This window comes from Apis cerana, linkage group LG8 (assembly GCF_029169275.1).
Source record: "Apis cerana isolate GH-2021 linkage group LG8, AcerK_1.0, whole genome shotgun sequence".
NCBI lineage: Eukaryota > Metazoa > Arthropoda > Insecta > Hymenoptera > Apidae > Apis > Apis cerana.
This window is the reverse complement of record NC_083859.1, coordinates 4,265,636-5,239,768: the sequence shown is the minus strand read 5'-3', so window position 1 is coordinate 5,239,768 and position 974,133 is coordinate 4,265,636. Positions and strand designations below refer to the sequence as shown.

Sequence of the window (974,133 nt, the reverse complement as noted above, 5' to 3'; positions counted from 1 at the left end):
AGTTTCTTATTACATATCCGTAATAAAGAAAATGATGGATGTTTTTATTTTTTTATATTTCCTTATCCTTCAACATTTCGCTTATTTCATAATTAATGTAGATAATAATTAGTTTCAAGTATTTCTAGCACGGACGTGACATAAATAGATTTGCTATATCTCATGGAAACTTTTATAGAAAGTTTTTCACTTTCATCTTTCAGTTTTTCATTTCTTTATAATTAATGTAATGATGATATCTGATTAGAAATTTTTATTAAAACCAATAATACTTTACAAATTAATATATATTTATATGATAATACTTCATATATGTTCACTTTTTAAAGAATTCTTTTTCCTTGCCAATTTAAATTTTTTTCGTCTATAATTTAATATTTACAAAAGTATTTTAAAACTGTTGTCTCTATCAAAAAGAAGAGGAAAAAAAAGGAATATCTTTGCGAGAAATATAATTTTTCGAAATATCGCAAAGATTAAAAGATACGAATATGAAAAAGTGCGCATATCGTTAAATATCGATTCGATGCATATCGATATGAAACGAGGGGATAATTCGGGAGAACTCAATTCAAGAGAATTTCCGAGTTACCGATGAAATACCATCATTTACATTTACCAAACAAAATTTACATTGTATCTCTCAGCGAAATGTTAACGTTACTCTCAGCTATCCCTGTTATACAGTTTCACGAAATAATATTGTTCGAGGAATGGTTTCAGAAAGTTTGAAGGTTCATTCTAATGGAGATATCAAGGGAATGTTTCTTAAGTCTGAAAGGATCAAATGAATTATGCATATTAAGATTTATTTTCAACAGAATTTTCAATGAAATATAAAATATAAAAATATATAAAAATATAAAAAGAATATATACGAATATAAATTTTATTATTTAAAAAAAATTACAAGTTCTTTTTATATTTTTATATATTTTTGTCGTATATACATATATTTTATACTTATTATAATACATTAAATCAATTATTGGATAATTTTATATATGTAATTTTTATATATTTATATATTTATATATATATATATTTTATTTTGCAGAAAAATTTTCTCTTCTTATATATTTTTTCCAATATTTCTGAAAATTCATTTCGAAACATTTCCATACAAGGACAGAGATTTTCTTTATGATTTTCAAATAAGTATTTTTAAACATTTCTTCATTTATAAACTATTGGATAAATTCACGTTCGCCTATAAGTTGAATAAAGATAGAAAATTTTTTTAGGAATCAACGCCATCTCGCGTTTGAACGCTGGAAGCTTCTATTTGTTACTAGCAATGTATAATATGCGAGGAGGTATATGCCACTAACTTTGGTTATGCGGCTCCTAATATCTCCAACCATTTCGATGACGCAACATAGAAAATTAATTAATAACTAATTTTCTACAAAAAATTTATAAACTTTTAAGCTTGTATCTTGAAGCTAAGACTTCAAAGAAGTTTCTCATATATTTTTTAATTTTAATTTGGAGTTATTTTCAATTTTTTATTAACGATCAAGATGTCGCATCGGATCGATACCTTCGATATATTATATCTTTTCATTAATTTCTTATTACTATAGGATTTATTTTTAAATATAAATATATGCATTTGAAACGTCAATTTCTCCTCTATTTTTATATATAACTTTTATTCATATGTTTATCGTTGTTTAAAAGAATAATTTTATTATTTATCATTCGATTACGAGGCAGGGATTTGCGACTGAAACACTCTCCGTAATAATCATTAATAAATAATTAATTAGAAGGAATTTTTTATTAAAATTGATACGAGAAACTTGTTTGAAGTTCTATCTTGAAGATTTGAGCTTAAAAGTACAGAAATTTTTAGTAGAAAATTAGTTATTATTAATTTTCTACGTTGCGTCTTTAACGAGGATATAAGAAGCCATATTGAAATATCTCTATCCTTCTCGCAGATGTTAGTCTCTTTCTCTGTGACGTCACGAATACCTCCTTGCACATTCTGCTATGCTAATAACAAGTCGAAGCTTCCAGGATCCAAACGCGAGATGGCGCTGATTTTCAAAACTTTTTAATCGCTTTCTAACTTATCGGCAGAATGCATTATATTTACAATTTATTAAAAGTAAAAGAAGAAAAACAGATAGATTAATTATAATTTTATGTTTAATAAGAAATGTATGATGGCGTAAAGAGAAATAATAAAGGAAAAAATGAATATATATTTACATGTACGTGTTTATATTATATATTTTTATATTTTTATATATTATATATACATATATTTTATATATATTTTTATGTTTCTATTGTGCATTTATATATGTATATTTTCTATATATTTTTGTATATTGCAACTTAATGAAATATAAATAAATATAAATAAATATGTTTTAAATTTAAAAAAAAAAATTTGTGTGCCACTTTCTTTCAGATTATGTTCTCTTAATACAAAGTAAAATTTAATCAAACATTTTTTTTTGACAATTAGAAAATCTGAAAAAAATTTCGTATGTTATCATTTTTTAAATATATTTTTTGTTATACAATTTTAAAGAACCAAAATTTTTTATTGTTAGAAATCAATTTTATATTAAATTATATTGGAATAATAATTTTTATAAAATTATTGATATTAGGAATTTTTTTTTTTATTTTATTTCTAAAATTGTTTCAACAATCGTATTAATTCATACTGATTTAGATAAAATGAATTAAATTTACATATTTAAAAAATTTCAGTAATTTTATATATTCCGGTTAAAATATTTCGACGAAAAAAAGATTTATAATATGATAATGAAAGTTGAAATTTTTTATTAAACACACTATAATTTTTTGTTATCTTCCACAATGAGGAAATATTAAAAAAATCTTCGTAATTTTCGCGATGAAATTTGATTACATACGCCACAACTTGCTATTAAAGCGTTCGTTAAATATATCGCGGCAATCGTTAAAAGTTTTTCCTATAAAAAACCATTAAAATGTGATATATTTTCATTCATAATATTTTCATAATATTTTCATTCAAGTATCAACATCCCTCTCTGATAAATATATTGTCGTGTAATAATTTCGAAGTTTTAATTAATAGAAATTATTATTTGTTCATTTACATTTCTAAATTATATTTTGGTTTACAATTAAAATGTACCAAGAGAACTAGAAATTGCTATATTAAATATCGAAGCTGTCAAAACTATATAAAACGAAACCAAAAAAAAAAAAAATTATCAAAATTATCTAAATAGAAAAAGGAATCAAGGAAAGGAAAAGATTATCGAACAAAAATAAATTGAATTACAAAAATTCCAGGAAATTCCACCAAAAAAAATTACCACCAGTTTTTTCCCCAATCAATTACCAAATTATCAAAATTATTAAGGGAAAAAGTTTCCTCATAAGTATTATTAAGCACAAGTTAAATTTCATAGATTCAATCAATCACTCGAAAGTGTGTTTCTCGTGTTGTGAACTTGTGCTCTCTATCGTGACCAAGTCTCACGAGGAACAGGTCTGAAATGGGATGAACGAAAGTTTCCAGTCGAAGTTTCTTAGCCGGTTCAACCGACAGGGTGATCGATAATCGGCTTAAAATAGCGGCGTGATATTAAAATTAAAATTTGCACCAGTTCTACCTCTAAATTTAGGGTTGCGTTTCAAGCGGGCGGAGGCCCGTGTACTACGAGCATGTCGGCCGATAAACACGCGCTTTTATCGCGGCCTCTCTCCTTCTTTAATCTTGATCGAAAAACCTGTGTTTATTTCGAACGGGCATTCGACGAAGCCAGCTTGGGACGCTTTTAATTCGTGATAAATTTCCCTTCTGCGAAATCAGAGTCGTAAAATACGAACCAATGTGTGGCGAGAGTGTTAGAGAGTATCACCCGATTTATTGGCCGACCGTTTGATTATCACGCTCCACTTGTTAATTTTTACCTTTCCTTCTTATTTTACTTTTCCCCTTTTTCCCCTATCTCGTGCCCTGTTTCACTCTTCCTTTTTAGGTTTCTTAAAAATCGCGAGTTTTAAATTAGAGATAGATTAAAGATAAGATTTAAGAAGAATTAATTTATGGTGAATTTTTTTATCCTCCACATTTTTTAATAATGATCGTTGCAATCAGTTGTGTAATTTTGAAATTTAAAGCGAAACTTAATTACGATTTCATTATTTAATTACGTTTAATTGTTTTTCACGAAAAATTGTATTCGTTATATTCCCGATGCTTGCCGGCCGCCTGTTAATTTTCAACTCTTATGAAATTTCATACAATCGTATAATTTTCCGTTTAATTTTATTGCAAATTTTATCGAAAGCGTTCACATTGTCGAAAGTGTGTACAATTTAAATCATTTTCATTTCGCGTGAAAACGCGTCCCCACGTTGTGTATATAACCCCGTGTCGGGGAAATTGCAAACTGCCAAAACTTGTTGAAAAGTTGACGATAACGCGATGAAGTTGGTTTGTCGGGAAATTGCCAGGTGGTGGAAACTTATCAAAAATTCCACGTAGTTGGATCGCGAAATGTCAAAACCGTCCCGGAAATTTCATATATCGTGAGATTGAAGAAACATTAAAGCGAAACGTTGAAGATTTTCGTATCTGTTCGAGGAAAATTCGAGAAACGAAAACGAACGAAAACTTTCTGGGGACAGGAAATTAAATAGGATTTTCTTTTTTTTTTCGTTTATCACCAAGGAAGAATAAATGTAATAAATAAATTTTTTGACACGAATATATTGGGATTTCGTAAAATACAAAATTTTCCGTAAATTATCCTCGTTATATATTTATCAGTTATTATTGTATAAATGATATTTTTCGCTCTTGTAATAGGAGACCATTAATTTGTAAAATGATGAACCATTATTGAATTATCGTAACATTTATATAACCTTTTCTAAATGTTAAATTTATTTTTACGTCACATTTTCCGAATATAATATGATTTGTATAAAAATTTAATATAAAAATTTTTTTACGAATGTTTGACAATTGAAGAGTTCAGTGAAAAAGATGATGCAAGCATCTATTACGTTTTTTTCAAAAAGAATGAGAGGGATCGATGGAAGGTTCATACTCGTGTAGAATTTTTTTTAATCAGGTTCAATTTTCTTCGTATATTTCTTATGGCGAACCTTCTACTTCGAACATAAGAGAAATTTATATGAGACACAATTTTCACGAGCATTCTCTTTACTATGCTATTCTTTTATTTATCTTATTATCCCGTGTTCAGCACTTTTCTTTTTAGGATGTTCATTAATTATTATTATAACAAATAATTAAAAAAAAATAATTAAATAAAAGAAGAGAAAAGTATATTCCTTCTTTTCTCTTTTCTTCCTTTCATTTCAAAGTTACATTTCTATAAGTACAGATCTACAAAACACTCGATTATTATTTGATAACTAAATAACAGTTGATAATAGGGAATAATAATGAATAATTTGATAACAGGATGAAATTTAATGTTTAACTCAAACTCTTGCCAAGATTATTTCATGTGCATAGACTTAACACGTGATATCTGCTGTATATAAATTATCATCTTATATTTTTCTAAAAATCTAAAAAAAAAAAATTAATCCTTAAAACAAATTTATTCAAAAGAAAAATTAAATTACTTAATAATTTTTTTATCCATTTCATTAATCGAAAAACAAAGTCCATTTAAGAAAAAGAAGAAAAAAATAAAGCAAAAGAATTGATTTTTTTCATCGAACAAAAAATCGAAATTCAAGGTATACAATGATTTAAAATAAAGATCAATTGCAATATAATTCAGGATTTAATATCTTTTACATTAGAACTACACACTTGATACATATTCTTTTACATTTGCCATTTGTCGTTTTACGAGAGCGTATAATACTCTGGGTCTCTCTGGGCGAGAGAATCACTCTATACATTCTCACCCTCTTTCACCATAGTCGCAGCTTATCATACATTGTATAATACCGTTATCATACCAGACTCGTTGCGCAGCCGCAATCGATCGCGTTTCCGACGGCACGAGCACCAGCATTTTTATCCTTCGTTCTCGCTTTTTCCCGACATCGTGCAATCCACACCTTCTGAAGCGAAAAGAGTCGCCGTCGAAAAACGTCGAGAACGGAACACAAAAAAGATGGCCACAACATCAATAATAAATGTGATAGATGCATCTATTATTATCATCTCTGAAGGATTGCTGATTCGTGATCCGCGTATTCATTATTTTGGAAAAGATGTTTTTCACTCTCTCTCGCGAATGTCGCCCTTTTGGAAAAATTTAAATCGAGTTCCGTGATGATTTTCGATCGAATTTAGAGAATAAGGAAATCTAAAGGTATTTTTGATTCGTATTCTTAAACGCAAAAATTGCTAAAAAAAAAAAAAGAAGAGGAGGGAAAGGTAGAAAATGGAATGTTTCATGCTTAATATAAAATGTAAGATGATGTGGTGTAAATGGAAATATATAAGATCAGAGGGATTTAAAGTTGAAAGTATAAACTGGCTTGGAAGTATAAACGGTTATGCAATGAAATGAACACTCGGATTGATTCGATAAAAGTTTCATAGCCGTTGCTAAACCTAAAAATCCTTCGACTCTTTTTTTTGGGATTTATCGGTTGAAAAAAAAGGATGTTTTAGGAGGTGTTAAGAGATGTTGGTAAGTTAAATTGGATTCATTATGTTGTGCAATAGGAAGTGGAATTAAGGATATTTATAGTGAAGATTATTTAAGAGCGATATAACAGATTCGTTTGATTGCATAAATGTTACTCAATAATACATAAGAAAATTTGAGGATTATATCATTTGTGAATTTGTATTGTATCGTTGTTTTATAAATTTTATATTATCCGTTGAACATTTTATGGAAAAATAAAAATTCGAAACAAATCAGTTCTGGGTATTGTTATTTGAATCAAAAATATTTCGAAAATATTTATAATTATTTAGATATGCATATACATTTATTGCACCAATATATTTGAGAGATATTCATTATCATAGAAAAATATTCAATGTCATGTTATATTAAATTAATTATCTCTTAAATCATAACGAGAATACAAATAGTGATTGTCCATGGATTAAATCAGTGGTAAAGGTCAAGCATTATGTCTTCGATATTGATCTTCGCGATATTAATTATTAATAAAGTATCAATATTTGTTTTAGTCAAATTATGCAAGTTAATTAATTGATCAATTCGACGATTTATTTCACAATAAAATATTAAAAGTTACGATAAATTATTTGATTCAGAGCTGGGAAGACGATGGTTTTTAAATCACCTGTTGAACGCGTTTCGCTAGAGTTCGAAAGTGAAACATACACTGAAATATAATACTTACTTCTGCCTTTCTCGTTTAAAATTCAACTCAATTTACTTGTTATTTATATTTAGAAGAAAAAAAAAATCGAAAAGAAACGATATTTTATAAATTTTCGTAAAAATTTAATTTTAAAGTTAAATTAACTTTTGGCGAACGTATTTTCATATTGCATATGCATGCCGATATCAAGGATTCACCGTTATGAGGAGAAATGAATACGATTTCAATAATTTCAATCGTATTCAGAATTCGTTCTAATTACTTTTCATCAACCGGATTAAACGTTATACTCATTTTTATGCGCGATCAACCTCGTTGATCGATCCTCTTGCTCGTTTTAAGCCGTTTCTCCGTTTGTCCTTCGTTGGTTCCCATAATTTTAACTAAACTAGATTGTTACTGTCTAGCTCGTCGTGGTTTTGCGTCATCGATAAAAATTCTACTCCTCTCGCCTTGACTCACTTTCGTGTCATCCTCGACAGATTATAAAGGCAGATATAATTTCGATGCAACATTTATCTCTATTTTTTTTTTTTTTTTTTTTTTGCGCCATTGATATCTGACGCGAATAAAATCGAAATCAAGTATCTCCGAATTATTTGATCATTATTTTAATTTGAAATTGTCAAATTATTTATTTAGATTACAAATTAGGATATTTTAAAGAGATATCAATATTAGGAAAAGTGTGTATCCTATCTATTTCGTCTTATATATGAAATAAATTATGAAATAAATATACGCACGTTATAAAAATAGGTTTCAGATCATGAAAATCATAATGTTCTATATATCACTTTTCAAACATCATTATTTTTATTGTTATAATATAAGTAAAATATAATAACAATCAGTATTTTTTAAATAAAAAAATTTTACAATAAGACATAACTATGATATCGAATCACCATAGAAATTAACGTATCAATAGATTTATTGGTATATGTACAAACTGAACATAAAATGTCTTATATGCAAAAGAATAAAAAAATATAAAATTATTATATGAATTTTAATAATTTACTTAAAATTATTTCAATTGTCTGAATAAATTTTTCCTCGAATAATAATAATAATAATAATGATAAACGTGTAAAAGTATCAGTAAATTAACTCGTGCACCGATTCTCCAATAAGGCTCTCCAATTGATATAATCATTAAAAGCCACAAGAATATTTTACTTAAACGAATTTATTTTACCCACAAATGAAATATTGTATTCTTATAACATTGCAACATGCGAGCAAAATGATAAAAAGAGTGCTTCGTCGCCAATATGGCGGGGTTTCGACCGCAATTAATTCATTCCCAATTCTCCGTTACATTGAAACGAACAATCGAATTCGATTAAATGAAAATTAAATCTCCTAACGATCGGGGTCCACACTCGTTATCCTCGTTTCGCCGTTCAAATATCCATCCAACGATCCACGATTTTACTACGATTTACAATTTTCAATAACGAGTGCGTACCCTTATCTTAATCCTTAACTGCCATTGCGAGATAATTAAAGGACGTAATAAAAAACGATTCACAATTTTTTCAATTAATTTTTTCAATTAATAGCGTTAAGCATTTTAATTATCTTTATTTTGATCAGAAATTCCAGAAATATAGCGAAAATATTGATGATATTGTATTATATATCTCGATTTCACCATAACAGTTAAGGATTAAGAGAAAAGAGAGAGAGAGAGAGACAGAGAGAGAGAGAAAGAGAGAGAAAAGATTACCAAAGAAACAGTGTCGGGAGGATAATAAAATAGTAAGAAAGCACAGTCTGGATGAAACAAGCATCGCACATTTATTCGAGAAGCATGAAAAAGAAAAACAGGCGAGATTCGGCGGCGTTTCCTGTTCGCCCGAAAAAGAAAGGGACACCGGCCGAAAAAATTGACGCATAAAACGACTTTTTTTGTGTCTTTTACGCGCGTGTGTATCTATCCATGTATGTATTTATCCATGCGTGTTTGTATACGTGTGTGTGTGAATGTTTGTATGTATCTTTTGCGTATATATACAGAGATATATCATCTAAAAATATATCCTCGAAGCTGGCGACGATAAAAATTTCACGTAAGCTAGCAAACGCCTGCGTATCTCGATATATGTGTGTACGTGTATACGTGCATGTATGTGTGTGTGTGTGTGTATGTACAACAATTTTCGATTCCAATCTCGTTCCTTTGATTTGTTATTTCGCCATTTACACGAATCGTTAAATGAAAAATCTTGTCTCTACAAGGGGAGTGGAAATTAAAACTAGTCGTCGTATCAAAAAAGAAACTGCTTTTGTATTGTATAGAGTTCTCGGTGTATGGCGACCGTTTTCTTAGGATGCGAGGCCAACGAGACTCTGCCCTTGTTATTTTATCGGTGATTAATCGACGAGTTGATTTATATTTCTAACGTTAAATAACAATAGTTAATCGCGTTATGAATTATTTACGAGTTATAGATATATATCGTTCGATGATTGTTGATAAAATTGTTCATAACGAATTTCAACAATTCATAGTTTTATAGGAAATTAGATTCGATACATTTTGAATATTGAATAATTTGACTGATTTAATTGACGAGTTTGAACGATTCTTATACATATATATCGTTATTTTACGTTTTAAATAACAAGATGAAACGGAATGCATTCGCATTTGCATCATGAAAAATATCAAATTGTCGTCAATCGTGGGATATCGTTAGGGTGAAATTACAATGGCGTTGCATCGTTGGTCTTCACAGGGCCTTATGCGTGTGTCATTGTTAAATTGACGCTTCTTCTTGTTGGCTAACGCGATCACTCATTGCCGGTGTCGTCTAACGTGATTGTTTCTGATTGTTCTTCGCGCTCCATCGCTCTGCTACATCGATTTTTTTTTTTTTTTGATGGGACGCCCAACCGGCCGCAACAAATAAATCGCAACGATTCTTCCTGATCGAGAGATTCATCGTGAATATTTTCTGAATCAAAAAGAAAAAAAAAATTGTGAGAATAAGAATAAGGATTTAAAATTTTTTTTTCATATTATTCACGATTAGAGAAACACATGGATGAGTTAAATATCAGATCTCTGGATTTTTAGAATTCTATTTTTAGAATTTTTATTAGTTTCTTTTATCGGCAAGCGATTTTTTCGTCTCACTTCCAGGAAATTTAATATTAGGTATTTTCGAGTAGAAAACGTTTAATCAGAGAACGAAGATGGAACGAAAATATTGAATTTCATTAAATTTCTCCTTCTCATAAAATTCAATCATGGAAATTCGAGACGAAACGGACCGGTTAGGCGTTTAACACGATTACAAATTGTTGGAACGTATCGCAGACTGAACGAGAAAATTTGCATGCGTGCCGTTGAATGTCGCAGAGACAACAACAGCTGAGCAACAGGAAGTGTTCTAAATCTGCGCATCGTTCAGCGAATATTAAAAATATTCTGTTCTGATGAAAAATATGTAGCGTAGATTCTGATATGTTCAGTTCGCTTAGCCCTCCGTGGACCCAAAGTCTCTTAAACAATCCTGAAAGCTCATTTCAAGCTGCTTTTAAACTTTTATATAACTTATGCACATTTCCTTTCATAAATCAATGAATACTTAAACCATTCTCGAAGATTACGAACATTTCTCCGATAGTTATTATCGATTTGATTAAAAAAAAAAGAAGTATTTTGTTTGAGTAAAAAACTTTCTTTATGAAATATAATACAAAATACAATAAAATAAATAAATAAACAAAATTTACTTTAAAATTATATCACAGTGTCCACTAATTTATGAAGAACTACGAATGCAGAATGATGAAAGAAAGGAAAAGAAGGGCGCAAAAAAATAAAATAAAATAAAATAAAATAAAATAAAAAAATATCCATTTTACCCGAGGATATACCCGAAACTAAGTTTTAAGCCCGAAAATGAAGTTTTAAGCTCGAAAGTATACGGCAGTAGATCCCGGAGGGTTAAGGGTGCAACCCTGTATTCGGATGACTCGATTAAACAAAGTCGTCGAGTAAACGTGCTCCTCTTCCTCGAAAATTACATCAAATAACTACGGAACAGAAACAGCGCGTCTACCAACGAACGAATCTCTGGCACTTGACGTGTTGCTGTAAACGAGAAATGGCGGCTCGTGAATCCTCGAGTCCTCCTCCTCGGACGAGCGGCCCCTTTTCGAAAGAGAGAAAAAAAGAGAGAGAGACACCGCCGCCGCTTGGGAATGATCGGAGGAGGACTTTTAAATCGCCTCGTTCCGCTCGTTCGAGCATAAAATGAAACTTTTACAATGATCTGGATGTAATACTGAATTGACCTTTTGCAGGAAGGGGAGAATTTTTTTTTTCTTTTTTTTCCTTGCTTGACGTGTATCGCGAGTCTCTTCCCTTTTCTTCCTCCTCTTCCTCCCTTTCGAGCTCGATCTTTTTCTTCTTCTTCTTCTTCTTCTTCTTCTTCGATTCACATATATGTTTTGTAATATATTGCAGTATAGTTGAGCCTCGTCGGTGTCTGCCAATATTCTTTTAACACATTTTTTTTCATTTTTTTCTTTTTTTTACCTCGAGATTTATAGTCTATCGATAGTTCGATATATTATTATTATTCGTATAATCCTAGTATATTTTCTTCTTTTTCCTCTCATTTTTTTCCTTTTTTTTTTATATTTGTTATATATATATATATATTTGTTTTCTTTAGTCGGTTAATAATCGTAAATCCTTACAATCTAGTTTTTTTTTTTCGATGAAACGAAAAATTATACATATATTATATTCCAACGAATTCTAGAAGGCTGCACACTCTCGGGACCATGTGCTTCTCATTTTTATTTGCTTTTTTTTTCTTCTTTTTTTTCTTCATATAAACAAGCAAACACACACGGCAGTACAGCAAACGCAGCAGGTCTCGTTTCGTTTCGTTTCGAGACGCTTTCGATCGTTTTCGACAGCCTGATCATTTTTCTCGTGACGTGGACAAGCTCTTCGTGCGTGCTCGCAATTTCCTCGAGGTTCTTTCTATATTTACACTCTACAAATCCTTATCTTTCTTCCTTTTTACTTTTTTTTTTTTTTACTTCTTTTTTTTTTTTTTTAACAAACCTTGGAACGAGTTTTTAAAAGAAGAAGGTGGGAAAAATTTACAAGTTTTAAATCGCTTTTACAAAATAATCTTAATTAATTTCGCGCGAATATTAATAATTATTGAAATTATTGAATCGTTACAAGATTGCACGATCGAAAAGATAACTTTTCCCAATATATTAGTGAGCTCGCAGAATTCACCTGTCCACGATTTCGAACGAACTAGATTCGAAGAATTTAAGGTAGGTATCGCCTGAGACACAGTCAAACATTTACCGCTAAGCTATATAATAACATACTTTTAGGAGGAGTTAAAGAAACAGAAGAGGAACAGGAAATGGTAAGGAACGCAACAGGAGAAATTCAGCGGGAGGAAATTAAGAGGGGGAGGGAGGGGGATGATTCAGCCCATTTATGAGTGGCCAATCTTTGATCATCTCCTCATCATCACCGGTATCATCGCCAATATAATGAAATACATTTTTTGATCAACACGAACGAAATTTCTACCATGCTTGCATAAATGGGTGAACGATTGCGTAAAAATCGTTCTGGACGCGTGTGTTCGTTTTTCCTTAATTGGAACCTCTCGTCCAGAATGATTGCGACGCCAATTTAAAAGTGAATTTTATTATTTTCTCTTTTTTTTCTCCTTTTTCCTGTCTTTCTTTTTTTTCTTTTTTTTTCTTTTTTTCTTTTTCATTTTTTTCATTCTCAGTCTTCGAAATCTGTAGTACGAAAATAAAGTCGTCGAAGAGGTTTTTGAGTTCAGCAGGAATCGCTCGATTGTTTTGTGGTCGCAGCCCAAAGAGGATGGATCTATTGTGTGCTGCCATCCTGAAACCGGAACCGGAACAGGTAGCGTTGTCGTACGAATGTTACTGTTACACGCCCCCTTGAAACCTCGGACACCCTTAATTTGTACTTTAACACGAGGATACCTGATTGCCGTGACAGCGGTGGCCTCGTAATCACGCGTTTTTCAATCAGATCCAGCGTTTCCCAATCTTTTTTGAACTATTTTTTTTTTTCAATAAAGATTTTAATATCTTTTGAACCAAGTTATTATATTTCAATGTGTTTTGAAGATTTTAATATCTTTTGTATCGTGCTAACACTTTAATGCTTACTCAAAGACTTTTTTGGATCATGTCTCATTTTCTAAAAATTTTAATGCTCTTTAACATTATTAATCGTTTTTTAATTAATATGAAAGTAAAATTTGGATAACAGAGCATAAATATCCAAAATCTTTATTATTTGAAAGAAGAGATCCTTTTTCTTTTGTTTTTTGTTTTTGGCAAAATATAAATATAAAGGAAACTTCAATTCTCCAATTATTCACAAACTTTTCTCGGACAATTATTCAACTTTTTATATCATAACAAAGTGTCAAATCATTGCAAAAGATATTTATATTGTGGCTCTGAAAGCCGCGTATTCTCTTATGTTGGGAAACACTGGATTAAGTGAAAATATCGATTATTAAATGTAGATCAGACGTCGTAGACACATCTGCAGCTTGATGTTTTTTTCCTCTTTCTTCTTTTTTGTCAAATATTTTCAATATAAAATTTATCCTTGCTAGTCGTGTAAAGAAATACAAATTTTGGTTGATGGAGTTCTATTTCAATTTCGATAAGTAAAAAAGAATTTTGTAATTATTTGATTATTTTTTATTATTTTTTATCCTCGAAAATAGTTTTTATTATTTTCTTTGCGAGTGTATCCTCGCGAGTAACGATTCTGTTCAACGATCTGTCTCTTTGATTTAATTTATCGATCATGCTTCGTTGCATCGAGAGATATTTAATTCATCCTGATTAATGTTCTCGTTGTTAATCGCTCTCGTTATTTTTCATAAATTGAAAAATCGTTAACGCACAGAGAGGCTGTTGGAAAATGAGATATCAGAGAACAATGAAATCTGCTCGAAATGACGGATGAAATTCTTTCCCTTCAAGTGACAGATGATTCTCAATGTAGAAATGGATTTCTGACAGCAAGAAAATTGATCGTTGGTTCGCAATGGCAGGAAATAGTAGAATCCAGAAAGGAAGGGAAAAATTATCCACAACAAACTTTCGTTTTAAAATTTTACTTCGATAAATTTTCGCGGAAAAGGAGCGAAAACGATTTACAAAAATTTTTCTGTAAATTATTTAAAATAATTCTGAGAAAATATTTCAAATTGTCATAGAAAATATAACTCGCATTAATTCGCTTCTCGTAAAACAATACAACGCAAAAGATTTCCAAAATTCGCAATAAAATTATTTCACAAAAAATTCTTTTCAAACATTCAACATTTTCAAAACGAATTATCTCCAAATGCTATTCAAATCTCTTCTAATTCTTCCAACATTTTTCAACATGTTTGATAACAAATGAATAAATACCGATTGATTAATTCTCAAATCTTCTTCACCACTTCTGCCGCCCAACTAATTGCACATATATATATAATACCAAATAAAAAAACAAATCATTAAGTCTGGCCAACAACGAATACGATTTCTCTTCCCCCGATCATCCATCAACCAATACGATACGATATCTTGCATGTACCGCGAAACTATCCGAGGAAACTCCACGTCAATTCTCTCGATATGTTTCATAATCACCCCTGTCCACCCTCATCAACCCCTAAACGTCAAGCCGCAGAACGCGTTCATTTAATCGAGCAACGAAATATCCTCACTCCTGTCTGTCTGTCTGTCTGTCTGTCGAATCCATCCACAAAATCGTGTGGTGTTATTCGTATAGACACCGTTTAATAGTAAACGCGTGTAGAACGAGGCCGTTTTGGAATCAAAATCCCCCCCCTCTCCTCCCCACCCATCCATCCATGGAGCACGGATATCCGCCATACTTGTGAGTGCTGCTCACGAGAGACGATTATTCATCTTTACGTTCCCCTGAGTTTGATTTCAACGTGAACATCATCTTCACATCTCCCGTGCGCTCTTTCTTTCTTTCTTTCTTTCTTTCTTTTTTTCCTTTCTTTCTTTCTTTCTCTCGTTTTTTCCCTCCCTTTCATACATCGTATTCTCATACATTATTCACGCACACGCACAAATACTCTCTATTTCTCATCGTTTATGTATGTTATGTATATGTGTGTGTGTGTGTATGTGTGTTGGTGTTGGTGTGGGTGGATGTTTTTACGGTTACACGACGGAGGACGAGAGGAGAACTCTTTGCAAAATAGACGATACGGGGGGAACGGGGTGGAGGAGAATGCGAAACAAGGTTTTCGTCTTCTCGTCGGCACACGTTCCTTTCGCGAGCGTAGATCAAACGTGCGAGGTTCGAGGAGAGGGAGAGAAACGCGGACACGAGAAATTATTTCACAAGGGATCGTGAAGAGGCTCTTGGAACTTGGTTCTCGAACGCGATTCCCGTCCTTCCAATGGATTTCCTTTCGGATTTCGAATCGAATCCTCCCTTGGATTACAGAGCATTTACGAATTAAGAGATTTTCCTTTGCTCTTTGCCTTGTTTTTCTCGGAAGAAAGGATGGATTTCGCTCGATTTGAATGTACATTTAGAAATTTTTTCGTTTTTTTTTCTCTCGTTTTTCCTTTTTTTCTTTTTTTTTCTTTTTTTTTTCCTTTTTTAAACGATGATAATATTTAATTTTTTTGATTTCAATATTTTTAGATTGATACGTTTTTTTTTTTTTGGAAATTTGTTGATTTTAATCCTTGAACTTTTGATTTCAAGTTTGAGTTTAATTCTAAAGATTAAAATTTATCAAGCTTGCGATAAGAAAGATAAGGAAGATCGATGAAATTGGTGAAATAGATGGTTGATTGATTTTTGCGTATACAATTCGTTCGATAATATAGTTTTATCTGCAATTCCTTTAATTTTTATATATCGATTTATAAGATAATTTATTCGATGTTCAGAAAAGTTTCAGTTTGTTTCGATAAAAATATACGTATTGCAATTTATTCGTATTTTTATAAATTTATGAAGTGATTTGATCAATTTAACATATCAAAAAATAATATTGCGAATCGTATATATATATATTTTTTAAAAAGCAAAGTTCTTCTATTTCAAAAAATTGTTTTCAATTTTGTTTCTTCTTTAATGATTTCAAAAAGGCGCTGTTACCTATCAAAACCTATTAAACATTCAATTATAGATATATAAAATTAACGATAAAACGTTAGATCATTAAAATTTCTGTTAAATCTTTCACGAGAGTCGAAAATTCTTACGAATAATTAATATTAACACATCATATTCAATCAACGAGCACGATATTTCAATCAGCCATTTATTTCCAACCAATTTAATATTTTCATTAATATACATGAATTATCTGCATCTTTATTGACATTTCGATCTCGAAGATTTTTTTTCCGTTCGAAGTAACATTTAGCAATTCTTTTCAAGACACTAAGAAAATATGCTCACAAGGATCAAACGAAGAGTATAAAAATTCTAGTATTACGAATAAGGAAGTTATCGATTTTTTAGAAAAAACATTTAAAAATTTGACATCTAAAAATTTCAAATTTTCAGAGTAGATACTTCGATGGTTAAGCAAAGGTTTTAAGAAACGTCACAAGATCGAATTTTCAAAATTTTTAACGAATTTTGACAGTTGAACTTCGATAGCCAACGAAAGCTGTGAACGACAAATATTTAGCAAAAATATATATGTATGTATGTATGTATGTATTGAACAAGAGACACTGCATAAAATTTACAATTTTCATATCCGAATACCGATATTCAAACGATCCTCATCCCATTCCCAATCCATATTCCGATATCCAACTTATCATTTTCTTTTTCTTCATCTTTTTTTCAAATAAATGTTAAAATGTTTCCTTTCTTAAATTGCATTTTTTTTCCTCTCTCGAAGGGAAAAAATAATCTCATCTCTCTTCATCCCCCTCTCGTGCTGCTCGCAAGAGAAACGTTCGCCAGCAACGAAACGAAAGCCCTGGATATGTGTACGGGTACACGAGAGACATGTGTACACGTATACATACATATGGGAATATATATCATATACATATTATATTTATATTTATATATATATATATATATATATGTATAGGTGAATGTATAAAGAAGTAAACTCGTCAGACTTATGATTTTATGCAGATCAGAGGTTCATCGTCAACAAAGGAATTAGCGTCCTCTTGCCCATCGCAAAATGGCATCTGCCAATACGTCAAGGTGAGCTTTCGTCTGGAACAGAGATAGAAAATAGCATTTGTTCGTGATAGCTTTGGCCACGATATTCATTTGAAATTTGATATTGTACATGAGATGACAAATTCACGAATGTACACGTTACATTTCATTGTGGTTATGGTACAGATTAAAATGACAAACGAGATCTGAATGATAAATATATATTTGATATCGTGAAAAATATATACTTTGTAACTATATTTTTTTAAATTTTCAAATTAAAAAAAAATGTAATTGTTTAAATGATTTTTCATTAGTTATTTCTTGATTAAATTTCTTGAAGTATCTTTTATTCTGTTCCTTAAAGAAAACAAAATTTTAATCATAGAAATAGATTAATGGATGTAATGAATAGGAAGAAATACTACAGTAGATAAGCATGCATGCAGAATATGTAATTTTAATTTAAAGTTGGAATTTGAATTTTCTCATGATGTATGTAAATATAAGATATTACTATCAACACGTGTGTTCTTAAAAATATTATAATATAAGAGATAAATATATTTGCATGCGAAAAAAAAAGAAAGAAAACTAAATTCTTTCTATATTTCTCATTATCAAGTTACATTTAAATTGCATAAACGCATAAATACGAACAATTATCTCATTCAAAAAGTGATAAAATTCCCACTTTTTTAAACATTACATTCAAAGTATTAAAACGTACAAAATGAATATCAAAAGAAGCGTAAAATAACTTGCTCAATTCTCCAAACGTTAAACTCATTAATTCTCTTTCATTACAGAAATAAAAGCTCGAAGTAAAATAAATACAGAAAAAAAATTCTCTACAACGTCCAATTTAAATTTTTAATCCTAAAATCCCACTTTCACAAAAAGAAAAAAAACTTGTATCGTAAAATATTACAGAAAAAAAAAAATACATTTTTAATCTAAGAATAACAATACAATTTATCCACGTTCACCATTATTAAACACTGTAGTACCACTACAGTGTTCAAAGTGCACAACGCATTCTCCCCTATTTCCTCGGAAACCGTGAAAAATTACATGGAAAAACTTTCTTCTTCCATGCATAAAACACACGTAAAAAGTATCTCGAGGAATATCCAATCCACGGATCGCAAAGCCACGGAAGACGAACAACGCACATCGAAAAAAAACTCTTCAACTCCCGCCAAAAAAGGCGGGATCCAATAACTCCGCTCCTCGAGTTCCGATATTCCGATCAACCCCACTCCACTTCCTGATCGTCGGAAAGGGGAGAGGAAAAAAAAAACTTCGTTAAGTCAGTTAAGACTGGAAAGTCTCCCCTCTGAAAAATCGTATTCGCGTATTCGCCGAGCCAAACAGCCTCGAGAAAGGTGATCGAGTTCTCGAGAGCGTCGTATATGCCTCCGGCAAAAATTTAATTCGACTAGAAGTTCAACGTTGTTCGGAGTTTAATCAGATCTGCGGACCTCCCACGTTGATCAGGCCAATTCCGTTTCGACAACACGGTTCGTCGTTCTTCCTCTCTTCGTCGTGTTCATCGAACGGAAACCAGGAATTAGGGAGAGAGGAGAGAAAAAACGAAAGAGAGAGAGAGAGAGAGAGAGTGGCGGCGGCGGCGGCGCGACTCGACCAGGCGGAAGGAAAAGAAGCGAATATCGATTTCAAAGAGGCGGAGAAAGAGGGAGAGAGAAAGAGAGAGAGAGAGAGAGAGAGCGTGGCCGGAATCAGGTGAAGAGAAAGGTCAACCGTTCGCCGGATGTGAGGGATGATAAATCCGCGAGAGGGCGAAGCGCGCTGCTCAGATTTCCCTCCGGCCCGTTCTTTTTTCCATTGTTTTTCCTCCCTTCTTCTAGCTTGCTTTTTTTTCGTTTGTTTGTTTGTTTGTTTAAGTGGAGCGGGTACGTGTAGGTGGTGGAAAAAAGGGTATGGTCGTTGATGGGAATTTTGGGTGGATAGTCGAGTCAACGGCAGTGTCGGGGATGGCAAGATAAATAAGTATTAGGAACACTCGTGTGGGGTGAGATATATAAATATGGAGAGAATCCTTGGGGATGTTTTGTATTGTTATTAATTGAGGGAAGATTCGAAAAATATTGACGATGGGATGGGGAAATTTTGGGATATCGAGTAGAATCGATATCGTTTTAGAAGAATTTTAGAGATAATATTGGTTATTTATTATTAATTTGTTCGACGTGTTCTGAAATGTGCGTGATAAATTTTATAATCTCGTTCTATTGTTTTTACGAATTTTAATTTTTATACACAACTATAAAAATTCTAATTGATTACTCGTTATAATAATCTGGATTAATTTTCTTTGGATATATTTTGTATGCGACTAGCAAATGTTCTAATATTTATGGATGAGGGTTGCTGGAAGATTTGGCAGATTTATGAAAAGAGGATTCCAGATTTTGTCGAGGATCTAATAATACGAATTTCACACTTTCTTTCGTATTTTCTTGCGAAATTTTTCAACCTATATACCGATTTGATCAAAAATGGTCCAAGATAATACATTGTAATTTGTATATCCATGAAATCACGATAAAAGCTTTTCTTCGCCGCTTAACTTATCATAAATATATACATATATATTTCAGTAACATTTGCATAGCAAGATATTTCACGGTTCAACTCTGAAATTGATAAAAGATAAAAGAAGAAAGTTTCACGTAACAGAATTAAATAATTTCATGCGACGTACGACACGAAGCGAAGAGTTTTAAAAATTTTAAGAGCACTATTTTATATTTTTTCAAAAAAGAAAATTGTATAATTTTCTGTATATTTTAAAAATTATTAAAATTTTGATATTAATATTAGAATTCTAAATATCAATAGTGAAGAAAAAACATTTAAGATCAAGTGATATTGATATTATTGAAAAATATCAAGATTTTATATTTCCATCATTTGGCCAGCTGAATACTGAACGTATTTCTTTTCACATACAATTTTATGTAAAATATCAAACAGTATATTTCTCCACTATATCGCGACATTTCAAATCATTTAATTTCTTCCAATGGAATTTTTCTCTATTTCAAAGTCATGACTTGGCCCGGTTTTCGTGAAAGATCCTACACAGATACATATTTATGACCAGTATAGCGTAGCTTGACAAAAATACTCGAACGAGCACAGAATTTTAGCACAAGTAAAATGATTTAGTGAGATGGATACAAACGTCCCTCAAATTTTTCTCGAATCAATCATTTTTTAAAAACCGCGTTGGCGATACACGTAGGATGAAAAACAGCACGATTGTTTATCGTAAATATTGTATTTGTGTAATTAATAACGCGCAGCCTAGCTTTATTTGCTTCTCTGTGGTTGTTTATATATACTTGATCGCGTTATGTTCTTCTTGTTAAGTAATTATACGAAAATAATCGTTAATACTATTTTACACGAGATGTAAAAAAAAAAAGGAAATGGTGTAAAAATCAAATTTAAATATAGTTGTGTCCTATAATAATATTTATTCTGTGTGTATCGTTACGTGCAGTATTTTTAAATTGTCAATAGCACAGATTATTTTCTGCAAACTTTTTCTATTTTCAAACTGTGGTGAAAATTAATTGAATCAAAGAAGCGAATTTATAACAGATTTATAATTTTTCACGATACGATATAACTCTTAATTTAAATAAAGTTAATTAACACGTCACCGCCGTCATGATAGTCATCAGAGATGGATGTGTTGAGATAGTATAATATTGTAATTACTTACGCGGACGTGATTGCGACTACTATGTTTAATAAAAGCGAGTAATAATAAGATAAGCATAAAATAGTTATTTATAACTGTTATGATGATTTCACGTTGAGCAATAAAATATAAATTTAACCGTGTTTTTCATCGTCATTTTCAATGATGTAGCATCCGATCTGCATGGATGAAAAATCTGGTGAAATATATCTGGGAATGCATAATCTGTTAAATCAAAATTATGCAGCAAGATAAAATCACATTTCTTCCTTTTTACGAACAGTTTCGCAAATAGTTTCGTTCCAAACTTCGTATATAATAATTTATCTCGAAAGTATAATTTTTTCTTCCAGTCTTGAGTCTTCCTTTTTTCCAATACATTTTAATTGCAACGCATTTTTTTCGAAAAGTCTATCATTAACATATAGATTAAAAAAATTTTTTCGAATCAAATCTCAATTAAAATCCAGTTCAAGCTTTTTCCCTTTTTGTTTCTTTCTTTCTTTTTCCTTTTCTTTTTTTTTTTTCTTGGAAAGATATCTGATGAGATATTATCGAATTCTCTTTTAGTTTCTCTCTTTTCTCGAATGCATCATAATTATGAAATATTTCCTGGAAATGTCTCTATTTAAATACAGATTAAAAAAATATCTCTTGATAAAATCTGGATCTACGACTTCCTTTTCCTCTTTATCTTTGATAACATTATTATCAGAAATTTTCACTCATCAACTTAAATTTCTTTAGGAAACTCTATTTTACGTGTTAAAGAAAGATATATATCGTAAATACGAAACAACGAAACTAAGAATCAGAACAGAAGAATGACAAATCCGAGAATATTTCCCTTTGAAATCGTCAAACATAATTTCGCCTCTTCGAATACGCGCAAATTATCATCTTTTCAACCAAAATTCAATGCAAACCTCATTCGATAATATATTTAAAATCCCTTACCGAAAATGCTTAACAAACCGTAAATTCGAGAAAAGACCCTCAATTTCACAAATTTCACAAACTCCAACTCGTTCCTCCGACATTATCTCGAAAACGTTCCGTTCCAAAAGGAAACACACGTACGTTGTTACTTACATATTCCAAACGCGTGTTCAAATCTCTCTAGGTGCGGTAGCACAGTGCTCGATGTGCTCGTTCCACTTTTCAAGCGGTCCGTTCGCAAAACTTATCTCTTCCCGCCGCGTGCAAACGTGTTCTCTCTAATCTCCCTCTTTCATCCACTCACTTTCCTTTTGTCCGTGCACACGATGAATTCTCGTTGGAAATCAGCAGCGATTGTTTTTTCTTTTTTTTTCTTTCCTCCTCTCTCTTCTCCCTCTCCCTTGTTGTTTTTGTCGTCGCTTGTTGTTTTTCCACGAGATGGAAGTAAGATGGAAACCTGGCCTTTGTCGGCGCGAGAATTAAGGAGACGAGGTTTTTTTTTTTTTTTTAGAGATTTACGCGCTCACCAGACAGTGTAAATTGAGCTTCCTCGGAGCCGACCGTGAGATTAGTTCCCCGCGGTTTTTCGAGTGTTTGGGTTTGCACGAGGGGGTTGGAGTGGCGCAATTGCGCGTGAAATTAGCGAAATGGTTGATGCACGGTGAAGGTTGTTCGTCTTAGGGGGTTGCGATAATCTTTTACACAAGCGTTTGGAAGATATATTTTTATGCATTCGGAATTCGGTGGAACGTGGATTAAAGAAAAACGTATTAAAGAAATTGGGAATTAAATAAAATAACGTATTTACGTTTCTATATATATATATGTGTGTGTGTGTGTGTATGTGATATTATAACAATAGGAAATAAAAGAGATAAATTAATTACTATAATAAAATTATTGATAAAATTCTACGTGTTTAAGATACTTTACGATAGAGTGGAAAATAAAGAGAGAGTGTACGTCTACGTGTTTAAGATACTTTATGATAGAGTAGAAAATAAAAAGAGAAGGTTTTATATGAAATTTCATATTCATGATTGTGTAGGATGTTAAAAATATGAAAGACTTACGGTTTTGTAAAACATGCAGGCTTGCCTGTCCTCGTCTTCGCCTGTAGGGCAGTCTATGAAACCGTCGCACAAGGCGTGATCGTCGATGCAATGGTATCTACCCATTCTGTCCGCTGAGGGACACGCAAACCTTTCCATCCCGTCCTCTGAGATAGGACATTCTGTAAAGAGAACGATTAAAAAAATTACGGATAGATTATCTTAATTGCTTTTTAATTATAATTATTATTATTAAACATCGACGAATGTTTTGCTAATTTCTTTGAATTATTATCCTCGCTCTGAAAATAATTTATCATATATTTATTTCTATTAATTAACTTCTCGATAATCCGCCATCTTTCAATTTTGACACGTCTTTAAGAATTTTTCGTTTATTACATTATATCATTTTTTCTTAGGAAATTACGATATTATTCATCTTATTTTTTTCTTAAAATTATTTATTATTATTTTCATTCGTAATTTAATTTAATCTATTAAATTGTGCGCGCCATCGTTAATTCATTTTTATGCAAAACGAGGGAGAGAAGTCTCAGAACGATGGTAACCATCGTCTGAGCGAAGTTTTTTCGCAAGATTGCGACAGTTTCAAAGGCTACATCGTATGAATTGAAAGGCATCGGAAAAATACCAAGGCTCTTGTTAATGTTTTCTTTCTATCGATTCGCCTCAACGACGCGAACTGTTTCGTGTGTGTACGGTAAAAATATACGGTGTGTATGCATGTATATGCATTCTCAAATTCGATCAATTTATTTTGTTATTTGTTATTTGTATCACCGTCCAATATCAACGATTAACGTTTATACGTATATATCGAACTTTTCGTTCCAATTTGAAATACGATTGTATCGGGAAACGAGGAATTTACGCGTTATTCTCTTGAGAAATTATTATATTATTGCGATGAATAATAATTCGATGAAATTGTTTTATATGTCACAGGTGAAAGAGCGTATTGAGGAAAATGAATTTTAAAACGATCTATTTGCATTATGCATAAATTAAAATTTAAAAAAAAAATAATAATAGTTTATAAAATAGGTGTTCTCTTATCGTCTAAATTTTTGAAATGTATAACGTCAAAGAACGAAGAATACATTTTTTCAGTCTTTCATAGTTAATGTAAATATTTTATAATTTTCTCATGAATAATAAAATTTAAGGTATAAAGTTCACAAACTTGTTCGAGTCTTTTTCTAGATAACTTTCGAAGGCTTGATCTATGAATTTAAAATTATTTTTAAATCCGTTTTATTATTTTTCTCTGCAAGAAAATATTACATGTTTCGTAGTAATACAGTTATTTCAAACAATTCGCTCGATTCGTTCTTCCTATTCACTCGAGCACCATCAATTTATTTATTCAAGATCTATAAGGGTGGAACAATTCAGAATATAACATTATTTCCAAAACCTTGAATAAAGAAGATTCTCCAAAAAGAGGAACAATTAAAATATGCTGAATCCATTAATTTAAATATATTACAAGTTTTTTTTATTCATTATTTATTTTTCATATCTCTCTCATTATTTTCATATTTTTTTATTATTAAATTTTTTTTTCAACCTTCCTTCTCTCTCTCCAAAGTTATCTGTATTAAAATTAATTTTCTCTTTTCTCCGCTGAAATTAATTTATCTCTTTTATTTTCCAATATCTATTTTTTTTTTTTTTACGTTAAAAATTAATCAGTTCACCATTCTTACATTTTATTATTTTTAAATCTTTCCAATATTTAACTTTCCCGCACGAAAACAATCTATTCCACCACTTTCCCATTTCCTAATTTTCAATTTCCGCGCAAAAATAAATCGTTTCGTTCGTTTTTCTCTCTTTATCTTAAATTTTCGAAATTCTTCTCGTCAATGTCCATTTTTAAACTTCAAAATTAATCAATTCTCCACTTTTCATTATCCCGATTCTTAAACCTTTCGAAACATTTTACTTCCCCACTCCACTATATTTCTACTTCCCAATTCCTAAAACTTTTCCAATATATCCAATATATCCGCACAAAATTCATTTATCCCTTCCTGTTACCCCCACCTTCGTTTGTCAACTACCAATCTCTCCTTTCCTCTGTTGTCAAAAAGAGAAATACATTCTCGAAAATATATTCCTGAATCGTATTGTCGATCAGAGCGCACTATCCAACCACACGTGCACGTGAGATTTCCATTAATTTCCATACTCGTACCCCCGGATCGATTCCTAATGAAGCTTTTGTTAGGACGCAGGACAATAGTCGAATAAAAAGAGCACGTCTTCCCCTCTGTCCACATTTCCACCGATGAAAATTTCAAGACAACTTTCCATACGAACGAGGCTGTTAACAATGCACGACTAACTCCTGCAGTTTCACCACCACTTCACCAGATCTCGTTGCCCATTCAAAAGGAATGGTCGGAAATATCGTGAACCGTATCAAGCTCGCCTTCAATATATTCGTTTAGATTTACTTTGAAGTTTGTCACGTACTTTTTTTTTTTAGTTAAATTATTATTATTATCATATTATTAAATTTGTTGAATAGATGTATAAATCTACACATAAAGCTCGAGGGAACATCGATGATTTATACGGCATGTCAATGTATTTGTGGAAATGGTTCGAAGAGTTGATTCTAGAGGTTAAAACAAATATATATATAGAAGTTGGTATGCGGAAATGTCGATTGACGTTATGTATTATAAAAGAGGTCTCTATCTATATCACTGTCTCACTTCATTTAATGGAAACTTAAATTATTTATAATTTAATAGATATTAAATTTTATATATATTTTTTTTTTGATTTTCAGATTCCTTATACTGTATATTAATCTTGATGAAACAATTTTTGTACAATTTTGTTCCATTGGGCTAACTTCAGGTTTGTGTTGATACTTTATTTCGACTCTTTGTGACACAGAAATTAAATTTTCACTGTGAAAGACAGATGTCAAAGACATCAAAAATAGTTTTAATTAAATGTTGCACAATTTTTACGTTACCTAAAAGTTTGCGAGAAGAAATTATAATTTTCATTTAGTTTGCTGTTATAATTTGCTCTGGATATACGTAATACAATGTGTTTTCACTAATGGACGAGAAGCATATTAACAAACGGGGGTTGGCAACGTTTACATATTAAAACAAACGAAGCCACTAGATGGCATTATTTCCAGCAAATGTGTTAACTCCCATTAAGGTCCAAGTAGAGAAATAATGTGTACAATTTGCGTAAACGTAACATTATTCAAACACGTTAATAAAGTAATTTACATATTGTTCCGGTCTCAAGGTTCGAGAAATTTATACTTCATAGAAATTTGCTATGCAAATAACAATTTCTATTATTAGTGAAAAAGAGATGATTTGTCACACCACTATATAATATTTCAACTTTCCCTTTAAACTTTAATAAAAATTTACATAGAAATATAAAATTTGAAAAAGAAAAGAAAGGGGGAAAGAAATATTGTGTAAGTTTTTTTTTTTAAATTTCTTTTCAATATTGGAAAGGAGAAAAAATAAGGAAATGAAATGTTGCTTTAACGCAACGTTGATCTTTGTCGCTTTTATCCCGACCAATTTCACTCTATTTCCTTCTCGATCATCGAATATAACTCGCCACTGAATTCATTAATCCACTCTTCTCGAATGAAAAGGTGAAAGAAGGTGAAAGAGGAGAGGGATATTGAATAAACTTTAAAAGGATCGGCGATTTTCCAGGTCGAACAGGTGGTGATCTTCTTTTTTATTTAAATAATCACTTTGTTATACCTCGAGCTCAATCGGGACAAGGATCTCCTTGAGATAAAGGCAACATGGATGCACTTAAAGAGCGATTAAAACTGAAATCCGCAGTACTTGCCGTTCCAACGTCAGTAAATATGAGAGGCTTTGAAAGTCTTTGGGATTTAGAAAGGGGTGAAATGGAAGGAGGAATGGAGCGGAGGGAACGTGACAGCTGTGCACCATTTTGAAGCAAATCTGAAGTAATCTTTTTGTTTTTGTAAGTGTTGAAAGGTTTTTACAAAATACAAGTGAATTTAAGTATAACGATGTGTGTATAATGAAAATTGAAAATTTTTAATATTGTTTTAATTCACATTATATTTTCTTTGTACAACTTTTTTTCAATATTTTTATTGATATACTTGATTATTAATCATTTTGATTTCTAAAATATATTTCATTTTGATTAATTTTATTTTAGTTTCCTTTTATTATATTTTTATTATGTTTTCTGATAATTTTTTAACATAGAAAATTTGAACCTATTTAACTAACAGGTGAATTTGTTTGAAGAGGTTAGATTAATCTTGCAACATTGATTAAAATTCAAATTATACAAAGTTCCTCTATCAAAGATCAATTTTAATTCTGATTTGATTAAATAGCTTGGCTTGACATAACCAGAGAAAAAAATCACAAAGTAAAAGGTTAAGAAAAGTCATAAAGTTTCTATCGACTTGAACTCTCAAGCGTAATTGAACTAATATTATTACAGAAATTTTACATAAGTTTTGAGTTTCATCAGTGTTGATAAATTTTCTTGTAGAACAGTTATGTTTGAACAGTTACAAGTTTGTTAATAAAACAAGCAAAGTTCGGAAAATAAAAATTATATAGTTAATTATAATTCTATAAGTCGAAAAAACAATATTGTAAAATTTTATGTAAGTGCAACTTGTCATATGGCATTATTATTAATTAAAAAATTCTTTCACAAAAATAAAATATAAATTTATTTAGTGTTATTTACGAATAAAATATAAAGGAAAATCTTCGAAATTAAGAATTTAATTAAAAATTCAGAAAAGATGAATAGGAAAATAATTTCCTACATATTGTATCCATTTTTATCGTAACAGCATAACGCAGTGGAATGAATAAATAAATAAAATATAATTATTCCGTGTTAAAAATATCTGAAATTCAACGATATTAATACTTTATAATTTTGTATTGACTATGACCTATACAAAAAATTATTTTATCCTTTCTTATATAACTAAAAATTAAACATGCTATACTTGTGTTTTATTATTGCGAAATTCTTTTTTATTCGACTTTTATTCGAAATAGCAAAAGTACTATATTATATTATATTAAACTACTATATTAATCTCAATATTGAGTCGAAAAGACAAAAAATTTTTATTCTTCTTGTAAAAACGTTTACAACTTCCACATTGTAATACACGGTAATTATGTTTTAACAACATTATTATGAGGCAATAAAAGCCAATGGTGGAATCGTTGGTAGCGAGCTAAAGATGAGACGAAATAAAAAGGGCGTGAAGGGTCGTGAAAAAAAAAAAAAGAAAGGAAAAAGGAGGAAGAATTTCAAACTTTTCACGCTGGCGATCAGTGAATTATATACACGGAGAGTGTATTGGAGATCGTGGCGCAAATAAAGATGGTTCTTTGCAGAAGAATAATGAAAATTTTTAACATAAAACTTTTTCAAAAGAATCGTTTGCCAAGTTACATGATACGTATAATTTTAAAATATTCTTGAACTTTAATAAAAATAATTAGTTTCTTATACATAGTTTAATAAAATTATGTATTGTAAAATTAATAATTTTCGAGACACGATTGATAATTAAAATTCAAATAAATTTAAAATGACGATATATAGCATGCTATTCTACACTTTACATCTTTGATAATATCATTTCAATCATTGTTTTACTTGTTACATACATATTTATTAATTATTCAATTCTATGCATGCTATATAAATTATTCCATATTTTATTTCAATTAAATATTTTACACACACAAACACACACATATATATATATTCACATAATCAAGTGATTTCAATTTTTCTAATAGAATTCTATTCTATTAAAGTTTTATCAAATTTTATCATTTTTATTACTCATAAAAAGATATAGTCAACGATAAAACATCACATACAATAATTAATTCCAAATTCCAAATATTCCAAAATTTCATGGACATATCTTGGACAACATCTCTTGAAAAATTTAACATGGATAAAATCCAAGTCCAAGCATATTGCAGTGTTGGTAACGAAAGGGTTAAATAGATGCTCGGATAATTAAGAAATATACGTGCAAAGGTAATTGGGATCGTGTCCTTGATTAGAAATTGGTGAGCATTTCTATTTTCGCCGATTTTCAACTGGATGACGTGGATGCAGAAATTGCTATCGCGTGTTGTCACGAGTAACCGCGACATAGTGTGCGGCCCGCAACAGGTGTGAATTTCTCGGTATCGGTAATAATCGTCCGGTAATTGTCATCATTTAAATCTATCCGGACTAACTCGATGAGTTGGCGGTTACATCGACCGATTTCTAATGCTATCGTACCATCACTCTTGCGTTTGATATGTCACTTTTACTAATCTCGATGAATTGGCGGTATGCATAGATCGATTCCAACGATACGTTCGTTCTCGAGTTTCATATGTCATTTCTAATAATAATCCAATTCTTATAATAAACGTATCGTGATAAGGATAAGAGAAAAATTTTACTGTTGGGAAATTGTATAAATTGTGTTTTAAGTAATAATAATAATAACAATAAAAATAATAATAATAATAATAAGAGATGAATAAATAAAAATGATTTTCTTATATTTTCAAATGAATATTATTATTTATCTTATGATACGTACGAACCTAGAACGTTTTGAGAAAGGAAATTTCATTCAAATCGTACGAGAAATGAATATTTCATACGAGATTCGTTTCAATGGCGGATAGAAAGTAAATAGGAAACGATGAAGAGAGATTTTTATATTTCATCGACATGAAGACGCGCAATGTGTAATAAAACTTGCTTATAGAAAACGTTTGAGGCGGTCATGTTTGGCAAGTGAATGCAAGTCTGCTTCAGTCGTCATGTTTCGTCGTTGAATTCATTAATCTTTTAAAAGTTCTATTTTCAATGTTTTCAATCTTTCAAAAGTTTTACGCTCAATCTTTCAAAATAGTTTGTCAGAACTGGTTATACCTTAATATGCCTCATTCCTCTTCGCCTCTTTATTTCATATTCGTATTTCTTATTTTTTCCTTCTTGGGCTTCAATTTCCTTAAGACGAAACTGTAGTAGTCGGCATAATTCATCATTTTTTTCATTTTTAAAAATTTTTAAATATTTGTCCAGTTTATGCAAATAGTTTAATTACATATGCCAGTTTAATATTTTCACATTTAAAGAGAAATATTTACAATTTTTTAAAATTTCTCTAATTTTTGATTATTTATTCACTTGTTTTATTTCATAACCGATTTGTCTTTATTCTTCCATCTTATTGAATTTTTTACTAAATTTTAATGAAAAAAAAAAAGTTTTAATAACTCTTTAATTCCATTTTACATTCTTGAATCTTTGATTAATATCAGAATAGCAATAAGACTGGTGAATGATCGAATCTGATTAATCATATGATCAAAACATTATGCCGATATTATAAGGTAACAATTTGCTAACTATACCAATATTACAAGTTAATAATATGCTGTACTATTATTTTCCATGGTAGGTACAACGTGCTGACGTGAATGCTAATAATAACACGTTACTGAAGAATGGGATTACTCAAATTTGCATATCAGCATTTTGGACTCTAACAATATAAAGTGCTGATATTACTGCACCATGTGTAATATTAAGGACTAAAGGTACCATGGCTTTTCTACGCTATATGTAATAACAATACGATACAACAAACTATTTTACATACAATCTGGGACACAGTAATTGAAATTTTGTAATTTCAATCTCTATAGATAAAAAATTCGTAAAATTTGATTTCGATTTAAAAAAGGCGAAATTTCAACAAAAATATAAGCGATAGAGAAACATCAAGATTAAAAATTTACAAAATTTTTAACATTTCATATAATGTAGAAAATTTATTAAAGATATATCTGCTACAAAGGAAACAATTATTTTGAAAAATAATTTAAACACAAGACATTGCACGATTCTAAATTAATATTTCAAATTATTATTTTGATATTTAAAATATATAAATTTTTCAACGAGTGAATTTATATTTCTACTATATCGATTTGATCGAAAATATCTATTAATTGTCATTAAATTTTTCATATGAAGTTATTAACAAAAAATAAAATTACCCTTTTCAAATAATCCTTTTAATCATTTCCCAATCATTTCTAAGAAAATATTTATTTTTAAATTATGAATATATTTCTTAAAATAACAAACAAAATTGTAAAGTAAATTGTACATCATATCTATAAACGTCATAACAGAATTGTAAGTGATGATCAATATAATGATAGTGAATTTATAGTGATTTTGATAGTTTTTTTTAAATTAGAAGTATTTTAGTTCAACTAGAATTAAATTTATAAAAATTTCACTTATATAAATGAAATTAATCGATGCGGAGGAATTTTGATTTATGATTTATAGTTCATAATGTAAGGATATGATCGTATGATTGATATACGTGACGCGAGTGAATTGAATGAGATAACAGGAAGACAATCAGTGCAAGACAAATTTATCTTGAAAATGACTTAAATAGGTCAAGAATCATTTTAATATTAAAATATTGAATATTAATATTGAAATTTCTCTTAACGAATCATTTATCATTTTTACACGTACTATTTTACCCTTGAAATTTACTCTTAAAATTATTCGTTTGATTTTTTTTTATTTATTCTGAAACGAATTTCCAAGTCTAAAAATAAGAAATAAATATCTTAGGGTAGATCTACTCCTACCTTTTTCCTTATCTACTTAAGTAGTTGCCCAACATAAGGGTTGAACGTGTTAATCAAAGTTCCCCAAATGCGTATAACACCGTCAGATTCCAATCAGATTCTACATAAACCAAACAAAAGGTAGAAAGGAAAATTGGCAAAGTAAATGGTAGAACGTAGAGGATTATTTAATCAGCGATATGTGGCCACAGGTGGCCGTGGAACCAGAGGAAACCCAATAAACCTTTAATCTTTTGAACAATTATATCGTATATATACGTATTATGTTGTGTGTGTGCGTGTGTGTATATATATATATATATATGTACATACATATAACTTTGCCAGATCCCACGAACGAATTCTATACCACAAAATCAAACAAAAGGCAGAAAGTAAATAGTGAAACGTAGAGGATTATTTAATCAACAATACCTTCACCACCACGCATCAAGTAACCACGGATAAACTAAATGAAAGTAGATCATTAATCCCCAATATATATATATGTTATTTTATTTAACATATATATCAGAATATATACAACAAAATACAACAAAAATGCAAGATAAATATATCAAATAATCATTCGTGCTAATACATTATTTTCAATAACGAATAATAACGCTCAGATTTATATTCAGGATTTAATTAAAATATCCCAAAATGTCTCGTTGCATTTAAAATATAAATCACGGTAAAAATAACTGAAAAGAAAAAAGGGATTCCCATTAATCTCGTCAAAAAGATAAAAGTCATCGAAATATAGTTATCCAGTATAAGAATTAAGTTTTTTCACGTTGCCAGATCAAACGAGAGATAGAAAGGAGGGATTGCAGGAGCAAATGGGGAGATAGAGGAATTATTTAATCAGCCACACAGACCGTGGATCAACTAAATGAACTCAATAGATCGTTCATCCCTTAAGCCAATATATATCACAACAATATATAACGTAATATAATAAAACTGCAAGTATCACGGTAATCATTCGTCACGATATATTAAAAACCATAATGTTTGGAGTAACAAATAAACCGTAATAAACCGAAGGGTTAATATATTCTTATATCAAATATTCCAACACGTTGAAGTACGAATTGTCGTGATCAAAAATTACGAAAGAAAGGGGGAAGAGGGATCCTCCTTAATTTCGTCAAAAATTTATCAAAGGTTCAAGCAAATTAATCACAGCTCCCCTAAATATCTAACCTAGGTTGCTCGAGCAAACACACGAGAGATGGAAAAGAGGGCTGGCGGGGCAAATGGTGAGATAGAGGATTATTTAATCAGCGATATCTCTCGCACCTCTCGTAAATCAACTATTCATCGGTCGAAACTCAATATACACCTATTCTACACGATTTCCTACGAAAGGTCACGAAGAATAGAATTAATTCCCGCGAACCGCATGCGTCGTCTGTCCAATTTTTTATTCTTCCTTTCTTTTTTCTTTTTTTTTTTTTTTTTTCCGTGGAAACGTGTGCACCGACGAAACGGAATCGGCGATTAAATTGTCGCTTCCCCGTAATCCGGGTGGACATCGGTCATAGGGCGTGCCATCGCGATCACCCGCCGCGATAAAAGTCATTAAAGTGTCTCGAGATCGCCGTACACCCACCGTTTGAAAATCGATATCGTGGTAATGAGTATGAAAAAAAAAAAAAAAAAAAAAGTTCCACAGTAATTACGCGTCACGACCTCATAATTAACCCTTTCAACCTGTGTGAAAGGTTAGTACGCGTTGTTGTCAACGGGGAGGTTTGGAAGACTACGCGATATCGATTCGCCGACGCATTGTGTTTTTCTAGGATGGATAACAACAGGGATGATGATACGTGTTAAATAAATAATGGTGTGTAATAATTCCTTATTATCGAAGATAAGTCTCTTTAACTCTTTAAGAGAAATTGAATTAGATTGAATTGGTTTTAAATACAAATTTTCTGTCTCTCGTTGTTTGCTCAAATATTTGAGTAGATTTTTTTTTTTTCTTAAAATTACGTTTTCCCTAGGATCACATCGTATACTCGAGCATTATCGATTTTTATAAAATTTCATAAAGATGTTTATCGTATATTTTCTATCGAATTGAATAAGTAATTCTTCGACGATATTTTCCTGCAAGAAGTATCGCGTTAAAAGCTTGGAAGGGAGAAAAGAAAAGAGAAGCGATTGTTTTTCGCGATGATAAATAATGTATTAATAAATTCTTTCGAGAGAAAAACCACGTAACACGTTGTTTCCAATGTTACAATACTAAAATGTAAAACTTGCAATAAAAAATTCAATATGTATAATTGATAGAATATCGCGTTTCTTATTCGTACAAAACACACAGCTCTCATTATGAATTTTGCTTTTAATTACCGAGTTGGTAAACCAAAACGTTGTGGAACATTCTAAAGTGCAAAGGACTGATACGATGAACTTTAACGAAACGAATATCTGCTAGCTCGAACGATTGTTTCGATACGAAAGTTGCTCCGTCAAACGAGAAATCTACTATCTGCCGTTGACGTCAATTAATTAATAAATTATCACGCGATAGGATACTTTTATCGAGTGATACAATCGAAAACAATTCAAGCGTAAAATGCTTGTATATAGTGTTATTTAAATATCGATAAACACTCGAATTTAAAATATCCACGCATCGTTGATTACAAGGAGAATCAGCTCGATTCTTTTTTCGATTCAGTATCGAAAATATTATCATGGCGTCGTTGTAATTCGAAGAAACTCGCGTGGTTTTTCTCTTCTTTGCGATGATAATGTATACAGAGAATTGGTCCCCGAAGAGGTGACATATAAACAATACTCGTCGAACAATAATGGCAGATACAGAAATTGCTCTCCGCATATTTCCATCGTCGTCCCTTTTCGATTTTTCACGCGAGCGAAAAGAAAAAAGAAAAGTTCTCGTTTCTGATCTAAGATCAAGTATTCACCAATCGATCGATCTTTCCTTCGTCGAATTCGAAATTTGGCCAAATAAGGTCTCGAACAAAATCGATATTTCTATTCTTCAAGCGATTCTTGAAAATTTTCTCAATTTATCGAGAAGCTAGGAAGAAAATACGATTCAATTCGATGTCTTTTGAATAGATTTGAATAATAATCAAGTAATCAATCTGAATACGTGTAGAATGTTTAAGCGGATTAACCCTTTTGTTATGATACTTTCTGAAAGCTCTTAAAACTCTTATTGAAAATTCATATTATTGCTGGTAAAATTTTTAACATTTAATATTAAGGTCATGCTACATGTTACTAATTTAAAGATTATGTGATTAGTAGTAATTAATTGTAATTGTTTTTTTCTACTATTTGTATTTTTATTGAAAAATTAAATTCTCGTAGCTTGAATCTTTTTTTTTATCGCTTTAATCTCTGAAATAACCAACAATTCTCATTAGATATAAAATCGAGGTATAAAATTCTTTGCATCGTTCGTAAATAATAAAAGAACGTATTAATCGATAGAACGGAATAAAGACCAGATTAGAATTAACTGCTTCCTTTGTATTAATTATACATATATATGGTATATAACGGATAGATAAAAATAAAAATAATTCTATAATGCGTTACATGTCTTTCAGAAAATGATTACTCAATATTTGGAGAACAAGTATGCAGCGTTAATGGCAAAAGGAAACGTCATAAAAGGGACGTAACCATGAACGCAGAAAGCAAAGTGTTGACAGAGTTACGACGATGATTAGAGACAAAGTGGAATGGAAACAAAACTGAGTTTGCGCAAGTGTGTTTGGAAAATAGATGAATCGCGACTTTCGAAAATTAGTTTGAACCGGCGGCGTGTTTGGTACGAGGGACCGAAAATTTTCTACAATTTTCTGCGGGAGAAAGAGAAACAGGAGAAGGAGGGGGAAGAGGAGGGTCGAAGAATAATTTAAATCCTGAAGGACGCGCTGGACGCGGTAATAAAGTCACACATGGTAACACGTGACGAAATTAATTTCTTGAATGTTGTCGCGGTAAATATTTGTCGAATGTTTTAATTTGGTCGAATGCAAGTTTAAACTGAAATAATTTCAAGGTGAATATTCCACGTTTGTTTGAAGATAAAAATATTCCGCTGAATAGGGGAGTAAAAGTATCAGACGTATAATTAGAGAGTCTTGTTGTGTGATCAGGGAACCTGAGATTTTAGTTTCTGATTATAGATTGCTACTATAAACAGAACTCCATGGTAGATTTATAAATACCATCATCGATCTAATATTACGTTATTCAGGATCAATGGTAGCATCAAATACGGGTATACGAAAAGAGAAGACTAAAATTCTTGTCATTTACGTAGGACGATCGAGCTGCCCCTACTCCTCCCCCTATCTATCGCCACAGAAAGTTTCACCAATTTAGACCAATTCAGAATTCTCGATAATTATTGTAGGAGAGAAATACGTGTCTTACATTTATCGATCTGTATATCGTTTTATCGGATAACGAAGTTTTAATTCGATTAAAAAAAAAAAAAAAAAAAAAAGAAAAAGCGTTTGAGTATCTAAATTGAAAACAAAAGTCTGACCTTTCTCTAGACTTGATCGATTTTTTAACTTAAAGTTTCATATTTCTATTAAAAATAGAATTAAATTTTCATTCGAGCTCAAAACAAACGCGTACGTTTTTTTTTTTTTAATCTAAATATCAAAGTTCAAATCATCGAAATTGTTTCGATGAAATCTCATTAATTTTTCCAAAATTACAAGTAATTTCTTACGAATAAGAATCTCAATAACAAGGTTTACATCAAGGAATCGAAAAATTTTACCAATTCTCAAATTTCGTTAAAAATTAATAATCAAACATCCTATTCTATCTTAAAAACCAAGTGGTCAAGCCTCAACTTTTCCATTTAAATCACTAATTTAAATCCAAAACCCATTCCATTATCAAAAAACGTTTAAAACTCCACATGATCGATAAAAAGATCTCCATCATCTACCTCGTCGCCTCGCTTCCGATCAATCGAAACTCGAAACAATTCGAAAAACATGCAAAACACAATTTCACCCCCTCCTAAAATAACGCAAATGGCAATGACACTTACCGATTTGCGGTACGTCGTACTGTATGCTTCCCCTGGTGGATCTGAGCATAAGTTGAGAAGCGACGCTGATACCGTTCCCGAGGGAGGACGGCGGTTGAGCTTGATGCGGGGCCGACTCTCCTGAGAGGTCGATTGAGCGGCGTCCAACAGGAGTTTGGCTCCTCTTTCCGGGAGGTTTGCCCGCGTCCAGGCCGAACAACGGTGGCCTCGGGACAAACGTCGCGGCATTCTGATAATCCCGTTGAAGCTTCTCGGATCCCCGTGACGTTGGGTCAGTCTTCATATTAGCAGCAGTGTTCAATTTCTGCTCGAAGAGATCGTCGTAATTCGATTGTCTGGCTTCTTGGAGGCCGTTCCGCCCCGTCGTCTTTTCGTCGTCGCACACTCTTATAGGCAGGCTGACCGTGTTCCTGGAGTGTCTACAGTCGATACGAAGCTTTTTGCCGCGTTGGCCAACCAACGGACCCCCAACGGCTTGTTGCTGATCCTCGTGGAGAAAGTGGTCGGCCGGTTGCGAGGCGGCGGTGTTCACGTACTCCGAGTAGAGCGTGTTCAGCATAGCCGGGGACAGGGCGAAAAACACGGTCTGGAGCTCCCTCGGCTCCCTGATCATATCGTCGATCAATATGCCGGCAGGTGTCCACGAGGAGATCCGTGGCTCGTCGTTCAATAGGAGCCAATTGGACAGGTCGTCCCTGTGAGAGGCCTCGGGAGGATATATTCTGAAGTGCAACAGGTTATTGCCTACCGAATTCAACTCGCTCTTCTTTCTGATACCGCTACCGTGCCGGTAGTCCTGCTGCTCCTGTGCACCCTGCATTATGATCACCGGACGATTGCCCACGGCCAGGTCCAGGCCTTGTCCCACGTACGTGAGAAGCCAAAACATGCACACCGCCATCATATATGTATACCTTTCCACCGGTTTTAACCGGGCTGGCTTTCGAATCGAAACCGAATAATACCTTTCCTTCGCTTCGACCGTTCCTTCCTTCCTTTCTTCCAGACCTTTCTTTTTTGACGATTTCGAGATTTTATCTTCTCTATCTACTCTTCTTCTTGTCTCTTTATTTGTTCTCTCTCTCTCTCTCTCTATTTAGGTATAAATCGAGCGTCCCGACTCTACGCGTCCCACGTAGCAGTACTTCGGTTGCTTGCCAGTCGAAAGGCACCGGACTGGCTGAGTTTAGGCCGAATTTTCTGGGCGGGGGAGGAAGCGACTCTGTAGGGCGCGACTGAGGGAAGAATAAACGCGGACAATGAGCGATGACCGGCGATCAATCGATAACCGGTGGTAGGCTTCCGTGTTACATGGGAAAACGACGTTTTCTCAAACGCGTTCGATTATTTTCGTTCTGTCTCTTGCCTTTCCACTTGGCGGCCCGTGTTCTTTCATCGAGCGGCACGTCTTCGAGAGGAAGAGTTTTCCCTCGCAGATGACGATAGAGGAAAGCAAACAATAGGGGAACACCGCAAGTATCAACAATTTCTCTCTCTATCAATTTTCGACTCGTTTCGTTCCACGGGTCGTTGCACGTTTGTACATCCGTTCAGACTCGCGTTTCCCAATATTCCTCCCAACGACACATCAAAGGTTCTCGATTCCCCTTTCCTGAAATCAGGGCCGTTAATGAAAAAGGGATAGATCTTACAACGTTTCGGTCTGCGAAAGGGTGCGTGTCTGAAGAATTATTATGTGCGGTGCCGTGATCAAGTGGTGCTTGGTGCTGGTTCGTGGATGCTTATTAAGGTGCTCGACAATGAAACCCAATCGATCGGCCACGGTTACGTGCTCCTGATCGAACTATCTTTCTCCTGAGCTTTCTCGCTCGCTTACCCTTGCTGCTTTCTCTTCCCATTGCCTGCCGCACGATGAACGCTTCCACAAACAATTTGCGCTCTCCTCTCTCTCTCTCTCTGTCTGTCTGTCTCTCTCTCCTTCTCTCTCTCTATATATATATACATACATACATATATATAGATATGTATATATATTTATAATACAACTACTTTTCTCACAAAATATATTTTTCTACTTTTGTCTCCAAAGATAGAAGTCCAAGTCTCCACACTTGGAGGAATTCCGTACCCCCTCGTACAGCAGTCACCGAATTGGCCCTCTACTTTGGTTTGGTTCTTTTTTTAAGGAGGTTGTATCACTTACTGTCGTCATCGATGATGATGATGATGGTGATGATGGAATCACGACGATGATGAATGGAACGAAGCCAGTCTCGATTCTCTCTCTAGCCTCGGTGTAAACCCGTCCAACTGTGTGCCGGATTCGGGAGGCGGATTCGGATGCTTGCTCGTGTCCCGATACATCCACGAGATTTACGGGATATATACGAGATTTCTACGTGCTGTGAGATTTCGGCGTGCAGCTGTGACATCGAACTCCCCGAACGAGTTTTGAGAGAGTGCGGAAAAGTGGCTATGTAGTACGAGAGAGATCAACAGGTGCCCGAAAAATGTGCAAAACCGTGCTCCCGTGTACTAGGGGGGGGAGGGGGAGGTGGAGGGAGGGAGGGAGGGAGGAAGGGGGAGAGGGGAGGGGTTAATTAAGACGGCGGACGACACCGGTTGGTCGTCGTGACGTCGGAAACGGTGAAGGAGAAGAAGAACATCATAGTACGCACATCGATCATACCATCAGAGAGATAGTGTGAGACACAACACAGGCGGCGCGTGTAAACAGAGAATACAATATATATAAATATAAATATATATATAAATATAAAAAGAAAGAAAAGAAAATTATGGGAGAAAGGTGCAATTGCGAAACATTACCAAGTGTGATCAGGTCAATAATAAACAACGTGTGTATGGACAGATGTGTGTCAATGTGTATTTCTGTGCGAGATACTTGCTTCTGTAACTCTGCGTGCTGCGAAACGTTCTCCCTTATCCTCCTCCTCCTCCTTCTCTTTCCCGAAATTGGGATCTTTTCTCATGCGATACTCTCTAACTAGATAGAACTTGTTTCTTTCCGTGACTTCTTTCCCTCAAATCCTACGTTCTTCGTCGCACATAACAACACTCTTCCTCTTCCAGTTGAATCCACGAAAATCCTCCGGTGTATGGCGAGGTCTTTGGAACAAACTCTTTCGAACAAATCGTCGATCTCGTCGATCGAAATTCAATGTTTAATGTCAGTTTCTTTTTTTCTCTCTCTCTCTCTCTCTCTCTCCCTTCAAAACTCTCTATAATATTCTACAGTCTATTGTAGCTAGGTTCTTCTCTGTGTCACAAGCACCGTGTCATCAAGTTTATTCATCACCGACGGACCGGATCACGTCTTCCCGGATCACGCGAACACAAAATGGTGCGAACACCAGTCGGCTAGCATGTTGCTCTGTCAACCGCGTTCGTTGATTACTCGTCGTCCACCGCGACGATGACGTAGATCCGTTGAAAAAAGAAAAAGGAAAAAGAGGGAAAAGAAAGAAAGAAAGAAAGAAAGAAGCAGCAGTACACGAAAGTCGATCGAAAGGTACGATCCACCGGCGGTGTCAACCTCTGTTTTCCACCTCTCTCTCTCTCCTTTCTCTTCTAATCCTCTCCGTGATATCGATAATCCGCCGTGATCTCGACGCGACAAATAATCGCGTATAGTAACGCAAAGTGCTCGATACGAGTAGGTGCGAGTCCGAACGGCGACTCTCTTTTCAGAGAGAGAGGAAAAAAAAACCACACTTTCCTCGAGGTTCAACTGCGTACAACTCTCTCCCCGACGAGGTTGTGTTCTCGCATGCTCGACTCGGCGAACTGAGTGTAGTAGATATACGTACGTGACCACGTATATGTATACGTAGTGTTTCTGGGTAGACGCGAAGGTGGCGAAGAAAAAAGGTGTCTCGTTCGTTACCGAGTTCGTCCCTTGTTCGAATCGGTCGCCGCCGGTTACTCGGATATGTGATAACGCCGTTCGTTCGATCGGTGATTACGCGGGCCGGACAGGAAGTCGCGAAAAAACAGCGGCTACGGAGTCGGTGAAAAGGAGGTTGCGGCCGTGGATGTTGCTTTGTTGGCCGAAGGTCGAGGGATGGAGGATTGAAGGGTTGGGACGGTGGGTTAGTTTAGCGAGTGAGCTGGCTGGCGCCCTCACCAGAACTAACTCCCACGCTGCGCGGCAAGAGTCACCGGGTTTAATACACCGCGCATCTCCCCACCACCACCTCAGACACCTGCCGCTCTCTCTTTTTCTCACCTTCGCTCCCTCTTTCTTTCTCCGCCTGCTAACCCGGCCCCGGCCACCCCGTTCGTGCATCGTTCACGCTTCCGTTCCGCATCGAGTCGCGGCACACACCGGCTCGCACTTGTGCTTTCTTTTTTTCTTCTTTCTTCTTTCTCTCTCTCTCTTTTCCCTTCTTTTCCTTCTTTCTCTCGTTTCGTTCTTTCGTTCCTTTCCCCTACCCCCCTTGCGTTTAACGCTCGTTTATTTTTTAATCGCTTCACGAATACGACTCGGCGTGATACGTAGAGCGAGAGGTTATGTGGATGTACATGTCTGGTCTGGGTAAGGAAGTTTGAGGCGTGCAGCTTGGGATTGAACCGAGTAGGCGAGATTTCGCAAACTTAACAGCTGTTGCGGGGGAACTGTTATTGTTATTGAGAATGGGAAAGAATTGGACGAGCGTGAATACGAGAAAGGGGTGTATTTTGAATTTTTTCAAAAGTTGACACTGATTGAAAATTAGGTGATAGTTTTGTAAAAATGTCAAAATGATTTTAGATGTTTTAGGCAAGCAGTTGGACGGTTGGATATCGAAATACATGCTTTTTCATCGCATTTTACCTTCGTTATAATCGTTAGGTTGCTAGTTCTGATGTAATGGACGAATATCACATGAACATTATTTTTCAATCAACTCATTAAGTTGCGTGGAAGTTAATTCCAATTTTTGCTGGAATGATGTTTTACGCTTTACAGCCTTGCCCATTTTATTTCCCGTTATTATAAAAATGTAATGTTCCACAATCGATGAACTTGTGAAAAATTAGTATTTCACGATTCCGTCTGACGAATAAAAATATTTCAATAAAATGACGAACAAAAAATTGCTTCTTTTTATCTCTAAATTAAAAAAAAAAACAAAAAAGAACCAAATATCAATCGTACATCCCGAAATTAGAATTCTAAGAGTTATCCAAACGCAAAGAACATTCTTGATCGATGTTCAATACCAATCCAAGAATAAAAGAAGCTAAAGCCCGAACTGATCAAAATCGGGTTCCAGTGGAAATTTTAAAGGAAAACAAAGATCCGTAAAATTCAATTTCCTCGTTCTTTCTTCATCGAATTATACGCGCGTATACGCACCGAGGGGAAAAATTTACAAACACGTAAGAAATTTGAAGATATTGATCAGTCATACGTTTAGACGTATCGGATAGTCGGCCCACGCGAAGGTACTTTCGAGGCCATTAAAAATTCTATCCAATAAACATCTCGCCAGAACTTGATATTCAACGATATCACGAACGATGAATATCCCTTGACAGCTTAAAAGCGGAATATACACGAAATCGTCGACACTTCCATTCACCATTGAATCGTATACGCTCGTTGAAACGGATTTTACAGCTGAAATATGCTTGACACGACAAGTGTGAACGCAAACTGGGAAGATTCGAATGCACGCAGGCCACTATGATTGATGAGCATCCATTCATCGTTGCAAACGCTTTACAAAGTTCAGCAAACCGTTATTTACTCGGCTTTCGCGTAAAGCTCGCAAGAAGGGTAGCGAGAGAGAGACAGAGAGAACGATCGCGGTTGGATTATTCGATAGGCATCTCAGGTTGGATTTAATGCCAGGAAAACAATGAGACAGTTGGTTTAATGCATTGCTTTAATAACGAGTTAGTCAGACGACGATTGCCATGATACTTTGTGTTGCGAGATGCGCTTCAGGATCTCTGCTCGAGAGTTGTGCTTTCAAAGCAGTTTAAGAGTTAATTCAGTTAAAGGTGAGAAATATATTTTTCATCGGTTTATTGTTAATTTATCCTTTTCATCGCTTGATTTAGATGAAGTAAATTTTTTATTCCTAATTTTACTCGGTATATTCATTTCTCTATGTTTATATTTTTCTTGAATGTAATAAGTAATAAGTAATTAAACGGTTTATAAATGTATGAATTTCTCGTCACATCTCTTGAAATCAGTTTTTGATGAATTCAGAAAGTTGTTTACTTAACCAAGGATAAGTTTCTTGAATTCCTGGGAAATATCTGACGAACCAAGTGTCAACACGTTTCGAAGTGTTCGTAAAGTCCAATAATTAGAGCAGTTTGACCAAGTTTTCATATCAACATGCTTCATATTCCGTGTCTCTTTATTTTGACAAAGTAGTTACGAAGCCAGACGTATTGATAGTAAGTAAACATGCTCATGTTCGCAGCCTTTCATATTTTGTTTACACGTTGGTCAGACCGATGTGAATTATGAAACCTATTGGAACTTCATTGAATCTACTTATTTCACTATTAAAAAAATTAAATTTTTCAAAAGATGGAATTGATTTGATGAAAATTGGCTTTCAATAATTGAAAATCAATTATTCTTTGTTCAACAAATTTAAATCTTTTTTAAATATCAAAATCCAAGTAATAAAATTAAAGATTCGTGATTGAGATTATAATTATAAAAAGAAATAACTTGAATCTGAATCTTTCAATTTTTTCCACCTATTATCTTTTCTTTTTTTTTTTAATTAGATAGCATTCATATTTGCTAACTTTCTCTCGGTTAATGAAACTTTTTGAAACGCTTTAAAATGGTGGTGTTTCCTTTTTTTCTTCATAAAAAAGGAAAAAAAAAATCGAGGGACATTCGTGTGAAATAGGAAGAAATCGAGATATCCTCTCCTTGCTTATTTATACCCTGAACGTGGCATCATGGTTAAAGCTTACACCAAGACACTTACTCTAAAGCGATCGTTTTAGCTGGTTTCTCTTCGTTTTTACGCTGTCGTGGTACGATGGTACTTCACTTTCGTATTCACGATGCCATCGTTTACGTTCTTATTATTTGCCACGAACGTTTTAACATAGTTTATTTTTATCAAACTCGACTATATTGTCACGTCGTAATGTTATTTTATAAACTTTTACGAAGTTGATGATATTATTTAATTTTCTCATCCTACGAGCAATATAAATATTAGTCTCCCCTTCATTCTGAAATTTTCTGCATTTTCTATCGCAGCCATTAAAGATTTTCATATATAAAATTAAATGATAAAAATACATTGTACAAGATCAATCAATATGAAACAAAAAAGAAATTATATAAGAAATAATTTTAAATAAAAAGGCAATTTTAACAAGATTAAAAATCTTTCAACGAATATTATTAAATTCTGAAAATTCATTTCTTTTTTTATATTTCATAAATGTTACGATGTATTTTGTATATCTGTCAAATCCAATCTAAAAATTCCTATCTTTTTGTTCATTATTGATTTTTAAAAATCAATAACAAGAAATAACAAACAATAAGATTAAATCATATTCCATTAAAAAAAAAATAAATCGAAGCATATCTTATCACGTATCTACATCAAACAAACAATTTTTACATCGAATACGAAATTCGAAACCGATCAAATCTATCCCTTAACGATCTTCATCAATTATTATACATCATTTCCAAATGCAGCAAATATTCTAACATTGATCATTCGTTATTCAATATTCCGTTAAGCTCTTGAATACGCTATTAAAATAAAATCCATACGACACAAAACCTACATGTACAATATATGTAAACCAGTTTTCACTATGAAGTGGCGAACGATCAATTTTCCATTGACATCAAAAACTAAAAAAAAAAAGAGAGAGAGAAAAGAGAAAACGAAAAAAATATGTCGACTTTGAATTTTTACAATTTTTACAAATCTCAACCTACTCCTCCTTTCGTACGATTTCTATCGCCAAATAAAATAAAATGAATCGATCGGAAGGAAACTTTGAAACGTTCCATGCGACTAAGTTCATGCATAATACAGTCGCATTTTTCCAGATGGATTCCGTTCGAACACGTACATGTGCCTGATTGAATGCAAACTTTGCCGGGAAATCGTTATGTAAACGATCCGTTACAAACCTGACGACGTTTCAAAATTCAATCCTGCCACGTTTTATTTATCAAGGAATCGTGCGCATATTTTATACAAATACACGACAAATGCTCGATCCATCTATCGTATTTCGTTTTCGCGAAATTATCGTTTGTAACCGATACCCATTGTTCATTTTGATTCATCTGACGCGAACGTAACTCAGCGACGCAAACACGAATCTCGAAACCGTACGAGAGTTTACGTTCTAAAATCTAAAACATGATGAAACGTGAAATTCTTGATAATAAATGAAAGTAATAAATTCGGGGAAATAAAAATTCTTTAATCATTCATTTTTTGTAAATAAAAGAATTTATACATTTGACTCTTTAAATAAAGATTTATAATGTAACTTCATGCAACTTTGTGCAATAAGAAATATTAATTAGAACATATTTAGATTTGGTGTAAATTTAAAACAAATTTCTGGAAAATTTTATCGATACTGTTATTAAACGTTTGATAGAAAATTACGTAAATTTGATATTTGTGATTATTACACGACAGAGAAATAAAAATAATGTTTCATTAGAAGGATGAATGGGCAAATATAATTCCTAAATATTTTTCATATTCAAACTCATTAAAGGATAATTTGATTGTCTTTATGTCCTTACTTTTTATCCTCAATTTCAAACAATTCACAAATTGTATGCTATTCGGGAAAAATAAAAAAGAAATAGAAAAGTAATAAACGAGGATGAAACATTTTAGGAAGTTTCACTGGATTCCAACGTGAGCATCGCCGGGTCAATTAACATTTTCTCTCTGGAAAAAATTATTTAATCACGATGTTCATCGTTAAACAAGCGAACGTGGGAAGAACAATTCCATTAACACGATACTTAAATGTAAAAACGAGGCGGAAGGTGAGAGCAAATATTTAAGGAATGCGGAATTACCAGGCTAAACATTCGGGTGAAACTGTTGCGAACGGTTACCCGTTCGTTTTTATACGATCTCGCCGCTGTTTTTCGCAAACAGAGACTAGTTATGAATATAACCAGGACGGATAAATGGTTCTCAGCTTTGTGAAATTTTTTTAAAATTCTTTCGAGAGAATAAAGGAAGAGGGTAAATAGTTACGTATACGCTTTACAAATTGAATCGAAGCTGCAAATTAAAAATAATTTAACCCTTTTTTAAATATTTTCTTCGCCTCAAAGTAAATTAAAACCAGTAATTTTTTAGAAAAATGGAGGAGAACTTGTCTCGAGCACATCGGGCGAAGAGAAGTTCAAGATTGTCCCTACCATCACTTCTAGCTTATAATTATATTAGATAAGTTTAATTAAATTTATTTTTAAAAAAATTTATGGACAATCTGCCTACGTAACACCTATATAAGACAATTATACAAAATATACTCATTACAAAATTCTTTAATAAAAATTCTCCAAGATAAAAATATTAATAAGAACAAAATAGACGCTCTCTTTCAAAAATGAAAAGAGAAAAAGAAGAAACCAAATACAAATATCAATACAAATGAAAATTAGTATCAGTCCGAAATTCGATCACGATTCCTTCTTCAAATCATTTCCATGCGTGGTAAATGTTGGAACGAGCACCACAAGCTGCACCACAAGGTGTACTACACCTCATTCGTTATCGATTTCCAAGGCACAGCAGCTCGTGGAGCTTCCAAAGTGCCTTCCATAACCATAAAAATGACGCGCGGGGTGGAAAAAGAAACATCGGTTACACCGTCGACAATGCGTCATTAACGGTGTTTTACGACGTCGCTCTCGAGGTGGCCCGCGTTCGAAAACAAATTTCCAGATTAACGGAGGGCGATCGTCATTGATCGCGTCATCAGGGCCCGGGTGGGCGTCTTATGGGCGTCCGCAACGACTCTGAACACCATCCTTTCCCGGCAAACGAGGGCGAAGAGGGTAAAGAAGATGGACGTCATGTGGCGCGGTGGTGGCCAAGTTGTGGGTGGTTAGATGCTCGTCGCGTGAACGAATGTGCAAGGGGCGTTAATTAACCCCGTGCCCCGGCCGAGATTTAATTAAAATAAATAACGAAAACGTATCAACGTATTCGAATAGCCGTGGATGAATATTTTTGAATAAAAGGGGGACAGGGTCTTTCAAGTTTCGACGTCTTTCTACCTTTTTTTTTATAAATATTTATATAAGTTTATAAATATTATAAATTTTGCAATGATATAATGAGAAAATTTAAATGCATAAAATGTTACTTTATTATCCCGTGAAATTTTTGCTTAAGCGAAGGTGTATTCATTATTGAAAGAAATCGCTGGTTAATGAATTTTAAAGATAGCTTTCATTCGTCCGTTCAAAGAAAGAATTCCTCTATGTTTAAAAAATACAAAATATTCAAAGTAGACCAAACTATGTTGATATTCAAAATATTCATAATACGCTTAATAATATTTAAAAAAAATAAATAAATTTTTGTTCAAGCTTCATTATATACAAATTTTATTTTGCAGAAACATCTGTCTACGAATTTTCATCGAATTATTGTATATGAACAATGAAGATTCGATATTTTTAAATTTTTGATCAATTAGGAACGAGATTAATAAGAAGAAAATTGATACGAATGGACAAGGATTAATAAATTGGATTAATTTCTCACGCTGTTAAATGTTTCGATATGGAAAAGCGTTTCTGAGATATACGATTATGAAAAGTGTGAATCTGGAGGAAAATGATTGCACAGTTTTTGATGGACTCTGTTTGCGCAGGTACATACTGGCTTTGTTATCGATTTTTGGAACGCATAATAGAGAGTCCAAGGTTTTGAGGTTCAAGGTTGAAGGATCGAAGGTTCAATGCTTGGAGATCCGGTGTCTTATGTCCGGTGTTTAGAAATTTCATGATTTGAAAAATAAAGTCAAAGGTTCAAGACTCAAGGTTGGAAGTCCATGGTCGACAAGTTAAAAGTCTAAAGTTCAAGAGCGGAAATGGAAAGTTTATGGTCTAAATTCAATATCGAAAGTTGAAAATTTAAAATTATAGGAGCAGGATCGAAAATTGAAGGTCATAGGTCAAAAGTACAAGGTCAAAAATTGGAGTTTAAAGGTTAAAGGTTTTGGGATCCAACAACTACATTTCCAACAATTCATGCTCAATAATCTAATCTTCCCAGTTGAGAATTTAAAATTGACTTCACTTCATAATTTCTTAATTAAAAAAAAAAACTTTGTAATTTTAATTACCATTTTACTCTTTTCCAACTAAAAATTTTTATAAATATTAACGTAGTATACAATTCAAATATATTATTCCAACATGAAAGCTTGAAAAATCTTATAAACCTCAAACTTTGAAATTCTTAACAGGAAACTTTCCATTTATAAATATTGCATCTTAAGAAAGTCCAGAACTCTTAACAAAAGAAACTTTTCAACTGAAATATTAACACCTTCATCTTTAAAAATTATTTTATCACGAAAATTTCCTATCCTTTAAAATTCAAAATCTAACATTTCCAATAACATTAATTCTAGATATCATTTTAATCCAAAAAATTCCAATTCTTTTAAAAATTTCAATATTCTTCGTAAAAAAAAAACTTTCTCCTATGTCAAATATACCAAAACGTTAAACCATTTTCTATTCAACTGAACAATGAATATCCAACAATCAACGTAATTAATTTCCTAATAAAATATTCCTTTCAACCCTCGCCTTCTAATTTCCCCTCTCGAATCGTCACTAAGAACTTCTCATTTATTGTATTGAAAATCCCATCTATTAACTAAAATCCGATTACATCGAGCCAATAGCACTCCTATTTAACGATCATTCGACTTTACTTAATTGCGTAATCGATCGATCCTTCGATACGATCGATCGATTAAGGAGCAACGCAACCCTTAGCCATTCGTCGTTGATACTATTAAATTCCACAAAGGCCAATCTTCCATTCCTTGTCTCCATTCTCTTTTACGTTATTTTCTCGCATCTTTAAAAATGGCCGAAAGAAAAGAATTTCTTCCACGATAGAGTTACAAGGGGCGAGCTTTGCGCAATGTGCAGGCACTTGTTGCTCTAAATAAACGAGTTCGTCCGTCGGATCGAAACGAGTTATATTATCGCCTTTTTGGAAAAGAAACGATATGCGTTGTCAACAACAATTTATATAATTAATTTTCTGATTCGATTATTTAACGAAGGATCACGTATTAATTATTATGATCGAGCAATAAAATTATACGTTTCGTTCTCGTGGTTTTAATATCGATAAAATATAGAGTATTTGATAAAATAAGGTAGCTAATTTCATTATAAAGTTTCAGTGCGTTCCATGGCAAGAAAATTAAATTTAATTGTTTCTTGAAATGATAAGAAATCGATATTTTGTATAATTTTATTATTTGTTGATAAAAATACTTTTTTTGTATCGATTGAAGCAGAAAAATTTCTAAATTTTTCTTTCTTGAAAATAGAATTGAAACAGTAATAGGAATAACGAATGTCGTTACAACAGTAAAATTTAAGTTAACAGCAGTAAAATTATTAAAATTTTCATTATTTTTCTTTTTTTTTAATTTTCAGCTAACAATCCCCTTACGTGATAAATTTCATTAACCGTAATTGGCGATGATCGATTAAAATTAACTATCGAATTAACAAATTGGCCGTGTCTATCAATATCTGAATTTTCCATTTATCACAGTTTCATCCACATTGTTGAACGATAATTGTCCTTGATAAAATTACAAGCTGTGTGTCTGATATAATTATTAGACGATGAAACGTTGCTCGCGTAACAAGCTAGTCAATTATAATACGTTTTATTAATTATTAACCGTACCGAAAAGCTCAATCGCGACTACTAATTTCCTCTGGTCTCGTTATGAATTTAATCGAGATTGATGGGGACGTCGGTTCCATTGATGCCTGTAATGAATTATCGCCATCATGTGAATATTAACGATCACCAGTTTCTGAACTTTGCATAATAAATGTATAACGTTTAAGCGTTTACAGAGCGCAACGTCGCTAAATTTGTATCTTATTCGCTTTAATGGTAATGTCTGATTAATGTACATTCGTTCTCTGAATTTTAAAAACGGTTTGCATTTCTTTACAGTTCCTGCTCTTCTTTTTTTTTTTTTTGGTATTGATATTAACGATCTATGATATTAAATGATCCATGGTGGGACACTAGTTTTATAATTTAACTAATCGTAATTAATCTAATATTTAATATTATTTTTTAAAATATATAATATTGTGGTATGTAATAATTAAATCAAACACTTGAATTAATTAATATTTACTGAATTAAGTGATAATTTCCTAAAGATTATGATATACATATTTGAATATATTATACAATACCGGATTCGCGCTTTTAAGCTTCCGTAATTTGGTATGATAATCGTATAACCACGTGTGCAATTTGTCCCATTTGTTTATCGTATCATATTGTTACATCTGATTTCTAACGTTTAAAATAACAAATATTGAACAAATATCAATCATAACTTATATTATTATTGTTCGATCCCAACCCCTATTTCGTATTTATATTATCCTTCGTATTAAACATATCTTTCAATTTTAGCAACAAAAATCTTTTTTACGTCAACTTATATATTCTTACGCGAGAAACGCGATAAAAATATTTTATTTTTTTCATATTAGAATTAATCTTTTCCCTGAATCATATCAAACAACATTGGATGGATATGTTCTCGATGGACACCCTGTACATCTGTAATTAAGTCTCGTAGAAAGGGAAAAATTTGTAGAAAATTAAGGTTACAAAGAGCCATCGAGCGTGGCGACGAGGGGGATAAAGACGGGTGGTAAGTAGGGGTTGCTGTGAAAAGGCACCCTTTAACAAGTGGCATCGTTGCGCATGCCCATTTCCACGTGAGCCTGACGTCAGATTGCACAATTCCACGCCAAGTGCCAGACATATTCAATAACCTGATGTACTTGCATTCGTCGTTTAACAAGTAGGCATTTAGTCGCGTCTTATTGTAAACATTGGTCGAAGACACGAGATCCGAGAGATACGCGATGGATAGAATGTTTTTCAATAATTTTCTTACTTTCATTAATTTTATTCTTCGATTAAATCTAGAGAAAAATTGGATGGGTTAATTAGAAACAATTTGGTAAATTGTTTCTCGGAATTAGATAGGATTAGTTTCTCAAGAGGAGGGTCAGGATCAACCCTTTGAATATTATGGTTCATCACCGGAGGAATATTTCATTGCGGCACGATAATTTTCGTTTCGTTGTTATTAGATTATAATTTGTTTCGTAATTGTGACTAATTGATGCATTGTATTTTAGATACTTAGAATATCGTTATAAAATAAAAATAATAAATATTTGTTAAAAGTAGATTTTGCACTCTTCTTCGTTGATACGTAACTTTATATACGATACATTAAATATAAGTAAAAATTCAAAGGAATTTTATATTTATAATTATTTGTTAACGATAATTACAATAATTTGTAACAAATATTAAAATTATGGAAAAAATAATAATGATTCTGTTCTTAATGCATTCTGCATTATTATTTGTTAAATATACTTCTTCACTTGATAAATAGTGGCAGTGGTATATTGATTTTGTAGTTGTATCAATAAAGATGGATAATATATCGAACATACAAAGCACGTACAAATACATATATCCGGTGTATTGTTGATGTATTGCGAAATTTATTCAGTAAATTAATTTGTTATTTGATATACTTGATATATTTAATATGGTGAATCAATTTCTGAAACAGAAATCTCATTTATTTATTCTTCCTCTGTTTACGATTAAAAATAAATTAATTATCTTTTCCACACAATTCCCGTATTTCCATTTTTATTTTAATATAACAAATTATGTTTGTTAATATCCCTTTTCAATATTTTTATTTTAATGATCTTTTAATAAAATATGTGTATTTAAAATAATTAAATTATTAATATTAAATATTTATTTTAATTAATTTATCTTTGTTTGTATCTTTGTATCTTTGTATGAAAATTGGTATAATATATATAATATATTTTTGTAACATTCATTAAAAATCCATTCATTGATATTGAAAATAAAAATAATTTTTCCTTAAACAAATTTGAATATTCAAATTCTTCTCTTGAAAGTTTGTCATAACTCTCGCTAAAGCGACCAAGAAAACGTTGATAAAAGGAATTAAGAATTTGAAGCGAAGGAAACGAACGATGTGAATTTCAATCTTTTAGAAATTTCAAAGAACTCTTCGTATTTCTTTTCAAATAAGTGTATAACAAAGAAAAAAAAAGAAACTTCCTTTCTTTCTTCATTCACTCGCTACATTTATTTTTTTCACAATCGACAATAATTTTCTAAACATCGATTCACTAACTCTATCAACTTCTATCTTCTTCGTATCGCAATATTTATTACGCACTCATTGCAGTGTTTTCAACAGATATTTTTTTGCAAAAATCAATAGATATTTAATTCGTATTTAACAATCTCTCGTACCCAAAATTAGAGATTGAATTTTAATTCTGAAAGAGATAATAACCCGGTAAATTCAAATCAGCCGCACATGTCTGACACATGAGGGGCATATTCCACTGCGTGCGGCGAGAGCATTTATTTTCGTTGGCTCGCGTTACACGATCGCGCACGTCACGATAGTCTAATCTAGAAAATGCGAAATTAAGCCACCGTGAAAAATCGTTCCTCGCTCTTGTTGTTCCATCGTGATACAAAGGAACGTTAATTTGTAAATTTGTAGAATTTCAATACGCCCACGTGTAATTTTTCCAAAACTTGCTTAATTTTTCTGTAAGTAAGCACGATGATTGCACGATGTCCATGATAAAAGATAGTACAATTATCGACTTTCCATCAACGACGCTTTTTACCGAAATTGAATGAAACGTGATATCGTGAAATTCCAGAGATACAAGAATTAGAGGTATAGGGATATTATAAATTCAGGGATATAGGATTTAATTGAAAAGTGAAGTAAAATGTGTCGGAATTCGAATGAGATGGAGAATCATTGGTTGACGAGGGGAAAAAGAAAAAAAAGAATAGTATAAAATCAATGTTAATGGCGAAAACAAAGTATGTCCATGAAAAATCCTGATATTATTCCTCTCGATAAAAATTTATCTTCATTGTTATATTTGTTAAAAGTCAACGATATTTGAAATTATAAAGCGTATTTGTTGTTTGTCTAATGGAGAAATAGCGAAGATACGATTAATAAATTATATGATAATTTATTAAGGATATCCTCCAATCGAATATTCGTTGCAATTTTTACTATACTAATGATATGCTTCGAACGGTAGACAAAATATTTTTAAAAGTTATTCCTCCTTCTTTTACCTAATAAAACTATTCTTTATTTAAAATATACCATATTTAAAAACATTGAGAAAAAAGTAAACGAAATTCAAAGACATGTCAAAAGAGATTAAAAAAATTAGATATCTCGATAAAGAATATCCAATTAATTTAGAGACACGAGAAAAAGAAAAAGAGTTTGCCGAAAGAAAATAATTCGAATAATTACGTTTCGACAAAGGAGCAAAAAAATAAAAGAAAGGGGGGAGAGAAAAAGAAAGAAATCAAGGGAAGAGGAAGAAAGCCCTATCCGACCGATCCGACGACGTGCACACGAGGCCAGGCTACCACCGCCGCGTCTGCGATCGATTCAGCTTCCAGAATATTTCGTTGGAGAGAAGCGGCCATAATCCACGAGAGGTGTCATTATGCACGGAAACCGTACACCATCGCCTCTGTCGCCACTCTCCGCGCAACAGATTACACTCTCCCCACTGGCAGAAATCAAAGCTGTCTGCTCCTCGATCATCCTCCTCGAATCGTCGTCGACAACGCTTGGGAAAACCAGCTTGGAACCGTGCCCAATGAAAAAAAGCCAGACGATCGACAGACCTTTCTACATTTCACGGTTTATCTTCTCAACCGTGAAATCGTTCAACCATTGAAAGAGTTCAAGTTTATTATTCGGGAAAAACGTTAAACGTTTGGCTGAGAAAGGTTTCTGATTTTAAACGAGAGCATCGAAAGTTAACTTCTCGACCAAGCGACCAGGGCGTGGCTCGGTGCTGCTTTTTAACATGCTTTGCTCATCAAGATCTCCTTTCCTTTAGGGTTGAAAATTCAGTTGATTTCATTTTTTGGATTAATTAAGGAGAGAACATATTGCTGTTTACGGAAGAAAAAAAATTATAGAAACGCAAATTGTTGCAAATTATTATTGAAATATTAAATTTGCGAGAATTAACGACAAAGCAAGTAATGAAACTTTAAATTGAGCGCTAAAAATAATATATTTATTTAAAAAATGAATTTTTTGAACGTCTTGCATCGATCATTTCTATCAAGCGTGAAATAAAATATAAAATTGAAATAAATAATGTGAGATAATTAGAAGAACGTGTGCGTGTGTTAAATTTATCTTGTTTAATTACATTTTATTATTTTACGATATTATTATGTAAAGTTAAATGGTAATCGTATTTAAATTATTAACACAACGATAAATTTATTAAAATTAGATAATATTAATCCCAATTTATTGAGTTTTTAAAATATATCTGCATGCATTAAAAAATATCATACGTATACACGTATCTCTAATGGTTTCAAAAGTAAAAGGTTTTTTGTAGCTTTGACTCGAATAGTGTGATTTATAATAGTCTGTCTCCGAAGTAAAGATATTAATCCCTTATAATCCAGTTGTTCCATTGTGAAACCGATGTTTTATTTTCGTTTTTCTAATAGCTCCATGGATTTGACGACAAAATTTCTAATTGTTTTCAGAGTTTTTTACTGGTGTCAAAGAAATTACTTTGCATTCTTTGTATCATTACTGTAAAATAATCATTTTTAATTTACAAAGTTTAAACAATGAAAAAAACTGAACTTAAAGAAAATCTCGAAAGTTACTAATTGAGAAAAATATTTATATATATATTCGCAGAATTATATATCACACGATAGTTAATAAATTTTTACCTAATTTCTATTTCTCCATTTACATTTACGAAAATATAAATTAACACAAGCATTGACGATCTATTCATCAGAAACAGAAAATATTACTTGTTATAATAATTCCTGTCTCGAAAAAATACCAAATACTCGTAACAATTTCATGAAACTCACACATTGCGATACAACAACCGCACCCATATATCTTGATCACCACAATATCTCTATCCAGCATAATCCTCCTTGAAAACCAACCATCTCGCACAAACCCGCAAACCCTAACACTTCGTTAATCTCCGTCCACCATCCCCATTAAAGAATCCACCACAAAATACCGGTATTCCACGTCCACGCGTATACAAACGTACAATAACCAATAACAATAACAGGTATCTTGAAAAAGCCGTTATCATTCCAACTTTGGATACGTCCAATCTATCCCTAATATTCCACGATCCTCTTTACGCGAGGCATGGCAAGAATTGATCAACAGACGACACCAGAAAACGAAATCGTGACCGTGCTTTCTATTTCTAGCGATGAATTTGATCGCACGATCATTAGAATGTGACCATTACGTAAACTATGTAATGTTATGATTAAATTTACAATTGTAAATATATAATTATGCAAGTGTTTTTATATAACATTGACTTTTATCAAATAGATATTTGATAAAATACAATACAAATACAATACAAGCAAGATTAGCTCATTTCTATTTTTGTTTCTTTCTAAATGTAAAAAATGTAAAAAAGGCACACATACACTTTAAGCATAAAATTGTATTGCTTGTAATTTAGATACGTTTTCCTTATAAGATATTCTTATAAACATTTCTGAACTTATATAATAAAATGTTACATGAATACTCTCGGTTATTTTTTATTGTAAATTTCATTACAATTCGACATACAAGACATATCATATAATTAATAAACCTCGAAGATAAGAAAGAAATTCAATGATATACCAGTTTGTCAAATTCAAACTTCGAGAAAAACTTACAAATCTAAAAATAATTTAATAACGATGTATATATACATTTGCACTCTCTTCATCAAGTTAATGTGCACAAATTTTCGAACCAAGAGCAAGTACCTTCCTTTTCAAAAAAACTCTGAATCTCCCTTTATCAAGATCATCATCGTTATTAAAAATCTTTCTAACCTTACTTTTTCCCCTATTCAAGACAATGTTCCACATTGAAACAAGTGCATATCGGTGAAAAACAATTCGCGGACTTTTCTATTAGCGAGAAGAGCCAGAAACGCGAGAATGTTTCTCGAAAATGAGAATAGAGAGAGAGAGAGAAAGAGAAAAAGAGAAACAAAAAACGAAAGGGTAAAGTTTCGTTCGTACATCCTCGAATCTTGCGCTCTCTCTCTCTCTCTCTCTTTTTTCTCCCTTTTTCGTCAGGGTGATCATTTTTCCTCCTGATTTTTCTCTTCCCTTTTCTTTATCGACTCCCCTCCCTTCCCCCTATGTTATTGGGATAATAATGAGTAATAGGTTTCGTTGAAACTGCCACGGAGAAAAATATGGAAAGTTTGCAGGGGCGCCCTCGGTATTTTTACGAGGATAATTTTTATTCGAAAATGAATAGCTCGATCTTAAATCATCGCTTAACCTGGCAACCTTCCCGATAATGGAACATCACGCACGTCGTATTATCAAGAAAGATTTCGCGGCCGGAACGAATATTATCGGAGGAAACGCTCGATAGAAATAAACCCGTGTCCCGATACGGGATTCGAAATTGTTGTTCGTTTGCTTTTTAAAGATCGTCGATACAATCTGTGCAACGTTACTATTCGTTTTTCAGGGGAGAGGGATGGGAGGAGGAATCGAAGTTCCGCCAATGTGCTAAAAACTTTTCACGTTACGCGCTATTCTCTCGGCTCTTCGGACGGGATTTCATTAGGAAAATTTATCCGATTGGAATGGAAAAAGTTTTTTTATTCGAAGAATTGATCGAAAGCAATTTTAAACAAATATATGACGAATTATTTTGAATTATATCGAACGAGTATATTTCCTTTGCGCGTAAATAACTTATAATTTTCGAATGTTTCAAATAATTTCAATTTAATTTTGTTAAAGAGATTGCACGTTAGAAGGTTTTGCAATATCTTCGATTATTTAATATTTATTATATAATACGTATTAAACATATTATTATACAAAAATTTATTTAAAAAGGAGTTATTTTCATAAAGTTGAAAATTTAGGTTGAAAATAATTTTTGGGAATATTAATTATACTTTCTAACTTAATCTCATTATTCTGACGTCTAAGACACAACTCCGCTAGATGGCCTTACTATGATATATAGATAGGCTCAGAACAAAAGCTCTTTTTTCCTTTTTTCTTTTTCTTTCTTTCCATCTCTTCCTCATGAAATTACAAAATATTAGTTAAAAACTTCGAACTTGAACTGTTTTGGTCGTTATATTAAAATTTCCCCAGAAAGAAATACAACAGTTACGTTTCGAACTTTAATTCCTCTATCGATGAAACTTAAACTTAAACACTCTCCATTATTCAAACTTGGAAGAAGCGAAGGAATACAATCCGTTATATCCACACGCAGAGCAAAATTCGCGTTAATAAAGAAAATCCTTAGAGGTGTGAAAGTGTAAGAAGAAAGATACCATGGCTTATTGTCAAAGGTGAAGGGAAAATCGACTTCGTCTGGTATTTTCGAGATTGATCGAGGGATACTCGGTTAATTCTCAACCAGGACCTTCCAAGGGAAGCCAAGCTTTCTTTATCTTCGTCGTCGAATCTCCTGGATGAGTGGATGGAATCCTCGCAAACCCTCGTGCTCCAGTGATAGGACACCCTCACGAAACGTTTCTCTGCTCGTCGTTGGATTTTCTGCGAATTGATACCTGAGATATCCTGCAAGACCTGGACACATTGCAGGTCTTCGAAGATTACGGTCTCAATGGATTAAAGAAATCCCATGATTTGAGTGCCGTGTTATATTTATTTTTCTTTTTTTTTTTTTTTTGATGAAATTTATTTTGATTAAAATTATAAAACAAATTTCAATTCGATCTCTTTTATGATTTATACAAGAATTGTGAAAATGATTGTTTTGAAATTATCTTGAATATTTTATAGTGAAAGATATTTTATAGTGAAAAATGATGATCAAAGTTTAAGATAATTTGATTGATTAAAACAATATAATGTTAATTTTTATATTTAGATTTTATAATGGTAATGAATTATTATTATAATATGATAACAGCATATATTATTAACGTGTATCTTCAAATTATTCCCACGTTGTAAATTGATTATTATTATTATTATTATTATAGAATTAATATTATAAATTAATTTATGTAATCATTTAATTCGTATTAATCCTAATATCCTCCCTATCCTTCGTATCGTTGATTAAAATTTCTAACAAAGAATACATTTAAATTATAGAAAAAGTTCCACGTGAATTCTTTTTCATTCAAGAAAATCACTTTATCTTGTACACGTGGCACTACTAATTTTTACATTGTTTTCTCATCGATATAGTTATTCCATTCCACGCTTTCAAATTCTTTTCAAATAAATTTCTTTTATAGATAAAATAGATTTTCCAAATTAATCAAGAACCATGTTTGTTTTTTATCCTTCTAGTAGCTTAAAACAGAATAGTAAAGAATTTTCAATGAAAAAAGAATAAATAAATAAAAACTCAAAACGTAGAGGATAATTTCGTTCCACGCGAATTCCTTTATTCAGATTAATCAATTTTTACACTTTGTTGGATACACGTGCATTAGACTACGTTATCACACCCATTTTAAACGTAATAATTTATAATACATAATTCAATTGTGTACGTAGGTGCGTATATTGGTATGAAAAAATGTTTTCAAATATTATTTCTGACAAAGTGTAATTCGATTATTAAATTATGAATGAAAAAATTAATGATTTCATAACTTCACGTTATTAATAACTTAATATTTTATTAATAATTTTTTTTATTTGTAATACGTATATTTTAAATATATATATATATTAGTTCTTGATATTTAAAAAATATTTCAAAGCACCTATACTTTATAAAGATAATAAAGATAATGTTTGATTATCTTTGAAATTTATATCATCGATAATATATTGTAACAACAGTTAAAATAATTTGATTATTTTCAATTATATATCTAAATTAAGCTTAAGTGTAACCTATTATACTATCGAAAATGTCTAAATATTTACGAATAATTTATTGTTTTGTCTTTAAACATGTGTTATGCAAATATGTGGGTTGATATGATTATCGCTAAATCTTGTTTTTTTTCAATATCCTTTTTTTTCAATTGCATCAAGTTTTCAAAGGTTTTTGCATAATATAAAGTCAACCAAAAAGACATATATATATATACATATATATATATATATACCTAAGTGTCCTTACGCCCTCGCCTCAACCTTTAACCTTCAGAGATCCTATTGGAAAAGGACACGTTTGTAACGTTTGATTAGGGATGAGGATTGTTTTGATCGCTGTTTCAATTTGAATAATTTTTAAATATCTATCGATAAAAATTGCTTCAAAATAAAACAATTGTAAAAAAAATTCATATTTCAATCCTTCTCGAGATCGTTGCGACTATCACTTAAATTTTATTAAGCATCCTTTTCTTTTACAATACATCATACATATATATATATATATATAATATATATATATATAAAATTTTCATAAATTTTCAAAAGAGGGTGTATTTCAAAATTCAAGCTTGGAAAAACTTCATATATATTTGTGTTCCCTAATTGAGATATTTCACATCCCCAATTCCTCAACATTTGCACCAGTGTTAAAAATGAAATGCTCGCAACACTCCTAGTTGCGAAACGATTCAATTTAACAAATGTTTGACGAACTCGCACGATGCGGTTGCACGTCCGGTCGTCAGGATAATTGAACAGTTCGATATTCACGAGGATACAATTTAATGCCAAAGTTCGCGCGTATTTCATCAGCTTTTTCAACGTCTCTCTTTCTTTCTCTTTCTTCTTCTGATCGGATCGTTCTCTTTTATTCTATTTTATTTTATTTTTTTTTTCAAAAATAATACTAATGGAAAATTACATTCTCGTTTTTCGCTTCAAACAAAAAAATATATATATATATTTTTCTACGTTGTTGTAAATAATATTTAATAATAAAAAAAAGTTAACAATTATATATACTTCTTGATAACAAAAAGAAAAAAAAATTCTCTCGAAAATAAGCTTTGTCTATAGTTCAAATAAAAAATTGTACAAACTGAAATAGCATTATGTAAAAATGGTTTACAATTTTAAGGAGTAAAAATAATGAGAAAAAAATTACACTCGAGAAAGTAGTGTCAGTTCGTGTAGAAAAGAAGATCCAGGTTTCTCGAAATTAATATTTTTTAAAAATTCCAATATAGGAAGAGACACGAAAATTCTTTAAACGGTTGAAAAACTTTATACATAATTTTCGAAACGAAATATATATACGAAGCTTTCACAATTTTAAAGATTAACTGCAAAGTTGAATGATCAAAAAATACGAGAAAAAGAATTCATAACCTTTTGTTGTCGTCATAAAAATTTCGAAACCTATATTCGACTTATATATAATAAATGAAATATATATATTAGAATTAATAACATATGTAAAAATTTTGCAAATTTCAAAAATTTCTTTCTTCATAAACGTTCACTGCAAAATCATCTTCGTCGATGCACAAACACACACATACACATACATCAGAAAGAAATTTTCCAATGGTTTTATGCTAGAGGAACAATAAGCGCGCATTCAGATAAATAAAAATTATTACAATGCAATTGATAAACGCTTGCTTCTCAACTCTACTCTCGCACGTGTTCCTTCATTAGATATTATCCAATTATTCCGTTTCTCCTTTTCATTGCTATTGGGATCACATCTAAATCCCAATAGAACAATGTAAATTTTTGCGTTAATTTTAACGAAAATAGAATAAAAGTAGAATCGAGCAGAGAAAGATAAAGTGAGTGTGAAAGATAAATGGAAGATGACTTGAGAAAAACTTAAGAAAAAAATAATCGTTCGTTCTTCTTGTTATTCTTGTTACGCCAATATTATACGTTTAAGGAAAAGGTGTGTTTCAGTTCGGAATTGCGAGACACCCGGTGGTAATGGTAGTATTTCAGAGGAACGTAGGCGAGAAAGGACACTTTTCCTGGCCATTACGGACAATTTCTTAGGAGGAAGGCGTGTCAATACTTTTTATTAAAAGAATTGTCCTCTTAACACAGCAGGGATACTCAACAGGTGGAGGAACGTTCTTCTCTCCGACACCGTTTATTCTCCACATATAGTTGAGAAAAGGTTTCCGCGCCGGTGAAATAGCTCTCTAAACGAACGAAAACGTTAAACCCGTTACACGCTTCTTCCGAAACTATTTCCCTGAAAAAATTACCGAATTAATTTTTAAACGGATTTATCGCCATTGAAATTGAGATTTTTCCCCTCAACGAAAATTTATTCGATGATATCCGTTTGATGATATTTTTAGCGGAACACTGGGAAAAATATCTTCTATTTTCGTTTTTCCAACCCGTTATTCTCTCGCCGAAACTTGTATTTCCTCTGACCGATTCAATCCTTTTTTTCGAAATTTTTCTCTCTTCTATATAGAACGATACACTACTTTTATACAATTTATACAATATATATTTATTTATATTCTCCCCGTGATGATGATATATTTATTTTTTTTAAAATAGGAAACAAATCCATTCAATATATATAATTCAGATTGAATTTTGAAAAAAAATCTAAAGGCGAAAGATTAATTATATTGCAATAAAAGCACGATAATTAAATAATAAACGATGAAAAATTCGTAGTATCGTGAAATGCATACAATTTGATAATGACTATTAATCTATTTGATCGAACCATTGAAGGATTGAAATTAAATAATCGTTTTTCGTTATTCGAATATTATTTTCACTAACTATGTACCACAAATTAATTATATCATAAAGCAAAATAGATTGCTTTCATTAATTCTTAAACTCCCCATCTAAATGGGGAATCCAATTAAGGAACGAACTAGCGATCGAATGAAAGGTTCATTTCCAAACTGATTATCTCCAAAGTAACTTCGTTATCCATAAAGCTGAAACGTAACAAAGATCAAGTTGTTTCGGTTTTACTTCGTTATCTTCGTTTAAATTATAACCTGAGTTTCGATTGTGGCCGTGCGAAGAGAGTCATTATACCGGTAGACTTCCGGTTTAGAACTACTTTAAAATCTCTAAGTGGTGATGGACCACTTGCATTTGAATAATATATGGTTAACCATCATTGCTTGAATTATCGTATCGTTCGTATCGTTTATTCAATTATATTCTTTAACACTGAAGTTCAAGTTATTGGTTTTGAGATATTTAACGACTATTATTTGATAATTTTTTTGTATGTTATTGCAATTATCGAGATACGAATAGTTGCACAATTTTTTATTTATTAAAATTCTTATAATTTCAATATCGAATAATTTTTAATATTTTCCTTTTCCTTCTAAAGTTTTTTTATTTGAATTTTTGCAATTAATTTCATAATTTATTATTCGAAGATTTGATAATTTTGTATTTTATGAATACCATATATGTATAAATAAGTTGGTGACCTACGATAAGACTAGTAAATAAGTTGGTATCCTATGATAAGACTAATAAGTAACTCGCTGATTTATTGATTTCGTGGAAATATTTGTCAAATATTTTTTTTTTATTTTTTTTTTTTTTTTTCACTTGTGAATACTTTCCGTTTGAAATTTTTATAACAGGAAATATTTCGATCGGATAATTTGTAATTTAAAAACTTCATAATTTCACACGGAATTTAACGTGGGAGTATTTAAATTAAGAAGGCTTTTCCAAAATTTTAAATAACTTCAGAATATTTTTTAATCAAAGAGAAACTTTTAAATTTTAAAAATAGCTTTTTTGAATATTTAGAATATTTTTCCCCAAAAAAAGGAAAGTCTTTCTTTTTATAAAATTTATCAGTTATTATTCTTCAACGTGTATTAACTATTTCGAAATTTATTCTACAAAATATTAATATTTCCAACATTTTATATATATTATGATATAACTTGAATTACACGAATTTATATTCTTTTTTTATAATAATCTTTACTAATTGCATATATTTTAGTACGTTTAAATTATCTTCTATCTTTCCCATTATTTTTTGCAAAAGCTGAATTTATGTAATAATAATAATTATTTCTGAAGACTCTAATAAAAAATTCATTTGCACGTTTAAATTTTTTAATTCTAAAGATTATATAAATATTAATGAAACAAAACAAAATGAAATATATATAAAATTTAAAATCAAAAACATGATTGTTTCATATATAAATATATTAGAATATTAATTCTACTAAAATTACATCAATTATTTAATGCATATTATTCTCATTTGATTGTTTACTTATTTTTAACCATTATTACAGATTCATAATATAAAAACATTTTATATTAAAAATATGCATATATATATAAGATCAATAAGATCCATCAATCCTATTTCCATTATTAAATTTTATTATGAAAATTACCCTTTAAATTAAAGAGTAAATATTCACAAATATATTGATTTACACAATTATCGATAATACCAATATCAATAATAAGTTATCTTTGACAGATATTATGACAGTTTCAATTATGCGCACGTTCTGAATAAATAATTATTTCGTGTATTTCTTATTAATTTTTAAAAATTTCTTATCCAATCTTTTGGAGAATGAAATATTACGGAGATAATATATCAAGATATAAATCAATCCATCGTGATACATTTTTATGCAATAATATTCGTCGCAATATGTTGCTCATACCTTTATTACATACCTTAATTATACATATAACGTTTAATGGTTCGCGTAAATATTCCGTTCACGGACGTCCGATTACGTCATTGTTCGATATCGTTCTCATAGATTTATGCGGATAGTGACGTCAACGCGTGTTTCGTGATCCGAATATAATGGACGATGGTGGAATCTTTCCAATTTTAAAAATCCAAATAGAGTGGCCACCGTTATTGCTATCCAAGAACAAGATATCTTTATCTATCTAATGTAAAATCGTGAAAAAGGAGGAAAGATAAATCTCCTATATTTCCAATACCATTTATCCATTAGACGAATATATAGCAGAGATAATATTATAATACTTAAACAATTTGCAATAATTTATTTTTTAAACTTCCAAACCTGCTCTTATATAAATAAGTTATTAAATAAGGAATTTTATCATAACTGATTACACTTAAACAAGTGATTATCATACCATGAATATATATATATTATTATAAATGATTCAGTGTACAGAGTACAAATGATTACGAAAACTTGATACTCGATGAAAGTGAAAAGAGAATCCGATTTTTTAACATCAATCGTTGTACATCAATCGATTTTGTCGAATTACTTAAATTGGAATTCCACCTAATTTCTCCCTCTATACGAATGTATCGAATCACCGGGCTCATGTAAGTACTACTTACGTCATATATAGAACGGTGCATTGTGTTACAGGAAGCACGCGAGTATGTACGAATGGCACTGGAAACGATTGACACGATTGTAACGTGCGCGATATCGGAAACGGCGATACTCGATACCCCGAGCAAAGCACCCCCCGAGCGTTCGAGGATGTTATACGATCGATACAAATTGCCGACTGTGGAAATGTCGCGACACATTATGTAAAGTTCAACGATTCACGGCCGGGACCTCCACGTGCCACCAGGTCTCAAACCTCTCCCTCTCCCGGCCACCATCCCCAGCGCTCCAACCTCTTTTCACTCGCAACCCCCTTCTGTAATATCCAAATAACTAGCGAGGCGAACGACATTCATTTTTTTTTTTAAATTAACACTCGTTTCATCAGCGAGGAACTAACTAAAGCTATTTTCACTCGGTCATCCCCTTTATCACAGGGGATGATTGTTAAATGGAAGAAGAATCGTTTTTATTGAATCAACAATCTGAATAATTGAATCAGAGATTTCGATGAGCGTTTCAGAAAGTGTTTCAAAAAAGTATGGAATTGTCTATGGAGGATTAAGTAGGATATCAGGATGATATTCTTGTAGCAATTTAATTGTGTTACAAAATAAACAAGGTAGAAATTGTTAAATTGAAAAAAGAAAAACAATAGCGAGTCACAGATTGAGAGGCACTACCCCGTTGAACAAAGAGGGTCAAATTGGAGGATGATATTTCGCGAAATAAAAGGGGATTAAATCGACAATATGAGAGGGGAAAAAGGATTGTCGGGCAAAGGGGTTGAGGGCGTCAGACGTTGCGAAAACTCGAAAGGGGGTAGGAATGAAGGGGGTTAACGTCGACGCTAAAAATAAAGCGAACTAAATTTAGGGCTGGCTCGTTCCTTCCCTCTTTTCTTTTTCTTCTCTTTTTACGATCGTAATTTTGTTGCACTCGATTCCTCCCTCTCTCTCTCTCTCTCTCTTCTCTTTTCTGATGGGTGAAAATGAGGAAAATATATGGAATGGGGGATTTAAAGAGAATTTTCGTGTATTTTCAAAGGACGAGATGTGCTTTTGCTTGAAATTTGTATATTGTACGTGTGCGGGTTATGTACGTTTACCTGTTGCGTTGAAAATGAAAATGAATGTTACACAGATTACACAGAAATTTTTGATTTTATTAGATAGAGTTGTAAGGAAGATTATTTTTCGAAGAGATTGGTTTAAATATTTTTAAAGCGAGGAGTTTGTTTCGTTAATTTGAGAATTCGATTCTCTTTTTATATTTGTTTATTTATTTCGATGACAAATTTAATATTTTTTTTTTAAATTAATTTATCGATGTAAGTAAAATATGATTAATTATTTTATATTTTATTTAATATCATTTTTACGATTCTATTCAGTTTTGCGAATATCTTCGATATCTTTTGCAAATGGATTTTATTTAGATAAATATTTTAATTTTGATAAAAATATCCATTCATCATTCAATAAAAAATAACGTTTCAATGTTTTAATTTTTTTATATAAATTGATTGAAACTCTCTATTCTTCCTATAAGAAAATTGATTAAATACAAACTTTTATTGATAATATGTTACAATATCTATTCATCAATTATAATGAAATATGTATAAAATTCCATGAAAACTATTTATATGAATAAAACCATAGATTGAATAAAAATTAGATTTGATTCGAAAAAGTTTCTAAAAAGAACTATCGTGGACTTCGTACGTTTTCAATTACTGAGTCATTTATTTATTTGCATCATGCATTGGCCGATAATAAAAGAATGTTTTAAATTTCGACGATCATTATGTCTTATTTGATTTACGCTCTCTTATCGATTCAATATTTATTTGTATTCTAACCGATCATAAAGAATTCATGACGCAATCGTGCTAAGATTAAATTAAATAATGATAAAAATTTCTTGATGTAGGAGGAGACGATAATGTGAAATTTGCAAGCACAAATCATACGCGTGATTTTGAAAGGGAAAAAGCGAAAAAACGCGAAAGAAAAATTTTGATAACCCGATCGTTGTTATATAATTATTATATAGTTTGTATTTCAATGTGATATTAATTAAAAAACTTAAATTTCGATTTTTTTTTGTTGGTCAAAATCGAGAAGTTTCCAGTGAATATTTTGCAATTGGAAAATTTTCAGTGCGATAACTTCGATGTTTAAAAAGTGATTAGAAAAATATATTATATTTTTGAATTTTTTAATTTGAAATATTATAATTCAAAAGATTTTCTAAATTTCAAATTGTTTAAATTTTAGAAAGAAAAATATCGTATTGTTCATTATCTCCTATATAAAAGATTTATAATATTTTTCAACTTAAAAATATTAATTCAATTTAAATTAATTCTCAAAGATTTAATGAATTTTTAAATGGAAAATTGAAATGTGGAAATTTTTAAAAATTCATCAATTTCTATCTCTGATTCAACAATTTCTTGAAAAAAAAATTGTCTCCGATTCTAATTCGCGAACGAAACAATATGAATTAAATTACGAATTTATTAATTACGTTATTATTGTTAATAAGCATCTTTGTACACTCTTCGATAGTACAATGAATAAAAAGATGAATATTTAATAAACATCCATGATTGAGCACAAAAATTCGATAATGTCAGATAAATATTGGTCGATAAGCTTTTTTTTTTTCATAAAATATATAACTATTCACTTATACCACCGAATCGCGACATTTCTCGAACTTTACATGGAATTGTTTGTTATTTATTAATCTCGCAGCGGAAGAACCGTCGATTCATCGAAATCACTGATATCACTAACATAATATTGGGACGAACAATAAAAATCGTATATCGGCACTTTCCTTTGTCAATAGTTTCTGGGACAACGGGGGCGATTGTTCGTTTACGATCGTTAAAAATGCTTAACATTGAGATTTGAAAACTTCCCAAGTTTAATTGCCGATCGAAGATAGGAGTACAATTTACGTGGAGATAAATCTTGAGGGGGAACATTTCCATATAAAAAAAAAAAAAGGAACGAGACAAATTAAATAGGAAAATCTTTGGACGTTGTGTTTAAACGTGTATCGAATGGAATATTAAATGTACGTGGCACATACATAAAAACACGTATCGTAACAAAGGGAATATTGTTGAGTTAAATATTTTAAAAGATTTTAACGTGACGTTTCTTGTAGATTGGTTTTTAACGAATTATAATAATTTTATTGGAAATATACGATATTGCATTATCACATTGGAAAACGTGCAACTTGGGAATCGTGTTGAACGCGTTGAACGTTTCATTACATTTTAATCGGTGAAGATTAAGTAATATACGTATATCCACAATAAGTTATTATTTCGAACAGTAAGAAATGTATAAAACGTATTGCTTTTTTTCTTTTTACAATATATTAAAATGATATTTTATAGATATTCAATACTCGAATCAGTTATATAAAAAATATGACTGTATATGAACATTTTTATATTTAAATATTTTGGCAAAAATTCAGAAGATTACACCTCGATTGATAGCGACACGGTTGGCCGAGTCATTTATATATCTACCACTATCATTTGTTCTTCGAAAATAATTTTTCTCGACTAAAATTACGCGTAATTATATAAAAAAATTGCATATTAATACAATTTGAAAAAAATGAAATAAAGGACTTTGAAAAAAATAATTACTTTACCAAAAAAAAATTAAAAAATATTAAGCTTCAAAAATACCAAACTTTCCTTTTCTATCAAAACTCCATTATCATCCATTAATTTTATCATTAATAATTTGATACTGAAACGAAATATTTTCGATGAAAAAAATATATATATATAGAAAAACAATTAATTACTTTTTAACTATTCAAAATCGATCACTTGAGGATTATACCATCGGAAAACTTATCGGAAATGGTATCGGTTCTTCGTGCTTCTAGCCTCTCTCGAAACCATTCTCTTCCACCATAATCTCCATTCCTCTTTTTATCCACAAGGATAACCGCATGGTGTATGCATCGGTTACGCTCGTCCACGCTTTTAATCAAAAGATACAAAGGACCGGTGTTGCTGTTTGTTTGGCGTCCCCTCGAAAACGCGACGATACAGAGGATCCGTAACACGATTTTCAACGATACATCTAGGAAGTCCCTTTGATCAAGGAACAAGCAGCTCGCGATGGAAATCCGCAAAGAGGAAAATACACAGTCGATTCCCTGAGGGTGGAAGGAGATCATCGAGAATCGATCGTCGAACGAAATTGAATAACTCTGCTCGATGAAAATCTATCTTTTGGAGGAGATTCTTTCTTTAAGAATTCTTTCGATATATATATATATACTCTTAACGATATGACCAAAGGAAAATTCATTTTCTACATAAACTTTTTTAAATCTTTTTTGATATCTTATATTTTTATCTTTGTTTTCTCTATAGTTTCTTTCTTGTTCCAGAATATTAAAAATTTGAAAAAAATTAGAATCATTTTTGTAATATTTGTTAATAAATTTATTTGAAATCGACCATTGCAAAAATGCGAAGATTGCTCGAGAAGATATTTATTTTGCATGGAAATTTAATCCTATTTTTATCAATGATCTAATACTCTTAGATTCATTTTGTTTGCAAAAATTGTTCGATATTCCAGCCTTTTAAAAATTAAAACAAATTCTTGAATTTAATCCATCAATTTTTATTTAAGATTCCGCGAATCTGTGTCGACGATTTTTCAAAAAGAAATTTCGCTTTATTTGTTGCCCGTTTAAAAGATTCAATATTTAAATTCACAAAAATTCCAAACAAATTTCGAATCATTTATCAATACCTCTATCCCATTATACACTCAATTTATTAAAAAAATATCTTTAATAATAATCGAAACAGTAATCACAGAGATGTTTAAAAATTCATTTGCATCATTGTGGTCAAAATAAATATATCCAAAAGAACGGAGGGTTGGACGAAATATTTATAATGAGGAATACTCGTAACCCAGGATGGACTCTTGACTCGAAGACTATTTTTTTTTTCTCACATTTGCAACGGAGCAACGGTCACGGTGTTATCGCTTCTTCTAAGCTGGTTGCACGAGGCTTGGTAACGCCTGTCAGCTCGCCAATATCGTGAATCGTTTTGATTCAGTTTTATTCAAGTTCGAATTCGAACAGAATGGCAAATACAATTGCGACATTGTGATTCGCAGCGAAAATTGAAAAATCAACGAATAATTAATCTTTCGGCTTCTTTCTTAATTCTGTTGATTTAAAATAATCTATCATGTGAAAAGAATTCTTTCTTCTATTATTACGTTTTGTTTCTCCGGATTGATAAGCAAGGAAAATAGTGATATCTATTGTTAATTTTCCTCAAGAGATAGGGAAAAATTAAACTTGTTTAGAATTTAATACGTATATTCGATACGTATTGAAGATTGAATATAAAAATTGTTCCAACTATTATGATAAACTGTATCGTATCACTTTTATATTTTCTTAAGTTAAGATTTCTTTTTTCATTGATTAATAAAATTTTGAAATTATTGAAATAATTAACATGATTTGTTATATTTTAATATATTTTATCTATAATACAAGTATAATATTGATTGATTAAAATAACATAAAAATACGAGGATTTCATTAAAATAAAACTTGAGCAGCCTTGAGATAGATGTTATCAAAAAAATGAATTTTTTTCCACACACATACGTAATCATCTTTACCTTCATTTTTGAAAAATTTACAACAAGTATTCGATAAAAATTGTCGATATTGTAAAATGTTGTATATCTTCGTAAAAGGAAAAAAGAATCGTATAATAATCATCCTGAATTTAATTTAAAGCGTATATTCAAATCTTTCACAGTTCTGAGTTCATTTTTTTCAAAGATATTTTTATATCGTGTAACAAATAAAGAAATAAACATGCTATTCTTATGAAAAAAATTGAAAAATTCTTTTCGTAACTTACGCTACTCTTCAAGATTGTAGTCTGTCTCTCGATTTTTTATTCTTTTTCATCAATTTGTTAAACTTCGAATCTATGAGAATTAAACGATGAAAAATTAAAAAGAAATACTTACTTTCGTCATTATTGAAAATCCAATAATACAAATTCACTCGATCCATCTCAATTCGGTGTTTTGATCTCAAATATCTTTGTTCAGCATTTGATCGGCAATCGATCACAATCGGGCAAGAACTTTCCTCCATTTCCAAACACGTATCACAGGAGCGTATATGATAATCCATTGGCACATCCACTGGTTGTGACAGATTCTCGGCAAACACGTGAAATGAGGATTATCAAAACAATATTGTGGATATAGGGAACGGCTTGGTTGGCGCGGGGCTCGAAGTGTGGCATACAATCCATTTCCGGTAGGGAGGCATATCCATCCGGAGCATAGCGGTGATATGTTAATAACGCGTGCGACCATGCAAAAGGAATGCACGGATTATGCGTGGTGACATTTTTGAACAGTTGTCGAATTGGGTTGACGTCGCTCACGACGAATTCGTGAAACGTTTCTCGTATAGTGATAAATCGGATCGATCTATTTTCGAATTTGAACTATTTCGGCAAACAATTGAAACGTCAACAGATCCGTGTTAATTTCTGATCGACGTTAGAAATGTTGTTGCTCGAGTGTGATTGGAGATATTTATTAGAAGGAGGAAAAATTTATTGTAAACTTAATGAATGGTGATTTGTATAAATTGTTGTTAGATAGAAGTTTTAATATTCCTGTTTTTATAAATAATGAAAAGAGTAAATCATGATAACTGGTGAATATATTATTGTAATTATCGTTGAATAAATTTTCTTTAATAAGAAAAGTGAATCATATATAATAAGAATATTATTATTATTAAAAATAATGATTAATAAGATGGAATTATAAGTAATAAAGTATACATGTTGTATACATATATATATATATTTTTTATTAGATGTATGAGGAATATTGCATTTATAGCGGATACTGGTGGCATTATCGCGATGTGTTTGCTAGTTAAAGTCCGTTACTTTCCACACTGTCATCGTCGCCACTGCAAACCAATGAGTAATTCGTTTACTGATAATTTTCCATTCAAATTTGCCCGAGTCTGTCATTTAATTATCTTTGGCCATGTTTACGCGTCGAACGTTCACGTACGTTCAATTGGTCGAAATTGATACGAGCAAATCCTGTTTTTCCTTTACAATCAACGGTACTTTGTGTGACAAATTTTTTTCGTGACTCGAAGAATACGACAGATTATCGATTTTTGAGTCGAAATAAATTCGGAAATATAGATATTTAAACATGTCTTTGAATCAATTTCACTTTTAGTAGATAGATGACGTATCACTTTAAGGGCACTAGATGTATCATAATGATCAAATTTCTCGTCAACAATGGGAGAGAAAAATTTTTGAATAGTATAATTTTTTAATCAACTATATAAAATATACTGTGATCATTTTGAAAGTATTTCTTATAATATTTATAAAAAATTAGAATTTAAGAAAAAATGAAATAAAACCTTCTTTGAGATCTTGAAAGGTTGCATCATAAATTATAATTAATTTCAATTTTGATAAGATAAATTCGTTTTAAATAAAAATAATCGCAGCTGTATATATATATATATTTGTTTCAATATTGACATAATACAAAAATGATGATTTTTAAGGCAAATATATATTTATTGTATAAAAAAAAATATATATAAAGATCAAAATATGATCATGTTAAAAGTTGATTTACAATATTTTTCAATTTATTTTTTTTTTAATAATTTAATAATTTAATAATTCATATCACTTGCGACAAATGATATATTCTCCTTGAAACAATCAACGTTCTATTATCAATATTCAATATTAAAATAAATAATATTTTATAAGAATCTTTTTAAAAATAAAACATATAATTCAATAATGGATCGATCGATGAAGGACTGGTGGAAATAAATCGAAACTCAAGTCGTATAAATACTCTATATTTGAACCGATGATTATTAAAAAAAAATAAGACTGGGGTTATCGGTAGATTAGATTCACTTTAGTCGCGTATTCAAGGTATATTTGATATATTTATACATATTTATATTTATATACGCGTTGAATAAATTGCATTCATAATGTAATAAAATTTTTTTGAATTTCAAAATTTAATTATGGCTTTTATAATTTGTGCAACGAGTTTCAGAAGTTAAAAAAGTGATATTTACTTTTATTTACGATTATTCGTACGACAAAATTTTAGGGAAATTTATAATTATTATTCGTTTCGATAAAAAATCAAAATGAAATGAACAAAACGAATTTAGGAGCTTATTGTATCGAATATTGAGAAAAATATTAAAATTTCATTATAATCTAATAAATATTAAATATTTTATATTTACTATATATCACGATAGGCTTTTAATAAATTTCGATAAATCGATAATTCACTACTGTTTATGATTGGATCTCCAATTCACTCCTGATAATGATACTATTATATTGCGATTTAATCTCTGAAATTACTTTTCACTTTCATTCAACATCGAAATTCCACGCAGACCGTGGAATTATTTCTTTTCGAAACGAGGGTGAAAAAAAAATTCGAAACTGAATAACCTGATAAATTAATTAAACTCTAATTACACGTGAAAAGTTGATATCAATGAAATTTTTTTCATTTGGAAAAAATTAAATGTACATTTTTTCAGATTACAGAATACGAGACGACTCCATATAAGGCAAAAAAAAAAAAAAAAAGAAGGAGATAGGAAGCGAAAAAAAGGAAGAAAAGATATACAATGTTAAACCTTTGATAAATTAATTAAAGATGAATTATGCAAAAAAGTTCGCTTTTAACCGGATCTCTTTAGCCGAAGATTAACGAAGTTCTTTCGACGATTCCCGCCTGTTCCAGCTCGGTGCAATGCAATTATGCTTGAAACAGTTGGAAAATTGTCTTACATCTCTAAGCCTCGTTCACTATCTGTTACGCTATTTCGATTTCTTTCGAAAAAGAGACGAAGAAGAAGATAAAAAAAAAAGAAAAAGAAAATCCTACGTAGGAGGGAACATTGTTACATAAGGAAAAGAAAGGTCAAAGGGAATTATGGTGTTCATTTAATCCTGTAGAGGTCACGATTTCATTCATAAAGTCTTCCATTGTAACTACTTTACAGAATTGATGTTTACTCATGATTTATTTCAACCCTTTTTCAAGTTAAAATGTTCTATATTTTTATGTAAAAAAATGTTCTATATTTTTATCTTTCAACTCTATATAATTCTATAAGGATTTGAAATCAGATCTGATTCATTCAATCTACAACAAGAGCAACTTTTTTGAACTTGTTATATAATATTTTAATTAAAAAACGTTGTAAGATAAAAAGTGTACACATACATAAGTATTTCATGTTAAAATTGCGTTCAAAGATTTTATTTTTTTAATTGAAGTTTGGAAGAAAGATTAATTTCATTAGTTCTTTATATCTAGATTCGTGTAACAAACGTCTAGAAAAATCTTTGTACACTTTATAAAAAAAAAATCTCATTTTTATGAAAATTCTAGTAATAATATTTCAGCGAGCTCAAAGTTAACGTTTCAAAATCACTAATGAAAAATTATTCAACTATCAACATTATTATTCAACTTCGTATCTTATTAAAAAACATCTAAAGATCCTGACCTACATTAAATTTTTATCGATCGCCCTTGAAATTACATAATATGAAACAAGAATATTCCATTATGTCATAACATATGAATTAATGTACAAATGTAAATAGCGATAAAGATTGATAATATCCGTATTATCCCGAATGAATTATATAAATGATTTTAGCGATTGAGAAAATTAAACTTATCAACGGCATAAGTCGGTTCACTCATTCGAGATTAGCGCAGGTCGAAATCATCGTTTATCTTTTTGTTTGGAAATGAATCATTCATTATGTTCTATGAAATATAAATTTGCAATGGTTATCGATTATCGGATATTATTTCTGAAGGACCGTTCTGAAGAAATTAATCAGCTCTTTATAACGATATACAAAAAGAAAAAAAGTGTTTCGACGAGAGAAAATCATGTGTATATATCCGGTATTTGAAGTATCCAATTAATTCACGAATGCTCGAGTCAACAATGTTCCATGATATTGTTATTAATTTTCAATAAATGATTTTTATTAATTAAATCATAATATTGATACAATATTGCCGTGATAATAATTATTATCGAATATTATTTATTTTCCCTACGTTACATTAAATATTTAAAACATCTATATCCCTTCAATTTATATTTTACATTTCATCTTATAAGACCTTTTATCAGAAATTTAACTCTTACCCCAACAATTCCCCATTTTCCAATAATTCTCCTCGCTAATCGCACCTGGAAAAATAACAAAATTCATTCCTCCACGAGCGACCAAGCAATCTACTTCCCCTACCCCAAGCAGGCCATAAAATTCCAACCCACGGAACACCTGCACCCCAAAACCGTCGTACCAAAGCCATCTAAATCACCCATTACGATCGTTCTCTCGGCCTCTTTCATTCCCAAATAAAAAAAAAAAAAAAAAAAACAACACCTAGGAACTCGTAATCATTCTTCAAACTAGTTTGTGCACGATGAAATGGCGAACGAATGACGAATAGTAATAGTATAATAATAAGTTACACGAAAATGGAACGATCAGCTGTTCGAGCACAAAGAATTACACCTTTGAACGTGCACGGTGTCAGGTAGTGGTTGTACAGTCATCCCTCGACTCGTGTCGTTTCACGCTTATGTCTTTTCTATTAGTAATGTAATACTCATTTCTTTTTTTTTTCTTTTGCAACAAAAATGCTAATATATTATATATACACGTCTATCTTTTAAAATTCTATGTTTTGTTTTATGTAATTGTATAAAAGTATTTTTTTAAACGAGAAGAAATTTTATATAACTTGAATTTAAATCCCATAACAAATTCATTGATATGTGTATATATATACACATATACTTGATAGTAACAATAATATTTCAAATTGAAATTATTGCAAATATCTTACTTAATTCTTTAATTAATAACACGAGTTATAAAATGTTTCAAAACAATAACTCCAACTTCCATTTTCCTTTTTAATTTAATCCACGATTACTATTATATTTACACTATTGCGAGTTCGAATTATTTTTGACCTTTTTAAATTTTAAATTTCGATACAAACTTCTACAACTTTTTTTAATTTCGTGAAAACATCGCGTTGATCGAATGTATTACTCATTTGTCGCGTAACTATAACGCTCTAAATCCATGACTCCACGAAGAAAACCTGACACAAACATCACGCGTTCACTCGTTTCGTTATACCCGCCGCTGGATCTCGTTATCTCAGTGTCAACGTGATGAATAGAGTACATACCGTATGCCAATGTCCATCGTGGACAAGCGAGCCGCGAGAGGGGGGCCGCGAGAGCATAAAAGCACGCACGAAGAAAAGCATCGATGCTTTTGTGGTGTTTCTCTCGTGGCCGCATCGTGTCCCAGCTGATATTGTGCCGAGAGTGATACATAACTCGAGACTCTTCTGCCTAACCGGAGGATTGTCATGGGGCATCCGCCACGACTCATGGGGACGGCCCTTGCCTGCCTTTTCCTGTTCTTCGCGGTTACAGAATCGGCCCGTAAGTACCCCTAACGTTCTGACCCTTCGAGATGTACGATCGCACACACGCACACACACGCATACTCGTCTCTCCAAAATTCTCTTTTTCTCCCTTTTCCACAATATTGCTGGAAGAAAAATTTCCAACAGAATAATGGAAAATAATAATTATCTTATTTTTGTATGATTTTTGAAACTGATTTTCCTTCGAGTTTTTGATACATATATATATTATGAGAAGAGATTTGGGAAATATATTATTCTTTCGTAATCGAATTTTTTTTTCTTTTTCGAAGTTCATATCAGCCAAGTTTTAATGACTGCGTTACAGGTAGTAACATTTCAAATACCGAAATTTGTGTAACTATTGTTTGCAGTTTGGCTCAGTTTCTCTCGGAGATTCATTATGAAAGGGTTAACTTTATACAGTGGAATATGCTACAACGAAATAATTAGTTTGAAAACCTCGTTATTATGGATATTAACTCTTTTTGGACAAATTTTGTTTTTAATAAATAAATGCATAATATTACTGAGCCTAGTTCTCGAAATAGAACGTGTAATTTCAAAAAAAAAAAATTGTAACAAATATACAATCAGTATTTAAAAATTATTTGAAGAAGTATCATCAGCTATTAGGCTCGAAATGTTTCGTGCTCGTTATCTACAACAAAGTTAGCACCCAGTACGATGATTTAGGCAAGAAAAATTTAATTGAAAGTAATATAATAATCGTCAGAACAATCCGCATTCATTGTTGCCGCGTTGTGGCATGCTCCATTGTACTTGGATGGTTTTAATCCTATCCTTGAATTTATTTAATGAAATTTTATTTTTTAAAGATTTCTTATTTATTTCTTACTTTCCGTTGATTGCAAAAAATTTTTAATTTAAAAGTAAATCAAAAAAATGAAACGATTGATTTTAATTTTCAATCTTGTTAATCGTTCATAAATAATATTCTGATTAGATAATTTTCAAATTTTAATAATATATATATATAATTTATTCTCGTAATAAAATTATAAGAGTAAATCGTGAATAATATTTTAATTATTTGTTCTTATTATATCATTTATCTAAAAGATTGACAGAATTACAGAGCTACAATTTTTATCATTTTGATAAAGATGGAAGAGAATTTAGTTTAGAAGTAGAATCTTTATTAATATTGTTGACAGAGATTAGAGAAAAGATTATTATTGATTAGGAGACAATTGATGAAGTAGTTGTGATAAAGTGATGAAGTAATTTTATCAAAGAAAAATGTTGACCTTTTATGGAATGAACTAGCTTTTTCTTTAATCACAAAAAAATGACATTTTGCGAGACTTGCGAATTAAGAGATAAATGATACGCTCGCGTTGGCAAAAGTTTTTTGATAGCTTCTGGGAATCTCATAAGAGGAAAAGCAACGATCCTTTTTTTTACCATAAACGATTTCTTCTATAGGGTTACAACTTAAATAGCTTTACTATCATAAAAATTCTACTATCGTTAAGAATTCTATTTTAAAGAACATGTTTAAAATTTTCAAATTTTTTTTCCTTTAAAACAGAAATTCGTCTTAATTCGTTTGCAAAGATTTTAGAAAACAAGAAAAATACGAAAAATTTTTAATTCTTTTAATATAAGAAATAACAGAAGAGAAATAACGAAAATAAAACGAAGGAAATAGTATCATAGTATGTTCATTAATATTCTCTACAAAATCTACGACCTCGTTATTAAATCATAAAAAAATATATTGTATAATTTTTTTTAATACAAAGATATGCTTCTTTATAAACAAAAAAAATTGATAAATATATATTTTTACTTGAAAAGAAGTGATTATATATATCATATATACACATTTAATATCTAAAGTATGATATAATATTAATAGTTTACAAATCGAAGCCAATATCGTTCGTGGACGATATCGAATATTGCATACATTTTATTTATTTTTATTTTTGTAAACCGATAAAAGATTTATAAATATAAACAGATAAACAATCATCGATTTTTTTTCCAAGTTTTTTTCGAAGATATCAATATCGTATTAAATGATAAATTTTAAATAAATGATGTAAAATTGTTTCAAATAATTCCTAGAAAATGTGTTTTAATCTTAAAGTAATCTTAAAATAAGAAAGCCCGATAACAACAAAATTCCCTCAGATTTGATTTGCGAAATACTTTGGTAAAATTATCATAACCGTTATCTTGAACATTAACGATATTTGCCAAGTTCTTTAAGCATTTCAGATGACAAGTGTAACCATTAAAAAGAAGCGTAATAGAATTTTAAAATACTTCGAACTTCTTAATTCTCTCGAAAACTTCGTTAACTCTATTTTACACGAAGGTTTGTTCGTGATCAAACGAATTTCAATTCAAATTTTCGAATTCAATTTCACCGGTAATTGAATCCAATTCAAAAAAAAGAGATTACGAATATTTATTTTATATCGTTTCTTCTCAATTTAAATTTAATTCCATCCTTATCAAAATAAGACATAATAAATATTAATCTCGTTAAATTGATAATAAAATTTTCAAAATATTTTGTAAAAATATGATTGCAAATTATTGAAACAGAATTATATATTTTATTATACATATATACATATATATATATATCTGATATATATAGTTATCTCAGTTCTTAATTTCAATTTCTCTTTCTTTTATTTTTACTATAAACGATTAACTAATATAGAAAATATACTATAATATATTACATGCAACTTCATATATCTTAATACTCTTTAATACATATTGGAAAATTTAAATAATATAATAATATAATCCTTTAATTCTGATACTTTCAAAAGAAATATACTTTTCTACTTGAAATCAACAATTTCTCGAAATACTCGCATACTTCTTCAGAGAAATTTCAAATTTTGAAGCGACACTTGAACTTCACGCTTGAAACGACCCCAACATCCCTATCAACTTCCTCCCTTGAATAGGAACGCGCGCATCAGTGTCCATGCAACGACCAAAACATTTTTTTTTTCTTTTTTTTTTTTTAACGGCGTGATAAACAACGTCTCTACGCCCCCATCATGATCCATCAATTTTTCACGTGGCCATACGCCGCACAGGGTGTCGGGGACGTAACTCCATACACTCGAACTTGAAACTCGTTACGTCGTCTCGTGAAAACTTTTTTTTCCCGGCCTCCATTACTGCGCGACAAAACACGACGGTGAAATATACGTAGAACTCTGTTTATATGAACTTGTAGGAGAACAAGGCTGTTCGTATAAGATTCTTCACACGATACGACTCTATCCTAATTCTCATCAGATTTCTCGTTCAATTAGAATAGAACTCGTTTCTTTTTTCTAGAAAATAACGCATTTTAAGATCTGCTTCGTGTTTCGATTATATGTATCTTAATTATATGTAATCTTTCTGCAATATAATTATATGCTATAATATATATATATATATATATGATGAAATAATTTCGAATAAGAATTAAAGATTTAGAAATTATCTTCTCTTTTAGGAAAATTGACAAAAATTTAAAAAGTTTTTTGAACTGTTTGATGAAACAATTTTTTATTTCGTATTAAAGAAGATAATTTACATTTCCAATTCATGTAATAAGATTGATAGCTCAGATAGCAGAGGCACTCGATTAGGCGTTCAATTGATTTGCCTAAAATTTCGTTCGTAACAATGGTTCATAGAAGAGGAAGTGGAAGGTTTGACGAAATATTTTGCGATAAATTCAATTTACGCGAGGAGAGGTATCGGGCATTCACAATATGAGGGGAAGGAGTATACCCTCACGCAGCAACGAAATTCAGGTAGAAGTTTATTCAGCTAGTCCCGACCGTCTCTAAAATGCATGGAACTACCCCTTTGCAGTCTCCGAGGAATTCTGTGTGCCAGGTAAATAAGTTCCACCCTCGCAGATACGTATCTCGCATAAAAGTTTTTTGCAGAAACGCGAGTATCGGGGCCGGTAAGACGACGAGAATAGGCGCCATTTCTTTTTTGACAATATTTAATTCGAACCGTGCGAATTATTCCAGGGTATGAAAACAAGTTTACGAGATATATTGCGATATATATTTGAACTTGCTTCTTCGGTTTGGGTTACAAATTTTTTTTTTTTCCTTTTATCGATATCTTGGGTTTTATTAGGGAGAAATTTATTAGTCTAGAATATTGAATTTATGGATTATTGGATGAAATAAATCCAAATATATATTTATTATTCCGCTTTCCACTCCTCGAAACAATATCATAGAATTTTTATCAAGATAATAGATAATTTTTGCAAAAATGAATGAATAATTAAATTTATTATATATTTTTTCACATAAAATCGTCTATTTTGCACTATTTACAAAATAGCAAAGTCTAAATAAATTAATATAAAGTCTTTATTAATTAAAAATAAGCATGTTATTACTTTTCTTTTAAAACGAAATTACTTGCAGAAGAACTTGATAGATATATTTTTAATAGATAGTTCTAATAAATCTTATGTGAATTTCTCGATCAAACATGTTCCGTACGATAGAAAGGGTCAATGAGCTTTCACTTCTTGATGTCAAAAGGTTATTGGTCGTGTCAAGCGTGGAGAGATTAACAAGACAGACCGATGTCGAAATTAATTTCAACAGATAGGATTCGGTTATGAGTAAATTACTTTATGATTTTAGTCCATTCTTTTCATTACTATTCAAATAGGAATTCTCTTTCTACGCTGAATTGAATTAAATTGACTAATATGATGATAAGTTTGAAGTTATACAATTTTTTTTTTGCCAATTTGATATTTATGAAATTCTTTATTTCTTTAATTAATTCTTCATTATTATTATTATTATTATTATATATTTTTGGAGAAAGTTGATAATTTTTTATTTAAATGATTTCCAAAAATACCAGTTTATTCTTACGTTCGTGAAAGAGAGCCCTAGTGATTTTTTTCTTTCACTAATTTTTCCTTTAGTTCGATTATTTTAAAATTGACGTACGTTTTCTTCTTCTTCTTTTTCTTCTTCTTCTTCTTTTGTAAAGATCCTGGTATTTGGTTAGTTCTAATGACTGGTTTTCGTCTTTTGTTATGTTTGTTCTAGTTTAACTGCAGCGACTATTCATAGAGCAAGCTGCGTCACAGTGGACGTCAGTATACTCTACTAATGGCTACTAGAGTATTCTGCGTCTATGGCTTTGGCACATAGCAGTTTCTTCTTATACTCTAATTTCTGTACTGGTTATATATTTTCATTCTTATCTATTGGAAAGAATTATCTTCCTATATTTTTTTCGAACGATTGTTTATTATACAAAAACAAATATGTATATGATTTCTCAAATTATGATAGATCGTACATAACTTTATTATCGATTATTTATTAGCTTATATGTATAAATGTATAGATTGAAAGACGTGGAATTAAATGAAGATGAAAAATGGGGAAAATAATATGAAAAAGTTGCTGATAAAACATATTTGATTAGTCTAATAATTAATGTTGAATGATTGAATTTTTGAATTATGAATTATGAATGTTAAATTTTTAGCAATTCATGAGCTGTAAACATAGATATGAAAATCGGCTAATGTATTAAGAGATTTTTAAAGCTTCATAGATAGCAGAATCGATTCGTACGATTATCTTTGACCCCGTAAACTTACGAGTTTTTATCTTTGCAAACAACTTCGAATCAGAATCATAGAGATCATGGTCTGAACTTTGAGACCGATTGGTAATTCCCTCGAAAGAAAATTCAAAAGGAGTAATAAGTAACAAATAATATCTACGATTTAACGTTTAAATATTTTCGTCCATAAATTAAAAATTAAATATTAATGTCTACTTAATTAATACTCGTAATTTTTTTGTTTTTCTATTTAACTTTTTTTAATTAGTTTGTAATTTCAACTTTTTTCAATTGTTCTCAATACTTTCAAAAGATTTTAAGATTAAAAAGAGGACTCATTTTCCAAAAAATATATAAATAAAATTTTGACTTTCTATGTATTCGTTATTTTTCTTATCAACTTTAAAAGAATTCTTTTTATTCTTTTTATTATTATTCTTTCATTTTCAAGAAAAAATAATAGAGTAATAACAGAAATATATATAAAGTTTTCGTTTTCCATCCTCCGCTCAATATTTTATTTCGAAGTAAAACTTATCACTGTGACATTTAACTTATTATTACATTCTTACCGTCATGGATTTACGTGTGTGTTTCCTGACAATAGTTAGAAACGATGCATCAAGGAAAAAAAGCTTTTTTAACGTGTCTTGCTTCCCGAAGCCATCAAGCTTGCGTGTTTCCTATCTTCATCCGCGTTGATCATAAAACACTGTATAAACCACTACATTTATCAGGCAATAATATCGAATAATTTACGACCGTGGAGACACTTGACATGGAATAACATAATAATATAATAACATAACGTAATAACATAATAATAACTATAATTAATATTTCCTTAACTATTGCTAGAAATTATCGTAAATAACTATCTTGTCTCTTCTGTGTGTTTTTTCTTTTTAATTAAAAACTAAACACATTCACGACTTTTATAAAATATATTCCAATGTTTAATCTTCTCCTATTAAATATATTCTTAAAAGACCATAATAATATATCTAAGAAGATATATAATATAAGGTTTATGATAAAATAAAATATATTTGAATAAAATCTTTGAAAAAAGAAAAAGTTTTTCATTCTATAACGTAACTACGAATTAAATTTTAATAAAATTCCTATAAAATTTTTCCTTTTCAAATAAATATTACACTTCAAATAAAATTTTATTTTCGTTTCATTATTAGAAAGGAGAGCAAAATTGGTTAAGTTTTTACCTAATAAAGATTGCATAAAACAAAAAAGATGAAATAAATATTAATCGAAACAAAAAAAGAAAGGAAAAAAGTAGAAGAGGAACGCATCGTTGAGTGAATTTTTCAAAGTCCCATCTTGAAAATGGAATACTATTGGAGGAAATGGGTCGAGTCTCTGAGGACACGCGAAGCTAGGTATCGAAGACTTCCAAGATTTCGAAACTAGCAATTTTCCCCAAAATAAACAGTATATTCTTCGAAATCGAATGGTTTCTGTCACTTCTCTCTTTCTTCAAGTCTAAACGACTGTTTACAAAAGAGTGACACCGAACACCGAGATCAATGATCCAGAGACTTCCTCCACTTTGCACGGTCCTATTGTCGATGAAGTTAGATGGACGATGATGGACAATGATTAGGCCGCGAGTTCTTTGAATCATTACCCAATGGTCAGTCGTCGTTATTATTGTCCTACTTCCGCAGACGTTAGACAATGTTAGAATTCGTGCCGGTTTAAACACTAGAACTGCGGTATGAAAATATTTTTTCAAACGATTACGTTATAATGAATATACATATAAATGATATACATGTGTGTATATATATATACGTTGTTCCTTTACGGTTTAAACACAGGAAGTAACAAAGAAAACACGCGTCTTTGATTTAAACGGAAAATTTTTTAGAACGATTTCGAATAAAAGGAGAAATAATAGTAACGAAGGAAATAATAAAAAAAATAATTTTCGAATTCTTTTTATTATCTCGACCTTGCTTCGAATTATCAAAGATATCAAGAAAAACTTCTGTCTGTAAAATTGGAATAATATTAATATTATACATATAAAGACGAGAGAGATAAAAGCGAATAAAAATAGATGCATGAAATTTCAAAAGAGAAATGATTGGAAATATGAATAGTGGAATAATTTAATACGTTTGAAAACAAATGAAACAATGGATAAGAGTGCGAAATTAACAATTTATTATTCCAATTTCAAAAAGGAGCGGAAAGGGCAAACCTGGTCCCCCATAATACGCTAACCCCATAATATTCAACCACATAAAATTTCGTTCCACGGACGGTAATTTCGAGCTAATCAGAATTCCACTTTCCTCCGAGATATGATCGTGGAAAATTAGAAAGGTCAGTTCGAAACTAGTCCCGGATAAATGTGAACGGTGGTGCAGCGGGGAACTGTTATCATACGACCCGTCATGATTACCTCTCTGGATCGAATTTCCCCTATGGTGCCTGCTCCACCGATTTATCGAGCCCCGTGGAATCAAGAAAATATACTTTATTTTCGCGCGTTAGGGGCCGGAATATTACAACTTCGATGTAAACAATATTATTAATTTGTCACGGGTGCCAGCTTCGTTGCACTTTAATTTTCAAGTTCATGGAAATTTCTAATAAATTCACTTCCGACTGTGACTCTGTTTCGGGAATAGAAAAAGTTTCCCAGAGCGGAAACTTTAAACTTTTTTTGTTGGGAAATATTGCTTGCGAAAATAAGAAAAGAGAGATAATAAATTAGAGAGGAATAAAAAGAAAAATAATAAATAATCGTGTTATTTGAGACTGATGAACCCGTCTCTAAGGCGATGAAAATTTTATATGAAAATATTGTACAATGTTATTAAAATATGAAATCCATTGAGGAAATATACGTTATACGCGTGGGAATAAATTGAAAGTAAATGAAGAAATAAAGAGAAGCTGGGGAGAGGGGAGCATAGCTCATGATCTACTTGACGCCATATTGAACGAAGATTAACTTGGTCGGGAAAAATTTCAATCTCAAGTTCAACCTTAGCTTAAATCGAATGATCAATAATTTATTGCGCTCTTGCTCTTTTAAAGGAGCATATATATATATTTTCTTTATCCATTTGAAATTCTTTTATACGCATTTTACATGTACACTCTACTCGTTTCCCTTTTTTACAAACTTTTTACACAATCATCACTAAACTATCATTTCTAATTAATTCTCCTTCGAATGTTTCTCACATTTGCACACCCTTTGCAACGAAAAACATCCTTCTGAAAAAAAAGAAATTACCAAGAAATCTCTCTGAATAACAAGTTTGTAAAAAAATCGAAAGAGTCGAAATTAGCCATTAACTTTTGAAACTCGTTTCTCTGACAAATAATCCCTCAGATATAACATTTCGAAGAAAATCCCCATCTACGTGAATTCCGTTCTTCCCACGTTCTTGCCATTTTCACAGAGATCGCGGGGGAGGGGAGGAAATCGCGTGGAAAATCCGACGGGAAGACAGTGGACCGCTTAAGAGCGTCTCGAGTGACGGTAGAAATGAATTTTCGATGGCGGCAGGCAGACTACATCCTCGGCTTGAGATAATTGCAGCCGCGATAAGCGGATGTTGCAGCCCCGTTGCGGTACCTTTCCACGCGATGAACACGTGAAAGCTGGGAACAATGTATCACGGGAATTATAAGTGGTGTAAATTACGGGTAGAAAGCTTCGTGCGCACGAGGGGTTACCCTCACAATCTAACCTAACTTTCGTTTTAAACGGCTATAATTCCGTTAATGAAGACACATCGCCCAGAAATAGTTAATCGATAAAGTGGCTCGTAAATGGTATCGCCTCGAAGATGTTCACTTCCCTTTGATTATTCTTATTCCGACTTTATCCTTAAGGAAGTCGTTTAGCTCTACATAGAGGAGCCACGAAGGCGGGTTGTAATTTATTTTTGAGCAAATAATTTGGATAAAAGCTGCTCTCTGTCTACGTGAAACAGTCGATTGAATTGCAAGAATTGATTCTTTAAACTTATTTTGTTTCCCTTCGCTTTTGAATCGTGAAAATTAATTGGATAAATTTAGAAATTTCTTTAATTTTTCATCTCCTTTATCAATTTTTTAATTCTATATTTTCTTATCAATACAAAAATTATAATATAACAAAATTAGAAGATACTTTAATTATTTAAAACTCAACAAAAAAATATAAATATTCTTTTTCCTGAAATCCTGAATCGAAACACAATTCTAAAAGAGCGATTTGGAAACTGAATGGTCTCCGCTCCCCTTAGAAATGAATGTTAATCGATGATTCCTCGTCAAAAAGTAGCGGCAATATCGTGATTAGGGCTAAATTCATGGTAATTGTTTGTTCGACACGGTATTAAGAGTACCTAAAATCACCCTGGGCCGCTAATACACGGTATCTCGCGGTACATAACCGGCTGGAACGAGGTCTATATCATTGAAACGATTACAGGTCCCCCATGTTCAACCGGACATTTGGTAAATTGATTTGATCTGAACGTCCCTACTTCCCAATAAAACAGACGAGATACGATATAAGCTCGGTTGCGTTGTCATTATACATCATTCTGGTACAAAATCTTAGAATGGTTACGGGAAAAGATCGAATTCGAACCGAACAGATCGCCATTTTATCCCATGTTCTATGTAACGTTTGATACATTAGAAAACTTTTAAACTTAAATCACAATTTTAAATTTGTTGCAGATTACGTTCATTTTAGATTTTAGAGAAAGACTTGGATAAAAATATATATTGTTTTATTGTAAAAATAATGAATATCACATACTCGAAAGAGACTTGGAAATTTATATTTTGCTCAATATAAGAAATTATTATTCCGTTTCGTATTTTATATTAATCTAAATGATTGAACCTAAATATCTTTTATAGAAATATCGCACGATATTCGTGATGACCATCATCGAGATACTTATCCTTTGTGTAAAATATCGATCAGATATAACAGAAACGTTTAAGCTGTTACTTTCCTATTACGTAAAATCACTATTACGTGAAATAGATAAAACGTGCTTCCTCGTGCTACCTCGAGCACGTCCATAGCCCACACTGACGACATTCACCGGTCGCATATACGCGGTCATAGTGCTCAACCTGTTAACTGGGTCGTTTCTTAAACAGAAACCACCGTAATCATGGAATCAAAGATGAATAAAGCCAGCTCAATTTTACGTATTACGTGTTTCGCATGAATAAGACGATCTCTTTTAAATAATGAAAATGGAGTATAACATTTAGAAAATTTAGAAATTTCCCTAGAGGATAAAAATAAATTATTTAGCTGAAAATGCGAATGAAGAGTGTTCTAAGTTACTAAATAGCTTGCAACAATGCATAAAAATCAAATAGAAATAAATATTTAACATAACAGAAATGGAATAATATAGTAAGAAAATTTAGGTATCCCCAAATGAATAAATCATTAAGTTCAACATATGAATCTTTTAAGTAACTACTCATTTTAGAATATTCATAAGAACAATAATAAAATGGCAGAATCGAAATATAATGAGAAAAATTTAAAGATTTCCATCCCTCTTAAATAGAACCTGTGTAGCGAGAAAATTTATCACAAACGAATTATCCAATTCTGAATGCAATAAGAATCAAATTCATAATTTTCTCTTTCTTAATCTTATACAAAATTCGTACAAAATCCATCATTTTTAAAAATGATACCATCCCATCGAACCCTGTCTCTGTCACGCAACGTATTTCTATCACGAACGAATTCGAATGTTTCTATTGAATCGATATTATTATTTATTCCACCATCACGTGAAACAGTGAAACGAGAGACATTTCCACAGAGCTGAAATTTCGAGCACTCGTGACACTTGCAATTTTCATTCACGATCCGGGAGCGATTACGCGACACCAAATGGCGAATCTCTGATAATCGGATAATGGAAGAGGAGAGAAAGAGAGATTGAGAGAGAGATTGATAAAAAGAGAGAGAGAAAGAGAGAGAGAGAGAGAAATTGCGATTGTGGTCTGACCGATTTAATTTGCCGCCCCATTACGAGGTCTCTGCCGCTCGCTCGAAACTCGACAGAAGCCTCGAGATTCTTTTGGAGGTAAGGATCGTTTCATTTAGTTTTGAGATTGCGTCTGAATTTTCTGAAGAGGAAAATTGACCAGGATTCGCGGCTTATTGCTGAACGTTGTGCAAAACCAGAAATTTCGAGATTATTAGGTTCGTTGAAAGGTTTTATTGATAAAATTCTTTTGCTTTGTATCATATTCTGTTCGGAGAGTGTGAATTGGGGTCGAAATGAATTTGTATTGTATTGCGTGAAAAGTGGAGAGGGAAAATAACGGAATTGAGAAAATCTTAAATTTTAGAATTAGTGCGTGGGATTTAGGAAGTTGTGCAGGAAAATTTAAATTCATAAGAGGAAGTACACGAAATGTATTTTTAATAAAATTTCAAAGTTTTGGAATTAAATAAATTGTCGGATAGAATAGAATTTCGAACAAATGTATGTCACGTCAAACAATAATCGAGGAAGATTTTAATTAAAATGATGAATTTTTTAAAAAGAGAATAGGAAATTAGATTTCGAATGTTGATCAATCGATATTTTGAGGTGTTTGTCGAGTCTTATCCTTTCTAAAAATTTTATAATAAAACGGCAGTAGTTTTATTTAAGGAGCACGATAACTCGTCGAAAATAAGTTATCTGTTCGATAAAAAATTATAAACGTTATGAAACAATGAAAAAGTCATTCCCCTGTTTGATTTACTGTCATATAGTATCAACTATAATGATTCAAACGTATCGAGCAAAACAAGAATAATTCTCTCGAGGGGAAGTAAAATATTTTTACAGAATATGCAGATTTATGCACGTTTTATAAAGAGTTTTAAAAAATCAAGAACGCATAAGTGAAAACATCCTTTCTTTTATATAAATTTTAACGAAATATAGTAATTTAATTATAGAAATTTCTCTAATTATAATAATATCAAATGTTTCAGAAAAATTTATCTCGAGTCTCTCTAAAATATTAAATATGATAAAATAAATTTTAAAATTGAACAAATAATAAGATAAGATGAATTTTTCTTATATAAAATAGTTAAAGACAAATAATTAATTCGTATTAAGGTATATTATATTATTTCGATTTCTTTGATGAATTTAATCAATAAATAAATTTTATCCATTATCTTTAAGAAAATCGCATTATATTTCAAGCAGTTTCAGTCAGGATAAAAATGGTTTAAAAAGACAAGTATTGATAACGACGAAGTGGAGACGACTCGATTTTTTTTCCCCTACGATAATTCTGATCTGGATAACACGATCAACCAATAGGATTGAACCTGTACGAGGATCGGTATTAATTTCAATCTTCTGTGTGACCAGCAAACTCCATTCGAGCTAAATCCAATCTGGATCCGGTAAAAAGGAGAAATGGCGAAGCACTACGTGACAGGAAACGTTCACAAGTCCGGAGGACTCTTTATCGTAATTTATCATGACCTTTCTTACAAAAGAGCACCGATGTTGTGTTACTTACTTCACGTGGACGTTGCCGGCATAATGCCGTACGAAAATAATTCTCTGTATTCTAAAAATTGTTCTTATTATTATTAAATCACAAACGAGGAGAAGAACGAGGGGAAAAAAAAAAAAGAATCAGAGGACGTTATTATTATCCTTTTTTTTTTTTTTTGCATCTTATATTCAAATCTCGACAACAAGAAAATAAAGTTTCTTGTAATACGCTTGCATCAGTGCTCTCAACAATTTAAAATCTGGTATTTCGCTCAATCCTGAGATTGAGAACGAGAAGAGAACGAGAGTTAAAAAAAATAAATAAATCTAGAATCCTTATCGAATTGATTTCGATATTAGAATATTGCAATATCCTAAAAAATTACGATATACGATATCTATAAAATATTAGAAAATTACAATATATTACACGAACATCTTAATATTGAAATAAAATTGCAATTGCAACAGTAACGTGGCAAGCAGCTTAAAATTTCATAGACAATATCGTTGCAATTTCTAAAGTACCTAATTTCCGAGCCACGCACCCATCGAATCGACTAAAAATAAACGTTTCAAGATCGGGGGTCACCGGAGTCAGCGATTATCACATTATCGACGCGACCTTACTACGAGGTTCAGGCCTGTTCTGCACAAATACATCGTTCTTTCCCCCCCTTAAGGCTAATCAACGGCGCGCGAAAAAATGTAATGGATTATAAAACGAGTCAATAAGATTTTTTCTTGTGGTCTTTTTGCCGGCGATGAACGAATAAATCATCGGTCACGTAGATTTTTTTTTGCGGTCTTCGAAAGCAAACGATACCGATTCGATATGCGTGTTATAATATTATTCGATCGATCGAACGAAAGAAAAGTATCGAAGATTTGATTTACTATGCTCGCGAAAAGTATTTCAGTGTTAATATTTATTAATATTTAATTAATGATTATTTAACTATCAAAATATTAAGGTTTACTTATTAATTTTAATATTTTTCATCATTCGAATGATTGGTCTTTATTAATTTCAGAAGTCTACGTGAAGAGTTTCAAAACAGAGATTTTTCGAAAATTAAGCATTCTAAATGTATTTAGAAATATTTGAAGTTGATATTGGTATTTATTAAATACTTTTTGATTTTGAAAAACAATTTAACATAAGAGAGAAATTTCATCGGGAAAAAAGATATTGTAAAATATTCAATTGAGAAAGTTGTTGTGCTTGAGATCCTAAGGGTAAACAAATTTACATTTTATTTATTTAAACGTCAAAGGGTATGGAATATTAAATGAATAATTAAAAAATGAATAAATGTTTACATTTCTACAGAATTCCAAATAATTAATTGAATAATTAACTATTAAAAAAGAGTTTTAAAAAATTGAAATTTAAATACATTTTTGAATTAAATTTTTAAATTTTAATTTTATTATTTGAAATATTTTAACGATTGAACGTTAAAAAATTTAAAATATTATTATTTATTTAAAGTATCAACTCGTCAAAAGAACAAGAAAATTGTACAAATAGAAAGGACAATAGATAGTAATAAAAGAGGCTCGATAAGACAAGATTTATTAAAAAGTTCTCGAGCAAATGAAGCCTCTGTGAGCCTTCTGCGCGTGCATTTTTCTACGACGTTATCCACTTTCTACATTATTATCTGGTAAAAATCTAAATAGTGTATAAAAACGGGATAAAGTGGCTCGATGATAGAAGCTTCTTAAACACGAAACTTTTCATAAACATTCACCGTGCATATTTTCTATATCGTTTACCAAGTTATCTTTTACATGCATCACGACACTTTAATGAGTCTTAGGAAAGAAAAAAAAGTTCTCCTCTTTTAATTTTTTTTAAGGGCTGACCGAGTTTTTTTCGAAACAAATTTTAATTCTACCCGTACACGTTGGTCTAATAAATTTTCGAGGAGATTTTTAGAATAATTTTTCTATTATCGTTTTCTTAATTATTTTTAGACCATTAATTATTAATATTATCGTGCGCTCGTCAAGTATCAAATATTTCAAGTCAACAGTTTTAACGAGTCATTTTTCACAACTTTTTTAATCATGAATTTCCATTCACCACGAAAGAACACGCATAATTTATCCCTAATATAATAATTAAAACATAGATTACGAATGATCGAAAAAATACAGGGAAAGGTCGTGAAAAAAAGTACATGAAAAACTTTGATATTTCACTTTTTTCGAACCAACATATTCATAAATTATTCAATATTCCAATTCGAAGAACCTCTTCGCGCAAAAATAAAATAGTAAAAAAAAGAAAATTTATTTCCAAAATAACTTTTATAATATTTCGAAAATATATTCCACGTAATATGTATACACGCACGATTCCTTCACGATTCCTCGGATAGAAGAATTTTTCTCGCTAAGGTTACCACGGAATGCATACGAAAATATCTATCGTCTCACGTTGATAACCCGAGAAACACGTTTCTCGAGTCGTTTAACTTCGGTAAAGGGGATGGCAGATGTGAGATCGCTATGTCAGCAACACTATCCCGCCCCAATCTATCAGGCAAACTATCGAGATACCCTGCTTGAATCCGAAATATCATGGAGAGGGGGGGACAATATGGTGGTGGCCTCCGATAATCCGGAGATATTCGGGGATATATTCGAGGATGACTGTCGAACAGATTCTGAATTTCGAGGAGCAAAGAGAGGGGTTTTTTCTCCCCCCGTTTCGAGCCAATTTATCAGGTCTGGGCTCGGGACCGGTCTGGATTTCGCGTCACGTGCCGAAATCCTTCAACGACGCAAAACTTTCATTGCGTGGCACGGTAAGGTAAGAAGGAGAAAACGGCCCTCGAGGGAGTCTGAAGACTCGATTAAATAGAAAAGTCGATTAAATACAAAAGACGGATTAACCGTTCGAGGTTCGTCACGCACCGTAATCACATCTCATAGATCCTCACGTATTCTATTTGTTGCATATAAAAAACGGTCGATTAAAAGGATTGGTTGGATTTCCTCGAAGTTTACGAGTGGAACGTGTCGATGGTTATTACAACGGAACTTCTCTATCAGCTGTTAATTGAAAGTTTAATTTTAATTGAACATTGGTTCGATTAAAATTTAATCAGCAAGCTTGTTAAGCTTGGCGGATCTGTATTGCACCGTGTTAGATTATATATTGGGATTATTTATCGATGAGATGTTTAAAAGATTAAATATTAATCTAATTTTCAAAGCTGAATTCGTAAATCGATATTAATCAATGTTTGATAATTAATTGAAAATTAATTATAACGTGGAATCAATCGAGCGAATATATCTTGCTACTTTTCGAAATTTCGATTTTGTTTCCACATTGCTTGTTATATATATATATTATATTGTATTATATTATTCGTCAATTACGTTAACGATTAATATCGTTATTACTCTATTATTGGGGTGATTGGGATAATTCTCATTGGTTATTATGCTGTTATATATTATTATGCGCTGGATATGTGTTTATGCGACGTCGAAACAAATCTCGATCTGGCCAACTATTGACCCCTTGTTAATGACGAATTCAAGTGGCCATTTTAAGAACCGGCTCGGTTCAATTCAATGCAACTCTGTCTCTCTCGTCTTTTTATTGATCATTATAAATCGTTACCAAAATTGACCAACAACGTCCAGCGATGAGATAAGTTAGAGCAATTAAAATTAACAATGGTCGATCGCAGATTTTTCTTCTTTAATTTTTCTATTTAAACGAGAGAAATATTTTTATAAAATTTCCATCATTTCTTTAATATTTTAATATCCTATAGTTTCGACAGAAAATCTATATTAAACTATCTTTAAATTATTTCTAATTTTTTTTTTAAATTAATCTCGAGAACGGTTTCATTTTCTATATAATTCTTATTTTTTTATTTTTCGTTTCAGCTCGGCCATCATGCGTGACCGGTTGCCGTGGAAGTAAGTGTACAATTCGAGCTGATTCTTAATTCTTAATAAAATCTACGAATCGTGTAACAACGTATTTGCTTTTTCTGAAATAGTGCACCAAAGCAAGGCGTATCAGGAAGGGCGCACGTATGTGTATAATTTGGAAGGGTTGTCGGTGACATCTATCACCGATGCGCAAGGAGATGCGTCCCTTAAACTATCAGCCACCGTGGAATTGTCCGTGAAACCGGATTGCATTAATCAACTACGGTTGAAGAACGTCAAGATCAACGGAGCGGTAAAATGTTTTAAAATCTTTCTCTCGTTTTTTCCACTCTGATTGACATAATTAACATTTTTTTTCCCTTTTATCAGGAATCACTTTACAGAGTCAAAGTATCAAAAGAACAGTTTCATAGGTTCAAACTTTTACTTTTACTTTTTTTCCTCCCAACACTTTGATAGTTTTATAGTTCTTTCGCGCTAGGAAAAATTTATTAAAAGAAAGAATGGAACCATTATTATTAAATTTTATAATACAACCTTCACGTTCTTCATCGGCGAAAAGTAATCTTTGATATGAAAATTATACGTATATTTAAAAATTTACTAATTAAATACCATTTGCGTACTTTAACTACGCAAAGTCACGCAAACGAAACATCAAAGCGTGTGTAATAAAACTCGAATTGATTTCGAAAATTAAAAATTTCGATGATTTTATATAACTTTATATAACATTTTCTTTTTTTTCTAAACTGAAATTAAAATAAAATAGTACTTACAGTCTGATGTACTGATGAATAAATATACATTTCAGCCACCGTTGATCCCAGAAATCGAACAGCACGCAGTCCAATTCAATTACCACGATGGCCACATCGACACTCAGCTCTGCACCGAGCCAGGTGATTCCCAAGCATCCCTCAACATCAAAAGAGCAGTTGTCTCCATGTTCCAATCGGCCATTATGCAAGATAGCGGTTCAACGACACACCACGAGGTTCGTGAAACCTGAAACAATTTTAACAACTCGACGTTATTCAAAGTAATTCGAAGATTAATATCTCACATAATTAAATCCTTGTTGCCTTGATCGTTACGTCGCAAACTGTCTCTCTCAAGAATCGAATAACCCAAGACAATCCGATATTTATTTTCTGTCAATTAAATTAACAATTTAATTTGTTTCAATTGATCCAATCGCGTGTAATTGAAAGAATTTCTTTATAAATACTCAAAGATTGATTTCAACACAAATTTCAACCACTTCGCTGAAATTGAAAGATGGTAAAAAAAAATTTAATTCCATGTTTAGACCGACGTGATGGGAACGTGTCCAACGGAGTTCAATTTCCGCAAGGAAGGTGATTCTCTGATCGTGAATAAGAACAGAAACCTCGCCGCGTGCGCGTACCGCGAGAACGTGAACCAGGGCCTCGTATTTGGAAACATGGACGCGGAAGCAGGCGTGAAATCGTCTCCTCTTCTCGGCTCGCAGCAATCGATCGAGCAACGTTTCAAACGCGGCATTCTGAACAAAGCGGTCTCAAAGGAGCAGTACACGCTTAGGCCGTTCAGCAATGGACACGCCGGCGCGAGCACGAACGTGGAAACGACATTGACGTTGAAGAGCGAGAAGGCAGACAACCCGACCGTAACCGTGTCCCAACCCAAGTCCATAATCTTCGAATCCCCGCAGCCGGTGTTGAAATCATCCGCGGAGGCGGTTGGCAACGCGTTGAAAGCCGCCAAGGCCGAGGTGGCAGGGGGCGTGAGGCCGGAGGCAGCCAGTAAATTCGCCGATCTGGTGAAGGTTCTCAGGGTAAGCGGCAAGAACGACATCATGTCCGTGTACCAGAAGGTTCGTTCCGGGGACAAAGAGGATCAGAAACTGTTCCTCGACGCTCTGTTCCGCGCTAGGACCGGCGAGGCGGCCGAGGTCGGGGTGGAATTGATCAAGAACAAGGAACTGACCAACGTCCAGACTCTCCTCTTCTACGCTGGAAGCCTCGCTCTTATACGCCATGTGCACCTTCCGTCCGTGACGGTGGTCGCATCCCTGTTGGACCAGCCCGATCTACCTCGGCTCGGTTATCTCGGTGTCGGTCAGGTGATCGGCAGATACTGCCAGCAAAATTCGTGCGAGAACGTGAACGAGATAAAGCAGGCGGTGCACAAGATACGCGAGAAAGTGGGGAACGGGAAGGCGAAGAGCAGGGAGCAGGAGAACTTGATCATTTCCGCCCTCAAAGCCCTGGGTAACAGCCAGTTCCTGGACGACGCGACTCTGCAAAAATTGGCCAACATAGCCGCCGACAAGAACGTGCGAAATCGGGTTCGAGTAGCTGCGATCCAGGCCCTGCCCACCAGATGCTCGATGAAGTGGAAGAACGTGATATTCAAAGTGTTGGCCGATCGGGAGGAGGACAGCGAAATCAGGATCAACACGTATCTCTCGTTGGTCGCATGCCCGTGCCCGCATGCGGCCAATCAATTGAAAGAGGTGTTGGACAAGGAGACGGTGAATCAAGTCGGATCGTTCATCCAGACCCACCTGAGGAATCTTAGAGCGTCCACAGATCCGAGCAAGTTGAACGCCAAGAATCAATTTGGATTGATCAAACCTCGCGTCAAATTCCCGGAAGATTTCCGCAAATACTCCTTCAACAACGAATTGTCGTACAAGATCGACTCGTTGGGATTGGGCTCAACAGTGGACAGCAACGTTATATACAGTCAGAACAGTTTCGTCCCACGTTCCGCTAATCTGAACATGACCGTTGAGTTGTTCGGGAAAAATTTCAATTTCCTCGAATTGAACACGCGCGTGGAGAACTTGGACAGATTACTGGAGCACTATTTGGGCCCCAAGGGCAAGATTTGGGAGAACGATCTGGAAGAGGATTTGAAGAGCAGGGCGAATGAGGTGAACAAGCTTCGTAAATACGCGAGGGAAAGATTCGAGAAAGTGGTGCGCGGTAAACGGGAGGTGAGACAGGGAGATTTGGACAGATTCGCGAAGAACGTGCGTTTGAGGAGCAACGAGGTCGACCAGGACCTCGACGTCGACTTGTCCGTCAAGCTGTTCGGCGTCGAGTACGCGTACCTGAGCTACCAAGGCGAGGATAGCAAATTGACCCCCGAAGCCGTAATCGACAAACTGTTCGACAATCTGGAAAAAGGATTCGACGTTACCAAGAATTTGAAATCCGATCTCGAGAATTACCTTCAATTCCTTGACAACGAACTAGTGTACCCGACCAATTTGGGGACTGCTTTGAGTCTCGGCCTCACCGGAACCAGTGCACTTCGCCTGAAAACCCAAGGGAAATTCGATTTGAAGTCGGCACTGAAGGATCCGAAGAACGTCAACTTCCGCCTCGCTGTTGAACCGAGCGTTTCCATCAGGCTCGCGGGAAGTATGACCGTACAGGCACCGGGTGTCGAGTCCGGAATGAAGATAATCGGTACCCTTCACACCAGCACCAGCACGGACGTATCCGTGTCTCTATTGGACGGAACTGGTATCGACGTGAACATCGGTATCCCAAAGAAGAAACAGGAAGTGATCAGCGTCAGCAGCGAAGTATTGTTCTCAACACCGAAGGGCGACGTTGCACCCAAATTCGGGAAGAACAAGGAATACGCCGACTGTTTCGAACAACTGTCCTCGTATCTCGGGTTGACCGTTTGCGGGAAGATCTCGTATCCTTACGACGACTCGAGCGACCAGAGACCTTTGTTCCCCCTTAACGGGCCGGCCAAGTTCGCCGTCAAGGTGGAGAACAACGATGTGAACAAGTATCACTTCAAAATCTTCGCCAATAACAATGTAGAGACGAACAAGCGTTCCTTCGAAATTCTTCTGGACACGCCCAACAGTAAGATGAACAGGCGGATGGCCCTTCTTTTGGAATCCAGCATGCAACATCCGAACATGTACGTGAAGGGATCCCTGGACACGCCCTTCAAGAAAGCTTCCGCGGAAGCTGTACTGAAGAACAATGCTCAAGAACGTACATTGACTATAATTATTAACCACGATCAGATGGAGTATTACGGCCGTATTGGTATATTGGCTAGCGGGATCAAGTACAAACCCATCATGGAGTACAGAGTGCCCGAGCACATTGAAAAATTGGCCAGTTCGAAAACTGGTCTTCCCCCGGGGCAACAGTATTATCTGGACGGTAGCGTGGACGTTACCGACAATCAAGATGGCAAAAAGTTCAAGCTCGAAAAGGTGGCGGTCGTGCTCAATGGTCAAAAGTTGGTCGTGATTGACGGCCCCATAACGTGGACCAGCAACAGCGTTAACGTGGACACGAACATCGGTTACGGGGACAAAAATCTGGCCTTCAAACTGGATGGCCAGTCTTCCAAAGGTGATCACAGGCTCACAGTGTCCGCCATGCCGTCCAGCGATCCCAACATCGGTTTCAACCTGAACTGGCATTTGAAGAAGGCCGACAACAACTTGGAGAACAAATTCTTTTTCGTCCACGGTCCTGATCCAAACTCTCAGACGAATCGTCTCTCCTTGACGCAGAAAGCGGTTTACAAGCTGAACAACAAGGAATTGCTCCTATCCGTATCCAACGAGCTCACCTATCCTATCGTAAATTTGAAATTAAAATACGAGGGAGAATTGACCCAAAAATCGGTCAGCAGCGATCTCGAATTGAAGTACAAGAAGTTCAACTTCGGTACGGAATTGTCTGCCAAAGTAGGGATGGAGAAGCCCGGCGATTACGAGGTCGAATTCGAGGCTGAATTAATGGAGAACGGGTTCGAGTTGAAGGCCAAGCGAAAGGTTCTGGACGGGCAGAAGAGTCAATTCTCCAATTCCCTCGAGTTGAAGCCGGGCGGTAAGTATACCGCCGACGCGCTTGTGCTCTGCAATATAAACAAGAACAATGTTAACTTGCAACTGGACGGGGACGCGAATTTAAATGGGAAGAAGGTGAAGATTAACACTGTCCTGGAATCGAATCCTCAATCGCTCAACGCCCTACTTAACGCTAAAGTGAACGACGTGAGCTACATCGAATTCGATTTGAAGAACAAACGTTCCCCTAACCCGAGCGGCGCTTTGGTACTCAACTTGAAGAATTATCTGGCGGCAAACGGCCAGTACTCTTACCAAAACGGTAAAGGGAACGCGAAATTGGACGTCGATGTCCCGAAGATCGATCGAAAGATCCAAGCTACCGGCTCTCTGACAGTCAGCGGATCCAAACATGTGGGCGAGCTCGTGCTTCTCTACGACGCTAGCAAAGATCCCAATAAACGGGTGAAACTGTCCACCACGTCGGACATCACCAAAACGTCCGTGGATACGAAGAATATATTGGAAATCGTGGATAAGAAATTGGAATTGAACGGGAAGGGTAGTATGCAAGGCACGTTGAACAATGGCCAGCTCGAAGTGGAGGTGGACGTTACTCTGCCGAACGGACGTCACCTCGTGTACAAAGGGAAACGTAATTCCGTGAAAAAGGATGCCAAGTACGACATACAGGTGGCCAGTAAATTGACGGACTACGAGCAGAAGGGAGGACCGTCCAGATCGTTATCGTACAACGGGAACGTGCAGGATCTTGACGTGAACACGATCACGTTCCAAGGTAACAGTCAGTTAAAGTTCGTGAACACGAACGGCAACGACGTGCAGATCGCGGTGATTGGAAAGAACTTGATTCTGCCTGACAACAAGAAACAGAGGGAGGTGAATATCGAGTTGGGAGGATCTAGTATTCCTAAGAAACTGCAATTCCAATATCGCAACCAAGGCAGCGATAACGAGGGATCGCATAACGTCAAATCATCTTTCGGGGATGACGTCTCGTTAACGGTGAGAAATTATTGGCCTTTTTCTTATTTTATATTTCTGTATATCTTCTAGATTGCGATTCGATCAATCGGGAATTTAAATTCTTATCGATCATTCACGTGAGTGTAACGTTAATTTAATGAATATTTTTAAAAAGAAATCTAGAAGAAAAACAAGGATGAAATTTATAATTTATAATGTATAAGGTGAACGTAAGATTGAGTCAAAATTTAAAAAAAAACAAAAAATTCTCCCGTCTATATATATTATGAGATAGATAAAATTCAGAATATTTTAATCACTCGTTGTAAAGTCACGTGGAATTATTATATAGAGTTAATCTATCGATCTTCTTAAATTTTTATCCTTCTATTCTTATAGAGCAACGTGAACGTGAGAAAAGGGAACAATATTGATAAACCTTGCAAAATAGACGCTGTTTGGGACATGAAATTGCCGAGCGAGAATTTGAAGAATTTGAAACTCGAACTCGTTTCGAGTTTGTTGGACTCTAACGAGAAGGATCTCTTTAAATCTTCAGGAACCGTGAAGTTGACGTACAATACCGATCGAAAGATCGAGTTGAGCAAGGAGTTGGAATTGATAGGAATGAATAAAAATTTGGAAAGTCCTAGCGAGGGTAAAGGGAAGCTCAATATGAATATTCTTGATTTGTCGCCTGTCCAATTGTCGGGCAGTTACAAGTACGATCCCACACCTGAGAAAAAATCAGCTACACTCGTTCTGGATGGGCAATATGGTAGCAAAACACTTTCACTCAGATCTGACAACGAATACCTTCCCTCTGTAGCTACCGTCAATCTCAAGGCCAAAGGCAATTTAAAATTCGAGAAATTGAACAACGTTGATTTGCAACTTGTTTATAAGGTATTTTTTTCTTTTTATCATATAAAAATATTAATAAATAATTCGTCATAAAAATTCATATAAAATTTCTGTCACAATATTAGAAATGTTCTTTCCAATATTAAAGTAATTAAAGTAATACAGTTATTCTCTCAGAAATCAATAAAAATATTAACATCCTTTCCTTTTTTTATAATTAAATGATAGACAGAAGAAGATTAGTTTTCTTGGAACAAATTTTTTGGGGAAGAAAAATTAAGAAAAATTTTAGTCTTTTTAGCATTTATGAAAAGATTGAGAATTAAAATTCGGTTAAAACCCGAATGGAATCTCTCTGAATTGATTTCTTATTTCATTTTACATTCTATAGAGATTTAAAGACGAGAACAAGTTGACAATCGACAGCAAAATCGATGCCGATGGTGCCAAACACTCCCTAGTCAGTGAAATCCAATATCTGGATTCCAACAATCTGTTCCATGTGACGACTATATGCCCAACAGGGAAAACTGAAATCCTTTCCAAATTCCAAAAACTCAACGACAAAGAATACAAAGGTAATTCAACGCTACATCAAAAGACATAAAAGATTGATTTAAAAATTATCCAATTTCTCTACATCGTTATACTCTTATATCGCAGGTGAATGGAAAGTGGACACACCTAAAGGATTTGCAAAGGCTGACGCTCACGTGAATCTCGAAAGTGTCGATAATTTCGTGATCAAAGCGAACTTTGACAGCGACAAGGCCAAACACCGTAATATCCATGCTGAAATAGCCAACCAACCAACAGCTAAGAATGGAAAGAGCATCTCCATCACTGTCACCAGCGATGACAAGAATATTGTAACTGGAAGGTACTATCTTATATTAAAAACGCATGCAGTGAAGTAATCGAAAATTATTAAAAATATATATATATATATAAATCTGAATGGAAACTTTACAAAGAAACACAATCGAATTATTTTAAGTCACATTTTTATAAAATCATATAATAGAAAATATCAAAAAAAAAAAATCTTTAGAATTATCATTTTTTACAATTATTTAGAATCATTCTAAAATAATATCACATTAATTAAAATTACACGTATATCCAGCACAAGCTACAAGCATCGCGATGAGGATGGAAAGATCGTGGTAGAAGGTAATGGAAATTTAAAAGTTGGCGATAATACAAGAAGCTCATCCTTCAAATACACCCGTCAACGATTAACTCAAGAAAAAGACGGTGAGACGGGTGTTGCGATAGTTTTGAACGCCAACCTAGGTCCATCCGCCATAGTGGGTGAACTAAAACTCTCTAACAAGGAGTTACATCTCTTCAACAGCTATTGCGAGCAGAACAAGGATTGCGCTCAGTTCAAGCTTCAATCGATCCTCAATGTCGAAAGTGACTATTCTCGTATATTAATTTTTAACAATTAATGCAATTTCATGATGTAATTTTCAATGGGGATCTCTTTCCTTTCAGAGAAAACTCTATTGAAACATCAGGTGACGGTGGAAGTCGATCTGAAAAAGTTCAACGTACCCGTCGAATTTGGTCTGAAGACCAATACAGAGTTCAGAAACCCGATATTCGATCACACAACCAATCTCTATCTACATTCCTCTAAAGACAAGACTGAATACACTTATCAAGCTTATATTCATCCCAAAGAAGCAGGTGAGAATAGAAAATAATTCTTGAAATAATTTATACGATCATCGAAGTGAAACGAGAAATTTCTTCCCTCCATTTTTATGCCAATAATGCTCGATTATAGAGATAGAATAGATCGTATTACATTTTTATTACATTTGATTGCAGCTACCATCTTGACTCTGCCCTCACGTCAAGTGGCTCTCATTCTGATCTACGATCTGCCCAAGACCAAACAAACCGCGGCCTACAAATTGGACATGTCCCTTTATCTGGACAAGAAGAACAAACCATCCGAAAAGACCAGTCTATCTGCCATTGGAGACATAAACGTCGATAAGAACAGCTTATCCGTTAGTGGAGAAACGAAATTCACGTATCCAACTCAGCACAAGGTAACGTATAATCGAATGAATTGATTATATATTACAAAACGAAACTTGAATACTTGATATTTATATTCTTTTCTCGACATTTGTTTTTTCAAAGTAGAAAACGTAACGATCTGTGTACGTGATCGTGCGTGAAATAAAACGTTGAAAAAATATTTTTTCAGGACATATCGATGAAAGGATATCTTCACTACGGAGGTGACAAGCTGTTGGATGCCAATTTGGACATCGACGTGTTCGCCAAAAGATCTCAGAAAATCTCTATCGTGGCAAACGTGCAACGGCAACAAATCCCTGACGGGCAGAACGTGACCAGTTTGGTGGAAGTGAACAGCCGTGGTCAACAATTGAAACTCGACTTGAAATCTCATTTGGCAATATCGAAAAAGCAAATAGGATTCGGAAGTTTCTTCACCTACAACAACGTTAAACAGAAACCAAAGACACTGGGCGCCCTCTACTCTGCAGATTTTAATCACGTCTCCTTGTTGGTCACTTTACCTGACAAACAACTGATCAAAGATAATTGGAAGTTCGATATCACGAGAAACACTCAAAAAGTAAATAGGGAATTGTCTCTTTTGGACAACACACCTCAGATTTTGAATTTCGAAGCGAATGACTTCAATCGATTCAAACTTGAAACTTATCTTAAAAGTGAGTCCATGTTATAACGTATTTCTCCATTTCAATTGAAATCAATTTATAACAATATTCAAAATTATTCGTCAGTAAATGGAAATAACTAACCCTATGTTCTATAATTCCATCGTGTTTTCACTTAATCTTTTTTAATATATCATTTAAATGCTTCATTGATTTCAGACAATCCTAACAACAAAGCAGTGCTCAATGGTCAAATGGTCCTTGGTCAATTGGCGGAGATTCACGCGGATTGGTTCAAAGATGGGGCGAAGAAGAATCTTTTCCACGCTTTGGTCAATTTGGACGAAAAACAATTCCTGAAACCCGACTTTGGTTATAATACGGATAATATAGCTGAACTTGGAGTAAGCAATCTGATCGTCAACGAGTAACAAGATTATACGATAAAAGTTATCAAGCATGATTTAAATTTTTCCAGAAAGTTATCAAGAACAGAAATCTCGACTTTATTAAGGGAGTGAAAGACGTTTACGGATACGTACTGGACGAAACGTCAGCGGAAGGTACAGATTTTGTGGAACATCTGGTAAAGGCAAAACCGAGCTTCCAATCGCTTGTAGAATATTACGAAAAGGAGTTGAACAAGTTGAAAGAAGAAATGAATGCCGATGAAACTATCCAAGAAATTCAGGTTACCTTGTAAGTATTGTTTTTCGAAATTTTTATTTGTAATTAAGAGGAATTATATAATAATGTTTTTCACGAGATATTTCTCATAAAATGAACTATCTAATTATCTTATACGTTCGTGATAATTTTGTACAATGTTCGTTGTAAAAATATTTTTTGATTCCTCTGAAATATTACTATAAAATAAGTTAAGGATATAATGTAGATGATTAGATGGAATATTTTATGCGAGATATCTCGACATAGTCAGCAGTCATTGTTCGAGTAAAAATAAGAAAAAGAAAGTCATATAAGCATAAGTATTTTATGAATATTTTATAAAAAAAGAAAAATACGAAATAATAACAAATTGAAATTATATGACATTTTTTTCTTATTTTTACTCATAGAATATGTGGGCATCAAATGGCGGAAAAAATCCAGGACACCCTGTATGTATATACAGTACTACATTTTATCATATATATTATCAACATTCCAGATTTTATTGCATAAAGCATTACGATATTAAAAAATATATAACAAACATATAACGAAATTTAAAAATAATATTTAAATAATAACAAATAAAAATCGTGGGAGAAAAAAAACTTATAATCGATTCTCAGACTATCAATTTATTATATTAATAATTATATAATTTTAAAATCTGATACTGTATCAGAATACCTGATAAATTACTCGAGGATTAACAATAAAGTTCAAATTTAGAAAAATTGTCCCATCTATATTTTTCTCTCACGAGATTAAAAGGAAATTTAAAATTAAAAAAAAAATGATATATTCTTTTTCAAGGCGCAAGTATTTCGGCGCCCTCTTCGAAATCCTCACGGAAACCATGAAACGAATCGCCCATGGTTTGGAGAAGTTGAAAGAAACGCTGAACAGTCTAACAAACAACCTGAAGCAAGCCGTCAACTCGATGTACCCTAAATTAAAGGAATCATACGATAAAATATTCCACCAAGTATTGGAAATCCTCGATGCCGTGATGAAACTCGCCAACACGTATCTTCAAGCAGTTCTGAATTTGATAAACGACCACCAAAAGGAAATAAAGGACGTGTTGAACGTTATTTCCGGAATGAGCCAGGACATCGCCAAGATCGTATTCAAGGGATTGGAACAGATCAAGCACAACCTCAACGAGTTCTGCTCTCTGCTTATTAACCAATTGAAAGCTTTGCCAATTTACGAAACCATAAAGGAGAGGTTGGAAGAGCTGAAGAACTTCCAAATACCGGATAATATTTTGAACTCGCTCGAAGAATTGTGCAAACTTGGAAAGAATATACTGCCCACCGAAGAATTAAGACATTTTGTCGATATCATTTGCCAATATATTATCAAACACGTAAAACGAGAGAAGGTACGTTCTACGAAAATTTTTAGATTTTTAATTGCAATAATCTTTTTGGGGATAAGCTTGGCGACAAGTTTTTATGCTTTTAAATTTGCATAATAAAATTGTACGATGTATCCTTTTTTTACGAATAACATTTTTCAAGAGAAGAAGATTTTCTTTTTTACAATTTCGATACTATTTTACAATCTGGTTTCATTTTCTTTTTTCTTTTCTCGCATTATTCGCATTACAGAACCAGAAATGTAAAAGGTCTTGGAAAATTTTTCGTCGATGGCGTGTACTCGTCTAAAAGATTATTACCATTTAACTAAATAAGTTGAAGAAGTAGGCCAAAAACTTTCGCACGCTATGCTATGTATCAAAATGAAAGATCTCCCGAAATAAAATAGAATAAATCTAGAAATTTAGTTCTTTTTTTGTTTCGATCGACAGATCGACGATATGAGCGAGCTCAAGAAGATCTACACGAGTCTGGCGGCCGCGGTTCAATCAATCGTGGCTCTGGCGCAGAAACAATCATCGTTGGAGAACGTTTGGGGATTAATTTCGATTCAGACCCCGGATCTCGGCCTTTTGTCCAAGTTGCCGACCATCTCAGCCTTAAAGCTCTCCGTCTGGAATCTCTTGCGTAACAGAGAGTTACCAACGCTTGGGGATCTATATTACACTTACAGGTAAACGAATTTCTGAGAAATATGTGTGTGTTCAATTGTTACGCGATACAAAACTGGTTAAATTAGAGTGACAGATGCAAACTAATACGTTGCACCTCCATTTTAACTTTACACGATTTTCAAAGAAGTTATTTATAGCATTTCCTGCTGTTACGACACATTATGACGGATGTATTACGGAATTGCTTTTGTCTTATCATTCGTAATTATATAATTGTTTGAAAACTTCAATTTACATTTTTTTTTATTTCAGATTTTATTCGGATGACGTAAATTATCGGAATTATAAATATAAATTTTTGAAATCGAAATATATAGAAATTTTTCTATAAAGCGATATCTTTCGAAAATATTTTTTTTACCACGGATAGGTGTGATTTAATGTATTTGAATGATTGAAAATCGATATTATGTAAATTTAAGAAACATTTAGAAACCCTTTAAGAAACATTTAGAAAATTTAGAAAATTTTCGTTTCTGACGTTTCAGACCGACGTCATTGTTCAGAAAGTCGGCTGTCGTTACTGACGGAGGACACTTCTTCACGTTCGATGGACGTCACCTAACGATGGCTGGATCCTGCACCTATATCCTTGCACAAGATATGCAGGACGGCAATTTCTCTGTCGTGGCTAACTTTAATAACGGTATCCTTATCAGTGTCACGCTCACCGAGCCTAAGGAAAGCATCGCAATCAAGAACAACGGAAATGTAAGTGATAACATTCATGTACAATTTTTTGCAAATCATCGATTGCAAACAAGAAAAGATCAAAAAATGTTCATTATTAGAAGAGATAGATAATTAACATCTAATCATAAAGAAGTAGAGGGCTGGAAAATTATTCTAATTATTCTCGAGAATAATTTACAAAAATTTTACTTTATTATGGAATAATTCGAAACGATTGTTCTCGAAAAATTGTGCTCCCCCAACCTCGCGAAATTTTCAAATTTATTCGCATGGTTCTAACGATATATACTCAAGAAATAATTTCTTACGATGTTAAATACACACATCAAAGGATTGAATAATGCCTAGACACGGACATAATCGCTCGCTTTTCAGATTCTAGTGAACAACAAACCAGCCGATTATCCGGCGCACACGAAGAATTTGCACGCTTATCTGTTCCCACCATACGGCAATATCAAATCCGATTACGGTGTTCGCGTTACATGCACGAGCAAGGCACCTATGATTTGTGCTGTCTACGTTTCCGGCTTCTACCATGGCAAACTGCGTGGAATCCTGGGCGACGCGAATAACGAGCCGTATGACGACTATACTTTGCCCTCTGGAAAGGTATGCATTTGTCGTGTCGCAAAGTTTTTTAATGCCTTCCTCGCACACGAAACTTGGCAATTCGTGGAAGTCAAAGTGCTCATGGATTAACAAGGTATTCACGTGCCGAACCTAGTATCGTTCGATCTTTAAAGGGTAACGGTCCTTCAACGGTTGCGAGGGTAGATTTAGAGACCGAATTGCAGACCGATCGCAGAAATTTTTCGATGAAAATATGCTTTTTCTTTAACTTTGAAATAAATTTAATATTTTACGTGTTAAACGATGAAATTTCAATTCAGTTTCTAATGATTTAAATTAAAATCCTTATATTTTATTATTTAATTTCGATTTAATTTCAATTCTTGTATATTATTTTTTGTGAGAATATTTAAGTAAAGGATTATGAAATTCATTGGGATTAACGTTAGTTGAAGAAACGAACAATTTAGTGAGCAATTTTTTTTTCTTATATTTCCCAGATCACCGAAAGTGGAACAGAATTTGGAAACGCGTACAAATTGAAGAGCGAATGTTCAGAGGCGACAGCGGTCGAGCAACACAATGAACGTACCCCAGTTTGTACCGATTACTTCACTGGCGAAAATTCACCTCTGAAGTACGTAAAATTATTATTTTGTTTCGTTAGGTTGATTACATTATTCCTATTCTTAAAGGTTCCGAGGAAACAATTTCATTGGAATAACATAACGATGATGAAATAATTACAGATCTTGCTTCAATATCGTCAAACCGTCTCTATATCGCGATGCCTGCGATCATGCAATTGCCGCTGGCACACCGGCTGGAGCTTGCATAATAGCCACAGCTTATCATTATGCTTGCTATGCGCAAGGAGTCATGTCTACTCATATACCACCGTCTTGCAGTACGTTCCTCAATTCTATAATCTTTATAGAATAGAATTCGATGCTATTCGACTTTTGATCCCATTTATTTTTCTACTAAACAAAATTCTAAATTTTGAATAATAAAGAAAATATAGGAAATAAGAGGGAATTCGATTCTTCTTTTAAAATCTTTTATTGGAAAGATGGCAAATTTTAAAGAACGTATATATATATTTATATTAAATAAACGAGAGAATGATAGATTTAATTAATCGCATCGAAAGTTTTATTTCTTTTAAATGTAAAATATTTTTAGCTCTTAGATAATAAAGTGAACACTAGTGAAGATCGTATCGAAGGAAAAAAATCAATTATTTTCCATTTACTTTCAGCAAATTGCAAAGTGGGCGGGAACAAAATCGACATAGGCGACTCGTTCAGCGTAAAGGTACCGAAGAAAGAGGCTGATGTTATTTTTGTAATCGAACAACAGATACCGAACGATAAAGTGTACAAGGAAATGATTACACCTTTAATGTCTGAACTTAGGGAGGAATTGAAACAACAAGGAGTAACGTAAGTCCCTTCTATTATATTCATAGTTATGTTATATTCTTCCATTCTTTCGTCCAAGAAATTCTAATCAACTGTGATTATTTTTCTCTCAATACAAATTTTATTCTTCTTTAAAAGAAATACCTACAATATGTAGAAATATGTAGCTACATAAAATCAACGAAGAAGAATCAAGTTAGATATTTAGAATTTTTCAATAACGCCATAAATATAGTGAAAATATCTTTCAGAAATTTTCGGATACGGATTCCTGTCGATTCGTATTTACAATTTTTTAAAACAATTGATTTCACAGAGACGTGCACATTGGATTAATCGGATACAGCGAGATGATGAAATGGCCACAACACTTTACATTAAATGGCGATACCAACATCGATGGTGAAGTCAAAAATATGAAGTTCGAGGAAGGAAAACCAATAATTTCTTATCAGGTAATTCTACAGAAAACGATTATACGGTATTTTTCGAAAAATTTCTCTCGAAATTATATTTATCGAAAGCCCATGATGCATTTTATATTATTTCGTGACAAACTATTCTTTAAAAAAAATTCATCGGTTTATTAATTTTTTCCACGACACAAAGAATTCGTAACGAAATTTAATGCTTTAAAAATTAGAAATAATGTTTTTATATTATCAAATAGATGAATGAAATGTTATCGTTGCAATGCTAGAAAAATCTTGAATGAAATTCGAATCATTCTTTCATTCGCATGGATACATATTTCATTAGTCCATCAAAGCGATACATGATAAATCCGAATGTATAATGAAATAAACATTAACGATCTGTTTGGAATTCCATCGTACTTCCGGTCGACGTGAGATGAAATGTTTTTGCGCGCCATCATTCGACCGACATCATTAATATTCTTGTTTAGAAAACAAATCGTTCCACGCGAGATTTCTATACATAATTAATTCAACTAAGTTTCCATATATAGAAGTTAAATCATAATCTCTTATCATATTTTTGCTCGTTACATGAAACAGATTTTTTTTTCTAATTTCATTCGAAACGTCTCATTATTTACCGAAGAATTTATTATTAGCATATTATCAGTCGATCAATATTGTTTCGATTTGAATTTGAAATTATGAAGTTAAAGTTATCGAATGCTGATCTTTTTTTGATTTATTTTTATCATATATATATTGCAACAATGCGATGATCAATCAGCCAATAAATCTATTCTGGTTTTTCTTTATTCGATAATTACACTCGTTAGCATAATTTATAAACATTTCGCGGAAATAATCGTTATATTTTGCGCGTTAAAAAAAAATTAATGATTTCTAGGAAGCGAAAGAAGGCAACACGGAGAAAAAAATTGATTATCTACACCAGAGAATGGATGTCGAATTAGGTACTTTCAAATTGACCGATGCTTACGAGGCAGCTATTCGATATCCATTTAGACCTGATGCTGCGAGAGCTGTGGTTGGGGTGATCGCGAACCCCTGCGAGAAGAGCCCATTCCCCATTTCGGTAAGTTTTTGTTTTTTATAAAACATTTATATACATAAATATTTTCTATATATTTCTATATATAATATCCCCTTAACGTCCACGTTTCAAAGGATCGATTATTGCTATCTTTCAAGGATTGAATTGGGGAGGTGACACGGTGGTAATTTATAGGGAAGATAAAGTTCGGCATTGATAATCACAGTAATTAATCAGTAATTATCAGTAATTTTGTGTGGGTAGCAATCAGTCAGAATTAACCAAAATTAGGAGTAATTAAGCAATTATCTCTATAATTTGTCCAAAATCAATTCATTACTATAATCTACTATTGACTGATTGACCTATGTGTTTCGAGAACCCATTAATCAATGTCAGATATATACTTGAAATAATTGATTTTATTATTGAAATTCAGATCTGAACTATGACTATATTTTGATTTGATCAATCATTTTTAAATAGACTCTTATTTAGATTTTTAAGAATTAGAAACAGAAATATTTTCTTTATAAATAAAATTACTTGACATATGCTTGGATATTCTTTTAAAAACGATAAGGAAAAAAATTTTCTATAATTCTGAATAATATATTAATAAACTTTATATTATGATTATTCTATTAATTCGAGAATGTTATTAATTTATTTCTCTATTTTTCTACATTTTGTATATGTTTAAATGCAATTATAATTAACACTTTAAATTATCCATTTCTAATTCCCAGTTGCAGCAACTTAGACTTATACTCGGTCTTAAAATATATCGTGATTTGGGACTCACCTATTACCACGTGTCGTATCCGAAAGAGCTTCTCGTCTCGGGCAAGCCTCAGAAAAATATCGTCGCTTACGACCAAGACAACGTGTACACGTTCGCTGACAGCAAGAAGAAACCACTCACCGGAAGCACAGACATGAAGAGCAATCTCGTACCAGCGATCAAGGACGTCTGCGCTGACTTCGCGGTTTTCGTAAGTGTTCAACAAGTGATCCTCATCTATTATTAGGGATTTTTTTTTTTTGAGCCCGTCAAAAGTTAGAAGAGTTGAGTGAATCGAGCGTTATTTACCTGAGATCATATTGCAGTCTGGCGGTGCCGCGTTCAGCTCTAACAACTTCTTGGACGCCAAGTCGAATCAGAAGAAGCAATTCGTCCAAGTGGCAGCAAAGAGAATCGCAGATAGCCTCGTCAACGTAGAATTTGAGAAAGATTGCTCGTGCTTGTACGAATACGGTATGATAGGACGCTCTAAGTGTAAGATCGTAGGTCGAAAGGAAGTTCCGGTAAGTAGTCCAATTTCCGTTACTTAACTCCTTTCCTTTCCTTGAAACTTTCTATAAAGCATGAAAAACATTGTGAATTGTTTTTTTCTTTTTAAATAATTCAAGGAATTCTCGCTCGTTTTCCATTACCGATATCTTCATTAATCCTTACGTCAATATAATTTTTCTATTATTTGAAAAATTGTTGAGAATTATTTTAAATTTAATTTTAAATACGTATTTGAAAGTACAGAAATATCTAGATATATATCTAGATATTGACACGAATTATTTAAATGTTAATTTTAAATTGTAATTCTTGTTGAAATAACTTTCATTTTTCAGTGATAAAGTTGAATTTTCAGGTATATAATAATCGTGTATATATCTATTTCAGAGATCCGCGAAAGGAGGAGCGAAGGGTTAAAGCGAGACCGTCGCGCATCCCATAATTACTAATTAATTTAGGTATATTGTGTTTGTTACTTTGTTATACTACGGCAGACGTATTTTCGATATTTGTAAGCAAATTAAGATCATCAGACCTCCCAGCGACAGGGAGGGCCACAATTGAGAGTAATCACAACCGAGGACTGAAAAACTTCATTTTCGTTCCGTTAAAATTCGCTTCGATGATATTTTTTTAATTTTTTTTTTTTTTTGTAAATAATCTTTTATACTTTTTCGCAACAACGAAAAACACGAATTGTTCCACAACGTGGCCCAACTGTATATCGATCACGACTTAGAATAAGTTCTTACCCTGAGTAAACACAGGTATTAATAATGTTAAATGTGTGCGACAAATAAAATAAAATGAATATATTATAATTTGTACGAATGTTAAAAACGCGATGTATCCTCGTCCACGTAATACGGGACATCGATTCGATTTACGGTACGATTTGTACGGCTTACTTTTATTAAATTAAGATACCGATGCTGTACGAGACTCGGGGGGTTAATCTGAATTCAATACCGACCATCGTACCGTTTATCATCGATACGAAACGATTTTACGCGCTAGATGATATGGCTTGTGAAGAAATATACATACATTGTTCTTAAATTTAACTTTGATTTTATTTGTTATTCATCCTATCCTTAATTCACGAATCAATGCGAAAAGAAAATTTTACAAGGATAATAATGATGAATGAAAATTAAAAAAAAAAGATGAAATGATATTTATTATTTCATCAAAATTTCATTCAACGCAAATCATTTTTTTATACACGTATATATTCTCGGACATGGAATAAAACAATTGTGAAAAAATTTTAATTGAGTATATAATACGTTTCTTCTAAAATAATTCTATTCTCGATATTTCTTTTTCAATTTTTAATTTTCATAGTCATTCAGATTTATACTTAATTAAAATCGTCACAATTTTTTAGAAAAAAAATGTATACATATATATTTTAATTTATGGAGATCAAAGTATTTTTGCTAACTGAAATATAATTAAAAAAGAGTTTTAAAGGAAGAAATTTATTAAAAATTGAATAGTCAAAAGCAATGATTTCAAATCGAAATCGTATCCATTAATAAGTATTCATGAATTTAGAATCAAAAAAAAATAAAAATCATAATCACGAAATTCGAATGAAATGTCGATTCGTTTGTCTTTGATGTTATTTTTTGAACACAACAAAGTTTCAAATATCACAATTATCTTCATGCTTGCAATTCATATTTTAAATTGTATAAATTAATAATTTATAGTAATTTTCCTCTTTGAAAAGATATTTCACTTCTGTTTTTATCTTTTTTTATTATATATATATTCGTTTTCATTCTTTCTCATTTTTCTTCCTCAAACTTGTCTTTTTCTCATTTCTTTCCTTTGACAAACTTTTAAAATATAATAACCAAATATACTATATATAAATATATATAATATATATAATAACTATAATTCATAATAACAAATATATATAATAACTATAATTCTTTTTTAGGCACATTTACGTGATCGAAAAGTTTTTTTAAGCATCTCTCCTTAGCTGTGACGTTAATTGTATGTCGGTCACGTTAATGCATGCACACGTTTCTCACATAATATATCTATGTTTGAAATCAAAATTTCTTGACTGGTTTAATAAGAGAGATACAGATCAGATAACGACTATCAAACGTTATACTTATTTTTAAAATGTTTGCCTTAAATTATCTGTAAGTTATTCTTTTATGATTAATGATTAGAATATTTTGAAAATTTACGAAAAAAACTCGCAATAAGAGTTATTACTACTATATTACTTATTACACAGTACTTATTCACACAATAAAGATTCTTATCTTAATTATTATTAATTATAAAATCTCTGACTCCATATTTTTATTTATCTGTTTATTTTTAATTAAAATATAGATACGTTATCACGTATCAATAAAATGATTTAGATTGTTCAATTTAAATCCTTTTGATCTCAAAGTAAAAGTGAATTATTTGAATTGTTGATAAAAGAAATTTATTAGCGCAATATATATATTGTACGATATATGCTATGTGATAAATCTTATCATTAAACATACACCGGCTAAGCTCGAATTAAAATTGAGAATTAGAGCGTAACTCTACTCGACAATTCAATTCGAGAAACCTTATGCTTCGTTGTGTAGCAAATCGAATTATTTGAAAATCTTCATTGTATTTTTCCTCAACTATCTTTTCCCTGTTATATATACATAGAGCATAAAATTTCAATATATTTCCATAAATTCAAATATATCTATTTTAACTTTAAAATATTTTCTTCTACAGAAATTTGTCTCTTTAAGTTATATTATTTCTTTACAATTGTTCATAAACTATATTCTTCAAAATTTAAAAAAATAATTCATACTTCTACCTTTTTTTTTTTCTAATTATTAAGTTATTAATTTTGATCGATTATTTCTTATAATGATTCGATTTCATTTATTTCTTTACTTTTATAATTTTTCTTTAAACAAAATTAATTTTTCTATTTTAATTCATCTGATATTGATAAAAAAAAATTGAAAAAAGAAAAGAATTAACTACTGTTATTATTGAAAAAAGAATCGGCTTGCTACATAAAGATTTCTAAATGAAGCTCGAGATTCAAGTCACTCGACGACATACAAGTTGTATCTATAATCTACAGCAGACAGATCTACTTCGCTGACCTACTTGTCTGATGCGAGACTACTTAACCCTTTGACGACCACCTCTTCAACTCGCGCGGTCCATCTGGTTTGCACAGATCGTTGACATTATGGATCCGTACAGCTATTTCTGTGTTCGTTATACGTTATACGTTATAAGTTTGCATTGCATAAGCAAATTTATTTATAAAATTCCTATATATCTAATAGATTTTCACATTTGTTTTCATAAGACCTTTTAAAATCTCATTACACCTTTGACATATTCGTTTTTTCTTTGATATATCTATTTTTAATTTATTTATCTTTGATCTATATACATTTTTGAATTCGCCGACTTGACCTTTTCAATTTATATATATATAATTCTATCTATGACTTGTGAAAGATGAAATTTCAATTATCCTTCTGAAACAGAATTTTGTTTTATAACAACAAACAGTTATCGCAAAGCCGAGATTAAATTCTTCCAGGAAACAATGGATTTTTACAATCAATCTATTCTTTATATTTTTTTCCTTCCATATTTATTCTCTATCCGATTTATTCAGTGAACGAATCGCAATCTTCTTCGAGCAAAGAATTAATATTTTTCAATGTATACATTTTTTCGTTTACCATTTAATCTAGTCATTTTAATGGAATGTAATATCAAAAATGATTTGATCAAAAAACCGATAGATTGAAACCGATAATTAATTTGCGTTAATTTAAAAAAATGAGGAACATTTGAAAATGAGATTGAAATTATTTTTAATTTAAAGAAAGCTAAATTGTATCGACTTTATAAATATCTATTGTATAGTATAAAAATTCATTATTATAACAATAATAATAGATATTGAAAATCTTTGCTTATATAATATATATAATAAATATTTATAATAAATATTTTAAATCAATAGATTATTGATATAAATATATATTTCCGTATAAAATAATAAAATATTTTCAGTCTTTTTTAAGTTAATTTTCTAAAACTAATACAATTTATATAAATTTTACATACATATGCATACATATGCATACATAAAATATCTGTTATTTAATAATGTAAAAAAAAATCAATTACAATTAAAATTTGATTTATTGTTAAAGGTAAAATGGTTACTTATATGTAATGAATTTAAATCCAACTATAAAAATTGCGTATCATATTAAATTTAGGAGATAAAAAATATCAATTTTTGCTATATTTACGAGAATATAAATAAGTCATATCATGTTAAATGTTGAAATAAATAAATATTAAATAACAATATTAGATACAATTTTATTTCAACATTATATAAATCAATAAATTATCGATGATTTCAAATAAATTTCTTTCCATGATGCATTATTCTTAGATACTATTAATTTTTTTTGCCTTTTTAGTGATCATCACTATTATGTTTATAATTAGTTTTAGAGATGTTTTCACGATATACTGTGTACCATACTGAATTAAGAAAACATATTCACAATCACTGAAACAAGGAAAATATTCAAGAAAAGGAAAAAGAATAGCGTAAATTGAGATGTATATATATAAAATCATTTGGTCGAAATTGAGAAGCTCAATTTAATAAGAATATATGCTTTTATTAATTTTTATTAACTTTTTTTATATCATTAATTGAAACTATCTTAAAAAGAACTAAAAATCAATTCTAATTTAATAATCTATTGAAAGTTTTTTTTTTGAATATTCCTTAAATAATAATCATAGAAAAAAGATTATACAATAAATATTAATTTAAAATTTATTACATTTATCCCATATATTAAAAGTATATAGTAATATATTAAAAATCTCATAGATATATATCATTTTCCCAAAAAGTTCTTTAATTGCAGCACTGAGTTTTTCAATTGTAAATAAAATTGATATGGATATAATAATTAAAAAACGCTATAAATTTTGAAAATGGATTTATAATTTATAAATTAAAATATACCATATACAAAGCTTCAAGTCTTCGCTACGGAATGGAAATAGATAAAAGAGAAAATAACAACGATTTAAACAAAATCTAACGGTAGAAATAACTACCTATGAAACTACTGCATCATTCAACTACATACATAATGAGGACGTTGACAATGACAAGAGAGCCAAATCTCATTGATTTTATTTGCTGAAATAAAAGTGAACTTTAGACTTAACTTCTATTTAAATAAATTAAATATCAATCTTATGTAACAATTTCAACAGTTTTAATGAGAAAGGAATAATTTTCTTGTTATATTATGGCAAAAGGCAACACTCGCCATTGCATGTCCTCAATCTTGCATTTTTAGGTTAGATTTCAGTAAAAAAATTTAACTTCTGATCGACCTACTATCATGTAAAATGACGGAAGCGCAAATTTTCGTTAATCAACGTTTTATTTCACCTATGTTTTTATGACAAAAAAGAAAGAAACTATCTGAAGAATAATCGTTATACGAAAACAAGGATCATGATTCTCGACTACTATGAACACGATATGTTCGAAATATTGTACAATGAGCGAACAATACGAAATATTACGTTTGGAACGATTAACGACGCCAAAAATTGACAAAAATACGTTTAGAAATATCTACGCGCGTCTTATCTAAACACAAAAAAATCACCCAATCGATTGGACGTAAAAAATAATAATTTAACGTTGCTCGAAGATAAAGTGCATCTACCAATATTTAAATAATTTTTATTGAATATCATAGATAATATGAATTAGCAAAGATCATACCCACAACTTTGTCTCCTTTCAAACAAAGAACAATGATTGTTCATAAACACTGATTATATATACCTGCACGTTTTCTCTGTGGTCTTCATTCTCTTTCTCTTCCACTCATAACACATATACTCTGTTTCTCTCGTTCTTTCTTTTTAATTTCATACTTCAATTTTACTCTTGAATTCATTCTTTCTTCTCTCTCATTCTCATTTTTTAACACATTCACTCATTCTCGCAACATCGGCGACAGAATCGTCTAATTAACACTGTATGTGGTACTTAGAGAGCTCGCGCATTTGTGCACCTACATATACAATCATACGTATATTTGTATCACGACGTTATACGTATCTGAATGTATATGTGCATATGAACCACATCTGCATCTCACACGCGTCTGCACCTAGAAGTTACATTTATTATTACATGATTGTACCTAACAAGCATGAACTTTCCATGATCGAATTGTCTCCCGAGCTTACGATTATAAATATATATATATATGTATATATGTATATGTATATCTTGGAAACCAAGGGGTCCTCTACGTTCGTTAAGCTGCGCTTAAATAAACTAGTACGTACAATTATTTCTTCGTCGTAACTGTAAATTTGTACCCGCAAGAACGAAGTTTTCATCGACGTACAGTCATCGTCGCGTCAAGAACCACAAGAAGTACGTCTTCGTGCATCACAGACGCCTCGGCAGATGTCTCACCAATCAATCGTCAACGAATCAAATGTTGACTATGTAAATAATTTCGAATATTTGGCGCGAAACCTGCGAAAATTGTTCACCTTTTAGGTCTTCTTTTATAAAGTAATTAAAACAAACCTTCTCGCAGGTAACACGCTTATTTTGCGTATCATTGAAGTATAAAATACTTCTAAAATTTGAATTTTCTAGTTGACATAAAACCTGAGATTGGTGTCGAAGATTATAATGAAATTTGGACGTATTATTTTAGAATATTTTAATACATTTTTTTATTACTGTACAGGATGTTTTGAAAAATAAATTATTTTTAAATATTAATTTGTTTTAATTAATTTATCTATTAAGTTGGTCAAAAAGTTTCATATTCAAAATTTATATCATTAGATTGTTGATTATATCAATTCCTTTCTATATGATTTTTTTATATTGATATTAAAATCAATAAATATAATTAAATATTGTATTAAATCGATTACTGCGATTTTTGTATTAGAAATAACATGAATAAAATTTAATTTTATAATTATATAATAATATTAAAGATTAAATTAAATAGTTTAAATTAAATTTTATATAGAAATACAATGTATTTTTATTAAATGGAATTTGTAATTCTTTATATAAATTTGTAGGTTGAATTGATAATATAAAACAAGAAAAAATGCTTAATAAATGCATTTTAGAATATATAAAAAAATTCCAAGTAATTAAATTATATTTAACTAAATTAAATATAAAATAACAAGATATGTGTTGTTACTATTATATTACATATCATAAAGATAAAAATGCTATGTAAGTTCAATATAATGAATATAATATATAATGAAATGCAATAAATGATCACATGTTTTATCATCGTCAATTTTCTTTTATAAAAAAGATTTTCTTTCATAAGATAAGAATTTATACAATTTATTAAATATGACTTTCTAGATCAAATGTTATGGATAGTGATCAAGTAAAAGCTTTCATTGAAAATAATATCTATGTTAAATAGTTTTATAATATTAAATCGAATATAAAAATATTTCCAAAAACAAATTTAAAAAAAAATAAGAAAACTTTTCAGCCAACTTCATAAATAATTCTAAATGTTTTCACAAACATTCTTTAACCCTAAATAATTTTCAAAAACATCCTGTACAGACGCGATAATATTGTGGTATTTAATCAAAATATCCAACCTCTGAATCCATTGAATTTCGTTAAAATCTTCGTGTAGACGAACCGAGAGATTTCTTCTAATCTAACTGCTGAGAGAACAAACTTGGCAGTACATGAAGAGTACATCTGGTGATTCCATATTCGTTCGTTAAATGAACTACCCTTTTTAGGGATGATTATAGTTGCCATACAGTCCTCTTATCTCTAAAAATAATCTTAAATAAATCTTGGTAAGGCAGTGCCAGCTCGGTGGTACATGTATGGTGGAGGAGGCGGGCCAGTGTAGTGCCTCTGATGAGGATGAGGAAGGGAGGACCTATGGGATCCCATCGTCCCGCTCGAAGGTGAAACATGTTGCAGAAGATGAGAAGTTCCATCTCCTAAATCCAATTCAAGCTCCTGTTCCTCTATCAGTTGCAATGCTCCAAAGGAAGCCGTCGCCATCGCAACATCCGGCATCACACCCGACAATTGTCCATCGCTACACGAATTGTTCTCTTGTTGCTGAAAAAGTAAGAGTAAGTAAGAGATGGAAGAGTGAAAATTGATTTAAATAGTTTTTAAGAAAATATTTTCATTAAATCATAATTAAGAATGTCGTTATTTTTTTTTAAATAAAGTAAAAAAGTCACAACAAAATATAAAATATTGGAGATTTGAGTAATTTTATATCAAAAGAGGTTACGATTTATTTTCATAATTTAATAATTTAAAATTTACCTCAGCAAGGAGTCTACAACTTTCGCCTTCTGTGACTATAGCTGGAAGTTCATGTCTATGAGTGCAAGAAGAGGCTGGCCGTGGAAACGTCATGTTTCTTCCGTAGCACAATGATGGAACTGTTCTAGCATTGATCCCTAAACCCGGTGAATCCATATCTTCGATATCAGTTAGCCTTTCATTTTGCTCTTTCACATTGTATGCAGCTGTATTCTGCAAAAAAATATAAAACAGATATTTATTATCCAATTTCTATAAGTTAGATATATCTAAAATAGAATAGAATATCTAAATTGCAAAGAAATTTTTTAATGAAAATATAATAACATGATAATATAATTAGATAAATATAATAACATAATAATATAATTGATATTTATTAATAATTCTTATAAAAAAGTATTTAAACACTATTTGATATTCAACCGATAGTTAGAATATTTTAAATTCATGTTTATTTATATTATATTTATTTATATTTATGTTTCGAATATTGAATATTGAATAATTAAATATTCATTCAAATTTATAAAATTTGTGTGCATTTAAATTGCGATATTTCGAAAAATTTAAATAACTTAATTAAATATTTTTTTAAAATTTTAGTTACTTTTAACACATTTCTATAATAGATAGGAAGCTTTAGTCGAAGGTTATTTGATAAAATATTTTCTTATTAACATATATATTGTTTATTTATGTTTAACGAAAATTATATATTAGAGTTTCAAAGAATTGAATATATTGTATAAGCAGTATATATCATACTATATAAGCATTGTCAATTATACATTGTCAACTATATATACATATCAAATATTTATCTTCAGCTATTTATCATATCAATATTATAAATATATAATTAATATAATATAAACATTTAGTTGTCAAAAATATTTTTATATTTATAAATATTAATATTTCATAAATATTAATACTATTTAAAAAATATAATATTTATCTTTCCTCTTGCTCAAAAGTTTTATATTATATATTATGTCGAAAAAAAATAAGTACTATTTTCTAAATATAGAAAAGTTAAATACATTTATTTTCCTATGTGTCGAATAACATTTTATCCTTTCAGAAGGATAGAAACCATCAGAAATTGTCCTTTTAACAAGGAAACAACTCATCAAATTGAAACTCATCCATGCAAGTAGAAGCGCGCTTAATTTGTAAACCGTACCAAAAAGGTTTAAACCAAACTTTCTAACTAAAATTTTGAACCTATGAAAGATCATCGACCACCATCGACATTCATAAAAAATCCAAGGGTATTTAAGATCCCATGACTTAATTGTCTCTGACGTCAGAAGCAGTGAGTGCAAAATTAGATTACATGATCGTGCAAACGTTGAATCTCTCTTATTGGTCTCTCATCATGTAATCTACACTTCCTCTAACATTATTACATATTCGGTTTTAATTTTTATCGAGGAGATGGGGATATCATGAATAAGCGTTGAAAAGAGGGAGAAAATAGGGGTCAAAGTCAAACGGTAACGAAGCTTGGCTCAGTTGTCGCGATTCCACTGTGCGAGCCAGCTGCATTCAACCGCTTCTGTAATTTCTTCAACATCGCGACGATTATTTTTGGATGATACTTCATTAAAGGTTGGTATCTCAATAACTAGCATCTTAAACTTGTACCACTACATTCAGTCTCTTAGAAGAATTTTAACGAAACATTGTTTCATTTCGAGAAATAAAAATATTGTTTGAAGTTTTTTTTATAATTAATGAATATCTATAAGTTTTGAATATTGAAGAATTGATTAAATTAATAATTAAGTAAATTGTTAATAATTAACATTAAAATCTTATATATTATATAGACCAGCAAGAAAATATTAATGTCCCTATGATTAACAAATATTATTTCGTTGTTATAATTGTCAGATTTGATAATTATTGACGATCCATAGATTCCATGATTGCAATATTTATAGATTAGATAGCAAAATTAAAAATTTCAATTGTTAATTTCAATCATAAAATTTTTATGTATTATTCCATATAAATATTCCATATTTTATATGGTACTGAATGAAATAAACAAAGTGACATATTATTAAGACATATACTTTAATTTTTATTTTATATATTATTTTAATAATTTTAATTTTTAAAAATAAATGACAAGTCAAAATAAATTTCAAGTTGAAGTTTGGAATAATTTAATTTTATATATTTTTTTTCTGTTTAAAATACTTTTTCTTTTCCATGTTTTGTGCGATTCTTGTGAAATTGTGCAATATTCAGAATTAAAAAAAAGAGCTTTTATAATAAAATTTTAGATTCGTTTTTTATTTTTTATTTTTAAAAACTTTAAAATAAGCCTATTTACATTTATTTAGACTTAGTATCAGAGTTTTAGAATTTTTTATCGATCGTAGTTGCATAGATCCTCGTATAAATGCAATTCGATCATTGTATGATTATATAGACGGTTAACCACGATTGCATAATCACAAAATTGAATAGATTAAAATAAAATTAAATAAATTGCAAAATAATTTTTAATTATTAAATAATAATAGTAAATCATATTTAGAAAAATTCCATTTCCATTTTCATTTGATAATGCAATAATATCTTGTTTTGATGACATTGAATATCTGAATAGTTTGAAAATACTTAATAATCATACTTTAAATATCGAATATTTACTGTTTAAAAATTCTTAAGATTAATCTTTTTATTACGACTATTACGTTATTCAAATATTTTAAAAAGATTATTTTATTTTTAGAAGTTGAAATATATCTAAAAAGTATAAAAGTTAATAAAATGAAATAATAAAAATATATATGATTATATTTATATTTGAAATGTATACATGAATATTTTAATGAAAATCAATATTAACTTTGTTGTATAAATGTATTTTAATATTCTTAACTTCCTATCGTATTTTTAATATTAATAATGTTATTTTTATTAATTATTTCTATACTTAAATATATGTAACTAATATAAAACAATTTAATTATATGGAAGTTAATTATTTTATTACTGAAAGTGTTAAATATTTATTCCATTTTAAAACATTTTTTTGAAATCAAAAGTTTAAAGCGATTTTCGTCGCCATTATATTCTTCCCTATCACTTTATCTTAATATACTTAAATAGTAAAATAGCCTCGCTTTATTAAATTGATTTAGTATTATATTTAGTATTATATTAATATTATATATACATATATTTTTAATTCTCTAATATTTTTCAATATGTGAAACATGAGTTAATCTAGTTACAAAGTTCACTTCGTTAGAGCGTAATTGAAGCTAAGAAATTGATCTCAAAAAAATCTAAGGAAGAATCTAATTAAACAATATAATATCTTTGTCTCTTTTATCTCGTTATGTGAGAAAAAGCCAAAAATCTCAAATGCAGGAAATAACAATAAATAACATAATGTTTACGCTTCGTTAAAAGTTATCCTAAAACTAAAAAACTACCCTCAAATGTTAAGGAAAAATTTTTTAGAGACGAATAACATAATCACGTTCAATATTCTCGAAATTAAAATTTCATTCTCTCGAATATCTAATGAATATGGAAGAAAATTATACTAAGTTTACAATAAATAGAATATTGAGAGATTGCAAATAATAAAAGAGAAAATGTATTATATAGATTGTATGGCAAAAAGTATCATTATTCTATGATATCCGACACTTTCTCCTTCCGTCAAATATCTTTCAAATATCTTATAATTAGAAAACTACGACGGAGAGGAAGTGATTTAATGAGTCACTTCTTATGCTCATTGAATGCCGCATTAATTTTGAAATAGATGCAAAGAAACGAAACAGTTTCTTACTATTTTTTTTTTGTTATATTTCAGAAAAGAAAGAACTATGAATATTACTTTCTATTTTATACTTAAAATCATCAATTTATGTGATATATTTAATTCTTATCTGTAATCAAAATCTTTGACATCATTCAACTTTTGTTTTGTCAGTGATTTTGTTGCAATAAAATGTTATGAAATTGAATCAATAATAAATATATAAATAGATACATAAATATTAAATAGTGATGATTAAATTGTAATCTAAATTGAATTTCATTACTTCCTTAATATTTACGATAGAAATATAGATATATGTTACTTTCAGAATAAATTTTTGTGAAAAATTATACGAATAAATATAATTATTATAATAATTATTTCTTTCTATATTCTAAAATGAATTCTATTTTTTATCTTGAAGCAATGAAAATAACAGATTTTTCTTGTGTATAATCCAAATGAAAATTGATATTTTGTATGTAATATTTTAAATAAATTTATTTGGTGAATTTAAAAAAAAATTGTACTTCTTTTATGTAATTTCAAATATGGTTTATATGAATACATTTTCAAGATATTTTTTCAATATAAAAAAAATTAATTTCTATAAATGATTCAAGTTAAAAAAGAAATAATTTCTAAATGCAATTCAAACATTTTTGCATTTTTTTTCGCAAATTTAGCAAATTTAAACGAATTATGTCATTAGAATTTCCGACGCATGTGCAACAGTTATTTTATTACGTTAGATTTCTTGATGCGTTACGCAAACTATAAATAGAGTATATACTCTTAGTAAGCTTAGGTCTATTATCTAAACTAACTAAACGACAAACGTTATAGTAATTCTTTTTTCTGCATTATAAATATAATTTTTTTTGCATATAAATAATTTCTTAATAATTATTTAATGTTTTTGCAAATTATAAATAAAATTAATAATAATTAAAAAAACAATAAAGTCAAAATTGTAAATCAATTATCGTTAAATCTTATATATATCTTATACATAATATATAATTATTATAATAAAATTAAAAAACAATTACTTATTCGATTATTTAACTTTTTCTTTGAAAATATTTTTTATAAAATAAGATAAAGAAAAAAAATAATTCTCATACTTCAAATATTTTTCATGAAATCTAATCTATCGTTGATCGAAATTGGACTTTATTTTATTTTATTTTAATAAAATTCGAATATGAATTGTTATTCATTAATTATTCATATATTATTATTTTATTTAATATAATTATTTAAATATAATTAATTATGTATTATATTTTGTTTAGAATGTCTACTAAAATCATTAATAAATAAATAATTGTCATTATTTGATTCAAATAAAAAATGAACTATATTCATCAAAACTAAAAACTTAGAAAACAATATCAAATATTTTAATGTTACTTTATAAATATAATATTTATTTCAAATCAATGTTTATTAACGATAATATGAAAATCTTTTTATAATTTTTATAAATACTGAAATTAAACCTTGTTTATTATCCTTTTGATTTTAATTTTATGAAGCAAGAAATTTCATATATAAAATAGTTGCATTTAATAAAAAATAAAAAAAAGAAAACAAATATTAATAGAAAATCAAAATTATCGCATAATGATATAAAAATAATAAAAAAATAAAAGAAAAATTTTCCCCATTCGAATAAATAATAACAATCGAACAAGTAATAAAAAAGTTAATAAATAAAAATTGAACGAAAAGAAATCGAATAAACCGATAAAAAAAATACAATTTAAATCGATTATTTAATTTCAACATCAAAAGCTAAATTAGAATTCGCCGATATAATCGATTTCTTGAACTTAATAGCACTATTTACTTAATGGCGTATGATCATGTTAAGCTACAGTTACCAGTGAATGCATTTTCTAACGATTATGTTCAAATATATTTATGAAAATATATTCATGATAAATTCATGAAAAAAATTTTGAAAAATTCTTCAAATATCGTATTCGTCTCGAATAAAATATTTTTATTCGTTAGAAATAATTAGTGTTAAAAATAGTCTCATAACAATAGTCTTATGTAACATTAATGAAACATTTTGAATAATGTTTCGACCACCATAATGAAAACGTACGTCGTGACGTATAAATCGGGTTTCGAATAATTTATTCAAATCATTCTACGTCGCTTTTCTATTCACGTGCGAAAACATTGTTCGGGAAACCATTGTCATTCAAGATAAACATCACATTATCATTATAAATAATTTGTCGTTAGCTTTTTATCTGAAAAACATCGACAAGTTTATCTCGTGCAATTTTCGTCTACGGAAATTACGATGCGCTCAATTTCTCGCATGTAGCGGAAACTCGTGCCTCTGACAGACAGGAAACGACTATAGAAAAACGAGAATCATTGACGAGGAGGCGTCGATATTGCTCTATTGCGTTTCGAGATTAATTTTCGAGAAAAAATAAAAGATGGAAATATTTTAACATGAAATATAAGATGTATTGTAATATAAAGTACACGTTGTTTTCAGTATTTTAGAATTATTGTTGATGGTACTATAATAAAAGATGAAATTTTATTAAGAATTAATTAAAGGAAATTGTTAGGTTGAAAATATATTATAAAATAGAACTTTTACTATTCAAGTGTTAAGATTTTAATTTCTATTACCATACAATGCAATCATTTTCTTCATTACTCGCAATCTAAATTAATTTATAATTATTTAAATTTATTTTAAAAGCATTATTTAATTTAGTTCCTATTTAATTTCTAATAATTTTATTTTATGACGTTTCATCGATTCGTAATATGTATAATAATTTTTTTTTCAAGCTACATTTCATTTTAAAAAATTTTTTTTTTCGATATTTGCAGATATATTTACTATGTTGTTTTTCTAATATTCTTTTTGATATTCGATAATCAATTATTATCAGTTAATATTTCTTCGATTGATAAACTTTCATGGAAGCTAGAAAATAACATTTCATATCTACAGAAACACATTAATCTCGTAGAATCGTAAAACAAATAACGAAAGATTATAAGAGTGCAAAATATTAAAAGTTGATCGTGTAAAATAAACATATGTGCTATAAATTAATACTTGGTACTAGGTATTAAAGTATCAAATCATTTGTAAAATATAAAATGAATATTCTCTTTCTCGAATACTAGCCTCTAAACTATTTCCAAACATTCAACAACTGTTTTAATCAAATGTTTAATCAAAAGCTTAATATAATAACGATAATATCAGACTTGTTTGCTTATTTGAAATTATATACAAATATTGAACTTTGCAATAATAACTTTGAATAATTACTTCTACCGAATTTGAAATCAATTTTGATTCTTCCAAGCTGCTTTAAAAAATTGTATTGAAAAAAACGATATTTATCGATAGTTTTCTTTTTAAATTGATAATGCAATTCGATTGACGTTGAAAATCTATATTACTTAATTGCGAAATCGATATCTTATTTTATAACCACAATACGTAGCCTAGAAAACTGAACATAATGAACAACTTAAGAGATAATTGTATGCACAAAAATTGTACGATTTTCATATTATTTACTTTCAATAAAATTCTCGAATATAATAGAAATGTTTTTTTTAATTCTATATTTTTTTCTAATTTTCTTTCCTTTTATTTTTTATTTCAATTATTAAAAAAAATATTTTTTTCAAATTTACTGATTAAAATTTTCTTCGTAAGAATTTAATTTCTTCAAAATTTTTTTCGATCAATTCTATCTTCAAAATTAATTTTTAGATTTATAGCATTGTCTATAAATATTATAATTTTTATAATTGATATTTGAAATAATGTATCATATCATATATACATATCATAATAAATATGTATTCAAAAAATTCAAATTCTATTTTAAAACTATACAATTTATTTTCAGAGAACATAATATGTATGATGTAGTAAAATGTCTAATAAAAGTAATATTTTTACTTGTAAAATTATTCTATGTGCAAAAATATACCAATTTTCATTCAAATCCATGTTTCATCGAAATTCGATTCTCTCAAAAACGAAGCTAAATGAAAAAGTTTAATTTTACATTTTCGATTTATTTTTTACGATCCTTCACTATTTATTAATATATATTTGAATATCTTTTTTCACATTAAATATGTAAATATTATTGGCTATAAGCCAATATCCAATAAGCCAATATTATTGATCAATACAAAAATTACATATATTTAAAAATATTTTATTAATTTATAATTTTATGAGAATTCTAATTATTTTTCTATTCTATTTTATTTTTTATCTTCTTTTCTTTGTACTACATTTGAAATATATTTTAAATATATTTTATATTATTAAGATTAAATAATTTAAATAAATTAATTTAATTAAAGCACTTCACTAAAAAACTTCAAATAATTTATTCAATTTTTTTAATTCATTTATTTTTATATTCCTCAATAATTTGAATAAATTGCATTTTATTAGCTTAAATGAAACAAAAAATGAACTTTATTAACAAATCCATATATAAAGTGAAAATAAAAAAGTGCATATGTGCAGTAATATTTTATCGTATTTATCTTAAACTATGTTACTATGATAAAGATATTTGATATTATCTATTATTGCTATAATAAAATCATATTTAATAGAGTTGGAATAAGTAGATAATAAGTAGATAATACAGCATTCTATGATACATGTATGGTAATTCGATGATGCAAGTTTTTTTAAAATTACCTACACGCAGATCTACCTGCGACATTATCTGTTTTCTATCGCATAACTTGAACTATAAAATCGATTTAGAATTAATATAAGCATAGAAAGACAATAAGTAGATAACTGTAAGATGTATTTATAAATATATTGTATCCTTGTGTAAATATTGTGCAGCCTTGCTTTCCAATAAAATATTTTTTTTTTATCTTTCTCTTTTATCTTCTATTTCTTTTTTATTTCTATTTCATTTTTATAATATTAAATTTTTTGTAATCACGAAAGTAATATATATATCTATCTGAATAATGATAAAATGATTTAAACTTTCTATTATATTTCAATATTCAATTATAATTGTTTCTTTACATTAACATGAAACTATTTTAAAATCAGATTTCTTGAGGTTGTTTATTTTTAAATATATCTATCATTATAATAAATTTTTAAAAATGTTATAGGAGTATTTATACTTGGATCATTTTTGAATTTTAATTTAATTTGGTAATATAATAAGTATAATTGTTTACAATTATAATATGATATTAAAATATCAATTAAATTTACTAATTATATAGATTTTCACAATAGTTGTAAAAAATTTTTCGCTAAAATATTAAAATGTAAAAATAACATAAAGATAAACAAATTATAATAAATTATAACAAAGATAAAAAATGCGAAAAACATGATTTTGCATTTAAATGTTACACTTAAAATGTATAAAAATAAAAATTTTAAAAAATAAAATGAATACATATATCATTGATAAATTCATCATATTCGAATAGTGCTTTAGTTGCTTGATAAGTATTTAGTTACTTGATAAGTATTCAATAGTATATACATATTTCTAGTAGAAAATATTACAATTATCGATTAGTGTTGGATAAATCAAAAATATATTTATATGAATAAACTAGAAAATATTGAAACACGAGTAAGTCATCATAAATTCATCTCTACTTGACAATAAAATAATAAATTGTGTTAAATAAAACATTTATTATAATGAAAAGCTATTGTTGCGCAGTTTATGAAAGCAAGATTAGCAATAAACGCGAAAAAAATTACTAATGTAATATATTATTGTTTTATAAATTATTTCACTTGTTATAATTTTAGTAACGTGCTCGAACAAGATAAATCGAGCATCCTCAATTATTTATCAAAAGTATCCTCGTTGAATAGTTAATATTTTTAAGATTAAATCATCGTTTTTATATTTAATTATGAATACAAAATTATATTCAGGTCTTCTGGAATATAATAAGATAAAACTATTTCTAAATAATCATAAATAATGTTAATTGGAGAATAAAAAAGTTTATTAATTTTTTCGATTTAAATTAAATTAAAGGAAATCTTATCATGAACCATATAATTACAATTCTTAATCAATCATTTAATATATTATTACAATTATATGTTATTATATAAATTAGCCTTCTGTAATATAAATTCAACCAGTAATTTTAAATTAATAATAATCAAAAAATCATAATAACTATCGAAATTATAATATATAAATGTAATATAATGATAGACTATTATGTGAACTATTATTTCAGGTAAATAATGTCACCATCGATCGAATCATTTCCAATTCAAAAATTGGATACACTTCTAGCACAAACTTTAGGTAACAATATTCAAATAAAACATGTGGAATGGAAACTTCTGAACGCTCCAGGTGAAAATTATGGAAGCGATATGCTAGCGATCAATGTCATCGTAACGCGATCTCCCAAGAACACGGAGGAAACCTTAAATTTGGTAGCAAAACTTCCGCCCACTTCCGCCTTTTTATTGGATTTGTTCAACAGTCCAGTATCGTTTAAAAAAGAGATTCAATTCTACAATTCTATGGCGAAGGAGTTCATGAAACTACAAATCGAGAGTGGCATGAACGATTCGCAATTGGTACCTAAGTTCTATGGAGGAAGATTGGGCTTGAACCCAGACAAATTCGACGGACAAGCTGTCATCCTTTTGGAGAATCTGAAATGCAATGGTTACATAACGGAAGATCGAATTTTTGGATTGGATAAGAAACACACAGAATTCGCGATCAAATGTTTAGCTAAAATGCACGCTCTTGTTATTGCTTTGAAATTGAAGAAACCTCAATTGTACAACAATATAGTAACGGAACTATTAATAGAGATCACAAATGAAACAACAGAAAAATGTCTAAATGATATGATTCAGAAAATTCTGATAGACTTACAGAATATGGAGGAAATTAAACCATATATGGATAATATCAAGAAAAGCATGGAATATTGTAAAGAACAAAGTGAGAAATCAAAAAAAGTGGAAGAACCTTGGGGTACAATGATTCACAACGACTTCTGGGTAAATAATATGATGTTCAAGCATGATGAACAAGGAGAGATTATTGATATGAAGATTGTAGATTTTCAACTGAACATATACGATTATGGTGTTAAAGATTTGATTTTTTTTCTTATATCGAGCGCGAATAAAGATACTTTGGATAATGAATTGGATTATATGTTAGATTTGTATTATTCTTTTTTCATTAAAGACTTAAAGGCGTTAAATATAGATATAAGTAAATTCCCTAAGGAAAAGTACGATGAAATTGTAAATCATTGTAGCATTTTAAAACTCAATCAATGTCTTATGATGACTCAAGTGATTCAAGCTCCTCGAACAAATAAAAATTTAGATACAAAAGTTACAAATTTCGATACGGAAATGAAACCTGATGAAATTTTTAAGGATCAATCTAATAATGTTATATATAAACAAAAATTATCTTGTATTGTAACCCTATTCCATAAAAAAGGATGGTTACTTAAATAATAATAATTTATAATATGTTAGATAATTTGTCATGGATAGAATAATATTTTTATAGATACAAGGTTTTTATAGTACAAAATAATAATTTTTATATAAACAGTGTTAAAATTTATACAAATTATGTTTATATGAAAATATATATAGATGATTTTGATGATATTAAAGACAAAAACTTATAATTGAAAATTTCATTTAGAAAAAAATACCAAATATGTTTAAGCTTTAAAAGTTAAATAGTTGTTTAGAAAATAAATTTTTTATTTATATTATAAATATATATATTTTATTAAAAGCTAAATTTGTTATGTTTAAATGTCTGCACCATGTTATTTTGCATATATAATTATTTTTTTGAAATAAAGAGTTTATTTTATTATATAAACATAACATAATATAAATGAAATTTATTTTTTTAATCCCATATGAAAGTAAAGTATTATATAAACGTTTCAATAATTTTTTTTATTTAAATTTTCACTGCTGCTCATTTCAATCTCTTAAATTGCTATTATTATATTTCTGAAAATTTTTGTTATATGAAATAGATGTATTGTCCAGAATTTTACTTTGTTTTACATGTTTCTAATTGATAGAGAGAGGAAATTGATAATGATATATATATAAAATATTGTGAAATATATTAATCGCAATTATTTATTATTATATATTTTTAATTAATCGAATTAACTATTTTGAAATAATAAATTAAGTATTTTCATTGATTTCAAAAATATTAATTACAAATAATAATTAAATCATGCTTCTTAAAACTCCATTGGATTAAAAAAAAATCACATGTTGATATCATTATGAAAGAAATAAAAAAAATAAAAATAAAAATATCAAGCAGTTATTTGAAATATAATTGTTTAAAGTAAAAATTTTCCTGTTTTGAATTCCTATCAGAATGTAAAGACAATAATTTATTACTGTTTATTTTAAGAAGAGACTCTAGAATTATATTAAGAAACAGGAAAAGAAGAATACTCACCTCTAAGAGATCTGCTACCGTGTCAGGTAAGTTGAATTCTCTTACAACACGTAGTCGCACTTGTCTGTTAATCTCATGACGTGACGATAACGGCAAACTAATAGCTCTCTGACAACTGGGAGATTGTCTCAATTTCTGTTCCCGCTTCATCATAGCTGCCAAGGTCGTGGAATCTGGAACTTAAATAGAACTCGTACCGAACTAGTTTTTTGAAAAAACGATTTGAAAAAGAAATTTTTCACATACTTTGCAAAAATACAATAAAATATAATACAATAAAAATTGTAAAATTATCTAATAAGAAAAGTAAACAAAATACCTGGGAATGCCGCAGCAAGAACATCTACACCGGCTGTACCCATTGGTCTCGGTTTCTCATCAACCATATACAAGGCATCGGGAATATCAGCTACATAACGTGGCCTTCGTAATCTCACTAAATCTGCTTCTTGGACCATTTGTTCCTCAATTAAAGACTGTAAAAAACGTTAAACTAGAATATATGTCAGTGGAATATATAGCATGTATATTTATATTATATATGTATATTATATAATTTTTTTGCATGTATATAATTATTAATATATAATATGTATAAATTATAACTTCAGTCAATTCCAATCATTCAAGATTAATTATAGATGATATTAATATAGATTAAAATTTGATAAGTTCGATAATATGTTATAATACATAAATCTTCAAAATATCAATATTATTTACAATATATATGATATAATAATAAGTCATTCATAAATTATTATAATAAATTTAAGCGGTTGGTACAGAATTAATGTAACTAACTTTACACAACATAAATAAGTTTTGATTATTTAGTATATTCAATTAAAATATAAAATTAATTTAAAAAAAATTTTTAATAATTATTTTTTTCTTTTCAATAAAAATTTCATACCTTTATTTCTTCGTAATAAGGCATGAATAAGCGTGGCCTTACAAAAAATCCATTTTTCTTCCCTCCTCTTATCCATGCATTCATTCGTAAATTTTCTCTTTCGTCTCCTATCATATGACTGGGTGGAGTTGAAACTAATCCTCTTCTAATAGCCTACACACAGAAAAGCTTTATTAAATATCGTATAAAAATGAATATTTATAATTGCTGAATAAACTTAACGTTTCGTACTTGAGCTAACGCTTCGCTGTTTGGGGGTAATATGTGATCCATTCTGACAAGTGGTAAAAGTTCACTAAGTATTTCCCGCAATTCTATGTCGCTTAAATCCCTCTTCTTCAATCCTTTTCTAGTTACAGAATGTACCGTATGGCTGAGCAAATTTGGTTCCCGATCCTCCATACGACGCACTAATTCTTGTTCTCCCCACTTGAGTACCGCTTGCAGTATTTCAAGTTCACTCGCTTGCAAAAAATGACTTTGCAAAACATTTGCCAAATGTGCGTGATCCAATTGATGAAGAATTGAAGAAGAAGCGACTGGTTGAAATTCTTCTCTTAAAAAATGCAACGCTTGTCTATGTACCCATGCCGATCCATGAGGTTGACTACCCCATCTGTAAAAAAAATAATTAGATATCCATAAGTAATAATTTTTAACAAATTTCAATCTAATTAATAAAACTTCAAATTATAAAAAAATTTACTTTAAAACCGTTGGAAGCGATTCCAATGTAAGATATTCTAAAATAAGATCTTCACAACCCTGTGATAATATATCTAGCTCCAAAAATCGGCCGATTTGATACAATTCCATTGCTTCTTCTAAAGGGCTTGGTCGAACACGTCCAGTGTGCGTAAGAGCCTGAACCTAAGAAAAAATATATAGAAAAAAAATAATTCATATCTATATCATAAGTTAAATCTTAAAAATTATTAAATTATACTTTAAATAAAAAATTTTAATCAAAATTTTAATTAATTTGATTTTGCTTCTAAATCATTTTTAAAAAAAAATGTCAAAATACATTTATAAAATATAATATAATTACCTCTCCAAGACTACCAGCGCTGTTCCCGCAACCATTACCTCTCATAATTAAAGATAAATCAACGGTATCTAAATATACTGCATGTAACAATACTCTGGCATATCGTTTGGGTATTACACTCTCATCCAAAACTATTCTAGTGGGTATATGAAGCGCTCTTTCTGTGTGATCTTCCCCAGATCTAGTCCGTCTTTGTATTAAATTTCTGAAGAACGGGGATCTCGCAGAAAGTATCGCTTTATGACATGGCAGTTCTAACTTTGGCCGGAATCCATATTCTGAACTTCCACTATCTGGTCTCTGGTAATCACTATCCGATGTGAACACTAATGCGGCATCCGCGTAATCACCGGTGTCTAACAGATATCTAAGATCATGTTCCAACGGATTCGGTGTCCCGAATTCTTCGCTCAGTCGTCGCAAGAGATTCGCCTCCAACGTTGCATCGTGTGGACAAATATCACCAGTGTAGAGATATCGTAACAATGCTGAAAACATTTGTACTTCGAGATTCGGTGTTCTCAGTTCCAAGCATATTCTGGCACCATATCCTAAAATAAAATTATGATTAAAATAAATTTTTAAAACCGACTATTACATTGATTAACCCTCCATAACTAATTTTAATTCTTTATTTATAAGAAAAACACAATTATATATAATTATATTCAATTATGTTATGATTGTAAAAATAATAAGTAACAAGTGATAATATAAAATAAAATAGTGCATTAATTAATAAAATAATTATTAAGAAACATAGTTTCAAAATTTTATAATGCTACAGAGGATTAAATGGATACAAAGAGGGCAAAAATTTTAATATACCCGGACATCCAGCTAGCAAATCCCTAAAGTACGGGCAACGCGCCGACAACAGGGCTCTGTGTACGGGGAAGCACGCTCCTCGGTAGACGAGATCCACATCAGAACAATGTTTATAGTCGTACAACTTCGACAAATCCTGTTTATATGTGGCAGCTGGTGGTCTAGCTAATTCGGCTTGGACATGGAGATCCTTTAATGCAGCTAACGCCTCATACTCCTCTAGAAGCGCAGTTGCTTCTAAATGACTCCATGTTGAGACCAAATCTCGGATTATCCTACCATGGTCGCAGGCCTTTGAAGACCGACGTCTCCGAATGAATTTCTTTCGTAATGTCGCGAACCCCGTCATTTTCTTCTTCTTTTCCCTGAAAATAGATGACATTCGATTTTATCAATTTCTATAATAGTTAATCCAGAATCAAAGATGCTCATTAAGCTTGCTACTAATGATACTCAGCTGAATCTTTAAAACGGTATCATTATCGTTTATAGATTTAGGCGATAAAGAACGACAAGCAAATGAGATAAGGAGATGTCTAAATATTTAAATACCTGATAGCAATGCCATGTTGATCAGGTGGATTACCAGAGGATGAAAGTCTAGCTGCTTGAATCGAATCTCCACCTACACTGGTGATGCTTGACGATGCAGAAGCACCCATTCTATGTATCATGTAGGAAGCATCTCCACGCCGTCTTTTCACGAACCAGCAATCCCTTTTATCAGAATTATCAACCTCCTTTGGTCGTCTGCGTTGCAATACACACGGTGTCAAAATTCGGAATACATTCATTGCTCACCCAGACAACAGCCTGAAATCATTGTTCATCTTTTATATGATAAACATATATTCTTCGTGCTTCTATCGAGCAAATTTCAATGTTTTCGAATTAAAAAATTTGAAAATTTTAAATGAATTTTTCTTTCTTAAAAATTAAATGTATTTAAACATAAACATTACGTAATTTTTATATAATATTAATATGTTTCGTATAATGAAAATTTAATCTTTTATATGATTCTAATTATTTATAAATTAATTTAATTAAAGGATTTCTTCATCATTTAAAATTTAAGTTTTAAAGATTTATCAATATTTATGTCAAAAAATATTTATCAAAGGAAAATTTCTACTAAAATTTTTTTTAAACAATTACTATTTTTTTAATAATAATTTTTAATAATAATTAATGTAATATAATAATATAATAAAATTAATGCATTTTATAAAATAAGAAATTTACTTTTTTTAAACTTTAAAATATTGTACTTTTATACTATTCTTAAAAATAACTAACTTTTAAAAATATTATACAAATAAATGAATTATATAAAAATATTTTAAAGATAAAAGAAATATTATATGAAGAAACTTTTTATTCTACAATATTACAATATATTTATATAAAAGTTTATATATTTGTAATGAATAAATGTTTTATCAAAGTATAAAATTTTTTTCTGTTCTTATCTGAGTTCACGCAAAGAGGTCACTTTAAACATTGACCAAATATGCGATTATACAATACATAAATAAATCTTAAATTATAATATAAAAAGAAAAAAATAACAACTCAAAAGAAAAATTAAAAAATTATTTGATTTACTCGAAAACAAGTATCAATTTCGATGTGTTTTCTCATTTATAGCAATGTTTTCATCTACATAAGTACATATTTTAATATTCAAAATTAACATATTTCAAGGTCAATATTTTAAAGCAACAATATCAAATACACATATTAAATACAGATTTTTTTAAATAATCAAAATTTTTACCATGCATGATTCTATATATTACCTGAAAAATTAATTTTAGAAATTTTTAATAATTATAACATTTATCATTTAAAATTTATTTCAAAATTTCACTATCTAAAAAATTTTAATATTTAAAGGATGTTTTTTTATTATTTAATATGTTATTCTAATTTTTATTTATAAAAGAAAATAAAAAACAATATTGAAAAAATATGTATCGAAATGATTTACGTAAAAATAACGAAAGTTTATCGCATCTTAAACTTTCACTTTGTTAGCCAACATACAATATTTACCTAGAAAGTGCACTGCATTGAATTCGGAAGCGCCTTTTAAATGGATACGCTCAATTCTCGATACTTTTTTCATCCATTTCCGACGAAATTATCGACGCTTGAAAGGAACAAATTTTTGGAAGTCATCAGATGTTGAATAACATATAATTGTAGTAATAATCTTATCAAAAATTATTTTATTAAGCTGTTCTGGAAGTTAAGATCTTTTAAAAAATTCTTTTTAATTGCCTGATCTATTGCAAAAGCTTCAATTAAGCATTAATTTCTATCAAAAATAATTATTTACAGGCAAGTGCAATAAAATGGATACTTTAAAATGACTTGATAACAGAAAAGTGATATATTAATGTATTTGTGACTTTTTTGAACTAGTTTTTTTTTTATTTTGTATATAACGTCACAAATACACTAATACAGTTCTAATCTTTATTTGATAATTTTATGACAAATATGATTATGTAATGAAACTAATTATTCTAAATATAATATCATAAAATATGTAAATCTCATATGATAATCATATATATTTATTATGTTGAATGTAATACTATATTTATTTAAGGAAATATTAAAGTATTAAAATATATAAATTCAAAAAAAATTATTAATTCTTGTTTTTCACATTTTTTTGAATACTATATAATACTTTAACAAAAAATAGAAATAAAAAAAAAATATAGCATTTTTCATAACCTTTACTTTTTAAAATTTAAATATTTTAATATATGTGGAACTTTGAAAATAAACTTAATAATATTTATAAATATCTAAATATGTTTTTTAATAATCAATTTAATTTATATACAAAAAATAAAATGTAATATATTTAAGAAAAAAATATCATTATGTTATACAAATAATAGAAACTATTCTATTAAAATATTAATAAAATTTAACATGAAATTTTAATATAAATATATACTTTTTAATATTATTTATATATTAATGTGAATAATAATATAAAAGAAAAATAATTTTGAATATTCTTTATTATTCATTACATTCTCGTTAGATTTTATAACTTTCACTATTTATTTAATTTATTTAATGTCATTTATATTTTCATTTCATTTTTTTATTATAAAATACATTCAATATATATTTTTAAACATGCTTATATATAAATTTGAAGCATAAGCAAACTAAAATATCAAAATAGATCAAAATAATATTATATATGAATTCAACATCATATCAAAAAAATATAGTCTTAAAAAATGTAACATATAGTTGAAAATGATTTTAAAATTAATATATCTTTTGTATATAATTTTTACATTTATTATATCATTAATTTTTATGTATCAAATAATATAATTAAAATAAATAACTACTTCTTGAAAATATATATAATTTTTTTTAAAAGATAATCGAAATTAAACAATTATAAACTATAAATATAATTATAAATATATATTATATGTATTTATGTATAAATTTATATTCATTATCAAAATATTCTTATACTACAAAATAAATCACTTAATAAATAGAAGTATAATTAAATCAGACTGATATATTATTCTAAATAAATATAACATATAATGCTATAAAAAAATATTAATTTGATGAAACATAACAGGAAAACATTACACGAGGAAAAATAAAAAGCATACTATAACTCCATTACAAAACAGCCCAGAAAACTACTGACAGAAACACATCAATAGGTCAATAGTAGTCAGCTGAGCTATGATTGCGATCGCGTTACGTGGTTAACAATGCGTATGACGTATGTCTAGTAAGTTCAATCACCTCTGCGATTACATAAAGAAAAAATAGAGAAAAACAAAAAGAAAAAACACATATCCAATAACGTACGTGCAAATATATCTTCGTGATGCACGATAAAATCAAGATACATGATCGACAAGTGAACTGTAATCGCAGAATGCATTGAAAATGTTTAGGAAGTACGAAAGTGTCTTGTTACCTGGATATCTTGGATGCATGCGTTCCATCCATTATTTCCGTTCTCGCAAGACTTCTTTGAATTCAAACTGGCACAAGTAATCATCACAAAGCACGACGGCCATGTTTATGCTTGTCAGCTTAGTCTGCATGTAAATAAAACTCAATCGCGTCACGATGAATATGATTTGTAGCTCGCATTTCTGTATTATCGAAATCTATGAAAAACTTTATAATAAACGAGTATTTAGCTATGTTAAATAAATACAGCCGTGCAAACGACAACGCATAACTTTGAGCACAGCGAATCGTCTTTTCACACGAAAACAAACCTCGACGATAGTCATACTAACTATTTAAGTCAACGATAGGCAAAACGAAAATAACGCAAAATATTAAAAATAATGTGTGAAATAGTTTGTTTATTTGTTTGTTTGTTTTCAACGCTTTCACAAATAACACTATCGTTTAAGATATACACACAGTGAAGAAACTTTTTTGACACGAAAAGATTTATATTCTGTCTGATCATGCGCGAATACACAATTCCATGATCAAGTACCCCATGACCAATTTTGCAGAATACAAATATTGGAGAGGTTAGGTTTACTAATTATATAGCAATGATAATGATATTTTTTTAGCATTATTAAAAAATAATGGATTATTTTTATTTAAATGAATTTCATGATTGAAACAATTATTATAAACTGTTATCGTACGTTTCCATGGAACTAATAAATTCTTTATCCTAAAGGTGGAGCCACAATGAAGATGTTCGCAGCGTCATCTTTGAAGAACATTCAGTTTGAATTAACTCTGTTTCAAATGTGATAAAACCACAGACAAGGTACAAAATAGATCTAACTATTCAATATATTTTTTTTATTTTATATTTCGGAGCATTAGGACTCTTTTATCATTTTAATGTCATTTTCATCATTACTGATTTATTTATTTTTTTTTTTCATTATAAATGATAAACGAATAGCGACTTGAACGTATTCTTTTATATTGAAAGTATAGTTACTAAAAAGATTCTAAAACCAATTTCACATTTGTCGCCGAATTGTCAAATTTATATCAAAATATTTATTCATTACAATATATAATTTCATTTAAAGTGTTAAAATTTTTAGTCAATAGATTAGACAAAGAAGACAAAAATTAAAATTCATTAATCAGATATCGAAGCCATCTTTTGAGCACATTAATTTTGTAGAGGAGCAAATATAGACAAAAAGAATAAATAGTGAAAAAAGGATAAAGATAGGTTAAAAATTGGAATATCATCATTTTCAAATAAAATATAAATAACGAGAATATGTAATAGGAAAAGAATATAGAAAGATAAAAATTAAGCATCATCTCTTAAGATCTAAAGATATTTCTTCAATAATAGAAAAAATAAAGTAAGAATTTAAGATTAGCGTCATCTCTTGAGATCTTATTTTTAGAAAGATGTTTTTAATCCAACTGATGCTAATTTCAATTTCTTCTCTAACTTATTCTGTCTTTGAAAGTCTTTAATAAAAGTCTTAAGAGATGGTATTGATAGTCGATTCTTATCACATCTCTATTGTCTTACATGTATTTTCTTTATCTACATTTGTTTCATTTCTAGAAATAGATGTTTAATTTGATTGTTTAATTTTTTCTCTATCTTTGTTCTTTCTTCTTTGTTCTATATTTCTTTTGCAAAATTTATAAAAAAACAATTCTAATATCTATTTTATTTTATTGATTTATAATGCATGAGATGTAACTTTAAAAAAATATAATATAATATAATAATTCTAAAAAAATTATTTTTAATGTTGACTTTATTACTGTTTTAATTGAATTGAATATAATTCAGTGAAAAATAATAATATATCAAACAATCTAATTTTTGTACAATCGGTATTTCAGAACATGGTACAGAAATTTCGTAAAGTTGTAAATCTATTTTATACCTTGTCTATGTTTGAGTGTATAAGAATGGATTGGTATAGCTGGTAACGCAAGCAGATCTTGATTCAATCATATTCGGTCAAGTGGTGAAAAAAACAGAAGGGAAAGTGAGAGGTTCGCATGTGTTATTCAACTTTAGAATAGGTGTCAAACGTAATTTTGATTTCGGGAGTACACGTCTGTAAAGAGAAAGCTACTGTCTGTAAAATGCAGTAAGTTTTAAGTGATTTCTTGGTGAATCATTATAAATGCGTAGCTAATTCATGACATTTCATCATATAGATATCATTTTCAATTTTGCAATATATTTTATCCTAATAATATAATTTTTTAATTTTGTAATTTTATTATTAATTTAGCAGATATAATTATGATAAACTACTATCCACACATTCTCACACGTAGTTACGAACGCTTGTTTGCATACTGTTTTGTTTTCGTTTTCGTTGTATTATATATATGTACAGCTGTTATAGCGCTGTATGATACATTGATTTGGCGCGTTTAAATGTCTTACAAATTGTTCTTCTAAATATATGTATTTCAAGTATGCTGAACCTTGAAATCTATATAAATGTAGATTGATTTAAAAATGAGAAAATATTTATTTCATAATTTACATAATATAAATATTATATTATGGAGATGATATAATTTTTCAAACAAAATAAATATAATATAAGAAAATAAATATTTAAAATAATTATTTATTTGATATTTATTTTATTATAAAAATCTTGTCTGAAAAATATATTCTGATTTGATATTATTCTATCTTATATATTTTATCTCAATAATATTTCTATTGATGCAATATAAAATTTCAAATTTTCAAAATAAAATTTTGTAAATTTTTATAAATCTATCAATTCTAGATCTTATAAATTTATTTAAAAATTTTTGATTTTATAATATTATAATAAATATTACTCTCATATTTTTTTATTTTTTTAATATTAAAATAATTTTTGTTATATTAATGTTAATCTATATAAGAATAATATTATAATATAATATATTTTAATATATATATATAATTCTAATATATGTATATATTAATTGCTGTAATATTATACTTTATATATATATGATTTAAGATATTTATTTTATGATGCAATGTCATATGATGCAACTTACAATTTATGAGGTAGTAATGAACTAGATTTTATTTAGAATTATTGGCCACAATAGCAAAAGAGTTTTATGATCATTAATAATTTAAATTTTAATTTATTGATTAAATAATAATATATTAATAATTTTAATTCCTTAATATTAAATAAAAATTATTGAAATTTATTAAACTGTTTTGATAAATTTTATGTCTCTCATCTCTTACTTACAGATATGGAGTCATTTTTCGAATTGTTTGATCCAGATAATGATAAGAATACTCGGAAAAATATTTGGAATAACTCAGAAAATGAAATAAATCGAATATCAGATTGTGAAAATTTAAGTAGCGATGATGAGCAAGAGGAAAGGCTACCACCAGAACCTGAACAGGGTAATATTGAATATAAATTAAAACTGATAAATCCATCTAGTCAACGATTTGAACATCTTGTAACACAAATGAAATGGCGTCTTAGAGAAGGTCATGGAGAAGCTATATATCAAATTGGTATAAAGTTATTTTGATTTTTAATTAACTAATTAAATATCTTTTATCTATTAGTTATTATAAATTATTTAATTATTTAATTTATACTATTAGGTGTAGAAGATAATGGAAAATTAACAGGTTTAACAAAAGAAGATATGAAGGCATCATTGAAAACTTTAAATGATATGGCAGCTAGATTAGGTGCAACAACACATATACTACGTCAAAGATTTGCCAATTCTAAAAATAAAAATATGTCCACATGCAGTAACAACAAAGATGAAAGACAAGTAGCAGAAGTTTTAGTAAAAAAATTAAGAAAAGGAGATAGGGAAGATCAAGATAGTATTGTTGACTTGAGACTTGCTGTCACTGGTGCACAGGATGCTGGAAAATCAACTCTCTTAGGTGAGAGGATTAGCAGAGGACATTTAAGGTAGAGAAATATACTTAGAGTTTACTCTGCTAAATTCATTGTTTATCTAGTTTAATAAAATTTTAAATAAAATATAAATTTTAATATCCAAAAAATGTATATAGGTGTATTAACTCAGGGTGAATTAGATAATGGTAGAGGGAGAGCAAGGCTAAATATGCTGCGTCACCTTCATGAAATAAAAACAGGCCGTACATCATCGATATCGCATGAAATTATAGGATTTGACAATGAAGGACATGTTTTAAATTATGCAGAAATGGCAACAGCAGAAGAAATATGCGAGCATGCGTCAAAAGTTGTTACATTTATAGATTTAGCTGGTCATCGCAAATATTTAAGAACAACAGTACTCGGTCTTACAGGTATGGTAATTCGGATTATTTCAATAATTTGTTAAGTTTAAGTTAATAAAATAATGATTGATAATTTTTCCTTTCAGGATATTCACCTCATCACGTAATGTTAGTTGTAGCACCTCCTATGAATGAAGCATCACAAGAACATATGGCATTATGTCTTACATTGAGACTTCCATTTTTTATAGTTGTAAACAAAATTGATCTTGGTTTTTGTAGTACACCCGAAACGATAAATCAGTTAGAGAATGCTATTAACGCACAAGGATATTCAAAGCAATTAATAATGTATAATAATAGTCAAATGTCGTGGGATTTTGAATCAGATATAATACCTGTGTTTAATGTAAGTTGTGTTACTGGAGAAGGTTTGGAAGATTTAACAAATTTCATAAAAAATTTGTCACCATATAATGTAAATTCTGCAGATTCAGATTCTGAATCATGTTTATTTCAAATTGATGAAACTTTCAGGTACTTTTTTCTAAAAATATCATCAGATTATATTTAATAACTATATAAACTATAAATTGTTTCATTCCAAATAGAGTAGCAGGTTTGAATGAACCTGTTTTGGGAGGATTACTCGTAAAAGGAGCAATTGCTCTTGGAACTCGATTGTTAGTGGGTCCTTTACCAGATGGCGAATTCAGTCCCGTTAAGGTTGTTAGTTTACATCGCAATAAAGCTCCATGTTGTCTAGTAAGAGCATCGCAAAGTGCTAGCTTAACATTAGCACCGTCGACAAATCGAAGTCCCCCTTTACCTCATCTACGACCTGGAATGGTTTTGATATCAGTATGGGATCAGCCTCATGCGACACTTTTTTTTCAGGTACATCCAATATATCAATATAAAATTATATAAAATGTATGTAAAATTTAAATAAATAATTAATTAACAATTTTATATGAATATAAAATCTTTTAGGCAACTGTGTTAATAGTATATCATGCGACTGCAATATTTTCTGGTTTTCAAACAACTGTCCATGTAGGAAATGTAAGACAAACATGTATTATAAAAGGAATAATGGACGCGAAGGACAGAGGTTTACAGACAAACGATACAGCGTCTGTGCTATTTAGGTTTGTTAACCATCCAGAATATTTGCATGTCGGTATGCGATTACTACTACGAGAAGGTCGTACTAAGGGAATTGGCAAAATAACACAAATATTTCCACTAATAAGTCAACAGAACAGTATGCAGTAAATTAAATAAAATTTTATTTATAAAAAAGTATTAGAATGTGCAAAACGTTTACGAAGATATAAAGAAACTTAATTACTTGAATAACTACTAGATGTTATTACATCATGCGCCTAGCATAAGTATCATAAATTATACATATTTGTTATAAAACAAATAAGGGAAATTCTTTTTGTTTTCGAATTTAATCTTTTAAAGTAGAGATATTTTTTTATATAAGAAAGATATTTTTAACAATTTTTTGTAAATTCTTTTCTGTTTAAAAAGATTGTATATTATCAAAAATAGAATAACAAATGAAGCAGCAAACACGATCAAATCACAATTATTTGTTTATAACTTAAATACTTTTGCTTTAGGTGCATTAGTTTTGTTGTGAAGAAAAGAAATCTTAATCTTATAAAATTTCTACTATTATTTTATTATTGTGATTATAATCATATCTTCGTTTCATTATTATGGAATTTATTTATGGATTGATTATTTATGAAATAATTTATTTCGTCATGAAATAACACGAAATGAAAGATCATTTTAACTATTTAATGTCATCTTTTTGCGTGTGACGCTCAAATTTAAAAATTTTTCACGAGAGCAATCATTATAATAATGTAATGTTTCTCTATAAAATTTGATCTTGACTACGAATCTATTTGTTCTGCTAGTATTTAAAAAAATAAGGAATTAAAGATATTTATAGTTGATTAAATGCAAAATAAATATTTTTGCGATCGATTACTGTCATGAAATGATAAATATCGTTTTTCATTCATAAAATTTTAAAGAAATTTATATACTATAAATTGTACTTGTATAAATCTGTCAAACAAATTAAAAGTGATTATATTTACGTATATTTTGAAATTAAAAAAAAATTACAAATGATAAAATTTGTAAAATTACTTGAAAATATTACATATCTTATAAAATATATTAAAATATGTTATAAATTACGGTATAACCGTCCAAAAAAAGATTTTGATTTTTTTTTTGATTTATGTTAAATTTTAAATATGATCTTGTATTATATTGTAAAATATTTTAAATAAAACAAAAAAATGTACACATCTGTATAGAGTGGATTTTTTTATATCGCAGAAAGAAAAATTTTCGTTAAAAAAAATATATATTCGTTGTCGAAAGAAAAAATAGATTAAAAAAATGACTTGAAATCACTTAAGATATATTCCAAAATATTTTCATTGTTGTTTATACATCAATTAATTTTTATAATTAAAAAAAATATATTTATTTATTGTGATTATATGAAATCTTAAATAAATAAGGCAATATATAAAAATACAATCCAATTTAATATTAAATTGCACTTAAAAATAAAATAAAATATCATGTTAAATTCTGAAAAAATACTGTTCTAATAGGAAATGTAGATTTATCATCTATAAAAGCTAGAATACAAGAAGAACTATATAAATAAATCATGTGTAAATATTTGTAGCTTCTCATCGCATTCAAATAAAAGAGTTCTTCAAACAAGCTGATTTCTTATGATTTTTGTACAAAATACAATTAAATCATTTAAAAATGATAATCACCCGCATGACTAGCAGTAAAAGAAACGCCAGAAAAAGAAACGCGAGCTATGAGGACAAACTGAAATAAATAAATATAAAAAAAAATGGTATAAAAGAAAGTTAATAATTATTCAATATGATTACTTTCGGTAATCATCTTTATCGTCATTAAAAAGTATTCTTGTTTCAGATTACGTATTCTGATAGTTCGGAGTGGGAACATTTAACGTGCCCCAAAAGAATACGAGTCTTGTTGGATCATGCCTGATGAAAAAGATGAATGGCCGATTTGCTATGAGCCTCTTCTGATTTCCATCACGCTCTAGCACAATGCTAGTTACGACTGCAGCCTCGGTACCCTTTTCTGTGATATCAATCTCCACTTTTTGAAGAACTTTAGAAGCGAAGAGATGAGGATTCACTAAATTGCCACTATTTCTTAGATTGTCCAATCCAAACGAGGGAAAATTCTTTTGTTTTACATAATTCAAAAAATCCTGATTAATCGGTCTACTCTGTCTTCTGTTTCTTCCTCTTTGTTTATTTTCCTGGAAGCGATACTTATTTTCTTCAAGATTTATAACTTTTGCATGATTGTTATTTTCTTCAGTTCTCTCTTCTATTCTATACAAATTTCTGTCTTTTTTCTCTTTGACGTCACGAACATTACGAATTTTTCTAATAGAAAATCCATTTGCCCATTGTTCCACAGAATAGCCACGAAGCTTATCCTTGTATGCGAAGGAATTTCTTTTCATCATGCGATCCTTCACCCTTTCATTTTGAATTGAAATACGAGAAGAAATAAAATCTTTCTGTTGACGTGTATTCGTTCTATTATTTCTTGACGTAAAAGAGTTAGTAGTTGTTCCATTTTGATTGTTTTTATTCTTGCCTTGAGATATAAGACTCAAATCCGCTAATTCAGGATCAAATAAAGACTTTATGCCTAACGCAGCAAGTACAGGTTCTAAGTGCAATGTGCTGCTCAGTTTCATTCGTGGCATACCAATGATACAAGTTTCATTTTTCATATTCTTAACTAAATTTTCAATTATGTCAACTGTTAGTTTATTTTGGAATTCTCGAAGAACTTTCGCACCTGCATTTTTCGGAAGAAGAATATACATTGAGATCTGCAAAAAAATATTGTAAAAATAAGATATTGTAGAATGATTTGACAAAGTTTCACTAATTTATAAAAATCATATTTTTAATTGTAATATTTAGAATTCGATTTTTATTTTTTAAAAAAATATAAATATAAATAAAATATATTATAATGAAGACATTATAAATATTTGTTACATTTGTAAAATACTTACTTCGTGACCTTTATATGGAAGACCAAGAATTTTTACACCTAATTGTTTATCTTCATAAAAAGGAAAAGTGCCTGCATTGTACATCATATCTACTAGAATTGATTCGTTTGGCTCAACATGAAATAGTGTCCTAATTAAACAATATTGATATTTGCAATCTTATAATCATAGCAATTATTAAACATTAACAAATAATTATTAAAAAAATATTAAAATGATTTTAGATATATATATTTTTAAGAAAAAAAATATACCTTTTTGTAAATCCTGTTAAGAAATGTTGATTCCATTCACCATTGAAATAAAGCGCCGACAAAAGAATCATCATAGTATTTGGACTAGGCACATCATCCAAAATTTTTGAAATTTTTCCCATTGTCTTCTGATTTACCCATGTGTTTATTATGTCCATTGCTGTTTTTCCTTTTCTTATGAAATCTACGTTGATTAACTCATTTTCATAAACATTATTGCTCAGTGTTTTGAATTGTGGCAATATTGGAAATCCTTCCTAAATTAAAATTATTTATAATATGTGTTCGTTTTAAAATAAAAATGTTCAATTTGCTTGTGAAACAAAATTTTTACCTGGATATATGAGGCTGTAGCAAAATCTACACGTGGTCCAGGAGATCCATCTATCTTGGTGTGGAGTTTCGTTAACAATAGACCAAACATCTGATGAACAATCTCAGAGTTTTGTGAGATATCAATACCACTTTCGAGTCCAAGTACTTTAGACACTTCGTTGAAAGTTCTGCCAGCAGAACCCGCAAAAACAATCGCTAACGTCACTGTAAGGCTGATCGGCGAGAAAATTATATTATCTTTTTGACCCATTAAAGATAAATCTCGAGTTCTATAAATCTGTCGTTCTACGTCCAAAGCAAATTTTAATACTCCATTAATGATAATGTTATTTACCTGAAATTATTTTTATTTATTATTTTTTATAATACAATTTAATTTAATTAATTAAAATAATAAAAAAATTTTTAATAATCAATATATATATATATCTATTCCAATCATTAATTAATATTGAATAAAAATTTAATTGATTTGAATTTATTGATATTTAATTGATTTATTAAAATATTAATAAACTTTTTAACAATATTTTATATAAATTTTATCTGTAAATTTATTTGAAAATTATACGTTGAAAAACAACAAAAAAATCACAGCAGAGAATAAAATATCAATATTTATATTTCTAAATGAACTTACTCAATCCTTATTGTGCAATGTACAGAATATCATAGATCGTGCAATTTTTTGTTAAAATTGAATTTGTATGCATTTTCAAATATTTCAAAATATTATATAAGTTATATCATATGCAGTAACGGAAAAAAATTCATCGTAAATATTATTATTGAAATATTAAGTCATTATTGTGTAAATTTTAAGGTCATTGTTCAACAACTTGTGTTTAATGAACTTGCATCACCGATGCTGCCTTTTATTTATCATGAATACTATCATAAATACCTCAAGAATATTTCACAATGTGTAAACTTAAATTTCTACATTTTCTACTTTTCGTGAGTTATATAATTAAATTTATTTTTTAAAGTTTCCATTAAAGAAATTAAAACTTTTCATTGGATATTTTAAAATATCTTTCTACTTACATGATCGCTCCAGCCTTGTAATGTGTTCTCCATCTGAGTAGGATAAATTGCTGCATTTTGCGATTCATTGGGTATCATAGGTTGTAATGAAGTCAATGATGGTAAATTTGCAGAATTACTTTTAATTATAGAATTTCCAATATTTGAATATAAATCCGGAGGAATAGTTGATAAATTTCTGAGTCGGTTATATTCATCAGGATAGATCAATTGACCAAAAGTACTGGTCATAAGGCTTAAGAGTATCAATGTAGTCACCATTGCTGCAAAATGTGAATATTGATAAGTATTATTTATTACATATAAGTAATTATTTAATTAATGAAAATTAGATTTTATTAATTGCAGCATTATAAAATGATTTTTTATTCAAGTTTTCAAATATATATATTTAATATTATATTAAATATCATATATTTAATATTAATTTGATATTGAATCATTAGTCATTTCATTGTTTGATAAAAATTTAATATAACAAGACAAGTGTTAAACATTGAAAAAAAGATTAAAATAAAAATTTTTATCATCATCAATAAAACTAATTAATTCACAACTGATCAAATGAATGACGAGTTTTCCTCGAAGGGAAAATTCTGAAAATCATTTTATCTCGAGCAATTTCACAATTTTATAATTCTATTAATGTAATATTATTTCTAATGTAAATAATTGCAAAATTCAATATTTCAAATTTTTTTTAAATCGCATAACTTTAAAGTCAGAAATAAAAAATAGTAAAAATGATAAAAATTCAATAGCAGTTTTTGCCATTATTATATTTGCCAATTTAAATATATCATATTTAATCTTATTTTCATCAATAAAATCATGAGAATACATTTTTATAAAAGAAAAATCAATGTAGAAATTCAATTTTTCTTTAATTAAATTTAAATATTAGCAAGACAGAATTGAACAAATTATTCCGAGATTGTTTCTTTATTGAGTGAAGATAATGGATTGATATGAATACTAGTTATAGAATCACGTCTTCAGTTATGGAGGTACTATTGTTATTATGTATATTCGTTTCTTGATTATATTGATTTTAAATATAGACTGCTTTTTTTCAATTATAAAATTACATCAAACAATGATTTAGAATTGAAATAATTAATATATTAAAATTCAATGAATAAAATGAGAAAAATATATATAATGAAAAATAAAGCTGGTGAATTTCTGTCCTGTATATTAATTTCTTTTTAAAAGGAATTTATTAAGATCAGAAAGGAATAATTTATTTTATTTTTTAATTGATATATAATATTAAAAATTATTTTGTATATATCTGAGAACAATAATGTAATAATAATAATAATATATTTATAATAATAAATATAATATTAACGTAAATATTATTGTAATATAATATTAACAATATATTGAGGTTATGAAATCATCTCAATAAAAAATTATAACTTGTTTATTAATTATTGAATATGAACATGTTCTTAATTTTCGAAAAATCATATCGTAATTAAAATCTTAATAATTTTTTCTTTCTTAACACGAAATATAATCTGAATTAATAAAATAATAAAATAATATGTAAACTGTAAGGATTTTAACCTCTTTTCTCTTTTCTTATCCTTTAAAGTTAATAATGATATTTATCAAATACCTAATAAAATAAAAAAATATACTTATTTAATTTTCGTTTAATGAACGAAATGTTTAATGAATAAAATGACACACTTATAATTTAAACTATAAATAATAATAATTCTTTCAATAATAATAATTTTGTTATGAAACTTATTTAATGCTATATTATCTACTTTTTTCTTGCATGTGAAAATGCATAAATGTAAAGATCACGTAATGCATTATTTGAATATTATACTATTATATTATAGTTTATATTAGAATATTATTAATTTTGATTAATTCGTTTGTTTCTATAAAATACATTTAAACTTCAAGAATATATGCATTATTTATTTGTTTCAAGATATTCAAAATGTAATGAAGATCAAAAGAAATATCAATTTTTCATATTAGCTTTAGAAATAGATATACATATTTATAATAAAAAAAATGATTGATAAAAAATAACTGCTTGTTGTAATCTCGAAATTATCAATTCTTAATTAATCAGGTTCCTGTAATCATATACTACTTTTTATTTATTGATTCATAATTCCACTGCATTATCATTTTATTGCAATATAACATTTCTATAAATATTTTCTATTTACATATTTTATTTTTTTTTATTTTTTTCATAATTTCTATATTTATCTTTATGAATTTTAATTAGCGATCTACAATGATAAATCACTAATCGAAATTATTCGTTTTTGAATAGGAAATAATTTTTTCTTAAAAAAATATTTATTTTCCAAAAATAAATAAAGAATATCTCTCTTTTTTTTTATAATTTATTGAAAAATATATTCTTAATATTATTAAAACTATTTTAGTAAAAATTATTCTCTCAAAATTACTGATTGCGTACTAATAATCATAAAAATTATTGAATACGAGAATACAAGAATGGAGTAAACTTTATCCAATGAGAGTTTCAACCTGTTATTTATATTCTTCTGTGTTGTTTTATAAATTTATATATATATATATTATATATATATGTAATTTTAATCGAAGAATTCCAAGATATAAGAATAATTGTGATTATATCTATAACTATCCTCATCATTATACGAAATTTAAAAGCAATGATGGTAATCTAATGATGGATCGACTCTAGCTCATTGTCTTGAAAACAATTCTTTCATTGTTTCTCAAGCATGAATACGAGAAGAACATTAATATTCCTCCTGTTTCACACGATCAGTGTTAAGTATCAACAATGTATTCAATGATTTTATTATATTAAAATACTTTCCATTCCATTCGCATAATAATCTTGTGGAAGTGTCGTATATCTATCGGGAAAACCCATTAAATATTATCCGAAGTCACGATAAATGAGAATGCACACTTGTGTGACATCATGTTAATAGATTGTTTATAAGAATATAAAACGCATAACGAGTGCAATGCGTCGTAAAATTGAACAAACAAGTAAATATTTATGTAGGAAGAAATTATTTAAAAGCGGAAAATATTTAAGATATCAAAAATAAACCTATTTGATTGCTAATAAAACTTAAAGAGAGATGTTAAGAATTCAACTATAAATAATTTCTCATACAATCGTATTTTTTTAAGATCCAATAATTTTTTAAGTTTTAAGAATCTGTAAATCATTTTTTTCATTTCAGATCGTCTATAATTTGAAGCGATTTAAAATTATATGTGTATACATAAAACAAATTAGTAAAATATTTGATATTTTAAGAAATTTATCTTTCTAATTAAAATTATGTAAACTAACTGTTTGCTAAAATTCTACAGATTATAACTTCGATTCAAACCAATTCTTATGTAGTTAATGTTGAAGGAATGAAAGAAATGAAAATAAAAGAAATTATATAACATTAGTATTTTATTATCATATAAATCTTTTATATTTCATCTTTGTTGAAATAATCAAGCAATCATCAAAGAATTTCTAAATCTATTTTAAACATTTCAACTTTCGTTATCAAGTATCTACATTCCTGAAAACAGATATTTATCTTAAATTTGTATCTGCATCTGCATCTACATTTGCATATAACTCTGATTAATCTCTGAAGAATTGATATTCACAATAATGCTTTCTCTCTTTATATTATAGCCATAAATGGTCACGAAGCCAATTCTACAATAAATTCTCAACTAAACAACTATAGAATCTTGACAAGAATCACGAACTTGATGATTCTCAATAATTATTCAATTCTCCTTATGCATATTAGAAAGGCTGTATATAATATAAATGCATTGAAAAATATCATTGAACAGGATTCAAAATTATCCTTGATTGGATAATTAATGATTATGATTGATTTAATCATGTTTAATCATTATGATTGATTAATTATTATAATTTTTATATTTTTTTATGCTATTTTTTGAATAAAATTGCTTGATTATTGAGCTTGAATTTTTAATTGAAAGAATAAATGAACATATAATCGATACTTTTGATAAATAATAACTTTGAGCGTTGTTTAGCTTTTCAAAGATTATATATATATAAGTAAATTGAATTCAATTATTTAATGTTAAATTAACTAACTTTACTTTATGAAAATTCCTGTTGAATAATGACATGATTGATTTATCGATATCATTAAAATTGAATTTATATATATTGATTAGAATTAATGTAGTATGATGATAATAAATTTTTTTTCTTGATTAATTTTGCTGAAACTAATTTACATTTAAATATTTATGAAAGTTTAAGATTTAATAAAACTCATAAATATTTAATATTTAAAATCATAAAATCATCTCTTTGAAACTTCAAAATTCAATAGTTCTGATGTTAAATCATTTGATATCACAATAAGTTGGAATAAGATTTCTATCACAAATTATATTTTGTTTCTTTTTCTTTTGTTTCTATTAATGTATAATATATTATGTAAGCGAGAATTATCTAAAGTTAAATCTTTTTTAAAGCAAATACATCGTTTATTTGTATTTGTATTTAGTTGATAATTGATTTGAATATAAAATTTATTAAATTTCCATATATATATATGATAAGTATTTCAAAAATAAATCCAGGTATAACACGTATATATCAGTCGTAATTTCTAAGAAACTATATCATTAAATAAAATTGATTAGTTTATTAATTGTGAGTAACTCAATTATTAAGTAATAGAAATGGAATTTTCTATCTTCATTCGTAGATTCTTTAATGCACAGAATGCCAATATGATTCTTATAATATATCAGATAGTATATATCATAATATCTTTTAGTACATCATAAGTTTATACAAAAATTAATCTTTAACATCTTTAACGATTTATGTAATTTTGTAATTCTAAATGAAATGTTTAAAAAAATAATTTAAAAATATTCAAATAAAAATTGTTGAAAACTGAACATACTAGTTATAAATAGTTAAACATTTGATTTACAAAAATTTTAATAAAGAAAAAAATAACATGTTGAGAACTTTTTATTCCATTGTAACCGTCAATTGACTATTATTATTCGACGCCATTAGATAATTCTGAGAATAATCGTTATTTAAAAATAATAAACAGTATGATTACTCTGACTTATATCTTTGTTACAAGTTTAGTGCCCTTGAATGAGCTTATGTTTCAAACGAATTTGTCATCAGTTAATTCATCACAGAAAACTATGCTTATTGTAACTTGTAAGTTGTAAAAATGATTCTATAAATGTTAAAATTTTATAAATTTTGGAAAACTTGGAATTTGTTTGAATATGGATTCAAAACATTATTCGAAATGATTTTGACGGTTGTCATTGATGTTTTTCTGTTTACTAAAGTGTTATCATATTTCTTGATGATGAGATTTCGCAAATAATTATACAATTTGGCGTAAATTTTTAATCTAATTAATTATAATGATTATTAAGGATTATAAAAAAAGAAAGAAATTTTATGGCTTGATCTTTAAATACAAATTTTTTAAGTAAAAGAATATGAACAAAAAAATATCAAACTACCTATTCGTGTTTAAGAGCAATTTTCAAACATGAATCATATCATGAATATGCAAATTTCATGGAATTGGAAATTTGGAAAGAAAGTGAATTAGTAAATATCATTTTTATGTGTTTTATATTATCAGATTTTTAAATTTGTTCATAAGTATAAGAAGAATGAAATTATATTTGATCTAAAGAAAAGATATAAGATATAGAATTCTATGAAGAATTCTATAAAGAATTATCAAAGAATTATAGCAAAAGGTTGTATAATTTTATTAGATTTTTGTGCATATGAAATTTTGTTTCTTAAATTTAATGAATGAATATCATTAATAAAATTTTATCTTAACGTCAGTAATTTAATTATGATACTAACAATATTTATGATAAAGATATTTATAATTTGATTATGAATAATCGAAATATTTGTCTGATTTTTTAATATAATTTGGATAAAAACATTAAATTCGGATAAAATATCAAGTAAGTAGCTAAAAACTTTTCCAATTTTAATAAAGAAATTATTTGAAAAAAAAATATGGAAATAAAGAAGTCTTAATTTTAGCATTGAAAGGAAACTAAATTAATTAATAAATATTAATAAAATAATAAAATTAATAAAATAATATTAATAATAATATTAAAATTAAGCACTTAATTAATTAATAAAATTAATAAATTTAGTTTCTGTTTTGATCCAATTAGAAAATCGATTTAAATTTAAAACTTTGAAAAAATATCTAATATTCATAATGATTCTTTTACAAATCTCAAACTTCTTATTTCATGTTCTCTTCGAAATTTTAATTTCAAATTAATTTTTTTTTCAAATATCTCTCTTCGAAACAAAATCTTTGTTCTCTTACATACTTTTCCAAATATTTTCTAAATCCGTTTGCTCCTTTTAAATGTCACGTCCTTTTCTTCTTCAACTGGTATTCGATTACCGGTTGTCTTCACCGATTTACATATAATCGTCAACGTGGATTCTTTTCACAATTTCAATCAGTATTATTAATATATATAACGTAATTGAACAAAATATTCGAGAGAATAAAATCGTCGCGTTGTTTAAAATTATAGAGATCTCGTCGTCGCTGGCAAAAAGAATCGTGATACGAGACGTGCGAATCGATCAGCAGCTACGACACGACTGATTGAATCGGCCTTTGTATTCCGATGTATTTACTAGGTTCGTGTCTGCCGCCTTCTCATGCTATATTTGTCCAGGTAGTACATATGCTTATAAATATAATTTCATAAAATTCATTGTACGAAAGTGAAATCATCAAGTTTCATTCCAAAGATATGTGATCTAAATAATGATTATCAATAACCAAGAAATTCGAATTAAATTTATCTCCTGGGATTTTCCAAATTTCTTCATGACTTAAGAATATTTTATTTTGATGGAAATAATAAATGGAGAGTATGATTTCGAAATTAGTGATTTATTTGATTTTCCCTAAAAATGAAAATGAAAATACGAATGCTTAAATTTGAATTGATATTTTGATATGAATAATTGATATAATGTTAAAAAAATTGAAAAAACGAAATTAATAATAAATTACAGAAAAAAAATATTTTAACATAAATAAGTATAAAAATAATTGTTCTATTCAAAATGGAGACATCCTTTATCTAAAAATAATTAAGCAAAAATAAAAGTTGATATCTTGCATTTTATGAAAAATTGAGTTAATTATAAAAATTAAATTAAAATTAAAATAGATATATAATTAGATATATTTTAAAAATTAAAAATATAACTTTATATAATAATTTTATTATATAACTCTTGTGCAGAAAGTAAATCACGCAATTATGATGATTATAATTTCTATATAATTTCTAAAGATAAAAAATAATATAATAATATTTATCTTTTTGTTTTAATATTTTTTTTGTAAATAAACAATGTAATAATAAAAATATTAAATATCTATTATTATTTTTTTATCCCGATATTTTAATAATATTATTTTTAATTTTTAAAAAATTCTTGTAAAACCTGCAATATTATTTCATTTATGAATAATAAATTAAATACCAAAATATTCAGAAAAACTACATTGTTTTCTTTTCGAATAAAAATATCATGCAATAAAAATTAACTGATGATTAATCTTTTCGTTTTTAACATGTCATTATTAATGTGTACTATCAACCAAAATTCCAGAAATGAATTCTCCAAGAAAACTATTCATTCATGGACACTTATATCTTTTATTGAATGATGATATCTTGTTTGTTCAATTGACGTATAACAAAATTTATGGTAACATGAGTCCACATTTATTTCTCGAAAAAAATGATTTGTCAATATTGAAAAAAATAATAAATTTAATTCCAATAGTAAAGCTTCTTCTAAATGATCCATTCTTGGGGAAATCCATATACGTATTTTATTTTATCTTATCTTATGGTATTTATAATATAGATTTATTATCAAATATTTCAATTATCATTAAATTATAATTCTTAGGATTTAAGGAATCTAATCAAAATTTTTATTGAAAATACTTATTGAAAACTGTTACTGAGAAATTTTTCATTTAAAGAATTAAATATTAAAGAATAAAATTAGAAAACTAATTTATATTCTATTAATTTACATTGATTATTAAAAACTACATGATATTATTATTAAAAATATTAATAAAAGATTTTAAAAATATAAAACCATGAAATCATTAATATTAATGATTAATATAATCAATATTAATTCTAAAATTAATCCTATACTTTTAATTAATAATTAATTCAATTATTGAAAGACTTAATTAAAACAATTACAATATAAATGATTTCTTTCAATTATTCAATGACCAAAATTGATAATAACTTGTAAGACGTATCCGGAGTAGAAACTTACATAGCAAACTGACTAATTATATGCTACAGGAAATTTGAACAATCGATGATTACGTGGGTTACCGGAACCATGAGATGCGTATCTTCAATGGGGCATACCAATTTCGTCATGCAGATTATTTACTTCCATTTACATCCCTCATATTGAGATATAGCAATCGATAAAACTGATAAGGATCACTGACTCTGTATGAAAAATCTTGTAGATAACTAATTGCATATTATAAATAGAAAATCGATTATTGATTTAATCATTTTCTCTTGTAACTATTTTTGCATATTTAATCATATAAAGATTTTTTTCTAAATCCATTTTCTCGAATCGAAAACATTACTGCGTATTACATAAATAAATTTTCGTATCATTATTTATTATGTTTATTATTTATTATTTATTATTTACTTTAATCGTTGCTCAATTCTTGTTCATTTATTCTTAATCTTTTATTCATTTATTTATTCATTTGTTAATTCATCAAAAATTGCTTATATATATACATATATTCCTTCAATTATTATTTCCAATTAAAATTATAATTAAAATTATTTATACGATTAACATGCAATAATTTTATATTTGTTATTTATAAGTAATTAATTATAAATAATAAATTTGTTTATTACATTTTATATCTTATTCTAAATAATTTTTCATGAATATAATATGAAATTATATGAAAGATTCCAATGCATGGGAATTTTTTCGAAAATAACGAATATAAATTGATAAAAATTAGACAAAGAAATTTAAACTGAAATACATAATGAGAAATAAAATTTTAATAAATTGTTTTAATAGAAATTTTGACGAAAAAATTTGTATACAGAGAAAATGCAATATAGAAATGTATTTTGTAAATTGTATATAAGATAACAAATTGTATTATGATAAAAAACATTCCATATATATGTATATATACATTCCATATATATTTTATATAACATTCCATATATATATATATATATATATATATATATAGATTTATTATCAAATACTTCAATTATCATTACATTATAATTCTGAGGATTTAAGGAATCTAAGGAATTATATATATATATATATATATATATATATATATATATATATATATATAAATGTATTCAAAAATTAGAATATAATTTCATTTATATTTGATTTTAAAAAAATGTTTATTGAAAATATCAAATTTTATTACTGGAAGTTATAATTATCATTGGTGTTACAATTAAAATATTTCACTATCAACACTAGATTTAATTCCAGTAATATTAACAAAATAAATAATTTTAATAAATAATTCTTTGTTTTTGAATTGTGTATTAATTCAATCAACTATTAATTCTTTGTTGATATTTAAATTATTGGAAATTTTTCTTTATAAATTATTGATACATATCTATATATATATACCTATTATATATATTATGTATTATGTATTAATTTATCATAATATAAATATAATATAAATTCATTTAGCAATATAGCAATATAGCAAAAATATTGTTAAAAAAACAAAATATTTTCATTACTTCACGATTCGATTTATTGATTGCATATTATAGGATTAAAAAACTGTGTTGATAACGTATATAAGCAAAAGAATCCTGTTCAAAGGATTTTTGTTTCTCTAACATAAAAATAAATTATTAAAATGGAAACTTACGTTTTTTGTGCTAAGTTTAAATATGCATAGTAATCTATAACATATTCTAAAGTTGAAAGATTTTATAAAAGAATTTAAATAATTTTAACTGCATTTATTTCTCAAATAATTATTTATATTTACTTGAATTTTATGAAATACGAATAAAACAAATACGAATAAAAGAATTCAATAACAAATTTTTTATAAAATATAATTTTATAAATATTATAAAACTTTTTATTTTCATCCAAAAAGAAATATGTTTGATAACCTTTCTATTAAGATTGTCCTCGTTTCGAAAACAGACGTTTAACTTGTTCGGATATTATCCCCACTATTCATATTATTTGTAGTTTATAATGGAAATTCTATTCTATACATATATACATATAAGTATAAAAAATACGCAGTAACGATTAATTTTATATATATATATGTTTTATATCACACGTATATACACATACACACACACATATAAATAACAATAAGAAAATTCCTTTAATAAAAAATTTTTATTTTAAATACTAGTTATATTATCAATATTGATAATGAATTAATAAAATATTATTTTAAATATAATTTCTAAAAATATAATTTATTTTAAATATAAAAATAACATCAATAATTATTTTATATATGTATTATATAGATATAATATATATATATATATATATATATATTTATACATATTATTTGTTGATTATATTCTTTTTAAGCATAATGTTCTGTGAAAAAAAAATTTTTATATAATTTAAATATAATAAAAATATAATCATTTTTATAGCTTTCTATTTTAATTTGCTCCTTTTTTTCTTTTCATGAAAATTTGCCTTTATGTATAATAAATATATAACACTTGAACTTATTGATTTATCCTATCGTGCTACGATTGGACGACGTGTCAGCATCCGATTCTACATAAGAACGAACCAATGAACGAACTTCCTTTTTATGTGTGTGTGTAACCTACTAGTTAGGAGCGGAAGCATTGCCCAGTTGCTCGTTTCCGTCTTCCCAGTGCCTGTCAGCCATTACTGCTCTGCTCGCCGGGTCTTGCAGGGTAAGTCTATTCGAATATCTTATCTTTTTTTATACAAATTTTTTTGTCATTTGATATAAGATTATTACAGAATTAATATATTCATTTATATATTCATTTTATTAAATTTTTTATATAATTATTTTTGATCATAGGTGTAACTGGTACAACTGACATACTTTCCGAAAAATCGAAGATCGTTCCTACGGAACTGGTAGTGTGTCAGCAGATTCTTCCGAACTTTTGCCGAGATGTATAACAATAGTTATTCCAATCATACCAGGTAGAATATTTTAATTTAAATGATAACTTTTAAATATTACATATGTCAGTACCATACGTTATGAAATGTTAAAACTGGAGAAGTTTTTTTTTTTAATATCGTGATCTCCACCATTTTGTTCATGGATTCTCTTATTCGTCATTTTTATTGAATTATTATTTTGTGTTGAATTAATAAAATCACAATTTACGGAAGATTACTGTTCTAAAATATGATAAAAAGAAATTTACTTGTAACAAAAATGTATACTATTGAATAAGACCAAATGAGTCATGAAAAAAAGTAAAATGGCGGTGTCATTATCTAATGGAAAGCTACTGACAACCGTAAGATGAAAGTACATAAAAAATCTTTATTATTTAATGTTTTTATAATCATTATTATTAATGATTTCCTAAATTGTTATCTTTTTTTCATGTGATATTATATGTAATATGATATAATATGATATATTAAAAATTATTTTTTATTAATATACAATATACTTCAAATATAAATAATATACAATAATTATATTATCATTATAATAATATAATAATTTAATACCATTTAATATTCTATATTAATGACTTAAATTTAATATTAAATTTTAAACATGTTTAAAGAATGAGTATCATTTTATGAGAATTAGTTACAGACCCAGGGGAAGTAGAGATTCTACCAATCGTAATGGAGGGGGAACATATTGGAATAGACAACAACAGACAAACAAAGAGAAGTCAATTAAGAAGCAAGTCCAAAGAAGAACTCCTGGAGATTCACTGAAAAAACCAAGCTGGGATCTCTCTAAGTTACCAGTGATCACAAAAAATTTATATATTCCACATATCAATATTTTAAAACGATCCAGTGATGAAGTTAATAAATATCATATTGGTAAAGAAATCACTGTGAAAGGAAACAATACTCCTTCTCCAATTCAAGCATTTGAAGAAAGTAACTTCCCAGATTATGTAATGGAAGAGATAAGAAAGCAGGGTTTCGCTGAACCAACAGCAATCCAAGCACAGGGCTGGCCAATAGCACTCAGTGGTCGTGATTTGGTTGGAATTGCTCAAACAGGATCTGGAAAAACTTTAGCTGTATGTATTTTTATTTATTTTTTTAATTTTTGATTGCATTGTTTATTATATATATAAAAAAAATAAAATTTGAAATATTTATAATAATTTAAAAGAAATTAAGAGTTTAATATTAAAGATTTGATTGATTCTAATTCTTTATTATCACATTATGTCAATGAAATATATTAATTGATCATTATATTGATTAAATATAAAAGAAATCAGATTTCATATTCAAATCAAACAGATTTCAGTATAATTTTTTTGTACATATTTTTGAAAATATATATTATCTAAATCATTGATAATTTATCAAATAAATATTTTTAAATAATTAAATTTAAGATTTTTATTATTTATATTTTTCAGTATATATTACCAGCAACCGTACACATTAATCATCAACCACGTTTGAGCCGAGGAGATGGTCCCATCGTTTTGATACTCGCTCCAACAAGAGAATTAGCTCAACAAATTCAATCTGTTGCTAGAGATTTTGGTTCTTCCTCCTGTATTCGTAATACTTGCATTTTTGGTGGTTCCCCAAAAGGGCCTCAAGCTCGTGATTTAGAACGCGGTGTTGAAATATGTATTGCAACTCCTGGTAGATTAATCGATTTTCTCGAGAAAGGAACTACGAATTTACGCAGATGTACATACCTAGTCTTAGATGAGGCAGACAGAATGTTAGATATGGGATTCGAACCGCAAATCCGAAAAATCATAGAGCAAATTAGACCTGATAGGCAGGTATTGATGTGGTCTGCAACATGGCCGAAAGAAGTACAAGCTTTGGCTGAAGATTTTCTCTCAGATTATATTCAAATTAACATCGGTTCTTTGACATTGGCCGCTAATCACAATATCCGTCAAATCGTAGAGATTTGTCAAGAGCATGAAAAAGAAATGAAACTTTCAAATCTTTTGAGAGAGATTGGCAAAGATCGAGGAAGCAAGATGATAATTTTCGTTGAAACGAAAAAGAAAGTGGACGATATTACCAAAGCTATTAAACGAGAAGGTTGGCCTGCTATTTCTATTCACGGTGACAAATCACAGCCTGAGAGAGATTACGTATTATCTGAGTTTAGAAATGGAAAAACAATGATTCTTGTTGCTACTGATGTTGCTGCTCGTGGCTTGGATGTAGAAGATGTGAAATATGTAATTAACTTCGATTATCCGAACAGTTCTGAGGATTATATTCATAGAATAGGAAGAACTGGGCGTTGCCAAAGTGCGGGTACTGCTTATGCTTATTTTACGCCTAATAATGCTAGACAAGCAAAAGAATTAATTTCTGTTTTGGAAGAAGCTGGTCAAGCAATAAATCCACAACTGGCCGATTTAGCAAATTCGATAAAACCTGCATACGGAAAGGGCCGCCAGCGTTGGAGTCATTCTCGTTCTAACAAAGATAATAGTTCCACTGGGAGTCCAAGAAATAATAGTAGCCCGATTTCGAATAATTGGCAAAATCAACACGTTCAGACTACTCAGCACAGTAATGGTAGCAGTCAAGAAAGAACTGTGGTACGCCAGCAAAATGGATATCAAGCCAGTCGACAGAATAGTTTCCAATCTAATTATCAGCCGCAACAACATCAACAACAACCGCAACAGCAGCAACACCAACACCAACATCAACAACATCAACAGCAGCAGCAGCAACAGCAACAACAACATCAGCGGCAACCGAATACTTATACCAATGGCTGTCAAACAACCAATAGCTATTCAGCTAGTTATCAAAATGCAAATATTCCTAGATATCATGGAAGAACAGGAGGTTTCCAAGGAAATCGTTATCACAATCGTCAGAGTGCTTACAACACCAATCAGACACCTGGAGGACAAAGCGTATACTCTATGCCGCCTCCATTCATGATGCCATCTGCTGGCGGACACACAGCTGATTCCTCTATGCAAAGTCTCGTTAACAACAAGTTTTTCCAGACGAATCGTCCACCACCAAATACTGGCGCTTGCGCGTATCAATCGATGGGATATAGTCAGTTTCAAGCTGTGCCACCATATAGTTATCCTTATCCGCCTACACCAGTGCAGCAGTGACGCTTTTCAAGGTATAAATCGGTAAGAGTGCAGGCTAAGTAAGAAAATCAATTTTTCCTCTTTATATCAGGCCCATTATATATTTACGGTTTGTGTAGACAATTGGGTCTCTTTTGAATATATAAGTAACATAATGTTTCCTCTTTTCATTGTCATTTATTATTTTTTCTGGAATGATGCCGATTCAACGCATTCGACAAAGCAAAATTATTTGTGTTTATTCGAAGAAAACAAGAGAAAGCAGAGACAAAACAATCGATAATTTATTGATTTTATTGAAGTTATAAATATTTAAATTGAAACGTTTTCAAACATTGGAGAGAAAAAAAAATAAAAAAATTAATTATTAATTATTAATAATATTAATAATTATTAATAATAATCCGTAGGCACATTCCAGTCAAGTTTTTTGAAGTAGTAGTAGTAATTATTTAGCAATGATATATTGATATAATCATTACTGGATGTAGAATATGACCAACAAATGTAGACTTGTAACTAAGTGGTCATATCCTAAAAAGTAATTAATCTTCTTGAGATAAAACTATGTAAACGTCATTTAATGCTTTCCCGAAATGCACGAAACGTATAGAAGGGGGGTGGGTTAACGTTTTCATATTTGATAATTTATTTATATTTTGCATATATATATATACGTATGTACAGGCAACGCTCTTCAAAATGTAAGGCCTTTTGCATAAAAATTAAGCCGTACACCCGTTTTTACAAAGCGCACGACGAATATAAAAAAAAAATATCGTGTCCTCTGTTTTGTAACGAGACTGGGTGTTGTGTCTCTTTGATAATAGGGGAAAGGTATATCTCATCAAAATTAAAGAACTTTGATGGAGGATAAATCCAGCATAATTATATAGCGTACAAAAGTGAGTACTTCGAAACTATCCTGGGCCGGTATCTTTGGAATAAATTCAAAGCATAAAACCGGCTAATGGGGAAGAGAAAGGAAAACTTAAATTAAGCATGTAGTCACAATGGCTGTGTACCTCGGCGCAAAGTTTGATACCTTATTTTTATAATATATATCGAAAGTAATTTGTTGTTAAACCAACGAATGATTATACGAAGATAAAAAAAAGTAAGAGAAACATTGTTGTTTGATGTTTATGCAATTGGCCACTGAGTGGTCTTGTCCTTGCGCGACCGTGTACAATGTATATAGGTGCACGCGCAGGCTGGCCGCAAATCGAATAAAATTTAGTTGTACCTGTTTTTTAGTTCGCGCTCATCGAAATTCTTGCTATTTTTTAGGGAACGATTCAGACTATCCGAAAGGCATTTTTCTATTGAAACGTTTAAGAAAAAAAATATTGCGCTGCCGTGAACGTATTGAACGCGTGATGAAAGAGTTTTTAACTTATGGTATTGATCCATGTGTTGTATATATCGTTATGGCCATTCCGAAGTGGCTTCCAAGGAAATTTCACGTGATAAATGATACGAAAAATAATGAATAATGAACTCATGCCGCGAATCAGGCACGAAAACCGTTTATCGACAGCGCATAGCGATTTTTTGCGGGCCTCCAGATTACACTGTACACGTCACTACTCGAATAAACGAACAGCAAAGAAAAGAGCCAACAGAGAAGAATGCAAGACTCGAATATACACTCGAGCAAGGACTCGTTTGCGAACGACATTATTGTGATAATTATACGTAACGCTTTCGTGAAACGGTCTCACAGTTCGTTACTTAATTACGCACAGTAGAAAATGTTGTGAAGCAGTACGTGTGCACAATAACATTTCCGGTTGATTCACGAAACCGCGTCACACGCATTTCAAGCGGATTTTGCTCGATAAGAGAGGAAAAAGCTCTATCGATTCGTTTCTAGGTTTCCACATGGTAGTCTTTATATTCTTCTTTTGCTGAGCCGATAGATTGGATATTTCAAAATATATGGTGGGGTCGCGAACAGAAGTTAGGCATTCGCGGTATATTGTTGTCTTTGTCCTTTTCAACATTGTGAATGCTTATACGCTCCTACTGCGTTGATCTGACTGCAACATTGCGTTGTCAGAATGAATAGTGATATAAATAATAGGAAGCGTATGCTACGAGTATTGGACACTTCTGAATACTCATACATTGCGTACGCCCTCTATTAAATCATCTTATATTATTTTTGAAACTTCGTTTAATCTATGTCTTTTCATCGTTGTTGATCAGTAATTTTTCTTTAGTACACTAATTATCTATTTCTTCTGAATTTTTCTTAGTATGTAGTCTACTATATTTTGGCAAATAGCAGACTATTGTAGTGCAATTCTACATCTTTCAATTCCATCCATTGCAAGTAATGCATCTTTCAAGCATTTATCAATAATTGAGGCTTATAGATACATATATATATATATATATATATAGATACATATATATTGCTGTCATAAAAATTTGACAGATAAATTAAAGTTTCTTCTAAATATTCAGATAGCCTCAGAATTATAACCCTTTAAGCTGTACTGCATTTGTTCCCATATACTAAAGTGAAATGAAAATTAATGACCGTCGAATATGCATATCTTTTCTAAAACCAAATCTCTAACGTATGGTCATAGAATTTTCTTAGAAACTAGTTATAATTGAAAAAGTTTAAAAAAAAGTTTAAAAGTTTAAAAAGAAGAACGCAGAGCAAATATTGAAATACTGTTGGACAGCAAAGGGTTAATATTTTACATTTCATTTAACAGAACACATAACAGACATCATGCTTTTAAGTTTTTCCTAAACAAAATAAATGTTATAACGAAGTGCAACTTGCATTTTGAAAATTGATAGTGGGTGTACGCGTAGTTCTGTGATATGTAAGATGTAGCATATTTATAGATCTACCTATCGTGCATCATGATTAAAATAAGGAACGTATCTTATCAGTTTTATACGTGGTATACAAATCATATGATCCTAAATGACGTGTACTGCGAGAGCTGTCTACTTTAAGGAAAGAAAAACAAAAGTTGTTGCGAAAAAGCGAAAGATCAGTATTCCTTTTTTTTTTTTGTTTGCGTTTGCCGTGCGAATTCGTATATTGTCAGGGTAGAGAATAGGGAGAAGAAATTGGAATATGAAAACGTGTATTACTTCAGAGCGTTCTTCTATTCATGAATATCCAAGTTTTTTATTTCATTATGTAGTCTGATAAATTCATCTTCTAAGCGTATATGAAGATGTAGACACAAAGGTTCTTCATTTCTCTCTTTCTCATATATTGTGAAACTATTTATCTCTTTTTTTTTTGTATGTTTGTCTATTTTATTAAGATATAGTCTTCTAAATACTTACGTGTTTGTTGCTAACAAAGGGATCTATGAAATTTCAGTATTTTTCAGCTATGGGTTCTTTTTTGTTCTTTTTACTTCTCTTTTTTTTTATTTGCGTTAATGAACACTTATAAATCTTATGTTCATTTGTAATCGTATTACGTATAACGAGAACTGTTAAAAACATGGATATGTATTTTTCGTATAGTAGAATATGCGGTATACTTCATTTCTACGGTGCAAAATCGTATCTCTGAAGTCTACTTTCTCCCTACTAGTCGATATTCATTTTTTTTTTGTTCTTTTTTTTGTATTATACTCCGTTTTGTCGTGTTGTTAGGGAACATCCATTTCAGCTGTACACTTTTAATATAACTCTTAACGAGATCAGTCATCTCTAGTTGATAACGAAAGATTTCCCGGAGAGAAAAAACGAAATCTTATTCTCTTGTTGTTACAAAACGAAAAAGCGGAAACGAAACTAGTGTTCAACACTAAACTTTGCAATATCGATGAACTCGAATATCTTGGTCGATAATATTTCTAAGTAAACCGTACATATATTTTTTTATATCAGTTTTCAACAGTGATGGTAAACGTTGAACGAATGAGATGAGGGAGGTAGTTTTCAAGATATTTGTATGACACGCCTTCCGTCTGTTTAATTGAAGAAAAGATTCGAAAAATATATTCTCGTGAAATCTTTGCGCTTGCATTAAGAACACTCGTTCAGGTCATGTTAGTTGATCGATCGAACTTGTAATCTTATATTTATAATCTGTTGTTCGTTTCACTCGAAGAAAAAAAAAAAAAGAAAAGGAAAAGAGTCAATGAAACGATAATCGGCACAGTTTTTCGTGTTGTAAAGATCGACGAATAAAATGACGTCGAGTTTTACGTGCTGAGAAAATCGTTAATGACACTAACATAGTCTCGGGAACACGAGAGTACCTTTTTAACGATTAATGCTGAACGCTGTGATATCGCGTACATAAACATTTTTATTATTATAAACATAAATGTGCATATTGTAATGTTAAAAAAAAAAAAAAAGAAGAAGAAGAGTACATATTCTCCTTTATATGTGAAGACTGAATCTCGCCAACTTATACACAGGTTTAGCAGCCGCAGATACGTTCGTATACTGGATAGACTACAGATAGACTATTTGTACATTATTAATTGTAACAATATGTTTTTACGTCGGTAGTGCCGTATGTGGGGACGGTACTACTATGTTATAGTTCGATAACGGGTGCGTGTTCGTATTGTGCATTTTTTCTTTTTATTGAGAATTAATGTCTTCGGTGTGTCGTGATGAGAAATTCGCCAGATATTTCGCGTTTACTTTCCATAGAGGTTGGAATAGTTGCACGAATCTGGTTTCCTGTTTATTTCTTTCTTTTATTTTTTTTTTTTTTTTTCTACAATTTCGTTTGATTCCGATCGAAAAAGAATTCGATCAAAAAAAGGAAAGATATCAAGTTAAAAATATCGTTTGTATTTGATTTTCGAATGATTGCTTGCCACGTTTCACTTGTTTTTGATTTATCAATTATAGATCGTTCGTGAAATAAAGGGACATTACAACAACAACAGTACAATCCGTTTCATGATAGTTCCTATATTGCATTCTTCTTTGTAACGTGAATGAATTGCAGCTTAAATTTTTGCTAAGATGAGTCAAAGAATTTTCACACTTTTTCTCTGCGTATCGTTCTATTTGGTTAAAAAACTTGCGAATATTTTATTGGTGTAGTCACATGTGTGCATTGCCAAGTCTGTTATTATTATTATTATTTTTGCGATTGTGTCACAATTGTTAACTTTACCACTATCTTTCACTCAGTTTCTGGAGAAATGTACTAAAGATTGTTGATCGTTCATCAACGACGATTGGAAGTCGTGGATTAATCTCATATATGTAAAGTACATTTTTCTTTCGTTATGTAAGGTTTAAGAAAGAAATGGAAAAGTGAATATGACGTTAAGATTAATTTTAGGAAAACTAAATTTGTTACTATCTTTGTTATTTATCCGTAATATTATGTCGTTTTTTTTTTTTAAATATTGTGAAATAAGCGTAAAATGATTGTTTCCTATGAAAAGTGATATTGTTCGTAATATGTAAACGGTAATATTGTTTGTTTGTTTCTCTTTTTCTTTTTTTACTAATAATAAATTTAGTTTTTTCCTAATGTCAAATGTAGACTTGTTAGTGTATGCATGAATGTTGAACACTGTACACTGCACGACAAAATTTACTGTGCAAACTTTTACGAAACTGTGAAGTTAATGCAGTTTACGATTCAGATATTTATCATTTTTAATAATGCGTCTTTTAATGATGGTACATATTTAAGCCTGGGCTAATTAAAAAAAAAAAAAAAAACGGTACCTTCAATCGATCTTAATGTGTGCTGAGATCTTCGAATCAACAAATCTTATACATCTTGTTTAAATTTATATAATTCCATTAAAAAATGCGTCATGAGAATTATATCGATGGTAATAAGTGAGTGCAGAGAATACTATATAACAAAATTTCTGTAATGGCTAATGTATTAATTGATTTCATAATTTGTGTATTATGTTTAAAAATTTCGCGAAAATTACAAGATTTATTTAGATCTGCGTACACTATTTTCATAGTTATATTATTGTTTTATATATACGTATATGTCAACTTTTGTAATTACTTGTTAAACAATTAAGTAATTACAAAAGAAATCGTCTTCTTTTCTTTTAATGCAATTTAACCCTTTTGCTAAAAATGATTTAGATTATTAACATATTAATTTTTATTATAAAAATTTCGTACAAAGTTTGTTTCTATACATTTTCTAGTGTTAATTATTAAAAATATAATAATTGATAGATTATTAAAATTTTTCATCAATTATTCATGATTTTTCATTCGAATAATAAAAATTCATAATCGGATAAAAATAAATTGAATAAAATTTCGTTTCAATAAATAGAGTTCAAATTGAAAACTTATTAATAGTTCATTGAATTCATAAAAGTGAAGGGGTTAAATTCATCAAATTATTTTTATTTTAATATAAATGTTATTCACTGTTTTTCCTTGTGTGCAAATGTTCGCATTTTTCATGATTGTTCTCAGAGTAGTGAAGCATACGAATTCGTCGTATCTCGTCTTTTTTGAGAGCATAATATCTCATATTCAAAATATCTTCAAACGCGTATTTTTGGAGATTAAAAATTATTTGACCGATAATTTGTATAAGCATAATTTATGTGATCATTATCACACTATGCACTTATTTTTTCGAGCGAATCATAAAAATGAAAATGATCCTCTCAGAAATGTGAAATCGAAAAACGAAATTGAAAAGCGTAAAGGTGTTATAGGAATTACGCGATCATTGCGTGAAAAACGCAGTTACAGCACGGTAGACTTCCTGTTGTTGTAATACTTCATTTGTTGATGCGTTTGTTCTGAACGCGCATTAGGAAAAAGGAACGATATTAAAAAAAAATAAAGAAAAGAAAGTAGTTTGAAGAAAAAGCGCTAAAAAGAAATATAATATGCTAAATTGCAAAGAAAGAAAAACGGAAATGTTGATAATTTAGTAATGCGTAATTTTAGTCGTTTCTACGAGACCAGAAAGTTGAGAGAGTTCAGATCGCCGATGGTATCGGGAAAGATGTACATTAAAAAAAAAAAAAAAAAAAATACAAATAGGTATTCTGTAATTACGGCTTTATTGATTCATCGCGCCTTACAAATGAAAGAGCTCGGCCAACTTTCATCAAGATGTGTATGCAAAATTGCGAACACTCTTAGATTCGAAACGATAAAAAGAAAAAACCGCTCCTTGGTCGTCCTCGAGTAAATTGAGACAAGCGTTTGCTAGAATTGTTCGAACTGCAGCACAGAAGAACGGCATATAACTGTATTGCATTCTTGTTGAGTATAAGAATATGCAAAAGAGGCATGCAAGAATATATATTTGCGTCAATTTTATGTATAAAAATGACATTTATCAGTTCTTTATATAAATATGTATATGTATATAATGTATGTTTGCATATATATATATAAATATATACAGACATAATTCTAAAAAAAATGGGATATTCTATTAGGGCAATGCTGTCCATCAAAATTGATGATCTATTTAGCGCTTCTTTAACATTGTTATTAATAGACAAAGAAGCTAGAAGATTCTAATGAAAGAATAGTTACGCATGTTAATAATGTAGTTGTTATTTAATCGTGTTAAAGCCTGTGAAATAACAAAAGAAAAATAGAAAAAAACATAATTTTTAAGTTTTATAGCTTTAATTTAGACAGCATTGTTTTAGTAGATAGAATATTCTTGGTGAATAAAAAAAATGATCGCTTATCACATTATTAACAGATTCACTGCTCCCTTATTTTGATAATTTATCACTGTACTAAACTGTAAAAAAATACATTTAAAGAAAATAACGACAGTGTACAGTTATCGCAATGAACTTGGCAGTGAATGTGTTAAGATGACAAGTAATCTAGTCGAAATTATTCTGTCGTTAATTATGACCCTCGAGAGTATAAAGATATATTGAAACAAATATCTTTTTTATGGTATAACAATATTGGAATATTCTTCAAACATTGTTGTACTTAACAAAAAAATATTTTCAATTATTCAAATATTAATTTTTAGAATTCTGACGCAAGAAAAAAGAAAAATCAAGATCTCTAGTGTTTTTGTATCGAATAATGTTTAGACTCGACATGAAAATGTTATTTCAAAATGAATATTTTAGGAAAACGAAAGACCAGTATTAACAGTACAACTAGAAACAAGATTATGTGAATACTTTGTCATCGTTTTGCTTTCTGTGTTGTTCTCCGTCTTTGAAATAATTAAGTAAATGCAGAAAATACCTATTGTTGTCTAATCATGTAAGCCGTTTTACTGCAGAATTATTAATTTTTACGACCAAAGAGAGGTAACGCGAAAATGGCTTATTTTTTTTTCTTTGACCATGACACGATTTTCAAAAGCGGAAAGTATATCAATAGTTTATATGAGATGTGAATATTTTAATGCAATTTTCAGTGAGTGATAGAAAACAAGTGACGTTTGTTAAAAAGTACCTTAGAGTTAATTATTGTATGAGTCGCTTCTGTTCAAACAGAATTTATTGTTTTTCCGGTGTAGAAAGAAGAAAAAGAGCATACACAAATTATTTATATGCAGCGCGCAAGGCGAACAATTTAAAAAAAGGCGTAAATAATGTTAAATAATATTTCTGTATTCAAATTCTCTTCTGTAGGTTTCATTAAAGTGCATTTCTTGTATGTTACACAGTATTATGGTAGAATATAAGAATAAATACTGCAATAATACATTGTTTGTTTCTTTATCTTTTTTCATTTTATTTTACTTAAATGTTCTTATATTGTAGTGTATATTGTGTATATTACTATTATATATAATTCTATATTAGCAACATAAGCTAATGTAGAATGTTATATTGTTATAAATTTTTTCATATTTAAATAATCAAAAATAATATCTATGTGATATCAAATAATCAAAAAATCATAAAATTTTTTATTATAAGTAAATATCATTTTTTACTATATAAGTAAATATACAAACTATTTTAAAAACAATAACAATCGTTTGGAATTGAAGAAAAATTAATATATAGAAAATATTATAAAAAAATTTTCCAATTTCGTTCAATCAAAATTTAAAATCATACATGCTATAAAAGTTACATTTAGTCTGTCCCGTTATTCTTTTCTTTCTATTACAAATATATTTTGTTGTAAAATCACAGACAGCATTGTAATATTATAACATTAATTTATGAAGGTAACAACGTTCCATATACCTTCTTTTCCATACCTATCATAATAATATATTAATGATTATTAATGAGACCATGCATCCATCTTCTATTGTTTTCGCAATTTGTATTTTAAATTATAATTTTGAGACAATTCAGATATCTGAAAAATATAAAATATATTTTGAAAATATATTTTTCTAAATTGTTCATTTATTTCTAAATATTTTAAATAATGCATTTGAAATTAAAGTTGCATAATTTTGATATTTATTTTATTGTTATATGTTATTTTCTTATAACAATTTATAATTTCAAAATTATTATTAATTATTAGAAGAAATTATATAAAATAAAAATATTATAGATTAATTATATTTTTCACCATTATTTTCATTTTTTTTATAAAATTTGAACTAATTACTTTTTGTGTAATCCATGATATCGTTTTCATTTGGTATTGACAGTGCTTTGATGACTCGCACTCTTACCAAATTATTAGAATACACGATTAAATATGCATTGAGGATAGTAGAGGGAGCTGTTTTCACGATTTTAAATTCCTATCGATGTTCATGTTGAATTCCTCTGTCAGTCCGTTCTGAGACTTGATCGGACAAGTGTCTGTATGTCTTGATAGATGTAGTGCTGTGTATTGTGATTGTGGTGAGAAACATAACCTATAATAACAATAGTATTTTTAAATATTTATAATGTAAATAGAAAGAGAATATACATATATTCTTTGAAAAAAATATAATTTTCTTATTTTTAATTATTAAAATTTTATAAATCAAAATATTATATATAGAAATATTAGTGAATTAAAAAGTTACAATAATTGAAACAAATATGAGGAGTAGTAAGTAATATTAACATTTTATAATGTTATAATAGAAATATTTTTATTTATAAATATATGAATTAAATTATATTAACATTTTAGATTCAGATGAAAGTGATTATGAGAATGAAAGTTTTATTAATACAGATCATGATGAAAGTATTGAAGAAAAAAGGACAGATTCATCATTTTTTAGTGATTATTCTACTCATGAAAAACATAAAAAAAAGACAAATCATTTTATTTATACTACTTTATCAGATGAAACTTCAGATTTAAATGAAAGTGATTGCAACGAAGATTATTATTCATCTAATGAACATAACAATACAAGTATAAATGTTTGTATAAATGATTCCTCAGATTGTGATGATAAAATAAGAACAAAAAAAAATGAAGATGCTTATCATTATAATAAGAAACAAAAGATACATGAGGATTCAGGTGATGAAGGTAGTAGTCAAAACATTAATAATATTTCTATAAATGATCCATCAAGTAATGATGAAGAAGATATTAGAATAGAGAAAAATATATATGAAGACTCTTATCATTATAGTAAGCGACAAAAAATTCATAAAATAAAAAATAAGAATGAAAATGATATTAGTGATAAAAATAATTTCAATATAAATGAAGAATTAAATAAACAGGAATCCAAAAATCTTAATACTGACAAAGTTAAACGTATGATGAAAAAAATGGGATATAAAGAAGGATATGGTCTTGGAAAAAATAAGCAAGGTCGTTTAGAACCAGTTGAAGCTTCTAAACAACATGGACGTAGAGGTCTTGGTCATAATATTCCTGGGCTTGAAGCTTCAAGTCTTAAATGGGATCCTGCAGAAGAAGAAATAAAATGTAAAGAAGATATGGAATGGATAAAAAATCCAAATAAAAATTTACCTACAAAAGAAGAAATGCATTTTTGGTTACAAATAGGATCTAAGAAAATGACTATAGATGATGAAACTCATTTTTGTCATGAGGATATAGTTAGAAATATAATTAATTCGAAAACAGTATTTGATAATTTAGATGATGTTGAATTTCGTCGCGCAAGAACACGTTCTAATCCTTACGAAACAATTCGCGGTGCATTTTTCTTAAATCGAGCCGCTGTTAAAATGGCTAATATAGATAGAGCATGTAATTTTATGTTTACTGATCGAAAACATTTGGGAAAAAATGAGTTATTATATTTTGCAGATGTATGCGCTGGACCAGGTGGTTTCAGTGAATATGTTCTTTGGAGAACAAAATGGCATGCTAAAGGATTTGGTTTTACATTGAAAAATGAGAATGATTTTAAATTAGCTGACTTTTATGCTGGTTCTCCTGAAACATTTCATCCATATTATGGACCAAAAGATAATGGTGATGTCTTTGATTCTGAAAATCAAAGAACATTTAGAGAACTTATAATGAAATATACTCATAATAAAGGAGTACATTTTATGATGTCTGATGGTGGTTTTTCTGTTGAGGGAAAAGAAAACTTACAAGAAATTCTTTCAAAACAATTGTATCTTTGTCAATGTTTAGTGGCATTAATGATAGTAAGAGAGAAGGGTCATTTTGTTACAAAATTATTTGACATATTTACACCCTTTAGTGCTGGTTTAATCTATTTAATGTATCGATGTTTTGACGAAATTTGTATTTTTAAACCAAACTCTTCTAGACCAGCAAATTCAGAACGTTATTTAATATGTAAAAGTAAACGACCTGGAACAGAAGTTGTTATGCAATATCTTAATAAAATTAATCATTTGCTATTAGATAGTGATGAAAATAATGATGTTATACAATTAGTGTCATTTGACGAATTAGAAAAAGAAAAACACTTTTTGCAATATTTACGCACTTCTAATGAGTATTTAGGAAAGAAACAAATAATAGGTCTGTGCAAAATTGCTGCATTTTGTGAAGATAATACTCTTGTTGAAACAAAACAAGCTGATATGCGTAAAGAATGTTTAGCATATTGGAAACTTCCTGATGAAAGTAGAACAATTCCAAAACATATGAAACCAAAAGATAAATTAAATATTCTTGTTAAAGATTCTACATTTCTTTCTAATTTCGCAACTACATTAAAAGTAGATAATATTAACAATTTATTAAATTCACCATATGATTGGTTTTGCATGCCATGTAGTACTAAATTACAACCTGATGATGAAAGAAAAAATGCTACATTTTATATGAGTATGGGAAGAAGTAACGTTTATCGTTATTTAAAATATGGTTGGGTAGAAGTTAGTGATATTAATATAGAATTACCATCAAATACACTTGTATATGCAGAAGTTGTACATGAAATGAAAAGAGAATTTAGACATCAGCAAAAAGTACTTGCATTACATATCATAGATGCATTCATCTTAGGAGGAGAAGATGTTAGCCAAAAATATTTAAGAGAAAGGTAAAAAAATTGAATTTTATAAAGATCAAAATAAAATTTTTTTAAAAATATATTAGTATGTAAAATTAATTTTTTTTTATTTTTTATAGGCATGAACTTACAAAAAAATTTTGTGAAGCTTTGTGGAAACCAGAGGGAAGTAATTATGCTCGAGTACGAGCTAAAGAATTATTCCCGGTAAATTCGGATATATGTGAAAAATTGCAAATAAAAGAGCGTAGAATGAAAAATAATTGTCCTGCTTTGGTATACGAACTTCCAGAAACATCTTTGCATTATGATCAAAATTGTGATGATAAATTATATTTTATACCAAATAGTATAATATTTTTAAGAAGTACTGTTAATCCATGGAATCGATATGTCAGCAAAACACATCGTACGACTTATGTTTTTAATTATAAAACTAATGAGAATTTATTTGATAAAAATAGACCGCGTTCGGCAGAAGCGAATTTCATAGAATCTTTCAAAAATCGCGTTATTTGGTATTGGCCTAGTGATAAGTCACTTACCATGAATATATTTGCGAAATTTATCAAAGATAAGTGTAATATAACTTTACAAAATGGTTTAAATTATTAGTAAAACAAACATTGATAATAGAAATTCTCAATGTGGTATTATTAATTGTACCATTCGAATACTAAATTGATCAACTTGTTTTTTGAAAGTTTTTTAATTTTAGTATATTAGATATAATTTTGAAAAATCATTAATTTTGATGTAGTTGATCAATTCAGTTTTTATATGGCTCAATTTTTACATAAACAATGTATGTATAATAATAAATTTATAAATGTATATATACAATATGTTTCTTTTAACTGAAAATATAAGAAAATTTTGTGACGGATTATAACTATTAAAAAAATGTTTTTTCATGAATTTATGAATTTTTAATGAGAGACAAGTAAAAATAAATTGTTAGTTGATATCTATTTTTACATTAAAAAAAAACTCTTTATGTTTGCAAATAATATATATTAGTGTACAATAGTAATTAATAGATGTAATTATATTGTAATTATATTAAATTATAAATAATTGTAATTATATTCATACAAAATATTTGTATGCGTCGATAAATGAGTGTAATTAATCTTAAAAACAAATATTTAATCGATATAATTTGTTTTTAGTAAGAATAATTAAATATTTATTTGTGGCGACTGCTCCCATAATAGGATAGGTTTCACTATCTAAATCTATAATCCATTGTTTTCCAATTTGAACATTTAATTCAGGCCTTTTATAAAGAAATATATATCTTGTGTGCTCAAGAATAGCTACATATGAACCATCTAAAAATAATTTTAAATGAATTTATTATGTAAAATATTGTATATAAAATAATTTATAATTTGTCAGATTTGGACAAATTATATTTCAAATAGAATAAAAAATTATGAAACATAATATTTTAATTTCAATTTTCTTCAAATAGTAAATAAATATATGTATATGAATAAGGAAAACTTTTATTTTAATTAAAGATAATTTTGAATAAATAAAATAAAAAAAATATAAAATTTTATGATCAAGTAATGAAGTAATTCAAAGAAAAAAAAATTTCAAAAGAATTGCATGTTATTAAAATAATTATTTATCAAATATTTTATTTAAATAATGTCCAAATCTAATATTAATTAAAATAAAATTTTAAATATTTACCAGTAGGAGAAACACAAAATTTTTTATTACTTTTACTTGCTTCAACATAACCAAAACCAGGGAAAGTATAATAATGTTTGATATTCCATTTATTATCATTTACTTGGTCAGTAATCCATAAGAAACCATCATTATTATGTCTTAGACAAATTGCTTGTCCATTTTTTGTTTTATATGTATACAATACATGATTGCTTGTTCCAAGCATAGCTAAATGAGTATTTGTTTGTTCAACAAGATCAACTCTCAATAGGAGATTATCTTTTCCTTCAAGATCACATTCCTCAAGTTGTTCAGCATTAAATCCTAGACAAGGTTGTCCTTGTTTATTATCAATTTGATTTGTACACAAATGTGCTAACCTACATATGAAATAATAAATATTAAAATATAAAAATAATTTAATGAAATTCTTATTTTAAATAATATACTTGGAATGAATTTCAGTAGCCAAAGTTTCATTAGGTAAACATTCTCCACCAGTATCACCTTTAATTAATTCATTCCACATTAAACCATTTTCATGTTTATATAATTCAAGTTTAAATGTATCTTGTTCATATTTCCATGTTGTTAAATCTTCATCTAATCTGTATTGACATTGTCCTTCTATTAGTACATTATTATTTACCATTACTGATAGTTCTAGTGATGTTACATTTACTTTAATTTTATCTCGATATTGATTGTCTATTTTAAGCCAGACCGTTATTGAATCCTCATCTTGAGACCAATAATATCTTGGAATTTTTAATTTCTCAGTTTTCTTTGTATCTTTTTCATTATCAGTAGATTTTTTTATCTTTGGGGAATCAAATGTTATATAATCTTGACAAATGGAATGTAAGTATTTACCAGAGTTTTCTATATATACATATTCAATAGCACCATTTACTTTTAAAGTTTCTTTATTAATAAGCTCAAAGAATTGATCTATATTTCCTGCATTTTTCCAAGCATATGTCAATAATAAGAGCCTTGAAAATTTTTTTTCACCTGTACTTCTAATATCACACATAGCAATCATAATAGTATTTGTGGTATCTATATATCTTATATCTAATATTACACCAGGTTCCGCATTATTTAATGTGAAAGATTTAATATTTTCTTGGGCATTTGTTATTAATAATTTCAAACAATCTCCACCATCAGAAATTACAATAATATTATTATCAGTAAATCCAATTGATGGATTATACAAACGATTTTGCACATTTTTATTTAAATTATTAATTTCATATATTTGTTCTAAATTACCATCCTTTTTAAATCGCCATACAATTCCATTTTCATCTATATACCAGGATGATGTATCATATGGATTTTTGAATAAATGATTATGAAATGCGAATAATCGAGTTTCTAAGAAGGAATCTCGATTTGTTGTTAATTCTAACCTATATACGTCTAAAAATATAATTGCCTTTGTAATTGCATTTTATTTTAATAAATGATAATTATTTGTTGAAATAAAAATTTGTTTTTTTAATAATGCTTACCTGTTTTTAAACATATTTCAGTATCTATCGAAATTTCATCGCTACAAAACTGGTATTTTTCAAATTTTAAATTTATCAAATTTTTATTAGGACATAATTCAACAATTTTTGTCATTTTTTTATGTTTGTATTTTTATTTGAACATTATTATTTAAAAATGAGAAAATATAAGTAATTTAAAAACAAAATTCATAACCTTAATTTGTAACTTATTTTCATTATTTTGAATAACATTTTTTAATATATTGACCGTATTTATTATGTTTTTTATTTTATTGACAATAATTTTATTATTATTATTATATATATTCTTTAATTTTTTAATATCAACTATTTTTTATTTTATAACAATATAGTCAAATCTGACACCGACTCAATTACTCAATTGAATTGAATTGTGATGCGATCAACGATAACGATACATAATCGATATAACTATAATAATCGATATTTATTCAAAATTGAAAAAAGCAATACTATCGAAAGTAACAGTTAGTTTGAGGAAGCAGTGTTGAACGAAAGTGTCGAAGTTTTAAGTAAAATTTAAAGTAAAAAGTAAAGTAGTTAAAAAAGTAAAGTGATTGTGATGTACATTTATCTTATGTGTTTTTAACAATCGTGTAATATGAGATAAGAAAGAAATATATTCTTATTTGATATTCTAATGTGTACGTATTATAATATAACGTAAATTTGATATTATACATATATAAGGAGATGTTTGTAGGAATCGTTATTTAAGAGTATGACCATCAGAAATAATTTTATTGTTTTTTTCTTCCAGTAAATTATTTCAACTTTGCGTGAACATCTTCAATCAATGTGTACCATGAAAAATTCACGGAAATACTTCATCGATGGACTTAATCTACATTTGCATACGTAAGTATTACATATTTTTAAAACAAATTAAAATTTTTTTTGTATTCAAGAACTATCATAAAATATTTAATAAGGATTCGTTATTGTATATCGTTGTACATTAAAATTTTTTTATTTCGCATTATCTTCAGACTTGTGATGCGTGCGCACACAACATGGCGCGAAATTAAAAATTTTTTCATAAATTTGAAATCCACTAATCCAAAGATAATACCGATTCAATAGAATTTCTATTTCTTGATTGATATTTCGCTAAATCAGGATAATTCAATGGATATCCAAAAATTCTTCGATCCGGTAAATAGATAGATGGCAGATTGTAAATGTAACGCCTTGCAGAATCTAAAAAGTTATATATATAAATTCTCAAAATAAATAATATACTGAAAAATTAATATTAAAACTAATACACTTGTTATTTTTTTGTATTTTGAAGATTTACTTTTCTAAGATGATATTTAAACTATATATAGTATTCTTTAATTATTATTCGAATTTAGAATATAAAATAAAAATGATATTGCAACAATGATAGATTATTTAATAACAAAATATGCTTTTTTACAAATAATTAAAATAATACTGACCTGAAAATAAATTTTCGATTCTTGATCGTTGTCCAATATCATTTAGCATGTTTTCCTAAATAAGATGAAACTTATTTTAAGTAATTTTCAATTTGAAAATGTTAGATAGTGAAAATATTATATTAAATTTAATTTCATTTCAAGGAAAATTTAGGAAAAAGTGAACGTTATAATAAATTATAATTAATAATTTTTTAATGTAACATGCATCCATTTAATGCAATACATTCTATTGGTTCTTTTTGCATATTTATAATTCATGCAATATTGATTGATGCATTCTTTATATAGTCAAATTTTTTTTAATATTTACATTTGATACTATTTCAGTTAATTTCTTATTTTTATTATTTTATTATCTTAGTATTATCTGTAATGAAATATCTGAAAATGAAAGAATATTTTATTCATGCAACTGAATATTTTGATCAAATATTTCCATTTTATTAAAGTTGATTTATGTTATATCTTTCACTGTTATAGTTGTAACAAATTATACTTTACAAAAAAGATGTAAAAAAAATTCTTTATTAAAGTTTCATTTTTAATATAGGAGATAGATAACTAGTATATATAAAAAATGGAGAGCAAAAAAAGGCAATTTTTCTATATTAATCGTACAGAATCATGCAATGATTTTCAATAAAATAATTTTTTGAAATACAAGAAATTAATGACACTTAATCATGTTCTTATTCTGTGATAATAATCCTAATGTAATTCGCATTATATAATTGAAAATATTAAAAAACATTTTAATATTTTATTATTTTGAAATCTTTGTATTTCTTTTTCATTAAAATTATTCGCGTTAATATTTTGCAAAATGAATGCAAATTACATTTGCATTATAATCAAAAAGCAAATGACTAATCAGAAGAAGAAAGGATGCAACAAGCTATACGATAATACTGAGTACCTTTAAACTTCGTATTGCGTTTTTGTTTCATCGTGTTTCGGATTGTTGTTTAAGGAATCAACACTCTCTTCGACACTTATCCTAGACGAATTTTCTGGCTGAAAGTATCATATATTTTCGATTATTGTTCGTTGCATCCCGATCCCTTTTATTTCTTCGCATTTCTCAAATCGATTTTATGAGATGATTTCCTAATCGGTTATCGGATGAAATGATTTATAGGAAGAATGTATTTAATGGATTTACGAGGAATGAGATGTTACAACGTTTGAAAAATTGATTTCTTTAAGGATATTTTATTCGTTCGTATAACATAATCAATATTGCATATTTATATTTATATATATATATGTATATAAAAAAAAGGTGTAGGAGGGATATACATACAAAGCCGACAAAGATAAATAACAAATGTGTGTGATGATAATGGGTGTGAATAACATTGGTGTGTTACGACGCAATCAAAATATTAATGAATATATCCAACAAAATCCGAACATAGTTTATGAAATCGAATCTGTCTTTGAAATAAAAATTTTTCTTTAGCTTAATAAAATTGAATGACAATTTGATTAATTTAAAAATTATAAAGAAAAGAGAAAAGAATAATAAAATTTAATTTTCATTTCTTAATTTGATTTATAAAAAAATTTCTAAATCTTTGAATTACAGATTTTGTTGAAATTTTGAACACTGATATATATTTTGTTTAGAAAATTAAATATTCAATTTTATAATTTATAATATTTTTTTAAAGCTCTATCAATGTTTAGATCTTCAACAAAATCAATAATCTGAACATTTTGCATTTATTATTATACAGATATGATATGTACTTTGAGATCTTTAAAAAATAGATTTGCTATTTCTTTCAAATTATATCAACTGATTCGTATTTCAAGGACAGATATCTATCTATTCAAGAAATAACTTCTCGATGTTTTTCTTACCGACTTGACAAAATCATTATCATCAGTACGTTCTGTTTTTTGATGTATCTCCTCCTCGTCTGTATTTTGTTCTTTAAATTCATCTTCATCTTCATCTTCATCTTCTTCATCTGGTTCCTCTTCTTCGCATTCTTCCAGTTCAGGTTCCTCCTGTAGATCTTCCATTGACTGGAAATAGATCGATTTGCGATAAATAAATTGAAATAAAATTTATTTTTCATTGTTTTAATTATTTTTTTTCTAATTCTTTCATAATTTATCTTTCATACGTATACGTTCGATGTTCACAAAATATGTCTATACAAAATATATCTATATAGTGTATAGTTATTTCTAGTAGTTAAATTCAATTCTGTTTGTTTTATTCTAATTTTTCTTTTTAATCTTCATTTTAATTTCAGGATGTATATTTCAGCATGGTACAATCCTGTATTTAATTGAGTTTATTTCATCATATCTTAGTTTTTTTGGATTTTACTTTTATACATTCGATGTATTTAGAAAATATCTATAAGGGTGTATAATTTGAATATGGTACGATCCTATAGATTTTATACGAGAGAATAAAACGAAAATAAAAAATTAGGTTCGTTTTATATCTCAGTTTTGAGACAATTGAATTTGGAAATCCGTCGTGTAGGAATAAAAAATTTTAATTCGTATTCTAATAATCTCACGAAATTCATAATGATAGATAATAATGTGAACATCTTATATATGTATATTTTGAATTAATATTTGAACTTATCAAAATTAATCAATATAAACAAAAAAAAAATATTAATTTTTCTTCTTATAAATAATTCTTCATGAAAATATTCCTAACGGAATATCGTAATTGATTTATTCATCAATGGATTTTTCATTTATTTCAAATTTGTTTCAAAAAGGCTGAAAAGCGAGCCTGCAAAGTAGACAACGATCAAATTATTAAAACATCCAATCACCGATTCAATCATCGTTCTCTTCCTTAAATTCGTATATAGATATCATAAATTTTCATTTGAAAAATCTATTCAGCAGGCTTACTTTAAACTTAATATAGATAATTTTTATAAAAAAAAGAAAAAATCTTTACGAATGGATTCAGTTTCGGAGATTTAGTGATGATGCCTGTATTTACCCCTAGGAGCTCCTTCTTCTCTGGTTCTTCATCTGCTATAAAAAAATTATAATTATAAATTCGAATCCTCTTTTCACAAACGACATATATCTATACATGTATATATATCTGGACCGAATTTTTTTTCCCACCAAACGATTGATCGATATTTCAAAATGAGCCTACCTATGATATGAACTCTTTTATCGTTAATCAACTCTTTCGACTCCGCGTTGGCCAACGGTTTATACTCCTTGACCGCGGCCTTCATGTGCGTGCCGTTCGGTCTTTTCTCGTCCTCGGCCACGTTCTTGAACCCGACCGTTTTCACGCCACCCGTTAATGGATCCGTGTACTGTTGCGATTGCCACCTCTGGGATCCGGGCGCGGGAACCGTGGAGGCGACGGATGCGCGTCTTCGACGCCGATCTTTCCTCGCGCTCCGCCACACCTCGTAGATACAACCGATCACCGCTGTCACGAACACGCAACACAACGCGATGAAGATGTAAGTACCAGCACCTTGCTCCTCCTGGGTCGCGTTCGTGTATTGCGATTTGTACGGTATCCTCTCCGGCGGGTCCTCCACCCACACTTTGTCGACACCCTTCGACATAAATTTTTTTTCCGCCCCTTACATATTTTTTCTTTTTTCTAAACTTAAAATTTTTCGCTTCGTTTCTTCGAAACTTTGAAAGTTTGCTCGGCGTTTTGTCACCATGTCATACATTATTTGCACTTTATTTATCAATCGTGAGATTCTTCATAAAAATTTAACGTTCCACAAGCTCTGCTACGTGAGAATCATAATTTCGTACAAAGGTTGATACATTTTTCGAACATTTTATGTAACGTAAGAACGTATCTGTCAGAATTCTTCATAAAGTCATTTCTTCATAAAAATCCAACGGTAGCAAGAGAATCTCAATGATAACCGATCGAAAGCTGGAATTGCAGGGAAAAATTCGAAAAGATTGCTTACCACGTTGCTATCGTTCTTGGGTGGGTCAAGGCCGTGCGGTTGGACGTGGAAAACAGCGCACTGCGCGCTTCTGACGCCGGCAGGCATCGTCGCCCTCACGGTTTCGCTTCCCTGTTTCGTAAATAGCATATATTCCTCGAGCGGCTTCATGTCCGGTCCCCCGTTGATCGATACCACGACGTCTACAAGAAGAGGGTATCCGTCATTTCGTAATCGGAATGTGGCTGACGATCGTTTTGTCTAACATAAGAAACACATGGTATTCTATTAGAGTCACGCCTCGATTCCTCTCTCGCTGTCGACGAGTTCTTTTCTCTCTTTCTCTTTCATTATTTCGCAATTTCGACATATCGACTGTTTCAAATCGGATGACTTTTAACGATTTTTTTTGGAACTCACTGCTCAGACAACCGGTGTATCCCTTGTACGCGCTGAATCGCGAGTCTGTCGTGTTCAGACCGCCTAGTTGGATCTCGGTCACCCCTGGACTCTCGTCCTCTCCGAGAGTCAACGCTGGGATCGGTAACAGCGTCACTGGTTCACGATCGATCTATAATTGAGGAGAAATTGCAGGTATCCTCGAATTCGAGAAACATTTTGTCATTTTACCAGAAACGTGACAGTGCTATTGTCTCGAACGTAGTAAATACTGTGCCTGGCCCCGTTCAAAAAATTTATATCGTTTAAACGCACTCCAAACGCGGATCCTTCTCTGTCTTCCTCGAAAATCAATTGGCCCTCTGACGTTAAAGCAACGAGCAAGTAATAGCTTCTTCTGAAAGGGGGAAAGGAAAAAAAAGTGATTTTAAAAAGAGGATTCGAGAAGTAAGCAATTCGAAATTTTGTGCGTAAAAGCAACGAATTTCCATACAGAAAGGGAGAACTTACTTATTTTCTGTCTGTAAAAGCAAAAGCGCTGTGGTACGTTGTCGTAGTTCGTTGGTTGAAAATGCGAGTTGAACTTTCACTTGGTTCACTTTTCCAACGAGATCGAACTCCCGTTGAACGACGCTCTCGCCACTGAAATCTGCCCCTTTTTCTAACAGAAAATAGAAATTCCTTGGTATCGTATCTGAGAATCGTCGCGAATATTATATTTAACATTCTGAAAAATTTCTGAATTGTTCCAAGATCGTATAATTTAAAACATGATTTATTTTTAAGATATTTTAAAAAATTTTAATAATATCAGTATTTATTATTGAGGACAGGAAAGAACAGGTAAAATTAAATCTATTAAATAATTTCTCAACAATAACAATTTTTGGTAATGTCCCTATAAATAACTAATCAGAAATAATTTCTATTAAGTTTCTAAAAATCAAAATGCATTTTGTTTTCAATTCATAACATATATAATATTATTACAATATTTATTGGAACTTATTTTTTCTTAAAAAATTCTCTTTGCGAAAAATTATCGAGATAAGATTTTAATACGTAGATAAATTTAATGCCCTTTTGAAAGAGAAAACACGAAGGAACTCGTTAATCCAATTTATTATAACACTCAAATCGAAAATATCTCACCATCGGCGCAATGCTCCCCGAAATACGACGTTAACTCGCAATTGCACAATGATTCCTGCCTCTCAAAATCTTCGGTGCAGATCCCCAAATTCTTGCAAGGCATTGCATCGCATTTCGTTTGGCAATTAGGAAGTATTTCCTTGCTACCCTCGTGATTGGCCTCGTTGGCAAGCTTAGATAAATTGACCACGTATTCTCCGATCATTAATCCACCAAGACAGCCGACGTACCCCTTAATTTGCATGTCCTCTTTGCCGACTCTCAGCAAATCATCCGGATCGAAACCCCCTAGATTCACCTATATAAGATTGCTGATCATTGCTGATCATTCGATTCGACTCGAAACCCCTGATATCTCACCTGAAAATAGCTGGTGGGCGAGGCTGGCGGCCTCTGGGGAGCTAGCACCTCTTTTTCCGGATTTATCCAAGGTTTGTTCGAATACGTGTCCAGTAATACAGGCGTGGCGTTCAATGTGGAATTGTATTCGTTCACGTGAAGCGTGGTTGATCTCTCGTTCCGAATAATCGCGATTTGGATCGAGATCCCTGTGTTCACTGAAAGTTTTCCAAGAAAAAAAAAAAATATTTGTGATCGAACAACGGGAAAGATTATTATTCTTGGATATTTTAATATTTTAAATTGAATTGAAAATTACCCGGATATTCCACAGTGATGTTCTTAATCTCGTTACCAGCGTTGAACAGATATACTATACTGGTGCCATTCGAGATGTAAAGATGGGCAAAGTTGTTCAAGTTGTCGTTCGCGTACAAGATCGACGAATAGGTGTCGTACGTTCTCAGATTGATTAGAATATTTTCCATCAGTATATTCTTCAACAGCGATTTCTCTTCGTCCTTTTCATCCGTGCCAAAGTAGTTTTTCTTCAGGAAAGCACTTTGCGAGGTAAATGTCAACGCCTCGTTGTTTATGTCTAAAGACAGAATTCAACGGACTTATTAGGAATTATTTCGAAGGAATTATTTGAAATTTATAAAGGAGTTAGTAGTTGAAATTGGAATTGGCAGAAGCTTACTCTTCTCGCAATAGTCGCCAAAATGGGCCCATTTGTTCTCACAGACGCATTCGTAGTTGCTCCACAATTCTACGCACCTTGCACCGTTCTGGCATTTGTTCGGTTGACAGAAAGGTTTGCAATCTTTGATGATCTCGGACAAATGAACAGACATGTAACTGTGAATGTCCAGAATCTCTCCGTTCACGACCAAACCTCGAAAACAGCCTATGAGTCCTTGCTGAACTGAAGAAGTTCTCAAATGTTCTCTGAGAGATAAAATCGTTTCTGATTTTATTGCGTTTTTATACGTGTGATGATCTATATAATAAACTTTTGCCTATTTTCTTTCTTTCTTTTCTTTTATTTTCCGTAATGAGAATTTAAAAATTTTTCACAATAATTTATACGTTATTTTCTATTCTGAAAATATCTTGTGTCATTGCTAAAACTTATTTTGCAATTTTATACAATTCTTCGAACGGTTTTTAAATATTTTATCCCGTGCCTATGTTAAAATTTAATATTTTGTCCATTTGATAAATATTTCCTGTTTAAAATTTGTTTATTTTATATTTTTTGAAAACCATTACATTTTTACTTCGATTTTGACTTTTCAAGATAATAACGGTAGGTAAAATCAAAATATTCAAAATTGATGAACAAGAATGTATTACATCTAATTGTATCGTATCATTTTTGAGACTAATACTCACGCAGTAGCTCCACCGATAAACATAGAGCCCTCGAACGGTCCAAACTTGTCTTCGAGATCGAGCATTTGAGAGTCGGTATTGATCATTAATCTGACGTGATAATTGTTGTAATCGATCCAAATCTTCTGCCATTCCCCGTTGTTCAATTTTCTTTTACTCTCCACCTCTATACCCTTTATAACACCCGTGCTCAGGGTGAAATTAAACGTCAATCGATACTCTGAGGTCAAAGCAACCATGAAAGATGGATAATTGTTTCTGATGGGTGGTTGATACAATAGAATAGCTTTCTCTCCAGTTGTTCGAAAACTGAATGCTATGTCGCCTTTTCTCCAACCTGGTACTTCGATGTACGATTGCGAAGTGGTGAATGTTACAACGTACTTTTGTGTATCTGTATAAAAATCAACAACGTCGATGTAAATCGTTCGTTTCAAATATGAGAATTTTAATCGAATTTGGAATTGAAATATTTTTTAAAAGAATATTTACTTGCAATATATAAATAATATTTTGATTATTAGGTAAAAATTTATTATTTACTCGTTTCGACACATTCTAATGGACCTAGGGTAATTCGGCCTTGTGCATCTTCCTCGAGATCCCTTTGTTGCAAGAATACCATTCCTGTGATACCCAAAGAATCCGGTGTTTCGTAATATCCTTCGTCGGAAAGCCATTTATCCCCGTTTCCGGTGAAATCGCAATTGCAGCTTAAATTTGGATTAATGCATGTCTTGTTCACTAAACACAAACAGATTGTCAATTCCTTGAATAATTTAATTATTCTAGACTGTATAATCAAAATTTCTTGATTTTACGAATCAATTTGGTATTGATCAAATGGAAATTTTATCATTATATTTTCCAAATTCATCACTCCTTTAAATGTTAACAAATGTTGAAATTTCTAGGTAAAACATTATTTTGCCAAATGTATATTTCAGAAGTTATTGAAATTAAAATGATATAACGTAATACTTTACACGGAATGATAATTTCAATCGTCTCGATCTTCGAATACGCGAAAGAATTATTTCGATTTTACTCACTTCCGCAAGGACAAGATCCTCTGTTCACATTTCCAATGTAATCCACGGTGGTTCCCTTCGAGTTAAGGAACCACGTGGCGCTGTGCAATTCCAATGGTGCCTTATAGCAATCGTATTTGACGTACTGACTGCAGTACAACGAGTGCGAGATCAATTCTTGAAGCATCTCAGCGGTGAATTGCCTGTACTTGATGTTGAACGAGAAATCAGACTCTGCGATCGATCTGACGTCGACTTGCGAGGGCAAATTATGTTCGACGATGGTCTTGGTCGAGTTTTCGATAGATTGGAACTCGCATTTGACCAGGGCAGGAGGAAATCTACCGTTACCGTCGATGTCGATTTTGTACACATCGTCCTGGGTGTATCCTAGCAATGCCAATTCCTCGCAGGTTTTTCTGAATTTAGCTGAAATTTTTTTCTCCTTTTAAAATTCATTCCGATTTTCCAACTCTTCTCAATTCGTTTCCCAGAATAATAACAATACTCGCGATAATTTCTGAAACGACTCACTGAAATGACAATTTTTCCCTACGTAACCGGTGTCGGTGCAATCGCAGCTGATCTCGTCCTTTTTCACCGAGCATTTCCCCCCATGCTCGCAAGTGTTCGGCCTGGTACAAGGATCGATGAATTGGCAATTGTCCAACGCTACTTCTCCCATAACTCTGTCGGTGTTCATCACGTATCTAGGCTCTATTCTCTCGTCGTTCACCCGTATCTCGCGCATACACCCGACCAAACCTATCCAAAAATCAAATATATATCGCTGTCACGTTAGATTTGTGAGAGAAACTTACCCGTGTTGTTCTTTCCACTTCCTATGATGACTTTGTCGCCCAGCTCGAACGTCATCGAGAATAATTTGCTCTGCTTGTTCCGATAATCCACCAGAACGCTGATCTCCCCTTTCGTGTAATTTAATTCGACCGCGTGCCAAGACGTGTTGTAAGGCGGAAACTTGACTGCAGTCGTGACAGTGACGTTTTCGCCCAACACCGGGATCAGTTGAAAACGGATTTCGTCGTTCATCAGTTGGAGCTGCGCATTAAAAATGTTTTAAATTCGTTAAAAAAATGTAAGTTGGACAATTGGAATAATTAATCAGATTTGAAAGATGTTCAACTTTGAATGTAAATTCGTAAATTTGAAGATCGGATGTGTGTACAATCAATAAGTTTACAATTTTTCATATTTTTACCGATACCGAATTTATTAGAATTTCGTTAATTCTTCAATCATCGAGAAATTATTAAAGAAATATTCATCCTCAATCTTTGCTTGTCACAAATTATTACGATATATTTTCATTACGATTCACAAATATTCATGAATCATTCTATTCAAAGACGCAACTGGTCGATGGCAGTTTCGATCGATAATTTCATTCAATTCAAAAACGAACGAAATTCCAACGAACGAAAATATATCGATTTATTCTATTCGACGATCAGATTTATTCAAATTTATTGTCGACGATCGCATTCACCGCTATTTTCACCCCAAGGTTTTCAAGCAGCCAATATTTCCTCAAAGTTGAAACGTACCTCCCAGTATCCGAGGCTACGATTACATTTCACGTCCCCAGACGCGACCACAGCCACCGGCTTCGAACTCTTGAAGTCGAAGTTCAATTTAAGGGAGTCGGTCCGTGCTATTGGCCACCAAATGTGGCTGGTCGCGAACGGATATGTTATTGGAATCACATCAACATCCGCCTCGTAGTATTCGGGCTCGAGCACACCGATATAATGCACCATGGGGTTGGAACGTTTCAACTCATAAATAATGGACTTGTCGTTGAAGAAAACGTATTTCAGCGAGCCTGAAACCGATTCAATCGATCTCCATCAATCTTAAAAATCGTATTTTAGAGGGATAAATGTATAGATTCACGTTTCCTTAGAAATGTTTCCTTTGGAAATTCTTTAGAAATTCTTTGCTGTAGATTTTAAGTCGCATCTATCATTTTTTGTTGCTCCTTTTCCTTTATTATATCTCCATGAAATTTTATTGAAGAAAATTGTAACGTCTTAAAAAAGGACGTTTTATTATAATTCAGCGATAAGAATACGCAATCTGATTTAAAGAAACGGATTTTTATCTCATCCCAATGTATGGAAAGATCGAATTTTAATTATTTGTCGCGAAGAAAATCTACCAGTTACTCGATATATTCGACACGTTCTCACCTGCGAAATTATTGTGCGACAAAAGTCCCTTCTTCTTGTGCAACTCCGGACCACCGCCTATATAGATCTCAGGATCGATGATCATGTTATAATTCTCACCGGGAATTTCGAGTACTTTAATCTCGTCGTCCAAGCTGACGAAGACCAAGGATCCGTTGTGGAATATCGTCAGATTGTTCCAATGGTTCGATGTGATATAATCGCCGAGTACAGTGGCGATCTTCGAGTTGTGGCCGAAATCCAACTCGATGTGCACCGATCCGTTCACTATGGAGGCTGCTACGTAGTGCGGCGTACCGTCGATTTCCCCGGAAGCGTAGAACAAGGCCGAGTCGTCCCATTTCGTCTTTCCAACGATCGAATAAAAATTAATTTCACGAACGAAAATATGATCCGTGATCAATCGATTTATCAAATACCTTGAACGCAAGGCTTATCCTGTTGACGGACGAGTGAACTCTGTCCTTCCAGTCGTAAACGCGGAAAGATACGTACGAGGAACCTCTTAACGTTAAGATCGTGGCCGCTGCAATGCATTCGAACGTTTATTTTTTATTGGTATTATGTAGGATGTTTTGAAAATTGATTGAGTTGCTGGTCATCAAAATATATAAGAAATTCCATGTGGATATAATTTTGAATTATTATTATATAGATGTAACGAATCTAGGAAAGTAATTGTCTACTTTAATTTGAAAAAATCTGCTAAACTTTTTCTTCACAGAATTCCAAATTTTCTTTCAATCCAATTGTGCGCAATCCCAATTAATTTTCATACGGAATAAAACGTGCGTCCTTTTTATAACAGAAAAATATTGTTGTATTGATGAAATGATTACGTACTATATACATCGCATCGTTCTCCTTCATACTTCGTTCCAAAGCAATCGCAAGTTAAACTATTATAGTGATTCACGCATTGACTCGAGATGAAACAGAGATTTTCTCGTGTTCTACATCTGAAATTTGTTGTGAATTACGATCAATGAAAACGAATATTATAAAATAACATAAAATAACATTCTTTAAGGGAATTATTAAAGATTATCTTACTTACTTGTCTATGCAACCCTCTCTCACGTTTTCGTGTTTTGTGGCAATCAGAGGTTGAATGGGCAACAAATCGCTGGCCGATTTGCCCGAGCTGAGAACCATATCTCTTATGCAGCCAACGAACGATTCTATTATGTATTTTACGCCGTGCAATCGTTCCTCGGAGCTTAACCCTAACGAAAAATCACGTAATTCACTATTAAATAATAAGGAAAATAATTCCATCATTTTATCTTCGATATCAATAAATATATACCAATAATCGTCAACCAGATCCTTATTATATTTTGCGTACAATCATTAAGGTAATATCTTTGGATAAATATCTCTCGATTGATATTTTGAAAATTCAAAAAATATATTCGATAATGTATTTATTCGTAGAAGATTTCAAGGATTTTAATATTCATCGAAAAGAGAGGCATTATATTCCTTTTGATCAAAGTTTTAAAATTCATCTTTCCATTAAAAAACTTGAAAACTCGAAAAGTGTCATTATATATTACCACCAATAAGGACGACAGACGCCAGTTCCTCGGACACTCCATAATTGATCACGTGTTCCAAGACTTCAAGCGTGGTCTCTTCTTGTTTATCGTCCACCCTGGCGATCAATTTCGCCCCGTGGACGTCGATCCTCACCAAAACGCTGTGCCATTCATCCCTGTTCAGCCCTTCGCCGACCGTCAGGCTGGTTGATCGTTTCCCGAACACGTGGACCACTTTCAGCTGGCCTTTCTCCACGATCACGTAAAGAGCATACGGGTCTAAGCGGATCTCGGGCCGATCCTTGACGCTGTGATACACCAGCAAACCGTGGGGCAATTTCGTGCGAAATTTGAAGGATATCTCGCGACACAGTCTGCAAATTGAAATCGTGATTATTACAGCCCAGGATTTCTTTCAATTTATTATCAAGTTAAGTTTCGAAAGAATGAATGTTCGGATTTGGATTCAATTTAGGATATTTTGAATTCTTGTTATTTGAATGCTAATGATTGATTAAATAGTAGAATAATTGATCTTATGCTTCTACAAAATATATGTGCTGGAAATAATAGCAATAATTCTATAGAAAATATCTATTTTAGGAAATTAGAATTAATCTATTCTTTTTTATTTTATTGGAACATTTAAAAAGTTAGGCTGTTCTTTACGATGCAATTTTTTGAAGATATTATAGCAAATACGAAATGATTTGAAAAATCTTCGTATCCCAATTACATTATCATCATTCTTTTATCCCTTTTCTTTTATTCCTCGTTAAATTTGATATTTTCCCTTTTCTTTTTTTGATTTCAAATTTTCGATCCTTGTTTTAACAAGGATTTTTCAATGTTTGAAGCAAAAAAAAAAAACTACCACTTGTAAACGTCTATTCATCGTTTTTTCTTGACAGATTGATATTTCGTTCTCCCGTTTCGAAATAATCCTTTCGCGCAAAGTCAGGATTACTCACCGAAGTTGAAACGGTTTTATACCGCTACCGTCGAGTTGAATAAACGTGTTGCTTTGGGCGAACATAAAAGTTTTCTCGTAGCCAGATTCCATGAAGGTGAGCTCCTGTCGATCAATTTTTCTGGGGTGAACTCTCGTTGAAAATCTTTCGTATCGTAAATTTTTCTTATTCGTTCGACATTTGAAACACGTTAAGTTGGAGGAAGGAAATTCATGGAAATAAATTTTACCTTTCCTCGTTTGTACTTTGGTACAGGCGGTTTCGTCGGTTCTGGTGGCGAAAACGTCGGCTGTGAAGTGATGGCGGTGGTGGAAGGCAGTGTGTTCGTGGTTGCTGTACTCGTTACAAATACGTTCCCCTTCGTGATCAAATAAGGCAGTGTGTCTAAGAAAACCCAAAATAGAGATAAAGATCTTGGCAAGATTCGATAAAAAAAAAATACAAAATATTTCTTTTTTTTTTACTAAATTTTTATCTTATCTTTACAAAGAAACGATATTTTTACAAAGATCTTTTAAAAATCTAATAGAGATATCTTGTTGTCGTTCGATGAAAATCAAATAAGAAACATGGTGATCTAATATCTCATCATTTTTCATCATTTTCTCGCGATATCTCTTCGTATATTAATTCGATAATGAAAATTAAACGAGTGGGAAAATTTATTTGATTCTCCTTACGTTCAGGACCACCCCCGCAATAATATAGACACTCGGCTTCCGAGTTGAAACGATTCTCGTTCCCTAAGCAGCCACCGTAAGAGAAAGTCTTGCATTTCCCTTCAGTCTTGATGAACGTCCACCTGGAGACGTACTGTTTGCACGGGCCTGGCTCGGTCTTCACCAGACACCTGTCAAGAAACGTCCTCTTCGTGGTGGTGAACGAGTCCATCTCGTTCGATTGATCGATCTCCGATGAATCTGTTAGGTTGATCGAAGCGATCGCGGCGTGAACGTTTGCCAAAACGAGGATCCTCAAGATCCATCTTTTCTGGTCGATCATCGTTGTTTCCTTGCTGAAAAATGAACCAACGTTTCCTCTGATGTTTCGTTTCAAATTTTCTTCAAATTTTCGGCTACTATTCTCGGAGATTTTTTCTTTTTAAAATAAAGAGAACGTGGCGTTATTTACGTTCATCGTATCGTAAAATAATTGGCAATTATTCGGAAGATAAGAAAGTAAAGAGATAAATATCGATAGAGGGTATCGATGGATATAGCGACAAGTTTTTAATCTCTTCACAATTTTTAACGAACAATTTGAGATAATTCTCAAAAATCCCAAGAAAGATTGGCTTAAACCGGCAAGGATAATTCCACAAATTTCATAATGTTAAATGTATCATTAATATCGAAATTAAATCTATCAAACTACTCTGAAACTCTCAAAAGTTCTCAAAATTCTCGAAGATGAAAGGATAATCGTCCTTTTCAACTTCCGTCCTTCCAAATTTTATCACTTGTAATTTTATCACTTTTATCAAAAGGTTAATTACGACACCAGTTTCGCTGCCGAGCAGAGAATAAGATATATCTTTTGAAAGAAGTCCCAAGTCCCCACTTGAAAAGAATCTCAAATTCCATCGACGCAAATTGCACTTCTATTCACACTTGATGCACCAAAAAAAAAAAAGAAAAAGATCTATTAAATCACTTTCTTGACAATCCCCTCTCCTCATCGTTATCCATTCACCATTAATATTCACCTTCGATATCTAAATCACATCTCCTCCTCCGATCACAAACAATCACTCTCGAATTTTTATATCAACATCCATCTCCAGCCTCGTCCTCGCCACGGATATCAATCCGTCAAGTTTTCCATGAGGAGCTCGATATATTCAACCCGCGAAAGGGAAAAACAGGTTGAAGCAAAGGTTGGTGGCGAGCCGCTGCTGCTAAATCACGTGCCAGACGACTGTCTGTGACAGTTTTCTGCGTCCAAACATTGAGGACGCACGAACCTTCTGCGTACCTTGATGTGCCGTGGTCCAAACGAGATCGCGACTAGCCAGAGGACAGGATGTGACGTCAGAAGGCCCCCGGCAAGCACGACGGCGGCTGCGAGTCAATTGTCTTCTTTCGCACTGACACACCGATAATCCGATCCCACACGCACGACACGCGTGTGCACACGGATCGTCATCACGCTTCGGCCACGATAAACGTCTCCTCCTCTCGATCACCACCTCGCCACCTTCTTCTCTCCCTCTCCCTTGCGCGGCCACTTTCTTCGTGGGCATCGTGAATCCCGGCCTATGTGGGGGATCGAGATGATCCCCCTCCCCCCTGTCGCTTCGTGGGATCGAGAAAGCTTTTCCGTTCGTTTTTTTTTCTTCGAGGGTTGAAAAGTTGATTAAATTGGCCAAAATTTTGGAATTTTGGGTTTATTTAAGAATTCTTATGCATTCGAAAACGCATGGTTAGTTATATTTAACGAGGCTTTTTGGATTTTGGATTCCAATTCAAGGAAATCAAGAATTTTTTCTTTTCGCGTGAGATTGAAAATTGAAAGTTAACTCGACGCGATCCGAGCACTGGGTTATTTTTTTGTTGGTTATCTTGATAATTGAATGTTATATTGGGTATGGATTAGGTGTAAATTATAGGCAATAGTTTTAATGTTCGTTATTTTATTCCATAGTTATTCAATAGTTTGTAGTATAAAGTTTATACCAACTTTTAGTTTCTCTTATTTATACTCATAAAATATACCGACAAAGTTTGATCAAAATTAACTGGGTCATTCTGTTACCATGTGCGATACAATAATATATTAAATAGAATAATTGAACTGCTGCAATTGTGTACATACTGCTGGTGAATTTTTTTACAATATAGTATTTTGTTATATAACATTCATAACATTCAGGTGGTTATGGAACATTGGTTATGAAACAGCTCCAAGCTTGAGTCGAGATTATGGAGCCGTAATCGAATTAAATTTGGGATGCTCGAACGAATTGAGATTGATCAAACATTAAAATTGAATAAAGAGCTGTCGTAGTCAGTGTTCTAACGTAATAAATCATAGTAAATTTCTCGTGTATCGATATTAATTCTCTCACTCCATTCTTTCTCAATTTATCTTCAAATCTTTGCGCCATTTTTCTTTTTGGTTCCAAAGAAAAATATAATAATCATGTTCCAACATTTCCAATCTTTTTCACAAAATATTTCAAAAAAAAAAAATGATATATATTTGAATCTTTTAGCGTATAAAACATAAATTCATTGTGAAATCGAACCTTGAAGGGATTAAGCAGCTCGAAAACTCTCGAAGAAAAGAATCGAATATCCACTTTCCATCTTCGTCTTCATCACTCTCGTCTCTTGTCCATCGATTTTCCTATTCTTTCTTTATCCGTTATTCCACCATCTCCTGTCACTGCTGCTGCTGCTGCTTGTAGCAACTAGACACTAATTTATTAATACCACTCCGACTGTTACTCTCTCTTACTCATCACGGTTTATTGACTTTCATTGCGATCCCGTCACCACCGACACGTTTTCGCATAACCCCTTTATCTCTTTAACCCCTAACTTCTTCGTACCTTCGAAGTGATTGGTCGATTCGAGGAAAGTGGAGGAATATCTCGATTTTCATTTAAAAACTTAGAAATTTAAGTATCAAAAATTTTTGTCAATTTCAATTATATTCCAGTACGAAAGAAGCTTGTTATAACGATGATTTTTTTGAGATTCATTATAAAATTTAAGATGTTTTATTTTTTCAACGAACGAATCAAAGGAAGTACGATTCTTGTTGTCCGAATTCGAATTAAAATGTTTCACGTTTTTGTCGAAATAAGGGCAGACGTTTCTTATTTTGAAATGGCAAGGTAGTAAGCTCTTCACGGGCACTCCTCCTGTTGTCCCTAGAAAATCGATATATCGAGCAAAACTGGCGAGTGGGTCATTGTAGTGGGCGGGTTTTAAAGCGAAAGCTCGGTAGAAAAGAAGAAAATTGCTGCTCTCCATTTACGTAATGAGCAATCAAATTTCGAGTTTTTTTCTTCTCTCTTTCTCTCCCTCTCTCTCTCTCTCTTTACCTGAATCCTCGATTAATTAATAGGAAAGTAATTAAGAGTTTACCTTCGATCTCGAGTAAGGAAATATATTTTCGATGTGGTTAAATGAAAAAAACGAACATTTATTAAATCTTAATAATTACTCGTTTTATTTTTTGTTAAATTGAGATGACATTGAGACTAAAAAATTACCTCGAAACAAAGTAAACGGAATGAAAGAGAAACAGTTTCAATTTGTAACTATGTCATTCCACTTCTCTGATCTACTTCTCTGTGCTAAGTTAAAAATTATTAAAAGCAAATCGATATATCTTAGCTCTTACAAATAACGATATGACTATTTTTATCCCTCCTCTGATATATCGTATTGGGTCATACATGGGACAATCTGTATTATTGTACATTTTAAATTATGTTATTTAATTTTAATTCTCTTTTACTTCGATTCCATTTTTTTTTCTATCAAACGGAATTCATAAAGTGGAAAAATTTATAGAAAACAAGATGAAATAAAATTCAATATTTAGAATATATTTGTAATTTTTATAGCGCAAGATAGAAGCATAACAAATGAAACGAGTATTGAGAGATTTTTATCATTCAAACACAAAGAACAATACAACAAAATTCTCAATTTCTTAATATCAATTCTTTTTAATTCGAATTATTCTATCAAACAAGCATCTACGAAACAACCATTCTCTTTTATATATAATTAACTAACTATAAAAATTCAAAATAGTAATATTTTCTTACAAAAAAAGAAAAACAAATTTCAAAATTTATACTCTGTATTTGCATTTGTGCCTTTAATTTCTTAAATTTAAGCGAAAAATTAATTTCTTCCTTATACATTAAAGAAAAGTAGACGAGGAAAAAGAAATAAATGGATTCAATGAACAATTGTGTAAAGTTTCATTAAAATCGGCGCGTATCAGTCACCGATGCTCCCTCCTAAGATCGGTTAATGTATCCGGGTCACGGATCTGTGGCCACTATATTCGAATACAGTCTCGATTCCACGAATGAAAAGCAATCCATTACTCATAATCCATCTCCACGCCTGGGACCGATTTTATTTAAGACGAGGGGCTCCGTTGCATGACCGGAAATCACGTAGGGCGCTACATCGATCTTATCCTTTGAAGGGAGACGATTCAATTTACATAAAGGAAGTTTATCTCGTAGGTGCCGAGCGTTGCCCGTGCATATCAATGAAAAAGGATGAATTAGCCAGAATCCAACGGTGAATCAATTCGATCTAACTATTGTTGGATGCTTATATTTTTCATATAGGGATATTTTACAAGGAAAATTATTGCTACATTAATTTCTACATCTTTGTGCATCATAAAGAATTTAAAATGCAACAAATTTGTATAGATGTACGTAGAATAATTTTTATGCTATTTATTATTAGAGTATGCATTTATACAAAATTTAATATACGTTAATATGTATAAATGTACAAAAGAAAGCTATTCATTATGACAAATGAAGTGAAAATTTTTATCTCTGCCCCTTCAATGATATTTGATATTGATATCAAAATATTAATTTGTATAAACATATGTTAATTATTATATGGCCGCGTCTTTAAACAGGTGATCCAACAGGTTGACAGAAGGAAATTGGTAATAGTATGAGTAAGAAATTATCGTGATTGCGATAATTAGTTGTTTACATTAGTTTTTTGAATCTTTGAATGATCAAAATTGCTTTTCTTTCAAAGAAATTTATTTACTTGTTCTGTAGTTGTGTTTTTATAGTTGTGTTTTAGCCACAGATTCTTTTTCAGAAACCGACTGCTCTATTAACTGAATTGAATCTTTAAAGACGATCTTCTAATTGGTGTGATTAATAATCGCCCGTGTACCGAGTAGCACGAGTCCGTGTACGTCATGCTTCAAAAATGTTCCTCTTCTTTGTTTTTCTATTTTTTATTTTTTCTTTTTCACCTTCAAGAACAGAAGAATCCAAAATCTTTTTGGATTTTATTTCTTTATTTTTGTTCAGAAGAATTAAATGGAGATTAAAATTAAATTCTTGTAGAATTTTATTTAATTTTCGTTTAAGTTGTTAGGATTATATATTTTGAGTTTTAGTTTTGTTCCTTCTGTATGTTTCACATTTCTGAGGGAAAAAAATTAAAAAAAATTTAATCGTATTCGTTTTTCAATTTATATCAATGAGAAATTTAATATTATTAAATTCCATCGAATATGGGATAAATATCGGTTTTTTAATGAAACGGTGTCTCACATTTTGAAAAAAAAGTGTCGAAATTGTGGGGAACAAAATTATTTGTCTCGTTGAATTTTGAATAAAAATTTACACTTTTTTTACATCCGCACCTCGTCACATGAGAACTTACCGAATTCCAAATTTTATTATTCCTATATATTCAAAGTCTTGACATCGTGAGAATAATATTTTAAAATTTCAAATTAATTCAAACATTAAAATAAGCGAAACGCACGCCTTTCTACCGAAATTACCATCATCAATTTCCATCATTTTCTTCGCGCACATAGGGTACTTCCGCAAATTTACAAATTGCACCACTTACTTCCTTTCAATCCCAATTTCCCTTCTCAAAGTAATCCCCAAACTTTCGTGATCACTACAACATCTCTACAAATATTATTCCCGCATCTACACTAATTACTTACACGTTTCAAAAATCATAGTCATGTAAAATCTTCACGAAAAGTCAGAAGAACAGTTTAAATGAATAAAAGCACTGATCATGGTTCACCAGCGATATGGAAGAATAACTTGTTTTCAAAAAAAAAAAAAAAACAATTCGTAAGTCGAATTTTTCTCTTCATCAAACGTTTATCGGTTAAAATTGTTAGGAGAAAGAAAGAATATAATTTTTTAAACCGTGTATATATATATATATATATATATATTCCGGTCTGTCGAAGTGCGCGACGCGACGGGATCGCGCTTACGACTGACACATTAACTCATTCTCCAAGCCGCCGTGCTACAGGCTTTTCCTCCACCCACGTAACCAACCGCGTATCAATTGAGGGTACTATCACGAGGTCTAGTTCTGTAGAAGGTGTCTCGGAAGTGTCCTGTTAACTCGTCAGTTCCTTCGAGAAACTCTCTTCAATTGGTTATCAGAAATGTTTGTCATCGACCACGAAATTACTGGCCATCAACAGACGAGATACAAACCGGATTATCGTTATATATTAATTTAATGTTATAAACAGAAATAATATATATATATATATTGTAATAAAATAAAACGGTTTGTTATCGTGGTATCAGTTTAATTTTGGATGTTTAAATATTTTAATAATACATCGTAATATAGAAGAATTGAAATTGTGGGATAATGTTTTTTTTTATTACAATTACATATGGCCATTAAAGAAATTTTTATCATTAATTTATTTGACGTAGTAAAAATTTGTAAGATAATAATGGGAAATAATCTATCAATTATATAGATACAAATATATGCATCCTGTTTCAATTTAAATTTCAATTTTGTCGACACATTTAATCGAAGCACAATAGTCAATTGTTAACGTTTCGATTTAACGATTATTATAATCTCTAAATTCGTCGATTTAACATGTTTAGCGGCCGTTTAATAAACGACGGGTGATCATTATTCGATAATTATTGTTAAAATGTTCGACCTACATATTATACGGTGTTTCATTTAGCTGCACATCGCGAAACAGCTATTTAGTCCGGTATATATATCGAAATTACTTAACTGTAATTTGTAGTAAAATTAACGGTGTTTGATAGCTGTCACGTATTACTCGTGACTTTATAACCTTGTTTACCAACAGCTCGATAAGAAATACCTTGCAATTCTATATCGAAGGAATTTCTGCGTTTTCCATTTACATTTGGTTTTAAATTAAGTGGATAGTGCCTCGTGAGGAAAATATAAAAGGATGAATTATGTTAAGGAAAGTATTTTATGACAAGTGATGGTGTAACCGTGACGAGTTACTTGTTCAACGAGGGAATGATTTATTTTTCTAACTGATATTTCGTAAATGATAAAAATATACGTAATGGTGCAACAGTCCTTGTACAATTTTTTATGCAAAGCACATGCAACGAATACATATATATATATATATGTGTGTGTGCTGGTAGATCGTTTAGTTAAAACCTGAAAGAATTTACAATGGAATCGAGAAAGTAAAGTTGGTGGTTTGCATACGTTTAAAATTAAAATTATACATTGTAGTATATTCACAGGAAGAGAGAGAGAACATTCATAAAAATTTGCACGATGAAGTCTGTGAATTACATTTAACGAACAAGTTCTTGACACGTTGCATCTAAAAATAAAATGAGATGTTAAAAAAAGTGAAAAATGATGGACGGAAATAAAGTGGCAAAGATGAGATGTGAAATTTTTACGTAGATTTGTGAAAATTGTTTTAATTAAAAAAAAAAAAAATAAGGAAATACCGAATGAACAGTATGAAGAAATTAAAAATATTGGAAAATAGAAAAGAAATTGATACGATCTAGTTAGGAGATATTCAATCTAGATGAGTCTTAAAGGGTTTTAGAATACTTAACATAGTTTCAAGGAGATGAGATTCTAAGAGATCGCGACTGAATTCAAACAATGGCCTTCATTACTCGTGTCCAATCCCTAAAATTTTGAGACAAGTGAAAATTTGGTGCATTTCCTCTAAAATATCTTTCGAGATTTCTCAACATCCTATCATTTCCTAAACAATTGTATCGATCTTTTTTATTTTATTTATAAACTAAAATTCAAACATTCACGCTGAAATCTTAAATTGAAATTTTTCTCTTATTCGAATTCTTGTAAAAATAATTATAACACTAACAACTTAACATATTTTTCTCGTATTTTTTGTCGTGAATGTACAGATATGTTCATTCGACGATTTTTATTCGTTACAATTGCTCAGCATTCCCAATTTTTTCGCATAATTAGAAACGCATCTCAAAAACAGACTATCAGATTTCGTCAAAATATCATTTCGATGAGAAAACTCAATATCGCTCAATATCGGGAATTGGACAACGCGATGCAACGAGATTGAGTTTAATTGCATGGATAACGTTATTCCGGCAGTCGTATATCGCGTAATAGAGTCGTTGACGTTGATTCCATTTAGGCAAAAAAAGTCCATTTGCCGATGATACGGTATTGCCGATATTTTATCTCTCCCCGTTTTTTAGTAGAATTAACTACGATAAGCAATATTTAAATTTTTGGCTTCGTTATTGCCATGCCAAATTTTTTAATACAAGTTTTGTATTTCGCCTGCAGTATATCGTTTTTAATTAAAAATATAATATGAAATTCATTCGAACTATAAATTAACTCTCTTTAAATCGTGTAACGAGACGATTTTATATCAGAGTTTTCATTATTTGAATAAATAAATTAAATGAAAACGTGAGAATGAATAAAAAGACACGAGACAATTTCGTGATTTGTAAATTATCAAGAATAACATGAAACGATAAATTCGAAATATTATATATTAGAATAAATAATAAATGAAAGATTATTCAAAGATCGCGAAAATGATCAAACTGGGATTTAAGGCCATTAGAGAGCCATTGAGGTCGTCAAAGTTGTTTCGATGAATGCGAGGATCATTTAAAAGTCTCATGAAGATCATTCAGGTCATGTCATTCTTGCATGTCAAGATCATTTAAAGGTCATGCAGACTTCTTCGAAATTTTATGATCGAGACCATCATCATCAAGTTCATTTGGAAATTAAACGAAGGCCATCGAGGTCGTGTCGCTGGATATTAAAATTATTTCAAGATCATATAGATTATTGTAATCGTGGATCTCACATTTTTTCCCTGGATTAATCAATTATAATAGGTTTCATTGTATTAACATCGGAATCTGTAATTATCTGTAATGCTATGCATTCATTTGCAAATATTGAATCAATTTATTGTTCGCTTCGTTCGTTTTAAGTTAAATTATTACGGCAATAATAATAATTTGTACGATATAATTTATGAATCTATTAAATGATGTGTTCATGGCCACGAGTTGGCTGACATATTATCTCTTATACTACTGTTTACGTAACTTGCGGAAAAAGATGATACAATGATAAAAAGGAATTGGATTCTAGCTCGTTTCAACAAATTACTTCAATCAAACAAAATTACGATAATAGTTTATTTGATATGTTTTATACGAAACATAATCTTATATCAATAAAATATGTTGTCGAAGAAATCTTATTTCGAAGCACTGGTCGTTGAAAATATATTCGAAATTCAATATTCAATATTTAATATTTAATTAGTTCAAATTTTGTCACAAAAATCTGCTTTTTATAAATGATCATATAATATAATCAAGTATATCGTGTTCATACTATTTTAAAGTATTGTAATGCTTGATTTTTCTGATAAAAAAGCAAAAAAAAAAACCAGATTGTAACATCAATATATGCGTCCCTTTCTTCATAGAAAAATTTTGATTTGAGAAACTTGTAAATAGTTGTTGCTCAGATAAATTGCCGCGACGAACAAACCTTCGTCATAATTTTAGGAGAATGAAGGGAAGAAAACAGTGAAACAAGACTCGAATATCGAGAAGGAACAATAATAATTATATTTATTACGCAGTTTACAGTTATTTAGGTAGTGAGTTGAGTCGACGAAACAAATGCTTCTTCCATTTTTTTCCCCCTCCCCCCTTTTTTTTATTTTTTCATTTTTTACCCAATAAACGGAACGCGCTGCCTCGGACATTAGACGCGGGGCAAAGCGTCGTATCTCCTTCAAGGAATAATACAATTCGTAGGCTGGTCCGAGAACGAAAGCATTTGCTATACTTTTTTTTTTATTCTTTTTTTAAGCGTAAGACTCTTAAAACTGATATACTTCAGTCGCATGCGCTATTAGTCCACCGATCGAGTGAAATATATTAAGGTTTCTTCGTTAAAGTAAATGTACAAATATAACTCGTTAGGAATTTCGAGCAATCACAAGTCTCGAACACTTCTTCTTCTTCATCTTCTTCTTCTTCTTCTTTTTCTTCTTCTTCACCCCCTTTCTTCTTCGCGAGTCCCCCCTCCCCTCCCTCCCTCCCACCCATTTAACACATTTTAAATCGAACCCTCGATCGCCTCATCTCAATTATTGTCCAGTAATAGACGTTAAGCTTTGTAGAAAATCCTATATCTTTCCTCCTTTTTTTCTTTTTTTTTTTTTTTTTTTTTTTATTTTAATCCCATAACCCATTCTATCGATCCTTCCTACTATTTCTCTCTCTCTCTCCCCCCTCCCCCTTTATCGCTCTCGTTTAAACGTAGCGCGCGAACGTTAATCTCGTTACAAGGAGAATTACTCGCACGTTATGTTTGGTCGAATGCGGGATTCATTAATGACTACGGCCCTCGCAACTTCCTTCGTGTAATCGGCAGTGTTGGTAATAAGTTTTTTTACACTCGTTCTCTGTCTCAGCCTGGCTTCCGTATCCTGTTTCTCTCACCATTTTTTAATTAGTTTGATTTTAATTAGTTTTATTTTTTCTTCGAAAGATCGACGAGCTTTCAGAATTTTAATGATTTTTAATTGATGACAATATTTTTGATAGGTAGATAAGAAAATAGATATATATCTGGATGATTCGGGATGAATTTTTTTTAATTTTGTTTTATTTTTTTCTTCGAAAAGTGAAGATGGAGCGAGAATGGAGTTTGATATCTGCTTGCATCGAAATTTATTAATTTTTGATTATTTTATTAAACTTTTTAATAAATATTGTTGCATCTTGATTTTGAATTAATTTTTTTAAGAGAGAAATATGTAATTTTTATTTCTTGAAAATTTAAGAAAGAATTAACCGGACCATTTTTAAAAATGAAATATATTCTCACACAATAATTCTGAAGTCAATTCGGCCGTATGATTTTTTTTTGTATTTATTCTACTCTCTGACGTGCTCTACTTTATCTTTCACAACTGTTTTTCCATTCTAAAGATGGAGTTGATGATCAAGCCCCTATGTCGGTATGGAAGATTCAAACAAGCAAGAATATATCCATGTGTATATTCTATGATATAATCATCAATATTCTGAAAGTTTTCAATCACGTTTTCAATTTCATTTCACAAGTATTCAATTCGACACGTTGCTCGCGGCATTCAAATATTATACACCAAATATTGTTACAATTTAAAAGAAAGAAAAAATTTTTTATTCTCTCAAAATTCTATGATAAAGAAGATGAAAATAATTTGCAAGTATATTAAATTTTAACGAGCAACGCGTTAATAACACCAACAATGTTCAGTTTATAAAATTTATAATATGGAAAAGAAATTAATTTCGAAACGCAACTTATAAACGCGATAGCCAACTAATATTAATGTTAATAATTATTGAACTAGTAAAATACGCTATGGTACACTTATTTCTATCATTTTTCCTTTACAAGGAAAAAAAATCAATAACAATAAGTGACGGTGTTACGTTATAATGCTTTTCGTCTCGTTTCCGCTTTCTCGATGCTTCCACTCGAAAGAAAAGGGGTACGTGATAATGATAAAATAATTCGATCGCGAAGAATGCTATAAAAGTGAAATTACGCAAGTTATTACAAATATTATCGCATCGAAGATGCTACATACAACGTTGATAATAAAAATAAAATAAAGATACTTATAGAATCGTCGTGTGGGAAAGGAAGAAATGACTACATATAAATCTAATCTAAATATAATAAGAAATATTTTTCTTCTCGTTGGTCCCCTTTCGGTACGAATTTCGTTTATAATCGATAATTGAAACCTTCTCGATATACGTTTATTATTATTATTATTTTTTTCTTCATAAATACTCGCTCATTTTACACTTTCTACAAAATATTATTATACTATATAAACGTAGAGAATTACACATCGTGCAACATTAAATACAATTTTATATATTATAAACTTAATTAAATGCTTACAAAATACAAAAATGGTTACAAAATCGTTTAAATATAAAAATCTAAAGGAGAAAAGAAATCGTTAAATTATTCAACGTCAAGATCGGAGGATTCGACTCGTTCACCGTTCACAGGCATCGATCTCTCGTTCCTCGGAAATAAATCGCTCGTACCGAAAGGGTTGGAAAAACGTTGAACACTGTGCCCTGTACTGCTGAGTATTTTGTCGATTTAACCCGATTCACTTAACTCTTTGCACTTTTCAATTGTTATTCTTATTCGTTTGCCAATAATTTCGACAACGTTAATGGGGAAAAAAGAAAAGAGAAGAGGAGAATATGATAAAACGATACGACAGATCAAAAATGAAAATTAAGTTCGACAGCATTGAAAGAAAATTGTGATTTCACGCAAAGGATGAAAGTGCAAAGGGCTCGATCATGCATGCTGTAGAAAATTCGTTTCGCCTCGAATAAATCGTGAGACTCGCGGTGTCCGGAAAGTGCGATAAGAACAATCGATCGATAAAGAATAAATCCGGCGAATGATTTCGCGCCAGATCGTTCGTGACGACGAATAAATATACACGACTTAAATACTGGCAGTGGAAGATGTAATACAGTTATCCGCAGAGTAGGTACACATTTTTTTTTTTTTTTTTAAATATATTAAGAGGGAAACATTAAGAGGGACTTAAGTTAGTTTCGAACGAATCACGCCACCCCGATGAAAAACAATCGCTAAAAATCATCATCGTCGTCGACGCTCGATCATTTAAATAATCCGCTCATACAAAAATAATTACGCGTTCCTCTGTCCTCGGGCATCAAGGGGATTGTCCCCGAGAATCACTTTAATTATACGCTCGTTTCTCCCATCTAAAAAATTCGTTCATCTCTACAAATGGCCGCCCAATCTCTCGACCTGTTTTCCCTTTCAAACGTGACACCTAGATGGTGCGATTCGCACGATAGAACCTCGAACAACAGTACCTTAGGCCGTGGAATGAAAGAATCGAGGCTCCTCGAGTCGCTTTTTCGTCTCTCACTTGGAGACTTTCGATCACACCCTTCGTCGTTTCTTGCCTTTTATCATACGTCGCGAGAGGGAACCGTTTCAGATTTATTTTTCTAGAATTTAAGCCTCGAAGCTGCTCTTTTCTTTTCATTATTACTATTAATTTTCGTCCGATAGAAAATCGTATAGAACGTGTTGATGGTCGCAATTTTATCGATAACGTTGCAACGAAATTAATAATAAAGAAGGCAAGAAACACGCGATACGCTTTCCTTTCTTTTTACATATAACATATACTGTTTTTCTGCGTTAAATTATCCCATTATTAAATACCGAGAGGTTAACTCTTCGTAGAAATAGTAAGCTTAAACGATAATTAGAGAATAATTAAAATAGATAGTAACGAAACGAAAAACGGAATCGAAATGATGGAAATTGTCCGTTTGATTGACCATTTTCGATTGATCATTCGATGTTTGCTCGTGTACGTATACGTGTATGCGCGCGTGTGTGTGTGTATGTGTCGTTCAATATATATTATATGCCAGATACCGATCATCATTTTGCGTGATGCATAACTGCCTGTTCGAGAACTTGTATTTGTTACAAATGTTTACTCAGAGGACAATAGACCTAACACAATCCGTCGAGTTTTCACGATTAAATTGTGGAAAATTTTGTTCAAAGAAACACGAAAAACTCCTTACACACTGCGTGTCTTTAATACTTAACTTAGCGACTGTCTTTTACACATGCTGCTCGTTCCTTTCTAATCTCTTTCATTCGTCCCTCGCCGATTTGCGCCCATTAATTACAATTACAAATATTCAGGATTCGGAAAATAGTTGCGCAAAGCTCAGCACGCTTCTAAAAGCCTAAAGCCTTTCATTCCGTTTCATCAGATTCCCGGATGGAAGCTGAATTTCGAATTGCGGAAATTTCGATCTCTCAGATTAAATTTATCACCGAGAAACCGAAGCTTGCGCGAGATCGGACATACAACGAAGAATTTGAGAATTTAGGTTAACAACAAGGTTTCCCCTAGAACGATCATTTCGAAAATTCTTATAAACCGTGTTATTTATTTATTATTCATCGAGCTAATGATAAAATTCCCCTCCCCGTTCGACGAGACTCGAGAATCGGCGGGACACGGGTCGAAGGAGAAGGAGATTCTCTGAGAGATCGATAATCGTTAAGCGTGAATTCGTTACAAAAATTGATCGTATCATCCACTACCACCCAACCACCACTACCAATCGTAATCCATTAGATCTATTTCACACTGAGCGAACGATTCGTGCGCTTGGTATTGAAGGGAACAATGTTGGGGACACGTTTCGTGTCGTTTTTCCGGTCCGTGTTCTCTCCAACCAATTTTCCAACTGGCCGATCGTCGAGCATACGTCGATTAATACGATAATACTTAGCCCACGTATGCGTCGATATTTTCCCAAATATTCCTTAGTTCCATCGATCCTAACGCGCGCACATATATAATATCTTTCTTCCACGTTTCGAATAATAATATCACACTGAGCCGGCTGTGTGCTGTTTTATTTCTTCCTCTTCTTCTTCTTCTTCTTTTTGCGAGTGTGTGCATGTGTGTCCATCTTTTTCTTTTTCTTTCTCTTTCCTTTCGTTAATATTTTCTTTCTTTTTACTTTTTTACTGTTTTCATTCGGCCTGGCAGTCCCGCGGCCCCCTTAGACTTTCGTCACGCGTTCGACGAGGACGCGCCGAGGGGGACTCGTACCCACGGATCCGCGATCGACTCTCGCCACATCACCCGTTCGCGTAGAAAGTTCGAATTGGGGCACTGTCTGAACGGTTCTCGGGGGTTTCCTCTCGGTCTCGATACGTCTCGACGCTTATTTATGGAACACCTGTGGCGCTCGGCGTGTTTCGGTCCTGGCTAGTAGCATTTCCGGGTGCACGTGCATTTGCGCACCAGATCGACGTCCTTCGTGTACCGCATCCCGTCGGCGCAGATCAGTCGTACCTAATCAACAATTCCAGACGTTCCATTGTTGTTATTATTATTTTTATTATCGAGGTAGAAAGTTTAGGACGATAATGTTGTTTATCGAAAGAGAATAATGTTCGATTTGGATCGTTTACGAAAGGATTATTTGTTTATTAACTAAAAATGTTATTCGACGTAACTCGTACCTTGCGCCGTTTCGTTTTCCTCGGCAGACAGCAAGAGTTGCCACAACTACCCCAACACTTGGCAAGTTTTACCGGTCGTCGACTCCGACATCCATTCTCGCTATAATACTCCCTGGTGTGCTCCTTGCGACACGTCGGTGCTGCAACAGAAATATATATATATATGTAATAAAATTTCTGACACTTATCTCGACACCTACGCTAAATTTTTCTAATTTCTTCCTCTTAAAATACTTTTTCGATACTGCGAAATTACTTGTTTTCATTTATTTATTGTTAAAAAAATTCCTACAAATGAATCTTCGTACCTTTCTCGCAATACCGTCCTTGCCACCCAGTTTGACACCGGCACGTATACCCATTTCCGATCGGTGATGGCACGCACTGTGACCCCTTTCTGCACTCGTGTCCCGTGCACGGATCGGAAATTATCGTGCCAGGTCCCGTCATAACGATGTCTGCAACGAAAGCGAGCGTACGTCAAATGGTTACGCCGTTTCTTTTAATATCGGCCGGAATTATATTGAATATATCCTTGCGAATATTATTCGATAATGGATGAATAGGTCGGTGGATTCGTACCGGAATGCTCGTGAGCCATCCCCTCCTGTGGCAATGACTCCTCGTTGCTGCTGCCCATAATTCCTTCCGCTTCCACGACGTCTCGTGCCTCGTCAGCTTCTTCCTCGTTTGACATGCATCCGGGAGTTACGCGATGCATCTTCGCTGCATTGCTGAAGTCTACCAACTTGTGATTGATCCACATCTCCGAGATGCAGCCTTGAGGAGAGAGAGAGGAAATTATTTACATATTTTAACTCGATCAAATTTTATCAAAATTCTCACTGATCCCATTTATCCCAAACTCGAGGAAAAGTACATCGTTCATAATCTTAAATACTACATCGTGGCGACCAATCGAGACGTCGAACGATAAAACCGAAAAACGATTTCAACGAAGTAAAAGAGCAAGTAAAATTTATATCTCTGCACTAAAAAAATATCCTCTCCAATCGACGTAATAACGAGATCTTACCTTGAAAGCTGGTGATGTTCCGCAGATGAAACTCGGTAAACGCGACGTTGGCGACCTCCGGCGCGACGCCGCCAACGTACATAGGCGCGACGAGTTTCAGATATTCTTTAGGACCCTCGTTGATAATGCTCCTAGCCGCGCCGTTGTCGACCCTCATCGTGAAATTCTTCTTGATCGCGAGAAGCTCGGCCACGTGAGCTTTACCATCGGCGACCATTTCGTAACTGTACATCGTCGAGGTTGGATAATTGCCAACGTCGTACGAGACCCTTACACGGCCGTTGAACAATTCCACGGCAATGTGATCGCCGTTCTGGCCGTTGTAGAGGAGCACCCCGTTTTCCTGCGTGGTCGTGAACACGATGGTCACGTTCGCTTCAGGCCTCGTGCGTAGCGGCTCCAGCTCGACCAGCGAGCTGTTGTCCACGAAGCTCAAACTCGTCAGGTACTCGCATCGTTTTCCTTTAATCCCATTTTTTCAACTATATATATATATTTTCGTATATACGTATAACTTCTCGGTATCGTTCCCTACTTATCCCCTTACCGACGTATTCTTCCTCTCTATATTTTCCACAAAGTTTACGAAATTACTGTTCATTTATCAGTTTCGAAAGCTACATTTATTTGTTCACGTTTGGTGGTAACGATTGACAGGATCGTAAGGAACGAGTATCCTCTTTTCGAAAAAAGTTACTCACCGGTGTAGCCGGGGTGGCACTGGCAAAGGTAGTCCGCGGCGGAAGCGGGAGCAGGTTGGAAGCATGCACCGTGCTGACAGTCATGATGCGCGCACGGACTGGTCTGCGGGTAGAGCATGACTGTCGATGGTGCGGCCTCGCAATATCTCCCTGTATAATCCGCCGCGCACTTACACTCGTAATTGTTTATGCCGTCGATGCAAGTAGCACCGTTCTAAAGAAGAACGTTGGAATTATCGCTGGAGCAACGAGAAGGGGAGGTAGAAGGAGGATGTTTACCTGGCACATATGATCAACGCAGTCATCCAGGTTGGTGGAGCAATTAAGGCCGGTGAAGCCGATTGGGCATTCGCAGCTATAGTGGGTCCCGTGGTCGACGCACCGGCCCCCGTTCTCGCAGGGGTCGTGCCCTTTTGTGCAAAAGGGTATCTTCTCCTCGCAGTACTCGCCCATGAATCCTGGGGCGCACTCGCATCTGTAGGCTTGTACGAGGTCGACGCAGGTTGAGTTATTCGAGCACTTGTTGTCCTCGCAGTCGTCGACGTTGTTCTCGCATCGAAGTCCCTTGTACCCGGGGGCGCAGTCGCAACTGTCGCACACCGACTGATCGTCAATCGAGACATTGACCATGACCTTCGATCGCGGTATATCCGCCAATCGATCTTACGTTGCGCGTAACGTATCGACGAACACATTGCGCAATTTCGCAATTGCAATTTTTGTTTAACTCGCTTTAAATTACTTTCATTATCGAAACAAATATCGTGTTAGAAAGTATATTTTTCTAGAGTTCTCATATTAGAAGCGATCGTTTTTTAATTTAATGGCGAATGTAAGTAATAACAAATAGTGAATACTAGAATTTAGAAGAGCAATATCATTATTATTTATGGGAATTGGAGGGAATTAATGCTCGATTACCGAATTATAATCGCTTCGTCGATAGATCGTTACGTGTACGTTGTACTGTTCGGGGCTCACGTGCAGAGGTCCCGTTTTATTTATTCATAAAACAGTGCACGCTTTTTGTACGTGCAATTTACTGCTACTGAAACTACATTTCATACTCTACTTATACGTTAAACAGCGCTTTTACAATGCAAATACGCTTCTCCCTATGTATATTTCGGAATATACATCAACGCGCAACAATATTAACTCTTTCAATGCATGTTTGTAAATTAAAAAAAAAAAAAAAAAACCTATGATTATGAACCTACCAGATTGGTTTCATAATCATCGACTCGTACTACTAGAGAATGAAATAACTTGGTCAAATTCATAGCTCTGTCTATTCCAGCGACACGAATATTTCAACAGTTTTCACGATCGATGCAGTACAGCTACAATAGATATTCGATGCTATTGTCTCGCCAAATACTTTTTTTCGTGCACGTCTACCTTATCTCCGACCAACACTACTGCCTTCCGTACGTAGAAGGTTTGAAAGAAATCAATCGAGCTACAGCAAATGCACAGATTTATATATATATATATATATCTCCGATTCGATATCCGCGGAATTCTAATCCAACTACATCGTGAATAAATAAATCTTCAGAATTTTTTCTCGAAGAAATCCCAAAATCTTCACAAAATATAATAATAATAAATCCTTAAATTTCTATCTTCGGTAACAATTAAATGGACGAATCGAAAAAGAAAAAGAAGAATAAGTATTAATTTCGATTAGAATTCACCGCGGATCTCGATCTCTACGGGCACCACTGAACGAGCACATATAAATTAGACCCGAACGAGCTGGCCAAAAATATTCTCTACGTTGTATTAGTCAAGACGTTTGATACCTGAATCTTCCTTCTTCCAATACTTTACAAGTTCCGGTGTTCCCGCAAGGATTTCCATAGCACGCGTCAATTTTATGTTCACACCTGTCCCCATGATATCCTGGCGCGCACTTGCAACGGAACTTCCGGTCCGGGAGCGCCTCGCAAAATCCTCCGTTCTGGCATGGCGAGGTGTAGCACAGGTCGCACTTGGCCAAGACCTCGGCTGGCTGTTGGTTGGCTGCGCGGAAGAAAGGTCTACGATTAATGAGCAATTTTAGTACCCCATTGTGACAACGGGCCAAAAAACCATGAACTAAACAGACTGATTCACCAGGCCAGTGAGAAATCAAAAACATATGCACGTGCGATATACATTTTCGCCGATCGTTGGGTCGATAGCGGCCTGCTGATCAAAAATTCATCCTTCCAAATTTTTCAATTCCAATGACCAGGCTTTTTCCAAAATCTTGGGTCGATATAATTTTTCAAGCAATTTCTATTGTTTCGTTGAATTGAAATACGAAGATAATTAAACGAATATTTATCCTGTGATAACTATTTTAAATATAATAAAAAAATACAGTTGTTGATTAAGCGAAGACAATGAGAAATTTGAACGATAAAATATAACAAATTCCATCCTATTAGAAAACCATTCTTTAGCTATAAACTGATCTTCGACGCGGCAAGTATATGCACGCGTATATAAAATTCGCGGTTCGAATCAATTGCTCGAAGAAAACCTGATCCCCGCAGCTGGCCACTTTCGCCACGATCGCGATATCTGTCGAAGGAAATACATACTTTTGCATTGGAATGCGGTCGCAGGTGTCGTGAGCAACAGCTTGTCCCTCATCGCTGGAGGCTCCATGCATCTCGCTATACCTGCTTCCACGTAATCCTTTTTCACCCATTCGGCCAACCATCGCATGCTGCAGTCGCAGTAGAGCGGGTTGGACCCAAGAGCGCTGTAAACACGCGCACATACAGGATTGGTGAGTTATCGACAGTCTCAGGAAAGCAATGCGTTCGCTTTCGAGAGGGAGTACTCACAGGTGGGTTATAGATTGAAGATCCTCGAACGCACCCTCCGGGATCACCGATATGTCGTTACCGTGTAGAGACCTGGATTTTGAATGATCGTTATTGGATCGGTGGTAAAAGTTTCTGTACTTTTAAATTAATTTTACCATGGTTTATTTTTATAAGGAAGGGAAATAGTTAACAAATAATAAGAAAGATAAGAAAGATGGGTCGAAAAATTGCTTTTAATAAGTGTATCGATTTGGTATAGGAAATGAGGGATTTGCGAAAGATTTTTTATCACGAGAACTATCAGAGTTATCGAGACGAGAATTTAATTCTCTGATTATATTTTCTTGTTATATTATATTTAGATTTATTGGAACGGAATTATTATCCGTAGAGGATTTTTATTAAATTAATTTCGAATGGGTTTCATACTTTTTTCTTTTCCACTTTAATAAAATAACGTAATGTAAATGCCCTCGATAAAATTAAATATATTAAACCAAAAGCATTAAGGTTGTTAAAAACGTTAAATTCGTGTAATTTGGTTTTTAAACGTGGGAGAAAATTTGATTATATCGGAACATTTCGCGAGAGAATAAATGGTTTTTGTTCTGTTATGTTAATTTTACAACGTGAATATTCAACTGCTAATGCTCTGACGTTAATTTTATTTTAAAACGACGTTAAAATCGTACATACAGATAATTCCCTTTTGATGGAAATTTGAATATTCTTTATTGGATACGTACCAATAAAATGTTTTGTCTTATTGAGTGTTTTTACCGCGAAAATGTAACTGGTAACGAGCGGTTAAATTCGTATGGAGATCGAAGATAAAATCGAATAATTTGCTTTTTCGATACGTACAATTTGGCGTACCACTGCCAAAGATTAACAGAAAGTTTTAAATTGTTGTCATATCTTACCGTGCATCTCGTTACACATTCGTTAAATGCACAATTCAATACAATCATTATCAATTAATAAAACCAATATTATTAAACCAGTCATTATCATAGAATTCGTAACTGGTGAACAAATGATTATTTGCTAATACGATAAATCCGCCCCCCCTCTCCCTCCTTCGAAATCAGTAATAATTTCCAATGAACCTAGCGACGTCGATCCCGATAAATCGTTTCTCCTCGTAGCTCAACATGTACAATGATTCGACGAATTAATTATAATAATTACGATGATAAAGAACGATCGTTCCTCAAATTACCCGCATCAAGAAATTAATAACGCAAATAACGGAATAAACGCGCGACGATAAATCATTGTGTACGATTGTGATCGATAAATTGTCACGTCGTTTCGTTACACCATCGCTTTTGTTTATTTCATTATCGAAAACTTAATGCGCCATTAACGATTGCATTTCCCCATCTGATTCATAATGGAAAGGATTCGGAACGCTTTCGTCCAGAAAAATGATCAACTTTCGTTTATTGCGAATCATTTTCGCATTCTCTCCCCGATGATTTATGAAATCTCGATGTCGAAATAAAAGTATAAAAGGAACGGTATAAATCTAGCTATTGTTCGAGAATAGAATTATTGCGATTCGAAACTCACATTATCCGCAGCGATTTCAAGCCGGCCAGAGCGTTACGTTGGACACATTGTAACTTATTGTAGCTGATAATTCTGAAAATTCGTTATTATGCGTTAATATTTCGACTTGGATGATAAATTCGAGAGGGATGGAACGAATATCTTTTTGAAACGAGTTAAATTATATTGATCAACGATACAACGTGTTTAAGTAAGAATACGAGATCTATCTTGTTCTATACATTCCAAAGAAGACGATCTGTGCAAAATTGAATAGAACAACATCGAAGATTTTTTTAAAAATACGGTCCATTTCTCGAGAAAGAAAATTTTAATCTTCAGATAAAACACCAAGTGAAGAAAATCTAAACCTCTCTTACTCACAAGTGGGACAATTTGGTGAGATTTCTGAAGGTATCGTTGGACAGCATCCCGATCTGATTGTTGCTCAGATCCCTGAAAAAAAGAAAGGGAGGGAAATCTTAAAATCTTTCTTTCCCTTTTCCCCCCACCTCGGGGGAAACGTGTCGTCACACGTGTATTTTATTTACAGTCTAGTGAGAATCCTCAGGTGGTTCAGCCTCTCTGGCTGGATCGTCTTGATGTCGTTCACGTCCAAATACAGTTCGGTGGTTTCCGGCGGAATCCCACGTGGTATCTCCGTAAGCTGAGATCTCGAACATCTCACCACCGAGCCGGCGCAATTACATTGGGGTGGACAGTAATCGTCTCCTAGGCAACCCACGCTGTCGTCTGCGGTTCGTAAAGTAAACGATCGATCGTTAATCTCGAATTCGTGTGCCGATCAAAAATGAAAGAGAGACGACAATCGCCGATGGGAGCAGGATTATAAGAATTTAAGTTTCGTTGATTTTTAATTTAATTACACCGTCTATAGGATATCGTTTCAAATAATGTTAACATCCACTTGGAGAAATTGCTTAAGGAATTTCTTTGATAAACGCGAAGTTATATCGGGAGAAACAAATTGTTAATTTAAACGAAACGAAAAAAAACTCACTGTTGCACTTGAACTCGTGGTGGGGGATATCTTTGACGATCGCATCTTTCAATCTTGGTGGGTCGTGGCAGTGTCCAACAACGCCGGACAACGGCGTTTCGCGTTTTCTCAACCATCCGGCGAACCACGCGAGATGACAATTACACGACAAAGGATTGCCTTGCATGTTGCTGAAAATGGGAAGCAATTTATTAGACTGCTATTAATTATGCGCGCGTAAGCACGAAATATATTTTACGGGGGGGGGGCGGGGATGTCAACTGCGGAATGGAAATACCGCGCTGCTACTCACATACGCGTAATAATTAATGAATCCATATCGTTGTCTCGTTAATATTGATGAACCGTAATTCATATAATCATTCTATAATACTAATCCGATTAAATATTCGCGTTTTAATACGGCGAGCGCGTTATACTCTCCCTCTCCCTCTCTTTCTCTCGTACGAGAAACGGATCGTTATGATTATTGATTCTCGTATTTTACTTTCGGAATCGTTGTTTCTACGTGTATCGGCACGAGCCGTTAAAACGATTAATTATAAATTAACTTCGTTACACCGTTCAACGATAATTAAATACGTACGCATGAACTTTCTCGATCATATCCCACCGATTCGTTTTCACTCGATTCTCTACAACGTGATTATTACGTCAAGATTATGTATTTTAATGCTGTAATGTGTATCGTAATTATTTTACGACGATGATTCTGATTTTTCTTTCTTTTTTTTTTTTTTTGCTATTATAAGGAATAAAACAATTCTTATAAATGAACAGAGCAGAGGATGAATTCAAAATTTGACAATCTTACAGAGAAATCAAAATCAATCGATATTAACTTCATCAAGATAGACAGATTTTCATATTTTCCACCATATCTGTATCGAGCAAAAATAAATTTTTTCTATTCGATTCGAGGGAATAAGTGGAACGAGTCAATAAAATCTACCAATTTCGATAAATTCCGACAAGTAGTTTATCGTTTGAGCGTGCAGTATTATTTCGAAATTCAATAAACAATTTCACATTCGCCCGAGAGTATCGATTTCGCGTTTAAAGGAAAGGAGTCTAGTCTAGAAAAGAGATGCTGTGTCGTTATACGGTATACTCACATGGTGCGTATATGCGTCAATCCGTCGAACGAGCCTTGCATAACGCAGGTTATGGCATTCCCGTGCAGGTTCCTGTGAAAATCACGTTTCGAATATACATATATATATATATATATATACATACATATTTATATATACGGCGGTGAATACCGTTTTATGAAGAGACATAAAAGTTTCTACTCACAGGGTCTTAAGATTCGTCAGCCCGGTGAACATCTTGTTGTGAACCTCCCTCAGCCTGTTCTCCGACAACAATCTACGAAACGAGAGCTCGTTATTGCGTCGGGAGAGATACGAGTATAAGGCGTATGGTTACGAAATATTAAAGAGAAAAAGAGGAAAAAGGGTCTCTCCTCTGTAAAGGGAGAGTTTGGGAATCGATGCTCGTGATTGTACCGTGCTATTCCTATTCTTTTCTTTTTTTTTTTCGATGAAATAAACGAGAAAGGGGAATAATCGAAGCGTTAGAAAATTATTGTTCTTTCCCGAGACAATTTTGGAATTAAATTTTCTTTCGAGAAAAAAAAGAAAAGTTCGTCGCACGAAATTTTTTCTTCGTCCAATAGAGGAGAGAATTAATTTGGAAAAGTTAAAATGAAGAAGAGAAAAGAGAGAATTTTCGTATATATATATAATAATTTGAAGTATATTTTTTTTCTTCGATTCGAACGAAAATATTTGTCGTTTGATTCGTTCCTCCTTAGGGGCACGCGTCATTTCGATTCATGCCCCGCACTCGCCCGTACTAAAATACACACGGGAGTAACATCCCCGCCCTCCGCCCCTCCGGCTATCTAATTAATCGACCCATTGTCCCGTTAATTGCCTTTGAAAATTAAATCCTATTCTGCTTCGTTAAAGCTCGTTTCAAAGTCCCGATCGAGTTAGGCACAAATAACGCAAGTAATCTCGACTCGTCTGAATACAGACCCCCGTTATTCGAAACTTTCTCATCCAGAGAAACGTTTCGGGAGAAGGAAAAAGGAAAAAAAAAAAAAAAAAAAGAGAGGAAACGAACAACAACATTCGATGACAAATTAAATTACATCGTGGAATTAAAACGTTTTGAATTAAACGCTTTGCTCTATTCTCAACATTCTTTGTAAATTTCGTCTTCTAAGGAATTAAGATATTCTATCATCCGCGTTCAATTAATTTTCAAATGAAAATTGGATTATCATACACAGAGAGTACGGCAATTTCCTCTTACAACGTTCCAAAGTTTACATTCAAGTTTCTAATTAAGTAATAATAAATTTAGAGAGAAATTATACTTTGGAAATTATAAGAAGCTAAAACTTAAGGCAAAATTAGATTCGAAATACTTGTTTAATTTATACAAAGATTTCCTCGATAAATCAAAATACCGCTAAACTATCTTAAATTATTATAATTTGAACAATCTTTTGTTGTCAATTAAATTTTTCGAAAATACATCATCATCGAACTTTAATATACTTCTAAAACGGAGGGAAATAAGATAAAAAGAAAACTTACAAATCGGTTAGCTTGTGAGCGCCCTGAAACGAGGATGCCTCGATGCGCGATATTTTGTTCTTCCTAAGGTCCAAATGCTGCAACTCGGGCAACTTCTCGAACAGGCCATCAGCTTTGATCTTATCCAGCTCATTGTTGGCCAACAGCCTGGCCGAAGAAAGGAGACGAGAAAGTTAGAGAAGTCTATCTTTGCCGGCCGACACTCGAGCGGAGCAATTAATCGCGCTATAGGGCGTCGATCCATTAAACGAGCTCGAATAATTTATTTCGAATAATAGCTCGACGATTCATTGTTGGACTCCCCCGATCGTACGGGCCGGACTTTTGATCAGATAATTATCTTGTCGGCCGTTTGAATTAATTTTCTCGCGCCGTGGAGAAAACGAAGGGGCCTCGCGATTCGTCACGATCGACTGACCAGATCGATTCTTTCTTCTTTCTTTCTTTCTAATCCGATGATATCTGATCCTTTGTTAAAACGCTCGATTGATACAGTCTCGGTCCAATTGCTCAATTTTTCGATTAGTATTATAATAATTAATCGGACGGATTAGAAAGCTATAGCGATTGGTCATTCGATTTTCACGCGAAACGAGTTTTTTAAATGTATATTTTCTTCGATCGATCTAAAGAAATTTTAAATAATGAAAAATAGTAGTTTGAATTAGGATTACGATTTCTATAATCGCTAGTTGTATTGGATTGATTACAAGAAGAGTGTTATAATTCAGAGAAATAAAAGAGTTACTCACAGGGTGGACGTATAAATAGGCAATTCCTTCGGTATGGAAGTGAGCTTCTTGTTCGAACAATCGACGGTTGCTCCGTTGCAAACACATGGATCTGGACACTCTCCAGGCAGGATACACTCGCCCGCTCTCTTCGTCAAGAGCTCCTCGTCGCCTAAGTACAAACAGCCGGATACAAAATCTACTTCAAACAATCTGGTCTGATCTGCCTTTCCTTCTCAGGGCCACAGAGCGTCGCTCTCGTGAATGAATCAATGATTTAAGCGCTTGGAAACGCAACATCGTGTCTGAAATTGCTAATCTTAATTAGTAGAGCTATCTTTCCGCGACAGATAATGATTCTCGCTTCAATTGAAAGCGTACGTGTCATCATCTCGATAAATGAATACAGCAACAATTATTATAATTAATAATAATAATCATCGTTATTGGAGAAAGAGAGAGTTTTAATTAAAAAATAACATACAATTGTTAAACAATCCGAAATATCGAAGGGAATACTCTCTCGACGAAAATGTTCCATCTATAATATCGTTTTCATGTATAATAATTCTAAATTCGAACCGAATCTTCTTCAAATATCCGACTTCAGTGACTTTAGACGAAGAGGTGGATTATATCGTTACATTATCACTGCCAACATCGACGAACCAAAGCGTATAACGCGATGCTACACGCTGTCAGCTTTTACTCACGAAATGACACGTACTGTCACTGTTAATGGCCCTCAGCCTTTTATAAGGTAGAAATTGCGGTACCATTATAGCAGCACTCAACTCCAATTTATTATACAAAAACGTAGCAATGTATTAGGGAACTATCTAATCTTCACGAATATTATCAGGATGGAAAATGTGCCAACTTTTAACGAGGGACGAGCGAAAGAAAATACGGTATCAGGTTATTGATCGTGAAAACGTTAAGAGCGTTAGAAAATGGTCATATACTTATATATACATCTACCACGTTCTAAATAATTTCGAGGCTGGCTAGAAAGTTTTTCGAACAATAGTCCTTTTAAATAGACTCAAACTTATTGTTAAATAGATCTCTATCTTGAGAAATATAAATATAAATTTCTAAGTATAATCATCTCCGTTTAGACAGGTTCAATAATTAGATAATTCAAATTGGGTTAGGTTTGGCTTAAGTTTAGGTTAAATTCAGATTAGCTTATTTCTCAGTTCAAATTGGGTCAAGTTGGCAAAGTAAACAGGAGCATCGCTGCATTCTGCAATCTTGGTGCGCAAGTTTCGAACATAATCTTGGACAAACTGTTTTCTTTAATCGTCCTAATCCCAGTTGTACGTAAGTAGAGACGATTCTTACGTTACTCGTTTCGCAAGTTTCGCAAGTGTTCTACATTTTATCGATTCTAATTACGAGAATGAGGAGAGATGGAGGAAGGAAGACCCAGTGGAGAAAGTGGGCACGCGACACCGCGTGTAGACCGTTATTAAACGCGGGACGCAAATTACCGATATAATTACGCGCGTGTATCGCGGCGGACAATTTGTAATGCGGCGTATAATGCGATGATAAATCACCTGCGCGCGCGTACTCATACATAAACATATTCACCTCGTGAGCACCGTGACATTCAACACTCAATTAACGTGTGAGAGAGACGGAAAACGAGCGCATGGCATCGCGTCGATGCTTAATTTAATGATATCGCCGCTACTGCTGTTCATTATCAAAATTTATCGCGGCCGACGTTAACAAGGTAACCCCCGTTGCGAGCCAATCTTCGACTTCAATTAATCCCCTCCGATCGAATTTTCATTTTACAACTTTCCCTTCCGCGGTTCAAACACGTTTTCTTTTCCTTATTTGATATAACAAATATCGGATAATTTATTGTAACGATTCGATTTTAAAGTTTAGCGAAACGCTATTATTCTAAATTATCGAATAATTTGTTATTATGGTAATTTAAAAATTGACCGTTAGTGTATCTCTTGATATCGTTGGTATTAAAAGATTGAAAGGAAGTCTGTTGGAAAAAGTTGGCAAAATAGGCAAATAATGGTGGAGGATAGAAGGCATGGATGCGCGGAAAATTCTTAAGGCGGGTGGGAGATTAACAACAACAGGAAGACCGTGCTTTTCCTTCTCACGCCGCTATATTTCACCTAATTACACTTAGCCGAGCAGAATGTAATCTCGTTCTTCCTCCCTCCTCCCCTCCCGTTGTTTCGTGTGCTGGGAAAATGACACCGGAAAATAAACACTTGGCTGGCACGCACGGTGTAGTCGCGCATTATCGTAACGCCACGTTTCCGGCAAACGAGAACTTACTATCCCACCACCGGTGAATGTAAAATTTCCCGACGACTTTTGCAATTTTTAGGGAAAAAATTTAGACGAAACGCTTGAACGCTCTTTTCTTTTCCTCTTTGCGACCCATTTTCAGGGGAATTTGAATTAAACGGCGATAGCCTGCGCGATAAAAGCGTTGATGAAGCGTTAATTAGACATAATGGTAATAATCTGGAACAGTTGTCTAGGGCGATCCTCTTTTCAGTTGCCATCTCATTTCGCGATATTAAGATAACTTGCAATTTTCCTCGTACGTCGAACGAATGTAAGGAAAATAAAATAGATGAATAAATGAATTATTTATCGAATGTACCATTTTATAGAACGTAGGCAATGAAATTGTTAAATTGAAATAAACGTGTGGCGAAACAAACGAGTTAATTATAAAAACAATGGAATAAGATTTGTAGCAGCGTAGTAGATTGGAAATCACTGATCCAGAAGAATGATAATTTTTTAAGGAGAAAAGAAAAAGAACATTGCTGTTTAATACTTAAAATCTTTGAAGAAAACTTCCGATCGATTTATCGGACGGAAAAAGGAGCGGATTGAAAAATATTTTCATATATATCACTGACCCATTTCTTAACACGCATCATGAGCGACGATCCCTCTGTTCAGCCAAAAGATGGAAAATATCCTACTGCATTACCGACTCGTATATCCGTGTGTTCCGGCATTGCGTTTAAGAGAGAAATATGAAAGAAAATCGGGTCGTGCTTACCCTTACATTTGAACTTGTCGTCCCGCATCGAATCGATCTTCCGCTTCTGCGCCCTCTTCGGCGACTCGCACTTGGCTCCCGACGTCTCGATGGGATGCGCGTGAAGATACGCGTTCAGCCATCGTAGGTTACAGTCGCAGATGAACGGGTTCCTTGCCAAATGTCTGTGGAAAGAGCAATTTTTATCCGATAAAAATCCTCGACCTCCAAAACACGATTCCTTCGTTGTTGGACAATCGTGAAGTTAAATATATCAATACCGAAAAATTGCAATTTATATCGAGAAGAAATTAAACATCGTATTAAAGTCTTTTAAAAATTGCGTGCAAAAATATCTTCAATTAAATATTTTAAATTTTCTTACTGTAAATATCGCTTGAAAAAGCTTTATAATTCCCGAACAAAAACAAAAAAAATCTCTAGGAGAGATTTACGTTCGCAATGGAAACGTAGTGATAAAAATTTGAAAATTCCCCAATCGCGAAATATCTTTCCACCGCAACCATCCTCTAATACGTATCAATTAATTACCGTACAATTATCCCCTAATAGTCTAAAACGAATAATATCATTAAACGGACGTATAACGGGATTAATTCGAACAGAATCGAACAATTTGCCTGCACGTAACCCGGTGGAGCGCGAAAACGTTGAAAGAGTGTCAATCAGCGAACAATCGAGAGCTCGAATATTCCGCGAGTTCCGTGGTATACGCACAATCGTGTGTGTACCGGTGACACGCGTTTGCAATTCGATCCCTCCCTCTCTCTCTCTCTCTCTCTCTTTCTCTCTCCGTGCATTCGAGCGTTAAAGCCGCGGTAATTTGTATAAATTAACGGTCCAATGGTGGGATACAAACAGCGTTTCAATGCTTCGTAGATTGGCGAAAGTTCCATTGGCCAGGGATCTGATGTTGTTATCGTAGAGGGACAACAGAGTGAGGCTGGTCAGATCTCGGAACAGATCGGTTCGTATGCAGGATATCTCGTTCGCGTTCAGCAGCCTGAAAAGTTGGTTTTGTGTCGTCAATTTACGCCCCCCACTCTCGATCCGCCTGCGCTCAATCCGCGGAATAATTAAACAGTGGGTGAGAGCAGAGTTTATTTTATAAAATTGATTCGGGATTAAATCGGTAAGTCGAAAGAGCGAACGAACAAAAATTCGATCGAATCTATTTTTCGAATCGAAATTTTTCTTTATTATTCGTTTTGAATTATTTTCCTTGTTCCGTCGAATTGTATTGCAAAATGATCTTTCGAACAGGAATTAGAAAAATAAATATTCCTCCCCGTTTGATAAAAATTGTGAAAAACGAAATTGGATCGATTCGATCGAATTAATAAATGAGAGACAGTTGGACGAGGCAGTTTATGTATTTCTGAAAATTATTTATCAATAATTAAAAATCTTTTAACATAGACTTACAGTAACTGCAAATTGGTCAATCCTTGGAACAATCCGCTAGGCAATTCGGTGATTTTGTTTCCGTACAATACTCTGCAATTCGAGCAAAATTTTATTCGTGAAACATTCCTTATTTCGAGCAATTTTTAATACAATACGCACAGTGATTCCAATGATTTCAACCCGTGAAACGCATCGGCCGCCACCTTTTTAATTTGATTGTTGCTGAGGTCGCTGCATATGGCATCCGGGAATAAAGAATTAAAAAAAAAAAAAAGGGGAAAAAATAGAAAAAAATTAAACGTCGTCAGATAAAATCGCGTACATGGAGAAACATAAATTGGATTAATCGCTAACGTCACTCACATTCTACGCAGTTTTCTGTACGGGGAGAAAGCCTTGGGCGGAATTTCCGTGATACGATTCTGCTCCAAACGTCTGCGAATGATTGACAACATAGAGGATAAGTTAACAAACTTTCAGCTATTACTCGATTTTTCTTTTTTTCTTTTTTTTTTTTTTTTGCGCGCGTAGAAATTGCCACGGGAGAAAGGGAGAAGAACTTGGCGAGCATCAAATTAATTGGTTTTTATTAACAACAGCGCGACAATCATCGTCACGGTGGAAACGTACGTTCAACGTGTACACGGTTTTTCAATTATAATGCAATTAACCGTTTTGTAACACCGTGGATGTTTTATTTATTCTATTTATTTTGTCACATTTACCGAAATTAATTTAACAGAGACTGTATAGAATAAACGTAATCATATTTCATTCATCGAGCAATCAATTTCCTTTTTTCCTTTTCTTTTTTCACTAAAAAAATTTTAACCAATTCCGATCTTTTGAAATTTCGTTCAAACAGTTTTTCAGAGTTAAATTAACATCGAATTAGGAAAAGAAATTAATGCCAATGATTAAAGTTTGGTGGTAAGTTGAAATCGTTGATCCAAGATTCAGAAATATTCAAATATTATTCATCTCAAATTTGAATTCCATTGTTATCATTATCATACGATTTTACATACTAATTTAATTATATCGTTGTGATATAAAGTTTCATAAATGAGAGATATTTGGCAAATTCTACGCGGTGACAAAGTAAATTATACGAACAATTCGGTCGTGTCCTCCGGGAGATGAGTGGGTACTTTCGTCAAAGAATTCTCCCTGCAGTCGACGATACCATCAGCGCATCTGCAAGGATGCGGGCATTGCGGTTCTGCGCTGCACTCCGATCCCGTACGCTCAACCGGCCCGGAACATTTGAACTCGTGCTCCTGTTTCGCAAAAGATTTTCCACCGAATCGAATTACTTGTAAAAATTCGTAAAAAATAAATAATCTGGAATCGAGCATGACGAATGTTTATATTTAACCCGTAATATTATCGGATATATTTTATTCTGGCATTAAAAAATATATTAGGGAAAAGAATTTTGAGAAAAATTATGCATTGGGGGATTGAAAAATAATAATTTATATATTATGATTTAATTAAATTCCGCGGTGAATAGAACGGTGAATAAAATATCGTTCCTTTTGTACATTAGATTAAATACGTTCGATAAAATACAATAATAAAATTATTCAATCGAACCTGTACATCGGCGATATTTCGATCCTTCAAATGAATTGGAGAGGCACATTTTGTGTGTTGGCCAAGTCTCGGATAACTTTTTAAATGCCGAGAGAGCCAGGCCAAGTGGCAATCGCAGGATAATGGGTTGTCCACCAGTTTCAGCGTCCGCAAATGCGAAAAGCCATTCAACATTTCCTTCCCTAATGTTGTTAATTTATTATTGTTCAACATTCTGCAACAGAGGAACAACGATATATCAAAGTTTATTCCCGTTTAATTGTCGATTGTCGATATAATTACGATCATAATTATCCACTTACAGTATTTCCAAATCCTTCAATTCTCGTATTGATGCTTCATCGATGCAGGTTAACACATTGTTGTCGAGTAATCTGAATAACAATATTGGTTAACATACGATATGATAAATAAATTAAAATAGAAAATACTCGAAATATTTCTAGTATTCAACGCGTGAAATTCTGAATCTATTAACACTATTGATCATGTCTGACTAACTTGACTGATTCTACTTCATAGAGCATGCATCTTCATCGTTATTTCCATTATTAGGTGGTATTCGTGTTTATTTACAGAATATCCAATATTTCAATGATTTACTAAAAAATTAATTCAGATTCCACTTACAAATATTTTAAAGATGAAATTCCTCTGAGTGTCTTTGGTCCAATCGTGGCGATTTGATTGTGGCTAAGGTCTCTGAAATAAGATGTTTCATTGTAAAAATTGTCATTGAATAGACGATTGCCGAATTATTTCTTTTAAAAACAAGATATTTTTACTATGGCGTTCATTAGAAGAAAGTATTGCTAAATTAAATCGAATAATATAATTTCCAATCAAATAAATTATTCAAGATTTAATCAAGATCGTTATATTTTATACTCACAATAATTTATTCTTAACAAATATCATAAAATTTGTACTGAAAATTAATTCACGATAAGATTCTCCATTAATTTCTTCAACTTCTCGAGAATAATCGAATAGAAGCGTTCACGTCGATTAAGTTAAAGGGTAACGTTCGAGAAGACGTTCACGATCGATCGCAAGAAGTAAGAAAGTTGAACTAGTAATAGTTCGGTTCGTCGACCTTTTCATAACTTTTATGTCTTCGAGCGAAAGTTGTCTTATGTTTCCAATGGCGAGCAACAACACCGGTGTGTGCTCCAGTTTGCGGCCTGTGTCGGTCTCAAGTTCGTTCCGCTCATAATCTATTATTTAAAAAAACTTGGTCGAGTGTCAACTATTACGACCCTTCTCGATCTCCCTTCTCCGTGAAGAAAATTCTTTGCAGACAGTTCGTAACTCACGTGTGACCGTGTGCACGTGTACAAGTCACGTGGGTGGCTATAGGCTTCTTTAAGGTTTCACGGGGTCGTTACACGAGTAACGAGTGACCATTTCCACGGTCTCACGTGACACGTCCGTTTCCACGAAATGGGAATGTCTTTCAAACAGCGTCGAGATGTCGTTCGTACGAAATATGGACGTTATTAATATTAAATTAATAATTAATTATCAATAGGTTCGAGGAAGAGAATCGAGACTAGCATTCGACAGAAATGAATTAATTAATCGACGGTATATGGTTTATCCATATCGATAAGAATCGAGCATTTAAACGTACATAAAAATATTTTGAAAATATTTCTTCCACTTTGTAATTAATTTATAATTCAAAATTTGATAAAAATAACCCGACAAATATCATTTAGAGAGCCAATTATATCATTTAACCGTAACATTGGAATTAATCGTCTATAATCTCCGTAATTTAATTATCTACTCTATAATCTTAGAAAAAAAAAATATCGATCCAAGTATCTAAGCAAAAAGAGAGAAAAAAAAGGCGAAAATCGAAGAATTCGCATAGGAGAAAATTGTTATTGGGATCGCTAATATCAAAGTAACGCAATAATAAATATCTTCGAACATACACGTTAATATAATCGAGGATATTAAATTTAATTATACAATTATCAACGCTATCATTAACGTGTATTTAATACCGATACGCGAAGCTGTACCACATTCCTGATATTGACCGCGGGACAGGTCCCGTGAAATTAACCGGAAACTGTTTTCTTAACAGAAAATGCGCTTCATCATATTTATCGTCATAATTTCCTCGGTACGCGGCCACCATGAATAATGCATGGCAACGCAACGTTTTTCGAGTGGAACTCGCGCTTAACGGTAGAGTCAATCACGATAATGGATCCCTGGCTAAACCGGAGGTTCATTTAAATAGATTGCGTTACGTCTCGCGTTGCAAGATCCTCCTGTTCTTCGAGCCTTTTCCCCTCCGATGCACGAGTTGAACCAGACGTTCGCGATGATAGGTTAGAGGTCTTGCTTCGTTTCGTTGACCATCCATTGGCTTCGTAACCTGTAATTATGTCCGCTTAGAGGGACCATGGAGAAAGAGAGAGCAAGACGAATCGTCGTGGACGAGGCGAAGACGTTCGAAAATGAGGAATGGGATATTTTTCCCCAAGTTGAAGACGAAAAGAATTTTTTAAACCTTTAAATTTCCTTGTGTAAAATTTAATTTTGCTACACCAAATAAAAATCTTTGATGACTCTACGTGATTGATTGATTTTCAAATTTCTTTCCTATTTTTATCTATAAGTTTCGATTATTTCACTTACTCAAAAAAGTTTGATTAAACAACATTATACTTTAAGTTTTATTTTCAATATCTAAAACTAACAATTCGGAATGTTTAACGGTTGAAACTAATGTTAAGAAATAAGCGGTACGAAAATATCCTAGGGATTAGAAAGAGAATGGAGAAACGGGGCTAAGAGAAAAAGAAAGCGAGGCACGATATTCTGGACTCGAAACATACGGCAAGAACTGGCAGATTTAGACTCCCGCCTTACCAGAGCCAATCCTGAAAGCAATTACCGAATTTCGAGCAGACAGACGTGCCGGGAGCAAAAGGAGGAAAGTCTCGGCTTTTAGCGCTGCCAGTTTCATTTGGAATCGGTGTTTCGGCTTGATCATGATAAGTTTCCTAATTTGAACAAGCAATTTGGTAGCGACCACCGTGCTGCCCTTCTATATGTCCGTTCGGCCGATATAATTAAATTTACCTCTCTTCTTATTTTTCCTTGTGCAACAAACTGGCACCGGCGCGCTTCGACTTTTAACACTTTTTCCGCGTTTCTGCCCGTAGTAGATTGCCGCTAGTAGAATTTCAATAATTTCAGACACGTGGCCAAGGAACCGACCGAGATTAAACTCCCAGAGCGGCCGGGCCAATCCAGAAAGCAATTACCGAATTTCGACGTGGCCGTTTCCTTCGCCGCTACTGACAAAAGGGCCTCGCGGACCTCTCTCGCCTCTCTCAAGCCTCTCTCTGTACAATTCCGAATGCTTCCGTGCTTTGTGCCACCGCGATAAGAGTCGGATGAAACGAGAACTGATTGGCGGCCGCTCAGGGGATCATAAGGGCATCATTGTTCGACTCTCGCCCGGGGAAAATAGTATTTCCAGTTTATTTAAAGTTTATTATCTCCAATTTTATCCCGGTATTTATCTTGGAAATTAACAAGGAATTTGCGGGATATTCATGGATATAATTATACATGAGGCGTGTGTGTATATATAATAGATTGAGAATCGAGGAATGATTTATTTTTGAGGGAATTGTTACCGTTATAAATTATGAGGGGGTGAATTATTCAACGTTCACGAGAGAATTTTGCGGAAAATAATCAAGAGATTTAGATGTATTCATAGTTAATGATAAATTATGGTGTATTTGCATGTAGGTAATAACTGGGAGTTAACTATGATAAACGATGTTACGTATCATGCAAAATTTCTGAAAATTATATTCAATTTTCCTTCTTAGTTGCCCCAGTTTCGTTTCTTACTCGATGCATTATTGTTTTTAACACGTTCAGAATTATCGTCCAATCAATTTCTTTCCTTTTTAAAACCAGTTTTGTCTATTCCAATGCTTCCAAATATACGTGACCGTTCCATAAAATTAAAAAGAAAAATATACTATATTAAAAAATCTTTTTAAATCTATCAAAACCAATTAAGAAGTGCAATTAAATCAGATCTCTCTTCGAAATCGATAGCGAGCCATAACGCGAGGAGGATCGAGGCCCATCGCTTGAGAGTACACGTCCAGCCGTAAATTTTCACGGCTAAGAATCGCGAGACGTTCGAACCGAAATCGTTTTCCATTGCTTAAATCACCGCAACACCGCGTTGTCAAAGCTTCGTGGGGCAACGTTTGTCCCGGTTATTATCGGCTTAAGTGTACAGCGAACAAATGTTATTGCCTCGTAAATACAAGCTTGTACTTAGCTTATACTCGTGTCGGGTATATCGCGTTTCAACCGTGCGCAATACCCTTGCACGATGCTAGCGATACTAATCAACCGAGTGTCCGCGCCCCTTTCCATTGTGTCAAACCATTTATTACGGGTCGAGCTTCATCCTCTTACCACCTCGAATGGCTTTCCACGTTTGCCGCGCGCGATGAGTTAATCACACGTTTCGCTCGTTCGCTCGTTTCGTTACACGTCCGTGGTGCTTAGAAAACGCACCACGGTGGTTGTATCGGTCGCGCGTGCAATCGGAGGAATCTCCCGTGTAGAGTTGATTAATATTTCTAATTGGCAAAGTAATTGGTGAAGCTTGTAAGGAAACCTCTTGGGGCGATGGGGTGCGATTAATCAGTTTTTCAGATCAGATTAGAAAATCTTTGCCGAGTGAATTATGACTACATTGTTAGATTTCGTATTTGATTTCATGTGGTTACTCGCGACGAAATTTTAAATATTGATTTGAAAATACATTTTTATTTTTGTTTTTGTTGACGGTAATTGTTCGATAATAGCGGAAAATATTTTTAGAGAGGAACGAAATTTGTTTAGTGAGTCGTGTTATTTTTCCCTTTTTTTTTTTGAATATTCCATAATTAATTTGCATATAAAATATATTATGTTATTGAAGTATTTTTATTGTAGATATATTGATCAAATTGTTATTTTAGTTAAAAAAGAAAATAAAAATCATTAATAAAAATTTTATAAACATATTCCAATTATCGATTCATGCTCGCGTATTTATAATTTCGCGTCGCGAAGAATGTACGTATAAAATGAATTAATTACAGTAGTTTCGTGTTGGATGAAATTGCCAGTGTTAATAATGTAACCGGCTACGTGAATGTTGATGAAGATATTAAAGTGAATATTAGCACGTTTAGTGAACGTTATCATACGTTACATCAAATGTTCGATGTTATGCTCGAATTTTAATGAATCATATTTTAGCGAATCATGATCAAATTTCAAGGAAACATCGATATTCCGTGAAATATATCTTGTTATTTTTATTTTCAAGGAAGGAAAAATTAATTCCTGTCTTTCAAATTCGATAGGCTTAATAAGCTTATACACAAGACGACTAATCTGCATATCATTATCACCGTCACTGTATAACGTATCCCCTCTGGTTAAATATTTTCCTTTGAAGCAAACATTTTCACTGTTACCGGAACATTTCCACATTTTACCTACGTTAATTTCCACATTGGAATAATTACTCGAACGTTGTTCCACTTTCTCTTTTTTCAAAGTCCCGTTTCTGGACGAGATTATTTATGCCATCAACGTCAGACTTTCAAGTGAAAAAGGATCTTTCAGATTCATAGATTAATTCTCTTAAATATTTATATCATAAAGGAGAATAATTACATTTCAAAATGTTCTGTATTTAATATAAATGTAAAACAACATTTTAAAGGTAATAAAATACATGTCATAACGCGCGTACAAAATGGACAATTTCAATAAATAAAATTACATTTCTGTTATTTGATTACAATGCCAATACCTTTTTAATTGCAACGTATTAAAAGCGTGGAAAATTTGATTACCGTTGTATCAAAAATTTAAAATTTTCCACAAACAAAACATGTTTAACCGTATGACAATTATTCAATTTATCGAAAATGAACCAATCCTTTTTTTCCCCCCAATTACAAAATATAATAAATTATACTAACATTTCGCAACGTGGAAATTAAACGTATCCCCAAACGAAACGATCCAATTTGTCCAACTCGTCCAACGCAAATAGTAACCTTGATAAGCCACAGCACAACATCCTAAAACGTCGTACATCTCCCCCCTCTTCCCAAGCAACACCCCCCAATCAACGTATTAACCTTCTCCGGTTTCCTTGATGCGGGGGCATCGACTTATCCACGGCGCGGATGAAGGATTATCAAGCGTCCGGATGCCCGTGAGAATCTTCTCCGTAGCGCTCGCAACATAATACGTTCTTTTGTAAGCTGCCTGATCCCGGCCTTATCATCAGAGGCTGTAGGTTACGTGTCCGAGGGCACGAGTGGAAGGCCTCGTGTAACTTTCTGACTTCTCGTCTGCCCACTTCGCGCTATGATAGATGGCCCATTCTCCACCCTTCCCCCTTCCCCTCCCTTCCTCTTCCTTTGTTCCTCTTGTTTTCTTCCTCTCCTCTCGTTCCTCCTCCGCCACAGGACGAGAAAAGAAGAAGAAGAAGAAGAAGAAGATTACGGCGAGACGATCTTTAGGGGTTTTTTCGACGAGATCGACACGGTAGCCGCAACTTCATCGACACGGAAGCCATGTCCACGTTTCGATCGTGATAATTCGGTTCGATGACTTTTTCTTTTTTTTTCTTTTTTGTTTTTCTTCTTAGACCAGGTGCTGGACTTGGGACGAGGTGATTAAGATTCAGGATCGGGAGGTATGCAGGGGGGAAAGTGGACCTTCGCGTTAATCTTTGGATCGCATTCCTTTAGCCCGGTGCTCGATCTTCTTAGCTAGCTAGCAGCGGCTGACTGCTCCTTTGATCGGGAATCGTGTTTGTGATGCATGAATCTTTGGAACGAGTTGTGGATGTTGATTATAGATAAGGACTGAAGGGATTAGTAAATTATTTTGATCAATTTTGTCGTGTTTTAAGTGGCAGACCTTTACTTTTTGTACTATTGTTTGTAATTGTAATATATTCATTGTTTCGTTTCGAATATACTCTTCAGGTGTCAATTTCTGTGAAGAGAAATCGCGATTGTTGAAACACCCTGTAGCTTCAAGAGATCGTATTATCATCTTCTCATGAATATATTTTAAATGATACAAATATATGCGTATTAATGAAGATACTGATTGAATGAATGAAATGAATATGTATCGGTAAGAGGCATCCAAAAAGAACGAAAAGCAAAAGCTTAATGGCATTGCATTAACATTAAAATATTCGCAGCTACAGACCGGTTTACGAATAGGATTCATCTGATATTTTCGTATATCAATCCTTTATATCGTTTCGAAACGATATAATTTATGTCATGTCTTAGAAATATTCCATATGATTGATTAATTACGCTTAATTAACTAAAACGACGGACAAAAATTCTAACATATATCGATAATTTTCAACTCATTTTTTAATTCTCAAAGCACGGTTTTAATCGAACACAATTTACGAATTTATACGTACGATACACATTATTCACAAAAAAATGAATTTTAAAATATTTTAAAGTATTTTTAAAAAAAGAAAATTCCATCAACTCAACTGCGAAACATAACCGGTATTAACTACTTCTGGAGGAAAAATCTGCTCCATTTTCCGCGTACAATAGAGACACCATTCGTAACATCGTTTCTGGGAATGTAAAAAAGAATTCGAGAAGTCGTTTCCCCCAAAAATGGGGCGCTGCCAGTGCTCGATGGATGTAACTTCCGTTCGCTTTTTCCTCTTCCATCCCCTTTCCCCCCTTTTGCTGTTTTTTAAAGTAGAGGAAGCGGAAACGGAACGATCGCCCTTAAAAAAAAAGGATTAAAACAAAGGGTGGGGAAAAAATAGATTTAAATCCAGAACGGAAAAGTCATGCGTGTTCAATATGGGGATTGTTGAGAGGGAGAGAAAGCTTGCGTGCAGGGTTTCACAAACCGAATTCGCACAATACTTCCGCCTGTATATGTACGTATATAGGGTGTTCAATAATGGCTGGTGCAAATAGGTAAAAGCAATGGAATCGAAGTTTTTTTGTTTAAAATGTTTAAGTAAACCGAGTTTAAGAACTGAGCTATAAGAAAATTTAATTAATCTTCAAATGAATATGAATGAATTAAAATGAAATTTTGTTGTTTGATCCTTATTACGATATTGCATACTAATTAAATATTTCATATCAAAATTTAATATTATATATTAAAAAATAAGAAAAATATGTGTTTTATATTTATATAGTTAAAAAATAACATTGAACGAATCTTCAATTGTAATTTTAAATTATATTTATTTCTATATTTTGTCGATCAACTATTGTATCCAATCGAAAATTGAATATATATATATATATATTTGATAAATTTTTAAACTCACTTTTTCTTGAAAAAAAACACTTCGATGAAAAAAAATATTATTCTCCCTTTTCATTCTTACACGTATAGAATTATCCTCTACTTGTCTCACCTATTCTCGAACACTGTGTATGTGGAGAAATGTGGAATGTAGGCCATCATCTGAAAAGTTTATGCGATAACCTCCGGTGTTGTTCGCGGCAATGACGTGGAATAAATCGTGCGCGGATACATTTTCCCATTTCTGCATATCTTTTGATCAAATTTGTTAAATAAATTCGTCACCGTGGAACATATCTGTCAACGAATCGTAAAATATGAGTCGTGATACGATTTTGTCGTATTGATATCAAAAATATCTGACTTTCCTCTGTTCAAGGGACGAAGGCACGATCGAATGGGTAGAAAGATGGTGGAGAAACTCTTTTTTATCCGAGTCTTTTCTTTCTTTTTTTTTTTTTTCAAACGAAGTTTATTTGCTCTCTTCTCATTAAAGGATCCATTGTTCGTTCCAGTTTATGTATCATTGAGCAATACTTTTATTCTCGAGATTTTATAATTAAAAACCGGGTTTTATCTGGGTGGATAGTTCAAATGGAAAATTTTATTTTATTCTTTCTCGGGTGAAACTTCTGAAATATTTATTTTTGACGATTTTCTTTTTTTTTTTTGCGATTGAATTCTGATCGACAGTTCGTTGAAAGTTATTGGGGAGGAGAGGTAAATGAAATAAATGTGGGGATGGATTTCGTGAATTTTATTTAGCGAGATCTATCGCATAGTGGAAGAAAAATTGTTCGACGACTTTCAAACGAAAATTCGATTCAAAAAGATTTACACATCAGATTTTAAATTCGTTCGGATCAAACGTTTGAATTAAAAATCGTTTTCAAAAACTTATTACATCGAGAAGAATAACATTCGCTTTTACTTTTTTTTGTTAAAACTTTTCAACGCGAGATAGGAAAGGAAAAAATTCTTTTTTTTAATTCTTGGTCGAAAGTTTGTAATTTAATCTCGCTGCGCTGCAAATCAGTTCTTCGACACTTATATTGGGAAAAATTTTAAGGATTAAAGTTTTTCTTATTCCTTCGGACATTACCTCACTTTATAAATTACAATATTTCCACGAATAAACGCCATATGTTATACTTTCGACAAATATTTCGACGTAATTATAATTATTTTATCCATTTCGTTTCTCAATCTATAATAATATTCCATGCAAAATACTTTTTTTCGATACTCACAGACGCTTTAAATTCATCATGTTGCTAAAGAGAAGATCGGGTAGGTGACGTATTTGATTATTGTTAAGGCGCAGCTTCTCGACACCAACTAGATCCTGGAAGGCACCTCTTTCAATGGTGTGAATTTGATTATTCGATAGCCAACTGGAAAATACACACAAAACGCACACTTGAAGATAAAAGATACAAAAGATACACATTTTACTTTCTATCTACTTGAACCATTAAAAAAATCTATCTTTCAAATCGATCAAATCGTGTATACCGATATATAGTTTACACTATTAAGTAATTCTTCCATTCTCTATCCGAAACGCGAACCGCGAACAAAACCCACTTCGACCCAGTTCACCTTAATTACTTTTGTTCCCCCCTCGCGCGAAATCTCATTTCTCGTTTCTCGAAACGCGGGAGAAGAAGAAACTTTACGGAAGCGAAGTCACGAAGCTGAAAACAGTCCACGAAAGAGTACGATCTTCATGCAAGAGAGGTGAATTTTACACACACACACACACACATACACACGCGCATACACGCACAGAGACAAAAAGAGAGAGACAGAGAGAAAGAGAGAGAAATTCATCGAGCGCAAGTTCGTTTTCCGCGAGTCCTCAACAATGGCGTCCGCGCCTCGTTCCCGGACAAATTTACTAGAATTTCGCCAACTTTTCGTTAAGAACCCGTTTCGAACGGGTTTCAGACCGCCATTCAATTCCATTTGCGACACGCGACTAAAGCTATCCTTCGTCCAATTCGGTTCGTTATTTGACAAACGGTTACTCACAGAACGTGAAGCGTAGCCATGTCCTCGAAGTCGGTCTTGAATATCACCGAGATATTGTTCCCTTGGAGATCCCTGAAACAAAGAGCGAACGAATTAATATCTCAACGCAGGTGGCACGAGTGGAACGAGTCAATAACTCGTCCGGGCAAAAATGTTTAATTTTCCTCCTTTACGAAAAAAAAAAAAATCTCATAAAAATTTCCCTGTCTCCGTCTAACGGTGTATATACATACACCGTCGTTTGTTGTTCGCTTTTTATCTTCTTACTTTTCTCTTTCTTTCTTTCCTTCTTTCTTTCCGTTTGGAAGAGTACAAGGGAGGAGGACAGACCGTTGACAGTGGCGCTTAACTAATTCCATTTCAACTTTCGCCCCGTACTTTGTGCCGGGGTAACCGACCCACTCCACCATTTCTCTGTTCGCTCGTCGTATTTATTTGCCGCGAATAAGTATTTCTGTTTTCCGTCGTTGGGCAAATATTTGCGTATGGAAGGGAGGGGAGAGGGGACGCCGGTACAAAGAGCAACTTACGTAGAAATTTTATCGCGGAATCCCCCCATTCCTCTCTCCCTTCCTCCTCCTCCCCTTTACAACGCTTTTTTGAAACGTCGTGTCGCGTTTACGCGCCGGATCAAAGCGACCCTCCATTTGGATCTGCTGGTAAACGAGATCGTCCGACCATGAATCCAGATTTTTGTTCGATTCTTCCTCGATCCAGATTGATTCAACGGAATAGAACGAGTCAAGATGTAATATGGAATATATAATTCTTTGATATCTCTGTTTTGTTTATTGAATTTTCATAAATTGTTCCGTAGTAACTTTTTTTTTTCTTCTTCTTTCCTCGATACTCTAATCGACAGAATCTGATGCTTGAACGAAAAGATATACGATCGAAAGCTCGCGGGATATCTAGCCGAGACGAAATATCATTATTCCAACGAAATGGTAACTGGGAAGCGTGAATTCGCTTTTCTAAGGACGGGAGCCGTCAAACACAGCCGTCTGCCTCCCCGATCCCGGCAAGTTATTAAGGCCTTATTAAATTGGTTCCTTTTCCCGGTGGAACTTTTTTACTTGACAAAAAACCGGCAGAACGCAGGAACGAATAACGAGTGAGGCCTACTCGACAGGAATTCTCTCTTCGTACAGTCTCCATCGTTGCCTTTTCCTATTTCTTCTTGCTCCTCCTTTATTCTCTTTCTCTCTCTCTCGCCCTCCCCCCTTCCTTTCTCACCGATTCTTCTCCTCCAGTCTTCCCGTCGAAAACGTCGACGACAACGACGGCGCACGGTGGAAACGCAAATTATTTCCTCGTTTCGCGTCCCAGACACGCCGGTTCAACGACGAAACGAGACCGAAGGAGGAGAGCCGTTTTTCCAGCGGCTCTTTTAAGCCTTGCGTGAGATTTTAATTTCACCGTGGCGGCCAACCTTCTCTTTTTTTTTATTTTTTTCCTTGCCGGGTCCAACCGGTTGCTTTTCCTCCTTCCTTGTTTTTTCTTTTCTTTTCTTTTCTTTTTTAAGACCTATTCTCACCAGGTTGGATATTGTCGTCGTCGTCGTCGTTGTCGTTGTCGTCGTCGTTGTCGTTGTCGTCACGCTACTACCGGGAATAATTGGCGAGGCTGTGAACGAGGAAGGAAAGGAGGCGAGTCGTTTGATATATTTCCGACTCGATATCAATCATTCGAAGGATAACTCGCGTGATGGAACGAATCTTTTTTCCCCCTCTTCGGAATTTTCTTTCTCCTTATCTTTAAAATTTCACCACGGAATTTAATTAAAATTCGCTCGATTCTTTGTACATTATCGTATCGATCATATTTCTATTAAGCATTTTTCATCGGAGATGATTTATGAATTTTTTTTCCCCCCCTTCTTTGTTTCTTCAATAATAATTTGTATTTTTAATTTATCCATCGTTAGTTTTTTATTCGCGTTGCATTGATAAATAATTTTCACGTAATTCGTCGTGGAATAATTAAGAAGAATAATAACGAATGAGTGAATGGATGAATGGACAATGAACGAGAGTGAGGAGAGAATGCATGCGTAAAATGCGTGGATTACAATACGTTGTTGTTCCACTTTGAGCCGAGATTTCAATAGTTAGTCGGGATATTCCTGGGTGAAAATGTTATTTCTCTCTCTCTCTCTCTCTCTTTATATATATACATATATAGAGAGAAGGTGATAATTTATCGATTGTTTTGAAACCAGAAGGCTTCAGGATTGTTTGCGATCGATGATAAATCTGGACAAATCGGGTTGTATTTTTGGATTTGCATCGCTCGTACATCCGATTTATTACTGAGATCGTTCCACATGTTTGTTCAATCACGATTCGGATGGAATCGATAAACTTGTAAGCTATTGGGTATTTGGGTTACAAGAAAAACAAGCTTTTACAGATTGATGATTAGATTATTCGTTATAAAAACTAAATTAAGAAATATATATATATATATATATAAATGAAAGAACGATCAAATATATAATGCATAATTAAAGAGAAGAAAAGTCATCGTATTGAAGATTACGTATGAAATAAAAAAGTGAATAAATCAAGGGAAGCAATAACTCGATAAATTAACGAATATAAAGCAAATGGAAACTGAAATCATATTTCAAACGAAATTATCTTTCGAATAGGTAGATTGGGTAGTTTCGTGTATCGTTGTTCGTAATCGTGACATCTCGTCGACAATGACCAGGGACCGGGCGAGAGAGTTTCAAAAAGTAAAAAAAGGAAAAGAGAAATAAAAAAAAAAGTATTGGACATCGTGCAGAGAACAGAGAGTTATTTAAAATGCAGCCCCGGAGCATTTCGTGGATGGAGAGCGGTTCACAGAGATAGGCAATCCTCTTGATAATCGTTAAATGAAAAAAGCGTGTTGACGGTGGGTAAACAGAAGCGCGAAAAAATCTGTCGAAGCGGGGGCATCGGTACGTGACATCGATCAACACTTGTTTTCAACGTCCGCCTACGCCACGTGTGACTTTTCGCTCGTGAAGAGAGGCCGATGTCGTTTAAAATCGGCTCCCGAAAAGGGCAACGCAAACTTTCCGTGTTTCCACCGCTTTTCAATTTCCAAACGGGTGGAATCGTTTGCATCGGGCAAAATTCCTCGCCGGGTGTACTGAATTTTGCTTTTTTTCCCCTTTCTTTCTTTCTTTCTTTTTTTTTTTTTTTTTTTTTTTCTCTCCACTGTCGCTGGAAAACGTTTTCGACGAAAGTTTAAAATTTTGTTTTTTCGATGGGTTTATAAATTTTAGAAGTAACTGGGAACGATCTTGAAGCTGGTTGAATTAATAGACGAATGGGACTGCGATGAATTTTTAATTTGCATAGATAGCGTTTTGTTTTGAATGATGGAAATGCACGTGTACTTTTTTTCTTTTTTTTTTTTTAAATAAGCTAGGTGGAAAGATATTTGGCGAAGAGTTTAAATTTAAATGCTCGATGGTATGGAGATTAATGAAATGATATTAACGAAATATATTTTTATAAAAGTATAGATTTTTATTGCGACAGGTAGGGAACAGAATTACTCAAAATCACTTCATTTTATAGAATTATCAAATTTAAATTTTATAATATTGACAGTTTTTGGAACAAAAGATTTTGGAACTATTTTAATATTATTAAAGAAGGATTCGGATTTCATACGATATTTTCGCAATAATTCTTCGCTTGAAGTTTATTCTGAGAGAATACCTAATGATTTTGAAGTTTTACCCACTTATTAAACTCTCCTCCCTCCTTCTTAAACGGCTGTTAATTGAATACCAAAAGCAACTTACTTTAACTTGGAAATAAAAGGGAATGCTTAACGAGCGTTTCTTAAAACTTTCTTAAAATTTAAATAAAATCTTTGTTAAATAGAGCGTATAATTTTTTCAACGCGCAATTACAAGAAATATAACGTGAATTTAAATTGCTTATAATTTGAGAAACAAGTCTCTCGAACTATTATTTTTTACGTACCAACTTTTTGTTTTTACTTTTCGCCAACAAAGATTCCCCAAAAGTGTTGTCACGTGAATATTATTAACGCCCTGTTTATATCCGTTTATTGAATCCCTAATAACATCGTGCTCCGCATATTTCTCTTTAATATACTGTGGAAACTTTTTTAATTTTGTTATGGGAGATGTAATAGAGACGAGTTCAAGCTTTGCATACTTTATGCAAGCCTATATTCGTCTTTTTCGCTTGCTCCTATTCTGTTCCTCCTCCCTTTCTTCCTCCTCCCTTTCATCTCTTTCTCCGCGTTCTTTAATGTCATTGAAAGCTCCCTTTAGTTTTCTCCCTGGTTTTTAATAACACCATGTCGACGTCTTGCGCAAAGGTGAAACAAGTTTTATAAGAGTCTGTAAAACTGAGAAATTACTATCTGTCCGTATATCTTTCATTTTTGATGTTTAATATTCTTCTATCTTCGTAACTTCATTGACATCTATACCTAGTATTTCAAATGAAGTTTTACTAACGAGAAATTTCAAAGAAATGATTTAAAAAGAGCAGTTATCGTAAGAAGTAATATTTTATATTTGTATATTCTTGTACTCTAAATGTTTATCGTAGCGTCATTCAATTAATTGCAAGGAAACAATAAAAGAGTTCCAAAAGATTGTTAAAAAAATTTTTAACAATTAATCTCTCAATCTTTCAACGTCCAACGATTTCTCGTGAATTAAAAACGAGTATCTTTCAATAATTTCGCAACTCTTTCGTTCTGCCGTGGTTTTAAAACATCTCGACATATCGATTATCGAAAACGTGCTCTCCTATCTCGGCAAACGTGCCAAGGATACTCTGCAACACTTTCTCGGAACTCATACCGCTGCTTCGACTTGATACTTGACTTCCATGAACGAGAGGATGCAATAACAATCGACTTTTCCTTATTTCTTCGCTGGTTAAAAAATATTCTAAGAATCCATGCATTGCCTCTACCATTTCATCGAAATATACAAAAATATACAAAAATAATTCAAAATTAAATTTATTCTCCTCTCTTACTTTTTTAACGACGATTTAAAACTGAAAATCTTGAATACAATCTCGCAATGAACAACCACGAAATCCGTCGATACCTTTAAAATGATATATTTTATCACAACTACGAGTTAATTATTAATTTAGAATAAAACCAATATTCTTTGATTTTCAGCAAATCTTTTCAATTTTCCAAATTTGTACACGTCTCATTTTCGATCCATCGATCATTAGTAGATCTAAAAAATTCCATTTTAAAACATACGATCATCGTAATTAATCATCTAAAAAACTTGTTATGTCGATTCAGGCCAAGTTGAGAAACGCTGCAATATTATATTCCACATTATGTTCCCACTCTCTAGCACCGCCATCGGAGAGACACTCGTTCCGTCCCTCTCTCGACAGATTTGTGCTTCCTGGAACGCGAGCACCGATGGTCCATCGGTGGTCCCCGTCCGTCTCGTTCAATTAAAAGCAACGCGGCCATCTTGGCCGAGGGCGATAATGGCGATCGGCCGCGTTATCGCGGCCGAGATTCCTTCGGTTATTAAATCGGATCGGGAGAGAGGCCGGCCCTGGAATGGCTTCCAGCGATTCTCTCTCGATATAGAGGGGGACCTCCCGCCGCTTTATCGCGGTATAATTAATTTCCGGGTCGAGCGGCTCGATTGCTCGCCGGTCGAAGTTAACGAAGAAGTTAAGGTGAGACGCTAATTGAAGCTCGAGGAACTGCCACTTGCGAACTCTTGCTTGTTCACTCTTGCTTTATCGACTCGCCTGTTTTATATATATATATATATATACAAGGGAATCGGGGTTGAATGGGATTCTCGAGGAGAAAGAAGAAAAAAAAGAAAGAATGGAGGAATCGCCAGAGCACGCAACGGTTTATTAGCGGTGTTCGTTAAAATACGCGGGAGAATTCGTGATATCTGACGAGCATTTGACCCCGTTGAAAATCGATTAAAGAAGAAATACTCACCAAAATCTCTCAATTTCAAAATCAAAAAAAAACATTTACTCTTCGGCAACATCGCGGATATGGATGGATGACGAAGATATAATAAAAAGGAAGAGAAAAATAAAAGATAGAGGAACGAAATAACGGGAGCAAATTATTCTCTTCTCTATCGAAGAGAGGGATCGGTTATCGGTCGCGATTCGGTGGGCCACTGCACCTTCACCTGGGTAGTTGATTCAATTCGCCGGGTACAATGACATCCGCCGGAAATCCAATCGTGTCCCGGAGGCACATTTTCATCGTTCACGAGGCGCACTTTTGACAGGCGGCTCACGTGCCCCTCCTGGCTAACGAAATTACTTTTCGCGTCGTCGGGACATCCGCTTAAATACGTTTCCATGGGGTTTCCACCGGGCGGAACACCGGTGGCTGGTAAATCTGCCGGGACAGTCTCCGTTGGAAGGAAGTCCAGAAGGAGGAGGGGGCGAGGGATAGTAGAGGTTGGGGTTGAACGACTCGACGGCGGCGTCGTCCAGGAATAAGGTGTCGGCACGCATCTATATATATATATATATATTTGCGTCGTCACGGTTTAGAAACGGACCACCGTTGGCAGATGTAATCAAAGTTTGCAGACAACCGCTACTCCTGAGACTCCTCTCGGCTGGCGATGAGCGGAACGCACCGGATGCGCCACTTTTTCCCGCGCTTCCATACTGGATGTCATCGAATTTCGATCGCGTCTCGCTTTGAAGACGAATAATTTGAATGTTCGTGAGAACACGGGCTATGTATAAGTAATTTTTTCCACATTTAGGGTTTTAATAATACTGCGTATATCTCAAAAGTATAGGATAAGAATTAATATGGGAAAGAATAGGAATACTATCATCCAAAAATATGGAGTAAGTTATATTACAAATATACGGTTCGATTCGTAAAATAAAAGGATATTATTCATTGACTAAAGATATGCTGCACGTAACAAAATTGATACAGGATATATCTGGAAGATTGTTTACACTTTAAAACTTATTTCATCGAAATAAGTCAAGTCGTTGCAGCACAAATGGCCGATACATCTCAAACGCTGTTGAACAAATATAAGCCAGATAAGAAGGGCGAGCCTTCTTCGACACGAAGAAGAAGGAAACTTTTCTCTCGTTGCCGTGGTTCGATCTTCTTCTTGCTTCCATTTGCGAAACACCGTACGCGCGGCGAAATGCAAATGGAATCTCTTGATTGAGTTTAGGCGTCGGGAGGGTGGTTGCTCGGCATCGCAACGCGAAGGGCGCGTTCGAGGTGGAGGAAAAGGGCTGGCTTCGAAGTCGATTTGACGTATCGACGGGTTTCCCCGCTCAGCTTGCCACTCACGAATAATCGTGACGGGAGGAACGAAAAGAATGCGAGGCGCGTCGTCCATTTTCCACCGCGTATACGCACACGAGTCTCGCGTTCCATTGCAAATGGAGACAAATTTATACACGACTCGAAAAAAAAAAGAAGTGGTGGTCGCTTTGGTGATAAATCGAATCGAACGATTGTTTTATTTCTTTTTATTTTTTATTTCTCTTTTTTTTTTTTTGGATCTGGATCGGACAACATTTTTCACGCATGAATTATTAGTGACTCGCTAGTGTACTTCCGTTTCCACCCTTTCCATCCATGGAAGTCATGAATGGTAGCCGAGTGTTTTTTTTCCCTTCTCTCTATTTTTTTACGATAAACAAAATATTTGTCTTTTGCACACAGTTGTTCCGCAAATGTTAAAATTAAGGTAGGAGGATGGACAATTTTAAACGAGAGTGACGATCGAAAGTATGAAATTTTATTACTCTTTGAGAGGTACGTTTCTACTCTTTGATCACTTTTCAATTTATCGTGAATATCAAGTTCTAAAAATTAAGCATTCGTTTTTTAAAATATTATCAATCTTGTGGATTATTTTAAAAATACAGAATCTATCTCAAGATCGATCGTTGGACGAATCCTTCAATATTTTCAAGATGCTGTTATAACGAGTAACTCTAATTTAATCAATAAAATTGATTTATCGTCCTAGAACGATTATCACAATATCTCCAACGCTCTAACACTTCGATTCCGTCACTCTTATCACAATGTGTCGAATGATTAATTGGACGATTGCGAAATGGATTTGTTCTCGATACAAATATTTGCACGATAGATCGATCGAGGATACTACAGCTGCATCGAATCACGGCTACATAGATAATCTAAGCAATTCAATTGACAGTTGTTCAGTCGAGACCGAAATGATTAAATCGATCGATCGTATTTGCAAATAATTATGTAATTATTCGTTTCTGGGCCGGCAATGTGGCAAACCATGACTCGAGATTTGAATAATTACGCGATTCGTTTCTTCTTGGATCTGAATAATTGCGTTATCGGCCATTCGGAGATCTAAGCTCATTCGATTTGAATAGTCGTGTGACCAGTTGCATTGAGATTAATCGCCTGCGCGATTGTATGATTAGAGGACTAAACGTTCGCCGAATTGAACATTTTGATTCATTGGAGATCAATATGAATTATAGCATGTACCCTTTTGTATTGTAAAAAAAAATACAAAGAAACACATCATTGCTTAAAATAGCGATTGCAATCGAACGATGTTGAAATAATTATTTTTTATTGCCGCGAATGGAAAGTTTTTTTTGGAACCAAAGAGGAATATATAAATACAAGTGTGAAAGTAACGAATAAGAAAATATTCGAATGCTAAGTGTTATTCTTTAAATAAGAAAAAAATTAGCGAGATATCAATTTCCTAACCTCTTTTTAAAGAGATTATGAAAACATTTTAACACGCTTCTTTGACTACTCATCATATTCAAATTTCTTACATTTTTAAGTTTCTTCTTATTAAAGTACTCAAATGCAATTCGAACACGATACTACAATAAACAACAAATTCGAACCCACTCGAAGCCACCCTCCCCTTTCTTACCATGCCTACAAATATCCGTATTTCTAAACCTTACCATTCGTCGCATTCGAGGATATACATACCCTTCGCTTCATCATCCCACAGACCATGATCCTCCATTCTTGGATCGACCGCCACAGAATCCCCCCTTCCCAATCATCTCGGCCACCAACTCGATCTATCACACCCACGATTCGTCTATACACCGAGATATATAGGAAACGACTGGGCGAGAGTTCCACAAAGCAGCCTATTTCTCTCGGTGGGTACGAACATCATCGATCCCTCCCTGCTCCTCCGTTATCATAACATTCAGATTTTATTGGCCTGGTGTAACGTTCGCGGATTCCCTTTCACCTGTCACCGTCGGGAGGACGAAGACGCGGCCGGATACGTTGTACCGTCCCCGAGACACACGGGCTGAATTTATCGAGCTGGCTCGCCTCCAGACGAGCCGCCACTCTTTCTCTATCCCCGCAACGCTTGTACCCGGTCAACCCAGTAAAATCAAATATTAACGATCCGCCGGTGGATGGGGCCCCGTGTTTTACGATGTAACACGATGACGCGGGGGCCACGTGTGATGTATTATCCTGTAGCGAAAATAGCCGATCGAGAGGAATCTTCCTTCAAGTAGGGATGGGCGCGAGTTGCGTTGAGAGGGAAGGGTTGTACGGATTCTAATAAAGTTTGAAATTTTATTATCCTCCATTTTTTTTTCCTAAGGTATTGTATACTTTGCAGGGGGGAAAGGAAGGGGATTTATTCGAATCCGGAATTTTCTGGGATTGCCCGACGTATTCCCTCGTGCATTCTCTTCGTCACATTGTTTGCTTACATCGTGTTACAGCTGGGGAAAATATGGGTGGACCTCCACCGTTTCTTTTCTCGAAAGTTTTCTGCGTAGGAATATCGAGAATGCCTACGACTATCTTATCTTCTATTTCTTGCTTCGAGAATGAGAAAGTTTTCGATTGATTCTCGTTTTCAGTCTGGAATGTTCTACGACGAATTTCTATAACTAAGACGCTTAAAATAACTCGAAGGTAATCGATAATCTTTCGTATTTTGGGAATATCTTATTATATATTATATATTATGTATTATAACTACTGCATAAATTGAATCATTTTCAAATTTTGCTTACGTAATCTTGAGACATCCTTCCTACTATATTTGCCTCGTTGAACAAGTGTTCCATATTTGGTTCATCAAAAAATTACGAATATAAGCGTTCGAATACTTTCTGTGGGTAATGCTCTTTGCCTCGTCTATTCCTCGAACGTTGCTCCTCTAACGTTTACAGATTCTATTAGGAACAATCAACTTTCGAAAAACTTTTTCCAACAACATGGTGGTCGATCCCATCCCTAGAGGCTGGAATCTGCCGGAAAACGCGAGGAGAAAAATGGTCCGGCGACGTCGACTGCTTACATCTACAACTACTATGCTACTCTCCTTCGTTTTACTTAATTAAACGAAACCACGATCGCACTGTTTCCACGTAGTGGAAATTGGTAGCATCGTTTGTCCGTGTCGTTCATAGTTTTCGTGCGAGGCGTCGCGTTACAAGCTCCCTCTTTGCACGTGTTTGAATCGGCTGCTATTAATCCCGTGGAATTGTACGATAGAATGGAGATGGACAAATATTGATAAGCGAAATTATCTGATCGAAGACAGAGAAAATTCCAAATTCGAAAACGTTTCCACGCTAATTGTTCATTTTTAACCCGAGGCAAAATTCTTAATACACCTCTAATCGCCCTATCTGTTCACTCGTCAAATTTGCAGCGAATCTTCCGAGCTTACGGTTATCCTTACTGAACGGGCCATCGTCGAAGCTTTTTATCACAGATCTCGCGTTTTATTCACACGGGTGCGTTTGCCAGTTAACCGGTCCGGCGGAAGAATCGACAGAGGAGAATTGTTCCGTGAGTGCACACGTACACACCGAGCGGGAGGGAAACGGCATTGTTCCAACGACAGGTGATTCGTTAGTCGACGCAACTGCTACAGCAAAGACAAATGCTCCGCTACTGTCTAACGAGCGAGCACCGTGGTCCTGGCCAAATATCACGGGAGGGGGAGAACGATGAGATGCGAGACGCGGAAGCCTCTCGAGAGATTTTGATATAAAGTAAATTTCGTGAGTAATTTCGCGTCAAGTTCGGAAATTAAATATGCGAAATTATATATTGGGGGAAATAAACATTTCGTATGCAATGTTTGTGAGCATTGTATGCATTTGTATAGTGAAAACATCGAGATAAATTTTCGTTGTTGCTACGTATTAGAAATGATATCGATATGATTTTTCTCACACAATTTCTGCAAACAAGAATAAAAAAAAATCTATTAGAATCTTCGACCGCTGTATATAAGAAAATATGAAAAATGTCACGTGAAAAATATAATAATCTTTCTCAAATTAAATCTATCACTGTACAAGTTTCATACAATTCTAGAGAAACTTGCTATTTTAATACTTTCATCAACTTTCGAGGTACTATACCGCTTTTGTTCCACTTTATACCCGCTTAATCTTAATTTAAAGGCTCGTTTTCCAATTTCACGATCGGAGAAATGATACCATCGCCTCTCTCTTTCTCTCTCTAAGTTTTGCCGAACTTAATCGAATTAAAGTCTCTTCTTTCCTCTCTCTCACGAAAAAAGAGTAGCAGAAGATCTCAATCCTCTTCGTTATTACCTCTCCGATCCGTTTTCCACGCCAGTTTCTAAGATAATTGGCGTGTTTACGCGGCCAGGACAATCGTGGCTAATCGCACGTTTCATTGTCTTCGGTTGATTGGAGGTTTCATTGTTCCCGTTGCCCCGCAACGGGATTTATTCCGCGTTCCCTTCGGGGCTTGTGTGGGTGGGTACACAGTGGGTGATAACGTTGTCGAGTGGGGTTGGAAAGAAAATTGTTATTGACGGTTTCGTCGATAATAGTAACCGGTGTTGCTCGAATCTAATCGTTAATCGCGATAATCTTTACGTTCACAACGTAATCTCAAATTAAAATAATACTCTTTCTTTCCATCTTCTTCCCATCTTGTTTCCTACCTCGTAATCTAGAATATTTCATGCTTCGCCATTCACCGTGCGCTGTATTGTACAATTACGCTCGAACCGTGCGCGCCAGACACACGATCTGGATATATAGAAAATCTTGGTAGATTTCTCCGCCGTTCCAATCCGTTCCACTGCGGCTGGATGATGATCTCTTATCGGAGGAGGCACGGGTTACGATCCGTGTGTATAAGTTTATTATATCGCGTTTCGTAGGAAAAAGAGGGGGAAAGGAAACTTCGGTTCACTTCGGTTCACTTCGGTTCGCTTCGGTTTCGCTCGACGAAACGCGAGCCGTTTAAACGTTGCCCGCGAAGAGAATGTTTTCGCCGCGTTCCCGCCGAACCAGAACGGGCATAAATTTACAACCGACTTTCCGCCTCGTGATTCCCCGCTTTAATGCCTATGGACAGCTCTCTGACTTATGTATATGAATTGCTCGACTTTGTTCCTTTACTTTCATCCCACTCCAAGTTTCCTTGATTGTTCCTCGCCTTTGCGACGACGCGAGATTTATTTCTTTCTCCCTCGCTCTCTTTCGTCGCGTTTTTGGAGAAGCATTTACGAGATGTGCACTGGATTTTAATTAGAGGTTTGTTTCAAGAGATTTCGAGGTCAGGGAAGAATTGTTTTTGGCCCGCAATGTGAAATAATTTTTCGTTGTTCTGTTCTTTGAACAAGGATTTTATTTTAAAAGGATAAATATTGTTTTTTACGTAATCAAGAAGAAATTATGGACGATTATCTAACTTTACCTCGAAACTTAAACAACGGTTAAGAAAGTCGAAAAAAAAAATTTCCAATTGAAAAATTGAAAGTTTTCCTTTTCAAAAACGTGACGTAACCTGAATAATAATCGATCGCGTAGGAAACGGTCGATGGAAAGGCGGGACCCAGCGTCTTCCGGTTCACTGGTTCCCGCACACTCATCGACCAGGCCCGCGTAAAAAATCTCGTTCACCTCGTAAATCTCTGGGCGGCCGGTACACGCGGGGAAAAATCGCGGCTCGATCGATGCTTAACGCTCCCCCCCTCGAAACGCCATAGCCATATTCAGAGCGTACCGATTCTCGATCTTATCTCCACTCTTTACCCTCCACTTTATCACTTCTCGAAACTCTAACAGGCGCACCTCGTGGGGGTCATGATTCGATAAACGTTTACATACCATTTGCATACATATATATATAAAGGATAAAGCCGCCCACGCGACTAATTCGATTGTTATTCGAATGAAATTGCGTGTAGTCCGTGCAACAAAGCATAGTGTATAAATTATTGATGCGAATCTTTGACGTGTTTGAAGAAGGATCCTCGATGGACGAGATATAACGCGACATTGTGACAGTTGAACGATTGTCTGCGATGTTATGACGGTAATATTGCCGTAGCGATCGGGGGAGGATTGGGGAGAGGGCGTTGTTGGAACGTTGTTGTTATGGAATGTTTATGGCGGAAATTGAACAAGAAGAGGGTTTTTCTTCGGAGAGCCTCTGTTTCATTTTGTTTGTTAGAGTGAAAAATGGAGATTGAACAATGGGGGGCAAGAGTTTATGAAAGGTATCGCGATAGGAGATATATTTTATTTTTTTTGGAATTAATTATAACGATGCGACGGTGATAAAATATTATTGGTTAAATTAAGCTCGATTTGGAAAAGTGTATATATATCGAGATACAAGGAAATGAATATATATTTGAAGATTTTTTTTTTTACGATTGAATTGATTTAATTTAATTTTAATTTCATTCGTTATCAATCTATAACACGTTCCAACAAATTTTTGCCAAGAAAATTTCTCTAGGAAAAAATGAGACTGATTATACATCGAGTCGTCCCTCCTTAATGAAGCATAAAACGAGAGTCGAGAGTCAGAAATGACCAAGAACTTCATAAAGAAGATTAAAGGGGTTCATCCTCGTCTCGAATCCTGTCTACTTTTATTTCCGTGCAATCAACGGATCTTGTAATTGCGATCGGACAATTAATTAAACAAAAAAAGGATAATAATTTCACTGCAAACATCATAACCAACAATTAAAATCCCGTTCTTTGGATCCATCGAATAATATCCTTCAACCTTTCTTTTTTCCGCACATGCCAAAAGAATTCTCAGCGAAATATTCATCGATATTCTTTTCCTATCTATCTACTCTTCGAATTATATAATTATTATATGATTCAACATTCAAAGAAGGACCACGTAAATTTTTAATACTTGCAACAATTTTGCGATAAAGCAAGGAAAATTGGTATATTCAACAACAAGGATAACTAGGAAATCCCTTGTCTGGCATTTCACGGTTAAATATTAAAATCAACCCCCAAATCGGTTCCTCTCTCTTTCTCCTTTTCCCTTTTTCTTTTTTTTCCTTTCTCGTACAATAGACTCGACAAACAACGATCCGTTTTCTCTCCCTCTCGACATAATTGTAGCTGTTGCCGTCAAGGCCCGAGGGAGTTTCGCGCGGATTCGTGCGTGCATCGCGCGAGTGACACGCGAGGCCACCGCGTTTTTCTGTCTCGGTGAACGGATTCGCGTAAATAATGCACGCGCTTTTAATGAACGTGCCTCGCGCGTTGCGACAAATGCATACACACGCGGACAGAGGAAGAGAGAGAGAGATAATAGAAAAAAAAATCCAGCCGCCTGTGTGCGTGTATTTTCATTTTTTACTTTTTTTTTTATTTTTTTACTTTTTTCGATGCGCGCTTCTTGCAAGCTCGAAGCAACTCTGAATCTGAGCGAAAAATCTCTCTCATTTGAAATAATATGCTCGCTGGACGAATAGCTCTAGCACTCGTGGTCATTTCAATTTGGATGCGAGAAATATGATCGATGGGATTGTAAGGAATTTCGAAGAGGAGGAGAAGAGAAAGGAAACGCCTTCGAAGATTTTCTCTTCTCGAATGTTTTAAAGATATATCATCTTATCGGGATTATCATTAGCATCTTTATATTTTATCGAATAAAGAGTTGTTAATTTAATAGAATTGGAAAGTTAACTGTAAGAGGAATAAAAAAGAAAAAGGGCCATCTTTCGAAGAAAATTCTCGTACATTTTAAATGCAAATTTAGATAATTACGAAAGTAATATTCGAATACCTGTTAAACAAGGATCTACTTGATAAATCTACTTTAACCCGTTATAAGATTTTGATAGTTCAATCCCGCGAGAAAACGTTTCGGAAGCAAATCCGCTTAACGTCGCGGAATAAAGGATTTGGTCACTTTGGGTCCAACTTTTTCATTAATTAATTAACGGGGGGCGGAAGTTTAAACGAATTTCCCTTAAAATCGAAGGAGAGTGTCCCCTTTTCGTTCGAAGGGGATAAAGTTATGATTGCCATGTTATAATAAGCTCACGAGGAAAATTGAAGCGTTTCGATGAAACTCATACAGAAAATGGAAAGAAGGGGAGGACAGGAAGAGAGAGATAGAGGTCACGAGGTGAGAGACCGTAATGGAGCTATTAAATCCAGTCGACTTACGAACCGGGTAAAAGTTTTCCAAGTGTGTCTATCGACAACGTTGTATCGAGTAACAAGTATGGCGTGCACGCCACGCTACTACATAATTCTTCTCGATTCCCGGCGTACAACAACAACTTTCACGTAACAAATATCTCAATGGAATGACGACGGTTCCGAGTTAAGGGGGCCCTCACAACGAATTTAAAAGAACACATTTCGTTCCGTCGCAATTAAATTAACGAAACTTAATTGAAAATAATTAATCACGATTGATATTAAATTTAACATCGCTCGATATCGAAACTTTAACATCCATCACCGATCAATTCTATTCATTCCCAATTTTTTGAAACAAATTAAAACTAACTGAACTTACAAACGATTAATTATAACACCTATCCGCAAAACGAAACGTTCCCTTTACCAATCAAAATCACCAGTGCAACGAGTACATTCCATTCACAAAGTACAACGCGAAATAATAGAATAAAAAATCTCTTTCAAAATCTCTTTCAACCCCCATCTCTTCCATCTCTCGCTTCGAATCGGCGTCTCCGGCTTCGAGTGGTGGGGGTGAGAGGTTCAGTGGCGAGACATTAAAGTTGCCGTTAATTAAGCGAGGTCGAGTTAACGGTAATTAGTCGAGGCGAGAGAGGCGTCGTGTCGCGGCGCCGTTTAGATTTAGACGCCTGATTTCCAGGCATGAAAGCGCGCTTTACAGCACGCACCCTTTCAACTTGTCCGCGGCCTCCTCCCCCCTCTCTCGAGCGCCTCGTGTTCATCATCACGCGTGTTCATCACGCGTCACGGGCCACCAATGTCGTCCGTGATTTATCAACCCGCGGCGCCTGTCGCGAATCATGACAACCGCGAAAACTTTGCCTCGAACAACCGTGGACCGTGCGGTTCCTATGTTAAATAGTTCGGTTCTCCGCTTCCGCCAACTCTCGAGCTGTTTAATTGGCTCGAAGGCCGGTCTCGAAATTAGGTCTCGCAGGATTAATGTGCATTCGGCGATGCACACGAGCGGTGTAACTCTCTCGATTATTGATTTTTCGAGTGGCAAGTTTCTTGTCTCGAGACGTCTAATCCGTCTCGTGATCGATAATGTACGAAGCGTGCGTATTGATTATTGATTATTGAGAAAAATAAGCGACGAAGCGTGTCATTTGGCTGGATAGCGATTTAATTGTACGTCGGATAATCGTTAATTTGCGCGGAGGTAGCATAATTATTTTTGCAAAGCTCGATGAACGGAAATGTAATTTATTTATTGGAAATAACGAAGGTTAATTGGTGAGATACCATGTTTTTTTTTTTCTTTAAATGTAACGAGAATCTAGTTTATGGAATATTGAATTATTATAATTATTCGAAATTTTATGCCAAATTTTTTAAGTGCGATACGAATGGTTTATGGGATCTTGCGATAGCTGGATTAATATTATCAAATTTGAAATTTTACGTCACGTGTTATTACATGAATTGCTAATAAGAATGGTGATAAGACAAGTAGGGTGATTATGTGAATTTCGCTTTATTATAAGTTACGATATAAGATTTTGAGTCGAAAACATTGTTTATGTAATATTCGAAAAAGGATGTAATTAAATAAATAAAATTTCTAAAATTTTGAATTTCAATTATTTTGAGCAAAATTGTTCGAGCCGTACACTGTACGTAAATTTTAACTTGTCACTTATGAATTCAATAATACACTATTCACGTAATTAATAAATTACAAGAAAACTCTATCGATATTTCTTTATAGCAAAAAATTTACGATCGTTGCATTACGTAAATTAACTGACATTGTGCCATGGCTAACATGCTTTCAGAAAAAAAATATCCTCCATTTCTTTCTCACTGAACTTTCTCTTTCCGTTTACTTTACACACTTTTAGCCTCTTCTTATTTTAACTTGCAACCATTATAGATCTTCTCTTTGCCCTTGTGCAGTCTCACAAGTCCACATGTGGCACTAGGAGAGTGAACTTTTCAATTTTCATTTTCTAGTAATTTTCTCAGTTCTTTATTATCGTGCTTCTCTTTTTTGAAATCGCTAACTTCAACTTAGCGGTTTTCCATCTAAGTTATCGACCTAAGGGATTTCTTTTTTTTTTTTTCTTTACTTTTTGCTTCAACGTTTTATTGAATCGTTTAATTCCTCGACTTCTGACTTATTCAATCAAGCTGGTTAAAATTGTAAAAAGCGATGTAATTGTATAACTTTTTATAAATTAAAAATAAGATAGAATCATATTATTGTAATAATGATTTAATGCAGAACGTTTTCACGTATTTAAAATAATTACAATTTCGATAGCAAAATTTTAAAAGTTGGAAATTCAAATTGGATATATTAAAATTCATAAACGCCACGAAAAATCAAAGTGCTACAAAAGTCTTGGATTCCTTACTTGAAATGTCACAAACGTGTTATGCTTTGAAAGCACTGACAATCTTAGAATCTTCGAAAGCATTATTTCGAAACTTTTGAAAGCATGAATTATTATATCCAACATACCCACGAAACTGCACAAAGCCATTAAACTTTTCAAAATTCTTGAATATCTTTCGAATTTTTTAAAACGCTTTAAATGTGATAAAAATTTAACGAACCTCGAAACTTTTTATCGTGTAAAAATCTCGAAATTCTGAAAGAGTCACGAACAAAAACTGGACCATCCAAAAAGATTTTCTTTCTTTTTTTAAATTTAGAAAAACAAAAAGAAACCCATAAAACTTTAAAATTGAAGAATTATTGAACTTTGAATTGTTAATTGTAATTTTAAAAAGAAATATAATATTATCAATCTTCATTCTAAAGCATACAATTTCTACTTCTTCACATCCACTTTATCTTCTCGATATATATTTTTGCAAAGATTCAAAGATCGACAATTGTTTTCTAGCAGAAAATTTATCGATTAACTTTAATTTCAACTTGGTTATATTTGAGAACGCTCTTACACCTCGAGCGACCATTCCAAACCTTCTTAAATCTTCCATTTTCAAACGTGCTCGCGTTAATTTCCATATCGACTCGAACATCCGTTATAACCAATCTTCCTTGCAATTCATTCATTAAAAAAAAAAAAAAACGACCGTCCTCCAGTAATTGCAATTTTTCTTGATTTACGCCTTATTCTTCCCTCGTTCTCTCTTTCCATGTCTTAACCCTCGAGGGTTAATACGCCTCCTCCCCGGTAAAAACTCGATAACGCCACAGTTATGAAAAGAAACGGAGCGGGCACGAACAGGAATTAAATCTTTTCCACGATGCTTATCCAACTTCGAAGGAAATCGCACGCCTCGTTGAGAGAAACCACCGTGGTGGAATTGGCGATTCATTTCGCGCTCGATTCATCGCGCGAAAAAAGGGTTGAGAATGAAATTTTTGTCACCCTTTACGATGGCGTGACCGCGGCTCCATATCTCGCTTATCTCAATTAACGTCGTTGTTAATACATCGTGGCAAGTTCATTGCGGTTAAATTGAACGAAAAAATACCCGCACGATTCCGTCTTGCTATTCTTTCAACCCCTTTTCGTGAGATTAAATAGATGCGCTAATCGAGTAAGCTGGTTTCGTACAAGCAGATATGTAAAATAGGAGAGGAAAGTTTTCTTTTATTATAGCGATATAAATCGCTTGGAAATCGTTATTATTTTCTTCTTTATCTTTTTTCTCTTTTTTCGAATATTATAATCCGCCATCGCATTTACCAATAATTTAAATAAACCCGGAGAATCGACCCATTTTCTTAACCTTCGTACCAAAGTGAATCTAATCGCTCTGTATAATACACTTTAAATTATACAAGTTTAAAACTATAGAAAAATATATTTTCTCGAGAAAAATAAAAAGTTGCGTTATCCAACCACCGGATGCTATCTTATACAACCCTTTCCAATCCCTCAGTCCCACCACTTTTCTCTCTTCCTGCCCTTCCTTTCCTGCCCTCGTGCGTCCCTATTTCTCACACCTTCCGTCGGGGTCGGGGGGATATTTTATTAACACCGTCTCGCAGAGTCCCGTTCTCGAAGATGATCTAAATGAAGATTTACGCTTTTCTTTCTCCCGCAGTGTACAGTGGCGCATGGTGTCGCGTATCGCGAGATATACAGTCGGCTATAAATGACGGGGAGGTGGTAATAAATAACGTTACAGCAATAAGTAACGAGGGAGAGAAATACAAGCTTAAAAATGTCTAACCCATCGTAAAACGAGCAGATTAAGACCGAGGGCCGAGTCGGATTTATTTTTCCGCTGATATTATACCATCTCTCTCTCTCTCTCTCTCTCGTTTTTTCCTCGTTTTTTTTCTTCTTCCATCGTTTTATTTTTTATTTTTTTTTTTCTCGTTACCGGATAAACTATTCGACGAAATAAGCGCGTTAATCGCCGCTGTTATTCAAACGGGGCAACAGTTAAATCGCGGAGTAATGCGTTTCAGTTGAAACGCCACTTTTTTTTTTTTTTTTACGTAATTACGACCCCTCCATTTCGCGTCAGATACTTTAGACAAATATTTTTCACATTATACCGGTTTATTGCCAACTAACAATCCCCCTTCCCTCCTTCCCCATGCAGCCTGTGTGTGTGATTATGCCGTACTGCAATTTGTTTCCCCTCTGTTTCTTCTTCTTTTGTCACGTTTCTCTTCTCCCCCGCCCCTTTCCTTTTTCCTTTAACAGAGAAAAATTATACTTTACGCGATCGTTTATTCGCTTTTATTCGAATGTCGTTCGTAATTTATAGCGTGTTATTTCTCGAGGACACGATAACGATGGTTAGAACGTGGCTCGTACAGTTGTATGTACATTTTACGTCCGGATGGCCGTCTAGTTGACGGCCAACGAGGATCTTAACCCGATCTTATCTTCCTCTTCGAGCCATTCTGTCACTGTTACGTAATTTCGTTACTCGAAATGAATCCTGTCGAATTGTTAGCCTCAACCATCGCGTTTTTGATTTTAGAAATGCTGTGCACGACTTCGTTTCATTTTCGCGCAAGACAATAGATCGACGACGATATTAAAGTAAAAATATATTGGACTCGAATTACATTCCTATTAATCATAGTTAATAATACAATCTGTTGAAGAGATGCTGAACAAAAATTAGATAAATTAAAATTTTATCCGTAAGGATAAGTTTCTTCAGAGAAAAATATTCGACGATTGCAACGAGGTGGTTCTACGATATAAATTCGTAAGCGAAACGAAAAAATGGATAAAGAAAATTTGTTTCTTCACACTTACAATACTTCGAAGGTACAAATTTCAAAATTCACGACTGATTGAAAAAATTTCTTTGATTTTTCTCTGCGCCACTCCTCGTCACTTTTCATCCCCTATCTCCACCGTTGTCCAGGGGAGGAGGGGGCTCGTCTCGACCAACAATTCAAAGACTCGACCGATTATCAGCGACAGCCACCACGATAGAACAATTTTTCCGCGAGGGATGGCCGGCCAAAGATATTCGCGCTACTATCGAGGGGCCATTGAATCGCGCTATCTGGTTCACGAGCCGGCCCCTCTCTGTTTTGTCAGGTGTTGTTGCCGCCCCGTTTTGGCAACGCGACGCTTCAGGTGGACCCGATACGCGCGAGCTGGAAAAGCCCGCGGCTCACTTTCGTGCCGATAACGCCGTCATTGATAAATTATGCGGCCCTGGCGGTGGGGTCGAATCGATACGAGGGCGGTGGAGACCTTGCCATCGAGATCCTGCTCGTTTCATCGTCTGCTTCGTCTTTTGCAATTTTTATTTCGAAATTGCTTTCTTCTGTGTACTATATTTCGTGATTTGGTTGACAAAGCATTCGAAGAGATACGATTAAATATCGTTGATTTTTAATTACAGATAGCTAATTATACATTTGTATCCTTGAACTGGTCTATCTAAAGTAATATCGTCTGTACTTAAAATCTGAAATTTTGGTTAAATTTTTTCATCAACTCTTAAATTAATCTATTATCCTTTTTCGATCCAAAAATATTCAAAACATTCTAATCGAGTCGATTTCTATTCGAATCAATCAAAGATATTTACCGCCAAGTTTCTCGAGGATAATTAAATTTCCAATTCAGATCCTATATTTGAGAGACTCTGATAAATCACACGGAAAGAGACACGATACAAGACCTGCGATGGGAAGAATTTTTTAATGAAATTTATTAACCGAAAATCCAACCGAGACATATTAATATCTTCGTTCCATGAAAAATTCATTTCTCCTCATATATCACGTTAACCACTTGATATATATAAATAATTCATTCATATAAAATTTCGTATAACAACGTTGCTTTCGCGGAAAGAAAGAAAAGCTAAAAAAGCCCTGCAAAAATTTTAAACTCTCAAAACGTTCGAAACTTTCCCAACTTTCACTTCAACCGACCCCATACACGGTGCATGTATATACGTATCTATATATCTCGCTCGAAATCTGGAACCAAGCCGCAATAGTATGTATCTTCCAGAGGGGAGAGACGCGAAAGTGTCGAGCACCAGTTAAGCGCAAACGAGAATCTCTCGCAAACTTTCCGTAACTGTGTCATCCGTCCAAATGAACCGACCGTGGTCCGGGACAAGGAGCGGGAGGGGCAGGGAAATCCCGGCAAACTTCCTCCTTTAATCCCATCAAGTATCAAAACGACACGTTCGCGCATAAAACGGCGGGATTATCGGCGACGAGCCGGGAAAATATCCGGTCGGTCCATTAAACGGTGTCCTTACCACCGCGGGGAATCCCTCCTTTTCTCGAATTTGCATTTCATTGCGCCTCTCTGCGGACCGAATTGTGCAACTATTGAGAAAGGAAGAGAGGAGAGAGAGAGAGAGAGAGAGGGAGAGAGAGAAGGGGGAAAAAACGAGAGGGATAATAAAAACGCGACGATAACGTCGCTCCCGGTGAATTCGCTTTATTATTCGGCCATTTTTAGCCTGGGACGAGCCGGGTGCAGATCATGCGGGCCAGATAACAGAAAATCGCGGTGATCCAGACTGGTGTAATACGTGTATACTCGCGTGAAATGTCACCGAACGCGTGCGTTTTGTAATACATTATTTCCATCCTGGCTGTGGTAACGTAACGGTGGAGGGGGTGGGAGTGAAATGGAACAGGATTTTCGACGTTTTTCCGACGAGAGCGATGGAAAATCGTCGGCGAGACTTTTATTTATCGTGTGCAACGGGATCTCGTAGATCGCGGGATCGATATCGCGGGTGTGGAGTATCGTATGGGGTGTAATTGTATCGGCCGAATGTTTACGAGATACGTGATGAGGGGGAGGGGGAGGGGGAATGAAATAAATACGTTTACTTTTGATATTAATTGAAGGATGATTAAACCAATGAAATAGAAGAGAGAGCATAGTTTTCATAGATTCATAGTTCTGTTCGAATTTTCAGAATTTCTTACTTGTAAATATATCAAAGTATAAAAGCGTGAAATTAAATAAATTTAAGATTTAAGAATGGAGCAGCAGTCGCGCAAAATTATACACATGAAATGAAAATTGGATTTTTGAAAAACTTCATTTGATATTGTGAGTTTAGGAACGACGAAGCAGATAGTAAATAATTAAAAGTGAACTTTTACTTTACACGATGATATCTCAGCTTGTATACAGAGTAAGTCAAATTTTGTGCTTCTAATAAGCTTTCATTCATTGACCGGAAGTCGCTATTTTTATAGAATTTTGAAGTAATTTACGCGATATATATGTTTATTTTCGTTCTATTTCGATCGAAGAATCATCCCTTAAATTTTTCGATATTTTTAATCAAATATTGAACAGAAATAAATTTTGTTTTTCAACGTAACTAAAAAAAGAATTTCATATCTATTTAATACATTCGCATTTTCCTCTTCTTATTTCTTATTCAAATCTTAATAAATTTCTTTTATATTAATCAAAAAATTTCTCATTCTCTATTTATCCAAAGTTAGCACAAATACGTAAAAAATCTTCATCACGGAGGAATGCCAAAAGTCAAAATTGGAAACATCGACAATCAATTTAACCAATCCCTTCATTTTCCCTTTCGAAACGATTCAAAACTCACTCAAACGGCTTTCAACAGCCGAATCAACACCCACACAACGCAATTCGCACCGTTCCCATTCGTGTTTACCGTTGCAATTAAGGCGGATACGAAACGCGGAGGCGCGAGGAAACAGGCTCGTTGTTACTTTGAGAGATGGCCGCTGCAACGAGGAGGGAAAATGCCTTCAATAAATATCAACGTTTTAATTAACATAATGCGGCCTTCTTAATTGGCCGTCATTTATCGTGAGCCGCTCTCGCGCTTTTAATTGTCCCCCCTTCCCTCCTCTCCTCCTCATCTTCCTCTTCCACCTTCCTCCAAACCCTCCCTCCCTTCCCCTCCTGGCAATTATAAAAGCGTCGCCGTGTAACGAAGGCGGGCATCGGTTGATATCCTGGAACTGGTCGTCGGATCGTAAAAAAGAGCCCCGCTTTTTCTTCGAAATCGCGGCTTAAATCCGACTCGTTCGTTTAATTACACGAACCACCACCAAGAGAATGCGGTTCGACGAACCAATGGGAACCGTTCCATGGGATACTTGGCAACCTTGAGCTCGAATATGAGCCACAAACGAATAGAATTCGGTTTAATTGGTGGAAGAAGCCGGTCGATACGGAGTGGCAGCGATTTAATTGGAACGATTTTCGTTACCGTATGTTAATGATCGTCGCGTGTGTACACCGTGCACGGGTGATACACGAGGAGTAATTAAAGTATAAATGGAGTCTGAAGTTGATGGGTCGAAACGGGAGTTAATAGGGCGAATGTGTCATTCCGAAAAGCGATCGAACGTTTTGCGAAACGTTGTTGAGGGTTATGCTAGCGCGTTTAATGGGTTTAGGAGATAATATTGAATAATATTGAAGGGCGATGCGATGGGGTTTTTATATGGGGGAGAAAAATTCTTTTCCTTTTTTTTGTCCTTGAAGCATTATTGCCTCTTCCATTTTAATTTTAATTTCTTCGAATTAAATATATTTATTCGTGGAGGAAAGTTTGTCAATTTGTTGTAAAATGAAATTTCACCAAGTTCAAGTGTTAATGGATTTTTATATTTCAGAAAATAATCAGAAAGTCTTTTCGTATAGTAGTACTATATAAAGACTTTTGTACGTGACTGTACGATAAGTAAAAAAAATGTTTTTCGTAATTTTCAATTTCAAATTCAAATGATAAAGTGAAATAAAGAATATTTATATTATATGCTAAGCAAGTTTAAATATATTCTAATTGCGGTAGTGTCATTCTACATATGTATTTTCATGCTTATCAATGGTACGTGATAAACCTCTATGAAACAGGTTATCGTGACGATCGAAAGGCGTGCCTGTAAACGGCGAGAAGGAGAACCATGGGATAAAAGTTGCGTGTTTCCTTCTGTTCTTGCCGCTTGCAATCATCAATAAGACTTGCCTAACTCGGATCTAATTCATAGCTAACCTACATTTAGCAAAGCCTTCTTTATCGAGCAAGTGCTGTTCGATGTTTTAAGATTATCTATATACGTAAAATGTTTAAAACTTCCTCGAACGAAACTCGACGAAAAATGATAAGCAAAGTAATATTTTTATCAATTGTACGTTGGAAATAAGAAATAAGAACGCGTAAAAACCCTCTTATTCTTTTATAATCTATTTAAATCTATTTAAAGAGCAACGAAATTGCAAAAATTCAATCGAACGAATTTATTTTAAAATTAGATCGCAATTTTATTAACGAATAACGAATATTCATAGCTTTCTATAATGTTAAAATTCTACCTGCGTTATTTATCGCATCATTTATTATTCAAAATGGAGAATACAATATTTCATCGGTGCAAGATGCAATAAATTATCCGTGTATTTTTTTTTTTTTTTTTTTAATTTTTAATCTTATTAATATTTCTATCGCGTAGCTTTTCATAAATTGATTCATTCCCCTTCTATTATTCATAAAGAATGATGCAATATTTTGAATATATATCGTATATAATAAGATAAAATAAAATAAAATGCATTACTTTAATGCATTGAAATATTCAAATAATCGCGGAGATACGAAAATTTTCCATCTTATAATCAAAACAGTCTCGTAACACAGCCAATTATTTAAGACCATCTTCATCTTCAAGGGTGAAGATGTCAACGCGCCTAATTTAATTTCCCCGTATTTCTTAAAGCACGAGAAATTCTAATGGGTTTTTACGATTACTATCCAGAAATTATTCAACCGTCCCTTAAGTGGCCGGGAGAACTTATATATACCGGAAACCCGGGACGGAGGATAATAAAAAATAGAGTTCCATTAGAGAGCAATACTACCGAGAACTATTTCGACCTCATCTACCCGTTTCTGCCTAATGGATTCATAATCTTAATACGTCCGACCTCGCGTGTTCGTGCTCGATTCAATATTGCCAAGGCATAATCATGCCAAACCCCTTTCCACCCCCTTTGATTCGCCCCTCTCTCCCTTCCCCCATCCCTCGAGCGACCGTTACCTCCCCTTGAAATTCTTCTTCCAACTTCTAATGAAAATTATTCTAAGTAGCCAGGCCCGCCTAATAATCGCTCCTCTCCTCCTCCTCCAAGCTTTTTGCAACTCCTTTTATGATCCATCCAGCGGGGAGGGGGGAGGGTAACGTCTAATCAAAATTCAATTAATTTCCTTTGTTGCAATTTGCCTCGAGGACTGGAGGAGGGGAAACTTTGCCACGAAGAAGTTCGTGAACTAGCTTTCGAAATTTCTCCGCGTCCCATGGATTATTTCTCTCGAGTTGGCCGATACTTTTTCTTCCTTTCTTTCCTTTTCCCCCTCATCGTTATCCGGCACGCTCGCTCCGTTTCTTTCTTTCCGAGGAAAAGAATTGCCGAATCTCCTTGGAGTGATTTATTTTTTTGTATACGTATATTTTAGCGATGTTTAAATTATTCTATTCAAATGATAGGGATTAGATTCTCTGGTGTAACGTCTAGTTTAGTCGAAGCAGGTGTCCCGTTTACTTCAAACTTTAAATCCACCTTTCAAGAAGGGAGAGGGATCGTGATAGTGGGATTATGTGTACACCGTCCTATATACCTCGCCAGAGGAGACGAGAATGCTGCAGAATCTTCTCTGTCCAAATAAACACGAATTACGAACTTTAAAAATTCAACTTGAGCCTTCAGTTACAAAATCGAACGAGTAAAGTAAAATCCTCTCCTATATCTTCCATCTTCATTTCTCATAATTTCAAAAAAAAGAAAAAGAAACTGTCTATCATTCTCGAAAAATAATACTCGAGGGATAATAATCGTTCGATTTCCCCTTCTCCTCCCCCCTCCCTCTCCCATTCTTCGTATCTTCTAGCGGGGTTAATCCAAAAATCGTGTCAACGAAAAACGAGATTCGCGGCACGAACGCGCACGGCTATCAGAAAACGAAAAACGGCTCGGTTGACAAGCGTACTTTCAACTCCGCCTGGTGGATGTGGCGGTGGAACAACAACGTGGTCTAAGGAACGGGGGTCGATTAATGGCCCCGGTGGCAGACTGCACGCGATAAACCCGCAATATCGGATTGATATTAATTGGCCGCGAGGAAGCACCATAAAGACATTACGACGGTGCACCGCGAGCCTGCGGGTAATTATTGTCGGTTTAATGCTCCATCGAGCGGGGATCCCATGGAACAGCGCGGGAAACACGCCGCAAAATCTTGTTGTTCCCTTCATGGTCCCGGTATGGAACGATGAAACGCGTATACAGGACGATCCACGAATTCACGCGTCGAAAAAGAAGAAAAAATAAGGAAAAAGATGTTACGTTATATCGTATATTTGAGGAGAGCGAGCGACGTACGTGCGTGTCGTTTCAACGCTCGAGCAATACTGCCGGATTGTTTACTAATTTCGTACGTTCGACTTTGTAACGATATAGAATATCGGGTCGAATTTCTATTTGTTTTCGTTTTCGATTATACGAATGGAATGGTATTTAAGCGTAATACGATTCGAAATTTACGGAGTAAATATTTATTCGAGAATCTAGGAGAGAAGAATTTAAGTGGACAGAAGAATAACGCGATTCCTTTTTTCCCCTTGCACTTGCACTCGTGATAAAAAATTGATAAGGCGATTGTCAACTTTTTATCTTTGGATAAATAAGGTGTTGCGCATTATGATATTGTGTTTGTGAATCACCCTATGTATACGAAGGTGTGAGCGGGAAGGGGAGGTTTATAACCGATTTTTACGCAGCTTTTATCCTCTGCTCGACGACGAATTCTTTTTTTGGACCGCTCGTTAATTATGATCGCCTCGTGGAGAAGACTGGTTTTAGAGCGTGGGGTGGGAAACTTCTTTTTTCCCTCCTCTTTTTTTTTTTTCGAGGTAAAAATGAGGTAGTCCCCGGTATATACATACGTTACTTTCATGGCTGGTTTATGGCGTACTGTGTCGCATGGGGCAATTTCAGATAAGATAAAGCAATTAGGAGATAATCTGTTACGACGAGGTAATTAAGATACTGGAAGCTGTTTATACTGGGGCGATCGAAGGCCCAGGGAAAAATTCTTCGGGGGATAGTTAGTATCGTGGATTATGGGTAATTGAGTCGTTGAGTAGGATGGAAAGAAATTTTTATAATAATAATAATAAAACCGAATAAAGTGTCTAGTGTTACAAGATTTATTCTAGTAAAATTCGTTTTACTAAGTTGTAATATAATTTCGATATAAAATTCATCTTTTCATTAATTATACGATTTTTCACTCTTAATTGAGTATATATTATATAATTAAAATTTTTCTTGATAAAAATTTATTCGCATTTCATTATTACGTATAAATAATAAATATAATAAATATAGATTCACAATTTCTTTCACAGCTTTTAATTATCGTAGCATTCAAATGGTATCTTTCCAAGAAAAAAAATAAAAAATTTCTTCTATCAAAACACCTCTGTCAAATCATTTTCTGAAAATTATTCTACTTTTAAAAAATTCTTCAATATATCTCGACTTCGTTCGATATTGGAAAATCATCGGCCATTACGAATTTCTACACATCATCGGATTCTGTTCTCAATACCAACGAAATCTCAATCCTCTCAGCGATAATTACATTTGCATCGAGCCATTGCGACACGTGTGTGTTTCACACTGTCCAATTCGGATGTCCTTTTCGCTCGATTTTTTCTTTATATATATATATATATCATCGAGCTGGTAATTGTAACAGAGCCAGAGGGCAGTCCATTAGCCGTAATAATTCCATAAAAAATCCGTGCCGCCGTTCTGGAACCGGTGAAACGCGCTCGTTTTCAGCTTTATCGTCTCTCCAACCCCACCAATGCCCCAAAGCGGCGAAAAATTCGCTTTTACAACGCTCGTCGGGCATTACAGGTGTGTAACGTGACCGGTGGATCTCTTCTCGCGGGTTTGACACCGACTGGACAATGCCGATCCGGCTTAATGCTCGATGGTTTTACCCGCAATCCGGTTGCAAGAAAACCAGAGGGGGGGATTTGACGAGGGATGCGTAAATCTCGTGTTAACCTTTCGCCATTTTACTCTTTCGCGGTTGCGTGCAATTAGAGAGAAAGAGACGAGTAGAAAGAGTTGGAAAGTTTCTTTCATAGTCATGGATTAATTGTAACGTGAAAATTATAATTGTTTTTGGGAGTGGAAGTTTAATTACGCGCGAAGACTTTTCTTCTTCTTCTCTTTTTTTTTCTTTTTAATTTTAGAAATATTAATTCGAGACATGAAAAAGTTCGCCTCTGATATGCGAAACAAGGTAATTTTAGTATTTTTAATTCAAAAATTTCATATTTAACGCGGGGCCGGCGTGTAATTCGTTGTTTAATATGACAACTGAAAAATGCTTCTTTAATCATAATATATTAAATTCATAATGAAACATTAAAATGTAATTATATATGTAATTACTTACATATTTCAATTTTTTTTTCTTTTTTTTAATTTTTGACGAATAATTCCGCTAAAAATTCTGTCGTAACGCTTTATTATATCGTGCCATTTCAAATTTCTCCACGATTAATCCTAATAAAAAAATTATTCAAAATCCACGAATTTCCATAAAATTTCTCTTCTTCATAAAAATTTCTCCATCCACCAACGAGCAACGAATAACAAACGGATCTAATAATTGGCCACGATTGTCCAAATAATCTCAAATGCATTATCGTCCTCTATGCGTTTCACGTGCGATTTACAGGATTTCTACGCGGAATCCAAATCTTCCCTTCCCAATCTGATAATATTGACCATAGTGTTTGATATTGTTTCACCGGGTGCCCGAGGGACACGCCATTACCGGCTTGCTGCACCGTGATAATTTAATGCCGGGAACTGGGTCAATGCCGGTGAGACAGGCTGCTTTTGTGCCCCTCACCGTGGCTGATTTGCATTTCGAGGAAGCCCCCTCTTCCCCTAGATTCACTCCCCTGATTTGTTGTCTCGTTTCCCAAACCGTTTCTCGTAAACTGATTATCGGCGAGACAACGAGAATAGTTTAAAAACAACAAGAAAATGTAAGATAACGATTAAGAAAAAGATTATAAAGACACGTTAAAAGGATTGGAAATTCTTTTAATACTATATGATAAAAATCATCGATATAAAGTTTCGAACAAAAATCAAACAGCCCCATAAAACTCCAATAAAAACAAAATTCTCACTTCAATGTAAAAACCCCTTAAAACAAAATAAAAGAAAAATAAGTCCAAATTATTTTACGCATCCAAAGTGACACGCCGTCCAAAACGCTGCTCCGATTCTTTCGAAAATACCGCACCAGGACGGCCAACGAGCGAAAAATCGCGAGAAATCTGGCTGGATTGGAATTAAAATCAAATGTCTGGATCCAAACCCCGATGGATACGAGGCACGCAAGCCGATTACCTCGCAAAAAATTCGAATCTCCACATGCTCTTCGGCCTCGTTAACCAGCCAACCGATCCGATCTTCCGAGAAGCTCGGAGCCGCACGTGCAAAACCCGACCGCGGCTATCTTTTCGCGCGAGGGTGGGTCGCCTCCTAAATATAACCACGGCCCCTTCCCGACGGCTTTTCCGTTTTGCGGAGGCCGTGGCGTGTGTATGGAGGGGTCAGGGACGAAGAAGGTCCCCCGGTTATAGCATTATGTCACGTTAATAACGTCCAGCTCCCTCTGTTTCTTGATCTTTCGGGTATCCACGGCATCCACGGCGAGGGTGGCCACTCTCGAGGCAGACGCTCGACTTTGAAGCTTTAATTAATGACGGAGGCGCGGGCACGGGAACGCAAAGAGGGAACGCTGGAATTGCGTCTGTTCTAGTCATTTGCAGAGGGCAAAGCCGAGACGGTCCATCGTGCCGCGATAAATAATTGTCAACGTCGGCGTAATCGTTATTGCGATACCCGGGGATTCGTCTGGCGATTGAATCCGCGGCCGTGAATCCGCGTCGCTTTCGGATCTCCGGTTTGGATCTTGCAGAGGATTGGTTTTGTTGGGCGATAATTTCCCTCTGAGCGGGGATGGGATTTTGAGTTTCTGAGACGATGATTCTGCGGATCTTGGGAGAAGATTTCTTCGATTTGTGGAAGGGAATTGAATTGAGATATGATTTTGGGATTAATTTACTAACGAGGGATTATATTCGTTTTTCTTTAATCAAAGGATATATAAAATTTCGTTTCTAATTATACGTAAAAATTATCATTGAGTTATTGAGTAACAAAGAATGCATGTTATGCAGGAATAAAACGTTTTCGAGTTTGACAAATTGAATAAGATTTAGATTGCTCTTAAAGAGAGAGAGGTATAAAGAAAGTATATACTTGCTTGAAAATTTCACTACGTGAATCGTAAGCAGTGTTTTCGAGAGCGGAAGTCGATTCAGATCATTTGGGGAGGGGCGAAATCACGATGAACCGTTTCCTTTTCGAACGATGGCCCGCCATTTCAGAGCGCACCGAGTGGATTTCGCGTGTAGCCAGATTCACGGGACGATAATCGACGGTGATCGACCTCTCGAAGGTTCGAGTGCCGCCCTCTCAAAGGTTCAACGAGCCGGTTGTTCGACGAGAGGAACGAGCCACGTGCGATTCGCGAAAGCGGCCTCCTTATTTATAAGTGAGAGTTGCGCGGCCAACGTGAAAATTAACGAAACACGAGGCGAAGGGTATAAGGACGAAGGGAAATTGATCGTATTTCAGTCGAATACATTGATATAAGATTTAAATTTAATACTTTAATTGATACTTTTGCAATAAGATGTAAGGATATTTCGTCGGAGATTTTGACTTTGATCGAGTTGAAAATTTGCAATACTGTTTTTGGTAATTCTTAATTTCTTGTTTTTGAGTTCGATTCGAAGATTTTTAAGCAACAAGTATAATTACAATTCATAATTTGTACTAATAAAATTGATGGGATTATTTTTGTTCTTCGACATCGTTACTAACATGAATATTTTAAAGCTTTTATTACTTTTATATTTAGATCATGACACGATTGTAGATTATAGATAGAGAATAATTTAAATTTGCATGAAATTTTGTTTCTTGTTTCCTGTTTCGCAGTACAGAAACGAATTCCTTGTTATAATATAATAATTTTAAAAGTTATACGAATAAATTAATTATTATAGTTGTTATATAAAATTAACGAAAAGCTTTACACGAAAATACACAACTGGGGAAAGAAAGAAGCTCGACATTAATTATAACATAAAAACCACATAAAATGAAATTTCATCTAAAAATACATAGAGTAAATGTTTTTTTAATTAGACTTCATTCTCACACAAATAAAGACAAAAACTTCAAAGTAATCCCACTCTTTAGCAAAGCGTGGAATAATTATATAACGAAATAAAAAATAACTATCCTAAAACGATTGTATTAGATAAATCTAATTAAAAATTTTGGAAATAGCCTTTTTCTCCTCAACGAGGTGTCAAAAATTTTAAAAAACTTATATACCATCGGTGCTGTTGTTCAAATATAATACGTACGATAGGTCGACGTCGTGGCGCGAAAAAATTCTAAATTTAAAAAGGGAAATAAAAAGTGATCCGGAACTGGCGCACCTATTTCATTCGTTTTTGCATAAGAAATCGCTCTACGTCAGGATTTTTACCTTATCCAGAAAGAGTTTTATCAGAAGTTTTCGCGAAAGAAGAAACTGTTCCTCGTGGTTTTGCCTCTTAACCGAACGCGGAAGTTTTCGTGATCGAGAAGAGAGAGAGAGAGAGAGAGAGAGTAACGCGACTACGATAACAGCCAGTGACTGACTTCCGGCCCCATCTCCATCCGTGGATGGAGAGAGGACTTTCGAACATTCGAAAGTAATGTGTCTAGTAAATTTCCATCACGAGTTATTTTTTCCTCAACTTTCCCCCCTTTTGAGAATTTAAATTTAAAATTAATATAATACCAAATGCTTTATTTTTTACATAAAAAATTGTAAAGATAGAAACTGAAATGTAATAATATTAAAGTTTTTATTCTTCTTTGATATTCTAATGTTCTATTTCTATCTAATTCTACAGTGCTTATTAAAATAATTATAGCGATATTAAAACCGATGAAAGATCTAAATCTTGTTCGATTTTTTATATATATATATATATATTTTTATTCTTTTTTGATATTTTAATGTTTCGAAAATGCTTATTAAAATAATTACACGAGAAAATGTGTTTGGCACGAAATACTTGTAATGATGCGTATTTTTCTCTTATTAAAAAATCTCTATAAAACGAAAAATCATCATTTATTTCATATTATTATCAAATTTAAGAAATTTATCATAATCCGAGAAACTATTATCGATTCAAAGTTCAATAATAATTGAAAAAGCTATTATTAATTATAAAACTGTTATATAACTATTATATAACTATTATTAATTATAAAAAAAAATATTTGAACAACTTAACGAGTACAAACCATTTAGTTAAAAATATATATATCCTGTTTCCAATTACGAACGATCGAAGAGGATTAGAAGAAAGGAAAATAATAGAATTCGTTTACTTTTACTTCCATTTCAGTATCATTATTTAGATATCGATTTGGATTAGCGAAGTGTGCGTGGATTATATCCCACGTGATCCCAGCCAGTCCTGGTTGTGTTTGATTTTCCCTTCTTATAATAAACCCATCGTCTGGTACGTGATCCCATGGGCTACCTTGAGATCAGTCGAAAACCACGTTTCGTTATATCGTGCACGCGATTACACCGGTTCGATCGTAAAGATCGTGGTTTAACGAAAAGTAAAGGGATCCTGTAATTCCAACCCCTACGTACGCTCTGCAAACACGTTCTGCGTACGTATTATCTCTCTACCGTTCCCTTTTCATTCTTTCCTCGCTTCCACCCCGATAATTGTTCCAATTTCGTATTTTCATAACGAAACACACCGTTGCCGTTGGTTGGCAACAACAGTTTGGAAAGTTAACGCTCCACCAGGTTATTTAATAATAATTAAATCTTAACGTTTAATAAGTTTCCGAGTTATACAGTTGGCAAGTTATAATGAAATGATCGAGGCGTGTTAAATTTCAAAGTATTGGATTATAAGTGAACTTTCTTTGCTTGCTCTCCCCTTTATACAAGTTTCAAACGAAATATATTTAAAGTAAATATGCAAGCGAGATGTGTTCGATGATATATAATCGGTTGTTCGTATTTAGTAATCTTTATTTTATAATTAAACGATATTTACATGTAATCTGTACATATAATATAATTTATAATAACAATAATAATAATTGCTTCGAATTTCTATATAATTTTATTTTATTATCAATGAGAAGCAATAATGCGAATCTTTCGTAATGCTTTTTCATTGGATAGGATGTAACGCAATGTTTTTAAAAATATTTGTAATTTTAATCATTCAGAGAATGATTGCTCGTACAATTGTAAATTCTTTACCTGCAAAAGGAAGATCGATGTTTAATGAGAACAATATTGTTTAACAATTAAGGGTGAATAGAATGTAAATTGGACGTGCATCTTCTTAATGACTAATGATCAGTAGCATGGAGTGTCGGCAAATGAAGGAAGAAGACATCAGATGATTCATCAGGTGATGAATTAAGCTAACAGATATGCCGTAATAGTTAACAAATTAAGGATCTTAATGAAAATGACATTTAGAAGACGTAAACTTTGACTGACTCTCTAATTAATCGCGATTGTTTGGGTAATGGTAGTCGGTATACATAAATGGAATGATAAATGTACTTATTAATACTGTATAACAACAGAGAGATTAGAAGATAATGAATGGAGAATCCAAATTGATTATCTAAAATCGTGACGCTTGATGAGACGCTTGAATAAGATATGAAGCATGAATTCTGTAATATGAAAAATGGTATATTACTTTCTTCTTGAAAGCAAAATACAAAATATAATTCATTTCTCAAAACTAAATAATCCAAATAGCGAAATAGTGGATATATAAGTAAATGAAGCGGGTATAAATTGACAACTAGACTTCTTCAAAATACAAAATAAAATAAAAATTAAAAAAAAAAAATAAATAAAACGAAACCAGGTTAACATCAGCAAATTTTCCTCAACACTCAACTCTTTCGTCTTTAAAATATCATAAAGTAAAAAAATGTAAATAATTAAGAATCCTGGTATAAAACTGTAACCAAATTTCTTCAAGATGTAACATAAAAATAAAATAAGAATAATTAAGTGCTTCGAAATATTTTCTCAAGCATCACGAAACCAGGTTAACAATTCCAACGCAATATTTTATATTTTTCTTTTCGAATAATTCTCACAATTACCACAAATTTAGAAAAGAATTAAATCCCTAAAATCTCGTTTCTCCTGATCTTTCTAAATCTAAAAAAATCTAAAAAAAAAAAAAAAATCTCACGAATCAAACGCAATATTTTCCTCTACAAACAATTCCCGCAAATTGCCAAAACTCACAAAAGGATTAAACTCTCTCTCTCTCTCTCTCCAAACCTTGCGAAATTCCTCTAAAAGAAAGAAAAAGAGGAGGAAAAAAGCTCGGTGAAACGATGAATGCGTTTAAACGAGGGTGTTGTTACAGAAAGCTCTCGAGAATCGTCACAGGACACCGTGTTTCACCGTAGAATTCCTGACAGGAACGCTCGAGGGATAATAACGATAATTCATAAGGAGGGGTGGAAAGGGTGGGTGGGTGCCGAAGGGATCGTGACTGAAATAACTTAAAAGCGCGAAACGTTGGCGAAACGTTTGGAGCATACACGGCCAAGTATCGACCCACCCGCCTCGACTTGGGCCGAGTTTATGCCCCGTTTCAACTTTATGCTCGATTAAAGTCACGCGCGTTTACTTCGGAACTACAGCTGGATAACGCTTTAAATCCGTTGAGAACGGGCCAGCTCGAGGCAGCGAGCGGAATCGCGTAATATAGCGCTAGTTTCCGGGGCCAACGGTGACCCCGTGTCGCTTTCGAAATCAATTCATCTAATTCTAAATAGCGAGCTTCTCTTCATTTTTCGGGTCTTTCATTCGGATTTATTCGAAAGTTTCCCTTTAAACCTAGGAAGAACGTAGTTTATGGTTTATGGATGATGGGGATAAAAGTTTCCTTCTTCTTCTTCTTCTTGGTTGGGAGTGTGACTCTCTAATGTTTCTTTTTTTTTTTTTGGAATGAATAAGAAATGATTTGTTAGAGAATTCGTTAGGTTCAATAGCGTTCTATTTTTTTTTGGTATTATTGTATTTAAAGAAAGCGAAATTAAAAATTTATGCAAAGAAATTTATCGAATTAGTGTTGCCATGTTTAAGGCATAAATTTTGAAACGAGTTTTTTCACTATAAAATTTGATATAAAATACAAAGAAGAGTTTACGTATTTGTTATACATCGTTATGCTGAAAGATTTATGTAGCATTCAATATTATTGCTACGTAAAATATTTACGTTATTACAATTTAGATTGCGGAGTAAAAGCAGTATTAAAGAAAAGGGAAAAACGTTATTTCAATAAAGCGTCGTATAGATAAAATGAAACTGTGAGGACGTGTAAAAAATTGTATTCTTTATCTGGGAGGAAGATAAGTCACCCCTATAAATATATACCCGACATTTAATTAATCCATACCCTTTGTTCCCGATTGAAAACATCGTAGGACAGTCATTAATTCACTCGGTTAGACTTCACTGGCTTTATTGCCAGTGATATATAGCTCGCTCCGTTACACTCTGACCGCTTATCAAGTCCTAGGTGTCATCCAGGAATCAGAGACACGGTCATCGAGATATCCAGGTGCCAGCTAGTGGCCAACATCGTGTAAATAATAGCGAGAAGAGAAACGTTTCTATCCACCGTGAAATCTCCATAATCTCGATACAAGAGATATCAACGTTGCGTAAAATAACTCGATTTCACAGATCTACTTAAAAACTTGTAAAAGGATAAAATTAATCGGTTAAAAGTTTCTTAATTGGAAAAATCCGGATTGAAAAATTTATTTTTTCATCGTAAGAGAAAAATCATACACGTTAATTATTCGGATTGAATTGCAGAGATAATTATTGAGTAAAGATCAACTCAATCAACGTTTCGAATTTCTGAAAAGAAATAAAGATAAAGAATTCATTACAATTTTTCGACAAAATTTCGTTCCTTCGAATTCTTATCTTTATTAAAAAAAAAAAAGAAAGAAAATTTAACTGCGAAATTATCTAACTAAAAAAAAAAATATTTAATCCAAATATAAATGATCCAATTTATTCGTTCCTTTCGAATTTAATTTCCTTCGATTTGCAAGTAATATCGAAAAAAAAGTCGAAGAGAAGATTTGTTTTTTCTCAAGAGTTTAATTGACCGTAAAGTGTTACATTTCTTCGTACCAATTATTATCAACGTCTAGAGATAAGGGAGTGCTCGACGCAACGAGAGAGGAACATCTTGTTTCATCGAGGCACGCGTATCGGTGTTGGCTGGCTGGCGCGGATATCGACGTTATCCGGATAATCTGGTTAATTCCGAGTAATGACAGATTCTACAAGCGTCCGTGTTATTAGGACAACGTTCGGTTGCTACGTGACCCGGGCTTGCTTATATTATTCAAGCGTTTGCATCCTCTCGATAATGATCCAATCGACAGCCCTAATACATGGTTCACCATGAAGAGACGAGGATCGTGAAATAATTGACTGGGCGGAATGAACCGGGATATTCGATCGATCTTTAGATATCTTCATCATTCACGCGATGAATTTATTATCATCCGTAGATGATTGCTTTCGTTGATTTGGTATTATAAACAATGAAATCGATACAAGTACAAGTTTAGAAAGAAGAAAAAGGAATTGGATTAATTAAATTCGGCTGTAATAATAATCTAATTAAAAACAAAAAAAGGAGAAATTTTAGAAAACATTTTCTGGAGAAGGATCGATTAATTAGAGATCGTACTCTTCGTAAACACATCATCCCTGTTCAAAGAATAAAAACCAGCATTGGACGTAACATCGACTTTAATCACGCAACGCAACAAGTTATTCTCACTACAAGCTACTGCTAATGCTTCATCGATACGATAATCTTTTTTCAACACTCTTAAAGAATCGTATACAAAAGATTCATTCAAAGCTATCTTATTTATCTTTTTCAAACAAGCATTCAATGGTTTCTTTACGTACTATAATTCGCTTTATTTTCAATAATCTAACCTAACATCCCTAACATAATCAAACAATAACAATGGAAGAAGTAAAAAAGAAAGTTCTCCTTAAATTTCCATTCCAAAAAGAATCTCATGTCACGCGAGGAAATAAAACTTTCTTCGCCAACCAAACTAATCGTAACTCGAAGCATGAAAAAATTATATAAAGAACGACGAAGAAAGAAAATAAGAAGAAGAGACAACCTTCCCTCCCAACAAGACCAAGGATCTTAAGCGAACATCTGTCGAACATTTTCTCCCGCGCCGATACGCGTCTCGTATCGGTAGATAACGAGCTCGGGAGGAGGAGGGCTCGAATTCGACAAGCACCGATTTTATCGACTTATGCAAATGGCGCGGAGGCGATAATTTATTCGGTGGCAGGGCGACCCATGAGCGACTGCCGCACTGTCCAGGGCGAAGGGAAGGGTGGGAACGAAGCGAGGAACTAAACTCGGTCACGGTGGCGCGTAAACGAGCGTGGTAGCCGCGGTAGAAGCGTATTTTTGTATCCACGCGGCCCGTAACAAGTCGGCCGGACGACAGCCCTGTCGGACCGGTGCAACTTTTCAAAGTCAGCCGTGTCATAGCCGCGAAAAGGGCCGAGGGATAGTGTGCGTGTGTGTTCCACGTCCGAATGGAAACACGCGTTTCCTTCCCACCGTTCATCGTTCATCGTCCATCATCGTTCACCGTCTTCCCCTCATTGTCGCGCCCCATGGGTTTTAATTAAATCTTTGTAATCGATGGCGTCGATCGAACGATATCTTGGGAGGGAGAGGGAGGTGGGGGATTCGTTTTGTTTTTTACTTGGAGATTGATCTTATGTGATGATGGAGTGGAGAACGAGAGAATGGAATTTTTGGATTTAGTAATTAATATTATGGCTGTTATGGGGAAATTATTCGTACTCGTGGTTCTTCTCTTCTGTTGATATTCAAATTTGAATTATTTATAGGCATCTTTTAGAGAGGGAGGAAAATAGATGAATACAGAAAATTGAGAATTATTGTTAGTATTAAAAATCGATAGATTATTTTCTTTTCGTTGTTTCGATTCTCAGAAAAAATACGAAAGATTTTTCGAAGGAAATACAAAGAAGAACAAAGGATCGCGAAACGCCACCAGACAAGAGGACTTAACTTTAAGTAAATTATTCACGAGCGCTTGAAACCACCTTATTAATCCTCCTTCTTTCTTTCCCTCGAAGACTGTCCCCGTCTCTTCGAAGTAGAATTCTCTACTACAGGGGGGAAAAAAAGGTAATAAAGAAAAAAAAAAGTGAAATAGAGAAGAGATAGAAAAGAAAAAGAAGAAGAAGAAAAAAAGGAATCATTCATAAAAGCTAAAATACTTCCACGGAAGAATAACGAATTCTTCACTCTTTTTAAACGTTGGATAAAAGATTTCCCGGCCAAATTATTCTATTAGTCTCGCAGGTTACCGGATGAAATATGCAAATAGTACCGCGATCACTTTCCGCCGGAAGTTTAAACGAGACTGCGGAAAGTCTGAAATTAGATTAGTCGATTATTACGTGTCGTTCTCCAGTTTCGTCAGTTTCTGTTTCCTTCTTTTCTCTTTTTCTTAATTTAATCATTGTCGAAACGATAGAATTTTGAATATTTGATTCCTATTTGATATTTGATTTCTCTTTTTAAATAAATGATAAACAACATCAAAAATATATTAATTCTCGATTGAATAACTGAATTTTCATTCCATCGACGATGGTGTAAACCTTATTGAACTATAGTAAGTTCGATAAATTACAGTACAGCCAAAATGTATGTTTCCACAATATTAATTTTGAATAGTATTATTTGTTTATTGTAAATTATTTTTATTATACTCTTCTAATATTTTTCTTCCTAGTTCTTAACATCTTTCTCTATATGTGTTATATTTGCCATATTTGTTTTTTTCGTTTTAATTTTACTTAAAAATTAATATTAGTTTCGTTGGTAAAAAAAAAAAAAAAAGAAGAGGTAGATCGATGAAGAACTCTTCGCCTCTAAAGTTTTTCAAATGAGCGAAATACAATTAAAACTCGCAAAAAACTCGACTGGTTTTATTCTCAATCGATGGAATTGACTCGTGGCGATCGAAAACCGTGAAAATTTAATCCGACTTACCGAACCTTTTAAAGCTGTTAACCACGCCGCTCGAAATAATCGAGTCGATTCTCTATAATTCGATTTTCTTCTCTTCAACCAGTTCTTCTGTGACGAAGTATCTCTTTTAAAGTTGTATCGCGCTTTTATGCACGATGGAAAAGGGGGAAAGAAAGAAAGAAACTGTTCCTACCCCTGTAATATTACTTTCACGGAATAATAATTCTTTTTTTAGAAGTTTGAAACATTCGTTATTTCAAAAAAAAAAAAAAAAAAAGAAAGGAAAAGAAAACCTAACTTTAACGTGATAATAGATCGTGGATGGATTCGTTTGAATGTTATCTTCTTGGTTGTGTAATTTTTTTTCCCCTCTCTCTTTTTTTTTTTTTCTCTTTTTTTTTCGAGAAAGAAAGTCAATATTAATTTGGTACTTTTAGTTAATTCCACGCCGGGGAGGATTTTTTTTCTCTTGCACGAGCAAGAAAGAAATTAACTTTTCTTCCTCCTTCGAGACTAATTTCCTGCCGCCTCAAAATATCGGAAAATTGGATCCCTCTTAATTCGTCCAAGCTTCTCTTGCGATTTTTTAGTTAATTATATAAACCGGCGGGGTGAAAGTCCAGCTAAACAGAGTAATTGGCCGCGAGCGTGTTTTAAAGTTTCATTTGTGTGATTTCGAAGGTTCTCATCGTGACGTAAAAGAAAAAAAGAAAAAGAATATTCCTATTCGATTCATGTTTTATGGGAACAAACTATTTTTGGAAAGATTCAAAATTTATTTCTTAATAAAATTTCACTTTCACGCAAAAACACACGATCCAAATATTTCAAAGAAAAATTCAAAAGGTTTTGAAAATAATTTTATTCTTCAATATGACTCATGAATCAGATTATTGGATATTATATTAACTGCATTAACTACAAAAATGCGAAATAAGGGAAAACGAAGCAAATTTCGAATGAACTCATGTATGCAACGTGACGAAAGAAAAATCGGTATAAATATAAACGATCTCCGTACAGTTAATTTCGAGTAATGGACGCGTTGGAAAATCCTGTGCCGAGTTTTTCAACGGGGAGAAGAAAAGAAGGAAAGGAAGGTTATCGAGTGAAACGATCTCGCGAAAAATAAATCTCAGTCGGACCTCGGCTGGCCGCTGATCCTTTTTCCGGCGCCGCCGCTTCGAGGGGCCATCGCTCGGAGCTTCCTTCGTTGATTAAAAACCGCGATACAAATCGTCCGTACATAGGGAACGTGGGTGTCAGCTTATTCTCACCGACGTCGTATTCTTTCCCGGGATACCAAGAAGTTGGACGAGAGGAGTGGGAAGATACAAGAATCCGAATGGGAAGAGAAGAAATCACAATCCTCTCCGGGTATTATTCTATAGGCGATTGTGAACGAAATGATGTATAATGTGGTAAATAAGAATGATTTTCGTGAAGAATTTTTTTGTGAAATTTTAACGATGTAGGCGGATTTTGCATTCTTATTATTTTAATCGTAATAATTCATTGATATAAATTATTCGATAAAATCATTCTTCGATAAAATAAAAGATTTTCTTGTTGGAATATATATATATATATATATAGATTTTATAGGTATATTAACTTCAAAAATTGATTGTAAGGGATCTCTGGTAAAGAATTTTAAGAATACTTAAGAATTTTCCTGATGCGTGGAAACTTTGGAGGTAAAAAAGTTTACGAGCCGAAGGATTGTGGATTATATCACAACCATGTAGAGAATCTTTTAAAAGCATCTTCTTCCAGGGATTTAAACGAGGGAAATAGAAAATTTTATTCATGCGTTCTTTATTCGAATATTTGAAAAAGTTGTGAAATTGAGAATTGTATTTTCGATTTATATAAACGTTCCCCTCGAGTTATTTCTTCTGAAATGAAATATTTCAACTGACAAAATTCCACAATTCATTTCGACAATTACACAAATCGATCGAAAAATATGAAATCGATAATAATTTCACCAAAAAATACACGCTGTTACTTTACTCTTGTTCACGGTGTCTAATAACGCGAAATTTATGAAAACCAAGTTTATCGATAATGGTTTCAGACAGTTGCTTGATCCGGTAATCTTTTTTTCCGTCAAAGGTCAAAGCAGGGAAGGGGAGGAGGGCATGATTCTGAAAGGAGGCATCTGTCGACCAAAGGGAGGGCGGAAAGTAGATTTCCAAATCTTTGCCTTGAAATTTTGACTGTTCCCTTTTAAAGGAACCTCCATACCTTGAAAATCCCATTGGGAGCAGACCAGCCATACTCTGGTGAGCAAAGAAGGAAAGGCAAGTGGGCGCGCGGATCACGGAGAATCGAGGATCCGGGAGAACGTTCCTATGGATCTTTGTGCTTTTTGTAAGGGCAAGGAATTCTCTTCGTGGCAAAATACGCGGTAGGAAATAATTCCTTCGTCGTTTCGTTTTCTTTTAACTCGTATTGTTTAACACGGAAGAAGAATAATCTTCTTTAACTCCTGCTATGAATTGTATCGAAGAAAAAAAAAATACAATATTTTTATACGAGCATTTCTTCTTCTTCCTCTTTTAAACTATATATATATATATTTTCATAATTGTATTCAACAGTTGTGAAATTCTTTATCATATTAAACTAACCGATTAAAAATTCTTTACCACGAATAAAATATTTCCCCTAATTATTTAAAAACTATGCAGAAAACGGACGAAAATAAACTGACACGCATCGCTAAAACCATCCTCTTAAACCATCTCATAAACTAACTAAACCCCAACCCGAAACATCAAACGTCCAAACATCACGAAGCGTCTAACTCGAATGCTAGACAAACGGCAGGCAACGCGGCGTCAATCAAGCAAATGCACTTGAAACGCGTGATTAAGTAGATCCTTCTTGTCAAAAGTCGGCCGGAAACACTCCACACTGCCGTGGAAACGAAAATTGAATTAGCCCGAAGATCGCGCTCTCTCGCGAAAGGTTCCGCCACGATGGGTGGCGGCGATTCGAGTGGTGGACGGTCGAAGAGGTTGCAATTATTAAAGAGAGTGCATTCGCCTATGGCAAGGCCCCTGCACTTTGAGGTTGGAATCTCATCCAGCGTTGTTCACCCTCGATAACTCGACAGTTAAATACAGAGAACAGAGAGGGAGAGGGAGAGAGAGAGAGGGAGAGAACGTTTCGTGCGGAAGCTATCGACTTCTGGCTTCCTTCGTTTTCGTTCGTTTCAGATCTCCTTCCCTCCTCCTCCTCCCTCGATCTTCGTATCTGCCGAAGCAGATGGATTACCAGGCCGAATTGAACGAGATCAAAGTCGACTATACCGCGGGGTAATGCTGTATCGAGTTTAGAGACCGGATCTAAAAATACCAATCTCTCTCTCTCTCTCTTTGCTTTGCGAGTTTTTATTCTTTTCTTCGAGGAGTATTAAGCTCGAAGGAGAGAAACGTCTGCGCGAGATTAAGACGGATCCTCGTATGATTATCTCACCGGCGAGGAATTCCGTCGAATAATTTTGATCGATCGATCTTTCTTATCGAGCGGGAGGGAAGAGTGATTTCGTTTCCTTCTTCGTTGATACATTTCTGATTTTGTGATTCTAAAACGAGGAATATTCGTATTCCGTTTATTTCAATTTCGTTTTCGAAACTGGTTTAGAAGGGTTGAGAAAAATTCTCTACTTTTCACGTTGATTAAATTTACGTCGTATCGTAAATTCGTTCTTATATACTCGTAAATTTGCAGGGAGGCAGGGTCGGGGAAACGAGAATTTAAAAAGCAAAAATTAAACATTCCCAATCAAAGTGATAATTCATCACTTCACCCGCTAATCCCATTTCAAATTTCTCGAGTATTTTCACCATTTCCTTGCGCAACATCTGCGCAATTCCCTCCTCCCGCGAGTTAAATTTATTCTCTCTGATTAATCACCTAGCTCCCAGTAATAATAAGCACGAGCCCGTTAAATTCACCTCCGAATCCTTCGGTTTAATACAGAAATTCCCGTTTTAACAAAGGTCTCTTTAACGCTGGAAAGTTCATCCGCTCTAATTTCCGCGCAACTTGTGTAAATCGAACGCTTTCAATCTTCAAAATATCCGTCTCGTTAAACGACTCTCTCGATTGCACCTTCAAAGGGGTGAACCGATGGACAAGTCGAAAGGACACGAGAACGTGGAAGGATTGATGGGGAAGGAAAGAGGGAGAGAGAGAGATTCGTAACGTCGAATCCAGAAAATCGTATTAAACTACACCGCCTCCCCTCTCTTCGAGTGGTACGTTTAAATAGTGATCTATCCAAAGGCTTGACTCAATAAAGACGATCCCCTGCGCGAATGGCGCACGGTTTGAATACACATGAAGCATGAAACGAGCGTGGAACATAGCTCGTTCACGTCAAAGAGGATCGGAATTAAACGGTAGGTCGCCCAGAGGCAAGTCGATCGTAGACAGCCACTTCCGCCTCCCGCGTAAAGTAACTAGATACCGTTTTATTAAAAATATTCTGTTGTCTTTTCAACACTGATCGACAAGATGGTGCACAGTTATTAACTGGAAGATGCAACGAGATATTATTTGCAAGAGAGTTTTGGACAATGCAGAGCGTTGGATATATTCCTGGGACACTTTTATAGATTCTAGGAGGAAAAGTAAGTGCAAAAGTTGGTAAAAATTTGTTGTAAAATTTTTATGACTAAAGAAACGGAGCTTAAATAGAGATTTACTTTATCCGTCAAATAATGCTTTTTTTCTATATCATGTGCATTCTGTACGTTTAAATTTTTCATCGAATATCTTCAATCGAGTTGTAAGCAATCCTAGTAGTACATTGAATGAAATGAGACAGATATTGCTTACAACTTAATGATAACAAAAAAATAATAAATTATTATCGAATATCTCTTTAATTTCAAGTCAATTTGAGGTAACCAATTAGATCTCTATGCCTTTGAAGGAAAAATATAATTATGCGAACAGTAAGAATAACTAGCGAATCGAATTAAATTTCTTCGAATGAAATAATCCTTCTCCAAGTCTCGAGCAATTTTATTTTCATCATCTCAAACAAACTGTTTGTTTTCTAAATAGTCTACATTCTTCAAAGCGTTTACTAAACACTTATGACACCTTCTACGATTTTATCGTGCACCTTCAACGGATTATAATCAGATACAGATCCACCTGTAGACGGATACATATATAATTCCTGAATAACGAATTCCTGAACCGTGAAATCATCGCACGGCTCGCTGATTTGTATAATCTGTATCGTATCGCGATTTAAATTCTCGTTAATCGGCTTAACTGTAGGTCAGCCGGGCCAAAATACTTTCGGCTAATTAACCGGGCAAATAATTTCGTTGTTCGGTTTTGTTTCGAACGTTGTTACGGGTGGTTTGGTAATTGCTCGATACTTGGTCTGTTTTTACCGATTAAAATTTTTCCAATTCAATTTCGTGAGATAGATAATATATTTAATCCGATGGAACGGATATAATTTACTTTCAGATGGAAAAGAAACGATAATTTACTTTTGGGATAATAGTTATTCGGGAATATAAATACCGCGATATGGATCATTCATTAGGGAATAGAAATATTTGCTTAATACTTCGATACGTTTTATATTAAGGAGATCAAGATTAATCTTCATCTTTTGCAATTCTCAACATTTATTCATCCGATAAAATATCAAAAAGCAATTGTAATAATATCAAAACTAATAAATAATAATATAATTTATACTTCTATCCCTATGAAATATTACAATTTCCATAAATTTCCAATTTTCAAAATCACTATTTACAGTTAACTCTCGCGTTCCCTTACGACTCCTTTTATCTTTTATTCTCACGAATAATTCTTTCAATTCTCTCTCTCTCTCTCTCACAACGCATCCAAATCCAAAGAGAAAAAAAAAATCGTTAAAAAAGAAAAAGAAGATAGTTTCACAGAAACGACAATGAGAACTTTTGCGCGAGTAACGAGTGTGGATAAAAGAGATTAGACGGATGAGTTCTCTCCCGAGGCCGAGAGGAAAGATTTATTAACGATCCTCTCTATCCGCGGAGCCCCTTTCCACCACGTGTGACGATAGGAAACGAGTCACCTCTTGGTTTTTCGCGCCGCGATGCACCACTCCCTTGTCTCGTTTCTTTCCAACCCCCACGAGGACCACAGGAATCGTTACGTTCCGACGTTTTCGAAGCGTTTGTGAAACCCGAGCGCAGGTTGGCAATTTCCATGTAGATTTCTGAAGGGCCTTTTAACGCGGACGATCCAAAGGATCAAGGGCCAAGGAACCAGCCATCCGACGATAGAGGCTCGAGAGCTTTTTGATTTCCACAGCTTCCCTTCTCTTTCTTTTCCTTCGCCTCGACGCTCGCGTTTCCCGTTCTGTATTTTCTTTAACCTTCTCCCTCTGCAACCACGATCGAATTCTTCTTTCGTTTCACGGTATTTTGATAGATATATACGCGACATCTTTGAGGAGTAAGGGAAAAAGTAAGCTCTCCTCTTTGAGCAGGGGCATATATGGATATGTTTTATGCATCGAGTTGTTTCGTGTTCGACTTCGTTAAATTTCGTTTTTGAAAGTAAATTAGATAATTATTGGTTCTTGAAAAAAAATTCATTTTCTAATTTGAACAAAAGAAATAAGAGAATATCCTTTGTAATGTAGTATTTGGTTAGTTGCGATATCGAGCCGCGATATAAATATGGGATAAACATCGTGAAATTTCGAGAGAAACTTTCGCAATAATTCGTACGAAGCACATACAAAGTTTCGTAATATGGCGAAGCAACTTATACAGTACAAATATAGCACACGTGCCAAAATATGTTACAATAGAAACAGATTTTATGATAATTGCTTATTAATGTACGATTCGTGAGGAAAATTTGATTGACAGTAAATTGTTTGAAAGAAAAATGGAGAGAAAAAGGAAAAGAGAAAATCTTAAGAAGTTGAGGTATAAGTTGTTGCGAAACAATTTAAGTATTGTCGTAAAAAGCGTCATTACGCGACTCATTTATTGCATTTGAAGAGATTGAAGAGAGATGAGAAACAAGAGAGATTGGAAATGTAGCGTTAAGCGCGTGATCCAGCTCGTTACAGCAATTCGTTTCGCCCTTTAAAACTCTCAACGCCATGTGTCCGCTGACAGATAATTTTAATTTTCCGCGAACAGTCATGGCGACCGGGTTCCATAAATATCGTTCACTTCGAAAATGGAACGACGTTCCATCCGGAATACACTTAATTTCGTTCGACTAAAGTCACACTCCAGCGGATTCTCGAGATGACCCTACAGAACATCTTTCTGCCACGTACTTTGAGCGCTCCAGATTTCTTTGTTCCAATTTCATACTTGACCCATCGTCATTATTCTTATTCTTCACTTTGATTATTCTTACAGAAGGGAGAATAAATGTTATAGATAAAACGAAATAGTAACATTATTGAAAAAGAAATATAAAACATTCAATCCTTTTTACTTATTATTATTAGACTTTACTTCAATACGTTCCGATTTACATTTTAATAATTTTACTGTCGAAAGATTACAAGAATCAAAAGAGTCATAAGAATTTGGGATTTCGAGAAAATCGCGAAGAATCATCGGAATTTTTCACTGTCGATCTTCCGCCTTTGCGCCCATTTTTAACCCATGAATGGAATCCTGCTGCACAGGAGTTTTCTGCCTTCGATAGAATTTTTCGAGTAGAATTCTCGATATCCAGAGAAAAGAAACGCGATGAAGATATCGTTGGAAGGATTTCGTTCGCCCACCGATGTTCCGCCACTCTCGCAAACTTTGAATCCGCAAATGCAAGAGCGGCCCGTAGGCGGAACACTGGAAGCTCGTGTAAAAGGGTCGAAAACGGCCCTATATACGTAAATTATGGGACGTGATGCCGTACACCTGCCGGGGATACAGGGGATCGGAATCGTTGCCAGGCTAAGCCCGTCTAACCGGTACTGCCTTTGTAAAATTTCCAACTATGCACTCCACCGCGACCTGCCATCATGTACAGGGTGTTGCAAACTTGTAGATTTCAATGGCTTCCTTATCCCTAATTGGGAAAAGGCGGGGATAGAAAATTTAGGAGGCGAAGGAAATAAATTCGTAGAGATGGAGGGATAATCGAATTTATGAAATGAAGGAATCAATGGCGTCAATTTGAGAAGAAAAAGAAAAAATCAGAGAAGATCGGTTGAAAATTCCCCGAGCGAATTTTGATATTTCGTTTATTTCGGTAGAAAATGATGGTAGGGAAGATATTTTTTTTTTATTCCCTTTCTGGATGGGGATGCGTGTCACGCGCGCTGCGAGATAACTGGTAGTTTGCGGAAAGAACCGGTGGTCTGGGGAAAATGCAGCCTGCGAGCAGAAGCTTGGCTATCATTTTTGTTCACCCTTTGTGTAAACTCCCGATTTTCCGTGCTCCCCAATAAAACCTTCCACCCGCAACTGAAACTCGATTGTCGAAAAGAAGAAAAAGAAACTCGATACAGAAATGAACAAGAACGCAAAAACGTGGAATTTATACGTGTCTTAACGACCCACGCCTTCCCCCCCCAATTTTAATCAATTATCTAAACCTTGCTCGTAACTCACACGAAGTAACAATAAAAAAATTCTACGTAGAACATTTGCGTATATCTATCCACTTTCGAAAGTCAAAAAAGGAGGGGAAAAAAGTAGGAACAAGTTCTTCTTCTCCTCGTTAATCGGGACGCTTAATCGCCCGATACCTTTTTTGAGGCAGGGAATAATTAAAAACCTTAATAACGAAGTCGAAGTGGTTAAGCGGACGGGGCAAGATTAATCGTTTATCTTTTGTGAGACGGCCGATTAATGCCGCCGTTGGTTGGCAAAATCGGAGAAAGAGAAATTGTGTCTGGCTGGAATGGCGGTCTCCTTCCTTTCCCGATCCTTCTTCTTTTACTTCTTCTCCCTACTCTCTCACCTTCTCTTCTACTTTTTCCTTCCCCTCCAGCCCCCCATCGACGATCGCATTCAAGTTGGGGAACCGGAAACTGCGTGCAAGCAGAGACGCCGCGTCTGTGCTGGTCTGAATGGCCTCCTTCCATTCCGGCTCCTCAAAGGAGGAAACCGAACCAAGGAGCAAGATTTGCGTTTGTAATTAAATATTTGCCGGAGGTTAATTGAGTCGTGCGCGCGCGCCTTGTGCTTTTATTCCAATTTCTGGGCTTAAATGAAAGCGGCGCGGCTCTGTCGCGGCTCTGTCTTACGCGGTGTGAGTCGGGAAGTGAGTCGCAGATGCGGATTAAAGCCGTTAAAGTTTTTCGAACAGATGCGGCGGGATATTATAACGCTTCGATATTAAATATAGCTTCGTTAATTGGAACGCCTTATTCCGTTTAAAAATTCTTCCAGGGATTCTTTTAATTGTTGAGCAGGTTTCAAGGAGGCAAGTTTCAAGTCCAAGTTTTTATTTCGAATTTCTTCGAATTCACTATAATCGCGATTACAGTTATAGTGAGCGATCCGTTTCGTGCTTGAAACGAAAGAATTGTTCATAAAGATACAATTCTTTTCTCTCCCCTCTTGGCTCCGTTCTTTAATTGTTATCCTTAAGAATTCCAGCAAGACGATGTTGAACGTCTTGAACTTTGCGTTACCCGAGACAATGGTGTCGTATTAGTCGTAGAAGAAAATACTAAGAGAATGTAACGAGCACTTGCGAGCAAGAAGGGAAGAGTTAACGAGATATCCGAGCAACAACGACTTTGCCAATTACATACTGCAAAAGATGGAATTTCTACAAAATTCTACAATTTCCATTAAGCAATGTACGCTTCCACACTCTCGAATACCCAAACGACTTGCCACCCCTAACTCACCCAAAGGTGCTAAACAATTCAGAGACGCCGTTCTCCGAATCCAATATCCCTTGGTCCCTTTATACACCCGGCTCCACATACAAGTTTATGTAAACCGTAAAATTAAGAAGCCACCGTTGAATCGTATCGCCCGAAGCGTTCGTAAAACACGCGTATAGTTTCATCGATATCATTCCAGTGGTGGTAGAGTTTCATCCATCTCCTACGTGCGTAGAAACACGGTTTACTGGCGATCTCTCAATAAGCCGTGGAATCTCGTCGTTATCTCGACGCGTAGCAGTTGCTCGAACGCAACTGTGCATCCACTTATACTTGAATGCATCTTTGTGCGCTGGCGTGTAAAGCCTCGCAGCGGAAAAACCGCTACCGTGTAACGCGTTGCAGCTTTGCTCAGGAGGGGGGATATTTATCTCGTCTCGTTTTAACTCCTCGGAACCGGGTTGTAACATAACCGTGTCCGCGGTGGAAAAAATCTGTTGAGACGTATCTCGCCGTGTAAACCGGTCGCTTTGGACGTTTTGGACACAGCCTCCCCGATGCTGCGCGCATCTGATTGCATTAAACCTTGCGATTGTTATTCCGGAACGGAACGTCGTGTTCCTCGTTGGAGATTGTTCTTAAGGCTGAGTAATTGGCCAGCGGTGGTGGTAAGCGTTGGATAATACTCTTGACGGTTTTTTGCTTTTTAAGGGATACCGGTTGTAGTTTGTTCCTTCTCGATAAGGATGATTTAATGCCGTATTCTGGCTTCTGGTCATTACTTCTCAAGAATTATATTTGATGAAATTTTCAGTCTAAAGTTAGTAGTTAGCTTCGGAAATTTAATAATAATTTTAGAAGAAGGATTTAGGCTGGTTTAAGAACCAAAAAAAAATGAAACGAGTGTTCGCAAGATGAGTGGCGAAAATAAGATAAAAGAAACTTCAGGTTGCCGCTAATTGTGGGTGCAGAAAATTACGAAAATCAGAAAACTTTATACACTTTAACCACCATGCTTATATTCATAAATATTCATAAACGGATCCAAGAAATGTGTTCAAAAAAAAAATGATTCATCATCCTTCCATTATCCGTATACGATACAAAAATATTCACCGTGAATCACCGTTAAACAGACCGTAGGAGGATCCCTTACACTACGCAATATCGACGAGAAATCTCTCTCTGCCCATCCCCGAGATTTCGGTCGAATAAAGGCGACCTAGCCAGCTCCTTTGCGGGCGCAGTTATTCCCCTTGAAACGACTTCCGAAATTGCTCTTCCGCCCCCTCTTTCTCTATCCAATTCGCCCCAGACAGGCCGCGCTTACACACTGTTACACCGAGGTAACCATCTCGCCCGAGCCCAGGCCCCGTGTATCGGGTGCACAAATGCTATGGGGGTGTGCAGGTTTATACCGTCGTGTCGCCCGGTACATATTATTGTGTGTATTAACCCTGTGTATGTTTATTAGATAGCGGCGTACGATACGATGCAGTATGTTGGTTCAAGGGGTTCCGTCGTTACGAGGGACCTCGTTAACAGCGAAATTTATATTGTGCCACACCGGTCGGTGGCCCGGTGCGGCGCTGGCCAAATCTTGCTGCATGTTAACGATAGCTATCCAACGGTGACACGACGACGTCTCGTAACTGCTGATGGCCGTCCGTATTTCCGGATTCGAGACCCCTCCCCCCCCATTAAGTAATTGCCGATCGTTGTACCCTGCGCCTCTTTCAAGGGGATATAACCAGGGATAAATTTGGCCTCGATTTGCGGGGGCTAATTTCCTTCGCGATTAAATCGCTCGGCAATTTCGCGTTTAGATAAATGTTGAACGTTAAATCCTTTGTTTCTTTTTTTATTTTTCTATTTCTTTTTTTTTCGTGTTTCGTGAATCTTCGTGGAGATGTATGGGAGAATGTACGTGTACGTGCGATCGGTTGGGTAAAAGGGGAAGGTAGTCGGTGCTAATTAACCGCGATAATTAACCACGTTATGCTCGTGAATGTTTCAACGAATGCGGTGACCTCTTCTGTTTCGACGACACGCCGCTAGGTGGTATCGTGGCGCTTACGTTGCCCAATTGCTCGACTCATGCATATGGAAGCGCTTTCTTTTTTTTTTTTGACGATTTGTTCAATTTCTTTAAGATCGTCGATATTTTTTTCTTACGTATCGATGCAATCTTCAAGAAAAGTTAGCTACATAAAACATCAACATACAACTCGGCAAACTTTCAACAACCGCTTAAAGAGTGGATCCGGTTGAAACTACTTCAAAATTGTGAAAAGAAACCAGGCAACAAGGGAAAATATTAAATTGACTCGAATAATTTTTTTCAAAGAAATCTGACAAACGTGGTCGTCAGAAGTCCTCGAAACTGGCCTCGAGGGCCGGAAGTAGGCGCGATTCGAGTTTCGTGGTTGGAGTAATGGATCAGCCAAGTTTCACGGAAACGTGTGCTTGCTCGTTTGTTGCTTGTTGAAGTGGTCGGAAGAAAAGCATGCAGAAAGAAGCATCGTTGAATCTTTTTTTTTTTTTTTTTCCCCTCCTCTCCACTCTTCGCGTGCTCGACCAACGCGAAATCCAGCCACGGATAATCGATGCGAGCTCGCTGTTAATTTCATGCCCGAATAATGATTCTAGAGCTGCGTTTATTGCCAGCTGCCAGGGCGCTAACACGAGCTTCCGTTTTGCTGGCAATTTCGTTGGGTAAACAGTTTCGTTTCGTTGAGCCAAGTGCTTTTTCTACGTTCTTCGTTTCTTCGTTGCAGTCGTAGGTTTAGATTAGGTCGATTCACGTTTCAATTTTTTTTCTCTCTCGATTCAATTGAAACATAATTCAGTTGCATCTAGAAGCAGAAATAGAGAAGAATAATCGTGAATTCTTGTTGGGACATGTGTTGAATAATTTGTTGAATAAAATACGTTGTAGGAAATACGTTTCATATGCATACGTTTTTATAGGAGTATGATTGATTAAAATTTTATTTTATTTTTTCTCATATTTTCTTTTTTCTTTCTTTTTTTTTTTTTTGCGTGAATATTGAGCGAATTTAATAGGTCGTTTCTAGGAAAATGAAATTGAGAAACTGAAATTGTTGATTTTTCCGAACATTTCTTTTTTCCAGAGGATTTTTTTTTGAGATTGGTATAATGATAATTTTATTCAAAAAAATTTTAATCAAAAATCTTTTCGCGTGAAAATAGAAAATTGAAAAAATTTTCTTTCTTGAAATATCCAATTTGAAACAATAATTTTTTTTTAATATCTTTATTTAATAAATATAAATGTCATCGTTACTAAAATCAAATTTTTCAACATTACATTAACAATATAACGTAATAATCTCAATAAATAGCTATCGCTGTTATGTCATTCTTTTTGAAATTTGGTTAAATTTCTATGAAATTTTGTCGTTGAAATAAAATAATTTCAAATATATATTTATTTTTTTATTGAGAGATGTGTCGAATGCTTTTGGGAACAGCTGTAACATTTTCGTTACAAAATTTCTCTTATCTTTGTATTATTCATCCGCTTTGATACATCTTTTCTGTACCACGCAGATCACATTGTTATGCGATATACACTGGATTTCATTGCTATATACAAATTTTTTACAACGCCTCATTATTGTTATAACTTCCTCTGAGTTCATGTTTCACTTTACATCAAACATTTTTGCATCTCCGCTTTGATTTGTCGCACTATTTCGTTTCTCGTGTCGCTTGCTCCACATAATTACAGAATTCTTCAACGTGTGTATTACATATTTCGTTTTTTAAACTTTTCATTTGTCCGTATATACAATTCCTCTTCTGACCTGATATTCTATTTCATTTTCATTCCTTTTTTCTTTTTATTTTTATATCGTAGCGCGATTTTATTGTTCTGTTTCACTTGTTCGAGTCATTCTATTACAGAAAATGTCTCATAAAATATAGTAACACGGTATAGGAATAGAAATAAAAACAAAGAATGAATATTAAAAATAGAATTTTTTTCAATTTTGATATCGATGAAATAAAAAAGGAACTGAATATCTTTTTATTGTTCATATTTTAATATGCGAATAATAATGTGTATGTTAGATAAATTATAAATAATTGACAATTTTTCTGTTGTACTTGTAAATATTTCATATCAATAATGTATTTTTCTCACGAGATAAAAGAAAAATTTATTCAATCTCTGAAAGTAGGTTGGAAGGATGTAGGAAATAAAAAAATTCATCTAAAAACTAAAAATACTACAAAACGACAATGAATATTACACACACTGGAATGTTTTTCATTAAAGGATATAAATCCATCGGCTCCATTTTGTCAGAAAGCCAAAAATAATACCAAAAATAAATTTATTCTATCAAAATGAACAATAAATTATATAAATAAAATATAAATTTTATGATTGAAATTTTCGAATCGCAAAAATTTATAATTCACTCCCCCTCTCCCAGAAAAGTGTCAACAGTTTAATCTACCAGTTATCATTTCCAACTTTTATTATATTTATCTCAATAAAAAAATGTTATCCAAACAAAAACCTGAAACGAATCTACATAATCAGTAGTAATTTCACGTTATGCACGTTAAACACGTGTTACAAGATGGTCGATTACTTTCAACGAACGCCCCCGTGGGAATAATCCGAAACGATCTTATCTCTTCGTAATCGTCGCACGATTGCTTCTTCCGAGCATTTTCAGGGGGAAAAAGAAGGCAAAAGAACGAACCGTTTCAACGTTCCCCGGGTTGGAAATTGACCGGTTGAAAATTGGGTATTAAGAGCATGTAACGTCACGTGGGTAACACGAGCTCGCGTGGAATTTCTTATTAAACCGGGCCACCGAAGACCTAGAAATTTCCATCAGCCATACCCGCCTAAAGGAAATTAGCGGCGAAACGAGCTCTTTTGCTCGAGGAAGTTGGAGCTAACGAGCTCGACCGTGCATACACGCCGGAAAAAAGTATGTAGTAAAAGTGGGCAGCGCACGATCTAAGACCGTTCCTAAGACGATGAAACGTAGTTCGCGACACGGCCAGCAAGCTTGCTTCCCCGCATGCAAAAAGTTTTAACGAAGTGAAACGAGCAACCTGACGAAAATCTCTTCGATGATGATGCAACTTTCGACTGTGCATGAACGTATCGTATAGCATTTTTTAATTAATCGACTAAAAAGATTAGCTTAAAAAAGGAACCTCTCTAAATACGTTTTTTGATAAAAGTATCGCAAGGAATCCTTTTTTTGAAATTTCCTCGAACTCTCAATCGACCAATAATCCTAACTTCTATCCACTCTTCAAAAGAATATATCCACATAAACGATGAAATTAAAATTCAAGAGATTTCATACGAGACGTACCTAAGATGTATCCGATGAAAGTCCACGAGATCCATTGACTTACGATCGTTCAAACTTCGAATGATCCTCCATTAAAGGATCAGATTGGCCGCATTCAAGATACGTAGCCGAACTTCTGATCGGCGCACTTTCATCAAGATCGTAATTTCCCGTCCTTGCCTACGGGAACACGTCGCCGGTATGGCGCTTGTTGAAACGTCACGCGGGGGGCTCGCGCTCACGTCGACCGTACTTACGCCGACTTATGTAAGGGCGCACGTAAGTGCGGCAAATTGCTCGTAAAACGTGCCTCGGGTGTTAATTTACCCGCCAGCGTCAAAGTAAATACGGAATTACTTTCGTGCGAGTAAGTAACACGGGTCTGGACGTGCGAGACGGGACATACCGGTCACCATTCCCTCCCCTTTTCACAGGGCGCAGGATCACGTGGAAACGCGGTCCCACCGCTTCTTTAAATCTGACCAGACGCAATTCGAATGCCGAAGCGTCGTCCACGGGACGTGAACCGGGTTCACGTAGGTTTCTTTGCCGCAATTACCGCACGTGAGACGCTTTGCATACTGGCTACCGGCTTTGGACATGCAAAACAGCCGCTGGAGGAACATTTTCGTGCTGAAAACGCGGTTGCAGAGATGCACACGGGGAGACGAAACAATGGGGCGATACGCGGCGATGGTTTCTAGAACATGTATATCATAAGTGACGATTTGACAATTGTTGTATTGGTATTACGAAACGAAAGGAATTTCGTTTGATGGTGGATGATATCTCGAAGAATTATAAAATAAACGATGAAATAATTATAAAAACCGATAGGATTAAGCTGTAAAGATGGAATCGAGTCATCGAGACGCGTAGCGTGCTCCGTTTGCTTTTACTGCGATTCCTGCACGTGAGATTCTTTGTGTTCGATAAGCTAGTTGCTGGAAGCAAATTAGACACGGTCGAACGGTGAATGAAATTGATATTTCTAAACGAAACGCGGTATTAATTAAACTTACCATCACGTTTTATACTTCTCATATTTTACATTCTCTGTCAAATATCTGGACAGTAATTCCATTTACATAAAACCCTCATACATATCCCATGTACCAAAAGAAGAACTATGGACGAAATTTACAATGTACCACGAAACAGTCACGAAAACTTCATAAATATCCCACGAATAAACAAACCGAAAGTCTTCAATCGTACATCGAGAATCTGAAACGAGCTCCCGTCACCGCCCCCTCCCTGAATATTTACAATCGAGCAACGTCGTCTCGATAACCGAGTCTCACAATAATAAACCGATATTTACGAGACACCCGCTATACACGGAGAGACGAACGAGCGTGCAACGCGGGTATAACTGTACAGAAAACGGTGCAACGCGATATGCTCGAGGTATCCATAAATTCGTCGTTGGCTCACGGTAATGCTTAATGGCGACAGCCGAAGAAATTGATAATCGACGATCCCCGCGAGAGTGCGTTGCGCCACTACCACCATCGTGCCATCTTGCGGATGTTGAAAATCAACTCGGTCCCACTTTTCTAACGCAGTATTTACGATTCTCTCGTCTCTCTTTGTCGCTCGCTCGACTTCGCCTGCACGAGAGAGCGAGAGAAGGAGATGGAAAGAGGATTGGCAGCGGATTTTTACAGCGGACAAAACGATGCTGCGAAAGACGTTGCAATTAAAATACCGTGGAAACCGTGGTTGGAAACACGCGATATATCATTTCTGTGTGCCAGTGGTATCCAGTGGTGCAAGTGTGTTATTCGTCGTTTTTAACGCGGCTTAATATTCACCGCGATTAAAACGAGGGGGGCATCAAGCGACATCATGTAATTGGAAAACGTGACGTTCGGTAAATACATCGCGCGAATTTTCATCGAATCGAGACTTGCGCGCGCGCAAAAAAGAAAAGAGAAAAGGTAAGCGAAAAAATTAATTAAAGCTAGCGATGGATAGTTGAGGAGAGAGAAAGATAGATAGAGAAAGAGAGAAAGAGAAGGAGAGAGTCAAAGGGATTCGCGCGGTTTTAAACGGTTAATGACTCGAAATCCTGGACCTACTTTCCCTCCACAACCAACTTTTCTTCTTTTCGATTACACGAATTCCCCTCGCGAATTTTAGCACGAGGATATATTCTCGCCAATTTTGAGATTGCACGGTTTTATCGGTCTTTTAATTGGAAAGATTTGAAGTGGATTTTGGGAGATTTTACTCCTCTTTCGGAATGAAATTTATTAAGTAGGTCATGGTAACCAAATATTCGGTGCGAGGTCCTATCGATTTTATTTTTTTTTTTTTCCGTGTGGTGATTTTGATTTTATTTATTTATTTTTTTTTAAGAGAAAGTGAGAAAGGAAGAACGATAGAAGGATAAATATTGAAAAATATTTGCGAAGAACATTGTACGATAAATTTCTCTCTTAACTGATCCCTATGAAATCGTATCTCTGGTTAAACAAACAAATATCCGATTCATCCGAAAATATTTGCCAAATATAATTTCTAGATTGTGCAAAAAATAAAATGTGTACGTGAATGTTATTTGCGCGTAGAAAGAAGAAAAATATTAGAAAAATATTATACAGAAATTGGATTACACAATATTTAATTATCAAAGCAATATTTCTGACTAATAATATTATTTTAAAGGATATCTCTTTTTCTTTTAATTCTTCCTTATTTATTTTTCTGACACGTTTATTTATTTTTCGAAATCATGATTGAATCAACGAAAAATTAAAACGAAAATTCACACACGTTAGTATTCCCTAAGAGCTCGAAGATTAGCATTTTAATCTCGAAATTGGAATACTTGAGAAATTACGCCGGACTAAGAAGTTTTGATAGAACAAGCGAATAGTTGCGAAGTTTTAGAGAAAGGGAATAAATAATTAGGTGAAGGTAATTTTAAATTAGTAGTTCATTGAAGAATGCAATAAAATTTGCATCAACCAGTTAATTTATAAACGAGATGAATATATAATGACGCGTTTAAGAAGTCTACGTTTTGCTAAATTATTTATGGAAATCTTTAATAATTCTGTCGATGTGAAATGGTTATTTGTAAATACTTTATATTGCAATTTCATTATCATAATTCATTTAACGTAACTGAGAAACAGAAGAAGAGTATAAAATGTTCTTTGCTTATATTATCAATATTAATATTATATTAAAAGAATATTTCGTAATATATTAAATATATACATATCTCGTGTTACGTATTTTTTGTATTATTTTTCGTATTTTTCGTGCGAATATTTTACGATAAATTTATTAATCTTGATACCGAATCTCATAACTTATTAATTATAAAAGTCAAAAAAAAAAGAGCAAAGATAAACACGAAATTTTAATTCACTTCCATTTCATTTATTTTATTTACTTTTATCAAATAACTCGAATATTGTAATAACTATAATATAAAGTTATTAAAGTACACTTCATTTGCATGGTGCAGATTTAATTACAAATTAAATTGAATTTAAAGTTTTAATAATATTTCATTTCAAACGTATCTCTCCTGAAATCTCATAAACAAATATCTCATAAATTGCAATAACAAATATGATTCTACGTTACACGATAAATTATCGTCCCAATTTGTTTTAACTACTGCACCATTTTCAATTTATTCTTCATATAAGCAAATAAATATAGAATAAAATTACAATTAACAAAATCATGAACAAATCAACCATTACTTTACACCCGGATATCATTCCAAATTTATATCCCCCTTAAATAAATATTACATGGAAAGCGAGAACCCGCTAATTTATATAATAATAATAATAATAATAATCAAACGTATTATTTTATAATTATTTCATTATCATCGAATCTAATAAATCTCTCCAAAAATCTCCCAAATATTTTTTAATACATTCGATCATTCGAAAATTCTTCCCTTCCCCATTCGAGAACCATTCGATCCAAGTCCTTCCATAGAAATCGAAATTGTAGGGTGGGTAATGGAAGAAACACGAATCGGTGAGTCGTATATCGTCGCTTATCGCCATATAATCGTTCATCGAGAGTGGCAGCATAAGTCTGTGGTCCGGGCATAAACGTATCGGTCCAGCCACGGCTTCATAAAGCGGAATGGTCGCCTCCTCGTAATTCCACGGTTGCTAATTATCGTTGCCAAGCAGCCGTTCCGTCGAATATTATCGCGATTCCCCTCGGCCGTTTACGACACTCCGCCATGAAATTTAAAGCTAACGGGTGGAGGGGGAGGAGACGGGGTGCTCAAGGCAGCCCCCCTCACCGACGATGAGTTCGCAGTTTCACGAGGAATAAACGATCCCGAGTAATTAAAAGATGTTGAATGTCGAGTAGGAATCGATACACAAAAAAGGCTTTCACCATTTTTAAATGATTTACAGATGAATCGGAATCTTTGGATCGGATATTTTCGGGATTATTATTATTATTATTTTTTTCTTTCGATATTTCCAAGCGAATCGTATGCAAGAGAGGATATTTCGATATTTCAAAGTGTAATGGATGGTGCAACTGCTGAAGATGTATATATTCGAAAACGAGCGAGTTATAGAGAAAGATTTAATGAAGATCTTCTAGGATTGTAAATAATTTATGGGATTCTTCCCTCTCAAATTGAGGGAGGGAATTATCGTAACAATTTGCTAATTGTCCAGGCTAATTGCCATCGTAAATTACCAATTGAACGGAAATAGAAATTTTGATCGCCTTTTCATCATCATAGATCATCCAAGAACAAACTTAATCTATCATAACTCTAGAACAAACTTACATCGAATCAGTCTCAATCAGTACTCTCGACAAAACGTTCATCATCATTATCATCATCAAAAAAAAAAAAAAAAGAAAGAAAGATATTATCAAAGATTCGCAAGAATCAATAGGAAAAATAAACTCCTTCGACATAATTATCTTCTTACCCTGTGTGGACCACCCAAGAATCTCGCCACGTTCATGGAAAATCCACAAGATCCAAGAACAGCAGACTCGCTTAACCACAAGCCTCTCTCATCGATTAACCACCTCCTTATCCCCCGGATCTCGCCGGTAGCTGGCTCGCATTCCTCGGCTCTAACGTCAAGTTTTTCCTGTTGGCCGCTCGCTAAAATCGCTATCCATCACCGAATCAATTAGCAACTTCTCAATTACCGTGGCCCCCTTTTTTCCTCCCCACCCCTCTCTCTCTCTCTATCTTTCCAGGTAGAAAAGGAGCTGGAAACCGCTCTCGAACCCTCCGGTAACCGATCGATGATCGAACGATGAGTTGGCCCGCGCCGCGGCGAATTTACGAGCGAGACGCGTTTGATTTACGACGCGTACACAGGGCCCTTTCCCCCTTTTCGTTGATCCACGATCGATCCGCGCCAGACTGGAGAAGGATCGAGAGGGAAAGGGGGTTTGCGGCGAGCAAACACGCGATACGGCCAAGTTAATCGTTATTCTTGTCGGTCGGATAATTAATAGCCAATCAGCGAGCGTGTCGGGCTGAATGTTAAGCAGAATCCGCGGCTCCTCTCCGTTTTCGGACCTCCACCCTCTCTTTCCCCCCTCCTGCGGTCATCCATATGTAACCACGGGTGTGTTTTCGGCGGTGTACATCCGTCTGCGTCGATATCTCGCGGTTTTGGAAAATGATGGACAATTTCGAGTCCGCGCCGGGATTCGCGCCAATTTTGAATCGCAAAGACGATGATTTTGAATTCCAAATGGGACGAGAGGTTTAATTTTTATTCCCTCGGAGCGTTAACTTTGTTTTCTTTGTTTTGGAGGAGTTTGAGGATGTTCGAAGGATACGTGGGTGTTGAAATTAAGATTTGGAAAATGATGGGTAGTTTTGGTGAAAAATAGGAATTTTTGAATTGCAAAAGTGATGGAAATTCAATTTTTGATCTCTTAGATCATTAATCTTCTTTGTTTTTTCCGCAGGATTTTAAAGATGTTCGAGGAAAAGTCTGAGAAGTGATGGATGCATGGTTATTAAAATTAAAATTAAATGGATTTGGAAAATGATGGGTAATTTTTGGTTCGCGTTTAAAGCGAGAAGTTTTTGAATTGCAAAAAATGCAGATTCGTGATAAGAAGTTCAGTTTTTAATCCCTCAGATCATTAATTTTCTTGGTCTTTCGGAAGGAGTTTGAAAGAAAATTTGGATAGATTTGTGTAAAATTCTCTTTTAAAATTCCAATAATGGAATGTATTCCTGCAAACCAATTAGATGATCAGGCAGAAAACGAAACTGTTAACGTTGCAAAGAAGAAAAGAAAACAAAGTGGTATTATTGTAGCAAGTAGTAACAAGTTGACGATCATAAAACGACACGTAACCACTTGAACTCGATCGATTAGGTTGACATCGTTGAAAGCCATTCGCTTACGAAGAATAAAGAGCTTCGTTTCATGATGATCAATCTTCTACTCGGCAAACAATTATTCTCCAATAATTCCTTTATCAACCATATTTTCTTCCTTTCTAAGAAAAGTATCGAAAAATAACTCGATCGAATCTATCATTTTATTCCATCAATTCCTAAAAAATTCGTCAACTACCCAAAATTATCAGAACTCATCCCACGTTCCAACTACTTTCTCACACAATTACTCCTATCATTAGATAATAAAAAATCCCAAAACAAAACAAAACTAAACACATATTCATATCGATTCGATTCAACGCAATGATTCCAATATACCAACCAACTGCTACAAAATTTATCAACCCGTCTATCCAAAATCAAACAGCTGGAAAGCACAGCCTTTACCACGAAATTACCCGTATCACAGGGCTCGTATGCATTCAAACGGCATACCAGCAACAAACTAACCAGACAACATTATTATTGTCCCATCAGGACTGGTCTCTATTGCACTGGCCTTCGTTGCAACCGTCTTTCGGGATACACCATGCACCACCTCTTCCTCTCCTCCATAGGTGGCGCTGCATGTACCGCTGCATGTGGCTCGTTCCGTAGGAGGGAAATACGCGGCAGATGCATGCAGCAGATAGACGCCTCGGGGAGCGTGAATTCTAAATGAGGATAATGTAACGCGGCCCACAAATAATCCTGCGTGCTCGTCCAATCCTTTCCATCTACCTTTCTTATTCTCTTAACGTTCGCCTATCACCTATGCACTCTCGAATAAACAGAGATACTCGCACAAGTAACAAACGTGTATACAGATCCGGGGACCTACTTTCAAATTACCCACCTCTGATCTCAGCTTAACCGTGAATCCATCGATCCAGATACGTTTCTCTGATCAATGCTGAAAATATTCGCTCTTCTCACGCGCAGGTATTAATATTTACATCGTGGAATTCGTTTTATGTTCTTTTTATCCACGTTCACTTGGAAATGCTCTTAGAATCTTTTAGAACGAACCTAGTGTGGTGGATTTTCCTTTTTGAAAGGAGAGCAGTACCAAATGTTTCAAATGAGAGTCGATTGGGAAATTTGTTTTTGTAATTAGAAGTAATTAAGGAAATTTTTTCAATGTTATTACACCCGTCAACAACCCTTAACCGCCTAATAAGACAGGCAGAATCCGGGGAAAGTCGGCGATAATTAAGACGAGCAGCGGCACAGGGGGTTGGCCGACTTAGTCGCGAATGTTTCAAACGGAAAAGAAGCTCCCTGGTTAATTACCCCATCCTCCCTCTTTCGAAACTCGCCCCTTGTGTATCGTGCGTGCACGCGGCTCGTACGCCCGTCCCCGAGTTGGATTTACACCGAGCTCGAAGCGGCGATTACAAGTGGTGGCCGGTTTACCGGAACCACCCTCCCTCTCGGAGTTTGGATCGCATAATGATCCCCGGGGCTCGGCTCGCTACTTATTTCATTGCAAACTTTTCCTTTCACGGTTGAATGAAGTGGCCGGAAGCAGGAAGACGGCCGTCGAAGAGGGAAAGGGGCCGAGATAAACTGAATGAGCCGAAGGAGAAGACGAGGCCGAGCCTTCTCTCGTACACTCTCGAGAGGGCCGAGACCTTTGGATAAAGGAGTTGCGGGGGTGGGAGAAAAAAGGAGAAAAGGAGGAAAAAAGAGAGAGAAAAAGAAGAGGGAGAGGATTGGTGGAAAAAGAAGGGGGACGAGGAATAAAGTTCCCTGTCAAGCTGTACGGTATACGGTGTCTCGAGAGACTACGGCCAGAGTTTCCTTACTCCCCACCTCCTTCTGATTCCGTAGTCCAACTTTACCACCCCTGACTCACCCCTTCGACAAGTTCCATGCTACTAGTTGTTGATTGTTCTCGGTGTAATTATAACTTCGACCGGCCGCTACTTTCTCGGATATAATTATTAATTACTGTAACGTCGGTGGTGGAGCGAGGGGGTGGCTCTGAAGAATCGTCGCGGAAAATCGATCGACACGTGTTGATTCGAATATCGTGTCTCATCTTTGCGAATAATATAGGATAGAAATATCGCGAGAAATATCCTTGGATCGGTTTGATGTTTGTGAACCGTGATGTGAAAGTTCACTTCGTCTCTCCTCGTTAAAATATTGGGATAAATTATTATTATTGGAAATACTGGAGAATAATTTATGGAGTATTGTTAAAATGATGGAAAAATGTTATAATAGAGGAAAATGTGTTTTTTTTTTTCGAATTTCGAAACGTCGAAGAGAGAAATACGAGGCGTATTTTATAGACAGCATTTTAAATTTTGATAACACGGCTTTTTGAAATAAATGAACGAGGGAATAAAGGAAATTTTATGATAATGGAATTGCTATTATAAAATGTACATTTGCTATAATATATCTCGTGTATAAGTAAAATTATAAACTGCGTATTCAATTATTTTGAAATGCGATGATTGCAAGGTAGTTGATGAAACATTGGAAAATTATTATTGGGATATTCTATAAAATATATATTTTATAAAAGTAAGTATATTTCCAATAATGGTTACAATTAAATAATAAAAAGTTATTAAAATAAATTCAAAATAAAAAAAGGATTAATAAGAAGGAGAAAAGGATCAAATGGATCTCAAATTCAGTCGAATTATAGTTGCCAAAACCAAAAATAAATAAAATTGAACGTTTCAATAAAATTCTTCTCAGAACAATTTAAGAAACTTTAAGAAATTTCTAAAAGTAAACTCTTCTTTTCGACCCTGACCTAAGAAACCATTCTCCACTTTCCCAATTTCGTCGACCATTCTTTCCCCTCTAAACCATATATATATATACTTTCTCACTTTCTCAGTACTTTCAAGAAGATTGACAATCAATTCCGCCCAAAATCTTCCAAAATCATCTAATCCAATTCTCGATAAAAAGAACCTTGGACAAAATTAAGATCAGCTGCAGGATAGATCGAATTTAAGTGAAACTAATTTTAATATCATTCACATCAAACCTCATCAACTACCTCAACAACCGAAAAACGAAACATTTCAATGTACAATATACAATATACAATATCCAGCCAAGAATACAAGTTTATTCTACACCAAATAAATATCCTTCTCTCAATTACAATCCTCTGTAAACACGCCAAGATGTTTCCAAACCTATTCGATCTCCTTTCATCGAGTTAATTCTTCCAAATGCGCGATTGAAAGAGCGAATGAATGGCAAACGAATCCGTCGAAGAAACATTCCGCTATAAGGGTGACTGGAGAAATGCAAATGCAAATAGGAATCGCGCACTACGTTCGTATCGCAGCATATGCCGCGACACTCTGCGGTCGAATTTAATGCACGCACACACGTGCACGCGCACCCTGTCTGAGCGCACGCATGGCTGCCGACACATCCTCCTCGTCTCCTCCGAGGGATCGTCGTATCTACGCGAACAGTAAGAGCATCGATCACACACCGGGGACAATATTGGCATGATAATCGGAAGGGATTCGGCACGGTTACGTACAAGGGACCCTTGCACGGGGTCGTGGCAGGGATCAGAGGGGGTGCGCCACGATTATTGCGATGGAGGAAGGGGCAGGGGGAGGGAGAGCCCCGCTTCATAAATAATAGTAGGAGAGCTGGGCGCAATATGGCGCGTCGACCGACTATACAAGCAAGGAGGTGGATTGCACTTTTCGCTCGATTCTCTTCATTTTCGGGGAATTGTTGGCCACTGATGGGTGGAACAAACCCCGTTTAGAAGGGGCCACGTTTGCTTGGAGCGATCACGGTGGGCTTTATGAAACTTTAGGGGGTGGTTCTTCGATCAGTTTCCATTTTAAAAATTCAACGTTGTTTCTCCATTATTAATAAGCAAGTTTCGTAGATTTAGAGAAGAGAGACTCTAAGATATCAATACAATTTTTCAAATTCAACGTCGTATAAATCATCCAGTCGACTCGAAAACTTGATCATCCTATCATAATTCGGTAAACTACAATTTTTAAGAAATCGACTTCCCTCCTCCCTTCTACATCCAATCTTTCAATCTTCGCCAAGGAACATCGCCGAGGATATTCGACTGCAATTCGAATAACAACATGCGGCCCCACCTGTCATTGGGGCTCGTCCACCCTTGCCCACCCCTATATATATCCCGTACGGCCGCCAAGGCCTCGGTCACGCGTGCGCTCGCGCGTACTCCCGGCCGACACGCGCGCACCCCGCCGCTCGCATAATCGTGTGCAACGTGCACACCATTTTGCGGCACGGGGTGTGGCGCGATGCGGTTCCCGGTGAATCATGCACCACCCCCCAGGGATCCATCTACGATTAATTCCATCACTTGACACGCTGCTGCGACCGTTTCTCGCGCGGGCGGCCGGCAAACATTTTAAGCCGTGGCATTAATCCTCGCGTGCCGAGTGGAAAATGAAGATGGCCGGGGCCAAATGTCCCGTGAAGCTCCCGATATCGATGAGGAAGAGGAGATCATTGGATCCTTGGATTGGGGTTGAGGGTGAGGCCGATTAAAAGGATCATCGATTTACTTTTTCTCTTTTTCTCGTGAAAGGGGGAGGAGGAAGAAGTTGGTGGATGTTGGATGTTGGGTGGATATAGATTTTAGAAATCATGTTATTTTTTTGTTTTTCTTTCTTTTTTTTTTTTTAAGGAGAATGGAAAGTAGATATTGGAGAGTCGAGAATTGATTGAACGTTGTAATTTAATTCCTTTGTCCTTGGTGAATGTGTAATCAGTATTTTTATTCTTGGCGTCTTTTTTTTCTTTTTTTTCTTTTTTTTAATCTCGTCATAGCGCGAATTTATCGGTGGTTACTGGAAAGACAATTATTCCTCTTTTGTTCATTTTATTGCATTACGAATTTGACTCGTCTTCTTTGTTCTATTGTGCTGTTATTGTGTGCGCAATTTATTATTTATTCTATTACGAATACAATTTTGTTTTATTGTGAAACGCGTGCGCCGCACTTGGTAATTTTGCGCCACGAATAATTTATACACGATTCATTTTATCGTTTATTTTCCCGTATATATAAGAAATCAATTTAAGGTTAAACGATTTCGTTCCATCCATAAATTTAAAATGTACGAACTTATTATTAAGGTGAAGGAATCGGAGCTGGGAAACGTTGCATTATATATCAGGTCGTGAGAGATTCCTTTATTCCCCGAAAGCGAGGAAACGAGGGTTTCCTTTTTCATTTCGAAAACGAATGTCTGAAACGAACCTTAAAAAATTCCCGTCGTAAAATCCAAAGCTTGTTCGCAAAATACAATTTCCAACGGAAATAAGCTAAGGTCTTAAACGAAAGGAAAGTGGAACGAATTTAGGTTTGAACATTGAAGATTTACAGGTGCATCTGCGCATCCCCGTGATTTCAAACACACGCAACAGTACACACACACACACACACACATGTATATATATATTTATATATTATATATATATCGGGTGAATTATCATCTCCAGTCGCGTTTAAACACGCATCCACCTTCCTTCTTGCCTCTTTTCGTATACCATTCGGCCCCTGTTAGCCGAGATATTGTAACCACGACGAGAAATTTCATCCAGCTTTAATTACCGGCGAGGTAAAAGCGGTTCCAGCGCGGTGGATGCATGCGATGCACGATGAAACAAAAGTGTTTCTCCTTTCCTTTTTTTTCCCTTCCTCCTCTCTTTCCTTTCCCCCTCCCCTTTCCTCCTCTTTCTTTCGAGGGTTTGAATTATTCCTCCTCGACCCGTCCAATTAGTTTCGAAGGAGTTTGAGGCTTGTGCAGGTGCGTGTTAAACTCCTTCCGGGTTAAACGGTTCGCCGTATTCAGCCGTGGATTTTAATTGCGGAATTAAACGTGTCTTATGTTAAATAAGATGCAACTAATTGGATCGGGAAGGTTTTCGTTAGCTTACCAAGTTAAGTGTCACGAGAACGATCGTGGCTTTGATCGATCGTGGTTCTACATTCTTGAAATATATCGAAATATAATCGGTTATCTAATGGAGATCGTTTCGATTTGATCGTTTTATTTAATTATACGATCGCGAATGAAAAATACGTATATTTATGTATCAAGAAATTTTCAATACAGTTTAATCATTACTTCAGAGGCAGGAAAAATATATTTGACAATAAAAAAAAAAGTAGCACACATGGAAATATAGTTATAACCAGAGAGAGATAAAATTATTGAAGTAATTAAAGCGTGGCAAACAACATGTATACCTACCAAGTTTGTAAAACTAATTAGACTCGTGGATGGGTGATAGTATGCAAATCGGAGCATGATCGATGCAGTTGAAAAGGTACAATGATAAAAAAGAGGAAATTCCTGTCGCATACTTTTTTTTTTTTTAAATAAAATATTCCATACTTCATCCATATCCTATTACTTTATTCGTATTCTAGTCTCATATTCTATATTCTACTCATATTCTAACTATATCCTTTCCATTACAACGATGCTCGGTATCATTCGTTTGAAAATATTATGAAAAAGCAACGTCATTCTATTAAACTCCTCTCGACCAAATTGTGAAAAAAAAATAGGCATCATTTTTAAATTAACGTTGAAAAAAATATTTTATCCCGTTCGATTGTTTAATCATTTTTTATTAAATGCGCGCGCTTTAGGAAAAAAAAGAAAAGAGTATTTAATTAATCGTATTCAATAATTATTTAGATAGTGGATTTATTCAATTAATTTTCATTGAATCTCAGATATTCTTTCTAATCCGTATTATTTTTCGCACGACGCTAACGTAAATCATTAATAAGCAAAATTATATAACGAATTTCTTACTTCTTTAATATCTCGATAGTAAAACTTTTAAAGACTCTACTCCCTCGCTCGGATACCGCAATTTTTCATCGCAATAAAGAAAATCGAGTATATCGCGTATATCTCGTGATACGGGACAACAAGTTGACTGTCAAGCTTTGCGAGACTTTAAACGCCCTACAATCGTTCCAGATCAGATCGATCAATCGAAATCCGAAGCAATCCGGGCAAATGCAATTATGCCGATTAATCATTAATTTATCAGTATCCCGTCATTTATGCTTTAATATCGGGGAGCCGGTGTAATGAGGCCGGTATTAAAGTTAATGGCGACACCTCGCGAGCACGCCTGGGAAGAGCAGGAGGTTCGAGGCCTGACCACCCTGACACCCGTTGCTCGTTTTGCTCGCCAAACAATAAGGCGCAACGGGATCTTTAGGATCTTAAATCAGCGTATTGCTGACTGCGAAACCAGTTTCGCAATCGAGTCGGGTCGGCTGCCCATTTTGCCTTTTTTCCCCCCTCTCTTTTTTTTCCCCTCCATTCGGCCGCAGGGAACAAATTTTAGCATCGGATTAACGTTCCAACGAAGTTGTCGAAGTATCGAGGCGAAAATTTTCGTTCTTTCGAAATTTCGTCTTCGTCAGGGGAAAGAATTTTTTCCATGCGGAATATTTGAATCGTGCAATTAATTTATTATTTATTTATATATAAGAGAATGAGAAGATATAAAAATAATTGAAGTGATCTTATTTCCATTCGCGATTAGATAAGAAGATTGATCGTTCAGATTCAAATTATTACGGAATTATTACGGCATAAATATCTTGAGATCGGAAAGATGAACGAGAAAACAGGCGAGCAAAAGCTGAATCTTTCGCTGCCGTTCAAAACCACTCACATATTCATCGCCACCCACTCCAATAATTTCTTCAACAACCGGAGAGTCGAGGAGTCTCTTCAGATCCCCACGCACGTGTCACTGACATATCATCACCTGCGACATCAGAATACATTCCGTCCCGATCAGATATTGATGTAAAATGAAAGCGATCCAATGTACGCTGTACCGCACACGTACCTGCAATCGCGATCGGAATACATTTCGATGACGATTCGTTTCCAATGTTTCATGTTCTGTTTCTTCCTCTTCTGCCCCCTCCCCCCCCGTTCTCGAGAAACCGTTCTCGATCGTACTCATCTCCATCGTACTCGCGAAATCTTATTTCTAAATTAGCGCTTTTATTTAGCAGTTTAAAGAGTATTTAATTAATCGTATTCAATAATTATATTCAATAGTGATTTATATAGTGTATTTATTTTTGCAATTCATTTTTATTGAATTCATGATAATCTAATAAATGTCATTTTTTTTCTTACGACGAGAACAAAAAATGATAACAAATAAAATTAATTTCAATATTCTTACTACTTCTTTCTATATTAAACTTTTCACTCGCGGCTCTCCCTCGCGAGATATCGCAATTTTTCACGAAAATAAAGAAAATCGAGTATATCGCGTATATCTCGTGATACGGGACAACAAGTTGACTGTCAAGCTTTGCGAGACTTTAAACGCCCTACAATTAAGAGTCTAGAGATTTCCAGGATCGATCGATCGGGATCGATCAATCCATGCAAAATCATTCGACAATTCGTCGTCCCTCTCCCCATTTCGGTATCGCTTTAATATCGGGAGCCGGTTTAATTAAGCCGTAACCGGCGACATAATGGCGTTTAATCGCGAGCACGGATAGAGTTGAAGGCTCGACACCGTGCTCTCGGCGTTCTCTCGTTATAACGTTTATCTCGTTTCCTCTTCTTCTTCTCTTCCATAAATCATTTAAGATTCTATGCTGCGAAATCAAATTTCTGCAATAATCGTTCGTCGGTCGATCATTTTTTTTTTTTTTTTTGCCCCTTTTTTTTTCTCCCATTTTTTCCCTCCATTCTAAAGCAATTAGCATCGGATTAACGTTCCAACGAAGTTGTCGAAGTATCGAGGCGAAAATTTTCGTTCTTTCGAAATTTCGTCTTCGTCAGGGGAAAGAATTTTTTCCATGCGGAATATTTGAATCGTGCAATTAATTTATTATTTATTTATTTGACGATTAATTTAAAAATGCTGCCGCGTTGAGTATGCAGATCGAAAAAGTTTCTCAACTCACAATTTTATGAAATTTATCATTTCCATATTCGTTTCCCAATACGGACGATTTTTAATTTTATTCCCTGTTATCGCAAATATCTCATCTGTCCTTAATATTTCCATTGCGTTTAATAAAATTCCACCGTGTAATCTAATTTTATATATACCTTTAATTTCAGGTTAATTTTAATTTTTTGATCTACCAAAGGGAATATTTTTATCCTACTAATATAGTATTATTCCGTATCAAAGATATAGACACACTTTTAAAAATTAACTCTTAAACACGTATCACCGTAACCAATATAAAACTCACTCGAATCCCTTTTTAAAACCTCTCTTTTTAAACTTTTTAAACGATTTCCAGCACATTTCCTCGTTCGAATCCCCTCCTCCTCCTCCTCCAAAAAAGAAATCACCTCAAAAATGCAACAAACGTAACAATCCGCTTCGAAAACTTTAAAAACGAGAGGAGGACCCAAACCTATCGCTTTATCCTCAACGATTCTTCGAACCAGAAGCTCTCTCTCTCTCTCTCTCTTTTTCTCTCCCCCTTGTGGCACGTGCTGTTTTACGACGGCCAGAGTAACGAGGACCGCCATTCGTGAGTCGAAAACGCGAAACTGGCGATCGTAAATCACCGGCCACCCTGCTCGCTCGAGTACGCGGGCCTAATCAGTTTAAGTGATTTCGAAAGGCGCACGCTTTCCACCAAGCGACCACCTTCGGCCGTTCTTTCGCGCCGTGGTGGTCCGCCGTGGTGCGTGGGCGGACAAACGCGTGCACCGAGTTACGCGTCGGGTCCTCTCCCCCTCCTCCTCCTCCCGGTGGACACGTCCGAGTGGAAAACACCGGGCCCGGCGCGTCTGGGCCCGGTGATCGATCGGCCTCGAATTATATCTTTATGGGGGATCTCGATCGATTCCATTGTTCCACCCTCGTGTTCTTATAACCCTGATCCTCGAGGCGCTCGCCGTTTAGCCTTGCATCGCTCTATCCGGTGATTTGTGACTCTTTGTCTCGTGCGCTTTTCTTCTTTCTTCATTTTTTAAGGTTTGGTTTTTTTTTTACATTCGAGTTCGGCGGATTTAGGGTTAGGCTCGAAGTTGTATTTTTTATGATTGTTCGTTAAGATAGATTCGTTTATTTATTTGTTCCGGATAAATTATTTTACGCGGGGTTTAGATTTATGTAATTCTTCAGTTCGTTCTTTTTAATCGTCATTGGAAATCATAAGTTATCATTCGTTCTTGTTTAAACTTTGCAAAGTTTTTTTAAAACGCTTGTGTTCTTTTGAGACACTTGCTTCCTCGCTTTTCTTCTCATATTTCTCCTCGTTTTTTTTTTTCGTTCTCCTCGATCGGTTAACGCGCCCCTGCTCGTTCCCATCGCTCCATTACCCCGACGCCCATCCGTCCATTTCCGCCTAATACGTTAGATTATCGTGCACCGCGGTTAATACGATCAGCGGCGAAACACGCGATTACATATGCACCGTTCTAAACAATCAATTATGCAACGGGACGTACAGCTGTGCCTATTGAATTATTGCTAATTAGCGGTGTGATGCGATTAATCTTAGGGCCGCGTACCAACTTCCGTAAACGAGACGAATCGTTTAAAAAACAAAGAGCCTGTCCGAGCTTGGACAGGCTTATGGGTACTCATAATTCACTCGAAACGCAGCTTCCCCGTTGCAGAGTGAAGCTCTAGAGAGAATTATTAAACTCTCCCTTCGAAGTTCCCAAAACTTTCACTTTTTAAGGAAGAGGTAAAAAATTAATCGCATTTTAATTGCGTTAATAGAACCCGAGTATCCGTCCATTACAAAATCCTCTCCTTAAAAATTTTCGTCCGTTCGAACAATTCCATCCAATCCAAAGATCGAAAAGTAAAGTATCGAATCAGTAAGAAATCCCAAAGAAACTGATTCGATCCTAACTCGCCCAAGAGCCTCCACTTCCCATCAGATCAATTAAATATAAATCTGACCGTTCAATTCTCACCGATTCTACCTCTTCGCCGATCTAACGAGCACGCATAACTCGAACTTCCGCCCATTAGGCCGTAACGTTTCCGCGGTGAAACATTGAATTCTCTGGAGCGGCGATATCGAAGCGAGGGGTTGCCATTTCGAGAGTGTGAGAAAGAAAGAGAGAGGGAGAGAGAGGGAGGGAGGAACGTTCGCATGGACATAATCGGTTGGGCCTGGCGGACGTTTTATCGCCGATACACCGGGCGGCCCGATAAATCGCCGCTTGCGAACTTTGCTCGCAATTAGTATGGTAATGCGTCCGCACGAGGGTTAGAAGGGGCAGGGGGAGAAGGTACACCGATTATTACGTGGCCGATTAGAAATTTTGTCGAAGGGAAATTGACGCTGATTTTGATCGTGATTGGGGATCAGTTCGAGAGAATTTTAGAGGTTTCTTTCGTTAATCGAATTAATCCAAGAGAGAGAATATATATATATATATTTTCTAATTTTTTTCAAGCTTCCTGTCAACATCGGCAAGTCGGATAATAAAACATTTGTAAAACTCGCCTGTAAGAGTACGCAACAACTTGTCACTTGTCGCTTTACCGATCTAATTAATTAACGCAACGTTATTGCGCAACAGTCGCGCTAGTTAAACAACTTTCCTGCGCGATAATTCCTAATTCCTATCGAGAATCGTTAAAACCAACCGCGTTTTCGAATTAAAAAAGAAAGAGAAACCACCCTCGTGACCTATCTACCCTCTCTCCCTCGAAGCTCTTTACGAAACAAAAGAAAAATGCCCAGCAAATACCGGAGCCACGTTTATCCACAGGCCGTGACGGGGATCGACGAAACGGTTAATCGCGATTCCCACAGAGAGAGATTCGACGAGGCGGCGCATCTGTTGTTCATCCACGGCAACTTTAAATCCCGCGTATTATTAGAACTCTAATTTCGTTTCGCGGTCCAGCGAGCATTCGACGCGAGGGTAATCACGAAATGACTAGTGGCGCGAAGATACTACACTCTCCTTCCTCCCTTTCCCAGTCGAGGAGGGTGGCTTTCGACGAGGGGGTGGCTTTAATGTTTTTAATCTAATTCCCCGCGTGCGAGTCCAGCAGTACGAAACTTCTCCCCCGGGGATCGGAGTCCGGCTCGCTGGGGATTTTTGCATTGTGCCATGCATCGGGGGCGCAAGCCTCCCCCTTTTCGAGGAATGCCCCCATTGCGATCGATTTCATTTCTCGGAGCTTGATTTATGATGATCGTCTTTTTTTTTTAGTTTTTCTTTCGGGTTTCTGTTTCTTTTCTTTCTATTTTTTTATTTTTATTTTTTTGCGGATGAAAGCAGTCTCATCCCCTTAAAATCAGTTTCAAGGCGATCACGAAGATTTTAACATCTCTTTTAATTAAGAAGTACAATATATTCCTTGCTAAACTGATTCCTTTCTATTTTTTCCTTCTTTAAATATCTCTACAAATTTCAATATCGAAGAGAAAACGAACGAATCATTACAGCTCATCGCACTCACCGCACCTTTCCCAAAATATTACAAACCTCTATGAATCATAACCGAGCATAATGGAAAACCATAAGCAATAACACCTTTCCCATCTAACCGAACGCAATTAAATTCCAAACAAAGAATTCCTCCCTCGTTTCTCTCGAAGATACGCAATAAATCGGTCGCGATTGCTAACGAGATCCTTTGTTCCACGCATACACGCGTATATATTATCCTTCCTCACGCGCCTATATCCATACGTTAATATCGACAAGCCGAAAGAGGAAGACGAAGCAGCGTGACGCATCTAACGAGAAACGTTCCACGTGCACCCCGAGCAAGGGATACTTAATCTTTTTCCAGCCTCCCTCGTGAGACATTGCCAAAGGGGGGCCCCTTCCTCCCCCTAGGATAGGAATATTTTCACACTACCGAACATTGCAGGACAGAATCCAACCACCTCGAAGCCCTTTTTGCCATTCTCCCCTCTCCCCCGATCGCTTCTGTTTTGTAACTATTTTCCGCCACCTCGTACCCCATACACGATCCATGACTATGCAACTACGAGGGGGGAGGAGCCCCCTGTTTCTCGACGATGGGATTAACCGGGACGCGACGTGGTTAATGGGGACGAAGGGTGAACGCGCACCGGATCCAATTTCTAATTCTACGCCTCGTAGATTCGACGGGTGTACACGACTTGGACACGGTGTATTTACGGTATTCTCTTTTGTCACGCGCGTTTGTTTAGCTCTTTGATGAGTAATGGAGGTGGATATTCATCGAAAGTTCGTATTGTTGTTTCTTTTATTTCTTGGAAAGATCAAATTTAGCGCATGATTTAATGTTTTCAATATTTTGAATAAAATTGTAAGAAGCATCGATATATCGTATCAATTTTTCAGATTGAATAAATTCCATTAAATTACCAGGATATTATAATTTATGCAACGAGATATGACAATACGATAAAGCAAAGAGCAGAAGTGGATAAATCGATTATAATTTAAAAATGATTTTAAAACGTTAATTAGATGCAATATACTTTCGTATATGGTAAATATGCCGAATACCTGGTCGGTATATAATTTCCATACGATTTGATATTAGCTTAAATTGCGCAAATTCCCATCAAATATTTAGGTCAATCCTAAATTATCAATGCTAAATCAAATGTCCCAATAATAATGGACAAGGCTTCTCGAAACGGGCATACGTCGAGTGCCTGAAACGCGGCGTAACGAGAATGATAGATGGTCGTCCAACTGGAAATTATCGAAATTTCATAGGGCGAAAATTGCCTTCGAAACTTCTCACGTCCGATAATCTTTCGCTCGTTTCAATATCTCGCGGCCTTTCGATATTTCTAACAACGAAATTGTTTGGGTTCAATCGGAAGATTGTTCAAGCGTTGTTGTTTTCCAACAAGTACAGCCCTCGGTTAAATAATATAGATCTTATACTCGAGTTTAGTTGAGCGTTAACCTCCCGGCATCCTTCTGATTTAATACGTCGTTGCTCTAGACTAGAAATTCCTTCGCCCTTCTCCCCAGGGTTGCGTTCCAAACTGTTCATTTATATTCATAATACCTGATACTCGGCCTCCTTAAATCAAAACCCATTCACGACGGGCTTGTCAATTTTCTCGGGTAACTTGTTACGAAAATTTGTAACGTTATATGAAAATTGTCGTCGAATCGTACAAACCACGTATTTAGATCGATGAAAAGGTTCGAAGTGTTTAATTTTGAAAAATAAAGAATCGAATATAATCGAAACTCTATTGCGGTAAGAATTAAAATAAAAGTAGTTTGTTTCGAACTGTTTCATTTTATCCTGCATTTTTATTATTTATAGAGAGGATATTATTTATCGTGCAGTGTAATAAATATTTTAAAAGTGGAACAGGATCTTTTGCGAGAAAGAAAAGTATCATCTAAAACTAGATCCCCCGACGTAATTATAATAAGAAAATGTAAAAAATCTTGGAGAAACAACGCTTTTAAACATTTGAAATTCTGATTAATTTGTTACGTGATATTTTCCCGTAACCTGTGTTTTATTCATTTAATTTACTTTCCATTATATTATATTTGGATTCTAGGTTATTATTAGCATAGTCGGGCATTGCTTGTTACACCTGTTAAAGGTAATGCATATTTGATGTAGGTTTCGTCATCAGGGAATTACCAATTCATATGCCAATTCCATAATCAATAGTTCATACGTGACGGGTAACCTTGTTCCCCATATCTTCCTACACCCCACTCTTTTACTATCTTTAATTTCACTCAATCATCCCAGAAAAATAATACTAATAACATATCGCAATATCCATAACAAATCTTAACGTCCGACGTGCTATAACATTCCGCAAATAGATATTAAAAATCAAAATTCCAAACAATCTTATTACCTTTAAATACCCATATACGAAATATAACAGGCGTAAATCTTTAAAAATCCTCAATTTCCATCTTCAAAAGCCTCAAAACCTACCCCGCTAACTGATGCGCCTGGCTAATCCATCAAACTGATGACAGAAATTACCAAATTCGTGGTTGCACGACGCAAAGGTAGCAGTTTGATCAATTGAACAGGCATCCTCCATTCAGACGGCCTCACCCTTTTCATGCTCATTCCCCTTCTCTCTCTCTCGTCACCCTTTGGAGACAAAAGGGGGAGAGGATGGGCGGTTGTTCCGAAAAAAACACTTGTCCACCGGCGGGTAACAGGTGCTACTCCATCGAAACCAACGAAGAGGACGACCCCTCCGAGGGTGGTCCCCGACCCGACGAGCCGTTGAAAGTCGAGCTTCTCGCGACGTTGGCCGCGTGTCGATCGGTGGGGCGTGTCTCGCCGTGTGTTCCTGCGGGACACGCTTTAGGCACCCTCGGGAACCTACACCACGACGAGACACGCATATCCCCGCAATTATTCAATGAATACATGAATACGAATATTTAACTGGACCAACTCTGGCGGCTGCGCCCGGCCGGATGCATAATGCGCCTCACTCGAGGACGATTCGCGTAACAAGAGGTTAAATAATTTCATGGCTCGGTTGAAAGCTCGTTTCGATGGATCTGTGTTGCTCGCACGCGAAACGAATCCCATTTCCTCCCCTTTTCTTCTCTTTATTTCACTTTTGTGTGTTCGTACACGGTATTTCGTTTCTGGAAAAGTCTGCAGGATGGGATGGCCGGGTGATTCACTGGTGGTTTTGGATGTGGGTCGATGGAGAAAGTTGTGGGAGGATGATCGAAGGGAAGGTGTTAACGGGGAGAGGATGGTTTCAGGATCGGTAATGAATGGTTGCGCGATCTGATTGTACGTGAGTTGCGGCTTTTTATAAGATTATGGTGATCGAGGAGGTCCCGTTCCGAAGGAAAGAGAAAGTTGTTGTTGATTTATGAGTAGTTTCTCTTTACGAGCGGGTTAATCTTAGAGTTTTTAGAAGTTTGTTTGTGACACCGTTTCTTCCACAGAATATGAAAATAAAACTCGAGTTTGAACTTTTCTTGCTTCTATTAAATTAATTAACAGCCTGTATTTTCTATAATCGAGTTAAAAGGATCTCGATATCATTTGCAACATCGAATAGAAAATATTACAACGCCACTCTACGTAGCTTTCTTTCTCAAAAAGTCCCTACCTCTCATCTTTCTAAAATAAATCTCGTATCACGTCAACCCCGCAAACTGTCGTATCATCTTTCTTTCATCGAGAAATCAAATCGATCGACGCGAGCGAACAGGCGGAAAAAAGGGGGGTTGTATTCGATTTGATCGCCCCGGGCTCGATAACATCGAACGGCGCTTAAATATCGTTTCGAGAGGGCGAAAGACAAAAAGCGGCAGCTGCCCCTTCCCACGAAGGCCGCCCTCTCGAACCGCGCCAAGGACGATCGAAGCGGTTCACGGGGTTGGGAGGATCCGCGAGGATCGGTCCTCCTAATTCAATCCCGTGGGACAGCGAGGGCCATCGTTACCGAATCACTTAGAAATTATCGAACTCGTTTATTGAGAGAATTGTGACTGGCGAAAGAATGTGTTCCCGGTTAAGAGAAGATTTCGTAAGATCGAAAATGTTATCTCCTTTTCTCTTTTTCGGAATAAGAATTTTTATCTTTTTTTTTCTTTTTTAGAAACGAAGTTATTTGGAGGTTAGGTTAAGAAGAACAAGTAAATATTTTATTTATTATCGGATGATGGAAGAAATTTTAAAATTGATCTAGGATTCTAGTAATTATCTAGTAACTTATGTCTGGCTAAGGATTCTAATATTTTATACGGTACTATATGCGCACAAATCCATAGAATCCGAAGGCGTATTTATCTCGAATCTAGCCGATGATGATCTTTCGAGGTAAAAATATCCGGTACCCACGCTTCGTAATTTACACTTCGTCAAAACAGCATCCAACTTACATTATTTACGTTTATATCTCTCTGTAACCGTTGAAACTTTCACCGCACTCGCTCGTTCTTCCATAGATCAAACCGCGCGGATACAACCACCGCCTCATTATTAAAAGGAGAAGAAAGAAAGGTGAGAGGGAGGGAAAAAATGTGAGAACAACGGAGCCTAGATACAGCAACGATACACCATAGGCCGGCAGGCGTGCCAACTCTCTTGTTTCGCTCGGTCGTGTTCGATCGCGATAAATCAACGGATCGCGGAAACCGGACACCGGCCGGTCGAATTTGACCCAGATTCCCAGCGTTCGAAGCGTAATCAAGCTTCGGGAAAATTGCCGCGCGCCGCGATTAGGGTGGTAATGGAGACCGTCCATAACCGGCAGCCTCCGCGAGGATTTGAATTTTCATTCGGCGGATCGCGGAAGTCATATCGTATTCGGGCGGGGAGGCATCCAGTCGAATGTGTCTCGATCGATTTCGACCGGGCGGGCTTCGTAATACACAGGCATTAATTTCGGCGACGCCGCTTCATTATCATATAGACGAGTGTTTCGTCGAGCGTTATTGGATCTCACGCGTCACCGTGGAGTGACACACGCACGTGCGTGTACGTGCTTAGGGTAAGCGGCTGCCTGCCCGTGGCTTCCGCCCAAGGAATAACGATCGCCAACAGATACGGCCTCGATCATCCGTGATGAACGGGTAATGGGCTCTAGATCGCGTTTCATACAGTAGCTGGTTATCGTGGAATTTATTTATTGTTCCCCTTTTTTCTTTCTTTTTATTTCCACTCCTCCTTTTCAGGAGGGATTTTATTCGTAGGAGAAATGTGTCGTGATTTGTGTAAGTAAGTTTAAGATCAAGTGTGTGACGTTTGAATTTAGAAATTGGAAAATAAAATTAGAATGTTGACAAAAATGGAATCGAAAATCGTGCAGATGTATATAACGTCGAAAAAGAAATCAGACTTAAAAAAAAGAAAAAATTTCGAAATTTCAATTTCAAATCGCTCCATTCCCACCTCCGAACGGAAACTGTCTCGCTCCCTGCTAATCCCCATCGTCCATTTCCCTCGTCCATCCACTTCGAGCATCGGCCAACTAAAAAATTCTCCTTCTCAATCCACGAGCTCGCGCATTGGCGAACGAGGGGCGGCCGATAACGAGCTCAAAGCTCGTCGTCTATCCTATCGAGAGCTCGTGACAGAAAAGAGCATAGGCTATGAAAAACGGTCAATGAAAATCGGCGCTGCCTGTCAAACTTCAACTGTCGCGCGACGCGAAAAAGGGCATAGGTTATCAAGCGTTTCGATCAAATTTCCGTCTTCCACGCCGAGCCTTTCTAGAAGCTCTGGAAATCCTGTCTACTTACAGGACAGCCCCTGTCCCTTCGATTTTCCGGCCACGAACCGTCTGACAGAGGTTCGAGGAGACACTCTCGAGGTCTTCTTTACGAGGCGAAGGAAGGAATTGGATATACCGGAATTGGAGGACCTGTAACGATAACTCTCAGGCTTCGTTTCGAGTGGTTAGCCTCTGGAACGATAACTCTCTGGACCCAACTCGAATGCACTCAGACTTGGCGGCGATAACGATTCGGATGGGGCCGCGCCGGGTTGATTAAGGTGCTTTGCTTCCTCGCGTGTCTCCACTCGTGTTTTTGCTACCTTATCGATTCTTTGACGCAAATGGGATGGGATTTTGTGTTTGATGTTCTCGAAGTTGGGCGAGGTATCTTCTTTCTCTTTTCTTTTTTTCTTTTCGTTAAAGATTGATAACAGGTTAGCAATGAGAAGAGTATTTATTTTTCAGTAATTGGAATTGTTGAAAAGAGACGGGTTGTTTAAACGAATAAAACTGGTCAATTTCTCTGTTGTAGATGATATACTAGATATTTTATAATAATTATGTAACACAATGTGAATTTTCTGAACATGATAATTATTTTAATAACTATAATTACGGAGACTTCGTGTGTTCCCTATGCAATTTGTAATCTCAATGATCAACAATTGATACGCATGTGCATATTTTAATACATTAATTTAAAAGTTCAGATTTCCTTTAAACAAATTTTTCATTCCAATTCTATTTCTCGAAACGAAGAAACTTTAGAATTTCAAAAGAAATGTTCAAAAATTTTCAAAAGAGATTTCCATAGAAATTGCATCTAACAAAAAAAAAAAGAAAAAAATTGTCTTTCTATTCGCAATCCTAAATAGATTCATTTCTTTATTTCATTCCAAAGGGATCAGGCAAAGGAAGAATCCAATTAAACTCGATCCTTGTCAAATCCACTTACGAAAGCGAAAAAAAAAAACACTTCGTCCAACTTCGTCACATCGAAGCATAGTTTCGGTCTTTGCGGCAGGATATCCAATAGAATTGGCCGATTCTAGCAAAGTTTCGCATCGCCCGAGGCCGGCCACAGACGTGGCGAATCCCATGCTAAATAGGGAACCGACACTATCCTTTGACGCGCTCGCGGCACGTTGCATAATTGAGCGAGAGGAGCGTACGCTTTAACATTTGGCATAGTTATGGCCGTTCGTCGTGTCCTCGGATAGGACACGAGAATTTCTGGAAGATCGTTAATGGAACGCCGGTCGAAGAACCTGCGTTGAACTCCGTATGGAATTTCCCATGCGGAAAATCGGATATCGAAGCGGGGAGGGTCAGGAATCCGATTCGCGAAGAGTGTTTTCGCGACGGGTGTTCATTTTATGGAAAAAATGGTTTGATGTAAGAATTTCTAGGGTTATCTAGGGATGTTTGATTCGATTTTGAAGCTTTTGAGAATTTTCTTCTGGAAATTTATTTTTTTTTACAAAGATTTATGAAGATTCTGTAAGGGGAAAGAGGAATAATATTTTCGTAGAAGAATTTTGTTTTTTTGTTTCTGACGAAGATATTTATAAGAGATTTCGTTTGTAAAGAGACATTTAAAGAATATTTATGTTGCAATATTATGAATTTATATTTCTACAATCTCTTCTACAATAAGTAGATGCAAAATTTATAATACTAGCGCTGGATTCTTAGGAAACATCTATTTCATTCAGAAAATAGTAGGTGTACTGTTTAAGTAGTCGCATTTGTAAAGTGGATCATTTATAGTGCATTGTTACTACTGAATCGTATATAGTAATTCAAGTTTACGTTTCATTTAATGCAAAGAAACTAGATAGATAAATCAGTGTAACTGAGAAACTTGTTCCTATAGCACTGTACATATAACTCATCTTCATTACTTTCCTTGCATTTCGATTCTCATAAATATCATCAAGTTATGATATTCTTAAAAAAAAAAAATAATAATAATAATAATAAAAAATAAAAAATAAAATTTCATAGATTAATCCACCAACGAAAAGTTATTATTTATAAAAGAAAATTCTTGAAAAAAATCGAATGCAAATAAAAGTCTCCTAAAATATTATAAGCGGAAAGAAAGAGTTTAAAAGATGTAATAATTCTCAAATTATCTTCGTTCCATTCAAGAACTCTTAATCACCGTTCAATTAACACCGAGCATCCGCTGCAAAAATGCAATAAAAAAAAAAAAGAAAAAAACCCGTTAAAAGGCGACGAATTTCGAGTCTGAAATAAAATCAACGAGGTAACATATTTATCCGTGGCAACCCTAATTAATGCAAGACACCGACCGGCTCGGTCGTAATTCACGTCGATAAAAAAAACCATCCACTTACGCGACCGTCCAATCAACGACTTCATTCACCAACTGCGCCCGCTCGCCTGTGCCTGACATATTGCAAGCCGTTTCCGTTCCGAGACACTTCGAAAAGGTCGCCACGGCAATTCGCCGACAATGCACGAGCAAATAACGCTTGCACCGTGATCTCGAATGTACCGGTTCGCGGACAATGCCTCGCATAATCGCCGGAACCGATGTAACTAGATCTATACTCGTGGTACGAGTTTTAGACGAATCGAACGAGGGGGAAGGAATGAATAGGAGCTGTGTAAACCCCGTGGCCGGATCGCGACGGGGTTTACATGACTGAGGAAAAGGAGTTGCAAAGAATCAAATCGTATTGCACAATTTCTAACATGCGTTCTTCGCCAAATTAGATAAGTAATTTATTTATACGATTTTGGCTTGCCTCGATGCCCATTCATCAAGGCGATTATGTTAGATTTTTCGGATGTTGGATATATAATAGGAAGAAATAAAAGGAATAAGGGGATGATTGGATGTTGGAAGAGAATAATCGATGGAAAGGAAATTTGATCTTGAATCATAGAGAGAATCTTTTTGTAATTGAAGAATTTTTAATTTTTAGATATAATTGTATTGATAAGATTATTACAATTGAGATATGATAGAGATTTATAAAATTTAGATAAATAATGTTTCAACAATGGTAAGATAGGTTAAGCTTATATACGTATGTGCATATAAGGAGCATACTAGTGAAACTTATTGTGAGAGAAAATAATCAATGTATAGCATAAGGAAAGAGACACGTTCCAGTGTCCTGGAGAAATGAATGAGAACGGCTTCTATGAAAACATGAATTAACGTCACGTGTGGTAGGTTTCTAAGAAAGGAATCTATTAGCACGGGTTACTGACAGGGAAATATAAATGGAAGCCATTATCATGGAACGGTCTGAGCAACATGATTTGTTGCAACAGTAAACTAATGAGACTCATTCTTATGAAAAAAATCAATTAGTATCGCTAATCGTAAGAGGACTGAAAAATATATCTATCCTTGAATATTATTAATACTAACTAACCTAACCTGTATTTATGTAAAAATCGATAGGATCTAGGTGAGCCAATTAATTAATTTGAACTTAAAAAAAAAAACATATATTTTTTAGAAAAAGAACGATACACGATACAACTTGTAGACACTCGTGAGGAAATTTATCACATTTTCTGTCAGGAATGAGCAGTGGAAACTAGATCTTAAAGTCAGACACGCCTATTGCTCTAAGAAATATATCGAAATCTATATCTACAATAAAATCACTTTATGATGAAATAGGTTATAAGAATTTATAATTATTTAGAAAGTATTGCAAGAAAATTTGCAAAATTTATATTCAGGAAACAAGAAATGGAATAAATATAGAAAAATATATATAAATAAAATTTATCACTAAATAAAATTCTTCAAACTTCCAACTTATGAGATAGTTATACACAATCGTGAAATAATATATTCCATTAGGAAAAAATCTTTTTCTAAATTTTCTGGTAAAATAATACCTTCGTAAAAATTCATAAAAATTCGAACAATATCGATTTCATAGCCACTCTAATAAAATGAGATACGATCCTTAACTATGATCCTCCGGGTACCATCACGATCTCCACGAAATTACTGGTTTCACGAACACAATATCTCTTCTGAAGAGAATTTCTGCTCGTAACTTGGTTGCTCAAAATTCAATGTGAGAGAGAAAGAGAGGATATGAGAACTCGACGTAACTATCTAATGTCACGAGGTAATTCATCACGGCTATGTAGTCACATTTTAATTCAACAGATTATCTTTTTTCAGAGAACAAAAACAAAGCAAATGTTCATTATTATTTGAAAATTTATACCTTTTTTACTACAATTTAATTATAAAATGAAAATTATATACTATTATGAAGGTAAACAACCTTCTGTGTTGTTACTAATATAACAAAGACCGTTTTTATTTTAATTGTAATTATATTCTATACCGTTCGTTCAAGAATTATGAAAAACGATACTGTAAAATTCTAATTTTTCAGCATACTTTTCGTAGAAGAGATAATAAAAGTAATTTTTATCTTGAATTTTAAGTTGAAAATTACTTTTACGAAAGATTTCTTAACATTAAAATTTGTCAATTAATAAAATTCTTCTTCGTACTTCTATTTCTTTTTTTTTTTTTTGTAAATTGAAATATATTTTAAAAAAATATCTATATATTCATTCGTTCGACCATCTGCTTTTATATTTATTTCCAATCTTAAAATTAGAAATAGAATTTTTCCAAATTCAATTTCCAGTTTTATTTTGAAACATTTAATCTGAACAATGCGATAAAATTCCATTTCACCCGGAGATTTCCGACAACTATCTCCGGATTCAAATTGTAGAAGTGGTGTCGATGGACTTTCGAAGTTATTCGAATAATTATGAGCGGTGGTGTACATTCGTTAAAACTACTGCACCGTGTCATAATCAAGATTCCGAACGAAACAGACCGAATGGAAGTGCTCCGAGGCGAAACTCGACGTGGCCACTTGAAATTCAGTTGTGTTAATTCCTGCGGATTTTCGGACGCCCTTCGGGCCATAGACTCCCTCTCCCTCCTCCATTACTATGTATCACGCTGCACCCACGCAACAAACGTTACTCTTCTGCTCGTGTGCGTATGCGTGAACGCGTACAGCTCGATTCATATTACACGTTGAATGCAATCTTTTCTCTTTCAAATCGCATAAGCAAGATAAATTTATGTCGTCCATAAAGAAATCTAGATGGTGATTCTACGTACGTGAACGTCTGAAATCTAATCCCTAAATTTTACTTCAGTTTATTCGTTTTTGTTGTAAAGAATAAAATAATTGAATCGATTTAAATGATCATTCATTTTGCAATTATCGTGGATTAAAATATTGAGAGTATAATTTTGGAAAATTCAAATTAGAATTCTATAAAATTCTATGAAAAAAATTATAAGTTGATAAAATTTGTTGCTTGAATCTTTTGAGATTTTTTTAAATTTTTAAAAACGATAAGAAGAGAGAATATTTGATGAAAAGAATCCATCTATCCGCGTAAAATTTTTCCAATGGAAACAATCCAATATCCAGATATTCGAGGGGGGAGGGGAAGAGTAAATCACTTGAATCATCCTGTATGCGAATACGATGGGCCACGAATCCATTAGCCGTGTTCGCTGGCTCGTTTCCCTTCGGGCGACCGATGTTGAGAAAGAGCCGAACACTCCGATTCCTATTTCAAAGTGCTCGAACGACAAGCGAGCGATTAGTCGTTAAACGCCTGCTGAAAATTCGGAATCAAGCAACCGGAAGAATGCTTTTTCATCGACACCTGGGCTGAAAGGTTCCACTCTACGTATACATCACAGAGTAAGATCGTGACGATCCACGATTTTGCACTGTATTTTTAAGCATTTTCTATTTGAATCAATGTTTTCGAATGAAATATATTCTTTTGTGGAAAAGAATATTTTCTTCTTGAACGTGCTAGTTTAATTTAATTTTGTAAATCAGTAGATAAATTACAATTTTAATAATCCTTTGAAATCTTTCTTTTCTTTTTTTTTGAATCCAGTTAAAAATTCCAAATTGTATACAATTGTATCTTCTTCGTGCATATGATTTAATTTAAAATGCAGTTACAATAATAATGATACAGGAGATAAAGAAAGCAGAAAGAATTTTTAAGAAATTTTCTTCCTCGACATTTAAATTATTTCTTCTTCCAAAATTATTCTTAAAAAAACGAAAAGATATGTTAAAAAAAAGTTAAAGAAAAAGCATTTAACAATTGATGGACGAATCGAATGTTTTAAACTGGATTTATAATATTTCGATGTCACATTTGTTTAAATCGCAAGTATCAAGCATAATCCGGTGATACATATTTATTCAGAAAGAAGAATTCAGAAAAGGGTAGATGAAGAAGAGGGTGAAATAATTAACACGGATAATGTGGCGTGAAATGGAATCGACAGTGATTGAAATAAATTAATCGAGCAATGGTTATGATGGTTATAAATAATTTTATAGCATCGCTAAAAAATTTAATCTGTGCCCTCCCTTATTTGTCCTATATGCCTTGAATATTTTATCGATTGAGAATTAACTCGAAAAATGTATCTGAGATTCATTGAATTGTCAATCATTGTTTAAATTTTACTTTACCAAAGTGATGGACATCCTCTGTAAAGTAGTTCATTTGTACTGGAAACTTACCTGGAACAAAAAGAAAAAAATTTGTTAGAAATGAATTTTCTCATTTCTGTGAAATTTTTGGATATGTAATTTTTAATTCTATTTTTACACTATTAACATATTGTGATCAGTCGATATTAATATTTCAATAGGAAATATAATACTTATTCTAAACATACTGAAATATAATATTCATTATTTAATAACATTTATAACACGACATAACAATTATTATTAAATAAATTCAATATTAAATGATTACATAATTACAAATTAATTTCACATTTATCTACTTTCTTGTAATATCGATACAATACAATAACAACAACAAAATTCGTAAACTCTCTACAAAACGATTAACTCTCTGCAATACGATATCCCACCTACCTTTATCATCAAATAACGAATTCAATTTACCCCCAAATAAACACGATCCTAAAAAAAACTATTAACCCAACCCACAATTCAGCCCAACCAACAAAATACGAATCAATTTTTACTCTTTTTTTTTCTTTTTTTTTTTTTTTTTTAACGAGCGAACCAAATCCAGAGATAAATTGTCGATTGTCTATTGCTTGGCAAACAAACGCAGCAGAGAAGTGTTTATTATATCTGACCGAATTAATTACAGTCGGCAAGTGGAATGTAACTCAGCCATTGGCTGTAGTGTGGCCATCGACGAAACACGTTGAAACAAACTTGCACTGTTACATATTGATTGGCTTCGTCCAATGCCCGCCCCTGTATGAGTTTCGAAACAAACTTATTCGAAACGCAATTCAACAGGTTTTTGTGTATCGCGTGCAAACATTGGTTTGTTCGTGTTCCACAGGCCGCGGGGAATTCTCGGCTGGTGTTGTTTAAAACGTAATCGGGAACCAGTTAGACGATCGAGCCGTGTCACTCTGTTGTTATGTGATTAATCGACTTTAATGCTTGGGGTAGTTTTATGGCGTCTAATGAAATATTATCGACGTCGATCCCTCTTTGAGAATATCTTTCGATATTTGTGAAAATTCCCTAAATTCTTTCTGAGGTTATCACTGGTGAAAAAAAACTTGTCTTTGAACGTAACAATATATATCTATCTTGTAATTGTGTTTATCAACGAGATGCTCGTTAAAGTATACTCTTTTTTCTCTATTTAATTTTCCTTCTCATTATAATAAAAAATTTCATAAATCTATAATCTTCAACGAATCAAACCAATCCAAACGACGAAAACAATTCGAATTCGCCGAGTTAAAAAAAGAAACTTTAAATTAAATTTCATAAAAAAAAAGAAGGTACATAAATTTCCAGAAAATCTGCATAAACCATACGAAAAAAAATTTCAAAAAAAAATCTCCGGTGAATGAAATCGGATCAAACGGATCCAAACCTACTTCAAACGAATCCAAACAAAAAACAATACCGATTCAATCCAAATCAGAATCGAAAAGAACCATCTTAAATTCCGTATAAAAGCGCATTAATCTCCATTCCATTGACTCGAACGTTAATCATCGATCAAGATCGGCCGGTTCCCCATAGGTCGGGAGAAGAGAACCGACCACGGAGAGAAAGAAGAGAGAGAGAAAGAGAGAATTCGCACGACTCTGTCGGCCCTGTTTGCCCGCCAGTTAACGAGTGCGGCTCGACGACGACGATACGCCAAGCAACCTGTACGCATTATACGCTGAATGAGGCGGCCAATCTCACCCCTAGATCTCGGTTTGCAGCAGCAACCGAGTGAACAGTTGGCCGGCAGCAGCAAGTCCTTTTCAAGGCCTACACACCGGCGCAAACTTATCGCGGAACCGAGCTACGGCCATTTGCGTTTCATGAGCTCTCTCTCTTCTTCTCTCTCTCTGTGCTCAACCGAGAGAATGGAGCGAAATGCGGAGTAAAAAATTTATCTGGAAACTCGGAGGGGAAGAGAAAGAGGGAAAAGAGAGATGATTGTGTTACGTCGTTTCCTAGAGGAGCGAGTGACTACTGGGGATTGTTATTTCTTTCGGTCGACTTGATATCTCGAGGCCTGATTGAGAACGAGGCTGATAAGGATGGCGGAAGTTCGCTGGTGGTTCGTGAAACCGAGAAAGAAGAAATGGCTTGGATATTGCGGTGTGCGAAGCGGATCACGTAGGATGAAGATGGAGTTACGATAGAGTGAATGTTTAATTTCTTGGATTTGATGGGGCGGTGTATACTGGTTAACGTGAATTCTCAGATTGTAGGAAGAGATGGATGAAAAATGGATTTTCTTAGATCAGAGTAGATAAATGAATTTTTTTTTGAGCTCGAGGAAAAGGAACTTTGAGATCAGATTGGATTATATATATATATATATCGATCATCAATGGATCTAAAAATATTTTATTTTTGATCTTGGATTAAATCTTAGATTAAACCTAAAAATATTAATGTCACGAGAGAACACGTAACTTTTGATGAAAAAATCAAACACGATGATTACGACTATCAAATAATCGTAAAAAATTATTATACATCATCGCTCGGATGAAATTATATTGAGCTTAGAATATTTAATCACTTCAAAGCCTGTGCATAGGAAGATCAACGAGTTTACGCATCAAACATCACAGCTTTCAGTAAGATCCATGTAACTCGGATACAACGAGCTTAAATCGGCGAAGCTACACGAGCGCCAGCTACACGATCTCGAGCGATACTGTCCTTTAAGCTCTGCCATCTTGTCTACTCATATGTAAGCTCTTATCTTTACGTTGGACGTGAAACAAACAATCGTAGAACGATTGCATGGAGAGGTAATATAAAAGGTAATGTCGTAAATAAAAAGAACTGCCCGATCGTAAGCGAATCGACTGTGTTGGAAATGATGAATGGATCCCACGAGGGACTAAATTCATCGATCGTGACAGGAACTATGTATATTGTACGAAATTCGTCGTCGAAATGATTGTCAGAGGAAAACTTCTTTCTAGTATCTCGAGCTACATCGAGCTCAAGGTCGAGCATTTCAGAAGAGCGCTCGATATCTGCGTCAATAATTTATAAGCATCGTTTTTTAAATGAAAATTGATATAATTACAACGATACTCTTTTTTAAGATATTTTGAATGTTTCTATCTATTGTTTTTCTTTAATTTCGTAATTTTAAAAATGTTTATACTTGAAATTGTAATATTTATATTCTAAATAATAATATTTTGAATATGATATTACAATTGAAAAAGTACAATCGTTTCAAGTATTTATAAAAATTAAAATATCCTTATAATTCTTCCATATTTTCATTTTACGATATTTATCATCGTTGACATGAAATTTGAATAACTTCAAACTATTTAATATAATCTTTTTCCAATCGCAATCCTCTTTCAGTTCAAACAACCTACGAACTCCCCCCTCATATCATACAAAACTCAACGTTATACATAATCGAACGATTGCAAAAGTATATAAAAATAATCATTGAATCACGATTCTCTGTCGAAAATTTGTATTCGAATAAAAACAAGGACACGAAGCATTTATCCAATCATCTAACACAACTAACCACTCGCTGCTCGAATCAACAAATTCCAGCGCTCGAGGATTCAGGTGGATACGTAGGGACTGCAAACGGCTGTCAGCGTAATCCACGGGGCACAACCGCGGCTAACGAGTGAAGCACGAAGATGATGCACGAGTATTATCTCGTGAATGGGTCGCAATCTCGGTCCTAGATCTGTTGGTGTAGGCAGTCGGGTTGAGCAGTCGGCATACCTCGCCGACTCCCTTTTTCGGGACAGCATGACGAACGTAAGCGGATGTGATGCAAGAGATCGTCGTTCCCGAGTTGGAGCTCGGTTGAAAAGCTCGACGACGTTAAAAAAGGCCACCCTTATACCCCGTGTCGCGTGACACAGGCGGAGAGAGAGGCTCGTTTGTTCTCTCTCCTTCCCCTTCTCGTTGAGACGCTGCTTTCATATTGATTCTCCTCCTCGCGAGCCTCCCCGCCCCGTCCTGTCATTATTTTAATAAACACGTTCGAGGCCAATGCTTATCAACCCTCGTGATTGCAGTCGTTGGATATATCTTGCCCGGATCGCGTTATCTTTCGTGGAAATGATTACGAGTAATTCGATTAATCGTCATTATTTCGAGGATAACGAACGGAGGGGTAGGTTTTGAGGGGGGTTGTTAAAGCCGATGTCGTGAATTTTTCGGATGTGAAGTTTGGGGGAGGGAAATTCAGCGAAAGCGTGCCTTTCAAAGGAAAATATCGAATAATTTTTCTTCTCCAACGATTTATAGCCGAATTTAATTCACGGGTGAAATTTGAATTCGATGAAATCGTGATCTGTTCTATCGACGGGCAAACTGGGAGATAAAAATCCCCAGCATTAGACGGATTTCTCCGGGAAAATGGACGAACGATCCATTCTCTCATAGATAGCGATTCCATAAAACTCGCTTCTTGGGTAAACAGTGGCAATTTTCCACCTATCACATACAATTTGACCATGCGATTAATGCCTTCATACTATCCGCATAGACGTATATGGATTCCGCGTCGGATTAAAAAAGAACCACCGATCCGATCCGTTCTGCTCGCGAGGGAAGCGGCGCGATTTTGAAGTGCTCGGCAAAATTGCTAAGCCAACATCCAACGTTTACTTAATTTTTCCCTAATAAATCAACCGGCCGATTATTGAAGCGTTTGGCGGAGCGAAACGAGGGGAGGCGATCCCCTCTGAAGAGAGAAAGAGAGAAGGAGAGAGAGACGGATCCATTTGCAACGATAACGAGTGCAATTCCATTCCATGGACGGTGTGCACGCACGCACGCACGCACGCACGCATGCACGCATGCACGCGTTATTCCGTGAATGGATTATAATTCTCGCTCCGCTTTTTCATCGGCGCGATCCCGGTATTGTGCGGAGATAAAATGTTGGCATGCGAGATAAATGCGAGTGTTATTGGTCGTAATGCAATAGACGGTTTACTTTTATTTTTTGATATTATCGGCAAAGATAGGGTGTGAGTGAATTTTTACACACGTATATCAGAAGTATCAGAGCGGTGAGAACGAATGGACAATTACTCGAGAATGAGGTTATGAATTCTCTGCTTTCGATTAAACTGTTTTTTTCTTTTTTTGTTTTTCCTGTTTTTGTTGTTGTTGCGTTTATTCGTCTTGCATATTTGCGCATGGCCAATTGAACGCGATGATGGATTAGCAGATAGTACTTGTATAGTACTTATACACGTATATTCAAATTGTTAACTGTTATTGCGAGACGTGACTGAAATGACGAAGTGTAACCTAACCTATAATTAGATTAAACGTGTCGCTATTTAAATAGTAGGATACAGTTGATACAGGGTCGTGTTGTAACGTGCATTGTTGGGATTCGATGCCGACAGGCTCTTATAATACTGGCTAACAGTAGAATAAATTATATTTCACCATTTTATTAACTATGATCCAGAAACTATGATCTACAATAAAACCGGTATCCGGAATAATTCTATTGCTTATCTCGAATTGTATGCTGTAGATCATAAGAAATATCATTTCTTAGAAATTTCTTAGAAAATCAAGATTTTTGAAATGACCACTAATATTCCTTCCCAAATCTTTTTCGAGCAAACTCTTCAAAATAACTAGAACATAAAACAAAAAGAAATATATAAATGCTTGAGTAGCATGAAAGATGCGCACATCGTGTGCAAAACTTGCACGCGAATTTTCATCATAACGATAGGCTGCTCCACCCTTCGATCGCGCTAAGGCTCGCATAATCGAGCAGGTGTTAAATATTGATGGTGAAACACGCGAATGAAGAGAGAGAGAGAGAAAGAGATAGAGACATGTATGCATGCGCGAGGCCGATATCGGGCCGAGAACCAATTACTTTGTCCCGCGTTAGACCGGCCACGGTAATTACTCCGAGTGCAATGTTCATGCATTGGATGTAAATTGGACGGGGCTAAGTTCGTCGAGTCCCGCTGGGTGATTTAGATTCCTCTCCACGGGTGTTCCCGCCGCTTTCTTTCTTTCTTTCTTTCTTTCTTTCTTGGCCGCGGCATTTCCCTTTTTTGTTTTCACGGGGCCTTTTCGAGGGTTCGTCACTGAAGATCGGGAGAAAGATCGAGGAGGCGAGATTGTAAATGATGTTTCCCCCTGTGATGTCTTAACAAGTACGGCTCTCAGTTGTCGAATCGGTTTGCGTAATTGGGAGATAAGGATCGATGGATCGGGTTTAATAAGCGTCGAATGGGTCAATCTTTTGTTTCTTTTTTCTTTCCTCGATTCACTGGAATAATATTTTTTTTAATTCCGTCACTTAATGTAACTTATTCAGAATTCATTTTTGATTCCAACGATATAGATTCTTTGTGTCAGGATAATACATTATAAGCAGCAAAATTCCATCTTGTCCAAAGTGAAACCCAGGGATCTCTCGTGGTCAATTAACGAGGGTTTCGTTGATCGCGGAAAAGGTACACCCGACCGAGCCAATTATAAAATCAACACCGGCAATTAGACCTTTTTCCCGGTCAAATCGGGCGGAGGATTGCGGGGGCGTCTAATGAGCTCTTGCTCCGATATATCAGGATGTCCATTTAGCGGCGCTAACGAGTGCGGAGAGAAAGAGAGAGAGAAAGAGCTTTGGACGCGCACGTACATACACACGCCATGCCTCCACCCGCCATGAATGGGGCTGGCAATCTCGCTCCAGGATCTCGTGGTGCCGTCAGTCCGAGCGGCCAAGTGAACAGTTGGCGAGAACGCTCGACAGAGAGGCTGCTCCACTCGCGGCAATGCGAGCTACCGTTTCAGATTAGCATCTTTTATGCATATACATGCCGGACCTGCGGCCAACCCGACACGAACAACCGGCCACGGGGCAGCTTTCGTGGCTTGATCCTCTACGCTGGTATCCCCTTTTACACGGACACCTACGATCCTTCCCTCCTCCCCTCCCTGTCTCGTTTTCCACGACCAGCTTGTTACCTTCTCCTTTTTTATTTTCCGCCCCCTTTTCGATCCTTCGGGCAAATGGTCAAGTTTCTCGTCCAGCGTTCATCGCTGACGATTTTTAAAGGAGAGGGTGTTGAATTTAGGGCTAGGAATTTTTCTTTTCCTTTTTAGGGACAATCGGGTTGTTTCGATGGATGTTTTTAGAATTCGAATTGTGCAATTTTGATTGAGATTTGGAGGATTCGTTTGGTTGGAAAAGAAGAAAAATAAGGGGTTAAAATGGGTCAAGTTGCGTGCGATCATTCGCAGGGACATCATTATCATCATCTTCCTTGTTCACGTCCAACGCACAATCGGCAGCAATATTAACGAGGCTGACAAGCATCCTTCTCCTCGGGTTTTTGGGTAATTATCGCGGTAGCCACGTCTCTCCAGGATCAAGCGCGGCCATTTGTCGAGGACGTCGACGAGTGGCCGCGTGTCTGAAGGCTTAGAATTCGAAGAGGCCTCTCCAGAGAAGGCGAGTCTCGAGATAAAATCGAAGACCCCGCTCTTCGTTCGCGGCGCATGTCCCTGTTCCAGAGATGTCAGCGTGACTTGCGAACGCTCCGACACGTCGGCCAGCCCATGAACACGGGTTCCCAACCAGGATCCCTTGTAACCTTGCTACGTTTAGTCCATGAATTATGTTTCCGGGGTTAGATTCGACTTTTTCGAGAGAGATTCTGGCCGTGTCTTTCATTGTTTGTTACGAAGAAATACGGTTAAACGGTTTTCCAAATCGAAACTCGATATTAAATTAATTCTACGATATTTTTCTATTATTCCAAAATTCGACGTGTATTACAACTTAAACAATATTTCTACCATCTTCAAAGTATATATTCATCGCCGAACGATCATAAAATACACGAATCGATATTAAAAAAAAAATTGAACGTCCATCTTCCGATTTTCCACTCCTGAAACGCGATTGAAAAATTACGAAAATTACGAAATCGACGTAGCGCAGCCATCAATATCGAAATCGTATCAATCGAAATTATCCAATAAAGCCTAATCACGCGACATTCGTTCGAATCGAAATTCCCGATATTTCTAATTTAACACCTCCCCCTTCCTTTCCCTCTAACGAACCCGACATCTCCCTACGAGCGAAATCTCCGATACCGATCGATTTATAATCTCGCGAGCGGAATTACGCGCGTGAAATCGGCGGCAAGGTACGTGCTCGCGCGGTCCTCCGTGATCCCGTTATTTATCGGCACGGGAATCGAGCGGCCGACGGGGAATTAATGAGGCAAAATTGAACGTCGTATCGGGGAGAGGGGGGGCTTGGATCAAAGTCGTTGGCCGGGCACGGAGACTTGAGCGCGGTGCTCAATCGAGCAGGAAACTATGAATGGAGCAACGATCCAGAACACGCCAGCTGCTACCAGCCAGTTTCCATCCTCGTCAGTTTCGCACGTACAACGCGAGATTTCCCTTGTGTTCTGCACAATTACCTGTGAGGGAAGCGCGGCGCCTACGGTCACGGCCTCCCTTTCGTCTCTTTCTTCTTTCCCCCAACTTAACTTTTGTCCTCTTTCCTCTCCGAAAGGGAAAGAGGACGAACGAATCCCAAGGCCTTGGGGCGAATCTCGAATATCGTTGCGAAAGCAATCGTTTCTATTATGGGTGGAGACACGCTTGTTTTTCGCGCTCCCTTTCGTCTCGAGGAATGCGAAAAGTTTTAGTTTTAACGTAGTGGAATTTGTGTTCTGCGAGGAAGATATGAGTACACGAGGGAAAATTGTCGATTAGGAAGAATGAGAACGAAGAGAAATTTTATATGATAGTTTTGTGAAAGTACGGAGGATGGAATTAGTAGTTTTGGTTTCGAGTGGATAACGATTCGGCTGTTAAATTATCTATCAAGGAAGTTTATCAAGAAAGTTCAAGTTTTTGATGTTTCATCTTCTAAAGAGAAGTAAAATTGCTTGTGATGAAGGTAAAATGATAAGATTGTATAAATTGTTCGTAATTTTAAATTGTGTAATAATTAAATACAAATTATATTTGGATATTACGGAGAATTCAATTTCAAATTTCATTGTTCAATATATTCATCTTCTTTGCAGACAAATTTATATTATACAAGTTGCCAACTTGAAACTTTCTGAGAATTTAGTTTAAAACCGATTACCCAATAAACCTTCATAATTCACCCCTTGCTCGAAGAAATTTATATAAGGTATCTGTACAAGTTCTTCAACTATAATGTATAAATATATAAAACTAAGCATTGTCTAAAACAATCTCGAAAGTTTTAAACTTTCTGAAAAATCGATCCAATAAATTTATATATAGAGGAAAATTTATATTGTATTAATTAAAAACTTTAAACGTTTTGAAAATCAAGTGATGATCCAATGAAGCTACATCTCTTTCACTGGAAAATTTGTATTAAATTTATATTACATCGCGCTTATAAATTAAAAACTTTAAAAACTTTTCCAAAAATTAATTCCAGTCGTCCAAATTTATAATTTTATCCTTCCGAAAAGAAATATTACATTGTTCCTTCTTCAAACGTTCGAATTAATTCAATTTCCCCGAATTCTATTCAAAAGAATTTTTCCTCCACAGAAAAATTTCACTGTTCCATCTACCATTTCAAATTCTTTCCAAAATTCGTTTACCAATCTTATATCCATTCTTTTCGTTTGATAATCGTTTTGAAATACTTCAAGAATAACAAGAATCTTCTTAAAATTATCCTCAAACACAACTTCTCCCCTTTTTTTCATCCCCTGTTCGCGGACATGTTCCATCATCCGAACGAGAATTTCGTCCATGATCCATCCACGTCTCTTCTAACCTACATATTTGCTCGACACTCCAAGTCCCCGGTCATCTTACCAACGATTTTCCTCGATTACACCGTTTCACTCTCATCCCTCGCCCATGCATCCCCTCCCATTACACATTCCGTCCTAGGCGCCGCGTTCCATCCACGATTCATAGGGAATTAAGTAGGCCGACGTGATATACTTCCTTCTCCCGGTCGGAAACAGGAAATTTGCTCACTGACCAAGGCCGGGCGCACGAGCAGCGGGAAGAGCGAGAGAGACAGAGAGACAGAGAGCTCGTTTTAATCGTATTCACGTGCTGCTCTCTCTCTCTCTACCTCTCTTCCTCTCTGTCCTCCGTGTGAAAAGAGTACCTTGAATACCGGTTTCCCATTTCTCGCCGGCCGGCAGGCAATTTATATGCAAAATTAGCCAGCGCTGCAACACATGTTCAAGGGGGTGCGCACCGGTCACCGTGAGAGAGGGAGAGAGGGATGGAGGAGGAGGAGAGAGAAAAAAGATTATATTATCACGTCGTTCCCGCGGAAATTTGTATGCGGAAACGTGGTAATGCAATAACGCGTCGCGGTTCTCGAGAAAAATGTCGCGGCACGATTTTCTCTCCCCCTCCCCGATTATATCCGCTCGTGTCCGTCCGTTTTGGCCAGCGATAAAATTATTAAGGGAAATTATTTTAACGAACTTATTCTGTCTCCTCTCTTTTTTCCCCCCCTCGACATTAATTCCAAGTGACGCGAAAGCGATGAACGGTTTTGATTGATTTTTTTTTTTCTTTTTTAGGGACATGGTATTTTTTTAAGATCCGTTTGATCGTCTCTGTGAATTTTATAATATAATACACGAGAAGGGGAGGAAGATGGTGATTAATCTTTAAGTTTGATTTTCAATTCCCTTTTTATATAAGGGAATAATAAATTCGTTACGAGAGTATTTTTTTACATGATCGTACATGCTAATTTTTTTTTTTTAAACTAGTTACTTTTCTTCTTTCCCTTTAAATCTAATAAGAGTAATTCCATTGGACATATTGTATATGCATTAGGCTGATTTAATATTAAACCGGAATGAATTAACGGTATATGGGTATGAGTAATAGTGTCAGAATGAAAAATAACTGTAACGGGGTTGAAGTCGAAATACATAAATTAGATTAATCACGTTTTAAATGCACATATACGTGTACGAGATTTAAAACTAGGCTAATAATAATAGGATAGGATAAGCAAAGAATTAAATAGAATAATTGCTCGTGTATTTAAGTGGTTTAAATACGGGGACACACAATGATGATAATAATAGGAAATAAAATAAATCGAGATTATTCCTCACGCGATCGTGTATGCTTATTGAGCAACGCAATGTATCAGCCTGATTTCCAGAAGAATTTCGGGAAAAAAATATAATATAAAACATGGAAATTTTCTATTTGGAAAGGAAAAATTAAAATTACGAGAGAAATTCAAGAAATGAATTCGAAAATTGTACGGGAAGGATAAACGCCTCTATACGATTTAAAAAAGGAAAATTTTTTAGCACGAAAAAATTCAAATGGAAAGAATATTTTCAAGAATATTTTCTATTCGAAATTTTTTCTAATATAATTTTCTATTTTTCCTCTTTATTTTTAAAAAAATTTTAAAGAAAGAATTTGACAAAATATATAGAAATAATCTGTAGAATTTTAGAATTTTATAATAATTGAAAAATAAACGTATTTTGACAATGTACCGTAGTAGAATCGAAACGTAACTTTACAAATATTTTCACGTTTCTCTGTAGATCACTGATCCCAAACAATCCGGACAAAGGGACTAATTATCCGTTTAATTCAAAAGCAATTGTTATCTAATTAATAGGCACATCAAAGCACAGAGAATCATCCGACCATGGAATGCGACTGATTTATTTGATCGTATTACAGTCGTTCCCAGTGACAGATTTTTCGCGTGCCAACCCTACTATCTATTCATCCACCTTTCACCCCCATATATCGTTTCAATATAAATCGTTCCAGACAAAAAGGCAAATCTGAAATATCTATTTTTCAAATATTTTTTTGCTAAATATAATAACAACTACGATAATAACAAAATCAAAAAAAAAAGATTATATATATATATATATATATATATATATATATATATATATATATATATATACGTATATAAATCTGAAATTATTGTTTGGAAAAATTTTTTAACCCAACGCAAACAATTTTTTCAAACAATAAAATTGATATCCATCAATTCTTCGATCCAAAACTATCATCATTCGTAATTCGTTTCGCTCGCCTATCGTAGTTGAAGTGTTGAAATGCAAGAGAGTTTCAATCGGATTTTCGTTAAAGCTGGAATTGGTGAAAAAAATCTTTCGAATAGAAGCTCGAAAAGAATAGGGAGGAAGAGAGAGAGGAAGGAAGAAATTAGCGAAGGAAAGTAAAATGCTCTGTGGAAATGGAGAAAAATGGAAAATAGCACTCGAGCCTGATAGAAGAATTTTTCTTTTCGTTTCATTTTCAATTATTAAAAGTTGAGACGAAGAATAACTATTGTCTTCTGATGTTTCTATTACCATCTCTCTGATTGAAGAGGAATCTTTCTAAAAAAAAACTTGCTTTATACCTGTATATTTTTAATACAAGTTAAAAAATATCAATATCTCTCATTCTAACATTAGCAATTTAATTAATTGTTATTAATTTATATCGCGTTACAAGTAAAAAATCATATAAATAGGTATAACCTGTTTTACATATTTTATGTGAATAACATGAATACATAGAATGTTCAAGTGTATGCATGCGTCTGATGCTTATAAAAATCTATTCCATTTCTGGAATGTACAGCAAGTGAGAAATTCAATAATGAATCCCAATATGTTTCAACAACTTGAGAACATACGTCGAATTTTGTTACATCGATATGGGTTTGAAATCCCATTGATATATATCTGAAACTTTGTTTCTAGTGTATCAGAGAGTCAAGAAGTTATTACTTCTTGATAAAAATTAGATCGTGAAAGGAGTTAGAAGTTTCAAGAGGTATGGAATTTCAAAGCCATAGAAGAAATTTTAACGTTCCACGCGAGAAGTAAGTTGACGGAAATGGCGATTTCTTTCCGGGATGATTTATTGGCCTCTGTTTCCTATCGGCGAATCTCGAAACCTAAGAAATTCCCGCAGAATTTTTATCTTTATCTTCTTTCAACACCGAAAAAGTCGAAAGTGCATAAAAGTTATCAAATGCAAATATCCACCATTACCCCTTAAATTTACTCAAACTTATCTAATTCCTTTTAATCTTCATCATCTTCTTAAAGAAATTCAAAATATAATTCTTAATTACAATATTTATAACGCTTTCACGAAACCTCTGCCTCTTTATTATTGTTCGTCAAAATTCTTGCCCAAACCAGTACTTCGTTAAATTTAAGAAATTTCGTTCGTATTTAAGCAATATCAAAATCGGAAGAAGTTTAAAAGGAATAAAGCTTTTCTCCGAGCTACTTGACTCCGAAAACTCGAATTTTCATCTCGGTAGCGGCGCCTGCCTCATAAATAACCCCCGATATCGAACAGGTATACACGGTTGAAAAAAAAAAAGAAAGAAAGAAAGAAAGAAAAAAAGAAAAAAGCTCACGGATTTTCAAGCACACATCGACCGATCGAAATGATATATGAACAGTCGTACTCGTAGAAGCTTGTCCCGCATAATGAAGTTACACGCAACGCTGGCTTTGTACGATTTTATTTATCTTTTCCGCGGCTTATGATTCATGGCCTCGGCAAACGATCGAAGAGAGCCCCGTTAACGTTTCCGCTCTGGCCGAGCATTAACGATACGATATACGACACCAAGTGTGATTAGCATACTAGACTACGCGGGGGCAAAAAGGGGTAAAATGTTTTTGGATCTATTTTCAGGGTGAAAGGAAACCGGTAACCGGGATCGAAACGTCTTGCAATAATTCGAACTCGAGAGAAGACAATCGATCGTAAACAACTTGAAAACCTTGTAAGCCAACCAGTTCAGCTTATTTTCTGAGATACGCGATCTTTGTCGAAGAATGATCTGAGAAATCGAATTTTTGATCGGTTTTTCATTTTCTTTAGAGACGAATATTAGATATTGATGTTAAAAATATTTCTCGTCTTATAATATATCTATCTGTGATTTCGAAACTGTTCATCGAAAGAAAAGTGTCGAGGTTGAAGCTTATTCTTCTAATATATATTCGCAGTGTAATAAAACAATCCTCGATATTTTTGTGTAACCATTTCAGATTTATTTTCACCCCTCCGAATATCGAATATTTCATTAATTGTACACACACGATGTAACATAACACAGGCAATATGATAAAAATGAAACGATCGAGAACGAAGAATAATTTGATCCACAATTAAACGAATTTACCCCCGTGTCTAGAAAAGTGGAATAATTTATCTGTAGCTCGTCACCGAGATAAATTGAGCGGAGAACGATCCCGATCCCGACCCATCCCGATCTCGTTTCTTAATCAGCGACAATCCTCGTTCGAGTAGCCGCTTTAGAGAAATCGTTTGCACGTGGCACGGCATCGAATCGACTAGTCGACCCTGATTAATTACAAACGTCGAACGATTTACAGTTCCATTATCGCGCTGACCGAACACTAAATGGAAACAGCGGCGCGTTGACCAACAATTGTTCCACTATTAATCGCCGGCCCGCATAGGCGTCTATACCTATTTCTGGAAAATCGATATATACATATACATATACATATGCTGCAACGTGCACGTATAGGAATTCGGTTTTGTGTGCCGGCCTTGTGTGTTAAATTTCGTAGCGTCGTTCACCATCGATTCGTTTTCTCGGCCGAATTAAGCCGATTGATTGACAGGTATATTCGGTAAATAAAACATTCCGTTCTGATGCCGTTCTGTCGGAATAACGATTGAAATTGACGTTCCAGCGAAACGAATAGAACATTGAAAGCATCCGAATATTCGTACAGGCCGATGAAACATTTATATAGGAAAGCTCGCGCTGTCCCGATATTTCGAATGGCGTTAGAGGGGAAAGGGGGGAGGGGAGGAGAGAGGGAGGGGGATTTTTAGACAGTGAGGTGGTTTATTCCGTGGTGGAAAAATTCTTCGGATTTTGTTGACCCATTTTTATTTCTTTTTTAAATTTCTGAGAATGCTGAAATCGTTCAATATTTTGAAAGATGATTAATTTTTATAAAACAAAAATATTCCCAGAATATTTTGAAAATTTCATAAAGTTGACGAACAAATTCAATCGATCTTGCTGTGAGAGGACGAAACGAAGGTGTTAAAATTTAAATTTGAATTAAAGTATTGATCATTTGTGTGTGAATGAATATAAATTTTTCGTGTTGTGCATTTCGTTATTGTAATTTATTTCAAATTTAAAATTATTACATTTTAAAGATATCTTTATTTATGCAACGATTAAGAGTATATCGTAATTCAGAGATATCGAGTGGAAAGAATGAGTCGAGGATGTTTCTCGAAGTGTTGCAAATCAGTTTCTAGCAGTGCTATGCTAGTTAGATATTTGTTGATTGAGATTCCGATTAAATTTAGATCGAGATCGCAGAGATGGCGATGGTCGTTATCTGGCAAACGATAACCACTTGGAGTTAAATTGGCGTCGCGATTAGGACTAGTTCGAGTTTAACTTATATCTAGATCGGAGCAAGCTATATAGGGTTATATAGATTAGCCTTTGATTATGTTTCTATCGTAATTAGAATAAGATTTGAATAAAACTTGAATAAATCGCGTACCGGTTATCTTTATTGGGTCCGTGTTCGGTCTAAATTGTATCTACATTAGAGTTGACTAGAGGTTGAATTAGATCTTAACCAAGTAGAATTTTAAATATTTTTTCTAATTAATTGCTGTATCGTATTTCCTCCTGGCTCCAATTAAACATTATCGATACTTTTAATCAGATCGTGCGTAAATCTCAATCAAGGCACGAATGATCAATATTATATAATCCTGCTGAGAAAGGTTAATAATTGTGAATAAATTAAAAGTTCAAATGAGTATGTATTAAAATTGTGATTTATATCTGCTCGTTTTTTAAATTATCTAAAATAAGAAATCGTATCCCTTGTACCAATCATATTATTATTATTATTATTAATAGAGAGTCTTAAGGTATAAGATTATCCTTATTTAATTTATATTAGAATTATCACTTCGAATCACACTTTATCATATGTATCTCGCCTTATATAATCGTTAATTACGATGAAATCTAAAAGGGATCTTGAATACGTCGATGAAGAAGAATTATCATGAAACAAGAATATTTCTCACAGATTAATATCTCCTGGTTATTTAGAAAATATATTCCCCAACTTAATATTCCAAAATATAAAAATCACGCAACGAAACGATGCACTCGCTTATTCTTAAAATAATTTCTAAAATATAAAATAAATTTTACTTACCCATCATAAAATTAATATTCAAAAATATAAAAATCCAACAAATATATAAATACCTAATAAGGCAAATTTTACAGTTCATATATCATCTAATATAATTGAAATAAATTTAAAATAAATTATGATTCATAAATATTCATATTTTTCCTAAGAACATTCACATTTCCATAAATTTACATACTATGTTCCTCGATTATTGCTCCACTGATCTCGATATCATCAGAGACATAACCGTTACTCTATCAGAAATTCGAGCAAAAAAAAAAAAAAAAACGAAAGAAGAATCCCTGACTTTTGGCGGAGCACGATCGACAGTGTTTCTTTACGATAATAGTTTCGATGATGCTCGCCAGAAAAATGTTTTGCCAACTGTCTCGCATTGGCAACGGTTCCGAATTCATGTGGCGAGGTTTGCACAATTTTTCGGGTTACCAGCGAACCGCAACTTGCCGGGTTAACGGCCCGAGTTCGTCGATTTTCGTTTCCCAACTGGGTCATTGCCACACACCGTGCCTCTCTTCCGACTTTCTAAACTGGAATACGCCCCCGATCTTTTTTAGGTAAATGCGTTTTCTGGGTAAATACGTGATCTGTAAATAATAAACTTTTTTGGGAATATCTACGTATCACGTGGCTATGAAACTTAATATTCGCTGCTCACACCGGACTGTGAAAATTTTAATTAATTTAATTCGTTAAATTTTGACGGTAGATATTATTGCTCTATGGTTATATCGTAAGACTTTCGAAAAATCAATTAAAGTCACAGATCAAAAGAATTAATTGACGAGGGATTTCATCAATATCCGAGAATTATTTGTATAATTTTGAACTGAGTTTCAAAGTATTAATTTTCAATCTTATTTTGTGATTTATTAAGATGAAAGAATCGGTGAAAGATTGCTGCTCGTGATTAATTTTCAAGATGAATCTTTTTTTTTTAGAGATCGTCGTTTATTAACATTTTTGATTATTTGAAGGATACATCCTTGGAACAAAGTTTTCGAGTTTCTGAACAAGTTTTTAACTGAAAGACACGGCAAATAAGATTTAATTAGAAACTATATTTTTAATTAAACTTCACCGTAAATAAATTGCTCAATTACTCGGGCAAGAAAGAAGATCTTTCTCAGAGGGCCATAATGTCCAAATTAAATTCCATCGAAAATACGTATTCGTCGTTAATTCGGCCAAAAAGGGGTTGCTAATGTATTTAATCCTTGTAAATTTCTAATATAACGATTATTTTCAATGCAAAAAATGGTAAAAATTTTATAAATTAAAACGAACAATCATCTCTTGCTTCGAAACGTTTTAAACCCTTTCAAAATACAAATACGTCAAAATAATATAATATACAATAACAATTAAAAAAATTAATATATCAATATTGAAATTTTCACGATTTTTAATAAACATTATTTCACCTACAAATTTTACGAATCTGAAATGAATATGCAAAAAAAATTTCAACAAAATCCAAACTCAATTCATAAACATCGAAACACAATTATTAATTATCCAAAGTTTTCGACGATCCAATGGATTTAAAAAATAAAACAGTACATTCCAGGAGAAGAGCCGGATCAGAAATTTCACGAATCGGGAAGAACTGAAGAAGAAAGGGGGAAAATTCCAATTCAACTCCCATATTCCAAGATCAATCGGACGGATCCACCTCCCGATCTCAATCGAGTCGAATTCAAGTAGCACTCGAGATGGTGGTTCTCGAGGCGTGACCGGCCGATCTCGAAGATCGGCGCGGCGTGCAACAGGAGCCGGACAAGAGGGAGGGAGAGGAAGGGACAGTGGCTCGCAACGATCGGCCTAAGGGGACGCGTGTGACGTGCACCACTCAGTACAGAAGCCGATCAGCCTTGTTATTACGCGATCGCGTTCCTTATTTAAAACCTCTCCCCTCTCCTCCCGCATCCCTCACGGCGACCAGCCTTAATTCATCCCCGCGCGATAAGCAAACCCTTCCGCCGCGAGATTAACGATCTCGATTCCCCCATTGACGCAGGATCCTCCGTGCCCGCGAGGAGGATCATCGACCGGCCTCATCTCCATAATCCGCCGATTTTTGCCCCCTCCTTCTTTTTTTTTTTTTTTTACCTTACCGGTGGCGCGCTCCTTTCGCCTCGCCCTCCTGATACTTCTCCTACTAGATCTCCCCTGATTTGCATAAGGTTATTCGCCGCCTTTCAACGAACAAAGCCCCCGCGGAGATTGGATCATTCCTTGGACCGGTCTTCATTCCATCGCACAGAGTTACAACACGAGTTGCCTCCGACAATATGCGATGCTCTTTGACGGAGAAATTGGAAATTCGCGGTGGTAGGGAAGGAGGGAGAGGAGGTTCAGAAACTCAAATATTTCGTATTCTTCTCCTCCTCCCTCCCGCATGTCTTCCTTCTTCCTTTCCGGTTATCGGGCTTGGAATGACGATGATGAAGGATAACGGAGGAGAGGATTGCAGGTATTTCTCGTTTTCCTCATTTCCTTTTTTTAGACATTGGATACATTGGATTAATGACAAGATTAACTCGTGTTTCATCGTGTTTAGAAATATATCCGTGCCGCGAACGAGCAAACCTTTTAGGCTTGATGAAAAAACCAAATAAATTCTCATAATAATTCTCCAACAGCAAGCCTGAGAACAAAAAATACGATCGAGGACGAGCAATCGGAAGAGAGCCGTTCATCATGTTCCACCGATGAACCACAGAGAGCATCGCCTCCGCCGCGAGGAATTTACGCGTGCTTATTACAGGCTTGGCCCCTCTCCTCTCCCCCCTCATGCGCGGGGGGGAGAAACGTGAGGAATTATGCGAATTGGCCAAATGAAAAACGACGGATATCCCTCCCTCCTCTCCCCCAGACGTCTCGACTTCGATACAACTGCATAATAATGTTAGACCGGGTAATTGGTGACCGGGACCCGATTCCCCTTTGATCGGCGGCCGCAGAATTATTGTAATTATGTTTAGCCGGGATTTCGCATGAATCTATTACAGCCACTGTTCTGTTACACGCGCGTCAAAGGCATTCCGTAATCCAAGCCACGATGCGCGGGCACCGCTGGAATCCGCCAAGTGTACGCCGTGCACCACGCTCGGAATTGCATCTTACGATTACGTTATTGGCTTGGCTGCTGTCGGGATCCCTGATTCGATTCGAAACGATGATTCCGTGCGCGGCGCAACGCGACGTTTGTGCAACAACGTTTGTTGCTGTCGATATTGCGCCGCGGTGTTACGTGTCGGGTGAAATTATTAAGGTGGATAGAGATTTGGATTTAGAGTGTGTGAGGAGTTACTTAATATTTAAATTTATTTTGTAATTATTCCAATTGTTCTCGTCAAATGGAATCAAGTGTAATTTAATTATTAAAAAATTACAAGTTGAAAAATATTATACATAGAGCGTTGTAGACAGTATAAGAATCGATAGAGTATTGTAGCCACGATGTATAAGATATATATATATATTTTATGATGATGAAATGGAAATGAAAGAGAGGGCGATTTGGGGATGGAAGAATAACGGAATAAACGGAATTGTTCGGGTGAGATTAAGAAGGTAATAAGGGTGTACGACGTTTGACAGCTGGTCGACCTCCTTCTTGTCAACGTCGCTTTTCGTGTTGGGGAGACGTGTATTAAGAAAGTGTCAGAACAACACATGCTTCGATGATCTAGGGGATACTGCTTTATTGGATAGTTTCTTTTGTGGCTGTTTCGAATGTTCGATATTTCGTGATCGAGGGATCAAATATCAAATTAAATTCCAAAACCCGTGATACCGAATTCCATACTTCGGCACGTTGAATTTTTCTCAAAGTTCGCTTCCAAGCATGATTCTAAATCTCGTAAAATCCTACCCTCAGAAAAATAACAAAATAACAGGTCCATCGAAACGCAATCCAACCAAAACCGAAAGCCAACAATCGCGAATCAAGATATTCCAAGATAGCAATAACATAAATTCCTCGAACCGCTTTAATTCTACGGAACCCGAAAAATCCTCAATCAGACGGATCCACTCGAGACACGGACACGCGTCCTCTCCCAATCTTGCCAACAATTCTTCGTCAAGCCCCATTATCCGATCCCTACGTGATCCAAATACCCCCGAAATCCCCCCCGGTTCGCGAATGAAATCTTACGTCGTGGAACGTCGACGACAGTGGAAGAGGCGACGAGTAGTCACGGCATAGTGGCCGTGATAAATCGAAGGGAGGCGAGGAGGGAGGAAGAGTGGCGGATCGGAGGCGAGCGGAGAGACGGTAATTGAATCGCGCGCGGCACGCGCGTTTCGACGTATCGCCGGGCGCCGCGTGTTTCGAGGCTCCAATCAAGCCGGCATTCATCGCATTTGTTGCCAGTCTGCCGCCCATTCCCCTTCCCCCGCGTGTAAGTGCATTATCGGGCCGCGTGTCCGCGTGACGAGACGCGCGATGACGCGCGAATCAACGCCTCGAAAATCGGGGAATCCGGTGCTGGTCTGCTCCTCCGCGCGCTTTCAACCTGGCTGAAATTCTGTCGGCTACGCGGAGGGGAGAGGAGAGGAATAAAACGACGTCGTCTATCGGAAGGAAACGGGCCTTTGACCTCCTCCCGTTCCTTCAGCTTGTGTTTATGGAGGCATTAATGGATCGTATGTGTGGCGTTTGAAGAGGGCGTTTTGATGAACAAGGAGAGGTATTATGAGATATCCACTCGAGGAATCGTAAAATAAACCGGTCGATTGGGTGGGTTGGATTCGATGGAGAATGGAGATCTGGCGAGGCTGGAAAGCGTGTGAAAATTTTTTGGTTTTGAGTTTTCATCTCGAAACTTTGCGCAAATTTTCCAACTCTGGTATCGTTTAAACCGAGTGTAATCTTCTTTAATCTTGAATTGACGCGCAATCGCCGATTTGAATAAGTTTTAAAGATAATTCGGGATCAAAAGTTTCGTTTATTCTCCTTGAAGACACGTGTATTCCGACATCTTCCTCGAGGAATTACTCGACAAGTCCCGATCAATGTGAAAATCGTGTCATTTTATTGCTTCATTCGCGCTTCGATGAAATTCCACCACGGTAACACGATGTAAAATTCCTCCACCTCGAGGAGACTCGACTCGAGAGGAGACGCCCGGCCATAAATCTCGTCGTACACCGTTGCTTCGTCACGTAACCGGAGACAACGACCCGTTTCCACGAACCAAAAACAGGAGAAAAACGACGAATGATCCATGCCCGGGCATCGTGTAGGTAACGTTCTCTCGTCCACACGAAACTACGTCCACGCCACCCTTTCTCAACAGGGGTTGTCGAAGTATCGAGCACGATGGCATCGATATCATTGAAACCGAATATCCTTGTCCATGTTGTTTAGAGACGCAGCCATCTCTGGAAAGCCGACCAACAACGATACCCTTGCCGGTATCCCTCGCTTTATCAACGCGTTGATAAGTGAGAAAAAGAAGGGAGAGGGAGAGAGAAAAAGAAAGAGAGAAAAAAATAGGAGAAGGGAAGAGGTGAGCAACGGCGTCGAATGATGCACTTGTAATTCGATCCGTCGTGATTCTGTTATTTTGTTATTATGAGCGCAAGGATACTTGATTCTGGAAGGAAGGACGCGTGGCGATTTTTCAAAATTAAATGTCAATTCAATTTCAATATATTATTATATACGCGTGAAATTTTACAATCGGATAGATCGGATAGATTTTCTATCAGAGCACATTCTTTTCATAATTTAACAATTACGCAGATAAACTAAAAAGTAAAAAGATCAATTTTCAAAAAAAAAATGAAAAAACAAAATTCCATTTTACGGACAATTACTTCTCGCTAAATAGAAAAACCAAAACGTATCGTAAAACCTTACAAACGCCTCCCCTTTGTTCCCTTTAAACGTTCTCGTTTTCAATTAAACGACAAGAAGCGAGAAAATCGCCGAGGGGAGGAAAACCTTGAACCGTTCTTCCGAGAAAAACGGGACGCGTTGCCAAATGGAATCGTCTCGATCGTCAACCGTTCACCGACCGGTCGGACAAAGGAATTGGCAAGGTTTCAGGTTGTTTCGCGAAGGCGTCTCCTGTCACTCCGCGTTTCTTTCGCGCGTATCTCGCGCCACCTCGACGAATTTGGCAATGGTTAAGGCGTATCGCCCACGATGCGACTGGTCACGGAGGGGGAGACGGTCCAATAAGATGGTCCCTCCACGTTTTCGCTCGCTGGATTCCTGGTGGAGGACGCCACCCCGTTCCATCACGGGCGCAATCCACTTTCGTTCGTCTCGCCGCCTGACAAACTGGTTGTTCGTGAACTTGCATTTGAAACGCGGCGGACAAGCGCGTATCGCTCACCGCGGAATCGATTTCTTTCCTCCTTGTCTCGGGGATTGAACGGAATTCGAATCGATGCGGATGAGAGAGAGAGAGAGAAAGAGAAAGAGAAAGTGAAGAAGATTAGGGAAGGGGTTGATTCGAAGGGATGGAGGAGAAGGAGGGGTTTGTTAAGAAGAATGATGAAGAAAATGTGAAAGGGGGTGATGCGAAGGAGGGCGAGGATTTTCAAGATGTTTTATAAGACGTGGAAATTTGTTTGAGAATTTTCACGTTTCCCTTTTTTGAATTGGAAAAGAATTTGTACGGAGTACTATTAAATAATATTAAATGTTATTACTTCAAGTAATTAAGTTATCCAATATGTATTCTAAACTTTCAAATTCAAACACCAGATTTTCTTCAACTTTAACTTTTCCAAACTTTTCGTTTCATCCTTTCTTATTATTACAATTACAGGAAGAATAAGTACGGATAAAATCGAATCAACAATCATCCTTTTAAGAGAGCTTGAACTCGAAAAAAAAAGAAGAAATAGAAGAGCATCGTCTTATCGCACCTCGCCTCAAACAATATAAATCAATGTACCGTCATCCCTCGACAGCATTAGCAAATCTGAGGCTGGAGATATCTCCACTGTCTACGTCTATACGTGCGACATATACGGGTGCACACGCGACAGCACTGAAGCATCCCTTTTCGGGCGGGGACCTTTAAGCAGGTCGTTTTTTAGCCGCGTTAAAATGCACCCTCCAGCTGGGGAAGTGTCGCGTCGCCGACAACCCACCCTCGCCTCGGAACCTCGCCCCCGGACACGGGCCATCGGATAATTCTGTTTTAGTTTCGCATTACAATACGACGCGTACGGGGTTGGCCCCCGTCCCCACGGGGGTTCGACCGTTCCTCCTACGCAGCCCATCCACCCCCTCTCCCTCCCTCGCCTCTCCCCGGAGAAATTTCGTTTCTTCGGCTAAACTTCAGCCTCCGTTCTTTCCGCCAAAGTTTTCCTTCCAAAGGGGTGGTGCATTTCGTTCCTCGATAAACGCGTTACTGCGTTTCTTGGTAAATTTGGCTCGGAAAAATACTCGGGAATTCGTACAAATAGATCGATATTAGGAAAATTTTGTCGAGTTAAGAAGAAGTCCGTGATCCGATATTTTTTACGAGTTTGTTGAATTATTATCGCGAGGTCTTTTCTTCCTTCCAGGCGCGCGTTGTATCGTTGAATGCGAGGCAACAAGTTTTTGTAAAGTTGCAGAAGGAAAAAAAGAAATTTAAAGTTCGAGTCGATCTTCGATCCAAGTTTTCGCAACGATAGTTCAATAGAAATCGATATTTTCTATTCGTCTCGACGTGCAAATTCTGAATTATCTCAACACGTACCCTTCGAATCATCCTGTACATCCCCTGAGTATGCCTTGAGAAGGCCAGAGTCCTTGATCCGAATAGGCAGAATTTGACTAATGCAATCGCGAATGCTAAGAAGAAGCCACTCTCACCCGCCCATTGTGTCCCGTTATTTCCTCGATAGCGACCCTCCCTCCCTCCCTCTCTCTCTCTCTCTTTCTTATCTCTTTCACGTACAAGCCGGGGGGCATAGGTAAAAAAAGAAGAGGGCCACAATGGCGGAGAGAGAGAACGTGCCCGCGCGATGCGTTCTCCTCCTCGAGTAGCGGGGCTGGCGGATTTAAATGTTTGCCCCGAGGCTGCCAAGGGGTAGCCAAGACGTGAATGGCTCTTACCGATTTCGGTACAGTCTGCACACCTCTCCCGTCCGCCACTTCGCGGCGAGCTTCCTCTTATTTTTCTGGCGCTCTTCCCGCCAGAGGGGTGGGGGGTCGCGCCAACGGAATTCTGATGGATTCTGTATGTCGTATTCCGGCTTTCCATGTCGCGTTTTTTCTCTCCTCTTGCGTTTCATCTACTTATTAAATTTCCCAAATACAATCCCCAAACATAGACGGACGTATTTTAAACGTCCAGAAGAAACGAGCAAAATCTCTCCTAAAAACCTTTCCCTCCTCTTTTCCCCGATCTCGTGGTCGTCCACGCGGAAGCGCGACGTCTCCAAGCTTCGTGGCATCACGGGGGTCGGGATTTCCGCGGTCAACGGAGTGTGGAACGCCGCCCGTCCGCGTTTACCCCCTTTTCGACTCTCACCCCGGCCGAATCTTCGAGGGGCCGCTCTCATCTCGGGCCGCGTCGAAACGAGTTTTTGCCAGCTCCGTGACGGGAACCAGCTACGGAGAAGAAGGAGGAGGAGGACGTAACCCCTGTAAACATCGTGGACCGTGAGTCACGCGACACAAGCCGCTGTGGAATTTACGAGGCGGCGTCGTTCGTCTCCGCCTGATCCGCCTGGATTATCTCCGCCCCACCGGCTCTCCTCTCCCCCGCTCGATTATTATACCATCAAAATGTGTGGCGTCCAGCCGGGGACAGCCCTTAATTACGAGGGGGGTCGTTGATCGATTCAATTGATCCCGGCCAAATGTAGCGATTCGTAGAGGGAGGGGGAGGAGGAGCTTGAAAACGGTGGCAGAAATATGGTTATGAGCTGGGGGCGGAATATTTACCGTGGACGAATTTTGGAAAACACGATTCCAAGTGTTTTTCCTTTTTCTTTTTTTTTTTTCTTGATTTTGAATTCGAAATTTTATTCTTTGTTGAATTGTTTGTAAATTTATCGGTCTCGTTTCAAGAATTATAAATGATTTAGATATTTTTTCGTTTCGTTGTACGGTTTTTATTAAAAAGGATCTCTAGTGCTTAATTTCTCTATGAAAAACGATAGTTTAAACTTAACTTAATATTTGAAAGATCGTAATTTAATAATGGAACACGAATGAAAAATGGATCCTTCCAGAAGAATGACGTTGCTAAATTATTTTTACAGGACAAGAAATACTAGAATGAAAATAATTTTTCCTAAATTTTATATTCTCAAAAAACTATTGATATACGCATTGCCGTAACATTCCTCGTAATATCAATCCACTATTTATTATCAACATCGTCGAAACAACGTTAATCGCAATCGTTTTATATTCTCGATTAAACAATCAATTTTGTGCAAAATTTTTAAACAATTCGCATTTCACATTACAAACTACCAAGAAAGATTACTGAAAACATATTACAATACGTGTAGCACTTCTTAGTTGACAATTGGATTGCACAATTAGCGCAATTATTCACGCCTTCGTTCCCGATTACATTCGCAATTGCTGCGCGCGTGATGCAACAACGAAAGTTCCAAAGGTTCGTCGAACGGGGCAACGTTTACGAAATTGATCGGTGTTTGCGCAACTTGGAGCTCGTTACAAACGCTAAAGCGCGATTATTATAACTATAACTACATTGAAGCGGTAGGTAGAATCACGGTCGTTTCGATTCACCGTTCGAACTATGCGAGCCGCAACTACAATGTCCCATTGTTGCCTCGTCCGAAGTCGACGTGTTGTTAAAATCCCTATAATTACACGCGTTACACGCTCCTGCACAACTCCCCCAGCGTGTAATAATAACGGCGAGCTTAACCAGAACGTATTAAATCTTCGATCAACTTAAACCGCCATTTTATTCCGATTATCCCACGTTTTCGCCAAGGATTATCGGCCGCTTCGATTTCTATTAGTAGGAATTTCAATCGAAAAATGTCGGAATAATTCGAATTTTATCGCGGAAATAACTCTTTTATGAATTTAATAAGAAGATTTGGCAATTTTGTGTCAAAGATCGGCGGTTATCGAATCACTTGATTTAAATATTAAGAAAAAAAAAATACTGAAACTATATATTAGATTAAAAAAACAACAAATATTTTATATAAACTTTCTTTGCCCTTTCCACGATGAAAATAGTAAAATAATACGAAATAAATAAACGTTCTCGACAGGATATTTCGAACGTTCCTCTCTCGCGATATTTCTAAAGGAATATATAAATATTAAACCCTTCGTTCTTTTTCTTTCCATATCAAAAGAAAAACCTCAATATCCGTACATTCGATATCTATCCAATATTATCAATATCTTACAAATGTCTCCAATAATCCGATCTTTTCGCGTTCTTATTAAACGTTCATCCTTCCATCCAAATTCTGATCCAATCTTTCGAACCAAGAGGAACCATCCCTTACCATCCGAGCATCAAGTTTTCTTCGAGCTGTCGTTATTCGATCGATCGCAATCAATCTTCGCGACTGCATCCCCTTCGCGGCCGCAATGCTCGATTATTATACCATCGGAACACATCGGTTCGTTAACCCACCCACGCCATCGGCCCCTCTTAATTACAGTCTCTGATCGATAGGACCGATTTTCCCGAACGTGGCACCGTTAAAACTGTGTACACACAACGTGCCTGCGTTCACGATGATAACGCACATCTCTGCGCGTGCACGCGTGTCAAAATTTTCGTTTCGATGTTTCGATGCAGAACGCGCAATCTCGAGGAACTGTCCCTACTTTTCTAACATAATAATATTATTGGAATTTTTATGTGAAAAAATATAGAAAAAAATCATTGACAGCTTGACAAATTTATCTAAAATTTATCGAATACAAAAAATATATAATATTTTCATTCGTACGTTCCAGAATTGATAACTTCAAATCTTATATCACTTCTATTTTGATTAGAAAGCTTTGAATAACTTTTATTCGGTTAGATTTAATTTGTTTCCTTAACGAATACACGTGAAAAAACGAGTGGATGTTTCGAAATGCTGGATATCACTATTAAGGGATTAAAATTAAAGAAAAAGAGACGAAAACCTGTCAAAATCAGACGATTGATTAATTCACAACGAGGAGGAGGAAAGATAGGAGAGTGATTTCGACTCGTTCGCAAGGACTAAAAGAACGGACGATTGGAAACGACTAACGAGTGAAACGAGAAACGGAACAAAATCAATTCGATCCTGAAACCGTTTGGTTACGCAACCGGTGGACGCAGAGGCTGGGCAGCGAGCACCGCGACAACATTAACATTATCAAACATTGAAATTACATTGGAACGCTAAACGTGGGCCGCCAGGGCGCACTGATTAATCCGATCAAACGTAATCTCATTTGCCTATACGCGAGATCGTATCGCGTGTCCACGTCCCGATACACAGTTAGAAGATTTGCTAATGAGAGAACGTCACGCAGAAGTACGCGATCATCGGATTTAATTACCAATATATCGAACTCGTGTTACGAACGAGCTGGGGAGGGGTGGTATTTGCCCAGTCGGGGAGGGGGGAGAGAGAGGCAGTATTTAATCCTTCGCCCGACCGATTTTCACGGCCGGAGTCGAATATTGCCAGGAGGCCGGCTAATAAGGCCGTTTTCATGATAGATTACCCAGCGAGAGCCTATTATTTCTGCCCACGCATCCAACCCTTTGTTCGTTGATTCTCTCGTGTTAACGCGTCAGATTCCATCCGGGATTTCATCCTTCTTTCTTCGCGTTCAAAGCGTTTTGAATTTCGCGTTCTTTACACGTTGTTGTCTCGTCGAAAGAAAAAAAGAAAGAAGAGATATTAAAGAGTTCGAAAAAACGCTGAAACGAGAGTTTAATGAACGGGATTAAATGATTCGATGGGGGGATGAAAATCTTTTCTTTCTTTTTTTTTTTTATTAGCGAACTCGTTTTCCATAGAATTTGTGTTGGGTTAAGGCTTTAAGGAATATTTATTCGTTAATAAATCCTTCTTTTTTCTTTTTTTTTTTTTTAGGATTATTTCACGATGTGCAAAGTATCGTTTGATGTAATTTTAATACGCGTTAACTTTTCGTTCTAAGAGAATTTGTCGATTTTATCGGCCAGTTAATAGGGAGATGTGTAAAATTTTTAAATAAATTTTAAGTTTCGATGTAAAAGGTATCGTTTCAACATTATCGAGAATAATGAATTTTACAACGATTCTACTACACTTTGACTTGAAAGGAAGAAAAAAAAAAGGGGGAAGGTTTCTACGATGCATAAAGAAAGAGGGTGCAAATACGACGCTTTAACCTTTAAAGGTCGATTGCTAGGGGTACAAATCGTTCTATACACACATCTCTGAAAACTTCCAGTATATTCCATACACTACTTGTCAGCTCGTATTTCTTCGCGTTCCCCAACTGATATACATCACGACACGCCAATGTCTCCGTGAAAATTTTCCAGCAACGCAATTCGCGCAACAACGACGCAACAAAATTACTACACAAATAACCTGAATACTGAACTAAACGAAACGAAAAGAATTAATAGATAAAGGATTAATAGAATAAAAGAAAACCGGAATTCGATCGTTTATACGTGGCGTAGAGTGAAAGAACGCTCGATCAAGCCCAAGAATTAGACGTTAATTATCCCGTTAATTTTCCAATCGACGTATCTCCAAAGTATCGATCGAGGAAAGAAAGAATTTCTCGGGCGGAGGGTGTGACGCCGCTCGGATCTCGTGGAGTCAGGCGTCGTTCCACGTGACAACGGGAATATATTTCAAGAGAAGGAAACCCCCAGCGAAGGATCTCTCCGGGGAACAAGCGATCCCGGGCCACGTTGTTGTATAATGCAGCCCGTAGTGACGCATCGGTGAACTCTGCATAACTGCATACGCGGGCCACCCTCTTGCGGGGGTTGGATCGCGCGCGACGATCGTTCATCATCTCACCCTCGCCGCGGCTCGCCCATCCACAACGACACACTTGCGCTGAGTGGTCGATTGAAAAGGACAATCGGCGGGGACGTGGGTTCATTAAACGTTCTGCGAATTCTCTTACTGGCTGCTCGTTCGTTCGATGTTATTGAGGGTGGGGAGGTTTCTCCCTGCTGCCGGGGGCAGGTTCGCGTTTTAGGCTAAACTAAACGCGAGGGTTCGAATTGTCGGGGGAGGGGAGGTTGGGAAGTGAGAGATTTCGCGTGATGATTATGGATTTTATGGTGAAGAGGGATAATTGATTGTGATTTTGAATTTGAATCGCAAGATTTTTATTTTATTTTTTTCCTTTTAGAAATCGAATCGGATAGATTGTGAAAATTGGCGCGACTGTGTATTCGTTTATTGATCGGGAAATATGCGCAAGGTGTTTGATATATAATTTATTAGGGGAGTAAGGATATGGATACTTGAATTATAATCATTGGATTAAAGAACGAATCGCTAATTAGAATTTAACTAGATTAGGCTGAATCAACCGGAATGAATTCGCAATCCGGCAATTAATCATAATTATCAAATATGAACTAGGCCAGACCTAATAAACACGTAATGAATTACATATGAACCGAACACTCTGACCAGCTTCAACGGGAGCTAAGTTAAATCTTCATCAGACTCGATTAACTTCCGTATTTCTGCGCATTGCGAATTAACTAAAATTTCGCTCGAAACCTTTCCCCTTGTATTTGAATCTATACAACGTGTCAATTGCACGTTTGGATTGTTAATCTAACTTTTCGTTAACTCTTCTCCGGGGACCAGGAAATTTTCGTTTATTCCGAAAACATAGCTGGAAATACAATTTCAGAAGATGCAAATTTTCGAAACCATCCTTATCGAAAGCGTACGTAATCGAAACTATCGCGAAATTTCCATACAAACTTCCATACGTAACAGGAAGGATTTAAATTACGCGCCCTTTCCATGCAACGCGAAAAAATGCGCCGCCATTAAACCTAACCTAAACTTCGTTCTACCTCGAGTGAAACAAATGGCGGGGGTACCGTTACCAACGTAAGATTAGAAAAAATCTCTAGTCGTATACCTTCCTGGACGAAAATTCGAGGCGAGGCGTGTGCGTGCGCGATGGAGGAAAGGGAAAAAGGGGTGTCAGGGGCGGAAGGCCAGGTGGAGTCGCGGGTCCCACGTAATCCTGTGACTGATTGTAGGTAATTACGGTACTCTGCAACGCCGCCGCGCAAATACCGTGGCCGCGGGGGTGCCATCTCGGGCGGAAATAAAATTTCAAAGTCCTTTGACGCTCCCCAACAATCTCGTCCTCTTTCAGTTTCTTTGCCAACCGCCTCTGCCCTGTTATCATTCCTCCTCCTTTGATACGAGAGGAAGAGAGAGAATACTCCTCTGCCTCTGCGATCAAAACTCCCTCATCACGTCGATGGTTGGATTAAAACCGGGATTAATAAGAGGCAGCGGATTTTTTTTGATAATTATAGATAGATTCTTTGCCACGTGTTTTACTGCTGATATTTTCCTCCCAAGTTTAATCGTTACTTTTCAATCGCTTTCGACAAAAAGGGAATGAAATTTCAATCGAATTATTAGTTTATAAAAGTTTAGATCGATTTGCTTTGATGTTGACGAAGATAATTAAAGTGGATGATTCCTCGCTGATGTGTGGAATTTAAAAATGAAATTAAATAATGTTAACGAGATGTTTTATGACACGATTCATCATTATAAAATTGCCATTATGAAGAATAGCAAATTCTAGATCAAGCTTGAATAGTGAAACGCAAAAAAAAAAAAAGAAGAAAGTCATCTGAGATAACAATTCGTTTCGTATTCGTCGATAAATGAGTATATTCAACGAAAACTGGAAGAACGAATATATTTTAAACTTCTAAATTTTAAAATACTTCGATCTTTCGACAAAAGGGAAACGTTCACACTTTCACTCGCCAATTATAATCTCCGAATCTCTCCAAAAACCGTCAAAACTTCCAAATTCTCGTGTGACGACCACATATCGACGACCACTAATCAGCTAATTAACCAACGCGTCCAAGGGCTCGCTCCAGCCACCGTGCACGCTACTTATCGAAACGATCAGTATCGCCATTCAACGACCACGTCGATCTTGATTTCGCGGAGGTAGTTCGCCCCAGAGCTCACCCCCTGCGTCGATATCATCGGAAAGATCGGGCGAGTAGACAAGAGACCGGATAGGCGGATAGTTAGATAAGCAAAGGTGGTGAATAGGAGCAAGGGGGACGAGGACGTTGAGATACGGATGTGGAACGTGTGACGAGGACGAGGCGAACAAGGGAGAACGCTGCAGGCTATTCACCGGGGCGAGACGTTGATGCAACGTTCTCTGTCTGGCTGATGATTGGACACATTCCATTCGCCTCGACGTCGTCGCCATCGCTGCCGCCGTCGTCGTCGTCGTCGCCGTTGCCGTCGTCGACGTTGTTCCCAGCCGATGTCAAGCACGCCGCCGACGTCATTGTTTCGCGACAAATTAGTTTGTCAAAAGCACCGGATGGTAACGGTGGCGATGAGGGAAGGAGAGAGAGAAAGAGAGAGGGGGGAAAAAATTAGAAACGATACAAGGGGAAGGGGGTTGTTATTCGAGCGGAGGTGAAAAGGTTGGGGAGAGGAGTCATTTCGCCTTGGAACTCGGGTTATATAGGCTTGAAATCGAGGGAGGCAAGATGGATTGAGTAGAAAGAGCGGGCAGAAATGCCAACGTCGAGCTGGCCTAGGTTATTTCTGGCCGCGATTGGACTCGTTTTTTCAATACCGGGTTCAACGAACCACGCGCCAGCTCTGCATACTATTTCGCCACCCCCCCTCGCGCTGAATTTGATTCCCGCTGGCCAACGCGTCATCGCTATCTTTTTCCTATTCTTTTTTTCGGTTTTTTATTTTCTCGTGTGTGTGTGCGTGTGTGTACGCGTTCTCTATGCATACACCGCGTGGCAGGAATATGGGGAAGGTCTTCGAATAGGCGAATGATCGATGCGAGTGTCGGTGGTGGGAGGAGAGAAAATTGAAGTTGGCCGGATTTGCAAGTGTTGCGACTTTTCGATCGCGTGCATCCAGGTTTTAATTTGGACGCGTTCGATTTTTGGATTTTGTCATAAGGTTTTTTAATCGGCTTCGAAATTTATCGCGTAAAGTGGAAATTGGTGGAGTGGGATGATAAGGGTGGAATAACTACTTTAAATTTAGCAATGCGATAATTTTCTAACGCTAAATTTTCGGCGTAAGCACGAGAGTTGGCGAGGATAGAAATTTATCAGAGGATCTAAATTTAGCAGTGTTGCAATGGCGTTGACATTCGATAGCATCGAAATTCCGAAATAGAGGAGGCGTTGACACGCGTAGAATGGAAATGCATAATTAAGATCAAGTATCCCTCGCAACTATATTACATTCGATCCCCCGACATATCGAAGAATATATATTCTTACAAGAACAAGTTCACAAATACTTAAATTCCACTTCAATTACGAGTGCGTTCGTCAAATCGAAATCCATTTCCAAGTCTTAGAAATTAATCCAACAAAAATCTCACATACGAAAAGCCAACATTCCCAGAATACAACCGATCTAAATCATCCTCCTCCCGAGCAAAATGTTTCTCTTTGAATATCTCAAAGTACCCGATCCTCGTCCTCAAAATGCTCCCTCCTCTCTCCCTCCGCATTATAGATGGCATCCCGCGTCACCTAAATTTACCCATCAAAATTTAACCGACTACGACGACGACGACGACGACGACGACGACGAGGATGACGATCGGGGCGCCAAAATACCTCGGCCGTATAAATTCCGCCCGTGTTCTGGACACGTGTCGCCGCGTTAATAATCACCGGCGTACTTTCTCACTATCTCCTATCCACCCAACGGACACGAATGTTTTACATGCAAATCGGACAATCGCGTATAGCCTCGATATAGCGCGGCTATATCGCAGCGACCGGTCCCAGCATATACCCCGTTTCACTGTTTCACCCTCGCCACGCGTATGCGTGGGCATCGGTGGTTTAATTAGATTACGCTCGCACGGCTCATCGTGCTTCACGCTTATCCTCCCCTTCCCCCCTTTGCCCGCGCGGGGTGACACGTTACTCGGCCGGATTGATGGCCAGATAGGCGGCCGTTATGGGGGAGGGAGGGGGTGATGCACGATGGAAAAATATATATATATATATATACACGGGGGAAGCGTGAAGCGCGCGTGAATTTTTATGTCAAGTATGCGAGCACGGGCCGCGAGGCGCACACGTGCTCGAATTTCGTGCGCGTGACACCTTGATGTATCGCATCGGTGGTGGTGGGGGAGGGAGGGTTCGGGTAAAAAATTTCACCGTGGTGTAATTGAAAACGTGTAAAAATGCTGAAAGTGAACGAGACAGGGAGGGAGGGATGGTGGGCGTTTTTCGAGAGGGGAGCTGCCTCTTTTTCCGCGCTCGTCCGTAGCTTCGAGCAAGAGGGTTGATGCGACTGTTTTTTATTTATTTTTTTTAGAGAGAGAGAGAGGGGGGGACGTCTTTGTGGTCGAGGAAATTTCTTCTACGCCGCGGATGTAATTTTGGCGCGTAAATTGAATTCTATATTTGGGCTCGCTTCGAAGAGTCGCGACGAAGAGCGGTTTTGTTTAGCGGGATTGGACGTGTATATATATATTTTGAAAATATAGAAAATTGATAGAAAGTTTTTGAATTGAGAAGATAATAGTATGTAAGTTTTGAAATGATCTGTGGGATTGAGAGTGATTAACGTCGAGATCTGGTAAGAATTTTGAAATATTAAGTGCCATGTAGCATGAAATTTTCTGTCGAAGAAGAAAATTAACATCCAATAGCGAATCGATGGATAAGATTGAAATTTATTGGCGATAAAATTTGAAAGCATCAAAGATAAATATCGCGTTGAATCAGTACTGTGTAAATTTACGTAGTAACGTCAAAAATCGAGGTCAAAATTCAATGTGAGAATTGAATAACGTTGAAGTTCAATAGCGTCGAAAATTTGATAACATCCAAAATCACTAATATTTATATTTAATGTCATCAAAATTGTTAATGTCGGAACTCTGTAACATCGATAATATTCGTAGCATCGACACGTTCGCGTACACCCAAGAATCGAAAGCGTGAAAATTCGGTTTAAAATTGAGCAACATAGAAATTCTACAAGATCTCAAACCATCACCGTCAAAATTTGACGATGACAATATTCGATAACGCGAAAATCCGGATATATACCAAAATTTCCTACTGTCGTATTTGATACATTGTTGAAAATTCGAGCGATAAAAATTTCTGTAGTTCTATCTGTAGTATACGATATTCTATCTCTAATTATATTAAGCAATATTTAATTCATTAAACGTCTAACAATTATAAATAAATTATTTTTAATCGCGACGATTAAATTTTTATCGAATCAACATTTGATCGCGATTAACGATCAACGTAAATATTTAATTATCAATCGGTTTATCGATCAATTATAAAATTAATTAGCTCCTTTCGCCAAACTAATATTTAAATCCGTATTAATTTAACAATATTTCAAAAAATATTCGCATCGCATCTGTTAATAATAATTATACATCAACTAATTAAATCCAAATATATTTCGCATCAGTTAATCATATATTTACGTATTTCTAAAAATTTTCTAGAATTCCATTGAAAAATAAAACTATAACACATTTCGATCAATTTAATTTAAGAAAATATATATTCAAATCGCTCAGACTTAAAAAAACCATCCAAACCATCCCGCTATCTTACAATACCTCCACAATTTCTTTGCTCGTTTCCAGTCGAGTTTCCACACTTCCTTCCCCTCCCCCCATTCCTCCTCCTCATTGCATATATTCGCATCCTTGACGGGCCTACTTCCGCGACGCGTTTTACGACAAAATACGATTTGCTTTCTGCGAGTTCGAGCCGGTTTCGAGATGAAAGGGAAGCGTTACGAGGGAAAAAAAATTCTCGCCGGAAGTGTTCGGTTGGAAGGGAGAGAGAGAGAGGGAGAGGGAAGAGAGAGAGAGAAAGAAAGAAGCGGATAAGAAGAAAAGGAGGATGGGCACGACGGGCACGCGTGTAGTTACATTTCCATTCGAAATACGGGTATGTACTTACGGGTTTCAGAATGTGGAACGCCATAAGTAATTCAGCAGTGGCGGCATTCTGCAGCGGGGGAACCTGCGTCGCGACGTGATACAGGGGAGAAAGAAGGGTGGAACCAATGGGAACCGCTCTACATTCCGCGCTGCTTCCGTCTGCGAAACCGCCTCCGATTTTTCTTGGGAAGAGATACTCTGAAATGTTCCCTGAATGCATCGCGCGGCTATTTCTAGAAGGAAGGATCGATCCACAAGTGCAAATTCGAACTTGATTACACGGGGCTGGTGAATAATTATTGGCCTTTTGGCGAAAAATGCATGTTATCGGTGCAACGGCTAAAAGCAGCAGTATAAACTTCGATATAAGAAGGAATAATTGCTGCTTCGACAATATCGATTCAATTCTACAAAAGATGCTTCTATCTTCTAAAATTATCATCGATCGAAAATTTTTTAAAATCACCAAAAATTTAACAACACTTCTCGATTCCATCAAATTACCAAACATCCCTTTTAAAAAGCCTCCCTTCCATAGCTAATAATATTCGAGCGAGTGGTAGACAGCCACGATAAAATAAATCCCAACATCGTCGCGATGAAAATCGGCCGCGCGTAAATCACGTCCATCATAATTTCAACGAGTCGTTTTCCTTAATTCGCCGATGCTCGAATCACGATTACCCTCGTGGAACTGGTTAGCTTTCGCCAATATATATATATATGTACTATGTATCCAATGTTGTACGCACGGAAAAAAGGAGGGGGGGATGGAGAAAGAAAGATGAACGAGAAGGAAAGAGAGAGGGGAAAAATAAAAAAATAAAAAAAAAAAGGAACGAGTGATTTATTCGTCGCGAGGCGGTCCGTCGAACGGAAGTGGCGCTGGATTTATGGGCAGGCCACTTCCGACTAGATTTTATCGTTTATCAATAACGCCTGAATAAAAGTAATGCTTGGCGGCGGTGGGGCCCACGACAAATGGATATTTCGTGAAGTGTGTTACGTGAGTCGTCGACGGAATAAATGCGAATAGCGTGGAACGTTATACGAGAGACTGGATGTAAGCGACCAACCTTTTGTATCGTTTCCAGACGCATCGATTCTTCGACTCTCGAATGCACCAGCCGGAGAATGATACCTTGCTTCCCTTATTATCGAATATTGTCGCTCGTCTGGGCCATTGTCCCTTTGTTGCCACCGTTCAACGTCAACGTATTATTGGGCCGTTTACCCCGTACTTGGGTGATTATTGTTAAATACGTAGTTGCCTTCGAGTCTCGAGTTGTCGAGTTTCGTTATTGCGTGCGATTGGTGATACTTTTTTTTTATCTATAGAGGATCCATTTTGAGGGATTCGAAATTATCGAAAGATTCGTGTGTTTCTTCAAATTTTTCGAATAGCGAAATTTTAAATATAAATTGAATCTACTGGATAACAATGATGAGAATGATGAAAATAAAGGACGTTTCGAAAATTTTCCAAATATCAACGTTTTCTTTTGATCTTGTTTTAAACCTGTTTCGCAAGTTCTTTACCTTTAACCAAACGAAGCCAAATGTGAATAAAGATACGAGTGCAAGATGAGGTAGTTGCTCGAGCTAATTGGAGAAGATTTCGAAACAGGTATTTGCTTTAAAAACACAGCTACAAATTTGCAAATATAATTCGCCGCTCGTAATAATACACTCAAGAAAATATATCCCGAAAGTTCTGCTATCCCTAGCAGGTATTTACGAATGTGTCTTATTATGTCACACATATACACACATAGATGATTAAATAATTCTCGAATAATCGAGAAACACGATTAATTTAATGTTTATGATCCAAGATATACTCTTTAACATCAGCGTAATTCGAGATCGAACAGTGTCGACGAAAATTCAATTTTATCCTCTCATTTAAATATACATTATATAAAATGGAATATCGATATACTTTTTTTTTTTACGTATATATATATATATGTATACCAAGCCACTAAGCAGATGGAAAACCTGAGGGTTTACAAAGTAGCTCTGCGATAAATTGCAGAGAAGAAGGTAAGATTGAAACGGAATCGTGATTCGATGGGGAACCATTCCGCACACCGGACCATCTGAAAATGCTAACGAAAGACGGATTCGAGGAATCGGGAATCCTTACGGAATAAATCGATGGACAATTCGATGCAGATTCATCTTGCGCGAATTTATTTACCATTCACCGTTGTCGAAGATCGTCGAATCATCGTGAATAAAAATATTTTCCTTAAGAATAATTTCGTTGCGCTATTAACTTTTACATTTCTCTATTCTTTTCCTTCTTCCTCTTCCTCTTTCTATTCTAGAAAACACAGTTCTGTCACAAGAGAAAATTTTTTTATCCAAATATATCTATTTCAAATAAAACGTTGACTTAATTAATGGCACAATCTGAAACAATTGTATCCGTTATTCTCTTCGAGAAAAAAAAAACTATCAACGAACCATTGATCATTGATCATTAACCTCTCAACCAATGTCAAATACTCTCAATGAAAATGCTCGAACGGAATAATTAATAAATAAAATAATTTATTCGTTCACGTTCGATATTCCTTTTAAGAGATACATCCCTATCTTCGATCCGGATATAATACATATTTAATGCTCGTCATATATATGTAAACCCTTCTTTTCTTTTTCCAGAGAGCGCCAGTTCGGCAACCGATAATTTGCATCGTCGCAAAAGGAGACGCCATACCTCTTAATGACCGCTTCCTTCCCTTTCCCCCTCCTCTCCGGTCTCGAGGCGAGATTAAGGCCTGGAACGCCGCGAATACGCCACTTTCTAATTCCGCAAAGTGCACGGGCCGCGATAAATTAATATCAACCACGGGGGAAGAAACGGATCGGGACCGTTTTTGATCGATCGCGAGTCATTTCGGTAAGTACGCGGCCAACTGCACCGGAAGGAACCACCGAGGAGGCGAAGGAAGTTTCCACGAAGTCTGGCAGGACTTCATTAACGAGATGCGCTAAACGTTCCCAACAAAGATGCGCCGTTCTTTCCTTGGAGTTTCGAGATATTAAGGCGAGACGTAAGCGAGACATCTAAAAGATCTTTGGTCATATTGAAGGTAACGTTTGTGTCGAAAAAATTTTGTTGGAAATTTTTTTTTCTCTTTTTGAGGTTGAAGAAAGTCGAATTGGAAGGTATTAACTTGTTAATAAACAATTTTAATGGGATATTTCAATTCTTTTTTTTTCTTTTGAGATTATATTATTTATCTTTGAAAGAGAATTTTAAGGATTCTTTTTTTCTTCGATATTATTTCATTTCGGTAATAATGAAATGTCTTTTATTAAATTTGGAAAAGTAAGGATTGCTTTGAATAATGTTTATGTTAAAGACTTTATAGAATACAAAGCATTCTTGATTATAAGAGGAAATCTTAAAATTATAATGCAATTAAAAATAAAATGTTTATCCAACAATTTATTTAATTTTCATTATTAACTTTTATCATTTTCGATTGATATACAAAATCAAAAAAAAGATCCAGTGTATTTATCTATGTATCTACTTTTGCATCACAATACATCGTTCGAACGAGCTTTGAATTAACTCGAGATTCGATAACGAATTCTCAAATTGAATTACATATCGTGTTATGTAAATACTCGTCGTTACAATTATGTTTCTACGAGAGAAGATTTTAATTTCCGAGCCTCGATCGAGCCACGCGAGCATCTCGTAACTCCGACCCCGATAGGAATCTGATGAGAAAAAATACAGCTGGCACAATGAAGGCGAGCGCAATCTTAATGCGCGTATCACTTATCGCGTATCAGCTTACGTTCAAAAGACAGGACTTAATTAGATCTATCTGAAAGATAGCGACTCCCTCACCCGCCTCTGAAAATGAAATCTCGCGCGTGGGGAACCTTGGCCCTTCTGTCGTGTTAAGTCCCTTTCACGCCGGATCACGTTTGGATAAGTTCATTGTGCCTACGAGTCAATGGATCGATGAATCAGATCGAAGATCAAATTAGGATCTTGATTACGACGAAAATGCGTGGATAAAACTGATGATAAGTTCGAAATTAATTTCCAGCGATTGTTTTCGTATTGAAAACAAAGATGTATCGAATCTAATAAGAATTACGAAAACCACGAAAGGTTAACGAGAGATAACGAAACGAATTAAGCCTCGTTCACGCGTGGATCGTGCGGCGACAAGTTCATCGCACATAATTTATTCGATTAATGCAATATGAATTTCAATACGACATTCAAGATAAGGACCGAAATCTCGTTAAGATAATTCATCGCGGGAAGACAATACGATTAACTCCGATGAAGCTTAATAGAGATTAAGCCTTTTTCACGCTTAATCATAAATTTTCCACTTAATCTCGCATCAAACCGAATCTTATCCAAGCCGATCGTGGAAGGATCGTAAATGGCGATCAACCTGCCATCTGTACAAAACAATCGTGGCAAATTAAGCCCCATTCACGCGTAGCCCCGTTATCTTAACGACCCGATCTCCGACTTAAAACCCTTTCACGCCTATAAACACGCCCAGCGAGCTCAGTACAATCCTATCGAAGACTATTAAAAACCCTGATCGGCCTCTTTTTCTCAACGCGGAGGAAAGGAAAAACAGCGGGCGGGCCCCGGGATCGGCACGACATTATCGACAGAGCGATCTTTGTTACAGATACCCCGCCGTCTCGGCGTGCACAGTGGTGGTTTTACGATCCGTATAATGCGCCACAATGGGAATTAATGTCCCCGGTCCCCGCTCCTCGATAAAATCATCGCGCGAAACACGTAGCGCCTCGACACTTTTATGTATATATTCATCCGGTATGCGTCGTCGTGGAAATCAACTGGTGATTTATGATCCTTTAACTCCGCGTCTGGGCGCGAGATGGCGTTGCTGCCGTTGCATCAAGGATCGCGATGGCGAAAGAAATGTCGCGTTGCATGCTTTTTGTAAGGAAAAAAAAAAAAAAAAAAAGAGAGAGAAACGTGGGGAGGTCTCTCGTGGCAGGCTCGGGAAAAATATTATCGTAAAGTTTAATCTGATCCACGAGGGGAAACGTATATTCACGGGGCCTTTAAGTTCTGGCCTTTAAGGATATTGTTACTAATCCCAGATAATTATCAAATGATGTTTTGCAACAGTGAGAGACCGCTCGCGGGCTTTATAGAGAACACGTGATCTCGATTGAGCTAATTTTTATTTTTTATCCTCTCTCGTGAACGAATGACGTAAGAAAAAGAATGTGTATGGGAAGATATATATAAAAGAATCGAGTTTCTCTGTTTTAGATGATCAATAATGTCAATATAAAATAATAATGGAAAAATAAAGATAGGGAAGAACGTTATGCTGAGTTATAAAGTTTGTTAAGTTCTTTGAAATGTTAACGATTGGAATTGGATTCTGCGACAGATAGATTCTGTTTTCCTTCGTAATTGGGTAATACTGTACTGGATGAATGCAAAAGATATGGGGAAATAAGCGACGTTGCTAATTAACGGTATTAGCTATCGATATATTTCATTAATGTATTTATTGGAGTACGAAAGAACACTGGTCAGGGGATGATTAATGTATTTGTAAGTGGTCAACATGATTGCTCTACTGATTACCGTAATCGTTGTGGCACTAAATGCATAATGTTTGGACTGTTCACTGATACGAGAGTAGGATTGATCACTTTGTGCGATGCTATTATAACGCTTACGGCTCGAGAAAAGATTGATCCGAGTGTTTAGCATTGTTTTTACACCGGGATTGGAATATTAACCTATGTTCAAATTGTTTAATCCGCGTGTGGAATTAATAATTTATTATAGAAGGCTTCGCAGTTTGGATTTATATCGAAATTGTATGATGTGAACTAATTTTGCATGGTAACGATGTATGTGTAAAATCATTAGTATGCAAAATCATCTTCGATGTCTAAATATTGATCGAGATTATAATTAAATGGAAATAATTTTGGCGAATACGATGTGGCGAATAGTATACTTTCCCTAATTAATATAATATAATTAATGTATTCTAAAATTATACTAATTTCGCTTGCTAATTTATTCTCGTGTGTGAAGCATTAATTAGTTTCTTAATTAACTTTTCGAAAGGTTCGATTCTCTAATTAATCTTAGATAATAATAAATACTTAATTCTTAATTTTATATCTTTAATGAACGATTAAAATATCAACGTGATTCTCTTCTCAGAATATTCTTTATAAATTTTAAAATAATAATAATAAAACTTCAAGATTTTCATCAACAATTACCAATAAACACACTATCTTCATCATTAACCATTCAAAAGCTTAACCACCGCGAATCACATCGATCATCCATACCAGTTAATATCTATCTGTCATCACATGTCATCCCTTTAAATATTCACCAACCGCTTCGTTCGAACCAATTATTTTTTTCTCCACCCCTCGATAACTTTCCACCCCTCTTTCATAAAGAATCATCGTTCACAGCCGATCGTTCAACTCGCACAATGATAAGAAAACGACTTCAAATTTCTCGAACTACGTACACGAATTACATCTCGAAGGAATAACCACCCCTCTCTAACAATTACCAATAAACCGCATTACCTTCACCGCTGACCCTCGAAAAGCTTAACCACCCCGCATCGATCATCATACCAGTTACCCTCTACCGCCACGTATCCCTTTAAACATTCACCAACCGCTTCGTTCGAACCAATTTTTTTCCTTTCCCCCACTTTCTAAGTTTCCTCCCCTTTAAGCAAGGAGCATCGTTCACGGCCGGTCATATCCAGATCTCCACGAACGAAAGCCTCCTCCCGGCAAACGTGGAGGAGTAGCGCTCCCTCCAGTTCCAGTCTATAGATCAAGATCGTTGAATTATTTAAACCGAAGCGGGACACGGATCATCGTGGTCACGCGATACACCCGACTTTCCATCGTGTGCTTGCTCGCCTCCGGCGCACGATAGCTCACTCGACCTCGGGTCGACCCCGATAATCCGCGACTTTCCACGCGGTAATTACGGAAATCCGCGGATAACCAAGCCGGTCGATTGGAGACGCGAGCCGCTTTCTTCTTCTTCTCCTCCATCCCGTCGATGGGACATTCGACACTCGACCCCCTTTCCGTGACAGGCCCTTTCGAGAGAGCGACCCGAATTGTCGTGTTAAGCACGAAACACGCGAGGAATTTCGACCTCCTCCGTTCATTTGCGATTTTTTTTCTATTTTTTTTTTTTTTAGGCAGAGACCCTTGTCCCCCGGCTAATGAAGCGCAACCCTCGAGTTCGCATAATTTGCATCCTCTCCTCTTATTAGAGGAGAATTTTCCTTCGTTTCCCTCTCCTCCTCTTCTTTGTTTTTCAGGCGTTTTCGAAGAGGCTTGACCTCGTTTATTTGGAGGAAAGTTGGATTGAAAATTTTGTACGATTTCTACAACCATATCTTCTGATCATATTCTTACGAAACTTACACTTGTGTCGAGAATTAGTATTCAAAACTCAAAAGACAAAAATTTCTAATCCTTAGCAGAAAGAATAAAAAGAAGTCGATCTTCTTTACCAATCTCCCATAATCTCCCATTCTTGTTGTCATCACAGGAAATGAAAGGTTTAATAGACAGTCGAGGGAGGCAATCGAACACCTCCAGATTGACGAGCATATATCGATTTCACAGCGAAACGTGGCTGGTTCCCGGCTTTTAATTATCAATTAATCGAAGCCTGGAAAGGTTTCCGTGGCATCGCCTACGACGAAAATATCGACATCTGTTCCTCCCCGAGGTGAATCTGAAAACTGGCTGAAAGTATCGACGAAAGTGTTCAGAGGCAGTCGGCCGAATGTAAAATAAGATTTCACGGTTTCCCTGTCGCGAACATTCCCCCAATGGCAGACAGGACGCGCGAATGCTTCTTATAAATCGAACAAAATCCGATTAGCCTTTCTCCAGGCCACTCCTCTTCCTTGTGGAATCGAAAGCTGTCGATTCTGCTTTTTGCTCCCGTTTCATCCTTGCGTTGGCGTTCCTTGGTGAAAGACCGCCGATTCTTTCGTTCCCTCGTGGGTGTAATTGTCGATCGGCTTTAGGAATCGTAGAAATTGACGTTTCGCTTCTTCTTTTTCCTTACCTCTCTCTCTCTCTCCCCCTCTCTCTCTTCTTCTTCTTTTTAATCTTTGAATCGATGAGATTCGAGTCTTTCTAGTTTCGATTATGCGAAAGATTTTCGTTGAATAGGAGTTACTTGCACGGGTACAGTTGCTTCAGTTGATTAGAATTCGTATCGCACGTTTCTAGAATTTAGATTAGATCCAGTTTGGACTTAGTTCTCTTCTTATTTTTGAATTTCCTCACGGTAGAATTGCTTTGGAACTAAATTTGGAATTAAACTTGAGCTTGTCTTCGAATCAATTTCAGGAGTTTAAAAATACTTGAGGATTAGAACTATTTTAAATTTTGTCAAAGTTGTACAAAGCTTTAAAAATATTACAAAGGTCTTCGCAATAACCAATAGACTCGTAAATGAAAACTTTACTTTACATTTTCAATTTGTATTCAAATATAAATAAATAATCAACAAGACGAATGAAAATAATAATTACAATATTAACAATGGTTAACGAGCAAACCTGATATGGCTGGTTTTCATTCGATTCCCATTCGTCGATTTCGAGAATTTCCCGGACACGATCTTCGAACGTTACAAGTAAATTCGTACGATGGAACAAGTGAACACGTGTATCGACCTCGACACGAGAAACATAACGTTATCGGTGAATATGTACGCCGAGTTTATATTACATTCGTATAAGGCTCGCGGTGACGGGACGTAAAATGGTCGAAGGCTGAAAATGGTAAAAGTGACGCGCTTCATTGCGGCTCGTATAAAATAATTCGAAATGGCGCTGCGACAATTCGAATAATCAACGATCTCTGGCGAGATATTATTAGAGAAGAGATATCGTAACCAACCCGTGGGCCATCGGTTTCAATTGTAAATTGAACGATATCGAGAATCCTTGCTTGTGTAACCTGAGACTACAATTTGCGGTTTGTTTATCATCGAATACCGGAAAGAAGGTTCGATTTTAAGATGATATTTAATACGTATGTATATATATATGATTAAGGGAGATGTATGACTGAAGATAAGGTTAAAGTGAAAAATATTTTAACATTTAAGAGTTCAAGAAGTTGAATTCAATTTAAATACAAATACAAATGCGTGTAGATTTGAATATTTTATAAAGTAATTTACACGCGTTGTAACATCACGTTTTATTTTGTCTCTAAATTTTTCTAATTCACTCTCGAAATGAATAAATATTTCATTTATATATATATTGCAGTTGGGATATTTTCCTTCTTTCGAGAAGAGACGAGGCAAAGAAATTTGTTTGAAAAACATTCTTTCCCTCCGCTATTTCATATTTATATCGATCATTTTGATCAATCGCAACAACAATACTTTATTATATTTTTATTAATCCGATCACATTTTCTGAAACGATTCACGAACAATATATCATCCATTCTTTTCCAACCGGAACAATTATAACCTCTCGAGTGCCGAAAACGAATCGCTTCGTGCCCGAGATTTTCATTAAAATTCCGAACAACATTCCAGAAATTATATTTTCATCAGTGTGGTCCGGGCACAAGACGCGCGCGGATATCCCTGGTTCTTTAATTCCGAGACTTTAACGCGACAATTAGACGGAAACGGTACACAAAGCTTTCGAGGCGAGGTTAAAACGAAAACGACGAGCGCGACAATGAAGGGAGCGCCGCGATGAAGAAATTAAAACGAAGAAATGAACGAACGGAATGGAGGGAAAAAGGGAGGAGGAATAACAAAAAAAAAGAAAAAAGAAAGAAAAAAAGGGGAGGAAAAAAAAACGAAGAGCGAAGCAAGCAACGACAACGGAGCGAAAGAATAGAAGAATTAATAGAGATTCGTTTCTCCGTAGATTTTTTCCATAGAGCCCCGCTCAGGGGATGAACGTCGAACTCTACGGTCCGGTTCTCAATTTGCATTCCAGACAAATCCAATTTCAAGCGGACAAAACTGACGCGCGGGCGGAGGAATGGCCGGCCCATTTTCACTCTTACGACTCGCTGCTGTCGGTAATTGTTCCAGTCGCGCGATTATCGGGACAAGTGTGAAGTATCGAGGTGCGTGACGATGAAAGAGGATGGATGCCACCCTCGATGCAGCCCTCGTTTTGGTTAACCGTGAATGGCAGGCGAAGGTTTCATCCGTAGGGTGTAAACTGTTCGAATTTTTCTTTTTTCTTCTTTTCTGTTTTTTCTCCCCAAATCGGAAATATTGTTTGCGAACAGAATGATACAGGCGTGATATAAAGAAGATAGGAGAATTCTTTTTTTATTTTTGGAAAAGAATTAACTCTGACAGATTTTTTGGGGGTATTTCTCGAGTTTCGTGAGCGATATATCGTTTTGGGAAGAGAGAAGTTCGAGAAGAAATTTTTGGAGAAGGATTAATTTTGATGGGAAATTTAATAAATAGGAGGAGATTGATGGGGAAATAATAATTATAAACAAAGATTCTAGAAGTGAATAAGAAATATTGCATTAATATTGTTGTTCTAATAAACAAACTGTTCCAGAAATTGGAAGGTTAAACCTTGCAAGTAATCATCTATTACCTTGTTATTTCAGAAAACAATATCCTACATCAATCTTAATAACATGCAATATATTACGGGATGAAACATGAGACGTAAATCGTTTCCTATTTTTTCCTTTTTTTAAAAATATTTTAAATTTCCTACTCGCACAGCCAATACTCGTATGGCATTTTGTTATTTGATTTTCAGGATCAAATATTTATTTTTCGCACTTTTTCATCCGTTTATTTAAAAAGAAAACATTTACGAAAAAAAAAAATTATAAATATAAATGTTATATTGATTCGATATTGATTTTTATGAAGTATTTAACTACTTTTAATTATGTCAATAAAACTGGAAAAAATAAAAAGCCAACATGTCGCATGTTTTCCCGTTATTTACATATAACTTTCATACGCAATAAACGCACGATGTAAAATCATGATAACGCGTATTTCAATTAATATTTCATGCACAAGTATCGCATAAAATAATGAAAATTAAATAAAAACTTACTTGACTTCGTTACAGCTAAACTGCCAACGACGCTCAACCAATGACGATCACCTTAATACTTTTACGAAACACCTTGACACTTTCGCGATATAAAATTCGTTAACAAATTCGTCTAACATTGAAATTTTTAACAGATCTCCGCACAGCTATTTTTCCTTTCCGCAATTACAACGTCTCTCACTGCTTATCAAACGCGAAACGCAGTCACACTCCGTAACCCGCCACTGACCTCGTAACACAGACGCGATGAGAAACACCAACAAGTGAGCCAAACACACGGATCTTTTTTCAAAGGTTAAACGATGTTAACCAGTTTGGAGAAGGAGGATTTTACCAGGCTTTGGACAGGTTGGAGCCGGTTAACCTCCCGTTATCCACGTGTCCCGACACGTGGAGGAAACACCTCTGGACTTCCTCCTTCCCTCGGAGGAGAAAGAGAGGAGAAGAATTCGACATTAATTCGCATCTATAAAGCGAACGCGCGTCGATGGACAGACACGTAGGCGCGAACAAACTGGCACCGCGGCTTGTTTACAAACGAGCTTGTAAATTGCTTTAACGAACCACTCGGCCAGGCGAGAAATGGCCTGCTGATAGCCACGGATAAACCGTGGTCGGTTACCAGATCCACGTCTCTCGCCCCTCGCCGTTGTTGCTTGAAAACATTAGAACCCCGGAGCATCGATTTTCACGCGGCCCGATGTTAATCGCCTTTGCGTCTCTGCCTAGAATATTTTCCTGCGTCACTCGTGAATCACGTGATTATTCTTGATGGGATCTTCGTTTGGCGAGAAACAATCGGACGGAATTCGCTGTTGGAGTGGTTTTGAATTGTGAAATATGGAAGAGAAACTTTGAAATTTCAGATTCCTACGAGATGTATATCGAGAAAAAAATTTAATATACGAAAATAAAAAGCTTGGGATCACTTTTTCGGTTTTTGTAGTTATATCGAATCTTTTAATGGCAAATGAAATTCCCTGAGTTGTCTTATTATTTTTACAATTTTTTGGATTTTATCCGGGTCACACGTCGGTGATTTCAGTATCGTTGCATTGTTCGCATTGTTTGTAGAAAAATTCGTTGTGAAATATGGAAGAGAAACTTTGAAATTTCAGATTCCTACGAGATGTATATCGAGAAAAAAATTTAATATACGAAAATAAAAAGCTTGGGATCACTTTTTCGGTTTTTGTAGTTATATCGAATCTTTTAATGGCAAATGAAATTCCCTGAGTTGTCTTATTATTTTTACAATTTTTTGGATTTTATCCGGGTCACACGTCGGTGATTTCAGTATCGTTGCATTGTTCGCATTGTTTGTAGAAAAATTCGTTGTAGAAATTTTCATCGAAAGGATTTAAGATGGATGTAACTTTAATGCGCGATAGAGTATTTAGTGTCACGAATCGCGATTCTAATTAAAATTCAACTTAACATACGCGGATCGTGGATCGGTTTACGTTGCAGTTTTAGCTTGGCAAACATCGGGCAAATATGAACGAATTTCGGTATTAATTCGATTCGAGCGAGGGGTTAACACTCGATTGTACGCACGTTGATTAAACGAAACATTGATTGCTGCTCTTATTTGACAGCCGGTAAATATATTGCAGAGAAAGCAGGTTGGTCAATATTTGGCCAAAACAATGAAAATAACGTTCGTCCATAAACGATTACAGCGAATATCGAACGTCATTTCGAGCGAGAGACAGAAGAAATTATCGGCGGGTCGATCAATTAACAAAGGTTCGAATTAATTATACCACTTCTATTGGGATCCCTAGTTTTGGATTCGATTTTGAACGAAAAATCCTTCGATGATTTTGTTGAAACACAATTTTTACAACGATAAGATAATTAATAATTAATTAAGGAATCTTTGTCGATAAGAAGAAATCGAATTTCCTTCAACAGAAGAGTAATTTTCAATTGAAAGATGTCTCTAATTTTAAAACGTATCTAATTTTGATATATCTTTATTTCCAACGAGATCAGAACCCTATCGTATCCAAATTACACGTTATATTAATGTATAATTATAATACCGAATCGTGACTACCCTAAATTAAGCCGAAACACCCAATCCAATAATTAATCCACAATATGTACCTTCTCATCGAAATATAATTAAATCTAATCAAAATTAGTTCTAAAATGCATCAATGTTTAACGACAAATTACATCACGCCAGGATTTATCCGATTTATTCGTAGTTATTCGTAATTCGATTGCGAAGTGAAGTGAAACGGGATAAATCGGATTTTTCTTTTTTTATTTTTCCCCTCTCCGATTTTTTTCTCTCAAAATTTCCTCCCTCTCGTATTATATTCCGCTTCTGTCGCGAGGCAAAACAAGCGCAAAAAGCTTGGTCGGAAGGAGGGGAGGGTTGAAGAGGAGGAAAGGGAGGAGGGGGAGTCGCGTTATTTGCGCGGACACGCGAAATTGCCCTCACAAGTGTAATTAAAATCCAATCAACGTTCGACATTTATCAGGGACCAGTTTAAATATTTCACCGGGCGATTGCGTATCGTCGCATCAAAAGTGTACTTAACGCAAATCGACGTGCTTATCAATTCCATATTATCCGCGGAACGTGTATCCCACGATTTTCGAAACCCCTCTCTAAACCCTCTCGCTTTCTCTTTTCTTTTGAACGTGTCGCGCTTTGCAAAAAAAAAATCGAGGATCTGGATTGAACTGGAATAACAATTGGAATCTATTATTGCGACGCGATAAATTGGATCGATGTATGGATATTTAAACTTTTTTTTCTGTTACGAAGAAAGTTATAATAAAGATTAAATATATTTAACAAGTTTCTCTAATTAATATATATTTATCGAATCATTTGTGTATACTTTATACATTTTCTCCACTAACACAAGATTTACGTTAAATTCAATCAATCGAATAAATTATAACAATTCTATTTATTATAACAAAGAAATTATCAGTTATTTAATTATCACTTTATACGAATTCAAGATACCTTTATCCGTGACTAAAAAATTCTTTATTCTTTTATTTCACTTTATCGTTGAATTTTAATATCACCATCCTATCACGTGACATACTTTCAGAAATTATTGGCTTTTCAAAAATCGATCACACTTCTTTCTCCTTCATCGGGCAAATAAAGCTCCAACCATGTAGGCTAGGATTAATTACATAACTCTGTATAAACAATTCCTTTTTAGTAAAAACATCCGGGAAAAATGGCAACGAAATACAACCTACATGTCACATCTACATACATCTACATAATTACAACCGACGTTTTCTCGAGTTTCCCTTACAACACGCGTCCCGCCCTTCCCCTCCCCTGTCACAATTCACGATCACGTATCGATTTCCCTCCCGGATAAAAGCAATTAACGTTTCGACGCATTCGTTTCTTCACGCGCTATCGGCTACAATCCGAATTACACGGAAAATCGTGCGTGTCTGCTCGATTTTACTCGGTCAATCGGCGTATATATATATATATGTATGTACTTATTTCAAATATACGCGAACACATGGGCGCGTGTATTTATAAACACGTGCGCGCGCACTGCATCAGGAAGAAAACTCGATGATAACCGGTCCGCCGTGTAATTACAGTGTCCATTAATTATCGATGGCGGCGGGCAACTTGTCCGCGCGCGTGCACCTTCATTAGTGACGACGACAAACGTTGCGGAACGGTTTTATGGTGTCGTTTATGATCGAACGAACCCACGTCATCCACCACTCTATAATTCGTTCCAGTCTGCTTTTCAACAGAGAAATTAACATTTTCCATGGGAAATCGCGGGAACGATGGAGAGCGATGATCCATAGTGCGATTAAATATCCGCACTTGCGCGCAAAAGGTGCGTTGAAAGAGGATTGTACGAAATGCTGCGAGGAGAGCAATTTGGGATGAAATTGTCGTTTCAGTTTAAAACATTGTTCGATGAGATTTCGTATGACGTATAGTCATATTTTTTAAAAAGAAGATGTTAGTAAGAGTGTTATTTCCAGTGCGTAGCCATTTTGAGTGAGATGAAGGATATGGTGAAATTTTGGATTCAACATTGTTAACTTTTCGAGGATCGTATTTTTAGACGTAACGAAATAATTTGGAATTGCAAATATTTCGATCGTGGAAGATAATCAGATTAATTTTACAAAACTAATATACAATTACTCGTTTTCAAAACTGTTGGTATTTAAATTATTATTATTATTATATATGGTGAGCAAATAAAATAAATCCGCGAGACATCGTACGGATGTAATAAAATTATAAACCGTTCGAGACAATATATGGAGAAATCGCTTTGGAAAAGCAATTTTATCGATAAATAGTGAAATAATTTTCTCGTTCAAATTATTGCAAAATAACTTAAAGTTAAATATGACAATCGATATCCTGGTACGAAAAATTGATTCTCTTGCCGATCGGTGTAATGTATGCGGGCATTATAAAGTCATTTGCAGATTTACGAGCATTTCAATCGGGTTTTCATTTAAATTTCTACAACGTTGTCTAAATGCAAATAATCTCAACGCACCGGTCGTTTGGTTCAGTTTGTTTCTTATTAGTATAAATATAGTTGATAATTACAGACCACCGGACTGGAAATTGATATTTTTCTTCTTTTTCTTTTTTTTTTTTTTCATCGTTTGTACAAAGTTACGTAAAACTACACGAAACGTAAACGTCTTTGGTAACACTCGTCAAATACTTCTTGATTTTATTACGAATCGAGTAATTGAATTATTTGAAATGTTAATTTTAATCAACTCGAATAACTGGTAATAGCATAACAGCGTGAAACTCGAAAAATTTCATTCGACACATAATGCGTACACGTTTTGTTGAATATAAAAATAAATTCCAACAAAATCTTCGATCAAGATGTTATAATATACTCGGATCCATTCGTGAAGATTGTTCTCGAATAAATGGAGTAAACGAGTCGAGCTAAATAGACTTTGATTTGATTTTTGACAATTTCCATCCAAAGTTGGCCAAACTCGCGTCATTAGACATTGCTGAGCCTTGTTTAAAGCGCTTGCAAGCATTGTTCAAACGCTCTATCGTGTTAATCCCACGTGAATAACAACGCGCCGAGTATTGAACTAACTATAAGGTTTAAAGGCCTCCTTGCGTCGATGAAAGTACCCTGTGCTACGAAACACAGCATACTAAAATAAAGTAAAAACAATAATTTTTATGACTTTCTTGCAGTTTTCAGCTTAATTAAAAATCCTCGTATTTCGTAACAGATCTTTCATCGTATCTGATAAGAATATTATATTTTACACAACATGTTTATCCAACATAAATTCTAGTGTTATTATCAGTATTATCGCTTCTTAACAGTTTGTTTTACTTATAAAAAAGAATATATAACAAGTATAACAAGTTATACAAGGATGATAAAAAATATAGTTTCTATCAATTCTCTCTTCCTTCCAGTCTTCATCATTCCATGTATTATTTTACAATAAATTAATCGATGAATAATTATCGAAACAAAATATAAAAAAGTATACTTGTTCAATTATCAATAAGACACAAAAGGACGAGTGTAGAATTTATCTCGCTTTTTAATTAATTATCCACGACTTAATTTAAAATACCAAACTTCGTGATCCAATATAATTTCCATCAAAACAATCCCGATCGCGAAACTACATCAACGATCAAAACACGGGGGACTGTTAAACGTTTCTTCTCGATAAATTTGCAGAAACTCTTGAAGAACGTTCTCCAGAAACGCGGCAAACTTCTCTCGGATAGGATCGAATTAACAGAAACAGTTTCGAGTTAACAGTTGGAGAATAACGAAGGCTATGTATATATAAACTCTTTGCCCGCTGTTAGTAAAGTACGGATCTCGACCCTTGCGGAACCAAATTCTTCAACGTCGATGGACACGCGATGGGCCGGGAGGGAAATTCGAACGAACTTTCCTTAGCCCCGATTTTCGAGTGGAAAGTGCTGATCCAACTTCCGCTCACGTACGTTCCGCTCAATTATTGATAACTTTATCGAAAAATATATCCATTAAAGATGTATCGAGGGGTTATCGTATCCCGATGGACTGGATTTCCCTCCTCGATTCGAAAATAGGTTTAAGTAATTTCGTTGAGTTTTCAATTTGAAGAATTTCGGGAAGATCGATCGTTTCCTTTGATGTTGTAAACCTGTTTCTCGTATTTTTGATGTTGCGATTATATACGAATGTTTGGAACGATATTTTTTCCCTCCCTTTTATTTCTTGTTAGCGATGATTCCTATGTTCTTTTTTTAATAATAAATACACGATTCGATACGAGAAACGATACGAGAAAACTGTAAGAAAGTTTACAATTTATAATAAACAGTTATATATATATATATATATCATTTTTGAAATAAGTACGTTCAGATATGTTAAAAAAATATCAATCTTTTTATTTTATTTATTAACGATAAACAAATATATTTTAATAAAATTATGTATTCGTTCGTTTCGTTCGTAGTTATTCAAATAACAATATTATTGCTTATTATTGTCAGTTCATAAAAATACCAACCAAATATCCGCGCATAATTATATGCGCAGTTTATATAACTTTAATCTTCTTCTTCCTCGAATAGCAAAATTCTGTTCACGTCTCGTTACTTGCCACGCCAAGTACACAACTCTTCTACAAATACACGTTAAAAATTAACGACACCTTCTTCCGTCTAAAATCTTCAATCTATTATCCGATTAATTTCACGCATCCGATCCGGTTGTCGCATAAAATCACGACACACCTAACCTGTCCCCGCCATTCCCCAGTCCACCGTCAACCCATTAATCGTCACGGTCCTCCCTCGATTAATTCGACGATTTTGGCCGAATGCCTCGAAAATGCCCTGATTCGCTTCGAGCTCAATTAAGAGCTGCCCTGCCCTCTCTCTCCAACTCCTCATCCCCATAAAACGCAGACGTCCATTTCTTCTCACCTTTATTTAACGCCCGCGCCAGTTTGCCGGAAACTGTCCACGCGAGCCGTATCCCCCTTCCCTTTCGACCGGAAGCGGAGGGACGAAACGAGCCCCCACCGCGATTCCTCAAGTACCTGGAGTCGTAAAACTTGGGCCATCTCGAAGGAGCGATTCGATCCAGGGCTGAGCCTCTAAGTAAATGCGTCGAATGAATAAGTAAAACGAAACGTTCCACCACGTCCCCCTTCCTTTCGAAAGATACTACTCCCGGTCCCTTGGGGAGTCGATTATCTGATGTACGCGCGGGACAATAATAATGGGGCGCAGGATGACCTGTATCGAGAGAGCGGTGATGGAACGTGTGCAGGGGGGGAAGAAGTTTCGGGGTTGGTGACATTTCCGGGGTGACGATAACCGATTCTCTGCCACGATTGTTGTAAGGACACCCTGATTCGATCGGATAACTAGAGATGATTCGAGGATGGGAAGGGTGGGATGTTTAACTAGAGATTTTGGAGTTGAGATAGGAGTGTTAATGGGATGACAGGTTTCGAGAGGAGAAAAATTTATTCTTTTACTATTCTGGTGTTCGGGGCTTCGATACAAAACCCATAAGTAGATATAAATCTCTTAACAACTTTATTTCGCCATTGAAGAACGAAGAATATACTATATTTGAATAATACATCTCAATAATGCATCGAATAAATAAATTTGTGAAACTTCTGAAGAAATTTTCTACTGTAATTTACTGTCAAGTATAGAAATAAAATCTCATTCTCCAATTACTTGAAAAATCCGAAAATTCTAAAAGAAATCATTCGCGTATTGCATAACGTATTGTTATATCTACTTATTATTATTAGAATTTGCTTGTACATTCGCAATCCCTTATTTTCATCATTGTTACGAATCGATCAATTCGTACACTTACCATCAATAATGCACACAAATCACTACCGCCCTCGTATCTGTCGTTTTCTGTCAGCGATAGATGCAAATGGCCGCGTGCACCGTTCAATCACAATGGATTTAATTTCACGTCCGGTGGCATCGTCAGCCGTTGTCCGGTAATTGCGCTTACCGATGCAACAGTCAATCCTCGCTCCTTTCGAAGAAAAGGGAAAACGCGTGGGCCCACGTCTCCCAAGTGGGCGTCACGTAGTCGAGTTAATGACGAGGGATCCGATGTCGCCGAGTCGAAGAGAAGCCGATGCGAAAGGTCATTCTCGTTATTATTACTATACCGGCATTGACTGTTCATTAGCCGGAGACAATTCACAATTTGCAATTAAAGACGCGTTTTGAATCATCTTTAAATTTTTATCGACGGATCGATATTTCGTTGGATTTTATTCAAACGTATTCGATTTAATATATTCTATTTCATGTGAATCAGGATGAATTTTAAATCAAATGTGCTGTGTTTTTTGAAAAGATACAATAAAAAATATATTCTCAAACTTCTTAAACTTCTATTTTCCAATATATATTACTCTAGACCTCTTCTTATTTATTTACTTCGAGTTACAAGTGTAACTTTTCCACGCTCGATAACACGATTGGTTTGTTTTGCGTTCGAAATCACAGTGCGAGGAAAACATTCGTACGATCCTCTAAGATTGTTTATTTAAGTTTATCCTTATACGAAAGGACTCGTAATTTTCGTCTCGTGTCGAGAGCTTGTTTCCAAATAACATCTATCCAAGTATTAGCCCAATACAGCATTAGTGGTCAAACGTGGATCCAGTGTGACAAGGCCGTTGACAAAGGTCGCCCTATCTACGAAACAAACATTGGACGAACAAAGACAGAGGCACGCGGCTGAATAATAGCCGAACCTCCCCAATGCTCGAGAATTTCTATTGTCGTGGATGCGTGTCCGGCAGGGTTAATGATTTAATGCTCATTGTTGCTCCTTCACCTGATTATGCCGGCCATTCCATTGTATCGAGCCGCTAATGCGACAGGAAAGTGTATCCGCCGCCTCGGGTGGATCTCGATTCGATTACGCAGCCTAGATGAATCTGGCAACAGTTTTTTAAAAATTTGTGTGAATCCTCGTTTCGGTTGATCGGTCGGACGATATTTAAAATTTAATAATTCTCGAAAGAGTGCGATGTTCAGAAATTTTCAGCCAGTGTGGGATTGTCGAAACGTTTTATCTTTGAATTTTACACGTGTGATTCCATTGGAAAAACGGGGATTTTTGTTTTGAAATTTTTACAAAATAATAGAATAAAATATCAGTCATATCGCGATATAAATTATATTTCTTGAATAATTCTCCAGTTTGATAAGTTCTTTGGAGAGGGTTATTCGAATTGAAAAATATTATCGCGGATCGTAATTTTTGAACACGAAGGATGACGCATAGGCTGGAAAAAAGTTCGAGTTCCAAGTAAAATAAGACTACCTCCGCGTGGAGGTTGGTACAGGACAATTTTAATATCGGGGAGGTAACTTCGTATGAATTTCAAATGAATTTTGTTCAGGTTGTTGCTACTTGAGGAAGGATTACGGAAGTTTCGACGCATCGAAATGGGACGTTTTGAATTTCGTTACGCGGCAAACGACCACGGAAAACGGAAATTATCTGGGAAACGAAAATATCTAAATAAGAAACGAAACGAAACGAAAATTTCGTTTTAATATCTTTGAAAGTCTCGATAAAATATAATGGAAGAAATTCGAAAATAATTGGAGAATCGTTCCCTTTGTCGCTAATAGTGATCGTTCCAAATAACGTAAAGTACGATCGTTCGTTCGAACTTTTCAATCTTAAAATTGTCACAATCTTACGCAAGATAAGGAATCGATCGACTATATAAATACTGTCAATTTTTTATTCTTTGATTTCTGATCGATAGAAAGAGACACAAAAGAGACAATTTATTTAAAAATTCATTTCTAACATCCTTACAAGACCGTATCATGTAAAACGGAAGAATCTCATCAATCTCTCCCTTCACGGAGATCCCTTCGACCGAGAAACAACTAACAACCAATTATTAGCACGAGCAACACCCTCGTGGAATATCCCCGTCATCTCGAGTCTCCCCACGATTTTTCAAGAAAAACTCACTCCCCCATTATTCGCCACAAAAGACGCGCGTGTCGAAAAATGTAGTTGTCAGTCGTACGATACGTTTCCCCTTCGGCCAAGTATAATCATCGAAGAAGAGGCGACGAGCAACAAAAAGAAGGGGGAGGGAAAAAAAAGAAGAAGAAGAAAAAAAAAGCGGAAGAAACCAATACGAAAACTTGAAAGACGGAGAATGGGAAGCAGAATATTGGCGTCGAGCCAAGAGAAGAAAGGAGAAAGATGAGGAAGAGACGAATAAAAAGCAGAAAAAGGAGGAGAGTCGATCATCGAGGAGAGACTGGAAATATTTTGACGATGGGAGGAATCTTGGCAGGCAAATAAAATTCCCCGGATAATTGTCCCTCCGTTTTGAGAGGAGGTCGGCCGTTAATTCGTCTCTGTGGCCACGGTGTCTCAACATCCTGTGTCCATTCCACATGTGTCTTCTTTCGAGATTATTTTTTTCTTTCTCTTCCTCCTCCTCTTCCTATCTCTCTCTTTCTCTCTCCCTCTCTCTCTCTCTCTCCCTTCAGACCACTCGCTGGCACGTCTCTCTTTTTGCCTTTTGCTCTTTACACGCGTGCCTTCCTCGAGAGAGGATCCGACGACTCACGGACGAACCATAAGGAGGGAGATATTTATACAACCGCCCACGCGGTCGAATTCACTGTGCCCGCAGGTTCATTCAGTTCTTCGTTCGAGACGATAATCGGACGGGTGATTTTTACAGGCGTCAACGAGAGCCATCGACGATTCGCGACACGCATGGATCCCCTCGCAACCAGAGATACCAGACAGTTGGTTCTTGGTCTTACGCTTTTATTGCTTCCTGTTGTTGTCGCTCCTCCTCTTAGAGACGTTTATTTTTAAACGATTACGTCTTCCCGAGTCTTCAAAGGGAAAACGAGTCGAGTCAATTATTAAATCGAACCGATCGAAAATTTTCCAAAAATCCTACGAAATCGGAGAAAAATTAGAATATCGTATCGAAAGATATTACCATAAACGAGGATTGAAGTTCGTAACACGAACCTATAGAAACCAATAAGCATTCCAATAAACAATAACCAGCGGATATATAAGAGCATCGATCCCTCGTTCCCAGGGCAATCTTTCAATCGGCCGCAATTGAACAGAAACTGTTCCAAGAGTAAAACGAATTCTCCACGAGGAGGGGGAGGAGGAGGAGGAGGAGAGGGGGCAAAAAAAATAAATTTTCCCGTTTGGCGTGACACGGGACAAACGCGGATACGTGTATCTGCGATCGAGGAAACCGGCGGCTCGTCCGACTTTTATTAGACGCGAGACGATCCGGTAACCCGGTGAATTGTCGTCCGTTGAGAATACCCGATGGGGGTTTTGTGTCTCCCCGGCTCGATCGTAAAACCACTGTCGTCGGCGTAATTAAAAATCTAGCCGGGCAAACAGCCGCCAGCCCGGATCCAATGCATCGAATCGGCCGGGCTCGATCGACGACAACGACAAACAATGACTTCCCCTGGCGCGGGGGACGGGAGGGGAGGAGGGGGAGGAGGGAGGAGGGGAAGAGGGGTCCCGGTGGTTCGCAATTAAGCTCGAATATTGCCGCGATACGGTGCAGTTGGAATTAGTCGAGTATCCAGGCTACGATTTGCCGAAAACTGGGACGAATTTCTGTTATTTTCCTTTCTTTTTTTTTCCTTTTCTTTCGCCTTCCCACCTACCCCCTCTACCCCCTATTTTCAAGGTACAGAATTACCTTGAAAATGTGTGTGTGTGGAGAGATGTATATCTGACGTAAATAGGGCACGGATATATTTGAGGTTTTCGCGAGTTTAATGCCGGTTGATTCCAGAATCCGGCTCCTTTCCTGCTTCTCTTTTTTTTTTTTTGGTTGAAATAAATTCCGGGTTGAGATTCCTTTTCTGGGAATTATTTGGACGCTCGTTTATTCGACGATATTATGAAATAATATTAAGTAAGTATTATTTATTGTATATACTATATCAGCAAATGTATTCAGTATGGAATATTTGAAGCGAAAGATTAAAATTTAAAATATTTATCTTGTCTAATACATTTCTTACAATTACGATACTTTTACTGCGCAAGTAAGCAAGTAAAGTCTCACGTTATAGTTGAAGATAATAGAAATAAAAAGAAAGGAGATAAAACTGACTTATTATACTCCGTTTCAACAAAAGAACTCATTGTTTGGTTCGTGGATTCCCGTCAATGAATCCATCTCGAAATTATCCCTACCCTACCCTAAACTTCCCTCCCCGAATTTTTGCAAAATTGATCCCTCCCTGGTATTTACCACCAGCTGTTTACACAATTTCCAAACTCGCATTTTCGAGTTTTCCCGTCTCCATTGAGGGAGCAAAACCTCGTATTCCCGGCTCAAACACGATCATTAATTCACAGAACGAAGAATGCGGCCATTAAATATCCATCGAGTTATTCCATCCAGTAGTTCCATCCACCCCTGCAGAGAGAGAGAGAGAGAGCGCCTTTCCATCGATGTTCCATGAATTTCACGCGGTAACATCGCGACCAGAACCCTTTTTCCATCTTATGAATCCTTAATAATCCTTCTCCCTGACTCCTCGCAGTTTTCAAATCGTCGATCGACCACGAGAAAATTCGAGAAAATCGAGGAGGAGTTTTCGTCGCGATCAAGAGACGGGGGAGAGGAAGAGGAAAGTTTTTAATTACGTTAATTACGGGAGGGGGGAGAGGGTTAGACGGTTACTCGCTTTTTAAAACTCTCGATTGGTTTTTTCCTCCTTCAATTCGAGCCAAATCACGAGCGATTGGATCGGGATCAATTACATCAATTTCCTTGGATCATTCGATTTAAGGGAAGTTTTTTAACCGGTGAAAGCCTCGAGACGATTCTAGGGGGTTGTCAGATCGTTGTGCTCCGTTAATGAACCGTTAAATCAATCGTGAAACGTTTCAACGTCCTGTAAACGACGTCTGATGAGTTATTAACGGTTACCGAGCCAAGCTGCTAAGTTTAGATCATTGGTCATACTCGTATCAAACATTTTTATGATAAATGTCTGTCTTGGTTGATCAACGACGTTTCGAATTAGTCCCACGGGCTGGTTAACCCTCGTTGTCTAATTAACTTCTTAACGATTTCGTCGCTAAGGGTGATTGTAATCACTTGTCTCCGCGAACATTGTTGTGTCTCACGTTTCCGTCGCATGAAACGTGCACTGGCCTTAAATCGTCCACTCTCTTTTACGGTTACGTGAATTATGGGGCTGGAAGATCGTGGCATGATTTAAGAGAATGGGAGTGCGAGAGCAAGCGTTAATTGGGTGTGCCAAGATGGATCTTTTCTTTGAGTCTGCACTCTCAATGCACTCGTAACGCAGTCGAATTATCTCTGTTCAAACTGTGTTTTCGTATCGTATTTTTAATGCACTCGAGAAAAATGAGAAGAAAACGATCGTTGTTATCAAGAGATTAAAAATATTTCGAAAGAATATAAAATTTTTAGAAAAATATCTGTCGCGTTAATTTTCAATAAAAAAAGAAGAATTATTACAAATTAATACAATGAAACTTAACAATAGTCCATTTTTCCTAATTCACATTTATACCAAATTTATATAAAAATCGGATGGAATTTAATTTTTCCAACGATAACTCTTACGATTCTCCATCTTCCCCGATTTAATATTTCCAGCTTTTAAAATCGATCACACCCGATACTCGAAACCCTCGTTCTCTCAGCAACCCCTTATATCTCCCGATCTCCCGAAGATTCGACGATTGTTCACCCTGAATAGGGGGCGAATTCCATTTCGCCAGAAAAGAAAGCACAATTGCACCACCGGCGTTTAAACGGCCGCGAGGATCGCGATAAAAACCCTTTGGATAGCGATAATATCTGAAAACAAAGCGCGTAACGACTCTCGTTACGCCGCGTAAATTTTCTCCTCTCGTGCCTACCCCTCGCCCGCAAACGGGACAAGCGCGAATGACATTATGAAAAGCAATTCGAGAGAGAGAGAGAGAGAAAGGGTGGAGAAAGACGGTCCGTGGATCGTGGCCTCGGTGAATTACGTTGAAGAGCCGGTTGAATGACAGCATTTATCCGCTCGTAAGCCAGAGGGATGCGCGCGGATGTGGAATAAACGTTGGCGAAGGTGCCTTTTGGTGAAATTTCCCCTCGTCCGAGGGGAAAGGGTGAAGTGATTGCACGTGAAAAATGGAGTGAACCGTCACGAGGTTTGTAATCACTTCAAACGGATTACGACAAATTAAAGGCGCATTAAAAACCGAGTCGAATCCCCATTGATTCTTTTGCCGTTTTGGATATCGAACGCTTGCATGGACGATGGAACAATAGGGGCGAGATGGACAGGAGATAATAATGGTACGAGAAAATTGGACGTTAATGCTGTTCAGAGAGATCTTTGATCTTTTTATCAGGAACGTGAGAATTGTTGATACTTGAGGTGGAAAGTGAAAGTGGTGTATTAAAAATTAGGTGAAGATAGTTTTGGTAGAATTGAATGATCCTCTTATCAAGCGTTTGTTGCGAAAATTGAAGAAATAAAAAATGAAAGATAAAATTGGAGTGTGAATAGAAGAAATATCTTAAAGTTGATATCCATCAAGTTGTTTGATGAATCTTTAGAGATTTTGGAATTTTATCATTAAGAATCTTTCAGAGCTTTTTCGCGAAGTTTCACGAGTCTTTTATAGAACTCTTTCAACGTTCTTTATGGTTTGAAAGTTTTTCACGTGCTAATTATCCTCAATTTTTCTTTTTGTTTTACTCGATCTTTGAAAAGCTGTAAAGATTTTTATCTCATTTCTCATATATAATATCATATATAATGAAAAATCTTTGGACTATCAAAACTTCCTCAACATCAGACTCGTTAATAATTAATTTAAAATTCTAAATTTCCAAATTTCTTCATCAAATTCTCCGTTTCAAAGATAAAACCTTCCGAATTTCACCGATATATCTCAATTTCAATATCTCACGCATGAATTATCAAAATTCTTATTCATTCATTCTTGGGTATCTCGAAATGGCGAAACATATAGGTGGCCCCGGATGAATAATTCTCGTTAAGTGTAGAAGTATTTATCGAGCGTGAAAATATGTCGAATCGAGCCGAGTTTATTAGCCGGAACTAACGTACGGTTAATTGCGAGTAACACGTTACTTGGGCCGGCCGTGTCGATACGCCGATTTTATGCGTAACGGCGACGATCATTTATGGAAAATGGCCCCACGACACTCGACGTTATCTTTTCGCATGATTACGTCCCCACGTGATTCAGGTTTGGACGGTGTTCAAATAAAAGGAATGATGTCTTAAGTTTACTAGACTTTGGTAAGTCGTTAAGTTAACTTTTGTTCCTTTTTTTTTTCCTTCCTCCCTTCTCCCCTCTTCTTTTTTTTCCTTTGATGTCACTGGTTAGAACCAGTAATTTTTATCTTGAAAAATTTCCTCTCGAATAGATCGGTCGGGTGGTTGTTAAGATCTTAAGGAGTGTAAGTAGGCGTGATAATTTTATAATAAACGATATTTACGTACATAGGATAGAAGAACGTTATTCAGTTATATACTTTTACGACACGCTTTAATAGATACTGACTTGGAGATACGAGATGTGAATCTAAAGATGGAAGGAATTTTGAAGAAAAAAAAAAGGGATTTTTAGAATAATTTATGCGAAATAGTTATGTATATAGTGTAAAATGATGGAGAAATAAATTTTGTGTAAAAATGTGGCACCTAGGCGATGAAAATATATTTTTCGGGGTAATATAAAAAATATAAAATATCGTGTGTGTGTGTTGAGTGTTGTTTAAGTAGAGAGAAAGTAGAAAGAAAAATATAATGTAATGGACTTCATAAAGAAATGTTTTATAAAAACATTATCTTTATGGGTCGTAAAAAAATATTTTCGTATAATTCTTCCTTACTTTCATTTCTTCTTATATTCTTTTTCCTTTTTACTATATATTTCTTTTTTATCCTTTATATCTATTCTTTTATCAAGTAAAAGATAAGTCGAATTAATCTCTTTTGCAGATAATATTATTAACTAGAATAACAATTTTTTCCACGGTCAATTTATACAGGATTATTTCATGAAACTATTAAAACTAGTAACAAAACAATACCGACAATTTGAACATTCCAACGCTATGTGAATTTTCAGTTTCTCTCGCCCGGCCAAAACCCAAATCAAATATTGTTTTTTCCCCAAAATCAATTTACACACGATTTCTCCGCATCGCTATTAAAATAGTGTCAGAATACGTGTAACAATTTCCAACAATTCTAACACCGTTTTCCACATAACAGAACAATTTCTCTAAATCAATTTACACACCGCTCTTCCGTATCGCTATTAAAACACCGTCAGAGCAAATTCTGACAATTTTTGAACATTTCATTTTTACGCCATTTTTGATATCTCTTTTCCAATTCGACCCAAATTGAAGCATCTTCTTTTTATTCTCTCTCTCTCTCTCCATACATCGAATCCTAACAATTTCCATCAATTTTCGGAAACGTAATTACATCTCGTCCATGATTGGAAACAAAGAAACGTCCCTCAAGACGATGCAGGGATGGAACCGTTGTGTAAGCCGCTTAACGATTTAACGCGAGAACACGCATTCGGAAGTGGCGAGGCCCGTGTACCAGATCATAATGCGATTAGATCCGTGTTTTCTCCACGGTGTTCACGCGACCGAGCACACCGATGCTCGCCCCAAAAATACGGTGGATACAACGGACGGTGTATCAAAGTTATCAAACCACGCGATTTATGGCCCCTCCTTTCACGGTTGTGCTTCTGTTGCCTGTGGACTCTTTCCAAGATTCAACAAGTCCCCCCTCGATGCGGTGATAAAGCGCGACACGACGATGTTGGTCCCAAACGAGAAAAGCTTTGTCTCGCGACGGAACACCTCGTCCTCTCTCTTTCTCGTATCACGCGAGAGTCGAGGCGAGAGGATCGAGTTTGGAAGAGAGAGAATTTTTGTTTTTTTACCCGTGATACGACGAGAGAAATTGGTATTGTTTCCAAATGTCAATTTACTTATCAATTTCTGATAACAATACCATAAGCATGTCGTGCAAGTTAATACAAATGTACTACACAGAGTATCGTACAAAATTAAGATGTTAACCATATTACTACTATTTGATATTATAAATCTATAAATCTATATTCACACGATTCAACAGGTTTATATTAATTCTAGCTTGTAATATAAATTTCGTTCGATTAAAATTCGGTGTAGAAAAAGTTGTATCGATTCGAGAAAACGTAACCTAACCTTTTGATATATTTGATATACATATATAGTCGCGACAAACCATTACTTTCCACATCGAAACTTCCTAACCTCGAAAAAGAAAGCGAAAGGACGAACGAGAGCGAGAGGAGGGAAAAATGGGTTGAAGCGATACGGCGGTCGATCGAAAGTTTCCAGGACGGGCCGTCGCTCCTGGTTACCGTGACATTAACAAATATGTTAAACGGCGAAACAACGAGTTCGGCCGGTGTAATTGCTCGCGAAGAGAAATGGCCAGTGACAAGGCGAAGAGTAAAGTAAATACACGGCCGTCTGCTCGTTTAAACAGGCTGGCTGGCCCTGCTCGTCAAACAGCCAAGACACGGACTACTTTGTATAAATACTACCGAACGCCGTTACGGAATTCATCGTCGGCTAATCTGTTTGCGTTACATTGTTTTAGTTCACGCCGGCCCACGTGTTTGCACGGGACTCGTTTTTTAACCTGCGCGCGCGCGCGTGTGTGCGTGCGTGTGTCTCTTGCGACGGTCGCTTAGCGGCGCTGCGTGGCCCCTTCCCTCTTAAAGCCCTGTTTGATCTTGTTACGACGCCATTAGCGGATGGAAATTGTAACCCGGCCAAGCCCTTTTTCGATACACCGTTCTTCGAGCAAACTGGACTTTTATAAGCAACGAGCATGGTTCCTGCCCTTTATAACTCTAATAATGGACCTCGATGGCAGCATGAACGGGTATATCGTAGATAACGAGGCTGTAATGTTAGTTGTTTCGTGGAGGAAGGTGTTCTCCGTTCTCCTCGTGTTTCACATTCGACAATAAGAATAATAACAGAGTTTTGGTTCTCTTTCTCTTTTCTTCTCTTTTCTTCGAATACAAATTATGAATGAAATTTGCGTAATTATTAGCATGGAAGTTAGCCTCTTTTTTATTCGAGTAAAATGTCGAAGATACGAGTGATATGGCAAAAGTGAGTAAGTAGAGTAGTGTTTTATTAGAAGAATAGAAAATATTACGCGAGTGTATCTTTTCTCTTTCCTCAAACGAGGTAAAGGAAATGATGCGTAATGTATAATTTTCTAAAGATTCTTTTTTACGAATTTCCAAGTCTTAAATGGACACCCATAGCGCAATGTGTTTCAAACCCAAATTTCAATGTATTTTCATAATCCTGGCTCGCTCTGTACTTCCTCTATTCCCATATTGTTAAGTCTAGGTACTGTAATATTACATAAAATTAAATTACAACTCGTAATATATAGTTCATCTGTATCTCTCTTCACCAAATACAACTTTAATTGTATTCACGACAACTCGACAAACAAATCAATTTACAACGACTTTTATATTGATTCAATCTTGAAGATAACAATTTTAAAGGCATCTAGCAAAGAAATTTCGTAAAATCGATGGTCCATGAAACGGGGCCAGATATGTGTCGGCTAACCCGACGAATCCACCACCCTTTCGCATGGTGGGGAAGAAGCCGGGCCGAGCTAGTAGCAATTTTCTACACACCCCTCGCGGCTAGGGGTTAATGAACTTACCGCAATCAACGTTGCATTTACCTAAAACCTGGTGGCCCGCCGCGGCAATTATCGATCCGTCGTTTCCTATGAAATTACTTGGCGAACAAGAAAAGGATAATTTCGCCAAATTGAATCCCGCACAGAAGGGCGCGCTATCGGAGGAAGGGGTTGGAGAGGGTGGGCCTCCATCCCTGGTTTCGCCGCGACACGCGAACGAACGCATGCCAATTTATTGCAATCAGTGTCCTCCGCACGAGGAGGTTCTCGTTCGAAGAAAAAGGCGTATCGGGTTTCGAACGAGTTGTGCAAGAGAGGCTAGTTGTGCGTGTTGGAACATGGCCGCGCGTGGGTGGATCCCACCACCGTATACGGAGATAACATGCGTCGAGGGTGGAATAGTTGCCGATGTGAAATTAGCCCTTCTGATTCTGATTCACGATGGATCTCTTTTTGCCGCGGTTTAATTGGAGGAGAGTCGTGATCGTGATTCTTTTCTTTAAATTCGTTTAAAAATGGGGGCGAGAAATATAATAGTTATGAAATTGTATTTTTTTTTTTGTTTCGTTCGAATTGATTTGGTGGTTTTTAGTAGATTTGGAGAGAATTCGGTTGTGTATGTAATTGGAGAATGATAAGATGAATTTTTTTGGGATTGAAAATTAATAGAAAAAAGGGGAATCAAAGATTATCTTTATATTCGTGATAAAATGGGGAAAGATATTGAAAGGGATAAGATGCTTGTTACGTTATTAGCGTAGAATCAATTTAATCCTGATAAAAGTGGTCTGAGAACAAGGAGGATATTGCCTGGGCAGTGTTCCAGGACTTACTCTCCAAGGGGAATTCATTTCACGAAAATTGTATCAAAAAGACATTAAGGAATGGCAAAAAGACGACCAAGAATGTATAATCGATTAACCACGGAGTGGAAGAGTCGAATATTTGTTATGTAACTAGATTAAGGTTAATTTGAAGGCGGTTGAAGAACGAAGAGGTTGCCGAACGAGGGGCGAATGAGTTTACCTTTGAAAGAAGACTTTGTGAAAAATCGTGTTGAAAGGAAAATAACCGAGTTCAATTTCGGTAGTAATTATTTTCTTATTATAGGAGGAATCGATATGCATAAATTATCTCAATATTCACAATCCAATTCCACCAATTACAAAGAATGATATTACTCTCCGATTATTAACAATAACATGATAAATTCTAAAAAGTATCCGTAAACGTTAACTTGCTTATCAACCATACAAATCTGTATACAATGAAAGAAAAAAATAACATTCTCCCCACCCCCTCCGTGTTTAAATGAAAAAAGCAGAACAGGGCCTTGAATATTACGTTCATTTCCATATCGACGAAACCATGAAAATAACCATAATATAATTTAACGAAACCTCGGTAAATCAATTAAATATATTCACAACAAATGAAATAATCCGATAATCTAGCTTCACTTCCACTATATATAAATGGGACAAGAAAATTTCCTCCCCTATAAAACTTGCCAACGTAAACGATCCACACTCTCTCTTCCCCACACATCCTCTCTCTCCTTTCCCTCGAACAACGCAAAATCTCCATCCTCCTGATCTCCATTCTTCTGCATTCAAGAACAGCTTCCAACAACCAACGTCGAACTCATACATCATCCTCCAACCTCTCTCCTCTCCCCTTTCCACCCTCCATCGCACCGATCGATCCGTCAAAGGAAACACGCGACGAAAGCAGGCAAGAAGCGAGGAGACTCGCTCGTCTCTCCCTTCCCGGAAGAGCATTAAAAGACCCGTCGATCCGTGGAACAACTCCCCCCCTCCTCCACGCGAGAGGAAGAAGAACGCCTCGCGTCGTTTTCTCTTCCTTTAATTATCGTTCCATCCCACACCCCCACTTTTGTCGAATGTATAACTAGCGTAACGAGTTTCTGGATACGAGTTTCGCCGCGGAGGAAGGGGGAGAAAAAGAGGAACGGGGAAATTCCGACAGGTGGGACGAGAGAGGGAGAGAGAAAGAGGGATGGAACAGCGAAGTTGCATTTTAGTTTATTCATATTCAAGCGGCCGAAGCGGAGAAATCCGCCGGTGGGATCGAGCCATCCGCAGAGGATTTTCCGCGTTTGCAAATTGCGAGGCTGCAGCTGCAATGCGGCTATCACCGAGGAAGGGGCGGCTGCGAACGGCCTGCGGGGAGGGAGGAGGGTGGAAGTGACGAAGAGGCCAAGGAAGGGGGTAGCGTTCGTTAGAAGCCGTCAATTAACGGCGGATCGAATTAAACCTGGGGGTGTATTCGGCCTGCTCGGTCGCGCGGACACGCGTTCCTGAGCGCGTTTCGTCTGGAAAATATCTTTGGTTATCAACCCTTTCCCTCTCCCTTTGGTCTTTGCCCGTTTCGAGCACGAGTTTCTTTGCTCTTTGAAGCGATGCGATATTTTTGTCGGATGGAACGAGACGGGCGAGACGATGGAAACGTGGCGAATAAATTTTATACATTTATCAACGTAGAAATAATTAGAATCAATCCAATATTGGTCTCATTCTAAATTAATAAATTATCAATTGAGATCGCACAATAAATATTTTGAGATAAATCGAAAATCACGCGTCGAATTATATAATCGACGTAATAAATTGCATCCCTAATCCTCGAGCACGAAAGAGATACAGCAAAAAAACTTGCAAAGCTACCCTTTTTACCATTATAGCCTCCCTTACCATACGCGAGCACAGCTTAAAAATCTTCCACGCGTCAAATAAGATTCAACCTCCCCGAAACAAACTCACCCTTCCGTCCCTACCCCCAGGGATACGGTTTGCTTTTTCTGTTTCCGCGCGAGCAATCGTCCGGAAGCGGGAAGAACAAACGCGACGATCGAAAGGCGGCAGAGAGAGAGCACCCCCGCGTTGCTCGTCCCTAAGCTGTTACACGGAGACGCTTCTTCGCGATGTTTGCTGTGAAAACACGTGCCTTCCTCCTTGGACGTGGCGGAACACGCGGAGCGAGGGGGTTTCCTGGAGGAATATTATACACCGAGCACGCCTCGATACATCGCGTCACAATCCGCTTTCGATGCCCGGCGAAACTCTTCTACCAGGAAAATCTTGGCAAACGTCTCTCGACTGACTTCGCGCGAACGTGTTCGAGACAGCTCTTCGATCGTTCCTCTTCCGTCCTCCTTCGCTCTGTTTCTCTCCGTTTCTCCGAAAGACGAATAAAACGTCGCGCGGATCAGATCGTTGGCCCTATTCTTGTCTCTCCACACCTTTCCTCCTATAGAATTTGTTTGTCCCCTTTGCGCGAGGTCGAGACGGACGATGGTATTACGATCGAGGGTCGAGGATGATCCTCGAGGTGTTTCGAGGAGGGGGAAGGTGGTGGAATTTCGTTTGACGTTGGATGATCGTTGAATTAAGTTCGGGAGTGGAGTGGATGCGAAGCATCGTGAGGTAGGGTGATAGGGGTTGTTTGGAAATTGGGCCGATTTCTTGATTGGATTGGAATTTTGTATTTGATTAAAGGGGAATTGGAAGAAGAGATTCTTTTGTGTAATCGAAATAAGTAATTTGGAATAATAGGACATAATATTTTTTCTCTCTATTCTCTTCTTTTTATATTATATAATTATCTTAGATTGTTGGTTTGTATATACATTCGTTAGGATATTATTATTTGTTCGAAATCCGAATCGAAATGATTATATTCGATTGAAGAGAAATATTAAAATCTATCTAAAAATCTTATTTATCTTGTACAATGAAATAACGATTTAATCCAACTGACCCAATTTCCTAAATATAATTCAATTCGATCTATCATTTAATTCGTAATAAATAATGTTTAAACAGGAAGAATTATTATTATAAAAAAAATGTATATAATATATAGAAACAATTCCTATTCGATAAAATATCATTCATTACTCAAGTTCCTTAAAAATCCCTCTCTCTCAATTTCATCCCTCTCGAGTAATCGAATATTCGCAATGAAATTTAAAAATAATATTTACGCGTTTATACGCACAAAATCTCGGCCAACGCTACACAAAAGGAAAAAAAAGGGAAAAAAAAGATAAGAAAAGCATCATCCTGAATTCACCTCGCTCCATCAAACGCTCATCGTCTAGAACTCCTTCCCCGATCTAATCCTTTACTTTCCACCTCCCCTTTCGAACACGATCGATCTTCCACTTTCGAGACTCTAAACTCTAAACCCCTCCCCCGATCGATCAATTATTATTATTCCCAAACAACGATCACGTCACCTGGTTCTAATCACTGTGTGATCCAACTGTGTGCGTCGGTTCCCTGTCCATACCTGGGCAAACTTGGCGCACGGTTTCACCGACGTGCACATACTTTGCATAGCCGAGAGCCGGCCAGTCCATTTGATGTGGCGAGACACCGAAAGCGAGCCGAACCCAACCCCCTCCCGATCCAAACCCGCCCTCCCATCGACTCCCCACGAGGCCGCAGTTTGAGAAGGGGTGGTGCGAGGGGGAGATCGTTGCTCGTTCAATTCGGCCTTGACGGTATCTTACAAGCATGGCCGGCCAGGATATTGCAGGCTGTAGGATGTTTGACTTGCCAAGTAAACCGCCGTCAACCCCGAACCATCGTTTCTCGTGTTCCTCTCCACCGATATCCACGTTCCGCAGTTTCTGCCAGCCGTGTTCTAATAAGGGATATTATACCGGTGGAGCCTGGCGAGTCGGGGAGGAGGGGAAAAAGAGAGAGAGAGAGGTGGGTGGAAGGATAAGATGGTGTTACGAGAAAGAGGGAGAGAGAGGGGGGAACAACTTTGTCTTGGAGGCACGCTAAATTGCGGCTTACCTACCCTAATTAATTTCGCCAGATTTATATCCGTCGAGGCAATGCGTCGTTCGTAGCTGCGATGTCGTTCAGACACTGCGTCGGTGACACTATTCTTCGACATTCGTTACTGGTTTTTGATAAGAGTATGAAGTGAGAAAGCGGAAGTGAATGGAGACAGGTACGCAAGAAGAATAAGTGGAACAGTTCTTTGAACGAATTCGGATTCGGCGATGGAGGTAGCTGAAAGTTAATTTTTCATGAGAAATATATGCGTGTGATTGAAAATGATGGTAAGATATGGAAGGATAAAGGTAAAATACGATAGGAAATTTGATTTCTTGAGAATTATTCAAAAAGTGAAGTCGATCAGTTTCGATAGTTTTTTCTAAAATATATAGATCAAGTTTTAAACATTTACAGTTATTTTAAAGCCTTATAACTTTGAATAAAATCAGAATCATCGTTCACGATCACGCATATTTACACATGGTGGCTGGGAACATCATTAACGAGTCCCTTAATTGGAAATTTTTCCGCGTAACGTAATTCACACTTGTAATTTTCCCGCTTCTGGTCGAGATTCGAAGAAGGAACAAATGCAATTCTCGATATCGTAGGTTTCTCGATAAAAGAGTTCCATCCACGGGTAAACGGATTTGAAGTCGAAAATTTAATTTTCGAATTGGAAAATTAGCCTTTTGTCGGAAGGGTGAAAAAAATAAGGTTTTTTGAAATTCTGCGCGCGGTCGAAATAAGATTCGACGCGTATCACGCACGCGAGGGGGAATAAAACGGAAAAATTCCGAACGACCCGCGTTTCTTTCCACGCTATTTGTCAGAAATGAGTATTCCCTCCGGCGTACCATTTTTCTCATCCCTTGTACTTTTTTTTTTTATTTTGGTTTCGAGATATTTCCTCTCTAATGGCTACTTCTCGCTGGAAGTAATTCTCGTCGCTTTTGGATTGAAAATATGTTTTATTGGGATTCTGAATCGAAGGGATTTAATCGAGTGTAATATATGACAAAATTTCTATGACGAAACTAATTCCCATTGGTAATTTATGAATATAGATTTTATAGAATCGTTTAAATTAATATGTCTCATTTAACAAACATTGTATATAATTATCACGTTATTACCGATTCTTTACGATGCAATTGAAATAAAGAGAAGAAGAAAGTATAATGTAATAACAGTATTGTTTAAGATACAAGTTACCTTGCTTTTAATTTATAGAATTACATAAAATAATTCAATAGTAGAAAATTCAAATTTGTATTTCAATTTTGATTTGTACAATTAATATATAAATACTTTATATTATAATCGTTTAATTTTTCTGAATTCTAAAAGACCCTTATTTAACAATTTTAATTTTCCCTACTTTTCCACCATACACCTTTCTTCATTCACCTTCACGCAAAAGAAAAAGTAAATGTTGGAGGATAAAATAAAATTATGGAGCAATAAGAAACAACCGAAATCTCAATCTCTCACCGTCACGTCGAGAGGGAACGATCAAGGATAGCATCTTGATCCATTTCCTTGCTGAACATCTTTGCCATTCCATGCAAGCGCATCTCACCTCGAAATCAAATTCCATTCTCAATTTTCTGCGGCGTGTCGTCGGTCAGCCGCGATCTGAATCGGAACGGAAGACGATAAACGCGGTTCCAAAGCGGTGGGCCGACGTCCAAAAAAAGGTCCGGGTGGTCCGGAATATCGATTCCTCGATCGGGGTGGAAAAGAAAAAGGGGATGATGGGACCGTTTTTTAAACCGATACACGTTCGCACACGTGTACACCCCGCGTGTGCAACGAGGGCCAGTCCTCGTCGAATTCTCGTCGCGTCGACGGATGATATCGTTCACGGGACCGGAAGTCGATTCGATTCGAAGAGGAAGAGGAGGGGGGAGAGATCTCCCGCGCCGCTTCTCGCACGAGCGACCAAGAAATCGCGAGATAAGCATCCCGGATTCCCGGCGTCGAAATGAGAGGATATTACATCGGGTGGAAACATTTTTATGAGAGATTTCGCGGTATTGAGGAGGCATTATGAGCAACCGCGAGATTTTTAATAAGTTCGGTGGCGTGGAAATCTTTATCCTTTTTTCTTTTTCGATCGAAGCACAACCGATACGATTCAAAGATATCTGAAAATATCCGTCTGTATGTAAAAATTTTAACTCGAATTACTTTGAACTCGCTTCACTTGCGCGATTCGTTGAATTCAAGATGGACTTCTCTTAATAAATTTATATTTAGCGAAATTGAAGTAATTTATTTAATGAAATTATTCCAATTACGAATTATTTTCCTTCTCACAAAGAGATCAATTGAAAACGCAGCCACGCTTTTCACGCGTGGCCAACCAATTTCCTCCGTGCCAGGCGAACAAACGAAAGAACATCCGCTTACGTCGGCTGCCACGCATCGACGACAAAGAGCGATCAGGGGACAAGTTTCCTTTAATCCCATAAATTTTCATGACACACTTCATGGAACACACAGCTCGACGACACGAATTTTCCCTCGTTCACTTGGCATCGGTCCTTCGACGAGAGGTACAGGAGGGGGTTTGGTGCCACTCCTTCTCCCTTTTCCCATTACCATCGAAGACTCCTCTTCTCCAAAGAACCAGTGAAATCCTTCTGTCGTACGCTAGCACGTAGAGAGGAAGAGAGAAAGAGAGGGGAGGGGCCATTCTGTGATCTCGCGGATATGTTAAATTGATCGTGGACAATAAGGGAAGAAGGCCTCGTGCAGGCTCGAGACCAACGTCGTTCTTGCGGTGGTGTGTATACCAGACTGGATTCCTGAAAAAGGTCGTCGCGACGGAGTTAAAGGGCTGCCCTTCGCCCGTAGATCCCCCGCCGCGACCGCTTCTACAGGGACATTAATTTTCGACTTGGGACGTTCGCCTTTCCCCGTGCATGTTTATTCAATTCCTACCGAGTGTTTCTTCCTCCCGTGGACCTCCTTGGTCGCCAGAAGATCGCCTCTCTGACCGTTACCGACGACGTAATGGATTCTTCTCCATCCACGCCTTATTTTTCTCAACCCCGCTCTTCCTTCTCGAGATTTCGCGTCGAAGAGGAGAAAGTGGAAAGAGAGGCGAGGGTTGATCCGATTTTAAATATAAAATGCTCGCTAAATGCGAAGAAGTGTGGAAGATGGGACAATTTCAACTTCAATATGCAATTGGTACTTTTGATTCACAACGTGAATTTTCAAATTTGTGCAGTTTTCTCAGTCATTGTTCTCGAATCTTGCAGAGAGAGAGAGAGAAGGAACAAGTCTATCTAATCGCATTGTATTTCACACTCGAGAAAAGTAATTATTGCACACACAGGGAGAGAGTTGTACTGTAAAAACAACGTAAAGGGAACAATGCGATTTTTTTATTCTTTTCTTTTAACGTACAGAAATTACTGTACTTTCCACATGCAACTGTATATTCCGTATTTTCTTTGTTCACCTCTGTCCTCTTCTTCATTTTTGATGTGCAGGATATCTCTGAGATGGACGTGAGATTTGAAGAAGTAGGGGAGGAGGGGAGGACCACTTTTTTCCCATGTAATCACGATGATCAAAGTGACTCGAGGTGTCTTCTCTCTGAAATATGTTTCTTACCGAGATTAACCGTGTTTGTAGCAAGTGTATTCTCTTCTTTGTTCGGGATTTCCCTTCTGTCCCGATGGGAAAACAAGCTGGAAAGCGTCTAAATACCGTTGTGGGAGTTGCAGTGAAAAGTTGAACGTGATGTTTTATTCTGTGTTCGAAAGTGGTAATTTTGAAGAAAAAAGGTGGAAGAATATGAGGAAGTCAGGCAATTAAAGGATCATTTTCTTGATCCTTTCTATTGAATTTCTTTTGTGGATTATATTAACGTGATTTTTTATCTTATTCGCTATATTTGTTATTAAATTTGAGATCGAAGTAGGAAGAATTAATAATTATTTTGCAAATGTAGGAAAAAAGAACAGAAAAAGAAATTATCAAATATTTTTAGTACGATTCTTTCTTTCGTGAACGAATCAAATTTTTCTTAATAAAAGGATCTTTTAGATTTGCAAAATTCTCTCTCTCTTTGAGAATGGTAGAAATGATTGCCATTGAAAAGTGGTATTTCTTTGGAAAACAGAAAGATTCGAGGAAAATTTGAATTGAAAAGCTGCGAGCCATTCAAAACCACCTAGAGGGAACGTCGTATCGCAGTTTCATGATATGTGAATCGCTATTGAGAATGCGAAAGATCTCCGGAACGCGGGAAATTTTGCAAGGCCATTGCTGGATTTCATCTCGTGGAACGTAATCGAGATCTTAACTATCCAGTCAGGCCATTTTCTTTACCATTTTCTTTATATAATTTAAATAACCATCTAACCGTATCTCGTTTCGTTTTGTTAACGATAAAAAAGCCCGCAATTTTACGTTAAATTTCTAAAAATTTGCTTCCCATGAAATATTACAGCAAATACCTCCTTACTTTTCATAAATCATCGCAATAAGTAAATTTAACGAGAATAGTCCGCAGTCATTCTTCGTTCCTAAAGCAGCCATATTGGTTCACAAATAGAATATTATTTTCCCAATTTTTTCAATTTTTTTCTCGTTTGTCAAAGAAATAACAGACAAAAAAATAAAAAGACGATAAATAAATTCGTAGATAAATTCAAACAACTTCTCAAACACTTAACACATTACCCGCACTTATGTCCCCCTCCACCATTCCCATTCCCTTCCCAAGAAAATTATAATTCCCTCTCTAAGGATATCGAGAAAAAAGTGCTCGACCAGATAAATCTCAACTCTTCTCCTCCCCCCAACAGCCGGAAGCGAGTCTGGTAAACCGGAACCCGGCCGAGGAGACATCAGGTTAGATCCATCCCTTTGGCCATTTGACCGGAGGGATCGTGATTCTCGGCCGCCACCCGGTTTTATCGAGCGTGAAGCTTTCTCAAAGGAAAAGTGGTTACCACGCAGGCAAGGAAACGCGTGGGGGAGGGAAAGAAAGAAAAGGCGACGAGAAAAGGAGGGAGGAGATGGAGAGGAGAGGATTTGGACGAGCGAGAAGAGGTTAGGAACGGGTGAATACATTAGAAGGAAGATCCTATCGAGGAGTACAGGCCGTTACCTGTGTTCGTCTCGGACCAAATTGGAGGCTGGCTGCTCGTGGTCTCCTTGGAATACATTCTGATCCCGGGCGACCCTTCGCGAGGGCGACGTTCGCGGAGTGACAAATGGTCCGGCCACGGCCGTTATTTCGTGCTCCTCCTCCTCCTCCTCTCCGTCTCTCTTTCTCTTTTCTCTCTTCCATCCCTTCTCTTTTCTTTTGGTTCCTCTTTACCATCTCCTTCCCGCCTCTTTTTCCTCGGAGTCGCCGCCGGGAGGAACGATTCGGCTCCGACTGCAGAGCATCCGTGTCCTTGCATCCGGGCCCTTCCAGTTTCGCGACGTGGTCGTTGAACGGAATGGAGGAATGGATCGAGGCTGATCTCGATCCCTCGGATTTTTCTTTCTTGGATCGTTTCTTACATCCTTTGGATCGTTTGTATCGTGTTTTTTGGTCTGGTTTTCTTTTTCTATTGAACAGATTTCGCAAAAAGATTTCGAGGTAAGTGTGGAGGAATTATTATAGTTATTCCTTGACTCATTTTTGTAGTAATGATTTTGTAGTTGAGAAATAATTAATGATTGGAGAGGAGTTTGATCGGGAAACGTGTATTTGAATTTTGTTTTTCATCTGAAATTTTAAAATTACGAGTTCGTACGTAGTCTCTTTTTATGGGGAAAATTCGAGATTGATAAAAAGCGATCTTTATGATTTGTGCGAAGGATATTAATATTATCATTTAATGTTTCGTATTGTTATTATAGAACAATATAAAGATGAAATTTCGTTTTAATTATTATAATATAATAATCCGGATTATCTATGAAGTTAGCCATTAAACAACATAAAACACACAGTCGGTTATACTTTAATTCAATGAAAACAGAGTCGGTACAAAGAATCTTTTTAAAATTATGAATAGCCTTTGAACGAATGGAATAACGAACTCGACAAAATTAAAATGTCGAATGAAACTCACAGATAGAAATCCAAAGGAAGGAAATTTAATGAATAAAAAAAGGGAAAAGAAAATACCCTTTTTTTTTTAATAAATTCTAAAAAAAAAAGAGATCGTTAATCATTTTACCCTGTGATAAAAAGTTATTTCAAAATCACACTAGTCCACGTAACCACCAGTCTTCTAAATGAAAGAAAAAAACGAAAAGAAGAAAAGACTTAACTCCGCTCAATTTATTATCCAACCACTACCAGATAAATCTGCGTGTCGTTTCTCGCAGGGAAATTTTTTCGTCGCGGATTAACTCGAGTATCTCGGTAGTTAGAAGTAAAACAGGTCAAACCGGATGGAAGAGGTAGCTTATTTAGCATAAAGCAACGATGGTGTACAAAAATGGGAAAGAAAAGAAAAATTGTGCAATGTATCCACGGAATTCTTCCTGAAGATGGATCTGTTTGAGACTTTTTCATCTAATTTATTTGCGATTATTTAAAAAAAAAAGAAAAAATTAAAAAGAATGCCGATTATTTCAATTTATTTCAATTCTTACTTTAAATCTTTGGCGAATATTTCAAATTTAGAGTTTTGTTTTATCGCAAAATTTATCACACGAGTTTTAATCTAATCTCCAAAAAAAAAATGTATAAATCGCTCGTTTCTACACGCTCGACTATTCACAAACTTAACTCAAACCAGGCGTAAAATCTTTTTCAACTATATTTCACGTGATAAAATTCTAAAAAATAGATCTACTTTTCACCGCGTCCTCATTTCTCTTTATGATGGATGCTAGGGATCCCTAGATTCCTAGATTCTCTAGAATCACGACTCGGTCCGATGTTACGCCTTCCGTGTAATTAGCTCCGGTTTCCGTTGCTTGTACGAATGTTAATTGACTGAAACGCGCGTCCCTCGCGGCGCATTAAGATCCGTTGGTCGCACGTGTGCATCGACGCAGCCGTGCAATCCGCAATGGACCGCTTTGAGTTAGCGTTATTTAACGCCCCACGCTTCCGTAATTCGAGAGCAAGACCCTGATTCGAACCCAGAACACCGCAACGATCCTCCGCGTCTGTTACGTTACGTATGTACAGAGTTAGTGGGTAATCGGAGTCAACGAAACATCGCCGTGGCCCGGATACGAATCGAATGTTAATCAATGTGAAACTTGGCATTCGTTTGCTGGCGTTCCAACGAAAATACCAGCTTTAACTGGTCCATCTAATTATAATGCCTCGTGCGATTTTTTCGACGACAGTTTGTTGCAAAGGTATTTATATTCTTAATTGTACATTCAACTAATAAATCGTGCTAACCAATAACGTTTTATATGAACGTTTTATCGCGAATATGCGATAATATTAACGAAACATTACTTCGAGGGGAGAAAACACTTCCATTTTTTAAATGCAATTTTGTAGTAATACGAGATAGAAAGAAATATCGAAGCCTCTATATAGTTTAAAATACTTCAATGCTTCTTGTTGTTAAAAAAATATTTCCAATTGAATTCGCATACACGAAAAACGACAAAAATTTGAGGCTCGAAGAGATTTCTCATCGAAAAATAAATTACACGCATAACACCATCAACACTTTCTTTCACAAAAATTTTCAAAATCAAATTTTTCGAAATACAAACTTTCTTTCTATAAATATTTCCTTGCTCTGCTAAGCTTATTAATTACTCGATTACAACAATAGCCTTCGAATCTTCGGTCAACAAAACGTCGAAACATCCCAAACGCGCAATCTTCTCCTCCCGCTTCATCGGCGAATTCACGAAATCACGAGACTAACAAAAAGCGCTCGCTCGAATCGAGGAACGCTTGGACGCTTCACAATTTCCTGGAAGAGACGATTTTTACGAGAAGCACGATTGAATCGTGGCTCAAGCGGCGCACATGTGCATGCAAGAAGAAATCCGAGATAGGTATTCGAGGCTTCGCCCCTTTCGTGTTTCCCGCCGAGGATCGCCTCGAGTGACTTCTTCCGTTCTCACGGGACCCACCGATTGTCCACACCGTTAACGGCGGCTCTTTACTATCGCGTTAAAGATAAGCGCTTATTACCGCCCGCTGCGACCAGCTATTTACAGACAAATGTGGGCGGCGACGTGGCTTCTTTCAACAGCGATTAGCCGACTATGCGACGGTGTTTCTTTCTTCATCCCCTCGTGTTGCGCGCGAGGAATCGAGTCTCTCCTTTAGCGGTGAAGAGATGTCTTTGGGTGTGAATGGGATTTGGGATGTTCGACGGGTAGCAAATTGACGGTGGCGCAATTTGTTGGGGTGAGAATATGGATTGCACGTGGTTGAAAGTGTGTAATAGGGTGATAAAAGATTTGGAATTGGGATTCAGAATTTGAGTAGTTTCAAGTATTGCACGTTGGATGAAATTTAAAATAACTTTGAATTTTTATCACGTTAAATGTGATACGTCCTAATAGGATGAAGTTGGAATTCTTTTACCTTGTAGAGCAATTATCATGAGAAGTTTCGATAACAATGATCGTAAGAAATATTTTGCAATCATTTAAGATCTAAAGTTTTATATACATATTCAACTTTCCCTTTTGATATTCGCTGTATTCTGAAAATCGATTATGTTCTACTTCACTGCGATCTAGAATTAGAATTTAGAATATGAATATCGGAAACTAATTACTAACCTGAACTTCGAACATGGCGGATATGAATGCGAACGTCGGATATAAATTGAAAGACCAAGTCAATTTGTAACTACCGATTCTAAATCCCAGTCCTAATTTTACTTCCCACAGAAGTTTAAGCAGTCTCTCTCTCTCTCTCTTTCTCTCTCTCTTTCTCTCTCTCTCTAAATTTTGAAATTCCGATTCAACCTTCGAACTTCGAACGAATCCAATTTCCAAAAGTATTCAGACTAAAACCTTTCATTAACTTAAAAACATCATTCTTTCACTTTAACAATTTTACGTACTTTATATTTTCAGCTTACTTTAGAAGAATAAACCTAAAATCAAACAAAACCAATTAGATTCAATCGTGAAATCGACGAGACGGTCAACGATTCACTTTCCTTCCATCCTAACCTCAATCGCCTCGAACCAATCTCGCCGTCATATTCTCCTGGGATCTTACGCGTCTCGATTCTCCTTCCCTTTCCCATTGTATCGCTTTTACAACGCAGCAAGTGTCCAAATAGTAAATCGTGAGCAAAAGGGATCGTCGTCGGGGCGAGGAACAAGGAACACCGATTATTTATAGCGGCGTGGGCCTCGCCGTTTGTTCGATGGAAAATCTCGCGTCGAGGTTAGGTTGGTGAGACGAATGGCGGAAAGCTTGATCCGAGACGACGGGGACCTCTGGTGTGACGAGTCCGGGGTGAAAGCAGCTTCGAGTTTAAAGGCTGAGCTCCGGGATCTGAGTGTCACCCCGCGCGAAAATGTACAAGAGAGGATTACAGAGAGAGAAAGAGAGAGAGAGAGAGAGAAGATAGGAAGCGGACAGTGAACCCTTTCTTATCCTCGCGGAACGAGGCTTCAAAGGAATCTCTGCTATGTTTCGCGAAACGCACTTAACTTTCCACCCGCAACCAGACGCGACATTTCGCTTTTCTGCTGCTTTTCTCTCGCGTATTTTCGCCCTGGCCCCTACCCACCACCAGTCTTGATCCCCTCAACGGCGTCTTGGAATTTTAAAAACAAGGGATGGTACGTACAATGTGCTGTACGTAAGGCACGTTTGATATCGTTCGCTTACCGATCGTGAGGGGGGATTTCTTCTGTGACGCTTGGAGAATAATTTGATGGTTGTGAATATGGCGGTTGACTTACCTGCAACAGAAAAGAGATACGAGGGATTAGTTTGGGGACATTTTAATTCTCATTATATACGTATTATGGAATACATATGTATTTTGGAATATTTGAAAAAATTTACGAAATAGATATTTTTCCTTTTATAGATAATAGAAGATCGATGAATCTAATAATCGAACGTTTTACGTATAAAAATTCTTTCGTCCAATCCATTTCATATCTAATAAAAATACGAGAGATTTAATTTCGTGTAAATTTTCTCCACCACTAAAATTTCATTTAATTTATCATCGTCGAATCAACTACATATTTTGAAAGTTACTAACATCATTTCCGAAACTATATATATAACGTGGAAAAGGAAAATTTTCTGTATGGAAAATATCCCAAACATTCCTGGTAAAAATCTAGAAGGCAAAACTCCTTTTTCCCTTCCCGGAATGAATATCAATTCGAAAATGACGCGCAGCTCGATAAGAAGGTCGGTAAGCGAGTGTATTGTCTCCAAACATCCGGGCTGGAATTGCGCCGTTTTCCTCGTAATGTTGACAATTCCGACGATTGTTTCCTGATCGTCTGCGAGCCCTTCCTCCCTGCCCTCCTCCCCACGTTTTGTCATTTAATCCGTGGCCGATTTCGTTTCGCGTATCGATTCAGAGGTTTGCGCGCCCAGAGGTTTACGTACGTATTTCAAAACAAACATCGACCGTGTTTGACCGTACGAGAACCGACGATTTAATACGAGCACGAAACAACGCTCGTTGTGTATAGCTACGAGTATAGAGTACACACGGTGTGATGCGTAGCTTTATTAAAAAAAATAAATCATTCTGTGATTACCGACGATCGTCCTTCCACCCGTGTCGGCTTTAAAAAATTTAAATCCATTGCCGCTCCTCTCTCGGATACTCGCTAGAATTTGATGTGATGAAGAGATACATTGCTCGTTGCAAAGTTGGATTTATTATTTTTCGAGTTGAATTTATATTTCATTCTCGTGGCAATTTTGTTGTTTCTCTATTAATTTTAATTTTCTTTCAAACGGTTTTTTTTGAAAGTAGTAACGTTTTTTTTCTGTTTTTCGATTCTATGAAACGCGTTTTTTTTTTTGAATATTCGTAAATAAAAAGTTCGCGTTCAATCGGTGGATTTATTTAATAAAGTGGGAATATTCATAAATATGTGAATATTAAATGGTTTAAAAGCAAAGCGAGTCTTTATTCATTCTACCACTTTACTCTTGAATCTGTTTCTCTATACTCGAATCTATTTCGAGAGAAGAAAATTATTTACCGGAAATTTAAAATTGGCCGATCATAATTGGTAAGAGAGAGATTTTGACGAGAGAAGGCTCGAGGAGAGAATCTCGGACGTAGCCAATTTTTAAAATGGCAACCTTGAGAACCATTTCAACCAAGGGAACTGGTTATCCAGATTGAACTCTGACTCCCGATTATCGAGGTATGCAATCAGAAATTCTTGTACCGAAGATACGAAACCAGTTTTGACCCAATAATTGAACAGAACTATATAAGTTCTCCCTCTTCTGCCACTGATAATCGCCGCTCTCTCGTGCCAGACCTCCTATAGACTCCTATATGGAAGTTGTCTCGATCCTCCAAACTGTTATTACATCCTTGAAACCACTATAGAAATATCTAGGAGATATCCTCGTCAGATATTTCGTTTATGATGATATCCTTTTAAATTTTCCAACTTCAACTTTCGTAAATTAAATTTTTACGTCTTAATTCACGATTCCTCAACTTCCTCAATTTCTCTACTCTCGTTTCAACTTTTTTATACAAAATTTAAAATATTTTTATATCTAGGAGATTTCCTTCGATATTTCGTCATGATATCTTTTTAAATTTACTATTTGATCTCACGATTCCTCAACTTTTGTTAATTTCTCTACCGACTCTAGAATTATTCGAGTCACAGTTATTAAACGATTATTAAAAAAACACGAGGTAAGAATTTTCTTTTCAGAGATTAGAGAAACGATAAATTTGAAAAATGACAGAGTTGGTGAATAATAATTTTCCACGAGTACCAATTTAAAACGACAGTTCCCCTTACTTATGTAAATAATTTTCATCGACTGGGTATCACAGAGATCGCCGTTCGCTCGAACGAGCGTTATCTTACACCACGGTGTCTTTCTTAAACAATCGAACTCGAAAGCGAAATGGACAGGACAATGAGCGCGACAGGAGCGGAACAGGAGGGAGGGCGGAACACGTTCTCGACGACGATCGACCGTGTCCACGGAAACTGTCAGGCCGCGTTACGCCTGGGACAAGCACGGCCGCGGCCTAAAACACGGAAATAATCGGGCGTGTAAGCCTATTATCGGCGTGGACTTCGGTCGACAATAATTAGAGGGAAGGATGATGGCGGAGTTGCCGTCGAAGCGAGCAGCGGCCGACTGCGACAGGACTTAAAATCGTCGGCAAACAAACGTTCACAAGAGCTTGTACACAACAACGCGTTGACCAACAGAGTCGGAGTTTACGTGCCTCCACCTAATCCATCCTCTCCTCTATTTGCCTCCCTTCTATTTTCGATGCACCCTCGGGTACGCAGCACACCCACCGGGATACACCACGTGTTCCATCGCGCTCTCGTTACACTCGTTTCTTTGCCGAACCAGTGGCTTTGTTTGCCACTGGGTAATTAATATTTGCCGAGATGGAATTTACAATTGGCGTACGTCAACTCGATCAACCGAGACCAGTTTTTCAAGAGGAATTTTTCATGCGAGTTTTATTAGAGAGCGAAGACGAAGAAAAATGGCAAAATGAGAAAAGAAAAAGAAGAAAATCGTTTCAACGAATCGATGATAATTAATTGGATTTGGAATTTCGTGAGTGATATCGTAAGATGCTTAACGATATCGAACGATATTTCTTGAGAACGATTCATCGGTCCCGGACCGAAGAACTTGAACATCGTTTCGAAATCGATGCATCGAATTTGGGGATAAATTGTATCCGAGCAAATTCAAATTCAAAGAGCGATATCTATTTGCATAAAACGTGGACTCTCGATCCAATCGCTCGATCTCCATTCTAAAGTTTACCATAAAACTTGGAGCTTTTAATACACATCCGGCGGAACGAACGTCTACTTCGTTCAGATTATTGGATAAAGGGGATTTACGGGCGTTTACGCGGCGCAATGGGGCAGACAGGCCGAGCCGTTATCGATAAGCGACGACCAGCGTTCGATCCTATCGGAACACGGGTATCGCGTGCAGCTTCCACGCTTCCTTTGACGCGCGGACCTTGCCGCGGCGGCCACTTCCGTCCACGCTGTGGGACCATTTGTCCCCTGGATGACCTCGATTTCTCGAATGCTCGCCATCTGGGAAAAGAAAGTGTCGCCTCGATATTCCTCTCTCCTTTGAGAATTCGGCATCGTTGGCATCTTCGATTTTTAGGGATTAAAAGAACTTAGGAGAGATATTTTTTTACCATTTTCGCAGTTTATGGTCCTCGATGGTTGAAATATATATTATGGAGTTTAAGTTGGATAATATTAAAAATTGGGGACTTAAATTTCAAAGATGCAAGGATAAACTCGTTGTGAAAAATAAGAATATGTTGGAATGCTGTTATTATTTATCCATCACATTGATTTTTGATTAACATATATAGATTAACATATGTATTCTTTTCAGAAAAATTCATGCAATAGATAGTTAAATCCATTGGCGACCGAACTAAGAGAAATTTCTTATTCGAATGATTAGACGTAACGATTGTAAGACGGTGTACTCGAAAAGATAATCGACGATATTCCGGTCTGGTGAATGAAAATTTCAAAACGAACTCGTATAATTTAATCGGACAAGCATACGTTAATGCTCTATCGCGAACGTTGTCTACGTATATTTACGTACAAATATAATAAGCAGGATACGACAAAATTACATTTGCAGCTATCAAAGGTGATTTCAATTTAATCAACGTTACAGTTTCAACATCGTTCCTCGATCAAACATGTCGGTGTTCGCGTGGATGCGTTTTAATAAAACAATCCACCTCGAAATCCATATAATCTCTGAGGGAAAGAGAGAGAGAGAGAGAGAGATAATGGGCGAAAAATACACCGATATATATGCATTATTAACTTATAAACGCGTATATAGAAAAGATACGAAACGAAAGTTGCAGTATAAAATTATATCGAAACCGTTACAACACTTAAACTCCGCGAAGATTAACTTTTCCTATTTACAGAGGCGCGAAAACGACCGGACCGACTCCCGGTTCGATTTTCCAATATTTGCCTTCAAATTGTCGCCCATAAATATGCATGTCGAGACAGTTGGCGCGAGCAAAACCAATATTTAAGCGAAAACATCGTTCTCGCGTCTGATACTTCAGCTAACTACCACGCCATTGCAAAAATCCGTTTCGATGGGGAACGCGCCCTATGAATCAATCGACGTCGCTGGGAATCGACGTTAACGAAGATGATAATGCGATAATGCGTTTCGATGATGATGATAATGATAATATTTCGATTTGCCATTTCGTGTGAAAAAAGTTCTCGAGATGGAAAGGTACGATAATTACAAAAAATCGATCTTAATTAACTGTAAAGCGATAATAATGAACGTATTGTATTAAGAGGAAATATTTGCACAATATTCTGCCCGAGTGTTTCGTCATTAAATCGCCAAAATTCGATGGGTACGCGCCCTATCAACGAACAGAATCATCGATACAGGAATCGAAGTTGATTAAACGCGATAAAGGGATGGATAATAATAAAGTATATTTAGGAGATGTTTGCATATTATGAATGTGTCGAGTCAAAACAATGATTTGGTTACCAGTAGGATTCTTCGAGCATCTCGTCGTGTGTTAAAATAAGTACGAGGTTGAATAATCTTAAAATAGAATGGAACGAACGGATTCGTCTCACCGAGACTAGTTACTTTTATGCCAGACAATGTTCCAACATTATAATAAGAATATATTCGATAATGCTACGAATATTTCTCGTTTGTCCTTTTCTTCCTCTTAACGAACATCAATTAATTTCCAATGTATTACCAATATTTGTATAAAAATATCTTATTATTTATTCCAATTCTTCTATTTTTCAAAGTAGAAAACAATGGAATGGTACATCTTTCCACTCGTTCGATTTCGCATTGTATTTTTATAACATTCTTGACTCTTGTATTTTATCGAATATCAGGATATATGTAAATAGCAAAATGTAATTGGTACAACTAACGTGGTCGATCTGCTCAAAAATCCTTGATTCGACGATGGAGAACAATTTGTCATTTATCGAGATACTCACAACACACCGCAAACTTCTACAAATACTTACAATTAGCCAGCTCATGCGTTCTCTCATGATCCCCACTATTGTCAAACGAGCAATCGGTTCAAGTTATCACGTAATTGCCGGTCCACGAACTCGCGGGATCGAGAGCAGAACGGCAGAGACAGGGAGGGCCTCGTCGCTCTCGATCCTCTAATTACCAGCAATTACCGTCGCCTAATCAATTACGGTAACGCAATCTGCTTGCATAGCTAGCGTCCGATGGCCAGCCAACGGTAATTGCGCCACCCTTGGGCACGCGTTTTCGACCCCTTTTCCGAAATCCCTCCCCCGCATTGTCGAAGAAGCTCTCCAAATATCCTCCGTAGAATCTCATTAAACTAATTGACAAACACGCGAATTTTTAATTAATTAGCCATAGCTTACACCTTTCATCCTCCAAAAACTAATTAACGATCGCTTCCATGATACTTAAGTTTCGTAATCACGAACGTTATATCTTAGATTTAAAATTCTAATGACAATATATTACGTTCGATAAAGAATGTAAGAATATTTTCCGAAGAACAATTTCTTAAAATTCACGCGAATAATAATAAAGAATAGTTTCGATAATTTTAAGAGAATAATCCTTCCCTATAAATTCTCATCACCGCTCGCCAATCACCGCCGATCGCTAAAAATCGAAATATATAATAATTTCCATTTCCTTCGATGCCACTCCGGCCATCGCCCACCTAACCGACAATAAACAACAATTTATCGAAGACAAACTTGGTCTCGAAACGGGGCCTCGTCCCCCCTTTTCATTTCACCGAGCGTGTAGAGGAGGAGGATCGTCGGGGTTGAAGGCGAGTACATAAGTAATCGGCGTTTATGGGAGGATGGCACAGCAGGTCGCGTCGTACGTCGTACGACCGTCGATTTTACGAGCTGCTTCTCTCGCCGGATACGAGCACCGCCGACGAGTATTTTGTTTAAAACAGGGACGAGCTGCGGCTCGGATAAGCCCCGGCCGATGTTCCCAGCATCGATTCGATTCGATGGCCTGATCAAGGGTGCAGTTACCCGGGAAAAAGATGGGTGAACGGGAACCGGATTTGTATCGGTTTCTTGGTTGAATTTTTGATCATTCGAGGGGAATTTTTGGAGAAAAAAAGAAAGAGAAATTATTTGTGATATTTTATGTTGCTATCCTTTTGATAAATATTATTATTATAATTCGAATTGTTGATCGCGCAAGATACACGATAGATTCTTATTTAAGTTTTGATATTTCATTTCGCAGATGATTCGTAAATATATCATCAATCGATTAATTTTAATTAATAATGGTATAAAAATTTTTGAGAAGTTAAACGTTGTATTAACTATTTCAAACGAGAAACAGGATCAGTTGAAATTTCTCGATTCATAACTTTGATTCTATAAAATCAAGCATTCACAGAGGCATTTGAATTTTCGGTATACAAACGGAATCAGTAATTCCGTAAAATTATCGGGAATTTTAAAATCCGTAAATTTAGTACTTTCAGCGAAAGGTATCGATTAATATTATATTTTAACGTTTCGACTTTTAACGTTTTACCGTAAGAAAATTACTAATTCTATGTGAAAAATTGACCAGTCTCTTCTCGCAAAAATAACAGCAATCGAACAAAAATCAATTTTTTCAATCACTTCTTAAATAAGTAACTACCCCGCGAGCAACTTAACGAGCAAAGTAAAAAAGAAAAAAGAAGAAATAAAGGACTGGTTCCATAAAAATTTCAAAAAAATCTTAAATCACGGTAACTTCCGGCCAAGCATCATTCCGGCAACCCCCGCGATATAATAATTCTTCTCGCCCATCATCCCCTTAACTCACACCCGCTTCTCTAAAAAACGCAACGAGGCTATCCAGAGTGCAACTCGATCGAGGCTAGTGCTTCGTAAAGAGCCATAAAATCGAGAAGGAATCGGCATTATTTCATAAACGCCGATACGAGGTCTCGATCGGGCGGAAGTACAGCGTCAGGGATCGCAACATGGCGCCGAAAACTATACCGCTGTTATATAGACATAAATTCAGCCCAGGGTGGAGGAAGCCCAGGATTTCTTGGGCGGTAAAACATCCAGTCAACCCCATAAATCCCGTAACACACCGGTGGTACACACGCGAACAATCCTCGTCGAGGGACTCGTTATTATTTTAACGTGTGCAGCCACGATCACGTGGACATAGAGAGAGAGAAAGGGATATGGAATGGATCTTGGCCATTGCGCGAGCTCGATAACCCGCATATCAATCATTACCTTAGCTGTGTAATTGAACGGGAAAGGGAAGAGATCGTGGTGGAGGCAGAGAGAGAGAGAGAGAGAGAGAGGGAGGGTGTTCGAAAGAGGAAGACACGACAGAGGCGGAAAAGGAGGATCTAGAAAGTCACGGTAACGAGCTTTTTCTCTGGTCGCGTGGGAGCCATTCGAATGGGCGTTCCTATAAATATATACAGGGTGTATCGTTGATATCCTCGACCAGGTGCGCGTTAAGTGATTCAAAGTTAATAATCTAGAGAGTGGGAATAGTGGGGACGTGAGACGAAGGTGTGTGAAGGTATTTTGCTTTCGAACTTTGGAAAGGAAATGGTTTTTGCGCGAAGAGGTACTTTTATTTGAAATGTGTGAATGTCAGAACGAGATTTTTTTTATATTTTTTTTTGATCGATTAAATTATGAAATTTGTACGATATTTATTTAGTTTTTTCGATGATATTTTTTAATTCTTCTTCAAATATTTATATAAGGAGTGAATATTTCCCTTTTCCATTAATGTTTTTTTAAATAAATAAATTTTGATTACATAAAATGTATCTTTGTCAAATAATATTCGCTCTTTTTATTTTTGGAAAAAATTATATAGGAGGAATATACGGATTTTTCGAAAAAATTATAAGATAAGAAATTTCATTGATAAATTGTTTCATTAATTTGAATTAATTTTCCTTCAATTAAGGAAATAACGAATATTCTATCGAGATATTCATGATAGAAGATGCGATGCATGAAATATTCTGAGAAAACTTTTATGGAAGAAAAGGATTTCGAAGAATTCGCGTGAAAAATGTACGTCCATGCACATTCCATCAAGGATACCGATCGATTTTTCAAAAATTCCAATCCATTGTCATTAAGCAGAACAAAGATTTCACACATGAAAGATATCTGGAACTATACTTTTTTTTTTACTTTATAAATCTAATCGTAGAAAATTCGTTGTTTTATTTTAATATTTATCGATATTCTTTAAAAAAAAAAAAAAGAGCAACATAACTGTGATTTTCGATGTCTCGAAAAATCAACACGGTATATTTCGATGTTTTATCTAGTGGTTAGAATTTGTTGCCTCAAAGAGCTATGTAATCATGTTTCCATGCTACGAAAAACATAGAAACATAGTGTGTTTAAGCAATACGAAAAATCAGACATACTCCTATATGGTAAATATCTTTCATCTTTTTTTAAATGGTTGAAAAGCCAAACATGACCCAATCAATTCCTACAAATCAATATAAAACACGTAAAATAAAAAATGTTCAAGCGGAAGATTTATTTAAAAAATAAAAACTCACTTCCTTAACGATACTCTCGTAGTTGAAAATATTTCCTTACATATTTTTTCATTAATCGAACCTATATTCCATCACCTGTTTCAACGAACATCTCAACCATTCCAATCCCCAAAGCCCAATCTAACCTAACATTTCATACTTCTCTTTCTCCAATTAAAAAAGAAAAATTACGAAAATTAAAATAAAAATTCGTTCTAATAAATCTTCTGATAAAAAGAAAACTACAGATTACCATAACGAAACAAACAAAATCTCTCGTCCCTAGTTAATAATACTTTTTCCATCCTAACCTAACCATGGATCTAAAGGATGCATGAAACGATCTCCACATCGAGAAAGAAATCTTGCAACCAAAGTAACTCTACTTTCAGAGCACGTTGTATAACAGTACCACGAGAGCATCTATCATTCCCATTTTGATAGAGCACGATACTCGGACCAACTTATAAGTATTAAAGCAATTACCGTGCTATTGTGCTCGTCGCACCCCGTATCCCCTTGCGTCGATTCCGATCGATAGAGACCGGGCTATTAATTATCCGTGATTGGTTCCCCGCCAATCGATGCACGTCGAGGGCTAAGTGACTCCGACCTGGCACCGAGGAAACGCCATTGTTACGTGGCACTCGTGGCCTCGTGGAAAAAAATTCACGAAACGGGACGTCTGGAAACTGGCGCGCGGAACACAAGAACCTCTTTAACCTCAAGTCGTGATCCAGTTCGATTTGATTGTCGTTCCTGTTTGCTTCGGTTCCGTGATAAAAAAATCTCGCAACGATCTAACGATCTAACATCCACCACTTGTCGGCCAGGCTTGTCCCTCGAATTATCGCTGTTCACTTTTGTCAAGATCACGAAGACTGATCTTTTTCAGTCTTAGATTCGATTTACATCGATAGAAGAAAATGTTGTACTTGCAGGAGCTATGAAAAAGTGGAATATTTGTTAACAATAATCGAGTTGATCTTGGCGTATTATTATTAAAATTTGATATTTCGAAAATAAAATAGAGAACCGTGAAGAATATTAAATTACTCGAAAGAAGTATTACGTTGCAAATACTTTTTAAATAATACTGCGTATAATATTGCTACGTAATAATTATTGATTAATTATTAATTGTATTACAATTTTCTTTATTTTACATCGAACGCATTAATGTAATGAAATTATGAAATTATCTTCTTTATACGTAATAAGAATTGAATTAAAAATATCAATCTATAAATAATAATGTATTAATACTTACTCGTCAGTGTGACTTATACAGAAGAATATATACACACAATTTCACAGAATTTTATAAAAATGGATATCTTGGAACTTGCACGTTCCATGCAGTTAACAAAGCCCACTTATAGAGTAAAATTCATCATCCATCGAAAGACAATTTTCGATCCCAATTCGTCGAGAGTGCAAATAAGAAAGAAAAAAAAGGGAAAGGGAAAGAGAGGTCTATTGGATTTCAGCGTTTAGCAGCGCGGGTTCGAGAGAGGGATAAAATCGATTACGAGCACTCGAGCATAACGATCCTCGTAGAAATCGCGAAGCTCTTTAAGAAATAATTGTACTCTCAAAGTTGTTCCGAATATTGCAGGGAAAAAGAGGGTCAGTGCTGTGTGTGTCCTTCTCTCTTTCTCCCCCTCTCTCTCTGTCTCTCTCATCGGAAGAAAAGAATGTCGTGAGACATGATTCCTCTTAAGTGCGCAACAAGGGTTGCACAGCAAAGTGATTTTGAATGCCGCGACGAATCGTGTTCTTCGTTATTCCATCGTATAGCGACGTGACACGGCTGTTCGTCGTTACGGCAGAAACCGAGGCGACTGCATTCCTCGATATTCTAATGAAAACCAACGTGATTGTAGCTCGCCGTTTCTTTCGAGGAGAGGTCACGTGACTGCCGCTCAATGCTTCCCGCGACGAAAGAATTCATCGTGACAAGAGATCGGTAATAAATCTCGAGGAGGAGACGCGATTCATTCAATAGAAATAAATTTCGAACCTCTCTCTCTCTTTCTCTTTTTTCCTTTTCGCGAATAAACGATACGCGAAACGAGTTTTTAAGTGGATAATGGTTACGGTGTTGCTTAATCCACTTTGGTGGATATTTTCGAGTTTTACAAGGGTATGTAAATTTTGTTTCAACAACAGGAAAGTTTCGATGATTTTGTCAAATTTCTTTAAGAAGTTTCTAATACAGTTGATGCCGAACATTCGTAGAGAAATCCCTTTTTATCCTTGCAATTCTTGCTAATTCCTGTAGAATAACTAAATTTCCCTTCCTCGAGGGAAACAAATTGGTCAAATTATAAAGAGAAAAATATAAATTTACAATTTCAATTTAACAATCTTGAATTAAGCTTCCAAATAATCGATTGCTCAAATGCTGCGAGAAAAAAAAAACGTGAAACATTTATTAAACGTACATTTCCACAAAAATTCTCAAAACCGTATGCACAAAAATCGTATTACAAGAGTTCTTTTTCTCTACTTCAATCTGTGCGTAACCTCGTCCATTCCCAGCAAAAAAATTCTCTTTGAACTTCAACTGTAAAGCACCACGGACAGAGGAAGAGAGTAGCTCGTTCCGTGGCACAATTATCAAAAACCCTCGATACAGGGAATTTCGGGGGCAGCCCAATTTCAAGCGGAGCCCGATCAAAATTTAACGGGGCATTGACGGCCGGCGAACCGTTCACCTCCCTCCCAATCTTTCCAATCTTTCGTAATGAAGAGGCTCGACGATGATAAAAAGGGAGGAGGTATAAAGAGAAAAAGGAGAGAGAAAAGAAAGGAGAGGGAAAATTGAAATATAAAAATAGGGAAGAAAGGAATGATCACGAACGACGACGTGGGGGAGGGGGAATGGGAGTGGGTCAGGGTAGGCCGGAACCAGAGACGAGGAGAGGCACTTTTTTTTTTTTTTTAACGTTACGACGGGGACGTAACGATGTTATAGCAAGTAATATCGTTACAGGGCAAAATCGTTATCCGTCCGAGTATAATTGGTAAGGCGAAACGCTTTGCGCTGATTATCCGGCCTCCGACCCGGTCTGTACAATTTATTTTTAATTATTTCCTGCCAACTGCAGAGAAAGAGGCAACGCAGGGGGAGAGAGGAAGGGAGAGAGAGAGAGAGAGAGGACTGTGGATCGTCGACCTGTCGCCTGACTAACAGACTCGTCCGATGCACGCTCATTTTGTCGCTCAAATACCGTGCACAATGAACGCGGCGTGTAATCGCCATTGTTGCGCCCCGGCTCAACGACGGACACACGATCGAGAGGGATCCCGTCCGCGCCTCCACCGATCGGCAACGAAGGTTAATCGATGCTGTTGTTACATTGCACCGATTATTCGACCACCAGAAAGACTCGATTTGCGGTTTTCCGACGCGATTAAATCGCCTCGATGTAGAGGCTTTCTCGAAAATTCGAATTTTTAATCAAAAGGGATGGCATTAAAATGTTTTTAAAAGGATATTTTTCTAATCGATGGAATTTGGCGAAGAGAGGAGATTCGTTAAGAGAACTACTTTCGATTAAAAATCGAAATTTACTTTTTCGAAAAATTTTCGATCGTTCGAGGGAATGTGTCGCGCGAGTGGAAGAGGAGAGAGGAGAGAGTATTCACTAATATTCGAAGGAGGAACGATACGCGAATAAAACCGGAACCATAAAAAAAATGAATCATAGAACTTGGGATTGGAAATATATTATATATTTTGCTTTCAATTTCTGCCGAAATTTCAAACCGGTGAAAATTTTGCTGGAGTACGTTGCGTGGCGAGATGATGGAAAGAAGAAGAAGAAGAAGGGAAGAGTGACTCTTTTCGACCGTTTCTCGCTTTCTACATTTATAAAGCTCATCGTATCCTGTTGACCCGCTTATCACTGTCCGCCCTAACGAACTGCCTTTCAGCTTCAACTCTTTTGCTACCTTTACGTCTTTACATCCTTTCCTACTTCATCCGTTCGCATTCATATTTAGAACTTTTTTAAAGCCCTGACCCACATACGGGGAAACCCCCCTCCTTCTCCTCTTGTCCACCTCGTTTCCAACCCGAGCTCGCGTTAACAACATTGTCTTTTTCGAGAACAAGGAGAAATATTCATGCATCCTCCAATGTTGTTAGTCGTATATACGTACATCTATCTTTTCACATTTTCTGTAAAAATCGTGATTATTAGTGATTTGGGGACTGGTTTCGTGTCTGTGCAAAGTTACATGGAATGATTCAAAGAAAAGATCATTCGTAATCTCTAGAAGATTCTAATTTTTTAAAGTTATAAGTAGTTTCTTTTATTCAAATATCTATTCTTTCAGTGTTATCCAAAAGTTACGAATCCTTTTTCTCTTTCTTTCATCGTATTCTAAATATATGCAGGCTTAGCTCCGATCTTGAGACGTTTCTCTTTCGCTCTCTCAATCGTTTGCCACAACGTTTTTACGGTAAACGTCAAATGGTAGCTCGTTCCAATATTTAAGGACATTTTACACTCGTGGAGAAAGTAGTACAATATTGTTTGCATTCTTACTTATCTCTCGTTTGCCGATGGAATTAGTCGGGTAACGCTTGTTACCTAGCTTGTCTTTTGCTTTTTTTTAACATAATTTTTAACGTAGACTCGAGTGCGTTTTCTAGAAACTTTTCACCGTTTCCGAAGAACTCCACTAGACTCTCCGACAAATCTTCGAGAGGCGGATACAAATTCTGTGGAAATAAAATTTTTGTGTTATGAAAATTTAATTTCGATTCGAAAGAAATGACAAGTTTTCAAAGAAACGAGCAATTTTCCAGCAAAAAATTTGCAATTCGATTAAAGAATCGTCCATCAGGAAAAATAAGCTTAGGTTGGCTCAAGCTTTTGCATTGGCGCGAAACGCAATTTGCAATGGAGGCCGGATCGGGAACCGCAGGAACGCGAACACGAGACGGAGGAACGAGAGCGACGAGCGGCTTGTACCCGGTGAAATGGACCATTGTTCTGCCCGATGGTTCGACGACCACCTCCTCTGCCAAATAAAACGATCGAGACACGGAGATCTACGGGCCTGGGCATCGGGTCGAGCATGTAGGCCGTTGGTCTGACCTATTCGAATCAGGGAACGGAATCTTTTTGCCAATGGAGAAAAACACGATGATGCCTTCGAATAATTATGACTTCTTTTTATTCATCGATGATTCACATGCTAATTCCAATCTTCTTTTCAATATAACGGAAGAGTTAAGCACGCTGAGGGAGAATATTTTTCTAAATTTAAATTTCTAAACTTGAAAAGTTTGGGTTGTATGGTGGGATGAAAGAAAAATTGGTTTGAAAGTTTTCGCAACTTTTTGCTGTGATTTCATAACGATATTTCGAACATCGAGAATCGTTACTATGATTATGTAAGCATATTGTATCAAAATGTTCAGTTCTAGTATACTAAAAATTAGGATTGTTCGAACATAGAATTTAACACATAAGAAATTTTATAACTTTTCAAATCGTTAAATTTCTAGTAGAAAATTAAAATTGTTCGTTCTTCTTTTAATTTGTCTTAAAATATGGAAGATTAAACATCGATGTCTCTATCGTTCTCACATCTCTCACATTTCGTCGCAAAGGAATTGCGCGAAAAATTGATAGCTCTCAAAATCGAGGATTTTAAATTCAAGCTGGCAATCGGTGTAATCAGCAAACACCGTACGTTCTCCCTTTATCGCGGAGGACTCGGAAAATCGGCTCACGTCGAATCGTCCTCTCGAATTGAAAAGGAAACTGTTCCCCGATAAAATCTTTTTGTCGCGTGGACAAAAATATGAGCGGCCAGTATCTTTCCACGTTTGACTCTACAATGGAAAAATGGAATCATTTTATCGAAGCTCCCCCTCCCCCCTCCCTCTGACCCCGGGGAATATAATAAAAATTTACGATAGACCACACGTTCCTTACTCCGCCTCTCATCCCATTAGCTCTTGGTATGAAATAAATTTCTACGAGCAATTTGCTTTTCCATTATTACGGTTCATCGACCGACTGAAGAGTTACTGAAACAAATGTCGTATTTCTCGAAGAATTATTTTTGAAAATATTGGATTTCGAGATCGTCGAGAAACGCAAGAGATTGGATCAGATATTGAAACTTGATCAACTTGGCAATCAACGAACAATAACAATAATTCGGTTATTATTTATTTTATTCCATATCAATAATTGCATAATCGTGAAAAGGAACAAATTTTTTTTTATTAAATATACATATATACATATGTAAATTTGATAAACATATGTATGTGGATTTTTGATAAATGAATTGGTATAAATTTTACAACTATAAAGAGAGAATATAAATTTGTAATATATATGGGGATCGTTGAATAATTTTTAAGTAAATTTAATTACTTCTAATGAAAACACGAGATAACGTTGATAAATCAATATATAAATTTTAAAACGCGAAAAAAAAAGGATAAATTTTTGAAATGCATACAGAGTTTGGCAAATATTTGAATTCTTTCCGAGTAAATTTTTCATTTTTAAACAGCTCGCGAATGTATATAATCCCATGTATGTATAAGCAGCGTTGCCAGTGATAGGGTTAAACACGGTGATCGATCGATCCTTGTCGGTGTGGTGCAATCAAATGTGCAATGAATGACATGATTTCTCGATTTTTCGTGTCAACCGATAAACTCGTTCGGATAATCTCTCATTCCGATAGATACACACGATTGAAAAGTATAAAATGTATCTGGTATAAACTGTAAAAATAAAATATAAAGCGTAAGTCCATCAAAAATGAAATAAACGAATCGTTCACCACTCTTTCTGCATTTTCAAAATTTTTGTAATTCTTTTTTCTCCACCTTTCGCGATAACTCCATTTCCAAATGCTTTCTATAAAATGAAATTTAAATAAACGTACAAAACATTCACAATAAAATACTCGTTATCATATTTAGGTGATGAAATAAATTGTTATTCAAATTTTGTTTATTTCCTTGTAACCAGATTGCGACTAAATGTAAATATGCAAATATGTATACATAAAATGAGCATAAAACATTAAAATATCGGGAAATAAAATATTTTGTTTACAATATTTAAGAGATACGATGATAAACCTTTCATTAAATTTCATTTCTTCGGATATACCGATCAACTTCATTCACGAACTTGATAAAAGACTTAAAGGCGGTATAATACGTCTAATAAACAACAAGATATTTGCTCGTAGATCGATTTTCCTCGCTATCGAATTACGGAATGACAGCCTGTCGTCGACAGGACATTGTTCCAGCTCGTCCGTGACAATAGTTCTCCTAATAAGCGACGAAAGGGTTAATTAAACGAAACTCCGCCAACAAGTATTCGTTACTTTGTTAGTGGTAATTACTCTTTGTCGTGGAACGCGACAAGAGAGTTTTACACTTCAATTACAGCCATTAGTATAGTCTTCGATCACCGACCGTTCAATTATAACGAACCAGCCCTTTGACGATTGTGATTCTTGCAAAGAATTCTTAAAAGGATCGTACGTTTCTCTCTCATTTTTCTCTCTTCCTCCATTCTTTCAGAATTAACAAACTATCTTTCGAACAATCGATAACGTCGTTTCAAAGCGGATGGGTATCGTTACGGAATGAAAATAGCTTCGGCTCGAGGAGCCAAAAGAAATTCTATTAACTCGATAATCACTTCGTCGAACAAACACGAAACTTTAATCAAAATTGTAAAATCTATTTAATAGTTTCGAATGAGTTTGCCAATAACAATTCTTTCGTAATTGGTTTATACGATTAAGAAGTTTCGATTCAAGTCCCTTCATGAATTGAAAGTCAATAGAGTTTAAATTAATTTGATAATGATTTTTCGTTTATTAAATCCCCCTTTTCTTTTATTTCATCTTTCTCCTCAAATTTGCCAATAAAAAATTCGCCAAATACTCGATCCAATTTTTCGTCCTCTATCATCCTTTCTTATTTTATCATTATTATTTTTTCCTTCTTCGAGTTAAAATGGTCGAAAAGTTGTCGAAGCATTCGTTGAATTAACCTAGGCACAAACGCGTGAATGAGATAGCGAAAGAATAAATCCTCTTGCATCACGAGGGTGGCGCAACGATCGCGGTATCCGGCGCACTCGTTAATTATGAAGAAGCTAATTATTCTTCCCGTACTCGTAATGAGCTTTGCACTCCAATTGTATCTCGCATCGTCGCGTTCCATGTTGATCGCGGCTCGTTCGACTATAACGAATCCTCCCCTTTGATGACGCTGTTATCACGCCAAGACTTTCGACCTTCGTGATAATTGCTTGTGTCAAATAAAGATACGAAAATGCTTTAATGATTCACGATTCACTTTGAAGCATGCTCGACATGCTCCGATCGTTGAAGGGCGGAAAGAAAAGAACATCGAAATTTATTGTACAATTTCAATATAATTTTCACTGCCTTTTAATTACGATTGTTCACTAAAATTATCGAACGAAATAAATTATTAATCGATTTCCTTTAAAGTCCCGTAAAATTAATAAAACTATCGTAGAGAGAAAAGTTATCTCGACCCTCGATAACAATTTAAAGTTTCTGTCGGCATAAACGGCATAAACGGGGAAAGGAAGACACGAAAAAAAAAAGAAGAAGAAAGAAAACTCGGAATAATTGTACTCGCGTCGTAAAACCGGGTCCCGTGCAGCGAAACGCGCCAATAAACTCGGCCGCCATAATGTTACCTCCCCCTTAAAACTTGAGAGGAACGCGAACGATCACGAAAACACCACCGTGGTGGAATATCCCCACATTTTACACGGACAACACCGCGATTTCGTATTCCTCAAACCTCCACAACACCGTGTAACAACACCGTGCAATTACGCTTTGGAAACAGAAGTTAAACCTCGGTGGAGAGCAAAAGGGGGAAGAGAGGAGGGGAACGAGAAAAGAAAAAAAGAGAGAAAAGGAAAAAATTCGTGTAGAGAAATGGGGATCCGATGCGGACGGGAAGAGAGAGCGGCCGAAGAGGCGGCCCGATCGTGCAAGTTATTCCCTGATTTTAAATTCACCGCCACGCTCACCGTTTACATCCGTAACACGTGCATTCGTGCCGATGGGTATTCGTGCCTCACTCCGCGAGTGCAGCGCCGCATAAATGGCGACGTACGCGCGTGCATCTTACCGGTTCCGAGAAGGAAATCTTTAAAGGATCGTTGACAGGCCTTGTCTCGGCCGGGAAAAGCGAATTGGAATCATGGGAAAGTTGAGAAAACTGGAAGATGACGCTGGAAAGTCAATTCGGTATCTTCCTGATCTACGATTCAATTGGATTATTTTCTTGAGAATTAACTCGTGAACGTATATTTATCTGATTGTGATTTATTTTAAAGAATTGATATTTTGAATGTATGAGTATGTTTTAATTTTAGAAATTACAGAAATGGATTTCCAGAAATTTTGAAATTAATTATTCGGGAATGTTGTATAAATTTCGTGATTTTTTTTTTCTTTTCCGAACCATATACGATATATAAAAATACGGGATAAGCAGGATAAAATAAGTATTGTGCATCGTGTACCTCCTCATCGTTCGAAATTTCTAACGCACCTACGATGAAATATGCAGTGAAAAAAAAAAAAAGAAAGAAAAAAAAATTGGAATCGGGATTCGAAGCGATGTGGTGAAATAATCCGAGTTTGAAACGCGTGGTGGAAAGAATTTGAAATAGGATTTCAGTGGATGCAAGGGATTTAATGAAACGAGGGGGAGGGGGAGATGATACTTTAAATGATTAATTAAAGGGATCGCATTTTTTAATAGAGAAATTTTTTCGCGCAGATCGCACGAATAAAAAACCTATCGGTTGAAAAGTTTGTTACTTGATTTATTGAAGATTATATCGCGAGGGATTTCCTTTGAAGGCTCGAACTGAAAGCGACTGAGTGTTTTCGATAGTGTTTCTATATTGACAGTGTCGGCAGTTCGAACCGGATCGTTTCATTTTTATGTGACGAGGGATTTTCAACGTTAGCCAAGAGTCAATTGTTACATTGGATGATATATACAGATGCTGTATGGAACAGAAAAAAAAAGAAAAAAAAGAAATAAAGCGGGAATACGATGAAGCTTTATTTCCGAATGGATCGATGAGAAACGTTCGTTACATAGGAACCATGTATTTGAAATTAGAATTTGATGGAATCGAAAAAATGTATTAATGTTCGATGAAATAAATAAATTTCGCGACGAATTGTTTTCGAATATTCTACTTGACGTTTTTTCAATCTGTTTTAATGTTTTGACGAACGAATCGATCACAATCTGATATTGATAAATTATTAAGAAATTATTTAACGATATAATTACTAACAATTACCAGTTAAAGTAATATAAAGCGAATCATTGAGGTATTCACTTATAGCAATAACATTAAATTTCGAAAATAAATTCCAATTGCATCAAAGCAATTTACCTCTAACCGAATGAAACTCGTACTTTTTCCAAGTAAAAATACTTCCATCTCGTATTTGAATCGAGATTATTACGAACGATCGATACTTAAAAATGGTGAGGAGGGGAAAAAGTAAATGTGAAATCCAGGATCCCGGCATTAATATTTCTTTACGCGAGGCGCCTACCTCGCTTCCTTCCCTCGCTGTCTCCTGTGGAAAAACACTTTCCTCCTCGTCGCTCCGTCAGCGAATCCTGTTTTTTTTTTCTCTTCTCCTCCTCCTTCTTTTTTTTTTTTTTTTTTTTCTTTCCTTTCACGATCGCCCAGAGAGTTATTTCGTCTCTGCGAGCTCTTCGAGGCGTATCGGTAAACGCGCGGAATTCTCACGAATCAGCAGCATTAAGGCAGTTCAGGGGAAAACGGAAAGGAAAGCCAAGAAAAAAATTGAACGGTATTGACGATCGAGTTTCTGCACGGTAGGTTGAAGCGCTAAACGAAGCCTGTTTGCAGGAGACGTTGGAAAATAGTCGAACAAGTGGAGAAATTTGTACCAGATGGTAGACCTTAAAAAAAAAAAAGAATGAGGGAGGGGAGGAGGCGGATAATAATAACCGAAGTCGTTGCGGAATATACATTTTCCTTCCCATTTCTCTCTTTAAAGTCGGATTTAAATTCCCCGGACGATGAATTTTAAATTCGTTTAATTTAACGTGCTTACTGGTGTATCAAATAATGGATATAAATGATGTATAGAAAATGTGTATATATATACGTAAAATGGAGTAATAAATGAGATTTTTAAATTAACCGATCTAATTGAAATCTACGATTGAAAAAGTGGCATGTTTTCCAACGTTCCAATTTTATAAGTATTAAAATACTTATTAAAATACTTTTATAAGTATTAAAATATACACCAAAGGTTTCAGATTTTTATTAAATATTGAAAACGCGTTTCTTTATTAGGATCTCCTTTCCATTAAAAATCTATTCGTCGATTAATTTCCCCAAAATAAGCACAAAGAATCTTCGTGGAAATAGACATTTTTTCCACTCATCGTCAAGAGAGGACCTAGAAATTCGAATATCGATCATTTTTCAATTTTCATCAATAGCATCGATGAATGTAATAGCCGTCGGTCGGTCGATCTCTCGCTGCCAACCCCAATTCTTTCCCTTCCCTGCGTGTGTATGCATATCCGACGTACGAATCGCCGCGGGAACAATGCTCGCCGATTCGGCCGATTACTTGGGCCGAGCCGAGGAGAGGAGAGAAAGAAATCGTGGAGGAATCGACAGGGGTTGAAAGGTATGCCGATACGTTGAGGGGCGGCTCTCCTTTGTCCCCGAGGCTCGATCCTCGGCAGAGGCCAGAGGCGTTCGATGGAGAGAGCGATGAAAGTCGCCTTTGCGAGATCGAGGGCCCCGTTTCACTTGGGATTGCTATTTATGGGGATTCGAGGGTGATTTCTCTCGTTTGCCGGCCCATTCGCCCGAATGACTATTATGATTTGCGGATCAGGTCGCGTTTAATCACGTACGTGGTCCTTGGAATCGTGTATCACGGAAGCTACGATTATTAAAGTCGTATATCCATTTCAAAAAGCTACGTTATTTAATTTATATTATATTTTTATTACTATTATACGTACTATTAGTATCATTATGATATGAAGAATTTTATGAAAAACATTTTGCACAAAATATTTTCCATTAATTATCCGTGACTTAAAAAAAGACTGCAAGATAAAATAAAAGCAAAGTATAAATCATTTCTCCGTGGAGACGTGGCTTCACGGTACGAACTCGCGTTTAAATGGAAACCTCCCATTCTTAGCGCATACTAAAGAATTTCACACGACCGTAACGGGACCGTTAATACGGCGATACGCAATTACGATTTCCAAACACCGGGTCGTAAATGTAAATTCACCGAAAGAAGACGCGTGAATAATAAAAAAACCGAGGTCGGGCAATTATCATATAATGGGCCGCGTTCTCGAGGAACAAGCCTGGGACAAATTTGATCGTCTCGAGAAACGATTTATAAAAATTCATCCATTTATAAAAGCAGTATCGTTCACGCTATATATTTATACATTTCGTCATCGACGCGTGATTCTTCAAAATTGTCTCGTTTCCGCGCTGCTGTTATCCCAGTTGAATATTTTCGGAGGAAATAAGAAATCGAACGTCGTTTCGTGGATAACGAGTTTAATTCGATTAGCAGCGCGATTAATTGCGAAACTTTTTTATCGGCCGAGCGAATCTTTAATTTGAATCGGCAATTAAGGGAACCCACGTCGTTGGGAATATTTTATGCTGGGTGATGTATAATCGTTCGATGTGTTTCCTCTTGTAAGGCAAAAACGTCGTATCGTTTTGCCGTATAAATTGCTACTGTATTCGACGCCACTTTTTGTTACCACGGTTATTAGTTTGTTGGGCAGATGAAGCAGGTTAGGTTAGGTTATATCTCCACGTATTCTCTCTTTGTGCATATCTGTTATTTGCGAGAAATTAACGAATATGCATATTCATCTTAGAAATAAAACTTCTTCTCAAATTCTCATCTATCAATCTATAATTCTATCAATTATAAAAGTTATTTCCATACTTACATATATTCGCCCAACCATTTTAAAATCCTACTCACAGTTATTGATAACTCGATAAATAAATCCTCGTAATTTCGTTCCACGACGATAACGATGAAAAATGAAAAAAAAAGTAAAATCGTTTCAAAAATTAAGCATTTCGAATCGGTATGCGTCCCTTCATGATGAACGAGGGCTCATCTTTCATCGGCGTATATCGAAATTACGAGATACGAGTGCCCGAGCATCGTTGTTACGACTTGTTCGGTAATCGATCCGGGCGAGTTTTCAACGCGGCTACCCGTGTACAACGCTCGTAAGTCAATCCAATGAGCGGCCGTGGGTTCACCGTGAATAATTGAAACACGGGGAACCCGAAGCGGGAGCGGCAGAGACGAGGAGGCCCCAGTGACATCTGGAGAAATGGGATTCAGTGAAAGTGAATTACACGACGGCCGTTGTTTAACAAATAAGCGGAGTTCTTTGCTCGAGGGTACGGTTAATCCACTATCCATCATTTCTCGAGCACTTTGAATGATTGTTATAATTTTTAGAAATATGAAATATTGTGTTTTCGGATTATATTCCGAGCATGAATTTCTAATATATTCACTCGATCAACAGTAAGTTATTAATAATATTACTTGCGAATCTCGGTAATCTGGAAGTAGATTAAAAAAAATTCATTCTCAATTCATTCTAAAAATCAAGATTGTAATAACAATCGACATCACGATGAAATAATTAATATCCATGGATAATATAAATCGTACAATATTCGCTTAAGCATTATTAACCATTAAACATTATCGGATATAGGATATCGAATAACATATATCGTTCGATTCCTACAATGAATTCACTTCATTGCCACTTTCACAAATCATCCTCCTCGAGGAATCTCGATAATCCACACTCCCCTCCCTCCCTTTGCCCCTTAAAATAGCAAAAATCCAGATCCTCTCATCGTTCATCCATCGATCTTTCACCTAGCGTCCATCATTTATTTCCTCCACGATCCGCTGTCCATCCTTCGACAATCGCATTCCAAACAAACCCTCTCTCGCCAATTTCGATTAACCTTGCAGGCCGTCCACGAAAATGGGAGATCCTCCAGAAGAAGAAACAGCCCTTCCCCTATCCCAACGTTCATCCTCTATCACGTAACGAAGAAAGAAGGAAGCAGGACAAGGAAAGAGAGAAAGAGGAAAGAAGGTGGGAGAAAAACGTACGGTTCCTTCGGTCGAATTTTCCTCCGTGTCTTTCCTGTTCGATGGCCGTGAACAGGAGGATCGAGGAATCCCTCCCCCATCACGAGCCATCATCATTAGCCCCGGGTAATCGCGATCGTTCTTACGGACGCACAAATTGCCTTTCAAATTGTTCCCTCCCGGGGAAAACAGGCCCGGTGCCAGGGGTGGCCTCCTTTTTAACACGAGAGGAAGCGATACCGGGAGACGGGAGAGCGACAAGGAAGGGGAGAGAAGGATTTCGATTCCACGTTCCGGCACCGTGGAAACACGGTAATGGCCGTGTCGTAGGGCTCGATCGTTTCTCTCGATTTCCTTTCTGACTGACGTTTGAGCTTCTTCTCTGGAAGATCTTTTGAAACGTGCTGGTTCCCGCGACGATACGCGACGCTGTCGGGGAAAATACGTGGTTTGGAAAAGATCGAGGAAGCTTGGGGAGGATGGGGTGTTGTTTCGTGATGTCGATTTCGGTATTTTGTTGCAAAGTTTCGTAGTCCTTTGGATGTTTATATTTGACGATTGTTATAATAGAATAGTTGAGATAAAGAAGAAGACGCGAGTGTATATATATATAGGGATTGTGAATGTAGGTTATTCGAAAAATATTGAAACTGAAGAATAATAACGGAGAATGGAGACTGGAATAACAATAGAATGATAAAAAAGGATAGAAAAATAGAAAGGAAAAATTTATTAGAGCGTTGAATAATATTTAACGCGTTATAATTTATATCCGGCACTTGCGAATTCCAAAAATTCGCGAATTTATGAATTCATAAACTGTGAATCAATCATCAATCATTTAAAGTTTCACCGTTGTATCGATGGAAATACCCTTTTTTCGGAGGGTTATATCCCTACTTTGTTACCTCGTTTTCAGAGTTTGAAGAGCACCGGCGCGTTTGTTCCGTCAATTATATCCCTGATCACGAATTCCTGTTTTTTTCGAGATGGAGTTTCCAGGGAAATACCGAGAGGATCGAGGGTTGATGAGGAGTCCGGTGATTCCAGATCCGAGTTATGCAATTTTTATATAGAATGGGTAGAGGGCGATTGGAAATTGCTCGTTGGTTACGTGGCCGCAGCAACCCTTGCTCTCGATGCTCCGGGCTTGGCCAGCCGCGATCTATGCAGTTTTTATGGGATCGATGTTCGACTAAGAGCGATTGGAAATTGGACAATGTTCTATACGTCAATGTTTGTTAACTGGATGTACACTGTCGGATATCACAGAGAATATCAATCTGAGCAACAATATACGCAAATTCATCATTTCCCTGCCTACGATATTTCCTCACGATTGTCGTGCAAAATTATTATAACAACAATTACTACAAATGTTGCTTCTACTTTGAATTCCGATAACAGATATCTAGAAATTCAAAAAAAAGATTATATGTTATATGTTTGGAACTGTACTGTATAATATTGTCCACAAAGTTTAAAATATATCGTAATAATTCGTGGAATAATTCATAGAATCCAAGCGAATCTAAAAAGATGACAATTTAATTAATAAAATCTAATATATAACAATAAAATCTTATTAATAACGACAAATTGATAATAAAATTAACACGAATCTTCCTACTACGAGCCAACTGCATAAAATTTTGATTAACATACCATTACCCATCGTGCCATTACCCAATCGCCATCAGCAACCATTGTCGTGGGATTAACGACACGACTCCTTCTCGTTTGCCTAATGACGAGCTCCATGCTGGCGTTTCTAATTGTTTTCGCGATTAGATGTCGTGTTTGCCTGTCCATCCTGGACTACTGATTGATAATCAAAGATAATTGTTAATGTATTGAACACGCTTGTAATGGGCCACGTTTATGTGTATTCGTAGCTCTGGAGCAGGTGTTAAACGCTTTCACGTGGATTCAATTTCAGTGATTGAGTGCCAATAGAACTGTGCGAATTGAAAATGTTCTTTCACGATTCCTGGTTTTTTTCATTCTTCCTTGCTCTTTCAATTTTGAAAATTTAAATTATAAAATTATTGCAAGTATCATGGAGAGAAGAAAAGAAATTTTGTATTTAATTTTATCTATTCTTTTCATGTAAATATATCTTTTAAATATCTTATTTTGCATTGTGTTTATGTACATTTGTAAGGATCAAAACAGATTCGATTAAAATAAATCGCCACCTGTTAATTTTTAATCAAGTATTGAAAGAAGTTTCTTACGAAGAAATTATCCAGACAAGTATCGCCCAGTGATAATGTTTTAAATATATTATTTAATTAAAATTTTTATGGTCCTTTTTATAAGACCTACTTTAAATTAGAATTTCGCGAAAGTTCATTCATTTTCGAGCCAAGGTAATTTTTTTTCTTTTTCTTTTTCTTTTTTTTGCGTATTTAAAAGCTTAATATAATTAGAATTTAGATGACCTAATAAATCTTAAAACTTGATCCACAGAAGTTGGAATATTCCGTAAGTATTTGATAAAAGTTATATATTCCACGTTATCAAAAATTTCCTTTCACAAAATTATCACAAAATTACATAAAAATTCTTTCGTAAATGAATGTAATCATACAAGTCATTAAACTTGAATAAAATTCGAATATTTAATAATTTCTTATCAATCGTGGAACGTTCTTTCTCTCTCTCTCTCTCTCTTTTTCTTTTTAATTAACATATAATTGGAGGATATTTTCGATATATTTGCACAAGGGTGCATGGCCTTTTTCTGGTGGCGCCACTTCCGGTCGTACGTCTAACTGGCCAATTAAACGAAGAACCAGCCATCGTTGGCAGAAGACGCTAACTATCCACGGCACTACGCAATTACCGTGAAAAGGTACACCGCTAAAAGATTCATGGTCGCTCCTGGAACATACTACACCGTTTCTCTTTTCCGTATATTTCTGGACGAAAATAATTTTGCTTCGCGCAAGAAATTTTCGGACGCGAAAATTTCCCAGCCTGCCTCCTTATACGTTTCATTCGTAATAACAAGCAACGTTTATCGATAACAGATATCGCGAGGAAAAGCAATTCTGATGATTTCTTTTCACCGATCAGATAGATCGTGTATCGAAAAATGTTCAATTTTTATCGTGATATTGGCGCGATACTTTGATGTTAAAATTCACGGGTCAAACTTATTTATATTACGAAGATAGAAAAGGATGCGTGTTTGATGAAGTCACAAAGAAGAAAGTTAATCAAAGCGACCTGGAAAAGACATACTCCCCTTTTGATTACGGTTTTTAAACTTCGTTAAAAATGGAAAACTCTTGCGGAAAGGTCTTCTTCTCCTTCCATCGAGTAAAATTGATGAAAGAGTTTCTCACACAACTTTATTAACGTAACGCAACATGCACGCATTCTTTTCCAGAAATCCTCACGTTCAATAATTAATAAAACTCGTATAATATTAATAAACTCCAAAATGAATTTAACTCTAACAGTCTGAAAGAAATAAAATATCCATTAGAATAATACGAATATACTATACCTGAATCATTCAAAGACTAGAGATAATAATTCCTTATTACAAGAAAAATTCGACAAATCTTTCCAATTTTTTCATCCACATAACTAACTTCTCCACGAAAACCTGCGAACCGAAATATATATATATATATACTTTTGTACAAATTTCCACAAGGATTCAAGTTCACCGTTCATGCGTCGTTTTCAAAAAACGGGCGCAAATTCGCGGAAAACGGAGATCGATTTAAAATTCGTCCAACGAGCTCGTACAGCTCCGACTTCCGCCGGCCCTCGTGGACCGTCGACACTGTTAGAAACGTTCGCGTTGAAAAATGGCAGACGTCGGTAGACGGTATTTCGCTCGTCGCGTATCACGGCCGCCCATTCCTTAGAATAGCGTGGAAACATTCGTCGAAAACTTCCGTTCCCCGGTGATCGTTCGCGTAGAAATTCCCCGCGGAAGCGGTATAAAAGCATATCCTTATCCGTGTAAGATGGCCCATCCCGATATCTTACAGGCTGGAAAATATAAATCCAGTTCAGTTTTGCGTGCACGATATGTCGATATTCGCAGGATGTCGAGGAGATAGGTAGCCATGCTTTCGTATTCTATTATTTTTAAGAGCGAGAAAATGTCGCGTAAACGTGTAGCAAACTTTTCCTCTTCAGGTATGGATATACGGATAAAGATTTTTTACGCTTACATTTACAAAATTTACGTGAATATACACCGGTAGAATTTCTTTCGTTTGGAGAACCTTCATGCTCTCCACGAATATTTTCATCACGCTGATTCGTGTTCCAGTTTTTTAATAATTGTTATGGGAGGTCTGAGGTAGGTGAGCATAGAGCATCGTTACTACACTAAGATTAAAAATTAAGAAATTGAATTTAATTGGAGAGACAAAAGATTTCTAAAAATATAAATCGTGCGAAGGGGAAGAAATTCGTGGGACAAGTATTAATAGAATATTTAGGAGTAAAGGCATGCATTGCGTTAATGTTACCCAATAATATGAAAATTGATTAGCAATTACTCGAATTTGCCGTGTAGTTTATCGGAGCATCGAATGCATCGTGAGTTCGATGAAACCCTAATTACCAATCCTTTGACTTCCATGTTGCCCTACTTGTTAAACAAGTTTGAGTAACTGGTGGTAACGTAGCGATATACACGGTGTACGGAACACACACGGCTGATTTTGGATTGTTACAACCACTTTTCTCAATAGTTTCTACACACAATTGATCCCTGAACCGTGAACGAGTCGAGCCGCGTAATATTTCTGCACTTTTGATCGATCCTCTTTGACGATCCTTCGCAATCCGTTTCGTAAATTAAAACAAGTTACTTGCACGTCAAATTCTATTACATTATCTTCTTCATGATAAAAAATACGCCAAAGTAAAGCAGTTAACATTCAATTCTATAAAACCAATACACAATTTCTTTCTTACTTCCAATACTTGAATCTTCAATTTCATAATCTCGTTTCTTAAAAAAAAAAAAAAAATAATATCCTCGAATACTGCTACGAGATATTAAAACAAGATGTTAAGATCAAAGGATGAAATCAAACGATATCGAAGATGATTCCTTCCAGAGAAATTTCAAAGATGAGATAAAAAGCGCGCGTTCAAGAGAGAGAAAACCACGAAGAGCGTGGATTAGATCCCACTGGCGATAATCGATGTAAAAAGGAAGCGCGGGAGGGGGGCAAGAAATTACGAGGAAAGTCTTGGCGAAGGAAATGGTTGGTGGTGTTCTGCGGCCGGTGGTCTCGACGCGGTGGCCGCGAATAAACGCGCGCGACCCCGAGGTCGTTTTATTTTTAAACGCGGTCCACTGCTCGCCAGTCAGAATTTTAATTAAAGGAATTAAGCGCGCCGCGATGGGCCTTAAATTTCGGTGAATACGAGGAGAATCGTGGCGCGCGTTATGCATGGCCCATCCCATGCCGGACGCTAATTGTGTTTACGATCGCTCGTCGCCCGCCACTTTGACACTCGTTCGCGGGCCAAGATACTCCCCTTGGCTTGACGCGGAACCAACGCCAATTTACTCCGCCTCGCCTCGAATTTCACTGGTATTAACGCGGCTTTACGAGCTCGTTCGCGAGGAAAGACAACACGGTCGCCCCTCTTCGAACGTATTAAGTATAAATTTGTCGAATGCGCGTTTCGAATGACGGAGATTGATATCGCGAGACCGGTAGTCAAAGCTGGTCTGTCCCGTGTTAAATTTGATCGAGTTATTTGCGGTATATTTCGGATGAGAAGAGTTGATATAATTATCACTGAAAATTCGATATTTCGTGTCTGCGTTTGATACGTCGATTAGATTATATATACCCCTCTTCCCTCTCGTCGTTTATATAAATTTACCCGTATTACGTGGATTTTATAATAAAAGCTAGTGCAACAGTATGGAAAATTTAGGATCGAGGTTGCATTCTCGATGCTGTAATTAAGCAATGATTCCGATATCAACATATTTTAAATGTTAACCACGTGCAATTGGAAGAGATTGGATATTGTGCAAAATTGTCGCGCACAGATTATATAACGTGTTGATTATAGTACGTGTATAATTATTATTTAATGCTTTTCGAAACATTAATATACACATGCACATATTAATATCGATAGAAAAGAAGGTGCATAAAAAAGAATTATAATAATAAATGGAAACATATATTTTCCATCATCCTTGTCCAATAACAACCAATATAAATCCTCCGTTGCGCACACCGGTCGACCCAAATACCAGTAGAAGTAGAAAAGTATCACTGTGAGATGGAAAATAAAAGAAACTTCTCTACTTTCCAATATTTCCAGGAACAAGGATTTTCGTTCACGCGCGAGGCGGGCCTTAAGCTACTTAAAACGCGGCGGAAGCATAAATAATCAGATTTATCCGATCGTAAAAATTATCAGAGACGGTCGGTTTACTTTCTTTGCAACAACTGTAAATCGCTTAGTAGAATCTTTTAAAGTGTGATTAACTGTCCCTCACCCCCTCTCTCTCTCTCTCACTGTCCGAACATCCGAGCTCGCGTCAAAATTTTACGATCCAGGGACACAACGGAGTTTCATGTCCACCGTCGTAAAACATCCTGGAACTCTTATCCCTTTAATCTCGTTCGTTATAGCGCCGCTAATACAACACCCCCTCCGACCATCTTTCAGCCTTTTTTTTTTTTTCCTTCTCAACCCGGGCGACTCTAGTGCCCGAGGCGTCTCAGCCGGCACAGCTATCGCATAATGTAATCTTAGGTCCGGCCATTCATAGATTCTGCGGCCGATAACGGTTCGAAAGTTTCGCTGGTACCCTAGCAGGAAATCGCGCGCTGCCTCCCGCTTCCGCCCCTCTCTTCTTCTTTTTTCCCTGGAGGAAGTCGAATGGAAGTCGGTGGAATAGTTGGATGATTTCTCGCTTGGATATCGAAATGTGGTGCTCTTTCCTTTCCTTTCTTTTTTATGGTATAAATATCAGAGGTGTGAGTTATATTTATAAAAGAAAGAAAAAGAAAATTGTAAAAAATGAAAATTGGTCGATCCTTTTTTGTAATTAAAAAGAATTGTGAATGAATAAAATTAGAAGAGAATTTCTCGAATTTAACCCTCTATATTACTCTTTTAAATCATCAACTTAAATCAAATTGCTAAATCAATTTAAAAGCACGTACCAATAACCAAATTTCCTCCGTTTGGACAACAATCGGAATAAAGATATATATAATATATTGCTGGATAAATATATTCCGCATACGAAATTTAGCCACTTTAATTATAAACCCTCTTGAGCATGCGATTCCCTCCTGATCAAAGTTTCACGGTGAAGAGATGTGTACAAATTTCGACGGTCTGTTTGCACGGGGCACACAAAGGCCCGTCGTATCAGTTCACTATTAATGACAGACACCTTTGGACGGGGGTTGGAGGCAAAGCAACCGCGCTGGGACCGCGTGGCACGTCATGTCAGAGCCCCGTGAACCCAACAATAACCATTAAGAAGATTGATCAGCCCTGCAGCTTGTCGGTTCGCCTCATAATATCGGGCGTAAAAAGCTCATCGCAGGTAGCTGCCGTGAAACGCGGGTGAAAAGCTGTTGGAGAGGGCAGGGGGGTGGTTATTAATTAAAGAGGGACTCGACACGTGCTTCTATCAATATCGCGACGATTATAAGCTTTTTATTCGGCCGTCGTTAACCACCGGTTTCCGTTTCACGTCGTTTCATTAACCTTCGCGATTTTTCTGGATATTTATCAATCTCTTCTCTTTCGAGCAAGAGACGGATATTTTAGAAAGCATTATTTCATAAAAGTGTTTCTGTTCCTTGCCAATTCCGTGAACGAGTGGACAAATTATGGTTTTTATTGTTATACAAAGAACGAGCGATAATTTGATTATACATTTTTCTTCTTCTCCTTTTCTCGATCTGTATTCACGCCCGCGTTAAAAGAGTCGGTTCGATTTATCTAACTTCCCCGAAATGCAAACCACGTACACGTACCTGTATCTCCACCAATGTTTCGGGGGATACCAATCAACTAATGCCTCGCTGCAATCCAAATCCAAGAATCGATTCACCCTAAAATTCACGTTATTGCGATCGCACGATCGCTTAACGCACTAATACTAATGACTGATTACCCTAAGAGTAATTGCTCGGAAGGATGTGATGTTAAATTTATTATATATATATATTGCAACAACGTGCGTCTTTATGATCATGATATTCTCACATTTGCCAAGCTTTGCAGAAACAATCGAATCAACCGATATCTAATCAAATATTATAATTCACATATTAGAAATCGTTGAATCATTTCCAACGTAAATCGCACGCGTAACTGAAATACTCACATAAATGTACGATAAAATCGATCGATTATCAATCAAAATCTTCATCGACGGAAATCGTGACTCTCGAAAGATTGGAGTATCGATTCGGCCTATCCACCTTTAGCCCCGCTCCCCCTCTCCCTTTAACGATCCATCGAACCGTGCTAGCAATCGAAACGGTCTAAAACCTCGGCAAAGCTTGGCTCGTCCACATCGGGATCGATTATTCTCGAGCGGAAAATTCGCGCCGGAGGCGAAGTCCGCCGTGGACCGCAGGTGGCCGTGTCGAGGGCCAATAACAATACCGAAACCGTGGATATCCGAACGGTGTTTGCCCGCTAATTAAATTAAACAACGTGTCTCGAGCCCCGGTACCGAGCGTTCACCGGGCGTGCAGGTGCAAACAGCTTGCGCCCCGTCGAAAGCCAGCCGATCGAACGAATAATTCCAACCGTCTATTTTCATCGTTTCAACTTTATGGAATCGAGCCGGTGGAGGAGAGGAGAATTTCTAGATTTTCTCTCCAGTGCGCAACGAGTTTAGTACGGCGGGCAATTTCTTTCTTTCTTCCTTTCTTTTTTTTTTTTTTTCTCCTTCGCGAATGTTAATTATCCCGAAACGGTTCTCGGCGATTAATCATTTTGGACGAGACACTTTTCGAGTACCGGGGTTATTGGTAGGCTCGACTGGGATTATTTTCACGGTGATTAATGGCGGAAGCCGGGTGTTGATCCCGGCCGGAGTTCGATACTCGTTCCGCGGTTGTTTCGCACGGTGATGGAAAGAAAGAGGTGGGTGGAAGGTGGGTTGTGGAATCTGAGAAAGGAAAATCGGTTAGTCTGATCGGTAGTTAACTAAAGCGATGTTCTTAATAGCTATCTATAGGTGATTACGTATATTTGGTAGGAAATCTTCATCGATTTTAGCGCGTGTAAGTACATACGTAATCGTATCGTCGGTATCTTCTTATCCTAAGCAACGACGTACGAAACGATCTCCCCTATCAGAGGATTATCCTACACGTATTTAATAAAATTAATTTACGTCAAGATACAAGAGCATCAATAACGCGCTACACCAAGTGTCTTTACCAAGATAGATAGAAGAAAATGAAATTTTCTCTTCCTATCCTGCAAAAAAATCCCTTCTATCCATTCAATCTTCCCTTCAATCCACGACTTCCAAACTCCAAACTACTTCAAAGAAAACAATCGTTCAAATTCCTCCTCGACTTCGACTAACGAATCCACCCGTTCTCAAAGAAAAAAGAAAAAAAGAAAAAGCAGCCGGTTAAAAGGCTGTTCAGAACCGTGTCCAACCTCCCCATTCGATTCGCGTCGCTAACGTGATCGCTAACGTGTCCATCTCTTGCGTGCGGCGAGGGGGAGGAGAAGAAAAGGAAAAAATCTGCGCGACAAAGAGAGGGGCGCGGCGAGAACGAGCGAGAAAATTGCGAAGTTGGCGGGGCGGCTTTGTGCACAAACGTAAATCCATCCGTCAGCGGGGGTGGACAACGGGCGAGTGGCGGTCAGCCACCCTCGGGGCTTTTCGCGGCCGTGGGTCGGGGGATCGGAAGGGTGGTCCATACGAAACTTTTCAATGGGAGCTTCATCACAATGGGTTGGTGGTTTACATTTATTAGACCCGCGGCGAAAAGCTTAGTTTGCATTTGAAGCCTCGCCACCCCTCCCTCCCCTCTTATTCTAGATGCGCTCGCACGAAACCAGCCGGAGAACACGTTTCGATATCTTCGTGCCCCTTCAACGTTACGGATCCTTCCTGGAAGATAGGATGTGGAAGTGAATGGGAGAGCGAGTCTAATCTTTCGTTTCGTAATTTCGCATCCTGTAAAACAGATGTGCTGAAGGTATGAGGAAGGTTGGTAGGAATAATTAATTTGTAAAATTCTCGTTACAAGATAGAAATTGATGGATGTCGTGGAAGAATATAATTTAAATATAAAATACTCGAGAATTGTATACGCGTTATGTATCAGTTTATTTCAGAACGAGACGTAGATATAGAGTGTAAATCCCTTGAGTTACGAACTAGATCCCAGTGTATGCGGCTCTCGGGTAGGATTATCGAACAATTATCTAATTACGGGCCGATTTATGCACGAGCACAGACCAACCGTAGGCGTGCAGTCGCATAATGTTTATTGTTCTATTGCGATTTGGATAGTTATTGATTCCTGTTAGTTGGACGTTTACTTTGGTCACCGAAGGGTTGCTTGCACGGGGAATCCTCCCGTGGGGGCTGGATTAAGGGGTTCGTGTACCATGTGATTTATCGTAATCGAACCGTGAGAACTCGCAATTATGAATAATAAAGAGTGCTTGTATACCGTCAGAAAAATTATTCGAGCTTAAATCCACAGGGAAATTATAATGGTATATATGGGGTATTGTTGAAGAAAAAGAAAACAATCTAACAATAAGAATTTACATATATATGTACACTTCTGTTATTCCACTTGTATTTTTACCGTCAAATTTTCGACGTGAAATTTAATCATTTTCGATGTCGAGTTGTTTCTGGGATGTTAACTGGGACGACAATGAGAATACTCGTTTAATTTTGTTTGCTCGATAACGGCCATCGTGCCAAAGACTTTCCAGACGTGTCTTGCAACTTGAATTTCAGCGGAGAGGTAAATTTTAAACGATGCAAGCATTAACGTCACAATTCCGGGAAAATTTCGTTTCGAGTTCGGGGACAGAATTTTGTTGGCTGGATGGCACGAGTTACCAGAGCCACGACGGTTTCGTGCAATTGAGGCGCACGCGAAACTCGTGGCCACGTTTCATAACATTTGGATTAGGAGTTTTCCAGTTGGAAAATTTCCCGTATTAGCTATATAAATTACCATACTCGTCAAACTCGAGCCGAAACTTTGTTTTAAAATCGATTGCTTCGCGTGTGATTCTACTTCGGTCGGAAAAGTATAAGTCGAAAATATAAACGAAATTTCCACTTTCCATTTCCAAATCTCCATTTTCGAGTGAATGCATTTCGAAATTCCGCCGGGTATGCCTTTGATTAAGTCTTCCCCTTTAATCGGGATCAAACGTTTTATATATATATCTCTCTTTCTCTCTCTGTAAAATCATTTTCCAATAACACGAACGAAATTTTACCCGCGAAAAGAAAGTATTCCCGAAATTAAAAAAAACAAAAAAAAAAAAAAAAAGAATAAATGAACAGTGAACGGAGCGATCAGTCTCCCCCGCGAATTTTCAAACTCGATTTCCCGCAAAACGCGAATCTCCGCAAAAAAAATGTCACTCCACATCTTCGCTCCATTTTTTTCACGCTCAAATCCATCCATCGTCGGCATAACGGCTAATTCCGACGCCGCCAACCGAAACCGCTCCGATACTCGTCCCAGAACGGCCAAAACTCCGCTCCACTCGCTGTCGAAAAATTCCTGGATCGATCATATCCCCCTCTCTTTTTCTCTCTCTCTCGAAAAAAAAATCTCCGCCAAGTATAATCTCCCTTCGAACCGAACAAAACTGGAACCGCCAGTTTTCGAAAGAAGCGAACGATCGAGGATGATTTTCGATCGAGAGGCGGCCAATCAAACGCATGGAGGCGAACGACGAACGAACAGGCACGGAAAAAGAGAGCAAGAATCGACGAGAGCAGCCTCGCGACTTGACCATTGTATCAACCACGAGGGGAGATGAGGGGAGGGAGAGAAGAGAGAGAGAGAGGGGACTCCACTCCGTTCGTCATACTCGTCATTGTCACCATTGTCATCGTTGTCATCGTTGTCACTGTGTATCCTGCGCGAGCGAGCGTGCTGGAACGAAGGGTTCGTTGGAATAACGATCGACCGTCCTCCGCTCCTCTGACTTCTCTCCTTCTCTCCCCTCTTCCCCCGTGTGTATACCCATTCACACGTGGGCGCCAGCCACACACTCGTGTCCACACGCGTGCCCACGTGCATGTGCGCGTGTACATATAATATAAGCATTGAAAAGCGGGCGTTTTTTCAATTTTGCAAGTTTTGTAACGTCTATGGAGGGGGGACAATGGAGCAGCCGTCGAGCAATTTTTGCATTGTGGCCAGGATGAAAGAGGAAACGAACTGGTGGTGGAGGAAAGGGTAGAGCGATAGAGAGTCCGAGGTGGAAGCAGGAGAGGAGGAGGGGGGAAGGAAGGGAGGTTTGTTTTTACGCGGGGAAAGAATCTTTCTTTCTCTCTCTCTCTCTGCTCCTCTCTTCGTTTGCCCTCTTTAGAGGAGGATGTTTCTCCGTGGAAAGTCGAGTCGCGCGCGAAATGCTAATGCTAATGCACGTTGCATCCAAGTATGCCGGGATAAATTCGCGCGGACAGGGCGAGACGAGCACGAATTCTAATCGTGCGTTTAAATATTCATTCGAGCGGCGATCTCGATTGAGGTTGCCGGTTGTTTGGCTGGACGAAGGTGTAATAAATCAGGAGTTGAGTCGGTTAATAAATTAGTAAGCCGCCTCGGGCGCTCGCTTCTGGCGCCTTGTTCCTCGGATCTGAATGGGTTCTCGTGCTCCTTCCGTGACACGTGTGCGTCTCTCCATCGGATTCTCGGGATCCGCCTTTAACATACTTGAGTCGTGGTGTTTCACACACTTTTTTTTTTTACTTATTTTAAGTTTTTGGAAAGTTTTTTTCGAGGCTCCTTTAAATTTCTAAGATTCCCTTATTTCTTCAGGATTACCAATTCCGAAGTTTCTTATTTAACTTCGTGTAAGGTTCAAAGGAATTTGGAATTTCTTGCCTTTTTCTTGCCAGCAATCTTTGAGATTACGTAAATTGTAAAAGAGTTTTCGTAGAATTCTTGAGTTTCGAATTTTTAAAAATCCTCCGTTTCTTCGAAAGAAAATTCAAATATCTCTCGTTTTCAGTAAAAAATAATATTGCGCAAATTCTCAAATTACCATCACCTCGTCCAAATCTTATCTTCTCATCGTCATTCGCAAAGAAACTAACGTTTAAACGCCCACGTCCCTCTTCTCGTAGGCCAAGGGATCCCCCAAGTCCTCTCAAAACTCTAAAATCAAACAGTGGACGGTGGGAAAAAAATTAATAACTCAATAACGGTCGGAAATGACGAGGATAGCCGATCGATCAACAACCATTAAGTCTCTTAAACACAACCTTTCCATTAAGTTGACCCATTCGTCAGCGTGTCCTGGGCCGCGTGAGCATACATCAAAGCCCTCGCACAATGGTCGCCGATATATGCAAAGCGACTCGTGCAACATTCACTCGAGACACCCACGCGTTTGCCAAGAAACATCTCGACACACGATGGAAATCCTTTCGCGTGCTCGTCAGTGCCCTTCTCAAGACTGTCGTCATGCTATTACTGTCAAATTACAAACTCGAGGCGCTCCCTCGGGTGATAGAAAATTATGAAGACGAACAATGATCGTATTTTTGTCACGGGTGAAGGAAGAGGAGGGAATTATCTCCAGCAATTGAATTTTCTCTTAGAACGATCCCTCGGTAATTCCACCGTGAGAAATGTTCGTAAGTGTTTTATTGATTTTCTGAAAAATTTAAGAACACCGGTAAGAAATGATTTAATGGTTCAGTGATCTCGTGGTGACCTGTGCGAATTGAACGAATATGGAACTTTCTCCCGATATCGTTTAAATAATACATTATTTTGAAGGTATGTATTATCATTAGATATTTCTTTTTTATCTTACTTCGTTTCATAGCAAGGAATCATTACGATTTTAAAATATACAACCCACAAAGAAGAATAGAAAGGAACGAATCTAAAATCGCAACAGAGATACGCGCGGCAGAGTGCAGCTTTCGATTTTAATCGAATCAGCTGTTAATCATAGAAACGGGCAGCCCTAATGCCGCTAATGCCCCACGTGATATCAATTTCTAGCGAACGCGGCCGGCCAAATTGGATCCACCCGGTTCTCGATTAAAATGCTATCACCGCGAATCCACCACGATGGGAATCTGCATAGAAATAACAAGCTGTCCCGCGACGAGCCTCGTCCAACCCTCTCTTCACCACCTTCCCTTTCTCTTTCGCCTCTCTCTCTCCCCCCCCTTTCTTTCTTTTTTCTTTTCCACTCTTCATCCCCGAGCGGGCGCAGCCAGGTCTATTTTTCAGTTCGCTGTGCCAGAAGTCGAGAGATCGCGACGGCGGCGGAAGCCAGCCTCCTTATTAGCAACTGTCGAGGACCGAGGGGAGGGGGTGGCAAAGGGGAGGTGGTGGAGGAGGGGAGGGTTTCGCGCATCCTCGCTCTTTTTTCCAGTCAACGGAGAGGAAAGAGCCTCCTCTGTAGGGAGTCGGTCTCGTCTCCAACCGCCACCCCCTCCTGCCCGCAACCGAACCCCTTTCACAGTGTCTTTCGTCCCTTTCCTCCTCCTTCCTCCCCCTCCTCCCTCCGTTTCCGCGACGAGTGAATAGAGGGAGGGAACAGAGCGGAACCAGTGTCCTGGAACAACGGGGCAGGGGGTGAGCCAGACGGGGAGGAAATGATGGAAAGATGGAACGTTGGCGTGGCGGACATGAGATCGGACGAGATCCCGTGCGCACCGAGAGAGACAGAGAGAGAGAGTGAAGAGAGAAGAAGGGAGGATGGAGAGGGATTGCGGTGTCTTAGGGACGTTTAGGTGGATGGACACTCGAGGGTGAATTTTGGGGAGCAAAGTGTTTGTGGTTTTCGATAGAGATTTTGCTTGGATTTTGTGAGCTTGTTGTTTTTCACGTATATAGTTTCGTGTACAGTTAAAAATATTTCCTTGTCGTTATCACCATCGTGGAATCATTATTTTATTTGGAGAAGGGTGATAGGATATGGTGTTGTGCAAGGTACGAAATGTTTTAGGAGAAATTCGATACTCGATCGTTTTGTAATACTTTGTAATCCTGTTTTCTGAAACGAGACAAGTTTTCACATGGATGGCCAATCCGATCTAATATAGAGATAGACGGTTCGAAGTTGTCTCACCCATACCAGAGGAAATATACGACGTTCGGGGAAAGCGGATCAACGTTGTCGAGATTGTATAGCTTCGAACCTGTTTTTAATGACCTGATTCTTCGATAGGTAATCTTATCTCGGACACCTGAGAGTTTTGTGGAGGAAAGGTGATCGTTCGGGACAGGTATCGATGTTTCCCGATAAGAGATATATGATCGACAGTAAGGATTCACGTTGAAAACCTCCGACACGAAGGATAATCGAATTCTACAAAATGAACAGACGTAGTAACGATAGTGGCGAAGTTTCCTCTCGGATAAAATTTTTCAAAAACACACAAAAATTTTCCTACACTTTTCGAAAATCGCACGAATGATTCACAATGTTATTTCACAAAATATTTCGAAACAATATTTTTCTGTTCCCTGACCTATCCTTCTACCCATTCTACATCCAGAATACCTCGCACATTCTTTCCTCTTCCATTTTTAACCACACTTTACATATCCCTCTTAAAATTCACGTTCGAAACAGCTGGAAAATAATCCAGGATAAATCTCCTCTTTGTAAGATCGACACGCGCTTTGCGCCTCCCCCTTTCAAAAGCCACGAAAAAAATATCCCCCCTTTAAAAAAATCCTCTCGGTCAGTGGAGTGTCCGCGCGCGGAATTACCGCCCGGGGCTGGATTAACCACCCCAAAAAAGACAAAGTTACGAAACCACCCCTAAACGGCCATATTTTTCCACCGCTGTTCACCTTAATTCTTTATCACCGGTGCGGCCGGTGATAAACCGGCTCGGTCGGGTTCCTCATCGTGCGAGGCCTCATCGAACGAGAGGAACGGGGGGAGGACAAGGGAGCGTGGAGGAGAGCGAGATAGGCGGAGATGAAGAGGAGAAAACGAAGGAAAGAGAGGAATCTCCACGCGTCCGTCTGCCCGTCCATCCGTCGGTGCTCGTATATCTCATCTGCATAGAAACAAGCTCTCCGGGACAATGGGGTCCTTGGTCCATTCTGAACACTGCAAACACGGTGTGCAACCCGGTGTTCCCCCGGACCAATAGGAAAGCACTTCAGTATGCTCTGCTAACCCTTTCGACGCGGGGACTGGGCTATCATCGAGAGAGCGCGGTTATCCTTTGTGTATCGTACAATAATTTCGTACCTCGTAACGTTGCACGGGGGGTTGTCAGCGACGGTTGGCCAGCCTGAGAGAACAAATAAGAGCGTTATACCACGGATTTCCCTCTTTCCATGCCTCTCCCTCTCCTTCCTTCTCTTCTTCTTCTTCTTTTTCTCTCTATCTCTTTGCTTCGACGAATTCGCGAATCTGGGAAAATTGTAATTCGATTTTTCGACGGGTTCGGTTGGAAAGAGAAGACGCATTATTTTGTATTTTTCTTTTCTTTTCTTCGACGTTTGGTTTGAACGAACTTATGAACCGTTCTGGAAAAATTTCTCTTCGCCTCGGGGATCGCCAGCAACGATTATTGGTCAGTCACGAAAGGCACACGAGTCTCTACTTCGCTCGTGTTTTTTTTTCTCTTTGCTTGGTTTATGTGAACTCGTGAACCATCCTACAAAAAAAAAGTTGCAATTCGTTTCAGGGATTGACAGCAGTTGGCCAGCTTGGGAGATACGCAACAGAGTTATATCCATGTTCGACCTATGCACGAACCTATTTCTCTCGTACCTTTCCTTTCCTTTCTTTTCTTTCTTTCTCTTTTTTTTTTTTTGTTAGGTTTACATGAACTCGTGAACCATCCTGGAAAAATTGTTCTTTGCACGAAGCTGGGACCTCGCTTATAAATATGAAAAGCTGTTGGAATCGAGTTACCCCGTGCGATATCGGGGTAGTGCGATCGGCCCTTTGTGCCGCCCTTCGACCAACTGCCCACCCTTGTTGAAATTGTTTCTTTGATCGCGAATTTGCCGGAATTTTTACACGGTTCGGGAAATGTAAATGTTAGCGTTGCTCTTGTATAGGTGAGGGAATGATCTGTTTTATTATTATTTTCTCCTTTTGGAAAGAGTTGGCGGATGTCGGGGATGAGGCGGAAATTGGGGGATTCGGACACGTATGAATAATTTACGCTCGTCAAGTGTAATAATTGTTTCTTTGGAATTCCAAGCAGAGGGTACCTTTTTTTCATTCTTTCGACTAAAGACTAGAAACTAAAAAAATTACTATAAACATTACGAATAATCATCAATAAAACTCCGTACATTTATTATACTTGGACCAAAGTCTATCATCGGCAAGAATCATTCCACTCAACCTTCTACCACTATTCCTGACAATTTTAAAACTCGGGAGAATTCGACAAACTATGATATGCATGGAGATATCCCTGAATACCGTGCGTCTACCGATTCCATCCACCGTGTATACGGATAAAAAGACGATTGTCCAGGACGAGTATCGGCGGAGAAATCCCAACTGGAACGGCGAATTTTACTTTTATCGGGCGGCGCATCCGTGGAAGGAAGCGGGCTTTTATCTGGCTTCGCGTATTCCCGCCGGGGCTGAAAACGAAAATTTTGTGAACCGCGTCGCGTAGAAGGAAAGAACCACGAGAGACAACTGTGCACGAGGACGGAGGAGGAATGAGGGGTGCGAATACACGGTATACACGGGTTAGATCCTGGCCACGGCTCGAGCCACAGCTGGAGAAACCAGTTGCAACGGATTCCGTGGCATTAACCGATAACAACTTTGTTTGTGCCCTTTCCTCTTTTCGCCGCAGACAGGCAATTCAGCTTCCTATCTGCCGCGCATGGTGGACTTCATTCATACAACCCTCCACGGTGTCACCGTGTCTTCCAGTCCCCAAGTTTCTTTGTCCGTGCTGCCTTTTCCCTTTTGTTTCGTATGGAAAATATTTTCACGTGAATTCCACATTTTTCTTCCAGAGTTTTCTCTCTTCGGGAATGGAACTTGAAATAATAGCTGCTTCCTGGCGAAATGAAACGACGAGTGAAACTTTTAAAAAAAAGAAAAGCGAAGAAAGCTCCTAGAAAGAAAGATCCAATGTATTCTTCCTTCTATTTCCTATCACATCTCGCATATACTGTCTTCAACTCTTAAATACACTTCACAATCACGTTACTTCCTCAGGGTGCAAATCACTTTCCAAAAGAGCTACTTTCTGATACACTCATCCCCCAAAAAGCTACAGAAACCTAATAAAAAAAAAAAGAGAGAAACGTCAAACTATCCAAAAAGCTGCCAAAGACTAGCCCTCTCTCCCCTTTCTTCGAAACTCAGTCGATCATTCGCTCGAGGCAGCCATCGTAGTTTCCAGCCGCGTCTTGCACCACCGAAAAAAAAAAGAAATTCGTCAGAAATTCCTAAGAAACGTATTGGAAACTCGTTCCTCCTCCACGACCATCCGCGCCATCTTGCGACCAACCTCTCTCTCTCTCTCTCTCGAGCCTCCTCCTTTCCACGATTCACGGTTAGATGATCGCCGTCCACAGCCTTCCAGAAAGTTGGAACACGTTCACCGTGTTAACCGTGGGCCGTGGGTCTACACCGTAGGTAATTAATCGGAGAAACTCGGATCGTAAACAACGCGGCATCCATTAAGATCCCATTCATTAGAGCGGAAGTGTGCGCGGAGAGCTTATCTCGAAGCTATCTCTGGCAAAAGCCGGGGTTGGGGAGGGGGAGGAGAGGAGGATCTCGAAGGGGGTTGGCGGACTTTCAATAATTCTTTGGAATAACTTTGAAGTGAAGACTGGCGAGTTTCTCTGGACTGGAACTTAAACTTACTCTCCCTCCCTCTCTCACTCTTTCTTACTACTTTCTCTTCCTACCAGGACGACCGTCACCTTTTTTCCTCTCGGTTTCCGCTCGTCGAACGCGCAACTTTTGCAACCCGTTGTCCCGGCGGCCAGCCTCCTCTTATCTTTTATGCATTATTGGGCGAACGGCTGAGAAGCGGGGGAGGAAGCTCGTCAAACCCCTTTCTTCCATCCCCCCCTCTCTCTGGAGCGCGGCTGGCCTCCCCATTCTCTCATATTTCGGAACCAATATTATGCTAATATCACACCGTGCACCCGCCGTCTCGCGAGATACACGGGGATGTAAAGGATCCCCGTGCTGTGTCGCGACCCTTTGAATAATTTCGTTTCGAAAAGCCGGGTGTGCGAGGGTAAAAAAATTATTAAACGACTATCATTGGAGGTTGGTTGGATGGAAGTTTTTTCTTTTCCTTTTTTGAATGGCGACTGTTGAACGAAGTTTTAGATTTAACAGTTTGGGTATTTGTTAGGCAGTTTTATTAATTTTGGTTTAATCTCACTCTGAAATGACGTGATTTTTATTTTCAAATTGGATCACGATTTTCAATCCTTCGCAATTCCTCGCTCTTCGAGTTTTGTTGCTGATACGGATGGTTAATTATTTGAGAATCGACGAAAGTAGGAAATGTTTTATTCGAAATTTTCCTTGATCGTATCATTCTCTTCCAATTTCACGGATGAAAATGTTTCCTCTTGTCGTCATCGAGAGGAGGAGAAATGAATCTTGTCGAGAATCGACATTAGATCGACAGAAATATGTCTGTGATGGCTGACGAATATCTAAATAAGTGGTATGCGTTATCGTTTAATCGTTTAATCGTGAATGTCCTCTTGTTGTCCTCTCTCGCGGGTTACAATGTGATTTATAAAAACTACTTCTCAAGGAGATCTAGCGTGCTATCTGGTTCATTGACTCTCAAGTAGCGTCTAAGTATTTGTGAATCGTCGGATTGATTATTTTTCTGATCTAATAAAATTGACGTGTTTTTATCACGAATGTTTATCACGGGTAATCCGATGTTTGTAGTAAATATTGAATGTTTTCATTAACCGTTACGAGTAATGATTTTATAATCATGTTACAGAAAAAGATAATCAGAAGATGTAAAAAGTTAATTACACGCTCGTTACTTTTATTTAAGAAATTTGTTGCTCTAAGAAAAAATTACTTTGAGATCCATCGAAATTAAATCTTATATTAGAAATAAATTTCATCTTTTCTTTTTTACATTGCATTTTAATAACAGGAGGAGATTAATAAAGTTTCTCTTTGAAAATAATTTACGTTGATGGAAATGTTCAATTTAGCCTCTGAAATGTGGATCATTTAACCGCAATTATAATTACAATTTAAAATTATAAATTTTATAATAGTAAAAGGGCCAATAATAATTTTATCCTTTACATATTGATGAAAATAATTTCAATTCATAATATTTGAATTCTGTATAAAGACGATACGTTTGTCATTAATCAATATATTTTAATAATATAAAATATAGAAATCGGGGATTTGCTCGGATCCAAATCAAAATTATTTGTTGTTTCATATTTGGCAAGTAACACGAGTATCTCGTTTAATTGGATACGATTTCCATCGATATTTTGCAGCTTAATTCAATATACGATGCAAAATGCACAAAGAAAAAAAAAAAAAAAAAAAGAAAGAAAAAAAAACACGAAAACGTGATATAAATTTTCAAACGTAAAATTATTCGAAAACGTGTCTTCCGCGTATTATTACCCCATTTATAAATTCAGAACAGATAGAAACATCGATAAACAGAAAAAAAATATTCATGATTCATGATCGAAAATTTATATCGCATATTCCGCACACAATTGATAAATTTTTTTTTTTTTTTTTTTACCTCCTCCTCGTGCAAATCTTTTTCTCCTTTTTCCAATTTGTTAAGTAACATATTCTCCGCCTCTTTATTTGGGGACAAAATATGCCGTTTACATTACGGATTGAACAAGCAGGATTTATATTTCTGGCCCGCGAAATACAAAATGGCGAATTGAACGAATATCGGGACGAATCGATCCAACGTGATTCAACAATATTATTATTTGACGTATATATATCCCCATCCGGGAGTAAAATATTTGAGCGAATGAATGATCTCCTAGACGTTGTTTAAAGAACAAACAAAGTCATCGGTTGTACCGTACGTGGCAAATACATTCGTCCAGATTTCTCCAAACAAACACCGTGGATTGTTTTCCACCGTATTTGTCATATCGACCGAGTATAGTGATTAAAATATTACTCACGTCATTATCGATTGACCACGCATCGTAAAAAAATTTCCTTCCACTTACCTGAAACAAATGAAAATGCGTGTGAGTATCAAATATTATAATCGAAGTTGGGATTTAAATTATTATTATCGACTTAAGCCTGGTTCTGTGTACGGTCATTAAATAATTCGATAAGTGATAATTTGATCGATCAATTCGATATTTCGATCGTCGATTTGAAAAACTCGTAGGAATATATGATCGCTAGGCAGCGGGAATAAATTAGAAATCTAGGAGGGGCGGGAAGTTGGTCGATAAGGACACGACGATTCGCATACATATTCATCGGGAAAAATACTAACACCTTCAGTCAGTTTATCAGCATGGTAATTAACTTCGTCAGAGATCTAAGGATTCGAGCACTATATCAGAATAGATTTGCATATTTATACGGTCTGCGTCCGAAAGTTTCGCTCTGGAAGCAAGAACACTGTCCAAAGCGAAATTCTCATTGGGAGGCTGGCTGGCGATCAAAGGTTTGGGGAGGGGAGGGGAGCTGTAATATTGTCCCAGGAATAAATTTACGGTCATACGGCCGCTATCTATAATCGTGAACCCTAATAATGAAGGCGATTGATCGATTGATCGTAGTCTTGTCGGAAAGTATTCGTAGCATCGTGGCAACGTTAATAATTGATTCATGGATCACGCCCGTTTACGAATTCAAATTGGGCGCAAGTGGTTATTAATTAAATTAAAATTCGCGCGGAGATATATCCTCCATGTTTTCATTACGTTATCAAGATAACGATTCGATTAGAATAAATAACGCGTTGATAATTAACGTTATAGAGGGTTGAACGTTGAATTGGCTTGATACAACGATAAAAACAAGTCGATGGTTATTTAGTCGATGTTCATAAACGGGACGCATTATGAAATTGAATTTTGTTGAACGCTTCGATTGTGCGTTCGGTTAATCGTATCGTTTCGCCGTGAATTATGTATATTTCATTTGGCACGTTCACATATCGTTGAAGGAAATTAATTAGAAACGCGGACAATTATATTTATACCAAAATGTGATACGTATATGGATAAGTTATAATACTATTTTCTTAATACTATTTTCACAGGATAATAAAATATCCTCGTAAGAATTTAATTAACGAGGAACAATTTCATAAGTATTTATAAAAGCTTCAGAAATTACAGCTTTTCTCCAATCTTGAAGAAACTCATTCCCATCCTAAAGTGAATACGAATAAATCTAAATGTTTTATGTTCATAAAAACGATTAAACGAAATACACCCTAAATATTCAACATGTGCAAAAGAATCTTAAATTACTTATTAATTATACAATCTGCAAATATCCCCCAGTCTGTACAATTATAAATAATTTTTTCCACCAAACTTCAAACATCTCAAACAAATCAATCCTAACACGATACACGAGCTCGTATAGATCGATCTAATTCCGAGGAATCCTCGAGAAGTGGAGGGAATCAATGTTCGAAACGGAAAGCGGCAACGAGCCGAAAATTTCGCTTGAAGCATTGGTCCTGGCCAAAGAGCGAAATCGAGTGTAACCATCTCAAGAGAGAGCTCGTGGCACACAATAACCGTGAAAGACCGGAAACATCGGGAAAATTCGATACGGCTGTTCGAGCTGCAAGCGTAGCCGACCCCTGGAGGTTCTCCCTCTCTCTTTCTCCTCCCGCTAGATTTCAATCAAACTCGGCGCGCGAGTTGCCGTCGCCTGAAGGTAGCGCGACGATAAACGTCTTAAGCTCGATCTGCAACTTCGTTTCAAACCGATTAAACGGAGGCAAACGGTGGCTGAAATCCGAGCAATCGCTTCTGTTATGATTGCTCGAATAACCCGCTCTTGGTCTCGCAATCAACACGCCGGTTAAAGGGGCGTAAAAATTGTTGACGCAAAGGGTTGCCTCTACTTTCTTCTTTTTTTAGGGAACTCGTAAGGGATTCGAAGAAGAAATATTCGAGGGATAAAGTTGTCGAGGGATAAAGAAGAATTCAATTAGACAGGATGAATTGGAGTAAATTGGATCAGATGTAATAAACATAATTTCCAATCATTTCGATCGAAGTATCAACTGGAGAGAATAATAATAATTATCCAAATTAAATTACTCCAATTCCAGAATACGTAAAAATTCACAATCGAGGCCTTCCAAGGTGCTGCACGCTGCATTTTCGAACGCATCCAAAACCACCCCCTCGATCCTCCTGGACGGATTACGATTTCTCGGCGCATGTGGCGCCGTACACGCTCGATTATCGCGCGAGGGTCGAGCATACGCTTTTAATCACCGTTCGACCGGATTCGAGAGGAATTCGATAGCGTGCGGGACTCGTGCGAGCCTTGCGCGGGACGAAACAAGGGTCGAAACGCCGCGATGGGGAGGAAATTGCGATCTATCTGCAATGCATCGAAAGAGAGAGAGAAAGGTTGCGCACGAAATAAGTTTGACGGAGGGGTGGAACGAAAAATGGAACAATTGAAATCGGCCGTGGTTCCAGTGGGCAGGTAGCCCTCTCCGGTTCGGAAGTTGGACTGATTGGGGATCGGATGGCGAGGTTTGAGCTTGTTTCTTCCTCTGCGTCGAGCGTAATTAAAGATTGGGAAGGAAAAGAGGCTTGGAGAGGGTTGACGAAGTGTTGTTTATCGGGTGAGAATAATTTAATTTGGGATGTTCGGGATTCTTGATAACGTGTTTCTGTTGAGCATTGTGTTAATTTGAAACACTTGGCTTATTTAATAATATTTTGAATATTGATGTGAGTGTATTGAACTTATGATATTGAAAGTCTGCTAGGAAAATGAGAAAAAAATTGAATCATTCAAGTTTTGATATCAAAGTAGAAAATCCCACGATATTAAAATTCTAAAATTTCCAGATAAACCTTTCGATGCTTTAGTCGACTTTATTCGAGAAAGATATACTTCTATTTGCTGTGAAACGTAGAAACGAAACGTCACGCGAAGCCATAAATCACGAGAAAAATTCGGAAAAAATCTGCAGTATTCTTAAAAAGACACGTTGCAACGATAAATCCACGAAGGCAACAGATACAGTGGAATTTGCAATTGATCAAAATGTCACGAATTTTCTAGCGAATTTCTTGCGATTTTTTGTTATTATAACATGCTTATTTGTTCGTTCAACCGAATTTACTTGCATTCGTTAATCCTAATTCGATTGCTCAACGAATTTTCATTTTAATTTTCTTAACTAAAATTCGAATCACTCGACTTTTCCAATCCATCGCGCGAAAATAACTTTCCAACTCGAAAAGGGTTAAACAATCACGAGATTTCTAAAGAAAAAAAGAGAACCACCACGATGCCGAACTTATCAAATAATTAATCGCGAAACCTGACTCCCGAAAACGAACTCCGTTTCCCTCAACCTAATTACACGCCCGTTTATCAAAGCGGCGCCTCTTTTCTACATCATTTAACAGCAATATCCGACTCCTATCCTCGACTTCGACCTAATTTTACTTTACTCGAAGCCCGTATATAACGGGCAAGCTTTCGAAAATCTCGAAAATCTTTGCTCGCGATAGACGAAGCCAAGAGAAAGAGGGAAAGAGAGAATTCATCGAAACGAGGCGCGAGAGAACTTTTGAAAGAAAAATCGAAAGATCAACAGGGATGTAGGACGATGTTTGCCGTGCGTGGAGGAAAAAGGGCGGATCGCGAGAATACTTGGACCGTGCGTCATTGTTAACCGAGGACTTCCGGCCCGCGCCATGGCTGAAATTCGCGAGGAAAACTTTTCCAACCCCGCGAGGATATATCGTGCAAGTTTTGTCAACCCGAAAAACTCATCGGCAACTTCTTTTCCAAGTTATCGAGTTATGGAACGAGGGGGAACCGCGCCGTTCGTTGGAATCAGCGAAACGGCAATTTATTCCCCCCTTAGCCGCGTGTAATGCGGCACGATTTCACGGAAATCGAAGTCGAGTACGAAAGCGAGATAATTTTCTGAAGGAGGAGACGTATTCAGAGGCGTATTGTCTTTCTGATCGATTGTGCTTCTACAACGGAAGAAATTTGCCATCTTCTCTTATTCGCTACTAAACTAGAACCACTCGCGTGATCGTTGTTAAAATCGTTCTAAAAGAAAAGACATCTCTTGGTGGAACGATAAATCAAGCTCGGTTGCTCTCAACATCCCCGACCGTTCACAATTTGCAAAAAATGGTTCATGTCCAACAACCTTGAACGCGCATCCATCACGCAATTTTCGAAATTTCGAGACAGCGTTACGCCATTACAGATGCCTCGGGGAAATCCTTTCGAAGCCAGATTATCTCGACAGTTTTACGGCGGTGAACCGTGGTGGTGGGAAGCGTGCAACAGAGGTCCGTGAAAGAGTAAGAATACCCATTATCCCGGGTCACGCGACGGAAAGAGTGTTTTCCGTCGATCCATTTGTCGCCCCTAAGAAGAACACGAAGGCGTCACAGGGAGAGACCGTGTCTCCCTTAATTATTTCCCCCCTTTTTCACCCCCTTCGTTCAACGAGCTCCCGTGTCCGTGTCGAGAGTTCATGAATCGAGGGAATTTCTTGGGACACCTCCCGATGAAATGGATTGCGTAAAAGTCGAAACGGAGGGGAGGGAGGGGAGGAAAGAAACTGGAGGCGGGTCAACTTCGATTAATTAGATCGAGGAGGAATCGATCGAAGGGGGAGGGCGTTAATTATTCGGTGCTTTTTCCCGTGCTTTGATTAAAAAAAAAAAAGGAAGAAAAAGGGGAGGAAGCTGCGAAACGGGGCTCCAGTCTCGAATTAAACCGGACTAATTGCGCCTTCAGCTAATTAAAACAACGCAGCCGTTAAAGTTACTGGAACAGCCACCTCCGTTTGGCCGTGGAAAGCCTCGAGACGCATCTAGGGAAAGGAAGAGGAATATATCTTCTCGCTTTGACGAAGTTCCTTCTTAGGGGGAGAGGATGGAAAGATCGTAAAGATCGATTTTGTCAGATTGGAAATAGTTTATTTCGAAGGACGTATATCTTTTAATCTCTATGATGATAATTTTTAATCGCGTTACTTTTGTTCGTAAGATTATTTATAAGAGTGATCCAATATCTCTTCTTTTCGTGTTCTACGAAAAGAAAGAAGGAAAATCGGCTGTGCAATCTCAGAGGGAGTTATTGTTAATTAAATTTAGCCGCTGCTACTTACTTTCCTGCGAAATTACGACAAAAGAATCTATCTTTTCTTTTTTTCGGCTTTAGACGTTTTCCCTAGAGCGCAAAATTTCTTTTCTAAGAACAACTAGCTTATTATGCGAATTCTCTAATAAGAATAAATGCATCTAATAATTATATTTATTTTATAGCTGCTCATCATTTTCTATAAGATTGTATAAAAATTATCACGTTTATATAATTTAATGTAATTTAATATCAACGTTAGGAAAAATTCTTCAAATTTGTAAGAGCTAATTCAAAGAAAATTTGAAAGTACGAAATTCGAAAACCGAGGATAATTAATGCCTTCAATCTCGATCCTGAATCCTGGATGGAGGCATTGGATCTCGAAGAAGAAGGGGCGGAAGGTGTAGGAAAAGGGTCCCCTGTTCTACCAAACAAATTCATATTTCACGTTGGAAGGATGAACGTTGTATATGCGTTGCCGGCGTGTTCGTTCGGCAAGGGAGCAGCCAAGATAAAAGTGAAATACGCGGGTTTACTATTGAAACACGGCAGCCGTGTCTCGCGATAAAGATAAACGAGCAGAGAAACCGAGGCGAGGGGGATCTTGGCTCGTTCGTCATTCGACGTCCTCCTTTGTCTCGTCTCATTACAATAGATCACCTTTGACGACTGGTTATCCCATTTGAATCCACTTCCTCGGATGAACGATAAATCCCGCCGAGAATTTTGTTTTTCGCCGCGAGTCGAAACTTGCCTTTCTCTTTGGAAAATCGCTTCGAGACGGTAGCTTTGAGACGGCATTTCTCAAGCAAACGATTCTTTCGATTGTTATCTTGGCCTTTGCGGGAGAAAGAATTAGGGAAACTTCTTTTTCTTTTTTCCCTTTTTATTTGAGAAGAAGAATTCTAAATTTAGATATCGTAACATTGCAATTGTAACGAATGATAACATCCGTCTTCGTAGCACTCGTGGTTTTTGGAATCAATTTTAAAATTATCTTAATCTCGATGGGTTCGAAATTAAAATCGACGTGTACGAAATTATCTTCGATTAAATAAGCATCGCTTTATTTTTTCGGAGGCGTAAATACGGCACGGTACAGCAGAAAATTGGAAAAATCGCAGCGAAACCGGGTTAAACGATCCCGTTTTAATCGTGTCACATCTTTTTAACGATGCAGCTACGCGTGACAACTTGTTGCGAGTGATTGATGCAGGTACCAGTAGCCCGATTAGATTCGACCAGTTTAATCCCGCTTACCCAGACTCCTGCAGATTGCCAACCTAATGGAAGATGACGTGGTAAAATACAACGGGCTTCCGGAAGATAAATCCTCGCAAGACGAAAATAAATCATCGTCCATACAAAATTGAATCTCTATCGTCCTCTACCTCCTCTATTAGATCCTGTTCTCGCGCGCAAAAAAAAATCTTACAACAAAATGGCCCCTTTCAGCCTCAAACGATCGTCATTAATCCACATAGTATAGAGGCCGTTGATCGAATCATTTATCTTGAACTAGTAGCTAATGATCACGTTCCCTATGAGTTATTGTTTAATATTAATGCAACACGATGCTAAATGATACTCCTCGAACGTCTTAAGAGATGAATAAAATAAAATCAATTAATCTCATCCCTTCTCTGAATTTGCTGATTTCCAAAAGAAAAAAAAGAACGAATCAAACGATATCAAATAATATCTTACAACAATATGAGTTACGAGAAATACAATATATTTATAAATTTGTACCAAGTTTCTCCGAATAAACAACTCGCCAGAAGCCAAATCGCACGATTCCCAATATTTACCCGAATCTCGAATACCCCACGAATCCCTCGAACCGCGAAAACAAAAGACCCATAATCAGAAATTTATCCACCCGCCACCCTGCTTGCCATAACCAATCGCCATAACCGATCCACACACAATTGCAGTCGATTGCACGCGTCTCGCGAGCAAACAAATTTCCCTTCGGACGTGTGTCCGAGTCCCCGCGCCAGCAACAACACAAAAGATTGCCAACAACACGGGAATCCCATTTCGGCTGGCTAAGACGGCCATCGAGGGAAACACCCTCCACGAAACCCCTTTCGCCCCGGTGGTGAAAAACACTCTTTCCAGAAATCGAGGATGATCGCTCTCCTCCCTCTCTCTCTCTCTCTCTCGAGAATCTCGAGCACAATGGAGCGTTGCACACGCGTGCAACTGTCCAAACACAGGCACGAGAGTAATATAGGCGCGCGGCATCGCGTTATCCCTACGCGTCTGTCCATTATTGCGATAGCAGACTGCGTCAATATTGGCCTGAAGGGTTTCACAGTGATTGTCTTCACACACAATCCGTGCTCGCGCTCTCGATTCCCTGGCAATGAGCTGTCCGGCGAGCTTTCTACGTCCCTCCTCGGGAGAGTCGTCCCGATTACGAATCCAGATTACGGACTTTGGTGGATAAGTTTCGAACCAACTCGTTTTCGAGGGTGTGCGCCGTCTACGGGGATAGGAGGAGGGGAGCGTGAATCGTTGACGAGGAGGGATAATCGTTTCGCGGGTGTATTTGGTATTACTCTGACTCGATGGCCTGGTTAAATTTGATGGGACGTTAATGTAGTGCGAGCTGGACGGGTTAGGAGACTGCTCGTGTTGAATTTTGGGGAGATTCAGATTCAGATTAGGTGACGAATTCGAACCAAATCTTGCGCAAATGTTTTCCCTTTTTCTTGCAATATTTTCATCAATTCGTCAACTTCTTTATTTTAAAATTAAATTCCTCGTTTTTGTTAAGAGTAAACTGAAATTTGCTTACGATCACCTCAAATCTAATGAATTTCCTTAAATCGAAAATCCAATTATAAAACCAAGTACAAAGCGTTTCGACAAGATCTCAAAACAACTTTCCGCCGATCCAAACAAGCAGGTGGATCGAAGTAGTTGGGATGGGCGCATCAAAATCGTCGTTGGCCGTTAAAAGCGTCGATTGGAACAAAAAAGAAAGGAAGGGAAAAAGAAAAGAGGAACGTGGAGTCCTGAATCGAGAACGTCACGGGTGGTGCATGCGGACCTGCAGTCCCTCATAACGTATGCAGTGCAGCACTTTATGCGCCAGGTGCCGGTAGTTATATCGTACGTGCCCTCCCCTCTTCTCTCCCCGACTCTCCCGCTCGAGAGAGTGCACGCCTCTTCTTCGTGTACACACAACACGGGAACGGTCCTTGGCGGCCGCGTTTTCCTTCCACGGAACGAACCGTTGTTAGACGGTTGTTCCCTACCACCCGTTCGACGCCCAAAAATAAACGAGGTGGAGTGGAGTGGAGCGGAGTGGAGCGAGCGAGCGAGCCGGGTGAAGGGAACAGGTGCGAATCTTCCGAGACACGCTTCGGTATACGCGTAGAATTTTTAACGAGGAACGCGTGTTGCTTGTCCATCCGTTGAAATATTAGGGAAGACTGGAAATAGCGACGGTTTTTACGCGTCCGTTTTACTTGGCTCGCGTTACCCCGAGGGTAAAATCGATAAATATTCATCGTTTCCAACGCCGTCGAACGCCTCACTCTCTTCTGTTCTCTGGCCGTTCGATGACAGGCTATGGGCGAGGAGGATGGTCGAAGGTCGTTTCTGCACACCACCGCGGCAACGCGTGCAGAAGGTGAATTTTTTCGCGGGTTTATTTATCGCTCGGTTCTTTTTCCTCTTCTTCTTCTTCTTTTTTTTTTCGTTCTTTCGAGAAAGAAAAACTCGAGACAAGAGACGTTTATAAGAGAGATTATTAGCGTGTCGATGGGTATAGGTGGGCGAATTTTTCTACAAAGGGGAAAAAAACTTGTCCCGAACCGTTCACATGGAAAGGGTGTAATTATGTTAAAGTGATGCGTCTGCTTCTTTTGAGACGAGCCAGCGAGTAATTAATATTCTTTTGCGAGTGGAACGCAGAGATGGACGTGGACAAATTTCGTGGCATGCTTCGTGGTCATTATCGATATTCCATTCCATTGAATTTGTGAAGAAACGATGATCGGGGTTGAAGTGATCTCGAGCATAATCTCGATAACCTATGAACAATCTCTAAACGATTTTCACTTTACCTTCCTACGATTTTCAAGTGGGTTTTGTGGATCCAAGATGACCTTCGAATGACTTTTTAATGTCCTTGTAGCACGATCTAAACGATCTTTCCGTTCAAATGATCTTCCAGCTCGTAACATGAGACCTTCGAGTGAATTCATCCCCAATGACACGACCTTTTACGTCCTTCACAACCTTGAAAACGCTTTCAAGTTTTGTAATCCCGACGCTTTTGAGAGTTTATATAAAAACGGTCTTTAAATAATCGGAGGATCGATTCGTTGATTCGTTTCACGAGGATTGAAGAAAACACAATTTAAGATTCATTGTTGAAGCGCTCTCTCCTCGGATTCCACGTTTTTGCGATCAACAGGTCTTCGAGTGATGGGAATCAATGCGAAAAAAGCATCGAAAGCATGGGACATAAAGGCGAGGAGTACGAAGCTCGAATCTATTCTCCACCAAGAAATCTTTAACGAGGCTAAATGGAAGAATCGATTATCCACGATCGTGTTCCCGTAATGGCGAGCTTTTACTCGAATCCTCGTGAAAATGATGCTATTAACACAATCGATATTTATCGATATTTCACAATTTCCAAGAATTCACATAGCTCGTTATTCCATCTTCTTAAATTCATTTTTCATTATAACTTCTCCTTCTCGAACGAGAATATTTATATCCGTGATTTTACCGCAGGTGTAAACGACACGTAAGAATAATATTTTTCGAGAAAAATTACATATTAAGTGACGTGTAAGTTTTAATCGATTTAAGATAAAACAAAAATCTATTCAATACGAATATGATTCACTCAATTCCGATCGATCAACGTTACTCGTGAGTATAATTGAACCACAGGGTACAATTGAGATGATTCAAGGTACTATCGAGCTAATTAACTCGGCCGGTTAACACACCGGCTAACACCATCGATCAATACGAGTATATTCACGAGTTAACACAGAATTAACACACCGTGCTATTAACAAACATCGTGATTAATATCGATTCGATACGAAATTAATATTAAATCGTATTACACGTTGATCGAGAAAACTTCTTTTCTCAGGATAAAAACCATTTTAACCATTCTCTTCTCTGATATATATATATATATATAAAACGGTCTAGGAAAGTTATTGCTATTGGTTCTGTTCGAAGCTCCATAAACTCGACCATCGATCAATTTTTAGATGAAACATTGTTCCAGATAGAGTAATATAAAGTAGCCAACCTGTCGTAATTTCCGTTGGATACTAATCACCGAAGTTAGAGCTTCGAGGTTCTTAGCGCCCGTGTTCTTCTTCCCCGGGAACCTTAATTGTTGGTTTTAAAACTGATAGCCAATTAGTGGCTGCAGTGGCATCCATTAATGTTACCCTGTTTGAAATGGGGTTCGTTTATAGATTGAATGATGGCCCGAAGCTTTCAAGCCTGTCTTTCTTAAAGGAAAAAAAAAAAAAAGAAAAAAGAGAAAAATTGGCCTGGGTTTATGGGTAATTAACCCAGGAGAGGTGTTCCATGATATATGTCTATAATTTATGCGTGTATAAAAATCATAATTCTCTGTCGTTAATTTTTTTCTCTCCAGAAAGAGAGAGAGAGATTTTAATTTTAAAAATCAGTCAACGTGCATCGAATTAACAATTTCTTCTAATTGCAAAAGCGACAGTCACTTGACGTTTTATTTCTGTCGTGTCGAGAATTTTTCACGATATAATCGTATCGTTTCAATGCGACAGTTTTTAACGAAGAACGAAAACCTTTGCTCGTGATATAATTTTGTCTTAAAAACCACGTTTCTTAAATAAAGTATATATTTCTTCCTATAAATGGTATAGCAAATACTACTTCATTGTCCAATTATTTTGAAAATGATTCGTAACAGAAGACGGACCAACAAGTTGCCGAGTCTTCGATCCGTTCCATCAACCTTTCACCTCCTTTCAAATGCAAATCGCGGTCAGATGACCCAATATCATCGTCCGCAAGAGCCACGAAACAGGGGCAGGTGCCTCGATAAATTCCTCCGAAGAGGCTGGAAATTTTCGACGCCCGCTCTCAAAGGCGTATTTCGGCAAACGTTATTTCCAGCCGGGGAGGGCTGGATCATTAAGCAACATTCCCTTCGGTTTCGAATAAAATCTTGCCACGCAACAGGTGAGCCAACACCCGTGATATTTCACGTTTCGGAAGTAATCTCGCGTCGAGCGCACGATCGTGAAGCGCGAGACAATGGCGGCCTCGAAATTAGAGCTTGAAAGCTCGTCCCCGTGAACGAGAAGGATTAATGAACTACTTTCCGCTTCCCTTCGTTTCATGCACGCTTCGTGATTCTGCGATGGTAAACTTGTAGAAACGGTTTTAATCGTTGTTGACTCATTCTTTCTTCTTCTTCTTTTTTCAAGATTGTTCGTACGATCTTCTCTACGATATTCCAATTAATGGTTAATTAAGATTTAAATTTCCAATCTTACGTGGGTTGAATCGAGAAGAAGAAGAAGAAGAAGAAGAAGAAGAAAGGAGCAGTGGAATATTACTTCTTGATAATATACATAAGTTTAATTAATCGTTCGATGAGGGTGTCCAATTTGCATGGTAATAGAATGAAGACACGTACCTCGTGTGTATACCTTCTAATGATCTATCATTTTCAACATGCAGATAGGTGAACGTGAGATGAGTAAATAAGTTGCATTATCGTTGCGAAAATAAAAAAAGAAACTCTTTGCGGCTTCGTCCTCGAAGAGTTAATTTACGAGTGGATAGTTGGATGAACGTATTTCCCTTGGTACGTGGAATTGCTTGGATTCCAGTCATCCTTTACGAAGGGAGGTGAAATTGTTACGCGTTATCCAATATTCCAGAATAAGAAGAACAAACTCGAAATGTTTTATAATTTTCCCCAGATGTTTCTTTTTTAACATATTATAATATACAGCCATGATTTATCCACGGTTCAACGTGTTATTAAATTAATGATACTAGTAATCAGATAGCAGAAATGGTACCTAACTTTTTAACATCACTTTTTCATCGTGCAAGCCATTAAATTATCACGAGGGATAAGATAATGAAATACATAAATTAGACACGTAAATTGTTATAATTTAGAATCGTTTCAAGTAAACTTTTGACATCAAATATCAATATCCCAATAAAATATTTATTTACGCGCAAAATCAAAATCAAAATGAAAATCATCTACCATCTACCGATTTGTTGCAAATGAATAAAAATTATTGACATTCCCTTTAATCCAATTAAATTCTATCTACTTTCCAAAAAGAAACGACGACAATTTCGTGCAACAGAGGAAGAAAAAAAAAAAGGACCAGTGGCGGTGCCAACCGTTCGGTCCACATCTCCCCGCAAAAATCTCATTTCAATCGACTCTCCATCCATCGACCGGCTCTCGTCGATGCAACGAGATAATATTCTCCTTCGCCCGACCGTCATTACGTTTCTTCTGCGCCGGCTTTCTATTAAATGCCGGGCATAAAATTGTAGGTTATGGCCGGACCATTACTCAGACAACGTCTTCGCGACGGAGAGCGAATATCGAGAGAGAGAGAGAGCGGGGCAACGCGAAAAAGCGAGGGAGAAAGAAACGCAGAAGGAAACGCGGAGCAGAAGGGAGACAAAGAGCGGGGAAGGGATCAGGGGAGGGGGAAAGAAAGGATCGGTGAATGAAATGAGTTTCGGCCGCATTAAGGTCGTGGCACAAGTACCAATCCCGTTCTTCCAGTTCTTCCAGGCCGGATCTATGCGTGTGTACACGAGGCGAGAAAGAAATCGGCTGGTTATAAATCGCCTCGGGCGCCTCGGCCATTCAGCAAAACGCTCAAGGAGTCGTCCACTCGAGGAGTCCTTGGCCAGGCCAGTGGTGGCATCGCGAGCCGTGGCACCAGGGCCAATTAGCCGTGCTCCAAGCTGTTGTGCACGCCTCGCTGATGACAATTAGGGGGATAAATTGGAACGATTGATTATGCGGCTCGAAGGCGTGCATCCGAGCCGGCCGATTAGGGCCGATTCTTACAATTAGTCTTTGCTCTATTATTTTTAAGGGCGTCTGGCTGGCCGTTGGCTCGACGTAACGACCAGGTTGGGCCAGGATTTTAAGGTCGGGTGGAAGGTGCGTTAATAACCCCCTCGATTGGTGGTTTTAGGGTGTTATTACGTATTGCGTACGCGTGGATCGAATAGACCAGGCAATGGCGATACAGCTAGGTAAATTATGCGCGCGGTGCACGCTTGCGGAATAATTAGCGTCCGGAGTAACGTCACGTGCGAAGAAAGCGTTGCGGAAAGGGTTGCCGGGTATCTATGTCTGCCTGTGTGCGTGCCTGTGTACCCTCGATCGATAAATATTTAGTTGAAACGGTCTATAAATACAATAACACGTGACGTGAATTTTATCGTTGTGAAAAATCTCTTTTCGACGAAATCGCTTTTTCATTTTAGAGAGTTTAAAAAAAGAGAGAGAGAGAGAAAGAAATTATATCGCGAAATATCGAATATAAAATTTCGGATGAACGTGTGTTTTATTCGATATCGATTAACCGACCAACTCTATTGCGAGTTACACGTTTTCAAATTTTCAAATTCGAGTTTTTCTAAAATCAGGACCGAACAATTTACTCGATAATACTTTATGGCAAAAATCCGTTAACGAGAATAAAATAAACGATCCCTCCCTCGAAAATCAATTTCTCACGGATTCAGGCAAGTTTCGATTCAAGAAACTTAACCTAACCCGCACTCGAGCCGTAAATTGAAATTATTAATCGCCCAGTGCGCATGTATTTGCCGCAACATCGCGTCTGGCCAAAAAGTACCATAAAATCGCCGAACATTTACGGCTACCGTCTCCCCTCTGGCCGGCAAATTCGCATAGCCGGGGACACTTTTCGACCGGACACGGGGTTAACATCCATAATTAACGAGAGAGAGAGAGGAGGAGGATTCGATTCGGGGTGGTCGAAGGGGAAGGGAGAGGGTAGATCGGACAAAAGCTTGGCCAACAACGTGAATTACAACGTCTCGAAGGTAGCCGCGTCGCGACGAGCCCCTCTGCCCCTCCGTACAATGAATCAGGCTCGGATTAACGACGGGCAGAGGCCACAAAGCGCATGGAGAGGCGCTGGAACGCGTGTTGATTCCGGAAACGAGTACCTCTCTACGCTCCGCCTAATGGACGCGACCTTCCGCATTAGCTAGAAACAATCGCATTGTTTTTCTCGCACAATGCTACGCCGCCCGCGAGAAACGTGCGTCGACTGTTCGCCTGATACATTCGCCGAGAGGAGAGCGAATGGCCGACGCGTGTTCGTCGAAGAAATATTCCGCGGGACACGCCCAATGATAACGTTGATTGTAGATGGAATGGATTTCTCGTTTCTTTCGAGAGAGAGGAATAACATTAAGAATTTTCACGTACGCGAATTCTCTTCGAGTTTGATCCGATAAAACGAACGAGTGCAAACATTTGTAATTTATGAAAATTCGTTTAATTAACACGGGGAATGGAGGAATTAAAGAAAAAAAGAATAGCGGGTCTCATTTATCGATTGTACGAAAGGAATGCAAATTGTTGAAAACTTTTTATAATTGACACGAGGATGAATCGAATCGTTCTCTATAAAATGTTTTCGAATACGCGTCGACGCTCGATTTCGAGTGTAATTCAATCCCGTATTCCGATAATCGACGGTTCTATATACGAAATATAAATTCGATTGATTTTTCGTGCATATGGGGAACCATCGAAAACGGCCGGTTCGAAAACGAGACAAACATCGGGACCAGTCATTTTCAATCCACGTACGTCTCCTCCTTTCTCTTTTTTCCTCAAGGGAGGAAAATAATCACCAGGCTAACTACGTCCCCTTCTCCCATATTTGTTTTAGTTTTACAGCGTACTACCCCTTTTTTACGCATTCAGCTCTACCACTTAAAAATTATTATGCGTCATTCGCGCCAAAGTCTGAAACACGAATATCCTAACCTCTTCGCCAGCTTCTGTTCTCCTTCCCCCTCCCCACTCCCCTCATTTTTCAATCTTTTTTGCGGCAGCTGTCGCTGGTTTACATTTAAATGAACGAGTCGCATCACGTTAAACGTGTTACTCGCGCACGTACAACTCGTTAATATGCGTCGTACACAGGCTACGTGCAAATACACGTGAGAATGATTTTTGATTGTGAACAGAAACGAGATCAAGTAGTACAAAAAGTAGTCAAATTAGACAAACTTAATGTATTCGACTTGAGATCGTTGTGACGAATCGCGTTGCAATCACAGAAAATCACGGATGAAACTTTCAAAGTTTTCAGAGAAACGCGAGAGGAAGATGAATATTTTGCCAAAGATCGAAAGATCAACGAGAGATCCACGAATCTAATGATTCTTATACTTTTCTTGGAAGTGTGTACCATCTCCAGGAATCGCTTGTCTGAAATTTGGGATAGATTAGTGAGGCGAAGTGCGAGTGAGAGATTCGAATAAAAATTAAAAATTACCTTTTTCTTTAGACGATGATATTTCGAAAGTCGTATCGAGATAAATCAAGAAAGCGTTTCAAAGGGGAAAGTTCCTTGATTATTTCATTCATTAGATCAGAATTTATCATCTTCGTAGTTGTAGAGATTCAAATTTCTCTTAATTCCAATAGAGTTAAATTCGAGTTTTAACACGAATTGTATAATTGAGCAAAAATATACCAATAAAATATGTATGTGCAATATAATCTGATAAACTGATTTAAAGCAATGTAAAAAGATACATCAATCTTAGAACCCATTAAGTGTAACATTTTATGCCGATCCGACACGTTTGTTATACCTTGTCTTTCCGTGTCAAAGTTATTTTTTTCCCTCCGTCAAACATCCTAGTTCCTTTTTCTTTTTCCTCCTTCTCCCCCTTAATGTAGACTAGTGTCATTAATGTCAAACAAAAATCGTCAAGGGGCTTTTTTCGAAACTGTGTTAAGTGATCACAACGGGACGTGAAGTGTTCGGAGCGCACATGTTCTAAGCGGTGATTGTTTTGACTGGCTGTCCATCGACAAGGGTTGTGCCAGGCACGTGATTGTAAAAAATTGAGAGCGTTCGAAAGTCAACGCTTCGAGTTACGTAACCACGTGCCACTGATTATGCACGCTCTGTTAAACGTGCTATCCTTGATCCAACTCTGATGCTCTCTCTCCCTCTTATGTCGTCCAATATTCTTAAATAAAAAACGAGCAATATATAATTTTATCATTGTTATCAATTTACTAATAAATAATTTTCTAATAAGAAAAACTCTCTTTTTCCCCATGAAAACCGAGGCATCGAAATTAGCACAAAACCGTAATAAAATTCCACGCGTAAAAAAGTCTAGCTACAGAAAAATTTCTACGCGGAAAAAATTCCGCAAAAGATTTCGAAGCTCTAAAATCCCGGTATAAAAAAAATCTCTCGAAAAATCTTTTCCACAAAAACGAATTCGAAATTCCCCGGCGAAACATCCGATACTCGCGTTAACCGTTTTCATGATCCAAAAAAAAAAAATTCAAAGTTTTTTTTTCTATCAAAAGAAAAAAAAAAAAAAAAAAAAAATAGAGAGAACCGGAGGAATATATTTCGAGAATGGATTGGCTTGTGCGTCGGATCGAAAAAAAAAAAAAAAAAAAGAAAAAACTAACTCTAACACCCTCCCTCCACCCCAGCATTTGTTTCTTTTTCTCGCCTGTTAAAAACCTCTCTCCCACACTCCGCGACCATTTTCGCGCCAGATATTTATTTATGGAGGCATTCCCCTCCCCGCCGCGTGAAGGCAAAATCGAACGCGCGTTTTGCATAGCGATGACGAGACACGGCCGCTAGTTGTCACACGAGATGACGGTACTTTCGGGGGCACGAGCCTGGCAGATTTTTAATTAAAAAACAAACGGGAGCCCCCGTCATTGGGATCTGGAACCGGAAGCAATCGCGGTGACGACCAGAGCGACGCTCTGTTGCCCGTAGATATTTGAATCGAAATTAATTCGAGGCGGGAAATGCTGCCTTTCGATCGACCGTTTCGTTTTTTCCTTTTTTTTTTCTTTTCTCTCTCTCTCTCTTTTTTTTTTCGCGGATTTGAAGATTGTCCGTTGGAATATTTTTTAGCGGTGTGGGTGCACAGGCATGCACAGGGATGGACGATAATGGATGAAATCGAAACAGAGTTGTAATATTTTAATCGCCACGTTTCCCTCCTTTCCCGTGAATATATCTCTTTGGTTTTGGGAAAAAGCGATCATTTTTTTTCAACTCTTCGCGAAATTTTGATCGAGGTATAATTCGACGATTGAATTTTTGTAATTTTTGTTCCGTTTCACTTTGATTTTGTTATTTTCGGGGAAGAAAATTTCGCTCGAAATTGGATTGGAAATCGATTGTTTTAATAATTGAATGCAATCGCGAGAAGAATTTGTACGCGATACGGCGAGGCGTAAATATTTCCATCGATTTTCGTTGATAATAACGAGAGCGAAACTTTTTCTATTCCACTATTATAAATAACGGTTGAGCGGGCTCTCCGAGGCGGAAACAACAGCATCCAGACGATCATTGGGAAAGAAAAATCGCTAGTCGGGGCGCAGACAGCTGTTGGAATTAATTGGTAGCGAGCCGACAAGTACCCCGGGGAAACGTTATTCTTCAACGATACCTCGAGACGAATCGATGAAACGGGAGCCAACCAGTCGTAACAGTATACACGAACGATTCGTTACAACGAGTTATTCTCCGAATCCTTAATTAACGCTTTATCAAACACTTTTCAACCTTGGATATTTTCTTCCTTAATCTCCAACTAATATAATCCACGACATCGGTGCTAACACCGAGCTTCTCAATCCCGATACAATTCGGGAGATGGAAATAAAAATTTTTTGATCTTGAATCGATCTATTATCGATGATAATATAAAATAATTTATTCGCAATTACTCCGAATAGATCTCTTCGACAAAGAGGTAAAATTCCAGATTTTAGGCTCGAATTTGAAGGATTAAATTCTGCAGCCCGGTTAACAACGAGATCATCGGTGTCTTGAATTCAGTATGAGCCGAATTGGATGACCGGATAGGAACCGCTCTATCGCTTTCCCTAAAGCGCAAATAGCGGCTAGAGTTAATCGAGTTTTACTTTGCCAAACACTACGTGATGCGTTTCGCCGACGCGGATACATGACCGACTTAATCAACCTCGAAATTACGGATCCGAGCGCGCGTTAATGGCGGCCAACGTCTGCTTTGCCGGGCGACAAATCGTTTATCCCGAAGATCGAGCCCGAAACCATTTCCCGGATGTACCATATCGCTTTGGCGAACCGACGACATGGCGCAACAAGTTGGCATTTCTCGTGTTATCGACAGACTTTTTGTTTTGTTTTGTTTTTTGTTTTTTTTTCCTTCCTTTTTTCTCCCTTCTCGTTTTTTCTTCCCTTTTTTTCGTTTTTTTTTTTTTTTTATTTTTTATTTCGGTTTATCCAGAGAGACGTATCGGATTTATCGCGGACGTTCCATTTAGCAAATGAAAATTTAGACGATAGAGATCAATTTTAAAGATCGTCCCTTCTATTGCGAATTTTCACAATTTTTGGCATTCTCTCTCTTCTAAATTGCTTCGAAATTTTTCATTTATCATAATAGAACAATATGATCCAGGTATGTTTGGAATTCTTTTTACAACACTTTTTTAAACTTTTTCGAAAGCCTCGAGAGAAGGATCCAATTTTATGAGCTAATAATAGCACGAAAACTTGAACGAAGAATGGAACATATTTTTCAACAAATGTAACGAATTAAAATATCCCGATCTCTCCGTCCTTGGACCAATCAATGATTAAACGGACTATTTCTCCCCCTCGTATCGTATGTATTCCCTCGAAAACTGGAAAAAAAAAAAAGAAAATGAGAAAACTGTGAAAGGATATAAAAGCACGTTCGATTTACGACGTGTCGAAATTGCACGTTGCTCCGTTGAACGATTTACGATGTCAGCAGCAGAAAAGAGTAGTATCCCAGGATCCTGGCCCGGGGGCAGTAGCGACTTACCGCTTATTACCGTGCACAGCCAATTTATCGTGCACCTGTCAGCGATCGCGATCTCTTTGAGGGCGCCCCCTGTTCTTCTCCGCGCGGTGGGAACCACCCTCGTCGCGGGATCCACTTCAAAGGGCAAGTTTCGGCGGAGGAAGCGTTCCCTACGATTGTCCCAAGAAAAGGGTGAGCCGTTATTAAAGGCCGATTCCGGTCCCGAGGATGTTCCTTGTACCGATGCCTTAATGGAACAGAGAGGCCTAATTAACGGCCAGGCAAATAACGAAGGGACAATGAACGAACGAAAGAGCTGAGGGGGAGGGGGGCAGAGTGTGACGCCTCGTAATTGCGATCTTTTGAGACGAACGACTGTGAAATTTTTTTTCTCTTCTCCGGTTATATTGGATGTAGATTTTTTTTCGAGGTGAACTTTCCGAGAGGAAATGGAGGGTTTATTCTTGGAGGATTTCGGTGGATGAGGATAAGGTTTCAAAGTTTATAGATATACGTCTCGTTTTATGAATTATTAACCGTGAAAGTCTCGACTGTGAAGGCCGTGAGTTCTTTGATTGATCGTTATGGACGGGTAATTCTTCCTCTTCTTTCGAAACGAGGCCAACTTGTCGATGCAAAACTTAGCCAATATGTTCGCAACAATGAAAGATATGCAATGTTCGAGCAAGTCACGTTTGTACCAGTTTCCACGTGAACATGACTGACCTAATGCAGCCCTGTAGTCCCTGAATAAGGGAAACTACAACAAATCCTTAGTTCCAACTAGTTGCAACAGTGCTACGTTAGTTTCTAATACAAACGTTGTAAACTCAAGTTGCACGTGCAACGCTACAAATTGGGGAATATTGGATACACGTATCGTCGAATCGAAGTATAATATCGTTTATAATTTTTCCATCCTCGGCAAATTTATCTTGAATATCCAGGAATACATCTTCGCAACAACCTGCCATCTCCAACAAAACAATCTCCAACGTTATTTTAAATTTTCTGAATTAACGATAAAATCCAAAAGTATAAACAACTAAATATATCAATTTAAAAGAAAAATCGTTCGATAGAAAGATCGAAATAAAAATTGAATCGAGCAATCGAGATTCGTATTTATCGTATAGCCTTTGGATCGGCTTGAATTCAACTTCCTTGTTAAGCAACGCCCCCATTCGAGTTCGGCAAACCGATCAAAGTCAACGGGATATTAACAAACAACGGCAACGAGGCTCGGGAATACATTTCACACGAGGCTTTGCGAACTGTTTGCAGGTACGCACATGTCGGCGCCGCTTTGATCTCGATGAAACGCCGACGTCTTACGTGTTGGCCGGGGTTGTTTGCAGTTGGACCAAGCCAGTCATGCTCGTATAGCTTCAAAGTGAGAAACGTCGACACGAAGTCTACACACGTTGGTGTTATCGATGATGCTCGGTTGACGATCTCGCGCGCTTGTACGTGGTGGCACTCTTCTCTCCCTCTTTCTTTCTCTCTCTCTCTCTCTCTCTCTCTGAACGGCCACGATGAAAATAGTCGATTCGACAAGATGCCCTCCGCGAAAAGGAACGGCCGCGATGGAAATAGTTGATTCTCCGAGCGGAGAGAGAAAATGTCTTGCGACGCCGCGCAGGGAATAAGGAAGTAGAAATTCTTGGCTCGGGAATTTTTTGAGGTGGCCTATGTTTTCCCATGAATTATGGCTATGAAAATAGAAAATTTATTCGCTTTTTCCACGTATTTGAGGAGATACAGATAAAGATTACTATGTTACTTTTCATGATCGATATTAGAATATTTTGTTTTTGATTTTTGGAAAATTTTTTTATCAAGAATGAAAAAAAATTGCACATTATCTTAATCGATCAAGAAAAGTCAAGCTTTTAAAGTAGAAAATTAAATAGGCACTAATAAATCCAACCTATGATCCAATACCGATGATATATTCTAAAATTTCTCCCTTTCTCGCTGGTCAATATCCATCGATAATTCGAGAAAATATAAAAATGCGAGGCTAAAATTTCTTTATCCCAGAAATTTTATTCGTTTCGATGTCTCCATTCGATTTTGAACTTTCTCAACCTCCAACAATCCGAGCCGGGAATCTTGCCTCTCGCTCGTCTCGCCGCCGTTCTCTTCCTCCAGGCTCACGACCTCGGCCATTTCCCGATCCTCCGGCATCTTTCCGACTTATCCCGCGTTAATTTCACGCGCGGAACAGACCGGGACAGCGAACAATTCGCGCCAGTCGCGCGTATCTCACCGCCACCCACGCGACCCGCTCGGAGGAGGACGAGGCCGCAGTCGCACAAAGTTACATTACACGCCATTACCTTTTTCCCTCCCCCCTCGCTCGCGTCCCTCTGAATTACCGAACGCCGCAAGAACCGCCGCTTTGACAACGGCGCAAAAACGCCCTTCGTCGCCTCTTCGTCGCGAATTCGATCCCTCCAATGTACACACACCCTTCCCCTCCCCCCGCCGCGGCCCCTTTCAAGCCTCGACACCAGAAAAAGCGGCTCGCTCTCTCCTCGAGTCATCGTTATTTGTTTTCGTAATTATGGGCTACCGCGAGGACGTGGATGACGCGACTTAAAAATCGTACGTCGTTCGTGTGCATTCGGATTTGTTTAAACGCTCAAGTTGGTCGTCGTAATTTTTGCTCACGAAGCTGTTTGTCAAACGGAATTTTCAACGTGATTGAAGATATGATAAATGACGAGGGAAGAAGATACGGAGTAATTTATATTTAAGACGGTTTTTAATATTGAATTTCTTCATATTAAACTTTCGATTTGGTAAAATCAATCTCGAAATGTCCATAAGAGCATTTTATATCTATTATCTTTGTCTGTCTATATCTGTTATATATAGCTTGGATACGCTATGGTTCTTCGTTCTACGTTTTATATTGTTCCAATTGGGTAATTTGAGGTAAGCAAAGGAATGATTAAAATTCAATAAGTAGTGCAGACACATGATGCTGACGAAGAAAAGTGAATAAAAAAATAAAATATAAACAATTAAATTGAATCGAAACGCTAAATATAGAACAATTTTAAATTCGAATTATATTGAAACAAAGGAATCACGATTAATTATTTTTGCAGAATGAAATTTATAATAATAATTGGAAAAATGATGTAGTTTTTTTAAACGTATACACGTATATTTTTCGTTTTACACGCTGTGCATACAGCTTGAATTTCAAATTCAAGCGACTATATCGTGGCAACATTTATTTATTATCTTCCCTCTCAATAATGCAATTTAACCCACCGCGAAACAATCAAACGAGTTACACGTTACTCGTGAACGAATTTTCAATCATCGCTCCATTGTTTCGCAAGTTTGTTACTTTCTCAATTAAACGTTTCCAACGATTCGACAGACAGATAACAATCAGGATACATCATTCATCAAATGCCGGGGCTCGTGATCCTCTCCTCGTGAACCCGTTCATTCCTGAAATGTCGCTTCGAACAAGTTTTTCTCTCTACCCTTCCTCGCTCTCCCGCCGCTCTTCCCTTCCAAGTCGATCTTTGTTTCTTGCTCGAAGCGATGGAATATTGCGACTATACAAGGTGATCCGATAGTAACGTTATACGCGATTAAATTCATATATATTTAACAACGACGATCGAATACACAATAAGAGATTTCAAATAAATTTTCCTATATTTTTTTTTTTGAGATGTTTAGTTGGTAAAGATTAATAGTAGGATTCGTTTGGATGTTAAGAAAAATAAGTTAAGTAAATTACAATATATTGAAAATTGATTATTAATTTAATTTATACCGTAAATACTTGGAATATTGAGAAAAATATGCACGCAATCAGTTGCAAATGCGTATCAATCGATTCATTCAATTCCGATATGTAGAAACTTGATAAGCAATTAATAATATCGATTGTCTCCTCGATCGTATCGTTTTAGCCTAAGCGAGCGTTAATTATTCCTCTCTTTCAAATTTTGAATAATATTCCCCGCGGAAGGTAGCCATCCCCTTCAGATTTCAAACTAATTTCCAACCTACCGCAAAAATTAAAAATTCCATCCCCGTCGAATCGAAACGAATTTGATAAACCTACAACTGGAGGAAAGAAATTCAATTAGAGCGAACACGGAAAAAAATCCACCCTCAAAAATTCCATCTGTGAAAAATCAATGCGCGACCAGAAACGAGTCACCCTGTACATCGCAGGTAGTACTCGTGGAGACGGCACATGCTCGTTCTCACCCTTATTGCAAGAACCACTTTACTTTCTCCTTCTGCGGCCCACCGCCAACCCCCTCGCCCGTCCTAACTCCTCCACCCACCCCCTCTCGCGCGTATCGCTTTCCGTTTCACGCGGCGCCGTGCCGCTTCTTGTCCTGTTTCCACCGAGTAATACCGATATTCCTGCGGCGATGTACCCCTTCTCCACCGTGTACTACGCGAACATAATATTGAAGAGGAGTGGAAGAGGAACCGTCCAACGAATTCCGCCGTACGACGACGGCCAATGGCCGAGGTTGGTGTAATATCGAAGGGGGTTGGTTTCGCGAAGTATGGAAATATGGGGTGCATTCGGATGCAGCGGAGAAATTATGAATACATAACTATTTTTCCTCCTCTGCCCTCCCCCTTCACTTACTCTGGAAAGAGGATTATAAAGGTTAGATTTTCTTTATTTGAGAGGTTTGTTTTCGCTGTAATGGAGGAAGAAATAATTTTTTCTATTTTTTAGACTGTCCGAAGTTTTTAAGGAATAACGTTATGAATTTAATTAGAAAGAAAATAGAGAAATTTTACGTTAATTCTAAGTTTTTGTAAAAGCGATTTCAATAAAGCTTTCACGCTTCTTTTCTTGTTATGTTAACGATGATTGACACGAGAGTAAACTCGTGATGTTGCGCATTGTAGTTCATGCTTTTTTTAATCTTCACGGATATAGTTGATAGAAAAGTTTGCTTTTTGCATGTACTTCAGTAATTTCCACGTGACGTGACAGCTCGTAATATGGAACATTTGTGGGTATATGAGAATACTGCAATAAAGATTTTTGTCATTGATTTATCGTTTTCAATAGTGACCAGCAGTTGAAAAGAAAATTTTACGAAGGATGAAATTCTGTCGTCGATAAATTTATCTGGAGATCATTACGACCTCTTTTACGAGTTTCTGAAATTTTTCTTAACATTTATGGATATTTAAATTAACAGTTACAGCTACGATAAAAATTCAAATCTTTCTTTTCGAAACGACAGATCGTAACATCTTATCTTAACATCGTACAAATGTATCGATCTGCACGATACGATAATATTGCTTAATAATTAATGAAATATCGATTCCGACGAGACTCAAATAATTCAATGTTCGTGGAATCATCTTATAAAATTACCTTATAAAAATGGAATAAAAGGAATAAAATTGTTTTATAAGAAAGCACACGGAAAGTTTCACGACAACGATGGAATTTGACAAAACGTCCATTTCAAAGGAATTGTTTTTCTCTCTTTTTCTCGCGATGCAGTCGTGTATTTGTCAATAACACGAGACTATAAAATATTTAGTGAAATCGATTGCTCGTTCAGTGGCATACGTACCAGCCTTTTCATAATAGCCCGACAGGCCTTAATCTGCACAGAAGTTTTTTCTTGAAAGAAGGGTTGGATTCTCTGTGATGTTGAAACTAGGTATAACTTAAGCGAGTCTATAGAAGAGAAGTATAGTCTATACTGTTTCCATTGCAGAGAACTTTAGACAAATTTTTTATCCTCTCCTCATCAATCCTCCGAGCATTCTTTCTGACAAAAGTTTGTATAACGTGGTTGATATAAAAAGATCCTTGAAAAGTTTAAGGCTTTCTTTTTTTTTTTTTAAAACGTTTTGCGCATCTGATGTACCGAAAAAGCGAAAAAGTTTGAAAAGTAGATAAGTTATTGCGTAAAACGATCGTTTATTTATTTTTCGCTTGAATTATTAAACTGTTAATAATATCTTTTTTCCCTCCATTATTCTTCAAAACTAAACTTCTTCGATGCACCGTCATCGAAAATATATCTTCAATCCTTAAATTATCTTCCGTATAACCAACAACGTTTTCTTTCCTCTTCCCATCCAAGAAACCATTTATGCTTCAATTTCTTTGACGTATCATCAATAAAAATCGATCCAATAAAAGTTGATCGAATAAATTTGACGTATAATTAATAATCTCATAATTCTTAATCAACCGATTATGAGGGGAAAAAACCTCAATTCCATCTCCTTTTACGCACCACTCGATCAAAGAACATCCTCTCTCTCAATCAGATTCAATAATTTTCCACCATATTCTTTCCACATTATTCCCACGCACTCCAAGAAGAAAAAAAAAAAGGAAAAATCTCTCGATACTTCAACTAAATTCAGAAATTCCATCCCTCCTCTTCCCTCCACTTTTCCTGCAAAAGAAAGAAATCTGCACACCGGTGAAATTCTCAATTCTGAACCAAATTTGACATTCTCCTTTTCCGGGAGAGGAAAAAAAAAGGGGGGAAAAATGGAGAGGAGAGAAGAAAAGAGCAGAGGATCGAAACGATCCGTCACGAGACGTAAACAGCACCAGCACCAGATATGAAGTCAAGCAACCCGCGCGGGCTGTTTTTCCCCGCAAGGGAAGATCGTTTTGCCGCGTTTCATGCGCGCCGATAAAAAAGAGGATGGCGGAAAACAGAGGGAGTCACGTGATATTTGGCCGGTATTCCTCGTTCGAGAGGAATTTTCTTCCAGCGTTCCCTCCAAAGTCCAAAGGAGGAATACGAAGGGAAACTGCCGAGAATTGTTGCAACGCCGTTTTTTATTGGGCCGCCGAAAGGTGGTTTCGTTCCACGAAGAGGAGGAATCATGAGCAGAGGAGTGCGATGCATAATGGAATCCAAGGAATGCGGACAGAAGGCGTTCCTTTTTTCAGAATGTCGATGCAAATTCGTTTGTTCACGGACGACGATGGTGAGAAATAAATGGATGAAGAGGGGATGAAGTTTTCGTGCAAGAAAGGGGATGGTGAAGGTGGATGATTATGGTAATAGTCGATCGTTTTTTCGGTTATTCGAATATTTATTTTATACGAATCTTTTGTAGCTCCTGTGTAGAGTAAATCCTGAATTTAATATTCCTATTTCAAAGATAAATATTAATAATTTAATATTCCTATTTCAAAGATAAATATATATAAAAACTCATTTCAATTCTCGTACTTATATATATAAGTTTCCTCTACTTTACTTTCGCAGTTCCTCCAAAAAAGAAGATTCAGGTAAGTTTTATCTCTTAAATGTTATCCGTGTACACATTTATCGAAATTTATTTATAATCTAAATTCCAAAATCTCGAATAAGAAAGGAATAGCTAATTATTTTCCGAGACTTACTTATTTTTCCAATTACTCTTTGAATGAAAAAGAAAAAAAAGAAGAAGAAAAGGAACGAAAACTCTACCAATTACAAGAATTCCCCTCAAGGGTAGAAGTCGTGAGAATTTCGAAGTATCCGGCTTCCATCGTTGGACAAGGTTCGAACGCGGAAATTCCTGGGCAAGGATAGAGAAAGAAACTAGCTAGACACACGATTTAATTGCATTTCCTTACCTTTCCCTTCCATCTATCCCAGCCTTTGACCCTTGGACGAACTACCGGTTCGATCTGGTTGATGGTTAGCTGCAATGGCAAAGGTCGACGGTCTCACGACCTTTGAACCATTTCGTGTCGAGTTTTTGCGTGCTCCCCGGCATCGCCTCGTACATGTCAATCATAAGAAAGGGATTTGCAAGGAATTCCCCTGGTCTCAATAACGGTACGAGCCTGTTGGACGAGCTTTCTCGCCACGACCGAGGGAGAGAACAGCTCTTTCGCCGAGAGACGGCTCGATACGATCGAACGTTTCCCGCTTCCTCTGCGCCATGCCAGGCCATGATTTGTTATTTTATCGACATTGTAGATTTGTATCTTTGTTATAATTTTTATTTTCAGCGCATTTTATTTCGGGGACTTTTTGCTTTTTCGATTCTGGATAAAATTGTCGTAGCGTATTGTACATACATGGTTCTCCAAGTCGAAAAATTTGTATCCGATATAAGGAATATTTTACAAGGAAGAAACATTCTTGAACAAATTTGAATTATGAGGAATTAAATCAATGTACGTTATTAATAATTATTAAGTTGCGTACATTTATAGGATAGAAGAATATAAAAAATTTGAAAATGAATTTCACATTTGTTGAAACGAAAAATATAAAAAAACGTGAAAAAAATCTATTCTATTTTATTTATCTATAATAAAATTGAATATTTTTCCCGTTTTTGTTCACTATATTTTTTAGGTTTCGCGTTGCATTTGTTATTTAATTTCATACAAAAGATGTTTTACACTATTCTATTTCATCGAAAATTTTTCAAATAAAAATTTAATCGATTATATCACCAGACATTAATACTCAATCACTTAAAATAAACAAACACATAAACATCAGGATATTTAAACAATCCTTCCCGACCACGAGATTAACATTAAAATATCATTTAACATTGTTCTTTTTATCAAAGAACCAAATTTCCTTATTCCTCGATTCGACTCGACGAAAACTCTAAACACGAGAATTTTTCAAAATCGGAGAAACGAAGCACACGCGCCTTTATCCCTCGATTCGCGCGAGGTCTTTCACAGGATGCAAAATTGATGTCGATTCCGTGCGATTCTATAGACCCGCGCTCGCGATTACTCGGATAATACGGCGTCGCAGCTTCGAAACGCTTGAAAATTTCACGATGCTCTACTTTAGAGCGAGTCGTTTGACGAAACGTCGCGAGTTTTGTTATCCATCCCTCCCCATGAGTGTCGGCTCATTCATTTTCCATTCAATGACCGAGGGAATCGAATATGAATTACTGTCCTCCTCCTCTCGCGGAGAATCAACAATTGTGAATTGTGTGTCTTCTTCCCAGTTTCTATTCTTTTTTCTTTTCTTTTCCTTTTTTTTTTTTTTTTACAACAAGAATCAGGTGAATTTACCATTGCACTGTGTTAATGTTGGGTTGGGTAGGTTGATTTAATCGTTTTAACCATTTTTATCATATTGGATTTGAAGAGTTTCTACAAGTATTATAAATTGTACAAATGTCGGCGCGTGATAATCGAAGCCGATGATCTTTCGATAAAAGAATTAATTGAAAAATGATTGAGAAAACACCACGGTTAGGCTCGAGAAACGACATTCCATAATTGCTCAACAACCGTAAACGAAATTCAATTTGCATTCCATCGAATATTGCGAAGTATAATTATCATCAATGTACATAAATACGATGATATATTTACAAAGTGTTATCTACATTTAATTCTAATTATACGTAATATCGCGAAATTATACATGAAAATGTACATAAAGAAGAGGATATTAAGAATCATCTTAAATCGTGAAAATATCAAACTCTTGTTAAAATATTTAATGAAATACAATTTTTTTTCTTTCTCTATTATTGAATTTACTTTCTACAAGGAATCAACTCCTGAAAAATCGTCGATATATTCCACGAATATCTTCACGATCCTATCTCTGGCCAACTCGCTAATATCCACAAACTCTCCATCTAGGCACCTACACTCAAAACTACGCAACCCTAATCCAATTTGCACTAGACTCGGTATTTATGAGATCGTCGAAATGCACCGAGTCCCACCAAGGACCACCACTCGTCGTCCTCGCGTACTCCAACTCAATACAACTTCGCTCGCCCAATAATCGACAAACTTGCCAAATAATTTAAAATTCTGAAGGGGATGTGTATAATTCGAGCGGATAATTCAAACTTAAATTGACACGATGAAAGCTATGATGTACAGCGAAAAAAGAATGGTGTATTTTTAAGGAAAAGGAAAGGGAAGAGAAAAAGAAGTTGCACGACCGTCTGGCCTCTTGTCAGCCCCCCACTTACGCATCCGATAATCCGATTATTACGAAAATATTTGGCGGGGCTCTCTCCCTCAAAGGGAGACTTTGGCCAGACGTTGTCGAGAGGTGTCTGCGGATTTAATGAAAACCACCACGGGACAAACGAATAAAATTTTCATTCCACCGCGGTGAACCGACCTATGGAAAATTCGTGGAACGACGCGTCGCTGTTGGGCGACGTAAAGATAGAATGAAAGGAGAGAAAAAAGAAGAGAGAGAGAGAAGAGGGAACGAAAACAATTCGAACCGATGAGGAACGGTATTATTCTAACGGGAAGAGGTACAATTTTCGTGGAAAAAGTATAGGGGAAAAGTATAAGAGAGAGACAGAGGTTGTTGAATAATGAAACCTCGATTAGAGAAACATCGAGGCTTTGCATGAAAAGTTTCCCGAAGATTGGTCCGTGTTCGGGGCTGAAACGATCGGAAAAATAAAATACCATCGTATCCAGCTTTCCTCCCGCTTTGTTCTTCTTTGTGCCCGCTCCAACATCGTTGGAAAAAGAAGCTATCGAGGAGGATTCTTCTCTCGGATGAACATTTTTTTTATCGATGCTTAAATCGGTATCGAAACTTGCATCCGTTCCGACAATTCGAGAATCCTTCCTTTCCCCATCAAATTGATCGACTAATTATTTATTGTTATTGTTATTATTATTATCAATTTTAATCTGAAAGATATTAAACGAAATTTAAGTAATCGACGACTTTGTATTCGCGAAATTAACATTAAATTAACATTATTCGTTAACCGGATATAAATACCGCAAATATCACAATTACGATAAAACATTCGAAGGTTCTACCCTATTCTCACCTCGTTAATCGATCAGAGATTACGCGGAGATCAGCCAGGTGACGTGGCAAACGTAAATCCTGATTTATTAATTTCAAATCCGACCAAGTTGTCCCAAGTTGGATCGGCGGCGAATCTGCACGCGAACCGTTCATTCATCACTCGGCCGAGATTCGAGAGCTGGTTCGGGAGCCTCGTTTACGTCGGTTTCCTTTTTCGCGGTTCCATTTTCGAGTTTCCGGCCGCGCGGTCAACCGAGATACCCCCTTTTCTGCGCGTGTCCACGTCCTTGGCCGAGGACACACGCCCCTTCTCGGCGGCGCCCCAAGGGCCGTCGTTGAATGAGCGTCTGCTCACCCCCTGTTCGCAGAAACGTGCTCGCCGGGGTGTAACTAATGGCGTCCCCGCCGCTTTTTGACCTGTCGAGTGCCGAACGACGCCGCACGCAGCGCGATTAATAGGTCTGGTAATTGTGTCAAGCCTTGGAGAAATGAAATGAAACGAAAGCGACTGTCGTTCTGCGTTCCGTTTAGCTAGGCTCTCTTATGGTACTTGTTATCAGAGGCGAAGATTTTTCGGAAGATGGGAAAATTTCGATCGAATTTAAATGGAATAATGTTTGTTCTAGCGGCGGAGGCGATTGTACCGAGGTTTCGTTAGGGAAGGAAACATTTGATCCGTTTAAAATGGAGTAGTAATGGAGTAGACTCGATTCGATCCCAATGCATTACATCGACGAGGAGGAGAATTTTTTAAAAAGAGATGGGGAGAAGGAAAATCGTGTCGATTATAATTAATTTCCATTAATAACGAAAACTCGATTCACCAAGAGCTTATTTTTTATTCGTCACTATTAGCTACAACTAACTGTAATAATTTATTATTCTGCTCGTCGAGTCAAAGTTGATTACTTTTATACCGTTGCTTTACCGCATCGCATTTTCGCACAAGTTCCATTGCTAGGTAAAAGGGCGTGCAGGAGCATCGCGTGAAGAGCGTATACGCGCACAGCCCGTGTGACTTCCGGCCCGTGTATTTATCGCGGCGTCTAATATTAGTTTTTACGAGCTGTGGCGGGTAAACCAAGCAGATTTTTCGCGAATTTCCCCCGGATGCCGAATTAACGTGGCGCGAAGATTAAATGTAAATAGAATTCGCGTAGCGCGGAAAGAGGAGATGAAGGGGCGAGGCGATGCCGCGTCTCGTCCCTTCCATTCATCCGGGTCCGGCCACTGTGAAATATTCCCTCGGCTTTTAAATTTACATCGTTAACGGCGGCATCCGGTATATATATATATGTATATGTATATGTATATATATATATATATATGTAAGATTTTTCTCGAAAAAAGCTCGACGCTTGTGGGCCGCGTGAAGCGTGCGAAAAATGACCAGCGCGTAAATAACGAGCGAAATTTCGGTTATTATTCCGGGATTAAAACGGTGGCTGATACGCGCTCCGCGATGAAAAAAGCTTGTTTCGCCACGCAGGGGCGAAACATGGGGATGAAAGTATGCATATTTCTAAGTTATCGGCTAAAGAACGGAATCTGGACCAAAGATCTCGAGCGTAGCGAAGAAAGTTTTTGCTCGAGAAGAGATGGTAATTTTTTTAATAAATTCTTGAATTTTTAATTATTTTCTTATTTCTTCTCTCTCTCTCTCTCTCTATTTTTGCAGAGAGAAAGGTGTCGGTGAAGGGCGCGCGGATAATTTCGAGGCGGAATTGGAGAAAGTTTGAAGACGCGGCCAGGCGAAGACACGTTCAAGTGGGATCGAAACCTCGTTTAGAGAAATTCCGGTAATGCACGCTACTCTCTCGCGACCATTTCTCTTTTGCCCACTCGACTCGTGCCTCCCTCCACCGTGGTCAAAGAGAAATTACCAAAATTTGAGGTTACTGGCGAGTGGAAGGGTGGAAGCAAGCAACGATATCGCTTGCTCGCTGTCGGGGATAATGTCGATTCGAATTGGTATCAAAGAGCGAAGTGGATTCTGGGGAATCTGGGTAAATCAGGAGTCGAGAATGAATGGTCCAGCCGATTCCATATTTCAATCCCAAAGTTTTCGTTGATAATTTTAGGGGAAGAATAAATGCGTGTATTTTTATGATCTCCAGTTGAAAAAATTCATTTCATAAATTAATTTAATTATTATTTATCGAACCTTTGAACTTGAATCTATCGGATAATAAATAGCATAATAAATAAGTTTTACACTCTGAATTTCTTTAAAATTTTTGATAACTCTTAATTCATAAAGTGAAATAAAAGTGAAAATCTTCCAATATTAAGAACTTGTAAACAAGTTTTAAAAACAATTAATTCCATTACTTAAATCGAACTTGTAAACCTTTGATATCCTTTTCCTCAGTTTCGAAAAATCCATCCTCAAAGTATCTAATCCCATCTCTCCCCCGCGATTCTACGGGCTTAAACACGATACGATAATTTGTAACACGTTCGAAGATAATAATAATCGTCTAAATTCAGAGCTTCGTGTTATCTTAGGCGATAGATTATATATAGCCTGTAACTTGTTTCGCGCTACGTATTGCCGCGTTGTATAATAACTCAGATCCCTTTTGTGATACACGTATTGCTCAATAACTTGGATCACAATGATACAAACGGTAATGGATTGATCTGAATCATATCGCAGGATACAGGGCACGCTGATCTCGATTGCATCACTCCACCACCGATCTGGGACACGCGCTTGGGATCTAGGCATGGTGCATTGATAGCCCCGGATTACATTATGATTTCTAGCACTCTAGTGCCGATCTAGATCAGCCCTATCTAACAAAAGTCTCTCTCTCTCTCTCCCTCTCTTGACTTGTGTTCCGATTAATCTGAATTACACCATGGATTACAATCAGCTCTGTATCAATTCTTTCATTTCAAAACATGCACGCTATACCCACGTAGGTATTATATAGCTGGATACAAACTATAATATCGATTATTCATAACGTTATATGTAGCTCGTTTTTAAACCTTGACACGAATTTTCATTCAACTTCTTCGTAAACGATACCTTGAATGTTGCAAATGATCATTTGCACCTTTGTCTTTATCCATAATGAAAATACAAGGATCGATTACCGACAATCCCTTGAAGAGCAGCAACCCTTTTTCCCCCCAGGGCTCATGGATGGGCCCCCCTTTCTCTCTCTCTCTCTCTCTCGTTTTCCAGCGCACAAATTGGCCGATGGCGGTCGATAATCGCGGCCGACGTGTAATTTCTCTCGTAAATGAAATATCAACGAGCGAACCCTCCCTCCCCCGCCCCCTTTCTGCCCAACAGCCAGACCGATTTTTTCTAGTTAAACGGTAAATGGACGACCTACTATAGCTAATTCGTGCGAAGCCACGTTTGATCCCGGCTCGATTGTATAACTTTCGTTCTGGCTTTCGTTTTTTTTTTTTTCAAAAGGCCGTGGCGATATTCGCGCCGATAACGTTAATGCAACTAACTTGTACGAGGCTACATAAAAAAAATGAGAGAGAGAGAGAGGAGAGAAAGAGTTATTCGTAGTAACGAGACGGAGAAATAAAGAAAGAGAAAGAAAAAAGGAAGAGAAGAAAGAGGTCGAGGTACAATAGATAATAATTATGTGTACGGAAACGGAAGGAAACGGAAGCTCGCGTGAGCAGAAAGAGGATTGGATAAGGCGCCCCTCTCTCTTTCTCTCTCTCTCTCCTCGTCGATGCATGCGCATAGTTAACAATATAAGCCGTGATAATATTCCCCGTGGAAACGTGCAAATTTCTTTCTTATCGTACATGATCGTGGCCCAATTTCAAACTATCAAAATACGGCCAATTTTATGGATATTCGGTGTTGGACTTGAAAATGTTTAAGATGTTAATATATAAGCGTGGAACGCGTTTGGAGGATCAATTTATCAATTATACGAACTCTTTTTCTCGACTCGTGTAATTCAACGTATATTATTATCGTATCAACCTTTGGTTTTGGTCATTTTGTATTTGGGAGCGTTTGCTGAGGACAATCTCTGCTCGATTCTAGATTAGAAAATAAATTTAAAAGTTGATAGGTAAGATTAAATTATTATTTATTTATTATTTATTTAAATTTCGTATATCAATCTTTGGAATTGACTTACCAAAGATTTGTCCAATGCAAACGTTGTATGCGCAGGGAACACGTCATCGTCATATTTGTAAAACCGTGTCCCTCTTTTTCCATCCCCGTCATCGCGGTGTGGCCGCGTTTCACGAACGATTCGAATAGCGCACGAAGCGAATATCAGGCCGAGAACCGGCCGCATTATTCATAGATCAGATGTAGATTCGTACATTTATAATGCACGAGCGTGACAGCTAATCAGCCACGTAAGGTATGTCATAAAATGTCGAGATAGTGGTGGAAAATGCACGACTAGGCTATAGTTTTTTTTTTCTTTCTTCCTAGAGATGGATTAGTATAACGAAAATTTTTGTAAATTTTTGAGAGGTCGTGTTCGAGTGAATGGGACCCAATTTTACGGTTCACGTTTTGTAACATCGTAGACGAGAGAGAAGGATGGTCGCAAAAATTATTTGCAAATGATCCTATTCCCTATTCCCTAGTATTTCTTTGGTTATATATGAAACTATCGGTGGAAACGAAATTTAATTAACGCTCGAGGTGAAAATAACAATAATTTTCTCGTAGCTACTTTTCATATTCTATTCTATCTTTCAGAAGAAATTCGTGTCTCTAAAGTTCCTAAAATAAAATATCGGGAGAAGAAAACGCAAAGCGTAAACCTGTTCGAATCACGTATGCTTAATATCGTAATATCTTACCACGATTCTACTACTAGTTTTAGCCATCCGCATAATTTTTTAATCACTAGTTACGCCGCGTACACGCCAGAAGTGTATAAAATATTTATTAAAAGGCGAGAAAATACGCGGTAGCCGGTGATTGCTTTTCCCGATTTACCGGGAACGCCGGTCGAACGCGCGATAAACAACTGCAACAAAACGAGCGAAACTCTCGCGAAATATCTGAGAAAATATCTGAATATAAAATGTCGAGATAGCGGATGGAAAATTCACGACCTGTATATACCTGTTCCTCCTCCACAATCGTTCACAATCGTAGCACAGAAAACTCTATCGGTCGGATACGGAAAAGTTAGTTCCCCTTCGAAAATCGAAATTGGACGAATTAAATTCGACTGGCCAACGGCCAAATTCATTTTGCGTTATTGTAAAACCAATTTTCTAATTTTCAATCGCCAACGCCATTACCGTTAATCATCTTATAATCGTTGTGGCAACAGGGACAAGATTTATCTTGTATAAATTTAACTTTTTGGATAGTATAGATTTCTTGACGAGCCAAAATTTATTTCGAATATCACGTCGTTATTTATTGAAATAATGCTGGCGCAAAAAATCATACTGACACATTTAACGGAAATAAAATTATATCGCGGGGAAACATTGGGTGCACCGTAAAACACGCCCAACAAAAACGACCCAAACTCTGTTGCCGATAAACCCTTTCGAGACAAACGAAATTCCCACGAAATTTCATTTCCATCGAAGAGCCATCATCGAGGGCGCATCCTCGGATGGAAAATAAGCTACGAAGGAGAAAGCTTCTTCGAAAGGGGTTGAACGCGATGAAAGATCTAGGTTTACAATTCAAATGGGGATTGAAATCGCGGTGTGCACCGGTGAAATACATGGTCGCGTAATGGAAATACTTGGCGCTAGTTCGTGTCGTGGTATGCAACCCCCCTCCTTGAAAGAGAGACAGTGAAAAAGTTAGGTTTCTATTTCTTGTTTCACCCTATTCGAACCGTTCAACTCTTTGAACGAAAATCGCAACTGCGGAAAAAGATGATTATACGCGTCATGAATATTCCATAGTTTCCACGAATTTCTTGGTAACTATTACTAGGAAAAAGATGAACTGAACTTACTTTGTATCTTTTTCTCCCGTAAAGTTCTTTTTAGTTTTCACAACTTTCAGACTTATACGCGGGAAAATATTTTGTATCGATAATATCGATATTATTGAGAAGCATCTATCATTTTTAAGCATATCATTTCTTCTTCGATAAAGAATTTCGACAAATAAAATGTTCAATCCTACTTTCCTTTGTATTTACACTAATGTTATTCTCTATTCTCTATTCTTATCGGTGCATCATTACGCTATGATGATTTACAAAATGTCTACAAAATACCAGAGATAGGTATTAATTTTTAAATTTTTGATTGCTTTAATGATTTTCTACATCGATCTCGAAAGATGATAAAACTTCGATACTACCTGACCACTTTAATATCGAAATATCTCGATATCGACCAGTAATCGTAAAAATAAAAGAATTAAATCGTAAACGAATTTCGAAATTCCGCAGGATTCGATTCTCGCAGATCTGATCGAAAACGATCTGTCGAAACGGGGTGAAAAGGACTGGCATGAAACTTTCGACATGGAATTGAATTAGTGTTCCTCGCGTGGCTCGACGAATTGACAGTTGTGAAAAAGTAATTAAGCCGGGCCGGCGTGCACAACGCCGACCGGAACAAAGAAACGCTATATTCTGTCATTGTTCGCCTTCGAGACAAAGGAATCGCTTTTTTTTTCTTCCTCTCTTTTTTCTTTTTTTTTTTTCTTTTCTTCCCTTTTTCCCCACCGTTATGCAACCGATGGCGGACAACAGAGAGCGCGCGTTTCAACATATTCAACGGCAAACGGCGTTACAATAAGTCTGGTTTTCGCGCTGTGTTTGTTGCCCGGCGCGCGTTTATTCAACGAAAAGCAACGAGTAACGAAAAATTTCCAGGGGATGGGGCAGATATTTTTTAGCAAATGCCTATCGATTATCGATTTTATTCGCCCCTTAATGGGCGAAACGTGCAATTATTCCGAGGATTCCCGCGATTCCAGTTTCAATTTCTTTTCCACCGATGATTTTTCTTCATTTTGCCGGCCGATTCTCTCCCCGTTAAAAAGGGATTTTGTTATTTCTAGGGTGTGTATTTTTACTACGTACGCTACTACGGGAAAACTTTTTCCAAATATATCATCGTATCCCTATTGTGTTCCCGGAGAATTCGGTATTATTGTTTTTCACCCTTTTTAATGCCACCGTTTTTCCATTCGTGTAAGGTTCTTTCTCTAAACGTTGCTTGCGCTAGCAACGAAAGTTTGGCTTTTTTTGGCCTCTCTTTTTTCCTTCTTTCTTTTTTTTTTTTTTTTGAGCTTAGAATTTTTCCCCGCGGAAACCAGTGAAATATGCCTTTTAGTATATTAAAGACGTTACGCTTGGAATTCCAATTTAATTATTCAACTTTCGCAACTACCGCTCCATTGTAAACCTCTTTTCTGCACGGTTAACCAACCCCTATAACTTTATTCTCCAACATCGTGCGAATTTTTATGCCCACTTTTTTTTTCTTTCTTTCAACTTCCTTCTCATTCCAACTATTTTGTTTCTATTCGATTCTTTTTGGAACTCAATGTCCCGAAATTTTCGAATTTTCCAAATTTTTCTCAAGAATCGCAGAATCGCTCGAAAACACTCGGATACATCACGTACGATCGATCGAAAGGATCGAAAATCTGGAAAGAAGCGAGCAATTAGAGAGAGGCGTCCGTCACCGCGGTCGAAGCAAAAGAAACGAGCAAGCGTGCGTTTTTTAGTTTCTTCTCTCCTCGAGGACGCGACTGTTTGCCCGACTGTTTGCACAACTTGCAGCACGCGCTGTGACTGGGCTACTCGGGCAAATTTGCCGAGCTCCGCGTATGCCGTGATTGTCGAAGATGGCAGCGCGCGTACCACCTCTTCCAGACGGTTTTTACGACCGGTCTGTCTGGGTTGAACAAACGAATGGTGAACGATCGTGAATCGTTTCGCGAAAATGAATTTTGTCCCGTGATAAGTCTGGTTCTATGATGATTATGATGAACGTTTCTGAAATGAAATGAAAATAGTTCAGTAGACGGATTGAAACGTCTTTTCTTCGAATTTTTCGTTTATTTTGATCGTGATGGTTACGCGACAAATCGAATCATTTAATACGGACGTGTTCTTTTGTAGTTTTAAATCGTTTTAAATAGAATGTCAAAGAAGTGTAAAAATAAACTGAAATATGGCATACATTTTCACATACATTGCGCATACATCAGTTAACCTCCACGGGAATAATTTTCTTAATGGAATATTATAATTTTAAAAAATTGTCGCCGATACAATAACGATTACGCGAAATTACCTTTAAGCTCATTTTCGAACGCGTGCAATTTCGACGTCTTTCGATTTTATCTCTTCTTGAAGGATTGAAGATTAAAGAAAGAAAATATAGCTGTGGGGCGAAATTGAGAAGATAAGAAAAATAAATAAGTGTAAGTGTAATTAAAAATTTGATAATTTGGATTTTGAAACTGCGAATCATTCGACTGTATTTTTAATATACGACAGATAGAATTAGAAAAATAGAAAAATTAATATAGAAGAATATCCTATACGAAATAACAAATTATAATAATTCGTGAATGTATTTCATTGAAAGTATAATTACAAAAAATAATTATTAAAAAAACATTTAATTCCTTTCACTTTCCCTATCACGTATCCCTCAATTTTAAACTTGCACAATTGTAAAACTAAAATTAAAAAAAAAAGAAAGCTTAATCCCGTGTTTAAGAAAACAAACTAAAACTTAAGCACGCGCTCGAACTCACGCCCTTAAATCCACCCTCGATACAATACTTACTCGACGAACACCCTTTCCAAAAAAAGGGCAGAAATCCCTAATCATAAAAGTCGTCGAGCAGCCCCGCAAATAAAAGGGACCGACTAAAAACTAAAAACTACAAAAAAGAAAAAGGAGGAACGGTGTAAGGGCGAGCGAGCACGCTAGAAGGGGGTGAAATTCGAGAAGAAAGAGATGGAACCTCGGGAGGAATAGTGGTCGGTTACGAGGAAATCATAAGGCAACGTTTAGAGGCTCTCGTTCGATGGCGTGGCATGGAAGAAAGGGAAAAAATGATAGGGTTGCGCCCGATGCGTAAACGTCGCGCAGTCACGCGACGCAATCGCCTACGCAATTCGTCGAACGTTACATTTTCTTCTACTTGGAGTTGTGGGGCTGTGGGGCAAAACGGAACAAACATCGAGACGAGTGTATTAGGGATGGTGTTTAAGGGGAAGGCAAAAGAATTGGTTTCGAAAGAATTGGATAAGAAAGTATTTTTACTATATTGAAATAGCTTAGTGAGAAAATTCTATGAACAGAAGAAAGGGAAAAGAACTACTTTTCGATTTTATTATAAGCGATTAGAAATATTCAAAAGTATTCGTTTATTTTTCGTTCTTATATACGAACACGTTTTAAATACTTGAAAGAGTACGATGGAATAATTCGAATAAATTGTAGAGTTTCAGCTCGAGGAGAAGAGCACGAGAAATCGAATTGTTTGGTACGCGCGATTCGTCACGAAACCACCCTCTCAATCTCGAATTCTTGGACTTGAACGAGCCTGGCATTGTTTCCTCGTTACGTAATCGTTTCTCATCGTTGGAACGGCGAATTTTTCCCCTTGAATTATTCATTACTCCCCCTCCTATATTTTTATCTACTAGAATCTACTATTTCATACCGTATGAACCGGTTCTAAACGAACCAAATATATTTATCGACAAATAGATTCACAATCTGATCCATCTTATCTTTCTATTCGATCTAGAGATTAAAAGATACCGATTTGTGTAATCAATATTTCGAGAAGCCGAACGATTCCACACATATCTGAAACAACAGTCAGCGACAAGATTTTACCATTGATCCAAAATTAAATTTGATACAGTCCAAGGAACTCGATCGTTCGACATTCTACTCCCCTTATCTAGTTAGAAAACGAAAGCTTCGAATCCCAAAGATCAGCGGGGGCGCACCCACTGCCCAAGACTCGAGGAGGGGATAACGGTAATCCCGGCGGCGCGAGGTGTTTAATAAATCAAAATAAGCCAGACGCACGGTATATTAAGCGGCGAGGACACACCGCCACCCTCGGGTCGCAATTACGGGGTCCGCTCGGTGGCCGCCGCCATAGAAGAAACGTGGCCACGGGCGACAAGAAAACGCAATAACCGTGATTAGGCGCGAGAACATCGGAAGCGGCGCGCCAGATGAATCTTTTATTTCTATTCATTAGGAGGTGCAGGACCCGCGCGCGTAGCACGGGGTAAAGCCTCATTAATAAGTCAATGCTCATAATGTACGTGGGCTAAGTGGAGCATTAAGCGAGCGTGGGCCGAAACCGTTTGTGAAAGAACCGTGCGCGGGGCTTCATATTTCTCCCGGCCGGTTTCCAGACCGGAGAAACAACCGCGGATTATCCCTCCACCGATAATTCGCGCGACCTTTGAATCCTAGAACGATTTGCTCGAGATTAAGATGGGATTTCCTTTTCGAAGATCGAGTCGAATATATTTTTTCTTCTTCTTCTTTGTGTATAATATTCTAGATAACGATTATTTCTGGATATCTGTGCGATGATATCAAAAGTGTGAAAGTACGAGTTTTCATTGCGAAGATTGGGAGCAACGTTCCAAGGGATCCTAAATAAGGGATGGAATAAGAGATTCTTAAGAGAATTGGACTATTGGAAATTATAGAGACTCGAACGAAAGTTTCCTCCTTTCCGCGCACCACAAATTCTCCCTACTTCCTCCTTAAACGGATTCCCCGGGAGATTCGACTCGCCATCAACCTAAATCGTTCAAGACTCCATCGGTCTCGATCCCTCAAAGAAATTCCTAGACTCGGTAATCACGCCCATGTCCGAGCGCCTCTATAGATCTCCTCCAGATCGACGAGAAACGAGAGACACGCGCGCGCACACATACACGCATCCTTGGAGAACAACCAGATGGAGAGAGAGAGAGAGAGAGAGAGAGGAGTTAGCAAGGTGAACGAAGACGAGTGGACAAAGGGGTCTTTTAGGCAAATGAAGAACGAGGGAACGATGCGAAAAAGGGAGGCCCGCCGGCCAAAGAGAAATGGGATAGAGAGGCGATTATAGGGCTGCGATCTCTCTCTCTTTCTCTCTCTTTTCGATGCCCATATACCTCGTGTCTACATTTTTCTGCTCGTAAATAAAACGTGCCGCGATATATATACACTCCCGTTCATAAGTTTGTGCATCATTTAACGATTTCACGTTTCTCTGAATATAATCGCGTTATCGATCGATCGTGTATTTTATCGTAATCTGCTTCGATAACGTATAATAACGAGAAGAAGAAGTAAATAAACGAGTACCTTTATCCTCTCGAGAGTCGGGAATGATAGACTTTAAAGAAAAAGTTATAAGAAGAGAAACAATTTACGGTTGCCAATAATAAAGATACGAATGGTTAAAAAGTCGTAAGGGGAGATTTATAAACGGGCATAAATTAATATGTCGAAACGGGGCAATGTTTAAAAAAGTGTCCGGTGACTTATGGACGGGAGTGTACTGTATACCCACGCGGGACCACCCCACCCTTCCTCTTTGCCTCCGCTATCTCTTGAAAGTAATCCGTGCTTCTCAATAATAAATCCGTCGTGAATACAGGATACTGCGGGCAGACCATTTAAATCCAGTGGTACATCGACCGAGTCCCGAGTACTCGTGCGTGTAACCGATGGCTTATATGCCCGGCCCTGCCTATGCGCCACGGTATAATACTTAAACCTTTACTTTTCGATCGTGGGGGTGGAAACCGTGGTGGACACGGGAGGCGAGCAGGACGCGTGCTGCGTTTTATAGCCGTGCCTGCCTGTCTCTGTACTTTCTTTCTTTCTTTTTTCACGTTCAATACCGCAGGATCCTTGAATTATTTCGGCGTGTATTAAGTCCCCGCCGAGTATCGAGAACTGGCCACCTTGCGTCTTCCGGTATATATCTATCTCTGTCCCTCTTCATCCCTCTGGATTTTTCCCTCCGAGCCTCGCGATCCACGGAGAATGTTTATGAGCGTAATGGATCCGAGAGATGAGAATTTGAAACTTTTCTCTCGAGATTGTGCCTTCGTGCGTGCAGTGTTATTGTGGAGAAAGAGAGAGAAAGAGATGCGCGAAGAAGATGAAGAAGATTATTTGACTGCGCAGTTGAATACACGGTTTTTCACAGTTGGTTTGGATTTTATATATCATTGATTCGAAGATGAATGCGTGGAATTTTATACGGGTTTTATTTGGATTATTTATGGAAGTGGTTAAGAGAAGTAGTTTCTCTTTCGTTGAAAATAATCGAATAATACATCGATGAGAAACGTAATAAAAATCTTTTTTCCCGTTCCCCGAATACGAGAAATATCCTCTTCCTGTTTTGAATATTTCATCATTTCCGGCTAAATTTCCTTGAGAATATCTTGCCCTCGATCGTGACAACGGATTTTCTCTTTTTCTTGCCGCATTAAGGCCATCGGTAAATACATATTTGATGAATCATCTCTTCTTCTATATCGTGCTTTATCTATATTCTCTTGCTCATTTAATGCGACGAATGAATTTTTTTTTACAATTCATACAGATATTCAACAGCCTTTTTAACGACTGCTAACTGCGTACTATTCATCCACATTTTTCTCTCTCCTACACTATAACAAATAGATTGAAATAAAAGTGAAAAAAATAAATTGAAACCCGAAGGATTAATTTCCTTTTTTACGATAGAATTTAAAAATTCAAAAATTTTTCAATTATTCCGTACACGTGAAATTTAATCAAATAAAAACGCTGTACACGGACAACAACAACGTGCAACGAATTAAAAAAAAAAAAAAAGAAAATTAAAAAAAAAAAGGAAAGAAACAACACAAGATTCAATCCAGAATTAATACGAATAAACGGATTCATTTCAAAATTGTTGAGCAATATAAAACTCTTTACCCTAGCTAAACTTCGCTAATTAATTCAACCGGCAACTCGAGAACCATCGCTCGCATTACAAGAGATTTCAATTGAATCAACAAGCAATTGAAACTCTCCGGAATCGGGAATTCGGGCCTTTAAACGAATCTCAGAAAATAATCCTCGATTAACGATCGATTAAATTCATGCGAACCTCGTCGCATGGCGGAACACGTCCCCTTATAAATCCTCCATCCTTAATGCTCGATCAACATCCTCTGCGTGTAATCTCTGCGCTGGCAAACAACTAAAATTGGTGTAAAAATGGACGGTCGATAGAGAGATCGCCTCGTTGTTTTCTCGCCTGTAAAAACTGTTATCTCTCTGTAGATTGTAAACTCGTTTCGCGAATTACAGCTTCTTCTTCCTCTTCTTCCAATTTCGTTTCCTTGAATATGATATCGCTTCGAGCCACGATGTCTCAAAACCATGACGATTTTGCCGGAGGAGGAATCTACAAGAGAAGATAGTTAATGATGATAGAATTCACACCACAGACAAATAAATAATTTTTATTTATCAAAGTGAGAATGGATCTCATCTCTGTAACTCGTTTCCTTCTTTCTTCCGTAGCTTCGTTCAAAAGATAGTTTGAGCAAGATTTATCATCACAACATGGAGGAGAAATTTCATTTGTTAATTAACAAGTTCCTAGAGAACGTTCCTCGAAATTTCTGAATTCTCACGTTCCCAAGAATACCGAAATTCCTCGTTGATTCAACCGCATCGAAGAATCTTTCTCAAACTCGTACCAATTAAATTTATATAAAAAAATTAAAGGGGGAAGCGTTTAACGAGTGAAAGACACGTCGAGATATCATCTCGAACCCCGCCCAACGCACTGATCACCGCAATGTAAATTCCAGGAAACGGAACGCAAGCGCGAGTAAAATTAAAATGACTCCCCGACCACTTAAAATTCAAGCTGAGGGGGGTCAACCGAAAAAGGTCTCGAGCACCTCGAACTTTCCAACGTGGCAGCGAGCATTCATGACTTTGCAGATCCGTCGCTAGGATCATGTCGAGGATCCTTAACCCGGATGGCTGTTTCACGGCTGGTAACGTGGAGGGCACGCGCGTTTGTGGGTATCCGGGATTCCTGGAGCGGGACGGGAAAGTAGGCGCATCGGGAGAAACAAAAGGAGCATTATTTCGAGACAGAGGCTAGAGACGTCGCAGACAGCGTGAAATACGTAGTGGCTGTGCACGGGTGATAGATAGCCTCGAGCACCATTAACGCCGCCCCATTGAAGCCGTGGGTGGGGCGGGAGGAAGGAACATGGGTTGAAAAAATCTGTGGATGCCCCTTTGTCGTGTCTCTTCGCGTTGGTGTTTTCCGTGTGAATCGCGCCGATTCGCGGCACGATAACAAGTTGTGAGTGTCGCTAATCGATAGAGGAGAGTTTGAAAAGTGCTTCGAGATGGCCACGATAACGGTTTTACCTGGTTTTTATTCTGAATTTATTTTAATGATCGTGGTGGATGATGGAAATCTTAAATCGTAGCTTTTAATTTAGCGGTATTGTTCGATTCGTTCTAATGAAAATTTAGGGTATGTTAATTAATTCGGACTTGGTGAAATTAATTGATTATTCTCTGAAATAGTAAGAGGAATTTCTAATTATTTTCGAATCACTTGTCATTATTGGTAAAGTAATATTTGGCAATAAAAATAATCAAATATAGTAGAAATGTCCGAATTATGCATACATCGATCAAAAATTATTCTATATATAATCAGATTTACAACACTTAAACTGGACAAATATTTAAATATAATTCATTTTCCATTCTTCGCAAATTCTTCTTTCGATCCGCCAACATTATAAATTCGACGTCTTATAACTTCAATAACATACCTTTATTATTATTATCGCAATATCAATTAATAAAACTTCTCGTTCCTCTCCAATCGTGACTTTTTCCATCCCCGAAATCCAACATTGCTCGCATACCGCATAATCACAGAATTAGACGCATATCGAGGAAGGAGGTGAAATTTCCTTGATTCCATGCCACCGTCGAAGGAAATTCGTTACAGCTGTAAATAGAAGAGAGAGAGAGAGAGAGAGGTGTGTGGAATTTCGCGAAACCGATACAAATTTCTCGCGAAATACCACCTTGAAACTATGCTCGAAACCCCACCAAACGGAACAACCCTCTCCCATTTAGACGAATCGCTCGCATTGATAACCATATACAGCTCAGCTTTCTGATCCTGGTTCATCTAATAATTCCTCGTACCAGATCGTTCCATTTCATCGATATACGGATTCAATCTTGCACCATATATATCCTGTTTCTTTCTAACAAGATCACAGCAAATATCGATCGATTATAGTGCGGATGTCGTCGTGCCAATGGGCCAATGGATGAAAAGTTATAAAATGATGAATTTGGTAAATTCTTTTATAAACTTTATGCGAAATATTTTTGTATATATATATATTTTTTATTCAATTTTTGATTTCGGTAATAATAAATTTTAATTCTTCGATGATAAAGTTATAAATTTGGAATTTGGAACCAGTAGTAGGTGTATCGAATAAACTGGATAATCCAGTTGAATTTGAGAATCCAGTCAAATTGAATTTGAAATGAAAGGATATCCGTATAAATTGGTATAAAATATAGTATTGAAATAAAACATAAATATAACAAAAATGTGATTTATATCATTTCATCTTCCATGGTTCAAAAACGAAGATGAATCTACCATGTTGCAATATTATTTTATATTTTTTTTTTTGATGAAATACGTCGGAAAAATTTTGTATGATTCGGAGAAAATAATTAAAAAAAAAAAATGATATTCGATATTTCGTCTATTAAATAAACCTTTTTGAAAAAGAATTTGGATCGATATTTTTAAAATTTGGAAAATTCATCGAATTGTTACATTTATCAAAAATATCAAGAGAGAGAAAAAAAAAAGAAAAGGTATATAGAAAGAGATTGATGAGGGATCGTCGAAGCGTGTCGAAGTCAAAAAACGTGTTTCCAGGATCGTGATGAAGCATTTCGAGGCGAATTTTTTCGTTTACCCGACGCAACTCAAGTTAAACGCGAATTCTCGTTTCCACGCTCTTCTCGCTCGTTCCTTCGCTCTGCGGCGAAAAAAAAAAAAGGAAAAAAAGAAAATCGTGTCACAGGCATTGTCGTACACGCGCATCATCCACGGATCGCAATTTTTCACGAGGAAGGAGAGGGGAGAGGGGAGGAGAGGAAATATCTGGTCCCTCAAATTGATTTTTTGACAGCCGCGAGGGGACAGCTATTTTGGACGCGATCGCGGAGACTTTGCATCGAAACGAACCGATCGAGCCGCGTCATCGTCGATAAATTGAGTTTCGACACGGCCTCCTCTATCCGTGGAATATTATATTTTCGAGGAAGGAAATCTCTGATCGTAGCAGTTTTCTCGAAGAGTTCCTTTTTTTCTTCGATAAAAATAAGAATCGATCGAACGAAGAATCGGTTTTTGAACGAATCGATTATATTTCTGAATTTTAATATTGAAATTGTTATCGTATAATTAATTCATTTCTCAATAATTAATAACGAAGAATATTAAAGATTTTTTCAATCTCGTAATATTTTCTCATTTTTATCGAATCGTGATTTTATGATAAACTCCTTAATCCTCTCTCTCTCTCTCTCTCTCTCTCACTCTGCATTTGCATATATATATCAATGTTTTTTAATCAGCAGAGAAACAAATAAGTACTTTAGTTAAATAATTTTCTAAAAAAATAATCTCGTTGATTTTTTTCCTTTTTTTTTTTAAGAATCCACTGATTCAAAGGCGCGCGAATATCTTATGCATTTTATCATCCACCTCCTACGAGGATCGTACGCTGTTTGTTTCAGAACCGTGAACATCTTGTGACCATTTGTAACTCTCTAAAGGAACGAGATTTTGAAGGTAACGTCATTACGAGCCCGTGTCTTCCTCGTCTCAAAGATTCAATCGACCGTGAACATTCTCATAAACTGACTTTCGAGGATTTGTTTCATCGTACCACGCATTCCAATGATCCGTACACAAAATAAATATATATACATCTGTTAATATAAATTTCCAAACAAAACGTCTCCTCAATACGAAATAACTTTCCCAAAGTTGGCGAAGACAATGCGAATCTTATCTTACAGACCTTCACCTTCTTCCACCTTTCCACCAGCTCTTCCGCTCCCCCCTTCCTCTCTCCCTCCTTTCCTTTTTTCATTTACAACGGTCCAGAACGCGCGTCCATAAATCCACTCGCACCGACAGACTCTATAAATATTTGGAGTCGACCGGTCGCCTCCTCCGCGTCCCTATGACGCTTGCCGGGGGAGGGTGGCGACGTGAGAGGGGAGGGTAGCAGCAGCAACAGCGGGAGCCGTTGAATATCCGAGGAACACTCTAACCCTCTCGGCTCCAGGCTTAATTAAGCCGTCAGAACTAACGCGTAGCATCCGAACACGTGGCCATGTCAGATTTCGGTTGTAGCGGAGTCCGAGTTATAGTACGGCGAGAGCCTGTTAAATCGAGAGGCATCTGTTTCCGGATTCGCAACGCGTTCCACCGCGCTCCACTTCCTCCGTAATCGCTTCAATTTCCCTCGTTTCCTTCCTTCCTCTCCTCCTCCTCTATTTTTCTTCCCTCCACCTTTCTTTCTCTCTCCCTCCCCCTTCAATTTCTTTTTCCTCTTCGTCCCTCCTCCGTTCGGGGCGTATCTGGGTTACGAACACGGGGCCACGATTCTCGTTCGAAATTAATTAACCCGTCAACGACACGGCGCAACCCCTTGTCCTGCGGGATTACAGGTGAACTTACGGTGGATACGAGTACGCGTGTTCGTGCGGAGATGCGAGGAGATGACGCCTGTTGTGGCAAGGATTTTTGATATTTTCTCCCGTGGTCGATGAAAGGTGTTGAGAACCGCGATTTCGATGGTGCGTTTCAAGTTGATTAGTGACGATTGTGCGAGATGCAATTGAAAGAAGGTGTTGAGAAGTCATCTTGCAGATTAAAATCGTGCATTTATAGTTGGGGGTGAAGGAAGCGAAAGTGTGATTTAATTTTTGAATAATCGTAGAACTTGCGAAATAAATATTTCGATTTTTGGAGTATTCTATTGATTTTCCTTTCAATAGGAAAGTTATCAAAGTGTTCTCGAGGCTAAATTTGAAAATTTGATCTCCAAGATTTTAATCGAGAAAAACCTTCCCTTTAAACGATTTTAAATATTTTTTATTGTCAAAACAAATTGAAATATAAACGAGGAAAGGAAGCAATCCTGTTTTGAAAACTGTTATTTTCCTTAATGTTGCAACAGAGAGGATAACTCGATCGTCGATGAATAATTATAATAATAATTTCTTGAGATCGAGTGAACAGGAGTCGGTTCAAATTGACCATCGTCGGAATAGATTTATGCATTGAGTATAAATCAGCTTTTACGCTGTATAAAATCGTAGCGATCCCGCCGTGCATAAAACTCGGATCCAGTTGAAAAAGTTTATCTATTATATATGACCGTCACGGAAGAAATTTTAATCAAACTTTCAAATGAGGTTTCGCGAAAACTCGTCGCATAAGCTATCGAAAACGTGTTACTGGCCGCGTGTGACACGGGCCTCCGCCTCGTCTTATTTCTCCATCTTATGCCGAGAAAACCGTGTTGTTATCGCGAAATTACCCGACGAAACATCTTGTCGTGATCTTCCATTTCGTGTCTCCAGTTCGAGCGAGAAGTTTGAAAGTTTCGAGCAAAATTTGTCATTTTCTCTCGCCTTTCTTCAACTTTAATTCATTTCTGAAAATTAGTTTTTCCAGTCTTTTTCATATAGTTTTCTTTTTTTTGTTTAAATCAAGAATGAAAGCGGTAATCGAGAATCGATACTATAATTAAATCTATAAATTTTCTTTCGCGATTTAAACAAACAAAAAAAAAGTCGCAGGTAAATACCAGATAATCGAATTTCATACGGTTGACAATCGATTAAAGAGTAATTTACTCCCGGACGATTTATATCCAATTTTTTGAAATTCGAGATCTTTTTGTAATTTAAACAATAAATAAAAGTTATAAATATAATAAATTGAACAAAATTTTACCAAATTAAGAAAGACAAGATTTTTGAACGATTAAGGGATTATCGTTTGAAATTCGAAGGGAACACAAATCGCAAAATAAACTGTCTGCTGGGACTGAATAGCTCCACAGGATTCCGTGGTAAATCAAACTCAAAATTACCATTCATTCCTCGTGGGAAACGAGTAATATTCAAACTACCTCGGAATCTTGTTAATCCAGATTTTCCTGTAACTAAAACTCCAGCATCTCGTTTAATCCCGTGAAGATTATAATCGATGCTGAAAAATAATATCAAAGTGAGAAGAGCTTTTTATTGCACGCCGAATGTACAAACTTGCGAACGTACGAATGTTGGGAATAATAAAATTCGTTTATAAAATAGACGAATAAATAAATAATCCGGCAAGAAAGATGAATCTCGATACTTTTCTAGCTTGACGTAACTCGAACTGCGTTAAATCACACGAAGAAAAGGATGAACCTTCCATCCAACTTACCATCGATCCAGCAACATCGATAAACTTGCTCAATCGTGTTCCGTCGAAGCGACGGATAAATATCTCGAATCTCTTCGAACGAACAAACGTATTCCCTTTCCGCCTGCCCCGCTCATTCGCCAAAGGGACGTAATTGATAAGGGTTGTTGCGTGTCCCCCATGACGAAAACGCGTCGAAATGGCATCGATTGTCCACACGAGGCCACCTTCCGTATGGGAACCTAACGAGTTGCGTATTATTTATTTAACAGCCGGCAACAAACGGCCTGTAATTTTTGTTTCACCGGTGAAAGCGGCGAAGACGAGCCTCTCCAACGAGGGACGACGTACGTTGAAATTTTTATCGCGCCCGCCTGCCTCGACTTGCGAGAACCACGTCGCCGACTCCTTTTCAATCCGTATGTAGTCGAACGGCTACTGGAAAGGGAAAAAATATTTGGAAAATTCGTTTGCGGACGAGAATTGCACGCGCGAAAGACTAATCGTTTGCGAATTTATTTCCCTATAATATTCAATATTTCTTCCAAGATGAATAGATTGAAACTACACGAGAAAAGAATATGCTAGCGTAAGATCAAGCGAAAAGAAATTCGCGAAATTAAATAAATTTTACCAATAAATTTGTATTCCAAAAATGAATTTTAATAAGTATGTGTTTATTGAATTCTATCAAAGATCAGTCTCTTTAATTTTTCTTCGATACAATTTACTTTATTATAATCTCAAAATAGAAATATAATCGTATCACGAGATATTAGAGTTTCTCTCATTTTCTTTTCTCCATTCTGCAAAAAAAAAAAGAAAGAAAGAAAAGAAAAAAGACGAAACATCGGAAAAAATTCACCTTTCGTTCCTCCAATTGAATTCGTCCAAGAACAAAGAACACCTCTGTTCCCTTCCCCCGTTTTCGTGCGATATTAACGAGCCTTAATTTTCTCTCGGAAGAAAAAACAGGCGGAGCAAGAAATTTGAACGGAGGGCCGCGAAAGGAGGCGCTGCCGCGAAGAAGAATCCCGCCAGGATTCCGCTGGATCCCCGGCTCTTTTTCGCCCTTCTTGTAAAAAGTTATCCGCTCCATCCGGAAGTTCTGGCGGCCGCGAGAGTACAAGCGGAATCGCCCGATTACCGCAAAATGTATTAGGGTAATTAAGATGTCTGGGGGCGCGTCAGAGGCGGGTTACGAGAGGAGGACGTCAGCTGGGGAACGAAACCGCGGTTGCGGTTTAATTGACTCAAAAGGAAAACGTTAGCCCGCCACTTTGTCGCGGCCGATGCGATTAAGAGCCATTCTCTCGCTGCTTTCTCCGCCCCAAGCTGCATCTCTCGCCTATTAATGTAATTGATTAGGCGGCTCGAAAGCGAGACATCCGGCCTTTTCGTCAATCTTCGCGAAATTCGTACTTGATTGATATCCGATTTAAAGTGGAACCTTGTCAATTTTTACGATACACGCTGTTATGGTTGCCCTTTGACCAATTTATTTTTAAATGGACTTCCTCTCCAGCTCGTGAATTGGAAATTTTTTACGATATTTGATATCGGTGGAACATTTTCGCGAAATTTCACAAGTTGATATATAAATTAAAAATTAATATCAATGATTGTATTATCTCGAATAATATTCTAAAAGTATCTAATACGATCCTTCCTCTAATTCATTCTGAATCGTAATGAGCGAAACCTAGAACGAATACGAATTAGAGAAAAACAAAAACACCGTAATGAAAACATTCTTATCGCACGAAGGCTATGTAAATATATTAATCCCTCTCCGAGACGTCGTAGGTTAATGCGCAATACGTATTTCACGAAAATATCAATCCTAAATATATATATATATTTCCTTAACAATTTCGAAGCAAAATTCTACGTACCTCCCGTTTCCAACGATTAAATAGCGGAGCGAAGAATTACGTACGGAAGGATCGTCGTAATTTTCACAGCGTCTGCGGATAAAAAGAATCTGAAATTCGAATACAACTTAATACGCAATTAAAATAATACGAGCAGAGAAAAGATCAGTTACCTGCTAGTCCACCGTGTCGTGTCGTCCACAGGCTGTCGTAATCGTAAAGAGGCACGGATTCTGCCCGAAAGCGCAGTATCCGCGATTAGCGGAGGGGGCTCGTTAACGAGGGGGCCGACAACCGTTCTCCGGCGAATCAATTAACAGGAGAACGTCGAATTGGCAACGCGCCTGGCAATTATCGCGTCCGGCCGCCCATTGTGCGTGTCTCGGCCGCGAGCCACCACGACAGACCGAAATTTTGCTTCCGCGGCTGTATCCAAGTTTGCGGCTTCCCCCTCCTTTAATTTATCGGTACACAGGCATCGGGAGGGGGAGAGAGGGGGGCAAGCGCGGAAACGGTCGAAGAATCTAACGACCGCTCGGGAATGCTCGATTAAACGAGGATGGAGGATGTGTGGTTAGTGTCAGAGAGACGGTTTGCTTCTTCTTCTCGCAGCGAGTAGTTTGTTTATGCAAGGCTTGATAGGTTTGTGTAATTAAATTAAGTTTAAAGCACGGATCCTCCGAGGATTCGCGATTTTTTTGTTGGTATTGATTTGTTGGCCAATAGTTATTTCGCCGATTGTTATTTCGTTTTAGCGAGGGTTCAAAGAATCTTAAATATAATTGTTCTATCTATATTATTCGTATCCTATGTAAAAATCCTATAAAAATGTCCTATTTGTTCCGATTCATCAATTTATTTATCCCTAGACTGCTGAAATAATAATCCTTGTGTCGGGAATTAAATATTTCTTATTCCAAGACACGAACAATTCTCTGCCGCCACGAATCAAATTCATCGATTTTCCTCGATGAAAAGGGATATTTAAAAAGAATAGCTTCTCGTATAAGCCAAATCCATCCTCAATTCGAAAAAGAAAAAGAAAAAAAAACAGATATCCCTCTAAATCCCCATTTCAACTCGACAATAACACGAATCGTGGCCAGGATCGTAGTTTGCACGACAAAGTTAAAACGCGTTTAACCGGGTGGCATTATATCCCGGCGAGTGGCGAGTAAATGAAAAAGTTAACGCGATAATTGGAATCCAGGACCCAGACGACGACTGGAGGTGGAATTGCATTTCGTCCGGCCCGGATCGAATTAAACAAACGTTCGTGGAAATCGCGGCAACCCGGGCCTCAGGAAACTTTTGTTTTTCGAGGCGATAGTTTCTCGCGACCCAGGCGCGGCTCGTCGACTATTTTAACGAGAGACCGCCTTATAAATCTCGTTGGCGAGAACTTCTCGTTAGCCGGAACAAATTGCGGGCTAACTAACCGGGGGCACGCGGATCCGCGGCTGTTTCCTTCGCGAATCCTCCAGGACGAGGAGGATCGAAGCAATTTGAATTCTCCGCGTGTTTCTCCCTCCACGTTTCTTCGCGATTTTTTTTTTTTGTCTCTTTGTCCCAGATTTAGAATCGGACGAATTATGTATAACGGAGTTCATTCCGGATGCGTTGAAAGAGAAATTTTATTAAATCCGGTGCGAGTTTTTAATCCTTTTGCGATTGTAAGAATGTAAGTGATATGGAGGGACAAGTTAATAGTGATTTTCTCTTTTTGACAATTTTTAAGTAGAACACAGTGAAATTGTTATCGTTATGAAAGGGACTCTGAAAGAGATTTGTAATTGTTTGTCATTCATTTTTTCACACACCATGAAAATAGCTATTTATACGTTCTTACTGTTCCTTTTAGCGTCGTCTTGTTGGTGTTGAAAACTCGTTTGACTTCGTCGAGAGAGAAGAAAGAATTCACGTATCTTACTTTCACTATTCTATTAATATGTACGTCATTTTATGGTATTATAGTTTTAAAAAGAATCGACAATGACGCATTAAACTTAAGAAAAAGGGGATCGTTAAAAAAAAATCAAGAAAATCGAATTTCATGAGGTAAATAATAATAATAGAGTGACTTTTGGGGGAGAGAGGAGGGAAAAAAAAAAACAAACGGAGCGATGTTATAAAGTTTAACTTAATTTATATTATTTCATCGTATTTTCGTCCCAACCAACACGATTTTACCAGTGTTTTTCGCTGGCCTATATTTCTCGTTTGAGTAAAGCTCGCGATACCTACAATGGAAATGAAATTTAACGCCATTGAACGATTCGACTGAAATTTCAACCGCGATCAACCGATGCCGTCTGTTAATTTCAATTATAAATAACGGATAATGGCGCGTTCGCCGTGTCGAAAAATTTAAGAAAAATTCCCGTGTGAGATCGCTCACGCTTCGGGGTATAAATAGATTAAATATAAATATTATTTAAAATTTACTTTGTCACTCGTATATACCGAACTTGTATATCATATCAGAGATTTGAGAGTCGATTAAACCGATTATGGAGATCGAACTGAACGAAACCATTGATTGAAATATCCTTTCGAATGCGTATAAAAAAAAAAAAAATCATAGAAAAATATTATTCCCATCAAATTTCACCCTACCCCTCGTCGAATATTTCACGATATAACCCTCGTCTCAAATTTTAAAATAATCACCCTCGGAACAAACCACCTCCACGCCTCCTTAACGAACCCCCTTCCTTAATCAACCCCCCTCCCCCATTCTCCCGTTCTCGCGGTGGGCCAATAAGCAGAAGCCCTAAACCGGAAATGGGGGACACGCGCGATTAATCGACGCGCGTCCATGAGAGCGTAACCTTGGCTGTGCCGGCGGCCATAAATAATCGGTCAGCGTGTCGCTTGATAAACCGATTCGATAACCCTCTCCCTCCTCCCCCGCCAGTAGTTTAGGGTGTCGCGTTGGATCTCAGCTTTCGCGATTAGCCGAGTTTAACGAGCGAGAGACGATCCAGACAAATTTTCGCGCGCTGGAGCGAGCGCGACGGGGAGGAGTAGGAGTAGAAAATGGTCTGACACGGGGCGGCGAACTGACAGCGGGGCCAATTAATAATAACGAGAGGACGTTTCGGGATTACGAGGAAATTATCGCTTTTAACCATGCCGTGCACGGACGAACATATCATCACGGTCCCATTAATCCGTATCCCCCATTCCTCCTCCGGTCCATTGCAATTTCGTATGGTCGACGCGAGGGGCTCCATCCCCTCCATCCCAGAAACTGGCTTGATTTAATTAGACAAATCGGTCTGTCTCTGGCGAGATCGGCTCGCTTTTCGACGAGGGAGGGAGAGAGAGGGAGTGGAAGAGAGTTTGGAAACTGTTTTCTCGATGAAGTTTTGCGGATTCGCGAGTAATGAAGTGCGATGAGAGGTTGGTTAGCCAGGTGGAGGAGGAGGGGGTTGATTTTGGCGAAGCGTTAATTTGAAAGCGGCGATATCGATTGCGGGGAGGGAGGTTTGGAATTTAGGAGAAATATTTAAGAGGATTGGATAATGTTAAGCGGAGAAAAGAGGAGGCAGAGAGTATAAAAAAAAGGAGAAAGGTTCAAATATCATGTATGTTTACAGCTTTAGAATTGCACAATTATATTCTTCCTATCGTAAACGCAAAAATTGAAATTTCAAAATTGATTACATATTTTTATATCCTCGATATTTATTTTAAATGAACACGAGGAAAATAGCGTGTTGAAACGCAACAAAACCTTAATATTTCCAATTCCCATGGATCCTCGACATTACGGGAAGAAAACACGCCTAGAAAAAGGAAAATCTGCGAAAACACCGGGTAAAAAATACGCGTATAACAAACTTCAAACAACTTGTTATAACCTCAAATATTATTCTCCCTATCTTCGAAACAGGTGAATAACAAACTAATAACCCTTCATAACAAACCGACCATTCCAGCTTCTTTCCTTCCCCCTCGATGAAGAAAGCAGGAGGGAAGGATTTTCGAGAACGGAAAAACACTTTCTCCCCTTTCTCTCCGATAAAAGTCTCGAAAAACACCGATATGATATTCGAGAAAAAGGGGGGGAGGGATCGTTGGACGATTTTCACGGTGCAGTAACCAGCCAATGGCCGTCCTCGACGTTTCGCAGGAGGGGAGGAAAGGGGGTCGCGATTTCGTCGCGGCGCATCCATTTCGGCTTTTATTTGCGAACGCGGCAGAAACAAACGAACGAGCGCCGGGGCTAGGTGAATAATTAGTGCGCAGAAAATGAAAGTCGTCCGGCGATATTTGCTGCAGGCCTGATCATCACCCTCCAACCTTCCTCACCCTCTCTTTTTCCCACCTTCTCCCTCTCTCTCTCTACACGCGCGCTCGCGAGCACACAATTTCGGCTTTATCGCAATTTCATTGGCCCCTTTTCATTGGCGGAGCGTGAATAATCTGGTTAAACGACGAGCGGTAGGCTGCGATCGATCGATCCAGAGATTCAACGTCGATTCGGTCCGATACGTCGAACCTACAAAGGGGAGGGGAGGGAGTGCGGAGGTTTCGTCCTCTCTTTCTCCGATTTTCGGATCGTGTTCATTATACAGGTCCGAAATTCCTAGCGTATTGCGTATTAGGCGATCGTTCGGTTTTGTAATCGCATGAACCCGCCAGCCTTCCTAATCAAGTGAAACGATAATGAAACTATCTCGATAACGCGAGCCATCGCGTCCATTCGCGCGGGAGGAAATTATTCCTTTTTTTTTTTGGCCGATGATTCTACAGAGAACGTGTATCGTAAAATTTATGATTTGTATTTGGACGTTTCGTTTTGAAATTTTATATCTACGAAATTGTGGAAATATATTTGGTAAATTTGATTTGATTAATTTAGGAGCATAAGGAATAATTTTCGTTCCCTTGGAATATCTCTTTCGAAGCAAATTTTAAAATAATTACAGATTTTCCCGAAAAGATTTCTAGAATATATCTTTTTCAATTTTTGATCTTTGATACTATCGACTTTAACGCTTAATAGGTTGTCGTTATTACGCATTTTTCGCGAATTTGATTACGAGTTTTACAACGGAGGAAGTTAACAATGACAAGAAGATACAGGTCGAGATAGAAAGTTTATTTTCTACCCTGGATTGTAACCGGATCTTTAATCACGTTATCCCGTCTCCGAGAACAGAAGAGGCATCCTGTGATGGATAGTTTACTCGTGCTTTCCTTCCTTTTCTCTCGACTATCGGTAAAATCTTCTTAACGATTCCCCTGCTCATCGTACATGTGAAACGATATTTTATGTAAAAATTTCCTCTAGATAATATACGTATGATCAATTTGAACAGATATAAAACCAGAAAAAGAAATATTCCATCTCGTATAATTTAAATGAACTTAAACCGATCTTTCACGTAACTTTTCAACGAATTTTTTGAAAATTTTGCTACCAAAAAGAGCTATCCCTTTTGTATTTTATTAAAGAAGAAAAAAAAAATTCTCTCTTCTTTGAAATTCAACCAGAAATCCCCCCCTCCCCGTAATTTACGATTCGATAACGAAAATTTTCCCGCGTGAAACAGCGGGGTATAATAAAGCATTACGCGGTAACACCCCGGCGGAATTCTTTTCACAGGTCCGGTTAACAATGTGCGCAATAATCGATACAACGAACACGTTCTAAACAGCCGCTTTCACGTCCCGAGACTTTGTTTCGCGAAAACAAAGGAGACACGTTTCCCTTTCACTGTCACGACTGTTTAATTCATCTCTACCAGTAACATTTACCGATCTCTAATTGAAATCGGCAGTTTTCGAGCGTTTCATGCGCTACGGTTCACACAATGGAGGGTTGCGTAATTCAGCTTACAGAGAAAAATGTACACGGCGATTGTAAACGCGGAATACAACCACTTGCCGCCGCGAGCATGCTAAGGTTTCTAAGGATCATCTCGTTCGCATTGTTGCTCATCATCGATCACAAATCGATCGCTTTGCTTTGGTGATTCGTAAACGAGAAGAATTTACGTTTGTTCCCTCCCTAGGGACAGCGTTGAAAGCGTGTCCATACTTCGTTCCTTTTTTTAATTTCTCTCTTTTCTTTTCTGCGACGAAAGAAATTAATTTGTAATCGATTTTATCGATTCGAAACAATATTTTTCAATCGATTCCCTAATTGTTTCCCTAGAGAAAATTTTATGAAGAATAAAATGCGTAATAAAATGTGACTCTTAAAAATGCACTTTGTCGTGTGTTTTTTTTTCATGAATATTTTTAATAAATATTACTCGTACGTAACTCGCGTTTCGAATACGATTCGATGATTGAAGAAGATGGATAAAATTAAAATTTCAATTATACAAGTGAAAGGCAACGAGAGAGACAGAAAGTTTGCGAATCTAAAATTTATCCCGTTGATTAAACTTTCTTCCACTTTGCATAATTATCAGAATAAATAAATGTGGAGTGAATGCATAAATAACTATAAACGCGTTTTAAGTATGTTTTAATCTATCCACTGGGAGAAAGGAATTCACTCGTTTCACCAGGGATGCTAATACCTTGGATGTAATAATTTCTCGCCCGGGATTTCCTTGTTTATTACGCCATTTACATTTACATTGTAAAAAATGTATTATATTATATTTCCAGGAATTAAAACAGATTTAAACTGAAACCGTTTCGCTTTGTTTAATTTTTAATCCCCTCCCCCGTTGCTAAAGGAGTTTCTCGTTAGAGGTCTCACCCAGTTAACCCAGATTTGATTTTAAAATGGCAAAAAAAAAAAAGAAAAAAAAAAAGAAGAAAAGAGAATGTTCCGAAAATATCATTATATTTAAAAAGATAATCAACAATCCCTTAGTTGATCTCTTTTATCTCAAATATCAATATCGAACGATTTTGTATTCTAAAATGGAACTGAAATCTAAAATCGATCGCAATCTAATCCTAAACAATAAATTTCTACCCAAATTATTCACGCAAAGAAAAAAAAATCTATTACCATTTTATAGAAATATCTCAAAGAATTATAAAATACGCATTATGGAGGCAAATGCGGAATAATAGATCTCAATTCTTGTTCGCGTGATCGAGGGAACGATGTCCTCGGCTAAGAAATCACTCACGTTTCATGTAAACGTTCCATCTATCACGTAATCGAACGAAGAACGAGGCATCCTCGTGATATACGCGTTGACAAGTACAAAACCGATTGGATAAAGACGGGAGAGTACCATGCCTCGAAAACCAATTCCTGTCCCAATGTGTTTGGAAGGCATTCGTGGTCGAGGAAAACCGCAACGTGAATGAACGCGGTCGCACGTAACACCGGTGGAAAAACAAGGCTGACCAGGGAAAAAAAAGAAACAAAAAAAAAAAAAAAAAAGAAAAACACGATTTACTACGATCAAATTGTTAACTCTTGCATTGTTCCCCGCTGTGCAAGGGAAATCGAGCAACGAGAAGTAACCATTTTCTACTCGAAGAATGGTATACGATTATTCGATTTTACGGTGGTTTTAAGAGAAATTGATCGAGCTTGAAATTGTATGAATTGCATAACTTCGAGCCTTATCTAATCTCAAAGATCACGTACCATTGTCGCGAGCAAATGTCGATTCAAAACTACCTTTTTGTCTCCTTTATCTAAAAATAATAAAACATCAAGCTGAAATTAATTATACTCCTTTCATTTTGTATTCCTTTTTTCTCCCTCCGTTATGCAACTCTAATAATATCAATCTCGAATGATAATACCACAAACTCATCTTATCGTCTGATCACAACCTTACCGTCAACAAATCAAAATCACAGTGTCAAAAAGAAATTCGTCCTCCAAAAGAATGATCGTCCAACTTACCTGAAACAAACCAAGAGAAAACAAATTAGAACAAAATTCCAAATTCGTCCCTCTCCTTAAAAAAAAAAAAAAAGAAAAAAGAGAGAAAACGCTTCGAAAAAATTGATCCGAATGCGGGGGGAAGCATCGTCCATTCGGTAGAGAGGCCATTCGTCATCGTGAAGACGAGCGTTCATAGCCCGCGGTGTCAAAACGAGCCTCCGCCTCGGTTCCGCGCAGAAGAACAAGCCCCATTTGCGCTGGTCCCGGCGCGGAGCCACGCGGGGCTTAATTAAGCGGAGCGAGCCGATGAAGACACGCTCGTACATCCGTTATCTTTTCCACTCCTCCTACCCACACACACAGGCTGGGCTACAACTCGTCTATTGTTCCGAAAGGGGTTAAACGCGTCATTATCATTATTCATAAACGACGGCCAGGCCTCGGGTTGGCGGATCAGCGCCACGGAAATCCTAAGGATCGCGAGGGCTCTCGAGGTCGGGTGAAAATGGTGAACGGTGAATAGGCGAAACTTGGAGGTCGCGTGTCGGCTTCGAGTATCGAGGCGGGAGTATCGTGTTGAAAGGATTGAAATATCACTGAGCGTTCCGCTGCTCAGTGTTTTACGAGGAGATTTGGCCGTATGAAAGGGGAGGATCCCGTCGGGATGGTGGATCTGGATACGATTTGCCCGATATCGATTTTATTTCGAAAGTTTATTATCCGTTACGTGTTTGTTATTCGTTCCATGGAGGGGAATAGAGATCCGATTTTTGCCGGCCCGTTATTTTATTTTGTTTCGAACACGATACGAATATCCCGGAAACGGAATTTTTGTTTAAATATCATCATTTAAAGAAAAAGAAGGAACGTAAATACTTTCTTATTTCTTCATCTCATCGAATGATATCCTTAACTCGGAAAATCACTTGGTGATTTTTTACCAATTTCTCAACAACAATTATCGTCTCCCCTATCGAAACCCTGTTCAAAAAATTGGTAAAGGAACCGAAAAACGCCGCTCGAGAATCGATCCTCGCGAATCGTCGGATTATTCCCCCGTGATTCGTGCACAGAATCCGGCCGGCCGTGCAATTAAAATTCATTTATCGACCGGCCATTACAACCGCGCGTTCCTTTATTTTTATTCGCGTCTGAAGGGGCTCGTTACACCGACCTAACCAGTGGCAATTAATCACGAACGTTTTAACGATCCGCCGCCGGATCGATCCTCGGCAGCCGGACACGATATCCACCGTTTTAATAATCGTCACCGAATTTTTCACCGCCCACCCCTTCCTCGGCGCCAGGAAATAGGATTGGGACGCCGGCACGCGTGGATAATTGTCCGTCGAAGCTCGTTCCTCCTCCACAGGTAACCGGATCGATGCCTTTCATATCGTAAACACGTTCCAGCGGGCACGAAACGCTTTGTATGCGAGAGATATGCGGATGTAACGATAGACACGTCACGTCACGGGGATTACGCGGGAAAATTTGAATCTGGAACCGGGGACGGTTTCGAGCGACGATGTCGCGGTTTGGCGATAACTTTGATCACGTTGAACGTTTGTGTTATTTTTTTTGTTGAGATATGGGAGAGGGGGAGGGATTTTTGATTACGTAGAGAATGGTTCTTTAAGATCGTTGTTGTTTTTGGTGAAGTAAAGATGAACAATTATTAACCACGTCTTTTAGGATATTTCGAAGATAATTTCTCAAATATTGTACGAGAAATAATTATTATAAAACCAAAAAAGAGATGGAATCCACGGAAGAAGTAACAATCATTAAAAAAAATCATAAATATCTATACGAATATTAAATACAAATGGCGTATCAAATTTTAATAACAAAATAGCCTCTGTTTGCAAAAGCGGAAATAATGTATAAACATTTTTTATTCCAATTTTGTGGTGAACACGTTGTTATCGGAATACATTTTTACGTAATTTATTAGCCCTCTGTTTGAAAAACAGATACAAAAAAACAAATACAAATATTTCTCTCATCGATTCTGGCGGACATTCGATTTCCATAAATAAATTTTATTTTAATAATACATATTTCGGTGAGAGAGAGAGAGAGAGAGAGAGAACTAAATATCTTTGTGGCCTCGATTTTGATAAACATCACGTATACAAATATTTTTCCATTCGAATTTTTCCTTCACGCGATAAATTTCTACGCGTGACTCGATACTTGTTCAAAAAATAAAAGGAAAAGAAAGTGCAAGTTCTCTCCTTCTTAATTTTTGAACGAAACTTTTTGTACCTTTGTACAAAAATAGATTTTAATTAAATGATAATTTATAACTGATACGAGCACATCGAAAAGATAGAGGAGAAACGTGGAAAGCCTCGACTGGGGCTGACTCTGCAGCGACATTAATTATCTAATTATATCTCTTAGAAGAAGGGGAGGGAGGGATGCACGTTTCGCGGAGCGTTGTTGCGCGGGTGTGTTACGGCCGCCTGTTGTTTTGACGGGCCATATATTTTTCGGCTCTTTCGGGAACGTGGCCAAGTGTTTAGAAACTTCTAAGTATAGCCTTCCACCTCCGCGTTTCTGTATATTCGTGCTCCCGTGGCGAAGATGAAGTATCCCAGAGAAGAGAGTGTCGCCCGTTTCGGTAGATAAGTTAACCGGCACCCGATGCCAACGGTTTTGACGGTGCATGCAAATGAGATCGTTTCTTTTCTCCCTTCCACTGTTTCTTTCTTTAAAGAATTAAATTTCGTTGGATTTCTTTTTACTTGGTCGAAAAAGGAAAAGGAAAAATAAAGTCTCTTCTTACGAAAGAACATTTTATCGTGAGGGAATAAAATTTTTCAACGACAATTGTTGTTTCCCAAAATTGTTTATTTAAAATTTGTCGAGTTAAACAGCTCCCGTGAAATATTTTGCCAATGATCGTACGTAATAGAAGACTTAACCTCTATCATTTTCCTTCTTCCTCTACGAATTAAGGATAAAAATTAACGTGCGAGGAAAGGATCGTATCCTTGACTTCTTGTCCTGGATAAATTGGACGAAAGAAATTTAAGATTGATATTGGCCGTGGAGAAGTATGAGGGAGGAGGAGGTGAACACAATGAACAGCGTAATGTAGTGGCACGTGCAAATCTTTGGGTTTATTTGATTACGAAGTTTGCGCTTCGCAGAGAGGGTTTGACTATGGAAGCCTCGATGTTGACTGTCTCACTTGTAAATTACGACACTGTTTGCCTCCTTTTGCGCTACTTGCACCCGGGGACACGGGAAATTTCGAATGCAATGAAACGACAATGTTTAAGTTGCAAACAGTGTCATCCATCCAGTCGCAGTTCGTTCGACACGAGACGGGGTGGAACGAACGGCTGCTGCCAATTTACCTTGTCGAGGGAAAATATGAATTGGCGACAAGTTGCGAGTTTCTTGTTACGAGTCGAGAATACTACGAAAGTCGAGCAGTGAATTAATTTTATTTCCTCACGAGAATTAATTATTCCTCGACTCTCCTATATTCGACGTGATTCTTATTTCATTGTGATAACCGTCTCTCGTTTCATATTTTAGACATAACACTTGTGAAACAATGATGAAAATTTAAACAGATAAACGAATAATCGACGATAGTAAATTTCGACACCAAATGTAACTTTCGCAACTTATCCTCCATCTCCAATAAATAAATTCTCTCCTAAAGAGACTAAAAGAGAATCCAAACTAAAACGAAAAAATCCAATCCATTTTAAAAACTCTTCTACCCAAGAGATACAAAAAAGAGATACAAAATAAGAAGGAACTCGACCGCAATTAAGACTAAAGGGTCGAAAGAAGACAAAAACACAGCATCCTTCCGCCAAAGTGGAAAGAAGTACGAATGTTCGCGTGTCCAGTTTCACGAATTCACTTGGGTAACGCGAAATATCATAAAGCAAAGGGGAAACGGAGCTGGGGCTATTAAAATTCCAGGCGTTCGAGTATAGGCCTATAGGATAAGGCGGCGAATTTATCGACAGAAGTTAATTAAATTGGCGAAACCTCTCCCTCTCTCCTCGATGGCGAACACCTCGATGGCGAGCACCAGCAGCCACTCTCGCGTGTTATACGCCCGCATAGATCCGGCGTAATTGCGATGCTTAAGGGCTATCCTCGTCGGGCGCGACTCCATGAAGCTATCACAGGCGGCGCTAATTCGCCGATTAATTCGAATCGTCAGTCGTAAGGCCGGGATTTCGTTCCACTGTTAACTGGTAATTAGGCGGCTTGATTGCGGCCTCGCCTATAATCTATCGACTTTTCCTTCTGCTTTCCACCGTTTATACCCGTCTTCGACGCCGCTGTAATCCTCGCCCTCCTGTAATCGTCCGTTCGTGATCGCAGAGGAGAGAGGGGGGATCGCGTTTATACGAATCAAGACGTCGTTGCGCGATTGACACACCGATTATACACGGTTTGGACTTGTTACATTTTAAAATTGTGAAACTGTGGGTATAAGAAAAATAAGGCGAAAGAGAGATATTCTTTTGATAATAATTCTTTCTATATAATAATTCTTGAAATATGAAATTTCAATTTTAGAGCGAATTTTAAACGATATTATTGTCTATTAAAAATTCACAACTCGATCTACATTCGAAAGAAGGAAACATTCTATATGGAAAAGATTCATTAATTTTCAACACAGTGTACGGAAGCCAATCTCAAAAAGCGATGAGAATCTCGAAAGATCCTTTCCTGTTTAAATATATTCATAACGCGTGACAACATGTCGGCATCGCGAATGGAAACATCCTTATCGAGATATTTTTAGAAAGTAACTGTATCTCCCTCGAAATAAAATACGAAAAATTAAAACTGCACTTAAACCCGTATCCATAACATTTATCCGCAACATTAATTTTTTCCATATGCGTAAAGATATTTCCATGAAAATGATAAATCAAATAAAGCATTATTATTCGAAAAAAAAAAGAAAAAAAAATACGAATGATAAAAGTTTCGTTTTCGTTTAATATTTTTGCACGGTATAAGAAACGAGGGAAAGAAAGAGAATTCCGGTTTGATTTACGCCGTCGCGAGGGAGGAAGTCCGGGATGAAACGCTGATAGAGGCGTACACGTGGCTGCGCCACTGTCAAAAACCGCATAGAAATAGGGAAATTTTTGCACTCTTATTCCACCGTGAACTTTACGAGTCTATTCGACTTTCGTCGTCGGATACGTCTTCCTATCTGAATGTCTCGCGGCCGTATCGCGGTTAAAAGTGACACGGATAAATGTGCATAGCCTGGCGCATCCGGATTTCGTATTTTCGAAACTGGAACAGACAATTGTGCACGATGCGAACCGCGATGAAATCGTTTCTCGATTCGGAACGGGGGAAGAAGAATGGGAACTTGGGAGGAGTTTGAAAAGAGAAGGAGCGAGTAAAAAAAGGTGAAAGGAGTAGGGGGGGTTGTGTTGAATGAATGAAAGTTGGAATTTGTTTCGAGGAACGTTTAAAAGATATTATAATGATTTGAAAAGGTTACGGTGATTGAAAAGGGAAGCGGTGAGATGATCTTTGATAGAAATTTTTTAAAAATGTTGGAAAGGAAATTATGCCGTGTATTTTTATGCACGTTTTATATTTATATATATATATTAATGTCGACTTGATATTAAAAACTTCTCCAAGGCGCAAAAATTCCAAGCATTTCAATATTCGGGGAACTAGGTCAGAAACACAATACGCCTTTCAAAGTATAAAAATCAATCGTCGAACGTCTAAATACTTTCGAACAGTTTCAAACAGTTTCGAGAAATTCTCGACGCGAAATCGATCATTTGCAGAAAACATCGATCAAGAGAGTCGAAAGAGTTCACTTCGCTATCGCGATAAGAAATGGAAACTACAGTGCAATATCAATCCCTCTTTTCAAAACGAATAAACAATCCATTACTAAATCCACGTCACTTTCATAAAAAGCAAGAATTCTCATCCTCGCTCCCCCCTACATTTTTTATCATTCCAGATTTTAGAAAAAATTCCATGCAAATTTCCAATTTAGCCCGAAGCTAACTCTTTAAACTCTTTCCAAATAAAAAAAAGAAAAATAGTAAAATAAAATATTTTTGGAAACGATCAATAATCGATAAAGAACATCATCGTGCAAAAGTAAAAAATTCAAGAAGAAAAATTCCAACGAGAAAAAGCTAACGTAAAGAGGGAAGAGACAAGATCCTCGAATGTCGCGATGACGACAGGTGTCGGAATTTGGATCACGGGTCGATAGATCCCCGGTACACGATCCCTGAGCCGCGTAAAGAGGCGCAAAGGGCGTCGTAATCGCGTTTGTTTGTAATTCTAAGCCCCCGAAGCCCCTACACGATACCACACGCGGTTGCTTCGATCGGGCGCAACCGATGCACTACACCGTGTCCTCCTCGTGCTTCGCCCGCAAAATCGACTAGAGTCTCTCGTCGCCCTCTGACACCCCTCCGCTGTTCTCAAAATATTTGGCCAACGCGTAAAGCGGCGAAAGAAAAACGTGTTGTACCGTATCCGCAAACATTGTCCTTTCTCAGCCCTCTTTCTAGGGATTTTCCAGGTTCTTTTATAGCGAAACGTTCCTCTCCCTGGGTGTCTTTAAAGGAGAAGATGAGTCTAGGGAGGGAATTAGGGGGAGGACGTTGTTTAAGAAAGATATTGTCCGCTGTGAGGAAAGAATTGTGGATTTCGTCGAAAATGTTCGATTGATTCTTGGAATTTTTTCTCGTATACGATAATTACGAACGCGTTCGAAAAAATTTTATCCATCGAGATAAATATCTTTCTTCTCAGGAGAGGATGAAAATTCCATTTAAACGAAAAGGGAATCGCGTTCGACAAGCTTCTTTATCGCGGTGGCTTAAATTGCAACGACAGTCGAACTGGGGAAACCGTACGAGGGCAGAAGCACCCCATGTTTCGTTTTATCTTACACTAAGCCGTCTTATGCGGTTTACAGGATGAAACGAAACATATCCACCTGCCTCCACGATATTATCCGTATTTCTTGTAATCATTTTATCACCTGTAAACCTCTGAACGATTGCAAACGATTATCCGAAAAATGCCGTTATCATTAATTTAACAGAGGGGTTGAAAACAGAGGGTGCAAACTTCGAAATGTATCGTATTTTCTTTCGGTTTTTCTTTTTTCTCTTTTTTTTTTTTCTCTTTTCATTCTCATTTTAAACCGCGTTTAAAGCTAATCAGTCTACGTAATTGCAATTACTGGAAGGGAGAAGAACGATTTCCGTCACGCGAATGCGGTTATATTCTTCGTGATGTTCTACAGTTACTGAATCGCGATCGTTCGTGTTTCGAACTTTTAGAAAAGAAAATAGAACGAATCGCTGTACGAGAATACGTTACGTTATTTCTATTCTGGTATATAATGATTTTGCAACGTTTTTAACGAGTGAAATATTTGCACGCTATTTCACTGATCGCACGCTTATTAAGTATCGAGAATTTTGCGAATGGTTTTTCATTTTATCCGTGAATATTATGAAAATCCTAACAAGAAGAATCTATTCTCGATATCTGATCTCCTATTCATAAAATTATTCCGAGAAAGAAAACTATCTACTATCAGAAAATAAAAATTTCCAATTCGATCGATACAAAATCACGATCAAAATGAAAAATTTAGAATCACTAGCTATAATAATAACCTTGATAACAATTTCAAATCAACAATCTCATCCTCGTTTTCACGAACGACGCACACAACTCGAAAAAAAATCCAATCTCGAGAAAAAGAAGAAAATTCAAAAATTATCTCGCGAGATTTTAGATTAAAATCACGATTTCGATGGTGGACCGCCATGCATCTGGTTCGACATTATCGCGGAAACGTGGCCACGTATTCGGGAACAAGCTATGCCCATCGAAAAATAATTGATCGCGCGTTAATTGCGGCCTGTCGGGCCGCGTAACGCCGCGCCACGAATTATATGTAAATAACAAATGACCCTCGGCCACCCTTCCACGGGGATGATTAACGCGGGGACAAGCGTTCTCCAATTAATAGATTCCCCGGCTTTATTCCGCGCCAACGTTCTAAACAACGTTCTCGAACAACAACTGCGTCGAGACTGTCTTGTTGCGATTTTCTTTCGCTTTGAAAATATCCAAAATTTCACGAAAATTTCTTGAGGAGAATTCGCGGGAGAATTGTTGGGTTTCGAGAGACGATTTGTATCGCGGTTCCGTTTCGAAAGATGGTTTGGGGGATAATAATCGGGAAGAGGGGAGGGATTGAGGTACGAAATTTGAGGGGAAAGTGGAATAGATATTCAAAATTGATACGTGTATTTTCTCTCCTCTTCTAATTTTATTAAAATAAAAAATTTTACGCGAGAAGATCGTATTTTTAATATAGCTTCAACTCAAGGAGAGAAAGAAGAGCGAATAAAACAATAGAAATAAACGCATTGAACGCGTTTCGAACAAAAACAAAAACCCATAAAATAATTTCGACTGTAAACTCGAGTCGTAACGCGTTAAATACAAGTGCAAAGGCAATAAAGAAAACTTAAGCAACTGTGCTCGAGTTTTCAGCGAAGGTAAAGTATTCAGATACGTGGGAGAACGAGACGTAAAATGTGCAAACAGCGCATCTAATCTTTCCTTCATTTACCTTTTTCTCTCAAAACATGAAAATAGAGTGGAAGAGCGAGAGAACTGGCTTGAGAGAACGTTAATTCGTTCTTTTGAACGAAGTCAAAACACTCTCTAACACCTAACACGATAATAGGGGCCGAGGAAAGCTGCGAGTCGCAAGAAAAGAGCAAAAGAAATTTCAAGTTTAATTAGAACACCGTCCTCCGCTGCACGCAAGATCCCTTTTCTCGTCAGAATCCCTTTCTTCCCGTTCCTGTTTCACAATTCATCGAGTGTTCTCGCGCTGATTGCAACTGGGTCGAAAAAAAAAAAACTCGGCTAAAAACCTGCACGAAAACCTCAACCGCCAACCAACTACCGATACAATCCTTTTGCGCGAATCTGACTTCTTCTCTTAACCTTTTCTTTCTTCTTTCTTCTTTTTTTTTTCTTTTTCATCAAATAGCAATATTCGTAGAAAAGATTTGCTGCGAATTTTATCAAGCTTGATGATAAAACGAGAGGATCTCAATTGGAGTTTAAATGTGATACACAACATGAGGTAACATTTATATTTTATCACCGATTAAATGGTTTCCATGAATTGAACAATGCCGTGAGAGAAACGAGATATGATTAATTGCATGTTGTATGATTTTCTCTTTGAAATTTATAAGAAATAGTAATAAAATATCACAATATCAGAATCGTGACACCTTGTAATCATGTGATATAGTTCATAATTTCACAGAATTCCATTTCCTTTCTTCTCTGATCTTATTTTTATTCTTTTGAATGTATCTATAATCTTCATGTTTCTTATTACTCTCTCTCTCTTTCTCTCTCTCTCTCTCTCTCAACGCATAAAATGATCAAGTCTCTCAATATTATATACGTTCCAGACGTGATGACAGAACTAATCTGATAGATCCACCAGCCAAAATTCATCCTAACGTACACTTAGGAGGGATCCAGAAACGGAAACAGCGAATGTCTCTCTCTCGGTTCACGTCACTCAAAGAGCACCAGCATTAGAGCACCAACGATAACCAACTCCAAGTAGCAGTGCCAGAGTACTCCACGATCGTCTCTCTCTCTCTCTCTCTCTTCGAAGAGGCTTTTAACCGGCCACCCTTAAAGTCGGGCTCCCTCGTCGCGCTGTCTGCTCCTAATTCCGCTTAGAGCCCGGTGGCCCGGCTCTGAATCCGCGCCGGCCAATCCCGGTTAATCTTTTTATCGTCGTCATTAACGCGGAAAAGTCGACCAAAGGGCTTGGGAGAAAAGAAAGAAGAGGAGGAGGAAGAAAGAATCCAAGGATGGCGGGCGAGCAGCTTACGTGGAAACGCGAGATCCCCGTTACCGAGATTAGGAGGAATTTAAAAAAAAAATGGCCAGATGCAACCGAATAACACGACATCTCCGTAACACGACGCTCGACGCGAATGAAGGAGACGATGGAGAGATGGATGGAGAAATGATGGGGGAAAGGGATTTAGGCATTGGAGCTTCTCTTTAGGAGAGAGAGAGAGTGAGATGGGAGAGGGTGCTGGAGATTAGCGGTAATTCGTCGAGGGACCAAGTTCGAGGGGCCAAAGACCAAAGGATCTCGTTTTCGGGGAAAAGAGGATATCTCGACGGTGGGATGGAAGTTGCCGGTCTTCGAGAGCTGTTTCCAAGCGCTTGTGGAATTCCAGGAGTCGATGACTGGAAAGTTTCGATCGCTACTGAGCCGGTTTGGTTGAGATACCGATTCTTGAAACGATGAATGGCCACGGAGGAAGAGATTTCGATTAAGAAACGTGTATGGTGTTTGCCGATTAAGGGGCTATATTGTGACGAAACGTAAATACTAAATACGAGATTTTTTCTTTGTGGAGAAGAAAATTGTTTGAGCCAAGTTCGAATTTGATCAATACTTTTTTTTCAACTTTGCAAAGTTATAAAACACGAATCTCTCGACATCTTATGGAATCTCTCGTTCTACCTGATAATATTCCTCAATCAGGAAACACCCTTGTTCCAACTTCTCCAATCAGAACCTCTAACGCGAGGGGAGGGGGTAAAATTGAAGAGTTCCATGGAAGACTTTCGTTTTACAATCCAAACTTTTTTTTTCTACTCTGCTCACGGCGCAATAAAGGATAACAACAACAACACCAACACTGTACTCAATAAAAAGTTATTCCTCAAAGTACTACGCGTTACATAGCACGCTTAACAACGTTTTCCACGTTTCCTCACTCCTCTCCTTTCTCCCTCGAAAATTCGATGAAATCGATAGACAGAACGATTCGATAGGTTATCGAGTTATGCCGCATAACTTGTTAATTTTCAATGATGATGCTCGCTTCGTAGATTCGCAACGAGAAATCGATTGATAAGCAAACGAGAGAGGAGGGGGGGGGCTTGTTCGATAAGCGGTTATTTCTTCGCGTGTCGCCTTTTTTCCAGACCGAGCTGCGTGAAAACGAGAAAGACGCGAATACTCTCGATAAGTAAATGTTCGACTCCTGTTTCCGCTCCCTGGGCGTTTAATGAATCGTAACAACACGCGTCGCCGGGGAAAATCTGCATGAAAGATCGGGTAGAATTCCCGTTTAAATCAGGCGGGTGGAATCGAGGCGTTAGGGGAGAAAGAGTAGGAGCGAGCGAAGAACAGAGGGTGTTTATCGCCGAATATATTATTTACGGATAATTTCAGAAGAGAATCTTAGAACGAACACTCGTTAATCAACACTTTTTAGCACTTTTCTCTTCTCACGATACACTATACGCGTATTACGCGATATTGTAATAACGCGAATTCGTAACGTGCGGCTCGAACGAAATCTAATGCTCGACTGAGGCAAATTTAATTCCGTACGGAATCAGATAATCCCAATGTTTATTATTGTACGAAGTATCGCGTTATATGAATACAATAATCGTAATAACTTTGGCGCGTTATTGGAGCTCGCGTTATACGTGTTTACATTTACGCGTTATACGCGTTTGAGTTTTGATATATTGACCGAGATAAATGTTTACATTTAAGCAATAAGTTAATATACAAAGAAGAACGTTATCGTTTCGACGCCTCGTTCGAGAAAATCTATCGTTCTTATTTTTTAATCTATTTTAAGAAAACAATTTATTACCCCCTCGCTCCCCCCTCTCCTTCCACACGATCGTAAAAGTCCAGTTTCCAACAATTTATCACCTTAATAAAAACTTGAGAAGAAAAATTATTATCAAATTCCGTTTCTCGATTTATCTCGTTTTTTAATTATCTCTTTCGAAATAAAAAATAATTCTCGATCTCGCGGATGCTCGCTTCCATCCAAGCCTCGTTCGAAGCCTCGAGAAAAAAATATCTCGAGATAGATACACTCGGAATCGCCTCGATACGGTCCCGCATCCGAACAGAGAGCGAAAGAAAGAGCGGAGGGAGGGTCGAAGGAGGGGCTCGTGAGGAGCAGGATCCGCTCGGTTCCCGCGGCTCATCGCGGGATCTCGCGATCGTGAGGCTGCATTAACAGTACCTTACGTTCCTCTCCCTGCCTCGAGTGTTGACCCTGAGCACAACCGTCTCTCTCTCTCTGCTCAGAGCCTGTCGTGCGCCCGCCTCCACCTTCCTCCGACGCATCCGCCCGCGGAATCGCGTGCACTCGTCGAAACGTGGCGAAACGATTCAGGTACACCCTCTACTCCAGTCTGAACCGCTCGAGTAACAGCGAGTTACTCGCTGGATGGAGGGTTGCGGGGGTGGAAGACGCTCTTTTTTCCTCGGGGATGGAACTGGAGGATGAATGGGGAGAGGGGAGAGGACATGGAGGGTAAAGTGAAATACGGCCCGGATTTGCGGAGACTGTTACGCGTTATCAGGTTTCTTGTAAGGAGAAGGGGGGAGGGTAGTTTAGGAAGTTGCGACGAGGTAAGTGCGAAATAAGAGCTGGCGGAGGTGGACGGGCTTGTTTTAGTAGTTTAGATACTGTGGCGGATAGAATGGGATTCGGTATGGGATTCGTTGGATACCTTTGGAAAGTGTATAAATAATAGAATTAAATTATTGTAACAATTTAATAGGATCGAGATTAAAATTCTTTATATAATATTCTTTATATAATTGATTATCAAAAATATGTAGAAATTTTTATTTATTTATATAGTAATTTCTGTTATTATTCAAATTCATTTAACCTATTTACGAATAATTTCCTCGCCGATTACCTCCGCATAAAACTAACGATCTACCCTCCCACTGATTCCACGCATTCCTCCTCCGTGAAGAAACCGAGAAAACCAACATCTCGTTCGAGATACCTGGCGCGCGATTACGGATGGAAAATTTGCAAGACATCAAAGGGGATGGGGGCACGAAGGAAGAAGGGGTGTACAAGAGAAAATCAATCGAGACGCGACGGTATGTAGGCACGAAGACGAATGGCGAGGGGAAGGGCGTGCAGAACGCGGGCTGCGAGAAGAAGAAGAACGGAAAGGAATAGCAGGCAGCCTGGTCTGGGTCGAAGGTCATTCACGTGTTGCCGTTCCCTGCCTTCTTCGATGGCCACGGCATCTCACGGCAAAACACACCTGCCCGACACCGCGGTCGAACTCTTTAACCACGATCCCAGATCTTGTTCCACTCTCGTGTAAGCCTCGAGGAGGAATCGTCGCGTCGTTTCTTGGATATTCGCACATTGTTGTGAGACAATTTAAATTTTCTGTTTCTTTCTTTCTTTCCTTCTTTTCGATATTTTCGAAACTTGGAATTTTAGGATGGAGTCGGTTCTGAGAATATCGGACTTACAAGTTTTCAATTTCTTTCGAGAATTTCTGTCTCGAAATAGTATTAAACATTGAAGAGAATAGTGTATAAATACTACGCGTAATATAATAATAATATCGACTATCTTGTCTGATCATCAAAAATGCAACAGCGCGTGATGCAATCACCAATAATTATTTCGATTAAATACATAAAGATTGATTATCTGATTATCCAATCTCCAATAAGATACTTTCGTTCGTTATTTAATCGCAATCTCGCAAATTATCAAATATTCCAACGCGATAGCAAAACCAAAAGATATAATTGAAATATATATTAAAACACTCGTTCGTTTGCAAATTCATTCTTCACTTTCCTCGAATATTTTAACGAATAGAAATATTACTTGATATCTCGATTCCCGACAGAATACTAATAACATAAAAATTAAACACCAGAAATACAATTGGTACCATGTCCCAAATTAACTTTCCCAATATCCCGCGATCTCCCCTTCCTTCCCTGGTCGCCCACCCCAATGGTGGCCTATATTTCTCGCTCTTTTCCGCGACGCAACAGCCTCATCGGCCGGCTATATGGTTTCTTGGGGACGTTGCGCTATTAGCACCGAGAAAATCAATACGAACGATGTTCCACTTACGCGCGTTGTCCCACGTCGAATAAGTTGTCGTTACACGCCGCGGGATAATACCCTCCATACACGATTCCAATGTTTTTTCGCGCTTACTGATATCGGGGGCCTTGTATCCGCCCACGATCCCAGACGTGCTTGCCGTTTTCTTTCCTTTTTCTTTTCTTTTTTTTCCGAAAAAAACGATCCTTCAACAGTACTTTAGAACGAATAAAGTCTGTTGGACTTGGTGGCCGTGAGGTCGTTTCTCTTCCTTCCTTTTCTTGCTTGGAATTAAACGATTTTACTTCGGGTAAAAGGCGATTTTATTTCGTTGTTTATTTTGCCGAGAGAGGGGGAGTGGGGGGATTAGAGTTCATTATGAGGGAAAGTTTCAGTTGAATGGGTGATTTCCATGAGAGATTAATTTGGGAGTTTAAGACGGAGTGGAAAGTAGATTTGAGAAATTCTGTTGTTTGTACAGAGGATGATGTTGGTTGTAAAAATTTTGAAGGAGCTCGATGTTTATTTTAAAGAATAAGAAACAATTTCCTTGCTGATAGATACAGAATTCCTATAAACAAATATTCAACACCCGTTAACAACTATTACTATTACCCTGTAATATAAATACCAACGCTCATAATTAATCGTCTATCGCTCAAATCTACCCCGCAACTGTTCCAGATCGATATTCACCTTACGTTTATCGAAACGAACAAAGCCCCGCCCGTACGACATCCTCTCAAACATCTCGATATCAGGAACCATCTCCCTCGAACGACAAAACGACGACACGCACGCACGCACTCCCACGCGCCCTGTCTAACGGCGGAATATCTAGCAGAATTTCCTCACGTTCGTCTAGCCGATCGATCGATCGGATCTTGGCAAAGGCGGGGCGCTGTATCGCGAGGCGGTTCCCTGAATTTTATGTTTGCAGAATACCTATGATCCGTGCCCGGTAATGGGATTTCCCGGCGACACACGGCGAGAACACGAACAGCCAAACGAGATTACGAGCAGATCGCGCGGCTAGATGTTCCGGAAGGTTAGAGGAGGCCCGCTTCTAACGAGATAAACAGGCACTAAGTGCAAGCCGCTTAGGTTACAGCCTTTCCACATGGCGAGAAAGGAGGGGGAGAGAGGGGGGGCGAGATCAGAAACGAGGATCGGGAAGATTTGCACGCGGCGAAACCACCAGGTCGTGATACCTCTCTGGTCGCTCTTCGCGCGAGAAGATCTTCTGCTCGACGTGGAACAGGTGAAAGCCGCTGTGCGAGAGGATGGATCGTCTCGCTTGTACCTCGCGATTATGGCAATTTCGATGTGTCGTTTAACATGGCGCGATTAGGGGTGGCGGGTCGGTGGTTTACGGAGATAGGATTGGAGATAGGATCGGTTTGGGTTTGTATGTATACGAGCTTCTTTTTTTTAAACTCTTTCGGTTTGGTATAGTTTCTTGCGAGTATCGATGTTCGTTATTAAATTTGAGAACGATAGAGTGAATTTTAGTGTTGAAAATTTATTTTACGGAATTTTATTAATATTCGTAAGAGTAAGTGTTGATAATGCCTAAGTTAGTTAGAATCGAAATCAATTCAAGTATAAAAGTTCCGAATATGTTTATATTAAAAATATATTTTAAATAGAATTGTTGAATTAAATATATACTGTTTTAATTAAGTGAAAATTCTCAAAGATAATTTTAAATATAGTATAGATATATAATTTGATATAACAATAATTTTCCAGGTGAATGTACTTTATTTGAAATTTAAGAAAATTTAATTTATCGAGAGAGAGAGAAGAAGAAGAAGAAGAAATGCAGGATATTAGAGAAAATGATCGAAGTTGCGTCAGGTTGCAAAAATTAAGTATAATAATTGGATGATTAGAAGGAAGTGAAGACGCTAGAAAGCGGCTGTCAGCTGGCAGGTGAAGACTGATAAAGGATAGCTTGTCCTCCTTATTCGCTGTTTAGAAAGCATTCATGTAAAAATTATTAGGATATTTATAATACCTGGTTTTCGTGAATTTGAGATAAGCACATACTCTTCTGGAATTAACGCTTAACAGGTTTAAAGAGGTACATAAATTGTTCTGAATTGTAAGTTTATGAAAGAAATATATCACGATTATAAGATGTGTCCTGTAAGAGTAATGCAGTTAAATGCAGAGAGCAAAAAATAATTAGGGCAACATGATAATTAAATTGAAACTTAGAATATGAGAAATGTACTAATATATAAAATTGCTAGTTATAATTATTTTCCTTTTTCTCTTGCCCGTTCTCTTGTTTTGTGAAAGATACACCTTAGAGACAGAAAACAGTTTTCTAAAATTGGTTCAAAAGGAAATTTCGAAATTTTATTACGAGACAATACTTTTATTATTATTATATAAAAAGAAAAAAAATAAACGAAAGAACTCACTTTTCTTATATAATCTTGGTAATCAGAATATACTGTTCTTCCATTCTTAATACACGATGGTATTAAAAATTTAGAATCAAATAAGATTAAATGAGAAATAAATAATTACATGCACGAATAAAAAATAAATACAATCACAATACAATAATTAAAATAATGAGAATTAATGAGAAAATCGAAATCACGTCGAATTACGAATTTAAAAAAATAGAAAGATTCGATATTACCGAAATCATCCTCTCGAAAAAAATATCTTTCTACAAAAAGCTTCGGACCAACTCTCTTCCCAAATATCCCCCAACAGAAGATAAACGATCCTCCAAAACTCGTCCAATCGAAACTCGAATACACGCGGAGCAGCTTAATCTCGGTTTCCTGGCGACCGTGAAAATCTAGCGGGGGTGGTTTTGGCGAGCCACGAAGGCTCGTCACGGACGCGTCACTTTTATCCCGTTGTTGCGTAATTTCGCCGCCGTAAGTTGGCGGAAGGGAGGGAAGGAGGAAGGAAGGAAGGAAGGAAGGAAGGAAGAAAGGAAGAGAGGGAACTCGAGGCGAAGTGCGGAACGAGATCCGCCACGTTGCGTCGCGCGATGAATACAGAGAGAGCCGTGGGGGTGGAGACTCACCCTGTGTCGCAGGCTGCCTCTTACCTTCCCGTTGTTCGCAAATGCGAAAGTTCGTGGTCTACGCGTTATTAACGACAGTTCTAGCTTCTTTGCACGAAATCGAAAGGAGCAAAGGGACGAATATGTACGTCAGACATGATGATTGAAGAAGAACTGATGATGATGGAATTTTGAGATTGAAATTGAAATTGAGATGATTGCTTTAAGAAAAAGTTTGAACAGAAGGAAGATATTTGTAGAAATTTGTCATCATTTTCAACTCTCAAGTCTCGTTATATACATCCCCATCCCATCGAATTTCCAATCTTCGTTTCGAAACGATCGTAGCTAGTTAATTAAAAGTAGATGGTTGGAATATTAATTTTCAAAACGCTGGTTACACAACGACAACAACAAGTTCCGTGGAAAGCAACCGAGTTCAAAGATGGTTCACGGCAGCAGCTTCTCCCAACAGAGAGGGAAGGGAAAGAGGGAGTTCATATTCACGGAATTGTCGCGGGGCGGTTTTGGTAATCCGGCCGCGGGAAAATTGGCTAATTATTGCGATTTAATATCGCGGGCTTCCCGTAAACTCGTTAGGCTTCCTAATTGAGATTACAGCGGGGGTAAGATCCGCGGGGGTGGGAAGAAGAAGATTGCGGTGTACACCACATGCGGCCGGATACTTGGGAAGACTTATCGCTTACAAAACTTCGTAATAACCTCTCGGAAAGCTTGCGTAATGTTTTAAAGGCGAAACGATACTTTAACGATCGCCTTGGATCCACCTACCCACTGTGCAAACTGTGCTCAACCGAGCTATCCGTCTTTACCGTGGAAAGAAGTTTTAAATCGGAGGAAACAAAAGAGGAAGAGGAAAAAGAAGAGGAAGAAGAAGAAGGATAGAGTGAGGAACTTGGTGAAATTACGCTATAAATAATCGGCCTATTTTCATTTCGTGTTCTCCACATTGGACGCGATTGAAATTTTATCCCGTTCGTCGAACGTCGGATTAGATTTTCGTCGAAATTAAGTCTGAAAGGATGAACGAAGCGGAGCGTGGTGGGATGGTTACTTGGAAATTTATAGGAAAAAGTATCTTTAGGTAAACTTCATTGGATACTTTCTCGATGTTTGTTTAATCCGCCGAAGTAGTTCTTCTTTTTTTTTTATCATCTCGAACGTTGAGGATGGTATTTTGTACAGATAAATATAATTTTCGTTTCAAAAATCACGGATTAAATTTAGAAAAATTTTACTTAATCACGCTATTTATTTTTACGCTTGTGATATAAATCCAGCCTCGTTAAAATTCACCCAAAAACCATGCTTAATAATAACTTTCTCCCCGAACGAACAGCTCCTATAAGAAAACAACGTGATACGCAATTAAACTACCCGCCACTCACAAACCTAATCAATCTCCTAACCGCAAATCGCAAAACCAGTTCCCTCATATACCAGGACATCCTCTCTCTCTCTCTCTCTGATCAATCCAATCCTCTCGAATATTTTTTTTACAATCAACCACCCACCTCGACCGTGTTCTCATATCCAAAACCTCTTGCAAAACCTCGCCCCCAAACGTCAGTTGTTCTCGCGAGACCCGATCATCCAATCAACGATCGTCCCTTTCTGAAAAACTCTGTGAAAAAAAACGGCGGCGATACCTCGACGAGGATGAGAGGATGGAGGATTCCGTACGGAGGAGTTCCGGCAGATTTTTCTCACCAGGATCGGGCGATCCCCTCCCCGTGCGGATTACGAGAATCGCGGGAGGCGTGGGAGGGTGGAGACGCGGCCCTAACGAGATAAGTAGGTACGTAAATGCAGGCCGGAGAGTGCTCTCTCTCTCTCTCTCTATGAGGAGACGTGGAACGGGCCGAGGAACCAGATACGGGAGAGAGATTTGCCGAGGTTCCGGGTCGTTGGATGTGTGCAACGCCTACGCGGTAACAGGGGCCCAACTTCCACGGCCTGTCTCTCTCTGTCTCGCCCTTACGACGCGCGCTTACCATTTGCCATCTACGTCTCTTCGACGAGGGTATCCTACGCGTTTTGTTTTATGTAACGCGGATGCATAACGAAGGTCAGGGTGAGGATCGTCGCGCGGTATTTCGCCTTCGAAACTTCCTCGTCCTCGTTCCGAATAATATCTCTTTGTAATATCATTTTCTTTCCTCTTTCAAGCGTGAACGGCTCGCGATGAAAGGTGAGAAATTGTTTTTTACGATTCGCTGGCAAATGCGCCTCTTTTCACGCGGACGGCTCCAAGAATGTTTTCGTTTAAACTCGATTATATTCTATAAGCCGTGTAGAAGAGAGTAAGATTAATGCGTCACGTAATAGAAAGTCCATAAGTGTTTTTGTTAAAAAGGTATTGTTTGAGATGATGAGCCGGGGAAAAGAGAGTCGAGTCTCTCTGAGAGAGAGAGAAAGTTCGTAATGGATATAAATAGGATACGTAAGGACGAATTAATTTTCCTCGAAGAATTCAATTTCGTTTATCGATATTGAAGTGTCCACTGGGGGGAACGACACTTTGAAATATTTGTTATCTCTGTTCGAGTATTTTTGTCGAAACTTCTTAACGAATCATTTATATATATAGACTCTTGGCGATATAAATTTTTTTGCATACAGATATCATGGAACGAAAAGACGGATGTTATTCTTGAAATTCCAAGAATTCGAAATTCCAATGGAAAATAAATTTTCGGTTTTTCCCATTTCCGTTTCGGCTTTTTAAATCGGGCGAGAGAAGCGAAATTTCGCGGAAATTTTTCCGGGGAAAGGAAGGCTAATCGAAAAATATTTTCCGCGTTTTAATGGAACGCGATTTATCGGCGGCCCGATCCCGCGCAATTTATTTAAATGGCCGCGTGTAAAATAGAATCTCGTTAATAACGAATCGCGTAATCTTTCGATTTATTATTCTCGGCCCTTTTATTCGATATAGCGAGCGATTTAATTATTTAATACGATCGCCCGGTTTTTGTTTGCGAACATCTCGCCAGCCCTTTCTCCGGCCACCCTCCTCCCCTCTATAACCACCAACGAAATTCAAAATCCATGTTCGCGGCAATAAATTCCGGCGGACTGTGGAATTTTCGCGTTTCCCCTGCGGCGTTTCGAGCGGGAAGAAAGAGAAGGAAGAAAGAATGAGGGAGAGAGAAAGGAGAGGAGTGCCATTCCATTGAGATGATACTGTGAAAATCTCTCTCTCTCTCCCTTTTTCTCTCACTCTCGTTCCCTGTTTCAGGGCAAATCGCTTAACCGAAGATGTTCCGCTTAGAGGGGTGGCTTTTCCTTTTTGTTTGCAGGAAATGGGGGAGAGATTTGGAAGACTTCTTTTCAAAGAAGAAACCTGTATATATTTCGTCTTGCTCTTCCGATGGCTCTATTGTTACATTGTTTTTATTATCCTCGTTAGGCGTATTGTTATCGAATTTCTTTTACACTTTACAGGGATGTATTATTCAGTTTTAATTCACGCACGTCTTTCGAGTCGATGCGAAGATTTTCTCAAAAAATTTTTTCCAAAATCTGAAACAATACCTCGAAAGTCGAATCCAAGGAACTTTAATACGAAAAATTGGGTCGAATAAATGTTGGAAATGGTAAATAAAGCGTCGGATTATTCGGATTCCGGACGAGCGTTTAAAATTCTTAAGTGGCCTCGCTCTGTGTGCAATTGGCTCTTTGTTCAGAGCGCAACCATGTTGCTCCGGAATTTGATGAATTATCAAGATTGGCACTGGTGATGGGTAGCGTGATGTCAGTCGAACGAAGCACGGTTACAGAGAAAAATGGCGGGGAATGCATTCGATAAAGGAACGGCGCCGCGGCGGGTGAACATTCCTATTCGTACTTTATGTTCTCATTGTTGAAGAGGAAAGAGCGTGGAGGTGATGCAACGTAAGCCCTGTATTGAAACGTCGTCGTGAAACGACGATATTGCGGCCGAATTAGAATCACCATTACGAGAGAAATCTGTTTCGCGCTTAGCTCAATGGGATTCTAAGAGGCAATGGGATAACCGTTTACCTCTCCGTCTTTCGATTTTTTCTTTCTCTTTTTTTCCTACGAGATCGCAGAGAGGGAATAAAAATATTTGAAATTCAATCTTACATCCGGCTGATATCGTTGGGATAAGCTCGAATCGAATCATTTTAAGGATATTTATTGTCAAAATGGAGAACAATGATCGAAATATTGTAAAAATTAAACGATTTAATTCTACGTAACTTATATTTTCGTAATCTTGATAGATTGATTCTATCTACGAAATGAATCGCTTAATTATACCCCATCTTCTTGCTCTAACTAGAAGAACTAATTTATTACGTTATCTCAAAAGATTCCAATTTAATTTCCAACACGATTTTAATATCGCATCTTTCCCTTAACGATGTTCATAAAAATTTATACCTTCCTTCGTTCCGAAAGGGAATACGAATACTTGCACAATAATACGTCCAAATAACGTTACTTTTCGACCTCAAGAAATCTTATGCATTATGGATCCTCCAACATAAATGCATATAGATTACATAACGATCCGTATTTAGCATATCGTAATATGCAAGCATCCGATTCGAATAGAGTTGCTCGCTAGTACATCGACAATAATGTTGCATCTACATAACCATCTAAATGGCAAATACCTCTTTCGAAACGAAAATTAACCGGATAATTTACTCAACACGATTCGATTGACAATAACGTTTCGTGTCTCGCCTAATCACCTAACACCGAATATATCTTTCACAACAATAATTAGAACTCACCGACAGCTAGCTCGCCATTACCCGACTCGTCTAAAATAAGAAATCGCCCGATAAAGGCGTCGATCGAGGCAGATCTCGAACGAGTACGCGGTAAATTGATTCCCAAGTTCCCTCCTTCCTAAGGTCAAAAGCCATTCTGGAATCGCATTAACGATTGCCCACCACTGTGCGTCGAGGCAGCGAGGAACGAATCGCGCAATTAGTCCATTACCTCAATTACGCCCCTTATTATACACCGAGGCTTCTCTGGACGACCGGCCTTCAAAGGGCAATTGTGCCGTCGCCGATGATTCTCAGCGTCGGCGTGGAATGTTGTTACACGTCATTATGTCGTTATTAATATTAGTAAGCGTCTTAGGAGATGGTGAGTTCAACTTTCAAGAGGAAATATGCAACAATCTTGGATCTCGAAGCGTACAACTCAATTGTTCGGAATTTTAAAGTTGAAATTATACAATCGAATATATAATTACTTCTTACTACTCTAATCGTGTTCATTCTATCTAAAATCGATTCAACGATTTAAAATTATATTTCTATCGATTCAAAGATCTCCCTCTTAGTAAAAACTCGAGAAAGAAAGCCGTCCGTCTCGAATCCCCTTCTCAATAACAACAAAATCCTCGGAATACTGGAAAGACTTAATTTCCTAATAAAATAATTAAAAAAAAAAAAAGTATCATATTGAGAAGTGTTCTTTTTTTTCTTTTACGAGCCGCCGCGTTTTCTTTTTTTCGGGAACGAGGACGACGACGAATGGGGCGTCGCGGCGGCTGGACGCGCGGGTTTCCGCCAACGGCGTTGACCGCGGTGAGATTTTTACGCGCGTCAAAGCGTCGACACGCGGCCGTGAATTATCGCGCCACGGCACAAAATTAATTCTCCCCGCCGCAGAGGAGGGAGGGGGAGGTTGCGCGCACGCGCGAGACGCGCCGCTTCCGGTCCACGAGGAGTTCCCTTCCTCGCCGATTTTTCCATCCCTGTGGACGAGTGGAGTGGTTAAAGTTAACTGGAGTGAAATTGATGAATTTTCGAAGAAAAACTTGATTCGTTTTTTTTCTTTTTACTAGGATGGGGTGTTGTTTGGAGAAAGTTGTTCTTTTTTGAAGGATGTTGAAAGAGATTTCTGGAATGTTTGAAGATAGACAAAGTTTTTACGCGTTGAGGAATGTAAGAGTCCATTCAGGCTTCGGGTGAAATTTTAATTTTATTTCTTTATGAAAGTCACGATTCTATCCCTGCTTTCTAAACTTGTTAAAATTATGCATATCTCGTATATCATTGAATCTTTAAATTTCTTTTTCCTTGAAAAAGATTCTGGAAGAAGATATGTGCAGAGATTTGATGCCATCCTTCACGTGTAATGGTATTATTTTAATAAATAATTTCGAATATATAAATTTATTTCCTGAGAGTAAACACAATTTCTTCGAATTTTCCAATATTTCTAAAAATACATTCCGAGCAAGATGTATATTTCCAATCTTTCAAAATATACAGTATACATTTTCTACAAAATATTGCTTTTGTGTCAATAATATCAAAAAAACGGAACAAAAACAAATTAATTTCTAAACTATAATTATACTATCGTTCCCCGGATTCTTTCCATCAATGATCTTTTCATCAACGAAAGTTTCAATTCATCCGCGTTTCATCGATCGTTCGAACGTATCATACCAATAGCAGACACGTCGCATCGGATTATCCCTAACTTAATTATTTCGAGGGATTACGTTAATTCCCTGTTTCGTTTGACTTGAAATATCTGATAAGCGTAACATAAAAGCCCAAGAAGCCCATGGCTTTACGTCGACTCGATTATTTTCTCACCGCAGCAGAATTTTGCTTAGTCGACGCTGGTTAGCCAAATGTCGCGTCCCCCCGGCTAACGGATTTGTTGCAAAACTTCTGCAACAAAATTATCACGAGAGGTTGCTCCTGTTTAATAACGGGATACCGGTGTTCGTGATGAAACGGCATATTCGTTGCTTTTTGCCTAGAGTTTGATGCAAGGTCAACCTTAAACGAAATGTGAAAATTCTGATTCCATTGCACGAATTTTTTTATATATATTTTATTTACAATCGTGGAAATTACGATCTCTATTTTGTTATATATAGAATTAATTTTCAATAAAATATTGTTTCATTGACAGAATATATATAATTTTTATAATAATGTAAAACTATCAAATATTAAAGAACAGAAAATTAGATGAATTTTAATAAATCAACAAATACAAAATTATGGTCTACAAAAAAAAAATTAAATTTTTCGGATAATTTTCAATTTTATCAGAGAAGATTAATGTATTATATTTGCATTCTGTGTACGCACTTTCTTGTTGCGAATAAAATTTTCTTGCATCGCTTTCTTTTTTACGCTGTATATATGTTACGGTATTTCTGCGTTCCAATTTTCTTGCAACGTTCTCATAGTTTTTATTTTTCAACACAGTTGAACACAGTATTGTCGCTGTACTGTCTCGTTTCTTTTTTAAATTTAATGGAACATGTCTTGAACACGATACCACTCTGTTATTGCTTCACGTCTTCGTACTAATCTATCTGTTTTTTCATTCTCTACTCGTTCCTTTCGCGAATAAAATTTATAATAAAAGAAATTTATAAAATTTATAAGAAAAAAAATAAAGAAGAAAAATTGACGGAAAGGAATGAGACATGGAATATTTATCAAGTCGAACAAATCTAAATCTTACGTTAATACCAGTTAATTTAAGTTTAAATGATTTCAACAATTCATGAACGGATTTTACGTCACTCTTCAGAAGTTGAATTAATTAAAGGTAAATTTGGTTGGACTGTATCCTTGTTAGATTTGAGATAAATCTAGGATTGGGACCGATCTTGAGACTGGATTAAGTTTGACTGGCTACAGTTTGAGCTAAGCGTGAACTATACTGGATTAGCCTGGATTACTTCCACGTTAAGCCTGAGGTTGATCTATCTCCTCGGTTACGTCTGTCCAGGTGTAATTCGGATCGAAATAGGTCCTCAGCCCAAATTATTTGTGTATACCGATACCGAATCTGGCACAAATATGTATATATTTAAATTCATCTTAAGATTTTGGTTGAATCTATATAATCCAAATATACATAAATTAATACCGGATTATCGCAATATGTGGATTAAGTTTCAATTATAATCACTGTAGACAAACCAGGTGCAGGAATTCGATTAGAACTGAAATCCATTATACCGGGCTTCAACTAGACTCCGTTTAAATTAACTTTGAATCAGCATTAAATTGGTTCACAGAATTCTAATATTGCTTCTATATCGGTTGCAACCGACTGTTTGCGAACGGTAAAAGTATCGTGTCCACGTGTAAACTTGGCTTGAATATTTTCAATCGAACCATTAAATTCGTATTTAAATTTTACGAAACAGATCGCCCTCTAAAGCAGCAACGTTATCCTTGGATTCGTAAAATTCTTCTTATCTATATTCAAAATAATAATTGAAAAAAATTAGGATTTTCCATTCAACGAATTCTCCCTTCGAAATAAAATATAAAAATAGTTTTGGATGAGACAATCAATAATTCTGCTATTTTCTTACTCTCGATATCACTGGAGGAAATATTTTGCCACTGAAAAAGTTACAACGAAAAAGAATTAATTTTCCACCATTCCAATTTTCAAACACCATATCCATACTTAATCTATCTATACTACATATCTACCTGTATTATAATAATCTTCCACTTTCCACTCACGATTCTTGAAAACTTCTCACTATTAAGAAAAGTCACTCCATAAGCGTTCTTGCCACTTGGACTGTCCAATTTTCAACTATACCTACTTACTTGTCCACCATATCAACCGGTATCTACTCATCGAAATGACAACGAAAAGACAAAGGCGCGAGATCATGACACCATTAAGAACGTCCAGCGAGCTGAACAGGAAGAGGAAAGGAAGGGGGGGCAGGGTTGCACTTGTGCCCCGTTTCGGGGTGTCAGGCGGGTCGTGTCCCTCGGAGAGAACGAGAGACGCGGCTTTGCCATTAGCCGACACCCGTCGTGCAACGCGAGTTTGCGTCCTCTCCTTTCCTCCTCATCCATCGTGTCGCCTTTCCTCTCTCCGTTGCACGCCCGTTGCACGCTAATTGGCAAACATCGGCCGGCCACTCTTATCGCGATCGGCCGCCGATTTTTGCAAATTACGACGCTCGTCCGACGCCGCGCGAACCAGCCGAGCCGAGATCCCCGATACCGTGTCCGCTGATATCGAAACGAGCCCCTCTTCCCTCCCTCCCAATGCACGCGACACGCCTCCCTTTTCTTTTCCTCTATTTTTTTCCTTTTTCGTTTCATCTTCTTCGTCCTTTTGTTCTTTCTTCCCTTCTTCCTTGTCTTCTTCTTCTTCTTCTTCTTCTTCTTCTTCTTTTTGTTCCATTGTATCGTATTTTGCACTTTCGTACGTACCACGTAAGCAAGTACGTGATCTTCCAGCTACGAGATGATTTATGTTGTTACGTCGGGACGAGTGTGAAAGGGAATGTGAATGTCCATTCAGATATTTGGATTGTTATTTTCGATGATGTGCGTGTTCTTTCTTTTTTTCGAGAGTGAATATTTTAAATTGTATATTTTTAATAGGGTTTCGAATAGGGGTGGTCGATTGAGATAATTAGGAAAATGTGAATCACGTGTGATTATTAATGTTTTTCTGTGTAGATTCTGTGTAGAAGCAAATATTTTGATTGGTGGAAATTATTTTTATTGGACGAGTATTATTCTCACTGAAAGAAATCTCTCTTTCTCTCTTTCTGTGGTCTGTGGTGGTATATAAAAATTATTCGTAGGGAAAAAAAATTTTAGAAACGAATATTTAAATGTATTTTAACATTGGAACTCCATTAGAGATCGAAAAGATCCATTTAACAAATTTACTGGAAGTATTATTTTCACTTATAATTATTTACAATTTATTGATTTCGATTGAAAGTTTCAAATAATAAAATAATAGTAATTTTTAAAGAATACGTAATAGCACGAGAGATTATTGCATTTTAAAGTATTCGAAAAGTAGAATTAATAATTATAAAAGTAAGAGAACAATCAAAATCTAAATTCATTGATAAATTCATAAAGTCCTCGTCATTTGAAATTTATTGATTATTGAAAAGAATTTGAAAGTCTTTTTGTATTTAAAATATAATGTATAATCAAAATACTGTTTGATGGCTGTTTTTAAAATGGAATTCTTTGAAATAAGAGAAAGAAATTAATATACTTGAATACAATATATATAATTATTAATATTTTTCTTAAATATTCCTTAAAAAAAAAAGATGTATCATTCATAATATATTTCTTTGAACGAATGATATCTCTCTTCGATTTAAAACTTGTCTCTCGATAAATTCCCCTTTATCCCTCTTACGAAGAAAATTTGCAACATAAGCGACCGCGATCGAAGAGAAAACATAGATTAGTTTAACCAGCTTAATAGCCCCTATTTGTTTAATAAAAGTACGGGCTGAACTAATAAAAGCGAGAAAACCGAGAACGGAGCAACGGTTCAACATGATCTGGTCCAACATAAGAGGAGACAGAAGGAATAAAACGATCGTAAGGGTTTCGAATTTCCTGCTTACTCGTTGAATTCTGTAAGGGAATCTTCCTGTAAAAGCACAATTTTCTTGACCTCTTTCCTCTCCATCTTTTTTTTCTTCCTCCTCCTCCTCCTCCTCTTTTTTTCTGCAAAGTCGTCCGATCGTAAAGTAGAAAAGACTATCCTCTCTACAAAATATTTCCGAGATAAAGTGCCTGATCGAAGAATCCTTAAGGAAAGCTTGACGTCCAAATGCTCCACTTTGAAATCAGATTACAGAGAGATCTCGAACGTCTTGGTATATACGAAGCTACGCTACGAATGGGCTTTTGTACAAGAATACGAGAAACTTTGTTAATATCGCAACAACTTGTGTTGAGAATAATGTATTCCGAGGCAAAGTTGTATCAGATTTCCCTGTTACACCATGTCACGGTACTTTGTTTTCGCAAATGACGGTCGGGCGATGAAATATACGGCGAATCTTGTATTCTTTGGTAAATGAACTGTATCTGATATTCTTCTGTGTTATAAAAGGATCGTATTATGATATAAAATTGCATGAGAAGAAAAAAAAAAAAAGAGGAATTTTTATACACGATAGGAATACCGTGATTATTTAAGATAAAAATCTAAACTCTCGTATCTCGATCGCTATTTAAAATTCGAACTTTATTCCCAAAATTTTTTCAAAACTTACGCGATATTTAGAATTTCAATTATCGAGATTAAAGTTAGAGAAAAAAATCGTCGAAAATATTCGTATCGAGCAACAAATAATTACCCTCGGGATCTTAAAATACTACTGAAAAATCTTGAAATATCCGAGAGAACAACGATCCACAAAAAAAAAAAGGAAAAAAAACGAGACAAAAGTGACACAGCCCGGTTGGTGCACAATGAAAAACCGTTCCTCCGCATCGTTGCAAACCGGTATCTTGAAATGGCGCGTTTGAAAAGGGGCGAAATTCAACGTTGAACCGCGCTTTTCGAGGGTTGCGCGGCTCGTAATTTCCCGTGCATCGATTTCGAGGCGGATATACGCGGCGAATTATGCACGCGGCGGTGATTCCAAAAGCGAAAAATCGTCGGGAACGCGTAAACCGGTCGGTCCCATTCTCCCTCCATCCTTCTCCCTCTTCCTTTTTTCCCTTTTTTTCCCCCTCCCCCCGTTTCTCGTCGATCTGTTTTGGCCCGGGGTTCAGAGGTAGCTGGTAGCAAAAATTATCGTTGTTATCGGATCACTGCACACGATAACGGTCGGTGGCCGTGTCCGGAAATCGGTTTTTGCGCGACCAATTAGATGCGCGGTCGCGATAAGTCGCGACGGAAGCGCAAGCGGTAATTAGATTTTCGCGAAACGCTGATCCACCTCGATGTAATAATTATTATTAGATATTGACGTGATCGATATCCGCTTTCTCTTTTCTATATTTTTTTTTCTTTCTTTCTTTCTTTCTTTCTTTTTTTTTTTTTGTTGGAACAAGTCACGTTTCGCGCAACGATTCGATTCGATTCGATTCGATTCGACTCGATTCTTTGGCCATCGAACGTGACGCGAGTTCGTTTGATACCGATGTTGAAGATAATTGTGTAAAAGTAACGTAATCAGAGAGAGTTAATAAACTGTTGGTTGGTATCGTAACAACGGGATCGAATGTCTTTGTGACGCTGTTCCGTTTCGATTTTGTATCGTTGCGTGATTGCGTTGCGGAATACGCGGGAAGTAACTCTTTTTTTTCTTTTTTTCCCCCGTTTTATTTTATTTATTCGTTGATTTATGCATTTGTATCACGATTATTTATTATTGTATCCGCATTATTATACTCGATGTCGGATATGTCTTTTGAAGTTTTCGATGGTTAAAAGAAGTAAGAGGATAAGGTAATAGGTAATTATCGGATAAAGGAATAATTATTTTCAAAGCCTCGAATAATTGCTTCTTGTGTAATTTTATTACGCAATATCAAAGGGTTAATTTTATATGGTTCCCGATATTTTTTTTTCTTCTTCTTCTTCTTTTTTTTTTTTTTTTAAGAATTCGCGCGCAACAATATATTATTTTAACGATTATTGAATTAAAAATTTAAATTTGTATCATAAATCTTTGCGATGTAATTAAATTTCATAAAATTCTTCATAAAGCGCAATCTTTTCCTTACATGATACAGGCTGATTGAAATAAATTTTTTAATTTAAATTCGCTCGGCAAAATCATTTTGTATACAATTACAACGCGTTAAACGACCGACTCATTAAAAAAGGAAAAGAATTTCCCAGAAGCGGATTTTGAATACCAAAGAAAGCTGTTAATAAGCTTCCCCGTATTAAGTTGTCAAGCTAGATTCCATTAAAAATGTGTTATGGTATTTTACGCGCTTTGTAACTTTTATTTAGCGGAGCTAGTAACTCGAGTCTTTGAAATTCTGTGCGTAGAAAGAAATATTGAATTCCCGGTTGGAAGGAGAAATACGCATTTCAACGGGGAAATTATAAATTATTTTCATTTTCAGAAAATCATTTCTGACATTTATGACGCAATTATTTTCAATCTCATAAACGAGGGTTTGTATCCAAAGAGGGTATGAAATGAGGGGAAAAAATCCATGCTAAAGATGGAAACATTCCGTTAACCAACCCATTTCCTCCCCACCCCGTTTACTAACAAAATCTCGAGGAAATAGAAAATTACACGTTCAATATCGCGAAATTCTTAAATCAACGTGAATCGACAACTCGCTTCACTGTAACATTTGAAACGAATATAAAATATCTTTTCCCAACTCCCCCAGACCAAAAAAAAAAAAGAAAAATAAGAGTTTCAAATCCAACATCCGTCCCTAAAAACTCAAATACACGATTCCGCGAAAAGGCATAAATTCACAAAGATTACTCACAAAGGTTACTCACAATCCGAAAAAATCAATCCCAATTGTACCGCGATTCGAAAAATCTGAGAAATCACCCTTAAAGACTGCAACTTACCTGCAACAGAAGAAAGAAAAGGGAACGATATAACACGCGTACACGCGTATACGATAGCAAAGAAAGCCGTGAAAATTCACGAGACACCGTGAAAACGAGGAAAATTAAAGTGACACGGGTACAGAGGCACACGCGGAGGATACACACGTGTCGCATTATACGTGTATATTATATGCGTAACGCATTTCAGTCCGTATAGCTCGGAGACTTTAATAAAAAACGCATTACACGCGTCAGGTGATTTTATCCTGAGTTTCGTTTCGCCTTTCGTGTATGTAAGCCAGATTGTACACAGAAGGCAGAAAGAGGAGGAGAGGAGAGTGGATGTAGGGGGTTGGATATTGCGAGGTCGCGATACATAGAGGGTGTCCCTTCAATTTCGCGTGTCTCCGGGACTAACAGATATCACCCTGCAAATAGAGAACATCCTCGCGGCCGATATTTACTCCCAACGAGCGCCATCTTTGCGTGGAATTGCCGTGGCGTTTCTCTTGCGCCCCATCCTCGACTTTCATTCCTACCAATACTGCGGTAACACTTATACACAGGTGGACTTGGAGGAATTGGAGGGATAAAGTCGAAGATTTGTGAAGCAGTTTGTCGTAAGAAGGATCGAAGCTAGGATAGAGAAAATTAAAATTCGAAGAATTTTATTTTTTGAATCTGAAAAAAGATTCAGCCAAATTGTTGGCATATAATAATAATAATAATAATACTGTTGCTATTCTATGCGAAACTAAGAATTTTATTTTTAAAAATATACAGAGATGTACTGCTAGATTTTTTAAGACTTTTGTTAAGAATTGGGAAGATTCTTGTTTGTCACATCATTGAGCGAACTGAACGATGTTTAACGCAACAAAAATCGAAATCAATTGATTCCAAACCTCGATAAAATATACAAAATGGTTCTAAAATCGAGCGAATAAATATTCCACTTTTCCTCCACGCGAGAAAAAAAGAAAAAACCGTAATTCTTACAATCCGCATCGCGGATGAGTCGCGTCGAGTCAGCTTCCAATCTCGATCCGTTCGAGGACTACGCTCCCCCCTCGAACGCATAAAATACGCGGAAGGTGGGGCCCATGATGCTCTTTGCGCCGACTTCCCTCCACCTACGACTTTTGGCGACTCGTATCGGGTAAAAGTAGAGGGCGCTTCGTGTGTAACAGTTTCACCTGGAGAGAGGGTGAAAAGTTAGCCGGGTCCCGGGGTTCATCATATCGAAGTTCCCTCCCCCCGAAGGTTGTACGTGCAAGAAATACGTTCTCGCGTTTTCGTTCCCGTTTCCTCGACTCTATTAAGGGGTTGTTTCGTTACGAAACCACGAAAGCGGGAGAAATGGCGCGACATCAAAGCGGGTTGAAAAGTTGCGGGTGGAATCGAAATCCTGCGGGTTAATTTGCGCGGCCGGTTATTGCGCCTGAAAGGTTACCGCCTTATCCGATGTTGCGCCGCGGGAATTATTAAAGGGCGACTAGACGTGGCTTAAAGGGAGATGAACCGGTTTCACCGGTGAAAATATTTAAGGGATTCGAGATGCGAGGGGATGGACCCGCGAGGGATGGAATTCAATTCTTCGAATCTGTCTCTCCAGATTTGGAAATGAGAATTTTTGAAATTTTCACGAGTTCAGGGAGTTGAATGCGGGAGTCCAAGTTTTTGAGGCGTGTCGCGCGAGATTTTTGGAAAGTTTCGAAGAAGTTTTTTTTCTTCTTTTTTTCTTTAGGATTCGATAGAATTTAAAGAGTTTTTAAATCTTTATAGGAATTTTAGCGATTTACCAAGAAGCCGAACACCGTGGAAAATTTTAAGACCTTCGAGTCCATGGTGGAATATCTTTAAAGTTTTCGAGACATTCAATAATCCAAGGGCTCTTAAGATGTCTGAAATATCCAAGAATTTAAGAGACCTTACAATTTCCCAAGAATAAATTCAAACCGTTGCTCAACAATATTCGAAAACACACTCGACACATTTAAAATTTCAGAATTTTATAAGAGATCCTCGAGATCTTCGATACTTCCAATAATTTTTTCCACCGACCCGAATTTCCGAACTCGTAAAACACTTCGGGAAATTCGGAATAAAAATTTTTTAACGCGTTCGAAGCTTGGAAATTTCACTTTGGAAGACACTGGCACCCCCTTACGACGAAAGAGTCGTAAATTTCTCATCCCCGCCTCCCATAAAATCCCCGCGAGATCATCGCGAAAGATCGTCGCCCGAGGAAAGTCATTCGAAAGACCCTCGTTCCAATCCACCCCTGGTAACACCTCGCAAGAGACAGGAGACCACAGAATTCGAGCAATTCACACTGGGAAAACCACAGCCGAAATCTCGACGGGCGAAACTCTCCTCCACGTTTCCCTCTCGCGATCGTAACCTCGTTTTCCATCACTTTAACCCCCGCATTTTATTCCGTATCCGGCGACGAGATATTGCCATTCGGCCTACAAATTGAGGGCCGAACAATGAGGAAGCTCGGCAAGATGCGAATAACCAGCGGTGCGCAGACGACTCGCGTAATATACGATATTCCTTGACACCAGCCCGGGGATATTAAATAAAGAATCCCCCCCGCAGTCTCGCGGGAAGCCCCCGGGCAGCGTTTCGCCCATTACCGATCATCCCTCCGCGTATTCCCTCCCGGAGACGCGTATCCGCCGATATTATGGCCCTATTCATCCCAACTTGCCGAATATCCTAACAACGTATTACGCGAGTCGATGCCGTTCAAACCGTCCCCCTCCCCTCTCCTCCCCCTCACTGCATTATGGAAGAATGGACTTTATCCGGGGAAGCTTATTGCGATTTTAATTATGTTTGAGGAGGCGGAGGAGATAGAGGAGGGGGGAAATTTAGATCCACTGGGAAGAATTCTCGGATTTTGGGGAATATTTTTTGATTTTTTTGTGAGGATTGTTCTTCTTGGGAGGATTTATTCCTATCTATCAGATACAGGTGAATTTTTATGAAGGTCTTTAGGGTAAACGAGAGTAGTGGCCAAGAATTAATTAGCAAACGCCACGGGACAAAAGTCTTCTTTCTAAACGCGTCGACTATCCAAGAAGTCAGGCGGGTTGTTTTCTTTCAATTATCACGGCGAGGCTAATAGAAGCTAACAGAAGGGAGAATCTGGCCCCTCTTTCACTCCAACGCCGACGATTTCGCGCGTCTTATCGTTACTCTTCTTTCACGTGGAAGGAAACGAACAATCCCATCCGCGAGAAGAGTTTGTGCGCGGGCGACATCAGAGAGGAGCGGAGGAGGAGAAGGGACAATGCGACGAGCGGAGGGGTGAAATTGCTCGAGATCTTCTGAATACCATCTACCCGAGTTAACGTCGAAAAGCTTCTGAGTGACTTGCTCGGGGTTTAATCACCGGCAGAAACTTCGGTAATGGCGGGCTGCAAAGTGCTCGCGAACGATGCCTCGAACACCCTCGGTGTCGCGCCCTCTTTGTCGCCGAAAACTTCTACAAACGCGTGCACGCGTGTAGAACACATTCCTTCGCTGTAAAAAGGATACAGTCTGAGAGTTCCGCTCGAGGACCGAGCGTGCCGCAGCCTGATAAGCTGAGGGGACCAGGTTTCAACCGGAAGTAGTCTGGTTTCTTGGACTTGAGACTTGTTCCCGAGAGAGAGAGAGAGAATCGAATTGAGCTGCGTTTCTCGCAGTTGGATCGACTTGTTTTATTGGTGGACCATGAACGAGTCCTTCTCATTGGAGGTTCATATCACGAATCGAATTATAATTCGGAAAAATATACTCGTAGCATTATAATTGGTAAAAATAATTTAACGTCTCTTAAGAAGGTATCATCAAGCGATTTTAAAATTAGTTGATTCGAGAAGAGGGATTAATTCTTCGTAATTAATTGTTGAATTCTTGGAAGATGAAATAGGAGCTAAATGGTTGTATTAATCATGCTTGTAATAATTATATTTACGGAGAGAAATTTGTCCGGAGGAGCTCATCACTTGTTAAAATTCTCGGGTTCACTTTGATTAAAACGCTGCGATGCTTTCAACTTATTCACTTTGTTATCATAACTACGTATTCTCCGCGGGTTTAGAATTTATCAAGCGTGGAACTCTTTGAATTAAAGAGACAATTTACGCAATGTAGTTGTGCGTCTCCACGTATCCAGTGTCTTGACAACGTGACGGCAACTCACGTCCCCTATACCTTCGAATTTGTTCAACTTTGAAACGTTACGTGTTACATTAACATCGGCCGCATCGTGATCCGAACGATGTAATTTGTTGGGAAACGACATCCTATGAAAGTCAAACCGCCACGTTTAGAATTTATTACGCGTAGAGTGAATCCATTGAAGAGTGATTTAGTGGCCATCACGAGCAACCCATTGATCGATCCTTGCTACCAAAATGATATCACTGTTGCAAGACAATCTACCATTTTCTCCTGAATGATTCCAAAGTTCTTGGGACGAGGTCTTGTTTATTTTTCGCGAATTCCTTCGGTTTCGAGAAATCAATAATATTTCACAAATGTAAAGAAGAATACACGAATCATCTTCTAGATTCGTTTAAATTTAAATTAATTTGTAAAACAAAGACATTATTTATTCGAAGAATAGATTACTTGCAAACCAATCAGAATACATCTCTCGAAATTCCACGAGTTGCTCGACTTTCGAATTATCCATATTTATCGAAAACAATATCAATGATATATGTACGAATGGAAGGCGGGAAATCGCAAGATATTTAAATAGCACGGAAGAGAAAGATCAAAGATTATTCGAGAGCACAAATTTAAAAAAAACCAATAATCGTTCTACGTATCACATCCGCGAGAATTCCAACGACAACTCTGTCCATACGTTCGCAATCGGCCTGGAATCGCAGAGGCGTGTGTCGGCGGTTTTTGCCCGGCTTAACGACGCCGCTTTTTACATCCGGTCTGCGTGCAAACTCGCGCACGTGCGGCATGCGACTCGCGATTTTACGAGGCGACGCGTCGCGACCACGTGGACGATAATTGGCGGCCGCCGCCTTCCTCCACGGTTAAATTGTATTAATAAGTGGCAAGATGGCGGCTTCAATTTTCTTCATGCGACTTCGACATGCGGCATGCGAGGTGACGAATAGGTTTGGCACGTTGATTAAATTGCCCGCCGCGGAAATTGTCGTCGAGAGGAATCGAGCTCATCGGGGATCGATCGCCTCGACGATCCCTTGAGAAATTCAACAGTCGATTCAGATTTGTGTCATTGGTTGAGTAATGGTAATAGATTCGCGGAATTCTAGGAATTCTTCATCTATTCTTGGAATCGAGAAGCGTGGATATTGGGAATTCACGTTGTAGTTGATTCGAGTACAGGGAAATTTAACGTAGCGATTTATTCGCGAATGAATTTGTTTGAGGCGAAAGATGTTTCGTAAATTTTCGGAGTAAAATAATTTGTGCGGGAAATATTTTGAATATATCCGAATTTATTAGTAATTTTTATTATTATATATAAACTTAACGTTCATTCTTTAAATTTCTCTTTTTAATAATATCGACGAAATGAATTTTATTGATGGTTATGGATCCCCCGTTTACCGTCGTTAATCCTTAATTTCACCGGATACTCTAATTTGCAATTGAAATTTTGAAGTGAAATTAAAATTAAGAATCAATATTGATGATCAAGGAACTTCATTTCGAACAAAATTGATCGAATTATTATCGTTATACAAACATAATTTCACGAGGGAAATTTAGAACATTAGATTAAAATGGGATAAATTGTACGATATAATTGTTCCTAGGTTAACGAAGGAAATTATCAAAATACATTGCCATTTTGTTAATAATTCGACGAACTCTTGAAACGAAATTTGTTACTTAAAAATCAATTTAACGAAGCAATAATTACAAAGATACGTAAAATTCGATTTACAAAATATCTTTTTAAGTTTTATATGAAATTTCCAGGAAATTTTTGATGTAAATACGGGTTGTTAAATTTGCTTCAAAACGATAATTATATTAAAATATTGCACGTCGTTGCACATAAAACAACACGACAAAATGATTAATATTGCAAGATTTAATACCACCAAAAACCTTATTATAATAAATTTTCCATAAATAATAAAAAAAAAACCAAAATTATCTTATTCCATTATAATTACGATAATAAAACTTCCAAAAATTATTCTCCCATTAATTTCATAATTAATTCTTTTTTTTTAATATAAATTTTCTTCCTCGTAAACAACAAACACGCCATCTCCTGCGAATCTCATCAATTACCAAAAAGAATCAGTTTCAAGATCGTTCAAAATCTCCCTCCCCTTCTCCCCAAAAAAAGCTTGAACCAAAGTCACGAAGAAGAGATCGAAGAAAAAGGGAGAGAGGGGGTGGTCTCCATATCAACCCAACATCCAGGCCAAGGGACTAATCTGGAGAAAGGAGTTTTAATCTCGAGCAACCCCTCGCCAGGTCTATATGGATTATAATTATTCTCGGGTGGCTTCGTTTTAGGGAAGGCCTCGCGAACCCTTCGCCGCTTCGGGCGCCCGTCCCGCTACTCTCGTATAATTGGTATTTATGCCCGTGGCCGCGGCCTCGCCGTGATTTGTGGCTGAAACTCCGTTAATGAGACGCACGTGTCCGTTAATTAACCGACCGGGACCTGGTGCGCCTACCGACCGAACGATCGGCCGGATTAGCCCGTTCTTTTCCACCTTCTTTCCTTTTTTCTTCGTCTCCTCTTTTCTTTTTCTTTTTTTTCTTTTCCTCGCCGGGAAGCGTCGTCGCGGCGAGGAAGTCGAGGAGCATCTCTGATCGCGCTAAGAATCTCGGCGCACGATTTTTTTCAATCATCGTCAACCGCTCCTTCGATCGTTAATCTTGTCGGCTCGGTGTTATTGGGCTCGGGTGGAGGAAGGTGTTTGCTCGATGGGAGGGAAAGTTGGTAAGAAGGTCGAGGGAAATCAGGAAATGGACGAGTTGGGGGGATGAAGGATGTGTTTCGTCGTGCTTCGAGACGATTTAACGATGACTTTTGACGATCTTTTCTCTCTCTCTCTTGTGAACAGATTAGAGTGAATTATGCTGTTTGATGATGATGCGAATGTTGGGTTTTTTTTGCGTTATTTTGTAGAAGAAGTTCGTTATATATATTTGCTCTTGCTGATAGCAATTATCATGCAATTATCCGAGGATTTAAAAAGAATTTAAAAAGAAATGATTTGATATTTTAGAAATATTTTTACTCTCAAGAAATGTTTTTTCCTTCCACTTACCCATAAAAAAAAAAGAAAAAAAAAGAACGAATCACTCAGAGAACAGTACCAGATTCTTTAACAATAACCCTGAAACGATCCACCTAGTAGGAGCTCTCCTCGGAAACACCCTCATATAAGAACATATAAGGGTGTGGCAGAACGGTCCATTGGCGAGGGAGTTAATAAAGAAATATACAAGGTGACCAACCTCCGCATTTAATATCAATTTGCCGTGGCCAGCTCTCTTCCATCCCTCCGTAAGAAGATGGCTGTCCCTTCACGGTGTCCCTTGAAGGGCGAGACGATATCCCCGAGTCGAGGAGGGTGAGATCTCTCTCTTTCTCTCTCTCTCTCCGTAGGAAACGAGGGCCGGATGACGAAGAGGGTGGGCGTACGCCGAGTACCAGCGACGATAAGAAAATAAGGGAGGGCTGGGGAGGGTGGAGGGATGGTAAATGGCTGGGTATCGTAACGGCGGGAAAGAGGTGGTGAAACCGGCTACTATCCGGGAATTTCGTGGTGGTAGCCTGGCCAAGGGGCTGAAAAGAAAGTCACGAGGGAGCGGAACGCGCCGCGGAACTTCCTTCTCCGCCTCTCGGACCAAGTAATTGTTAAAACGCGTTCCGAAAGATGAGAGCTGCTGATTACTTTCCTACTTCTCACCCTCTGCTTCGCCTCCGAGTACGTCTCCGCGACTTCTTTCGCTCTTCATTTTTTCTCTCTCTCTCTCCTCCCGCCTTCTCTCTTTTCTTTATTTTTCTTTTCTTCCTTTTTCTTCCTTTCTTTCTTTTCCTTTTTTTTTTTTTTACGCCCGTTGTAAACGCCGCTCCATGGACGGCGGCGGACCCTTGGCTCCACCGTCTCCACCGGTGGAAATCTAGCAAATTGACGGGGACCTTCCTTCTTGCCTCGCGAGAAGGAAATTAGTCGAGAAACGCGGAGTACTTGGACGATCCTCCTACAGTTAATTCGCCGTGATGCCGCTTTGTGGCTTGTGCCTCGTTTTATATTCATTCCCCACTGGTAAATTTTATGCTGGATATAGGGAGGGTGATTAAGGCTTTTTCTCGCGCAGATCTTTCAAATTGGCGCCACTGGCCACTGGACGATTGTTTTCTCTTTCGTAGCTGATTCTGTTCCTTACGATAAAACGATTTTTCGGATAATTAATAGGTTTGGACGATATCGATCAACCGTAATTTGAAAAGTTACATTTGCGAAGGTTGATAATATTATATTTGAATCGGCAAGCAAATAAAATGGAATACAAATTCTCTAAAACAAGAGAATAAAATAAATATCATATCCAACTCGCTTCCTCGTCGAACTGGCCGAGGATCTCGAATCAAACGCGGGAATCCTCTCGATTAACGAGCCTCCTCGACGCGAGGAATTAATTCACCGTCCACTCCCGCCCCTTTGGCCCCACCCCAAAACCGACGGAAACATGAATTATGTCCGAAGAAGCGCGCAGCTGTCACCGTACAACCGCGATAATTGCGTTATTTGCATTTAAAGCGGAAAAAGCCCGGTAGGGAGGAACAGCTTCGAGCATCCTTTGACCGCTTCCCATCTTCGAGACATAGGCGTTTCCCGGCATGGCATCCCTTTGTGGCCGCGTCTGCCTCTTATTAAGGCTGACAGGCTGGCCGCGCGATTGCCAACTGCACGCTGCCACGTCAAAGTCTCTCTATCTCTCTCCCTCTCCCTCTCTCTCTCTGGAACTCCCTTCTTCTCCCACTTGAGCAAGAAGTTTGAAAGTGTTTTGAAAAAGGAAAATTCTTTGACGAGAGAGATACAGACGTTACGTAATGATTTGATAAAAAATATGTTCGGGAGGATTTGATGATTTTGCATTTTAGGCGAAGAAGGATGTAGTTTCTTTATTTTAGAAAATTAACTTCAGTTTGAGATTTTTGTAATAAATTACGCGACAGTTGCGAAAGCAATTTATACGCGTCAAGTTTCACTCTAATACGAAGTGAAATTATTCCAAATAAATCCCAATTATTAAAATCAATCTTTCGAATTTCCTTTATTTTTTTTTTTATAAACATTCTCCAACATATTACTCCTCGTGAAATTTGGAATTCGCGAGAATGAGACAATTGTTACTGCTTGGCAATGCTTTATCTTTATGGTGGGATACGTGAAAATTGCAGAATGGACGAGGAAACAGGCGAGAAGGTAATGGGGTAAGAGGGAATGTGGAATGAAGTGGACGAGGGACACGCGGATTGTATTTCGTCCCGCCATCGTGAAATAATGCACTTTTAGGGTGTGAAGATACGCGTGCAATCGTTGTAAGTGTGCCGACGTGATTGATGGGCCCGAATGTACAGGTGTAAATATTAATTTGAAGAAGGGACGGTTGGGTTGGGGGAAGGGTGAAAATGGGGCGAAAATAAATAGCGGGAAAACGTGTAAATAGATGGTGATTGAATAACGGGGATGGAGGGAAAGGGTATTCGAGTCGATATGACGAAAATGAAAATAGCATGGAATCTTTAATAATCAATCTAACGAAATAATGCGACGTCAAGGGATGGAAATATAAAATTTAAAATAAAATTTTCTATAAATTCGAAAAATTCTGCTAAACGTGACGAAAAGATAAACGAGATTATCAAAATAATTCGTTCTATTTCCAAATCTAGTCGTTCTAATTTCTTCTTTTTAAAAATAAAACTTTCTCTCTAAAGTTAAAACGGAGAAAACGTTCGATGCCAGAATTAACAATTACGTATTTACACATTATGTTATTGTACATAATGACAAATATTAATTTAATCTTCGAAAACATCCAACTTTCATCGAACTTGTGATCATTTTTTCCCATCGATTTCGCGAATTCATTATTTCTCTTTAGTATACTTAACGCACCAAGTTACAGATCTCGTGGCACGTTAAGAAATAAAATTTCCAGAAACGAAATTTCCGAGGGGATGAATAAAATCCAAACATTGGAACTCGGCGCAATAACACGGAAGAAGTTCTCCACGGAAAACTTGGCCGATGTAAGTTTCGGTTTGGAATCGAATCGACCAACGGTGTAAATATTAATACCGCCGGTGCAGCGTGTAACAAGCGTACGAGCACGAAGCCTTCGCCCTGGAAAAATGTTTGCCTCCGCTCGGAAAACTCGAAGCTGTAACGATACACCACATTCGCGGCCCGGCCTTGCTACGTTTTGTTTCCATAACCGGTGGAATAACAACACCAACGCTTATCTTCGAAACAGCTATCGACCGCGAAAAGAAAGTTACGTTACGCGTTCTACACCAGTTCAACAGACGGAGGTCCCAGTTTTTTCAATATCTACCATTCGAGTCCCGCGAAAGAATCGCGGAACGTTTGCTCGGATCTTTTTTTTCTTCTTCTCCTATTCTTTCTTTTCTCCTATTTTTCCTTTCTCTCTCTCTCTCTTTTTCACTCTCCTTCTCTCCCCTGTTTTTCAACGACAGCCACGGTATGATTAACGACAGCATAATGTTCCGGGGAACAAAAGTGAACTCACAGCCTTTTACTGCGGGAGAGAAACACGCCGGATGCACGAAAGACGGACAACTTCTGTACCCGTGGCTTTGTTTCTCGTCAACTTTTACCGTAGTTATGGACTTGGTCTTTCTGTATGATGTGTACACGGGGTGACTGGGTTTTAATGTATCGTCATTCATATTTTGCGTGCTTATACTTTTTTAAAACGAATGATTTCTAAAACGAGATATAATTTTTTCCTGAGAAAAATCGAGGTAAAATTTTTAAGACGAGGTGATGATATTCTTTAAGGTGATCAGTCTTGAGACACAAGAGAAAGTTATCAAACGGGTTAAAAATTTCTGAAGATTCTGAGTTACTCTAGGAAATGATATATCTCACTGTCAAGTGTTCTTTATAGCGTCGAAGAAGAAAATTCCGTATATGATGTTTCTCTCGGATACAAAGCAGAAAAGTTTTTTTTCTCTCCTGCTTCTTTTTTTCGAAACAGTATACTTGGGCTTCGACCTCCTTGTGATTCTCCAAGGCTACGACTCCTCCACGAGTCCGTGACGTAATTGATTTTGCGACCGGTGTCTTTCGACTGACCGAAACGACCAAGCTTAATGGCCGGACGTTTCGTCCTTCTCTTTTACGGGACCACGTATCCGACGAGCCGCCGCCATTACGCCTGCTGGCGAACTTTCCCCAACATGGAATGCGACAGTAAAGAAAATACGCCTCGTACGGGCTTTTACCGACCACCAGGATACAGGCCATTCGAAGTTTTGCTAAAAAATTCTCCATGGTTTTCTAGAGCAGCGGATACGTTTATGTTGCTCGATAAAAGTAGGATACGGTGTTTTCTAATAGAACGGTTTCTAACGGAGCAGAAATTAATTTTTTAGCAAGAACGAAGAGAGAAAATCATACCAATCTTAACAAAAACGTATCACGATTTATCGAGATCAATCTGACCAATTACTTTCACATTGAGCGGAAAATTATAATCCTACGATCCAGAAAGTAGAATTAATGTTACGAAATATCAGAATCACAGTCGTGTCTTCACTCTTTTTATCCCATAGGACAATCTGCTACCACGTAACATCAAGATTGCTCATATTGGATGCGGGTCCAGTTGCGAGACGCGGTGGAAAACTATATTTCACGGTTGCCACCGACGCCATGGCGGCGCGGCTATCGCCGCTCTAAGAGGATGCAGCGGAGGCTAGACATGCGTCTCGTATCGGGTTATGGACCTGTAAATACATCGGGCGTGTTTACACGACCATAACCACGGCCGTCTTGTAAATAAGTTAACCGAGGGCCGCTAGCTGCTTTTACGAGGACAACGACAAAGTACCGATATAACTTGGTCCAATGTTCGCCGCCATGGTCAATCACAGCCTTGCTTTATTCGTAACTGATCTTAACCCTTCCCCAGCGACATGCTATATCACGGTCAAGCTGTATGTACGAGCACGTATACGTGTAAGCGCGAGGATGTGAATTGGATTGTCGATTGGAGGCCAGCAGACGTTTACGTCTTTTGTGAAATACGGAAAACTCGTTGTTTCTTGATTTCGCTGTTAAAGTTTCTTTTCTTTTCTTTTTGGTTTAAGAGAGGGTAATTCGTGAATTTAGAAATAAAAGATTACGAAGGTTCTTATCTTGTGATTTTTTTTCTATGAATATGTACGATTAATTAAGAAAGAATCTGGTCTGTAAAATTTTATAGACGACGTATATGGTAATGTTTTCACACGAATCATTTAAGTTTTAAGATTTTTTATTCCGAAATAAATTGAAATATAATTGCATCGAGTTATAATTCTTAACGTCTTTTCAAAGACGCGTTTCTTCTTCCACGCACACCAAAGATACATCAATTACCAAAATATCGATTTTGAACATGTATTCTACAGAGATTATCGACAATTCTCGAATTTCCACCACAAAATTCAAACTCTCCTCACTCGAATTCGCACCGTTTCGATTCGAGATCGAAATCGGCGATATCTCCGGCAATAATTAGAATTTCGCATTTCAGACAATCGATTCACAACGCTATCCTCGCGGATCCTCGTGTTCGTGGGCGCAGCTGTCGCATGCTCGCGCGAACACATCGAATCTCTTACTAATAACTCGAATGGAAATTGGCCCGGGGCGCTTCGAGATATCCGGCCACGGTTTCCGCCGCCGTGTCCCCTTTCTCAATTACGCGTCTTCGAGATGTTACCACTCGCTGCAAGCGTAGCGGAATGAGGGGGCCATACCGATCCGTGGAGGATTACAAGCATGCAAATTGCAGCGCGAGTTGTCGGCGGCGAACTACTCCGTCGAAGCATTCGTGATCAGGGGTTGAAGTTTCTTCTCTTTCCCCCTCTCCTCGTGATTTTTGAAACGAGACGCGATTGTACCCCCCTCCTCTTTCTCGCTCCACGAGTCTGGATGCGTTGGATCAATACGTTACGAGTTTTTAAATCGTTGTTTAATGAAACTATAAACTTTCTTGTCTTTATTTCGTGTTCTTGTGAAAATTAATATTGATATTTCAACAAAGAGTTCCCTTTTTTCTTACTTCTTTTATTCTAAAATCATATCTTTCTCAATAATTTGCAAAAAAGTAAGAGTAATACCTTCTAGACAATTTCTTTCGACTTCATTCAAGATGTTATAAACAAATTGTTGAACACGTCTCTGGAAAACAGAAAAACAAAAAATCGGAAGAGTATCGATGCTAATCCACCGAGATCGCTCTTCACTCCTGTCCACGATCCATCCGTATAATACACTAATTGGAACGCGAATATTCTCGGAATTAAACAGTGATCAATCATCGAACAAGATGGAATCGAGGTGAAAAAAACAATTGCTCCTTTGCACCCTCGCCCCTGGCACGCGTTTCTCTCGACATTAACGACACGCAAACGAGCCTGCTCGACGTCGACTTCCGACGACTTCGTCGACAAGCCGTATCTGCTTATTCATCGTAACAGGGTGCCTCCCCTCTCCCCCTCCTTGCCACGAACAAAGAGCGAAGAAACGAATTGGCAGGCGGGTGACGGCGGATCCAACAGTGACTTTCGCTATTTCACGAAAGAAGAAGGAGAAGGAGAAGGAGATGCACCCTCCTCGAAAACTGGAGGAAGCTCGGTCGATGAAGAGAGAGGGGGCAGGAGGGGATGGGAAAGGATGGGTGGAAGATGGTGGTTAGGATGATGGTAGAGCGATCGTTGTACTATCTCCGGTGAACAAAGCCAGAGCTCTAACCCTCCCGCCGGATGCTTGAGCGAGGGTGAGTCGCAGGACTTCCGGTTTATCCTTCGTCATGGTTCAGTCAACGCTGTAAATCGATCCATACACCCGGTCGAAAATTGTGTTTGTCTCGCTGAAAGAAATACCTTCGCGGGTGAAGGGGAAAGGGGTGTTTGTGCAGGGGTGGTCGAGGGTGGAGGAGGAAGGTAATTTGGATTTTAATTAAATTGCTGCGGTGATTTCGGTGGTTGCTTAAGCAGGTTTGTCTCGAGGCAGATAGCGGATATGAATCGGCGGAATGAGTTTGGACGAGTTTCTGTCTGGGTTATATCTTCGAGATATAAGATTCTATATATATGATAATCGATAAACTCGTTTATATTTTTATCATTTTCTGATCCGAAAATTGACATTTTTGAAAATCGCTCCTCCTGGAATCAGATTCTGCAATTGTTGAATTATATTTATATTTCGTTGATCTCCATTGTTATTAATTGCGCGTATTACTCGCTCAAATTTTGTGCTAGTATTCGAATGTATGGTGGTAGGATTAAAACAGAGAGTAATTTTATTCCTTGTGTTTATAACTTGCAATTATGTATGATCTGTCATAGCATTCGGACCATTATCTCCAACGCAATCTGAGAGGTGTCTGATAACACTAATCTCTGTCGATGACCCACATGATGAGTCGTCAGCTAATAGGGAAGATAATACAGCATGACTCACTCGATGGCAATGCGCTCGTGTTATTACATACGTACAGGCGACATGTTATTATTGCGAAAGATATTTAAGAATATACGTCGTATTACATCACATCGTTTTTTTACATAAATATCACGTATATGTACGTTTAATCGTCTACTCGATAAATAATTGATAAAACGGAACAAGAAGATTGCGTCAACCGTTTCTATCATTTTCCAATATTTCCCAACCGTATTACTCGTGAAAACAAATATTTTTCCCTCCCCGAAAATTAAATTCTTCTCCTCAAACTTCCATGCCGTAGAAGAAAAACGAAACATGCCGGTCGAAAACGGCGTTCCCTGAAAAGAGATCAACACCGATGCTTCTTTTCATACCTTTTCCTCGAAATCGATTCGTCACGAAAGTCGCGGCAAAGCGGAGTTCGCGCGAGTAATCAAGAACAGCGGCGAGGAGTCGTTCACAGATTCGATGAATCAGCGGGACAACAAAAGCGACGACGAGCTACTAGTAGGAGGGCAAAAAAGCGAAGGAGGAGGAGGAGGGAAAAAGAGGGCAGTGGACTCGGCCAGGGGGGTAGTCAATTTCCATCGACCCCCCGCCGCCACGAAAAATGAACAGAGTCCGGCGGTGAGTTCCCTCGGCTGATTATTTCGCTTTTTTGCCGCCTCGTGGCGTCGCGTCGCCGAGAAAAATGGCGCGATCGAGGAATGCGGTTTTTCGTTCCCCCCGACGACAGTCGAACAATTCGTTTCGCCCCTCCACGCAAAATCGCGTGCCAGATCGGGGATAATCGTCTTCCTCGAAATACCATCCCTCTGATGGACTGAACGGTTCTGAGTTTTAACTCTTGTGTTCTATACGCTCCATCGATTTTTCTTCATCATTACGATGCCTCCAAGGATCGAGGAAGAGAGGATTGATGACGATCTTCCGGGATTACTTTTCAACGAGAAGGAAGAGATGCAAAACTCGACGAGGGTGATCTGGATTTTTTATGGAGATGACAGAGAAGATAGAATAGAAAGTGGGGTTGTTTGGATCGGGGAGGAAACTCGATAATAAATTGACATGTCGAGCGAGCTTTTCTCCACCTATTATTGGAATTGCCGAAATGATAAAATATAAATTGTCATTGCACACGATAACAAAAATCTCTCATTCCCTCGTTCCAGTCTTTTCAATATTAAATTATAAATCTAATACAAGGATCATTCAGATCTGATAAACTCCTATTCAAAATTCGTTCGAATAGAAAAATAAACGAATTCCCTTATTCCAGAGGAGAGGAACGAATCCCAGCCCGAGTGTAATAAAGATCCACGACTAACGAGCGGCCGAAAAATCTCGCTTGTTTATCAAGGCCAGCTATGGGGAAACGATCAAAGTTCCACCAAGCGGCGCGCAGTTCGACGGCAGTAAAACGATGATATACGAAACGCGGGAAAGAAGGAGAGGAAAGGAGAGAAGAGAGAGGAGGAGGAGGAGAAAAAAAATACGTCGGAAGTTTTCCAAGTCCGCGACGAAGATCGTATAATAAAACAATCGTATTCCGGGCCAGCGGAGCGAGAAGCAATAAGGGCGCACGAGAGAAGTCCGAGAATATTCTTCGAAACAATATTTCGCGATCGTCCAGAAAGGGGATATGATAGTCGTCCGCTAAAAGTGTATCGACGTTTCCTCGACGTAGCCTCGGCCGTTTATGGATTTTCGATGCCGTCGACTCTGAAAAGTCGGCTACCCGACCGACCATCACCGTCGCTTTCACGTTCGCTCGAGTGTGCGTGTGCGTGCGTGTGCGCATGTAGGGGTGGGTGTCCGTAAAAAGTTCCCTTTCATGGACCGTAGGCACCCCTTTTACTCGAAGCTTTTCGCCATTGGATACGCGCGTAAACCTCCTTCGAGGAGTTTCCTGTTTCTTCTGGAGGAGGGACTCTTAAGGCTCGTGGGACGTCGAACCTCGTTGAATGGGAATGTTTGATCGTGGGGAGATTATGGGTTGATGTTTCTTGATTATGGGCCTGGCTTCCTGCACCGGCTCTATAGCGCGTGTGTGGTGTTCTTTTTACTGGCCGTTTTTCTTGGATTATTCGCTCCTCGCGTTTTCCAAGGCCTCGGTTAATGGAAATTTGTTTATGGGGGAGGGGGGGATCGCGTGAAAGGGGTGGATTCAAGAGGTGTTTTCCTCTGATATTGAAATATTATTCTATCTTAATTTTAAGCTCCTCTGTAGAGACGATCAAACGTGACGACACAATAGAACGCCCCGATCGAATTCAAATTCAAACCTTAAATTCATTCAACTCATCGTCGTAAATAAACTCTTTCCAACTCTCTGATTCTCTGGCCCGAAAATATCGAAACGTGACAACGCAACGACGACCCAGGATCAACGTGATTAATTAATCTCTCAAACCATCTCCGTTTCTTCTCCAATCTTTCTTTCCCCCTTCCTTCAAATTCGCCGGAAATCTGAACGACGGCAAAAGCAAATCGAAGCAATGAGCTAATTCCACAAATGATTTTTCGCCTGTGAATCCCGAGACCGAATTGAACTATCGTGTTCCGCTTTACGGTACGATAAGTCTCATGACAGTATAATGGCGACGTGATCATATAATAGGCGATGATGAGTACACAGCGGGGAGCGTCTCGTTCACGTGAACCGAGGAAGTCTGTACTTAATCGGCACGATGATGCCAATCACTGTCTGGGCATCCCGCGTTCTTCATCGAAACGAGCACATACACAGAAACATCGATTTACTTAGCAGTGATTCCTTCTCGAGGCGATGGGGTTATAAACGTGGATTAAAAGCTCGAAAATTTCCAACACGAACTTCGTTTCCATGTTCCATGTTTGGCGTAATTTTTTGAAAAACTGCGATATCTACGAAGAACGGCCGCCGAATGTTCTTAGGTACTGACAGAGCAGAGCAGGATTTAGAGATAATTTTGAGAATATTTTTTCGTGTGTTTATTCATTTTTTCAATTCGTCTATTATTTGATTTCAGCAAATATTCTGAATTCTGATACTTCAAGTTTGACGTCGTCGCTACCAAGAGAACCCAACTATCGCAAGAAGAAAGCAAACCCGGTTTAAAGGTGGGGAAGAAAATTTCCGAATTCGTTTGATATTCCTTAACCTTGCCTAGGATATTAAGGATGAGATGCGGCAGCCATGGTCAGCCAAGCTTATAACCAGGCTACCTCTGTAAACGGTGGGAAAACGTATTTCAATCAAAGTTTCGAACGGGGTAATCCCGGCAGGAATAAGGATCAAAGATCGACCATAAGCCTCTCCCGTCGTTGAATAACCTCTTTGCCGGGCGTTCCTTCTTGAAAATCGGCCAACCAACGTTTCTCATCCACAGATCGCTCAATCTGTGGATACTGTTAACTAGAATCTTGTTACAGTGTTTAGCCAAAGATCTCTTTTCGGCGGACTTGGTTCAGCTTGGACTGGAGATGGGCCAGATGAAGGTGAGATTACAGGCACCGTTTTGGGACGTATCCAATGCAAATTTGTCGAGGATCGCAGGAGGATCGCAGTTTTTAAATTACAGGGGGTTAAGGGGATCGCGTGGTTTCGTATGCATGGAAACTTCGGCTCGGCTAATTGTGGGGATTTCGTAACCGCGGCTCACGAACGAACCAAGTTTCGACGAGTGCGTTCGGGATTTTTGGGCCAGCGCACGTTCGAAAGTTTCGTTACCTCCTGGACCGCCAGTTTGTAACAAGGAAGATAACCATATTTCGAAATTGGATTCCCTTTTTGAAATTCCATGATCCTTGATAATCCTACTTTCGATTCTACAAGTAGAGGATTTTCTGGGGAAATCCTGCAGAGATTTGCGCGAGCTTCGACATTATTTACATTGAAAGTTTGTTTCGTTAAGTGTTCCACTCTCGACTTATACGTCGTGGATTATTTTAATAGCAATAATCCCCCTCGTATTAATGTAAAAACAGATTTTTTACAGATTCGCGTGAAAGTTAATCCGAGAACAATTGGAATAGTCAATTAAAAGACAATTCTGAGCTGAAACGATCTTTTCATATTTGATGAAGTATTTTGAAGAGGCAAAATATCCGAAATGACTGAAAAAAATCTAAAAGAAAAAGAAAAGAAAGGAAACCTCTTGATATACTTAATTTATTTATCTTCGCGGCCAGCAACTTTTTTTCAACCCCTTTGATCTCGTGCACGACAAACCAAATTCAGAAAATACGATACGGAAAATTTAACGTAGAAAATATCGCGCTGATGCGCTTTCGTGAGGCGGCGAGAAAGCCAAGATAGGAGAAAGAAATGGAAAGACAGGGATTCGATTTCAGAATTCAGGGCGAGGATTTCGTCTGACCGAGTGAGAAAGAGTTGGTCAAAGAGCAATGGAATTTCACGTAAGAAAGGTTAGATTAGACTGGGACAAATGTAATATATTTTCTCGGCTCGAGCCATCCGATCTCAGATCCGAAAGGGTTGCCTCGTGACAACGATAGAAAGTCTCGCGGCCATCTCGGCTTGAGAAACGAGTTCGTAACTTGTTGCGCGACAGAACGACTTTGACTTTTCTTTTCCGTGTACGCTTCGAGCGAAGTTCGTGGTCCTTTGATGTCGTGAAAATCGATGGAATTTAGGAGATGAAAGAGCCTCGAAAGAATCTCGATAGTGTCGAATGTGAAAGTTTTAGGATTCGATTGATCGATGATATAAAGAGAAGTTTTTATAATGAACTATTATTAGCAGAAGAGAAATGACCATTAAGAAGTTTGTGGAGGGACAAATTTTTTTGATCGAATTCAATCTGTAATCCTTTGAAGAGGATTGAAATTTCGAAATGAAAATAATACAAATATTGGAAAATTTTTTGTTCCTGAGATCCGAAGAATTCTTGAAGAAGAATTGTGTCTGTTAAAATTTTATATTAATAGATAAATTTTGTGATGCAATCGTCGAGAGAAAATAGCTAGAGAAAAAAGAGACGTTGTATCTACGCCTAATATTTAAATATTTGTGAATTTCTTATGCACGGTTCAATTCTCGAGAGTAGATAATATCAGAAAGGAGGCAGGTTTTCTAGTAACATCGAAGCTGTGAACAGCAACAAATAGTAATAAATTCCGCAACTTGTTGCACGGTGATGTTATATTCCATTCCGTGCGAAGGAAGATAGAATCTTCGGTTCTTCGAACATCCATGAAATTCACATTAATTGAATATTCATGAAACTCAAGATTCTCTTACAATAAGTGTGCATGACATTCACCTTTCTTTCAACCATATATAACTACTATATTTCCTTCATCAACGTTATGTTTAATGTCTTTTACGAAATCATACATACGTACATACAACCGTTTTTTCCTTCCCTTTCTTACCCTCCTTCGCAATTTTATCGGATATATCTTATTTTATCTCGTCTTGTCTCTCCAATGACATTAAAAACACGATATTTAAATAAACAGCGTTCGAAAAATGGTTTGTCTCTATCTAGAAATTTTATAGATAAACACTCGTTAAATTGATTTCATAAACTTTATAACCTGTACGTCTTTGCAATTCCTCCGATGTGATATTAAAATCTTGCCACGAATCAAGCATGCCTAGAACCACGCTAGGAATTACAAGTACTTTATAAGTATACTATATCTCTGAAATTCCTTCGAGGTGTTAAAGATACAACATACTCAGCCACATGAATCTTTAATAATGTGAACGACGGTGCGAATTCCATTAACGCGAACGATTAATCCATTGATTTACACAAATCCAACGACACCCTCGACGAAATTATACCGTTCCCTTTGCTTTCTTCAATTCTTTTAACACGACGAATTACAAGCGCCTCCCGCGGGGAACGAACGCCCCGTACTTTTCCACGCTTCGAATTTTCCCTTTTCGTTATCTCCTAAGAAAGCGAGAAATATTCCAATATTCAAAAGGATAGATCAAGATCCTAAGAAAAAAAAAATTCCAAGCTCCCTCGATTAAAAACTAATTAGCGGGGAGGGAGAGAGAAAGAAATACCGATAAAATAAATCGGTAAACTTTGAAATTTCACGTTTCTCCCGAGCAAAGAAGAAGAAGAAGAAGAGAATGGAGAAAGGGGAAACGGATCGTCGAATATTCCTTCTCTCCCCCCGCCGATTATTCCCGAAACGAATACGACGTCCAGCCGATCTCTCGTTCACGATCGCACTGCACGCCGGCGCATTAATAATTTATGTCGTTCGAGGGAGAGACGATGGGAGAGACGTCTACGACACGATCGGAAATCGTGAGCGAAGATATGATCGCCTCCTCCTCCGCGGAAACGCAAAAAAGAAACGCTCTTCCCCTGCGTCCAGTCACGCTTCCCTCCTCCTCCTCCTCCCCCTTCCTTGTTCCCTCTCGCGAGAAAGGGAGAGGGCTAATAAGGAATTAAGGACACGCGCGGGAGCGTTCCTCGTGCGCGACGGCGGAGCGATCACGCGTGTCCTTTGAAAGGAGGAGGAGGAGGAGACTCGCGAAACACTTTTCTTTTTCCTCTCGATTCCGAGGGGAAAGTTTTCCTTCGAGGGAGGGGGGGAAACTGGGTCGAGACGATTTTCCTTCGGGAGGATCATCCGGATCTGAGGGGAGAGGAAGGGGTGGGTGGAAGGGAAGGAGTCGAGGCGGTTCATTGGATTATCGCGCGCCGTTGAAGGGATCATCTTGCCGGATGTCGCGAGGAGTTGAGAAGTTTTTCGAAGGATTTTCGCGCGAGATAGATTGTAAATTGGAATGGCGATTTCGATTCGTTACCGATGTGAATATTTTTGTTTGTCTAGTTTTGCAATTTTATTGAATAAAATTGTACAATTGTGTATTTTTCAAACGGAGCTTTTTCGAAGAAGCGAGGGTATAAATTGGTAAATTTTGGGATTATTTTGGATTTTATAAAGTATTGAATGTCGGGATATTCTTTTATATGTTACGACGAAACGAAGGAGAATCGATCATGCGAGATGGATTTGAATTCGATGGATTTGATTTTTAGAATATATAACGGAGACTGTTGGCTGTTTAAAGGGAAATAAGATAGTCGCGAAAGTATGATAATGAATGCGATGATAAAAGTCCCCCATTTGATCCCATAACGATGCTTTCGTTATAATGGAAATATTTCGTCGTACACAAAAGTACCAAAGAGCATTTTGAAAGCGGTCATTGCTTTAAATCCAAATTATTGTCCATTTGCCGATATAGGAAACTATATTAAACGATAAAGTTGGGCTCGAACTATGAAATTTTTTTGCCTAAAAGATAGAATCGAAATATCGTTTTAATAAATCTACAATTTATAACAAATATTCTAAACGTATATTTTCACAATAATTACATTCTCTTTATTCTAAACGTTATTACCATCTCAAAATCGGAATAAATCATCGCACATATTGAAAAAAATCGGGACGATCGCACGGAACATCCAACTCTCTATCCCCAATATATTTCATTAAAAAAAAAAAAAAAATAACGATAACGCTTCATCCACACGCCTCGCAATATTTCACCAGGAAAGGGAAAGAAAAATTTCCACGAAATCGAAACTAATATAAATCAACAACCAAAACAAAAGGAGATCGCGAAAGGAGATTTATCATGGAAAAGAAAAGAGAATAAAAAAAGAAGCACGACGACAATGATCGCAATGAAAGCGAGGAGCTCGCGTTTGGAATACCGGCTACGCGTTCGCTTCGTCCTCCCTTCGCTGTATTTATACAGCGACTAGCAGGGGGTGCAGCGAAACGGGGTAATCGCGTTCGATTTCGGTGCACGGGCGGAAGAGCATCGCGTTTTCGGGTGGCCGGACACGCCGATCGGCCGCGATGCACACTTTGCTTTTTTGAAATCCACGCAGACGACGACGACGACGACAACCGCCCGTAATTAACGTCATCAACCCCTCGCCCCCTCTTCCCTCGCCCTTTCGATCCGCGCACGGATCACCCCTTCCGTCCACCTCTCCCTCCACACACAGTCGACGCACACTTTTACATTCGACCATCCCCTGTCCACCCCCGTCATCCCCCCTCCCCAGACTCGTATAATTAGTCTCCTCTGTTTTCCTTTCCCGCGTTAATAACGGCGTGCCATCGGCGTTTTGCGGCTCCGCTTGGATCCGCTTTGAACGAACGAGATTCAATTACTAGATTCCCAGTATGGAATGCATCCTGTGTCGCACTGCTTGAACCGTGAATCGATTCTATAGTTACACGAAGACGAATCGAGGTACAATTATTATTGGGCCGATCGGATCGCGAGAATCGGGTTAATCCTCCTCAAGCGAAATCTTGTGCAATCTTATATTTTAATATGTGTACGGATGTGTATAGACGAAATCCATGTTCTAATTTCAGAATGAGTCATCCATACCATCTGTTGTGAAATTGAATATTAATAGATTTGATTTCACGTTAATTATTGTACCTAAATCGTGATCGATCAAACCGCTCGGCCACGTCACAATTCTCCAGAACAAACCCGACATCAGGCAACCCTCCAATTCTAATCTCGACAGAGTCTCAACTTCTCAGAGCTCCCCAGCTTGCCCCTCCCTCACCCCTCCGCAGCTTGGTAAATTCCACAACGCCGATTTTCTTCCTTTCAGAGTAAATAATATTTCAATTACACTCCCTCCCTCCCCTTCGACTTCATCGTGGGACCGGGCGGAATCTCGCCACGAGTTATCGCCGCCTAGACCCAGGTGCGGGCGGGGGAGGAAAGCCGCAAGGGGACCCCGACTCGGAAATGGAAGGCGTAGTAGCAGTCGAAATAATATTCGTAAATCTTTTCCATAACAGATCCCATAAGGGGACGTGGCGGGGACGACAAAATAACCGATTATTCGAGAGAGAGCCGCGTAACCCGCGTGACGGGAATTTATTCGCTCGATTTCGAGGCGCTCCCACTGCCGCTGACGGTTCTGACTGATAACGGCCACTTTGCGCGACCCCCTCCCCTCTCTCCCTATTTTCATAGACGGCCGACCGCGGCGCAAACTCGCTTGATATTCCGCCGGTGTAAAAGCCGCGCCCGAGGGCGCCTCCTCTTAAGCGGAAGAAGGGCCGAGGTCGAGGACAGCCTCTCGCGGTACACGCTCGACAAATACGGGGGAGGGACGTGAATTTAATTCCTGTTAAAGCGTGGAATCGATCGATGTTTGCGGACCTTGAATATGAGAGGAAGGAAAGGTTGGGATTGGGAACCCAAAGCGCGAAACGTCTTGTTTGCGTGTTGGCAAAGGGGAGGGGAGCGAGAATTTCGAGAGTTTGAAGAGGAAACGATGGATGGAATGGTAAATATCGCGATAAAATCGTTGTTGCGGGTTTTATTTCGATGGACGGGGTAGCCAAGCGAAGATTTCTCTCTTAAAGCTCATCTGATTTTGATTTAAGATCGTTTCGAGAATTGGATTCCTGTTTGGTCTCGTGAATCATTCCTCAAAGTCTGCGTACACGTCTCTTTACGTTTATTATGGAGAGCGGGAGAGCAGAGTATCGGGTTTGAAATTTTTCAGAGAAGGTTCACGGGACCTTCACGGGATGAATCCCCGCGTCAGTCGAGGTATAATGGATATAGACGATACGTCGATGGCTCAGGTGTCTCTGCTTGATGCTCCTTATGTAACATTTATCAGGCGGGATAAGGGTGCGAGCTCCTTATTTTTCTTTCCTTCTCTTATTTTTTTTTTGCCCTTACAGGAGATAGTACATACATCTTTCATTTTTCGAGCAGTTTATTATCCGCCCAATGCAAACATTCTCAATCTTCGATAATACGTTCTTCTTCTCTTTCAGCAAAATTATTCCTTCCTACCTACGACTAATTACAAAATTTCATAAATAATCGATCCATCGAAATCCGATTTCACCTCATCAGAAAGAAGAAAAAGGACGGAATTCTCTCAGTGGCACCTCTTAAACCCGATATCGAGTCCCGAAACTCGAGCCTCGATACATCATAAATCATCCCGAAATCTTTTGCCAGGCTAACGATTTCTCTCGTTTCGAGGACAACTCGAAAGAAAACTCTCGGCACTCTACGATCAGACACGGTTAATCTCTCAATTTTCGACTGCCACGAGCATTCACGGGGGGGAAGGGGGGAGAGAGAGGTCCAGACACGGAATGTGTCTGCTTCCCTTGTACCCGTTTATTGCGGATCGTGCGAAAGAGGCGAGGCACACAGGTTGGCATTCATTAGCGTTTTTGGCAGCCGGAGGAGGAGTTGCTTGGCCCGTGACCAGGCCCGTTTACTATTTCGTTGACGCTCTCTCTCTCTCCCTCTCTCTCTTCATGGCCAGAAGAAAGTTCCGCCCCCCATAGGCGGTTTAATTGCGAAAGCGTAAGCGGGCAAAAGTTGGCGCGGATAACGCGGGAAAAATTGCTGACAAACTGCGGAACTTGGTTGCCGAACGACGACGGCCAACTTTGTTTACGGTCTCGCGAGAAAGATTTAATAAAACCGGGTAACCTCCCTCTGTCTCTCTTTTTACGCGAAATTTCAATCCACTCGTCGAACTTGCTCGGCTATAACTCGGCGAATACTTTTCACGGTTAATGGCCATCCGAAGAGTTTCCAGGTTTTTTATTAAGGTGAACGGCATCTCGGGAGGAGAGGAGGAGGAGGGGGGGTAAGAAGTACGGGACAGGAGATTTGAGAGTCGGGCTCTTCTTGCCCAAGGAGGAGAGATTTTTTTTCCTTCTTTTAGGTTAGGTTCGCAATTAGAAGATGGATCGTTTATTACGTAAACGTAGAGGGGAAAGGGAGGAGGGAGGGGTAATTTGAATAATCGTGCGTTAAAAAGTTTTTCACGAAATATACGTTTTAATAAGTTTTTTTTTTCCAACTAAAGGTTTCTTTGAACGTATGTTGAATAATGGAAATAACGAAGAGGAAGGGTATTGCGTGGATATTGAAGTTAGCTTAGGTCGGGTTAGTTATTCAGATGGGTGATCACTTGGGAATACTTGGTTGTGGTTGTTATGAAACCGATTTTAAGCTCGGTTAACATACCGCAATATTATTAAAGCGATATCGGTTAAAATAATAATAATAATAATAATAATAATAATAATAATAGGGAAGTGATTATCCTAGATGTTTCCAAATATACGTAAATATTTATGTGATATATTTTTATTTTATCTCTTGCGTTGTATTAATTATTATTTTTGTTGGCTCCTTTTTCAATTTATTGTATCATTTTACGAAAATATAAAACGTAAATTTTAAAATGTTTTCAAATTTAATTAAAAACGTCTTAATTAAAAACGTTAAATAGGACAGTAAATTGGATATTTTTGAGTAAAATAACGAGGGGAGAAGTGGAGATGAATTGTAACAGCATCGAGGTGTTGATCAAAGTCTCGTATGTTTCTATTTCACGGGCAGATCAGGATTAGTTGATCAATTAAAAGCTGTTAGTTATCGTTCAATGATCCGTAACGTGGGCATAAAGCTTGTACTTGTTTCGCGTTGATAGAAATTGTAGATGATGGATACAGATGTAGATTGTTGTTGTATTCATGCATTTACCAGCTTGATAACAGGATAATCCTGTTTCTGCATTGTTAATAAGCGAAATGGAAATGCGTCTCTTTAAAGTCACTCCGAGTGGATATGAATAATTTTTTACGTCCACGGAAATATGAAAGAATGAAAAACTAAAAATGGAGAAGAAAAAAAAAGTTACTTTCATAGGAAATAATTTTATATTGTTACATTTAAAACACTTTGATAACGTAAAAAACACGATGAAGTTATTAAAACACAGCTCAGATAAAATATTCTACGAAACGACACGATATATACGGGGAAATAAATTGACAAGATATCGTCGAATTTCTACACGATATTTTATATTCTTTGATCCATCTTTAGCGAATTATTCTTCCACAAAGAATAAAAAGGAAAACCTGCATTGAACAAAATCTGAACAAAAGAAACAAAAAACAAAAAGAAAAATAAAAAAACTTTGAAATATTCTATTTCTAAAAGAGAGAAAAATAAAATTTATTATACAAGTATAAAAGTCAAAAAACACGAGGAAAAACATTCAAAGTTAGGTCGACCAAAAAAACTTCAAAAGAAACTTAAAAAAAAAAACTGTTACACTGCAAAACTGTCACGCTTCTAAAAAAAACTACGTAAAAAAAAACCAAGCCAAATCAACGAAACAAATTCAAAAAAAAAAAAAGAGAGAGAAAGAAAACTGTCGCAAAAATTAATCAAGAACATACACCCTATACCCTCTCGCTATCCCCTTTCCCTCCACCCACGACCTTCTTCCCAAAAGAAAGAACCCCTAAGAACCCCTTAACCACGAGGATAAAAGAAATCGGTAACAAGGAGAAGAAAGAAAGGAGGAGAAGGAAAAAAAAAAAGAAATGAAATAAAACACGTATCGAGAAAGGACGAGGCCCCTTAATACAGAGAACCGCGTGTGTACCGGGTGAAAATAAAAAGCTCGGGGCAGATATATGGACGCGCGCGGGGGCGGTCGAAGGCGGATATAGCGTTGGAGGGTGTGCACAACGCGCCGCAGGGCAGGTGCTAATTGTCTCGACTGCCCCAGTGGAAAACGAACGAGCCAGTGAACGAAACGGGAAATCGTTCGGCCGAGAGGCTGGCGTGTCGCATGATTTGCGGAGACTTTTATTGCCCCTGGTGAGAAACCTGGGTAGATACTAGCTCGACGATATGCCTGCACACTTTGCGACAAGTATAGCGGGGAGTGGAGAAAAATAGAGGAGGATGAAGAGAGAGAGAGAGAGTAAGAGGGGAGGAGAAGAGATCGATCTACACCCCTGCACGTTCACGCAGAGGCAAGCATCCGTATCCGAGGGGGTTAGCCAGATCACGGTTCGATGACTTCTCTTTCTCTTCGTTCTCTCTCTTTTTTTTTGTAGTTTGCGTTCAGTTCCCGCTCGCGATTCTTCGCGGGGACGAGATGAAATCAATCATGCCCGCGAATCGGAGTTTTTATTTCTCTCAGGAAGTGGGGGTGTATTTCGGTGCACGTCGACGGGGATGGGAATCCAGTATATATCAATATTTTGACGTAAAGATGATTTTTCATAGTTTATAAGTTTACGTCGTTTTAAAAGTGATCCATCTATCGAGAAAATAGATAAATAAAAAGAACATCTGCTTGTTTGTAAGAAAAAGAAAATTATTATTGGCGTTAGATTGTACCTTCTTTTTCTTGAAATCAAGCCGAGCCTATATATTCGAATGATTTATTTACATCCAGATTGGATTTTTATTATAGTTAAGGAACTTTTCTTGTTTCTTCTTATTTATAGGGATATTTCGGTGTAATATTCCAGCGTTGAAACATCGGTTGATTATACGTATGAATAGTGAATTATGGGGAATGATACGTTTCGAAGGATTTTTGCTATAATAAGCCGGTTCCTATGAAGTTTGAGGAATATTGTTTAGTTCCGTATAGCTGCGGTTCGGGTGATTTGCGAGTGTTGTACAGGTTTGGTGTGGAGTTGGTACCAGTGGAGCGGTGATGAATGGAAGTTTGGTTCTAATTGTTGCAAATGGTAGATTCAGTAGTGTGTGAAGTAGTTTAGCGTGGTTAATTGTGTTGCTTGGAATAGGTCAGACGTTAGTTTCCACGAGTTAATTTCTACCTCTTTCTCAAACTCTCAGACCTCGATTTTCTTCAATTAAGTTTCCTTGGTATTTTTATCGCGCGTAAAAGATCTCGTTAAATTTTCTCGTATTCGTTTCTGCGGAAAAGAAATAAACTAAAAATTGTACATCGATTGTACCAGCACGATCAAATTAATAATTTAAATACTCTGAAAAAATTTTTTTCCACCTTTCGTTTCACCTTTTCTCGAATTGACACGCCTATTTTTTTATCGACAAAATATAATTGCTTAATATTACAATTGTACTCGACCTCCCCTCCCCTCAGATAAGACGAAAACTTGGTGTAGCAATCAAAGAAATGGACACTTTTTTACCTCCTAAAACGATTTACGGATCGCATGCAGGGAAAAGAGCATGGGAGCGGAGGGTTTTTCGCTTTGAAACACGGGGTATATAAAAGGGTTTCGTGCAGATTGCTCGTTTCGCGAGGCGCGACGAACAATCTTACGAGCCGACGACACGAGAAACGCGCAATTTCTCGGCGGAAAGAGGACGTGATCCCTATCGATCCCATGGATCTTCGTGTTCCCCGCCTTATCGCGGTCGATTCAGGAATTCATACACACGCCTGTGATTTGCTTCGAGACGTGAGAATTTTTCCAAACGGAATTAACCGTGAAACCGTTTCCGCAAAACCGTTGGATTTTTTTTCCACGCTTCTAAGTAATGCAACCATTCAAGGGGAATAGTTTTTTTCGAAATTAAACCGTAAATTTTCTCGAATCTTGATAAACGGGCGTGGAGATCTGTAAGAGCGATACGAAGAGTGGATTAAGAAAATAGCTGGAGAATTGTACAATATCTCCAAGTCTCGAATGAAGTTGTTCGATATACGAATGTCAAATATGTAAAGAAGATATTGTTGATGTTTTCGAATATCAAAAACAAAATTTAAGTAATTAAAAATAATTAAATAAAATGAGAAATATTCCAATGAGACACTCCAATTTGGCGAATAGAACTTTTTCCATAACATTGTTCCCTTCTTATTTTGAAAGACCTATCAGCACTTTCGATCGTGCTTCGCTTCAATTTATCGCGATCGAGATACAAACGAGATTACCCTCGATAACTACTGCTCAAGACTAATTGATTCGAAAATAAAAATAAAACTACATCGGTAAAAGTAATTTTAGAAAGACGAAATACGAGATTAAAGGTCCAATCGAGCGATATAAATAAATTAAATCCAAATATTAAAATTACCATGCTTCAATTTACCTTCTTTCACTTTAAACTTGAAAGTTCATTACCTCAATTTCTCTCTCTCTCTTTTTCTCTCGAATTCCATTTCATTAGAAATAACGAATAAGAAGAATAATTTCGTAACATTCGTTTCAATTATCCACAAAATTCAGAATTTTATTCGATCTTCTAAAAATCTCCTACCCTTATTTCCTCGACATAAAGTTACAATCATTTTCGATTGAAAGAAGAAAAAACAATCGATCGAATTTACGAAATAACTAAACAATTATTACGAGTCCCCGGAGAGACTCGACCACCCCCTCGTCTAGAACGTCCGTTTCTTGGCCGTGGGGTGCAATAATGAGGCAAAATGGCGGTGAGAAATGCGGTCGCGTGGCTGTTGGACCAGGCCCAAAGACGATGAATTATCGGGAATTCAGGATGGTAAATTTTCCAGGGAATGCATGTGGAAAAGCCACCGCGACGCAATTGATCGTGCAACTCGAGAAAATGGTCAATAATCTGGCAAACTCGGCTCCGCGGCTCGGCTATAAAAGGCCTTGCTCCTATGAATTGTTTCTATTCGTTCTACCCGGCAAGGAACTCGTGATTTCGTATGGAATTAGAGTCTTGGCTCGGTGGGAATGGAATTGTATGGAATTTTATGTTGATGGCCGGGGCTTAACGAACCGTCGTTAAGCACCGGCCAGCTTAAAACAAGTCCGTTTGGTCAGCGCTATTGCGAACGAGACCGTTCGACCATCTTGCGATTGCGTTGTTCGCAATTCTGTACGTCAATTCTGTGTTTCAGTCTTTTTCTTGAAAGATCATTCCGAACGGTTTTTGTACAAGGGAAGTGGATTTGGTTCGTTCGTTTCTTGTTTTTTTTTTTTTTTTGGTTTCTTTTAATGAAAGTTTAAAAGTTTTAGAATCGTAGAAATATAGAGGAAATTTGAACGAGAAGAATATCGTTCGGAAAGAGAAGAAATTAGAGGAATTTTGAGAAGATTTGAAGACATCTTCTCCCTTCTGAAGATTTCTAATCTTTTTGAATGATTTGATCGAATGATATTTATCTTTAATGTGTGGAGAATATGTTACTTGCCAGGAAGATTGAAGAATAATGATTTTTTAAACAGTTTTATAAATAATGACGCAAACAGTTTTAGAGCAACTGTTTCTGGAATTATAAACATGGATAATAAATGACTCCGGTCTTCGATCTTTTGTATTTCTGTCAACCGTTCGAGGATTAATTTGGAATAAACATTTCAAAATTTCACCAAAGCAAAAATGAATTGGAACAAAAATCAAGCAGAATCGATTTAGTAGTATCATAGGATGAATAAAAATTCGAAACGAATTTAATGAATAGCAGATGCTCTAAATTTCTTTTTCCTTGGAAAATATCCCGCGATATTTCACCAAAAGATACACAAAAGAGTTACGCCCGACGATCGTTACGTATCCACTAAGAGAAGGATACAGAACTTTTGCACCCGGAACACAGAAACCCCGAACTTTTCCCCCTTTGGATCCACGAAAGAAGAACTAGGGGAAGTTTCTTATACTTCCGGAATGAAGAATACGAAAATTTCATTACTGCCGGTGACAGAAAAGCGCAGAAGTTGAACGTGGGACAGAAATTTCCTCGGCGACCATAATTCCTTTGGTCTAATCTAACGTTTCTCGTACCATTCTCATCCTACGACAAGATTAATCTTTTTTTTTTTACCCTTCGTCAGGTAACAGATATATAAAATACAAAACTTGAATCCCATTCTAGTTTCTTCTTAATACTTACGTTGTAAATAAATTGAAGGAAAAAAAGGAAATTTCTTAAGGATTCAAATTTAAAATAAAAGACGAACGATAATGGAAACGTGTGTCACGTGCTATGAATAATAACGAACAATTTTCGCTCGTTATTAATTGACGTTAACATAGTGAAAATTACTTTATAATTAATTCCACGTGTCCTCTCTTTAATTCATTTTAATATCCAAATACAACGAGTAGATGTTCGTCCAAAATTAATATCGTTCGAATTTAATATTCTCGCGACTAGATGGGAATTCTTTTATTAGATTATTAAAAAAAATTTCCTTCCTCCTTAATTCCGTACCAAAACGAAATTCTTCCCCTCCAATGGAAAATCAAAATACGAGACTCATTAATCCTAGAGAAAATCCATCTTTTAACGAGATTCACACACAGGAAACAATCTTCGGCAAACAGAGCCAGTTTACCGTCTACAACCCAATCCTTCGTCGCACGAGCCCTCAAAAGAGACGTTCAGACATTACACTCCGTTTCCTCCTCCTAATAACCTCATTGCAAACGTTGATCTTCGAGCAATGATTACATCCATCCACGAACTCCCCCTCGAATCGATCGCCTCGACACAACGGTGGAAGAATCTATTTATCTCTGGGACTTTCAGGAATTCGGAAAATCCGATTAGCGATAAAAAGCTCGTTCCCAGCGACCGGAAGGGGGCGTCTGCTCCAAGTTCGTTTGAGGAAACGAAAACGCGACAAACGAATGTTTCGGTTACCGAACGTCACAACTTGGATGATGGATGACACGCTAATCGTTGGTATTTACGCTCCGCGACTTTTTCGGCCCACCATCTTTGGATAGGATGGACGAGAATAGAGCGTTGTACGAAAAAAATATCGAGGGTTTCTTTTTTTTCCTTTTTTTTTCTGGTCCCCTTCGATGGTCGATTGGACGGAGTGGTCGAGTGGAGTGATCGGATAAGGTGGAAAGTGTTGTTAAATGGAATCTTGATTGGCTGTAGAGAGGTCTTTTTTCGGATCTGTGAGAGCGATTTAAATAGAATATGGAAATTTGTTGCGTTATGTACCTCAGTGGGAGTATCTTTTTTCCCCCTTCTTCTTAAATGGATAGATAATTGTAATAGAATTATTGTGACGTACCAAAGTGGAAGTAAGATAGGTTGACGTAAAATATGGCACACTCACCTGAAACAGAAAAGAAGAAGAAATTTGTTAGAGTTAGAAATTGTTAAAATTTGTTAAAATAATACATCTCGTATTTAAATATCTTAATCTGTTTGTATCGTTCGTGAGATAAATTCATTGACGCAACAAGTGCAGATATCGCGTTTCTCGATTAAAAGAGCGACGAATAGACGAATCGAAGGATCCATTGCCAAGAAGACGATCGACGAGTGAATGATTCGATTCGAAATCGTGAAGTAAATTAAGAACGAACAAAGGTACGACGACTAATCTATATTAGGAACGAGGAACCTCAGGTTGTAGTTACACGCACAAATCGAAACATCAGAGCCTTTTTCTCCGCCTCTTTACGAGCGGAAACCCACCTGAAAGGCGCAGTACAAGAAACGTTTCAGAGTAACATGCAGGACGACGCTCGTGAGGTGGATTTTCAATCGATGCACGGGCAACACGAGCGGTTAACGACGAACAAGAAAATCCTGGAGCATTGTGAAGATTGACAGGAGGGAGGGGGGAGAGGGTATCGCGTTACATCGTCGCGTCTGGAACGTTTCCAGCTCTGACCAGGCATCACTCAATGGAAGAAAAATGATTCCGGACCCTTGGACTGGCATTAATCGAGCGGCGACTTAAACAGTGGTCGAAACGCGACATTAATCATTGAAAAACTTCAGGTATACCTTTCTTATGAGTTATGACAAGTAACTGGGGGGGGAGGAAAAAATGGTCGAAAGTATAGAAGAAATTCCATTTTAACTATATCCTCTTCTGATACAGGAATAATTTATTTATAGTTTTTTCAATAGGAAAATTTTCATTTCATTTTTTTATCTCGCCCATGAAATATTGATTTTCTGAAATTGAAATATTTATAGATTGTTCGATCTGATTCTGACGGAGAGATTGTATAAGAGTCGATATCTTGTAGTAACATTTTCAAGTTCTTCTTCATTCACGTATTATATATAAAATAGTACAACTATTGCGTAAAAATCAATATAGTTGTAGAATCTAAAATTGATAAAGAACGTTTCCTTTATTATAAAGACACTTCAGGAGTTTTTAATACTTACGTTTATAATAATTTCAATAAAAAAATTGATATCATTAGATATATTCCTTCGCTATTATCTCGATCCCATCCTCTCTTCCGCTAATATATCTCGCTTGAAAGGAAGAGGAACGAAAGTGAATCGGAATCGACGACGAAATTCCATCGAATTGGTCAAGTTGTGCGCGCAATCGGGCGCAACTGGTCGACAAAGCGTTGACGAATCGACCAGGCCCCTCTGTCGAAAGAACCGTAGGAAACGTCGATCCCCCTCCGCGATCAACGATGCGTGTCGCTTCGCGGTCCGCGCCTATACTCCATACTTTTGATCGATCGTCTCGTATTTATTTATATTCCATCGAACGGCCGCACCTGGTGCCATTAACCGTTTCTCGTTCGTAGCGGGCATAGAGGAAAATATATATATATATATGTATATGTATATGTATATGTATATAATGGAATTCCCCTAGACCGGGGAACGACACTCTATCAATTTTCCGTGGGATGGGAGAAATCTTCGAAATCGAGCCGGAAGAAAATATTCCCGAATTTTTTTAAATTTTTAAAAATTTCTGTACGTGTTCTTGTTGGATTCTTTATAAATTCTTCACTTTCTAATGCATTAAAGTAACGAGATTAATAAGGAGATTGATAAGTTTGTATCGTACAATGGTTCACACAACGATTTAAATAACCGTATGTCAAAACCGTATTACAACACCAGGTCGTACAATACTTCATTCGTATTGTACCATTCGATCCTTCCTTTTTGGAATTCACTTCTCGCGCCGTTAAACTTTTCCTTCGGGGTTAAATTTTACAACAGCATTTTATGCCGAACTCCTGGCCTACCACTCCTCGCTTTTCCTTTACTTTCTCTTTGTGGAACACGCGTGTTACCACGCCTTCACTTGCGCGTCAACTTGCAGTAATAAACAGGATATTGTTATTATTATTGTTATTCCTAACGCGACTTGTTTCATTTTTGCCCGGAAAATGGCCTCGTTAAATGCTTCGCTCGTTTCACGCACGAAATAAAACCCGAACGATTGCTGCCACGAGTCTCCTTTTACATTAGAGTTAACGACAAAAGTCTACGTTTCCCTTTGACCATTTCAAATTATTTGTGTCTGGTAATAAGGTCGTTTAATTTAATTGATCGATATTTGAGTTAAAATGTTTGAAGCCTCGAAACATTTAAAATTCGCATGATTCAAAAATTTATTCCTCACAAATCTATAAAAATTCTCCAACAAATTTACGCAAAGATCGTGACCTGATTCATTTGCAAGCAGAATCATATTTTTACTATATTCTAAACACGCATCACGCATGTTTATCCCAGCGACTCTTTACCTATGCAGTTAACCAGCATTATCCAGCAACCACATATTTCACTATTACCGACCAATTCACCACCACCTATCCCCCAAATGCATACACGCTTTCGGCTTAACAAGAAAGCCGATCGATCGTGATTAACTTTTCCACCAGTCACAACCAAGCTCCCGTTCGTTCTATCTAATTTATCACGAATTCAGCAGAGTGTAAGCAACGCTCTCCACACCGCCAATTTTACTGTTTCGAAGGTTTCCGTTCGAATCCTAGATCCGCGCTGGATCTTTTTCTTTTCTTTTTTCTCTTTTTTCTTGCTCCGAGCTTTCAACGAATCCTCACCAGCGGTGAAAATTCGACGGTCCATCCAGACTTCTCTCTCGTGGAACACCATCTTTGCCTCGTGAGACAACAGACGTGAAGAGGATGAAGCGAGGAAGGGAAAGAAAGGGAGAGGAAAGCGAGCGTAGTCGGCGTAACAATTAATTTACTTCGCTCACGGTCGGATAATTGAAAAATTGTCGATAGCTTGGAAGGAAGTCGATACCAGCGCGGGAGGTGAAACACGAGGTGGGCGACAACCGGTGGTTGTAAGAAGCGAGAGAGGCGAGTTAATTAAAGTGGGAGAAGGGCGACCGGGCGGGCGGAAATTAAAAATGTAAATGCGCGTGATTGGAGACCGTCTAATACCCGGCCATCCTCCTTTCGATTTCAGACTCGAGATTTTTATTATAATCGGTTTGCAATACGCGGCCGGAATCTAACATCCCCTCGTCCCCGGTGTTGCGGTTAACGGTGATTGGAAATAGGAATTTCTGTGCTCGAACTAATCCTCTTCTCGGAATGGGGAGGGTTTGAGGTTAGGTCTCTCGATGGAGCCCGATTCGATTTCTTTCTTACACTTTGCGGTTTTTAGGGAAATGTGTTTCGTCGGCTCGTGGTTCTTAAACGTGTTTAGCATCGTTTCTTTCTAGGATCTTTGTGCTTTCGAGGAATAGGAATTTAGGAATAATTTTTTGAATGATTACAGGTAAAATTCTTGTCGTGATTTTGAGGTTAGGTTCGACGTGTGCTTGAATCTTATCGCAATAGTAATTCATCGACTGAAACTAATCATGCTAACATTCAAATAAATGCAAGAACTTCAACTTTGTATAACCCCAGATTAACTTTTAACCTGTTACATTAAATAAACAATTCAGGAAGATATATCTGTAACTTAAATATAAAAATTAATTCGGCTAATAAATGACTTTCTCGTCCATCGAAATCAACGAAATGAACGAGAGCAAAGCTCGGAAAAAAGAAAAAGGAAAGAAAGAAAAAAGGATCGCTCGTTCAAAAGTGAATTTCACCAGGCAAAACGCGATAATACGCGACAAAAGAGAGCTCTTCCTCGAAACGGACGATCAAAGACAGTCGGCAGAAATCTGTTTACCATTCAACGGAACGGTTTTTCCAGATTGCTTTTTGCTTTTGTGTAATTATCTTGGTCGCTCGTAAATCGAGCCAACCGCCCACGCGACCGCAGATTCCCGAGAAAGTTAAATATTTCGTCGGTCACGTGACCGCATAATTTTTCAACGCCCCACGATGCACTGCTCTTATCGCCTCGAATTATACCTCGTGATACATTCGATCCCGTGACGTTTCCTTCGCGATATTCGCGTCATGAGGGATCATTTTTCCACTCTCGTACACCATCCCCCCTCCCATCCAATCGTAGATCATTCTTGAAACGCAACCCGATCGTTTCCGCCGTGCGATTATCAGCTCGTGATTGTTCAACGATCCTTTACGTTAACGAGAGAACGATCTTTGATAAGAAGGCTATAATCTTGAGCATTTCGTTCGATTATACGGAAGCTTAAATGGTGAAGCTTTGTGTTTAGATAAATTTTAATCCTTCGAATGTTTCAAAGTGTTATTACCTCTTTCGAGTGTTAAAATTATTAAAAAGTTATCGCAGCTATGAAATTTTGCGCTTCGCTTTCGATATTTTTTTTTAAATTACGTATCACGTAGTTGTGAATTAAAAGTAGGGAAGAATTCTCCGTAGAAGTTGATCAGTTTGATGAGTTCACTTTGTATATCTTGCGATATACGTACGTTGTGTGCGCACGATTTCCAGTTTAGTGTACACTTGGTTGGTCAGCGTTTCGAATAGATGGGGGCCGGTTGTTTGTTGCCAAGTTTGATATCGGATAGCCGAATTGAATATTAATTGGTACGGTGAGTTTGTCTAGTTGAAGAAAATCCAACGAGATTTCGGTCGTTCTTTGACTAATCGATCTATCAGAATGCTTTAAATCCGATAATTTCTCTCGACTCTTAGTCTCTTATGAGATTGAAACGAAATTTTTTTCACCTCTATGGAAACATTCGAAATCATATTCAAGAACACCTAAGAATGTTTATCGTAACTACGAATGAGAAATTGTTAATTATTAATAAGGATATAACAATAAAATCAATTTTCAAAATCTTCGTACGAATATCAACGAGAGTAATAATTTATTGAATTGAATTATCGATCGAAACTTAAAATATAAACGTGATACCGATCGTAGCCCATAACAAAGACAAACAGGCAATTAAAATTCCACTTGCTTCGAGCCGAAAGAATTGCACAATCCTCTTATTACGAAAGAGATTGCATCACAATCTGAATCTGCAATTTCTGCTCTTTCATTGTTCACTTTCAATTTGTCACGTATCCGGCCAGGAAAGGCGGATGTATCGCGATAACGTGGAAGAATTGTGGAAAAAAAAGGAAAAAATGAGAAAGAAAAATGATTCTCGGTTGGATTTTTCAAACAAAAAAAAAGGAACACTCGTGGAAGGATCTCATTGGCTGGTCTGATTAGTCGAAGCCTGACCTTTGAAAGGAATTCCACGCAATCTAGATAGCGATACGGTTGCGATACCAGGAATTTAATTTCGACCTAGATGAAGCTGCGTTCAATTGCACATGATGTTTCGTTTCACGATCACTCGTGGATGCGAAATAAAAAGTAGGACTATAACCATTGTAATCACATCCGTTGCAGTTTCGCAGTAAATCACGTTGAATTTTTATTTATATTCTACAAGTAGAATCCAAGATTTGAAATATTTCTTATTATTCTGTATTCTTTTCAAATATTTTATATCGATTTAAATCAGTGAAACTATGATTTTGTATTAATTTCTATTAATTCGATAGCAATAAAAAGGAAAAAAAAAAAGAAATAGAAATATAATTTTTAAATCTACTGCTATTAATCCTTACAATGAGATCATATATCTATCTTGATAGATGACGTATGAGGATAATAAATAATTTCTCGACTTGATAGGTAATAAAATCGTAGTTTCTAAGACGCTTTAGAAAATTCTATAATTACTTTCAAAAGGAATAATCATTAAAAATCTTACTACTAATAAATTTCCTTGCCCGTCAAATTTCTACTCGAGCTACACCCTCAAACATATATATATATAAAAAAAAAAAAATAAAAGGATATTTCTAATAACTCAAAAGAGCAAAAGTATCCGTATCGAGAATAAGTCGAACGGAGATCAGAAATCTACGAAACTATCCACTTATCGCGGACAACAAACCGTCATAAATCCACTTCCAACTCGTACTCGTTCGAGGCAAAAGGAATTTTAATAATTCCATTTCCCGCCACTCGCGCCACTGACACCCTTCGCCTCCATTAATTTACCACCGAGGGCGCAACAACCAGACTATAATTTACGCAACCGTTTCCGATCGGCTACCTGCCGACATTCGCTCGCGTCGCCAACGATTTCTCGAAAGGAAACGTGTTGAGAATAAGAAAAAGAAGAGAGAGAGAGAGAGAGAGAGAGAGAGAGAGAGAGAGAGAGAGAGAGAATAAAATTGGAATAAAATTTCCGCTCGCGTTCGAGAGAACGTTCGTCAGCATCGAACCGAGTCAAAAATCCCTTTGACCGCGGTTTTATTACCTCCATTATTCATAGGACACGGGCAACAAGGCAGATACGATCTAACACCTACTCGATCACGGTTCACCGCCTCCTCCCGCGATCGACAGCTACGATATCACTTAAGCCGCGTCCGAAGCGGACGATTTTCATCTTCGATCCGAGCCTCGTGCCCCCTCAACAAATCGCTCAACGAACCCGCCGCCAATTTACAGGCTGGGTACCTGTTACGCTCAAAGGGATTGTCGCCGATTGCGCAATGATGAACATGCGCAGCCTACGAGGTTTCTGCATAGGTGAGATTGATTTCGTGATACGAGGCGAGAGATCGAGACGAGTTTTGATTTAAATTGGGGAGGAGGAGGAATGGACGAATGGGGAGTAGTGATGGAATTTTTTTTTTTTCGTCTTCTATTGGAATTTATTAGAGACGGGTGGAATTGTCATGTTAATCGTGTTGAAATGATATATACGAAGGGATTAAAAGTTTCTAAATTCAAAGATTCAAAGATGGATGAGCCATCAGCGTGGATCGAGGTTGCGGTTGGAGACTGGTTATTTCGTATTAATTTATATTCTACATCTTGGTGGAAAATGTTGTTATATATATTGGAGATCTGGGTCATATTGAAGAATTATAAATCGTGTTGAAAAATTAATAGTTTAATTTGAGAGCTGAGATGCAAGAGTTGTGCACAAATTTCTGCTGGATATTTTTAATAATAGTCGCGACGTTTTATCCGTGATCGATATTCTCGAGAGGTTGCTATTACATTCTACCCTTTGGCAATGTTCAATGCTCAGAAGACACGTGGATTAGAATGAATAAATAGTTCAAGAACTAGATTGCAGTTAAAGATTGCAGTGACACGGTGCCACTCTGACTGTACTAGATGCAAGCGAATTCCTTCGATTGTACTACTTCCACCATAATATAATTGTGGCAATAAATATAATGTATACGATACTTTTATAGTCGCGCTATTTCATTTATGAGTAACAACATCGAACTATCCTGTATTCTCAATATCCTCCATTTTCTGCTGTCAATTTTTTACGACGACAATAAAATTCAATCTTAAAATTAAGGAGATTTCTTCGATGAAGAATAAAATATAACGATCAAAATATCTAAAAATATACCACATTTCGAGGTGAAAGATCTCGTTTCATCCCTATTTTTTCTTTTTTTCCTCTAAAGTTCACTCCTTGAAATTTAAAATATTTCCTCGATGAAAATTGAAATACGTCCGTGCCAAAATATACACCGAGATTTTTAAAATCAAAATTAAAGTTGATTACTCAAAAATAAAATGAAATCCAATTGATTAATTCCACTTTATCTCCTTCTTGCTTCCTTCATTCGAAATTTAACATATTTTCTCGACTGAAAATTGAAATATATCCACATCGAAACGCGCGAAAACGAAAAACGAGTTAATTTCCAGTTTTCGCTCCACAAAGGATTACTTCAAACCTCCCTCCCTCCTTCTCTCTCCCTCCCATCTCGCCCCTCGAATATAGGAGCGAGGCGAGAAAAGTAGAAAACGAAGGAGCGCAATAATGCAACGCGGGAGTCGAAACAAAATCCACTCTTGAGTCCGTAACACGGAGGCAATCAACGTAGAGGGTTAATAACTGTTCACAGCTCGGTAGGAACTGCGCGAGAGGAGGAGGAGGAGGAGGAGGGGACCGTGGAACGGAAAAATCCTCGATTGTCTCGGACATTTTAAAAGGCGATCGCGTCGAACGGGGACGTGACAGGCGTTCCAATGGAACCCGGGAAAGAAGTCATTCAAGTGTCGATAGAGCGGACGATTTACCGGCCACGTTCGAGAAACGCGATCTAATTTGATTCGTGGTGAAATGGCCGCGTGTGCCAACGACAATCCACCGTTGTACCGAGAGACGCGGAACAGCCTATTAACCTGGCACGACCGTGTTATTTCGCGTTTCCACCCGACTTTCCACCCAGACGGACAATACTCGGCCTGTGATTTTCGCTCCAAGGAAATTTCCTTTTAATTCGCGTTACCAGCATATCATAACTCTTTGCAACGCGTACAGGCCTTTCTGAATTTCATTTTCTCAGATAAAAATTGAGGACGAATCACGTTGATGAAAATATTTGGGAATATGTATATATATAAACTCGAGATCGTGTCTTTTTTTGTATTGCGTAGGTATATTTTGTGCCAACACGAGAAACAAAAGGAAAAAAGTAATATAGACAATTATATAAACATATATATATAAAGAATTAAAATAATTCAAATTTTTGCAAAAATGTTAGATCTAGAGCCAAGCTTTCGGAGGAATAATATTAACAACTTCGAAGAACAATTTCCCAACAATGCGAGAGGAGAACGAAACTCTTATCTATTTACCACAAAATTACTTTTCCCTCAAACACCATCAAACACTTTTGACGATTCCCTTTCATCAAGCGGCGAAATTATTTCCTCGCCCCTCCCCGCCATCTCAGAAACAACACACATTCTCCCTCAAATTAAAATCCATCCACCGACAATCACGCAGACCCTTCCATTCAAACATTCTCAAACTCTCCTTTCCCTTTAAGCCGAAAGGTGACTCCCGTCCTCTCAGACGTTCCACTCCTGAATTCTCGTGCGTATGTCGCCTCCGCCCTCTCCCTCCTCCTCCACCACCTCATCATCATCCCCCCTCGTGCACTCGGCGGAAAACGCATGAGCGCACCCGGCCAAGCGAGAATCGTCTTGCCGCGCGTATATCCGGCTGCAGACCCTTTTCCAAGGGACACACGAAGGGTTGCGGAATGCGTCGGTGCGTGAGGGACCTTTGGCGACAGACGCCAGCCACCCTCCTCCCCCTCCCTCCACCGCTCCCTCCCCGCAAAAGGAATCCTCTGCAGCTCGCAGTTTCGCGCGATTTACCCGTGATTGCGCGCAATCCAGAGGAGAGGAGAGGCAAGGAGGACAGGGATCGAAACAATGACGATCTCCTCGAAACGTTAGAAACGTTTCGTTTCGAGTGACCGAAAGGTTTTGTTCGAACGTTTGTGGAGGAAGGAATCCCGGTTTGGAAGTGTTTGGTGCTGATTGTACGAGGGGTTGGCACGATGGTTGAAGGGTGTGTCGAGCTTGTGGGAAGGGTGGTGGCGAGAGACGCGTTCCAAGTGATTTCGGCGATCACGTTACCTGTGTTTGGCGATAAAGAGGTCTCACAGGGATTAGAGAGAGAGTTAGGTTTGAAGAATTAGGATAGAATTTGAGATTGAAGTGATTTCTTGATAATTGTAGATCTTTTAGATAACATATTTTAATCCACTGTGCTTCAAAAAAATTTCGATGAAGTATACGTCTCACGTGCACTCTTTCTTAGAATTTTTCTAAATCCAAATATCTGGTACTCGAACATTTTTCAATATTGCAATTCATAATTCGAACGATGCACAAAGATCGTTTCGTTTGGAGTGATTCGTAGAGTTATCGGTGCACAGATCCATGGAAACGCGCACAATAACGCTATACCGCGATAGTACTTGAGTCGAGGCCTCAGTCCAGCTCACGCAATACCAGTGCAATCGAGACGAAGCGGATGGAGGCAGGCCGAGCGCGTTAATTCCGCTCGTATAAATTCCAGGATTAAGAGCATACGTTATACTTAGGGAAATGCGAGTTTCGTGCTTTTCGCGTTTAACATTCTCTTTCTCTCTCTCACTTTCTCCATTCCCTTCCTTCTTTTTCTTCAATCAACCTTCCCGTCGTTCTTCCCTCGTCTTACGTTTCCCTCCCCTCCATTCTTTCGTGTACAAATTGTAACGAAGTGGAGGTTCGTGGAAGGTTCAATGATATTCACTCTGAATAATTGAAAGTGTTGGTTCTTGTTTTCCTCGAGTATCTCGAGATTGGATGGAATTGGGATTTTGACTTTAGGATTTTGACTGAGATATCGATGATGAGGCATCTACGTTTTCGAATAGTGGAAACTTTTCTTATTTGTAATAAAAATGAAACTTGTAAAAAAGAAGATAATAGAAGACAGAGTTCTATAAGGAGGAAAGAAAACTTAGCTCGACTGATTTATTTCTAGGAACTAGGAGTTCAAGCTAGTTTATGGTGTTTACGAAACGCTTATCTCGAAGTATCATCAATTACCAAGATTTTTAATCACGTCTCACGAATTTTCCCTCGTATTCTTCAATCTTCGACCAATCCTCCCCTTCCAATCCTTTCCAATCCCGGAGGCCAGCATCCGAATCGTCAGCCAAGGCGTTAACGGCCGCTCGTGGTTCGTGGAAACGGGGAACAAAAGATCGATGGACCGATTCGTTAAGGGTGGAGGATTGGAACAATCCTTGGCTCGAAAAGTCGCCATAATGGCGCACGAGGCAGCACGCGACTTTCGTTCGCGTTAGCTTTCCAATAAACCGCGCGGTGGTCGCCCCATGGAAACAATTTCCATGTAAACGCTGGATGGACTCGACGACGAGAGCCACTCGATTCTCCCGCGAGACGAGAATTAATGGGTGACACAGGGAGGGGGAGGGACGGGACTCGTTAAGTGTCGATCGTAAATTCGGTGGTGAACGGTGCCGATTCGACATGGCGGCTTACTACAAATTCCCTTGGACCGACGTGGACGTCGTCGTGCCCGCGACGAATCGACTTTGCGACACACGCGTTAACATACGGTCGAGCCTCCCCGTTTCGATCGAAACGAAGGCCCCACTGGACTTGGATGGAAGGAAAGTGTCGTGCAATCGAATGGGAGGAGAAAATTTCCTTGGATTTTGGATTTCGTAGAGGTAGATAGGGATTCTTGATTAAATGATCGCCACGCCAGATTGGACGAAGATTCGAGGACTCTTTTTCCTTTTGGTTGGTTTTGGTTAGATTCGGTTAGATGGAATGAACACGGGAGAAAAGAAAGAGTTTATGGGGGATTGATTAAGATGCGTGAGAGTGGAGGAGTCGAGGGTGGAGGAGATTGATCGGTAAAGCGGGTTCTGTTCTGCGGAATCTGTGGTTAATTAATAACGGCATGAGTGGAATAAGAGGAGTGGAGAAAAGGAAGAAAGTTTGAGAATCTACTAATGAGATTAATAACGAGAGATTAATTGTAGATCGAGCGATTGAGATTTGTTGAATGGAAGGAAAAAATGTATGGGAAATGATTAATGGTTTCTTGGGTAAGCAATGCCCAGATCAAGTATCCAGGTTAATTACAAGTTTGAAGTTAAATTCCCTTTTATCGATGGAGAAAAAGGAATAACGTATTTTAAATTTCCCCCCCAATTTTTCTCGGATGAAAATTCATTCGCGTGTTATTACATGTTGATTATCGTTATACTTTCCTTGAATTATTCGTTGCTGAATTACTTTTTCCCATTGCTATTGTATAATAATACGAAAGAAAAGAAAGAAAGGAAAAAGAAAGAAATTTAAACGAACAGAAAAATTGGTTCGAAAGGAAGCCGAGGAATCAAGTTTTCACAAGCCCCCTGGCAATTAATCGTGAAACGAACACGAAATGCCATGAACTCGCCTCTCATCCCGAGAAAGGGGAGAGAAAGAGAGAGGAAGGGAAAACCTAGAATTCAGTAGAATCGTCCGGAAAGCGTGGGACACGGTTCGAGTCGAGTGGAAACGTCGGCGGGAATCAGCCACGATAAATCAGCTGGCCGGCAATAAACGTCGCCTGGCTCAATAGTTAATGGCGAATCGTTGATTATGTCTCCGTTTCGGCGATAATCCACCGCAGATATATATCGCTATGCGCGCGAAATTTTTCCAATCTTCGATTCGAAAAAGCGTTAAATCATCGACGACGCGGCGCGATTGCGACCGACAACCGATAAATATCCGATCAGCCGGAACGAATCCTCGATCAGCCATTGCTTATGCAATTAATGCAAGGATTTAATTACGCGGTTCCTTTTCTCCTTTTGTTTACTCGGGCTTGTTGCTTCCTTTGCGTTGTTCTCTTCGAGGTTTATCTTCGATCTCGTTCCTCGAAGAGAGAAGAAGAGATTCTACTCCATCCTCTTTTTCTCGATTTTATTTCCTTCCTCGCCTTTCCTTCGCTGTAATTTAAATGAGTAATTTCTGAGCCGAATCTTCAAGGTTTTTAAGGGTAGACGATCGATCGTCTTATTTCTCTGTTCCAATTTTTTACTCCTTTCTGTCCTTACAGTTTTTATTTTAGATCGAGTTATTTTATTTTCACTTTAAGTTGTTTGGACGTATCAAGATTCGTTTTCACGACAATTAATCCGTCCCTTTCCGATTTTTTCCCCTTTATGTTTTAAAGTACATTTTACAGTCGATATTTTTTCCTAACATTTTATGCAGAATTATTCCTGTATCCTGTATACAAACTCTTTTCCCTTTCTTCACTTCTTCTTTCTCAACGTTGTATTCCTTATCCTCCTTTCCATGTAATTTCTCGTTCCTTTCAAGTGTCTCTCCCGACATTCTTCCATTCCTCCCCTCCCTCCGTCTCTCTCCTCTCCTTAAATCTCTCATCTCGAGTTAGCGATTCGATCAACACGCCCCTCGCTTGTACTCAATTATCGATACGCAATTATCCGACGCGATATCGATAATAATACGTGCCACCGCGTATCGGTTCCTTGGAAATTATACGCCTCTTGCGAAAAATAAACGGTGACGGCCGCGTCAGCAACATGAGAAATCGTTTATGCGAATGCGATACCCCTTTCCTCGATTACCCCCTCCCCCTTTATTAAGATCTCACGAGATCACGATTTAAAACGATTAAGAGGATCGATTCGAAGCGGCGTTACCTCTCATTAATCGTTCCATCAATTTCTTTTTTCTCGGCCCGGCTTTCTTCGAGCGATCACTCGAAGACGCCCGTCTCGCAATTTCTCGTAAATTGCTCGCGAGATTAGCACCGCTGTGTCGTTCATTTTTTTTTTATTTTAAAACCCTCCAAGATTCGGACGATTATCTAATTATCCGTTGACTATGGATCGTCGCAATTTTCTTTTCATCATCATTCAAACGATTGAATCCCTGTCACTCGTTTTATTATTGTAAAAATATTTTTTCAACAAACTTCACTTGAAACGTGGTAAGAAATTCCATCTTTCTCCTTCTTCTAATCGATTCCACGCATCTATCCTTTTTATTTCACTCGAAAAGTTTTATTTAGATACAACTTTGGAATGAAAATTTTACACACGATCAGATTGCGGTTCTCCAGCCGCAATATGTATATATATATTTCGTAAAATCGGTAGGAAATCATAGGATATTTCACGGTTACGTTATTATTTACGTGGAAGGAGGGACACGCGTCGGGAAATTAACGAAGCGACGTGGCCGTCCACGGAAAAATTAACAACCTTGTCGAGATTCGCATTGTCCGACCGCGGGCCCGCGGAAACGGAACAATTAATGCCGGCTGGAAATTATAATTGACGCCGGGCTCCCTGCGTCCCGGAACTTTTTAATTAGGCATCGCGCCGCTTAACGTTCGACGACCGGATGAAACTCGGGAAAAAACGTCCTCCACCTGTTCCCTCCATCCCTTCGTATCCGACCGTGCGCTGTTCGTCCAATTTTTCCAACGATCAAACTGTTTCGTCGACTCTTTCTAATCGATCGACTTCGAATTTTTCCATTTCTCTTGATAGAATGTATTTTTTCTTGTTCTTAACTCTCCTTGACCCAGGCAAAATTTTCCTTTTCTTTTTGTCTTTTAAGAAATATCGGATTATAGGAATATCGATAGGTGGATCGTTCTCGGTGGATGTGTAAAATTTAGAAGGAACGTATTTAATTAGGAACGACTCGTTAGCAACGAAATTACATTCGTTCCAACAACGGCTAACCTTACGTATCCCGGAGCGTGACTTCGGCAGGTCGAAGCGTCGATCGTTACATCTCGTTCCAGTTTCGAAAAGGCAACCTCTAGGAGCGGCGATCGCAGTTTGATAAGAGGCCGCAATCGTGGGAGTGCAACAGAGCCTTTCTCTGGCCAAGCAACACCCACCTCGACATCCCACTCCCGATATACTTCCCTTAAAATCTTCAACAAACTGTGCTGGAACAAACATCCCTTCTCTCGTTCCCTCCTCCAAGTTATGGCAACATTGTTCAGATCACCAAAAATATTCCATCGCTTCAATATCGCTTTTCTTCCATAATTTCTATGCGAAGAAATTTTACCTATCATTTTTAATCAATCTCACGAGGATATCTATAAATTCAACGATCCAAACGCTATGAATCCTCAACAGGTAAGAGCCAATGATTCGAGAAGTTGGATCCCTCGTCTTGGAAACTTGGGACAAAGAGTCGGGACGGTTGTTTCGAGCGAGGGCCCGAGGTGTCGAACGCCTTCGACCCGACAGTTCGTAGATTCCTTCGTTCTCCATTACCGAGGCGAATACAGAAAGAGAAAGAGAGGGAGAGGAAGGGAGGGAGGGAGACAGAATGCAGGAGAGATCGGCGAGCGCAGATATATATATATATACCGATCCACGAGAGCAGATATCCGGACGAGCTTCTCAATTAGGGATCGGAAGTGGCTTCGGGCTAACTGGCGCGCTCTTTGTGCTCCTCCTCCTCCTTCTGGGTCCTCCGCTTCCGGCCCAGCTATTCGGCGTATCGCGTGTCACCGACCACGCGCGCGTAGGATCCTCCTCGGGAAAATTGGCCCCCTCTGTTGAAATAAAGGGACGCCTCCGGTTCGAGGCTTGTTAAGACTTGACCCCGTGATATTTCATGAGCCAGACGACGCAAGCGATGCACAACGATCCCTCTCGCCTCCCCTGCGTGGAACGAAGAAGAAGGTCCACGCACCCTTCGATCCATAGCGGAGAGGATACGGGCGTTGGGTGTGGCGAACTTTGGAAAGGTGACGATGGAATTGTTCAGTCGTCGGGAGTTTGGTTTCGTTTCGAGGCGTTTCGTGACGGGATCTTGGGGTGTGATAATGGTTAACGATTTCATGGTTCGTTCCTTCGAGGGGATGGAAATGGATCAGTAGTTTCAAGTGGAGGAAAGTGGATTGGAGAGTGGATATCTGTGTGATAATTTAATCGAAAAATTTTCTTTCTAGAAATAATTTTGCTTACGTAAAACTTGTCCACTCCAAAATACACCACTACTAGTCTCTCCTTCGCGGTATTTAAAATCGTTGGACGTACTAGCTTTAATCGTATTCGTCGATTACCTATTGTTCCTCCTAACAACTCCTCCAATTTCCCGATTAACCGTAACAGTCGATCAATCGCGCTAACGAAGTTCGACCAATCGTCCAACGATTTAATTAAACCTTATAGAAAACCACTTTCGTCTGCCGGCTCTTCCCAATCCTCCAAGGTAGAAGTTAACCAATTTCTTTCCTCGTGTATAACTCTTGTATTCCACGCTCGTCCGTTCGAGCTCGGCCACGTCGTTCCAAGTCGACTCAAAGAACCAATTATTGGCCCAATTTCCAAGACCCTTTCTCGAACTACGTCCACGCACGCGTTTAACGAACACGAAGCACGAAATTTTTTCTTGGCGCGGCCATCGTTTCGAGAATTGCAGACGTTCGCGTATGGCGTGACGGGGGCGACTATTCCTTATCCTCAACCTCCGTTACCAACCCTTCTGACATCCTATCGCACAAGCGCCACGTCAAAATTTCCTTCTGTCCAGATATCGCCCTCACTCTGTCCGCTTAGTCTGTCCCCAGTTTACGATAACGAGCTGTCTTCGGGCTGAACTCTCGTAATTGAGAATCGACACCGTCCAACTGGCCGGTTGAGAATGGTTGTCAGCTGGAGGATGGACATACCGAAACGATCGCTTTCGTGGACGACGGGTATAGTAGGAAGAATAGCAAGAATTTAAATTGGATGTTTTAATTGCATGATTTTTCATTTGACCCGTTACTTGAAATATATAATACGAATAAAGTTATTTAAAGTAAATAAGTAATATTTATCTTAATTGAAAACAAAGAGACGTTTATATAAATATTAATGAAATTAGGGATCGATGGTCTTATTAGTTTTTTAAACGACGAAGATCATTTGATGAGTTACGATGGAACGACAACGAGGTAAAATGTATATTTTGTCAAATTGTTTGTTAATATATTCATAGGATACTTTTGGAGGATTGATTCTCAAAAATAAATTGGTATAAAAGTTTATCAAGTTACAGGCAATTTAAATTTGCATTCGAAAACAAGACAGAGAATGCTAAACTTAAATTATTTCCAACTAACCTTCGACTAACCACCCTTTTCCGTGTAGACAATCAATTTACCATCTCCATCTATTTATTTTAACTTCTAGAATCGAAAAGGAATTCCAATAAATAAATAATACCATACCTCCCTCTGCTCATCTAACTCGCACAACATCCCTAAACAATTCTCCTCACCACGCCAACTTTCTATCCCAACCTCGAATAATCCCAGCGTCGAAACCAAAGTAGAGGAGACATCACCCCCGCTGATCTGGCTGCTAGATTTATTAGCCGACCATGTTAACCCTTGATGCCCGTCTAAAAAGCGAGTAGAAGCGGAAGAGAGGGGGGTAAGACGTCACGCGCGATACACACCCCGACTGGGTGTAATTTCACGGGCTGCACACCTCCAGCCACCGTTAACGAGAGCGAGACTCTCCACGAGAAGAGGAGGAGGAGGAGGAGGAGGAGTTCCTCCACCTTTTTCCGGCTAACGAACCGACTTCCGCTTTGGCCCGCCACCGGCCCGCGATTTAAACAGGCGGCCGCGAATGTTTTTTCGAGCGGCCAAGAATAAACTTCTCGAGGGGTAACGCGGAGTAACGAGGCGTCCAATTATCAACTCGTCGTCGTCGTCGTCGTCGTCGTCGTCGTCGTCCTCGGCGCCGTCCTGACGACCCGGCCACCCATCCAGTAGGCTGCATTTTTCCTAAACCGGAGGGGTCTACAAGGTGTGTCGAGAAGTTGGGACCGCGAGGGTGAGGTTTCACAAGCGTTCTGGGGGTAGTTCTGGTAGCTTGTGGAAGGTTGGAGATTTTCTGGATGAGGAGAAGTTGGGCTTTCGAGATTTAGGGGTGGTTTGGGGGCGATTTGGAGGTAATCGGGATGGGATAGGGAAGAATGTTCGATTAATGCGAAGTAGGGTTGATTGGTTTTTCGATGAGGATTCTTTCTTTCTTCTTTTTTTTTTTTTTTGCGAAAAATTGGATGGAATTTTCGGTATGCCTCGTCAGAATTTTGTAGACGTGTTCCAATTATTTAACAAGTCAGCCAAGAAATTGTGGATAAATTTTTCCATCGATCCATCTTTTCTGACGCGAGAGAAACATGAAAGATATTTACTGCATTGCGTTTCCGTTAGATCTATAGAAAGTCTATAAGATCTACAGAATTAGTAGAATGGATTATGAGATCAATTCATATCATCAGTACCAAAATTAAATCTCGAGTGATTCACGCGTCGAACAGAGCCATTCTATCCAAATTCCAATAGAACACGAGGTTCTTAATTAACCATTTCCTCTCGCAAAAATTCGAATAAAGCGACACTGCAAAAAGAGAAAGAAAGAAAGAAAGAAAGAAAGAAATTTTTTTCCCTCCTTTAATCCCGACGAAACCTTCCTTTCCGCGCAACTTTTGTTCGTTTCACGTTCGTCGAACGGTATATTTCCAGCACACCCTATAAAGGGTGTCCTCCTCGCTCCACCCTCTTACCAAACGCGGCAGCCACCCCCCTCGAAACGACGCGAGTTTTATTCAGTTTTCCGAGAATCCGGCGAGAGTCCTGTCTGCGAGGCCGCGCTAACGATTCCGCCGGAAAGTTCCATCCTCGAGGAGCGGAGAAGTGCTCCGGCAGAAGGGATGGAAATTAAATAATTCCGCAGACGAACCGATTTCTCTCTCCCACTCTCCTCTCGCGAATCGACCTCTCGAGCACCGCCCGTGGGATTTACCGGCCGACCTTGATTGCCTCGAGGCAACCGCGATTTCTTTGATCGTAAATCCGAGGCGCGATTGTCGCTTCGAACTGCTCCTTTCTTGTCTCTGATTTTTTCACACTCCAGGGAAGCGGCCAGTAGTATTATTACGCCCAAAGAATCTCGAAGATCTCGAAGTTCGGTTCCTTGGAGAGTTTTAGATTCTTTGGATTCTTTAGGATCGAATGAGTTGATTTTCAAATGGATTTTGTTGATTTTCGAGAGGCTGACGAACGAGAAGAACCGCGTATTGGATAGTTTTCAATTTGAGATTTTTGAAAAATCGTATACAAACGATTTACGAGAAGCTTGCCATTTTAACATTCGATTTGGCTCAAGCAGAAGAGTCTTAAATACTCTTTCGTTACTCTTTCATCAAATAAGAAGCAACGTTTCGCGCAAATCGATTGCCAGCGATCCAAGATCGTCCGCAAATCGCCCCGCTAATCGTCCACTTGCACCGTTGGAAACAAGTTATCATTCGAGGAACAAGCGTTTCCAATCTCCAGCTCTCTTTCTCTCTCTCTCCCGCACGAAACTCGCATCCGATAGAGCAATCGCGCACCCAAGCATCGGGGAAGCCGGCCTTTTCCTCATAGCCGAGCTATAATCCTTGTAATCGTGATCGATGAGATCGAGTATCTCCGTTTCCGGGGCCAATTAGAGAAATCGTGGCGAAGCGTTGATCGATTTCTAATTGCCGCGATAAGTCGACACCACCACTGCCGCCGCACGGAGGAGAACTTGTCGCCGCGGAAGTTGGAAAAACGGAAACGTGTTCGAGGGACTTGGGAAGCGGCCACTTGGATCTCGCCACGATCAACGCCGAGGTAACTGCAAAGTTTCGCCGGCTCGTTAGCCTCGCATACACCAGGCTGGCCAACTTCTCTATTTACTCGCGGAATTCCCTCGCTGAAATACACTTTTCCTGGGACAGGCCACGGTACACGATGCCCGGACTCACTTTTTTCTCCCTCGTTACTCGATACTCGATCCTCCCCATCCGATTTTTCGCTCTCTAACTCTCTCTATAGATTTCCAATTGAGATTTCTCTTCTTTTTTGAGATGGACAAAGATTTAAGATCGAAGTGAACCAGCAGATTTGTATTACAATCATTTTGGAAAGCGTCTTCGCGTAAAGAAAACTCGTCTCGAATCGCAAAAATTGGCGAAAAATTACAAGGATCGTCATCCCAAGACTTCCTCCCCTTAATTAATCCCTTAAACCGAGCGATGTCCGCATATATATCTTTGCTACCACGAGGTAAACATTTCCCGATCTCCAACTTCTCTCCAAGTTTCACGATGTCGGCGAGGAAGAAAGTAAGTAAGGAAACAAGTTGGAGCATTCCCTCTGCCCTCCTCCCACAGACTCATAGATCTCCGGGATGTTTGTTCCCCGGGAACAATGGACGCCGGGAGCCGCGCAACTGTAAGTCGTATTAAGCTAATCCCCGCGGAAACGGGACAAAAATGCGGTACGGGACTTCCGTGTGGGTCCACTCGAAGCGAAACGATGATCTTCGCCGCTTTCCACCTGTTCGCCTTGCCATTGGAAACCGGCGTGGAGCGCCGCGGTCGAAAGGATAATCCTGTAATTAATACGAGGCGTGCAACAGATGCGTGACGCTCGCGCGGCAAGGCTGGAAAAAAAGGAGAAGAAGAAAAAAAAAAAGGGACTTCCGTGTTCACCTCGACTCGCGGGCGAACGGTAGCTGCGACTCCCCGGCTTTCACGGTCCTCGGCGCGCCGCAGGGAGCTTTGCGTCACCGAGAATTTACGGGGGATGAAAGGCGAGGATTTTGATCCAGTTTCTTTATCGCGGCCGTAATTCAAGATATCGCGCGACGCATGGGAATGCGAGCAGCCACGATCGGTTCGGTCGATACTCCGGGGTGTTATATCGGGAAGGAGATTTGTTTTATTTTTTTTTATTTTCCCTTTTTTTCTCTCTCTCTTTTCGGGAGGAGAATTTACGTCCCGCGATGTTCCACGGAAACATCGCGAAAGTTACGTCTACGCGATTGTTGTCGTGTTTGTGGATTTAGCTTTTGGAGATTTTTAAGAAGTTTGTGTCTTTTTTTTTTTTTTTTTGGGTACTTGTACTTTTTTGAGGAGATTTACTCCTCTCGGAACGTGAAAAGTTGTCGTGTAAGAGTTTGGAAATTTTTTCGAAAAGTTTACGGTTCTTTTTTTTTTCCTTTCAAGAAATTCGCGCTCCTTAGCAATGTCGAGAGACATGGTTTACGATTGTTGTTGTTCATGGTGGAACGATTTTTCCAAGATTTTGAAATTCTCAAGAAGTTGACGATAAGTATATCGTTTCCCTCGATCGAAGGATGAAAATTAAATTTCTTTTTTAATATTCGCGAAAATTATATTATATTACACGATCGAAATTAACCAACCATCGTTCCACCTTATCGAAACCGTAGTTCGATTCTCCAAAAAATGTAATGACTCGAACTCGCTTCATCAAGAAGAAGAAGAAGAAGAACAAGAAGAACAAGAAGAAGAACAAGAAGACTTTCAACAGAGTCCTCGAGCTTTCCCTCGGTAATCAACATCGAGTCCCCCCGGTTAAGGTAAACGAAAAAAGAAAAAAAAAAGGAACAAGTCGAACCAGCGCAAATACGAGAAAGACGGAAGACGAAAACGCAGCGGGACCCGAAGGAAGCCGTGTAGGACATACTTAATCGTACACCGTAGCCAACCCGACGGAAACTTGTCCCGCGTACATTACCCCCTCCCCCCTCCCCTCGCTCGAAACTCTTTCGAGAAGGCAGAGTCGACGAGTCGACCGGTAACAAGGGAATTGTTTCCAACGATCATTCCTTGAGAAACTCGCGCTGCTCGCGTGCAAACCGGGTAAAAGGGTTGTAAAAGTATCCTCTATTCCAGAGGCTAATTACCGGCTTCTCGTCGCGTTTCGTATACCATCTGCCCGTATATCATTCCTAATAATCGCGATTTCGAGAAGGCCGAGGAGGGGGGAGGAAAGAAGGAAAAGAGCAATTTCGAGGAAGACGATGATTTTCCATTGTTCGCTGTCAAGATTGACCTTGTGTATAGAGTCTCGGTGTATAGAGTCTGGAATTTTTTTTCCTTTTGTTCTTGGAATACGCGTGATTTAATATCGAGATCGAGTATCTGGTGCTCGAGCGTAATAATTTGTGAAATAATAGTTTCCTCGCGTGTTATTGCTTGATTTGCAGCGACACGAGAAACTTATTTATAATTACATGGAAATATCGAGTCTTATTGTTTGTTGGCAATTGAGAGAAATTGGAAAATCAGATGATAAAATTAGAAGGGGAAAGAACGAGCGAGTGTTTGTCGTACAAGGTCTCTCGAGCAAGTATAATCATCTGTATAGGTAACTAATGTTAATATATATATGTATATTGAAATATTCGTGGAAACTGTGTCTTTAAATATTCGTGTACGAATATTCGTGAACGTTCAACCGTCTGGTTATAAAAACGATACAAGGATGATCTCGAAAAAGAAACTATTCACGACCCTCCTCCTCCTCATCGAGTTATGAAAAAAATATCACCTCGACTCTTATAAATATATCTTTATAAATATCTCTAACGAGATATAAATCCTTCGACCCGCGATATCGTCGCACAAAGTGAATAAATTCTTTCGAATTCTTAACATCTCCAAGCTGCGGGAACAGCGGGAACGATTATATATAAAGCGAGAAATGAACCGAATCCTATCCATCCGTCTTAAAAAAAAAAAAAAAAAAAAAAACAACGTTAATTAAAGCGGGATTATTCGAGGAATCGGGTGGAAACTCGAGACGGACGAGGATGGGAGACAAAGAAATCGGAGGGAAACGTTTAATTTCATCGCGGCTGCGGAACGATCCCGGGAAGTGGATAGAAAACGACCCGAGAAGTTAACCCCTCCCTCGCCGCTTCTACTCCCCCGCCCAGCCGGTTGTCGCGAGCTTGAGAGAATGCCAGCGGGCTTTTCTTGCGAGACCGCAAGAAACGCGTCTGAATTGCCAGCGTTTTACAAAGATCCTTTTCCAACTTTTCGGCCCGGGACACTTGGCCCTTTGACGACCACCGCCTCTGTGTATATATACCCTGACACAATGCAAACCAATCTAGGGGGCACAATACCATCCTTGGCTGACTTCCGACTTTCTTTGTCTCGTGAGACGACTTCGACGCGGCCCTCAACCACGATAACTAGTTTTTCGTAAGGAAACCGAATTGACAACCGGGGACTAATATTGAAACTGGGATTAAATTGGAATTTCTCGAGTAGAATATTTATAAATCGCGGATACATTCTTTGGAAATTGTAAAGAATAATTAATAGGAGGGAAAGTTCTTCTCTATCGTTTTCGTTTTAAAAAGTTAGGATTCCTTTTTTAAGAAAGAATTTGAATTGCGACAAATCCACTTCGTTCCACCATACACGAAACGTGACAAATTTTCGAAGATTTGCGTTCGATTCTTCCAAACTAACCCCCCTCGTTCCCCCAATTAAAGTTAAATCAGGACAAACTACGCCAAATCCATTCGTCTCGCGCGAGAAAAAAAAGGGCAGCGAAGAATTAACCCTTTGCAACTGAAACACGCTCATTAGATCTAATTCAGTGACCATTGCCGCAAAACCTCATCAAGAACCCCGACAAATTTCACCACCTCGTGTTACACAGCTTTCCTACACCTCGGCGAAAACCCCAGACCCAACCACCAGAGCTTGCCGCAACTTGCAAAGAGGGAACGAGAGAGAAATGGAGAGGGAGAGAGGGAAAAAAGCGAGGGATCGCGTCAAGAATAATCGTGAAACGGAGCTCAAGTGCGTCCGAGTTCAGCGGCTCTCCCTGGTATTTTTACTATTGCTTATCACGCGAGCCGCAGATAACGCGATGATAAATCGCGCGACGATTAATTCCAGGTTCCTCGACCGCCCCCGGAGGCATTTTCGACGATACCGTTCCGCAGGAAGCTTAAGTCCATTTCAAACGGCACGCTCGGTGTATATCGCTTATTGGCTTATTGTACTCCATATTTCACGCCAATTGCGATAATCGGTTATGTAAAGTATGTAAACTTGATGGAATTCAAATTTTGCAACGATTCGATTAATATATTCATATATCGAATGTGGAATCACAACGTGGAGGGAGGAAGATTGCTGAGTTTAGATCGGTGATCAAAATTTTGATATTTCTCGTAAATAATAATCATATTGCGAGAATGTGAACATCGGAGGACAAGTGTGGCGAATTCTGATGGAAGGATTACGAGAATTGGAGAGAGAAAGTGAGAAAGAAAAGAAAAATAATAATAATTCGAATTAAAAGGAGATTGGAAAACGATTGATACACGTGGACTTTATACGAGAGAAAGCTTCGTTCGTTCTGACTGCGATCGGAATCCTGTTATCGTTTTTGATATTCAAAACGCGACACATGCGTCGGAAGAGAAACGAACCTTAGGGCGGATCTACATTGTGCCTAGATCGGATCATTAAGCTTGCCTCTCGTGTCGAGTCGGTGGTAATAGAGGTTGTTTGTTTCCCGACGGAAATCTTATGACGTGTGGGGAGGGAAGGGAGCCCTCCTCCACGTTGTTTCCTGTGCGATCCCATTTGTATCGCTCCTCTCTTCCCTCCTCGCAATACGAGATCGAAAATAAAATTTGTTCCTTGGAATGAACGAGCGTCACGAGACGTATTACCGGTTAGACATAACCTCACTTTTCCAACCGGCCGCCATTCTTTGAGGTCGTATAAGCGAGTTGGAGTCTTGAAAAGGGTTGAAAGGTAATTCCTTGGATGGATGACGATTTTTATGGGTTAGGAAGAGAAATATTGGGAATATAAGAAGCTTTTGAGAGAAATTAGTATGCAAATACGTTGAATGGAGAATGACATCTACGAGTTCGATGGATGACAATCTCGAAAATATTATTCTAAGGTACTTGAAGGTAATAAAATATAACGAGCGATTGATGATAACTGTTTCTTGGATAAAAGCCGAACAGCAACACGTTAGGTATTTCAGGATTTTTTTAGATTATTAATCTTTTATAAAGAAGATTAAAATTTATATAAATTTTTTCTACAAATTAGAAGACGTGCATAAGTAATATCGAACGTAATACAGAAGAACGTGAACTGAAAAGTTATTTGCAGTTATTTGCTCTTTAAATAGATCCTTATGAATGCATCATTGACATTTGTGCACTGGATAGTTAATCGAGACGTTCCATATGATTAGATACTATATGCGACTAGTAAACATTTAAAGTGATTGTCACTAAATCGGTCATGAATAGATCATTGACCTATTCTTTTATACATCGTTGCTCATCATTTCCAATCTGTACGATAATATCATTTTAATTCAGCAAGAAACCTACTTACACTACTTGTCTACACGACAAAACATCTCTAAAGACATACTCCGAAGCAAAACTAAAAAAAATTCCCATCCCTTCCAAACAACCAATTTCTTTCTCCAATTTCCTTCTCATAACGTAAACACACCAAAATCATCAAAGCCTCGATCAACGACACGAAGCCTCGGACATCAAACTCGCTAAAAAAATGGCACCAATTTATCCAACTCCGAAACAACGATGAAACTTAACCGAAACCAACCTCTCTTCTCGTCTCACCCTCGCATATAATATTCCAGACGAGCCGGTCGATTAACTTGCCAGCACCGCGAGGGGGAGAGGGGGATCGGTGGCTCGCCCATGTCTTTAACCAGCATTATTTTTTCAGGGCACGATTTTCCCTCGGTTTCGCGAGGGAAACATCAAGTTCCCGCGGAGAAAACGTTTCTCTGGCTTCAACGGGCCGGAATTGTCGAGATACGATCCACTTCCGCCGCGATTTCGCGAATTAACCGAGCGAAACTTCGGACGAAGAGTTTTCTCTTCTTCTTCTTCTTCCTTTTTATTTATTTTATTCTATTCTTTTTTTGTTTCAGAAGGATTGTAGTAGAATTTTTTCAGCGACCCTTTGTCGAGGCGACCGCCAAGGGCCTTTCCCGCGAGCTGCCCTCGTTTTGTTGCGAATTCGTTGGAATTTCGTAGAAATGCGGCAAGTTGCGGAAGAAGCGAGGGAAGTAGATGGGCTCCGGTTTAACGGTGAGGGTAGCTGTGAGTCGCTTTGGAACGTGGTGCAAGAGGAAGTCCGGTTGCAGGAACAGCTTTGGAATTGTTTAATTGTTCGCGGTTTCGAGAAGAATGCCGTTTTGTGTGTGCGTGGGTGTGGGTGTGTTTGTTATAGATGCTCGTTTTCGGTTCCTGACTATTGTTTGGGAATTTTTTGCAACGTGAAACGTGCGCAAGTATCTTTTAACGTAATTGAACGTAATGCAAAATCGTAGCGAATTAATTGGATCGTTTCGATTCAGTACATATTGGAAATGTATATGAAAAATATAATGGAAATTGTGTTTGTCTATTATACTTTACGAAGTATATCGTAACTTTTATTTTTAATTTGAAGTTCAATGTAAAGTTGGAAAGTTAATTCTTCGTTTCTTCTTATTAAACTACATTTGTATGTATATCCTTCCAAGTTTCTAAAGATGGGGGAAACGCAATCAACTTTAATATGAATCGTTTCTTGCCGATCGAGGAAATCAAAGTTGGAAAATAAATTAAAAAGGAGATATCGTAATTAAAGAATAATAATTAAAAACATTACTTTCGAATACATCGCAATGTGATACAAAATGTGAACAGTTTTATATCCAGCTACAAACTTCTGAACTACACAACTTATTCCTCGCTACTATACTGAAAAAAAAAATACCCTCTTTCTTCCAACCTCTTATCTATCCCCAACTTCCTCCTATATCGAATGTCCACTAACATAAACCATATCTACCTTCCAAACCCTTTTACCCTCCAACGACCTATCGTTCCCGATGGATCAACCGCTTCATACTTCTTCAAACCTTCCTATCTCTCCCCACACCCCCAATTTCAAATCCGCAAAATCCAAATCTCCGAATTCATAAAATAAAAAGAATTTAAAAATAATCCAAAAAAAGTGAAGAGTGAAAAGAGAGAGCGAGGAAGGAAGAAGAAGCGGAAGGGGGATTACGACTCGGTCGAAGAAAGAGCAAGAGTCGGGAGACGTCTATAATTCTTTCTTCCTTTAAAAACACCGGCCAATCGAATGTGTTGTTCGATTCACACGATGGCGCGCCGATGCACGATAATTTCGCGTGACATAGACATTGCGGAAAGCATGAGCCTCCGAGTCCATTTGGAAGGCCGGCCGATGTCGAGGGCGTCGTAAATCCTGCCGCGTAAATGAGTTTCGCCTCGTAAAAGCTAAGGAATCCGAGGAACGGCGGTGCACCGCCTCTGATACCTCGTGGACAAACACCTCCCTCCTCCTCCTCCTCCTCCTCCTCCTCCTCCGACTTTAACCGCGACGAGTTTGTGCAAGGCGAGCCGGCGACGGCGAATCTCGAATAGTTGGTTGGGAAGCATTTGTGTAACGCGCCACGAGGGGGTGGTGGTTGGTTCGGATCCGAGATGTCGAGTTGTTCCGACACGTATCGCGACGTATCACGTCGATTCTGTCGCTCGAGAGATTGTGATTGGAATGGTAATGGGGGGAGAGGTTGTGGAAGGGGTGGAACAACTCCGTTGGGGGATGACGGTGAAGTTGATGAAAGTAGAAATGCTTGGGTTTTTTCAAAAGTTTTCACTCGTCTCGAAATGATAAGTTTGAGAAACCATCATTTGATGTTCTATTGTAATTAATTAATATTTTCGATGATCTTTCGTAATTGATTCATAGAGGATTGTTTGGATAATCGTTTCGATATCGAAACGAAACACGCTTCACAAGATTAATTTATTCGGCTCGCAAGAAGATTCGATCGCGGGACAGGGTCTGCATGGAAAGTTTGATCTGTCCCAAGAATTTATTTATGAGCGATCGATGAATAGACGACGTATCGGGTACGTTTCGTCATTATAGTTTTACGTTTCCATTGAAACTCGTGGTAAACTGTACACGAGCAAATCTGAACCGGGAGAAATTAACCTAGGAATTAGGTTCGGTTCCCAGGGATTTGATGCAAATTATTCATCCCGCTGGCGGCTATCGACGCCCAATTTGCACGAAGTTTGAGCAGCCTTGAGATTTAATTCTTCGCTCCAACGAATCCCGGCTATTTGAATTCGTGAGTGGTTCGGTGATTAAGTTCGGTCGGATGTTTGGGCAACCGTGTCTTTTGTCTCGTGGAGATTGTCTTCATAAACTGAGTTGCAATTGAAATGGAACACGTATGACAAAGACGTGTACAACCATTCTTGAGTTATTCAAAATTAAGGGTGAATGTCATTGAAAGGAATAATTGATAAAACAATTCGTTAAACAATTTTTGTACAATTGTAATTCTTGTAATTTCGTTTCTCGTCTTTTTCAACTTAGAGAACTCCATCTTAAAATTTCGAAGGAATAGCCCACAATCTTGAACGAAAAACGTAATTTAATAAGTTTTCAAGCATCTTGTGAAATAGATATAATTTCTTAAAAATATGTCGATCATCCGTTCTAAAATGTCAAAATGAAATTGTGAAACAAAATGAAAATATCTGCTCGTAATAACAACTTTCCATTTCCATTCGCGAATGTTTGCGAATCTTTAAATTCTTTCGTTAAATATCCCAACTCCTGAACTTGTATACTCTAAATACCCTCTCTTAAACGCGACAAGGAGCTTCTACATCGATCGAGGACGAAACAATTCCAACTATTCCCGGAAATAATTCCAGATCAATCGTTGATCTATCCTTTCAACGGCAAACCCGACTCGAGGTACAAAGAAAGAAGAGTCCACCACTCTTTACACGTCGAATTCCCTCGGTATCTCGGTATAAAGGCCACATAGTCGTTCTATAAATTCGTCTTAATTCCAAGACGAATCTTCCAACATGTTCCAGTTCCCTTCCACGAAAGACGAAGAAGAAGAAGAAGAAGAAGAAGAAGAGGAGGAGGAGGAGGAAGACGAAGTGAAAGAAAAAAAAGAGAAGAAATTCGGTTGAGAGAACAGGGATTTAAACCCATTTTTCATACGTATAGACACATATATAAAGGGTTGGAGGGCTGAGAAACCTGGTGCGCGGGCACACGAGGCCCGTAATCCGATACTTCCGGCCGACTAAAGGCTTTAAAGGATAAAAAGCGAGCAACAGAAGTTACCTCGAACCGTTTTCGACAAGCTACCTTCACGAGGAACGTGAGACCGCGATAATGCCCTCCGCGTTGCCATTTAACGGCAACGAGCCGCTCGTGGACCGATCGACTAACTTTCCAGTCTTCTCCCGCCGTCGCCTTCTTACCCAACCCCGACCGTCACTTTTCCTCCCCCTCTCCCCTATCGTCACCTCCTCCGCTTCCTCCATCTGCCACGTGCATCCCGAATCACGTTTGACTTTGCTCCCCTCCTCCTCCTCCTCCTTCTCTCTTCAAAGGTATTCAAAGATCGGCTCCACGTCACACGCGATTAATTTTCAAATATATATTCGCCGCCCGTCAAGGTGGTGAAACGACTTTGCGCACCTCCCCATCCCTGGAGAGGAGAGACGATTAATCGTAATTAGTTGGCCAGGAATCTGTTTACCCGGCAGGAGGGAAGACGGCTCGAAGGAGCTTCTAATTTAATTTGCTCGGCGACGATTTTTTCTTACTCCGTTTTTCGGCCGAGGGATTATTGTATTAGGCGAGGGTTGTTAATCCCCCGCGTGATGGGGATCCGAGCGATTGCATTTGTGGAAAGATTTATGGTTATCTTTCTGTGGAGGATTTGGTTGATTTCGGTGAAGCGCGATGAGCTTGGTTGGTTGATAATTTTAATGGTTATATCGGATAAAATTATGGAATCCTTCTTTCTTTTTCCCCCCCTAATAGAGCAATTAGAATTATCATTATTCCAAGCGAATTCTTCTCGATTCTGGAATACTTGTTGGCTCGATGAAGAGAAGAAAAGAAAAAAAAATTCTTTTTTATCTTGACATTTCGATAATTTAATTAATCGAGTGGCTTTCACTTCTTACGTAACCACCAGTCTCTTTGAATCACCATCACCATCGCGTATTATGTACGCTATACAATCAATATTCCAATTTTTCCTTTGTTTCTACTACCGTAAGAACTCGTTGGAAAATCGTAAAACTTCGAAAATGATTGTCATTCTTATAATTACTTTTCAAACGAATCTCATCGATTCGTCAAAGAAATCCCAATACTCGTCGCTGACCTCCTTCGGGCCGCAACCTTCGTACAACTCTCGACCTCGACCTCGAGCTGAGAGGGGGGAGGAGGAAAAAAATGTAGATCCTTCGATCCTCGGAGCGTACACATTGGCTAAAAATAATTCCAATTTATTAACCAGCCTCGCTTTCGTCGCGCTTCCTTTTTGCCACGCCGCTTGATGGAACGGGGTTAACGGCACAAAAGATGGGCCGACGCGCACGCATGGGTCTGGTATCATTAAGAGGGGGTTATTACGGTAATTCCTCGGCCGCGAAAATCTTGGGACGAATAATTAAGCGGGCGATCGATGTGACGGCGATGGGTTCGCTGTCGTCGATAACGGGAAAGGGCTTCGCATAATTTCGATGCCTTTTCTCGCCGGTTCTCGCCGTTAATAAGTCGAAAATGCTGGCCGACCGTGTTGCGAATTCATGCGGCAAGTCCAATCTCGGCCGAGCGAGATTCAATTACACGCGCGTTTAAGCAATTCCGCGAAATGAGCCCCGTTGCGTGTATACGTGTACCTACGTGTGTGTGTGTATACGCACACTATTTGGCCGATCTCTTATCGACCGATCCTCTTCGAGTGGGATTTTTCCGAAAAATTTGATAGTGTTTAAAATCAGAATTTCTTTTTCCAAGGTAAGTAGCTCATTGGAGGATTGATCTCCTATCGTTCCATCCTGTTCTTTTGAAATAAAATTTGGAAAAATTTTTGGGAGAATTTAAATGGATAATTTACGTAAGTAAGTTTACACGTTGACGAGATCCCGGTTAACAATGCGTCTTTTACAAGAGTCGATCAAAGATTCCTTTCCTGAGGATTCGTCAGAGCACGCGTAGAGTAAGTCTCTTTCACAAACGAATTTTAAGCGATCATTTTAATTATTATCATCGTCCTTTTTAATCTCAATTCCACATTCCAAACGATCAAACCAGACCCTCGAGTGTTTTCTCAAAAAAAGACACAAGAAATAAATTTCCAGAATATTGAAACTTTTCTTTTCCGCTTCTTTTCAGTGTAATTTTCAGCGTCACACCCTATACTACACCTTCGATTGGCAAGCTTTCGACGTAAAAGCCTCCGACCTATTCACTCTGAAACCTTAAACTCGACGGCTCCAAACAATGGACAGTTTCCCCGATCGTAAAAGATTTCGCGTACAAAGGAAGTTGGAACATCGTAGCAAAAAAAGATCGTCCGTGCCTATTTCCGGGTATCGTATTCCACGTTTTAACCTATTTTAACCATGAAACACGAGTAAACGTGTGTCCAGATCTCGATACTCAGATTTGTCGATACCATTGAAGTAAGTAATTTATTTAACCGGGGGCGTCCTTTGTCTCGTCCCGAATGAATATTGATACCATTATTACCGTCACATTTCGCACTCGCAAAGGATAAAACGAATTGATTAACCTTCGTTAATCCTCCCCTCTTCCGAGAGGAGATTCCAATTAAAGCGCGATTTCATAAGGAGATTAAGTGTTATCGATGATTACGCGACTCTCCATCTTCTTTCTCCAACTCTTTCTCTTTCGCGCAAATTGGCTCGCAGATGCACGTACAACAACTTTTCAAAGCGGCGACGCGATCCAATTAGGAAGATAGTGAGGCCAAAACAAATGACGCGGATCCAAATGGAAACAATTTTCAACGTCGATTCATCCCATGAATCGAGATTCATCCGACTCGATTTCGAATAATTTTTCGAGTAATAAGATTTATCAGCGTATCAGCGACGAAATAAACCAGCGCGATTGATAACTCGATTAATTTATAATTAATAAAATCTTAGGAGGAGGAAATTATTAAAAACATACACCAAAAGGTGCATACCATATCCCAGAGATAAAACGTAGAGAAATTTCACGATTACTCCGTAATCCCAACCAACTCAATTCGACCAAACGCACATTTCTCCTATTTCTACTTACGCGATTTAATCCATTTCACGCAACGGCGGAATACCCGCAAGAACTAGGGCAGAGGCTCGAGATTAATAGACGATCAACGATGAACAAAACAGGAGAGAACAGATCCAAGGAGGAGTCCTACATATATCCAATTAATTATCCCCCCGCAGAAAATCGAGCGTCGCTTTTCCAGCTCGCCGCCGGTGGAGCACAGAGCCTAGTAATCACTTTTCTCGGCGAGGAAAACAGACGATCCGCTGTTAACCGCAGACAACCGCCCCCTCCCTTCCTCCATCTTCGAGAGGGCTCATTGGTTTCCGGTTAATCGCGCGGGCAACTGGACCGTTCTAACGAGCCTCGGTTTTACTCTCCTCGCCTCGAAACTCGAAAAATCTGCCGAACGAGGAAGGGTAAAAGGAGGGAAAGGAAGAGGGAAGAGAATAAAAGCGGAGGGAACGGGGATCTCGACAGAAGCAGACGAGCCATTGAGGCTTGTTCATTGTGTTGGAATCAAGACCCCCACCCTCCCCCCGAGCAGGCGAGAGATCCGTGAACGAAAGACGGTGAGGAGACGGGGAGGCGGGTTGCGTGCAGGGGCGGGTTATAAGCCGAAAACAATGGCGACGAGGTTTCTTGCACCCTCCATGCGTCAAGTTGTACATCCTGTAAGGCGCTTACCGCGCCACTCGACTCGAATGTTACAAGAGGGCAAGATGGAGGGGGGGATGGTTAACTCGATCCCGATTCACGACGCCGCGATACACCAATCCGATCGCGCCCTCTGTTGAACATCTTGTCTATCTTTGAATTTGTGAATAATCTGGGAGGATCAATGCGTGCATCGATTGAGACGAAAGTGTATGAAGCAGCGATGAAAAAGAAATGGATCTTCTCGAGGTAACAGGGATTATAATTCAAGTTTGCAAAGATATCGTTCGTTCCAACTCGTGGATTTAAGCGGAATAGAAAAAATGTGAAATATTTTTCGATTGTTTTTTCTTCCTTTTTATGTTTTTTTCGTGGAATATCATCTAAAAGGGATCTGCAATCTAATTTACGGTAGGTGAATCGAGTCAAAGAACGAAACGAACGTTTGCGAACGCTTGAAAACTGTATCACAAAGATACGGGGGAAAATCAAAGGATATTGTCAACAAAGGCAAGTGTCTTCTATGACTCTTTTCAAAAGAATCTCGACCTACTTTGGGGAGACACGCGATTCGAAACGATTAAAGAGACGCTTCGATCGCTTAGATAATCCGTCCTTTGTCTAATTCCAAGATTCCACGGCTAAAAAACATATAATATTCCAACTAACCCGACAAACACGAATAAATTATATTTCCTCTTTAAAATAAACTATCTTAACACACGTATGAATCGTTTCCACTTCAATTGAATCAACCTTCGTACACAAAGTACATAAAGTACCAACCTTAATTTTAATCAATCTTATCTCTCGTGAAGCAACCGAGATCTGACTCAAATTCAACGCCCACGCATCTCTTTCACGCATCGCCTAACTAAAAACAAACAATCGAAATCCCCGACACGCCTTTTCAAGAAATCCAATTTCCCCCTACGATGAATATAATAAAAAATGAATCTTTCCTTCACAAAGAGAAACAACCGACAATAACAAAATAGAATCGAACAGGACCCGACTAATAAAACTTATAATACGAACCCAATTCGTATCCACGCACTTGACCCAATTCGAGATCGAAAGTCGGATCCTTCGACGAGACGTCGCCACATCGGTCGAAAGCGTTCGCCACCCTCTTCGTCGAGCATCTTCGAAGCGGGTGCCTAGGCTAAATTGCGTCTTTCGCGCTAATTACGCGGGAAGCTGTCGTCGCGATCCTCACGACACCGAAGCTCCGCGTTCATGTTTATTCAGACGGTTTCGGTTGTCAGGCGGAATTTCATCTCGCGGAGGGGAGGGGAGGGTGGTGAGACGATTATAAAGTCAAAGCTCGCGAGAAAGAGGAGGACGAGGGCGACGACGATGGGTCAGGGAGTCGTCGCGACACCCCCGCGTCGAGTTTCAGACGATACCAGGGGGAGGGGGGTGCAGAGGAGGGACCACGAACGAGGAGTTTTGGAATTCGTGGCGCGTAAGCGGCGGCTGGGTAATTAATAGCCACGTTCTCGAGAGAGTTTGATTACCTTTTCGACCTTATCCGCGAACCGTCTCCCCCTCCAGCCCCTCGTTCGAGAGTGTCCTCGACTTCTTCCTCTCTCCACGGCTGGCGCAATTTCGCGTGCCAAGAAATTAAGGGGGTACACGATCGAATCCCTGTGGAGGAAACAATGGATCTGCGAAGGTTTTGTTTAAATTTCTATCGGAATTTCTCCGAGTTCGGGGCGAGGAATTTAATTTTCGATTAATTTTGAGATTTTCTTTCTAAGGGGAGTTTTCTCTTCGGATGTTCCTTCTCGTTTCGCTCTTCGAGGTAAATTTTAATGGTAAAGGTAAAATACGATTCTGATTTTGAATTCGTTTTGGGGCATTGTTCGAAAAAAAGATCGATATTTGAATGGATTGTACATTCGTTTTGTAGGTGGTGGTATGTACGAGGCTTGGAACGTACAAGTTGCTAAGAATATTGCGAGGATAAAAAAATATTATCGAAGAGGATATTAAGATAAGTAGGGTCTTTTTCCCTTGCTTTGCAACTCGTACTCTCTTTGTACATTCCAAATATCAAGTGAGGAAAGACGTAGAGATCTGCGTGGTGTAATCAATGCGAGCAAGAGATTTTACATTCCCCGTGGGAGGTAGAAAAGGCAAGCTCGATGGAAACGTTGAACGGGCCTGGAAAATTCTTATTTCGATAGAATATAAATATTCTCGCACAATATTTCATCCGGAACACGAATCAATCGTAACTCGAAATAATTCAAACAATTATTCCCCATCCCGAAATCTCGTTTCCTCCTCGATTATTCACCGTTTTATGCTACTCATGCTTGCGCTCTCGGATTTTGCTCAAAATATTTCTCGATTCTTTTCCAATTCTTGGATCGCTCGAAGACACGAGAACGCCCTCGGTTTAATTCGTTTACACCCAAGTAATTTCTTTCCTTGGTTCCGCCTGGGAAAGCAAGAAAACTATCAGAAAAACGAGCGACGAGAGACACCGTGCCATCTGCACCGTCTCTTCTTCCTGGCCGACACACTGGTCGATAGTCGTCCAACGAGACTTTGCTCCAACTTAATTCGACCGCACGCCCGATTCGGCAGATGCGGCGGACAAATCGCGTTGCGAACCGACGACGATTGGGGTCAATTAATTTCGGGTTAACGCTGTCCAAAGACTCGTTATTGCCTTAACTTGGACCCCCACGTTTCTTCTGGGACGACATCTCGGGGCGGGGAGGAGGGGGAGGCGGATTTAGGGGACAATTGGTTCCTTGAGCATGATGGAAGGGAAGGAGATTAGAAGAATAACGATTGTTTGGCGAATTTACGTGGCGACTGATCGTTGCCAGAGAAGCTTGATAGTGATAATGGATAATTTGATAACGGAGAAGTCTCTTATCGGAAACTCGTAAATCTAATTTTTTATTTTCGAATATATATGGATAAAATCTTGGAAACGACGATTCGATCGTTGTTTAAGTTTTTAGTACATCGATCATGGAAATCTAGCGACGGTTTCGCGGAAGCCTATCCATTCATTCGACCGCAAATGGTGTTGCGAATCCGCCTCGACCGCAAATGAAATGGAAGCGGTCCACCGGTGTTATCGAACGTCCATTTTGACAACTTTTGCATTCCGTTCGATTACTGGAACATCCAGTACTTCGTACCCGGTCAAAATTATTCTGTAACGATGCCCCATTTACAATTGATCCGAATTTATCCGAAATCCGATTACTTTCGATCCACCCAAGGAATTCAACGAAACTCGCTACCATTTACTAAACCAGGCAACCCGCGCAAGCGGAACCCGTGAAATGACTCAAGTTCTAGCCTCGTCAGCGAGATCTCCACTAAGCTTGCTCGAGCAGAAAACAGTTCCCAAAACAAGTAGAAACTACCGGGGACAAACAACTTCTGAAACGTCATTTCAACAATTTCGAAGGAACGGTAAAAAGTGTCCGCTCCATAAACTATTATTTATATCGCGAGAACGAATAGGAATTATGCAGAAAGGTGGAAATAATATTAGAAATTAGAATATAGAAATAATCGATTGAATATCTATTTAAGAAAATAGACTGAATTATTTCGTTGTTGAGACTAAAAAAAAAAAAAAGAACAATATAATATATTATTTTAATATAGAACAAGTTATTAATTAAGATTGTTAAACCTGTATTGGAGAGAATTATACAGGATCATAATTTGATTTGAGAAGAATCACTCGCAATTAATAATCTTCGTTAATCATCTATGAATTATTCCCACCGATTCTTCACCAGCGATCAGAAATAAGAAGGAAAAATAAAATTGGATCGATCACGGATCTTTCTACTACAGAGAAGCGTATTGTACATCCAATCACAAGAAAATTCAATCGAACGGTAAATTTTCTTCGAAGCTCAAAGATCAAAGATCCGATATCAAGACCCTTTCCATCACATTACCGATTCGCTCCTGATTATTATATATATCCAACCGAACTTTTCCTCGATCTTCACACGATCGAAACCCTTTCCAACTATCACATTACCGATTCGTCCAAGATCAACGAACCAATAATCGATTCAACCATAAGAAAATTCTCTTTCGTACCTAAATATCTCGACAATCTCGAGCGAACCTCTCAAATCAGAAAGCCCTCCCTTCCCACGGATCGTGCTCATCGATCGCGTTGATTAACTCATATGAGAAAATTCAAACAGAAATCTTTCTGCTGGAAGAGAGTGGAGAGAAAACCCTATCGATCGATATTCGCACGATCGAGGGCCGAAACCGGAACCCGGTAAACCGGGGTTCGAGCGCCCTTTTGCCTTTCCAACGAAAGGGCGCACGTGTTCGGACAATGTTCACGAAGCCTGTAATCTTATACGCGGCGAGGAGAGCCCGGATCTCTTTTGACAAATATGCCGGATCGTCCCACAGTCCGGTTCATCTATAATGTAATTCGAGATCGTAACTACTCGCGGGAAGATTATATTATGAACCTTGGAGGGAGGGGAAGACGGCTGGCACGTCGGAAAGGGAGGGATTATGTTGACCGGCCAGTTCGACCACCATTACTCAAGCGGCTCGGCTGTGATTCATTACGAGGTCCCTCTCCCTGGAAATTAAGTGGCCCGTTACGTTGTGAACGTGTCGAAATTATTGGCCGCGACATCGCTTCCCGATCGTTCCAGGGACTGTCCAACGGTCGTGGAATAATTTCTGTCCGAGCTGATGGACGGTTCGTGTTTGCGTTTCGAATGAGAAAAATGGACGGATGCCTTGGGTGGAGCAGGTCGAGAGTTCGAGTCGGGGGCTAAGCGAGGGTGTACGCAACGAAAGTAACGGGGAATGTTGGGGTAATTTCGTCGGGACTCTGTTCTTTCTATCTGCGGATCGACTCGGACAATGATGAACTCTGCACTGTATTATTGTTCAATTGGCGGAGAACAAGATAAGAAATATCGAGCGTAGATTTATCGTTCCCTTAAATCAATCACCATTCTCCATCATGTGAGATTCACTTTCGAGGTATAAATGCTTCTCAGAGAATGAATAAAAAGGCAAGACACGTTCTTTAGATAAATTTACAACGAATATATCTCTATCCTCCAACGGCCCCAAAGAAATTAAAAACACCAATCGATACGATATCGATATCAATATAATCGAAGGTGACGTAAGAATAATGAATAAGTGGAATGGGAGAAGATTTTCGATAACGAGCCTCGATCGCCTTTATTGCCGGATGTCGGTTCAAGGAACGCGATCCCGGTGAGCGTTTGCGAAGGAGAATATCCCGTGCAGAGAGAGATAGAGAGAGAGAGGGAAGAGCGTGGAGGATCGTGAGGGGCGCGGCCGGTGTTAATAATCATGCATAGCGTCGAGTGTTGCAACTACCGGGCAGCATCGCTTATGCACTTGTCCGGGCGGGCTTATGAAAAATGAACAATCGTATCGTTCATATGGAAATGGAACGGGCGTGGGTGGACGGAGTGTGACGAAAAATTTTGATGGCCCACGGAAACCATTATCCTTTTTCTCCCGTTCGGGGAAATCTCTCACTTGTGTGCGTTTTATCGTAGCGAGTGAGATTTTTTACTGCTACTTTTTCCACTCTTTCTTCGCTCCTTGTGTATTATTTTGTACAGACGGTGGTTAAAATGAAAAAAAAGAAAAAAGAAAAAAGAACGTTCTATCGTTTCTATCATCTAAGATATTATTAAACGAAACGTAGCGAATTGCACTCGCGAAAATTTCAGGGGGAAAAAATTTAACAAACCACTAGCGCCAGATGCGCTACACCAATGTGCCCTCCATTATCTCCATTACACGGTATCCGAATTGAAACTCGTAAACTGTGCAATATCACACACTTTATGCCATGAGTTACTTTAAATCCGAAATACTTATTACATCCTCGCTCGAATATCTTAGGGATTATTAAAAAGAGATAATAATAATAAATGCTTTACAAAGAAATATTACGGTCTCGATAACTTATGAAATAAGTAAAAATTTTAAGTATCTTCCAAAAAATATATCATTCGTTTCAATAGTAAATCGAAATTATTCGAAAATATTATTATCGAACAATCCTTGAGATTTTTGAGCGAGAGTGTACCCTTCACAGACCAATAAAAATTCGCGTTTCCCTATCGAGGGTCCCCCTAAAACCCTCGTTTATAAGAAATCGATGAGCAGAACTAATGGGCCAAACTAGAATCACATCGACTCCCATCCCGGCGATGTCGTAAATTGTGCTAATGAATTTGGGAATTAGTCGTAAAAAATATGACCCATGCAAGATGGAAACGATCCTCTTCCATAAAGAGGAGTGGAAGATGAACGAGTCCAATCGATGGACAACATCGTGGAACAACGTGATTATATGGAGATCGAGTTTTCGTTAATTTACCTTCTACACCTTCTTCTGACCAATATTCTGATCAATATATATATATATTTCACGAGATCACGACGAGGTTACGATCGATGAATTGTGTGAGGAGATATTTCTTTTTCTTCAGGAAATCACATGGAGTATACAGGGGAGAAGAGGGAAGAAACGATCGAAACGGAATTGTGAATTAAGTGGACCTCGGAGAGAAAGTGGCTGAATGAAATGTTTGACATACCGCTGGTTAGGAAAGCCGGAGTGTTTGAGCGGAGTGCAACGAACTTACCTGAAACAGAGAAAAGAATATTGATTAATATCGGCGGTTAGTTGGGCAGTATATCATGCGACTAAGGACAACACTTGATATCAGTTTAAAATATAGGTACACGTAATTTATATCGCACAAGTCGGATACGAATAAGAAACGAGATATAAAGATATTGTAAATCAATGGGAAGGCGATACAGATTGGAAAGTAATAATTACGGAATAATTTAATTTTTCATTAGTAGAAATAATCGTGTGCAAGGATGATGTAAATTAACGCGAATTTATTAACGACAAATTTATCGAACGAGATTAAGTATTCTACGAAACGAACGTGACGGATGATGATAAATCTCCAAACAAAACGCTAACGATAATCTCATCTTTATCGTAACTCTCAACTCAATAATAACTTTCCACGAAGACGCTCGTAATATCTAATTTCAGATACGCATCTGGAATACCTCCTCGGAGGAGCAAAGAGCAAGTGTCCAAACAAAAATTGAATAAAAAGAGAAAGAAAAGTCACCCACTCGAAACCCGTCCCGAAACCCATTCGATCAAACTTTTCACTTAAGACGCGTCGCGACAACCGATCGACGGAAGCCCGTCCATTCACCCACACGGATCCGGCCCATTCATCCCAAGTAACAAGTTTCCACCGGTGGTATCATCATAACGCTATCAACCGGCATCGAATCGACAACGATTCCTCGAGTGAAAAGGAGGACACAATTTCCCCCTAAGGGAACAGAAGAAACCCGAAACGTCGGTCGGTCAACATCATCCTCCTCCTGTTCTCTCCCCTCTTCTTCGAGGCTTGATTCGGATCGATTTAGATAGAAATCGGTGGTGGAAACGGCCCGCGTGCCCCACCATCCCCGAGGAAGGATGTAACGAGGATGTATCTATGGAGGAGGAGGAAGAGTGGATGGCAAAGAATCGGAAGGCTTTGTCACGGGAGGAGGGGGAGGGCTCGGTATCGGTAGAGTTAACCGTCGATTTCTCGGTTATTGCCGCGTATTGTGGACACGCCGGGAGAAGAGGAGGGGAGAGGAGGGCAGGTGAAGATAAAGCGGCGCGACAAGACACGGCGTTGGCCTTTCTTTGGGGAGGGTGCGAGGGAGGAAGGGGAGATAAATCGAACGGGGAGGAGACGGGATGAGCGGCAAGCCACCCACACTTGGGGGAGAGGGGAGGTCAGGGCAGGTTATATAGCTACACTGCAGGCGGCGTGGTGCAATAACGGTGATATTGGAGCTTGGTGAACGAGCCAAGACGCGGGACGGCCGCGAAGGAGACGAGGAAGGGAGGCTGGGGGTTAATAAAAGCGAGGAAAGACGGTGTACAAATGACCGAAAGGGACCTTAGAGTCCCTTTCTCGGCCCGTTTCAATAAGTGGATCGGCGTTTCAGGCTAATTAAAATTGGCCACCGTTTCTTTGTCGGGGGGATGGTGGATGCAAGATCGGCCGGAAACGGACTCTGGACACGGAGCTTGGCTCGCGAAGTCTCTCTCTCTCTCTCAGTTTTCTGAGGTCTGGCTTTTTCGTTTGCACGAAAGAAACGAACAGAACGATGACAGAGAGGGGGTGGAGGACGCCGACTTCTCATTATGGAAGTCTCTCCCTCTTTCGCGAATAAAACGAAGTAATTAAAGTTCGAGATAAGGAGGGGAGGGAAATTACATTGGATGATGGAAAAGGGAGAAGGGTGTAACACAGGGATTGAAATTTTAAGCTCGATTTTTAAGAACGTTTCGATCGTTTGGAAGAATATAATTTGGGAATTTCTAGTATTCTAGATAAATGAATTCCTACTCTTTTGTGTCCGGATCTCGATGTCGTTATTTCATTCTTTTGATCTCAATGAAAGTACCACCCGATGACTCGCGCCAGAAAACACGAAATTTTTAAATTAAACTTATCCTCGTATCGAAAAATATACCGCTGTGCGTGCGGATTAATCTCTGACCAGAATCACGCCCAATCTAATCCGCAAAAATTTACATCTATCTCGAAGAATATTGAATGTACGAAATTTGCAATTAGATTGCCTATAACTCGTTAATCTCGGCAAAGGGATTTGTATACGTCGATCAGTGTGCGAGTCACACGGTATGTATGGCCGAGCCATAGTCGTCCGACGTAGCCAATAGATTGAATGGCAAATTATGCGTAATTCGTCGCAATGAGGCGGACATCGGCTCTGTTGCGAGAACCTCGTTCCAAGAAGCGAATCAAAGGTGAAAGGGAAGAAAGTGAGCGTCACCACTCGATACGCGTGGTATCATGTTACAATGAAACTTCTCTTCCGGCGTGTCGGGCGTACACCCGAGGCAGATTTACATAAAGGGCTGTTAAACGACGATTTAAATTCCTCGTTTATCTACGGGACAGAATTTAAAATTCACTAATTTACCGTTCGAGCCGCGTTCGAGACACCAATAAAGATTCTCTTACAAGGTATGAAGAAATTTCACCGTGGAACGAGATTCTATTTTTATCTCTCTCTCTCTCGTTTCTACACGTAGTTGGCTAACATCGACGAAAATCACGGCAATTAATCGAAGCGTAACGTAACGTTGCGTGCCTCGCGTTTCTTCCAAACCTTCTTTCGATTATTAATTAAAATTATACGAACCTGCTCAACGATCGAGACCTCTCTATACGAGTTAACGATCGCGCGAAAATGGGAATAAATCATCGTTAATTCGATTCATATATTTTATCCTCGCTTAACCGATTGATATATATAAAAAGAGAATGATTTATATAATTTTTCAACGAGTTTATGTGACTGACAGGGAATGGAATTTAAATTTTATTTGAACGATTCGGATAAGTTTATTTTTGTAATAAAAAGTGGGTACTTGAAAAATAAATTCCATTAAAAAAAAAATATATAGATTTATTAGATATCTTGATATTACGGCATTTCGAGACGGCAAATCTTTCTCTCCCTTCTTAATTTCTCCCATCGATATTAACGCAATGACATATTAAAAGTAAGCAAACTTCGAATCAAATTTAAAAATTTATCGTTCTTAAACAAAACTTAACTTTTTCGAAACGACTCGCCCATTTCATTTACTCTCGAGTAATTCCAGACCCAATTAGAGACTTCTCTAAACAGAAACAACAGTATTTTCGGCCACGAAGGCATACGAGCACGCCTTCGTTTATTTGACGGGTCGAAAATAGATTTACAGAGAGCGTGAGAATTCGACAACGTGGTACACGCGTAAGAGCGCGTAAGAGTGCGTGGCCAGGCGTTGAATGCCTCAATCACTGCGGGCTGATTGTGCGTATCCAGCCGCGTCACGTATCCTCCTCTTTGTTGTGTGAAAAAAAGATGGTCGCGAGCGCTGCTCTTCCCCGTATAAGTGTACGTGTGCGCGTGTGCGAGCATATTCACACATTCGACCGTTTTAAAAAGGATGTAAATTGTCTCGAAGAAGCGCGAGAGAGAAACGAAGGATATATATATATATATCGTAGGATCGCACCACTGCACCCCATGAAAAAGAATCTCCTTCGACACTTTACGGAGTGCCATTCGAAATTCGCATTATCGCAACGAGTGTACTTTATGGGAGTCCGTGTTACGACGAACGAGGCAACGAGTGAAAACGGAGGGATCGGTGGGAATGGGTTCGAAGGAAGTCGAGAAGAGGCTCGAATATAGGAGGGTATTCTGATGTGTAATTGTTGGCTGCTGGATGGAAGTGTATATATATATATTTTTTTCGAGATATTGAGTGATATTGTTCGTTTAATTTTGTTTAAATATCTTTTGGTTAGAGATAATTATTGTCAAGGTGAATTGCAAAAAGAGGAATTATTTTTCTCAGATTTTTGAATAACGATTTTGAATTATTGAATGATAATTTGTTTGGATTGCGCTGGGATAAGATTGAGAAAAATTGGATGCGGAGAAAAAGAGATACTTGACGTTTGGAGTGGGAGAAGATTGAAATGAAACTCTTTTTATGCGAACACTTTTCTTTTGAATCACGATTTCTTTATATAAGAAAAAGCTTGGGGATGATGCATCCGTGAATGGAGGGAATGGAGTTTTTGACTTTCAATTGACTTGTCCCAAACTCGCGGATATTACTTACGTTATAATACGTATTCCTATAATACATCAAGTTCACCAGGAATACATTCAAACCTATATCTAACCTAATATTAAACCTCTTAAATAACACAAAAGATTGAGGAAACAGACCGTTTAACATATCGTTTCAACTCTCCAAATTCATCGTTAACGAAGAATAATTAATACGAAAATTTCCTCGACAATTCCAAAAATAAAAGAAAATCTCAAAGATCACGAAGATCCACTGCAACAATTTCTCGGGGATTCCTCGAGCACGAGCAAATTTCTCACACGCATAGCGACACCCCGTTATCCTCATTAACATGCGCACGAAACTCTTGGACTAGATATCGAATCATCGAAAGTCGGGGATCGTTCCGTTCGTTAAACGGTTAAAACAGCCAAAGTTGAAACTGGAGGCCGCGGCAACAACCGTGAACATTCTTGCGCCAAATGAAGTTCAGAAACAGGAGTTCCGGCTAATAGAATCAGCCATTTTAGGGAAGGCTGGCGTCGCTAGTCCTCCGGTATACAAAGAGAAACTTTGGGGAAACACGAGAAAACTGTTTTGCCGGGTTGCTCGTTACGTTACACGCATATACAACGTTGCTGCGTGCGCTACGCAACGTAAGAGGGTTCGAGGAACGTGCCTCTCCGCCCCTCCTCCGCCCACGATAACGATTAAGGGCGGCCGCATAAGGGTGAATTATCGTCGCAAGGACTTTTGTTTTTTTGCTGCGAATAATTGCAGGGAATAATAGCAGCGCTAATATTTGTACACTCGAGCCGCAAACGTTTTCGTAATAACCGTTAGGTGGTGGTTCCATATCTCGTGGGTTTAAAAAAATATTCCCTATTTCTTTCTCCCCCGCAACAATGTTTAACTCTCTCTCTCTCTATCTTTTATTTGGACAAAATTCTTATCTCTTTAGAGTGGTTTTCAAATCAGCAAAATGTATTTGATTTTTACCATTTTTACGGGAAATTAATTACGGAAAAATTTTCTCTCCGATGTATTCTCTTCTGAACGATATATTCCCTCGATTTCACTTTAACAATTATATAATTTAATTATACGAAAACATTACTTTAAATTACTATACCTATAAAACTAACGCTTAACATTTATCTGAACACGTATCGACATTTTCATCGACTCGCGATACGAGAACGTGTGAAAAAAAATTACGTGCGAGAGATCTATTTGCAAGGAGGCAACTCTTCCCCAACACCAACGCGTTAACACCCTTACCTCTGCGCGGCGTCCCAAAAAATTACGCTTGATCTGTAACAACCGTGTTCGGGATACACGGTACACGTGTACTCCCCTGCGGGAGTTCATTTGAAATTCCCTTCCCTCCCACCCAACGGCGAATAAAGCGACAATCCCGATTAATCACGCCGATCCTAATCCGCTAAATTCCTTTACACGCGTATCAATTGCACGCGCGGCCTCTACCCGCGCCCCCGATAAAACTACACGAGAACCATTTTACCGGGTATCGGATAAAAATGGTTAATGCATGCACCGAGGCCCCGCTGCTATCTGGACGCGTGTGCACGGCGCGAAGAACGTTAATTCCCTTCCCCGATTTCAAAAATAAATTAGATCGTCCTTTTTTCCCCTCCCTCCCTCGTTCAACCGAGGGATTATACGGGATTTTCCTTATTTTTTTCCAGTACGCCGTCCAACTGGCGGACACGCACGTGCCGTTGCTATCGCGCCACGCCACGCACGCGAATCGAGAATGCAGAGACATTGTTATTATTTGGGCCCTGCTTGCTACGATGTCGCGACGACTTAATCGGCCGCGTCCAATGGAGGGTGGTTGGACTCTGAGAGCTGGTGTTTGTGGGATGTGATGATTTTTTTATTTTAAGGAGTTGCGTGTATCTGACATTTGTATTCCGTCGTTTGCGGTAATTGTATTTGTTGAGAGAATGGTAGAGTTGAGAAATGAATTGAATAAAATAGGAAAGAGGGGAGAAAAGAAAGATGTGAGATCCGTTTTAAAGTTGTCAAGGGAGAGTCATTAGTAGAGCTGCATCGATAACCCCTTGCTGCTAGACGTCGTAGTAGGGGTTTGGAACTTTTTAAAGTAACGTAGATAAGAGTGACCACTTAATACCGTGTAACATTAATCACGAGCGAAGCTAATTTCTTCTACTAAAAAAAAAAAAAAAGAAGAAGAAGAAAAGATTCCCTGTCACTTAACACAACTTTACAAGCTGTCTTATTATCTTGTCAGAAAGTAGTAGCATTAATCATTCCTTCGTTTAATGCGTTTGTCTCGAGTGCCAAGCTCACCGTGCGTTTCTTGAATTGCAATTCTAAAATTATTTTGCAATGAGGTAACAATAACGTTTCAAACGGATCAATCTGTCCCATCCTCCTGCTGTCAAAATGAACAAGTATCAACCTTCGCTCCACGTGTTTGTCCTCTCCTCCTTTGAATCAAGGGAACCACGCGCTCCTCTGTTCTCGAGCGAATGCCGATGTCAACTCGGACAAAAGCGCTGCTAGACTCCTCCGTCCAGAGGAGGAGAGTTCGAACAACCGTTCGCGACTACAACCATCAAGTGTGAAAGCTAAACGTCCCTCCGGTCATTAGTTTCAACTGTTGTCCGACTATGGAGTTACACGTACTTAGATGTTCATTATTCAGAGACTTAAAGTGTAAGTAGCATCGTGGGGGATCTGAGCGGTCTTGAAACTCGAATCTCAAAGGTTTTCGGTTATATTAAGTGTTCTTGTTCAACCTATTCTCGTTAAGGGGATCCTTCGTTTCCCCTACTTTCAAATTCCTTCGAGTCGACATGCAATATTCATCACGATCCAATAACTCTACAGAATGTAACGATATTTTTTTCGTTACAGTTTCCCAACGCTGTTCTCAATTCTTAAACACGCCGTTCGGATACACATTTGATTTCATAATACGAGTTTGCCACGGGTTTTGAAATTCTGAAAAATCAGTACAGCCGATTACGAAGAGGAAGGAATGTTTGCAACGGAAGCGAGAACTCGCGGAAAGGGGCTCCATAAGAAATTCCTAACTTTGACCACGTAAACCAACGTTTTCGAGAATTCCCGTCTACTCAATCTATCTCCTCAAAACCTCAAGCGATCCTTCCTTCTCGGCCGAGGCCGCAATCACGGCCGAGCTCTCATTGCCAGGCCTTCTCCTCACCGTTAATCACTTTCCGCCCCGAGCACGGTTGACCATCATCGGGAACCAGGGTTGGAAATCTCTACCTTCTCTCCCTTGGAGAATGGTCGCCAAACTCTAAGACCACGAGAGGGAAACCCTTTCACCGAATCTAATCTCTCCCATCGAATATGCAAGATCGGCCGCCTCCGTGACGAGACGAAGAAGAAGAAGAAGAAGAAGAAGGAGGGAATCCGGCTTAAAAGAAAGCGAAGAAAGCAAACTGGAGGAGAAAGGGACAAGAGACAAAAGAGGAGGAGAAGGAGGAGAGCTTCTCCTCTCCTGAGTGGGAAAGGCTTTTCCCAGAGGTTAGCGTCGCAATTTCCATCGCTCGATTGGTGTTTCCACTCGAGCGCCGCGGCGTGCCGCCATCACCGTGATAAGAAAACGCGACGAGGAGGCGGGGGCCTGCCCTGGGGAAAGTGCTTTCCCTGAGATTGCCGTGGTCGGATTAAAAATTCGGAGGACAGGGTGAAAGGGGGTGACGAGGAGGAAGAGACGCAGCGGCCCCCACAGCTCGATAATAGTTTCGAGTGGTCGCTGACCATTACGGGTCCCCGCCGCGTGGCAAATGAGCATTCCTTCTCGTAATTGGAGCACGTAGGGGTGCGCGGAGGAGGTGTACGAATCGAAGGAGAGTCTGGTGCGGAGGGAAACGAGGGAGGGATCTTTCGAAGCACTCTTGCCGCGTCTGAGTGGCCGGCAGAAAAGAGAGAAGGTCCGAGAGGACCGGGCTATTGCCTGCATGCGATGGACCCTCTTCGACTTGATAAGAAAGAGAGAGAGAGAGAAGGATCGAGTCACGTCGTCGTTTCAACGCACCCCCTTTCAGATGGCGAATCGACTACTTTCTCGTAGTTGGTATCGAAGGATTATTCGATTTGTAACCCGATATCGGATAACCCTTGCGGTTTACCTTCGACGTGGAGCGACGCGAGAAACCTCGGGTGGGAAAATATTGGTTTGAAAGCGACGGTCCATCATTTTCGGCCGAGTTTTCCGCGGTCGATTCTACGGTTGAGAATTTTTTGGGAATGGAATGGAAGGAAAAGTGCGAGATGATCGATCGTACGTACCATGTTCTTCGAATCGAAATCTGTAGCGTGTGAATTTCTTTTTATAATGAAAAAAAAGAAAGAAAGAAAGAAAGGGATATCGTTTAACCCGACATACGAGAGATAAGAATATTATTACGAACGAAGAATTAATGTCCATAATCTTCACCGAGTGTTAAAAGTTTTAATAAGAATGGAAGAATGTCGTACAACTTTCGAACGACGAGTGTACATTTCGTAAAGAAATACGTTAACTTCAAAGACTATCAAAAGAAAGAGTTTCTATGAAAAAAAAAAAAAGGAAAAAAGAAGAATGAAATAAAAAAATGTGTCAAATTTAAAACTGAAATCACTTTCCAATTAAATAAAGTTAAATCGGGTCAAAACTATTTGGAGACAGTAGTAACACCAACTCGTGCCACGAATAATCTCTCCACTTTCAATCCAACTTTCCAGGGAAACCGAAAATACCGAAACCGAGCCGCGTGTTTCGTTATTCAACCGTTAAGAACGGAGAGTTTCGCGCGAGAAGAGGAAAATTTACTGTACTACGAGATGTATCCTCGAGAAAGACAATCGAAAGGAACACGAGACGTCGAAGGGTAACCTGATCGCCTCGCGATGCTTCAACGAGCCCCGCGGAAGCTGCAACGAAGAAGGCGTCGACGAAAGAAAAGATGCATCTGCTTGTCTGATGAACAAGCCGATGACAACGGTGGCGGACAGATGCCGGGGGCGGTGTTCGAGGCAAAATGGAAACGATATCTTTTAATCGTAACGATGAAAAAGTTAAAATTTCGAATAAGCTACTACTTTATCATAATAGAACCGCTTACGTTATTATGTTTCAACCATAAACTGTTGAAGTAAAATTCATCGAACTTTATTCCTAACTTCACCTATTAAATTTTATAATATAACCGATTTCTCTCTCTCTCTCTCTCTCCAAACTTTGAATATTTTCGATATATATATAAAACAAGATCGATTTAACGAGATACGTAATCGATAGTCGTCTCCAAATCGGGCGCAGGAATTGTTTGGGGAAAGAGGCGCGAGGGGAGGTTAACGTGGGAAAAGGGAATAATGGCTGAGCGCGAAGGGTTGTACGTGCACAAATGAAGAAGGCCGGTAGAAGACCTCACACGCGGGCGAAGGAGGATCGTGCCAGACGATCGTAATTCACGCGAGGAGTGGATCGTTTTGCAGAAACAAACAACGTGACTCGGCCGTGTTCACCGTTCGCCGCTGCGACAATCGGGGGGAACAGGTTTTGTTTGACCTGCCATTCCTCGGTCTACGCCTTCCTTTATCCCATCGCGGACATTAGCTGTCTGTCATGCGCCTTTACATCCCCCTGAAGAGTATTTCATTACTTAATAACCTTTCAAAAGGAACCCTCCGTGTTCCTCCTTCTGGGAAGGGATCCCACTGTTCTCATTGAGCCGGATAACAAAAGGGCCTGGTGGGATCGATGATTGCGACGCTACGTTCCTCGACTTCTCCTCGCGAAATTTGGTTATCGGTTTCACTTTTAAGTGAAATTCAGCGAGACTAATCGCTATATCGTATCCCTTGTAGGATCTTCTTCTTCTTGGAATCTTCTTTCAGATTCTAAGAGATGCATTTCCTCAAAATGTTTAAACAGATGTATAATAATTCTGCGCGCCAATCTTAAACGAAAGATTTACAAAAATCGAATCAGTTAACTGATCGAGTTAATAATTCATCACTAAGCTGATTCCTATCTCTCAAGCCGAGAATAAATCACGATTATCGATAGCCACGAGCATTTCTCCTACCGTTTTCAGCATCTCCAAACAAGAGCCAAAAAAATCCATACCTGGGCGAGCATCATATATATACTTTCCTAAGTATAACCTGTCTTAAGGCCTGATTTAGGCCTCTCGTGGCTCTCTGGACGAATCTTTTAACGAATCTTTTAATCTTATGATTTACGATCCTCGATGAGGCGGAAATCGCGGCGATCGGCTGTGATTCCGCTTTGCCTCTCTGCAACATATGGATCGAAGGCGTAACGACGTCGTTAACGGCTGCGAACCGCGAAGACAGGCCTCGTCTTAACGCGAACACGTCTCTCTCTTGCTCTCGTCGGCAATAACGTTGGCCGGCGTCCGAGATGGCATCATATTCGAGCGGAAAATACGTACTCCCACGTCACTCGACAGATATATTAGTAGCTTGGCTCGGACCGCAAATTGTTCGCCGTCTTTGACCACGGAGATGGATCTCGTGCGGATGGAGTCTTACGTTGGAGTTTATTGAGATAAATCGAATTGATTCAACTAAGTTTCATAATTACAAAGTTTTTCTCTAATTTAGAAGAGATCTGTTGTTAATTTTCTTTACGATTTTCTTTACGATTCTTAGTTGCATTCGAACTCGAGTATGGGTGCTGCCATCTGGCGGGCTGTGAAGATGGCACTCGATGCGCGTTATTAAAATAATTGATTTCTTAATGCTCCTTAACGTTCCTTTTTGTATTCCTTCCGAGGAACAAATTTCATTTCACGCGTAGCATTACGCGTTGGCAACTAGATGTATTCCTTAATAAAAAGATAATCTTGAAAGATGGCGGATCGTGTATGAATCTTGTGTCCGATGATACGAGTAACGGCCGCTCTTCTCTCGTGCACGATTCGCGAAAGATGTACAATCCCCCGGTCGGGTTGGAGATGAAATTTTGAAATGAAACAACATGCCGTGTGTGGCATAAAATGTGCGGCGAGGTTGAGCGCAAATTGGCGTTGTAAAATTTAAGCCTAAGTGTACGGGAGGAGCAGTGTATGGTAAAGCGAAAGAGGAATGCATTTTATGGCCAGTGACTAGGAACAAAGCGTCGAATTGAACGTTTGAAGAGCGTGGAGGATTGCGTTAACGTTGCACAGTGTAAAAGCAACATTGCGGATCTGGTTTTGGTACACACGCCTTCACCACTGGCTGAGAACGGTCGTAATGTACGAGTATGGGATGCAAGTTCAAGATGAATAAAGCTTTCTGATTTATATAATGGTGAGTACGGATTCTAACGAACGCGATCGGGGAGGAGAGAAGGGTTTACGAAATGAGCAGACATAATAACAATACCGGGGATCTAAATAATAAATGACAAGTGTACCGAGAACAGCGTTTGATTAGCGAAGTTTTCTTGACTAATGAATGAATCAAATATCGAATTTTAAGAAATATTCAATGCTCCAATTCTTTCCCTTTCTTCTATTTTTCTTTCTCCCTTAGCTACAATTAAAGAGATTGAATTCCGAAAGATATTGATCGAAAAGAAAAAAGTATCGATTATTATATACAACAGATGAATGAAAATCATCTCAGTGTTAGAGTATAAAAAAAAAATACCATCTTAAGCGTATCAATTCGTATCGCTCTTCGCACAATTAAACAATTATTACGTATAATACACCGACTTGTTAAACTTCCAGCGTGCACGATGTAAAAAAAACACACGAAACGACACCGATCCGATCCTCTCACCGATAGACCGACCGACCAACACGGATACCTGTATAATCTGTTCTGGCGTGGATAGGGAACGTTGCGAATAATTAACTTAGCAAATATGTTAAAGGGAAGAAAAATGCCGGTGTTAAAAGAGATCCGTGCGAGAGATTAGTCGGCCGAGAGACCTGTTCTGAAATATTTAAAACTGGCTCGCGGCACTCTTCAAAGGGTAAATTTTTTTTTTTTTCGATCCGATCCTCGGTATAAAAACACTTTGAAGCTTCGATAATTTAGATTGCAATGAAACTCCATGCTTCTCGCGCGCGCTTCGTCCCTCGCACGCGAGAAACGCACAAGTTTCGCTCTTTCCTCTAGGATTGTATATAAGGAAGGGTGGGAAGGGGGAGAGAGGAAGGGGATATGGATTAAACGTCACCGGCCGCGTGAGACTGATTTTATCGATAAACCAAATGAAAACGGACTTTTCCAACGGGCTGACGTCGAATGGAAACCTGTCGCAACGTTAGATTAATCCTCTCTGGCAGATTAGTAGTTCTCCGTAGTTTTTCTTTTCTTTTCTTTTCCTTTTTTTTGTACAGTTATTATTACTTAAACCTCCTTTCGAGCTCGCGTGCAACCCCTCGAGGCCGCGTGTCTGTATCAGGTGTTAAAGCAAGGCTTTATCCATAATGGATACAATAGCCATAAAACTGGTTAAAAATTAGCGCAAACTTTAATCGCTCGAAGAATAGAAGAAAGGAAAGAAAGCACGGATTGCTACGAAATACGTGATAAAATAAGGGAGCGATCGTAATCTTGGAAAACAAGAAAAGTTGGAAATCTTTGGGGGAAACGCTCGACTCTTGAAATACCCCTTGAATTACGAATATCTCGGTCACAGAGGTATCCAGCTACATCCCAGTTTCGCGAAAACTTGCCAATAAAACTGATAACGAGTAACGATGAATTCCACTTTGAAAGTTTTCCTTTATTTCGAACGGAACCTCGTACGATACTTAAATCTTTATCGACACTTGTGTAAATCGTTGCAACAACTTCTTCCAAAGTGTACAAAATATTCGCTTAATAATAATTATTCATCCAAATTTATTCAATTTCCGATCCGATTTGATCGCAATACACCTCATAACAACAACTGTTCACTACAACTCTCTCTCTCTCTCTCTCTCTCGTTCTCGAAATCTAAAAAACAAGAACACCAACAAGCTCTTGGTACACTGGAAACTGTAAAAGCTGAAATTCCTGTTCCGGCAAATCGGCGAATACGAGCGGATCAACGGTTGGGTGAAATAAAGCGATCACGTGCCACCACGGATTTGCATAAATTCCAGCGCCCCGTTAATTGTCTTCGAAGCGGCGTCAAATCGAAACCCCTTTGTTGTATCAACGTATCGCCCATTGTGCCTCGGATAGGTGCGCTAAATTCGGGGTATTCAGGTGGATCCGAGGGTGCGAGCGGATATTCGTCTGACGTTTACGCCTCTCTCAAAGCTTGAGGGGGGAGGGAGGATCCTAGTTCGTCGCAGCTGACTTCAAAGCGACTTGGAAATTAATTATTACTATAACCCTCGCGTGTCCCCGCGCCGACTTACGTTTCCACGAGCGTCACGAGCGTTACGAGGCAAGAGACTCGAACCGGGACGAGAACTCGGCGAGAGAAAAGAGAGAAACACCGTTCTCAAAGCGACCGACTCATTAGCCGACCCGGGATCGTTCTATATCCCCCTTGCGTCCCGAGAAAGCTTCTCCTCCTCCTCCTCCTCCTTCCACGTACACGTACTCTCTATTATATCGATCTGACATCGATATATATATATATATAAAGATTGGAGGATTCGATTTTTCTCGAAAACCGATCACGAAGCTCGGGGCAAGCACGTAATTAGCGGGCGCCTAGTCGTAAACGATTTCGGAGGCTGACGAGGGCGATGCGAGACAGGAATTCGATGCTTGGATCGGAGGGATGCGTCTTAAAGGTTGGAATAAAGCAAGGTACGGATTTCATTCTCGTGCTCGTGTTTCTTTCATTTAATAATCCCCGATTTTATCGTTCGCGAGTTTTCGAGACGTGCGGCGAAACGTATACGTGTTTCGAGAATAATACAGCAAGTGGAACCATCTTTAGTAAAATTCTTTTGATTTATAGCTATCGAAGGGGGGAGGAAAGGTTTGTATTGTATATATCGATATTTGTATATCGTTATTGGATAGAGAGAGAGAGAGGGAGAGAGGGAGATCTATTTCATTTTGTAATTCAAATTATTTGCATTTGCGATATCATACACGAAGCGTGTATCATTTTTCGTGCTTACGTACTATACGTCAAATGTACGATACGAGTTTGGATAATTAAGCACGGAATTGTTCTTAAGATAAAAATTATGAGTGAATATAAATATTCAAAAAAAAAAAAAAGAATTTATTCGAAAAGATAGATCGATCCATAGATACGGTCAATCTCAGGAAGGGGATCGTTCTCGAGGAATGAACTCGGGCAAAAGATCAAAAAACTGGTATTAAATATCGAATGAGGTGAATTAAAGCTCGAGAATTGCCGCAAAAGCTTCCGCGCTTCGCCTCGAGAAATTGTCATCTCCCGAATTTGAGCCAGGGTTGTACTTCCTCCTTCGTCTTAACGAGACGACTTCGCTACTTTATCGCCCGCGACGCCATTTTCTAAATATGACAATGATATTACCGCGAGAGAAAAGGGGAGAGAGGGAAAGAGAGAGAGAGAGAGAGGGGGAGAAAGGCGTGCACGAGTACACCAACCGTGTAATTTCCTCGAGATTACACGGTATTTTAGCATACCGACACGATGACGATACGATACGATGGTTGGCTCGATATCTCCGCTAATGTCCCGACTAATGCATTGCCGCTAACGCCGAAGGCATTGTGGCTCTCCAACGACCCACGTGGAAAAATCGGTGGAGTTTATTTGGATGCGTTACGAATTTTTCTTTTCTCCTTTGCTGGATTATTTCTTTTTTTTTTTTTCTTTGCGAAATTTGTTCTTTAACAAGATTTTTCTGGAATTTTAAAATTCGTAATATTTAATTTCAAAGTTATCGCTGAAGAATGATAGAGATAGAAATATAAACAGATTCTTTTTAGAATTCTTCGATTTCTAATTATTTCCCTATTTTAAATTTCCGAGATATTTTTCACGAGGTTTTAAAGTTGCGTGTCATTTACTTTTCTCTATGAACATGTCCCTAAATTACCGAGAACAAACTTCCCCGAGTAACAAATGTTTCTCATAATTTAACTAGAATAAAGACACAACTTCACACTACTCAGCTTCATAAAATATAATTTTCCCCTACTCAACATAAATATTCATAGCAGAACAATATATATATTCCTAAGAATACAGGAATCTGTACGCAAAACTACGAATAATAACGTAAACTTAATCAAATTCGTCTTTCTCGCGTTTTATTCCCTCGTTTCATGAATAAACATCAAAATCGAAAATATGGACAAAAATTCCACGACTGAAATTCCACCAAGTTACACACCTATTAAATCTCAATAATTTATACAACCATTTGAGCCAACCAAGCCTTCTACGTACGATCCATGTGAACGAGTCAAAAAAAAAAAAAAAGATGCATACACAGCATCGAATTGTCCAACTTATCCGCAAGAAGTTCGATTAAGAAAAAATCACGATTCGAACAACGTGTACATCGATTTGGCCGATCGATTTAACGAAGCTACTTATCCTTAGCTAAAGTCTACCGAACCAGGTTCGTCGAATAAATTTGTCAATGGTTAGGTGGCAACGCGGAGGCGGCGACAACGTATCGGTGTAAAGTATGCAAATAACGGGCCGTGTAAAATCGATGACGAACGGAGGGAGAAATGGAGAAAAGAGAGAAAGAGAAAGAGAGCCGGTGTAAGGGAACGGTTTAAACCGAGTGGCACTCCGTTTCCTTCGATTGAAACGGAGACGTGGAGAAAAGAAGGAGCCGAATCAAGTGTACATACCAAAAATGTCAAGAGATCGAGATTAAAACAGCAAATATCAAAATGTCGATACCGATTAAAGTATATATCGAGTGTATTGGACGTCAAAGTATCGAGTATTAAAAATGAAAGTACAGAAATATACCGAGTATCGAGTATCGAGAAATACCAAAGAATCGAGAAGCTTTCTAAAATTCCAAATACCTGCAATTATAATATCGAGTTCTAAAAAATATCGAGCATGGACGAGACAATAAACAATAAGCGTCAGACGAGTATCGAATACTACCAAAAATTCGAGTAATATTCTACTTAAAAAAAAAAAAAAAATACGCACCATCCCTTTTCTTCCCCCACGTTCCATCCCCCATCGAATATCTTTTCAGACGGCTCGTTTCTCTTTGGAGAACGTCAAGAAGGCATTCTCCGAGCGGGACACGGACATCAAACGCGGGCAGCACGAGCACCGATCCGTGCCGATCTCGTTCTCTTTTAATCGCAGCAATTAAAAAATAATCACCCGTAACGCGGCGCGCAGCAATTAGGCGCTCGCATCGCCATACGTCGTAATTCCTGTTCCTCCCAACCCCCTCCCCTCTCCCTAATACACCACGACTCTTTCTCGGACGCAGACTACTCACAGCCCTCCGCTTTCTTCCTCCTCCCCCCTTTCTTCTTCCTTCTCACATCTCTCGTCCCACGATCGTCTATTACACCTCTCCCCTTCGCCTCTCTCTCTCTCTCTTATTCTCGACTTTTCTCCTTCCGCTCGCTAACTGTTCTTTGGCAAACTACCTTTTTACAGTTTGCGCGCGACGATGGTGGTGGTTGAGCGCACACGCGTGTATACTCGCCTCGTCTCGGTCGCGTTTCAACCCTCCTTTGTTCCCTTCTTCCACGGAGTCGCGAGCAAACTAATTACAAAAATGTTAGGCGTACACACTGCACGATGGGGGAATAACCCTCGTGAAATAAATAGCTTCTGGCGTTAAGTGCGTTTTAAACGAGAAACGAGCGCGAGACTCGGCCTTGGGAAACTTTTGCGCCCTCTCGCGGCCACCATTTTTATTTTAACTCTCTCTCTCTCTCTCTTCTCCGTTTCAAACTCTCTTGTTTGGGATGATGAATCGAGACACCTGGCCGAAACTTGGCGAAATTCGCGCTCTAACGCGTTTCAACGGCTGAAGGTATAGTCGATGTAATGGGTTGAAACGGGACTCGCAGTTGCATAATAGGAGGAGGGGGGAAGAGACGTTTTTCGAGTTTATTGGGATATTAAAGAGCGAGACGAATAAGACGGATTTCGTTTCTTCATCAGATCGAGAAAGCTAGAAATTTAACAAGGATCTGTGTTTCAAATAATTTTTTTCTAAAAATGGAGATCGGGAGATTAATCAATTGTTTGTACAATATTTTTCTTAAATTAAGAGAAATATTCAGGCGTCGATTCACCGAGCGGCCCATTTAATATTTACCATCGAATATTTGTATAAAATTGTGAGTAGAGTTTGATATTAATAAAACAAAAAAATCAACCACCATTTCTCTGTTTATAAAAATTTCATCTTGCGATCCGTGCAATCCGATGTAATTATAAATTAAATTAAAAACAGATAATTCACAGTGAGATAAAAACCGATAAATTTTTCCGGACCAATCGAAAAAGACTTGTGAAGAAATTTGCTCAAAGAAAAAGGAAAAAAAAAAAGAGAAAGAAACAAACTTTAAAACAACGAAACACCATTATCGTCGATCCATTACCAAAAATTCATCCCATTACCGAGGGTGAATCGCGAGCAATAACAGCGAAATAATCGGCAAAACGGTATGGCCGCAGGGAGGCGGATATAATTTAGATAAAACCTTGGTTCCAGACTGGAAACAACGTAATATAGCATATTTGATGACGTCTCGGCGGACCGGCGGACATTATTACAAAACTGTGCGGGACGCGGCGAGATTTATGCCCGCAATCGGTGTCAAACGAGCGCGACGGATAAACGAGAATGAGCTTCGTTCTATCGTGGCGTGGCTTAAGTTACCGTGCTCCATGTGCGTAACGTAACCCCTTCGTGATCGCGTGTCCTCGTCATCGTACATTTTCGGCAATTCCCGCATTCCGTGCACCGATTCCGTCCTCGAAATTACGAAACCACGTTTCATCGTTGAACCGAGGTTAATATTCGTGACATCGCTCGTTAAATCGAGATGTGCTCGATTAATTTTTATCTTTTTTTTTTTTTGAGTTTCTCTTTTGACTTTGATGAACGACAGTCTTGTTATTAAATGGCAAATATTTATACTTCGTTAAAACAATCCTATTATTACCATTACGATCCATCCATTACTGTATTACAAAAATAATTAATTTCTAAATCTACTAAAAATTCCGGAAACCAAAAATCTCTCGTTCAAAACGGACCATCGAAATCACGTTCACGTTCATTTACGTTACAACACGAAACACGTGTCTGAAAAAAATAAAACCAAAAAAAATCTCCTCGAATCTATTCCCCGTATAATAATAAAAATTACCAATCGAATTCGATTTTAGGTATGGGCGAATACAGAATTGGAAAAAAAAGGGAAGAAATGTTAGAAGCAGTGATCGAGGAGCAATTTAGCCTGGTTGAGGGGAGACGCGTCAAAGTTCGCGACAAACCCCGCGAGAGCGCGGCTCACTGTCAAAAAGAGCATTCCGTGGAAAGCTCATTACAGGGCCGTAAATAACCCCGGTCGGATTCGAGATTCAAACCGAAGCGGGCACACGCGGCCACGTGGAGGTTCCGTGGAAAGGGGGCGACAGTGACAGAGTGGGATCGAGATCGGACGTGAATTGAAATTTTCGTCCGTCGCCGCTTAATACGTTCAGATGAATGGAATCCGTAACTCATTCGAATCTCGTGACGTGAGTTACGGCTCGGTGGCGACCTCGAGTATCGGTCCTTGCCGACTTTTTCACGCTTTGTCGGCGGTGAGCTCTAGGATGGCGCGCAAAGTAGCTCAAGATAACGCTTATTTATTTCTGTTTCGACTTCTTGTTCATTCTTTTCCTCGCGAAGATCGCAAGAAAAATAATTGAGGACATTTCGATCGTAACATCTTCTTCGACGCCATTTCGCGAGGGAAAAAGATCGAGAGAATCGGTCGATTAGAAGAGGAGAATACATCTCCTACAGGTTTTTCGTTAGATACACGCGCTCTATAGAAGTATTTCTTTCGTTGTTCCTTCAGATTCGACTTTAACCTCGCGCTCAACCGAACCCGTTTGCGTCCTTTAGGATCACGGCCACGGCCAGTCGTCGTATCGTGGCAACTCGGAGGACGCACGAAGAATGGCGACGCGCGTGTCTAGGCCCTCGTTACACGGCTAATTAACGCGACAAATTGCCCGGCGAGAAATAAATGCGTGCACGGTTAATCACTCGGCCGAGCGGTAGTTAGGTAGCCGCCCTTTTCGAGAAAAGACGCGTTGCGTTCGTCGCGACGAAAGGCCGTCGACTTCTGCCCCGTCCTCTCCCACCCCTCCGTGTCCTCCACGTGGATCGAAATAGGCCCCGCGCGCAGGAAGCAGCGGTTATTACCGTTTTTACGACGGAGAAAGCTAATTTTCCGCCATCAGCCTCTGGCCTCGTTTAAATCGGCAACGGGAAGTCGTTAAAACCGAAGGAACCAAAGGCGATCGTTAATACGAGAGATATCTCTCTTTCTGAAAGGAAGTTCAGCAACTCTGGAAAATCTATCGAGAATTGTGAACGTCGTGCAGAAATTTTTATCACCGTTTTCACCGTTTCTTCTTCGAGACTCGATTTCGAATAAGAAGATCTTCTTCACCTCTCGTTGTTATTTTTAACTGTATGTATTCTTTGGGGACTGGACAGTTTATTTTCCATCGCTTTTTCTTCTTTTTTTTTTTTTTGAAATTATAAGCATGGAAATTGATAACGTGTAAAATCCGTATATAAAGTGAGATTGGTATTACACTGGCATATCAAGCCATTTAATAAACTTCTATTTGGAAACTGGGATTTTTATTTAAAAATTTCACTTTGCTCATTAATTTAACACTTGATTCAGGTATACATTTAAAACTCGTCGTCAGTGTTCAAGACGTGGAAAAAGAAAGAATCGAAAAATGATTCTTCTCAATCTTCTTCCTCATCACCACAAATTTCTTCGATCGTTAAAAATCGTAGAAGTCAAGTATATTCAAGTTGTTCGATCTCTTTTTCTTTCCAACAACAACAACAACGCAGCGTTATTATCACAGATCCTTAGCCAGATCCCTTTACGAGCATTTAGCCGCGATCTCATCGAGGATTAGCCTCATGCAGCGCACGCGTTTCGTACCCTAACCGTACCTGTTAATCACCGTTCGAAGAGCCGTGGGCTAATTCGTGGATCTCGAAGGAGTTGCACGACTCGACGATTATATTTCGTTTCATACAAGCCAGGAACGATAAGCGGAGCCCGAACGGATCCCATTATCCCCCCAACGAACCCAGTGACCCAATGCAAATCGCAGCGCGCGTACGTCGCACTTGTTATGTGGGCCAAGTGGCTCGAGTGGAAATTGCTTGGAACTCGAGCTGCGGGGAGGGGAGGGACAAATTGTTCGCGCAAGATCGAATTCACGCATCCTCGATATATATATATATATATATATATATATGGTTATAGGATTTTTTTCTCCTTTTTTTTTTTTAATTCGTCGAGAGATTGGGCAGATTAAAATTCGAAGCGAAGTTAGAGTGGCACTCGAATTTACTCGGTTTTTGGTAACTCGTGGTTCGAGCGTGTTGACGAGGGATCGTATTATTTTTTCCTCTTTTTCACGTCGATGGAAAATTTTTCTCATTCGACTTTTTCCCGTGGAACTGTAAACCAAGAGTAGAATTACTCTTATTTCTTAGCTTCCTCTCCGGTTATAAAAACATTCTGGTTTGCTTTTACGGTTGAATTTGTTGATTATCCTTCGTCTCGTGATTAGATATTTTGGAAAAAATGTTCGATCTCGGCGGTACATAGAATCTATTGGAGTTTATTAGGGGCGAAGAGAGGAAAATATTCTACTCGAAATATTTCTATTCGTCTTCTTGAGCAATTGATGATATCGATAATATCGAAAATCGATGGTACCTCGAGGAAAGAAAGGTATCCTGTTTCGATCATTGTACTGGCTTCGAAAGTATCCGATCGTCGAACAAAGTCAGAGAAAAGAATCCGAAAGCTTTATCGAAATATTCCATATGCCTGCCGTTCCAAGAAAGTTTGCAACAATTCACACGCGTTGGAGAATAATCAAGAAATTCGAGCACTCGTATTTGTCCACACGCGCTCGAAATTTCGATGATTAATCGCGTTTCTTCGTATGAAAACACCAGCCGACTATCGCCGTCTGTGTCGCCGATTCGCCAGCTGCACCAACGCGAAACTTTGCCCCAACCTTATTACGACTGCTCTTAACGAATTTAACCGTCAGCCAGCTCAACTTGACGTTTGAGTTTCGCGTCGGTACGACGATGAGGCACGTGGATGTGGGCACGAGTCGACAACGATGTCGGCGCCGGAACAAACTTTGCCTTTCTACGACGACGTGTCTCGTAGTGCTCTCCACTCCTCGAACCATGTCCTTCGATTTTCGCGCCAACTTTGACAACACCTCGCTCGGAATTTCTTCGGTTAATTTCTTCGCCAGGGAACGAGATTTTCGACCCAATGAAATTCTCGAATCGCGACTCCATTCGTTTCCACGAGATAGTTGTTTCTCGTTTCATTTACATTCGCGACATCATCCTCACTTTTCAGTAGTACAATTCTCGAAATTGTTTCGAGTTTATGGCAGGCAGTTGCACTTCTTCTCTTCGCTTTAACGGGGAGTTATGACGAGAAATCGAGTAAATGGAAATTCGTGCGGCGTTCTTTCGAATCCGGATTTTTTTTTTCTTTTTAAGTTCGCACGTAAGAGGATTTCGATGGATCGCGATGATTCCGTTTCGTGAAATTTAAACTGTGAATGGTCGCGAGGATTTTAAGAGCTTTCGAACATTTTTAGACGAGAATGAAGTAAAATCTCGCTCTATTCGTTCGCAGAGAATCGCAGGCATTTATATTTATATATATATCTTCGAGTTTCTTTTCTTTCCTATGGTCGTGTTAATTAAGGCTAGTAATAAAAGGTAATTACTTTTCATTCGTTCATTTGAAAGAAGCAATCAATGTATTCGTATGTGGCCGGCCATCAAAGTTTCGAAGATTAATCAATCGTGAAAAGTTTTCAGCCATTCAGAAACTTTTATCCGAAACGAATTTAGTAAAAGATTAAACGTCAAATTGATTAAATTTATCGGGTTTGCACTTCCTATCCTAAGATGAAAGAGAACTTCGACTACTGGCTAAACAACACGCGTAAGAAAATAAAATTACGAATCAAAATTCGAACGCTGGTCTTTCTCGTCCCTGTAATCTCTCTCCTCGAAACGGAAAGAAACAAAAGGCAAAAATAAAAAAATTAAAATCCTGCTCAAAGTTTTTCGAATAAGATTTAACCGGGATCCGTTTATTATCCATGGATGGAATCTTTCTCGATCAATCATTCGCGAAATATAAATCAGTGCAAAATCAGATTCGGGTAAAAAGAAATCAGAAAGAAAGAGAAAGACATTCCAACATTCGTCCATCCTTTGCTCTCCACGACTTTTTCAATCGTCTCTTCACGAGTCTACAATTATTAGAATCTTGCGGCACATCACTGCTTTCGTTTCCAATTTCTAATCTCAACGAGCATAATCGATTTCTCATTCAAATTCAAAATAGATCTCACCCTCGCTCGAGCTAATTTTATTTTCTTTTACAATCCGAACTAACGTTCGAGACATTCGCCAGTTCAAAATAATCGAGATCGAATACATCTCGTCTCCCTCTCAAACTTTCCCATTGTTTCCTAATAAAAGAGGCAAGGAATCTGTTCACAAATCAACACCTATTAATCGCTCTATTAATCGAAAATAACGAGATTCAGCATAAATAAAGAGTTAATGAACACAAGCAAAAAAACACGAAATAGTCGATCACCTTTTCTTTTCCTTTCTTGCTTCGATCTCAATCGTTGACCGACGACGATTCACAACAAAAGACGCAACAAAAGAGCGGACAAAAGAGATACAAAAGGATCCCGCACGCGTTTATTAGCGATCGACGACCGATAAATCAATCTCTCGTTTCGGTTGCGGTGGATCAAACTCGAAAGCAATTACGTGCAGGTGAAATCGTGCAGAGCCCCTTTTAATGCCCGCCCCTTCCGAGTAATAAACTTAATCGCTCGGCCATTGTCCGCGAGCCAGTTACATTCCAGCTTACGGGAGACACGAGAAAGGGGGATGCAGTAGAATTTTTTTTCATATCTTCTCCCCTTCTTTTTCTAGGGGAATTTAGGTCAGAAGTTCGGTCAGTGCAATATCACCCCTTTCCTCTCTCTTATTTTATTTTTTGGCGAAATATCGATCCTAATAAAGTGTTGTTTATTAGAAAACCTGATCGAATAACGAAACAGAAAGTGATTTTCGGAAGATTTGGGAGGAACTGTCTTAAAAAAATAATTTTAATCCACCGATAATTAATAATCTAAAAATTTAAGATAAAATATGGGAGATAATTTTTTAACGAAATGAACGAAATGAACCCTGCATGCTTATGGAAGGTTAATTAAAAAAAATAAAGGGTAAGTATCTATAATGGTTCGACAATTACACGCAAAGTATATGTAATTAGAGGGATGCGTGTTAGAAATCTAATTTCTCGCCAAGGGTTTAAATATCAGAGAGGCCTCGATCAAGATTGATTCTTGGATTATCGATCATTCTCGCAGTTTCCATACTCCTAGCGGCCTACGTGCGTGCGAGAGATAAAAGTAGATACGTTACTCGCCCGAGGGTGTGTTTAAGAAACGTGCGTGTTGTTTCAGTGCTTCCTCGAGAATCTAAAGGCTTTCCGCCTTTGCGTAACATTTAGGTTAACCCGTTTTACAAGTTCCTTTTGCAATCCACAATAATTGGCGTTCTGGAAATTTTTTTTCAACGCTCACTCGCTGTTTGCACCTTAGCACGTTCGTTCCTCCCCTCCTTTCACCGTGAGTCAACCGTGAGAGACTAAATGAATCCGTGCGAAATTCAATGGAAATTCTTTTCCAGAATTCAATTAATATTATTATTAAATTTTACGAGTTGAGTTAGAGAATCGTGATTGTCCAGTTTGAGGTGAAATTATACGAATTTATAATAATTTATAATACATTCGATTCATCAGTTAAAATTAGTTTAATTTCTTTCGATTCAACCGATCGATTAAAATTGCAATTACAACGACAAACAGGATAATCGTGATGTCGAATTTGATAACTAAACGTTAAAATTTAATATCGCATCTTACTTAAATATAATAATATTGCACTTCGATAATTGAACGAATCGATGCACGTGCAAACACGAGTGTAACCGGTCAATAAACGTTGAAAGTAAACTCTCGACTATACAGAAACCCTATCCAATACCACAATATATAGCGTATATGCAAAATCCTCGTCCACGTTTACTCCAAAATCGCATCTTGTCCCTTGCTAAAAATTTCAACAAATCCCACTCACCGCGTTAAACACTACAACAGATCCGATTAAATCGTAGAACCATTTCTTCTGCGAATTACAAAGATCCCTTCCTCCAATAACATGTCCTCTTTAAAAGAAAATTTACAAATATACGAATCGAACGAATATACCGACGAAATAGATAAGATGACGAAGGGACCTGGTCGCGATTAATAATTGGCGAGACGCGAGAAAGGTATCCGTGGTTGGAAAGACCACGATCAGGCTTAATTGGTCGTCGAGCGAGGGAGGAAGAGACCGTTGGAAAGCTATATAATGATACAGTATAAGTGGAGTTCGAAGCGGTGCACCGGCAATAAATTAAAGCAGAGATGCATGTGTTGGTGATTACAGCCGAGAAACGCTGCCACGCTCGCCTTTGAACAAATAGCTATACCCGTTGGCGATTTTCATACTTTCTACGCTTTCGAGGGGGGTATCGTCGAAATGGAATCCGCGTTACGTTAGAAAAGATCGTGGCCGCGATACCGAAGGGAATCGCCGTTCTTCGCGCTTTCACTTTTACATGCATCTCTCCCATTGGGACTGCAATAAATGGTCGACGATGGGTTCAACGAGATTTCGATGGTTTTTCGATCGTCCGCATCGCGACGACAAGGATTATTATAAGCGAGATGATTTGTTTGGATAATAGAAACGAGATTTGAGGATGTGTAATTAATATGTTTGTGGATAGATCTTTAAAAGGAGACGATTGGTTGGAACGGAATTCACCAAGGGTATCGAAATAATTTGATATTATTACGGTATAAAAATATTCTTCGAATTAACGTCGTTCGCAGATACAAGTATATATATATATCCCCCGTTTCACGAGGGCTTCGAATCCAATCGAATTGTCGTTTCGAACGACAATAATAAAACCGAGCCATTAGAATCAGCTGTCGATGTTCAGAGGATCTTCGGTTAATCGCCGACCGCTCGTTTACCGGGCTAATTGTTTGCCCGCATTTTTACCACGAGATTTCTCTCGCAGGCCCCGTTCTCGACCCGATTTCCTCCACCCACCCTGGACGACGTCTCCCTTTAAATTCGATCCCGCGGATATCGAATATTGGCAGCACGGATCCGCTATTATTTCCCTCGAAGCACAATTGCAAAACCAATAAACGAGTCTATCCGAGAAATAGGATACACGTATATATATATATATACACATACGTGTCGCGAAACTCGTTTCACGTTTTATGCCAATGGTCGTGTTTATAAAAATCCTTGGGAGGAGGAAGTGGAGGAAAGGGTGAAATTAATTCTTAAATTTTCACCGTCTCTTTCCCCCCTTTTCTTTTTAATTTTCTAATCTTACGTAAGATGCAACGAAATTTTTCACGTATACTTTATTTTCTTTATTACTATTGTGAGTAGATTCTGCTGTAATTGATGTGTAAGAATATTAAAATTATACTTGTGAATTTTTTTAACACGAGTATCTCTTTAAGAAATTCATAATTTTAATACATATATCGATACCGTTTCAAATGGTTCGACTTCTATCTAAACATTCCTTTCCACGAATACGATAATAAAATGAAATACCTCGCATATATCTTTGCCTATGCACAAAGAGACGATCACGCGTCGCTAAATCAGCAATGGTAAATGGGATATAAACAGGTTTCGAGGTAAGATTCACGGGACGAGTCATTCTCTTCGACGCGTAGGGGCGGATGGATGGATCCGTGTGTTTATCGGAAAAACGGCGTCGTTTCTCTCTGTTCTGAAGGCATAACGCGCGCGTTTCCACCGAATTTCGTGCATATTTCTGGGAGCAACGCGGCATCGAATAAACGTCAACCTGTCCTCTCGTTGTTGGCTCAGTCGTGAATCGGTTGAAATCTCGAGCGTTCCAACCGTCCGAGTTTCATCCCTCCCTCTCCTATCACGATTGTTCTTGAAATCCCTTCGAAAAACTCTCCTTTCTCATCGTTCCAGTTTCGTGCTTCCGCCACAATTATACTATATATTTTCGAGGGTCGAGGTTTAGAGGAATCTGGAGGATGATTCATCGAATCGATTTATCCTAAATTGACATTCTTTCTTTTTTCTTTCTTTTTTTCAGTATCAGGGAATAATCAAGTTATCTATGGATTTATCGATATAAAATTGTGAACGTCGAAGAACGACGTTTTCATTTATACTTGAAAAAATTCTTGGAAAAGATACCACGATTTCAATATCTATCCAGTCAGAGCTAATTCTCTAGCTTCTTTTTGCTACTATATTTTATAACAGATAATCATCATCGGTTATAAAACAGTATGTACGGAGAATAATCGAGTTTCCACAAAAAACTCTCAAACATTCGTTCGTGGGGGCTAATAACTCGAATAATGTCGAATGAGGAGAAAGGAGGAGGAAAAAGAAGAAGAAGAAGAAAAGAACGGTTCGTTTCTTCCAAGCATTTGGTCCTCTCGAATCGAAGGGGGAGGAATCGATGCCGGTATTAACATCCGAGACAAGTTTTTCGCCGTCACCCACCCTCTCCCTCCCCTTCATCGCTGCCACGTGATTAAACGTCTTCGAAGGCATCGACGTTGCGATGGAAACCGGGTGGAACCTTGAAAGACGCTTGACGTCTCTCATCATCAGACGCAGCAATAAGAGGCGTTTCTGACATCCCCGTGGCGAAAGATCGTCCCCGTCGTCCTCACAAGGGATGGTAATTTTCCGGAGGAAATGATATCCCGGACGGTGTTCCCGATAAGGCGAACCGCCGTTTCCTCGTTCCATCGGAATCGAGGCGTAGGGACCGAAAGAGAGGGGGGGAGTCTCGTCTTTGCTAACGACCAATTCGACTGGGAACTCGAATGGGATGGATGGATGGATGGATGGAAACTTTTGTCGCGAATTTTCTCGCGAATCATTCGATCCTTGAACGCTCCTTTGGTGGAGCATCGTTGAACAAGAGAAGATCCGAAGGGAAGAAATATAATTTTCAGCATGTTTTTACGAGTATTGTTGTGCGCCGATGGTAAAAACTTTCTACCGGTAAGATAGCGAAACGAAGTAATTTAGAAAACACGGTATTTTTACGAGGATGTATAAAGAAGTTAAATATAACTTCCGCTGAAAACCCTTGTATTTAACAAAAAGTACGAAACGAATGATTCTTCGAGAAGAATCTACAAAAACTACGCACTCTCTCGGTTTCGATAAATTTAACGAGAGAGAGAGAGAGATCATCGAGAGCAAATTCATCCCTGGAAAAATGAAAAACGACTCCCTAACCAAAACCAACTTTCCTCCCTTTAAACGCGTCGAATTCACGATTCCACTTAGCCACTTCGATAAAATCCTCGGACACCCTCGCCCACTTATCCAGAGAAACTCGAAAACACCGCGCCACCTTTTAAGTCGCTGCATTAAACACAGACTGCTCCTTTCATCCTTGCATTAACTACAGCCCATTCCTTTCATCCCCGATATTTGCTTACTCCCCCTCCCCCACCCCCGCCAGTCCATAAAGGCGATCTCCTAATTGTTTCAGCCATCCTCCCCTCCCCACGCCACCCTCGACTCAACCCGCCCAACTTTTACTTCTTCCGTCTCATCCTCGCCCATTATTTTCAACCCTGGCTCCTCTCCTCCTATCCAGGGGAAACAATAACGACGTTGAACCACTGCCTTGGATAGTCCTTGGAAACGGAAGTGAATTCGAGCCCAGTGTATCCCTCCTCCCCCCCGAGCCGTGGACGTAGACGAGAGGAAGGAGAGGGGTCGAGGGAGGCGAACCCCGGAGGAGGAACACCGTCATAACTTAATCCAGGCTTACGAGCTGAAATTCCGCCGCTTCGTTTTCACTCTCTCTCTTTTTTTTCGCTTCGATCCCCCTCCTTTCCTCCTCCCCCTCGATCGAACCGGAGGACGGGTTTCGAAAGAGTGGAAAGGATCCAACGGAGGACATATTTACGTGATATATATACGTTGGTTCCGCCTGTTTCGAGGATTAATCAATTTTTCGGTGGCCACGGCGAGACACGGGATAATGATGAAACGCGTGGACGAGGTTAATTAATCGACGACGCGGCTCGATCAAAGGATCCGTGGATAGAGTCTTCAAAGTATGTAGGGAGAGGGTGTGGGCAGGGGGTGGGGAAAAGAGTTGGACGAGTTGCGATGGGTTGTTCGGTCGTGCTGTAATTATGGTAATGCGCGTTGAATTGATGATGACTTCATAAACGGTTCCCTTTCCTTTTCTTTTTTTTCCTTTGGATTCGCGACGTGAAGGACACGTGGAACGTTTTTTGGATTGTTAAAGACGGAACGATATCTTGTTTTTTCGAATGATGGTGGAAGTAAGAAGTGGTGTACGTGTCGATAATTAAAAGTCGATTATTCGAAAGAATACTCGAGGGATTCGCGATTTGAAACGCGATGATTTGAAAAAGATAATTTTTGTGTGCTATGGTGTTGTTCCAAGATCGTTGGGACCATGTATTTTTTAAATATGAAAGTTCATATTTTTATTCGCTTTTACGCGACTTTGAAATATAGAAGAGAAGATTTTGTCGAGGATCTATGCTACATTTAATTTTAAAAATACGCGCACAAAGTGATCTTGTAAGCTTTGATCAACAATTTTTTCCTTTTTATTGATATTTTTTTATTGACTTCAAATGATATTGTATTTTAAAAAAAAAAAAAAAAAGAAAAAGTCGTATCCTTCAATTTTATACGTACATTTATGTACGTGAAATAAAATCAATTTTTTTGGTATCAGAAAAAAAAATTCATTTCTGTGCTCTGTGCGAACGCTCATGCGTATTCGACAAAGCTTCAAATTATTTTATTTGAATAAAAATATTTGACATAACTGGATTCTTTGCAATTGGAAAACCGAACGTTTATTTTACAATTTGGTGAATTTATTTTGAACAAAAACGATGAATAAAACGATCGAGAAAGTTGATCCTGTATAATTTATTCCAACAACTCTGATAATTTAGCATGTCTAAACCTATTATTACAACGGTAAATAAATTAGCTTTTCTCTCGATAAATTATCTGTCACGTGATAATCAAATTCTATATTAAAAAATTTACGAAACGAATCACGTGACTATTCTAATTATTTCTTAATCTTTCTCTCGAAAATAGTAATTAAAATAATCATCGAATTAAATAGTTGCCCTGTACGAATTCAAAATCTCTTTACAAAAAAAAAAAAAGAGGAAGAGAGAACAAACAATTTGTTCGTCAAATTAAAATTCAAAAAAATTTTCAAAGAAGCGAGATTCGACCCGGAGAACGGGTTAGCATAAACGAGAAGGGAGCAACTTTTCCCCCAACTAGCTAAGAAACTTTTCTTTCAACTCCATACTCATGATCGCCGTCTCGAGATCTACTTAAGTACACAATATCTCCTCTCCTCGAAATACCCGCCTGTATCCAGTTCCCCGGAGCCTGTCCAAATCGTTCTTTCCCCGACAGAAAAGGAAAGGAAAGAAAAGAAAGGAAGAAAAAAATTTCGACAAATTTCTCTTCCCCTCCCACCTCCTGACAAACTGTCAAAAAAACATTACTATCAAACACCGTTCGAGTTAGCCTTCGTCGATTCGTTTCCAGTTTCGAAAAAAAAAAAGAAAAAAAAGAAGAGAGAAGAAAAAACGACGAGACGAGATCCGCCCGGAAAGCTGCCTCTCTCGTTGGAGGACCGGGCGTCTCTTGTTTTGACAGACGCCAAAGATATATACGTTTTGTATTTTGTTTGCCCGCCCTCTCGATGCTTCCCACTTCCCTTTCATTCCTCGCCCTCCCCCCCTCCTTCTCTTCCTCTTCCTGCCCTGTCATCCCGCCGTTCGATCCTCTAATATCGTCGCCGTCGTCGCGCGTGCCCTTATTTTCCTTCCCCGCCGCCCACATAAATCTTATTCGCGGGCTGAATACCCGCGCATCATCGCTCCACGGTGATTCCGCTCGCCTCGAAAAATAAAGGAACGACACGTCGGTTAAAACATCGCCTCCGACGCCATGAGAAGACGATGAGATCTCGAGGAAACCGGAACCTCTCTTCCGCTCGAGGTTTTTAAGACACCCGTTGCCGCGATGATTCTTCGCGTTGGATTAATGGGCGAGATTTGGGCGAAGATGCGTTTCTCATCCTTCGGAGGAGAACGAGTTCGAAAGTCCAATTTTGTTGGTATATTTTATTGGTATATTTAGTTAGTTGAACGGTTGATGGGTTTTCGTTCCTTCGAGGCTTGTCCGTAGACCGAGACGCGACAAGACGAATTTTATATTTATTTCGGAGAGTTTATCACGTCTCGAATCGTCTCGTGTGATCTGAATATGTTTGCACAAACGCGTCATTCTTCCTTCCTCTCGTGTATCGGAAATTGCTGAACGTTTCTTATTATATGTATTAAAAAATTCGAATGAAAATAAGACTCTAAGATCGCGGGAGTTCGCGAGACACGGAAGAAACAGAGCCTCTAGCGATCCTCGACCCGGGAACAACGAAGCATTTCAAAACTCTTTTAATAACCGACCGATATAAATATAAAGACGCTGCTCCCCGTGTATTAACGGGAGAAGGAACGAGCCGTAGTCCAACAAGAAGAGAAAAAAAATAGGGAAACGTTCTTGTCGGCTGACAAAAGAGAGTTTTCGAAGAGGTTTCGAGGCACAAAGAGCGATCGTGTGGCGTAATCGTGGCTCGTTTCAGGGGTCAACAGTTCCCATTCGATCGATCTCGAAATTTCCCCGCCCCGTGTCAACCTGGTTAAATTCACACGGTGGACCACCCTCCCCCAGGTGCGCACTCGTGGCACTCGTGCTGCTTCGCGCGAATAATAATAATAATAATAATAATAATAATAATAGCACCTGGAACCTTTCGAGCGTGGAATCTCGCGCGGTGAACCGCGGGCGGTCTTCATTGTCCGAAAAAAATGTGGAGCAGCGACCGAAGAAATCGGGAAAACGGGGGCAATATAAATGTTAATGGTGTCAGGTTTGGAGGGGAGGGGAAAATAATTTAAACGTTCGGCCTGGAAGACGGTGGAAGCAAGACGAAGGTGGTGAAAAAGGCAGGAAAAACGGATATGGAAATGTTCCTTTCCACGACTCTCTTAAACGTTTCTCGACCCCTTTTCCTTTTCTTATAAAGAGATCTTTTTTTTTCAGAGGATGTAGAGAGAGATCTTCTTTATCCCAAGTTGGCTCCAGTAGCTTGATGCGATTAATAATGGAATAATGGAACCAGCGGAAGCGTGGTAGGTTATTCAATTTCGAGGAAATTTCCTTCCATTTTCTTCGCCCGTTTCGATTTTCAAATTTCTTAATAATTTCCAAATCCCAAGTGCATGGCCGATATAACGATAATTACATATATTAGAGCGCTCGAAAATTCGTCCCGTATCGAACAATTTGCTCTTAAACTCGCTTGAACGCAAGCCTGATCCGCGCGTTCATCCGCGTGTTCCGTGTAGCAACGTAATAAATTTAAGCAACCGCAACATTTTCGCCTCGCGCATACGTGGCCTTCCCCGCGGAAAAAACTCCTCCTCCCTCGCCAAAAATCCCTCCTCCTCCTCGACACTTACCATCTTTTCAAAGTCGCGTCCGTCCACCCCCGCGCGCGCCTCTTTCATTTGCATGAAACGAGTGATTCATGCGCGTCGAGGCGGACGCTCCCCGGGGTCGAGGACAAGGGCCGAAAGTCCAGGGGCGGTGAAAACCGCGATGTTCTACATCATCTACCTACCCTGCCTACCTCTTTCCACGGTTATTTACGCTCCTCCGCCGGCACGATTCCGGATACGGAGGGGGGGATCCATCCGTTCAAGGAGGAACGGCCCACCTCTCGTGACACGCGCCGCGCGCCGAAACTTACGATCAAAGGGGCCTCAGATTTATCTCGGAGTTGGAACGACGTTGGTGCCTCGTCCACGGTTTTGTAAAGCTGGACGGGAATATGTACCACTCTCCTCGAGTGAATTTCGAGGGCGTGAATTCTTAACCGTCTCGTTGAAACCGATAAGTCGGGATTCTTTCCCGCGTGCTTGTGCTTGGTGGAGTGGGCGGGGTCCGAGTGGATGGTTTCGTGGGAATGACACGTTCTTCCTTTCCTTCGAAACGAGTTTCGAAGATTTTCGCGAGCCCTTGGATCGTTCTACCGAAACGAGGTATCTATCTTCGCTGGCTCGTTGGCTCTTGAATATTACAAACTCTTTTCCTCCACTTTGTCCGTCAACCTCTTCGAAAGGAACGAATAAGTTTGCAGGAAAAAAAGAAAATCGAAACCGTGGACGAATATGAGGAGCGGATCCACAAAAAGGCAGTTTCAAAGGCGATCTCCTAAATAATCGAAATGAAAACCTTCGTTCCCTTGCCTTCTCTCCACTTCCGCCGGGATTCTCCTCCGTTTTTCAGTCCGCGCGGATTATGATTACGTATTATATATATCCATACCCTTAACGGACCGCCAAAGAACAGATCGGCGTAATGGGCAAGTTTCGTGGGCTCGAGTTTACGTGAAATCGGCGATAAATCAGAATTAGGAGGAGGGAGGGGTTCACGGGTGGCGGGGCACGGGTCGATTTAGTCAAAGGACGTCGATCGAGGAGCATAAGGGCGCCTCTGTCAGCGGACAAATCTCCGTTTAGAGGGGCCATTGTCAGAGGATTACGCGGAGAGGGAAGGGGGCGCGAGCGCGGAACCCGTTTCACCGTCGTCCAGATTTCGGATTTTCAATTGGGAGGGGGGGAGGGAACCTGTTGAAGGGTGGCGGAACGGTTAGAGCGGCACATTTTACGAGATTATCGGCCGGGGGCTAATCCGGGGGAACGTTAACGACAGCCCAAACACCGGCCCCGGAAAATGTTTCCGCTCGATCGCACCACGATCGTTTCGGTTTCGATCCTGGATGTTCGAAACTGTCGTGCCTCGTGGTTGGAAAGCAACGAATTTTTTTAGTGTGATTAAGAAACAATCGAGGAAACATGCGCAAGTTATCGGGCAAAAGTTTACACGTACGTTGAAACATGTATATTTTCCTATTTTATCAACCATCCCAACAGCCTTAACGAAACGATATCGGGAATCATGAATCATACATGGTCCACTTTTTCATCCCGCCACGACGATATTCGTATTTCATTAAGCGTATCTGTTCATCTCCCGTTTCTAGATTCTTCGGCTCGCACAACTCATCCTCGAGAACGTCCTCTCACCCTCCGATGCGACCCTACAACCATTTCCACCGCTCCTCCGCTCTTCCTCCCGTCGCGGCCGCCACGTTCGCACGTAAACAACTCGTCCCCGAAAAAACTCCCTCCCCCTTCAGCCACCGGACGATATCGGTGTCCATCGCGGCACGCGTGTTTCGCATCGTGCGTCCAAACGGCCGAATCGATGGAATAAGCAGATAAAAAAGGGGGGCGTGATTTTAAAACGTGCCCCCGCATAAAGGGGACGTAAACGCTGAATGTCCGCGAAAAATTCGGCGAAATTTCGGCGGCCGATGCGCGGTCACGCGTCCATGCTTGCCACCTGGCCAGCGATGCTCCATTAATACCGCAGGGTCGAGAATGGCCCTGACGATTCCTCTGCTCTGCGAAGAGAGCGGTCCCGTGCTCGCGGCGGGTGTCCATTGTGCGCAGATCCGAGAGAAATGGTTGGAACAGAGGGTTAGGGAAGAGATGGGACGCGAACAAGCGCTTCCTTTTTCCAGGGAATTTTCTTTTTTTCTCTGATCGCAAGGAAGGTTAATTTTTGCGCGAAAATAATCGTCCTCGAAGAACGAGGAAGGTAGAGGAAAATTTTCAAGAAACTTGAGTCGAGCGAAACGAACACGTTGATGAAAAGTACGTTTTGAAGGAGGATAAAAATTGAAGAATAATGTCGAGAGAGAGCTCGATATTAGGATATTAGAAAAAAATTAGACGAAAGGGAAGAAAAAGGATCCTTGTTCCGATCCCACCACGGTTGACGATATTTCAAAGAAATCCCGACGAACTTAAAACTTCCCTGAACGTGAAAAAATGCGGCCCTCCCCTCTTACAGCCCCCACGCCGCCTCCAGTTCGGTCACGATAATTCTTTGTTTGACCCCCGCGCACTCTCACGTCGAGAAAAAAACCATTAATTTCAGCATCGGAATAGAGCGGGGCCAGGGCTCAGGTAGAAAATCGTGCGGGCCAGACATATCGACACCCTTTCCTGAATTCCAATGGAGGCTACCGCGACCGTCTAATGGAAGTTTTCGCCGGGTCTCTCTCGATGAAAGTGCACTCGTAGGTATGCTCCAAACAGACAACAATAAAAGAAAACCCCCGACTGGGCGGGGGTGTTGCGCTAGACGGTGTACAGAGGCTTCTTCCTCTCTTGTGTTGCGGGGAGAACGCGTCGTACACAGGATTCCTGGCGATTTCGCGAATCGATCGGCGGGAGACAACGAGAGAAGCCTCGAGAAGGAGGAGGAGGAGCGTCGTGTATCGTGGCAGATTTTTACACGATATATTTATGAGACGAAAATTCGTGAGAGATGCGTTCCGCACTTAGTCGAATAAAATGTATTCAACGTGTAATATCTCGGAGGGGAAACACGCCTCGTGTTTCGAGACGGTTATAAAAGATTTACGAGAGTTTCGAGAGATTCTTTGATGAACGGAGGGGGAGGAGGGTTGTTATTTCGATGGTCTTACGGCGCGCCGCATATGCACGAGCATTGCAATTATCTTGATTCTCACTTTGCCTCTCACAGTTGCTCTTGCATTGCTCCACTCTCTGCCCCTAACTTCGATGAAGACAGAGGCAAACTTCCTCTTTGATTCTATCGTATATACTCTGTACTTTAGCGCGCGCTACGCAACCGTTGTAGCGTGCATCTTCTCGTGTCTGAAACTTCTGTTGGATTGCCGGGGATCCACTCGTTCGGAATAGATTCACGTGTGTTGAACAGACTTTCCGGTATCTTTTCCGCCAGTTTCCAAAGTCCTTCGAAGCCGGGGATGTTCATATAATATTCGAATAATTTATTCGACTCTGCCTTTTAGATATAAATCAATATCTCTTCTCGTGCGAAATTACCTTATTTTATTTTACGCTATTAAATTATATCCCTGAATCTGGTAAAATGGTAAGAATTTTTCGATCAATTCGATTTAACAAATATATTTAACGCGGGGTGAATAATTTTTAATCGTGATTTCGTATATTCCACGATTATTCGGCCAATTATTCCTCGCTGTCATTACACACGTTTCAAAGAGAAACCGCGCAAACCTTCTCATCAAGATTTACCTTTGACGAAATGCAGTTCGGAATTTTGCAAGCAAATTCGAAGCCACTTTTGCGTCAAATCTGACGTAATTTCGGTATGTGGAGAAAACACTTTCCGCACAATTTGCACAAAGACCTTAATTTCAATACGCTTCTCGGGAAAGGGGTTTAATCGTTCGAGATGAAATGCTTCTTTAAAGTCGCAATATCAATCAAACTTACGTAACTTATGTATACAAAATATATTCGAGTTGTGCCTCGATACAAAGGCATTCCACTTTAGAAGATTCCACGACGAAGAAAAAGTGAGAGATTTCTCAAAAGAATCCACCCAACCCGAGCATCTTAATAATCACCTCCCCGGGAACAGATCTAGCCAGCAGAATGATACCAATTACGAGACGCTTAATCGGTCGTAATTGTTGTTTGAGCAGTGATTAATCGTCGTTCGCCGTTGGGGCTACGTTACGCGCGACAGCTCGCCGTGTTATTATAAATAATAATGCTAATCATCGCGCGGACGCACCGTTTATCATCGACTTAATTATAGATCGGTGAATTAATTAATTACAACCTGTCCTGCTTGTAATCCCGCCAGGGGTTCAAAGATTCAACGGAGAGGACGGGTTTTGAAAAATATACATTTTTCACCAGGAGCAAGCGTAGAGAGATCGACACTTATCGACACGATTTCACGCACGGAACATGATAATTACACGATTCGCGCGGAGACGATCCGAACAAGGCTCGATCGGACACATATCTATCCGATCGTGTCTTCCTTCGTTGCGTTTCGGCCTCTTCCACGTCGAGTAACTGGTTTCCAATATGATTGCTCGATTTTGCGTACGGATAATTTTTAACGATGAACACCTAATCGAAAGAATTGTACATTTTTCGTTGCAATATTTATTACTCCAAATAATAAAGAGAAAGAAGAAAGGGGCTCGCATCACCGCCCCTCATAAAAATCAGAAATAAAGATCCCTAAACTCCCTAAATAATTTCTCGAAAATCACGCCATTTGTTTTTGAGTCGATCCAAAGAAAAAAAAGGAGAAGAAAGAAAGAAACGAGTCCATCCAATAGAGGCGAGGGAAATCTAAGATGAAACGACACGATCTTCGGACACGATTAGAGAACGTATCGTTGGGGCGCGTGCACGGAATTCGAATCCCACGGGGAGGGTGGGCAAGGACAAAACACGTTGGCTAAACGAGCCGCCGTCCCGGAGACTCGAAGGCGGTGTAAAATATTTGCGGTTACCCGACCGTTCCTCCGGTTCTGCGGCAACCAAATGCAACAACGGCTCGGTATATAACCTCCATGCGTATTATGCATGGCTGGGAGGGAAATAGCCGCGAGATGAAAACCGCTGCACGGATGATTCACGATTTCTTGGCTCCTGTGCGATTAAACGCTATCGATCGCGATCTCTCGTTTCGACAAATATTTTCCGGCGGAAAATGAAGAAATTAGCAGGTCCAAACAAAACAATCTCTCTACCAGTGATATTTACAAAAAAAGAAATCCATCAACGAAGCAGAAAACTGAACGGGACACGTATCGAAACATTAAATAAATAACCGGATAAAATAAGAAACATATCCTATCCCCAACGAAAACACTAGTGAAACTGAATCGCGAGGAGTATCGAAACTAGGAGAGAAAAACGGAGAGAGAACCAATGGAATTCGGCGGCGAAATGTGACGAAACGACAGTTGTCGAGCGACAAAGAAAAAAGGAGAGAAAAAAGAAAAAAGAAACAAACGCGCGAAACAAAAAATGAGGAGGGGGGAAAAAATCGTCGAAACGTTCCGCGTGTTTTTTCCCGGGTTTTCGGGAAGAGATGTTGACACGCGCAGTTTCACGCCGGCCGAGCAAGCACTATGCGGGCTACCACGCTCGCGGTACTCGAGGAATGGCGCAGTCGGCGCGTGGCCCCTCGATTTCACGCGTCGCCAGCCGCGGGACATCGCGACGAAAAAAATTTAATTACAATTTACGCCTGATGGGGGTGGAAGAAGGGGGAAGGAAAAGGAAGGGAAAAAATCGGCGGAGATCGTTCGAGATCGTTCGTTCGCCCCCCCGCTGTCGCCGTGTCAGGAGGTGGAAGGATAATCGCCTTCCTCCTTTGAACCTGCTTAAATCGGATTAACTTGGATCATTAGCTTGCTTATCGGCTCTGATGAATTTTATTAAGCCTCCTCGCGAGAAGGATCTTCGACCGGATGAAGGTTTCAGACGGGAGGGGGAGGGGGATGAACGTTTTAATTTTTTAACCCGTTACCATGCTATGCTTAACTTATTTTTAAAGTACCTTTTTGCATTATTCCCGCCTACCTCGGGGATAAAGGGGACGACGAACGTTTATTCAATTGATTCATTTTCAGGTCGATGAATATAATTATGTGAGATTGAGATAGAATGAAAGGGGAGGAGGGGAAAGAAGCTACTAAATGTAAGAGATGATTAATTGGATTTCGACACTTTTGACTCTCGTAATAATAATTTCTTAAGAGATCGATAACGTTCGCTCGATTAACAACAGGTAAGTGGAATTTTGGAGAGAAAAATCTAGGGAATAGTCGATCTTTAGGGGAGGAACGTGGAACGTTGGATATGGATATTCAGGAAGCGACGAAAAAGTGTGCAGAGAAGATGCGTTCGAAGAGGAGATGTAGGCCGACGACTCGTAGACGTTACTTGGAAAAACATAGAGCTTCCTCAAACACTTAACTCGGGATGTTACGATTGTTTTCAGAGAGACGCGCTACTGTTTGCACAGCCTAATCGAAAAATCATAAGCAGTTCCCTCGTGGCACTCGTTTCGAGGGGGAAAGGGGTTGTGTTTTTAGCGGAAAAGATTTAGGAGGAACCGATACTCGATTTGCGGCTGTTTGTTCGACGGATGTTTCGTAAAATGAATCTTCTAGAAGCAGGATCGATCTTTGGATAACTGTGATTAGCGTGCGTGGAAGGAATGATTCTTAATTATTTTGTGAAAACTAATTCGTTGTAAATGATGTGAATCTTTCTAATTTTGACAACAAACTGAATATATATATTTTGATGACAAAAAGGTATAATTATTTTCTAACGTTTTTTTTTTAAGATAAAATTTATCCAACAATTGAAATAAATTAAATTTATATCAGTTTGATGTGAAAATTCAATCGTTTTATTTGAAATGATTTAGGATGCGTGTTTCTCTTATCGATTGAATATCGATTTGTATAATTTGGTTTGGTTTGGGGTTAAAATTAGATTAGCAGTATCGAATTTGGCAATTGAGATAATTGAAATATTCGATGAACACTTTTCATTTCGTCACGTTACGAGTTTCTTCTGCTTATGATCGATTAAACGTCTCTCCGCTCGACTATTTTCGGAATCATTGGCAATCTGCCCGTGGTAGGGGTAACGTGGCCCCGTATAAACAAACTCCAACTCGTCTATAGTTATCGTTTGTAAACTTTCTTAACCGTGGATTCCGATACATTAAACGAAATTAATACCAGAGAAATTTATTTAAATATTTCTACGCATAAAACAAACGAGACAGAAATTAAATCTTGTTTCTAAAATTTAACTTTTGTGAAAATATTTATGAATAATTCATCGAAGAATTTTCCTCAACTTTTTTTCAGAGATCAATCGACGAATCCTATCTCGTAAATAAATTATTCATAAATGTCGAAATATCTATACGTCACTGACGATCGAATTAACAATAGATACCGCCAAAAAACATATATCAAACAGATCCAATAACACCATTATGATATTGAAAAATGAAACGAAACGAAATCGAAACGAATCTAACCGGTGAGGAATCGAACGAGCGAGGATCGAAAGCAAATTGCAAGGATCCGGTTTGGAAATTTGGTGACCGGCAATCGATGCACTCGTGTGCACAACGCGAAACTGTTTAGCTGTCCGCGAAACCACAGATTTAGGGGGTTACGAATAGCCAGATCTGACCGATCCCTAATTATCTCGACCAGAGAGAACAGGTAGAAATTCTTGGAGAGAAGACGAAAAAGCGGAGTTCGTTGTAATTTGGAAATCGCGTCCAAGTTCGATTTTCCTTGCCACGTGGTTTGGATAACTCGGGAAAATATACGCGATGAGGAGAAATTATAATTTTTTATTTTCTCGAAAGTTTCGTTTCGTAAAATGGATACGAAATACTTGATACTTTCTTTTTTTTTTGTAAAATTACTCTTCCGAGAAAGGAATGAAATGTAACTCGGATAAGACGTTCATTAACAAAGTTGAGAATTGCACGGATACAAGATAAATATTCTTGCTTGTTTGAAAAGAAATCATAAGGTAAAGGAGCAATCGAAGAATTGTGAAACGATACGATCAGATTTGCTCGAATGGAACATTAAATTTATTAGCGAGAATTTAAAAGAAAAAAGAAGAAGAAGAAGAAGAAGAAGAAGAAGTAGATGTATAGATGTATTTCTATAGAATTAATGATGTGGCTACTATGTACAGCGAAATTAAAATACGACCGGTGTATTTCCGGAGTGGAAATAAGAGAAACACGTTAATGACTTTCTAAAATATATTCAATGTATTCAATGGTTCGACATGCTTTTATAAATGAGATAATCTTTAATGTTCTTTCATGCTTGATTTACTGTCTGACGTTATCTATACACGTGATCTTTCACTGTTTGAGCAATATAAAACGTTGATTAGAGAACGTTGTACCGGAATCATGTCGAGAAAAAAAAAAGGGAAAAAAAGAAAAGAATGATTCTATATCACTTTGTACATTCTCTTCTTTCTTACCCGTTCTTGACACGAATTGTTTTCCTTTGTTTCAACCCGAGTCGAAAATATTACGATTATCGTAAATTTTAAAATAACAAACTTTCCAATGAAAATTGGAAGGAATCTTTCTACGCGACAACGATCGGAAAGCCACGTCCCTCGGTTCGATCCACGGTATATTAATCGTATGCTAATCAATCGTCATTAACGGACATCTGTTACATCAGGTTCATGGTTGATTCAACTCAGCGAAAGAAAGCAACAACGAGGCAAGAAGCCATGCTCTCGTTTGATAGATCATTTCGCTGCTTGTCGTTTTATCCATTTACCAACACGAGGCCCATTCTTCTAACACAACCACGCTCCTCGACACGTATACGCAACACGTCTAATTCATAACCATCAATTACTCGACAGCGTCGCAAAAGATCGATACCGACGAGAGAACTGCTCGAGAACTTCTCGAGGATTCTTAAGCGTTATCAATGGGCGCCTCCGCTGTGATCCTCCACTTCCGCCTCTAATCATTTTTGGATGGAATTTCATCGAATTAAAGTTCGATATTAATTAAAATTCGATAATCCCTTGGCTCGGTCGATTTCGAAAATTGGTCGTATTCCAATTCTTTTTTTTTGAAAAACAAATCGATCGATGGGACGTAAAATAATTTTCGGGGACACGTGGACACGTCGATAAAACCTCTTCGAGTTTCTTCGAGGATTCTTCGTGACGTTTTATTCCACCGCGCTTCGGCCGCGTTGTAACGCGTTTTATCGCGCTCGTTGCGTTCTTTATTGCGCCACTCGGGCCACCGTCACTCCGAGGAAATGCAAAACTATTAAACCGGTGTTCCTACCGCGTGGCCACATCTCCGAGGAAATATGCACGCCGCTTAACGACCGATCGTTCGATCCTTCTCTTCCTTTTTTCCCCCCTCTCTCTCTCTCTCTCTCTTTTCCCTTCTCACGCATCGACCGAAAGCAATTTCGTTTAAATTACCGCGCTTCTTGCGCGATAAATTCGATCCAAGAGACAAATGGGAGAGGTTGTCGAAACGTAATCCGTTAGTTGTAAAGGGTCGTCCGAATGAAGGCGGTTAATCGGTAATTAAATTGGAATAAAGAACGAATCACTTGGAACGGTTTACACGAAAGTTTATCTTCAACTTTCGAAGTTCGGGAATCGCGTCGAATTTAATTTTTCTTGGATTTCCTTTTTTCTCTTCTTCCTTCCCCATCAAGTCGAGTTGTATAAAATTTCTTCAAATCGAGCCTCGTAATTAATAACGTATCATGGATCGTATTATCGATTTTAACCCGCGGAATCCAGGTATTAGATTTCTAATTTCACGAGGAGAGGACTAATAATAATAATAATAATAATAATAATTAATAAGAATAAGAACATCGCGTCCCACGATTAAAATCATAAATCGGACTTTACATTGAAACAAAGAGAGGATGAAACGATAAAAGGATTATTGAGATGATCCTATGATATATCTTTGGAAAAATAATCGAAGGAATCGTCGATGAAAGGCTAGCGATAACAGGAATGGTTACGGAGGGGGGGCTCGATTATCGCGAGTATGTGGCACATCGTTCTTTTCCAATCGACTAATGCAACCCCGACAAAGAGAGTTTCGCGGATAATTTTCAGGTTAAGTGGGCCGGAACAGCCCCATTTTTCTGAATGCTTCACGATCAACCGCGCTGCTCGCTCCCGGTTATTGCACCGTTGTCAATATGTCCGCCTGCCTTTTAATTTATCTCGTGGGCGGCAGGGTGGATTAGGAGTTCGATAAAGCGTCTATTTTGAAGATTACGGTTGAAAGGGTTGCTCGAAAGATGGGCAATTTATCTGAGATAATCGACTTGTCTCGTTAAATTTTCAAGGAAAATTTATCGCGAACCGAGCTTTGATCTTCGTTACGACAAATATCGCTTTCCGATTCTCTATAACATTTCAAGTTTTATCGAGTCGCTCCAATAGTTTCTCTCGTTAAACCTTTCCCCGCGAACGAATAAAATGCGTGCACGTCAAAGAGAAAGAAGGGGATAAAACAGAGTAAGAATTCTCACAACGTGTTATTCGTATACTCTTTTTTAAAAGCGAGACCGCGTGTTTTCTCCTTTTCTTTCCCTTTTTTTTTTTTTTAATTCTCTTCAACGATATATAAACTTCGCTCGAAAGCACGACTCGTTGAAAGACGACTCGTTGAAGAAAAGAAAAGAAAAACTTTCCACGTGTGCAATTACTACTCGTCTTACTCGAAACTAACTAGGATCAATCGTGCAAAGATAAAGATAAGGATAAAGCTGCTTTCGAAAATTCGAAAAGGTCCCCGTCAAACCCTTCGTCGCACCCTTTATCGCGGGAAGCAAAAGAAAAGAGAAGGAAAAAAAGATAGAGACTCACAGTTTTTCAGCGACGAGAAACGTGACCAGGTCCCCGGGAATCTGCGTGAGGCCACGATGAGAGCAGTCGACCTCTTGTCCGGTACACGTGCACAACCACGGGCATCTGGCACTGTTCATGTCCTCCATCGCACCCGACAAACTTCCGAGGCCGAAGCTACCGAGGGCGGTACCGTGAGAGGCGCCACCGCCCAGCACGGACAATATCAGCAAGAGTCCCCAGGCGCAGACCACGGAACCGCAGCTGACGCCGAGCAAACGCAGCGACCAGGCCGGCGTCATGGCACGCGCCATCGCCAACACCTTCCGGTTAATGTCCTTCACGGCACGATTAGGCCCCTCGAGGATTTTCGCGATGCTCCCTGCGCGGCTCTTCGGCAGAATATTGTTCGGGTCGTAGAGGCTGAAGCAGGCCGCCTCGTTCCCCGCCAGCCGACCGACGTTGATGCCCTGGTAAACGTAACTCGGGGCCGGCTCCAAGAACGAGGAGATCTCCAACCCCTCGCTCGGCGGGCAACCGAGTATCCTCACCGGCTCGAGGATAGGATCCTGTTCCAGTCGTATCACGGAACACTCGTACTCGTTCGACGTCAAATCCCGCGTATTCTCAACCGGATGGCGCTGTTCCGTCGCTTTTCCCCGCGACCGATCCCTCCTTCGACCATGAACCCGACACGATCGGTTGTTGGCGGCGGTGGTTGCGGCGGCGGTGGCGGCTGCGGCGGTGGCGGTGCACCTACGCGCGTTCTCCGCGTGATGCCTCCCCGAGATCCCGCCGCTCGACGACCTGCTCTGCCTTTGCGCCGAGCACAGCCCCCTCCTCTCCAACAACGTCTCGCCTACACTCTCGGCTGCCGACGAGCAACCGTTCCTCGCCCGCTTCGAACGGACCACCTCCAACCCACCGCTCTCCCCCCCTATCGAGTGCAGATCCAACGCTGCCGCCTCCTGGTCGCGCCACTGATGGACCAACACGGGCGTCTCGCTCGACGCCTCGCGGCCTTTCGATCCCCCGACGATTATACCCCGACTCGATTGCTCGTCCACCGTGGCCGGGCCAGCCCGTCGACCGGCATCCGACTCGAGCCTCTCGCAACGCTCGTCACGACGGTCCACGCGCGTGCCGACCCGCGAGTCGCCGCGACCAGCACCGGGTACCAGCACCGACGATGGCTGCTCGCGAGCTACACCACCATCCACCGGGCCCTCTTCCAGGGGGCCGTGTTCGTGGCCCCCTCCCCGTTCCACGCGCCCCTCCGACGAGCCGTTTGACACCACTAACGGCACCACCCGTTCCCGCGCATCCTGGATCACCGCTCCCACTGACTTTATCTTGACGACGGTCTTCTCCCTAGTTCCTACCGTACCCACGGTACGCGGGTACGTGGTCCTTGCCAGCGGACACGTCCTCCGACAGCCAACGCGGTGCGACGGCCAAACTCATTTACCACTTTTCGCCGCTCGTTCTCGCTTCTCGCCCCCGCTGCTCGCTCCAACCGTCGACCATCGATCCAACCCCCTCGTTGTGTGTACAGAGCGGCGCTCCAACCACCAAGATTTCCTACGCAATCTTCTTTTTCTCGAGCTCCCGTTCACTCTCTTCTGATCTCGCTTACTGCCGCTCGTTACGCGGGCATTATACTCGGCGATCGGTCGGTCGATTGGCTCACGCGCTCGTCGCGACAGTGATGCATCACCTGAAACAACCAAACGGCTTTCTTAGATAGTACACGTACGGCACACTCTATTTCAAACTCTGTTTTCCTTTCTTCCCATCGAACGTGCGCCCAAATTTTAATAACTCCAGCACGTGGGTCCCGGCGGATATTTCGAGGCGGAAGTTGGTCGCAGTGGAGAGAGACAGGCGCAAACTCGGCCGCAATTCAGTCGGTCGGGTGGCTGTTTTCCGTGCACGCGTGATATATACTCCCCCATCGGGCGGAAGTTGCATGCATTCTCCGGTGGGGAGGGGAGGAGGTCGCGCGGTTTCCCTTCGACATGATACGCGATTCAATCCCTCTCTCTCTGTCTCTGAACGGGCACGCGTCACCGAAAAATACATCTTTCCCTCCTGTGTGGAAACAGATGCCGAGACGAAGGAGGAGGGAGAGGAGAGAATGGCGCAGCCAGTTACAAAGAGCTCGTCGTCGCAATATCGGAAGTAGGAGAAAAATATGCTTTCGAAGCACAATCAAGGACTCGAACGCATTCCCATGCACAGCCGTTCCGAGTTGCGAGCCATATTGGAATCGCTCTTCCACGTTTTTCTCTTCTGAAAACCGTCTCTAGCCTTCTTTCCCTTCTTTTTCTCCATCCGTGATCCGGAGAAACGTGGCTTGAAACGCACGTGATGCCCTCATATACGTGTTGCTCGCGCTTCCTAAGTGCTTCCCTCCCTTGGATACGTTTTCACGATTTATCACTACCTGGGAACAGGTGGAAATAGAATGTCTGCCGCTGTCCACTAAGCGAAAATAATACGTGCCTCCTGTTCCTCCTGTTAAGTTGGCGCCGCGCAAGCCAGTTTCTATTAAATGGAAATGCGGTTTGAGAGGAAAGGCGAGAGGATTCGCGTATCGAAACTTTGTTGTTCCCGTTATTTCGTTTTTTTTCATCGTCGTGAACCGGTAATAATAAAGTATCTCGAGGATAAAGGTTCATGATCATTCCGCGCGATAATTGTATTTTATCAATCGATTAGCTAATGGTTTAAGATTTTTCCAAGATCTTTACAGGATACAAGTTTTCGAAAACAAATTGGGCGAGGACGAAAACGAAGACTTTACGTTTACTTTGCGACTAAACACCGTTTTTTAATTCGTGTTTAAAAAAGAAGTGATACCACAGAAATCTAAATCGACCAATTCTCCATCCAAACGAAACGTTCGACTTGTAAAAAGTCAAGCATCGATCGAAAATACTCGGAAGAAAAATGGAAAAAAAAGAAAAAGATACAAATTCAAAAAAACCATGCCCCAAACTTTTCGCCGTAATCGTAACAATCGTTCAAAAATTGAAGCAACACCAGTTGCGACAAAATAATATTTTCTACGAGACAAAACTTATGCCGGAAGCGCGACGAAGCTCGCAGGAATGCGAAAGAAGCCCGCCTCGCGTCTCGCATTGAAATTCGTCGAAAATCTAATATTCTCGTCTGAGAGAGAGAGAGAGAGAGAGGGAGAGGCAGGGGACAGGGATCGATAATTCGATTAGCAGTAGTCGACACTGAGGATAGTTAGGTAGGACGCGCCTTCTCTCTGTAGATACTCGAGAGCCCACGCTCGAGTACGGTTAAAGTAGCCGGCCCTCGATACCGTCGGTTCAGGGAGGAGGCGTGTGTACCCACCACGCACGTATATAATATTCTCGAGCGCTCTCCTTCCAGATAATATCGGCAGACCTGGCAGCCCTCTCTGATGTTGTCCAAGTTAAGACGAGGGTGGTTCCATTTCGACAGATCGACGAGAGAGGGGACGAGATGGATCGTCTCGTCTCGTCTCGAGGAATCCTCCTCCTCTTCCTCCCTTTTTCCCTTCCGCCCCGTCGAGGCGTTCGTTTCACGGCCGCTCCGCATTAATTAACAACGTTAGCGCGCATTAATTGAGGCAAAGCGTGAGCGCAGGGCGTCGGAAGCGGGTGTTCGAAACTTTTTCTTCTCGCTTCACCCGCCCCCTCCTCGCCGCGCGGAGGAGGGTGGAGGAAAATCGATTCCCCTCGTGTGTCGCGGTGCGTCGTGCAGCCTCGCGATGTAATAATTGGGAAAATTATCGCGACGCGGCGATGAATAAAATTGGAACGAAGGAAACGAAATATTTCCTCGCCATTTCCGCCGGCTCGCGTGTCGGACTGGAATAATTGGCGGGGCAAATATTTGGCCTCTCGTAGCACGACTGATTGACACTTCAACCCCGTAGCTCGCGTCGATAAACACGTGATTCCATCCACGATTTTCGCCCGTGCCCCACACCCCCGGGCCAGCCACTGTTTCTTTATTTTTCCGAACGTCGACTGTTTGAAGAGCGCGTTAATGCTTTTAAAATTCTTGGCCAAACAATGGCTCAACGATGAACCCCTTCCCGCACGGGGAAAAAGGGCAGAAGGGACAATATTGACAGAGATACGTCGTGCCCCCCCCCTCGTCTCTTCTGCGACGCGCCTCGAATTTTACGTGCACCTTATTGCGAAACGAGAATCATAGACGTGTGTTACGCGCCCGTCTTTTTTCGAATGGAATCGATCAAACGTGACGACGACGATGAGAGAGATTCGGTATTATTACGAAAAGTAAATTTCATTCGCTCAATTTTCTAGCTTCTCGAAACCCGAAATCCAGTGGATATTATTCCCGGGAAAGTTTCGATTTTTCGTAAAATAAAAAAAAAAAGAAGAAAGAAGAAGGAGAAGAAAAAACGGAAAGCAAATGAACCGAATAAATTTTATCCCGTATAAACGAAGTTCGACACATGGTAAAACCAATATTTCCCGATACATACATTCGAAACCACGATTTGTTTTACGCTTCGCCGTTCTCGAACAATAATCAAAGAACAAACTGACACCTCCGATTTCCATCAACGACCCAGATACAGCCGAGCTCTCCGTTTACGCTGTTGCAAAGTGTGCCCCCACCCTGGACCCAACGTCTAGACATCATCGATAGCGTTAAAACGAAGGATACACAAACGCGAGAGATACACGCGCCTGAATGAAGCCGTGGAAGCGAGGAATAGAGAAAACTAATATCGAGACCCTTCCATTTCCAAGAGAACAGGCCAATGTATCGACTGAATTATATTTTCCCCGTATTCCCCGTGTGCAGACAGCGTATCCCCTCCTCGTGTGCAGCGCACATATAACGCGTACACACAAGGTGGAATCCCTTTGAGCCGAGAAGGGAAAGTCAGGCCGGGTTCTGGGGATGGCCAATAGGACGGAATGGAATATTGCGTCCTTATTGTAATATATTTGTAAGCCACTTCGCGAGACAATTTCATCCGAGGCGGATGTAGACAGGTGGATGCGCGCCGAGGTATTCCTTCGAGGTATATCATTATATTGCGCAACAGGGGGTGGGACGATTATTTGTCGAATGCTCGAGGAAACAAAGGGAGGGAAAAGGAGTGGCGAGAGAGTGTTCGCGGAGAATGGAAATCTTTTCTCTTTCCGTTTCGTTTCGTTTCGACTAATAAACGTTTTCGACTCGGTCCAGAGTCTATTCGTTCCGACGAAGGAAGGGCAGACAGACGCGAATCGGAGATTACGCTTTCCTCGAGCAACTTGCCGCTCAACTGAGAATTAATAAACGATCGAAATTTCACCCCGTGACGCAATGGCGGTAAATTAGTAATTAAGTCGAGTCATGAGTATTTCCGAGCTGTTGGCCGCGCACTTCTTGTCTTTGACTGGTTTCGAGAAAAGCGTAGGATTCGTTTCTGATCGATCGAGTCGAAGTAGCAGCAAGGGAACAGTATTGATATAGGCAGTCGAGTTACGTAAAATTATTCCAGATATATCAAGATCCTTCTACATTCGATACAACAAATTACTCCAACTTTTTAATCTAATAATATTCGCTTATAAAATTTTTATTGATCACAATGAACGGTATAAAGACGAAGAATCCGTCCACCGCGACGATCATTTCGAAAACAAACATTTTCAACAACAATTCCTATTCCCACTACGAGTATTCATCACCTAATTCTCGAAAGATATCCAGGAACGGAAACCGCGGCACGCGCCCGTTTCTCCCACTTCCTCCAAACTTTTCCCGTAACACATTCTCCTGCTCCTCAGCAACAGTCCTCCTACGCACGATGACTTTTTCGTGAAAAATCCTCCGGGTTTGCTTTGGAAGCGGAGACATGTTTGGTTAACATGTGTGCCTAATGGCCCGTGCGAAATGGATTTTTAAGGTCCTCCGTTTAAAGACGGTGCCCTTTGGGAGCGTCGTGCGTGCCGCGGCCGATCGAAAATCGATGTCGACGCTCCGGGTGGGGTGGGCGATGATCGAAAGTCGATAGGGGGGACGAAACTGTTATATTCCTGCGGCCGTCCCTCGATGGGCCGCATAATGAACGCTTGGTACGCGACACGAGGTGGATATTATATCGGCGAGCATCGGTTTCCGCGCGAATGCGCGCCTTTTTTCTCTTCTTCTAACGCGTGCTTCACGGTGAATTTAATTATCGAACGAGAACGAATCGAGCAACAGCCGATTTTGCGGGATCGTTGAATTACGAATGGTGGAACCGTTGCTACTAATAGAAAATGGGAAAAGTTGACGGGATCCAGGTTTTTTCTGGAAATTTTCTAGAAAGAAAATTCACTCTACGTTAATTCTTCTCGATGAATGATAAAAAGAAGCTGAAATTAATCTCTCGTCGAGCTACGTTGTCTCATCGAGTCTACGTTATTTAACAACGATACGGTTTTTAGCAGTTTTTAGCGAGAAAAAACGTGTCCCCTGTAATTTTCACAACAAAGTAAGCATAAAACGCTATAAAAAAAAGGAGAGGAAGCATCATCGACACATCAAAGTGAATAGTATCGAATAGAGGTTCGAGCTTCGTTCTCGAGGTAGCTGAGGAGAGCTTTTCCTTTTTTTTTTCTTTCAGTCTTTCTATACGTTTTACAGATCTCTCGACACGAGAGTAAGAAGGGAGGGACACCCTCGGATATTAGGTTTCCCAGTGCGGTTTTCAACCACCCACTCGATCGGTTGATCGGTCGACTTTACCCCGGGGAAATCACACTAGATACGAATTGGACCTCACCCTTCGATTCGCCGCGCGAGAAGAAGATACCGATTCTCTCTCTCTTTTCCTCTCTCACCTTTCCACGTGGTTAAGAGGCGGTGGTCCAAGGGGGTGGACGGTCCTCGGCGACATCGAAGACGGTGCTGTGTATTAATCGGGAAAGGATCTTCTTTCGTTCGTTCTCGAGGATCCAGTTCTCTCGTGGGGGTGGACACGAGGACGGGGCAAGAAAGGATTATCCGAGAAGAAGTATATTCTCGTATCGACACCGAAAGTCGAGCGAATCGATACATTTACCAGGAATGGTAACGAATCGGAAAACATGGCGGATAATGGATAATCGATAATCGAAACTTCGTCGATCATCGAACGATTCATAATTCGGATTGAATGGTGTTTGACACGAATAAAGCGTCGAAGGAGGGAAAAGTTTGTAAATTGGATAGAAGCGCACACAGAATTGTAAGAGTCGAATTCACTTTGGTCTAAGAACTGTCTAAGAACGAAACGCGTCTCGATTTAGCCCTCGTCGATACACTCATTCCCTGCAACGAGATTCGTTATATTAATTCCAATCGACGAGAAACAACCACTTGGCGTGCCGCAACAAGTGCTGCGCAAACCAGTCTCATAAATCCTTTCTCACTGTCCGAACCAAAGTTTCCTTTTTCCATCAATTAAAAGGTTTCCCGGACCCAGACGTCGACGTAGAAATTGCCACGGAATAATTCAACGTGTCCTCGAGCGAAATTCGGTTCGCCTATTTTCCACGAAACGATGGAAATCTATCTTTCAATAAAAAAAAAAAAAAAAGGAAAGGTTAATCGAAAATTAAACAAGCGCTCGAAAAATAGCAAAATCGCTACTTCAAATACTGAATGGATTAATTAGAATCTAAAAATAAATTATCGAAGAGAAGAAAAAATTGATGAAGGAACGAAAGAAGAATAAAGTCGATCCGATACGAGAAAAAATTAAAAATACATCTTACATCTCGCGAACGAGAAATAAGCCAATAATCCCGAATAGCAGCGACGATCAACGACGTTTAATCGCCCGCCTCCCGTTTATATATATATCCAACCTTTGCACTTATATATAAATCGAGGCCACCGATCCAGGCCCACCAGGATAATTTCGATCGATTAACCGTTCGCCGACCATTCAATTAGGCGTCCACCGGCGGGCACAGTTTGTTTAAAAATGGGGAAAAATCGGGCGGCGCGCACACGCGATAGCCGAGATACCGGACCTGTATTACCAGGCGTATAAGTATTATACCGGGAGGCGACCGCTACCGAACAGTTCAACAGCCACCTGCGGCTAACTGTCCCCGTATATATTATCGTATATTAGATTACGAGTCACCTACAGCGGATCTATAAATTTTCTTGCGCGATACCGCATTGATTGGCGAGTAGCGTACACGCGCATTGCGTGCTCGGCCGGCGGATACAGAAGAAGAAGAAGAAGAAGAAGAAGAAATCTGGTCCTCTCTCTGGCCGGCCCCTCCTCTTTACCGTCACCAGTTTCGTCGCGTGTTTTCAATTATCTCACGCAACGTCTCTCCACCACAGGAAACGATCGAACGAGAGGACTCGATTCGGTATTCGGATCGGGAGAGGAGAGGAGGATTTTTTTCTGGGGGGAGAAAGACGAGGGTCTTCCTGCTCTTCTGGAACACTCGATTGGAACGATTTGCTGGTTAATTAACGCGATCGGTTTTTGCTTTTGGCGGAGAAAATGAGACGAGGATTCGCGACGATCCAGTTCTTGCGAGTGAGACGGATTTCAGGTTTTGAGGAGGAGTCGTTGGAAGTTGGAAATTTGAAAGAGGAAGAAGAAGAAGGAAAGTGTGGTATTATGGATTTAATTTAGGAATGTCGGATAAAATGGGCAGTGTCGTTACGCAACTTGGATTCCTGTCGTTATATCCTCGTATCATAAACACTTATATTTCGTAGGATAGATCGATACGCGTGATTTCCAAGAACTTAGATGTAGGTTTCAGATAGATATATTCAGCGCTCTGCAATATTGAAATTAAAATATTTCTGAACTTTTTATATGAATGGATAAGTATAATGGTGATCTCATAACGAAAGGACGCGAACGATCTAATTCGAGCGAAAAATCTTTCTTTATTTTCTTTCTTTCTTTTAATTTTCAATCGACGGAACAAAACAAGGGGACAAAGAGACGAAAATTAACGCGTTACAAGGACACAAGCTCCTCCTCCTTACACATTTTATCGCGGGACCGTTTCCAAGACCGCACGAGCCAAGAGAGAAATATAGAGTGTAGCCAGGTTCAAACCACAGGAGACTGGAGGAAACACGAAGCAGGAAAGCGCAGAAACACGATTTTGCGCCGCGTTATTTATGATACGCGCGCTCACTGTACCAAATATGCTAATTAACGAGTGCACCACGCCATAAACAATGGGTGGGCACCAACTGTTTCGTCGATAAAACGCGTACCGGAACATCTTGCGATTTATGCTTCGATCGATTCCACCGAGATCAACCGCATCTCTTTATTTTATCTAAAAATCGAATCGATCCGATCATCAGCCAAAAAAAAATCGACCGATACTTGAAATTCTATACGATAGTTATTGAAATAGAGGAGACGAAATTTTTATTACGAGTTTCTTCTCTAATCAATGCCATTCAATTAAATAAACGCGATTATAATTTATGATACATGAAATAAATATTACCTTCATAATCTTAGATCAATTAACGACACTGAATATTCGCGAAGAGTATGAATTAATTTTATACACTTACTCTTCTCGATAAATCAAAACTTTCAAATAAAATCGCGTGACGCTAAGCGCGGCATTTATTTGAAAAAAGTAAATAATCTACTCGCACGATCCAAAAAATACAAACTCCATCGATTCTCCACTTCGATAAAATACGTAAACATCGACTTAAAAAGCGTAACTTGCAACAACAATCAAACGCAAACACGCGCCATTAATTCGAAATGATCCGACAACGATTCGTTCTCTGGGGCGAGGAGGTGAAGAAAAAGAGGACGATCTAAATGGTCAGTTTCACTTTAGAAGCGACAGCCTCGCTCTCGATATCACCGGAAGGCGAACAGGTCAGAGTGAAATCCTCCATCTATCTGGGCGGACGATTGCTGACGTGTCCCGCGGACGTTCGTTCGAGGAGCAAGAAAAGTGTCCCCTCGGAACTGAAATGTGGGAGGCAGTTGAAGAAGAAATGGGCGGGGAAGAGGGAAGAAGGGAAGAGGGAGCGAGGATTCTCGAGGAAGGCAGATAAAGCGGGGAAAAAAGAGAGAGAGAGAGAAAGGCAAAGTCTAGACCGATTAGCGTTTGGTCGCCGGAACTCGGAGACGGGCTCGGAAAATCGGCGGAAGTGGCCGGACTTTCCCTTCCAATAGCGGTGAGACGGAGAGAGGGCTCGAAAGACAAATAGAATTCGGAAGGAGTTTTTGCCACCCGGCAAGATTTAATAGCCCATACGTTCCTCCAACCCTCGCCTTTCTTCCCCGAGTGCATCCCCCTCCCCTGCTCGATTGATGATCCGTCGAACCGAGAGTTATCATTGCTCACGCGTTCGATGGATCAAATTAATCTCCCTCCTTTGATAGAACAATCTTCGATTCATACGAATCTCTTCCCCTAACTTTCCCTTCCACGAGAAGATTCTCGAGCTATAAACAGCGAGGACGATATTATTTCTGACTAAAAAAAAGTATACGTCCAATCGTATAATAAGTTCCCACCTAGAGAGCGGCAAAGGTTAACGAGTCTAATCCAGCGCCGCCGGTGACGGGCAAGGAACGATCCTAAAAAAATTTACGGCCCATTCCGTTCCTAATAGACGAGGAATGCGTGGCGAGCATATAAGTATGTCAATTGACCGAACGAGGGCAAATGGGTGTCGCGTGAAAATCGACGGTCAAGGTCCATATTATCGCATCAACTCGGTCATCGGGATCAACGGACTGGGACCCGTGTCTGCCGTATCGGTCTCTCACTCGAGGGAAATTCTCGAATCGAGATCGAGACGAACCACTTTTGCGGACCGGTTGTATCATTAAACACGAGTTTCCATCGAATCCCGGGTGAAAGGTCGTCAAACCCTTGCGCCCTTATCGCGTGAGCGCGACACGGGCTAGGTGGATCGCGTTTAACCGGCAATGGCCGAGCCAACGGTCGTGGCTCAATATTGACACTACGTCGCCTTATCGCGCCGCGTATCAATCACACGACGCAGGGTACACAAGTAGATCCATTCTCGAACCGCTTTCAAACCGGATCACGGGCGGAGGGGAAAGTTCGAGGGAGGAGAAAAGGAATTTCCAAGTTCTTCACTTTTCTGCTGTTAAATACCGATATCCGTTATTAATGTGCTAATGGCAAATCTATGACGATCATAGAGGGTTGCTTCTCGTTGGATTTTGGCTCTTGAATTTTTTCCAAACTCGTTGGATGATAGTCCAGGTGGAGGGGAGAACGATGATTTTTTGTAACCAAGGGAGGACGAAGAGGGATTAATTGGATTTATAGAGCGGGGATTTCTAGAGGTGAAGCGCTGTTTCGCGAGGGGTTAATGGTACAAATGCGGCAGCGAGCGAGCGAAACACCGTGTCTTTGATAAGATGAACAAGTTGATAGAGGCGTTTCGCTTCTGATAAGTGCATAATCGCGCGCATAATCAACCTTTGAGCCGAGGAGGAAACTGGAAGGACCGCTTTGAAACGGTGAATGGCGGATTGAAATATTATTCAATTTTCGTAGGTTTCGTTGCGAAAGGAATTTATTCCGATTTTCATCGGAGATCTCGTTAATAGAATAATCGAAAGTAATTGAAACGGTAATTGCGACAGATGTGATCAAATTTCGATTAAAAATCGTATGAGAATGTTAAACGTGATGAATTTATTATTTAATTTATACGCGATATCGTATCCATATACATATACGTGGATTGAATTTGAAAAATGGAATAGAAATATAAAACTGACGATATAATAAAATAAGGTTCGAATAGAGAATTCGAAATGTAATGTTGAAATAATAATTTTAATTGACGCGGATATCAAAATTTAAGTTCGAACCAGATATCATCGTTGCAAACGAGCTTAACAATTGCTAGAGAAATTATTCGAGTTTCATTAATTTTTCTTTAACGAGATCTATTCGCTGGTTCGATCAGAAATTAATCGAAAAATTTTTCGATCGATTCAAAAGCGAGATCTTATGCGAGATCGAGGAAAGAAACATTTTTTCTTACGCGCGAAAATTCTTCAATCAATTTCCAAATAAAAACATACACTCGATAAAAAACTTATTAATAACTCGACAATCGTTCTTTAAAACGTCTCACGTCCATTTCCTTCCCCGAATTTCGTCCAAGGGAGCTTCCACGCGTTCCACGAATGATCTAAAAAGCTTCGATTTACACCACCTCGTCGATGCACATCCTATCTCTTAAAGGAGCGTTGTTGTCGCTCGTTATCATTTCACGAATAACAGAATTTCTGGAAATTGGCCTCGCGAGTTCAGATATCGGCGTTGACCCGTGCACAACCACCGCAACAACGTCATCGTGATCAAGCACAGAGCCACCTCTAAGTATAGGTGTCCCTCGAACGCATCGTTCGAGGCTGTGAAACACGGCGTCGAATGAAATATTGCGGAAACCGGCGTTGTTCCCACTCCGAATGTGTTATTTACGCCTTTCCGCGTTCACGTGGGCCAGCAATATACCTCGTTTATTTTTTAATTCCACGAGAACCATCCGCGTGATTAATGGCGGCGCTCGGTTAAGCAATTTTCTACGTCTTTTCGCGTGTGTTTGTGCGTGCGCATGCGCATATCATCCAAATTAAGTGCCGCGTGTTTAAATTGAAACGGAACACGAATTATTTCAGACGTTTCTTCATTCTTCCATGGAACGCGCTTTAACAGAGAGATTAATAATGATATCATGATTCGAATAATCGATTTTATGTTTCTTTCCACCAGCTGTGACCGGTTCTCGCTTTGTAATTATTAGATAACGTTTCTCCTTTCCTTGCGCGATAACTTTGCGAGAAAACTTTGTTAGCAATATTGTGTTATCTGCTATTTAATAGAATACGAGTAGATCAATTCCTGGTATTGATTATCGGCATCAGTATTTTCTAAAACAACGTTTATGAGTGATAATTCTAAAAAACACCGATATTAACGATTATTGAAGAAAATTTTGTATAGTTTTATAATTTTTGAGAAAAAAAAACTATTTGAATAATGACTATCAAGCGAACTTTATATCAAATATTCGACATACTTTCAACTCTCGAACGGAATCATTCGGCCAAGAAACAGATGGTTAACGCGGCGTGGGTATTGTAAGAATCGCGTGAGATAAGAAAGTTGACAGATGTATGCAGAATCGTGGATAGCAGATAGAGAGTTATTGTACTCCGCGGCTTCAACGACCGAGTTTCCTTTGAAAATCGTCTCGCTTGATGCTTCATACTATTCTCGAGTGTACTCGCAAACTTGATTAATTAGTGGTTGGATTAGCGATACTTCGTATTAAGCTGATTGTACAGTGTAATGCACAATATCAAGAGTTATTCTTGATATACACGCTCGGTATCAGAGCTCGAAATGCTATTATGAAATTTCCCAGGTTAATTCCTAAGATGGGAAAAATTGATTAATTATCACTGTACCCTTCGATTGTGTCGATTTCATTCTCTCAACTTCAACCTCTACTTTTCGAAATTGTTTGTGCAACAAACCTACACCTTTCTTAAAGATCCTGTTAAAAAGAAAATAAAAAAGAAAGAATTCAAGATTATTTCCCCGAGATCCGAAAGAGATCCAAAAACTTGGACCAAAGTATATCACGACGACGGTTAATCCAAAATTCGCATATACACAACCTGTACTTCGAGAAGGTAAACCGAGAAGGATCTTGAATTTCCAACCCAATTTCCTCCGCAACGATTCCTCCGCATCTAAAATCCCATTCGACAGCGAAAAACATATTTCACCGTGAACGTTAAGTTCCCCAGACACATCGAGTGAGCATCGCGGAGCCACTCATCGTTAGCCCTGAAAAGCCCTTCCTTTCTCTCTCTCTCTTCTTCATGGAAGTTCGACACGGAAATAATGCTGCCGGGGGATAAAGGATGAAGATCGGCCTATCTTGGACCGGAGGCGGGTAAAATGCACGTGTACACACGATACGGTGTTGTTCACGGTTGTTCCGGGTTAGGCACACAAAATTTCTCGTCTATCACGATGCATGATTCAGCGCGCTTAAAGAACAAATTTGTTCGTCGTGCACTTAAGCACGATCGATCACGACTCCCGCCCTCCCTCTCGTGCTTCCCGACGCTTCAAATCTCGATTCACCGATAACGATGCCTGATTAACAAACCCTGTTAATTCGTCACCCTCCCCCCTCTCCTTAGAAAGTTTCACTGTTAATCAATTATCGAGCCGTTTATCGAGTTTAAATGTAGCCTGATTCGAATTCTTCTCGTTTTTTCGCCGAAAAAAGAACAAAAGAAGCGAGATTATCGCTGGTTAAACGTCTGGTTAACGAGGTGGGAGAGAGAGAGAGACATCGTATCGTATTCTGAGTCGCGTATCGTTGAATCCAAATTACGAAAGAAAAATTTGTCGAGAAATATCGAGTGAGAAGCGCAGGATATGACGAACTATTAGAGAGAAAGAAATTAATTGACCGGTTGAAAAATGCGATACGGATGGGAGAAGTCGTTAATAATTTTCCCAATAATCGGTCTCGGTCTAATCTATAACGCTTACAAAAGTGGAGACGGAGTGTACGAAGTGTGTGTGTAACTTTGCTCCAACGGTTAACGCGATAATGAGAGTCAACATATTGCCAAGTTTGCGAGTCACTCCTCCGTGTGATCAATTTGAGGATAAAAGAGTTTAAGGTTCCCAGGGGCTTGACACTCGCGGCCAAAGATAAGAGAGCTCCCTCTTGGCGGGGTTTCAAGCACGGGTAAAAATGTTCCACCCGGAGTGGTTCGTTCAGTCAAAAATGTATGTTCCCGTGACCACTTATCCCGCTCGAATGACACGATAACGTCTGAACACCCTCCATTAAAGCCCCCTCTCCTTGTAGATCCAGAAACACGTTGACGAAACACGTTACACGTTATACTAGTCAAAATTACATACTAGTTACGCCATGTTTCGAAAGACCTATTACATTTCGTTCGGAGAGAAAACGAAGAAAGACCTGCAATTATATATCCCGTTGGCGGGAGAGAAAGGGAACGGAGAAGAAACTTCTGCCGTTTCTTCCATCGTTCACCGGACACGGACGTGGAATCGCAATACATCCTGCATATACGTCGCACATATACGTGCTACATACGAGGAATCACGAGCACCAACGGCAGGGAGATGCGCTCTTTCGCGATAGATAGCGATCGGTCTCCTCGCAGCTTTATTCTTTATTCCGGGCAGGGAGTCCAGGAGAGAGGTTGGATCAGGCAGATAGAGGCGGCCAGCCGAGCAACTGAGGAAAGATAGGGAGGAGGGAGAAAGGAGGAGTGGAGACGGAGGACAGGACAGGGGGATGGGATGGAACACGCGGGAGGAAGGGGTGAGAGAGGAAATTCTCGATTCGCCTCTCGAGGAAAGTATGTCGACTACCGTGAATTATGATAAATATCGCGACTGTGACGCTGCGATTTTAGAAGGTTTGGAACGTCTGTGTCGGGCGAATCCTGGACGGGAGCATTCTACGTCCTTTTCGATCTCTCCCTCGGGCTATCCACCGAAAGCAGTCGCGGATCTTTCGGCCACGAGACACTCCGAAAATACCGTATGCCGACCGTGTAACGCTGAACAAGCTGACCCCTCCTCCCCCGGTGTCAAATGGAAGGTCGAGAGCGGACCCCGTGATCGCATCGCTTCTTGTTAGAGACTCGAGGAGATAAATTTGACGATCCCGAATTTTTCCCCCGGCATTTCATTCAGTTTCTCGATCGTGAAATTTTTCGATGAAGCGGAAGGGAGAAATTTCGCGATTCTCTTCCAATTTCCATTTTTTTTCGATCCGTGAAAATGTTGAATTGGATAAATTTGAGCCGGTCCAAGATATCGCATGATCTGACACGAGAATTTTTCTTTCACGGAAAGCGGAAATAATGGGATCGATCGAATGGAGATTTGGATAATTGAACGCATTTTGAAAAATTTTGAACGTTTATCTTGGGAAATTTATCATTCTCTCTTTTTGAAAATAATACTTGCGATAACGTATCGAGTTTGTTTAATTTGGAAATTTTGAAAGAAATCTGAAACAACAAATTTCTCTCGAAATTTTCAAATTGAAATCTATTTAAATAACAATAAACCACGTTTCCTTCGAACGTGTGAATTAAAATGTGCTAAAAGGGAACAAGCTTGAATGTCCTTCATAATACTGGCATGCTAGGCGCGAAATGAAAGACGTATTTCCCGAGTTATTATCATGACAAAATTCTTCAGAGTCATAAACTGAAAATTACAGGAACGACATCTGTTTTACGAGCATTATTTTTTTTTTTTAATTCTCCGTACTTTCCAAAAATTAATATCTTCGAATTACCTCATTCTCGAAATTATTATTACATTGCTTTTATCCCCTCTCCACTCGTCGCTATTCCTGTTAAAAATTTTAAAAGCGGCAATTAACGCAAACTCTTATCCATTCGTTACTCGCGTTAAACGATATAATAAAGACGCAAAGTAGAATTATTTAAAGGGAAGGCAAAATGTAGAGTCAGAGAAGTCACTTCTCAAGACACACACGCGCGCGCACACACATTCATCGAGGGGAGGGGGAGAGAGAGAGGAGGAGAACAAGCTCGAAAAGGCCATCTCACGCGAAAGTGCCCGCTTTTAGTCCCAAAGTGGTGTGTTTTCAATTAGAAAAAAAAGAAAAAAAAGAAGAAGAGGAACGAAGAATCAACACACAACGCTAAAAAATTTCAAAGGCAGCTACGCGAATGGGGGAAAAAAGCACTCTCGTAAGCTCGTAAGCAAAGCGAACGCGGAGAGGCATGCGCGTGTTTTTTCATTTCACTCGTCGAGCGACAGCTAAGTCGTCCCGCCCGCGAAAGAAAATGGAAAAAGGGAAGAGAGGTCGCGAAAGAGAGATCGAATTGCAAGAAAAGAAAAAAACGTGAGATATAAAAAAAAAACAGAAAAAAATAGAAAGAAAAACGCTCGTTCGCGGGGAACGACTTAATGCCATCGCCTTTTCCATACCTGAAAGGGCGCGAGGGAAGGAGACGGAGGGTCGGATGGAACGAGGGCAGGGATAGGTGGAGCAAAACAATTACCTACCCTTCCTGCCCGCCGGGGGCACATTTTCACCCCTCGAAACGTGGGAAGGAAAGCCACCGCTTGAGGTATGCCAACTACCCCCCGTAGGGCCGCGCGCACGTCTCTCCGAACCGTATCCACGCACAAACACACGCGTGGCACGGGAGAGAGCGCGTGGACGCGTGTTTACACATCGACAGAGAGACGACATCGAACCCGTGGCCACGAGGATATGCGCCGTGCACGCATAGGCATTCCTCATCCTCTCGGCGGGCATTAGCGCGACCCCATGGGAGTTAGGGTTCGTTTTATGGATACAACGCGGCGGAAATGCGGTGAAACGGACAGGTGGAACGGAACGTGAATATATATATACGCATACGTACGTCAGTGACACTGTGAAAGAGCGAGGGAGATCGATAAGACGCGAAAATCGCGGCGCAACCGGTTGTCGGGCGAGCCCGCGGAAAGTGCATTGGAATCGCGGGACGGGGCAGAGGCTTTTTTTCTCGTTTCGAATTTGGGACGAGTGGATGGTGCGGCTTGAATCGCAAGTCCGTATTTTCGCGAAATTATAATGTTGAAAGAATTCGTGCGAGTATTTCTTCCAATGCAAATGTTTCGAGGCTCGAACGCGCATCGAGAGGGGGCCCCCTTTTCTCTCGTTTCGAATTTAGGACGAGCGGATGGCGGGTATCGTGTCTTGAATTGGAAGTTCGTAATTTGGCGAAATTATAATGTTGAAAGAATTTGTTGTTGCAACGTGTTTTGAAAAGTGCCTGTTTCTTATTTTGTATATCTTAATTTGAATATATATATATTTGCGGCAAGATATCTCCATTTCTTCGCCTCGTCCTTACCGTTATTGTTTAATGATTTTTCATTCGTCGAGAGGAATATAATGCGAAGTTATTAAAAGTTATTCTCATAGTAGAAATAACATATTTTTTTCACCATCACAAGATCGATTCGAGAGAGAGAAAGAAAGAGAGAAAAAAATTGCGTCAATTGGCAAAGTTGGCCCGATAATACCCCAATTCCGATGCGCGAAATTTACATCCCAATTTAAAATAACATTTCACCCGATCCCATCACAAGGAGAAAACAAGAAAACAACAAAGTATTGGAACAGTACGGCGACGCAGGACCCCCTTAATATCGATTTGTTTCCCACAATATTTGCATAAGCTTCGCGTTCACCCTCTTTTTACTCTTCTTTCTTCCCAAAAGAATCGTGCGATTTTTCGTCGCACCCCTTATATATATATATATTGAACGCAAGCTTGGAAACGGGCGAAAAGCAGTCGAAGCCAGGTAAAAACCGAACACACGGTCGGCCGGTTAACAGTTTTGTAAATTGAAATTTACGAGGCACCGTGGCTCCCCCTATTCAAGCCCTCCTTATCATCGGTTCAATGGCAGAAGCATGAATAATTCAGCTGCCAGGGATGGACCCCGGGATCCCTCCCCCTCTCCTCCCCGGTCACCGGCCTTTTTCTCTATAAATTAAACGCTGCGACGATCATCGACGAGCATTCCTCCATCCAAAGAGTGTCGCTCCAACCATCGTCGCGCGGTTATTAATGCTTCTTCGCCCCGTTTCGACGCCCCCTGTCACTGGTGGTTAAGTGACTAAATTTAAAGGAAACGATACGACGTGGTCTCCTTCGTTTCGATCGTGGCAACCGGCCACCAATAAATCTGAACGAAACGTTCTCCAACCTATATTCGCAAGGTGTTTACTCGGGATATTTTATTACGACTCGAGCCAGCCTCGATTATTTCGCAGACACGAAAATTGAACGAAAGGATTTGATTCGAACGGTCGAAAAGTTAGAATATTGAGTTAATAAAAGAATAAATAAATAAAGGAGTTACGTTTGTTTTTTAGAATCGCGTGTTTTCGAAATTATTCGAAATAAAATATTAATCGCATAAAATCGGGTAATGCGATCGGAAGAAAACTTGTTTCCCTTTCTAAGAGATTGCTCTTGTGAAAATAAACGAGAAAATGTCTAAATAACATTTAAAAGTAACCTCTGCGCATTTCTTCTGTATGAATATATAATTTTACGTACATTTTTGATATTTTGCTCTGCTTCTTACTTATTTAGTTTACAACAAGGAGAAAAATTACTAAGAGAGAGATTGAAATCAACAGATCTGAAATTGTAATTAAAATTATTGTAAAAAATTAATTCCTTGCGCGATAAAAATAAAAATCCATCCTTCTTCGAGAGATCAATAATAGTTTCCCGTTATTTCGATCTTAATCTGTGGAAGAAAGGGAAGGGGGAGGAAGGGGAAGGTAGAGTCGTCGTTTCTAGTAGTAAGCCACTACTCGAAGAATTTCCAGTCGGCTCGCAATGAAATCCACCAGGCTCGAGCTCGAGTCCCGAGGTACCGTGTAGTCTACTCCATCGAATAGGTGACAAGGGTCGAGCAACGGGCGAAACAAGAACAAAGAAGGAATCGTGAATGGACTAATGAATTTAAATGGAGGCCGGACCCGGTGAGAGCCCTGGAGAAGCGCGAATCGGGGCGTACGAACAAAACCGAAGAAAAAAAAGGAGAAAAAAAAACGGAAGAATATCAACGAAACCCGGGAGAAACGAGAAACCCAGTCGCACAAACGAGAGGTGTCGAAAATATTCGCGTAAATTATAAAAATCGTTCTACTTTTTCGTCCCCGAGTCTGTCAAAGGAATCTTGAATTATATCATTAATTCAAGATTCAATCGTTCGCTCGGCACAATTCGAATGTTCTCAGTTTGAAAAAATATTCCACCTCTTAGACAGATAGGTGCATGGTAGGATATTTTCTCGCCTTAAAAATTTGTGCAAGCCATTATTGTGGAAGAGTGGAAGAAATAATCGTGTTAACGGGATATATTCCTTTCGCCATCAAGTTTACCCATCTATATATATATATATATATATACAATTATTTTACATCAACTTTGAAAAAGACCGAGGGAAAAAAGATTTCGTCCCCATCCAATTTTCCATCCACTTTTCAGCTGGAAACTTTCCGTTTAATAACTTGGAGATTAAAGATAACTATATACATATACTGTATACAAGCTTTTCAAATCCATTTAGTCAATATTCGAACCTATTTCCGATATAATCGATCCCATTTTCGAGGAAAGCGCAAAAAAGCAAGAAGAAGAGGAAGAAGAAGAAAACGCGGGAAAAGAGAAGAGGAGGAAAGGCGTGTACCGAATTTCCATATTTCATCCAAGTCCCCGCCGGATGATTTACGCGGGGAACGTATTAAAATGAAAATGTTATCGGGCGAAGCCTCCTCCTCGGAAGCTGACAAAGTCGTTAACAATATTCGATGTTTCTCGTTCGCCCGATATGGCCTTACGCTTTTGTCGTGTTTCCAATTTAACTTCACACGCACCGGCCACTCGTCCAGAGATAGATAAACGCTCGCGGAGAGAGAGAGAAAGAGATAGAGAGAGAGAGAGAGACCGTCTTCGCGAATAGGAGAAAGGCAAGGTGGGTATAGGGGGAAGGACTTGTTCGACCCTTCCTCAAGATAGAAGACCGTTTATTACCTTGTATCCTATTCGCCATTACCTCGGAGTTTATGATCGGAGCGAATTCATGAATCAAGGCTGGCGCTGCGCTACGCCTCGCGTAGAAAAATATCGCCGCGCGTTGTTCCCCAGATTTATACAGGGTGTCGCGAACTTTAACGACCAAGCTGTGCCAACGCGTCCCGGGAAGGAAACGTTAGATAAAAGATAGAGGAATGGTCCCCTGCGATCCGTTAAAATGCGATTTTTCCGCAGAGACGACGGCTTCGGGGGGGATGTTGTTCTATCGGCAAGATGTGATTTGATAAATTCTTTGATGCGAAATATACTCTGAGTTTTCGAGAGTTATCGAGAGAGCAAAACGTGTATTGGAAAATTAAAAGGAATACAGTAGATGAAATTTAACTTAATTTTTTAAACTATATGGAAAATATTTCACAGATTTTGCGAGATATTTCTTTCGTGTATATTTTTTTCTTCTTTTTTATGGTAATTCGTACGGAGAAAAAAGAAAAAGAAGAAGAAGTTAACAAGAATAATTCAAAGGACGGTGGATCAAAAGCAATTTCCTCCGACTTATAATTCCTCGTTTCAGTAACTTCACCAGTACCCATTCCCATCTACTATATTCCTAGTTTAATCAAGCTACAAGTGGGGGTCAAAATAAGGTGGCTCGAAATCATTTTTCACCAAGGCCGTCCCATACTTTCACGAGGAAATTTCCCTCGGCATACTTTGTTTTCCCTGTTTTATTAACGTAATCAATATGAGAAATGGCAGAAAGTAGAAATCTCGAGTTTAGCCGCGTTTTCTCGCGAGATCCGGGTACAGTGCATTTACAAGTACGGAACCAACAAGAAGAAGTAAAAGAAGAAGAAGAAGAAGAAGAAGAAGAGATAGGAGTTTGGACGAAATAAGCTCGACTTTGGAGAGAATGCGAGGGAATTTCTGCCGTTCCACCCTTTTATCGTCGCGTTCACGGGGGAAGAAAGTCACGTGAAAGGAGACGTACCCCTTTCGACGAGATTGAAACGACGAGATCGGGAGTGACAGCAAGGAAACTTCCTTTCTTATAGTTTCATAGAATACCAGACAGGTCATTCCGTGTCGACTACGTTTCACGATATATCCTCGCTGAAATGTATTTCTCTTTCGCTCTTTCGCTATTCTTCAAAAGAGTTTCATGTCCTTTATTGTGCATGCACGAAACTTTTGGAATCTCAACCCTTTGGAAGATGAAAAAATTCGTATAGTCGGACGAATATTATCTTGGATTCGATCTCTCAATCGTTCTTTCGTTCAGCTTTCGTTCTTGTTTTCGATTTGAACAAGATTTACTGGATGCAATTATATAATGAGTCGTCATTCCTACGTGGGCGTGTTATTTATAAAAACGATCAATTTCTACTCGTTTCATGACGACTAATTGTATAAATGAATTAAGAGGAATTCGCACGATAAAAATTAAAAAAGTCCTCTTAAAAATAAATTATACCTTGCATTTGAAAAGTATAGAGATGATATTTGATATAAATTGAAACGAGAATCGTAATATCAAAGATAATAAAAAAGAAAAAAAATTAGGAATCGAGTTATACAAATTTTCAAAATTTAATTTCTCTTCATATTTAATCCACTTTCACTAAACAAGATAAGCTACTTTACGGATAATTCTTTACCAAATAAAATTTTCCATATTTTTCATTCCCCCCGAAATCCTTTATTTCCATTTTTCCAAATTATACCTTTTCGATATCGAACAGATTTCTTTTTTCCTTTTTTTTTTAAACATAATCTAACATAATCCACCAATATTCGAACCAATACTCCAACCTCAAGCTATTACACCCCAATAACCTAGTTAAATCAAGGGATTACAACCGGTTTTCGGATAAAAAGCATTTGTCGATTCGGAAATAACGCGTCCTGTTCCAACGATCCGCAGAGTACAGAGAGAGGGATCATACTTTATGAATACAACCCCCTAGAACAATGTTACACGCATCGTTTCACCGTACGTCATTTCGAGCAATTAAACGTTCGCGTAACGCTCGTTGCTCGTCCTTGTCAATCACGATTAACGAGCGTGCTTTTTACCGCCCATCGCTCGTTACACGCCCTTCGATTTTTCCCTCTTTACGATTCTGCGTTTCGCGTCCTCCTTCCCTCGCCCTCCTCCAACTATCGAATTCCAACGATTTTTCTCGGCGAACGATCGTTTCTTTTTTTTATTTTTTTACACGGAGCGAAAAGGATGGATCATTTCCCAGATAGAAACTGTGACTTGTCGTCGAGAAAGAAAGAAAAAAAAAAAAAAACGCGGGGAGAGGGAAATTTAAGAAAACGTCGTGGTGCTTTTATTTACAAGCGAGCCTTCTTTATTAATAATAACGTTGGACGAAATTTATGGAGGGACCGACCCGCTGCGACCGATGATTATGTCGACGACGCGAGTCGAGTAGATGCGTTCGAGATTCATAGGGTGTTTCCATTTGAATCTATAAATGGAATGCGGTGGACCGAAGGAGGAGACTGGTTGTTCGTTTCCCTCGTGATGAAAAATCGATAGAGGGTATGTGCAGTTTCTAACTACTGATAGCTGGAATTTCTCTGCTTTTCTTTTTTTTTCTTTTTGGTAAACGGGAATTCTCGTATTGGGAAATTTTTTATGACTCGAGAAGAAATATCGATCGATTCAAAGAGGTGGATTTTTCGTATCGATTCGTTTATCAAGGCAGAAATTTGTTTTAATCGTTTCATTCATCTCCTTTCGTTTCGAGAGTTGAGGGAGATTTTCGGAAATTCCGAAATCAACTTTCAAGTTGATAACTCGGAATTCGCATGAATTAACTTCTCGCCAAATTTCGAGGGTCAAGCGAAGAACCTTAGCTAAACGATCAAAGTTCCGAGATCACTTGAAATTCAATATAAGCGCGAGATTCGAACTAGAAATTTTATAATTAGGGATTTTGGAACGTTTAATTGAACGGACGGCAGAATCGATTGATTCGATTCCGTTTCGCTCGAATTACTTTTTTTTTTTTTTTTACCACCGAATCACCAATTTCGAAATGATAAACATTCGTAATGATTATCAATATTTTTCACGCACTTTAAAACTCACGAGTAAATCTCTGCCAAAAAACTGAACACGAAATACATGAAATTTGAAAATACGATTTATCGTATTTATCCCGCGGAATAAAATTATTTCAAACGCGAAATATTTGCTACGGGCAATGGTAACAGCAATGGGAAACGATAAACCTCTTTGAACAATTCAACGATTAATTTAACAAATCCTGCAGGCTCGACATAACGAAAAATATCGTACAAAGGAATTAACAAAATTTACAATTTAACACGTTTCATACACGCGGGATTTTAATCTTTCATCTCGACATATTTTCTCGCCCCCACTTCTCACCGGCACGCGTGCAAACATCGGATCGAAATCGAATTATCACATATTTTTCTCGTTCCACGCCCCAACCACGAAAATCCATCACGATTTCGTTCCAACAGATCCTAATCGAAACATTTTTTTTTATTTTTTTTCACTTTTCTCCCCTCCATCCTCAACGAATCGGATACTACCGGCAATTGAATGGCGCCCGATCTACGAACCGGGGAGGAACGGTAGAATAAATTATTTTTCCGTGAGAGATAGTCTCTGGCCGGGCGCGATGATACCGCTGAAAATTAGCGAAGTACGCAAAAGCCTGGCGGAAGATTTAAAATTCAAATCGGCGCCCGTAAAACGCGCAGGGTGGGCCTCTCTCTCTCTCTCTCTCTCTCTCTCTCTCTGGCTCCCCTTTCGAGATTTTATGGTGCAAGTAATGCGAGAAACGCGGCGTGCGAATGCACGCGTTTGAAGTTCGCTGACGATATTTTCTCTACCTCGCTACCGTTCGCTCTCCGTGTCACTAAACGCACAAAGAGAGAGAAAAAAGAGAGAGAGAGAGAGGGAGAGAGGGAGTTTCTGACAGAAATCGGCGTACCGTGTGACAGGACGTGAATGCATCCGTCGTTATAATTCGACCAATGTGCGTTTAACCCAAAGATCGATCGAAATCACGAAACGACGCTGATGAATTTCAATGAAATTTAATCGATCGATTCGAAACGATGAAACTCCAAGGAGGAACTACGTTCCGTGATATTCGTCGATGGAGAGGAGATTTGGCTTAAGCGAACGAGATTTGTACGATCGAGATTCCGAAGAATGGAGTTTCGTTTTCTTCGAGATCGAAGTTTCAAATTCTAGTTTATTCAGAGCGATACAAGTCGTATTTCAAAACTCGAAGGGATGGGGAACGAGAATATGATTGTTACGACACGCAGGGAACAAGTGGGGGGAGGAAAATTTCCGTGTTAATTGATCGATTCGTTTAACCGAGTGTGAAAGAGTAAAATTTCGAGGCAACATTCTCACGCAAAAGGTAAAAGGAGCACGTATTTCTAAAGGAGCCGTCTAAATTCCGGAATCGTACGGAATAAAATGCTATATAACGTTTCTCACTCAGCGGCGCAAAAATATACCGTGAAAGGAACGTTTCAACTAGCCGAAGGACACAAAGAGACATCACCGTCTTATCTCTCTCGCGACAACCTCCGAATTTCGTAACCCGTCACTCATAAAAATCCCTCTTATCTCGGTCTATCGCGGATCTTTGGACGCGGTTCAAACAGCGTCTTCTTCGACGCGGGAAAAGATTTGAAAATCAACCTCGACTCGAAAGATATCGCTTTAATTCCGCGAACAACGGACAATTCTCTTCCCTCGAATAACACTTCCTTTTCGAAACCTCTTCCGGTTGAGGAGGTTGCTGTTAAGTAAAAAACTCGCTCGCCATCTTACGCGGTCGAACAGAAAGCGATGAGGTTAATTAAAATGCCGTCTCACGCGTGCATGCACGAGCCCTAATTAATTGCAAAACACGCGTAGCGAGGAAACGCGCGATTCATATCGTAATTAATTATCCCTGTGAACGTTCGCGGATCGATTCCGAAAGAAACGTAAAGTTAAATTAATCGTTTTGTGTCGTTCAGACCGCTATTGTTATTTTTCGCCACCATCCGGTTATTTTTAATCTTCAAATATTATATCCGATTATTTGGTTTATTTAAATAAGTCTCATAATGAAAATATATACTTGTGATTGTTTATTAAAATTTTAGAGGAAGAAATTATTGTTAAATTCTTTCCATTATTCAAACGAATCGATGAACGTTTATATCCAATTGAGGATACGATTTCATCTCAACGGTCTCTCTTCGTGTCTCACCACGATTTATGGATTAAACGAGATAAAATCCAAGTGAATTTTAACGTGGAAAAAAATTTGGGCGCGATTCACAGTTCTATGCTTCTTATATTTATCACCGAAAGAAAAGATTATCGCCTTAAACCGATATATTCCAATTTTCGATCGATCCTATTTTAACACACCCAGCCTGAACCAACCTGACGAAACGAAACAGCAACAACAAGTAGAAAATCAACCCATTTCCCGTCTATTTTTCAGGAACGATCAGATGAGACAGAGCGCGCACAGGCCAGAGATCAAATTCGGTTGACGAGCGTTTACAAGCGCGTTGACACGTGTCCCTCCGTGTGACACGCGACAGATGTCGACTAGTCGTCGTCACGTGGGACGCGAAAAAGAAAACAAAAAGGGAAAACAAGATTCTGTTTCTTCGATCGTCCCCCTCCCCCCATCGTCGACGTCACGTTACCCATGTAAAAGTATGGCTGACAACCGAGCTGACAATCGACGCCACGGGAGAGGTTCGAATTTTGCGACCAAGTACATAGATCTATCCCCCTAGCTCGACACGCGGCGAATTTATGCCGATCCGATCCTTCATCCCGTGCTCTTTATCGCATCTAAAATGCAGCCGAGAGGTTCGAGACAGAAAAGCTGCCGGAAGGAAGAGTTTTTCGAGCGGAGGGAGAGCGTTCGATGGAGACGGAGATAGAGAGAGAGAGAGAGAGAGAATCGGGGAGATCGTGGGGCAGGAAGCTCGAGGTACATTTACATACGTGGCAAACAAGGGAGGGGAAAAAAGATTTCGAAATGGTCTCCCGTTTCTTTATTCGTTCCTTCGTGAACGTTTTAACGATCGAGAGGAATCGTAACAGGTTGTCTTCTCGTTATTTCCTCGCAATTTTTGTTCGCGTAAACGAGCCCTGGAATGGCTCTTTTGGAAAATTTAGAAAATAATAATAAAGAAAAAGAATTCCACGGATTGATCGGATTAAAATAATCGGATGATTTTACAATTTTGTGGAAAAAAAAAAGGAAAAAGCTGCCTCGGAAATTTTTCGCAAGTGGAATAATAAAAGTTTCTGAAAGATAAAACTCTCGACTTAATTCGTACACGCGCCGTTCGAATATCGAAATCTCCGGACCGCTCCACTTTCGACGAGGCAATTTGCTTCTACCTTTTATGCGCCATCGCGGTGCAATGTCCGCCGCTTGTTTGCCTTCTAATGGTATACGTCCTCCTGTTGAGATGGCGCGGTTAATTCAACGCTTCATTTTCATACGAATATAAAGATCTACCCCGAGAATCCCCAACTCGTTCAGTTCGAGTATCCGGTTTTGTATACGGTTAATGTTTTCAAATTGTTTTCGAAACGGGGGGAGAGCATTAACCTCCTCTGAACGGCGTCGATCGCTCGAAGAATCGCGCGGAAGAGAAAGAATTAAAATTGTACTCATTCGAGAAATTAACAAATTTTACTTTCAATCGAATATCTCCATTCGACGCAACTTAACCATTTTATGTATTACACCCAAATTATATTCTTACGGATAAGCTAATAATCTAATCCAGATAAAAAAAAAGAAAGTAGATAATTTGATAGGAAGAGGATCGTATCAACGACTCCCTCGATATTCGCGATACAAACCCCTTTCAATCCCTCGACCGATCGAACCTATCGGAAGGAAACTTGGAACAAGACGGCCACTCGTAACTCTTCCTCTCCGCTTCCTCGAAACTTTCTACGAGGCGAGTTATCCCCTTTTTTTTCTTTTAAGAAAAAGTCGAGAGAGAAAGAGTAACAAGCCGATTTATGCAGATTACCGGCCACGAATCCGAGGGAACGCACAAATTGCCGCTCCTCACGGGGAACGCCTCGGGGGTATGAAATATTCAGGGGACGATTCCTAAGGAATAGCCGTTACACATCCAACGGGTATAGGTTTTATACGATCGCGAACTTATTATAGGCGAAGTTTTCGCCAGAGATGGAGGACGAGCGTCGCGATGCCTCGTCCCTCCCCCCTTCTTCGCGTATTCTTTTTACGACGAGCCGGATTTACGGTCACTCCATTGTAACTGCGCCTCTGTGTACACGTCGATGGCACACGTTGGATCCTCCAAGGTTCGAATCGGTCGGAGCGCCGCTCATAACTGAATATTCGCTCGGGGATCGATATTATATTTGTCACCGTTCCGAAGTTTCGAAACGAGGCGAAGATATTCTATTTTCATAAGTTGACCACCGCTCGTGAATATTTATGCGCCGTGCATCCAAGCGGGAATAAACAGTTTACAGTTTCTCTTTAAATATCGGGAGGGGGAGGGAAGAAGTCTGTACGGATTTCATTAACGTTTAAATAAATAAACGAGTAATAATGGACTTATCTCGAATGTTTATATATAAGTCATATAACTTTCAAACAGCGAATCTGAATTAAAAGCAAGAATACGGGCGGGAAATTCACGGGGGAGAAAAAACAAACGCGAACGAATGATTCCTATGGACGCAAAAAAAGGAAAAGAAAGGAAAACGCACGATACACGCTACAGGCGATCAAAATGAAAACTCGAAACGCGAATAAAAGACGAGGCTGTCCAATAATTCTCGCCGTATCGACGTACTTCCCATTACCACGATTCCTCGATTCCTATTCACCGCCACAAGCCTCCCCTATCACGCGATGCAGCCCAACGTTTCGATCGAAGACACGATAATGATAGGAAACGAACCACTTCTTTCGTGGAAATGACTATCTAATAAGTTCTTTCTCGAATTCCGAGACGAGAAATCATCCCATTCCCATCCCAAGTCCCTCATCAACCGGGTTATTCCAGCCGGCTTATTAGAGAATGATTCCGAGGTTTCGCCGGTTGACGCTGATTTATAGAGGCACGAACTGTGCTGTCGGCTAACGCGAGAGAGAGAGAGAAAGAGAGACCTGGGACAAATTTTCCCGAGCTATTTAGAAAAGACGCGAAACGGAATCGAGTTAAGTCGTGATTTTGATAATTGAAATGCCGTCACGAATATAAAACCGTCATTCTTAGCCGATGTATTATAACACACGATGTATATACACACTCTCTCTCTCTCTCTTTCTCTCCTACGCAAGTTTCGAAACGCTTTGAAACTAAATTAGCTTTGGTCCTCCACTTTTACCACCCCTATGGATACACGTTACACGCTTTAAGACTCGCGGATACGCGGCAGGGTGAGACAGGGGTGAAATCTGCCTGTTATCGACAGGCATATTCCGATCGAGCGGAGGGGAAGGGAGGGCGGAGAGCGACGGATCGATCGATCGTCGACCTGACTCCCCAACAGCAGTCGGGGAAATAGCACGCTAAAGGACGATTCGTTTCACGCCTCGAGCTACCGGATTCTGCCCGTTATTTAACCGTGTGAACGAAAAAAAAAAAAAGAAAAAAAGGAAAGAGAGAAAAAAAAGGAAAGAAGAATCGGAGAAGATGAAAAGAAGAAAAATGATGGATACGGGGGAAAAAAAGGAAAAGAAGGAGCACAAGGCGAAGCGAGATGGAATATATATCTCTAGCCGGGCGCCTCTACTAGCGTACATCCTCATTTAAATGAAATAAATCTTGTTACGAGTAATTTTCATCCTCGGCCAACGGGCCGAGACGGGCCAAAGAGGCGGGATGGAAAGGCTTTTTAAGCCGGTACCCGGGACCGATGCGAGACAAATGGATTTCGTTCCGTCGAAAGAGCCCCACGAATGTGTCGCCCGCGTGGTCCCCGTATGCCGGGGCGAAACTTGGTGGATCGGCCGGGAATTGAGACGTCCATTGTGCCGGGAGACGGTTGCATAAAATGTTGCTCGAGACGGGGACAGAGCGGGCGGGGGTACACTCGTGTTTTCAGAAACTCGAAACAAGATTAGGAGCGCGGGCCGAATACTGTCGGGAGCAATTAAGCGGCAAGTTTCGATTCGATTTTGCTATTGTTCCTGCCCTTTCCACTCTGGATGCTAGGCAAATGGGGGCGGGTTCCACGAGGCGTGCAACGGGAATAATGTGAAAGAATCGGGGGAAGAGTGATTATATAGGTCGGTTGAAATATCGATTAAATATCTAGGTAAGAGAGGTAAAGAGAGAGAGAAGAATACTGGTGAAATTGGTGGAAAACGGTGGAATCACGAGGATATATTCTCTACGTGGGATATTTCGAGGATATTTGTTTTCGTTGCAAAATGGAATAGAATATTGGGGAAGGAAATATGGAGAAGAATTGTGGCAAGAATTAGGAAATTTTGTAAAAATTTTGTAAAAATATCGAGATCGAGATTTTAAACGATGTTTTTACAAGAAATAAAATTTTCTGAAATAGCCAGCAGCTTCCATATTTTTAACAGAGGAACTGTATAATTACTCTATCATCGTACGACGCTAGTTCAAAAGGCTTGAGAAGGAGAAGGAGGAGGAAGAGGAGGAATCGGTATACGAAATCTCCAAGATTTTAGATATCACGGCCTGAAACCTGAAATTTAACCACGGCGCCAGTTCCGATTTCTTCGGCCACTTAGCAGGTAACAAAGCGTAAGGAAATAGTTGACAAACGAGGCTCACGAGGAACAGCCACGAAAATTCCTAAGCCGTTATGGATTTATCAAGCGTCGTAATCTTGAAGGAGTACTCGAGAAAATTATGACGAAGCATAACGAGGCCGATGTCATGAGTCACCTCGTTTAATGAACTGAACACTGAAAAAATAACGAAAAAGAAAAAAAACTTTATAACGTACGCAACGAGAAAAGTATACGCAAATATGATCAATTTACAAGGTATTCGTACACGCAGTTTCGCACCTTTCGAATCCAAAGGAATTTTTACAAAAAAAAAGAAAAAGAAAAAACACCATCTATCCGAAAGTAAAACTCTTGACAAAAACTTTCACTCTCGCTCGAATGAAAAATATTTTCGAGAATTTTTTACTAATTACACAGAGAGTAAAAAAAAAAAAAAGAAATTACAATCGGATAGACTCAGTTTGAACGAATACAATTCGCGAGGAATACTTTTGAAAATTCTGGAAAAGAATTTCATCAAAAGAAATTCACACCTTCGATATAATACATTTCCAAGCGATTACGATCAAGGGAAACAATTGAAACGATATACCCGATCGACGATCCACGGTGATCGATGTCCGACGCTTATCGGTCGGCACGGATCAGACCGCGTGCAGTTTACCTAGGCCGATAAACGAAGCGTTTTCGTTATCGTGGAACGGATATTCCTGTTAGTCCTAATAGGGTTCGATAAACCAGATAAAGTAAGCGGCTTAACGGCAGTCCGCCGGTAAAAATGCGAAGCCCGATACACGAGGAGGCGGCGAGCGCATGTAACATTTTTTTTTTTCCTCTCGCGACCCCGTTTCGACAATTTCGCTTTCGTTATGCAATAAAGCTCGCACGTAAGAGAAGAGAAAGATCGCCACGCCCCACACCAGCCACTAAACGTCATCCACTTTTTTTCACCGACCCACCCCTTAATCCCATTCCGGATTTCATTCTTTCGACGAGAAGGAGAGAAAGAGGGGGAAAGTCTTCTTACGATCGCGAGTAAACACCTAGCCGAACGTGTATATACCACACGGAAATCCATTGAAACGAGTTGGAGATAAGAGGAGGGAGAGAGAGATTTTCAACGAGGTCGAAACTACCGTGTATACGGTCCCTTTGCTTGGTTCCTTTTTTAAAAAAGGGACTCGACCAACCCCTCCGTGTCTCGAGTTCCACCCCCAGAGCTCTTTCACGCTGACAAAGTGGATCGATCACGTCAGTGTCTTCGCCTATACACGCGTTCTTGAAACGGAAGCCTAGTTTCCAACGCGATTTCCCCAACTTTTCACTCTGTTCATATATATATGTGCTTCTAATTGCGAGTCTCGTTGTTTCGTCCATTTTCAAACTTCGTCTATCGGGATTCTCTTACATCGAAGAACGAAAACGCGACCTGTTGTTTTTCATTTACATATGTATTACGTTTTCGAGGCGAGACATTGGAAACTTTTAATCGTGAGAGAGGACGATGTGGAGTTATCACCGCCGACCACCGGCTGGAACAACTTTTCGACGTGAAATACATTCGGGGGCCGCGTTAAGTAACGTATAAATATGATAATTTCGCGGAGAGGGAAACGACACTCGTAAATCTGACGTTATGCAAATGTTTGAATCCTCCGGCTTCCTTAATTGTCGCGAGTTTTTCCGGTGGAATAACGGGACGATGGAACGATCTCCTCTAGAGGAAAAAAGATTTTCCTCCAGATGACAATTTCTCATTCGAATTTTATTCTTTGGTTACTAATACTTTTCTTTTACGCTTTTTTTTGTAAAGTGAATGGATTCAATTATTGTAGTTTTTGTCAATTGTCGAGCGAATAATTAAATATTCAAAGGGTAGAAGAAAAATATTGTAACCATTCTCGTTATAAAGAGTGGCAAGAAATAATGATTGATCGAAGGCTGGATAAAATAAGGATTGCGTTGTGATGTAACATGTTTCTAACAATAATGGAATGCATACGATAATGCGATTTCAATAGAGAAAATACAAAAATGTTAAACCATCAGTGCGACGTCATAAGTGTGTAAACACATTTGATGGTAAAACTCTCAAGAGTTGCTTTCGAAAGTAAACGTTGCATTGACAGTGATTGCTCGATAGTAGTAACTTTTACTCTCAAAGTGTTCACTAACAAAAAATAATTGTCGAGAGTTTTATCCTCGAATATATCCGTATTCTTTGCATCACGATAATTTTAATTTGGCATTATGATAATTTCTCGTGACATAGTTGAAACATTGATTGGAATAATTAATAATTATTGCCATTTCTAACGTTTCGAATTTTTAAAATATCTGCATTTAAAATGGCAATAAATATGGTACGAAAGATATCTGATCCCGTAGGCCTATTTGTAATATTCATGATACAACTATTAAACAAACTACTACTACCTGAGAATTATTCGAACAACTTGACATATTCATAGGAATGATAATCGTTATTTTTAATAGGAAATTTATTTGCATGGATGTAATAATTTAGTGTTGTAACATATCCTACGATATTTTATATCTTGTTGGTATAAAAAAGTATAGAATGATATATAATTACGCCTCGAAAACAAACTTGTTAATCGTTTGAATGTAACATAAATAAAAATCGCTTCAAGTTGTTCGAATTTTTCGTCGAAAATAATAAACGATTTCGTACGATTGACAAAAATATTTTATTCGCATATTATAAAATGAAAATCTGACGAGAGTTGTCAATTTCACGAACGCTTATGACGGATGAATATTGAATAAACGTTTCCGCTTTAGAATTAATCTCGAAGAAAAATGAACTACCTTCAGACACACGTCAATTATACCTTGCGAAAGAATAATCGCTATAATTATAAGATTTAAAATCGTTAGAATCCTTTTGCACAACTAACGATCATTAGATTACAAGTGATAAGTTTAATAAATAAAAAAAGTACTGCGAATAAATTTACAATTTTTAGAAAAATCCGACTAATTTTTTATTCTGATATATAATTCATAAACTTATCACTTGACAATTCATTAATAGTATAAATTAGAAAATAATTAAGAAACGCAAAAACGTTATAGTGTGTCTAGAAAATTTTCATTTTTCTGTCGCAAAGAGGAAAAGAAGAAATTATTAGAAACGAAAAAAAAAAAAAAAAAGAATTATACGTGGATAAAATTATTAGATACTTGTGTGAAAATCAGATATTTCACAGCAGCCGACAATTTGTTCTCCAGTTATTGATTGGACTTCACCTTCACGCTAGAAAGTTAACATACCGTAACGGCAGGATTACACGAGCGAAATTAAACGTCAACGATAGGCCAGTGCGAAGAAATTGCTCTGCTCCGCGGTATAATTACAGACGTTACCGCGCACACTTAATTCTATAACGTAATAGCCGGACGAGTCTCAACGAAACGTCGCGTTTTCAGCGCTAGAAATACCGAGAAATAATCGATAATACAAATTGTTCGAGTCGAGAAACGGCCCCGTGCACTCACGCGGGAGATGCATTTTCGGTAATTCGTTTTCACGATAAAGACGCATCGGTCGTCGTCAAAGGTAAAACGTTTTGGAGCCACTCGATTTATCTGAACGTTACTCGCTTTGAGGCGAGCAAAGAAACATTCCAGACATTTACCATCTCTCTCCAACTTTCTTCCCATTCAAGACGCTACTTTAAATCGCCAGACGCTTTCGAAGACCGACGCCTGTCAAATTCCGACAGATAAACTTCGACAGAAACACCAGACACTACACCGGTACACTTCAAACGCCCGCCAAATTCGCATCTGCCTAACGCTTATCGCGGCCATTTTCGATCACCTTTACGTATATACAAGACTACGACTTAATACGTCTCTAATATCTCATTTGGAAGAAAGAACAATAAACAAACATGGAACGATTCCCGAAATTTTGGTTACTAGGAAATAACTCGCGATGAGTCACGTGCCAAACACGATGTTCACGGTATTCAACGTACCGGCATGACGCGGACCAGTTTTTTTTCTTTCGTGGTAACAGCTGTCCGAGCTGTTAAAGGTCTTCGTATTATTTCCTGTTCGACGCACGAACGTTCAAGAAAAAAATATTGCGGCGCATTTCGTGTCGCGATCGAACACACGAGAAACCCGCAAAGTACAACGAGACCCTCAAGATACTTCGCTTTACCCGCATAAAGATACGATCGCGGTTTCGGGGGAGATACGCAGAAAGGTGTATAAATAAAAAAAGAGAATAATAGGTAGACTCACCGTAAGACGACACGATGCTCCCTGCCACTCGAACTCCTTTGAAGAAAACGCGAACTGAGAAATCCACAAGAGGAGAAGTCCACACTGGAATGATGATTGGCAGTCACGTCGATAATCACCACTGACGCGATTACGTGTCACTTGTCACAAGTCCGAAATACGTTTAACCCTTTCGGAAAAGAGGCAGCAACGGAACAATGATAAATATCTCGAAAAGACGAAATTAATTTACGAAATGCGTCGTACGATATCGTAGATTCGGGTGCCGGGCTGCGTCCGTGCGTACAACCGTTCGGCTCGGAGTCTCGCGCTCAACTGGTCTCTGCTCGTTGGCGCGGATTTCTCGTCGGCCAATCGGAGTCGAGACTGCGCGGCGCGGCGCGACTTTGCCTCGTGTGTATCGTACCTTAGGTTTAACCCCCGTCACGGCACTGTCCCCCCCTCCCCTTCCCATTGCGTCCCGCGGAAATGCGTGTCCCTATGCTCTCACTCCCCCCTCTCGTTCTTTCTCTTTTACTCCCTTTCTCTGTCACTCTCACTCTTTTATCAGGGAACTGTACAAGGGTAGCGATGGGCATTCAATTTTCCCTCTCGCGAACTTCCCGAATCGAACATTTCGTCGAACGTAATCGCGCAAACGTCCTGATCACTTCCGTGTAAGTTTCCGTAAAACGTTATTCTTGTTCGTTCTTGTAGTCGTTCGATCGTCACTATGCTCCAACTTCTCCGATATCCGAAAGTTTCGACAAATCATCGCGCGAAAACTTTGAACGTTTCGCCATTATGGCTGTCAAACTGACAAGATTATAACCGTCCAACAATGAGATAGATTTAAAAGATGATTCGTCGTTAATCCGTACTTTCATCGTTATAAATTTGTTACTTATTTAGCACAATCTTTAATAAAAACACATTTTTCGTTCTCGCGTGCCAAAATTCGTATATATTCTCGCAAATTTGAACACTTCGATGCACTCTTCTACACACTTTGCCGCCATAATTATGTAACTGAAACGATGACAAATAGCGCCCTAGAAGAATGCGTATTAGTTTGCTTTAGCGCCGCTAGGAGGCAGTTTAGGATTGCTCTTGCATCCGTCAATTGAATACGAATGGGTTGTGTTAAAGTTTATTTTATATTTTGTTGTGTATTTTAATTAATTAAATGTGAATTGTGATTAAAGAATGTATTTGATAAAGAGTCGTGAAAGAAAATAAGTGTAATACATCGATATTATAAATATTTATTTTGTTCATAAATTGTTTAATACTTCTACTACGCACAATGGACCGGTAAGTATATTTTATCATCATATTATTTTTTATTAATATTATATGCAATTAAAAACAAAATTAAATAGTAATAGAATCATGCTGCATAATAAATAACGCGATTAAAATTATTTTCTTTCGTATCATTATGTGTTCTTTTATTGAATTAGTTGGCATATAAAATTCTAACCTCTAAAACAAACACATTCGTACAAATGCACGATCAATTTGATTTTCGAAAATACGAAACGATTGTTTTATTTTTCTCAATTTCAGTTACATGTGACATGAATTTAATTCAGAAGAGCGTAATATAGTTGACAGAAGATTTATAGTTTTGCATGTATAAAGATGACTCATTTTAATCTATAAATGGATATATATGGGAAAGTACATTGAGTTGAAGGCTGAATATGTGAGGGAGGAAGTCGAGGGAAGCATTAGAATATCAAGGAGAAAGGTTAGTGGAAAACGAAACGTAACAGAACTCTATTATCAATAGTACTTGTTAGACTATCTTCTTTGACATCCTTACTCACCGAAATTCCACCCGAACATTCTCTCGGGTTTCATTTAACTATCGCATATTCGACTTATTTAAATCGATATTATATTTGTAAAGGTTTGCTGATAATATGATGTAAATGATGTACATATATTATAAATATATATTTACGAAATTATAAAACATTAGAATACGTATATATACATATATCAATCTCGGAATCTTGTTGCATAATTGAATTAATATTTTTAACGAAATTTTTTACAAATTACGATTTAATTGATTATTTTATTGGATATAAAAATGCATAATTGTTATCTCAATCATAATCAAGTTATTATTCGTTAGTATGCTAATATTATTAATTAATCAATTATTATGCAAAAACTTCTTGATTTCAAATATTATTATCTCGTTGAATTTTCTTCCAAGTTTGTTTAATCAATATCATAATAATATCTTGTAAAACCTATCTGCATAATTCCTTTCACAATCAACAAATAACAATTAAACGACTCATCTCACATTTATTATTCTTATTGCATTAATTGCAAAAAAATACGAAATTTCTCAATATACCTGTACATCATTTGACGCATTTACCTCGATAAATATTACTTAAAAAAACTCCGTGGTATGTTTATTCGAAACGGCGAGGACAAAATATCTCTGTTTTTAATGGTTGTTCGCCCGGCTCGGTTTACCTTCCCGAATAAAATACAAGCTACGATAAACAATCATAAAATACAAACGCCGATAAATATTCTGTTTATTCAATAACAAAAAAGCGGCCGGTCTTATAACGTTACTATCCACGTCCATCCCAAACTTAAAATCCTCCACGAAATCTTTTCACCGGTATAACGTTACGTAACTTTTACGCAATTTCCTGCAGACATAACATAAGAATACGGAGAGAAAGAGAGAGAGAGATGCCGAAAAAAAACACGAACGACGAAAGAAAGTTCCCTTCGTATCGACTCCCGTGTTCGTTTATTACGACCTATAGCCGCATGTACTTACGATCCTCCGCGTCCATCAACCCTCTGCCGGCATCCTCCGTCTCCGTTTCTTGTTTCTTTCCCCCCCTGTATTTCCTCGGCAATTCCACCAGGGGTTTCGCATAATGCTTTTTTCAGGCCGCTCTTCCTATATACATCGCTCTAGTATCCCGTAGCCCCGCTCGCCCCGAGTGACGCGAATTTTTCCCCGAAACGACTTTCCATTCGTGCACCACGGAATCCAGTCGGCACCCCCGAGGCGCTCTCCCGTGAATTATCCGAGTGCCTTCGGTAATTCCGCTGGGAATCGTTTTGCATAATGTTAAGAAAATACTCGTAAAAGGCCGTGCTGAACGCGACTGTCCGTTGTTACCCGCGCGATATCGCCTCGCGTTACGACTCAATCGGGCGGAGAGAAAAATTTGTTTTTTTGATTCTAATGCTCGTACCTTAACTTGTTGCTTATATGTTGCAAATATCAACGGATATATGCGAAAAGATGATAGGCGGATAGATGTAAATTGAAAATTAATCCTCCTCTTATACAGCTCTTTCTCTAAGTACACAGCGTATAATATTGAAATTCGAATCTACTTACTTCAGCGCAAAAACGACGGCGTTAAACCGGCGCGAAACGTTTATAACGGAATAAAGAAACTACTTCTCGGTCCATTACTGCAACTTAATTGTGCCGACTGTTGAAGATTCCCGGGGAGAAATCGGCTTGCGGGGAATGGGTTGCGCTGTGTCTTGTGTAAATAGAAGAGTGTCGCGGAAAGGGTACGGGTTGAAGGGAGGAAGCCGGCCTTGAAATTTCCACCACGGTGGTTGGCTCGCTTGTCGTGTTGGTTTGCCGATAGTGACATTAAGCCCTCGTTAAATACGGGCACGCCTCGTCGTAAAAGTATATTTCAAATTCGCCGCCTGGCCAGGGATTAAATCGAGTTTGCACTCGCGGCGCTTGGCCGGACAACAATGGCAATTCAGTTTTGCATAGGAACGAGCAAGTCTCTATGAAAACGGACTTTCTTCTCGCATTTAAACGCGCGCGAAGGAAAGTCTTGCGATCCCCCGCAGGAGGAGAACTTTCTGCGGTCGTTGCTGTTTGACTTTTCCTTCAAAGGGTTTAAACAGGCCGGCCTCTCGTTAACGTTAAGCGGCGACCGGTAGCCAACCAGCTTTGATCACGATTCGCACTCGTGTGCAATTAAAAGCGCATCATAAACTCCCGTTGCGACTACGTATTCGGCCGAAATTATCAGATGAATGAAGGCTTCGATCAACTATCAACGGCGCGTTTAATAATTTCGACGGTAATCAATGCGAATTACGAAGTCTGTGGAGTATCGTATCGCTGGGAGCGAAGGTCAAGGCTTTTCAAGATCTCTAAGAACGCGCATAGTCGTTGGCATCCTCTCGAACGATAACGAATAGTTATCGAAAGTTGCGTAGGATTTTGAGAGATAATCCGACGAGTGTCCGAAGGACGCTCCAAGATTCCTTATCTCGTTTGCAAGATAAGAAGATTATTACTCTCTTCTTACAGCCTTTCCTCTTTCTTTTCTTCTTTTTTTTTAACAGATATCGAAGCGAACGATCAATGGAATCGCAATTCCGGAGATATCTTTACGTTTCAACAGGTCGCGAAGTGGCCGCTCGATGATATTCATCGGTCGGGAAGCATAATTTCGAAACAGAACTCGGCTTATTTCCCGCAACTGGAATACCAGTGAGTTCTTAACGAGCTCCTCCTCGTTACAGTTATCCGCCGCTCGACTTGAAATACCTTCATCGCGGCCGCCACTTGGCTTTGCGAACGCCCACCCTCGCCGAAACACCATCCCCCTCTCTCTCCCTCTATCTATCTTTTCTCCGGATTTAGATCCAGACGAGCTTTAATTTCGTTTTCGGGGGGAGGGACAATTCCTCGTTGCCACGGACCAACTCCCTAAGCGAGTTACGATTAACTTGTTTTTCCAACCGCTGAATGGTTTGTGGAGCCGGTAGCTCCTTATCGGCGTGCACCTTGCCTCCGCGGTCGCCCGCCTCGGGTTCCCTCTTTATAGGCGAAGAGGAGGCGACACCGGAAGTCGTTGTTCATTCCGCCGACCACCAGACCGGGAATCTTGTTCTGGAACGGCGGCGCTGTAGCGGATCAGAAACTAGTTTCCCTTCACCTGCGCCCCTCTCTGTTCCTCGAACTCGGCTCGCGTGGGGCGGAAGGTATCGATCGACTCGCTCGATTAGGATTCGCGCTTCGCCTCTTTTATGATCGAAACGATCCAGGTGTGCTTCGCTCGGATTGTGTAGATTCGTCGAGCATAGAAGATTAGATATTCTCGTCGAATTTTGAATTTTTTTGAAATTGGAAACCTAGCGGAATACGAATCGAAGTTCAAAGTATCGTTGAAAGTTTCTTGTAATTCTTTCGAAATCCAACGTGTTAATATCTCGAGCCTTAAGCACGCCAATATCTAAATTTTATTCTACTTGTACTTCCTTTTTAAGTTCTACCACGTTGGAAGAAATAGAGAATTCCAATCGTGAAATTCTTCCGTGGGGATCATTTCGAAAACGTTTTCGTTTCTTCCAAGGGCCAAAACGGTATCGTCCGCGATAAGGAGGTGTTCGAGTCGTGTCGTAAAATTTCGAAGCACGCTCCGTTTCTTCCCATACCGGTTTTAACGATACGTACTATTAATTTTAAGTGGAACGTCAACTATTCTTTAACGACGCTTACATCGCGTTTTGCCACGCGGGAGAGGCAACTTTTCTGAGACTCGAATTTAACGATCGCACTTTATCAAACGGAGGCCGCGTGTACCGCCGGCCACGGGATTAAAAACTTTCCTCGCCGCTGTATTCACAAGTGAAATAATCGATGATTCTCCGTTTCCAACCCGCGTATACATTCATATCTCTCCGTCGATGTGATGAAAACAATATTTTCGCGGCATGCGCTATTTGTTCCCTTCCCCCGTTTTCAAAAGTTTATTCGCGATTTTTTGAAATAACACTCGAATGAAAAGAATAATAATGGCGGTGAAATTCTATTTGTTTAAAAAGCACGATGTAATTTCGTATCTACAATATGTTTGCGTAAATATTTTTCGACGTTTTTATTCTCCCGGAAATGTTTTATTTTCCGTTCTTATCTCTTATTATTCTTATTATTCGAGAAATAAAATGTATATTCTATTCTATATTACAAAAAGAAAAGGATTAAAGATTCTTTTTTCTGGAAATAATATTAGAGTTGGTTGTTCATTTATGTACTATCTTTTAAATGATTTCCAACGATCATGAAAAATCAACTTATTTAGGATTCAATGAATCTACGAGTAGTCTATACACCTAGTCAAATCAAAGTACACAGTTTCGTTTAAAAGCAAAAGTCATTCCGAATTCTCAGAGTCGCATCAATCGATTACGAAGCATTTATGCACTTCTGTTCATTGCATCACTTGTATATTTAATTCAATTCAGGATTCAATATCATCATTTATCGATATTTCTATAAAAATTTGGCACTAATTAAAATAAATATAGAATCTGATAAAAATAATCGCCCTAAATATACAGAGTAAGATTCGAAGAACGTATTTCGAGACTTGATTGTATATATTGAAACGAGACATCCCATGCAAACGGATGGTGAAACAAGTCTGGTATTCGGATCGAAACGAAACACTTATTGAGTGAATTGTACCTTCTTTCCCGTTTCTTATCATTTGGGCCAGATAGAAAATCAGTCTGGTAAAATAGTAGGTTAGTAGCGTGTTCAATCGTACACCAGACGTATGAATCCATAGGTACGTAATCGAATGAACGAGGAGAAAGCCTACATTCGAGGATATATATTTCTCCGTTTCACGTGCTTTTTCCTCTATTCAAAAACGAGGAAAGTTTGCGTTCACGTTCGGCTCAAAGAGGCAGACACGTCGCGCGGGACGATTTAATTTCGCTTGATGCTCGTCGCAACAGAAGTTTGCGCGCCGTTATGGCAAAGGCGTGCTGTTTTGTACGTACGATCAAAGGACTTTCTTGCTATTTACTTGCGGTGATGGAGGTAATGCTGCTCACCGTTCTCTGTTCCCATTTTATGCGCATTAATGTGGCCCCTCCCGTGTGCCAATTATCACCTTCTCGAGGATCAAACGCGAAAGGATATATAACTCGAAATATCATAATCATTCGACATCCGTTTCCATCGTGTGGATACTCGAGTGCAAGTGATTAGTCAACTGCGAACGTTAGATATATCGGCAAATAATTAATAATAAATTGATAAATCGCATAGACGAATGTTTGTGTCGAATTGTTAAAGTTTTCCTTTTTATTGAAATTGTTGAATTCCCATGTAATAAAATTCTAACCTTTCGACAGCAAGTATTTCAAATAACGATGATCCAATTGCGTCTGAGATTTTTTTATGTAAGAAATTTTTAATTTCACGCTTTTGTATCGATGTAAGGATTAATTTAATCTTCGTGGCACGATAACTGGTTAGTTTAATCCGCTTGATTCATCTTTAATTGGTAATCCATAATGCTAAGATGGAAAATTATATTTAAATATTTATCGATATTGAATGATTCTCGACGGTATATTGAAATTTTTTTTGTAAAATATCGCAGAATGCGTTATGCAAATTTAAAAGAGATGGAGTAATTAATTCTTGAATGATTTTGTTCGAGAGAAAGATATTACGCGGAGTACTTTAAGGCAGAGAACAAGATTCGACTTTGGCACACGGAGTGAGGACTGGACCTCAAAGGTCGAGTAACTTTCACGTCAAAGCGTTACTCATTGCTTTCATTTACGGCCTGTTCCATTGATCGTACGCAACGGCGTACGTAATCAAATCTTCGTGTCGTAACGTCACGTGCGGCCAAGTAACGTTTCCATTGATTAGCGGAACCGTGCTCCCAGTGGAGAAATATCGAACCGTTACGTGTGAAATATTCCTTTAAAAACTATTCACAATGGAATACTCCATGGAAGATTAAATTTTAATTTCGAAATGAAACATATACTGGGTCCTCTTGTTAAATATTATATTTTTTCCTGTATAACGATAAAATGTATATCTCCAAAAAAAATTTGAAGGTATATTATATTATCCGTGTCCAAAAGATTCTCAAATCCTCTTCTCATTGCTCGACGTAATCGTAAGGGTTACAATTTTACCGTAAACGCGATTGAAACGAGAAATCGAAGGATGTGGAAAATTTGTGCGACGTCTAGAAATTAGGTGGAAATCCACCTAGGCTTCTACTAACAAACCCAACGGCTCCCAAATTTCCCTACAATAGGTCACTTAAACTCCTCCGAGCTGCCATTTCCGACAGCTTTCTCGTCCACAAAAGCATGCAAATTCCCGTTTCGTTACAAAGCGAGGCACCCCGGGCGGAATACTTTTCGTTCCCTTGTAAACGGTTTGCGGGACCGTTCCATTCCATCCACCATCACCGTCCTCTGCGTCTAACCTCGTTCCCAGCCTCCCGGACTCCGCTCCACGACGACGATATCGACGACTTCCTGCGACGACCTCTTCGTTCCACGAAGAAAAAAAAAAGAAAAAAAGAAAAAGAGGAAGCCGAGAGGATGGAAGAAGCGGATTTGCCCTTCGCGAGCGAGACCGGTCGTCGTGTTTGCGGAGGACGCGGGAAAAAAGGAGCTCGCGCCGATCCCGTGCCGCCGATACTTGTCACGAGTCCACCGTCTCACCGGCTTTGACGATTCGAGGAAGACGAAGAAAAGGGTGAAACGGATGGCGGCGAAGAAAGGGACGAGCTCGGCCGAGGAACGGCCGGCCATTGACGTAACGAACGTGACCGGCGCACCTTCGACACTATTAAACGGAGGAGGAATAAAAAAAAGAGAGGGAGAGAGAGATAGAGGGAGAGAGAGCGGAGAGACGTGTGTGTCGCCGGCTCGTGGCCGCGCGATAAATCGGTGTTAAGTCGAAATTACGATCGCAACCGGGGGTGTTGGGCGTTTCTGCGTGCCGTGGCAAACTGGCAAGGGCTTAAGCCTCGTTCTGGCACCATCTGGATCGGAGTGACTGGTCAGGTGGTCACCCTCGTATTGATGGTAATTGGCCGTGGATCGGACGTTTTTTTATCAGGCTATAATAGTTCCACCGCCTCGATCGGCCGGATTTTCTTCTCCGGACGTGGTGTCTTATTGTTGGCCACGGGATCGAATTTTGTCGAGGATGATGGGCCTCGCCTTTTTTTTCCTTTTGGGGGAGGGGTGACGGATGTCCCACGGGATCGGGGATGTTTCTTTTCTCGTTTCGTTGCTTCATCGAGCTTCATCGTGTTGAGAGTAATCTTGAGAGGAAGCGTTTTGAAGCGGTGGGAGGAAGGCTGCCTGGGAAGATTGAACGGAGAATGATATAGTGAAGCGAATGATGTTTAACCCTTCGTGAATTATTGGGGAAAAGTAGCGCTCGTTGATAATCTTTCGTTCTTTCCCCTCCGTTTTAAATCTTCCGTAGGATTTTTACTTTCAAAAAAATACGTGAACTTTGGGAAACTTTTTTAAATGCGAAAACTTTTATCAATCGTTGATTACCTTTTGTCCAGATATTCGAATATAACGTTGAGCGTCTACAATGAGCGTAATCGAATAATATCTTTAGAATAATATTCTCTTGAACACGATAGAAATATTTCGCCATGATATTCATCCTTTTCTTTTTATTCCTATTTTCGTTCGCACGGTATATATACATTGTCAAAGCATTGGCACAAAGTAAAAGGTCTATTCGGAGAATTGGAGCGAAAACGAAGTAGATTCGATATATGGGTTGAAAAATGGGAAGGAAAAAAGGAGAACGGAACGACAGGATTAGCTTCGATAAAATAACGATTTACGTTTTAATCGTACGCCGGCTAATTATTAATCCTTTGTGGCTATTAAGCCGCAAATTGCGGCCAACCTTTGGAGATCTCTTTGGAAAAAGCTCTCCGTCCGTTAGGAAACTTCTGCTTTTCCCCTTGCTCGCCTCTTTTTTTCACCCTTTATGAAAAATAAAAAAAGAAAGGGGGAGAGAAAAAGAAGAAGGAGAAAGAACAAAAGAGCAAACTCTAAACAATTTTATCCTCGATCGATCACAACTTTCCACCAACTACGACGATGCAAGTGTTCCATGAACGAACGAGCAACTGTGTAAAGGAAACAAAGGAAGGACGAAAAGAAAGAAAGAAAGAAAGAAAGAAAAAAAGAAAAGAAAAGAAACGCCACATATATCGATCAACCAAAAGTATTATTAACAGCATTGTATCGGGCCTGAGAAAAATCCTCCATGCATAACATTATATATACGCGCATCCGTTCATTTACGGTGGCGATCCGCTAGTGGCGCTTATGCTAATTCCAAAGGCTGTTCAACGAAGGGGTGTGGGACCACGGGATTGTTCGTGCGGATCTTCGTGTCAGCGTCTCGTCACTGTCACGCCGGATTAAAATCCGGTTCTCGATTCGCGCGAGCGAGCGCCCGACACTCCACTCTCAATGAAAATAATAACCGGCGGAGCCCAATAGGCTCTCGCTTTCGTATCTTTCTTTCTTTGTAGCCGGCCAATTCCTTTCATTTCGGCAGCGAAACTCCTCTCTAAGAGCAGTCGGATTAAAAGTTTTTCATTGAACGCGTATCAACACGCGTGTCGAGGCCCGCCGTTGTGTTCGCAGCGTGTTTCATTATTGGCGGGATTAGATTCAATATGATCGAAGGAGCGGTGAAAGGAAGAAAGGGGCGGATCGGCGATGACGGCCGTGTCGGGCATCGATTAAAAACTTGCGATTAAAACTTTTCGTTTGATCGAACGACGGATTCTCGATCCGAAGAGACGGACCGATAAATGCGAAGGGCGTGGAGGAGGAATATATCGTAACGCGAGTGTTATTTTATTTGTTTTTTATTTATTTTAAAAAGGTCCTATCTCGTTGTCTAAAAATATTCGACCAGGATTAGGGATTTCGCGGGATTAATAGTCGGGATTCGTCGCGAAAAATTTGGTTTTGATTTAATCTATCGATGAAATCGGTAGTTATTAATATTAGTGGTTAATCGTGTTCACCTGTATCTCTGAGCGTAAATATTAATCGACAATCATCAATTGATAGGTATCGATGGAAATTTAATTTTACCTCTGTTTGATGTACACACGAATGCGTATTATATTAATATTGATATTAGATAAAATTAATACTGGATATAAAGTCGCGCTCAAATATTAATTTCACGGGGAAAGAGAGAGAGAGAGAAAAAGAGAGAGAAAGAGAATTTCATTAGTTTTAACGTTATATTATCTACGATTAAATACCCTTGTCCGGAGATTTTAATCGCAAAGTTGAAGTTACATTTTCGTACGTAGAAGTACAATTTTTCTGTGATGTGTAGATATTGTATTGTGCTCATAGAGTATGCTAGGATTTTGCATAATTCATATAGACGCCCAGTGGATCGTAAGACCCCGGCTGAATTATGAAAGCAAAATTGTACAATAGGGGTAAAATATAGGAGTTTGTAACATCTATATATATATATATATATATATGTATATATACATATGTAGGTATGATGCAACAGGAATTTGCATAATTACTTGGAGATACAGATGAATGTTATGAATATAATATATAATAGCGGGTGGTTAATCGAGATTATAAATCTTCTATGAATTAAACAATTAATCATTATATTTATGTCTTAAGTAATATATTTACACATTTATTTATCGTTTCATCCTCGTATCATCGTTAATCAAAAATCCACGTACGCACAACATTCAATTTACGCGAGCCAATCGTTTCTTTAACAATTTCCAAGAATACCCTTCCATCATCCCTGCTGCAGGTGTCGATAAATACCACACCCCGTCCATCCCCTCGCAATTTCTTTTTTATTCGCACACAAAGTCGCGGTCGAAACAACGGTAAATTGGTCAAACAACTCTCTTTTTCGTAGAGCAAACACGATTACATTACGTTGTTCGAAATTTCGCGATATGAAATTACGAGCATAAATAGAAAAGAAAAGGAAAAGAGAAGAAAAGGGAGAGGGAGAAGGAAGAAAAAAAAGAACGAGAAGGACGCGACGCGAAACGATTCGCCGCATCGTCGTAAATAGCCAGCCTGTGCCCCGCTGCTTTAAAGTCGCTTTAGATTGCACGTTTCGAAACGATTGTTATCGGTCAACAGTCATCATTGGTCAGTTTACATAGCCGCCTCGTATCGATCGACATTCCCGGTAATTACGTATTGTCTGTACGAACGCCGCCGCCGTGTCGCTATTATGCGCCCGTGTACACGCCACGGTTGCGATACACACGCACGCACGCGTCCTCCCGCGTACGTGTGCGCAAACACGGGCAAACACGACGCCTAGCGAGAGGTCTGGATGTACGTGTGCGCGACGGTTCCGTGAAACGTGTCACAAACACGTTCCAGGTTACCGATAAAATGGCGAGGTACGCGCCAATTGGCTAGGAAGAGGCGACCGGGTTAGATTCTTTCCGGGATACGGTTGAAAAAAAATTGGCCGCTCGCCGCGCGAGGCAATTTAGCTTGATTCCGCGACCCTCTGTGTTTCCTGACGCGCATTGATGGACTGAATTTGTAGGTTTGTAGGCATCCGTTTCGTCTTTGATCGCGGTTTGATCGGAAAATTTTTTTTTTCGAATTTTAGATTAATTTTTATTTATAGGGAATTGGGTGTGATTGCTTGCCAGGAAGGGTTGAAATGGGAAAGGAAGAAGGAATGATATTAATTAATTCTGCTTTAAAATTCATCGTTTGCACTTCTATCGTCGCGATAGAAATTAGTATTTGCACAATGTGTCGAGTATAAGTTGTCGAGTCACGGAGCATTTCTAATCTGTTTTGGATCTGTAGTGGATTGCACGTTGCGTATCGCGTATTCGTTTATTTCCATGGAAGTGAGTCGACACGCGTAAAAAATGATGTAAACTGCAATCCATCAAGAGGGTAGGTAATCTAAAAAGTTCTGTTTAACATCGTTAAACTAAGCTAATGGCGCTAGAAATAGATGTCTGGATGCCTCCGTTTTATTACACCTATCGCCTTTCTTCGTCGCTATGATTACGAGTTTATCTGGATCTCGTTCTCCTTAATTGTCTCCCTGCTATTTATGTACCGCTGCACAATGTTTGCGTGTGCACACATTGCCGTGATCAAAACGCGTGCAAATAACCGAGAGATTCAACCGAGCGTATACCGCCGAGAAAGTTTTCTTGTTCCTCGAGACGCGATTTGCGTCCGTGCCCTGCAAAATTTTACGCGACGATTCATCCCCGTCCGATTATTTATCACGGAGGATTGCGTCGTGACGTACTTGACATACTTTATTATTGTTTCGCGTATCAGATCCGAAGCCGTACCCGGTATTACTTATCTGCGCGTATCTTACGCGCGCCGGGTGGAAAAATAGTCGTAGCGAGAAAACTCGATAAATCTACTGCGTTTCATCGTCATTTTCCCGGTTAAAAATCTCGCGATTTATCTCTTCGTAAGTTTCTTCTTCTGAACGAGGTTGAAAAAAAGAAAAAACGAAAACGGCCTTAGGAAGGTGATCAGAGGCGATAAATCCTTATCGAGAAACAGAACAAAAGTTATTCTTGGAACGCGATAAGGTGTGAGCTACGATCAAGATTTGTAAGTAAACGTAAAATTCGCGAAGGGAATTTTAATCCCCGTGAAAAGTTGGCCGAATTAATTGAATCCGTTGTTATCGACGATCATCGTCGATTGTCAATCAAGGAGAGAAAAGAAATCGATGACTAACGATCGGATAAAAGGTAATAATCATCGTCTCTCTATCGAACACCTGACAAAACACACGCGTTCCTTGAAAATGGTTTACGGATACGATGGTTGTGTAATTGTGTATGTAAATATTTTCGAGGAATTTCAAGTGGTTGATTTCTGACAGAGAAAACACTCGTTGCGATGGATATGGATTCGTTGAACAGAGTTGTTCCTTCTCGATCCATCTGCGTCGAAAGAGTTCCGTAGTAATAATCCCACGTTATCTCAAGCAACCGAAAAGTTTCGTTTAAGGACACTCTGCCCTTCGATCGAAACTTCTCATCCCGTTATAGGCGGCTCCTCCGCTAAAGTGGCAACCCGTTCTCTCTTCCTTTTTTTTTTCCTTCCTTTTCTTTCTCTTCCTTTTCCATCGCTTCTTTTTCTTTCTCCCCTTCCCCCCCTTTTTTTTGCACGGGCACACGATCTTCGTTTTTAGAAGCTTCCCTTTGAGCAACGAGCGAGGTTATGCATGACAAAAAGGCCCTCCGTCTCCGGCGGTGTACCGAAAATTTTAATAAACATCGAGAGAAGAAAGTAAATCCGTGCATCGTGGAGTCATGCACGGGAGCGGAAAGTTAACGTGGCGAGGAGCCTCGTCTTGATTTATTAATAACGAAATATATAAAGCGACTCGCCCCTTGCACAACAACGTGCTTTTATTTCTTGTATCCTTGCTCCTGATTTTATTTCTACTTTATTTATTTAACTTCAACCTGCAACTCGAATTGCGCTTGTAGCTTGCTCGTCAAGTCGCTCGATGTCTAACAGTTTATTAAATTAATTTTGTGAACATAATTTATCCAGTATCCTATCAATTCCTATGCGAAGTTTATACAAATTTTTCTGATACTTTATTTTCGTAAGACTATCTCATCGATAGATATAGGCTTTAATATTAGAGTGGAGAAATCTTTTATCCTCTCGTTTACGAAATGCTATTCAATTTCGTTTCGTGTCATTTTCAACGTTCGCTATTCAATTTATGACCCATGTATATGCCCACTTAATTACACGATCCTTTTTTTTTTTTTCACAAAAAAGTCGCGTTTTACGCACAATTTGCCCGATCATAAAATCGAATGACATTCAATTTCGCAACTTTTGAAGGGGGCTCTCCTTTTGCAACGTAACCGTGGAGCCGGATGGAACGGTGGGGCAAACTCAATCAGAGTAATATGAAATCAATTGTAAGGGGATTAAAAGCCGAAGAGCCATCGTTGCTTCGCGCATAAAACTTCCGAAAACTCGATCGCGAAGTGAGCGACTCGCGATTATTGGCTCCGTTCGCATTCATTTGAATTTTAAACAGTTTTTTTCTTCGATCTTCCTCTAAAACGATGCCATAGATTTCATTATACCCAATTACAGCGTCGCGGTAACAACACGCGGTGTCTATGCCATCGACCGTTAAGATCGTTAAGAGAAACCTTTGTTTGCGTATTTTAATTAATACGCCAAAGAAAGAGAGAGGAGAGAGGGAGACCTTATTTTGCTTCCATTATTATCGTGTCCTCGATCCTTATAAATTATCGTATCGACGTGTATTATATCGAATATATACATGTATTAATCGTTGTATCTATTTACAATACGATCCCGTTCGAAGACAAGCCTTTAGACTTTTCTTCTCTCGTTCCTCTCTCCTATGATTTATCGAGGAGGGAAGGAAAAGATTAATATGGAACTATATAATATGAAATTGTGAAATTAGATCGCGTGCACTTGTAGAAGCATTGAATAGATGATTTTCTGCACGCCATTGAATCATCGGGGCTCAAAGGGCCATGATAACGAGATAACATGTTGCGAAACGGAATCTATTAAATAATCCGTGTTGTGTGCCATGCAATATGAAATTTTAAACGTGCTTCTTTTTGGGAGGGGGAGGGGCGAGGGAAAGGGGAAGGGAAATAACAACAGATTAGGCATTGTTAGAGAGACAATATTCATAAACGTGATAAGTTGTGAAAGGATTCGCTGCAAAATTCTGGATAAAATAACTATTTATTTAAATTATTTAATATTTGTTATTTTGATACACAAATGGTCTTGTGATTCATTATATATATATATTGCTATTGTGTTTGAAAGAAAAATTGTATCTATACGAGATAATATGAAGATTAATTTTAAAAAAATTATAATCTCGAACAAAGTTCGTTTTTGATATTTCAGCTCCCTCTTTCAGTTCTCGATGATGATTCAGTAACCTATTTCCTCCAACAATACCGATGAAGTGGTAAGATAAAACATTCAATGTTTGTTTAAAGAAAAAAATGCAATAATAATATGATCACGATTTCAACTATCATTTGACTTAATTCATTTGCGATAATATATCAATTTATATATATTAACATTGATATGTAGATAATGTAAAGATATTCCGCACTAAGTTATATGTGAAAATAATAAATGAGTAAATGAAAATAGTGAACAAGTTACAAAAAATTGAAAATTATACACATTTTATATACATTTATTATTATAACAAATCGTTAGATATCAAAATTAAGAATAGAAATTTAAAATTGATAATGTCTTCTTTGCTAAAATTCGTAATATGGATTTTAAATAAATAAAAATGTATTTTAATTACTCATTTAACAAATTTCACTAATCGAAAAAAATTATATGTTAAATAGAGACTTGTACTATTTTCTATTAGATATAAAATAAAAATTTAATAAAAATTTAATAAAATTTAAAAATTAAAAATAATGATATTTATAAAATATTGGAAATTATGATATTTCGGTATTTCATATTTTAAAATATTCATTCAAAAAATATACAGGTAGCTAACTTTACCATTATCGACATCTATGAGCCTGACTTTATTCGCTGAACTACAGTTACCAGATGGGGAAAAATAGTCGTAAGTTAGTACCATTTTATTTGCTGTACATTTTAAATGTGTAAAATTATATGTTTAATTTTATAATTTAAAATTTGCATGTGAGTTTAAAATATACATTTTTCACTCACGAATGTTTAAAATATATTGATTCACGATTATGATAATTTCATGCACGTTATTTGCAATTGTCGATATACTTCGTTATTATTGACAGATGGGAAATTGGGAATTGCATAGAAAAAATAATTATTTTTCCAATATATTATCTACGAACAGTAAGTTGCATATTCCTTGATTTTTAAATATATTTTTTAAATATATGTACAAGAAATAAATCAATTATTATTAGGCATTATTAAGTATAAAATTATTAAAATTATTATTTTATTTTTATAATATCTCGAAATATAATATAAAAGTTATGGGCAAAAATTGTCTATTAATTATTAAATTTTTATTATTTTTGTGAAAAAAAATTGTTACATATATGAATTAAAATCTAAAAATTTAAAAATCGCTAAATTATTGATCGTTATAAGTTCATTTGTGATTATTTTTTGATTATTTTTCGCGTAAAATATTTTCACACAAATATAAATAGAGAATTATTAAATAATATAAAATAGTAAATCTAATTTTAATTTATAAAAATATATATCAATTGTTATATTTATTATTTGCAATATTGCAATAAATTATTATAGTTTTATTATTATAATAAATTATTAAGTACATTAAGACTATAAATTAAAAAATTTTTAATGTATTGGTCATTAAAATGGTCCATTTACTGCTATGTTATAAAAATTCTTTGAATGTAAATACAATTAAAACATTTTAACACGGTAATAACTCGAAAATTAATACTATAAAACAGTAAATTTAATTTTAGTGCATAAAAATATATATCAATTGCAATATTTATTATTATAATAAATTGTTAAATATATAAATTAATAATATAAATCGAAAAAATGATAAATTTTTGATTTATTATATTCGAAAATTCAATTTTGAAACATCGGTTCGAAACGTATACGTTCGTGAAACTTCGTTTCTCCGACCTTATATAAATACAGAACAAATGGGGAGAAAGTGTTTATTCTCCGGCGAACCTTCGTTGGGAATAAATCGTAATTATAATATTTCGAATAAATTCTATCAATTTAAGTGTTTTTTATAATTTTTAATAATTTATTTTTAAAATATAAATAATTAACATTCGATATTATTATTATATATTGCGTATTTATTAATTTTATTTTTTAATTAATATTTATTTATTTTTTTATCGATTTATACATTTATTTTTTATTAATATTTGTTTTTATTAATATTTGTAATTTTTAATTTATTTATTAATTTTTTTTTAATTATAATTAAAATATATTTATAATATATTTTTTTTTAATTTTAATTAATTTTTTTTTGTTTAGATTTAGTTAATTTTTTCAATTTATCTTTCATTTATTAAATTTTTTAAATTTTGGCATTATTTTTCAAATCATATTTGATTAAAATTATATTAAATTGATTATATTATAATTATGTTATTTTCGAAAGATTTTTCTTCGAAAAGAGATACCAAAAACGCATAAATTTCTTTTTTGTGTTTCAACTTTCTGTATTTAAATGGAATTTTCGATAAAATAACACAACGTTTTTATTAATATCTTTTAATAATTTATTCATTATTCAATTTATAACTTTGAATTTCTTCAAGTACAAATATTTGAATGATTATTAGATTATGGGATTTTTATGTAATCCAACGACAACAAATTATTGTATTCTTCGATATTATATTATTTTTCTCGATGCATAATATGTTGCATAAAAATTCGCAGTCTATTGATTATTCTTTATAAATGAAATATTTTTTTGTTTTAAAATTATTTTATTCAATATTTTGCAAAATTTCATGATATATTAATATCGTGAAAAAATATTCAATGGATAAAATAGTCTTCACGATCTTCGATAACAGATTTCTCGACGATTTTATTTACGAATTAAGTGATTCAACAATAATGCAATAACACTAGATAAAACATACTCTTTCACATACAAAAAACGTATACGTCTTACATGCATAGCTGAGTTTCTATGTACACGTATATTACAAAATTTATTTTGATTTTTCTTATTAGAAACTTTTTACTTAAAATATTGAAGGATTCATTACAAAAACGATTTTTGTTTAATTACAGATCTGCCTTAAATAATTGATTAATGTTTCTTAAATATATTTCTCTCTTTCTCTTTTTTTTTTGTTAGAAAAATCGTCAAGGCTAGTTTTTATATGAATCCTTCAATTCATTTTTATTTATTGCAACGATGTGTGTATCGATATAACAATTAAATTCGCATATTGCTTATAAATAGTACTTACTCAGCCTTAAAGTTTTTTCTAGTTTTGAAATGCGACGTTTCGTGTTTCATTCAAAGAAATATATTTGATATTAGGCACTCGAAGCGTACACAGTCTAGAAATAGGATTTAGTCTTGAAAATGATTTGTAAAAATTTTATAAAAATAGTCTATTATTCAACGATGTTTTTCTTGCATTATTTTCTTTGGGCAAGCTTGTTTATTTAACGTGGGAAAGTGAACAGCATTTCGATTTTTCAAATATTAACAAAAAAATATCGTATTACATATCGTACAATTTATAAATTATTAATGTGAAAACATTTTTGAGTAACTTTACCCAAATAATATTTTAGTATAGCTTTGATGATATTTTAGTAAGCGCGGATGATTAATTAATTAAACAACAATTTAATGATTTACGAAAAATAATTATATATCGTATTAAAAATCGCGCGAAAGATTCATTTTAACAATTTGATTATTTTGAAAATTCATAGTGATTCGTTGCTCACGAATTTTATTGCGTAACGAATAATTTCAGTCGTTTTTTTCACGAATGATAACGATCATTTTCGTTCAGCTTTGGAGCTGAGTTTCGATAAAAACTCTATCGCTTGATTGTCCCCTTTTCTGTGTTCTAACGCTTGGATTATGTCTGTACCTGTGTATAAAATCATCGTGAAAAAAAAGATTAAAAGAAACAATATAGAGATACACAATTAAAAATACAAAACTTACTTTTCCTTATAGGACGCGAAAGTTTCAAGTGAATTTGTTCGAGAGACTCGATCCCTCGATCTGGTCCCGTTTCAGGAATTTCACTGAAAGGAAGGAAAGCTTCCGCCATGAATCTCGATCTTAAAAAGTCCTTGTCTTTCAGTTCGAACGCTACGATCGCGTTTTCTGTAGCTCTTTGCTCGCTAGTCAGGGGACTAAAAATAACTCAAAATTATTTAGATATAATTATAGATATATTAAAAAATAATTTTATAATTCTTCTCTTTATTTTTTATTTTATATTTCCTTTTACATTTCGTATAAGTTTTCATCTATATTCCGGATAATTGAAGAAAGATTCGATTATTACTTACATGTTGAAAATTTCATCGTAGAGGGGGTACAAATTCTCCTTTTGCACATGAGTTTTAGGTAATTTCACGTCGGTGAATTTTTCCTCCGGAAGAAGTCTCACTTTCACGTACGAATCGCAACTACCTGGAAAAAATAAAAGGAAAAATATTTCCATTGCGATCTCCTCGAGTACCAATAACACCCCAATGTGGGTTCATGCACGATGAAGGTGACTATCTTTTTTGATTCTTTATCTATGAGGTTCCACATTTTCCAATGTAACATTCCACGCGTAATAATTGCATTAAAAAAATCGTATTTTTTTACAACGATATTGAATTTATTAATTCACGAATTTTGGAAATTCTTATGAAGATTCAAAAAGATTGTTAAAGTATCTTACAGATTTTAAATTTAACATTTTAGATATCGAATATTTTCCTTATATTTTTAATTTTATCGAGTATTAAAAGAATATCATTTCACAAAAGAAGAAATTATTGAAAAGTAATTTACTTTTGAGGAAATCAATTTATTCCTCTTGGAAGGATTGAAAATCAATTTTCATGTTATAATTTGGAACCTTATAGAGATTTGCATCATTCCATCATAAGTGAGGAAAATTGTTTGACGTTCTAAGATATTCTTACATTCTCCAACTACGAATAATACACAATAACAGAAAACAAAAATAATTCGACAATTTGGTCGGCTAAATTCGCATGCAAATTTGATTGTTTTAATTGTCACGAGGGCAAGCAACCGGATGAGACATGTTCTAATTGAAAGAGTGATGAGGAAGAGCGTCTTTTTCTTGTTTTGTTTTGTTTTACATCCATTTACATACTTGTCTTCCATTCTTTCTGTCTTTGTTTAGATTTTGTATGAAGCTTGCGTTTGAGAGTAGACACCTTGCCTACCAAATCGCCTATAAAATCGAAATAAAATATCATTCTTTTTATCGCGAGACCAACCCCTAATTCCTTTCGACAAGCAAACGAAACAACAAGCTACGAAATGAAACTTTCGCTTTAATTGTGCAATTGGCGTTGTGTGCAATTTTGATTCTCTTTCTAATCATTAACAAAATACAATAATCCGAGTGATTCTTGTCGGAAAAGAATGATACGATTACATCAACTTGATATGAAATGGAAAAAAATGAGAAATCATTTGATAAATCGTTAAAAAAAGTAATTGCACATCCTTCATTTCGTCTGAATCACTCAAACAAAAATCGTAATAAAAAAGAAAAAAAAAAAAAGAACTATCTATAACCTAAAATTTCATTTCTAGCAACGATACCTCTAAATAAGTTACAATTTTGTACCCAAATATTTTTCGTACACAAAAATTTCCACGATTTTCCTTCTCTTACCATTACTATCAACAGGTCGAAGTTTCCTCGCGTTTAAGATTTGAATATTCAACGAGTTATCCACGAACTGCGCCTTCACTGTGATCTGCCCGTATTCGGATTCTTCCAAGTCATTTTGCTCTTTTATTCGCTCCTGGTGATAACGATGTATCAACTCGGCTGTCTCGAGGCCATGAAGCTCCAAAAGGTGCTCAATCTTCTCCAACACCTTAACATTTGCTGCCTCGTCAGCTCCGATATTAAAGTATCGAATAAGAGTGTGCAATGTGCGATGAAGGTTCGAATAGAACGATGGTGGTCTCCTTTTCTGTTGACAATTGAAATTGTTTGAAAAAATTGGAAAACACGACTCGAACAGGGTGTGAAAGAATATTATACGTTTCTATAACGTACCTCCAAATTATTATGCACTAATTGGTACAAACTTTCTGATAATATGTCCCAAATAACGAACAAGATTCTCTCGAAATTGTCCTCGTTGAGATTGTCGTGCAACGTTGTTAGATTCGTGTCTAAATATTGTAAAAGCCGATCCATGGAATTGCTGGTCGTGTCTATCAACTCTGCACCCTCCATGAGAAACCTTCGATCGAAAATTCTTAATATTAATTTCGAATATAAGTTTTTATAATTTTTGTCTATGAAAATTAATTTTATTTATTCACGAATGAATATAATATGTAATTTCGAAATACTAAATTGGATAAAAGTGTTACAGGACAGATACCTGTTCATGGCAGGAGACATTTTATTGGCGACAACCTGTAATAATTCTATAATTTTATTCTTAACAGTATCGGTCGCGTTGTCAATGATCAATTGGAGGGTCTGTTGACACCTGTCCGCCTCTTGTTGGGTCTTCTTCTCTGCGAACGCGTCCACGATACTCTGGAATCCTAGATCGTGGGCCAGTGGCCCGATCGATGTTTTGATGTAATCAATATTGTTTATCGCGAAACACCACGCTGTCGACACGTAAAATTTCTTCTCGTATACGCTGCCCTCCGACAATTGTTCCAATTCCGTGGTCAGTTCTGCCTTCTTCGCCATTTTGTCTGCATACGCTATTGAACATTTGCAGATGTCCTGAAAAATTTAAATAGAATATTAACAATAATATTGGAAATTTTGCAACAAACTACGCAAAGTTCTCTGGCAGTGAGAAATATATAAATTTTAATTAGAAATTACGGAAATTAGATTATCATAGAAATACTTGCAAAATGAAGAAGAAAAATTGTAAGAACTGACCGTGGAGGGAGAAAACGATATTGTAACAATCTCTTTCATTCAAATATTGTTTCCACGATTGTTAAAAATATATACAGAACTTACGTCGATAATTTTAGCTACGAAAGTGTAGGAGCCTTCCATGTCCGGCCACGCAAGCTGCGTCCAGAAAACTTTGATTTGATAGAATATCGTTAAAGTGTCCACAGCACTCGAGCTGTATTGGACGGTGTTGTCAACTGCTTGGAGGGTGTCGAACTCGACGGCTCTATCAATTCGTTTCAAAGCTTTGTACACAGCTATGTCGAGCCAGTGTGCCACGCCAGCCCTGAACCAGTCGTGATAATTTTGCACTTCCATTCTTTCTAACTGTCCTTCAGCGCACAACACTTGTCCAAGCCTAAAAATTTTTTTTTTAATTTCTCTCTGAGAATTTTCAAAAACCTATAGCGTTTAGATATTTTTTGACAGGAAGTCTGTTACGTTTATTCGTGCCACTAATTTCATTTCATCTACTCAATTGCTTTAAATTGTTTCTTTAATGATCAATACTCGAATCTTACATAGCGAATCTCTGCAACGTGAGATACAATTCGAACAATGTCGTTCCCAAATTCAATTCGACATCAGTGTTTTCAAGTTCTATCCTCTTCATTCTACTACAAACATCTTGCACGATAATCCTGCACAAACCGCTGATCCTCTTTTCGTACATCACGTACAAACACCTGGCATAGGGGAAATTGATTCGTCTGAAATTATAAAATTAAAATTAATTTCGTGTAGCGGTGTTCGATAATTTTTTTTCCGTTAAAAAGATTCGTTAAACTTACTTGATAAACAATTTATCGTAATTATCGATAGCATTTTGTAAATCTGCCCTGACGAGTTGAATCACTTTGATACGATACTTTAACGAATCCTCGTCCGATTCACTTTCTGGATAATTATTATTCAATATGTGCTCGAACCTAAAGTGACACAATATTTATTTCTTTCTGTTTAATTAATTTAAGAAGCTTTCATCTTTAAAAAATATCTACCATTCAATACCACCCTGTTCAACCGTGTAATCCAAAGCTTGAACGATACTTAATTTCTCATCAGGGTCTGGGAACCAATGGTACATCTTTCCAGGAAACAGATTCACGTCCTCAGGAACTTTAAGGGATGAAAGGGATGAAACTATTCTGCATAGCATATAAAAATTTCCGTTCATAACAAATAAATCAAATTCAGTCAAAGTATATGAAACTGTTTAAAAAAATGTTTAAACATTTTACTTTAGATAATACGAAATTCGAAATTCAAAATTCACACGGTCCAACGATAATTACCCCAAAATGGCGGACAATTGTGTCATAGCATTCTTATCACCAACTGTGAACCTCCTGATCTTGCGAATACTGTTAAGACAAGAGTACAACAATTTTTTCGTAGCGTCCCAAAACAATCTGGTTTCATCTGGGGAGAAGAGGCCGTTCTCCATAGGCCTCAATAGATCGACCACCAATTTATTGAACACGGTGAAGTTCAGGGGATGCTCCTGATGAATCCTCGCGTATTCTATCCATTGAGCAAGCGTCACGTTTCTAGCCAGCAAACCGCGTTGCGCGCTGTGCTGAAGGAGAAGAACTTCCGCAGGTGCCGACCATCGCCCACTCCAACAGTATTTCTCTATTTTCTCCGTCTCTAATTCGTACAACAATAGCACTCTGATCAAGTGTCTGTGCTCTTGAGCGGCCACCAATGCATTGTGCTCCGCACTGAAGGCCAACCTCAGTTTCACCACACCGCGTCTCTTTGGTTTGTTTTTCTTCTCGAGGGAATACCACATTGTGTGGCCTGTCGTCGGTATATCCTGTAAAATGCGTTAAGTTATGATATAATGATTGAAAATTTTTTTAAATTTTCCTAATAACTTGCAATTTTTGAAACTTTCCTCTTAGAAAAATCTTAGAAAAGGAAATATAAAATTTATTAATTAAATGTTCTAATAGAATAGAATTTATTCAGACGTTAGGAACGTTTAAAAGTTTATATACAGTCTCTAAAATTGTTAAAATTTAGAACGGATCAAGGAAAGTTAAGTAAAAATGTAATAGATCGTCCTTATCCATTTACTTTAAGAGGTATTCTACAGCGGCCGATGAATTCGTTATCGTGGCTGCCAGTCGTGGCTGTGACTGCGATTTCCTTCGCTAATTTTACCAACCCTCTAACACCCTTTACATCTTTCACTTTACTCATTTTTTCAGGAACTGTTTCAGCAGCGTCAAAATCCCTTAAATTAAATAAATATATATACATATATTTTGACATCATCATCAAGTAATACATCTTCATTTTCGACTTACCATACTTCTAGAAATAGTACGTCATTCTCTGGATCCTCCAGGGGACTGGGAAAATAATCGAGATTATTTTTATCCATCGATAAAAAAATTGATTCAAAATTTTCGATCATCTTTTTGACTTGGGTTTCAACTCACAGTTCGAAGTGTTCCTCCCAAACAGGGCTGAGCGTGGACGTTTTTACGGCAGTGTTGTACCTCCTCGTGGGGGCTGATTCTAGGTAAAGGGCGCAGAAAGGGTCGCTTTTGCCATTGGCGTCTTTGGACACGAGTTCTTTGGCTTCGATCACTTCGACGCACAAGTGCATTTCCGGTGGCTATTTAAATCGGTGTTTCACAATTTAGAGAGAAACTTTTCCCGCGAGTTTTGGATATTTTTTTATTCTCACCTCCATGTTTTTAGTCTCGTCCAGAACTCTCTCGTGCACATCATTGTCGACTTTGAACGCATTTTGAAGATGGTTCAGGAGAGTTTCCAGTTTACACTCGTTGGATACGTCGTAGCCTATTTGATGCTGGGTCATAAAAACTAGGGCAGCATAGAGCTCTTCGATCTACGGAATAAATTAACTTATTTTTCGTATTAATAATCTGAATATGAATTTATCTAGGAATCTGAATTTAGAGAAGAAAAAGATAAAAGAAGACACATTTTTATCGAATTTTCTTCGAAAATACGAAACTTTAATATGTTACTAAAATTTGAAAATGAAGAAATATAAGTTTCTTCTTTCGTTCAATTAAATTTCATTAAGTTTTATGCATGCAAATGATTCAAACGATGATATAATTGAATAAAAATAAAAAGAGATAAGGTGTATATATTTTATCAACTTTTCATTAATGAAACATTCATTAGTTTTAAAAAAAAAATTATTTCTTTATTACTTTGATAAGTCTTGGACATTTTTAAACAATCTTCCACTTCTTTCTCTCTCTAATATTGGTAATTAAATTATTCATAAACAAAGAGCAATAGGTTTACGTCATAAAGCATCTGCTAGTCGCAAGACGCTCTGATAAAACGTGAACAGATTTTAGTTGCAAGTAACGTTTGTAGAATCGTCACCCGAGCCACGATACCCACGGTTCAAAGTTCTTTTGTCGGATACAAAGCATGCCTTAATCAAACGATTGGCTGGTGAACAGAACAAATATTGTATTATTTTATTTACTCACTTTCTTTTAAATGTTCAGATTCAAACAATGAATTGCGAATAAGTTTAACGCTACTTTATCTTGACAATTCTTGGAAGAACATTCTGTTCTTGTGTTCAATAATTACAAAGTTTGATATTTCTTTTTCCAGAATTAAATCACTACCTTTTTCATGATCTTTATTCGCAGAATTTAAAATACTTCAATATTATCAATTATATCTTGCTGGCTAAAGTCTACAAAATTATATTACAAAATTTTTTTTTACACTCACTATGTTTAAGATAAACAAAATTTTTCTTGTTTATGGAAAAGAAGACGAAATTGAATCAACAATCACCATGGATACAACAATCAAACGAATTCACGACGACTTAAAAAAGAAAAAGGATTGTTGAATATCATACGTTGAACACAGATTTTCAATCATTTTTAACGTTTCCAAGTCGACTCACCGTCATAGCCTGGAGAAGCGTGTTCGTTCTGCGCTCGATTTCCGCCTTGGGCACTCCGCGGAAAGTGTTCCTTTCTCTGTTCAGAGTGACCACCCCTAAGGATGGATTGGTGCTCACCATTTTCGTTTCACGCTCGCGACACTCTCGTTTCGTTCAACTTCATTTTTCCATCATATCACTACAGAGAAACTATGGACGACACGTTGTGTCGATCGCATGTTACACTTTCGCAGCGCATTCAACGTCCACTCGCAAATACAGATTTGTTCCGTCCTTCTCCTCGCCATCCGTTCGATGAAAATTTTTCATTCATCGCGACGATCAACGATGATCAACGTTTCCACCTAAACGATTTCGAAACACCGATTTCGAAAGAAACTGTCAGCGACGATCTAGAGACTCACGACACTTTCATCTTCATATATTATAATAAAAGCGACGATTGTTTCGAACCTCTTGGGAACGATTGAAAAACGATCGTAAAAATTGAATTTTGCAAATGAATTAAAAGGATTTTTTTTTGTTAAATTTCTGATCAAAAGGATTTGATACAACGGAGAAATGAAAGAATTTTTGATAGATTGAAATTGATATGGAGTATGTTTATATGGAGAATGAGAATGTTTGAGAATGTTTGATCGAACGAAATAGGAATTGGAAGTAAGCTGTGTTTCGAGGTGTTGCACACGCGACGAATATCGAACTGGTCTAAAAGCGAAGAATCAGTGTACCAGTATTGTTAGCCAATGATGAACTTCGACGGCCGCGACCTTTGTTATCGGAGCTCCGCATATTTATTTGACTGTGCATAATCGAAAAAGAGCATCTAGATGAACCAAGGGATATAAAAGCAGCATTATATATATAAGAGGCAATGTTGTAATAAATATGTCCTAGACATATTCATTTCGATGACAAAAATAGATGATTAATGATCAGTTTTATTAAAGCTAATCGATTTCTAAGAAATTATACTTTGATGATAAAAATTGAGAATTTTTTATCATGCAAAACCGATCAATTTGACTTAAATAATTTATTAAAAGATATCCAGAGGAATTGAAAGTCATGGATCTAAGTAGGATTTATATGAAAGTTAAAAAAATTTGGGTTTTGAGTGTTTTATTTGTGTATATTTGACTTGAAATTGAGAACAGTTTAACATGGAAACATAGATAATTCGAATATCAACACGACTTTTCGCCTTTGGAGATTTTGCAAATATTGATAAGTACCAGAAAAGATAGAAAAAAAATAATATTGAGTCTTTGAAGATTAAATGCATACAATCTGGTTTTGAAACAGAGTTTGATTAAGCTGTGCGGTTATCTGCGATATACAGTTCAGGCAAAAATTTATTTCGTTATTTCGTGCATTGAAATTTCTCACGACACTGACCTAATTCGAACTTTTAAATTCGTTAATTGAGTTTAATTACGTTACATATGCTCTCTGTCAGAAAAATAATTTGGAATTAAAAATAAATCGAAACCTAAAAATGATATCGATTCACAATATTCTCTGTTGTAAATTTTCAGGGAATTTTTTACAAGATTTTTCCAATAAATTGGAACAAGCCATTTAATTTTATCCTTAATAAATCCTATCCTATATTTTCAGAATTATTTTATATTTAATCCGATTCGAAGATTAATTTATTTCTATAGCTCAACGACTCGATATTAAAAGTTTCAAACTTTGATTCAGTATTAAATTTTTTCCAAATTTTCCATTGCGTAATCAACAGACGTAAAGCATTCGTCCTGTTCATCGTGCACCAGACAAATCTCTAAAGTTGCTCTTTTTTTAGCGCGTTCCTCCAATCTCGACCTCTCAAAAAGAACGTCGAGAACGCGACGATGTTCGACCGAAATAGTTGTTTTCTAACTGTTCACTGAGGAAAAATTGTCTCAGAACTGTTCAAAAAAATATATATATATATATTTCGCAATAATCATCTCCAGTTCAACGAGGTATTCGATGAATCGAATGAAGTTTCATTACGTTCAAATTGATCGGACACGACCCAAGGAGTAAAGAAAATTAGTTTCGATGAAGGGGAAAACAGGGAAACTAGGACGTAGCCTTTAACATCGTCGTGCATTAATAGTTGCCAAGAGCAATTGACTCTGACAATGAGATTCCATTTATTTGTACGTTTCGTGATTCGGTTAGCATTGGCCCTATTGGCTCGATAGAGTCTCACAAGAGGAAAATATTTGTTTTAGAAGATTACCGGCCATCACGGTCGATTTTTTTTCCTTTTTTTCCCAAACAAGTTTCACACGTGCATACCTTATCGATAATTTTAGATTTCAAAATAAATTAATCGTGAGCATTCGTTTCAGAATTAATATTAAAATTTTCAAATTTATTGTATACTCAAATTTTCCGATAACATATCCCCATTCCAGATCTCGAATATTTTAAATTCTCATCAATCTCTTAATTCCCCTTCCAAACTCCAACTATTCGAACCTTTCCTGGAATATTCGGACACTTGGTATACATCCAACGTACTAAACTTTTTATTCGTTACAATATAAAAAAAGAAAATAATCGAATCGTGTAACGAAACGAAAAGGAAACGTCATTTCCCGTCCGATAACCTTTCAACCTCATTTAAATCCCAAGCGGAACAAAGGTACGACATACGGTCTCACATTTCTTTCTTCTTCCATTTCTCCACCCCGCACACGGCACGATCAATTTAAATATCGAGGACCCAGCCACGCATTGGCCGCTCCGTTAACGAGGGGACCAATGGAAAACGCGAAAACAAGACAATGAATCTGCACAAAGGGAAACTATGCCGTATCCTGTTTGAGCCGACACAAGTGCAATCGCTATGTATACTTGTGCAATTGCGCCCAATGAAAATTGATATACCACGGCAATTAGCTCATTGACCACGCAGATATACACGTACAACGGTATTCTCGTCCTTCGTGGCCAGCTCCGATTTTTCCCTTCTCTATTTTTATATCTAGTCTCTCCGTCTGAATTCGCCCATTCCTTCGCGGATTTATTTTATTTTATTTTATTCAGAAAGGGAACAATTAATTTGGAAAACGGATATGGAAAGAGGATCTTTTAAGAAATTTTCAAGAAATGTTTGGAGCAATTAGGTATTTCGAGAAATGGATAGGTGATGATTGATTTGGGATAGCGAAGATTAATCTCGCGAAATGATGGGATTTTTTTCTAGAAGATATAACTTTTTATACCGATAATATTTTAAGAAAGTGATAATTTCAAATAAATTTTGGGATATTTTGAGAAATCTATTGTGTCGAGTTCAGTTTGACAGGCAATCTGTGAAGTTTATATATCTTGAGAGAGTATTTGTTTCACAATCATTGGATTTTTTGCTTAATCTCCCACTGCTAGAACAGAAATTTTTAGTATTCACATGATGACTCACAACAAATATAAATATTATCCCGTCTTTTCCCGAGATTTCCCGAAAATAACTGATCTTCTAATTATAACACAAAGATTTATGACGTTTGATCTAAACTTGCTAAAAAGAAAAAAGAATTGTTAATTCGAAGCCACTTTATTCGTTTCGAGAAAAGAACTTTTCTCAAATTTCTCACAGATAATTACTTTTAAGACTATGTTTTCTTAAGAAATAATATGATTTCCGCGCAGAACAAAAATTATGTCGCTGACAGTTCGCCAATTTTCGAATACATAGAACACGATTGCCCAACCGAGTTATCTCACGTTCGATTTATTTTTACGCCTTGCGCCGACTTCCCGAGCTTTTACGCGTTTAATCGTCAACAAATAAGACCCCCCGAGCCAATTACCGCACAATACCAGCTTATCCTCTCGAGCGGAAACCACCATCACCACACCTCCACGATACTCCATCAACCTTGCGTACCTCGAATCCCTCCGTTTCCGTTTACCTGGCAAGCACCATCTTACGATTCTCCACTCTCTCGATACTCTCGAACGTAATTAAAACGTAAACGTCTCGCCTCGATTCAAATTCTCATCCGTCCGAATTAAAATTCTGATTCAAGAGAGTAGAGAGAATAAAAAAAAATGGGAGGGAGGAAAAAAAAATTCATTTTCAAATTCTTCAACTTCTCCACGCACTGATCACTGATTCAGTTCCCACTTCACAGTTTCACACGCTTGCTCGCTCGCGCCACGATTCTCGATTCGAGAAGAGCAAAGAGTCGAGGAATGCTTTATCGAATTTTAAATAAAATTTTAAATAACCCGAGCCAGGATCCAATTAATCGAGGAGGAAGTGTCGCGGGCAGGACGAGGATGGTAGGTGGATGGGTGGATAGATAGATAGATAGGAAGCTGACGAAGGCGTGCAGCGCACTGCCAGGAATAGATGGACCGACAGATCGGAGTCGTCGTCGTCGTCGACGACGATTCAACTAGCGTCACACGCTGGCTACGCTACAAAACCAGAGTCGCGTTTCAAATTGGACTTAACTGCTTATTGAGCTTAGAGGACAAAAACCTCGCGACTTGTGCTACTATGTATCGGTGACATAATTGAACCACGCATTCACGTGGTGAATCAACTTTGTTTTGCGTTTTCCAATGATTTCGTGGGAGAAATGAAATGATTGGAGTGCATTTTGGGTAACAATTGAGTTTTTTTTTTTACGATAGGATTAAGAAAAAGTCGGGAAAATTGTAATATCTCTCTGAGTGAATTAGTATTTTCTGAAATCTTTTGAAATATATTAAGTAATAACATTAAAACGATTAATCAAGTTTGAAAAATCAATTAAGAAACATGTGAAAAGTTTCTTTATAAATCTTTGATCAAACTAGGAGAATCTCTTCTTTCATAAATGAGCTCGTTTATAATATCATTTCTGGAGAAATATTTAAATAAAAATCCTATCCAATGCTTACTTTACAAATATAGGAAAAAGAAAATCTTGAACATTGTCCATCACGATTAATTTGTTCTACTTACATATTTTTCATCGAGTTGAAGGGAGAACGGCCAATTATATATCCTCGTTCGCATTATTCTCAACACATTAATTTTCACCCTAAAAAGTTACTACGTTTTCGTTGCTCGAAAACGCGTGTGCCAGGACACGTAACTAAACTTGAACTGGAACCTTTCGACGGAATCAATATCTGTCTTGTTGCCACTCTAACGCTGTATAGGATATACTGGCGTGGTTCGATCAAATATATTGAAATAAATAAAAAATGGAACGGATATTCGAGCATGATCATAGAATGTGTGTGATGTGTAACTCGAAATATTGATCGAAATATCATAGGATCAGAATTAAAAGAAAGAATCGCGAGAGAGAAGAAATTCAATTAAATCTAAAAAAGATTCTTCAGGGAGAAATTCGTGCGAAAGTTCTATCCCCCTCCGTGAAAATGAAATTCATTTCTCGACAGGTAGTTCTTTATCAAACATTATAATAATATGGACATGTTTAAATTGGAATACTCTTTGCAATGTTTCAGTGTGTTTGATCATTCTTTCAAGATAGTTTCCCACGTTTCTTTCCCCCATCTGTTTTCCATAATCTTTTTACAGAGCGTTACGTAAAACAAGTATTCGTGCAAATATTGAACAGACCACTCTTTATCATTGACGTGGATAGATTTATCAATGTATTTTAAGCGATTCGATGACGCGTAAAGATCCATTCGTGGTTATTCGATGATGCTCGAAATTCCACGAGTCCGAAAAAAGAAACCCTCGAAATTTTAGAGACCATAGACATTCATCACGTGGATACGAATAAAGAAAAAAAGAGAAGAAAAAAATTCAGTGAAAGAAGAAAAATAAGATATTTTACGTGTCGTTCTTACGAATGTTTATAATAAATATAAATAGAAGGTTTTCATAAAATTTTTCAAAGGAGAAACAAAGAAGAATCAAGCATTTTTAATAATCCATTAATTGGAATTAAGAGAGAAAGAAATGTTTCTTCAATTTTAGATATTATATCAATTACTAATCAAAAACTTTCTCAATCAATGTAAATAAAATATTAAAACTTTTTTTAAATGAAAATTAAACCTTACAAAAAGAATTTCAACGCAAATATAGATTTTTCTGAAAATCTGATAAAAATGTGCCGGTGATTAAAATTATACATTATCTAGATTTTAAATAAAAATGGCGTAAAACTTACGTTCCATCCCATAGATTCGGCCAAGAAAATCGTAGCATGCTCGTTCTCATCCCTGTCACTGTCGGTCTCCAACAATGCCTCGACAGGCTCCTCCATACTGCCTTCCTCGCTCACTTCCTCCTCCTCCTCCTCCTCATCCTCTTCCTGGACCTCGTCCTTCTTCTTTGGAAGCGGCCCTTCCGCTTGCACCTGTGCTCGAACTCTCTCCGCCAATAACGTTCCAAGATTCTCGAAGAAACCTCCATCTGACTCTTGTATCCTGCGAATAAGAATTAAACAACAAGAGAAATTATATTTGAAAAAATATTAACAATGCTAATTCGTCGTTCATCATTATAAAATGTCGCTTTTGTTTCCTTTCGAATGTCGTAGCATGCATTATTGTGATTAATTGCATTAAATAGAATCGTAAGAAATTGCAAGAAGCGTGATAAACGATGAAAGCGAATTCCTTGTCGAGCAGAGGATTCCATGTTAATTTGACGTTATTGCAAAGCCACGCAGATTGTATTTCCTCTGATTCTGATCGATTTCGTTAAAGTGTGCTAAAAATTGTGGTAAACAGTAGACTAATAACTCATTTACACGACCACGTCTTTTTCAACGTGTCTTTCATAACGTTGTATATTTTATTAAAAATTAATTCTTTTTCGAAATCGACGATAGTTTCTTTTCTTATCGTCAATTAATAAATTCTATTATACGGTAACAAAATATGTTTTATTGAAATATCACTGTAGATGAATCGTACAACAAGAAAAATGGTAAAAATTGAGGAGAACGTCGAACGAATGAGAAAGCAACTACTGACGAAATTCTATCGCATTAATTAGGTGTATATTGGTAGACCATGCTTTAGAGCTGAGCATCTATTCGTATCTATCATAATTCTCTTAAGTTTAACTTCGTTCGACAATAAAAAGTTATTCGATTTCGAAATGATAGAAGGAAGAAAATTAGAGCGACGAAAATAATTGACGGAATTGTTTGTTGTTTCGAATTAGCCGTATTCTAGCTCTGGTAAAACTAGGTTTGATAGTTCAAAAGTGGTTTCGGGATTAGAAATAGAAAGCGCCCAGCTCTGTCGCGTGGTGCACCAGATTTTGATGAGATTTAAGCAACGCGGATTCACCTTTCAGAAATAAAGTTGAACGCAGCAAATTTCCAATAAAATCTCGCTGTTGTCACCGGTTTCGTTTCCGGTTTTTGCCACATTCGGGCAGCTGCGATCGCATAATAAGGGTGCTGCTCGTCCAGCTTTTCGAAGTGTGCCATTTCTCGGCTCTCCTTCCTTTGGAATAAAAAAAAGAGATTCTTCGTTTCACGAAACATATTCACGAAAACACGATTAGACGAAACATTATTGCGATTAACAAGATTTGTTTGTTTGATGATCATAACTGATATGTTTTTTTTTTGTATAAATTATTGAGTCGAGGAATAATAATTGAGAGGTAAATAATTAGCTAAAAACAGCTTAATCATTTCGTGTAATTTTAGTTTCATTTTTATTTCTTATAAATTTACCCTTTTTTCTTCATTTCTTAAGAAAATTGTTCATTTCAAAGAAACTTTTCGTTTGTTTCTAATTTTTAATTTAAAAGAATTTAAGATAATTTAAACAGTAAAATTTATTTTAAATATTTTTATTTAAAAAAAATTGAAAATGTATACAAAAAAAGAAAAATTCTACAATAATTTCTCGCAAATATTATATTAAATATATAAATAACAAAAATAATTATTTTAACAATTCTATAATACCAATATAATCACCACTACGATATTATTTTATCAACAATCACCATATTTAACGATTGAAAGATTTTCACGACAATTAAGAGACAAATTCACTTCACTTTCGTGTCTGTCGACAAACGGCACAATCTACTATATGCAAGAGACAGATGACGATGTCAGTCGAAGCATGTCTGACACCGAACTGCCGAAGGACTCACAAAAGAATTAGAGGAGAAGGAAGTAAGTGGTAACAGGATATATGTAAGATAGACCTCGAACGCTTAATGAAATTTTCCCACAATTTATTGTATACATATGTATAATAATTCGGATATCAAGATTTATTATTATTATTCATAGATATTCCGATTGTGAGCTGAAGATTAACACAAACTATCTATAATTTGATAAATATGTTTACCAATGAATTTGCGATAAAATTATTTTTATTGCGTTTTCGATAACGATAAGATTTGTTTAATTTATTTTTTTCTTTCGATGTAAAATTTTATTACTGAATGTTATCGTTGAATTATCGAGGAAATTAAAAATTATTAGAGTTTACATTGACTGTACAGTTTTATTTTACTTTTGTTTTGGTTTTGTTTGGTTGTGTAGTTGTTTCATCTATCTGTGAATGTAATTAATAATAATTATATGATAAATTATTTGACGATATGGTTAATGAGCGGAAAATAAAACAATGTAAGTTTTAATTATCTTAATTACTGTCGTTGTTCTCTATTTCGTTACGATACAACAATTTCTAATAATGAAAATTCTTGTATATTACATCATTAATGATAACTTCGTTCTTCAAACTGAACACGATTGTTTCTTCTTCTCTCAATTCTTCGTTTTATTAATTAAATCAATATTTCCTTATTCGATTATTGCTTTGTATTTATGAACTCTATGTTTGTGTAATTTGTAATAAAACTTCTATATAAATGATGATTTATTTAAATTTATTTTTGAACAAGAACAAGTATACGGAAGAATCTTTAGATTCTCGAGCATTTTATTTTTAATTCTAATTCCCTTGTTTCAGTTTTCAATGATTCAATCGTTAAATGTAATATAGATAAGTGAATATATATATCTGTTTTTCTTCATTGTAAAGAAAAAAAGATTTTTCATCTTACGAATTAAAATATATTCTCTAATTGAAAGACAATCAAGAAAATTTAAACTTAAGAGAAATAAAAGTTTTAAATTAGAAGACAATATAAAACGTCACGCCATTTCTCATTTATTTCCAGCAGACATACAAAAAATGCTCTTGCGTAATTTATAATATTTTTTATTTCCTTCTATACGCATTTATTTTTAACTCCAAAGATGTGATTCACCGATTCACATTCTTCGTCCCAAGATCGGCTCTCGAAACATGTTCTTCTTCCACTTCTTGATCTTATTTCTCTAATTGTACAATTAACACGAGTGTATCGAGGATCGATTATTTATAACTTGCGAATTATTTATTTTCGTGATGAGCACGGTGATATTTTTTTATCCAATAATAATTTTAATTTAATAAACTGTGTCGAAAAATATCCTGGATTATTAAAGAAATTTTTTCTACTAAAAAAAGAGAGAGAAAATCATTTAGAATTTGTTTACATGTAACTTATATATATATAACTTATATATATATGTAACTTATATATATATAAAATTTTATTCTTTGTTACATAAATTTTTGTGAAAATTTTCCATTATACCAAAAAAATATATGATAAAAAAGAAAAATCGATGTATGGTAAAATATCTTTAAATATTGACACAATATTGATTTAAACATTGAGAAGAATAATTCTTAGATTTTTATTATAATTCAGCATCATCTAAAAGAATATTCCGCATTATATCATAGAAAATTGCTGTTTTTTTATTTTCAATTCATCAAGTCCGGAAAAAACCATTAATTCGATACACTATATTACAAGTAAATTAACCTTCAGGAATATTACCACAGTTATCGATTGGTAGCAAAAATTAAATAATAACAAGAGAGACGATACATCATCGGAATATTTTTAATTTGAAGAGGATGAAAAGGAAATTTGAAGATTAAATTTTAAATAAAAGTTAAGAAACACAAAGTTAAATTTAATATAAATAAACGTATACATTACAAATACTTGATTGTAACACAAAGCTGTTGCGAACAATAGTGATACAAAGCACAAACGACCTTCATCGATCTCTTCATCGTTTCAAAATTCAAATCGATTCAATTAATCTTGCTTCACAATCATTTTATTTCGCGTAATTTTAATTTTCCACGTGATTCTCCTTGTGATTAAACGAATTTTTTTTATCTCAAAAAAAAAAGACGAAACATATTCTTAAAAATAATTATTTATAAAATTCGAATGAAATGAAATCTGTTATCAATCTCGTAGATTTTGGAATGATTTTAGAACGATTCACAAGAATACACGTTAAACGATGGATTAAAAATTTATCAGACAAAAAATAAAAATGTTTTTCGATGATTCTGCAATTATTCTTCATTTATTTATAAGCTATTTTCAAATGTTGATCTTCAGTCTCGCTGGACGTTCACCTACGCGATGATAATTTAATTCTTAACTGGTTTTTCTTTTTTATTGGCTACGCAAACGAGGAATTCCCGTCCTCGTGTGATGACGTCCTCATCGACACTCAGATATCGCCGACCCATGGGAAAATGTATCGTGAATTCTGCTGTTGATTCTTAGATTATTAATGTAATCGTGATGAATTGCCTCGTCTCTCAGGACATAATTATTTTTCTCCCGTAATTTGGAAAATCAAAATTCATTTTTCATGCTTATACGAAATTAGATTAATTGTATTTTTCTCAACACGTTGTTTATAATTCTTAAATAAGATTTGTACAGGTAATTCTTTCAACATATAAATGCAATTACTTTATGAACCGTATTTTGTTATTAGAAGAACGTTTTAAATGCGATTTGCGATGAAATTTATTAGTATTATTTTTTTTCTAACAAAATCACGTATATATTTTTTCAATATATCAAGAAATGTAGTTGATGAATCGATAGAATATAGAATTTATCGTGTGAATGATAAAAATATAAGAAAGTGTCTTTGTTTCTATGAGACAGTATCTATAAATACATGAGCCATAACAGTTGATAGTTGATGTCACGCGAAGAAAAATAATTTGGACAAAAGGGAAATGCAAATTCATCGCGTGCATACAAACGTTGTAGGAAGAACAGTTGATATGTAAACTAACGAGACTATTGCATTCTACGCGACCTCCTTAAACGGAGGAAGAACAGCGAGGAACGTGTTAATTAATTCTTTTATAAGTGTTGATTGCCGTGTGGTTGTCGATGACGGAATCTCTGCAGAACTATTATTCGAAGTTAAATAATTGGTGCGAAAAATATGAAATAAGTATCAATACAAAAAAACATTTTCTAACTTGCAATTAAAAATTCTTAAACGAACCTAATATTCTACGAAAGTTAAACAATTTACACAATTAATATTTAACTCCATTAAAATTAACATAATCAACTTTTATCGATTAAGATAAAAATATCTTAAAATCAAACTTTGATAATAATCACATTTTTATATATATGATATTTCCAAATTTTTTATATATATGATAAAAAATATCCCATCCTCCTTCTCCCTACATCTTCAATTCAACAAGTTTATTTTTTCAAACTTCCAGTATAATTTTGAACTACATTACATTTCCATACCCTGCCTTCAGACCATTGTATTTCAAGCATACCGTTATTGCAATTATTTTAAACTACATTAGCAATAAATCTCAAAATATCGACCTTGAGCCACAGATCTCGACGGCACGTTACGTATTCGCGCGACCTGGAGGAGAGATTAATTCCTTCACAGATGTTCTGGGACTCAATCGTTAGTCTGGCTTTATTAATAGCTTGCGTGCATGCAGTCAGTTGAAGCGGTTTCAGCCCGTCATTCCTACAATCTATATAACCAGTGTTTGTTTGACGACAAGAACCAAGGCGACACGGGCGAGCACGTGATTCTTCAACGTTAGAAATGTTGATAATGATATTTATACATAAATTTTCTGAGAAATGATAAGACGTTTGTGGAACAGATAATGACGAAGAATAAAAATTCTATCGTTTGTGCCATCTGTTACATTTTTGCATCTCTTGCATCTCTTACATTTAGCATTGTGAGTCATGAGATCCATGTAATACAAACTCCGTTCCAAGGCTTATTTGCATTCGAAACGAGATGTATTTTAAAATTTTTCTTTGAAATTATTTTGTTAAAAACTGTTACGTCGAAGAAAAATCTCTTTTTTTAAAAATTATAGAAGAATTATTAAATTCTCTCTTCTGTACTCACACTTTCAACGAGAAAAATAAATAACAGAAGGTTAATAAATAAGAATTAGATTAATTTTACTCTATCGTTATATAGGTACGTTGTAAATGTTCGATACAATTGTTCACACCTAATTATACATATTTATGTAATTACACATAACTGATGTTAAATCGGTTAGTAACAACGTGTATTAAATCCTCGCGCGCACAAAAACGAAAAAAATTAGAGTTTCCAATCGAGTTTCCACGTTTCGAAAGATGCCTCTCTCTCTACCTTATCTCATGTTCCGTGCTTTCTTGCTGCTCCTTCTGTTTTTCCTCCTTCTCCACCACAATTTTATGATAGAAATCTTTCCACATCGCCTCCTCATCCATCCTTCAAGGTGTGTTTCTCTCACGTTCAATGGGTGAAATTCACAACATCCTCATTCGCCGTTTACAGATCGAATAAAACTTTCTCTCGTTTTCTCTCGGCCAACGTCACTGCCAACGCGATCTACGAGTCGTTCATTGTTGAAACTACGCAATGCTCGACCAATATAACAAGAAATTCAGGTAAACTGAGTTAACGCCGGTTGGTCAGCTCGAAACAGTCAATACTGTATAGCGAGTAACACGTTTCGACGTCCTCCATTCAGTATTTCCGTTCCAGCCGACAGATGGCACATGCTACCAGACCAAGCATCCATAACCTTCTCTCTGCAAGAGTTTGTTTCACCATGGATGGAACGAGTTATAATTTATGACACAGATTACTTGTGATAATCGTCGTGGAGAATCGAAGTGGATTCGCTCGAACTGTTGTTTCGTTGGAACTGAGGATTTGGTAATTTTGGTATTCGAACTGGCATTCACTCGCTTCGTGATGACCTCGTGATTCTTGAATAGCACGGATGAATCAATGTTTAGGGATGAGAATTGTCATTGCGATGACATCACGTTAGTTGACATCATGTTAGGTGTTTTGCCAAGGAATAATTCGAGCGACTGAGATGATTTCAATAAATTCGTCGAGTGTCATTGGCATTATGTCTCTTCGGAGCAAGTCGATGATCTTCCATGGTACCATCGATTTTTGATTTTGATTTTTGATGGACACATCGGATATTTGTCGTATATTTCTAGTATTTAGTATCTAATCTTCGATATTGAACGTAAATATATATTTATTAATTTCTTTTAAGTATGTTTTGTTATTAAATTTTATTATTCCAATAAATTATTCCATCCAAGGTATAAGAATAAAAAAATATCTATAACGAACAGGAAGTTTAAAAAAGGCATTGAATTTTTCTTTAACGTATCCTCGATCCTATTTTTAACAAATGGAAATCTCGTTTCCTATTATTTATCTTTACACCATTTTGTTCATCTCGCAATATTTCGTTCAAGATATCATAAGGATGACATTTATGGGGACTCGGTATGACGCACATTCGATCAAATCTAGCGATGTACTCTATGCATACTTGGACGTGACTAAACGATATTTCACATCCAGTTATCAGAAACAAACGGAAACAATGTATTGAGAAAATTACACGTACATACCAGAGTATAAAACAGAGAAAAAAAGAATCAAAGTTTTAGAAACAGGTATTTACATTATTTCCAAACATGATGATTTCCAAACTAGTTTCATTTCTTCTATTCTCAAGTAAGTATCTTTAAAAATGAACGCCATATGAATCTTCTCAACGTAATAACATTTGTATTTACGATAGATTTTCTTGTACATTTCGCTATCACTGAACATGTCGATCGAAAAAATCCCATTGTACGCGACGATTTTCAATCCGTGTTGATCAATCCTAGACAAGTGCATCGTTTGGAAACGGGAATTCGAGACTTTTTCTCGAAAATAGGGAAGCCTATAAGTAAACCAATTATATTAAGATCATCGAAAGAAGCCGATGTGTTGTCAACGATTCGGGAAATATGCAAGAATATAAGGAAGAGCGTAATTGAACTCGTTAACGATTTTGGATTGATCGATAACGTTCAATTGTACGAAAATAGATCGAGGGAAGATCCATTGTCCGATGATTGGTATTCCGAGGTGTTGCTGCAAAGCGTGTATACGATGCTAGACTTGGGAAATATGATTAATGAAATTACATCATTGACCGATATATTTAATAGAAATGGAAACTCGAGTTTGAGAGGAAACGAGGTCTGTAGAATTTTAAAAAAATTTTTATAATTAAACGTGATGGACATATTTGTGGATAAAAAATTTGTTAACTCTATTTCAAATCGAATCATTGATAAAATTATATTATAAAAATACTTTTATTTTTAATTATTGAATGAACGAGATAAAATTTTTAATTTTATACATTCTTTTTCATTTTTTTTATTCTATGCAACGCCTTTTAGAAGATCCAAAGATTTATAGATTTTTGTCTATTATGAAGATTATAAAATTGACAAAAAAAAATGTTTACAATATCGTAGCATCTGACAAGTAAAACAACTTCGGACGGTTTCAAATTCCTTGGTTCGGTGGACGACGTGCTGGAATTCATCGACAAACTGGCTCAATGCTTTTCAGAAATGAACACGAAGAGAAACCAGAAATGGTCCTCGAACGTGATTCGAACGGCTTTACATCTGATGAACAATGCGCCGAGACAGGCACTCAAAAATATGAAATCAAAAGTAAACGACACTTTGTTGAGGAACGATATTCTCAGGTATCGCGGCCAACGAAAACCGTGGCACGTTTTTCTTTGCCTCGTGATCATAAACAACGATAGAATCAATTACGACGATTGCGTTGATGAATTTCGACGTTTCGACGAGTGCCGGAACAGCGTGAGATTGCGATCGACGAGCGAGGCGTACAACGTAGACGCGAAATCGTGGACGAAGGCTATTCAATGTTTGAGCAATTGCACGGCCACGGAGAATGAGAAGATTTCCTGCAAAATTGTTCGAAGAACACCAAAGAAGATCAAAAGGAAGGTGAACTACGTGTTCGAGAGGATCTTGGACAAGAGGATATCCAAAGGGACCCCTTTCCATCGCGCTGTCAACGATCTTGGGGAAATTTTGTCGAAGAGCACTTGGGGGCAAAGATTCATCGATGAATTGTTCCAGTGTATCAATATTTTCGAGGATGGTAAAAAGAAGTTGAGGAAACTTTCGAAATTTGTGGGCAAGGATGACGAAGCTGCGATAAAGTTAGTACGATTTTAAATTCATTTCGAATTTTGATTATTTGATTTTTCAAACGGTTAATAAAATCGATTAAGACTTCTAATAATTCTTTTGAGGAAAGAATTATTAGAGTTAATTTTGATTGAATCATTTTAAGATTGCTACTTATGTTTGTTAAGGTTTAATCTTTCGAAGACGATATAGAATAAAGAATATGAAATTTATAAATTTTGAAACGAATTGTTGTGATCAGGCACAAGGAGATCTCGAGAGCTTTAAAGTGGTACAAAAAGGGGGCACTTCTCAGAACGTTCAGGACGATCCACAAATTGCATCGATCCGCCATTGATTTCGAAAAATTCTTCGCCCAAGGGATGAAAGAGACTTTGAAGGAAACTTGGCAGAGCCACGTGAATGTTTTAACACATCTGATGGACTGGATGACCAAACTACTGGACCTTTACAGCGGTGAGAACTTGAATGGACACGAACCGAGCTCGCCGGACAAGAGCACGTCGCAAATCGAGTGGAATAGCGACGAGGATTCTGAAAATATCCAAGAATTTGCAACACGTCATAGAACAGGTTACTTCCTAATTTTCAATCCTTGATCGATCAAAATTATTTATATTTAATTGTTGAAACGAAGAAACTTTTTTTTAAAAAAGAAACTCCCTTTCGTAGAATGAATATTTTTTTAATTATTCTGGATAAAAAAAGAAGATCATTATTTTATATTAATGAAAAAGACACAAATTTGATAAGAGAAATGATATTTCAATTTTATGCGTGACACAAACTTCAACCTTGCAGAAAAGATAAAAGATGCGGACAACTCTATGAATAGCCTGGTGGAATCTATGAATCATTTAAGCAGATATCGAGACGTGGACAACAACAGTATGCTGGTTTCTATGGCCAATAATCTTCTACTGATCGTGATATTCATCGAAACTATAGGCTTCGCTTCTTCATTGTACGCTCTTGGACAAACCCCGAACGAATATGGTTCCTTAGAAATCTACAACGGTTGGAATCGTGAACGTAGATCCCTGTTTCCCTCTCAATACGATCAAATTATCGATTTTCCATCGCGTGATCATCTTTTTGCATACGATGAAAATTTCATTTTACCATTTTCAGATGAAAATGATTGATTCGACAATAAATTTTAAAATTGTTTGAGAATTTAATTTTAATCTTTAATATTATAGTATTAGTATGGGTTCAAAAAATAAATTAGTTATAATATTATTGTACTGAAATATGTATCGTGCGAAATAAATGTGTCTTCCGATCTCCAATACGACAAATCTATATTTATCCTTATTAATTATTATATGATATAAAAAGAATAAATAGATTTTCAATTAAAAAAAAAGAGAAAATAAAAATTTTTCATCTTATCATCTATCGTATTTTTAATCTTTTATATTATTTTTCTCGTTGGAAAAACGAGTTTGTTTTGGAACTTTTGAAAGATGTAAAAATATTTTCATAATCAATAATTAATAAATTTATTAAAATATCATCGCACATAAATCAATACATACTATTTGTAACTATTTTCTAGAATCTTCCAACTTATCAAATCTTTGTTCTTGAAAATAATAATAAATAATTTTCAACGATTATCTTTGCAAAACTGCCACGTGACATTTATAGCTTCTGAAGATACAAAGCGTTCTGTTGTACAGAATGTCGTACAGATTTGTTAAACACACTCGTTCAAGCTGTCGGTAAAAATGCGTGCAAAATCCATTATTTTTTACCTAACATGTAAGTTTTCTTTTTTTTTTTCATTCCTATAATATTTTCCTAGATTTAATTAACGATTTTCGTTCATATTTTCAGGTATTTTTATTACAATAGATGTAGAAAATGTTTCTTGCAAAGCGACAATAAAAATCATTGGTGGACATCCTATTAGTATAAGACAACGACCATTCATGGTTAGTAGAATCTATCAATCGTTTTTCAAATAAATCGTTTGAATGATTTTAAAGGTGAAGACAATTGCAGCTTTCTTTGCACAATTCTGACGGATTTATATGTGGAGCTAGTATTTTGTCCAAAAATTGGGGTATCACTGCTCTTCATTGTTTGTAAGTTCCTTTATTTAATAAATAAACGAGTAACGACGATTTGAAAAGGAAAAATACGTATAAAAATTTAATAATTTTTACCAAACTTGCCAAAAAAAGAACTTAATACTCTCTCGATTAATATCCTCGAATACGAATATGAATTTTTTCTTTACAAAATTTTGTTTAATTCGTATTAAACAAATCGAGTGGCTATTTAGACTTCCAGATAGAGAAACAAATTATTTCGTGAGAGCTGGCTCGAACAAGCTTTACCAAGGAGGATCGTTGCATAAATTAACAAAGATATACATGTATAACAATACAATGTTCCAATATTGGTTCTCGAGTATACTGTACCACGATATAGCGTTGTTCGAGGTACGACCTCGCTTTCGATTCTCGAGTACTGTTCGAGCTGTTCGATTGCCCACCGAATTCAGCAAACCACCTCAGCAACTGTGTGTTTGCGGTTGGGGTTATACCAGTGTCCAAAGTAACGTGAGTGTCTACCTTGTTCCCCCAATCGTCGCGCTATGCATACCAGTTTAGATTTATCGGTTGATACTCTTTAAACTCGCAATTATGAATTTCAAACTTCTTTTCCAACTTGAATTTTCCAATTCAAGAAAAGAACGATCGAATTTTCAATTTTCGAATATTCGAAATTTCCCTCTTGTTTGAATTTCTAGATAAATTATTAATCTTTGGAAACTTTTCTCTCCTAGGCGAAAATTAGCGATGTGTTGATGGGAGTCTGCATTCGCCACACACCGTACGAGACATGCATAGAGGAAACTCCAGAATATAGAATGCTCGTTAAGAAGGATTATCATCTTTGTTACGGAGCGAGTGGGAAGGATTCTTGTTACGGTGATTCGGGAGGCCCATTGGCAAGTAAAAACACCATTTACGGTATCGTCTCTTTCGGTCAAAATTGCGCTATAGTGTCAGGGGTGTACACAAAAGTCTCTTACTACAGACGATGGATCAAGCAAATCACGAACCTGTGATCGAGTATCAGTAAAACTGATCGAGATATTAAGTTTTTGTTACCGAAAAAAAATTCGAACTCGATAAAATCGATAACCATTTGTTGTTTTGTATAACGAAATAACAATAACGTACGATGTATAATAAAGCATGATGCGAAAAAAAAAATTGTTTCTCGCGAGAGAGGAGCCCGTTTCCAGGAAAGTGAAAAACCCGTGTCCAATGTCAGAATACTGCGGAGGCTTGGTCTGTTCAGGTTCGATGCACGCAGGAAGTCCATTACGCACGTTCTGCGCAAGATCCTGTCGCGCACACACAACCACTCGGCGCACGTATCGTGTACTTAGGGCTGAATGAAGTTCGAACAGGGCCCTTGGGTAATACGTAATTAGAAACTATTGTGCGCGATTGTATTTCGTATTATCGGCACGCATAAGTAAGTATGGTTATTTCTGAACAAGTTAGATATTCGATGAACAGTCCGAGATTTGGAGAAACGAATACTAATTTCCTTCTCTCAAATATATATTTTTGGAAAATTAAATAAGAAGATTCTTCCTAGGGAATTTTCTTCTCGATATGTATGGCTAATTTCAATATAAATGTCGGTGATATCAAGGATAAATTTATCATTATAATTTCAGGTACTTTCTTTTGTACATTGCTTTTTATGCAATAAGTAGTTCCTTAGTTTGTTCGTTTTACATAAAAAATTATAATTCTAGGACAAAAACTGAACACGTTTTCCCATTTCTTATATTATTTTTATTGATTCCTTCTTCAAGATGGACGTGAAATCAGTCTGTTTACACCTTTTAATCTACAGGTGTGCTCGAAATCACTCGTCCATTCAAAACAAAAGGCAGAATTAAATATTCCCCGCGCACAATAGAACAATCGTTTCGGCTATCGTTTCGTGCGCGGGTGAGCAGGCAAGCGTTACACCTTGCCGTCATTTACTCGAATGACTCACCCACGCTTGTTTCCCTGCATAAACTGCCGGCTTTTCCACCGGGTCTTTAAACTCCCTGCCACGTGCAACGTGTCTTCTAACCGTGAGAAGTGCATTATCGTCGGCCACATCCGTCCATTTCTTCCTCTCTATATTCGTTCGTTGGATAAAGACGATAAGGAAGGATACGATCGATTCGACGAGCTTCTCGAATATTATTGTCAAGTAGATTCTATTAATATTACTGTTAAGAGATTCGATCGTGCGTACAAATCGCAGTTTCTCGAATTCGAAACTAATTAGGATCAAAATGAATTGTAATTTTATGTTATACGTAAATCCATGAGTGAAATTTTTAGAAATTGAGATTGCAAAGGCCCAAAATATTAGTACCATAGTTCTACAATAGTTGTATCATTTAAATAAAGTTATCAGAAATGTTTAATATTTTTTCCCCTGTCAATAAATTGAAGAATTCAGTAACAGTTTGGTATCTCGTTATAGGGAAGCTATGACTAAAATAAAATAGATAGCAATAAGAAGAAAGGTTGGGAAGGAAAGATAACAGAAAATAAAATATCGACGATTAATCAATTTATCCAAATGCATTCGAAAAGGAGGGAGCATCACAGCACGTGAATTCTAATTCATTAATAACTAATGCTCTGATATAACGATCAGGCAATTTATCGATCCAAGTTGTCATGGTTCATTCATAGAATTCCATGTGGAAACGTAAATTCAAGTATTATTCTCTTAATTTACAAGGATCGCGTGTATTTATAATTATTATAAAGGCAAAGAAAACAAAAGGAAAGATTAAAAAAAAAATTTGGAAGTTTTATTTTATAATATATCGAAGGAAAAGTTTAAGCTTAAAAGTTCAAGCTAATTGTAAGTGCTTCTCGAATAAATCTACCATCGATTTCACATTCGCATAAGACGAGTCTTATTCTTTTATTTCGTTACTCACCCCGTCACCACGAAAGGATAAATCTTGTTACGCAGATTTTTTAAAACGTATCGTTTGAACTGCGGGTACCAAGTGTGGTTACACATCAGACTAAAATTCTTCAACGGCTGTTCCATGCTCTTCACACTTTCTGAATCACTGTTATCACTCGCGATAGGTGTCACAGGCATTTCTTCAGTACCCACGATCACATAATCGTCCATAATTTTTTCCGATGCATCATTGCTCTTCACAAGTATCTCGCCACTCTTCGCTCTGAGGAATTTTTCTTCAGCATTCACAATCACGTATTCGTTCAAACTCGTCTTGTTACTTGGTCTCGTTCCAACGAAAGGTTTTGACACGAAAAGATCGGGCTCGTCATCCGTCATTATCGATATATTCTTGTTCCTCAGGTATTCTTCTTGGTTCTGTTGTGTATCACTTCCATATTTTTCTGAAATCTTTTCTTTAATTTCAATTGATTTGAAAGAAACTCGCCTCGAGGCTCTTCTACGACGACGTCTCAGTTTCACGAATGAAGTTAACATATTTGTAGAGAATATTTTTATTCTTATAAAATAGATAGGTTTGCTAATAAAATCACATAATATTCTTCTCTGCTTTCTTTTAATAAATTCGCTTAAAACGCTTAGAGGTTCATGATCGTGTCAAAGGGGTGAATTATTTCATTTCACTTATCGATTCTTTTTTTTTTTTTTTTTTAGAATTATCGTTTATAATGTTATTCGTGTGAATAGCACGCGCGAAACAGTGGAACTGAGCTCCCGGCACACAAAGTTTTCTCCTAATGGAAGCACTGTAGTCGATCACTTGGAGTAGGGGCACATATTTTTCCCCGTACATTCAATTCTGAATAATTTTAATATTTACGCGAATTTTTGTTTAAATATACGTCCAATTTGTGAATCATTCGATGGAAGTTTTTGAAAAGTTTATTTCTTCTTTTTTTGAAAATTCTACTTAGTTATTGTTATTACTTCGATTTTTTATTTGTATTTCGAAATTTGAATAATTTAATCTCGTCAAAGTGACGATTTGCAGATTTTTTTTATTTTGTGTAAGTGCTTTTTTAAGGTAAGATCTCATTGAGATCAAATAATTAATAATTTGTTTGTTTATTCGTATTATATACTTATATCGCTTAAGTATATGATTATTTAATTTGAAAAAATTTATTCTGAAAAAGATTTTTTAAAATTTATGAGAAAATTAAGAACAGGACGATTTTTAAAATTTCTTTTAGTAATTTCAAACATCATTAATTTGATTCCTATTCGATTTTGTAATATTTGTTATTATTTTCTGTTTGTGCATCGTTAAATTAATCTGATTTCGTAGAAATTTTTATTAAACAATGGAGGAATGATAGCGATAAATATAACTTCATGACCCGGGAAATCCTACGCGATTCTGCATACCTAGTCATACTCGTCAATGATACGATTATTAAATGTGATTCTCGAATTAGACTGATTTTTCCTTCTGATATTTTCCATGTCGTGAAAAAATAGTCTGCTTAATCATTGCTTCTATTAACATACTTTTCTAATTGTACTTTTGGTTTTTTTGTTCTAAATTTAACTATTTACATAATCGATGAACTTTAAAAAATTAATATATCGATACACGTTTCCTTTTTTCTGATCATTTCATAGATCAATCGTTATTAAATTGATTAATAAGAAATTTTAAGACAAAATAAGTGTTAAAAAAAATAATTTTGTATCTTTTTTAAAACGTAAATATTACGTGATGCATCCACTCGTGCATAATTACAGACCAGTTATTTCAAAGTTGCATTTTATTTAAAAGTCTTTTCATATTAATATGTTTCGAAAATAAATATTCTTAAAGTCTTTGAATGATTTGAAATAATTTTCATTGAAATAAATAAAAATAAATAAAAATAGTAGATAAAAATTGTAAAATTTTCATTTGCAATCATCAATTGCATAATTGATACGTGCATTTTACATTTCTCGAATGACAAATCTAAGATGTAAGATATAATTTGTGGGAAAAATGTTATTATTACTACAATTGAAACAGAGGAAATAGAATTCTCTTTCTTAGTTGCTATTTTTTCACTCTATATCATATCATTTTTCCCATGATACATAACTGAGTGGTTAAGCCCTACGTAATTAGACAACAAGCAAATAAACGTGATTTTCCCGAGCACATAGTTTCGAAATCCTATTTTATTCTTCTCTAATTATTAGGGAAAACACGTTGACAAATGGTAAATGTGATTTCACGCGTATTAAATGCGATTGTAATAATCGCGATATCGTTGAAATATTCGTATAATAATAACGTAACGTAATATAATTTAAATAAAAATGATCAATGCCGATCATTTGCCTTTGAGGATCATTTTTCATTTGATAGGCAGAAATAAAATTTCCAAAGAAGGAATGAAGGACTATCATCACTTTCAATTATCACCTTTTGTTTCCGTGGGGGAGCGAAAAAATTCAATCGAACATTTTTCCATCATCGTTAAATGGATGAAATATTATACAGAATTTTGCAAGGTCACAGATTGAAGGGGTTTCATGGTGGAAAAAAAAATATTTATACCTGTGGATCATATTTTTTACGCAAATTGGAAAAATAAATTAATGAAAAAAAAATGTATTGTGCAACTTCAAAGCTAAAAAAAAAAAAATATATAAAATAAAATATAAAATAAAAAACTACGTCGTAGTTATAAATTTTTAACTTTGTCATTCATTAAAATTTAAAAGTAATTATTTAATCATTTTTTTTTACAGAATTATTATTCTGTAATAGATAAAATAAATGAAAATATTTGTAAAATTTGTAATAACATTATTTCGAGTGTTTAAATCATAATATAATCTAAAAGTAGATACTTGAATGTATGCAATTTCTTCAGAATTGCAAAATCTAAAAGATTTTATCGTTTCGTTCGGACTAAAAGGATAATACGATCACAAGATTAAGAAAAAACATTTTTCGTTAAAGTTCTTTATCTTTATCTCCATAACTGTTTAAAAAATTCGACTCTGTGATTAATATAGATAGCTATTTTAAATTCATAAGTGATACTTACGTAGGAACAACCGATACATGGAACATCTTTAAAATTGCCTTGATCCAACTATCTTCGTACGCGTCGTGCACCATTTTTGATTGACAGTTGGTTTGTTTCTTGAAAAATTTCCAGCCAGCCATCTTATATGAATTTTTCTCACAAAACTTGCACTTCACAACAGTTGACATCAAGAAACATCGAACGAATGTGGCATCGTTCGAAAAGATAGAAGCACTGAGCTATGTTCCATTGTGCAAAGGAAATAACAAGGAACTGCTAATAATACCTTAATTGCTGCATGACATGTGTTCATCAACCGAAGAAAATTGACGGTTTATAAAAATGTCTTAGAATATATCATAAAAATACATAGATTTGTCATAGTGGGTTTTTTTTTAAACATTTGAATAAGCATCTTGGAATACTTTAGATTTTTCTATGTCACTTTTTACTTTAGATTGTGGAGAAAAATAACTTGAAAAAAAAGTTTCATTTAAAAATATACATGCGCACAAATAATTATATTATGAAATATATTTGTATTTTTTATCTTTTGATTATTTTTCAATTTGTGAATTTTTTCCTATAGTGGATTGATTAAAAAAAGAAGAAATTGGATCGAACAAAATTATCTATATACAGTATTAACATAAGAAAGTCCACTGTACTCCCTTTTGATCTTTCGAACGAAAAATCTTCATCCTTTTCCTTGTCTTCCTGGATTCCATTTTCTTCTTCTTCCTTCATTTTCTCCCGAAGGATTTTTATTACGCACCTCTTATTAGACGAAGCATCCCTCTTTTCATCCACGAATTTTTATTCCGTTATCTTCAAAGGAATGTCGTGAACATTTTCTTTTTGTAGATTCTAATTAACAATGCATTGGCATTTGGGATTTAAATTAAAACTAACGTATTTAACTAATTATCAGAGAAAACGTTTTTCGAGTTAATTACTTCATTTTAATCGGTCTTTTAATGGTGATATTTTAATGAACATTGTTTTGTAAATTATTGCATTTTTTTTCTGTGTATTTTTTCAAAATGTTTTTCTACGAAAATGAATTCCACGAAAACATACAAATGTTTTCATGCATACGATTTTATTAGATATATTTGATATATTTTATATCAGATAATTTATCAATAAAAAAGAAAATAATTCAAATGATATTTATATATTATTTTACTATTTATTATTTTATATGTATCAATAAAAAAGATTCGAAAAAATATAAACAAGGTGAATATTTTTATTATCACTCATATTTTTGGAAAAGTTTCTGGAAAAGTATTACGAGAGTCTTTTTTTCATATTTGAAATTATTGATTTAATATTTAATTGTATTTTTAATGTTTACTGTACTCGAATGAAAATTTATGAATCTGATTAACCGGTTAATATCGAAAATTTCGTTGTTATCGAATCATGTTTTAATTTAAAATGATATAAATAATTATATATATGAAAATCAAAATAAAATTAAACAATGTTTATATGCATGAAAAATTTCTTTTAATTTAATTGTATATGAAGTTGCATTGATATTGCATTGACTTATAATTAAAAAAAATTTTTCTTTCGCATATATGATTGCATATATGCAATTGTTACGAGCAACTTGTTTAGAACTGTTGAATGTATGAGTTAATCACTTAATTTAATCACCACAAGATTTCGATAATGTCCTTAAATTCTGCAGCTGTATAACACGCTAATCAAACGTGAAATTCATTTTGAGGAGTGACTTAAAGTGCACGATACCTGAAATAGTTCCAGTTAATTTCCTCATTTTCAGCTTGGAATCAACGTTTGGATAAATTAACGAATAAACGTTAGAACGATGGAATTTATCGTTTAGATCGAAATAAACCTATCGTAGAATTAATATTCTATTATGTTTTAAAAAATTATGTTGAAAAATTTTTCAAAAAACGAAAACGAAATATTCCCATAAACTCTGAAAGAATAATTCTCTTCTCCAAATTCCTACAATTTTAAAACGATTAAAAAATAAAAAAAATCTTACAAACTCTAAACTGAATTACTCAACTTTCTCAACTTTTATTTTTTCCAATTAATTCCCAATATACTTTTTCCCATTCCTTAATCCCAAGGGAATAAAAGAAAGAAATATATCCAGAAATTCAATAAACGCGCACTAATCCTCTCCATTTCGCGATTCCACTTTTATTTTACCCACAATTTTTAAAACGGTTAAAAAAAATATTCTTAACAACCCCTCTCCTTGCAACTTCTACTTTTCCCAATTAATTCCTTCGCACGAAAAGAAAAAGAAAACAATAGAAAGAATGAGAAAAGCTCCGATCCTTCTCTCCTTCTCTCTCCTGTCTCCCTCCCTCCCCCAAAAAAAGAATCCCAATAATCGAGAATCCGCCACAAACGCACGAGACTCCTCCACTTATCTCAACCCCTTCTTCATGCTTACGTTTCAGAGTTTCCATCCGTCCAGAGAGTCCATCAAGATTTCCCTCTCGCCTTTCCAGGTCGCCGCGACCAAGATCTCAATCAATCCGCGCGCTCCCGGATTGTCTAGGAAGACGCGCACCCCCGCGGCCATCCGCTCGGGCACCACAGGGGGGTGGGTGAGGGGTGGATTGAGACGCGGCGGGGTGTGGCCGAGCCCTGGATTAACCCCTTCTGACAGCCAATCATATCCAAGACAGCCCCACCACCCCCGCAACTGTCGTCCCCGGCCGCCCTTCCTCTTCCGACAACCCCTCCCCCCTTCCCCACCGCTAATTGCCCTCCTCGCTTTAATATCACGCGTGGAGGCCGCTGGAGGGACGAGGGGAGGACATGGTTGATAAGGCGGCAGGATGTGCCGAAGAGGGCAATGGAAACTGCGCCCCGTTTCGCGTGCATTCTGTGACATCTACATCGGGCGTGGGAGGAGGGGTGTTCTGTGGAGGGGAGAGACGTGTACGCGGATTCTCGCGGAGATGGACGCGAAATGCATCGCGTGGATTTTTGGCGTTTCCATCGATTTCCATTTTGCTTTATTAATGATCCCCGATCGAGGAGAGCCGCAGTCGATGCGAGACCGCGTTACCGAGAGAGATCGATCATTCTGTAGTGCGCTCGGTCCATTTGTGCGTCATTGCTCAATGATGTCGCGCGTTTATGCGTGGGAAGGGGCAGGAAGGGAGAGAATTGATTGCGCGTGGTTGATCGGTTTGGAGAGATCGTCCTTGAGAATTGGGCTATTTAAACTCTTATAAGTATATCCAATGACTTAAGGATGAAATTGAAATTGCTCAAGTTATTCAAGGCTGAAGCTACTATCAATAATATATATACATATCATATTATATGAAAAAACAAATTCTAAGCATCCAATTTATTTATCAATTCAATCCACTTTTCACGATTATCTTGAGGTCTCAAAATTTCCTTAAAATTCGGATATAGAAAACTCGGAGAATCAGTTCGAAAGGCAAATAAAGAAAAAAAAAGGGGAGAGGGAAATGTTTCGTATCTAGAACGCTATAATCGGCACAATCTCAAAGGATGAAATCGCTCGTTCATCCGAGCGTGTTCATTTTTAACTGTTCGCGGAACGGGGACTAATTAAAGACGGAGGGAAATTTCGTAGGACGAGACACAAAGGGGAGGGGAAGGGATCGTCGTCTTCGTCTTCTATATTGGCTCGTAAGGGTGGCTCTTATAAAGCGGAGCAATTATCCGGGTAAAATACTCTCCGAAATTTCCGTGATAAATTTCAGCCTGTAATAAGGGTGAGTCGCAAGTCATTTGGCCGGGCTTGCGGGGAGGGTGGGCATCGGGTGCTTCAATAGAAATTCTTTTCGATCCCCACCCCGTCCGTCCCCGTGGATGCTCGAGCGCGCGCGCGTATCGTCGTTTAATTTAAACATTTGACGCTGATCCCATTCGATGCTACGGCAAGTAGATTCCTCTGAGGAAAGGAAAGCTAATGATTACCATTACCGTCTGAATGTAGTGAAAAGTTGGGAACGGGGTGTGTGCGTGTTATTCCACGTTCTTGCCTTCGTGGCAAGTGGAAAAGTTAGGTTAGGGATCGAAATTAAAATGTAGAGTGGTGAAAGTGTGGGGCTGTGAAAGTGTTCAAGATGTAAAGGAGTAATTTTCTTATCCTTTCCTCGGAAGGGGTTGGAATATCGTTCCAAGGAATTTCGTATTTTATTTTATGTAGAGTTCGCGTTTATTTATTCCATGTAATATTGAATAAATATTTTGTTTATCATTTATTTTATATGTGAAATGATTTATTTATTTATTTATTTATTTTGGAAAATGTGAAGAATCGTATAATTTTTTATTTCTTTATTCTGAAGATTTTGAAGATTTATATTATTCATTGGGGAGTGGGAATTTTTTTATTCGATGGCGAGGAATAAATGAATGAAAGAACGAAAATTAAGTTTTATAAAATATGAAGTAAGGTAATGGAGGATAATCTTTTAAAAATATGCAATAATATTTGATTCTACGGCGATCCTTACTCGAATGAGGCAAACTTAGCGTTGTGTATGAAATATACGATGCAATTACGCGGATCTATTGTTCGGTTTCTAAAATACGCAAGACACGGCGAAGTAAATTTTGGATTTATAGCTCAATCTCAACTTTATAATGGCTTCGTATAACTTTTAGACGGGGCTAAACACTTCGTCCATTAAAATAGAACTTTATTATTGCATATATATATATAAAACACGTATAGCTTGAAAAATTACTAGTAATATTTATTTTTTATTCAAATTAATAACAATAAATGATATTTTTTGTAATATATCTTATATGATATCATTAATTTTATTAAAAATCATGATCCATTACTGTTACAGTCTTCGTTATCGTGTACGATAATTTGTTAATGTGAACAGAACGATTACTTTTCACCATTAAATCTGTAACAACTGATGAATCGAGCGACGAGATAAAAACAGGGTAATAAAATAATAATGGGGAAGAGAAAACTCAAGACGACATAAAACCTGGCCTGTAATTAAGCTCTTGCCCTTGAACTTAAGCTCCTTAGAGGTTTTCTGAGGCAGTGAAATTCCCGCATACCCGTCAACGTCTAATGAGGGGATTGCGGATGAAGTTTCAGGCTAGAAAGGGGCAATTAGGCAAACTGTGTTTGCTCTAGCTCTCGAAGAAACCTGCGCGCAATAGTGATCTTCAATTATTACCAAAATAATATCTTAAAATGCGGCCTCAAATATTAAGAATAAAAAAAAAAAAGAAAAAATATATACATAGATATACATGTACAAAATTTATAAAAGCACTCGTAACAAAAACGTGACAAAACGATTGAAAATAAATTATATCTTCCTTTTTTTCCCCTTCACCCCTGATATCATTATTACACACGAGTATTCTACGCAGCTATTTTATTATAATCCTCAAAAAAGCATAGAAACGTCAACGAAACGTTGTCTGAACTCTTGCATCGAAGAAATAAAAAAGGAAAAAGAAGAAATCCTCCCTCTTCCCCGCGAAACAACAAAACAAACACATCGAAAGCGGAGAAAGAATCATCCCCAGCCGAGTGAATCCTCGAGCGACTATCTCAATCCGAGCAGAGGCAAGAAAGATCACCACCAACGGGACAAAATTAAACGACCTCATCATCATTAGAACCCGGCCACCTAATTACCGGGAATGTCTTAGACGCGGATGACATCGTCAACGAGCACAGACAATCGGGCGCCGGAGGAGAAGAGACACCCCCCCCCCCTCTCTCTCTCTCTCTCTTCCTCCATCTTCCACTTCCACTACATCCGCGTGACAAGTAAGGATGAGACGGATCGGTGTGCACGAGGGGATGAAAGCTTATTAATAGGGGGTTTCTCGAGGGAGGGAGAGCGGAAGGCCTAGAAGGAAGGACGAGAGAGTAACGAGGCCTTGAGGGGCCGGTTGTTGTTTCCGTTTCCGTGCTTCCGTCCCGCAGCAGGTTGGAGGAGCAAGGGGAGGGAGAAAAAAGTAACAGACTCCCCGCAAATAACCCTCCCCCTCCCCCACGACGCTCGACGCGGGGCGTGGCCAAGGTCTCGTGGTGATGGCAACGCTTGGCCAATCGGGGCTCGCCGTCGCGCAACCCCCTCGTTGGCCACCTTGAGCCTTGAGGGTGAAAAAATATTGACCGTGGCGAAGGGGGGTATTCTGCGGTCCATTTGGGGGTTGCGGAGGTGAAACACAACGTCGGACTGCTGATTGCTGGCGAAGAGTGGCGAGCGGGGAGGGGGGTTGGTTGGTTGGAGCGTGCGGGTGAATATCCCCTCCTCCTCCTCCTCCTCCTCCCCCTCCTTCCCCCTCGTCACGTACGGGATCATTAGCCGGATATATCCTTAGTCCTGCTCGCCAACCCTCTCCGATAGCAGTGATCCTCGTGGCTGACATCATTATCCTGGGACGACGTGCAGCGCCAGCGCGGCTCGGCCATCCTTCGGGGTTGGTCCCCCTCGTCGTCATCGTTCCAGTTCGGTTCCTCGTGTTCCCCCTCGTCTCGTGTTTCGTGTTTCGTCGAAACCGTGTCGGATATAACCTCGTCTTTGTTTTCCAAGCCGGGTATTCGTATTTTCCAGGGGGGGAGTGATGTCGCGCGGCAACGATGTCCGCCGGCAACAACGAGTCGGCACTCCGTGACACTGTGCTCGACCCTCTGTGTTTGGTGATAAGGAAATTTTTGGAGAGGAGAGTCGATAAGGGAACGATGAACGATTCGTGTGAGTGAATTCGAGGGATTTGGTTCTTCTGATGGAGCGATGAATCTGTGTCGATGTACAGAAGAGAGAGTTATAGAATATAAGTATCATAAGTAGAGTGGGCCTGTTTTTTTTTTTTTTTGGTATCTCGGATATACGCGATTATGGAGACGAATGATCCGTCGGGCAGGTTGGCCGTCGAAGATCTGTCCGACTGCCGAAGCGAGAGCAGCCACTCGGAGAGCCAGTTGCGAGCGTTTCAAGATTACGAGCGGATCAAGGAGTTGAATTTGTCCGTGGATAAATCGAAGGATGATTGCCAGATCGAGCCCAAAGACTTTCACCTAGGTTTAGAATCGGGCAAGGCCTCCATCCGTTTCGAGGAATTTGAGACCACCGGCAGGAATCATCCGTTGACGTTGAACAAGGGTAAAGATTTCGGTTACGTGGCGGGCGGTTTGAACGAAATGGCGTATACGTTGGACAGATCGAGTGAGAACGACGAGTCATTGGAGGCCGGCAATCTGTGCAGGACCAAGAATCCGACGGCCAAGGATCTCCTGTTCAACCTTCGCGAGAACAGGCACAAGAGCACGCACGCGACATTGTCACTGTCCGACAGGTACGGGAAGGATTTGAATTTCGCCGTTTCCGAGAAGGACATCAAGGATTTCGGCCTGTTGAAGAATTACAGCATCGATCGGATGAAGGAGTTCAATCTGTCGTTGGACAGGATGAGGGACAGTCATTTCGCGTTGGAGAGACTTCGAGGGGGTGGTGGATTGTTGGAGAATCCACCGTTGATGGAGCACGGAGAGTTGAAGAATATGCAGATGCAATCAAGGAGCCAAGATCTCGAGGCGATCGCGCTCGAACGCATGAGACGATCGCATCTGTTGGGCGCCGATCTCTCCGCCCAGAATTTGTCCACCCAGATACCGCATCCCCATTCCATCACGCAGATGCAACACTCGCAGCAGCAGCAACAACAGCAGGCCAAATCGTTTACCATCGACGCGATTCTCGGGTTGAGGAATAATCCTAGGGAGAAACGGAATCAGCAGCAGCAATACAGGAAGCATCAGGGTACGTGGTGATGGATTGTTCTCTTGCTGGCAGGATTTTTAGGTGGAATATTAGGTGGGATTCGGTTGAATTTGAATTTCTGAATCTTAAGATTAGGGATAGATAGGTTTTCGTCTGGATTTTGGTAATTAAAGGTTTTTTTTTTCTCTTTGCGTGGATAATATTGTGGATTGGATCGTGAAACTTACTTAATCGTTTGATTTTTGATTGGATCGAGATCGGAGTGAGATGATCAAAATGAAAGGGAAGAATCGAATCATTTATTACGGGAAGATCTATCAAACTTCAGATGTATTTCCTTTGGAAACAAATGAAGATAACGTGATAAAATCGTTCTGTCAGTTGTATACATTCATAATTCAAACAAAATTCTCGTTAACCTCAGCAGTAACTGAGGAATAATTAAACATCGATTATTTCGTGACCGAATAGTAGTTTATTGAAATCTTTTCAATCAACTTTATTATTAACATAATTTCGAGGTATGAGATACAAGACACCTTGTTTTTCACGTTTCCATAACCTACCCTCAATTTTAAATCTACGTTTCGAATTTCTCTGATAAAATATAAAAAGAATATGTTATTTCGAGAAAGAGAATTATCGAAATTTCTAAATAAGTACAAATTTTTATTAACCCTGAATCCACGCAATTATTAATTCGTTAGTCATCAACGAATACCCATTCCAAATGTTTGCTCCTTCAGATCCTTTGCTCCTTCAGATACGAGTAGCAACCACATTCCTCCACCTTTTCCCCTTGCTCAATTAAATTAATATTAACAAAAATATCTCACAACGAATTATCTTACCTATCGATTCGAGGGCGGCAAATCCTTCGTCCTTTTGAAAAAGAAAAGAAAAGGAAGGGAAAGAAAATCGTGGATTTAAAAAAAATATGGAATCGCAGGTCAGGAAGGTGGCGCGAAGAACGGTGGCTCGAGCTCGTGTTCCGGCGGCGGCGGCAAGTTGAAGAGGGTGCGTACGATCTTCACGGCCGAGCAATTGGAACGGTTGGAGGGAGAATTCGCGCGACAACAGTACATGGTCGGGCCAGAGAGGCTTTACCTGGCGCACGCACTCAGGCTGACCGAGGCTCAGGTGAAGGTCTGGTTCCAGAATCGGCGGATCAAGTGGCGGAAGCACCATCACGAGCAGCAGAGCCAGAGGGTGCACGAGTTCCAGCGTACCCTCAACTCGTCCCTGGAGCACGAGGACAGCAACGAGGCCGACAAATGGTGAAAAGAGTCCGCGTCCCTCGATCGTGAAGCGCGACTTGGCCCACCCCTCGTCTCACCCCCGTTTCTTCCGTTCTCCGATCCCAGAGATGTTCGACCGCTCGCGCTCGAGGAGGAGGGCTTGACCTTGGGCCAAGGACGATACACGCTCGGTTCGCGGAGCGCGCTGTGACGATTCTTCTTCTTCCTTCCTCGAAACGACCTCTCTCTTCCCCGCGTTTCATCCTCCATCCGTTTCTCGATCCTTCGCGACGAAAAGTTGTGACTCTTCGTCGAAACGTATCTTTCGAGATTCGAGTTGGATTTCGGCCGATTTTTCGCGCGGAATATGAAGGCGAGGATCGGAGGGACGTAGGAGTTGTAGATGTTGATCGAGGATATCTTGACGAGGGAATGTGAGATTGATTCAGAACGTTGATGTAAATCGACGAGAGACGATTCGTAGATCGATCGATGAATTTGGATGAATTTTTTTCTAGATTGTGTATTTCTCCGTGTTGAGACGGACTCGAACGATTTCTCTCCTCTTATCGTTTTGATAATCCTTCGATGTTTGTATTCGATGCTGTTACGCGGTGAGGGGATAGGAGATAAAATTTCTTTTTTAACGAAATTATGTAAATTGTCGTCCGATAAGTGTGTGAAAGTGAAGAGACGATTGTTCGACGATTCGCGGACACTGTGGACGAACGACGAAAATTAAACGATGAAACAAGCAGAAAATCTTAGGTCGAAGTACATTCAACACATGTACTTTGACACAAGGGATCCGCCTGATACGTGTTGGAGGCATCCCCAGAGGAGAAGTCAGTCTTTTCCACTAAGCAGAAGCAGGTAAGTATTTATTCCCTTTTTTTTTCTTTTTTAGAAAGAATATCGTATAATTTTTCTTTTTTTATTTCCGAATTAAACTTCTGAAGATGTTAAAATATATGCGTATGTATAAGAAAAGAAAAAAAATAAACTATAAAAATGTTTTACTAAAAATAAAAAGAGAAAAAAATATTCTTACAAAAAGAAGAAATAATCTTAAATAATCTTGATGATAAAGATAATCTTCTGGAAATCGGTTTCTCATCGAAATGTATCTTAAGGAGCCCGGAATCACCGACGAACTATTATTCCTCGAGTTCTTACAAGCCGCAAAAGGGCCATATGTGTTCCGGCCCGATGTACTCGAAGTATACCTCGCATCACGGTGCCGACGCTGTATACATGCAGGCTCGGTCCAAATCTCACCGAGACGTGCACCATCCCTCCAACTTGTCGCCCAAGAGGAAGATCCACTACGACGACGAGTTAGGGGACATCGAGAAATTGAAACTCATCGACGAGGAATTGGGGAATATCGTGGAGGGCAATATGGACGAGAACGTCGAAGAGGAGATAACAGGTTCAGAATTCACGAAACTTTGATTGATCCCTGACAAATCGTTTCGTTTCGATTTTAAATTAATTCGCGCGGAGAGAGGATCATCTGAGAGAAAGAAAGAGAGAGTTTGGAATTTTTCTATATACATATATAGCGGAAGAGGATCAGGAGTACTTGGACAAGGATTACGAGGAGCACGAAGCGGACGATGAAGTGGAGGAGGAATCCGACCCGACCCCTCTCGCTCATAGGTCTCAAAGAGGAAACAAGACCGAGGCGATGTTGAAACAACGATGGAGATCCGAGCAACAGCCGGACCCGCGAAGAATCCGTGGCCAGCAACGTGTCACTTTAGTAGATAATCCTTCTCCCAGGTAAAGATAGGAAAAATTTTCTAATTTTTAAATCTATATATATTTTCTTCCTTCTTCGAACATTTTCTTTTCTTTTTTTTTTCAAAGTTTTTCGAACACAGAACACAGAAATGTTCACACAGTTTCTTTTGAAGCAATTTCGATCTAAAGATAATTCGAAGGAATTATTCGTGATTCCTAGTAGGTACTATCATAATGTGGCCGAGCACGACATATCCGAGCCCTTATCAGAAGAAGATTTCGTCCGAACGTCGATGAAGACTTCGAAGCGGCAGCCCTCCGACTATTATTGGGTGCCGAGGAACGAGCCCGATCGATACGAGAACGTGACGCCGTTAATGCGGCGAGCCCGCACCAAACCGGATATGGATCGTCTGATAGACTCGGAGATGAATAAAGCGAGAAGATGCAATAGGTGCGGTAACTTGTCGAACAAGAAGAACGAACCGCCCGTGAAGAGTACTTGCAGATTTGACGATTCTGCGAATATTCCTATCAAGGGATCAATCGGTGAGATTCCGTATCTTATTGCTTATTTTATTCTACGTTCTATTATCGATCGCTCTTTCTCAAAAAAAGATATTATACTTATTATTTATTTTGAAATCATCGTCTCTGTACTTCTTCCACTAAAAATAATAACGGAAATTTTGCATTCAATTGGACGACAATTTTATTAGAAATTGAAATAAATGTACACGCTGGAAAAATCTATCATGAAAAAATTTTCTTATTATCGATTTTCCAGGTGACGAGGCCGAGAACCAGGAACAATTATACGGCCGTTGCAAGTATGCCACGAAGGAAGCGAACTCTATGGATATTCCAACTCTGTACGCGATGAAATCACGCAGATCCCGTGACACAAAGTCGCCGATATACGACATTCCCGAGCACGGGCAGGAGAAGCTCTCCCCCGAATATTGTCGATCCTCGAGATACCCAAGAAAATCGGATGCGTTCATGGAGAAGTCGAAGAGATCGTTGCACACGTCTCACGGGACCGCGCGTATACCTCCCCGATACGTCGAATAAAATCGTTCCATCGATCGATCGAAATATTCATACCAAGGAAGAAGGATATAATAACCCGAGAAGACTACTTGCAGAATCACCACCTGAAAAGAGAACAATCGAGAAAATTATTATTGGAATCGGACCATATACGTGCGCGAATGAGAAAAATTCCAATTTATTCTCACGAATTTGATTCTTCGATAACGTTTCAGGATCGAAGATCCTTACCCTCGTCTCCAACCGATTTCTCGCGACTTATTTTCGTATAAGGAATTCGTCCCTACTCATCGCTGTTTAAGAATGTACGTGTCGAACAATGATAGAAACAAATGATAGAACGATGTCTCGCCTCGTTGTTACTCATACTTGAGAGTGAGAGAGAGAATGTATGTGCGTGTGTGTGTGGCGGATGGAAGAACGATGAAAATTAAATAGCTTCTACTCGATCGTTTCCCTCCTACTGGTTGTGTAATATATATTTTTGTAACTGTCCTCGGGTCTAGATGTTACACTTGTACGTGTTGTCCGAGACTAAAGCTAGTTGCACGATGTACATAACGCATTAGAGCGAATCGATTAGGGTTTAAACGTCTCCTCAAGAGATTAAAAAAAACATTTGCTTTCACGTATTCGGTGTTGGACGATCTTCTAAATGGTAATCACCGTTCTCCCTCGGCACGAAATCGATTGTATATACGAGACACCACGATTCTGACGACGATTCTATGTACACATGTACGCGTACATGTTGCAGACAAGAATAAAACCTCGAATCTGTGCACCGAACCCAGTCTACTTTGCCTAATCCTTGCCTGCCGCACTGATTCCCCGATGTACCGAGTGTTCTTTCTCAAATCTGATTCATGGGATGCGTTATTTTCACGATAGAATTTTTACAGACCGATGTTTTACCTAAATCGAAGTTAAGAAATTTATGGAATTTGTATTTAAAATTTAGAGAAGATTGTATTAAAAAAGAAATCCTTTTCGGACAGTAAAAATTTTGAAAAAGTATGGCATCGTGTCGCATTTTCGAAATAAAGAAACTTACTCGAAAGTTATTTCTTTCAAATTTTCCAAAGATTTCAAGTGATTGAATTAAATCAACGATACGAAATTAAAATTACTCCCATCCATTTTATCTATTCGAAATCCAAAGAGGGAATTTTCAAATCGATTTTTATTATACACAAATTATATATTCGTTATGATATACACGCACAAATTTGAAACTGGATTAATTTCCAGGTTACGAAGAAATCCTCGAGGAACTTCATTCCATTCGTTTTTCTTCCGTCCACCAATTGGTACTAATTAATTAGCGGCGTGTCTTGCCTCTCTTTCCGTGATTTTATTCGTTGGGCTCCACGAGCGAGGTGGAGCTTTTTGTACGAGGCCACAAAGGCCGCTTCCGCCACCGCTTTTGTTTAAATATTAATAACGCGCGGAAACTCTGTCGCTCTCTGACCGCGCCAGGAAGGCCGCGCTTTGTTCAATTAAACTTAATATCTTTATTATATCGGAGCGTCGAAAGCGGATATTATTTATTGCGGCGGAAGTCGGGAAAACGGGCCGTGCTTGGGTGGGGACGGAACCGAGATTCTGTTGCTTTTCGTACGGATGGAAACTGTTCTCGAGGATCAAATATAATGCATATTATAGTTTCAGATTTATGGAAAAAGTATACGAATTGTTATATCTATACGTTTCATTAACAAACTATATATATATATATAATTTATATTCGACGAGGTTCCTTGTTCTTCTGCAATTGTGCATTTTTTTTTGTACTATTTATATTAATAATATGAAATAAAATATAAATAATTATCGATAATTATCGCATACAGGAAAAAGGATCTCGTCGTTCTATTAATATTTCGATGAAAGATACTGTGTTATAACGATTCGTTTACGGATTCCACGAGTGGTGTAGGCAAATCGAACGTCGGCCATCAGAAAATAGTAATCGTCCATCGAGCAACGAAATTCCTCCATGGAAAAATCTGACGCGAATGACGTCGGTAACTAATATTCGCTCGTTACGTGCAGGCCTTTTGTCGACCATGATAAATTAGCCGTCGACCCGTGTCAAAGTGCTACAAAAGAAAAGCAAACCTTCGATGGAGAATCGTACGGACTTCGCTATCAAGCATCGCGGATATCGATCAGGAGAACTGGGGAGCGTCTAATCCATTCGTCGAATCGGTCTTCGATCGAACCGATGTTCCATATAATCGATAATCGCGTTAATAGAGTCACGGACTGACGTTGATAAGACGTCCTCGACTCGAACAAGTAATCTTCCCGAAGGAAGAAATCGGGATTTCAGAATGATTTTGAAGAAGGAAAGATATTTCCAAATGGAAAAGTCGCTCTTCTCTTTTCAATTTCATCAAAATCACGATCGATCTATCGATTCCTCTTCAAACTGTCATTCGAATCAAATCAAAACCATATCCCAAAGCTCACTTAAAAGATTAGATTTAGAAACTACAAAATCGATCTTTCAACCTCTGATCCACAATTCCTTATCTACTCCTCAAAGACACCCAAATCCTCCCCTAAAAAAATTATAATCCCAATTACAATAATCCTAACAAAGCACGACAACAAACACAGTTGGAATCCCAAGTCCATTTCATCAAACCTAATCCCATCGTCAACATAAGCGACGATTATGTTCACGAATGGCAGGAAAAATCACGACATTCGTCTCGCGAGGAGAGACGCAAGCGAGAGAGAGAGAAAGAGAGAGAGAGAGAAAAGAGCATCGAGGTGATAAGCCTCGATATCTCCGAGCTACACCCCCTGCGCGCGAGATGTAAGCTCCGCCTATCCCTGGGTTACACCGGTACTTGCAAGAACCCCCCTGGATCCCCCCACCCCCGGCCAGAGGGGGTAACCCAACCCCCGGTGTGTTCCATCGTCGTTGGCATCCGCGGCATTCCAATTAGCTCGCGAATCAAAAGAGCCCCACTGCCTTTGTGGGGTCTCACCCCCTCCTACCCCCTGGTAAACTGTCTCCTTCCCTCTCTTCCGCCCCCGACGGCTTAACGTCGCCTCTCTTTCCGGCCGCCTCTGTATCGCTCTTCCTCTTTCGATCGTTCCCCTTTCTTCTTCTCCTGTTTCCAGCCCGGTTACCGAAATCCTCCCTGTCTCTGTTTCACGCGCGTGCGAGGGATGGCGCGCGTACGATGCTTCTTTTTCCTATCGGTTTTTATACGATACATGCGATTCGATTCCCTCGGGTCTCCCTCTGGTCGGAAAGTTTTCGAGCGCGATCCGAGAGCCTCTCGATTCCGGGATTCTGGGAAAGAGAAATTTCGAGAATTTTCGAGAATTGAGCATTTCTGGAACCGGTTTTTCCGGAAAGTGAGTTTCGACTGGGGACTTTGGGATTGGAGGTGTACGGGATTTTCGAGAATTAAGTACAATTCGAAGGGGAAAATTGGAGTAGACATATAAGGAGAAGAGGAAAAGAGTAGTGGTTCTTAATCTTGGAGATAATTTAGAGATCCCATATTATTTAAGAATAATAATTGTCAAGAAGAAAGAATGTTTAATGCAACTTCAGAAAATAGCCTTAAATATCTCTGTGACAAAGGCCATATTAAATACCGAAAAATTGTAACGTTATAATGATTGAATCGGAACGGTGCTCGAGCGTTACCCCATCGAGCTTGATAAAATTACAAATATTCGCTCAGGATTGGCCGGCGCTCGTGGCCGATTTAAAAATTCCCGTTTAATAACGCGCCGGGCCACGCTTTGACATAATTCCGCCGTTACATCGATCTCCACACCGGTTTTCAATCGTCCTCCGCCTCTCGAGAACGCGCTCGCTCACGAACGCGGCAATTAGCGAAAAAATGCCGTGTAATAATTCGCCCCTCTGGGAGCGCAGTTTCGACGTGAAAAGAGCTTCGTTTCGTTCGAACGTTCCACATCCTTGCCTCCCTCTCCCACCTGGATTTTAATCTCGAATCTATGCCCTCTCTCACAGCTTACCTCTACGGTTATCCAATTCTCGAAAAACGGAAAAAAAAAGGAAAGAACGGGATAATTCGGAAAGAGAGGAAGGGAAGAAAAGGAGACGAGAGGAGATGAGAAACGGAAACGAAAAAAAAAAATATCGCCACGAATTTATGGAAATCGGACGAAACGACCGACGTTCGTTGGTGTGTGACACACGGTTACACCGGGACGATTTTAATATCCGCGAATGATAAACAAAGTGATATCTAACGAAGTGGATAGAGGCGCGCTGTAATAAAATTTGCGTTGCCGCTTCGTCGCGACCGGCCGCGGGTAAAACGTCACGAGCGGTTTCCTCCGATTTCAATTAGCCCTCGCGACCCTCGCCCTGTTCCCTCTCTCTCTCTCTCTCTCTCTCTGTATAAGCGCGCTCGCGCGGATGTAGATCGCGTTTTCAGAAGAGGGACGAGATAGCTGGTTGGTCAGAGGGAGGGCGATGAGTCCTTTTTTTTCTTCTTTTTTTGGTTTGGTTTGGTTTGGTTCGTTTATTCTTTGATTCGACGTAGGTGGGGGTGGCCGATGTCGTGCTTTGATGGGATTTTGTTTGGAAGAAATTTGGCGCGAGTCGTTCTTGTGGATCTTTCGTGAATTTTTTGTTTGGGGAATGTTAATACGTGGAAAATAAATTTTTATATTTAATAACGAATAGTGGGAAGTGGATTGGTCGAAGAATTTCGTGGAATATCGTCCAAGACTTAGCTGAATTCGAATTTCTTTTTGGTTCTCTAAAAGGAAACTAATATGGACGTAAAGTGAGAGAAGGGAAAATTGTCTAAATAAGGAGTGAGGAACATTAACTTATAATATGATCCATAAAATTAATTCAAAGATATTTTTAACGTTGAAGAAAGTTAGATAATGAATAGTTTAAGAATAAATATCGAAAATTATTCAGCCAGTTTCGAAGTATTAAGTATAATTTTGGTTGGTAAGTTATATTTCTCTTTCTTCAACGATGATTTAGATCGGAAAAACCACAAAGAAACTGGCTATGAGAATCATTTCGTTCGGCCTTTGTATCCGCACATTTACAAAGGGAAATTTCAGAGATACTTAGGCGTACCCTTTTTGATATATCGTCCCGCGTAATATCGCGAGGGATACGGATCTCTAATATTTCGTTTATTACGAATTTTTCAAAGAGCAAAGGGAATAATTGCAACGATGCGTAGGAGGCTGTGATCGCCGGAATATGTCGGCACGATCAAAGAACATTCCTCCGCGCGAAACATGCCGGCAACTCGCGTTAGATTCGTATCGAACCATCTATCTGAATCTATAATCGGGATAAGCAAACAATTATTCTTCTGTCGCATATGCTTCCTTATTTGCGCTCTGTATTTAATTGTTGCTTAACAACAATTAAGAAAATATGTCAATATGATCTTCAACCATCAATTATAATTATACTTAGTTAATAGAGAGGGACAGAAAGAGAGAGAAGGAGAGAGAAATATTTTAAATACTCGATCACATTTAATCGATTCTTCAAAGATCTTCAATGAAATTTTCACTTCTCTTGTTGATTATACAATCCTTATTTTGAAATTTATTTATTATTATTCAAAAGGAATAATATAACGTAATAAAGATGTCGAGTATAAAGCATATGCGTAACACATTATCTCTCTTATAAATTTATCTCTTTTCCAAATATTTCGAAATTTCCCAATTTTGTTCATTCAACAATGAACGGGATTTCGTTAATGAAATTTTAATTAAGGAAAGCCAACCTTCCTTCCCTTATTTCATTTTGACGATAAACGATTTTTCCATAAACAAACGGACGCTTGCACAAATGATACGCGGATTAATTGGGTCAATTTGCATCGAGTACCGAAAAATAGCAATTAAGAAAGACACAAGAAGTGGAAGAGGCGCCATAAAATCCGCAAAGAGGAAGATTATTGCGCGGCAATGTTCAATGGTTGACGAGAGGAGAAGCAGAAGATGGCACACAGGTCGGACCGAACCAATTAACGTTGTAGATGCGATAACAAGTGGTGCCCCGTTTAATTTATCGTACAACGAAGCGACAAATTGCAATATTCTTCCGAGATTCGTTGTCCACCGTCACCACGAACAGCATGACCGATGCTCCCGTTATTAAGGGGCGAGAAGCATACAAATATTTTCGTTACAATTAGTCGTCGTCGACGTCCAACTGCACCTGCATCCCTGGAACCGGCCATCATACATCATAACTTCGATCACGGGTCCCGCCACCGAGGAGCTTCAATAACGATGCAATCTCATTCAAACGTCGTCTAGCGGTAGCTACGAGCTGGCCGAGTACTGTTCTTTGGAACAAGACTTAGGATTAGGAAAATCATTTCTCGAATTAGAAATACAAATATTGAGTATTTGCATTTTGATATTGACAAATTGACAAATAAAAACTATAAATTGACCAATTTTTCTTAGAAGTATCATAAGCTTGATCTATATCAGATGAGATTTATAAATATTAACAGAATGATAAATATTCGTTTAATATAGAAAATTAATATCCCCAAGATTCTCCAAAATATAAAAATAACTTTATTTGTGTAACCACGCGTACAAAATATGAGAAGAGAAAGAAACACCCTCAAATTTCGATTCAATTATTCATAATTCCTGCGAAAACTGGGGCTTCGAATATTTTCTCGGTTTATAGCTGTCGCTAATCGCGACCGCGAATATACATGTCGTAAAAAGCATAACCGCTTTTGGTGGAACGGAACGGGGGGATGTACGCAGAGGGGTTGCTCGCATTCATAACATCAGACGGGGTAATAAAAGTCACCACTCCCTCCCCCTCTTTCTGCTTTCGACCCCACCTTCGCCTCGAGAAATGGAGGGATCGTGGAGGCACGTAGGTGAATCAAAAAGCGTCGAGGGAGCAACGATGCGGATCCACGGTTATTGTATTACGTTCCACGTCCACGAATTTTTCTCGCGAACGTGTATCCTTTCTGTGAACACGAGCGCGGATTATGCACGGGTGTGTAATTAACGATGGGATTAGGAGAGTTGCGAGAAGGGTTGGTTACATGGATCGAAGTGGAATAGAGTCGCAAAAATTCTTGGAAGGCTTGTTAGCTTTTTGCAAACGAATTTTTCATGTTGCTAGTCGAGGGACGTGTAATTTAATATCCTTTTTTTGAAAATATAATTATCGTATATAAATTTATTCATTTTCATTGTTTCGAGCACTTTATAATCGTTTTAATCTTTGAGGATTCTTTATTTCGCATCTTCTCCTATTATTCTCTTCATTTTTTTTCTACTTTTCGTATTATCATAAAATTAAAGATACCTCTAGGATTAAAAGATTTTATTTAAACAGACCAGGTAACCAAGTAACCATTACCATAAAAAGAAAAGAGTTCTAAATATATTATTATTTTACGATCCTCTTGAATCGATTAATTAAACTTGCACACCCATTCCTAGTTATTTCTCAAAAAATTAGGTATATTTGCAAAGAAATCCTACGTACAATTCCATTTCAGAAATATATAATAAATAGAAGAACACAAGATTTTATGCTCCATCGTTCACGGATGCTGAATCGATCAAACTCGATACATCCAACGATGTACGCGTTAACGAGCGGGGCAAAGCATCAGGAATTTGGCGTGGATTCATTAAACGTTTCTTGTGCGCGGGAGGGTGCCGGATCAAAGGTCAGCCGGCATGTTGCCGTGGCCGATTAAAGGGAAGGACGATCGTATCTTCGACAGTCACTTTGTCCCTCGAACGTCGATCCCCCTTGCTGTAAACTACTAGTCCCCCCGTTGTCGTTTCACGGGGGTCAAGTGTTTCCAGCCACTTAAACGCGTCGCGAGGGTGCACGCCGTTGAAAGAATCGCAACTATTTCATTTTGGGGACAGATTAGACGGATTAGCGACCGACGATACGCCGATTAGAACTGCCGGTTATGCTGGCTGCATTCCTCACAAGGGTTCTTAGGGAATATTATTTTTACGGAGACATTCGAATAATTTTTATGTATTCGCTTTTATACCGTTATATGTACCGTAATTTCACGAAATGAAAAGTGATTGTTAAGCAGTTAATCAATTTTGTGATATAATTTTTTTTTCTTTGTTTATCAGATAATCAATCGCAATTGAGTTACAGAAGATTGGTGATTTATGAAAATTTTTATGAATAATTTTTTTGTAACATTTGCTGCTTTCGAGAAAATTTTGTTACCTTGCTTTTTTTAAAAGAATTTTGTATTATATTATATGGAAAGAAAAAACAGAGAAATATATTTATTAAAAATTATTACAGGTTGATGAGTAAAATGATTGACAAGTTTGAATAAAAAATATTTCTATTAAATTTCTACGATATAAAAATTCAATGCTCTCGCGTAAAATTTATAATCTTTTATCTTCAATAGTAGCTAATTTCCGCATGCAATGTAACAAAATTGAAATAATAATTTTAAATGGTCATTTTAGAATGGAAAATACAGGGACTGTTAAAATGTTTCATTGTAATACGTATATACATCAATACTTGTGTGTGTTAATTAAGTACCCCTTTGAACTTTTGATATCTTTATCTACGCGCAAACCTTTCGTTGCAGACAAAGAGATTAAGCCGAAAATCGGATTCGAACGTTTAATTTAGAGTAACAGCGCGTTTTAAATGTATCCGAGCTAAAGAATATGAACCTTCGATAATGAATAGCTTTAATGAAAAAAGAAAAAAAACAGTTGCACTGTGAACGTTCCGATAATTAACACATGATTTCTGAATACGTTCGTTTTATCTATTATTCGTCTTTTTATTTTAATTATTCGTTTATTTTTATCGACTAGTTATAATGAATAACGAGCTGTATTAAATGAACAAACATTTAAACGAAATATAACTATAAAATATAACTATAAAATACAATACATGTATATTATAATTCAAATTATTTATTTTAAAAACTTTAAATCATTTGAATATTTTCCCGCATTTTTTAAAATTTTGAATTTCCGTGATAAATGATTGAAGAAAGAAATTACATTTAATTTAATTATTTTTATGTATAAAAAAAAAAAGAAATATGTAAAATATTTTTTTCAATCAAATTAATAAATAATCTTTGTTTTATATCTTCTCATTTTGTTCGCTATTTGACTAGTAATTTTTCAAATGTATCTAACGATACGTATGTAAGAAGAAGCAACGCCCTCTTTCTTTACCGGGCTTTGAAATTGTTGCAGTGGCAGATTTTCGGTGAGTCATATTTTTATTATTTTTACCTTTTAATAAAATAAGAAAAGTTCAAAAATAGCGAAGTATAAAATGGATATATATTTTGAATATTTTGTGACATACAAAAAGTTTACATCCACGGCAGTTTCGCTAAATTATTTTATATAAGTATATTGCTATCCGTACTAGCAACTAGTAGTAGATTTTTAACGTATTTTATAAATGTTTGAAGAAGATTCAGAAAGCATTTTTAATATTATAATAATAAATTTAATTCCATAAAATAATTTATATGGAAATAACATATATTATTTTATTATTTTTCAATATTATATCTTAACATATATTCATTTATATTATCAATATGCATATTTAAGTTGAATATTAATTATAATTTTATGAATCATGCTATAATTGCTATAATTAATAAAATTGCTAGCGTTTTTGGTTAGAAGCTTATTTTATTTTTAGAAAATTTGATAGTTTGTTAAAATATTTAATAGAGTAAAAGCAAATGTGATTTTAATCATATATTGTTATAATTTACCATTCTTCAAACATTTTTCATACTGAATTAATTATTTTTGACATTCTGAAATATTGAAGAAACTTTTAATAATAGATTTAGTCACATATAAAATATTAGTCATAAATAAAATGAATTTTCTTATTATATATGAATCACATCGTTGTAAATAACTAAATTTATTTATTTATTATAAAAAGACATATTTTTGCAAAAAATCTATTATTATAAGTTTCTACGATCATTTCAAGATAATATTTATCATTTCATGTTTAATTGAAAAATCACAGCTTTCATATTAAAGTTAAATATATGAATAGACATTTAGTTTCTATATACTAAATAGTAAATTATGCATCATTATGTAAAATAAATTAGTTCATATTAAATATTCTTATAAATTATTAGCTGTAAAAATGTCTCATACATAGCTGAAAATAATACTTATCTATATAATTATTAAAAAGGCAGTTACATAAAATTATTGTTATAAATTTAATATTGATATTCTTGCCTATCTATGTTAATTAAGATTTAATTAAAAGCAGTGTATAAAAAGCTATATAAAATAAAATTTCAATTCCTATATATTTGTTTAAGAAGAAGAAAGCAATTCCTATACAAATTAGGAATTCTATTTTATTATTATCAAAAAATTGATTGTATGAAATGAGTTCTTTTTATTTCTCTCTAATTGAATTAGTAATCGATTTTAATATAATAACCTAATCTTATTTTACAAATAAATGTAGTACTAAATTGTTTTATGCTTTTAAAATATCTAAGGCAGAAATATTACATAAACTAGCTCAAAATGCTTTATCATTATAAAAAGTGAATAGATATGAATATAATATGCATGTCTATTTCAATATTGTAAGGAGCACACATTGCTGATATTTTATGAACACTAAATACTTGCATTAGTGATCTTTGGTAATTCTTCATTAGCAGAATTCAATTATTTTACCAACGTGGAGATGTTGATGGCATATTTTGTTGATTTGTTAATGAAGGTCCACTATATTATAAAAATACAAAATAAAAAAATAAATATGTAAGAAAAAAAATTAGGATAAATTATTTTATTTTAATCAAATTTCCCATACCTCCATGCAATAAGAGGAGAAAGTCTTTCTGTTAATCTTTGGTAATTTCTTTCTAATTCTCGTTGATAATCTCTTTGATCTGGTCCAATCAAATTTTTATTTCTTCTCAAAGCATCCAAGCATTTCTTTGAAAAATCTTTGAAACATAGTCGTAATTTATGCTGTAGTCTAGTAGGTTGTGCATTCTGTTCTCTTAATCCAGAAAGAAATACAACTGCAACTTCTGCAGGTCCTTGATTAACTGTTGTTCCAATGCAACCTTGAAGAACCATTTGCAACATTTTTGCATCTGGTGGTTCTTGAGCTGTTGCTGCAGCAACCTGATTCAATAAATTCAAGTTTATATAAAAAAAATGTATAAAGATAAGATTTAATTGTTTTTTTTATACATACCTCTGCAGTTTTCTTTTGTATATCTTCAATTGCAACTTCAATTGGACTTAAAACTATTTGTTTTCTTGCGACTACGCGAATTCTTGTTTTTAAATAAGGAAAATGTGTAGCAACTGTTAAAATAGTTTTACGTTTGCATTGTTCTCTTAATTCTCCATGAGCTTTACCTCCAGGTGTAAACGGTGTTGCATATACAAATCGTTCTAAACATAAATTAAAATTATTATAATAAGAAATTAAAACGAAATTGTATATTGTTATTTAAAGTAGCACTTACTGATATTAAAATTTCTATGAAAAATAGTTGGCCTATGTCTTAATTCATGTGGTTCAAAATATGGTTCCACATATGTAATTTGAACATAAGCTTTATCTGGTTCTAACTTGCTAGGATCCACAGGATTCGAATCTTTTATTATTACAATGTTCTCACTACCAAATCGTTCAGCATAAAAATTTTCAAGCCTCGAAAATATCTCTGGTAATTTCGTTAAAGTAGGTTCTTTATAAACAAACTCTTCACCAGCAAGATCGCCAAAACGTCCACCATAAAATCCTACTCTGAAATATGTTCCAAATACTCGCTTTCCTGCTAATTGTTCTACTCGTGTATATGCTTCATGAAGTTTCCTATAATCAGAGAAATTATATATTAAATTAAATTAAATTAAAATAATTTATTTTAACAATAAATTCTTCAAAAAATGAAAAATATACCCATGAATATTGGCTAATTTCTTATAATCATGTGCAGCTTCTGCTATTGGAAGCAGCACTCTATATACATCAGGAATTGCTTCATACATTCCAGCTGCATGAAAAGAATTAGCAGCATGTTCTAATAAACCAGCTAGGCCACTTTCTGAAAAATCTGGTCCTAAACATAAACCTTCCTCTCTTCTTGCTAACACATCATCACCTACTGCACTTTCTTCTAAAGCATTTGGAGTAACAGGTGCTAAAGCAACAGCTCCTACTGGTCGCCCTCCACCTCCTGGTTCCAAAAGATGTAAATATTCTGCTACCAAAGCAGCACTGTGTACCAAACACATAGCTGCTTCTGTATGATTTTTTCTTTCCATATGTTGTTGAGCCATATTTGCCAACCAAGTGAGTCTAAGATCTGGTGAACCTTGATAACCCTTTGCAATTCTATAAAATTTTTTTTGTTTTAATTCACCTTCACCTCATAATTCACATCTTATTTATACATTTTAATTTTAATACCTGTACATGAGATCTAAGAGCATTTCTGGATCTTCTTGAAATTCTTTCATTTTAACAGTATCAGATAATATCATGTGCAAATTGAACAAAAGATCTTTCACTTGTTCTGGAAAACTTGTATCTGCAAGTTCTGTATCCCTCTCAGCATAAACCAATACTGTTTTTAATGCTCTTCTAAGTGCTCCTTCACTTGGAGCTCTTCCTCTTCCAACAAGAGCTGACAAAGATGTTGTAACTTGCATTTTTACTCTAGCAAAATTCTGAAAAAATATTAAATTAATTAATATATATATAAATTAATGTACATAAAGTAATGTATTATTGAATAATTACATTTCCAATTTCGAAATTTTGTCTCATCAATAAATAAAGACTTGCAGCAGCATGACTGCGAACAGCACTTAAGGGTGAACTGCATCTAGTAAGTAATGTTAAACACAAATCACCACATCTTTCGCTTTCCTCATCAAATAGAGCACTATGATACTTAAATACCAAAGCTCGTTGAGTATTAAACATATGTTGTAACACAGATGTACTCTGATTTCTTGCTAATGCTCTCAAAAGCACTTTTAACACTGCTCCTACAACTGCACCTATAATATATTATAATTTTATGAATGCAAAAATATAGAATTTCGTATAGAATTTCTATATAGATAAAAAATTGTATACCTCCTCCTCCATCAGCTTGAACAACTGTTTCTAAAGTATCCAAAACTACCAAAGAGGCTTCTGCTGCTAAGGCACCTTCTATATGAGCATCTTGTTCCACAGCTCTCCCTTCAGATTGTTCACAGGACCTTAAAATCCCAAAGTAATTATATTTTTTATATAATTATTATATTATTATTATATTAAATATTAAATTTTGTTAATATTGTTTCAAAATTTTTACAAATTTAAAACTTTTCATACCTATAAGGCATCTGATCTTTACGCCATCTAAGTTTGTCTCCACTCATTCTCTCCTTTCTTCTCAACATCATCTCGCTTCTAGCGCTTCCTTGACCAAGAATCACGTCCTCCAATCTAGATCGAATATCACTCGTAGCTGCAGCTTGTGGTGGCAGTCTTTTCAAGGCTTTTTTCCCTTTATATTCAAAAGCTGCAGTAGCGATATTTAAAACTTGAAGAAGGCATAATATTCTTCTGGAACTTAATTCTGAGCACCATTGTGCTAATGCTGATTGTTCCAATCCCTTAAGTACCCACAAAACACACATCAAAAGATGTCTTGTAGCCTCTGAACTTAAAGAAACTCTGCATTGAGTGCCTGCTGTGTCTGCAGAAACTCCTCCAGCTATAGCTAATGCCACAGATTGTGTAATAGATCCAGATTCATCAGGATAGACGCTCTTATCTTTCGAATCCCAATGATAGAGTTGAGGTAGAGCATCCATTATAATGTTCAGAAGTGGTAGATATAATGCAGCGACTCTGGCTTTCGCAGCAGGATCAGAATATCGCGAATCTACATCGTGGCATGCCATGAGATGTCGTATAGTTCCAATAGCCTTATTTTGGAGCATAGGATTCGGTATCTCTAAAGTGTTAGATAAATCTGATAGAACGATTCCCACCAAGAAATGTTGCTGTCGAAATTCCTGACTAAGTTCAGAAAATCTAGCTCGATCTCCAGGCACTAGGGTAGATATTAAACTACCAGAGCTTCCGGTCGATGGACTAGGCGAAGCTGGTGCTGATCCTGACGTGTATCCAGTTCCAAATGGTAAATTTAATGCCACATAGTGTTCGTGAGAGCATGTAGTTCGCACTAGATCTAATTTCAACGCGTAAAGTGCAGCTGAATCAGGAATGTGCATAGAGGCATCCGAAAGAGAGCAACAGGCAGCACGAATTAGGGATAAAACGAATCCTCTATCCATTATCGATAATAGATCAGAAAGAAAATTGCCTAAACTTGATATTAGATTGTTGGGTACTCTAGTCTCTTTTCCGCAACGTGAAATCACTTCTGAAGTGAGTGCTGCGGTAAGTGTAGCCACATCGTCACAGAATTGGGGAGAAAATCTAGATTTTCTTGGAGCATCCAACATACCCATTTCCGATAGTGTTACAACCATAGAACGAACAATTAATTCCAAGAAAAACCACGAGTAAGTAACAGCTAATTCTCGTGCTTGCCCTGTGGATACGACCCAGTGTAACGCTAGTTCTTCGTGTAAAAGTCTTCTGGTAGGCTGGCTATTTATGGAAGGTGATTCTTGACGCATGGATGCTGTTCGATCCAATCCTCGTGAGTGTACTTCCATTTCTAGATCTTCTAAAGGTAGATCAGGATTGCTTTGAGCTCGAATAATGCCAGGTGCATGAGTCATTCTTGGTAAAGAGCATTGATAAGCAACGTAGGTAGCCAAAAGTGCATGTCTTCCATGAGCATCTAATTGACCATCGGGTAGATTGGTAATATTTCGGACCAATAAACCTATTGCCTCGAATACTGTAGCTGCCACATTCAGTGGTTGAGACGGTAATGTCGGAGGTCGTACTAATAAAGATATTAATTGATCTAGCAATTGAGGTAGCGATCGTACGAGGGCAGAATGGGATGCTCTTGCCAATTCCAACAAGGCTGATTTTAATTCGGACTCCATTCCCGCTTCACCAATACGCGGAGGCACTTGGCCGGTTTCCAGGAAACCGCAGAGTGATAAAAATCTATAATTTTTAGTTTCACATTTGTTTACTTTTATTATATTCACAATTTATTCTATGAATATTGGTATTTTGAAATTGTATTACCTATCAATGTATTTGTCTTGGGGATGAACACTAGAAACAGGTTCTAAAATTACAGTAAAAACACCTCTATGAGCATCCACCCATCTTGTACCTGGTAGAAGAACATCAGGTGCAATATATGAGTAATTTGCTGGTGGTGGATCCAGCATAGCAGGTAAACTAAATTCGCCTGATTGTAAGTGTCCATCTCTCAAAAGTGGTAACCACTAAATACAAGAAACATTAAAAGTAATTTTTCTTCCAATATTAAATATTTTATATGTTATAATTCTTACCGTATACGCCACAGCAGTTTCGACATTTGGTTGTTCTGCTTTTTTCTGACAACTAATGTGATAAAACGTAAATAGCAAATGATGTTTTGCACTCAAATCAGCAGGAAGTCGAATTTTTACTTCATCGTAAAAATTTGGATTCTTATTGTGATAAGATACAGAAGTAAAGCATTCGTGAGTCATTTCTGGACACGATGATCTTCCGAAAATAGCTGTAAGTGCATCAGCTTCTTGTTCACCGCCCATCAATTGAATTCTTACGGCAATATTTCGCGCTGAACCAGTTCTAGAGCTAAAATTTGCTTCCTGAGATATAAGATATAATAATAAGATTTCGTTAATTTATTTTAAACTGAAAATAAAAAATAAATAGTTAAACGATTATTTGCCTTTGGATAAATGTATAGAAGATTTCGATATGTTAAATCGGGTGAAATAACTTCACTTGGAAATTCGAGTATCTCTTTAACTGGTCGACTTTTCTCATCTGGATATGGAACTAATCTTCTGAGATCAGGATCCAAGCATCTAGGCAGTTCTTCAGGTCTAGGACTAAGATCTAATTTCAATATTCCTGGTAGGCATTTCAATCGCTTTAAATTAGAACCAGGTCTTCGTAATTCGACTAAAAGTTTGTATAAATCTTCGTCTCTTAGACGTTCACTCTCTTGTTTAAAGAAACTTGAAACAGTCAATGTAATAGGCCTATAAAATTAAATAATATAATTTAATGTTTATTTAAAAATAATAAATATATTTGATATAAAATAAATTATAAAAATATTTACCTAAATGTATCAAGACAATTAGCAAAATCATCTGGTGACCAACTACGTCTTTTATCCGAACTTCTTCTTTCTAAAGATCCTCTTCTTGCTGGAGGTTCTACCTTTTTACGCCACTGTTCCAATCCACCTGATTTTCTGTCTAAAGATCCAGCACTTCCTGTGCTATCTGTATCTCCACCACCTCCTATTACACCAGAAAGATGAATAGCAGTCCATGCAAGTGGCATTCTATATCGACCCAAACGCTCACATGCAGCTGCAGCAGCTGCTCTTACCTATTTTGAATTCAATTTTTTAATTTTATTACTTATAAAGTACATTAATATTTTAACAAGTTATAATTTGTGTGATTACTTTTTCTTTATTTTTATCTTCACGTAAATATGGTTCAGCACATTCTGAGATATCACCTTGCAATACTTTCTCAAGTCTAACAACTAAAAATAAATCTGGACTAGGTTTACTGATACTCATAACACAGCTTCTGGCCAAAGTACTGGCATCACTGTATGCAATGTGACTACCAAGCATCCTTTTTAAACCTTCAGAATTCATGTCTACATAAAAGTTTTCAGATACCTAAAAATTTAAAATTTATTTGAAAAAAAATACATATATACTATATATGTATATATCTTCAAATACCTTCTTTTTTTCTTTAGCATCATATAAAGCTAAACTTGCAAAAATAGGTTCAACTTCCAATTCCAATTTCAATTGGAGACATTTGACAAGAATTTTATGGGAAAAAGGTTCCGTAGGTTCGGGCGCTATACCGATTTCTTGCCATTCGTCGTCAGGAGAAGTTGGAGGTGTATAAAGTGGAAATAATGCTTCCTAAAATAAATATCAATAAATCAGAATTAATAAAATTTGATTTTGTTCATGCATACTCACTTGACGATCTTCTGATCGTTTTTGTTCATTCATTTGATCAATAGTTTCTGGACAGACTCTGTCCAATAAACTTGGAAGAAGAGGATCATGTTGTGAATGCCTTAAATCCAAACTTGCCCAAGATCCTCTTGGTGTATCTCCACAATTAGATAAATCTTCCTCTTCATTTGGTGATCCTGAACCATTTGTATCCTCTTGATCCACCTGTTTTATATTTGTTTTAAATATATTTTTTAATTATTTGATATACATATTTTATTCTTAATCAAGCACCTCAAAATCTTGTCTTGGAGTATCCTGAAGTAATCTATCTCTTGCTATAGGAGAAACTCTACGTTTATATTTTCTATGTACAACTATCCAGTCTGAGGTAAAACTTTCAATACATCTTCTGACATATGGTGATACTGTATTTCTAAAAAATTTTATAAGTTTTAAATTATTAGAATAATGATATTAACTTAATTAATTATATTAATTAATTAATTAATTAAAATAAAAAAAATCTTACAAAGACTCATGAGGCACAATTGGCTCTTCTGTTCTGATTTTTCTTGTTACAACTTTTAATTCAACATCTCCAGGTGGAAAATCTAATATTGATTTGAGAGGATCACGATCAAGAACTGACTGATGTTGAGCCAAGAATTCTTCATAATCTAATGGTTCTAATACCTCACAAAGTGACATCTTTAAAGATATTTATATTAATTAGATTGATATAAAAATTATAATTTATAGATTAGAAATTAAAATATTAAATATATACCGTAGAAGAAAAACCTGAAAATGAACTGCCACTTTTTGACAGATCACGAGAATATGAGGTAGAGGTAGCAATCTGACGTCTAACATCAGCTGCATGCTGTTTACTCAATTTTTGAGTAAAAGCCCGTTGTACAGATGACATTATAAATGTCGGGGTAAAATACTCCTTTGATGAAATCCTGGACATTTCATTTATAAGTTTGAAATTGGAAAATTAAATAAAATAAATGATATAATTAATAATTATAATATATAAATGATATGATATTATTAATATTTCTAAATGCTTAATAGAAAATTTATTCTTATATTTCATTTATTTATTTATTTATTTTATTATTAGTTAAAATCACTCGTAAAATTACAATACTTAAAAAAAAAAAATAGTGTAATTACTACCACTATAGAGGAAAACAAAATACTACACTCACGTGACTTTGTATTTACTAAAAGTCCATTATAAAAATTATGAACGCGTGTAATTCAATATTCTAATATTTTGACAGTTCTTGTCATAAAACTTTATTGCATCAGGGATGTGCCTTTATCAAGCCAAAATTCCCATTAATACCATAAAAGTACACTATAGAGTGGAAACTGCTATAAAAAATTGATTTTGATCGCTCTTATATTTAGCGCTATCCTACGACCAAGAATGTGAATTATATCACTTCTAATTTTTTATAATTATTATAAGAGCACGTTAAATAGAAATATTTCAAAAAGTAATTGAATACAATTTAATTAGATTCTTATTGAGAATTTATATGCAGTCTTGTACTAAGATTATATTGATAAAATTAATTTTTATAACTTAAAATTTCTGTTTCTTGTCAAATTTTTATAAAATATCAATAAAAGATTCATAAAACTTTGAAGGAATCAAATGATAAGCTTGCGAAACTTCAGAAAATCTAATCCTAGGTATTTTTCTTTCTTTATGTTGCCGGATGCAATACTAGTAACTTCCATTTAGTTTTTTCTTAATATTCCTACATACTGGATGATCCAGTAAAATAAAGTTTTTAAATGTAACTAATATTTCGTGCATATTAAGTGATATATAAAAAAATCATTTCATTCTATCCATATCAGATATTATTTTTGATTCATAACTGTAAAGAATTTTTTCCATTCGTTTTAGTATTGATTAATTTTGAAATAGCTAAAGAAATTTCGGAAAAAATTCAATTCATTCCCAATAAACGATCAATTCAATTTTATTTTTAGTCTCTCTAAAATCTTTAACATTTTCTCAATAAATTTTTTATTTTAACTTTAAGAAAAAAAAATTAATATCAATATTGTATTGAAGTTTCCTTTAAAATATTATAAACTTTTCTACATATTAAAATTTGTCTTTCAAAAGCAACATTAATATATATATATATACATAATATAAAAATTTCATAGAGAAATATAACAAAATTAAATCCATCTTCAAAATAAATTCATCAAAAATACAAAAACCTCAAGAATCTTTCGTTCAATCAATTGTTCTTCAATCAATTATATCACTCTTGATTAATAATTTCAATTGAACAAACTCCAAAACATGAAAATATCTAATTCTTCCATCCGTAATTCAATTAAATTTAATTATTTCACGAAGAGTTCCTATCTTCGCGACAATTTCTATCAGTATCGCGCACAAAAGGTGCGATGGGACTAATTGCGATATCGATTTTTCGTAAAGAGAAGGAACACGGAGGAAGCGTTCAACTCGCAGGTGTTAAACGTCGTGGAGGCGGAAGACAAAGATAAAAGGAGGGTTGGTACACGCGATAGGAGTCGTCTTTATTAAAATGCGGTTCATCCGCGCAATAATCGCAACACGATCCAACCTCGATCCCGCTCGAAAGGAAGCGGAAACAAGGAGCTCTCGCGACGCGAATGCGCTTTAATTGTATGAATAGATCGAGGCTGTTCGTTGTCTGAGTTTCTCTCCTCCGCCCATTGTCCCTTCACGACTGTACTTTTTATTTCGTTTCTACGTCCGACACCGTTTCATCCTCCCTCACATGATTCTCGTGAACATCGTGGCGTGCACGATTTTTCATGATTTTTATTCGCGACTCGTGGCTGGTGCTCGAACCATCTCTCGTTAAAAACTAAGATTCCCCGATGAATGGTTGTTGAATCTTTTTAGAACTCGAGTTTTTGTTCGAGTACAAGTTGAAAGCTAGGGCACTTGTGTAGGATTGAAGTAGGTAATATTATTAGCGAAATTTTTAAAAGTTACGAGTCACGAATTATCGGTGTTAATTAATTCTCTTGTGAAAGGGTAACGAGTTTGATAATGAAAAGGTTTGAAAGCAAAAGTATAAGTGAATTTTTTTGTTCTCTCTTTGTTTGTGAAAATTGTTTGTACATTAGAAATTTGTGTGATTTGTTGTTTTATAAATGCAATAATGATGGTTGTGGAAATGTTATTTTTTATTATTATTCTTCTCTATACAATTTTATAAATATCATATATATTAAATTTATAATAATAGTATTATAATAATGATACTGTAGTAATAATGATAAACAACAAATTTTATTGATTTTGTTCGAACATTATTACACAAATGTTGCATTACGAATATAATACTATTATTATCATAACGAGAGCCGGATGATTAATATATCATATGAGCGAATATACTCGTTTTTGTAATTGGGAAGAAATCGATACAATAGAAGATGAGTTGAATTTCAAAACGGCTTTGAAAGAATATGCATGATTCTTCTTCAACAATAATTATTTTCATCATAAAATTGCAAGTATTTACGATTGTTATTTTTTTATATTAACATTTTATAGATTTATTCTTTGTAAAGATACTCAAATCATACATCAAATTCAGGATTATTGAAATCCTCTTTCTTCCGTTCGTTATATTTACGAGTAAATATATACTTTTTTAAGAGGCTTAACGAGTTGTTTCTTATATAAAGCAGGAGAATATCATTTATACGCAAATTTTACGAATTTTTCGTTTTTCTTCCGCGATAATTCTTTGGAAATGAGTTATGCCAAAGGGTAAAAAAAAAAAAAAAAAAATGCGGAAGAGAATACGATCACGAAGAATAGAAGGAACTTCTGTCTGGCCTGTATTGTCAACTCCGAGCTTCCTGCATGAAAGTTTACATTTCCTCGTATCGTTGATAGAGCATCATAAAGAAGATCGATGAGTTATCTGCAATATAATAAGTAGAAAAATATTAAAATTTCGAATTTGGAATAAATAAGTTGGAAATAATATTTAATACATTCATAATAGAATAATGGGGATAACTTAAAATGTATCTCTTATTTAATTAAAAATAAATGAAAAAAATATTCGATATTTTTATTTTTACATTTTTTCTCAACTTTTTCTTATTCTTTAATATCATAAAATCAAAAATATCTTTATAGGATTTTTCTCAACAACTATGAGAAATCTCTTTTAACGATGCAAATATTTTAATATGTTATAAAACTTTTTTTCTTTTTACCGTAAATCAGTACCATTAGAATAAAATTATATAGAAATTCCTTCCTGAAAGGAATTTCTATATAATTATCTTGAAATAATCAGAATTGATCAACCGATTTAATTATAATACTCGTCAATATTAATCAAATTCCATTAAATCATTAAGTTATAATTCGATAGTCGATCAAAATCGTGATATGAATTGGGGGAAAAATGAAAAGTGGCGAGAGAAAATATCGGAAAACAAAATTCTGTTTATTTTCCCGTCAAACGCTGGTCGGATTCACTTTGAACGAGCATTTTCGGCATCTCTGTTTCACGATGAGAAACCACCACGGAATGCACGTGAGACGATGAGAAGAATGCGAAAAGTTTCCATTGTTCGTTCCATGTTCGATATGTACGATATTTTTCCGGATATTCAAGATTTCGCGAATAAATTGTGGAAAAATGCGAAATTATCAGCGGAGAATGAAAATGGTGAAAAGAGGGGAAAAAAGCGCAATCGGCGTTTGCGAGGTCTGTTCCGGCGACAAACTGGTTTTTCAACTTCGCAATGACACGGCCACCTGCTACATTTTAGAGATGGCAGTTTGGTAGACGGTTACAAGACTACCACTCGAAGAAATTCAGCTGTCAACCTTTGTGCGGACGGACAGGAACCGTGGACGTGGCAAAAAGATGTTAATTGATGATATAAATGCTCGAAATAGTCGAGAAGAGATCAAATGGAAAACAGACACGTGCCATATTTTTAGAAGGAAGCAAATTTTTATGTTGATAAAGAATTATATTTCTTTCAACAGAACTTGGAAAAAATAAAAATTAATACTTTATCTATCCTACTTTAATTGTATGTAATTGTATGTAAATGATAATTGTAGAGGACTAGATAATGTATATGGTGTATGATGTGACACAAAAATGTAAGAGAAACTGGATCATTATTATGACGTTTAAGAATTTTTTTTTTGTTTTTTTGAGAAGAAATTTGGAAAATGAAAGAAAAAATTTGGAAAATATAGGAACATATTAGATATTTGACAGTATATTAAATTGCTATGTCTGCACGAAAGATATTTACGAAGATATAAATTCCGATCACGTAACTCTAAAGATTACATTTTTCACCCTCGATGAAATATTCGCACGAAGCGAAAGATTTAAGGTAGGATCAATAGTTTCTCTATTGGGATTCTTTTTTCGAAAATGATGTCTTTATAACACTAAATATTTAAATGCGTATACTACTTGTTTAAAAAATTTCTAATTAATTCAGAAATCGTATTAAAAGTTAATTAATTATAATCATTTAAAATAATTAAAGTAATTAAATTCAGAAATATTTAAATTGCACTCTTCACAAAAAATTCACGGTCAAATTCATAAATTTGTTAATTATTTCATTCATAAATAATGAAAAAAAATATAAATATTGCAATACGTACATTAACAACTATTATTTTGTAATTATAAAAATTACATATAGGATCGTTAATAAATAATCATATTGTAACTCAGAGATAACTTAATAAATATTATAAATTGCAAATTTAATTAACTATTAATATAATTTCAATAAATTAGAAAGCTATTAAACTATCGCGACCTTTGTGGAGCAGTGGTGGGGAAATAGAATATATATAAGAGAGCGGTCGCGTTGCGGAGCGCTTTTGTTATTCTGCCTTCGGAATAGTCGGATCGTAATGCAGAAGTGATTTTAGAGGATCGTTTCAAAATATTAGCAAGATAGAGAAATTTAATGCAGTTCGCAATAACTGCATTGAATTAAATTAAATATTTTTTGAAATTTGTTTGTGAAATTTATACATTTTATAAAATTTATTGAATTCTATATTTAATTTTAAAAAAGAATCGAAACAACTTAACATTAAAATTAATATAATGAATTTATTTTTATTTTGTAATACAAATATTAATACATTTCTTCTTTTAGAAGATTTAAAATCTTTTATAAATTTAAAAAATAAAGAAAGGAATTTTTTAATAATTAAATAGTCTCTTATAGATAATTCTTACGACCAATATATACGACTTCCATATAGAGAGTGATTTTATTTTTATTTTAGAATAGATATTAATACAGATATGCATATTACTTGTTAGATTTCAGATATTTTCAGATTTTCAATTTTTTTTTGTATTACATATATATATTCAAATGTATTACGAGAAATATGAAATTCATCAGCGGATAAACATAAAATATAACTTTCTGTTGTGAACATAAATTGCAATAAACAAATGTATATTTTAGGATTAATTTAAGCTACTGCTTACGAAATAAAATTATGCTTATATGAAAAGCATTACATATACTAAATTTTACATAAATTCTATCTTCTACATTTTCGTGATTCATACAAATAAATATTAATGTTGAAACGTAGATAATAATTTTATACATAATTAATGCATTAACTTATTTGTACGAAATTAGATTACGTAAGTTCAATTGTAAAAATCACCGAATATTGTAAACCAATATTCATTTATTCCACTTCATATTCGATACGGCTTTTTGCATTTTTCACGTTTTATTTTTATCCAAAAAAGCTGCGTATATATCCATTAAAAAATATTCATCAAACATTTTGCAATATTGAGCCAACATCGATGAATATTCATCAAATATTGAATTTTGTAAATGTCATTTCATCGAATTCGAACACTAACATAGATATTCGAGGGGTTTATCAAATTCAATTCAGTTTTAGAGCTTGATAAATATTTCAATATTAGTCACAGAAAGGCCGATATCGAGATGGTATCGAATCGAAGGATACCGGCTTTAATCTCGTGGCAAAACTCCAGAGGTTTTGCCGTGACGAAACTTCGATGCCGTTAAGGGATTTTTCTCAAGACAGTGCTCAAACTGTGTCGTGTAGAATTCCTTCCAACGTATCTTCCTTGGAAAAGGAAATAAGGTAGAAAGGGTTGATGGTTGATGTAGCAGAATGAAAAGTATCGGTCGATCCTCTCTGTCTCTCGCATTTTCTGCGCTCCGCTTCTTTTTATTTTCTTTCTTTTTTTTTCTTTTTTCCTCTCATCTCGTGCGTCGTTTTCTTTCTTTTTTCTTTCTTTTTTTTTTCTCACTTTGCAAACGAGATAGTTTCTCGTACATGATGGAGAAGCAGCACGAAACCTTCGTTTTTTTTCGCTTATTTTATTAACGCTTAGTTAATCCCCTTCATTTATTCATTTTCTTTTCTTTATTTCTCCTTATGTATCTTTAGTCTCTCTCTCTTTTTTTTATCTGCTCGTTATCACTGTTCCTTTTCGCTCTGTGTCAAGTACTTTTTTCTTGTTCTCTTTTCCGCTTCTTTTTATTGTTTTTCTTTCTGCTCTTCGTCTTCGCTTTTATTTTCATATTCACGTTTCTACAAAATTTAAAATTAAAATCTTTCGAAATTAGTATGCATCGATATATATATATAAAGTTTGAATAAGAGAGAACAAAATTTAAGGGTGATTGTACAAATTGAAACAAACACAAAGGTTGATATACAGAAATATTTGAAACTTATTTATTAAATTAAGGTCCAACTTTTATCAATTTCAATAAGATGCTTGTGATATACGATTCTTCTCTCGTTTAAAACCGATTTCATAATCGAATCATGTTTTTTTTCGAACGAACATTATTATGTTTGTGAACAGCTGAAAATCATCCTGAATCTAAAAATCTTATTGTTGTTTATCGATGGACGGAATGCGTTTCTTCCATTTATTATTTGTTTCTGTTTGTCGAACAGAATTTTCAATTTATTCGATTTATACTTTTTGTTCTATGTACGAAATGTTATTATATGAATGAAATGCGAACTTGCTTTAATTATTTTATTATTATTATATAATTATTAAAAATATTCAAAGAATCCCTTATCGAAGAAAAAGACAAATTAGTGAAAAAAATGATGAAAATATTTTAGTAGTTTTTTTTTTTATGTATGTTCAGCATTCATTTTCTGGGATATATCAGATTTTCAATAATAATTAAAAATTGTTAAAGCGTAAAGAATAAAAAATAATGATGAATATCAGAATAATAAACAAAATAAAATATTTTATAAAGCATTTTTTTTGTTCTATAAAATTTTCTGGAAAGAAGAACTATATATAAATATTTATACAAAAAAGAGTAATTAAAAATTGAAAAAACGCGTTTAGGAAAATAGAAAAGCGCGAGATATAAGGAATTAAATTTTTTAAACTCAGTCATTTCGCTAGTCAAACATCCCTTTGCACGTTCAACGACACGTGATAGTAGGTATGGAAACGAATGTCGCGAATAGAGGAACGCCGTCAAAGCCAAACGATGTTAATAAGTTTGCAAAATAAACGACAAGGTTTGAGTCCTGTGTCAGGTAAAATTGCGTTGGTGTGTATTCGCCTTTAGTTGCACGAAGGGAAGTGCAACGAGCGAATAAAAAAAAATGGAGAGATAGAGAGAGAGAGAGAGAACCGTGTAAAGGCGACAAGTAGAGATCGTAAAAAGCAAAGCTGACGCAATCAAAAAAGAAGAAGAAACGCATGATCGTCGATAAATTTCGCGCCATAAAATATTTTGCTCGTACGTTTTTCATATTCTTGTCTTCTAAATCAATAGATAATTCAACGATTAATAATTCATTTATCGAATTATTGTTATTTAAAAAAATATTTAAAGTTTCGAAGACAAAGTAAAGTGTCTATCACTCGTTAAAAATTTGTTTCCATAATCTTTTATTAATGGTTAATCAATCGATGCAGGATCTCAATCAGCGATCGAATGTCAATCGAATATTCAGCCAAATGTTAGTTAATGGTCAATAAATGGTCAGCCAATGGTGAATGATTAGTCAATGATTAATCAATGGTCAATCGAGAATCAATGGATAGTCAAAAGCTCATTCGATGATGAGCCAATAGTCAGTCAATAATCACTAAATAATTAGCCATTGATCACAGTCGAAACTCAATCAATGGGGTTAAGTTAGATTGTCGTCAATCTTCAATCGATGGTTAACGATCAATCAATCCAAGTCAAACAGTGATTGAATTTCAACCTGTTCTACAAATACAAATACACGTTGTTTTAATTAAATATTGACGTTTTGACAATTTTTTTTATATTTCATACGATATTGCATTGATTTTTAAAATGTGAATTTCATATTACTCGTATCTCTATAAAAATTACAAATAAAGATGGATAGATAACGTCCATCCAAACGATGGAACGTTAAAAGATAGGTAACAATATGATCGGTAACGAGAGATATGGAAATTCAAATTTTTCAAATGAAAAAAATTCCCCCTTCGATCCTTTTTCATTTAACCACGCGAAAAGTATCGTGCAAGAGCTGTCCCTCTAAGAAAAAATCGAAATTTCTCGGCGAAATAAATCGGTGAAACTGCGAGGGTATAGATTAAACTCGATTATCCCGACACCCGTTGTGCATACCGCTTCGTTAATACATCGACTTCCTCGAGGATTAGATTCGCTACGTTAGGCTGCATCCTCAAGGTCTTTGCACCTGTAGGCACAAGCCGCAGAGGTCTTCTCCACGCAGAGCCATGCTGTAACTACACCACTCCTGGATGAATCGCGAGCGTGCACCGACTGCTTTTGGGAATTTAATCATCCGGTTCGAGTAACCGCTCCGTCGCTCTCGCTAACCCCCTCGAGAATCTCGAGTTTCTGCAGTTCGAGGGCTCTGCAACCTCGTGTTCGTCGTCGTTCGAGGAAAAAAGACGGTTTAATGTACTTAGGTTTCCACGCGATAATCGGCGCTCGATGGATTAGAGAGTGCAACATCGGCGTGATAATTGGGGAAATTAGCGGGGATCGTGATTAGGATTTTAAGGGTGAGATTATTTTAGAGGCGTGTTTCGTGAGAGAAGCTAGCTAGATACGAAGATTAAGGAATATTGGTGTTAATGAGATTAGATGATAATTTATGCGGCTGTTAATTAAGGATGATAGAACGGAATGGAAGTGTTATGAATTTTTGAAATGTTTTTAAAGCACAATGCGGGTAAATGTATTTCGATCATCGAATTTATGCGATTGTTTTCTATTATTTTATTTTATATGTATTATATAAAGTTCGTTAAAAAGTTATTTATTATCGTACAGAAAGATACGCGTAAGAAGGAATATTTTAAATAATGTGTATGCATTTCTTGCATATTTATTATCTACAGAAGTAGAAAATGATTTGCATGAAATTTTCGTTGGAATTCGTTAAAATAATTCTATGATTATTCTTTTAATCTTAAAATAATAATATATATTTAAATAGATGTAGTATAAATTTTGTATAAATATTATTTCGTATTTATCTGACATATTAATTAACATTAATATTTATATTAGCAGAAATTTCAATTATCATGAAGTATTAAAAAAATATATATATTTACATTACAGACATTTCGCGTACCTTTCATTCAAAATCATGCAAATGGGACGAGATTATCCTGGTTAATGTAACCGCGAATTGGATGATGGAACTGTAGGGTGAGTACCATTATTTATTAAGTCTGCTTAAGTAGATCTAATATCGAAGAAACGTGATATTCGTGATAATCAATGTTTGGTTTACTCGTTAATTAAAATTGATTATGAAACAGTGCTAATTATTCACGATAATTGCTTTTATACCGTCTGAAAGGAAATGAAATGAAATGAAATGAAACTCGATATTGATAATATTTACTAAAAGTAATTTATAAAGATGAAGTAAATTCATAATTCATAATTAAAAAAGAAAAATTTTATTTCAATATTTTATTTAAAATTACTTATTCAAACGAATCTTGTATCATTTTAAATCAAATTTGAATATTTTTTATATTATTTTTATTTAGAATTTAATAGAATTTAATAGTTTAATTTTATTAATCAGGATTACAATATTTTGTTTTCAATCTTAACTCAAAGTTTTAACCGGAAGAATTATTTTAAACCTTTTCCGCGTTTAAAATTTTTAATTAACTAACTTTGCACCATATAAACCACTTCCAGTTAATCCATAATATTATCTTGAACTATTATAACAATCTTCAATATGCGCCTCAACTTTGATCACTATAGTTATCCAAGCTTCGACCATTTACACCCTCCAGATAATTTCGAAACAACTATTCGCAATAACATTGCTCTTTTAAGATTGCTCTTTTAAAGTAAAAAAAAAAAAAAAAAAAAAAAAAAATTGGAAAAATTTTCACATTTAATATCTATTATAAATTCCCCAAAAATTGTTTAAATTTCAAACACGATGTTCATTTATTTATCTCGAAAACACGATCGTGAAACACGCAAAACTGCAGATATCTGGGAACAAATTCATGAATTCGCAAAAGTACCTGATGCAATGTGGCAGCGATAGGTGACTGCAGATTTTCGGCTGGATTTCTTAAACTCTCTACTGCGTTACAGTGGTAAAATATAGCGGGATCGCGCGCTCTTTTTCACGAGGGTAGCTCGAGGATCACGTCCAGCGGCGTTAAGGCAGACACACATCGTGATGTCAGATGTATTTGTCATCTCTTGAAAATCTCTAGCTAGTTGGTCGTCGTATATATACGCGATCGTGACATTCCGTCTGCAATAAACCCGAAGGAACCTCTCTCTGTTCTACGTGGACAAATGAACCCTATCTTTAACCCTTTTTGATACCAATCGGGTGAAAAGTGTTAGGATTATGCGAGATCTTTATTGAGTGAACTTGGTATGTAAATGGAAGAGGTAAGCAAAGTATAAAGATAAGTAAGGAAATGTAATTTAACGTTGAAAACAACGAGACAATTACGAAATTTAAAAATAGATAGTCGATCGATCGATTTCTATTAATATTACAAAAGAACAGTTCGATGATACAGTACTGTTTAAAAAAAAAAAATCATAAATTATCAATTGTAGCTATTATTACTACGATTTAAAGATACTAATTAATATTTATCTCGTATATCCATATGAATTATATCTCTGTCATTTAATTACTACTACAATATTATAAAATATAATTAAGATAATGCTGCCAATATTACAAATTACGAGTCTCAACAACTCGCATTTAACTCCTCCATCTATCCAGCTTTTCACCAAACGAAAGAGACCATTAGCAAGCATGTTTCGAGCTCGCGCTTCGGTTCGTGTCGCATGTTTACCCCGTCTTATTAATTTACAAGCCGTACTCTGTGGAAGGAGTAGAGAGAGAAAAGGGGTCGGTGGACGGAAGTGGATGCTGAATAAATATGCAGCGAAACGAGGATGAAATTCGGGTGGGATCGTTGGTGCCGGAGAACCGTTACAGGAGAGCGCGGTGTAAGACCGTATTTAATTTATTTCGACTGCCAAGAAGCCAGACATTAAGCTTCCGCTATTCTCCTTCTTCCCCCCTCACCACCACCCCTATTTGCATTGCATTCGTCAGCGGCGCCATCGCGTTTCGCCTCGAAGAACCTCGTCTTCCCAACCCTTTTAGTTTGGCGAACTACTACTCCCTTTCCCTTTCGAATTACACGCGTTAAGAATCACAATTAACCCGTTCCATGAATTACACGCGTTAAGAATTAAAATTAACCACCTCTCATCCACTTCACAACAAAACCACTCTCTCGCAAACGTTGGGAAACGTTGGGAAATATATTTTTGGAATTATATATATACTTGGATCTTTTGTTTCCGTTTGATTTGACTGTTTTTCGATCGGGTAAAGATTTCGTTGATTAAATTTTGATGATGTACACTATTTGGTTTTACGCGGGGATCGATATTTCGTGTTTGGTCCTAGGATATTATGTTGATCGAGTAATTAGAGATCTTCGAGATGATAAATACACCTGATATCGCGATGCGTGTTGGATTAGTGGCATTAGGGAACGTGGTAATGATACTTGATAGCTGATTGAACAGATAATGAGGTCTGTTTTTGTTCGAAATTATAGATAGAACAATTTGGTAAATATTAATAAAAGTATTGATAATTGGCTAACTCGATAAATTCTATTCGAATTTTTTAATTCTGAATTGTAAATTTAAAATATTTTCTATGTGTGTTTTTTTTTACAGTTATTTATATTATCTATTTTATTACATATTTTTCAGTTGAGATATTTTTCATTGCAAACATATCAAAGGTAAGTAAATGTAAAAGCTAAGTTCAAAGTTCGATTATTGAACTATTTAAATTTTTATTTATCAATCACGTAGCTAGAGAAATCTCTTTCATTTCTTTCCACGTCTTTTATTTTTAATTTCCGGCGAAAGAATTCGTTTCAACCAGATAGACACGAATTGTATTGCATTCTTCGTTCACCGATATTATTCAATTTCCACACAAAATTATATCACTTTATATCGTATTATATTTTAAGGTAAAAATTAATGATTAGAAGATTAGAAATTATTCATCGACGAGAGAGAAAATGCAATCGGAATAAAAGAAAGAAAATTTTAGTTGAACACTCTCGTGCAAACTTGTGTAATTTCAGGTTACACGAGTTCCTTGCGTCATCAAATCTGATTCACGTATCGGAACGCAATTTTTCGAACTTCGTTCTCCATTTTATCGCACACTCCCTTCTCGTGCGAAAAGTTAAAAGTAGCTCAAAAAGAGTTGGAACGTTACTAAATTCAATTCATCCTAACTTTACATTCATTGAAACAAACTTTACTCTCTGTCTGTATTCTATCCCTCCTTCTTTTGACTTCTCTTAAAATCTATGAATATCAATTTTTCTTTATTCTTTCAAAGTAACTAACTAAATCATTCTCTCATCTAGTTAAGTATTTTGCAAAGGAAATATACGTTGTAGAGAATACATACGGTTGTAATTATAATACAATTATAAATGTATCTAATAATTATTACAGTTATCAGAAAATTTAAATAAAAATTTATGAAAAAGATTAATCACGTTAAAGATTATTTCACAATCTTCGTCGCGGAAATCAAGATCGAGAATCAAAAACTCTTTTACAATCAATACGAATATCCGCAAATAGATATTCCGTACGTAGAATTTTTCGTCTGCTCAGACTCGAGAACGATCGTCAGATAGATTTTATCGTTAGCAGAAAAAACATTCTCTACCCTTTTATGTTTAATCTTGGCGACGCGCCATAAAAGATTCATATTTTCACAACGAATCATCCCTGGTGTTCATATTCCTCCCCTATTTCCATCGTATTAAAGCTCGGTGCCCGCGATTCTTCACCTTCGCCTTGCGAAAACTTGGAAAAAACGGTCACGTCCATGTTGAGAATAATGTAAGATTAACGGTGAAAGGACGTGAGACAAAACGAGAAGGGAGGGGGTTGGAGAACGAGCGAGTGGAAAATTCCTCCAGTTAAAGCAACAGAGCGTGCCCCGAACGCCAAGATTTCTTAATTACGTCTAAAACTGAATTTTTATCCTGTTCCTGTCGATATCCGATATTGTCTTCTCTCCAATAACGCGCTTTCGGATAAAATAAGAGAGCAGGTATGAAAAATAGGATGGAAAAGAAACGATTTCGGATCGAGCTTTTTTATTTATTTTTGTTTAGATTATTGCGAAATGATTGAAAATGTGGAAATCCATTTGGAATAATTAAACGTACGTTAAATAATACGCTTGTTGCTATTTTCAGTTTAAAACTCGAAGGTAAGTGAATAAAATTTTATCATTTTTAATATAAAAAAATCTCATCGAGTGCTTTCCTCTTATAAATTCAATGAAATGCGTAAAAATTGTTGGTGGAACATTCGAATTACAAACAAAAACGTTGTAAAGTTTTAGTAAAAGTATAGTTATAGTGTTAGATTCTAGAATTATTCCTTTTCTATCTACTTTAACACGAAACATATCTGTTTTAAATTATATCCTCTTATCGATATCGGAGTAATAGATTCGGTAATTTGTTCGAAATTAACGTTTCGATGAACCGAGTCGAATTGTAATATCTTTAATACCTTTCTCCCTCTTTATTTCTCTTAATGAATCTCGTAGAGATATTTGATCATCAACCATTCACGATTTCAATTTTCTTTATTTTATGATTTATCGATTATTATTATTCATAGGTTAAAGAAAAGATGTTAAGATTTTATTTTTAAAATGATTATTATATCAATATCGATTTCTCGTATTTTTCATCGGGAAGATTGCTCGTTTGTCTTTTTTTTAATTTTCATATTCCACACGGTTCTCTTTCTTTCTCTCTTTTTCTCTTAGAATTCTCGTCACGAGAAGTCGTATTTATCCCCAAATAATAAATGAAACGTTTGTTATAAAATATGAGGGAAGAATAAGGAGGAAAGAGTCAACATAAACAAGTTTATAAATTATAATTCCAAAGTGTCTAGCAGTCGCGTGTTGCAAATATTTTCACCTTGTGAAAAAATTTTTAACATATGAAAAAACCCGGGAACTAACTTTATCCACTAAACTTTCATTTGCTGTCGGCCAGATGAACACACTGTTCATTTCTACCATTCCTTACCATCGCTTGTATTCATAGTGCCTGTGGAGGCACTTGCAACTTTTGCATGCAAAAAACTTGCAGGCAATAGACTAGGTTAAGCAGAACCAGCGAACGAATTACTTCGCCAACCTCTTTGTACTTTTAACCGTGACTGTTCGAACAAAGAGCATATTTTTCTACGTTTATTGTCTACTCACAAATATAAATGTAAAAAAAAAAAAAGAAAAAGAAAAAGAAAAAGAAAAAAACGAAGACGATTCATCTGAAATTTTTTCCCTCAAATTTTCTTTAAACATTCTCAATATTCGAAACGAATAAAGAAACTTGTCATTTAATTTTTATAATAAAATCAAACGTTATTCCTGTTATGTACAAATTTTCTTTTTCTATCTCGCTCGTTATTGATTCTTCATTCTTCATTTGATTCTTGTTGCGTTGAACTCGCATTTCAATTCCAAACAAAAGAAAAAGAGATAGAGAAAAAAAAATTCATAAAAAATTATCAAAGACAAAGTTCATCGATACACTAAAATCATATTCAATGGTTCCATGGATAAACACTTTGACCAAACGGATTTTGATCACGAGAAGAACAGCACGAATCTCTCTCCGTGCAATTTATTAATAAAGAGACGGTCGAGGCAATTTAATTATCGCGAAACGAATTATTCGCGATGCTCCACCAAGTTTTATAATAATTAGAAGAGCAACGACTATCGAGAGAGAGAGAGAGAGGGAGAGGTTTGAACGATATTTATTATGAATTAACCCGATATCTCGTGTCGATGGGTCTCGAACCCTGTTCGTTCCTCGTTTTCAACGAGACACCAACACCGTAAACTCATCCCGCGGTTATTGCAAAAGGGAGATTGAGAGAGGAGCAAGGTAGGAGGCGAAACTTTCGTGAAACTTCTTAACGAGACGTAACAAGGTCCATTCTTTACCACGTGCCACGGGTGGTTGTGGTTGGAAAATGGGCGCAGCTATAATTCGGAGCAAAGATGGCTCGTAGGGGAGGGGAAGAGAATCGGTGGGATAACTTTGACGATAAATAAGGGAAAAATATTACGTGAGAGCGAGCCTGCTGTTTCGTCTTCTTTTGTGCGTCGTATCGGAACGATGCGCCGTAATTCCAACCCCGCGTCGAATCTCGTTTCGCAAATCTTCTCCAACTTCCATTCGCCCGTGTTCCTGTTCCATGTTTTGCTTCTATAATTTACCACGCTTTTCTTAATTACACGCTCTTCTTGCTTCGTTTTCCGTTACACCGTGAAATTGCCGCGTCACGTTGAGAGAATAAAATTTTGCATTTCGAGATGTCTTTTAAAATGATTTAAGATTTTGGCGTGGGTGACGCGGTGGAGAGTAATTGAGGTGAAGATCACTTTTGTGTTCATGGGCGAGGTACTCGAGATTAACTTTCTTTTTTATTCATTTCGATTTGGTAATAAAATTTTAACTTTTTTGGATTATACATGTCTATAAATTGATAGTAGATATAAAATAAGAACGATCCAATTGAATTTGAAATCCAATTGAATTTTTTTGTTTAGAAGATAGATATTCTTTTATTACATATTCTTTTACTTGAGTTCAGTTATAAGGGATAGTTGGATTGATATATAAGTAGGATTGAAATCAAAGATACTGAATATTATTATTATTAGTTTCTATGTTAGTTATTTTGTTTCAAATATATAATGATGATTTAAATTATTGAGAAATTGAGAAAATAAAATTTTGTCATAAATGTGTTAATATTATTTTAATCTATAATGAAAGCTTATAGTAATTATATAATGCAATACTTTTAAATTTACTTTTTCGTTTTTATATTATTATCGCTATAGTCATATTTTTTGTTGATAACTTTTAAGGTAGATATAACATTGTATTTCTTTCATAAAGATCAGAAAGTTTCTTCATTTTAAAGCTAATAAAACTTATAAAGAGCCGCCGTAGTGTCTTTCACAATTATCGTCTCTTTTTACTCTTATCGATTCAATCTTATCAACGAGGAAGATTGTTCTTTAAAATATCTACTTCTTTCTTTAATTGTATTAAAACTTTCACTACATCGACTTTAATAACAATAATAGCATTACACCAATATCCGAGTAACTCGAGTTACAGTTGTTATATTGCATATAAAAATTTTAAAACCTTCTATTGTTTAAAGAGAATGTTTTTAATTTTTTCAATTTCTCGTTTTAAATATTTAAAAGATTATATAGATATTTCAATCAAAAAAAAAAAAATTGGTCATATCGTATTCAATTTCACGAACAAAGAGAAATTTAAATTTTTTTTCTAATCAAGTTTTTTTTTGTCCTATTAATATCAATTTGTTTATCACAACGTTGAAGTAAAACGTTTATCATTAAACGAGTTCAAATCCTTCTAATTTAACAAAATATTTCTCAATCAAGGAAATTTTAAATTTCCTTAAAAAATGAAAATACGTAGATATTATTACAACTTCAATAAATTGTAGTACAAACAGTTATTACAATTAAAATCGCTCATCCTTCTGTTATTTAAAAAATGAAAATCGTATTTTTCAAAATCTCTCGTTTTAAAAAATCTTCAATAATTCAAATTAAAGTAATCACTTTGAAGAAGAATCAGATAATAAAAAAGTAAAAAGTAAAAAGATAGAAGTAAGAAAGAGAGTGTGGACATAAGTTGAAAACGGAAGTGAAATGGGGGCACATGTGATATTAGGCGGCATTAAAAGTTGTCGGGCTTCGTTCTTGTCTGGATTAAATTTAATTACGCGGGTGCCAGGCATACGTCATTTCAAAAGTTCTTCAAATAACTTTCTCTAAGTTCTTCATTAACGTTTCTGTTGGCCGTCGACTTGGCCGCACGGAAACACGCTCGAACGTTACGAACGAATTTAATTATTTCAAATTCTCCGCTGCGCCGCGTGGCGTGGCGCTCAAAGATGTCGAGATGGATGTCGTGCAAAGATGGGTTCAGATTCTGCGCGATCCGTCCGCGCCGTGGATGGGAGAAAATATACGAAAAGGCAATTTTAGAAATGGAGGAAATATTCGATGATTTCGAAAAAATTTTACAAAGATATTTTTAACGGATAAGAATATCAAGGGAATATCATGAAATGGAGTAAGAACAGCGAGATACTTTCATTTGAATATTTTTTTTTTTTTTTTTACATTTGAAAATATTTTTACCAATTAGTCGATATAAATACTTTACATTAGAGAATTTCTCTCAAGAGATACTGTTCAAAAAACTTAGAAAAATTTAGGAAAATGTTGGATTTAAAAAATTGCATTTCTTCACAATGCAGAAACAAACGCGAATATTTTTGGTAATAAATATATTAACAATAAGCTTGCAACTTTTATACATTGAATTTAAAATAAAATTTTTGGCTATCGTAAATTTTTTTTATATCCAAAAATTGAATTAAAATTCGAGGAGAGGCATTCGATACGTTTTAAATTGAATTTCAAGAAATATATATGGTCAAATCTTCATTTTATTCGAGATATAATCTAAATAGCAAAATCGGTATATCAATGCAAAAGAGGAGTGCTTCGGAATTAAATTCACTGATAAAATTTCGAGATACATAATAGCATCGATTCCAGATCAATTTGAAACGATACAAAATTAATTCGAATCATTAATGGAAAAACTCGTATTCTGGATTGGAAAAAATTCTTCGTCGCCATTTTATCCGTGACGGTTTTAATCCGTTCTTCAACGAGCGGCCATCGCTTTCGATCTGGCCGGAAGTCTCTAACACGATGCGGACACTCGCTTTGGGGAAACTTTTTCCTCAGTTAACGATGCCATTATCACCTGCCAATTTACTGGATTCAAGTGGTGACTGGCTCACTCCTTTCTTTCACGTTTTTTGTTTTTTTTTTTCCTTCTTCCTTCATTCGAACGAAACCACAGCCAAACTGTCGCAATAAAATGGCTCGTAAACCGAACTGCATATCCGTCGCAGGCCATCAGACTTTCGAGAGATCGTGCACGCGTGTAGGTGATGCAGGTGAATTGATATATCTATCGATCCAGGTATCGATTTGTTTAACTGGAATAAAGGTGTTCGGTTTGTTTCTCATATTCTTTGCGAACGGAATCATAGAATGTTCAAATGTTATATTCGATTGTTCTTTGTTTCCTCAGACTATCAAAATACAACTATTTTTATAGTATAATTATTCGAACAATAAAATATCGTAATGTAATATTTTTTAGGGTAGCTTTCAGAATTTTTTTTATCGTTGATATTTAAATATTTGATATGGAAAGATGAAAGGATAGATCAAAGATGAATATTTTCTTTTAATAATTTAGCGATTAGTGGAGTAAGTAACATAAGTTGTAAAGAGAAATTGAGTACGTACTTATGTTACAAATATTATATTCTTGAAATCTGATACTTATAATTGATATCTTGGAAAGTATCAGAATTAATAGTAGTTCGAGTAGATTCTTTTTTTCTAATGATTAGATTAATCATAACGTAAGTAACGTAAGTTGCGAATAAAATTAAATTGTCCTACTTACATTACCAATATTTCTCGTGAATTTTTCGTATTTATAAAATGTTTTTTCTTCTCTAATCAATAGAATTTATAGTTTTAGTAATTTTGATCGAATTAAAGAATATGTATTAGATTAATATTTAAGTAAGTAATATAAGTTGCGAATAAAATTAAATTGTCCTGCTTGTATTACCAATATTTCTCGTGTATTTTTCATACGTCTGAAAAACGTTTTTTCTCTAATCAATAAAATTTACAATTTTAGTAGTAATCTTGATCGAATTAAAGAATATATAACAAAAATTAGAAAATTAGGGCGTGCTAGTTTTTTAAATAAAAAATTAATTTTGCTAAAGCTAAGAAATTAATTAGAATTAATTATAAAATTCAAACGATTCACAAAATATAAAATTTGAATATTCTATGAGATTTTTTTGATATATTTCTTCAAAGTTTGTACTAGATAGAAAGCTTGGTCAATGATTAATGAAACGTATTTATGATCCGCATTTTTTTTTTTTCAATATTTCGTTATTCGATGCAAAGTTAAATTTTATAAAATTCTTTGTTGCTTTGTCATTATCATTAAATACACGATACTTCGAAAGACAGACGGTAATTACGAGCAGGGGTGAAGGAAAATTATTTTCCCTCGTGTCACGTCTTCATTGATTGTATTTGCTCCCTCAAAGGGGACACGTTGATAGGAGTACGTGTAATTTTATTTCCAATTTCACGATTTCGTCGAATTGCAACCGATCGTATTTCTAGAGAAATGGCCACGTGTTACGAGTAAATTGGGGTGACTTGAAATTTTGTATCCATGCTGCCAGTAATTATACTCATTAAAATTGTTAAAAGTGTCGAATAATCTTGATAGATCAGATTCTTTTGCAGAAGGGAAATATCTTAAATTAATATTTTTTAATGGATAAAAAGAAATATACAAGTTAACAAATAAAATCTTGATTATGAAAGATTCTAGAATTTCATTTTAAAAGGATATTGCAGAAAGGCAATCAATTTTTAATTACTAAAAAAATTTAGAAGATCGGAATGAAGGCAAAATTCAATCTCAAAAATTAAAAAAATATATGTATATATATATATAAGAATCAAAATCGATATATTTGTATCGAAATTACTTAAAACGAATGTATCTCGTTTGAAGGAAATTACAAATTATAAATATTCACTAATATAAAAATTCAAACATTCGAAACCGATATATCTCCTATACAAATAATTTTTCCATTATAATTTCCTTCCGAATTCACGATTCAATTGTTACCAACTCGAAACCGTTCAAATATCTCCCACACCCTTTCAATTCGTATCTCCAAATCTTGGAAATCTCGGTCTCGATTGCAATATCACTCCACTCGATCCGTCATTTCCAAACTAGCCGTTTCCTCTGCCCGATCGGAGGTCGTTTTTCCAGGAAGAGCTCGATACGAAATAAGCGGCACTCGACCGTCCAAATCGATCGATCCACGACGCCCTCTATCGAGCACCGATAGATAGACCCGGTTATGAAGTTATAAATAACGTCACGCGGTGTAAAATACTTTCAGACGGGTTGGCCATCGATGTGTCCACCCATTGGCTCGTAAATATTTCGTTCCCTACGTATGTATACAGCGACTGTACACGTATGTGTAGTATCGTATTCGAGTAGTGGCCATCTCTTTCATCGACGTCGATCAATCGGGGGTGACTTCGAGTTGAACGCGAATATTGGTCGACCCATAAACCGCGCACAAAGTCTGGATAAACTGTATCCGTTCTTCCATCGCGATGCATTCAAGTTCGAGCTTAAGATCGGAAACCAACGCCGATCCGCATAGCTTCGCGTAAATCAGTATTAATATTACGTTATATCGAGACCTTCGTCGCGATGGTAATTTATCGTGTTTCTTTCAGATTCTTGGGGATGAAATATTTCATGGAGACAGGTAATAGGAGACGAATTATTCGCATAGCGGTTTTTTAAATTTGAATTCCTCTCTGTCTGTGTAAGAAGTTATAAATTATACGATTTATATTTTTGAGATTCTTGGGCATAGGATGTCTTTTGGATGATCGTGAATTTTACGGGTGAGAATGTTTGATGGAGGATACGGGATAAATAAGGGAATCGATGCATTTGTTAATCTTTGAATTTTATCCGAGTGATTGTTTTGGAATTGAAATTTAGAGTAAAATATTTTCAATTTTAGGTAAAGTGAAAGAATTTGTGAAATGTAATAGGATCCGTTCGAAAAATGTTAGGATTTGAAAGATGTTAGGAATTTTAAGAACGAGGATTCTGAATTTTACGGGTGAAAGACGAAGAATTAGATGAGCGAGACGAACGGATGAACGGATCGAAAGTCAGATATCGATTTTGAATATCTTGGAATTGGAAAATATTTTAAGTAATATTTAGATTTGAGAAAAATTAGAATTATATTGATCGATGTACATGTACACACATTGAAGACTTGCAGAATTTGAAAAATTCTAAAATCTTCAAAATCAAGAAAATTTTGAGATCGATCGATTATTGGAATTCGAGTCAAATTGCTACCAATTGTTTATCCAATCCAACATTTCTGCAACACACTTTTTTCCGATCATTACGAAATTCACTGATTAAATAATCAGCTACAGATACGAATATCCGTCAATAATTCACGATTTTGTAGCTTCGTTCGCGATTATCGCTCCCTCGATTATCGCAAATAATCAAAGATTTATGCCATCCCTTCATTTGCAATTATCCTCTGGGATTTATAATCTAGTCTATCGATCCCACCCCATCGTCCACCTACTTTATCTTTTTCTTCCTCTATACTTCCCCCTATACTTTATCCTCCAGTTTTCCCAATGTAATTCGTTCTCTGTGCTAATGTAATTCTTACTTTGTTCCCTTCTACCATATCTGGATGGATACTTTCGACGAATTATCTTACTATCGTTTATTAACTTGGACGATCTCTTGTGACAGTTATATACGATTATTGTTATTACTGACAGTCACCGTATCGCGATACAGAAACTGCTACTTCTACTAAGAGTGACTCCGTCTGCTGAAAGTCTTCCTAATTTTATTTTCCGCAGCTTCCTCACGAAGTGGTCCTTAGAATTAGATCGTGATATAAGTAACATCTGGAAATTTATTTATTTAACCGATGAAAGTTTCGATTCTTATTCGATTCTTCTTTCTTTAATTATTTAATTTTTAAACGTGATTTTTATTATCTGATTGATCTTCAGTGAAAGAGAAATTTTCATTGTTAAGTTAAGCAACAGGATTGTTAAGTTTATAACGTGAAATTAATTCTTAAAGATTAGTTTCATTAGATAGAAATTATAATTATTAAACGATGTGCCATGATTTAACGTTAAAAGTAAATTAGAAGCAATGATTGCTGAATCGTTCATTCATGTCTGCAAATGCAATGTCCAAAATTTCGAACAACAGAAAAAGTATAACACAAATATCTGCAGTATCTTTGATGATTAAAAATTCGAAAAAAAAAATCTGAAAGAAGAAATATTTGTAGAATTTTTGCACAATTGGAGAATCATTCACTTCCATGAATCCAGGATTGAAATTCCCTTTTATTCTATTGTTTCTACCCTTTCCATCGAAGTGTCCCGCGACGGAAATTCCATCGATGGGTCGAAAATTTAAGCTTGGTTTCCCCGGTTGCACCGGCGTTTATCGTAATAACATAAAGTGTCCGCTATCAGCATCGCGCGTGAAGGGGTGAGTTTAATCCCGCCACCCCATTCCACTCCATCGGTCCGTTATGCCCTCATAACTTACGTCACAGGTCGTCGACCTAACGGAAACTTTAATTTTTCTATGAGATGTTTGGCGGTCAACCAAGTTTGGAAATATAAAATATAAATATATAAACAAAAGCAAAGCTGTTTTTAGTTCAGATTCTTTCAATGTTTAGGAAATGAAATAGAGTCTAAATCTTTGAATTATCAATTTCTTTTGTCGATGCATTCGCAATTAAGATTATTGGGATTAATTAGACTTAAAAAAAATCTTTCTTTTTTGAAAGATATAGAAAAAAGTGGAATCCTCAATCTATTGATCCCTTCACGTTATGTCCGTTTGCCTGTACTATGAATCATAGTACAATTATATTACTTCCCCTTACTCTAAGGGAATTTTTCTGATAATTCAAGTGAACAATTTTATGGACGTTGTAACAATATAATTATATCGAATGAATATTTTGCCAGATTTTCATATTATTCGAAACATATTCAAATTTGTTTAATGGCCTAAAATAATAATAATAACAATGATAATATTGATAAAATAAGTCGAAGATTCTCAAAATGGATTTTATAAATCTTGGATCGTTCGAAGTTTCTTAGTTTATATTTTTTTCAGATATTATAGAACGAGAAGAATGATATGGATTGTGCCATTTTCGGAAATCACAAGATTTCGTTTACAATCCCTTGTGACAGGTTAAGAACGACGATAGCTAGCTTTGCAGGATGTGTACGTACGTACGTGCGTGTGTATGTGTGTGTTTTTTTGTTCCCTTTGTAAAAAGGAAAGCATGTGGGGTAATGGAACGGAGAGGCGGAATGGAATACGGTTTCGAAAGGGGATTGGTGCTATGGGGTTGTAGAAATGCGCGGGCCGAGCCGTTTCTACGGAGCACGAAATGGATGAAACAGAAGAATGGACCGGAAGTGCATGTTATTTTCACGTAGAATAGTTTAATGTATGATCCTTGCGAACTGGTAACGTGTGATATAACGCGAAAAAGATCTTCTGATATTTTCGTTGAAATATTTTGAAGGATATAATTTTAAAATTTCCCGCGAACACGAGGAAAACGGTGATTAATGTAGATATTAAATATTAGTCACTTTTGTTTTTAAATCAAACTCGTGCTGTTTTAAAAAATCTTTTCTTTTTTTTGAATATTTATAAATTAAATTGAAATTGCATATATATTTACATCTCCAATTAGCTTAATGTTTCAAAAATTCTTATTCCAAGATATTTAAGATAAAGAAGAAAAGATATTGTTTAAACTAGAAAACTTTGTTTCATTGGATTTGGTTTATTTCTAAAAGTTTGGTAAGTTTAGAAAAGTACGATCCACTCATTCTATATTGCAATTCTATATTAAAATAGGTATTAAAATAGGTTCTTCGTTTAATTTTCTAATAAAAATAGATCTAAATTAATTAAATTCGTTAAAGACGAATAAAATTCTTTAAAAACTAAGACCAACTAGTGCCTTTTTATTAATAATTAAAACAATGTTACGATCCAGTTCTACCCTGTTAGATAATCTCGATAATCTACGGCACTGTATTTTTATAGAATTTTTTTCTGTACGCCAACCATTTGAGAACATCGTTTGTTAACTTTGAAGACTCTTAAAACTGGTCCAAGTTGAGCGCAATGTAGCAGAATACATTGCAAGATTGAAGAAGTGGGAAGGGAAATTTCTTACGAAAGAACTAAAATTCCATGGTCCGAACAAGTTTTGAATTCGAGTGGGGTGTAAAGTGATAGGTTTCGTCGAAGTTTCACTTGTAAAGTGGATCTCATTTTCCTCAATAGTGGTTCGATCTTTTAGACAAGCAAGATATATATGTATATATATATATATATGTATCTTTATAACTTGCTCGAGATCATTGGATCCTTTATGGTTATCTTTCCGTGCGAGAAGTTGATTAGCTGTTACACGCGAAAACTTTTAAGAGTTGTTATTGCATGATTCGAATTAAAGGCTCGTTGTTAATTCAGGAAACTTGGCAATTTGGATCTCATCTGTAATTCTTGCACTCGTTTTCTCTGATATATATCTAACGTATATGCATAAAAATATAATTTATATTTTTATATTTTAATTTAAACGAAGAATTTAATAATTACAATCGCATTTTATTATTTTGTTATCAATTTGTACTTGTACATTCCATATAAAGTAAACAACTATAAAGCATACGTGAAAGGTATGCGTCGTATATATATATCTGTATATGATATGTCAATATCTTCTTTCAAATCTCAATTCAATTGTCCAGGAGGATACGATCCTTGTGTATCCAAGGAAACATTCATAATACATAAACATCGAATCTTTTTCGTGAATTCGTTGAATTTACATTTTATAAATTCGACGTATAAATACTTGATAAATCAATTGTTCTTTACGAACAACGAATAATAAAATTTATAAAAATAATATATGAATGCAATACTTAAGAAAAAAAAACGTAGATACATTAATCATAGAATAATTACACGCGTCTTCGATTTCTTTATATCTTTTCTTCTCTTAAATTAAACAAAAAAAAATCATCTCTTCTTTGATCTACCATGTCGCAGAAGCGCAATCCCGTAGTCAGCAGTCAAAGTCGAACTGACAACCTCTCCCATTCGGGAGACTCGGATGAAATTAAATAAGAAGAGGAAATGTGACTTTTCGAGAAAGAAACGAACGATAAGATTTCTCTGGAAAAATATCTTCCCTCTGCCAAAACGCATGAATACGCGATTCCCGCGGTATTAGAGACGGTTTTCGAAGCGGAATGACTGCGCCGCGAGGGTGTTTTTTTTTTTTATTCCGTGAAAGAAAGGATCACGAGAATGATCTCGAGATGACGCGTTTGAAAGTAAATTGCAAGGATAGCGCAAGGATTGGAAAAAAAAGACAAGAGTTTGACAGGAGGATAAGACTAGGCTATTTGGCTCGAGACAAATGGAGAACGATGATGGAAATCTGGAGAACGACCGCCGAGGGAATCGTTTGCCAAGTTTGATTAGAATTCGACGAATTTTGCCTCCATACCACACATGAATATTCGAAACCTTTGTTTCGCGTGTTTACCGAGCGTGGCTCGATTTTATTACGTTTCGAATCGTGATGGATTCTGTTCGAAACAGCAGTAGTTTGAAGATTGAATAATTAGGGTGCGTATGAAGTTTTACTCGAGTAGTTTGTATCGTATGCTTTTATGCTTCGTTTTGTATGAAATTATACCCAATTTGATTTTGGATATGGAAATTCAAGTTTCGTGGTTACCATTTCAATTATTTTCCAGATTTATTTTACTAATTATAATATTTACTAATTATTATCAGTCGTACACTTCAATTTCGATTCCCAATTCCCCTTAATTTCTCGTTTTCAACAATTATCGAAGAAAAGAAAAAAAGATTTTCTTCCAAAGAAATCTCTTTTCCCCCACATATTCACGAACAGCTCGATTGCTATATCGATCGTATTACGACACATAAATCATCGAATCGATGGTCGACAACGATACGTGTCAACAGGATGGACAATGGAATGGCGATATCGCGAGATCTCGAAGCGATTACAAGCACGAGTTGGAAAGATTAATACGCGGCGTCCGATCGAATAGACGTGGGTGGGCATACGTTAACGCGGTTATTCGCGATGGATACCTTGGAGCATTGTTTCTCAGGGTATACCCCGGGTCATTGTGATTCCGTTGGACGCGGGTCACAAACGGCTTAACCGACCGGGTGGGGGATACATTTCGTATGCAAATGGGAAATGTGTTCTCGAATAAGCTTACGTCTATGTAGCTGTTACGGATCACCTCTTACCACCCGTAAATCGTTTTCCCCGGGACATTGGTCGGCCGCGAGAGCCTTGCCGCAATCAACTTTTCCTAACTCGATTAATCTTTCACCGAGCTGGGATTACGGAGGGGGGGAGGGGAGAGAGGGGGACGTTCGAATGAATAATTTAAAACAAAGATCGTTTTATATGTGCCTCGGTATCGAGTTCGTCGCGTGCCATGGATGATTGCCATTTCGAAGAAGAGATGAGATATGAGATATGGAAGGAGGGAGAAATTCGTTCTTTAAATTTATCGAAATTTTGATCGTTTCTCTTTGGAGATTGTTATTTCGTGCGATGAGGCACGAACTTTAGAGGGAATTTCTTTGTTCCTAAGTTTTTTGGAATTTTTATAATTTTTGTTAATCAACTTTGGGATGAATTTACGAGACGAAAAAGGAATTTACTTATTTACGTTAGATTTCTAGATTTTGCATGGATCTATTATAATTTTGATTCTTTGAGAAATTTAATACTTGTGACGACAAGTTGTTCGATTATATCCTATCATAAAAATCATCATGTAAATTCTTAATGAACTCAACGGATGAATATGATTGTTTTCGTATAAATATTTCGTATTTTAATAAACCAGCCCCTCTTTAAAATTATTTCTCTAAACTGTTTCATTTGTATCCAATGATCCAAGAAAGGGGATAAATTGCATAAATCGCAGAAACGTCTCTCCATTTTAAATCGAATAACCAGTTTTGAGTTTTGCTTATACAATTTTTATCCCCCCATTAAGTACACGTCCTCGTGTATTCCTCGTTCGATCGAGTTTTAAATTATTAATAACTCGTGTTTGTGCCATGTAACAGGTAAGGAAGAGAGATATGAAATATTCAAAACCATATTCTTTCGGGAATAAGGTGAGGGAGGGGGTTGTCAGAGGGGCGTAATAAATAACGTCATGAGTAAGTACGTCCACCAGGAAATATGCAAATATTATACACGCTCATTATACAGGCAAAGTGTACGCGCGTTAAAAAACTTTTTCCCTTCATGGTTTTTTACACTTGATATTTTGTGTCAAATTATGGAATTTTAATTAAATCGTTAATTGCCCGATGAAATTATTTTTGTGAAAAGTAAAGATTGGACGTAGAAATTGTTTTTAATAATATTTAATTTTAAATTATTGAAATAAAATTAGAAAAGTATTTAAAATTTGTAACAAATAATATATTATGTTAAATACTTTTATGTATTTTGATGATTTAAAATTATATTATTAATTATAAACAATTTTTAATATCCAATCTTCAATTGTCCACAAAAATAATTTCAATTTATAAAATATCAAATTGTATATGTATAGAATACGTTGATAGATTTTTACGTATCTCATGTATGTTGCATATTTTATAAAAATTGAAATCAAATTCTTCATCGTTATGGATAAACGTTTAGATTTTTAGAAAACGTTTAACAAGAAGTTTTTGAAAAAATATTTAATATCTTTCCATATTTTCCATTTTCCATGATAAAAAAAAGAATACCGTCGAACGTTACTTTTCGTTGAATAATAATTTATATAAATGTAACAAATTTTTATTTGAATTATAATTATTTAAAAATCTATATTTAATTTTAACAACGAATCTTTCGTCAATTTTATTATTGTTCTTCTTTTATTTTACTTTTATTATGAGAGAATTGTACGTCGAAAGAAATGCTTTAGATGCCATTATACGACTCAGAAAATATACGAAAGTTTGATAAACCGTACAAAGTTTTCATTGAAAACGAAGCTGGCGATCGCAGAGTCGATTTTTATTAAAGGAACATTTCTTCGATATAAATATTGAGAATTTTTACAAACTAGTTGTGCAAAAGAATTTTAATATATCCTCCAGAGATTTGTACGAACGTTCCGAGTAATTCTTTTTTTTTTTATCGTATGCTTTTTCAAATGTTAACTCGACATTTTTGGGAGCAATATAACGCTGACTGTTGCCATCAAAAAGCATGCAGGAAGTTTTCCAGATTCGTTTCCTTTCAGCGAGTAAATTTTTGAAATCTTTTTCTAACGAAACGATTAAATCCAATTGTTTGAAAAAGTTGTTTGCACTTCGATATAATTTTCAAGATTGATTAAATATAAATCGTTCTTGACGTTTGATTTGAAAAAAAGATAGATTCAAATTATTTAATTTGTCGATCCTTGCTTTCAAATCAAATTTTTATTCTTCAATTAATCGAATCTCGTACTTTGAAATATTTATTAAAAGTTCATTGAAACTTTCTATTTATTAATTTACTATTCATTTTCGTATTAAATATAAACAAAGATATTCCTGATAAGTAATTTCTGATAGAAAACACGAACTAATCTAGTTTTTTATTCATTTCATTTAGAAAAAAATTTACTTTTTCACTTTTTAAACAGACACATTTTACACATCGATATAAACCAAGTTTTTATACATACAGCGGATTTTTAATCTGGAAAATCTTAAAAATTCAAATAAAATAAATATTATATGTATATACAAATTTTAGATATTTTTTTTTTAAAAAATCATCATTTATTATTCTTCGTATCTCGATAATGGAATCGCTTTCGAGCGGGTACAGAAAAGATATTCGTGGTCATCAATTTCAAAGATAGATCGAGGTAGGGAAAGATATGATTCGGGTCAGAAAAGACATCGGAGAGCGTATCGTTTTAACAAACGGTCGAGGGCGTGCAATTGAAAGCATTAAACGAAACATGACGTGGAAATCCGCTAGGCGTGATATTAAACGCGTGCAAAACGGACAAATGAAGCGGCCGGAAATTTCATCCGGTTGACAAAGGAGATTACTCGAATACCGAAATGCGCCACGTGCTTTCGGCAAAGTTTAATTATTTTCCGCAGTTTCGACGCACAAAATTGCGGTATCCATGGATCTCGCCCACCACATTAATGACGCGGGGACCAACAGTAAAATTTGTTTCGCACACAAGACGAAATATTCGCGAATTTTTGATCACCTTCTTTCGACTGTTCAAAGAACTTCTTCTCCGGACCAAGACTTCCCGTAAGACTTAGAATGTTCAAGATATTTTGAACGGATGAACAAATATTGAAATTTGAATAATATACGAATTTATATTATTTTTCTGACCACCAGAAAAATCCATCGATTTTTTAAAAAATGAATGTAAGAGAATATAAGAGAATCATTTTAAAAACCTTGAAAAAATTTTAAACCATCTGCTTAGCACAATCGATTATTCTCACTGAAATTATACAAAGCGTCGATATACACACACACCCACACACACACACATATATATATATATATATTCGTGAGACAGTTTTAATTCTAGAAATATGAAACAAGTAAAACGAGTTGGAATCAATCACAAGTTGTTAATTTCTAATATGTATCAATTCTAAACAGATATTCATCAATTTTAGAAATTTTGCAGAAGAGAAGTTTACGACCTACTATCGTGTCACGTAATCCTATTACTTTGTAAATTATTATGAAGGAGGGACGGGCCAACTTACGGCCAACTTTTAAAGTGATTCCTCTTCGGCAAACTTGAATCAACATCAAATACGATCAACCGGCTGGGATCTTCGCTTCTCAATAATCGTGTTTCACTTCAATCTCCTCCCCCGTTGCACCGCGTAACATCAACCGACTCTCATTAACTTGGACGTGTAACGTAGCGAGAAATATCGGCGCGTATTAAACTCTCTTCAACGTTATCGTGGAAAATTTCTACGCGAGCTCGAGGCGGAGTGGGAGAACTCGTAAAAAATTGGGGGAAGAGACGGAGGGGGGAGGAGGAACTTTTGGAAATATACATGTATAGTTCGTATTTGGGGAAATATTCCAAGTTCGAGGGAACATTGGCTCGTTTTTCCGCCCTCGATTCTTCGATTTACGCATTGTGCGATATTCAAAACTGTTAGGAACTGGGTCGAAAAGTTACGACGCGGTGTTCAATTATAGGGTGAACAACGAATTAAATTTTCGTGGGCAACTCCACAGTTTTGAGAAATATTTGAGCGTAAAAGGAACCAGGATCTGCTATATTTTTCCTGCAATTTAATTTTTCCTTCTCGAAGATTTCTTTTTCCTTTCTTTTTTTTATGGAGAAAGTTATTAATTATTATTATAGATTGGACTATATCTTAAATCTAAAAATCTATATTTTCCATTTTATTAATTTCCATTAAATCCATAACTTGAACATTTCGTTAAAATTTCTCTCGACGTACAACTACAAGAAATAAGTTAAACAAAACTTTCTAAAACTAATAATATATCGCGAAACCGATATGGAAACAAACTAAATTCCGCGTGTACACCGAAACTACACAATTCCCAATCCTGGCTCCATCCCATTGGACATCGCATTACACACCCCGTGCATAATTACATTTGTATCAGCAAAAACGAAGCTTCGCCGTCCAATTTATCCGTATCCACGTTAACCGACATCAAAAACACGCACCCTCTCCCTCTTCCCTCCCCCGTTCCTAATTAGTATCCCCAACGTCACCACCACCTATATTTATATCCACCCGTGATTTTTGACAATGTGGCAATAGCGTCATCACTTTCGACGAAGTGAAGTGAAATATCAGTTCAGATTTTCGCTCTTTAAAGGGAAGGGAAGGGAAGAGGGGAAGAGGAGGAGGAGAGGGTCACGTATATCTCGAGAAACGCAATTTTTCACGTCGGATTATCAGACGGGGGCGGGGGTGTGGGGAGTGCAAGGAGGTTGGTTGCGAGGGGGTTGGAAACGTGGTTGGAAGGACGTTTCACCTGAATGCAGATAGGTCACACATCGATATCGATATCGATATTTCCCAGTGACCGATTATCGAGAGGGAGAGAAAGGAGGGGATGGAAGGAAGGAGGGAGAGGGACACGTTCGATGCATCGATCGAGCAACGATGCTTTAATTTATTCGTTTTCGGATGATTTCATTGGATATATTGTTTTTTTTGTTTTTTTTATTTTTTTTTTGGTAGGAGAAATAGAAGACTGGGATTTGTTTTATAGGTCACGTCGAAATTGTATAAATTATATAGGGTGAAACGAAAATGGCAGGGTTAAATAATCGATTGGGGGGTTGGATCGATGAAAATAATGGTTTGGTTTGTCGGATGGATTTTTTTTTTTTTTGTTTGAGTTGGATAATATTGTGAGATACGTGTTTGGATCGGAGGATAGGTTTTAATGTTGGATTGATCGAGTAGTTTCGATGGATTTGAGAGCTTATATAAGAGTGACGGTGATATTTTTTAGTTGTTGAGTTTTTGTATCGATTTTTGATTGAAACATTTCTTGAATTTTTTTTGAATCTTTGAAAATTCGAATGATTTATTATTTTCTTAATCTTATTTTTAAATTTTTGGTTGAATTGTTAAAAATTAGATTACATCGCCAGGTGATTCTTTTAAATTTTTAGAATTTAGTAGTAGAACTTGTCAGATTCGTCAAATTAGTGCTAAATTCTTGATGTTTCTTTTTTTTATTATGAATTTTCAAGATTTCCTTTTTATACTATATATAAATCTACAAATCTTTTTACATCCATGTTTTAGCAAATGTTGAAACGAATTTCGTTTGAAGAATCGTAAAATATTTATATCTCTTTCTGAATTGAAGAAGTAAAAGAAATATTCTTTAGCTGTCAATCTTCTGGCAAGCAACGTAGAACACAGATGGAAAGAAATGAGATATTACCGTGAAAGTTGTAATGTTGGATTATATTTTAAAATTTAAGCTTTTAATACTTTTACGATAATGCACAATTTTATATGTGTTTTTACATTTTCTGACAAGAATTGTTTTTCCTCACTTTATTTATCCCGTTATATTTAAACTTTAAAATATTATTTTTTTATAATAACAAGGAAAAGAACATATAATATTATACGTATAATATTACCACTTATTAATTTCCATGTTCGAATATTTATTCATTGGATTAATAAAAATTACATCAATATAATCTAAATTAAATGGATTAACAAACGTATATAATAATTCGATTAAAATTTCGTATTAAAACATCGTACATTTCCCCGTGTAACAATTTTATATAGGCCAATGAAATTAAAATAGAATGAAAAATTCTTCTTATCGATGATTAAACAAAAATTCAGTGGATGGATGAAACGGCGTGAAACGTCGTTAATATATTTATCACCGAGGTTTTCACGGGAACACGAAGAAAATATTTGAATTGCGCGCAATCTAAATATTGTGCAAAGCAATATATCGAGAAGAAAACGAGTGGGTGAGAATCGGTGAAGAGCCCCGTTTTGTTTCGAAACGCGGTACAATGCGAGCAAAACCTATCAGTCTGAGTGGATTACGTAAAGATGTTCGACATAACATCGCACTCAATGGTCAACTCTTGTCAAACCCATCACACTTGATATGTGAGAATTTAAAATGAATCGAATGGTATTTCCCGCATCGTTAATGGTCGAAAATGTGTCAAAAAGTTAGGGTGACGTAGGTTAATTGGATCGGTTTAATTGGAAAACGTCCAAGTTCGTGGTACTTTGATGGAGAACGAGCTACTTCGGGATAATTTGATAATTCTCTTATTTTGAAAAATTTTGTAAGAAAGATTTGTAATGATTTTCAATTTTTTTTGCATTTTCGTATCGTGTTGTTACAAAATTTGTTTAAAAGATTGCAATTAAAAAAAATTGAATTTAAAGAAAAATTAATTTGAAAAGATTCGTAAACTAAAAATTTATTTTACGTATATTTTTTTACAAAAATGTATTTATTTCTTTTTTAATGAAAATATTGTCGAAATTCAATTTTATATATTTTCAAAAAGGAATCAGATTTAAAGTACAATTTCAAATAAAATTCGTGTGGATCAATTTTGAATATATTTCTTTAACGTGAAATTATTAGTAGAAAATCGTATTGTTCGAATATTAAAAAATTGTGACAAAATTGAAAGAAAATTCATAATACAATGCTATATTTCTGTCAAACAAGTAAAAATTATTTTTTAATGGATACGTATTAAAATATTAGCATTCTTTTCATCGACACATATACACACACACATATATATTCAATTAAATAGAATACCATGCTCATTAAAATTCTCGAAATAAAGTAAAACAAGCAATATTCCTCTAATCGATAAATATATTTTTAATATATAGAACAACGACTCGTTAAAATTATAAATTATGCAACACTCGAGAAATATATAGAAAGACACATCGAAAGTACAATCGCCGACCAAGAGTTTTATTAATTTTATTAACCAACTGCTCGGCAAAAAGCTGTTACTTATTAGTTATTAAAGCGTGTTAATTATTCGTATAATTACACGCTCATTTCCCTCGATACAACACTTTCGTTCATGCGTTCGATATTATGCATTCGTTGTTCCCCTTTTTCTTCTTTGCCATGATTACGTGGCTACCATTCTATTCATAACTCGTTACGTTCCTGCGTCTGGCATGCTTTCAGGCTAGGAATTCATTGTTACTGTAGCAAACTTTTGTACACAGTTTCTTCGTGCTTCGTGCATGTGCGCTTTAAGGTTACGTAAATTTTCAGTAACTCCTCGGGAAGTGCGCGTATTATCATATGTATTCTTAGATCTTTAAATGGCTCGAACATCTTTGAAGAATTTTGAGATTTGTTCGCGAATTAAAAACTGTTGGAAATGTTATGGAGGAAATTTGGATTTTAATCCAGGTAAATTTTTGCTAGATTTAAAGTAGGATATGCGAGGAATATTATCTCTTTTGAACGATGTTCAAAGTATTCGATATTAAAGTGATATGCAAACTTTTAAACATTGAATACCGATATTAAAAGTATACAATTCAGATTACTCGAAGCATTTGGTACTTTGATATTTTTGACATTCGAAGTTATTGTTGAAAATTTGTTTAAGTTTCGAAGACACGTAGAGACAAGAGAAATAAAATAAAACTTTTAGCGCATCTCGATATTGTGCAGAAGCCAAGAAGGAAAAAAAGATAAGGCGCGTCCGTACAATTTCTACAAAGATCCAACGCGACACTCCATGTTTCCCAAAGATCGAGTCCTTCTCATCCTTCATCGTCGCCAAATTCCCAGAGTGCATTTCGATCTGTCGAGTAAGGTTGATCTTCTTGGACCACCGCAAGTCTGGAAAACTCCCCAGTTTTCCCTAGAGGGCAGTGGAGTCTCTCCTGTGCGAAGACCAACTTCTAATCGAATCAACCTTCGCTTCGATTTCTTCGAACAGAAAGAAGAAAAAGGACGAATTTCAAATATCTTCTTACTTCTTTTGACACGTTGGCAACGACGAATTTAAACGCATCGTCGAAGATAATTAGCTCTCCGTTGTTTTATCATCAAACAAATTGTTTGCGACAGGGACAAGAGTCTGAACTACATTCGTGCAAATATTTATTTGAGAATAAAATTTTACAAGGATTATTGTCGACCAGTTTAGATTTTCACAATTCAATCGTATTTTTAATAGGAATTAAAATGGATAGAAATGGTTGGAAACTTCGATACTTCAGTCAAAATATTAGAGATTTGATCAATGAAAAAAGGAAAAATAATTCTGATAAGAGAACCATAATTGATCATTCATCCTCGATTTCCAACACTGCATGATTTTTAAAAAAAAAAGATTCTAATTCTAATTTTCTATCTATTAATAATTATGAATTTTATATTTCAATTCAATCTTTAATAAGTGTTCCGATAATAAGATTCTACACTAAATAATGAATGGAATCCCTTGATGACGATTTCACTTATTCAAATAAGATGTCTGGTTCGCGATGTTAAAAAAGAGGAATCCACAGGCTTAAAGGTTATATCGATTCCATGGAATTTCAGATGCAAGGGGCCGGAAGCCAGAGAAACTCCACGGTAGCGGAAATGAGGTGGATTCGTCGTTTCGAAAAAATTACAAGCGGAAGTTATTGTTAACGCTACGATTATTCCGGTTAATTGTAACCCGCTGCTTCCGTTTTCCATGTTTAAATAAGAATCCCGGCCTCGTCGCTGATTTATTCAGTTTCGATTTAAACGTCTGCACGAGCACGACATTCGACATTGTCCCCGCGGGAACAAAGCGTCGCGGAATTTCTTACCGCTACTTTCCCTGATTCTTCCATCTTCTTTATTTCACATCCACACCGTTCTGATCGTCCTTCTGCCAGTCTATTCATCCGCGGAAAGGAAGTTTTTGTCGTTTCAAAGATGAAAATATTCTTTTGGAACTCTTTAATTTTTCTTCAATAGATTTAAATTTTATACTCGAGTAAATGTTTAATGTTTAACGCTATTATATGATTATCGATATTGTAACTTTTTTAGACGAGCTATTTGCATTTGATGGAATCATAATGCAATTAAATTACAATATAATGGATCGTGAACTTCATAATTGAATTTGAGCAAAAGTCGTTTGTCTGGGAGAATTTTAATTTGTAAAAATTATTTTTAAAATCTTAGTTTGAATTTTTAATATTAGAAGAAGAGAAAATGAGTGTTCTTTCAGTATTTAAAATATTCCAAAAAAATATATAATTTTCTCAATTACGAAGGATATATCTTCACTCCCTTAATGATGGTAAATCGATCAAATTGATTTTCATTGTATGTACTTGAAAATATTCTTCTCTAAATCTCTCAAGTCTAACTAAAATTTAAAAATTATACTTCAAAGAATCTTAGCTTAATCCTTTCAAGAATATTTTCCTTAATATTTCCTTGTCCCTGTATTTTTGCTAGAATTTTATATCCGATCCGATTTTTTCGAGAAGACTTACACGCTTGTCGACCGTCAATCAACCCTTCAAGAAGCCATTTATGGGCATTCTTGCCACCATATTGTCGTAAACACGACGGGAATTCTAGCTCGCGCATAAATATTTCATTCTTTCGGCGAGGATAGACAAGAAGTGACAAGAATCCGGGAATCGATTTTGAAATTTCGAGATGAAATTCGTGTCACACCGTGGATGGACAGCGTTTTGTAACTTTCGGACTGGTTGGATTAAATGGAGATCGGATCCGTCGTGTAGTGATTTGTTTTTCAAACGGATTTCCAGCCAATATATTTATTTCCTCACGTAGTTGATAAATAATAAGTGGATTTTCATAATGGAGAAATAGAAGAATGCGTGAAAATGAAATTTAATCCACGACGATTATGTTGAAACGATCTTTTCCAGAGAGAAGAGGCAGCACATGATACAATTATAAGCGAAAAAAGTTAAAAATTTTCAAATTTGTCTCTTTTTTATCTTTTTTCCTCTCTATTCCTTTATCAAAAAATTTTTAATTTCTCTTCGACTGATTGATTAATCCTATTGTTCCAAATTTACACACAGAAATCAATGTTCTAAGAGATGTGTAGATTAATTGAGAAAAATCGAAAGTAACGCGAAGAAATAAAAATTCGTAGATGAAAATGGTGCAAAAAATTTGTATTCTAATCCTCGCAGGTTTTGCATCACGCGAACGAATGTGATTGTTTGAAGTATCATGTCGCGTGGTATCAGTTTCAAACTAGTCTCGTGTTGTAGTTTGTACATATATTTTTATATTTGTCGGAATTTCGATAGGTTATTTGACGGGAGAAGAGGGGAGGGGAAAGTTATGAAATATAAAAGTCAGGGAATAAAGATATTTACAGGACAAATTCTGTTCAAAAATCCTCTATCGATTTTTCTCGTCAAAAATATCACGTATACGGTATATCAGTTACTGTATAGTTTATAGTTACGTAAACAAATATTAAATATATACTGAACTATTTACGATTATTGTTCTCGTTCGGTATATACTACAAGATATTTTACAATTTTATTTAAAAAAAAAGAAAACACGCGGAAGCCTTGATTTCTTTATAGATATCGTCCGTGCAAAATTAATTTTTCCTCGCTTCGCTTAATATATTATTTCGATTATTTATAAAAGTTATAAAAACGAATATCAAATAGAGTATTCCCATTTAAAAATTCAAAATGTCGCAGGAAAAAGTTATTACATCGCTTCAAAAATACTTAAGGCCCGTATCGCTTTTAAAAAAAAAAAAAAAAAAAAAAAAACGAGATATCCTTCGAAATATTTGTGGTCGCTTCACGTCACCCCTACCGCGCAGAGAAAAATCATTTTTTCACGTTTTCTGTCACGTTACTCCAAATACCGAAAAAGTCGTCCGCATACCCGTTATACCGAAATAAAAGAATAACCAATTTGGGCTCGGATAAAAAATCCAACCAACTGAAAAAACCCAACATTCTTCCAATACTCCATTCATACGAAACAAGTTAATTCCAAAAATTCCGAAAAAGAAAAAAAAAGAAAGAAAGAAACAAAACAAATCGTTGCACAATTATACTTCTTTATACTTCCATCGCGAACGAATAAACTCGTTGGTTGGTTCGTTCGAAAGCGATCGCAAGGTGAATTTATCGGAGGAGAGACCTGCACCCTTATTTCGCCACCCCCTTTTTATTTCCCATAACAGCCCAGCACCATGTTTCCAGAATATTTGCTTTCTCTCAATTTTTTATAAGCCACCGACCTCTTTCCGCTACCCTCTCTCGGCTCACGATCCACCCCTTCCTTTTTCCTTTCTCTCTCTTGCTTCCGCCCCTCCGTGCATGATTTTCGCACTGGTTTACTCATCGCATTCCATTTTTTTTTCTTCTTCTTCTTCTTTCTATTTTTCCTCCTCCCTCTCGTATCAAAACGGGACGATAACGATCTCATGAAAGATTCCACGAGGCCGATCGGGAATTGCGACGAATTAAAAAGCGGTTCTCTTTCTTTTTTTTTTCTTTTCTTTTCTTTTTTTTGCTTGTCAAGGATCGACCATCGTTTTACGTGTGTCTTCTTTGTTTTCGGGAACAATAGAACGGCGTACGATTTAAAAGGAATGGCGGATGAATCCAGAGATGATGGCTGTAATTTTCGGAACGAAAAATCTGGTTAAGGTGGGGAGAAAAATGTGAGTTTTGCATATGGACATTACACATTGTGCGTGATTGGGAAGAGAAACATTAAGATTTCACTTTTAGTTGTTTGATCGTCGATGAAGATATCACTTTTGCTTTCTGAAATAATAATGATTTAAATTTTTTATTCGAAAATATTTAGCTACGATTAATAAAGTAAAAAGTACAATTAAGAGAGTCGTGTTATTTATGACTTGTTAATGTTCAGTCAATTTTATGCATCAATGAGTGCATTAGTTGAGATCATTTGTCGGACTTTCTATGATTGGTTCGTTTTGAAAAATTTTATTTATTCGCTTTTCAAATATAATAATTCAATGGTGGCTCGAAGTCGTAGTAACACTCAATATTTCGGTGTTAATGTGTATGTAATACAGTTTGAAAATTTAATTGGAAATTTAATTTCTGAAATAGAAGGAATATCATGAATTTTAGAGTACAAAGTTTGAAATTCGAAGTGGAATATGAAGTAAATTAACGATCCTAAAGTTTCGAAATGAGGTATACATTTTAAATTTTGTAAATTCTGCCGTATCTCTGGGCTAAATGAAAATGGTAAACATTATGTAACTCGATGGAAGCATAATACACAGTAACATATCTGCACACACATCTCTCCACTTCTTTCGTTTATTCGTCATAATGTTTCGAACTACTGTTATTAAATATTTACATTGCAAATCGATAAATTCTACGTATTTTCTTTCGAAAATATCGCGAAAGAAAAATTTCTTGATACATGAGAGTGATTTATAAAGCTGTGTTACGATTCTTAACAGGAATTCAGATTTCAGGGATTCGAATGCATTTGAAATATGCAAGGATGATGCATCTATCGTACGATGCACAAGGAACTGCAAATACATTGCATTAGAGATTGACCGAGAATTTATTCGCAGAATTTTGAAAAACTCGAAATGAAAGATCGTTTCATTTGTTATATTAAAATTAAGATTGTCAATTGTTGACGATCCTCGTCTCGATGCCGAATGAAAAATTATCCACCAATCGCGATCGCTCGCGTTCAATCGAGCGAAGATTCTAATCCTTCGGGCAGCTCGTCCTCTTACTTTTGAATCGATCGATACAATGATAAACGACGTTGGCTGGGCTTCCGATAAATTGAATTTATCTTGGAATGCGAGGGAATTTATCTTGGAATCTGTGAGATACGCGTGAGAATACCAACTATCTACAACCAATTTTTGCCGAAAACATTTACCAAAGTTTTTGAGAAATCCAGAATTTCGTTTTAGCAAACCTCATTAACATTACTATCTACTGATGAGTGATAATTCATTCATTGACGAGGATACACGGATCGTTCATAATCTCAAAATATTTCTTATTTGTCGAATTGGATCATTATGTTGAGGATCGCATACAATTTTCATTTCATTGAAATTTATTCTGTATATTACATTGTATATATATTAGAATATTTATTTTAATATTTAAATATATTTATTCTAAACGATTGCGTATGGCAGGTTTTATGTTGTTGAAATTAATTGAAAAAGAAAGTTATTAAGCTGTATATAATCGATAAATTTCTACTCAAATCAAATTAATTACGCTCTGAATAAAAAAATTTTTTTATCGAAAATTTTGAATGGTTCTTGATTCAACGACCAGGAACTAAGTAGTACGGATCGATATTAAACGATAGTTTCCACTTCAAGTAGTTCAATAATAAACGATTCTCTACGAACTCCGAGGTATGGGAGACCTATAGTTATCAAAGTTTCTAATTTCAGTATATCAACGTGTATATCAAAATTTATTACAAATCGATTTTGGGAATAATATTTTTACTTTGCACACTGCTACGATCGATTTAACGTTTAACGAAACAAATTAGCATCTGTATAGTGCTGTTAACAATAAATTGCAACGTGTCATTATAACATTTCACTGTTGTCGGTGTTTTAATCTAATTAAACTGATATTTATCTTCCAACGTGATGCAGAAATTTCGTCTTTTATATTTGAGAGTACAATTTGTCTTTCAATACAAGTTCTTTTAGTGTTTAGGGATATACAATGAACAAGTAGATTTGTAAAATAAATGAAAATTTGATTTTCATAAAAAAAGATTCAAGAAATATTTGTTACAAAATTTAAATTTCACAAAGAATAGATATTTGCAATATTTGTGAAAAGCATAGGTAGAAATAAATTTAATTTAATCTTTGAATTTATACAGTAGCTACATATATATATATATATAGTAAGAATATAGTAAGAATATAAAGGAATGAAATATTGAATAAAAAGAAAATAAAAAGGGATTTGAATAATAATAATAAAAAAATAAAAAAATAAGATCAGATATAAGTTAAAATTATAAAAATAATATTAAGAAAGATTCTAATGCAAAGGGGAAAAGGAGAAAATAATAACGTGAGGATATTAAAAACAAAATTCCAATGATAAAAAAAAACAATAGAGCAAGAATGCGTACCATGAACAGTATTCTGCTAGGAGGACAATAATATAATGATATCAGGAAGGAGATTCGAGCAATAAAAAATAGTAAAACGATACAGTAAAAAGAAATACCTGCAACAAAAATCCCAAGAGTACTAACGTTATAAAAAGGAAATAGAGTAGTGCTACGAGATAAAGAAAAGTTTCTAGTCGTAAAACTATGAGAAATACAAATTCCAAATTGTGCGTATATTCGAAATTTTTAAGAAAATTTTAAAAATCTTAACATCCTAAGATATACATATTAAAAATTTCGAAAATAAACTTTATTCTTAAATAGACATTATTCATTTATCAAATTATCAGACATTGAATTCCATAATTTTCCATCGACAAATTGGAAGTACTATAAATCGATGAGTTTAAGCAAACTTGCTTAATCATCCGAAGAGAAAAAGGAAGAAGGGAGGAAGGAAGATTGATAATCGATAATAGAATCCACCATCTTACAGTTCCCCGTTCACTTATCATAAATTTTACTATTTTACTATGTTATAAAAATCATACTTATTACTATACACGAAATTATATCCAATATTAACTAAATTTAGAATTCTTCTTATTGACTTAAGAGTTCTAATAAGACTAGAATCTATTTCAAAAATTAAAACCTTAACATTATTTTTTCTCCCACAATATTACGATATTATATTAATTACTAAAATGAAAGAGTCGATTCACAAAGAATATTCTACGATTAGAAAAATAACAAATCTCTATCTCTATCTCATAATAAAATACATACGGTTGGAAAGATCCCTCCTCTGCCATAACAATAAATCTCTACTCAAATCCAAAAGAACAAAATTTACTCTCTACACACTTACGAATCTTACATACTTATACATACGATATATCAAATTTTATTTATCATTTCACATAACGAGGATCGATATGACTCTCTCTTCAGCCTATCAGCCGGTCAGGGCGTGTCTTGGAAAATTTTCTCGTTTGGAAAAAGAAACAGGTCGACGATTTCTCCTCGCCTTCTTCTCGCTGGAAAGGAGACAGAATAGATAGAGTTTCTCGTGGCGTAAAAAGTAAACAAGCCGCGGAAAGGGAGGCCAGGTTTTTGCCGGCCCTACAAGTAAATGGACTCCATTTTCCTGCCGTCGTCGTTACGAACGGTCGTGGATCAATCAACGGCCGCGTCCTCGCGACACGTGCGATTGTCAGTTGCCTGTGGCGAGCCAAATGAATAAAATGAATGAAATCGAGGGGGAGGAAAGAGGCGCAAGAGTTTTGAGGAGTTCGGTTGATCTCGGTGAACGCGTGTCAGAGAGGGTTTTGACAAGGAACATCGAAGGGTTTGCGCTGGGAAATTGAAAAGTGCGGGAGAATGGTATACGGTTCACGAATATTTTTTTGATTACCTTTTTGAATGATGTTTCCGCGTGAAAACATTCGAAATGGTGGAAAAATATAGGTTAAAGAGAAAGAAAGGGTTTGCTTTTGGGTAATGGATAGGATTGTATGGATGTAGGGTTGAATTATTATAAGTTTAGAAATCTGAAATTGAGAAATAGTATATTCTTGAATATTAATAAGCTCTAAATTTTATTTTGACTAATTATAGAGTTGTATATTTGTTACAGTTCTATATTTGTTTGAAATTTTAAACAAAATTTTAATTGTTATTAATCTTATTCCCTTTTTTCTCTCTCTCTTTCAAATGTAATTATCGAACAAAATCGACCGGTATATCGCTGTAGATTTAGAATGCAATTTTTAATTCCACCACGAGGGAACTAGCAATGAATTATAGAGGATCGTTTACGGTTAATTTCGATTCTGGTTAGGAGTCGATGGTGTGTGCACCGAAAAGAAACGAGAAAGTATCTCGAAAACAAATGGACGAAGCTGGCAGAGGCGAAATCGAGTCCTTTAGATGTAGCCTTTTGTGGCGAAGCTTTGGTCAGTGACAGATGGTCGATGTACAGGCGAAAAAAAAAGGAGGGGAAGAGGAAGAATTCGGGATAGACTGGGTTGTTTGTCCACCAACACTATCGCCATTAGTACGTTATTTCTGTTGACAAATGGCTTTAAATTTTTAACAGTTTTTTGTAATGTATACGATTACGAATACATCGTACGATTTTTTCTGGTATTAATTATTTTTATCCATACATTTGTTGAAATCATGAAATTTTCTTGCTTGAATTAATTACTGATTATAATGTATATTTTACTAAAATGTATTAAAATTTTTAGTATTGATAACAACGATTTCTATTAATGTTATAGTTTTTTTCAAAGTTTAAATTCATACAAATAAGCCATATATGAATATAATAATTTTTAATAGAATATAAATTTTATTGAAATTTAATATTTTCTACTAAAATTTTATCAATATCAATATAATGTTACTAGAAAAAAATCAATCAAATCGGTCAATTTTTGAAAAGTAAAAAACAATGTAACAATTAATATCCTATTTTGCATACACAATTTCATTTTCGAATTAAAATTGTATTATATTAATTTACATTCTATAAAGAAGATTTATTTACAAGATAGCCCAAATTTCATCTTCTCAAGCTTTCCAATTCCGATTTCGTTCAAAAACGACAACGAAAAATTCCCAATTTTCATCTTGTTGTTCAGACGCATTGAAGTTTTCATATAACAGGTGCACACACGTATTGTACCCGGAGAAACTTTATTAGTTATTAAATTTTCGAAGAGAGCCGAGCTTTCTCCGGTTTTTGGCGGACTATCCGGATTTAGAAGAAATTCTTTTGGCCTCTTTCTGGCCTGGCCATCCTTGAAAGGATGACTGTAAGTGGAAAAAGCAAAGAAGGCACGTTTCTGTATCACGGCGTATCGGATTCAACCCTTTGAACTGTCGCCATCCTTTACCTACGTCCTCACGCTTTCCACTGTTTTTATTCTCACTTTTCCTCCTCCCATGGTGATATTTCACCGATGAAATTCTATCTTGGAAAATTTAGAAATATTTTTTTTTAGAAACATGAACCGACATAACAATATTTATCATGTTATGCTGGTTCATGTTTCTAAACATGTTTTCCGACTTTTTGCTTTACTTTATGCTTTATTTTTAAATCCTCGTTTTAACAATTCGGAAATTTGAGAGAAGAATCTTTTCTAATTATTCGAAGAAGTTCATATTTGATTAAACAAAGGTTATGCAAAAAGGGAGAAAAACGAAATAAATAAATGAATGTCCTGATTCTAAATTTCCAATAGGATAAATAAATAAGTAATTGGTAATATCTTTCACCTTTGTTTAAAATATAAAATATAGATTTATATTTCTTGTCTTGAATTATATATCGTTTAAATATATACGAAGAAATCACGAAATAGCATAAAATAGGTAAAATAAGTAAGAGAAATTATCTATGTGAAAAAAATAAAAATATTATGCAATAATGAGATCTATATAATATATATAATATATATAGATATATTGAAATATTATCATAAATTATTCATAGAAATTAACATATAAGTTTTCCAACAATGATAATAATTAAATGGTTTATAATATTGAACAGGGATTGCGTTTCTGGCATTATTTACATTCATCAAGTATAGTAACAGAATATTATTCCTGGTTTGATTTCATATTTCAACAACGCATTTCATTTCGTGTAAAATTATAACAAATATGAATTAAAGAATTAAATATCTTATAAACATAAATTAAAAATGAACATGTCTTTTAGAAAATGTTAAAACTATAATTTAAAATCTATCCTATATAATTTAGCTCGATCAAAATCAATTAAATTCTTCCTTTCAATTTTTAACAAAAAATTTTAAAAATTATTTACCCCTCGCAACAATTACAAATATTCCAACTTACGACTTACGCAAACATTCCTATTACGATAAAATATTCCTACAACAACTAACAGCGCAATTAAGAACCATCTCCCAAAACACCACCTCTAATTAAATCCCACTCCCCTTCGAAGAGGGGAGGTTAATTCCCAGCCCTCCTCCATCCCTAAATCATCTCCCTCGTTCCTCGCGCCGTTTCAACAGCCCTCCTCGTAGCTCTCTGAAAACCTGCATCGACTTTTCCCCCATCCTCCACCCCCATCCATCGACACCCTCATCGCTCAATGTTTAACGCAACCGCCCCCATCCCACGCGTATCACCCTTGCAACCTACAACGAAACACGCGGCCAGACAAGCAAGGCATCACCGAGGAGACAATTTGTCGCAGCTTTTCGGTAACTCCGCACCCCCTACGTGCATTCGCCGCCATCCTACCACCCTATATTTTCGTTACGCCGCGATATCCATCCCGTACTGATCGACCAGGGCCAGATTCCAGGCGGGGAAAGCGTGTATCCCGCGGGAGAGCCTCCAGGATACAGGCGAAACGTCAAATACGCCCCCTCTTTTCTCTTCTTTCTTCAACTCGATATCAACCTCTCTCTCTCTCTCTCTATCTATCTATCTATCTGTCTGTCTGTCTCTTTCTCTCTGTACCCGACGCTCTTTCCGGTATGCATCCATTGCGAAAGGTGACAGGGATGGGTCCAGGGGATGGGAACGATCCCGCGGGAATATCGGTAGCCATCGAAGCGGAACGGTGTGGGATGGAGGGTTGATACTGTGACGATACTCGAATCGATATTTTTCTCCGCCTAGGGACCCTAGATCGCGCGGGTTCGCGCCCAGGGACGAAATAAATTAAACGTTCGGGACTGCGTGAACGTGGGTTAGCTGTAATTTTCCGGTATACAGAGAGAGAAAGGGAGAGAGAGAGAGAGAGGGAAGGAAAAGGCTGATGGGATGGTTTTTCGAAAGATAACCACGATTGATAACTTTCGATCGAGAGAGAATAGTAGTTTGGTATCGATCGTATGTTTTGGGTTTGTGTATGGGTTGAGAGCGATTTTTCTTTTTCTTTCTTCTTTTTTTTTTATAATAAGGTGTGTGTCTGTCATTATATAAGGGAGAATTGAATATTGAAAGAGTGAGAATTGAAAATGATTTTAAAATAATTATTTGATTTTATATTACTTGATGTAAGTAAGCAAGATAAAATTTTATTATATATATACAGATAATATGATGCTTATAAATATAAATCAAGATTTTAAGAGTCATTTTAATATTTTATATAGCGCGGCGAAATATTATTATGGATATATTTTGCTCATATATGCGAATTATTGATTTATTAGATATTAATTCAATAGAACGTTATATTTTATTCATGAATACAGTTCATTCTTTTTAATGGAGAATATATTTTATAAATTTTTTAACATTATATATTAAAAAAGAAGGCTATATTTTTTCCTTCATCGATGGAAAATTTTTGAATGTGACTCAAAATGTCACGTATCCATTGACAATATCTAATAATAATCCAATTTAAATTCTTTAAATTCTTTCCTTCTTCTCGAAAACGAATTATTATTCAACAGATAACGAAAAAAATATTTCTTTCTCACAGAAAAATTAGAAATTTGAAGGATGATAATCCTAATGGCTCAATCTATCAGCGATATTCGTCCATGCGTTACTTTTACCTTTATAAAGAGATAGAGAAGAAGACATAAATACGTTTTTGGCGAGTTACGATGTTCCTTCTTGTGAGGTGGAAAGATTCCCAAGTTTCATAGAAATTCGACGGCCACCACTTTATCTATCGGGTGTCGATAAATAATCGCCGCTCGTGGAACGCCTGTGGCGATAATAATTTTCATATCCATTCAGAAGCCTGGCCTCCACGAGACAGAGGAATATCGGAAGAAATCGAGCTGAAAGATAGAGCAGCCACGTAATATCCTCCGCGCCTATCCTCCACTATGGCTTCGCTTCGAACCCCGATGACCTTTTTCTTTTCTTTTTTCTTTTTTGTCACGGCCTCCTTCGAGACGAGACACGTATCAGACGATGCTCACTCTTACAGAGATATCTCCGATTATCGATCGCGAGGATGGTTAAATGACTTCGATGGTTAAATCGTCTTCGAATTCGCGAATATTTCTGATGTTTCATTTTATACATGGATAATAAAATTTGAGGATTTTGAGAAGTTGGAGGATTTTTAAGATTTGGAAAATGAAAATTTCGAAATTTCTTTTTTTTATTAATTAGAAGAATTATCAAAATGTATTATAATATATTTTGATTTATTTTTCTGTAAGAATTATTATTTCTTTTTTGTAAGAATTTTAGTTTCGTTACATACGATCTGTTTTGAATTAAGAGAGCGTAAAAGTTTATTTTTATCAGCAATCTAAATTATAAATCAAACAGTTAATTTTTAGAAAAAGTTTTTTTTAGCAGAAAAGCTTAAATAAGCATTCGAGTTATTGTTAGGAGCGTGAAGTAGATTTCTCTTACGTAGAAATTGACCTAGTTTGAATAGAAGAAGACTATTGGTTCTTGTTGACCGGAAATATTGATTAATCAAGAAATAGAATTAGTGAATAAGACGTGAATAAGTACAAGTAATGTCAACTTAGTTAATATCAAAGAATCGTTGACATAATTTAAAGAAACTGATATATTTCTTTTGTAAATTTCTTTTTTGTATTTATTTCAACAGAGAATATATTTTATTTGTCTACTCTTGTATCATAACAAAATAAAAATTGCTGATCATTTGCCACGCAAAAGCTGCAAAGTTGATAAAGTAATTTTAATTGTTAATTATATTCGCTTATTTAAATAAAAATATTCTGCAATAAGCAACATCAAATAATCTTTAATTTCACTTAAATTCAGAAAATTGCATTGGCCGTAATGAAATAACCAAAATAAATTTCATACCATTAAAAAAACTTTTGATTTCGATATCAGAAAACATTCTTCTACTTAAGCAATCGGATTTCACAATACTAATAAGTATCGAATAACCTTTCTCTCTCTCTCTCTCAGAAAATAACGTAGCCAATAAAGATACGCGTGTAATATCATTTATCAAACAGGATCCCTGGAAGAAACGGAGAAATACTAAATTTCGTATCTCGATATCCACCCAGAATAGATTTCGATATCGAACGCGTATCTTTGAGAAACGCGCTTGCAATCGTTCTCTCTCACGATATCTATAATCCCGGAAGCGGTATGTATCAGCCTTTCGCAAATTCCGCGATACGATTCGATTTTATGCGATACGATTTCCCTTCCAATATGCCTTGGGGCTGTTGGCCGTGTGTCGTTGGTCGGAAAACAGAACGGTAGAACGCACCCTGACGTCGTTTGCACCCTTAACTTTTCGACAGTACCGCAAATTATGGGATAATTGATTTTTAGAAGGTTCTCGATGAACGTGTGCGCGTGTCTCGCCAAATTTGCTGGAAAACGAAAGTTTTCATCGGCAAACGAGGTAACACGCGTGCACACACCTCGGTCGCTCTAGTTTCTATGAATATGAAATTGCTGCAGTTTCCGACCACCACCACCAGTTACCACCAAAGTTGGCACGATCCTCGGGCGATGAGATCTTTTCGAAATTATAACGCGTTTCGCGTTTGCTCGAGATAAAAATTGCAAGATTCTAAATTATACTCTCGCGAGGATATAATTCCTTTTATGAGAAATTGGATATTGGATTTGTAGAATATTATTTCCTCCTCCTCCCTCGATTGGCGGATATTTTCTGCTTCCAAGTATTAACTAAAAAAAAAAAAAAGTAAAATCGTTTCGTTGATAAGCTTGTTCTATTTGTAGATATATTCTTTTCGAGATACGGCTTCCTTTGAGATATGGTTTTGTTTTCGAGTCTGGAATACGATATCTGGAAAAAAGTGTATATTCTAATAAATTTTAGTAAATTGATGTTTCTAGATACGATTTCGAAGAGAAAGTTTAAACACATTACGTTTATATATGTATCCTAATGATTATTCTTCTCGTTTCTTAAGTGAAATTGAAATAAATGAAATCAATAAATTCGAATAGAATCATTAATCTATCTAAGAATGTTTTTATAAAGTTATAACTCTTATAGTTTCAAAGAATCGTGTTGCAATTAAATTAATGACGTTATGTAATATTATAAATTTATATAATAATTGGTTCGTTTCTATGGTTGTCTCATTCTCGAATAAAACTTAAGAAAATTAATTAAAACCTTCGATAAATTTCCCCATATTTTATTTATTATCTTATAAAAATCTTATATCTCCGTACAAGATATGAAAAGATATACATAAAGTAAAATGGACACTAAAAAACTAAAACTGTTTAAATTTCAAAGAAATGTCGTAACATTTTTTTTTTTTTTAATTTCTTCTTCCAAATCCAACAACCAAGATCCGCCTGTGCAAAAAGCAATATCCCCGACAAGAAAGACAACCGGATCGTAGACAATGTAATTCTTCCCCCGTAACACGTAACACGATCGAGAATTTTTACGTCACCATTCCTCCTTGGAGGGGTTTTTCTATTATCATCAGCCCACGTGTGCACGGGTTACCGCGCGAAACGCCACTGCATGTTTAATGTTTCTCGGTGCCGATCACGTAGAAGCGGTAGGCGAACACCAGGATGAAACTTCCCACTCTGGGGTAGCGTAAAAAGCATGCCTTATTTCCAACGAGAAAACCACTTTCAAAGGGATCGAATTACCGGAGTGTCGACAACGCCGTAGGCCAGGCTCTCCTCCTCCTCCTCCTCCTCCTCTTCCATCCCCCCCATCTCTTTGAAGATTTACATTTTAACACGGTTGAAAATTGCAACTTCCCTGTACCACGCGCCCTTTTTAACCGACCGAGTTTGCGATAATACTTGCTCACTTACTTCGTTCTCTTAAGACGTTTTTCCTTTCACTTCGCCCGCCACTCCGCGCCGATTGCTCGCGGTGTTTGAAAATTGTGGGAATGGAGGCGTGTAATACGGAAGGGAGCAGGATGGGATGGAGTGTTGCATGTTTGGGGAATTATCTTATCGCGGCTGTTGTGTGAAGTATCAGATAACTGTGAGAGGAATGAATTGAAAACGAAATTGGATATCTTCGACCTGTTTCCTATGTGATGAAAGTGGAATTGACCCACTTTTGCCGTGTATTTGCGAACGAAATTTTAGATATTGGTTAGTTAGTCGTTGGAGAGAAATATATTATAATTGATTAAAAAGTTATATGAGTTTTTTGGGGAAGATGAATAATAAAAATTGTTAAAGTTGATATTTTTTTTTGGTATGTATGATAACGATTGAGTTTGAAGATTGTGAAATATATGATTAAGAAGTTGTTATTAGATCGTAAAATATATTCGTGTATTTTCGAAAGAAGTGAATTTCTGATTTAATTTATTTGAATTAAAATTGTAGGGTATATAATAGTATATAGTTTCACTTATACTATTAAGATGTTTCGTTACTTTGATACTTCTACTTGGTCTAGTACTAAATCCTATTAACCTATATTAATTTTAAATTTACCTAAAAGCTCACTTCATCTGATGCTTTTCCAAGATACGTTACAACTTCCACATAAGAGAAGACTCGATCAAAATTGGATTAAAAATTAAAAATACAATTTGAATTATACAAATCTCAAAGAAAGAGATATCTATTCATTATACGAATCAAGTATTATTATTATTTAAAATAATGTATAATGTATTTTCAATTTCACAACAATCTCAAAGTACACTTAATTCGTCACATCACCTGATAATAATGATCAATTGAAATTTTTTCAAACGATAATTCATTTCAAAAACTTTCCATTCGTATGATTGAAACATCTTCTTATATTATTATATAATTTTTATTATATTTACACAAACATAATATTCATTATATTTCTTGTTAAATCGTATGGAAATATTTCGTATGAAATAAAAATTCATTTCATCCGAATAAAATAAAACGAAAGATAGAGATGGAATATAGCGCCTGAATATTGACGAACGAGCAGTTTTCACTCCCTCTCACCCTTTCCTGGTGGAAGATGTATGAATCAGGGTTTCGCGATAAAATTAAAATATGCAAAGGTTCGCGTCTTTCGCCCTTCGTCCTTTAAACGATTTAAGAAGCTGAATATGTTACTCGAAAGGGTGACTCGAAAAGTGCATAAGTGGAACGATCGTCCCTCCTTTCGTTCAATATTCGTGCTCGATAAAAAAAAGGGATTATTTTCAACGATTTCGCTATAGAATGGTTCCAATCGAACTTTCATTCACTTTCAAAAAAAAAAAAAAGAAGAAAGAAATATATCGAAAATAGTCGTGGAACTTTGAGATTCGTGGAAAGTTGGGTAATGGAAAGCGGAAGTTGCGGGATGATCGGTAAAAGAGGCCTTGGGGAGTGATAAACAGGTGTGTGAATCATTTCTGGATTATAACTTAAGTTTGAACGTGCAGTATAGATGAGTTATCGATCGAAAATTTATCAATACGTGTTAGTTCTTTTAATCGAGAATATTCTTTCTACTTCTTATAATTTTCCCTTGTAAAACTTTTTATCCAAGATCTTTAATGCATGCAGTATATCTTTAATCTTTAACAAAAATTTTAAAATTTTATCTTCTATGTTATTTCTATGTTATTACACGAATATTAAATTATATTTCTTTATATATATTGAATTTCTCGATACACCGATATATATTCGTCAAATTTATCCCAAAATAAACTTCGTCTTTCCATATCTCGTATATAAATTTTTAAATGGAGGAAGAAAAAAGGAAAATCGTTTTAATTTTAAAAAATACGAGAGACAATCTCGTGGATGATAATGTCAAACGAATGTCAAACTTCTCGCGAGACGATATTCGTTCACCATACCTCGTTTCTATATATCATCGATCCTCGATCGTTCAGAATCTCATCCGAGATTATGAAATTTTGCCGTTGGAAATCGAATGCACCGGTTGCCTATTTTCCTGTGCGACGACGCCTCTCTCTGAATTTTTCTCCTCCTCCCCCATTTCGCGCTTCCGCTCGCAATTTTCCGCTGACCTGTTTGCGCGACACGCGTATTCCAGCCTTAAGCTGTTCGCGTTAAGCACTTTTTCTCCTTGCACTCTTATTCACCGTTTTGCCTTTCGAAATGGATTTGCCAGAGAAACTTCTCCCCCGATGAATGCGCGTACCCTGGTTGCGTTAACCGACTCCTTTATCCTTGTTTACTGTGCTCGGGATTTTTTTCTTTTTTTATTTTACGAGATTTAAGTTACGAGACGATTATTATATTTTTTAATTTCTAATTTTTTTTAATCGTTTTATTATTCCTTTCTTTCGTTCGTTTATTTTTAAAGATAGAACGAATCGAGTAAATTTTAAGAAAAATTTAATTTGGGGATTACAGAGTGAAATTACAGAGGTTATTTATTATGAAAAAATAGGAGTGAAGGTTTGGTTAAAAATTAAATTCTTAAATCCTAAGGAAGGATTTGTTTAAATATTGTCAGGGGATAAAGATAACGTTTAATAGAGTGGAATTTTTTTAAAGTTTGATGATGATGGTTAATTGTAATTAAATAAAGATTTAAAAGATATAATAATACGACATTGTACTATAGTAATAATGATTTAATCAAACTTTAACTTCTGACTCGAACGATTAATTGCTCCTCCAAACTCTTATCCAAAAGGCTTTTAGTCTCAATTTACACCGACAAGATCCGTTGTTAAATTCCCTAATCCCAACTTTTAATTACCCATATTTTCTACGACAATTTGTTGTTATAAAGTCGTACTTCACTTCACTTTTCATACTTCCATGTCGCTTTCGTTCCTTGATCCTTTTATATTAAACTTTCACTCGAATATACTCACTTTCCTCATTTTCCAATAAATATTTGAATATCGCTTAAGATTTAATATAGTTTTTCGAACATTGACCCAGTTTCTTCGTCGATCGAATTTTCTCCAAAGCTTCAAAGATTTCTTCTTTATTTGATAATTTGATTTCTCATCGTTTAGAATTTTAATACAATTTTTTCTTAATCTTTCTTAATTACAAAAAAACATTTGAAAAGTACACAATAAAAGACAGAGTTAGAACGAAATTTATTTATTTATAGGATGATTAGATATCAATCGATATATATAATAATATACACGATCGAAACGTAATTTCTATCCACTCTGTACATACATCGGTTACCTATAGTATCCAGTTTTCGATGAAAACGCGAAACCATCCGAATATCGTTCGATGCGTAAACGTTTGGATAATCTCGCCTTCTGTTACACGTGACTGATATTTGCCCAAGGTTTCAATTATCGTTTCGACGTTCCATCGCGTAAGTTCGAGATTTCGCATGGGTGGAGGGGTGGGCGTCGTTGGAAACGGCACGTCGTACCTTGATTGCGATATCGAGAAACAATACGTGGATTAACATCCGAGAGGGAAGACTTCGAGTAACGTGATCGACTTTCGTCCTCGCGGAAACGAACGTACGAAGCTGCTTTAGGACGCTTTGAATTCAGCCGGGTGCCGTGCTTATGAGAATGAGAATTTCTCCTCCTGCGATTGGCTTGGATGGGAATGAAACGAGGTTTCCGCGTACATATCGCGAGAAATTCGAGAAATATATATATATATATCTTTAATTAGCGAGTTTAATCGTAAGTGTGAGGATCGAAAGTATGATCTACAAATATACGATCATCCGTTCGATCATCGTCGAGAATTAACCGAGAAAATCTGCTCTCCAATGTTCAAAAGAAATCAATACGAAAAAAAAGAAAGAAAGAAAGAAAAGGAATCCAATCGACGCAGTATAAATTTTCGAAATAAATAATTTCCCCGACCAATCGAAATTAATAGTGGAATTAAATGGAAAGTTGGGATGAATAGGTTGAACGTGGGTAGCCCGACTTTTAATTAGAAAAATCTGTTGAACGTCACGTATAAGCCCCGTGACACTAGCAACGGCACACCGTGGTGAGAATATTACGTCTATATCACCGTGTATACGAAGCTCACGGTTATTGCGCGACTGGCAATAACTTAGCAACGGCTCGATGCGGCGTAATAATTTATCCTTAATAATTTTTCCTCTCCATGGACTGTTCCTATTCTTCGCGCTCCCCATCTTTCCTATTCTGGCGCACTTTCCTTTTCCTCACGGACATGATTCACGATTGGTATTGCTTAGATATGAGACTGGAGAACATCGTGGTGCGAAGGAATGGAGGATGAAAAGAGCAAACTTTTCTCGTGCGCCATTGTATAGAGGATATTCTTCTTGTAAATAATTTTAGGGATTGCGTTTTCGATTTCGTTTGAACCTCTCGAATCAAATATATAATCGTTACAATCTTTCTAGAAATAATTTACCTTAAAATTTGATTATACTTCGTCAAGAAAATTTCGAAGATAGTGAATTTCACTCGATGATTGAAAGTTTATTAAAAGCGTAGAACTTTTTATCTCGATTTCCAGTTCTCGAGATATTGTAGGTGTAAATTACAATATCTTTCTCATCTCTCTAACCTATTTCAAACTCCGGATAAATGTCAGTTGTAATTCTTGGAAGAATATAATATGCATTTCTAGGGAAAAATATAAGTCATTGCGGATTTTTAATTTCCCAATTTCTATATTAAGTGCTGTGCTCGAGTTCTTGTTTTGATAACCGATATAAAAATAAAACAAAAAGAAAATTATTTTCTGAATGGTTTTGATGACAATATTTTTAGCTCCTTTTCGCAATTTTTAGTCGAAAGTCAAAGTTTATTTTACATCGATATTTATCTATTTACTTATTGATTTTCTTTCTAGATATTTACAACGAACTGCGTATATGAAAATACATTTTATGCGCCGATTAGATAAACCGTAGAAATTTCGTGACGATACATGCGATTGCACTTCCATATGTTTAACAATGTGAATCGAGTGATGCATTGTTCCACAACTAAATCTCTGGAAAACGAATTGGGTTATCGAATAGTTTAGAGGAATCTAATAATAATAAAATGAACGTAGCTGTAGTAATAACGGTAATAACAGGCTGTGCACGCCGTTATGACGATGGAGATAACATTGTTTTCGTGCTAACGATAAACGATAGGATTATCAACTAATTAGCACACGCAGCTGCGCGGATGAAATCAATTTTCTTATTAGGACAGGAATTGTAGAACAACTAGAGGGGACGATTGTAGGCAGACAAAGATGGTAGAATGTAAGATGAAACTGGAATTAATAAGAAGGAATTATTTCGAAAATTATTATCTGAAATTTGATAATCAATCTCAATTTCAATTTTCCAATACTTGTTGTATAAAATTATTAATTGCAATATTTGCAAAAGTGAAGATAAAAAAGATTATTATCGAGCTCAGTAATATTTTACAAAATTATTAATGTTCTTTTACGAAGAGTGAACAATTTCGATCGACATATCAAAAATTAAATTTAAAAACTTGTCTTTCGCGCGTCCTCTACTCGTCCATCATTAAGAACATCGATAATCTGCGCGCAATGCAAACTTTTCTACCGTCCACATTTTTCTAGAGAAATTCACGAATTCGTTCTCTATCTTGTTACCGTACAAGTTTAAATAACAATTTCTTTATTAAATCCCGGCAACGAAGAAACATCTCTTTTAGGAAACTTGAATTTCGCCTCAAAGGTATGAGAAATTCCATCATCCGTATCTAATGCCTCAAAGTGTGACTAACTTTTTAAACTTGGAGTTTCCATTTTAAGCTCCTTCTTTTTTCCCCCTTTTTTCTTTTTTTTCATTTTATTTTTATACCGCGTTGGGACAGCATTAAAGTCTGGAATACAAAAATATTCCTTTCGAGTGCTCTGACCCGGCTTGACGCCATTACGGTTTCTTCCTTTCCCCGCTTTGTTAAGGAACGCGTGATGAAGACAGGCTCAACGACGCGTGAGGATATGAAAAATAGAAGCGTGCCGGGAGGGAGGCAAGGTTGAAATTGCATTTCTCCCATTTGTGCGATGTTTAACGCGGTTATTCCCCGTAAGGATTTCCACGTTACGTCCCCTGTTATTCCTTCACGGCCATTGAAGTTCAATTAACTTGTGAACAACAAGCATAAAAGTAGCGGTAAACTTCCGAGATTACCTGTCCTTTGAAATAATTTCGTGCCCTACTTTAGTCATTCATTTAATTAAATAGGTAAGAAGGAAAAAATCAAATGGTTGCAGATTGGATAAAGAATTTGAGAATTCAACGAGAATTAAAACATGTTGTTTTATTCATTCATCGTTGTTATTACATTATACATTATTCATTCATCAGTCATGAAAATAATTTTTAATTAAATTTAGTTAGATTCTCTGCTATTGAAATCCAATATAGTTGAATCGAGAGAATTTTAAATTATTTGTTTTAACAATCGAAATATATCTTTATCGAAAATTTTAATCTCGCTTAACTGTACATCTCTTTCATTTTTCATTTTTAAAAATCACTCCCATCCCGTTACAAAGTTAAACGGGGGAATAATTAAAAAAGTAGATCAAAGCACTCCTTGATCGGGTGCTTAGAGACTTATCTAGTAGATCGTCAAGGATCGTCGAGCCCCGTTTATCGGGATATTTCGAAGCGAACTATTTCGCGTTTCGTGTAACGTTTCGTGTAATTTCGCAGGGGCGTTGAGGCAAGTTTTGGAAAAGTGCAGGGACCGTTAAGAAAATGAGAGGATAACTATGTCGAGTGAAAAAGCGGAGGGAAACTCGTCGAAAATCCCGTGTGAACGTACACGCGGCTTACACCGTTAACATAATTTTAAATTCGTAAGCTTCGCAGTTCCGTAATAAGATGATAATAAGAGCGAAGGTGGTATTATCTGCTGATAACATCGATGATAATAACAACGCGAAAAAATTGGCTGGATACAACATCGAGCGTGAACGTAAGGGGAGGGGATAATTTCTTTATTAAAACGATTTATTTCGCCGGGTGAAGCTTATTCAAGCATACAACTTTATTTCCTCCCCCATTTATCTCCGCTTACTCCCATTTCGTTTTACGTAACGCTTTAAGTGTATTAAATTTTTACTTCATTCCGATTTACATTTCACATTTTCAGGAAATTGCGAATTACACCCTTTGTCCTTTCTTTTATTCCAAGCAATAATTGTTAATCGTATGGATTGTTTGGATATTTTTCTTAAATGTTGATTATATAGATATAAATAGAAGGAAATATATGGTAAGCACAAAATTTAAATATATAAAAATCTAGATGGAATATATCTCGTGTGCAAAAGAGCATGAAATATTCGTATACACGTGATATTTGATGAATAAAATTTAATAAGAGTTTCAGTTATCTAAAGTCTTTCTTTAGTCGTATTTAAAATTTCATTTTGCACATAAATATTCACGATCTAGTTATGAAAAAAAGTTGAAATCTGTCTCAATACAAAATTTCTCGATTTGTAAATCCTTCGAAAATAGAAATTCTCCATTTTTGTTGAGATTCAGATAATATTATACATTCATATAATTTCATTTTGAGAATAATTCGCACGTTATATTTATTAAACAAAAATCTCGAAGCAATTGTCATGGAAAATATTTCAACTCGATAACATTATTCACGTGATTTCGATAAATGGAACGTGATTCATGGTCTCCATAAGTATAGATTTTGCGGTGAGCACACAATAAATCGAACGAACCGGTCCCTATGTGTGCACGTTTAATTGGTGATCGAATACGAGTCGATTGTGGGGCGGGGGAGGGGGTTCGATTGAAAATTCTGGGGGAGAATCCAATGAAAAGGCACTTCACTCTCTCATCGCCCCGTTTTTAAACCAACACCATCATTTCGAGGAAATGGGCAACGTAGGGCATCGTGTTTGCGCACGAATCAATGCGCTTCATTGCGGATCTTGTACGTTAATTAGCATCAATAATCGTGAAACTGTTCAATGTTGCGAAATAAATGGAAACCAAAATTTTCATTGATTTTCCCGGCTAATTGGAGAATCTGACCGAATTCCCGAAATTCGGTTTATTAATAGTCAACACGTTCTCTCTATATAGAATAACAAATTGTCTTGTACTAATTGTATCGATTGTTACAATTGGTCAATTAACAAATAAAATACATTTCATGATATTATTCCTCTCGAGTAAAATTGATGATATAAATTTTAATTGATTTATTTTTCGGTAATATATATATATATATATTTTTTCATTTATCAAGCAAAAGTATAATATATGTATTTAAATTGTTATTTAAAAATATTTCGCAATAAGAAGGGTATCAGTTCATTTTTAATGATCGATAATTTATATAAAATTCAAAAATTATTTAACAATGAAATCTGTTTGGTATAGCAACGTTTCGACGAGCCCATAACAGAAATTCAATTTTTCATTTTCAAAGGATAAAAATAAATAAAATCGACGAATGAAAAATCCAAATTGTTTGTTCTTTCATCATCGCTCGAAAATTTACATTTATAAACATAATACACCGTATACATTCCACGCATAAAATATTTTCGTCTGTATTTGATACCATTTTTTATGCAACGATTTCAGAACGAAGTGGGCATTTGGATCACGGGAATGCGATTATACGCACGGAAATGATGACGCTTATTTTAAATATTTCCCGCGTTTCTGGATTATTCGATGCATGCAAGTTGACAAAATTTGCCGCGACAATATTTTTCGTTACGAAAAAATCTTCCCTGTGATTTTTCTAGGTTTTTATGATTTTGTTCCTTTTAAGAAAATTTAGGAATTTAACTGGTAATATTTATATACAGGGAGGAAAAAATGTAAAAATATGCTTCTGTTCTGAATAAAATGTTAAATGCTTTGAAGAAATAATAATTATTTCAAATTATAAAAGAAGTAACAATCAGACAATTTATAATAATTTTACGTTCAATAATTTTGATATTTCAACAATGCGTGTACTCTTTGTCTTTCATTCCATTCAAATCCTTTCTTTTTTTTTCAGAGATATCGAAAATATTTCCACGACAATTTATTCTTATTACAACTCAAGCATAAACGGCATAAATCGTGCACTTATTTACAGATTAAATCTGAGGAACATAAAGTTACTTTTCGATTGCACCATTCACCCCTGTAACTTTCAACCAAATATCCTGAATTAATTTTCTATAATTTATGGGAAATTAACAATATTAATATTAGAAATTTAATTTAAAAATTAATAATAATTAATTAATTGTTAAGTCGATGATAATATTAATGAATAAAATTAGATTGGAAATTGGAGAATAGAATCCAATGTATTTACCTTATTATTCTAGTTAATTTTAACTCGTGTATTTCATATACAAATCATATACACACGTGAATAACAAACTATTCCAAACATCTTCTTTTCAACATCATCTTTTACCTTCCAGAATTCTTGTCTCTTATCTTCAGAAATCCATAAAACTTGTTTCCTTCGTCACATCTTCTATTCTCCTTTTTGTCAGGACATATCCACTTTCATAAAACTTCCCTTTCTACGCTTCCCTCCCGTTCCTTTTCATTTTCAGTTTTTGACGACTGACAAAACTTTCCACCTGTATTATAATATTTAAACTGTCGAACTTTTTTCTGAATTTCTTCGATATTCGTCTGAAGAAAAAAATGCAAGCTTTGAAAAGTCAACGGGAAAAAGCAAGAACAATTTATATCATATTATAAAAATTCAATTCCTTTCCATTCCCTTGCTTTTCAACTTAACTTTCATGAGATGCAAAGAGATTGAAAAATAACGAAGGAAAAGAATTATTTCTCGACAAATAAATAAGCGCAGAGAAATCGATAAAAATTTACTTTACATACTCGTTCTTTCTAATTTACAATCGTCTCTAAAATCCAAAAGCAGGATTAAAAGGATCGCTCCAAATCCTCTTTCTCACACTTTCAAACAGCTTTCTGTTCCGATGCACTTCCCCTGTATATACACACGCGCTTATTTCTTTCCCCTCCCCCATCATCCTTCAAGCTTAACTTTCCACATGCCACAAAGGATCCTCGTCTACGTGACGCTTTCCCACCTGTACACCTGATCGCCGCAACAATCTTCCACCTCCATGAAACATTCTCTCCCTTCCTTTGTCTTCCCATTTTTTTTATTCCGTTCGCCGTTCCTTATTCATTTCTCTTCGACTACCACCCCTTTTCGCTGTTCCTTTTCCTGTTGCATTCCACCACTTTCTGGAATTCCCGTTTGTCCGCGTAATCTTAATGGTGAAAATCCATTAACTCCTCCGGTCGGGCGTACTCTCCTTTTATTTTTACGTTTCTTGAAATATTTTTCTTTTTTTCTTTTTTTATTTATTTCTCTCTGTATTCTTTCTCGCAACAATTTCTTCTGACGACGATTCAAACGTTCTATTTTCAAATTATTATCCGCCTTTTAGACTCACGAAACAATAAATGGTTTTTCGAATCATTTTAAGAGATTACTTATCAGAATTATTGATTACTTTTGTCCTTAGATTTACTTCTTTTATTTCATCTCTTTTATCTCAAAGTATCTTAAGTATCGTATCAAATTTTCGTCTATAACAAATAGCAAATACTTTATACGATATTATGAGATTATATTAGACGTACTAGCTGTCTCCATAAAAAGAAAAAGAAACATTTCACTCATTAAACAAAAATGACGTTAATAACATAGAGTAGAAGTACATTCTTAATTCCTCGAAACTCTCGACGATTCCCATAACCGATTAAAACCGATCGCGCCTCTTCATATCGTATCGTTTCAATTAATCTGAACTATCCACAACCTTCTTTCACAATATATATATATATATATCTGTATTCGATTAGCGTTTAATCAACGGAGATCGCACATATATATTTTTTAACTCGAATCGACGTTAACACGTCAATGGCTGTCATTGGGGCGCGTTTGAAGCTTCTCGAAATTATAGGGATCGGTGTTGGAGAGTGAAGAATCGGTCGGTCAAACAACGCAGGCCGGATGCATGTAAATAAAGGGAAAGCGACGAGTGCGAGTGACAAAGATGGAATTGCATAAAACGTTGGAAAAACACATAGATCCACCGCGATGCATGGGGTTGGTTTTCTTTTTTTTTTTTTTTTTTTCAGCAGATGACGTTCATTGTACCGTTCCCTCGACAGCAGGAGTACGGAATATCCATCGGTTCCCGCCATAATTCCTCGCAAAGAGAGCAAATTCGCGAGTGGTTTCGGGATTCCACGATTATTAGGATTGTCGTACAAAATTTTTAGTTCCAATAAGACGTATTCCACAAGTTGATGATGGATGGTTTGGTTTCGCTTTTAGTCCATTAGAATTCGTTTTTGAACATAATTTTGCTAATTTTGTTTGTTGGAGAACGGAGTATCTTTTACGATATATTTTTATTTAGGAATTTTATAGTAATGTATTACACATATGGCAATTGAATATGAATGTGAAGAAATATCAAATAAATTTTTCTTACAGATCCAAAGTTGGAAATGCGTATTTGGAAAGGAAATATATTTTAAACAAGTACAGTCTATATAATGTCTCCAAGAAATTCGATATACTTAATAGATTAAAGCTAGTACATTGAAATATTATTAAAAAGTTTAACAAGTGTCAAGATTAAGAACATTAACTTCTATTAAACGTGTACACTGTATTTATCTAATCGATATTGCGTTCATATTGCTGGTGCATTTTGTATGATCGAAAATGTTTACTAACGCACAAACCTTGCTGAATAATGGAAGTGGTTTATTGAAACAAATGCTGTTCCAATGCTGTGAATCGATCAGATTCAATGATTAAACAGAAATACATGAAATTTATATAAATTTATATATTAAATAAAAGAATGGGTTTTTTTAAACACGAAAATATGAGATTTTATATTTTATCGAATGATTTGTTCCTGTAACAAAAAAAATTGAAAGCATAAACTTTACGATCCGATTCAAGATGCAAATAAATATTTGTTTTCGAATGTTTTGTCTCGTTAAGCTAATAACACATACATATATTCCAGAAATCATAAAGTTTCAAGAATCGAAACGAACGTTCGATATATCATATACGATCCATGTTCCAAACAATGACACAACCAATTAATACCATGAGTAATCGAACTTCCGTTAATCCTTCCAAATCCCATTTAATCTCTATCCTTCGAACTTCTCATCTACAAATCATCTTCTTCAAATTTTTCCCGAATAAAACTCATCGAAACTTATATATTATCTCTTATTTATTATCAAATTCAAATTCAATCGATAATACAAATTTTAATCGATATTCTTACAACAATAGATGGCACAAACCATTCCTTCCTCTTCCTTCCAAAAAATTCCCAACCTCAATTTTCCATTATCGATCTTTCCACTCTTTACGATGACAGGGATGATTCATAAAAATAACGGATTACCAGGTGAAACCCTCGCGAATCGCGGAGTGAGACGACATCGAAACGTGTTTCAGATCGAACGGCTCCCTTCGAAATTGATAGATCGCCCCTCCCCTTTTGGACGGTTAAGGAACGTGGTCCAAGTGAGGCGTTGAAAAGAGAGAGAAGTGGATACGGGTGGTGGTACGGGTGGGAGAGGGTTGGAGAGGGTGTAAGATGGTTCACGAAGCCACGAAGAGAAGTTCAGTGGAGCGTGCACGCGATAAGAGCCATCCATGACCCGTCCCATCATCCCCCGCCACCCCTTTAGTCCTAGAAGTCCTGGCTGAAAGATTTCGAATCCTATCGGAATTTATTTCCGATATTTAGGGCGTAGACTGGTTGAATTAGCTATCCATAAAGGCTATACATCGGTCTTATTTCCTTTTCCATACGTTTCTCTCTATTGTGCAGAGAGTAATTAGGAGAGAGAGGAAGGGGTGAGGTTTTGACATAGGGATAATTACAACCGATCTTCGTGATCAATTTATTTTCAAAAAAGAAAAAAGAAAAAAGGATTAAATATTAAAAGTATCTCTTTCTCGATCTTCAAGATAAAATGAGAAATAATTCAACAAACTTTTCTAAAAGAATGGGTAAAACTCGTTCAAACATATTCAAACCGATCAAGTAATTTTTTAACATTTTCATCGTTCACAATTTTATCTTGGATTGGATTCATCTTACATCCGATTTAATTTTATTTGGAGGACAGGTGGATCTTCGTTAGCGCACATTTATTTCGACGTATTCAAACATCGTTGCCAAAAGAAGAAAGCCAACTCTCGAGCTTAGTTTATCCAATACTTTCCTCCTTCTGCACTGTTCATACTCCCCATTGGACTTTCAACGGGTCATCTTATACCTTGCTAGTAGTTCGTAGCCCTTTTCACAGCCTGTGCAGGTCTCCTGCTCGGTCTCCTCCCCCTCCTCCTTTCTATTTCCCCCGATCGAATTCGAAACACGAAATCCGGCGAGAAAAGGTATCCGAGAATAGGATCCTGCGATAAAATACGCTTAAATCCGGCCCCGATAGGGGCTGGAAAGTCAATGGAAGCCACCCTCTACGGGCGCTTGACCATGATTACCGACCAGCTCTCCGTTTGCCCCGGAAAACGGACCGAGAAATGGATACTATAGTGGTCACGAACTCCTGCGAATATCGGTAAATCTGTATCGATTAAAAAGTTCTAGTCGAGACGTAGGATAAATTGTAATGTCAATTTATCGAGCTCCTTCAGGGAATCCTTTTAATGGGGGACGCTGTGAACGTTTGTCTTATTTAACGAAGATTTGGGGGAAAATTTTTTAGGATAATAATAATTTTTTCAGTGATAATATTTTAATTGGGGAGATGATATGAATTTTTTCTTCTTTTATTGACGATGATGTTCTTCTTTGGAAATTTTTAAAGAAATAATTTTTTGAGAATATCTTTCAGTCTTATAATTATTTTAATAGTTTTTCTTTGTGTTGAGTATATTTTTATAACATTAATTTAATGTTAGTTAAAATATCATACAGAAAGATGTGTAGAAGTATGTATTAAAGAAATTGATCGACGAAATGAATTTCTTTCAGAATGATAATTCTTTTGGTAAAAGAATTCTTTGGCTTCCTGTTATTTTTATGACATTTTTCTTAAAAAGGATTGATAAAACTCAATTTAATCTTTCATCTATTTATCTATTTCTTCAATATCGGTATAAGATGTTTGTAATAGCACAGCTATATAAAGATACGTTTTCACATTGTGCAAAAATGTTATATCCCTTTTAGAAACGTTTCTAAAAGCAAATGGGATTGTATTCCTTTCTTTCTTTCGTTAATATGCTTCTTTTTCGCGTGGCTGTGTCTGAAAATAGAGCTTTTGTTGTTTGATTTCGATTGGCAGAAAACGTGTTATATTGTGCAAAAAGGATTTTGAAGTTTTCATATATTTTTTTTAAGGAAAACTGAATGCAGTTTTTCGCTCTTTTCCTTTTATCTTACTTCATAGAATCGTGAATCACATTCATATGCTTGTACGCATTCGTGTTCATACATCTCGTGTATGCAAAACATGTTATACTATTTTTTTAATAATAAAAGAAATTTAATGCCATTCACGCAAAATAAATATCTTTTATTTTGCACAATTTCAAACATAACTTATCAAGAATATTCTTATTATTAAAAATTTGATTTTAGATAATTAAATTTCATTTGGAAAACCATCATTACAATTTGCTTATAAAATTATTATAAGGAATAATTAAACAAAATTATGATTAAAAGGTTCTAGAAAGATAATTTTTCTGTTATGATAATTAATTTTAAAAAAGAATTTTATATTTTAACAAATTAAAGATATAATACAAATTTCAATCATGAAAGTGGACACAGTATCGATCTTCTAACTCCATCATTTAGATCAAATTTGTACCACGTTATCAATCTTAATCAATTTTTCGCTACTCTTGCAAATACCTTTCCAAAATTGCAGTCACTTTGGTCATGAACAATCTTGTCTTGATCATTAAAAATCAACATCGAAAAATCCATGCACTAAATTCTATGTTCTTTCCATCTTTATATTCATTTTACTAAAAATATTTCGATAACACATTCGATTAATATTTATGTTGAAATGAGAAGCACTAAAAGAACTTTTATTTGATCCATACTATCATAACTATTCATTTAATCTAACAGAATATTGGTTTTTTTAATTACCATTTAATTAATTGATTGCAAGTAAAAATTGATAAAAATTTAAAAAAAATGGAGAACAGGTGAGAATGTAATAAGTTCAAGTGGACAGAAAACGGAAAACAGTTGTATATGGAACAATAATATTTGCTTTGATCGACACAAAAACATTTACGACAAGTGAAATATCGTTGACGCTATGCTGATTAACCATTCCATGGGTCGTTTGTGTCGCTTTGTTTTTGAAAATATAATTTTCCAAGTCCATGAATTCGAACCTTATTTTTTAAAATGCTAAAAATATCGAGTTTTATTGGATCGGGAGTTATCGCATTATTTTTATCAAGATTAGGTTACGGATGAAGCTTAATTAAATTTCTTGGAACTCGACTTACGTCACTTTATATCTTTATAAAATATCTATATATAATTTTAGAATTTTTAATCGAATCAAAGATCAACGAATGAATTTATGTAATGTTTAATGAAGCTTTAGATAATTTTATATACGCGATATTGTATGAACATATTCTCAGAAATTTCTTTGAGTAAATTCTTTCAATCGAATCTAATATTCCTCATTAAAATTTTTCTACGATAAGTTTCGTATTGCGTAAGATAAAGAAGAAATAAAGATATTTACGTTTTCTTTAAATATAATTCTCTTTTTTCTATCTTCTTTTTTTCTCAAACTATCGTAGAATTGCCAACTATCTGTTTATCCACCGGAATGATAATTCCGCTATTAGATCTTGGACTATTTCACAAGAAACTTTCCGTATCCCGTAGAATTATTGCGACTTTGTTCGCGGTTCACATACACAGAAGAGGAAGAGGAAACTTTTTACCGAGGAAACTTTTTTTTCCAGTGGGAAACTCTTTCAAAGGATAACCGTGAAGACGAAACGATTCCCCTTTCGGTCTAACACAACGATCTAGTTATGAAACAATTATCGAAAAAGAAGAGGAGGGGAAGAAAAAATACCTCCACCCTTTATTTATTGCAGTCCAATAATTTTTTAATTAATCGTATTCTCTTATCCAATCCTTTTCATCCATCAATTGAATTTGATCAAATTTGATGAATTTTATAACAGTTTGTTCCCTTTTAATGGAAAAAAAAAATTGAAGAAAGAAAAATTCTCATCACGTGTTATTAATATCGCCGAGCATTTCTCGTTATTCCATCTTTCCTTTATCGTTTAAAAATTCTATTTTTGAAATTCTTTCTGTTCGGTGAAAATAATATAATCTTTATTAATTAGGGAAAAATATTTCTTAAAAGAATAAAGGAGAAGGAAAGAAAGTTTTCTCGATTATTTGTCGTCACTTCGAATGAAGATCGATACTATTTATCGATTTATCCCCCTCTTCAAGAGATCTATCTCTGTTCGTCGATATCGATACGAATTTAAACCCTTGCCAAGATTTCGGCTTTACATCGTTGTATCTTTTTCTCCAGATCGTGACAGTCCAATATCTGAAGGATTTCTCGTCCTCCTTATCCGTGAATCATCTTTTCCCCTGTCATCCTCGATTCGTGACATACGCTATTAGCATTTTTCTCCAAATTTTTCTCCCCATCGAAAGGAAACGTTGGTCTTTCAATCCCTTTCTAATGCTAACGGGATTATCGATGATTTTTAAAAATTTTGCAAAAAATTGAAACATCTTTGCAATTAATAGAATTGCACAGAACACGTAAATATTTACTTTATCATATTTTAGAATCCAATATGATCGCGAATTATTATTATTATTATTTCCGAAATATTATTTTTAATGCTTCTGCTTCTGAGAAATGGAACGGTTTCTACACGGTTTCTTCCATTTCTTAATGTTTCTACCATTTGGATGGTATGTGATACGGAATTTATTATATCGAATTTAGTAATACGCATTTCATGATAGTTTCCAGTTAAGTTCACTTCCCTCGTAAACCTCGAAGTTTTCAAGAGTCGTGCAACAGTTTTGATATCGTAAAAATGGATTCTATAACAGGTTTGACCAAGCTTGGCACAATAATGATCACATAATCGTCAAACTACATTAGCAATATAATGAAGCAATAAATATGAAATATTAATACAACTTCTAAAATCACGTTTTTATCTCCTGTAAAACGATAAGAAGAAGAAGAAAAAAAGAAGGGAAAACATTACTTTCTCTTCCCATTCTCGAATTTTTGTCAATCAGTCAAAAATTTAACCTTTTCTCCCTAAAAGCACGTGCTTGAAGTCAAAAGTGACGTTTCAATTCCCCGTTCTCGCCCTTTGAAGAGCACTTCCTATCCCTGGAGTAACGATTCTTTCTCAACGTCCACGTCCACGTCCATCCGCGATTCATTACATTCGACTGTTCTTCCTCGAGATAACAGACTCCACTCTCTCTCCTTCCTATCTTAAATTCAACAACAAGCGGAGCAAAAGAAAAAGAAAAAAATGTCGACCTATTTAAACTTATCAAACTTAGGTTAAATTGTCCTCTCCACGTCCTCGAAAATGTAATCATTCCTCGTCTAATTGGTCGTCTGGAAATTCAATGCCAAAATATCTTTCTCTCTCTTTCTTTCGCAACGTTTATTACGAGAAACACAGGATGAAAGGCACTGGACATTGGACACTCCGTCATTAAAATTCTCGGAGATCGTTCAAGGATCTTTCGAACGATAATTTATTCTTCCACCGATAAGGTATTCCTTCTGTTCGACCTATAGGAACGGCTATTTCTCTTCCGGTTCCAATCCTGTCGAAGGAAGAGAGGTTATAGATTGGATGAGAAGATGAGTGGGACATGATGCTGAGAGATAAAGAAGGGGAGGTATTGTTTGTGAAATGGATATAGGTGGAAGGATATAGATCCGGAGGATGAAGATGAAACTTGTGAAAGGACTTAAGATAAGTCAAAAGAGACGCTTGAGAGACTTTTTCGAGATATCTTTATCTTGTCGATCGGTCAATTCTGGAATCAAACTTCTTTAAACGTGTTCAAATGGAGAAGGAAATATTTGAACGATATTTGAACAATGTTTAAAAGATGTTGAAAAAATATTGAATAAATAACACTTGTGTTTAGAAGAATTTCTGTATGATCGAATCCAATGTCTAAAGAAAATTATCTAAATGTTGATTTTAATTAAACTTTTGTGCCACAATAATTAGTATTATGAATAAAAATAGAATACTTTTATAAGGAAGGAAAGAGGGAAAGATTATGTTTGGTTAGGCTTAGAGGACCAAAACGCAGACTAGGGTTGCTGTATAGTTTAGCTTTGGGTTAGGTTTGGATTAGGTTTGTGTCATGTTTACACTCAAGTAATGGGAAACTAGTTCTTGTGTAGGCTCTGTGTTAGGACACAGAAGCTTGTTTTAGTTGGTACCTGCTTAGACAGTTGGATTCCACATTACATCTTTTATTTTATTTGTTGTAGCTGATGTTAATGAATAACCCTTTCTTCAAGATAACTCTTTTCTAACCAATAATAAAAATTTACGTAACTTCAGATAACTCTGAATTACAATTAAAACGTGATAAAATTATAAACGTGATAATTAATATTTAAACGGATGTACATCGTAGTTTCAAATTATTTTCAATTATTATTGTCGATTAAAATTTTTCTTGTCACAAGTTATCGTTACTTTTTTTTTTAATTCTACGATTATTTTCTCCAAACCCTTAACTCCTTTCTTGATTAAAATTTCATTCGTTCAATTTGGCAAATTAATGGAAAATACGTGTACGTAATACTATTTTTTTTCTCTCACTCTTCGTGAACAATTTTAAATTCCATCGAAATTTATCGGGCCGTTCCTTGAAATGGACCAGAAATTCAGTTGGACGATGCAAGTTTGGGCTCGATGCGCCATTTATTGGCGCTACTCCAGCATCATCGCCATAACCACCGGCACAACCAACCGAATGACCCTCGAGCGGGTTTGCTTAAGCGTGATGCGACCCTAATCAATTTCCTTCGCGCTCGAAACTGGTCCCTTTGCTCCTTGGCAAGTTAAACCTTCGAGGTGTCTGCTCTATTCGGCGAGTAACTTCCTCTAATCAGTCGTCCAGATGATCCTGTCTGTTAGCTTAATAGAGGATTTCGATCGAAAGATTTCGATGATCTCTTTGCTTCGAAAATTGAAATCGAGACGAGAGAAAATAATGAAAATTATCGAGCACTGGAAATAGATTTCTTTGTTGAGAATTTAGATTGGAAGGGAATCGATAAAGTTCCTTTTTTTCCTTTCAAAAATTTAGAACAAAATTTTAAATTCTTATCTTATTATTTTTATAGTCAATATTGTGTATTAATTTCGCTAAATTTTTTTATATCTGTATACTACATGTAATTATATATAAAATAATTCTACCAATGGAAAAAATGAAAAAAAGAAGGAAAGGGAAAGGATAGTATTGATTCGATTTTTGATTTTTGATTAAAGTGATTTCTGATTGATTAATTTGCTGATTAGATGAGATTGAATAGTACCATTCCAGAATATGCCGAGTTTCCAAACCAATCGAAAGCAAACAGGCCATTTACAAGTTAATACTTAATCTAATTCATCGATCGTTAGAGAATTTCGGGGATCCGTTTTGAGATGTAGTTCAATCAGCTTGATTCTCTATATTCGTCGAATCAATAGTTGTTATTCAGGAAATATTAAATCGACAATCGTTTTGGTTTTTAATTTCTAAGTTCTATAATTTTACTCTCACTGTAAACTGTTAATTATTTTCTTGCAGAAATAATTTCATTTGAAATTTCTTTTTGAATAAAGATAATTTATTCGATAATGGAGATGATCTTTTAATTTAATTTTATTTTAATTTTTATTTTATTCCTTTATATTTTTTTTATGAATAAAAATTTAAGGAATTTAAATTTATCGCTCTCTTCTCTTATTTTATTATTTTATTTTCACGTTCAATCCATTCATTTGCTCATTTTCGTATTATATTAATTTTCATGAAAACTTTATGAAAATATTGATAAATTCGATATAATTAATATTAATCAACATATTAATCAAATATTACAATAAATACAATGGTTTGCAAATATATGTATATATATATATACATATGTATATATGTTTTATTTACTGATATATTCGTACAATTTTTTTCGTACGTATTCGATCAATTTTTCAAATATTTACATCCTGTATACACAGTCAAATTTCTTCAAAATTTATTCTTCCGCTGTAAACAATTTCATAACCGCTTCGCAACACTTCACACGTAACCCTTTACATATATATTCCTCTTGTCAAAATCAAATGAATATTCATATTTGAATCCTCCAATCCACGTCACTGACTTCCTGTTCTACTTACCATCGAACATGAGCAGCCAGAGGTGTACTAGGTGAATTCAAACCTTATATCATCGGTAATGTCTTCATTTGTTTTTCATGTGTCTACACATTACATATTCTTCGATTAATCGATAATCCTCTAAGAAAATCTTTGCAACATAATTGTCTCTCAGCGCGTGTAAATCGCATTATTTAATTAATAATATGTAAAGAAAAGAAAAGGAAAACTTAAATCGTCCATTCGAACCGGAAGTTCTCACCAACCACCCGTTTCTCCTCTTCTCCTCTCTCTTTTAATTAACGAGCAAGAAGAAAGCTGCTGCAGACGGTTTATTGTGTCTCGAGTAAGGTTGATTCCTGTTAATACAGAGTGTGGATGTTAATACAGAGAAAGAGAGAGAGAGAGAGAGAGAGAGGAGGAATCGTGACGAGAGGCAAAAGGGGATCGGTGTTCCGGAAACTCGATTCCAACTGACTCGAGACGCCTCTACTATCTACTTCTTCCAGCTTTGCTTGTTCGCATCCTCGTCCGCGTTGGCACATGAATACTGCCATGAGAAAAGAGATGAAAGTCGAGATCCTAGACTTATTTATTTATATCGGTCCAGGAAATCTCGCTGCCATTTAGGCGAGAACCTTCCACTTTTATCTGTGAGCATACCTCTGGTTTAAAAGTTTCACGACACGATATTTTATCTTGCTTTCGGTCTGAGAAATAAGCGGGGAAGAGAAATTGAAAGAGTAACGAAGTTGAAAAAAAATTTCGAATAAAGTCATTTTGAGTAATCGCTCGTTAAGATGAATAACATTTACTGTTATAGTATTATTATGAATCGGCTTTTCATATAATCTCGTACTACAATTATTATTACGTATTTTGAACGTATAGATTATCGAAGCAACTTTGTAATTTCAATTATTGAATTTTCTCCATCACTGGTGGAAAGTATGTGGCAATGTTAGCTACTTGGAAGAAAGTATCATTGGATTGAAATTATTAAAATGATATTTTTCGTGAAATTTTAACAAAGCTTAGCTAATATTTGATATATTCTTTTCACGTCGTGTGAAAGCAGTTGAACAAAGGGGTGAAGAATCTTCTGTTGTCTCCGAGCATATCATTCATTGGTTTACAAGTCTCAGGACAGATACTTTATCTTGCTTTGGATCTAAGAAATAAATGGAAAATATATAACGATATTATTTTAGAAAAATGTATCATTGGATCGAAATTATGGTAGAAACCAAATTTTAATATCGCATCCTTATACTTTTCTTCAAAATTTTGTATATCCAATCTTTGAAATATTAAATTCTCTTACGTTCTTTCGTGTCCCGTTTATTTTCCTGTTTATCATCGATTTCTCGATTTTCTCAAACGGGAAACACGAGTAGGTGAGAAGAACAGCCATTTTCTTTGCTTTCATTCGAATCGTGCATTCATTGAACGATGCCATCCGATTATTCTCTAACGTAAACATGGCACGCGTGGATGTTTCATAGGAACAGACATTGATTTTGTTTTTTTTCGATCTCTTATTGTTCTATCAAATCATTTTTAAATTATTAAAGTATTAAAAATCATGATAGAGAAGGGTATTAATGAAATTTTACACTTTATCTTTGTGTATCAATTGTATATTTTAATTATTAAATCACGCGTATTGTTTCATTAACAAATGTTAAACAGAATTCATTTATAGCAAATTTATATAAATAATCGCGTTTCGCACTTTCCGCTTCCAGAATTTAGCAAGCTTGCAATTTTCACGTGTACGATGATTCTCGAATATCGATTTCATATCGGTTTAATGAGACAAGCCTCATTTAATCGATATATCAAATGATGGTGGTGTGAATATTCAGTAGCAGTGAACGTTATTACATTATCGAATAATTTATAATATTATTAATGAAACTTTCATTTTATTTACGAGATTGCTTTACACAGCAGAAGAATTTTTCATTATTCGTACATTAAACACGTCACTCGCAACACGTAAATTTCAACAAACCTCCCTCTGAATTGAATGATCCCGAAAAATTCTCAGCCAATCAGAGGCGTAAAAAAAAGTATTCCTCTCAAGCTGCAAAATCGTCGAAAATCACCTCTTCAAGATGAACGCTTCATCCCTTCTTGCGGAGAGAGAGAGAGTTTTTTCACACTCGATTAAGAGCTAATTTCGACATTAAGATCGCGCGGTCAATACTTACTTCCACGATCCAAGATCGGCGCAACCGTGGAATTGAAATGGAGATCGACGACAAATCGAGCGTGACTAAATAGATTCCCTTAACGACGAGGAAGGGAAGACTGGCAGGGAGGAAAGAAAAAACAAAAGGAAGGAAGTTGTCGAATTTAAACGACTTAATTTTCCTCGAGATGGGGGATCGAGAGTATGGATATTCATAACATTTTATGAAATTTGTACAATTTGGTAGAGGGGGTAGACTTGAAACTTTGCTGGCACATTAATCCTGACATCTAATAAGATTAAAAATACCCATTAATTTTGAATTGACAAAATTAAGTTTAAAGATACATATTGAGAATTTAGAATCTTCGATCTATTTATCGTCCAGAATTAAAAAAAAAATCATCCCAATCTTCCAACCAATAAAATTTTTCGCTAATGTTTTACAAGTCCGTCACCTTTATTTTTATTTTAATGACAAAAAACGAGACCTCTCAACACGTTCTCGTTGAAAGAGAAGGAGAAGAGGCAGAGAGAGAGGAAGACAAAGATCGAACCAACGGCATAATTACGATTAGGAGGTCGAAGTGGATGAGCGAAGGGGTTGGAAAGGTGCTCCCGCGAAACGTTTTAGTCAACTACGAGATATCTCGTCGACTTGTCTATTTGCGCGCGTGTATTGTAGACGCCAGTCGCCTGAAGCTCATACTATGTTAATTAAGCAGGCTCGCTTACCCCTCAGACGGCCGCGCGTTTTCCAACCCCCTTGACACCAGTGACGGCTCCTGCCTTCCTGTTTACGTGCCCACCGACCAAATTACGCGCGTCGCGGTAATTTCTAAAATTTGTCCCACGGCATTGTGACACGGTCTCCGACCGTGGCTTTGGTCATTCCGTCAAAGGGGGATGTTTTCAGGGATTTCTCGACGGAGGATGGAGTTGATTAAATATCGAGGATGAGGCGAAAAGGGGATCCTTTTGATATTGGATACGTACGTGATTCGAAGTTTTGGAGAAATTTTGGAGGCGATCTTGTGTGAAAGTAGATACGAAAAAGAGAAGAAACTTGCCTTTGATATATTGGTAAATAATTTATTCAAATATTTAGGTTTTAATAAATTGGTTTTATTTGAGGATTGTTTCTTTTTGATTTTAAGAGGATGCGCTATACACGGATGTAATTCATTTATTTGAGATTGAAACTTAAAAAAAAACAAAAAAGAGATTCAAGGATTCGAATTCATAAAGATTTCCCCTGTGTTTAATATACAATACAATAGATACGAATGATAGCACGGTGAATTTTTAATGATTTCCCATGTGTGGTGTGCACTTACCGTACACCATTGTGTTCTGAAATAAAAACTCCTCTTTCGTGTTTTGTTACACTTCAGAAAAATCATAAGTTTTATATATATATATTAGAAACTGGAACATTGGAAAAGTGAGGAATTTCGAGCAAAAGGCTATAAATATATCTTGAAAAATTTTTCAGTAATTATCGAAATTTATCTCATTACTCAAAACTATAATATACCAAATCTAAATTAATATAGAACAAACAATCTATATTTTCATCCTTCTAAACTATCCTCCACTCAGAAAGATACATTTTCAATTAACTTTTTTTACAAAAGAAAAAGAAAAAGAAACACGAATCGCATCCATCGCATCCGGGAACATTATACACGAATAAAATTCCAAATTGAAATCACGAAGTCACAATTCCATTAAAACGCGTTACAAATCCAATGGAAATGGAGCCGTCGGGATCGTTAGAAACAATGGCCGAGGAGTGTTTCCGCGAGCTTCCTTCGCGCTCGCTCTATTTACCCGCGCCAATCCCATCATCCCCCTCCCCTTGAACCACTCTCTCGCCGAGGGCGTTCAAGTGGCTCGAAGAATTATATAAGACTGGTTGGAATAATTCCCCCTCCGCCCGGGAGGACCTCGTTTCCACGTGTCATCCCCATAACGCCGGCGAAGTTTAGTAGGTCCAAATCCTTTAAGGAACCGTATATAAAACGATTCTTTTCTCCCTCTGAAAAGGAATCGCATCCCCCTCCTCGTCGAAAGGAAAGGATTCGCATTTTCCAACCACTCACGATGTGCGAGATGTAACTGTGGCCACGAGTTAACGATCTGGGAACGGGCCTTGGCGGTGAACTTTCGAAAAACTTGGGTATGATTCGAGAGGAAGAGGAGATGTACAGGAGAGTTTCGGGAGAAGTTTAAATTTGATTAGGATCGAAAGAGAGTCGTGGCTGTGAATGGTCGAAGTTGTGAGTGAAACGGGGTGATTCTTTTTTTTTTTCTTCTTTTGAGAATGTCATTTTCTTGGAAAGATGTATATGTATATATACGTGTAATATATTTCCAAATGGAGGAAAATAAAAATGGATGTCTATATGGGAAGAAGTACATGGAAAAAGTTCCTCTTTGAATTCCCTTTTAACGAACATTGTTTGGGACAGTTAATCCGAAAGCGATTGGAGTAATTGCGGCTATTATCATAAGTTTCCTGAAGTTCGTTGAGTAAATAACGAGCGGATTAGAATTATTGTCGAAGGAGGGTGGGATGGTAATAAAAACGATTGAGTTTCGGCAAGTGCTTCTTAAATTTTAATGATACGTTCCTTCTTCTTCGCGCTTTATGACGGTGTAATTAATCCGATTCTCTCTCGAATATCTCGACTCGATCGATCAACTTAATCCCTGTAACGAATAAATTGCACAGATGTGGTTTTCAACGTGTTACAATGATTCACACGAATCTCCATTATCGAGTAGAAAGATAGCGTGATATATAGAAGTAGAGTAGAATACGACGAGTTTGTCGTGGGATTAGTTTAAATACAATTAATATCGAAACTTGAACACTATAAATATTTGTATCAGTCATCAGACAACACTCACAGAAAGTTTGTTTTTTCCTTACACGATTCGAAAAATTTATCTGAATAACACGCCGCTATTTAGGCAACTTTCACTTTAAACGCTGTCTCCGAACTGCCGTGCAGAAAACTCGCAGCCCCAAGAACTTTCCGTTTGCCCTTAAGAGAACTTACCTCACACACGCGCACAACCACAGCCCCCATTCACCGTTTCCCTTCGCTCTTTCCCTATGTTCTCATTCTCGAAACGACGCTCTTTCGACGTTTCTCTCTTCTTCCCAAGAAATTCCCCCTCTCGCCCCTGAACAGATTCACATCGTCGATCTGAATACAAGATAAATTTAAAGTCGTCAAAGGAAATGTAAATACGCACGATCGAGACTAGTCTTGCTTGGAATCAAAGAGACCAACTCTTTATTTATCCCACTTTTCCTCCCATTCGCTTCCCCCCTATTTTTTCGAATGTTTCTGAAAAAAATTCCCTCTCGATAAATAAGGATTAATAATAAGATTCTTTTAGTTCGAGAATTTATAAGAAGGAGTTGCGAGAAAATGGCGTGTAATATCGTCAGAGGAGATTGAGCGGGGGGTATTGAAACATGCAACGCCATTTCGAACGTTGGAGGGGGGGACATGATTTATCGTTTCCCTTTTTGTTCTTTTTCGAGAGAGAAAAAAAGCTGTGCTGTATATACGCGAACAAATGATTCGTCCATATTTACTGGAAACTGTTTTCCAAGTTTCGAGCGAGTGTCGAGTACCCCTTTTATATTTTGCAACATGTCTTCAGATTCCGAGAATTCAGAGCGAGGGAAAGAATGGTATAACCGTTATAATAGGTATTTATGATCGTGATATTTCTTATACGGTCTCTTCATTCTTTGTAGGTAAAAGTTTTCCATGTAAAATAACGTTTTACGGTTTTTCTTTTTTTGTTTTTTTATATGTACATATATAATGTTCTCGTATTTCGAAAACTTCCGTGAATTTTCTTGAAGAAGAAGAAGAAAAAAAATGAACGAATGATGCTGTTGCAATAACAAAATTTCGCGAAGATAAAACGAAATATTTTGTTAGGTTTTTGAAATATTTTTTCAAGAGCTAAAATTCCAAGAGAGACAGAATGATATCGTTATAGTAGCCATTTATCGAGATTGAATTTCTTATTCTTCTCATTCTTCGGTATACAGCTTTAGATACCGTTTCCCGAGTGTCAAGCAAAATAAATTTTGCATATCCAAGTTTTGTGTATTTTGTGTATTCTTTGAGGGACGAATGAGAGAATACGGTGTTGTAATAGCTTCGTATTTATAAAGTGAATTTGTAGAATTTTTCTATTTCCCATACACATTATTTATACACGGTTTTCTGAACTTTGAGAATACGAAATATCTTCTTAAATTTTATTATAACCCCCTCAGAAATACTGTACTTTATTTAAGAATAAATGATGTCTCTCTTACAATAAATTTACAATTACTTTCATTTCGTCAAATTACAGTCTTAAACTCTTTTATATTTAATATAGAATACATCTCAATTTCGAAATTCCATCTTCGACCCATCCTCAAGTCCACCAAAAATCCACCAAAGAAAGAAAGAGTACACCTCTTTTCCTGACCAAAGGTCGAACCTCGAGCTGGGTAATCACGCGATATCGAAGGATGGTTCGCATCCCGGGCGAAAGAGAATCTCTTCTAATTTTCGAAAATTGCGCTACCGTGGAACGTGAGAAATCTCTCCCTCGAAAAGAGAGAGATGTTTCTCCTTGCAAGAAGAAAAAAAAAATAGAAAAATAAAGCGATTCTTCGCCCTCGTCATGGAATCGTTCCACGAGAGAAGAGAAAATAGATAGCCTCTGGTCATTGCCTTTGAAATATTTCGCGAGAACGAACGACTCGTGCCATATATGTCTCGTGCAATGTGAATCGAGGGTAAGAATAAAAGGATAGCGAATCTACGATGGTCGAAAACGCCCGGCCAATAAGCTTAGGCCAACCTCCCCGCAATTTCGTCCTTATTTTATCATTGGCCCTGCCTTTCACACATCGACCTGGCCAAATTTTCTACGGATCTTTGACCCTTGGTCGTTAAGGATCAAGATAAGATCTCGTAAAAAAATTGGAAGAAAATGATTTCTTATTTCTTTTCCGTTAACCGAGAAAAGGGTTTATCGTTTCTCGTGTAAGGTGATTTTTTGGCTAAGAGATATTTGCTGTTTTTTCTTTGTGTTTATTTGATATATCGAGTGGTATTATTGATGAATTTCGTATTTTGAATTATTGATCTTATATGTACGATATAATAAATTGTTGATGGATTGTTGGATGGATAGATAGAATTTAATGGTTTCGTTTGATTATTGGAATTGAAATTGAACAATGATATTACATTTAGTAGAATATAGATATTTTTTAATTAATTTATACGATCCATTATTGATTTTAAATAAACTATTAATAGTTTCCAGCTACGGGCAAAATTTAATAATGGAAGTTACGAGTGAAGTTACTTCGATAATTTATTCAAGATATAATAATAATCTGCAAATAATTATAATGGCAAACGGGTTACATGAAAAGTGTATAACCGATTATAATTATAAACTACAAACAAATGTTTATTTTAACAAGTGATCTTCCTCGAAGCAATTTAATTACTTTATCAACTTCGGTTCAACTCCGTCGAAAATTCAATTCCACTTGCATTCACTTTTCTTATATTTTTGCATTGCAGAAATTTATATTCATATAATCATCGATCAATTCGTTTTCATTGTCAACGCGTTTCTCTCGATGTCCATCTTCCTCGACAAATTCCTCAAAAGAAACAGGTCTCGAAACATCGTATCTAAACCCAATCGCGTATCGCACGCATTGCGGAAGATTGCTGGTTCATTTTCAGTGAATAACTTTTTACGAGCGATCCGATAAGTGGCGGATGACTGTTGGGGGAGGAGATCTAACGAACGCGATAGATGAAAGCTGTCGATGAAAGCGGAGGTCGTTCTTTATCGCGGGGGTGGAGGAAATACTACCCTCGAACGAAACAGATACCGCGTCGTTTTCATTCTCGTGGAAAAGTTTCTACACAAGAGTCTCGATACGCAAATATCCCCTCCTTATCGATGTAACTTTGTCGAGGATGTTGAACGACTTGGGGCAAAATTCACCCGAGGGGCTGTTAAAGGGGAGAATAAAGTTTCGGTAATTTTTGTCGATTAGTTTTAAATGATTGGATTCTGGATTGGATGGAAAATACTTTGCGAAATCTTTACTCGTCCCTTGTAAAAAATATTGAAAAATATTGTACATTCAGAGATGAAAATATATTCACGAACGTACTCTTCAATATACTGAAGTTCCGCCCTAATTTTCAAATAAAGTTCATTAAAGGTCTATCCATTAATTTATCTACCCAGAAAAAAGAACGATGAAACTTGACCCACCTCGAAGAATATCGATCTAAACGAGCGTTAAGCCGAACGGAATCCAGTCGAAATCTGACGACGTAGAGAATCGTAGAGCGCCCTCAACCGCCTCGTATTTTTCTCCCCATTCCCAACCAACCAGTGTCGCGTGGATTCAACCTATCCGTGGCACAATTTCGTGGGAAAGGGGGAATAATAGAGTGGAACCGTTCAAAAGTCCCATAAATTCTAGGCAAACGCGTTTTCCTGGGCCGAGGATGGCGCGCAGGATGGCACGAGTTGACGTTACTCGTAGTTAAATATATATATATATATATATATCAAAGATAGGTTGGTGCTGGTAATGGCGATGGTAATAGTGGTTGTATCCACAGAATTCTATAGAGAGGCGAGCGAGTTAAACAGCCAGGGGCTAGCAATCCTCTGGCTGTTAACTGCCTTCACTGCGTGCAGGCCTCGGAGCTCTTTTCGGCGCTCCCGTTCAAGGATAATTCACCACCCTGTGTACACTGTGCTAGACTAATGATTCTGACTGTGTACCAGCTAATTGGCTAACGATCGAACTTGGGCTAAGATTCGATTGATCTATCGTCAGGAATTGGCCAAGATTTTAATATAGTCGAAGAATAAGGTATTTCAATGATTTATTACTCGATTCGATTGTAATGGTTACGAATAATTTCGAGCATTTTAATAAATAATTTGTAACTTTATTCGAAATTTTTAACTCGGTTATTATTTTTCAGTGTATAATTCTGCTTATCGTTGATACGATGATATGTTCTGTTGGTATCTTTATTGGATGGATCTTTGTAATTGTTTAATGTGTATTATAAGTAATAAGACAGGCATTGTGAAGCACTAGTGGAATAGTGGCAGTTAAATAGACGAATATAGTATTAGACAAGTAGAATGATGCAAGCAGGTTCAAACAAATAGGCGTACACTAATCATTGTTGGGCAAATAAATTAACACAATCAGTTAGACGGTCAAAACAATGGACTACTGGATGGATGAATAAATAATATAGGTCGGTTATACGTAATTTCGATCAATCCTCTTTGTTTCTTCCATTAAGATTTTTAAACAAAAATTTATTGATTCTTCAAGGATCGTCTGTGATTCGAAGATCTTGAAGAAATTGATAATAACAATTTTACAATGATTTTGTTATAATCGATAATTAAATTCGAAACTACTTTTTACATTAAAAAGTAGTCTCTCTAAATTATTTTTTTCAAAATGCATCACACATAAGTGCAGTGAAACCACTTTAAATTTCGATGTGAGATAACTCATCTTCTGTGCCACGATGGGGAAAATATACACATTATATTCTTGATGGCTTTCAAAAATAAATGACACGATATTGCGCACTTATCTTACCGCAATAAAGTGTATTATCATAAAATTTTCATGGCAATCCTCGAAAAATGTATGATAATTTATATTCACTTCTGAGAATGAAGAAATGTGAGTAAAAAGAAGAAATGTTTCATATCGTTAGTATGAACGTTAAATATCCGTTTAAATATTCTTAATAATATTTTATAAACGAATAAAAAATATCAATTCATCGATCAAAATGAACGAAGAATAAGATATCCGAAATAATAATAATAATTTAATCGCCTGTAACATTTCTCAAAACCGATGAAAATTTTTCTTTTTAATTCCAACGAAAATTTAATCTAATAATCACGCTTCGCTGAATTCACCATCGAACCACACATCCAGCTTCCGTCCTTCGTCAGCCAGATTTATTCGCGCAATGCACATGCACTTCCTCCGCGCCGGCACAGGAATTTCGGACGTTGGCCTGGTCGAAAATAATGCATTTCGCGTCTTCACATTGATATACGTGTTTCCACGTTGTACACTCTGTCTACGCTTTCGCGCATAGGCGTTACGTGCACACACTGGGCTGGCAGTCCAGTCTCTTCCCGCCTCCTAAACTGTTCATCTACAACTACAAGTTCCCTACAGGATTGAACACGAGTATACTTTACAGTTGGGCTTTCGTGGAACGTGAAATGAATCACTTTTCGATTGATATGGAAGCTCGGAAGATGGATGTGTCCGAAAATTGTTAAAGTTTTAATAGAATTGGTATTGCTCCTTTTCGAGGGCAAGAAAGTTGTATATAATGTTAATGTAAATAGATTAAAACGAAATGGATTGTAATTATTTGAAGTTTAAGAGAGATTATTTAATTTGTATTTTTTATATCGTAATATATTAATCATCTTTATATGGAAATTATCTAATAATCGAAGAATTAAGGGGATGAAAGAAAGAATGTTTAAAGATGGAGACACAAACACGTTGTGGAAGAATAATTTATACAATCTCGCAAGAAATCTTTATCCATTCCTAAAGAAAAAGATATTCGATGATAAATAATGAACTTTTTAAAATTTTTTTTAAACAAATTAACGAACGTTGATCTTTAATCACGGAGATTTTTTTAATAAAAAAATACGAGAATCAGAGATCGAACGAAATATTTCTTCATACGATTTAAAGTCAGAATTGCAGCAAAGCATACCGATTTCAATGGCGCCGTGCTATGAAACATGCTTGCGACTCACGAAACGTAACCAGAACCAGATGAAAACATCCATTGAGAAAACGGCCCCTTAAGACGCCTCCTCCTCACCCAAGACGAATATCCTCGATGCAAACAAAATCCACCGCATTCAAGCGGAACGTTTTACCCGGGGTTGCAAGTTCGACTCGTTCAATATTTGCGCAGAATTGTAAGAGATCCGGTTGAAAACACTGGCCGGCCGTTTCGTCGTCGTGCGAGTTGTACACAATACCTCTCTCGTTGAATGAGAGAAGCAATGGAAGAGAGAATAAAAAGGAAAAGGAGAAAGAGAAGGAGGAGGAGAAGGAAGAAGAAGAAGAAAGAGTGGAAAGAAACCGCGTAATACATCGAACTATATGCAACCTTCGCAAACAATCGAGGTTTTCTACGGGGACGTTAATTGCGAGGGTTCGAAGGTCTGCAGAGGGCTCTTCTCTTATTGCATTGCAAACTAAAGAGGAAGAGTTCAACGACCGATCATCCTTAGTCAGACATCGACTGCCTTCTTCCCCTTCCAAGTGACGAACTTTGGAAAATGGAAAAATTGTTCTATCGATAATTGCAAATTATCGAAAAGAATTTATTATACCTATTTATTTTCACCTTTTCAACTTACTCTCATCCAAATCGAGATCTGAAAATATCACGAGAAGCTAAAAAGAGGGTGTAACGTTTGCTCATTTCGAGATAGAGAAAAAAAAGAGAAGATTGAAAGTGAAACCAATGTATCTCATTATAAAAAAGACTTCTATTCCAAAGATTTCGTTTCAACTATCGATCGATACTTCCCGCTTAGATTGTTTAAAGAGTGGGCGTTTAAGGATAATATGGAACGACGAGGGAAGATCTTCGAGGATGAAGGAGATCGGATGGTTTCCAGGATGGTGTACGGAGGTTGGTGAAATAGAGGCGCAATTTCGACGGCATGGAAGGACTAACGGCCTCGACTTAATCCCGACATTAATGCTAAGGCAGGCGACCATCCATTTTGCACCTACAAACCGCCTCGATCCTGTACCTGTCCATTCTCTATCTGTCTATCTATCTATATCCATCTCTGTTAAGGATCGGGGCACACGATGAAGTTTGCCTCGACACGTATAACGAGACACATGTTTGCTGACATGCAGGTCTTACACGATTGAATCGAAATCGAATATTCCGGGATATCGTCTCTAAACAATATCGACTGTTCTCTGACACGAATTTCGAGAAAATTCTCGAAATTCGTGAAAAAGCTATCGGTTGCTTTATCGGATCTAGTCGTGTTGTAGTCGTGGGAGCGGCAACAACGCGGCGCAAAAAATTCTAGAACGACAGATTGCACAGACTCGAACACCATTGATGAAATCATTACACAGATTATCAACGTGTCGTTTAATTTATGCATTTTCTCGCATTTCGAGAAACAAATAAACCAACGCAACATAGATAGATAGTTCGAATAGGCTCGTCTTTGGAAGAAGATAAGGTGAACAGGTTTGATTACAACGGATGATTCCACTTTATCCACTGTTAATATACGTACTGACGTGACAGCAAGTAATAGAGCAGGGATATCAGTTTGCTGTATCGGTTTACGATCTGAAATCGAGCAGAAAATCCGGCACGGGCTTAGCTAGCCGATATATAACCAGCACGCGAATGCTGTCGGCCGACGCTGTTTACATAGAAACTTATCATCAGGAACGTATCGCTTCTCTTACGTTTTCGATCCCGTGGAACGAAACGAGAGGGAAGCATCGGTGGACGCATCCACGATTAAAAGGCCTGTTCTTCGTTTGTCGGACAGCGAACCCGGGGAAACTTTTTTCATTTCGGCCTCTTGAACGTCTGGCGGACGGGAGTGGAGTGGCGACACGTGTGCTCGAAATCTCGAGCACGTCTCGAGGGCATGGTTCGATGATGATTTTTCTTCCGTGTAATTATTCGCCGTATTGTCCGCCTTGGTTAATGAGACTTGATTGGAGAATTATTCGTTGCAACGAGTAAACTAGAATTCCATCTCTTGGAAGATGAGAAGATAAGAAAAAGAAGAATAATTGATTCGATTAATTTTTGTTGCGATCTCTAAAAACGACGGATTACAATTACAGTTTAAAGAAAGAGGTTTCGAAAATCTAAAATCTTGGAACTTTAATACAATCGAAAAAGCTCCAACTTCTACTTTGGAACTTTAACGTAAAATCACTTTAAAAATCTCCTAGGAGTCCAAGCTTCTAATTTACAATTTTAATATTCTTCCTGAAATTCGTGTGATTTTATTTCACTTTTCAAAAATTCGGAAATAATCAACCTGCATCCCTCTCTCTCTTCTCTCACTAAATTAAAAAACTAAAAGATCCAATTTCCTTCCAAATTCATATTCTCTCCTCACAAGAATTTTTCACGGATAGTAACGAGCTTCTAAGCTAACTCTCTCTCTCTCTCTCTCTCTTTTTTCAAATTCTCAACTACCACGGAACACGTAGTGATTCCAAACTTCTGGTCAATATAGCGTGTACAGGTGTGAAGAAAGAGAGAGAGAGAACGAGATAGGTCGTGGCCCTGATCTGTATTCCATGAAAGTTCACCAACCCCCTTCCACCCTATTACACGTGGACGGTGGTAAGAAGGCTCGCTTTATTTTTGACCACGTGCCGAGATAGTCGGAATTTCATTTCACGATGTTCACCCTGCGGGTGGATTGTTACGTTTCTCGAGATCGAGAGATTATTTCTCGTACGCGTCGGCGAGAAATATTACGCCATGCAAGAGATTCGTCCCCTCCTCTTTGCCTCTCGTGTTTGCGGCCACGCTTTTACAACTACACAAGCCTTTATACGTTACATTTTCTTCGCGACGTTTATGGAGATGTTCCAGTAGGAAATTTTTAGTCTGGAGGGAGAGAAAGAGATTGAGATCGTTTGGAACGCGGGGCGTATTTGTATATTGCGAGTATAGTGTAATATTGTTGCGAGAATGGGAACGAGAAAAGAAGAATTAATCATATAGGGTTCGAATTGTGGTGAATCGTGAGCAAAATTTTAAAATTAGGATGTTTCAATGTTTGAAAGAAAAGAACAAGGATAATAATTTCTATTACGTTATTAGCTTTTGTATTATTTTTTTGTTGTTTCTTCTTTTTCAATTTTGTTCATCCTCGTGTACTGTTTGAATTGAAGAACTCAAAAATCCAATTCTTCTCGAATTTCCCAAGGAAAATTTTATGAAAGTGAAAGAATTATTAAGACTATTTAAAATCAGCGCAAGAATGTTTTAAAAGGAAAGAATAATTCATGATAATTTTTAAGGGATACGATTATTTTATTCCACATATTAAGAAGATTTAAAGATTTTTTATTCGTGTAATTTTTCCTTTTTCTTTTTCTTCTTTTTAATTTTGCGTCCATCCTCGTGTACTGTAATTACTGGAAACAATCAACCCATTTCTGTCGAATTTCCCAATCCATTGATCGACTAAATTCTCCCAACAAATTTCGCCTCTTCTGCATCCGAGCATTTGTAAATTCTTGTTCGATTCTAGTCGGCGATCCCCTCGGCTGTTAGGCGGCTAAAAAAGGAGATTATTACGCCATAAATCCGTACAGGATTCGCAATTTTATAGAAGCGGTTAAACGCATAAAGAGGCAAAGGAGTGGGGAGAGGGGTGCGCGATGACTCTCGTAAAAGAAGGAGAGAGAAAAAGTGGGAACGAGAGTAAAGAGCTAATTAACTTGTGACTCTATCGGTGCGCCACAAATACGATACGAAACGTTTATTACCGGAGGAAATAAAGGCTGTCGAAAGGTGTGGATGGTTGGGCTTTTAATTAGTCGCGCGGTTGGCACTTTCTCGTGCCAATTTTATTGTCCCTTGCTGTTGTCGATCATTTCTTTTTTTTTTCCTTCTGTGTGGTTTCGCGTTTTGCGTGATTAACACGTGATATTGGTGATAATATTCAAATCCGCAAAAATTTATTAATTATACCGATATGAACGAGTGTACATACGAGTTACCAATGAAATTGTGAAATTTGGAGGATAATAAAATAAAAAGTCTTGATTTTAAAAGTATAGAATGATGAAATATTTTTTATATCGGCAGAATCAAGTTTAAAAATTCGTTTAAATGTGAAAACGTTTATTTTCGATTCCTTTTTCTTTTTTCTCCGTTCTATATTATTAAATATAATTGGTATATAGGAATAAAAATAAAGGTTAACAGTTTTTATCCATGGTGAATCTTCAGCAGAATTTTCGTTATTTATACATTACGAGAGCACTGAAATATTAAAGTATTAAATTTCTATAACGAAAGTAACAGGGAATGAAAAAAGGTTCTAGCAATAAGAGCAAATAAATCATAACAAAGGCATGGAGAAATGAATTGTAGCAATAACAGAGGTATAAAGAAGGGAGAATTCCAATAATAAAGAGAAAGCGTGAGAACACCAAAAATAGTAATTGCAAGAGCGAGTGAAAACAAATGAGAAACGAACGAATGAAAATAAAATGAAATCAGGATAAATGAATTGTAACAATTTAGTAGAAGCAGTATGAGTGTACCAAGAGAGAAACTTCAGGAAGCAGGAAAAAATCAAGTTCCTGCAAGTAAGGAATCCCAAAGGATAAGAAAAGTAAGAACTGATGCGATAAAAAAAGAAGAGATTAATACTGGATATGAGAAACAATTAATTTTTTAGAATATTTAAAAAATTTGACTCTTATTTAAATATCTATTTCTTAAAATTATAAATTTTAAATCGAGGACGAATTTTCTTTTTCTAGAGATATCCATTTAAAATTAAACACGAAATTTTTTATTTTTTCAAATCCAAATATATCATTGTTGCTCGTATCGTTATTTTATTAAATTACTGTAATCGGAAAAAAATTTTAAAATCTCGAAAAATTTTAATATTTATATAAAGATGGAAGATGTAATTGAAATTTGAAAATATGACAAATTTAAATTGCTGATGGAATTAATATTTAATTGAGCACATAAGGATAAAATTTTTTTAATATTTAAATAATCAAAAGTATCATATTCGATGGTATATTAAATGAAACGCATAGAAATATTAATTACAATGATTGAATAATTATCACATCGTGATTAAAAAATATGGATAATGTCGTTATAAGATTTTGCAAGGTATCTCGTTTTTTGCTCCAGCCACTCGACGAATATAGCGCATTCGAAATCAATTTGAAGGAGATTCGAGGAAAGCTTCTGTTTTAGAATGTCGTTGATTTAACTTGAAACCCTTGTAATGGAATAAAAATTGTCAAGCTTGATCGAATCTTTAAAAATAACTATTTATCATTTATCGAAATTATTGAAACATTTATTTGTTTTTAATTTACTTACACATAATACAAATTTAATTTCAATCGATATTTCGCGTGACAATTTCATCTATCAAAATATACGTTTATAATACGTGCATAATTGTTCGCAACAAAATAAAAAATATAAGATCATCTTCAATATATTTAATTTCTTGCAACCTATTTATGATTTACTTTTAGAATTTTTATTGTACATTAGATTACTCTTAATCCACGAATATACAAAATTTAATTTTTAGAGAAATACATTTACACATCTCTCGAAATCCAACAAGAGCGAAACGAAACAGGAATCCACAATTCTCTCGCAAACTAAAACGTTATAAAATCATCTCGACCAAGAACACAACGACGACGAATCGTCCCTGACATTAACAAAACGAGATCAAAACATTCGATCGGAAGGAAACGAGCTCGAACGATCTAAAAACGGGGCTTTCCATGGAAACGGAACTTTTAAACGATTCCCCCGTTCCCCATAAAACTTGGAAGATTAGCAGCTCGAGCTCGAAGTGATTATTAAGAAAGAAGAGAGAAAGAGAGAGAGAGAGAAGGACGGTAGGTTAATTACACCGGGTAGGGCAAACAGAATCGAAGAAAACTCGAAGTCAGAAAGCCTCGATCCTCTCTGACTTCCTCCAGCAATTCTGAACTGGAAGACTTACCCAACTGTACCAAGAAGGTATCGCGAGTAATTCTCTGTAATCAGTGTCCCCAATCTGACGAATTAAATCCGTGCTGGTCTCACTTCGTCGTTGGTTACGTCGAATATCCTTGAAACACAGATTTGTACCTGTCTTCTCTCCCCTGAACCGATCAGACGCCTCGCTTTATACTCCGCTTTTGCTGCGAATGTAATGGGGGATGGACACAGATTAAAAAAATAGAAGAACGATTGGGATAAATGGCGTGGAGAATGGGGGAATCTCGTTGAGAAGAGAAGAATGAATGAAACTTCTTAATGGTGGCACTGGTTTCCGTTTGATCTTTACTTTTTCTTTTTTTTTTTTTAGCAAAGTATTAGCCATTTTCTTTCTTGTTGTTTGAACCGTGATCGTTAGCTCTTTTGAAACTTTCTCTTTTTTTTTCCGTGTTTCCTTTTTCTTTCCGTTAATAAATTTTTTGTTTTTGCTCGAGAAGGATTTATAAGAGAAGAGAATGTTATTTCTCTTCGTTATTCTTCTTCGTTATTTATAACGATCGAAAATTTGGAGTAAAAAAATATTTTGTACATGATCATTATTACTGTTTGAAAGTTTCTTTTCTTTTTTCTAGTTACTTTAGAAAGAGTTTTTAAACAGTTTTATTTCGTTGAATCGTAGTAATGGTCTGATTGTCTATAGAAATTTAAGAAGAGATTTTTATTTCGAAGAAAGATCCAAGAAATAATTTTCGATACAAATATTTAAATAGAAAGATTGCTCGACGTTAAAATCGCGACGATTAAATTATTTGAATATGAATGGCGATTGAATTGAACCCTTAAGTCGAATTTCGGCCGGCCAGAACTTCGTTGCAGTTTAGGTAATAACACAGTCACGTGTAGTTGTAAATTGCCATATCAGCAGACCATCCAACAGGGATGTCGATGCTCGAATATTTCACCAAGTGTCACGCATCGATTTCGACGAGAGAAGTAGTCTCCTGTATCAAGCTACCATATACGAACCATCGTATTTTGAATACCAGTCCAAATTACGTGTCAAATTCCTCTATTCTTCTTCACATTTTCATACGAATTTTCATTTTTCTATAACACAACCTAGATTTCCTCAATCGATAAATATATCTTAAAAAACATAATGATATAATAAAATAACGAGACAATATTAATATGAATTGATCTCAGACTCTCAAACTCCCTTCAAAAGCTTCCCACCCTGCTCGCTACAGGAACGCATCCCCTAGAATTCCAAAGTATCAATTCACGCTCCCTCCCTCCTTCCCCCCTCGACTTAAAACTTTCTACAACCCGCTCGAACCACCCAATAGTATCCCCAAACCCCTGACCCAAGTCCAATTTCTCACGATTCGCCGCGACCAACCCACGGTTGAAAACACACAGAAGTACCAGAAACTCTCTGTCAGTGGTACACTTATCCAATATATGGTGGTATGCCTCGTTTAAACACGTGTCCCTCTATCGTGCACATATTGAAAGTAATCGAATCCGGATCAAATACTCGCGGCTTAACTTTCGTACGCGGATTAATGCTCGCTCCATCTTTGCTCGGCGTCGACCTTTGTCTCCACGCATCTCGAGGGTGGATGGCTTCCCCGTATCTACATTTGCAGGTGCCGTTTCCGGCTGAGCTCGACCGCGAGCAGCCTTAATGCTCCTCGTCCCAGACGTTGCCTCGAATCGCAATCCCAGGGGAATCTCTCCTTACCCCACCCTGAGGTGGGTGTCTGTGTACGCGGGGGTACACAGCCCATGTGTCTCTCGATACATTTTACGTGGAAATCGTGGCTCGCGAATGGGATTCAAACGTGACTTCGCGAAGAAGGAATTAGCGGTCGTTGGAATCGTTTGGGGATTTGAAATGGGGATGATCCCAGATATTTTTTTTTTTGGAGCGTGAACTTTACCGCTTTTCTAAGACTTTTTTTGAGGATGATTTATTAAAAAGAAAAAGAGAGAGAGAGAAGAGGAAATAGGAAGGGGATATAACGTTGCTAGAATTCTTTTTTCCTGAGATTTCTCATTTTTGGCGCATAGTTTACGCGAGCATTTTCGGAAAAGGAAAGAGAAATTGAAAGTGCGAAAGTGTTGTAATTTTCTAAAGAATTTTTCCATTCAAATTTTTGTTTAAATATAATTTTTAGAGTGGTTTGTGCGAACTTTTAGAAGAGAAGAAGAAGAAGAAAAGAGATGTTATAGTTATAGCAGTGAAGAATTGTAAATATGAAGGATTTATAATTATTTCAGAATATTAAAATTCTGTGTAATATCAAGGAAAGGAAGATTACCTTTGAAAATGAAGCTCAATGTGAGATATTTTGCTTTGATAAATTCGTGATAGATCGTGTAGTTCATTATCATATAAATTCGGTCATGAGCACCTCTTATCTGGTTATACTCTTTGCTTAGAAAATTTGCTGATAAAATGAAGTTAAAATTATAAGTAGTTTCTCCTGCTATTTTTTTTAAGCTATCAATCTTTCAAAACAGAATTCTTTTAAAAGAAGAAAATTAATTAAATCTTAACTTTTACCGAAGAAATTTCAGAAGACGAAAATGTACCATAATATATCATACATTGTATTTCGTCGAAAATATATATAATTTAATCGAATAAATCGTGTATTTAGACACAAAGATCGAATTAAATTTATCTATTATCCAACTATTTATCGATTACGGTGTCCAGCTTCGCACTCTCCCTTTGTTGAAGAAGTTATTAGTTCGAGGGTTAAAGCCGAACTTTGGTCAAACGTTTCTCAGAGACTTGGATCCTCTCGCTCAATAGAGATTGACGTATCGCAACCTCATCTTCCAGACCAGTTTCGTCGCCGCAACATCTCTACCTAACCTTATGAAATTTTCAACACCTAGCATTTCATATTATTTCTACACTTAACTACATTAATATACTATCCCATTAGCAATTGATTCTGAACGCAACGCACGAATCTCGCAATGAAATTAATTAATGTAATTAATTAATCAATGAACGATTAGTTTAAAACTGAACAAATGTAAGAAAAATAGCCAAGAAGTTCGTTTCACCAATTTCTCGAAAATTTACAATTATTAATATCAAGAGAGAATGTTGAACGAGGTCCAATAAAAAAGGAAAGAAAGAAAAAATAAAAAATCTCTCTGTTTCACTCTCAGAAATGCGAACATTTACAGAACGTGAGCTCACAAGTTCCGATGAAGGTGACATCGTCGGTTTAATCGTATTAACGTGTCGATTGGCGCGCAATTCGGACGAATTAGTATCGATGCCTGGTAACCAGACCGGAATTTCGGCCGCTGACGGAAATTGGCCTTCCTATCAGTGTCAATCACGTAATTGGAAGTCAGCGCGGCGGTTCTGTTACAAACGGTTCGCCGTTTTAACGGGCCGTCGTAAAATTTTACGACGTTGTAATTCAATAATTACGATCGCCGATGGAGCTCGGCTCCCGTACGATCCGGGAAGAAAATGGAGGAAATTATTATTTCGCGCGCAACCGACCGTTCTGTATCGGTTTATGATAAGCGCTGTGCAAAACCATCCCACATTCCGCTTCTAATTCGTGTACCGTCCGATCGATGAAACAAAATGTTTTATTATGCGTAATTTTTATTTCTTTTCCTTCTTCTTCTTCTTTCTTTTTTGACGATGTGAAATATTTTTAAGGTTCGAAGGATCGTGGCATTATCCAGGCATTTTATGTGATAAATCACTTTATCACATAAATGGGGGATGTAATTTAGCAATTACTTGTCCACACGAAGAGGCAAATTGTTTTAATTTTGAAATATGAACAATATCGAAACAATGAGCGAAAATCTTAATTTGTGAAATTTATAGGTATTTCAAATTTAATTTTTGAATTTTAAATTTTATATGGAACTATTCGTTTCTAATTTAATTCTTTAATTCCTCCAAGAAATGTGTTCCTATATATATGTTATAAATGTTTCGAAAGAATTACTTATATTAAACCTATAATGGAAATTCCATAAAAGCAAAGGATATTGCAACGCTGATATTACGATATATCAAAGTGTTAATAAAAGCCAATTACCTTAAACGAAAAAAGATTCACTTGGTAAGTCCGTACGCCTCAGAATCCCGCCCAAATCCCAGTCAAAAAAGGGAAGAGCGAAATAACCTAACCTCAAGCCAATTATCCAGTCTGGGCTCCAAAAAACTCCTTCGTGATTCAATTCTTATTCGAGATTTCGAATTTCCACCAGTTGAAATTGTTGTAACGACGCATTTCCGATTCCGGCCAAAGCAAATTGTCGCGTAATTGATCGTTCGCCACCCGACACGCAGAATATGGTACGATGGTTAAACGGTGGCCACTCACTGTTGTATTAGCGAAATCTGGCGTGAGATGACCATGGTCCATTTGTAAATGAGAAGCAAAGCGAAGAGAGAGAGAGAGAGAGAGAAAGCCGAAAGCGAAAATGTGTTATCGAATCGAAGGGAAAGCGTGAAGGGGAGAAAAATTGGATTTAAGGAGGTTGGAGGAGGAGTAGAGGTGGAGGAAATATCGTCGACCCTCTTCATCGACAGTGACGAAGCGTGTATTAAGTCAGACTTCTCCATTTTATCCACTCGTCTCTCTTACCGTGGATCTCGTTTGTTATGAAGAGGCTATGTAAGTGGAGGTTGTGCAACCCCTCGAATCTTTTGGACCCCATTTGGAGGATGGGGTTCGTTGGACGAGTTCTTTTCTACGAGGTAGAGGAGTATCGAGGTGCGACAAGTATTACTTGGAGAATATTCATTAGCGCCATATTTTCGATGCGATTGCAACCCTCGTCCAACCTTCTGATTGATTTTTCTTTCATTATAGAGGCTATCGTAGATACTTCGATTTTATTCTTTCCTTATATTTCCTCGATTTCGATTCGGTTAGTTTTTAATTTTGGTTTTGATAAAAAAAGTGGTTCGTGTTCGAGAAAAGAAAATTAAACATTTTATAAATTCACGAATTATTTGAGAATTCTGTTTAAGAGTCACTTTATCATTCCTTGACAAAACGTTGGAAAAGGAAATTAAGCTGCGCCTCGGTCATTCTCGACTAAAATTTATCACGGCGGATAAAATTTAGCGATGCCTCACTCCCGACCATTGTTTATTTTAATCAAGATTCTCTTCTGCAACAAAATATTTAAGAAAAAATTTATTTAAAATCGGGCAGGGCCAGGAATAAATTAAATCCAAAAATGAGAGGAAGAAAAACGAAGCAAATAGGAAGGCTTTGTTTTACATCGGTTTACTCGAACGACAAATGCATTTTGCATATTTAGACACGAAGCTCGTGTTACCTGTCCACCAGAATGCGGCGCTCCAGTGAAATTTTTAATTAACGCGGCATAAATAAAAGTCGTTAAAGCCGGCATTCCGGTGTGCGGTTCATGCTGTCCGCGCGACAAAATGCATTACTTGGTTAAAAAAGAAAGAAAGGAAAGATAAAAACTGGGTATTTAACGTCTTGCGGCCGCCATACTTTTTACATGCTTTCCTTTACTTCTTTTCCCCTTTCTTGGTTCCTTCGATCATTTTCAAATGAATATCTTATAATCTTGCAAACTTTCTTGCATCGTTCACTTATAACGCATCGAGGGATGCATATTTAATTAAACAAGTTTTCCTCCCACTAATGAAATTCCGTTAATTTTCTTTTGTTCTACGCAAACTTCTATAATCTGTATCATACAATTCGACGAAATATTTTTAGTTTAAATATAAAGTTATTATTAAATTCGATATTTTTTTTCCGATTTTGAATTATCAAATGTAAAATGTATTACTATCTATCGAACGAGAGATGAATGATTTTTTACATTTTTTCTTAAGCTTTGTTTATGCTAATGGGCAGTGAAATTATTATCAGTTTTACGAATCCAATACAATTTAACCGCGTTTGAATAATTACGGTACTTCGAATATTTCGTGGAAAGAAAAAAAAAAAGGAGAGATTCGCCAGAAGGTAATTCTGTTCAACACGTAACGATCGAGAATATCTCTCGTACGTTTCGGTAATTAATCAAATTTGAAAATTTTGCAAAACTTCATTGCGGGAAAAGCGAGCGATGAAACCTCTTCTGGAATTCATGCTTCCAGAAGCATTGAAATTTATTTAATCACTCCTTAAAATCGACGTCCTGTATACATTTTCGATTTTATCAATTGCATTTCACAACGCGAATGATATATATATATATTTTTTTTCTTTTTTTAATTTTCTCGGTCGAACGAGTCACTTGAAAGCATTAGTTGGAAACTCGAAGCCATAATTATCAAACATTTCTGTATCTTGATTTCAATACGTAATTACAACCGTTTAAACAATAATCACCGTTTAAACAATAATTTATCAGATGAAAAGTAATTCGCAATTATATTTACGGTAATTAAAATATATTTCCAGATGATTGTAACGCGATTAATTGTAATTAATGATTTCATTCTAATGGCACGTATCTTATGTGTACAATATATTCAATTAATTTTCTTCTTTTTCTTTTCATTTAAGAAAAATTTTCTTCCAGATTTATTCTTCTTTGATTTTACAAAATTTTCGAGAAGTTGTTACCTATTTGTGTCAAAATTCTCGGTTAATATTTTGAAGATCAAATCAACGATCCATATTAGCAATTTTGTTTGTTGAAAATTAAGCAGGAAATACTTATTTTCAATTATTTGAATATTTTTGTGACCGGTTATTTATAATAATTCAATTTATAATGATTCAATTACCATGTAATTTTAATATAATAATTATACATACCTAATTTATACGTTTATTTGTTAGTAAATGCACCGTGAAACGTGTCGTTGCTCTAAAACTACGAATAAAAAAATATACGTAAAGATCAGATATCCGTGGTACCAGAGCAAAGCCAATGCATCCATGTATCGAAACGCTGTTTTTCCTTTTTTCTCGCCTTTACTGGCAGCGTGCATTAGCCACACGAACAAATCCATTACGAATAATGCGTTTTTCCTTTCGCCAGGGAAAACAGATAGCACGAGACAATCGTGTCACGACATTCTATATAATGTTTCAATATTAACTGCCCCATTATCCTGAATATTATTATTGAAGTTTAATTATGGAAACAGTAATAAATAAGTAATTTAAGATAATCAAGATATCACAATTTGTAATCATCGACAAATGACCGATTTAAAAAATAAAATTATTCGAATTACTGCAATTAGAAATCGATAATTCGAAAGTGATAGTGTAAAAAATTTTAAAAATTTTTTTACATGAATCTTGTGGATCTGTTGAGCCTAAATTAATTATTAAAAAAGATACGAAAAGGAGGATTATTAAAGTATTTTCAAAGAGAATACTTGATTGAATTATTTTAAAAAATTATCTATGTATTCAGAAATTTTATTTTATTTTTTTTCATTTAAATAAATATCGCACATTATCAACTCGTGAACGATCAGGCAAGTGAGCAATCAAGGGACATCCATTGACTGGCTGCGTTTTAAGCAAAATTTAAAGCATAGTTGTAAACAACGTTATCTTTGCGATTAAGCAACGGGATCCACTATCAATCAGGGTTGGAAAGAAGTTAAAGCATCGAACTGCTCTCGTAGTAATTTGTAACGGGGTTTAAATCCGTGCAAGGACAAGGAAATCGATGATAACTTAGTGACTACGTAACGGTAGAAGGCGTGTCTGGTTTCCCACTTTTTTTCATTTTTTTTTTTTTCCCTCCCCATTTTCCTTTTTCCTTCCCCTTCTTGCGTGATACTTTATGAAATTTATTTACACACACACAACAACAAGCAAGAAACCGGAACCGTTCCGCTGTAAAAACGAGCTGCTTGTCAGGATATTAAAATAGAAGCTCTGTAAACCGTTGGCCGACAACGTGCACGCTGGTTCAAATTGAAATTTTAATGCTAGAAATTGAAGATTTAGCATTATGAAACGAAATTAAGAGATGATGGAATCATTGGAAAATCCCTATATAAGATTGGAAATCATTAATTTTTCTTAGAATTTCATTTACACGCAAAGATTTATAAAAAAAAAGAAAAAAGAAAAAAAGATGAACGAAATGAAAATTTTAAAGAAAAGTAATATGATTCAATCGACGCGTAATCACTTAAAAATGTATTTATCACTTTCACCAAAGAAAAGGTTTCTTACTTCTACTTACACGTATTCGAAGTAAATAATACATAATCGTTGTAAAAATTTAATCGTTTTAATCTCAAAGTTTCGCCACAATTTTTACGATGGGTTTACTTACTTAAAATTTATCATCTTCCCTCCCCCCCTTTTTTTCTAAATGAATTCGCACTCGTTAATATTCCATTAATATTTCATACAGAACTGATCGACTCGAGCAAGTTTTTGAAATCCCTTTTGCCAACTTGGATTCTTCGTTGTCGCTGTTTGCTCGATAAAGTCATTTTTCCTCGGCCTCGGTGTGAAATAATCCCGGTGGATTACGTAGTTATGACAGGCGATTAAGAGTTCGAAAGGGGAAAGTTTTTACCACCACGTCGAACGAGTTTCATCCCGTTAGTTAGTTTCATCGCGAAACAGTGATACCTTTCTTCATTAGGATCCCGCTCGAGCCGTTTCTTGCCTGTGTGCTCAACATCTGGCAGGGGGAAGAAGGAGGAGGGGGTTGGTAATATCGGTTGCGGTGATTAGGCGGATTATATCTCTGTTTTGGCACGTTGCTTAATACCGTGGAAAATCATAAGGCATAACCGTAAGTATTCTTAAATGTTTAATCTGCGTATACGGAGTGTAGTATAATAATTTCGTAAAGTGAAACATTGCGAGGTTTTTTTTTTTTTACTACGTTATTTTTATTGAGAAAATTCATTTATTCATTTATTTTTATGTTCTTTTGTGATTTTGGAATAAAACAATCAATCGTTTTTGATAGTTGAAGTAGTATTTGAAGAGAGTTGTATAATTTTTTTTACCTTTAATTCTTCGAATTTGCCATAATAAAAAAGTGATAAATTTATATAGAGGTATATTTATAAAAATTAAAAAATTTTGACGATTTGAAAATTGTGTAGTAATTAAGGAAAGAAAATTAAGGATAGAAAGAACAGTGCAGTTTTTCTTCCCAAAACTACTGATCTTTTTTTCTTTCCTGAAATAACGATTTATCATTGAAAACTTTTCAATTGCTTTGAAAATTCGTATCTCCGCTTCTCTCGATCGCTTTAATCTCCTTCTTTTTATTTTTCTCTCTTTCCTCGTGTCTCTAATCTAATGTATTTATCATAGTTTTGAATTTGAAAGATTATATTTCGTTAATGTTTCTTCGTTCAATTATGGAGTGACAATGTATAAAGCAATTTTGAAGGTGAAATTCTCAAAATTTTCAATGCAGTTTCATTTTTTTAAATATAACTTCATACTGGATGAAACAATATTTCAAATTACAAAATATTTAATAAAATTTATCTTATTATAAAAGTTCCGAGACATAAATTATATTGTATACAAAATGAAACTTTAAGATTTCGTTTCTTTGGATAAAATATTATTTAAATACTTTCGTGATTGACTCTGTATTTATTTGTATAAATATATCGCCGAGAAAATACGAATATGTTATATAAATACTTTAATGAGAATTCACGATGGTATGGACCCCGATAACGAGATGAATGCAAATGGTCTTTCAGAAAGGCAATCGAGAATGTTTTATGAGCATATATTGCTTTAATTGCTGCTCCATTTGTCGACTATATTTATTTAAGTCGTTTTAGCATCCAATACTGGTCTTTTTTACAAATGAATATCAAACGATTCGTTTCTTTTTTATCGGCCAATAATCGATTTTCATGTCAATACGTGTCTTCTTTAAATCGCGAAGAAATATTTGAAGGAATCGTATCGATTGAATTATTTAAGTTCTTTATAAGTAGGCTAAAAAGAACATCCGATCCATGTTCTTTCATTGTCGTTCGATATTTCCGAGAGTTTATCTCGGAATAAATATCAAAAGGAAAAATTAGATGGTAAAAATTCAATCAAGAAGAATCGTTTTATCACGTTTATCCCGGATTCTATCGAATATTCTCATTTAATATCGATTCATCAATCGACAGTTTTAAAGTTTCAAAGGCGTGTATGCATCGAGAGATAAAAGGTCGGAATCGTTCGATATTATTCTTTCATAAATTTAATTTTCTTCTTTAAACTTTTTCATATTTTATTCTTTTAAAGAATTGAGCATTCAAAAGAACTTTAATGGTTTATGGATATGTCAAATAGCGATATTTAATGAAAAAATAAATTGAGAAATTACCATTTTGAGAAATGGATTAAAATTAATTTTTCCCAAGGAAGTCCAAAAAGAAATTATATGCGTAACATAACCTATAAAATATCCACGCGAAAGTGGCGCGAAATTTGAAAACTACGAAATCCCAACTATCCGCGATACGAGTGAAAAATTAATCAACTTCGTTTCGAAGTAGTCCCAGATGAAATCGGTAAATGCAACGTGCTGTGAAAAGGAATACGTAATAAATAGCGGATCTCCATGAATTATGAATTTCAATTGAGCAAATTTAAATTCGGTGTCGAATGCATTAACGTTTCGTCATCATTACATTACATTCCTCTTTGACGCTTCTGGGTAAAGTACCTCAAACAAAAAAAAAAAAAGAGAGAGAGAGATCGTTCGAGTATGCAACAAACATTTCTCGACCAACTTACAGCCTAAGTTCGCTCGTTTAGGAAGAGGATTGGTCTTAGTGCTGATTAAATACAGACGATGTCGATACAAGATAGTAATTATCGTGGATCCTCGATTTACATGGGAAACAAATCTTACGGGATTAAAGCGCGATTAGAGTTTGGTGTAAAATGCGATTTAATCAAGCGGAAATATGCACGAAATTTCAGAGGAAAGAATAAAAAGGGACAGAGGGATAAAGAATATAAATTATTTGAAATTAATGAATCGTTCATTATTATTATAATTAACAAATTACAGATGATAAAATTGTCAAGAATTAATTTATCTTGAATTTTTTTTAAAGATAGAAATAGAGATCGTTAGAAATCGTTGTGAAAATTGAATTCTATGTATATTTTTTAATTATACAAAAATTTTTATTTTATTGCAACGTATATTTTCCGTATATTTTCTTTTAAAATCCTTTTTAAATTTTGAATTTTTATTTGGAATAATTTTTTTCTGAGCAATTTTCTGTGTTTCATTTATTATCAATACACAATTTTTACCTATTTTTATTTATTTAAACAATTATTAATATATATTGAAAAAATTCTATACGTGAATCATCGGTTAAAAGTTAATTAAACATCATAAAAATCGAGTATTTTTATATGGTTGAAAAATATTTCCGCTTTGTTTTAAAATTTTCTATAAATTTTTAATTTCCATCCATAGGATGAAAACTTATCGATTTAAATTATATTTTCTTTTGCTATTTCTCTTAAAAATATTTTGAAAATTCTTCCGTAAAAAAAAAAAAGAAAACAGGTTCTTTTCAAGATTATGTAATGTCAAATAGATTGAGAATTTGGTTCTTTGGAAAGGATGCGATCTTTACTGGCTGCCATTTCCAGTAAATCATCGATGAACGAAATAAAGAAGTCAAGGATTGAGTTACAGTTTCTTTGGCTCCACTGACCTCTGATCCCGTTCACTTTGTACAGAGACAGGGGATCTGCAGAGAGATCCACGACTTCAATTTCTGAAGTCAATTTTATCAAATGTATCCGTTGAAATAACAGATCGATTTGAAACTCGTTCAAATCATGAAAATTAAAAATCTTTAAAAATTAAATACTTCACTTAGATAATAGAATTTAGATTGATTTCTATCCAACATAGAAATATAAAAATATTAATTATTAATTTAAAATGAAAAAAAAAATCGCCAACTTAAATTGAAAAATCTGGATTGATTCGGATAATTCTATCCAAGATAAAATTGATAAAAATCGACAATTAATTTTCTGTGAAATGTGAGAATAAAATTAACCAAATTTACATCATCCTTCATCAGAAATTTATAATATCAACGTCAATATTAATATCCCATCAAATTTCACTTACAGTAAAAAAACATTCGAAACTTTCATCTTTAATGCCTCAGAATCTTCCTCCTGATCTCATTTTCCTTCAATTGCCGGTACCGTGGCAATTTTTCCGCGTGACGTTAATAAATTACAGCTCCCCCTCCTCGCGTTATCTGCCACTTATTTACTTTCGAATCTAAACCGCTGTACATCCTCAACTTAATGGGAATCAAGATGTCCCTGTTATCTCGCGTGTATCCATTCAACCAGAGGCTAGATCTCTCTCTCTCTCTCTCTCTTTCTCCTTCGTCTTTTATGCAGTTCCAAGAGGGGAAGAAGGTGGCCGTGGACGAATAAATCAAACGGCCCCGCGGGACAAAACCGCTTTCCGTTTCGCAAGTTGAAATTAGCGGCCGTGCAAATTGCGCACAAAAATAATTCCCACGCCTCGAGACTTTATCATCGGCGATCAAGGTTTTCGATTTTCTTTATCCACGGGAAAAACCGCGGCAGGGATAATTTGCTGTTCTTTTGTTCGATGAAGACGAAGTTCGAAGTATCATTGGCTTTATTTGAAGCGAGGATAAAAGATGATATTAAAATGTGAGATTTACTTTAATTTATTTTAATCAGTATGATTTATCGATTTTTATGTTGTAAGGATACAAGGAAGATAATTTTGTTATTTTATTGGATATCTTTTCGTTATATTGGAATAAAGAATGATAATTTGAGGAATTATGTGTTTCCAAGATGAACGACAGTTAAAAATTTCCAATTCCCCTCCTTGTAATCATTTTTCCACCCCGTCGATTTCTCCTTTATACCAAATTACGTACTTGTAAAAAGTCCATTTACAAAGCCAAGAACTTCCTAAGAACCCCACAGCCATTATTCAAATTATTCATCGGATCCAGATTGAATTCAGAGATTGCTCCACCCTTCCCTAAAAAGCTACTTTCTTTTCCCTTTTTTTTTATCGATGAAAACGTCCCTTCGCATATCATTAAACACACGATGCTCCCTTTCTTCTTTCGTTGAAATAACGGGGATACGTCACGAACGAAGAAAGAAAACGTGACGTCCGTTGGTAATTACCATCGGATGTCGGCGGTGTAAATATATATATATATACACGCGCACGCACACATTGCGTATATAAGCGGCGACGGCGTTAATTCCAAACGATTGCTCCTTCTGTTTCGTGACCAATGGAAATCTGGTCTCGATTGTTTTCCAAGTAAGTGCGTATATTACTGGTGCATCATGCACGAGCGGGTTGCTCGCTCGAGCCTGCATCGAGTCTTCTTTCTTTTCTCTCGTGATACAAAAGAACACTCGACGAGGCTGTCTACCCGGAAACTAAGGGAAATCGCGGCAGGTTGAATGGACGTATACACGATTTTTTTCTTTTTTTAATTATACACGCGTTCGATGCTTGAGCGCCATCTTTCTGCCTTCGAACTGATCAATTCTGAATTTTTCTTGATTTTTTTAAATTTTTTGCAATTCTCGTCATCGCATAAATGTCTTTCTCCTTATTGTATTATCTTTCTTTCAAGTTTTATTATTATACGAAGAGGGAGACTGGAATAATATAAATAAAAGGTGTAATGATATTGAATAAGGTTATTATAAAAATGAAATATTACCAAATTTTGATTAATTTTTTAGAAAGTAAATGATTTATTATTTTGTATTATTATTTTCTAAGACGTGTATATTTATAGAAAGGAAAAGAAAGATTTAATCAGGAAGAATTTAAAAATTCATGAACAGAAGGGGAACGTATGATAATTTGTACGGAATAGGGATTTGGTGGAAACATGCAGGAAAAAAAAACTATTAATTCAAAGATTCAATCCCGTTCAACTTTTGAAAAGAGCAATCTATAACATCGGATATAAAAAATTTCCACGGAGAATTTTTATTAGAGCGTTTCAATATTGAAAAGAAAAATAAAATATCTGAAATTGACAGTACGAATGAAACAATCAGAAATTGTATTTTGTATTCTATAAAGCGTCGAGGAAGAGAAGAAATTGCGTTGCGCAAAGGATTAACTTTGCAAGAAGAACAAAATGCAATATTGAATTCGAAATTTTTTTTTTCCCCCGAAATTGTTACCAGAGGTGTTTCAATATTGGGAGGAGGGAAAAGGGAGGGGAAAAAAGTAGAACAAAAAATAAAATAAAATATTTAAAATTGATGCTCTGAATGCAATAGTTAGGAACGGCAGTTGAATTTTCCACGCCACGGGAATTCCGGTTTCCTCTGTTCAAACAAGTAATCCTTTGCATTTCGGGCGAATCATGTATATATATATATAGATATATATGCACGTATGTTTTTGCACGTCCCCCTTTCTAATCTTGCTCGGCCTGAAATTTATTTTCGAAGGATTTATCTGTCTTCGACTAAGTAAACCCATTTGCATTTCAAATATCACCCTTGATTCGCTTCCTGTGGTTCCGCGTCTCTTCCCTTCCTTGCTCCAAATTTATCAGCAAAAGCCCACGTACATAACATTTGTTTCACTTAACTCTTTTTTTCATCGCTTTGATGAAATAACAATCGTTATAAAATTAAGACGTATCGTGAAATATATAAAATTAGTAGCTCGTTCAAGCATTCTCAATTTCAATTAAATCGTGTCTTCGAGTTAATCAATCTATGACGCACTTCATCAATCAATATCAAGTCAATATAATTGGTTCTATAATTTATATTCTACTATAGAAAAATGCCTGTGCATGTAATGCCATTCATCGTTCTTAACACGAGTACAAGTAGCTTTTGTAGTACTTTAGTATAGTATTCGTAATATTTGTTGCATCTATTTAAACTTCCTACCATACGTATAAAAATAAAATATATTTCTATTACAATTATCATATCAGATTATGTTATCTAGAATTCAAAAATGTATAACGCAAAAAGAATTGATCTTATTCATTTTCATTCAATATGTGTGGATAAATACACGTAAACTCAAAAATATGATGATTTTCTTATAATACCGTCGACAATTCGAAATTGTACTCGTGTACGAAATATATTTGATACTCGAATGAGTTTATGACCTCCAACCCGGTCATCTTCATCCAGTACTGAAAAAAAAAAAAAAAAAAAAGAAAAAAGAAGAACGTTCTGACGAACAATTACGAACATTGTCTTTCGTACAGAAACGAAAACGGATGCACGGCCGTAAGAGGAATCGGCACGGTTGCAAACGAGCACGAGCACACATCCTACCTTTACACGGAGAATAGTGGCGTTCTAGCTTTTGGCTCCAGCGTTGTCACAGCCATAAAACAATGCCGAGATAATAGCGGGTTTACCCGTGTGCCTTCGAGCATCTTGAAGCTAACAACCTCGCGGCCATTTTTGAATCCAAGTTGATCTCATTTCTTTCTCCTTTTTTTCCTCCCCTCTTCTCTTTTTTGCCTATTTTCTCTCACTCTCTCTCTCCTCCTCTTTCATAACCTTGCTGCACATCATCTCGAAAGGGTTATCTGGAAAGGGTGGAAGGAGTATATAGGTCATTCCAGGTGAAACGAGCGAACTCATCGAACTCATTGGCCTATACTGAAGAAACCGATCATTGATGTTCGAACGCTACTATTTCTAGAGCTGTTTCTCTTTTTTCTTTGCAGAACGAGATACGTAATATGGAGAGCGAGATTTATTTACGAGCTGATTGAAGAGTGCGATCGATATTTCGTAGCTAATTTCGTTGGATGGTTTATCGAAGAATGGTTTAAACGGTTAGGCGTTTTGATTTTGAAGATGAACTGGTTTCATTCGGGATAGATTTAACCAAGGTGGGTTATTGAAAATAGCCGATGCGAAGGGGATTTTGAAACGAAAGTTTTGCTGGAATCAGGAAATGAAAGATATTAAATTTGGGGTGAAACTAGAAAATCTATTATGCTTCGCTTGTCAATTCATTCGAACTGTTTTCAAAAATTCCAATTGGATTAAATATTGGAGATTATTTAAGTAATGATTAAATATCGTTAATTATTTTGAAAAAATGGTATACAAATTATATATAAACATATGCAAGCGATAATTATATTCGTTCTTTTTAAGCTATGCTTATAAATTATGCGTACCACGTGTACCACAAAATAATCTTTTCATAGAAATTTAAATTGCTCCCTCATTCATCGCGACTGATATATAATAGCGACGGAAATACCAATATAAGATACAATAGGTGAACGATATTAGAATAACTGAAGCACCTTTTCAATCACAAAAGACTTTATTATCAATGTTTCAATATCTGTCAATCATATATACGAGCTTTAAACTCTATGCAATATAATACTTGAAAAAGGCCCTCCACAATCCGATCACGCGACATTTTCATACACAATCCCAACTCTTGTAACAAAACGAAACAAGGAGATAGAAAATTTAAATTTATCTCCTCGTCGAGATTTTATTAGGAACATCTTAATGTCTCTCGCAATCAAAAATACCTGTAAACGATCCTTAAACTCGTCTCATTATCCAATCTCTCGATCTTCAAACACACGCAACAACCCCAGGACATTATCAACCGTGAATCCAATCGATCAATCGAAACCATTCCTCCGTGTATCGTAAACGAACCCTCTAATTTCTCCTAACAGAGGAGCCCAATTCTCTCTGTTAACGATCAAATGGCCAAGACGCGAATTCGAGCGTCTCTGCGAATTGCAATTTTCTCATTAAAGGCGTTTCGCCTTTTTTCCAAATCATTGAAAGAAATATCATTATCGATTTCGATGTCTCACGAAACGGAAGCAAACTCCTCGTTACGCGTTTTCCTGTAGAAGGAAAGAGGAGTGGAGAGGATCTCTCTGGGTGTGTTCTTTCAGACCAACGATCCTTAATTAATCTGGAAATCGAATCTGGAAGAGGAAGAGGCGAGTGAATTCTCGAGCCGATAAGTCGAAATACTGGAGGATGGATTAACCAGGTTGGAGGAAGAGGGTGCAGGAAATCCTTTGGCCGGGATTTAGATTTCCCGTTTTCCACTGTTTACCGGCCGCTAAATTGTTCTCCTTTCCTTTCACCGATCTCTAATCGCTTTTATTCCGGCCAACCTGTTATCACAATTCTTCCCCTATCTTCGCGTGAATCACTTTCGACTCGGTGGAAATGAGGATGGAGGAGAATGGAGGATGCGAAAGGAAGGAGGAAGCAGCGGGTTTAGGATATTTAGAAGGAATTCAAGAAGGTATTTGGGAGGAGAAGGTTGTAGGGAAGGAAATTTTTCTTTTTTAAGAATTAATTGATAATTCTTTATGTGGAAACACGTGAAGCAATATCTTTAACGCGAAGGAAGAAAGAAAGAATCGGAAAAGAGAATTGTGGAAGTGGAAATTAATTTTTTAAGGAAACTGATAGAGTGGCTTTTGCTCTGGTTTGCTATTTGAGAAATAATGGAGAAAGAAGGAAAAGGATTTTATCGCTGAAACAGAAGAATAACTTTTTAAGGAATCAGATAAGAATGTGTAAGTGGAATTAGTTGATAAAGGAACGAATAAAAGAGTAGTTTTAAAATTATTTATAAATATATTAATTAAAATATTAAGGGAGTAATAAGAAAAGATTATAATACTGTTTATTAATTTTTAACGGAGCATAAATAGTTGTCATATTTTAGAATTAAATCTTTTGAACATTAACAACAAAGTTTAGCGTGACTTTATACTTATGGGAAACGATAAGATTGCGAAGCTTACTAAGAACTCTATTTTATGTTTCCACAATCCGTGATATAAGATGCAGATAACCATGTTCCCCGTGTATTTAAGCAGTTAAGTTAAACATCGAATGAATTAATGTTATGTAAAGGATCCAAACCTGTGATGGTTATGATTGGAGGAATAGATAGGAGATTTACAGAAACAGTTGAAGTTAGTAATCAATTATTTACATTGTGTATTACAATAATGTAATATTACATATTCTGTTTATTACACAATTTTACTTAACCCAATTAACAAACATAAATAATGATGTAATATAATTTATACACGTATATCAAATTTTATATTTTTAACTACTCATTAGTTTTTTCTACTCTATGAAAGAAGAAGAAGAAGAAGAAGAAGAAGAAAGTTCATCGTGCTAGATATTAAACGAAAATCTTACCTGCATCGAATAAAAAAAAGAGGGATTGCGAGATGAAAGAAGACAGAATCATTATGCCTGACGTTTCTCTTTATTGTTTGAAATGTGTCGTAACGATCAGATATGGATCATGTAAAATTACAATAAAACGTAAATATGACGAATCATTCGTGTATACATATACGTGTATGTATATATATATATATATTTATATATGTATATATGTATAAATTCTTGTACGCCACCAAAAATGATCTCGTGAGACCACGAGGGGAAAAAAAACAAAAAAAAAAAAAAGAAACTTAAATTATCCCGAACGAATTCATAAATATGAATCACTTCCTCGCCCCATCGATTCAAATTTATGCCTTTCGTCTCTTCAAAATTCCAATCAACTCTCTCGACCATTTTTTTCTTTTTCTTTTTTTAACACACACGTATATTCGTGAAACTATATCGCATAATCATAGTGATTGCGATCTCACCACCAATCCCAAACAATTTTCCAACAACGAATTTTTTCCCCACCCCCTACTTTCACCGTGTTTATCCCCTTTTATCCCCATCCCCTTTATTTTAATCTCTCCTCCCTTTAATTACACACCGTAAATCTAAATTCACAATCATACACTATGTACAAGTGTCGCGTCTCGCTTCAACGACTCGCTTTTTTTTTTATCGATTTTTAAATTATATTGCTATCAGCGTCTCTCTTCTCTTTATCCTTATCGAGCGACCATCGATACACCTTATAATTTATATTTTTATATAAATTACGTATTTTTATTCTTTCGTATATACACGTCCACGCGTGTATCGTCCACGATTCAATGAACGTGTCTTCTGTATGAGCAACGGAATTTCCACAATGGCAGTGAAGAATTTAAAAAGAAAAAGAAATTCCTTTTTTTTTTTTTTGAGAGTGATCACATGCCAGCATATTCGTTTAAAATAGCTACGAAATACGAATTGACGAAAGTTTTCTTTTGATGGATATATAAAATGGAATGTTAAAGTAGTAAAGTAGGAAATAAAACGCTTTGTTTTTTCGGACTGATTATATATATATAGAAGACGATGCGAGATGCAAATTATATATGAAATATTAATACGAGAATATTTGATGTGAGCAATTTACAGCGGCAATGAAAAATTAAAAAAAAGAAAAATTTATCCCGAGTTTAATCTGGACTTAAGATTAAATCGAACGGTTCGCTGTATTCGATAATTGAAGGGCTTAGTGGAAAGGGAACATTATCCTTTTATATTAATTACATTCGATATTTTCGTTATTATTTAAAAATATTAAAATCATATATATATATATTACATTCTTGCCTCTCATCCTCTCAGAATAATATCGTAATGAATCTTCATTTTCATGCAAAATGAGTACTTCTAGATTTTCAGATTTTTATTAATTTGTACACAATATATATATACGTATATAGATTGTGCACATATGTATATATTTAATTTTATCACTAAGGCGAAGAGGCAAGAACACGCGCATAAATATCACAAATATCATTCTTAAAATAATTACAATTCATATACGAAAATAATTCCCCCTTGAAATTCGTCTTTCCTTTATCCTTTTTCACCAAGCCCCCCTTTTTATCCTTGCATGATTCGACAAGCAACGATACGATCCGTGGCGAAATGATCCCGCGAAGCTTTCGTCTGCGATTCGTTCCGGGTTAAACATGCAAAAGTGGCAAGATACCGTGATTGAACGATGGTAAGATCGCTAATAAACAGCAGATCGAGATCGAAACGGGTCGGGCATCGATCGTTGAACCGGATCTGGGCGGTTCCTGCGCCAGTCGTTGATTGCTCGCGGCCAACGTCGCGGTTTCCACCCTCTCGAGCGCCCTGTCGCCCCTGATCCTGGGCAACGTGGACTGACAGGTGATAGTTAAAGTCCCTCCGGGGAAATGGTGTCGTTCCAATCGAAGAGTGAGGCCGAGACGAGTCGAGGACACGAGGCTGTCCTCCGTCGGGCTCGTGCTCGGCAATTCTCTGATCAACCCTTTGTTCACCTGTTGACGATAGAAGGCGAGAGTTAGCCTTAGTCCCCCTCCCCCCACCGTTCACACGAGTGAAATTTCATGCTAGATTAGGGGGATGAATGGGATCGAGATCATGGATAATGGTTTCTATAGTGTTTCGGGTGTTGGCGATAATGTGTTGGGTGAATGAAGGGATAATTTGGGCCATGAATTGGCTCGATTTGTTCTTGTGACAAAAGTGATACGTGTTTTCGATACGATTTTCTTCCTGGGGGAAAGATATTCTTTATTAGATATAGATATTCCTTGTATATTTGATCGAATGGATCTCGTGGATAGAATAAGGATTGTTCGAAATAGAAGAATAATGAATAAATATTTTAAATATTAATGATAATATCTTATTTATCTATAATTTCTACGAATGTATCACTCTTATCTATCCTGAACGGATTCGATTCAAGAATTCAGAATTTCTATTTATAATTTATAGATAAAGAAACGTATGAAAGAATCATAATTACTCTAAGTAATCACAGTAATGCTACTGCATCGAAAAGAAGAGAAAAAAGTTACAATTTATTATACTTGAAATGCCATCAAGATACCCAAGATCCTATCCGAGCATCTAAAGTAACTTTCTCGGCTCGAGTGGTTGGAGTGAATTTAATAGGGTGGCATTTTCGTCTGTTATTTTTAAGACGAAAACAGGAGCTGAGTGCACAGTAAGCAACTTTGAAAAAAGTATTCTCGAGTATAAACTGACGGTTTTAATTTCTTCTACCTTTCACCCCCGAATAAGTTTTTGAAGAGTCTGAATAAAACGAGCGAGTAGTGGCGAAAACACTAAACGAGCATCTTTTAAACGATTCCCATAATTTCATATCTTTAGCCGGCGTTGAATTTGCAATTCAAAGGCATCTCCAAGTCATTTTCCAAGAACTTTCCAAACTCTCGTTGTTTCATTTTGCCTCCGCTCACGACAATTTTCAAAATCACGAAACGATGAAATTTTCAAGAGTCTTGATTGAAATTAAATTTTTTTTTTCAAGATTTTGATCAAGTTTTTTTTATAGTACGTCGAGGTATCTATCATCAAATTGATCGAGAATTATATATTGTTTCTCGAAAATGGATATGTTTTGAAATTCTTCCAATTATCTTCTCAAGAATTGAAAATTATTTTTCTATTGTTTAATTATCTTTGCAAAATAATTTAATAATAATAATAAAACTGTAAGATAATATTTAAAGCAATCCAATATTCGATTATTTTCCCACGAAAAACAATTTCAGAAGAACAAATAACTTTTCATCTTCATAAAAAAAGATTTAATGTATTATTTTTTATCGAAACAAAGCAACATTCAATTCTCAATTCAGAAATAACATACAAACACACATTCTCCGCTGTTTTTCATTCGATACAATTTAATATTCATTATCGTTTTCGATTTAAAATAATTCCATCTGAATAAACACCGTTTTCATTACAACGATAAAAAATTCTACAATTTTATGAAACAATAAATCTTTAATCCAGATATATAGAAGACTTAACACATATATTATGGAAATTTTCCTCGGAATAATGAAAAGAGGAAAAGAATTGGAATAAATTTGATCATTCCATTTTTTATTTTTAAACAGATTCACACAATCAAAAGACGTACGAGGAAAACAGAAAAGAAAAACTATCTTCAACTGATTTTTCAAAGAGCACGAGAAACGATTTATAAATAATTTTATTACAATTATCATTAAAAAATATTCAATCCTTAACTTATAACATTCGATCCAACTTTCAATTACTTAGATTAGACTTTGAATTGCTTAGATGAATTTACAATAAAAACAGATGACAATTCAATCCCTAGAATTTAAGAAACTTAATTAAACAAAAATTCACATTCAACGACCGAATTACTAGATTTATAATTTGAAAATTTTCATTTGACAACACGAACATGATTTTTCATAAAATTCACTCGTTCTCGAGACAAGGTTGAACCAAACCTTGAACGAATACCGTCAGGGGGAGGGGGGGAAGGGATGAAAAGACACGCGAGGGAACGAGTATCGCCAGAGCCCGGTAGAAAAACTAAGTTTAGCCCGGAGCTTGGGTCGTTTTTTTTTGTGACGTCGGCTACAATCAGGAATTCTAAAGTTGGCGAATGTCTCTCCAGGCTCTAATAGCCGTACGTTCTCATAAAACTGTTTCTTTCCTCCCTCACCTCTTTCCCGTTGAGGATGAAGACGAGCCGGGCCGGAGGGTAGCTGGCCGCCGAGCTGCATTCCACTTGGAGCGTCTCGCCCGCCTCGTAAGAGGGTCGAAGGCCACGGAGGGTGGGTCGTTCCTTGGGGGGGATCGCCAAGCTCATGTTCGCCTCGCCGAAGATCGTGAGGAAATTCGGCCCCTCCGAGGACACCTCGCACCCGTACAACCCCACAAGGTTCACCTTCACTGTCGCGGGTAAATTGTTTCCAATTATTTTTCCAAGAAATGCTTTTTATTTATTTATTTTTTTTGGAATTAATCCTTTTGGATGGATTTGGATGGTAATCATTTTTGATCGAATTTTACTACGAGAAATAGTATTAATATTATTATTATAAGGATTCAAGTAATGAATTTGAATAATTGCTTAGGTATACTTTGTAATTTGTAATGGAAATTAATGTATCCATAGGTGTAGTTGTTGTTGGATATATTTAAAGAAAAAAAAGGAAAGAGATGAGAGATTTGAATGAAATAATGTGTATAGTACGACGTAATTATTTAATAGGTAAAAAAATTGAAATAAATTTTTATCACTGATGTCGACTAGATTAAAGTGTACGTTTAATGAAATGTTTAAATTGGAAAAAAGAATATATTCTCATTTTTTTATCTCTGTTAATAAGACCGTAATACACTGAATAATAGTTAGAGAAGGTATTTAAAGTAACTAAAGTATAAGTAAATTGAATGAAACTGTTATTATATCCGATTAATAATAATTTAGCTATCATCAAAATTAAATTCTTTCTTCATGTTACAATATTTTCAGTTTAAATTTTTATCAACCTTTAAGTATAATATTTTCTTTAGAATTTTTACTAAAGCAAAAAAAAAAATTAATAATTCATCATAAGCAATTATAATTATAAATTATTCAATTATACAAATTATTTCAATCCTCTTTAAAAGATTATTCCAAAAAATGTTCAATATTTTATAATAACATTTGAAATATATATTTTTAATATATTTTGAAAAAAGAATCGTGCAATAATATTGATCTTTAAAAAATTAATTTTTAACGCGTTTCATTCTTCATATTTTCTCTTTTACACGCTCTTCCAATTTTTCCCCGTTCAAACAAAAATTTACTCACTCTTATCAACCCTCAAATTCGCACAAACAATATCTGGGCGAAATGAATCGCTCTTCAACCATTCTTCATTCAGCACGAACCTCCAAAAAAGAAAAAAAAAAGCTCCTGCTCAAATAAAGTTACCACGCTGCAAGACAAAGTCTGCTCTTTCACCGCTTGTAATATGCTCTAATTCCTTCCAGAAAAAAATATTCAGAATCATCTCAACGGTTCTAACGAAGAGTTTAAACACGAATTTCGCGATTCTTCTCGCGAGATTTTGATTTAAAAAGCGTATAAATGGTTTTTCAATCTTTAGGTTTACCATTTCAAAAGAAGTCACTTCAAAAGATGAATTATTTCTAATTATTATTATTTTAATGATATAATATTCATATTAATGTTTTAATGATTTTTGATAAATGAAAAAAATATCATTTGAGATAATTTATTATTTAAAAATTGAGAAGCATTCAAGTTTTATACATTAAGCGTGTATTTATTTCAATTATCTGCAATTACTAGTGATTCTTAACTATTTTTTTAACTATCTTAGAGTAAATTGAATTTTAACGAATAATCATCAACAATGCGATCAATCTACTCAAGATACAATAATCCTTAAAGCATTATAATTAATCAAAAATCATTTTCTTTTAACTAAACGTGAAACTTTCATTTATAGAAACTTAAAAAAATATTCTTCCATACAAAATTACCTTTCCTCCCCAAAATTGATAAAATGCTATTCCTAACATTATATAAAAAATCATGATCGATGAACAGAGTTGAAATCAAAAACAATAAGACTTATTCTCTCCCCTGAAAATTTATTTCAAAGATCATCGTTAATGAATTAAGAAAGTTAGATAGGTTATTTTTAAAAGTCTCGAAGATTAGAAACTTTATGAAAGATGTGAAATAGCGTGGATCCCTGTGGAACAGTGAAAAATGGGTGAGAATAGAAATTTAATAGGGGCCAGCCTCGTTCACAAGAAGGCAAGTTCGTTGGTTATTTAAGCGAAATTTCTGCCAGGCCGTAACTTTCATCGTTCTCTAGGTTCAAGTTGGGAAAATCTCGCGGAGTTGTTGTTTCGATTTTAATTTGAAATTGGGAGAAAATCTACAGGAATTTTTTTTTACAAATTTTGAAGAAAATTCTTATTTTTTATTTTTGTTTTTGTACGGTATTTTCTTGTCTTGGGAGAAAGTTGAAATTAGTTAGATTAAGATAGTTAGAAGAAGATAAGTTTGACAATGATTGAATTTTAAGTTAAAATGCGTAAATTTATGTAGTGTACTTGAATATAAAGACTTCTTTAGAAAGTGTGATATATTTAAGGGGATGGTATTTTGAAAGAAAAGATGTATCGTGAAGAGAAGAAGTTACTATTAAAGGAATATTATTCTGAAATTCTAATATTCAAAATAGATCTTTATAAAAAATTAAAAAATCACAATGTATTTCACAATAAAATCAAATAACTTCAAATAATCTTAAAAATGGAAACGAATTATTTTCAAAACTGAAAATAAACGTTACAAAAATAATTAAAAATCCTGTTTACGTTACTCCAAAAGCTCAAAACTAATATTACAAATCTCAAAAACACACATCTCCAGACATCCTATTCCATCACTCATTAATAATTTACCAAGCAGATTAAACCGCATAATTCTAATCTCCTCTCAGTTCGCAAATTCATCTCGAGAATAAAACTTTCTCTCTCTCGTTTCTCTATGAACAATTGGATAATCGCTCTCAGAATAATTTGCAAAGGAGAAAAAAAAAAAAAGAAAAACAAGAAACACTCTCAGCTCCCGAAAGAAAATTTACTCTGAAAAAAACACTCTGATTCACACGATTTACGATTCGATCCTCGCGCACGACTCACCCCTCTCTGTCGATCTCGAACCCCCGTGAATCTTTCTCCAAGACCTCGCGATATCTCAGGCAAAAACACCATCCACGTCGTGCACGCACGACCAACTATCGCTTAAATTGTGTAAAGAGGGGGAATCGAGGATCTATACAAACCTCTCCGATTGTTCGCCTGTCCCAACAGCGTCACTTGTTTGCTATCGCTCTTGTTCACGTCCACGTACACCCCTTCCAGCTGGAAATCACGACCAGGCGGCCTCGAGCCGGGCATAAACCTGAAGAACTCCAAGCCATCCTTGTACCACTTCACGGAGTACAATTCCTCGCCGTCCAGATCGTACTCGCATCTGAGCGCCACTTTTTCCCACCTCGGATCGGCTATACTCGGCACGTCTATCCTCAGGAGATGGATGGACGAGCCTGAAAAAAAGAAGATTTTTGTACAAATTTTGGAATTAGTAGAGGCAAAATTTTTGAAATGGGGAAAAAGTTGGAATTAGCGAAGAGTCAATATTTTTTTGGAATCATGGATAAAAGTAGAGAGAGAGAGAGAGGAAGGGAGAGATTTCTTTTTTGGAATTAGTAATGGAGAGAAATGGAAGAAAAAAGAAGATTCTTTTGGGAAAAAAAATAAAAGTGGGATATTAGTGATGGAAGATAAATCTTAAAATCCAGAATTTTATGATTCCAGTCTATATAGTTGATGTATCGTCGCATCGATCACTTTTTTTTTGACACCGATGTCAGGAATATTATTCGAACAAAAATTTAGTCCACGCAAAGGTACAAGTTTAAATCACTGTTTCGCTTTTAAACCTAACTATCAATTTTTTCCAAACTTATATTATTTAATACACTCAATCCAATTACTTATTTCCTCATTCGGCATATTTTATTTGGATTAAATTTAACCCTTTGTTCTTTAAATCACGTTCTTCCTTTGTACTTTGAACGATTCAAAGTTGCTTAAATTTTATGAGAGAGAATTTCCACAAAAGTATTAGATTAGATATGCACTGTTTTCAGATATATACAAAGAAAAAAAAGAAGAAAAAAGAGATTATCACCAACGAAAAATATTCGAAACAAATGAAAAGTCTTCTCGTTCATTTAACGAACGACAGCGTGAAAAATACGACAGAATTTGTCCAGTTGGCCTGTCGCGTAAACAACCTAACGAAAAAGTTTACAGAGAAAGCTAGTCGAACTCCATTTGCCGGCCGACTGGGTGTGGAAAAAAAATAGCAATTATTGGTGTAATGGGTAGGTGTTGAAAAAAAAAAAAAAAAAAAGAGAGAAACCTCGAATCCCTACAAGGGAGTAATTTCCTCTCCTTCCCACCCCTTTTCATTCTCTCTCTACCAAACGAGTGTTTTTAACACAGTCGCATTAATTTGTTTATCGCCGCTTCGTCGAGCAAGCGCGGCAAATAGCTGGCTAATTAAAAATATCCGATCCGGCCATGCGTTTGTATAATTATCGTCCTCGAAAATGCAATCGAACATTTTTCGAGTGGTTGTACGCCGTAAAACGGCAATATTTTCGCATGGAATCGATTGTGAAATTTGTATTCCTTTGTCGCGTCGTTTGATAAGTTTTCGCCGTGTTCGAGAGAATATTTGATTGCTTAATTAGAGGGCGTTGATTTTGCGTTAATTTTTCAAGTACCGTTGAAAATTGCCGATTGGGGTGAGGTTCTAATTATTGTTATTATCGCATTCGATTTTTAGTACGAACATTTGCAAAAAGGAAACGTTAATTCTAAAAAATTTTTTTCTTTTCTTTTTTGGATTTAAAAATTAATCGAAAATTAATATTATAAGAATCCTGAAAGATCCATTTAATTTCCCTTTTCGCCCATTTTTTAGAAACGTACACATTGATAAATTCTTGCCATTGTTGTATATCGTACAATTGTGCTTTTGTCATTTCGAATAAACGAAATAATCATCTTGTTAAAAAGTTTTTACCAATTTTTCGCAACAGACAAAAAAAAATACGCTATGAAAGGCCAAAAAATTCTGTTAAAATTCTACTAAAATCCCAAACTAACCGAATAGCCTTCATCAATCTCAACTCGGATCGTTCCCATCACCCCCTCCCTCCTCCCCTTTTCCATCGAAGAAAGAATTCAGTGGCCAAAAAACGATATTCCTCGAGATCGTAATACTCGTTCCACGTCAAATCGCGAGCCAACTACGTGCCACTTAAAACAATAACCGGATCCGTCGTTCACGTCAACACAATCGAAACGAGGGAGAGAAAGAGAGAGAGAGAGAGAGAGAGAGAGACACGTAGCAGCGCGTGAAAAGGAAGGGAGTGGAAGATGGGGAAATAGGGAATGGAGATGGCATCCGGTATTCGAGACACGAGCAAAAGCGGCGAAGTAGTAGAATTCGTGAATGATTTCCAGATCGTGCGAATTTGTCATGCGCTTGGCACACGAGTCGAACCGCGAAACGGACACGATAAAACCGTGAACAAGCGGAATTATCCCCTTTCCAGGGAGAGTGGAGTTGGTGGGGGTGGATTCGCGACGAAACGATTGCGTGAAAGGCGTCGAAGATAGGCGGCGTTCGAGCCATTAAACGGGGGAATGGCCGATTTATTGTTCCTGTTCGCGAATATTCATTTTTGAGATTGTGAAAATGAGAATGGGTTGTTTGGGACCGGTGAGAAGAAATAGTTGGCAACGAGTGAAATATTTTCGAACGATAAATGATTGTGACTGATAATAAAGGATTTTGAATACGAAAAAATACGGGAGTTTTTAATTGTGAAAGAATATTTAGATGTTTTTTTATAAAAATATAATTTAAATTATATCGTACGAAGTTTTGAAAATTATTCTTTATCATTTCAAACGTAATACAGTTCGATAGGTTTTTTACTTTTTTCACTACGAGTCTCGTTTTTCCGTTTGGCAAATCTTTCAACGATCCATCAATAAGAAGGAAAATAAAATAGTTATTTGAAGGGAATAAAACGATCGTAAATCCGTGATTGTTCCACGACTGCAATCTTTCCAACATTTCCGTGGAACTGTTGAATCTCTTATAGCGTGAATCGCTAGAGATCTTTGCTCTCTGTTTACGACTCGACGAAAATAGGTTTTATTTATTTGAAACGGGAATTTTTCAACTTTATTAAGATTAAAAAAGTCAATATTAATTTTAAGAAGAACATGTGATACGATAGATAAAATAAATAAAAGTTCGATATTAAGGAAAGAAAACATCAAGAGATAATTAATATATTCATGATGATGAGACACGTTTGAAAGATCAAAAGAAATACGAATATAAAAGAATGATTGAAGTTTATGTTGAAGTTTACTTGTTAAAAAATAATTTAAGTTTGCATCAAAGTTTGTTCTATAGATTTCACAGAATATTTCAATTAATCAAAGTTTCTAATTTTTCAAAAAAAATCTAAAGGATAAAAATGTTGAAGAGATTTCGAGGGGAGAAATTTAATTCGCGGTTTATATTATGCATCTAAAAGTTGGCCGGGATCAAATCAGTCTGACACGTAGATTATTGCAAGGTTCAGAAGAAAAGTTAAACACAAAGATGTATTTTCTACGGGTTGCGGTAACTTTCGACTTCGAAAACTTTTCACGTCCACGGCAAAGCTTTACGAAACGTTTTCAGTCAAGTGTACCAATCTAGAACCGCGGCCACTTGATTTTTCTTGAAAATCGAGGCTCGTCCAAGTACGGTATCGTACTTTGCATTCCTTGTTCTTTTTATTATATCTCTTGTCTTAAATATTGATAACGTTCGTTTACAGAATATCTTTTAATTATTCATCGCCTCGATGAAAGTAAAATAATATTTGTTATGAATAATTTAATGAAATTTTCTGCAACGATCATCTCCTCGAATACTATTAAAAGATACAAATTATCTATATCGTGGATTAAGGAAATTATAAATTAAAATTATTATTCAAAGTACCGTAATTATTGTAAAAAAACAATCAAGTATCTATTTATTTGTTAGTTAAAAATTTTATTTTTATTTGTACAATGTCCAAACTTTTTCTTCTCGTAATGAATTCTGTTCTATGTAGGTATTTTTGCAATAAAAGTGTCAAAATTTAAAAATATAAACATATTTCTTTTTTTGGCTACGCCTCTCTCAATTGTTTTCACGGTACATTTTTTGAAGAAAATTCCGTTTACGAATTGTAAATTCGAGGTAGTTTTTTAATCCAACGTTATAAAAGTTTAAGAAGGTACTTTGCATTCACAAACGAGCTTCCTCCTCTTTTACTGATTGGAAGCAGCGCGCACGAAATAAAGCCGAATGTATTAAATATTTATTGACGAGGAAATCAGGCATTCTGTTGAAAAATAAATCGAACTGACCAGTTTCTCAAATATGAAATTAATTTCTTGTGGTTTAATAAAAGAAAGAAATCTTTTTCGTGATTATAAATAAAAATATCTCCTCCTAGATGATAATTAAAATTTTTTTTATAAAAATGTGAATCAGATAACCATTTTGTTGATTTGAATTTTCTTAAAAAAGAATCTATTCTTTCTTATTTTAAATGTTTTAAGCATATGAATTAAATAGTATTACAAGAATCACTAATCGATTTTTTTTTATACGGAATTTTATTGAGAATCAAATAATATCAAAATATTTTTATCGATTTTCTTGTATAATTAAATATCACGAATGATTTCACATGTCAATTCGTATTCGCTTTTGTATCTCGTAAAAATAATAAAAAATTCATAACGCACATTATGATTGACATAATCCAAGAAAATCGCGTTCGCAAAATATCGGTTGATTCGAAATGACAGGTGCATCCATTTTGTTTCGCCACAACGAATAATTGATCACAAGCTGTTGAATCAATAAGCGTGTTGAACGTATATACGGAAATACAGTATAGAGGTTAGTGTTTAAAAATTAATAACGTGACAAGTTAGATCACTTTCTGCGAAACATGATCGAGAGGTCCAAAGCGACCGATTTGTTCCATTTCATCGATATGTTCCATTTCCAACGACAGCTCTGTGTGAAAATTGATAAAATATCTACGCGTTTTTTGATTTTCATTGAAAGATTCGATATCAGTGTCATCTTTCTTTCGTACAACTCAAATTTTGTTAAAAATCAAGTAAACTAAATCATGTCGATAAACTTAATAATGTTTCCTATTTAATTTATTTCTAATTAGTTTAAAAAAGTGCAAAAATAAATAGAATATCATACAGTTAAATAAATAAAGATATAAATAAAAACAACATTCGTGTAAAATATTTAAAAAATTTTCTATCGAAACAAAACTGAATACAAATTTGCCACGACTAGTTTATTAAATCGAATAAATCTAAGAATAATAAATAAAGGAAAAAAAAAATATCTTTTATCTTCAATTCAATCGCACAAGTATGGCAAATAATTATGCAAAATCTTATTCAATCCAATATAAAAATCCAGTATAAAAAAGACCAATGCAAAAAACCCTTCACTTTCCCTTCTCAAATAAAGAACTAAAACAAAAAAAAAAAAAAGAAGAAGAAGAAAAAGCACACAAAAGGTTTCCAAAAAGTCCCCAACAACTTTTCAACGAGCCCCAACAACAGCTCGATCCTCAAGCTTGCGACAATCTTTCTCCCACTTAATAAACGACAAACGCTTCGGTTCGACGGCTTCGGGGAACAATTTAACGAGCCATTTTAAATAATTTGTTGTCTTTTGAATCGCTTTATGCCGTGGCAAGCAGCAGTTAACCACGATACAATGGGGCGTGTGCAACAGAACCCCCATTTGGTTAGGTCGCGATACGCACACAAGGGTGGATTCCCCCTTTCAGGGTTTTTCGAGTGTTTCCTCCTCCTCTTCCTCCACCACCTGTCCCTTCCCCCGTCCCCTCCCCGCTCATTTTCTCGTTTTTCTTTCTATTTCTTTTTCATTCTCTCCTTTTCTCGTCCGATGCAAACAGAAAAATACCAGCGACCGATTCTTTTGTTTCATTTGTGCGCTCGCCGCTCGTCGAGACAAGTTATTGCATTATGCAAGGTGAATCGTGAGCTTCCTCGTGGTGAATGCCAGGCACAATGCCGCCTCTCTTTTTTCCTCTGTGAAGAGGTCCGGGATCTAGGGCGTATCTGAAATTTTGATACGTTTCGATCCTCTTTTGTTTCTTTCTCTCCCTCCCTCCCTCTCTCTCTTTTTCTACCCTTTTTTCCGCTTCCGTTTTATTCTCGTGTTTTGACGATGTTTCGACCACGGCTCGTCAGCGACGCTTCTATGGACGCTTCTCGAATTGGCGAGTACGCGGCGTCGGGCGAGTGATTTTTGGACGAATTTCTCTCTTACTCGAAATTGCCTTGCGCCGTTGAAAAATATCGTTGTTGTTGATTATCGATCGTGATAAAATATTGTCAAGAATTAAAATTTCTTTTATAAAACAAGTTATAAATTTGTTTTTTCATCTTCTTTAATCGTCATACGCGATTAGAGAATTATTATTTTATTCTTTCGAAAACGAGGAGAGAAAAGTGAAGTTTTTTTTCACGCCTGACGAATTTATCAAGTTCATTTGAACTTCGTCGAACAAAGTTTCGAATTCCGTCAGATATTATCGTCCGCGCGCTTTTACAGGGCAATATTTGATACGGGATTGCGTGCGAGAGTTTATTGATAGAACTTGTTAATCCGTTGATTTTTTCCATCGATCCTCTGCGATTGAAACAATATCTCGATCGCGTTGAACCGGTGTACAGGACGGTTCAAACGGGGCGATAATCGCGGGACTCTGTTTAAAATTGGCTTTTTCCCGCTCTGATCGCTCTTCATCTTTTCTATCGATAAAAAATTCAATATCGACAATTCTATCGTATCCACAATCATGAAAATTCAATTGTCAAAATCCACGCTATGTTGTTCTCGAATAGCTGTAAACGTGGCATAAAGGGTTATCTTATACACGTGCCATTAATCGAAGTCATGGACAGTATCATCTACAAAATTGTCGCCGTCGATTGAATTGAACAACGCTCATCAAAGCGTTAAATCGACTATTTATGATTCATATATACCGTTTGAACATGGCACATATACGTGATAAAAAAGCAATATAATATTTTATAATAATTTTTCGAAATTTCTTTTTGATATCAAGTGAATTATTGCGAATTAATTCCATCGATAGTCCACATTGTGAGAGTTCATGGAGAGTTAAGTCTAAGTACATTGTTGTGAGAACGAAAACGATCGTTAACAATTGAGAACAGTCATATATCACGATAGACCATTCATGTGGCTTATCGTAAGAAGGTATTGTTAATTTCAACGAGATCTCGTATATACCCTTAAGAAATCATCGTATCAAGTATCTATAATATATCCTTTATTAAGTATAATAAATATAATATTTGAACGAAGCTCTTTCTGTCCTTAGAAACTTAAGAATCTTATAGCAAAAGCCTATAGAAAACCGATCGCAGAGGCTGAACAAAGGCAACGTTAACTCGTTCGCAAGATCCCTTCTTGAATCGAAACGTAAGTTGCTATCGAGATCGAGTACCCTAGATGGAGCAGCTAAAGCTCGTTACACAATAGCGACGCCTGGCACAACGAGTCTCGTGGCCGATCTTAAAGAGCAGTTAGTTAGATACTTAAAATTATGCTAGACCTAAAATTTCTATAAACTCTTCGACACTGGTATATATACATTAAAGATATTATTATGTTCGATATTCGATTTATCGATTATTGAAAAAAAATCATTGTCAATAAATGTATAGGTTAGGTTGAGAATAATCTCTTTATTTCGATTTATAAATTATAAAGTAATCTAAATAATCTAATAAATAGATTCTTTGTAACTTTATAGCATAGTGATATGAACAGTGTGATTATAATTTAATGGTATAGAATGAAATATAGAGTGAATTTTATCTTATAAGGATGAGAAATTAGACGAGAGAACATAGATAGTTTCCAAGTTATAACGAGTAATGCAATTAATCAAAGTAAATTCCAATTCCGCAATAATGAGACACGAATGGCACGAACTTAATAGTTATCTTTTCGAATCCTCATTTTTCAGCTTCCACGTTACTCTTGAATTCTCTTCTAAGCACACACCGTACAATTATTCAGTGGGAACAGATTCAGACTCTCGAAGGAGAAAAAAATATCGCGTCAGAACCAAAACCTCTTAAGCTTGCAATTTGTGGGCAATTCCTAACTTGCAAGAGATTGGCCAGAGGGAGAGTACATTGTATATCACTACCTATTAACCCCATACATGACCAGTCTGTAACTGCCCCAAGATATATAACAACAAACACACGCGTTGACAATCTGTAACAATTGAGAATTACACAGTTCGATAATATCACGTTCATTTAGGAAAAAAGATAGAAACAATTTTAGCTCCCATTACGAAAGTTACTAAAAAAGTTTAATTTTTCCTTTCTTTTTCTTTTATATTAAAAAATAAAAATACTCATTTCTGACACATCCAAACATCAATTTGATGATAATCTCAAAATAAAATCAATACAATACAAGTCCTCGATGGAAGAAAAATATTTTATCTACACAGATTACAAATAATACTCTGCAACAATCGTTACATGTTTTACATGTTTTCGTTAAACGACGATGACGTTGTACTTGCTAATACCAGCTAATGGCTACTTCTTTCATCCCTTTTGTCTCTCCACGTAGTCGAGCCCCTTCTTCTTTCGCCTCCTTCGTCCTTAAGACCAAGATCAGGCTCAATGAGGAGTGGGTTTCTCGCGAGCCAATTAAGCCGGCAATTAGTTTAATAATTAGCGGATTAATTAACATGCCACGCGACGAGGCGGAACGAGACGGGAGGACAATGGACGGAGCAGCTGAAAGCCATGTTCCCAGCTAGTGTCTGTCACTGAACGACCACTGTTCGTTGCTTGCTTGATTAAGGACCCCTAAGGCTTTGCGTGCGTGTTTACACGCGCAAGGGATGGATTTGGCAAACCTAGAAAGTTTCCTACCTTTCCAACAATGAAATTTATATGCAGAATTTATTTGGATCGCTCTATTAACAGTTGTCTCAAAAGTTGTTTCTTCGGATCCGAAAATTAAACTTTCATCGATCAATTTTTGGACAAAGTCGTAATTTTTAATATTTTTTTAAAATTCCATTTTTTAAGGATAATACACTAATTATATTGTTTTTAATAAATATATAATTCGAATTTAAACGATCAGGCTTATCTAAATTCTTATTACTTTTTTCTCTAAGAAACTGTATCTAGAAATAATCTTTTTTCGCTGTTAGAAAAAAACTCGAATATTCCTTAAAGTGGAAAATTATTAAATCGAGAAATAGAAGACAAAAAATTGCGTCTCTTTTCCCAAAGATCTATAGCAAAAATATCGGGTTCAAAAATATCGTTAAAAATCCACCAAGCAATTAGCCGTTTCCCATTTTTTTTTTCCTCCTTGATGCCTCGACAAAAATACGGCGGCCATTTTTCTCGCGCAACAGTTTTCCAACACACCAGTGGCGAGGTTTTTCCACCCTCGTCGCAAACTATCGCGTGCAGGCCGTTCCTCGTTAATCGTGTTATTTGTTCACTAATTAAACGTGTAATAAATTCGACAGGCAGCCGCTAGACTTTATTGAAAACGGACTCGCCCCCCGTTCATTTCGCATGTTTCGTGCGCTCGTCGATTCGCGCCATATTGCCACTAGATTCAACATCCTTCCTACTTTTCCTATGCCTCTTGCTTTTTCAATTTATCTCTTTCGATTTTTTCTTTCTCTTTCTCTTTCTTTTTCTTTTTTTTTCTCCATGCATGTATTTGAGTTTTTCTTCTTCGTTCGGATCCGATCCTCTCGTTCCTCTTTTTATAGGATCGTTTCAGAAACGGGAGGATAAATTCCTGGTTAAATCGAGCGATACGCGAACAACGATTTATGGACTACTACGGAAGGGATTTCCGTGAGAAGTAAAACCGTGGTACGTTAAGGGTGAATTTCGGTTGGTTTTAGAAAGATTAGACGATTTACCCTGAATCCTGGTTTCGGTTAGATCACGATGGAAAAAATTATAGGATATATTTCGAATTTTTGAGTCGCTCTAGCTTGATTTCTTGGAGAATTTTAAATTACTTATTCCGATTACTTTTGAATCTGAAAAGATTTTAAAGATGAGAATTAAAGTTTTCTCGAAACATTTGAAAATGAATTAATTTATTTTCTCAAATACAACTCTCAAACATCTTCAAATATCCACCTCTCATAAATTCCTTAAAGAAAAAAAAAGTCATAAATTATTCATTGAATAATACGATAGGAGATATCCACTCTCGATATTCTATCATCTCTATTTTCTCAAATAAAATACGTCTCTCAAACGTCCTCAAATATCCACATTTATCCCTCGCCAAACTTCCAAACATTCGAAAAATTGGAACGTAAGGAAACAAAGCAAAGTTCTGTTTCAAAGAAACTTCATTCGTCATTAATTACCAAGTATCTCTGTGAAGATTGGTCGGGGAATCGGCGCAAATTTCTGTACCGTTTACACAATAGCAGCAGGGAGTCTGTACAAGGAGCAGCGAGACGCGTGGGCGGGATGTCAAGTGGGCAACCGTGGTTTCCTCGAAGACGAAGCTGCCCCGTCCTCCTCATCTTCGTTTACGACGTCTATGTACGACGCCGTTTTAAACCGAGCCCTTTCCGGTTTTTCGGCCTAACGAGCCTTTCTTAAGCACTCGCTCCATCCAACGTCAACGCCCTCGTTCGTCGCAACGCTAATTGAACGTGGGCATTCCAACGTTTCGAGACGACTTAGTTGCTATCCGTTTCATAACTCTTCGTTTCCCTGTTTTTCGACGAGAAAACAAAGAAATTCCTGAGAGGGAAATTATTTCGAGTTGTTTTCGGGATGATGGATGCTCTTGATGAAACCGTAGAATTGCATGATTGAAGTGGATTTTGTGGTTTCAATGGAGAGACTTAAAAGTGAGAATCTTGGAAGAATTTTACGCAAATTTATTACGCGTTTTATCTGTGGATACGAAATAAATTATTGATCCACGTTATTTCAAATACGTACGAAATAGTCGAGAAAGGTTAAAGCGAAACGAGAACGGAAAAACAAAGTTTTCGTATAAACACTATTCATCCCAATATTATCGATAACGACGTTTCATCGATACGTACATTACAGGTACATGTGTGCATGTGTGTAATGCGTTCATTTATGAAAATAAACGATATCCTTTTAAAACGTAAACACCATTTCGCAAAATGTGCTACACCTTTTACGCTACTCGATATTTCATTTTTCAAGCGAAAGATACCTCGGTGAAAACGTTCGTTTAATTCATCTTCCCGAAATTAAATATTTACACGAATGGATTAACAACGTTGTAACGAGGTAAAAATGTAAATATGAAGGGAGATTCAGACGCTTTGTTGGGCTGCCATTACGGGTTGGCGAGGAAGTTTCCTTGTGGAAACCCTGAAGAATCCACAATTTCGCTAACTCGCTTAATGAGCAACAGCAACTCGCTGTCTATTCTGATTGCATTTGAAACTAGTTTTAAGGGAGGCAAAGGAAGGCAGCTCCAAAGAGGAAATTGAGTCTTTCTCGGCCGCTTGCCACCGGAAAATCCGTCATGACCGTATTATACATCGCGCCTTCAAATTTCCAAAGGTTATATCCTCCCTTTCTGAAAATCGTCGAACGAAAATTCTTTGACTAACTGTCATGAGCCGGAAATAGAATAGGTCGGTTGAGATATCGAGAACATTATAAATTATGCGAGGGGAATGTTACAGAGGGACACAATGGTGGATAAATGATGGCGAACGAAAGATCTTGGAAATTTTACTTTTCACTTTTACGATTTCGATTTTATGATTCGGAAGTCTTGGAATTTTAAATTAAACCTGAACATTTATTAATAATAATTCGATTAAAAAAATCACTTTCTCTTATTTCTCAAATTTGACAGATTGAAATTATTTAAATAATTGAGAAAAAAATTCCAAGCAAGTCAGAAAATTTTGAAGAAAAAAAAAGCAAGTGTTTAAAATTAAAATGGACAGATTAAGAGGACAATAACCTCGATAAACGAACGGGTAAATAAATAATAATTCCTCGACAGGTCTTTACCCTTAGGAACCTTCAGTTGGCCCCGTTGATTAAGACCGATTAAAAACGATTAGTTTTCAAACGACGGTTGGCTCGAAGAGCGTAGAATATCAGTCGTAATCATGAGGGTAAACTGGCAACATTAATTTTAACCAATTGCGACTGCGTGCATGAGCAAGTTGATTGGTCTGTCTTAAGCCAGAATGGGTTGTAACAAGATATACAGCTCGGACGGAAGTGCGTGGTCGTAAAGGCAAACGCGGCATTGTACGAGGAGGAATGATTCCGTTGGAACGAGTTTGACATCGTTTCAGCTCGTTATTGGCGTCAATTGCGTGTATGACTCTTTCTTTCTTCGAAGAAAAAATGTAAGGAGAAGGGTATAAAATTATGAAATGAAGTATTGAGTTTCAGTTTTGAAAAAAAATTAATTTTTATCAAATTGAGAGCAAGATTGGGAAATATTGAAGTAATACCGTTGTAAAGAATTGAAATTGAAAAGATTAATTGTTGTTATAATAATAAATATTATATAATTATAGCTATTGTGAATTTCATTGGAGAAAAGTTTTGAACTGGAGAAGGAAATTAAATATTTATGTTTTAATTAAATTAAATTGAAATTTGTTAATACAATGTGTACGAATTTATATATTTAAAAACGTGTTAATTTTCCTCACATTTGCACACAATGAATTTTCAAAATTGAATATTTCGTTGTATGTATATTGTAATAAATTATATGAATTTAATAAAAAGAATTTCGTTGAAAAACGAATTTCATTGCACGTCGATTTTAATAATTAAAGAGGATCTACTTGAAATTCTCAATGAAATATACGTACAATCAAAATGGATATAAATATGTAAATGTACGATTATACGTAGATGCCAATGATAAAGCAAGGGATCGGTAGAATCTCTGTCGAGAAGATTTGAATAATGAAACACCAAGTCATAAATGCTCTGAAACGATCACGTTGCAAATTGTTTGCTCGATTTTGTTTTAACGTAATTTCAACGTAATTTTTTACACTTATTTCGTATTCTCCATCGTATTAATATTTGATCACTTCGTTTCAATTCTATCCTTCAAAATTTGAATGTATTAAATATTTCAAAGAATTTTATATTTTAAATTTCAAAAATATTTTTTAATTTTGTTAATATCGATTCGAATGTAAAGAATACATTTCACGAATTGAAGAGGGAAAATAAAATTTTGATTGGAGCAAAATTGTTCAGAGAAATTCCTCTCTGAAATAGAATAATTTAATTCAAATTAAGCTATATTTTCAATATATCAAATTCAATTTTAACAGTTTATTATCATTATCACTATCCTCGCTTAAATTTTTCAAGAAACATCTCCTTTTCATGATTCGACTATATCCAACAATTCAAATACAAAATTGCAATATTTCCCCTCTTCCCCCAAATTCGAAACATTAAAAATTTCATTCCATTCTCGTTCGAAATCCAACAAACGAGACCTCTAAAATTACCCTCCCCTTTTTCATATAATTCCACCGTCCAACTCGATACTCGAATTCCCCGTGAATAACAATTATTCAAATTGAAAACGATCGCGAGAAACAAAAACGCCCTCCCTATACGCGTATCCGGGAACAAACCTCGTGACACTTTGTAACGGTGGAATTATCGGTGGCCGCCCACCCGCCAGGAATAAACGCTCTACGCGATATGAATATTCGATAGATATCAGCATGCGTTATCGATGTCCCAATATACTACTTTATACGGTGCTGGGTCGATGTATATATGTATATATATGCATATTTATATTTATATATATATTTATATATATGTATATATATATACCCATCTCCTGTTAATATACTTTGTACATTATACCGTGCTCCCCCGGGTGGCATGACTGTGTCACTATAAATGATAATAGGAGGCTCCGAGTAATAGTACGTATACCCTTAACGTAAGTTAATACATATTACATAGTATGTTATGTACATGACGTTATAACGGGAGGGCAAACCGTGATGTATGAAAATAATGCCCGGCGCGGGGAGGGGGGGAGGGGTGCGCGCGTTTGAATTTCATAAGTTGGGCGAGGGGTGGGATGGAACGCGCGCGAGGGGGTGGGCTCGAGAGGCCAGATTTCGAAATCTCCGCTTCCTCTCCCCAACGATTTATTAATCCTTGGTGGCTTTCAACCACGTGACCACGATGCGTTTCGCGTTCGTAAAACCATTATTTTATCGCCGAGAGGATAAAATATCTCATTCACAATTACGCGAGTCGTAATTGGTATTTACGATTATTAACGCGGTAATAATTTTTATCTCTTTGTTGTGGAAGTTGCGTGGGAGAATATTTCGCAGTACATATTTATTGAGATTAAAGTTTCGAAAGAAAGAAGGAAACTGCATTCGAATATCTTTATTTGGTATATTTAAATTCTCCTGCGTTAATTTGCGGAAATGAAGTGTGAACGAATCGTGGAAATCAAGTGAATGGAAGACGTTATGATCGAAAGGGGTTAGGTATCTTATACGATAATGATTTTGATTAAATATTTACTTGCACTTGCAAGCGATGATTTGTATCGAATATTTTAGTTTTATTAGAAATTTAATTATTAATATCTTGGAGCAAGTATGTGTATATTTTAATTCATTAGGAAATCTTTCATCTTTCGTTTTAATCTTTGAACTTGACCATGATTTTATACATTTGATTGATGGTATAAATTAAAAAAATTCCTTCAAATATGAAACGTTAAATTTTCTTTTTTACAAATCGAATTAATTTTTGGATGAATTTACATCAAAAAGAAAAATATCGATGGAAGGATTTATCGATGCTCAAATTTTCCAATCTCGTTAACAGACATATTTTGATGTTTGAAAATGATCTTTCACCCTTTTTCCAACGCAGATTGTCAACGTGACAGTTGTGAGTAGTGGCGAGAGAAAAAAAGAAAGAATTGATTTACTGGGCCAGCTGTTATCACTTCGCTTGAACGCCCGGGTTCATGGAAGAGCGCGAAACAGAGGATATGACAGAAAAAAGAACAATGGGACATAAACAGTCAGTGAAAAAAAAAAAAATTTATCCGGAACTAACCGTTTATAACTCGTTGTGTAAATCACTGAAAGAGACGTACATACGTTGACCACAGAGGAAAAACACGTTAAGTTTATTTTTGTTGATTTTTTCTTTTTTTTTTTTTGAATTTGACGTTGGTTTATAACTGGACAAGAAATTATTTTAGTGGATTGCAAATAAATCGACTCGATTGGAATAATAGAAATTATATTTGACAATAGAACAATAAAAGTAACGATCTAATTACAATTTAAATATTGTTATAAATTTTACATTATACACGCGCTATTATCTATTATCATTTTTACAATAAAATTAAAAATATTTGGAAGAAACCAAATATATAGAATTAATATAATGAAAATTTATATTTCTGAAATGTCCAAGAAAATGATTTTATTTTTGACAAAATAGCATTATGTGTTATTTAATCTCATTAATAATCCAAATTCTTTTTATCTAGAGGAAAATGATATAGTCTTGAAACAAGTTATAATATAAATTATAATATATATATGCTCTATAAATATTTTGGAATAAATTATAAATTATTGTAAGTAAATTCCATGGCATAGAAACAATGCAAAACGATCAGATTGAATTTTACCTGAAATAAATTATAAATTTGTAATTTCACATATGACTTCAAAACAACATAAATAATTAAAATAAATATAGAACGTAAATTGAAAATATATTTCACACAATTAAATGAAAATTGAAATCTTCTCATAGAGACAATAGAAAAATCATTTTTACACGAAATGAAAATAAATCGTTTGATTTTTCGCGCCCTTTTACAAAAGGAATATCTCGCGAGACCATTTATGCAAAAATTCCAGTCTCGTTTCAACCCTGTTCTCCCCGATGCATTCTCGATCGTTATATCGTAAATATATTCCAATGTATTATCGATCGTATATACTAAAGATATCGGAGGGATGAAAAGGGCTAAAACAAAAATAGGAAAACGATTGAAATGCGTATTCTTTTATCAACGTGGATCGTGCGAATCTTCCTTTTTCATCCCCCGTGAAATTGTACGAGAAAAAAGAAAGTATAGTTCATCACATCTTGTTTGAACAAATCAAACTCAATTTTTTAATATCGTGATACTTTTGAATACGGATTAGTAGAATTTTAAGGATTTTGATACTATTTAAAAATATTTTCTCAGTTTAATAGAAGAATCCGAAGAAAAATATGGAATATACAAAATAGGGAAAAGATAATTTTTAAATATAAGTAAATTTTGCTTCAAATCGATCAATTTTTGAAATTTTACAAATTCTACAACAAATACTTTATATATCCTTTAGTTGAAACCATGACCATTTTAAATCTATTCTATCAAATAAAATAAAATATATCTCGTTTATCGAACGATAGATTAAAATTTTATGAATTAAAAATTAACAAAAAACGGAAGGGTAAAAGACAAAGTTTGATAAATCTTATATAAAATCAATTCTGGATACGTGGATGATTGTAACAGTACGATTTTGCCGGAGATGGTTAATTCCCGTTTGTTCTTTCCGCGATAATATAATTTTAGGATAGAAATTTGGCCAGTAGAATCTAGTCGTTGTACACGGTTCACCAGAACACGCCATCCCATCAGATATTCACCACTTACTGGCATATTTACGCGAGTTCGCGTTTACTCCCACCCAGATAAAGTTTGATAGAATGCCAGTAACATACGCATGGGCCGATCAGAGATAACTATTTCATTTCATTTCCACGGGTTTATATTCTTCGTGTCGTTTTGTTTCATTGTAAACATTGACACGCGAGAGTATTCGAGTATGATTAATATGCGTCTAACTATCGTCCCAACTTGATAAAAGATAAGAAAAGTAAAGAAAAAGTAAAGAAACAAATAAGAAAATAAAAATAAATGGAGACAAAATGAAAGAAATATCGTTGAAATTAATTGAATTTTTATTGGAAGACTAAATTTGAAATGCGTATGAGGGAGAAAAGTTGATATTGATTATACTGTGAGATAAAAAATGAAAAATTATTCACACGTAATGAAACAGAAAGAAAAAGACGTTACTGATGTATGATACTAAATAATAAAGAATAATAAGAAGAGGGGAAAAAGTGAAAATATTTAAAAGGTCAATTGTTTAAATAATTTACACGCTTAAAATAAAAAGAAAAAATAAATTCTAAAATTCCACGGCATAAAAAAATAATGGTTAATACGCGTAATAGTACTAAAAGATTTAACGATTACTATCAAAATCACATATAATATCGAATCGATTCACTTTATGGAAACGATCTCGCTAACAACTCGGTTAAGACATAAACGGTTTAATGTCGTTATCCTCGGTTCGATATATCTTGCGTAAAGAATAAGTTCGTAAAGCGATAATCTAGATTCTTAAAAAAAAAAAAAATTTTTTATCTGAAAATAAATTTCTCCAATACGTCATCTCGTAACATTTATTGTGGAGCATCAATATTGTAGCGAGTCTCCGTTTAACGAGCCATCCACAGTAACAAGTACACGTTATGCAAGAAGAAACCTGTGGAAGCCTCTAACGAGGATATTCTCGTTCGAGTTATTTTGCAAGCTTGCGAGTGCTTGGAAACGACGAGTCGGGGGAAAGCGGCTCCCCTCCTCTAATCCTTCTAATTTCTTCTTCGTTTTTATCCTCGATGAAATAACAGATTCGTGAAGCGTTTTCTCTCGGCTCAAAGCGAACAACTTTTTTTTTCTACCTCGTTCTTCCACCCATGTTGCGAAGGGATAAAAAAGTGGGGATGCGACGAAAAATATTTTTCATCGGTGGATCGACAGAGCCGATTTACAAGCGTATGTTTTCACGTGTCTCTCCATATATAGTGATACGAAAGTGCAAAAGAAAGTTGCGAAACGATGGGATGCGACAATTTTGAATGAAAAAAAAAAAAGAAATTCAAAACTTTAGATTGAAGATCTTTTCATTTCAAGATATTGAAAAATTTAAGGAATGAATTTTCTTATAAAAAATTAAAATTATGTTTTTTGATTATTAATAATTAAAAATGAGAATATTCTTGGACGTGAATGAAACTCTTTATGCAAATAAATGGAGTAGAGCAAATAATAATAAATTTTCCATAATACGAATTTACTTCAACAATAATTAATATTATTTAATAAATAACAACAATATTATTCATTTGTTGTTATTCGTTGATTAAATAATAAACATTATTAAATAATATTATATTTATTATTCAATTGCTTATCAATTATTAATTGTCAAGTTATTAAATATCAAGTTTCGAATCTTCGAATGATTCTTTTATACGTACATAGACATAACTAAAGTCAACGAAAAAACGATCGATGCATCGATTATTTAATAAATTATAAATTATATATTTTTCATAGCATACATCACAACAACATTTCAAATTACAACAAATAATATTTTCTCATTCAACGAATAACTGTAAACTGGATAACTACATGTCTTCTTCGTTTTTAGAAATCATTTCTTTTTAAAAATCACGAGAAAAAATATCACCACTATTATTTCGTATCTAATTCCTTCTTCCCTTCTCCTCTCGTGAAAATACGATGAAATCAAAGATGGTGCACAGAGTGGAAAATCGTAGGTTCCTCCTTAATTCGAATTTAATGAAAGAGGAGGAGGAGAGATAGGAGTCGATAATTGGTTCTGAAAAGTCGAGCGTCCTCTGGCTGCCCGCCCGCCACCCCCGCGCAATCCCCACTTTTCCAGGTAATTCATTCTCGCGGACTGGACCGAGCAAATCGTGGCTACTATTCCAGCCACGAGCTATGCATTAATTCGAAAACGATCTCGCGGGAGGAATAAGGAATGCCTTCCGTGCTAACTATCTCTTGGCTGCTGCATCAACCTTCGCTTCGGATAATTACTTACGAGGAGGGAGCGGAAGTGATACGAGCAACCCTTTGCTTCGTGATCGTTCCAGGATTCTCTAACGATGGAATCTCGCAAATACGGTTGATTGGGGATATATTCCAGAGATATTTTTCATCCAGAGATGAGGATAGAATCGGCGAATCAACCCTCGTTTCAGTTCGAATGAATTTTCATCTGACGTATCTCTTTGGTATTTCGAAGGGAGGGAAATTATTGTGATTTGTTTGAATAATTGGTAATTAATCTTTGTTCAAGTTCGATTGCTTTATATAAATGAATTTCATCAGAGAATTGATTAAATGAGAATAATATACGTACTTGAAAATATCCTTACGAATTATTTCATTATAAAATACAGGCATCGTGTCTTAATCGAAAAAGAAAGGAATATTAAAAACGTAAGAATAGTTGAGAATAGTCCATACGAATAACTTAAAATTATTCGGTCTCCCCGAAAATATTGAATATTCCTATCCTACGAGTGCATGTAAACATAAAACGACGGAACAAGCCCTTATCCCTCCATCCCCTCACAAACATGTAATTAACAAGTTTCATAAACGGTACGTGTTCACCATGTAACCCGGGTATAATTTGATCGGATCGGCCAAGCCGGGTTAACGGGTAATTAATTTCGCGTTATTACTCGACTCGACGCAATTAACGTGTACACGATCCGCGCGCGTTCCCGTAATTTTAATTGCGAAATTTATTTTACCGCCAACGCTGTTCTCGCGCCCATTGTTCCCCTCCCCCGACCAATTATAGAATTAGTTAATCGGCCCTGATATCGATTCGATCCGCCGCTAAAACTGGATTAGCAGCCGCCTCCCTCCCCCCTCTTCTGCTCCAGAGCTCGATTACCGGTTGCGGCCATCTCGAATTCACATCCGACACCGGAAGTGTCGATCGAAGCGGCCTCCGCTCGTTCGATCGAGGCGCTGAACTTTGGGATAAATTGCAAGGAGGGGAAAGGAAAGTGAAAATTCGAATTCGACGGCGTTGTGCGGCTTCTGAAAGATGAGATAAGATAATAGATTTGAGGGAAAAGTTGATTTAGGTTTTTTAGGATTTTAGGAATCGATATGGAAAAAATGAATGTTCTTGAAGTGGAATAACGTGGAAATAAGAAATGTTTTGATAAAGTGGAGAATAGTTTTAAGATACGGTTGAGAAGAGGAAGAGTGATCGTGAAAGAAAAGTAAATGAGAAAAATTTTACCGCAGCAAAGTAGAATTTATAGATTTTTCGGATGGGAATATGTTTGAGAAATTTTCGAGGAGTTTCAACGCAAAGCCTTTAGTTTGATTTAAATTTAAAATTAATTACATTTTTTTTTTTCTTTTTACATTTAATATCAACAGTTTGAAATTGTAATTTTGAAAGATTGGCAGCAAACTCTATCATGCTAAGATAATAACTCGATCGTAGTAAAGTTTCTAGAGAGATTTATCGAACAACTATGACGAAGGGAAGAAATTTGAAGGAAACGATGATAGCCTTGTTACTCATACAACAGTTTTTGATCCCGTATTTGGCAAGATCATTTCTACTAACAAGTGAAGTTTCCACTAGTAGTTTCGAAAACACGCTGTATTTTGGGAACGTAATATTCGTAAGCTGCAAGAAACGTTATCCCCGCAGAGGGGATATAGCGAATAACAAACAAACGAGATTAAACAGTCGTACAACACGAAGAGAAATACAAAGAGGAACTGGAGAAAACGGAACTTTATATGTATGTAGAAAAAGATGGAACTCTGCGAAGAAAATAGCACGATATAATATTGATATAGTTTCTTATAACAAATAATAGCGATTGTCAAATATTTTCTATATTTTTAAAATAATTTTCAACATCTGTATTACGTAAAGAAATTAGAAATCAGTATTCTTACTTAATAAATTAAGAATAAACATATAGATTTTTCAAAAATTTCAAAATATTTGAACGAGTTTATTTGAATGAAACAATTATAACAAAAAAATAAAAACAATTTTCCAAATCTAAATCCTTGACAAAGTTAAAACCGATAACAAGAACGAGAGAAACTTTCATCCAAACGTAGTGCATAAAGAAACAGAGCAAAGTATATTCACCAATTATCAAATACGAATTCCGATTATTCAAAGTTTCCAAGATGCGAGAATAATTATTTCGAACTGTTCTTCCATCCTTTGTTGCAACAAAGCTCGCGGAAGAAATCCAATTCCTTCGTCCATTCCCTACTTCGTTTCCTTCCGGCCAACAACAGCCGCAACATTCTTTCCGGTTCTGCTCCATTTATTAGCATAATTCGATGGAAATCGAATTTCAAGCAACGAGGGCAAAGGAATCCCGGAAATGCAAGCAAGATTCCACGGACGAGCATGGTCACCATTAAACCATCGAGAGCCTTGATTCCATTTTGTTTTCGGAACTTGTACCCTAATTCCACGCGGATAATACAATGGAGACGCGTGATTAAGTTTTGGTAGACTAAGCTAGAGCGGTGTTGTATAGAGAAACCGAGTAACTTAAAATTTGAGAGATATATGTGTTGCAATGCGGGACGTACAATAGGGAAGGAAGAGTAATTTTGTTAAGGAGCGTGTCCTTCGAAATTGAAATTAAATTGCTGTTTTCAAACGATGTTGAATTTGCTTGTTTAATTTCGTTTGATCCTGCTTCACCTCTTTTCAACGTTGTTAATCGATATACGTAAAATAATTTGCAATGTATTGCAGTTTGAAATTGAAAATTTGTTTAACGATTAATTTTGTTAATTCTTTCTTCAAATGTTTTTGAAAACGTCGTTTCGTCAATTATATGAGGGATTGAAATTAGAAATTTGTTAATATCTAATTGGTCATATTTGGGTGATTTTTTTCAAGAGTAGAATCCAGTTTTAATATTTATCATTAATATCTGAAAAAAATCTTCTAGCTTTATCATTTTATTACGTAAATTTAACGTGTTAATAATTTAAAAAAAAAAGAACGTATGATTATAAAGTTAAGAAATCATTTTAAGAAAAATGATTATTTTTTTTAGTTGGATCGGGAAAAAATGAAACGGTTGATTTATATTCGAATCGACAATTCACGAAAAAGTTTGCAAATTTATAAAACACGAACGAACGAGCATGGAAATGTGAGAAAATTCATTATTTGGATTCCAACAACAAAATTTCCCCAAAAAATTGCTCGATAAGCTCTCAAATTCTTTCAAATAATTCAACATCGAGATTGAATTATTCCACTTAATCTCTCACGAGTTTAATCTATATTCAAATTAACAATTGCGTTATTTAAAATATGATGCAGATAAATTTAACACGATCCAGTTTTTAAATCAGTGAATATTAATATTCAATATACGTATCGTATGAAATATTTTTTCTTTTAATTCTAAATATTCTAAATACGATACAGAAAAATTGCGTTCAACTTTCTAACAGAAGCCTTTAACGAATCCTTAAAAAACAGGAAAAAAAAATACAATTATTAATGTAATCTTAACAATAGCTCTGAAAGATAAATATAGAAAATGTATAAAATTATTCGACTAATATTACGAGGTATTATAATAGGAAAAATTATTCCAAACTTTCAAACAATGATCTGATATGATATAAAAAATAAAAATCTTTAAAAAAAATTCTTCCTTCTTATCTTTTCGCGTTAAATAATCGTGCATACGTGTATTATTTCACAGAATACCCGCGTTTGTATCGCAATTAGAAAAATACACAGACACGGTAGAATTTTTTCGTTTTATTCGGTAGAGAGGGAAAAAAGAAATGCTTGAACATCCATGGTCGCGTTTAGCATAACGCACATTCTGCTGGAGAAATGTTTAAATTTACTAATTCATGGAGACGCGTGTTACATGCGACCGCGCAGTTTCACGGTGCCTTAACCGCATGAATTTTCATTATTATTAATTTTTTTACGTTAAATATTATATCCATATACTCGTGGATACTCGGAATAAAAATCAAAATTATGTAAAAGAAAAATTCTCTTTTCCCGAAGATTCGTACGATGAGATTTATTACTCTTGTGTTTCGTTCTCGAATATTGTTGTGCAATGAGTTAAAGTGAAATTCTGATCGAGAAAGAAAATCGTTAAAGAAAGTTTAATCAATTTACGATAGCTCTCTATAATAATAAAATATAATTTCAATAATTTAAATTAGATACAATAAATGAAACGTGATTGGATACATTATTAAAGTAAAAATTTATTATGAGCGTTTGATAAAACTGTTTTATTATTTAAAATAATATTCCTTTTTTTAAGTATATTATATTTATAGAGATTTTCCGGTTAAAGTATTTCATTGATTGATTGTCTATTGGATTAAATGAGGAAAAAAAAAATGGTATGATATATTCTGTAGCCCGTATCCCGTATAGTTGATATTATTAGAGAGTTTCTTTATTTTGATGGTTTCTCTGTATTTTCTGAAGAGTTATCCCTTCCTTGTAGTTATTACGTCAATTTAGATAGATAGAACCTCGCGTCTTGTAACCTCTCTTAATTGATTACGTATCAGATGATGTAAAAAAAAAAAAAAAAGAACGAAAGACTTTAGAAACAGACTGTAACGATATAAAGAATAAAGAAAACTGTATGTATGACACGATATAAAGCTCGTAAAAGAAAATAAAGAAAAAAAATCCATGAAAGAAATATTATAAAATTTTATATTGCAGAAATCTTTAATCATTTGTTTATCGAAACGAATTTTTGGAATTTTTAAAAAAATAAGTTAATTTTTGCACAAAAGACTTTTCAATGAACAATGATTTTCAAAAGAGAAAATCAACTAGCTATTTTCTAAACTAGAATTGTTTAAGCATTCTTATTCTCTGATAAAATGCGATAAATAGAGATCATTAATCACATCAAACCGCTTAAAGTATAATAAACTGCACGTATGAATATATATATACCAAAGATAAAGAAAAAAATCCATAATTTTAAATTCATTAAACAAATAAAATTGATATTTAACCCTCCTTTTAACAACGTATTCCTTTTTTAATAACAATCTTATTAAAGGATATCAAAAGATAAAAACAACGCGTGAAATTTCTGTACACATCTATAATTTCACAGTCGAGCCACGAATTTCAATCCGAAATGAAATGCAAGAAAAACACAAGCGATCTTCATCTAACTAACGACTCGAGCGCCATCCATCATCGTGGCGTGCGTTTACTCGACTCAAAGAGGGGTACGAGTGACAGTGTCCCACGTCGATTAAAAAATTAAAGCTAATTACGGTCAAGGTGCAGCCATCCGAGGCGCGGAGACGAGACATCGTCGTCTGGTCCTCCACAGGGAGGACGAACGGAATGAAAATAAAGAGAGGGAGGGACGGTTCTGAAAGGATATCCATTATATCCGTTCGCCTCTGCTTAAAATTACCACTCTCGTGCATTCCGTGGCAACGGAGGGGAGTGCATGATTGTAATGCCACTGCGGAATGACAATGTGGGAGGACCAGTAATCACGACAATGAAGGAATAACCGCGCTCGTGTAACGAGATTGCTGATCACAATGATCACCACTCTCTGGGGTACCACCCTACCTACCGACTGCCTATTAATTAACGAGAACGAAGAAACGAGGGGCTGTAATAAGTCTGAATAATAAGTGAGTTTGATGCGTTGGAATTGTTTCAGTTTTTTTTCTTTCTTTCGTTTCTTTTTAACTAGTTCTTTTAGACTAGTAAGTGATATAAGTCTGAAAATTTTAATATCGATTTCTTGTTTGTTTTTGTTTGAATGAACGAATGTAGTTGAAATTGTCTTTGGATTATTTTTTTTTGAATTACGTGTCTGAAAGTTTTGGAAATTTTAAAATGATTGATTCCTCGAAAGAGTGAGTTCGATGTTCGATTATTTTTAGAGCGAAATAGTAGAAAGTTCCAAAATAATAGAGAGATACTTTGTAGATACTTATTAAGCAATTGGAAAAGGAAGATGGATGCGAGGAATCAAATTAGAATTTATAATATTATCAGAAATTTCTCTCTGGCAATTTAAAAACTTCTTTTTCGGTATTTCTCGTTACACTTAAAAAACATGAACGCTCCACTCTCACGTCATGCGAGAAATAAACTTCTCGTTGAAACGAAGTTGGAGTACGCACGTGGTTACGTCTGTTGGCAACGATGGTAAAACATTCTGTACGATTTCGAAATGGGAAAAATATTATAATTACACGGGACACTCTCGAGACATGACTCGATTTTCTGGCGTCGCGATCTTCCGTTTGAAAAATTGCAATTTTTGGACGATGTCGGTTCCCCCTTTCATCTCGAAACATCACAGATGCGTTCAAAGTAATGAGATTTTTCCATGAACGTATCATATACGTTATCACGTTATACGATTTTTATATTTTTTCCACCATATTTTGTTGAGGAATATATAATAACTGTAAATTTCGACGAGAATAATTTCCAAATAGGATATCCGATTTTCTGTCTTTATTCAAACTACGATACAAAATTTATGTAATTACTTGTCACACAAATGCAACAATGTGAATTATTATTAATCTTTATTTTATTTGTAATAATATTTATAATTGCAATTTCATTCACATTCGCAATTTTTTATTTCGCAACATTTTATAAAGTTAAAAAAAAAAGGTAAACACATGAAAATATACTGAAAGAAATAAACAAATATATATATAAATTGTTGAAAAATTTCATATGATTTTTTTCTTATTTTTATTCTAAAAAAAAAATTCCATGTTTTTCAACGATCATTTCTCATTCATCAATCAAAGATAAACACGGCTCTTCTTCAGATAGGATTGTATCGTTCGATATTGTACACGATTTATTCTCATACCAGATATTGATGAGCGTCAATTCAATTTTTACGAAATACAATGTTTACGTGGATGAGGGCGCAAATAAAATAGAATGAAGAAAATTGAAATTTATTTTATTCCGTGATGCTAGTCGTTTTGTTCATTTCATTATTTGAATTCATTATAATCAATTTTCTATCGAATTATTACGAGGAATTTTAATCAAATTTTGAAGCGACAATTAACACTTTCATAATTTCCTTTGATATATATTTAGATAGAAGTGAAAATTAAATTTTTATCCTGATTATTACTTTGATTGTTATTGAAGAAATTTTTTGAGAATAAATTTGAAAATTATTATTAGAATGAAACAGAGATGTCGATAAAAATTTTTTAATTTTCTCTACATTTTTGAAACAAATTTAAAATGAACGATATGGATTTACAAATATCATCTTTGATAAAAAAAAAAATATGGTAAATATTATCAAGAGTTAATGTACAACAATATAAAAAAAATTCACAAAATACGATAAAATAGACAAATAAAAAAAAATGAAGTATAAATGAAACAAAATATACGATATTAAAAAGGAAATATACAAATTTAAAATATTAGTATAATATATCAATTCTTTCGCTGAAGCAATTGCAAATTCACAATTTCTTTCTCTATTCTCTTAAAAATAACATTAATAAGATAATTGAGTCTGGTACGCTCAATTGATTTTTCATTACGTCGTAAGAAGAGAAAAGAAAAGAAAAAAAGTAAGGAAAATCCAGATTCTTTTTCGCAAGAGAAAAGAATCTAGGGCTTCGCGTTATAGGAACACTGCTCGTTTACCTCGACGATGCATTTTTTTTAAAGCGTAATAAGAAATAATAAAAAAAAAGGAAAGAGACAATAATAAAATCAGAAAAAATTAATAAGACTTTTAAGTAAAATTGAAAAAGTATATCCTCGTTAATTTCAATGATTCTAATTAAAAACAGCTATGAAATTTTTACGTGCAAGTTAGTGTCGTATATTTAATTTCCTCTCTCAAAATTTGAATGCTTTAAATATAAATGCATATTAAATTATTATTTAGTTAAATTTTAATGACAACGAAATGTTTAAAACAATGATATTCTGTGATCAAGATCAAGAGCCGATGATTTAAAGCGAAAATAGAATGTTATATAAATAAGCAAAATGAAACACATTTCGAAATCATTGAACTCGATAAATATCTTTCGACAATTTTTAATTTTCTCGAAAAATCTCAAACAACAAAAATCGAACGTCGAAAAAATCAAGACGAATTCGTTGTTCTCGATTGGCTAGCTCCATGCTAACGACTATCAATCTATCGACTATTCGAGAATTTGTAATGTATGCATCTGTTGTCACATCCATTCACAAGAGACCATAATTCACAAAGGATCTCGATTCCCGGCTGCTTCGCAATATCGGCGATTGATTAATTTTGCCCCGTTACGCATCGGATAAATTTCGCATTTCCACGAACAAAGACGTGCCACCTTTGGACGAATTGTTTCGTAGAATTGTGATCCAATTGTGACAGTGCACCTTTGTGTATCCGGAAAATTGGAAGATTTAAGACTCGAGAGCGTGCTTTTCTCGTTATATGTGTCCGTCTTCGTTTCATTAATTTGGAGAACAAAGACAGATATATATATACGATCGCAGCGCCGCCAAACAGCAAAAAGTTGCTTCGTGTGCATCGTTTTTGCATCAAAGAAAGGTTGAGATTTTGTCGAGCAAATAACGAACGATTTCGAGGGTTGAATCGTTTCGTTTGTTACGTTCGAACATGGTTTATGAAATATTGGTTGTGCATCATGTATTATGTATTGCTTATTGTGTGAGAGTTTGTAGTATAGGTGATGATACGAGGTTTCCTATATCGTTGAAGTAAATCGATTTATTTCAGATTTCGTTATTTGAAAGATGTTACTGTTTTCGAAAGATTTTATTATATATATTTTTCTTATTAATTTTATAATAAAAAATATTATTCAAAAAATGTAAGATTAATAGATTAATAGTTAGTAATTTACGTATTTTTGTAGTCTGATATATAATATATATAAAATATATATATATGTAGATCATGCTTGACCTGAGCATTTCTAATTTTAAGGTTCTTTAAAAAGCTCCTTTTGCTTTAGAACACATCTCTAGTAGGTAAGTAAACAAGCTACTGTTTGTACACCAAGCTTCCGGTCCCCAATTTACTTTCAGAGCAGAAATGTTTTCTCCTGTTCCAAACTAAACTGTGTTTCTAGTCTTGCAATTCCAACAACGATCCAATGTGTCAAAGAATAACTAGCAGTTACAGTAAACATTTCTTAGTATTCCAAGAATTAATAAATATTAAACGTACGGACAAAACGTAGATCGAAATTCACTTAATTACTAATTTACATACGTAAAATTGCATAAGCAAAATTCATTGTACTCGCAGATTTTTATATTCAGAAAAAGAAATATAAAAATCTTAAAATATCATAACATCCACTTTATTACCTTATTATCTTAAAAAGTCAGAAGTCCTAGACAAAATTAAATTACAATACATTGTAGTACAGAGAAATTTGACTCGATTTCGATCCAACCCTCCTAAAAATCCATTTCCCAAAAGTTAACGATTCCCCCCCAAAAATCTCTCCCGAAAGATCGCGAATAAAAGCGACATGGCAGCCATTCCGTTTAACTTTTACAACACCTTTCGGTCAGCCGCCATTCGTTCCAAAAGTCCCAAAGAATTCTTCCTTACGAGTCATCCTCCAATGGATTAGCAAAACGTCACGCGAGGGGGCAGGAGGGGGACAGTTAACTCTTATCTCACGTTTCGCGACGATTTTACGAGGGGACCAAGCGTGGTGTGTACACACGCCATCGCTCCAGGCATCGTTCCCTTATCTACCACCTTCAATTCCATCGCCCTTAAGCGGCACAGACGGGTGGCGATGATTTTCGCGCGCCTCGTAATTTTTAATTACGCCACCCCCTTCGCGGCCTTTTTATATCCGGTGGAGGATATAACGAAGTCATAGTCCTTTGCAACGGGCCGAATGCGTAATTGAAGCAATGGGTTCCGGTTAAAAGCGGGCGTCGTCATCGATGGTAGTGGAAGTCGCTCTCGAAACCGGTGTCGGGTTTCTCTCTCGCGTACACACTCTCTCTGTATTTCGTTTCGGCACGCGAGTTTTGAGTTTTTTCCCCGTCGCTTCCGATTCTTTTTTCCGTCTGTCGAGAAAGGCTTTGGTATTTTCATGCAGTTTTGGTTTGGTTTTTATTAAGTTATTTGATGCAATGCGCTCGTTCGTGAAACACGATATTCTTGAATTTGTTAGATCTTCTTTCCAACGTAGTAATGGAGTTTCTTTTTTTGTAAGATATTTAGATTATAATGAAGTATTTATTTACTTTCTTTCCTTTGGCTATTTTTTATTTTTGTATTTCTTTTATTGTGTTTGAAGTCTTAAAGTTTAGACTATGAATATTTATTGGGATGTTTAATATTTTTCGAGTTATATTCCTCTCGATTAATACGATATTTACAATCTGGCCTATATCGATTAAATTTATTTGTTGTTATTAACAATTAATTTCTCAAATCAACGTGAACAGTCGTGACCATTTCCAAATCTGAACAATTTACGGTGCCTTCGCTCATTAATAACCACGCCCTACTTAAATAATCAACTGCTCTTCATTAATTTGACGCGCAGCGTACCGAGAAATCGCAGAATCATGAATCTACCATGTATTCTGTGTACTCTGATGTTGTGATTGTAATATGTATTTTCAACTCGTATCTCGTTAGAGGTGAACATGCCTTTTATACAGAATTGGAAAAAAAATATTAAGTAATTAAATTGCAAAAAAATATTATACAATTAAAGCTAGAATGCAATAAGAATATCTTTATTCAAGTCATAGCACAAATAAACTAAATATATGAATGCAGAAATGAACAACATACGATTATCTACGAATATATGAAGATCTACGTTTCCTATTTTATTATAATACACTCCAATAATGATAATTAAAAAAAAAAACAATTCATTTCTTTTTAGAATCACGAATTATTTTCTATTTTAACTAAAAAAAATTTTTCCACAACGATTACAATCACAAATTATTTCCCATAAATTCGCAATAATTCAAAAAAAACAATTCCCCTCCCTTTTAATGTTCAACTACAATTACAATATTACAAATACTCTCAACGTTCAAAAATAATCCAATAATTCGAGAAAAACAATTTCTTCCGCTTGAAAAAATCCCGAATCTCTTCCCCACCTTCCACGAACCGCGAACAACAATTTCCTATCGCAATCAAACGAACACGAATATATTTCGGCCACGAATATACCAAAACAGTTATCGCGCAAAAAAACGAGCAGAGACGAATAAACTACAAAGCAGGAATAAAAAAAAAAAGGGAAGACTACCACACGCGTGGTATATCCTTGGTATCCATCCATACCGTCCCCCTTCCTTCCCCTGTATTATACTTCCGACGAATAATACTTCTTGTTAGGAACCGCGCCGCGCTCGTAATTATGAACGATTGTAAGTACACGTCGTTCCAGGTAACCTGGAGCACAATGCCGCGTTTTCACCGCGTACCCCCGCCCCTCGTGCTTCCCTCCTTTTTTTCTCTCCATCCGTACGCTCGCTTTTTTCGGCGGGGGAACCCAAGGGAGGAGGGGATGGTTTCGTATTCGTTCGATTTCGTCCGTGTCGTTTCCCGCATCTGTTTCGCCGGTTATTCGAGCGAATTTTCACCGGTATCGGCACGGTTTCTTTTCCACCGATACGACACGATTTTCCTGCCGACGGGAAATCGGCCCCCGTTATTTTTACCTTCGATCCGTGCATATGAACGGGCGACGAGGTCGCGGCTTTTTCCTCGAAATTCCGTTTCGCGTTCCGTTCGGTTTGTTCGCTGGTGGGAGACAGAGAGAGAGGGGGGGGAGAGGTACAAGTTGTACACGCTCTTCGCAGAGCGTTTCCCGGATCGTTTTGTATCGTGGCGCACACGGGGGAGAGGAACGAATGACACGAGTCGAGAGGGAGTCGGGGAGGGAGGGAATTAATATTTGCGAGGGTGGTTTTTCTTCTGAGAGGGAGCAAGGGTTTTCGCGATTATTCCACCGGCTAGGTTATCGGCCTCGATTAATTTCATCGGGTTGGGTGAATTAGAAGACGAGGGGAGTTAATCGTACAGGGAGGGATTTTTCTTGGAACGGGTAATTTTTTTCTTGAGGGAATTTCTACAGGGTTAGATCGGATATTATGATTGTGGAGGGGATGTGAATGTGTGATATTTTTTTTTTTGCAATTCTGAGAAGGTGGAATTTTCGTTGCAAATTTCGTTTATCTCGGGATTAATTAGAAAATGGACAAATGAAAGTCGTGAGTTAACATCTTAATTTTTATATTTCGTTCGTTTTTGTGGTTATTGTGGTTAATGTCATTCTTCCTTGATTAATGAGATATAATGGAATATAAATTATTCTTCTTGATTGCGTTAAACAAATTTCTTGTAGAATACAGAATAAAGTCCAAAACGAAAGTAGGAAATAAGTTAGAATGATTCCTTGTTCACATTTTTCAAATATTCCTAATAATCGTATAAGTGGCATTATACGTGGTTTCTATAATTTGAATTATAAAAAAAATTTCAATTATTTTAATACCAATTTATATCAATTCATAAAACTAATCTGATAATCAATTAATTCTAATCTGAATTGTACGCAAAATTAAATTTTTTTCTACAAAATTTTACTTTTCCACTTTTAATTCTTACATGGAACAAATTCCATTCCCTCATTGATTTTTCTATTTCCAACTAATCAGGAATGCATGTTCTCTCTCTATCGAGTCTCCTCGAGTCGAAGAGGAAGAAGAGAGCACGTAAGGCAAATAGCAATCAAACCCAATCTCCTCCTCGAAATTCTTATCTCTTCTCGATTAGAAAGAAGACGTAGCCTCCACCGGAAGTGCTCTGCGAGAGAACTCGAGGATCCAAGAAGTCTGAATGACAAGCTGACGGTGAAGACTTATCAAGTCAGCATGAAAGTTAAAACGATAATAGAATAATCGTCGACTTGTTGTCTCCTGTCGACCGCGAAATTCGCAGTCGTTCTTATCGGTCGAGTGAACTTTCGACGAACTCTTTCCACCTGGTCGACCTCGTTTTCGACGTTTTCGTTCGTCCCTTGAAGGCAACATTAAATACGTCCATAGAGTTTCTCGTATTCGAAAACTTTGCAGAGATTTTTGGATGGCGTGTTTTTTTCTTTTCCAGATCCAATTGAAAGATACCGAAACTCGTAACGAAATTCTCGAAAATTAAAAGAATCTCTAAAAGTTTCTGTATTTTTTTTTTTTTTTTAAATTGTGGAAAGAGAAAATTTGCATAGTTCTTTTCTATTTGTAATTTTAATCTTCGCAAGTTCCGAATTAAATTATACACACGTGTATAATAATTTTTCTACTTTTATTTTGCGACGAATTCTGATGGTTATTTATCTAATTTATCATCTAATATATTAAAATAAAAGTTATTATTCTATTTGTATATTTTTTTTAAGAAATTAAGTTTATTTTGTTCTGTGAAAATATCTTTCACTGAATTCTTCAAGAAGATAGTGAAGCGTTAATGAAATGATGTTAAAATTAATAATTTTATAGAATTCTTGAAATATTTCGATCTTCTGACAAATATCTCAAAATTAAGAAAAAAAACATTTGAAAAAATTCGATTTTCTTTCGAAATTACTCGAAGATTGTTTATTTTAATTATTGCGAGTTTCAATATTTTTAAGGGGATGTTGAAATTGACAGGCAATTTGTAGGAATTTGTAATATGATGATAACGATCTCGTGACACACAATTTTCTTCGAAGATTTATCTCGTTTTTGGAATGAAATTTGAGAAAATTCGTATTAATTTTCGCGAGATTTTAATAATCGTAAGAGGATGATGGATTTCGAAGATGATTTCTAAAAATCTAGAACACTTTCTTTGAGAAAAGAGAAAATGGTATTAACGAGAGAGGATATTTAAGCAGAAGATCCGAGTACGCGTTAATGGGTAATTAACATTTATGTTGAAAGGAGCTTTTGTAATGCTCAAAAAGTTGTTAGAGTGGCCATTAAACCTGGAAACATCCTTAGGAATGTCTTTGCTATATTTACGAGTGATTATTGTCCGAAAACTTGTGTAGAATTCGAGTTAAGAAAATCATAAAAATCGAAAAAAATTATATTCTTTATTAAAAGTTATGAAAATCCTGTAATAGAAAACGACAAGTGTGAAAAGATAATTTTCTTTTAATTCTGTAACTCACTTTCTTAAATTTTTTAATATGAAATCAATACTCATAATTTTTTTCTTGGAAAGTAAAAATTTTCTACCTTTCTCATTTACCTTAAAAGATCACAATAATAAAAAAAAAATTCCAAATGAAATATTTCTAATTACCCGATAAAATATTCAAAGCCTCTCAAAACGTAGCTTAAAAGTGTTTAAGCTAAAAATGAATTAAACGATAAAACATAAAAAAGGAAAAAAAAAATCTTGAAACATTCGAACACACGAAAAGCAAATATTTCCCTACGACACGCTTTAAAAATCGCTTAAGGCCGAACTATATGTATATAACTGACACAAAAGAGGTGACAATTCCAGTTCGTGGGCTACATCGTATATAATATCAAAAGTGGAATACAATAAACATTGGATACGATTCATCGATTTCACTCGTTGCAAGTGTGTTTTCACTTCGTCCCCATTTTCAACCAACTAAAGTGCCCTGAACGTCCGTTCTGTGGGCGTTAATTTTTTTTCTCCTGCTTCTCACCCCTTCCTTTTTTCCCATCGTTTTCCCTCTCTCTCTCTTTCTCATGCACATCTATACACACACGTATACTTTCTCTTCTCCACGCGATCGTATCTAATTACATGTCGTGTGACCGCCTCCAAAGGATAGTTATAATTAGCGCTAGTCACCGAACATAAAACGAGCGTCCTGATTTATTTACTGCTCTTAATTTGCATTCGCCGACTGTCCACGGCTTTTAATTTATCACCGATGCGGCAACGAGCCATCCGTTCTATCGTCGCCATCGTTAAATTAATTCGCCGATTTTATCGGTAATAAAGTGTGGAGAACGTGCGAAAGAAGAGAGGTTTATGATATGGTTGAATTAAATCAGGTGATCATCCTTCAAATGTTAACAATCTCGATCATTTATTTATTGCTTTTGACGAGATACAAATAATTCGATACAGTGCAGTTAGTATTCTTGGATTTGTTTGGGTAGGATGGAAATTTTCATTTTGATTGCGTTGCTTTTTCATATCTCTTGATCCTTTTTTAATATCAAATATTATATAAGTTGTCTTTGTAAGAATTTTTTTCATGTTAAACATTTGTTTCGATATTGTTTTAATATTTGAAAGTATTTAATAAAATTGTTTCATATTGACGTATTAATATTACATGTTTTACATTTTAGAAAGAAATTTATGGTAACTTTGTCCCTCGTTTTTACTTAGAAATAGTTAAATTCGTAAATTGGAATTATTGCTACTTGTTTGACTATATTTTGTAGCAGTTGTATTTTGTCTGATTCTGAATTTGAAATTTAATTTCTTTCTTAAAATCTTATTTTTATGTACAATAATAATAGATAATTGGAAATGTCATGAAAATTAACAATCTTTCTGAAATATCTTTAACAATTGATTATTTTTTAAGATATACATATAAAGGATCGACAAAGAATTCAAAAAGCGATGAATTTTTAGAATCTTTTGATCTTTCCCGCGAAAGAATTTTGTTTTTGCGTTTCGTTGATCCTCGATTAATTAAAAAAGGATTGATTTGAGTTGAAATCGAATCATCTTTAATCTAAATAAAGATTTTTGCTTGAATTTTGACCGACATTCGTAATAGAAGTGGATCAAAAAGTTTTAATTTGTGAATGAATTCTGCCAAGCTCCTGAAACTTGTTTTTTGTCTAAGCTGTTCGTTTCAAACTTTCAGTCCAAACTTTTCCCTTTGCTTCAAATTAATCTGAATTTTCGCAAAATTTTAATTTTTTAAATCTTGTTGTTCAATTTAGGCATAAGTTATTTCAATTGAAAAATTACGAAATTAATTGATGCAATTTACATATGTTCGTAGAAATAATTTTTTAATCAAATTTAAATTACAGTTTTTATATTATGTTATTAAAAATAACATAAAACAACATAAAAATGATTGAAAAAGATAGAGGCAAAAGATCAAAGCTAATATCTTCAAGAACTGAACGAAAATATTCTTTTGACAGAGTTCTCGAATGATGTTGGTGAAACTCGAAGTATCAATATTTTTTTACAATTATACACTCTACTTTTTCAATTTTATTCTTAAATTCTGCTAAAACCATCCATTAACTCGAAGGCAAAGAGCATACATATTAATTGATTCATTTCATTGTGGGAGAAAAAAAAAACTATTTGAATAAAAAGGACGAAAAGTAATACAGAGATAAATTGAGAAGAGAGCAAAGTTATCATCCGTGTATTTTTCTTAATAAAATTCTCAAGTGCTAGAATTTGTGTTTATCGTTTAAAAAGTGTGCTATTAAAAGAAGAAGTTTAAAGGAGAAACGAAACTTTTCGCAATTAACATTTTTAGATGCATGAAAAATTCATCGTAATGTTTTTTCATTGTTAAAAGAAGTTTGGAACTTTTATCAGAAGAAATTCATTGTTTTCGATCGTCATAGTTACATAAAAAAAAAAAAGAAAAAAATCATTGAAACAAGGAAATCCTTTTACGACAAAATATTCTGAAACGTCAAAATTCACTTTAGGATTCTTTTCACATTTGAAAAAGTGGAAAGAAATAAAAATTGAAGGTGAAACTTTTATCAGAGAGAATAAAATATTTTTCAATTTTTCAATGCTGAAAGTATGATGAAAAGTATATCGAAATATCAAAATTTGTTCTCAAGTTCTACTGAAATTCATTCGACTATTATTTCATGGAAAAGGGAAAATATTTCATGAAAGAAAGAATGTAAAAAATACACAATAAAATGTTATTCGAAGTAAACAGTATAAAACTTTCGTATCACGAATGAAACTAACTTTAAATTCATCACTAGTCGAACAATGTAGCTAGAAAAAAAGTCAAAGTTTTTAAAGACAAAAATTCCTTTGACTCATGTGTTATTTTCACAGTAAAAAGTTTCATAATAAAAAATTTCACATGGTATATCACTCTTTTACAAGTATAAAAATTTAAATTTATAATATATCTATAATATATTATAACTTATAATTAGTAACATTTTTAATTTATATAATTTTAAATAACTACTGAAAAAAATTGAAAACGAAAAAAGAAGAAAAGGAAAATTCTACAAGAAAAAAAATCTACAGAAAATCATTATATTTCTATAAAGAATAAACCATCCATTTAAATCGTACATATAAAACTATAATTCTTTTAATTGTAATTTTTCAATTGTAATTATATCAAATCTAAAAAATATAGTAAACAAAAATAAGAAAAGAATTTTTTATGATTATTAATTTATACTTTTACAAAATACAATTAATGCATCCAATATAATTAAAATATACAAGTAGCAATTTTATTCTTTCAATTATTCTTCCAAGAAATAAATACAAAAAAAAAAAAAAATAACGAAAAGTTAAAAATTCTTGCTTCGTATCCGATCATCGAAACCAAAAATCACGTTACAATGAAGAGAGAGAAAAGAAAGAAAACCAAAAAATAACAAAAATGAATGCGAGAACATAATTCGGATGATGTTTTTCCAATCCATCTTCATAACGTGTATTCGAACAGAGGGTGTTGTGCGAAATAACGCGGCAACCGAAATACAACCCCTACGAATCGTCCACACACCTACTATGCTCCGCATACGTAAAACGCGGTCGTCGATTATTGCGCGCACGTAGGCGTGTAACGCGCGCGCGCGACGACACCGCCGCTCGTGAAACTCGTTTAATCATTAATTTAACAACGAGCGCGCGTCCAACGAACGACCGTCGTTGTAAAAGTACACGAAAAATAAACACCGAAAGCCTCGATATATTCCGTATTTTGATTTGGTGACCGAGTCGCGACAGACGGTTTCGATAATATTTATATCTACGCGGTCGTAAGATTCGTCGTTGATATGAGTCATTCGCGTTCGAGACGTCGACACGTACGGAGTATTTTGAAATATAGAAGTTTCGTCGCAGATTTTATTCTTTAATACTCGTTGTTGGAGTGTTCACAGGTAAGTTGAGATAAATTTATATAATTATTCGAGGTGGTGGTGGAAATGGGTTTTTTCATGGGTGTTGGGAGAATTATTCGATATTGGTTCTTTATATGTTTTGGATTTGTATGTAAGTTTTTTCTAAAAATTTGGTTGGTAAATTTGGTGAAACGGAATTAAGATTTTAACGGTTAATAAAGTATGTAGAATCGTGTAATTGTAGAAAATTTCTTCGTCGATATGGATAAATATATAATGTAATTGGGTATATAAAAGATTAATAATTTGGATTCCTTTAATTTTTTGTTGCAAGAATTTTACATCGTATTGAATTTCGTGAAAAGTTTAATTACATTTTAAAATTTAAAATTGTTAGAAGAAATTGTAATTATACGAAAGAAAAATAAAACATTTAAATATTAATTTTAAATGGTCACTATCTATATCACTCAAATGTACTTACTTCCTCTAAAACAAAAAGGTAAAAACTGGTCCAGTTTCTACGCACAGTGCTCGAAACGAACAATAGAGAGACAATTACACGATTCTATCATTTTCAAGCTTCAAAAATGGAAAGACACGCGATAACGTTAACTACGTGCTGGACGAAGAAATTCGCAAAATTCACGATACAGCGCCATTTGGCTCCAAGCTTTTGGTCATATCCGTTTCACATTTCGACGAATCGTTCTTGTTCGAGCGAATCGAATCGAAAAAAAAAATTCCAAAAAAATAAAAAGAGAGACGGGAGAGGGGAGAAACAAGAGGAATCAGAAATAAAAGAAAAATGGAAATTGCACAATCGAATTGAGAATCGTGTAAAAGTAATTCGACATAACCTCACGTTTCGCGAAATGACCACAACGCCATCTACAAACCTCGTCCGCCATTTATATTTGGCTCGCCATTTTCCGCGGCAAAAGGTTGTGAAAATAAATGAATATCAATATCCAAGCGCTCGAAATCGGTCGATTGTTCGAGATACACCCGGTACACGATTCAGAGGACCCCAGGTGATTCCAAGTTCTGGTTCGTTCCGGTAGGATTATCGGTCTTGTTGGATGAGAACTGATGTGAACGCGTTGTAATGGAGGGGGAGATCGGTGTGGAAGTTGGAATTGGCCGATCGTTCCTTGGTTGAACGAGGAGGAGTTTCAGTGATCGGTCGGAAGAATTGTGGGAAACGTTTGAGGATTTTAGATGGGAGATTGTGGCCTGTGACTGGAATAACGAATGAAACGAATGGGTTAAGGTATTTAACCGAGTTCCAAAGGATTTAAATTAAATAGGTAGTTAGGATTTTACGGATCAGAACTAACGAATTGAGAGTATCGAAGAGTATTAAAAACGGATGAATATCTGAAATATCTCGGATAATAAAGCCGATTAAATGTTCAAGTGTCGAGTGTACGATGTACGATCGATGTTCGTATAAAAATATCCGAAAATTGCCCGAGAATAGAAGATAGTTGAAACTGCTCGATATCTAAACAACGAAATAAAGAATATCAAATTCCAGATCTCCGCTAATGATCCTCTTACATTTACGAAATTTCATTGATAAATGAAAGCATAAATATGATAAATAAAAGGGTATATATCAACGCATCCCAAACAATTATATCTCATCCTGGAAGATAAAAAAAAAATATTATATCTCGCTCCCTCTTACCAAAATCCATCGTTAAAATAAAGTAAAAATAAAAGCAGAAAATCACAAAGAGCGTGAATCTCGATAGTCGTCCTCGCTTCGTCGATCACTTCTACCGTCGAAATAAAAGGGAAAAAATAAAGAGGAAAGGAAAAGGAAAAAGAAAGGAAGAAAGGGATCACATTGGAGACGTGAAATTCCAACTACCCGCTCTTTTTCGCGTTCTTCGAGATCATCGAAGCTGACATCGATATCGCAACGCGTACAGAGAACGCGCGCGGGTCTCGTTTTTCTATTTTCTACATATTTTTTTTGTACATATATTCGAGATGTCCGTATAGAACGCGTAAAAAGCTTTGAGAAGTTGTCGGGGGAAAAATTTCGTATAAACGGGGGAGAAAAAATGTCGTAGTAAATGTAGATGGTGGTTTCCAGTACTCGGGTAATTACGTGGTTACCGCGGGCGTGTTTTTAGGATATCTGCCAAATGAGGATTTCTCGGTAGAATCTAAAAAAATTATTTAATCCAGGGAATGGTAATTATGTTGAGAGCTGTAGATTCGAGTTCGGGTAATCAGTTTTTTCCATTCAATTTTTTTTTTTTGGTTATTTAAAAAGCGACGCCTTTTGTCAGAGCGCTTTTTAATAAATTCTTCGTTTTTATGCACTTCAAATGTATCTCTTACTTTGGATTTCGATCGATCTCCTTTACAACAAATTATTCCAAAGATATTCCAGTTTCGCATTGTGATAATATTTCGATCGATTGTCCATCCGCTTTCTATCAAATATATTTCAGATTTGTGCGCACGTATCGATTAACCATAGAGTTCGAAAGCGTCTGCAATTCCTCCTTTCAAGCCATCAAAGATGTTTCAGATCTACATTATATAAAACTCCGATCGATTGTCCAATAGGTGCACGAGTCTCCTTTCTCCTCCCAAAGAATTCCAGATTCACGTACCCGCATCGATTACACTAAGAGATGAGATAGATTCTCTCCCCTTCTCCGATCCATTAAAAAATTCCACATAGATACTGAACGTCTTCTCTCTCAAATCTCATCCAAATCGAACCAAATCTCTTCCTTTTCTAAAAAAATATCCCAGACTCGTGCTGCAAATCGATAATTGCGCAACCCAATTTCCTTTCCCCCTTCTCAAAAAAGAATCCTTCTGGAAAACTTACTAATCGGTATCTATCACCTGCCATTACACAGGCCACGAATATCGATCATCGGACGCGTGCATCGACGCCTCCTTCCAATCTTCGCGGGGGGGTCGACGAGAGGAAACTCGCGAGGGGGAGAGGGGGAAGATCGACAAGCAGGAGTGGTCCTCGAACGTACGCGGACCGGCCCGTTTCCACCCTCGTTTTCACCATTGTTTCTGCGCCCGACGTGAAGCACGCGGCCGAATAATAAATTCGAGTCCCCACTCGGGGGAGGGGTACTCGCGAGTCCGGCACAGATCCGGGGGACAATGACGATCACCCGCAACCGTGCAGATCGAGCGAGGAACCTGGCGAACGACAACCTGGGACGCCTCCATTACCTTTTTCCCTCTCCCCTCCCCTCCATTGTCAATTACTCGGCCCGCCATTGTTACTCGCCACCCCCAATAAACGGATCTTCCGTTCCGTTTCTTCTTTTTTCCCTTTTCTTTTTTTCCTTTTTTTGTTTTCACTCTCTTCTCCTCCCACGAGGTTCGATCCTCGTACATCGTCATCCGTTTCATCCGGTTATTTTCTCTCTCTACCTCTCTCTTTTCGGTTTTTTTCTTTTCTTTTCACAGATCCATCGACGTCGAACAACGTCGCCGCATGTCTGGTTTCATATCGATCGATCTTGGAGAGCGCGCGATAAACGATCAACGACGTGTTTTATTGCGTTCACGCTATTCGTACGTGTGCGCCAAGGTATCGGGAAACGCTCGAGAGGATGGAGGTTTGTCGGGGTTTGTCGAGGTTTGTTGGGGCGTAACGTTGGGGAGGAGGTTCGAATACATACTTTCGTGCCGTTTAGGGATTTTTTGCGCCTCATGATTTCGAATGATTGTGTCGAGTTCGAAATGCTTGATCGTTTTGGTTGGTACTTAAGTGCGGGAGATTATTTCTTAAAAATATTATTGGAAATAATAATGCCAGTAAATAGAATATGAAATTATTCTTTCTTAAACGTAGGAAATAATATTTCGTGATATTGTTAGGATAATAATAGATGCTGTACGTACTTGATCAATTTATTTAATTTAAATCTGAAAAATAATTTCCATTATAACGTTCATCTTTACTTCTGATCTAAAATGCTTTCAATGAACGGTGTTTCCGGAAAACATGAGAGCTTCTCGCGGAAATATTCTAAAAATTATTCAAGAAGATGCGATCCTGCTTCCCGACTTCTAAGAAGATTCCTTTTCGAATCCGTTTCCTATCCGAATAATAACATTACCTCGGCTGCAATCCTTCCCATCTTCAACTATCGCTCACATCCGCTTTTCACAATCCCACAAATCAGAATAAATCGTACGTTTTATCGCGACAATAAATTAAAAAGATCTCCCAAGACAATTTCCATTGCTCGATAGCCTCTGTGGAATCGCGATATTAAAATAAAATTGCGCAAAACTCGAGAGCAGGAAGTAAAATATCCTGTTCCTTTTTTTATCGTTTTTATTATCGTTCCTTGCTAATGATTCGCTCGCGTGATTTCCGGAAATTGATATGTGGACATAAATAACAGGTCAGAGATTTGATGTTTCGAGAAAACAAAGACTAGAGAGGAAACGAGAAACGTGGAATATTTATTATTATCTCTGACGTTGTACACTTTTCTTCATAAATGAATGTATATTTTTTTTTTTTGATACAAAATATAAATTATTATAACACGAGTGTTTGAATCGAATAATTTAATTTTTAATTCCTTTAAATAATAAAGTGTAAAAATATTGAAAATCAGAGAAGTATTCATAGAAATTTTTTAAAAATTAATAAACATCAACAGTAAATTAAAAATTAGTAATCAAAATGAATAATATCAAGATTAACAGAGGTAATTATAAGAGCGTACAATAATATATGTTAGGAAAAAGAAAATTTAATTATTTAATTCGTAACTCATTTTTACAATTAAAAATATGTCCATGCATTTATGAAGAATAGTGTACATTGCCAGTTGATGCACGATTGATTGAACACGAATACTAATCGGATCTCTGATTTCCCAGTTTATCACTATTGTTTCGAGCCTCGTTTCGAGGCATAAACACGCGACGAGAGTTCATCGATTCTCCCATTGGATCGCGTCTGAATACCGGTGGCGTTTTATAGCCGTGAACTTTGTACGACAGTTAACAAACTGTCGCGTTTTTGGCAGTCGGAAGAATCGAGTTTATTCCGCGGTATAAATCATTTTTATTACTGGAAGAACAAAGGATTTATTATAGAGATATTTCGGATGCCATTGAAGGTGTGACGAAGTGAATTTTTCTTCTTTGACCGAAGGCATTGTTTGATCTTCTTTTATTTTTAAATATCGTTTGAAAATTATTTCGAATCGATCGTTTTGTTTTCTTGTTTAATTTCAAAAAATGGAATCGGATAAAATTCAAGATAAAATTAAAAATTTTCAATCTAATGGATCAATTATCCAAACTATATATCGTATAATTACATCAAAAAGAATGGATAATACAAGAGATATCCCACACTCGATGATCAAATCGACAATTAAATTTTCATATTTATGAATTTATTCGCAACACCTTTCTCTTTCCTGTTCCCTTTGCAATATTGAAAACGCTTCTTCGTTTAAATATCACCATGCAATAATTACTATTTCCACGAAAAACCTCCCTCCATCCCGAATCAAACACGGAAAATTCAACGGATAGCTCGCCAAGCAATAATTTAATAAACACGAGAAACTTTCTCGTTTTCCTCATACGTAGAAATTAATTAAAAAGCAACACTGTTTCTTTCCCCTTCAAATATCAAACACCTTTCAAATTACATCAGTTTGCCCATATATATATTTTCCCATTCTATTTATCCATAAAACGAATCGAGTCGATCGAGTAGCGAATATCGATCAGAGCATGGGCGAAACATTAAACCGTGATAAATTATAAATTATAAGCGGCAATCGACGGATAATCGGGTGGACGGGTTCAACTCGATCACGTCTCGTGGCAAACTCTCCGACGCGGAGGCCGATTATTCGACAATCGCGGGGCATTTCAAGCCGATTGGCGAACACAACAAGCACGATAAATTGACGTCACGGTGGATCGAGGATCGGCGACAAGGGTTTTGTCGAAATCATCCGAGCAGGTGGCACGCTCCCTCCTCCCTCTGGATTTAACCATCATTTTCAACCTCGTCGAATCATCGAGACTGCTATATAAATATTATACAGGATGGGAATTGGGTTTCGATATTTTTGATGACGATCGAACAATAGAATGTCTTCCATTTCGAATCTTTTGAATGTTGAAATCGTTGAAGTTTGAAGTTTAGAAAAGATTAATGGGAAAATTAAAACGATGAAGGAGGACATGATGACTCGAGAAAGGAATCTGTATCGTTCGATTGGACGAATTCAATAAGTAGTTTAATAAATCGAATTTGGATTAAACGAATAAATTTATTCTTCGCTTTTGTCGAGAGAAGAAAGATGCTTGCACAAAGATCACAACCTTTTACGAATAAATTAAATCATATTCATCAAACATTTTCTTCAACTGCAACAATCTTGAATTTTACCAATTAAAAACTTGAAACGAATTCAATTCATAACTTTCCTCGACGACTATGGAGCAAAAGAACGACGAGAGAGGAAAAGAGAAGAAGAGAGAAGAATCGTAGAGCATTAGATAATTTAAACGAATCCATATCGAAGAGCGTTATGAAACCGCTTACTCCTCTCTCGAACAAGCAAGCGCAGGAAGTTGAAATCGTTGGACGGAAGTCGTGCCCTGCATACGTGCACTGCGCAGGATACGCGTGAGCGTCCCTCATCAATAATTTGCTCGCGTTTCCATCCATCGATGTGCGAAGAAATCACGCTTCAAAAATAATTCGCGCGGCTGTCAACGGGGAAACGACAGCGACATCGGTGGAAAGAAGTTTATAACGGAAGTTTCAGTCGATTCATCAAAATCACCGATCGACGATCCGGAAGCGAGGATAAAGCAAAAAATTTTGGGGAGGGAGGGAGAGTGAAAATCAGGAGGGGAAAAGTGAGAAATGAGAAATCGAAGTGGAGCACCATCCCCCTTGAAATCGACTCGAAATCGAAACGCAGCGACCTGTCTGACGTGCTGAATTATTAAATGATCGAAGAGTTGAAAAATAATCGTGAAAAATTTCGCCCGTTTCTCATCGATGTTTGAAGATGAGGGTGGGATTAAAAAAATTTTCATAAAAACTGGAAGAATATTTTAAAAGAGACTTGTAAAAGTGTGCTTCGAATATTAGAAAAATTTTGAATAGATTTTTGTGGACAGATTTCCTGCAGATTTCTATAGATTATAGTGTTTTATAGATCAAATGAAATATTTTTTTATCGAAGAACATTGTGTCCACTCGATTTCACGAGTTTGTCGAAGTATTGAATATTTAACAATAATTTGATTTCGTATTTTTTCAACACAAAGCTTTGAATTTCGAATATTTTTTTTAATGTAATATAACAAGAGTTCCTACGTAAATTTATAATTCTTCGTGATAATTCTTTCACCGAATTCCACAAAAATGGACGAAGAAAGAAGAAAAAGTTAATTTTCAGTTTAATTAACTCGTACATATTGTACACATATACGTTAAAACGAAGCGAAATTCTCGCACCTTCGATTCTTTTTTACATTGCCCACTTTATTCAAAGTAAATTGCACGATTCACGGAGATAAATAAAAAAAATAAAATAAAATAAAATAAAAGAAAAAAGATAAAGTCAGCCGTATTGGAAGTAGAAAAAGAAAAGTTTCCCTCTCAATTCTTTCAACTTCTTTCCCTTAGGTATCGAGTTGTTAATTAATAATCGTCGAGTTTCAGTGATTCAAAGTCGACGTGGCAACTGGAACAGCTTCGAACTAATTTCATTCTTGCGAAAAGGTGTCTATCGACTTTTATTCCTCCTCGTTTTTTTTCTTCTTTTTTTTTTTTTATTGGAACAGCTAATCGATATTTCTCTGAATTATATCCAATAATATTCACGAATCGTAATATGTCACAGTAAATTCGACAAGTTGAAAAAAAAAATCGTACAACAAATTTTTGATCGTTAAATAAAGGGAAGGCTTCGATCTTCGAGTCTGGACTGAATCACGATAAAATTTTTCCACTGTCCTCCGATTTGAATTTTTCAAATTTTTGAAAAAAGAATTATTTCCACTATTTGAAAATCAGCCTCGTGTGAAAGTAGCTTTTTAACGAGGTTATAACAATTTAAAATATTTTTATAATTTTTTCCTCGAATATTGGATCACTGCACTTGAAAGTACAAATGTATTTACTTAATTTTTTGGATTACTCTTTCTGCTCCATAAGTAGTATAAAAAATTAATTCGAATTTAAGATTCGAGAGATGGCAGTAGTGATGATCTTTATATTAGCGCGTGAACGCGAATAAATTAAGAAAGCTCGATTTTTCACGCCAATTTCCCACGGCTAACACTTTGGATATGTCAAATATTTACCAAAAATAAACCAACTTTTTAAATAAACAACGAGAAAGTTCTCTGATCAACTTCGATTACATTCCGGTTCCCACAGTTTGAAAAATTAGAGCGCCTCAGCATTTCCTATCCGTTCACTTGATCCTTGGGATAAACATTTGCAACTTTGAATTTAATTCTTCGATCATTCAAGGATGAAAATTGGAATTTTTGCCGATGTGCCCGAGGAATTATGTATAAAGAAACTCTCAAAAAGATGAGATTGAATGTTGACATATTGCGTTCGTAATTCGAGGAAGTAGAAATTCAATAACCAAGGGTCTACTTGTTCTTTGAGATTGTTAAAGAGAGATATTCTAAGATGTGGAAATTTTGAAATTTTGAGGGAACGTTTCGTTGTAATTCTACTATTTTAGTTTCTTTGATTTGGATTTGAATTTGCAAGAGAATTATTTAATATTGTTTTCTCTTTGGTTAATTTTTTGGATACCAATTTTTTTATTAATTTGAGTGAGACTCGGGTAATAATTATATAAAATAATGTGTAAAATATGATAAATTATTGTTTTCTTTATGAATCTAGATTCAACTAGATTGTTAATTAATTTCTTAGAGATATCATTATTTTTATTGATTGGAATTTAATCTGCTCGAAATCTCATTGACAAAATCATTATGCATTCGAGCAGCAATAATTACAATAATAAAATAAAAAATAGAATTTTTAAATTTTCGAAAAGGGATCAACTTTCTAAACGAGTTCTCTTCTCTTATCGAGAATTATATTAAAAAATTCGAATGGAAAAGATGATTCCTTGCTTAAAATAAAAAAATATACATTAAATTTTATATTGTATCGCTCACCATCGATTACATAAGATTGAAATATACCGATCATCGATATTTCCTCACAGTTTCGAATCATCGAGAGAATTGGAATATCGATAGCAGAGACGAGAATTAGTTACAATAACCATCGAAGTATATAATTTCTACAATACCTTGCAAATTCAATATCCACCTCTCTTTGGCTGGAGCTCAACCAGCCCGTCTCATCGAACCAATTAGAAGTCAGAAACTTCGACAAATGAAACTCTCGTTGAAGATAATTATCGATTTCCGGTTTAATTCCCAAAGAAGAAACCTTTCTAGATAATTTTAATTTAATGCTCGACTCTAGAATCACAAAGACGAAGAAAAAGAAGAAGAAGAAGAAGAAGGAGATGGAAAAAAGGTAAAAACCTTCGAATTCTCACTTCGTGGTTTGAAATTCGAGGCAAGGAGGAAAGGAGTATAGGTTGATGCAAAAATTACGGAAATTCGTGTACCGTTTGATCCGAGGCCGTTGAAATATTCAAGCGGATCCGAAAAGGACAAGGTTCGCAAATTCTTCTTTTTACGGGGTACTGGAACGAAGAGATATCAGAGGCAATTCGCAGTTTCGTTTTTGCGACAGAATATTTCATCCCTGTGTTTCTTATGGGTCAAACGTTGACCTTTGATGAATAATGATGTACGTCGCGATTTCATATCTTGGATGTTGGCTTTTGATATTATAAGAATATCCATTGTTTTGATTCAACATGTTTTGATATGGAAATTCAGATTAGGTAAATTGAATGTGGATTTTAAGAAAAAATGGATGGATTCTAATATTCTAGAAGCATGTGATAATTCTAAGATTCGGGAAATCATGAAATGGAATTGGAAAATATAAATAATTTTGGAAAGCGTTAAATATTTCAAATATTTCAAAATTTTTTGATCATTCATTTTCAATTTTATCATATTTATCATTGTGATTTGTGAATATCGATGAGAAAGAAAAAAAAATTTCTTGAATAATTTATCTTTTAGAGTTGACTTTAAATTAAATATTAAAAATGTATCAAATTCATTAATATTAGCATAATATTCCACTCCTTGAAATCCACCTTTTCATCATAAAAAAAAAACGCTTCAACTACACTTTCCATTTAATCATCAAGTCACAACCAAAACAAGTCTTTTAAGACGACCGAGATAATATAAAAGAGATAAACGCCACAAAAGCTGTTATCTCATCATCCTTTAATCATCATTTCAAATTTTTTTCCTAAACTTTTGTAGATCCAGTAATATCAAAAAAATACAGACATGAGCATAACATCCAATCGAAATTCAAAAAAATAAAACATCAAAATCTCCAGAAAACAAATTCAAAAAAAAAAAAGGAAAATAGAGAAACAGAAAAACAAAATTTTAAAAAAACAAAAAATCAAAATCCTCCTCAAAATACAAACTCAAATCGGACAACTAAAACCACTTCCTAAAAAAAAAAAAAGAAAAACGGAAAAAATGAAACACAAGAAGTGTGACATGGAAGTGATTATAAAAAAAATCACGAGTGTAGATAAATCGAAAACTCGGATTCACCATGGACTGACTTTCTACTTCGACGATGAATCATTGCAAATGTATGAAATAAATAAATAAAAAAAAAACAAAAAAAATAGGAATATCAACGATGACAGAGAAAGGCCAGTATGACACAAGACTGACGTAAATCTCGTTGACGGATAATACCCAGTTGTGGGTATTATTTATTCTAGCATGTCTGCAAAGTAAACAGTTATTTAGGAGCGTAACAACCGACAGAAAGCGGCTGAATGGCAATCCTCAAAAGCCAACCCCTTCTCACCCTCTCTCTACGGACAACAATCGCAAATGTTGCACGCGAATATCGTGCCTAACCATAATTACATATTTCCTCGTGCCTGAATACGAGCAAAACCACCTCGAATCCCCTTGAAACTACTCCTATATTTCCTTCTTGTCCTTAAGACGCTCGGAGGAACGCTTTATAGCTGATCAAAGAGCGGCTCTAGAGTGGCAGGTCGATTCTATACGAAATCTCGATTCAGAATTGAATATTATTGGAGTAGACGGATTTTCAAAGTCTGAGGCGGGTTAATATGAAAGTTGTTTGGAGATGTTTGAAATAGAAAGTTTTTATAATCGATATTATTTTCATAAATCCCGATTCGATTATGAATATTATTAGAACTTGGATCGGTGTTTATACGACACATTTTAAGAGCGATGAAATAATTTGAAAATGTTTGAAGATGTAGAAAGACTTTAAAATAAATTATATCGGAATAGATATTTAAAAAATTTTGAAATTTGACTGAGTTCGGATTTTCGATATCCGGATAAGAAATTTTGTAAGTTTAAAGTAATTTGAAGACGTTTGAAGACGTTTTCCAAGAGTGGATGAAACGTATATTATTCCCAATATTACGACTTCCCGATGACTTCCGTTTTTAAAAAAAATAACTAAAAAGAATACAACGTTCGGATACGATTCGATTGTGTGAAATCAGAGATTAACAATTCTTTCAATCTATCGCCGGCCAACCGTTTCCCCGCATTCACACAGAATCGTGCACGATTAGTCGCGCGTGGAACGAGCGAGACACGGTGAGCGATTTCTACGCGCGTGCGACAGCGCGACGATAATTTTGCAATCGGCTTATGCGCCTCTATTATGCGAGTTTCATTGTTAATTGTCCAAGGGGTCATTCTACCGTCCGGCCAAGTTAATGCCCCATATTTTACGCGAAAGAAACAGGATGGAAACACGCATTGTGCGCGCGTATCCAATCGAATCACGAAGGATCGTAACTAGTGTAGATCTGTGATCGTGTTCATCCTCGTTCAGTTAAATCATCGGGATTTTCTGATCTCGAAAATGATCGTGAAATATTTATCATCGTGGATACCTGGTGGCATCTTGAAAATGCGCAAATTACCGCGTGAATTAAATTTGAATATTAATTAACTCCTCTACTCGTTCAATTTGACGACATACAGAGGTGATTATGATACTCGTATAAATTCGTTTAATCCGTAAACATCACGGATAATGATGTTTTATTTGTTTATTTAGTAATCGGGTAATGGTAATCCCGTATTTATGTATGTATATATATATAGATTATCAATCGCATAAATGTTCCAATTCTTCGGATGGAAGAAGTTAATTGTCAAATGAAATTTGTCACACAATTGTGCTCTAAGTGTTAATAACTTCAAGAAGTTTAAATTGTGATAATCTTCAGGTGTATCGTAACAGATGTACGATTTATATTTTTATATTTATTTAATATTCCATATTGTATCTTTCAAATTGACCTCGAAGAATCGTACATTGCCTTCTTCGCTAATATCGAAATAATATTTCACTGCAGGAGAATTAAAATATTGTAGAGAATATTTATATACATTCGATGTATGAATAGTCAAATAGAGAAATAGCAAATAAGTCTTCAAAGATGCCCGATTACGAGCAACCCGCTCACCAATGCGCCTAATTTAAACGATCACGGTTGATTTACACATTTTTTTATTTCCACGCGGAGCAAAAATAAATTCCTCTTGCCGAGTTTCTTATCTCTTCCCTAATTGTCATACTAACTTCTTATCACATCGATTTCCGTTCGACTTTATTATCTCGAACAAAGAAAAGCGAGCCATTTCCAATAGTTACCTAACAACCAAGCACAAAGTTCGGAAAGTGGATCCCGAAATTGCAACTCTGATTAACTTTAACACGTGTAAGGTGTCCAAAGGTGTTTTCGTACGATATATACGATCGGATACGAAAATTTGCTCAACGTGGCATTAGCGAGACTGGTTCATCGAGATTTGCCATTGAGTACCATTGGCTAATCCACTTGACAATTTGGTAATTGTGGATAATCAACTTACAAAGTTGGAAGTATAATAGATAATCGACTTACCTCGGGCTAACGAGTCGGATCGAGATAAAAGGAATCGAGTTCGGGGAACTAATTCTCGTTCCGAATCGCGTTCGATCCATGAAATAATTAGATGGTGATTCAAAGAGGGGGAATTACGACGTTGTTGAATACTATGATTTTTCGAGTGAAACGCTTTTTGAACATTTGATTCGAGACGAGTTAGAAGGTGTTGGATTTGTTGGAAATGAGAATAATTTAATTTTTTTTTTCGTGAAACGCGTTTATGAATTACGTTCACATACAGTTTCATTGAAATAATTAAGAACGAAAGTTCTGTATTGTTATAATGAGATTTAATATCGGTAGTGACGTAATTTCCTTCATAATATGGTTTTAACGGGAATCATTAAATTCTTCATTAAACTTTAAATGTATTTATCGTAAAGAGTTTATACCACGAGTATGTATATGAATTTATATATTCATTTTTGAAATAATGAAAAATGTATTGATTTATTTTCGCTGTACGAATTTGAAGCCCATCATAATTGAAGTATAATTAATATTCAAAAATATTAATGTTGAGATGTGTTCAATTAAAGGAGAAAAGTCATTAAAATTCATGATTAAAACTCACTCTATAAAATAAAATAATAATCTCGATAATGCTTTATAAATTTTAATTATCATTAAAAATTAAGACATTAATAATTTCGCATTTAAATTATATCATAATTCCCCGCTCAAGGAAATTTGAACACAAAAAAAAATCATCTTAAAAATATCTTATTATTTAAAAATTCGTAATCAAAATAATAAAATATAAGTAACCTTAATATTCCATTTCAAATGCCTAATAATTCTGAACATTTTTTTTTTCAATCAAAATAACGAAACAAAATAATCCTTTAATCCCGCTTTGAAAATCGCTCGAAAATTGAACAAGATTAATGTAACAAGATAAAATATTTATCTTATTTTTTTAATAATCCTATAATTGGATCCAAAGGGGAAATGATTTCAATCCCTCTCCTTTATCCTTCCTCGCAAAACTCATAAAAAAAGATAAGGAAGTCAGAGCCAGTTTCTACAATGAATTCACCCAAAGGAATTTATGTTTCCTTCTTATCAGATCCTCCGGAAAACCGCATTAGGGGGGAAGGTTTACTAATTAAAAACACCGGCGTTCATCGATTTGCCGAAGTATCTGGATTCAACACTGGATCCCCAAGCGACTGAATAATTATCATAAAAGTTCCATTTATCCTGCGAAACGCCCCCGTTTCCTCGAACAAGTCAAGAAAACTCCTTTGATCTTCTGGAGAATTTCGCAAGAAGACGCTTCGAGGTAGAGAAGAAACAGCATTTCGAGTTTACGGATAAGTGAAATTGCAGGACTGTTTCCGGTACGATGGCCGCGTTTTAATCGCGCTGACTTCAATGAGAACCGTAATGGCGGCTCCTCGAGAAGTTTCCCGTACGCCAACGCTTCCGGTTATTAGAACTAGAAAGGATTTCGTGCAATTATTGTTGAAATTTCGAAGAGTTTATTATCGTGACGAGGATGTTACTATGTAAATGATATAATTAAAATAATTTCAAAAGACTGAGGAATACAAGAATTGTATAATATGTAACGATGTTGAAAGAACGTAGAACGGTTTTCTTTTTTTGTGAATGCGGAGCAAAAGTTTCAACGATTGAATTAAGCAATAATGCGACAACACGAACCCTTAATAGAAATATCATTAATATCCTTCGAGATATTCTTGAAGAATCGACACGCAGCGCAACTGAGGGAACAATACATTAATTTAGCAGTTAATTTTCGAAGACATCTCTAACAATTCTACAAATAATCCAAAAATCACACAGAGCGTGAACGTGGTAATAAAATTCGACACGGGGGGGCGCCACGCTCTTTCGACCCGTTCAAATTAATAGCCCGCGCGAAATTGAATTTTCGACAAGCCAGCGGGATTATCTTTGCGGTAATCCAAACAGAGTAGAAATCCTGAAGGTTGGCGAAACAGCCCTCGGGATAACAGCGGCGGCCATTCGTCTTATCCACCAGCCCCGCCCCCTCTTTCCTCTTTATTCCAACATGTTTACGTATGAAAATGATGCGCCCCAGGTAGACCATGCACGCTCTCCACTCTCGTCTCCTCTACCGTTCTTCCTCCTCCGGTTTTACCCGTATTTCCGGTCTCCAGAATTTCCATCTCTCTCTCCCTTTCCCCCCTCTTTTTCGATCCCCTTTGTCTCGTCCCCGCTGTATCTCTATTTTTGGCCGCGACAACGGTATTCCACGCGCGCATACGTTCGTTACCACGGATATTATTACATCCGGAAATCATTCGGACCGTGAGCCTTTGCGGAATAACCGGGAGAGCAAATTGCTTCCCGCTAATCAGATTTCATGGGACTCGCGTAATTAAGCCCTCGTTCCTCGTGACCCAGTTTCCCCACCCGTCTCGATGTTGCGTTTATTTTTAGGGGGAGAGAGGGATGGGTGGAGAATGGATCGACGACGATTAGGCAGGTTTGATAACGATCCTTGGGAAGAAAATGGGGAGGGGTGGATGGTGGAGAGATGGATGGGCCGAGATTGAAATTTCGGTAGGTTCGTTTGTTTGAGGGACGAGTAATGCGACCGGCGGAAGTTTTCGTTTAATTCAGCTCGGTACAGGAATTTAATGGAATTGCGCTGGCTCGATTGTCACACGTTACGGGAGCCTAGTTATTATGATTGTTCTTACGTTTCGTGACACGAAATGTTATTTCGTGTTGATCTAGGTAGGCAAGGAAATGAATATTTCGTCCTCTCATCGTTCGCATTCGTTTGTGTTGGATCTCATAAAACGAATGAATAAAATTCTTGAAAGATTCTTGTCCATATTTTTATACTACACTGTTATTTATTAAAAATCGTAGAAATAAATGTTTGAAATTTATGATATTATGAATATAACGGTGATGCGACGAAAAACGTTTATCAAATTCTAGATTTCATTTTTATGGTACAAAATTTTTGTAGACGTAAATATTAATTAAACGATTACACAACGGTTATATATCTACTAAAATATATTGAGTTCATGGTGATAAAAAAATCAAGAAACTTTTTGTATAAGAAATATTCAAAAGAATATACGAGAAAGTAGATTTATTCTCTCCGAGATTTTCTTCAACTTTGCAATGTAGAATCTAGTAGACTAATATCCTAAAACGGAAGCATTTTATACCGAAACAAGATGGAATCTTGAGTGGGAGGAACGATTCGTAGCGAGGCACGTATCGTTCACCCCTGAAAAAAGGAGAAAAAGGGGGGATTTGGCGAAACTTCTTTCGTCGGATTAGAGTTTGACGACTCGAGGATTACCAGACCGACTACGTGTACCCTACACTGATTGCTTTTGGCCGCTTTCTTCCCTTTTTCTGTTGGAAACACCTGGACCGGTGGTGAGATTTATTGAGGTAACGAGATTAGACGGTGGGATATCAATGAAGGTGGTGGTTATTTGAAGTTTTCGTGATAGCGTTGAGAATATAGCTAGGTATAACCGTTCTCGTTGTTAAAATCGATGTCAGCGTGGAAGAAAATTCGTTATCAAAATTTTAGATCGATTTGGAATTTCCGTTCGTTAAAGATTTTGATCCCAAATTTTCCGATTCTCGATCATTGAAACGAATCGTTGAATTATTTGTTATTACAATACTTAGTACATCGTGACGTTGTGAGAAAGTTTAGATATTAAAAATTGTTTCAAAAGGCCTGACACCTTTTTCAATTTTTACCAACTGTGGCTTCTCCCTCTTCAATCATCCTACTTCATTATTCTAATGCAGATACATCAAAATCACTCTTCCAAACCTGTCCCACGCACTCCTTATTTCCACTCTACTTGCCCAATTTGTTACGAATTCCAATTTTCCCTTCTACTTGAATTAACACCATCTGGTTTCTAATTTTCCATAATTTCCAAATAAAACTTACTATATAACTAGCGAACAAAACTCTAACATTAAAGATTGCAATACGAAAGAGGCACGAAACTTTTCTCTAAAAGCCGCCTCCATTTACACCAAACAGCACATGATGAATTGAAAACTCACAAACAAGAAAATCATCTTGTGAGATGTACGTGGAAATTAAATTTAAAATTGAAATACATCCTTAACGCGAGGGAGGAAAAATTCAAAACCCGCCCTCTCGAAAATTTCAACATCTCTCCAACCCCTTAGTTAACGTAACGCATTATAACATCTCGAGAAAATCCAACGCGCGCATCCCTTGTCCTCCTCCCCGTTCTCGTTCCGTGTAATTAAGACCAGACCCAACCACCCCCTCCCCTCCCCCTCAAGCACCCATTCAAATTCGCCCTGCAATTTTTCACCGGTCGTAAACCATGACTCTTTGCGCCATCCTCCTCTCCACCCTCCCTCCTCACCTTCCCCCTACCGAAACTAGATTATACACACACACACACACACACACACACACACAGGTCGTGGAACGAGCAGAAAGAATAACTTCCAACTTAATCCATTAACCCCGCAATGAAGGGATTCGTTTTTCCCTCGCGGCTGGTGGATAAACTCCCTCACCCCCCTCTATTTCTAGCCACGATCACGAGCCAAGGCGTGGTTGAAAACGGCTAACCGTGCTCGAAAACTTTCGGAGAGATTGTCGCGCTGGACGACGGTTCCTAACTGATTTATAAAGTCCGTTAACACCTCCGCGTGTTGAACGTTAAATGCCCGTGTTGTCGATACAATTCGCGAACGTTTTCGAACGACTAAAGGGGGGAGGAGTAGAAGGGGGTTTGCGATAATCGTGTATGGGAAGGTTAATCGGATTTAGAGGAATTTGAAGGGGGGAGGATGGCGTGTCGAGCTGGTCGCGCAAATTCGTCGGAACAGAAGGTAAAATTATTGGTAAAAGAAGTGGTAAAAATTATTGGTAGAAAGGTATTCGGACGGAGAATTGTTTTCGAAAAAAGAAAAGGATGGTTGGGAAATATTGTTCGATCTTTTTTTAGCGTTGAAATTCGTGATAATACGAGAGAAAATTTGAAAAGATAGTGGAAAATTCTTCTTTGAAAGAGTGGATGGCTAGGATCGTACGCGTGTCAAACACAACGTTGAATCGTGTGGACTTTAATTAAGTGGTGGCCACATTGGATGATTATAATGTTAATGCTTTAATATTAATATATTCAATTTATTATATATGGTTCGTTTCGTCTCAAAGAACTAAGCAGCGAAGTAATTAATATTAATATTCATAATCTCATAATTATGTTGAATAACGTAAATAATTATAACGCGTTAAAACTCGAAGAGACAGATCGTTAATTCGATCTTCGCGAATGTGAAATATTTATCGTTCGTCCAAGAAAGAAGCGGAAATATAGAAGAAAAAGTGAGAGAAAGAGAGAGAAAAATAAGGAAACAACGCGACATCATAATTAATTCCGGGCAAAAATACTCTTGGCCCGTTTCGTGGCATTCGCAGATACGTCTTGGACTATCCAAGAATCCAAAAAAAAAAAAAAAGATCTCGTAAGGAAGATTTAATATTTTAAAGGGAAAAAACAAATGAGCATGACCTTAAAAACCTCGTGGAGCCTCGTCTTCAAAGAATTGCCACGATCCTCTCTTGGATTAAAACAAGCATCGCTCCTAGCAAGAATGTCACTATTTCCCGAATTGGACAATTCACGAGAATTCTCCTTTATTTTCGCAACGCCGCGAGCGAAAAAATTCACTTTTATTCGCCTCTGAACCTTATACACGTGTACACGCGCGTGTATTTTTACAAGCTTTTCATGGAAGACCAGCAATTCTACATAATGCGCGAGACAGAGAAGCTTCATCGTCCGTTTTTCAAATTTCATGGCTTGAAGCCTCGAGTTTTGATGGCCGGTATCTCTCATCTTCCCTCCACCTTGTTTCGTTAACAAAATTCAAAGCGACCGACCAAAAAATTGAAAGGAATGGATATTAATTTTTTAAAACAATTGTGAAGTGAAGGAAAAAACAATAACAGAAACATGAAACAGCTGATAAGAATATTCGTATTTTTACGCCGAAAAGATATCGCATATCTGAAAATTCAAATTATTCACTTTTTATAGTTCTTGAATAAGGCCATACGCGCATCATTATCATTGAAATTCACTATTATATTCGCAATATTGGAGGATTGTCGCGTGACATGAATAAAAGATTGGCAACGATTCTGATTTTTTAGAATATATTTCATAATTTTTGAAATATGAATCTTTCCATCTTCAAATGCACTCTTTGCAATCGATGTAGAAAAATGATAAATCGCGAGAATCTCTTTTTTCAAGAAATTCAAAATCCTCGTTATTTTTCCTATGACACCTTAAAACATTCATTCGACATTCATTGATTGCACAGTTGAATTTCTGTTATTCACGATGTGCGTTCTGCGCTGGATTTCGCCGCGCAAAAGAGTTAAAGAATCGTTTCCCTTTAATATTCCAATGATGGAGCCTATTATAACGCATCGGTGAATTTTCACCAATCCTCGTTCCAATTCCGATGATCGAATTCGCCAAACTCTCCGATCAAATTAATTAAATATTAAAGGTTATATAAAATATATGTATAACAAACTCTATTTATATTCTTTAAAAACTCGAAATATTTGAAATTACACCACTGAAATTTTCTTTGTCTGAAATTCGAAAAAAAAAAATGTGGAATCAATCTTTTTCGATTTTCCAGTCATTCCTTTAAATGGCATCAAACGTTCTGATGAACGTGATTAATGTATTTCATGAGGGATTTCATTTGGAGAAAAATCACGTTGAAAAAGTGATTCGCGTTGAAAACCATTCTCGACGTGGAATGGATTTTTTTTTTTTATCCCATTTAATGGAACGAAAAGACTTCATGGAAATGTAATGGATCGAAAATTACACAATTTGTGGGAATAGCTGGTGTCGTTGACAACAGACTGGTCTAGTATAAAGAGAAAGCAAAAAATTTTTCAGTTGGATGAGAGTTTATTCGTTTCTCTTTCTGCTTTTTTTCCTAACAGGGAATTATTTAACGAAGAGAATTCACATTATTTAACCCTCTGTAGTTAAACAAGCAAAATTTTTCCCCTGCAATTTTTTTCCTCCAAATTTCCATTTTTCATCGAGAAAAATTTTAAACTTAAGGAAAGATTGTATAATGTAGAAATTTTTAAATATCGCAAAATATTTTTAGAATTTTTTAGCAATGAAAAAAAAATTCAATTCAGATTAATTAAATCAATATTATTTATTATTTATTATAAATATCATTCGTGAACTCAAAATATTTCCAAATTTCGAAAATTCTCCGAACAACGTCTTGCATAAAATATATTTATAAATAATTATGCATTTAATTGTGCATTTTCTAAAACTTAATTTAGTTAAATTCGAATTTTCTATGCACATATTTATTAAATAATTACAATATAATAGATTTTAACAAATCTATAAATAGATATTCCCTTTCCTTCTCTATTTCCACTAAATCCACATCTTTCTTTATCGAAACAAATTTCCATATTTATAAATTATTAGATATTTTAAATTTATGAATAAAATATTCTCAGAATTCTCAAACTCTCTTTCTCTCTCTCCACCTTCATCCCCAAATCCACCTCCCCTTTATCGAAACACATTTCTATATTTACAGATTATCAGATATTTTAAATTTATAAGTACAATATTTTCAGAATTCTCAAAGCTTCCCTTCCCCGCCCGAACTTCCTTTCCTTTTATCGAAATTTCCAAACGTCAATAACTGAGCTTCTCTCGTAAATCTCCCTCCCCCATTTCTCCAAATCCATCTCTCTCGCAGCACATATTTTTTACCCACGCACGTTAAATCTCCTCGTGAACACACTCCTCTCCGCGATCTTTCATACGCTTCTTCGAATCGGTGCTTTCGATACTCGTCCATTCGAACGAAGAGAAAGAGAGAGAGAATCCGTCGTAACGTGTCCGATCCTTTGCACGTGTGCAAAGCGGTGACACACGGCCAATAAGATGGTCGAGTGGCGTTTTCACGTCGGTTTGGTTGGGGCGGCGCGTTACTCGCTTCGGCTGTAATCCGCGCATCGAATCGAGATTCCGGCTCTCCGTTTAATGGCCAGGACAGATTCTTGCTGAATATCCTCCCTGTTTGACGAGCGTCGAACCGACGTTCCCGACAAAAGATCAATCGATACCGAATCCGCGATTAATTCTCTGCGCGTAATCCCCGATATATCGATACTACTCTTTGTTCCCTGGCAAAAAATAAAATTTTACAAGAGGACTGATTGTTTCCGCGCTCGATGGCTTTTCCACGGTCGATCGATTCGATATTTGGATCGTATCATACGGTTTTAATGGCCGTGTTTATTTATTGTAATTGAATCGAATCGTCCCGAATTGATATTGTCCAAGCGTTGCAATTATTGGGGATGAAAATTTTATATTTTTAATCCATATGATTGGGCGATGGATTAAGAAATAAGGGAGAATAATATATTCGGTTGGAAATTTACGTTGGAAGGATTAAAATAGCAATTTTCTTTTTTTTTGTGTAGACTACTGTGCTTTCTTCCGTTTCAAATAATTCAACGGATTAAAAACTTTTTTTTAGTTGGAGTTTAAAAGAATTTGTTATTGTTAGGACCTTGATCAGAAAGATCTGTGTCTGTTGCAATTTTGGAAATGTTTTATATAATATTCTTCGTGTTAAAATCGTTCAATTGACGATTAGAGGAAAATGTAGGCACGCTTAAAATTTTTCTAATTTACAATAATAATTCTAATATCATAGACGTGATGTAAAGTGACAATTTTTCCATTTTACTTCTTCAGTTTTCTTTTCTTTTTTTTTTTTTTTTTTTATTTTTTCTGTTAGACGCGATTAAAATGCACAGGATTTTGAATCGTGACCTGGACGAGAGGATTTCCGCTAGGCAGAACTTAATCCTGCGCGAACAGGAACTAGTGCAGAATAGTATGACGTTTCGCTCACGGATCGAGCAAAAACAAGATGATTCGAGCAAGGACAATAGAAAGAAAAATAAGAAATTTTCTGATAAAAGTAAACGACATACCTTGTTTAACCCAGGAATTTTATTGGGGAAAAAAGAGAGAAAATTTTTTTTCATCCATGTCCGATTAATTACAAATTCTTCTGAACTTCTTACGTTTCTTGGAAGAAATTCTCATTATACGGATGAATTGTCAAAACAAGACAGAAAAGATAATTTATATAGTCTTTTTATCATAATTATTGGTATTATTTTGAGTAAATTGCTGTCCCTTTATTAAAAAAAATAAGTTTAAAATTTTCCCAAAGCAATGATGTAAAAAAATAATTACTAATTCATCGGATAATGGACTTCGATACTACCTGATAATAAAGAGAAAGATGAAGTAGAGAAAAAGTTCATTAGCAATCTTTCATAAGAAGTAGAAGAAGCTTTTATGACCGCTTAATCGTAGTAATATTACTTTGATACTTGATGAAAGAGATAATACCAGGAGAAGAATAAATTTATTTAAATTTTTCTTTTTTTTTATTTAAAAAATGATTAAAGTATTTCAAAATATTGATAGAATTATTATTTTCTAAAATATTCTCAAACTACTCTACTTTAGACCATTAAGGTTAATCTACAAGACCATCTACCAAGAATAGACATTAGCTTAATACTCTGTTTTTGAATAAGCTTGAATTATTCTCATCGTTTGAATAATTTCATAATATTCAGGATGATTTCGCATAATATTAAAAATACTGTGTGCAATGTTACAGAATCAATTGTACTTGCAAAATGTGACGGAAGAGATCTACATTTTTTACTCGAGATGCTAAGAATTCTACCTTCGTGCATATCTTGTTGCAAGATGGCAGGATAGAAACGATCATTATTAAATGCGAATAAAATTTAGGATTAATCTTATCATAATAGGAACGAACATCGATCACTTCTCTTCAAAATTCCTCAAAATTTTAATAACTTTTGAATCGAAAATTAGGAGGCAGAAGAAAGGAAAATTTTGATAGATCAAGAGATTCCTAATTCCTCTCTTGAGATTTTTCTCAACGAGGAAAGAGATCAAAGATTTTCATTTCTCGAGAAATAATTTCTTCCAAAATGTGTGGAAAATCTGAGAAATTCGAGAAAGAAATCTTCAATTTCTACAGTGACAAAGGATTATTCAGCGTGACGGTTCCTAGTAAATCTATGATCCTCAAAGCCTTGCCTGTCCTATCCAGACATCAGAAGGGAATTTCGAGCAAGCGGAGACGGAACTGTTCGTCCCGAAACGTCTTTGAACGACAGTGCACTTTGAACTTCTTTCGAGGCAAGCTGAGAAATTCATAAGAACGCGGATTATTCGACGACAACTTGGCACTCGCCCTATATGTTTTTATTAAAGTCTAGGAACGAGGAACTTTTCACTCAAACTGACACCCTTTAATAAAACATTGTACACCGACTCGATGTACAGCTAACGTTTTCTTGTTAAGAAAGAAACAGGATACGACTTTTAAGTCTATTGGTTAACAATCCAAATGAAATGGAAATAAGAAATAATTTAAATCTCTAATTTTTATAATATCCCTTTATTCATTTCTTTATTTTCAGAAGCTTTCAAAACCTAAAAGATTTTCAAGTTGGATTATCACCATGACAAGATTTCAATCTTGAAGGGATTTAGAAAGATATATTATCAATATATTAAAATATAATTTACATACTCGACGTATAAAAATTCTCTACTTACTACCTTTTATACATAATCACTATTGTGTATAGATTAGAAACAAAATTCTGTTCGTCAAACATCCAACAAAGATCGCAAAGTGGAATAAAAATATAATATTTGTTCAAAATCCTTAAAATATACATGTACATTTAAAGAAGAAGGGAACTTTAATTTTTCGAAGAAATAATCACTCTAAAAGACAGAATAAAAGCAGGATGTAGAGAGAGACTTATCGTTCACCTGTGAAGAATTTTTCGAAAGCGTCAGTTGAAAGAGAAGAAATGAGAGAAAGAGAGACGAGATTAGGGATGGTTGAACCTGAACCACGTTTATGAAAACGATAAAAGCCTGAGAATTATCCGCGGCATAAGGTCGAAATATTGCGGTCTTTATTAATACCCGGACTCTTTCACCGACTTTTCGTTCGTGATTGTCGCCTCTATGCACGAGCGCGTCTGAAAACGTAATTTCGATGCGATAAACATAGTCGTTCCAACGATTGTCGCGCCATTTTTTTTTTTTTTAACCAACCTCTATTGTGCGAAAGTGAGTACCACTTCTTCTTCGTGAAACGTTTCTCTACATTTCTGGATCAAACGTTGCGAACAAATGTCGTGAAAAATATATTAAGAGTGGGAAGACAATGGAGAGAGTGATGCGTTTGACGCTTCCACTCAAGTGGAAAATTGATTTAGCGATAAATAGAATGTTTTATTCTCCGAACAGGTAATTATATTTATAAGAGGGGAGGAAAAGAAGAAAGGAATGAATTGATTTTATTCGTTTTTCAGATGTATAAATAAATGCATCATTATTTTTTTCTCATACTTTATTATATATAAAATTGCAGCGAGACTTAATTAAAACGACAAAAATACGAATCGAATATATCCTTTCTTAAATATCGAGAATCATAAGTAAAAAGTATCTGAGAATTACAAAATAATTCTCCGCAAAATGAAAAAGAAAAAAAAGTTAAAAGTGAATCGCGCAAGCTTGAACGATGAATTTAAACGATCGTATGCTTATCATTCGGTCTTTTTTTTTTTTCTTGCACGATCATCGAGAAGAGAAGGAGAAAAAAGCTCATTTACCTCGCGGCGGATTCGCTACGAGGTGATTGATCGCGTTCTGTCGCGAATCCGCCGGTCAGCTTACTCTGATCGATTTCCGAGAGGATCCGTGGTAATTTTTCTTGCGGTACATTCGGACGTGAAAAATTATCTCGTACTCGTTACGAAGCACGATTACTCATGATCGAGAATCCATGCTATCCGGATGGATAAAATTAGATTTCCTTTGGAAAATGCATTATTCGATCCTTTCAAATTTTATGTTGTGCAATATCACACATTCGTCCATTACCAAATATCCCATCGAACATTTCTCGATTCTCCGTCTCTGTAATAATACTGATTTAACTGTCTTCAACTTAGTTTACTCGTGCCAACTATTTCCATCGCCCAGCATCCTAATTACTTAACACTTCCAACACTCGATCCTCGCTACACACTCAAACGTTTCTTAATCAATATACCAACGATCGACCATCCAACCATCCCCCAAAACCAACAAAGAGAAACGACTTAAAAGCTTATCAAACACTCGTTATATTCGATCCACGAGTATACACGAGGGATTACGCGCGAATTAAAGCGACCGGCCGGTGACGATGCTCAAAGAAGGTTGCTGGTAATCCATGAATCACAGGTTGGAGCCGATAATGCAAACTTAATGAAACACCCTCTCCTCCCTTCCTCCCCCGCATGGACTACGCTGGATATATTCTAATGGGTGGCGACCCTATGGCCGCGTTTAGCCGAATGGGTTAAAACTGCGGGGTTGTTTGCGGTGCACTTCAATCGAATTGGCTGCCGTTTGCATAATCTCCACGCTTACTTTACGTGTGCACAACCGCCCATTCGTCCTTACTCGGCGCAGCTTCTTTCACGTTTCTCACCGTCGCCTTTCCCTCCCTTCACCCATCGACTCCCTTTTCCGCCGTGCACACAACCTCCCTCTGGGCGAATGCATCCCCCTCTCCCCCGATGAAAACCCGGTTTCGCGGTTTCCACGAGAAATGTTTACGAGCAAATGCCTCTCCCTGATTTATTCCAACTCGACTTATCTACCAAGGAGGCATTCGATTCCCTCGTCGTGGCAAGATCGTTCTCGCGTTACCCGCCATTTGTGCGATAATTACGGAAGTGGTGAGGTTGTTTTCTCCCCTCAACGAGTGTTCGAATCTTGGAATTTTTCGAAATAAATGTACGCGTGTATCGGATTATATATATATCATTTCGGATTTCTTTGCTAGAAGATGAAATTGGATTAGGTTAATTTCGAAAGAGTTTAGATTTTTAATTTCAGAGTAAGTAATAAGGGATAATGATTTTGGATAAATCGTTGAATTGCGTTTGTTTATTGAAATTATCGCAAATCGAAGTTCTATTTTTGGAATCTTCGACGTTTTGAGAACGAGAATGATGAAAAAAATCGAAATTTTGGAATTTTTAAGGCAAAAATCGTTAAATTTGACGGTATAATCAAATTTGTATGTCGAAGGAAGCGTATAAGAGGAATTGCGATGTCTTGTCTAAGAAGACGTCATTACTTCCTCTCCTTAGGGAGCTCAATAACAGTAGACCGATAAATCAATCTGGTCACCTATCTACTTGATATATTGCCTGATTTACATTCACCAGATTTGCATTGAAGGTGACTAACGACGAGTACCTCAAACGTTTGCCGGGCAAAACTAACCGTGATTCGTCTCAGAAACTTTAAAAGAGCAAAGATCAAAACTTCAAGGGAACGAGGTATCATCTTCATACTTATGAATTTTAATTTTCCAAGTTGCATCAAGTCCGGTGAATCATCCCTTCTTAGATTTTGATCGCGTGGCTTTATTTACTTTCGAGAAATCGATTGAACTGTCTGGATTTAATTAGAAACGCGCGTATTTATAACGTGTTTGAGCTCATTTTATTATCGAAAGTTTTTATCGAGCAAACGAAAACAATCCTTGACACCATTTTTATAATAATAGAATGGGAATTACAAGAATTCAGATTTTTATAATTAAATGTTTCATTATATTCCATGTCTTGTAATTAATTACAAGAAGTTACATCGAACTTGAGATAATATTGGATGATTTTCATGCAAAATTTTCATAAGAATACGAGATACACTTTGATCTAATTTAGATGATTTTTGAAAACGATTATTTCTCGCGATCGACGGGCTTGTATTTTGAAAAGAAGAGAAATTTGAATAAAGAGATACGAATATATTCGTGAACAATATAATCACGTTAATAAATACATAAAGTACGCTGATGATCTTAATATTTGTCACAATCGACACATTGAAAATTTCTGATTCTATTTATTAGAGCAATAAATAGAATGGTGTGCAAATATCCCAGCTGTTTTATTGCGCACGAGTGTACATATGTTTCGTAATAAACGTGGAAATAGAGCAACGAATTTCGATAGGAAATCAGAATCCTCGCGCTTCCGATCCAGCCCCGCTTAATCTCTTCCTTTTCTTCCTGGGGAGGGTGGAACGCCAGCTAAGCAGTTCACATTTCAACCGATAGAAAAGAGAAATGGCGGAAACGGCCATGAATTCTAGCTCTGCTCCAGAAGATTCTACATTTTCAAACAAAAATTTCTCGCGATTTTCCCTCGAAAGGATAGGCTATAAACGAATGAAATCAACCGTTGCAACAGTTTTCCGTCCGGAAAACGATTTTTGCTTCGATAAAGACATTCTTTCCAACATGTGACAAACTATTAAATTTATATTAACTTTTATATACGATCATATGAATTGATTTTTGCTTATTTTTAAATTAATCCATCAATATTTTTTTTTAAATTTTATGTAATATTGAGATATAAAGATACATTTTAAATTCTAGAATGATAAATTTGATAAAGCAAATTAAACGAATTAAGTAAACCAAGGGAATTAATAATATTGAGAGGATGAAATTCGTTCGTCTCTATTTTTTTTTTAATTGGAATTGCATTATTTTAAGCAATTATTCATCAATATTGGAAAAATTTTAAGATAGATTTTTCCTCTAGATAATATCTTTTATACACTATTAGTCATATTTGCAAGAATAAATTTTAAAAAACCAAGCTATACGAGAAATATGATATAAGGGGAGTTGACTTTTGCAAATATTGGCTCGAACAAATACATGATGGAACGAAGATTGGATAAATTGATCGTCATTATTAAAGTCAAATATATTGTAGTGATATTAATTGTCTATACAAACTTAAAACAGCTTGCAGACGTATATTTTATCTTAAATATTTATCTTTCATATATTAATATCAAATATAAAAATATTAATCACATATTTTTATATTTCCAATTACAATATTAATATTAAACTCCACGATTTCCACTCTCTCTATAAAATAAAACATGGGATATCGTTCTTTCCTTCCTGTTTTTAATTATAAATGAGGGGGAGGGGGAGGGAAAAAACCACGATGGATTTTCTTCCTTAATTAAGCTACTAATGAGTTCAATAACGAGTTTTGAAACTTGTTTGTCAACTTCACAGCCCCCCTCCCCCCCCCTCTCCCCGCATTAAGCCCTCTGTAAATTGATTTCGCTCTTTCGTTTCAACGTTCGTATACACGTTACCTTCATTTCCATCGTTCGTTGTTTTCCCCATTTTTTTCTTTTTCCTCCCTTTTTCCATTCCCCCCTCTTCTTCTCTTTTTTTTACCTTTATCCCTTTTTTTCTTTTTTACATCGCGACACGTTTTCCAAATTTATTCGCAACACGCCCTTTGTCCCTCCATGACTCGATATTGCAACGTTTCTGATATTCGGTCGCAATGGATACACGATCTCCAATTTACCACGAACGATTCGCGTATAATTGCGAAACGTTCGAGCATCGAGGTGCATTTTACTTTGATGATCCGTGACGATATCGAGAAGGGGGAGGGCTGCTTTGCATTTCTAGGTCATTAATCCTTGTTTTCGAATTCGCTTTGTCGGATGAATGCTAGAAGTTGCGTTTAATTTGAATTTGATTCGAGTGTAAAGTTACCGAGTTTATTAACTCTTGTTTTCCTCTCTTCGCAAGATTGAAAGTGATGATTGCTATGGTATTCGCGAAATTGAACGAAATGAATATATATCGTATAATTTATTGCGTTAAAATTAATATTTCGTGGGAGGTATAGGAATTTTTGAAATTTCGGATAACAACGTATGAAAATAATTACGAATATTGAATGTAAAATAAATGGTAATAATAAACGAAGGAATATGAATCTAACGTGCAAATATTAATGAAAATATAGAATGAAAAAGATGTACATGAGTGTACACGTGTCACGTTGATTCGAGAAATTGGACAAAACAATTTGATGGAACAATAGTTAAGATAAAACGGATATTCCTGGAAATGATAGGAAACAAAGTGTAAACAATTACGGCGGATGATGAAACGTGTTTGTGTTTCGAAACGGGGAAATATGAATATATGTTATATACTGTTCATAAATCGTCGTAATAAATAATAAGGGAGAAAAATAAAAGAGAAAGATTTATATTTAATCGAATATATGAATATTATACATCGCAAACTTGAACGAAAGATGAAGAAACGGAAGAAGATGAAAGCTGAAAATTGCTTGACCTTGGAAAATTCAAGGTGAAAGCTATATTTTTTCACGATTCTTAAATAAATATTTGATCTCAAGAAATTAGAGTCAAACCGAAATCCTCATTTTTTTTTTATTCGTAGCTCGAATAAACAGCCTTGGAAGTTTAGAATCAAAATAAAAGCTCTTAAATAAATATTTGATTCTTCCAAGGCATTCTACGAGAGGTAAGACAAAATATTTGACCTTGAAAACATAAGATAAGGAAATGCAAGGGTTGCAAAGAGAAAAGTTCGAAGCTCAAATTCAAGCTATATACTTTATTTTCTCGAGAATAACTTCTACAAGTATAAATACTAACATTTTCCTTATGAATCACTCAAAAGTTATAAATGGTTATTTAAATCTCATTATTCTATATAATTTACCTTAAATCGTTCGATTTTTAGATCAAATAAATATATCTACTTTTTTCTCTTTATTAAATTCACATTATCAATTATACACTTTGCATTTCTCACTTGGAATAAATAAATATTTAATCTTGAAACGATAAACCACTTTATATTTCTCGTCATAAATCTCGTAGCCATCAAATTCACGCAAATTCCTTGAATTCCTACTTTAACTTTCATTTATAATTTCAATAAAAATCCCATCATTTCTTTCTTCCTCTTTTTTTTTCCTTTTTCTTTTTTTTTTTTCACCGCGTGTAATAAACGTTGTTTCGAATATTGAAATTTCACCCCGTTTACACCACGTTTCCTCAAAACACTGGGAATAACCGAGTTAAAATATATTAAAAAATTCGGCCCGCTGAAATATTCATTACACGCGATTTCAATCATCCGTTCATCCTTCTCCTCCTCCTCCTCCCTTTCTCCCAACGGTCGATTCGCTTGCGCATTTGCATTCGTATTTACCGTGAACCGTGAATGAAAATTACAGAAACCTCGTCCAACCGACCGAAACGGTTAAAAACGTCGATTACCGAGCTCGATACGTGTATAAGTATCGCGACCGGTCTACGCTTTTTTTTTTAAAGCCTCGCTCGCAATTTTCAACTCGTGCTTTTCACGCGTCGAGAGGAGACAACAGGCGCGTCTGGGAGCCTCGTTGGGTCGAATTAGGAAAGTTCTTCGCTTTAATCGCGCCGTCATTATTTCAGATATGGAGATAGAATCGGTGGATCTTTTAAAAGTTGTGCATTTTTTTTTTATTATGAAATGTTAAAATTATCGTGGATCGTGGAAATGCGAACGAGCAAAATATTTCTGTAATATTGTAGCACAGAGAATTTATAACGGTTGTAGCATAAAAATATTGAACACGATTAAATTTCAACCCCCTGATTAAATATCTTATTTTAGATTTTTTTTTTTTTAGATTCTAAATAATAATACGCCGTCTTCGTAATTTCAAGTGTTTCGAGAGAACATCGCAACGATTGAGAAACAGTGTGTTGTAAGTTTTATAGAAGTTAGACAAGAGTTTGAATACATCATCCGTATCAAAAAGTTACGAAATTTGAAGAGATTTCGCGAACAGAAACAATATGAAAATTGAAACGTAAAATGATAAATTTTGACAATCTTTAAAAAATATTCGTTAATTTTACTGGATTGATATTTTACACCACTTTTTTATCTCATTCAATTCATACACGAACATACGTATAATTTTGAACATTTTGCAGCAATCATTGACAGGTTCGATAAACGTCATTTCAAGTGATACTTTTTTTATATCGGAAAAATTCATGAAAACGTGTAAAATAATTAAATAAAAAAAAAAAAGGAGAAAAAGAAATACGATTGGGATCAAATGGGGTGTATGAATATGTAGAGATACGAAAAGCCAAGTGTCGTTTATCAAAATAACGCGATACGCGATAAAATATTACTCTGATACCCGAACACCCTTAATGTCGATGTTATCCCGATGGATCCTCCAAGTGTCGGTATCCATGTCAAAATTTTCACGTCAAAATTTCGCTTTGACGCATTATTTAATTAAATTCGAGCGATGCGCGTCGACAAACGCTAATGAACTCGTTGTGAACGTATGGTTAACGCATTGATAATTATCAATTTCTCCAACTTTGTCTCTGAAATCTGTGAAAAATAGTCGTCTTTGACGAATTATAATTGCAAAATATTTCAATAAATATTTCACATTATATCGGAGCGATCCAATATAAATTTCGTACTCGTTCGCTGAATTATCATAATGTTATGATCAATATTGTTATCTTTCTGCTTTTTCGAAATAAAATGATTGAACGATTCATTCAGAAATCGTTAAAATATTTTATATTATTACGTATTTTATATTTTGTATCGATCTTTCGATTTTCGTTTTGTTCGATTATTTCATTTCATTATTGAATTCCATGAATTTATATTATTTATAACGTAATTTATTCCTTGCAGAAATTATTTTATTAATTTCTCTATTAATCTCGACAGAATTAAACGACGATATATTAATTATTATCTGATTAGGGGATTATAGTATACTTTTCCTTTTCCTTTCAAAATGTGCACCTATCATCTTATCAAGTTATCATCATCAAACGTAACTAACAGATTAAAAATTCAATATATCTTTGTAAAAGTATCTACATGTTATACGGATAGATCCAGGGACATCCAGCATTCACGGATTTTACATATTTCCAAACTTAACACCTTTACTTCCAATATTTCAATGAATGGTTCAAAACCATCCCCTACAGAATCTAACAGATGGCTCGCCAAATGGAAGAATCTTGTTCCCTGAATCATCCCTGTGCCTATATTCATTAATAACTTTCATCTCTTACTTACTATTCACCCTATAATAAAACGAATACCCTAACAGAAGAAGAGGCGAGGGATCAAGAAAAAAATTTTACTATTTTTCCAGTTGTAACTATTAATTGAATTATTAATTAAACGTTATAGTATAGACGTGACTAGTAATTTTAATTTAATTTCTCTTAGGGAAAATTTTAATCTAACTTTTAATTAATCCTTCCACGCTCAATGCACAACACATACTTTATTTTTATTTCGTTAAATAATTAAATCGAATTTCTATAAATTATATATATATTTTTTTTTTGTAATAATTGACAAAAGAAATACGTTTCTATTTATATAATTAGTAAAAAAAAAGATGATCCCTTCTAAAAATACTTAATTTATTATATTTAATATTTAAAAAAACTTATATCATAAGAATAAAGGAGCACGAAATATATATTCTTATTAAATTAAATTATCGACTTATAACAATTAAATAATCTCGAAGTCGAAAGTCTGAACAAAAAACGCAATTCAATTTACAGAGCTGTTCGACTAGTAAGTCAGATGCGTAAACAAGAGGTGAAAATCCGTGAAAAAGTTTCAATTATCCTAGACGAAGATTAAATTCCTAGCCGAGAATCAGAGATTAAAACGTTAAGGAGAAACGGAAATTTACGTTCCCTGATGAATTTGTCCTTTAATTTTTCTTAACTGACTTTTATATATTTAATAGAAAGAAAGAAATGCGAAGCGCTAAAATAATTTGCCTCTCAAACATCAAGGAATTTCCTAATTTACTTGAAAATATAGAGAATTTTCTATTACGTAATTTTTTTTCACGTTGAAGATTTCTAATTAAAAAATTTTGCGCTGAAGAAATTGAAACTAATTCAACGAAAATTTGAAAAGAACACGTGAAAGAGAAGTAAATCTTGAAATGAATTCTTGAAATTTTGGTTTAATTTTCCTTTCAAATATCCTTCTTTGGTTAATGAAAATTTTTTTCTTTGATTTGAGGGATTTTATTGTAACCTTTGGATTTACAATTTAATAAATATAATACTTTATAAAGTTGATAGAATTTGGAAGATTTGGCAGTAATATATTTTACGATAAAGGATATTTTATAAAGATCATGAGTTGCATCAATTTTAAATATTTGAATTAATAATTTCAGTCTCTTTATTAGTTTAGAAGACCAATTTTTATTTGATTTTTAGCTTAACAATATTGAAATGAAGAACTGTTCCAACATTAAATTTTCTAATCATATTAGAAATATTTTGTAAAAAGTAAAAAAAGTAATTTTATAATCATCCATCCAAAGCATAAATATAATCCAAAACGTTAAAGAAATTCGAGAGAAACCCCAAATTAACATTACCATTTCGATACTTTTGAATTTAACAACAAAAGCAGCACTTTTTTTCCAATTTCCATTCCTTGAAATCAGATCTCGATCTAAGTAGTACAAACCTATTAAATTTCATCCAAAGATACAATCCAAAATGTTGAAGAAACTGGACCAAGTCCAAAAGTCGAAAGATATCTAATATCACGGAGCGAACGCGAAAAAGGCGGAAAGATAGAATGTTCTCTCACCTGTCCCGAACAAAGAGAAGAGCAGCAGCAGTAGTGCGAGCCGCATTTTCGTCGGACACTTTCCCTCGCACCTGGAACACGAATCGTTTGCGATCGAAGTGGCACTCAAGCCACTCGCTCGCCTCGAGTGCTTCATCGTTCGCTCGACATCTGAGAAATGTCACTCGGGCGTAGACCGATCGTCCCTCGAGGAAATCGCTCACTCCGTGTAATTTGCACCCTTGCGACTGTTAATCCGAAGAATTGGGAAGACACTTGGATAGCCTCGACAGAGGACGTCTTTAACTTGACTTGGCGAGTTTCCACTTTGGTAGATTACGGCTCGTTCCTTTTATTTCCCCGCCTACAGGTTCTCGTGGTTAGAGAAATACGAAAGAATTTTGTTCGGGATTCCTCGATCAATTCCTCCGTGTGGCTCGAACGTTTTCAACGTTCGATGGGCGGAGACCGCCGAGATCGTTTGGATCAAGGTGACGAAATGCTGGAGATCGTTTCGGAACTTTCTTTCTCGAACCAACTCTTTCTTTCGTTCTTTATTCCGGATAGTTTGATTCTAGTCCAAAGATCGAGGAATAAAGTGCTCGAAATTTTCTCGGTGATGAAGTTTTGCGGAACATTAAATCGAATGATTCTTTCATTAAAAAGTTGGGAAAGTAAATCCGAGATTGATATTTTATTCATATATCTTTCCGATCTGGTACGAACGAAATGTCTTTTCGACCATCTTTTTACGTCTTTACGCAATGGAATTTAATTATCTTGTAAAATTTTCAAAAATTGGACAATAGTTCTTTTCCAATATCATCTCTTGAATCTTTACAGTATAAGAGATTAATATGTTTTCGATAATCCAATTTGATAGAGGAAGGTATACTTAAAACTTTTATCACCTCGTAACGTTTTATTATTTATTTAATTTTCTAAAAATAAAAAAAATAGCTCGCCTATTAAAGACAGAAATATTTTTAAATTTTGTTATTTCTAATACACATAAATAATCTTGATCAAAACGGAACTCATTAAAATCATCGAATTACGAATATTCTTCTCAACCGAATACACTCGTGAAGACGCTCGTGGATCACTCGACAGAAGCTAGATAAAAAAAAAAAAAAAGCTTGTTATATTTAAGTGACCCACATCCTTTTTCTTATCTTCTCTCGATGGAAATTGCCAATTTTCTCTGCACTTTCGGACCGCGGAGCCCGTTTCTCCAGTATCGTGTTCTTACGAGAAGCTTTCGAGGCGTCTCCCCGGTCTCATTAACCTGCCCTTTCATCCGGATACTAGTCGCTCGTCCGATGGCGAGTTTAATCAGCAAATTCGTTGAACCAGTAAGCCATCCGCATTTGTCTCTTTGGCTTACGACTAATTAGTATCCAGATTAATTATCCACAGTGGTAGTATCTTTCCTCAAAGACACATTATTCAGCATCAATGCAATCCTATCGCATCTTCGTGTTCCTTGTTTTCTCTTCTAAAATAGTAATTAGAAGTTAAGATAGCGAAGGATAGGTGAATCAGAGATATTTTATAATATCCGTATACATTGGTACACTACGTACATGCGACACACTGTATTACATATTATTTTTTTCCATCTTCTGTTGCACTATTTAACGATATTATAAACACAAACTTCTAGTAACTTCCAGAAAATCTTGAAAACGCATTCGAACGCGACATAGTCACGTGTCACTTAGTCCGCACACCACGTGACACTGTCTACGAAGTTAATTGTCGCTGCTGCCCCCTTTCTCCAAATCTCGATCGATATTATCGATCGACATCACTGCGTCGCACTATCCTTACTTCACTGTGCACATATCCAATCACTTTTGATCCGTAAACCAGTGTAATTATCCTATTCCTCGATGACCAAATCGATATCCCTCAATCACCACGTAATTACACACGACAAATTAACGCTCCAATTGCCATCGATGGTAATAAACAGAGAGAGAAAGAGAGAGAGAGAGAGAGAGAAAGAGAAAGAGAGAAACACTCGTCACTGAAGAATCATTATCCAATGTGTACACAAAGGGAAATGAAGCGTGAAAAACAAGGTACGTAATGTCGAATAATCTCGTGTCACATTGTTAACTGGAAATGATTTCACCGCGGAATGGTCACAATGTCGATCGTGCGCATCGCGATACGCGTTGACAGTCGACCGGTGGTGTATCTTTTCGGTACGAGAGTTCGTAGTTGACAGAAAGCCTTGGCGGGAGCTGCACGACGAATAAGGTGCCACTCCCACCCGCGCATGCTCCTCCACTCCGAACCTCGTGCCCTCTGCATCGCGCTTATACTTTCACTGGGCCTCTCTCTCTCTCTCCGCTCCTTACCTCGCCCTTCGCTCGACCCATTCTCGTATACGCATCTCACTTCTCGTTCCTTGTCGACCCCACGTTTCTTGTTTTGCTTAAACGCGTTTTCTTTCCGTTTTCAACCCTCCCTCTCGCTCTTGTTCATTCCCTTCGTCGATCACGGACTCTCCCCACTACTATTTCGATTCAAAGGCACGTGTTTCGCCGCGCCCGGCTATTCCATAAACCAATTAATGTGAGAAATAAGTTAGAGATCGGATCCGTATTACGTTGGAACGTCAATGCTCGAGAGGATGATACCAAGGGATGTCGATTAGATGTCGAAAGGTTGTTTTGGTGAATATTCAGAGTTGTTTGATATTAATTGAATTTTCATATGTAATATTCGTTTAAATGCTTTTACACTTTTTTGAAATTGTGAATATTCCAAACACTATTTTAGATTGAAATCTTAAGTATCGAATTTGAACGATGATCTGTAATCATAGAATGCATAGGAATAGACTATTTTTATTCGAAATTGAACGCAATCTAGCGGATTTTCAAATCAAATCCAAATCTAATCCTAGTAAAAGTTGAAGAATTCGAACATAAGCGTTCCAGAAGCTCGTTTTCAATTTCAAGCTCACGAAGCTCATTTGAGCTCCCTCACGTTTCGCTGGAACTCCGATAACAACGATCTCCTTGGGACAGATCGAACTATTCTATTCAAATCGGCCGTCAACTCGGCAATTCATAGCACGTACGCTCGAGTATTGCTTCACGGATAATTGTTCCGGTCCTGACTACGCGAATCACTATCGATTGTGCACCAAGAAATTAAATATACAGGCTGGACGATTAATCAAGTCACGTAGGAGGTACGAAGTCGATAATCTGTAATAGAACGTGTATCAGATACCCGTGTAACGGCGCCCTCTATTCGGCCAACATAGTCGAATCGTCGATTATTCATATTCATTCACTGGGATCGGAAAACTGCCATTATGTAAATTAAATTTTTAATGGTGTCACGATTATTCGTTTCACGACAAATTCCTTTTAATTTATCTCTTCCTCCTCCCGTGTGCACTTTGCAGTCTTTTAATCGAAATTGTTCCAAACTCCAGTTATTCCAAGACTCTGTTTTTACTTCAAACTATGTACGTACTATGTATATCGTATATCGTGAAGAAACAATAGACCTTTTAACTTTTTCGTTTCACGACCATTTGTCTGAACCATAGTGGCACGATTGTGACAACGATTCCATAATTTTATTAATTTTTATTAATTTTAAATCTATATCAAAATAATACCTATACCAAAATTAAACAATTATTCTATCTCGTTGTTCCTCACTCTCGTCTTCAACATATGCATAGTAAACTATAGTATCATATAACATTGATCAACATTCTGGAAATACCTGTTTCCAATTATGTATGTTCACATTTGGATTGAATAGAATTGACAAATAATATTTATACGAGCAAATAAATGGATGAACAATCTCAAACTCGATAAGATTCGATAATTTAAATCACACAGGCTAGATAAAAGTCCTTTACTCACACTTTGATGACATGGTACTATCCTGCACCACTTTGTCCAGTTATCCAACGGCCACTGTATAAAGCTAATTGAAAAAAATTCGCTCACGCTGCAGTCTTTTGAAGGAAACAGCATTAACCAACCTTTTCCCTGGCAAAATTTCGGTAAAAAAAAAGAGAGAGAGAGAAAGAACCAGGGATAAAAGATGAGATGGAACAAGAAGGATAAATCTTGATCAGTTTTGAATAAGTAGGTTAAATCGCGATGTGCGTAAGCCATTCGTGGATCTGCGCGATGATTAGACTCATTTTCAAAATTTTTAAGGATTTTCAATATTTTTGAAACGTTCAAAGATTGCTGCAAATTGCGAAGAATATTGAAGAGATTAAAACGAAAGTTTGGTTATTGGATGAGAGACTTTATCTTAGGTAAATTTTAAGAAGATTTAGCTGATCTTTATAATAAGCGCGTTTTTATTCTTGTAATAAAATTGTGAAAATTTTATAGAAATATTAAAATATTTAAATTCCACTCAATTTATTATCTACGATATATAAAAAATTTTTAGAAATGAAATTTTCATTTTGTAAAATATATTTGATATTTTTTTCAGTCAAAGATTTTGAAACGAACAATTTTACAAAAAAATTATGATAAATTGTTATGTATATTAAAATATTTATTATCCATTTCATATTTACATTATAGAAATTATTTATTTAATTTTGAGATTAAATATGTATTTTTGCATTTTAAAATATTTCAGAAATATTAATTTCCATGTGTGGTGTTCCATTTCATAATATTTTATGAATTTATTTCAAAAAACTATCTTTTATGCTGAATAATTATTCACTCACATCAAAGTACTTCCTTTTGAATCAGTAGGGATCAATAGGGATGGATTTATTTTATCAATATGCTTGTTTTTTCTTTCTCAGTACGTGGATATCGTATTAATTCTGATTGGATTAACTGATTTAGATTAATTAAACATACTGATACGTAATTTTTTATGCAGAAAATTTAAATAACGTGTTATTGTCATGCAAACAATCTGTCGCCAAAAAAATATAGTTCTAGCAAAAAGATTTGCATCGATAATCATCCTTTTTTTCAAGAGAATACATTTTCACGATAAAAATAAACATGATAAAGATGTAAGATGATAATATAATATCATATTAACCGTAAGCATCATTTTTCAACTAGGACGTTACACAATGTAAAGACATAAATTGCTCTTCAAAATGTACGTATATAATTAATATTTATAAATTATATAAAGTCTGGAAAAAACAACGATATAATAATATGGCAACAAAATTTAATATAACAATCATATTATAATTAACAAAAATTTATTTATTTTTCGACAATCGAATAATATTTTATTCGCAATATTTTATTACGAGAATATACCATCATATCATCTCTTTCCAAATTAAACAACAATTTTATCAACAAATAGCTTCGTTCATGATTCAATTAACATTTATTCAATTCAATTTGATTATAAATAAAATTCCTTTCCTTTCTTCATTAAAAAAAAAAAAAAAAAAAAAAGAAAGAAACTCTTTCGAGCGTGTTCTCTCAAACGAAAATAGAAAAAGAAAACTAAAATATTAAAAAAAGAATAAAAGAAAAAAAGAACAAATTCATGCAAAACTCGACAGAAAACGAGTGGTGAAGCGCTCTTTAACGTAGAACCGAGAAGAACCGTATCCAATTTTTATTCGCTTCCTATTTCGCCACCCTCCTTTATTCATTATCCACACGCAAAACGGTTGCACCAAGGTGCGAAACGTGAAAAATAGAAAAACAATACTCCACGGGCGAGAGAGAGAAGGCGAATAGAATAAGCTGGCTCTACGAAAGCAGCCGACCTTCCCTTGGAATATCGATTAAACGTCGATTAATATTCATCAGCGTGGCGAATTGCGCGTGGTAGGGGGGAGGAGGAGGAGTTTGGGCCCGCGTTGAATTTAAAATCAACGATTATAAATTAAGTCGTTCTCCCTGTGCGAAGACTCTTGTACGGCCTCGCGCATTTCACCATCGATTCGGTATCTGGTGTATCGTGTCGTGCTCTGGGGAGGGGGAGGGAAAAAAAGGAGAGAGAAAAAAGAAAGAGAAAGAAGAAAAAACAACAAATCGATACGATTCCGGCCGTGGAAAGCCTTTTATTTGAAGGCGTATCGGTATCGCGCGCAAACGAAATACAGGAAATTTAATAAAATCGAGTCGAGCAAATAGAACTTATTGCTGGAATTCGATTTCACGGTTTTAATTTTTTTTTTTTGAAACAGGAGGAGAAGGAGGAGGAGGAGAAGGAGGGGAGGGAAGGAAAGAGAGGAGAGAGATCGATCTGTGGATCTCGTCGATGTTGATTTTACCCCGGTGTTTGAAATATGAGCTGTTCACGTGGCAAATTAATGGTAATATTCGAAGTTTATTTCGAATGCAATTATGATGTATTTAAATTAGTCACGGAGGGTTGGAATGTAATCTTCGGTCGGAAATTATTCCGAGCATCACGTTTTTGCAATTATGGATGGTATGATATAAAAAAATAAATGTATTAAAAAATACGAGAAAAATGTAAAATGCCGGGAGAAAAATATAGAGAAACCGTGAATAAAATCATGCAGTTACTGCCAGATGCTTCCGGCAGCCGAACTGTAATTTTATTATAGCGTTGAGATGATAAAGTTGTTCTGGAAAAAAAGGATATTATATATATAGATATGATACATATATCGTGGAGTTTAATTATACATTCGTTGGTAATGAATTTTTATAGGAATTTTGTTTGGATATAATTTAATATTATAATTTTATAATTGAATGTTAAGAGAGATTTATTGCATCTTTCTTCTAAAAGTGACAATTCAAATAAAAATATATTAAAAATATTCTTACGATTGTTGGAAGAATAATTTTTTTAATATCTTTGTGATTCTTTATTACATGCAAACAGAAAATGTTCAAAAATAGATTCTTTTTTTAAAAGTATTGGAAAAAAGTTTCTCCTCTCTGATATCATTAAAAAGGAATATTTTTCGTAAAATTTCAATCTATGTTTGTAAAATCTGTTTAACAAAATAATGAGTATATATATATATACTTGAAGATTCTAAACGTTTCTAACAGAAATTCACACCTCGTTCATCGTACGCTCTAATTATAATTGAATACAAAATCACAGCACTTCTATATCTCGACTGTGGTATGTCTCATTTAATATTTATGGTCTCTATTCCGTTGCTTAAGAGTCTCGTCAAATATCAACATGTACAAACCGAAAATTTCCTTCCTTGGACGTACTTGTGGAAAGGACCATTAATTATTTCGCATAATTAAGCTTCTAGCGTACAGCAATTTCTCTGAATGTCAACAGAGAGCGCTTCAAACGATACAACACTAAAAATCGCTATCATAATTATCACAAATGCGATTCTTGAGATTCAAGTATCTCGATATATAGCACGGGCTATTCGATATTTTACATTTTTAACAAAGATAATTAAAAAGGATAAATTTAAAACGAAGATTAAATCTCGATGATATTTACAATTAAATAGTGTTAATATTTAGATAGGCTTTTATTTAAGCATAAAATTCCACAATTTTTATTACCTTAGAAAATTATTAAAATCATAAATTGAATAATTTCTATCTGATTTACACGACATGTGTAAAAACTCTTTTGTTTTTTTTCATATACCATCAATCTTTATGAATTTCATAAAATTCGTGGAAGCCATTGAAATCACTTTAAATCGTCCATCATCTTAAAGGATAAAATAACGATTGATTTTTCCACTCTTCAAATAAATTAACATGAACATAACTGGACCAATAAACATCATCCTCTTGATCATCGATCCCAAACCTTGCAAAATCTTTTTAACCTTTTGCATGACAATTCACGTTTTAATAATTATTAAAACAACCACCTTTTATCAATACGAAGCGGAATTAAGGTCGAAAATATTTCACGCTTATCGAATTTGCACAATAAGCAAAGTTATCGCGTTGAAAACGTTATAGAATATGAGTCTTCTGAGGGAAGGAACAATGAATGCGGGCAAATACAGCGAACGAATATTTAAATACGAACATTTTACGAGCTCGTGCTGGTATCGAGCAACGACCGCTCGTTTATTATCATATTGTTCTTTGAATTACCTCGATGGCTTACATGGGAAAGGGAGTTAATAAACTGTATATTCGTTGCGTTATAACGCGACGAGACTCGAAAGTAAATTACGTCCCCTTTTGAGGGGACAATATCGGTTGAAATTAATAATTGATTAATATGATGACGATGATAATTAGAGTAATAAAATTGTTCCCATTCCTACTCGTTCGCGGGAATAGATCGATTCGAATCGTGGAAAACGGAATGATTGGTCAAATGTTTTAATTTTTTATCGATTCGAATCTGTGATAATTTTGGAAAAGCAATTTTATCGAATAATATAGGACAGTTTATTAAAACAGTGTAATTTATTTAGGGAAAAAAATTGACTGCATTTCTGAAAATTTAGAATAATGTATAATTTTACAGAAATACAGGTTCTTGTATCGAAATATTATTTATAAAAGCGTGGACATCTCTAAGGAAACTGCCCTCAAAGAAAAAATACTTGTTATTTGAAGATAGATATTAAAAGGAAAAAGATTGTAAATTAGTACATTTCAGTAAATAATATATTGTTCTACAAAATTATTTTATTTATTAAATTATTACGCGACATTAATTTGTTTTCATTTTATTCATTTACATATGTTTAATTTATATTATCGTAATTTATTAATTAATTGTAATTTATAATTACAAAGTATATTTTGCATCAAATATAATTTTTTTATATATAAAGATTTATGTGAATAGCAAATATGTATAAGAAATCAAGAATTTGAGCGTTAAGTAGTATAGCCGCGCTTTGATCAGGCATTAGTAGAATTGATATTTCTTTTTTTTAAAGAATTGAAAAAAAAAGATAGGAAGAAACTTTTGGAATTAAAGGATTGTTTTTAATGTTGTATAAATCTAAATTACATTTATATAATTATATAAATTAATTAATGGATAAGTTGTTTATTTTTTTTATTTTTTATTTACCTTGTAAATTACTTTGTAGCGTTGCCATTTAAGTTGTCTGTTGATCGCTCATTGCGAAAGTTCAGAGTTCAAATTTGCAATTCAGTAAATGAGGCGAAAGAAATACTTACAAATGCAAATAGAACTGCAGCAGACGTTGAACGAGTTTCCCCAATGTTTCGCATGCATAAAGTGGAACGATTAATTCTATACCCCTTATCAAATCGAAACTATGTTATCTGGTGTAACAATTTCGTAAACTTTTACAGCTTGTCTTTAAATTTTATCTATTTTTTTATCTATTTTATCTATTTTATTTTTATATTTAATACTTTATTTGTAATTGCATTAAATGAAATGATATTCAATCAAAATATTAATTATAGAGTTATAGAAGTGAATCTTAAAAAAAATATATAAAGTATATACATATTTCCAAATTTTTAATATTGATTTTCGGAATATTGATCTAAAAATTTATAAAATTAGGATCGATTAAAGAGGCATCTGGTAAGAAAAATTTAATTATACATAATTAATAAGAATTTTACCATAATTTTAAATATATAGATTTTTTGCAATCTAATCTTCCAAATAATATTATTAATTCTTTAAAGTTTCAATCATAAATTAACTTCATCTTCTAAAAAAAAAAAAAAACAAACTCTCAATATACTTAAATCTTTATCATAATCTCTTTCCATCATAACTTTCACGAACGATTTCCGTGAATCGTAATCCCTCTCTCCATCGTACAAGAACAGAAACGTTCCTTCTATCCTAAAACGATTTCTCTTCAGACGAACAGTTTTTCATCGTCAGTCGATAGTCATCACGATGAGAAAATGCAACTAGCAATTCGAGAGAGTGATACGAAGCTGCTATCATTTTACAGATAGAATCGTCTTCGAGCTCGAATCACCTATTCTCCTATTTCCAAGATGATCCTTGTGACCCACAGTTGTCCAATAAAAGCTCATTCCACGCAAGAGAAACACAACGACCTTGTCTAATCCAAAGGAGCGTCGTAGTCGCGGTTAATGGACCACGCGGGACAGATCAATCTATGTTATCCCAGTGCGAATTATTTTTCCCACGATTTCTCTATTTCGTTGTTGTTGAGGGGAAAAGAATAAAGTTGAGCTTGTTCGATGGCCATTAGATGGGAAAAAATTGAACGAGGAAAAAAATTGAACAATGGTTGGATGATTAATTAAGAAAGAATTTATATACGATTTAGCAGTAGTTTCGTGCTTGACGAGGTTGAATCGAGTTTGAAGAAGGATTTGAGGAGTTAACGAAGATTGGTAGGATTGATAAGATACTTATAGGAGAATTATCGAAGCCAAGAGTAAAGTATAAAACAGGTTTGAGAAAGATTGAAATTAAAATTCAGAAAAAATTGAATTAAATTTGACAAGAAGATGAAGGAATTAAAGCGAGTTTGACAGGAAATGTGATAAAGTTGGAGTAAGAGATATATTACATATTTAATTACGTGTGATTGCAATAAAAATTTCTATCGTGTCAAAAAATGAAGGGAAATGAAGTGTTTAAAAAAATTGCACTGAGAAAATTACTTCGAATTGAATATTCGTGATATATAGTAACCTTGCAAAATGATTTTTTGTTAAAATATTAAAAACACCATAAGAAAGGACTGCTTGAATTATCGAAGATGAAAGACTAATGAAACGTAAAATTGGATTAATTTAAATTAAATTGAGAAATATAAATTAAATGTGTTCTTTATGTTCAATATATTTCATATTCATTTCACCAATCCTTGACGTCGATGCTTTGAGAGATATGTAGGTATGATTTATTCGTATATGTGTAGAGAATGAAATTTTGCGAAATATAGGGCACGAATGTTTTGAAAAGAGCATCATTGTATAAAAGTTAATAAAGTTTCGTTTGTTTGATATAATATACGTGCAGAATTCTTTTCAGAGGGAAACATTCATTGCATCTTTACAAATATCAATGAAATCATACCATATTTCCATTTTGCTGTTATTTCATAATCCCCCTCTCAATCTAGTTAAATTTATATATTTTTTCAATTGATACGAGTTTATTATTCCCTTATTGTCATAAAAATGATATTTTATTTTACTGTATCAATCCATTTACAATGGAGAGATTAACGTAATATCTTTATATATATAAAAATTTGAAAGCACGAAATTGTAATAAAATCCGAATAAAAAATTATTAGAAAAAAAAATTCAAAAAGTTGAATTAAAAATTTAGGAATCAATGATTTTTAAACTTTTATATTTTGCTTGTAATGCGAGTGGAATACATTTTCATTAAATAAATAGAAAAAAAATAAATACAATATTCTGTATCATAATTCAATATCACAAATGAATATTACAATTTTCCAATTGAATTTATGCATTCTCGGGTTTTTCCACTTTCGTTCGCATAAAAATTTCAATTTTATTCCATATATATTTATTTCCCGCTTCTTATATTTCATCAATACGATCTTCTATTCGCTTTAAACCTCGCAGATCACGCTTTGGTATAATACCTATATTTGTATTACCACGTGTTCAAAAAAAAAGGAATATTTATCAACAATTATCAACTCCAAATCCAATCGATAAAATTTAATAACGCTAATAAAATATTTCTTCCGCAACAGTTTTAAATTTCCCGCGAATATTTCCGCGAAACGAGGATTAATGAAGGCGCGAATTTCGAAACGAAATTGGATCGCGACGATCCAAAACCAATGAAAACCATCGATCATTTTTCACCGTCGTTTGTCAGCCCGCATTCACGTTAATTCCTTTAATCAAATATCCATCCAAGGTTCGACACGTTCCACCACATTTTCTTTCCGCAACGGAAGCGGATGCTGCGCCACGTAAATCTTTCCGCGTCAATCTTTCGCGCAAATTGTTATTTATCGAGGGCGCAAAAGTTTGTCCAGATGCCACGCTGGATGGATCTTTAAAGCCCGTAATAAGTATCCTTTCTCCTCGTTTGTCGAACTGTAATTCGAACGTATTGTTCCACCGGAGAGCAGACATTGGTCGAACACCATGGATACCGGAAGACGTATTCTTTGTGCTAAGGATCGAGAAGATACCGCGGAATCAATTGCCGCCCCGAGATCTTTTGTTCTCTCAAAAGTTTAACCGGGATGGCTTCGTCGGCCCTTGAAGTTCGGCCCTTGATAATGGACGTTATAATTCGCACTCTACCCCCGAAAGATGATTCTTCGTGATAAAATATGTTGGAAATTCTGTTAAGTTAATTTATATCACATTTGTTGTGGAAATTCACTCGTGGAAATTCTTTTTTAATTGGAATGTTAACACTATAAATGTTATTCTAGCAAGAAATATAAATAGGACTTGTCGATTGTGCGTTGTGAATACGGAAATATTGTTATAAATTTCTCTTAAACGGATATTTTATTTTTGTCCAACTTTAAATTCCTGCGTTTATTGGAAAGATGAAAAGGATGATCGTATGAAAAATAAAAAATTCAAACGTAAAAACTACTACTACTATATATAATTTGTTTTTAAAAAATGACTTTAAAGTTTCAGAAGTTCGCGAATATGTAAATTTTTTTAAAGAGGACAGTTATATAAAATTCATTCTTTGATATAGCGTACAAAGAAAGTATGAAAGGAAAGCTACATATTTTTCGTTCGTTTATATTGCCAGGAAATTCCTCTCTCTCTTTTTAAACGTCTTTAATAAAAATAAAAAAAAATAAAAAAAGAATCAGGGTTCAAAATCTCGAGTTCGTTTTGCACGCATGCTCGTTAATGGACGAGCACGTTTCACGTTTCAATAAAGAGCCGTGATAATTCTTGGCAAAAAAAAATTGCATCAAAATTTGCGAAATACACTTCCCTTGTGCTCGCTTCCCACGGAAAATCGACTTCAAAGATCCTTTGGTTACTCGCGTAGCGGAAAAATGGTACCTCGGCTATGGTTCTCCACGCGGCCCTTTGTCACGAAACCCGAACAAAGATAATTATGAAAGCGATTACAAACAGAACTCGGGTTCACGAGTTTATTTACGCGCGTCTAATTGATCAATTATCCCTACCCCCACCACGTGGGTAGGGTCTCTCTTGACTCATAGAATAGAACGGCGGTTGAGAACCACCGATGCTCGAGAGCCAAAAAGTGGCGCGCTACTCGACCGATTTTTCCTCGAAAACGCGCGAAAAAAATTTCATTCTCAATTCACATTCTCCATTCTTTCCCCGAGTTTCGTCACCGAGAATCGGCCGTCCCTCTCCTTTTCATTGTTCTCCTTGTCGCGCGAATTACTACGCACCTTCGCCAACAAATTTCTTATTTTTTTCCACTCGCCATAACGGCAAATCGATCTACCGGTTTTGAAATTCCGGTTTCAATCGTTTTAAACGACGACGACTTGTGTTTTTAGCTTCTGCCCGACCAGATGTATCCGCGCTGTTACCGTTTTTTCGCGTTAAAACGGCCGATGATTAACTTCGTTCCGTAAATGAAAAAGGTTGGCCAGGAATTATCGACTGGTATCGATAGTTTTTTTGTTGGCACGGTTTCAATTAACAGATGAGGAGGAAGAGAGAAAAAGGAGAAGAAGGGAGACGTATAAATATAAATGGTAATAATGGTTCGTTTCCTTTTTTTCTTCGACGAAATTTGAAATAATGAAATTGGTTAATCGGCGGATGGAAAATGTACACAGTGGATGGAAATTGTTTTGACAAGTGGAAGAAACTGTGGCGTTAAAGTTTCGTTCGAGAAAACGACATTTCATATACACAAACTCGGTATACTAATCACCCATAACTCCTTCTCGCTGATGCAATGTCGGGGACTTACAGAACTTTCAGAACCGGAGTAGCTCGGTTCGTAATCCCATTTAGATTTAGTAACTCTAAAATGTATTCTACAATTTGCACTTAATATGCATAGTAATAGTAACATCCGAAAGCCGTTTCTATATCACATGCATATCAATACTAATGCTAATAACACGTGTAAACATTTATTCGAGTTGATCGAGCGAAAAAGAATTGTATTTGTAAGAAAATACGAAATCTTTTTACAGCAAAAATATTCGAGATTCGTCGTGTAGAATAATAAAATTAGGATAGTATACGTTCAATACGTTCATCGTTATTTCATTTTCTCGTTCCTCTATCTCCTAACATTATGTATATTTCATCGAATCAAAAAGAAATTCCATATCGCGATCCTCCATGAAAATATAAACGTATCTATTTTCCACTGTGTTTCTCAATTTCATCTTTCCTCTACACCGTTAAAATGAAAATATACGGCCACTATCTAACCTATCAACTTATCTATAAAAATTTCTTCCTCGAATGGTCGAATGGAAAAACTAGAAACAATTGAATTCCTTGTGATAAATACAAAACTCATATATAAAACAAACTATAATTCAAAAAAAAAACCAATACTTCCATAATCCGCAAAGATCGAAAATTCCTCTTCCATCTTTAAATGGAGAAAGGAACGAGATGGTGTCGTTCTAGATCCCATTAGATCACACTGCAATTCGTACATCGATTCGAGAGATTTCGAATGTTTTCGAGTATTTTATTTTTTTGTCTCTTTACAAGCCAGATTCGTTTCCGGGCCAGATTTAATACTTTTCCATTTTCGAACTTGGAAACCGGCCGTGTCCCCGTGATTTTTATTTAACCGTATTTCACACTTAATGACCACGCGCGTGGCCATCGCAGATGTGAAAGACTGAATCGATAGCGGTTCGAGGTGATTTCATTAAAATGTAACAGCAAAATGATCGTGTTCCTTCCTCGCATTAATCGAGGGCGAATTTTTCATCCGACTTTGCGTGAATTAATTCAAAAGGAAGAAACAAATTAGATTTAGCAATTCGTAGAGACAAATATTTATCGAATGATGAAGAATGAAATTTCAGTTTGTTTTATTTTAAGTTTATTATTTTAAGCGTGTCTGTAGAAAATATTGTATTACTTTGGACAGAATTTTTTCGTATGTGAAAAATATGAAGATTTTGAGTGGTTTATTAAAAAATAATAATAATCGACACGATCATGTTAGATAGTTTGTATTATATCTTTGGGAAATTGCATAATTCATTGAATACGAAAATTGATGGTACTATGATTTTATATTTAATTTGATGAAAAGGAAAAATATGTTATGACAAGTAAAAGTCGAATTTCGCCCCCCACAAAAATGAATCTATACAAATTTTAATATTTTTCAATTTTTGTCATCACAAGATTAACTTTTTTTCAAAATAGAAAAAAACATCGAATCATTCAAAATATATAGAAATAATTTTAAATAAAGAATTATTTTCATTCACTTCTTTCGTCGGATTAAATAGAATTTCAAACAACAAACATTTGTAAATAATATCGACGAAACAACCAACCGGTGAAAATTTATATCCATTTAACCAGAAAACAAAAACAAAAGCTGAAACACAATAGACTGCACGAGCGATCTTCCATTAGCATAAATCGCCGGCCGGATAACGATAAAAGCTACAAACGGGGTCTTGTTTTCTAATTACGAGGGCAGGCCTGGTTATATTCTCGCGTTTCGTTATGATTCTTACGAATATTCAATTCGAAACACGAGCAGCGGCAAAATTTATACAGTCATCGATCCCGCGATAAGTGGATTTGAATCCGATGAATGGACAATCTATTATACCAGAACCACGCGAACAAATTATTTCGCCCATTACTTTTATGATCTTGCCATTTTATCAATCTAATACCTCCAATTTATTATGATTATGATTCGGTTATGATTCGGTGAATTTTAGATAGATTTCAGAATGAAAGAAATGTGATGTGTTACGATGCATTTATTTTTAAAATATACTGTTACGAAAGTGTGTTTCATCGTATGAAAATTTTCTTCTTTTTTTTTCCATTTGAAATTACCAAAAAGATTTTTTACATTATAAGAAATAAAAGTTCAAAAGTGTACTATCGAAGCTATGTATTTTACTCGAATTTATAAAATGATTCAAGAGATTTGAGAGACTTTGAAAGTTTATTTTTATAAAATCTACGGTTACGAACTATCGACAAATCAAAATTTTACGATTTTACTTTTTTGCTCAAATGAAATTTTATAAAAAAAAAAAAAAGAAAAAGAAGATCTTGGATGCACTCCGTATAAAATCTTTGTGCTGTTCGGGGAAATTCAATTGGAACATCGGATAATCCACTTCGAAATCCTTTTTCTCGAAAATAGAGAGATCTTTTCCACGATCTTAAAGTGAAAAATCATCGTTTCGAGTTCGAAGAAGAATTCAGAAAATATTAAAAAAGAAAAAAAAATCTCACGATCAGTTCCACTCTCTTCGTTTTACACATGATTTCCGCTGTCGATTTACACTGGCCACCAGTGTCAAACCATTCGGCATCGAGTGTCGAGAATGTGCACGTACCAGTTCGTACGTCATCAGCAGACACACGAATTGGTTACAGTCGATCAGACGAGGATTGGTGCGGGAAAGGTTGCGTATATCCTGCAGAGATATCTATCAATGATCGGAGAAGGGATAACTCTTTCCATTCATTAGAAATTTTTTCTTTATTTCTAATAATTATTTCAGAATAATTTTTTTCTGTAATTAGAATAGAAAGTTTATTTTATAGAAAATTCCTCGGTTATTAAAAATTATGAATTTTTGCGAAAGAAATCGTTGAATAATTATTTTAAAATATTTTTTTCTTCTAATATATATTATTTGTCGAGTGTTAGTTGTAATATTATTTGATATATCATGTTATCCCTCCTTCTTATCATCGAGTTAATTTAACTTAATTTTATTTAATAACTTTGATTTGATTGTTATTATTTTAAATGTTACGTATTTTTTCAAAAGTTTACACGAATCTCTGCAAACAGGAATAGAAAAGTATATATCTTCGTTTTTCCCTTCAAATCAATTATAAATTGTTATGCAAAATATGTCACGTTCAACGTTACAAATTACGATAATGTTTATCGTTTAAAATTATATCGAATTCCAAACGCTTGACGATGTACTGTAACACCACAGTCAATACATCTCCATCATTTCATCCCGTCTAAATGAAGTTTTAATACGTCCATTATTAATATCACGTACAGAAGATTTGTTTGCGAATGACATGAAATGTATTTAGGTTTTGATTAATACGGTGTTAAAAGGATCGATATTAATTCAATAGTTCTATAATATGATCGGCACGATATCCTAGAGCGTGATTTAATTAATGTATTCAACGTGCAATTGAGAGAAAGCTTCTAATTCAACAGATTCGTTGTAATTAAAGTCTGATCATCCATGACAGGAAATACGCGTGTATTATACACGCGTGTATCGATTAACGAATAATGTAAGATATATGAAATGTGTTGTCTCCAATAGTGTTAATTTCAAATATGATTCCGTTCATTACAGTTTAATTTTCTTCCTTTCAAATTTTATTATATTCTAAAAATGGAATCTAATAATAACAATAAGATAGAAACTTACTTAACTCTCTGAATATTACATGGAATATTTAATACCAATTCTATTATACATTCAATAAAATTATTTCACTTTCTGTTATGATATTTTGCTTCGGACGATTTTTCCTATCCTCGATTCCTATCATCCCCTTGTACTTCGTACAAATTTATCTTCACCCTCTGAACGGGACGATATATTTTACTACGGACATTTTCTACATTTTCTGCTCATTACATCGTGCGCATTTTTTATATTTCCTGCATAAACATCCACCGCCTGTTTATTACTATACAATAATCTCCATCCCCGCCGGCATTATCCACTTTTTCACCAAATAGAGAAACGAAAAAGAAAAAAATAACGAGCCATCCAGTTCACCGAACTCCTCACCCTTCATCCTCGAATCATATAACACGTTGCTTGTACCGAACCACCCTATATCGTCATAACATAATGTAGGCTTGTCGATGAATATCCTCGAGCTTTGCCAGCTCCCGTTTACTCGTACGTTCCTCCTATACAAACACGCAGCGCCAGAATCATGGAAGGGATGTGCCCGTTCCACCGTGTTGCGGATGGCGTTGGCGGTTATTGAATTATTAATTAAGTCGGTTAATTAATAAACGATAGGCCACAGGGCCCAGGCAGTTGGCCAACACCCAGAATGCCAGTTTCCAGATGCTCGTTTTGCCGGATCGTCACCACTTCTATACGGCCCTGGCCTTTCATATATCTTCTTATATCTTTCATATATCTTCGATATTAGACACTCGTCAAACTTGTCTTTCTCCTCCCTTCCCTTCCTTTTTTTCTCTTGTTTATCTATTTATTTATTTATTCCCTCCTTTTTCTTCTTCCTCTTATAACCCCTTTTTCCCCCTTCCTTTCCTTTTCTTCACTTCTCACTTCTTTTCCTTCGACCCTTGTTATTTATTTTATCGTATCATCTCCAAGGATTGGCGGAAAGTCTTTTATTTTTTTTCTTTTTCTTCTTTTTCAAGTTCATTCCACACCTGTATATTTTCATTCGCTCGGGGAAATTAATGTTTCCGCTGAATACAACTTCCTCCTCCTCTCTCTCTTTCTCTCCTGCTCTCTCTCTCTCTCGCGGCGAATTATTAATCGTCGCGAAGCGTCACGAGATATAAGGAGCAGCGAGATTCTTTTTCTATCCGAGTGTTGCGTGTAATTCTTCATCTTTGTAGCCTCTTCCCTGGTTTATTTATTTTTTCCTCTCTCTCTCTTGAGATTTTCTGAGGGTGGAATCGATTGTGATACTGATTTACGCGATTGTTGTAATTATTAATTTTTTATAATTACAGACAGATTTTTTTCTTAATTTTTACTGAGAAGATTTCTTTGAAGCATAGTTATCTGTGTAATTTTTTATAGTCTATATTGATGTTTCTCTTTTTTTTTATTATATATAATTTTGTAAATAAGAAATTTTTTTATCTAGAATAATTAGTTCTCTTTAATAGAACAAAATAAAGTCGATACTGAATACATGATCCTACGTTATTTTTTTGAGATTTTTTCCAAATTAGCGATAGGCTCTTTGCTTCTATTTTATTTAGGTAAGAATGCGGTAAAACCGTCAATGTGGAACAGTTTACACAATATTTGTTTCTGACCGAGTGGTAATTAATAGCGATTTAATGATGCAGGTTTGAGCAAATTTGATGGAAGATAACAATATGCGCGATTGAAGGGTATTAACGATAATACGCAGTTTGATGGATTAGATGCAGGATCATTTCGAAGTAACTGAATTTCATAAGCAACGTATCGATCGGATATTTAGTCTCTGACTAAATATTATCGATTTAATTAATATAACATTGTCGAGTTTTCAATAACTGTTTCTCAATTCGATGAAATTCCGTGGGAATTTTTCTTCCTCCATTTATAATTAAAATCTACAACAAATAAATATATTCGATATTTATTACTTTTATTTTGATTCTAGATTACGCGTGATCGAGAGATTTCCATCCCTTGGCATCGATTCCATTTCGCGTTTTAATTCGGTTAGAACGAAAATGTTTCGATTGTCAGTAATGGCATTTATAAAATTGTTGCGAAAATCGTTGGTTTTTTTGACGGGCCGATATTTGGCCACGAGGTAAAACGTTATGCCTGGCGGATGGCTCGCGAAACAACAAACGGCTTGTGCAAATATTTATAAAAAGCTGAAGCAGAAGCAAAAACATTCGAATTTATTCGCGTTGTAATTGAGCTGTTGAAAGTACGAGACACAATGTCATCATCGTTGTCAAACGATAAATCGTTGATTTTTCTCTATAATCGTTTTTTCTTTTTTTTTTTTTTTTTTTGTCATTTTTATCCATGCTTGTCCAACAAAATATCATATAAATCGATCCACAATTAATAACAATAATAGTAAATAATGAAGCAAGATAAGAATACAAATATACATAATTTAAAGAAGATTTTTATGATACTATGATATGAAAAATTGTTTTATCTTTGCAGCAATTGTGAAATATTCTTTTTTTTATATTATGTTAGGAATATTCATTCTCGATACGAAATAGAATTCTTATTTCTATATCTAAAAATAATCGAGTTTTAGGAAAAAGGATAAATTTCAGGGATCGAGAACGAAGAACTGTGTGATGTCACTGATTAATGATGGAGAGGATGGTATGAAATACGGGCAATGTGGAATTTCTAGAAGTAGAAGTTCGTTTTGGAACGATATAGGGTGTTTAAAAAATAATTTCGCAAACTTTAAGTTATGAATTTTATATATAAAATTATAGTACGTATTGTATTCATATTTAATTCTCACAATTTACAAAATTTATAATCGTGATTGATCGATGATGATATAACGTTTGAGAAATGTTTATTTGTCTGACACGGAGAAGTTATTGTTCATCTTCTGCCGAATGAAAGTTTAAGAATGATGGGATTCTAAATCACTCTAAGAAAAGGAATTTTTTTGCGAAAAGATTCGTCGAACTTTTTAATATTTCGAGAAAATTTCTACTTTATGAAAAAAAGAAAAAGAATAACAACACGCGTACGTTATACATCTTTATATTATGTAATAGTCAGATATATCATTGATATACTTTAGGATAATATTATTTTAAATTTGTTGAGTTTGAGAGGAGAAATTATTATTCATTTGTTCAACTGGAGGGACAAAATGATTTTCTCCTCCCCGGTGTTTAAACCGCTTTATCTTCCTGACACCGAATAACTCCTTTACAAATTGTTGTTTTATCCATAATTTATGATTAAATCTTCCCCAAAGATTTCTCACAAATAAATTTTCTGTTTCAAAGTATTCTTATCGTTCAATTTATCTTTATCTCACAAATAGAAATATTTCTGCAAATATTTATCTTCTTCTAAAGTCTCCTTTAAATCTTCGATTTCGAAAATGTATCAAAATGAAACACTATTAATATTTACAAAATTTCATTAAGAAAAAAATTATTTCCAAGAAAAATTCAATTTTTTTTATCAATCTGAAAATTAACTTTCTCGATAAATTCTCGTTGTAAATAAATATTCTGTCTGAAATATTCATTTCATTGAACTTATCCTAATTTACATACACGAAAGAACAGACAAATGCTCGAACGAAATCTTGGAAACTCATTTTCACAGACATTCACTGTTTTTCACATATTTCTGACTTTCGTAACTGCATTATCGAGATATTTTTTAATCATGATATCGCGTTTCTTCTGGACACCCGTTAGACAAAAGCTAGATCTCCTACAAACGCGGTACAAGCCAGAGAAAATGGTGGAAGTACCGCCGTGGCGTGATAAGCTAGAACCACTCGTACGTTTAAAAAAAAAAGAGAGGGAAAGAGAGAGAGAGAGTGAAACCGAAAAAATGGAGAAATATCATAACTGTACGTCACGTGAAAATATAATATACCGAGTGGCCTCGATCTCGACCGTAAACCTAGTTTCAGGCATGTTACTACGCTTTAAAAACCGTCATTGTGGATTTAAAGTCTTCCCAAGACATTTATTCCTTCTTTTTTATCTTTATCTTCTTCGAAGAGAAGAAAAAAAAAATATCGTCATCGCAACGCGTGTAATATTTTATAACGCGTAAGATATATAAATATCTGTAAATAAATATTTATCATGAATAATGTATAAATGTATTGGAAATTTTTAAAATGGAATAATTTTTCAACGCGTATATTTTAAAATTTTAATGTTGTTATTTTATTTATTTATTCCATTTACGATATGAATATTTAATACTATATAATATTTCACTGAGATTATTTTATTTTATTTATCATAAACGTTTGATATTGCAAATTTTTGTAATGCTGTTAAGATTTTTAAATACGTATATCACACGCATCGTTACATATCGAGAATGAAATTATTCCCCAATTGTTGCGATTGATCGGATAAACTCAAAAGTTTAATTAAAAAATAATAAATTGGAAATTAATTTACAATGTTATACGTTCATAATTCAGTTAAAATGTATCTTTCAAATATATATTATAAAATAACAGATAGATTGAAACGTATTATGATTGAATTAAAAAAATTTTTTTTCATCTAATTATTAATCCAGCATAACTTGCGTTTATTTTCAATATTCCATTCTATTTTGTTATTGAAATATGCACTCGATAAATAAAACTTTCGCGTGTAATTAAATTCTTTGCTTGTTGTTCAATAGATAACAAGGTAATAAATGAATAGTAAATACATTTATGTCAGAAGCAACCCAGGAGCAACCTGTTGCCACTGTTGATAAATAAAACGGCTGATCGTATCGTTTATTAAGAAATTTCTATTTTATAATTCTCTTCTGACATTCCTTACCATTTTTAATTCAATTTAAATCATTATCTTAATTAATAACAGATAGAAAATTTTCTTATTGTTAAGTTTTATTATTTTAACAAAAAGAAAAGAATTAACCAAGCAAAAATCAACGCTATTCTTCCTAGATCAAGAAATTTAAAAAAAAGTACTCAAAACTTTCAATATTTAATTATTCAACTATCTCAATATCTAATACTTGATCACTTTCGAAAATTCAAATATTCAAATATATTAAAGATTTCATCTACACATTTATACATTTATTTTTTTTAATTTAAACACTTGAACACATATTTTCAAACATACACATAACATCTTCACGCAATTAACCGTAATCAAGATTGCCCTTTTTCTCTCTCCGCTTCAAGATCCACAAGAAGAATCAAGATGGCCGATCTCATCGAATTCCAAGAATTATTATTTCACCTCGCACGAGAATTTTGATTCGACGCGTAACACGTGGCCAGCCACCACGTTCGCTATTATTTCAACGTCCTTTCCAATTTCTCCGTGGTCTCGTTCCGAAATAAAAGCGGGAGGGGGGGAGGGCCCTGCCACAAAAGTGGTGGTGGCCGAGCAGAAAAACGACTGGCACGAGTGCGGTTGAAGGGAAGAACGGAAGCAAATATTGTCGATGCATTTGGCGGTGAGGAGAAATAGAAAAGCGCGGCTAGGCGAGACCGAACGAGAAAAATCGTGCCTCGAGATACCGAAGCCCGGTGGGGCCGAGAGAATCGAATTACGCGATCCGGGCCATAAAATAAATAGACGAATATTCATTTCGTTCTGCCGACCGACCACTTCCTCTCCTCTCCTCTGTTTCCTTTCCACTCGTTCCGCTTCGTTCTTCTCCTTTATTTTCACCCCTTGTCACCTGTCTCGTGTTAATTGATCGCTTGGATTAATGGCGGCTACGATCTTCGACAACAGCCTGGTGAATTTTATATTTTTCCTCCCCCCTCCGTTTTTTTTCTTTTTGCTCGATATTGGAATATTTTATCGATCTGGTGTTGTTTGTTCATGTTTTTTATTTGTGCAGTGAATGGTCCCTGTGTTTGCACGCTTTGTCATTCCTTTGCAATTTTCTTGTGACTTTTCTTCTTCGTTTGAGA

At 36.3% G+C, this 974,133-nt stretch overlaps 18 protein-coding genes and 4 long non-coding RNA genes across 67 annotated transcripts; 12 read left to right on the top strand and 10 right to left on the bottom strand.

Annotated features, from left to right (window-relative positions):
- Positions 1–5,770: 5,770 nt before the first annotated feature.
- Positions 5,771–94,418, bottom strand: LOC107995299 (uncharacterized). 6 transcript variants are annotated; one of them, XM_062078262.1, is made up of 4 exons: positions 94,284–94,418; positions 37,112–38,723; positions 23,318–23,478; positions 5,771–17,623 (listed from the first exon to the last, which is right to left on the bottom strand). In XM_062078262.1, exons 2-4 carry the CDS (start codon positions 38,013–38,015, stop codon positions 17,564–17,566), a joined length of 1,125 nt encoding a protein of 374 aa, XP_061934246.1. In that variant the 5' UTR covers positions 38,016–38,723; positions 94,284–94,418; the 3' UTR covers positions 5,771–17,563. The 6 variants fall into 6 exon arrangements, with proteins under 6 accessions (XP_061934246.1, XP_061934248.1, XP_061934249.1 ...); XM_062078264.1 differs by lacking the exon at positions 94,284–94,418 and adding an exon at positions 70,847–71,540; XM_062078265.1 differs by lacking the exon at positions 94,284–94,418 and adding an exon at positions 64,775–64,983.
- Positions 67,406–69,287, top strand: LOC114577194 (uncharacterized). The gene is made up of 2 exons (XR_003697043.2): positions 67,406–67,865; positions 67,959–69,287. It is a non-coding gene; the product is annotated as an uncharacterized LOC114577194 (long non-coding RNA).
- On the top strand, positions 76,195–112,104 carry LOC107995298 (apolipophorins). Its single transcript, XM_017052701.3, has 26 exons — positions 76,195–76,436; positions 93,496–93,528; positions 93,612–93,796; positions 94,319–94,501; positions 94,817–99,355; positions 99,716–100,222; positions 100,572–100,758; positions 100,844–101,060; positions 101,307–101,599; positions 101,681–101,875; positions 102,020–102,246; positions 102,408–102,900; positions 103,069–103,253; positions 103,328–103,548; positions 104,335–104,908; positions 105,338–105,579; positions 106,069–106,291; positions 106,649–106,885; positions 107,347–107,483; positions 107,596–107,753; positions 108,108–108,291; positions 108,587–108,725; positions 109,597–109,785; positions 110,493–110,738; positions 110,854–111,051; positions 111,428–112,104. The coding sequence occupies exons 1-26, from the start codon at positions 76,361–76,363 to the stop codon at positions 111,455–111,457; spliced, it is 10,098 nt and encodes a 3,365-aa protein (XP_016908190.2). The 5' UTR covers positions 76,195–76,360; the 3' UTR covers positions 111,458–112,104.
- On the bottom strand, positions 110,856–139,374 carry LOC107995318 (BTB/POZ domain-containing protein 7). Of its 5 annotated transcripts, none has more exons than XR_009830870.1 (13): positions 138,606–139,322; positions 136,673–136,769; positions 135,167–135,427; positions 134,615–134,979; positions 133,787–134,337; positions 133,442–133,605; positions 132,967–133,351; positions 132,736–132,888; positions 132,139–132,295; positions 131,820–131,998; positions 119,481–119,693; positions 117,461–119,264; positions 110,856–111,102 (listed from the first exon to the last, which is right to left on the bottom strand). XR_009830870.1 is itself a non-coding variant. In XM_017052748.3 (12 exons), exons 3-12 carry the CDS (start codon positions 135,406–135,408, stop codon positions 118,977–118,979), a joined length of 2,697 nt encoding a protein of 898 aa, XP_016908237.1. In that variant the 5' UTR covers positions 135,409–135,427; positions 136,673–136,769; positions 138,606–139,374; the 3' UTR covers positions 116,063–118,976. The 5 variants fall into 5 exon arrangements, 3 of the variants coding, with proteins under 3 accessions (XP_016908237.1, XP_028521316.1, XP_016908238.1); XR_009830871.1 differs by lacking the exon at positions 110,856–111,102 and adding an exon at positions 116,063–117,279; XM_017052748.3 differs by lacking the exon at positions 110,856–111,102 and having other exon boundaries at positions 116,063–119,264; positions 138,606–139,374.
- LOC107995320 (uncharacterized) lies at positions 120,925–131,226 on the top strand. Its single transcript, XM_017052753.3, has 2 exons — positions 120,925–121,097; positions 129,568–131,226. Exon 2 carries the CDS (start codon positions 129,575–129,577, stop codon positions 130,826–130,828), a length of 1,254 nt encoding a protein of 417 aa, XP_016908242.1. The 5' UTR covers positions 120,925–121,097; positions 129,568–129,574; the 3' UTR covers positions 130,829–131,226.
- Positions 139,346–145,744, top strand: LOC107995319 (GTP-binding protein 2). Its single transcript, XM_062078260.1, has 8 exons — positions 139,346–139,433; positions 140,495–140,748; positions 141,882–142,160; positions 142,254–142,550; positions 142,683–142,943; positions 143,021–143,411; positions 143,486–143,771; positions 143,868–145,744. The coding sequence occupies exons 3-8, from the start codon at positions 141,884–141,886 to the stop codon at positions 144,150–144,152; spliced, it is 1,797 nt and encodes a 598-aa protein (XP_061934244.1). The 5' UTR covers positions 139,346–139,433; positions 140,495–140,748; positions 141,882–141,883; the 3' UTR covers positions 144,153–145,744.
- On the bottom strand, positions 143,862–155,411 carry LOC107995322 (leukocyte elastase inhibitor). Of its 2 annotated transcripts, none has more exons than XM_017052755.3 (6): positions 155,058–155,411; positions 148,647–148,909; positions 147,598–147,933; positions 147,264–147,520; positions 147,010–147,139; positions 143,862–146,820 (listed from the first exon to the last, which is right to left on the bottom strand). In XM_017052755.3, the coding sequence occupies exons 2-6, from the start codon at positions 148,905–148,907 to the stop codon at positions 145,876–145,878; spliced, it is 1,929 nt and encodes a 642-aa protein (XP_016908244.1). In that variant the 5' UTR covers positions 148,908–148,909; positions 155,058–155,411; the 3' UTR covers positions 143,862–145,875. The 2 variants fall into 2 exon arrangements, with proteins under 2 accessions (XP_016908244.1, XP_061934243.1); XM_062078259.1 differs by lacking the exon at positions 155,058–155,411 and adding an exon at positions 150,222–150,426.
- A 4,209-nt stretch (positions 155,412–159,620) lies between these two features.
- LOC107995323 (uncharacterized) lies at positions 159,621–171,794 on the top strand. The gene is made up of 4 exons (XM_017052756.3): positions 159,621–159,749; positions 159,884–160,011; positions 160,643–161,093; positions 161,445–171,794. Exons 2-4 carry the CDS (start codon positions 159,980–159,982, stop codon positions 163,146–163,148), a joined length of 2,187 nt encoding a protein of 728 aa, XP_016908245.1. The 5' UTR covers positions 159,621–159,749; positions 159,884–159,979; the 3' UTR covers positions 163,149–171,794.
- A 1,171-nt stretch (positions 171,795–172,965) lies between these two features.
- LOC107995360 (cap-specific mRNA (nucleoside-2'-O-)-methyltransferase 1) lies at positions 172,966–176,934 on the top strand. The gene is made up of 3 exons (XM_017052831.3): positions 172,966–173,105; positions 173,190–175,515; positions 175,605–176,934. The coding sequence occupies exons 1-3, from the start codon at positions 173,096–173,098 to the stop codon at positions 176,098–176,100; spliced, it is 2,832 nt and encodes a 943-aa protein (XP_016908320.2). The 5' UTR covers positions 172,966–173,095; the 3' UTR covers positions 176,101–176,934.
- LOC107995314 (nudC domain-containing protein 1) lies at positions 176,479–179,100 on the bottom strand. Its single transcript, XM_017052735.3, has 4 exons — positions 178,692–179,100; positions 177,621–178,599; positions 177,190–177,551; positions 176,479–176,819 (listed from the first exon to the last, which is right to left on the bottom strand). The coding sequence occupies exons 1-4, from the start codon at positions 178,804–178,806 to the stop codon at positions 176,620–176,622; spliced, it is 1,656 nt and encodes a 551-aa protein (XP_016908224.1). The 5' UTR covers positions 178,807–179,100; the 3' UTR covers positions 176,479–176,619.
- A 120-nt stretch (positions 179,101–179,220) lies between these two features.
- On the top strand, positions 179,221–179,906 carry LOC133666556 (uncharacterized). The gene is made up of 3 exons (XR_009830850.1): positions 179,221–179,359; positions 179,476–179,573; positions 179,705–179,906. It is a non-coding gene; the product is annotated as an uncharacterized LOC133666556 (long non-coding RNA).
- Positions 179,428–200,132, bottom strand: LOC107995310 (axotactin). 11 transcript variants are annotated; one of them, XR_001765525.3, is made up of 29 exons: positions 199,836–200,132; positions 193,814–194,148; positions 193,363–193,517; positions 193,134–193,237; positions 192,181–192,536; positions 191,679–191,847; positions 191,465–191,580; positions 191,041–191,147; positions 190,622–190,967; positions 189,977–190,254; positions 189,230–189,470; positions 188,943–189,173; positions 188,430–188,837; positions 187,921–188,121; positions 187,378–187,771; positions 186,683–186,930; positions 186,302–186,580; positions 186,004–186,200; positions 185,644–185,941; positions 185,002–185,152; positions 184,723–184,888; positions 184,513–184,663; positions 184,114–184,295; positions 183,318–183,738; positions 183,108–183,187; positions 182,030–182,197; positions 181,080–181,177; positions 180,161–180,215; positions 179,807–179,915 (listed from the first exon to the last, which is right to left on the bottom strand). XR_001765525.3 is itself a non-coding variant. In XM_062078192.1 (28 exons), exons 2-28 carry the CDS (start codon positions 194,133–194,135, stop codon positions 179,770–179,772), a joined length of 5,970 nt encoding a protein of 1,989 aa, XP_061934176.1. In that variant the 5' UTR covers positions 194,136–194,148; positions 199,836–200,132; the 3' UTR covers positions 179,428–179,769. The 11 variants fall into 11 exon arrangements, 10 of the variants coding, with proteins under 10 accessions (XP_061934176.1, XP_061934181.1, XP_061934180.1 ...); XM_062078192.1 differs by lacking the exon at positions 181,080–181,177 and having other exon boundaries at positions 179,428–179,915; XM_062078197.1 differs by lacking the exon at positions 181,080–181,177 and having other exon boundaries at positions 179,428–179,915; positions 183,153–183,187.
- A 5,842-nt stretch (positions 200,133–205,974) lies between these two features.
- LOC107995313 (protein slit) lies at positions 205,975–686,673 on the bottom strand. 3 transcript variants are annotated; one of them, XM_028665494.2, is made up of 31 exons: positions 686,289–686,673; positions 651,555–653,250; positions 236,278–236,349; positions 235,494–235,637; positions 226,480–226,551; positions 226,152–226,223; positions 225,850–226,063; positions 225,367–225,530; positions 224,614–224,685; positions 224,410–224,481; positions 224,269–224,340; positions 223,703–223,846; positions 222,844–223,007; positions 219,801–219,951; positions 219,049–219,195; positions 217,736–217,807; positions 217,552–217,623; positions 216,437–216,606; positions 215,967–216,168; positions 215,800–215,871; positions 215,437–215,508; positions 213,880–213,951; positions 213,631–213,794; positions 212,845–213,064; positions 211,316–211,625; positions 211,037–211,250; positions 210,336–210,797; positions 209,882–210,079; positions 209,608–209,757; positions 209,300–209,439; positions 205,975–209,129 (listed from the first exon to the last, which is right to left on the bottom strand). In XM_028665494.2, exons 2-31 carry the CDS (start codon positions 651,845–651,847, stop codon positions 209,043–209,045), a joined length of 4,530 nt encoding a protein of 1,509 aa, XP_028521295.1. In that variant the 5' UTR covers positions 651,848–653,250; positions 686,289–686,673; the 3' UTR covers positions 205,975–209,042. The 3 variants fall into 3 exon arrangements, with proteins under 3 accessions (XP_028521295.1, XP_028521296.1, XP_061934187.1); XM_028665495.2 differs by lacking the exon at positions 686,289–686,673 and having other exon boundaries at positions 222,850–223,007; positions 651,555–652,990; XM_062078203.1 differs by lacking the exons at positions 651,555–653,250; positions 686,289–686,673 and adding an exon at positions 369,514–369,953.
- Positions 488,162–499,207, bottom strand: LOC133666557 (uncharacterized). Its single transcript, XR_009830851.1, has 2 exons — positions 499,070–499,207; positions 488,162–497,612 (listed from the first exon to the last, which is right to left on the bottom strand). It is a non-coding gene; the product is annotated as an uncharacterized LOC133666557 (long non-coding RNA).
- A 694-nt stretch (positions 686,674–687,367) lies between the features above and the next one.
- On the top strand, positions 687,368–729,496 carry LOC107995325 (uncharacterized). 9 transcript variants are annotated; one of them, XM_062078213.1, is made up of 8 exons: positions 698,318–699,895; positions 702,081–702,144; positions 702,703–702,783; positions 726,421–726,685; positions 726,753–727,201; positions 727,486–728,213; positions 728,444–728,775; positions 729,004–729,496. In XM_062078213.1, exons 4-8 carry the CDS (start codon positions 726,646–726,648, stop codon positions 729,345–729,347), a joined length of 1,893 nt encoding a protein of 630 aa, XP_061934197.1. In that variant the 5' UTR covers positions 698,318–699,895; positions 702,081–702,144; positions 702,703–702,783; positions 726,421–726,645; the 3' UTR covers positions 729,348–729,496. The 9 variants fall into 9 exon arrangements, with proteins under 9 accessions (XP_016908254.2, XP_061934198.1, XP_061934199.1 ...); XM_062078214.1 differs by lacking the exon at positions 698,318–699,895 and adding an exon at positions 687,896–688,020 and having other exon boundaries at positions 726,421–727,201; XM_062078217.1 differs by lacking the exons at positions 726,421–726,685; positions 726,753–727,201 and having other exon boundaries at positions 698,323–699,895.
- Positions 704,426–736,411, bottom strand: LOC107995324 (protein unc-13 homolog 4B). Of its 12 annotated transcripts, none has more exons than XM_062078206.1 (19): positions 736,275–736,411; positions 720,069–720,227; positions 718,937–719,195; positions 711,561–711,725; positions 711,310–711,488; positions 711,175–711,219; positions 710,942–711,101; positions 710,155–710,678; positions 709,861–710,007; positions 709,651–709,788; positions 709,381–709,569; positions 708,923–709,217; positions 708,315–708,673; positions 707,981–708,170; positions 707,588–707,894; positions 707,057–707,137; positions 706,230–706,353; positions 705,877–706,070; positions 704,426–705,799 (listed from the first exon to the last, which is right to left on the bottom strand). In XM_062078206.1, the coding sequence occupies exons 1-19, from the start codon at positions 736,394–736,396 to the stop codon at positions 705,705–705,707; spliced, it is 3,732 nt and encodes a 1,243-aa protein (XP_061934190.1). In that variant the 5' UTR covers positions 736,397–736,411; the 3' UTR covers positions 704,426–705,704. The 12 variants fall into 12 exon arrangements, with proteins under 12 accessions (XP_061934190.1, XP_016908246.2, XP_016908250.2 ...); XM_017052757.3 differs by lacking the exon at positions 736,275–736,411 and adding an exon at positions 733,193–733,869; XM_017052761.3 differs by lacking the exon at positions 736,275–736,411 and adding an exon at positions 725,303–725,839.
- Positions 729,898–731,435, top strand: LOC107995326 (trypsin 3A1-like). Its single transcript, XM_062078219.1, has 5 exons — positions 729,898–729,969; positions 730,045–730,142; positions 730,213–730,295; positions 730,496–730,775; positions 731,003–731,435. The coding sequence occupies exons 1-5, from the start codon at positions 729,936–729,938 to the stop codon at positions 731,285–731,287; spliced, it is 780 nt and encodes a 259-aa protein (XP_061934203.1). The 5' UTR covers positions 729,898–729,935; the 3' UTR covers positions 731,288–731,435.
- A 3,044-nt stretch (positions 736,412–739,455) lies between the features above and the next one.
- Positions 739,456–745,310, top strand: LOC107995283 (uncharacterized). The gene is made up of 2 exons (XM_017052675.3): positions 739,456–744,058; positions 744,969–745,310. Exons 1-2 carry the CDS (start codon positions 743,137–743,139, stop codon positions 745,298–745,300), a joined length of 1,254 nt encoding a protein of 417 aa, XP_016908164.1. The 5' UTR covers positions 739,456–743,136; the 3' UTR covers positions 745,301–745,310.
- Positions 745,311–745,989: 679 nt separating this feature from the next.
- Positions 745,990–749,063, top strand: LOC107995282 (uncharacterized). Of its 2 annotated transcripts, none has more exons than XM_017052674.3 (5): positions 745,990–746,130; positions 746,391–746,689; positions 746,823–747,042; positions 747,227–747,552; positions 747,791–749,063. In XM_017052674.3, exons 1-5 carry the CDS (start codon positions 746,003–746,005, stop codon positions 748,075–748,077), a joined length of 1,260 nt encoding a protein of 419 aa, XP_016908163.1. In that variant the 5' UTR covers positions 745,990–746,002; the 3' UTR covers positions 748,078–749,063. The 2 variants fall into 2 exon arrangements, with proteins under 2 accessions (XP_016908163.1, XP_016908162.1); XM_017052673.3 differs by having other exon boundaries at positions 747,224–747,552; positions 747,791–749,061.
- An 8,214-nt stretch (positions 749,064–757,277) lies between these two features.
- LOC133666555 (uncharacterized) lies at positions 757,278–776,742 on the top strand. The gene is made up of 2 exons (XR_009830849.1): positions 757,278–757,327; positions 775,959–776,742. It is a non-coding gene; the product is annotated as an uncharacterized LOC133666555 (long non-coding RNA).
- On the bottom strand, positions 757,383–766,645 carry LOC107995348 (dedicator of cytokinesis protein 7). 2 transcript variants are annotated; one of them, XM_017052806.3, is made up of 20 exons: positions 766,487–766,645; positions 766,057–766,234; positions 765,799–765,977; positions 765,561–765,702; positions 765,288–765,491; positions 765,036–765,227; positions 764,745–764,969; positions 764,391–764,665; positions 763,992–764,307; positions 763,603–763,908; positions 763,328–763,533; positions 761,480–763,243; positions 761,237–761,364; positions 760,895–761,157; positions 760,562–760,821; positions 760,052–760,486; positions 759,612–759,964; positions 759,335–759,537; positions 758,942–759,261; positions 757,383–758,853 (listed from the first exon to the last, which is right to left on the bottom strand). In XM_017052806.3, the coding sequence occupies exons 2-20, from the start codon at positions 766,195–766,197 to the stop codon at positions 758,799–758,801; spliced, it is 5,967 nt and encodes a 1,988-aa protein (XP_016908295.1). In that variant the 5' UTR covers positions 766,198–766,234; positions 766,487–766,645; the 3' UTR covers positions 757,383–758,798. The 2 variants fall into 2 exon arrangements, with proteins under 2 accessions (XP_016908295.1, XP_061934172.1); XM_062078188.1 differs by lacking the exon at positions 766,487–766,645 and having other exon boundaries at positions 766,057–766,470.
- Positions 768,841–952,962, bottom strand: LOC107995359 (uncharacterized). Of its 3 annotated transcripts, none has more exons than XR_009830848.1 (6): positions 950,693–952,962; positions 879,675–879,938; positions 876,515–876,744; positions 873,995–874,310; positions 854,070–854,250; positions 851,343–851,621 (listed from the first exon to the last, which is right to left on the bottom strand). XR_009830848.1 is itself a non-coding variant. In XM_062078189.1 (6 exons), exons 2-6 carry the CDS (start codon positions 950,826–950,828, stop codon positions 854,132–854,134), a joined length of 1,065 nt encoding a protein of 354 aa, XP_061934173.1. In that variant the 5' UTR covers positions 950,829–952,169; positions 952,258–952,955; the 3' UTR covers positions 853,647–854,131. The 3 variants fall into 3 exon arrangements, 2 of the variants coding, with proteins under 2 accessions (XP_061934174.1, XP_061934173.1); XM_062078189.1 differs by lacking the exon at positions 851,343–851,621 and having other exon boundaries at positions 853,647–854,250; positions 950,693–952,169; positions 952,258–952,955; XM_062078190.1 differs by lacking the exons at positions 851,343–851,621; positions 854,070–854,250 and adding an exon at positions 768,841–769,240 and having other exon boundaries at positions 950,693–952,952.
- Between the last annotated feature and the right edge of the window lie 21,171 nt (positions 952,963–974,133).

What these genes read in the sequence shown, in the direction of transcription:
- LOC107995299 (XM_062078262.1), bottom strand. Translation starts at nt 38,015, where the DNA reads ATGATGGCGGTGTGCATGTTTTGGCTTCTCACGTACGTGGGACAAGGC. An exon ending in GTACGACGTACCGCAAATCG is followed by an intron (nt 23,479 to 37,111) that starts GTAAGTGTCATT and finishes TTCTCTTTACAG; the next exon opens with AATGTCCTATCTCAGAGGAC. An exon ending in CCTGCATGTTTTACAAAACC is followed by an intron (nt 17,624 to 23,317) that starts GTAAGTCTTTCA and finishes TCTCTGTTCCAG; the next exon opens with ACGAAAGCTCACCTTGACGT.
- LOC107995298 (XM_017052701.3), top strand. Translation starts at nt 76,361, where the DNA reads ATGGGGCATCCGCCACGACTCATGGGGACGGCCCTTGCCTGCCTTTTC. An exon ending in CAACGACAAAGAATACAAAG is followed by an intron (nt 100,759 to 100,843) that starts GTAATTCAACGC and finishes CTTATATCGCAG; the next exon opens with GTGAATGGAAAGTGGACACA. An exon ending in ACTTGAAACTTATCTTAAAA is followed by an intron (nt 102,901 to 103,068) that starts GTGAGTCCATGT and finishes CATTGATTTCAG; the next exon opens with ACAATCCTAACAACAAAGCA.
- LOC107995320 (XM_017052753.3), top strand. Translation starts at nt 129,575, where the DNA reads ATGTCACCATCGATCGAATCATTTCCAATTCAAAAATTGGATACACTT.
- LOC107995318 (XM_017052748.3), bottom strand. Translation starts at nt 135,408, where the DNA reads ATGAATGTATTCCGAATTTTGACACCGTGTGTATTGCAACGCAGACGA. An exon ending in CAACATGGCATTGCTATCAG is followed by an intron (nt 134,980 to 135,166) that starts GTATTTAAATAT and finishes ATCTATTTTCAG; the next exon opens with GGAAAAGAAGAAGAAAATGA. An exon ending in GCGCTGGTAGTCTTGGAGAG is followed by an intron (nt 133,606 to 133,786) that starts GTAATTATATTA and finishes ATTTTTTCTTAG; the next exon opens with GTTCAGGCTCTTACGCACAC.
- LOC107995319 (XM_062078260.1), top strand. Translation starts at nt 141,884, where the DNA reads ATGGAGTCATTTTTCGAATTGTTTGATCCAGATAATGATAAGAATACT. An exon ending in AGAAGCTATATATCAAATTG is followed by an intron (nt 142,161 to 142,253) that starts GTATAAAGTTAT and finishes TTATACTATTAG; the next exon opens with GTGTAGAAGATAATGGAAAA. An exon ending in ATGCGACACTTTTTTTTCAG is followed by an intron (nt 143,772 to 143,867) that starts GTACATCCAATA and finishes AAAATCTTTTAG; the next exon opens with GCAACTGTGTTAATAGTATA.
- LOC107995322 (XM_017052755.3), bottom strand. Translation starts at nt 148,907, where the DNA reads ATGGTGACTACATTGATACTCTTAAGCCTTATGACCAGTACTTTTGGT. An exon ending in CTACAGCCTCATATATCCAG is followed by an intron (nt 147,521 to 147,597) that starts GTAAAAATTTTG and finishes ATTTTAATTTAG; the next exon opens with GAAGGATTTCCAATATTGCC. An exon ending in TTAACAGGATTTACAAAAAG is followed by an intron (nt 147,140 to 147,263) that starts GTATATTTTTTT and finishes TTGTTTAATTAG; the next exon opens with GACACTATTTCATGTTGAGC.
- LOC107995323 (XM_017052756.3), top strand. Translation starts at nt 159,980, where the DNA reads ATGTATAACAATAGTTATTCCAATCATACCAG. An exon ending in AGTTATTCCAATCATACCAG is followed by an intron (nt 160,012 to 160,642) that starts GTAGAATATTTT and finishes TATGAGAATTAG; the next exon opens with TTACAGACCCAGGGGAAGTA. An exon ending in GATCTGGAAAAACTTTAGCT is followed by an intron (nt 161,094 to 161,444) that starts GTATGTATTTTT and finishes TATATTTTTCAG; the next exon opens with TATATATTACCAGCAACCGT.
- LOC107995360 (XM_017052831.3), top strand. An exon ending in CAAAAATATTTAAGAGAAAG is followed by an intron (nt 175,516 to 175,604) that starts GTAAAAAAATTG and finishes TATTTTTTATAG; the next exon opens with GCATGAACTTACAAAAAAAT.
- LOC107995314 (XM_017052735.3), bottom strand. Translation starts at nt 178,806, where the DNA reads ATGACAAAAATTGTTGAATTATGTCCTAATAAAAATTTGATAAATTTA. An exon ending in GCTACTGAAATTCATTCCAA is followed by an intron (nt 177,552 to 177,620) that starts GTATATTATTTA and finishes TTTCATATGTAG; the next exon opens with GTTAGCACATTTGTGTACAA. An exon ending in ATTTTGTGTTTCTCCTACTG is followed by an intron (nt 176,820 to 177,189) that starts GTAAATATTTAA and finishes AATTATTTTTAG; the next exon opens with ATGGTTCATATGTAGCTATT.
- LOC107995310 (XM_062078192.1), bottom strand. Translation starts at nt 194,135, where the DNA reads ATGATCGACCAGAAAAGATGGATCTTGAGGATCCTCGTTTTGGCAAAC. An exon ending in AGAACGATGCGATGTATATA is followed by an intron (nt 191,148 to 191,464) that starts GTACGTAATCAT and finishes AATGCATTGCAG; the next exon opens with CGGCCACGATCTTAACGTTA. An exon ending in AGGATCTTGTCCTTGCGGAA is followed by an intron (nt 188,122 to 188,429) that starts GTGAGTAAAATC and finishes GTTTGTGTTTAG; the next exon opens with TGAACAAGACATGCATTAAT.
- LOC107995313 (XM_028665494.2), bottom strand. Translation starts at nt 651,847, where the DNA reads ATGGCGCGTGCCATGACGCCGGCCTGGTCGCTGCGTTTGCTCGGCGTC. An exon ending in CGACAAGTTCAAATGTAAGG is followed by an intron (nt 219,952 to 222,843) that starts GTAAGCACGACC and finishes GTTTGTACTTAG; the next exon opens with GCGACGAGGAGCTCTTGACG. An exon ending in GACCGCATTCCAATGCAAAA is followed by an intron (nt 213,065 to 213,630) that starts GTATGTATTTCC and finishes TCTTCCGCGCAG; the next exon opens with CCAACCAACAGCCAGCCGAG.
- LOC107995325 (XM_062078214.1), top strand. Translation starts at nt 726,713, where the DNA reads ATGAATCTTCTCAACGTAATAACATTTGTATTTACGATAGATTTTCTT. An exon ending in GATGACGAAGCTGCGATAAA is followed by an intron (nt 728,214 to 728,443) that starts GTTAGTACGATT and finishes TGTTGTGATCAG; the next exon opens with GCACAAGGAGATCTCGAGAG. An exon ending in TGCAACACGTCATAGAACAG is followed by an intron (nt 728,776 to 729,003) that starts GTTACTTCCTAA and finishes TCAACCTTGCAG; the next exon opens with AAAAGATAAAAGATGCGGAC.
- LOC107995326 (XM_062078219.1), top strand. Translation starts at nt 729,936, where the DNA reads ATGCGTGCAAAATCCATTATTTTTTACCTAACAT. An exon ending in TAAGACAACGACCATTCATG is followed by an intron (nt 730,143 to 730,212) that starts GTTAGTAGAATC and finishes AGACAATTGCAG; the next exon opens with CTTTCTTTGCACAATTCTGA. An exon ending in ATCACTGCTCTTCATTGTTT is followed by an intron (nt 730,296 to 730,495) that starts GTAAGTTCCTTT and finishes GTGGCTATTTAG; the next exon opens with ACTTCCAGATAGAGAAACAA.
- LOC107995324 (XM_017052757.3), bottom strand. Translation starts at nt 733,722, where the DNA reads ATGTTAACTTCATTCGTGAAACTGAGACGTCGTCGTAGAAGAGCCTCG. An exon ending in CCGAATCTATGGGATGGAAC is followed by an intron (nt 711,726 to 718,936) that starts GTAAGTTTTACG and finishes TTTATTCCGTAG; the next exon opens with ATCGAAGAGCTCTATGCTGC. An exon ending in ACAGAAAGAATGGAAGACAA is followed by an intron (nt 706,354 to 707,056) that starts GTATGTAAATGG and finishes TATTTTTTCCAG; the next exon opens with GTAGTTGCGATTCGTACGTG.
- LOC107995283 (XM_017052675.3), top strand. Translation starts at nt 743,137, where the DNA reads ATGGAGACGAATGATCCGTCGGGCAGGTTGGCCGTCGAAGATCTGTCC. An exon ending in GCAATACAGGAAGCATCAGG is followed by an intron (nt 744,059 to 744,968) that starts GTACGTGGTGAT and finishes ATGGAATCGCAG; the next exon opens with GTCAGGAAGGTGGCGCGAAG.
- LOC107995282 (XM_017052673.3), top strand. Translation starts at nt 746,003, where the DNA reads ATGAAACAAGCAGAAAATCTTAGGTCGAAGTACATTCAACACATGTAC. An exon ending in TTTCCACTAAGCAGAAGCAG is followed by an intron (nt 746,131 to 746,390) that starts GTAAGTATTTAT and finishes ATGTATCTTAAG; the next exon opens with GAGCCCGGAATCACCGACGA. An exon ending in GTAGATAATCCTTCTCCCAG is followed by an intron (nt 747,043 to 747,223) that starts GTAAAGATAGGA and finishes CGTGATTCCTAG; the next exon opens with TAGGTACTATCATAATGTGG.
- LOC107995348 (XM_062078188.1), bottom strand. Translation starts at nt 766,242, where the DNA reads ATGTCCAGGATTTCATCAAAGGAGTATTTTACCCCGACATTTATAATG. An exon ending in CTCCAAGACAAGATTTTGAG is followed by an intron (nt 765,492 to 765,560) that starts GTGCTTGATTAA and finishes AATATAAAACAG; the next exon opens with GTGGATCAAGAGGATACAAA. An exon ending in AAACTGCTGTGGCGTATACG is followed by an intron (nt 763,534 to 763,602) that starts GTAAGAATTATA and finishes TCTTGTATTTAG; the next exon opens with TGGTTACCACTTTTGAGAGA.
- LOC107995359 (XM_062078189.1), bottom strand. Translation starts at nt 950,828, where the DNA reads ATGAAGCACTCGAGGCGAGCGAGTGGCTTGAGTGCCACTTCGATCGCA. An exon ending in CTTCTCTTTGTTCGGGACAG is followed by an intron (nt 879,939 to 950,692) that starts GTGAGAGAACAT and finishes TCTTTTTTTCAG; the next exon opens with GCTCGTCCATCCATCTCCTG. An exon ending in CTTACCATCGTTCAATCACG is followed by an intron (nt 854,251 to 873,994) that starts GTATCTTGCCAC and finishes TTACATTCGCAG; the next exon opens with CAAAAGCGGAGTATAAAGCG.